Source organism: Ursus americanus, chromosome 5 (assembly GCF_024610735.1).
Source record: "Ursus americanus isolate L20-20 chromosome 5, mUrsAme1.1.p, whole genome shotgun sequence".
Taxonomy (NCBI): domain Eukaryota; kingdom Metazoa; phylum Chordata; class Mammalia; order Carnivora; family Ursidae; genus Ursus; species Ursus americanus.
Window position 1 is genome coordinate 55,451,314 of NC_142131.1, and position 822,672 is coordinate 56,273,985.

The 822,672-nt window shown below is 45.6% G+C and overlaps 1 protein-coding gene and 2 long non-coding RNA genes across 4 annotated transcripts; 2 read left to right on the forward strand and 1 right to left on the reverse strand.

Annotated features, from left to right (window-relative positions):
* Positions 1-62,964: 62,964 nt before the first annotated feature.
* On the forward strand, positions 62,965-80,624 carry LOC123790325 (uncharacterized). Its single transcript, XR_006779065.2, has 4 exons — positions 62,965-65,059; positions 65,184-65,227; positions 66,544-66,625; positions 79,942-80,624. It is a non-coding gene; the product is annotated as an uncharacterized LOC123790325 (long non-coding RNA).
* Positions 80,625-93,258: 12,634 nt separating this feature from the next.
* On the forward strand, positions 93,259-587,451 carry SPOCK1 (SPARC (osteonectin), cwcv and kazal like domains proteoglycan 1). Of its 2 annotated transcripts, XM_045794635.2 has the most exons (11): positions 93,259-93,507; positions 94,123-94,308; positions 320,635-320,680; positions 434,411-434,525; positions 457,438-457,564; positions 503,454-503,568; positions 569,217-569,333; positions 572,994-573,215; positions 577,680-577,742; positions 583,334-583,471; positions 583,942-587,451. In XM_045794635.2, the coding sequence occupies exons 2-11, from the start codon at positions 94,123-94,125 to the stop codon at positions 584,130-584,132; spliced, it is 1,320 nt and encodes a 439-aa protein (XP_045650591.1). In that variant the 5' UTR covers positions 93,259-93,507; the 3' UTR covers positions 584,133-587,451. The 2 variants fall into 2 exon arrangements, with proteins under 2 accessions (XP_045650591.1, XP_087718374.1); XM_087862248.1 differs by lacking the exons at positions 93,259-93,507; positions 94,123-94,308 and adding an exon at positions 244,421-247,243.
* Positions 577,737-787,621, reverse strand: LOC148110118 (uncharacterized). Its single transcript, XR_015724560.1, has 3 exons — positions 785,976-787,621; positions 760,789-760,915; positions 577,737-578,387 (listed from the first exon to the last, which is right to left on the reverse strand). It is a non-coding gene; the product is annotated as an uncharacterized LOC148110118 (long non-coding RNA).
* Between the last annotated feature and the right edge of the window lie 35,051 nt (positions 787,622-822,672).

The following is an 822,672-nucleotide window of genomic DNA, read 5'->3' on the forward strand; positions in this document are numbered from 1 at the left end:
AGGCACAGGAAGACGGAAACAGAGGGAGACAAACATAATGGGAAGGATGCTCGCACGTGCACACGTACACAGCCAGATAAGAGACGCCACTCCTACAGAAATACGGACACAGAGACCAAGAGGGAGGCAGAGAGGGAAGGAATCAGTTCTTAAAGTGGCTGAAGACTGGTCAGCCCAGTGGCTCAGATCAGAAGCATTTGGCAGGAGACGCAGGTTCGCACACCTGGCCTCTGGTAAGCTGATGCCATGGCCTTGAGCCAGGCTCTAGCTTTCAGTGTCCGTGCCTCCACCTGTAAAACATGGATGCTAACACCACTTTTGCAAGCTTGTGGAGATTACTTGACAAGACCATAAAATCTGGAAGGCAGACATTCTCGGCCCCGGGGAGGCGGGGCCTGGTGGAGCAGCTTGAATAAGAGACGGTCTCAGTGCAGTGACATCGCTGAGAGCATCCTGACTGCACACAGGCCCTCCTGAGCCAGGATTGTGACTGCAGGGAGGGGAGACACAAGAAGAGAGACGAGCTGTTTAATTTCGGAAGGAGGCCTAGCCGTGCAATGATGCAGAAGGGCTGGCTTTTATCCCCCAGACACTTACTCGACTTCTTTCTCTTTGGTACAACTGTGTTCAACTCCCTTTTATTTCTTCTTTCCCTTTGGGCGAGATGGGGCATGTCTCCTGAGTTGGCTTTCTGCTCCAAGAGTGCAGAATCTTCCTACCTTTGACCCCATTGACTCCCGGGAATGGGGAATTAATAACACATGTGTAGCTGTTTCAATTACTAAGAAATTTCAAGGAATTTTTGTTTCTCAAAAAAGCCCAGTGAGGTAGCCAAGGCAGGCATTATTTTGTGCAGTGTGCTTCTCTCTGGGATATACCTTGGGCACTGTCTCAGTGCAGGGGCGAGTGCACGTGGAACACTCAGTAGTGAGTTCTTAGCGGTAGTGGTTCTTATTCTCATCATTCCCATTACACAGATGGGGGAACAAGCTAGATAGATAGAGGTCAAGCAACTTGCTCGGGTTCCCAGAATCAGAGCTTGGACTCTATCACCCAAGATTGTTTGGCTGAACAGGACAGCAGAATGACAGCAGTAGTTTAACCAAAGAGCGGGTTATGGTGCTCCCATAGCCACGAGGCCAGAGGTAAACAATCCAAGGCTGGCACAGCAGATCCATGCTGTCATTGGGACCCTAGGTCCTCCTATCTTTCTGATCTCCCATCCCTTACATGTTGTAAGAGAGATGCTCCATAGCTATTGCCGATTCTGCAGAAAGAAGGAAGGGGATGGTACAAGGGGCAGTGCCTGCAACAGGAAAGAAAACCGTTTCCAGAAATCCCTAGTAGAACACTACTTAGATTTCTTGCAGGGCCCTCAGTTGCAGGGGAGTCAGAGGAGGTGAAGGCTTTTAAGTGGGCACATTGCTCCTCCAAACGAACTCAAGAGTTGCACCTGGGAGAAGGAAGGGGGGGGCATGGACATTGGGTAGGCAATGAGCAATGTTGGCTACAAAGCTCCTATTAGCCTCCTGTCTCTGAATGCCACGGGGTTCCCTCTCCACCAGTTTGTCTGTCCTCCCACTTCTGCTCCTGAAATGACCTTGGCTGAGCACTAAGCCTATGTACGGTTCCTTATCATGGAGGGCTAATGGTACTTCCTCTGCACCTGGCACCCTTTGAGGGGATTGTGTGGGGGCCCTGGGCCAGGAAGGCTCCCCTTGGAGCCTCACTCAACTGTCTCCCTTGCTATACTGGCATCAGGGGCGGATGGCTCTCCTGCAGGATGAATGAGAAATCCTAAGCAATGCAGACCTTTAGGAGCCTGTCAGGGAGGCTTTAGAGACAGCTCATTTGTCAGCTGTGGAAGTTTCCCTGAAGTGCTGATTGAGGAGGCCTGTCAGCTGCAAGATCTATGACCTTTATCTTGAGAGTGACCCACGTACGCAGCACCATAAATCTTTCTGAGCCACAAACTGGGAGTCAGGGAGGGTGAGATTTGGTGTTGGTCTCTTAGAGGCAATTTCCCCAAATCCCTTGTCCTTTTGTCCTCCAGGATGTCCTCACTTTTCATGGTGGCCCACGGGGTGGTGTCCAGGGCTGTACTGAGTCACAAGAGGTCATGAAAATGATGCGGACAATCTGGCTGCCAAGCGGCTGTCCTAGGTCTGTTCTTGCTGGGGACAGCTGCAGCCCGAGTCCTGGCCACAGCACAGGAGGAGGGCATATCTGAGCTGCAGAGGCCTGGGGCCTCCCTGTACCTGGCTAAGAGGCTATGTGGCCTCATAGAGAGGGTGCAGGGAGAGCCTGGAGACCTGGTCTCAAAGGATCATTTGACAACATAGTGCGCCCGTTAAGAGCTTTGAATCTGAGTTAGCGTGCATTTAAACCCCTGTCCACCCATGACCAGGCCCTCTTCCAGACGCTCTGAGGACAGACAGGAAGGCGCAGGCATCACACTCCAGCCACGAGGGAGCCCACACTCTGGGGAGCTAACAGCCCCCTCAAGGGCCTTCCTCTGGATCCGGACCTCCACCTTTAAACAGCAGCCTGGATATGAGGTGAGGGGATCAAGGCGGGAAAGGCTGGGGCTACAGAGGGCATCCAAATGTATTTTTTCAGCCCCAGATCCATCATTTTAATGTTACCTGGCCTCCTATTTCAATGATTAACTAAGGAACTGTCTGTCTTGGCGCCTGCGGTTTCTGCACAGCCCTGATAAGAAAGCCCATAAAATCATCTTCAGGCTCCCAGAGGAGATTTTATGTATGTCCCAGAAAGGGTGGTTTGATTTCTAGCAGCTTCTGACAGAGACTTCCTGCCTGGATTTGGGAGGCTGCCAGATACCAGGATCCTGTGAAGGCAAGAGGGCTGACCCCAGGTGGATTCAAGGAGACCCGGGTGGACATGGTGGGAGGAGTTATCAGAGCCGGGCTTTGCTGTGGTGCTGACTCCCTGAGCTGGAGGTGCTGAAGTGGGCTCCAGACCCTGGGACTGCATCACGGGAGCCCTCCCACTGTTGGCCGGGGGGGCCCTTGTGCACGCCTTCCTGAGGCAGTCTCTACTTAGTCACTGCCTTCTCTGGCCACTTCTGTACTTCGTGTATATTCCATATATATGAACTCATTCAATACATATTTATCCTGCTCTTCCTGGATGTCAGGCTCTGAGCCACCTCTGCAGATATGATGCACATGAGAGGGTCCCTGTCCTGCTAGGGTTCCTGTAGAGTCTTGCAGACAGGAATCACCACACGCTCTGGTAAGTAAAGAGGCTTTTGGACACATACAGAAGGGTCAGGAAAAGTGTTCTGGTGGAAGTGGTAGTAAGCTAAGACCTTACTTTGGATGGATGATGGGTGTTGGCCTGTGAAGGGATGGATAGGTGGAGGTGTTGGGAAGAGAGGAAGAAGGGGTAGCAAGTGCAGAGTCCCAGAGGCTAGAAACATGACCTTTTGGAGAAAGCACCAGTACTTCAGTGTGGCTGGATCCTAGAGCATAAGGGAAGCACAGAGAGGGATGAGGCTGGAGTGTTGGGTGGGAGCCATGTCACAGAAGGGCTTGAAACCATGGAGTGGAGGTAAGTCTCTTTCTTGAGATCATTGGGAAAACATCACAAGTGCCTCAAGTTGGATTTCTAAGGAACAGACTCTGGGGCTCTGAGATACGCATACTGAATGTTACTGGTGAGTGTTCCTAGCAGTAACGCCTGTGAAGGAGCGAGGGAAGCAGAATGAAGCAGGGGGAGAAGTTAGATTACCATGCACTTTAACAGAGGCCTCCACCAGTCTCCTGGAAGCTCTGGAGCTGGGGTGGCCTTTCAGTGTTGTCCTGAGTTGACAAAAGGGAGACAAATTTTGTATCTCTGCAAAAATCAGTTGTTGACACAATAATAGGTAGATTGGACTTCATCAAAATTAAAAACTTCTGCACTACTATTAAGAGAGTGAAAAGACAATCCACAGATGGAAGAGAGTGTTTGCAAACCATGTATCTGATAAGGATCTAGGATCCAGAATATATAAAGAGTTCTTACAACTCAACAATAAGAAGATAACCCAATTAAAAAATGGGCAAGTTGTGGAGAAATTGGAACTTGTACCTTGAGGTGGGGGGTGGGGGATGGGGAATGTAAAGTGGTGCAGCCTCTTTGGAAAACAGGCACTTTCTCAAGTAGTTAAACACAGGTTTACCATATGCCCTAGCTGACTCCACTCCTTTATACACACCCAAGAGAAATGAAAACATATGTCTACACAAAAATTTGTATGTGAATGTTCATAGTAGCATTATTCCTACTAGCCAGACAGTGGAACCTGAACAGTCATCTGCTGATGCTCCCACAGGGATAAACCTCGAAGGCATTACGCTAAGTGAAAGAAGCCAGAGACCTAAGGCCGCCTGTTGTCTGGTTCCATTTCTGTGAAATATGCACAACGGCAGATGAGCAGAGACAGAAGGTAGAGGAACGGTTGCAAGGGCATGAGAGGAGGTGGGGAAAGGGAGTGACTGCTCATGGCACTGGGTATCTGAGGTATTTTGGGGCGGGTGATGAAAGAAATGTTCTGATATTAGAGAGTGACAGTGGTTTTATAATTTTGTGAATATACTAAATTCCACTGAATTGTACTTTCCAAGGGTGCATTTTTATGGCATGTGAATTAGAACTCCATAAAAAGGGCCATTTTGGATGCAGACCCCCAACCCTCCCAGGTCATATGACCTTGAATGAGACAGCTCCCTCGGGCAGAGAGCCTTGTCTGGGGAGCGGCTCAGCTGTGAGCAATTAGCAGGCCACACTCCCGAGAGGCCAAGGGAATTCGAACCTCCAGGTCCGAGTTACCTCCCACAGCATCCACTACAGAAGGCTTCCAGGGTGGAAGTGTAGAGTTAGTTTTCCTTTAGCATGTAACCTTCGTGACAGCTCTAAGAGGCAGGCGTCATTCTCCCCCTTTTTAGATGAGCGAACTGAAGCTTAGAAAGTTTAAGTGACTTGCGTGGGGTCTCCGTGGCCGGTGGGAATTTGAACAGGAGTGTGAATTCATGTCCACCCGGGGCCCAAAGTCAGGTTCTAAGCAACGATTCTGTGCTGTTTTGTGCTCAGTCATTCACAGATTGATTGCCCCTGAAAAATTAATTGGTTTGAAAGCAGGGACCATGTCTGAATGTATCTTCAGCACCCAGCACAGAGCATAGAAATGTGCACTGAACTGAAGGAAGGAGCTCCCTTCCCAGCTACTGCAGACACCTCGCCGCTGCTAATATTCAGCAAAGGTTGTTTTCTCTTAGTCACAGGAAAACATTAGTGGAATGAGCAGATTGTCCTCATGTTTAATCCTTTTTTGGGGGGTTGCAAATTCTTGCTTATACTTAGGCAACTTGTTTGTACTAAAACTAGTATCAGAAGTCATCTTATTTATCAAAAAATTTGTAGACTTATCTTCATCAATATTTCAGTTTCCTGTCCAAGGCTCCCCGCACCTAAACACGTTCCCTTGAAGACATGAGGAGCGTTATGGATTTCAATAAATTGAAGTCAGGGCTGACGGAGGTACAATTTGACTGCCGTTTTCCCCTAGGATTTCCCGGGAAGCTGTTTCCTTGTGGCTGATGCAGGATCAGGGCATTTATCCTCACATACGTGCCACCTACCCCCCTGTGAGACCTGCTATTTCCAAGGCCCCAAGCTGCTGCCTCTTGGATACACCCTGGCTAGGGGTGGGGTGGGCGTGCATAGGCACACCTGGGTTACCTTTGGTGGATTTTCTCCCTGTGGGGGAGACTGGGAGGAGGTGCAGGGATGGGGGGTGGCTTAGCTGGAAGACAGTACCTGCAAAGGCACTTTTCAGACTAGGAACTGTGGGATGATTCTGTAGATCTCAGGGAGGACCACACATGTCACTTTGCTTGCTTTGGTCTGAAGTTTTATCCTTGGAACTCAGTCAAAGGGGACCTTGATGCTATTAAAGTGATAACATCCCTGCCTGTCAATGAAGTTGACAGTCTCAACAGTTGCTCCTGTCTGAGCGTGAATGTCTAAACAAGCTTGCAAGGAGAGGAAACAAAGGGCTCTGGGGACCTGAGTGGGGGCCAAGAGGGTGGCGGGTTGGGGGGGAGCTGGGAGCAGAATAGCATAATGGTGAAAAACGAGGCTCCTGGGACCTGCTGTGTCACTTGATCTCCTGGCTCTACTGTTACACACTCTTTCCAGGTTGTTACCTCATTTTTGAAACAGGGTAATAATAGTCCTCAATGGGTAGGGTTGTTGGAGGGATAAGATGAGATAGAACATGTATGGCAGACATAAATGGAAATGCAGTCACAGAAACAGAGAATGCACTGTCGTTTTCTCATAGTGCTCTGATTTTCCTCACGGGTCTTCCACCCGCGGGCTAGTGTGGAGGGAAAACCCTTCCATTTTAATCTAATCTGGTAAATTTAGTCTTATTCAAAAATGTGAACGATCCCTATAGGTAGTTCTCAGCGTCTCACAGGTGTGTTTGGTTCCCTTTTTTCTTACCCTGGCTGGAGTCCATGAACGTGAAGGGTTAGGTCCTTGTGCTAGTGGAGGAGAATTGCTTCTTATCTAGTCAGGGTTCAGTTGCAAGTGAGGGACATACCTCGGGATATTTAATGGCTTGCGAAATTGTTGGGAGAGGTAAAGAAACAGACTCGAGGCTACTGTGGCTCTTTCCTTGCTGCCCTGCAGAGCAAGTGCTGCCTCTGCCCCAGGTGGGAAGCTGCAGAATCAGAAAGAGCCGTCACAGCTCCTGGCCCGATGTATACTGCGTGGGCCACAATCCACGCCAGGAACATGGACACCCCACTTCTCTCCCCATGTCCTTAGAGCCCGATCCCTGTTTTGCTTCAGTGTTCCTTATTAGCAGAACCTAAATGACATCCAGAAACCCTAGCTGCACATCAGTCTGGGAAACGTGGCTTTTGGCTTCCCAGCCTCTACATGTATAAAAGGGGTTGGAAGGCCTTTCATGCTCTCAGTCCTCATTAACTGCTACATTTCTTCCATCCGGCCACTTGACATCTATACGTGGCCTTTTCCCCAAATGTCTAAACAACTGTGGCAACAAAGTTGCCTCTTTTTTTTTTTTTTTTTTGAAGTAGGCTCCACGCCCAATCTGGGGCTTGAACTCAGAACCCTGAGATCAAGAGTCACATGCTCTACACACTGAGCCAGCCAGGTGCTCCACAAGTTGTTCCCTTATAACCTAATGCAAGTATCCTCTGCAAAAATTAAAATGCATTTACCCCTTTTCCCTCAAAGGGATGACCCAAATTTCATCAGTCACTGCGTCTCTAGGTGACATGATTCCTCTTCTAGTTGAGTGACGATTCTGCCTTTATATCATCTAACCTGAAGCCTCAATATGGACTGAACAACCACAAAATATACTAGAGCCTCTAAAAGTAGAGAAAAGGAGAGGAAAGGGGTGATTGGGGCCTGTGTGCTTATGCACATGTGTATGTGTATATAGTGTGTGTATATAACATGCATGTACACACATGTCAGTGTTTGCCGCATAGCAATCCCCTTTAACACTGAGTGGCTTCAAACAATCACCATTTATTATTTGTAAGCATTCTGTGGATTGGCTGGGAAGTTCTGCTCTGATATGATTTGGCTGATCTTTGCTGGGGTGACAGGTGTGCTAGTGGCTGGATGATCCAGAATGGCCTCACTCAACCATCTAGTGGTTGGTAGGTTAATGGATGGGGTCTCATTTTCCAGCAGGCTGGCTCAGGTTTGTCCACATGGTAGTTCCAGAGTTTTAGGCTCAGCAAGAGATCAAGCTGCAAGGGGCGGAAGTTCTCCAGTCTTAGCTTATGTCACATCTATTAATGTCCCATGGCCACATGGCCAACCCTGAATCAAGCGATGGAGAAACAGACTCCCCTTTTGTTTGTAGGAGTAGAATCTTACGGCCATTTTTTGCCGCCTGTCATGATATATACATACACCAAGACGGACCAAAAGTCTCAGTACATTTAAAAGGACTGGAATCATACAGGTTCATTTTCTGAACACAATTGAATTAAACTGGAAATCAGTAACAATAGGATATTGGTGGGAAAAAAAACCCAAATATGTGGAAATTAAACCACAGCACTTATCAGGTTTGGAGGAGGCTGACAGGAACCTGTCTTTACTTTTCTTCATCCCTTTTCTAGTCCTAATATTTTACACGGGTGGCAAAGCTTTGGGAAGTTTGTCAGCTAATGGTTCTTTATTCTCTTGGGCACAACCTGTCGCTCCCCCCAGATGTTCTAAGGATCACTACTGGTGTTAAGTGACAATTCATTAAAATGTGTATTAGGATTCTCCAGAGAAAGAGAACCAAAAGAATATATAATATATATAATATATATATAATTTCATAGGAATTGGCTCATGTGTTTATGGAGGCCTAATGGTCCCACAGTTTGCCATCTGCAAGCTGGAGTGCCAGGAAAAGTGATGGTCTTCAGTTTTAATCTGAAGGTGTGAGCCCTGGGGGCCACTGGCGTAAGCCCAGGTCTGAACCTGAAAGTCTGAAAACCAAGTCCAAGGGCAGAAGACAGATGTCTCGGTTTAAGCAAAGAGAGCGAATTCTCCTTTTTTGTTCTATTCAGGCCTCCAAAGAATTGGAGGACACCTATCCACATCTGTGAATGTAATCTTCTTTCCTCATTCCACCAATCCAAATGCTAATCGCTTCCAGAGACACCCTCACAGATGCCGCCAGAAATAATGTTTCACCAGCTCTCTGGGCATCCCTTAGCCCCCTGCCAAGTTGGCGCATAAAACTAACCATCACAAATGCCCCTCATCATGTGCCACTTGTCCGAGTTCAGATCTTCCATTGCCTCCAAAATGGTGCATTTTCATCAGGCCCTAAGCTCTGGACCCTTTCCCTCCTGCCAGCAGTGCCTCTCCTCCCTGCTTTAGCAACTGCTGAACAGTATCTGGTCCTTATCACTAGTCTTCCCCAGGAGCTGGAGGATTAGCACAGAATCTGTTGATATCAAAAACCTATCATGAGAGCCCTAGGTACCTTACTCTGAGCCCAAGGTGGGCATCACTAATCAATTATGACACTGTCTCACTGATCTCTGGAAGGCAAGGCACAGGCAGCTCCTGCCAGTCAACTTGGAGTTGACCAGAGACGAACCTGATTTGTCATCTCAGTTTTAAGTACTTGCCCTTGTGTTCCCTTGTCCACTGTAACCCTAATACGTTTTTCTGATGTTCTGGGTATGGGCGGGAAGGGGCAGAGAGTCACATAGCTCAGAAATATGCTCTGTCAAAAGTGCAGGAAATTGGCTACACAAAATAGTGAAACAAGTCATGGCGTCCCCCTCACCCCCTGTAATAATGTAAAATTTACAGTATTTTTCAAGTTGTAAGCAATTTTTAAATCCTGTAAGGTGTGCTGTGTGGGGAGACTTAACATCAGGCTGTCTGCTCTTCTCCAAGCATATTTCTCTTAAAGAACTGTCTTATGCCCTTACTTCCAGAGATTCTAGAAGCTTTTCCCCTTGTGTATGAAGAGGGTCTGTAGATTTTTTAAGAGTCATTGCTGTCCTACAACTTAAGAAAATACCTTATTTGCACACCAGAGGCCCCTCTTTGATTTAGAAATACAAATAGTGTACCAGCTGCCAGCTCTTGAATTTCTTCTGTGTGCCGGGCACTCCCCTCAATGATTTATCTACCTCAGCTCCTTTATTCCTCACCACAGATCTGGGAGCCTCGTCCTGGCATCTTCTTTCTTCCGATAATGAAATGGCCCCAATTTGTCAATTATTCGTCCGAAATCGCACAGCTAGAAAGTGGCCAGGTTGGAATTCGAATCCAGGTCTGTGTGGCATCAAAGCCTTAACTAACACTCTTCCTCACCTCTCCCTCACCTCCCTCGTAGGGGTCATAGCACTCTTGCTTTTCGGGGTCTTATAGGCTTCTCTGCCTTTTTTCTTGCTTTCCTCTTACCTTCTTTAGCTTGGACTAAGTCAAACACTTTTCAATCTCTCTCTCTCTCTCTCCCCTTCCTACCCTCTCTCCTGTTAGTCTGTAGAAGCTTGGATATTCCTCAAATAGGAACACCTTTCATCCCAGGGACCCTGCTTAAAATGCAGGAATCCCAGGACAGAGAAAATGGCCTGAGACCTAAGGAAACAGTGGCATTAGGTCCTGTTGGGAGAGCAGGATTTGAGGGAGGCAGGAGGAAGCTCAGGAGGGGAGGAGAAGGATGGGAAGGTAGGAGGTGGAGATGCTAAGTCAAGTTGCTCTTAACCTCACAGACCTCAGGCCCTAGACCTCCAGAGTTATTCTTTGTTTATCTTTTTCCCAAACCCTCCCATGAGCACCCATCCTATGCTAAGCTCTGTGCTGGACTCTGGCCGTCCTCAGATAGCTAAGCTGTGTATCCCTCGGAAGTCCGAGTAGGGAGTGGGACAGGTGTACCTGGATGCCAGCCGCTGCTGGAGAGGTGCTTTCAGGGTAGGAAGAGTGGAGAGGGGGCGCGGGAGGAAAGAACCTCTGTTTGGAACTGGCTACTCTCGGCACTGGTCACACGGGAGATCCAGGCCACACTCTGCATGTTTCCTCTCTGCTCTCCGGCTGGTCGTGAAGCCCAGTGAACCTCTTGAAGCCCAGGTCAGTCATTAAACATCATGACATAAGTACTTTCCTGGAGCTCCTCACTGCCTGGGAAGGAGCTGCTCTGTCACAGGCCCCATTCTGCAGGCCAGGCGTCTGTGTGGGGGATTTCAGGTTTAGGACCTACTCTAAACACCCATTTATTTTCTCTGCCCGTAGGGTCTAAATATGTGACCCGAGAGGCTGGTCCTTGGACGTGAATCGTTGCACTTCATTTTCCAGCTGGTTCGGGGGAGCAGGTGCCACTTCTGGGTGCTTCCAGAATGTCTGGTGTGTGTCCCTGTGTTTTGAGTCAGACTGTCTCAGACATACCCTGAAAGAGAAGGAAAAATGCCTCTGGGCTTTTAGGTGTGCTGTGCTTCAACAGGAAGTTCATTTTCTTTCTGTAGATACTTAAAGACATTCTCTGCCCAGTTTCTTTCATACTGGCCTTTGGAGGGGCCTTGCACGTGGTTTGCTCGAATCCCTGGTCTGGCCGAACTCGCTTCTAGAGGAACCCGGTGGGCTGCCTTTCCCCTTCTCCTGCAAACCTCATCCCCTGCTTCCTCTGCTTCCAGCCGGCTGGAGTCCAATCACACATAGATGTGGCTCTGAGCCCACTCCCAGTTTAGCCCCGAAACAAAATGGGAAAGCCTCGGCCCATCAAACTGGACCCGACCGGAGAGACAAATGCAGTGGCTGCCATTCTTCTGATGTTGGTCGCTCTGATTTCCTTGAGACCTGACCGAGCTTGCTTGGGACTCCTTGGGGCTAGCCGCACTTTCTCTGTTCTCCGGTTCTACGCTCAGTTGCTCGACATTTAATGTTAGACCTGGTTTCCGTTGTCCCTTGGAGAAAACTGACGGCATGGCCAGACAGCGTGGGCATCTGCCTTCCCTCGGCCTCGGCCTCTGGTCCTAGCCCTGCGCTGACAATTCCAGCACCGGTTTTTGCAGAAGCGCTGTTTCGAAATGGCAGGAGAAGAGGCAGAGTGCTCCCAAGGTTTCAGCATAATTTGGTTTTATTACAACGGTTTTCATTTTGATGGCAACATTATTCTTTTCATGGAAGAAATTATCTTCAAATTATTTAATCTTACTCTTTTCTCTCTGGGGATACTTTGGGGTATATTGCTGCAGTCTTTACAGATTGCTGGAGAATAGCGGGCCTCTCATTTTAATCATGTGCACAGGTCCACATTTGGAGGGGGAGAAAGGACCTTGTTATCACAGAGACATTTGGTCCCTGAAATAATCCTAAAATATCTGTGCTTTCCAGAGTAGAAGCACTCAGGTTCTTTTGTCACTCCAAAGGAAAATATTATCAGCCTACAAAGAGCTGAAGGTTCCTGTCAAGGAAGGTTCTGGAAGAGATAGACTCGACTATCTTTCTTGGAGTAGCATGTGTTACCATGAATTTCAGATCCTGGGCAGAATATTCATTTTATTTAAAAAAAAGTTTTTTGGGCCTGAAATATAGTAAGCATTAAAAAAAATAGTAGTTTTTGACAATAACAAAGCAGCTGCGTAAGCCAGCTCAGGGAAGCCTGGGGAGGACCCTGGGGCTGGGAGCAGGAGGAGGCTCGACTCAGCCTGGCATCACCGGCACACGTGGCACTGTGGTCCCCAGCTCCTGGCCCAGAAGCAGCCCTGGAGGAAGGTACAGGTGAGGTTTCCCCAGGCATCTGTGGCTGAAGCTGCCTGGGGGTCGTTGGTTTCTCCAACCATGGTCAGGAGCCAAGTGCACCTGGACCGCTGCGGCCTCCTAGAGGACAGCACTTGAGGGATATGGTGCCTAGGGGTTGGGTAAGTATTAAATGGTCTGAGGAAGGAGCTGGGCAGCTGCTGGGGATCCGTCGGGGGGATGCTAGGAGAGCGGACTAAGGCACCATGCTGACAGGAAGAGACAGGAACACAGTGTAGATGCCCCCCCCCCCCCCGCCCCTGGGCCCTTGAAGTACCTCTCAGGAGCCTGGGTCTGGATCCCCTTCCCTAGCCCTGTGTGTCTACCTGGCTGTGCTGTCTCTGCTCCCGGTGACTCTGCTCTCCTCTCTCCCCTCTTACGTGTCCATGAGGGAACTTGGCAGACGCTTCAGGCCCCCCCCACCTGGAACTGCCATCGTCTGTTTACATCGGCATGTCCATCTTCGAGGACAGAGCCTAGCACAGTTTCTGGCCCAGAATATGGTCTCAATAAATAAATGGTAAAATACTTCTTGGCATGCTTTAGATGGAAAGGCATGAAGGGAGGGTGTGAAATAATGGTGCCCACGCTTGAGCAGGGTTCGCTTCTTCCCAGGGCAGTCCTCTCTGGCTGTGTAGCCTCGGCTAAGTCACTTTGCCCCACTGAGTCCCTGTTTCCACACCCGTTGGGCAGAGAAGGTGATCGCAGAGGTGTCTGGGGAGGCTCCCATGGGTTCCTGATTGTGGTTCCAGCCCTGTTCTCCTGCCTGTGGACGCGAGCACACCCACATCCCAAAAGTCTCAGCAGGGCTCACAGGGTCAGTGTTGTTCTTGCCAGATGCGTGGACCCTTTTCCAGGGTGGAAGGTGTGGTGACAGCCAACACGGGCTGTCACATGCTACCTTGACCTGCGAGGTCTCATCCAGTCCTCGCAGCAACCCCGCGCACTGAGTGTTACTATTGTCATTCCCATTTTGCAGATGGGGAAATTCTGGTTCAGAAAGCGGAAGTGATTTTCTCAGGCTTCCCAAGGTTGGAATCCCAGTGGTCTGCCTCCAGGGCCTCAACCATTTCTGGGTGCATTAGAGGAACCTGCAGGCAGTGGGACAGTCAGTTTAGACCTCCCCACCCAAGGCCCAGGGGGATAATGCTGTCATCCCTGGAGACAGGTGTGTGTGGGGGGTCATCCTCAGCCTTGGATTTGGGCTGTTGGGCCATCCCTTTCTGAGAGCTGTGCTCTGGTGCCCAGGCCCTTGACTTTGAGCTCTGTTGTGTCACTCCTTATTTCAGCCCAGTAGGCAACAGGGGGCTTGCTGTCAGGCAGGAGTCAGAATAAAGACTGTCATTCTCATTCTCCCTGCACAGCAGGGTACTGCCAACCCTTTCTCCACTCCCTAGGTCACAGCTGACTTAGGCAAAGTACTTTGAGGAATGGTCAAGGGGGTCCAGTGGGAGGTTTAGCAAAATGGTGAAGGCTGGCTCAGATGTCAGGTCTGGGATTTGAGTCCTAGTTAAGTTGCTTATAAGTTGCTTAACCTTTCTGAGTTTATGATTTATCATCCGTCTAACTGGGATGACCCTCCTTATTGGAATTGCTGGTCTGGCTCCCAGTGGATGCTCTGTAAACTGTAGCTATTGTCAACATTAGTAGGGTTATGATGGAAGCAACAGCCCTGGGGCAGGTGCGGGGGGGGGGGGGCAAGGGAACAGGGAGCTGCTCTGTGGCATGTTAATGGGGGTGGGCTTGTGGAGGGCTTGGGGCTGCCCAGAGGGGCTGGTCAGAAAGTGGAGAGCATTCTGGCCCCTGGCTGTTGACTCTGCCAGGCATGGTGCCTCCCTGGGCAGAGTCATCCCCTCTCTGTTTTCTGGATTCAGCCACGTGATTAGAGCCAGTGTAGCTACTGAAACTGCCTAGAAAAGTTGGTTTGAAGTTGAGATCAAGGATGGCATTTAGAAATGACAGCATATATTTCTTTTCTTTTTTTTTTTTTTAATAATGATTTTTTATTATATTATGTTAGTCACCATACAGTACATCCCCGGTTTTCGATGTAAGGCTCGATGATTCATTAGTTGTGTATAACACCCAGTGCACCATGCAATATGTGCCCTCCTTACTACCCATCACCGGTCTATCCCATTCCCCCACCCCCCTCCCCTCTGTAGCCCTCAGTTTGTTTCTCATAGTCCATAGTCTCTCATGTTTCATTCCCCCTTCTGATTACCCCCCCTTTCTTTATCCCTTTCTTCCCCTACTGATCATTCTAGTTCTTATGTTCCATAGATGAGAGAAATCATATGATAGTTGTCTTAGAAATGACAGCATATATTTCTGATGGTATTGGGATTTGTCTTCAAGTAGAAAGCATTTATTTGGAATTTGGGCTGGGTTTGAGTTGAGTTTCCCTGCCTCTTTTTTTTTTTTTTTTAAAGATTTTATGTATTTACTTGAGAGAAAGAGAGTAAGTGAGGGGAGGAGCAGAGGGAGAGGGACAAGCAGACTGCACAGAGCACGGAGCCTGACTCCAAGCTTGATTCCACAACCCCGAGATCATGACCTGAGCCAAAACCAAGAGTCGGACTCTTAACCTACTGAACCACCCAAGTGCCCTTCCCTGCCTCTTGATATCTTGTTTCTCCCTTTGGTGGGGCATATTGACCACAGACTTCCCCTCTGCAAAAGGAGGAAGTTTGCTTTTCATCTGTTTTCTTCTCAGTAGATCCCCCTCTCCCCCTGTGCCAGGGAGCACTGGTTGGGGATGGCTACAGAGCTTTCAGTGGGGAGGGGTCCCACATGAGGGAGTAAGCTGGGGGACCAGGTACCCAGAGCTGCCTTTGGCTTTCTCCAAATGGGAAGAGGGGTGTTTGGAAAGGTTGAGACCTCAGAGAACCCCATTTCTGGTGCTCGTATCATCTCTTCTGGAGCTGCTGCAAAGTCTGGGTGGAAGATATTGACTGGGCTCTGGCTCTTCCCAGTCCTATTTTAATGCCGCCATCCTAATCCCTGCCACAAATGTCACCTGACTCAGCGTACATCTCACCACCTCCATCTGCTGCCCTCCCTGGGCCACCTTTTGTGCTTACTTGGGTGAAGCATTAACCTCGTCACTACTCTCTCTGCTTCCAGCTTCCCTAAGCCCCCACCCATTCTCTGCACAACAGCTTAGTGACTTCCCATGGTGCTGACAACATAATGGAACACCTTAAATGCAGCGCCAGAGCTCTCCAGGCCCGTCTGTCTTCCACACCAGCCTCCTTCAGCACCCAGACCACAGGACTTTGCATATGCCATTCCCTCACCCTGTAATGCTTTTCCCACTGCCACCCCCCTTTGCCTTGACAAATGCCTTTTCATCTTTTATGCTTCTGCTTAAATGTCTTCACTTAGGCCTTCCATGACCTCATCAAACTAAATCAAATTGCAGTGATAAATACTCTCATAATCGACTTTTCCTTCTTGAATCCATCATGGTGGTTAGCACCATATCTTTTCAAGTTGCTTTGTTCAGGTCTCTCCCCTTTGGTCTCTGTGAGGATAGAGACTGGTGCACAGTATGTTTGCTGAGTGAATGAATGGAAGTTTCTCCCTTGTCTCTAAGTTAGGTCTCCTGCATCCCTTTCCCCATCAAGACCTCCTGTGGAGATGATTCCACTTTTTTGAAACTTATGAATTTTGACTGTGCAGTGAATCAGCCCTCAAGAAAAAAGAAACTCACGTAACTGTAAACACCTACATCTGTATTCACTTCCGGCCTTCAGTGCAGGCCGAGGCTCGTTTTCCTGGAGCTGTGTACACAGCGTCCCTGCTGTTTGGGGCACTGCTTTTTCGGTAGCATCTTTGTAGCCATGTGTGAGCTTCCTCCCAGATCTCAGGCACTCTTCCCTTGAAGGGCTCCCTGTCCTTTTACCATATGGACAGGCTTGCTTTTCAACACGCACTTGGTGAGCACAGGCATGGTGCCAGGCCCTGGGGGGAGGCTGCTAAGAGTGCAAGCTGTCAGGTCAGAAGACCTACATTTGACTCCCGAGTCCTTCCCTTCCTAGTGGTGTGACTGTAGGCCAATTATTTAACCTCTGACCCTCCTTTTCCTCACCTGTAAAACAGGGGTAAGCTCAGTGCCCACAGCAGAGAGGTGTGGCAAGGACTGAATGCTGCCTGCTGTGGAAGAGCTTGGGGCTGAGCTTGGCACATGGTAAGGGTGCACAGATGACAGCAGCTGCTGCTGTTATTAATACCAGGAAGGGGAAGTCAACCTTGGTTGGGCTGGACACTTGGACTAATCCCCTCCCCAGTGTGTCTTGGTCTCTGGGCTGTGGGTTCCTGCTCTAAGGAGGGAGGGCCAAGGCAGGTGGGCTGTGGAGAGGTGTACAGAAGCCTGGGGGCTCCATGGGGCTTTCAGGATGTTCTTTCTGGTTGTGTGTATGGGGGCCTCCCAGTCAGCATATGAGGCTGCCTGGCCAGAAGCTGCATTTCCTAGGGAATCCTCAGGCTATTGCCTCTGAGTTGTGCACCGAGAACCATGGGGATCTTTTACCTGGAGACGGACTAAAGAAAATTCTACTGGGTTTCTTGTTTCTCAAAGGACAGCTCTTCCTCTTTGGCCTGCGATGGTTTCAGAGAGTGGAGGTTGGCCCCTGTACACCAGGGAAAGAGTCGGTGAGTGTGAAAGAAAGACCCAAGTGTTCCCCTGCACTGTTTGGCAGAGCAACTTCTTTGTTTTTCTTGGAATCACAGATTCTTAGAGATGGAGAGAACTTAGAGATCGTCAAGTTCAACCCTTCAATTTCATAGATGAGGAAACTGAATCCCCAGCAAGTCATTTTAATTTCCTGAGACTCAGTTTCCTCATTTGTAAAATGAGGATAGTAACACTTGCTAAAATGAGTGCAACTGGCCCAGCAGAGTGGTTAGCTTATAGGAGGTACTTTGCATTAAGTACTTTCCTGTGTGTATGCTACTCCCATGTTCTGGTAGATTTCTCTTACTGAATTGAGGTGATAGGGGATTTTCTGGGGGGTATTTTGAATAGATTTTGTGTGTGTGTGTGTGTGTGTGTGTGCGCGCGCATGCGTGTGTGTGATGAAGAGTATTAGTACTGGAACCACTAAAACCTGAATTTGAATCCTTGCCTGGTTACTATTGGGAGAAAAAAAACCCATAACCCAAACTTTGGGCAAGTCACAGAACTTCTTAGAAACTCAGCTTCCTCTTGTGTAACATGGAAATGTCTGCCTGCTGACCTCACAAAGCTGGTACAAAGCTTGAGCAGAATCATGTACACAACAGGGCTTCACAATGTACAAAATGTGCAGCAAGTGGCAGGCACCACCTCTCCCTCTTATCTGTGTAGTGGATTTTTCTGCTAGAGGAATGAGTTCTTAGGGAATGAGTGACAAGTGGAAATATGAATTGGAGTTTGATCTGGTCCTTTGAGTGAGTCTTAAGAGTGTGCAAAGGCCATGAGCTGGTCTAATTGAAACCTGCAAGTTTTCTCTCCCGTTCTCTTTCCTCTCCCCTGATTTGTGTGAAAGCTGGGCCTTCTTTCCTATATTTTAATTCTGGTAATGATCTATATAACCAAGAGTGAACAACTTCTGAATTAGATAGAAGTAATTCCAGTCTTATCAGGCAAGAATGTTACAATCTGATCCTGATTCATAAGAGCCAAGGGTTGAATTCCATTAAAGAGGAGACAAGTCTCTGGTTTATTTGCAGGAAAAAGGGGCAATTTAATCTGACGCATGTGATGAGGTTCTTTCTGAAAACAGCAATGCTAATTGCATCTCTCTCATGTACACTTAATCACATCTTTTAATATTTTCCCTCTAATGGCTTTCATTCTTTTATCTTCCAGCCATCCTTGGTAAATTCCTCTCTTCTTTCTTATTAACATGTTCATTAATTCTGAAACATTTATTGTGCTTCATTTATCAGGTTGGAAGATTAACAAAAATTGGGATTTTGAACAATTTAAGATATAGGCAGGTCAGAATCCAAAAAGAATTTCAGTCTGCTGATGGCTTCATTGACCAGCCTGGGTTTTGTGGATAAGGAAGCTGAAAGTGAAGGGCAATTTGAGTTCAGTTTTCTTCCTGGGTTTTGGGGCTCTCCTCTGAGCCCCTGAGGCATTATGGGTGTGCAAGGTGCAATCTTGCTGGTTCAAAACATATTTGTCCTAAGAGGCAGGTTCTTAAGAGTAATCATCTTAAGGTCCGTAACACATTAGGGTTTACAGTTGAAAGCAATTATTTTAAAATATTGTTCTTTTGTCAAGTCTTTTTGGGGCTCTAATATTTAGTTTCTTCATATTTAAGATGGAAATATTAATGACACTAGTAATAATAATGAGAGTTGTCATTTCTAGAATATTTATGAGCCAGACACAATGCTAGGCACTTCACTTGAATTAACTCATTCAGTCCTCATATGAACCCAAAGACAAAGGTTCATATCCTGTCCCCTTTCAACAGATAAGAAATTAGAGCACAGAGGAGGTGATGAGCTTACTCATGGACACATAGATAGTGAGTGGTAGAGCCGGAGCGACCACAGCATAATAAAATAGGCACTGGATTGGAATCAGAGCCTTGGGTTCCAGCCTTGATTATCTCACTAATTCTGTGACCGTAGAAGTCATCCAACCTCTGGTTTTCAGGGTTTTATTGTCTGCTTATAAATGGAAATGATGGAAAACATGGACTTTATTTAAGCCCTTTCTATCTCTGACATTCTGGAATACAAGAAATTTGTGGAGTATTAAAAGGGCCACCAAAGTGGACTGAATAGAATTATCTCCCATGTGGAACACTCCAGCTGGCCCTGATTTCTAGCTGTGACCGCTCTGTTATGGTGCCCATGATTACTCTACAGAGAAGTCCATACCAGGCTCAGAGCCATTCTCAGCCATCTCTACATTCCAACCCTCTTGAACATTGCCCTCAATTTTGCAGTTTCTCCTCATGTGCCCTGAAGCCCAGACGGCATGTAAACACCAAGACCAAGAACAATAATTCTGCTTCTTGGTATTGAGGAGTGTATTAATTTTCTGTAATTCCTTGTAGCAGAGTGAGCATACATTATAGAGTTCAAGTGCTTTGAAAATAAGCTATGAAGAATTGCTATCTGCTGAAAGAACTGGCAATTTGTCAGCTTTCAGTGGCTGAGCTGCTCAGTGTACTCTCTGTGGGGTGTGCTGTCAGTGCTGGTCTCAGAGAGGTGTGGGCAAAGGAGGAAGAGGATGGAGAGGGGAATGGTCCCCAACCTCTCAGGAAGAAAAATAATTTAGCTGTTGGAGATGTGATAGGATTTTTACAAGAACTTGAAAGAAGCTATGTATATTACAACACATGGGTCTCAGTTTACTTCAAGATATAAAGGAAAAGCAAGGAAAAATCATGGACACTTTGGTATAACATAACTCAATCATACCATCTCTAATACCTGCTATTCTCATCCAGCCCCAAGAACTTCTTTACTTGTGTCAACACCAGCAAATGTCAGCATCGCTTGGTACCCTTGAAACATTTCCTATTTCCTCTCAGTAATTTTGTAATTCATATTTCTGTTATTGTTGGTTATGGCTTCTTGGTAACTACAAGTGTTTGAAAGATAGAATAACAGTCTTCCTTTTTCCTTGGTTAATTAATCTTTCAGAGGTGTCTGCTTTTGCAATTGTTTTTTTTTCTCCTCTCTATTTCCCCCATCCCATTTTCCCTCCTTTACCTTCTCTCGCACCACTGCCTTTCCCTTTATTTTTAAAGAATTCTTGGAAGATGTTGATCAGTGATCACCACTATCCCAGGATGGAAAAAACTGTATCTCAGCAAGCAAGGTCAGAACCACGGACAGCATCACCATCATGTGCATGCGTCTCCAAATTCATTATTCTTTTTAATTAAAATGATTAAACAGTATCAGCTTGGGGCATGATTGAAATTTGTAGAAAAAATTATGTATTTATTTAGAAGCTACAAAGCTGAAAGTGGACTACTATCTTCTTTATTGTTCTAGGAAACAAAATGTTTTATTCCTAGGATCCTGATAGCTTCAGCCAGAATATGTGGAAGATAGTTGACTGTGGCTAGCTTTGTGTAGGGAGGGAGGATATGACTCTTGGTAAGATTGAAAAAGAAGCCAGAGCTGACTGACCAGAGGTGGTGGGGCTGGAGTTTGGCTGTGTGTTCCTTAGTGGAGAATAGTGAGTGGTTTGTCAAGGGATCTTGGTCACATGGGCATTTATAGGAGTCATGGGTGAGAAACTGGTATATATTTTATTCTCATAGGAATAGAGCATCAAATGACGTGCAAATTGCCTGGTGCTATTGTGCTGCCATGAGCTCATGTAGTTTACAGAATGTCACAGAGCTAGGAGAGTAATAATGTAAATATAAAAAAGTTACCCAGAAGTATGGGAGAATCTGATAGGATAGACAACATTTTCCCAATAGTCATGATTAGGGGAAGCCCTCTGTTGAGGAGGCAAAAGTTGAGATGCCTTACTGCCCCAGAGGAACTGGTCCTAGAATGGATGGTAAGGTAGAGGGAGGGTGGGAATATTAGGAGGACTATGTGGTATCAGAGATTCAAAAACATTTAAATATTAATTATATTATGTATTATTTGAATAGGAAGGACATGCAGAAATTGTGATGTTTTATTGTCATGCAGGATCATTTCACTTTTGGATATTTGAATTTGTCAATCTGTTCCTTTATGGCATCTGGATTTTATGTCATATTTTGAAAAGCCTTTGGGTTTAAAATGGTAAAAATATATATTGCTATATATTTTGTGAAACACTTTAATGGTTTTATTTTTTTTAAATGTTATTTTGAAAATTTTCCGGCATATCTCTGTTTTTCCTGTCTCCCAGCCATCTACTTCTACCCAGAGGCAGTTTATTGCTATCAATTTCTTATGAATCTTTTATAAGATATTCTATGCATATGGAAGTATAGACCTAACATACTTTCTCCTTCTTTAAATAGTAGTTAACTTACTGTACACACTATAACATATCTTGCTTTTTTTTTGGTTAACAGAATGTCTTAGAGGTGGTTCCATATCAGTACACATCAAGTTGCCGTCTTCTTTATAGGTTTTACGGATCTTTAGGAGGTGTGATTGTACTCAAGCTTCGTATCAGCTCTGTGAGGTAAATGGGCAGACATTCCTGTGATATGGTTGGAGAAACTGAGTTATCACAAGGTTCTGTGACTTGTACAAGTTTTATTCTCCTTACTAGTGCAGGACTTTGCATCACATTTAGGTCTTGTGATTCCAGTGCTAAAGTTCTTCTTCGAATACATGCAAAAATCATACCAGAGATTCCCTAGAAAGTTTCCTGTCAGCTTATTCTTTTACAGTTGTATTCTCTCTGTTTTTATTTGTCTTTATTTTATGTAAATCTAGATTGATAGTAATTTTCTTTTGGTACATTTTACATATAATTCCTCCATCTTCAGACTTCCATTGTTGCTATTGATAAGTCAGCTGTCAATCTAACTCATTCCGCTGACATTTTCCTCTGAGCGCCTTCTGGGTTTTTTTTTTTTTTTTTCTTTCCTCTCTTTGGTGTTCTGTGGTTTCACAGTACCGCGTATCAGGTAACTAACTAACTTCCTCCCTTCCTTCCTTCCTTCCTTCCTTCCTTCCTTCCTTCCTTCCTTCTTTTTTCTTTTCACTTATCCTTTTTGGGATTTGTTGAGTTTCTTGAATCTGTGGATTGGTATCTTTTATATATTCTGGAAAATCCTCTCCAAATTTTCCCTCTCACCCATTATCTCTTCTCTCCTACTTTTGGGACTCTGATTAAATTTGTTAGATCCTTTCATTCTATACTCCTTGCCTCTTTGTTTTTATAACTCTTTTATTGAAATGTAATTTACATTCCACACAATTTACCAGTTTAAAATATATAATTAGATGGTTTCCTAATATATTCACAGAATTGTGAAACCATCATTAAATGTATTTTAGAACTTTTAGACACTGCAAGGAGGAAGAAAGTCCATGCCCTTTAGCTGTTATCTCCCAATTTTCTACCCCGTAAGTTATGGACTGAATGTTTGAGTCTCCTCCAAATTCATATGTTGAAATCTAATCCTCAGTGTGATGGTATTTGGAGGGGAGTCTTTGAGAGATAATTAGGTCATAGAGTGGAGCCCTCATGAGTGGGATGACTACCCTTATAATAAGAGGCCAGAGAACTAGCTCGGTCTTTTTCAGACAAATGAGTTTACAGTGAGAAGTTAACAGTCTACATCCTGGAAAAGGGCCTTCACCGGAACATGGCAGCGCTGGCACCCGATCTCAGACTCCCAGCCTTCAGAACTGTGAGAAATAAATTTCTGTTATTGATAAGCCACGTAGTCTATGGTACTTTGTTATGACAGCCTTGACTGCTGAAGATATCACCCAATCCTAAGCAACCCACTGATCTACTTCCTGTTTCTATATATTTGTCTGTTCTGACATTTCATATAAATAAAGTCATATGCTATGTGACATTTTGTGAGAGGCTTTTCTCACTTAGCCTAATGTCTTCAAGATCCATTCATGTTGTAACACGTATCTGTACCTCGTTCTTTTTTATGGCTGAATAATATCCCATTGTACAGATATACAACATTTTGCTTACACATTCATCAGTTGATGGGCATGTAGATTTCCACCTTTTGACTATTATGAAAAATACTGCTATAAACATTCATGTAAAGTTTTTGGGTAGACATGTATTTTCATTTCTCCTGGGTATTCACTTAAGAGTGGAACTGCTGAGTCAAATGTTAAATCTATGTATAACTTCTTTGAGAAACTTCTAGACTATTTTTCAAAGTGACTGTGCCATTTTATATTCCCACCAACAGTGTATGAGAGTTCCAGTTTCTTCATATCCTTACCAACACCTCTTATTATCTGACTTTTTTTATAGCCATTCTACAGGATGTGAAGTGGTTTCAATTTGCATTTCCCTGAAGCTAATGATGTTAAACATCTTTTAATGTGCTTACAGGCCATTTCTATATCTCTCTTGGAGAAATGTCTTTTCAGATTTTTGGATCATTTTAAAATTGGGTTATCTGTATTTTTATTATTGCGTGTACATGTGTTTATGTATTTTAGATACAAGTCCTAATAAGATATTTTCTACCATTCTGTGGATTGTCTTTCACTTTCTGGGTAGTGTCTTTTAAAGCAAAATAGTTTTTAATTTTGAGAAAGTTCAATTTATCTATTTTTTCTTTTTTTGCTTGTGCTTTTGTGTCATACCTAAGAATCCATTGCCAAATCCAAGGTCATGAAGATTTGATCTTATATTTTCATCTAAGAGTTTTATAGTTTTTGCTTTTACATTTAGGTCTTTACTCCATTTTGTGTTCATTTTTGTATGTGGTCTGAGGTAGGAATCTAACTCCATTCTTTTGCTTTGGCTACCCAGTTGTCCCAGTAGCATTTGTTGAAAAGAGTATTATTAGATTCTTGTTGAAAATCAATTGACCGTAAATGTATGGATTTACTTTTGGACTCTCAGTTCTAATCCATTAATCTATATGTCCATCCGTATGTCAGTACTACATGAGCTTGATTACTGTAGCTTTGTAGTAAGTTTTGTTACTCTTATTCCTAAGTAGTTTTACTCTTTTTGATGTTGTTGTAAATGGAATTGTGTTCTTAATTTCATTTTCAGATTGTTTATTTTTAGTGTTTAAAAATACAACTGAGTTTTTTGTATATTGATCTTGTACTCTGCAATCTTGTTGAACTTATTTATTAGTTCTAGTAGTTTTTTAGTGGATTCCTTAGGATTTTCTATATACAAGATCATGTCATCTGTGAATAGAGATAGTTTTACTTCTACCTTTCCAACCTAGGTGTCTTCTATTTATTTCATTTTCTTGCCTAATTGCAATGGCTAGAACATATGGTACAATGTTCAGTAAAAGTGGTAGAGTGGACATCCTTTTGTTGTTTCTGACCTTAGGGGGAAAACATCTAATTTTTGTATCATTTAGTATGATGTTAACTGTGGGTTTTTGTAAATGCCTTTTATCTTGTTGAAGAGATTTCCTTCTATTCTTAGTTTATTGAGGTTTTTACCATGAAGTGGTATTGGATTTTATCAAATGCTTTTCTGCATCTACTGAGATAATTGTGTGGTTTTTGTTTTTTTCTATTGATATAGTGTAACATTAATTTATTTTCAAATATTAACTATCTTCTTTGTCTCTTTTGCATATTTTCCACCTTATTATAGCACTTACACTTTATTGTAGTCTGTGTCTCCCCACTAGAATATGAGGCTGATGAAGGTTGAGACTGCATTGTAGAATAGATTCTTGACTTTATGAGGGAGATCTTTGTGGATCCTGAAATATGTGAATCCCCTCCCTTCAAAATGCCCCTGACGAAAAAGGAGAGAAAAACTAAGTTGAATTGAAGTGTATGTTCTGGATAGTCACTGGGGCTTGGGAAGTGCCTTTTTCTTATATATCAGTCTTCAAGCAAAAAATTCAGTTTTCAGCCTCAGCAAAACAATAAACCATGAGACTTTTAGGATCACTCTTGAATTCAAGATCACTCTTGAATAACATAACCATCCAATTCCCTAGGTCCATAGGCCAGTAGTGTTCATCCCTATAGTACCTGGCATGTAGTGGGAGGGAAAAAAAATGTTTGTTCATTTTATTAGGATTGTGTACCATGTACTAGATGTTAGATTAGGAGCTGAGATTATAGAAATACATGAAACTCAGTCCTTTACCTCAAGGAATTCAGAGTCAATGGAGATGGAGATTATTAAAATACAGGGTGAAAGTGCTATAGTGGTGTAAGTACAGGGGAGGAGAGAGGATGAGGCTTCCAGTAGCAGGTAAGGTCTGAGCTTTCTCTTCACTTCCACTGCCATCTTCAGGTCCACATTTCATCACCTATCTCCTAGAATAATGTAGTAGCCACCACTAACTGACCTCTCTGTTGCTACCTTGCTACACATGTAGTCCATTTTTAGTAGAGCACCCAGAGAGATCCTTTAAAAGCTTAAGTGTACTTATGTCTCTCTTCTACTCAAAGACCACACTGACTGCCAGTTTTTCCAGAGTTAAAGCCCAAGTTGCTGCCACAGTACACAGGTTTCTACCTACTTTGGCCTTCCACTATCTCTCTGATCTCTTCTCCTCTCTTCACTCTTGATAACACAATTACACACACTCTGATCTCCCTCTAGGTCTTCTGACACATCAGACTCATGATGCGTCCACTTGGGGTTTTTGTATTTGTGGTTTGCTCTTCCTGGAATGCTCTTCCCAGGTATTACTCCCTCACTTTCTTCAAGCCTCTGCTCAAAGCTCTTGGTAGCAAGTTTTTCTCTGACTACTGTACATAAACTGGGAGACTCCATTTTCACATTCCCTTTCCACCTGAACCTGCTTTGCTTTTCTCTATACCACTCATTCATTTATTTGTTTATTGTCTATCTTTCCCAACTAGAACATGACTTCCATTGAGTCAGATATTTTTTGCCCATTTTGTTCATTCTTGTTACCTCCATTGCCTGACATGCTTCCTGGAATATAGTAGGTACTCATTAAGTGATTGTGGAACCAATTAATGAAGGGTGACTAGGAGAGACTTGGAAGAAGAAATTATCTGGTATATGATGTAGATGGGGGGTTTATTGAATTGAATGATTGAATTTCCCCATGTATGGGGTTTGGGTTTTGGACTAGATGGTTGCTCATGCCCATTTTTGTTCAATCATCTCTAAAATAGCATAACAAAATGGAAATTTTGAAGCCAAAGTGGACCAATGATCCGTGTGAATGATACTGACAATTTTTAGCAATCTGAGGGTGGAGGGATGCCTGAGGGTTGGTGACACCAAAACATATTGCCAGGCAGTGAATATGGTTCCTGAGACCACAGCTGAATCATGGTTGCTACCCAGCATAGTTTTGGAAGACACCTGGTTCTCTCATCCCAAGAACAGCCCCTGCACCAAACCTCAAAGCTCAAAGTTAATAAGAGTCATCCCCAGTATAATGTATTATTAATAACTATTGTTTATTGAGTGTTTCCCCTGTGCCATGCTCAATGCTGGGAACTTTATAATGTTCTCTCTTAAAATCCCCTGAAGTAAGTACTGTTGTCATCTCCATTTTACATATAGAAAACCAGGTGCTCAAAAAAAGTTGATAACTTGCCTAGGGCCATGTGGCTGTTAAGTGGCTGAGTAAATTTTCACTCCACTCTACTAAAACCCATGTTCTTGCCCACATTGTATTTCCCCCAGATCAGCCACCTGCAACAAATATTTTACCTCTTAGGGCAAGAACATATCTTTCCAGTTTATCTACTTTTCTGCCTTTGGAAATGAGGTTTGGGATGTTCCAAAAGCAGGTGTGTGTTTACCCACAGCTCTGACAGGGCTATGCAGGCCTGGACACTGTTCCAACTGTATTAGTTGTGATTTAACATATAATATCATCATAACTCAATTAGGGAAGTTATTAGCAGTGCAAAGGACAGGGAAGATAGAGAAGATTGCTTCTAAGAATAAATACATTCTTGCCTAGGAAAGTATTTTCTTGAATAATTTTGGGACTCCAGTTTCCATACACTTTATTGAAAGGAGCCTAATACATATTGGGAAGAGAGTTTGGAGTAGCCCAAGTTGTCTTGGGGAAGGAGCAGGGAGATATAATAAAGTGTTATGGTGAGTTTCCTGTAATTCTCTTGTAGAGAACCAGGAGGCTAGACAGGAGGGTGTGGGCTTCATGAAAAGTAAAGCAGGCCACAGGTTGTAGGTTTTCCAGAGGGTTTTCAGACATTGTTTGCAGTTCAGATGATAATGGATTCTTCCTTTTGGGGGCTGATGTTTCATTTTATGGGCAGCTGGGGTTAGGAGCTCAGACCACAGAAACTGTTCTTGGGATTAAGAAATCAGGTATTTTCAGAAGAAATACCAGTGCATCTTTTGGCTGGATTACATCATGGGCAATGTTGCAACATCCCCAGATTATGTCAATGGACAGTGTGTGCCACCTGTAGATTATGTCATGGGTGGTGCTCTGAGACCCCTTGGTGTGCAGCACATGATTCTGGAGAGTCATGGCATCTGAAGTTAGAGGAACCGTGCAAGGGGGACCTAGCATCTTACGCCTGGTGTAAATCCCTCCACGTGTGTCATCCCATGATAACATCTGCTTCATGGGGTGGTCCTCAGGGTCTCTGCTGAGACTGGAGGGGAACCCTGAGAATATTAGGAGAGTTATAACATTGTCTAGCCTTCTTGGAGTTGCCTAGAAGCCTCTTTAAGGCAAGAAAAATGCTCGGAATTGTCATGAGGCAAAAATGAATTTATGTAGTCTATTAAGTCAACTGTCAACAAGTTTAACAAAGTCAGGTTTGTGAAGAAAGGCATGACATTTTGGTTTCTGATTCAGGTTCTTACTCTTGTGTCTTGTGCTGGGGCTGTCTTCTACTGGTCATGCAAGTTCCAAGGTGAGTCTGGCCAGCTCAGGCTCCTTAACTTTATTAGGCAATGTGTTACAGGATGTGTGTGTGTGTGTGTGTGTGTGTGTGTGTGTGTGTGTGTGTGTACACGCTCATTTAGAAGGCACTTGGAGGGAATCAAGGCCCTTGAGTTACAGGGTGTGTGTGTGTGTGTTTGTGTGTGTGTGCATGCTTGTTTAGAAGGCACTTGGAGGGAATCAAGGCCCTTGAGATTCTCTGAGACTACTGTACTGCCTCTACATGGCATAGGCACCCCACAACAAGGGGAACTCTGTCTTAATTCTGAGCCACTCACCTTCACAACCTCCCACCCCATACCCCAGACCTTGCTGTCCACTCTCCAGGTTCATCCTTACCTTTCCCTTAATATGGACTAGAGTTTGGTTCCTCCAAACTCTTAATGAGTTTGTCTTAAATGAGTTTCCCCTATGAATGAGTTTCCTTAATCCATTGGAATTTGTTAACTCTTTAAAAAAAATCTGTTCATTTGCTTTTATTGATTTAGTTTATTTTAATTTTTAATTTCCTCCCAAATCAATATACAGCTTTTATTACAACTTTAGATAAGCCTGAAAAATCATCCAGCATCTTGCTGTTTCTGAAGCCGGACACCTTAGATCTTATTCATCAGCCTGTTGAAGTGTTCCTTTTTCAGAAACTTATATGCCATCCCCCAATTTTCTGATATTCTTATTTTTAACTGTTGTGGCTTACTGAGTCAAAGCTGCTGAGTTTGATACAAGTTCACTGTCATTTTCTTCAAGAACTAACTCATTTTGATGCACATGCGTAGTGCAGTCAGTTGAGTGTCCGATTCTTGGTTTCAGCTCAGGTCGTGATCTCAGGGTCGTGAGATCAAGTCCTGTGTGAGGCTCTGTGCTCAGTGCAGAGTCTGCTTCAGACTCTCTTTCCTTCTCCCTCTGCCCCTCCCCACCACTCTCTTTCTCTCTCTCTAAAATAAATAAACAAATCTTAAAAAAGGAAAGAAGTAACTCATCTTTCTGGGCTTGAGATACTGACTGAACAAAACGCCTGGCCTCATCCGAACTCTGCCGATGTATTTTTCACCCAAGAAATTTCAGATTTCATGAAGAGAACCATTCTCCTGAATAACGACATTGCTGATAAAGTGAGCATATAGAGATCTCATCCTGTAAGAGAAGCCCTTGTAATGCTCTTGATCACGTTCTGTATGTGACTGCAGATGGCACACCCAGTAGCCCATTCTTTTCCATCTCCCCACCATTTGCCCACTCTTGTTTTTCTTTTGTAGGAGACTCAGTTCTACATTGACGTGATGGAAGGCCCTTTGCCGGTTCCTCTGGGCCCCTTCACAATAACAGTGTACCCCTTCAGAGGGATGTTGACATTTTCTGGAATGTTGACAGTTTGCGGAGAATGGTCTTCATTCCTGCAGTAGATGCAGCAAGGAGTATTTTTAAATTTTTAATTGTAGTATAGTTGACATATATTAAATTAGCTTTAGGTGTACAACATCGTGGTTCAACAATTATACATACTATGAAATGCTCACCATGATAAGTGTATTACAATATTATTGACTGTATTCCATGTGCTGTACTTTTCTTGAAGAAAGGTGATCTGACAAATCATTAATACTGCATAGTAGCTGCTTACTTCTCATGGTGTGTTCTAATAGGGGCTTTATGGAGACAATGTCTCAATTCATGGAATGACTCTAAAGATGGCTACTGCAGTCACTCGGCAGGCCAGTGGTCCAGGTCCATGGTCTCCCAAATGTGGACAGAAAGATCTGGCTGGAGGAGCCGTGGTAACAGGAGGGAAGAAAGAGGGATGTGGGAAGGGGGAAAACTCCATTCTATGGGGGAGCCATGGTGATCATGGAGAGAGTACTATTGGGCAGGAGATGTTGGACTCTGTGTATGTATCACAAGTTAATTAGGAGAACAGATTAAGCTGCTTTGGTGTCAAAATAGCTGGGGGGAAAACAACCTTAATAGGTGGTTGCAGATGAAAGAAAATGAAATGGGAAAGAAATGAGGAGCATTTAAAAGAAGACAGTCAGGCTGGAGGGAATGGGTAGAGGAGGATAGAACAGAGCATTTAAAAATTAAAGAAGTTGGCATGGGATAGCATATGCAATTCTGATGAGCAGGAGGGGAAGAGAGCCCAGCCTCATGTTTGCTCAGCCTCAGTGTTTGTCATGTTCGAGGCCTGAAAGTTGCTAGGAGACAGGAGAGAGGAGACAAGAGAAGGGTGTGGTAAGCAACTTTTTGGGGGGGAATCACCCAGGAAGAACAGTTACAGGAGATCAGGCGGGGCTCTGTCCCTGCTCAGTCTCAGCTCTGCTATCCCAGTGGTTCTGCCCCCGTTCCCCTCTTCTCATTCCTTGTGATGAGACAGACATCTGGTCTTCCCATTGCTCTCAGGACTTTCATGCCCACCCCTTAGTGGAAGGCTCACACAAGCAAGTTTCTAGCACACTTGCATCTCCTGAGTTCTCTAGCTGCTACCTGCCCCGTGCTGCTCGATCTCAACCGCCACATCTAAAAGAGACTCCCTCCTCTCCCCAGCCCCCAGCATGCTTCCCTTCTGGTCTCCCACATCTCAGCACATGGTACCACCATCCACCCAGTCACCCAAGCCAGAAGAGTGAGACTCTTTTTGATCCTTTCTCTAGTCACTCATTGCATTCTTTTGACTCTGCCTTCTACATATTTCTCAGATCAGCTTGGCATTTCTCTTCACCTCCCACTACTGTCTTGGTTGCCACTTACCTGTACAACTGCAGTGGCCCAGTGCTTATTCTGCTCCATTCCCCTTCCTGTCAATCCATTCCCCACACAGCAGCCTGAGTGCTCCTGCCAGAGCAAAACTAATCATGTTGCTCTCCTTCCTAAACACTCTCAAGGCTCCTTTGCTGTCCTGGTTATCTCCTGCTGCATAAAAATGCAACTCCAGAGCTTAGGGGCTTAAAATAACAGCCACTTTATTATAGCTCATAAATTGTCAGGCGGAATTCAGTCAGGGCTCCGCTGAGGCATTCTTCTGTTCCGTGGGACATCATCAGAGGTCTCTTGGTGGTGTTCAGCTAGTAGTAGGTTGGTCTAAAGTCCAAGATGGCTTCACTCACACATGTGGCACTTTGGGAGGGCCAGCAGGCTGGGCTTAGCTGGGGCTGTCTGGGGGAGCACCTACATGTAGCCCCTCCAGTGTGCTGGCTTTAGGATGGGTATTAGTAATGTCTATCACATAAGTGAAATAATATAGGGAGAACCTTTTCAGTTGTTTCTAGAACACAATGAGGGCTCTATATGTTAACTGTAATTAGTAGTACTGTTAATATTTTGACCATCTGTACTATTGCCACAAGGCTCTTACCTGGCTTACTCCTTGGAACTAGCACAGAGGCCTGAGCAGTGTGGGGTGCATGGTACGGGGCATAGGTTCTCTGAATTCTCAGGGTTGACTTGAGACTTTGTTAAGGAAAATCTGAAGAGTCCCATTTTCCCAAGCCAGAAAGCTTTGAAAGTGAACTCCGTGACAAATTGTGGCTTGTGCCAGGGAAATGTCTCTAGACCACTTTGGAGTAGTGACGTTTTCAATCAGGATTTCTGTAAGGAAGAAAAGGACGCTCATCTAACAGGCCAGATGCTTTATCAGATCTAAATAGTTTTGTCTTCTGGGAAGAGAGGGAAGAAATGGTAAAAGTCAATGGAAAGCAACTGACTTCAGTTTATATGTTTATAACACACATATATATGCACAGATTTTATATATATGTACACATATGTATACAAACACACACATGCACACACACATATATATACACACACATACTTCAGACTATATGTGGATATGTATATCCACATATACATGTGTGTATATATGGATAGTCTGAAGTATATATATATGTACACACACACATATATATGGATAGTATTCTGTGTGTGTATATATATGTGTTGTGTGTATGTATATATATATATATATATTTATATATGTCTATACATTTTTTTTTAGCTTAATAGGATCAGAGTCCTCTAGGGTTTGGGACTATTTCCCTAAATGTTGAACAGTAGTGAATTAAGGTAAGCTGATTATGAAATTAAAAAAAATAAATACAATTTGGGGAAAAAGCCAGTAGCAGGTGATTATCACAAAGGCCTGCACCATGGTAAGGACCTGGGGAGTGGCAGGGTTGGTTAGGTGTTGATCTAATTTCCAGAGGGCTAATGCATGAGGCTCTCCAGGCAACAATGACAAATGCACTTCTAATCATCTCCATATTAAATTTATTATCAAGGAGAGGGGCACTTCTCTCCAATTTCATAGGAATGTGATTAACATAGATATGAAAAAAGTTAAAGGAAACAGAATTTGATTTGAACTTCAGAGTCTATTTCAGAATGAAAATTAAGATGTTTTTATAAGGTTTTCAGGGATAAGTTTCGAGGGATTCTAAATTACGATTGAACCAATTCCATCTTGTACTTTGCCTCCTCCCTCCCTTTCCCCTTTCCTGGGGGCTCACGTCTATTGAGAATGGAGCAAAAGGAGGAAAGAGATAAACCAGCAGAGTGCAAGGAGGATGCTATGCTGGGGATGGGGAAGAAAACTGTGTTGCCAGCATTGCAGAGTGAAGGATTTCTGGCTCGTGTAGATGAGAAATGAACCCCTTGGTTGGCAGTGAGTCCTTTATCACTATGAGATTGGGGCTCTTTGTATTTGGGACAAGAGAATTGGACACAATCAAGGAGGAGGATCTCTAGAAAAATTACAAAGCTGGTGGTCAGCAGTTGGCTTTAGTGTTGACATGCAATAAGCTCTAATTCCTTGGAGAGTCATCAGGGCTGGGGCACCTCCGAATCCTCTGCTTTCCCCCATCCCTCTCCTTCACCTTCTGATTAAAACATTTGAGATTCAAAGACTGAGAACTTGGAGAGCCCTCTATGGACATCTGTACCTGGAACGGTTCCCTGTCTCCTAAGATTGGCACCCTCATTTTAATGATTTTGGGGGATAGTGAAGAAAAAAAAGGGAGAGAAACTGGGGGCTCTCCCCTGACTTTGAGAGTGAAGGCACCTGTAGATTTCAAGTTACATCTTGAAAACAGGCTGTGCTTTGTAGCTCTCAGTCCATGGTGTTTTGGATTTATTTTTTATAACAGAGATGATTTAGTTGAGTATGCTTACAAATTTATCTCCTTCTTTAGGGAAGGGCTTTCTTTGAACTTGCTCTACTGTTAGTAAGTAATGTAAAAAACAGAGCCTTGGTTTGGCCGTAAACAGTAGAAAACAGTGTAATTAAAGGGATGTGTTTAATTGGGAAATTGACCCAGAGCCCAATTTAGCATCATCATCTAGCCCAGACAAGGCCGGGCTGACAACGGCAGCAGTCTGGCTGCTTCAGGAGTTGGGGACAGAGCTTGCTTGCTTAAGATGTTTCCCGGGAAATGGAATTAAGCCTAATGATTTCCAATGGAAGGGACTGCTAATTGGGAAGGCAATGCCGCTTAATTGGGACACCTGCAGGTAATTAAAGGCTCCTTCCCGATAGCCCTCTCTGTACTTATGACTCTAGGAGGTTAAGAGGATGTGGAGAATACAGGTGTTCTCAGCCCCTATATTGTATCTCTCCCTTGACCGTCTGCCAAAGGTCATGCAACTAGGTCATGTTTCTACTCCTTGGCAAACAGTGCTTTGAGTGAGGTCTTCCAGGGACCTCAGGAGCTTGGGTGAGTTTAGGTATCTGGAGTTAAACTGCTGCCTGGGAGTCTTCTGAGCTCCCTGGAAATGGGAGAAGGCTCTGAGGGAACATGGAAGTGCCCAGAAGATGCCCAGACTCCAGAGACCTCTGTATCATGTTACTCTGGCTGAATCGGACTTAAGGTTGAAGATGTCAACTTCCATGGAGACGGGCAGCCTAGCCCCATGTGGGCGGGGAACCCTGGTAGAAAATACTCTGGATTAGGAATTGGGTAAACTGAAAGTGATGTCTAGATCCAAGTCTACTGCCAACTGGCATTGTGACTCTTACCTCTTTAGACCTCAGTTTGCTCAACCATAAAATGGGAATGATTTTACCTAATTCTGGATGATGCAAAGATCCTTTCATTCTACACGTTGGAGAGCTGCCTGGAGAATGATGAAATTTTAGTCTATGTTCTAAGTAACTCATTCTAGTGGAGTAGACCAACACTTGCCGTTTGGTGTTACATGTCCTACTGGTCAATGGAGGAGGGGATCAGTTTCAGAGAAGATCAGGGAAGCCTTCAGAGGGAGCTAACATTTTTTTAAAAAGGTTTATTTATTTATTTATGTGTGTGTGTGTGTGTGAGAGAGAGAGAGAGAGAGACAGAGAGAGACAGAGAGTGGGGGAAGGGGCAGAGGGAGAAGGAGAGAATCTCCAGCAAACTCCCCACTGAGGTGGAGCCCGACGTGAGGCTTGATCTCACAACCCTGAGGTCATGACCCGAGCTGAAACCAAGAGTCCGACGCTCAAGTGACTGAGCCACCCAGGCGCCCCAGAGCGAGCTAACATTTAAGTGAGTATTTTGAGAGAAGTTTTATGAGTGGATAAGACAGAGAAAGAAAGCATTCCAGGCAGGGAGAATAGTGTATGCAAACGCACAGGCATGCAAACCTTGTGGCACATCCTGGGAGTTGTCGCTGGTTGTGTATTTCTGCTGAGTGGGAAGGAGGAGCGATGTGGGGGAAGACAAGAGTAGGGCAGAGGGGAAAGTGGGACAGTGGAGGTCACGGGAGACAGATCACAAAAGGCCATGCACATTACTTTAGGCAGCTTGGTTAGACTTCCTTTAATAGGCAGTGGTTGGTTGTTGAAGAGTGTTCACTGTGGGAGAGACACAGCCACAGCTGAGTTTGAGAAAAGCCACTCTAACGGATGTGCAGTCCCAATCTGGGAGCTGGATAGGAGAGGCAAGGCTTAAGGTGGGCACTGCTCTGATAGCCCAGAACACAAGTGGCCGGTCCCTACCTTCAGCAAAGGCAACGGGAAGTGAGAAGATGGAACAATTTGAGTTTGTGTCATGGGTTGCTTTGTTTGCTGGTGTTTAAATTTGTAAGCTTCGGAGAGCTCTGGAATCACAAGCCTCATCTAGCCCTTGCTTCCCTTTCAGCCAAAGGCCCTTTGTTCACACTTCTTTACCTGCTCTAACCCCTTGCTGTGCTCCTGGGACCCACCTTTTTACAGGTAACTTTGGCAAGGCCTGGGACTCCCTACCCAGTATCCTCAGACAAGAGGAGTGAGATAGGGCACGAACTGGGGTCTCTGGCTTCCCCAGGAGGCTTAGGCAAGAGAGCTCTGGCAACACATGGAACCCAGCTCAGCGCTTGAGTTGCAGTGGGTTTGGAAAAAAAAAAAAAAAAAAAACCTGAGAGAAAGGCAGTTGAAATGGGGGAGCAGAAAGTTGAGCCGGAGCTGGTGGTAATTGCAGCTTTCACTGTGACCGCCATCCCACAGTCTCCTCTTTCATACCTGGCACTTTGGGTAATGGGCACGGTACTCACGCCTCAATGGGTAAGGCGGGGGCCCATTTCCAATTTTTCTGAAAAGCTCTTCCCAAGGGTTGGGTCACCTTACAGGCTCAGAACGGGCTGTTGGTGCCAATGCGGACTCTCGAGACCAAAGCTATTACCTTCTCTGCCCCGTCAAAAAGCATCTTCAGTGTTAAAATTTTTTGAAGTGTTCAGCTATGATTCTCTGAAAAGTGCTTCTGTGAATAGTCCACACAGAGTCTGAGTTAATGGGGATGAGGTAAGCTAGATGGGGGATTTTCTTGCTTTTCTCTCTGAAAAAGTAGAGAGATCCATCCCTCCTTCTCTTTGACAACCCTGACTCCTGGATCACCCGCTTAGCAGGGAATTCCTTCGAAGGAATCAAATATGGTATCAAAATATGGCAAAAGTATGCATGGTACATTTTCATGATTCTCATTCTAATGTGAAGTTCACTTCCTTTCAAGTCATTTGCTTCCTTCTTTAGTCCTGAGTCCATTAGAACAGGAGTCTGAAAGGGGCTTTTCCTGTCTGGGGAATCACAGGTTGACCTGCCTTTTCTCTCCAGCCTCCTGAGAGCAGGGCCTGTGTTTTTTCCCCAGGAAAATGGAGACAGGCCATGGAGATGTCCCCAGGCAGACTGAAGCCCCCAGCAGTCTTTTAGGACAAACTCTACTTTTGACCACATGAGACTGATCTCAACTGGTTTCGTGGGAGAGTTAGTTTTATTATGTGGTATATACTCGATAGATGACTGAATCAACTTGTTTTATTCTAGGGAAGTGTTCCTCCAAAGCAAAAAGAAGGGACTGTGCTGTAAAGTTTATGCCCAGACATCTTCTTCAGACCATAGAAAGAGGTGTCCTGCATTAGTAAGTAACTTCCCGCTATGCTCAAGATGAAATCCAACCCTTTTTCTGTGGCCCACCTGGTCTGGCATAATCCAGCCTCTGGGGTTGTGTGGCCTCATCTTGTTCTGCTGTCCGTTTTGGCTGGCTGCGTCAGCTGGACTAACCTCTTCTTCTTCTTCCTTTTTTTTTTTTTTTTAAAGATTTTTATTTATTTGACAGAGAGACACACAGCGAGAGAGGGGACATAAGCAGGGGGAAAGGGAGAGGGAGAAGCAGACTTCCCGCTGATCAGGGAGCCCGATGCGGGGCTCGATCCCAGGACCCTGGGGTCATGACCTGAGCCGAGGGCAGACGCTTAACGACTGAGCCACCCAGGCACCCCTGGACTAACCACTTCTTACAGTCTTCTATGTGCCCTGGCACAGAGGAGGTGCTTAACAATTATCTTTTAAGGAAATGAATGACTGATGTTTCCTTTTAGTCCAGTGTGGCAGCCCAGGTAGGCAGAGCTGGGAAGCACTAGCCACAATGCAGACAGCCTAAAAATGATGGTCACAATGCTTATAGAACATGGCAAAGAGGCTCATGCCAGGGCTTTAATTCTTCTGACTCAGTAGTAATTCTGCTTTTGCTTTTCCCATCCTCTTTGGGTCCTGAAAGTGTCCTTGGTGTTTTCTTTTGTTCCTGTAGGGTTGGGTGGTCTGATAGGCTGGGAGTCAGGGTGGGAAGGAAAGGGGGAAATTTTTTGGTTAGAATGGAGGCCTGCAGAGCAGTTTTCTTAGCAGGATGTCTTTGATGAAACACCTGGAGCCAGCTGCGAGAGGTTATTAATCTCAATTAAACCTGATGAGGACATGATTGGATTTGGGCTGAGACTGTCCAAGTCAAGCTGGTCCACTTGATAGTCTTCTCAGCAGCAGGCTTGTATCATACCAGCTGGTGTCCACATCAGTACAGAAGGAGAACCTCTGTCATCTCTGGGTAGGAGGGTCCAGGTGCCATGAATATTCAGATCCCCAGTCCCAGGGGGCTTCACAGATTGTTGGGGCCTAACTGCTGCTGGCTTCTTGGGGAGATGTGACTTTCACTATGGGGAGATTATTAATTTTCATAAGCGTGGGATTATTACCTTGAAAAAAGCCACTTTTATCATCTTCCTAGTGAGGGTGTATTGAAGGAGGACTTGATGCTCGGTGTTGAGCCAGGGGAGCAAGCTGGCATCAGTAGCTCCCTGGCTCCTGCTCAGGAGGCAGGTGGATTCTGGAACAGACTGAAGTATTGGCCTGGCCTGGTGGGAGTCTTCGGGCTCCTGCTGTTGAAAATCAGGGCTCAGCCCATTGTTATCAAAGGGAATAATGAATGAGGTCATGAGGGTGTGGCACAGACAGGATGGGCTAACCATGAAACTGTTAGTGAAAGCCGGGACTCAGAACTGCAGATGGAGATCCATTAGCTACTGAGTGCTAGAAGCATGGTAACTGTCAAAACGCTGCTTTTGCACATAATATGTGCCTTAAAGTATGGGGGGGGAAATCAAATCAAATAGGTAGAAGTTGAACGTTAGACTTAATATGTTATAAAGGTGTCTCTGCTTAGAGAAATGAAAACAGCAAAATCTTTAAATGCTCTTACCACTTAAATATAATCTTAAACAATATGGTAATGTTTCATGTGTGTTTTTTAAATAAATAAAATGTACTTTTATTAAAGTAATATATGCTCACTCATTAAAAAACTTATAATAAAAAGTAGCAGTCACTCCCCCCCCCAACCCTTTTCATTTCTGTCTTCCAGAGTTAACTACTTGCAACACCCTTAATATTTTAATATTTCTTTGGGAATTTACCTCCATATTTATAAGTAATAAGTGAATACTGCATTTCTTGATTTACGCATTTGGATATTATTGAATTCTTATTGCAGGATGGGTAGGTTTAGAATGCTCACACACATTCTTCTACCCACTTTCCATTTCCCACCTCATACCCATTTCCCCATTCTTCTGGTATAATTGCATAATGTATTTTGGTTGAATTAGAAGTCAATGGTTACATTATTATAATTATGTAAATGTAGTTCAGTGATTAGCCAAGTATAGTGTTATGTTTTTTTTTCTTTCATTGGGAATTTCTACTTTATTTTTCCTAGAGTTAGTGTCTTCTTTTTCCTCCTATTTTTCCTTGTGGAGTTTAAAAAAAAAAAATATATATATATATATATATATATATATATGTATCTTAATTTCTTTTTCACTAGCAGTCTGTACACTTCCATAAGTTTTTTTTCCTAAATACTCATAACACATAGCTATTCTATCAGTTCTGTGTTGTTTTCCTCCTAGAATGCTCCTTCCTGGAAACTTCTATTTTTCTGCTTCTGATTTAGACTAATTGTTCTCTAGACCTGTGGCACAGTATCTCCCAGGGATACTACTGCTTTTCCGCTTCAGATTGCCTGCTTAAGTTTTGAGTTCAAGTCTGAAAAGGAATCTGATCATTCTCATATGAATGATAGTTTAGCTGGTTATAAAATCTCAGGTTAAAAACTCACTTGAAAGCATTGCTCCATTATCTTCTGCATCCCATATTTAATTTATCCTTTCTGTAGTCTTTCTTTCTAGGAAAGTGGAAAATAGGTGAAAACTCAACTTTTGGGGTAAATTCTTTGCCTTTCTCATCTTCCATTGGCTTTTAAATTTGGGCAATTTTATTTTTAATTGTAAAGTTCTTTCTTGAACTCTGTTCCCTTAAAAAATATTGACTCCTCCTATTTTGTTTCTTAGATGCAGTATCTTACTTTTTATTAAAAATTTGACATTCATTTCTCTTTATTAGCTCAATTTTCCTGGTTCTTTCCTTTTTCTGTTTGTTTTGTTTTCATATTAGGAATTCCTCAAATGTTAAATAATCCTTGGTTGACTGTTAATGTTTAATGGTAGGATTCTAAAAAGCTGTTTGGGGTGTGTGTGTGTGTGTGTTTGTGTGTGTGTGTGTGTGTGTGTGTGTGTGTGTGTGTGTTTGGCCAATTAGTACACTTCACTGTATCCTGTAGTGATACTTGGCAAATGTAAGTATCTGGCCATCTTTTCTCTGTGTATGAATCCTCTAGTCTCCAGCCTGGGAGGAGAATGCCTTCTTTCCAGCTTTCCGGGAATAGGGTAGAAGAATGGAGACTGAAGACTCTAAGTTAACCTACCTTTATCTCTAATAGGCATGATGTTCCTGAGTCCAGAGCCTATCTAGATTAACTTCTCCAGAAAATAAACCTTTGATTTCCTTGGGGATAGGGTGGGTAGAATTAGTTAACTGGTTGTTTGGGGTTGTGGAGGGACTCGTAGAGCACAATACTTCAGTATTCTGACTTTCAGTAAATCCTCCCATTTTCAGCTTTGTGCCTTCATGCTCTCTACTTTCTGCCTTTTGTGGTACTTAGAACCTTGAGTCCTGAAACCGTTCTGGGATTTTGTGTTGGGGTAAGGGAGAAAGGGATTAGTTTATGTATCATAGATATCTCCATTTTGTGGGCACATGGGCAATAGCTTTTTTGGCCCTGTTGTGCAGGTTACCAATCCTCCATCCATTTTCTGTCTTCCCAAAATTTGTGGAAATTTTTCATTCACTGATTATTCCTTTATCATTCTTTTTTCCTTTGGATAGTTATACCTTAAAAAAATCACTATTATTTTAGTGAGTTTTCAGAGGGAGAAAACATAAATGCTTGTGGCCGTTTGGTCATGCTTAAGTGAAAGTCATATGTTTTTCTTCTTTTTCAAAATTAAACACATAGTTATTGGCTTACAACCACTGAGTACTGTTGGGAATAAAGAAGTACTGCTTTTGGGTCACCAAATAATTGTCACCTTTTTCCAATTATACAAAATTTATTTGTGTTTTTTTTCTCTATCAATAGGCTTTTGGTTTCCCACCTATAATCTAATATTTGAGTATTTAAAAAATAAGGACCCACATACAAACGTAGGAGAGCTTACAAAACATAACTGTTGTTTGGGGAGCAAGACCATCCAGTAATAGCCTGAAGAGTTTTCCCATCAGTTATGACAGTCCAAATTGGGAGTACAAAGGCAGTTTAGAGGTAACAATGTATAAGGTACAAAAGTCACAGACATGGACATTGAGGACTCTTGACAGATACAGGAGTTCAAAAATGAGGTTGACATTGTGCTTCTTTCTCACCACCTGCCTTTGCTTCCAGTGTGTCTGCATGATTCCAGCAACCTCACTAGCCAAAACTGTTTTCATCCTTCAGCACCCACTGGGAGACTTTCCTTCTCTCTCCTGGGCAGGGCCAATTGCTCCTTACATACTTAGCCCTTGCTTTCGTTTTAAACCCTCTTGTGGTTTCCAAATGCTCTTCTGTGAAGTGGTGCCAAGCTCTGACAAAATTTCACCAGTCTAGAAAAATTAGAAAAATAAAGACATGCAACTCTGTGTGTATTGCAAATATACTCATGGTGTGAAGTTCCAACTCTTTTTTCTTAGTAAGGATAATAATATCCTTTATTCTTATTAAATAACAGTGAAAAGGTTTTCTTTTATAAAATGATTCTGGTAGTAGATGGTGGTCAAACAAATGTGTACTTGGCAAAATAACAGGTTGGAAACACCAGAAACTGAGTTCTGAATTAGGGGGCTATTGTGATACGCTAGGAGCAATTTTCCAATAAACCATCAATGGACTTAGCCATATCCTCTCCACTTAGCTTTTGCCTTTATTAAAGCACATGGCTCTGTCTTGAGTGTCTATTCCTGGACTGCTGTAGGGTCCTTAGAAGACCGTATATCCCTGGTAATTAATGAATGACTGGTCACATTCCATGGCCCATGGGTCAGGCTTAAAGGCTTGCTTTCAGGAGGGTGATGTTCCTAGTCTGGGAGTCAGGTCTTCACTTTAATGTCATTGTTGCATGTTCTGTGCTGAGGTACTTCTCTGCCCTCGACCCCACCTGCAGCTTTCACAGGGCAGCGAGGTCAAAGCTTGGCAGCCTCACGGGAATCAAAATTCTTCCAGCACTTCCTCCTCCTTCCTCCTCAGTATAGCATGCATCCTCCCCTTGCCTCTCCCACTGATTCCCTTCAGGGATCCTATTTGATTCATTACCACATCCTTCCTCTCTTCTGGCACCTAGCCCAGTGCCTGGAACATAGTAGGCACTTGGTGTTTTATAGAATGAATTGTAAATAATCATGCCTAAAAATTTCATAATACATATAATTTGCAAGTGTCTCCATGCGTTTGCCCTGTACTAAAAAACAAACAAATGAACACTGGATATCTTGAAAATCATAAATCTTTAGGAATTCGTGGATAACCTTATGAATCTGTGAATCTCTTAAAATTGTATGCAAAATCTTGTGCATGTTTTGCGTATGTGCATTTTTTCTGGGGAAGAGTTTTCTTTCTTTTTTTAAAAAGATTGATTGATTGATTTAGAGATTGAGCATGAGCAGGGGGAGGGGCAGAGAGAGAGGGAGAGAAGCAGACTCCGTGCGGAGCTCAGAACCTGACGAGGGCTTTGATCTCAAGACTCTGAGTTTGTAACCTGAGCTGATCAAGAGTTGGATGCTTAACTGACTGAGCCATGCAGGTGCCCCTCTGGGGAAGAGTTTTCAGTGCTATACCTTTAAAAGATTAAGAACTGCAAAGAAAATGAGGCTTGGAGCTATGTACAAATGCATCTGAATGTACATTCTAACATGGGAAATGCTACATCAGTGCAATTATTATGGTCTGTAGGAGTGTTCTGTTTTGGAATACCCATTCTTTGGGCGTCACCACACTTTTTGTTGCCATCTTTTCTGGGAAACTCCATAGGTTTTGGGTTTTTGAACCCAAAATAACTTTAGGTCCAAGGTTACTGGAAACCAACCCTGGAATCTTAGATTCCCAGTCACTGGGCTTGGTGTATAAGTCTGAAACTCCAGGTGACTCAAAGAATTTCTAGGTTAATAACTAACTGGATTGAATAGAGCATTTTGTTTCACAAACATGATCATAATTGGTTCTTATTTACTTTTAAATTATAAATGATTATTCAGTAGTTTTTCCCCTCCTTTTTAAACAAGCTCTTGAAAACATTGCTTTAATGAAAAATAAAACTTAAAAGCAGCTGTGGTGTTGGTATGCAATGATTGAAGTTTAATTTAGAGTTATAATTATTCCCAATTAGGCATTTGGAATCCCAAAGTAGGGACCCCAATCAATTCAACCCAAGCAAGGGAGCCATTGGCCCTGAGACAGGGACAGGGTGCAGGGTAGGGAGGAGTTGACTTGGGGACCCTTGAAAGTCTAGTGGAAGAAATTTGGTCATGAGATGGGCACCTAGGGGTTGATTCCTTATGTGCGGAATACTCCATCCTTCCCTGGATCTGGGAGTAAAGAAAGCCCTGTGCAGGGGAAGATATTTCTCAACAATGTTTCCCTGAAGACTTCCAAATCTTATCTACTCTAAAGCAGATTGACACCCTGGAAAAACATCCTCCTCTTATGAAAATGTATCTCATTTGAGGGCATAGCAGGGGCTGGTAGTCCCTTCCCCTATAGCCTCCTGAGCCCCATGACCCGGTGTAATTTCTGGGTTGATAGCCCTCCTCATTGCCATAATATTGTGCTGCCTCACCTATACCCACTTTGCCCATGGCCCTAGTAGAAACCTTTACTGTTCCCACCATTTTCCACAATTAAAATTACCAGACTTCCATAACCCCATTGTCCTGCTATTTTCTCCTAAATGAACTTGAGCTGTGACTTGTTGCTGTGGTCTTAGCATGGAGAGCACTGAGTAGTGTCTAGAACATTCAGCCTAATGGGCTGGTACTTCTAATGGTGTTATTTCCTCTTGAGCCCTCCTTGTGCAGTTGGGTAATACTGATGCCCGGATCAGGGTGGGCGTAGGAGGCATATCTGAGAAATGGCACGCCTAGCAGATCTGTTAGTTGGGGATACAGGCACACATGGTTAAGCCATGGTGAAACGTGGCTGGAAAGGTCCCTTCCTTCCAGTTCACAGCAATGGACTCTGACACTTGAGTTTTGTCTCCCAGTGTGGGCTAGGATGTGCTCACTGGAGGATTCTAAGTGAAGAAGAGACCTGGCCAGAGTTGGACTTTGGTCAGGCATCCTATTTGTGGGGGTCAATAGGTAGGGAGAACATAGAAACAGAAAGATGTGTGGAGACCACTCCTACAGTCCAGGGGAAAGTGGCAATGAGCTAGCAGCAGGCTGGCCATGTACCAAGGAAGTGGTGGGGTCATGAGGTGGAGTGTGGGGAGTGGCAACCCAGGAGACTGGGTGCCTTTTGTGGGAGAGGGGAGGGAGGGAGGGACTGAGTCAGAGAGATTGAGGTTGGGGTATCTTGAACTTAGATAACTGGAAGCATTAGTGGGGAGTGGCGATGCTGGGGGTGAGAGGAAGGAGAGAATGAGTTTGGGGTGAGTCCTCTTACTTGAGAGGATGTCCCTTTGGAAGTGCCCAGCTGGCATGGGGAATAGGGGAGCTGGGTGAGAGAGCAGAATGGCCATAGAAGAGGACTGGGGACCAAGTCAGTTGGGGGATGCTGTGTGAACCCAGGGCCAGATAAGAGCCAGGAGGAAAGCAGTCCTACTGTGATACCTAATGGCTTTCCCTAGGTCTTCATCCTTAAGGCCTGGCAATAGCTGTGAGTTGCATCTCTTATCTCTTGGGCTACGAGAAGAAGCACCTGTGCTGGTTAGGAGGCTCTGACTCTGGAACTGGAAAGACCTGAGTCCTAATCCCACCTCTTCCACTTCTAGCTGTACGACATTGGCTAATTGACTTAACCTTCTGAACATCAGTTTCATTATCTGTAAAATGGGATAATAATAGGACCTTCCTCATAAATTCATACAGCAAATATTTACTTCTGTGTGCTAAGCACTGTGGGTAGGGCTCCACCATGACCAATTAAATTAGATTCTGGGGGGACCGATGTGAGCGGTGCCCAGGCATTGGTATATTTTTAAGGCATCCTGTGTGATTCTAATGTGCTGCCAAGGTTGAAAAGAACTGAATTAGCAAAAGAAGGGGGGAATAGGGAAGAGAGAGGAAATCCCACCAGAAGGAAATGCATGTAAGAAATCTCAGAGGGACAGGAGGGGAAGGCGATTTGGACAGACTGCAGAAATCGGTTGAGTATAGTGTTATTCAAACTGTAGTTCATGATTTGCTAGTGGGTCATGAAACCGATTTAGAGGGTCATGACCAGCTTTAAAAAGAAATAGAGAAAGATGGAATTGGAAACATCAGGGCTCATGGTGTATAATAAGGATCATGGTTTCTTGAAACTTGTGTTTCAGAAACCTGTGTGGCTGTGTGTGCTGGGTCTCCTGCAAAACGTACTTGCTCTCATGAGCACGGGGACAGGCTTCTGAGCAGCACTGGTTCAGCGGGACTGTGTCGGGAGTGCGCTGTGATAGCGGGGACCGTAGAGGAACTCGGAGTTTGTCTCTAGGGCAGCGTGGGGCGTCACAAGGGTGTTCAGCAGAGAGGGCACTTGAGTGACCCCTCCCCTGCAGTATGGGTGGCATGCTGTAGGAGCTGAGGCTGTCCCTGTAGGGTCCCTGAGAGAGGCAGTCTGGGGAGCAGAGGGGCTGAGAGGGGGATGGGGGACACCAGGCTGCACTGCTGAGACTTGACCTCTGACCTCGCCTTTTCTACTTGCCCCTTCTGGGGCAGGTCCCTGGGTCTCTAGTCAAGGTGCAGACCATCCCCTCAGATCCAGGCACAAGGGCCTGATTCAGGACTTCAGGAGCATTTTCCTCTCTTGTTTCCATCTGGGGAGCTCAGCATCGCTTCAGTGATTCAAGCAGAGAGAGAGGGCTTGCCATCTTCTTTAAACTGACCCATTGTTTGTTTTCCTGCTCCTCTGCCTGCAAAAATACCAGGATGGATGTAACTAACGCTTTGAGAGAAAATTTCCTTTGAGCTGGTATCAAACATAGATGTTGGACCTGAACGGGATGTTCAGAAAGTTGTGGTTTGGAAAACACTCCATTTTATCTCAGTGAAGGTTGAGTACTCCATGGGATTCCCCTTAGGGCTAGGGTTTAATCGGGTCTTTTTTGTGCTAGAGGCTCAGGTTAGGGGTGGGAGCCACCAAAGTGAGCCTCCCTCTCACATGTCCCTCTGGGGCCAGGGCGATGGGGAGAAAGATGAGTGATGGTGGCTTGGCAGCCACGTGCACATGTGGATAATGAATGGCAATACAGGGGAGCCCCTCCTACCATGCTCCCCACTTTTACTTCTGCCGTACTGACTTTCCCCCTTGACCTGGACACCCTCACTCCTGCCTTAAGCCTTTTGTGCCTGTTTTTCCCCTGCTGGGAAGACTCCCCCTCCGATCTTCACAAGTGTCTCTGCTCAAATGTCACCCATTCTGCCGGTGACCATCTAGATCATTTTTCTTCCAGCACTTTCTCATTCTCTCCTCTTGCTTTACTTCTTTTTAGTTGCATTGATCCCTACTTGAAATGATTCATTGGTTCGTTTTTGGTGGTTTTCTCCCCCAGCTAGAGGGCAAGCTCCATGAAGGCAGGGCCCATGTCTATTCATGCCTCCCTATTCCCTGCTGTATCTTTTGTGCTAGAGCACTTGCAGGCTGTGTGGTCATGGCAGCTGGTGCCGAGCAAACGCTTCTTCAGTGAATGAATGGTAGAGTGGCCCTCACCGATGGATAGACTTTTTTTCCCCCAAGGATTTTACTTGTTTATTTGACAAAGAGTAAGAGAGAAAGAGTGAGAGAGCACAAGCAGGGGGAGGGGCAGACGGAGAGGGAGAAGCAGGCTCCTTGCAGAGCAGGGAACCCTGACACGATGCAGGGCTCTATCCCGGGATCCCAGGATCATGACCTGAGCCCAAAGGCAGACGCTTAACTGACTGAGCCACCCAGGTGCCCCCCCAATGGATAGACTTCTTCACTCTTCATTCAACCATGTCCCAGGCTTGTTTCTTGCTGATGAAGGGAGTTTGTGAAACTTGGTTCAAGTCTTGGGACTTTTGTGGGGGTAAGCCTCCTGCAGTGTGACACAGCATGGTTTCTGCACCCCCAGCATCTTCCCCTGGGGCCAGAACTCTGCTCAGAGGGTGCCCTGCTTCATTGGGGTTTCTCGGTGGCCTTTTAGTGGTTTGTCCTGGGGAACTGACAAGGGTCCACGTATCTACCGAGACCACTGGGGAAATCATATCCAAATAGCCAGTGTGGTTCCATTAGCAAACCTCTTTCACCAGTCCCAGATCTGGGACACACGCACATTCCATTCTCTGCTCCTAGAGCCTGTTTTGCAACCTTCTCCCGTGTGTTCTCAATGTGTCCCTCCTCTGAACGGAAGCTGAGAGGCCATACTCTGTTTCTCTTCCCCCTGTGTCATTTATTGAGCTCGATTTGAGGCCAAGGAAATTTCTCCACACAAATTCAGTTGTGTAACATGTCTCATTTTCTGTAAATTGGAGCCTCTGTCCTACAGGCTGATAGGAACTGTATCTCAGTCACTGCTGGGTACTGCCTCTCCTCCGGAGAGTGTCAGGGGGCCAGGACTCAGGCAGTGCCAAGGGTTTGGAAACGCGTTGCCCGTTGGCCCATCCCCCAGCCACATGGTCCCCCAGGTCCACGTTCCTGCTGTTACTTCGCTGTGCTTAGAGCTCGAGTCTGATGTCCAGCCTACTGCTAGATCTTCCTGCAGCACGCCCACCACATGTGTGCTTACAAAGAGAAGTAGGAGACTCTGTCCCACCCTGAGGAACCAGCTTGTTTAGCTCCTAGTCACAAGGGTCCCCATGTAAAAAGGATAAGCAATAATTTGAAGCAGCAGGTTAAGTCTGACATTGACCAAGGACTCCTGCCATTGGGAGGAAACAGTGGGAGGGCTGGAGAGATGGAGGAGGGCTCCCCGGAGGAGGCAATGGTGCACCAGCATATGGAAGGTGGGCCAATTTGAGAATTTTCCTTGGGGAGAAGTTTATCCCCATCCTGGTACGATGCCCAGCTGGCCAACGCCATGGCCCATATAGGCTGAATTTGCTGGAAGAAAGAGCCACTGTGAACTCGTGAACTCTGAAGGACTTGAAAAAATACACTATTTCTCCAGCGGTATTCTCCCTGCTGTTGCCAGCCAAGCCTGGCAAAGTTGAGTTCTGGATGCAGCAAACCCCTGGATGGAATTGGCTCTTTATCTAACGTGTGGCTTTGAAATGTGATATAACGAGTTCACCTGTCACAGGCCCCAGCAGCTCCTCAGCTGTCGCCCCCAGCTCTGCTCCTGCTGCCAAGGGGCCACATTAGAATCCAACCCCAGAGCAAGCAAATCTGGAGTCCATTGAGATGGCAGGTGCTTTTTATAGCTTTCAATGGGTTTTGAGTAGTGCACAGAACTAACAGAGAAAAAAAAAAAAAACCTCTCAAGGCAACAGCTTCACTGGACACAGTGTTTTGAAAGGGATTCAATTCCATTTAAATTATGGTATTTTTGAGTATTTTTCACGTTCTGTACCCCCTGTCTTCCTTTTTATTTTCTATAGCAAAAGCGCAAATGTGAATTAAAATTGCCTGGGAAAATCCAAGCATAAATATTAAAACGTTTGGCTGCTGGTTAAAGGGAATTTATGTCCGCATTTTCCCTTTGTTGCAAAAACGTGTTTTTATTTTTGGTGGAAGTTGTTATTCCAGACTTCAGAAGATGTGTTCCTTGGTGCTTCCCCCTCTTTCTTTAACAATCTCTGTGTCCGTCTGCTCTGTGCCTACCTCCCTGTCTGGTGGTTTGGGAACAGGACCAGCATCTACAAAGCAGTGGGGGTCACACCCTAGTGCCCAAGAGCCCAGCAGGTAAATCAGTGAGGAGTGGAGGCAGGAGGCCTGGGGTGAACTGGAGGGGATGTGCCTGTTTGGAGAGATAGAGCCTACTTGTGCTAGCTCATGGTTGCCACGGAAATGTGAACCCAAGGTGGCCACGTCTCCTGTGTTTTCAAGAGAAGCTGGAATCCAGATTTTAAGGTGAAATTTCTTGACTCTTAAATGTAGACAGCTAAAAACCAACACAATTGTGTGGATTGAATTAAACTGACAAGCCAGATTCAGCCCAGAGGCTACCAACGTATAGGCTCCGCTATTGACTGTCAGGTTTTCCTGGCCCAAGATGGGCTGGGCTTCCCTCCCTGTGTGAGGGCGTTCTCTCTGCTCGCAGACCTGCTTGGGCCTGTGGCTGTCTCTTCCAGTGATAGTTTTCGTGTGAACGAGTGACCTGATTCACAAGAGGGGTGAGGCTTGGCTGGAGATGCACAGGACCAGAACCTCTTTTTCCACTCAGCAACTTCTGGGGCTGGGTGACCTTGAGAACCCAGGAGTCTCAATTTCTCTATTCTTTGAAACAAGGAAAATTGTATCAGGATTACCTACTAGGTTTCTTGTGAGATGAAAAGGATAGCATCAGCAATCATGATTTGAATGGTATAAATGCCCATGGCTGCTCTTATTTTGTGTGACCAGTTGGGGGGGGGAGGTGAAGAAATTGTGAACTCAAAAAGGACGTTCTGCTCCACTCCTGCCCAGGTTCCAGCCTGGTTTTTCATTCTGGCATAAGCCCAAGGGCAGTGAGCCTTGGGGGCTTTCTGTGCACATCTGATCAGCATGATTTTCCGAACCCATTCTGGCATAGACCACGGAGGAAGGGCAGGGACACAGCAGGCAGGAAGCAGAGACTGGGTACAGCAGACCCCTTCACACTATGGCTCAGAGCAATTTTGAAAAATTGGGGGTTCACTGGTTTATTGAAATAAAATATTTAAAAACAGAAATATTATCCAGATCGTGTTTCCCAAAATGGTGTTCCAAGGCACCCCACTCTCTCTAGGATGTTGAAAGGAATGAGGAGAGGATCTCAGACTCAGGGAAATGGGAAATTAAAGTTAGATGAGTTTCTTTTTTGCAGGACTTCTCCAAGTTTTAAAAATAATATGCCAGTGTGTGTTATGAGATGAGAGTGTATAGTGTTTCTCAAACCTTTGTTTACTGAGCACATGTTAATAGTTCCTTAAGACACAATTTGGGAAATGCTGACTGAGGTCGGCTGATCCTTTCTCCACTCCACTTGAGGTTTTGGCATGTCACCTGAATAGTGCTAGGCCCAGGGGATGGAGTAGAGAAGCAGAGCAGACTAGTCTTGGACCTGCTCTCATGATGTTGACAGTCTCGTGGGGGCCACTGGCATTAATCAAGTGAACACACATGTGGTATAAAATTGTCACAGGAGAAAGTGTACACAGGAAAGAAGTGTGCTGCCATCGGGAGGTGAGCCCCTCTCTGGAGTGACCCGGAGGGAGGCTTGAGGGAGCTGTGAAGTATAGAGAGGCATTAACCAGCTGGACAGGCCCTGAGCCACAGCAGTGGGTGCTTCCTAGACGTGGAGAGCAACCCATGCAGCCAGAGATCTGGGGGTGAGGGCTCGTGGGGGTCTGATGGAGGTGGTGGGGGAGGCACAAGAGCCTCCTTCAGTCAGGGTTTGGTATAGCAACTGCCTGGCATGACTGGGGGTGTATGTGCACCAGGCAAACTCCCCCTGTCCTGCTCTGGGTTATGGGAGGCCTGCACGGGCTGAGCACATGGAATGATGACAAAATGCCAGTTGCCTGGAGTAGTGCTTAATTTCTAGCTGCTATGTCTGGTCCTTGACCCGTGGCTGCAGTCAGCTTGCCATGCAGTTGTCCTGTGTCCCTGGGAAGGAGGTTTCTGCCTGCTGACAAACTTGTGCTGGGGCCCCCAGCGGGTGGCTCAGTTCACAGTAGGGTTCTCCTTGTTCCTGTTTGTTCTGGAATCAAGAATTTGTTGATTGTGCCTCCCTGGAGGCTAAGACTCTCCCCAGTTTCATGCTACATGGACTGTGTACACAGCCGCCACTGCATCAATGCCTACCACATATTCACGATTCACGCAGTACATGTTTTTTGAGTGTTACGCTGGGCATGAAGGTAGAGGGGCAAACAAGGCAGTCGAGACCTCCTGCTCTCATCGGGCTGTCCTTTAGGCAGGGTGGTGGGCAGGGGTAAGGGCAGGCGGCTGAACAAGACTGATAAGCCGTCTAAGTGTGGGAGTGCCTGACCTCATCCAGAGGGCTTCAAGGAAGGCTCCTGGAGGAAACGCTGTCTGAAGTGCTGCCTGGAGATGGAGCATGAGCGGGCTGGTAAGGCCGGGACAGGAGAAGAGAACGGATGCTGTTCCAGAGGGGGAGAACATGGCTCAGTCACGGGGCTGGAGCACGGGTGCAGGGCTGGCAAGGACACTGTCAGATTTCCACGTTTCCTGGCACCCCTGGAGAGGCTCCCCTGGAGTTTGTGGGGTAGTCCTGAGCCACCTGGGTCACAGTCATCCAATTCAACTGTATTTTTTCCTCGGAGCACACCAGGTCCCAAGCATACCAGACCAAGCTGTGTGTGTCTCAGCTACTGCCTGTAGGAGGGGGTGGTGACGCTTGTGATGCCGGAAGTTGCGGGAAGTAATCACTGCAAACTCTCAGAGCACACACCCTCCTGAGGAGCCTCTGCCTGGATGCCCTGAGCCCTGTGCCGATGAAAGGGTAGAACTGCCATGGCAAGGGACGGCTTTTGTCATTTAGAGAGAGGGATGGGGGTAGTGGGAATACATCGGCTGCAGTGACCTTTTACGGTAGGCAGAGACATGCCAGTGTGGAAACAATTATCTCAAGTGCCCGCGGGTATCAGCTTCCTGTTGATAACATGTGGTGCTAATTACCTTGAAGAATTCAGGACAGATGTTGGTGCCTGGAATTAATTGGGCAGCAGAGGGGCCGAGCCTGGCTCAGGACCAGGAGCCAAGGTGGGGCAGCTCCGCCTTCTCACTTCCCCTCTCCCGCCTGCAGGTGTGGTTCCTCACCTCCTCCAGCCGCTATGCTTACCTCCCTCTCCTAACCTTTTCAAGGAAACCCAAAATGTGATTGGCTGACCGCTCACTTCTCTCCGTTTATAGCCTTCTAGAGCTGTAGGGGAGGAATAGGATGCCAGTTAATCAAAACACTCTGTGTGGAAAAGGTCAGCATGGTGGGGCTCCTACTACATATTTTCCCAGAATGGGAGGTATTAACATTCTGCCTCTGCGTTCCTGCCAGTACGGCCCAACTTGAACCATGTGGCCAGGAAATTACATCAGTGCTGTGGATCCCTGATGGCCATGATTTTAATTAAAGAGAGTCACTGTGCCAGGTCTGATCACAGTTTTCCTTCCTTCTATTAGACCTGTTATCTGGAAGGTAGACAGTGACCCTGGGGCAGGCTCAGTGCTTTCCCTGCTGCGAACACGGTCTCTGTGCTCTACACTTTGGTCTTTCACTGCAATTCTTCACAAGTCTAAGTGTTTATGACAATAGTAATTAACCTTCATCTGGGGCCGCCGTGTGCCAGGTCCTGTGCTGAGCATTCCACACGCATCATCTTATTTAATCCCCTAACAACCCAATAAGGTTTATTATGCCCCTTTCATAGAAAGGGAAGCTGATGCCCAGAAAGGTCAACCAGCATAGCCAGGGTGCCCAGCTAGCCCATGGGATGCCAGGACATGAACTCCAGAGCCACCTTTGTTGCCGCCCCCTTTTCCACTAGGACCCGGGTTCCACAAGGATGGAGAAGCACCTGTCTTGTTCACCTCCATATGTTAGCTGCTAATGGAAGCTAAGCACTTGAGGGGTTGGGGCGAGGCTCAGTAAGTGTTTGTTAAGTGAATAAAGGATCTTACACCCCAAGCCTTGCTTGGGTGTGAGCAGAAAAGGTGGGTCTGAGGCTGAGGGTCAGGGGTGAATGCATTTGCTGTGTGTTTTGTAGATATAGTCTGGAGGGCTGGAGTGTAGGGTGGGTTTTTAAAAAAATTTTTAAATTTAAATTCAATTTAGTTAACATAGTGTATTATTAGTTTCAGGGGTAGAACTGAGTGATTCATCAGTTGCAAATAATACCCAGTGCTCCTTATGTCCGGTCCCTCCTTTGTGCTCATCACCCAGTTACCCCCATCGCCCTGTTACCCCATTCCCCCACCCACCTTCCTTCAGGGTTTCCCACTCCAGCGGGATGAAAAGAAAGCAGCTTCCTTTACTCAAGGGAAGCTCACTTTTGCAGAATGGAGAAATTGTTGCCATGGAAGGTAGCGGATGCTTTTGGTCATTTGGTATTTTCTTATTTTCCAAAATCTTTAACATTTAATGCTCTAGTCCAAAAAACGTAGCTAACCAAGATAGAAGAAAACTCTAGACGTAGCCACTCACCTTTGAGGAATCCTTAGAGAATCTTGCATTCCCCGTGAGTGGGGTGTGTGCGTGTGTGTGTGTGTGTGTGTGTGTGTGTGTGTCTGTGTCTGTCGGTGCAGGCAAGTATCTTTATTACTGAACTTAGCACGTTGAATTTTCTGCAGTGAGTGCCTCTCATTTTCACCAGAGGAAGCTGTTTCCTTTTGAAAAAATTAAATTGTACAAACAAAACAGAAAAAACATGAAGGCTAAAGTAAAATCACTTGAAAATGTACCACCTAGAGCTACCTGGTAGATCATTTGGTGAACATCCTTTCAACATGTGTGTGTGTGTAAAATATAATTTTGCAGAGTAAAATACTGTAAATACGATTTTGCAATCTGCTATTTTCCCTCCATTTACTATACTGTGGCGATCTTTCCATATCAATGAATGTGGTGCCACATTATTCTTTTTAATGGCTATGTAGCACTCTATGGTATGGCTGTTTCATGATTAATTTAACCTGTCCCTTATGATGTACATTTACCCACATTCAGATGGCACTATAATTATCCATTTAATCATCTGCTGTCCCTGTAGGCTATGAGCTCATTGAAAGTGGGGACATTTTTGAATCCACATGCATCCAATAGGTGTCCAATAAATTTTGGATGGATGGATGAGTGAGTGAGGAGAGGAAGAGGTTTTGTTTTGTCATTGCTGTGGCTTGTTTCTGGCTCAACCCGTGTTCTGAATGACAGCCTATTAACCTAGGGCTGGTGAGGGCATTTTAGTGATTATAGAGCTCGACGTTGACTGTTCTTTTGGTGTCATGAGTTTAAATCCTGGTGCCACAAGGAAGTATTTCTGACACCAATCAGATTAAATTCTGATCTTTTGGAAGCGAAGTCCTTGGTTTCTTAACCCTGTGGGTTACTCTCCACGCAGTTACAGCCTCTTTTCTCCTCTTCTCTTCCAGAGCCACACTGGCTGCCCAGGGGAGACGTCGCGGACACACTTAGGGAAACAGCAATTGGCTTTTTGAGGGGAGATGGGCAGTGTCAAGCCTAATGGTTCTCCTCTACTCCTCTTGTCTTTCCTTATAGTTAGGAGCTGGATGTCTTAGCCCCATTCCAGGGGGATTAAATGTGCTAAAAAATAAGGCTTAAAAAAAAAAACCTCACAACTTCAAGGCCATTAACTAAAAAAAAGTTAAAATTCTAGATGCCTACTTCTGGGAATAGTGAAAGATATTGTTAAGGTGGGGTTTTTAACTTGGGGTGCACCAATATGGGGACATTAGGATTCCTTCACTGTGTCTGCTAATCCTTTGGAATAGTATGCAGGGCTTGGCATTATATTTATATATATATATCTCCAATATGTATTATATGTATACATGTCTACATATGTATATATGTATGCATATGTATTATATTTGCATTATAATTTTTAAGCACATGTATTTTTCTGGGCATGGGGTTCATAGCCCTTGTCAGATTCTCACAGTGTTTTGAGATCTCAAATAGGTTTGTAACCTCTCTTAATTTAAATACATGAATCTCGCTTTCCTCCTCTGCAAAAGGGGACAATAGCTTCTGCCTCCGAGTTGTGTAAAGACTGGCAAAGTAAGGTATTTAAAGTACCTGGCCCAGGTGTATAGCCAATGGGCACTATACCCAGGGTAATTTCTCTGATCATGAGTGACTGTCCATCCCAGCATTGCTGTGTGCATATGGAATGGGCTGTGACTAGAGGTGTGCTTTAGCAGCCTTGCTCTTGTGAAGTGGTGGTCCCATAGACCAGAGAGGGGGGGAGGAGGGCTCGAAGACCTGTTAGGGGCTGTCTCACTGCCTGGGTGTGAGGCAGGCAGTGCTGGGGCTGGAAGAAGAGAGAAGCAAGCAGGAAAGGCTCATTAGGGCTTGGTGACTCGGAGTGGAGTTGAGAGAGAGGAGTCAGGAGGACTCTGAGGGTCTGGTTCCCTCTGAGGAGAAAGACAGTTTTCTAACAGACACAGAAAGGGGGTGGTGGTGGGGCAGAAGCCAGGTTTGCAGGAAGGATCAGTTTACCCACTACTGAGCCTGAGGAGACATGGGCCAGATGAGTGGACGTAAGATAGCAGGAAATACAGGTCTTGGAGAGATAATCACTTTGGACCCTCCTAGCTCTTTATTTGCATGAATTACCATTTGTGGGGCTTTGGGGATTTTGGCTGAAAGAAGGGAGCTGACTTCTTGTGGACAGAGCTCCTGGAGCAGTGTGAGAAGGGGAAGACAGGGAGGTGGAGAGGATGCTATAATGTCTGATCCCAGCCTAGTCCCTAAATCTGTTGGTGACCTTAGGGATGGAAGCTGAGGTTGCTGTTTTCACAAAGGACCCCATGAGCCATGGCAGTGCTGGAGGACGCTCTGGTGCCCACGCAACAGAGTGATGTAGGCTCAGGGAGAGGATGTTCTCCATGTGGGAATGGAAGGCGGTGGCTCTGGAAATACTGGGGGCATCAGGAGAGAGTGCTTTGGGCATGGATGTTGGCACGGATCCATGTGTTCGTGGTGGGTGCTGTCAGAAGCAACAGGCGTGAAGCTTTCTTATTGCAGCATGAGGGGAGGACATTGATAAGGCAGAGGAGGGATGTGGCAGGTCCTGCACACTAGCCACAGATGACAGTCTCAGGGACTGTTAGGGGACGGAGTTTCAACTGGTCTGCTGTTGAACCCCTCTGCTATATTTTTCTGTTCAGTTATTGTATTCTTCTGTTCTATGACTTCTGTTTGGTACTTTTTTGTATTTTCCATCTCTGCTGAAGTTCTCACTGTGTTCATCCATTCTTCTCCTGAGTTCTGTGAGCATCTTTATGACTAATTACTTTAAACTCTTTATCAGGTACATTACTTACCTCTACTTCATTCAGGTTTATTTCTGGGGTTTGATCTTGTCCTTTCATTTGGAGCATATCCTTCTATTTCTTCATCTTACTTTTCTCTCTCTCTCTCTCTCATTCGGTGATACAACAATCTCAGATTAGAAAGAGTGGCCTTGTATGGGCAATGAACTTTATCTTTCAACCTTGCCCTCATTCTTGATGGTCTCTTGAACCTTTGTGACTATCTAAGCAGCCTGATTTATTTCTGATAGGTCCCGGTTGTTGAGGCTGTGCCAAGCCCTGTCTGTTCCAAAGGGAAGGATCTCAGGCAGCACCTACTTTCAGGCCAATTTGAAGCCAGACCCTCAAGCAGCAGCTTTTAAAATATGTACATTTATATAGTCTTCTGGGACCATGGTTAAAATCCTTGCTGGCCTCCAGACCAGGTGATTTGGAGGTATCTTCTTGGTGAAAGTTTCCAAACTGGGGCTCCAGACAAGTGTATGAGCTCCCCCTGGGAGGTACTGGTGAGCTCTGGTGAGGCCAAGGCAGAGCACAAAGCTGGTGTTCTCCTGGCCTACATTCCCTGAGAGCTCCTGCAGAGCCCCTGGATATGTGGCAAATCTGAAGCCTGTCCCTCAGGCTGAAACTCTAGGAAAAGTAACTAGGTCTTTTTCACAGGAAGACTAGGGGCATGTTTCAGTCAGCCTTCTGTGCTGTGGCCTGAGGATGGTAGCCTGCCATGAAATGTCTCTCTGATTGTTTCAGTCCCACGAGGCCCAGCAACACAGGCCCCTGGCCACAGAGCCAGGCATTCAAAGGGCATTGCCTCCGTGGACTGTGTATGCCTTCTGGTTTTAGAAGAGCCATGTGGGAGCCTGGGGTTGGGGTTGGGGTGGGCTTGCTGGCTGCAGTGGAGCCACAGGAGCAGGTGTGGGTAGGGCAAACCCGTCTTTTTCAAGGGGGCTGTGGGAGAGCATGGAGGAGGGGCAAGCCTGCTAGCTTCTAGCTATCAGATACCTCTAACAAGGTAGAGGGAGTACAAAAATGGGACCCACCTGGGCCTCGTTCTACAGAGAAAGTCCTCCCAGACTCTTGCATCTCTGGCAGATGCTTGAAAATTTGCAAATAAATATCTCTCATCTATGGCGTAGGCACTTTTCAAACTGCTGCTTTCGTCCTGGGTCCTGGGGTGAGTAAGTCTGGGTACATGCCCTTTAAGAGTAGACTAGCAGTCTCCACAGCCTTTTGGGTCTCCTCGATGTAAGTCCTGTTTGTTTCCAGAGCTAGATGTTTTGCGGGCTCTTTTCTCCAGTGTAGGTCCCAAGGGTTGGGGTGCCTGATGTGGAGTATGAACCCCTCACTCCTCAAGGAGAAACTCCATGTTTGTGAGCTGCCTCCCAATTATGAGTTGCTACTCTGGGGTTGGGGTTTTTGGCAAGACTATATCTCTACCTGTCTTGATGTGGCTCTTCTGTCCTTTGTTGTAGTGTAGCTCTTTAGCTAGTTTTCAGGTCTTTTTCAGAAGGAATTGTTCCATATGTAGCTATTGATTTGGCGTGTCTGTGGGAGGAAGTGAGGTCAGGATCTTCCTACATCGCCATCTTGAACCACTCTGTAATCTTTATAGGGCATTTTGACACACAGGAAGTTTTTGAAGTTCTATCGTGAAATCACTTAGGTGTTTCCTTTATGTTTTTCCACCTTCCCAATGTGCAACTTTTTTTTTTAATGATTTTTTATTACATTATGTTAGTCACCATACAGTACATCCCCGGTTTCCGATGTAAGGCTCGATGATTCATTAGTTGTGTATAACACCCAGTGCACCATGCAATACGTGCCCTCCTTACTACCCATCACCGGTCTATCCCATTCCCCCACCCCCCTCCCCTCTGAGGTCCTCAGTTTGTTTCTCATAGTCCATAGTCTCTCATGTTTCATTCCCCCTTCTGATTACCCCCCTTTCTTTATCCCTTTCTTCCCCTACCGATCATCCTAGTTCTTATGTTCCATGGATGAGAGAAATCATATGATAGTTGTCTTTCTCTGCTTGACTTATTTCACTTAGCATTATCTCCTCCAGTGCCGTCCATGTTGTAGCAAATGTTGAGAACTCGTTCTTTCTGATAGCTGAGTAATATTCCATTGTATATATGGACCACACTTCTTAATCCAGTCATCTGTTGAAGGGCATCTCGGCTCCTTCCACGATTTAGCTATTGTGGACCCAATGTGCAACTTTTGATTCCGGAAAAATTGGTAACAAGCTTCTTTAGATTTCTTATTAAACAAGAGTGGATGAGCCTGTAGGGTGGGTCTGTGAGATTTTTCTACACAACACTTTGTGTGGGTTTGGTGACAACTGTTCCAGGCCTTTGAGATCATTGCTTCCCAAGTTTATTGTGTTGAAGAATTCTCTTTAAGGTAAAAATCACTGTGGACCTCCACATGATGGTGATTATACTTCTAAGGTCTATTGAAGGAAAACATATTATGACCAAAAACTACAAATTCAATTACTTTTTAATATGAATTTGCATTGTATTACTCACCATAGCACTTACACACATTAGAGAAATAGTGCACATGTGTGTGTAGCATGTATCCTGTCTACAAAGTTTGGTGTGCGTGTGATGCTCAGTTCCCTGTATTAATTTTAAGGTCTCCCATATTTGGGAATCCCTACTGGGATCCACATCTTAGTAGGTCTTTTGCCTGTGTTGAAACCTGCGCCTCCCTCTAACCTTCTTTACGTGGCAATTGTGAGGACGTGGGCTTGGGGCTTTTGGGAAGCCTGAATTTGGGGTAAGTGGAAATATTACCAGGCTTTTAAAATATTTTGTCTTCAACCCACCATTCTTGATTTTGAAAGAGTATCTTATTCAAGTGGGAGTGGGTGAAAAAGACATTAATGGTACTCTCTCAGCCATTTTCTTTCCGCATGGAAGTGTCTTTGCCCAGAATAATCAGCAAATGGCTTTTCCCGGTCCCTTTGTCATTTTCTCTCAGGGAACTTGGAGCATGTCTGCTTAAAGGAGAGAGCGTACATGAAGCACCTAGCACAGGGCCTGACCTACAGTTCATGCTCTTCAAATCTTTCTTCTTCTCCTCCTTCCTGCTCTGATAGCAGGTTCCAAGCTCACTTGCAAATGTAGCATTGATCCCACAGCAAATATGTTTTGGCTTAGCGATGAGTCCACTCAAAAGAAGGGAGAGAATTATTTAAATTATTGAAGCACCTTAATCCATAAGCTCACATAAATATTGTTTTGAACTAATAGTTTTATGCTCTCTGGCTTCTGTGCTCCATCTTATTGGTGGTTAATGTCTCTTGCTGTCACGTACTTAAAAAATTCAGGCTTTTGAAATTTTCTTTTGTGTTAAACTTGCAATGGAGTATTGGATTCCTTGGTTCATTTTTTAAAAAGCCTTTTATCAAAATGTTAAGCTTGGTTAATTTGCATAAAATATTTCCTCCGCAATTTACTCTCTATTACTTTTGAAACGCAAATTGCCTTTGCTGCAGTGTGGGGCTGTTGTAATGGCACGCTAGCTATCAGAGCTTTCGATTCCAGGGATGAACAAGTCTCAGGTTTGAAGCTCAAGGAAATAAATTGGAATCTTGCCTCCTCTCACTCCCTTGGGTGATCTGAGCACATAAGAGGAAGAAAAGGAAGAAAAGAGAGCAGGGTTCAAAGGCCTGGGTTAGGAATGCAGAAGTGTGTGGTTGGAAGCTGGCTGGTCATGGCTGTGTGCTCCTCTGTGCTCAGGAAGTGGAACAGGAAGGAAGAAAAGCCTTGGGGCATCTCCAGGAAGAGGCTCAGCGACAGCAAATCTAATGGGCGTACACAGCCAGGTCTTCTGCCCGAAACATTGCTCCCATCCTGCTATTCCTCCCCCACAGCGTTTCCTGCCTCCCCATCAACCCAGAATCAACTCAACACTCACATAGGAAGCTGGTGGGTATCAGTGCTGAAGGAAAGAAACAAACTTCAGTGCACCAAGCAGGATTTTGGGAAATTAGAGGCCAAGAGACTTTGCTGGCAACAGGGACTATAAAGGTCCTGTCTTTGCCCAGAGTCACCCCCCTGCAACCTGGGTGTTGACACCTCTCATGCAGGGCAGTAGAGTGGAGCCTTCTTGCCCTTAGTAACAACCTCCCATAAAGGTAAAGTTGCTCAGCCTCCACAAATAGCAGATGGGCAGGCCAAGCTGATAGCAGGCAGCTGCTGGCTCCTCATACTCCTTTTCTTAGAAAGGGAAAGACTCACAGGAAAGAGGGAGGGCTTCCTTTGGGGAGGGGTCTTCCCTCTGCACATAAGAAGCTCCTTCCCTGACTTGCCCTAGTCTTTTCTCTGAAAGCTCAGAGGGAGCTAATGTTAGTAGGAGCAAATGAATGTATTTGCAATTGAAAGGTGGGGTTCGTGTGCGAGGAGATGGGGTTATATTTAGACCCATGTAATTAAAGATCCATTTATGTCTGAGCATCCTTAAACAGACAAATATAAAACTCATGAATACCAAATTCTATTTGGGTAACTGGCTGGAAGCACACGCACTCACACATACATACTCTGAGCGCTGCCTCTGTCTATGCAAGTAGAAGAGAAAGCCACTGCAGTCTCAACTTGGGTCACCACTTAGGGCTACAATTGGAAAAAAAAAAAAAAAAACTTTGTGTTTTTTTCTCTACTTTCTCTAATTTAGAAAGTTTCTTTCCCTGTTGCAGCATGAAATTCTAGATGATTCTAGTTTGGTATTGACAAGAGAGAGACCAGCATTTCTTCTGAATTGCTTTTCCCCTGGGACCCAAGTAGATGTGCTGCTTAAAACTTAAAAAAAAAAGGGTCAATGATTTGTACCAGTGATATAATAAAAAATATATTTGATCTTTGCCCCTGGTTCTGACACAGAGCTCTGAAAACCCCTGGAATTTCCTGAGTGACAGAAGTGTCTTGTGTTATTCATAATTAGCTCCTTTCAACCACATGGGTGTTTGTGACTAGCGAGGTGACTTCTGGGACTCTAGATAGCTTCAGGATGGGGCCGGGTAGCCAGAGGAACCAATCATGTGGTTAGAGGGTTGGAACTTTGAGCACCCTCCCTGACCCTTGGGTAGAGAGAAGGGCTGGAGGTTCAGTTCAATCACCAGTGGCCACTGATGTAATCAATCATGCCTACTTAATGAAACCTCCATAGAAACTCCTGAACAAAAGGATTCAGAGAGCTTCTGGGTTGGTGAATGCATCCGGGTGCTGGGAGGGGGGTGTGCCCAAAGAGGGCATAGAAGGTCCATGCCCTTCCCTCCATACCTGGCCCTATGCATCTCTTCCATTTGGCTGTTCCTGAGTTGTATCCTTCATAATACACTGGTAATAGTAAGTAAAGAGATTGCCTGAGTTCTGTGAATCATTCTAGTGAATTCTTGAACCTGAGGAGGGGGTTGTGGGAATCTCCATTTTACAGCACGTTGGTTAGAAGTGACTGAGCCCTTTAACTTGCAGGATCTGATGCTAACTCCTGGTAGTGAGTGTCAGAATTGACTTGAATTACAGGATACTCAGTTGGTGTCTCGAGAGTTGGAGAATTGGTTGGTGTGAGAAAAACCCTTGATCACTTTGATGTCAGAAGTATGGTGAGTAAAAGCAGCTCAGCACCTATTGAAAAACAAATTGTTCTTCACTTTAAAATACTTCAAAAAGAAGGTAAAGAAAACAAATTCCCAATCAAAATCCCCACTAGCATAGAAACTGGAAAAAGTTTTCATTTTCAATGACTTAGTGGTAGTGAGAGAAAAGCCACTGATAGCTGACTTTCTCTATCCAATATCACATCAGAGATAATCATGTGAAATTACTGCAGTCATGTTGTTTCCCAAAAATGTGAGCATAAGCACGTCTTTGGATTTCAGATGTGCTGGAGTTGAACTGCTGTGTCCTTTGCTATAGAATCCAGGAGAGGTCCCTCTCCTCTTCTCCCTCCTTCCACTGAATGTTGCCAGTAACATGGGACATGTTGCACACTGTTCTATCCTATCCTGTCTGGTGTTCATACCCCCTGTGATGCAGCATCTGAAGGAGAGAGAAAGCATTCAGGGAATCATGAATCTGGTTCTCATTCCACACCAGAGAGGGGACTGCACAGGAGAGTAGAAATGTTGGGGTCCATGGGGCAAGTGGCCAAGTCATCCTAGAGATTTCTTATCAAGGACTTGGATGAAGATAGAAAGGGTTTGCTCATTAACCAGTAGATGAAAAAGATAGGAAGAATGACCAATATGGTGAGTGACAGAAATCAGATCTTGACTGGATGGAGGCCAAGTCTGAAATCCAATGAGGCAAAGGCTAAGGGAGTAAAGTAATGTCTAAAATACCAAGGGCATAGACACAAAATGGGGAAGGAAGGACTTGGTCAGTGTGGTTATAATCTGGGGTTTTAGCCAACTGTGAATGCATTCTGAGTCAACAGTGGTATGTGGGATGCAGGGAAACCTGTGATCTTGGGCAGTGTTCTTAGAGGCATGATGGCTACAGTGAGGGAGCTGATAGGCTCTCTCTGTTGTGGTCTGGTCACCCTGGAGCATCCTACTCAGGTCAGGACCCCCACTGACAACTTCACAGACAGATGGAGCATGTGAGAAGAGGGCCCCAACAGAGGAACTAGAGGTCATACCAGTGAGAAGGAAAGAAATCAGACTTTTTTTGATCCAAAAAATAGAAGGGTTATTGTATTCATCTTAAAGGATTTGTGGGACTGACCTGTGAAAGAGAGATTTGACTTGTTCTGGGTGGTCTAATGCAGGGGTTAGCAAACTAAGGTCTGTTGCCAGCTTTTATAAGTAAAATTTTATTGGAAACAGCCATACCCATTCCTTTATATATTGTCTATAGCTCCTTTTGTGCTCCAATAACAGGGTTAGATGGTTCCCAAAGAAATTGTGTGGTCCACAAAGCCTACTTACTATCTGGTCCTTTAAAAAAAGTGTGCTGACCTCTGTATGGGAATAGGGCCTTGTTTGGAGGATTTGATGGTGAACACTGTAAGGATGCGATTTTTACACAGTGAAAGGAAGAGAATTTAAGGTATTAATTGAAGGTGAGAATTGAGTTACCTTCTTGGTGGTATTGATTTATAGGTGATTAAGCATTAGTGGGTGTTTGGACTTGAGTGGCTCTTGACCCCTTTCCAGTTTTGGAAGGGTCTGATTTACTGCCTTGTGACATTACTTAAATTACTCTGGGTTTATTTTCTGACATATTTCAAATATGTCTCACCTCTACCATTCCCTATACCACTCACTCTCCTTGTGCACAGGACCCACATCTCACTCTACTCCTAGCTCCTGATATGACTAAGGTAAGTCGGCCCTAAACTCTCCAAGTGTGTTTATAATGGAAGTTCCAAGAGGGCTTCCTCTTAGGAGAGTTTCACCTGCAAGGATGTCCAAAAGCAGGCATTTCAAAGGGAGTATTATATCAAAAATCTAGGGATGTGGCATTGATTAGAAGTAGTAAAGGCCTTGGAGCCAGACAGTCTTGGGTTTGAATATCATTTCTATTACAGTCTTAGAAAAGTTCCCTTCCTCCCTCCCTCCCTCCCTCCCTCCCTCCCTCCCTCCCTCCCTCCCTCCCTCCCTCCCTCCCTTCCTTCCTTCCTTCCTTCCTTCCTTCCTTCCTTCCTTCCTTCCTTCCATTGAATGTGTACTGAATACCTGATTTGGGCCAGGCATTACTTAAGGCACTCTCAATGTATCAGTGAACAAAGGAGTAAAAACTTCTGCCACTATGTCATTTAGAGTCTTTTGGAGAAGACAGAAAATAAACAGTAAACAAGATAAATATGGAAATAATACCATATGTTAGAAGGTGATAAGTGGTCTGCCAGAATAAAAAGCAGGGAAGGGTAAGGATATTTGGGAGCTGGGGCTTGCAGTCTTGGTCATAACAGGGCTCACTGAGAAAGTGAAATTTAATGAAAGGCTAGAAGGAGGTGAAAGAATCACCATCCAGACCTCCAGAGAGGGTCAAGTTCCTATGGTGGGAGTGTCCCTGGTGTGTTGAGGGAGGAGTGAGGAGGCTGGAGTGGAGTGGCAGGAGGGAGAGCAGTGGGGAGGAGATCAGAGAAGTAATGGGGTGGGAAAGAAGATAGGAAGAAGATCGGCTAGGACCTTTGGAGAGACTTTGTCTTTACTTGGAGGGACATGGAAAGCCATTGCAGGAATTTGTCTCTTGAACAAAGGAGTGCCTGGAACTGACTTTTGATTTAAAAGGCTCCTCTGGTTGCCAGTTGAGATTGGACTATAGAGGCATGTATTTGTTTTCTGTGGCTCCCCCAGCATATGGCCATGCACTGGTGCCTTAAAACAAGAACTCATTCTCTGACAGTTCTGGAGGTTGGAAGTCTTGAAATCAAGGTGTTGGTGGGGTTGCCTTTCTTCCAGGGTTCCAGGAGAGTATCTGTTTTTTAGCTTCCAGTTCTTGGTGGCTCCAGGCGATCCTTGGCTTGTGGCTGCATAACTCCAATCTCTGTGTCTTCACATGGCCTCTTCTCTTCTCTTTTCTCTCCTCTCCTCCCCCTCTCCTCCCCTTCTTTTCCCTTCCCTTCCTTTCTTTTCTCTTCCCTCTCTCTCTCTCTCAAATCTCCCTCTCCCTTAATCTTATAAAGACACCTGCCATTGGATTTCGGGCCTACCTACATAAATCCAGGATGACCTTATGCAAAGATCCTTAACTCACCTGCAAAGACACCTTTTCTATGTAAGGGTCCATTCACAGGTCCTGGGGATTAGGACATACCTGTTGTGGGAACATCCAATGCACTGCAGAGGGCAAGGGCAGAAGCAGGGAGACTGGATAGAAGGCTTTTGCAGCAATCCATGCAGGGGATGCTAATGGCTTGGCCAGAGTGGTACCAGGGGAAATGGTGAAAAGCCAGAAACATTTGATGACAGATGGGATGTCGGTGTGGAGGAGAAGAGTCAGGATGATATCGGGTTTCTCACATTTGCAAATTTGAAAGAACAGAGTCACCTTCCACTGGGTTGGGAAAGGCTGGTGGTAGAACAGGTGTTCTTTTGTTTTGGTTTGTTTTGGTTGCTTGGTTGATTAGCTGTTTTAATTTTGGTGGGGGTGCAGATCCAGAGTTGAGTTTTTGACATATAAGTTTTAAGTGTGTTGGACATTCATGTGGCGATATTAAGCAGACAGTGGTATTTACAAATCGGGAACTGAGGGGAGACCTCCAGACTGGGGATATGAATTTGGGGTCTGTTGGTGTATGGAGGACATCTAAAGCCATGAGGTGAAGTTTCTTAACCTCAAGGAATAAGGATCCAACTCTGTGGGAAATGGTGTGGAATCAAATTTGTCTGTGAAGGATGACTTTATAGTCCATGGGATGAGACAGTCAAGTCCTGTTATTGCCAGACCGGCAGCATTGGCATCACCTGGGAGCATGGTAGAACTGTAGACTCTCGCCCCCCACCCTGACCCGCTGAATCAGAACCTGCATTTTAAAAGATTCCAGGAGATTTGAATGCACATGAGGTCTGAGACACGCTGGTCTCATCAGTGGAATAACTGACCTCATTTGAGGTGTTTCTGGCATCGTTTAATTTGGATTAAAAAATCAGGAAACATTCTAAAGCAAAGGGCCTATCTTTTGTTCTAGGGACATTTGAGCACCTTCATTGGTACATTTTGTATCTCCCCACCTCCTCGCCATGGTCCAGCAAGTTGCATCAGCTTCAGAGGAAAGCAGGTGTGTGGGGACAGACCTGGGCGTTGAGAAGTGATCCTGCTTGTTCACCTACTTCCTTGGTACCAGTCCGTTCATGGCAAGGATTCCTTGTATTAATTCTTCTCTTTTCCATCTCCCCACACAGCAGTTACAAACTTGTCAGCCCTTAAGGATCTGGGGGTCCCTCAGGTGAGCACAGTAATTTTCTTAAAGGATAAGATGTGATTTCTTGAAAACTCTTAAAACATGTATTTTAGAAAGCAAATTTACCCTCCCTCCCCCTACCCCCCCCCCCAATCAGTGAGGTATATGCCAGAATAATGTGTAAATCCTTGTGTGTGTGAATGGACTTGTTTCAGATGCTCTCTTTTGAGAGCCTGGCTCATAGCCTGAGGACAAAGGTGCTGAAATAATTCATTTTAACGCATGATTTAAGAAATCCACTTTCAAGTATTTGATTTATGGGGGTTTTAAAAATAGGTATGTCTTGCTTTATGTAGTAGATGGATTTCAGACGACTTGTCCTTAACTATAACTTGTAGAAACCAAGTTGTATTTCTCCCATTCCCCTTTGTGATCATTTCAGAGAGACTTTGCCCTCTTTGCTGAGTAAGGTATAAACACAACACATCCTAGCATGGGAATAAGGTGACTACCTGTCTCTATTTGCCCATGACTGAGGGATTTCTCAAGATGAGGCCCCCCCCCCCTTTTTTAAAAATAGACTTTACTTTTTTAGAGCAGCTTTAATTTCACAGACAGCATAATTCAGCAGAAAGTACAGAGAGTTCCAATATACTTCCTGCCCCCACACATCCACAGCCTCCCGCATTTTCAGCAGCCCTCCCCAGAGTGGTGCATTCATTACAACTGATGAACCTCCAGCGACGAATCATTATCAGTACCAGAGATGATGTTTGTATTAGGGCTCACTCTGGTGTTGTATGTTCTATGGGTTTGGACAAGTATGACATGTGTCCAAAATTATAGTATCACCCAGAATAGCTTTAGTGCCCTCAGCCCGTCCTCTGTGCTCCATCAAGTCATCCCTCCTTCCCCACAACCCTGGCAACACTGATATTTTTACTGTCTTCCTCATTCTGCCTTTTCCAGAATGTCTGAGAGTTGGAATCTCACACTGTGTAGCCTTTTCAGATTGGCTTCTTTCACTTAGTAATGTGCACTTAAGGTTCTTCCATGTCTTTTCATGGCCCGATAGCTCAGTTCTTTTTAGCGCTGAATCATATTCTGTGGTCTGGATGGACCACGTTTTATTTTCCCATTCACCTACCGAAGGACATCTTCGCTGCTTCCACGTGTGGGCAGTTACGAATAAATCTGCCATCAACGTCCCTGTGCAGGCTTCATGTGGATGAAGTTTTCAGCTCTTTCGGTTAATCCCTAAGAGTGCAGTTGCTGGATCATATGCGAAGAGTATCTTTATTTTTGTGAGAAACTGCCATCTTGTCTTCCAAAGTGACCGTACCATTTCACATTCCCACCAGCAATGGATGAGAGTTCCTGTTACTCCACATCCACGCCAGGCTTTGGTGTCGACAGTGTTCGGGATTTTGGATATTCTAACAGGTGTGTAATGGTATTTCACTGCATTAACTTACAATTCCCTAGTGACACATGACGGGGAGCCTCTTTTTGTATGTTGAATTGCTATCTAGATATCTTTTTGGGTGAGGTGTCTGTTCAGGTCTTTGCCTGAACTTTTAAATGTTTGTTCTCTTACTGTTGAGTTTGGAGAGTTCTTTTTATATTTTGGATGACAGTCCTTTATCAGATGTATCTTTCACCTATATTTTCTACTTTCCATTGACGTATAAGGTGATTATTGATGTAGATGGATTAATAGCTACCATATTTGTTTTCTATTTGTTGCTTTTGTTCTTTATTCCTGTTTTTGCCTCCTACTCTTTTTTTCTGCCTCTAGTTTTAATTGAGCATTTTATAGGATTCCATTTTCTCTCCTTTTTAGCCTATCAGTTATACTTCTCTTTTTTTTACTGGTTTTAGTATTTATCCTAGTGTTTGTAATATATGTTTATAACTAATCTAAGTCCACTTTCCAATAATACTACACTGCTTCGTGAATAGTGCTAGTACTTTGCAGTAACAAAATATTTCTGTATCTTCCTTTCTATCCCTTGTATCACTGCTGTCATGCATTTCACTTATATGTAAAATTATCATTGTTGAATAATATTCAATATAATCATTGAATATTATTATTTTGAGTAAGTTCTTATCTGTTAGATCAATAAAGAATAAGAAAAATAAAAGTTTTTAATTTTACTTTCACTTATTACTTCTCTAGTGCTCTTCCTCTCTTCAAGTAGACCCAAGGTTCAGGGCACCTGGGTGTCTCAGTTGGTTGAGCTTCTGCCTTTGGCTCAGGTCAAGAGCCTGGGCTCCTGGGTTCTTGGGATCAAGCCCTGCACCTGGCTCCCTGCTCAGCAGGGAGTCTGCTTCTCCCTCTGCCCTCCCTGCCCCCCCCCCAGCTCATGCTTTCTCTCTCTCATAAATAAATACAATCTTTTAAAAAAAGAAGAGTAGGCCCAAGTTTCTGGCCTGTATCCTTTCCCCTCTTTCTGAAGACCTTCTTTTAACATTTCTTGCAAGGAAGGTCTACTACTGGTAAATTCTGTTTTTTTTCTCTAGGTAGTCTTTATTTTCCCCTTACTTTTGAAGAATAATTTTGTAGGAAATAGAATTCTAGGTTGTTGTTGTTTTTTTCTCTCAACACTAAATATTTCACCCCATTCTCTTCTTGTTTAAATGGTTTCTGTGGAGAAGTCAGATTTAATTCTTACCTTGGTTCCTCTACAGGTAAGGCGTTTCATTTCTTCTGGCTTCTTTCAAGATTTTTTCAAGAATATCTTTGATATTCTTCAGCTTGAAGATGGTATAGTTTTTTGGGCATTTTTCATGCTTGATGGTCTCCGAGCTTCCTGAATTTGAGGCAAATTCTTGGTCATTATTGCTTCACATCCTCCCTCTGTCCTGTCCTCTCTTTTCCTTTTGGTATTCCCCGTTCCATGTATGTTCTACTTTCTGGAGTTGTCCTACAGTTCTTGGCTATTCTGTTCTATTTTTTTTTTCCAGTCTTTTTTTGTCTTTGCTTTTTTAGTTTTGGAAGTTTCCATTGACATATCCCCAAGCTCAGAGATTCTTTCCTTAGCCATATCCAGTCTAGTAACAAGTCCTTAAAAGGGATTCTTTATTTCTGGTACAGTGTTTTTGATCTCTAGCATTTCGTTTTGATTCTTTCTTAGAATTTCCATTTCTCTGCTTACATTACCCATCTGTTCTTGCATGTCTTTTTCCATTAGAACCCTTAGCATATAATCATAGTTTAAATAAATTCCTGATGTGATAATTCCAACATTCCTGCCTATCTGACTCTGGTTCTAATACTTGTTCAGTCTCTTCAAACTGCGTTTTCTACATTTTAGTACGCCTTATAATTTTTTTCCTGATAGCCAGACATGATACACTGGGTCAAAGGAACTGTGATAAATACCTGTTTAGTGGTTTAGTGGTAAGGTGGAGGGGGAGTCCTACAGTTCCATCTATGATTAGGCCACAATATTTTAGTGAGCCTGCATCCCTGGACTGTGAACTTTACAGTGTTTCTTAGAATACCCACCCCCCTCGCCCCCCACTTCTGTGGGGCAGACTGGCCAGAGACGTTTGAGTTGTGTATTTCCCTTCCTCCATGTGGAAGTCTGGAGTAGACTGTTGCTAGGTATTTTTCTCCCCCAGTCCCACTGGGCTCTGATAAAACCCCAATAGTTTAGGTTCTAGTGAATTAGTAGGTTCTAGTGAACTAGTTTCTCTTGTGGGCAGGCCTTGTTGAGAAGAACAGAGTGCTCCGGTGTATTTCAATTTTTTTTTCTTACTCCCTTGCTAGAAGCATGGGGGCATTTTTCGTCCATCTTCACTGTGAGAACCTGTTCTGTCTCCCAGAAGCAAAACTCACAAGCATGTGAGGACCTCCTATGACGGGTGCCCCCTGGAGTTTTTAACTCTCAGATCTGTCCAGGGCGAACCCTCAATAATCCATCAATTATAGTTCAGGTTTTCCTATCCTTGCATTGGTCCAGGCGGGGCTTTCTCTTCTCTTTCAGTAGGTTGTGATTTTCTGTATCTGCCTGGCTGTCTCTTCAATGTTGAGAATAGTGGTTTGCTCTGTGACCTCACTTCTCTGAGGTGATTTTTCAGTTCGTTCAGATTTTTACTTGTTGTTAGGACAAAGGGACAACTTCCAACTCCTTACACGACAGACCAGCAGGTGGAAGTCAGATGAGGGCCTTATGATTTTAAAATGAGTACCGTTCTGGGCAAACCAGGATGGTTGGTCAGCCAACTTGGGAGCCAAGAGATCTGGGATCTTGTTCTGGCTGTGGTGAATGCCCTTGGGCATGACGTTCGATGTTTTGGGGCCTCAGGTTCCTCTCATGTGGAATGAGAGAGGGTGCAGTGTGGACTTCCTTCCAGTTACTTTTTCATTTCACACAATCTGATTTCTTTGTGCTGGGTGTTCTTAAGGCAAGGCATTTCTGGACTTAAACTAATGGAGTCTCCTTGCTGGGAGATGAAGCCAAAATTCTCTTGTTAACCATCCTTTTTTTTTTGGACTCAGGCTAATCTTGGTTTGGAAGACACAGTAACACGTCAGTTTTAAAAAAGGCCTTCCCTGCTGCTTTCACCCGTTATGATGTTTGTCACACAGCAGGGAGTTTTCTCCCTTTGACACCATCTATTTGAAAACAGAACATTCAGAACTTGTTAAGGATGGACTTAGGATCTTCTTTCCCTTTTGGTTGAATTTCTCTGAAAGTGTCCAGAGTAGAAGTAGGAGTGAGGTGGAGGCGTGCTGTGAGGCCTGGCCCCATCTATGAGCCTAGGACACCATTCTGATAGGATGGCCTTCTTTCCAAACACTTTCAGTTCCTGCTTCTCCAGTTATTCCATGGTCCTTGATTTGCCCGGCAACATAATCAGAAACATTAAGCACATCATCATCTTCCAAAGTCCTCAGCAGAGAAATAGCTAAGACAGTTTTTATGAAATTGTAATGTGCCCACTTGAACACAAACCCTAATTTCCTGAAGTCTAGCTCTAGTTTGAAGAATTGCCTGATTTATTTTAAAATTGAATTTTGCTGTCAGAGAAGCTGCCAATACTTACTGCCAGCGTTGTTATTTTTCTTTACATATTTTAGCCTTAGCTCTTGAGTATAAAAAGCTCTCTCCCTCCTTCCCTTCCGAGAGTTGAGTTTCAACTGCGTGACCAGATTGTACAATTTTACACGGGTTTAAGGCTTCGTAGGGAAGTGGAAGGTGCTGCTAACTCATTGTTTCTTCTTGCAAATGATAGATTTTCTAGTGGCAAATAGACACAGGGAGAGGTTAAACGATTCTAAAAAGTAAAAAGAGCCTTAAGAGATCTCTTGCTCCAGCTCTCTGTCCATTGGCAGGATGGTATTCAAGACATTCTGACAGAAAAGGGGGTGTCACATTTGGGAATCATTTCATCTTCAAGAGGGTCTTGTCGATGGTCTTTAATTTCAAGCCAGTTCAGTCAACAACCGTGGAGGACAACATTTATGTAATAGGTATGGTTTCAAGTACTTGGCATATAGCAGTGTGACTAAATAAGCGGGTGAATAAATAAGAAAATCAGGGATATGTACCATAAAGAAAATGAAATAGGGACACGTGTAGTGTTGCTGAGGGGCTGATACAACTTGAGAGAGAGTGGGCGAGGAAGGGTTGGTTAGCTAAGTGGTAATAATTTAAGATGAGATCTTGATGATGGTCATTTAGGTTCTATCCTGTAGACACCTGGGAACCAGCAAAGCTTTCTCAGTTGGGTGACCACAATACACTGTCGTCCGCAATCCATTACCACACCTAGATAAGTGTACATGTCTTATTTTCTTAAAAGAAACCTTTCGGAGTAACTGTCATTTCCAGTTTACACATAAGAACACTGAGATTCTGAAGCCCTCAGTGTCCTTATGCCTCAGGAGACCTACAGTTTCTTATTCATTTTGATTTCAAACATTGAGATCCCTTTTCCTTTGCTCATTCCTTTCCTCTGTTCGAGGTCATACAGATAGTTAAAGGAAGTGGCTTTTTCCTACATGTTGGCTGTTTGACCTTGGGTCAGCCATCTTTGGGACCAGTTTCCCATCTGCAGATGGATAAGGTGCCCTTAAGAGACCTCACAGACTTCAAGTATTCTGAGTTTGAAATTTGTATTTATGTGCCCCTTTTAGGCCCTCCAGAAGCAGGATGTCTAAACGGGGCCTTCTGGCTCACTTTATGAGGTGTCTTCTCCAGTGGGTGATGGTAAAATGGGAGGCCATTTCTTCTCCTGTGGGCCTGAAGGGAGAATTGCCGAATGCTCTGAAGTCCTTGCTGAAGTCCTGCTAGCCTAATTTGGAGTGTTTGTCTTTTTGGTGACCACACATTCTATCTCGTCCTTGTAATAAATAGGTACCCACACTTTATGTCTCCCCTTGCTACCATTGTCATTATCATGGGCTTAACACTGACCTATTAGGTTGTTTATCAAAGGTGATGAGTAAAAAAATTCTTTGTTCATTACTCAGAAAGTAGGTCAAACATAGAAGAATCTGCTATCGTGTTATTTAATCTTCAGATATTAACGCCCATCTATTTTGCAACCTCCCCTAGGGAGTCTGCAATGAGAAGAATGTTTTATAGCTTGCAATGTGTGTTTGATGATCTCTGCTTCATTAAATTGGAAGAGAATCCATCATTTGTTCTTCTAATAGATGCTTGAACAACACACCATCTATTAGCACTTTTTGCTAGAGTTTCTCTTCAAGACACCTAAGTAGTCAGAGAGAGATCAAGGCTTCCAAGCTCTGTTTTAGCCTTTCCCCACTCAAATACCCTGAAGATTTCTGGGACTGTTTGCAGTAGGTGTGAGAAGACTCACCCCTCTGCCACAGAACGTTGGCTCTGCCTCAGGAGACTCATAACTTCTATGCTTCTTTCCCTTTTTTGGGGGGGGGGCGTGGTTTGGTGATGACTTAATTTTTTTTTACTGAGATAAAATGCATGTAACATAATATTTAGCATGTAACCATTTTTAAGTGTACAGTTTCTTGGTATTAAATACATTCCTATCGTGCAGCCACCATGACTGTCCATCTCCAGAACATTCTTCATCTTTTGAATCTGAAACGCTCCACCCATTACACAGTAACTCCCCTTTCCCCTTCCCTCCAGCGCCTAGCAGCCATCATTCTACTTTCTGTCTCTACTGTAACCGAACCAAACAGGAGTTCGTTCGCCTGATGTGCAACAAACCAACAAAAATTGATACTGAGCTTTTGCAGTGAGGAAAGATGGGCTATCTATTGGTGTGGTGCCACACAGGAGAAGAAAGAGCTAGTGCTAGAAAGTCCCAAACTCCCCAGTGGCTTGCAAGTGAGGGTTTTTAGGTGCAAAATTTGGTGCAGGGGTCTCCTGAGAAGGTGGATACCATTGATTCGAGGCCTATAAGGTTGTGTTAGCAGATGTTACTTGATCCTTTCTGGTGCTCCTTTGGTCCCCTGGAGGTCTGTTTGATCTCAAGATAGTTGGAATCCCAAAAATATTTTTATTTTTAATGTTAGAGATTTCATTAGTTACATCTGGTGATTATACCTTTAGGGTAATGTTGATTAACTACTTGCCCTACAGGTTCCGTTGAATGATAAGCAAGCATCCATATCCCTTGAGCCTAGGTCTACATGGTCCTTGGCTTGTCCTGTTGAGTCTGGGGGTGATATGACTTGTAATGTTTATTATTCATCTGAACTGACAAGGTGGATGCCAGCTTCACTATAATTTTGACTGTTCTAGGTGCCTCATATAAGTGCGATCATACAGTATTTGTCTTTTAATGACTGACTCATTTCAATTAACACAATGTTACTAAGTTTCATCCACAATGTAGCATATATCAGAATTTCCTTCCTTTTTATTTATTTTATTTTTTTATTTTTTTAAGATTTTATTTATTTATTCGACAGAGATAGAGACAGCCAGCAAGAGAGGGAACACAAGCAGGGGGAGTGGGAGAGGAAGAAGCAGGCTCATAGCAGAGGAGCCTGATGTGGGGCTCGATCCCATAACGCCGGGATCACGCCCTGAGCTGAAGGCAGAGGCTTAACCACTGTGCCACCCAGGCGCCCCAAGAATTTCCTTCCTTTTTAAGGCTGAATAATATTCCATTGTATGGATATATCCCATTTTGTTTATCCATTCAGCTGTCAATGGACACTTTGGTTGCTTCCATCTTTTGGCTATTGTGAATGATGTCACTCTGAACATGGGTGTATAAGTATCTGTCTGAGTCCCTGCTTTCAACTTTTTATTTTTCCAGAAGTGGATTTGCTAGGTCATAGGATACTTGTATTTTTAATCTTTCGGGGAGCCACCATCCTGTTTTTCATAGTGACTGCACCATTTTCCTGAATTTATATACAATTATTTTTATCATTTCAATTATAGTGATACGTAATTCATTATGTATTCAAACATTTTATAGAAAAATTTTCTCTACCTTAAAATATTCTTTGTAACTTTCCTTTTTATCTTTGTCAGATCTTCCTTTGGAGCTATCCATGACTTGTCTTTTGTTTCTGTATCCAACATCCAAATCGTGAAGAAATGGCGTCAACTCTGTCTTCAAAATATATTCAGAATCCTAATTTACTTCTTACCACTTGTACTCACCTGCCTTGACTGTCTGTTCTCCCCACAGCCGCCAGAACAATCCTTCTAAAACTTAATCAGATCACGTCACTCCTCACTTGAAACACTTCTAAGGTTTTTCCCATTTCATAAAATCCACAAACCTTGCAAAGTCCTCAGGATCCTGCCCATCCCTCTGAACTCACCTCCTCTTCCTCCCTTAGCTCCTCCTGCAGACGTACTGGCCTTCCTGCTATTCTTTGAACACACAGGTGCGCCATTCCTCTGTATCTTAGCACTAAATGGATCTTCTCCTTGGAGCAACCCCACTTCCACCACCCACTTGACAGTAGCTGTGAGATTTGTTCCTCCTTTTCTTTCTTTCTTTCTTTCTTTCTTTCTTTCTTTCTTTCTTTCTTTCTTTCTTTCTTTCTTTCTTTCTTTCTTTCTCTTTCTTTCTTTCTTTCTTTCTTTCTTTCTTTCTTTCTTTCTTTCTTTCTTTCTTTCTTTCTTTCTTTCTCTTTCTTTGATCTTTATTTATTCATTTGACAGAGATAGAGACCAGTGAGAGAGGGAACACAAGCAGGGGGAGTGGGAGAGGAAGAAGCAGGCTTCCAGCGGAGGAGCCTGATGTGGGGCTCGATCCCGGAACGCCGGGATCACGTCCTGAGCCGAAGGCAGACGCTTAACGACTGAGCCACCCAGGCGCCCCTTATTCCTCCTTTTCTTACTCTGCTCACATGTCACCTTCTCAAAAGGACTTTCTGGATGACCCTGTTTAAACATTTAAACCAGCACCTTCCCATTCTCTCCTTGTTCTCTTACTTTGCTTTATTTTCTTCATAGTCTTTATTTCCACTGTCACATTTGCCTGTCTTCTACTTCTACCAGAATGTAAGCTCCATGAGTAATATAACCTTGTCTGTTTTGTTAATTCTGTATCACAGAACCATATAAAGGACCTGGCATACATAGGTATTCCTATATAGTTGTTCTTCAATGCATGCTTGTATCTGCATTTTCACATAGTAGTGATAAATGCTTGAAGGATAAGGCTACGAAGTCGAATTTCCCTATTTCTTTTCTTTTGAAGATTTTATTTTTTAATTTTTTTTGAGAGAGAGCTTGAGCAGGGGTGGAGGAGGGGCAGAGAGAGAAGCAGGCTCCCCACTGAGCAAGAAGCCCGATGAGTGACTCGATCCAATCCCAGGACCCTGAGATCATGACCTGAGCCAAAGGCAGACGCTTAACTGACTGAGCCACCCAGGCGCCCAAATTTCCCTATTTCTAAAATGGGTTCTATTTTAATTACTTTGGGCACTTGACTTAACCTGAGCCTCAGTTTCCTCATCTGAAAAATGGGGATGAATAAGAATACCTATTTTATAGAATTGTAGAGGCGGATTCAATGATACAATTCATGAGATGTGCCATTCATAGTAAATGATCAAACAAAGTTATTTTGTTGTAATTGATATTATTCTTTTGGTTTCTTCTCTCTGCCCCCGCCACTTTTTTGTTCGATTTATTTCATGTACAAAATAGTGAATATCACTTTTTAGGGGTACACGATCTCCCTCCTAATGATCTATGCCCCTTGGCTTGGCCATTCCCCAGGTGGATGGTTCTAGATTTTTTTTCTTCATTATAAATAGTGTTGTGGTGAGCCCCTTTAACATATGCTGGAAATTCGTACTTTTTATTTATCATTACTGCTTGGGAGACAGTCTTTTATTTGGGTTGCAGGGTGAAAGACATGGAGGTGGTTGTCAGGGGTTTTCTATGTTGCAGACGCAGCACTCTCAGCCCCTCACTAGAGATACTAGCTCAACACAGGTGTTTCTGCTTCTGCCTCTTCTGGGTAAACTGGAGGGTGATCAAAGACAAGAGTTTCTGTGGAGGAACACGACACATTGGAAAGGGAGGGACTTTTTGCCTAGCTGAATCAGGGTTAGAATAATGATGCCGATCTTCCTTGCTGAGGGGTTTCAGTCCAGTAGTCTAACCTCTTGGTTTCCTTGTTTCACCAAGGAGACTAAAATGACGGACCTCAAAGCACTGTTGCAGCGTTGGACACACAGCTAGAAGTATGTCTAGTACTGGCACGTAGTAGCTACACAGATGTTTGCTGCTGATATTGCTGTTGTGCCTGGTTTACAGGCAGGTGGTCTCTATCCTATAGCAGGTTGGCTCATGGAGGAAGGTGGGTAAAATGCTAAGCTTGAATGATAACATTGTCACTTGACTTGATCAAAACACTATGGCGGAAAAAGCCCCTTTTCTCTTTTAGCGTAACCCTTCCTTACATGGCCCAAGAGGTGGAGCCTATGTTTTTAGGTACCTTTCCCAAGATTGCTGAGCTTTTTGGGGGCTGGCATGAAAACACAAGTCATGGCAACCTGGCTGCTTCTCTTGTTAGAATAAACAAACTGAGGGCTTCAGAGGGGAGGGGGGTGGGGGATTGGGATAGGCCAGTGATGGGTATTAAGGAGGGCACATATTGTATGGAGCACTGGGTGTTATATGCAAATAATGAATCATGGAACACTACATCAAAAACTGAGGATGTACTGTATGGTGACTAACATATCATAATAAAAAATTAAAAAAAAAAAAAGAATAAACTTCCAAATTTAACCCCAGAATGACCACGGAAGGCTTTTTTCCCCCAGCTTGCCCCACCCCCTTTTCCATTTATTTTAGAGCTTAGGGAAAATTCAAAGTCTGAGTTACAGAGGTTTCAAATGTGTGACACTTGGGGAAAGGGGTAGGTGGAACACTTGATTGCTCTGGGAAGAGGTGAGATTTGTACATGTTGTTGAGGTGTGAGATGAGAGGGAAGACCAGGAAAGTGAGAGAGGGTAATTAGAAGAATTACAAAGACAGGATTATTTATAATGGTATAATAGCAAGTGAATATAGAGATAGATCTGGGTGCTGAGATTTCAAGTAAAAGATTTTTTTTTTTTTGGCTTAGAAATCTTTATTTTAAATTGTTTATTACATTAGTAAATATTAAAAGCCCAACTAAATCTGGCTTTAGGAAGGAAGCAAGGGAGGAAGGTAGGAAGGAGAGAAGGAAGGTGTTGACGAAAGTATTTGTTTGCTCGGTCTGTCTCTCTTAGCTCTGCTTTTCTGCCTTTTTTTTTTTTAAAGATTTTATTTATTTATTTGACAGAGAGAGACAGCCAGCAAGAGAGGGAACACAAGCAGGGGGAGTGGGAGAGGAAGAAGCAGACTCCCAGCAGAGGAGCCTGATGTGGGGCTCGATCCCAGAACGCTGGGATCATGCCCTGAGCTCAAGGCAGACGCTTAATGACTGCGCCACCCAGGCGCCCCTGCTTTTCTGCCTTTTGGCCTCATTCAGGATCTCTTCCAAGATAACCTTCCAAGAAGGTGGGCACCCCTGACTCTGGGCTTACCTCAAATCGTCTTTAGTGTCATCTATGAAAGAACGAGCCCTTCTCTTTCCTAGTCATTCAAATAAAAGCCCTAGAATAGAGCTCCGTTGGCCAGGCTGGGGTCATGTGCCCTTCCTGAACCTTCCTAAACTGTGGCCAGGGGAATTATATGCTATTGGGGCAGGCTGGGGTCACCTAGGCTGTGGCACCCATCCTCCTGGATCATATTGGCCGAGAGTAGGGAGGAGGTGGTGTCTCAAGGAAAATCAGGGCATATTTACAGAGGAAAGAGAAAAGAATCCTGGGCAGGCAAAAGCCACAGGCTTCTGCTCCATTTATTATGTGCTAATGTTTACTCACTTGAACATTTCCTCTGTGCAAGTGAAAGGGTGCTCCATGAATGGCTTGTGTCAGGTGAAACACCCAACCTTCATAGGAATATAATTATAATGTATCACCTTTTATAATTTTCCTACAGCCTTTGTGCACACCACAAATAGTGGAATTGTACATGACTATCGAATTTGAGTTCAATAAAGGATTTGTACCACCTGAATTACACCTCTATACACAAGATAGGATACATTAACTTAATTACTGTTGGGCTCAATAACATAGGCCATTGCCCTGGGAATTTATCTTGTGTTGTACTCAGAGAGAGAAACTGGTCATCATTTCTAAAGGCAGTCAATTTCCAATTATCCATGTTAATGGAAGAACACAGCATGTGGAAACTCTAAATATAGTTTCTGTTTGGTTTAAGGAGTGGACATAATTTTTTATTTTTCTACCTGAGTTACTTGTTTTGCTTGGACTTAGGTAACACTAGGAAGTATTTGCATTATCTGGGTCTATACTTTTTTTTTTCTTTTGGTTTATAAAACATGAACTGCATTTTATTTTTTGATGTTTATTTTTTAACTTTTCATTTTGAACTAACTTTAGACTTATAGGAGAGTTTCAAAAATAGTACAGAGAACTTTCTCATATCCGTTACCTAGCTTACCTTAATGATGACATCATACAGAGCCACAGTACAAAACCAGGAAACTAACACTGGCACAATACTATGAATCAACTATAGACTTAATCTGAATTTCACCAGTGTTCCACTGTTGTCCCCTTTCTACTCCAGAATCCCAGAGGTGGTTGTTATTTGTCTTTAGTCTCCAATAACCTTGAACAGTTCTTCAGTTTTTCTTATTTTTCATGATCTTGCACTTCTGAAGAATACTGATCAATTATTTTGTAGGATATCCCTCAGTTTGGGTTTGTCTGATGTTTTCTCATGTTTGGAATGGGGTTATGCATTTTTTTTTTTTTTGGCAAGAATGCCAAAGGAACTAGTTATGTTCTTCTTGTGCATCATATCAAGAGGTCATACATCATGGTGTTAATATATTGTCTCATTACTGGTGATGTTGACTTTCATCGCTTGCTCAAAGTGGTTTCTGCTGGGTTTCTGCACTGTAAAGTTACTATCTTCCTTTTGTAATCCTTCTTTTTGCAGGATACTTGGAGACTAATTATGTCCTGTTCCTTTTCAAATTTCAACCTATTCATTTCACAACCCATTGGTAGATCTTGTCTGCGACAATGATTACGGTGGTGTTTGACTAATAGTGATTTTTTACTTCCTTCTTTCCTCCTACATTTATTAATTGGAATTCTACTGTAAGGAAGAACTGTCCATCCTTACAATTTATTTATTCATTCATTCGTTCCTTCGTTCATTCATTATACCAGTATGGACTCTTGGACATCTATATTATTATTCTACGGTTTAAATCCAATACAGCAATTATTTATTCTGTTTCCAGAATTTTTCCAGCTTTGGCCATTATTAGGTGCTCCTCCAGGTTGGATCCTGTTCTTTTTGACAAGCTCACATCTTTTTGAGCACTTTCTTACTTTCTGGCTACAAAATGTGCCAAGCTCATCTTATTTTCCCTGCTATAGCCTAGCAATCAATCACTTCTCAAGGAGCCCTGGTTACTTTTATTAGAGAATAGTATTTAGAAACCAAGACCTGGGCACTAGGTATGTTCATTGCTACTGGGGTGTGGTTGTTCTAGACTCTTACAGTAGCTAGGGCTAGGAAACGTGTGTGTGTGTGTGTGTGTGTGTGTGTGTGTGTGTGTACTAATGCATGCACGTGCATACATCTGTATTTCTTGCAAAACAGGCTGATGAATGTATTGGCCTTGGTGACAGAGATGAAGGCTATTCATAGTTCCAACAACATGGGTTCCCTTTCTCTAAGGGAAATTTAGCTGCTGCTAAGTCAGTTTAGCTACTGTGACGGCTGAATGTTGACCCACCAGAAACAGAAATGATTGCTGAACCTTGCATTTCAGATCTCTTCCAACTTGGAATGGGCAATGTTTCATTCTGACTGGGACTGATAGATATTCTGCATTCAGATTTGCCTTTCCAGCATGCCTTGGCTCAGCCAGCACCACTAGCAGATATAAGGATCAAATCAGTGTTTGATGTACTGACGTGGAGTACCACATACCATGACCTTGGATCAGGGAACTATTTTATAGAAAAGGAGGTGTGGCAGTGAGCATATAACCATGGGATCCACTGATCCTTTTGTATACTACACCATCCTGAAGCTGCTGGCCTGATTAAGGATTGTAGCAACCTCTTAAAGGTGTAGCTCAAGTATTAATTTAGAGGTGATATTCTGCAAGGATGGGGCAACATTCTTTAGATTGAGTATATGTCTTAAACCAAATGCCATTCTATGGTTCTATGTCCTCAACAGACAGGATACATGGGTCTGAGAATCCAGGATGGTAAGAAGGAGCATCCCTGTTCATCATCACTCTCATTGACCCATCTGGAGAATTTGCACACTTCCTATTTGCAACTCGAGATCCTATGTCCCAAATGGAGGATGCTTCCACTACGGTGCACGGTAGGTGTTCCACTAAACTTAAACTAGGCTGCTGTCTTGTCACTTTGGGCTCCCCATCTCACACCGGGAGACTAAGCACAAAATGGAGCAATTGATCCTCATCATCATGAGGAGGTATGTGGTGGTGGTGGTAAGGAGAAATCCATTTTGCGTCACATGATCCCCTGAGGTCCCTTGGCACTTCCATGGCCAATCACAGCTTTAAATGGGCAAGGATAGCAGTTACAGCCTGGTAAAGGCACGGTGATCTGGGGCTCAGACTGTTCATGGATAAGGGTCTGGGTTACCCTACCAGGCAAGTCACCTAGGTTAGCAGAAGGGCTAGCCAAAGGGAGGGGAAGGACAATCATCAGTCATAACTTCAAGACCAAGTGCAGCAACAATTAAGTAACCCTTCTCTTGTGTGATTTCCCAGAGAGTATAACCTATCAGAATCCTGGAGAAGTTGTCGGGGGATGGGGTGAATTTAACACGAGGAACAAGTGAGTGTCAGTGGCCCTTCTTCTCAGGAGACTTACCCTTTTTTTTTTCTTTTTTTCAGTCACCTTAAAAAAAATTTAAATTCAAGTTAGTTAACATACAGTGTAGTATTGGTCTCAGGAATAGAATTGAGTGATTCATCGCTTATATACAATGCCCAGTGCTCATCCCATCAAGCACCCTCCTTAATACTCATCACCCATTTTGCCCATTCCCCCACCCACCTCCCGTCCAGCAACCCTCAGTTTGTTCTCTATATTTAAGAGTCTCTTATGGTTTGACTCCCTGTCTGCTTTTTTTTTTTTTTTTTTTTTGAGAGAGAGAGAGAGAGAACCTTGCAGGGGGAGGGGCAGAGAGAGAGAGAGAGAGAGAGAGAGGGAGTCTTAAGCAGGCTCTACTCCCGGTGTGGAGCCTGACAGTGGGATTGATCTCACAACCTGAGATCATGACCTGAGCTGAAATCAAGAGTTGGATGCTTAACCAACTGAGCCATATATATGTTGTATACATACAATATATATATACACATATAATATATATATATATATATATATATATGTATTGTATGTATACAACATCTTCTTTATCCATTCATCAGTCGATGGACATTTTGTCCCTTTCCATAATTTGGCTATTATTGATAGTGCTGCTATAAACATTGGGGTGCATGTACCCCTTTTAACCAGCATTTCATATCCTTTGGGTAAATATCTAGTAGTGCAGTTGCAGGGTCGTAGGGTAGCTCTACCTTTTAAGTTTTTGAGGAACCTCCATACTGTTTTCCAGAGTGGCTGCACCAGCTTGCGTTTCTACCAAAGCATAAGAGGTTTCCCCTTTCTCTGCATCCTTGCCAATATCTGTTGTTTCCTGAGTTGTTAATTTTAGCTGTTCTGCCCAGTGTGAGGTGGTATGTCATTGTGGTTTTGATTTGTGTTTCCCTGATTATGAATGATGGTGAGCATCTTTTTATGTGTCTGTTAGCCATCTGGATGTCTTCTTTGGAAAAGTGTCTATTCATGTCTTCTGCCCATTTCTTAATTGGATTATTTGTTTTTTGGGGGTTGAGTTTGATAAGTTCTTTATAGATTTTGGATACTAACATTTTATCTGATAGGTCATTTGCAAATATCTTCTCTCATTCCGTCGGTTGCCTTTTAGTTTTGTTGATCGTTTCATTTGCTGTGCAGAAGCTTTTTATCTTGATGAGGTCCCAGCAGTTCATTTTTGCTTTTGTTTCCTTTGCCTCTGCAGACGTGTCTATTAAGAAGTTGCTGTGGCTGAGGTCAAAGGGATTGCTGCCTGTTTTCTCCTCTTGGATTTTGATGGTTTCCTGTCTTACATTTAGGTCTTTCATCCATTCCGGATTCGTTTTTTGTGGTGTAAGAAAGTGTTCCAGTTTCATTCTGCATGTCAGGAGACTTACCCTTGGCAGAGAAGTCTGGAGAGGTTATACACCCTCATATCTCATACCTCTGCTAGTCAGCAGTCAGTGCCATGGGGAAATGAAAGACCAGTCCCTCATGGGACACCAACATGGGGGTACAACTCTGTTCCAAAGCTGCCATGGGTCCAGGCTAAAGCTGTTCTCTAGTAGGGACCACACCCATGCGTGGCTTTCTTCCCCTGCACTTTCCTATTCTCTTTGCTCCCCTTCTCCCCACAGCACTCTCTCAATAAATCACTTTCTCAGGAATCCTTGCCTCAGACTGCTTCTGTGGAACCAACCTCAGATAATACTGACAGATTATTTTTATTCAGTTAATTTCATATGTTCCTGGCAGTTAGATATTTATAAATAATATAACTTAATGGCCACATATTGTTCTTTTTAAAAAAATTTATTTAAATTCAATTTAGTTAACATACAGTGTATTATTAGTTTCAGGACTAGAATTTAATGATTCATCAGTTGCATATGACACCCAGTGCTCATTCCATCATGTGCCCTCGCGCAGTTACCCCCTCCCCCCCCCACCTCCCTTCCAGCAACCTTCAGTTTGTTTCCTATAGTTAAGAGTCTCTTATGGTTTGCCTCCCTCTCTGTTTTTATCTTATTTTTCCTTCCCTTCACCTATGTTCATCAGTCTTATTTCTTAAATTCCACATGAGCGAAATCACATGGTTTTTGTCTTTCTTTGACTTATTTCGCTTAGCATAATACCCTCTTGTTCCATCCAATCATTGCAAATGGCAAGATTTCATTCTTTTTTGATGGTTGAGTATTATTCCATTATACATATATTTATATCTATCTCTATATTAATATATATATATATCTCACACCTTCTTTATCCATTCATCTGTCAGTAGACATCTAGGCTCTTTCCATAGTTTGGCTATTGCAGACATCGCTGCTATAAACACTGGAGTGCATGTGCCCCTTCCAATCACTATATTTGTATCCTTTGGAATGCCTAGTAAGTGCAGTTGCTGGGTCATAGGGTAGTTCTGTTTTTAAGTTTTTGAGGAACCTCCATACTGTTTTCCAGAGTGGCTGTACCCATTTGCATTCCCACCAGAGTGTAAGAGGGTTCCCCTTTTTCTGCGTCCTTGCCAACATTTGTTGTTTCCCGAGTTGTTAATTTTAGCCATTCTGCCCAGTGTGAGGTGGTATCTCATTGTGCTTTTAATTTGTATTTCCCGGATGCCAAGTGATGTGGAGCATGAAAACCAAAACTAGAGGCATCACAATTCTGGACTTCAAGCTGTACTGCAAAGCTGTAATCATCAATACAGTATGGTACTGGCACAAAAACAGACACATAGATCAATGGAACACAATAGAGAACCCAGAAATGGACCCTCAACTGTATGGTCAATTAATCTTACACAAAACAGGAAAGACTATCCAATGGAAAAAATATAGTCTCTTCAACAAATGGTGTTGGGAAAATTGGACAGCCACATGAGGAAGAATGAAACTGGACCACTTTCTTATACTATACACAAAAATAAAAATAAATTCAAAATAGATGAAAGACCTAAATGAGATACAGGAATCCATCAAAATCCTAGAGGAGAGAACACAGGCAGCAACCTCTTTGACCTCAGTCACAGCAACTTCTTGCTAGACACATAAAGTTCTTTCATATAAATGTAGTTTATTAACTAGTCACATTTCTAGACATTTATATTGTTTCCAAGTTTTCACTGTTATAAATAATGCCGAGAAGAACATCCATTGTTGACAAATCTTTGTACGTACTCTTAATTATCTTACTAGGTTAAATTCCTGTGGATGATTATTATCATATGGTTTCTCTCATCTATGGAACATAAGAACTAGGAAGATCGGTAGGAGAAGAAAGGGATATAGAAAGGGGGGGTAATCAAGGGGGAATGAAGCATGAGAGACTATGGACTCTGAGAAACAAACTGAGGGCTTCAGAGGGGAGGGGGGTGGGGGAATGGGATAGGCTGGTGATGGGTAGTAAGGAGGGCACGTATTGCATGGTGCACTGGGTGTTATACGCAACTAATGAATCATCAAACTTTACATCAAAAACCAGGGATGTACTGTATGGTGACTAACATAATATAATACAAAAATATTATTTTAATAAAAAAAACCGTACATGTAAAAATTATTGAAACGGTAAGTTTTATTACGCATATTTTAACAATTTCTAAAATAATTTACAAAAAAAAATTCCTGTGGATGAAGTTGAAAAGTCAAAGGTCACAAACATTTTATGACTCTCAAAATAATTATCATGAACTCCAGGAGTGTTGTACTAGTTTATGAGCCCACAGACGGTGTGGAAAGGAGACTTTCCCCCATATCTGCCAACCAGAAAATAATGAGTAAAGACAGCTTTGCAAATTTGATAGGTAGTTTGTTATTTTAATGTGCTTTATTTTGGTTACTAGGCAGTTGACTCATATAATTTGGCCATTTGTATTTCTTTGGTAAATTGTCTGTTCAAAGCCTTTGCCCATTTTCTCATTGATTTATTCTTTGCTTCACTGATTTGTTTGAATTCCCTTTGTAATGGATTCCAAGTATATGGAAATTTCCATTGTTCATGTCAAGGGTACCTCACACCTCCTCAGAGTTGAATGCTGGGGTAGAGGTGCTATAGCGTTTTAGGAGAGGAGAAACGGAGTCCTGGGGACATGCAGGAGAATATGGCATTAATTGGGCCTCATGGAGCACCTGGGTGGCTCAGTCGGTTAAGCATCCAACTCTTGGTTTTGACTCATGTCATGGGTCGTGACATGAAGCTCCATGTTGGGCTCTGTGCTCAGCACTGAGTCAGCTTGAGGGTCTTTCCCTTCCTGCTCCCTCCCCTTCTGCTCCTCCCCCTCCTTGTGCTCTCTCTCTCTCCAATAAATAAGTAAATAAAAATCTTTAAAAAACTGGGCCTCACAACTCCCAATCTAATTCTCTCTCCACTGCCTTCATTAGAAAATGAGGACTGACAAGAATTAACAGAATAGCAGCCACTCTTGGCCAATCCCCAATGATAAAGAGAAGTGAGGAGTGAGGTTCTCCTTTTTCTTATGAATACTCATTTGAAGTTAATTGAGCAGGTATGGTTCAAAGCCCTATGTGCCTATGATATTATCTTCCTCAAATTCTGACAGGTATGTGCTATCATTACCTACATACCACAGATAAGGAAATGGAAGCACAGAGGGAGTGAAAAACTTGTGGAAATCACAGTGGCGTTAAGTGATGGAGCTGAGATCCAAACCCAGGTCTCTCTAACTCTAGGGTATATGCTCCTATTATAGGATATACTATTTATGTTACACTTCCACATTGAGATATCTTTAGAAGAAGGGAAAGAACACTGCCCACAGTTCCGCCTTAACATAGCCACTGCTAGTCTGGGGTGTTTACTTGTTTTTTCTTTCCTGCTGAAGTCCTACTGGACATCCAATTCTACAACTTGATTTTTTCTTTTATTACCCTATGTGTCTCCATATTGCTTCATGGGTTTTGTAGCCATCCTTTTAATGACCTGCATAATATTCCTTTGTTGGGCACATGCTAACTTTCTAAATTTAGTGTTCTCCCACTGAAGATCTTGGGAGAGATTCTTGGGACCCCTGCTGTCTCCTCTACAGTTCTCCTTGGCTCGATGACTCCATTTTTACTTCATGCTTTGAGTGAAATGATACAAATTTAACTTTCAAATTGCCTGAGGATGTCTTTCATAGTTGTAGGACTCTGTAAATTATAGGCAAATCTGTGTGTAGCCAGGCAAATTCTTCCCAACACTTTGACTTTTAAGAAAAATCTAGTGGAGAGGAGTGTGTAAGTGATTAAAATTTTTACTCTGAGTCTCTGTTTCTCAGTTTCTAAAGGGGTGAATGCACCTGCTTGTGTGAGCTGCATATGTGAGACTTTAATAAGAAATCACACGGTAAGTTGTAAAGCATCTTATAGGAACAGCATTGACACTGACATATCATATTTATAGTGTTCCCCATGCGTAGACATTAGGCAAGTTTTACATCCCTCTTAATCCTCCTCATAGCCCTATAAAGAAGGTACACCATTATTTTCTTCATTTTACAGCAATCAGATGGGTCTAGGGGGATTAATCATCTAGTCTGAGAGTCCACAGCTCGTAGGAGGCTGAGCTGGTGCTTGAACCAGGGTTCACCAGAGCCTCCAGGCTGTGTGTAGTTAGCACAATGATGGAGGTTTGTGTCTTCCCACTGATCCATCAAGGCCTTCTGGCACTATCTTGCCTTGAGATGATGCCTTCATAGCATTGTTCATTTCTGGGGGCTTGAGCCAGTTCAGTTTTGTGTGTTGGTCTTTACTGACCCATCTATATTCCATTTGGGGAGTTTGGTAGGAAATATTTGTGGGAAGTTTGGTTTCAGTTCAAGCTAGTTGCTGAATGGTCTTAGAAATCCTTTCCAGTTAGTTCATGTTCCAGTAAGACAGTTAACGCTCGGGCTCCTCTGGGGGCTCAGCAGGCTAGTCTGGTTCATTTTATTGTGTTTCTAAGGCCCACTTGGCTCTGTGTGGCTTCTCAAGCTCCAAATTTGCTCTCTGATCTCCATTCCAGATTGAAAGATTCTTGGAGAGCTTCCTCCATGAAGAACTCCATTTCTGTGCTTAGTCTTGGGATCCTTGCTGAGCTGGGGTCCCTTTCACCAGCACTTGCTCTCTGGCGGAGCACCAAGCTGTCTGTTGACTTGGTCCTCCCTTGCCTCCACCTTTGCAAGGTGTGAACCTGCAGGATCCCCAAGCTAAAACACTTCTAACGGCAGAATTCTGGCATTGACCCTGAGAGGGAAGAAGGCCCCTGCCAGCCCACAGTGAATCTTTGTACTGTGTATTAAGGCTGAGGCCAAAACACGGGTGCTTCTCTCATCTTTAAATGAACACAAAGTTAATGAGAAAAAAAAGAGCTTAGATGGCTTTTCTGGGAGGAGAAAAGATAATTATCTTCAAGACTCTAAGGGCTTGTTGTTCAGTCCTCAGAGATGAGGCATCTTCCTATTTCCCATCTCAGAGCATAGTGTAAGGCGAAATGAGTGAGGCTGCCCCACCTCAAAGTGGAGAGATGGACTTAGAAGCCACAATGCCTGGGATCAGATCCCTTATAATCCTGAGCAAGTTACTGAAGCTCTCCAGACCCTCTTGACAGGCACTGCTTGTGAGGTAGGCATGGCATTGTTTTATTGATGCCCACTGTTTCAACTTCCCTGAAAGGGGGTGTATCTGACAGCTGATGGGGTCTCACAAACTCCAGGGACTGTTTTAGCTACTGAGGAATTGGGAGAATGTTCTAGGCAGAGGAGTGTCAGATTTTTGGGGCCCTGCAAGAGCATAGAGGAATCAAACAGAGATGAATGCTCTCCATCTGGGCCAAGCAAGCTTGCCTCCAGTGCTGCAAACCCGCATTGAGGTCTTCCCTGGGAGAATAAGCTCCATGAGGGCAGGGCCTCTAACTGTCCCATTCGACTGTTATGTCCCAAGGGTCATCTAGCCTGGCACAGAGGGTCTGCTCCATAGCTGAGTGTTGAATAAAATGAAGATTCTGAGGTTGCCTCTCCATTCCCAGTGACTTTTCACAGAGGCATCGGTCCCTGGAAGTCTCTGTCCCACAATCTTTGGGCACCTGATTTGATTTTCCCCGCAGGACCACAGAGCTGGGTCAAGACAGCACCTCACCTTGTTTTACCAGGTGCTCCGTAAGCAGCCATCACTCTCTGATGTGGAGAAGGCTTTAGTGTTCCCGGATGAGGACCAAACGTGTGGCCCCTGGCACCCAAATGCTATTTTACATGCCGTGATGATGAGGTTACATCCTCATCGTGGATCCCGAGTCATGTTGAACCTTTGGTACCATGTTCGAGGAGTCACGGTTGTCGGTGGCTTCCGAAGTGCAGACAGTCACAGTCATAACTTAGGAGCATGATATCCCATTTTAGCATCTTGCTGACTAGACTATACATTTCATGGGAATGGGCACTAAACTTCATGAGAACAACAGATATTGTGTGTAAACGAATTAGGAACAGCCTGTTTACAGGAAAAGGTGACTTTTTACTGTGTGAGATTTCATGTGGGAGGTGAGGGAAATGCAGAGGGCAGGGAGGGAGATGGCAGTGGTGGGGTTGAGTGCTCTGGTGGGTCGGAGGGAACCTTTGACATCAGGTAGTGCTTGGTTCAAATACTGGTTCTTCCATGTACTCACTGAGGGTTCCTGGATGAGTGGTTACACACCTCTGGGACTCAGTGTCTCCATCTGTGAAATGGGGCTTTTCTTGGTGCCTACTTTATAGGAGGTTGTTCATGAACATCATATTAGATAACACATAGGACTATAGGATCTGTGACATTGTCCAGTGCACATCAGCAAATGTTCCTAGTATTGTCACTTTCTTGTGTTTTTGTTTTTGTTTTTTTTTTAAAGATTTTATTTATTTATTCCACAGAGATAGAGACAGCTAGCGAGAGAGAGAGCACAAGCAGGGGGAGTGGGAGAGGAAGAAGCAGGCTCATAGCGGAAAAGCCTGATGTGGGGCTCGATCCCGTAACGCCGGGATCACGCCCTGAGCCGAAGGCAGACGCTTAACCACTGTGCCACCCAGGCGCCCCTGTTTTTGTTTTTTTTTCCCTCCTCTGCGGGCAAGACTTTGGCTCCCTCTGCTTTGTTCCTAGGTAGTTGCTTGGCCGTTAGTCTTCTCTGATGGTTATTTTCATTTATTTATGTGGTATTCATATGCTTAAAATCGATTTCTCCCAAGCTGGGTTGCCCATACACCATGGCTCTGCATGGGGGGAAGGAAAGCAAGATGGTATGTGTATGGAGTGGGAATGGCCATGGAGGATGCAGGGAGATGGAGTGCGCCTGGCTTGGCTGTATACATATAATCAATAGGAGAAATCGACATCTTCGTAAAATTTATAGGCCCTCCTGGGTGAGCTCTTTTCAGTGGTGCCAAGAAATGTGCCTATTTCATTTTTCCTCTCCTTGGGGCCAGGATACGTTCACCCTCAAACGAGCAGAAAAGCCTGGAAATGGAGCGGGCATGTCATCCCTCATTGTTTCCAGGTTTCATCCACAGAAGGTTTGGGGGTGAAGATACCGACATAAACCTGGGAGCTTCTTTGCTTTCAAGAAGATAAGGAAATAAATACATCGAGCCATAAGCATTCACTGATTCACTCAAGGTGGGGACTGAGGAGGGGGTTGGAATGACACTGGCCATTTGGGGTGGAGCTGGTTTTCCTGAGCTGGGGACATGGGTGGGGAGCAGGTTTAGTAAGGAGGCATAGTGCAGGCATTCAGTACTGGACACACTGAATTCAAAATGGCAGTGAGATGGCCAAATGGAAATGGCACGTAGGAGGGAGATAGGAGTGTGTAGCTAAACATAAATCTGGGTTGATGACAAGGTGAGTGTCACAGGCACCTCTTTTATCCCACAGAGCCCAGTGGGTGGTTCTCATTCTAGCCAGCAAAGCATCATGGAGTGGGGGCTACACTTAGAACTTTCCACTACAAGATCTATCTTCCTCCTTCTGTGACCTTCAGCAATTCATGTAACCTTTCTCCTCTCCCCTATCCTCAGCATAAAACGGTGATAGTTATGTCTGCTCCAGACTACCCAGGAGCACGTGTCTGAGGATCCATTAAACTGAAAATAAAACATGTGGAGCACTTTGGAAATGAGAACTATGTTAAAACAAGGAGTTATTATAGTTGTGCGTAAGCCAGTGAAAAGCAGAAATACAGCCCCAAGGCTCAGTATTGATTTTGGTCCCGGGTACTTCCCGCAGCTGAATAAATCTGACATTTCTGCCCTCAAGTGCTGGCTGTGCTGATGGCAGGTCTCCAGCTTCCAGCCTCCTTGCCCCTGTTCCAAGGTTATGTCCTTTCTCTGCTCCGTCCAGTTTCAGCACCCCCACACCTGCCCGTGGTGCCCTGGCTGCCCTTCCCACCCCGGTGGGTGGTTCCAGGGAAGGTTCCAGTTGTGAAGTTGGAGACTGGCCAAGAGCAGATGCCCTCTGACTAAACTGGGGACAGGCCCTGCCAGAAAGGTAGAGCTTGGATCTGCAGAACGAGGGATTTAAGGGCTACCAAAGGAAACACCTCTAGACGGTTTCCAAACTTTTGAATGCGTGAAGGGCTATGGAATGTGCTTCATTCATTCATTCATTCATTTATGGATAAATATTTATTGAGTGCCCATTGACTGTCAGGCTCTGAGATAAGCCTGGGGATGCAGGAATAAAAAAGATGCTACGTATGTCCTCCTGGAATTAATATTTGGGCTGGGAAAGAGAAAGACAAAGCAACCAAATACTCTTACGGGAAAACTAGGTGCAAGGATAGAGAGTGGTGATGCAGCTGGGGTGGGGAGGGCCTGTTTTAGATGAGGTAGTCAGGGAGGCCTTCCCTGAGGTGGTGACACTGAACTGAGATTGGACAGCTAAGAAAGAGCTGAACTGGGAAGCACAGGAAGAGTGCATTCCAGGCAAAGGACCTGGCCAGTGCTGAGTACCTGGGGTGAGAACATGCTTGGCATGTGTGCAAAACCATGACAAGGAGTGTGGCGAGAATCCAGGGACTGGGAGGGAGGGAAAGGGCCAGATGGTACAGGGCTTCCTCAGTCATGGGAAGGAGTTGGAGTTTTTGTTTTAATGTCATGGTGAGCCATTGAGTGTTTTTTTTTTTCAAGGGAGTGATTTCAGTATGAAAGTGATTATCCTGAATGGATAACAGATTGGAGGGGAAAGGAAAGAATGAGGGAGACTAATGGAGAAGCCACTGCAGTCCTCCAGGTGAGAAGCGGTGGCTGCGTGGACCCAGAGGTGCCATGTGGGTGGACTGAAGTGGATGGACTGGAGGGGTGTTGGGCAGTGGAAAGGGTCAGCTTGCTGATAGACAGGAGGTGAGAGGTGAGGGAAAGGAAGGGACTGAAGATGCCTCCTAGGTTTTCTGGCCTTCGCAGCCTTGTGCATGGGATTGCATTGACTGCAGTAGGGATCTCTCAGAGCAAAGGTTCACGGAAGGAAATCTAGACTCCTGGTTTCACCTGGTCCAGACTGACATACCCATGGGGCATGTGGTGGAGATGTCAAGTATGAAATCAGATGTACAGCTGGAAGTCATCAGACACTTCCGGGCTGGAAATGCAACTGCAGAATCTCAGCACAGAATTGGATGGAAACACTCAGGGGCACGGTGTAGATAGAGCAGAGTGTCCAGGCCTGAGCCCTGAAAATGACTGGTGGGCATGACCAGCGGGGAGTGGCAGAGCCAGCAGGGTTGGTGTCACAGGAGCCTCAAGGAACCTCTCAGAGGCCAAGGAGGGGAGGACTGAGGTCTCCCACTCAGTGTGATGACTTGGAGGAGGTTGCTGATGGTGACAAGTCACTTCAGTTAGTCAGTGAGGATGAAAAGCACATTAGAGTGGGTGGAAGAAAGAAAGAACTAGAGCTGAGGAGGCAGAATGACATTTGGGGACAACTCTGGAGAAGTTTTGCTGTCAAATTGGGCAGAGAAATGGCGAAGTGGCTGCTTGGTTGGGTTTCTATGAAAACTAAGAAACGCTCTCTCCATCATTTCTAAACCTCTCTTCCACCCTGATACAGCCAGGACATGATCCTGAAAAACTGAACATATTTCCATGATAAAATAAACTGTGGATGACATGTGGTCCCCAATACATAGCTGTTCCTCCACTCCTTTCTTTCCCTTTCAAGAATGCTTCTAGGAATGTAAATCAGTCAGAGTAATGTTGGGATAAGCATCTGCTACTTTTTAGGAAACACCACAATCCAATTTCCACACGTGAAACTACATGCAACCCAAATTAGTTTCGGCACAACTTATAAGTGACCACATCACACAGGTTGTGGAATGTTGGCTATGTGTGGCCCCAGACCATGGCTGGGTGCCATTCATTCATTCATTTATCACCTATTTTCTCAGCACTCGCTCTGTGTCAGGAGCGTGGCTCTGGGCAGTGGGGGCAGAGGTGAATAGCCAAATGTGACCTCTGTCCTCCCCTTGCTGCAGCCAGGTGGGAGCACAGATGTGGAGTAAGGGATTTCAAGTGCAGGGAGCTGACAGCTGGAGAAGTGTGTTCTCAAGGAGAGCCTCACCGGGGTCTTGGCCTGGTCCAGAGGTTTAGCAAGAGTTACTCAGAAGAGGTCAGGATGTATGTGGCCCAGGCAGAAGTGAGCACCAGTGCTGGGGGGAAGCCTATCCCCACTGGGGTCGGTACCAAGACCAACCTGTCCAAGAAGCCAGGGAAGGAGGAAGGAGTGGCATGAGAGGCAGCCAGAGCGGGGACGATGTACAGGGTCTGGCAGCTTCATTCAGAGTTTGGTTTTCATCAGGAAAGTGAGGTGAAGGGTTTTAAGTGTGTGTGTTGAAGGAAGAAGGGGCAAATGTATCAGACTTGTTTTAAAAGAGCACTTTGGTGTCTGGGGAAAGGGATGTGGTTGTACAAGAGGAAGGCCCTGGGTAAGTCACCTGTATGCACACAGGGCACCTCATTAATTCCTTTCCAGCCTTTTTTGACCAGACGCTGGAAACCAGATGGTGGGGGAGGGAGAGGTCAAGCCCCCGCCCCCCCGCCCCATGCCCTCTTCCTGAAGCCTGGTCTAGTTTTCATCTTTCTCCGTCCTCTCCTCCAGGAAAATCCAACAGGCTGGTGCTGGGGCCAGTTCTCAAAGGATGGGAACAGCAGACATGGGCTTCTCTGCAGAAGAGCACCGAAGGGTACGCACAGGTCCACCGTGGGGATACAAGGATGTAGAAATTACAGAAATGGAGGGCAGACGGACTGTTTGAAGGGATTGACACCAATGGGCATGGTAGGGGGGCATGGGAGTGCAGAGACACAGGTGGGCACACCACTGGGAATGGCCAGTGCAGAAATTCACTCACCTGGGGCGGGGCGGTGCCCTCCTAAGGAATGCTGATTGAGCAAGTCTGGAGCTTGGAGGCAGGAATCCGAATTTTTAAAAAGCCCTCTCCTCCCCCGACCTACGTGAGTCTGACCTGGGTGGCCCGACGACCTTCATTTTGAGAATGTCTAAACGCTGGCCGGCTCCTTGGCCTCGTATCCTCAGTCGCCTCCGTGGGCTGTCAGCAGCTGGAGCCTGAGAGCTTATTTCAGCCCTGCATTGAGCTGTGGATAACCACTTCCCAGGCCGCGGGCCCAGGGGCGGCGCGGCTGTCGGGCGGGCGGCACAGCAGCGCGCGGCCGCCAGGGGTCGCCAGAGGCCTCGGCTCGTGCGCTCGGGATCCTCCGCCCGCGGTCGCCGCGCCCGAGCAAGCCGGAGAGCGAGCTGAGCCAGAGCGCCGCGGGCTCACAAAGCGGCCGGACGCGCGGTGGCGGGTGGCAGGAGCGTAGGAGAGAGAGCCGGCTGATAGCCTCCTCCGCGACCGCGCTACGCGAGCTCGAGCAACTCGGACGCGGCGACCCGGGCCGGCCCCCACGGTACGTGCCCCGCGGAACCCCGCGCCCCAACTTGGCGTAGTTGGGACCTCCCCGCGACCACCGGCAGGCTGGCAGGGTCAGGGCCTGGGGGTATCTCCGAGCGCCCCTCTTGCCGAGGCGGCAGGGCAGGCGAGGGGGACCCCCCACCCCGCTACGGGTACCTCCTCCCCGCACCCCGTTCGGCCAGAGCCTGGGCTGCTGCTCCGAGCCCTATTCTCCCCTTCCCTACTCCACAGCTCTGGGCTCCGTCTGTGGGAGTGCGGCTTGCCGATCCAGGGCTCCCGGTTTTTGGGGAGGGGTGCTGAGAACCCCGAGCCGAGAGAGTAGCGGTCTGTGGGGCACCCGGAGAATAGGCGGCAGGGGTCCTCTATAGTTTGGTAGCAGCCCCTAATTTGTGACGCAGCCTCTTAATTTGTAACTAAGCCCCCCATTCGTGAGAGGCGTCCCCGGGTGACAGGCGCCCGGGGTGCGCGGGCGGTGACCCTTTTCCCGCCGTGAGACCCCAATCCCTACAGCCCGGGCGGGTCGCGGAGGCGCCGAGAGCCCGGGGCGCCGCGAGGGGCTCGCCCGGCCCTGCCCTCCCGCCTCACGCCCCTGCGTGCCCCCTGCCCGCAGATGCCAGCGATCGCGGTGCTGGCGGCGGCGGCCGCGGCGTGGTGCTTCCTCCAGGTCGAGAGCCGGCACCTGGACGCGCTGGCCGGCGGCGCGGGCCCCAACAACGGCAATTTCCTAGACAATGACCAGTGGCTGAGCACCGTCTCCCAGTACGACCGGGACAAGTACTGGAACCGCTTTCGAGACGTGAGTACCGCGGCTGCTGCCAGGCCCTGCGGGGCTGGGGAACCTCTCTGAGAGGGGGCCTCTGGGGCGGGGTGGAGCGGGGATTGGTGCAGACCTCCCACCGCAGCTTGGTGGTCGGGGTTCCTGGGCTGCCTCTTGTCAGGGAAGAACTTTGAAGACAACTTCGAAGGCTTGATGCTCTTTGCCTGCGACCTGTGGTCCAGGTGTGTGTTATCACAGCCTGGGGGAGGTGACTGAGCAACATGGTGTGAACAGCAGGCGGCTCGGAGAGAGGCTTCCTCAGGCCCTCAATTCCCCTAACGTTGACAGTTGACTTTACCGAGCTCCGTAGAGAACCTTCCTGGGGCAGCAGCGATTTGGACCATCTCTGGGCTGTGCCAGAAGAATCCGTGCTGCAGATGCTAGGCTTGAGGCTGAGCCCAGCTGACTTGTTAGAAAGACAGGTGTTCTAGGAGGTTTGGAGGGTGGTGGCAATGGTCCTGATCAGAGGTTGATGGTAGTGGTGTGGTGGTGTCGATCCTCGGGGTCTTAGGGGAAAGGGAGCAGGCCACTCGTGGAGTTGGTCTCCTGCCCTGAAGACGAGTGGGTGCAGAGGGTTGCTGCTCTGGGGCAGCCCTGGGAGGCACATCGGCTGCCTGTTCTGCCCCAAGGCTGGCTGCTGCTCCACAGGTATGTCCCAGAGGATGCAGGACCAGAAGCACCTGGCACAGTGTTTCCAGCAGATGGCAACCCCTCGGGTGCTGTGGGAGCTGCAGACAGCTCTTTCAAAGGCTCTCCCAGGTGGCTGGGGCCATGTGCTTGGAGGGCACTGGGAGAGAACTTGTATAATACTTAACATGAGGATTTCCAGCCCTTGAGAGACACCGGCACCACAGAGTCCCTGTTCTTGTCACAGGGCTCTTTTAGGAGGGAGATGTGTGGGAGTCATCCTCCTTTTACTGGATTTGTCTAGCCCCATTTCTGGTAGCCTCAAACCCTTGCAGGGGGAAAGTATGAGGAAATTCAGTGAATCCAGATATTTTTTTGTACTTTCTAAAGAGCACCTCTCCAGGTTCCATTGCTGAGGAGCAGGTGTGCGCATAGCCTCGAATGAGGGCTTCTCCCTCTCTGTCTCCCTCTTCCTTCTCTCTTTAGTTGACTGTGGGCTGCTTCTCTTAGAAAGGTGTTTTCAAACACTTTCAATGAACTTTCACAGTTATTTTGAGCTTGACTTATGCAGCAGACTTCCTCTTTGCTTCCCCCAGCCACGAGATGTCTGGTACACTTCCCCCTGTCCCTGACCTGCTCTGTTAACCATCTTGCATCCCCTTTCTGTTCAGTTCGGTGGAGTCCTGTGATGACTTTATTTGTCTGAGACTGAAAAAGATGCCAAACTGCCCAAAAGGTGCCCCCAAAGAAGCACTCATTTATGGACTCAATAGGGTAGAAATAATTTTTCTTTTTAAAATTTATTTTATCGTTACATTTTAGATAGAGTTGAGGGACAAGGCAGATGCTTAACTTGGCTAGAGGTGGAAGATTTGGGCCAGGTGTGGAGGAGAAGGAACACCTTTGCTGATGCCTTGGTTAGAGGGGCACCTAGGTCGGATTGAAAGCACCTGCTCTTGTTGGCCCTCAGGGTGTGGAAGGGTTTACTGTGCTTTTATGTCTGCTTAAGAGTTTCTATTCTTGGTATGTCATAAGCACGACATTACTCTGATTTCCCATTAAGCTTTAAATTTTTAGAAGTTGACCTTTTTCTCCATTTCTCATGTTGCTTGCATATGGTGACATTTTTTGTCCTTGGGTCAGTGTTTTCCTGAACCTGACTGATCATGAAGCTCACCTGGGGTGTTTGTTTAATTCTAGCACCCACATGCCTCCCCTGGAGAGCTGATTCCACACTGCTAGAACGACTGCTGGAAAACTCTATTTTAAACGAACATTCTTGGTGAGGCTCCTGGGTGGCGCAGTCGTTAAGCGTGTGCCTTCGGCTCAGGGCGTGATCCCGGAGTTCTGGGATCGAGCCCCATGTCAGGCTTTTCTGCTGGGAGCCTGCTTCTTCCTCTCCCACTCCCCCTGCTTGTGTTCCCTCTCTCGCTGGCTGTCTCTCTCTCTGTCAAATAAATAAAATAAAATCTTAAAAAAAAAAAAACCAACCAATTCTATTTTAAACAAACATTCTTGGTAATTCTTACCACATTTAGGCAAAATTGCCTTAAACATTGTAAGCATGTCTGAAGCTTAGTAAGAAGAGAAATGCTTCAATGTCCATACATACTGTTTTTTTTTTTTGTTTGTTTGTTTGCTTGTTTCTGGAGAATTTTAGGTGGTAATATTTTTACCAGCATATATTCTTTTAAAATGATACTTTAATCTAGCATACCATTAAAAACATCTAAAAATGTTAAAAAAATTCCAGACAAGTTTATCATCAACCATTTTATATGCTTCATGGGGTCTTGTGATACCAGCTGTGGCTAGTAACCTCTTCAAAGTTGTGAAACTCAAACTAGATGCTCTTTTACTCCACCTTCAAGCATCTTCCTTGGGTCATTTACTCGGAGTAACCACAAAGCCTCTGTTCCCTGGGACCAGGCAGTAAAATGTTGCTTGCTCTGAAAACCGCATGTTCAGTGAACAGTGGACAAAGACCCAACTAATGGGGCAGTTGCTCAGCCAGCCCAATTGTTTGCACTGAGCCAGATCTTGCTCAAGGTTGACAAAGCTTAGCTTCTCTGTTAGTGTTTTAATTGTTTTGTTGAAGCCACGGATGACTTATAGAGACTGTGTCCTGAGATTACTGGTATGATGCTTGTCAATATTTGAAAGTCATTGTGGAAAAAAAGCTTGTTGCCTTTCCCCTGACTTGTCACTTTATTGCACTCAGGGGAGAGAGATTTATTTTTAAGTTTTTAAAATTTTTATCTTTTAAAGGTTTGTATATTTTTCTGAGAAAGAGAGAAAGGAAGAGAGAGGAGAGGCAGAGGGAGAGAGGGAATCCCAAGCAGACTCTGTCCGAGCACAGAGCCTGATGTGGGGCTTGATCTCATGACCCCAAGATCACGACCTGAGTTGAAACCAAGAGTTGGTTGCTCAACCAACTGAGCCACTTAGGCACCTGGGGGAGAAAGATTTAGAAGTGATTTTTGACTTTGTGAAACTGAAAACTAAAGTCTCCTTTTAAAATGTTGATCATACCCTTCGGTGGTTTTTATTGGGCTCACTTTGAAATGGCAGTGATGGCCGGCTGTGTGCTCCATGCTCCCCTGCATGGGTGTGCTGTGACAATCCCAGCAATGACCTGAGAGCCACTGCTTAGCACTTTGAGGTGGTCCTGTTGCTCTAGGTACACACATATTAGCAGAAACAAAATTTTCAGAACTACTCCACGGCTTGTTGCCAGGAGTGATGGATCCAGGAGAAACAGAACAATGTTGAAATGGTGGAAGATGTTTGCTCCTAATTTTACTGGTGGTCTGTTAGTTTGGTCATCATTCTTTTATAAAGATGAACAGTTGGGATGTTTTGGACAAACAGAGACTGAGACTTTTGCACAAATACAGTACTGAGAAGGAGAAGATGAAGAAGGTAGATGTTTGTATTATGTTGTACAATAATTTCCAGCTTTCTGCTGTCATACATTTAACTTCTCTCTGGTTTGAGATTGAGGGGTCAAGATGCTATAGTCATTCTCTGGATTTTTCCTCAGTGTGATTTCACTTTGCATAGTCATTCCTCTAAGGAAATTTTCCTCTGTTCATTCTTACATTTATTTGCACATTCATTCCCACACCTATCTGACTCTAGAATGTGCTAGGCCGTGTGGGCTGTAAGGGTGCACAAGATAAATAATGTGATCTCTTCTCTCAGCAACCTCTTGTCTATCATAGGAAATCCTTTAACTTAGGCTTTCATGCATTTCTTTTTTATTCTGTTTTTTAAAATTGTTTTTCTTAAAACAGTCATACATTCTGGTTATAATTAAAAAATTAAAACATTGCAGAAATAGATAATACCTGACATGAACCAAGCACATTGTTTAAGGCACTTTACATATATTATCTCATTTAAAATTCATAACCATCTTAGGAGAGAAGTACTATTATCGACCATTTACTGGGAGGTTGAAGCTGTTGCTCTAAGTGACAGAGCTGGGCTGTGGAGGAGCCTGGACTGGACCCAGGCAGCCTGATTCCAGATTCTCACTGTGCATTGCAGTCAATCAAGAGTGGAGCGGATTTAAGGTGTGAGGCGCCTTTGATATCCCATTGTAAGTCTTTCCTGCTTTATGTCTGCGGGCAATCAGTGAAGAATCTTAGTTTGAGACAAAGTGGAATGGAAGCCAGGTAGATACGGCTTACTGTAGGGGTCACATCAGGGCTTGTCTTCTGCTAATAATGAGCTTCTGATTTGATTAAAATAATATTGTTGCTTACACCAAACATGACATTTTCTTTCTTTTGCACACATGAAACTAGACTTGACATTTAACTCCAGGATAATTACCTTGAGCAGGCCTGAAGAATCAGAAATGTTGCCTTGGCTGGCATTTATCTTAGTCCGGAGTGACCTGAGTTTGTAATTCTAATGAGACCACAAGGACCAGCCTGCATTCTTTCTCCTCTTGGTGTACACTCTGTGGGATTTGGTGGTCTCTGTAGCAGAACTGGGGTGGCAGTGAGCGTCTGATCGGCTCACTTGATCTTAACATCTCAGCTGTCATGAGTTTCAAGGGCGAATGGGGCTTACTGATAGAGTAGTAGCTGGCTCAGTCTGTAGAGTTGGTGACAAGAGAGGTGGTATGGCTTAGGGCATCAGTCATTAATCTGTCACCACAGAAGCTTGGCTTGTAATAGAGAGTAGCAGAAAATCATTTTGATTAAACAGGTTCAAGGAGACTTAAATGAGTTTGTGATCCTGACTCTTTTTAATGAACCCACTATCTTAAGTCCCCTGTACTAAATGACCACTGATAGAAATAATTATTTCACAGGAATCATTGTAAAGAGACAGTTTGGGAGTCAGTAGGCCTGAGACCATTCTCATGTTTTCTGTCCATACCTTCAGTTTGTCCTTGCCAGAGAAAACCTAGTTCTTGGCTGGCAAGGATGGGAGAGATTCTGGCCCAGTTGACCTTCCTAGGCTGAGTTCCCCTGCCTCTTCTGGTCCCCCACCCCCAAGTCCTGCCCTGTAGGGCTTCCGCTGAACTGAGAGGTTTGCTGAGAGGGTAAGTCCTCTCCTATAGGCTCATGAGATTATTTCCAAAAGCAAGAAGTGGTCCCAAATGGATTGTGGGGCCTGTGCTACTCCCCTAGAGGAATCGGACCTAATTGTTAGCTCGACTCTTTTATCTTGTTTGGAGAGAGAAAGTAATGTTAGTAACTAAATGTTTTATGATAAATCATATCTTATTTACCTAGAGTAACGTGTTTCAGACCAAACACACTCAATATCTAAACTGAAAACACTTTGAGGATGACTCTCTTTACCTTTCTTCTGGTGAGGTGACTGTAAATGTTCCTCAGGAAATTTCTCAGACCCAGGCTCACCATGGATCTCCTCTCCCCAGATTAGATAACTACAAATCAAATAAATTTCCTGTAAAGGATCAAACAATTTGCCCAAGGTTACAAGTATTTTCTTACTCTATTTCATCTAATATAAGATGCCATTACTTTTAAGATGCACCATTTTGTGTACTTCTAAGAAAGAAGACAGTGCCCAGAATGAAGAATTTAATAGACCCTTGGGTAAAGCTGGGTCCCCAGAGGACCGCCCGCTCACTGTAAAGGTAAACAAGAAAGGAACCCACCACGCAGAGAAAGGAGCTTAATAAGGTGACTTGCCTGTCTCCACCTTGGCCCTGGTGGATGGAGGGAAAAAATAAGCCCCTGGCATTTCAGCAGGCTGACTCAGCGCCTACTCCCCTGTGGCCTCCCAAACCTTAGTTATTTAAATTTAAAGTAGTTAGATTGTTTGTCCTCTCTGAATCCCTGACTTTTCATTTGTTAAGTGGGGATAATAACACTTTATTGGTGAGGACTCTGAGTTTCAAGTAACCAAAATCTAGTTCATGCTGGCTTAAATGGAAAAGAGAACTTACTCACTTTGTAACTGAAGATTCTACTGATCAGCTATGATTTTAGGTAAGGTTGGATCCAGACACTCAGCTTCCATCACAGGACTTGAGTGTGTGTGCTCATCGTTCCTCTCTCCCCCACCCCCTGCCTTTGGGCTTTCTTTCCCCTCTGTTGGTTTTGTTCTCAGGCTCATTAATTCCATGTGGTAGCTCATGGCAAGTACAAATTTATATCATCATTAAGTTTTTATGTCCCAATAGTGCCAACAAAATTCCCAGAATTGAGACTTTTCAAGATTCACCCGTTTTATATACCCATTCCCAGTCAACCACTCTGGACAATTGGGTAGAATATGCCAGTTGTCCAGGCCTGGGACCTGGGGCTAAAGTGGTGGTGGGGGCTCCACTGAATCCCATGGTGGAAGGGAGGGTTGGGGGGTAGCTCCTTAAGGAGTCATGGATGTCCACTATGTTAACCAGCCTTACGTGCTGGCGTGAAGAGTAAACTGGCTAATACTTGGGAAGCTCTTAGCAAAGAATCTGGTGTAATAAATACTGAACATGTAGAGACTATTTTTTTTTAACCTTTTTTAAAAAATTTTATTTAAAATTTTTTTTTTAAAGTTTCATGATTTATTACTTGCGTATAACGCCCAGTGCACCATGCAATACGTGCCCTCCTTACTACCCATCACCGGTCTATCCCATTCCCCCCCTCCCCTCTGAAGCCCTCAGTTTGTTTCCCAGAGTCCATAGTCTCTCATGGTTCATTCCCCCTTCTGTTTACCCCCCCTTTCTTCTTCCCTTTCTTCCCCTACCGATCTTCCTACTTCTTATGTTCCATAAATGAGTGAAACCATATGATAATTGTCTTTCTCTGCTTGACTTATTTTGCTTAGCATTATCTCCAGTGCCGTCCATGTTGCAGCAAATGTTGAGAAATTGTTCTTTCTGATAGCTGAGTAATATTCCATTGTACATATGGACCACATCTTCTTAATCCAGTCATCTGTTGTAGGGCATCTCGGCTCCTTCCACGATTTAGCTATTGTGGACAATGCTGCTATGAACATTGAGGTGCATATGGCCCTTCTCTTCACTATGTCTGTATCTTTGGGGTAAATACCCAGTAGTGCAATTGCTGGATCATAGGGTACCTCAATTTTTTAATATTAACAACAACTCCTATAACACTTCATGTATTATTCCTCAATTTTAGTTGTATATATTTATATTTTAGTTTTTTAAATCATTGGGTGCTTCCTGAAGTCAGAGCCTGAGTCTTATTGTGCCTGGCACACAGTAGGTGGGGAGTAAACATTGTATTGACTTGTATTTTTTCCTAAGCACACCTCTTGATGTACCCCTGGGAAAGAAAGCCTATAGGAGAGATGCCTGGGTGGCTTAGTTGGTTGAGCAGCTGCCTTTGGCTCAGGTCATGATCCTAGGGTCCTGGGATCGAGTCTTGCATCAGGCTCCTTGAGGAGCCTGCTTCTCCCTCTCCCTCTGCCTGCTGTTCCCCCTGCTTGTGTGTGTGCTTTCTCTCTGACAAATAAATAAGTAAAATCTTCACACACACACACACACACACACACACACACACACACACAAAAGCCTATAGGAGAATTACAGACATTTATGCTTTTATAGTTTTTGGTAGGTGGAAATTCTACATCATACTCATGCTGGAAAAACATTTTTTGGGGGGGGACAGTTCTAGTCTCTATCTCTAAGCTGGGACCTTACAACTTTATAACCCTTTTCAGGATACACTGTCGTATAGAGCTCAGTGTTCCTGGACCTTTACCATTAAGTCCAGCACAGTAGGCTGCTCAGTGAATGAATGAATGAGCGAATGAGTGAGTGAATTATTGGGGATCAGGACTTTCCACATCTCCAGGATGGGGACAAGTTGTTCTTTGCAGAGGGCTGGCCCCAGTAAGTCATGCTAGCTTTGGACACATGTCTCATTCTTTTAGTTATTGATAGTGATTATGGGTACCAACAGATGGGGGTGCTGTTGAGAGTCCAGGCAAACCTGAAAAAGAAACCCAACCCCTGCACAATTCAGGCAAAGCTCTTTGAAGCTGAGTCCTTTCATAGTGAAGAGCCCACTCTTGACCTAGGTCACCTTGCAGTCTTGCCAAATATAAACTTGGGTCTTTGGCCAGAGCGTCACTTTCCTCATCTATAACAGTAGAGCAATCATACCTACTTGCTGGGCTTGGGGGAGGATGAGTGAGATCATGACGCAAAGCACAAAGTGAGATGCTCATGATCTTTGAGTGGCTGGTAGACCTGCTCCTCTGATTTGCTTTCCGAGGGTCACTTGTCTTCTGCCCTGTGAGTGAATTGTTGGCACACAGCTGCAGATGTTGTTTACTGTCTCATGTCTTAGAGAAATGTTGGGGAGATTTGTTCCATTATCCTTGAGCATGTCTTCATTCCTTGCCAGTCTGGAAGGCTGTGTGAGGTTCCATAGGGTCTGTTCTCTGTTAATTTCCAGTTGCAGCTTCTGGCACTGAAGACTTTCCCATTATATTTCCCATCATCACTGGACCTCCTGAAACTAGCAACTCATCATGATGTATATGAGAGGGACTTTGTGCCCAGCTGTGCCTGAAATCTGAGTTATGTGAAGGGTTTCCCGGGGAGCCCTGTTTTGCCAGCTCAGCCCTAATCAGTATCACTTTTAATGTTAAGCTCCGATCCGGGTGCCTCCGGCCCATCTCAAAATGTATAAACCTCATCTCATCCTACAGAGAGATCCAGGGTGGCTTTGGGGTAGGTGGGGTTCTGCATTACTGTCCTTGAGGAAGTTCCTCCAGGGTCTAGCAAGTGTTGCTTGTTGGAGTTCAGGAGTCCCCAAGCTTCTGTTTTGGCTTTAAAACCAACAGGAAAATATTGGTGGGGTTGGCCAGGCCTTTCTTCCTTCTCTCCTCTTGTGTAGCTCTTCAGATCAAGATCATGACAGGCTATCAGAGGACCTATAATTCACTAAAGGCGGAGCAGGTTGGCTGTGGTTTAGGAAAACCCAAACAGTAAAAAATAGCTAATGCAGGGCACGATGGTTTGTTGGTGCAAAAATGTTCTCCAAATGCCAGCTAGGTGCCAGGCCTTTGCTGGGTGTCGTGTGAAGAAGACAGATGCGGTTTGTACCCTCTTGGGGCTTACCATCTAATATGGCAAACAGATAAACTATCACAAAGTAATCATGTAGGGACAGTAGACAAAAGTGCTACAAGGTAGAGATACAGACGCCTTGAGACTATGTAAAGGGGAGGGGAAGGGGCTGATGAACTCTTTTGGTCAGGGAATGCCTCCCCAGGAAAGCTGTTGGAGCTGACAGGTGGTGGATGACAGGAGCAAGGCAGGCGAGGAGAGGAGGTGCTTGTGTTCCAGGCAGCCAGTGGGAAGAGCAAGTCCCAAGGTCTTGAAGTGGAAAGGATCCTGATGTGTTTCCATTAGACGTGTTTGCCCTAGGATTCTGTTCAGCAGCAAGCTCTCTCCTAGCTTATTTTAAAAGCACACTTTTCCCATTTTCAGCTTAACACCTATTTTGGGGGGAGGGGAATGAGTCACCTGTGTCAAATGAGGTACACAGATGGGCCAAGTATGTGGAAGGATGGCCTGTTCTTTTGTTCTCCCTCTCTGCGGGCTTTAGCAGCCTTCTCTGATGGGAAAGTATCCATCCCCCGCTTTGCCTCCCCCTTTCAGAAAGTCCTTCCTCCTCTAGGGTCAGCTACCCATGAGCTTCTCCTTCCCTCTGTGATCCAGTGTCCTGGGCTATAGAGCTCCTGCAATTCCTGCTGTTCTTTAAAAATAAAGGCGCCGTAGAGTTTCTGGGTGGAGTGATGATTTATGAAGAATTTATTTAAAAAATGAGAGTGGTTTGAGTGAGCTGTTCCTTGTCCACCTCCCCATTCCCTTCTCCTGCATCAGTGCTGAGAACCAACTGGGTGCCAGGCATGGAGGCTAAAGGTGAGAACCAAGATTACCATCTTCAAGGTTCACATTTTAGGGGGAGGGATGGACATGCATGCAAATCCTTCAGCGACATGTTCAGTGCTGAGTAGCGTGGGTGCATCATAGCCCCTCCGTCTGGGTCCTCTTAGTGTCCCTCGGACAGAGATGAGGACAATGGTTTCTTTTTGAGAAGGAGGAAAGATCTATTGACAAACTAATGATGTGAGTTATTGGAGATTCTTCTGGAAGGGTACCCATTAATGTCCACAGTAACTTGATTGGGCTGCTTTTCTTAGGATGCTGTATAAATATGGCCCTCAGGAGACTCTCTCCCTTGTTCCTTTAAAATGAACTTGCTTTTGAATTTGGCATACTGGGGAAAGGAGGAGGGAAGGACGTATTGTACAACTATCTGTAAGAATTTGCAAACTCCTCCTGTGTGATCTGCAACATGTCGTACTACGGAGGGCACCGTCTACGGTCCCCAGCATGATTCCGTGCTGGGTGAGCAGGCATTTATGCGAAGTCTGTTGGTGCCCGGGATTGGAGCAGGGAAGCAGAACTTTGTGCGGGCGTTCCAGGCAGTCTTCGCACAGATAAAACATAGAGAAAACATACACAGCGAGTATAAGCCTCCACTCTTCTATTTTAGCTCTGTCTTTTCTGTCCCACTGTTGACAAGGAATCACTTTCAGTTCTGAAAAAGGCCGGGCCAAGGCAAAAAGAGAAGGTGCCTGGAGTGAGGGGCTGGAGCAGTGGTTTTCATAGTCATGGCTTCGTAACCTTGAAACATCGCTAGTGGGCTTCTTTAAACTCTAGATCTCAGGGCGCCTGGGTGGCTTAGTCAGTTAAATGACTGCCTTTGGCTCAGGTCATGATCTCAGGGTCCTGGAATCGAGCCCTGTGCTGGGCTCCCTGCTCAGCCAGGAGTCTGCTTCTCCCTCTGCTGCTGCTCCGCCCTGCTTGTGTTCTCTCTCTCTCAAATGAATAAATAAAATCTTTTTTTTTTTTAAAGATTTTATTTATTTATTCGACAGAGATAGAGACAGCCAGCGAGAGAGGGAACAGAAGCAGGGGGAGTGGGAGAGGAAGAAGCAGGCTCACAGCGGAGGAGCCTGATGTGGGGCTCGATCCCGTAACGCCGGGATCACGCCCTGAGCCAAAGGCAGACGCTTAACCGCTGTGCCACCCAGGCGCCCCATCAGATGAATAAATAAAATCTTAAAAAAAAATAAACTGTTGATTTCAACCTCCGATTCCAGAGCATAGTCTTCAGTAGGTCGAAGGTGACACCCAGGAAGCTGCATTTTAAATAAACAGTCTGGACAATTCTAATGCAGGTAATTTTCAGACTGTATTTCTAGAAAAATCCTGGAGGATTATTGTTCATCCTAAATAGTCGACATAATAAGATCCAATGAATAATAACGTTTTAGACAAAATTAGCATTTTGGGTAGTAGGAAATTGTTATGGCTGCTTCGTTTTCCCCTTTGGCCGTTGGGGCTACCATTGGTACCAGTAGAAAGAAAGGTCTTGCTTTCCAGTGTGTGTATCTGTGTAGTCTCAGCAGCAGCCATTGTTAGGAGGTGCTCCTAGAGTAGAATAACATTTGACTGTTGACTGGCTTCTAGGGACACTTGTGTACATGAGCTTTCTACAAGATAAACTCCTAGGGTGTCATCTCAATAAATCTTCATGTCTCCGGAGGGGCCTGAACTCAGCCAACTCTGGGCCAACTTTGCATCTTCTGTAGCAGAATTGCTATGTTTTGTGCACAGATGACCTGAAGGAAGTTGTCTCTGTCATTAGCTTTAGTTTACAGAGAAATGGGTATTGAGGCTTAAGTGGTGCTAGGAGTATGTAATAAGCAAGGAATTTTGAGGATTATTGAGACATGGTGATACTCCTTGTTCTGAAGCCTTTCCCTTGCCCACTGAACCAACTATCAAACTTTGGTTTACCCCGTGTTGCTGAATTTCCTCTAATTAATCGTACTTAAAATTGATAAAACCATTGCCAGGAGGGAGAAAATAGTTAACAGATAATAATTGAACAGATTTGTGTGGCTGTTTGGGGTCTTTCCATAGCCCCATTGTTAAGGGATGATTGGATAGTTTCCGTGTCTTTTTGTGCTTATTGGAATGCTGATTCCTTTGTGACTTCCGTGGGCTTGGTTGGCTGGTTGGTGTCCAGAACTTTCATTAGGCTAAGGCATTGCTTCCGACTTCTGGGCCAGCCAGTCTTACCGTGACTCTGGATTTGGTCTTCAACCTTTGGCCAGCTTAACTGAATAAGACCTATGACATTTTCAGTGAAGGAGAGTATCAAAGTGTTATCCATAGTAAAGATAAAATACTGCTGTTTTTACTAGTTATGAGATAAATTGTGTGATTTTTCTTCATATGACATGGTTGATGGTTTAAAAAATTCTTCCTGCCTCAGAAAGACCTTTGCATGTGTTTTTAAAAATGTTTTGTTTCTTTGCATAGCCATCCTTGACCTCGATCTTGCCTTTCTGGGAACCAGGTCCTGGTACACAGATGAAGTAGTTCTGTTTGTTCACGTATTCAGACACTCCTACACCGTACTTATTGGCCAGGCTGCTGTGTACCAGCCACTGTGCTGGCCCTTTAGGATGTAGCGGGGGCAAAACAAAGCTGATTCCTATCCTCTGAAGTCTGTAGACTGCTTGTCTGAGATAAAGTGAAGAAGAAGGGGTGCTTGTCAGTCGGGGACCTGTTGGGGGTTATTCCACAAAGGAAGAGCCCTGGTCCACAGAGCAGTCCTGGTGAGCTGGACATTCAGAGGCATTGTGACCTGAGCCATGTCTCTGTGGGAAACTAGCATCAGCCTTCATCTCTCAATCTGTCTGGGGGTCAGGACTCTTGAGCTCACCTGAACTCTTACAGACACACATGGGGTGCCTCTGATGTTCTGCATACGTTTAGAGACCCAGGTGCTGCCAATAGAAGGGTATTGGTCTGTACAGTCAAGGTGAGCATGTAGAGGAGGGAGGACTTGCTGTGTACGAATGCTGAGGTTTGGTGTTTAGCCTTCTCTGTCCTCTAGGTCAGGGTCTGGATTGGTAAAGACTATGTTTCACTGGAGTTTAACATATAGAGAGCAAAGCGTGCCAATCTTCAATGTACTACCGCCTGATGTACTTTCATGAAGTGAACACACCCATACAGCCATCAACTCGATCAAGAGACAGAATCTCATTAGCATGTTAGAAGTCCGTTTTGTGTCCCTTGCTGTCACTGCCTGTCCCTGTCCCAAGCAAGAACTGTTCTGACTTCTAACACTGTAGATTAGTTTTGCCTGTTTTTATACTTTTATAGTGAAATTGTAAGGATGTCTCTTTTTGTCTGGCTTCTTTTGCTGAACATCAAATTTATGATAGATTGTAGTGTGTTGCTGTACCTTGTTCACTCTCATTGTTGTGTGACTGTTCCACCATTTATTCACCTGTTCTGTTTGTCTTTGATTTTAAATTCAGTACAGTTCGCATACAGTGTTCTATTAGTTTTAGATGTACAATAGGGAGATTCGACAATTCTCTGCATTTTACTCGGTGCTCATCGAGGCGAGTGTACTCTTTATGCCCTTCACCTATTTCACCCATCCCTCCTCCCTCCTCCCCTCTGGTAACCATCAGATTGTTCTCGATAATAAAGAGTCTGTTGGTTTGTCTCTTTTTTTCTTTGTTTTGTTTCTTAAATTCCATGTATGAATGAAAATCATATTGTATTTGTCTTTCTCTGACTGATTTATTTCACTTTGCATTACACCCTACCGATCCATCCTTGTTGTTACAAATGATATCTTTCTTTTTTATGGCTGAGTCATATTTCATCGAGTGTACGTGTGTGTGCGTGTGTGTGTGTGTGTGTGTGTACACACCACATCTTCTTTAGTCATTCTTCTATTAATGGACACTTGGTTTGCTTCCATAATTTGGCTATTGTCAATAATCCTGCAATAAACATAGATGTGCATATATCTTTTTGAATTAGTGTTTTTGTATTCTTTGAGTAAATAGCAGTGGAATTACTGGATTATATGGTAATTCTATTTTTAATTTTTTGAGAAACCTCTGTAGTGTTTTCCACAGTGGCTGCACCAGTTTGCATTCCCACTAATTGTGCACGAGAGTTCCTCTTTTCCATATCCTCACCAACAACTTGTTTTTTGTGTTTCTGATTTTTGCCATTCTGGCAGATGTGAGGTCATATCTCATTGTGGTTTTGATTTGCATTTCTCTGATGATGAATGATGTTGACCATCTTTTCATGTGTCTGTTGACCATATATATGTCTTCTTTGGAGTGGTGTCTGTGTCTTCTGCCCATTTTTAAAAATTGGATTACTTGTGTTTGTGTCAAGTTGTATAAATTCTTTATATATTTTGGATACTGTTTATCCGATATGTCATTTACAAATATCTTCTCCATTCAGTCAGTTGCCTTTTAGTTTTGTTGGTTTTTTCCTTTGCTGCACAGAAGCTTTTTATTTTGATGACATCCCAATAGCTTATTTTTGCTTTTATTTCCCTTGCCTCAGGAGACATATCTAGAAAAATGTTGCTATAGCCAATGTCAGAGAAATTACTGCCTGTGCTCTTTTGGAAATTTTTATGGTTTCAGGTCTCACATTTAGGTTCTTAATCCATTTTGAGTTTATTTTGTGTGTGATGTAGGAAAGTGGTCCAATTTTGTTCTTTTGCATGTAGCTGTCCAGTTTTCCCAGCACCATTTGTGGAAGAGATGGTCTTTTCCCCATTGCATATTCTTGCCTCCTTTGTTGAAGATTAATTGGCCATATAATCATGGGTTTCTTTCTGGGCTCTCTGTTTTGTTCTGTTGACCTTTGTGTCTGTTTTTGTGCCAGTACCATACTGTTTGGATGAGTATAGCTTTGTAGTATATCTTGAAATCTGGGATTATAATACCTCCATCTTTGTTTTTCTTTTTCAAGATTGCTTTGGCTATTTGGGGTCTTTTGTGGTTTTGTACAAATTGTAGGATTGTTTGTTCTAGTTCTATGAAAAATGCTGCTGGTATTTTGAAAGGATTGCATTAAATCTGTGGATTGCTTTGGGTAGTATAGACATTTTAACTGTATTTGTTCTCCCAAGCCATGAGCGTGGAATATCTTTCTAAATGTGTGTGTCGTCTTCAATTTCTTTTATCAATGTCCTATAGTTTTCAGAGTACAGGTCTTTTAATTACCTCCATGGTTAAGTTTATTTCTAGATATTTTATTATTTTTGGTACATTGGTAAATGGGATTGTTTTCTTAATTTCTCTTTCTGGTACTTCATTATTAGTGTATAGAAATGCATTGATTTTGTATCCTCTGACCTTAATGAACTCACTTATCAATTCTAGTAGCTTTTTGGTGGAGTCTTTAAGTGTCCTGTCCTGTGCAAATTGTGGAAGTTTTACTTCTTCCTTACCAGTTTGGATGTGTTTTATTTATTTTTCTTATCTGATGGTTGTGGCCATCAGATACTGTGTTGAATAAGTGTAGTGAGAGTGGACATCCTTATCTTGTTCCTGACCTTAGGGGGAAAGCTTTCAGTTTTTCCCCATTGACTATGATGTTAGCTGTGGGTTTTTCATATATGGCCTTCATTATGTTTTGTTATGTTCCCTCTAGACTTACTTTGTTGAGGGTTTTCATCATGAGTGAGTGTTATACTTTGTCATATGGTTTTTCTGCATCTGTAGAAATGATCATGTGGTTTTTTATCCTTTTTCTTATTGATGTGATGTATCATGTTGATTGATTTGACAATATTGAACCATCCTTGCAATCTAGGAATAAATCCCACACAATCATGGTGAATGATTTTTTTAAGTGTGTTTTTGAATTCAGTTTGCTAATATTTTGTTGAGGATTTTTGCATCTATATTCATCAGGAATATTGGTCTGTAGTTTTCTTTTTTAGTTTCTTTATATGGTTTTGGTCTCAGGATAATGCTGACCTCCTAGAATGAATTCAAAACTTTACTTCCTTTTCTATTTTTTTTTTTTTTAATAGTTTGAGAAGAATGGGTCTTAAGTCTTTAAATATTGGGTAGAATTCACCTGTGAAGCCATCTGGTCCTGGGGTTGGTTTGTTGAGAGTTTTTGATTACTGATTCTATTTCATTCCTGACATTTGGTCTGTTCATTTTTTTGTTTGTTTGTTTCTTTTTCAGTTTAGGGAGATTTTAGGTTTCTGGGGATTTATCCATTTCTTCTAGGGTTTCCAGTTTCTTGGCATATAATTTTTCATGATTTTCTCTTATGATCCTTTATTTCTGTGGTATGAGTTGTTATTTCTGCAGTTTCATTTTTCATTTTGTTTGAGATTTATTTTTATGAGTCAGCAAAAGGTTTACCAGTTTTGTTGATCTTTTCAAGGTACCAGCTCCTGGTTTCAGTGATTAGTTCTATTTTTGTTGTTGTTGTTGTTGTCGTTTCTGCTCTCATCTTCATTATTTACTTCCTTCTGCTGGCTTTGGGGTTTGTTTGTTCTTCTTTTTCTAGCTCCTTTAGGTGTAAGGTTAGATTGTTTATTTGAGATTTTTCTTGCTTAAGGTGGGCCTGTATTGTTACCAGCCTCCCTCTTAGAACAGCTTTTGCTACAGCCCAAGGATTTTGGATTGTTGTGTTTCCATTTTCATTTGTCTCTGTATTTTTTGATTTCCTCTTTGATTTCTTGGCTGACCCCTTCATTGTTTAGTAGCATGTTATTTGTGCTCATTTCAGATTTTTTTCTTCTGGTTGATTTCTAGTTTCACAGTGTTGTATTCACAAAAGATGTGTGGTATGACTTCAGACTTTTTGAATTTGTTGGGAGTTGTTTTGTGGCCTAATATGGAATCTGTTCTGGAGCATGTTCTATGTGCACTTGAAAAAAATGTGTATGCTCCTGTTTTCGGATGAAATGTTCTGAATAGTCTGTTAGATCCATCTGGTCCAGCGTGTCATTGAAAGCCACTGTTTGCTTAGTGATTTTCTGTTTAGATGATCTGTCCATTAATGCAAGTGGGGTGTTTCAGTGCCCTACCATTATTGTATTACTATTGATTACTTCCATTATATTTGTTATTAGCTGCTTTATGTATTTTGGTGCTCTCATGTTGGGTGCATAGATATTTACAATTATTAGATCTTCTTGTTGGATTGTTCCCTTTATATAGTGTCCTTGTTATAGTCTTTGTCTTAAAGTCTTTTCCCCCCAATATCAGTACTGCTACCCCAGCTTTCTTTTCACTTCCATTTGAATGATAAGTGCTTTTCCTTCCCTTCACTTTCCATCTTCATGTGTCTTTAGATCTGAAATGAGTCTCTTGTAGACAGTCTTGCTTTTTTATCCATTCTATCACCCTATGTCTTTTGATGGAACGTAATATTGAAGAAATTACTTCAAAGTAATTATTGATAGGTATGTACTTACTGCCATTTTGTTTTCTTTATGGTTGTCTCTGTGGTTCTTCTCTGTTCCTTTCTTCTCCTGCTTTGTTCTCTCACAGTTTGCTGGCTTTCTTTAGTGATATATTTGGATTCCTTTCTCTTTTTTTAAAATGTTAATTCCAGTATACTTAACATACAGTGTTAGTTTTACATTTACAATATAGTGATTCAGTAATTCTGTATATTATTCAGTACTCATCAGTACTCATTCACCTATTTCACTCCTTCCCTCACCCACCTTCCCACTGGTACCCAGCAGTACTCAATAGGTAAAAGTCTATTTTTTCAGTTTGTCTCTGTTTTTTCTGTTGTTACTTTCTCTTAATTTTTTGCATATCTGTTATTGGTTTTTGGTTTGTGGTTACCATTAGGTTTGTATGTAACATCTTGTGCATATAGAAGCCTATTTTAAGTTGATGGTTTCTGAGGTTTAAACCTGTTCTTTATTACTCACCCCCACCTACATTTTAGCTATATGGTGTCATACTTTACATCCTTTTATTTTGTGAATCCCTTGACTGATTTTTTATAGATACACTTGTGTATCTATACTTTTGTTACTCCTACCTAAGGTCTTTCTTTTGCACTCAAATAATCCACTTTAATATTTCTTGTAGGGCTAGTTTAATGGTCATGAATTCCTGAGAAACTCTTTATTTCTCCTTCTATTCTGAATGATAGTCTTGCCGGATAGAGTATTTTTTGCTGCAGGTTGTTTTCTTTTAGTAGTGAATATATCCTGCCACTCCCTTCTGGCCTGCAGAGTTTTTGTTGAAAAATCAGCTTATGGTCCTAAGGAGTTTCCCTTGTATGTAACTGTTTTCTTTTCTCTTGCTGCTTTTAAAATTCTCTCCTTATCATTTCTTTTTGCCATTTTAATTACTCTGTGTCTTGGTGTGGATCTCCATGGGTTGATTTTATTGGGGGCTCTCTGTGCCTCCTGGACCTGGATTTCTGTTTCCTTCTACAGATTCAGGACGTTTTCAGCTGTTACTTCTTCAGATAAATCATCTGCCCCCTTTGGTCTCCCTCTCCTGGGTTCCCTGTAATGCAAATGTTATTACAGTTGGTGGTGTTGCTGAGTTCCCTAAATCTCTTTTCATTTTTTAAATTATTTTTTCTCCCTCCTGCTCAGCTTGATTGTTTTACATTACTCTTTCCTCCAGGTCATTGATTTATTCTTCTGCTTCCTCTAGTCTTTTTATTCTCTCTAGTGTACCTTTAATTTCCATTATTGAGTTCTTAATGTCTGTTTCGTTCTTTTTTCTGTTTTCAGTCTCTTTGTTAAGGGTCTCACTGAGGTCCTCCACTCTTTTCTCAAGTCCAGTGAGTATCTTTATGACCACTATGTTATATCCCCTATCAGGGATAGTACTTATCTCCATTTCCTCTAGGTCTCTTGCTTTGATTTCATCCTGCTCTTTCATTTGGGACATATTCCTCTGTCTTCTCATTTTGCCCAAATCTCTGTTTTTATGTGTTAGGAAAGTCAGCTATGTCTCTTACTTTTGAAAGTAATGACCCTATAAAGAACAGGTCCTGTAGTGTCCTGTAGTGTCCTGTAGTGCAGTGTTCCTGTTTACCAGAATGTGGCACTGAAGGAGTGTCTCCTGTGTGTGTTGCATATGCCCACCATTGTGGTTGAGCTGCATTTGCCTTCAGTTGTGTGCCAAAGCTCTCTTTGCCTCTTGTGGGTGGGGTTTGGTTCCTCTGTTATTGGTGGGCCACTCTGGGGCCACCTTGGGTTTGACTTGAGTCAGACCAGGTATTTGACAGAGATGCAGTAGCACCAAAGTGCAATACCCTGAGAAGCTTTTGTTGACGGTTGGAGCCTGCAGTCAGACCAGATGTCTGTTCCCAGCCCACTGCTGGGGCTGCAGTTGGACTGGTGTGTGCGGTTATCTTTGGAAGGGCTACAGTCATGGACATTTTGGAGGGGGCAGGTCTGCAGGAGAATGTGCAAGTGGGGCACTCTGTGTTAGCAAAATTTGCACAGGTCTGCTCTGGGAGGGGACCTGAAGCTGAGGTCTGGCTGGAGGGTCATGTACTGGTGGGTCATGCAGGGGTATGGTGCACTGTGGTTGCAAGGTCTCTGCCTATTGGCTGGGGGAGGGGAACTGCAGTGGCAGGGAACAGAAGCAGAAGGGTTGGAGGGGGCAGATCTGTAGAAGCTGGCAGTGTTAGATGGAGATGGTAGATGTCACTGTGCTGATTCTCACAGATGTCTAGGCCTGGGGGCATGAGGGGTCAGGAAGAGAAATGCCCTCACTCTGAGATTAGTAAACAAATATCCCTCCTGTATGAACCAGGCATTTTAAAAAATGCTGCTTCTATGCTGTATCTCTGTGGGGCTGTTGGTTGTGCTGTCCCTCTTCCTTTCTTCCTTTCTCCCTCCCCCTCTCTTTCTTCTCTTTTCTTTTCTTTTTTCTTTTTGTTCTTTCTTTTCTTTCTTCTGCTTCATATTCGACGTGGGGCTGGAACTCATGACCCTGAGGTTAAGAGTTGCATGCTATCCTGACTGAGCCAGCCAGGTGCCCCATTGTGCTATCTCTTTATGCGTGTGGACTCAGTCTCCTATCATCCTTCCAGCGCTCCCAGAGCAAACCTGATTTTTAAAGTTCCACGCATTAAGCACAGCTTACTGTAAAAGCCTGTGGAATTCAGTCCCTCTGGTTTTCAAAGCCAAATGTTATGGGGATTCCCCATGCCTGGAGTGGCTGGGGTGTCTGTTTTTCTCTGCACTCAACAACCGCAATGATCCTCCCGCCCCAGGCAGTCCTGCATGTCCATTTAGCTCCTAGCTATGTCTCTCCTATTCCTCCCTCTTCAATGTGGCCCTTTGTTTACATTTAGCTGTGGAGAGGTTGTTTTGCCAGTCTTTGGGTGGTTTTCGGGGTTATTTATAGTGATATGTGTTTTATCTAGTTATAACTGTAGGACGAGGTGAGCCTAGGATCCTTCTACTCCAACAATTCCCCAGCAGTCTCTACCTGTTCTATTATTGAAGGACCTTTCCGTAGTTTCCAAGTTTTGGTTCTTATATAATAGCATCTTCTTGGGAATGTTTTTTGGTGAATCTATGTGTGCATTTTTTATAGGTACATACTGACGTGTAGAATCCATTGGTCATAATAAGACAGGCGAACATTGTACTTTCAAGTTTTCCAAGTGGTTGTTCCAGATACCCTTTTACCACTATAGCATTTTTGCTTTACTGACAGAGAAATTAAAAAACAAACTTTATAATCTAACTTATATGTTTAATTCAACAAAATGCATTGAGCATCTATTATATATCAGGTACTTGTCTACGCTTACGGAGCCTGTATTCTAGGTGGGGATAAAACATAATTCTGAGGATAAGACACAACAGTGAGTTGTAAGTGCTATAGACAAAATAATAGGGTAACTTAATGGGGAAAGGTAGTCTCTTCAATAAATGATACTGGGAAAACTGGATATTCATATGAAAAAGAATGAAATTGGACCCATATCTTACACCACCCATAAAAATTAACTTGAAATGGATTAAAGGTTTATTTTTTTAAAGATATTATTGTTAAGTAATCTCTACACCCAATATGGGGCTTGAACTTAAAACCCAAGATCAAGAGTTGCATGCTCTACTGACTGAACCAGACAGAAGTCCCTAAAAATTAATATGTAAGACCTGAAACCATAAAACTCCTAGAAGAAAACCTATGGAAGAAAATCCTTGACATTGGTCTTGGCAATGATTTTTTTGTACATGGACCAAAAATACAAGCAACAATAGCAAAAATAAACAAATGAGACTAGATCAAACTTTAAAAAGCCCCTGCACAACAAAAGAAACAATCACCAAAATGAAAAGGCCATCTACAAAATGGGAGAAAATATCAAGCAAACCATGTATCTGATAAGGGTTATTATCCAGAATATGTAAAGAGCTTATACAACTCAATAGCAAAAGACAAAATAATGTGATTTCAAAATGGGCAAAGGACCTGTAAAAAAGGTAAGAGATAACACGTGTTGGCAAGGATGTGGAGAAAAGGGAACCCTTGTGCACTGTTGGTGGCAATCTGAATTGGTACAACCACTATGGAGTTTCCTCAAAAAACTGAAAATTCAACTATCATATGATCTAGTAATGTTATTTCTAGGTATATATCCTAAGGAAATGATCACTGCTTTGAAGAGATATCTGTGCTCCCATGTTCATGCAGTATTATTCATGGTAACCAAGACATGGACGCAGACTAAATATCCTTTGACAGGTGAATGGACAAGAAAATGTATGTGTGTGTATACACACAGTGAAGTATTATTCCACCACAAAAAAGGAAATGCTGTCATTTGCAACAACATGGGTGGATCTTGAGGGCATTATTCTAAACGAAATAAGTCAGAGAAAGACAAATACTGTATGATATCACTTACATGTGGAATCTGAAAAAGCCAAATTCATAGAACTAGAGAGTACACTGGTGTTTGCTGGGGCTTCAGAGGTGGAGATTTAATGAATAGCATGATGAGTGTAGTTAACAGTATTGTATATTTGAAAGTTGCTAAGAAAGTAAATCTTAAATGTCTCACTATAACACTAACATGGTAATTATGTGAAATGAAGGATGTATTAACCTTGGTAATCATTTTGCAGTATATACATGTATTAAGTTATCAAATTGTACACCTTAAACTTAGGCAATGTTATATGTCAATAGCATCTCAATAAAACTGGAGAAAAAACTAAGATAAAGGTAATATGGAGGGGATGTATTTATGTTCTAGGTGTGGGTTTACCATCAGTCTTTTGACTTTATTATTATTTTTTAAAAGATTTTATTTATTTATTTGAGAGAGAGAGCATGAGCAGGGGGAAGGGACAGAGGGAGAAGGAGAAGCAGACTCCCCACTGAGGTGGGAGCCCAATGTGGGACTTGATCCCAGGACCCTGAGATCATGACTTGAGCCGAAGGCAGACGCTTAACCAACTGAGCCACCCCGGTGCTCCAGTTTACATTATTCTTTTGACTTTAAATTGTACTTATCCCATTGTAAAGAAATAGATGATTTAAAAAGAGAATTTAGAAGATACAGAATAAGAGAAATAAATAACTTCCCTCCCATATGCAGTCACCGTGAATGTTTTTGTTTTGTTTTTTGGGCAGGGGGTCTTTTTGCTTTCAGAAGACTTTTTAATGCCAAAATGTTTATTTTCATGGTTGATGTCATGCTGTTGATATGACTTGGTGTTCTATTTTCATTTAATGACACACATAAACACTTTAGTATTGTATGAGGGTATTGTTTGTAAATGACATTTTAATGGCGTATATTAGTCCAGTGAATACCACGATATAACAAACTATAGTACCTGACAATATACGATTGGTGGTTTCCATTTTTCCTTATTCTCTGTGATTACGTGATGAATATTTTGGGCCTGTGAGCCTTTCTGCAGTTAGAATTATTTCCTTATGATACATTCCCTGAAGTAGAAATACGTGGGATTACTGGCATGTGCATTTTAAAGGCCACTAATGTGTGTTACCATGTTATATATAGTTCTACCCCTGGAACAATAGAAAGTATGTTTTACTGCACCCTTGCCAGCATTGGCTGTTAGTGATTTTTTTGGGTAAAGAAGAAGAATATGATAGAAACATGGCATGCCAAGATAGGTGCGGTTACCGAATCAACACAGGTAAGATGATGCACGCAGGAGTCCTGACGGGGAGGAATGTTTCTCTGATCCCTCTTGATTTTGTCATGGAAACAGATGCAAGAGACCAGCTCACCTAGAATTGGGGAGCATAAGCTGTTGCCCTTTCTCACATTTGTACCTGGCCTTGTAAATGCTGTGTAGAGCCTACTCTCCGAAGAGCCCTTTGAACTCATTGTGGAGATATTAATGAAATCTAGCCTCGTTTGTAATTAGGAGCAGGAGCAGATGCTTCAAGCCAGATTTCAAGTCAAATTGCTGCTCACAGATCCCCTGCTGCTGGTACCACGTAGAGATGCTTTAATGCCCTTGTGGTGGAGGAGGGTGAGAAGAGATCATTAAAAACCAAGTCCATCCCCACCACGGCGGTAAAGTGGTTTCTCCTGTCGAATACAGACAAGGCCTGAGCCCACATCTCCATCTTCATTTGTGTTCAAGACATCTGCCTGATTTTCATTAGCCAATATTTCCTCCCACTGCTCTCACCGCAGGCCTGTCTGGTGCACTCAGCTCAGAGTAGGCAGGGAGAGGGTTTCCCCTGGCTGCTGTCTCAGCATCGTGAGTAAGATAAAAACACAACAGTTCTCTGGATCTGTCAGCAACTGGGGATCTCTCTGCAGGCCTAGACAAGTGATTCCCAAGCAGGGAAGATTTTGTCCCCAGGGGACATTTGGCAACGTCTAGAGACATCTGGTTGCCATAGCCAGGGAGGCTGGGGGGAAATGCTATTGGCATCTTGTGAGTAGAGGGCAGGGATGCCGCTAAAAATCCCCCCACGTACAGGACAGCCCCTCTCCCCCGAAGTGTCTGCAGTGCCAAGGTTGAGAGATGCTGGCCTAGAGATGTGGTTGCTCCAGTCTCTTTTTTTAAGATTTATTTATTTGAGAGAGAGCGAGAGAGAGCAGGGGGAGGGGGAGAGGGAGAGAGAAACTAAAGCAGACTCTACACTGAGCACAGAGCCCGACACGGGGCTCAATCTCACAACCCTGAGATCACGACCTGAGCTGAAACCATGAGTCAGACGCTTAACCGACCACACCACCCAGGTGCGCCATGGTTGCTCCTTTTATAATTATTTTGTCCCCAGTTTTGTCAAGAAACCATTGACATGCCATATGTTACTGTGTAAGTTTAAGACATACAATGTGATGGTTTGATTTACAGATCTTGTGCAGTGATGACCACAGTAGGTTCAGTTAATATCCATCTTTTCATACAGATAAAATGAAAAGAAGAGAAGAAAGGGAAAAGGAAAAAAAAGTTCTTGTTGTGGTAAGAGCTCTTAGGATTTACTCCCTTAACAACTTTCCTATATCCCACACAGCCCTGTTAACTATAGTGACCATGTCATAAGTTACATCCCTAGTACTTACTGATCTTGCAGCTGCAAGTTTGTACCTTTGGTCCACTTCCCCTCCTCCCCTGCCCCGCCCCAGCCTCCTGTAACTACAGATTTGATTTTTCTTTTCCCTTTGGGTTTGTTTTTGTTTTGTTTTGGATTCCAAAATAATCAAGGTCATACAGTATTTATCATTCTCTGCCTGTCATATCTCATTTAACATAATGCCTTCAAAGTCCATCTGTGTTGTCTCAGGTGGTAGAATTTATTGTTGTTTTTTAATGGCTGAATAATATTACATTATATAGATAGATAACACAACTTCTTTATCCCTTTATCCATCTGTGGACACGTGGGTTGTTTTGTGTCTTGGCTATTGTACATAATGCTGCAGTGAACACGGGGGTGCAGATATCTTTTCAAGTTAGTGGTTTTGTTTCCTTTGTTTGTATCCCCAGAATTGGAATTACTGGATCATATGGTAGTTCTGTTTTTAATTAGGATTCACCATAGTGTTTTCCGTAGTGGCTGGACCAGTTTACAATCCTATCAGCAGTGGAGAGGGTTCCCTTTTCTTTACATTCATGTCTTTTTGATAATGGCCATTCTAAAAGGCACCAGGTGATAATCATTGTGATTTTAATGTGAATTTCCCTAATGACTAGTGATGCTGAGCATCTTCTCCATGTACTTGTTGGCCTTTCGTCTATCTTTTTTGGAGAAATGTCTAGTTAGGTCCTTTGCCCAGTTTTTAATTGGGTTGTTTGTTTTTTTTTGTTTTGTTTTGTTTTTTGTTTTTTTGCTATTGAATTGTTTGAGTTCTTCATGTATTTTAGATATTATCCCCTTACCAAATATATGGTTTGTAAATATTTTTTCCCATTCCATGGGTTGTCTTTTCATTTTTTTGACTGTTTCTTTTACTGCACAGAAGCCTTTTAGTGTGATGAAATCCTACTTGTCTATTTTTGATTTTGTTGCTTGTCCGTTAGGTGTCCTATCCAAAAAAACATCATTGCCAAGACTGGTGTCAATATTTTTTTTCTACAAGTTTCATGTTTTCTGGTCTGACATTTAAGTCTTTAATAAATTTCAAGTTAATTTTTGTGTGTGATGTAAGATATAGGTCCAGTTTCATTCTTTTTCATGTGAATGTCCAGTTTTCCCACATTGAAGAGACTGTTTTTTATACACCGAGCATTATTGGTTCCCTTAACAAATACTACTTGACCGTATATTGTTGGGTTCATTTGTGGGCTCTCATTTCTGTTCCATTGTTCTATTTGTCTGTTTTTAGGTCAGTATGATACTGTTTAATGACTATAGCTTTATAGTGTAGCTTGGAAAATCAGAAAGTGTAGTGCCTTCTGCTTTGTTCTTCTTTCTTAGAATTTCTTTGGCTATTCAGGGTCTTTTGTGGTTCTACATAAATTTTAGGAGTGCTTTTTCACTTCTGTGAAAAATTTCATTGAAATCTTGATAGGGATTACATTAAACCCTTTTGGTAGTATTGACATTTTAACAATATGAATTATTCCTATCCATGAACACAGGATATTTTTCTATTTATTTGTGTTTTCTTTAATTTCTTTTATTGTTTTATAGTTTTCAGAAGAGATCTTTCACCTCCTTAGTTAAATTTATTCCTAAGTATTTTATTGTTTTTAATACTATTGTAAATGGGATCGCTTTTTAAATTTTTAAGTCGAATTTTAAATTTTCCCAGAAAGTTCATTGTTCATGTTTAAAAAGTAGTACTTATTTTTGTGTGTTAATTTTATTTTCTGCAACTATACTGAGCTCACTGATCAGATCTAACAGTTTGTTGGTTGTGTCTTTGGGATTTGTATATATAAAATCATGTAATCTGCAAATTGAGACAATTTTTCTTCTTCCTCTTCAATTCTGATACTTTTTATTTTTATTGCCTGATTGCTTTGCTAAACTTTCAGTACTAATAGGACTCTCTTGTTCCTGATCTTAGAGGAAAAGTTTTCAACCATTCACCATGGAGTATGATTTTACCTGTGGGCTTGTCATATAGAACATTTATTAGGTTGAAATCTGTTCTTTCTGTGCTTAATTTGTTAAGAATTTGTATCGTGAATGGATGTTGAATTTTGTCAGTTACTTTTTCTTTGTTATTGAAATGATCATATGGTTATTTTCTCTTATTCTATTAATGTGATATGTCATATTCATTGATTTGTTTATGTTGAACCATGCTTGCAGCCCAGGGATAAATCCCATTTGATCATGGTGCATGGTCCTTTTAATATGGTGCTGAATTTAGTTTGCTAGTGTTTTATTGAGAATTTTTGCATCTGTGTTCATCCAAGATATTGGCCTATAGTTTTGTTTTCTAGTACCATCCTTTTCTGGTTTTGGTATTAGTATAATGCTGGCCTTGTAAAATGCATTTTAGGGTGTTCCCTCTTTTTCAATTTTTTGAAGAGTTTGAGAAGGATTGGCATTATTTCTATTTAAATGCTTAGTAAAATTCACAATTGAAGCATCCGGTCCTGGGCTTTTTTTTGTTGGGAGGTTTTGCTTACTGATTCAATCTCCTTACTAGTAATTGGTATATTCAGATTTTCTCTATTTTAAGTTGTATGTTTCCAAGAATTTTTCTTTTTCTTTTTTTAAAAAAGATTTTATTCATTTATTTATTTGAAAGAGAGAGAGAGAGAGAACATGATGGGTGAGAAGGGACGGAGAGAGAGGTTGAGCTCCCCACTGAGCAGGGAGCCTGAGATGGATCCTGAGCAGGGAGCCTAGATCCCAGGACCCCGGGACCATAACCTGAGCTGAATGCAGATGCTTAACTGACTGAGCCACTCAGGCACCCCTCCAAGAATTATTCCATTTCTTCTAGGTTGTCTAGTTTGTTGGCATGTAGTTTTTCATAGTAGCCTATTATGATTCTTTGAATTTCTGTGGTATCAGTTGTAAATCTTATTTTTCATTTATAATTTTATTGATTTGGGTCCTTTCTCTTTTTTCCTTGGCTATTCTAGTTAAGGGTTTGTCAATTCTGTTTATCATTTCAATGAATCAACTTTTCATTTCTTTAATCTTTTCTGTTGATTTTCTGTTTTCATTTCATTTCTGCCCTGATTTTTATTATTTTCTCTCCTCTGTTACTTTTGGGCTTAGTTTGTTCTTTTTCTACTTTAAGTATAGAGTTAGTTTTTTGGGGGGAGGTGGGTCTTATATCTTAATGTAGGCATGTTTGCTATGAACTTCCCTCTTTTAACTGTTTTTGCTGCATTCTGTAAGTTCTGGTATGTTGTGTTTACATTTTTGTTTTTCTCAAAATTTTATTTCTCTTTTATTTTTTGATCTATTGATTATTCACAGAAATATTGTTTAATTTCCATGTGTTTGTGAATTTCCCAGTTTTCCTCTTGTTGTATTCTAGTTTAATGCCATTGTGGTCAAAGAAGATGCTTTGTATGACTTCAGTCTTCTTGAATTTGGTAAGATTTGTTTTGTGTCTTAACATATGGTCTATCATAGAAAATGTTCCATGTGCATTTGAGAAGAATGTGTATTTTGCCGTTGTTGGATAAGATGTTCTGTATATGTCTGTTAAGTCCATTTCGTCTATAGCGTTAAATCTGTTGTTTCCTTCTTGCTTTTCTGTCTAGATGGTCTATCCATTGTTGAGAGTAGGGTATTAAAGTTCCCCACTATTACTGAGTTATTGTTTGTTTCTCATTTCAGCTCTATTAGTTTTTGGTTGATATATTTAGGTGCTCTGATGGGCATATACATATTTACAATTGTTAAATCTTCTTGATGTATTGACTCCTTTATCATATAATGACTGTCTTTGTCTCTTTTTACCATTTTTAGCTTAAATTCTATTTTGTCTAATACAAGTATAGGTACCCTTGCTTTTTTTTGCTTACCACTTGCTTGAAATGTCTTTTCTTATCTCTTTGCTCTCAGTCTATATGTCTTTAAGGCTAAAGTGAGTTTCTTCTAGACACCATATTTTTGGGTCTTCTTGTTTTTTTTTTCTTTTAAACCTATGCTGCCATCCTCTCTTTTACTTGGAGAATTTTATTTGTTTACATTTAAAGTAGTTACTGATAAGTAAAGAGCTGCTATTGCCATTTTGTTCTTTGTTTTCTGATTGTTATGTACATTTGTTGTTACTTGTTTCTTATCTTTCTGTCTTGTGTTGTGATGTGTTCTGGTATCATTATGCTTTGACTTCTTTTTTTTTTTTCCTTTGTGTATTTACTACAAGATTTTCCTTCGTGGTTACCATAAGGCTTACCTAAAATACCTGAAACATACCACATCCTATTTTATTTTATTTTGAAATATTTTATTTATTTGAGAGAGAGAATGTGTGCAAGTGCACAAGTGGGAGGGAATACAGAGGGAGAGTGCGAGTGCAGAGGGAGAGGGAGAAGCAGATTCTGTGCTAAGCAGGGAGCCTGATGTGGGGCTCCATCCCAGGACCCTGGGACCATGACCTGAGCTGAAGACAGGCGCTTAACCAACTTAACCACCCAGGCGCCCCACACCCTATTTTAAACTGATAACAACTTACCTTTAATAACACTGTTATTTCTTTTCCCCCTAATCTTTTAGGTTATTGCTGTTACATTTTACATTTTTTTATATTGTGTAACTAATAACAGATTATTCTAGTTAGGGTTATTTTTGCTACTTCTTAAAATTTTTTTAAACTAGAATTGTAACTGAAGTATGCACCACTATTATCGAACTGCAGAGTCTAACTAAGACAATATATGTGCCATTATCCGTGAGATTTATGCTACCTTTTTATGGTTTTTATGTGAGCATTCTTTGACTTCCACTCAACTCCCTATATAGTTCGTGTAAATCAAATTTAGTGATAGTGAATTCCTGCAGCTTTTATTCTGGAAGTCTTTTCCCTCCTTCATTTCTAAAGGACAGTTTCGCTGGGTATGGAATTCTTGGTTTACAGTTACTTTTTTTTTAATTGAAATTCAGTTAGCCAACATATAGTAATCATTAATTTCAGATGTAGTGTTCAGTAATTTATTAGTTGTGGATAACATCCAGTGCTCATCACATCATGTGCCCTCCCTAATGTCCATCACCCAAATACCCTAACCCCCACCTCCCCTCCAGCAACCCTCAATTTGTTTCCTATAGTTAAGAGTCTCTCATGGCTTTTCTCCCTCTCTGATGACTCCCCATTCAGTTTTCCCTCCCTTCCCCTATGGTCCTCTGTGCTGTTTCTTATATTCCACATATGAGTAAAACCATATAAGAATCGTCTTTTATAGTTACTTTCTTTCAGTATTTTGAATATGTCACTCCATTCTCTCCTTGCCTGAACAGTTTCTGTTGAGAAATCCATTGATAGCCTTATGAGAATTCCTTTCTGTGTAACTTCTCTCTTTGATTAGTTTTAAAATTCTTTCCTTGTTTTTGATTTGTTGCAATTCAATTATTACGTACCTTGGTGTTGGCTTAATCAGAGTCATCATATTTGGGATCCTTTAGGCCTTTTGGATGTGGATGTGCATTTCTCTCCAGGTTTGGGAAGTTTTCTTTTCTCTTTTTTTTAAATAATATTTTTTTATTATGTTAGTCACCATACAGTACATCCCTAGTTTTTGATGTAAAGTTCCATGATTCATTACTTGCGTATAACATGCAGTGCACCGTGCAGTACGTGTGCTCCTTAATACCCATCACCAGCCTATCCCATTCCCCCACCCCCCTCCCCTCTGAAGCCCTCAGTTTGTTTCCCAGAGTCCATAGTCTCTCATGGTTCATTGCCCCTTCTGTTTACCCCCCCTTCTTCTTCCCTTTCTTCTCCTACCAATCTTCCTACTTCTTATGTTCCATAAATGAGTGAAACCATATGATAATTGTCTTTCTCTGCTTGACTTATTTCGCTTAGCATTATCTCCTCCAGTCCTGTCCATGTTGCAGCAAATGTTGAGAGATTGTTCTTTTTAATGGCTGAGTAATATTCCATTGTATATATGGACCACATCTTCTTAATCCAGTCATCTGTTGAAGGGTATCTTGGCTCCTTCCACGACTTAGCTATTGTGGACAATGCTGCTATGAACATTGGGGTGCATATGGCCCTTCTCTTCACTATTTCTGTATCTTTGGGGTAAATACCCAGAAGTTTTCAACCTTTATTGCTTTAAATAGAATTTCTGTCCCTTTCTCTCTTACCTTTCTGGAATTCCCATAATACGAATATTGTTTCTTTTCATTATGTCTCGTAATCCCTGAAGGCATTCTTCACTCTTTGTCATTCATTTCAAAATTTTGCTCCTTTGGCTGGGTAATTCCTAATATTTTTATTTTTCATGTCACTCATTCCCTCTTCTGCGTCTACTTTTGAAACTCTGCGTTGAATTCTTCAGTTATTTATTTTTGAAGTCTAGTATTTCTATTTGGTCTCTTTTGAAGGTTGCTATTTCCTTGTTGAACTTCTTACTTTGTTCATGTATTGTTTTAATAATTTTGTTTAGTTGTCTGCACGTGTTTTCCTATAGCTGTCTAAACTTCCTTAAGATTATTCTGAATTCCTTGTCTGACAGTTAATAGATCTCCATTTCTTTAGGGTCAGTTATTAGAGTTTTATTAGTTTCCTTAGGCAGTGTCATATTTACCTGATTTTTTTGTGATCTCCGATTCCTTACATTGGTATCTGTGCATTTGAGTGAATTCCTCTTCCAGACTTTATAAAGTCTTCACCAATCAGCTCATCAGCTCATTTTGGATTTATAAGTGTTTCTGCTGGTAATGTCCTTTGGCAGGTGGGACTTGCTATTATGATCTAGTTTTGGGCAAGGCAACGGTTTAAGTTCTGAGGACAGGGATGGGAGGGTATGCCTCTAAGAAAAATTTGATAGGACTGCTGGCTTGGTGTCCTACCCACTGTAAGGCTGTATGATGGCTCTGTGGTTGCATGGATACTCTGGTCAGGCTTAGTTGATGGTTGGGTCTTGGTACAAGTCAGCAGGATGGGACCTATGCCTATATAGCTTGTTGTTTGGAGACTCAAAGCAGAGTGTGCATTGAATTTCTTGGTCAGGTGAGGCCATTAGTTTTGCTCTGTAGATGGGGAGAGCCACCGGCTGTGGTTTCTCTTCAAGTGCCACTGTATGTAGAGCTGTTAAATGGGCTACACAGCTTCCTCTGTGCTCTGGCTTATGTTCTGTGGTGGGACAGGCTGAAGACTGTATTCAGTAATGAGCAGGGTTATGAATTAGAGTCCCTGCCTGTGTGCAGCGGGAGAAGCTGCTTTAAAACCAGTAAAACTCTTTGTTGTCTTAAGTCAAGCTGACCCACACTCCAAGTCTGATAGCTGAAGAGGGCCACTGCCTGCCCCCTTTCTAGGTTCAAGCACTGCTGGTCCTCATAACTTGCAGGAGTTGTTACCAGCCTTTATGGTCAGATGGGGTCAAAAGACACTCTCCATAGTGGTTGGAGTTATGTATCAGCATCCATGCCTAGGAATGGGGACAGGCCATTCCATGCTACTCTCAGTTTCACAAATAGGCTCTCTGGTTGGGAGGGGCTGGCTTGGCTTTGAATTAATCCCCCTCCCTGTGTATAGCATAGGAATCGTCTATGCCTGGTACTGGCTTTTCTCTGGGGGAAATCATCTCTGTCTACCCACCTCTTGGCTCAAGTGCTGCTGGGCCACACAGCTTCCTAGAGTCGTCTCCAGTCCTTCTGATCAGATATAGCTGGAAGATGCTATCCACAGTGGGCAGGGCCATAACTCCATTCCTAGCCTGAGGATGGGAAAACTGAGCTCTAAGGCTGCAAAATTGCTCATTTGAGAATCTGAATCAGGTGTATCTGTACCCCACCATGTTCCCTGGTCAGAGTGTACCCCTAGTGTGGTTGTACAGATGAACAAAACTGCTGGTTGGGACTACTTGGGTACTGCAAGTATAAACTTGGTCTTCCAGGATCAATGTATTGGTTTTTGCAGGTGTCTCCCTCCTTCTCCATTATAGTCAGATTTCCAGTCGATGAGCCTTGTAGGTTCCCTTGCATTATATGCGGGGTGCGATTGGAATAGGGGCTCTCACAAAGTGAACTTAGTGCTACGAGTGGGTCCTAGTATCCCCTGTGGGCTCCCTTTTCCCACTGGAGGAACTGGAGGCTCAGAGGAGACCTCTTTGCTTGGTGGTGCACTGGCTTGGGAGAGGGGTAATGTGTTCAATGTGTAGCCACTTCTCTTACCTTCTAATGGTCTTGGTCTCTGTGGTGTTGGGGGTGCTTTGGTTTCCTCCTTGTGTTCTGGGATTCTCTTGGTGGTGTCTTGTTCTTGAGTAGTTGTTAGTTGTTTTCATGAGGGGGAGCAAAGTCAGGAATGACTTGTTTTGCTATCTTGGTGATATCACTCCCCGATGATTACTTTTTAATGTAAAGTGTAGTCTAGCTGGATGAAGTTGAGCATGAGGGGCATACGATGCGCCTTTCCTTCCATTGTTCATTCAAGAAATAAATCTACCAGGTACTGTCCTAGGCTCTGGGATATAGCCATAAACAAAATATACAAAATTTTATATCCTCATAGACTGTACATTCTAAAGCATAAACTCCTCTTGTTCCAGTTATTTGACTTTTCCAGAGCCAAGAGGAGGGGGGGAATCAATCAAATAAATATGTTATATTTTATATCCTCAGGAAATGTGATGTATTATTGCAGCCAATCAGGTGTAATAAGGATCCTATAATTTTTATTATTTTGCCAGAATAAACAGCCATGGGGAGTTTTTGTGTGAGACGTGTAGTTACCTGTGAGTCACAGTAAATTGGCTGCACTGTGAATCAGAGAGGCTGTTTGATTCTGTTTCCCAGAGGAGTGGGAAAATTCAGTATAAAAATATTTCTGTTCCCTAAAAGAAGTGACAGTCTCCAGATGGATGGCCTGGTTACTCTCCCTTGGATCTTGTTTCAGCGCAAGTCCTGGGTAGTAGCCATTATTTCCAACAAGATGATCTCTGTTCACAACTCACTTCTTTTTCATATGTTGTATGGCAAATTTTAATGACCCGCTCCTCTGAATTCCGTAGCACTGACAGCCAGTGCCACGTGGCTCTATCCTGGGTAATGCATTCCTCAGGTTGAGTTCTTGTTTTGTCTGTTGGAGGTGCACATGGATTGTGAGCTCCTGACTTCCAGGGTGTAGGCTCAGGATTCTGGTCTCTCTGAGGCTGTTGGAACTGCAGTACATACTTACGGTTGTACTGGCAGCCTTTTCTCTTAGCCTGTGTAATCATAGCACTCTTCCTTGTAAAGGGAAAGGGGACACAGCCCACAAGAAAGTGGTTGAGCTGACTCAGCTTCCCAGGGGATATCCTTTGAAGTCTTTATTTCTCATTTGAGTCGGTGTGAGTCCACACTGAGGTCGTATGGTAGTGGAGATGGGGAGAGTAATGTATTGTGTCTGTTTGGGTATTTCTACAGTTTCTGTTCATGGGTATGAAGACTTAGCTCAGGATGATGGGGTGTACCATGTGCCCTGTCCCATGGAGATGCCCTTGGGCATTTTTACTGTGTCCCTTTCCCCCTGTAAAGACCATCTTTTTTTTCCTTTGCCCTGCGTCTGTCGTCAAGCCTCACCAATTCCTGTCCCTAACATCTAACATGCATTGCTATATCTCCCCTGTTTGGTCTCATTCCTGGGAATGTTGGATATTAAGCATGGGTAGAAGTATGGAGAAAGGGTCTTCTTTTTGGTAGGGTCTGAAAGACCCTTTCCACTTGGAAGATTAACTTCCTGCCAGCATAACTCCTTTGTGATGCTAAGCCAAGCTGCTAAGTTCTTGGGCATACTTTAGGAGGAAGGGAGGAAAGAAAAGAAAACCTCTATTGTTACAACTCTGCTCTCCTTCCCACAGCTCTGGAAGACCCCTTCCTTTGAGGAGTTTATATAGCTGACTTTGCCACTCTGTTTATGGTTGTCTAATGTGGGGCCTTCATACCCAAACTGACGTTCTACAGTAGCTTTTTCGGATACCTTTCTCTCCCCTACACAGAGTTAGTATTTACGTGAGATGTTTTCACAGCACATAGAATTGACCTGCAGAGTAGCTGAGCCTCTGCAGAGAGAACAGACATTGATACACAGGCAAGAAACTCAGTTGTTCTATGGATAAGGGGAGCAGATTAAGAATCACTTTTTTCCTGTTATTTTGGTCAAGTAAATTTTTGAGTTTGAGAGACTATATCATCTTAATTATTGAATACCTTTGTGCTAGGCATGGTACCAGACTCAGGAATGTGGAAATTCAAGACTAAATTTTGGCCCTAAGGAGCTGGTGCTCTACTTGGATAAACAGGTACATAGGAGTTTCTGCAGCATTAACTGTTGCTCAGATAAATCCCAGGGTCTCACACAGCCAGAACTTTGTTTACAGTTCCATTCACAGATGCACAGTCGAGCCCAGCATGCAGAGTATTTCAAAAGGAATTCCAGTTTTCCCTTCTATCTTTCAACGCATGTTAAAGAAGACCTTGTTATAATGCACAGCTATAGTTCTCAGAAGCTGTATTCTCCTCTTCCTCATTCTTTTGTTCCCTGTGTTACTCAGGAGTCTTTTTTATGACAATCCCATAAACCTCTTCTTTCCTCCACTTCTCCCAGTAATGTGTTTTATAGTTGGACCTAGTCTTCCCTGGCCAAAACCTCGGCAGGGTCCTCTGGCTTCTTAGGTGTTTTTCTACCCCCCTCCCTCCCATGACTCCTAGGCTGAGAAAAGACAACATTGTTCTTTAGAGGGTAGGCGGTGGGTAAAATGGAGTGGGAAGTTGGAGAACCTTTACATGTTAACAAATCGCCTCCCTGTTGCGCCCGTGGTCCACATTTTGGTTCTTCAGTGTACACCCCTCTCATGGTAATAGTTGAGTTCTAATCTACTTCTCTCCGATACATTATTTTCAGTTATCCTAATCTTTTCACTCTCCCTGTAGGGTGTACCTTCTTTGTACAGAGAAAAACAACCTCATCTCTACAAGAAGCAGGAAGCCCACATAATAGGATTTATGTACTGTGGTTGGTAGGGCTGATTAGAACTGATTGTCTGGGGGCAGTATTGATTGTCTTTTGTGAATTATTTTAGTAATGTGTGTGTGTGTGTGTGTGTGTGTGTGTGTGTGTGTGTTTTAAGGAGAGCAAATGTGAACAGCTGCAGTTTTCTGAGACCAGTCATAAACACATGTCCTTGTTTATCAAACACGTATGAGCAACCAGCTTATTGAGGAATTTCAGTTTGGGAAATAAACACGAGACAATTTTGTTTATTTTTAATTTCTGCTTTCCCTTCATAACATCTTGGGAGAGATTCCATAGTTTCCCATCATTTTTGGCTTTAAAACAAAGGCCAGTGGATGTGAAAACTTCCATCTCATATCAGATTTGGAGCATCTTTTCCTCTTCATCTGCACAGTACAGACTTGTGGCTTGAGGAAGCGCTGTCGTGCTGAATATGTAATTGATGATTTTGCCCCCTTCCTCCCAGGGTGGGTGTCAAGTTGGGCCCTTTTGGAGGGCCAGGCGGGGGACTTGCCTACTACATAATTCCCTGATGTGGTGGTTTCACCCAGATTAGCCTCTTTTTTTTCCCCCTCTCTTTCCCCTTTATCAGTCAGGATGAGTTAGGTTATGCTGTGGTAACAAATAACTTCAGAAATCATACTTTTGTCTTAAAACAAGGAAGGTGTATTTTTCCCTCATGCTATATATCTCTCATGGGTTGGCAGGGGCTCTGATCCTTGTTGTCCTGAGGATACAGGCTGATGAAGACTCCATCTCCATGCTTTCACAGTCATTGTGCTGTAAAGCCTGCATTAGCAACTCACTGCATCTTCTTAGATGAGACACCTTTTTTTTTTTTTTTTTTTTTTTGAGCTAGGAAGTTACATGGCCAGACTCCACTTCCATGGGGCAGTTAAGGGTAATCCTACCATGTACTTGGAAGGAGAAGTCATATATTTGGCCAAGGCATTAATAACATTCTAAGAGCATGTTCTCCTAGACATCTGTATCACAGCCTTATGCTAATAAGGTCCTCTTACTTTGTAGGTGGTCTCCATGGAGAGACACATACACCATGGTGCTAGAGCTGCCTTCTGTGTTCTTTTGTTCCCTTAGCTCTCATCTCTTTGCTCTCCTAAACAGTGGGGACAGGTGCTTCCGTAATGCTGCTGCTGCTTTAGGTTTGGCCAGTCCTCTTGAATTTTCCTTTCACCGTTAAGTTAGTCATAGGACAGAGTAGCAAACCCACTGCCTGGGAAGATTTTCATTTGGGGAAATAAATATTCCCCTCTTATAGGTGCCCCAGGTTTTAAGCTGTTTTCCTACAATACCCCCTAAAATTTGCACCTGAAAGGGGAAGTACACATCACTAGGGGAACCTGTTGAACATTGTATTTTCCAGAAGGTTGATGACCACCTTCTCCCCACTCTAGTCTTCTAATATGTTCTAAGGAGCAGGTGAGGGCCTGCATGAGGTATTGGTAGGATCAGTTCTGCTTACTTTCTAAAGCTGTCTCTAGGTAGGAGTTGTTTTTGAACACCAGGAAGCTTATTGCCACCCTCCTTTTTTTTCCAGAATATATAGGAATTTGATTCCCTCATTGGGTCTTAGTCAAGTTTCCTGGAGAGCAATGTTAAGTCCCACTGAAACGATACACTTTTGATACAAGGGTCTTAACCTTCTGCTTGACAACATACTGGTTCATTGATAAATAGAGGATATAATATATACCAATTTAAAAATCCTCTAGACTTGCAACTTCTGTTGGTTAACCCTGGGACTTTTGCTGAATGCACATTTCTTTTTTTGTTCAAATGAATGAGGGACTTGAGAAAGAGTTTAATTTCTTAAAAAACATTTTAGCGAGTTGTTCAGTTTATGTTCCATTTCAAGCGAAAACAGTGATTATTTCAAATCTGAAGGTCCTTGATATGTGTGGGACTTGGATATGATTTTTTTCTTTAATACAGTTAACTTCTTCCCTCTTTGGGATACTGATGCCAGTCATATCCCTGGAGACTTTGAGTGTAGGCACATGGGGTTGGGTTTCGGCCCCTTCTGTTTGGTTTATCTGCTTTTGCAGTAATAATAGCTAGTGCCTAGTGCGACAGCATGTGGTGGGTGCCGTTCTGTGACAGCCTCGTTACCATTTTGCTGGATGTGTGTACCCACACGTATACTAAAGCTGCCGTACCAAGCTCTCTACACAGACCTCATTTCATTGTTAGAAATCTCCTAGAGATCCCAGAGGAGGGATCGGAGCGGGTAACAGACTTGCCCCGGAAGAGAGCTAACGGAAAGAAGGACAGCTTCACATCTGGGTCGGACTCCAACCCTTCATTCTTGAGCGTGCTGGGCGGCTGTGAGAAGTAAACCTCATTCCGTTTGCTGGCTTGGCAGCCAGCAAGTTGACAGAAAGTGGCATTTTCAGCATCGTTAGGAGGTCCGTGTTCTTCTTCCAGAGTCCCAAGGACATGCCGATAGGTGTGGGCTGCCCCTGTCAGCTCTGTACAGCGTCCTTAGCCTCAGGTGCCACCGGAGCTGACACGTGGAGCTGAGCCGGGGGTGCTGTGTTGAGATGAGGCTGTGTTTCCCCCCGGCAAGTGCGATCATTCCCTGGGGAGTGAGTAGGGCAGCATCGTCACGGCCCAGTGGATGGTGACCTACTCTGATGTAGAGCTGCTCGTAGGGGTTGCTGGCAGGCTGACAGGTTTGTTTTGAAATCCTAGCAATAAGCCACTTCCCCACCCTCTTCCCCCACCAGTTATACTGAGAAACGTTCCAAGACCTCCCCAAACTCTGAGTATCCTGCAAGTCTCTTCCCAACCTTGAAGTTGGTGGGAAAGATGTCTGGATGCTACCTCTCCAGAAGCTTCCTGCACAGAGCTTTTCCACTCCTATTTACAAAAATAAGTTTAGGACTTAAAAAAAAATCATAGCTACAAAATAAATCTCATTTTTTTGTGGAAGTTAAAACAAATAAATAGAAGGAAGAAAAAATAAAGTACATGTAATTTCATAGGTAACTGTGTCAGTGTATGCCTTTGTATAACTGCATGTTTATAATTTTAAATGAAATCATGTGATAGATGTGCCATTTTCATTTTAAAATGCTCAGTAAATGTCTTTCTTTCTCATGGCATATACTTTGACCGTATCTTCCTAATATTCCTTTGAATGGATACTCCATAATTTATTTAAATAAGCCTGTATTTGTTTGTTTGCTTTTACATTTGGGCTGCTGTCAGTTTTTCCCTAGTGTAACAATGTTGTGATGAACATTTTTAAAGGTGATTAAATATTTGCTTATCTTTACAATTATTTCCTTAGTATCAATTTTAGGAAAAGAATGTTGAATTGTTAGGGAACAAGACTGTAAAAATTTAAGACTTTTGACATGTTCTGTTGAACTACACATTGCTGTCCGCATTCTGCCTGGGAAGACCATGTTTTGTCATTGCCAGGATGTCATTGGAAGCTCTAGAAAGAGATGAGGGCCTCTCTCAAACAGTTCCCAGGTTCCTTCATTGACCTGTTCCTTCCACTTTCTAGGCCCTTAGGTTTCTTCTCTAAAAGCAATATTCACTTATTTTGTGTAGATCATACAGAGTCATGGTTCCAAATATTTTTAAAAGTACTTATTTATTTTAGAGTGAGAGTGAGAGAAAGCAAGAGCTCGTGTGCATAAGGGTGGGGGGAGGGGTAGAGGCAGAGAACCTCAAACAGACTCCCTGCTGAGTGTGGAGCTGAGGTGGGACTTGATCCCAGGACTCATGAGATGATGTCTTGACCTGAAACCAAGAGGCAAACACTTAACCCACCAAACCACCCAGGCCACCCTCCATCGCCAATATTTAAAAAATAGCCGTTGAATGTATTTGCTCCCAACTCTGTCCCTTATGTGCCCTGTTTTGTTCCCTGCTCCTCTTTGCTACTGGCCCCAGGTAACTGCTGTTAATAATTTCTTGTATATCCTTCCCAAAATTCCTTGTGTACACAAACTAATAAAACTGTATAGTTTATCCTATCTCACCCACTCTTGAACCCGAGGTAGGATTCTATCTACTTTGCTCTGTATCTGGCCTTTTTTGATGTAAAATATTCAGGAGGGACTTCAAAAAATATTAAAACAGAGAACTTCTTCCTTCTTTACTTTTTTTTTTCTTTTGAGAGAGGTAGCAGGGAGGGACAGACGGAGGGGGAGAGAGAATCTTAAGCAGGCTCCATGCCCACTATGGTGCCCAATGTGGGCCTTGATCTCACAACCCTGAGATCATGACCTGAGGCGAAATCAAGAGTTGGACACTTAACCCAATAAGCAACCCAGGCGCCCCCTTCCTTCTTTACTTTTAAGACACTTTAGCTTATGTATTTCCTACATTTGAAATAATACCCCACATTTGAAATAATAAAATTATTTGCCATTAATAAAAAATGTTATCTAGTGTAGGTAAAAATGTCTTCTAGAAATATCATATGTAATTTTTTTCATTCCAGAATCTAGTCAGATATTGAATATTACTTTTGGTTGTAATGTCCCTTTTGTCTAGAAAAGAGCACCTCTACCTTTTTTCAAAGGGGAGGGGTCTTTCAGGACATTGATGTTTTTGAAGAATTGAGGCTACTTGTTCAGTTTAAGGTCCCACAATCTGTTTTGTCTAATAACTTCTTCATAATTCCATTCAGATTAGACATTTTGGCCCTAAGACCTCATGGGTGATGTTCTATACTTCCCACTGGATCTTGTAAGGCACCCAATGGCAATTTGTCTCACCCTTGGGGATGGTTAGTTGGTGGTTTAAGGCGGTGTCTGCCAGATCCCTTATTGCAAAAGTACCCTCTGCCCTTTGTATTTAATAATCTATGGGATTAATTTTGAGACCATGTGAATATCCTATTCTTAAAAATCTTTTACCCGGTGGTTTTAGCATCCACCAGTGGTCCTTGCCTGTTTCAGTTACTACATTGGCAATAGCAAAATAATCATTTTCTGTAAGTATTCTTTCTACATTTTTTAGTTTTTTTTTTCAGTAAAAAAGAGCTTCATCACTCTCCTGCCTTTTTAGTACACTGGTACTCTGGACATGTGGATTTTTTTTAAAGATTTTATTTAATTGTCAGAGAGAGAGTGCACAGGCAGGGGGAGGGGCTGAGCAGGGAGCCCCCAATGCGGGGCTTGATCCCAGGATCCTGGGATCATGACCTGAGCCTAGCGCAGACACTTAACTGACTGAGCCACCCAGGCTTCCCTAGACACGTGTATTTTTAACAAAATCGTATAATGCCATTCAGTGTGTTGTCGTCATTATTCCTCTTGATTCTCAAATTGTCCCAGGTTTGTCTGTGTGAAACACTTACAAGCCTGCTTTTATGTCCTTTTGGGCACTCTCTTGCTTACTGGCATAATGAGATGTTCCAGGGTTATCTTATATTTCTCCCACCCCGGTCCTGGAATCAGACATTTATTCAAAGAGTTCTGGTGCCTTCTAATGAGAACTGGTATTTAGAAACCCAAATTTGGATGCTGGGTGTGCTTATCAGTACTGGGTCTTGTCATTACTTTTATACTTTTGAAGTGCCTGAAGTTTAGGAATCAGGTAAATTATGAGCTAATACTGATACTTTCATTATAAATCTCACAACATGCTGCTAGATGCCATAAATCTCTATTATTTCCAGAATGAGACCCCTGGTTCTCATCAATATAACCACTCATTTATTTTGTCCTCCTGTATACACAAAAGAATCGAGGAATTATAGCACCAGTGCCTGTACTCACAACAAACCTACTAAATAAAGCTGAGTGTTTCTTTGCAGTTTTTCTTTTGTCCTCAGAGTATGTCCCACCAAGAGTTTATAGTCAGAGTTGTGTATTCAAAATTACTTGAACAAATTTTTATTTTCTATGTGATTTTTGTTACCATTTTAATATGCATTTAGGTTTATTACTATTCATACTGAACTTTAGTCTTTGCTTTTGTGTCATTTTAAAATTTATTTATTGAAAATACAAAATATTTACATGTTTAAAATCAAAACTATATAGGAAAATCTACTTAGGAATCTTGCTTCCTATTGCCATCCTTTCCTCTCTGTCACATGTACTTTCTATAGATAACCTTTTTCATTAGAAAAATAAGTGTATGTTTTTATTTCCTCTTTTTTTCCGTGTGTGTATATATATGTATATGTATACATCATAGGCACTTTTGCACTTTGCTTTTAGCACTTAATAATATACACTGGAAGGAGTCCATAGTGGTTCATCAAGATCTTTCTTATTCTTTAATAAGGGTACAGAGTTTTTCCCCATTGTATGGATTTATAGTCGTTTATTCAGCCAACTTCCTGTGGGTGGGCATTTAGATTGTTTCAAATTTTTCAGGCATATGCACGATGCGAGTGAAGAACTTTGTCCGTTGTTTCATGTTGGTGGAGTTACAGAACTGGGGTAGATGCCTAGAAGTGGGATTGCTGGGTCGGAGTAAAAGCATATGCATTTGTGTTAGATATTACTAAATCCCCCTCCATGGGGTTGAAATATTTTGCATTCCAACCAGTGACGCAGGACAGGTCTGGTTTCCCCACAGCCTCGCTGACAGACTATGGAATGAAGCTTTTGATTTTTTGCTACCGTGACAGGTAAGAATTGGTATTATGGTATCATTTTAATTTGCATTTTTCTTATAGCAAGTGAAGTTGAGCATCTTTTCGTATATTTTGTGTGTCTCTTCCTGTGGACTGTTTATGAATTTTGCCCATTTTTCTCTTGGGTCCTCATTATTTTTTAAGTTGCATAGTATTTCACCGTCTGCATATACTTTATTTACCTGGCCTCCTGTTGGTGGAAATTGGAGTTGTTTTTTATGTTTTGCTGTTAACGACAGTGCTGCAGTGAATGATGGTATGGACACTTTACTCATGTGCCGCTCTGTGTGCGTGTTAAATTTCAGAAGTGGATTTGCTTGGTCAAAGGGTTTATGGGCTAGTAATGTGAAGAGGTATTGCCAAATTTCATGCCCCTCTAATGAGTCGCCCCACTTAACACCCCCACCAGCAGTGTATATGAGTGCCTCTTTCCTCCCAGCTAGTGAGCAGACTGGGTTGTTGCCTTTTGGATTTTTATCCCAATAGTGAATTATGAAATCTCAATGAAGTGTTAATTTGCACTGAGCATTTCTCGTATACTTGAGATATTTTTCTTTTTCTACATTATGGTCTCCTACAACATTCTTTTAAGACTTGGGTCCCCCCCCCCCTTTTTTTTTAAGATTTTATTTATTTGACAGAGACACAGGGAGAGAGGGAACACAAGCAGGGGGAGTGGGAGAGGGAGAAGCAGGCTTCTCGCTGAGCAGGGAGCCCGATGTGGGGCTCCATCCCAGGACCCTGGGATCATGACCTGAGCCGAAGGCAGACGCTTAACGACTGAGGCACCCACGTGCCCCATCCCCCCCTTTTTTTCCCTGGCAGATCTTCCTTCTTCCTGGACAGGGGTGTTAAATAAGGGTGTTAAAATGGAAGATTGCATGACAGGGCTACCACAGCTTGTCTGACCTGGATCCTGCCTCTGGGAAATTGCAGCCCCACACTAAGCTGTTCTCAAAGTGTCCCCGTTCCTAAAGTCCACTCCACATGTGCACATGGTCTGCTGACAGCACTTTAGCTCAGCCCCCTGATATCATGGCCTCCCATGAATTCATGGACCCAAGTCCTTGGTCTGCTGCTCTCCAGCTGAATTCCTTAGTGGAGAGAGAGAGCCTGACTCCAGACTGCAGCTGGCAAGTGGGAGGGATGTTTTCATCACTCCTCTCTGCTCACCCCCATCAGTGGCTGGCTCTCCCTCTCCAGCCCAGCCTACCTGTGCCAAGTCACTTGGCCCCATTGTTTGCCATGCCCTCAGGGCCCGTGGACATGTGATTACTTCTGTGCTGATGGCCAGACTGCAGAGTTCCCTGAGCCCCTCGTTCCCAGCCTGGCCTGTGTCTGCTTAGAGGTGGAGAGAGTGCTCAGCTCCCTCCTCTTAGGAGGGGCCAATTCTGCCTTACCCCCTCCCCCTCACATTTTGCCCTGGTGTCAGATCTACTGACCTCCAGCTTTTCAGTGACTGAACCAAGTAGGTGCTATGAACATCTGCCTTTTTATAGGTGAGGAAGCTGCTCAAGCCCTCACAGCTATTAAGTAAAGACACAAGAAAGCACACGCTTAATTTGACTTTGGGGAATATTCTAATTTGGTGGGGAACACAGCCAAATCTCCAATTCTAATTATGTGAAAAATAATTTTCATTTCTTGAGCATATATTATGTGACTAGATTGGCATAGGATTGCCCTCTGTGGCTGTGGAGACCTCAGCCTGGGCTGGAGATTGGGGCAGAGCTGAGCCTTACACAGAGTCGAGTGTGGCTTTGGGAAGTAGTGGTTAGTAACGACGGCCAGTGTTCACTGAGCATTTATTTTGTGTCCAGTGTTGGGGTGAACCCTGTGTGTGTTTATCTCACACACGCCCACAGCATTCTAATGGAAAAGGAACAATTTCACTCCAGTTGACATATATGAGGAGACCGAGGCTCAGAATTATCAATGGAGCTGTGCAAGGACAGACAGCTGATCACTGCAGTGCTGTGATTCAGACCTGGGTCATCCGTCTCCAGACACCTGTGCTCTTCACTGTCATGCAACACCACCTCCCATGAGGCCGGAGAAATTCCACCAGGCCTCTGGGTAGCTTCCTCCAGGTGGATCCTCTCTTTAGGTATTGGAGGGAGGGAAGCCAGGATCTGTTGCTGTTCATGTTGGGGACTGACTGGACCAGTGGCTTTAATAAGGCAGATTTCTTTTCTGCCTCTGGTGAGCCTGTTAAACAGGGCGGTCTCCAAATGGTGCCGACGCCATGGCTCTTGGGCAGCGGGAGCTACCAGACTCCCTGTCAGAGCCTGCTGGGACCTTGGGGGCACCACGCCCAGCAGCCATACTGCAGAAGATTTCCAGCTGTGCCTGTGGCTTCGTCTATCTCTGTTGACTTTGGCTGCCTTGCCGGTAGCACCGTGACGGCAGAGGGACAACCGTGCCACCCACACTGTGCCCATGAATCGGACAAACAGCATAGATCTTCTCTCAGGTGGGCCACTGTGGGGCTGGCTGGCCAAGCTTGGTTGACCTCTTTTGATAACAGTACCTTGCATTTTTCTCTAAGTTTTCCTTGGTCAATCAGCAAGAAATCAAAAGCGCATGTCCTTGGTGCCCCAGGGTGATACAGTATCTCTGTCCTTGGGGAATGCATTGTTCAGTTCAAGATGTGCCCACAAATCCTTCCACAAAGAAATGGTTAAACAGAGAAAGAGTCCTAAAAGGAACCACGGGTGTAAAAGGTCATAAGGCATTGCCCAGGTGGATGCCAAGAACATCTTGCAGGCCATTTGTGCTCTGAGTGGAGCAAGAAAAGGTCAGTGTGGTCTGGAATCTTCTTAAAGGAAGTGGGACTTGCTAGAGGGCGGGATAAGTTGCAGTGGAGCATTCTAGGGCTTCATAGCTAGCCTCTGGGTTCCAGGTAGAGTGTCCAGGTTGTGCTGCCATGAATGCGCCCCCCCCCCCAGGAGCACCGTCAATTGTGCAGTGTGATTGGGTGGTGCGCAGTGCTGTTGCCATGACACAGCTCATTGCGCTAAGGGTGGTCCGTGAAGGGAAGGCATTTTCTGTGCAGTTCTTCTTCCCCATCCACGGCCCGTGACAATGACTCAGCCCCCTGATAAGACAATTCTGAGCCAACGAGAGCATTTACTTAAGGAGAAAGGGAAGTATATAGCATAGTCTTTCCAAAGTACATGGCACAGAACCTTAATCAACGAGAAAAATGATTCCCTGGAGAAGTATATCATATCCTCCCTTTAGATGCTCACAATTCACATTAGTTTTTTAAGGCTGTGAGAAGTCCTTTAGTAAAGAAAAGCCTATTTAATTCGTCAACCCATTGTTTCCCAAACTTATTGACCATGAGACCTTCCAACATTTTTCTTTTTGGGCATAATTCTTATTAATATCCAGCAGAACCAGTGTTTGTGGGGTTTTCTTTGAAAATCTTTGGAAATGCTAAGATCATGTATTTCTGAAAGATTTCCATCTTAAAAGCACTTAGCTGTGAAAAGCTCTTGTGCTTAAAATTTTAGCTTCCAGCTCTGCAAGGACTTGGTAACAAGGAGTCATTCCTGGCAGGTTCTGGAAAGCTGAAGGTTTAGTACATATTTGTTTCTAGTCTCAAGTTAAAACGTTAAGTTCTTTGAGGGTAACATCGGAGCCTTAACCTCCTTTGGGTCAACCCCACAGCTTGCTGAGCACTGACCACATAGTAGCTACTCAATAATTACTTGCTAATTACTTGATTGAAGATGTTTGCTAAATGCCAAGTAGTTAATTAGTTGAGGCTGGAATCCAGTACTTTCAACTTCCAGCCAGAGGCTTGTTTTGCTAGCCAACAAAATCTAACGTAGGATCCTGCTGTTTCCTCAAGCTACCTTAAAGCTTACTCAGCCCTTTCACTATGCTATTTTCTCCTGGTCCATACTTCTTGACCCCCTTTCTCCACATTATCACAGATGAAGCTGGGATGATGTGGGTGACCAGATGACCAGCTGGTGATTTTTTTTTGGGGGGGGGAGCCCTTCTTCCTCAGTTTTATCCCACTGTACCTCATTGCTCCAGAAGAACATGCAATTTTGATCAGCTCTGCTTTGTTCTGCCTGTGGGCTTTACTTTGGAAATTCCATCCTAGTGTTAAGTCTGTGGAGAGTGCGCTGGAAGCACGCTGTTATCAGAGCTGGCTAACAGTTGGCATTCAACTTTTGAGTGCAATAGACATGTGTCACCTACTCCCAAACCTTAACTATGTTCCTATGGGTTGTATGGATTGACTATGACAGTGTACTACGGGGTTTCACAGCATCGATAGGAAAGATGGCCTTTTGTCAATAGGATTACAATGTAGGTTATTTATCATAAGTATCTCAGCTCAGGTTAACATGAATATAATGAAGATCTACTAATTTCTTTTCCAGTACAAATGTATTAGATTTCAGACTTATTGAAATGTGTCCTTTTGTGGCTGTTTGACACTTGAACTTGTAGTTGCTAGTAAGTAAGAGAGGGCATCGAACAGAATTTGAATGCCTTGGAGGAAAGTTCTTTATTTAAACCCCCTACTGGAGGGGAAGAAAGGGATAAAGAAAGGGGGGGTAATCAGAAGGGGGAATGAAACATGAGAGACTATGGACTATGAGAAACAAACTGAGGGCTACAGAGGGGAGGGGGGTGGGGGAATGGGATAGACCGGTGATGGGTAGTAAGGAGGGCACATATTGCATGGTGCACTGGGTGTTATACACAACTAATGAATCATCGAGCCTTACATCGAAAACCGGGGATGTACTGTATGGTGACTAACATAATATAATAAAAAATCATTATTAAAAAAAAAAAAAATAAACCCCCTACTGGGCTGCATCTGTTTCTGGATCTGTTCTCTAACCTTGGGAATCAACAGAAAAGCATCTTTATTTTGAGTGTTTCAGTCTGCCTCCTCCATGGATCAGCATTTCTGTGTTCTCTTTTTTAAGTCCAGGAGTCATTTAGCAGCATTATTTATGGAAAAATTGATTGAATTTAATGAAATGGAATGAGAAGGAGTCTTCATTGTTCTACTGAATGCTTTTCGGTTAGCAATAATTCTTTGGAATGAGATCTGATTTTGGTTAGGGGTAGTGTGTCCTATTATGGAAGCCTGTCTTCATGGACGAATCATTAACCCTAAGCCCCCAAGACACCACAGGTTTGAAGATCTGGAAGATTGAGACCAACATGGGTTTTATTCACTGTTTATGTGGTGGTTTGTAGATCTTACACCATGGAGAACCAATATATCTGAATCATGTTTTGTGAATTTAATTTAGCTGAGAATAAGGGTCAGTTAGAAACTTACCTGTTTAATCCTGCTTGGACACCATCCTGCCTCCACCACTCCATTTATTAAGCCCAGCATGTGCAGGCTACATCTGACCTCACAGCCTTCCTGTGGTCCATTCCTTTGTGTCTGGATGTCTGTTCTCTTGCCTGGCCCTGCCTTTTGCCTGGTTAAATCTTTCTTATCCTTTATGTCTCAGCCTGGTTCTTTTCCTCAGGGAAGCCCTACATGAATCCCGAGTGGATCACATTCTTCCTGCTATTTTACACAATGTACTTCCTCCTCATGGCACTTGTCAACTTTAATTCAATCATAGTTTATTTCTTTAATGTCTGTTTGCCTTGCTAGATTATCAGCTTCATGAGAGCAGAGGCATGTCTCTGTTCTTTATTATATTCTCAGGGCCTTTGTACAGTGCTTGGCACGGAGTAAACACTCAAATATTTGTTGAAAGACGGAAAAGAAAGAGTTGAAAACTCATTGTGAAGATTTTGTCTTTTTCACATTGCACTGGAGCCCTAGGATGATCTTTAATAATCCCCACCTCCTGGTATTCGTGCCCTTGTGTAATTCCCTCCCGTCGAGTGTAGGCTGACCTAGAGACTCATTTCTGACAAATAGAATATTGCAGTGGTACAGGATGCGACATCTGAAATTAGGTTACAGAGAGAATGTAGCTTCTGTCTTGTGTGCTCTCTCTTGCCCTGTGTGCTTGCTGTGGCGGAAGCCATGTTGCAAGCTGCCCAGTGGGAGGCCCAGGCCATGTGGTGAGGAACTGAGGGAGGCTTCTCATTGCCAGCCAGGGAGGAACTGAGTCCCTCAGTCCAGTTGCCTGTGAGGAACTGGATCCTGACAACCACCATGTGAGTGAATTGGGAAGTGAGTGAGCCTTCAGATGAGATGCCAGCCAATAGCCTGACTTCAGCCCGTGAGAAATCTGGAGGCCGAGGCACTGAACTGAACAGCCCTTGGGTTCCTGACTCACAGAAGCTGTGAGATCATACATGCTTGTTTTTTAAGGCACTAAGTTTTGGGGTAATTTATTATACAGCCATAGGTAACAATTGCATGGATTTTTCTCTATTAGTTTATTAGATAATATTAATGATAATGGGAACTTAATACATGTCTGGTTTTGTGCTAAATAAACACTTAATATGTACACTTTTATCTGCTCCTTACATTAACTCCATGGTGTAGGTTCCATTCTTACCTCCAGTTTCCAGATGAGACAAGTGAGGCTACAAGAGCTTGAGTAACTGGTCCAAAGTCTTGGGAGATTACGGGTAGTGTGTGTCATGCCGGAGACTGTGCCACAGGTAGAATATAACCTGTAGTGGCTTTGGGCTCCTTCCTCACCTAAAGACCCGGAGTCCTGGCTGAGTGGGTTTCCAGGACTCAGTGCAGTGGGGTGTGAGACTGTTCAGTATGAGGACTTGGGCAGTGGCTCATCTTGGACCCTGTCTCTTTAAGGCACTGGAATCGAGCCCCTTTAGGAGAGATCCAGCTGTCGCTGTATTTAGGTACGCCCTCTTAATGCTCTCTGAACTAGCATGCTTAGTGTGGAAGCCCACTCCTCTTGTGTCCAAGAATAAAATCCAATCAGGAGCAGAAAAGATGGCGGCTTTTGGAGTAAAATGAACAGTGCCCACTGTGATTACAGCTAGTTTTTCAACTTCTGCAAGATGAAATTACATTGAGTAATTGTTTGCACATTTAACCACATGACTCTGTCTGTGGCAGACTGTGGCATTGTGAATATTTTAACCAGTATTAAAGCTTTTAAACTTATGTTCCATTTTATTTATCTATAGTTCTAAAACTGCAACAGAAGAGAATGCAGGATGTGTAAGAGAAAAGGTTAATGTTGTGTAAGATCACTATGGATTTAGATTCTGAAGTTCTAAGACCTTGTGTTGGGAACTAATTTTGGGTGCAGAATGATTCTAAGCTCCGACTTTTGGAGTTTATGTTCTTCCAGAGAAATTTGAAGGCTAGGAGTCTACTGTTGTCTGTTTTTTTGTCCTCTGGTGTGTCTGTGTATCTCCTGCCTTGGGATTGATTTTTGACAACTTCTTGAGTACTGTGGAGTTGCATTGTAAGTTGCTAATTCAAAGAGATTCACTTTGAGTGATGGACAAATAACCAGGCATGTACGGACTGCAAATAAGTATTGGATATAAAGCATATACTAGGTGTGTTACTATATGAAGTGTTGTTTCAGATAAGACCTTATATTCTGGAAACATACCTGTGTGTCTTTTAGTAAAAACCTCTGACAGTTCAACAGAACTTTTCCAGATAAACAAGAATCGAGTTTGGGCTCTTAAGAAAAGATCATTTTACAGTTTGTCAAAAGTATAAGCTTGTACATTCGTCTTAACGTTGTTATGAAAAGGAATTTGGAAGGAACTTGGATTTTATATTCCAAGGCTCTGCATTGCCCACAGTGTTCAGCTGTCATGATTTGAATCTCTCTTTAGCTGTCATGAATTTGGCAGCCTTTTGACATTGGGATTGCTTTCCATTCTCAATGAGATCACAAGTGAATTAAGTAAGTGTGTTTAATTGGGTAGTCTCTTCAACTCTCTAAATTTGGAGAATTATGTTTATTTATATTAGTAACGTACATTTTCCTCAAGGAAGTATTTTATGAATGTAATCAAATTGATAGCCTAGGTGTTTATTAGTTACACCTTCTCATTCAGACGTGAATCCTAGATTTTGGTATTACCTGCTATCTCCCTTTTCTTCCATTGGCTTCCAGAACACTGTTCTCTCATGGTTTTCTGACATGGCCTCCCTGGTTCTCTTTGGCTCTTTTTGTCTAGGTCTTGCCTCTTCCTCCCAACCTTTTCATATTCCAGATTTCATATTTCAGATTCTTCAGAGTTCTGTCCTCAGGCTTGTTCTCCCTTTGTTATTCTCCCCTGGATAATTTCATTCACCAGGGAAGTCTTCACAACCATGTATATCTCATACTCTGGATACCTGTCTCCAGCCCAGGTTGGAGGTTCAAGACACTAATGATCCAGTTGTACGTTGATGTCTCCACTTGGATGGCCTCTCTCTGATGCAGCTCAAATTCAGTCAGTGTAAAAATGGAGCTCCTTTTCCTCCTCCTTGTCATCGTGAGTGGTATTGCCATTCATCCAGCCACCCGGGTCTGTAGACTGGTTGTATTATTCCTGGCTCTTTCCCACCCCATCCCTGAGCCTGCCCCTCATATCTCCAGTGCTCTGAAGGCATCTTTTCTTCCCTGGCTTCCTGTCACTGTCTTGATTTTGCCCCCTACTCCCTAATTTCTTTCTACATCATCATTGAGCCATCTTCTATCTTGCTTTCAGCTCCATATTTCTGAAACCTAAGTCTGGTCTTGTCACGTTCCTGCTTAAAATGCCTCAGTGGCTCCCCATTGTCCTCCAGATCAAGCCCAGATTCTTCCTGTGGACCGTGAGGCTTCTCTGTGATTTGGTTCTTGCGCACCCCTATAACGTCCTCCTTTGTCATTCCCTGAATCGTACCCCACATCAGGTCACTCATAGTTTCCCAGGCCTGCTGTGCTACTTCTTGCCTTGAGCATGCTCTTCCTGTAACCGAGTGGTTTCAGCTTTCTCCCTCCAGGGGACATTTGTCAGTGTCTGAAGATATTTTTGGTTATCACAACAGGAGGCAGTTGCTACTGGCATCTAGTGGTTGGAGGGCAGGGATGCTGCTAAACTTCCTACAAAGCATAGGCCAGCCCCACAATGAATTATCTGGCCCCAAATGTCAAGAGTGCTGACGTTGAGAAACATGACCAAAGCACTTGGTGAACTTTTTACTTTGTCCCAGGTCAAGAACAGTCAACCTCTTAGGACTTTGACTAGGTCTGTGACCTCGGGCAAGTGACCTAACTTCTCTATGTCTTGATTTTTCAACTGTAAAATGCAAGTAATAATATGTCTACCTCATATGCATGTTGTGAGGATTAAATGAGTGAAGTGTACATTAGAACAGTGTATGGGACATCGTAATTGCTCAATAAATGTTACTTGCTGATATCATCATTATGTGATCCCTTTAAATTTTTTATTTTTTGACTTAAGCAAAGTTGATCACTGCTTCCTTTGTCATATCTAGTGTGAGCACCTTCAGGAAATGATCTGTAATTTGTTCATTGCTACATCTCAGTGCCTGGCATAAATTAGGCACCTTATGAATGTTTGCTGAATGAATGAATGATTCCATTTGCATATATTATGTTATAAATTCAGTTCTCCACTGAGATGCAAAAATCAACAAAATGCTAGCTCTATGAAGCAGGAGCTTCATAAATGTTAGCTATTGCTGTTGATATATAATTGTTAATATAATTTAAAATTATATATAATAAAATTATCTGTTGATAGAATTTTTAATTTTCAAACAGTTTTTTTTCCCATTGCAATCTTTTGATGTCACTACTTCAATTATCAGTGAGTTTTCCCCATAAGGGTCTTTCCATATCACATGGCAGTTTTCCACTGGGTGCTGGAGAGCCCCTGTCCCTGCTTTGATGGGAGTATCAGGTAAGAGGGTTGTTAGTTACCTGGCTGAACTGTTGGAATGCTAAGCTCTAGGACGATTAAGTGGAGGTTCAGAATTTAAGTAGGGTTTTACCACACTGTGAAGCTCGTGTCATGGGAAGTCATCAAACTTCAGACCAGACACACATTTGCCCTCATGGGAAAATCCTTTCTCCACCTGGAAAATTCCCACCCATTCTTCATGGCTCAGTTCAGTGCCCAGTTATTGATTCAGCCAATTTTGTGCATCTAATCTGTGTTAGGCCCTATTGTAGGCCCTAGGGAAGCAATAGTGAACAAAACAGGCTATGTTCTTGGCTACATGTAAGCTAATATTCTGGTGGAGTGGTAGGCGGTAAGTAATTGGTCACAGCAGATTCTTTCTTTCTTTCTTTCTTTCTTTCTTTCTTTCTTTCTTTCTTTCTTTCTTTCTTTCTTCTCTTTCTTTCTTTCTTTCTTTCTTTCTTTCTTTCTTTCTTTCTTTCTTTCTTTCTTTCTTTCTTTCTTTCTTCCTTCCTTCCTTCCTTCCTTCCTTCCTTCCTTCCTTCCTTCCTTCCTTCCTTCCTTCTTTCAGATTTTATTTATTTATGTATTTGACACAGAGAGAGAGAGACAGCCAGCAATAGAGGGAACACAAGCAGGGGGAGTGGGAGAGGAGGAAGCAGGCTCCCAGCAGAAGAGCCTGATGTGGGGCTCGATCCCAGAACTCTGGGATCACGCCCTGAGCTGAAGGCAGACGCTTAATGACTGAGCCACCCAGGCGCCCCACAGCAGATCATTCTGAGACTGATGACTACTGATGGGGGAAGTCTTATTAGCTTGCGGGGGCTCAGGGAAGTCCTTTGAGAAAAGGACATTGGAGCCATCCATGGGGGGATGTGGGCATAGACTTTGCCAAGCCAAAGGAACGGCAAATGCAAAGGCCTTGGAACTGAAATGAACTTGGTGTTCTTAGTCAAGTTTTCTCTTTCTTTGTTGAGTTTTTGGTTTCATATTTGGCTCTTAATCTCTTGGCTCATCTCTCTGAAATATTACCAAGCACACTGCATTGTAACTTAGATGTAGACATGTTTCTTCCCATCCCTCCTCCTTTGCAGACTCTCTTAAACTTTCAAGAATGCTGTATCTGAAATGAGAGCAACGAACGGCCGCAGCTAACATATATTAAGCGCCTGCTGTGGTACACATTGTTCTAAGTGCTCTGCAGGTATTTGCTCATTTAATACGATAGCCTCGTGAGGTCGACACCACTGTAATCCTCATTTTTCAGATGATGACACTGAGCGTCAGCCTAAGTAACTTGCCCTGGGTCATTCCAGCTAGGAAGCTTCTGAGCTAGGGTTCTGAGCCAGGCATTCAGACCATGAATCTGCCCCTTGACCCTCCAGCGTCCCAGTGTTTGTGGCTTGCAGGAAAGCCTCCAACCCGAGGAGGCCTCTGTTACCTGAGTGTGTGAGCAGCAGCCTTGTCTTGGTCCAGACACAGAGGCCCCAACAACCTCATTGACTGGAGGAACCAGCCTCTGACTGCTGCCAGAGCAAGAGGAGGCCCGGTGGACATGGCTGCCATCTTCTGGTCCTTTCTTCATCCTGGTTGTTGAGGAGAAATGAGCCACTGGAGGAAGTCACCACTGGGTTACTTCAGGGCTAGCGTAGATGTGAGGCTCCAGTGCCCTGGCACAGGGGGCTGAGCGCAGGGCCCTGTAGGACCTTCCCACATCCTCTCACATCTGCCTTGAGTGAGGAAGAGCAGCCCCTGGCAGGGGTTCCTCGCCTCAGTGGGCCAAGGGTCTTTCTTCCCATTCTGCCCCCATCTCTCTGAGCCTCTGTTTCCTCATCTGCAAAATGCTGATGATGCCAGCCCTGGCCTCACAGGGAGTTTGAGAATCCTGGGAGACAGTGGAATATGAAAGTGCTTTGCGTGTGATCAAATGCCATAGAAATGGTAGTAGTTGTTATTATTGGATCACAGGCAGGTTTGCCGGAAGAGGTGTCTGAATTATCTGAGGGTTTCATTTATTGTCTCTCCGCCTTGTTAGTCCCACTAAGTGAGCCTTGGCTCCATTTCACTGTTGCCAGGTTAGGATGAAATTTTCTTAAAAGGCAGCTCTGCTTTTCCTAAAGCCTCATTAGAGCCCAGATACCGGAGTAGAACAAAGACGCAGCCCGAGAGCTCGCCACCGTGACTTGATGTCAGCCTGAGTCTTTCAGACTCTCCTGCTTCTGTCGCGGGGGTGGGAGGGGGGAATGCCTGAGATCTTACCCCTCTCTCGCCCAGCTTTAACTCCACAGTGAGGGGAGTTGTATTACCAGTGAGATGATATTTCAAGGGACTGTCCCCTAAAAGCCACTTTGTTAATGAAGACATTTCTGGAACTTTCTTTTCTCACTGACGGTGTACTTAGCAAGTTCCCCACTGCTTTTCCCCATTTGATGTGAACACATACAATGCCCAGCTGCCAACATTTTAGATGCAGATGGTTTAAAAGAAACTAGAAACTCTAAGGCTCTAGTCTCTTGAAGATCTGCATCACAGTCTTAAATAGGTTTTCTACTCAGGGGGAGGTGGAATTTCGTGGATCCTCAAGGCATGGATTGATTCATTAATTATTTCACTTATTTGACAGGTATTTATTGACCACCAACATGTGCCAGGGACTTTTATAGACACCGGAGAGACAGAAGTGAACAAGATGTGGGACGGTCCCTGCTCTTCTGGTTTTTGCCTTGTAACAGGGAAGGACCACAAACCAAACACTTAGCTCAGTAGATTTCTGATAGAGCTAAGTGCAGATAAGAAGATGGGGCAGTGGGGTGGCACCGGAATGAAATAGGTGAAGGCAACGAAGAGGTGCAAACTCCAGTTACAGGGTAAATAAGTTACAGGGATGAGAAGTACAGCATAGGGAATGTCGTCAGTGATACTATAATAACGGTACATGGATGACAGATGGCAACTCCACTTCCCGTGGCGAGCATTTCATAATGTATATTAATGTCGAGTCCCCATGTTGTGCACCTGAAACTAATAGAACATTGGCAACTATACGTCGATAAAACATTGGCAACTGTACGTCGGTAATGACAATTAAGAAAGATGACATGGCGAGGTGATGTGGTAGGTGTGCAGGTGAGATGTACCTCTTGTGGGGGCACAAAGCTTGGAGTTTTCAGGAAGCTCTTACAAAAAGGAAGGAAAGCCGAGTGAAGCGAGCTGAATTAAGATGTGGGGAAAGGTATGCTTAGGTGGAGGGAGCAGCGTGTGTGGAGGCTCAGAGACAGGAATGAATGTGGCGCGGTTGAGGAATGAAAAGAAGGATGTCTGGAGTATATTACGTGGGCACAAGTGTGGTGAGATTGCCAGGCAAGGCTTTGCAGATCCTGAAGAACCTCTTAGCCAGTGTAAAGAATTGAATTTTACTTAAAATTAGAGATGACTTTTGCCTCAAGTTGAAGTGCAACAGGTAGACACTCACAGAGTGAACTTGCCTAGAGAGTCTGTGACCCTGTGTTACCTACCTCTGTGTTGGACACAGTCATCATTGTCCTCCCCATGTCTGCAGGATCTGTCTGGACACTTAGCTGGTTGAATGGACAGACTGGCTTTGTTTGCTGTAGTGTTGGGGCGTGTGGGGAGGGTTAAGGTGTAGCTGCTGAGCTCTATGCTTTCACTCCTCTCTGTCCCCTGAGTGCATTAGGCAGGTTGATCCTTGACTTGTCCTTGACCTGGTAGAGTCTCTCTAGGGGCCTTGCCTCCTAGGAGCTGACTCCTCTTCCAGGAGCATGGTTAAGCAGACAGGGCAGGAAGTTCAGAAGAATCTTAGTCCATGACCTTCTTGGCTCTGTAGGTGCACAAGCCAGGCATCTCGGACTTCTGGAACCTTCTCCCATTCTCCAGTATAGGCTTTCCCCACTCCAGACCATCTGGCGGGCTGCTCCATATTTATCTTCTATATTGTCTTTAAATGTACCTGCTTGGGTGCTTTCAAAGACTGTCCACTCCTGATGAATTAAATCCACTTCTTAGCCTGACCTTCAAGACCCTTCATAATTTAATCCTACTGACTCATCCTTCTCATGCTCCGGCACAGATCCTCTCCTCTACCAGATTAATTTATGTGCAGTCTCTAAATACTGCTTGTACTTTCTGCCCTCATGCATTGATGCTTGTCAAGCACCCCTTGTAGCACACCTTTCCATTGTCCTAACACCCCAGGTGCACCTTGAACTTCCGTTTCCAGACCTACTCCTCCAGGAAGCCTTTCTTGATTGCTTTAATTCCAGAAGATATTCTGTATACCTATGAATGTTGCAAGTGCTTACAGTTCCCCCTGTAATAACTCACCGGTGGTTATTTTTCCTTTGTGTCTCTCCCAGTAGTACACCATCAGCTCCTGAAGGGTGCAGTGGCCTTATTGTTGATATTGATAAAAACCTCAGGGATGATAAGAATCTGTGAATAAGCTGGAAACCACATACATCTTCAGGTCAGGGTGGAAGTATATTCCAGATGAAACAGTCCCCAAAGAGGGGGCAACATCATTTAAATTTCCAGGCGGTCTTGCTCAGCTCTGTAGAGAGTTTCCAAAAGGTATCCCTTGCTGACATGTCTCCTCAGAACTCCAGCTGTAAGGAAGGATGTTTTATTTTACTGATAGCCTTGAATTAGCTTCTGTGTGTGGAGTGCAAGGACATCTTGCTCTCGGGACCACCTCTTCACTGATGGGAAAACCCACTCCCCCCAGGGCTTTGGAGCTGGAGGTGCCCTTTTTCATCTGAGAAGGGAAGTCCAGTCTAGGGATGGTTGGGCCCGGTCACAGGGACAGTCTTGTTGCTTCAGGCATTTATTTGAAAAATGTTGGCTCAGACCTCAAGGAGCTTCCCCTGCCCTTGAATTCGGTAATGAGTCTTGTGTTAGTTCCTAGGAAACTGCTTGACTTAATCATCCATACCCACTCACCTTGAATCAGAGGAGGGCCCCTGCTTGTTCAACAGGTGGTCACAGCATTCTCATTCAACACAGGGCTTTTAATCCAAGGCTGCCTGCTCAGAGCTGCTCACCCACTCATAACTGTATGTGCAGCTTCCCTGAGAAAACCACGAGGGATACATACTCTTTCGACTTTGTGTGTTTTTTCTTTCCCTGTGGGTAAACGTCATTTCAAGTAAGCACAGCCAAGCTGGTGGTCTACCCTTAGGGTCTCAGAAGATGGTAAAGCCGTCCAAATCAGCTTCTTCTCCTCCTCATTTTGGCATGTGTTCCTGTAGCAGGGGGGCTAATCAGTGTATTTTGTTTGATGGTCAAGTGCTTCCCTTCTGTCCGCTGGTCACATGTGTTTTCTCCAAGAAACAATATGATATACTCAAGAATGCTAGACGTTTCCCTGTTTTTATTGGTAAAAGCTAAGACTCAAGAAAGGGAACTCTTACCCCAGGAGAAATTTAGGTGGAAGAAAATGAGACATCTGAAAAACAGAAATATTTCTTAAATTTCATAGCATAAATTCTTACCGTGAAAACTTGACCAAAGGCCAGATTCACTGACTTTTGCAAGAATGGCTTATTTTGCAAAGTTAAGGCATCCAGGGCCCAAAGAGGTTGCCCCAGGCAATACTTAATGTTTTCTGTTTTTTAAAAAAATGATTTCTCTTGTTACAAAGTAATATATATTTGTTGTGGGAAATTTAGGAAGTATAGGCACCTCCCCCCCTTTTTTTCCCCTCCTGAGTGTCTTCCACGCTGATCAAGAGAATGTGATCTGGGAGCCATTTTTGGAAATGATGACCAAAGCTGTGGCTTCCTCAGGAATGTTTTGCTGGCCCAGTGCATATGTCTCAAACCTCCAGTAAAGTGTGTCCTTTGACATAGGTGCTTTGCCAGGTACAGGTCACCTATGGCTCGTTCCTTCTGGAAGATACTGCCTGGAACCATCAGTGAGGGTTGAGTCCAGTCTACAATGAGACATCACTGGAATGATGATGTTTAGTTCCCAAAGAAACAATCTCTCCTTAGAGGCCATGTTAGCATTTCTCCGAGTACCTGCCTCTAGCTCTTGGCAATGCACAGATTACCATTGTTTTCTTTATTTTCAGTAACCACTGAACAGAAGTGAGTCATTTCTGTGGATTTTCCCATCTCGTATCCTTTGGTTTATTCCCCACATGCAGCTCCCACTTGGTTTAGAATTGAAGGAGATTTATGTTGTTTGAGAAGCAAATTCCTCTTTTTGTTGCTCTGAGATAATTAGAAAAGTCAACCCATTTCTGTTGAAATAACAAGGATGTGGTAATTCTGAGTGTGTGCTTTTTAATATTTGCCATCTCCAGTGTCTTCCACACTATGTAGCACATACTAGGTACTCACACTCAAAACTTGGCTAATTAAATTGCTAAATTAAATGCTCACACAAACTTACTGGTTAATTTCCTTGACATAGGGCTTCCATCGCTGCGTGATGACCATGGCAACTTTGTCTAGAAGGAATAGTCATTCCAGGGTATGAGATTTGAGTAGCTTTTTGATTCTTGGTATGGTTTTAACAGTCTCTGAGTGGTATTTAGTTGAATGCCAGGAACTTCTTATACTCTCCTACTGTCCCACACTGACATGACTTATTTGTCTCCTGAGCCTAGGAACGTTGTATTCTGCTCCAGCTCATCCTGCATGGATAGACTTTATCTAAATTCCAATCAATGCCAGCACAGTTTCTACTTCATATCATTCTGCTCCAACCCATTCATGTCTATTTTCTCTTTGATCTTTCTCTGAAAAATTCATGAGGACCTCTGCAGGTATCTGCTCATGTGTGGGTTTTTTTTTGCTCAGAATCAGCCATATGTGAAACTCCTCCTTGATAGTGAAGCCTCATCCTATCTAGTGATTTCCCCATCAATGAGTTGCTCTCCAATTTCAATTTCCTCTCTCCTGGATATCAAGCTAAACCGAGAAGCCCTAGACCATTAAGTGGGATGAGTACTGGTATGACCAAACTACTTGCAGACTTGTTTCATATTTACTGAATAGTCTCTTGAAACAAAGGTTAATATACCCACTAGCAGATGTGCAGTAGTTGGTAATGTGTGTTAACGATGAATTTCTTTTGTAGACGTTAAGCTATATTATATTGAAGTAACATACTTGGTATCATTATTATACTCTCAGATAAAATTTATACAAATTCCCCATTGTATTTAAGTGGCCAGTTATTGTTTGGGTCTACCATGGTATCTATTACAGACCTCTGTTTTAGTTCCTATCATCATTTTACTGGTTATGGATTTTTGCCATCATCATTCATTATTAGCTCTTTGAGGCCAAAGCACTCTCTTTATATATCACTCCCAGGTGTGATAATTATGCTGGAACATAATTTCTGTTCATTGAGTGTTCGTTGATTGAATAAATTCATCAAAAGTCTTAAGCTGGTCAGAATGTAGGTGATTGGATATGAAGATACTACGTGGGATCAGGGGTTACTGAGATTCTTTAGCATTTCACATAACTGGAGAATCAGAGGGATGGTATAAGGGATACATTGCATCTCAGTTTACCAGAGGGGAGAAGAAATCATTCTATTAGTAAATATTAAAAGATAAACAAGCAGCTACATAAATTATGATCCATGAATTATTGGTTATGTTAGTTTTGTAGTACTATAACATTATCTTTTCCCCTCTTTTCAAAAGGAGAGCTAAGAACACTGCATTGGGCAGTCTTACCTGATGCCAGTCTTATCTCCTGATAAGTGGTAAAGAGTATCTGAAGATTAGGGGAAGCAGCTGAGCACCAGGGAGCAGTGATGACCAAGGACCATGCATAGCTACCAAGGTTTCTCGCGCTCACCTCTGGCCTGTCATGTGACTGATAAGGTGTATTAAATTAGACTGGGAAAATAAATTAATATCTGAATTCGAAGCTATGAAGAAAGTTGGTGGTTGGCAGAAAGGAGTGATCCCATTTTATTTTATTCATTCATTTATTCATTTTGGAGGGAGGGGGTGGGGAGGGGCAGAGGCAGAGGAGGAGAGAGAATCCTAAGCAGGTTCCATACCCTGTGCGGAGCCTGACATGGGGCTTGATTTCATGACCCTGCACCTAAATCCAGAGTTGGAGGCTTATCCGACTGAGCTATCCAGGCACACCAGGAGTGACCCTATTTTAAGTACAGATCCTGAAGCTTGTCAGATTTTAGGTCTGCAGGTCTTTGAGACAAGGAGCAACCTATCGTGGACCACATCAGCACACACACCCATGAACAAATGGTTTCTACCATTCAGAACATCTCAGGACTATGACTTTGGCTGCCATTTTTCTCGTATTATATTTATTTAGACTCCCTAAAGCAGCTCTTCTTCCCATACACCCTGATAGGTCAGCATGACCCCTGTCTCCTAGGAGACATGTTGGATATTCTGAGAGCAACTAGCTTAGTTTGATTCAGGCAACCTGCTGTCTGTAGTGTTGGCCTGGAAATAAAACCATCTGTAAAGAACGATCCTTCCTTCTTGATGAGTTACTCTGGGACTCTGGACAAGCCCCTTCACCTCTTCTAGTATCATAGCCCTCTCATTTGAAGAAAATAACTTGTTTATTGTCCTTAAAATAAAGTGGTATCTGTCAATAGACCTAGATCTTTCGAGGAAAGATGCTCTGGAAGATGATAGTGAAGCAGTGTTATGATCATGAAAAATGGGTACATTCTCTTGTGTAAGGTGCAGAATCTGTTGTTCATGCTTCACAACTTGCCTTCATTTCTTCTCAGTTCCTAGTTGAATGAACTTACTGTACAAAGATTTGAGAACTGAATGTGCATCCGAAGAAGCCCTTTAAGACAGTGTATGTCTGGTTTGGTGTTAAATTTAATTTGGAAAAAAGAGTCCATTTTCTCATATATTATTTTCTTTGGGTTAAAAAAGAGGAACAGATAGATTTCTGCTTTGTCTTCAAGTATTCAAAATTATGTGTGACAGCTTTTCAAAAAGCTGGTATCTAAAGGCAAAAAAACATTCTTTGCATATATATGATTTGACAGCATCTTTGGCCTGGGATTGAGAAGATCTGTCATTTATTGCTGTAATTCAGCAATTGTGATTAATTGTTCAAGGGCCTTCATTGTACTTTGCCAAAACAAAATTAAGGGAAAACAACATTCTCATCATGCAAATCGTGTAACTTTCATGTTTATTAATGCTTCCATGGAGGAATCAATATCCACTTTTCATTGAGAGTACTAATCACTGTGAACCCCTCTCAAACACTGCTGGGAGAAATCATTTTGAATTTTTCTAGTGGACTCACTTCATTACCTCAGAAAGTTAAATCTCTCCTTCTACCCCCTTACCCCTCTGTCCCACATCAGCAGGCTTTTGAGATGCTTTTGTGGATTTATGGGGATGTGACATTTTCTTCAGAGTCTATTGGTCATCTAAAAGAGATTTAAAAAAATTTTTTTAACTAGGCTCCATGCCCAATGTGGGGCTTGAACTCATGATCCTGAGATTAAGAGTCATATGCGCTACCGACTGAGCCAGCCAGGCACCCCGGTCATATAAAAGAGATTTTCAGTGCTCTTTCATGTGATTGTTATTGAACCACATCTAAGCAACAGCTCAACGATCCTCTGAATGTGTTTTCCACTCTCCTGGGTATTTTGGAGGGTCTTTGTAGTTGACTCAGAATCTACCCTGCTGGTACCAGAGTTGGGATAGGAACAACCACCCTCTTAGACCTGGCTTTCTGTCTGTTACTAAGTTGTCATCAGCAATCATCTAGGCCAACACTTTTTGTGTGTCAGGTAGGCCAGTCTGAAGTTGTGCAGACTGGACCACATTGATAGAGACAAATGATGCTATTTTTGTTCTGTGAAGATTTATCTTCACTCTTCTCACCTACTCTTTCCTTGAACATAGTGGATGGCCTCAGGTTTTGTGTTCCTTACATTTTTCCCCCCTGATCCTGGTTACTGTTTGTCTTCTCTGCTTGCTTGTGACATCTTCATGCATCATAATATTTACCACTGGGGAGCATGGTATATGTTTGTGTTAATCCATGCACACACAGCTAAATTTAGTTTGGAGAAGTGAAACTCAGAGGGTTAAGGTGATGCCACCGCAGTCACAACAAATTTCTAAGACCTTGATTTTTTTGTTAACTTTCTGTTTCCTCCCAACCCCTCACCCCATGTTGTTTCCCAACCAAACAGGGCAAAATAAAACACACGATGACATCTCGATTCCGTCTCTACTCCCTAATTACATCATTGTGATGTAGAGATTTCTTTTTTTTTTATAATAATTTTTTATTATGTTAGTCACCATACAGTATATCCTTAGTTTTTGATGTAAGGAGGGCACATATTGCATGGTGCACTGGGTGTTATACGCAAATAATGAACCATGGAACTTTACATCAAAAACTAAGGATGTAGAGGTTTCTGGTGCAGTAACAGCAATTACTCAGTAATGCTCCTCTGAACTGTCCGTGGTGCTGATACGCTTACTACTGTCCGTGGTGCTGATATGCTTACTATAAACTAATCTTCAGCAAGAACACAGCTTCAGACAAAATGAAACCTTTTGCTTCTTGAACTTAAAGCTTTAGATTCTCATGACTGGGTTTTGTCATACTGAAAGAAGTAGAGAATTGAAGATAGTTATTGTACTGGTTTGAGTAAAAATAATGGTTTTAGCTTTCAGTATATTGATATTTTGGGCCCAAGTTCTCTTGGTCTTAGGTATTGGGAGAGTTTCTTACTTGTGGGCTGTTTTTGGTAGAGACAGCTCATGTTTTCATTTTTCCTTTCTTGTATCTACCCCAGAGGATCACAGAGAGCACACAGGGAATTGACAATTATTTTTAATGAGGGGTGTATGTGAAGCGGCTTCTCATTCTGAATTCCCTGCACTGCTTTTTAGTGGAATCAGGGGGTTTGGGGATGTGTTTCTGGAGCTGTTTGCATTGACAGCGAATTCCATAATCACTTTCTGGCAGGACCAAATGCACTCAGGTTTTGAGTTTTATTTCAGAAGCATGCCTTATTTTGCTAAGGAAAATAACTACTTGTGACATTTGAGGCAAACAGAAGGCCTCTAATATTTGTCTTTGGTTTGAAAGACGGTGAAGAACACAGTAAGGTGGAAAGGGATTTAAAAAGTCAAATAACCTCCATCTTCTCTTTTCCTAAAACTCAGATTCATGGGCTTGAAGGTATCCTGGGTTCATAGGCTACTAGTGCCCTAGAAAATTGTCAGGAAACAAGGGAAAGCTTCTTTTCCACCCACATACCTGTATTACTTTGATAGCAGCACCAGGATCGAAAGTGGAATATATAATTGAGTATATACATACACACACACACACATATATATATATAGCTGAGTGTGTGTGTGTATATATATATATATAGATAGATAGATAGATAGATCATATATATACATATAAATCATATATATATATAAATCATATATATATATAAATCATATATATATATAAATCATATATATATATATAAATCATATATATATAAATCATATATATATATAAATCATATATATATATAAATCATATATATATATATGATTTATAGCTGGGCCTTCATAGAGCTAACAGTGCAGTAGAAAAAAACAGACATAGGATAAATAATTGCCCATGTACTAAGGATGCCATGTAGGCAGAGAGAGAAGCTTTGTGTTTGCATCTGAAATGCTAGTCATAATAATACAAATGCCACTGTCAGAAGTATGCCCAGGGAATTTGTTGTTATTTTTCCACAAAGAATTACTATATGAGTATTGAATGGGGCATGTTAGCCATGCACATTGCAGTCTCAGTTATTAGGATGTCTGCTAGATACATCCAAATTAAAAAGGGGGAGTACTTCCAAAATTATTATGTTATAAACCTTGACTCAAATCCACTTTTATTATGTTTTCCAAATGACGGTACACAATAGCCAACTTGAATGGGAGAAAGGATAACTGAATCACTTGGGATTCAATGAGTCTCACCCTTTCAAAGTGACAGTTTCGTAATAACTTGGCAAAGCACACTATTTTTATTTATTTTACTCTGTGCAACAGTAAGCCTTCAGGATTGATACAAAAATATATTTTCTTGGCAAAAAGTTCTTCTAATCCCAATACTATTGTTGTGATAAAAACTCACAGCACATGGTGGTAAGACGCATTACAAATGTAGATCATTAGATCTTGGTTTATTTTACAAAACACATTTTTAAGGTTCTCTCTTGGTTCGTGGTCTAAAATAGACAATTATTATTGTATTTGAAGTTATCCCAATCTGTAGAGGTGGAAAACATACGTGTATATTTACTGAGCTAAACATTACAGGGCTCACTGAAGGAAACTAATCTAAATGGATGAAGCAAAAAACTACGTTCTGCTGGCACTATTTCTTACAAACCAGAATTAATGTGCTGAGATAGGATTAAGACTTCGAATGGAGTCATAAAATGTATGTGCAAGACCAAACACAGTCTGAATGGGCTAAATCCATTTTTTTTAAATTTCTACATAGATCAAGGGAAAGAGGTTTACCAAGATGATGCTTGTTAAATATTCAAATGAGAACCAGATCTCAGTGGGTGTTGGAGGGAAAGCACATTAGCTGGATTAGGAAAGATTTTTCATATTATGCTGAGGTAGATTTCAAGAGTCTGTTTATGCCTAATGAAATTCCTCTGTGTTTATTGTCACTAAAAAAAGGAAGGAGAAAAGGAGGTGACAGATGTCCTGCAAAATTGAATGCGTTGTAAAAAGTACCACGATAGCATTGAGTTCACCCCTGTGAAGGCTGTAACATGAGCTTGGGGCAACACTGAAAATGCGTATTGTGAGAAGTCACTTAAAAAAAGGAAATTGTTCCGTGTGCTGGGGTGCTTGGGGTGAGCAGAGCTGGGATGAATCAAGCATGTGTTCTGGCTTCAGGGAGCATGCAGTATAATAAGGACGGTACATAAGTCAGGAAGAGGGCGTTCTGTTGTAGAATAAGAATCAAGGAGAGGGAGGGGACCTGGCCCCTGGCCTGTGGCTTTCCTAAAAGATTTAACAGTCCTGGGCAGGGTGAATCTGTTCCTAGATTGGTCCAGGGTGAGACTTACCATCAGGTTCAGAGCAACAGAGCTGGTGCATTGGGAGAGACTGAGACGCTTTGAGGAGCTTTGAGCAGAGGATGCTCTGATTATCCTTGCCTTGGTGGGATTAATCAGGCATGGGCAGGCAGGGTAGATGAGTGATAGAAGGGCCTGGACGAGGGGAGACTAGCTTGTGGGGAGGGGTATTTATTAGGCCAGGGGTGAGAGAGAGGTAGAGCAGCCAGAGTGGGGATAGAGAGGGAGATATGGATGCAAGATCTAAATAGAACTAAAAGTGCCTGCCAGGTTTCAGTGTGAGGGGCTCATGAGCAAGAGAGTCTCTGATTCTAGGCCCAGGTAATGGGGAAAATAGCAGGGCCATTATCAGGAATAGGAAGAACTGGTTTGGGAGAAAACCTGAAAGTCGTGAAATAGGGAGCTCAGGACTGTGTACGTGATTTGCAGTGCCCAGTGAAAAATTGAAACTCAAGGCCTGTTCAAAAATTAAGAAGAATTTAAAGATGGTGATAGCAGAGTATGGTCCTTCCAAGCCTGGGGCCCTGTATGAATGCACTGGTCACTAACCATGAGGGCAGCCTTGATTGAATCGGAGGTGCTAAAGTGCGCATGCCCCCGACGCCCTTCCTGGGAATCTGCCCCAGCACCAGGGAAAGCTTGAGTAAAGGACCAGGGTGGGCTTGCACGCAGTGCTGCAGGATGCCACAGGGTCAGGACTAAGGTGAGGGACAAGAACCACAGCAAACTCTGAGTGGAACTGAGCCCTTTCTGTCCCACTTGTTGGTGATAAGCTCATTATCAAATGTGATTAATTCCTCAGAATAGGTGAGGAGTCTGCGGTCCTCCCATATTTGCCTCAGTTGAAATTTGAATGACAACTATGGAAGTGGAGGCTTTTTAGAAGGTGCCCGGTGTCTTTGCTCTCTCCATGAACCTCACACTCCCCAGGTGGATGGCTTGATCATTCCCTGGACGTTCTGGCCTCCTGCGAAGCAGATACTAACGTGTTTTTTGTTTTTGTTTTGTTTTGTTTTAAATGTCTACTATGCTTGTGTTAGACCCAATCCTTCTAGAGCGTGTTCATGAATGCAACCTTATTGAATCCTTTGATATGAGCGTTATTACCTCATTCTACAGAGAGGAAAACTGAGGCGTAGAGAGGCAATCCATTAAAACCCCATAGCAGTGGTCAGCAGAGCCCATCTCTCCCTGTGGTGCTGTCCTTTTTTGTTTGGCCATGCAAAAACACAGGCTGCTCAAGATTTGTTTAAAAGTTGTGGCAAGGGATGTCTGGGTGGCTCAGTCAAATAAGCGTCTGCCTTCAGCTCAGGTCATGATCCCGGAGGCCTAGGACTGAGTCCTGCATCGGGCTCCCTGCTCAGTGGGGAGTCTGCTTCTCCCTCTCCATCTGCCCCTTCCCTCTGCTTGTGCACTCTTTCTCTCTGTCTCTGACAAATAAATAAAATCTTTAAAAAAAATAAAAAAAATAAAAGCAGAACTCATGTGAAAACTATCTTCTGAGGGAACTGACTGGTTTTTGGATGCAGGGCCAAGAGGAGAGGCTGAGAACTTTCTGGAGTTGAAAACATGGTCAGGTGGTACCCATCTCTCACAAACTGGCCCAGGGGTGCCTGTGGTCTGCAGGAGGAGACTGGCTCTTTTTTGTCTGGGCATAAGTTTTGAGGCTTTGGGTTGGTTGAGGATAAATCGTTTTCCACTGTGTGGTTTGTGATCGGCCAGCAGACTGGAGGGGGGGCAACAGGTCATCCAGATGTCCTGGGGACCAAAGCCTCTCCTTCTTAGCTTCTTAGCCGTCCCAATGCCTTGGAACAGGGCCTGAGGGAGGGAGATGATTGGGAGGTTGTGGAAGGGATGTAGGCCTGAGTGGAAATGGCTGTCTCCTCTCCCCTGGCACCCAGCTGACAAGTCAGTGGAAACAGTCTCGGGCCAGATCCCAGCTGCATGTCAGACCCCCCCCCCCCGCCCCACCCAGGCCATGGCTTTTCTGAAAAGGGGCTCTGCTTGATCTGAGGGAGGAACATGGGGAGGGGCTGGCAAATCGAGCAGCTGCTTGTGCAGGCTGTGTTTCCACAAGGTGTCTGCTCAGCCTGTGATGTCCAAACATCAGAGAACCTGTTTATTTTGGAATCCGAAATCCATCATTGAATTAATTCTAAATTAGTTGTTCACATCGACTGACAGGAAAAACAAGCCCTTAAGGATATTGCTGTTTAAAAACGGACTTCAAGGAGCTCTCAGTTGTCAAATTTCAGAACAGGTCTGATTTTTTCCCCTCCCACGTGAACTCAGCTGTATTCCAGCTGCACTTGGTGGCTGTCCCTAGTGGGAAGGGGTCTTCTCGTCCCGGTGCCCCTGGCACACAGTGGCTCAGCTGGTTTCCGTAGGTGTTTGGGATCTCGTGGTTTGCACTTCACAGTGGAATTCTTCAGTCCAGTTTTCTCCCCCTGGGGGATCTCCTGAAATGGCCAGTTTTCTAATCAGATGATGCTGGAGAGAAGGGGCTGCACGCTGCCTGCCCACAGAGTGACCGCCTCTCTCTGGCACTAATGAGAGGTCAGGGGTAGTTCTTTTTCAGGTACTTGTAAACTTGTGCTTATTTTTTTTAATACCCGTGCTTAAGGTCTACTTGATATTAGAGACTGAATGGGAACAGTAGGGGAAACCAGGCATCAGGCTGCTGGGCTCTTGAGCCCTACCCAGATTATATTCTATATGTTGGAGTTATTAATGTTGCTGGCTGGCCTTACAGAGGTGTGTGAAGTTTATTTAGGACTTTTCTTGCAAGCATAGGTTGAATTTTCGTTGTTTCTCCCAGTTCTTGTCATGCCACCCGGGTATGGGCGATTGGCCTGAGTGGGCGAGTCGGGTTGGTGTAGGAGCAATTCCCATCCCTGGATCTGAGATCCTGCGTGAGGCAGTGGCTGGGGTGCAGGGGGTATGTGTCCTCCGTGGGGTGATTTTTGTAACTGCATTTGCTTGCCAAGCTTTGCCTATATTATTTATATATACTAGTAGATGCAATTGATTAATGAAACACCAATTTATTTTAAAACAACTCTGAATTACTAGTAGCTTTTTGTCACTCTCTTCTTTAGATTTTTGTTGTTGTTGTTCTTGTTTAAAGGAGTGTCCTTCTACAAACAGACACCAGGTGGGGGATTGCTGTTTAGGGAAAAGCGGTTGTCTCTGCCACTAGGTCATGGGCTGGCCCGTGGATGGCATGTTTCCGGTACCACCGTGACCTCCCCTCCGTGCAGTCTTCTCCTTGCTGGTAGAAGGTCTTTCTCAGATGTTGCCCTCCTTTCCTCTGCTGTAGATAAGAAGGAGGGATAGTTTATATTAGAAAATAGTAAATGAACTTGTCAACTGATCTTTTGGTTCAGAACAGTTGATGAGATTCTGCTAATAAGAATCATCACCACACTTATATATCCATGTTGATGGCAGCATTATTCACAGTAACCAAGAGCTGGAGTGACCCTGGTGTTTACTGATAGATGAATGGATTAAAAAAAAGTGGCACATGCGTACAATGGAATATTATTCAGCCTTAAAAAGGAAGGAGATTCCAGCACAGGCTGCAGCATGGATGGACCATGAGGGCATTTGGCTAAGCAAAAAAAAGCTGATCACAAAAAAGCCAAGTACTGTATGATTCTGCTTAAGTGAAGTATGAAGAGGGGACCCATTGATGGAGACAGGAAGGAGGACGGCGGTTGCCAGGAGCTGGGGGCAGGGCACATGGGGACTAGTTGCTGAATGGGTGTCGAGTTTCAGTTTGCAATGAAAAGGCTCCGGAGATTGTTGCACAAACAACACGAGTAGGCTTCATACCCCTGAACCATACGCTTAAAAATGGTTAAGATGGCAGATCGTATGTTCCGTGGTTTTATTTTTAACCACAATTTAAAAAATATCATCATCTTTTTGAGTCTCTAAGCTATGTTGACGTGTATGGGTCTTTTATCTTGGCCCTGGTATTGGCACGTCTCAATTTTCTCTTACCTGGGCACCTCACATACCTTCCTCCTGTGGGAATGCCTCAGAATCCAGGTTAGACTGGCTTTGGGATCGCTAACCTGTGGCATCCTACAGAGACCAAAGGGGATGCTGCCTTCCCTCCTGGGTCCCTCCCGTGGTGGTTGCGGCTCTTCATCTCTGGGTATCATCTGTGATCTCTCTCTTCCTGGCCCAGCTGCCCTCTGGAGATGCAAACATTGTGTTGTTTTCTGCAGCTGCATTGATGAGTTGTATCATTGTTTTGGTTTAATTGCAGTCAGTCTGCTGCTAACAAATTTATACAAAGTACAGCAGGAAGAAAGTCTTTGGGTACTTCCGTGTCCCCAACAGATAAAAATTTTTTTTCCTGCATCATTTGAATTTTTTACTGCTAATAAATGCCTGGCACTGCTTTTTGGTGTGATATTTAAGTCCAAAGGGATATTGTGGAGCCTGCGTCTACATAATTTAATGCAGAACATCAAATTTTAGTGCTGGCAGGGATCTCGGAGAGTTTTTATTTCAGCTTTCTCATTTGATAAAGGAGGAATTTGGGGTCCTTATTAGGGAGGTGGTAATGGTAGAGCCAGAACTAGGTCTCAGTCCCAGTTTGTATTGTCAGCTCCTTCTCTTCCTTGAGGCACCCTCTTGGAATTTATAAAAGTATTTAGTGCAAGGTATCTGAAAGCCATTCATTTTGGAGCATACTTATATTAGCTTGAAGTGATTGTGTGCTGAGTCCGTCAGGGGCAAGAGGTGGTCGTTACCATGCTTCAAGTCCTGTGTGGGATGCCCTCCCTTTACCCAAGAGAGGTGCTTCTCATGCCATGTGTGAAAGTCGGCATTTGAACTTCATGCTTCCAGAGGGCTGGCTCTTAGAGGATGGCTGCATTAAATCGTTTTGAAAATGCAAAACTTGTATAACATGAAAAAAATTCACCCTTGAATTAACCTTTCTCAGGAAATAATGTTTGCATTCACCTTTGACTCCCTCTTACCTTTACTTACTCTAACACCTATAATGTTCTTCAGAGACCGCGTAAGTTTCTTCTTGTGAGTTGATAAGCTTCCTGAGACTCGGTTGCAGGCTCTAGCTCATGGCCAGCCTTCAGGAGGGGCCCTTTTCATCTGGTCGTATGGAATTTAAGTAGACGGTTCACAGGGTTGAGGAAAAGGTATGATCACAGATAAAACACAGCCTCCTTAAGCAATGTGAATAGTGTTTTGCAACTAGATAGAATTAATCCTGTAGGGTTTCCTGGATGAGGTGAGATTTGGTCTCTGTTCTGTAAAATGGGCAGAAAATTGATGAACAACAGAGGAAAGATAGCATACTTAGGGGGAAGGGAATAGAGAGAGAGAGAGGAGGGAAAAGCCAATTGGCCCCTGTGGAGGTAGGCAGTGGACTTTCCTTGTGGAATGTTCACAGAGCTCATTGTGAGCTCTCATTCCCACCGTTTATAGGAGTGGGACCCTCAGGGACTACTCTGCCTTGAAGCCTGCTACATGGTATCTGTCGTGGACTGAACTGGCGATGGGCCCCGGACCCGGGCTGGGCCACTCAGAGTCACTTTCTGGGATGTGGACTAGGAACTGGGAAAGGAGTTTGCATCGCTGCGTCTGCGTCCTGGTAGTTGGATGGCTGGTACCTGCCTGGAGATCAGAGAAGGCAGAGAAGGATCATTAGCAGAGGGAGAGAATTGCTGTGAGAATAAGTAGGGTGACTTTCCGCTCACTGGGACCTAGCCCTGTCCTCGGGCCTGGCTGCAGCCCTGCATGCCCACCACGTTCAGCCTTCCTGTGCTTATACTGTAGCTACTCCTTTTCCCCTCAGCTCACCTCTGAGCTCGACTGAGGCTGGCTCGGTTATTTGTACCTAAAAAGGTGTTAAGGAATAGAGGGAGCCTCCAAGAGAAGAGCTAGAGTTCTGGTTCCATCGCACAAGCTTGTTGGAGAGGTCTGGGTTTGATCTCCTTGGAGGCCAGCTCAGTGCCTTGGTCCTAGTGTGCCTGGGTCAGCTTGTCACCTCTGCTGTGACTCAGACCCCATCTCATCTGGACTCACCACCAAGATAGGGGCTTGTTGGTTGGATGCTTACGTATTGGTTGGGTGAATCTACATGTGTCTGCACCAGGCATTGCTGTCACACACAGCTGGAGTCCGGTGGGAGCACGCAGGGGGAGTCCATGTGATGAGGCCTCAGACAGAGGTGTGTGTGTGAGGCCCTGGAGGGGAGTGAGGATGGGAAGGCCTCAGTGCATTGGGGATGGGGGGGAGCAGGGAGCACATTCAGAGGAGATACTACGGAAGGGGCAGTGCAGGAATTTGTGTCATGGACACTGGGGTCAGAGAGAGAGTAACCCTTGGGAAGAGGTTGGGGAAGCCCGTAAAGTCAGAGTAGTGGTGTTTGAGAGGGAATGGGAGGCAAGGTTGTTAGCACAGGCAGGAACTCGATCACAAAGGGCCTTGCAGGCCTGGCCAAGGGTGACTGTCCTCAGTTTCCTGGAATAGTCCCAGTTTATGCCTATTAACCAGTACAACTATGAGCAGTGTCCCCCTTTCATCCCTACAAATGGTCAAGGTTCATAATCAATGATGCATTGATACATTTGTCTTACTGGTAGGTGTTGGGACCCACTGTAAGAATTTAAACATCAGTGACAGGGTGAGATTGCAAGTTGGGTAGATGATTTAGGAGTCGGTGGAAAGGTTGTCGGGGCAGGAGCGGTGGTGCCAGCCTGCAGGAGGCAGTGGTAATGGAGTTGGTGAGGAGAGCACTCATGGCAAAAGCAGCCAGAACATACAGACCGTGGCATTTGGTGAATCTATAGCTGTCTATCGAGGGGACTCTTAAGGGTCACTGAGTAAGAGCAGACTTAACAGGGTGTTTTTAGACTTATGGTTTAAGGGCCATGGGGAAGCCAAAAAAGGAGCCGAGTAAGGAGCTGGGAATAATGGGCTGCAGACAGCCCTCTGGGAGTCATTAGGCTGTGCGTGATCATTGCGACCATCAGCATGGGCGTGACTATCCAGGAGGAGAGTGTGTTGAAGGAGAGGAAGGAAGTCAAAGATGATACCTTAGGGCTGCCTCTGTTTAAGGGGAAGGGGAAGAAAAAACAAAAACCCTGAGTCTATAAAGAGCACTAAGAAGGACCAGCAGCAGAGGTAGGAGGAAACCTAAGGGCATGGCCAGAGGAGCTGTTACCTTTAATTGGTTGAGGCACCATGCTAGAAGCTTCTTGTATCTCTTTAAACCTGCAACAACAGACCTCTTGGCAGACTTGTCTTTTTTCAAAGCCAGTGTTCTTTTCCACCCTGGAAAAGAGCTGGTGGCTGCAGCAGGGATGGAGGCACCGGAGTTCAGCAAAACCTCCTCCTTCAGATGACCTCAGCGACTTGGGCAGATGTCAAGTGCAGGGAACTTGACCATCACAGGTGCACATAAGCGGGGGCCCACTGCCTCCTTCCTCCCCTGGCCCCACTAAGCAGGCCCCATCAAGGAGACCTGGACAAGGAGGCTCTTGAAAATGGAACATGGAAGACAATGCCAGTGATTTAATTGCATCATGAATTGGGGCCAGAAGAGGAGCCTAGCAACAAACTCATTTTCTCTTGGGCACAAGACACAGAGGACCTACTATAATTAGTTCTGGTTTTGTTTTTTTTTTTTTCTTCCTTGTTGGCAAGTGCCTCCTTATTTATTTTTTCTTCCTTGAGTGCACATGATGGATCAGCTTTTATCTAAGGTCCTGGTGTTAGAATTGTCTCGAGGCATTATGAAGTGTTTGTGCAGGTCCTCAGTTGTGTGAGTGTGGGCGCATGGCCGTGTCTGACGTTCAGTGAGCACCTACGGCCTGCAAGGTAACGGACTTGAGCGTCGAGCGTGTATTCTTTTATTTACCTTGTGGCACAACCCTGTGCATTAGGTCATATTACCATCTTCGTTGTTCTGGTGGAAAAGTGGTCCTGAGGGAAGAGAACAGGTTGCCCAGGATCCCATGGTTAGGAAGTGGCAGACTGCGGGTTTGAACCCACCTCACGATGACCTTCCAGAATAACTGGACATTTTTTCTCATTTGTTGCGGGCTGGCATCTCCTCCAGTCAGAGCCTCCTTAGGTTTAATCTGTTGTTTTTGACCCTAAACTAGCAAGGCTGTTGAAAAAGTAACTGGTTGAATGGCCCAAAAGAGTTAGAGCAGTCTGTGCAGAGGCCTGGCTCTCTGGCGGGAGTAGCCGCAGCTCCCAGAGTAGCCGCAGCTCCCGGAGTAGCAGGTCACACTCTGCAGGAACATCATCCATCAGCAAGCACGCCAGACCCAGCACTGATGGAGCTTTGTTTGTTTGCTTCTTTAGAGGTGGAGTGAGGTTATTTCTGAGACTCCAGAAATTGTGATGCCATTAAGCACCCTGTGGCCTGTAGGGGTAGCTCTGGGGCGGGAGGGGGGGCTCATTCATGCAGGGAGCCTGCTTTCTGGCTCTGCTGGGAGTTCTGCACCTGCCTAGTTGTGAATAGTTACCTGCTCATCCCCAGAGGCCTGGAGAGAGTGTCCTGCTAAAAGCCAACATCTTAACCCTTGGAGACATTTTCTTTGTTTGAGGCCTCTTCCTTATGGATTTTCTGTTGTCACTGGGGTGGTTCTGTGCTCTCTTGCTAATGAATTATCCAGGAGTCAATGACCCATGCACAGTGGATTGGTATTTGCCATCCATGCAGCATAAGACACAGCTGCCCACCCTGTGTGACCGGAACCCGAGGTCAGAGCCTCCGAGGTGATTACAAAGCTGTACCATTAGCCATTTTCCCATTTCCTTCCTGTACACGGGTAGTCCTGCAAATAGGCATTTGCTCACTGGCCTGTGGTGAGCAGTGGTTTAAGCCTGGCAGGCGGCTAAGACTGCTGATTGGATTTATCTTACTAAGTAGTGTGATTTGATCAAAGTTGGAATCACAGACTTCCGGGGCTGAAAAGAACTATTGGTCTGATCCCTTTAACTTGCCATGGGAACACAAAGGCTGGAGACAGGAGGTAATATCCTTAGCCATGTCTTGAGGAGACCAAGAGCCAAGACAGCCCTCTACCTTGTACCCCTGATTTTTGGGGCTGGCACTTCAAATATCTCATTGGCATGTGTTCCTGAGGCTGGTCCTGTTGCCTGATTAAATTGGAAAGAAGATGATGAAGAGATTGGCGAAACCTCATGAGTCTTCCAGTGGACATTGGGTGGGCTCCTTCTCGGACACTGATGTCGAACATTTGATTTTCTCTCTTTTTTTCTGGAATCACAGGGATAGTTTTGATGAGGGCTCGACCACTTATAGCCCAGTGCATGAAGATCAGTTGTCATGTTAGAAAACTCCCTTGCTCTTCAGGTTATTAAAGAACTATTAGTGCCCCCCCCAACAGGCATGTAATAAATGAAGCCTCCCGAGGCTTGAAAAGCAGTAATAAGTGCCTCATTTGCACCCAAGGATTCACTTGCTCGTTCAGCGGGATCTGGGTCAATAGATGTCATTTTCATAAGTCATTTATCTTTTTCCCTATTAGACAGGCTTATTTTATTTTCTTTTTCTGGAATTTTCTTTTGGGGCAATAGACTTTTGGGAAAAAGTAAAACCAGCAGATTATAGGAATGAAGCTGGAATCAAATTTAGGTATAAAAAGTCAAATGTAACTTCCAGGAAACCAAAGCGCTGTACCATTTCCATTTCTATCAGCACTTCACTGTGATGAGGTTTAGATTCAGAATGGAGTTCTGAGTCTTGTAAGATGATGGCTGATAAGGAAAGGTGCAGTGAGGCCTTCTGGATGGTAGGGAGGCTGGAGCGGGCATTTGAGAAAGATGGAGAACAGCCAGTGGTAGAGGTTAATGTCTGACATAATCAGAAGATTCCATGGTTCCGAGCCCCATTACCTGACATTCCTAATGATCTTGATTTTGCTTTTTGATGAATATCACTCCAAAGCTAGGTGTACGTATTCTTCCCTCTGGTTACATCCTTGGGCCGTGTAAACTCACTCCCTCTTTCTGCGTGAACTGAATCGTGTCTCCCCTAAATGTAGATGTTGAAGCCCTGCCTCCCAATGTGACTGTATTTGGAAATAGGGCTTTTAGAAAGTGATTAAAGTTACACGAGGCTGTGAGGGTGAGATACGAATTCAGTAGCATTGGTGATCTTAGGAAAAGAGGAAGAGAAATCTGTTTCTTTCTGCCGCATGAGCGCACAGCAAGAAGGCAACCATCAGCAAGCCAGGGAAAGGGTCTCACCAAAACCCGCCCATGCTGGCTTAGACTTCCGAGTCTCCAGAACCATGAGAAAATGAATTTCTACTGTTTAAGCCATCCAGGTGATTTAAAAATCTTTTAAAAAAATATTTAATTTTTAAAATATTTAGAAAAAAAAATTTTAAAGTAGGCTTCATGCCCAGCATGGAGCCCAATGTGTGGCTCGAACCCATGACCCTGACATCAAGACCCCAGTTGAGATCGAGAGTCACACACAAAACCAACTAAGCCACCCAGACACCCCTACATTTTTTAAAAAATTAATCTCTACCCCCATTGTGGGGCTGAGACTCAACCCCGAGATCAAAGGTTGGCGGCTCCATGAATGGATCAGCCAGGTGTCCCCAGGCTATTGTCCTTTTTTGTGGCAACCTGAGCCGATTACTCCTTTGTTCCTCCCTCTGTTTCTTTCTCCTTATTTCCTTTTTTCCATCTTATTTCATGGCAGCAGCTTGAACCTACATTGTGTCAGGTTCATTTGTTTGTTTGTAGGTGAATGGGGAGGCAGCCTTGGATGCATTTGTCCTGGAATTAATGTTTGGGGGCGTGGCTGGCTTGCCACGGCACTCACAAAAATCTCCCCAAGCCACGACGGAGCTCAGGCACGTGCGGTGCGGTGTCACGTGGTAACTCGGCACCATTAAAAAGAATGGATAATACATTGACATTGTTCGAAAAGGTCTCAATGAAGAGTTTTCTTGTCACCCTGTCTTCCATCTGTCTGTTTTCACTCTTGGCTTCCCAGGTAACCACTTTTAGTGGTTTGTGCAACGTGTATGTGTATCCATCCTTTTAGAGTTCCCAAGCTGAGGAATGAAAAGCAAAAATTAGTTTATATCTTTACCTCCCCCACTTAAAAAAAAAAAGATAGGTTGTTATACTGTTCTGTGTGGCTTTTTTTCACTTGTCAATGTGTCTTGGATTTCCATAGCCACACATGGAGAACATCGTCCTTCTTTTTTGTGGGTGTAGAGTATCCCACTTAGGCACGCACTATAGCTCAACCATGTAGCAAACCATGTTTACTTTTCTTTTCTCCATAACTTACTCTTTTCTCTGGAGCTGAAGATTATATTGCCTTTTGTATTTGCTTGGTTTTATATATATTTACCACTGATCTAACCTCTGGACCATTCCAAGTGGCAAATGTCTGAAGAGATTCAGGTGCATCTTGATTTCCATCAGTTCCGTTTTCCTGAGCAGCTCTCTCCTAGGGCCCTTGGCCCGTTGCCACTCTGGACCGCTCTCCTCCGGGGCCTGGTGCAGAGCTGTCATCCTGACCTCTGGCACCATCGCCTGCGGAGTCACTTGACTTGTCTCCCTGTCTGGTCCTCTTGGTTCCTGCCTAATGTCTTGGCATTGTTGGCGTTTACCTTCCTCTGTCGGTGAGAACAGCTTCCAGGAGTTGCCAGAGAAAGGCGGTGAGAGACGAATGTTTGAGATCTTGAGTGAGTGCTGAGGTGCCCTCACACGTTACTGGGAGCTTGGCTGGAGACACAGTTCTACGTTGGAAATACTTTTCTTTCAGAACTTTGAAGACAAGTCTCCACTGTCTTCTAGAGGCCACCGTGGCTCCTGAGAAGTCGGGGCCTGATTCCTGCTACTTTCTATGTTGCTCATTTCCTTCTCCCTCTTTCTCTATTTGCAGGACTTAATTTACTCCTAAGTAATTTAAAATTTCATGCTGCTGTGCTTTAATTTGTGCTTATTTTAATTTTTTCTGCGTACTTGGACCGCCCTTTAAATCTGGAAATTCCTATCTTTCTACCCTGGGAAATGTTTTGAATTCTTTTCTCAAACTGTTTTGGATTATTTTCATTTTCCCTTTATTATGCAACTCTTAATATTCAGGCTTTTATTTCTAATTATGTCACCTTTTATCTTCTATTTTCTGTCTTTTTGCTCTACATTCCAGGAGAATTTCTCAAGTTCATCTTCCAATTATCTGTTGACTTTTCCTTTTTGTGAATGTATACACATACATAAACTTAACTTTCTTTTTTTTTTTTTTTAAAAGATTTTATTTATTTGAGAGAGAGAGAGCACAAGCAGAGGGAGCAGCAGGCAGAGGGAGAAGCAGACTCCCTGCTGAGCAGGGAGCCTGATGTGGGGCTCCATCCCAGGACCCTGGGATCATGACCTGAGCTGAAGGCAGATGCTTTTAACCAGCTGAGCCACCCAGGCGCCCCTAAACTTAACTTCCTAAGACCTTCTTTTTTTTTTTTTTTTGGTTTTCTAGATAGTCTTTGGTTGTACCATACTATTTTTATTTCGGGTTGAGAGTATCCTTTCCTATCTTTCTGAGGATATTAATGGTAATTATTTTCAAGTTGGTTTCCCCTCCCTGTAGAGTTTTTTTTCTTCCAAGTTCATCACTTTCTTTTCCTCTCTGTTTTGGTCTTTGTCTCTCATTTTCAAGGTTTCCCTCCAGTGTTTGATGAGACTCAGTTGTTGGCTCACCTGTAAGAGGGACTGCAAAGCTGGAGGCTTTCGGGTGTGGGTGCGGCTTGCTGACACTGAGTCTTGCTGATGCTGAGTCTTGCTGGAGGGTGATCTGCATGGCTGTTCGGTTAAAAATTAGTACTGGTATCTTCAGGTCTTTCCTCTTGGCTTGCTCATGCAGTCTAGAGAAGACTCCGAGCCTTAGCTGCCTAGAAAGTGAAGATGGGGCTGCCAGTGCTTCTAGGAGCCAGTGGGGATGAGGGGGCTGGGTGCGTGTTGGGGGGTGTTCTCAGTATCCCCCTTTGTTTGCTTACCTCCCTTATTTTATGTGAGGCACACTAGCTTTGACCTATGCCTGGGGTCCTTTGCTGAAGAGACCCTCCCATGTCCCCTGTCCTGTGACTTGCTCTCCTGTGTGCCCTGCTAGAGAAAGTGCAGTACTCAGCTCTGCAGAGTGCCAGATAGCATCTGGGGGCCTGAGTGCTTCTTGATCAGAATTCCAGTTAATCCTCCTTACTCTAGCCCCTGATCCCATGTCTCTGGAGGAACCTAAGAACATGAATTTATTGTATTTTACTAATCCATAGTATGTCTTGAATCTGTCTGCTCTTCCGCCCATCACTGCTCTGGGACAGACCGTCTGTCTCCTGCTGGGACCAGTGCAGGAGCCTCCCGGCTGCTGGTCTCTGTCCTTGTTATCTGCTTCTCTCCTTACCTCTCTGGGGCTCCCTCCTTCTCTTTCTCATTAAAAAAGAAAAAAAAAAAACTTAAAATGTATTTAGCCTTATAAAGGAGGGAAATCCTGACACATGCTACAACATGGAGAAGCCTGAGGACATTTTGCTAAGTGAAATAAGCCAGTCCCCAAGACTCAAATACAACGTGATTCCACTTAGATGAGCTATCTAGAGCAGTGAAATTCACAGAAACAGAAAGTGGAATGGTGGTTGCCAGGGGCTAAAAAGGGGAGGGGAATAGGGCGGTGCTGTTTAATGGGTACAGAGTTTCAGTTTTGCCAGATAAGGTTCCAGATATTGGTTGCAGAACAGTGTGAATCTAAGTAACGCTATGAACTGTACACTTAAAAATAGTTAAGATGATACATTTCATGTTAGGTGTATTTTACCACAATTTTTAAAAAGCTTTAAATGACTGCAGGGCTTTTGGCGGGGGGCTGGTGGTGGTTGCACACCTCTTGGTACTACGAACCATAGCATTACACACTTGAAATGGGTCACCTCTATGGTGTATGGCCAGTATCACAGTAAAGCTGTTCTCTCTCTCACTTCAAGTCACCTTTTTAATATCCCTCAGGGCTGACAACATCTTGACTCCGTTCCAAAGGCTGGTGTCATTCTGTTCAAAACTGAAGTTCCCAAGAAAGACGTTGGCATGGAGGTGCCCACCCCAGGGATGGGGTGCAAGAGCAGGAGTCATGGGAGAATGTACTCTAAGGGTTGGAACGACCAGGGCTAGTTGGATAAACATTTGAAGGTGATTTATTTTTCTTTGAGAATCTCAAGTGGGCATTGAGCGTGAGAGTAGCTTCAGGAGTCCACCACGTGGCTTAGCTCTCCCAGTTCTTCCCTGTCACCAGGGCCTCTGGACCCCTTTCTCATCCATCCGTTCGTTCACTTATTCACTCACTCACTCATTCATTCATTCACTCATTCATTCACTCATTCATTCTCTTCATTTATTCCTGAGATGTGGAGCCTCTCTGTCAGGCCCTGGAGAGACAAGCGGATCTTTCACACGGCGGTGTTGAAATTTCCGCATGTCATTTCAGACTTCCCTTGCGCGGTATGGTTTGCTTAGGAGTAAAAATATGTAAGACACACAGGAATAACATGACAAGAAATGCTGAAGAATCCATATGAAGACAATCAGAAAAATTTATTGACTGACATAAAAGAAGACTCGGATAAATGGAGGTATGTGCTGCCGGTTTCTCTCAGTGTGATAAAGATGTCAGTTCTTTCCAAAATAATGTGTCATTTCACCCCATTCCAATCACCGACTCAGCTGGGGGCTTCTTGCTTCTTTTTTTGGAATGTGTCAAATTATTCTCAAATTCTTAAAGAATAAGCTGGCTGGAATTGCCAGAAAATTTAGAAAGTGATATATAATCGGAGGAGATTTGCATTTCCAGATATAAAATGTACCCAAACTATGCTAATGAAGACCATGTGGTTATTAGGGCAGGAACATACTGTTGAATGGAACAGAATAGTCTAGACACAAAGCCTATTACAAAAGAGGGTTTAGTGCGTGATGAAGGTAGAGGGTGAATTATTTAATAAGTTCTCAGTTAACCACTTGGAAAGAAAATAGAATTACAGCCTTTCCTCACACAATATACCAAACCAAATTTTAGTTCTATTAAAGAGTTAAATACAAAAGTCGCCATCATAAAAAAAAAAAAAAGCTAGGAAAAATTGTAAGTGACTCTCAATACCAGTCAACAAAAGTCAGATTTCAAAGGAGGAAAATGACTGATGACTATACATAAAATGAACATTTCTAAAAGTCAAAAAACTTGCCCAAGAAAAAAAAATGCTGATAAAATATCTTGGAAAAACATGCAACAAAGGATTTTGTTAATCTATAAATATGTAGGAACAATACTAAAGCCCTCCTAGGAAAATTAACGAAGGATATAAACTGGTGCTTAACGGAAAATGAAATGCCAACAACAAACATGCCGAAGTTGTCAGCTGTTCAACACCTCTCCTTTTAAAGAAATACATTTGAGGGGCACCTGGGTGGCTCAGTCATTAAGCGTCTGCCTTCGGCTCAGGTCATGATCCTGGGGTCCTGGGATTGAGCCCCATGTCAGCTCCCTGTTCAGCGGGGATTCTGCTTCTCTTTCTGCCCCTCCCCCCACTTGAGCACACGCTTGTGTGTGTGTCTCACCTGCTCTCTCTCTCAAATACATAAATAAAATCTGTAAAAAAAAATCCATTTGATATGATGGTCTACATGTGTTCATTAAGAGAACCATGCTTTAAAAGAAACTTTAAGACTCTAATGTTAATTGTAATATTAATGGAAACGGGACAAAATAGCAGAATTAGTAAAACAAGGAAAATGTACGAAAGAAAACCGGTAGGGCATGCAATGAAATTTGAATAATGCATTTAGAAAGAAGAAAAAAAAAAAGTTTTCAGTTTGGGCTATTCATTGACTCTGTTGGTAGAAATGTAGATTGGCATAAAACTTTTAGTTAAAGCAATTGGGCTGGTCATATCAGGAATGTTAAAAGTCAGTGAGAACAGGGTTCTAGGAGTGAGTTTCTAAGAATCCCTCCTCAGGAATAAAACATGCATAAAAGATGCAGGTTTGCATATGTGGATGTGAGTCAGTTTATTGATAAAAGTTTAAAATGTGGGAAGAAGCTAGAAATCCAGAAATAGCGGATTGTTTAAAGAAATCCTGTTAAATGTGCTTGAGAGGATAACAATAAGATGAGATGTAAAGATGCTAAATACGACATAGTCATGTTGTGATAAAAACTAGATAGGCTTAGAAAATACACTGGAGGGGCGCCTGGGTGGCACAGCGGTTAAGCATCTGCCTTCGGCTCAGGGCGTGATCCTGGCGTTCTGGGATCGAGCCCCGCATCAGGCTCCTCCACTATGAGCCTGCTTCTTCCTCTCCCACTCCCCCTGCTTGTGTTCCCTCTCTCGCTGGCTGTCTCTATCTCCGTCGAATAAATAAATAAAATATTAAAAAAAAAAAAAAAAGAAAATACACTGGAAAGAAAGGGGACGAAATGGTTATATGCGGTTGGTGGGATTGTTGGCAGTTTTAATTTTTTTTGTATCTTGGATGTTCTCTCTTTTTTCTTCTTGAGCAGTTGTTAGTTTTTGTAATCAGAAGCTCCTCCACAAGGAATACTTAGTATTTAAACAGGCAGTTCATTGATATTTCAGGAGCTGTAGAACTTCTTGATCCTCTTAATATTTGACTCTTAACATTCTTAACAGATGGAGAAAGCACTTCTTTTTCTCAGTCACTTGAGGATTTGTACCTGTTTCCTTGAAGCCTGATAGAGTTTGGATGTAAGACCTGAAAGGTAAGTAGTGGGGGAGTTTCCATTTATCCTGGAGATCTATTGAAGATCATTGGAATGGGGGATGTGTTTTAGGCGTCGAAGTAAATTCTGTTGTGAAGGACTGAAGATCAATATAGAAATGTCTCTCTTTTTTTTTCAAATGACAGTTGAGGGAGAAAGATAGATCATTACTCACTGCCTATTTGGAGGCTGTTCACGAACTGCTTTTAAAAACCAGTGCACGGTTCAGCAACTTTGCCATTTCTTCATCTGGCCAGTTTCGGTGGATCTATTTAATTAGATTTCAACACGGCATCTGTAGCCCCAGTAAATTCAAATAATTAAGCTTCATGATTTCTTGTGTGTTATAAATGTCACTAAAATTGCTGTTGCAGAACAGATCATTTCTTTGGTAATTGCAATTTCTGTCATAAATTGTTTCATCACTTATAGCGATTAGAACTTTGAAATAATTTCTTAAAATTGGACTCAATTGAATAATTTTTTTTTTTTGCATTGGACCTCCTTATCCATTTTTCTGCTTTTATTCCTCAATTATCTGGGCTAGTTTACTTGCCTTGAATATAGAGAAGGACATGGGCACATGCTCTCAAGAAGCCAGATGCCCAGATTCGGAGTTGGCTTAGGAGGAAGGTGGGCCAGTGTTCCTTCAGGGAGGCAGCCCTGTTCTGTCCGGTGGGGTCCCATCTGGGAGCACACATGATAAGGGATGCTGGGGGGCCAGGACTGGCCTTCGGCATCCATCAGTAACCGAAGTCCTTTCCAAGCGTTCCTCATGACTCCTCATTCTCTTCGGAAGTAGTCCAGGCAATAGCAGTCTTCAAGAGGGGCTCGTGGCAGCTGAGTGGGACCTCAGGAAACCATTGCTGGGCAACTGGAGGGTCTCCGCAGATGCTGCTGGCCACTGAGTGAGTTAACAATTATTGCGAACTTGGGGTGTGCTTAGAATAGTCTTCAGTGCTGTGGCTACAGACCCACATCTTTATCTCCTGCCTTCCTCTGTCAAACAAAGGTACCACTTTCTTGCCTGGCACTTGGGGCTTCATCTGACTTTCATCTTTCCTGCTTGTCCTAATGCCCAATTCCCTCCAACGGCGTGGGATGGTCTGCCATCTTGGCTCACGTTGCTGTTACTGCTAGCTGTCAGCGTCTTCAAAACCCCTTGTTTCTGCAGTAAATGAGCTCATTCCTTATGTCCAGCTCCCATGTCATCTCTCCTTTGAAACATTTCTCACATTCCAAAGCCCGTGGCTCTGATCTCTGAAGTTGCTGCAGTTTCTTCTATCACTCTCTGGAACAGGTGTTACATTTTATCCTGGGATGTGTCTCTTTATTGAAGTCTTTATTGCCTTAGGGAAGGAAACCATTGGACTCATGTTTGGTTTCCCAGAGAGACAAGTGATTGTGCCTGTTGGCTCCGTGGATGAAGTATTTTGTGGATATGTTGATGTGGGAAAGATCCACACTAGGGCAAGTACTGCAGGACTTAACCCAGGGATGGTGGTCAGCCTGACCAACTATGGTGGGTGGTGGTGTAGTCTGACAAGCTATGTATTCACTAACAATTTTTTTCATTTTATTTAATTTCTAAAATTATATAAAAACCTATTTATATTTTATTAAAATTATTTTTAAAAATTGTAAAATATATGTAACATAAAATTACCCTTTTAACAGTAAATATGCAGTTCAGTGATGTTAACTGTACTCACATTAAGAGAAACCATCCCACCATCCATCTCTAGAGCTTTTTTTTTTTTCAACTTGTAAAATGGAAACACTGTTTCTCTCTCTTCCTGGCCCCTGACAGTTACCATTGTACTTTATGTCTCAATGAATTTGATAAGGTACTTCATATAGAAAGAATCATATAGTGTTTGTCCTTTTGTGATGGGCTCATTGCACCGAGGGTAATGTCTTCAGGTTTGATCCATATCGGAGCAAGTGTCAGAATTTCTTTCCTTTTTAAGGCTGAATAATATTCCATTGTCCACACATCACATTATGCTTATCCAGTTATCTGTTGGTGGCCACTTGGATTGCTTCCACATCTGGCTCTCGTGTATAATGCTGCCATCAGCATGGATGTACGAATATCCTTTTGAGTCCCTGCTTTCATTTCTTTTGGTTAGGTGCCCAGAAGTGATTGCTGCATCATAAGGTAAACTTGTACTTCGTTTTTTGAGGAACTGCCCCGTTGTTTTCCATAGTGCCGCACCCTTCTCCATTCTCGCCCGCAGTTATAGAATTCTCATTTTGTAGAAGATGGGAAAAACTGAACTCTGAGGAATTGAATAATTTGTCCAGACTCGTGTAGCGGGGAAGGGACTGAACCGATACCTAAGCCCAGGTGTGTCTAGTTCAAAGGCATGTGCTCAGTCATGACCCGAGCTATGTATGCCAGGCCTATGTGGCTGCAGGGAACAGAAAGCCTCTCCTACAATGGTTTCAACACCCAGGCCTTGGTTTTTCCTAGTTAACGAATGGTCTGGAGGGATATAGCTGCCGGCATTGTGTCAGTTGCTCAGCACCGGCAACAGGAGTGACTCTGCTTCTTTCCCCTCGGACTTCCTCGTTGCCTCCTGTTTGCAAGACGGCTATTCCAGCTCCCGAAGTTACATCTCTGTGATGTGAAGGCAGTGAGAAGGAATAAGGGCCAAGGCAGCTGGAAGGGTCTTTCCTTAAAATCAGAGCAAAAGCTGCCCTCCAAGCTCTGGACCAGCTTCCTAGAGACATTGCGTGGCCGGAACTAGGTTGTATGATGACCTGTCACTAGCAGGGAGGCTGGCAAGTGTCTGCATGAGAGGCAGTAAGGGAAAGGGTGCTTTGCAGTGGCTTTTGGGCAGCTGCTTGACAGTCGGCCACACTGTTTGCTAGAGAAATTCAGGATTTGTTCCTCCCACTTAGAATCCTGAAGCCAAAACGTAGGTAATTAAGCAATTCGGCGTAATTTTAACTGGAAACAAATTTTGTTAAAATCTTCTCAGACCAAGGAAGGCATATACAACGATAATAAAAATGCCGGGAAAGGTGGGATAAAGGTTTCACTGAAATCACTTAGTAGATTGTAAAGTGCTTTACAAGTCTAGTTCACTGGATTGTGAGCTTCCTGGAGCAGAGGCTGTGTCTCGTCATTGCCGGGTCCCCAGGGCCACACACAGGGCTGAAAACATCATGGGCAAAAAAATAGGTGATTACAGAATTGGCTGAAACATCATTGTAACATGCCAGTGGTGAAAAGCTTCCAGGACACGACTTCCCTGCATAAGGCTGAGGCTGTCTGGACATTGACTGAGTATGAGCTAGGCCGATGGATTGGCTCTTTTGCCCACGTTAGAATAGAGCCGTTGGTATATTCAGTAATAATGCTTTCAGTACATTTAAATCAGCATTTAAATTCCTCATAAATACATGGCTGGCAGAAAACCTGTAGCCAGGACTGCCATCTTCTCAAGATGGATCACCTGCCCCCTGCCTCTGTGGGCCCAATGTCAAACACCACATCTGTGTGGTAAGATCAGTGTCCTGTGTTTACCATCTTCCTCGAACCCTGTTTGTTGCTGCCTGCAGGGGACAGTAACTGCTCATCATGAAATGTTTTCCTGCCTTCTAAGGACACGACCGTTCTGGCGGAGGGGGCTGACGCACGCGAAGGGGACAGACGTCACGAGCTGTCCTCCGAACAGCTCCGTCCCTGGAGAGACCATACGTGCCTGAGCCCGTGCCCGAGCCTGTGCCCATCACAGCAGGACATCACCTTGTCTAATTTCTACCACAACCTTGTAAGCTTTCTGTGGCAAATAGATCTTTGGGTTTTACGCTCTCCTTTGGATAACTGCGTGGCTTGATCTCTTGGGGCTGGAGTAATGTAGGTGTCAGTGTGGGCCGGGGATTGAACTGTGGATTCAAAGTCCAGGGTTTAAACCATGGCTCCGACAAAGACGGCGAGACCTTGGGAAGGCCCCTTCCCATCTCTGGGCCTCCGTCTCTTCATCTCGTATGTGGGAAGACTGAATTTATGACGCCACCTCAGACTTTCCAAGTGCCGCCTGTGTGCTGGGGGTGTTGTGGGCACCAAGCATGTGAGCCCATTCCTGCCTTTCTGGAGCTTACGGTCCAGGGGAGGAGACAGCTATTAAACAGTTACCCAAATAAATATTTAATTACAGTTGTGATGAGTGCTGTGGAGGAAAGGTACAATATAATGGGATTATAGGTATTTCCCATACATCTAGTTATTTACATTTACATTATATAATCTAGTTACAGGTCTCATATTGTATTCAAAGCACAATATAATGTATGTGGTACGTAATGAGAGATTTGATGTAATGGCATGGGGCTAGGGGTGGGCTCGAAGGGCTTCACTGAGAAAGCTGAGCCTTAGAGATGAAGGATACGTAGGAGCGAGGACAGAAAATGAGGTGACATGGTCACAGGCGAACTCCCAGAGACAGAGCGCCCTGAGAGAGTTAGAGTCCTGTGACATTTCAGGAAATGAAAAGAGGAGGCCAATCTGTGCAAACAGAAAGAGAAAAGCAAAAAGACCACCAGAAAGGTAGGCAGGGACCGGAGATCACTACGGTGTTGTGAATACCCCGTAGAGCTTTGTATTTATCCTAAGAATAAAAGCAAACCACTCCAGGTTTTACGTAGAGTGCCGTGATCACATCTAAGTGGTTAAAAGATCCTTTTGGGTGCAGAACGGAAACTAGGTTGGATGGGACAAGAACAGATGAGGCCCCTGCAGGATGGGAGGGTGTTTCTTTAGTCCTTCCGAGAGGGTGGCTGCTGGCTTGGAACATGTGGCCTCAGTGTAGAAGGACGGGGGTTGAAGGCTTTGCGACATACTCAGGAGGTGGAATCGATAGGATTTGGTGTTTTAGCCCAAGGTGGGGGAACTGGGGAGAAAGGTTGTTGACGGCTCCCACTGTTGGGATTGGTCATTAACTGCGGTTGGGTGGTGGTGGTCTGGGCCCCCGTGAGGAGAGCCAGCAGGAGAATCAGAAGGCTGGGAGCAGGACACTGAGGGCACGACCCCAGCTAACGGGAGGGGATTACTCCTCTCTCAAAGTGCATTTGAGGGAGGGCACAGAGCGTCCATTTAGTGAGTGGACAGAGCCTGCGTGTTTTTCAGGCAGGGATGCAGAATGAGGACAGAGACTGCAACCAGAGTAAAGGGGTCTCAGATCCTATGCATCCCAGCAAGCCCTAAGTATGTGCAGGACTTGGGGCAGTTGCAAGGAAGGACAGTGTAGGAACTGGGTGCCACGCGGCCATCTCTCCTGGTTTCCTGTGACAGGCTCCCTGCCTTTACATTTTCCCCACCTGACTTTGCTCCTGGATCACAGATGTGGTTGTGTCTTAGAATCCTCTTGCTTAACTCCTCTGAAGGCTCTCTGTTAGCTCAAGGACGAAGCTTCCCATCTCAAGTTTCCCTTCTGTCACTGCCTTTCCACTTTCTCTCTCATCTGCAGATGCTGACCCATTTGTAAGGTGAATCTGGCCAAGGTAATAGAGGGGTCAGTATGGGTGGTTGTGGTCCCAGAGGGGCAGGCTGTGACAGGCCATGGCTTGCAATGTCCATCCCATCGACAGAAATGGAAAACTTCTGGGCTCCTCAGTTTGGACACAAGTAGGGGGAGGTTGCTCCTGGGGCAGTAGTGATTTTGAGCGTGGAACCTGGACTGTGCCCGGGGTGATATGACTTGCTCAGTAGTCCAAGTATTGCATTTTATGGTGGTTTAAGATGTTTCTGGGTTCTGAGGTGTTGGAGGTAGTAGTGAGACCACAGTTCAGAGACCCCTTGTTCTGGTGGGCATCTTACTTCACAGGGCACTCCATGACCAACTCTGGCCAGACCTTGGTGAGAAAACTAGGGAGACAAAGGAGAGCTTGGCTCTCACCTGTATCTTTGGCCTGTTCCTCACCTGTATGCTTTGGCTTGTTCCTAACACTGGTGCTGCTTATTTCTTCTAGAGTAAACCAAAGAAGCAACCTGGTTTTGTGGGGGCCTTGGCAGGACTTGTGAGAACAATCCTCATTGAGTTGGGGCCCCAGCATCACAGGGCCTTCTGTACTCCAGCAGGGAACACAGCACGGTGGTTAAGTTGACGGCGGCTGCTGTAAGAGACAAATCCCCAAATCTCTGCTTCCCAGCGTCATTCAGGGACCCAGGCTATTAGAGAGTTGACTAATTTTAACCTGTGTTCGCTGACAAATGGGGAAGAGGCTGCGTGGAGGATACATACCCACTTCTTTTAGCCGCTCATTCTAGAAAGGACGCACATTACTTCTACCTCGTTAGTTAGGATTAGTCACGTGGTCCTACCCAGATGCAAAGGGGCTGGAGAATGAAGTCCACAAGCTTGGCAGCTGCTTAGCAACGCTTCTTCTCTAGGAGAGGGGAACACGACTCTGGAGGACCACTGACCCTCTCTGCCACACACAGCAACATTGTAGTACCCGTTCTGTGTTGTTGGCCGTAAACCCTTGCAGACGGTGCCCCGTGCAGCGATAGCAGCACTCTCCAGGTGTCGCTGAGGTAGAAGGCAGCAACAAGGGGAGCCAGACTGGGAAGGATTATTTGTGAGCCTACGTATTTTACTGCCAGGAATTCCAAGACATAACTGGATGAGAAATCTGGAAGCTTGAGGTCTTACGTCATATTGGGTAGGCTCTGGGAAAAGACCCACGGATGAGGTTTGAGGAAATTTAGGTGACACGTAATAAGAATCTTACAGTGTTTTGTTAGGGGACATTATCCAAGTTCTTTAAGTTGAAATACCCTTGGAATCTAGGAGAATAACTCATCAGGTTGTCATTGTTAGAAACGTCCCTGGAAAACATGCCACTGTCTTGGCTGTCATTCTGTACTTGCAGGGCAAACTTCTGATTGGTAGAGGTCTCCTGGGAGTTCCTTCTCAGGATGAAGGAGTCTCCTTGTATGGATGGCAGGCTCCTGCTCATAGATATTCCTGTTGTATATGAATACATAGCTGGACACCTGAAGTTATAAATTGGTTTTATGTTTGTTCAGAAGGATTGAGTTACTTCTTAAGCTCATCCGCATGGCATAACCAAAGACCGGAGCTTGCTTCAGGTCACTTTTTGAAGCTCAGCCAGAAAAAGCCATTATTTCTTCTGTAGATGTGAGTTGATACCCAGGGAGTATACCATGTCTCTGTAAGGATTCCTGAAAGGCTGTGCATGCAGACTGCGTGTCCAGAATTCTCATTACCTCCCTCTGCATCTGAGAGTGAATAGTCAATAATCTATTACTGAATGGATTGCAGTTGGTAAATAAAAAGGTTATGCTATGGAATATAGAGATTAAACACAATAACAAAACAACAGCGGTGATGATAGGTAGCATCTATGATTACTCATATTGGCCAGCTAATTTACATGCACAATACTTTATAAACCAGGTGTTGTTGTCCTCTCTGTTTTATGGACGTGAAAACTTCAGCAGTTCTGAAGTGGTATCAGAGATGTAGCTAAGTCAGGGTTAAAGCTGTGGCTGTTGGGTCGAGCACGTGACTTCTGCAGAACCCCTGGCTTCGAATGAGTTGGTGGGAGTCTAGGAACATGCCAGGACCTGGGTTTTCTGATCCTCGTCAGTTTAATCCTGATAAATGTAATCCTAATAAATTAAATCCTTAATTTATTCTGGTTCGATCATATTCTGGTTCTTTTGGCAGGCTTTTCGTTGTTGTACCCTTAACGATATAGAAAAGGGAATATGTACCTAAAAGGGGCGTGGGGATTTTTGGAGTTTAATCTGAAGCAGCTGTAGCTGGTAGGAAATGTCTGGGAAGTGTCTTTTCAAAATCTTAACCAGTCATATGAATATTGCTTTCTCTTCTATAATACCGCATGACTATTTTTACCACAAAAACATTTTATCCTTGCTACATCTCCGTGTAAAATTGATGCTCCAGAAAATATACACCATGTTATTTTGTGGTTTGCTGTGCCCCCTGGTAAGATGCAGGACACTGCGAGGGCTGTGCTGTTCCCAGCTTGAGAAGCTTCAACACATGGCTTGGTGAACTAGAAGTTATAGATGTGTCATCAGCCTTCGGGAGCTGGGGTGTGAACATGGCTGCCTGGGCAAGCCTCAGTATACTGCAGGGCTGTGTCGTACCGTGATGCATCAACATTACAAGAATTGCTGTTTGCTTCCAAAAATGCAAACCATATTTCTGTTTTTGGAGATGAATTTCGCAGCGGAATACCAGGTCATTCTCTTTGGCAGAGCAGGTTGGAAAGGTTGTTTGCGTGGTGACACAGATGGGAAGATACACATGGGAATAGGAGATTCTCTGCAGTGGGATATATTTGTGTTGAATATTTCTGCCATGTCTTCAACGTCATAGTCCTTTGCCATACCAATGGCTTTATGGGACTCTGGAAAATAAACAACCAGGGCAGATCAATAAGTACATTAGTAATAAATGTGTCTTCACTTGGTCAGGCCATCCATTGTGCTAAGCCCAATCTTAAGTGTTGGTTTAAAATATTAGCCTTGTGAAAGCATTCTAGAAATAGTCGATAGAAATAAGGGGCAGCCAGCATCTTTATATCTGTAAGTGTGATCTTTCATACTTATGAATGTAAACAGACCCTTAGGTAAACTTTTAGAGTAGAAAGTCCATACTGATAACAGGGAAGACTGCCTTTTAAAAATCAATTTTATTGAGGAATAATTTTCATGCAATACAATTCACCAATTTTAAATGTACAGTTTCACTTTTAACAAATGTATACACCTATGTATATACCACAACAATTAAGATTTAGAACATTTCCATCACCGTAAGTTTCATCTGGCACCTTTGCGATCAATTCCCCAGCCCAAGGAGACCTGATCTACTTTCTGTCACTATACATGAATTTCACCATATAAATGAAATCATACAGTATGTAATCTTTGATGTCTGGTTTCTTAGTATCATCTTTTTAAGATTTGTTCATGTTATTGTGTGTATCAGTAATTCATTATTTTTTATTGCTGATTAGTATTCCATTGTGTGGGTATAACATAATTTGTTCATCCTTTCACCTGTTGATGGACATTCAGTTTGTTTCCAGCTTGGGACTTAGGCTCTTTGAAACAGTTCATTAGCAAAATGAAAAAACAAGAACATATATATATATATGCATATGTGTGTGTGCACACATATTTATGTGTATGACAAAAGACTTGAATATGGAATATATAAAGGAATATGGAATATACACAAACTTTATAATAAGACAACCCAGTTAGAAAATGGACAAAAGATTTGAACAAAACTTCATAAAAGGAGGTTGACAGATAGGCATTGAGCATATGAAAAGATCAAAACCATTAGACATCATGGAAATGCAAATTAAAGCCATAATAATACACTGTTTCACACCCATTATCCTGGATAACATTTAAAAGACTGACAGTGCCTCGTGTTGGTGAAGGTGTGGAATACTGGAACACTGATGGATGGCTGTCAATGGTGTAAAATGGTACAATGACTTTGGAAAAATATTTGGCAGTTTCTTATTCTTGTTATTTTTGGTAGCCTTCAGATTTTTTTTCAGTGAGTTATAGTTTGCTTCTTCCACTGTATATTTTATTTTATTCCTCCCAGTTTTATAGCTCTTTAGGGAGAATAATAGATTTTCTGGAGTCCTGAGTTTTGTTTTCTTTGAACATTCTTATACAAAAGTATTATTTTGCTCTTCTGCTTAACTCGAGACAATAGCAGAGAAAGCAATACTATACAGGCAAGAGCTAAAAAGTTAGAACATATTTTCAACAAGATAATTACTGTAAGGAAAGCAATTAATATATATAACAATGTGGATTCTGACAGCCTATGCAGTTACCATTTCCAGAGCTCTTTGTATCTTTGTGAGGTCCATATTTCCATTTGGTGTAGCTTTCCTTCCTCCTGAAGTATTGCTTTTAAAATTTCTTGTACTCCATGGCTGCTATTGAGGAATTCGTAAAGCTTTTGTTTGTCTGAAAAATTCCTTATTTTTGAAAGACATTTTTGTCGGGTATAGCATTCTAGGTTGACAGTTTTTTTCTTTCAGTACTTTAAAGATGTTGCTCCTTCATCATTTTGTGTTGTTTCCCTGAAGAAATTTATTCTTTTGCTTTTCCCTTGTTCCTCTGTATGTGACATCTTTTTTTTTCTTTGGCCACTTTTGAGATTTTCTGTTTACCACTGGTTTTGTGTAAATGATTATGATGTGCCTTTGGTTTTCTTCCTGTTACTTGTGCTTGAGGTTCATTCAGGTTCTTAGGTCTGTGGGCTTATAGTTTTTATCTGCGTAGGTTTTTAAGAGTGAACAAGATGACCTGAGATTTTATAGTATTTAGAAGTATGATTTATCAGGGTTGCCAAGGTAACATTGAAGTGTGCTAGCTAATGAGTTTTTTCATTCATTTGAATTAGCAGGAAAGTAAGTGGATGTGGTTCAGAAGTTTTCCTTTTTTCTGGAAACAAGGTGCACTTGCTTCCAGACTCTGGGTTATGAAAATAAGGGCCTTTACTTTTAATTTTGATTCATTTGGGCACTTGACCAGTTAGAGATTTCCCAATTGTGACTTTCCGGCTCAGTGTTCATTGAGGTAGAATTTCTGGGATGTGATGAACAGTTTATCTGGACCAGAGAATTCCTTTTAACCCCATTATGGGAATCCAGACAGTGTCCACTATTCTTTACAATGGCGGGAGAAAGTAGGACCTAGCTGTCATCTTGATTGCGTCCTAACGGATCCTTTCTTCTACCTTGGTGCATGCCATTCCACCCTGGACCTATGGACTTAACAGTTTTTCCTTCTGCTACTAGCCTTCAGTAGCCATGTAAACACATGGGTTGGATTTCTCATACTATCTCAGAAATCCTATTTTGAAAGCCAGCCCAGGGAGTTATCAGTTGCACTGATCCAACTCGGAACTATGTGTGTACTTGTAATAGGAAGGGTCTGCCTTTTATCATAGGAATCTCAAACACTGGGGACCTTCTCTATCTGTGTCACCTTCTTTCCTAGTCCAGGAATTATTCATAAATCTCTATTTATATACTTACCCTGAAATACCTTTTTTCTTTATTGAAATTTACCCCCCCCCCCACATACACAATGGCTCAGATCTTCTAATTAGGGCTTAAAAATGTCATCCTGTATCTCTTCTTCTGGTTTACTTGTAACTGTGCTAGCCCAAATCTGAATGCTTCTCTGGTCCTAATTGAATGTTCATTTGTGGATTCGGGCCAAATTCAGAATCAAGGAGGTCTGTGGTAGAACAGTCTTTGATCAGCAAAACTACAGCATATGGGGGATAGGATGTAAAATCCTCCAGTTAGTGCAGGGGCGGGGGGAGAAAGACGAGGACCATCTATGACTCTATTTAGCACCAGAATATGCAGCATTTGAAGCTCTGGACCTTAGGGGGTTAAAATATGAAGTCTTGGAAAATATTTTCTAACACCTCCAGGAACACAGAGTGCTTATTTCAGGAATTACTGAAAATGTAAATCTCTGTTGTTTTCTTTTCCCAGTGATGTAATTGATAGCTAGACACATGGTCACATCCCAATTTAATAAAAATCCTCCAGCAATAAATCATGACCAGAAGGGTACTTTCAATGTTTTGCCACCAGCAAGAGAATGTCTTGCATTTAATATAGGGAAATGTAAAGAGAGCAAGCATTGCCGTTTCTTCAGATTTTAAAATCATTAATAAAGATGTTTTTACTCTCGAAGGAAAGGGTGGTGAGCAGTCACATTTTTATTATTCTACTGAATAAGTGAATTTACCCAGCACATAAATTAGCAAATACATTTTCTCCCTGCAGCACATGCTGACATTTTCCTGCGGATGGCTCGGCAGAAGGGGAAACGAGAAAGGTGGTTAGTGACAAAGGACAGGCATGTTTGGTCTTGTACCACTCAGAGACACTGGCCTGCCTGCCCCTCTCACCCAGCCAGTGGGCTTGCTGGGAGCGGGAGGCTCCGAGATTGCAGACACTGCTGGGAAGGATAGAGAGGGGTAGAAAAGAAGTCAAGTCTGCCTGACCCCTTAGAATGGACTTTCCGCTCTTCTATATTAAACTTGTGTATATCATTATGAGATGGAGAAAGGATTTTCTCTGTCTTCTTTCCATCTGGAATAATTTCTCGTAGTTTGTGTACAGGTGATCTTTTCTTGAACTCTTGGTTGGGGACAGGCTATTTGACCTGCAGGTGCTCTCGTTTTGGTTTAAGGCAAATTGGAGGCAGGATTTAGGGAGAAGAGGTCAGTGGAGCAGGGGCGATCTCTCTCAAAAAAAAAAAAAAAAAAAGACGAGTGCTGCACTGATTAAATATAGCCTCCTGTCATCCACACACCTGTGGGACCCTGGTGATGGGCAAGCTGGTTGTTGATGGGAACAAGTAGGGGCTCAGAGTAAGTTGTTCGGTATTTCAGGATTGCGAAGGATAAAGGTTTATTCACATATTTGGGACTGAAGTCTTGTTTGGAAGCAGAAGATTTCCATATAAGACTGTAAGGTCTGGACGTGGCGCAACTCCCTCCAACGGTGGTAGTTTCAGAGAAGCCACATGTGTAGCTCAGGTCTTGGTGGGGGGGCTGTGATTTGTGCTTGGGTGGGATGGAGCTCACTCCTGGAGCTGGGAGTGAGTAGGTGTGGAAAAGAAGAGCCTGTAAGAAGGCAGCTGGAGCTACCCAGGTAAGTGAATTTAAACCTCCTCCATCTATCCACTCACCCATTAATTAATAACTACTTAATATGTTCAGTTTCAAAGTCACTTACGAAATAAGAGAAGTTAATAAAATTGTGGATTATGGTGTATGTTTGGTTTTTGGTTGTGATTTTTTTTTCACTTGTCACAAGTGAAAGAGAATTACTGTTTGCCTGTGCATTTTGATTTTTTTTTTTTTTTTTGGTAGTTCATATTCAGAGAAGTGGAATCCTGGGGAAAACTCAGGAGGCAGTAGGAGTGCTTACTCTGGCCCTTGGGAAGCAGCGTAGTCTGTATGCAGTGGGATTGCCTGAGAAGAGCTTTGAGTTAATAGCTTCAATTATAAGATGACATAATAGTAGACACCTGTCCATCAAAGGGTTCAATGAGATGATGAATATAATTTCTTGGTATAGCACACCCCCAAAATGAGCTCTTAAGATTTCATAAAAATGGAATCCGTGATACACTCTGTACTCAAAAGTAACTTCCTACCGCTTACCACTAGATTTTGGACAGATTTTTGTGTTAGAACGTATAGACCGAGACATATGATCAGAGTACAGTTGGATTCTCTTTTCCAAATTTTCTGTTGAAAGAAGTCGAGTGCCCCTTGCCACAGCCTCCCCTCGCAGGATGCCGGAGGACGTTCTTGCATGCGGATGTCTGCATACTTGCCACGCTCCTCTGTAGGATGACCTCTCCGCCTCTCATTCTTGAGGCCGGTCAGAAGGCAGCATGCTCTCCCTGCCTTCGGTCACAGACCCCTGTGGACACTCCACTGGTGTTCCCAGCCTTCCCCTGAGGACTTGGACTCATTCTGTGTTCAGGGCTCTCCGTGAATCAGCAGGGTTTCTTCCTGTTGGCCTGGGCATTCTTTCCAGGCAGACACCTGTGCTTCCCCTGTGTTCCTGCTTAAAACGAAGCAGACAGCCATGCACTTGTTCGCTAATTCCTTAATGTCAGAAGTGGCAAACTGTGGTTCAAAAACCTCTCCCTACACACCTCTCTCTCACGAGTCACCTTTTTCAGGCTTGTCGGCTACAGGCTGGAAGCCCGACTAATTTTTCACTCTGGCCCAACTTCTTCTCTGTGGCTGCCGATGTTCAGTTTGGAGCCTGGCACCCGGTGGGGAGAGGCTGGATGACAGCATCTTCTGTAGCCCGGCCGCTTGTCGGTGAGGTCCTGAGGCTCTGTGGACCTTCAGGTGCACACCTGTGCTCTGCTGCATTAGCAGTTTCATCTGAGCTGAGTGGGGCTTGCGGTCCTGGAAAATGAGGTCGCTGTTGCATTGGGCTCACACACTCCGTCTTCGTGACATGTGGTTATTTCCCTCAACCCTTTGTCGTTGGGGTGGTTTGTTTATCTTGGGGGTCATCTGGAGTCCGAGGGCTCTGCATCATAGATCCTGGAGTGCCTCTCGTCCCCATTCCTCTTTCTCCGTGGTGGCTGTGTCAGGCACTCGGCCTCTTCTTTACTGTGGGGGTGAGGACTGGAGAGAGCAAGGGAAATTCATATTCAATACTTGTGTTTTCTTTTTTTTTTTAAGGTCTAAATAGATTTTTTTTTTTTTTTTTTTTTTTTTTTTTTACTGGAGAGGATTAAAGCCGTGGGATGAAGTGAGACTTTGCTGTTCTGGGGGATTGTCACTCTCTGTTGCATTTGTTCAATTTACTGCAGTTTGGAGTGCCCTCATTTGCATGACTAGAGCTGCACCAGGCCTGTGTGAGGCCCACAGGGCCTGGTACTTGGTAATCGTGACCCACCCTGCTGGTCCCAGCTCACAGGCCCCCGCGGGAAGTCTTGGCTAAATCCCTATCTGGGTTAACTAGCTCTTCCAACTGCTCACACGCCACCTGTTTCCATTGGCTTGTGTCCCCCACTGGACTTCTAGGACACGGTACACACTGAGTCCTCAGCAGGGCCCAGAGACGTGCCTGGTCCCTAGGAACGTGCTGGGTAAATACCTTCCTGCTGGAGTCCTTGCTGCCCCTGGTACTGAGGAGCATGGGAATTTGTGAATTGACCCTGGGTTTTATCCAAAGCAAGATGCTAGGAAACGTCCTTTCCTGTGGTCCCCAAACTTGGTGTGCTCCTCTGTGAAGCTTGTTGTTCTTCTCAAGATAGCATTTCTGCCTTTCCTGCTCGGTGCACCTGTCCTTCCCACCTCTAGTCCTTCAGCTCATGGCAGCCTCCCTCTCCACCCAGACCTCTAAGGAGAGAAACCCATGGTTCCGTGTGCATGGGATATCTCTGACTGTTCTCTGGCTGGTGCCCGCTGGGGAGCCAGAGTGGCACCCTCCCCTCCTACCTCGAGCTCTGCTCAGGGCTGTGAACACCAGAGTCAGCACCCATCCTGCTTGCCTGCTCTTTGCGTTGTGCCCTAGGCTGCGTGGGGCCTAGTCCCTATTTAATACTTGCTGGCTCCATTAAAATGCAGTGATGTCTCCTTGGCCCATTATCCAATGGGCACAAAACGGAACTTGCTGGGAATAATGAAACTAATAACAGATTCTGACAGCAGTGATCAGTGCAGCCACCAAGATGGTTATCAAAAAGCAGACTTTTCCCTGCTTCCTGCAGCCGGCCTGCTTGTAACATCTTACAAAGGCCCGGTTGTCACGATAAACCTCCCTGGCCATCAGTTTCCAAAGTCTGGCTCTCCCGAACATCTTGGTCAGTTCTTAAAATTAATTATCATCACGAGCAAGTGAAATGATACCTCGGGAAGATCTTTTCAAACACCAGCGGGTGCCGTGGTGGAGTTGCCAGATAAGGGGAAATGTATCAGCTGGAAGGTGTTGTAATAAACCAGGCGAACACCTTGAGTAAGTGTCTTTGAACATGGAATATCAGGAGCATGATAATAAGGGTATAAAATGGGAAGACTTGAAAGGCAATAAGGTCTTGGTGTAGTGATGGGAGATGGGGTGAAGCCGATGGAAGAAATGACGTTCTCGGGGCTCGGGAAGGCTGGCTGTGTGATGGCCTGAGTGAGCTGCTCACGATGGCCCATTGCCGTACCGTCCACATCTGCTTCACTTCAGCATCCCTTCCTCCACCTTCCAGTGCTCAGCCCTGGCCTGGAATGTACGGGGTACCTGTCAAATGCTGAGCTGAGCCAAACTGAATGTTCACTGGGCCACAAGCTCCCCACGGGCCAGACATCTAGCATTTAATAGATGCTGAAGGACTGAGTCATTGGTACATTTGCATGTGTATCCTTCCAACCTAATAGAGGAACCTCAAAGAGCAAGACAGAGCTAACTTTGCCAACCCAATGACTGTTAATACAACAGCTAGTCTTCCATGAGCACCTGCTGTATACCTGTTACCCATGTAATATTTATTGTGTGCTGACTATGTATGTGCATTATCTCAACCCTTGCAAGAACTCGAGCTGAGTACTATTATTAGGCCATTTTACAGAAAGGGATGCAGAGGCTTATACACATAGGACATGGCAGATTTGAGATTTGACCCTGGTCATGCACAGAATCACTAGGCTATGTTGTCTTTTCCTCTGGCCTGCAGCCCAATCCCACATTTTTTTGGGAGCCTCATGCCAGTGTCTGCGGTGCTGTGTCCCTCTCCACCTGTGCGCTGCTTGTGGGTTTAGGATTTCCCTGAACTCATGGCTTCTCTTTGGTCCTTCTCCCTTGGATTTCAAGGCATGCATGCCACCTGTGAAGGGCACAACAGGGCTTACACATACCCATTTGGTGCATCAACAGTACGGTGTCCTTCCAGGCTTTGAAAGAAGAAAGGAAAATCGTCTTGGAGGATGGGGGAAGTTGGGGACCATGTCTGGCATTTCTCAGATGGAGTTGGCAGTGTCATGACACTTTGGAGATTGTGTGTTGACCTGGGGTTCCCCCAGACTTAGAGGTTCCTGCTCAGGAGCCTGGTGGGCTGTGTTCACCGATGCGTATCTGGGGAAGGGGTTGGGAAGAAGATGGGACTGACCTTCACACAACGTAAGTTGGGCATCAGCATCAGATGCAGCACTAGGGCCTGTCCTCCCACCCACCCAGCGAGGAAGGTGGAGTTCTCTGCCCATTTTACAGTTGAGAAAGCTGAGCCTCAGAGAGGCTAAGAACCACTGTCAAGACTACACAGCCAGTAAGTGGTAGAGTGGGGATGTCCCCCAGTCTGTTTCATACTGGAATACATGTTCTTTCCTTACATATTGTTTCACTTGCCCAGGGAATCAGTCCTTGGGGGAGGCTTGTGTCCTCTTCCACAACATAAAGTTGGAGACTGTCTACACTGTAAATGACTTTAGAAGTCATGCAGTCTTAAAAAAACAAAGTTAGTGGGAGTCCAGAGAGGGTGTCTTCTTTACATGGTGGCCACATCTGGTAGCTTAAGATGTTTCTCTTTGTTCCCCATACTTTTCCTCAAGGATGGACTGACATTAAAGACAAGTTCTTTATCCCTGAGGAGCAGGGCAAGGACTGACGGGCGTAAAGGTCAGGAATCCTTAGGAGGTCTTGTATTCCAGAGGTGGAACTTACAAGGTGATAATGTCACAGCAAAGGTGTGTGGTTTTTCCTGGCTTTGACACCAGTGGGGTGAGGGTCCTAGTGGACCCATGTGAGAGCAAGACCGGACAATCATCTGGTCTGGGTCTGTGTCCCTGCCTTCTTTCCTCATCTCCACTCTCTTCCATCTCGTTGGTCAGACCATTCCATCATGGTGGACTTGGGGAGGCCTGGACCCTTTGTCTTCTGCAATATATGCTCAGTGCTGGGAACACAGTAGTGAATGACAGAGGCAGGCTTTTGTCCTCATGGGACCTACAGTCTAGGAGGGCAAACAGACAATCAGAAAACAAATAAATCATGTGTTTTCAGATGATAGTAAGTGCTAGGAAAGAAATAAATCGGGATACAGTGAAATAACCTTTCAGGGAGACGAAACAGCATTTGCAAAGGCTCCAAGGTGGTGAGAGTTTGGCCTGGAGGGGAGTGGCGAGGAGCAGAGTGAGTAAGGGGTGAGTGAAGGGTCGGAGAAGGGGCAAGGAGGCACAGACCCTACAGGGCCTTATGGCTTGGCAGCGGGCCATTGGATGTCATTCTCTGCACGGGGGAGACTGCTAATGGCTTTTAAGTTAGGGAGTGATGTGACCTGATGTATGTTCCAAATATTCTTAAATTCCTTGTTCCATTTTATTCAGTGCTGGTGGGTGTACAACGGACTGGTTTTTCTCAGCAGAAGGACTTGTGATCTGGTTTGGTGTTAGGAGAATGAGGATCTTTGGGTTAGCCTGGGTGATAGGAATTCTGTGTGTGGTCTAGCCAGGATCGATGTTATTTTATATTGGGGTTTGGATTCACAAAAGTAGTGCTCTGTGCTTTTCTGGTCATCTATTTTCATCAAGGACCTTGAGGAGGAGAGGAAGATGGGCCCAGGCAGGATTTAAGCACCCCTGGGCCTGGGGTGCCTGGGTGGCTTAGTCGGTTACGTGTCCGACTCATGGTTTTCACTCAGCTCATGAATTCAGGATTGTGAGATCGAGCCCCACGTCGGGCTCCATGCTCAGTACAGAGTCTGCTTGTCTCTCTCCCTTTGCACCTCTCCATGCTCGCTTACTTGCTCGCTCTCTAAAATAACAATAACAATAATAATAATAAACCACCGCTGGGTCACCGTCTAATGGGCTTATTGAATACTTCCCTAACATAATCACCACTTCCCCTTTCAGGTGCACCCGGCCAATTAGTGACTGCAAGAACCTGGGGTCCTGGGTCCCAGGTGGATGTAATTTTTTAGGATCGCATCCTGCCCTTGGGTTCAGCCTGTCAGTGCTGCCCTTTCCTTGTCTCCTGTCTCTTCCCCAGTTTCTCCTCAGTTGTGAAGTGTAGCTTAAAGTAAAGCATAGCGTTGTCACCTTTCCCTAGAGGAAAAAAAAAAAAGATCAATTCCTTTAAAATTGCCCATTCTCCTTGGACAGGAGTTGGTTTACAATGACAGCTCAGGGCTTGAAGTATAGATCTTATATCTTTTTTCCAGACCATGAAATTATGTCCTGTTCCAGTACATATTTCACTGATATAATTAAGCTGTTAATTCTCTCTGCCTTTGTTTTAACCATTTTAGGCAGGATCCCAAGGATGCTCTTAATGTTTCACAGTGTGGAAAGATGACACCTTCGTCCAAAACCCAGCTCTGCTACTTACTAGCTCTTTGGCCTTTGGCAAATTACTTGTTTCTACGTGTTTCCTTGTTCTCAATGTAAAATCGATATGATAGCAGAAGTTAATGGTACCTAACATGCACACTTAGGCTTTTGAAGCACTGACTTAAGTAATTCATTTAATCCTCTTAATAGCCCTACTTGGGAATTACTCTTTGCAATTACTATTTTATTTCCATTTTACAGATGCAAACATTGAGGTACAGTTCAGTCGTTGGCTCACAGTCACTCCACTGGAAAGTAGGAAAGCTGGGGTAGAGAGCCAGCCTGTGCTCTCAGCGCCTAGCCGAAGCTCCTTGTGGGTCCTCCCTTAGAGACTTCATTGGAAAATGCATGCATCATCCTTATCACAGTGCCAGACACGTAGTCCGTGCCCTTCCCATCTGTCTGCCTGTAATTCTGAAGAGTTGTCCTCTTGGAGGCCTTCTAAGTAGAAAGATAGAAGCTTTGAATCCAAATGGGCTTTCTGCGGATGGCAACAGTCCCTTGGCAGCCAGTGCTCAAGATGGATTGCGTGCTGAGTGGGTAGGTGTTGACTAGGCAGAGCTGTCAGGAAACTGGTGTTCTGCCATGCCCCCCGGTCACACGGGCTCCCTTCAGGATTGTGGATGCCTACCTGGCCTTCCTGCTCTTGTGGGAGTCCTCGCTTGCTGACTCCCCGCACCTTACCCGCAGAATTGATATCTTCCTCCAGATGTCTTTAGCCCCCGTGGGGGTTGGCATAGGCGTGGAGTGCCAGGGCTTGACACCGCTTTTGTGTGTGACTGTCTAGCCAGCGCCTGCTTTGTAGATGCCTGGCTCCTGGGCTGTGGGCTTTTGTCAGCGCCGCATCTTCTCTGGAGGGTGCTGGGCTTCTTGCATGGGGAGACCGTGTCCTCTCATTTTACTCCCTGCAACTATGAACATCCTCTCAGTGGGACCAGGACGGAAGCCTCCAGAGCGGCAGCTTGGCCGGGATGCCAAATCGACGATGATGGAGTCAGGCTATTGCTTGGCCCCGAAGGCTTCTGTTTTTTCTGTCCGTACAGCTGGCTGGGCCAGATTGGTGAACAGAGTGGAGTTCAGGGCTTGGCCATTGCAGGAGACCCAAGGGGTGACTCTGTGAGGGGCACAGTTCATCCACGACACAGCTGTGGGTTCCTTGCTGGGTTTTCCTAGCGTGAGTGAAGACAGGTCCTTTCAAATTAGGAGTTAAAATGCATTTGGCTTAACTGGGAAAGGAATTGGCCCAACTTGCCCTTTTCTTTGGGCTCTGCAGTCTGGGTCTTGTAGCAGCCTTGTCCCCCTTGGTCCTTCTGGCTGTGTAGCTGGGGGGCCGTGTGGAGCCTCAGAGAAACAGGAACAGCCCCCTTTTAGCTTGCCCCTCTGTGGTTTGGAGAAGACCTTTGTTTCTGCCTGAAAGGAGGAGAGGGCGTGGGGGCAACAGCTGCCATTTTTGCCTCCTGCCTCCTGCCCCGGCCCTTCTCCCACAAAGCACACCTCAAGCTTCTCTTCTCCCCATTCAGACACGTAGCAACTTGTGGTTCAGCTGATTTATGGGGCTAAGATACGCTCATTATGCGAGATGTCAGTAATTATATGAATTGATGAGATTTCCCGTTCCTTCCCTTGGGTGCTTGCAAAATCATTTCAGGTGGATTTTGCATTCTTGACCTAAACAGTGATGAATTTAGACATTAGCTTCTCTCAGCTCGGGATAACTTCTGCTCTGCACCCATTGCTTTGTCACAAGCAGCTCTGTCCTATGTGGGGTTTCTGATGCTGAAGTTTTCCTGCACCATGAGTGACAAAGGCTCCCTGCATCTTTGATGAGCGTGTGTTGTCTTTATTTTCCTAATTATTGATTATTAAGAGTGTTACCTGGGAGGAGTTGAGCCTGCTGGCTCCTGTTGTAAATGCTTGCTGCACTCACAGACGGCTTCAGAGTGAGTGCTGGTACGTTCTTGAGGATAAAAAAACCATAAGCCCCTGGAAACAAACTTTGTGGATAGTCCCGATGGAGTATAACTCGTTATATGTTAGTTGACTAGCTTTTCAAAGATTAAACTATTAGTGCAGCTGCACCAGCAGTGACAAACACAGCGGTTAAATCCACCTTGCAGACGTGTTTTGATTGGCCTGAATGGGTCGTTAAAAAATCTTTCTTTGAGTTAGTTGTTAACATTAAAAAATTACAAGATGTCCGCCCAAACCCTATATATTTGGATCTGCTATTTCTTGGGGAAAATCCTCAGACACGGCCACCTGGCTCCCAGTGCTCTGTGGCGACAGGTGGCTGGCGCTGAGTAACGGCTGCCCCTTCCCACGAGGCACCCGTGCTCTATCTAGTTTGCCAACATGTGAACCTGGTCGACCTTATTTATTCAATTCATCAGTTTGGCTCCAGCTGGCATTTGAGTGGGTGGCTGCAGGAGCAGAGGAGGGAGCTCTGGTCTGCTCGGTGACTGACTCCTCGCCTCCGTGGTGCCCATCCTGGCTGCAGCTAACATCTCTCTTCTGATGAGTGCGCACGCCTTCCACCTGCTCGGCCCGCGGCCACCTTTGCAGCCTCCCTGCTCCGCAGTCATGGCTCAGCACCGAAGCCGGACTGGTCCTTGTAAAACATGTCAGAGCATCTCCCTCCTCTGCTCAAATCCCGGCTAAGGTTCCCCATGTGTCTTAGAGGAAAAGCCAGGGCACGCTGTGTCCTGCAGCCCCATCATAACCTGGCTTCCTGCTGCCTCTCTGAGTGGTCTCTTCCTCTCTCCCTTGCTCACTTTGTTCCAGCCGCACTGGCCTTCTTGCTGTTCCCTGAACACACCGAACCTCAGTGCCTTTGCCCAGTCTCTCTGGAAGCTCTTCTCCTCGATAACTGCTCAGCTCACTCCCTCACTTCCCACAGGTCTGGGGTCAAGTCCCACCATACCAGGGAGGCCTCCCACATCACCTGATTTGTTACTATAACCATTTCCACCCCACTCCCTGTGTTTTTCATCCCCACCCACCTGGCTCTACACGTTCATTTTTGTGTAGTATTTACTCCCTTTTAATGCATTAAATGCTTTCTTTATGACATGTATTGTTTGCCTCTTCTCCCTGCTGGAATGTGAATTTGACAACGACAGGGATCTTTGTTTTGTTCACCATTTTATCCCAGCATCTATGACAGTGGCCGACACTTTGTAGACATTTATAAAATGTCCGTTGTTGGATGTAGTTGAAATCACGGAGTATTTTCTTTTTTTAAAACGTCAAGGTGACTGAAATTTAGAAGGATGGGAATGGGGAGCTGTTTTCGTACTCCCGTGTACACCATGCAGAAGGTAAGAGCTGGCAGTGTGGGTGCTGTCCAGCTTCAGCGTGAGGCCCAGGGTTCTAGAACTTTCCCTGGAGCTTGATCCCTGTGCGTCCTCTTGCTCCTTCCTCTTCTCCTCTGTCCTGAGGATGAAGGTGGCAGCATATTTTATGTCACACGGAGCCAAGAAGAAATGGAGAAGAGGTGAGGAGCAGAAGGGACAGGTGTGGTGGCTGTCATTGTGAAGTGACCTAGTTGTGTGAGCTCGGGCGAGGCTCCGGCCCGTCCATGGGAACCTGGGCTAAGTGAGCCCGTGTCTCCGATCAGCTGTGAGCACAGGTGCTGCTGGTCCGTGTGGTGCGGTGACGCTTCTAGCGGTATCTCGAGCCGCGCCAGGTTAGGAGAACCTCTAGGTGAACTTACTCGTGCCTCCCAACCCACACTGTAAGGGTCAGAACTGTTTCCGAAATCTGGACCGCTGCTATTCAAAATAAACTTTTTCTTACTTTTCATATTTCCATTAGAACTTCCTTTTTGGGCTCATTTCCCCCCTTCACTCGGTGAAGAACAACAGGTGTCCAGCACCCCTGCCTGACGCAGCTGGGGGCACCGGCTGAGATCTGACTCCCTGGGGCTGCTTCTGGGGGAGCCCCCGTATTCACACTGTGGTGTCTCGTGTTGTCGTTCCCATTTTCACCTCCATTCCTACTCACTAATAGAAAATTAATTACAGTGAAATATGAAATAACCCAGGCCAGACGTCACCTCAGCCAAGTGGCATAGAACACACCTCATCCCCACTCCAGATGGTTGTCAATAAAAAGTGACATTTAAAAACGCTGACTAAATTCAAACCTGTGAAATGCTTTCCTCCATAATTTAAATTCATTTTAGGGGAGATGTGCAAGTCTGGTTTGTTATAAAGTCCATAAGCGTATTAATCTCACGAGAACTAGAATATCTGCAGTGGTCGTACATTTTCCTAAAAGCTTTTCAGAGAGAAACCTAATGGCTGCTACAGAAACAAATAAAAACCCCCTCCGACTGGGGGAGCTGGAATAAGCCGACCTGTCTTCTCCCAGACAGGGCAGTGTGGCACTTGTAACCCCTCCTTCCTGGCTCTTCGCTGTTGATGTCAAGGTGAAATCTTCACGAACAGGAGGGCCTCCTTGCAGCTCCTGGGGAGGGACAGAGAAATTCCTCTAAGATAACAGTAATAAAGGTGCCCCCTTCCTCCCAGAGAAACCCGAGGCTCAAGTCTTGAGATCTCAGATGGAATGCGAGCCTTTCCAGAGTAAAGACCCCTTTAGCTTTCTTCTAAAAGAGAGAGGTGCTGGGATCCTGGGATTCACGGGGTGACGGGACAGTGCGAGCAGTGTGTGGGCAGGGCATGTGGAGAGTGTGCACACCGATATACACAGGGGCTATGGCGAGCAGGCTTTTCCTGGGGTTAGCTGTGTGGCCTTGGGCAAGTTACATAGCCTCTGGAAGCCTCCATTTCCCCGCCTTCGGATGAGAACGTGAGTAGGACCTGCTGCAAAAGCATCATCGTAAGGACTCAGTCTGGCGATGGAGGTAAAGCCAGCACAGGGCTAGCACTTCATAAATCTTCGCCTTTATTGGCTCTCGTTTCTTTTATTAGCTATCATTTTGCCAAGTTCTCCCAAACCCCCTGCGTGCATCTGTTCCTTGTGCTTGTTGGAACAATGCAAAGATAGGAACTCCCTGAGCATTACTGCTTTTCCTCCAGCTACAGTATTTCTATGAATGGGACTTGGTACACACCTCCACTGATGTTCTAGTCTGCTGGAACCATCAGGGATGGCCCCTGGTTCCTGGCCCCTGGTTGTATGTTGGGTTTGGTACAGGGATGCCCAGCAGCCTCGGTTGGGATACAGGCCCTCTCTTTGCCCCAGTACCCGTCTATTGACTCTGGCTCCAGCAAAGCAGAACATACAGGGGTGGGTTGGGGAGGGGTTTTCAGTGGGTGCCCTGCTAGTAAGTGTGTGAGTGGCAGTGGAAGAACCTTCCACTGGGCAGTGGGAACCACTCCTGGTTTGTCTGGAACTGGACTTTCTTCTCTTTGATCCACCCCTTTCTTTCCTCCTTGCTGGCTGTTCTCGGCAGCATTGGTGTTTGGGTGTTCCTTGGCTAGGAGCAGTGCTTGCCTTCTTGAGAGCCATCTCAAGTCCCAAGGGCTGTGCTGAGGGCCTTGCAAAGAGCCCTTGGATGGCCACCATGGTGTCACCCTGCCATGCTCTCTGCATGACCCCAAAGACAAGTTACGAAGCTCTTCGTCTTGATCCCTCCAAGTAGGAGTAAGATATTCTAATTCCAAGGCCCCCCTTTCTAGGAAATGCAGTTTATCTTGCAGATTTGCTCTTCTGGTTAGACAGGGCGGATGAGGAGAGAACAGGCATCTCTTGGGCGCTGGTGGGGGTCAGGACTCTGCGTAGCTTCCTCGCAGGCCTCACGGGTCTCCTTGTCCTTTTGTGAAGCTTCCTGTCCCAAGCTGGCTTGAGGCTCTTCCTAGTAGAGGCTCCAGTAGTCACGAGAGTCTCTCCTGGAGTCATTTGCACATGTCACTGGGAGCTGCAGGGTCTGCGAGGGGCCAGTGGGGGCTAGGGTAGGCCGGCTAGGCGCAGCCTCTGGCTGTGGGCACAGGCAGTAAGAACTGGCCCTTCCGGAGCTACACTTAGCACACTGTTGTCTTCTGCCCTGTGACCTGGCGATGCCCCCACTGGCCAGAGGCTGCGTGGTCTTTGGCCGCAGCTTTGGGATGCATGGCTGCCCCTAGGGAGGGCAAGAAGACCCCAGTCATCTTAACGTCTGTGAGTGGAACCCAGGCCTCTGAGGCTGAATAAGTCCGCTTAAGCCGAGCGGATGAGACTTGCTTTAGGACAGTTGTGAGAGCCTGAAGACTAATTATGTTATTTTCCGGGAATGTTGACCTCCGACATGGCGAGTCCAGCAAACAAGTTAAACTCTCCCAGAGTGAGCAAACCTTGTGGTTTCTTTATTCTTTATGAACAAAAAATGTTGCTTTGAAAATAAACAGAAAATACATTAATTTGTAAAATAGACTTTGCAAAGGCTGACTTTTAGTCCCATGGTGCATCCTTCAGGATCATGTCATTGGTACACAGATGGCCCTACTCTATCCAGTTCCTTTGGCTAAAACCCCTGGCCCTCTTGGGGTCTTCCAGCTGCCTGCAGCGTCAGGCTGTTGGGAAATCAAATGGCTTGGTGCACGACATACCCCCTGGGTGGGTCTCTCTGCCCTGTGAACGCCACGTTATGGCAGGCTGGTGCATTTGGAATCGTTTCCGAAGCCTTTTTCCTGCTGCTTATTCGTTTTCAGGAATAAACAGGTGCTATAGTATTAGATTTTATCGATCACTTAACTAGGAAGAAATTACGGAAATATTATCCATAAAATTGCAGTAAAACCCTGTTAATCTGCCAAATTCCCAAATTAGCGAATCAATTAGATTTGTTGAGTATTTGTTTAGCTGTGGTTTCCTGGTGACTCCTGCTTTATTTACTCTCATAATTTCCCCAAAGATTTGTTTCTGTCTTCCTGAGAGAAGAATGTGTTCTGCATATCCTATCAGAAGCTGCTAGAAGGGCTAGGGGCAGAGAGATAAATTAAGCAAATATTTCAGATTTGTTACTGTATTTTCGTCAGCCACATAAGTTAATGATCCAAGGCCAGATACATTGCTTAATGCCAGGCACAGCCGTGCTAAATTCTGCTTTTCCTGGGGGTGGAGGGGAGGCACGGATAGATTACAGTCCAGGTTTCTCTGGCTGGGTCCCAGGGTGATGGGGACCTGCCTCATGACACTTTATCTTGGACTGAATACAGTCTCTGGGCACCAATTATTTCAAAGGCACGAGTCATTGTCATCCTGCTACCTTGTCCCAACCCATCAGCTAACAAGGCTGCCTTGCTGAGACATGCACGTATCTGGAAAAGGCTGGCAGGCAGGCCTCATTGTAAGTCTTGTCAGCCTGCAGAACAGTCCCGTGTGTGGGTGATAGAGGCACTCCCCAATACAGTGTGCACTGGTGGGGGGCTCGCAGGTGTCTTGCACAGGCTCCCCGGACTACCGGAGAGGGGCCCTCCCATTGCCATTCCAATAATTCATCTTTCTTCTTTTGGGCTCTGAAGATTCTCCTTCGTTTGGGAAATTCCCCTTAAACGTTCACTTGATAAATATTTATTGAACACCTGTGTGGTGGATGTGGTTACTAGCCACCGCGGGTGGGAGGGTAGGTGTATCCAGGAAGGCTTCCTGGAGGCGATGATGTCTAAACTGAGTCTTGAAGAGTGGATAAGGGATCCAAGAGAAAGGATTCACACAGATTAACTGAGCTGGGCCCCTCATACCCTGAGTAGTGGGCATTAGTGTCATTCCCCTTTGATGGAGGAGGAACTGAATCTCAGGGTAAGTAGCTTGCCCAAGGTCGAGAACTGGTCTGTTAATTTAGGAAGTCTCTCTCCAGAGCCCACACACTCAGTCGCTGGAACTTAGTGGTAGACAGGCAGGCAGAACCCACAGTTTGACCCAGTGTTAACAAAGAAAAGAAGAAGGCGTTGGTGATGACTGACGGGATGATGAATACATCTAACGTCCTTCAGGGCTGGCTTTATGAAAGGAGGGGAGTTGGGCGTGAAGAGAAAGAGAGGCTTGATCCCTTTCCTGAAGGAGTGTATGATTCAGCTGGAAAAGGCCGAGAGAGCTCTGGTCGACAGAAATAGTAACGACGGCTACATGTACAGCCAGATGTCGATCTCCAGGCGATGACACTGTGTACGGTCCATAACCACTGGCGTCTACACACTCACCATGTGAGGGCACCTTCCTCAGCTATGGAGATGGGATGGGCATTGCTCTCCTGAACTCTGGGGTCGACTCTTGCTGGGTGGGATGCCCCTGTAATTCTAGAGGTCATCAGACCTCTCTGGAGCTCCTTTCCTCCCACTCTCTGAAGCAGTTCTTTGGGAAAGCTTGGGCCCTTTGACTTGGCATCCTGGAAAGGACATGGGGCAGGATTCTGACCTTTTGGAACAACGGTGTGAAAACCTCAGTTCCGATCCTGCCTCTATGGCTCACTTGCTGAGTGACCTTGCCTAACTTGCTGAACATCTCTGGGCCTGTTTTCTTCATCTGTCAAATGAAAGTAATACCTTAAGGTAACTAGATGTTGATGGTTGTGGAAGCAATTTTGAAATTTTAAAGTATAAAAGTTTAATGTTCTTTGCCAAGTATGTTCTTAACGTTTTCTCATTCTGCTGGGTGGAAGGGAGGTAACTCACCACGGGGATGCCTTCTCTTGGGTGACAGTGAATCTGAGCAGCCGCATTTTGAGGCTAGATGAGCCACTTCATATGTATGGGATTAAGAAGTGTGTTACCTTGAATGAGTGCGTAACCTCTGTCTCTTCCTTGTTGAAAAAGTAAGGAGACCAAGCTCTCCTTCGCAGGATCATTATGGAAAATGCGATGACGCATGAAAGGCTCTGGAAACTGTTTGGAGTTTGTCAGAAGCCCTCCTCCCCCAGCCCATGGCCCACCAGCCCCTCCCGCATCACAGCTCAGTTGAGCGCATGCGCACAGGTGGCTGCAGGTGCCGCGGGGGTGGATCTCCCATCTCACGTCCAATCCCGTGGCTCCCAGACCCGTGGGTGCCTCTCTCCTGGTTTCGGCCACATTCCTGAACACCTGCATTTATTTAAAAAAATTTTTTCTTTAAATCAGTTTCCCTTCCTCTCCAATTTCATCTTAAATAATAATAGATCTGAAACTACAGGTTTAATACATATAACATAAATTACTTAAATAAAAAATTTCGTGTACTTCCCCAAATTCCCAGTGGTGTATGTACCACGGTTTGAGAAACGCTGTGCTGATTGGATGTTTTTGAGATACCTTCATGCCTGCTGGGAGTGTTTTCTCTGATATTTCTCTGATATTTCTCAAGGCATTTTGGAGGTGGTTTGGTGAAGGGAACATTTTTATATGTGGAAGTTCGAGGCGTAAAATGGGCTGGATTGCAGGGCACATTTTTATCTGAGCGCAGTTTGAGGAATAGAACTGGCTGAATTGAAATACGGTTTGGTATTTATTTGGGTCCTGAGGTTTGAAAGTTCCTTCCCACTCCACATAGCAAAACCCAAAAATTCGATGTAAGGTGGTCCTTGACAAAGCTGCAAAAACTGAGGAGTATTACAGGCTGCAGAGAAACGTAATGTGGGTTGGAGAGACTTTGAAAGCTCTGATTAGGTGCCCCTGGCAGGAAATCACAGCCTTCATGCTGATGTTGGGGGGGGGGGGGGCCTGGATCCTTCTGGGAGCAAACTAAGTGAGTAACCTTAGTTTGACATTCCGACTCAGGCTTTTTGGGGGCCAGGGCACACCCAGGATAGAGCTGCACTCCGGCTTGCAGCGTGCTTTGGATCGGCCTCCTTGGCTCACCTGTTCACCCCTGGGGAATGCGGTCCGGAGGCCTTGCAGGGGCTGAGCTGGTACCTCTTCCGAGCTGCATTGCGGGAATGTGATTTCTGCTCCGTCAACCAGCTCACTTCACCGCGGCCCAGCCGTCTCCTGCTGCTGCTGTGCGCACACAGGGTAGCAACTGCCTGTAATTTGGCTGTAGATGGGTGATTAGCGTAGTTATTAAACGCCGTCAGGTGGGAAGGGGTCACCAGGCATGGATCTCGTGTTGGTGGGATGGAGAGAGAGGCGCAGGCCTGGACAGAGTGTCTTCCTGTTGACCACTTTGCTTACTGACTGCGACCCGCTCATCCCAGACCAATGCAAACGCATCCTGTTTGTCATGACTGCGCTTTCCTTCTGTTGTGAAGAGAAATGTGGTTTTAATTCCAGAGATCAGACGGAATGACTTGTGTTCATATGGCTGATAAATCATTTCAAAGAAAATTACTTTGGCATACCTGACATTTGTACGGATTGCTTATGAATTAAAGGAACGAATCCCGGTCACGTCAAAAATATTTTACCATTACAAAAAATTGTGGTCTGCAGAAAACAAAATTCAATAAAGCTATAAAGCTGTCAGACCGTCTTTCTGAGCTGCAGAAATGCAGCATTCTGGGACCTTGTCATGGACATAAGCGTGCCACAAGGTGGGCAGTCTATAAGAAGAGAAGACTCAGGATAGAAATGAGGTCTGAGCTCTGGCCCCAGCTCTACCCACTGAGTGCCATTTGCCACTGGGCAGAAGTCATGTCATCTTGCTGGACCTCAGCTTAGCTGGGTTATTGACTCCACTCGAATATCTGATAAAAGCATTGCCCTCTCTTTAGAAAACATCAACACATCCAGAAAATATTTTTCACACAACGCACAGATTCGGTGCATCTCTTGAAACTCATCTGTGAGCCTCAGTTTAAGGACTTCCAATACCCAGTGGACCCAGCACTCTCTCCCTGCTCTGAAGACCATCTTAAAACTTACTCAACTTTTTAACACTCTTCCCTCGAGGAGGAGGAGAGAAGGAGAACTGGCCTTCAGAGCCGAACTCATTTCCCGGGGACTGTGTCTCCTAGTTCAGTGCAGTGGGCATGTACTGAGCCCATTTTGGGTGGGAGGCAGTGGGACAGATGAGGGGGTGTAGAGATGCCAGTGTCTGAAGGGAGACTGTTCACATGGGCATGTCGTTGGTGGCGGTGACGGCTGGGAGCCGTGCTGGCACCTGCGTTGGAGAAAGAGTCCGAATTTCAGTCTGATTCTCACCTTGTGCTGAGTTCTCATTCTGCCTTTTGTGATCCCGGACAGTCCACCGTGCCCTAGTGTCCTCGTATGTACAGTAAGGTCAAGGACTCTAGGACTTTCTTTTTTAATTCTTGCATGGTGACATGCAACATTACATTAATTTTAGGTGATTTGACATCTATACATACAGCGAAATGATCTCCCTAATAGGTCTGGTTACCATCTGTCTTCATACTAAGTTAGAAAAAATTTTTTGGAAGCTTTGAGGACTTACGTCCTTAGCACCTTTCACATTCGCGGTACAGTGTTATTCACGGTAGACACCATGCTGCGCGCTACCTCCCCGTGACCGACTGACTTCGCAACTGGAGGTTTGTACCTCTCCATCCTAGGGCTTTCTACTTTTCAGAATTATTGTGAGGAGAGGATATGCTCCTGTATTCATTTGTTGAAAGATTTTATTTGAGAGGGAGAGAGCACAAGTAGGGGGAAGGACAGAGGGAGGAGGAGAAGCAGACTCCCCGCTGAGTAGGGGGCCTGATGCGGGGCTCAGTCCCAAGACCCTGAGATCATCACCTGAGCCGAAGTCAGAAACTTGACGGACTGAGCCACCCAGGCGCCCCGCCTGTATTCATTTTTAAGAGTTTATCAATCTACTCATGGTAACAAGATCTCTACCAATAAAAAAGCAAATACAAGCACGAGAAGGGTGGAGAGCCCACGGTGAACGTGTAGAGAAGGAAGGCATTACTCCAGGTTCTGCAGACGGGGAAAGTCTGTGCCCTGCCTCTGGGACCTTCACCCTGAAGAATTTATTGTAAGTCTTATTACTTTATTATATAACTCATGTTGATTGTGGAAAAAAAGAAACTATTCTTTATAAAAACTCCAAAACCAGGGGCGCCTGGGTAGCGCAGTCGTTAAAGCGTCTGCCTTCGGCTCAGGGCGTGATCCTGGCGATCCGGGATCGAGTCCCACATCAGGCTCTTCCGCTATGAGCCTGCTTCTTCCTCTCCCACTCCCCCTGCTGTGTTCCCTCTCTCGCTGGCTGTCTCTCTGTCACATAAATAAATAAAATATTTAAAAAAAAAAAAAAAACAAAACCTCCAAAACCAAAAACATATACCATTGATCATCGCAGCAGCCGACGATAACTACTTCTTATCATTTGGTATAAAGCCGCTAGGTCTTTGAATGCACGCACACCCATGGAAATCCACTTATTTATTCATTTCACAGTATTTATTCAGTGTCTACAGCATTCCTGGCTTTGCGTTAGGCCCTTAAGTCTGTAACGGTCAACAAACCGGTTGTGGCTCCTTAAGGACGTATTCCTTCAGGCTGGGAGACAGTTATATAAATACATATTCGCATTTGTCACTCCCTGGGAACATAAGCATGCACACACACGTGCACACGCATGTATGCACACTCACTCTCGGCTGGTACTGTATGCTCTGTGTTACTGCTCTGCTTTTGGTCACTTTCCCCATCATACACTGTAAGCTTTTCCCCACGCTGGTCAATGCGTGCATCATTATCTGTGGCCTGTTAGACAACTGGAGAGCATCACCCACATATAATACTAAGTATTCATGTCTGGAGATAACAGGGGGTAGACTTTTCGTGGCTGGTCTTGCTGGTATGTCTGTGGGTCCTCTCGCTGTCAGCTGATCTAGAATGGCCTCGGCTAGGACAAGTGGGTATTGATTGAATAATCCACGTGTGGGCTTAGAGGTAGAAGGAAGTGGAAGGAGCTGGACCAAGACCACAGGATTAATCATTTCGACTTTCGTTAATTGAATTCTTAACCGTGTGCCACCAGGTGCTGTGCCAAATGCTTTGCGTTGTTCTCTGTAACCCTGACAACGGTCCAGTGAACCAAGTGCTCAGTATCATCGCCCCTTTATAGACAGGGAAATCGAGGCACAACAACTAAGCAGCCAACTAGGGTCCCACGGCTGTTTAGTGGCAGCTCTGGGATGTGACCGTGCGCAGTGTGTCTCCAGAGGCTGTACCTTCCACTCACTTCTGGGGTCCCCCTTGGTAGTAGAGGATCCTGTTGAGAGACATCCGACCAGACTTGGTAACAGTTCATGGAAGAAAAGAAGAAAAGATGAAGGTTGTGGAAATGAGCTTTCTAGCTGTAGGAGTGGTGCTGTCGACTGAGCAGAAAGGCCGCATGCGCTGGGGTTGGGGTTTTAGAGTTGCTCAGGTCAGGGGGAGTCACATGTCTTTGGATGGTGAATGGAAGCAGTGGTCAAGGGCGGACCTGTGGCATTGCTCAAGGGAAGGAAACTAGCAAGAGCAGAGAGCACCGAGCACCGAGAGTAGGGTTTTGGGGCCGGTTTTCATCACGGGATTAGGACGAGAAAGGAGAGCCATCGAAGGAGTGAGCTGAAAGGTGGGTGGAAACTGCCTCAATTTAGTCGTCCATCCAGACTGAAGGAGGGGAATTTCACAGTGGAGGGATGGCCTATGGTCAGGGGTGGGAAATGCCACCAGGAGGAGGAAAACTGAGAAGAGGTCAAGGATTTGGCAGTGGGGAGGCCAGGGGCACCGGCGAGCAGAACGCTTTTGGAGAAGCTGTGGAAACAGAAGGCAAGTCACCTTGCCGCCTGAACAGAACGACTGAGAAGGATGGGACCGAGGGTCAGCTTTCGAGCCTGTGCTTAGGGCACCTGGCAGCCAAGTCCAGGGCCACTGTGGGCACGGGGGCAAGGGCCGTCTGAGCAGGACAGGGTGGGAGGTCAAGAGGAGACAGCCGGGGATGAGTGAGGGTGCCCGAGAGAGGAGGGTTCATCAAAGAAGCCCACCCCAGGAGGGGCACACGATGGGTGGGGTTCGGGGACAGGCAAGGACGAGGGAGTGCGGGAGGGGTAGAACCATCGGGGGAGGCAGTGAGCACATGTGAGGTTAGGCGTGGCGGGGAGGACAGGGTGTCCAGAGTCAGGGCAACGTCATCATTGCTGCACCTCACTTGGCTTCATCTCTCACAGTTCCCCACTTCCTACACAGCAGCCAGAGGATCTTTTGAAAAGAAAACCGTTGACACTCGCTTTTGCCCTCAGCATAAAGCCTGCTCTCCTTAAGGTGGCCTTCATGTTGGTCGCCTTTTGTGTTGGGGTTCCTGCTGGCTCTCCAGCCCTATCCAGCCCCACCCCCTATACTTCCAGCCCCTCTGTTCCTTCTGTCTGGAGTGCTGGACCCCCCTCCTGCACCTGTGCTCCTTTCTAACTCGGGGCTTCGGTTCAGAGGGCTGACCTCTGGCTGCTTCCCCGCGTCTCTTCTCTGGAAAGCGCCTTGATCTCTGGTGAATCCGCAGCATCCAACACCATGGCTGGTCCACAACAGGGGCTCAGCAGAACCTTCCTGAAGGAAATGGGCATGGGCGGTGTTGACACACGAGGAGCCCAGGCTGTTTCTGGAGGCCGAGAACCTCTCCACAGGTAGGGGTTTCCCTGGTGCTTCTAAGCCCCTTTGTCATGCTGGCCACAACTCCTGTGTGTTTTTAAAGCCTGACCAACTGCCCTCTGCCCTACAGTCCTCTTTTTCTCTTTTCTTTTTAAAAATGGAAATAGAACAGGCAAAGCAGACCTCAGAAGGACCTCTTTCCTTTAGACAAATAGCTGGCATTCCATTAAAGTGGTAATTTCCTTTGTTTAAAAAGGCAGATGTGGTCAAATTAAGCTAATCTAATTTGCAATTTTTCATTAAAAATATATATGAGTCAGGCCAGGAGGCTGTTTAGGTCCCCAGGGTCATTGCGTTAGCAGTCACAGGAACAAATGTCCTTTATTTGCTTATAGATACATCGAGCTTCCAGGCAAGCGTCATTTCCTCACATTGACTCCTCCGTGACCTTGTTTCAGACCACAGGGGATTTCCGTCTGCCAACTTGTCTTGTATTTTGCCCTTTTATTAAATAGAAAATCCCTAAGTACCCCCGGGGTTGCAGAGTCCCTTGTAGAGAGAACAGGAGAAAGGTTCTCCTCTGAGCGGTAGGGAACACGGGACAAAGACATGGGATTTTGTACAAGAGCAAGGAAGAAAGTGCAGTCCTGGGTGGAGCTGAGGGAACACGGAGATGCGCACTGGCCCATGTGCATGCGTCTGGGTGGGTGGGGTGCCCGAGAGTGGAGGAGGACGAGGCGGTGGTCCCTTGACATTCTCACGTTCCTGAATTTGCTGGCACCATTTATAGCTTAGGATTTCTCCCATGAAATGCATCATTTGCGCCTGGAACCGGTATGTCCCCATCTGAACCTGAATGAGAGTGTATTTGCTTTTGGCCATGACGTGGAAGCTGGCAGATGTGGTCCACCAAGATGATGTGGTGGACATCCCAGCCCCAGGGGGCTTACGTCCAGTCCGTTCCTGGATCCGAGGGCCAGCCCTACCTCTTGCGTCTTTGGGGCTCCCCGTCTGAGAAGTGAGGATACTGCTGTGGGGCGCTCTGTGCATGCTGGGCACATAGCAGTGGTCCTCTTACCAGCATCTCCGGCTTTGGGATTGCTTGTCCAGTGTTGGGACCATGCATGTGACCTCCACAAAGCCAGCGGTTCCTTCTGCTTCTGTTTCATCTCAGCCGCGACACCTTGACCCCTGATGAGCGGTGCTTCAGTCATTCCCTGTGCCGTCAGCACTTAAAACACGGGTTAGAACAGAAGAAAGTGAAAGCAGCATGAGAGCGCAGGGGCGAAAACGTGTGGGACCCACAGAGGCCGGCGGGGCCTACCCGAGGGGAAGGCGGTAGGCTTCCGAGGGGCAGACAGGACCTGGGCAGAGAGATCGTGGCACTCTAGAAAGCTCTTGGCCCCTCTAGTGCTGGGTGAGTGTAGTGCATGTGAGGAGTTGGAGGTGCTTCTAGACTATTTTAAAGAGGGTGGAGATCCTTGGATTATCATTTTTAAGCCCGTGATAAAACCCGTCTCCCAGGAAGTGTGTGGCAGTGCGCTTTCTTTGTCCCTCTCACATCTTGTCTTGATTGGTCTTTGGAATGAGCCTTAGGTATTTTGGTGTAGCTGGCCTGCTTTCTTGCCTACCTACATTATGCTAGTTTGTGCAAAGGGTGGTACGTGATGACAAGTGAACGGTCTGCGGCAAATTCTGTCTTCTGCCGCCCTTTTCTTGTCACTGTCACAGCTGTGAGCATTGGCAAGGCCTCCAGATAGATTTTCCTTTCCTCTTAAATGTTTGTCTAAAATTAATTTTGACTGTTTTGAAGAGGGAGCTGCACACCCAGAGGGCTTTGCAGAGCAGAGCCCGCAGCCCTGGCAGAGGAGCCAAAGGCCTCAGATTCGGCGTGCTGTGTGAGTGCCCCCCGCAGATGGAAACTGGGTCCACGTCCGCGCGGAGCTGGAAGGGGTGAGGGACCAACATGCCACTGAGCAGACCCGGAGGGGAACCCTTGAGGCTGGAGCCTTAAATGCCATTACATCGTGTGGGCTCCAAGGGCGCAAATGGCCCACGTACTCACAGGCCTTCCAACCCTGGACAGTTGGCTGCCTGTTAGGAAAAACAGTCGTTTTTTAAGAATATAATTGGGTGACCTTGCTTTTGCTCTGTAGTATCTTATGAAATCACCCACCGCTCCCTCTGTGCCCGGTACCCACAGAGATCACATCAAAGGACATAAGTAGAACCTGGCTCAGCATTTGGAAGGGAGGTCAGTGTTTCATGGGCTTTTCCGTATTCCGTGGGTTTGGATGGTTTGTGGTCCTTTCAGTTGGCGGCTAGAACCATGCTTTCACCCAGGGGATGGACCTCTGAGCCGCTTGGTGAGGGCCCTGTAAGGGATTGGGTCTGCGGTGCTTGCTGCGACATCCCTACTGCCTAGGAGAGGCCTGGCACACAGCAGGCGCTGAATATATACTCCCCGAATGTGGTACGAACAGACTCTTCGGGTCTGCTGACTGGACTTCATATTAGAAATCATTTCCTCTATGCCATGGCCAGAGAGTTTTGGCTTAACTCTTCCTGTTTCTCCTTGGTTTTAAGTGCAGTTTAATGGGTCCTGGGTGGACAGGGTAGGGCCTCGTTGAGCCCGAGGTGGGGACAAGAGACCTCCGTTCTGTTCTCAGCTTGTCCCTTCCTCTCTGTGGGAGTTTTGTCCATCATCGTGTGGCTGCTGAGTCGTACTCATTTGTACATCCTCGGAAGCGGGGGTCGAAAACTATCGCCCGACACCTGTTTTTGTAAACCAAGTGGCGTTGGAACGCGACCACGCTCACTTGTTGACCCGTTGTTTGTGGCAGTGCTCATGCTGTAACCCAGAGTTGAGCGGCAGCGACAGGATCCATATGGCTCAGAAAGCCCCCCAGGTTGTTTACTGTCTGGCCCTTTACAGAAAAATGTTGGCTGACCCCTGTTCAGAAGCACCAGGAGGTGCTGGGCGCGGGGTAGATGCCTGGCGGGGCATGTGTTCCGTCAGTGAATGTCTGGAAAATGGATGAACGGAGTGGTTTGTCATCCTGCCGGGGGGGGGGGGTTTGGTGACCATTCCTAGGGGCTGTGGAGGAGGGGAGGTGTGCGCTCAATCAGGACTGAGGGCCAGAGGCCTCCCCAGGGATGTCATGGCTTAGTGTGACCTCGTGCCTCTGTGGGAAGAGGAGTGGCTGGTGCTGCCCATTTATTGAGTTATCAGGTATTTATGGAGAACAGTTGTGGAGCCCCGGTGAGGTGACAACAGCTACGGGGCACATGCTACTTGCTGGCCCCACCGCGTTGCGTCTGTGTTGTCTGAGCTGTTCATCATAACTTCCCTGCACAGCTGTAATGTTCCTGTTCCTCAGATGATAACGTGAGGCCCAGACATGGCTTCACGTGTCCAACCTCATATCGGGAGAAAGTGGCAGAGCCACATTCCAAGCTGGGGTCTGTCTGACATTGGAGCCCGTGATCTCACTGCCGAGACCGTTCCCCTCCACTCAGGGAGTGCTTAGCAAGTGGATGCCAACAAGCCTGGCCTCTGATCTTAAGGGGTTTGTGGTCTAGAGGGGAAGTCTGAATTGTCTCAGATCCTTTCTGGAAAAAGGTACCAGGCTGTCAAGAAGGCTTCCTAGAGAAGATTAAGATGGCCGCGGTCAGCATAAGAGCATGGAATTTTACTGTTTACCGTGAGACTGATACCGTTCAGAGCATGCTCCAGGCATTGTTTCTTTTAATCTGAAGAACCCCACATGATGGGTGCTGCAGCTGGGAATTGTGTCCCCCACAATTGTGTCCCACCCTCCCCCCTGGGTGGAAATAGGACGTAGGTGCCTGCAGGTGCAGAGTGGGGCAGGGCAGCCTTCAAAGCTGCAGGGACTTCAAGTGTCAGGTGTGGCTCTGCTTCCCCCAGTCCCATCGAGTCCTTTCCTTTTTTTTTTTTTATTATAATAATATTTTTTTATTATATTATGTTAGTCACCATACAGTACATCCCTGGTTTTTGATGTAAAGTTCGATGATTCATTAGTTGCATATAACACCTAGTGCACCATGAAATACGTGCCCTCCTTACTACCCATCACCAGCCTATCCCATTCCCCCACCCCCCTCCCCTCTGTAGCCCTCAGTTTGTTTCTCAGAGTCCATAGTCTCTCATGCTTCATTCCCCCTTCTGATTACCCCCTTTCTTTATCCCTTTCTTCCCCTACCGATCTTCCTAGTTCTTATGTTCCATAGATGAGAGATCTATATCAGTGCTCCCCCACAAATCTCCGTTTCCAGCCCCTCTTCTTGGAGGAAGGCAGGTAGTTAAAGATCAGCCAGCCAAGGAGCTTGCTGGTATTGTCAGAAAAATCGATTTGTCAGCTCAGCCATGGAAGCTAAGGGCTCAGTGGCCCAGAGGGTGAGAGGAAGAGACACGGTTGGAGCCCGCCACATGCTAGGCGGTGTGCTAAGACTATTTGTCCTTGTTTTTGCTTGTTTTTATTTTGTTAAAAATCACAGCAGCTCTTTGAGATGTTCTCATATCCCCATTTTACAGATGGGAAAAGGAGGTTCAAGGACTTACGGTGACGGAGCCAAGGAGTCACAGAAAGTAGTCACGCTGGGATTAGCACCCAGGGTGTTTCTGACTCCAAGGTCATGCTCTCAACAGCTGCTCCTGAAGCAGCAGGTGCTCTCAGGGAGGGAAATGTGAGGTGGGGCTGACTGGGGAGGGGGTCTCCATGGGGACCGTGGAAGAAGGACAGAAAACCAAGGGACCCTCTTGGGGTCGTGTTTCCCAGTTTGAACTAGTCCTGGCCCAGCAGCTAATCAAACTTCTGAGCGCCACGTCACGCGCCTTCATTCTAAAGCGAGCATGGGTAGGTTACTTGGTTCCATTGGGCCGTGCTGCCCAGGCTTTCCCCTACCTCCCCGGCTGCCTCTTCCTAAGCCACAGCGTCTTTAAGAAGCCCACACTCACGTACAGGGTACACACAGGCCGTTTCGTGACCTGCACAGGACAATGTACCCAGACGCTCTTGTCATGACTTCACCAGGAAAGCAAATACATTAATGAATTTTCTGTTGTTACATCCGTTTTTAGCTTTGGGTGTACCTAACCCGCCCCATTACCTCCCCCATACTCCCCGTCCCCCAGCCCCCACCGTCTCTATTCCCACCTCTCTGGCCTTCCTGAGTCCTTACAGTGGAGGCTAGATATATTACAGCCTAGATGGAGCGTGATTCATGCACACGACATTTGCTCTGCCAAGCTGTCGGTCTGGTGAGTTTATTTGGTGTGGGTCTTAGGGAGTTGTTATATGAATATCTTAGAGGAAGCAAAGGAGAATGATGAATGCTTGGAAAGCTCTTCCCTGACATTCTAATTCTTACTCACTAAGTGTTAAAGTGGCAATATTTAGTCTGATGACTCAGTCTGTGCAGGGGAATTGGTTTTAGTGCTATCACCATTGGGGCTCATGAATTGATCCACCACTAAGTCTGAATTACCCAAGAGATGAGTTTATTTGGACTCGGGGAAGAGAAGACAGTCTTCAGCCCCACTCACCCCACAGCTTTGTTGTCTTGTCAGGCCCTGGCTGGTGACTCGCCTGATGCTACCACCAGACGTGTCTTGGCTTATTGAAGGAGAATTTCACATTCAAATCAGATGCTGACTTAATGTATGATTTATGGCTATTAAGCCAAAGAAATGAGTGAAAATGTTAAAATCATTGGCTTATCTCGTGTGATTTTTAAGCAGCACCGATACCCTCCAGTGGGCGAGAGATGCCGCTCAGAAGCATTTGCAGCTTGCTTGTGAAGCAGAAAAAGTATTAAGAGACCTTGTCACTTGAACAACATCTTTTTGAACATAAAACCCTCCTTTTTTGTTATTTAAAGCCACAGGATGGCACAGAAACACATTCGCATATTACCCAGGATTTTTTTTTCCTTGCAGTAAAGATAAATCTGTATATGTTTGATCTCTTGTGTTTGAAGGAAATTAAAATAAATTCATTATGATGAAACTCTTTTCAGATGGCTAATCTGTCTTTGTTGTGATAGAAAGCCAGGATGAGTTTTCATTCTAGTGGCTTGAAAACATGATCCCAACATCATCAGTCCCAGGAGGTGGGCAGTGGGCTGACGCCTTGGCTATCGCCGTCTGTATGTACATCGCACCCCCAGACCCGGAGGCCTGCTGTTGAGGTCAGATGGCGATGGGAGAGTGTTCTGGTCCGTTTGAGGCTTTCTCTGGTTCCTGTGGGAAAGCAGGGTGTGCTGCAAGGGTTAGGGGAGGCCCAGGAAATAGTCCCAGTCTTGGGAAAGCCAAGCCTCTGGTGAACTATGAGGTGCCTCAGGGTACAGGTGGGTCTGAGGCCTCGGACACCTCAGAGTCTAACAGGTTGCCTTCCTGGTGCCTTTCCACGCCTCTGTTGCTTGTCTCTTCCCAGCTGCTGACTTGCCTCAGGCCTCACGTCCTTGCTCCCCAAGAAGGAACTGAGTTAGTAGTGGTGATCGTGAGTGCTGGCGAGACTGTGGAGACTGTGGAAGCCGGAGGGAAGGGCTGCCTGGTAGAAAACATGCTCACCTAGGGTCACGAAACCGCATCTGGCTACTTTGCTCTGAAAGGGGGCCGTCAGCACGTAGCCGTTGGTAGCATCTTTGTCCCCTCGCTGGCTCGGGTGGGGACTCTGACCTCATTTGCACAAAGGGCCTTCGGCCACTCATGTTTCCAGCTCAGAATCTGTAGGCATCCATGCCTGAGACGAAGGGCAGCTCTTTAGCTCAGCCTTCAGCCCCGGTGTTGTTGGTCAGCGGCTTATCCTCCTGTACAGAGCTTCGGAGCCTGGGCCAGTGTCGCCTGTACTCCCGCACCGCCTCTCTCGCCTCTGCCGCCCTCACTCTCTCGCTGCTTCCCGCAGCCACGGAGCTGCGCTACCCCAGCCCCTGCCCCGACTGCCCCTCAGCCCGCAAGTCCCTGCAGAGCGAAGCCTAGACGTGGAAGGGGCAGGGCGATTGTGTCACAGTTCTTCCAGCACTGTCTCCTGATTCTCATGTAGTCTGGTCTGATTTCGCTTTGGGACAAGGACTTCCTTTCAGGACTGATTTGATGAATTTGTTGATGAGACTCTGTCCCTGTAGAAAACAGCAAGGAGTTCCCTCTCAGCCCACTGGAAGAGAATGCCGAGCGCGGCTGCAGCTGGTCACGCAGACGCAGAAGTAGCCCTCCTCTCACGATTTCTCTGGCAGCTGGTTTAATTGCTTGTGTCTTGCCTTGTGCCAAAAACTTAATTTATTATTCCACAAGTAATACACATTCCTTGTAGAAAATTAAAAAAAAAAGAAAGAAAATAACAGGAACAAATTGTTCCTTGATACTTGGAGAGCAAGACATCACAGATTACATTTTTGCCCTGAAGTTAAATCAACTTTCAGCGCAACTTGGTGAGATAGACAAGGGGCCTGGTGTCACGCTTGCCTCAGGGCTCCTTGCCGTGGGAAAGGCCCAGGAGCCACAGGAGGGACCGGAGGGCGTGGCACCGCACGCCCCCCTCTCATGGGGACCCGCGTGGCCTGCTCCCCACCAGCAGTCAGGCCCCCTGCCTGGAGGCCTCCACATGCTCCTCCCTGCCCCGTCCCACACCCTGTGTGAGGCCAGTCCCTGGTTCAGGGCTCGAAGCTCAGGCCTCCGTCTCTTGTCCTGCGGAGAGGGGCCAGGAGGCTGAAAGCACAGAAATCATATTTACTCTGCTGTGGAGCGGGGAGAACCCAGATCTGGAGAACGTCAGTCTGGTCGTCTCCTTCATGCATTAGCGAAGCCGGGCCCCTGTCGGTGAGCCGCCGCAGCAAAACAAACAGGAACAAAAAGACAGCAATAAACTTCTGAATAATGTACCGTTCTGATGTACAAGGGTACAAAAAAGAAGAAAGTGCAAGGGACTCCTGCTTCTGTTGCCATGCTTCGCGGCTGCTAGCATCTTGTTGCTGACCTTCCAGTCTTCTCTGTGCGCACACGCCGAGGTGCACCGGGAAGGCTGGGCGCGGAGAGCTGATGTAGGGCAGCATGTAAAGAAGAAGCGGGCATGGGGAAGGAAAACAAGGGCATGGAAATAAAATGAATCCAGGAGCTACCTTTCCCAGAAGGCGTACTCGCTTCCCTCCAGCGCCGGATGCTGGTTTTCCGTGAAAAAGACTGTTTGCCAGGGAGCTTTGGAAAGGAAACCTGTTGGTATGGTGCATCTCATTTCTTTTTGAAAAGCCCACCTCCTGCCACATCCCAGGGGAGTTCTGCTGGCTGAGGACCTTGTAATTGCTGAAGTGCAATTCAGATCCGAGTGTGATTGTGGTCAAACCCAGTGACTCTCATTACTCCTTTGCTTCTTGTATCAAAACCACTTACACTGACAGCAACAAAGCCAGCACTCTGGGCCCCTGATGACGGGCAGTCTGGCTTCACTTTTAATAAGCGGGCGAGCGCAGGAGGGAGAGGTGCTTGCTGGCTGCCAGAGGAGGGGTGGATGGTGGCCCGCAGAGCCTGAGCCCCTCTCTGCCTGAGACCAGACTACCTGGGGCCTGGCTTGCTTTCTGGGGCTATAACTGGCCCGGTCCCCGGCTTTTATTCAAAGCCCTGCTTGTTCCCAGACCTGGAAATAATTAGAGGCAAGTGTGCCTGGAGTGGGCTTCTCTGTGTGAATGCCTGCTGGCTGCTGCTTTCCTTTTGTCGGGCGTGCCCATTTTACTTGGCATACGAGCTGCTGAGATGGCCAGCAACAGTTTTATTGCATTCAGCGCTTTCAGGATTGCTTTTGAGTTTCTTGTGGTGCCTTCTGAAAAGCCCCGATGCTCCTGGGCGCAGAGGAAAGGAGTATTCTTCTGAGCTCCTTTGAAGTGGCCTGGCAGCCTGGGCTTTGTTCTCTGCAGACAAGACTTTGGAGACTCCAGCTGTGGATCTCCCCAGTGGGCAGGGCAGGACTGGGGGTAGCTGGAGGTCATTATCACCTGAGCGGAACTGGAGCCTGGGGCCCCGCTCACCAATTCCACTGCTCACAAGCTTTGGTGTTGGCGCTGGAATTTTTGTTTTGGGTTTGAAAAAAAACAAAACAAAACACCCTTATTTTAGTTTTTGTTTTAACAAGTAGGAGAGGCAGTTGCCTTCTTTCTTAAAGGAGTCTGGGTTCATTTTTACCTAAAGTCAGGATCCTGGATTAAATAATTTATGGAGATATTTCTGAATTTTTAAAAATATTTTTATTGAGATATGAAATAGGAAAGCACACAGATCTTAAGTCACAGCTCAATAATGTTTACCCCTATACATTCCTCTGTAATCTTATCTAATTAAGATCTGAGGTCCTTTCCAGCACCCTACACGCTCCCTTATGCCCTTCCCAGCCGCTGCTCCCTTAGCAAAGGTAACTGCCCTTCTAACTTTTATTACCACTAATTAGTTCTGCCTGTTTTTGAACTTGATATAAAATGAATTCATCCAGTCTATATTTTTCTATATGTCTTCTTTCACTCATCACGTCTGTGAGATTATCATCTTTATCTAGAAGTAGTTCTCCATCGCTCTGCTCTATTCCATTATATGAAAGGGTTACCACGATTTATTTATCTGTTCAGTTGATGGACATTTGGTTATGACATTTTTAAAAGCTTGACATAGAAGCCATCTTTTGACATTGGCCATTGTTTATGCCAGGGATTTTTATTTATTTTTTATTTTTTTAATAATATTTTTTATTATGTTAGTCACCATACAGTACATCCCCAGTTTTTGACGTAAAGTTTGGTGATTCATTAGTTGCATATAACACCCAGTGCACCATGCAATACGTGCCCTCCTTAATACCAATCACCAGCCTATCCCATTCCCCCACCCCCCTCCCCTCTGAAGCCCTCAGTTTATTAGCAACGACGCTTTCTTTTTTTCCAAATGAAACGATGTCTGAATTCTGTTTCTAAGAAATAGACGGAATGTGAACTACTGCAACTTCATTGGGGGTTGGCGGCTTTGAGCCCCCAGCCTCTTTGCCTTTCCTGTCCTCTGGGGAGGCCCTGGGGTGAGGCATGTTAGCTTATTGGCTTATCCGCTGGAGCTGGACTGTCTGCCAGCTTTCCCCTTGCTCACATCCTTAGACAAATTACTTAACCTCAGTTTCCTTATCGACAAAATGGACATGAAAAAAATGAGTGCTGCTATCATAGGGTGATTGGAAACAGTAAGTAAGACCGTGTAAGGCAGGCACCACACGCAGCATGGACATGCGCTTACCACGTGCTTCATGAGTGGTGCGGGGAGCACTGCTATCTTTCCGGGCATCGTCCTTCCCATCTCGCAGAGCCCCGGGACTCGCTGGGGCACCACTGCAAAGCCACGGATGCCTGTCAGGGGCAGGATCGCAGCCCTTACTATCCTTCCAGCCCTGGGAAGATGTAATAAGCCACAGTGCGTGGGTCTGCAGCGTGCTGGAGCGTCTCCGAGGCACTTCTCCCGGCTAGTTTGCGAGCATTTTGGAGAAAGGCATGCCACTCCGCATTGGGGGCTGGTAGAAAGCTGGCGCTCCCCAGAGCCTTGTTTCCCACACCCACCTTTTGCTGTGTACCTGGGCTTCGTGGGACCGTTATGTCTGCTCAGTGAAGACCGCGTGGGGCTCCATCCTTGCGGCAGGATGTCCTTGTGGCCCAAATCCAGAAAGACGTTAGGATGGGAAGAATGGAGTGCCTTTCTGGCTTTTATCCCTCTCTGGCTTCCAGCCAAATTGGACTTTTGGAGCCAGGCCCAGGCCCAAGTGGAGCTGGAAGGATTAGATGTAACTATTATTACTATTCCTAATAACAGCAGCTAACATCTGTTCAGTGCGTGCAGTCTGCATTAGATGTGCTACTGAGTGGGGCCCTCACAACACCCCTGTGAGGCGCGTACCATTATTATGTGTGTTTGTATGTGTCGATCTGCCCACTGGCACCTCCTCCTCTAATGAGAATTAAGTTTCATGGGGAGAGATTTTTTTTTTTTCTTTTCTTCACTGTTGTATCCCCAGAAGCTAGAATAATACGGGTTAAGAGATATTTGTTAAATGAATGAATGTTTCTATTATAGGAGAAGAAATTGAGGCCTAGAGCCATTAACTCAGCCGAAGTCACGCGGCTGGTAAGAGGCAGAGCCGGGTCTGTGTGATGCTGAGCTCCTGCTGGGAGCCATCCTCCTGTCCAGGGGCTGGAGACGCTTCCCAAAAGGACAGAGGTTCAGGTTCGGAGTGGGATGGAGAGATGGTACCCTGAGCGCAGTGTCCGTTTATCCCTGTGCTGGTGTACCCAGCATGCTTCAGGAAGGACATGCCACCTGCCCCGCAGGTGGGGTCATTCAGGACTCTCACTCGTGCAGGGCCAGGCCTTGGCCTCCCCCAGATGGCCTGGCAGGGCAGAGGATTGGTGTTTGGGCCTGAGGCCGGGCCCTTCAACCGTGTGCTGCAGGCACTGGTCACGCCTCTCTTGTCTGGCACCTTGTACAGTGAGGCCGAAGGAGGGGGGCCCAGGAGAGAAAGCCCACCCCTGTCTTATGGGCACATTGGGTCAGTTCGCACTTGGGGGTTTTCACCCCGTTTCTCTTTAAACTCTGGGTATTCCCAGTGGCCACTTCTGGGCTGGAAACTGTCGATCGAGTCAATCTCATGGAGGCCTTCCAAGCCATCTTGGTTCTTGGATGCACTTTTAGTCACAGTACAATTGGCAGCAAGTAATTAGCATTTTGCCATTATACTACAAATTACAGCTGCAAGGAGCTTCTGTCCCGAATAATTTTTGTGTCTTTGAGGCAACGCCTGGACTCTGACATGAGACGCAGGCAAGTGAGGGGCAGCTCACCTGTAGGCTCCTTCCCCTGCTGCTTAGCCGGGCCCTGTTCTGTCTCAGGTTAAATGTGCATTTGCTCATTTCCTGTTCAAGTATGTGGTACCGCCTCTGTTACTGCATTTGTTTCCTTCTGTTTTTAGCATTGTCATTTTCTGGCATTTTACTTTGGAATCTTTACCAAATTGTAGCTAATCTCTGCAACACTCACTCTCTCTTCCCTTTCTGGGAATTTTTTTTTTTTTTTTTTTTTGGACAGCTTTGAACCAACTTTGGACGTCAGCTGGGTGCTGTTTTTAAAAAAGTCCTTGTCTCCTCTTTAGCTGTGTCTCAGCCTGGGGTCATTTTTAGCAGGTTTCAGTGATGGTGCCTTGTCAGGATCTTATCTTTAAACACGCATTCGCAGATGTCTCCTGCGTTTTCCCTCAGCATGTAGGAAGGGATTTGCTTCCACTCCTTAGCATGAAGCTACTTTTTCCTGGGGCGAGTGGTGGGCTGTAGAACGTGGGGCTTAATGGCCTCAGGAGATGAGAGGTGGGACCGAGTAGTAGCTAAGAGCTTGGCTCTGGACCGACTGCTCATGTGGGACCCTGCCCAAGCGTTTTTGTGTCTTTTGCTCATTCTTGAGACCTTGAGAGCTGATGGTGACCACCAGCTCTGTGTGGCTGCTGAGCCCTTGAAATAAGGCTAGTCTGGATTGAGGTATGCTCTGAGTATAAGACACACACCAGATGTCAAAGCCTTAGTGGAGGAAAAGAAAGTAAAAGAGATCATTAACGTTTTAAGATACTGACGACATGTCGATGTGATAATATTTTGGATACATTGGGTTAAATGAAATATGAAAATTAATTTCACCTGTTGTTTTTACTTTTTAATATGTCTGCTCAAAAATGAAAGTGACATACAGGGTTCACAATTGTGCTTCACATGACATTTCTCTGGGACCGTGCTGGGACTTGGGACTGTGGAGGTGTGAAGATAGGCAAATGGATGGGAGTGTTTGGTTTGGTACTTGGCACTTGGTAAGTGTTCATGGTATCGTAGGGGCTGTCATCATCTGCATCATGTCATTGTCAAGGACAGAAGTCTAAGCGAGGAGGAGAGCATTTGGAATTGGGGACGTCTGGGTTCAAGAGAGTTCCAGGTAAACTCATCTCCTTCCTTCCAAGAGGTTTTGTTTGATTTAGGGTTCGCAAGTGTTCCTGAGAGCCCCACTCCTCTTGACTTCCTGTTTGTGTTTATAATGGAAGGTTGTTTGTACAATTCATGGTAAACCTGTTACCTAAAGGGATGACTGCTCATTGCAACCCAATCATAGAATCCCCTGAGGCTTCTTTATTTACCCAGCTACTTTGTTGTATTGGAGTGAAAAATCCATTTTTTTAATGAAATCTCTCATAGAATTGCTAACGTTTATGAAGTGCTTCCCATGTGTCTAGCTCTATGCTAAGTGCTTTTCACAGTATTGACCTGCTCCTTTTTTGGTGGAGTAAAGCTAGGATTTGGCCTAAGGACGAACCTCAAGTTTTGTAGCACATGAGGGGGCTGGACCTCGAATCCAGGTCTGTCTGATGCTGAAATGACTACACTATTTACTCTGCCTCATTAGTACTCAAAGCAAGTTTCTCTTAATCAGGAAACCCAGGGCAGCCGCGAAGTGGATATTTCTGGGTATCCGAGAAATTGGAGAGACTATATGTCTGAAGGCAGAGAAAGCCCAGAAATCGGTTGAGAATCCTTTGGCCAAGGCTGGCGCTGGAAGCAGAGTCAAGAGCAGGGTGGCCAGCGACACGTTACAGCCAGGTGGCCGGATGAGCAGTGAGGGCCATACGGCCCTGGTGCCAGGCCGTCCCTTCGTCTCACTGAGCAAGATTTCCTCGGGTTCTTCCGTGGACCCGACGTCCATTCACCAGAAAGGTTTTCCTTGCCAAGCCCCTGGGGAGGTAGAGAAAAATACCGGCCCAGACACTTGACAAATGCTGCTTCGAGGAGGCTTTTGATAGAATGTTTCCAAGGCCACAGTGCTTTCTGGGAGAAATTTCACGACAGCTAGAACTCTAATGACTGCGTGTGTCAGGAAGGGACCTTGTCTTTCACTTAGGCCTGATGTAAATTTGCTGGTGTCTTTACCGCGTTCGCTAAATGCCAGGAAAGATACGTGTCACGGAGCTGGGCGTTTCTGTTGCCGCAGGACACCGAGCAGCACATTCTTTAATGAATGAGTGTCACTGATTGGAGCGGCTGCCTTTCAGGGACGCCGTTCCTCTTGAATAAAAGATTTCTATTTAGTATCCCGATTATTTCCTCTTTGACCCCCTTTCAGTCAAAATATGCAAGGCTTATTCCTCACCTCTTGACATCCGATGCCTGTTAGAACCTTATTAGCATTTGTTCTCATTGATGTTCATTGCATTTTCTATCTGGCAGGGACTTGATTAAGAGGTGGAAAATCACCGGACTTGGTCCACGTGTGACTGTCAGCTTGTGGCAGGATGACCAGCTCAGCATTTAATCCCATCTCTTGTGTTTTCAGTTTCCTTTCATACCCCTGGAGGGAAAGAGTTCAATTCCAAGTCACGCTCTGGCTTGGCAGGGGGAGGTAGGGGCTGGAGGGGTTGGGGTACAGAATCCTGAGTGCCGTGAAAGGTAAGCTGGGGCCTGGCTGACAGATTACACCTGCCATTTGCACAAGACACCCTTCCTGTGTCAGTTGCCACAGGAAGAGGCGAGCTAGCAATGACCCGCCGTCACAGGGCATTGGCAAGGGCTAGGCCTTGGGCTAACTGGACTACCCATTGGACCTCAGCCCCCGTGCTGGTCCTCCGAGGTTGGTAGTGGCTACAGAACGAATTGCATCTCTCCAAAATTTCTGTGTGGAAGCCCCAACTGCCCGTGGGATGGTATTTGTAGGGGGACCTTTGGGAAGTAATTAGGTTTAGATGAGGTCATCAGGGTGAGACCCTCATGGTGGGATTGGCGATCTCTAAGAAGAAACACGAGGCTGCTTACTGCTTCTGCCTCTCTGCTGTGGGAAGGCACGGTGAGGAGGTGGCCATCCAGAAGCTAGGAGGCAGGACCTCCCCAGGAAAATGAATGATCTGGCACCTTGTCCTTGGGCTTTCAGCCTCTAGGACTGTCAGAAATCCGTTCCTGTTGCCTAAGCTGCCCCGTCTGTGGTATTTTGTTGTGGTGACCCGAGCTGACCAAGACTGTGGTCCTTGTGGGTCCACATGCCGTTTTACCAATCTAAGACGCTTATCCAAGTTCCCCAGTCAGCCGCCCGCAGGGCAGTCTGGGCCAGCAATCTGCGGCCCAGCCTCCCTGGCGCCTCTCTGCCTCTGTGGGAATAGCACCTGGCTGGGGGGCTTCTGTACGTGTATTCTCCCTGGGCCTGTGATTTCTCTCTGGGGCTGTCACAGAGCCTGTGTAGAGAGCTGGTGAGTAGATAGTGAATGAATGCATGGGAGGAGTGAATGTGGCAACGGTCTGCGCTGAGAACCACGTAAGCAAAGAGGCAGCTGGAGGGAGCAGCAAGGCCCTCATCTTCTCCCCTCACTCATGGACTGCGTCTAAGTCTCCACGGACACGGTTCCCCAGAGAAGTCTCACCTGCAGCTGGCCTCTCCAGAGATACTCTCCCATGTAGGGGGCACCAACCTGGCCGTCTGGAACAGTCCCCAGGAGCGCCACCCACTTATAAGCTCAGCTGAGTCCACTCTGTCTGCCCATACTTCTGCTTCTACCTGCACACTGGGCCGGAGGGAAAAGAAGGGGTTAAAGCCTGCAAGTGTGAGTCTGTTGTACAGAGCGGCGTCTAGGTCATTCCTCCAACACAAAAGAAATGAAATACAGCTCGCCCAGCTGCCGCTTGCTGCGTAAACCCTGCTGCTCTGTGCAGAGCACCAGGCGGGCACCAGGCCATTTTAATAAGATAGAGCAAGATTAATAAGGGACCAGACCACATGCTTCATGCTTCTCCGGAACACTGTGTCCTGTGCATGGTTGTGAGGGGGGAGTGGTGGTGCCCAAGGGGAGAAGCAGAAGCAGTAGGGACAGAGGGTTTTGGGGGCAGGGAGACCGAGGAACCGAGGGCATCAGCCCCCAACAAGGCCAACCCAAGGAGCTTCTTGGAGGGAAGAGTTGCATATGGCAGGGGGCCCATACCTGGGTCCAGCCTGGGTTTGTGGCAGTGTGGGGCCACCCTGGAGCCGTGTGGAGCGCTCCAGTTGGGGTTGCACCGGGCCTTTGCACACGGTGGTCTCCCAGCCTGCATCCTCCTCTCTCGTCTCTGTCCCAGCAACTTCCTCTCCTCCTTCTGGTCTCATTTCCTGGGGAAGCCTTCCCAGACCCCCAGGCTAGCTCACAGGGGCCATGCTCCACCCTTGGGGCCCTGAGCTCCCCTCCTTTATGGCACCTCCCCAGTTATAATTGTAGCTTTAAGTGTCACGTAGTCTCCCTTCCTCACCCTGCTTTGGCTTGCCTGGTTTATTCTCCTGCTTCACGAGGTAGTAGTTCACAGAAACTGAATTTGTCTGCCTGTTGACTAGCATGTTTGTGCTTGAAAACCGTTCTCCCAGCCCGAGCTCCACAGCACCTTCTGGGTCAAAAGCCCATCATTATCTGCCCCCAATCTTGTGACTATGAGGTGCAGATAGGTGTTTGAGGGAAAATTTGGCCCGATTATTTCGAGCTCCTGAGTGTGTCTTTTAGAATCAGATATGCACTCCCAATCTGAAGGGTGTTTTGGGGAGAGGGTTATGAGGTCGTGAAGCTGCTTTTTGGGGCTCACTGGGTAGGCTAGGCAGCACAGGGGAGGCCTAGGGTGGCGGGCATCTGGGCCGGTGCACCCACTGCGGTTTCCTAACCTTGGTCATGGCACTTCTGTTGCAGACGTAGCAGTAGCTTCTGTGCCTCCTACCCTGGACTTTGAGGGCAGGGCTGTGCTGTGTCTCTGAGCATCCTAAGACCTGGGTGCAGTTACTAGCAGGTAGTTGCTACCTAACAGGTGTAGGCCTAAACTATGTGAAAGAGAGATGTACAGGACATTTCCAGACTTTTGGCGCTGAGAAACTTTGTTGCGATGCGCGGTCTGTACAGGTCAGCGTGAAGGACGGTGGGCAGATAAAAAAGGGGAGGCAGAAGGAGCTTAGCGTGGGATAGTAATGGTGCTGTTAGATCCCATGCATTGGTACCGCCTACATTCCCCTCGCTGTATGCCTCTTATCTCTTTAAATGCTTGTAGGCATCTGTCCACTGGAGTTACTCGTATTTCTTCCATTACGCTCTTCTTAAGCATAAGTGTCTTCCAGGTGCCCAGTCTGGGCCACGATGCCCTGGGGCTGCCCTAGACATGCTGGAGACTTGCTTATGTTTAAACTTCTGCTTTATGGAAGATGTGGCCTACGTGTGCAATGGAATATTACTCAGCCATAAAAAAGAATGAAACATTACCCTTTGCAATGACATGGGTGGAGCTAGAGCATAACGCTAAGCCGAGTCAGGCAGAGAAAGACGTACCATACGAATTCACTCATACGTGGAATTAAAGAAACAAATGAGTAAAGGAGGGAAAAGAGTCAAAGACAAACTAAGAAAGAGACTCTTAGCTATAGAGAACAAACTGCTGGTTACTGGAGGGGAGGTGGCTGGGGGGTGGGTTGGGTGGGTGATGGGGATTAGGGAGTGCCTTTGTGATGACCCCCGGGTGATGTATAGAAGTATCGAATCCCTATATTGTACCCCTGAAACTAATATTACACTGTATGTTAACTAACTGGAATTTAAAGAAAAACTTAAAAAGAACCCCAACCCCTCCACGTTCTGGTCCTCCCCATGTAGTGCTCGGTGGCAGCGCCGCTTCTTGCTGACGGTTGACCGCAGGGATGTTGAGGGTTGGATGGGAGCCAGGAGAGGCCGGGGCGTTAGCTAGAGCAGGGCAAGCTGTCGGGGACGCAAACCACAAGTGCTGGCAGAGCCCTCCCCCTGTACAGCAGGGGTGATACAAAGGAAGTGGAACCCAAGTCATTTCGCTTCATCTACTTGAAAAGATAGGGACAGACCCACAAACAAAACCAATGAGAGCACTCCAAGCAGAAGCCTGGCCATTTGACTCATCTGTCACAGCGCTCACTCTCTCTCTCTCTCATCTCTGGCAGGGCAATGGTAAGCAGTCTAAGGTCGGGTGTTGAAAAAATTGTACCCCCAGTCATTTGCCATTCTCATTTACTTGGTCTGATTCATTTTTTATTTTTATTTTTTATTTTTTTGTTAGGTAGGCTCCGCACCCAGCCTGGGGCTTGAACCCTGAGATTAAGAGTGGCACGCTCCGTAGCCTGAGCCAGCCAGGCGCCCCTACTTGGTCTGATTTCTTGCTTTGCACAGCTGGCCCACATTGAGCAGGAGCGTCTGTCTCCCTTTGGTTCCCCTCACGTTTACTTAGATCCATGCTCTTTCCCCATGGAAGCGGTGATGGAAAGTCTCTGGATTTTCCCTGTGGAAGCGATGACGGACTCCCCTGCTTCAGCTGCTGCTAATTAAGTTCCTGCTTAATCATTGATGTCCCTGCATTACTCAACAATCTGCCCGTTCCAGGAGCTCAACTATTGTTCTGTGAACTACCACAGTTGACTGGTGGTAAATGGCAGTAACCACCGCCCGCCAAGTTGGGGGTGGGAGGGGACTCTAGCCTTGACCTTCTAGGCCAGCTTGGTGTAAGTATTTAGGGCGTGGGTGTTGGAATCCACAAGGTCCCGGCTCCCAGCTTGGCTCTGCCACTTTTTTGGTGGAATGGCCATGGGCAAGTCTGTTAACATCTGTGTCTTTCTTTTCTTATCTGAAAAATGAAGATGATAGTGCTTATCTCGCAGGGTTGTCCCGAGGATTGAAGATCGTAAATCTCTACGGTATTTAGTTAGCACAATACCTGGTAGTGAGCGTTCAATACCTGGGAGCTATTTGTGGCATTATTATCCAGCTTATAGATGTTGATAAGACAGTTACAAGTTTTCTATTTTGAGAACATCATGATTGTCCTGTTACCCATGTGACATCCTGAATTTTAGTAGGATTGAAAGATGCTATCTCGTCCTTGGAGCGCTTGGAGAGTATTCTTAGAGGATTCAATAGAGTTCTGGGTTAAAGTGCGGAGAACCCAGATCTCTGTCTCTTTGCCCACCTGCTGAACTTCCGTGCAAAGAGCTCTTCTGGGGACCCGACCTTGTCGTTGCCTCCCGTGGCGTTGGTTGGCAGTCTGTGCCATACTCAGAGCCTCTGCTGCTCCTTCTGGGACATTTCGTGAGGATTCCCTTTTTCCAAGTGCTGCCAGAAGCTGTAGGACTGTACTTTTACATGTCGTTATGTGTAAGTGGTATTACGGAATACTTAATAAGGTCAACTACGTTACATGTTTGAAAACTGTATAAGTTGAATTGGGGAAACAGCTTTGATTGCATGAGTAATATTTAAAGCACTTGCTAAAAATACAGTAACTTTTCTGTCAATAATAGAAAACCTTCTGAGCTCTGGAGAAATTTTTAAAGCAAGATCCAGTGGCTCTTGCCCATCTTGGTGAAAGTTTCCATTAAACAGATGACTCATGAGAGTAGAATGATTAACATGAATTATGGGAAAATTATTCTAAGACTTGAATGGCTGAATTATGAATGGGTTAGGAGGCAGATTGCTTAGCAATTGGCATTTTCAAAGGAAGATTTTAGCATATGATAGAAGACCCTCCAAAACAAGGTTTGCCCAAATATTGGTGTTCCTTTTCAAGCAGATGTCCAAGAGTCCCTTAAAGAGGGAAAATTTGCTTTTAGGGTAGAGGGGTTGCCCACTTCTGTCCATTCCTGAATAGATTCTAGAATTCCTCCCAAACTTGACTCAGAAGAAGATTTGAAGTCAGAACTCTGTCTTGAGGGGTGAGCCTTTGATTCTGGGCTTTGTTCAGAGGACTGGGAGGAATCCAGAATGACTTCCAGTTGGCCAGAGACTCTTGTGTTGATGAAGCAAGAGGCTCAGCCTCTCTTAAACCTGCTCATCAGCCCCAGCACTTCCTCAGGAGGGTCTCAGCAGAGACCCCCCAGGCTGAGAATTGCAGCCAGAGAAGAGATGGTGACTGAGCAGGACAGTGGCCATGGCGAGCTGGGTATTGTGTAGACACCGCCTATAAACTTGAGTGAGTGTCCTCATCAAAAGCGTGACCTGAGGCCCTACTATGTGCCAGGATCTGGGCTGGGTGCTTAGACCCTAAGTGGAACCTCACATGATTGCTGCCCATGAGGAGCTCCCATTCCGTCGGGGCAGAGGATGGGGTGACAGTTGTCATGCAGCAAGCTCAAACGAGCAGGTTGCCTGCATTCAAGCCACCTCAGCCCTACAGCACCTCTTGGAAGAGGGCACTAGTATCAGTACTGTCTTACAGAGGAGGCGACGTAAGCCCCCACAGATAGTGGTAAGTGACGGAGAGACGTGTTGAACCCAGCTTTGCCTAACTCCACCTCCAAGCCTGGCTTTCAAATCCTGCCTGATCAGTATAAAACTGATGGGCACAGTCCTAATAGTACAGGCCCTGTGCAGGGAGGGTCCACATTTTGCCCTTATTATGTTTCGTCTCCGAGTAAGAGGGTGAATTTCCTGCCTTGTCTGTCAGGTAGTGCCAGGGCTATGTGACCTTTGTGTAAAGGCTCCTTAAATTCTGCAGCCCTGTGCATATTGGCTTCTCACCCAGGCCATTTTCCCCGTTTTTGTGTGGATTCTTTCATCAGGCCACTTGAGTGGCAATGGCAAAAAAGCCAAAGTGGCAATAACATATAGAAATGACATGTGCAAGGTTCAGTATGGAAATTGCAGGGTAGGGCTCTGCTATCATCTGAAGAGAGTGGTAGGTGCTTTGTAGTCTTGGTTTTCCAGAATTTAGCATGGGTGGTAAATTGTGTATGTGTGTGCATGTGTCATTAATGCTTATGCTAAACTCAAGGAAGATGATGGTGTTGGAGCCTCCCAAAATGTCTGGGAAATGTGTGTGGGTGGTGCTTTGTTCATTCATTAGCTAGCTCATCCATTCATTCATTCGTTCATCAAATACAGTTGAATCCCTATGTGTCAAGCACTGTGGGAAGTGCTTGGGTTTAGTAGTGTAAAGGACAGACACAGTTACTGCCTTTCCTAGAACCCACTGTCCTGGTTGGGAAACAAGCCATAAACCAGTCTCATCCACCTTCCATTGGATTATAGTTGCTATGAGGGAAAGACCCAGGGGCACAGTAAAGGAGACAGTGATGAGGGTAAAGGGCTAACCTAGGCTCTTGTCAAGGGTGATGGCCAGGGGGGAATTTTGCAGAGGAAGACACAACTGAGCTGAGAGCCACAGGCTGAATAGTTTGGTAAAGAGAAGGGGTGAGAACATTCTAGGGAAGGGGAGCATCAGGTTCTTGGAACAGAAGGGAGGCCACTGTGGCTGGTGTGTAGTGGGTAATGGGGAAATGGGGCCAGATGCGCTTGGTGGGGGGGGGGGGGGCAGGGACCACCGAGTGCCTTGGCTGTTGGGTGAAAGTGAAGTGGAGAGCCCTTGAACTCACACTAGCCCTTGGACCTGGATTTGTCCCCTAGCTATGGGGGCTTGGACTGTTGATATAACTTCTCTGAGCTGCGGCTCCCTCTTTTAAAATGTGAAGGAAAACACCCACCTCTCAGGATTGCCATAAGGATAAAATGGCATCATTTGACTGTGGAGCTCTGTGGCCCATGGAACACTGCAGGTGCAAAAAATACTACCCTTCCCCCCTCCTCCCCTCCCCCCAGCCTCTAGCCTTACAGCTGATGAAGGAGCCACAGGTGTACAAATGGCGGTTCTGTGTTAGGGAAGACCGCTTGCAAATTCACGTGTAACCTTTATTCTCCTCCAATTAGGCCGCCCCCCAGAGAGGCCTGTGGAAGGGGAGTGGAGGGGGGTAAGCCTGGCTGTTCCCTCTCCTGCTTGCTGGAGGTTAATAAGTTCAGAGTTTATTCTAGGGTCAGAAGCAGGAGGTGGGCCGCTTAGGGCAATGCAGGAGCCACAGGGGCCATGCTGGAGGCAGAGCCAGGGTCTGGGAATCTCAGGGTGCTTGTGTCGAGAGGCGTCGACAGACGCTCGGCTGAGCCCTCCCTGCTCACTTTGACTGCCCTCCGCACCTGCCTCCGGCAGGGAAGGGCCTTCAGGGCCTCCTGGGAGGGAGAGTGGATTTGTGCATCTCGGGCCTGGTCGGCAGGCTCGCGCTCCAGGACAGCTGTCCCTGATTCCAGTGCTAGACTTCTCACTGGAAGTGGTTCATTAGGTAAGTCTTATTTTCATGCTGACTTAAAATGGAGGTTTTCAGAAATAATTTATAATTTAGCTTTCTGCCCTTGCTTTTGAACCTACTGTGTGTGCCTGGTACTGCAGATATGATGATGACCAAAACAGATGCAGCCCCTGCCCCCGTGGACAGTGCGGGATTCCAAACTTCAGTTTACAGGGGAGCTTGCTGAGGCCTGGGTCATTTACCCAAGACCACACAGAGCAGGGATTCCCATCCAGGTCCATCTGACCTCAGGCCATATACTTTTTTTTTTTTTTTAAGATTTTATTTATTTATTTGAGAGAGAGAGAGAATGAGACTGAGCAGGGGGAGAGGCAGAGGGAGAGGGAGAAGCAGATTGCCCACTGAGCAGGGATCCCGATGTGGGGCTCCATCCCAGGACCCTGAGATCATGACCTGAGCTGAAGTCAGTCGCTTAACTGACAGAGCCACCCTGGCACCCCTCAGGTAGTATGGTCTTCACCATGAAGGTGAATGGTGACCCAGTCCAGTGACTTTCTGGTAGGGGTTCCTCATGCTGTGTCTTCTCTGTTGGCTTCTGCACTGAGGACTCAGAGATGTGTAAACCAATAAAGAAAAGCCCAATTGAGCTCCCTTTCTAGCAGTGTCCTTGTGTGGAGGCCGAAACTTCTGTAAAGGAATTGAGTAAACCTGTAGTAGGTCTGTGCTGTGGGTGGTGGAGTTCTTGACGCCTCCGATTCTGCTGGGAGGGGTGCTGGGTAGGTATCTGTGGAGCAGATGCCCACCTTAAGCTATAAACTTCGGAAGGCAGGTCTGGATCTTACTCTCCTGTGGGTCCCCATCCTCAGCATGATGCTGGCAGCAAGGACGTTAGGAGTGGGCTCTTTGGAGTCAGCTGGACATGGGGTTGAGTCAAGTCATGCCTCTTTTCGACAGCATAGCCTGGGCAAGTGGCGTAATCTCTCTGAGCCTCAGTTTCCCCATCCGAGGATTGTAGGAATTAGAGATTTAACAATGCCTGCCGTGTTCCATCAGTTGTGGGTAAACGACAGCACTCCGGCCTGATCTGGGTGCTGTTTCTTACGTAGAGTTTTACTCGAACCCAGCAGTGTTCATTCTTCTGTGTATTGTCGTAGCTATGTTTGCACTGCAGCGGCCGAATTGAGTGACCAGAGACAGCATGGCCTGCAAAGCTGACAATGTTTGTCACCTGGCCCTGTGTGGTCAGTTTGCCCACCCCATCGTGGGCCCCTAACAGATGGTCGCTGCTGTTGTTACAGCTGGTGTCGTTACCTAGAATGTGAGCCTTTCTCCTTCTTAAATGAGCACCTGTAGAACAATGACCTTCTTCTGTACTTGTTGCTGTGGGAGAACCCTCACTTGCTTGGCAAACACCTTTGGGATTCCCTTAGTTTTGGTCTTTATGGCTCTCAAGACTCGGGTCGAGTTTTGTTCCTCACCTTTTTCTCCTGGTCTGATGATTTCCTCATAGTTTTTGGTTTGTCCCCAGACCACCTGCACTTCTGCACAGCCCTTGCTTCGAGAAGGCTGAGGCCAGGGAATGCCTGCCGAGAAAGCCTCTGAGCAAAAGAGGAGATTGTGTGAGAGGATCCTTTGTGCTCCTGGGAAACCCAGACACGTGCGAACTCCTAAACTCTGGGCTATGAAGCGACCCAAGTCTTGACTTTGCCATCCAGAGTCTCTCTGCCCTGCTTTTAGAGGAGAAAATCTCCTAAAACACAGAGGGTGTTTTATTTATTTATTTTCTCCTTCTTAGTAATTTCCTTTTTAAAAACGTAATCTTATTTTGGATCATAAATGTAATACATACAATTTACAGAAACATGGGGAATGAAAACTGCAACAATCAATCCTAATCTTACCACCCAGAGATAACCATTATTAGCATTTTTAGCATATTTCCTTCCAGATTCCTAATCATGTGTAAATGTTTACATAATTGAAATCACATTGTTTATATAATTTTATTTCCTGCATTTTTACATATTATGTCATAACCATTTCCTCCAGCAATGAATGTTTTTTAAAACCATAATTTTCATCTCTGCATACATATGTGCATCCCCTCACCCACCCTCCTGCGCGTGCGGGCGTGCACCCATCCACCTAACACATGTGCTTGGTGCCAGGGATGCAGGGGTGCGCACCAGTAGACCCTCTCCTTCCCCTTACAGAGATCGTGGTTTAACAGGAGAGAGACAGTTAATCATCAGCACGTCGTCTTTGTTTAGACCGCAGCATAGACCGCAGCAGCAAACCCCCGTAGCCTGGGGACTTGAATAATAGATGTTTGTTTCTCACAGCTCTGCAGGGTGGAAGTCTGAGATCAGGGTGCAGAGTGGTTGGATTCTGGAGAGGGTTCTCTTCCTGGCTTGTATGTGGTCGCCTTCCCTCTGTGTCCTCGCGCGGTGGACTGAAGGAGGTCTCGTGTCTGGGTACTTATAAGGGTGCCCGTCTCCGGCCACCTAGGTGGCTCAGTCAATTAAGCATCCGACTCTTGGTTTCGGCTCAGGTCATGATCTCGGGGTCATGAGATGGAGCCCTGCCTTTGGTTCCATGTTCTCCTTGTCCCTCTCCCTCCCCCTCTGCTCCTCCCCCTTACACACACACACACACACACACACACACACACTCTCTCTCTCTCTCTCTCAAATAAATAAATAAATAAATGAAATCTTTAAAAAAAAAAAAAGGCACCAATCTCATCACGGACCCTCCACCTGACGTCTTCATCTAAACATGTTTACCTCCTGAAAGTCCTGTCTCCTAACACGATCACATTAGGGGTTAGGGCTTCATCGTAGGAAGCTTGAGGCAACACACATGTTCAATCCATGACAAACACCATTTGATAATGCTTGCATGTGGGGGAAGGGATATGTCGGAACATACATAGACGGGCCCCATCCCTGATATGGTGTCGAAAGCTTTCTAGAGGAAGCTAATCTCAGTCTCTGTGGTCGTCTTTTTGGAGGAAGCTCGAGGAATCCTGACCTACAAGTCCTCTTTGGAATGGTAGATAGTCTTCGGAGAAACGTGCACTTGAATAGGATGGAAGGAAAGGAAATTAGTAGTTACGATGAGTGGCATAACGGCAAATATTGCTGTACTATGGTATTATGGTATTATGCTGACTATGTTTAAAAAAAAAAAAAAGACTGTCTTCCTAGCATGGGGCACTTCAGAAATCATGGGAGGTACTGCAGAGAGAAAAGCTGGCTCACTCATTTGGAAACATTGAACTCATTCCTGAAATTGGAGGCGGCGTTCCACATAGAATCGCTTCCCAAGACTTAAGGACACATCCTAGAGCGGGTTGAATTGGGAGATGCTCTTGGTTTTGAAGGTTCAACAGCACTGCTGAGAAATCATGGCTCCGCTCCGCTTCCTGGTGACTTGGAAGACGATCAAGGTCCACATGGGTCCCAGTGGCCACTGGATGACTAGAGGCAAGGCTGCATGCCTCCTAAGAGGTGACACGACCCATTGTCAGCAAGAGCAAAGCTCAGACCCAGGCCTGTTCAAACATTCTGAGCTCACAAATGCCCAGCTTCTGCCTTTTGTCTTGCTCGTTGGATGCATGTGTTTGTTTTTACATGTTTCCCCCGAGGAGTGACAGTGGGAGAGATGACTGTTGTGACAAACTGATTGCAGTTGGAGTCTGGCACATCTCTGTTTGGCAGCTGAGCCGGGCCCGAGAGTGGGGCACGTGCAGCAAGGCAGGCATGGCCCTGACGGCTGTTGTTCTTCCGTTGCCTCTGAGTGAGTGAAATGGAAGTGGCCCTCTTTATTCCCCGGACGTTCGGGGACAGCTTGTGGGTACTTAGTAGCGTGTTTGTCCCCACGAGGGCCTCTGCCGTTGTTGCAGGGTGAGTCTGTGGGTCGCAGGCGCGTCCCAGCAGGGGACAGGGCAGCCACGGAGGGGGTGCGTGATGTGGGGAAGAGCTCGGTGCTCCGGGAAGTCTGGTCACAGAGGGGAAAAAGTCCCAACTCAGGAACTGTTTCTGTGTGTTTCTTTTTGGCTTTTTATCTACGTTGGGCAAGAATATAAAAATGCTGACCATATTTGCTCCTTAGTGTGGAAGGCAGTGTTTTATTTAAAAAAAAAAAAAAAGGGTTTTCATTCATGAAGGCCTCCAAGCAAGGCAGAAAGTAACAAAATTGGCATTTCCTCACATTCATCCATACAGTGTGGGAGTTGCCACTACCCTATAAGATTTGCTGTTAGGATTACATTAGAGAGAACATGTCCTTGACCTATTGCCCGGTGTATAGTAGGTACTCAATAAACGGAATTTGTCATTTCTATTGATATAATAGCTAATTTTGATTCAGAGTTCAAAATTCTGTATATTCACTCTCTTAATCGGTTTTGTATGCTCAGAATCGCCTGTCTTGGTCTTTAGTCAGAGATGGGTGTCTGTGAAAAGGTACGCCTGTGAGTTGTTCACCTTCCTGGGGGCAGCTTTTGTCCTGGTGAAGAAATGTCAGAGAAGTGTTTTATAATTAAATGAGAGTATTATCCAAATGTGAATTTCCAGTTCAATCCCCAGATCGCTTTCTAAGATACAGTAATATTACTGCTAAAGTAACCTGGAGTTTTATTCTGAAGCGAGCCTTGTGTCCCAGTTAGAGGGAGAATTTGTATTTCTTAAGGACAGGAGACTTAAAAGATTCCTTCTAATGTAGGTCTTAACACCTCTGGCTCTTGAGTGGGCTTAGTTTACTGAGGCTTCTTGGGAGGCTAACTGGCAGTGATAGACAATTTTTAGCCTTCATCCCAGGAATGATGCCTTAACATGCTGTCTTCCGTTCTCCCGTACTGTGGGCTTTGTGATGAGCTCATCCTTCCAGTATCATCCGAAAGCTCCTATTAAATTGGAGTCCAGGATATCTAGATTCTCGATTTGATCGTGTTAAGTCTTGAAATTTTGTCCAGGAGGCATAGAAAAACCCTTCACAGTTTTGAGCGTTTAATCTGTTTGAACACGGTTTCAGAAGGGGTTTAACCCAAGATTATCAAACCCTTATATAAACAGTTTATCAAAAACCAACAGAAAATTTCTCTTAAATACACAACCACCTGGAGCATTCAAGTTTTGGAGGAAACAGCTGAAGAACTGCTGGACAGATTGCATTTTTTATCATGGCTGGTGAAAAGTTAGGGCTGCCTGGGGAGATATTACTGGCCGAGAAAGCGCTTTATCGACCCACCTACCTACCTGTCTACCGACCTATGTATCTGTTTATCTAATTTATTATGTAAAAGTAAGCAGAGCTAAGTGTGTTGTATAGTGAAGGGCAGAAGAGCGATGACCTAGGTGAGCACTGTGTCCCTTCTGTCACTTGGGTGGTGGTGTTGGCTGAACCTCGCCTGGACGCGGCTGCTTGTGCCAGCGCACTTGGTAGGTATGAAGGGAGGTAAAGAAATGTTTGACTTGAGAATGGGACTGGTCTTAGTCATTGCCCCGTGATGTCTCTTATGGAGACACAGTCACACCCCTGCACCCTCCCCTTTCCTGCTGAGCCGGCCTCATTTGTTTACTTGCTTCTGTTTGAACAGAACAACCTTCAGGGTTTGCAGTGACTGGTACCATACTCAGGAAGGGAACAGGGCTCCAGAAGCCCTTGGCAGAAGGCAAAGTTTCTGTTCTTTTTCTTCTTTTTTTTTTTGCATTTGTATCTCAGAATGAGGTGGGTCTGGCAATGATTTCTTGGCTCCCAGGAAGAATCTTTTAAGCAGATTTGTATCTTACGGTCATAATCGTTGAGTTTGCCAGAAGGTGAATTATTAACAGAGGATGAGGACAGGGGGCTGCGAGGGTTCTAATTATTCTGTTATGGAAGAATGAAACAAATCCCATTTCCTTCCAACTTCACAAAGATTCTGTAAGAATCCGTCACAGATGAGGTGGAATAGCGCATAGCTAGCCCATCTGAGCTGCACACTTGGGGGTGCACCATGGTCCTTCATGCATTTATGTATGCTGATCCTTTTGCAGCCCCCCTCCCCCCACATGTGCCTGCAGTTACGTGACTGGGAGCTTTTGTGTATGTTGGTCCTTCTTCTCAGAGTGCCCTTTCTCCCTGTCTGCCTGGCAAATGCCTACTCCTCCCTCCAGACCCAGCTAAGGCATCTCCTTCTCTTGCAACTCTCCTTGACCCTCTTCCTCCCCAAGCAGAGCTGATTGCAGACTCTTTTACATCCCCACTGACCTTGAACGTGGCATTGTTACGTACAGTTCTCATCTCCGCAGCCTGTGCTTAGAGCAAAATGGGCGTCCGGGTGAATTTGTTGCACAGTGGTTCGCTTGCATGAGTACCTACCCTCCGGTCTGTGAACTTCCTAATAGCAGAGAGTGTCTTCTTTTCATCTCTGTGCCCTCAGCAAATAGTGCAGTACCCGGATATGGCAATAGCTGTTCAATTATGATTACTTGAATGGATGGCGTCAGCTCAGTGGCCTCAGAGAAGGATGTGTGTACCAGTGTCAGATGCCGGAGTCGATGAATGGGTTGCAGTGTTAGCTCTTATTCCCTTTTTTGGGGGACACTTCCATCAGCAAGATTGAGCTGTGGCTGAGCAAAAAATCAGTTCTTTGTATCAACTTGAGGAGAGGAGAGGAAAGACGCTGCTAATTACCAGGTCAGAAGTGAGGTCATGTTTCCCTTTGTGTTTCTGGGAGACAAAACCCACTCATGTGATATACGTGCCCTGCAACTGTGCTGAAAGTGCCGGGCCCCGGGGCGGGGGAGGGACTGGGCTGAGGCGCCGCCCCCAGCCCCGGGCTGGACCCACGCAGCTCTCCAGCGGTTTTAGTAGGAGGGGAACAGTGTCCATCTGCTCAGGTTCCTGGCGAATGAAATAGCAGCAGCAGCAACCCAGCCAGCACTCTTTGCATTCTGACATGATGCTGGGCAAATGCCCGCTTCTCTTTTAAATGTCCCCCCAAGTTCCCTAAATGTCCAGATGGCAATCTGTGGGTGAATAATTTATAACAAGATATCTTATGCATTATGCAGTGCTGATTTAAATTATAAATTGACCTCAGTTGGCAGCTTACCTTAGTTAATCTGTGGACTTTGTGGTGGTAGGCTTGAGAAGCTAAACGGAGGCCGAGTCAGTATTAGTGAGACGGGCATGGGGTGGGTGGCCTCGTCCCCGTGCACCGGTGGGGTAGAGCAGGTGGAAGGACGGCCCAGAGCCTGGGGCGCTGTGACTTGGCTGAGCCGAGGCCATGCTGGCCCGGCCCTCTAGTCATGGTCTTGGCAGTGCACAGCTTCCCTCCCCCAGAAGAGCGGCGGAAGGAGTCATGGTGGAGGAACGGAACCTCCCTCCAGGCTCACAGCTTTCCCAGGAGGGAAACACCCCGGCAGGATGTGCTCTAGTGGGGCAAGGTCCCGGAGCCCGGCTGGAGTCCTTGGAGCCCCTGGTGTTCTAGACTCCCCACGAGGCAGGTGTGCAGGACCCCATCTGGGGGTGGGGTGTGACCAGAGTTGAGGGAAGGAGAAGGACCGTGGGGACTGGAGATGCTTCCAGGGAGGAGTGTGGAGTGCGCTGGGGGGCACAGTCCCAAGCACTGAATGGACCCGATTTTTAAAGCAAACTGGAGGGTGAAAGAGGTGTGGTGGGGACATTGGCGATTCCAGCACATCTCCTGGAAGGTCATCACAGACGTCCGCTGTGTCCGGCTGCACGCCAAGCCCTTGTCCTGAATTTTTTGATGTCCTTTGACAGCGTTTTGAGACCCTACTGTACTGTTCTCCCATTTTACAGAGGTGAGGATGAGGACATAGAGAGTCATTTACTCAAGGTGATACAGTTAATAAGTGACAGAGCTGAGACCTGAAAGCAGATCATTCAATTAACAAAATATTCCCTAAGGCCCTCTTAGGGTCAGATCCTGTTCTGCGTGTTGGGGTACAGCGGGGACCAGGCAGACGGGACTCTGTTCTCAGGAAGGTTAGCTGCTGCTAGTGGAGATGCACAATAAAGCTGTCGACAGACGAAGTAGCCGGTATCTGCGGTGCTGCCCAGGCCCTCGTTCTAGACATTACGCTCTGTTGATTGATTAGACCGTATGGTCAGCAAATACTGATCGAAAGTCGACGGTGTGTAAAAGTGCACTGTGAGAGGCATGCATGGGGGTGAGTAAGAGTCAGCCAGCTCTCCCTCCAAGCAGATCAGAGTTGGGGGTGGCGGCGGGGGGGGGGGGAGCAGAGTACACAGCTAGGCGGCACCAGAGAGGCCCTCGTCCAGGTAGCCTTGGGGGAGCAGGGGGAGCTCTGGTGAGGGCGGGGCCTTGCAGGGGCAGGAATCCGTGCTGGCATTCTGGGGGCTTTGGCTGGAGTGGAGGGGGCGGGTAGGGAAGCTTGGGACCAGACAGGTGGAGGCCAGGACCAGGGATTTGTGCTTAGTGGGGTGACGAGTGGGGAACCGACCGTGGATTTCCCGTAGAGTGCTTCCGAGGCCCACGCCAGCCTCAGTGAGGGGAGACATTGGGAAGCGAAGGACGCTGGAGTCAGGGAGATCTGATTTCAGAGCTCTTAGAGGTCCGAGCTTGGGCGAAGATGGTGGAGTGCAAAGATGAAGGTTGAAACAGAAGCGTCTTGCAGATAGCATCATTGAGGCTTTTTAAAGAGTGTAGGTGATTTGGGGGATCCTCAGAGTGGACCCCTAAGGGCACCTGTAACAGACACTGAGAAATCAAGCTGGCCATAGGGGTTGGCAGGGAGGCCGTGGTGTTCAGCTTTGCCATAAGGTGCCAGAGAGGCCAGCAGCTGCCCGGGGTGGGGAGGGGGGTGGTGGTTAGCCATCTGGAAGGAGGTGGGCCTGCCAGGGAGAGAGCCTGGGACAGACAGCTGAGGAGGGGACGCCTCTGCTGCTCGCTGCTGGGCTTCCCCCGTGGGAAGGAGTTTGAGGGCATGAGTTCTGTGCTCGCTAAGTGTGCTGTGCTTCATTTGTGCCTTGCTCCTGTCTCCATTGGTCAGATCAGCAAGTATTTCCCTGGAAGGACCTGGCCGTACTTAGAGAATTCCAACGGCTGGATAATTGGTGTCTGTTAAGGGGGCCACCTTATCTGATCAGAGCCATTGGTTTCTCAGGTGTAAAGGGAGCCCAACCGCTGACGGTGTCGGGTGGCGGTTGTGAGGCCAGCTCAACACCGGGGGATCAGGCTGCCTGCTGGTTTGCTGCGGAGAAGCCAGTGTGTTCATTTCTCATCCTGTGTCACTTTTGGGAAAATGTTCTATATTTCCTGTTGGTCCTCTGTCAGCCTGTCTTCTCTGACTTGACCACAATTGCAATGATGCTCGATAACTCCAGAACTGCCAAGCTGTTGGCTGTGTGACTGCTAGAAAACAGCTTCCTGGAGGGCTTTGTAGGTTGTTCACAAATAGAGAGAGTCACAGGTGTGTGCGGACGCGAAGAACGATGAGGATATGGAGACGCGGCCCTGTGATGCCCGCCCCTCCAGCCCCCCCGCGTGAAAAATCACCCGCTCTGCCTTTCTCTGTCTTTGTGAACTAGAGAGGTTCTTTTACTGGCCTTTTCAAGCGCTGAGAAGTCATTCTTAGCTCCAGCCCATCAGTGTCTCTTAGCTTGTGACATCGCTGTTTTCTCCAGGGGATTTCTGACATGCAAGTCTTCCCCTGCCCCGTCCCTTCCCTGCCCCTGGCTGTTTGCTGAGCTCCCATGTGGGCTGTCCTGGGCACTCTCCTAGCTCTGTACAGACGTGGTCTGGCCCTTCCAGGAGCTTTCCCTTCGTGGAAGCCACAGTCATAGACATAAAAAGGTGAATTTCAACCTGATGAGACGTCTAGAAAATTCTTTCCATCTCCTGTGTCCAAGAATGGAGCACTTGTAGTGGTCATGACTTCATAGCTACCTTGAGATGAGACGCCATACCTCTGAGTTGTCTTTCTCCCCCACAGTATTTGACTACATTACAGGCTCATTGCAGATTTAACGAGTGAGTAACAGAAATGTCTTTTTAGATGGAATTTGAGTTCTGTGCCTCAAAGAAAAAGTCTAGTCCATTAACATACTTATTGGCATCATAATAACAATAATAGTATTTGACATTCATTGGACGTCTTCAGTGCGTCAACTCATCTTCCAGATATTTCTCCCATCTTCTCTCAAACCTTCTGACAAGGCTGGATTTGACTCATGAGGAAGAGAGAAGGCTCAGAGAAGTTAAGAGACCTGCTTGAGGTCCCATAGCCAGTAAATTCTTCTGATTCCAGAGCCTGAGCCCATCGTGTCTCTCTGCATGGCCTTGCTGTTAATTGGTCTCCAGCTCTTCTCGGAGCCTCAAACAAGTTTCTCACTCAGGTTCTCAGCTATGCCTTGGAAAGTAAGGCTGTTGAGAGGCTGAGTTAATACTAATGTTTCTCTGTGTCCATATAATTTTGCTTTAGGTGGGCCCTAGTTAGATCAGGGCTGTGTGGCTATTCTGACCCACATGATAAAACTTTGTGTCCTTTTAGTGTGTTCAAATGTGCTGCTTTTAAAGGATATGTGAAGGGGGCATCTCGGTGGCTCAGTCGGTTAAGCGTCTAACTCTTGGTTTCAGCTCAGGTCTTGATCTCAGGGTCAAGAGATTGAGCCCCTAGTTGGGCTCCGTGCTCAACATGGAGTCTGCTTGAGATTCTGTCTCTCCCTCTCTCTGCCCCTCTCCCTTCTCATGCTCTCTCTCTCTCAAAATAAATAAATCTTAAAAAAAAAAAAGGTTACATGAAGGGAGCTGACATTTGGCATGCTGGGGACACGTTTTATTTCCATAGGATCTTGGCAGTGCATGTGAATTTCCTGCTGTCCACCGTGATCTGTGCTTGAAGTGGGCTCTGTGTTCACATCCCTAGATGTCAGGCCTTTTTGCAAGAGGTCGGTGACATGAGGCAGAGCTGGGAGGGCGTGGAGGGCAAGATGCAGGAGTTTCTTTCTTTCCAAGAGTTTTTTCCTCTCCGGGAATGGAGGATGTGTTAATTCTCAAGCTGGATTCTGGCCCAGCTTGTGTTCTGTCAAGTGGACAAGGGCACTGTGGTTTTAAGGAGGACCACTGCAATCAAACACAACGCCCATGACCATGAGAATGCCTCGCATAGAGGATGGCGTCCAGAGGCCAGCCTGCTGGTGCTGTCTCCTCGTGAGAAGAATGCATCGTGTGTGCTCTTGATCAGCAAGGAGACTGAGGGGCTGAGCACGTTGCTCCAGCCCCCGGCCTATGAGTGACAGTGTCAGCAGCCTCAGCTCTTTCTGTGGCCCCTCTGCTCTGCTGGAACGTGGGAATCCATCCCAGATTTCCTACCTTTCCTGGCCATCCTCTTACGATTCAGCATCCCACTTCTCTGATGTTCTTGTCTTCACTGAGATGCTTTGGACTCTGGGCTCATCTCAAGTGCTGTGGTCCTTGATGGCTCAGGGTTGTGCTTAGACCTGCTTCCTGGGACACCTAATGGCCACCTGCTGACCCTGCTGCTGACTCCTGGCTGGAAATTGTGACCTGCACGTAACTGGATCCTGTTGAAATTGGCTTGTCCTGACCTAAGATGAGATCAGTTCTTCACCTGCACGTCGTGGGGAGTGTGCATAATTACACATGTCCCAGCCAAACAGCCTGACAGCGGATCACACTGAATGCTTTGAGGGCAGTGATACTCTCGTGCCCACTTGGATGCCAAGTTCTATGTATTTTTACTCCTGATTTTAAAAAATATTTGACATTGAATGATGTAAAATGGGGTCAACTATATTTAAACATAAAACATGCAACTCGGTTGTTTGAATAACATTTTACACCGATATGTTTAAGTAACATGGATGCTGTGAATACCAGTCATACCTAAGTAACTTAAATGTCTTACCTCCAGTGCCCCCAGTTGCTGTGCAATTTCTTAGGAAAACCTTTATTCAGGGAGAGTGTTCCGTCCTCTTGTTAACTTAGAATTGCAGATTTTCCTTAAGGGTTAGCTATCTATCTGTCTGTCTATCTATGTATCTATCTAAGTCTTAACCACTTTTAAAGCTTTTTCATTTTTGAGTTTGATCAGACTTACTCTCTTTATACACGACCCATCCCTGATGTAAGATAATGCTAGTTTATAAAAATAGCTGCCGACATGCCTCTGGGGAGAGGGGAGTGGATGTGTATATCGCTTTTCATAACAAGCCTTGTAGAACTGATTAAGTCATACCTCCCATATAATGGATGATTAGCACTTGCCAGACTCTGGGCTGAGAGTTTGACTTGGATTATTTCATTAATTTTTTAAAATTATTATTATGGTATGAACACTTCCTTCTCTACATTCGATGACACTTTTTCCAGCTTTTTGTACAAGAAGTTCTGCATTATCATTTTACAGCTGAAGATTGCTTCTGCTGAGACCGGGAGGGGATGAGAGTACGGACCAGAGAGAGCCCGCCCCTCCGCTCTGCCCCTGAGACCACGTGTCCAAGCGGCCCGAGTGGGTGCCCTGCCTGACAGCTGCAGCGGAGCCCCGCCCTCTCCCCACCCCGCCTCCCGGGTGCCAGACCTTTGAGGGAAGCAGTGTTGGAACCCCTCCAGACCCTCCCTCCCCCACAGGAATAGCACCAAATGACCGTGTGTGATGCCCCATGGTGCAGAAGCATTGCTCAGCTAAGCCCCGCCTGTATTCCTGACCCACAGAACCATGAGAGATGACTAATGGCAGGGGTCCTAAGCTGCTAAGTTTTGGGTAATTTGTAATAGAGTGACGGATGCCTGGGATCCCTTCATGGAAGCAGTGACCCATCCCTTCTGACGATTTCCCTTGTGTCAGCGATGTTGCCCTTCTGGGTCTTTCTACCCCTCATTGGCAGCTTTTCTCAGACTCCTCTGTGAGCCCCTCTTTCCCGTCTGTCTCTGCTGTACTGATGTTTTGAGGTTCTCTTCTTAGCAGCTCTTCTTTACAAAGCACTAGAACTTCTCTTGGGGCTTCAGCCGTGCCGTCCTCAGCCAGCGCCTGACCTTCAAATACCTATTGCTATTTTAGCAGATAAATGGGTTACAAATGTATAAACGTCCATCTCTCAACTCTGTATCTCTAGTGCAAATTTGTCTTCTGATCTCAGGGTCCACACACGCACAGCTAGCTCGCCCTCATCATGCGGAGAACTGGGCTTAACTTCTTCCCTTACTTTCCTGTTAGAAGATGCATCGAGACCCTCCCAAAAGATGGGTTGAAGTCCTACCTGCTCCCATGGAAGAATGAGAACTTATTTGCAAATAGGATCTTTCTAGAGGTAATCAAGTTAAAGTGAGATCATGGGGGGGGGGGGTCTAATCCAATATGATTTATTTCCTTAGGAAAACAGTAAATTTGGCCAGAGTAATAGACATGCACAGAGGGGAGACCATATGAAGGTGCACAGGGAGAAGGTCATGTGAAGGTGAAGGTCAGGATTGGGGTCATCCCTCTCCAAGCCAGGGAATGCCAAGATTGCCGGCAAACCATGGGAGGCTAGGAGAGAGGCTTGGAACAGATTTTCCTTCACAGCCCTGGGAAGGGACCAACACTGCCAGTGCCTTCATCTCGGATTTCTAGCTCTGGAACTGTGAGGCGATCCGTGACTGTCGTTTCAGCAGTCCAGACTGTGGTAGTGTTTACAGCAGCCCCAGGACACTAACACACTCCCCTATATTGCCCTTGCTGCCGACTTGTTTTTCCTCCTAGAGTCTTGGTCTCTGTGAATGGCTCCCCCATGTCTCCACTTGTGCAAGCCAGAAACCTGACTTCTTGGCTCCCAAAACCTGGCCGGCTAGAGTCAGGCACTCAATACTATAGACTATTTAAAGAGATGCCCTCAAATACTGCAGGTCTTTTGGAGATTGTAGATATTACCCTGAGGATATGCAGAATTGGGATTAAAAAGAGATACAAACCCCGAATATCTTTTATCTCCGTCCCCGGCCCTGTGTACTGCAGGTTTCCTGAGAGAAACTATTGATGTCTTCTTTCAGCCGAGGGCCAGGCCTATATTGAGAGCCACATATATGTAAATAAGATCTCAGCAGCATGCCTGCCTGCCTATTCTTCAGAGAAATATCGATTTTGACTTGGGAGACTTACTAAAAGTTCTCTTTTCACCGGTCTCCTCTTCATTGTGTACAGCTCGCATCGGCGTGTTGAGTCGCACAATGTGATCTTTGTAAGGAATCTTGCAAGTTGGACCCAGCTCTTTGGAAGGCTTAGGACGAGGAGGGCTGTTCTAGAGTGCTGTATTGATTTGCAGCTGGTTGTGGAAGTTGGTGCAAATCCTTTGCCTCCATTTTTCCCCATTCAGTGATATTGAAATCACTGGTCTGCAGAATTAAGAGTCAGGCTTCCAAAGCGATGTTGCGCTCCTTTTCTCGTGACGGTGATTTAAACAAGTCCCCGCGCTCCGTCCTTTCAGAGCGCGCACATTACCCTTGGCAACAGAGGAGCAATATAATTGTTGCAATTTCATTTTATATTGAAACTACTTCAATATATTTCCTATACTTGGCCTATGCAAATTGTTTCTTTCTTTCTTTTTTTTCCCCTTGGTAAAGAAATTATAGCTGTGTGTGGAAGCTCTAAGCAGGGCAACAAAGACATCAAAGTCGGCCATAATCATAAAAAGCACATGCAAATCTTTCACATTAATAATTCACAGTTAAGCCCAGGCGCTACGGCCCCCTGTGTGAGATTGCGGCAAGGAGCAATTTGTTTAGCTTTGGTAAAGGGCGCAAAATCACCCAAGTTCAGATGTTCTGTTTTGGTCTTGCACTTGCTCTCTGGATTGAATTCAGACAAGTAGCCAGCCTTATAAATGGATACTTACATGTCCGTCAAGAAGGTCTGATCTTTACGGGACACTGTTAATTTTGTGGACCTTGTCAGTGTTACTACCTCCTGAGGCCCTAATGAAACTATTATCTGAACCCCGAATTTCCCGAGTGTCTCCCTTCTTCCCCTCCACCTTCCCCACGTAGTCATTCTGTAGAAGTTTATTGAACGCCCACACGTACTAGGTTTCGGTTTGGTGCCAGGGGTGGACGGTGACCACGATGAGCATGGCCCTGCCTGGCCCAGTGTGGACCCATCGAGGTCCACGGCCCATCAGCATCGGCATTAGGGTCAGCTGGGAGCCGGTTAGAAAGACCCAGACTGAGCCAGTTTTAACAAGATCACCAGGTGATGCCAATTTCTGTGAAATGCCCATGCAACGAGTCGTTATAAGAGGGTGTGAAAATGCTCACCTGCGGGGCATTATCAGGGGGCGGAGCAGGTCATGCCCCTGCTAGAATCTCGGGAGGTGCTGTGGGGAAGGACGAGCTGGTTTAAGCTGAAATCAGGAGGATGAAGAAGCCCGCACACAGCCAGCGGACAGGGGTGAGTGCTCGCATTTTCAGGCCCCAGATAGCAGATAGCGTGTGTGCTTAACCCCTGAGGGAAGGGATTACAGCCTGCTGGAGGATGGACCGGCTTTGTGGCTGGGGCTCTGAGCTCTAGGGGAGGCGGAGAGATCAGCTGTGAAACGAAGGAGGGCTCCAGGCCCACAAACAAGGACTGTGACCTTTCCCCGGAGAGTTACAAGGAGCCCTTGAGGTATTTAAATAGGATTGGATTTAAAAACACGATGGGTTGTTGCAAAAATCTTTCACTGCAGTGTGGGGGACGGATGGTGCGGGGGCAGGGCCGAGCGCGCTCCACGCAGCAGCTGAGCTGCCGGCAGGGAGGTGAGGCAGTGCGGAGGGCATGAGTGGAAGCCTTTGAGACCCACTGGGAGGTCAAACTGGAAGGACGGGAACGTGGTGGGGAGGGAAGAGTCAGGAGAGCAGCCCGCAGGAGGTGCGTTGTGCTGGGGAGCCCAGCGGAAGGTCTGGGCACCGCTTCTGACTCTCCCCTCCTGTCGACTGTCTCACTAGGCACATTCACCCTGTGTTGGGGTATTTCTCTTTTCCTCTCTCTCCCAGATAATCAGCGTTTTGAACACAGGGCCCTGCGTTGCATGTTTTTGTTTTCACTAGAGTGCCTAGGACAGAGCCCCGCACTCAGTACCACCTGGAGTCCTCTTGCTGAGCTGGGACCCAGTTCATGCAAGAGCTCGCCCTTCTTCAGTTGCAGAAGGTGACTCTCAGAAGAGAATTGGCTGGAAAAAGCTGTGTTTCCCTGTTGATGTGTCTTTAACGTGAACGATAACTCCCGTCTGTATGGCGCTTTACGGAGCAGGCGGCACGTTCATAACCACTGTCTCATTTGCATTCCTCCCCACAGCCCTCCCTCCCGTGCAGCGTTAGAAAGGGTGGTGCGTTCACAGCTCAGTGTGAATCAAGGGCTGATTATCTCAGTCTTTCTCTCCTCCCCGTTCTGACTTCCTGCCTTTTGACTTGGGAGTTGAAGCTGGAAGCAGGTTGGGGTCAAACTATGCAGAGTTAAGTCAAATAAATCCTGTCCATTTGAATTAGCCATTCCGGAGAAGGACTGTGGAGGGAGAGGCTGAGCGAGGAGGGGAACGGGTTTCTGCTCCCTCTGTGGCTCAGGCTCCCAGGTCACTGGATCCGTGGGCTGGGGGAGACCACGGGGTAATGCAAGCTCCCAGCCTTCCTGCGCTTCTCACTCTCGGGGGTCTATTCTGCTATGCTCCTGGGAGAGGAAGCCTGAAAGAATTTGGTGGAAGAAGGAGAATCCAAGCCTTACTAAAATTGCCCCTTGCCTGTCTAAATGAAGAAAGGGGCTTTTCAAGGAACAGACTTGAGTTGGAACCCTCGCGTTGCCACTCTAGCCCCATGGCTTTAGGCAGCAACTTAGCTTCTCCAGGTCCGTTTCCTTTAAAAAAAAAAAAAAGGTGATACAATGGCGGGGACAATCCCTTTTCAGGTTTGTGAGAACCAGATGAGGCGGAGATGAATGCTAACAGGCAAGATGCCCCCAGCGTCTGGTGGAGTACTTACAACAATGCTAATACGTTTGTGTTCAGCAACCCTCACCCTTGTTCGAGATGATGCTTCCATTAGACAGGGAACGGCATTGAGCCCAAGGGTTCTCGAGCTTAATGTGCAAAAGAATCGTTCAGGAGGTTGTTAAAACACATTCCCACTGCAGTGGGCATCTAGAATGACCTGATCTAGAATGGAGTCCATTTGATTCTCACAGGGACCACATTTTGGAAAAGTTTCGAATGGAACCGCAGCTGAAGAGCTGCCTAGCCTAGTGTTCACTCAAGTAGATTCTCAGTCCTGCTCCGGACCCACTGCAAGGGGTTCTCCAAGGGTAGAGCCTGGGTTTCTACCCAACCCCAGGTGATTGCCAGGACAAAGCCAAGTGTGCATAACTGGGCTCTGGGATCTAGGCAATGCCTAGCTTTCTGGGGATATTGAGTGCAAGAGGTTCAAGCAGCTGGGGATGTGCTTTCAAGGCAGATAGGTAAAGACCTTAAGTGGGAAGAGCTGATCAGGGAAGGAGCTCTGCTCCCTGACGGGCTGACAGCTGGGACTGCTGGGCATCGCCTGGCAAGTAACAAACTCTAGGAACCAGCTCTGTGTCCTTGTCAGTAAAACCGGGGCTTGAGGACTGGATGCCTTTAGCCCTTCCAGCTCTGAAGTCACTCGGTTCTAGAAGATTGAGTGGAAGTTAAATTAGGCAGAGGTGATTATATGTTAGCAGGGTGTCCCCAGTGTATGGTATTTGCATTTCTTTAAAATGTTGCACTATATTATGTGGATTTATTCAGTTTCTATATTCAGTCCATGTTGGCACTTAACTGTGGTTAGGTTTTTGTGGGGAAATAGAGCGTACGTGGTTGCGTGAACCGGCCTGGGAACTTGGTAGATTTGTTACCCAAGCTAACAGCAGTGCTCCCTGGTGGCAGTTTCTGGAATTGCAGGGCTGTGGTTTTGAGGAAGTAACATTGAAATCAGCTGTTGGGTAGGCGGAGAGGTCTTTGTGTGTGTGGGGGCGGAAGCAAATCCCCACTCCAGCTGAAATAGAGTCTCCGGGATTGGGATACAGAAACCTGCATTTAAAGTAAATCCTTCCTGTAAACCTTATGCCCAGTGTCATTTGCAAACAATTGGGCTGCATCGGGGTTTCTTAACCTCGGCAACGGAATGTTTGGACTGTGTGGGGAGATACCTTGTGTGAGGGGCTCTCCCGAGCTGGGGAGGACGTTTAGCAGCATCCCTGGCCTCTACCCACTAAGTGTCAGTAGCGCCTCCCCTCCCATTTGTGACAGTCCAAATTGTCCCCAGACACGGCCATTGTCTCCTGGTGGGCAGAACTGTTCCCACTTTAAGCACCACTGATCTGAAATGTGTCATGAACATCCAGCCCATTTCAGTGACAGCAGAGACCCGAGGGTCACTAAAAGCTAGGGCATGTCAGCTGTCATGACAGGAGGTCACTAATGCAAGTGTGCAGGGACTTCTGACTGGTAGTAGAATAAACAGTGGCCCTGTGACCTGTGCTTTGGTTTTTAAGTAGTCCTAGAGGAGAATTGTGAAGGATGGACTGCATTCATGGCTCCCCACACTTGAACTGGGGCGTCTGATCGTCCACACAGAGGCCCCCCACGTACCGCGTCCACTCCATGCTGCTGGTGCACAGGAGCCTCAGAGGCGGGGATGGAGCAAGTGTCCTTTCTTTTAGATTCTTTAGAATAATTATGTTCTGTTAGCTTTTCCAGTTGGGTAAAAGGGCTGTTTGTTGTGTGAAATATAATTCTTTATAGCAAACACATATTCTAAAAGCGTGACAACCAAGGCCGGGTATGAGGAAGAGAATGCAGTGGGCATCCGCGTGAGGCACAGCTGGGTTAAATGAATGTTGCTGGGCTTGTTCTGTGAGGTAGAGCTGAATTAATCTCAGGTGTGCACCTGTGAAGGCTGGAGGGGAACACTTGGACTTAACCGCTTCGGTGAGAGTGAGTTAACTGGGGAGAGCACTTCACTCGTCCTGATAGCACTGATAGCCAATCCTTCTGGTCTCTTCGTACCAGGACAGAGGGTCTTGTTAGCAAGACACCAGAGAACCTGTGGCAGGGTGAAGGCGTGAATATTGCAGAAGGCCTTGACTTAACTCTTCTCTCAAAACAGAGGGTTGGGATTGGCCCTAAGGAGGGTCTGTACGAGTCTGCTTACTGTGTCACCCACCAGGGCTGAGAGCCTCGGTCCTCCCAGGTGTCCGTGATGGGGGATTTGAGAAGAGGTAGGCAAGTGGCTTGGAAGCTACAGGTATCTCTGTAAGGCTCTCCCACCAGTCCTCTGAGGAAGCCCAGGGAAGCCCCTGCCCTCTGGACCTCGTTTCCTCCACTGTTGAATGGGAGCGCTGAGATTGGACTTCTCCGAGGCACTTAAAACGTCCCCATTGTGTGGCTCTTGTGCAGGGAAGGGACATGGCCTCTGCATCTCTTCTGTTGTGGGTGAGTCTGGACAAGAGGGTCCTGAGCAGTGGGGGTGGGGCAGCTTCATGATGGACTTGGACTTAGCCAAAGGCCTTTCCGTTCAAAGAGCCTCAACCGCCAGCTCTGAGATGGCTAAAAAGCCTGTTTCAGGAGTGCAGTTCTTGTGGTTTAATGCTTGATCCAGCATCAAACCATTCATCTAGGGCTAGTCGTTACGTTTTGGTGTGAATGCATTTCAGCTCATTTCCAGAGATGAGATTTTGCTGGGAAAGGGGAATATAGATACTGAGCTCCCCAGAGGGTGGGGTAAGAACAAAGAATGGAACAACAACAACAAAAAACCCAGGAGGGATGAAAACAGCACATTACTCAGAGATGAGAGCCGATAAGAGACTTCTGCCCAGTGTTGCCAAGGGGAAAGGTTCTCTGATGGCTTCCTCAGCCCCACGTCCTCGTCTGTAAATAGCCGAGCAACTTCCATTTCATCCTGCTCTTGCTTGTGTGAACCAAGCAGATTTCTTTATTGTACATAATCTGTGAGGGTTCTCCTTCCCTCCCAGGGGCCTGCCATCTCTGTTCTCCAACACTGTGTTTCCACCCTCTGCCAGACCATCTTCCCTGGAAGTTCACTTTATCTGATCCTGGATGGGTGGGAAGGAGGTCCTGAAAAGGCCTCTTGGGGTGACAGTTAGGACCAACCTTAGTGGACACCATAGTGATTGGCCAGACCACTCACTGAATTTTTTGCTTGCACTTTTATTTGTTCGTGGGGGGTCAGCTCAATGGGGCAAGCTGGAAGAAGTGCCAAGACAAGACTCTTCTTAGTGACGTAAGGAATGAGGTGGCTTTCAAATTCTAAATTGTATTTTATGCTGTGGAAAGAAATTCTTGTTCCCAGAGAAACACAGGAGTAACCATGGGCCTGTCAGGGACATGGGATACGAGGTGAGGAGGGGACGCGGTAATGCTGGGTTTTCCTGCCATCCCAGATCTTTCTCAGCTGCCGTCCTTGATGACAGTGTTTCTGCAGAGCTTTCAGTGGAACGCTGGCCCCTCGAAATCTTCTATGGAAAAGAGGCGATCACGTACATACTTAAAACTTGTGCTCACCTCCTAGGGTTGGACAAGCTCGTGCGCCCACCCCACTGCAGTCTTGGCTCTGCCGGGGTGTCTTGCTAAGCACATTTGCAAGGTGAAGAATGGGAGAAGGCCTGTAATAGAGAAACTGGGGCTCCGGTTTTAAAGACAGTCATTCTCAACTAATTTGGCCACAAACACTTTTTGTTCTCTTCCCTTGACACCTTATTAGAAGGAACAAGTTTTTAGAGATCTTGCTCCGTGAAATGATTTTCTCTCGGGATGAGTTGTTAGCACATCATTGTGAGAATGAAGTGTTGGCAAACCCGTGTTGCGCCCCTGGCAGGGGGTGCAGGCCCCTGAGAGGCTCTGGCTGCACTCCCTGCCCTACGGCTGGGCCTCTCTCTTCGGGGGCTGTGATCGGTGGGTCTGCCACCGTGCCTGGCGCATAGCAGCTCAACGAAGATTTATGGTACAAATGAATAAAAGAAGGGTTGTTTTAACAATTTGATAGTCCTGTAACCCTCTCGTGGTTTACGTAAATGTCCTCTGTGCTCGTGGATACAACCTCAAAATCCAGAGAGTGCTACGTTTCATTTTCATTTTTTGCAGTGATTTTTTTTCCCCACCCCAAGACGTGAGGATCGCATCCCTCAGGCCTAAGCCGTCTTCCCTGGCAGCATCCTAATTTCCTTTGTATGGTGATTCACGTCTTCGATTGCTGGGGCAGAGTGACACTTAGGAAGAGAAAAGGCTGTGGGAACAGGTTTGTTTATTCTGAGCAGACCTTAAAACAGAGCTACATTTATAATGTGCCTGCAGGGCACCCCAAGCAAACACACACATTAGGAGAAGATAGAACTTGCTTCTCATCTCTGAGACCTTGCCTTTCGGAGCGTTAAGTGTCCGCGAAATCTGTGCAGAACGTGACACGTAAAGTCGCCCCCCTCGAGGAGAACACAGCCTTACTGCCATGGCAGCTGCATGGGTAGACACAGTTCGGGGGGGCATCACACACGGGGCACTGACTGTCAGTCACCGGGCCAGCCTTGCAGGTACAAAGAAGAGTGACGAGGGCAAGGGCTCTGATGTCAGACCTGGATGCAGGCCCCACATCCCGCAGTTAGGAGCTCTGGGGCCTTGGACCAGTCACTCAACCCCTCTGGCCTGAGTCTTACACATAGAGCTAAGTTAAGACCTCCCATCCACCGCACCAGTAAGTTCCTCCTCATTCCATCCTCAGGACAGCCTGGTGAGAGGGTCGTATTCATAGCCTTCGTTTACAGATACCATACCCGAGGCTCAGAGAGGCCTGCTGTAGGTCCTGGTCTGCAAGTAGCAGAGTCAGGAATGCAGTGCTGGTTTGCGTCCACGGTGTGGCGCTACCCATTCCCCTGCATTGCCTCCAGGTAAGGATCCTGACCAAGCATCCCGTAAGGATTTGGGGTGGCTCTGGGCAGCGGTCGGGAAGGATCATCAAAAGTTCAGGCGGCTGTGATGTCTGAATCACACCTGTGACCAGTGTGTGGCGGAGGGGCGCCTAGCATCCCAAGTGTTCCCAAATTCATTGTGACAGTTGTGGATCAAGATCTCCCTCAGCGATTATAGCTGGAGATCGAGATTCCCTTAACTGCCCAACTTCTCCTACGTGAGTCTTAGCCAAGAGTTGTTTTGTTATGTGTGGTTTCCTGAAAGTAGTCAGTAAAGGAGAATTTTTGAGGAGCTTGGAGACTGTGAGCTCCAGAGAACGTGACCCTTGTCCACGTCACAGTTCCTCCCACGCGGAGCGATGGGGCACAGGTCAGAAGTTCTGCTGGTCAGATGACTGGATTAAGAAGATGTGGTCCATATATACAATGGAATATTACTCCGCTATCAAAAAGAATGATTTCTCAACATTTGCTGCTACATGGACGGCACTGGAGGAGATAATGCTAAGTGAAATAAGTCAAGCAGAGAAAGACAATTATCATATGGTTTCTCTCATCTATGAAACATAAGAACTAGGAAGATCGGTAGGGGAAGAAAGGGATAAAGAAAGGGGGGGTAATCAGAAGGGGGAATGAAGCATGAGAGACTATGGACTCTGAGAAACAAACAGGGCTTCAGAGGGAAGGGGGGTGGGGGAATGGGATAGGCTGGTGATGGGTAGTGAGGAGGGCACGTATTGCATGGTGCACTGGGTGTTATATGCAAATAATGAATCATCGAACTTTACATCAGAAACCAGTGATGTACTGTATGGTGACTAACATAATATAATAAAAAATATTATTATAAAAAAAATAAAAAATAAAAAATAAAAAGTTCTGCTGGGCCTGGGCCGGACCCCCCCGGGCAGATGCCAGGCACGCAGGTTAGAGGCCGTTTTCAGGCTAGGCGCACACATCCCACGGCTTTTGGCTTTGCTCCCTGTCCGGTGTGCCCACTTCTTGAGGGCCTCTGTTCTACGGCCCAGAGCTTAGCAAGCATCATCTGGACACCTGTGCTCACTCCCCTCCTCTAACCAGCCCCAAACCCTCTGACTCTGTGCATTAGTTAGGACTGTCCCAGTGTCCTGGGACAGTGTTCTGATTGCAGATTGATTGAAGGGGGAAAAAAAAAAGACCTGTAAGACAAAACCAAGAACTCAGGAGGTAGTTCTGGCTTGAGAGTGAGCTTGTTGGAGGGGCTCGTAGAGGTTGGGACAGCCTAGATTCCCACTTTCCATCTCTGAGCTATGTTGTCTCTGCTCGGGGTCTGCTCTCAGGCAAGCAGTCTCCTCCGTGGCAGGGAGCGAGGGTGGTGGTGGCAGCAGCATCCCCGGACTTATAGCCTCACATGTACACACTTAGCAGAAAATATCTTCCAGCCATCCTGGCAAATCCCTCACTGCACTGCATTGGCTCTGATGGTGTCACGCGTCTGTCTGCGAACCAGTCACCGTGGCCAGGAACATGTGGTGCACTGATGAGCCTGGGTCTGGGTCAGGTGCTCCATCTCCTGGAGCTGGGGTGGAGTTTGGCCCAAAGCTAAGAACTAAATGTGGGGGAGAGGTCATTCCTCAAAGGAACCCATAAAAGGGGAGACGGGTACGAGTGGCATGGTGTAAACACTGTTCACTTCCTGTTCTGCTAGATCTCGTGGGTCCCCCCACTGCTGCTGTCTATTCTCTGCCATTGTGTGTGCTGCTTAGGGGAGGGTACGTTTCTGATCGTGTTCCAGAAGTAGTTATGTACTTGCGACCTGGCCTCGTGCTTATGCTGACCTAAGAACATTCACTTGATAACATCAGAAGCAGGAATCGCAGCTCCTGTTTGTTGAGTTCTTATCAAGGGGAAGCCACTGCTGGACACTTCGGTGACTATTCTCTGACTTAATCTTTGAAATTACCCTTGAAAAGAGTATTGATAGTCTCAATTTACCATACCCGAGGTTCAGGGTGGAGAAGCAGACTCAGGGTGATGGAAAGCCTGGCAGAGTCATGTAGTTACTTTAGACACAGATGGAGATGGTACAGTGAGAGATTATTCTGGTCTGTTGGCCACTCCTCTTGTCACCAAATCTCTTATTCTCGCCTATAGACATACTTATTTGAAAGACAGTTATTTATGGATGTTTCTTGCTCAACAAAAGAAGCAGAAGTATCTTCATTCAGGAGGGCCAGAATTCAGTGCACTTTTCAACTGAGTTTGGGTGTGTGTGTACGTGCATGGGCACTTATGTCCATTTTTTTAAAAAAAGATTTCATTTATTTGAGAGAGTGTGTTTGCAGAGAGAGCACAAGTGGGGAGGGGAGAGGGGAGGGGAGGGGCAGAGGGAAAGGGAGAAGCAGACTCCCTACTGAGCAGGGAGCCTGATGCGGGGCTCGATCCTAGGATCATGACTGGATTTGAAGGCAGATGCCCAACTGACTGAGCCACCCAGGCGCCCCACATATGTACCTTTGTATACGTGTATGCATTGGCATGCTGTTGTAAAAAATGGAGAGAATTGAGTCATTGGTCTTAGTGTGAACTGCTACCTGTTCTTTGCCTTTAGTTGGGTGTTTGTTGAAGCTCATGTGGTATCTCTCGATCTGTAAGTTGGTGCTTGTGGTCAGAATCTGCGGAGGTGGAGGAGGCGAGGGAGTCTGAGGACACAGGGTTAACATACTGAGGATTTTCACGGTACTGGTACAGAAAGGGATGATGCTACAAAGTCTTATGAGTAAGCAGGAATATTTAGAAGGTAAAGTGACACAACAGAGTAGCAAGTGGGGATTAAGGAGGCACACGGGGAATGTTGGGTCCATAGCAGTGTTAGCTGTGGTGTGGCCTGACCTGCAGAGAGGACTTCTGTAAGACTATGCTTTTAGCTTGATACTCAAGGGTTTCTCTCTGGTAGTTGTAATCAATAGCTCTGTAAATATGCTTGGTGTTTCCAACAAATGGGGCTTTTTCATGCTCCTTGGACACACCTATACTTTCCTATTTCAATGTTGGTATATGGAACTTCTTAAACCTGTGCTTGAAATGGACTTTTGCAAAAAGTTGGTGATTAGTATTTAGGCATCCATTAGTTAATTGAGTGGGTACTAGTTGAGCCCCTGCTAAGCCCCAGACAGTGTTCTAAGTGTATAGGATAGAGTGGTGAGCAAGGCAGGCACTGTCCCTGGTCCCTGTCCCTGGTCTCTGTCCAAGGGACAGTTCTCCCTTTGAGCCACTGAGGGACTCGGTCCCTCTGGAGGCTCCACTGGGCTTCCAGCCTGGACACCTGCCACGGGAGCCCTTTCCGTAGAAACATGGACTTGAAGTCTCTTGACCTCGATCCCGGGATGGAAAACATTGTATTCCTCTGGCCATGCCTTTGCTAATGTGTCTGAGTGGAGAGCCCAGAGAAGTATTTCCTGTTGTCAGAGTGGCATGTATTCTGTAGCTCTTGTATCTAAGGCTCCTTTGGATGTGACTCACAAAATCTCAGGCTCAGGTCAAACCAAAAGAAGGAGTAATCAGGAGCCGCAAGGCATGGTTTGTGTACCCTGAGAGCTGGCCTCACAGGGACTGGTGGACAACTGGGGATCCAGGAGGCCACTGTCAGTCTCTTCCATCTGTGTTCTCTGTATCACCTGGCTGTCTCCTGACCTAGCTTTCCCAGCATCACCAGGTGCATTGGTGGGAAATAGCTGCCCCAGGGCTCTGGAACGCACAGATCCGTTTCTCCAAGGACCAGTAGGGAGCAACAGTATGGCTAATCGCAGTTCTCATGTCAAGAAAGAGGATACTTGGATCAGAAGCCCCAGCAGCTGTGATCTGAGAGGGGGAAGTGGGTTCTCTGGTGCCAGTGAAGCTGCAAGGCCTGGCCCTCTGACAGGCAGAGGGGTGTTTCTTGGAAAAATGCTGGCAGGCTGAGGATTCCACCATCCAGATTTCCTACTGGGCCGTGTCAAGGAAACATACTGTTAGCCTCAGTTTAGGATAATTCAGACTGGCACATTGTAGGAACGGCCTCAGCTGACCTTGCCTTCAAGCTTACCACCTGTGGTGGAGAAACGCCTGTGTTAGCATGGTACCAAGTATTTATTGTTTTAGAAAATTCTGTATCAGCAAAGTACCTGGAGATCCAGAGTGTGATATTAATTGTGAAGGATAGGAAATCATTAGTTGGGGCTAGTAAATCCTCTGTTCTAGTAAGACTGTGTATTCCAAGAAAATAAAGAGCCCTTCTCACGGGGGAAAAAAAAGGCATTTGTACAAATAGGCTCTGTTCTGGGTTGGGGATGGGCACTTCGGGGCTTCTGCTTGCTAATGTCGTTCCAGCTACTCTCGTCCGTATTTAATCGAATTGAACACGTTGAAATTTGTTCCAGTGTATTAGCAGGGAGCTGGTGAATGCGTGTGCAACGCGTGACAATTAACGTTTGCTTTCCCCCGTGCTGACCCCCTTCTGGGAACACCCACAGAGGACCCACTGAGGAGAGGATGTGCTCACTTGAAAAGAGAGGCCTTAACTCTTTCAGATCCTTAAATTTCAGCAATAGCCCGGAATTAAGAGCCTGCTCAATCTCTGTGGCTGGGAGTGGAATCTTCTCGAACATTGCTATGAATTCGTGCAATTATGTACAAGTACTTCACAGACAGATTATTGAATAGCAGTTTCGCTTATTTTATTTTAGAGGGCACGTGTGTGCGTGAGCACGGGGAGGGGCAGAGGGGGAGGGGGAGAATCTCAAGCCAACTTCACACTGGGCACAGAACCCATTGCAGGGCTCCATCCCATGACCCCGAGACCATGACCTGAGCCCGAACCAAAAGTCGGTAGTCCAACTGACTGAGCCACCCAGGTGCCCCATCAGCTTTGTTTCTTAATCATGAAAGCAAGGCGCAGGCTGATCAAAATTTGGAACACACAGGAAGTATGAAGAGACAGTATCACCCATAATTTCATTATATAGAAAATAATGACTATGAATTGTCTGGTTTGCTTCTTTCTTTTACTGCTCTTCTGGCAGTGTGTGCTGGCAAGTATATTTAAAGTAAATGAGCCTATGATTTCATATCTGGTATTCTTTCTTTTTTAACTTGTTTCTCCTATCATTATTGGATGAGTGTGCTTTTTATGGTTTTACTGAGGTATAATTTAATATCCTAACATTAGCCCGTTTTAAGTGTGCAGTTCCGTACGTTGGAGTCAAATTTTGGAATTGAGCAACCACTGCCTCAGTCCAGTTTGAGAACATTGCTGTCTCCCCCTCCCAGGTCCCTGAGTCACCACTTCCACCCGTGGTCTCTCTCTGCCTCTGTAAATGTGCCTTTTAGGAACAGGGCACAGAAAAAGAATCGTACTGCATGCGGTCTTCCGTACTGGACTTCTTTGCCCCAGCATCATGACGGGGGCCCCACTGCTGAGGGGGCTCCGTCGGAGGCACCTCTGAAGTGCCCACCTCCTATCAGTGGGGGGGTTACATGGGCTTTGTGGGGCTGAGTGTTGCAGGCACTCCGCTCTCCAGAGAAAGGCAGGACTGCACCCGTGTCTGTCTTCAGCTTTGGGTTGGATTCTTGCCTAAGTGCCAGGAGGGCAGCGATTACAAATGTTAACATGATTGTGAGGAGAAAATGAAGTTTCTGTGTCAGTGTCCCATTGACCTCAACAGGGGACCTCATCTTAGGGCCAGGGCTCTTGCTTTATTCTGAACCAAGGACTGAGTTAGAGCTATTGATTTTCACCATGAAGGTTATCTTTGAAACCAGAAGGGCCAGGAAAGCATTGTCTGCTTTGGAGAGAATGTGGGGTGACAGGGCAAGAGGCATAGGGACCTGGTTCTGTGACAGAATTCTCCCGTGAGCTCAGAATTTAAACATTTTTTTGCTCTCTCTTTGCAGTCAGCTCGTTGGAGAGACCTTTCTGAAACCATTTCTTTTCTTACAGGGAGCTTAAAGGATGCCCCAGAAATCTTTCTGGAATGTTTACAGCCTGTCTGCCTCCAGACCAGGAGAGATGATGTAGTTTCTTTTGGCTGATGCTGTCTTTGTGAATTTCAAAGAGGGAAGTTTTTTAAAAGTCACTTATATTCTATGTATCTCAGCAGAAAAGGAAGTGGTTTGGATGCTTATATATTTTATCATTTTGAGTCCACGTTGTGCACCTATGTTCTGAGACAAGTCTATCTCACAGAATCTGTGTATTCTTGTGAAGGCCATGAATTTGGCATAACTCAAAATGGGAGAGCCACATAGACATGGGGACGGTGCGGAAGGCAGGATGGCTCCCTTGGCAGACACCCTGGGAGGCCGGGGCTCTGTTGGGCTCCAACGGGGGGGCCGCTTTTAATCTCCCCAATCAGGAGAGAAACGACCCCCTGCATTTTTAATAATGATGGTTTGGGTGTGATGTTTATATATCCTCCCACTCCCGGTTTCTTTCTTTGTTTCTTGAATCCTAGAGGCCATTGAGATTCATCTTGCAACAAACAGACACGACTTGTTTAGAAAATATCACACTTACATTTAGCATTCACAGAAATGTCTGGGTATTTATAGATGCAACGTGCGTGTGCCAGCTTTCCCCCCAAAAGCAGGCTCCCGGCTTTGACCGGATTACAGTTACTATTTATTTGTTTCCAGGAACTTGGGCGCCTGGTACTCCGTGCATCTCTGCCAATACCAGCGTTGGAGCACTTGAATTCTGAAGGATCTCTTACTCTCTTGGCCCACAAACAAGATTTTCTCCCTCGTGCCTTGAGATCCTGTGTGTTGCCTTTGTCAGAGCAGCCTCGGGCCTGGATTTACCAGGCTGGCCAGAGTGGGGGCCTCTAAAGGAGGTGGTGGTGTCTTCTTGGTGTCTGTGCATGGTCCTAGCCATGCCACTGGGAGGAAGGGGAGGGCTGTGCTGCTCCGGTGTCTGCTGGAGCCTTCTGTCCCTTTCTGAGTCTCCCTCTGCTCTCATTTGGCTGTTTTCTTCATCCCTCCTGAGCTGTTTGACTCGCTTTCTGGAATAATGCATTTACCAGGTCACTCCTTTCCTCCGAAGTCTTGTACCTATAGAATCTGGACCCAGCTCTTGAACCTGCCACGCAGAGCCCTTCTCTGTCCAGCCGTAACATGTGTTTCTGACTTTTTTCCCTTTAATGTAGGGTCTCCCCCATTACTACCCGACAGGCACAGTGGGGTGCCTTCAGGCCCTTTGGCCGGGTGGGCTTACGTTTCGCTGGGTGATTATCGGGGATGTGATGAAATGTATAGTCTTCCAGAGCTCCAGCAAGTGGGTAGGGGTGGGGCCCTGGGATCTGTGCTATTAGCTAGCATCTCACGTGATCACTGATGCTGGGGGGGAGGCGGGGGGGAGCCACGCCTGAGCTGCTCTGGCCGTTGGCCTCCAAGTCTGTGCTGCCTGTAGGGCCTGGCTTCCCTGGGACAGCTCGCCTGCCCGCCCTTGCACCCCTCCTCCCTTGTTTCGGTAGCGCGTGTTCTTTATGATACGATTTTGCACTTAGCACATTCTGCCTTGGACCCTGATTTGAATGTGTTGTAGATGTATTTTCACACCAGCTATATATACCTCCATAAAACCACCTTATATTTGCATGGCACTTTCTCGTTTGGAAACACTTTTGCACATGTCCTTGCGCTCCTACCGAGCGGAGACCTTGCTCTGTACAAGGGTCTCAGTGCCATACACCTCCCTTAGCTGTGCAGCCTCCGTTGGCTGGGGCAGACCCATGATGTGGGCTTATCGAGACAAGCAGTGCTGTGCTTTCAGATGTTGGGCGAGCCTTCACTGAGGACCGGTTCCGGGCTGGGCACCCTGCCGAGTGCAGGCGGTGGCTGAAGCAGAGACTCAGGTGGGGAGACGAGCCATGAACCCAGGTCGGAAAATGACTAATGGTGATAGCTGCCCTCAGGGAGCAGGCGGGCTGGAATCGTGACTGGCCAGCGGGCAGGCCTCTCAGAGGAGGAGACCTGGGGGCCGGGGCTGAAGGGCAGGGCAACGGTCCTGTGAGCTTGGGGGGAGGAGTTGCCCACAGGGAAGAACAAGAGCCGAGGAGGGAAGGACTGAGTACCAGGTGAGGTTGGAGGAGCGAGCCGAAGGGTGCAGGCCTAGGCGAGGCCAGAGAGGGAGCATAGGCTGTGCTGAGGAGTTGACATAACCAGCAACAGGGGGCAGGTTACCTTTGATGCAGGGCGGTGATGTGCTCTGAGTTGTATAAAACTTGACTACATAAAGCACGATGTCATGTCGGCAAGGGAGATGTGACGGGGGAGGAGCGTGAGGAGCAGTGAGGGGTTTGGGGGGGGGGGCGTACGTCCGACGGGGCTGTGGCTGAGGCAGCTGGGGTGGGCCAGCTCATCTCTGTGGAGCTGCTGCTTCAGGCCTGGCTGTGATACTACATGTCCTGGGAATGAGCTAGAACTTTTTTTTTTTTTTTTTTTTTTTTTAAAGATTTTATTTATTTGAGAGAGAGAGCAGGAGCAAGGTGAGGAGTAGAAGGAGAAGCAGACTCCCTGATGAACAGGGAGCCTGATGCGGGGCTTGATCGCGGACTCCTGGGATCATGACCTGAGTTGAAGGCAGACACTTAACCCACGGAGCCCCCCAGGCGCCCCGAGCTGGAACCTCTTGCCCACACTTTGGCAGGCCCTCCGATCGCAGGGGTTCAGAAGGACCCTGACGTTGGGAGACACTCTTGGCATCACTTTACTGACCTTGCACATTTCATAGACGACAAGACACACTCCAGAGAGCGGAAGCAACTCTCCTGGGGACCACAGCTACAGCCCTGCCGCTCACGTAGCTGGTCCTTTTTCTCTGAGAAATAAACAGTCCCTTGGCCTCAGGCACAAAGTGGGACGAAGGTTGCTCTAAGAGCCAAGGAAGGACGAGGCCTCTTTGGAACCCCTTGCGAATCACAGTAGGTGCCTGAGACCAGAGTTTGCCATGACACAGTTGAGGGATTGGAATCCTGGCTCTACCACCATTTGCTGGTTAGAGAACTTCGGGGCAGTCGGGTAATCTCTCTGGCTCTCAGCCGCAGAATCATAGCACTAATACCTACCTTGAGGAGATGTCAGGTGGATTAAATGGTATTATGTGCGCTGTGCTTATCGTGGAGCCTAAAGTAGCAGGTGCTCAAGAAATGAATTGACGACAGTGCGCGCGGCTGAGTAATGCCTGGCGCGTGGCTCCCTTTGCTGAAAGCTGTAATTACCAGGGTGAATATCGGGCTGGGCAGGCCTCTGCAAAGATGAACGGAACCCTTTCTTGGCACCGGAACGGGCTTTGGCGGAGTCCTTTGGTGGATAGTGAACTCTCCTAGGCCTCATCTCTGTGTCTCCATGGCCCGTGCCTAGCAGCACACAGTGGTTCCTCCACATGTATTTGTTGAAATGTTAGGCGGATGAATATTTTTACTATCAAGAACTTACAACAGGCTCCAAAACCGAGTATCAGCCCTGCACTGACACTCATTTTTTAAAATTTCAGCTTCTAGTTTTTCATGTGAAAATTCACAGTGCATCTGATGATAGATTTGGAGCCAGTTCATGTCTTGAGATCTGAGAGATAGGCGGCTGTAAAATAAGTGCTGATGTGTTTAAGGAACGAGTTCAACTGGCTTTCTCGTCATCTCACCACAGAGGCAATGTCAGTTTGCATTTTGGGTGAAGCTGGTGGAGGGAGCTGGGAAGCGGCGGAACAATGTGCAGCCCTCACCTTAAAAGTCCCCCGTACTGGGAATTGCAGTGGCCATTTCCATCCCTACGATACCTAGGGATCTCGGGTTCAGCCAGCCGAAGGTACCGAGTGGAGAGACAAGGCACGGGAGTGGCAGGAACGTATATATTATGAATTGCGCCCATAGGTCATCTCTCAGCTCCCAAGCTTTGGGCAGCTCGTCATGATGAAAGAGCTAATTTCCAGGAGCAGCGGCCTGGAGGGAGGCCTGGTAGGGCGGAGTTGAGGTCCCAGCTCTGCTTTCCATGAAGCAGGTGTTACTGGCGATCTGGCTCCAGCTCAGGACAGACTGATCCCCACGGAGCCTGGTGTGTGAGGGCCAGGGCATTCTGTCTGGTAAAGAGGAGAAAGAGGCAGGGACTTCAAAGAAGGTTTTGACCTGAAAATGACTTGCCCTTCTACCATCGATTCAGATATTTCCAAACCCAGCTGTAGAATCCAGAAGATTGGAAGACACGTGGGTGATGAGCCGAGGGATCCCCGGGGAGGGATTCTCAAGCTTGTCTGTGGAATAGTGTTTGTGCTCAGAGGGATGGGCTGTGTTCAAAGAGCAGAACAACAGTGATGTGGAAGGGCACAGCAGGGATGCAGGAGCCCGGCACCCTCCTGTAGCCTCCCTTCCTTCCCCCCTAGATCCCCTACTTCACATCCCTGCCTATTTTATTTTCAAAGCAGCATTTCTTCGGGTCAGACATTTATCTCAGGTTTAGTTGGAAAAACTGGGCTGTTGGATGCTTAATATCCAAACAACCCATATAGAAGCTCCATTGTTAACTAAGTCCAACTACCTTTAGTCGGACTTGTGCGACACTTGGCATCTGTGTTGGTTCAGGTTCTCCAGAGAAACAGGACCATTAGGACAAAAATAAATGTACACAAAATAAGGCATTATCTCAGGCAGTTATAGAGGCTGAGATGTCCCAGGATCTGCACTTGGCAAGCTGGGCACCCAGGAGAGCTCATGGTGTAGTTCCAGTCTGAGTCTGAAGGCCTGAGAACTAATGTTGTAAGTTCTGGTCCAAAATCCAGCAGGCTTGAGATGCAAGAAGAGCCGATTTTTTTCCATTTAAGTACAAAAGTGAAAAAAGACTGATGGCCAATTACTTAGGCAGAAGGAATTCCTTCTAAATAAGCTTTTTGTTTTACTTAGTTGATTGGAAGAGCCCACCCACACTGGGGAGGGACAATCTGCTTTACTGAGTCTGCCTTTCCGTGTTAATTTCACCCAGAAATACCCCCACCAACACACCCAGAATAATCTTTGGCTACATGTCTGGGCTCTTCATGGTTCAGTCCAGTTGACCTGTGTGATTACCCATTGCCACATACTGAAGCTGGCATGGGAGGGAGGTCTGCCAGCTGAGGGGCCATGAATGTCTTCATGTATCATTTCCATTCCACAAAAGACTTAAAAAAAAAAAAAATCTTTGGTATGTGGAGGTGATATAATTGGGAGGTAGTGATGTGAAAGGCTCCAGTGGGTGTTAGAGCTTTGCCATGTACTAACTGTGGGATCCTGGCAGTTCTCCTCATCTAAACTTCAGCTTTCTCAGCTGCAAAGTGCAAATGATAAAGCACCTGCTCCTTAGTGTTCTTACTAGGAGTAAATAAAATCACACATGTAAGGTGCTTAGCGTAGCTCCTTGGACTGCGGCATGCTGGCTGTTGTCACAGCTGTGTTCTGCCGTGAGGGGGGGTAATGCCTAGATTCACTATGCATGATGTGAACATGGGATCCCCAGTACTGAGTTAGGTGCTTTCTCTACAGGGACTCCCTGGTGACCGGTCTGTCCCGGAAGGAGGTTCAGGTCTCAATAGTTCTGTCCTCTGCAGACCGCATGATTATGTTTTCTTTTCTGGAATTTTTCTTCTGTCATTTCAATGAGAGGAGACTTGTTTCTTGGGGGAGGAGAGAGGTCATCCTTGGGATGGCCTTGGCCAACCGTCCCCCTTTCCCAGTCCGGTCCTCAGACTATTGTCCCTGTCCCCAGAGTGCACAGGAGGATGGGGGTTTGGCAGCAAGGCCCTGATGGTGACACGGCCTAGGGATGGAGGACCCTGACCCAGGGACCCAGGCATACTTTGCCATCCAGTTGGGTCTGATTTAGACATGATGTCAAATCACAAGTTTGGCTTTCACGTGGGCTCCTGGCACATACTCACTGGTCAGGCCACTCATGTTCCACAGGTGGTTTTCCACATACCAGCAAGGAGGAGCTCAGCCCTCAGTTGGATGTCAGGCCACAGAAAGGGCTGGGACGAGCTCCTGTTGTTTACATTTTAAATGGCATTACAGGTAGGCATGGGCAGGGGTGGTTAATTCCCAGGTCTTAAGAATCTGAGGGGTCTCTGCGGGAATGATATATTCCTGTTCTTTTTTTCTTGCCAAGACGTTTTCCTTCTGTCCGTTCAGCTTGAGAATCTGGCCTATTTCCCGAATTATTAGGCCTACTCAGGAAAAGGCAGGTGGATGAACATTCCCAGCAGCTCATGTTGGCAGATGCTGTGTGTGTGTCTGCGTGTGGCAAGACTTCTCTGACGTGCTAGGCATTTCATTCAGAGCAACCCTGGGAGCAGTGTTTTTTTCCATATCCCTTGCCTTACACTCGAGAAACTTGATGCACAGACTAGTTACTTGCTTTGCTGAAGGTTGCATAGCTTATACGGAGAACGAAGGCTTCTCTTTAAAGAACGGCCTGGCCTTTTGGGGCAGAAAGCCCCCAGGCACCATTCGCAGAGCGGTGGCAAGCTGTGCGCGTTCCTCTGTATTCCATCCCTATTTTCTGGGAGAACAAGTTTCTCAGCCGCTGGTGTCCTCATTCTCCTGACGGCAAATGGGGATCGCTGTGTGGGCTTTTGTCAGGGTCACAGGGGTATTGAAGACTTCATGATGTTATATTTAAGATTTATTTTCAGATTTATTCTTGCGGGTTGTTAATAAGGTTATGAAAATAAACCCCTATTACTTTGACTTCAGAAAAATGAGAGGTTTTAAAATCTTTTAATAGTATGTTTTAGCTCATATCAGTTTGCATCATTGGGATACACCGAACAATAAGAATCGCAGCTCACACGTAGTCCGCACTTATGATGGGGCAGGCAGGTGGTGTCACGGGTGATTAACTCACCGAATCTTTAAACCCCTCCCTGTGTGGCGAACATTCCTTTGGTTCCCATTGTACAGTTGGAAAGAAGCTGGAGCTGGGACAGGAAGTGACTCTGACTCAGGATTTTGTGCTCGTAACCAAAGTTCTCTGTCCTTCCCCACAACAGAAAGCATTACGCTTGGGCTTTTTGAACGGTTCTATTTAAAAAAAAAATTTTTTTTAATATAAATTCAGTTAGCCAACATAGAGTACATCATTAGTTTCAGATGTAGAGTTCAGTAATTCATCAGTGGCATATAACACCCAGTGAGATGAAAGTTCCATTTAAGTCAATGATGATTGCAAATGATTAGTTTTTAGAATTTTGCTGAAGTGTATTCAGAGTGAGGCTCTTTTGGACCATATTCCATCCCAAATAATGAGGTTTAATGCAATATGTATTAAAACGCACCCCATTCGAGAATATCCGGAGAGAAATTACCTGGTTAATTTTTACAGTGGGCGTAAACACAGTGGAATGATACATGAGATGAATTCAGGTAATCTTTGGATTAAAATTCCAAACAGTCAAAGAGCTATCTTTTGGGAAAGGTTGGATCTCCGGATAAGCTCCAAATTATATTCCCACCTTATTTAAGAATTTGTGTTGGCAGGTTTAACAAGATCTTGGCACATTCTAATTTGAGATTTATTACAAGATGTGTGCAAGTTTAATAGGGGCTTAATTATTCATATCCACATCTTCCTGACAGTAACTTACTTCAGCTGTAGATAAATTCCTGGCGCATTGGGAAATACTGGCTTCTACTGTTGAAAAAATACAGTGAAAGGAAAATTAAATGCATATGCAAGAGATTACCCAGAACAACCAGCTCCACTCAAGCAGGAGCTTGGAATGAGTGGGCTCCACATGGCTTGAATGGGACTGAAGAAGGGCAGCTGCTCTGTGCCCCTGCATTGGGAGGCAGCCCATAACCATGGAAAGAACTCAGGTTCAGGAGTGAGGCCCACTCGAAGTCAATTCCAGTTATAGCTTAAGGTTTGAGTGCCTATCTTAAAGTCTTTCTTAAAGTCTGTAGGCTTCAGCTTTTTTACAAGTGGAAGAGGGTAATTAATATCTCTCTCAAAAGGTTGATGTGAGGATGAATGGAAACATCTATAAAGTAAGGAGCATTGTACATGGTGTAGGAAGCACAGAATGGACACTGCCTTCTTTCACTTCCTCTATTCCCAGTATACGTTCTTTAAGTCTATCTACCCAAAGATCTTGGAGAAAATAAAGTAGATACATATAAATGAGATGCTGGTTAAAATGTAGGGCAGTAGGCATTCTCAGATGCTGCTGGTGAATGTGAATTGGTACAGCCCTAATAGAGGTCAACTTGTTGATAGCTATCAAGATAAAATACCTCAGGGCCTTTGCACTTGCTGTTTCCTATTCCTGGAATGCTTTACACACACTTGTTTGCATGGCTGGCTCACTCTGTATTTCATCCCTTGGCTCAAATGTGACTTTATCAGAGAGGTTGTATCTAATTATTCGATGTAAACTAGCACCACTCTTCACTCTATATATTATTTACCCTGCTTTGTTTTTTCCCATAGCTTTTAACACTCCCTGACATTTTTATTTACCATGCATGAGTTTGTATGTCTACCTCCCCAACAAATGTGAGTTCCAAGAAGGCAGGGTCTTTGTTCCATGCTGTAGCCTAGCACAGAGAGCAGTACTGTGTCTGGCAGAGTGGGTACTTAATTAGTGATTGTTGAATACTCTAATTACAAGTTACTGCCTTAAAGTTCTGTTTGGGTAAACACTTCATAGAGTTGGGCTTATAGCTCCCAGGAACCACATATGTGCTATTAGTTTGAGCAAATGTATAAGGTGCTCTCAAAAAATGTATGTGAGATCTAGCTCCTTTGATGACAAGAGTCTGGGGTCATTTGTCCTGGTCTCAAAGAGCAAAGGACAGTGAACTGAGTGGCCAGAAACTGAATAGCTTGTCTAGGACAGACGGGTAAAATATCCCTGACTTGAGGAGTACTGTGCAAGGGAGGGCTTGTGTCGTTTTATGTATCAGTGACATATATCGACAATACCATAGCTGATTGGTAGATACAGTTGACCCTTGAGCAATGTGGGGTTCAGGAGCACTAACCCCTTATGCAGTCGAAAACCCATGTATAACTTTTGTCTCCCCCAAAACTTAACTCTTTATAGCCTGCTGTTGAGGAGAAGCCTTACTGATACCACGAAGAGTGGAATAGCACAATTTTGGGTGTTAAACATATTACATACTATATTCTTAAGATAAAGTAAGCTAGAGAAAATACTAAGAAAATTATAAGGGACAGAAAGTAAATTTATAGTAGTGTATTTGTGTTTATAAACAATTCACATCTAAGTGGACCTGTGCAGTTGAAACCTGTGATGTGCAAGGGTCACCTGTAATTTTTTTAACCAAGAAATTTTATTTTCACAATTTTAAATTTCACAATTCAATCATTATCATTTTGTTTTAAAAGATTCTAATATGACTTATTTTTTTAAAAGATTTTATTTATTTATTTGACAGAGAAGAAGCAGGCTCATAGCGGAGGAGCCTGATGTGGGGCTTGATCCCGTAATGCCGGGATCACGCCCTGAGCCAAAGGCAGACGCTTAATGACTGTGCCACCCAGGCGCCCCTCTAATATGACTTATAAGGCTAAAGTCTCTTGACCACCTCTTACTCACTAGCTCCCACGTTCTCCCTCTCCCCCGAAAGAATGTCATTACCGTTAACAGTTTGCCATATGTATTTACGGACGTACTTGGGAGCATTCCCACATACAGATCGCAAACTCAAGGGCTGCAGGTGTGTTGGAGAGCCTTCCGCTTCCCTGATGAGTGCTGACCTCGCAGGCTGTTTTCGGGATTGAGCTGTGAAACTCGTCTATATGCTTAGTGATGGTGGTACTTGGCTCTCTTTCTCTTTGGAAGCTAAATTTTGGGATGGGGGAAAACTGCTTTTGAAATGGTTTGTGTCCAGAGTCTTCTGAAACTTCCAACCTGGACAAGCATAGTTTTTGGTTTTTCACCATGCTAATTTATATAACATGAAACCTACCTGCTTAAATTTTAAGCGCACAGTACAGTACTAACTGTATGCACACTGTTGTCCCAGAAGAGCTCTAAAACTTTTTCACCTCGCATGGTGGATACTGTATACCCACTGAACCACAGCTCCTCGTTTCCCACCGCCCCCCCCACCCCATCGTGTCCCTTGGTGACCACTGTTCTTCATGCTTCTAAGATTGGATTATTTTTGATACCTCATAGAAGTGGAATCATACAGTACTTGTCTTTCTGTGACTGACTTATTTCATTTAGCCGTAATGTCCTTAAAGTTTATCCATGTTGCAGCATATGACAGGATTTCCTTCCTTTTAAAGGCTCAATAAGAATCCATTGTGTATATATACACACACCTCGTCTTCCTCATCCATAGGTGGGTACTTCTGTTGTCCTACCTCTGGCCTGTTGAGAATAATGCTGCAGTGGACATGGGAGTGCAAGTGTTTCTTATTTGTGTCTTTTAATTTCTTTGAACACAGTTTGTAGTTTTTTGTGTGGAAGTCTTTAACATCCTTAGTTTACTTCTAAGTATTCTTCTGGATGATATTATGAATGGGTTTATTTTGTTCTTGTCTTTTTTTTTTTTTGTGGTGACCTGCTTTGATTCTAATTCTAATTTTGTGTATCTTTTCTGGGTATTTCCTTTGTGATTACTATGGGACTTAAATATAACATTCTAAGCTAATAACAACTTAGTTTCAACCACATACAAACACCCTGGTTTTTCACTTTTCCCCATACACTTTGCATTGATTGTTATTCATGCTACAAACAAAATCTTTCCTGATTGTGTATCAGTTTACTTATTTTTAGTAGTTATTTTTATAATTTTGTCTTCTAAGTCCTATATGACAATTAGAAGTTATTTACACACTACCGTTATAATATTTGTGCATGTATTTTAACATTGAGCTTTATATTCACACATCTAGCATCCTGCCATTTCAACTAGAAGTATTCCCTTTAGCATTTCTTACAAAGCAGATCTCGTGGTTTTTAAACTCCTTTAGCTTTTGTTTGTCTAGGAAAGTCTTTATTTTCTCCCATTTTTGAAGGACAGTCTTGCTGGATATAGTATTCTTGGTTGGTTTTTTTTTTTTTTCCCTTAAAGCATTTGACTGTATCATCCCACTGGTTTGTAGACTGCAAGCCTTCTACTGGTGAATCCACTCATAGTTTCATGGGGATTTCTCTTGTATTTGGTGAATCACTTTTCTCTTGTTGCTTTCAATTCTTCCTTTGTCTGACTTCTGAGAATTTGATTATAATGTGTCTTGATGTATATTTTTTTGGATTCTCATCTTAGCTCTAGGAATCTGTTTGGCTTATTACATCTGGATGTCCATTTCCTCCCTCAGATGTGGGAAGTTTTCACCCATTATTTCCTTAAAAAAGCTTTGTGCCGTTTTCTCTCTCTTCTTTTTCTAGGAATCCTATAGTGTGTATATTGGTCTTATTAATGGACTTCCCTAAGTCCTTTAGCCTTTCTTCATTTTGTAATTCTTTTTTTCCCCCTTGCTCTTCTGACTGGATAATTTCAAATGACTTGTCTTTGAGTTCTTGGATTCTTTCCTCTGTTTGATCAAGTCTGCTGTCGAACCCTTCTACTGAAACTTTCAGTGCGGGTAAGGGGTTCTTTAGCTCCAGAATTTGTTTGGTTCTTCTTAAAATATTCTGTTTGTTGATATGCTCATTTTGCTCATGCATCGTTTTCCTGAGTTTGTTGAGTATCTTCTTGATGATTATATTGAATTCTTGGTCAAGTATTTCCTATACCTCCCATTTTTGGAGGGTTGGTTTTTGGAGATTTAGTTTGTTCCTTTGATTGGGCCATGTTTCTTTGGTTTGTAACCTTCATATACTTTGTAACTTTGTGTTGGGATATGCACGTTTGAAAAAAAACAAACAAAAAAACAAAACCAGCCATTTCTCTCATTGCTTATGGGTTTGGATCAAATGGAAAACTTCACCAGTCAACCAGGCTAAGATTCTGGGAGCCTCTCAGATTTTTCTGGGGATGTGTAATCTCTGGACATCTGTATGTAATTTCCCAGTTAGAGAGATTGCCACCTTTTTTGTTTGTTTGTTTTGGTTTTTTTCTAGGAGGTTGTTGTCTCTTAATTCCTCTGGTGTCTGTGGTACTCAAGGTTCTGAGAGAGCCATTGAGCTCTCTTTTGTTCTCTCTGGCCTCCAGGTATCTAGTATATGCCAGTTCCATCAGTGTTCTGAGTCATGTGAGACAGAAACCAGTCCCCCAGGCAGTCTTCTGAAAAGCTGGATTGTGTGATGCATGTTTCACTGTTCTCTTTTCTAATAAAGGAGAAGCCACAAGCTGGGCCCTTGTTCCCAATTGCAGTGAGCTGTGTCAGTTTCGTTTTGCGGTATTGCAAGGTCTATGGTGCTGCCACAAACTGCTGAGGTCCGTTTTGCTCTCTGCAGCCCCCAGGCATCCGAGGTATGCTGTTTCCTCATCAGTGCTCCGAGTCGCATGAGGTAGAAACCGCTGCCTTGGGCAGCCCCTTGAAAAGACACAGCGTTGATGTATATTTTGTTCTTTCCCTCCCAAGGTTGAAGCCACAAGTTGGGTCTTTCTCTCTGATTGTTAGCAGTGCCAGGTTGAGGGAGGGGTGGACATGGTTGATAGGAAATGGGTTTTGGTACCTGTTTCAGTGCAGTTATTCTTGGCCTTGAACTTGCCTGGAGTACTGCGACTTCTTAATTGATTTCTGGAGTTCTTACAAAGGATTTTTGGAGTGTAGATTGTTGTTGGTGTTTCTGCGGGGAAATGAAATCGGGGCTTCCTGTTTTGGCCATCTTGCTGACATCACTTGAATACAAAGTACAGTTTTATTGCATTTCCTAAAATTGTAACCCAGGATTACTCTGGTGGTAACATAGCTAGTTTGATAATTGATGGCTTTCAAGAAACCATTTTATAAGTATTAAGACTTTCTCTTCAAGGGATGTCAATCTATTACTTATAATGAGCAATACACATATTGGGAAAATGTGTTGGATGAAAGAAAGGGATAATGAATTGATTTAAATTAATAGGTGTTTCATCCAATGCTAGCCACAGAGTGTTGTTTGCAAATCAATTAAAGGCCAAAAGAAAGGTCAATCGTTGAACTCGCTATGGGTTTTTACTTACAGAGAGATTTTTCCTCCAGATGCACTTTGCCTGGGAATCCATGAATTCTCAATTCTCTGGGGAGAGGCAGCTTAAAATTCAGCTGGGGAGTTTTCATGATGTCTCAAACAGGCTCCATAATCTCTGTGATGTATGGCCTTGGAATTTGCGTGCACCTCCTCTTTTCTCTGAGGCAAAGATTGGACAGACAAACTTGAACTGCTGAGGTGGAAAAAGTGACTTATTATGCTTTTTAGCTTACAGCAGTGTTAGTTGGCAAATTTTAGGGGCTCAAATGTGAATTGTAAGCCCTGGGCAGAGTGGTGTCCACACGACCACCTCTTGGGACTGAGCAAGTCTATAAATGAATGAAGTTTCATTTCCTTCAATGAAGGAGATGAATCAGTCAGCAAACCCACAGTATTGAGCCCCTCCGCCCTCAGTAGGATATCTCAGGGTTAGGAAACATCTTCCTTCTACCAGGTGAAATGTCCAAAACAGGGCCGACTCTGTGTTTGCTTCTGCTTGCTGTGGGTTTTAAGTCCTAGCTTTTGCCCTAAGCATCCAACTCATAACAGGACAAATTCAACAAGAGACTGGGCTTGTTTCATCTCTGAATTCCCTTTTTACGAGGGAGTGGTTTTCTTAGTGGCATCCTCGATCTGTTTCTGTTCCCACTTAAGATCCACTTGGCCATCTAAACAATGATCGGGTTCAGCACTCACCAGAAACTTCCTTGCGCAGAGAACCACCTTGAGTACTCTGACCTCTTCTCAGGGTACCAAAAGCTGTTTGTGAGGAGCAGGTGGTCCCTCACTGTTGCTGCCTGGAAATAGGAATTCTGCTTGACATTCTAGACAGTAGAGCCATACCTTTTTATTATTTAAGGACAGCCTTTTCTCTCTTAGGTAGTCAACAGCTAGCAATTTAAATGAGCTAGGTTTATGGATGGCTGCAGAAATCCTCCTCCCTCAAACCCAGTATCTATCCATCAGGCATCATGCAGCACTTTACTGCGGAGGCAAGCAGGGGGACAGCTCGTCAGAGTTGCCCCAGTGGAATGTTATGATAGAAAAAGAGAGGAATAGATTACATATTTATGTGGTCTTTGAAAATGCAGTGGGACAGGAAGATTGCTTGTACCATATGCAGTTACATTAAATGACTATTAACCTTCACTGGTTGCGAATGTCTCGTGAATACATCTGTGCCTCTGTGTTGTGTGGCTTGAAAAATTAATGAGACTTTTAAAATAATCAGACTAAAAATACTTGTTACCCTAGGTTCTGGTGAGCTATCAAAACAAAACTTAGTGTAATTTACAAAAATAAAGTGCCAAGAAAAAGAAAAATGCACATGGGGGTTGGTGGCGGAAATTATAGCTATGTAGATCTTGGAAGCTAGTTTCATCTGCTGGAGTGGAAAGAAAACATGTCTATTGCAACTTGGTTTCATTTGTAGATGGTTGGTGAATGGTTGGTGAATTACCTCTTTTGTTAAAATGTATCACACTTAGATGGAAGAAGGTGGACTTTGCAGTAATGTGTATTTCTGCAGGTGTCTGACTTTTCTCCAGCCTGATGACTTGTAGGGTTAGTTTGCTAGGCATGGTGAGGAACAGTACCCGCTGAGCTGAGCTTTTACTTGCTGAAATGGGATGTTTTGAAGATGCTCTTTGGACACAGACAGTTTGACTCTCTGTAGATTCAACCATGCTATGAAACTTTTTCTTGAACACGCCCACCTGACTTTCATGAGAGCACCTTTCATCCATTTTTGAAATTCATCCCTCCCTGAAACGTGGGAGTCCACATTCTCCCCAGTACCCCGCACTGCACCGAAGTAGCAGCAATGTAGGTAAGGGACACATTTTTGGAGCCCCCGGAAGTCAGAGATGATGAGTTCTCTCTACCCTCATTCCATGGCCATGAGATGGGAGGGATGAGGAGGTAAGGGGTTCCAGCAGTTTCACTGTAGGGACTAGGAACAAAAGCCTTTTCTGTTTCCCACTTTAAAATTCCCCCCCCTCCCCCCAAAGCTGTTTGTGTTTATGTAGTTGTAGTAGAATCTGGGGAGGAAGAGCAGGGGCTGTAGATTGGTGACCAGGGACTCTGTCTGTGGGACATCAGCTCTCCGCTCCACTGGTAGAGATGCCCTCTGACTCAGCCAGGCGGTACGGTGAGGAAACACTTGGGTTGTACCCAAACACCTCTGAAAAAGGTGGGCTGTTTGTTCTTCCTGGCCCAGGGACCATTCAAAGCCCTTATCAACTTGGAAAAAAAGGGAAATCCTTAGAAGGATCAAAGTGTCACCCCTTTTAGATGACACGGCACTGTGAGGGCTCTGGCTCTTCAATGGATCTCCTCTAAAGGCAGGTAGGTTTGTTCCATCGGTGCACACAGCAGGCTCGTGCTGAACACAGAAACCATGTTATTCTAACTGTTAAATGAGTAAAACGATATGCTATTTGTTAGGCTAATTGATGTGCAGAATTTGGGTTTCTTGCAACCTAAGACTCTGTCCTGGGCATGAATGAAATATTCAGAGGCCAGAGGAGCTAGAGATGAAATCTGCAGGGAAAAAAACGCAGTTAGAATGAGGTTTGGCAGGTGCAGTTATGAATTCGAGGGATTTAAAAGCAGAGACATCTGCGAACGTGACAGGGGCATGGATGGGTTGTTAGTGAGGACCTGGGAGCCCCGGGCCTGGTTGTTGGCCTGGGAGCCAGCACACCGGGGATTAGATCTGCGGGATTGTCTAGCCCTTAGCTCTTGAGGACTGAAGCTCTGCTCTGAATTTGGGAAACCATGACACCAAGCACCAGGAAGGAGGTCTCATGACATTGCTGAAAGAAAGGACAACTCCAGGTGCCCAGGAATGAACAATAAAAGTTGTTTCTTTTGGAAAGAGGATTGGCTCTAGCTAGTGGAGCCTCCATCTACTTGCCTCACTGCTCACAGTGTGGTCCTCTTTCCAGCAGCCTTGACATCACCTGGGGCCTCACTAGAAATACAGACTCTCACTGTCCCACCCAAAGTCTGCTTTTTGACCAGATGCCCCGGGGATTAGGAAGCACAGTGAAGTCTGAGAGACATGTGGGACGGGTGAGCTGTCTGTATTCTTGCCGCAAATCTTGACGGGAACCTACCTTAGCTGCCCTGTTAGTGCTGGACACAGTGAGAGGGGACAGACTCTGTGTCTGGCCTTAGAGAATTCACCCTCTATAAGAAAGGGCAGCAAATAATCATAAAATGAGATAAACTGATCCCTAGATGTGTTCATGAGAGTTTCAAGTCATCAGCAGAGCTAGAGGCTGCCTGACATGCGCTGGTGGCAAGTGTCCTGGCGTGGAGGCCCCCTTTGCTCGTGGGGAACAGAGAGGGGACCCCAAGTGGGAGTGCTCAGGCTCTCTCCACTTCTGTTTTCTCAGGTAGAAAATGAGGGGTGCAGAGCAGTGTCTACCTCACAGGGACAAATAGTTCAGTAAATGTTTGCCAAACGTCTCTCCCCCAAACTGTATGTGCGTAGTGGTGAAGACCGCTCACAGCCTCCTGGGGATGACAGCCAGGATGAACAGAATCCCCCCCCCCCCCCATGGAATATGAATTGAGGAGTGGTCCTGGAGATTAGCCTCACGTTCTGTCTGGGGTGAATCCTGGAAGGCTTCAGGGTGGAGAGAAATGGATTTTTACAACACGGCTGATGCAGCTTTTCTTGGCATAGCTCTGGCTCTAGCTGATGTGCTAGTTGGGTCCTCTCGGAGTTGCCTGTGGTCGTTGATAAACTCCCACGCAGGACCCGAGCGACCTGATGGGACTGGCAGGGCTAAGTGGATGGACAGACAGCTCTAACTGCTGCTGACCTCACCAAGGCCAATTGAAAACATCCAAGTGTCTTGTGAACTTCATTTATGGATCACCTGTGTGGTACTGAGCTCAGGAGGAGACAGGCTTAGGGGAGTAAAGAGGGAAAACACGGTCCCTGCACTCTAGGAACATTAAATATGGCAGGGTCACATACGTCTTTTAAATAGAGCCAAGCTATCAATTACTAGCCAGAGATTCTCGCTGGAGAGAAACAGCAGACCCATGACAAATGTTAATGCTCCCTTTCAAGGAGGACAGGGTATGTTCGAGGCCTTGTGCTCAGTACTTCATGTATGGCATTTCTAATTATTTTTTTAATGATTTTTTATTATGTTAGTCACCATACAGTACATCCCTAGTTTTTGATGTAAAGTTCCATGATTCATTACTTGCGTATAACACCCAGTGCACCATGCAATACGTGCCCTCCTTACTACCCATCACCGGCCTATCCCATTCCCCCACCTCCTCCCCTCATGTATGGCATTTCTAATTATTTTTTTTTTAATCCCCAAAACATTATTCTTTTAAGAATCTCTATTGCTCAGGTGGGGAAAGTGGGGCTCAGAAAGTTTGTGAAGAGCAGAGCGGAGATTCGAACACAGGCTTCTTCTGTGGCAAGTCCTGAAGTCCTGTCTTCTTTCTCTGGGACCTTGTGTTCATTCTAAATCAAGCCCAGAGAAGCTGGTGCAGTTACTGTCGTGCAAAGGTGGGAGTATTGGTGAGACTGGGTTTTGGAGTTCTCTGAACTGCGTCAGGGGTGTTTGGGGATTTTCCCAAATCCTGTGTGGGAGTTACGTTTCCTCGGTCTTATTTGCCCCTAAGCGGTGGCGGGACTGGGTGCCTTGTTCAATGATTCCAGCCAAGCGGAGGGAAATGAGGGGGTCACCACTTGTCTGCAGAGGCTTTGGGCTCCAGAGAGGCCCTTCGAGGCCTCCTCATGGCAGGGCTTGTAGGAGAAAAGCAGAAATAGGATGAAAATAATCAAGTCCCAGGGCAAGGAAGCCTTGAGGGGTCAGGCTCAGAGCCTGAGGCCAGACTGAATTGAGATGGTCCAGGGGCCAGAACCCTCCCTGAGAGAGAGGCTGGAGGTCTGCCATTTGCGGGGCTGGGGGAGGGGTAAGGATCCATCTGGGAAGGCCAAACGGTGGCTCCACATCTCCCTGTGGGGAGCATCTGTCCGTTCTCCCGCTGCTTTCTTCCCTGGGAAGCATTTGTGAGGGGCTCCTCCTTTCCCCCACGATGGACTGAGTCCTGCAGTAAGGGACCGGAAATAGCCAGGAAAACTGTTGCTTTTCCTGTCACACACAGACGCAGCCCCTCAGCCCAAGCACCTCTGGGAGAAGGGCAGGGTGGCCTTCTTGCCAAGGGGTGGATTGTAGTGGACTTGAACGGTTTCTTTCCCCACAGCATCAGTATTTGTGCAGCACGGGCAGTGTGTTCTGGAAGCTAAGGGGAATGCATCAGGTTCGTTCTGAAGGGACAGAAGAGAAGGGGGGCGCCTGTGACTCTCTGTTTGAGGTTTTGGTGCCTGGTGCATTGGATGGGGACCCACGTTCCCAGCCTGCTCTCTGATCATTCCCCAGGACCCACCCTTGAGGCACTTTCTGCGGCAGGATGCTGGGCGGGGCGGGGCTCCGTCCCTGCTCTCTTCCACCTCATCCTCCTGGCGAAGCCTACCTCTTTGGTGTGGCCAAACCTCATCCCTGCTTCCAACTAGACCAATGTGGTATCCTCCAGTGGGCTCATTGAAGTAACTAGTTTAGCAGGGCCCAGTTTATGTGCTGCCCTTTCAATTATGCAAAAGCCTAATGCGTTGCACTTAATAAAAGTCCCACATTCCCACTGAGTTCTTGAGAGACTAACTGTGGGAATTTCAGCTCCTGTTGGGAATGGATGGGGGGGTCATGTTCAGGTCCAGGGCAGTTAGGCTCTGCCCCGTCTCCCCATGGAGTTGCACCGTGTTTCCCTGCGGGGTCCAGCCTTGCTGTTAATCTGGGATGCTGCCAGGGGAGGACAGACACCCACGTCCTCTGCATTGGGCTTTAGGTCTAGCTGGCAGGGGAAAAACAGGCCTGGCCCGGGTTCCCTGTTGTCTGCTGATAGTTCTGTCTTTCAGATCCCCCCATAAGTGGACATTTCTCTTCCAGGGGTATTTACTCTTCAAAGAAGGCCTCCCTTTGGTGGAATAGTTACCAGATGAGGATGATGAAAGAAAGATGGGGGTCAGATTTTGGAGCAAAGAAATCATTTCTTCTCAGATCCTCAAGACTTTGAGTCCCGGTGGGCTCCTTGGCTGTTCCTGTACCATAGTCCCAGGCTGCCAGAAGCATGGGGTGTGTTGCTTCTGAAAGAGCACAGAATCCAGAACATTCTAGACTCCTAGCTGCTGTGGGCTCCTACGTTGGCATTTGTTGGTGTACTCTATTTTATAACATGGTTTCTGGATTTGGATTATGAAAAAGAAAACAAAACATCTTGCTCCTTTCTCACTGGACATGTGACTCACTGAGGTTGTGAGCCTGGGCCAGAGCCTGGTCTTTGTGGTCTGCAAGGCACCCTTTGACCCCACCTCCCATCTTGTGCCGGAAGCTGCCCTGAGCGGGGCGCTGGGAGCTCTTTGAGCGCAGTTGTGCTGCTGGAGATTTAAGGGAGCTGAGTCTGAATATTGAGCGATATTCTAGGGCCTTTCCAGGCATTTTTTGAAATGAGAAGTATCTAGGATCCCTTTGAAAAAGAAGTGCCCTAAAGAATTGGCATATTAATGCCAGCTACATGCCAAACAATGAAAGGGTCTCCACATTTTCAAATACCTGAGTACTTGCTTTCTTCTGGTTTGGGTATCGAAAGAGTAACTTCTGTCAAACAGTAACATCTAATTAATTCACACAAGCTAAGTAAATTAGGGCACAGGCATACGCTGCCATACTAGGCAGCCACTGAAATGGCGCTGGAGAATATTTGAGGACATGGGGAAAAGTTCATGCTTTATTAAGTGGAAAAAGCAGGTTACAAAAGAGTGGGTGCAGAATTATCCTGTTCTGTGGTAATTTAGAACACGTCAAGGAAAAGACTGACAAGGCAGACGTCGAAATGTTAGAGTGGCTCTTCCTGGAGGTCGCTCTACAGAGAATTATTGTTTTCCTTCTTTTTATATATTTTGTTATTTTTTTGCGTACCTGTGATGTTCAGATGATGGGGGAAGGGCATTTAAAGTGTGTGTGTGTGTGTGTGTGTGTGTGTGTGTGTGTAAAGATGAGACTCGAGAAAGGAGTGGATGCTTTAAACTTATTTAAAAGTGTGTTGGACAAGTGACTTGTGTTTACAGATGATGAAACCAAGATGCTACAGAGCGGGAGTGACCTTATCTGTTCCTCCAGCTTGTTGTAATTATCACAGGGGAACATCCTTTGTAAAGAATCGAAGGCATTAGTATTTTTAATACTCTCCGGGTGGTTTTCATATACAGTCAGGATTGAAAACCAGCCATTAGCAAGGGGCTCAGGAATAGACCTCCATTTAGAGTCACCCTTCCCCCCACCCCCCAAAAGAATCAAGAATCAAGGATGGTGCTTAACCCATAGTAAGTGCTTAGAAAATTGTCTGCCATCTCTTACCTCTGCTTAAGAGAAAGCCGTGACGTTCTAAAGCTAATGGGAAAAAGAAGTGACTTTGAATTTGTCCCTCTTGGGTTAGTTATGTTTATTAAACCAACACGAGAGGCTCTATCTTGTGGCCTGAGAGATTAGGACGCACTTTGAGGTGTGTGCTTTTTAAGATGAAAACGGCGTAGATTTCTAGACCAGCGTGTGGGAAGTTTGCTCTTCAATAAGAGGAGGGTTCCCCGAGGCCTGTCCTCTTTTGAGGAGTGTCTGTGTTTGGGAACAGAGCAATCCTGTTACCTTCTAATACATGTCAAATTGATTTTAAAGCTCGTGTCTTACCTGCATCTGGTGGAGGCAGGCTTTCCTCCTGTCCAGCCTCCCAGCTTCTCCTTTTCTGGGTTGCTTTTGCAGTATTTCATGGGCATAACTCAGTAGAAAATAGACAGTAAACGTTCGCTAAATTTTTAATTCATTAATAAGCCCATTAAACTCCGGCTGCTCTTCAGTGATTAACGAGGGAGGCCCAACTTCCGTGGGAACTGTGCCTCTCGGGCAGATCCCCGCTGCTCTGGAGGGAAGCAGGGCAGAGACCGGGGAAATGCTGATGAATTGTTGGACGACACAGCTGTAGAGTTTTGTGCACATTCTCCTTTCGTCATTGAAGGCAAGCTCTGTGGAGGCCCGCTCATCGAGTGCATGTTACGGTTTTGGTGATTAATGATTCTGGTGTGTTGATCCACCCTAGTTTCTCCAAAACAATTATTTCAACTCTCATCTCCCCTGGGGAATTGCTTCTTGTGGTTAATAAACCAGTAGATGATATAAAATCCCTAAGTGATGGTGACACTTGTGTGGTCCCACCTGGGTGCCATTATGCTGTGCTGCTTGTCATTGCAGCGAGGTTTGCTTGCTTTTTTCATGAGCTGAGAAAAGACTTGTTAGCATTCGTATAAATGGGAACAACAGATGTGAATCCTCAGAGAGTCCCTCCATGCGGAGACCTGGGTCAAGGACTTCATACGCATTTTCTCACTTGATTCTTAGAACATTCCTTTTAAGGAAGGATCTCCATTGTACATCCCCATTGTACGGAAATGGCTCAGAGAGGTTCAGTAACTTGCCTGAGGCACACAGATCATGAGGGTACAACCTGATTTCAAAACACAGGACCCTGGCTGCAAAGTCGAGGCTGTTTCTAAGTTTCTGCGTGTCTGGGGTTATTGTCCAAAGAGGCAGGCATTTTCACAGGAGTGTTCTCTGATGACTAAATGAGTGACCTCTGTGTGTGAAAAGGCGACCTTGAACAATAAGTCTTCCCAGAATGCCTTTGCTATGTGAGTGCCTGGAGTGGAGGCTAGACTTGTGAATGGTGTGGGGGTCCCACTCTCTGAGACCCCGCAACTTGGCACATGCTACGTGCTTCACCTGAGTTTCCCCTTTTCACCATCATGATAATCCTATGTGATAAGTGTCCGTAGCCTTACCTCACAGCTCAGTGAAGAAAAGTAACCTGCTGGAGGAGTCACAGATTTTAAATGGCAAAACCAGGATTTGGATTCATGTTTGAGCCTTTTATAAACAAATGATGACAGTCAGTGGGAATCACCATAGCGTGCTCCATCCCTGGCCAAGGATCAGCGTGCTTGGAAGATGCTTAGGTTGGGCGGTCTACTTGTGCTGAGAAGAAAAAGAAAAGGAGCCAGGCACCTTGGGAAAAAGAGCAGGAAGGCTTCTGGAGGAGGTGTTCGATTGGGTTCCCATGAGGGAGCTGGAGGAATGGTAGAGAAGCCGTGGCTGCGGACCGGAGTCCTCAGGACGAGTCTGGAGTGACCAGGAGGGCCCCTCAGAGCGGGTACTGGTGCCTGTTACCCGTGGAGGGAGTCTAGCGACTGTGCCGTCCTTCCTTGTCCTCACCCATGCTGTCTCCTGGGGGGGTTCCTGCCACGCCCTGTCCTGCCGGGAAGCGGCTTTCTCCATCAAGAGTCCCTGAGCTGTGCAGAGGAGACGGAGGGAGGCCAATCAAATACGTGACCCTTCACTTCTTTCTGAAGATTGCTCTTCTTTATTTTTCCTGTGTTTTTCCCCAAAATGGAATTAGCATTTTTAGTGTTCTAATAGAATAGTAATTCCTACTGAAGACGAAAGAATCATATTTTTTGGAAAAGCACAAAGAATTAAAAAAAACTCCATAATCTCACCACCTGGAAAGAACCCAAATCAAAATTAAATGTATATTTCTACAGTCATTTTTTTAAGGGCATATATGAACATAGCTTTTAATGTCTATTTTCTGAGTGTACTGCTGTTCCAGGGTCCTCATGTTGTCTTAAGCGCAGCCCTCAGTCACCTCTGCAAGTCAGGACACTGAGATATATATCATCGTTCCTAATGGCTGCTGAGTGCCCCCTCGAGTGGTGGTGGTAAAAATTCTTCTTTACATGTGTATCAGTCAGGGTCCGGTTAGGAAAACGAAAACCACATTAAGTGTCTTTGCTGGAGAAGAGCGAATACAGGGAGTTGTTTACACAGGAGATAGAAGAGCTCAGACAAAGAGAAAACTGTTTCCCTTGAGCTGTGGGGGCTCATGGGAGGAGGGGGTGGCGCAGAGGTCAGGAGCCGGGACCCCCTGGCAGGAGCCAAGGCCATCGCGAGGGCTGTGCTGCCCAGGCTGGCAAGACAGGGATGGCTGTCGCAGGAGCTGGGCCATGGACGAGACACCGTTACTGCCAAGATGCCCCTGGAGGCGTGGGAAGTGGGGTAGAACACCCTGACTTCTCCCTGTTCCCTGCTCTTCATCATTCCACCTGTGCCTCCTGTTGGACGGGGTGACCTTGCTGCAGCCAAAGGTCAAAGAAGTCCAGAAATGTCTTTCCCTCTGATACAGAGCGGAGGAAGAGCAAGGAATTGTTCTGACATCGAACAGGCAAGTGGCTGGCAAGATGGGAACTGGGCACCTTCGTCCCAAGTGTTGCTTTTTTTTTTTTCCTTAAAGATTTTATTGTTTCATTTGAGAGAGAGGAGAGCGCACAAGCGGGCAAAGGGCAGAGGGAGAGGAAGAAGCAGGTTCCCCACGGAGCATGGATCTGACGCAGGGGCTCAATCCCAGGGCACCGGGATCATGATCTGTGCCAAAGGGAGATACTTAACTGACGGAGCCACCCAGGTGCCCCCCAAGTATTGTTTCTGTGTGTTGGGGAAGCCTGGGTAGAATTCATCAGGGGCTGTCTCTCCAGCACAGTGGGGTGCCCTGCACTGGCCCAAGTACCGCTGGGAGTACAAAGACCAGAGGCCAGACCATCCGCTCTTCTCTGCAGTCGAGGTGGGCGGTGGGGTTAAGAAGAATGCTAACAGCCGCTGTTCATTGAGCCTTTACTAACCACCAGGCTCTGTGCTCGACACTTCCTGTGGATTGTCATTTAAGCCTCAGGGCTTGTAAAACTGCTTTCCGTTTCTTCTTAACACTTGTCTCATTGTGTCATTGTATAAATGCACCTTGTTTAGTGCAGGATGTGCTCCTGGAGATGAAGGGACTCACTGAATGAGCGCTGAGCAAGGGGGGGGGGGGTGCTACCTGAGCTCCTCCCACGGGGGTGTTGCTTTCAGAGCCTGGCGCTTCCCCTTCAGGACAAGCTCGCGAGGTCATGTGGGCCTCCATCTCTGCCGCTTTCACTCCTCTTTCCCAGACATGTGGGCTCGTCCGTCCAGACTGCGGCCGTTGTGAGGGTGTCCTCCCGAAGCCCCCCAGGTGGTCATGAATCCCAGAGGGTCTGCTCGCCTATGTTCACTGTGTCCTGGAAATTTTCACGTATAAAACGTGTATTTTCTCTTCTTAGGCCAGGTTCTTCCTTTGCTACACACTTTCTGGCAACCACGATGGGTGTTAACCACTCAGAGGAAAGACCGTTGACCAAAACACATGCTTTTGGTGGGGAAAGGCAGCCCCAGAGTAAACACATGGTGCAGGGTTGAATCAACTGCAGGTTGTGTGGCAGAGGCCTCGCTGGTGGAGAGGTCCCACTCTCCAGTGTGCGTGTCCTCCGTGGCCGGGAGCCGAGGCAGCAATGGGAGAAAGGCAGATGTGTATTGGAACTGTCCCGTAGCGGCTTGTGTGAATGTCTGTTTTTGATGTTGAGCGAAAGATCTCACGGGCAGTGGGTAAGTGGATGGGCCCCTCCATCGAGAGAGGCCCACTTCCCCCTATGTCCGTGTTTGCTACGAGCATGTCTCTGGTTCCTAGCACGGTACTTGGAAAAGCAATTCACTTGGAACTGAAGGTCTAAGCTGCCATTTAAATTCTCTCCAGTTTACAGCCGAGGAAGTTGAGGCTTCAAGAGTTAAACCATGGCCAAGTGAGTTAGATACATATGGGATCTGTGTTGGCCCCTGAGTGGTCTTGCCTGAGGGTACCGTGTATGTGCAAAGTCGATTCTAGGACTACTCAGTTTCCCAGAGATTGTAAACTCAGAGATTGACAGTAGCACAAGCACGGGTGGGGGCAGGTTTCGTGGGGCTTATACAGGGTAGGGGCTTCTCCTTATGGCAAACGTCACAAAACGACATGTGCAAAATTAGCAGTAAAATGATTTGTGGTGTAGGCTGAAAAAATAAATCATCAAAAAATTACACATATCACATAGCTGACGCATGTTACAACCATGACCCAGTCCAGAAAATAACAGATTTCTATTGTAGATTAACTGCCTGACACACCTCTATGGTAAGTTTTCCCTTGTGTGTTTTTTGTTGCATGCTTTTTTTTGTTATCTCTTTCTATGACGCGAATTTTATAGTGTTTTCTACAGAGAGATTAGATAAGTCAATCTTTCCTCTAGCATGGCTGATGAAATTTGTTTTTTATTTTGGACGATTGGATGCACAAAGCGCACCACTTCTCACACAGATGTACTCGGTTTGTAATGTTGTACCCCTCGAGCACAGGGATTCTAATTAATTCTGCATCATGTGACTCCCACCAAGAAATAAAGAGATGGGGCTTGTGCATTTGTAATTGTGTATGCTCCCTCACCCGGCGTCCTCCTTTTGGGAGAGAACTTTTCAATGGGAAAGAAAAAGCAGTGTTTTACATGGCCGGTTGCTGGAGGATGGTTGCATGGCCCAGAGAGTCTGTCTCTGCAGGTGTCAGACCTTGGTTCTTCTTCCCTCGGACACTTCTGGTGCTAGGCACCGTAAAAGCTCTTTCTATCTGGACTTAACTTCTGGCCCTGTTCTGCGTTACCATGATAGAGCGTGAATGTGAACATTCACGGAAGCCATTCCCAGACCACAATAACTAGCAATAATTTTACTTGTACATAGGAGGGCCCACAAACTCCAGAGTCCGTCCCACTGAATCCTGCCTCCATGGATCTCCAGCTGGTTCCTCTTACCTTGTTCCTAGATGGAACAAGGTGGAATGTGACGGAGGGGGATGTGGCGCGGAAGGGACGGAGATCTTAACTGAGTGTGGTTAAGAGATCATCTTTTTGCACATTGCATGCCAACACATATCCCGGTGAATCATGTTGACCAAGAAGAAGAGGCTGCAGGGCAACCAGAAGTGTTTATTTAGGGTCTTAGGGATTGTAGGCCAGGAGACTCAGAGTCCACCAAAATCTCCCAAGTGTATTCCAGATTGCAAGCAGAGAATACAGGCTTATAAAGGCCAAAACCACAAGGTCACAGACCCTGCTTTGCAGGAAGGATGATTGGTGCCAACAGAGTTGAACCAACTAATACGTGACGGGCTCTTTAGCTGATAGATGTTCTGTTATCTGTCTTTCAGTCCGAAGTTGAAGGATGTGTTCCAGGAGAGGGTGGCGGTACACTCAGGAAGTGGAAAAAAAGTCAGAAGGCCATGGGGTTCAGAATCGAAACAGGAGATGTGCATAGGCCATGACTTTTCAGTATGCTCCCCACGCTATTTTGAATGATCTCTTAGAATCTTCTTGCACAGCGTATTGCTAGGCCCATCCTAAGATCATGGGAGAAACATGTGTGAGGAGGGGCCCTGAGGCTTACAACCTTCGTGGCATGCCTGCCTTGAGTCTGGGCGACTCTGGAGTGCCATCCAGGATGGGAATGGTCTTCCTGAAACCTGTCCGTGTTACTAATAACAGTCTGCCTAGAACTAATAAGAGCTGCCGAGTGATGGAGCACTTCCTGCAGCCAGGTGCCGTGTGAAGCTAGCCAGCCCCTATCTCAGTGAACCTGCCTGTTCGGCGTTGAATTGTGGCCTCTAGATGCTTATGTTGAAGTCTTCACCCCTGATACGTGTGAGTGTGATCTGATTCAGAAATTGTGGTTTTGCACATGGAATCCAAGTAACGTGAGGCCATTTGTGTGGACTTGTGTCCTTATAAGAAAAGAGACACAGAGACATGGGCACCTGAGGGAGAATGCTGGTGGAATGAGAGAGGGAAAGGCTATAGCTGTAAACCAAAGAATGCCGTGCGCTTCCGGCAACTACTGGAAGAGGCAAAGAAGGATTCTCACCTATGGAACAATAATTTCCTCTAGTTTGAAGCCACCTGGTTTGTGATCGTGTGTGACAGCAGCCCTGGGAAACTAACCTCCCCCCCCACCCCGGTAACCACATGAGGTAGATGAAATCATAGCCCCCACTGGCAGATGGGGAGCGGAGGCCCAGAAAGGTCAGGTCACTTGTTGGAGTCGCTCATCCAGCCACAGCGGAGCCTGGTCAGCGTCACCCCCCTCCCCTTCTCCGGGAGGAGGCTGTCCTGGTGGAATCAGTGCAGTGAATGAATCACTGGCCCACGGCAGGATGTGGACCTGTTCCTCGGTGCACCCAGACACCATGCCCACTCACCCATCCGGGTGGAGCTGCTTCCCTCGTCAGTCTGTGGGTTCCTAGTGGCACACATACGTAATGTACGTAATTTCCTGCCACGCCAAAAATTCTCGTTCACGTCCCGCAGGTCCTGTGCCCCGGCCCTGCACCACTAGGCTTCCATCTCTCTGGGTGCGCTTAAGACTGTTAAACTTGGCAAAGCGTGTGTCTTCCCTTTGAGAGCTTCTGGAAGGCTGTGGAAGCTAGAGCACTGGGAAGCCTGTACCAGGGCTTCTGTACTGTTGCTAACAAGGGTTTATTGACAAACGTGCTGTGTGCCAGGGCCTGGAGGAGGCAGAGAGACAAACAGAACGTTAGGCCTTTCCTACCTTCAGTGTGGGGTGTGGATTCAAGCCTTGGATCACCAAAACCTAGCTTCTCATGGATAAAAATGCTTCAGTAATTTATTATTGACAATGCTGTCTTTGTGGTTTTTAGTAGGTAGAGGCTTTTTAATGTTTTGAGTTTTTTTCTTCACTCTCCTTGTTTGGAATTTCTCTTTCCTTATGTAATAACAGTATTTTCAGCTACTTGTCTTTATTAAGCACCTATCTCGTACCAGCCCTTTACCTGTTCAGGACTTCGAAAACAGAGTGATGAAAGTGGCTGCAACAGTCCTAGCCTCACAATTCCTCACATTCCTCACCAGGATGGGGTGACGGGGTGGGAAACAAGAGATGTGTTATGGAGTTCCTTAACCTTGAGTCATGAACTTCTGATGGATGTGAGAGGCCGTGGACACTTTAGCGGGTGTACCAAACCTCTGAAATTATTTATAATGCATGTGTGCGGATATGTGCTTTTTTTCCCCTTGGGAGGGAACATGCAGTTTAATTAGACTTTCAGTGGGATCTAAAATGGATTTAAAGGAGCCTCAAGGTCAACTCCCTTTGTGAAATGAAGGGGGTCGTCTCTGATGTGCATACCCTCCCATAATTTACTGGTTCAGAACTACTTAATCAAACTTGATTTTTCTTCTCTGCCTTTGCATTCTGATGCTAGCAAGTCCCATTTCCATGAAGCAGGGCCAGCGTGAATTTCTGTTAGTCTGTTTATAGGTCCTGCAGTATTATGCACTAGTAAGTTCAGGCCATTTATAAGATTCCTGTTCAAGAGCCAATTCAATTTTATAATGGTTGGAAGCATATTGTTCTAGAAACGTCATGACCCTCAGCATTATGGGCCACCTAGAGTGTGTACGTGGATGTCAGCATACTTAGAGCCCTTTGCGTCTTCTCAGCGTTTAAATTATTCACCTGTGAGTCTGAAACTGTACTGTTTGGGGAAACTTGATGAATCTGGACTTGTCAAAATACAGACTGGAGAGACTGATGTCTTTTATTCTCTAGATTATCTCTTCTTATAGGAGATTTTGTAAGGCATAGAATTATCTGGCCAAACTAAGTTCAGTAAACTGTGTGATTCTTCTTCCTTTTGTGGCCTGAGTAGTCCTTGCCAAAAATGAGAGCAAACAGAACGACAATGATGAAATGCTTAATGAGCGCGTTTGCTGATGCAGGTCCTAATGGCCTAACCAGAGTTCATACCCAAGAAAAAGGACATGAGGAGTGACTGCACCAGTATTTACCGTTGTTCCAGAATAGACTAGGGGGACTGATGGTGGCAGTGGAAGGGACATTCGTGTGGAGTTACTCCAGTTTCTGAAGCAGTTCGCCACTGGCGTTGGCTCCACCTCGGAAGGGTGAGCGGGCGCGGTGTCTGGGTGCACCGAGTAGCAGCTCCGTGCTGCTGTGGCCCAGTGGTTCGTTCACTGCACCGATTCCACCGGGAGAACGCGACTCCCTACACTCCTGCTCCAAATGGTGCTCTCTGTGCCTGCCCCGGGTACACATAGTGGGATTGTTACGGATGCCTCTTAGTTGATAAGTTGCTTTTAGTGACAGTAGTCCCTAATGGGTCGTGGACAGCCATGAGCAGCTTTAGAGAGCTGCTCTTTGATGAAGTATCCAGTGGCAGAGCCTGAGAGCATGAGTAGAGAGGAGCCATCACTCTGTGTTGAGGAGGGAGATTAATTCCCCTAGGGAAGCTCTGGACATCCCAGAGGGGGTGGTCCCAAGGCAGTTAGAGAGTCCAGAAGTGGCATGGTTAAGAGAACAAGGGGTCAGTTAAGGTACTGGAAGTTTCTCAAGGGTAGGTCTCTTTCTTCCCTGTTTTGCTAAGGATGAGCATTTTCCTTTGTCAAGACTTCATAGTCTTAGACTCCTAAGAAGTCTCTTCTCTCTGAGGAACAAACCCATTGGTTTAGGTATATCGGAAGAAACTACAAGGAAATTGATTTTTGAAAGAAGAGAAGTGCACTTGATTAAAGTGGTATTTATGTGGCTTTTTGCTTGAGGTACTCTCTAGTTACTGGAGCTTGGGGTGGTTAGAAGTCAAGCAAAGAACTGTGCTAATGGTGAGCTGGGAAGTTGGGGGCCAGAACACCTGGAAAGTGAGGGAGGAAGTTTCAGAAAGGAGGGAAACACAGAATGAGGACTATGAAGAGCATTTTTAATTTTGTCCAGATCATTGGCTGACTTCTGAGCTCGCACAAATGGGGGAGATGCCAAAGTTCCCAGCAAAAAGCAACTGCTTAAAGGCTAAAGGAATTGACAAGTTTTAGCTGCTAGCCTTTGTAGGGGATGCTGAATTTGGAGTTTGAGTCCAGCCAAATTAAATGTCTGTTAGAATATACAATATTTTCAAAAAAAATCAAAGAATTGAGATCATCTATAGTGTACCCTATACAATATCAATACAAAAAAATTACTATAAGAAACAGGAATGTGTGAGCTGTGGTTAAGAAACAAAGCAATTAAACAAAACTGACTCTGAGATGATTCAGATGTTGGAATTAGGACAGTTGTTTTAAAGCAAACTCTGTGTGTGTGTGTGTGTGTGTGTGTGTGTGTGTGTGTGTGTGTGTGTTTCAAAGACTTAAAGGACAAAGCAATCTTAAACAGATCGAAGACTCTAAGCAGAGAAGGGAAGCTCTTTTTAAAAGTGCAAATTCTAACATTGAAATATATCCGAAATGAAAAGTTTATTTGATTGTGTTAACAGCAGATTGGAAATGGCAGAAGAAAGGTCCAATAAATCTGAAATCCGATCAATAAAAAGCTCCTCAATTAAAAAAAAATTAACAGCGCATCAGGGACCAGTGGGATAATACAAAGTGGTTTAATATATATGTAATTGGACTCTCAGAAGGGGAGAGGAGAGAGAATGGGGCAGAAAAAATATTTGAGGAAATAATGGCCTAACATTTCCTAAAATAGGTGGAAAAATCAACTTAAGGGTATAGCAAACTCCGCAAACCCAAAGCAGGATAAATGCAAAGAATGCTGCCCTTCGGCACATTACAGTCAAAGTATTAAAACCAAAGAGAAATCTGGAAAGCAGCTGGGGGAGAGGAAAAGAGACATTACATAGAGAAGAATGATCCTAAAAATGAAACTAAAAAATCTGGAAATAATGGAGACCAGTTGACAATGGAACAACATCTAAAATACTAAAACAACAAAAAACCCTTTAAAAAGATCTGTCACCTTTTGAATGTATATGCAGCAGAAGTATCCCGTGAAAAGTAAAATGTGTGCTTTCAGTTGAATAAAAGCAAATTTGTCGTCAGCAGTACCGCACCGCAGGATACGCTCAAGAAAGTTCTTTATCCTGAAGGCAGGTGACAACACAGATCTATAGCCATGAATGGTATATTTTATAGGACTGTTTATGTATGTTTCTGCTCTTGATTTATTTAAAAGACATATGGTTATTCGATATATATACACTATATATATTCAGTATAGTGTATCTGTATTTTCATATATATGAACTTCAACAAAGACCCATAGGGACAGAATGGGGGGGTAAATGGAATTATTTTGTTTCTTTTCCTAGATTTTTCAAATTTTTTAATTTTTAAAATTTATTAGAGAATGAGCAGTGGAGAGGGGCACAGGGAGAGAGAGAGAGAGAGCAGCAGACTCCCCGCTGAGCTGGAAGCCTGAAGCAGGGCTCCATCCTAGGACCCGGAGATCATGACCTGAGCCGAAGGCAGATGCTAAACTGACGGAGTCACCCAGGAGCCCTGAATTATTTTGTTTCTTATGTTAATTAGTATAGTATGAAATAGACTGCTATAAATTAAGGGTAATATTGTAACCACTTATCAATCACTGATAACAGTAAAGCAAAAGATAGAGCCAAAATAGCCAGGAGAATTAAAATGGTACACTAAAAAGTTGACTTAACCCCAAAGGAGGAAGGAAAGGAGAATGAAAATACTAAAGAACAGGTGGAACAGAACACAAGTAGGAATGTGTCAGACCTGAGACCCACCTGTATCAGTGAGTACATTAAATGTAAATCAATTAAACGTTCATAGGAAAGGCAGAGACTGTCAGGTAGAAAGGGAAGGCAACTGAGTGCTGTGTGCAGGAGCCCTACTTTAAGTATAGAGGGACAGAGAGGTTGAACGTGAAAGCAGGGAGAAGCAGGTACCATGCAAAAAATAAGAAAACTGGAGTGACAATAGTAATATCAGACAAAGTGGACCTCCAAATAAAGGAGTATTATGTGAGGTAAAGAGGGACATCTCATAATAAAAAAAAAAGGAAGATCTAACCCTCATGAATGTGTGTGTGTGCCTAATAACATCACTTCAACACAGTTGAACAAAAACAGACAACTGAAGGGAGAAATTGGCGATTCTTCATTGTAGCTGGAAATCTCACCACTGCTCTCTCAGTAATTGACGGAACGATCAAATAAGAAATGAGAATACAGCCATCTTGACCGAATTGGTGTTTACAGAACACTACACCCAGCAGAAGAATATTCTTATTTTTCAGGTGCACATGGAATGTTTGCCAAGAAAGACCACCATGTATCATAAGACCTAAATTTCAAAGGACTGAAATCTTTGATCACACTGGGAATTGCATTGGTAACAAAATTCCAAGTAAATGTATATTGAATCATGCTAGGTCTCCAGTCTCCATAGGAACTCTGGGGGAGCCCCATTCTCATGTCTGAACCAGAAGGGTGGCCTCCACTCAGAGCGGGCTACAGTCAACCCACCACAGTGAGAGAAGGCAGTGACATTGACCAAGTCTCATTATACACACAGCACTTTGTGAAAGGGTGTCTTACATACACTGAATCTTCTAATTTTTAAACAGCTGTCTTTGCTTGAGAGCCAACACTTCAGTGACTTGCCCAAAGTCTCCTAGCTAGTGAGCAGGAGATGTGAGGTTCGGGCCAGGTCAGTCCGGCTCCAGAGGCCGTTCTGTGGACCACATTAAAGTATGGTCTCTTAATCATATATGTATATTGCATTTCCTTCCTCAATGAGATTTTGAAACTATGGTCTTCCCTGATGAAAGCTTGTCTATTGTCTGCCCTTACAGGTTATAGTTATATTTTTCCAATTCATATACTTTTTCTATTTTTGTTAAAATGAAGCATGCACAGAAATCCTTTGGTACCTTCGTTGAAGGCACCCGCTGACCTTCTTAGTTACAATCTGACACAGATTTATATGTGTGTACGCACATATGTATGTATACATGTGTATTATATGTATATCATGCATAAACATGTATATACGTATGTGTACATAGATATGTCATGCAGATAATATATAAATTATATACACGTTCTTTTTTTTTTTTTTTTTTTGCCTTTTCTTGAAGTTCACTCAAGTTAAAATTCTTGAAGCAAATGTATTAAGATTCATTGGGGTTAGCTCTTGCCATTCACCCTTGTGCTGGAGGCCTCAGGTGGCCTCATGTCAGGAATCCTGCTGTGGAGGTCTGTGCTCATCAGTCCGTGTGCTTCATCAAGTCCTGGGTCCCTGGTCTCTGCTGTATGAGCCTGTGTCCAGATTTTGCATGGTGCTGAGTGCACCTTTTCACCTGTCTCTCTGGGATGATGGATTGTTCTGGTGGAACATCAGGACACCTCCGCAAGCCCTTCCAGAGGGAAGCCCTAAACTGGGATTTATCTGTGCTTGTCACAGATGAGTGCTATTTACTTATGAAGGCTGCATTAGTTTCAGGCCAGTGGAAAAGCCTTTCTGTCTACCAATTCACTGGGCAGCACTTGTCAAACAATAATGTTCATGGGCAGAGCCAGGAGCACAATTTCACAGCCTGGATGCTCCTTTAGTTTATGTTCAGCCAGCCATGCCACGTTTTGTGGCTGCCTGTCACAACTTCTCTGTTGTCTGGACATCTTTGCTGCTGGACTCCTAACTTTCATAAGTAGAGATTATGTCCTTTAACTAAGCACGGGCTCTGAGTTTGAATTCTGGCTTCACTTCTGTTTACCTACGTGACTTGTGACATTGGAGAAGTCCTCTTGCCTTTCTGTGCTTCAGCTTCTTACCAGGCATCATAATAAAACCCACCTTACTGAGTTGTTTAGAAGATTCAGTAAGGTGACACATAGAAGACCTTGGTAAAATAAGTGATTACAATGTGCATTTATTTTATATGTGATGTAAGTTCACTGGTAGTTGGTTGGTATAAATCAGAGACCACATCCAACAATACTTTTTATCCCCCTGTGAAAAAAACATTATTTAAGCATGCTTGTTCAGTAACGTTGAGCATCTCCCAGCTTCGTGATGCCAGCATTGTAAACAGTGTTTACGCTTGGCTTTTATTTGGGGGAAAATGTGTACCTTTCAGCAAATACTGGGACCTTGAATTCTTAGCCCCATGTGCAATGGTAGAATTGTCAGAAATGGAGTTACAGTTTTTAAGTAACAGGACTTAAGTATGACTCACTGGCAGGCCTCTGTGGTTAAACTCCTTGGATCTAGCAGGTTTGATGAAATACCGACTTGACCATTTCTGTTTCAAGGGGGCATTAGCTCCGTGCCTAGTGGAGCTCAGAGCAGGAAGGCTGGGCAGTAGGGCAGGTATAAGACTTGACGGCGGTGGTGACTTCAGAGCCACATGATGACAACCGAGTAGGATTATGTGAAGAATTATTTATTTATTAAATCATTTATTTAATGGCTGCAGGGATGTGGATGTTTATTGTAGAATATTGGGGTAACCTAGAAAAGTGTGAAGAACAAATAACACCTCTCTTGCAATGAAGCAGGTCAACTTTTATCGTATGTCTATGTCCTTATTCAGAGTATTGACTGAATGCCTTCTATGGGCCGGGTGCTGGGATACATCAGAGAACAAGACAGAGTTCCTATCCTCATGCCGCTTATGTCCCAATGGGAGCAGAGGAACACCAATAATAAACAAGTGGGCAACACTACAGAGAAGAATACAGGGAGTCAGTGCCAGGAGTACTGGCTTGTGGGGGTAGAAAGGGGACTTAAAAAAACGGTGACAGAAGAACTCATGTATAAAGGACAATTGAGGGGCACCTGGGTGGCTCAGTCGGTTAAGCATGTGCCTCTGGCTCAGGTCATGATCCCAGAGTCCTGGGATTGAGCCCCATGTCTGGCTCCCTGCTCAGTGGGGAGCCTGCTTCTCCCACTCCCTCTGTGTTCTTTCCCTCTGCCTCTCAAATAAAATCTTTTAAAAAAAAATAAAGGCCAATGGAGCAGAGATTTTATGAAAGAGTGTGTCATGTGGATATCTGAAGATGGAGCATTTCAAATGAGAAAACAGCTGGTGCAAAGGTCCTGAGACAGGAGTGTGCCTGCTCTCTTGCTCCAGCAGAAGGCCAGTGTGACTGGAATGGAGTGAGCAGAGGGCAGAGAGGAAGGTTAGGGGGTGGGCACTGAGGGCCAAATTCTGCAGTATGTGGTTGGCCCCTGGGAGCTTCTCCTTTTTCTGTGTGATACTGTGTTTACTTATCGAACCCTACGTAAGAATAGTAATCGATACATGGAAAACGATGAAAAATGTCAGGAGCTGAGGATAAGAAAGGTGACAATTCCATGACCTCTTTTTTGCATTTTGAGTTGCGCTCACATGGGCAGAGGTGGCATGTCGTAGTGGAAACAGCATGGCGTTGGAATTGAGGACTTGGGTTCACACCTTGACTCTGTCATATACAGCCCTGTGACTTTGACCACATCTGTGCCTCTCTGGGCCTCAGTTTCCTTACCTACAAAACTTTCCTGATGGGGTTTTTGACAAGACTAGGTACTCAAACCATGCCATTTTGCTAATGTATATGGATAAGACAAAGAAATTGCTGAAAATTCGTCCAAGATGGAAAAGACGATGGTCTCATCAGGTAGCTTACTTTTCTTTCTCTTAAATGCTACTGTTCGAGCTAGAGCTACATAGTTCAATAAAGAAACCAGGGGACACCCATGACCATTCAAGTTAAAGTGAAAGGGAGTAAGACGGAACATTCTGTGCCTCGGTCCTACTAGTTCGGTTTCAAGAGCTCATCACCCATAAGGGGGCCACTGTATTGGTCAGTGTCACCAAAAATTCTCTTGGACGTTGCAACTCTCAAGCACATGGTGAACCCCTACTTATCCTGAGCTCTTGTCCGTGTGTGTGTGTTGAGTGATAATACGTTTCTTTATTGTGGCAGTTTCTGGACCTCCACGATCCCATTCACTTTGGGGAGCAGCTGGGGTAGGATTTCTAAGACCCGTGATAGATTCCCTGATTCAGAATTTCTGAGGGCAAGACAGATGTCTCTTAACCATTTCCTCTGTGACTATGATGCAGGCCAAAGTGTGCCATGTGGGGCTCCAAAGGGCACTGTCAGAATTAATTAAGGCATGTTGCCCATCCTCAGATGCTCCGAGGATGCGAGCTACAGAATTACAGAATATTGTTACTAATTGCATTTTGCTTTGGTGAGTCTGTTTGCTTCCTCCCGGTCCACTTGAGATTAGACTAATTTGTTGGGCTCTGTTAACTCCCCTGCAGATAGCATTTCATGTGCTCTCATAAAAAGCTGCCTACATGTTATTTGTACTTTCAACATATTCCTGAAATAAATGGTGCTCGGTGTTGGTTTATTAGATTTATTTAAGAAAAATAAGCCCAATACCCAATGGCCTATATAGTATACATTGAAAAACACATTCCACAAACCAACCACAGAATCGAATTAAGCAACAGTGGCCACAGTTTTCTTACAGGAATGTGCCAGATGGGCAGTGGCCACAGGGGATTACTAGACCAAGAAGATAAACAAGATGAAAATGGAATTATTTCTCATTCCAAATCAGGATTTTCCACTGTGTTTGCAGCAATGACTCTGGGGGAAATACAGCCCGTGCAAAGAGTTTACTGTCATGGTGCCAGGTCTGTGTGTGTGCAGTGATAAATCAGTGGATTTATGGATTTAATTTCCTCTTATTGCCGACCCCCTTCCTATCTGAAGATACGAATTTAAAGTTAAGGTGTGTATCCCCAGGTAGTAAAATACCATTTTGTTTTTTCTCACTGGCTGGCTCTTGTGTGGAATTAAAATTGCAGGAAAATCTTGTTAAAGATGGGTAAGATGGGTCGATTCCTTACACCACAGAGATTGCTTTGTAGGAGCCAAGCCTGGCTGTGTTCAGTCCTGCCGCGGAGGGGGCTTCGTTCCGGCAGCCGTTTGCTCTGAAAGACGATGGGTGACTCATCGGTTTCAGGTCACTTCTGCAGCATGGTCGCTGGCCTAGCATTTTGATCTGGCTCCCCCTCTACATTTTTTCTTTTTTCTTTTTTGTTTTGCTTTGTGTTATCCGCCCCCCTCCCACCCCAACTACACCAGTGAGTGGAGACACCAGAGTTTTCTTATGAATCCTTTCCCAGAAGCTGAGCAAGGGTTTTAGGGGTTCAGTTTAAGATAGTTCCCTTATAGAACCTTCCCGAGAGATCACTCAGATTGTTCTGCCTTCCCCACTCAATCTGCCATCACTTGTTTTGAAAAATGTCCCTGGATCATATCTTATTCAGAGATGTGTGCTGTGTTAGATCTCTTATGGTTGCAAGGCGCTGAAGCTCAATTCAGACTAGCTTGCATACAAAGCCAGGTTATGTTCCACATGATTCGAAAGTCCAGTGTTGGACTTCAGGCACGGCTGTATCCAGGACTTGCCCTCACTTTGTCTTTGCATCTTCTTTAACACACTGGCTTTATTCTTAGACGTGTTTTTCCCATATAACTGGAAAGATGTTCTGGACAAGTTCCAAGCTGGCTCTTTGTAATAAGAATCACGTGGAGAGAACCCTCTCTATCTGGCATCCAAATGCAAACTCAGGGAGGACTCTCATGGATCTGCAGGGTCATGAACTGCTTCCTGGGTGAATCACTGTGGTGTGGCCAGGAGGGCAGACTTGGCCAAGCCTGAGTCGTGGGGCTCACTTTGTGGCTGGTGGGTATGGCAAGCCAGGCTGGAATCACAGGTAAAGGGCTCTCTTATAAGAAGTAGACGGATGTCTACTGCACCACTCCAGGTAGGGCATCTTTGGGTCTTACTCCAGCTGTTGGTTGTGCAGGGATGCTTACATGTCAGCCCACCCCTCTCCCAGAGCAGACAGGTTCCATTCTCACTAGTTGGGTTTGGCTCTGGTCTGGTCCTAGAAAGCAACCCCGCAGGTGTGAACTCCCCCTCAGAAGCCCCGCTCCAGTGGTGGTGGCTTCCCTGGAGTTGCCATGGAAACACAGTGCTGTCAGGGCCTATTCTGGCTTGTAGACTTCTCTGACCTTTCAGGTGGTGGGAGTTTGGGGTTCAGACCCCTGCCTGTGCCTTTTGCTGCCTGTGGGAAGTTACCTTTCCCAGCCTTAACTTGCTACTTGGCTGCAGCAGGGATGCCGATCGTAGCTGCTTGATAATGCTCTTGTGAAAATCAAATTTGGCTCAGGAAGAGTCCTTAACCCATTGCCTGGCACATAGTAGGTGCTCTATCGACAGTGGCTTTTCTTCCCTTGGCCTGTATCCCCCTCCCCAATGCCAGCATGAGGGCCTCTGCTGAGGTGGGTGGTTTGATTTATTGTTCCTTAGATTATCAGTCGTTTCAGGTAGTAGCACGGCTCATGCCTAAACCTGTGAATCCCGGAGCAAGACCACGCCGACTGAATGAATCCTTGCTCTGTCCCTGGCTAATTGTGTGACCTTGTGTCAGCCACTTAACTCCTCTGTGCTCATTTGAAAGGTAGGAGTTGATGAGAACTACATGAGTTAATCCATTTTAAGTGTTTAAAACAGTGCCGGTGCTTAGGGAACAATTAATACATTGATTATTAGTTGTGCTGGTCCTAGGTCTCCCTTGTGCTTTTCTGGCTGCCCAGACTAGGATGGTGCCCGCCCCCCCCCCCTCCCATATCTCACTCTGGAGTGTACCTGTCCCGCGGTTCACCTTGCATCAGAAAAACACATTCTGCCATGTGCGTGTTTCTCAGAAATTTCTTTTTCTGGCTCATAATATTTCTGGATTCCCAACCAAGCAGGGACCCGCCTAGATCACATACATACAATGGAAAAGACTTTCTTTCTTTCTTTTGCTCACTCAGGATACCTTTCATTTTTTTTTTTTTTTAATTGGAGTCTTACATGCCTGTGTACCAAGTACCAAAGAGAATAGACTTCCCACCAAGGGAGCAAACCCATGCAACCCGCTGTAGGTGAAGAGACAGGACGTTCCTGGCACCCGTATGTCCGACTCACCCTCCCTAACCTTGCCCTCTCCTGTCTTCTTCCCCCTCACTTTTTTCCAGAGAGTACTGCTGTTCTGACTTTCCATCATCCGTTAGTTGTGCCCTTTCTGAACTTGATGTGGACGACATCGTGCACTTATGTTCTTCCGTGTCTGGTCTTTCCCTGGTCGGTACGGTGCACGTGGGGCCATCCGTGCTGTCATGTATAGGGGTAGTTCCCTTGTTGGTGCTGCTGCCTAGCGTTCCCATGTGTGAACACACCACAGTGTAGCCACTGGTTTTTGGTGGAGATATATATGTATATTTTTAAAGATTTCATTTATTTATTTGACAGAGAGACAGCCAGTGAGAGAGGGAACACAGGCAGGGGGAGTGGGAGAGGAAGAAGCAGGCTCCCGGTGGAGGAGTCTGATGTGGGGCTCGATCCCAGGACTCCGGGATCAAGCCCTGAGCCGAAGGCAGACGCTTAACGACTGAGCCACCCAGGAGCCCCTTTGGTGGATATTTGAGTTGTTTGCGCGAGGGTTACTGGGAGTGTTGCTGCTGCTGAACCTTCTTGTATCAGCCTTTGTATATACCTGTGCTCATTTCTGTTGGGTATCTTCCTGGGGGTGGAGTCTCTGGGTCAGAGGGGAACCTGTGACCGTTTTCGGTTCATCCCATCGAACAGTTTTCTGGCAGCACGTCAGGGCCACACACCTGCCTGTGAGCGTGAGCATTCCGGCTGTCCGACATCTGTCCTCTATGTAGCCGTAGTTAAGTTTTAGCCCTTCTGGTAGGTTTCGGTCTGGGGCTATCCCCTGTTGTGAAGTGCCTGTGCAGATCTCTTGCCGGTGTTTTTAATAGGGTCATCTTTCTATTTCTGGTGGATTTGTGTGCAGTCTTTATATTCTGGATGCAAGCCATTTGTTGGTTTTAAACGATGCAAATACCTTCTCTCACTCTGGCTTGTTTCTTTCACTCTCCTGGTGTTTCTCGATGAAGAACATGCTTTATGAGTTTTCTTCTTTGCCTACAGTTTCCCTAATATATTTAATTAATTAATTAATTAATTAATTAAGGATTTTAGTTGAGAAAGAGAGCACGAGTCGGGGGAGGGGCAGAAGCAGAAGGAGAGAGTCAGGCAGACTCCCAACTGAGCAGGGAGCCCAACATGGGGCTTGATCCCAGGACCCCAGGATCATGACCTGAGCTGAAGGCAGACACTTAATCGACTGAGCCACCCACGCACCGCCCCCTTGTATACGTTAAAGCCGCATCTATAGGAAAATGTGCTTTCCTCCCGTCGGGCCAAGTGCACTGCTCTCTGCAGCTTTGTTCTAGCTCCAGAACCAGCACATCGCCAGCTGGGAGACTTGTGGTCTTTCCTCCACAAAAATTGCTTTTTCTTTATTATAAAACAGAACCACCTTTCCTCACCTTTGCCTCTGGCTTACGTGTTAGGTAGGGTTTTCGCTTTCTCCTTCTTTTTTTTAAAGACTCTAAGCCACTGACTCTTTGGACCTGTTTTCAGACCATGACGCCAGAGAATGCGATGTTTTAAAAGAAAAAGTGACAGGCCAATCAATCATTCCCTTTAAATTGTTTTTCCCTAAAAAGGTAATGATGGTAAGTTTTTGAAAAAGAGAGGAATCCAGGGTTAAAATGCACATAAATGGGGATCATCTGTTAAACAGTAATTCTACTTACAACATAAACAATGCCTACTGTTCATGACCATTCACCCATCCTTTGGCTAAGCACTGCACGTGGACTACCTCATTTGGACTCGGTAAAGTCTAAGAAGTTGGGCCTCATGAATAACCTCACTTTATAGACTGGAATAGTGAGGTTCAGTACCTTTCCAAAGGCACACAGTCAGTACATGCTGGAGCCAGGTTCACAGTGGGCTCTGCCGGGCTCCACAGCCCAGTGGTCTGCCACGCCGTCCTGCTGGGGAAGAGGCAGCCTTGCTCATTGCAATTTGGATCAAGCTAGCAGAACCACATTCCAGGCCTCCTGCCATGAAGAGTTCAGTCCTGATGTAAAAATTGGGTAGCTTCTCCTCCCTTTAAGAAATAAATCACTGAAGCTGATTGTCTCCTCAGGGCCTTTTCAAGTTGTTCTACTCCTCTTCATTCTGGAAGGCGTCGTGTCTTGTTCTCCTCATGCGATCAGGGGGGACCTTAAAGTTTTGGATAAAATATGCCAGACTTCTAGAATTGTGTATGTAAAAATCATCGTGAGTCCAGATTTCCCTTTTAAATGTAGCCTGCTGTCCTAGCATTGCATCTAATCACTGCCTGGTCTCAGAGACCTAGAAGAGACCAGTGTTGAGAATCTCTGGCTGCTTCCAGATCCTCTCACTATTCACTGGTTGAAGACCCTTAGTTTCCAACCTCCTGGTCCGGTCCTCACAACTCTGAGGGTGGGAATTGGCCCTGGGTGGGGAGAGAGGACCCTCCTAGCGGAAGCACTGAGGAGGACTGAGGATACTGTGTTGGGCCCTCTAGGTCATGGGCAGCTTATTGGCAGGACTTGGGACAAAGTTGGGGTTGAGTATACCTGAGGGTTCCCAAGAACCCTCAGATGGCTGGAGGAGAACAGCAGCTGCCATTACCCGGCCTCTCACCATGTTGGTAGTGCTGTGCCTTGAGCACCACAGTTTACGACAGTTGATGGGGAAGCTGCCTCTGTGTGGTAGAGTTGTGTGCATGGAAGGAGCAAATCATAGAGAAACTGGGGGCAGGGCTTGGCTTGCCTTGCTGGGTGAGGGACCTCGAGTGCTCCGGGGACCGTAACAGGGGTGCATTCACTCTCTCGGGGGCTCTCGTAGCTCACGGACTTGTCAGTTGGGGGTGACTCTTGCTGCTTACCTTCTCTCCTTAACCACAGGGTCTTGTCTTACTGTGCTCCCACTTGACTATTAATTACCTCTTGCAAAGGGACTTCCTTTCACATTTAACTTGAAAATAGTATTTTCTCAATTTTATGGCTTCTGCCTCCCCTCCCCGCCACCCACCCGCCCGTTGCTTCTCTCCCCACGTAGGAACTGCCTAAAGCATAAACAGCTGTTTTCTGGGTAATTTTCCACAGTGCCTTTCGAACATTTAGCAGTAGCGGAGGGCTCTGGGAATGATTGCCCTCGCCTGAACCAGCCGTCCGTAGACACGACTACAATGGCAGCATGAAGATTGGCTGTTTAGGGACTTCAAAGCTTAGTAATTGCAGAGAGCAATTTGCTTTCTGTCCTCACTAGTGTCTGTCTAGAGACAATTGCAGAAACTTTTAGGGGCATCTGAGAAATCTTGTCCTTGGAGGTGGAGATGACAAAAGAAAAGGCAATGCAGTTTCTTTCCCTGGTTAACTCATTCCTGACAATTTAACTAAGTTTTCCACCCACCGAGGTCTCTAGAAGACATATGTGTGTGTGTGTGTGTGTGTGTGTGTGTGTATGTTTTCCACTTGGGTAGGGTGTGGGAGAAAGGAAGTCTCATGGGTCCTTAAGGACTCTTTCCCAGTGCGTCCCCTCCAGGGAAGTGTCTCCAAGTGCTCAGTAAGGAGTGGGCCTCTGTGTGGCAGGACCTCAGCTTGAGACAAGTTTGCCCAAAAAGTCTGAGCCCAGGAAGTGGAGAGTGTGGCTCAGCGCACATGGGTGGTCTGAGGGCTGGGGCGCGGCCGTATTTTGCCAAGGAACTCTGGGCAGAAACAGCTGATGCCAGGACAGCTGTGTGGGGCCTTTGTAGGTCCCCCTTATGTGTGGGTGTAGGAGAGGTAGTGACCTTAGAGGCAACAGTCAGGAGAACCGTGGCCGTGGGGCTCACAGGAGCACCTGAAAAGTCATCACAGAGAATCTCCTCCATTTTGCTTTCAGGTTAGAGAGCCCGTTTTTGTTAAGGATGGAACCTACACCATAGAAACCTCAAGATGGTCGGGGTGCCTGGGTAGCGCAGTCGTTAAAAGCGTCTGCCTTCGGCTCAGGGCGTGATCCCGGCGTTCCGGGATCGAGTCCCACATCGGGCTCCTCCGCTGGGAGCCTGCTTCTTCCTCTCCCACTCCCCCTGCTTGTGTTCCCTCTCTCGCTGGCTGTCTCTCTGTCACATAAATAAATAAAAAATCTTTAAAAAAAAAAAAAAAAAAAAAAAAAAAAACTCAAGATGGTAGGAAATTCTCCAGCTGCTCCCGGCTTCCTTGAATACACCCTGAGATCATAATCACCAAGACAGTCCATAAATACCTGTTGAGCTGGATAGAATTTGTGTAAATCTTCCTTCAAAATACCTAGTTTTTAACAGTATCACCTTTTGGGACAGAGTATGTGTGTGGCCCACAAAGGCAAACGATACTTACTTTCTGGCCCTTTACAGGGACGATTTGCAGGACCCTCGCTGGGAGGGTGAGCCTTGCGTGGCACAAGGTAGCAGCTCTGCATGTCATGTTTTCCTCGCCCCCATCTCTTGCATGGTCTCTCTCCAGGTTCTCCCCTGCCTGGGCATTTGTGCAGCAGGGCTTCTGTCACCAGGATCAGCCACAGAGGCCAGAGCCGGCCCAAAATAAAGATCTGTTCAAAATGGAAATGTGTAACCATTTCATGTTTTACCTATTTTTCCCGCCTTTGAATAAAAACTCACTGAGGAGCACGTGTGCTTATGGTTACCACAGGTGTGAGTAGCTTTCACTACTTTTGAATAAATAATCATGTTTAAGCTGAGTATTAGTGGAACATTTTTCTGACAGTTTTTAAACTGGTTATTTATTTTCTTGGAGAAATATAACCCAAAATGGCGTGGTAATGAACGGCCGCTGTTGTTATGGGACTTGTTCACATTACAGTGAGGAAGATTTATGTTCCCAGGTACCTTTAAGTTGCAAAAGATGTAAGAATAATGCGGTCCTCTAAAGAGCAGAGAGACAGTGTTAATAAGCCCAAAAGGTCTGGGTTGCTGTGGTTGAGTATGTCGTCGTCATTTGTTAACTGTTTTCTCCAGTTCTACCATTGGGGCGTCATTGTTGTGTGGAAGAATGCAAGGATCAGCAGGAAGGCAAGCAACGACCCCTATGAAATTTGCATCCGGTTTTTAGTGGGGTGGGTCCCCCGTTGGTTAAGGTGTGTGTGGGTGGTGAGGTCCACTCCAAGCTTACGCTGCAGCCGGGGGAAGGGGCGCAGTGGTTCAGGATGATTCATGGACCCCCTGTGCACTTAGCCAGGGGGTCTCCCTTTGAAAGTGAACGGGCCCTGCCTGCACCTGCTCCGTGCTGTGCTTCCTGTCGACCAGACTCCGGTTTGCTCCTCTGCCCTCCAGCTCCACCCAGCAACCACGAAGAGGTCGGGTATAATAGCATGCCCCCCCCCACCCCTCCCAAGGTGTCTCCTGGGATGTCAGTTCTTCTCCCTTCTCTTCCCGCACTCTGGCTTCACCCAGATCTTAGCCCTAGAGGCTCGGCTTCCCTGGGCTTTGTCAAGAGTAGGCCTTTGCCTTCAAAAGAACTAAGTTGCTAGTTGCCAAGAGAAGTCATCGTTTTTTCACACGTCGGCTCTCATTCAACCAGTAGCTGTTCAGAGTCTCCACTGGTTGCTCAGGTCTGAGCTGGGGCCAACAGAGTCCACCCTTTGGGAGCTGACGGTCTAGGGCTTGGTGAGATACCCCGCCGTCTCGGGGCACTGGCTGATCGTGGCACGTGGAGAGAGCCCAGGGCTCTGCAGTTGGACAGAGCTGGATTTGGAACCCTGATGTGTGACTTCAGACAAGTTCGTTAACCTTGTCGAGCCTCAACTGTGAAAGGTAGCTGACCTCTCCATCCTTGTGAAGTCAGTGTGACCTTTAAGAGGAATAACGGGCATCAAGTGCAGAGCGCGCTGCTCAGCTGACTGTCCACGTCGAATGGACATGTGCTACTTCCCACTGTAGGTTGAGTACAGGCTGGAGTTGCTGTTTTCTTGAACCCCCCTCAGAAAATGGCAGGACACCAGCACCTCCCCAGGCCCTGGGTCCTTGTTCTGCTGCCCATTGGGTCTGTTTTGGATCTGTAGTGGAAAATATTCTCACATCGCCCATGCTCACTCTTCTGGTCACTGTATCTTTTCCCTTCGTGACTCTTCATAGACTCTTTCATTCTCCTTCCCTCTCCCAGCTCATTCTCCCTCCTCCTCCCTTCTACTCGTACCTGGGCCAGGCTGACCAGGTGTGCCGTAAATTCAGGGACCAGCCCTAGGCCCTCTCCCCAAATATTCCTCGCCTTTCTTTTGGCAGATGTCCTGGCAGGATTCTGCCACCTCAGGCGTGGATCCTTCATTGCATGTGAACGGCCTGCGAGCTGTCCCCGTCCTCTTGACCTGGCTTTGAAGGAAGGGTCCAGGAGCTAGTTTAGATGAGCGAGCGCAGGGGAGGAGACCATGAAGGCACAGAAGCCCCACTGGGAGGTGGAGGCGGGAAGGGCAGAGGCTCTGAGGAGAAGCCTTGCCTCGATCAAAGGCACCCATGTTGAGGGAGCTCTGTCCCTGAGGAAAGGTGGCAGGTGCGGCAGTGCACCTAGATTACATGTTGCGGCTGGATTCTCAAATAGCTTTTCTGGAGGTTTTATCTAGAGCATCAATGTCATAAGGACCTAACATACCCCACTTAGTTCTTGGTTGTCTGCAGGGCCGTTCTAGTCACACGGAAAACCCTGGAATTTCAGAGACCCTCCTCACAAAGGAGGTTGATTCAGGCCCAGCATCGCCTGGCTCCCTCCTTCGGGGCTTGGTCCGAGGCACCTGACGCTGCTTCGTCGACACTAAGCTACGTCCAGGCATCCGAGGAGGCTCCGTCCCTACCTGACAGGCGCCTGGAGGATTGAGCTAGAAATGTCCCCCAGCCCAAACTCTTTCGGGAGCCCCCCGTGAGCTGAGGAAGGCACTTTAATGTCTGACTTAGACCCTGGCAGCTCTCCCCCAAGCAAACACGTCTGTTTGTATTCTCGCCTTATTACGAAGGCATTGCCTCCTTCCTGCCGAGCCTGTTCCCGCCGATAGCAGGAGCGTGGGTCGCGTCGGGAGCTAATGTAGACGTCCCCAGCCAGGATGCCTGCAGACGCTGGGACGGACGGCAGTGGCAGCCGACAGATAATGAGAAATCCATCACCCACGCGCGCGCTTGCCGCGCTGGATCACAGGCATTAAGCTGTGAGTAATGTGATTACTTAAGTGGCATTTTATTTACACTTTGCACAGAGCGGTGGCTGCTGCTTTTCCAAAGCAGCCGTACCCAGATTTCATTTCTTAAAAATCTCCTCCGAGTCAGGATGGCAATATCACAAATAATACTAATCCAGAGGGTGCTGGCAGTCCGATTTAAAACTCTTGTTATCGGCTCACAGCGCAGGACACACAGAGGTCAATTAAAAAATACGGTTACTTTTTTTTTTTTTTTTTTTGGTGTGTGCCACGTGCCAGACATTTTGCATCTATGTCTCAAATCACCCTTCTGGTCACCCCTGTGGAGAAGGCACCTTTGCCCTCATTTTACAGGTGAGGAAACCAGTTGGCAGAGGTCGAGTCGCCTGCCTAGAATCGTGGAGGCAGTGGCAGTGGAGACATCAAGAGAAGTTACCACTGTAGAAAGTGCCACAGGCTTTTATGCTTTTGTATGTTTCTGATGGGGAAGCAGAGCCATTGATTTCAGCTCCAAGCTGGGTTGAGAGCTGAATTTTGTGAAGAGAGAGCTGTGGGAAAGGAGCTATGAGGCTTTGATGGACAATACCAAAATAACCCATGCGGTATTGTTCCCAAATAATTCCAGCAGGGAGCCCTGACAAGTTGCCTCCGATTCTAGCCGGGATTTGTGTGTCCTGCTGGTAAAGCAGGTGAGGTGTCTGAGCCTCGGATGCCTTATTAAATCGAGCCACAATTTGGGTGAGTTGCTGGAGCTGTCAACGCCTCGGGGGTAAATGTATGGTTTCTGCTGTGAGCCCTGGGCCCTTGTGCATGTTTCTGCCCGGGGCCATGGCCCGTGAGCTGGTGAGTGAGCCGAGGGTCACACCCTGTGAATCCTAGGTCTTTCATTCCATAATAGGGTAGCCCTGATGCCAGGACAAAGGAATAGGTGGGTGGCGACCCTATGTGGCAGCCTACAGACAGGCTCATTATAAGGGTTTGTGGTTCCATTCAGCTGCCTGGCAACACTCCTGGTCATTGCCCTTGGTCATGGCCCAGGAAGCTCTTTGCTGATACTTCCTATGCCTGGGACATGGGTACATTCCTCAGCCTAAGCTGTTGGTCTACGTGGATCTTATGCTGCAGATTTCAGTGCTGTGTGAATTCGTGTCCAAATGATTGTACCTGTGTGCCCTAGAGTTTCCCCATCGGTAATGTTACAGCGATGCTGGCCTCATTTTCCCTATCCCACAGAACTTTGAATGAATGAATGAGTGAACAGATCAGTGAATAGACAACATACGAACACATGAAGTAATTCCTGTCTTATTTTTTAATGGAAAAATAATAAAGTAGAAGCATCTTCGTATTCCCCCAACCATCGATAACCATTTTCATTTTTCTATAGTCCTTCTCCGTGGGTTTTTTTTTTCCCCCCTGGGTTGTGGACACTACTCAAGGATGTTGAGATACCTAGAAAATGCGGCCATGCGGCTGACTGAATGAGAAGGCGGTTTTAATGAACAGGACCCAGCACCGCTCAGGCGTAGCCATCTTGTCCTGATATGGGCACGTTGGTGCCATGGCTGCCCCTTCTTCTTGCCCAGGCCTCTGAGGAGGAGGGCTCTGGGCCCCAAGATGGCATGGTTATGGAGTGGATGAAGTAACTACCCTTGCTTCTTTGGCCCTCTTGACTGCTCCTTGGTTTTCTATATTCCCCCCCAAGTCATCGTATGTGATTTCTTCCAGGAGTCTCGCCCCCCTCTCACGAGAAGGTGACTGAGCCAGAGAATTCAATCTTGGAATTTTTTTCCCTAGAGATGCTATCTCAGTACTTCTGGGCATCCTGTGAAAAAAAAAAATCCAACTGGACTTTCTTTAATGCTCATAAGTTATTTCATAGAAGATTTTAAAGACATAGGACATAATTATTATTTGTGTTCATATTAGGTCCTTTCATTTGGAAGCAAACATAAAAATCAAAGCAAAAGCAACTTACTGCTTTTCTCCATCTTGGATTTCTCTAGTACATTATAGTCCTTGCTACTCTGTGAAAATTGATCCTACTTTATTTATATAGAGATTTAAGGCATAGTTGATTATTTGACAATTTAGGATCACTGAATTTTGTGGCTGGAAGAGACTTGCATTATTATCAACATCCCTGTTATTCCACCCAATAATAAATGAAAAAAAGAGCTTAAAAATTTAGGTATTATGGTGGTTTCTGCCAGCTGAGTGTTCCTCTACAAGAAATAAACGGTCTGTTGAATGTGTGTTTTGTTACCATATTAATGATCTCAATTTTTAGAAAGATTTTTTATTTATTTGAGAGAGAGAGTAGAATGAGTGAGAGAAAACCTGAGTGGGGGGAGGGGCAGAGGGTGAGGGAGAAGCAGACTCCCCACTGAGCAGAGAGCCCAACGTGGGGTTCCATCTCAGGACCCCGAGATCATGACCTGAGCCGAAGGCAGATGCTTAACCAACTGAGCCACCCAGGCATCCCTAGATGATCTCACTTGATAATTTTGCCCTGGAGGTTTCTGATTTTAAAAGATAGGTACCAGGGAACCTTGATGGTTCACCTCTGTTCCCTATCCCTGTCCCCTGCAAATTAGAGTAGAACCTTTTAAAGGTGGAATGAGAGCCTTAAAACATCACTGACTGAGGGTGGGAGGGAACACCTAGTTCCCAGAGCATAGTCACGTGGCATGGCCTCTGTTCTCAAGAAGCTCACCTCCCAAGGGAAAGAGGGTTATCTCATGAAGGGGAGGCGGAGCAAGCTGGCAGGAAGTCTCTGTAGGGTGGAGAGAGGGGCAAGCATGCAGACAAGCTGGTTTCACCTGGGGACCACGATGATGACCGCCATGTCCTTAGCAGGTGGATGGCAACTCTTGGTTGATGAGGTTGCAAGCGCCTGGGTGTGAGCTGGCTCTCGTCCCTGGGGTGGCATGCAGAGGTCAGCATGGCTCCTCCAGCCGTGGCGTCATTGCTCAGCCTTCCAGCTAGCGTGGACAGGTTGTAATGGTTGCCACAGTAGCTACGGGGTCTCCTAGTCCCAGAGGAAGGGACGGATGGAGCCATGCGGTGATGGTGGCTTGGGGAGACCCTAGGCAAAGCTGGCTGATGGCTCTGGTGTCCTGTCTCTGCGGCTTCACCTGGGTTCAGGCTTTATTGTGCCTTTTGCTTGAGCTGATGGCTGTTGCAGCGAAGACTCGTGCTCGTGCTCCTTGCCCGCCGTCCCTGCTGGTTTCTCGGCCTGCATTGCCCTGTTGCCTCCCACTGCATGCTCTTGGCCTGGAACACCGCTCGTCTGTCCGGACCCGCTTGAGACCCGCTGCCTCAGTAGAGTCTGTTCTGGTTTCCGGGAATAGTGAGTGGCTTCCTCTTCTGTATGTAGCATTTATAATAATGATTATTATTAGTGAAATCACCACATTACCAGGTAACACTCTGCTTCATCTGCTTGCATTTCTGGGTCTCTCTCCCCTGGTCAGACTGTGGGCATCCTGAGGGTCAGGGCTGGCTGTCGTTCATACCTGTTTTCTAGCACAAGGGCAGGTGGGTAGCAAACGTTGCATAAATAATGCCTGTGAACATGTGGAATGGACTTCTTCACTGGTGTCCTTGGTTTCACTTGAGCTCCCTCTAATTTGTCCCCCACACAGTGAGCCCAGCATGCTTTAGAAAACACCAATTTGATGGGTCACCCTCTAAGTGTGCGCTCTAACGGCTCCTCTTAAAGTCTGCCTCTCTCATCAGGCATGGAGGTCCTCCGCCTCCGGCCCCAGCTTCCTTTGCAGCTTCAAGTTCACTCTGCCTCTGTGGGCGCTCCAGGCCCTACGTGAGCTTGGCCAGATTGTAGCAAGTTCCCTGGAGAGGAGTGGGATAGACGTGTGTTCCTGGAGTAGACTTGCACATGGATCCCACAAAAGAGGGGGCTGGACTCCTGTTAGGGGGCTCAGCGTGCATTGTTCTTGGTATGAGGATAGTTCTCCTGCAGCTTCTCTGGGCCCTCCATCCTGTCCCCTGACATCAGTACATCATCTCTGGGACCAAGAGGTCTGGTGAGCAGCTTTCCAAGTGTGGAGCCTGCCTGCAGAGCCCGGTGGTCCTCTGAGTCTCCTGAGTCTACCAGGCCTCTTGTAGGCGGTGCTGGGGGAAAAGCCTGTGTCATACCCATCACAGAGCTGCGTGAGTGCTTGCTGAGTGAGAAGAAACGTAGCCTGTCTCCATAATCAGGTGTTCAGTGAACCCAGCAGCTGTTGGCAGTTAGGGGTGCTGTGGGAGTCTTCGGTTTCAGAGGGTTGTTCTGGTGGGCCCAGGTTTTAGCAATGGCTGTAACCTCAGAGAGGGGAGAACTTCTGAGGTTACAGAAGGGGGGACCACCCTTCTCCACGGAAGCCTTGTTGGTGATCGTCGAGGTAAACTGTGGCTCAGGAGTGTGGATCCAGCTTGGGCAGGCTCGCCTGCTCTGATCACCACTTATTATGGGGGAATGTCACTTCAGAAGTTGTGAATATCAGATGAGCCCTCTCAGATCCCAACACGGACACCATTGGCTTGATGTGGACAAAAGATGTTGACCAGATACATTTCTGGGGCTTTTTTTTTTTGCCAGGGAGCATCTGCTATGTAAGTGGTCCAAGGGCCAGAGCCTCGGGATGCAGAGGAGGGTGGGCAGGGCGGCTGCTGGGACACTTGGGGACACAGGGAAGGGAATCTTTATTGCTACACCTCCCAGCTGTTCCCTCGAAGAGAAGAGGCTGAATGGCAGGGCTGGGAGGAGCTGTGGCAGGCCTGGCTGTGCAGCTAATGAAAATTTCATGCGAATTCTGTAGCCGTAGCTTCCCAGAGATATGGCTGGGGCCAAGCCACTGCCTCCTCCGTGCTGTGCCTTGATGTTGCACTGGGTACTTCACTTTGAACGGGGCCCCAGGGAGTGCTGGTGGCAGACAGGTGTGAGTGCTCAGTCCAGAGCGGACAGACAGAGGACTTCTGCGGCTGCTTTGTCAGGGCTGACGGACATGGTTCTGAAACCCTGGCTGCCATCTTGCCATCAGGGAGTGAGGGTGTCCTCCCTGCTTTCTTGGATCCAGGTGCATGACGATGGACTTGCGGTCCAGTGTCACAAGGACCATGTGAAGCAGGTGTTTACACCCCCCATTTCACAGATGGGAGAGCTGAGGCTTCAGGTACACATGGGTCTGTGCGCTCATCTCCCATCTATTGGTTTCTCTTGGTGGCATCTTCCCAGGCTGGCCAGCCCCATGTCCTCTCTCCGGGGTTTCCAGCCTGCACAGACCTAGTGCCCCTCCCTTCATACAGGGCCGTTGAGGTGGCGTCATGTCGTGGTTAGAACATGATCTTCAGAGTCAGGCAAAAGTGAGTTCACATCCGCTTCGTCTTACTCGCTACATGATCTCGTGCAGTCACTTCCTCTCTCTGAGCTTCCTTCTCCCCAGCTACGTCCCAGCAGTCCTGACGGTGCCTGTCTCAGTGCAATAAACAAAGGGCTTAGCACGTGCCTGGCACGTCGTGGCCATTCCCACATGGTAGCTGCGATTATTACTGCACAATTAATATTAATACTCTTTGATTTTTGAGGTTTGATTTCAACCATCTCAGGTGAACTTTAATGTGCTGCAAGGCATGACTTCCAGCACAGCCGTGGTGAGCCAAGTCAAGAAGGCTCCTTGTTCTTTGGGGTGACTCAGGCATGAGTAGACGTGGGGTGAGGGTGTCTGGCAGAGCTCCACCTGCAGGTCTCCTGTACAGCTTGGTCAACCCCTCCAAGACCTTTCGGTGTTGCCCCTCGAGTCCCAGGTGCCCATTTCTGTCCCCTTGAAGTCACTGCCTGGACAGCTAAAGGAAGGAAGAGGGAAGAGTCCATCCTGAGGCCTAGGGTCTTGCCTGGACAACCGGTGGACAGGACTGTGTGTGGAGCTGGGGACGCCTTGAGGGATTAACCTGGGAGTGGAAGAGACAGCTCTGGAACTCTTTTGGTGGGCTGCCCCCGGTTTGCTACCCTTGAAGGGCCTGACCATTCCTGGGTCGCCCCTCATTTCCTGTGATTGAGTTGATTTGTGGCTTCCTTTGGCCAATGAGGGCTAAACATGAGACTCATTTGGGGAACTTGAAAACAAAAACAAAAAAACCCCACCAAAACACCGTGGAGGCCACAGCCCAGACCAGTGAAGCGGCTTCTCCTGGCTGAGGCATCCGTGTTTGGAAAGCCCTCCAGTGACCCCAGCACTCAGCCAAGGATGACAACCGCTGCCTTGCCCAGGCCCTGCTGTCAATGCCCCCCATGCAGGCTGGGTGGGGAGGAAGGAACAGGTGGGAGTTAAGAGCTATATCTTACACTCTAGAAGGTGGTGTCTGGGTATTGACGGAGGTCGGCCAGCCTAGGGGTGTGGCAGCGGTGGCCTTCACAGAAAGAGGGCGCGATCTATTTAACTTGGAATTTGTGCTACTCGGACAAGGCTGGGCCTCCTGCCAGCGTAATTGGGATGTTGTGTGAAGTAAAGGCTCGCATGCTGCAGGGTGACAGGGGCCTTGGTTGGTGTGTCAGCAAGACAGACGCTTTCTGGGTTTCTGTGTCTTTTTTCTCCACGTAATGGTGACGCGGAAAAATTGCCTGTTCAGGGCATGCCCAATTCCCTTATCAGGATATAGTTACTCATAACTGGAACTTTAATTTAGTTAAATGTAATACTTAACAATGGTTCAAAACTCAATGGATTCACAAAACAGCTCTCTGGTATAAGTACCATTTTTATTTTTATTTATTTTTATTTTTTTAAAGACAGGGTCACTGAATCTTGGAGAATCTAAGCCTGACCTTTAAACAGAGACATGCCTGAAACTCAAGTTTTCACATTTCACTGAATTTGTATTTTTCTCAGCCACTCTTTATATGTGACAGTAATAAAATCACACGCATTTGAAATATTTCATAATTATTGTTCCCGGGTACACTTCGTCTCCCAGCACTTGGGCCTCGTTGGTAAGAATCAAATGCACAAGAAGTCTCATTATTGGAACTTTAAACATATTACAGTTAATTCTTGAGCAACATGGGTTTGAACGGTGTGAGGCCACTTGTACGTGGATATTTTTCAATAAAGTACAGTCCTACAAATGTATCTTCTCAAGATTTTCTTCACATTTTTTTCCTCTAACTTCATCGCAAGAACATAGTATAATGCATGTAACATGCAACATATGTGTGTTAACCGACTGTTCATGAATTCAGGAAGGTCAACAGTAGGCTGTTAGCAATTAAGCTTTGGTCAGTCAGGTTTTCGACTGCATCGGGGTTCACCTCCCTGCGCCCCCGGTGTCGTTCAAGGGTTGGCTCTGTTTCCACAAAAGCCTGTTTGTCTCCGTGTTGCTGGAACATCTCAGTACTACAAACTTCTGGTGGTGGACACCGAAATGTACATCCTTTATTTCTTGAGTAATTGTATGGGTCTAACAATATCCCAGGTACTTGGCCATGTTAACACGCATCACCGTGACCCCTCCTTTAAGGTGGGTGCGGTGCCTTGTTTTGCAGCAAGGTAAGAGAAAGAGAAGAGAAGCTGAGTGGATTGTGCGAGGCCACCCAGCCAGTGAGTGCTGGAGGCAGAATGTAAACCTCCTTCTGCTTCAGAGCCTGTCCTGTGTATCCTGTCTCCTCGGCCTTTGCCTTCATAGTCCTGGCTGTTTCCTCCTGGCTACTCAGAAGGCGGCTCCTGGTTGGCACAGGCATTTTGGTAAGATGGCTAATAAGGTCAGGGATGTGGATGGCTTTGAGTCAGGGGAGACACCCCTTGTCTTGGTCAGAGTACACGTGGAGCCTCTCATACCCATTCCTGTTCCCAGAACAATAACCATGTGTAGAGCGTACTTCTGGGAAGGAATCTCAGACTCGGTTTTTCTCTCTGAGAAAAGAACAAGTCAGCAGGTCACTTCCCCCAACCTCCGCTTGGATGGACGGACAGGGAGACACATGAAGTCTTCGAAGTCTTGAACAAGCAGGAACTCTCTGTGGTGATGATAATCCTTAATTTGCTGGAGGGGCCAGGATAATCTTCCTCATTTCACTTACTCCTAAGACCCAAATTCATGTCTTTCTCAGCTGTTAGACCCCTTCAAGCTAGTTTGGAGCTACAAGGCAAAATAATTTCTCTGCAGAAATGTGGTCTCTGATGTCCTCTCGGGATTTTTACTGAACTTCATCCTTGGGACCAGTGTCACGGGAAATTACTCACTGAAGATTCTCATAGCTAGTCCTCATGCCTGGCTGTTGGGATCTAATCATGATCTTGCTAGCTGTTCTTCCATAACGACATGGGCCACTAGTGCACACTCAGATTTCTCCCCACTTGTGTTACTCTACCTGATAACCTTGTGTTTTTTCCCCACGAACTTAATGAATGATGGGACTTTTTCAAGGGTATGATGGTCTGTGACTCAATGGAAAATATGTGCCTTTGACCTTTCTAATGTTATGATGATATGAAAATTTGATGCAATTGTCACAAATGTTTACCTTCCTTCCTATTGTTTGATGTGATTCTTTTATTTTTTTCTCATTTATAATGCTTTCGTACTCAGGAAGTTGAGGTAGGTTTTTGACTTTTCAACTGTATGTAGACATAGCATTCAAATAGTTGCCAAGTAAAATGTAAATTTCATTCTTAATCCTAAATCTCAGTGGTAAATATTTGTTTTAGTTCAGTGAACCAGCACTGCACACATTTATTTCTCATTGGTATATCCAGGGGATGCAATTTATCAAACGCATATAAACAGTCCATTTGCTGCTTTATCTTTTCTCATTAGTTATAGTACAAGTATGATTGTCAGTTATTATCTGTGTTTTACTGGTGTGTTATTTATTGAAAGAGCAGAGCAACTGACATGGTTATTTTCTAAATCATTTTGTCTAGGGCCTGCAGGACTTTATACCGAATGTCAGACCAATTTATCAAAGAATTGCTCTATTCAGGAAGAACGTGATTTAGAGTGTCCCTATAAACATATACCCACCTGTATTTACACACTTACTAGTAACAGTTTGGGGAATTTTGCAGGCATACAAAGATGTTAAAGCTGGAACAGCTTACTTCTATTTTATGCAATCTGGGTAGGATTTATCGGGTGCTTTTGAGTGATGCCTTGGGGGAATATGCAGGTGAGTAAGATCTTCCTTCCCTGCCCAGAGGTGGCCCAGGCTCAGGTGTGTGCGAGTGATATATTCACGTGGAATTGGATTCCTGCACACAGCTCCCAGTCACTGGTGTACACGGTTCTCAAGAGTGGGGTCTGTGCAGGGAAGCCTGGTGGGGCCTTGAGTCACTGCCCAAGCTGGGCCACTTGTGTGAGCCACTTCCTTCAGAAGGATTGGATTCCCGCTGGATGGGGCTCTTTGCTAGGGATGGGCAGGATGGGCCTGGTAGAGAGGACGCTGGCAGCATGTCACTTGCCCAGAGATAGAACCACAAACAGCTCAAAGATGAGGTGCTTGAATGGGAAGCCAGCTCCTTTCCCAGTGAATAAACAGAATGTTTGGTACCTCCCAATGGCTGGATTAGTAGACATTTCCATTGAACACCAATTAAAATTCCAGTCAAATGTTGAATTATACAGCCAGTGTACCTAAATAACGTCTTCTGGAAATCTCACTTTTCCAGTGACTTCTGTTATGTTTTAGAGACACTTTTTCCACCTGCCAACCAGCCCTTCTTCCTATTCTCCCCAGTCGAGTAGTGTGAAAATTAACTGAACTACTTTGCACTGAATCGTTTTGAGAGCGGTTTGCTTACAGTCCCTTAATGGATCTCTTTGTAAAGGTTTTGGGTTTTGTAAAGGGGGATCCACCCCATCTGGGATCTGCAAACCCGACTTGACTCGGCCTGACCTTGCAGGGTAGTGCTTTTCCTCCTGGCTGTACCTGCCGAGGACCCACAGATGACCCCAGAGAGGTTGTCTGCCTTCACCTCAACTTCCTTCCTTCTGTTGGTGTCCCTGTGGCTCACTCCTGCTTGAGACAAATGAGGCTCCCATGTATTTTCTAGGCTGGGAATCTGTATTATCTCAGGTAATCTTCAGATGAAACTGCAGGGTTCCAACAGCTTTGCTGAAATGTGTGTGAAGGAGAAGTGATCTGTTCCGTGTGAGCTAAATATCTTTGATCTGTGATATCTGGAGCCGTAAGGTAGATAATAAATTACATCATCATGTTTAGAGGTGAACGTAAGGTGGTTGGGTTTCAAAACAGTTTCCATGTTGTTCTGCCTCCCCATCGCCTCCTCAGAGTCTGTTTGGACAATCCGTGGAGCTGAGATGAGCACCTCTGGAAAAGCAACTCCTTGGGGAATATTTGAGCTACATTGCATCAGCCATTTTGGGGCTCTGGGACAGTGCAAGAAAAATTCAGGTGCCCATTCAAAATGGGCTGGAACCAGAGATTTTTCCAATTGGTTATGATCATGATGAAGACATTTAATCACTCAAATTATAGCAGAAATATGTATTTTTTTGCATCATTTCGTGTTAGGCTTAAAGACTTTATTGGAAGATGAATTACAGAGCAGAATAATTAATAATATACCGTATGTGTTCTGTATATATATATATATTTTTTTTTTGAATAGATTTCCTTTCCCATGAATGTTTACCAGAACAGGGTATCTCTAAAGTGGTCAAAAACCCAGAGTTAAATTCCTTAGGACTAGTCACTGGCTGGCAGTACTTTAAAAGGATCCTTTTCTACGTCAGTAGGATATTTAACTAGTGAAATAAATGGAGGAATATGTCAGCTTCTGTATCGATCAGCTGCAGAGGATTAAGATAATGGGGGCTGTAATCTTGCTCAGGCTCTGATTCTTTCTCTAACACCACGACCACAGCACCCTCTTTCTCATCCTGCACAGACAATGATGTGTCACTTTCTTACCGTGATTTTTTATGCTGACTTTTCATGCTTTCTTGCTATGGCTTTATCCTGCCTTGAGATGTTTCATGATTTTGGACGTAAGTCAACAGGCTCAAGTTGGAGACTCTGTTTCAATTTCTAGGTTCTTCCAGATTTTAACAGTCCCTGAAGGGTTGGGTCATATTCATTTATGAAGAGGTGTAGTAAAATGGAATCAGCCTTTACTCCGCTGGTTAGAATTTGGAGGAAGACTGTTCTCAGGCCTGTCCAGCAGAGGCCTGACATTATACTGTGCAGTGGAGCCCATAAAATACTCACGTGCGTGTACACCGCCATCTTTCATTCCTTAGCCTGTATAACGCACTAATAGGAGTTACTGAATTTAATAAATGACTGTATTTAGGTATGCATCTTTCTATTGAGGTTTATGTTTGAAAAATTAACTCTTGCTGGGATCCTTGCAAGTCATTTTTAAAAGCCTCATCACTAGATGATAAAATGACTAGTTAAGAGGCCATCTCAGACGTGTACTCCTCTTTCGGCATGTTTGATGGGACACGTCCGCTATGCCTTTCCCCACAAGCTGAATTCCAGCAGGTCCCTGCTTTCTTGGGCCAGAAGGAAGATGAGACGCCAGGGCGCTTCATGTCCTGCACTGTGCGAGTATCTGGAAGGGATTCTGGGGTCTGTGCAGCAGGAACCCACCTGGGGACAGTGCAGAGTTGGGGTGGTATGGGGACAGGCCAGCATGGGAGTTGTAACTCTGAGAAAACTGGCACAGCTATCCACAGCACAGGAAGTCCTGGGTCTGTTTTAGGGCAACATACATAGGATGTAGCTCCATCAGTTTAGATAGAAAATAAGAGACATGTTGGGGTGGTAGCTTCCCTTCACCCCCACTTCTGGTCTTGGGCCCTGGAGAAGTGACTAGCCCTCGTATCGATGGAGTGTCGGTTCAGTGCCCCCAGACGGTTGTCCTTATGTGCCTTGAGCATCCTGATATGTGGGCTTCTGGTAGGAACTCATGGTCCAGAGGTGCAGCCCTAGAAGAGGCAGTCTTCTGTCTCTGGCTTTTTCCATTTGAGTGTAGGTGCACGCTCCCTGGGCATTCCCGCACATGTGGAGGGGGTGGATGGAGACAGCTCCGGCTTGCTTGGACCTGCCCTGTGTGGTGTGGCAGGGAACGGTGTGGCAGGGTGCTCTTTGTGCCCGGACATCTCAGCCTCCGTTTGGCTGTAGCCGCACCCCCTCTCTGGGACCATCCCCCAGGGGGGCTCTGGTTCTAGCGTGCTTTCCATGTGTTTGTGATCTTGGCCTCTGATAGGGGTTTCTCTTAGCTCTAGCCAAAGAGCTGCACTCGAGATTTTTACCAGCTCCTGGCTCATTGGTTTTTGCTTAGGCTGTCCACTTTGCTAAAGCTGAGCAAAAAGCAGTCAGATGCAGGGAATCATTCTCTTCCCGGGCTTGGCCTTGCCGGGCCATGGGCTGCTTGAAGGACTCACTTTGCATAATGAGCGTTCGCTGGAGGTGCACTTTCACATCTTGGGAGCAATTAGGCAGTATTACCTTTGCAATCAGTTTAAAATATTCTAATGCGGATATCTGCTTTTATGACTGAAAGGCTTTGTATTTGAAACTGCGATTTTTTTCCCCCAAGAAATTTGTAAAAGTGGCCATTGTAGTTAACCTGGAAAAGTGAAAGGGGTCCAGAAGCATGCTTCACATGCCAGGCAGGTTACAAAGTAGGTGGAAATCATTAGGGGATATTCAGTTTTTGAGACTTGCTCAAACCTTTCTTTGACATCAAAAGGAATGTGGTATGTGAAATTAAAGTAAAGGAACTTGTCTTTGGCTCCAGCCTTTCCCTGTCAGACACACATCCTAAGCTTCCAAGGACTTCCATGTATCAGAACAGCATGTTCAAGTAGAAAATATTTCACAAGATTCCACACTGCTGTTGGACAGGAAGTTGGCCTCTGTATGCGAAGAGGGCGTTGATGGACCACAGTTGGAAGGATGGGTGGTGTTTTTTTCTCCATTGGTGAGGCTGGGTTCTTCCTGGGTTAATTCTTCTCATGTCCTCAGGAACAGCAGAATGTGTGGGTAACGTGCTCGTGTCTAGGGTTGAGAGCACGTTGGCCATGCAACTGAGAAATTGGGTGCTAAATTTTTCCCACCTAGTATCCAGTCTTAAACTTACACTCATTTGACATTGGCTGTTGAGTCTCAGATCACGCAGTTCAAAAGATTAGGATTGTATTTAAAATCATAGGTGGACAGAGGGCTTGCTTTGAATCTTCTCCATGATATTTCATGGTGTGGCCCTTGGAGGCTTCCTAACCAGGTGGATGAGAAGGTCAGTTATGCCATAACATTAAAGCCAGAGCAAAGTGGGCCAATTCCTTGGAGTTAAAAATAATTAAATGCTGAATTCCCAGGATCCAGAGGAACCTGTTCATGTTTATTCATGATCTGGAAAATGGAATCACTGCCCAAGAAGGAATGTGCTGTGATTTTACTCTAAATGCAGTTTCCTAAAATCTATTGAAGGGCTTAGGCGAACTCAACAAGGGTCTAATAAAGCCAGGTAATTGAACGACACGGAGGCCGACAGAATTCATGGGAGATCATGTCGGAGATAAACTGCAGCAGGAGGCAGCATGGACAATAATTTAAACTAATTGTGCACTTTGATGTAAATTAACTTCTCCGGAAGAGAAATTGAGGCCTTGTTGTAGACAGCTCTCTGAAATTGTCTGCAGCGCGCAGAGTACTTGCCAAAAACACATAGAGCAAATAAGATCGCTCTATGGAGGAGGAAATTAAATGAAAAAGTGCACAAGCCCTGAAATGGTGTGGGGATGATAAACATGGGTGAAGTCTCTTCACCTGGCAAGCCGGTTGCGTGCACAGAATGGGTGTGCTAGGGGACAGTGCGGGTGGCTGAGTGCTGAGCTGGGGGCGGGGCGCCGAGGGTAAAGAGAGCAGGCAGCCGTTAAGAAGGAGAGGTTAGTAAAAGTGGATAATGAATCATGGAACATTGCATCAAAAACTGGAGATGTACTGTATGGTGACTAATATAACAGAATAAAAATTATTTAAAAAAAAAGTGGAGAAGAGGTTAATGTAACCATGAATAAGTGAATGGCCTAGACCCTGGGAATCTCGGAGTAAGGAAGTGTCTAGCCTCAGAGCATAAATTGATACAACTTGCAAGAAAGACGTGGTTTTGAATTGACCAGACTGGCCAGCCTTTGTTACTTTATTGTCACACACTCAGAACAAATGGTAGGAAGCTCAGTGCATGCCTGTGGTTAATTCCAACATTGGAAGGGCCAGTCTGTTTTTAACTTTTGTGAGTGTTGGGGAACTGGAACTGCACACCACGAGTTACATGTCTCCGCATGAAAGGAATGTTGACAGTTGAAATTATCAGCTGTTACAAACACAGAGGCTTAATCATAAGCGAGGGCAGCAAGGCATCACCTGCAGTATAATTGATACCAAATCCACTTTGCACTTAGAAGGTGTCTTGGTTTTTCTGTCAAGCCAAGAAGAGCAGCTTTGTTTCCATATTAGGCTGAAATGTTTTTACTATTCCTGGTGTTTAATCCATACAGTTTGAAAAGACAAGAATTTAAAAAGTAAATTGACATTTTTGATTTCACATGAATGTCTGTTTAGGGAAAGATTTCTAAGCCATGTGTGTTTTCCTTTGTGTTTTGGGAGGTGGGGAGAAAGGTAGGTTTTTATGCAGTGATGTGAGATGCTTTCTGAAATCTGACCTTCGTTTTCTATTTTTTTTCCTTATATAGGATGATTATTTCAGAAACTGGAATCCCAACAAGCCCTTTGACCAAGGTAAAGGATGCATTATCTCTTGTCGCGTATTCCATGGGAAATGTACTCTCAGTTTTCCTTCCTCGCACGCTGAGTTACTGTTCCTAAAAAGGCCAGAGAGCTGTCTTATTTGACTGATTTGGGGGCCTGACATGACTATGGTGATGGAAGTTATTTAGTCAATTTGGTTGTTTGTCTGAGATCGCCTAAGACAGATTCTTAAAAATGTATTGGATTGCCTACAATCATTGGATGTTTTTGGTTTTGGGATTTTTTAAACACCACCATTACAAGAGAGGAAAATGCTTATCACAGTAACCTGGTAAGTTGTTGGGTGGAATCTAGTGATTTCTTTCGTGGAACAGACTGCCTGGAAATGCTTTGCAATTGACATGAGCTATAAAAATGAAACTTTCTTTCTAGAAACAGGTTAGTCCCAGGAGACTTTCAAGAGCACTAGTATTTCATTTGTTAAATAACTTCTTCATGGTTCCCAATAGAAACTTGCTTCTGAGGCTGCTCACTGACCACTTGGGTGTAAGCTTGGTCCTCAGAGGGCTCTTTGCACTCCCACAAGCAAGCATAAAGCCCATCTCCTGATGGCCACTGTAAATCACTACCAGTGTGCTCCTGTGAGTTATTTAAGACACACCAAGGACCTACTGTGAATCACGTCCCTGTTCCTATTGTTCCATGTGTGGTAGCTGTTGCCACAGAACTGGCTGCTGAAAATGATGCTAGATTGCACTTGAAGCATGTATATGCAATTAATACCAAAACCTGGAGGAGCAGGGTTACCGACCACGTGTCAAAGGTTCCCACTTCTGCGGCTTGAGTGTTTGATGTGATCCTGATGGTTGCCGTGACAAAAAAAGAAATCAAGGAAGGCATTGACATGTAACATGGTAGAAGGTGCCTCCTTCTCCTCTCTCCTTTGTCACTTGAATGGGTCCCTATGTCCCGGGACTCTGGGTTTTGTTTTATTTATTTATTTTATAAACAACATTGGTGTTAAAATTTCTTTAACATGTGCATTTTATCCCGTGCCTCTAAGTAGGGCAACATTGTATTCATTCATAATGCATTCATTCATTCTCAAAGTTGAATACCCACAGTGCGCACAAGCACCAAGCCAGGTTCTGGGAATAAAACAAAAGAGCTGTGGTGCCAGCCTTTGGGGCGGGGGGGCTCAAAGTAGAGCTTGGGCAGGTAAACCGGTCCGCAGTTTCCGTGGGATGTGCTCAGGGCAGGTGTTGAATCTGTAGCTGGGGAGTTTACCGTGTGTTGCCTGCGTCTGGGGAGCGGGTGCCGGGAAAGGCTTTCCTTTGGAGATCAGTCCGGACTTACCCGTATCTTAGCAGCCTCCAAGAGCCTCTCTCCTTTGCCACTTTACCAATGACTGAGTTGTCATAATAAGCCACATGAAAGCATACGAAGATATTTACAATTTAACTTAAAAATTTGCCATTGAAGTTGGTCAAAGTTTCTAAACATTCCTTTTGAAAGGATAGACCTTCCTTTCAGAAGAACACTCAGACACAGAGCAACACATTGTCTGTGCCTGACAGACGCGCCCTTCCGTCAACATTCCTACCAGGATCTTGCTTACGGAGGTGTCTCCACTGACGGTGGCAGTGGACTGATTGTTTCCAGCCCTGAACCACAAATGGGTTCTTGGCCTTTGAGGATCACTTGTTGTCTAAATAACTGCCGGATTGACTCTGCCCCAAGACTTGCAAACAAAAACTAAAACTTCACCAGGGGAAGACATTTTCAGTTTTACTAGTAAACATTGGAAAAGATAATACTGGAAGGTGGGCGTCATTTGCCACTCGGGGATGTATATGATCACTTGCCTTGATTTGGGGGCAAACACAGAAACTTTGAGCATCCAAAAGAGCGTGGTATTTAAATCTGCTGCACCAGAAAGTCCAAAGAAGGATTTTTGTCTCCTAGGAATGATGGCGAGCATATCCGGCAGTTTCCCACCCCTGCTCCCTCTTTTTCTAGCTCTGCAGGCATGAAAACTGGATCTGCTGAGATAAATCTCCCTTCGATAAAACCTCATGACCTGATGGGGTGTAACTGAGGACCTAGCCAAGGAGCCCCACTTTGTAGCTCAGGTATAGCGGCTGTTGGCTATTTATATACAGAGCCACGGGCAGAGCGGGCAGAGCTGAGAATAGCCTTCACTTAAAATATCAGCCCCAGCAGATGTCATCAATTACATGGTGCGCCGCTCAATAAAAATGGGAGGTTACTATATCAGTGCTGACACCACTTGGTGAAATATGAACCATAGGCATGGAAGATGTAGAGCTTTTCATCTTCCAGAGAATAGGAGAATTGCTGAACTCCAGTGAAAGTTGTCAGCTGCAGAGAGAAGTCATTTCCCCTCCTAAGTGGAAAAAGAATCAAACATGGTACGAGTGGTTTTGTGGTTGGGGGAAAACTTGGAGTTGGTAGAAATTGAATTTGTTGAAAAGCATCGCAGGGTTTCACGTGACAATGACGCACTGCTTGGGGGTGGACAGGGCTTCCTGATGGCGGTGGGGGCGAGGTGGGCTTAAAATGCAGGGGAGAAGAGGGCAAGGAAGGCGGGCATTGAGGGATTCTGGTGGAGTGTAGCTGGAAAGGTGGGTTTGACTGAACTTTGTCTTCTTGGCTATGGGGAACCGGAGAAAGGTTTTCAGCGGAGGAATGACGTGGTGAAGGCAGTATTTGAGAGGACTTAGTTGGGTGACTCAGTAGCTGTGGTGGGGAGCCCAAGGCATAGCTGCTAAATGATGTCCCTCTTATAGGACTCCCGCATGGCTTGTCCACTGCCCCTTTCATGGCCTTGGAGCTTTGGGCTTTGGCTGTCGTAGGCAGGTGGACTTCGCATTCAGCCCTGGAGCTTGATCTCTGAAATGCCCATGTAGCTCCCTCTTCTCTTAGGTGTCGGTGGGCATTGTCAGGACACTCATAGTATTTAAGAAGGAGTTGCTCAGCTGTAATTGTATTCTCTGCTTCAGGATATTTACCGAGCTTGGAACAACAGGGCTTCATAGAGCGCACTTATCATGTAATTGACTCGCAGGCAGTTAGAAGAAAAGTACCTCACTTGGTGGTCTCCTTCCAAGAGACTGAAAACGTCTTTTACTTGTTATCTTAAAGCGAATCATTAATGTTTCTGTCAGTGGAGGATAATAGCTATCAACTTCAGGCATTTCTAAGAATTCTTTGTGAGATTTGGGTAAAGTAGTATATTCCTTTTTTTCTGTGTGTGATAATGACTTAACAAGCCAGATAATCTCACAGAAGGGACAGAGAAGAGTTCAGAATTGAAGGGAACGATTACTCACTCAGGTGAGACATTGCCATTGTGAAGTCCACAAAGCCAGACGCCCTGCGGGGCGCGTTGGGCAGGCTGCCCAGTTGGAGAGGGCACGGGCTCTTGCGAACAGTTCTTGTCTTGCGTGGGCAGGAGCGGAGGCCCTGGGGTGGACCTCTGCAGGAGGCTGGCTGAGGCTATAGGGCTCGGGCATGATCCCAGAGTTTTGGGTGACCTCCGTCACTCTGCCCTGTGAGCGTATTCCATCACCTGGCCTCTGGCAAACCTGGGAGCACATAGTGGGTACGGAGCAGGTATGAGGTTTATGTTTCTGGAAGTGGTGTCTGGTCCAGCAAAGCACTTTTCCAAGAAAACAGTTCCTGGTCCAGTAAGTTTGGGACCCACATAAACTCTCTTCTTCTGGAGAGTCACAGGACTCATGAGCAAATGAAAAGCTCAGGAAAGTCCTTTAGTAAAGAAGCCCATTTACCTTAGCATTTTTCTCAATTTGCGTTTGATCACGTGTTTTTATTTTTTATTTTTTCACTCCACGCCTATCAGGTACCCAGAGAAAGTAGTGTGTTCTCTGGGATGCGCTCTGGTAAGTGCGGTGTGGGGACTTGGGGTTTGCAGTCAGATTCTCCACATTTGGAACTTGACTCTGCCAGCTACTAGCTGAGTGATTCTGGGCAAGTTGCTTCACTTCTCTGCTTTGAAGCCTTCCAACCTGGCAATGGCACCAGGAAAGGCGTTGGGAGGATGAAATGAGTTAATGTCTGGCATACAGTAAGTGCTGTATAAGTGCTGCTTCAGCAAGTAATTGATCTTTATCATTCTCTCTTCCTCTTGTTTACGTGCCTCTCCCTGTGGCTTCCTCCCTTTTCCACTCAGCTTTTATTTCTTTCTTCCTTTCTTCCCTTCTGGGGGCCTTCAGAATTGAGGTGCTCTGAAGCTCTCAGGGTAAATTGGAGCTGGCCTGTTTTACACCAGGCGGGGGGGGGGGGTGGGCGGGTCATTGCAGCGGTGTACCCCGGATCCTCATTTTGGGGGCTGAAGAGGTTCAGGCTCTTAATATGTTCCTTCCTTCCTTCCTCCCATCCATCCATACACGGTTCTCAAGTGCTCCGTGTTTCAACCTGCTGTGCTGGGTAACAGGGACCACAGTGGGAAAGGCCTGTCTGTGGGGCACTGCCAATTATCAGTCAGTCGTAAGCCATCCATCTAAAGTCTTAAGCATAGAGAGCGTGTAAGTACTGGGAAGGGGGGCTGGGGGCTGGCAGCAAGTGCCACGGCTGGTGGGGGTGGGTCGGGCGAGGAGTGTTGGTCTGAGAAACTGGGAAGTCCATAGTATGTCAAGTGTTAATACAAGTGACACAGGTCAGTGTGAGTTGAGGTGACGTTCTCTGTTACTACTCGGCCTCACTCATTCTGTGCCTGTGGTGTGTGGATCAGGCTCCCTGTGCTGTAGCCACCAACCGTCGCTAGTTACAGCCACCGCCAGTGTGGTAAGAAAGGCGCTGCCTCAGAGGTTCTCTTTTTCCCTGGAGTGGCGTGGCTGAGGAATGTTATCCAAAGGGCTTGGAGCAGGAAGGAGGAGACAATTTCTCAAACCACAGTGTTGTGTTAATAGAAGGTGTTGCTTTTGTGTCCTAGGATAGAGGATGAACAAGAAGCAAAGTGAATTCTAAAAAGTTGTTTCAAAGCTACTTGACCAGTCTTTTTTGAAAAAGAAACTTAAAGGATTCATTGCAAGGTTTTTGCTGAATAAAAGGTGTGGTTTTTTTTTTTTTTATTGCATTGGGAGGTTGGGAAGGTAATTTTTGTATGTAACAAATACTTTACTTTTAGAATAGAGTTCTGATTAGCTGAAGAAGTCTTAACGTGATGGAACATTAACTAATTGCGGTTCTGTCCCGGAGCCATGGTCCACCCCTGAAAGAACCCACTGATTTATGTGGGTATGAAGTTCCGCTCGATGAGACAAGCCTTTTCAGGACTAATGGCTGAAGGGAGATTTATCATGGAACTTTTTGAAACAAGCGAGTTCCTTTAATGTGGAATAAATGAATGTTTTAGATGGAGTGTATAGCTGTTGGTTTTAGGGATAGGGTTTTCTCTTCTGTAGTGAGTACTGATCGTTCTTCCTGAGCAGCTTGGCTGTGACTAAATCTCCGATGATGCTGGTGATCTTCAGAGCAGAATATGAACTTGTAGAAATTGATCTCCAGATAAATATAAAGCTCGCAGAGTCAGGGGCCCTTTTCACTCATGCTGTTCACTTGAATTGAAGAAAAGAAGAAAACCCTTGCCCTTTGACTTCCCATCTATTATACCAAGATCCCAACAAGCTCAAATTCTGACCAAAGCCTTGAACTGTTTTGAAGCAGAAATTCTAAGACTCAAAAGGGGAGAGTCCTTTCCATGTTTCGGCTGTGTTTCTGGAACCGGAGCTCCATGGATTATGGTGGCATCCACGTTTTGTCCCAGTTCTGAAGGGGGCTCTAGGGAAGGCAAGATTGCTTATTTTTAAAATGATTCTTCTGAAGAGGATTTTTTTTCCCTCTAGATTAATCTGATATTTTACATGCTAGGCTTAAAAGAACTCTTCAGTCCCCACAGCTTTCCTCTTGAATTTAACCTCACCCCAAAATAGCCTCTAATTTGCATTCATACGGCCTTGAACATTTCTCAGTGTTTAAGGATCTGTTCACCTTATCTGATTGCTGGAGCTACTGATTTTCCGAGGCGGCTGGCCTGGTTTGTGGGAAGCATCCTAATAATTTTCCCCTAATCCTCTCATGTCTGGTCTGCTTGGTTTCTCCCTCTTACCTTTGCCTTTCCGCGTGATGTCACCACTACGCTTTCCCCTAAGTGGCAGTCCCTCTCCCCGCCTGTGAGTCTGTTTCCCACCCCAGATCTTCCCGCTCTGCTCCGGCCCCATTCGCTTCTCTCTTTGCTGTCCCTTCTTCTCTTTCTTGATTATGACAATAGCATAGTTACTGTTTTCTTTTTGTTGTTTGTTTGTTTTTAATTTTTTAAGTATTGATTTTTAACTGTTCGAAGTCAATTCTGCCAGGGAAGAAACAGAACACTGTTAATTCACATCTCGGTGTGCTCCCACTTTTTACTCAGCCTGTCTGCTTTGAAGTTAGATAAATTAGAAGTCACAACTTTCATCTCTGGCACCTTGGCCTGTTCGCTCATTTTAAAGAAATAAAATATCACATAGAAGATTGAAATCCAGTGGGTGCCCCTTCTTGCTTCTTTTCCCTAAAGTGCCACATTATTAATGCACTTTTCTGTCCATGTTCTTATACTTATAGGTCATATGGGCTTGTTTCCAAGCAAGATATTACATTACCTGATGGGCCCTAGAAATAAATGTTTCCTTCTCTAACCTGTTCATTTCATTGAAAGTTGTTTCTGAAGGTCTTTGGTGTGGTAGTTGCAGATCTAGTTAATGCCTTTCTAGTGTTATGTTGCATTATACTAATATGGTACCATTTATCCGCTATTCCCCCACTGGCGGACATTTATGTTGGCTCTATTTGTTTTGCTATCGGGGCTGCTTTTTCTTAGCCTTTCTATTTCTAACACACACCGACTGATTCTGCCCTGAAGGCACTTGGCCTGGAGAGCCTGGTATCCCAGGAAAGGGCTGAGTGGGTCATGATTCTGCCACTATTTAAATGTGTTAAATTCAGGCAAATCACGTGGCCTTTCTGGACTTCACTTAGCCTATTTCTGAAATAAAAAGGGGGTTCCCGAGGTCCTTTCCATCCATGATAGTTAAGCTATCATGGTTTCAGGCAGCAGAGAGTCTGTGTATGTTTTCCTCATAAAGGAAGGAAAAATGAAAAATCTGAAGCCTGATGCTCTAGTTTCAAAGGTTACAGTTTAGCCAACGAGGTATGAATATAGCTGCAATAAAACCAGGAAATTAAACGGGCCTTTAAACCATCAGGGATGGGGAGGGAGGCTCGAAATAAAAAGCGAAAAAGGCCAAAGTGAGAGGTCCTTGGTCTTCTCATAGACTCTTGGGGGCGCTGCCAGCGAATGGAGGGAAGAGCAGGGTCTCGAGGGCTCTGGTTGCAGTCTTAGTCCCCGATTAGCTGGCCACCTCCACTGCAGTAACTTACGTAGTCTGTCTTCTCGTCGGGGGCTGGTGCCACCTGTGTCGTGGGACATTCGTGGAGACTCAATGACATCATGTTGCAGAGAACCACGAGTTGGTGTATGGCTTGTGCCCACTAACCCTCACTTTTTTGCCAGCCGAGTGCCGTCAGCTAGGACTGTGTGGGACCCATTTCATTGTGGGGGTGCCGATGGCTCCGTCAGTGTTCTGTGCCAGCCTCCTCCTGGTTTCACTAGGAGCTCCCAGCACCCTGTGCCTCTAGAACCAAGCCGTCCTGGGTTGTGTTCCATCCTTTGCATGGAATGATAGAGAATCATGAAGGGTAGTAAAATTCCCCTTGCAATTACCGGGCTCTGCGGCTTTCTGTTACTGTGTTTAAGAGGTTCCTTCAGCATGGACAAATCCATTTTAAAGACATGTTTATTACCTTTCCCCAAACTCATAAAATGTAGTGTTAGTTTTATAAAAACGGTAAAAAAAAAAAAAAATCCTTCCTGCTATTCCACCTGCTAGAACAACAGCCCCTGAATTAATTATATTGTATTTGTGGAGTCCTAATGAAACAGCCCTGGTTTGGGGAAATTCTCAATAGGGAAAAAATGTCAGCTGAACTTTAAAATCAATCAATAATGCTGTTTAAATTTTCCTCATTTGAGACCGTAGAGTGGATTAGAGCATTTTCACAACCAGGAGGTGGTGGCTCCTGGGGGGAATGCTGCCGGCATCACCTGTGTCCCCACGGGTCCCACGCCCGAGGAGACTTTTCTTCTGTCGAAGCTTTCAGTTGTGTTGCTGGAGGCCTGATGTCCATTTGGCCCTAACTGCCACGCAGGATGAGAGGCAACGTGGTATATCGGAAAGGTCCTCAGTTCTCCGTCTCAGTGATGGGGTCTGATTCCCAGCTCTTGCCTTTAGAAGCTGTGTGTGCCGAGGCAAGTGCTTAGCTTTTCGGAGGCAGTCTCCTCCTCCTCTATAAAATAGAAATTGAGATTTACTGCACCTACAATCTGTCAAACTCCTGGTGGTGAGCCCAACCCAGTCTTAATAAAAGGATCACGATAAAGGCAACAAAACTTTGGTAAAAGATGCGGGGCCACTGTTTTGTTCTGGACTCTCAGATTTGGAAGGCTCTTTGAAGCTTTTGCTACGTCTGCTTACCTGACCCAACACGCCAGCTGACTGATCAGGGAATTGTTGAGGCAAGTGCTTAACCGATGACCTGGGAGGTGCCGAGGTGGTTCCACACGGGAACTGTGAGGAGGAATGTCATGGAGGCTTTCCTCAGGGCATTTAGCGTCTGTCTAGTCCAGAGCAGGACCTGTGGGCAGTAAAATAAGCCCGAGGATGTGTTTGAGGCACCCTGGATGCTCCTGGCCAGTCAGCAGTTCTGGGTGAGGCTCAGGAAAGGGGTCCCAGGAGGCGACCCGGGAGCCCCTCAAGGATGAGCAGATACCTGGAGATAAGCCGGGGGCGGCGGGCAGCGTTTGATGGGAAGAAATGTTCCCTGAGAGCTGAGCCTTCAGTTGCTACAGAAGTGGAGTTTGATAGGATTGCTTCTTTTGGAAAACACATTTATTAAGAGAGACGAGGAAAGGGTAAGCCATTGCTTTATCAGGCTGTTTCACTCTTTACCCATTTGTCTCTCAAGATCTCTCTGGTGGGCACCTCGAAACACCCCCAGAGCAGAGACGGAGGAGAACAGTGAGGTCACCTGTGCAGGAACAGGGGGAGGACGGGGTTCGGGACGAGCCAGCACCAGCTCTGTCTCCAGGGAGTGACTGTGATGCAGCCCTCGCTCAGGCTGGTCGTGAGGGTCTGGGACCCAGTGGTGACAGAATTTCTGATTTCTCAAGGGAAGCAGGAGATAGAGAAGTTTTGACATGTGTGTGAAACCCAGTCCTTCAGTGTTTGCAAGTAAATTATTAAAAACCAAAAAAGCCTATGAGAGGGTAGGTGTGTCCTTGGGCCTCTTGTCTGTGGCTTCTCTCTGACAGGGAAGCCGGAGGCCTCATTGTCAGACCTTGTCTTTGGCCTGTGGTGCGTGTGCTCTGGAGGCTGAGGCGTCCTTGGAGTGCCCCCGACCTGGAGGCAGTGCCTCGCGGAGCTGGGGACACACTGCCTGAGTGGAAGTCATCTGTGCCCAGGCTGCCCTCGGACACTGTGAGGCCTGCAGCCGCGTGTAATGAGCAGGGGAGCCTGATGGGAACCCGAGCCCCGGGCGCAGTGCCGGGTTATTGCTGCTGTTTCTCCGTGGGCCTCCCACACCCCCTTCAGATGGATTGTTTCAATCTTGAGAAGAGGGACACACACCCCTGCTCGCATGCAAGCACACTCACACTCACACAATTCACACGACACAGGTGCCTCGGAGATTCTGAAACACAAACCACTGCCCAAAGAGCCCCAGTGAAGCCCGTGGGAATCAGGAGGGATCGAATCAGGTGCTGAGTCTCCCTGCTCCGGGGAGGGTTTGGGCAGCGCCAGGGGCCCCGGCAGCCCGGCCCGGAGGAGCTGACGGCAGGGGATGGGTGTCATGTTCAGCAGCTGGCCCTACGCTGTTCCTGCTCTTTTTTGGCCCAAAAAGAATGATAGAAAGTGATAGAGAAGGTGGACAACATGAGAGGGACTCACTGCCAACAGGAGAGGACCCCAGTAAAGTAAAAGAGGGTCCTACTGAGCCCTTGGGAGCCGGTGTGACATTCTAGCCCTGGTTTGGCCCAGGGTCAGTGCCATCCACGAGCCTTTGGTCATATTCAGCTCCAGCCCCTTCTCTGTCTGCTAACGTCAAGACTGGGAGAGAAAGACGCTTGTTTCCCCACTGCTTTCACTTCATGTCCATGAATGTTCACTTTCCTTACAGGAATTTTCTTGAAATGTCACTCAGCCGCCCTCAGATCTGTAACCAAATGCATGACAGCCTGACTTTCTTTGTCTTTTTTTTTTTCTTTTTAAAAATTATTTTCTCTGTCCCATTCTTCAAAATGTAACTTTTGGGAATATAGAAGTATCAGGTAAAAAATGAATAGATGGACAACGTTTGGACGTAAGGAAACATAAGTAGATTAAACAAAGCTGCAGCAAGGGTAACTACTGAAAACACATGCGTAGTCAATTTCTGTGCACTTCTAGAGCTGGCCCCAGAGCTTCCTAACAACGGAAGGAAGGAAGGAAACACACCCCTGTATGTGCCTGTGAGATGACAGTAAGACTGCTATTCAGGAGAGGTGGGCGGGGTTCCTGGTACTGAGGCTAGAGCTGCCTTCCTCCACCTGAGTTCTCTAACAGGGAGTTGTTGGGGTGGGTGGCGGGGGTGGGGGGAGCGTGCTCTTGACCGTGACTGACAGTAAATACCACAGCCACTTGCTACGACTGCTTCCTCCTAGGTCTCTCCGGGTACACGGATGGCTGACGGCCAAAGTGCAATTCTATAAGTTAATTCAATGATAAACCAGAATAATACAGAGTACACAGTCTTCGTAAGGCCTGGCTTGATCCACGGATAAAATTGACAACATCAGGAAGAATGGATGTCCTGTGTCTTCATCAGGGAATACTCTGATTGTTTTGTTTCTGGTAACTGATTAGCCTTGCAACTGAGAGTTCTGGGTTTTTCCTGGCAGGAACAAGAAGTTCAGATGATCTCTGCTGCCAATTAGCAGAAGCAAATGGATCTCTTCTTATCAGCCAAGTGGCAGGTAGAGCCAGTGTCTTTGGTCAGAGATCCAGAATCTAAGCTGGAATTTTGATGCCTGAATGTATGGTCACCTTCCTCGATGCAGAGACTGTAAATTAATTCAAACCCACAGGCAAATGGGTGGTGATGAACACCAGCTTTCTTACCTCTACCCCACTGCAAGCCCAGGCGATTACAACGGTGTCCCATGGGAGCTTCATGACGTAATTCGAGCTCCACATGGTGGGAAACACTTCCCATGCAGACATACTTGTACACGCTCACCCCTGCTTCTCAGATGTGTCCAGATGCTGATATGCTTAGTAAAAGTCACGTTTTATTTGAAGACATTGCCAAATTCATATTAAGTTTGGTTAGGAAGTTCTGAGCCAACAGAACTATGAGCATGATGGCTGCTCTTGGGGGGGTGGGTGAAGGGGAGGCTGCGGTTCCCACATGTTAATCCCGAGTTGTCTTTTCCATTGGTGATGCCCTGTCAGCTTAGGGGTGAACACTCAAACCAAGGCACAGATTTGTTCATTCAGAAATGGTTTCAAGTCCTTCCTGTGTAGTTTTCAAAGGAGGGGTGAGGTGACAAAGCCCTCGGTATGGGCAAGCCTCCATACAAGGCCGCATAGTGGGTGGAATTTTGAACTCCTTTGGATGTAAGAACTGTACTCAGATGTTGGTTGGGTTCTTGTAGAGAGGAAACTGAGGATCGTTTGGCACCAAAGGATAGTCCCAGAGAAAGTGGGAGTTGCAAAGTGGTAGATTTCAGCTCACTCTAAGTACAGCCTTTTCGCAGCTCAAGTAGTGTGGGGAAGGGGTATCTGCCACGAGGGATGGGTCACCATTGCTGGGATGTTCACACTTAAGACTGGGCAGCCACCCAGCTGGTTTGCTGTTGGAGGACGGGGTACTTACCATTGACATTCCTTCTGACTTTTAATTTATGTAGCTCAATGGTAAGGCAGGTCTGTTGAGAGTTGATAATTTATTTATAATAGAAATTATTCCCCATAGGATTTCTTCAAACAACTTGCCAAATTGGTACATCAAGGTAGATTCAGTTTAACAAAATGTAGTCTATGCAGCTTTACAAGAAGAAGTAAATGGGTTTGGTTGTATACAATTGAAGCCTCATTATTTGCAAATACAAGGGACTTGGGTATGAAAAATGGCAGGATTATTCCGTGTTCCTCGGAAAGGAAAGTGATCTATCCAGTCAGTTTAGATCTTTGCTTCCATCCTTCTGAAACGATCGTACGTCTATGAATGGATTCCATTGTTTTTGGCAAGAATAGCAGAGGAATTTCTGGCCTTGGTGCCATGTTTTATCTTGTTAGAGCTGCAGGCGCACGCATGAATTTCCAAATGCATGGAAATTTCTTAGCGTAAGGCTCATGTAGAGAGATTGCTGTCCTCCATGGGGAAAGAAATGTTTTTTGCTCTATGTTCAGATGCTTGAGGGTAAGGGTACTGCGTGAAGGAACTGGGAAGCCATCGTCTTTCTAGAGAAGACCCTGAGGGCCAGGAGGAATCGATGAGGCTGGTCCTTAGCTGCAAGGAAGTCCTGGTCCCTCCGTGTGTCTTGTCGTCTATCTTCGAATGCTAGAGCCACGTCGACGGAGCCCCTGCCGCAGCCCCCAAAGGGCATGCTTTCACAAATTCCTGGCATCTGACAGCTTGTGTTGTTGGAGAAATCTGAAGTGCTTGCAGGATTCAATGTGGTTTTGTTAGCCTATCAAATAATGTCTCCCTTGATGTTGAGAACAGCATGCTATCTCAGACACCAAAGGAGATCCTGAAATTCTCAGATAAAGAGGGATTATTACGTATTTGGGAAGTTTGTGCTTAGTGTTTACATCTGGTCAACACTGAGCAGGTCCCTGGAAGAGAAGGGGGGGGGTGGCGCTGTCTCCGTCACCAGGGGCATTCAGGCTGAAGCATCAGATCAAGGAGGTGGGGGTTCCTTGTCGCAAATGATCATGCCAGCCCTTGGGTTAATTGTGCTGCAGGATCTTTTCTGTAGAATATTCTCAGTGACTGCTATTTCCAGCACTGTTACATTTTTCTTCTTTGCTCTGTGTGTTTTCATTTTTCTTAGAACTATGATATTTAGATAGTATGGAGGGAGTTAGAATTGTAATTGAGGGTGAATTACAATTATTTCACCTTCTAGTTGTGTGACCGTTTCTTTAAGAATTTACTGTAATATTGTAATAATTAGCAAATAGTTTGCATTGGGACCTTCCCACATTCCCACTCTCTGTGCTTAACGTATTCCTGCCCCCCCCCCACACCATGTGGCATGTCCAGCTCTTTCTTGAGGTCCCATTGTATATGTTACTTCCTCAAGGAAATCTTCTCTTATTGACCCTAGACTCAGTTGGGTCACTCTCTCCTAGTAGCCTGTACTTTGCGTCATTACACAGTTGTGATTTAATAATTTTCTAGAATTAGTTACTGTTTGATTCCACGGCCGGACCGTGATCTCTTTGGGAGCAGGCTTACATGTGTCTGTATACTTGCGTTATCTCCGGGGCCCAGTGCAGGACTGGATGCAAAGTAACTGCTGAGTGAGTAGTTGTCGGGTAGAATGATAATTACCTTTTATTGAACACCTACTGTATGCCAGTACGGTCTACTCTTCTTAAAGTGTGTACACATGCACAATCTTGTTAATACTGATACCTGGATAAAGACAACACAGTTGCTCCCATTTTAAAACTGGGGAACTGGATTCAAATCCTGAGAGTAAAATACTCAGCTTCTTTTTAACAGGTTCAGGAAATGTATACACAGTCCTTGGGAAAGTATCCCTGATGTTGGTGACAGTCATATAAAAAAGCACAACAGTGTATCTGAGAGGATTCCACTCACTAAAACAGTGTTTGTGTGTGTCCGTAGCCGAGGGGGCTTGATACCTGAACAGCGAATTGTCGCCTTTCATCTCTGAGGAATGGGCTGGGAGGAACAAGAGGAATTTTCGTTCTTACTCTGGAATATTTTATATACTTTTACTTGAAGAATTGACTGTGAGTCTCTCTTTATAAATGAAAAGTATAGGAAAGAAAAAGATTTGCCCAAGGTCTCTGAGGTGGTGTGGTGGCTGGCTGGGGATTTGAACCGCAGCCCGTCTGGCTCTGAAGCCTGGGTTCTCTTCCTGACGCCCATTATGTGTCTGCAGCAGTAGTTTCAACTGGGGAGATCCCTCCCTCTCCATGCCCATCCTGGAGACGTTGGGCCATTTCTTTCCACGGTTTTGTTTTCTTCACCTGTGGTGGGGGAAGGGTGCTATGCACTAGCGGGCTGTGGGCAGGGCCGTTGCCAGCATCCTTCCCCGCGCTGGGTGCCTCCCCCAGTGCCCAGCCTGACACGTCAGCAGTGCTGGGGCCGAGCAGCTCTGCTCTCGAGGGGAAGCTGGCCCTGAGGAGACCCCGGTGAGTCTAGTGCCCCAGACAACCCCCCCCAGGACCATGGGCCCCGTACTGTGGGATGCCTGGCATTAGCCTCAGCCCTGGGCACAGAGCCTGCCCTGAGGTCACATCCTTTCAGTGCCCAGTGGCAACAGCGAACATTAAATCATTTATTGGCCTTATGCTTGCCTCAAGCTTTTTAAAGACAGACAGAGACAGAGAGGCTTTTCGTCAAAGAAAGGTCCCGAGGAGCTGCAGCGTGGGGAGGAACATTCTTGTGTCTAAGCGCAACCTCAGGGAAAAATGGGCGTTCTTTTAGGATGAATGGTGATGTCTGGATTTTCCCCATCAACTCCTCTGATGATTCACAAGTTTATTTAGTACCTGGAACCAGGTGTCAGGCAGGCATCCAAAGCTGATTGGGGGCATCCTTCTGGTGCCTGGATGATTCTGTCTCTGTCAGTCTACCCCGGCAGATCATTCAGTGCGGAGGGGACCCCTCGGGGAGCTACATGGATTCACAGTGAGCACCCAGGGGAGGGAGGCTGCTCTGTCAGAATCAGGGATTGGCTTTGTTGCTCCGCCGACAGGGCTCTTGAGAATCATCGCATTGCCTTTCTCCCTTCACAGGGAAGAAACTGAGGCCAGAGAGGGGGAGTCATTTGCTAAAACCTAACGACTGGCCGGTCAGGACTGAACCACAGGCCCCTTGCCCCTGGTCTTGACATCAGCCCTAAGACAGCAACGGGAAGAAAAGAGTGATCATTTTCTTTTCTTTCTTTCTTTCTTTCTTTTTTTTTTTTTATTTGACAGAGAGAGACAGCCAGCGAGAGAGGGAACACAAGCAGGGGGAGTGGGAGAGGGAGAAGCAGGCTCCAGGGAAGGAGCCCGATGTGGGGCTCGATCCCGGGACTCCGGGATCACGCCCTGAGCCGAAGGCAGACGCTTAACAACTGAGCCACCCAGGCACCCCAAGAGTGATCATTTTCCTAAAGGGAGAGTGGCAAACAAACAAGAACATAGTCTCCTCGAATAGGTGAGGTTGGGTAGGATTTGGTTCAAGCAGCAGGAGGTGGGAAAGCCGACGAGGGGGTGAGGGTCTTACTGTTACAGTGACTCAGTTTCTCCATGTGTGGCCCTCAGACCAGCAGGCTGGCATCACTTGAGAACTTGTTAGAAATGCGAATTACCCAGCTTCTCCTCAGACCTGTGGAATGTGGCAGTCTTTGGTTTTGGGACCCAGCAATCAGGGTGATTCTGATGCGTGCTCTAGTTTGAGAGCTGCTGTGGAAAAGGATGGAAGATAGACTTCTCTTTCTGGGGCCCCCATTCCCATAGCCGGGTCCTTGGCTATGTCACGTGACTTCCGTGGGCCTCAGCTTCCTTGTAGAATGGGGATGGTGCTACCTACCCTGCGGAGTTGTTGGAAGAATCAGCAGAGAGTGCAGGCGAATGTGATTTGCACAGCACTACCTGGGTAATCGCTCTTGGGCCGTGCCTTTGCTCCCGTTCGCCTGGACTGGTAAACGCCGCTGTCGCTGTTTCTCATCATGTGCTTTGGAAGCCGCTTTGGTTCTTCTTTGCCTGTAGAATAATACCGCCTGGTCCTCTATGTCGAGGACATTCCATGTGTCTTCCCGTGGAGCTCTCTGGAGAGTCAGCCTCCCACACCTATGGGTGTGCACACAGACTGCTCCAGAGAAAACAGGGAGGATACGGCTAAGGGAGCGGCCGGGGAGGCCACACTGTACTACTGACCCACGGTCTCTGAATGACCCATACGGAAGACCTGCAAAGACTGGTTCTGGGAGGGGGGATCATCATTCCAAGGGGAGGTGACCACAGCCTCTGTAGGACCAGAGCATGGACACTTAGCCCTGAAGGTAACGGTCCTCACGTTTATAGCCCAAAGTATTCGGTAACCAACATGTGACAGGCTCTGCCTTCTTTCTTCTGATCTCTGACACCATCAGTGGAAAGATACCTTAGTTTTGGTACCACAAAAAAAAAAAAAAAAAAAAAGAAAAAATAGCTGATATACCACTGGTTATAAAAAAAAAAAAAAGAAAATTCTGACTTTAATTTGAAACGGGAAAAACAATATTTAAAAAAGTGCCGAACATTTTTCACGCATTATTACGTTCAGTCTTCACAACTGCCCTGTGAAATTGGGGCTATTACTGGTCTTATTTTTTAGTTAAGGAAACTGAGGCTCAGTTAAGTCAGTTGTATCGGGCAGAGGCCAGCAGCCTTTTTCCATAAAGGGGCGGATAGTAAATACTCTAGGCTTTGGGCTCCATATGAGCTCTTCTGCAACAACTCTACTTTGCTTATCGAGTGTAAGCATCCAAAGACAATATGCAAATGAATGGGCCTGTGTTCCAATAAGACTTTATTTATGGACACTAACCGTTGATGTCATAAGAATTTCACATGTCATAAAATATTACTTATTTTAATTTTCAACCATTTGAGTATGTACAAGTTATTCTTAACTGGGGGGCCACACAAAAACTGGTGGCGTGCCACATTGGCCCTGCATTTGGCCCCTGGGCCCTAGGTTTCTGTTCCTGGTTTAGAGTCTCATAGAGTTCAAATCCAACTGAAATCCAGGTCCAAATCCAGATGGGTCTCTACAACCAGGTTTAAATCTCCATTATACTATGGATAACGAGAGGTAGCTGTCAACTTTTTTTGTGTGTGTCAAAAAAAACCAAAAAACTTAAAAAACCTGTACTAAAAGTTCTATTTGCCTTAATCATGAAGTTTGTCAAGTTTTTCAAGGAAAGTCTAATTTTAATTTCCTCTGAACTTGTGTCTTTGTAGCTCAGTGTTAATTATAATTTGGGGAGGCATTTTGGCTTTTGAACTGACAGCCTGAAAATGTGAAGTTTCTTTTTAAGTGAAACAAACAGGCGCATGGTGTAAAAAATTCAGTTCAAAAGTATATAAAATAAAAAGTAAAGTGCATTAACTCCCTTGCTCCCTTTTATTTCGTAGTTATTTCTCCCATAGGCAGCCACCTTGAGCAGCTTCTCGGGCCACACTCGTCGAAGTTGTCTCTAGCACTCTAGCAGTGTGTGTGCACATTGACTTTGGGCTGTATCCCTCTGCTTTCGCGTCAGCTCTTAGAAAGCTCTCCGTTGTCATTGCAGCCATCAATCCAGTATTCCTAGTGCATGCATAGTATTCTGTGATAGTACTCCTAAAGCGCTGCTCGGTGTTTAGCCACGTTTCCGTTCTTGGATTTGAGTTATTTCCAGTTTTTGTTTCTAATTGTTCCCCAGTGGGGTTCATTGACTATTGCTGCAAGTAACTCTGTCATGCTTTTATAAATATTTCTGTAGGATAAGTTCCTGAAAGCAGCTACCGCATCAAAGGAGATGTACTTTTTTGATGCATTAATGTTTTCCTTACATGAAATTTCAAACAGGTTATATGGCCAAGCCAACAATGTCTACAAAGGGCAGCATTGCTGGGTGGAAGGGGGGGAATTGACTCCTGTAATGCTTGTGCTCGCCCATTGTTCTTTGGTTGGTGAGGAAATAGGTCGAGTTTCATCTTGACGAGTTGGTAGAGAATTAGTTGGTAGAGAATGGTGACAGAGAGGTTGTGGGCTCTGGATCTCAACATGATCTTTGACTTTGATGTAAAGAAGAGTCACCTTTTCTTGAAGAACCCACGAAATGTGCTGTGGGCCTGCCTGGCCAGGATTCTCTGATTGGGAGGCAACAGTGGTGGGCAGAAACTATCGCCAATCTCTATAAATTTTTCTCACAGCCCAAGGAGTGATTGTTGATAGCGTATAGACATCACTTGACACCTACTGGTTCTGAGTACTGACTCTTTTCCAGCTTCTGTACTAAGCCCTTTACAGGAACTCTCTCCTCAAGTGTGTATGATCACATTCGAAGGCTGGAAATGGGTTCAGAGAGGTCCAGAGTCACAGAGCAAGTTAGAGGTACAGCCAGACGTTGAACCCAACTTTGACTCCGAAATTCCCATTCTTGGACCACCAAGCATACTGTTTCCTCATATTAGTAGCCTTAAATTTTTGTAAGTATCCTATATTTCACAATAGAGATGGGTTAATCAGTAGTTATCAGTGAGCCCATAGAAGTAGATGTTACTTCTACTTCCTGCTTCACAGATGATTATGGAAACAGGCTTTTCTTCTAGACTGTGAGTTCCAAGGACAGGATGGTATGTCACTTAGACCTGTGAACCTAGCACAGAGGGTGCTCGGCAGGTGTTGACTAACTGACTGAAGGAAGTAGACAACTACAGGTAAAACACTTAGAGAATAATTTAAGACTTCGTTCTGTTATTATTAGGAGCTAAGTAGTAGGATATACAGGTAAAGATGCTGTAGGATGTAAAGGGTGACAAGGGCTCAGAAAACGTATACTTCTCTGTATTTTCTTCCCTAGAAATGAAACCCAAAGAATAAATTTTAGTATATTTAAGCTTAGCTCTGTAGCCAATTCTTGGCCTCCAAGTCATGTGTGGGAAAATAGATAAGAGTTAACACAAGGCCTTTTTTTCTAAGAAAGAAACATTCTTTCTTTTTTTTTTTTTTTTTAAGTTCCTTGTAAACTTATATGATGTTGCTGTAATGTACGTGTAGTTGGGGTCCAGAGAGATGTATCTATTAGGTTTTCTGTGCCCTGGATTGTTACTGAGAAGCAAGCAGAAGGAAAATTGGTAGGGAAATAAAATATCTGCATTCATTCTATAACCATAGGATGATGCGGGTCCTAGCCAGGGCAGAACCCAGATTTCTACGTGGCTCGTAGCACCTGAACCCAGGGCAAGTCTAGCCCAGATGAGGGTGCCACTGGGCTGCACAGGGAGTGCGGGGGGCATCCAGGGCCTGCTCCCAGCCTCAGTATGAGAACCGAGCTGGCTACGTGCCAGGTGTTGGGCCAGGCACCCCCTCCTCCATCTGTCTTGCCTTCACTGCTCCCTGCCCCACCCTCTCCAGTGTGCCACCTGGCCTCCGATCACGGCCTTGTTCTTAGCCTGGGGCGTGCTCAGCCACCACCTGCTGTGGTCCCCTTTCCCTCCATGGTCTCTTCTTTGACCTGGCTCATGCCTCTTCATCCTTCTGACTGTCCTTCCTTATTATTCTTCTTATTTAGAATTCTCTTTTCTTATCACAGATTCCATTCTTGAAGAATATCTCAGGTCGTTAAAGCTCCTTACGAGACATTTTTTAACCAAGGCAGCTGTGCAAGAATTCATGCTTCAGAGAATTTGTGATTGGACCATGTGACTACAGCTCCCCCAAGCTGGTTCGTGTCCACATGATTTCGATTCCTAGCCACCCGGGTGCCTTTGCAAAAAGCACGAGCCCTTTGTGCCTGGACACCTGCACGCAGAACTGGGACTTTTTCACTCCCACCAGTTCTTGATGCTTATTGCCCTCAGTTTTGCTTTTATTTTTAAGGAGCGGAATTGAATGTGTAATTAATTCCCTCCTCTGCTTATGTCCTTAACTATTGATTAGAACCAACAATTGGTATAATGATCATTTGGAGTATAATTATTTCTTATAAATGTTATATGAGTCCTGGAAATGGCCTTATAAAACTCCAGAAAGTAATGGCAGGGTATACTTATGTCCATGTGTTTTTTTCCATTTCTGAAACCAATTATTTTTCTAAAATTGCTTTTCAGATTGGCTGTTAAGTTGAAAAGATCATTGATTTTTTTTTATACTAGCTTCAAGGAGAATCCTAATGAAACATGATGTGTTTACAATTAATTATGTTAGCTCTCACCTGGCTGCTTAATGCCAAGAGTGTTTATTTTCGGATTTGAGTGGGACAGGTGGTCATGTTCACTAATACCTCCTCAACCTTTGCTGGGGCGGGGGAGAGAGAATGATGGTCATTTTCATTGAAATTCTTAGAGGATTATTTTGTATTACTCACTTTTACCCATTTTGGCAAGCTGTTTTCTCTTATTAGATGCAGATAAACTTTGTCCTGGATGTTGCTAAGTTGTAAAATTCTTTAAGACATAATTTGGCTCAGATCTTGGTTTGAAAGAATCGGACTTCCCTGCCCCTTTGGGATTTGACTTCAGTTCCCGTGTGGGAGGGCAGCAGGCCAAGGTGACAGGTGCTGGCATGGCGGAGCATCTGGGGAGGCCAGGCCTGCCCAGGTGCCAGTGCTTGCCCGGAGCCTTGCCCAATGGACTCATTTGCCCTGGTAAATGTAGGTCCTACAGTCCTGATTTCTTTTTTCATGTGTGTGCACTCTCCATTGAGAATGGAGCAAAACCCTGCTGACCACCATTACATGGGATTCTGTCTTCCGGCAGGACATTCCTAAATGGAGAACCAGAGACTTGATGTTCTTGTGATTTAATTTAATTTTATTTTCTTAAGATTTTATTTATTTATTTATTTGCGAGAGAGAATGAGAGAGAAAGAGCATAAGCAGGGGGAGCAACAGAGGGAGAGGGAGAAGCAGGCTCCCCACTGAGCAAGGAGCCTGATACAGGACTCATCCCAGGACCCTGGGATCATGACCTGAGCTGAAGGCAGATGCTTCACCGACTGAGCCACCCAGGCTCCCCTGTTCTTGTGATTTTAAACTTGACATTGCCCACCCCATATTTTAGGTGTTAGAAATCAATTTTTCCATTTTGGCGCTATGGCCTTGGGAAGATGCCTGGAAATGAGCTCTAATTCAGGCGGATTCCTTTTCAACTCCTAATTTTTTTTTTTTTGTCCTTTTCCCAAATTCTCAGTGTGTCTCTCTTGCTAACGTCCTTTGTTTTGTAAATCCCATAGTGGCAGCTACAGGCTCGTAATTCCCTGAAGGACATGTGTTTGGCAGTGCGGTCTCTCCTAGCTCCAGCCTAAATTTGAATTTTGTGCCCCTTGAACTCCGGGGGCTCTTTTTCAGCGGGTCCCTGTGCCACCAGCAGCCCCTCTACATGCCTCGCTTTGTGCTTTTGTGTACCTGTATCGAAGGCAATATAGCGTCTTTATAGCCAAGGTGTTATTTTTATGTGCCTTACTTTATTACACATGAAATGAAGCCATCTCTGACACTTTTTATACTCACTGAATTTTTATTGGAGTTCTATCTTTCATCAATAATAGCATAAGCTGTGACAGCCTCCCCCAGAATATTTACTGAGGTGGTTGCCGCTCTTTGGAAAGAGTGCTGTTGCCCCCTTATTAGAAATGGCTTCATCCTCGTTGCTTTTTTTTTTTTTTTTTCAGTTAAAGCATTTTTATTTTTTTTTAATTTTTTCTTTTTTTTATTATAAAAATATTTTATTATGTTATGTTAGTCACCGTACAGTACATCCCAAGTTTTTGATGTAAAGTTCCATGATTCATTACTTGCGTATAACACCCAGTGCACCATGCAATACGTGCCCTCCTTTGCTTTTATCTCGTGAGATAATCCTTTAATCCGTGTTTGTTGCTGTGAGTGCTGCCTCCCCTTGCAGGTGCTGCTAAGGCAAGCCCACAGCGAGGGGTGGTGGGTGAGGCCGGCCCGTGGGTTTATCAGTTTCGAGTCATTACTGTCATTAGTTCTGCTGGCTGCCGGGATGAGGACCAGAGGTCTCGTCCCGAGGCCAGCCCTGCTCATTCATAATAAGGGACTGAGCAGGTATATATGCAAGCAGAAAATTGAATCAGCAGTACCATCAGGGCAGTAGGTGATGGCATTCACCTGCAGAATTCCTGTAGAACACGTAATAGTGGGTTTGGACAGAAGCATTTCTTAGGCAGGTTCTTTGGGGGTCTTTCGGTAAGCCAGGGTGCTAGGGCGTTTTCCAGTATCTCAGACACTTCAGACCAGTTTGTTTCTGGTTGGTCCCCACGTCCGCATGTGGCCGTCTGTGTTTAGATACTAAGCTTTGTTTTCTATCGATTGTGCAAAATCACCTTCTTAATGGTGTCTTTGGTCCCAGGAAAATGAGACTGAGAACAGAAGAAAACAGAGGCTCTAGTGCTGAATTTAAAATACGCAACCCCAGGGGCGCCTGGGTGGCACAGCGGTTAAGCGTCTGCCTTTGGCTCAGGGTATGATCCCGGCGTTATGGGATCGAGCCCCACATCAGGCTCCTCCGCTATGAGCCTGCTTCTTCCTCTCCCACTCCCCCTGCTTGTGTTCCCTCTCTCGCTGGCTGTCTCTCTCTCTGTTGAATGAATAAATAAAAAATCTTAAAAAAAAAAAAATAAATAAATAAAATACGCAACCCCAGCCTGCCTTGACTGTCGGGTGGGTTTCGCTGTAATTCTGAGCCAGCTAAAACAGCTCGTGATGGTGATGGCGAGGTGGCCTGTGACCTCCACATGCGTTCCCCCAGATGCTGGCTGTTGGGGGAAAGAGAAGACCCAGGGGAGCTTCAAGGGGTTCAGCTGTAAGTGGGGTGAGGCCCCTGACAGGGCATGTCTGGAGAACAATTCTAAAAAACTCATCTCCCAGGAGAGCCCGTTTCTTCTTATTTTCTTTGTTTTTTAAAATGTAGTTTTTAAGTAGGGGGATACATTCACATGGTTCAGAAATGAAAATAAATAGCAAGGAATACAGTAAAGTCTCCGTGTGCCCAATTTTCTCACCCAGTAACCACTGTTATTAGTCTCCTGTGTATCCTTCCAGAAATATTTTTAAGCATTTATTACTTAGCGTGTGTATGTGTATTCTTTTTCTTTTGTTAAAACATAACAGATAGCCTATTATAGGCAATGTTCTGTACCCTGCTTTTTGCAACTGTCAGTGTATTTTGCAGATCTTTCCATATCTGTGTAGAGATCATTGTTCCCTCTTTTTTCTTCTTCTACATATATATATATATATATATAAATACTGCAGGGTACAAATGACTTATTTAATCCATCCCTACTGATGGACATTGGAGTTTCCAGTGTGTTACTGTCATAAGCAGTGCTGCAACAAAGAACCCTATAGATGGGGCATTTCACACATCATGTGCACATTCTTCAGATGGGAAACTTCTAGAAGAGCAATTACTGGATCAGAAGATACATGCATTTATAATTCTGAAGACTACTGTCGGATTATTCTTTGCCCCTCAGTAATGCTAAGTATTTGAAAAAAACTGTTTCCAAACAGCCGTGCCAAAGATACATCTGTTCTAGTCCTTTGCCCATTTTCTAGTAAGTCCAAAGTCTTCTACTTGTTAATTTCTAGAAGCTCTTTATATATTAGAGAGATTATCCCTTTGCCTGTAATTTGAAAGCAAATAAAAGATTTCCAGTGGTGGTGTTTACCTTTTGACTTTATTTATGGTATATTGCTAAGTTAAAGTCTGATTTTTATGTATTTGTATTTATTGGTGTTGACTGTCGTGGCTTCTTGGGTTAAAAAATCTGTGGATTTTTAGGCATGACTCAAAAGGCCTTTCCTGCTTCAAGGTTAAATGATCCCCCCCCCTTTTTTTCCCATCACATTTTACATGTTGGGAATTTATTTTGGTGTATGTTGTGAGATAGAGAAACAGTCTTTAGATGATGTTCAGTTGTGTTTATATCATAGTCGAAAATACGTTTTTCCCCACTGGTAGAGATGCTCACCTTTACTGTGTACTGAATTTGCATTGATTTTCGGACTTCTGTGTTTTGATCCATTTGTCTGTGTTTATAGTCAAATCCAGTGCCAGCAACACTATTTTAATATTAAACCTTTATAATACGTTAGACTATCTGTTAGGGCCGCCCTTTATTGTTACTTCTCTTTTTCAGAGTTTTTTGCTCCTTTCTTGATAGTCATATATTTTTCTAAATATACTTAAGGATAAACTCGTGTAATTACCAAACTAAAAATGATGTTTTCATTAGGAGAGCGTTACATTTATAAATTATCTTAAGAAAAAATGGACATCTTTGTGAGTTTGTTTTACTGTCTAGGAACATTGTATGTCTTTCTAATTGTGCAGATCTTTTATGTCCTTTAAATGGGTTTTAAGGTTTTCTTCTTAAAGGTTTGCACATTTATTTTTTCAGTTAATTCCTTGGTATTCTATTTTATTTATTGTGATATTTTATTTTATTCTGGTATTTTATATTTTATATAATGCAATTCTTTTTACATTTATTTTTATAGTAATATTTTTTTATTATATTATGTTAGTCACCATACAGTACATCCCTGGTTTTTGATGTAAAGTTCCATAATTCATTAGTTGCGTATAACACCCAGTGCACCATGCAATACGTGCCCTCCTTACTACCCATCACCAGCCTACCCCATTCCCCCACCCCCTCCCCTCTGAAGCCCTCAGTTTGTTTCCCAGAGTCCATAGTCTGAACCATGAACTGTATGATGCAATTTTTTTGAATTACATCTTCTAATTGGTGGACGTTTGTATATAAGGAAGCTTTAGATACCTACAAGTTAATTTTGTATCTTGTTAGCTTTCTGAATATCCTTTGTTTTATAGTTTTAGTTGATTTTTTTTTTTTGGCTTTCCTATAATATGATCAACTTGTCTTTAAATAGTCCTAGTTTTATGTGACTCCTTTCCAATTTTTATACTTCCTTAGGCTTTTCCTGGTTCCCCCTCATATGATGTAAAATAAATAGGATGATAGAAAGCACCCTTGTTTTCGTCCTGATTCTCATTGGCTTGTATTCTAATGTTGCATCATTAAGTATGATGCCACGTTGGGATTGAGATAAATATATTCTATCATGTCAATGAAGTATACATTTATTTCTGTTTGAGTGATTTTTGTTGTTGCTATTAAAAATGGTTGTTGAATTTTATCCAGTACTTTTTCCTTGTCTGTGGGGTGGTTACATGGTTACATGACTTTTGAGTTCTTTGATTATGGTAAACTAGTATGATGGATTTACTAATATTGAGCAATCATTGCATTACGTATATAGATTCCATTTGGTCGTGGTGTAGTAGCCTTTTATTGTGCTTCTTGATTCTTTGTGCTATTTTTTGCATGATATTCATGAATGAAAGTGGCCTTGAGTTTTCTTTGATGCATAATGGTTATGAAGTTTTGCACTTTAATGTCAAGATACTGTATGTGAAGGAGGTTTTTAAAAATAATTTCATGTTGTGAACACAATTTTAGGAAGCATGTCTAGCTTAAAGGCGCATATAGTTTTAAGAACTGCTTAGGAGTGTATTCATGATGTTGGTGCAAATTTAAACTATTAAGAAAAGGTCTCTCTGGGGAGATGGTTTGGAAAATAATTTACAAATATTTTGTTTGTATTAATAAGAACTAACAAGAATAATCACTTGTTAACTAGGTTAATTAATTAGCTAAATATGTAATAAATTGGATTTATGTTTGTTAGTTCATTTTGGTCCTCCGTATGGCCCTGGGAGGAGTTGCTTTTAAGTTACAGAAGGGAAAACTGACTTTGAAGAGGTGAACTTGACCTGCCCAGGGCCATGCAGCTAGGCAGGGGTGGAATCCCACTGGAAACCTAGAGCTCTTTGACCCCAGCATCCATAGTCTCACCCATATTATTTTTTACACAAATTTGCGTTGTTAAAGGTAATTAGAAGTAAGGGAAGTGTTTCCGTAAGCGGTGGCCTCCACGTGTGGTCCCCAGACCAGCAGCATGTGCGTCCCCTGTTAGAAATGCAGATTCTCAAGCCTCTGCCAGATCTCCTGAAGCAGAAACTCCAGGGATGAGGCCCAGCTCTGTTTTAATAAGGCCTGCAGGTGATCCTGGTGCATATACACTGAAGTTCTAGTTCTAGAACCGCTGCCCTAGGAAGGACACTGTTCTTCCCTCTGCAGTCTGCATACTAGGATTTGTTAACTTTTCAACTACGGCTAAGGGTAAATAGTCTTTCCTTTCTCCATTTGTTCTCCAGAAATAAGGGCTAATCGTCTGTTTCGCACCATACCGCCTGTTCACAAAAGCGCATATTTGCTGAGCCTAGCTCCCTGTGAACTTGAGACGATTAAACACGCTCGTGAAATGTCCCTCTCAGCCCAGGCAAAGGTCTTAAGCAAACTAATTAGACTTTGTTTCCAAGTGTGAGTAGTTCCCTATGTTTTCTGCATAGGCCCTGTGCATGCTGCACCCTTCTGAGACTAACTAGAAGTGGGTGCTGGGAGAACAGGGACCCAGCAGCTTCAGCTCTGCCTCCCAGACTGGCACCCAAGGCCTTTGTTCCATTTCCTGGAATAAGCAAATGCCAAGAGGAAGGTGAAATCATGGTGGGCCGCCCACTTGACCTCATCGTCGCACAACGCCACCAAACCGAGGAAATAATGATAATTCACTTAACCTAAAAAGGCTCAAGCCAATTAATGATTTCCGTGCAATCGCCAGTTGCATGCCCTTCCCTTCTGGGTGCAGAATTCATTTCCCTGGCATCACTGATTTACAAAAGGCAGACTGCTTGCAAGCTAATTGGGTAAAGTCATTATCGAGGGCAGCGTGGCTGTGAGCTGGAGCAGTGCTAAAGTGGTTTTCGATAATGTGCCTCTTGTCCTTGCATTGGTTGTCACCCCCAGAGTAATTAGGTCTGAGCGCCGTCAGTATGGGGCTGCGAGGATGCTGTGCGTTTACCGGTGACCCAGCATAGTTTGCTGAGACTAGCTCTTAATTATATTCAGGTACCTTGCCCAGGTCTAGGGGTTTCCAGACTGACAGATCTCTATGGTTAGTAGCCACTTCCCTGGTGTGTGTGTGTGTGTGTGTGTGTGTGTGTGTGTGTGTACGCACATGTGTGTGTGGTGGGTTGGAATTGATAGGCTAAGTGCATCACTTTCCAGGGACTGCGGTGTGGGCGCCTCTGTGAGCTAACTCAGAGTAAAGCGTGTCTGTCCCCACCCAGTCCAGGTCAGAAATGTTCTTACCTCCAGGCTTCTCTCTGCTGATGAGCAGCCAGGGGGCTAGAGCCTGGGGTCGGCGGAGCCCAGGGACGCTCATGGAGGCTGCACATTCACACATACGTGGGTGCACAGCGGGAGCCTACGGCAGGAGTATAAGTGGAGGCTCACATGCCCTAAATAGACTTGTCCTATAACCACATGAACATGCTGTGAACAGTCACATGTGTTCTATCCCCCTGCCTTGATAAATGAACCTCCGTCATGACCGGAGATGTGGTGGCGTGGCAGGAGTGCCCCTTTTCTTCCCACTCACTTCATCCTGCTCCGTGAGGCCCTTGCAGGCCTTCCTGCGGACACCAGGCTTCCTGTCTGAATCCTGATCCTAAAACCCTCTCACTGCTGACCACTGCCCTAGAGCCTCTCCGTGGGCACAGGGGGCCCTCACTGGAAGCTCAGGCCACCTTGAGAGGACAGATGTGGAGAAAAGGCTCAGACAGGCCTGGAAGTTGGCTCAGCGCCATTTGGTCAGGACATTTTGGTTTTAGGGACCCAGGACACGGTGTAGAAAGGGGAAGCGTGAGCTCTGGGTAGGCATGTCTCCTCAGCCCCACAGAAGCCCCACCCCATCGAGGCTAGGGTGAGGGCCCCCTCTGGGGGGGGTCTAAGGATGGTACTGGCCTTGTCAAATGTCAGTAGAGTTGTATTCATCCTGGGCCTTAGTCAAAGGAGAAGCCTTCAGCATAGGCTTGTGTATGCACGTATATAAGCCACACAGCCATCAGCATTCCTGAGGAGCACACACTGACCACCGAGCTTCGTAGGGTCCTTGCACGTCCCCTTTGCACACTCACACTGACCCTCCTGTGCTCATAGTGACATATCTGCACTACTCTTAGGTAGAAACACGCAGACATTTTCACCTGCCTGTCATTCTATGGCACCCATACACCTGTCCTAAATTATTACACACCCCAGTGTTTTCCCACAAACATGTGTATCTAGCAGCCTTGCACACGTAGACACACCCACTTCTTTTTCACGTGTCCATGTGCCTCCAAAGTGAGGCATCTTTCTGTCCGTGTTCCTGTACCACGGAGCCACACTTAGTTCATCTGGGATGTTCCTCATACCTGCCGTTGTCATCACTGCTGTTCTCAGGGCTCCTGTTGATGTTGGTGGCTTAAATCAGGCTTTAGAATTCCAGTCACTGTGCCTGTATTGAAGGTCTGCCTTTGGTTCGTTAGTGGATAGTGACAGCTGCTCACATGGCAGTTACTGATGACTCTGAGGTAACCTGGACCCAAACACCCAGGTCTCGGCAGTGTTTTCGCGGGTGACGCAGTCCCACTGAAGGTGTCATCCAGCAGGGCACATTGCTTGGCCGTGGCTCCCTTGTCTGGGCGTTTCAGGATTCCTTATAGCATTCCATATCTATCTCCCTTGACACAGGGAGACCCATCCAGAGAAGACAGAGAGACCCTAGATCTTCCCAGGGGCCTCAACTCCCACTTAGCCAGTGATTCACCCCCGTATATCCAATCTCCAGATCACTGCCCCCGTGAAGGCAGGCACAAATAGCTCACTCATTGTATTCGCTTCAGTGCTGTCTCTGCGATGGGATGATCCTGGAAGACTCCCAGGTGAACAGTATGTGCCCAAAGCCCTTTAATGCCGCTGTCTTGTGTGCCCTAAAGTACAAGCTATCTGTGTGATCAGAAGTTTTTGTTAGAGCTAGGTCTCGTATTTGTCGGTAGGATTATTTTTCAATTACTTTCTTAAAAATGAGCTTTCATTTTGGAACCCTCTCAGATTTATAGAAAAGCTGCACAGACACAGAGAGGGTTCTGTGTGTCTCTCATCCAGTTGGACCCATTCATACCATCGTACATTACTATAGTTCGTTTGTCCGACCTGGAACTGGCATTGGTAAATCACTGTTACTAAATTCCAGACTTGCATTGCTCCTGGGTCAAGCTACTACTTTACCTTTTCCCTCCTTGCTTTTTTGAAAGCAAGTAGCTACATCTAGGGCACCTGCAAGGGGGAAAGCCGGGAATTAAGCTCCACCTCCTGGAGGGAGCAGTAGCTCCGTAGTTACTTGGAATGCTACTGAAAGAAAGATTTCCTGCACTCTCACTTTTAAACAGATGGAAAGGTGTTTGGTGCAACTTCTGGTCTGGACGAGATGGCATGAAGTTGCTTTTCCCTGCCCCTCCTAGCTACGTGTGACAGTAAACCCTGGAAATAGCAGAGGAGGTAACCAAAGGATAACTCTGGAAGGTGTGCAGAGAAAGGTGGTTCGGTTCAGGATCCCAGCCCTGGAAGAAGAGCACAGCAGGGCAGCTGAGTTCCTCCCCACAAACCCGACCGAAGGTGGCCTAGGCCTTGTGTTTCCTGACTTACGACTTAGCATCAGAGAGCATCCTGGGCTCATCCCTTTCTTGATACAAGGGGAGTCCTCACTAACACCACTGGACCCAGCACCTTGGCTTCACTGAGAATGGTGGCCAAGACAAGTGTTTCTATTCCCTGCTGGCCTGAGATGTCTGAGATACCAGGGTGGCTAGGGCAGGGTTATATCAGCAAAAGAGGCCTGTCCCACAGTAAGTGGTCCAGTCTGGGAGGCTTCTTTGTCCCTGGAGACAAAGCCTGAGACTCCCCTCCCCCACCCAGAGACACCTGGGCAGCTGAGGAAGGCCCACTCGACGCTCAGGGACATCTCTTCATCACCATGGGTCCAACCTCCTTCTCAACCAATAGACACTAGTTGGCCTTGACTGGGGAAGCCCCTTGTCACGAGGAATGTGACAACGAAGTCTGCTCTTACCACTCTCAGTCAACAAAAGTTTTAGTCACTGCAGTATGAGGAGAAAAAGAAATAAAAGAAATGCCACACCTCATTGTACCAGTTCGTAGATGACATAGTTGTCTATGTGGAAAACCCCTAGGAATTAACAAAAAAAAAAAAAAAAAAGGAAAAATAGTCTCCTGGAACCAGTAAGTAAGTTCGGTAAGGTCACAATATACAGGACGAACACAGAGACATCAGTCATACTTCTGTATACTAACAATGAGTATGTGAAATCTGAAATTAAAGACATCATTTATGATCACTGCAAAGAAAATGAAATACTTAGGTATCACTTAAATCCTATATGGGATCTGTTTTTTGAATATTATGAAACTGATGAAAGAAATCAAAAAAGACACAAGTGAATAGAAAGATAGATCTTATTCATTGATTGGAAGACCCAACATAGTAAAGATGTCCCAAATGGATACATAGTTAGAAAGCAATTCCTATCAAAATTCCAGCAAGGTTTTTTATAGGCATAAATAAGGTTATTCTGAAATTTATGTTGAAAGGTACAGGCCCTCCAATAGTTAAAAGGATCTTGACAAAGATAAAACAGCAGGAATAAGTCTACCTAATATTAAGGCTTACTGGATGGCTGCAGTAATCAAGACAGTGTGATATTGGCAGAGGGATAGACGCATGGATCAATGACACAGAATAGAGAGCCTAGAAATAGAACCAGAGAAATAAGCTCAACTGATTTTTGACAAAGGTGCAAAAGCATCTCCATGGAAGAAAGCTAGGCTTTTCAAGAAACGATGATAGAGCAGTTGGACGTCTGTCTATAGGCAAAAAAAAAAAAAAAAAGAGACGTTGCCCCAAACCTCATACCTTATATAAAAGTTCCAGCAAAATGGATCATGAACTTCACTGTAAAACTATAAAACTCGTAGGAAGAAATAAAATCTTCAGGATGTAGGGTTAGACGAAGAATTCTTGCACTTGACAACAAAAGCATGATCCATTGAAGGAAAATGGGTAAATTGGACTTGATCAAAACATGAAAAACCTGTAGTCTGTGGAGAACCATGGTAAGCAGTTGGAAAAAGAAGCTCTAGACTGGATATACTTACAGGCTACATTTCTGACACAGGACCAGTATCTGGAATAGAAGAAGATCTCTCAGAGCTCAAGAGTAAGAAAACAAGGCATCATCTAGTGGGCAAAGGGCACGGAGAGTCATTTCACTAAGGAAGATACACAGATGGCAAATACCCACATAACAGGAGGTTGGACGTCTTCAGCCATCCAGGAAATGCAAATGAAAGTAACAGTGAGATATTGTTACACACCTGTCCAAATGGCTGAACTGAAAAGGAGCTGGGGAGGATGTGGAGAAACCAAGTCCCCAGAGTCACTTGTGGAAATGTAAAGTGGTCTGGGTGCTCTGGGACGCAGGGACCGTGCAACCCAGCAAATGCATCCTTGGGCATTTATCCCATTTATTCATATGAAAAATCTGTACACAGACTTCTTTTAACAGAAGAGATTGTTTTATGTGAATGACTAAGACTGAAATGCATAGGAGATGATCAAGTGAAATGAATTTTGTAACCACTGACCTGATGTGCATAGTCAAATATACTGTACAGCTCGCACAGAGAAAAAATCCAGTTTCCAAATGGCCACATGAGTTCTGCCAAAGCTTCCTTGTATTCTTTTTTCTTTTTTTTTTTCTCCCAGGTTTATTGAGACATAATCGGCATATAGTGCTGTGCAAGTTTAAGGTGTTCATACAAACGTTGATAGCACCTCTATTTGTCAGAGCTAAAAATTGAAATCAGGCCAGAATTCCTTCCGGGGGTGAATTTGGTTCAAGTGTGGCGTATCCATACCGTGGAATAAAATAGGAGTGTACAACTGACGGATGGAGTGATTGGGATGACGTCTCCAGGGCTTTGCTGAGTGAAAAAGCCAGTCCTAGGAGATCACATGCTGTATACAGTTACATTTATACAACATTTAAAAATGTCAAAAATGGGGCACCTGGGTGGCATAGTGGTTAAGCGTCTGCCTTCGGCTCAGGGTGTGATCCCGGCGTTATGGGATCGAGCCCCACATCAGGCTCCTCCGCGATGAGCCTGCTTCTTCCTCCCCCACTCCCCCTGCTTGTGTTCCCTCTCTTGCTGGCTGTCTCTCTGTCGAATAAATAAATAAAATCTTTAAAAAAAATAAAATAAAAATGTCAAAATGTTAGAAACAAGTGAAAGATGAGTCGTTGCCAGTGGTTAGCGATGGTAGGGGACTAAGGAGGGTCAGGAGGGAGCAGGGTGTGGTTATAAACTGGCGTTACTGGGGATCCTTGTGGTGGTGGAACTGTTTTGTATTTTGGCTGTGTGTTTGGTAGAACGCGAACCTACCGATGATGAAATTATATAGAACTAAACACACACACACACACACACACACACACACACACACACACACACACATGGAACAAGGGCAATTAGTGAAATCCAAATGAGATGAGCGGATTGTGTCTGTGTGAAGATCGGGTTGTGGTTCTGCACCTACTTTTGCAAGACGTTGCCATTAGGTGAGATTCGATAAAGGTGTATGGGATCGGTATGGACCCTTTCTTGCTACTGCATGGGAATCTACAGTGGTTTCCATAGAAATTTCAATGTAAGAAGGTATCTGATGTGGTGGAATCAGGCTTAACGTATTTTGAAAGTATTAAAAATGGTTAAATAGGCCCCACCGTGAAATGTTCAGAGAAGTATACAGAAAAGGACGGTGTGGTATACCATCTTAAAGTCCTGTCCCAAAGTGGGTAGCTTACTAGAAATTAATATATGTGTACATTTTGTTCTGATCTAATGATCAGATGATACTACAAAAATAATTTAAAAAGTGAAGCATCTTTTTTTTTTCTTCTTGCAAAAGTACTGAAGTGAAGGTTCATTGTACTTGAAATTTCCAAATAAACCCAGAGAATAAAATAACCATTACCTATGTGTTGGTAGATGGCTAAGATTGCAATAGTTTTTGTTTTGTTTTGTTTTGTTTGTTTGGTGCTCTCACTATTTTCTCCTATGGTTCATTTTATAGTTGGTGGGTGGGGTGACCTTTTCTTTCCAAGGAGAACCCCCATGTCTTTGGGTATGAAGGTCTTTCTCTGCCTGGGCCTTTCTTCCAGGATGCTGTTGGTTTGAGACAAGGCTCTTGCACAACGTTACAGAAGCTAGCGGCTCATGAGACATAACCAGACTCGCTTCCGATGTGCCTTCAGCAGCTTGGAGCTGCTATTGGGTGGTAACTGGAGGGATGCCAGTAGATATTTGCATATAAAGAAAATGGGGAGCGCTCAGGGTCCAGGGTATCCAATCCTGTCTTTGATTAGCCCTCTACATTACAAGTGCTTCTTCTGCGCTTTTGTGGGAGCGGAGCCCCAGGTAGTCCCAGATTGCCTTTCCTTCAGGGGCCAGAGGCGGTCTTCGTTGTCTGCCTCCCTCCTGCAGTGGTGAGGCTGCTCTCGGCTTGCTGGCCTCTGTCTGAGCTCTCTCTGCTGGATCTCTTAGTTCGCCCGCCCACGCAATGGCCATCTGCCTTTCTAGGAGTTATGCTTCTCTTCCTCTGTAACCTTGTGATTCAGATGAGAAGGTCATCCTCCTGTGCCCTGTGTTTCTCCACTCTGGGGGCATCGGGGGCCTGGGAGCTACCAGAGGTGAGCTTCATGTCCTAGTGGTAGACCAGCCCCTGGCGGCAGTCACCCCCAACACTGGGCACCCTTTGAGCTCTTTGTTTACATGAGCTGGTAAGATGGATTCCTGGGCTTGGCTGGTCCACGTTGGGTTTCCTTCACATGCATTTAGGCGTCCTGATTCACACTCTCCCTAAGATTGATACCCATTGTTTTCTTTCTTTCTTCTTTCCTCTATCATACTGTTCGTAACCACAGAAGGAGAGGCCAAAAATAAGCACATCATTCTTTTTTGTTCTTTCGGGTTCTTGCTGTGTCCTAGACCAGATCAGTTCAAGATTCCCTTTGTGTCTAGGGAGGGTCAGGTGCTTTTCCAGAACAGCTCCAGCCTCATCAAGAATCCCCCACAATCAGAACAAAGTCTGGTGTAGCGCAGCCTGGGTGGCTCCCATCGCCTCTATTTGCGGTGTATGAGCTCATCTTGCTGTTGGAGAGATGGATGTCATCGCCAGGCTACGTCTTACCGAATTCCCGTATCAAGACCCCTGAGGGATTGCAGAGGTATATTTAGATTGTTCCTAAATTCTGACATTGCTCCGAGGTAAATCCAGTGTCTGGGCAAGAACTGCTGTGTAGTAATTAAGCTGAAAATATGATATTTGTGTATGCTTTCTGCCCCTTGGCAAAACATATTTAAAATGTTGCTAGCGGTGACTTTTAAAAATCTTTGCACTCTTGTGCCATGTTTCCGCTTGAGCACCACGCGAGTGCTGTTATGAAGGTGGCTGGGGTTTCTGTCCTGGATCGGGCGGGATCTGGGCCAGAGGTGCCTCTGCGGGGTGTCCACTCAGAGGTCTTACGGACTTGGGAGCCCTGTCATGTCTCCAGGGAGGGCGCTGCTGCAGCCGCCTCGGTTGTGGATGTTGGCCAGAGCCCTCCCTGCACTCGCACCAGCCACGTGCCGTTCATGGGTCTCCCCCGGCTTCCCAGGTCCTCACGGGGGCAGTGGCGCCATTCCTCTGTGCTGGTAACTGAGGAAGGAGAATGGGAAGATGAAACCAGGCCAGCTTTGCTCATCATTGCAGTTGGGTTTCATCAGCCCTGTTAAGTGAATAGGATTTATTCTTGCTCTTTGTTACATGTGGGTGGGGACGTGCCCAAATGGCAGAGTTGTGTGGTTTCTGTTCTTAGGTGTATCTGCTGCCCAGCAGGCCCGTGTTCATCATGTGAGCTCCCAGGGAGGAGGACAAAGAAAATCCAGAGGATGGCAGGGTCTGAGATGCGTGATCCTGCATCACAAATCCGCTTTGGTGGTCTGTAGTCTAGAGTTAGTGGTGGTATCGGCTGTTGCTTTGCCCCCATCAGCTGGACAATAACTTGTTCTCATGCCCGTTGGCAAAGTCCACAAATGTGCTCTGCAGACACGGGCCTCTTTTTTCTAAGAGAGTCACTGGGTTTGGGTCATGGCCCATGTTCCTGACCCTACAGACACTCCCATGCAGGTTGATTTGTTCCTGAAACCACAGTGGCAGGCCCTCGGGCTTTGGGCACCTCTCAACACCTGGCACTGAGTTGGGCAATAGATGACAAATTTCCAAAGCTTCTTATTTTATGCTGCTCATACCAAAACCAGAGGGTCACTAGGCTTTCAAGACCCTATGAAATGATCTGACGCCAACCATAATACAGCAAATAATTCAACTTGCTGATCTTAGAAAATTCTTCTCCAGAGACAAGGCCAGTGGGACTGAATGAGACTGAAGCTTTAGAAAGCAGCCGTGACTTTCAGATTTCATTTTCTCTTTTCAGCAAAGCAGCACAATCTGTTTCTCTGCCAAATGAGATTTCACCTAGAACCTGGTACCTACAACTGATGAGAGCAGAATTTCTAAGGTTAGCATAGCCCTAGCCTGCTACAAGGGATCCCGAAGCTCTTCCCGGGAGGTCCGGGATTGCAGGGTCCTCACTTTGAGGCTGCTGCTTTAAGAATCCTGCGGTGCCTTGAAAGCTGAGTGGCTGCCAGAGCACAGAAGTGGCCTAGAACAGGGTCTTCTGATTCCCCACGTGCTCTGAGCTTCAGTTTTTGCAGCTGTTCTGGTGTCCCTAATATGTCCCCTGTTTGCAGATTTTGCTGGAAGTCCTCAGTCACAACACCTCATTTTTCAGATGGATAAAGGGAAGCCCTGAAAGAGGCAGAGACTTGCTCTCCATTAGCTGTTCGTTCGTTCATTTGTTCGTTCATTCATTCATTCATTCATGCCCTCATTGATAAATACTTGCCGAGCCCTTACACCTGTTACGAAGCTTTACTACGTGTGGAGATACCCTGGTCAGCAAGTGTCTCTTGGCCTCCCCGAGCTTACAGTCCGGGTACAGACAACTCTCAGAGCCCCGAATGCTCAGAAGGGGAGCTACTGGGGCCCCACACTGGTCAGCTCAGGCTACTCTAACACGACACTGGAGACTGAGTGACTTAAATGGCAGATACTTATTTTTCATGGTTACGGAGGCTGATGTCTGAGCTCAGGGTGTCCACAAATTGGATTCCTGCTGAGAGCTCTCTTCCTGGCTGGCAGGTGGCCGCCTTCTTGCTGTGTCCTCACATGGCAGAGGTAGAGCTCTGGTGGCTCTTCCCCTTCTTAAAAGGGCACTGATCCCTTCTGGGGGCCCCCACCCTCATGGCCTCATCTGACCCCAGTTACCTCCCAAGGGCCCGACCTCCAGATGCCCCCATATTGGTAGTTAGAGCTTCCTCATAGGAGATTTGTTTGTTTGTTTGTTTGGTGTGTGTGTGTATGTGTGTGTGTGTGTGTGTGTGTGTGTTCTCCATGATGGGAACACAGTTCAATCCATAGCCGGTACCATTCAGGTACACAGTGTTGATACTTAACCTGAGAGTAGAAAGATGAATAGGAGTTGAACATACAGAGGAGGCAGGAGAGGACAGTCTTCCAGGCAGAGGAAACAGCCCATGCAAAGACCTAAAGTTGGCAGAGTCTTGAGCCCTTGGGCGCAGGTGCCTAGGGCTCGGGGAATGAGAGCTGAGGACCCATGAAGCCATGGGTGTAATAAGTCCGACCATATAGGGTTCATATGCCTTGCTTAAGGGTTGGGACAGAACCCCGAGGGAGCTGGGGAGCCCTGCGAAGGGGAAAGCACTCCCGAGGAGGAGCCAGCCCTCAGCGTTGCTTCCTTCCATTGCGTTAAAGCCCCCACCTGTACGTGTGGTGCTTCACCGTCCGGCACTACTCAGAATAAATGTGGATGCCTCGGCAGCATGGCACTCCAGCCCTCGGGGCAGGAAGATCAAGCCACATTTTGTGTGGTAAACAGATTAATTTGGTCAATAGTTTAATTCTGGCAGCAGCTGAATGACATTATAAAGAATGCAGTGGCATTTCTACTGAAAATGTCTGCCATCATTTTCTTCTTGACATGAGGAAAATAAAAGCTTCCCAACTCCAGAAAGAATTAGCATGAAATATGCCCATCAATCTCCCTGTGAGCGGTCTTGAGGCTACAGCGTTGTGTTAACACGGTGGGGGGAGGTGGTAAGCGAGCAGGATGGTGTATGGCCCACTGGTAGTCTTGTTTCCAGACACCCGCCCCTCCACGGGGCCCGGCTGTGGTCCGGATGTCCCTGGTGGACTGTGGCCTTGGGTCACCTCTGCACGGGTGTCTCCACGGTGGGAGGATGCCTGTCGGCAGCCATTCTTGCGGCTCCCTTGGGGCCTGGGCCCTGGCTTCATCAGGGGCTCGACTTCCTTTGGTTCTGAGCTTTTCAAAAGCTGGTTTTTGTTTTCATACCCCCCTCTGTCTGTTCTTGTGCTTGTCTCATTTCTCGTTCCTTTAGCATAGCGGTTCTTGCAATGTGGTCCTGGGGCTGGTTCACCAGACCTGCAAACTCTTGAGTCTCAACTCAGACGTACTGAGTGCGCATCTCTGAGGACAAGGCTCAGAAGCCTGCATTTTAACAAACCTTCCAGATGGTTAGTACTTAATAGTGATGTTGATGGTGAGAGCTAACAACTGTTGAGCACGCGTGCCGTCCTTCTGCCCAGCCTTGTGCGCATGACCTCATTCTCACAGTTACCTCTGTGAGCTACTTTTCCCATCCCCTTTTTATAGTGAGCCCAAGTGAGCCTCGTAGCAAGTAAGACGATCAAGGTCACCCAACTAGAAAGTAACTGAGATGGAACCCCCGAGCACAGGTCTCTGCTGTGTCCGAAGCCTCTGTTCTTGATGGCTTCTGTCTGCACCTCCTCCCGCTCTGTTCTCATACCAGCATTTCGGGGTGGGGTGGGGGGTGGCCACATTTAGCAACACCTGCATTTCCTGCCTGTGGCTCTTGGGCTGGCTTGGTTGAACTGTTGCAGTCCAGAGTCCTGCAGAGGGTTTGAGCATGAAGGGCTTTCATGCTCTTGGGAGAGAATGGTACTTAATCTCTCCAAGAATACCTTTAGAAGTACAAACAGGAACGAAGAAAATGAAGTGAACTGTTTTACACTTGAAATGCACCATGTGTGAGCAAGGCCCTATTAAATTGGGCTGGGTCTGTGCTCCTGGTCTCCTATGATTGGGGCCATTAAAACCTGCAGGGGTGAGCTTGTTAATTGTCTTCCCGGGCTGTCGTGGCACTGTGGAGAGGACAGGGGTCTCATGCTGCCTGCACATTTCTTGTGGACTTTCTCTCGTTTTAAATAGGCAGCAGTAACGATTTTATTATATATACAGGTAGCGGACAAAAGAAAACCTGGGCTAAGATTTAGAAGACTCCATGAAGGCATATGTGTGAGATAACTGTTCTATTCGGCTTAGCAGAGACAATTTTCAAACCTCAGCTTGCTGCTTCCAGGGTGATCGGTGATGCCTTTTCAAGTTTCTTGCTGGCTCAAATCTGTAGGTAGATGGGTGCCTTGGGACTCAGATATAAACTGGCCTTGTGGTTTTTATAGCAGCTGCTTTTCCCAGCTAAAATTCTTTTAAGAATTTCTATTTGGCTATTTCCTGCTTATGACCAAAATTTTGCAGTCTGCACTTTGAAAGCATGTCACTTATTCCAAGGAAAAACGTAGCTAAATACATGGTAAATCAATATAGGTATATCCTGCCTATATTGTAAGCAGTGCTCTGTCCACTAAGTGTCTCACCATTCTCCAGATTTGTATTGGAGACAGCCAGCAGTGGGCTGCATTTCCCTGTGATTTCTCTTCCCCAATTAGCTTGTAGCCAAGTTCCAATAATATATTAAGCTGAGAGCTTTTCTTGTTAATTTCCCCATAGAAAAGATGTGGTAAAGCTACAGGGAGGCTGAACTCAGCCCACAAACATTGCTGAGCTGTACTCTTCTTCCTTCCCAATCATTAGTTGCTCCCTTGGAGAATAACTGTTTAGCATCTGGGAAGATGTTGGAGTGTTACAGGAAGTTGGCAGCTTTGTGGCATTATTAGTCAGGGGGAAAACACTTCTGGAGTAAACTTCCCGAAGTGACTCTTGCAACTTACTAGCCCATCGGGGAGTACGGGAAGGTAGTTCAGACTTCTTGAGGTTCAACTTTTGCATAAACAAAGTGAATCAGTACATGATGAATTGATGCCCATGGATTTCCTTACCTTCATGGGTTTTAGGTCACTGTTCAGATGTCCCCTGGCAGACAGACATTCTGAGCTCTGGTGATGAGGGCCGGCCAGCTTAGAATTCATGTTTTTAGATCATCACCTTTGCGTGTACAACTTGAATGTTAGAGCAATTCTTTGACGTTGTGGTGCATTTTTTCCCTGCTCATTATTTCATAAATACATGTGCTAAAATGAGAATGATGGTGTTGAAGTTTGGGTTCTCGGGAATGTGGTGATAACATCAGGAATCATTAGGCATGCCCCAAATGGCAAATCATTAGTCTTAAATGGACGGACATTGGAATTAAGACAGTCAACTAGGTATTCAATTGTGAGGAAAAAGGAAATTAAAGGGCATGTATGAACCTCTGCAAATATGTCATCGAAGATGGTGTTTAAACATGATGTCATTAAGAACTTCATGTTGTTTTTCATTCTTCAGGAATTGGCCCTCCCCCCACCCTACAACATGGAAATCTGTTGTTTGACCATCACCCTTTTAAGTTTTTCTTTCCACAGCATAACACATTATGTACTACTTAGTGGGCTGCCCTTGGTTATAGAGGCTGCCCTTTTAATTTGTCATCAGAATGTCATTTTTTCTCACGTTGAAGTCATAAATCTCATTAGCAGTCATGTTTGGGAGGAAAATTGAGAAATTAATCAGTGGAGATGGTCGTTTTCCCCAGTTCCCATACTCTGTCCCTTCCTGGCCAGACTTGACTTTCTCTCCCTGCTTCATTTCTCTCCAAAACACTGAGGTTTAATAAACTATCCATTATACTTATCATTTGCCATCTTTCTGCTACAAGTAGAATATTAGCTCCATGAAGCTAAGAATTTTTATCTGTTCCTTAGTCTATACCAGTGTTTCTAACTATTTTTTTCCCCATTATCACTCTCCTAAGGAGAATTTGTAGACTCTGCTCCTAATTGCCCCACCCAGTGAAATTTCGATACCACAAATTTACCATGTATCTATGTACTGTATGTATATGTGTGATTTATGTGTAACAAGAGTAGGAGGTTTTTTAATCCCTCAAAAATAGTTTCACCTCTTGAAGAGAAACTTTGCCCCTTTTGAGAATGCACACTCTAGCTCTAAGCCAACAGGAGTGCCTGGAGCAGAGCTGGTGCTTCGTAACAGTTTCCAAGTATCTCTTTCTAAAATTTTCTTCTCCTTCTCCCCCTCCCCCTCCTCCCCTTCTCCCCCCTCCTCCCCCCTCCTCCCTCCTCCTCCCCCCTCCTTCCCCCTCCTCCTCCTCCTCCTCCTCCTCCTTTTGCAGTACTAATGTTGTCTAAGCCTTTGACAGGTATGGGAAGGAAGTCCTTCCTACACTTGTATCAAGTCCTCATTCTTCTTTTAAGAGTCTGTGATCATTCAGGGGAGGGAATGCTTTAATCGATGGTCTTATTTAAACAGGTAGATGACTCTCCTTGATGATCAATGCAAAAACCAAAAGCCGCCGCACACATTTACTAAACGCTCTTGCTGGCTCCTGACATGAGCTCTGTTCCCACTGTAACTGTGGTACTGAAACCGACCTGTTTGGTGACAGACCCCCGCCCCACCTCCCCTCCCCCTCCCCCCGCCTCTGGGCAATATTCTATGGGGTCCGGTGGTGGCCTTACCGAAACAGAGGTTTTCCACAAGTATTCTTGAAACAGAGGTGGGAACCAACCAGAGGCATTTCAACAAATCTGCTCAGTATGCCCTGGATTTACCCAGGCACCTTGCATGTTTTCAGATCACTCGATAATCTGCCACCTCTCCTGCATCCTTCCCAATAGCCTATGCATAAGGCATGATAAAACCCAGCAGTTTCTCTTGCATTAAATAAAACAAGAAAACTGGAGGCTTCATGCTGTCCTGTGTGATTGGAATAGTAACAGAAGCAAGACAATTGGTGTGTGTCCTTTAAGATGCCAGGGAACAGGAAGGGCCTCTCAGACTAGAGTCTGCAGCTTTCCCATCAGACACAGACAGACCCAGTGCCTGAAGCCTTGTGCAGGGGTGGATGCTGCTTTCCTTGCGATGCCCCAGGAGAAATAACTGATTGTGTGCATTCCCAGAAAGGGAGGCATTCATTCATCATTTTAGGTAGCTTTGTTTCTCCATAGAAATATTTCAGATGTTAATTTCCTTGGGAGAGAAGATTGACATTCGTGCTTACTTTTATACCAACAATTACGCAGAAATATGAATATTCATGTCAATAAAATGAATTTAATTATAGTCTAAGAAAATATCGTAATGAATGGTTCTGATAGTCTGACCCTCATGGCTGTAATAATAAAGTTAAGTTCCTCAAATTGAGATCTATTCTTGTCTCAGTCATTAACTGAAAGTGGAAAGGCTTTGAATTTTTTGTTTTGATTCCCTGAAATGAGACCTAAGTGTGTCGTAGAAGGCTGCCTTGTAATGGTTCTCATTTTAGTGGGCTTAGTGATGTTACATTTTCTGGAGTTTTGTTACCGCCAGATGAACCTGTAAATTTCTGCTATTTGCCTGGACTTTCAAAACACGAGGCCATGTATGCTTCTTGGTAACTGTAACCAATGGGTCATTTTTCCTTATAATGGATAGAAGTTAAAAAGATTAGGTTTTTGGGAGGTGTCGAAATTAGACATTTAAAACTGAAATTTCCAAGGCAACAAGCTATTTGAAGGAAACGTATGGTGAATCTTTTTTATAATTGAGTGCCTCTCCCTGTATATATTTCTACGTAGATATGTGGGATTTATATTCTGGTTTTTCTATTTCTTTTTTTTTTTTTTTTAAGATTTATTTATTTGAGAGAGAGAGGGCGAGCATGCAAGTGAGGGGAGGGGCAGAGGGAGAGGGAAAGAGAGAATCCCAAGTAGACTCCACATTGAGCATAGAACCTGACGCGGGGCTGGGTCTCATGACCCTGAGATCATGACCTGAGTCGAAATCAAGAGTCATACGCTCAACCGACTGAGCCACCCAGGCGCCCCTATATCCTGGTTTTTCTTAAAGTGAGGGATAACCATCTAAGTAGATGTGATTTTGCTGTCCATGTTACTGTGGCTGTTATTTTTACTGTAGCAGGGTGTTAATTTAAGTGAATAATTTTAAAAGAACAATTGCGAAAATGCCTTAAAAGCACAGATAATAAACATCTTGATAATATACAAAATTGGGAGACTTTTTATGTGAATTTCATTTGAATGTTACTGTTTTCTACTTTGTGACATGGCTGAGGTTTCAGCATAGGAACTGGCAACATTGACTTACCGGCTCCCTCCATTACTTGCTCCCTTATTATCCTCTTGGTGACCATTTGCTAAGTACCCCCTATGCGCTGGTGTCTCTGCAAGGTGCTGGGAAGATTGAGAGAACGTGACTCAGTCCTGGCTTTCACTGTCCTCACAGTCGAGAGTGGAGACTGTGACTAAGTCTCATAATGACAGCGGAAGGCAGTGGGGATCACACTGCGTAGGAGACTAGATTTAGGTGTCAGCCCTGCATGACCTTGGCCAAACGATATATACATCCTTTATGGCTTAGTTTATTCATCTGTAAAGTAGGGTTAAAAATAGTACCAACTTCATAGGGTTCCTTGAGCATTAAGTGTTGCTAATGCACACAGAGTATGGTGCCTGGCACCTGGTCATGCCCAGAAAATGATGATCCGTCCAATAAATGCTCAGACATGTACCACGAGAATGACTCACAGTGCATCCGGAGACACACCATCAGGCAGGGCAGCTCGAGGGAAAGAGTCACTTGCATGCCCAGAGGAAAAAGATGGGAAGGGCATTTTCTTTTTCTGCAGAACTTGACAAAATAGTGCTTTTGGGGGATGTGGACTTGTTGGTATGGGGTATGTAGGACATGATTTTGAAGTCCTCTGATGCTGCTCTGTGCTCCTCTTTGTACCCGTCTTCCTCTTTCCCCCTAAACCATGGCATATGAGGTTATCTGCAGTGAACCAGACAGGAAGCTCATCCAGGGCTGGCACCCTGGCTTCCTAAGCACGCACCACAGGGCCTCGTGCTTGACAGACGTTTGTTGAATGAATGAATGAATGCATGCATGCTTCGATCATGATGAGGCATAGAATGTTAACTAAAGGCACCGTGCCAGTTACTGTTTTTCCACATCTGTGTGTGTTTCTGGTAATAAGGTATATTTTTTCATGGAATTTGACCTGGAATTCTGTTTGGCAGTATTTTGAGCTTCTATTCATTTGGAGAAGAAAAGGCATGATTCTTAATTGGTGTAATTTTACCTTCATGAATTCAGAAATGCAATTTCTAGAATAATGAGTTCTCCTTTTAGAAAGAAACATATTTGTAGAAATGCCAATTCCTGGCTCATTAGGCCTGGCCTAGCTCTGGAGATGCATGACTCTCCCTGGGGCTGGCCCTGTCAAGTTTGGGGATCCTCTCACATTTTCCAGTCCCTGCTGCCCCCAATGAGCTCTACCTCTCACAAGGAAGAGTTAATATTTTATGAAAGGACCTTTGAGACTTCCACTGCCAGAATCCTGCTTGCTTACCACTCTGCAAATAATTTTGGATGAGTGATTTTTATAATCTTAGCATCATTATTCCTGTTCACACAAAGAACACAATGTATTTATGTAAACAGGCCACTGGACAAATTGATGGGGCGATGATAGCATTTCCTGGGTGCAAATTTGTCAGTAGGCATCTGTTTGGAGAGTTCCCAGGTGAGCCTGAAGGGAAGACAGCCTTGAATCAAGCAGGTTTCTTCTCACGTGCCTCCTTAAGATTCCTCCCACCCAGGGATTGCAAAGGGGGGGGGGTGTGTGCCTTGACGACAAGCCCGCATTTTCTGACTGCCCCACTTGTGACCTTCTTGGGGGAGGCCTGGGCACTGCTTTTGTCCTTGTTGATGATGATCTCTGCTCTTTCCATGCCTGCTTCTTCCCAGGCGCCTGATGCCTGGGGTCTTGTTCCTGACTTTGGCCAGTGCTGTCTGGGCTCCCCCATCCCTCCTTCGGACGTGGTGTCAGATGAGGAGCACCTCCTGGGCCTGTCTGGGGCCACCTGTCCTGGGTGCATCAGGGGTGGAGGAAGAGTCAGGCTGGCCCCTCTAGGACTTCCTCCTGGGAGCTTGCCTCTGCTCTTTCCCGGGACTGAGGCTCATGGCGCCTGCTTTTGATGTAGCTGAGTCACGCGACTTGTCAGTTTTCCCTGCAAGGCTAGAAGAAAATTGAGTCCCTCCAGAAGGAATTAAATGAGTAGTGTTATTGTTCTTTTGTTTAATTCATGAGTTTTCTGGGATTCCCAGTTCAAATATTTGTTAGCTTGAAAAAAAATCATTTCGCAGCTTTACTAATTACTCGTTTAAGTGAGAACAAAGCAGAGATGCTGTTGTGTAGTGGGCCATTAGTTGGGTGACTTGTAATACCAGAGAACCACATGTTAGGGCTGGACGTGGGACCTTCTCCTTCTGGAGCTTGATGGCGTGGTCATCTTCTGTATATCCCTTCTACTGTTGATCTCTGTTCCCTTCGAAAGGGCCCTGTCCTTTGTGCAGGGAGAGCTCACCACCTGCTTGCTTGACTCGCGGGGAGATCTCACCAGCTACTTGATCGAGAGACCAAGATTTGTGTTCCTGTTCTCACTAACGAGCTGTGTTACCTTAAACAAATCACATCCCTCTGACAGGTTTCAGTTTTCCCATGCAAAGATGATGACAAGGGATCAGGTTTCATCTTGAACCCTGACTTGTTAGAAATGGATGTGGGGTCATAAGTCAGTGTGGAAGGATTCTGTGATCGATTAGTGATGTCTGGTACAGGTAAGGAAAGAGTGAGTGGTGGCATCCTTCAGGAAGATACTGTCAGAGCCCCTTCTATTTGTGTTGTTCTCTCTGTGTATAGTGGCACGGAAGCTGGGCAATGGTACCTGTGCTGTGGGACAATATAGACAGTGGGAGTGGGGTTGGACCCTACCACCTGATGTCTATCCCAGATCCACCACTGAGGAGCTCTGACACCTTAGACAAGTTACTTAACCTCTCTTAGCTGTACTTCCCTGATCAGCAAAAGGGAAATGCTATAGTCCCTACCTCAGAGGGAGGTTATGAGAATTGGGTCAGGTGTTTTAAGGACTTTGCATAGCAGGTACTCAATAAAAATGTGGTTGAGCTTTTATTACTAATATAAGAATTATGGCCAGTACTTTCTCCATTAACAGTGGCTGATGGCCAGACAGCCCTTGTTTCTGCAGCACAGAGGATTTGCCCACTTCGCGGTGTGGGCGAGCACTTCGGAGCAATGCAGAGGTAGGTTATGGCCCAACCCTGGCAGGAAATCCCATCTTTACAGTCATGGAACTTGTGAGCTAGAAGCCATGTTTTTATAGATGGGAACATCTGTAAACTTCAGGCCGGGGTGGGGAAGGGTGTTGTCCAAGGTCACTGGGTGAGGTGAGGGCAAGGTGCGTTCTGTCCTGAAATTCTAGCATGTCCTTGACTTCTGTCTCTCACATGGGCTGATAGCTGCCCAGCTCAGTGGCCCCAACCAGGAGGGGAGATGCCGCTCAGTGGGATGGGTTCTCACTTGGGGCTCTTGCAGTGACTGGCTCTGGGGAGCGATTTGAAGGGAAGCCAAGTGCTGCTTTGTAGTCATTGGAAGCATATTTATTTATTCATCATGTTTGAGAAGAGCCTCTAGTACCGGAAAGAAATGCTTCAGTCAACTGAGTTTTATTTTCTTTGTCGGTTTATCTTGATTCCCTGTGGCTTCCCACAGGCTTCCTGTCATTTCTCCCTTCCCAGCCTCGTCTCAGCTCCACTCCTGCAGAATGAGGCCCTCAGAATCTCACCTCCCTCCCTCTGGACTCCCTTTCCCTGCCCTCGGGCCTCCAGACTCCTGCCTGATGCCTCTTCTCAAAACATGCCTTTGACCACAGCATGCCTCTGATTAAAATTTGGCCCCCATGGCCTCCTCAATTCCCTACAACGGCCCCAGCACAGCCCCTCCTGAGCTGTACTCCCCAGGCCTTTGCCCGTGCCCCCTCTCCCCTTGGAGCACCTTTTCCCCCTCTCCTTTCTTTGTGGTTTCCTGTTTATCTGGAAAGACAGTACAAATGTCACTGCTCTGAAGGCTTCCCCAGAGATGGCTTCACAACTCCCCATCCTTGACCCTTGGCTCCTCCAGGCAGAATTGGGCTGGGCTTTGGTCTCTTGGACCCCTTGGTCTTGTTCCTTACTTGTTTCTTTTACTGATGTATTATACAATCCTAAAAGGAAATAATGCTGTATTGTGCAACTCTTTATTCCCTATCACTAGCGTAGTGCCTTCCTGGAGGAAGTATGGAATCCACATCTGAATGTCTGAGTGAGCCATAACGGTGAATGTTGGGCCAGCTATAAACATCTGATTATCTGGGGGTCCTTGTGAGAACTTGTCAGTTAGGGTCTGCATCTGAGAGCTGAGAACACAGAGGCCAGAGAGGGTAAGTTGTCTACAAGGCCTGGCTAGTCATTGCTAGGGTCAGGATTTGAATATGGGGTATGAGATTTCAGATCCCCTGGCCCTTAGGTTATGGTGAATGAAAGTCACAAGTCGTGACCAGTCTTGTCCAAGGTGGTCTTTACCCGCCAGATGCATCGGCCGTTGTCCTCGCCCGTCTTGAGTCCTTCCTGATGTTGAGGATCTGCCATTTCAGTGCCCTATCCGCCCCCCACCCTCGCCCCGGCCATGCCCTGGATTGCCGTGCAATCACCACTCACTCCAGAGCTCATTTACTCGAGAGCGTTTGGCGACAAGACATCTTCTCATTGTGCATTCCCATGTGCCATCTGGATCTTCTGCTCCTGTACAAGAAGGGCTGTCTTTTGAATTTGAACCTGGATTGGGCCTCTGCTCTGCCACTTTTTGACCTTGGGCCAGACGCTAAGCTCTTTAAGTCTCAATTTCTTTATCACTAGAATAGGTAGGTTTATGCTTCTAAGAACTTGTAACTGGCCTAGTGTCTGGGGATTCGCTTACAAATGAACTCTCATGCACCAGATCAGAAATGTACAGTCACCCCAGAGATCCTCTGTGGCTTCCGTATCTGCAAAGTTTTACTAACTGGAGCCTTAGAGAACTTTCTGCCACACTGCCCCATGGTGGAGAAGCATGAACCATATGGCTGGGAGGTGTGGGGGTGTGGCCTGAAGCAGTCTTCCACAAACCTTAAATCCCTTTGAAGTCTTAGGTTTCATCTTTAAAAATTCATACACATTTTGAGTTCTTTTTCTTAATCTGTCAGTGTTTATCTTGGTATGAAAATACATGAAATGACCACCCACTAAGATCTGCATTCCGGGACGGAATGTTCTAGTTTCCACTGCACACTAGCTCTGGTGGTACTTTGGCTTTCTCTCTTGTCCCTGAGAGCTTGGTTGATGTGGGTCCTCTCTAGGTGAGTGGGGGGAGGTTGGATCTCAGGGCATCTCCAGAGCACGGTGTCTCTCCTTCTGGCCAGGAGACCAGATCTTGCTGGAGGATGAAGTTGCTTAGGGAAAACAGTTTGCGTCTCTCTCCAGGGGAAAGCAGATTCTTGACGTTAAGTTGGAAGAGATTTACTTGTTCTCTGTGGAGATAAAAACAGGTTCTTCACGGGTCTTAGATGAGAAAGCCTCTGAAAAGCTTGGTTCTTGGCACGTAGTAAATGGTCAAAGATGTTTTGTCCCATTAAAGTTGTAGACCTTGCCACCTGTCCCTCCCAGCCCATAATTATCCAGCACTTTCTGTGGTCAAGTGTTTGTTTTTCATTAGCAAGAATCAGTGATGATTGATGCTTACTACATGGTATTCCTTTAGTCTGCATCTAATTGAGGAGTAAATATTTATTTTTCCCTTGGAATGGATGGGTTGAGTTTCCTTTTTTACATGAGAGGTAGGACTTGCTAATTAAAATACATATTTGCATGGGAATGAAATATTTCTACAACAAAACAATTATGATTTCATGTGCTGTAAATTTCGCTTCCCATCATCTTTTAATCAGATCCTAACTACCGTAAAAATTCAGCTCAAGTTCAGTCTCCTGACCTCCTCAGGCCCCACTGATCCTAATCTCTCCTTCTATGCTCATTAGACCTCGGCACTGGTATCCTGAAACTGGCACTTGGTATGTGAGGCATTGTTTTCGTTGACCTTTTTTATGCCTTTTTATTACTATTTGTCCTAAGTGGTGTGAGGGTGTAGACCACAGCTATCAGTAAATGCTTACTCAGTCAGTCGTCGAACTCTTTGTTGTTGTTGCGTGCCCGGTGTGCGGAAAGTGTGCAGGACTCTGTGGGTATCGTGGTGCTATAGATAAACATGATCTCTTTCTGAATGAAGGATGAAACCAATGCCCCTGTGAGGGGACACTCAGCCGTCTAGAAGTGACGAAGTTTCTGGTGTTGGAGCAGTTCTGACTGTGCTGGGGTGGTGGGGTTGTGGAAGGGCCTTGGGTGACCTTCGCACAGACCTGGGTTGGAATCCTGCCTCACCACGTACCAGCCCTGTGACCTTGGCCAATGTCTCCTCTTTGAGCTTGCGTTTTTTTTCACTTTGTAAAATAGGAATAAAACTGATCTTTCCTTCATAGTTGGAAGAGATGAGGATAACATGGTGCCTGGTTAATAGCAGTGAATACTCGTAATTTGGTAACTATTTACTGTCATTTCGAAATATTCGTGTTCCTATTATATATAGTAGACCCTGTCCTAGGGGATTTGCTAAGTATTGGGGAGTATGTGCCTATGGTGACCAAGGTTCTTGCTCTTGCCAGAGAGCTTTGGTAGCAGTTTCCTTGGTCTGAGTTGCCTAGTGCTGGTAGGAAATCAATGCTGCTGTGAATGAGTGGATGTATATTATGCATGTGGCTTTCCCCCCCACAATATTCTATGGACATTGTTACTGCTTTGAGATGAGGATGAGTTAAAATGATGGCACCAGAACAGATCTGGTCTGACCTTGCTGCCTCCAGAAACAACCCCAGGTGAGAGCGAGCTCACCATCATCTCAGTAAAACAACTCCCCACCAGGTGTGTGTTGCACCCTCATGATGCAGCCTTGCTGGCACCCCCTGAAGCAGGCACCGTTGCGCCCTTCACAGACAGGGGAACCGGGGACCCACCAAGGTTACTGACTTAACTGAGAGCATGTGGTCAATGAGAGGTGAGGGTGGGACTGAACCAGGTTTCCTCCTTCCCTCATCTAGTCCTCTCCCGAGCACGGCGCCTGGGAACTCAGAAGCAGCCGCTAGCCTTGCCACCCGCTTGTGTGACATGCCTTGGGCATCTGTTTCCTCTTCTGCAAAATGAGAGGCAGGAACTGGGCCATCAAGCTTTGGTGGAGATGAAATGAGAGCATGTAATGGCTCTGCGCAGAGCGCAGCTCACAGTCCTGGTGTCTCTGCTGTCGTACGGAGACTCTCGGGGGCCGCCTGAGCGTGAAGCCCGTGTCTGCCACTTGTGTGTCCGCAGGTCAGTTACCCATCCTGGCTGAGCCTTGGTGTGCTCCTGGGTAAAATGGGGACAGTCATCGTGAACACACGCAGTCCGAGTAGCATTTGCTCGTGACGGTTGAGTGTCTGACAGCGATGCTTGATGATTCTGGACTTCGCCTCTCTTCCCTCATCAGAAATGAACCCCACGACTGTGTGCCTCTGACTAGCACCTTTTATGCTCTCTGGCTGTTGCATTAGCTGGCTCCTGCCTGACCCTGAGCGACCCTCAGTGAGGTGCAGAGGCCATGGCAGGGCCTTGAAACCAGGATTCATTGCCTGACCTCCCCTTGACCCGGCTCAGCATTTGCCTCCCACTTGGCAGCAGCTAGACTCCGGAAGGTCAGAGGCAGAGCCCGAGGCTGTGGATGTCTCCCTCCTTCCTGTACCTTCCTCCTTCAGCAGACGGTGTAGTGCCCTTGGTCCAACCCTCTCCCGGAGCTGTTACCCATGTGCAGGATGCCAGGCCTCCAACCTCGTCCACTGCAGGGAAGCTTAGCTGCTGGGGATGCAAATCTGGCAGCACATGTAATACAAGTTCAGGAAATGGTAGCAGTGTGGTCCTAAAGGACTAAGACCACTTGTCCCCGGCTCAGGGCTTCTGTGTCATTCGTGGATCAAACAGGTTACCACACGTGCCTTTACCGGAGCGCGATGAGATCGTTAATTAGGCAGCGTGCAAGCCGTTCGGGCCAAGCTTGGTGACAGAGGCCTGCCGCCCCCTTGCTGAATCTGCGCAGTGCCTGGCCCTGAGCAGTTCAGTATATCGTTGTTGTGTCGGAGAAAATTAATCCTGAAAGGATTGTTGTTTGATGGGATGCTGGGAAACGCCATTGTCATCGTTGTGTTTACTACAGTTCATCGTACCCTCACTCCATGCCAGACACCGGGCCAAACACTTCCCGTGAGCTGTCCCCGATTCTTAGCAACACCCCTACTGAGGTGAGCGCACACTCACACTTGGGGGGCTCGGTCTGAGGTGCTGAGAGGCTTGAGAAAGATCACGCAGCTCGGGGGTGGCTGATGTGGAAATCAGAGATGTATTTAAGTTGGAAGGCCTTGCTCTTAACGGTTATGTGGCAGTGTGACCCAGGCTAATGGGAGCACACGTGTGGGTTGATAGTCCCTTACGTCTCTGGGTCTTGCTTTTCCCTATCTTTGAAGAAATAGTGCAGAGCGGCGGCTCAGAAGGTCCCTTCCAGAGCTGTCATGCTAGGTCTGCTCTCCCTCTGGGCTTCCGGTGTGCCCTGGACGGGGCTGAGCTCACGTCCGTGCTGCTGAGGCTCCCCGGTGTGAAGAGAACTACACTTCCATGTCCTTTGGCGCACTGGCGAGGATCCTAGCTAGTGGGCTTGGGGACAGAGTACTCGGGGAACTAGAACGTAGAATGAGCCCTCTCTCCAGTCAGACCACGCAGGCCAAACTTATTGGCCGTTCTGGGTCTGGATAGCTCTGTTTCTTAAGTGGCCTGAAAGGGGACTGGGGGAGTACAAGTAAGACAATGAGAAGGTGAGAGCTATAATGTCGAGCCCTGGGCACACCTCCCCCGCCTCCTCCCCCAGCTGCTCCTGCGCGCCTTTCCCAGTGGTTGACTCATCCAGAACAGCGAAGCCCTGGGACTCTCAGCGAGGACTCACTGGCTAAAGGCTGGCTTTACCTCCCCAGATGCCCCCCCCCACTGGGTGCCCAGCCTATGTCATGACTGTGTCTTAGATCCACTCTGCCCTCCTGCACCTCCCGGAGATACTAAACAGGGCTGCTGTTTCAGAAAAAAGTGCAAATGGCCCAGTGTGAATTCTCCCAAAATTAAGATGGGATAATGCTGCCAGAGTCTTCTAGTGAAATTGTGTCCTCAGCCTTGAAAGTAACTGGAAAGCTGGGGACTGTTTCTTTAGATCATCCCATTTTCAGTGTTTCTTTGAGATGAAGTAATAGAAAACTTGGCTCAGTTGCTTTTGTGTGTGCGTGTGCATGTGTGAAAAAAAGGGAATTATACACAACATGGAATGAAATTGAAACTCACTTAACTGCTATTATACACTCGGCATCTCCCATCACTCTGCTTAATTGTCCTATGTATAACAAGGTGGAAGTGTCACCCTAAAATTCTATGGAATTGGAAGTGCATGGAGAAAAACTGGCTACCCCGGATCATAGATCTGGTTCCAAGCTCTTTCAGTTCCTGGCTTTGTAACAAAAAATCAATATCAAATCTAGTTGGGTTGGCAAATACACAAGTTTGAAAAGGCTACAGTGGAACATTGAAATCACTAAAAGTGCTTGAGTCTTAATGCCCAAGAACATAAAATACGGATTTATTGCATTTAGTGTTTGGAAGAGTTCATACTTCCCTGCATTTCTCGCGGTTTCGTATTTGTGTACAAAGTGTATCATATGCATCTTTTAAAACTTGATCCCAGCGATTGCATGCGCATTGACTACATGAATCAATTTTTCACCTCCTAATATAACTTCCCTGGACATCCTCAAGCTGGAAGGTTGGCTTCTTGTTCGCTATCTCATGACTGACACTGGGTTGAACTCTCGGGGGGCCCATCATGGAAGCCAAGTACAGTCCGGCAATATGCGGTTAGTCTGATTCAATGAAGCCGGGTGCTATCTCATCTGTCATGCAAGCCACTCTTGCGGTTCTGGGCTCCACAGATGATTATGAAAATGGTTTCACATTTGCTGCCGATGGTAATGTTGTCTGCTTCCCGCTTTGGGGGGGATATTTACAGTGTTTCTATCAGTTTGAGTCATATAGGAGCAAAATCAAAGCACCTCCATATCTATTTCCTTTTAGAAGCAATTCATTTAGAGTGTGTGGGTCATGCATTGCTGGCTGTGATGTGGCCTGGTTATTTAGGGCTTTGGCAGCCTTAATAGTTTTGAAATACCTAATGGAAAATATATTTTGGAAATGGGAAATAGTAAGCACTCTTTTCGAGTAATTCTTACCATGGTGTGGGATTTGATAGTGAACGGGAGAAAAAGTTGTTGCTTCCACATTCGGGAGACAACGTATAGATTTTTTTTTTTTTTTTAAACCGGCTTATCGGGTTGAAGGGAGGAAAGAGTATGCTCTTTGTATTCTCACGACAACCTTAGGAGATCAATATTATCACCCCGGGTTTGTGAATGAGGGAGTGGAGGTGGAAGGGTCAAGGAACTCGTGGAGGGAGGCTGGGCTTCACACTCTGGCCCAACCACCTCCGTGTCCTTTGTTCCTTCCCTCCTCCACCAGTGGAATTCTGTGTGGTTTTATTTCACATAGAGAAAAGGCGTTCTGAATGGTACAGTTCTGTTTGGGAAGCAGACCAGAGTCTCTTCCACCTTTGAGTGTGTGGCCTGGAAGTTGTCTACACCCCTCTTAAGCTTCATCTCTGCATCTCATGAAAATGGGGACAGTATCCCCAACTGACATGGTTGTCCATAGTAATGATACTAGGAAAGGACAAAATTATTAATAGGGCCATGTCCATAGAGCTCTGTGCTCTCCCAGCTACCAAAGAGAACACTGTAATTGCTGACCCCATTTTTTTTCTCCCCTCCCCCTTCTTTGTCAATAGGGGGGAATTGTTTTTCTGGTTGGAAGAGAGGCTAAGCCAGTCACAATAATTAGGGGCAAAGAAGTAGAGACATTTAGTTGGAGAGTGAATACGGGATTTGGGGGACGTGCACGTAATGAGGCCGGCTCTTTGGGAAGAGGAATCAGTGGGAGAGGAAGGGCTTTTGATCAAAGTTGCAGGGACTGTATATTTAGATCCTTTCAGATGCCTTTTGGAGACATTTGAGGATGAAATTCCTTTTCTAAAGTCAAGTGAATGAGCTGTACTCTGATTTTGAACCACGTAGGACTTCAGATTCATCGAATATGGTAACAGCTAAAAATAATTGCAGGAGTAAATCACAGCAGCCACAGTCAGCATTTCTGGAGCCGATGCCGGGCAGGCCTGGGCAGGCCCGGGGCTGAGACCTTCAGGTGTGTCATCTCGTTGGATCCCCAGGAAGCATCTAGCACAGGATCCAGCCCTGCTCTTGTGCTCAATAGATATTGATGCCTTCCCCCTTTCCTCTGCCCAGAGTCACAGCCAGGTTAGCCACTGCCTCCCCTTCCTTGCCCCTACTGCGGGCTGTCCATCACGTGGCCCAAGGGTGAGGCCTCCCCTGACCACTCCCACTAGGCCAGTAGAAACCCAGGTGACCGGCTGTGATGTGCGGGAGCAGCCAGGGCAAACCCAGGGCCGGTCTACAATGGAGTGCTGCAGCCAAAGGCTAGACCTCTTCCCTGACAGTTAAAAAAAAAGTTTTGATTGAAAGGACCGTGAAGGAAATCGATGCACACCTGTCAATCATTTATTCACCATCCCTTATACTTGTAAATCAAGAGAATGCTGGAGCTGGTGTTGGGGTTCCAATTTAGAATAGCCCCCATTGGAAGGGCTCTCTGCTCATAGGCCTGTCCCCGGGCTGCAGGGGCCATTCCTGGGGAGTGTGGGATGGCAGCGGCCCAGACAGAGGGACAGCCGTGCTGGTCTGTGATAGGCATGCCACGGGCTCACCACCAGGCCCCTCAGTGTTCTCAAGCTGATTACCAGAGAACCTGGATGAGAGGAGACTGAATCTGAGGAGATCTCTGTCACTTAGGACAAAGGATTATACTTGTGAAAACACATACGTCAAGGGACAACGTGCCATATGCTTCTTTTCCTGACAGGCTGGGAGGGTCGGCTGGGCCTAGGCCTCTGCAGTCCCCTCATTGGGTTCCTGTCTGGGCTCTGACACTTGCTAGGCGTTGAGTCCCTTGGCATAGTTCTTTAATTTCTTGTTCTCTGTTTCCTCACTTGTGAAATGGGGTTAATTGCCCTATCTTGATGGGGGCATTTGAGAATTAAATACAACAACCCAGGTATATTGCATAAGACGTTGCCTGGCATATAGTTAATGCTTAATAAATGTCAGCGATGATGATATTTATGTGAAGTTTCTCCTGCTTATATTAATTATACTGGTTGTAACATAGTAAAAGCAATTTTAACTTGTTGGATTATATTAGCGTTTCCTGAACGCGTCTATTAACTTCCATATCATCACAGCTCAGGAAGCCGTTGGGTTAGATAGGTAAGCGAGACCAGGAGGGCGAGTCACTTGCCTCATGTGTGCCAGCTGGGAAACTGTAGGGCCCAGAATTCAACGGAGTGCTGCTTGCATTTCACCGACTCCGTGTGCGTCCCTAAGATAATGTCCCCCAGTTCGGTTTTTCCGCGTAGCAGGGACTCTTGCAAGCATCTTGGTGTGTTTGGCAGGCCCATGAAGTCTGGAAGGCCTTGCGGGGACACATGGGGGAGCTCCCCGTGGGCCTTCTTGGGGGGTATGGTAGAGCCCCTGTGCAAGAAGCTTCTGGGGCTGGGCCAGATTTCTCAGGGCGTTCCGAGGCTTTGTGTTTGCCTTCTCAGGAACCCCTTCCTTGAACATCACCCTAAAGGTGCTCTGACTTAGGGGTTCGTAATCGGCTCCCTGGAATCCACTGCCATCTGGCAGCCTTAATAAGGGTGTTCCGTGGGTTTCCAAACACCACCAGTGGTTCCTCTAGAGGCACCGAAAAGGATGGTACATGCTGAATCTTGCCTCTCCCGTTGCTGCAGACAGGGGTGGGGTTGGGTGTGTGTTTCCTGTCTGTCTGCCCGGCTCCTCATCCCGGCTTCGCCTGTAGGCTATTTGACCTTGGGCACTGTGCGTTAACCTCTCTGGGCACGTTGATGTCCTCTTCCGCCAGGTGGTGGCTGTGACGGTGCCTGTGTGCTGGGGCGCTGGGGAGGCCTGGATGGGTGAGAACCGCACCAGACACATGTGAGCGCACTGCTGAGCTTACTCAGGCGGTCTGTTTCCTCTGACTTCAGGAGACGGGGTTAGCCGGGTGCACGGCACTCCGTGTCTAGCGAGCCCGTGAGGAGTGATGCTTGGCCTTCTGCGGTGGCTATGACTGGACGTGCATCTTCTCTAAAACTGAGGTCAGGGAGCTGGAGGCAGGGCCAGCTACCCCCTCCCCCGTCCTGCCCCGGAGCATTCATCATTGCCAAGGGCTGAGCTCTTTCACATGTGAAAGCCCCTGCCAGCCTGTGCACGGTTGACTGGTCCCAGCTTTCGAATGCTCTCAAGGCTGGGGACCTCACTACTCACAAGGCAGGCAGCTCTCTGAGACAAAGGTGCCTTCCTCTCCCTGAGATGTGTCGGCTGCCCCCCAGCATCCCTCACGTGGGTTTGCTCTTTTCCTTGCAACCATGCAGAATAAAGCCCAGACTTCACTCGACCCCATCACAACTCTCGAAGAATTCAGATGGGGCCAAGTTAGTGCTTGTGCAGAGTATGGTGCTAAGTGCAGGCAGCCTGGTGGGGAAGGAAAGAGGACCCTCCCCCCCACCCCAATTCGTTCTTGGGAAGCCTGCAGCAGGGTGGAGAGACCCAGGTAAAAAAGCCAAAGTGGCATTAAAATGGAGAAAACTGTTGTGAAAAACAAACAAGTGGGGTACTATGAGAGGAATAGATCATCTTCTTCCGAGTCTTGGGGATTCTCTCTTCTTAGGAGGGAATGTTTCAGCTGTATCTTGGCAAGGAGGGAGCCAGCCAAGCAGGGGTCAAGGAAGACATTTGTCATGCAGAGGAAGCAACTGTGCCTGGGGCCTGGGGGTGGGAGTGGGCTGAGAGTGTTTGAGGAACGGAGGAGGCTGTGGTCTGAGGACTGAGTGAGGGACAGTGGTGGCCTGTTCGGGATTTGGGCTTTATTCCCAAGGTGGTAGGGAACCACAAGAGGGTGTTAAGCAGACTCTGGCTGTTGGATGGGGAGTGGATTTGGGGGGGCCTGGGGAGTGACGGAAGGCAAGGAGTGGGAGACTAGTTACAGGGTTAATTGCCTTATTGCTGGTGAGCAGAGAGATGGCGGCCTGGGGTGTGCAGGCAGAGAGGGGGCAGACTTGGGATATGTTTTAAAGGTAAAATCTGTGGTACAGCGTGATGGGCTGAGAGAAGAGAGAAAAGAGGCGAAATCAAGGATGCCTCCTAGATTTCTACCTTCACTGTGACTTGGGGAATGGTGCCATTTATTGATGACTCTTAGAAGCCAATCAGTACATTTCCCTTTTGTCAGTCTGCTGCCTGGCTTCTCTGGGAGAAAAGCCTTTTCTGGCAGGATAGGGCTTTCTCCCAGACACAGTGTAGGGATGCATGAAAGTCTGTAGGTCTTGTTCGATCAAGTTTACAAATATCTCTGCTCTTTTCAAAACTGTCATGCTACTGGCTAGACATTACTACTACTAATAATACAGATAAAATAAAAAATAATATTAGCATCTGGCATTTATGTAGACAGTGCTACAGACTTAGTAGGCATATTAATTGGTACCTTATCACAAGCCAAGAGTTGAAGGTAATTAATTCCATTTTACAGAGGAGCAAACCAAGGCTTGGGTTGGTTCATTAATCAGCCAAGGCCACCAAGCAAACGCATAGTACAGGATTGAAAAACAGATCTGTCAGCATCCGGAGCCTAGGCTCTTACCCAGCAGGCAGACTTATTTCCCATGTTGCCCGAGTTTGATGTTTGGAAGAATTCAACATCCCCTTTCTCTTGGGAAGGGGCGGCACATCATTAATCCACATTACTTAAGGGGGATTTTCCATAATGTCCCGACAGTCAGCCTGATTAATTTTTGAAGGAGAGACCGTTGAGCAAGAATGACATCGCTCCTGATATGAGTAGTTTCTTGTTTACACATGCAACATTAGAAAGCACCCTGTAAATCAAAAAGTTGTGAGCCAGGTAGAGTAAATAATTGTTGTTGACGACTTGGTGAGATACTTTAAATTCATTTAAGCAGCATCGTATGCAAAATTCTTAAGGATTAGAGAAGAGAGAATGATTTTGTCATTTAGCTAAAGCATGCGTTGCCCTTCAGGTAAACATGGTAACGCCGTCCTAAGGAAAAAAGGGCAAATAGCAGTAATGACAAGGAAATCATACGCTGAACATCAGTAATTAGAAGCGGCTCCCGGGACTCCCTAGGGAGGAGAGGAGAAGATACTCAGGCCTGGATCCTTTCATTGCCCTTTTTACTTCAAGAGCAAGTCCCTGGCAGTTCGCCTCACCGCCTTGATTCTGGGAAATGTTCTCTGAGGCAGGGGAGCGATCCTGAAGCTGGCATTTACGGCGCCAAATTAGCCACCAGGTGCCCTCCATCACGGGGCTGAGCCATGACTCGGGGGTCACAGGATCACTCCTGGACTCTCAGTGGTCAAGACCAGAAAAGTGTTCAAAGTTTATCAGCCGTGTCCACAGTGTCAGTTACAAAATTTGGGGACTGAAAAACAGAATGTCCTCAGTAAGTTATTTGTTAAACCACGGTAATCATTAGCCTAAATGAAGTTTCATTAAGGGTAATGTACTCGTTAAGCATAAAATGGCTCGAAAAAGCTTAACTATCATCATTTCTTAGAATAACTCAAACCTTGGCTAAGATGGTTGACTTTCACCCTTGTGCAACAAGCAATCAGCATTTAATTAGTCGAGCACTTTGATTTGTTGATTAGGGTGCATTCAGGACGTGAATATGGATGACGGTCTTTAAGCAAGATCAGCCCTTGCTTTTCTGAAACTACTTGTCCAGCGAGTTTCAAAGGCTCACAATGAATATGAATGTTAGCGATTATTTATAGAATAACTCTTCTGTTCCCTTCCTTAGCCTTGACAAGGTTATTTTTGAGTTTACTGTGACCTGATTTTTAATTCAAGGAAAAGAATGCTTTGTTGTTATTTTCCTTTGCTGAGTCTGAGCCCCTCACACGAAGGCGACGTCTCAGCCTGTGAACATCGAACTTATTTACAAATGGAGGAAATTATTTTTGAACTCAAATCAAGTCTCTAAGTGTTGTTCAACACCGTTGTTACTCGCTGCATCTCCTGGAGGCATTTATATACGCTGGAAACACCAAGAAATTGATATGTCATGTGCATGTATGTGTGTGTGTGCTCTCGTCTGCATCTGTGTGAGGGTGCATAAAATCAGGTCTCAGGTGGAGCCGAATTCCAGCTCGTCCTGAGCTTGAGTCTGGCTTCTCCGGTTTGTCACACTGCAGGATGCCTTCTGGTTTTCTCTTTTATTCCCCGTACGAGAACAGCACTGAAAAAGAAGTGTCTGTTAGCAGTATATTCACATGGTGGGTACTTTGCCCCGATGACGCACCAGTAGACAACCTTGCCTCCCTCCCCCTTCCTTCTTCATGTCACTTTGTCCTCTTCTCTCTTCTGTGACTTGCTTCTCCTGTGTTGTGATTGGAAGTCCTGCAGATTGGCCGCCGCCACCAGGGTCTGGGCTGTCATTAGAGGCTGAGTCATAAGAACGGCATTGGGATTATTTGGAAATGCTTGCATCTGGTGACACACAGCCACGTTCTGCTCACATGACTGGCAGCGTATTGTGCCTGGAAGCCTTGAGCACCCCGGAGCGATGGGGTGTTCAGGCGGTGATGGAACAGCTGTGGGTGGGGAGCCGGGGCCTGGGAGCCATGTCCTAGGCCTCAGTTGTGTTGAGAGGTGTGTGGCATCCTGTGATGCAGTTTGTTTGTTTGTTTCTTTCTTTCTTTGGGGGAGAGAGAGAGAAAGTGGGGGAGAGGCAGAGGGAGAGGGAGAGAGAATCTCATGCCAACTCCACGCCCAGCATGGAGCCTGACCCGGAACTCCATTTCATGACCCGGAGATCATGACCTGAGCTGAAATCAGGAGTCAGATGCTTAACCGACTGAGCCACCCAGGCGGCCCTCCTGGGATACATTTTAATGTATATGTGTCACTTGGGTTTCCTGTTTTCCCGTCTGTGGAATGGACCCAGCTTTATTTATGACACAGGTTCTTTAGAGATGAGGAAGAGTTGATGGAAGGAAAAAATGAGAAAAAGGAGAGAGAGAGAGACACACACACACACACAGTGTGTACCATTTACCATAGTCTTTATCGAAATTGGGATTAAGCAGCCTTTCTCAAGAGGATACAGAGTTACCCTTTTTCTCCCTTTCCATTTTTCTAGGGAAAAGCTTATATTGCCTTACTTGTCCAAATGAAGCGTGCACATGAGGTATTTTCAAATGTTAACATTGTACTTGGCACCAGGGCCTGGATTATACTCCAAATGTGGCATCTCTGGGACTTAGTTAATAAGGTTCTGTTTATATCAGCAGGGAGAATATTAAAATTCTCTCAAAACAGCTTGAAATGTTACAGTGGCTTTGTTTCTGAGGCATAACAGAAATGAAGCACATTATTAATTTAGAAACAGCTAGGTGGAGCCTCCTTCCGCCCCCCTTGGAATTAAGTGATGAGAATGGGCATTTGTGAAATTGACTGAGTGCCCTTTGGGGGATGCTTATTAAAATCCTAACATCGTTCCAGAGTTTTGTAGCAGATTCATTACCAGCTGTAATCTTATTAGGACTGTTTTGTTTGGTAATCACCGTTTCGTCCGTGGAGCCCCTACAAGAGCACCCTGTTTCTCTGCTGGTCCAGCCGTCCTGGTCTCTTTTGTTCTGATGAATTAATACCTCTTCTTTCTGTCAGTCAGATCCGTCACTCGCGCTCTCACTCAGTGTTGGGCATTGTCTTGCTGATGCCTTTTTCCCTTTCTGGGCCAACTCAAGAAGACAGTTGCCTTGAGGTTCACGTTGTTCTCCCTTTAATTTTTTTTCCAGAAAAACTACATTCTCAAGGTGCCAGGGGACGGAGGGCCTGCTGCATTGTAAAGCAGAGCAGGGCTTGATCAACAGATCCAGTTTCAATCCGTAGTGTTTACCATCTTAACCCCTCACGTCCTAGCCCCAGTGTTGTAAACACAGACCCCCTGACACAGTCAGTTCTGGGTTGAAATTCTGAGCCAGGGAGGCTTTCTGACTACTTTGCTTCCTTGTTTGTAAAAGAGGGATTTGTTGATCCATCCATATATTCATCCCTTCTTGCATTGAGTAGCCAAGACCCTACTACGTGCCAAACACTGTCCTGGTTCTGTGGGCACAGCAGTGAACAGACGGAGATGCCTGTCTTCGTGGGGCTTAGTTTCTGGTGAGGGGGCAGTCAAGAGTCAAGCTAAATAAGGAAAATGTAGAGTCTTTTCAGTTTAAGTGCCAAAGAAACAAGGCAGGGAAAAGGAGTACAGAGTGGGGAGTTGCTACTTTATTTTTATTTTGGGACAACAGACATTATGTTAGGACCAGAGAAGGCCTCCCAGAGAAGGTGACGATGAAGAAAGTGCCGTTGGAAGCGGAGTCATAAACGGGGACCACTGGGGAGGGGGGCGGCAGGTACGAAGGCCCAGAGGAGGGGTGTGCTCACATTGTCTGGGGAATCTCAGGGGCATCTGGAGGAACATGAACAGGGGGCAGAATATAAGGAAATAAGGACAGAGAGGTGATTCAGTAAGGACTTTGACTTTATGCTAAGAGGGTCACAGGGCAGAGCCATGGAGACTGTCTGGTTGGTGACAGCCCATTCCAGGGTGACGGTAGCGAGGGCAGAAGGATGCGGTCGAATTCTGGCTCTGTTTTGGTGCACTCTGATGGGGGAAGAGCTGTTTTGCCCAGGAAGGTCCGTTTACTTTGGGACGTGTTAGAAGTCCAGCTGTGGATTGTTGTATACCTTGGTCTGAATATCTGAGAGGGATCCACACTTGGGATGTCATCAGCCTCTACTTGGTGTTTAAAATCCTGAGGCTGGATGAGATCACCCTGGGAGGGAGTAGAAGCAGAAGGGCAAAGAGGTCAGATGACTAGGGTGGATGCCTCAGATCTCCAACATGCAGAAGCTGGGAAAATGAGCAGGAAGTACTAAATGGCTAAGAAAGAATTTCTAGAAACAAGGTGGAGAACCAGGACAGTGTGTTGTCCTGGACCCAGGTTACAAAAGAGTAAAGGAAGTTGGAGACATCAGCGGGGTTACTTGAGGCTGAGGGAGCAAGTAAAGTAAGGGCTGAGAGCCAATGAGGTTTAGGTAGTGGTCATACATAGCTGAGAACCGTCCTTGTTACAACTCCTTGCTCAGAAAATTAGCTGTGTGGTGACTCAGGCATCCCCGCAGGCTCTTTCCTGACCACTCTGGACTTCAGAGAATATACACAGGAACAAACATAAACCATGGCTTGGAAGAGAATCCATGAGGTGAGGCTTCTGGGCCTGAATGGTATTAATGACACTGAAGACGTATGTCACACTGACACCATGTTCTTCTGCAGCCCTTGTGTCTCGGTGTTAATGCCCAGGCTGGTGCTGTCACAGGTGGCTGCCATCTGAGGGGAGGCAGCAGTATTGATGTCCTCAGGGTCACAATATGACAGGATCCACTGACTCAGGCTCTGAGGAAGACGAGTTTTTCCCCCTTAAGAGCTGATGCAAAATTCGGTGGACGTAACAGTGGACTAGAATCCACAAGTCAAAAATAGATCCTGGTAGTCAGTGGTAGGTCTTTGGCCTATGGTTACAGCAGCAGCACCAAAAGAATTATTCTACCGACTGTGCTGGGAAACTTTGCAAAATACTTTAAGATAAGTAGTTATCTCCCGCCAACCATTGAAACACATTTATTCAGGAAGAGTTACGTATAAAAAATGAGAACACACAAAAGTTAGAAGAGGTCATGGTTGAATTTTCATCCAACCCTGAGAAGAGTAGATCTTGTAACTAAATTCAGACGGTTTGACTACATTAAAATTGAAACATAATTCGTGTCAAAAATGAAACAAAGTAAATTAAGAAAAGTACTATCACAAGTAAGTCAAGGAGGTGGTAGGTTTAATATATAAAAAGCATTTATAAATTAGTAAAAATCCTGAAATTTTACTAAAGACACGAGTATAAAATTGCATAAAAGAATATTAACATGAAAAAATAATTAACATAAAAATAATTACCATGAAAAAATGTTCAACTCCATTGACATTCAAAGAAATATAAAATACAAGATGAAATCTTTCTTCTATTCTGTAAGCCTGTATTTTTTTTTTTTTAAAGACTGTGTTTACTCTATTTTCTTCTTATGACAGCTCTTTATCCAGCCCTTCAGCGTGTTAAGTACTATGGTAGGCACCATAAATTGAGGAAAGCGCTTGGTTATATGTTAAGAAATTAAAAAAAAAGAAAATCCATGTGCTCTGTTATACAGCAATTCATTGTTTAGAAGTCTGTCCTAAAGAAATAATTAGAAATGAGGACAAAGGCCTATACAGAAATACATTTATTGCAGCATTATTTATAAGACCAACATCTGGTAAAAATTATTATGATGAGTTCATTTTAATGCTATCATAGGATGGAATATTATGGAAATTTGACACCATGTCCTTAATAATGATGGCATAAAAAGTGAAAATGTCAGGATAGAACCAAGTTCACGGTGTATGACCTCAATTTTGTAAACGTATTGATTGATTATTAGAAAGAAACTACTGAAAGGTTCGTTTATGGGTGGCGGCATTATAAATTTCGTTTCCTACTTCTGTATGTGTCTGGTTTATTTTTTATTTTATTTTTTTTAATTTATTTTTTATTTTTTTGATGTAAAGTTCGATGATTCATTAGTTGTGTATAACACCCAGTGCACCATGCAATACGTGCCCTCCTCACTACCCATCACCGGTCTATCCCATTCCCCCACCCCCCTCCCCTCTGTAGCCCTCAGTTTGTTTCTCAGAGTCCATGGTCTCTCATGTGTCTGGCTTTAAAAAGCATCACTAGGAGTGACAGTGAGGAGGGTGACAACTGAAATAATGTTTACTGAACCCTCACAAGGTGGCAGGTGCTGCATCAAGAACCTCACATAAATTACCTCATTTAATTTCCGCAGCGAGGCTATAAACGGGGCAGTGTTAGCATCTTCAGGTTATGGACGTGGACACTGGGGGCTGCGGGGTGAAGTAGCCTGTCCTGGGCGGAGCAGCTGGTAGGACGTGGTGCTGAATTTGAATCCGTTCAATGGGTCCTTATCTCCTACTCCCTGTTGCCTCTCAGTGAAAATGTATTACTGTGATAATCAGGAAAGAAGAACCTTAATTTTTTTAAAGGAGTACAGTGTGTTCCCAAATTTGATTTTTAAGCTTATCTATTTTTGTAGAGACGTAGAATCGGGATTTTTCTCTTATAATGGAAAGTGAAATTGGTGGACTCTGTGCCAGGCATGCTATACGTATTATTTCATTTATCTTCAGAACCGCTGCAGAAGGTAGAGATTTTGATTCTTATCCTGACTTTATACATGAGAAAACTGACCCGTGGCACAGGCACTTGGTGCTGGTCACCTCGCTAGTGCCTCGTAGAGCTGAGATCAGAAGGAACTATGCTTTCGTTCTAAGCAGGTCCTCTCATGCCGCTTTTCCTGGAGTATCGTGATCTTTCTGTGAGTTTTCTGAGTGACATCTCTTCTTTGGTGGAGCACGTCAAGCAGGCGGTGGCAGGTTGCTCAGGACAGTCGCTCGGTTTGGACGCCCAGCGCTCCCAGAGCTCCTGCACGGGCGGGGTACTGAGTAGGGTTGGGTTGTGCAGTGGGGAGAGATTCATGCCTAAGTGCATTCTTGAGGCTTTATAGACTCCGTGAGCTTCCCACGGCGGTCCATGGGGCCCAGACTCCCAACTGTGTTGTCAAGAGGAAGTCGATGGGTGTCTTCTAAAGGGTATCCTGCTCTAAAGATTCTCTTGAAGTCACAGGGCAGCTGGAGTCCTCCTCATCACCCAGGGGTTCCTCCAGCTACTTTGGGTGGCTATTTTATTTCCATTTCTGGATGTCAGTTTTCTTGAACCTAGATGTGAATCATCATGAACTGGACTAGCTGTTGCAACCCCCTGGAGATCAAGATTATTTGACTCAATAAATATACACTGAGCTCATGGTGTGTGCTGGACACCCTGTTGAGTATTGACCACACAGCGACGACAGGAACCAGCCCAGCTCTTGTCCCAGAGCTTATAGGTTTAGGGAGGAGACCTATAAGCCAAGTGATACATAAATAAGCAGAGCTTATAGACAGGGGTAAGTGCCGAATAGGCACACAGTGTTCCCAATGGTCGTAAAAGGAAGACTTGACATAGAGATGACTCGGGAAGGCTTTCCTGGGGGAAGTTACATTCCAGCTGGGATTGGAAGGTGTTGAATAGCTGAAGGAGAGAAGGAAAAGCATTGTAGCCAGAGGGAACAACATGTTGAAGTGCTCTCTTCTGGAAAGTAGTGGGGTAATTAAGAGGGATTGAAAGAAAGCCAGAATGCAGAGGGACTGGCTGGGGCCAGAACACAGGGCTGAGCAGAACTCTTGAAGGAATATTATCATCACCTTAGCAACAGGGGGAGGCCGCTTAAAGGCTCTCAGGTGGTCTTGGAAGCTCCAATGACAGATTTGTATTTTGAAAAGCTCCCACTGGCTATTGTGTGATGGTTGGGCTGCACAGGGAGGGCTGGAGTTCGGTGTCTGCAGTGGAGGGACTGTTGTTGTAGATGAGTCCTTGGGTGGCGCTGGGAGGTAGTAGTACTGGGGATGGCAGCAGGTAGATGGACTCAGTATGGGGGGGGGCAGGAGGGACTGAGAGGATGATTGATGAGATACTGAGGATCAAAGGAGAGTTTCCAAGGCTCCTATTTCTTCGGATCCTCCAGGGCACTTAGCATTGTTCGGAGCATACAGTGAATGTTCATTTGATGGACTCAGGGGCACTTGTGCGGCCTAGAAGAGTAACCCTCTTCCCTCAGTAACTTTTCCCACCTCCCCAGGGTGAAGCATCCGTTACCTTAGTCCCCCACCCCCACCACTTCGGATGCCAGTTAACTGTTTTTAGATAGGGGGTTCCAACAACCCCTACCCTTGGGTTTGATGAATTTGCTATAGGGATCGACAGAACTGAGAAACATTGTACTGATGAGATTACTGGTCTATTATGAAGCAGGGTAACTTAGGAACAGTGAGATTAAGGACATGCACCGGGCAACATGTGGGGAAAGTGCGAAGCTTCCGTGTCCTCTCCCAGCACACCATTCTCCCTGAATCTCCATGTGTTCCCTAACCCAGAAGCTCTCCAAACCCAGTCCTTTAGGATTTTTATGGAGACTCCATTACATAGGCATGATTGATTACATCATTGGCCATTGGTGACTGAACTCATTCTTCAGCCCTTCTCCCCTCCCCGGAGGTTGTGGGCATGGCATTGCAAGTTCCAATGGTCTAATCACGTGGTTGGTTCTCTGGGTGACCAGCCCCATCCTTAAGGCTTACCCAAAGGTACCTCATCAATGTAACAAAAGCCACCTTTATCACTCTCATCACTTAAGAAATTTCTGGGGTTTTAGGGGTTCTATGTCAGGAACAGGGTCGAAGACCAAATACATGTTTCCTACTGTAGACCACAGTAGGTCAAAGGGGTCCCCATGATTCTGCATCTTTACTGCCACCTAGAGTGCTAAGGTCTGCGCTCGGGCATGGAGGACGGAGTGTATTCTAGCTATCCCTAGAAGGATGGCCACCCTGGTGGTTCCATGTGATGAGCATGTAGTCAAGACTCTCTTCTCACTTCCAACTCTAGGGAACAGTGAACTTGGCGACAGTCCAGGTGAGGACTGACCTAAAGTTCACACATATGGTACTGTGGGTCACTCCCACATCATGCCATGCCCACTGGGGGCTGTCCAAGCTCAAGGCTGACCTTCTGTAGCCTGTGGCCACCTGCAGCAGCCATCCTTCTCGGCCGTATCCTTCAGCCAGTGCCCCAGCTCCCACATCTTCTGCCTCCTGCCTGGTAGGGGGGATAGTAATGTTAGGGCTGGATCCCAGATAAGGTCATGGCCACCTGTTTGCTTTGTTAAGAGGTCTTTAACAAAAAAGTTCACTTTAGGCAAAACCAGAGCACCGTATCTTGACCTTTTTAAATGTCTGTGAGAGTCAGGTAAATTGCTGACCACACCTCTTTCCAGGCAAGCCAGCAGCGTAGTACCTGTGTGTTCGAGCCTTCTCCAGAAGCCAAAGCACTTACATGGGCAGAGAACCATTAAAGTTGGAAAGATAGATAGTTACAACTTGAGGAAGGGTGTCAGAACCCTTGCACAGGTGGTGCGTATGCTCATAGTGGAGGGGAATTGAGAGGCCGAATCACCTTATTTACTTGAGATTTTAAGAGGGTCATTTTACATTGTTAGAGTACGAAGAAAAGGAAAGCAGTGATGGATGAGCTCTTTGCTGCATGGTGGATTTAATCACAGCCTGCTGCCAGGCCCTTCTGTCTCTGACTCATGTGTTGACCGTGGAGGGAGACTGAATTGCATCAGGGAGAGAGTGGCTGCTTGTAGCATTTTGTTTTCCTTGTGGTGAAGCTTGTCGACGCTGTAGACAGGCTGGGGTCCCTTGTGCTGCCATACGCTGGATTGGTATGCTTCGTCAGAAGGTTCTGACCAGAAATGGGGAGTCGTCTGCGGACAGACCAGGTAGGATCTTCTTCAGGACCTGGGAAGACCATCGTCAGCAGGGGCTCTCAGTGGAGGGCTCGGAGCTGCCCTCCTGGAGGGAAATCCAGCAGGGCCTGGTGTCGGGAGCAGGGCTCTCAGGGAAGTGGAGGCTGTGGAGGGTGAACGAGGAGAACTTGGCTCTCTTCCGTGAGCTCCTGGAGGGTAGGGCTGGCCACATGTCTCCGTCTCCCAGGGCAGGGTGGCATAGGACCGAGTCCTGAGAAAGAGAAATGGGTGCCCTTGCTGACCCCTCCGCCCTCATCTCTGCACACTCCACCTGCCACTCTTCGCTTCGGTAGAACTGAATTGCTGTGAGTCCAGTGGCAGCCCACAGGGTCTCTTACTCCTGTGCCTTTACGGGTCCTGTCCCCCTTGCCTGACACACTCTTCCTCTCCCTCACCTGGCTAACGCCTTCTTGCCCTTCGGTCTCAGCTTGCCTTGAGAAGAATTGCCAGCTGTGAAGTGGTCTCCCCTAGACATCACCTGTGCCCCCACCCCCCTTGCTTCTCACAAAGTTCTCCTGCCTGTCTGCTTGTCTGTCCTCTGTACAGTGGGCACATTGAGAGCCGGGAACGGTGCCCGTCACAGTCAATACTTAATACCTCGTTAGTGAATGTGAATGACAAGCCTCCCTGTGGCTTCTCTCCCTTTGGTGATGAAAAGAGGTTTATAGATTCGAAAGCTCAAAGGAAAAGAGTTCCATGGCATCCATCTCTTTGGCCATCTGTCAGTGATACCGTGTGGTGTGGCGGGCCCACACTCTACCCCTGCCTTCTGGGAATGTTCTGTCTGGAACAGGCATGTTGCCGTACCCAGATGCCCTGAAAACCAAGACCCCGGGCAGCCTGTGAGTGAGATGAGCAGTTGCACACTTGCCCATTCCGTGTGTCTTGGCACGTGTGTGTGGGAGAAGAGGACTCCGCGCTGCCTCTGGGAGAGGAAGAAGCGCAGGCCCAGGGCTGTTACAGGGCTGGGGGAGCCTGACAGGTTAGCTACATAGTGACGCTGTTCTGTCTCACCCATCCTCATTTCCATACTATTCAGTCTGCCTTTCCTAACATATCCTAGAAGGGGAAATAAATCAGCACTCTACCTACAGCCCGCCATTATTACCACTAATGTAACTTCTCGGGGGCCGCCAGGCACTGTTCACATTTCATAGTCGTCTGGGCCCCCAAAGCCATACTGAGCCATCAACTATTCATAGGCACCATCTCGACTGCCCATTTTTCTCTGCTCGTCGTACCCAAAGGTTTGTGGGCAGAATTAAGTGCGGGTTGTGTTCCTACTCCGGGCCTTCAGCTCTGTCCTTTCCATCCCTTTCTTAATTGGGTTATTTTATCAAAGGCAGGTACCAGGAATAACCTATAAAGAGAATTCTCATGAAATTCTGTGGTGACAGCCCATGATGGGTCTGGGGGGATATCTGGGTCCCGCTTCATTTGCTAGAGAATAGTGCTGAGGATGGGCGCTTCTGGATGTCCCTGGGTTGACCAGTTGGCTCTTCTCCATTGCCTTCAGCCTACTTCGGTGCTTCTGCCCCCCAGTTACTGTGACCAGGAAACAGGCCATCCAAGTACCTCCTCCCCATCCATCTTCTCCTACCTGTCTCAAACATCCCGTCAACACCTCGGGCCTACTGGGTCACCTCCAAGACACACGAGGAATCTGTCCACATCTCATTATCTCCAGTGCCACCCTCTCTCTTCCCGTCTCTTGTCTGAACTATCGCCGTCACCTCCCGATGGGTCCACCCGCCTTCCCTTGGGCCCCCTCCCATCCCCGTGGCATACAGCCACCACAGTGATGCTTCCTCTTTCATACGTGACATATTTATAAATACACCTCTGTAGTTGCCCACCAGTTTCAACAGAGCCTTCCCGGCTACGGATCATTGACTTAAAGAAACAGAACAACATAGATTTGTCAGTGAGGACCCCAGTGTGTCCTTCCTGGATCTCATTCCCTTCTTTCCTCCCCAGAGGTACTACAGCCCTGAGGTTGTCATTCCTGTGTGTATGTTTTCACTCTGTGTGTATCTGGAAGTGAATACATGTGCTAGGTTTTTCATGTTCTAAACCTCATACAGATTTTTTTTTTTTATTCTCAAATATCTTGAAGGTTTAATCCATGTTGAGTCATGTGGTTCCAGCTCATTCACTTTAGTGGCTAGCAGTCTTCAGTGTGCATGATTCCTTTGTGCTTCCTTGTGTTGATGGATACTGAGTCATCGTTTCAAAGTGTCACTCAGAGTGTGTTTCTCCCTTGCTTACAGCCCTTCAGCACCTGAAGAGGAGGCTGTCCCAGGCTGTATGGCCTCGTTTGGCTGTGCCCTGACTGGTGACCACCCAGCCCAACACAGGCAGACACCAGGAGGGAGGCAGCCTCAGGAATAGGAGAAATCCTTCTAACTTAGACTAATCATAGGCTTGTCTTTGTTCCAACCCACGTGGCTGTGCTTGGTGGGTCACTAACAAGCAACCTTGGGCCCTGTTGCTGTGGGCTTCATGTCTGTAGAAGGGGGTTTACACACCATGGCCAGGCTGTTCTATATGCCGGGCTCTGCCCTGAGACTCATTCCTTCTCAGTCCTGGAAGGAGTCTCTCTGAGCTGGTTTTGCATATCTCTGTCCTTATGATCACCTCTTTCCTGTATCTCTTCCATGATGGTTAGTTTGTTACAGTGCAGATAATGGGAACATTTTGGAGAGAAACACCTCACCTTTAAGACCCATGGACTTCAGGGACTGCTCCCCCCAAATTTATGCACCCCTTAGTGTCTCCAGTGACCTTGTATAAAGGCAGTGAGACCTAGTCAGTGGAGGGGCTGGCTCTTAGCAAACTCACTTTCCATAAGAAAGAAGCAGCTCAGAGCTATTCTACCTGAGAGGCCATTGATACTGTGTGGTTACTGGAAGGGTATGAGTGACATATTCATACTACAGGTCAGGTTCTGCAGTCCTCAAAAAGGAAAATTGTGATTGATGCAAAGGTTTTGAACCACTAGATGAAACCTAGCTTATTTTAAACAAAGGTTTCTCTGTTCGAAACCCAAGTACTTTGAACTTAACAGCTTAGCCCCCGAATACATGCTATGCTCTGGAGTCGTCCACTGTAGCAGGTTCCCAGCACAGAGCAGGCCTCCTTTGGACGCAGGTGGCTATGAGGTGCTGTGGTTTGCTTAGCGAGGCTTGCCACAAGGAGGGGGGGAGGGAAGGGAGTATAACATTAACTGAGGACTTACTATGTGCTCTGTAAATCACGTGTTAAATTATTTTTCATAAAACCTGCATGGGGGATGTTTTGTGTTTCTCATTTAGAGAAGCAGAACCACTCAAAGAGAGAGCTTCAGTAACCAGCTCAAGTTCACATAGGCAGGAAGAGTTGGAGTCTTTCTTCTGTGTCTGTTAGGTCCTGGCCCCCTACAGACTCTATGTGGGAAGATAAGACAGAAGAACCAAGAGAGAGGAGGAAAAAAGCCCAGCCTAGAACATTCTATCCTCAGATGAAAAGGGCAGAACACAGATAGCAAGCTCTTTCAAAGCCCCCTTCTCTTGTGCTGCGAAGGCTCGTTTTCTAAGGCTCAGCGGGAGGTAGACCCTACAATAAGTTCTTGATTTGCTCAGGGAATCTATATGGAGCTGTATGCGTTACCAGCGGCTGAAATAAGTTCTGGTAGAGAGGGCAGGATCAGACAGCAGCCCTCCCCAGCCCTGTCCTGGAGCTCGTGGAGGAGAGGAGGAGGAAGACCGCAGACACATCACAACATGAAAGTTCTGAGGAGGGAAAAGGTTGGTCAAGCTTTCCTGAGCTGTAACATGTGGCCTGCAGGGTGGTAGGTAGTGAGGAAAAAGCATTTCAGGCACGGGATGACAGCATGAGAAAGATCCTGAAGTCTTGGGAGGGTTGTCACAAGGTGGTGGTCAGGTATGGCTTAGAGCAAGGCGCATATTGGAGACAGGTATGAGATGGGGTAACCTGGGGCTGTGTTATAAGAGCCTTAGCCATTATAATGAGAGCGGCTGAAAGGCCAGCAGCTTCCATTCTCTGTTCTGTGGTGACTCCCTGACCCAGGATGTCCTGTGGCCTCGCCTGGACTGGTGCTCACCTTGAAGGATAGTAACTCCTACGCTTTAGTCTGCAAGGAAGTGAGAGGGCTGTTCTTACCCCATGGCCTTGAGTCTGCTCTAAAGTATAGAAAGGTAACGATTTGGAAACAAATGTTCTTGGGCCATTACTCCTTTCATGAATTTATGCTTCCTAATTACTTGGGATCCCTCCTAATTGATCACACCGTCCTATGTGTCATGACGCCACCCCTGGTAGCTGTGTTGAGGGCGTCCACTGGGAAGGCCCTGAGGTTCTTGATAAGAAGTGACTTGAATGGCTGTACTCATCTCTTTCAGGCTCCCACAGAACAACATATAGTTCCTTGTTTTTAACATGCTGAATTTTAACTGTTTGCCTATGTCGTGTTTAGAATTCAGAGCCACTGGGAACATGGCCAGAGTGAGAGTTGCTTTTTGTCCGTGCTGCCCAGTCCGCTGTGGGTGCTTGGTGCACGCGTGGGCTCTAGGCAGCTAATGTCACTGGGTCGGAAGGTGGATTGCAGGGAGATCTCGATAAGGAGGCCGTTGATCTAGATCAGATGGGAAATGGTGACGGGCTGGTGGGGACGGACTGGGGGAAACCAGAGGGTGGAGAGAAGGGTGTGAGGCTGATGGAGGGAAGGGGTTACAGATGACTAGGTTTCTGGTTAGGATGCCTCAACAGGAGCCCGGAAGGAAGAGGTGGCTTAGGAAGGGGAAGGGTGAGGTAAGCATGGGGCCCCAGGGGCTGTCATACTGCCTGTGGGTCGTCCTTGGGGTGAGGAGCAACACGTTACTGGACAGGTGGGCCTGGAGAAGTGCCTGGGAGTCCTCCCTGTGAAAGAGGTATTTGAGGCCATGGAGTGGGGTGGAGGGTGGCTATGCCCTTTCTGGGAGGGCAGACTGAGAGAGAGTTAGGAGGAAGCCCCCAAGGAACGGCAGTGTGGAAGGGATAAAAAGGAGGAGCGTTCACAGGTCAAGGAGGTGCCAGAGAGGCCAGAAGTTGCCTGGGGCGGGCAGAGACACGTGGTGAAGGAGGAAGGTTGTGGTTGTGCAGGGCTGGGGAAGCTGAGAGCCAAGACAGGGGAGGACTGGGAGGTGGCCTTGGAAGTGGCCTGGAGGTCACGGGCCTCTTGGTCAGAACGGTTTCTGTGGAGCGAAATGACAGAGGATGCAGCCCCATCGGAGGCGGCCTCATCCTTCCCCCAGCCAACACTACAGACGCTGAGAGATGGACAGTGATGCAAGAGATGAACTTGGATCATGACTGGGGAGCTTGGGGGCCCCACGTGTGTCAGACACACCCTAGTTTAGGCCTGACAGGAATAGTGAGCCTCCGTGAAGTTGCAGCAACTGGCGTGTCCTGCCACCCCCCCCCCCCCCGCCCCTGGTTATGTTTCTTTCCCATTGTTACCAGAGCGAAGTTTGGTGAGGGCTTTGGAGATGTTTTCCTGGGGTGGAACTGAGTGCTTGCAGGATGGTGCTGGTGACAGTAGGTGCCATCCAAAATGGAGAGTGGGAGCAAGAGCAGCAATGGCCATTATGTAGCTGTTTGCACGGGAGGAGCCTGATGAAAGCATTCTGTCTGACTCCCCAGGCCTCGGGAAGGTCACTAATATTATGGCTGCACAAACGCCTTCACGAGGATTGGTTGTGAAAGGTGGGCAAGGGGGAAGTAGCAGAAGGGGGCACGGGGCTGAGTGTTGTTCTGCTAACGGTGGGGTGACCGGATGCTCAGCTGCCCTGAATGCACATCAGGACTTAGGGGGGCCTTGTGCCTGCAAGGACAGGGCTTTGGGAATCACCAGTCATCCCCTTTATTCTGAGTATAGGTCAGTCTGGTCTCAGAGGGAATTTGCTGTCCTGATTCGTGCACCTTTGGAAGACTTTGTTTCTCCTGACTTGTAGGGTGGAGCGCTGTGCTTGTTACGGCCTATCTTGTGGCAAGGCCCCGTTTGTTTTGTTTTCAGTCCTGGACTGTGCCTTGAAAGGCCTTAATGAGTGGAGGGCCAGCGGGGTCTTCCCTGTCCACTCCTTCTCTGCGGTCCTGTAGGCACCTCCTGAGATGTGGGCCCGGCTCACATCTGTTTGCTGTCCCCTGCGTGGCAGGGCCTCCCCAGGGCACCCTGGCACCATGGTCCATCACCTCATTACACACCAATCCCCACAGTGTTTACCGCTTTCCTCTCAGAAGATTTCATTTCTTTCTTTATTAAGGCTTAGGAGCCTTGGAGGGCCCTGAGTCAGAAACACACTTGCTACAAAACAGTCAGTTATGGAAGGCATACAGGTGTATAATTTGTCTGCTTCCAGTTCCTGACTTAACAAGAGAAAGTCAACAAATTAAAATAATTGCTCAGAGTTCTCCAGTGCTGGGGCCGGTGCCATCTGCTTGAGCAATTTCGGGGTCCTGCCCCGGCTCAGGGCCCCTGCAGTCTCCTTCCCTGGGGAGGTGGGAAGCCAGGCACGGGACCAGTGGGGGCCGGCATCTGGGGGTAGGGGCTTCAGAGAAGGTGGTCTCAGCCCTAGAGCTAGTCCATTTGCCAAGGAAGCTGCAGAAGCTGTGTAGTGCCTTTGTGGCCTCCAAGGCACAGAGCACAAGAGATAAAAATATCCCTGGCCACCCAGGATAGAAGCACGTCTCTCTTCTGTTCTGTTCCAGCCTCTCTCTCTCTCCTCCCCCTCTCCCAGCTGAACCTGTCTGTTTCCTCCTCTTTGTGCCTTGATTTCACCCTGCCCCTTCCCTTTGTTTGTCCCTTCGGCCCTTCCTCGTGTTCCTCCTGCTCTGCAGGCGCCGGGCGTCCGGTGGTCAACACGACAGACAAAAGAACAGACGGAATCCTCACGGCAGGCTTCGGTTCTGAAGGGAATGCGCAGGTTCCAGTGACAGAAGCGAAGGGAAGGGTGGTCAGGAGTGGGCTGTCTGAGCTGGACACATTTCAGAAGAGGCCTGGGGGATGAGACAGAGCCAGGCATGGGGTGCTCTCCAGGGACCGGGCTGTAAGAGGAAGCAGCGGGGCCAAGGCCTCTGAGCAGCACAGATCTTGGGATCCTCTCAGAATCAAGGGCAGGGAGGGTGAAGGCGAGGAGGGAAGAGAGGGGGCAGTGGAGGAGGCTGGAGACAGAGGCCACACCAACAGGCCTACTTCGAGATTCTCGGGAGTGGAGTCCATTGTCTCAGCGCTGTTTGCTCTCCATACTCCTCTCCCAAGCCGGGAGCTGGGATGTGGCTGCCCAAATACGCTGTGCCCTGGGCTGTGGCCTCTTGTCTGATTTCTTCAGCTTGTGGATGGGGGTGTTGATTTTGTTTGAAGCCTTGCAGAGCTGCAGCCAGAAGCTGAGGAAGGGAGTTCTGGACCTTCTCCCAAACTGGCAGGGTATGAGCCGTGTTGGGAGGCAGATGCCAGGAGCTGATGGGACATCTGGGGGCAAGGAACGGGGCAGAAGTCACTTGTCTGGGACAGGGAGAGAGAAGGGCTTTCTGTGGCTGGGTGCTAGGACCAGTCAAGGAGAGTGGCTTGAATGTTCCTGTGCCAGGCTCGTGCCTGCTTCCGTGGCTTTCTTCGACTCTGGATATCTGAATTAAATCTACTCATGAGCTTATTTTGCTAGTCTTCTAAACACAGCTATGTACCCTTGAGCAAAAGCAAAACCCCAAGTGCTCACTGGCGGATATGTACTTAACATAGTCATTAAGAAAGCAAAGCTATGCTTTAAACATTGAATAGGGTTGGTTCCAATCCTGGGGAACCCTTCCGTTGGTGGCCACTGGACTCCATCCTATGGCCCCACGGGCATCCCATGGTAACGATGATGATCATAACAGTAGATAAGCATCTAGTGACTGCCAGGCCACAGTGCTAAGTGTGCTGGATGGGTTGTCTCCTCCAAGGTAGATGGTACTCAGGCTCGATGTTCGAAGGAAAGCTAATGCGCAGACGAGGTGGGTGATTTGCTCAAGTCACCCAGCTCAGTAGTGGAGCTGGGATTTTCATCTGGGCGTTCTGACCCTCAACCTTTGTGCCTCATGGCCTGCTGGGGAGGAAAGGGTGTGAGAAGCTAGATGACTTGCCTCTGTCTACACAGCCAGCAAGAGCTAGAGACCGGACTTCAGGGTGAGTCTTTTGGCTTAGTCTGGGGCTCTTCCAGCCTGCCCCCATCTGCCTCCGTGTTCTCTGGTCACTGGAGTCCTAGAGCAGTAGCTCCCACACCCCGCCCCTAGACTAGTTCCAAACACAATGCAGAAGAGTCAACTTAAAAGTGCAGCATCTTGGGCCTTGCCACCTAGATTCTGGTTTCAGGAAGGGAGATCGAAGAATCCAATTTTGGTGTGTAGTCGGGTTTGAGAACATGGACCCAGATATTTACACTGTGAATAATGGTTTGCAGGCCAAGATGTCTTCCAGGGCCCTTTTCCTGACTTTGATCTTTGTAGACTTGGCCGATCCTCCTTTGGTAACCCCATGCAGGTGGCTGTCTCACCCTGTGTAGACTTCCATGCTTGCTCACCCCCTCTGCCAGATGCTCACTGAGGGCAGGTACTGGGTCTTTCTCATGTTGATCCACAGTCCCTGCCCCTCAGTGAGTCCTCCGTACAGGTTGTTGGGATTAAGGGATGTTTGAAAGGAGGTATTAACATAATGAAATGTCCTGTGTTCCCACAGAGGGCTAACTGTTCATTCCTGGTAGAGACTGCGGGGGCGTGCACTGAGGTTCTCATACCATTCATTCCATTCATACCAAGAACACATGTGCGGGGCCTTGTATCTTACAAATACATGAGAACTTGTTGCCCAGTTGTGGGAGTTGCTCTCCAGTAAAATATTCTCATTCCTTTGCTATGTCTCTGTGAACATTGAAGATGTGGGTCCATTGGGGCGCCTGGGTGGCGCAGTCATTAAGCATCTGCCTTTGGCTTAAGGCGTGATCCCAGCGTTCTGGGATCGAGCCCCACATCGGGCTCCTCCGCTGGGAGCCTGCTTCTTCCTCTCCCACTCCCCCTGCTTGTGTTCCCTCTCTCGCTGGCTGTCTCTCTCTGTCAAATAAATAAATAAAATCTTAAAAAAAAAAAAAAAAAAAAAAAGAAGAAGAAGATGGGGGTCCGGAAGGTGTTTGGCTGGATTCCAGGGCCTGTGGGTTTAGAGAGGGGAATTGTCTGGAGTCGAGAAGCTCAGCCTGATGGTGTCGAGGCCAGCTGCATTGGCCTTCGGCTAGAGACCTTCATCTCTGGAACTCTTAACAGCCCTTGCAGCAGGCCACTATCCCTACATGGTCCTGAGGGAAGGGTTTGCACCCTCTCTGCCCTCAGGGACTTGACAGTCTGGTGGGAAAAACAGATCCAGAGAAATGTTGACACAGAGCTGCAGTGTGAACTGGGAGATCATTCAGACAAGGGCTCTGAAACCCAGGCTGGAGTGTGGGATGGATCTGGGCTGTGTCTCTGTGCCCTCTGGCATCTTAACCTCTCTGGAATCCCTCCTTGCATAGTAGGGAACATAGTAGCACTGTCCTATGCATACAGTAAACACTGCTAAAAATTTGTCACATAACTGAGGGCTGAGACACTGTTCAAGAAAAGCTTCCCATAGAAGGAGATGTTTGAGTGGTGTTAGGAACAACAACTAAGATTTAGCCAGGGGACAAGGGGCACTTGGGTGGAGAAAACTGTAAGAGCAAAGGTGTGGAGGGGTGTATGGTACATGAGGGAAGGTGCTGGCAGTTCATTTATTACCCAGGCATGAGGTTTTAGGTGGTAGGGAGCCACGGAGGGTGAAGGCTGGAGAGGTGTGCCTTCCCAAGCATTTTAAACTTTGTTTCAGAGTTGATGGTAGCTATCAGAAGATGTTAAGCCCACAGGTGGCACAATTGAGCTCATGCTTTCCATATGGTCTTTATACAGAGAAAGGCTCTGAGCTCTTCAGCTCTGTGGGTCTCTTCCCATGAACCCACTGCTAAAAAATTCTTGGCACACGATTGTCCTCCGTCCCTTTTAGCCAACAATGGAAGGTCGGTGGATGAGTGCCATGGGGATTGGAATATTGGGGGCATGTCAGCTTCCTGACCAGGTCTGGTCTGCCATGTCTTGCGGGATCCCAGAGGATGAGAAGTGATCATCAAGCAAATCCTAATCGGATTTCCCCGGCAGACATCTGCCTGGCCCAATTCAGATGATCATCCATTATCCTCAGCCCAGAGCGCGGGTGATGGTGGCAAGATTAGCTCATACTTTGCATTTGCCCTGGGAGTTTGCACAGCAGCAAGCCTGTTTGTCAGCTAATGCTCCAAAGTTTGCAGCCTCCATGGGGACCACAGTTCCAGCTCTGTTGAATGTTTTATTCAAAGGCAGCAAAAGAGTCTACAGAGCTGATGGCAAGCTGGACACTTCTAGGATTGGGAAGCCAGTGGCAGGGTCCCTCCCAGTTTTGCCTTTTGATCATCTCTCTGATTCTATGAATCCAGCCCCGAATTTTCATTTCTAAGGCTGGGATTTGAGAGAGTGCCATTTTGTAGGCAAAACCACGGTCCCTGGTTGACTGGTGCTTCTAGTCTACCTCAGTCCCCAACGGCTGATGGAGTGAAGGGTCCTAAAGCAGATCCCTGTGTGTCACTCCTGTCCCCAGAAACTGACAGTGGCTCTCACTGACTGTGGAATAACCTCCGAACCAGAACTTGTGTTCTCACACACATCCAGACTAGAACTTTCCACATGATGTCTTCCAGTTCTCCTTCCCGCATTTTCTCTTGCTGCTGCTTCTACCCAGAATACCTCATTTCCACCTGCTGGAAACTGTGTGTTCTTCTTCGCCCAACATAATACTATTTGCTCCACGGAGCCTTTCCATCTCTGCTAGGTGGTGTTCCTGTCTTCCATTCAATGTTTTTGGACTTGGCTTGAGTCATGGGCACTCTAAGGTGGAAGGTCCTTGGGCTTAGGACCTGGAGATGAGCTTTACTCCCCATCTCTTCCCCCAGGACCCAGCCCAAGATCTCACATCCATATAGGCTTGGATTCTGGATATTTTCCAAGCCATCTACTTGATTACATAGTATTTCAGTTTTGTTTTGTTTTGTTTTTAATTTTGAGGACACAGATAGTGAGTGGTTCATTCATGCCTTTTTGTGTTTTCCATTCTCTCAATGTCTGAACTCAGGGGCTTTCTGTGTTCAGTGTGTGCTCATCAGTGTGTGGGAAGGAGGAAAGCCGGACTGGGGAAAGGAGCCCTCATAGCCCTGACTTGAATATTCTGGAGCCCCTGGATCTCCTGGTTTTCTTTCAGCCCAAGAGTAGCAGGGTCGGGGCTGTCTTGGCCACAGTTGGAGGTGACCCCTTGAGTGGCCAAGGGAATGGTGCCCGGGAATCAGGCCACGCCTCGGAGCAGCGACTAATCCCTGAGAGTCTTACGGCAGGGTCTTTGGGAAAGAAAACCCACTGGCTTCAGGCTTAGGAAGCTCGAGGTCTCTTTGAGTTTGATTTTCTTTCCTATAAAATGCTCAACGTCTAGCCCACAGTCTTTGAGAAATGAGATGTGACAATGTAGGTAAGACACCTGGTGCTTCAGAAAGTCAGCTGTCTCCTCTTCTTTCCCACCTCACCTCCTTATTTAAAACTGGCTCAGGGCAGGCTTACAAACATTAGCATTACAAAAGGTAATATAAATTAATAGCAGCAGCTTCTAGTCCAGTCGTGCTTGCTTGCTTTACAAAGTAGGTTACGGATGCCAGGTGGCGGGTGTTCTGGGCCCGCTGTGGGGAAGGGCGGTGGGGGGAGAGCAGAAGCTCTCCCCTCTGCAGGATCCGGTGGGTCTCACCTCAGCCTCTCAGTTGTGGGGTAGTCTCGGGCAAGTGATGTAACCTTTCTGTTGCTCAGTTTCTTCCCTTAAAATCGTGACACAGATATTCACCTCGTGGCATTACTCTGAGCAGGATGGTTGTGAGCTCTTGTCAAGCTCTGGTGCCTGGCACCTCGTGAACACACAGCCCATGCTGGTGAGGGGCCTTGTAGGAGGGAAGCAGGGCCTCAGGCCTCAAGGCGTGCATGGCCTAAGGCAGGGAGATGGCTTCTTGTAGGTTCTGTCCTTAGAGACAGCCAGTGAAGTAGACAGAGCTGTCCTATACATCCCTCCTTCTCGACAAAGTCAGGGACCTGCCCTAAATCTCACAACTGGCAAGAGGCTGAGCTGGGGCTTGGAGCGGGTCTGCTGCCTCGTATTCTTGCTACCGGGCCTGGGGAGGGAACCTCAGTCTCTCTCTGCTGTGGAAAGAACAGAGCAGGGCAGGTAATGTGTTAGTGCTCTGCAGTGCTTAGACTGCTGTCGGAGGAATTTTTGGCTCTAGAAGTGGTTAGAAAAATAGGTGTCCTGAGAAAGTATCCTTCTCTTAAAGACAGGAGTGGTTCCCAGGCCTCCAGGATCCCCCAGCAATGTACCGAGGGAACAGGATGACCCCTGTAGGTCTCCCAGCCCTGGGAGCCTGTAATCTGGCCCGTGTGACAACTCCAACGTGTAAGGTAACTAATTGGTGGCGTTATGCCCTATGAAGGGGAAGCAAATGGCTGTGCCTTTCCTGAGACAGAATCAGATCTTAGATCAGATGCTCTCACAGGAACTCAGAGCTGGGCCTTTATTTTTAGATCAAATGGGGAAAAAGAAGGACAGAGAGCTTGTTTTTTCACTGGGTATGGCTAGAAAACTGGTCCCCCCCCCCTTTTTTTTAAACTCATGTGGGTGTGGTTCTGAGCAGACTGAGAATGGATTCTGCCTTTTCTGCAAAGTCCCGTGTATGTCATCAAAATCTTTTTTCCATATTGGAGAAAATAATAATACCCGAGTTTAAATAGCCCGAATGACCTTAGAAGGGCTCCACAGGCCAGCTTGGAGTGGAAGTCACCGGTCACGACCCACCACGTCATGAGTTTCCGGTGCACTTGCTCGTTTGGGCCAGCTGCTGTGCCAGTCCCTGGAGCCGCAGAGGGGCGTTGAGCTCTTTGTTGAGCTTATACTGAGCTCTTGCCGTGTTCCAGGCACTTTCCTCGGCCCAGGGGATACAGTGGTTCACACAACATAAAAGATCGCCGCTCTTGTGGGCGTGCGTTTTCCTGGGGAGAGCTGCAGGAAAACATGAAACCGTGCTAAATTTTACCAAAAAAAGCCAGGATAACACGACGGAGGCAGCTTTAGGAAGGGTGGCCTAGGAGGGCCCTTCAGAGACAGGCAGAATGTGAGAGACAGAAGGCCATGCAGAGACATCGGGAGGAACATTCTAGGCACAGCAAAGTCTCTCCTGCTAGAACCAGCTTTGTTGCAAAGGGTCGAAGGCAGGCTTGTTGTGGCTGTACCAGAGGGTGAGGGGGGCCAGAGATGAGGGCAGGGTCCAAATTGTGCAGGATTTTGTGGGCCATGGAAGAGGCTTTCCACGTCACTGGAGAGATTTCAAGTAGGAGAGTGCGGTGCTGGGATTCAAGTTTCCAATCCATGACTCTGGCGGCCTGCAGCGGGGAGATGGGAGGGCGTAGGGGGAGGAGCAGGAGTCCAGCTGGGAGGCTGCTAGAGGAGGCTGAAGAGGCAGTGAGGTTGGAGAGAAGCGACCATGTGAAGAGGACCAGTGAGACCAATGCATGGTCGGCGGTGATGGGGAGATAGTGATCGATGTGGCTTTGGCTTCAGGGACTATGGGGCAGTGTATTCTTTCACTGAGATGGAAAAGACAGGAGGAACAAGTCTTCTAGAATCGAGTGTGGCTTTGGAACATGAAGCGTGAGCTCCCTGCTGGCCAAGTGACGTCACATCGGCAGTCACCTGGTGGTGAATCTCTGAGGCCACTCACGGAAGCTCAGGGTGCCTTCTTCCCCTTCTCTAACCAGGGTAGCCCTAAAATGCTACCTCTTCCACGAGCTCCTCCTGTGACCCTTGCTGCCCTCCCAGGATTGGTCCCTGCATCCCCTGGGGTGGGAATGCACAGGCAGAGATGTCGGTCAGCCGCAGGCCAGCCCAGAAGTGGGCCAGTGGCCGTCTGGGTTTGAACACATTATGCTACTTACTTCTGCTCCCTTGTCACCCCAAGGGCAGAGGACTGAAGGGGGTGGCTCCAGCTCTGCTCTCTCATGGGGAGTGAGCTGGTTGGGCTGGTACAGTCCTAGACTCTTACTCCCTGATCTCTGTAGAGAAAGGACATTGGGCTTCTGAATTTGATGCCTGCTCTGTTACTCAGTTACACAGACAGTCAAGTCCCTTGACCTCCCTGAGCCTCAGTCTCCTTAAATGTCAGATGTGTGCAGTGATGCCTTCCTTGAGAATGTTCTGTAGGGATGACTTGCGATCAACGCCCGGTGCATAAGGACATCGCGGCTGTGACAGATCCTCTCATTGCCCCCGAGAAGGCGGTGCCCAGGGCAGTACTCCTGTGACTGATGGGAAGATTCGAGAGAGTCTTTCTCTTGCATCAGCATGCTAAGCACAGGGGATTGAGACATAAACAGACAAGTTCCTCTTCTATGAAACCCAGGTTCCAGGAGGGGAGTCGGTGGTAATGATCAAACACAGGTGAGCTCATTTCTGGGCAGTTGCGTGAAGCAGCTGGATGGTCAGAGGCTTCTTGGGCAGGGAGATGGGCTGTTCCGGGGACTGGGGCTGAGCTGGCCTCAGAGATTCACCTCTCCGAAGCTGCCGCCCTCCCTGCTCACCTGCCTGGGGTGTGGAGGTGATTTCCAGAAGGGAGCCGCTGAGCAGGTCCGTTGCTCTCTCCCCCTGTGGTCTTTGAGGTCCTTCCATTTCCCTGGCCTGGAGGTTCCGCCTCCCCTCACTGCTGACTCCAGGTCGGAAAGGAGGCCAGGGGGCTCACCTGGCTTTCTCGTTTCAACCCTCATTTTGAAGGCTTTGGATTGACTCTTTCCCCCTCACCCCATTCCTCTCTCACACGTGAAGTCAGAGATCTCCATTCCCTCGCACTCCTCATTTCTCTCTACTGGCTGACACCAAAGACAGTTCTTAAAAAGACTCTTCAAAGTGAATGCTTGGGGCTCCCCTTCCTCTTATCTTTGAGTCCGACAGCACTTTTGTGGAAGTTATTTTTTTTATGTACGTTAATGTGAAAGGGAGTTTTAAACTTCGTTATCTTACAAGCTTCCCATTTTCATTCCCCTCCTTCCTGAACCCCTACATTTCTCCCCTCCCTGACCTCCTTAAGCTTCTTTTCCCAGAGTACCTTTGTCTGCTTTTTCCTTATCTGTTTCTCCCCTCTCTTCTTTGTCACTCCCTCTGGACTCCCACCTCTTCCCTTGCGCATTCCTCCCTGGTTGTCTCTCAGCTTTATTTTCTCCCCACGCTGGGCGCCCTGAGCTCCTTAACCCAGCTGCTGCCAGGGGCTGTTTCCCAGTGAAGCAGCCTCTGGACTCCCTTCTGTGCATTATTTATCCCACCCTGGGACTCCTTTGAAGATGCTTTTGATAATGGGGATGGCCCGTGGCACACCTGTGCCACAGGACACCTGCTTTACCTACTGGCTGAAGTTGCCCTGATTTCAAAGAAAGCAAATGTTGTCTTTAACTCCATATGGTGGATTTTCTCTGGGAGGAATTTCTGCAGATACCAAGAAAAATGCACGCCCCACATTCAATTGTCTGGGGACAGGTGCTGCTGTACGAGGCCATTCATTCACCACCTTTCTCTGAGCACACTTTATCCAGCCTTACGTTACTGTTTATGGATTAATTCCTCTTGTCTCTGGGGCTTTCCTCCTTTCTGAAAGTTGTACTTCCAGGTTTTGGGTGCCACTGAATAATTTCTGGCAGAGAACACGACCTGAACTTGCAGAAAAGGAAAGCAAAGGGAATTGGGGTTATGCCGTTGTATCGGCACATGTGATCACCACGCCTCTGTCCGCCGCTGCCCACCACGGCTCTACCACCGGGAATGCCCGTTAGGAGAACGTCGTGAGAAGGGGACTCAGGGTCCTTAGGATTTTGTTCACATTGCATCAGCTGTCGTTGTATTTGGTGAGCCATGCGCTCTTTATTAGCTCCATATGCAGGTTATTAGTGTCGTTTTTCTTTTCTGTCCACCCCAGGCTTTAGCCGGCCCTGCTGCTATGGCTGATTTGTATTGACGAGAACATCATTTTGGGTTACTGTCTTTCTGATGGAGTAATCATCTTTCTGAGGACTGAACAGTGATGGGTTCTTAAAGTCATTTAATTAGTGATGAAGAGAGTATATGTGCATGTGCGTACATGTGTACGCACACACACACACACACAGTGGATTGTGGTGAGGGAGATTTTTGTCATCCCTGGAAAGGCTCGGGATTCTGAGCCTTTCCATGACAGCATTTGAAGTTCATTTGACCCAAGTCTGAATGTCCACGATGACAGGGAAGGATCTTCCCAGCTTCTAGGGCATGTGCGAAGTCAGGTCAGCACCCGGTTGTTGCCGTGCCCACTGCCAAGGAGGGGGTAGGTTCTTTTCTCTGAGAAGTAGTTTAGGGCCTTGGGAGAGCCCTCCCCCGGAGCCTGTTCAAGATGACCTTGATGGCAAATGCCCGGAGAGAACTGAAGGCATGTTGGCCATTTATGTGATGAAGGGCCAGGATCTTCCTCCCTTGAAGACAAGTAGAACATTGTTTTGGGATTTGCTCGGTGCTTCTCATTTTAGAAGCTTATAAAGCAAGATGGGCTGGTGATTTTAATGGTTGTTGCCTCAGATTAATTCAGCCATTAGGAAGATTGGGTAAAAATTTAGTGCCGCTGGCATCCCCCTGGGGTTGATAGCCTGGTCTAGAAGCCTCTTTCTGTAGCATTAAAGTTAGCATCAATGGACACAGAAAATAGACCTGGGCAGTGTCAGCCTCCTGCCTTTACGTTTTTGTTTTTCTTTTCTCTCTTTTTTTTATTTTTAAGTAGGCTCCATGCCCAGCGTGGAGCCCAGCACGGGGCTTGAACTCACAACCCTGAGGTCAAGACCTGAGCTGAGATCAAGAGTTGGACGCTCAAATGGCTGAGCCACCCAGGCGCCCCATCCTGCTTTTACCTTTGATGTAGATGCATTTTAATTTAATTGTGAGCTTTGAACAAATTATACATTCTCCCCAAGAGAGTCATCGCTTAGTGTTTGTCATAAATGTGTGTGTGCACACACGTGTGTGTTGGCGTATATCCATGTACACAGATCTAAGCCATGCTCATCTCAGTGGATGGTCATTCGGGGGGGGGGCACTGGGGTGGCTGGAAGAGATGGGTCAGGAGCTTTGCGGAGCGTTCTCTATGGCAGGTACTCTGCAAAGCACTTTATAGGGATTGCCTGCTTTATTATTTGACAACCCTACGGCATAGCTATAGTTGTTTTTTTCTTTTTCAAAAACCAAGAAATCGAGGTCAAGGAAAGTTAAATAACTCATCCAAGAGGACACAGCTAGTAAATCGTAAGCCTGAGATTAGAACCTGGAGCCTTAGCAAACACTGTTATATTGACTGGCAGTAACGCTTGATGGAACAATCCAGCTGTTCCCGGGTACGGGATAGACCAAACCATCACACTTAGCAATCTCTTACTCTGCTTTTCCCCGGCACAACCGTACTCTGCCCATGCGCGGCTTCCGTGGGAATTAGAGAGGTTGAACGTTTGCACTAGTAAAGATGTTATTTTCAGTGTATTTGTAAATCATGTATGTCTCTGGTCGTTTCAGGATTTTACTCAAAGGCCTCAGTTTCCCCCTACCCGGCCAAACCACTGGGGCTTTTATTGTCATCCCTGTTCACATGGTTTCCCTACCCACAGTTTCCTGTGTCTCGTACTAGCACCCACTGTTCGGCGCCCACTCCCATCGTCCCCACCTCCCTAGCCCCCATTTCTGTAAGCCCCCTTCATGCCTGGTGCAGGCAGGGATTTCTCTCACTTCCTCATGTTGAGTCCCATAGTAATTTGTCATTTTTGCCTCATGACACCTGGTGCCTTTTTTTTTTTTTTAATCTTAAAAGGTCTTAGAGTGTAAGGACTGAATGAGTCGTAGGCATCTGTAGGAGTAGGAGTTAGACCTGCACGCGTGCGCGTGTGTGTGTGTGTGTACGTGTACGTACATACACATACCCATACAGTATGGTAAGAAGGTGGTGGCCGCCTTGTCCCTGGTGGCGCACCAACGCTTAGGTGATGCCTTCTCCATGGGGCATGTCATATCCCTTTCCCTTCACTCCTTTCTGTAGACATGTGCTGGACCCCTCTTTTCTGGCCTTCTCTGTCATTCCTTAGAGGACAACCAGGGCCGGTGATGGGCCAGGACTTTCCTGATGCCAAGTCAGGATGGTCTTTCTTCCCTTTCTAATGCCAACTTCTGGGTGCTTGGACCTGCCAATGAACCCGCTTTGGAACAGAATCTCTGATCAAGGCTAAAGTTCCCTTTTAGAGTGGAGGCCATTAGCCGCCTTCTGGAATGGACCTTTTTACCTCTGCCCCTGTGATGGAGGTACCTGAGTCAGGCTTAAGAGGATGGACGAGACCAGACACCAGGGCCTGATGCCCACGTGTCAGGACCGCTAACTGCAGAGGACAGCTAGGACACGGTTCAAAGGAGAGCCACAGATTTGATCGTGGAGTTGGAAATGAGGGCATGTATGAAAAATAATTAGGAATTGTAGCCTCAGGAAAAGAAGCCTGCAGGGAGACCTCGTAATTGTCTTGAAGCATATGAAAGCCAATTATGCCACCGAGTTAGGTCAGCTTTTCTCTTCCCCGTGGAGAGGAGAGAAGTATGTTTAAACTTGAAGAGGAAGGGTTTCTGCTAAATATGGATTTGTTACCTGCCGCCACGAGCTGCCACAGACTGCTCGCATCCGAGGAGAAGGTGTCCCCCTTCCCAGAGGGAAACCTTAGGCAGAAACTGGAGGCTGGCTAGGGTAAGGTCAAGTTTCTTTTAGCCCCCAGGACTTGGTCATTGGATTTTACTGTGAAAGACACCAGAATATGTGCCTGAGAGTAATTATTAAGTGGCGTAACTTGGTGGCTAGTTTATATCCAGAAGCTCTTCAATCCCCTTAGAGTAGGTTCTGATCTCAGCTCCGCCTTTTACCAAGGTAGGTAAATTAAAAAAGTAGGTAAATTAGGGCCGGTTACCTATGTTCTCTGGCCTCTGTGTCTTTTACTATGAAATGCTCATAATAATAATGTACACTTTGTGGCATTGTGGTGGGGATTAAATGGTACCAGGTATACACAGAACTTAGTAACTACCTAGCACAGAGATGGTACTAGATACTTAGGACCAGAAATGTCCCGCCCTTACTCTCTAGGAGTCAGTGCCCTGGTTAAGGAGATGGGATAAATGCAGAGATAAGTGTTAGCAGAGCCAAGCTAGGAATTTTCAGATTCCTAAGCTCTGACCCCCATAGGCAATTCAAGATGAAAGCAATGCTGAACTCTAAAATACATGCACGAAAGACCGATACGATTCTGTTTCCCATGATTCTAGTCCACAGCTTGGTGGTATTTAGTTTTTGTTTTTGAAATATCACAATCTTCCACAAATAGTTTCAGCAGCCCCAGCTCAGGCTCAGTCTAGTTGGCTAATCCAGCCCTGGTGATGAGACTGAGTAACAACTGGATGACAGCCCCTCTCTCCATCTCTCCCCTCCCCACCCCCTTCCCTCTCTCCCTTTTCCTTTCTCGTTTTCTCTCTCCCTCTTTCTTTCCCCCTCTCTCCTCCTCCCTCTCTCAACAAATAGTTCTTGAACAGGCAGCATCTTGGTTGCAAAAAGCAGAAACCAGCTCCCTTGGTTTAAGAAAGCTTAAAAAGCAGGTGATTTATTAGAAGAATGGCAGGAGCTCAAACAACTTCTGGGAGCGGGGGTCTTGGACGGTGGCTAGAAACAGATGGCCCTGCTGAAGTCCAGACTTTGAAAATGGTCAAGTCCAAGTGCTATCACCTGTGCTGTGCTGAGCTGAGCGTTCGGATTTTCCCTGAGTCACTCCTTAAAGACTCCGGAGGAGGTCTGGGGCTGGGCTCAGACTGCGTGCCTGATGCCCCTCTATGCCAAGACTCGGAAAGAATACGTTTCTGGTCCCTGCCACTGCAGGGTGAAAGGCAGGCATCAATGGAAACTTCAGTCCCACGAACACTACACAGAGGGGAGTCTGGTGTGGGAAGGGAGGGAGTTAAAGGTGGCGTGGGAGGAAGGACGCAGACATGCACCGGACCCAGTGCACCACCAGTGTGATAGTCACGTGCTCAGCGGCTTTGTGAGCTCCATCGTTTACCTGTCTGTTTTCCTATTGTCTCTAAGGAAACCCTTGAGGTCCCATGAGGACAGGGATCCCGATTCATGCGCATTGTATTCCCCAGCGTGGCGCTCACTAAATGTCTGGTGATCTGGTGATTGACTGCATCACTGTTTACTGGATTCTGAAGTGAGTTCACCTCCGTCAGCAGGAACAGACGGTGATTGGGTGTCCCTGGGGTAGAGAGTGCGTATTAGACACCGAGAGTGTGTCGTTAAGACTAGAAAGATCCCCATGGCCTCAAAAGATCGGCAAATACATCTCTCTGAGTGCCAGCTGAGTTCCAGCATTGTGTACTGGAGGCCTGGGTCTCCGGTGGAGAGGTTGAAAAATAAAATAAACTCATCCCTCAATTGCTTTATTAAATAATCCACAGATGACAGTGCATGAAATATTGATGCCCAAAGGGCTCGTCCTCCTGCAGGGGAGAGGGACCTCTGGATAATTGGTTTTTCTACATGGCGACAAAGATTGCTTGGCAGTACTGTTACCATTCCTCTCACCGCTATCACGCCCTATCTATTCATGGAGTCTTGTTTTCCAAATGCTCATTATCCTGCCATCACGAGGCATCACAATGAATGGGAGGGCACAGCAAAGTATCGGGGTACTCACATAAATCAGCATGCAGGATCGGGCACTTCCTCTGGGCTATGTTGGAGGGCCAGTCTGACCATCTTTTTGGAATTGGTGAAATGTAATTTTGTTTTTCTTACCCATCTGAAAAATTTAGGAACATTGTGGGTTCGTGTTGAAGGCCAAGGCTGCATTCTGTGGTGGGAAGGGTTTAAGTGCCATCACCACCGAATTCCTTGTGAAAGCTTTTTTTTTTTTTTTTTTTTTCTAAAAGAAGTGAAGTAGGAGAACTTGCAATTAGAAGGCCAGATGCTCAGGCCACTTGCTGGCCAGGGAGGCAGATCGCCACGATGGGTTCATATGGGAGACACGCACAGGGCAGCAAAGCAGCTGCTCTGCTCCTCCGAATGGAACTTTAAGTCGTGGTAACCTTTATAATTGGAGGCACACAGATAACATATGTTTCCTAGAAAGGTGCGGCACCTGTCGTGTTGTCCTCTCACACAGGAATGGCACCTCAAACTCTAGCATGAGTTTCTCCTCATAGGGATCTTTAGCCGACGAGTTTGGCAGGTCAAGGGGCGCTCGTGAGTGCCTACTGTATGCCAGCCTGGAATTTCTCTTGTCTTCGTTTTCTTACCTTGTGTCATTTGTAAGTTTTTATGGTGGCTGTTTTGAGCCAAGAGGAAGTTGAAGCTGTCTTGATGTGAACACAGATCTCTGTCTGTGGCTTACAACCGCTGAACTGAGTGTGCTTTATTCAGCGTGCATTCACAGGGCGCCCGTTAGGAGCTGGAGTCTGACCCTTCACGTCACGTAGCGCTGGCGTGTTGCCCACCCTTTCGTGTGGTGGTTGCAAGAATGTTTCTTCCCAGTTGAGTTGAGCAAGCATTTATAGAGCGTCTGCTCTACCATAGACACAGCCCAAGTCCAGGGGAGCACCGAGACAAGCAAGATCCATTCTCTGCCCAAATGGTCAATAAATGGCCATGAGATGTGCCAGGCTTCTGGGATTGAATGTGAGCCCCATGTGGAGCTGCCCAGAGACAAGAACGAATTCAGGGATGGGCCAATCCAGGGAAAAAGCAGAGTGTTGGAGCACAGCTGGCTGATGGCCGGCGGGGGGGCCGTGAGGTCTGAGGTGTCGTTAAGGGTGCTTGCGTCTCTGCTCCTATCTGAGTTCCCTTGTACATTTTCTGTGCTCACCTCACAGGACACTGCACCCCCTGGGTCCCTAGAACACAGGCATTTACATCCGTGCTGACAGTCTCATGCCCGGTTCTCTGTGCACGTGGTGGCAGTGGTGTCCGTGGGGAGTGGTGAGGGCTTTGTGGCCACCCGCCAGAGAGCCCGAATCAGAGCTTACGCCCCCGTGCATGTAGGGGACCTTCCCAGGCTCTCTGAACTTTAGTTGTCTTAGCTTCAAAATGTTAATGGTAGTAGCCCCAGTGGTAGTCCGCTTGGACTCCCTAATAAACGGCCATGCACTGGGGGGCGTGGACAACAGAACCTGAATTTGTCACGATTCTGGAGAGGCCGGAAGTCAGAGACCAGGATGATAATATGGTTGGTTCACTTCGTGCCCTGCAGATGCCCCCTTCTCACTCTGTGCTCATGCGGTCTTGCCTCCGTGCACACAGAGAGCGGGCAAGCGAGCACCTTCTCGGGTGTTCCTTCTTAAAAGGGTGATCTCATCATGACCCCCCCCCCACTCTCATAGCCTCTTGTAACTACCTCCCAAAGGCCTGATCTCCAAACACGATCATACTGTGTGTGCGTTAGGGCTTCAGCATGTGGATTTGGTGGGGAACATAGTTCAGTCCACAGCAGCACCTCCTTTACTTGGTTGCTATTAGCTAATGCTTGCAGAGAAGCTAGTCCAGTGCCTGGCACGTGGTAAGTATTCTGGAAATGTGAGCTTCTGGAGTTGTATGGGTGCATCTCTTTCTCTGTAAAATTGTAAGCTCTTCAAGACCAGGGCTGTATTGTATTTATGGCCGCATGTCTTAAGTGACGGGTATAATGGGGACACCAGTGAAAGAAGAGCAAGAACAAGAACTTGGGTTTGGAATGAGAGATTTGAACCTTGGCCTGGCCGCGTCCTAGCTGCACTCCCCGGGGCGGTGACTGAACCTCTCTGAGCCTTACTGTTTTGTGATGAGTGAGATGGGAGAAGTGAGTCTTACTTCCCAGACTTCTGGTGAGGTTTAAATAAGACAGCCCGTGGGATAGCACCTGTGTTTTCGGATATATAGTGGATGTTCTCTAAATGTTGGCGGAATGAGATTCTCATGCATTTATCCATGAATGTGTTCACAGACCCAGCAGGCTTGGTCAGCTTGTCATCTTAAGTCCTGTGTTGCGCTCACTCTGCTGACCTGTTTATGGACTTCCGGCCACAGTGATGATGTGGCTGGGCGGATAGCCATTGGACGACATTCTTGACAGATTAAAAAAGCCCAAACTTCATCCGGTAGAGAACTAATGACTTGGATCCAATATTCACATAGAAAAATGGGTTATTTTGGATGTTCTTAGTGCCATTAACAAAATTTAATCTAGTGGTGAAAATTTATGGGGCAGCAAGCAATCTGTTTTGCCTGATGGTATTCAAAAGTGCAAATGAAGACTTCATATACCCTCCCTGCTTTTCAGAGTTTAACAGCGTACGAACATTTACATTTCAAACAAGGTGGTCCTTGTGCCAGGGTGGCTTTTTATGGTCTGTGTGAGCATATGAGGTCAAAATAGATGGTCTGCTGACAGTTTAAATTTTCTGAGAAGCCACATTGAACAGAAAGAAATACAACATATATTAATGAAGGTAGTTGTTTGTTTGCTACGTCACCTTATGGATAAACTGCAGACATGCTGTTGGGGCAGGAGGTTGAGAGTCACACGTTGGTCGTGCTGACTGGCAGGTCAAGCTCTGAAAGCTTAAGAAGGCTTGATACCCTCCGGCCTAGTCGTAAAGAGCTTAGGTCTTGGTGGCAGACAGACCTGTGTGTGAGTTCCTCTAGCTCAGTGACCTCGGACTGGTTATTTTGCATCATTGAACCCTAGTTTCTACCTCTATAAATTGGGGTAATGATACCTACATCCCAGGGTTGTTAGGAGGATTTAATGGGATGGTGTGTAAGTGCATAGCGCAGTATCCTGCACACAGACCCGTGTCCGGGAAGTATGGGCAGTGACGATTAGCTCTACTGTTGCATTACCTAGGAAAGCATTACTAGGTAATGAGATAATACAATGCCTAGTGACCTATGAAAGGTTTAGAACCTGAAGCAAAATGTTGCATCATCCTTTTTAAAGGTACTTAGAGAGTTTGCCTTTTCATAGCTCTTCGAGCGCTGGAGGGGATATTAGGGTACTAGGCTTACATTTGTGTCTAGCTCTGGTCTTAGCTTTTCTCCCTTTCCCTAGTGGCTGTGCCTGCCACTCTTGCAACATATTACCAGAGGTGAAGTCATGTGACTTCCGCATTGTCTCTCCCATTCACTCTTGCATTTCTGGCACCTGAGCCAATGCCTGGCATATGGTATGTCCTAAATGCTTATCTGTTGCTGAATAAAGCCCTTCCCTTCTAGTCTCTAGAATGTGCATTTGATTCCATCCTGGATCAGAAAGTTCTCTTTTTTTTTTTAAGATTTTATATATTTGAGAGAGTGAGAGAGAGCGGGCACAAGCAGGGGGAGGGGCAGAGGGAGAGGAAGAAGCAGACTCCTGGCTGAGCAGGGAGCCTGATGCGGGGCTTGATCCCAGGACCTCGGTATCATGACCTGAGCTGAAAGCACACGCTTAACCAACTGAGCCACCCAGGTGCCCCTACAAAGGTCTCTTCTTACTTCCCATCTCTCTTAAGGAATTTAAAGGCCGATGGTGGTTTTGGAGCTGTCTCCCCTTTTCTCCTTTCCTGGGGATCAGTGTGATGGAGCAGATGGAACTCTGGTGTGGGGGCATGAGACTGGGCTTCTCATTTCAGCTCTGCAGCTGGCTTGCCTGGGAGCCTTGGACAAGTTGGGCTCTCCTCTCTGGGCTTCAGTCCCTCTACAGTATCACGAGGACATTGGTTTACATGGTTTCTGGAGGACCTTCCAATGCTGACATGGGATAGATGTGCTCTCTGGGGGTTCTCAGGGTGAAACCCCCATTCCTTCTCCCTTTTTCTTAGGCCTCCAGTTCCATGTAAGCTTACTTACATTTCATCCCTCACATAGAAATGAACCCAGCCCCAAGGAATGTTTTAAACAGCAGCTCTTGCCAACGCACCTTGTATATACCTAAGCTAGGGTATCTGCACTTTGGAACTATTGACATTTGGGGCCAGATAATCGATTGTTGTGAAGGTCAGTCCTGTGGATTATGAAATATTTAGCACCATTTCTTACCTCTACGTACTAAATGCCAATAGTAGTGTTGCCCCCCACCCCTGTTCACCAGTTGTAAACAAGCACATTTTCTCCAGACATTGCCACATGTCTCCTGAAAAGAAGTGTATGTGTGCACGTGCGCGCCCACATAATCCCTAATCTAAACACAAATTGTTCTGTAGCATTACTGCAGATGACATTGTAAGCAGCAGAAGGTTTTCTTGGGAGACTAAAGCAAATGGGAATAGTGTATTGATCAGAGGCTTCTTTTTCCCTAGGGAAGGGGGTAAAGAAAAAACCACTCCCTTACCAGCTTGAAAGTAAAAATACAAAGCTAGCCCGGATATTGTGCTGGGGCCCTGGATTCATGCTGAGATAATTCCATGTATTATATACCACCAAGATGCAAATAGGGAATGACAACTCTTAGATCTCACTCAGACTGTGACAGCTATCGGATCTTATTCTTACATCATGGAAAATGGGTAGCGGTGGCTCCGAATACTTGATAAAAAAAGATAGATTTTTGAAAATCTTCCATCTTACTCACATCTTAGATCTTGGTACGTGCTAGAGATTTTTGAATACAAAAGCAGTTTGGAGGAAAAAAACAACATTGTCAGTGGTGCCAGGATGTTATAAACAAGGTGTTTATTGTAAACTTGTTGGTAATGTTTTGTCAACAGAAGTAGGGTATTGGATGCTCCAAGAGAAGTAAAAAAATATAAGACCCAGCGCACAGTTTGGTAGGTGACACAGGAAAAAAATGGTAGAAATATAAATCATGACTAAATTTGTAGTTGGAAGCAATAATGCTTTTACAGCATAAGCGGTAATTGCCACTGGAGCCCAAAGAAATAGAAGCGTGAGCTCAGGTTGATAGGAAAGGAGGTCAGCCTTACTTGGGGAGAGAGTTTCGAGGTTCCGGAGAACGCGGGAGAGTGTGATGCACTTTGTCTGAAACATCTGGATGTTGCTTATGATTCTAATGTGCTGCCTTTGGAAATTGGAGAGACAGCATACACTTGACATCAAGTGTCAACTTTATGGTATTTATTCCAGTGGTGTGGGCTCTTCAAAGCAGAGGCAATCCCATTTTGAAGGTTTGTTTGTTTTCCCTTCGTGTAACTCCTGAGGTTGACCTTCCTGGAGGCATCTTCCTGACTCAGAACAACCCATTCTCTAGGAACATTGATCTCCATCAAAAAAAAGAAGAAAGTCCCATGGGTAGGCTCGTGGTGGTCACACTTGCTTTCTGAGACCAGAAACTTTACCTCAGGCCATAGACGATTGGGTCCAGGTGGACACCTGATTCCAGTCAGATCTAATTCTGGGTGGAGAATTTGAGCCTAGGACTAAGAGGCACACCAGTGTTTTCATGTGCCCGGCACTGTGCCTGTTCATCTGGGAGACGATACCGCCATCTTTCCCCATCAAACATGGAGATGCCATGATTACGTGGTGATTTGCCGCCTCTGACTGAGACCCTGCGTGTGCTGGTCACTGATTCCCCTGGGCCAGGTTATCCCATGGCCATCCTGAGAACGATGTGTTTTGCTTGAAAGTCTTCTCATGTCCTTGTTCCACTGGCCCTCCCTTGTCGCGGTGCCCTCAAGACTCCTGCCCTATGGCACAGCTGACGTCCCCTCCCCACTGACCTTAACAGGAGTGTTCTTTGTAAGTCTCAATACCCACATGGCAGGGCTATGCACGATAATGTTCATGTCCAGGGAACAGCTTTCTACAGACCATGATGTTGAGGATGGTCTGTTGACCGCAGTCACTCCAAGCCTTCAGAACAGTGATGGCTTAGTGTGTTAACTGGCTTAATTCAGGACTGTTCACTACCTTCAAAGTGTGGTTTCCAACCACAGACCCCGGTGACATTTTCTAGATGCCATGAATTTGCTTAAGAGTTCTCCAGCAACAGAGCCTGACTCATATACCGTAGGAAGGATATGCTGAACTCATGAGCTTTGAAAGCTGGGGTAGAAGACTTGGTTTGGAACTGGGGCGAGGGGAGCACCAGGCAGCTAGGCAGTGGCAGCTAGGCAGTGGCAGGCACAGGCTAATGATGCCCCCTGCCCTCTCTGCCCTGGGGCTTCTCCTTCACGATGCAGTCTCAGGAGGGTCAGTCAGATCGAATGCACAAAGGCAGGGGGAGGAAGGGGCACCGGACCTGTCTCCCATGTCTTTTTAGTGAGAAGTGGACATTCGGTACCACTGGCCCACCTAGCCTGTGCACAATGAGGAGAGAGATTCTGTGTAGGGAAATGGGGCACTGCCAGGAAGGGGGACTGAAGGATTCAAGGTAAACATTCACTCTGGGTCCTTGACATCACAAAAACACACATAAAAATTTAGATGCAGGTTTTAGACCCACTGAAGCTTGTCCACAGCTGGTTAACAACCTTTCATCCAAAGGAATTTGTCCATTCCTATCATTTCTTTTTTTTTTTTCCTTTTCCTTTTCCTATTCGTTTTACTTTATTTTTTATTTATTTTTTATTATGTTAGTCACCATACAGTACATCCTTAGTTTTTGATGTAGTGTTCCATGATTCATTATTTGTGTATAACACCCAGTGCACCATGCAGTATGTGCCCTCCTTACTACCCATCACCAGCCTATCCCATTCCCCCACCCCCCTCCCCTCTGAAGCCCTCAGTTTGTTTCCCAGAGTCCACAGTCTCTCGTGGTTCATTCCCCCTTCTGTTTATCCTCCCTTCATTCTTCCCTTCCTTCTCCTACCGATCTCCCTGCTATTCCAATGTTCCATAAATGAGTGAAACCATATGATAATTGTCTTTGCTTATTTCGCTTAGCATAATCTCCTTCAGTCCCGTCCATATTACTACAAATGTTGGGTAATTGTTCTTTCTGATAGCTGAGTAATATTCCATTGTATATATGGACCACATCTTCTCAATCCAGTCACCTGTTGAAGGGCATCTCGGCTCCTTCCACGATTTAGCTATTGTGGACAATGCTGTTATAAACATTGGGGTGCATATGGCCTTTCTCTTCACTACGTCTGTATCTTTGGGGTAAACACCCAGTAGTGCAATGGCTGGGTCATAGGGTAGCTCAATTTTTAACTTTTTAAGGGACCTCCACACTGTTTTCCAGAGTGGCTGTACCAACTTGCATTCCCACCAACAATGTAGGAGGGTTCCTCTTTCTCCACATCCTCGCCAACATTTGTTGTTTCTTGCCTTGTCCATTTTTGCCATTCTAACTGGTGTGGGGTATCTCAGTGTGGTTTTGATTTGAGTGCCCAGGAATTGGAATATCTATGGGTGGGGATGTTGAGAAGATGTTGGTTGCAGAACAAGTGATTAGCAGAAACCTCTACAGATCAGGAAGCCATGTAGGAGACATCGTGCCCTGCCGCTTTGGCATACTTGAAGGAGAGAGGCCAGCCTGGGGGGAAATACTAGGGTGGAGGAGGTCCCCTTGTTGTCCCTCCACCTGCCCCTACCATAGAGTCACCTTTGGGATCTGACGACACTAAGACTGATGTTCAGCACAGTCAAGACTCTAAGAAAATAAAGCAGAGTAAAGTCTGTTAAGAGGGGGAAATTCTCCAGGGCAGAGGATTGCTAAATTAATTATGCAGATGTGAAAATTCAAAGAAAGAATAATTAGGCTTTTAAAGCTAAAAAAAAAAAAAGTTATCATGTTGTTTGCCAAACACTGAAATACTGTGGACTGGGAACTGCTTTTAAACTCAAGAAAACTAACCCTTCTGGATCATTCCATCCCAATTGTCTTGGGAGTCTGTGCTAAGTGAAAGAAATATAGAATGTGAATGGTGCAATTGTTTATTTTGTGGAGAAAAGATAAATTCTTAGGAGCTCTGTGGGTGGTATGAATGCCAGTGCCTTCAGGCCCGGTAGGCAGTGAACCTCCGTAGGAGAGAAGGGGATAGGGAGAGAGGGAGACAAAGCACAGTGCACAGGGGGACACAGGAGATGCTGGGGCAAAGCAGGCAGGCATGTGGGAATGTAAGCCCAAGGGTGGCCACATCTTACAATTAAAAATAGTTCAGAAATGCATACTTGGTTTTTATATGATATTCTCTAACTTTTTATTGCTAGCAAGTTAAAACTGTAAAAGCTGGTCAGAGCACGCCTGTGGGGTGATTGGGTTATCTTGACGTAAAACAACCATGAGGGAAACACCTGCCTCATAAGGTTGCTTCTGGATTCCATGAGATCAGATGGGGCGGGTGCCTGGTGGCTCGCAAGGGCCTGTCACTGCCACAAGCGTAGGGACTGGCCTATTTGATTTAGCACCTAGAATGATGTCTGCCACCGAGTAGGGCCCAGTGAGGGTCTGAGCTCAATGAATAGATGACTTACTGGATGTTGGACTACTGTAGAGTCACCTCTGTTCTGCTCTTGATCCCTTTTATTATGGTTAATAGTGAAGTATAATTGACACGTGACGTTACATTGGCTTCAGGTGTACAACAGTGATTCGACAGTTCTCTACATTCCGCAGTGCTCACCATGCGAGTGTAGTCACCCTCTGTCCCTGTGTAGTGTCATTGCTTTATTATTGATTATAGTCCCTATGCTGGACTTTGATCTCAGTGACTTACCTCTTTTCATCTCCATGACCTATTGATTCCATTGCCCGAAACAGCCGGGCACTTCATCTGAAATGTTGGCAACTTGCAAGTTAGAGATGAGTTAAAAATCAGTGGGCTGCTTCATCAGTCTGTGTGGACAGCCCTGGGTTTGGTCATGGCATCCAGTGAAGGCAGTGTTCAGGAGCGAGGGCGGGAGCTGCCCCACGGGTCTGCCTTTGTGCCCATGGCTTGTGGCTTTGAATAAGTATCAAGGGCCCCTTGCCCTTGTTGATTGGACAGGCCCACAAAGAGACCAGACAGAGTTTCTGTTTATTAGGGGAAGGAACACACCAGGGAGATTTGCCCGTTTAAAAAACGATTGGGCGTGAAATGGATACTGTTTGGATTACACAGAAACACATCCCCTCATTAGCTATTTCAGGATCACAAGAGGCCTGATGACTGTTCCAGTCCCAGCCAGTGGGGTAATCTGGGGCCAATAATCTCGGTGACACATTTGCATCGGGAAAGACTACTGGCAGAAGAGGGACCCTCCTTTATTTCATTGTTTTCTTCTCCTTTCACCCTGTTGTGTACATTTACAGGGCGCTAGGTATATCAGTTTGCAGCTCAACCTTTGCGAAGGGGTGGGGCCAGGGCAGAGCATTCTGGACCAGCGCCTGCAAGCCGACTCCCTGGAGGGCATAGAGTGGAGAGCGGGGCCGAGCTGGTAGTAGAGGGGACTCCCAGGAGTCTCCAGGGAAATAGATAGAGGCAAGGTGGTTTCAAGGTTGTGTTTTGTCATAGAGATGACCTGGTAGAGAAATTGGGAGAAGAAAAGAGGTTCAGTTTGGACTGGTGGATCTTTAAGGAATGTTTGGGGGGAATCATGTGGGGAAGAGTTGAAACTAACATTGATTGAGGACTTTGCAAGATTGGTGTTCAGCATTTGACATAATGCCTCATCCAGTGCTCTGAGCCATCATGTGAAGGACATGTGACCACTCCCCTTTATGGCTAAGAGAGGCTGCATAACTTGCCCAAAGTCAGCACCCAAGCAGCTGAGCTCAGATGTGAAACTGGATCTGTCTGGAACATAGAGTTCATGTTCCTCTAAGCTTACCATATAGTTCATGTCGTATATATTGGTCATTTGCTTATATGAGCAAAGATGGTGTCCAGATAGCCCGAGACCTCGGTTCTCTCTGGCCTATTCATCTTTAGCTTTAGGAACCAGAGTGATGACTTGTCAAGAACCATGTGTTGAAAGCAGAGTTATGGCAAGGCCATGGTCATGAAGGTGAGTCTGGGTCTGGAGTGAGGCCAGTGGGTGGTTGCCTCTGCACCTCCGTCAGATCTCAACATGTCTCAGATATCTCGGGACTCACTGCTCTGAGGATACACAGCTGAGACTTGGTGTTTCGAAAGTTAGGTACTGGTCCTGTCCTAGCTGTGTGTCCTTGAAAAAGCCATGTGACCTCTCAAGACCTGTCTCTTTATCTAGCACTCTAGGATCTCTTCCTACCTTTGGGGCCTTTGCAGTCCTTCTTCTGCAATGTTCCTCGCCTGATCTACAGTCTGGCTCCTTCTTGTCAGATTATGGTTTAATGTCACATCCTCTGGGAGGTCTTGCCAACTACTTAATCCAGTGTGGCTACTCAGGAGCTCTCTACTTTATCACTCTTTTCAAATGACCTGCTTAGCTCTTATTACTATCCATTGTTTCCTCCTCACCTGTCTTCCTTCTTCATTTCTTCTTGCTCTTCCTTACCTTTCCCTTCCCCTCTCCCTCTCTTCCCTTCCCTTATCGTTATCCCTCTACTAGAATGTCAGTTCCTTTAAGAGCAAGGACTTGTGTCCTACCCGTCTCTGAATGCCCAGCTTGTCACATAGAAGTCGTTTCATAAATGTTTGCTCAATTGATGGGTTGAAGTCTTCCCTATGTTAAATATGAACTTGTTGGTCTGGAGGCAAATGCTCCAGGACTCATTTAGTTCTGAACATTTGTGACCTAGAAATTCCAGCTTATAAGATTCATCCAAAGATACTCTTTGCACAGACAGTTAATTCAGCATTAACTGAGCATGTCCCTTATAGCAGACACAGGCCAGGAACTTGGGGTTCAGAAATGATGAGCCAGACTTGATTCCTAGCCTCGCAGAGCAAGAGAGAGTAGTGAGTAGATCCATGGTCTGGGGGCCATTCATGCATGCGCTCACTCAACACCTCTTATTGAGCTCTATGATATTCCAGATGCTGCTTAGGTGAGGGGCATGCAGTAGTGAGGACAGACACTCTCTCTGGTCTTGCGAAGCTTACAACAACTGGATTACAACAGACTTAGAGACACAACCCATCTCTGTCACGTGCTAGTTACATGATCTTTGGCTAGTTCTAAATTTTTTTCTTATTTCCCAAGTGTAGATAATATTGGTCTCATAAGGCAGTTATAAGAATGGAGTGGTTCATGGGGGGCCTAGGTGGCTCAGTCAGTTAAGTGTCTGCCTTTGACGCAGGTCATGATCTTGACTGGGATTGAGCCCAAATTCAGGCTCCCTGCTCAGTGGGGAGTCTGCTTCTCCCTCTCCCTCTGCCCCCCCCCCCCTTGTGCTTGCTCTTTCTCTCAGATAAATAAAATCTTAAAAAAAATAAAAGAATGGAATGGCTCATTGTATTGGACACTGAAGTCTGGGCTCTAGATGCATGAAAGGAAATGAGGACTTGGAGAGTTTGTGAGTTACCCAGTATAACTGAAGGTGGGGTAAATCTTGGAGGATGAGGAGGATACAGGCTGTGAATATGAGCCAAATTCTGGAAGGGAAGCTTGAGGCCAGATTGTGGAAGACAGAGTCGTGAAGCTCTTTTTTTTTTTATTATTGAGTTATAACTGACTTACAATATTATGTTAGTTTCAGGTATATAATTCAACATTTTTATACATTATGAAATATCTCATAGATCTAGTTACCATTTGTCACTACACAAAGTTATTATAGTATTATTGACTAGGTTCCCTGTGCTGTACTTTTCATCCCCATGACCGACTTATTTTATAAACGGAGGTTTGCACTCTTAATCCCCTTCACCTATTTGTTCTGTCCCCTCACCCTCCTCCCCTCTGACAACCACCAGTTTGTCCTCTGTATTTATGAGCCTCTTTCTGTTGATACATCCATGTTGATACAAATGGCAAGATTTAATTCCTTTCTATGGCTGAGTAATATTCCACTGTGTGTGTGTGTGTGTGTGTGTGTGTGTGTATGTACATACACCATCTTTATCCATTCTTCCGTGGATGACCACTTAAATTGTTTCCATATTTTGGCTCTTGAAGATAATGCTGCAGTGAGCATAGGGTTGCATTTGTCTTTTAAAATTACTTTTTTACTTTGTTTGGATAATTACCCAGAGTGGAGTTGCTGGTTCATATAATAGTTCTATTTTTAATTTTTTGAGGAACCTCCGTACTGTTTTCCACAGTGGGTGCACCAGTTTATATTCCCACCAGCAGTACATGAGGGTTTCCTATTCTCCACAACCTTGCCAACACTTGTTTATTTGTTTGCTTTGATAATAGCCATTATGACAAGTGTCAGGTTATATCTCGTTGTGGTTTTGATTTGCATTTCCCTGAGCCTCATTTCATGTGCCTGTTGGTCATCTGTATGTCTTCTTCAGAAAAATATTTTTTTGAGGTCCTTTTCCTATTTTTTTTTTAATTGAGTTGTTTGGAATTTTTTTGTAATTGAGTTGTGTGAGTTCTTCATATATTTTAGATATCAACCCCTTATTGGATGTATCATTTGCAAGTATCTTCTCCCATTTAGTAGGTTGCCTTTAATAGCTTCATCTCCCATTCAGGCAACCTACTGCGTGGGAGATAAAACTCTTTTTAAAAATTCTGTAAAATTTAGAATCAATAAATTTCACAAAAACAAGGACATCATTCTCACTCCTTTAGTGAAAGAAATGTTGCAGCCATTATAGTATCCAAAGATGATTATCTCCCTGCTCTTTTTTACCTGCTGGGTACTCAGTATTTATTGCTAAAGAATGAAAATGAAAGATTTTACTCCTTGTGTTTGTTCCATGTTTGTCTTAGGAAACCTCATAGGTGCTTTCTCATTATTTATTGTTGCATCTGTCTTCCGTGTGTAGTTAAGACCTGATTTATATTTTATATTAGGAGTATAGGCTTTATCTTAGGGTAATGTAATGGAGGTAATTGGCCATTGAGGGGCACACTGGTGAAGAGAAAAGCAGACAAGAGAGCTGGTTGTGAGCAAGGTTGGAACTGTGAATTGCTTAGTTGCTTTGGATGCACATGGAAAAGTATTTTAGCAGTGATTGAATAAGGTGGGACACAAAAACAAAGGAACAAGAATACACAAGACTTAAATGATACAGATTTACTGAATCCTGCATTGGGAGATAGAGCCATTCTTCTCTCAGTTTGAAGCACTTTCTAATAGCTTAGAAGGTGCCCAAAGAAATCCCTGTTCCAATCAGCACTAACTTTGTCATGACTGCTTCAATGTTATCAGTTAAGGAATGGAATTTAATAGCCTTGGGAACCATCCCACGGAAGCAGAAATGAATCTGCCCTAATTGGAGAAAGAAAGGACTTGGAAATGTGTAGTCTCCAATTACCATTTATAAATCTGGAGCCAAGTGTTTCTAAAAAATTAAGAGTGGGAGGGATGAAAGTAATAAAAGCTTTAATTTTGATATTCATACCTAGGGAGCCACAAATGCTTTGTAACTCATTTGTAAACCTCACCCAGTGCTTGGCACATTGATGGCTCTCAGAAAAGCTTTGGATTATGCAAGGTCAATTCTCTGAAAAATCCTGGGGCCTTTCACCAGTGGGACTGAGATCCCTGGGAACAGATGGCATGGGGAGTCTGTTTCAGGGGGCGTGGGATGCCGTTTTGATTAACTAGCTTCAACTGGTCCTGCAAGAATGAACAATTTGCTTATCTAAGTTCTTTGTATGTACTTTTACTGCTATTGATTTTCCATCTTAGATATCAGTACCCTGGAGAGCTCTCCACTTCATTCTTAAGACCTTTCAAACTTGGTAAACACTTTCAACACTTCTGAAACTTTTCCACCAAACATCTGTCATGAGATTCAGGGGACTGAACCTATTGTGAGCATATACATTTTTGGAATCTCTTTATACAAATTTATATGAATTTTGTATTATATCCTATAGTAGACCAGTGATTTCCTTAATATTTTAAATAAGTTTTAAATTACCCCCTAGTAAAATAGATACTGCAGGGATATTCACTATAGATTTGCATTCTCCTTGGCCCATTATACTCTGAGAGGCAAGACCTAGGTTAGATTTTGGAAAACAAGAAAAAAGAGTCCTGGCTGTGGTACACATAGGGTGTGGGACTGTTTTGCCTTCTTGCACTGATTGTTGGACTTGCAAGGGAGGTGGCCAGTGAATGAACATCACGTTACCTCACTAGAGCTCTGGACTGAGGTTCTGCTTCTCAGAATGTCACATCACGGAAGTGACTGCCTCCTCTCAGGCTCTTAGAGGTCATTTGAACATCTCTGTGTCTAATTTGGGGCAAGATTTCCCTGCAGACTTTATTATTCTGGTTTCAGTTAACACCTGTCCTTGCCAAGCTTTATAAGACAGGGCAGAAGCAGTCAGATGGACAGCCTCTGGCTATGGATTGGAAAGCACGAACCTTGGGCACAAAGCCTGTCTTGCTAAACCCTGCTGCCCATTTATACCCAGCACACCTCATGTTATCAAGTTCCCTGGACTCGTGCCCTTGTCTGCTTGGATCAACAGCATCTGCCAGATTCTTTATCCTTAATCGTTGTTCCCCCCCTCCTCGCATTTTATCAGTGTTGCCTGAATGTAGGCCTTAGAATACCTTAAGACTCAAATTCCATGACTTTCCAGTAGAGACTTTTCAAAGCCCAAAATACCTTCTCTCAAAACAAACAGAAAAAAGACTGTGACCATGTAGGTTTATTGAGTTTGTTCTTAGTGCATGTAGTTTAGAGAAAAAAAAAAAAAAAAAGGTTTTTCAGTCTTCATTTCCAGACCTAATAAGCTCTGAGATGACACAAGGCAGAACACAGCTCTGCTAGAGATCCATGAACTCCTTACTTGTCATATGGTGGAGTCAGCAGTGCTGTAGATCTGGGTATGCAGCCAAAGTTTTCTGGATAAAGGAGCCCCTGAGCTTGAGGTTCAAAGAGAAATGTTGAAGTTTCTTCTTGTACAGATGAGTCTCCCATTTGAAATTGGTAGGGCTGAACAGCACTGTAGCTCCAGGATCTTTTTTAAATTAAATTAAATTTAATTAAACTCAATTTATTTTTCATCACAGTAAGTGTATTCTTTAATCCCCATCACCCATTTTACCCATCCCGCCTCCCACTTCCCCTCTGGTAAACATCAGTTTGTTCTCTATAGTTGAGAGTCTATTTCTTAGTTTCTCTCTCTCTCTTTTCTTTGTTCCTTTGTGTTGTTTCTTAAATTCCACATATGAATGAGATCATACGGTATTTGTCTTTCTCTGACCTCTACTGTCTCCTCTCTAGCTTCATCCACGTTGTTGCAAATGGCAACACTTCATTCTTTCTTATGGCTGAATAGTGTTTCATTGAATGTGTACACCACATCTTCTTTATCCATTCATCTACCAGTGGACACTTGGGCTACTTCTATAGTTTGGCTATTGTAAGTAATGCTGCAATAAATATAGGGCTGCATGTATCCTTTGAATTAGTGTTTTTGTATTTGGGGGTAAGTATCTAGTAGTGTGATTACTGGATGATAGGGTAGCTCTATTTTTAATTTTTTGAGGAAGCTCCATACTGTTTTCCAGAGTGGCTACACCAGGTTGCATTCCCACCAACAGTGCCAGAAGGTTCCTTTTTCTCCACATCCTTGTCAACACTTGTTTCTCGATGTTTTTTATTTTAGCCATCTGACAGGTGTGAGGTGGTAGCTCACTGTGGTTTTGATTTGCATTTCCCGGATGATGAGTGATGTGGAGCATCTTTTCATGTGTCTGTTGGCCATCTGGATGTCTTCTTTGGAGAAATGTCTCTTCATGTCTTCTGCCCATTTTTTTGACTGCCCTGGTATCTTGAGTCTCTGAAATGCCTAGGGTTCCTTGCTCTTTGTGTATATCCACTTTCCGTATTTGAAGAGCAAGCTGAAAGGGTGGTGAGGATAACTGAACATGCACTATGTGTCAGGCCCTGTGCTGGGCAGCGTTCATGCATGATGTCATCAGATCCTCACGATACCCAAGTGTAGTAGATCTCTTTGTCTGCCTTTGAATCCTAGAGAGTGAGTAACCCATTTGGACCACAGAGGCAGGGAGTGGCATAGTTGTGCCTCTCCTCATACACTCCTTACCTCTTTGATCCAAATCTCTGGGTGCTCTTCTTCTAGAAAAACTAATTGTGTGTGTGTGTGTGTGTGTGTGTGAAATTTGTGCAGTTTCTATATTTCTTACTTGGTCAACTACTGGGACTGCTGAATCATGACAGAGTCATGTTCACCAGCACAAAGGAGTTCGTTGTTTGTGAAAAGCTGCATGTTTTATAGGAATTTTAAGTGTATTAAAATGAAGTATAGGTACCAAACACAGACTTACTGAGCTACAAGACTCTTGTAAGTATACCCTTTTCTTGGACATACTTGATTTTTATTGTGCTTTTCATGTCTTCTTGTTTCCCTAGGTCATAGAACCGGTCTTAGGTATTTTCAGTAATTCTGTCTCCTTTGTTCAGAAATGTCTTATGAATAATTTCTGCCAGTTACCATGAAGTAGAACCCAATGGCCTTTACCATTACGGTGTGTTAATGAATTCTGGCCATTCTGATGGATGGGAAGGTCAAGACTTCCCTGTGGTTGATGTCTTGTCCCTCCACCGAGAACTGAGGTCATGCTCAGGTCCTATTGCTTGTGCTGCCCATCCCATCCCATGTTGCCTCCACGTGTCATGCATCTCCTCGTCAGTGATATGGGCCATAGATAGGCTTCACAGAGCACCTCACAGAGGGCTCAGTCGGGTAAGCATCTGCCTTCGGCTCAGGTCATGATCCCAGGGTCCTGGGATCAAGTCCCGCATCAGGCTCCTTGCTCAGCAGGGAGCCTATTTCTCCCTCTGCCTGCCACTCCCCCTGCATGTGGGCTCTCTCTCTCTGACAAATAAAGAAATAAAATCTTAAAAAAAAAAAAAAGAATACCTCACAGAAGGAACCACAAGGCTCACCTGGTCTGTGTTGTTTTTCAGGTCAGAGAGAACATTATGTTCCCTGGGTATGAGCATCACCTTGAAAAGAAACTTTGACTTTCATATTCATTGTAAAAGTAATATAAGCTTACTCAGATGTCCAACATTCTGGCTTTGCCTTCTGATAGTACAATGTTTTCTTCATAGTAAGAAGTTCTTTTGGGAGAGATCCTAGAGGTGACATGATTCTTGGGGGAGGGGGACAGAGGGGTTCAACATGCTACTGCTTAGTACTATAGTTGTCACCTTTATCCCCATCAAAAGCTGTTTTCATGAGTGGCCTAGTGGCTCTGAGCACCAGCTTTGGTGTGAGACTCCTTTAGTTTCAAGTCCAGACTTAACCAGCTATGAGACCAAAGACAATTACCATTTCTGTGTCCGTTTCCTCACTGGTAAAGTAACACCAAACTGATCTCTGCATCCGTCTCTTCATTGGCTAGTTAGAATAACAGTACATTACTCTACAAGTTGGCATATGTCACTGTTGCCATGGTCAGCCCCCTAAATGGATGCTGCATTATATGATACTCCCTCTTTCCCTTTCTTTCCACTTAGTTCTCCCACCTGCTCCCCTTTATCCTCCTTCCCCCATCCCACTTTTGTAGGGAAATCAGTTTTTTGGCAGAAACGTAGAGTGAGGGTGCTTGTTTTTACTGTCTGAGAGCACCTGGGGAACAGAGGAAGGTATAGGATGATAGCTTTGAGAAGGGGGGATTGGCTGGCCATGCTCATAGAATTTTGTGGCTTCTGATTTTCCGGAACATATTTCCACTGCTGCTCTAGTAGACTTCTCTTCATGCGTTCTTTTCTAATGATCAGGACTTGTGTATCCGCCATGTTGGACTTACCAGTGGTTGCTTGTAATGTCTTGTTTTGCACATGACTTGAAAGGCAAAGCCCTTTCTAGCCAGGCATGGGGTGTCCTTAACTTTTATGCCTCGGAGGTAAATTCCAAATGCTCACGGGGCTGGACACTCGCTCTTGCTCCCAGCAATGGTCATTACTTCATTGTTGCCTTGCTGCAGGCAAAATTCTCTAAGAAGCAGAGAGGGCTTTTTGCTGGTGATGTTTTTAAACCCATCGGTGACAGGCTGCGGCAGTGGTGTTGGCCCGGGGGCATAGGGAGTCTGAATTCATTCACAGGTTATGCAGGGCAAGCCCCAGGAGGGAGAGGACAGTGGAGAAACCGAAGGTCCTGCTGTGTGAGTGGCTGGAGGCTAGGACTTTGTAGACAGAGGGACTTCTTAAGGCCAGCAGGAGAGCAAAGGGAAAGAGATCTCCTTTAGAAGCAGCTAGATCTGGTTTTGAGTACTGGCTTGGCCATTTATTAGCTGTGTGGTGTTGGGAAGTTACTTTGCCATTTCAAGTATTTTAACTTGCTTTTTCACTTAATTTGTTATAAACATCTACCTGTGCTAGTACCTACCGATCTACTTCCTCTTTTATAATAGCCGGACAAGATTTCATGAAGGGATGTCCTGTAAGTGAGGTCACTGTTTCCCTGTAGATGGTGATAGGGGCTGAATGTTTTGTATGCTGAAGCCTTAACCCTCACTGTGGCTGTATTTGGAGGCAGGGCCTCTAAAGAGGTAATGAAGGTTAAATAAGATCATCAGGGTAGGGCCCCGTACCTATGGGATAGGTATCCTTATAAGAAGAGACATCCCAGAGCTCCCTGGCTTGCTCTCTGTGTGCACTGAGAAAAGGCCACATAAGGACAGAGTGAGAAGGTGGCTGTCTGTCTGCCAGCCTGGAAGAGCTCTCACAAGAAACTGACCATGGTGGCAACTTGATCTCAGATTTCCCTGCCTCCAGAACTGTCAGAAATAAAACTCTGTTGTCCAAGTCACCCAGTCTCTGGGGTACTTTGTTAAGGCAGCTCAAGTAGGGTAAAGAAGATGGCCATTCAAGTTGCCAATGATTTTCCCTTACCGTTGACCATTACGATGTACATTTTTGCCTAACGTGTTGACTTGCTGGCTCACACGATATTTCTTTTTTCTCTCCTTTCCTTTTAATACTAAAATTTTCCTATATACCAAAGAGTTGAGGGAGTAATATAATAAACTCCTGTATACCCATCCACCATTATTTAAAATTGTTAGCATTTAGGGACTTGGCAGATTAATTGCCCTCCAAAAAAGACTGTTTCAAGCTTATACCACCCTAGCCCCTACCCCCCCCCCCCCCACGCAGTGTAAGAGAGGATGCTTTTAGTCTAAACACAGAAGAGAGTTCTTAGGTCCTTGGTTTGAAGGGGAAAGAAAATAACTCTTCTCAGGACGGGTACCTTTGGTCAGATGCGGCCATTCCCCCATCCTTGGGCATACACGCTCAGCCGTCTGTACCACTCAGCTGCCTGGCTGACTTAGCCGCATAGCCCGTGGGCCCCTTTGTTCGGCCTCTGATGAACACGGCCGGTGCTTGCATAGAAAACTGAAAATGGTGACAGAGGTCTTCCCAACGGCCATTCTTCTCTGGTTCCAGCAAAAATCTGTAGGCGGAATCTTCTCTTTTGTATTCCGTGAGGCTCTGTCGTCAGCTAGTGAACAAGCCCCTCCGGAGAGGAGAGGGGAAGCCAGATGCATGCACAGGTTACCATGGGGACAGACAAGCTGTAATAAATGTTTGGGATCTTAGCTTGACGAGGTTTTAGCAGTTTGGAGTAATTTCTTTGTCATCCATCCATTAAGTCACTCCTAATGAATCACCGGGAGCGTCGGCTCTTCAGATGAACTGCGGCTGAGCATGATGCGTGCAGACAGCGGTCTGAAAAGCAACGAGGAGACAACACACATTCATTAATTTGTCAACTTTTTGTACATTGAGTGGCCTCTTGTCTGCGGAAGTTTCCTGGAGTTAACGGTGTGGCCCACAACTTCAATGGCTGTTTTAGACCATGTCTTGGCTCGTTCGACTCAGTGGGTAGGCTTGTTGCCTCCCAGAATCCTGTGTGGCTTCTGTCCCCAGAGGTTCCTCACAGGAGGAAAGGGGGCTCTAAGAGCTGGCCACAGAGACCCCCACCCTGAGACCCCTTCTTACTTGGAGGGCGAGAGTACGCAGCTTGTCTCTTCTTACCAAAGTCCTACTTTGGCTGAAACAGGTGTACCCCCTCTCCACTACGTCAGCGTGGGAGGATGCTCCAGAGGTCACCGGCTTCTGCCATGTGTGTCTCGCTGTGGCATTTGGAGGGCCGTGGTCCTCTGGAGTCCTCCCCGTGCTTTCAGGGCCCTTCCTGGTGATGCTGCCACCCCCCTCGCGTTGTATCACATACCACCCCAGCTCCAGCCTGTCAGGAGCCCAATGAGACACTTCAGTTCCCCAGACTTGCCTTGATTTCTCTGGGAAGAAAGGCACCTCCTACCTGGAATGTTCTTCTTCATCCCATCACCTGGCTTGAACCCATTTTCTATAGGCGTCTGTCAAGGTAGTCTTACCCCCAAAAGGCTAGGTGAGGTACCGTGCCTTCTCCCCTCACACACTGAGCTTCTCCTCCTCTTGCCTGTCCTCCCTGTGGAGCTGTGAGCCCCGGGAGGCCAGCATGCGGTCTTGTTCCCTCTGGAGGTGCCAGCCTCCAGCCTGCACAGAACAGAGGCTCTGTGGGTGTTACTGGGGTACATCCAAGTGTGTGTCAGTGCCCCAGGTGACTCTCAGGGACTCTGTGGCCCACCCACAAAATGGAACACGCCCTCACTCAGTGGCTCTGAGGTGGTCTTCAGCTCCACTCTCGAAGGGGTTACGGCCCTTTGCCCATGAGTTTACGGGATGCCCACTGACAGCGAAAAGGCTTGGTTCTGGATTTGAAAATCAATGTAGCTAATTAAAAAGTAAGTCGAACTAGAAAACAAGTTTAGAAACAATTAAGATAATTAAAATACCACGACCTTAATTGAGACCAAGCAGTGAGCTTAAAAACTAAAATGAATTAAAATAAAAATGACACGAAGCCTGTAATGAACTTGCTTTTGAATTCAGTGTTTCCCAGCTTACCACATCTCTCTTCAAATTAGTTTGTTCTCCTTTTCTTCTTGGGAAAAAGTTACTGTAAAAATCATTAAATGAACTAATTGGACATGTGTTCTGTGCCAGTGGACCCTTGACTGGTGCTGGGGGTTGGGCAGGAGAGGTGAAATGAAGCTCTCGTCGGTGAGCGCTCTGTGTCAGGGACGCTGGCCTGGTGTGGTCCTCAGAAGTCCTGCGGGCATCGTGAGGGGAGCAGTGCAAGGGTCCGGGGCTCTGCTGTCTCGCGGGCAATGCTGTATCCTGTTGCCAAGCGTGTGGTGGGAGAGAGAGAAACTTGGGAGCAGAGGCTCCCGAAATCATTAGCCCCTTGATAAGGAAGCTTCTAGGCCTGCTCCCGGTTATCACTCACACTCAGCTCGCTCTCCCTACCTCCTTCCTTGCACAATCTCCCTGCCCCTTATTAAAGGGCCTCTCAAATGCCACTTATTATTCTGATCTGTTATCATTCCCTTTAGAAAGTGGAGCACACAGCCCTCTCCGCTGTGGCTGTCGGCTGCTCTCCAGTGTCACCATGAGCCTGGGGGCTGCTTGGAAAAGCACAACTGAGAGGTCGCATTTTTTTTTAATGTTTTTTTATTATATTATGTTAGTCACCATACAGTACATCCCTGGTTTTTTATGTAAAGTTCGATCATTCATTAGTTGCGTATAACACCCAGTGAGAGGTCACATTTAAAGGGATATGACACACTCCCTTCACCTTCCTCATCCCCTCTCAATCTCAGCGTTGCTGTTTTTCAGACACAAAATGCACCGTGGTGATTAAATGAACACCGACAGCTTGATTTATTACTGTTTTGTTGTTCTGCAAAGTTCATTTACTCAAAATAATTCGCATACATGTTTGAAGTATTCAGACCCTGGTAATTAATTTTTAGCAGACTTTATTTCTATATGCAAATTGTTAAGTATGTGTATGGAGTTAAGGGACTGATTTTTTTGTTTGTTTTGAAGGTATGTTGGCTTCGAGAATGGGAGGAGCGTGATCTCTATAGTAGTTAGCCTAATGGTAGCGTGCCACGTGGCAAGGCTGCAGAAAGAGAATGGACCAGAACAGGAGTTTGTGGAGTTAGCTGGAGGGTTACCGCATTCAGAGGGAGCGGGCACCTCACATTCTCCGGAAGCCCTGGGGCTGTGTGAGGCCCGTGGGGGCAGTCCTGCATGGTCCGTCCGGCATGGGTACACCAGATTCCCTGGACCCCCCTTACTTAGATCCCTTGAGTCTCTTTCTGCCCTGAGGACGTCCCAAGAACCCAGTGCACTTGGGCTCTCTACTAGGTGCGAGGTGCGGCCCCACAGTCAGCTCCTCAAAGGACACCCTAGGTGATTCTCAGGCTGCCAGCCATTGAAGGTGAGGAGTTTGCTTTCTGGAGTCAAACGACCGGGTGTCCCATTGCCCTCTGCACCTCTCCCATCGGTGACTCCCCTTTAAGACCTTCATTTGTAAAATGGGTGCGTTAACAGCAGCCACCACTTTAGGTAGTTTTGAGAATTAAATATGGTAATCCAATTATAGGGCTTGCTTCTTGCCTGCATGTCTGGAAGCAGTGGGTAAGTGTTAAGCAGTCCTTGTTATTATGAAGGCTTCTTTTTCATTCTGGGGACAGAATGCTCGAAAAATGAGCAAACACCTACGAGGTACGTAATCTATACCAAGTCTGTTTCAAGTACTCACAAATATTAACTCCTGTGGTCCTCCTGACAACCCAGGCAATAGCAGATGGCATTCCCCCCCCCCCCCCCCCCCCCGTGTAGAAGAGGCAGCTGAGGCGTGAGTGAGCTGCAGAGCCGACATTCAAACTCAGAAACGCTGGGCCTGGAGCCCGCTCTTCCGCACTCCGCGTGGCTTGCTTTGTTGCCCTGAGATGGCACTGTCCATGGCAGACACTGTCCACGTCCAGCAGTGTGGACGTGGATGTTTGTGGGGTTGCCTACAGAAAGGGAACCCCAAGTCCGGCCCTGAAGCTGGTCACGCAGTACTCCAGATTCTGCTATCCATCACCTTGTCGGTTTCCACCGCTGCCGCACACTGCGGTGACAATCCCTGGGGCTCTGCAACACTGAGCACCTGTCAGGGAAATGCCAAAGCTGGTACTTGGTGGGGGCTGCCTGTGGTCTGGTCCCCGAGTTTCTGGAGCTCCATAGCGTCTGACCTCCTCCCACGGTGAGGAGGGGCCGCGAAGGATTGGCGTGGTTGTCATTAGCGGTCATCCCAGTCATTTTGCAGGTTGGCTTAACTTTGCGTGAGTCTTGGAAAGCAAGTCTGAGTTGGCTGGGCAGCCACTCTGGGGTTGGGGGTGGCACACACTGCCCAAGGAGAAGGCCAGTGGCCTGAGGCCACACCAGTCTCCTGGCTTCTCATGTGGATGTCCCCAGGACCGACAGCATTCCACCTAGGACTGGGAAGTCCCTGCTGTGAGTTTCCGGAATGCCCAGCCTTGGGGAACTCTGAGAGCAGACCCAGGCCCCCCTGCCATTCGCTGGCCAGATGCAGCCCTCAGCTGAAGAGTTCAAAGCGAATGCCCTGAGCCTGGGGCTTGAATCAGCCTCTTTTCTCGTCCTGCAGCTCATTTCCCTCTGTTAAGCTTCAGGCAGCCGGGCAGTCCTTCGGGGACTGGGCTCTGCCAGTTGACTCCCCTGGGACTGGGACCCCGGGCTTGTTGCTGACTTGACTGGCCTAAAAAATGCACCTGCCTGTGTCGAGAGCAGGCTGGAGCTGCTGCTGCTGAGGAGGGCGCCTCCCCGAGCTGTTCACGCAGCACAAATGCCTCCGGCTGCTGCGTGTTCCGATCCCCTGAGATAGTGCCCGCAGCCATCTGACGAAGGTGGTCTTGAGACTTTGGGCCTGCGTGAGCTGAGAGGAATCAGGACTTCTCTAAGCACGGGGGTATCGTGGTCGCCAAGGGACCCAGACGTGACAGGGACGATGGCATTTCTCACGGCAGGTTTGCTGTCCCTGCTCGGGGTGCTAATTTGTGTAACCAGATATCTGTGTGGGGAGGACATGGGGAAACGTCACCTCCTGTGGCCGTGGAGAGAAGTTATGAAAGATTTACTGCCGAAATAGGCTTTGGGCCTGGAGCTGGGAGATGGCACAATTGCTTTTGTTTTGCGGAGAATTCCCTGCGGCCTCTTCTCTGCTACGAGCAGCTGAGGAGCGTGTGTGTTTCCGAGCTTGTGGAGCTCTGATGAGCCCAGGGCCTGCTGCTCAGCCCATTCTGGGAGACATTGCGGTTGACGAACTGCTGTGGCGGGAGACCCTTTCTCCACTGCCTGGGTTGAATCGACATCGCCTCCCTGCCCCCCATCCTTCCCACACTGACTCATCGGGTGGAGTGTCTTGCGGTGGCCCAGACGTGCCTCCCTGCACTGGCGTGCCCTGGTCATCGTGCCTCGATTGCCCCCACACTCTGCCCCTCCTTTAAGATCCAGTTCACGTATTAATACTTCATTAATCCGTGCCCCAGAAATTGATCTCTCTTTTTCTCTTGAGCTCTGTTATCATTTCATATGCCCGTCGGGGCCCTTATCTCCTCCCACAATAAATATTTATGTGTCAGCTTGTCCCCCTCCTTATTAGATCAGAACTTTGTGGGGCACAGAACGGTCCTGCGAGTCCTCAAGTTCTTCACAAAATTTAAAATAAGCTCATTGATGCACACAGTCCATGTTGATTGAACCAGAGCCAAAAATCTCTGTCCTCAAGGACTTTTTTTACGTTGTAGGAAATAAGTAAAGGTAGGCATGGATGCAGTCATAAAAAGCAATTGCAGACAAATAACCAAAAAGGGAAAAGTAGCTCTTGGTCCTTGGAGCATGTAAGATTTTAAAGGATTTTTAAAGTAATTCCTGCCCGAGTTGGAGATGCTGAAACTCCCCAAAACACAAAGGAATCACTATCCTGATGTCGAAGAAGAATGTGTGCACAGACACAGAATTCCCCCTGGTTTGGGGATTCATTCCAATCCCCATCAGCCTAAGAAAACAGCACGGAGTGCAAACACATGGTCTGTTTATGCCCCACTTGTTTATTTGAGTAGGAAGAGAAATTAAATTTCCCTGGAGGTCCTAACCCCCCTCTTCTCGTTCTTTTTGTCTCAGCCCTGGACCCATCCAAAGACCCCTGCCTGAAGGTGAAATGCAGCCCTCACAAAGTATGTGTGACCCAGGACTACCAGACCGCCCTGTGTGTCAGCCGCAAACACCTGCTGCCCAGGTAAGGCCGGGAGGCACTCTCCAGCTGACAGATCTGGGAGTACCCAGTCTCTGACTCGGGGACAGCGGGCAGGGGGAAGAGAGCAGGTGCTTCTGTTACCATTTTTTTAAGAGATTTTATTTATTTGAGAGAGAGAGAGAGAGCACGAGTTGGGGGCAGAGGGAGAAGCAGACTCACTGCTGAGCAGGGAGTCCAAAGTGGGGCTTGATACCCGGACCCTGGGATCGTGACCTGAGTTGACGGCAGACGCTTATCCAGCTTAGCCACCCAGGCGCCCCTCTGTCGCCCTTTTATATGGTGTTTGGTGCCTGTAGTCCTGCTGGGTATGAATCTCAATTCTCAAGCACAGATTTCTGAAGAATTTCAATATCTGTATTTGCTTTAAATCGACTTTATATGTCTCTGAGCCCACATCTGAGCAGATGAACAGAAGATCCCTTCTTGGTCATTGTGGGGGCCATTCCTCCTTCCAGAGTGACTGCAGAGATCCAGGAAGCTTATGGCCAAGGAAACAGTGTTGGGGCCTTTAGTCTCCTGGTTGCCACTGACCTGCTCACCGTGATAAGCCTTTGAGGTTCCTTGAGTTCTGTGGGCTGTCTGCTCTTATGCCCATATAGGCTGTGGGGCATCTTTGTCAGGCTGGGTGCCCTGGTTTGGAGTCTTTCCTCCCCAGGACCACCACACCACCACTCCTCCCGAGAACATGCCTTACTATTTTCTCAGGCTGCAGCACTGAACTCCCTTCTTCCCCAGCCCAGGGGAAAGTAGGGCTCTCCACTCTCCTTTAGGATCCTGAAAGCCTTTGCCTCTTACCCTCTCCCAGCTTTGTCCATCCAGTGGGCTTAGGCTTTTGTAGATGACAGAAAGAACCTGTGAGTTTGGGCTACTTGTGCTTTCAGTCCTACAGAAATATTCGAAGCAAGAACCAGCACGTGTGTGTGTGTGTGTGTGTCCGTGCACACGCACACACGCACGGCTTTCTTTACCAGTGCAGTTGGGTTGGTGGGGGTGGGAGAAGGTGATTTCAGTGCCTATTCTCCTTTCTTCCTGTACAGTGGAGAAGGGTAGCCATGGGCATTGGAATCATGCCACCAGTTTTGGATCTGACCGTGTGCCCTGTCGTGCACCTGCACCATGCCATGACCTCAGGCAAAGAACTGCCTTTCTGGGACTTGATTCCCACTGAAATGCAGCTCCTATGACTTTTGCTCATTAGCTCTTTTCTGACCCTGGGACCATGTGGGATGTCCTGTCCCTTCCTGCACTTCATGAAGTCTAAGCAGTGCCGGTCCCTTTGGCTGCTCCTCTTGGGATGTGTTCTGATTTACTTCAGTCCCCTCAGTGGTTTTCTCTGAATCTGCCCGGGAAGCTCCATCATGGTCCTGTAAAGAGACTGCCTGGGGCAGAGCCCTCACCGCTCTGCCTCTGCAGAGCTAGTCACTGCAGCTCCTGACCCAGCCTCCGTGGTCACCTAAAAACAGTGATCCTTGGTAAGACTGATGTGCAAGGTACAATGTGTTTTGCTCTTTCCCGCAGACTGGAGTGTTCTCCCTGGAAGTAAAGGTAGATCTCATCCCTGAACCCTCATGTGTTCTGGGCCTGGTGCTCAGCACCACATCCTTGAGTTCTTCCAGCCATTTCGTCAAGTTGGTATTTATTTTGTCTCCACTCTGAACATGAGAGAAGTGAGACACAGAGAGGCAGTAGCGATTGGCTTAGATACCCAGGAAGTGGCAGCCACAATTCAAACCCAGGACTCTCTGGCCCCAAAGCTTATGTTTCCCATTACTACCGTATGTTGGCCTCTCCCTTCGTCCTGTCCTTGTCTATCCATTCGTTCACTGTCATTTAACAAAAGGGTATCGAGTACCTACCATGTGCCAGGCTTGTGTTACTTCGCTACCCTCGAGGAAAATCAAGTTTGCTGCGGAGCGGGATATAAAAAAAAGTTGGTTGTTGCTATTACTAGAAAATGTTCTTAAGGCATACAAACTCTGAGAAAAATAGCCTAGATTTTCCTGCTGCACGTGATTTCTTCCTTCTCTGCAGGTGGTAAGATGGGCCTCTTTTGCCACGAATACCCAAATACCCTTTTTGGGATAGTGCTCTAGGTTTCAGCCGTCCGGTTGTGTATGTGTGTGTATGGGTGTGCAACGTGGATAGTCTGTTGCCTGTTTCCTCCTAGAAGATAGCCCCTCTGTAAGTGCCACACAAGAGATCATCAGCGTTGCGTGCCAGTCTGCGCAAGGGGGAGGCAGGAACTGGGCATGTCCAGGGGTAAGCAGTGTGCGTGGCACGCCGTGTTTCCGTGTGGGAAGTACCATCACTTGTTTGCTTGTGTTCAAAGTGTAATCCTCATCTCCCAATCTCCTGGTGGCCACAGAATGACAGTGACTCAGAGCAGGGATTTGGGAATGAGCCCAATGTGGGCTCTGTTCCCAGGCTGGCTGCTTCCTAGCTCTGTGACTTTGGCGCCTTACTTCACCTTTCTGAATTTGTGCTTTTTCATCTGCAAAATGGATTTAATGAAAACACTTACCCATCCCTCGTTCCTCTTCGTTGGGATACATCCTCTAGTGACTCTCAGAGAGTTTCCAGGTCGTAAGTGTTAATAGTCCTTGCACGGGGTATTTCGTGCACGCACGTCCTTGTGTGAGAGTTCAGCAAGACGCAGCTGTGTCAGGGATACAGTGTAGCATCACGTGGAGATGGCTCGTCTTCCAGTTGCTAAAACAATTATGATCGTAGTTACTGTTACTGTCTCATTCATTCTGGAAGGTCAGCCAGGAAACCCCACAGTAGCATGCTCCTGAGAAGAAGGTAGCCCCCTCCAGGTGCCCTGCCTCCTTCCCAGTGTGACTCTGCCCGCTTTGCCTTCCTTCTGGAGGAAGCTGTGAGGTTCAGCATGAGGATGACAGTGTCATTTCTGCTGCCCTCTTTGTGATTCACAGCAGGTAAGGACTAAGAAGACAACTGCATTTCTCATGATAGGGACCTTTTGTTCATTGGAAAAACAGCCCAAAGAGGAGGCTGTGATTGAGACAGCATGCCCACTCCCTGAGCAGGATTTGGGAGGTGGTCTGAGCCAGGGCGGCTCTGCAGTGGTGTTTGCTACAGCTGGAGCCCCCGCCCCCCCCCAGTGCCCTCTCGGCGGCTGAATCACTCGGCCCCTGCCATATCAGCTGAGCACACACCTCTTCTTAGGGTCTTGGATACCTTCCCAGATGAAACATCTGTCCTGCCACATTAGACTTCAGGGGTCCCCTCTGACCAAGGAGACGGTGTTGACAACTCTGTTTATTCATCGATCAGGGAAGTAATCTTTCTCTCCGTGAAACATCTGTAGACAGTCCCCTCAACCAATCTGGCCTCTGCGGCAGCTCAAGAGGCAATCCCTCCTGCTGGATTGTCGGCAGTGCACACACATGGAGAGGCGGCTGGGCCCACCGTGGGCTCACGACGCAACTACAGACTTAGGCTGTCTTGTCAAGTGGATTGAGACAGAGGACAGTGAGCACATCAGCAAGAGAATTTCATTAGCTTTCCTTGCCCGTGGAGATGAAGTGAGTGGAGAAGCTGTTTGACATTCACGTCTGTGAGCACGGAGTGTCTGGGTGGACGGGCCAGCATTTGGGTGGGGAGCCCAGTGGGGCAACCGGCCTCCCTCAGCTGGAATCCGCCTTTATTAGGGTGGTATTCGGATTTGGGTTTGCATTTGGTTTCACCTAGAGGCCTCAGCTAATCTCACATTCTCTTTGGAGAATTCTCCTTGGAGATTCTTTGTTTCATCTCTTCCTGCAGTCGAGCCACACTGAGCGGGCTCGGGAGAGGGTGAATTCTTGGTAGTGTGTTCACCTTTTAGGTTCTCCAGAGGGGCCATTTACGCACTGAAGAGCCCTGTGAAGGCTGCCCAGAGCCGGAAAGCCTTCTCTGAGATGACTTTTTAAAAATATCTTAATTGATTTTTGGTATAACAATCTTTAATGCTTTTTACAGCAAACATGAAAAATACAGAAAGGTAAAAAGAAACAGGAAATAGGCAATGGTTGCGTAAGCTAAAAACAGTAATTAAACATTCTAGCGTATCTCCTTCTATTCTTCTTTCTAGTCATGGGTTTTATCCGTTGGTTTGTTTTCGTTAAAATTTGATCAAGTGATGCCTATCCCATATATAAAGATTTGTGTTGGGCTCTCTTCAGTTAATTTTTATAAATGAGTATTTTCAGGATACTACAACTCTTTGTAGATACAAATTTTATCGACTGTTATGACATAGTATACAGAAGATTAACTTGAAATGCATCATAGACCCAAATACGAGTTAAGAATATAAAACTTCTGAAAGAAAACAGGAGTAGTAACCTTGGGTTTGACAGAGATTTCTTAAACAGGGCACAAAAAAAGCATAAACTATAAAAGCAAGAAATAATAATGATAAAACATATTGCATTTCATCAAAATTAAAAACTTGATCTTCAGAAGACATAGTAATAAAAGGGTAAGCCATACTAAGAGAAAATATTTACAAAACACAGGTCTGACAAAAGGTTTGTATCTGGATTATACAATGAAATCATATGTCCCTACAGAGACTCACTCATGAATATTCGCAGCAGCTTTACTTGTAATAGCCAACAGCTAGAAGCAACCTCAAGCTCCGTCAACAGGTGAATGGGTAAACAAATTGTGGTACATCCATATAATGGATTACTACTCAGCAATAAAAAGAGATAGGCTATTGCTGCATGCAATAGCATAGATAAATTTCATAATAACTATGCTGAGTGAAAGGACATAGTCCAGAAAAGAGTCTATACTCTGATTTCTATTGACCTGAAATCCTGGAGGATGCAAGCTAATCTGTGGTAACAGAATGCAGATCATTGGTCGTCTGGGAGAACAGGTCAGTGGGGTGTCTGAGCATTCTTTAAAGCTGCATAATGCAGAGTGGATCTTTAGGGAAACAGTCACAGTCTGGCCTTAGATGCCAAAAATCCCACCGGCAAAAGAACTCACTGGGGGAAGAAGAGTTTCTAATGCAACAATGTGTTTTTTTTCCTGACTTAGGTTTTAGAAATGTTTTTTTAGACTTTAATAAAGAAATATGCCCTCTCAGGAAACAGCGATGGACAGGAAGTCGTACAACCCACAGAGGGCTCTGCTTGTAGGCATACTGTGCCAGTCAAGATGGCTGCTTCTGATTTATTGCTCTGGGTGGGCGGGAGCTGGGGGTGGGATTCTCCCTACAGAGCGATGAACATTGATTTTACCTCTCTGTTGCCATTGATTTTCATTTGGAGAATGGAAAATTGAAGCATTTGTTTTCAGCCTTGCAGACAAGCTGCATTCTCGAATTCTGCAAGTGTATTGTGGACGGGAGGAAAGGGTGTCAGGATGGGACTGAGAATAGCTGAGCGTATCCTTGGAAGCCTTCTGGGAGCAGTGGGAACTAATCTGTTTTTAAATAAGGAGCCGACGGCCAGTCTTCCCAGTGGGCTAGGCCTCTCTAACGTAATGGCCCTTTATCTCCACTTCCTAATTATCTGGAATAACAACGAATTCTCTGCACCGGCGAAGAATTCAGATTGAGTCCAGGCTCGTGGTGCTGTAGACCAATGTGAGAGCTTTCTGTCTTTTATGTGAACTTGGAAAAAAAGAATCAAAGTGTTTGAGGTCAGAGAGAAGTACATGACAGAATGTGCCTCAAATACCAAACTCTCAGAGGATATTTGAAAGGATGATGGTTATTTCATCTCAGTTTTGTTTTACAACAAAGCACTGTCTCCTGCTACAGGGGCTTTGGACGGGTTGATTATACATACACATATCTGTCTCGCTTTGGAAGACACACGGCCGCGTGGAAAGCGGGAGATTCCGAGGTGTTTGCGTGGCGATCTGGTACTTCACAGCTCAAGGCCTCGCCAATTACCAAAGTGTGATCGCGCTTGCATTCCTTATTACGTTTTCATCTTTTCTTTATAGAGCTCACACGTCTTCTCCAAGGGGCCCATGCATTTCCTTGTGTTTTGTTTTAACCTCAAGGGATCTTCCTTTTCCCTTTTCTGGGCCCGGGTAGAGTGCTGATGAGGGCTTCATACTGTTTCTAGGCTGTTGGTGGAAGTTATGGAGCTGAGTTTTGGGTTTGAGCCCACTTCTTCTTCTTCTTTTTTTTTTTTTTTTAAAGATTTTATTTATTTATTTGACAGAGAGAGAGACAGCCAGCAAGAGAGGGAACACAAGCAGGGGGAGTGGGAGAGGAAGAAGCAGGCTCATAGCGGAGGAGCCTGATGTGGGGCTCGATCCCGGGACTCTGGGATCACACCCTGAGCCGGAGTCAGACACTTAACGACTGAGCCACCCAGGTGCCCCATGAGCCCACTTCTAAATCAGCCTCCTTATTAAACAGGAAAACCGTCACTGTGATCTCTTTACTCATGGTTCCTGAGGCAAACAAAGGGTGAGTGGTTGGTTCAAGATGCCGCTTCTTGACCACCTACCATGTTAGACACACTTGGCAGAACGGACCTTGCTGACTTCTCACTGTAGTCGGATAGGTCTGCGTTATGATCCCCATTTTGCAGATGGGATTATCGAGGTCCGGTCAGTAACTCCTTTCCTGGTAAAAGGCCCATAAGGGGCAGATTTGAACCAGAATGGAGGAATACCACACGGCCGCCTCTGCTGTGAGGGTCATGGGTGTGAGTTCTCACTTGCTAGTTTGCTTTTTCCATAGAGCTGAAGCCCACCAGTCACCCAGCCAACCTGCTGACCTGCTCCAGGCCCTAGAGGTGCTACGCATGGGCTTGTGCCCCTCTGTCCTAACTCCTGCCACTAACAGAGCCATCGGTGGGGACATGGCAAACACCCCTTTCCTCCTTTCCTGTGCCCAAAGGCGGTAGTTCATTTTTCCCGTTGGTGGTTTTTCTGAAAGTCAGTATTGAAACCACACGTCACTTAAATGTAAGAGATATTTATTTTACTTTAAACCACAACCTTTTTTTCCCCCGGATGGAAGTATTGTATGCCTCTGCCTAGAAGGACCTAGCCGCTCCTGGGGACTTCAGTGAGAGATTTCGTAACTCAAGCAAGCCAGTTACCTTCTCTGTTCCTTTGTTTTCCTCTCTGAAATTGAGAGTATTGATTACACAAGCTTGACGACCAGATCAGCAGAGAGTAAAAAGCAATTCATAATGGAGATGTGAGTCATTGTGTAGAATTTTTAGTCCCTTGGAACAAAGGAGACAGAGTGAGAGGCAGATCTTACTTTGTAAGGCAGACTAATTGGGGTGAGTTTTATAAACACATTAAAATCATGACTGTCAGTAAAATTTGCCAGACCCACATTGGCCCTGCCTTCTTCTCCCTTTTTTTTTTTTCCTTTTTTAAACTTCACTGTCAGCACCCCACAGGTTATACCCAAAGATGGAGGGCAGATGAGGGCAGTTCCCGAATGAGCTCTCCCAGTGAGTCTGATGGCATTTTGCCTGGCTGGACAGTTGTTTCTGAGTGTGGCTCTTAAGGACCAGAGCCTCCGCTCTGCCAGAGTCCTCTCCAGCCCCCGCCACCCACAACCATGTGCTCCTCTCTCCCTCCCAAGTTGCGCTGCTCGAGAAGTGCTTTCCAGAAAGGGTAGTTGGGATTTCCAGTTGACCCCAATGTATTGGATCCTTGTCTTTTTTTTTTTTTTTCCTTTTTTTGAGCCACGTTCTCTCTGTAGGAGATTGGAAAGGTTTTATCACTGAATTCCCAGAATGTGCTTATGCTCAGATACAAAGTTGCTGGAAAGCTAGGAAGCCACGAGTGTGTGGAGCTGGGCCAGACATGGACGTTCACACCGCCCTCTGGACTCCTCGATCTGTGTCTGTTAAGAGCCTTCATGCACTATGCTGCTGTGTGGTTCTCCCCGGGATGACGGGCTGCCGTTGCTCTCTTCATCGCTGTCCTTGCCTATTAAGAAATGGACAGAGAGGCATACTTCATGCATCAGTTTTAAGTGGATTAGAAAGAGGGGGTTGAGGTGGGCGTGCGGGTTTTGAAGAGGTGTGATTTCCACCCGGGCTCAGGGCATGCTGGGAAGCACACAGGTGTGAAGCATTACATTAGAACGTTCACCCCTAAACACTAGGAAACAGACGAGCTCCAGCCCCCCTGCGACTCACTGAAGATGTTCCTTTGCCCACGCGTTCTGGGGGCCCTTTATAGTATCCAGAGAGGGGAGTATCCATGTGGCCTCTCACAAAACACATCATCATCTTTTACAAAAGGGGTCAGATTGCATTTTCCCACTTAGACTAACTTCTTTAATTTTCTGAAATCTCTTTCATTTGCCTTTGTTACTAATAAATCTGCTGTGGCCTGCTTGCTTTTCTGCCGAAACTCATCAAGATCCCAACTCGTAGGTTTTCAGTTTAGACATTTTATATCAGATTAATTCAACCAATGAACCATGAAAGACACTGTTTATGGGTATCAGGCACCACAGTAGGGCCCATCTGGGGGCACTGACCATGCAGGTCCTGGGGCCAGAAAATGGACTCAGGATGATTTAGATGGGCATCTGAGGCTATCTTTAGAAGTACTTTTGTTTTAAATAGAATGTTCTCAGGCTAATGTCCTGTCTTTAATGTTCTTCATGGAGAGGATGGGCAGAGGGCGAGGCCGTCCATGCACAGAGGGACAGGAGAGATGAAAGTTAATTAGTTTGGGGACTTTGGTACCTTTCCAAGGCACTCCCTTAAATGATGTTTTTAATGGGCACACACTGAAATGGATGTGGCTGTATTACTGAGTTGGGAAAGACCCTCCTTCCAGCCTTCCTGTCTGTCTGTGATCTTGCCACAGCTCGACGTGCTGGTGTGTCCTGTTTTCCACCAAACTGGGAGCGGCACTTTTCATTACCTGGTGGGAAAGACGAAGCCCCAGCTCCAACATCCCCTGGCTATGAGTAATTCCCAAGTGGAGGGCAAGATGGCAGGGTTCTGGTTCAGCCTGGAATTAGCGTCTTCCTCTTGGCACATGCCAGGGGAGGCCATCCGTGAATACAGCGTTGCCGATAAAGGGCTTTAGGACTTGAGTCTCTACTGTCATAATTTTGGCAGGACTAGCCCTCAGAAAACAGCTCGTGTAGACCAGTAATGGTGGGTTAAAGGTCATTAATTCAGAATCCATTAAGTTGGAGTCTGTGATGATTTCTTGATTTAACAAATATTTATGGTGCCTTCCATTTGCCAGACCCGGCTGCATGTTCGGAATTCTGTGATGAAGGAGAATGATCTAGCCTTACGGGGAGGAAAGTCTGCAGGAAAAAAGAGATAAAGAAATTAAATATCTAATAAGGTGTCATAAGCACTAGATAGGATAAAAGCAGGGTATCCTAACAGAATCCCTTTAGTTGGTTGAACAGGGGCTAGAGGGGGGGCGTGTTGGGGAGGTACCTCTGAGAACAGAGGATGGAACAGCCTTTGCAGAGGTCCTGATTCAGGGAAGGGGACGGGACTTGGTGTGTAAAGGAAAGAAGAGGAGAGAGGCTTGTGCCGCAGGAAGGCAATGACGGATGGGTGCGTGGCTGCCTGAGATTAGAAGAGGTGGCCGGGCCAGAGCCTGCAGACCCTTGAAGGCCATGGGACAGGTTTGGCTCTCAGGCCACTTGAGAAGGGACATCTCGTGTAGCTTTAAATGGGAGAGTGGCAGAATTGTGTGCCTTAGGATGGCCTGAGTTGTCTTGTGTTTCTGTTTTTTTAAGCCACACTGTGTGCTTTGTGAAAGAAGCCAGAGGCCCGTGTGTCTGTGTGCGTTCGCCTGAAGATCCTGAAGATCTCATTGAAGCTTGTGGCCTCGGAGAGGAGGTCAGAGATAAAGATCGTGTGTAATCAAAGCCAGAAAACTAAAAAAATGAGCAAGTCCCAACATGTGTGAGCCACCCTGTGCACACGTGCTCTTACTGAGTGTGCGGCGGAGATGGGGGGGCCAGGGGCCAGGGCAAGGCTGCCCCGAAACCCATCTGCTCTGTAAGGGCCACTCTGCCCTTGAGACACTTTCCTACACTAAATCTCCATTTCCTTATTAAATGCTGACTTTCACACCAGCCCGCGGCACTGTGATAAGGAAGCAGTGGACAGAGTGCTGGCGCATAGTAGGTGCTCAGGAAAAGTTAGTCTCCTGTCTGAGTCTCTGGTTCTTCAATGAGCATCTAGGAGGAGGAATAATCCTTGCAGACAGTGCAGAGTTACTCAGGCCTACGCGAGGTCACACATGCCAAGGCCCTGCTATTTTTAACGTTCTGGATGGTATCAGTTGTCATGATTAGGAAGTTCCCTACTGGGAGAGCGAGCCCTTGCTCCTCGTTACGCTCGTCCCCCTCACTTGCACTGCCCACACTCCCTCTGGAGCATAAGCTCAGGTCTTGACACATGTTCATGACATTGAATGGATGAACGAGTCACTGCAGCCTAGAAAGAAGCTGGAGGCGCAGGGCCAGGCTGGTGTCTTTCATTAGGAGCTCCGAGAGGTCAGCGAGCGAGTCGCAAAGCGATGCTCCAGGTCACGTCAGGGCTGTTCATAAGAGCGCGGGGTGTATCCCTTTTCCCTCTGTAGAAGCTACCACGCTCTTGACCATGCAGGAAAATGCTCAGATGGCGCCTGTGAAACCCCACAGGGAAGCGGGAGGCAGTGTGTCAGTCCGGCGTGAAAGTGCTCAGTTATTGTAGAGAAGGGGCGATGTCCTCCAGACTCTGAGCTCCGCCCTCACCTGGTGGCCTGCTCCTGGTGACTGGCAGAGTTTGCCTGCCTTTGCTCTCTGCTGAGGGGCTGGGCACAGCTAAAGGTCCGCCACCCTCTGGGGCCACAGGTTTGGCCTTGGAGGGGATAAGGCATCATCGTCTCATTGACCCCTCGAGTCTCACAGAGCTGGAGGTCTGTCCTTCAGAGGGCTGCAGAAGGGCCTTTGAATCTGCCTGTAGGGAGGAAGGAACACGTGCCGGGCACCCATTCTGAGAGCCGTCATGAGCAGGGCCTGCGTGAGTTGGCACTTCTCCCCCGCAGGTCTCCTGAGAACAGCCTCAGTTCATCCTCCTCCTTCAAACAGGGGTCTTGCAGGCACCAGAATCTCTTCTCTGTGAAGTCCGACTCCTCTTCGCTTGACCCATGTGACTGGCCCTTCCTGCCCCTCAGAACAAGAAGGGCTGCTTGCAGCCCGTGTTGCCCGCTCAGCCAGGAGGAAGCCCAGCGAGGCAGCAGGCATGTTCTTTTGGGTCCTTCTCTGAGCTGGGGAGAGGCCTGGTGCACAGGGGGCTTAGTGATGAGCTCCCTGCCACTGGGAGGGGCTCGGGCCTCCAGTGTGAGCCCGCAGTGCACCTTGCCAACCGATCAGAGCACAATGGGGTGACATTTGATTTCCTGCTAATCTACCCACTCTCCGACTTTACCAGTTCTCCTTGTGCCGTTTTTTCATCTGGGTGTTATGGGACAAAGTTGGATTGTTGCTCTTAATGACTCTGTTGATTACTTGTGGACCTTTGGTGTCATATCCAAACACTTAGCATCAGACTGATACTTGGTAGATCAGGGCAGAGTGGAGGGCTGGGGAAATGGGGTAATGGGATAATGGTCCCAGCAGGATGCTGTTGATGGGAATGTAAATTGGTACATTTCTGGTGGGCATTTTGGCCTCATTGACCCCATGATTCCACTTTGGAAAATTTATCTCAGGGAAATAGAGATACACATTAAGATTTGTATACAAGAGTGTTCGTGCACTTAATTACAATATCACAGAAATGGAAACAACCTCCTCACTGTCCAGTCATAGAAGAATGCTTACGCCAATCATCGTGTGCCTTCTGGAGAACCCCCGTCCTTCTAGGTGACCTCTGCCTGAACTCTTGTGGCACTGGGAGCCTCCTTCCCCAGCCTTCTCAGACAGACACTCTGTCTCTGTACGGCTCTCACTCACTGTGTGAGGTGTCTTCCTTACAGTGACTTGAATGGATTTTCTGTTGGTAACTTCTGCGCATTGGGCCAGGCTCTGCTGTGGAATAGCACTGGGACCTGCGGATTTGTCATTCCCTGTGCCAGCACATTCTGGAGCGTTGCCGCTGCCCGTGGGAGCGGCTGGGAACCTGACTGAGGCTAGCTCAGGGCACATCCGAGGGACTTGGAACACAGGACAGACATGCTCGGAAGAAGGGGTGGGGTGTCTGGGATAGCCTCAGGGGGAGGTGGCGTGTGAGTGGGTGCTTGGGGAAGTGTGGGAGGACCGTGGCAGTGGACGATAAGCGTTCAAGAAGACCGAAGCCAGGGGCACCTGGGTGGCACAGCGGTTAAGCATCTGCCTTCGGCTCAGGGCGTGATCCCGGCGTTATGGGATCGAGCCCCACATCAGGCTCTTCCGCTATGAGCCTGCTTCTTCCTCTCCCACTCCCCCTGCTTGTGTTCCCTCTCTCGCTGGCTGTCTCTATCTCTGTCGAATAAATAAATAAAATCTTTAAAAAAAAAAAAAAAAAAAGAAGACCGAAGCCAGTGGTTAGCCTTAGTTCCCAGCCATGTATCCAGAAAATTCCCCACCAGCGAAGGGCACAAAGCCTTGTCAAGGCTCCGGCTTCTTTCCTGTGACACTGTGACGAAAGCTTCCAGATCAGGGCAAAGTTACGGTGCTGATGGGGCTCTTTCTGCCTCCCGCAGCGCTTTTGGGGCATGGCCGGCCGGCCGTTGGCGGTGAGTGGATAATGATGTTTGGCTCCCCGGATGCCGTGTGCCTGTCAGCTTCCTGTCTCCAGGCCTGTCCTGCAAGCTGCAGTGTCCCCTATGTCGTACTGTCTCCCCACTTCTGCTTCATTTCACTAGCTTGTTCTTCCCAAGGTAGATCATACGCGGCCAGGACAGGAGCTTTGCTGCTGGTGCCTGGAAAACAAGTGTGGGTATTCTGTCATACCCACGCCCGTAGTCATGAATTGTCCCCCCAGGAATGCCAGCACGTGTTTTCTAAGGAGAGCAGAGCCGAGGTGGAGTGGCATGTGCCTGCAGGTGACCTTGTCCGCACACCTGGGCTTAGAGACCATTAGCTGGAAGCTGTGTTTGCAGAACCCTCCGTTCTTCGGGCCCCTCCTGCAAAGAGTCAGGATTATAAATGCTCAAGGAGGGAAGCCAAATGATAAGCTGGCTCGCTTATCATTTGATTTTTCCCAATTAGCGTGTCCATTTGCTAACGATTTCCACTAAGATCTCAGGGCTGGAAAGGGACCTCTCTTTATTGGGCCAGCACACAAAGAAGAGCAGGAAAACAAGAAATCAAACAGGGATCCCGAAGGTCAGTGGGTAATAGTCACAGTTTCTTTGGTGCCCCCTTTTAGGAAGAAATAGATTTTTAAAACTGAGTACTCCACTATCCACTGCCCTATGGGAATAAAGAAAGCTCAGCTGTTCACTTTTATTTCCCTAATAGCTTGCCATTACACTGCTGGCTTGGCGTTTTCCTTCACAAAGCACAATCTTAGTTGGGTCCTGTGTGTGTGTGTGTGTGTGTGTGTGTCCACGCATGCGGACTGTCAATGCTTGTAGGTCCCCATGGCCACATTCATGCACCAAGATGAACTCTGATTTCAAACCCCACTATCTCTGCCTCCCGGAGCCCCTTGGTGCCCCTGGCCGAGCTCTGTCACCCTCTTAATGGGCAATGACTGCAGACCAGAATCTCCAGCCCGTTAGTGCAATTTACATAATCACGTCAGCCGGCTAATCTTCCTGATCTGGTCAGGAAACACCAAGAGCGTGGTCTCCGCTAAAAGTCGGTTTGACGAGGATCCCTGGACATAGATACTTGGTTTCAAGTATAAGGAAATGTTGATTTCAGGTAATGTCTAGAAATGTGAGAGAGGAGAGATCTGTATCATTTGGGAAGTTCCTTTTCTTCCTGCCCTTTGTGAGCTTTTGGCCACACACATGGCTCTGACACTCGTAAATGGAGAATGGCTGGGGGGGGGGGGTCCGAAATGGACAGCGCATTGCTTTCCTCGTGGAGATGTTCTTGGATAAGGTAGGCGTCTGTGAGCATCTAAAGATGTAGGAATAAAGGAGTTAAGGTAACACCCCCCTCACATCAGTGCAGGTGTTCAGGGTGATTAAATATGATCATTACCCTTTAGTGATAGTGGTGACATGTGATGTGAGTTAGAGAAGTCTGTCAGTCACAATGCTAGTGTCGGCTTTGAATTCTTTGCCCATTTTCTGGCACGTAGCAGGTATTTACTGAGTGTTTATTGAAAAAGTAAAGATTGTGTTTAGAATCCTAGCCGCATTTAGAATGCTTATACCTTCAGTTCTGATAGCTTTCCTTGAACAAATGTTCCACATAATTTGGAAATTTAATTCAGATACAGTGATCTGACCCCTTAGTCTGCCCTGAAACCTCTGAGGCCCGGTCACCTTTATCTAGGTAAACTAAGTCCCTTTTTTCCCAGCAGAGAGAGACAGACAGACTGGAAGCAGGGGGAGCCGCAGGCAGAGGGAGAAGCAGACTCCCTGCTGAGCAGGGAACCCGATGTGGGGCTCATTCCCAGGACCCGGGGATCATGACCCGAGCCAAAGGCAGATGCTTAACCGACTGAGCCGCCCAGGCATCCCTAAACCACCCCAGCTTCTTTAAACACGACTGGAGACACGTGAGACTGGCAGTCAGGTGTGGGTTTGGCAACCGCAGTTCTTTACAAATTCTGGAAATGCCCTTCCTTCTTTCCTTCCTTCCTTCCTTCCTTCCTTCCTTCCTTCCTTCCTTCCTCCCCCTTCCCCCTTCCCCTTCCCCCTTCCCCCTTCCCCCTTCCCCCTTCCCCTCCCCTCCCCTCCCCTTCCCCTTTTCTTTTCTTTTCTTTTCTTTTCTTTTCTTTTCTCTTTTCTTTTCTTTTCTCTTCTCTTTTCTTTTCCTTCCCTTCCCCCTCCCCCTTTCCCTTTCCTACAAATCAGACCAGCAGCACATGATTGTCAGGGAGTCAGGCAGTAGCCATGTAGAGTCTCCAGGCGGAAGTTCCCTTTCTCATACCTTCAGGCCTCCCTCACCTTCTTCTTCATTTACACAGCTGCCTACAGTGTTTCTGGAAACTCTAATTTCGCTGTTGACTCTTCTCATCTATGAAGAGTGGATGCATCCCCAGCTGCCTCGGCGGTGACCCAGCTCAGGTGACAGGCAGGTCATGGAGACTTGGCTTGGCCTTGACCTGTACCTGGGAAGATGTTCCTGCTTTTGAAATTGCTGACATACCAGGCACATGATTTTTTGGTGGCCCCGGTTCTGCTCTACAACTGTAAAAACACACAGTTTTTCTGTGGGTTTGAAGCTGCTTTAGAAACCTTGTTGGTGATGGTTTGGAAGCTCGCCTGTGAACCGATGGCTCTCTCCTTATTCCGGGGCCTGTTTGTCTCTTCCGAGGTGTTTGAGCCGTGACTTGGAGTATGTCCTGAGCTTCACCGACCTTACCTGGGTCAACTCTGATAGGGCGGAGCCACACACAGGTGCTGGCTTTCCGGAGGTGGACAAGCCAGCTCGAATCAGGGGATCAGTGGGTGCTCCACCCTGATGACTGGGACCCACCACGGGAGCGTGATCCTTCCGGCTCCACGGGTCTCTTCTGCTCCTCAAGTCCCGACTCACTCCCCAACGCAGCTTTCCATGTTCCACCATACCTCTTCTCCCTCGTGGGCATGTTGGGAGGAGTAAATGGGACACATCACTGTGTAAAGGGCTTAAACAATGCCTGGAACTTGAGAGCCGAAAACTTGTTCATTACTGTTGGTGGTAGTAGTAGTAATAGTATCGGAAGAATAGTAAGTCCTCACTAAATGCATAGCTGCTATTATTATGTATTTGCCCTTTTTAATTTCAAGCATCTGTAAACAGCCTGTCTTTGTACCATGTGGGTGCCCAGTTGCACTTAGGACATCCCTAGGCACACCCTAGTGACTCCATGCACACTGAGAGCTCCTCTGTTCGCTAATGGACATCTGTTCGTTAGGAAAACTGGACTCTGTTGGGCCAGGACCTTGCATCTGTAGTCTTCTTCCTTTGGAAGAGGATGGAGACTCATGAGCCCACAGACACCCGGATGGAGAGTGTCTTCTGATACGAGCGCCCGTCTCTGTCATCAAAGCAGCTTTTGTAAACGACACAGGCCATTATGCTCTTCCTGTGTAATTTTATGACTTTGTATAATGACTTGAATAACCCTAACAATGGAGGAATTATAGCATCATTTTACATGACAGATTATTTCAGTGGTTAACATGTTTTTCATTTCAATTAACATTCATTATTTTGTCTCTGGCTCAAAATAGCCACCACGTTAGCTCTCTGCATATCTTCCATCCTTGTTTTAGAAGCAATTAGTTCTGATTTTGCAAACAAATTCCATGTTGTCTGTGAATGGGCAGTTTGATATTAACAAGAGAATACAATGCTTGTGATGCTGGCGGCCAGCAGACGAACACTGGGATTGCTGGAAAGGGGCCCTTCTTGGGTGGGTCCTCCATGGCTTTGAGATGACAGGTCTGCTTTAGAGAGCTGATGAGAGAACAGACACAGGACAGAAGAAAAGTTCCTGGGACTGTGGCTGGCTCTTCCATAAGCCTGTTTCTCCCTTTTGTAAAATGGGGTAATGACAGTATCTCCTGTCAGAGGGTTGTGGTGTAGGAGGAGTCAGGGAGATGTGTTCAGGGCCCTGAGTCAGGCAGGTGGTTGTCCCACAAAACTGAAGGCCTGTTAGCTACTGTCACTTACTATCTGGACTTGCTTTACTCTTTGACCAGCTGTTCACACAGAGTAAAGCAATTTTATCTAAAGTTATGCACACCTGGTAGAATACCAGGGTGTTATACAATGAAGGGCCTTTCTTAAAAACCACATGAAAAAAAGTCAACATCGCTACAGAGGCTCTTAGCAGCCCACACCTCCAGTATGTCCTTAAATTTTTTTCAGACATGGATTGTTGAATGTCATCGTGCAGGATCGATGTTAGGAAATATATACCTGCCCATCCATCGCCAAAAAATTATTCTGGAAGTGTCTGTCCTGCCACCGTTTTGCCTTAGGCCTTGGCTATGGTCCTCCTCTGGCCATGGCCGAGTGAAATGCTGGACCACAACTGATGTCATCAAAGACTTTGTTGGTGTCAACTGTGGGGAATTGGCAGAAGAGGGGACTTGCCTTGATGAGGGTAGGGACATCCGAGTGAGAAGTGGCAGGGTACAGGGGGAAGCAAGAGCAAGACATTTCTGGTGTGTGGACTTGAAGGTTGACATTTCCAGGTGTTGGAAAGAGTGGTCACAGTCTGGTCAGTCTTGGTTGTAGCAGCTGCCCCCTCGTAAGAGTGCGAGTTGCTCTTGTAAATAATATGAACACTAATACATTTATTTACATACAGTACTGAAGAGAAATCCTCTGAGTGGTGTTCCAAGGAATCGTTTTGAAACAGAGTAAGTCTTGAAATTGAGATTATCAAAATTTGATTCTGTGCCATGCTGTTTCCTTGCTGGAAGATTGAGGGGAGTCTCATCATTGGAGTACTACCCAATAATGTTTGCTGATAGTTTCCATTGTTTGAATTTTCACTTCAGGCTATATTTCTTTATAAATGATACTAAACTTAACATTTTCTGTTTGTTTAAAAAATATGTAAATATTATGAAGAATGTAGAAAAACTTAGTATTTCAGCAATTCCTGAGGATTCCTGAGAATTCTGATTTCTTGTTCCTAAGTCCTAAAAATTGCGGGGAATTTGGAGCCACTAACTATATCAGAGGTCCTTGTCCAGCCTGGGAAGCAGTCTGACCTCTGGAATAGGAGGAGCCTTGAGCCCTGAGGTCCAGAGGACAGTTCCCTCCACCCACTTCTCAGTTGTCTTTAGAACTTTTTGCTCGTTGTTTTTTCAAGTTTGACTTAGGATTTCTATTTATTTATTTATTTATTTATTCATTCATTTATTTATTATTTTTTGTAATTTTTTATTATGTTAGTCACCATATAGTACATCCCCAGTTCTTGATGCAATGTTCCATGATTCATTGTTTTCATATAACACCCAGTGCACCATGCAATACGTGCCCTCCTTAATACCCATCACCGGCCTATCCCAGTCCCCCACCCCCTCCCCTCTGAAGCCCTCAGTTTGACTTAGGATTTCTGAGTCTGTTGCGTTCTTGTTGCTCAAAGCCACGTGATAGGTTTGTCATCTAATTGGTGCAGATAATTTCCAGAAATAAAAGGAGAAAGGTCTAAAGGTCCAGATTAATGAATTCACCTTTTTTATTGAATAAACTCACGTGTTGAGGGTTGACCCTGTTTCCAAGCCTTAGAAGCACAGAAATGTTAGGACCCAGTGACTACCCTTGAGGCGTGGACGGTACACTGAGGAAGATAGAGTCAAAAAGAACCACTTCATGCTGCAGTGCATGTCACAGCTGGGTCTGAACCAGGTGTAATGCTGGAACAAATAATATCATGATCAGTGCTCCTTGAGGTCAGACTCACAGTTTCAAGAGAGACGTCATGAAGGGCCATGGATTTGAAGTTGGAATGAGGGACAGACATATGCAGGCAGAAAGTACGCAGTCCATGTAGACTTGCATGGGCATGGCTCATATGGAAACATGGAGGAGGCTCATAGGGCTGGCTGGACTTGGATCAGTAGGACCGAATGATGGGGGAAGTGGTGAGGACACGAAAGGGAGGCATCCAGGATGGGGTCCAAGGCTTGTAGCCTGAGTCTACCCCACGTCCTGTCGGAATAATGGGAGCCACTTAACATCTGGTCAAGTCGAAGCAAGGTTCACGAGGAGACTAGGCGGGAGCCTGACCAGAAGTGATTGCAGGACCACCGTGGCATGGGCATGTAGCCGGACTGCCTGTGGAGGGGCCCCAGGAGACTTCTTGGGGCGGGGGGGGGGGTTGAACTGGGGCTTGTGGAAATCCTTAGGCAGCAGAGGAGAGGGAGGGGAGCAATGTGGGTGCAGTGAAGATGTGGCAGATGGAGGGAAACCCACATGGTGGCACAGGTGCACAGCGATTGTTGGTGGGCTCTGGGAAGCAGCAGAGGGTGGCCGGGGCAAGATACTTGGTGGTGTGTGGTCAGTGTGTGCGTGTGTGTGTGTGAGTGTCAGAGAGCAGGGGGAAGCAGACACTGACCTGTAAAGGTAGGTTCATTCAGTTTCATACCCAAACCAGGAGTTCAGCCTGTACCCCAGGAAGAGGGGGAAGAGGGAGGTTTTAAGTATGGGAGTCATGTCATCAGATTTGTATTTAAGAAGCATCACTCTGCTTCAGAAACATAAATGCTGGGAATTTTGGTGAACTTTAAAATCAAAAGGACTGAGAATAAGCAGTTAAGCACAAGAGAAAAAGAAATGCCCATGACCTGCTTGTTGTCTGTCTGCTCTCCATGCTGGGGTGCTTGTGGGTTGGGGTTTTCTTTTCAGTGCGGTTAGTAGGGTAGGAGGTGTGGCTGCCCCAAGCAACAGCCAGGTCAAGGTGGAATTAGGGCTTCGTGGCCAGTTGAAAGGCTGGCAGGGCCTGCTTCCCAGGTTGAATTACTGTGTCATGCCAGGTGATGAATGTCTGTGGAGTTGGGTAGGGCAATTCCATCAAGACCCCTTCATAGGATTTCAGTCTTTGACTTAAGAAGTGAAATACCTTACAGTCCGACCACTTAATCCCTTGCTTTGACTGGGTTGGTTAAGTTTTAGGGTTTGGACTGAATTTTGGGGATTGAAATACACATACAGTAGCCAGGAAAGTTCTGCCTTCTTGGGTTCACATAAACTTGTATATAACTTTATATAATTTGGTCTCCGGAGGGAGACCGTAGGTTTGGGTGCCATGTCCACCAGAGTCCTAGTAAGGTGAGGAACATCTGAGTTGGCTCCACTATGACAGGTAGACTTGTTTCACTGGAAATGTGAAAATTTAGATTGGGTTGGCCTCTTTACCGCTAGTCCCCAAGGCATCCTACGAGAGAGAGGTCATGGTGCCTCCATGGCCGCCCAATGCTGGGTATGCTCAGCTTCCTCCTTTGCAGGGTAGAGCCAGGGACAATGTTTCAGAGGAGTCTTATTTATAAATTTGAGCCCTGAAGATGAAAATACAGATGCCAAAATAGGAATTAAAGTGGTCCCAGAGCAGGGTAGCCATTTCCAGGATAACCTCATTTTGACAAATGCATGTGAGGTAGCTTTGCTGTAATTCTGTGTGTCACTGGCCAAGTTACTTGCCGTCTGTGTCTCATTCCTCATGTATAAAGTTGGACTAGGTTCATTTTAAGGTATTTCCTTGTTCTGACAGTGATTTTGTGATGAACTTCTGAGTGAGCACTGCGGTGGTCAGCGCATAGAAACCCGCCCACTCACCCCCCAGGGATCAAGGGAGCCGCCATGATGCACCCAGCCAGCCAGCAATCAGCCGGCCTCATCTCTTTGTGTCCCCACTATAAACTTAGTTTAACAGTGAAGTTTAGGTCCAGGGGTAGGGACGGCCTGTCATTAACGGGTCATGACTAGGTGATTCCATTTCTTCCTCAAAGCGTTTGGCTCGGTGTTCAGTTCTCCCTCCTCTCCCTTTGGTTCAGCTCCTTGTTTCCTCTGGGGCATCCTTGTCTGCTCCAGCAAAGCTGCCCACTCTTTGGACTTTAGAGCCTCTTTCTGGGAACTCGTAACAAGAATTGCTTCAGCGTTGGCCATGCACAGTGGGGACTGACCCAGGAGAGGGCTTGCCAGATGCCGGAACCGCTCCCTGTGTTTGCGGATTCATTATCGGTGTCAGACATCTGCCATGTGAATGATGATGAATGTGCAGCGTTCTGCCGAAGGAATCACGGACTCTCAGATTCACCCCGTGCTGACAGCCTGCTGGGCTGCTGCGTGGAGTCCCATCACCCAGCCTCCATTCTTCTCTAGTCCGGAACAGAACTTGAAGGAGTCAAGTTTGGCAAAGGATACTAGGAGATCTCATGTCTGTGTGATTCAGGAATGCAGATATTTTTATTCCAGACAGAGAGGCCAGGACAAGGTGGGCAGCTGCTATGGAAGCAAGGAGGCATTGGAGAGAGGACCACCCTTGACAGACACGCGGGTACCCCCAAAGAAGTTTCAAGTTGGTAATCTAGGCAGGGCTGACAGGGGCTGAAGAGGAGAGAGTCATCCTTGGTCACTGTGCAACTGCGCCAGTGTCATCATAATCATAGGCCTAGCCGCCAGTTGTCTTCATGACTCTGGGCAAAGCTCTTACCCAGCTCGGGCTTCACTTCTCACCATTCATAAAACGAGTAAGCTGGATTAGGTGATCTCATGGCGTCCTTCTGGGACCTCCTTTCTCATTTCGTTGGTCAGACAGGCCCAGCCCTATGGCCCTGCCAGACTGGGATCCCCTCATGGCCCTAAAGGTTGTGCTATGGGTACAGGGTCAACCTCAAAGGTAGTTTCCCAAACAGACCTACTCCTTGGACTGCCTTCCCCAAATGGCTAGGGGAGGTTGGAGGTAGGATGAGAACCACGTTGGGGGTTGCTCTTCCTAGATCGCTTTCTTTCATTTGGAAGAGACTCCAAATCCAAATTCATATGGAGCTGGAGATTTATTCCATAACTAGTAGAAAAGCTTTCCTTCTGTGGCCCCATGAGTTCATCTGGAGAGTTAAATGCCGTTCCAAGTCTCGGGCCTTGGAATGAAGTCACATTTCTCTCGCAGTGGTAATTTCCGTCTCTATACCCTCATCTGCTTTTGGGGCAAATAAGAATTAGAGCAACAGTTGACATTTTTATGGCTTTCTGGTGTCTGAGCATTATACCAAGTACATGCGTCAGCTCATTTAATCCTCATGCCACCAGCTTGAAGTAGATTCTGCCTCCCCCCATTTTACAGATGAGGAAACTGAGGCTTACTTACCGTTCCAGGGTTACATATCCTGCCAATCCAGTGAGTAAGTGGCAGAGCTGAGATTTGTACTTGATGCCTTTGGACTCCAGAGCCCAAGGGTTAACCACCAGCAGCACTACCAAGAGGAAAACACTGGCAGGACACCATGATTGCTGTCCAGAGACGCTCATTCTCCCGCTGGAGCTTGCCCCAGGGCTGTGAGAGTCACTCCCTGCGCTTTGTCGGGGGAGCAGCTGGGCGACGAGAGGAAGGTCGCAGTCACTGCAGGCCTTTGTCTCAGTGGCTTATGATTCAGGGGTGGGGTGCCTTCCGTGGACATAAGCCAACCTAATAGCACCATTTGTCATTATGACACAGGTTAGGATGGGGGAAACTGGAGCCGGAATGGAAGAGTAGAATTCTGATTATTTTAGCAGTTGAAAGTGACATCACATCAGAGTCTCTATAGAATGGCAGATTGAAGCTGGGCTGAAATTGCTTCAAAATGTATCCAGAGATCGTTTTCCACAGCTGTGATAAAGTCATTTGGTTGTGTTTGGAGATGTGTTTCTGTCTAAACTGCTGTCTGAGTTGTGTGTGTGTCAGCCCACTGGGAAGGCTGCCTGTCAGCCCCGGAGGAATGAGAACTCTGGGGTGCTGTGCCCGGGTGCCCCGGACATGCGCACCCTGGACTGGGGGCTCGGGGAGCCGATGTGGCTGCTCCCTCCTTGTTTCTTCTAATGTGCCATGAATGTCTTTCCATGTCACCAAGGCGTTTCCCGTTATTTCTCATGGTGACGTTGTTGTGTTCGGTCCCTCTGGTGGGTGGAACTGGGGCTTTCGGAGGACACTCTCTGGTCCCTGTCAGCGTGTTGGAACAAACGGGAATACTCGAGAAGGCCTCCAGGACGTGCCTGGCTATTTGACCAGCCCCGTTGTTGATTGACTGGACTTTTTTCCAGGTGACTTGCAGGTGCGACCTGCGGGGACCAGAGCTTCAGTGAACTTATCCCCTCTCTTTCCATCCCTAGGCAAAAGAAGGGGAGTGTGGCCCACAAGCACTGGGTCGGACCGTCAAATCTGGTGAAGTGCAAGCCCTGCCCCGCAGCGCCCTCGGCTATGGTCTGCGGCTCCGATGGCCACACCTACACGTCCAAGGTCAGTCACCTCCGCTCTTTTCTCTCATCATCCAGAATATCCCACGTCTGCATGTTCTCACAAATCTCTGTGCCGGCCCGAGGGCCCTGACTCTCGGTGGGCTTTGGGCCTCACCCTCAAGAGGCTGCGGCATGAGTAGACTCTAGCCAAGGAGACAGGATACAAATGTTATCTCCCATGGAACGGCAGTGATCAAGGACGGTGGGGAAAGGATGGTTCTGAGGGTGGCACGTCATCCTGAAGTCAGTCCAGGCAGGCTTCCTGGAGAAGGTGGGGTAGCAGGCGGTTCCAAAGATGTGAGTCCTATAGCTCAGCCATTGGGTGTCTCCGGAGTTTGCTGTAAGACGTGGCTGCCCATCTCCCACAGTTCAAGCTGCAGTGGTTTCTCTCTTCTCCTGTCGTCTCTGAGGCTCACTTGTGAGTAGATTCTGGGGCTGACGACAGTTGCTATCAGCAGCACCCTGGCCACCTGTGGCCCCACTACCCTGTGGTTTTGGCCTGGGTCCCGTCTTGGTTCCTCCCCCTCTGCACACACAGGTTACAGCGTCTGTTCCTGTGAGCCCCTCACCATCCTATCCTTGACACTGTGGAGATCCTGCAGGCCTGGGCAGGGGGCTGCCTGCTGTCCTCAGAGGCTTCTTCGGGTTATCTCGAGGCTGTACCATGCTTTCCCGCTGACTCTCTGTTGCACAGATGATATATTTTTGTTCACTGACAGCAGAGTTGTATCCTCTCAGATTTTCACATTTTTCTAACTAAAGGGGATATGTTTAGCAAAACAGGAAGCCAGAAGGTATATCTCACTTGTACTCAGGCCCATGTAATCTGCTTTTAGGACCTCAGTGTCATAATCACTCTTTGACTGTTTATTCGTTCAACACATATCATCTGAGCCCTTCTTATGCGGCAAACTCTGTGCCAGGTACTGGGGAAATTTAGAATGGAAATTTAAAAAAAAGTTCACACATCTTCGTAGCCAGAGTCAGGAATCCTTATGTCCCCAGCCTCAGACCTGCCTAGGAATTAGAGCTTCTCTGTCCAGGATCGCAGTGCATCCTGGTTAAATAGCTCAGCTCGGCTCAGCATACCCACCCTTGCCCCTTCCCCTCCTGTCTCTGGCCCCTGATGAAATCCGTTTGAGATAGTTTGTGTAGCAGGGCTCGCTGCTGGCATCCTGCATACGTCTGGAACTGTGGGTTTTGGGGGGCACGAATGAATTTGTCCTATCTCCCATCCCCCAAGGGCAGAAGAGGCCAGCATTGTCTTCCACCCAAAGTCCCGCTTCTAGGGATGTGAACAGTCACCTGGAGATTCTGCTAAAATGCCCCTTGTGATATAAAGGTCTTGCATGGGGCCTCAGTTTCTACATTTCTAGCAAGTTCCCAGGTGGTGTCCATGCTGCTGGTTGCTAGACCACACTAAGTAGTGAGGACTTTGGTTTTTATAACGTCTCCTAATAGATCTCATTACTCCCATCCGCCCTTCCCCTGCCCTCAAAGGCCGTTTCTGCATGACGGAAGAGGTGGGGAGGATTCTGTAATAAAGGTCTGTTTGTGTGTCTCTCCCTCTTAAAATGCTTGGATATCTTTCCTCTTCCTGCTGAAACTAAACCCAGGCCCGTTCTCGTTACTAACGGAGCCTTCCAGAGCCAGCTGCCTTCCTACTCCGTTGTCGCTCCTTACAGAAAAGCTCTTTCCTTCACTGGTTCAGGATGTAGTTTGTGAACATTTCTAGTTGTTCCAGGCCCTGTGCAGAACATGGCCGTGGGGAACAGGGCAGACACCATTCCAGCTCACTTGGAGGTTGCAATCTGGTAGGGCAGGCAGAAATAAATAAGTAACCGAACAGATAAATAGGCACTTTCAAATTTTGGCGACTGTTACAATGGGGCTGAGAGAGGGAGAGAGAGGGAGAGAGGGTGCTCTATAGGGACGGTGAGGCAAGGCCTTTCTGAGGAGCGTCCTTGAAATGGAGAGTGGAGGGTAGAATGTTTCAGACAGGGAAAATAGCCTGGGCCAGGGCTCTGAGGCAGGATGGAGTGTATGAAGAAGGAAGAGGATGCCTGTGTGGCTGTCACATTGTGGTGTTGGGGGGGAAGGAAGGTGAGAGAGCAGTCTCAGAGGAGAGCTGTAGCCAAAGCTGGAACGTGAGCGTGTCTTGGGCAGTGCCTGTCTTGGGGGACACTTGTTACTGTAACCGCCGCCTTCTCTGTGTTGGCCTTCAGAATGTGAGGCCCCAGAGACAGAAACAGAGCCTGTCCCCACCTTCACTGGGTACAGGGTGCAGTCGCAGTGGGTGCTCAGACAGTATCAAGGCCGAGAGGGGAGCCTCCCAGGACTCTGGCTGGGAAGGGACGGCGAGAAGCCGGTCTGTGTAACCCATCCGGGACTGGGAGTGAATGGGTTGCAGAGAGCTTAGTGATTGAGAAAAATAAGCTGTCCCCACCCCGGGCCAAGTTGCTTAGCTAAACACCCAGCCCGGGGCCCTGGCAGACAGTCAGAGGCTCCTTGCAATGCTTCTCTCCTTGCGAAGATCCAGGGTGCACTGTTCAAATGAGTCCCTCCAGCTCTGGAGTAAACTGATCCTCAAGCCTGAGATTGGAGACAGGCCACGACATGTCAGTGGGTGATCAGGGCTGTTGGGGCAAGTGGCGTGTTGCACATCGAAGCCAGCAAAACCCTGCCCGCTCGCCTCTGTCCTTCGCAAAAGGAGTTTCAAATGCCGGCTCCCCGTGACCCCCGAGCTACAGGGAGCGGTAGTTACCTGCCACCCGTGGCTTGAAGTGTTGTCAGTTGCCCAGGGAATGTCTCAGGAAGTGCTTGCTGGTCACGGCCCCCTGCAGTCTGGACAGGAAAGTTGGCTTTTTGTTAGAGAGGGTTGCCTGCTCACCGGTACTAATAAATAGCTTGTCTGAGGGGCAGGATGGGGATTTGGGAGAGTCCTGCAATGACTCCTGATTCTTCAAAAGGAGTGTGACTTCCAGGTGCTGCTGTACACTCGAAGCCTTCATTGGCCTCAGCCCGCTGTTGCACTAGTGTCCGTGAACTCCAGCACCAGCTGAAACAGAGTCCTCGGTTTCCCAGATGGGCTCAGCTGTCTTTTCCAGAAGCAAATGAAGAGACCTAAAGCATTCTTATTAGGAGCTGTATCCTTCTCCCCATTCTCCATGTGGGGTATACTGAGGCCCACAGAGCCACAGACAACAGCAGAGTTTGAAACCCAAGGTCTCCTGCCTCCATGTCTGTAATCAGCAGCTTGTATTTGAAGCTAAAACAAAGTGAAGGAGTCAGGGAGGGGTAGCATTGCAGTGGAAAATGGTGTGGGTATTGGTCTTTGGCATTAGACCAATAGTTTTCTACCTTATTTGAACTTCTAGAGAGTTGGCATTTTCTTTGTCCTGAAGAAACGAATCGAATAGTAGTCAGTCAATAGCCATGTGTTGACTGCTTTAAGACCTCTGAACCCGAGGACAGTCCTAAACCCCCTTGGAAGGAAGATATTTCAGTCTGGTCTGATTTACTCCTGGAAGTATTTGAATTATTGCCCCCAGATACATGGCCACCCTTTTATGGAGGTTTAAGAGGACAGTTTAGTCTTACAGACAAAGCTGTTGGAGGACCATGAGTAAGATGGTCAGTTAATAAGAGTGAATGTGCTATTAATAAACTCTATCCCCTGGAGTTATAGCCTTTATTTGGGTCCCTGGAGTCAGGAAACCAAGGACAGACGAGACCATGAAACATGTTTAACAGGAGGGATTTGCTATCATAGGTCAAATTCACAAAAATCAATGTTGGCAAAATATATTGCAGCTTTGGTCCCCATCATCCTCAGGGAAACCCATACCCCACAGTGCATGATCACAGGACTCCACGGGGAGTGTTTGCTGTCTCCTGGGTGGACCTGAAGGCTACGGGCACACTGTCAGGAGCAGGAGGAAGAAGGAGCCCGCACAGCAGCTCTGGTGCAGCTGCTGGGTGTTTGTCCTCAGGTGACGTCACATGAGCTTTCCTTCTGCTTCTACACCCAGAGCAGTCAGTCCTAGAACTAGAGGGATGTGCTTAGGAACAGCCTCTGTCTGTGGCAGAGCTAATTGCTGTATTGCAGCAAAGGACAAAGCAGACAAAGTTTTCATGGAACTTAAACGTAGGCAAGTTGAAAAGCAGCCTCCTTCTATTACGAGAGATGTTCAGCTGAGGGGCGTTCTGGGTGCTGCAGGACACAGCTGGGCCACCTCCACTAGTCTGGACATGTGAATGGTCTTCATAGTGGAAGTGATGGTTCCATTGAGATCTTCAAGCTGGAAGTCAGCTAGAGCAAGAGTGGTGTGGAGGGCCACTCATCTGTCAGATGGGAGCAGGGGTAGAAAAGAGAGATGAAGGACGGCATGGCCCCTGAAGGAGCCAGTGACAGTGTCAGCATGGCTGATCACATGTGGACCAGGGACAGGGGCTTAGCTATAGAAATGAGGCTAGGAAGTGATCAGGGGCCATTTCTTCCCAGCCTCAGAGGCCATGTGAGGAGGCTGGAGTTCACCCTAATGGCCCCGTGGATCCTGTTGAGGGTTTCTGGTTTCAGATTCGCTTATGCTGGCTGAAGGGTGGGGATGGTTAGGGGCAGGAAGGGAAGCAGAGTGGCTGTGAGGGCCTGCCGGTGGGTGTGAGGCCTGGATGTGTGTAGTTGTTGCAGAAATGGGCAGCAAACAGCCCACAGAGACATTCAGGGAGTCAGAGCCAGTCTTGGTGACGGTGTGGATTTCAAACACAGAAAGTCATTTCAGCTCCGAGCTCAGCAAAATGTCTTCTTCACCATCTTAGTCCTGGTCGGACTTGCAAGTCCTCCTGCCAACACCTTCATGGCCTCAGCCTGGGCCAGCTGGGAACCCCTCATCTCTGAACCCCCGTGCTTCCTCTCTTGTCATCCCCATAGAAGGATGGAAGCTTATTGGGTTCCTGGCTGCCAACTTCTAATTTTGTCTGTTTGCAGAGGGGCTGCATAGCCACACCTGATGACAGTCTGGTACCTGGGCTTCAAGTGGACAAGCTCAGTTTTCCTCCCTGTGGAGAGGAGAGCTGTTTTGGAAACCGGAGTAGCTCTGGGGTTCCTGGCAGCTTCGAAGGGCAAGGGGCCTGGATGCTCCACATCTTGTTTGTGGTGGAAAGGCCTCTTTCAGCAGGACTTCACTGAGTCCCCTCTCAGTCTGGACCCACTTGATGAAAGCTCTGATGTCAGTGCTAGGACTGCTCACTTCCCAGTGACAAGCCACCAGTGCTTGGCCTGACCTCGAAGAGAGGGCTCCCCGAATGGAGCTGGGCACCCCTGAGAGCCAGCTCTGTTCTCCCACATCAGCCTGGCTGTTGGTAATTGGAAAACAAGCAGGCAAACACCCTTCTGCTATCACCCCCCTCCCCAGAACGTTTACTCCCTTAATCACTGTTAAACAATTAGCAAATGGCTCATTTATGTCTAGACGCCGAAGAGAGATGCAGAGTTAAGAACTGCTGTGGAGGAAAATGTTTCTCTTCTGTTCTGAGTGTGCACACATAGGGGGAGAGGGAGTGAGCTTGCTTTACAGGGTTGGCATTTCTTTCAACATATTGTCGCTGCAGATTATATTATTTTCAGAGTCATCTTAATAGTTTCCAACAATTGCTACCAAGTAAAGGTCATGTTTGAAGTTCTTGGCAAATGGAGTCTCTGTTGGCCGGCATTTCCCATGCACAGGCTGTTCTGAGGGTTAGAGCAATCCAGAGTGTGGATTGTAAGACTCTGCAAGATAGTTTGAAGTTCAGTGTCTCTTCCCGATCTTCCCCAGGCTCTTGCGGCCCCGTGACCATGACAGGCATGGGACCTTTTTATGTACAGCAACTCTGCTTTGCTTTGCAGCAGAGTTGAGAGTGTCAGTATTTGGGGGGATATTTTTGGACAGCCCTGCCTCCACAGAACCTGCTGGGTGAGAACTGTCTTCCCTTGCAAGTGGCTTGTGGTGAGGGCCTTGCTTCTGGCTAAGCAGAAAGTCAGATGATGGGCCACAAAAGATGGCGGGCTTGCGTTTGCATGTTCTGTGTGTCAGGGAACTGGACACAGTGGCAGTAGTAATGGCCCAAGGGTACGAGGACGGTAGCAATTAAGGGAGCCATTGGATGCGCCCATCTGGCGGCCCTGTGGAGGAAAAAGAAACATTAAAAATCCCAACCCCATCCCCCTGGGCTGTCAAGTAGCAAGGGGAGAACACAGTGGTGTGTCCGTGGACCACGTGGACACCAACAGTCTGATGAGGGGGTCACATGGTAGGTTCCATTATTTTGATTTTCTGTTGCTTAGAAAAAGCCAGCAAAGGAGGTTTTATGACTTTGGAGAAATACTCCATGGATCTAACCAACTCTCAGCGGTTGTGTTTTATATGTTAAACAGTTCGAGATTCAGGGGCACATCTCCCATGGCTGATGCCCCAACTTTGCCTTTTCCACTCAGACCTCATTCATTTTCACCTTCCTTTCCTCAGCCAAATATCATTTAGAATGAGAGCTGGAATTCAGGGTACAAAACCCTCGGCTCTTGGTTTAAATAGAATTCTTGCTCTAGTTTTGTCATCTTCCCCTTTTCTCCTTCACAGGGTTTTGGAAGGAGCAAGTACAAATAATATGTAAAATAGTGGTCGTGTCCTAGTTAGGACTAAGGTCTGACTGCTATAACAAAAACCCAAACGAAACAGAGACTTAAAAAGGATGAAGTCTTATTTCTCCCTCATGCAAACATTCCAAAGGTAAGCAGCCCAGGGCTGGTCGCTGACCAGGATCCTTTCAGCTCATTGTTCTTTCTCAGCAAATGGAATTGTTGAACTTCTGCATCGGGGTCCAAGGTGGCTGCTTGTGCCCCATCCTGAAAGAAGGAGGAAAGAAAGGGAACACAATTAAGAAGTCACCCATGTCACTTCTGCTCACATCCTATTGGACACAACTTCATCACAAGGCTCCATGAGGGTGCAAAGAAGTCTGGGAAATGTAGTTTTTATTCCAAGCAGCTATGTGCCTAGCTAAAATTTGAAAGTTAAATAATTAAAGGAAGGATACAGTGGATATTGGGGTTACCTATCAGTCTCTATCCTAGTAATATTTTAAATAATCCTGATCATGACAAGAACAGCAACAAAACAATAGAACTTAATTACTAAACATGTATTAAGTACCATGACCTTGTACTGAGAGCCATAGTACTGTATTTCCCCTATCACTCCATCCAATTCCCACAACAAACTTATGAGGTCGGACTTTTATTAGTCCCAAATTAAAGATGTGATCGTGGCAGCATTAAAACTTTTCCAAGGACAGCATAGGTTGTAAGCAGCAGGGCAAATCCTTGAACACTGGTCTAACTCTTCAATCCGTCTTTACTTGGATGACTGGAAAGCCATCTAAAAAGTGATGTAAAATAGCAGCTGTATCATCAGGATGCTTTTGATTTCGAGTGACAGAAACATAACTCACACTCTGCCTAATTCCCAGATGAAGATTTACTGCCATATAAGGCTAGAAAGTATACTGGGGTAGGCAGACCTCAGAGAAAGAAGAGGAAATTCAGTGTTGACAACTCTGCATTTCCTTCTGTCTCTCTTTGTCTATCTCTGCTTGGCTTCATTCTGCAAAGAGGCTTTCTCCCCTTGGCAGGATATAGGGATTTTGACAGCCCCAGATTCATTTCCTCTCAGCCCAGAAACTCAAAAGACATTTACCAGTGTCTCTGCTTCAACCCCAGGGAAGGATTCCACTTGGCTCTTTCTGAGTCCTATGTCCATCCTTTAATCAAATATCGGACCACATGACCTTCTTCCTCCCTACCGTTTACTAGGACCAAGGGTAGTATTTTTTCCAGAGGAGAGGGAGGGCAAGATTATTTCCTGGATCGAGGAAAATTTAAAAAGCAGTGTACTACATAATCACCTCCTGAAATGTCAAATATAGTAACCTCATTAAAGGTTTCAGCTAAATGACAACTTGAGCCCGTAAGAATATATTAAGGCATTCTGTGTTTCTATGAATGAGAGGCGTAGACAGGCATATAAGGCAAGTCCATACCAGACATGTTAGTGATCCAGGTAAAGAGAATGTTCATGCAAAGTAGAGTAGACTCAGCATTCTTTTAATTCAGAATTCTTTTCCACCATTTGGCCTAATGTTGTTATACTTCCTTCTGATCATGTGGCACATCTGTCCTCCGTTCTATTAAGCATTTATTTCTTCTTGGAACATGCCAAGAGAACACAGGCTTTTTGGCTCCTGAGGATAAACTTTCAGGCAAAATGGTTATTGTGACATTTTCAGGAAGCACAGATGTTCAAACGCCGTCCATGGTGAAAACGCATCCACAGAATTTATACAGACTACTTCAATGTACAGATTAGTTCTAAAGTTACAGCAGAAGGAAGCAATTCAGCTAATTATTTTACTACTTATTTCTATGTTCTATATGCAAACATGCATTTAACCAAGATTGGAAGAATAGGTGTTCATTTCTTCTTCTCAAATGCCCTGAATAGGATGCCATGTAATTAGTTAGTGCTTTTGTTAAAAACACGTTAGGAAGAATAACCTCCTTGCTGTCAGTTCTCTTCAATGCACAATTAAACCATTTGATAAAGCAATTACCTGAACACAATTATGTCCATCCTCACCCCATCGGGAGATGAAATTAAGGATTAGGTAAAATTGCAAAGCTCATGAGATCTGTGCCAGCCCTTCCTTTAGAAGACAGGTCCCTGGCCAGAGTGAATTTGCACAGTGCTATAAATCTAATTAAATCATTGTAAAACAACTTAAATTAAGTTCACTACCATATTGCTTTTCTTTTTCTTTAAAAGAAACAAACAAAATATTCCCTGTTGGCATGCTGTCAGTCAGGCTTCTTCACCACATGTTCTAAGAGAACAGTGGAGCCCCAGATATGGGTAACGCTCCCAGAAACTGATCTCACTGTCTAAGTCTTGGGCTAGTACCGGTATGTCATGTGAGGGAATGAGATAGGTTAGAGTTGACCACGAAGCGATGCCGTGACTGCATGTCAAGGGAAATGGCTTTAATGACGCTCTTGCTTTCACCAAAGCAAGTTGTTGGGTTTTCCCCTTTCTGAAACAAGTGGAGCAGTTTCTCATGTTCACATACGATTGCATGGAACAGAAATGCCTCATGCCCTGGTCAAGGGTGGCTTTCTCAAGATCCTCGCTTCTGTCCAGTAATATGCTCCGAACAGCAGACTTTGGCATCAGGGAAGACCCTGTGTCCACAAGAGCAGCTTCCCCGAGTTCTTATCCAAAGGTACTAAGGACAGCTTTGAAACTCACATCCTCCCAAAAGCCTGCTGTGAAGTGGTGTCCAGATGAGAGACCAGGGGTACAGAAACCTGGGGACCCAGAGCAGACCGGTCAGCTGGAGCACACGATAAGGGTTTATTTGCTTTCTCCTCTCCTAGTAGAGAGATCAAAAGATGTTACTACGCATCAGCATGGGGGGGTGCCCCAAAGGCACTACTGAGCAAGGTCCCCCACCTCTCCCCTGTTATGTTCTTTTTATTATTATTATTATATTATGTTAGTCACCATACAGTATATCCCTAGTTTTTGATGTAGTGTTCCATGATTCATTACTTGCGTATAACACCCAGTGCACCATGCAATACGTGCCGTCCTTAATACTCATCACCAGCCTATCCCATTCCCCCACCCCCCCTCCCCTCTGAAGCCCTCAGTTTATTTCCCAGAGTCCATAGTCTCTCATGGTTCATTCCCCCTTCTGTTTACCCCCCTCTTTCTTCTTCCCTTTCTTCTCCTACCGATCTTCCTACTTATTATGTTCCATAAATGAGTGAAACCATATGATAATTGTCCTTCTCTGCTTGACTTATTTCACTTAGCATTATCTCCTCCAGTGCCGTACATGTTGCAGCAAATGTTGAGAATTCGTTCTTTCTGATAGCTGAGTAATATTCCATTGTATATATGGACCACAACTTCTTAATCCAGTCATCTGTTGAAGGGCATCTCGGCTCCTTCCACGATTTAGCTATTATGGACAATGCTGCTGTGAACACTGGGGTGCATAAGGCCCTTCTCTTCACTACGTCTGTATCTTTGGGTAAATACCCAGTAGTGCAATGGCTGGATCATAGGGTAGCTCCATTTTTAACTTTTTAAGGGACCTCCACGCTGTTTTCCAGAGTGGCTGTACCAACTTGCATTCCCACCAACAATGTAAGAGGGATCCCCTTTCTCCACATCCTCTCCAGCAATTGTTTCCTGCCTTGTCAGTTTTTGCCATTCTAACTGGCGTAAGGTGGTTATCTTAGTGTGGTTTTGATTTGAATTTCCCTGACGGCCCCTGTTATGTTCTGTGTTTCCATCCGGAAGCTCTCGACACCAGCCGCCTAACCTGTGAGCACACCAGCATCCAACCCAATTCCGTGACACCAAACAAAGCAGGATGGGGGTGGAGTAGAGAGGATGCACCCTTCGTTTTTGTGTGTTAGTTTGGTTGCTTGGTTTTTGTTTTGTTGTGTTGTGTTTTTGTTTGTTTTCTTTTTGCCTTTTAACGTCCATGGGAAGATAGAATGGATCGAGCCTCTCTTACCCACATCCACCCCCGCCACTGAAAAGGGAATAACCATATTTCTGAGGGTTCAGCTGTGAGGCTCAGCCTAAGCATCTCCTCAGTGAAGCCTCTGTGAGCCTGTCATGCTAAGTTCGGCCATTTCTTTCTCCTGAGCTCCAGCAACACCGCTGCAGGCACATCGTTACACGACCTTGGCATTGTTCATAGGCAAGTGTATGCCTAGTCTCTTGATGAGCTGGAGAGTCTGAAAACCAGGACATAAGCCCCCCGATAGAGTATCTTTTGAAACAGCTGAGTTTGTAAGATGTAAGGGAAATCCCTGGTTGGGAGGTGGGGGCACAAAAAACCAGAGTGGATGCTGACCACTGCCCTGGGGGCCCTGGGGCATGGGGAGCTGGACAGCAGCTGATCACATCAAGAGTTTTTAGGGGTAACAGCTTACCTGCAGACCGGAGACAGTGCCTTAAGTTCTTACGAGGTGGGAAATTGGAGGTGAGACCCCACACATAAATCCAGAAGCTTCAGCGCGTTTACCCTGAATTAAAGGGTAGGTTTGATTTAAAAAGAAAAAAAAAATCTACCCATTGGTAAAGTCAAAAAGCAAGAACACTTGTCAGTTTCAGCCTGGATTCTGGTTTGGGAAAGAAAAGATCACCTGCAAAACATTTAAAGAAAGAACCTGCGTTCATTCCTATAGGGGAAGGCTGGTCACCAAACATTTCATGACGGATCTAAGACACAGAGCGGCTGGGAAACTGTCCTGTGGGCATACTGAGTAGATGGTGACCCAAGTTTGTGGTTGCCATTTATATTCTTGGTATGGGATGGAAAACCTGAAGCTGGTTAATTGACTTAAAGCAGTCTTGTGCGGGAATACACTGAGTTTCCTGCAGATGTAAATGCTCTCTGGAGGGCTGAGCCATCAGATCCAGCTTCACAGGATTCCCTCAAAACCCTGCCAGACAGGACTCGTAATTCTTTAAAACCCAGAGTGAAGTAAACCACCATGAGCAAGAAGTAGCACAGACAATAAACTGTAGAATTAGACCCCCAGGAACCTGAGAGGTAGGTTTTCATGTAAAATCAATACAAATGCTCAGAATGTTTAAATAAAAATAGGACAGTGTAAAACTTAAGCAATGAATTCTATGCTACCAGAAAATGCCAACTCTGAAAGGGAGAAACAGAATCATTACAAGTATATGTTAATGAAGGAAACACACAGAAACTCCTTTACCATGGGAAGGAAAGCAAGGCTTCGGCTCCTTATTCTAAATTTTGCATTTAAAAACAAGCTATTAAACAGTTACTATTTCTGTACAAATCATATTTCAGGGCAACCCTAAAGCTCTGTTCAATAGGGGAAGATTCTTTATAGAAGTTGTCTAGCTAGTAAATGCAGAAGTAATTACAGAACTAGAAAATCACCATTTTTCAGCCTCTGATGGTACAGCTGATGTGGGCGATGATCAAGTGTGGATGACACCATTAAGCAGCAGGTTGATAATGAACTTCAGGCAGTTAACTCCTGAACCTTCAGATGAATCACAGAATTGCTGAAATGGGCACCTGGCCTTGCTCGTCTTCTGGGGTCCTGTGGTCAGATGTGGGCCTCACAGGTGTGTGGAGTATTTTTGCCAAAAGAAGTTGAACTTACCTCTAGTCAAGCCTACGGTGCTACCTTCCATTTACAGGATGTGCTAGGTAAGCAAGGTGTTAAAGGAGGCCCCGCAGAGGGAGACAGGCGAATTCAGAACGCAAGGGGTTCGGGGAGCCAGAAAATGGGCCCAGTTAGTGCCTGAAAGAAGGAGGAGTGGGACACATAGCTGCCAAGGTTCTGTCGACACTGTTTGAACCCAAAGAGAAACAAGCCAGCAAAATAGAAAAAGGGACAGATGTTAGGGGGACTCTCAGGAAAATCAGGAAGGGGGAACGAAGTAGGATAGTAGCATTGTAGTTGGGTAAGAAAAACCCACAGTTTTTAAAGAGATACACTCTGGGGAACATAGAGGGTTTGCCGCAAGATAATTTAGCAAGGAAGGGGGGAAGGGAGGAAGAAAAGAAGAAAAGAAAAGATCAAGCCAGTGTGGCAAAATCTTGAAAACTGTTGAACTGAGGTTATGGAGATCCATTGCACTAATTTCTCTACTTTGGCCTATATTGAAAATTTTTCCTAAGTGGGGAAAAAAAAAAAAAAACCACACTCTTTGAGGGGAGAAATTATCTCCTGTTAATCTTACCTCCAGTGTTGGACACAGAAAGTGAATATTAACAAGAGGAAGGAAGCTGTGTGTGCAGGACAGTTTTAGGAAAAACCGAAGTGATAAATTTGCAAAACTATAAAAATATATACCTCATAGACTTAAATACGAAACTTAAAACTATAAAACTTCTAGTTCTTTCTAGGAAAACATAGAAGAATCTTTGTGGCCTTGAATTAGGCAAATATTTTTACATACAATACCAGAAGAGTGCTGCTTAAAATATAAAAAGGGTAAATATTTTTCATTTCTGCCTTCAAAAGACACTGTTAAGAGAATGGAAAATGCAACCACAGCCTAGTACAAAACACTTGAACATCGTGTATCTGGTGTAGGACTTGCGCCCAGCATATATAAAGAATTAAATTCAATAATAAGTAAACCAACAACGTAGTAAAAATGGGGAAAAGATCTGAGCAGGCATTTCGTCAGAGAAGATATGTGGGTGGTAAATAAGCACATACAAGATGTTCAACATTCCTGTCATCGAGGAAATGCAAATGACAGCCACAGTGAGATGCCACAACACTGCAACGTCTGAAATCAAAAAGACCAATCAGTTCCCGTGCTGGCAAAGGAGTGAAGAACTGCCGCTCTCCTGTGTTGCTGTGGGAACGTACAATGGTGCAGCGCTCTGGAAAACATTTGGGAAGTTTCTTAAAGTACCGTAGGTATGACCTAGCTGTTCTAATTGTAGGTCTCCACCCAAGAGAGGGGAAGCATATGTGTACAGACATAGTTGTTCACGCATGCTTACATCTTTATTTGTAACAGCCAGAAACTTCAGATAACTCGGATGTCCACCAAGGGACTAGAGGAGCAAATGTGGGGCATCTACACAATTGAATAGTAGGCAGAAATAAAAAGGAATAAACTCCTGATACATGTAACAACATGAATAAACAAAAAAATAATTATGCTGAGTGAAAGCCAGTCCCCCAAAACATAGTACATGCTATTTGATGACATACATATAAAACTTCAGAAAATGTAAGCTAATCTATAATGACAGAAAGCAGACCCGTGGTTTCCTATGGGGTGGGGGAGGGGTGGGAGGGCAGGATTACAGACAGGCGGGAAGAACCTTCTGGGGATGATGGATCTGTTAATGACCCTGAGTCCAGTGAAGGTCTTGTGCGTGTGTATGTTATTTATATCTATCAAGGCTCATCAGCTTGGACACCCTAAATACGTGTAGTTAATTGTATGCCAACTGGGCCTCAATACGGCTGTCGAGAAAGTTTTTAAAAAGAAGCCAGACCTGTGCAGTATGTCCGGGGTATAACACGTTCGTCCACTTTGCCACGGTGGGTCTGCATGCTTGTCTTGATTGGCGCTGGGACCCGCCCCCACTCTGTAGCCTCATCTAGGCTGAGTAATGATGGCAGAAACCAGAGTTGGCGCCGTCCAGAGATTTTACCGGTGAAGCTTTGAAAGAAAAAAAGATGCAAGTTACCCTGAACGCTCAGTCACTTCGGATTCTTCTTTCCTGGAGAATTCTCTCTACTTGCAGTGTGTCCGGGATGGTCACATCCCTTGGGGTGCAGAGCCCGGTGTTCATTGGCTGCATTGTCCTTCTGCCCCTCTTCGAGAAGCAGAGGTCTTGGGAAACTGAGCAGTAGCCAGAACAGCAACTCCAGGAGCGACTGGGATGGCAGAGGGCAGGTCTCCTGGGGCGGCCCGTGGCGCCTGCAGACCTAACGGCCTTGCAGGGAAAGTCTGCTTGGGCCAGAGGGATGGTTAGGGTTCACTGCATGGCAAGAAGAAACTATGCCAAGTACATAAATCCTAAGAGATAAGAACCAGTGGTCTTTGCAGGTGAGGGGAAAGAGGACAGGAGTGGCATGGCTGCTGTGACTGATAGAACAACGCCATCAGTCCTGTAGGTGACAGGGGAACAAGGGAGACAGTGCCTCTGAGGGCCGCATGCTTAGGAGAGGGACTGCTTCAGTCTTCTGACTCTGCAAGTGTTCAGCTCTGTTCACTGATTCCTGTCTCAGACCCTCAAGTGTGCAGAATCAGAGAGGCCACAGAGTTTTCTGGGCCAGCTTTGAGACCCTCTTCCGGGGACAGTGGGCTCCTCCACTCATCGAACACACCACTGGGTATCAGAACCCTGCCGGACATGGGTCCTGTCCCCAGGTTGTTTCCTGATTCCGGGAAGACAGATGGTAAACAGTGAGGGTTTCCTAGGTCAGCCTGGGGAGGGGCGTGGTAGAGGCATGGGCAGGGTGAGGCGCTGGGTCAGAGTATGGAGGGAGGATTCACGCATCAGTATCTTGGTTAAGAGCTTGTCTGGTGGGGCTGGATGGCATAGGCTCAAATCCCAGGTTAGCTTGTGAGCCGTGACCTTGAACAAGTTCTGAAGCCTCTTGGTGCCTTAGTTTCCCTGGGTACAAAATGGAAATAATTACACCTACCTCAAAGAGTTTTTGCAAAGGTTTAATTAGAACATTTTAAATTCTTAGAACGGTATCTGGCACAGAGAAAAACCATCTATAAATATTATCTGCTTCTTCCCAAAGGAAGTCCGAGGACCTGTTCTAGAAAACCTGTCCTCCATCTGGCCCCAACAGTCCAGCTTTTTACATCACACTTGACGCTGTCTTCCTGAGGTCTTGGGGGGTGGTGGTGGCTGCACGTTCTGATGGAGGCGGTAATGGCGAGAACAGTAGCAGGCTTCTTTAGGTGAGGGCATCCTCTGTAGCAGGCACTGGCTGGTGCAAGGATTTTCTCACTCACTATTGATCTCCTGGCAGCCCCCAGCATGGTAGGTGCTTGGCCTGTTGGCGTGAAACGGCACTCAGGTCCATTTTCGCTCATTCCACCGACGCGCAGTGAACACCAAGTCACAGCAGGGTCAGGTGTGGCTGAGCTCCTGTTGGTGATATCAGGGTGAGCCTGAGTTGAGAACATCTCACTGAGCCAGTGGGATGGTGAGGAGGTGGTAGCAAGTGGGCAAAGACCCCCGCAGCCTTGCAGGTGGGAATGTTCTCTGCTGCGCTCCACTCACCCTGACATCACCTCATCCTCGCTCCATGGTTGGTTCATTCGTCAAAGACTTGCTGAGCCCTCTGATACCCTCAGTACATGTGAAGGTTGCCAACACAGGTGGACTGAGCTGGCTGCACTTTCTAGGGTTTGGGAGTAGCTTTGCTGGGATTGGTAAGCCAAGGTTCGTGTATCTCTGAGGCAGGATCCTGTTGGAGGACTGAGTGACGGCAGCTTTGGCCATGGCCTGACCATTCCTGGGCTGGAGAGAGTGGACAGAAATGTGACCCTAGCCCCGTCTGCCAGATAGGCGAGGGGAGCAGTGAGCTGGGCCTCAGTCTGTGCCTTCCTGGAAAGCCCCCACTCAAAGGAATTAAGCAAAAGCAGCCCCTCCAATCACGCAGCCAGGGACACGTGGCCTGCTCCAGAATCCCTCTCCATGGGCCGCCTTTCTGTCCCCTGACCTGGGCATTGTACGCCAGACCCCCTGTTGGCACTGCTGACCACTTACCCGCAATCCACGCCAATAGCGGTGCCCATCCCACACCACGTGTCAACCGTGTGTCACCAGCCAGGCTACATAGACACCTGACACGACGAGATCATACCTCATTCTCACACTGGCCCTCTCAGATGGATGCTAGTACTCAACCCATTCTTGGAATGATGCGGACAGAGAGTCTCGGCTGTTCACACTGCTGTGGTCCCTCAGCTCCTCAGTGGAGGGGCCAGGCCTCACCACAGAGTCATAGTGATGACGCAAAGTCCAGACGGTCCTAATCCCAACACGGCTGAAGTCAGTCAAACAGAGCTGACTCAGAGTAGTCTGGGAGGGGCAGAACTCAATTAGTGACAAGAAAATCAGATCTTAATTGAAGAAGAAGTTTCTTTTTCCTAACTTCGAAGAAATCCTATGGCTCTAGTCTGAGGATCCCGCTAGTCCTGTGTTGGCAATTAAATATAGATAAGGGCCTGCGCCGGCTCATGGATTTCTTAAACACAGCTGCGCTGCCATTGCTGTTTTGGTTTTAAAGTGTCGTGAGTGGCCCTTTTCCTGAGGAGTTGAACTGTTCCCTCACAGTGGCGTCTTTATCCATTCCTCCCCGTCAGCAGACCCTTTCTTTCCCAAACTGTGATTGGGAGACCCAGGCCTGGCTCGGAGAGCTGATCAGGGTGTGTGGGTGTTGGTGGCGTGCGGCAGAGAGCTCGGTCTCCCTGGGGGACAGCTGACCCCACGGGCACTGCCCCTGTGTGGCGTTCTCTCCCAAGTACCCTGCTCAGAAGTGGTCGTCATGGAAACATGTTCTTGTTTTGTCTTGGGCGGTGGGCTGTTGTTTTATTACAGACACAGGGAAAGAGTGGAGTGCCCCCCCCCCCCCGGAGAAAACGAGCTAGCTCGTGACTGAGCAATTTCGGGGGCTGCTGCAAGGAGTTAGAGACTGAGGATGAGGCGGGCTGCGGGGCCCCCTGGGGGCCCTGTCCACACCACCCCATTATTGTATCACATAAACAAAGTGCTCTGTCACATACCTCGGTGCTAACAGCCTCCCCAGGCTAACCTCCAAAGGGACCCCACCTTCTCAATGAGAGTGCGCCCCCTCCCTCCCGGCCACCCCTCACCCTGCCGGGTTCTTGGGTAGCACGGGAGCTGGTGCTGTGGGGGAGGGAGGAAGGGCTCCTGAGGTTACTTGGTTTTCACAGCTCACAGGTTTTCCTGATTGCATGTTTTGTAGATGCACATTTTTATCCCTGTAGCTGTCATTTTTCTTGACCTGCTATTTCAGTCACTCAAAACAGTATTACTGTATTGCATTGGAATTTCTCGGGCTCTTTCCCTTCGTGCAGTTTTCATCAACCTAGGGAGAGTGATAGCTAATGATAAGAATGGGGAACCGCAGCTCGTCGGCGGTGGGCAGGCCTGGCTGTCAGAAACGGGGCCAAGGAGCCCGAGCCCAGTGCCGGCCCTGCACCTGTTGCCGCCTGGGCGCTTGACGGTCCCCCTCCAGTCGGGGCCTGGCCACCCTGGGGTGAATCAGTTTTGGTCTCATTTTCACAGAAGAAGAACTGAGCATCACGAACAGGTTGCTCCTTACCTGAGATCCTACAGCTATAAGTGACAGAGTTGGCCCTGAACCTAGATGGAGCAGAACCCAGACAGTTCTAGTCTTTTTCAGTCCTTAAAGTCCGTGAAGTATTGAGATTTGCTGGGTTAATGGCAGTGAATGTTAATAGCATGGTGCGGTGGCAGAATGGTGTTTGAATGGCCTGCTAGGACTGTTCCCTCGGATGTGTGATTGGTATCTCCCATTCAGTGTGGCCCTAACACATGATTCTCTTCATTGCCCACAGTGTCCCCCAAGCTGCTATGACTCCACTTTCTACCCAGGGACTCAGACCCCAAACCTCAACGTCCTCTTGGACTCTTCATTTTCTCCCATCCTCTTCAGCCAGTCCATTAGCGAGCCTTGTCCTCTTCATCTCCAAACCATAGCATGATTTGACTACAGGTCATCATTGATATTCCCATGACACTGTTGCCTCTGTCTTCTTGTACCTGGGCCACTGCTCGGCCTCCTCACTGGTCTCTCTCTTTCTGGTACTGTTCCCTGGGGTGGGTTGGTTCCTCACAGAGCAGCTGAGCAAACATTTGAAACACCTGTGCCCTTCCCATCACCTGTAGAATGATGTCTAAAATCCTTACCCTGCTCCCCAGGTTCGCCATGATCTGGCCTCTCTCAAACCATATTTTACCATGTCTCTCTGTCCGTCTCTCTGTGTGGCCACCTTGATGTACGTTTCTCCCCCTGGCATGCCGAACTTGTCCCACATCAGGGATTTTGTGTGTGCCATTCCCTCTACCTGGATACTGTTCCCCCAGAACTTCACATGGCTGCTATTTTCTCATCATGCAGGTCTTAGCTGGAAGGTCCCCTCCTCTGAGAAGCCCTCCCTGACCACCACACAACAGGGCCAGCTTCGCCATCACTTACTTTCTATCCATTGCTCTGCTTTCTCCATACCAATTACCTGTGTCTGCAATCATCTTACTTCCCTTGTTCCACCAGACTATATGCTCTAAGAAGGCAGGGACCATGTCTGTCTTGTTTCTTGCTTGGTTTCTAGAATAGTGTGTAATGTATGGGAGGGGCTCAGTAAATATTTGTGAATGAAAGATTTGATGATAGAATGAAGCATAGAGTTCTCAAAATGTGCCGGAGTAGCTTCAGAATGTAGCCCTGGGCTTCCTCCATTCCAGAATCTCTTGGGGCTAGGGGATGATTCTGCCCTTCTGCCCACTGATGAGGATGACAGCTCCTCCAGACTGACCTCTAGGAGCCTGGGGAGACAGGGCGAGCACAGAGTCATGATGCTAAGCCCAAAGAGGCTGTTGACTGCCCAGACACTGACGCGTGCAGACGTGCATGTTTGAAAGAGACAGGAGAGCTGGGTGGGAGTGACGAGCACTGCTCCATCCATCTGTTCATTTGTCTGTCCTGCCATTCATCACTCATTGCTCTCTGGGCACTGCAGATGAAAAAACCTATTAGGTGAAGTCCCTGCCCTCATAGACCTCCCAGCTCAGAAGGGGAAATGGGAGTCCCGGGTTGTTAAGTGGCTTCATAAAGATGGGCGTGTGCAGAGCACCACGTGGGCACATGGGAGGGCATCATACCTCCCCCGGGAAATCAGGGAGGGTCTCCTGAGGAGGTGATAGCTGAGCTGCGTATGAGAAGTGTGAAGGATGCTGGCAGAGGTGGGAGTGAGCCCTTCAGGGGCTCCCCCTCCCCTCACACAAGCACAGCAAACTCCTACTCGTCCTGCAGATCCTAGCTTTAGGTTACTCCCCCATGGCTGCCTTCCCCGCTGTCCTCGAGATGGTCGGGCCCCTTGTTCAACATCTCAGCAGGGTCGGATACCTTTTATTCTTGGCATTCACCACAGTTAAAGTCTAATTTTGTATTTGCAAGGTTGCTTCATTAAGAACTCTCTCCCCCAGTAAACTCTGAGTAACTTAGATTAGGAACTGCGTTTATTTTCGGCTCACTGCTTCATCCCCAGCAGCTTACACAATGCCTCGCACAGAGAAGTGACTCGATAGACCCTTGCCTGCTGAACGCAGGTGGGCTGGGAAGCGGGAGAGATGAGGCCAGAGGGGTGAGCAGGGGCACATTGTGAAGGTCTCCATGTGGCCTCCTGATGGACCTCACAGGGCAATAATGGAAATGTGAGCTTATTGTTCTCTCAGGACTGAGGTGATTGAGTATCTTGGGGACTCTTCTTTTTTTTTTTTTTTTTTTTTGTCATATTGGATGTAATGGCTTTGTGAGCAAATGTAGTCTAATGTAAAAAATCTCTAAGGATAAATGAACTCCCATTTCTGGAACTCTCAGGCCTGGAGAAAAGACTTCAATTCACCATTTACTATACCCGTACCTTCATGTCAGCCTTCGTGTCCATCCCTGGGAATGACCGAGATGAACAATTCAGGGCCCCTCCCTGGTAGGGATCTGCATTTGGAGGGGAGGGTTGATCTGTGACCCTCCAGCAGTGAGCAAACTTGGACTGCAGATGCCTTGGAAGGCTCAGAGAGCCTGGGAGCCAGTGGGACCCAGAAATTAATGTAAACGTGGCTGTCCAAAGAACTGATCTTTTTATTTGTTCTTACCTGAAAACCAGGACTTAAATGTAGAGGCTGCCAGTGGGCCCATGTCTCAGTGGAGATGTGCACAGGCCCTTTCCAAGGACAGCCCAGGGCATGTAGCTGCCTGGTATTGACGCTTTTTATGAAGGAATTGTTTCTTAGCCTCACCTACAGCGAGGGTGTTATTATTTCCATTAAGTATAACTCTTGGGAGTGTCGTCTTGTGCTGACTTGGCGCTGTTTTGCTAGACCCGTTAACTTCCTATTCCTAGCAACTTCTCCAGGGCCTGTAGCCAGTAGGCGTTCAATAAATGGTGGTGGAAGGAAGGGGTGGAGTAGAGAAGACACAGTCCTTGAAAAGATAGAGGAAATGAATTACAGGCTACCAAGTTTGAAGGTGGAGTCCTCCAAGTCCTAAAGCCGCTGTCAGTCTGTTAGATACATCCGTGTACCCCATCTGGCCAACTCCACCATCCCTGTCCCTTTGTGCCTCTGCTACCTCTTGCCTCTTGGCCACTGAACACGGAAGCGTGGGAAGGAACGTGTGGCCCAATTTCCATTGTTCCTGTGTTGCCTTTTCCCTGTGACTTGGCTCAGGTCTAGGGCTGCATAAGCATGTAAGGAGCTGAAGGAGGAGGTTGACCGGGATCTGAAACGGAGCCAGAGAATACTGCAAGAAAGAGGAACCGCTTCATGATGACAGGTGCCTGGGAGTCGCTGGAGAATCAAGTTGCTTCTTGTCAAAGCCCCTTGCTTGAAAGCCCAGGGGAACAAAGGGATTTTCCTTTTATGAAATCTGCCTATTCTATTTGCGCCATGACCCTTTTTTCTCTTCCAGCTTGGGACTATGGAGCACTTGAGAGGTGTTTCATGCTTTCGAGATGAAACTCTGCATAGCATCTGAACTTGACTGATTCTGCTCTTTCATTAACTTTAGGCAGCAAAAATGCGTGCTGCGTTCTGATCCCCATGTTTGGCTGTGCCTTGGGAAGTGTGGAGACAGAGTGGACATGAGTCCACCCACCATGAGGACAGGGTGCCTGCCCTCTGGGAGTTGGCACTTTCAGCTGCCACTTGCTTAGACTGGCTCCACTGAGGTGGAAGCTCAGTGTCCCCAGGCAGTCTGTATCTGTGGGCCAGAAGCCTGCCATGCCTACAGGGAGAAAGGCCTCGAATTGCCCAGAGACAGAGACCAGCACTTAAAATTCGTTCTTGCAGACCAGGACAACAGAGGTGCTCTGAGGTGGAGAACAGAGCTGGGATTCTTCTCCTTCTCCCATTGTGTTGTGACTCATGGATGTGTTTGTTGGCTAATTGCTTCCCTGTGCGAAGTTTGGAAATTACACAGCAATTTTGTTGACAAAAGGATGAACTTTAAATTGCTGTTTTGCAAAAAAATTGTTTTGTTCTTGAGGCAAGCTCAACCCTTTTTCATTGAAATAGAGTCTTAGAACTAGCAGCTAGTCTCACGTGGGATTTGCACATTTTGTTAGAGAAAGTATCGCTTCCATTTCTGTGGTTCTAAATGATGGGCCATTTCCAAGTTGACTCCAGTTCTCCCTGGATTCCCAACCAAGTCAGTGAGCAAAAAATGGCTAGCACCTACGTGTTAGATCCAGTGCTTATATCCCAGCCGATTATTTGGGTAGTAGAATGCTCCAGCCTGCTGGTGGCCTCTGTCACAGTCCTCTGTCCCCTCCCGGGTATATTTCAGAAGGTGTCCTTCTTTTCCTTATTCCGGCTCAAACCATAGAGCTACCTTTTATGGTTACAAAGCTCTGTAGCCCAGGACTTGCCAAAGAGTCTTCAAAAATGAGTTTTTAAAAGCTTATTCTTGATTTCTGGACTGATTTTTTCCCCTGAAAAGTAGTGTAGGTTTGGATATTTTAGTCTCAGTATAAGTTGATGCATCGGATGGGACTTTGGAGTTGAGTGGACATCCCAGTTCAGTGGAGAATGTCTCTTAATAAAAACTTCCTCTGCTTTGCATAGTTTCTGGAAGTCAGCCCCTGGGGTTCCTGTTGACCACAATCACAAGCAGGTGTGCCGATGAGGTCACTCAGGAGGCCCTGATAGGCAGTAGCCTAGCTCTCCAGGTCCTGGGTGTGAAGGAGACCTTGTTGGTGTCCCATTGTGCACAGGTCACTGACACCAAGGCCCTCTGCTCACAGTAGCAGGTGTGGGAGAAGAGGAGGATGGCCACATCCTGGGAATGAACATGTTGACCACTAGGGTTAGTGTGTTCAATATGGGGTATGGGCTGTCACTACAGTTTTGACTCTAGAAGCCTAAAGGCATTTCTGCTTGCCTTCCCCAGCAGAGCTAACAGAAAATCAGAAGAAGCTGTTGGGGTAGAGTGACTTTGAAGGTGTTTTGGTTTTGTGTTCTCGCAGAGGGAGATTCAGAGGGAGTGTCAAGGCTTTGATGCTCATGAGCAGGGATGAGCTGGGAGAAGGGAAACCCAGAGGGGTGGTGATGGACTGGCTCTGTCAGGAGCGGACCCTCTCATCCTCTCTCTGTTCTTGCATTTCTGTGCTAGCTCCTCATTTCTGGTCTGCATGGTTCTCCAGGGCATCCTGCTGGCCAAGGTCATGGTGTTTCTCCTGGCCTCCTTCCCGCGTACATAGCCTGTGCTTCTCCTCTGCTTGAGCAAATGCAGCAGCTTCTCATTGCTCTTCATGACAAAAAGGGGCTCTTGCTTGAATTCTCAATCTCTTTCCTAATCTCCACCTTTGCTCCTGGTCTCCTCCATGTCTTGTTCTTTCCGTATCCTCAGAACCTTGCACCAAGTTGCTTGGCCACCAGGAAGGCTTGTCCCCATGTGGGTTTGCCATCTTCCAGTTCCCAGAGTGCTGAGGGTCACTGGCCATCGTCCGCCATGTCATTGTGGCCAATCTGGTGTTGTATGCTGGTGGATCTGTTGTTCGTCTACTTGAAAACTCTTGGAGGTCTTTGCTATTCCATTGTGAATGTCTCGACATACAGTTTCTGCCAGAACAAAGGTGATCGGCAGGAAGAGCTAAGGACATCTGCAGGGTGGGGGTGATGGTGGGTAAGATGAGTGACAGCAGGGTTAGCAAACTTGCTCTACAAGGTGGATAGATTCGACATCCTGATATCACTCTTCTTATCTTTCTTCCTCAGCGCCTTGGAGTAAGCTAATCAGGTGATTTATACCCCAAAGTAGAAACAAGCCCATTTGGGAGACAGAGACTGCTCATCTTTCAACTCTGGGAGATTGCTGAGCAAACTAGAAACGTGCGGCCAACTCACATAGATTAAAGCCGGTGGCGGTAGGAAGTTAAATTTGCCTAATGACTACACAGGAGGTGAGCACGTGACTTCACATTCATGACTTCACTCTGAGACTGCAGTCACATCTGTGGGCGGCTTTGTGGGAAGAGAAGATGTAGGCCCTCCCTGGACAGGAGACCACATCCATTCTGAGGTAGAATATTCTTTCGGTGATTGAAGGCACAGTATATTTGATGGGAGGGAAGCCTGGAACCTCACTAGTCCAGCCTCTCCTGGTCCCCACTCCCCGACCTCCACCGGTGTTCACAGATGCGAAGACGGAGACCGGGAGAAGTCAGCTTATTGTCTACGCAGAGACCAGAACCCAAGCCTCCTGACTTCCACTCAAGAGCTTTTCGTGAGAGGGTGACAGATGCTTGTAGGCACCAGGAAGCTGAGAGAAAACACACAGTGTCAGCAGCCCTGTGTGTAGAAATCCTGGGTGAAAAGTTCCAGTTAAATGGAGCACCCCATGCGTTCTTCCCTGGTCCACATGCTTATTTGGTTTTTTTCCCCTCCTTTTTCTGCCTGCTTCCTGACATCTTTCTGAGGGCTTTACTGTTCTCCCTCCCCTGAGGCTAGGGAGCCAGCTCTGCCCCTGAAAGATCCAGCTGGTGCTGTGCTTCTGACTCCAACCCTTCCTGTGTGTCATGTCACAGTGCTCCCCGGGTCCCCTGCCCTGCCAGCCATGCTCTGCCATTCCCTGGGCTGGACGCTGCCAGCCACTGCTTCACAGAGAAGCAAAATCTCGAGCCCTCCCTGCTGTGCAGAGGCCCCAGGGTGTAGGAGTTTTGAGGGTGAAAGATAGCTCTTTTAGGTGAACCTGATGACGTGAACAACAGTGTTCGTAATGGTAATAATAATGTAACAGTAAAGATAAAAGATCTGCTGTTTATCAATGCCGTACCATGCCACAAGCTTTACCTCTGTTCTCTCACTTAGGACATAGCCCCACAGTGTCAGTGCTACCGTTTCCCAGAGGGAGACGTGGAAGCTCAGAGAGGTGAGGCGACTTGTCTCAGTTCATGCCTCAGGACCCAGACCTCATCAGGGCCTCTTGGGAAGAGCAGAGGTCTGGGGTGGAGACCTCCAGCCAGCAGCCTCTCCAGATGCAGCCTTCGGATGTGGCCGTCCCCTCTAGGGAAGAAGGGAGGTCACTCAGTGACTCATCCTCGGGTCCTGCTGCATTTACTCTGGTGGAAGGGAAAGAAAGCCAGGCTGTGCACTGTTCCCATCATCCTCCTTGGGAATCTTTGCCTGACATAGCCTTATTGTATTGATTTAATTCATTTCCACAAATACCTACAAGGACTTCCCCAGCCGCTGGGGGAATGACAGCTTGTTACATAATAGGAGCATTTGATCAGGACTCAGAAGACATTAGTCAAGTTTCAGCTTTCCTCTGTATTATCCCGGTAACCTTGGACAAATCACATGATTTCTCTGAGTCTCCATTTCTGCATCCATCACACAAAGCTAATGATGACAGAGGCAACATGGCTGTCCTTGCTCGGTTTCTGCACCGTGGTGGCGGCTGGTCGGGGACAGTGAGCCCTGACATCTTGTAACCTTTGGGCTGGCTTATGGTGCCCCCGACCAAGAAAGCTTCAGGCTGGGGCCGAGTGTGAGTCATGGGGAGAGAGGACGGAGAAGGACAGAAGGAAGGAGCCAGAGTTCAGGAAACAGTTCTTTGTGTCCTTTGTGGAGTTCAGGTATCCTCAGCTGTCAGGCAGCAGGTTAACCGAGGGAGCGGGATGGGAAGATGGGGGCCCTTTGTAGGAAAAGGAAGGAGGACCAGATGGGGAGTCCCGGTGCTCAACACTCTGAGAGCATTTTTCATTTCACTTGCCTTAAATATAACCACGCTTGAAGGGAGTGTTGTTGTTATTTTCAGTCTACAGATGGGTGAGCCAGACTCAATTAGTATGTGGTGACACTGGGATCAAGCTGAGGTCCGTCAGCCTGGGAAGCCCATGGCCCCCAGCCCTGAAGGGCACTGCCTTGTGGGAGCAGGATGGGGGAGGGGTCTTGTGCTGGTGAAACAGTGGTCTGATGCCATTTTCCACCCATCCAATTGGCCAATACCTAAAGAACGAAGCAGGCTTAGCAAGTGAGGATCCAAGGTAGAACATAACTCTACTTTAAGTAGATATTGGCCCTGTCCTTTCTGTCATTGTCATCCACGTCAGTAGAGATGAAAGCAGGAGTGCACTTGGCCGTTTTCCTTCACATGGGCGTGCACCTGGCTGTCGTGTCCGTCACTCCCTTAGGAAAGGCAGGGTTCTTCCTCCCCAGTGCGCAGAGTGAAAGTGTTCTTAGTGGTGACCAGGACACAGGTCTCTTTCTGCAAACCATCTCCTCCTAGCCCTCTCTGTTAGGAGGCCCCTCTCTCCTTCTGGTGTCAGAAAGCCAGCGGGGAGGCCGGCCAGCAGCTTTATACCCGGTACAGATGGCGAGTGGGATCATTTCCCTGGAGCTGAGCTGTTTGGGGAAATGTCACTTTCCTGCTCTTGCCTCCCAAGTGCCTCTGAGCCGTGGTTTGTCATGGCCCTAAATTTAAATCTTGGTTTTTCCTTTCTAGTAACTTATGGGTCCTTTCTGACAGCTCCCATTCGGTCCGTGTCACACGTTGCTGTCCTTGGTTACCTGCTGTGTGTGTGTGTGTGTGTGTGTGTGTGTGTGTGTGTGTGTGTGTATGCGGTGGGGTCAGGTCGGGGCAGTGCTGGATGATCTCACTGGTGCTGCTTAGGGAGCCCTCAGATCTTTGACCTCCTTTTATGGTTTGTCACATTGGATGCTGAGATTCTCTCCTGTTGGGATTGCATATTTGGTGGTCTTCTAGAAACATCGAAATTTTATAATTTTTAAAAATGTTTCATTGCTTTGTTCTGATAAAGGCAGAATATTTGTGTGACTGGGGAATATCACGAGCTGTGTATAAATCCCCTGCCTTCTGCCGATGGTGGATCTCTGAAGGGGCCCTTTGCTTCACTGGAAGGATGAGCTCCCGCATCCACAGGGAAAAGCGGGGGTGGTCCCTGAGAGAGGGCCTGGGTCAGGGAACAGCTGAAGAGAAATTCTGGAGGTGATTGAAAAATCGGAGGTTTTCTTTTTTTTTTTTTTTTAAAGATTTTTTATTTATGTGACAGAGAGACAGCCAGTGAGAGAGGGAACACAAGCAGGGGGAGTGGGAGAGGAAGAAGCAGGCTCCTAGCCGAGGAGCCCGATGTGGGACTCGATCCCGGAACGCCGGGATCACGCCCTGAGCCGAAGGCAGACGCTTAACGACTGCGCTACCCAGGCGCCCCACGGAGGTTTTCTTTTTGATGGAACCTCCTCTGTGGTCTCACAATGTCTTTAGCAGAATGTTCATTTTTCACTAATATTCTTACAGGGGCCTTTTGGTTGGGGCATCCGAGTGACGAGTTCCTCTCTCATAGTGGCTTCTTAGTGTCCGCCTGGGCTGGTTGCTTCAACTCATTTTCATCCCTCAAGTGTCTGCTGTGGCCCAGCAGCATACCATGTACTGAGAGGAAGACTCCGACTGGGGAGGTGAGCCGGTGCCCGCCAGGACCTTACAGTCTGGCTGGGAGAAGACGTTCGTCACCTCACTGTGGCTCCAAGTTGACAGGAAGTGGTGGGCAGTCCCTGGACCACTGCGCAGCCTCTGGGGCGCGTCCTGCTGCTCACTGCGGCCATTACCAAGCAGAAGGGGCGGAGCCGCCTTGTGGGGATGGGATTCAGGGCGTCTTCACGGATGACGAGTGAAATGACTCAGGCACTCTGGGCACAGTCTCCGAAGTAGAATGGAGGCAGCACAGCGGCTGCGTGGGGTGAGGGTGGGTTTGGCAGAGGGGAACGAGCCCTCCCCTGTGTCGGGCACCTGGCGGGGCCCTAACCACGATCCTGGCTGATCCTCACAGCTCAGGCAGGCAGGTGCCATGATCATCCCCATTTTACCTCCACGGAAGCTGAACATCACGGGGTTCAGTGACTTGCTCCAGGTCAGTGAGCGAGCAAGCAAGAGTTGATATTTGAGTCTGGGTTTGTCTGTCTCCAAATTCCTCACTCCTGACTCCTGTAGAATTCTTACGATGTTGTTGTTTACTTCTGTCACGCTGGAGGGAAAGAAGCCCCACAAGGTTCCCCAAGATGAAGGCTGAGAGAACGTCCATTCCTTCCAGGGGCAGGCATATCCTCAACATATCCTTTGCTCTCCGAGCCATCTCTCCCCGAGCCCGTGCTCTGTGTCTGGCCTCGTGCTGACCACTTTATTCGCATCATTTCATTTCATGTTGATTTTTTCATGGTATCTGGCTTCCTTTTCTAGAATGGAACCCATTTGAGGACCACAGCCGTTTCTGTTCTGTGGACTCCGGTGTCCCTAGCAGGTAGAGCATGGTGTGGCACGGAGTAGGTGCTCAACGAAAACGTCAGTTGAATAAATGGATTACAGCAGGCCGTTGAGACTGGTAGTGGTATTTCCTCCCTTTTAGACATCAGGGAAGTCAGGAACAGGAGGGTTAGCTCACTTTCCCATAGCTCAGAAGTCTAGAGCCAGGGAGGATTTGACCTCAGGGTAGCTCATTCTGGAGCCTCTGCTCTAACCACTGTGCTACCCTGGGACGTCACCAGGACACTTGCGGAGGGTTTAAGGGGCTGATACACCGGCTTTCCTGTGAACTTCACCAGTGGCACCCTCCCCAAGCAGCAGAGGGAAGGAGGTAATTGATGAGCTTAATTATCTGTGGCAGTGACATGATGAGGGTGACACGACGTGAGTGCTCATTATTACTTTGCAGCGCAGGGTCCCCCCAGACGGGAGGGAGTGCACACATTGCAACAGGCGCTGTGAGACAGGAGCTCTTCCCTTTCGTTTGTGGGGGTCCCCCCCCCAGAGCTTGGTGTTAGACTGTTTGAAAAATCACTCAGCTGTATGAAACACAAATTATGTTCGATGGAGAGCAGCTAGCTTCCTGGAGCTCGCAGTTGGCCTTCCTTAATGAATTTTGGCCTGATTAACACAGGTTCTGGACTGACATCAAAATATGGGAGTAGAAACTTGGGAGGAGTGGGGGGAGACCAGTTCGAACTCGCTGACTCTGAAATCATAGGAAGTCTTGTGTGAAGCCTACAGCTGAGGACTGTATGCCTAGTGAGCTTTGGATCTTGGAAGTGATGTGGCTTTGCTCAGAACTCTGTAGACTGAGGCCTAGCCCACATTCTGCGACCTTCCTGGACCCGTTGTCTGCCCAAAGACACACAGGGTGGAAATCTAAGGCTGATCGACCCTCAGAAGCTGCACCAGCTTCTTCTCTTGTGTCTCACTTCCTTGGTACCTGGATGAGTGTCATGCATTGTCATCTAAACCCACCCTTGCAGTCTTCACAGGGGCTTCGAGTGGTGTCTTGTCCCCGAATGCCTACCTCTTCAGAGCTGGGTCTCTCTTCCTGCCCCTCCTGTGCGGACCCTTGCCAGTTGCTTACCTAACCATCCCCACCCACCTGGTTGGGGTCATGGCATCCCCTCTGTCCCCATGGCTGACCTTCCTCAGATCTAGATCTTCTCATACATCCCCAGAAATTAGGTCCCTGCCTTTCAGCTTCTCATGTCTGTACGTCCTCCGGCCTCATGATCTCAGTATCAAGCCATGGCAATCACAGGGTCACTGGGCCTACAGTTTTGGCCTCAATAGAAAGTAGAAAAGGAGAAGGGGATCCCTGTGAATGATGGGACTTAGACATTTCTGGCCGTGGGATGAGAAGTAGGAATCCTCAGCTCATACCTCACGGGGCAGAAAGGCCACCAGGGTCAGCTTCATGGCACAGCGGGTCTAGCTGGCCCCCCTCTCATCACATTCTAGGAGAAATGAGATGAGATCTGTTTGGGGAAGAAAACTGTGTAGTCACAAGAGGAAAAACGCCTGCCTGGTCCTCACCAGTTCCACACCTCAGCTCCATCATCAGAGAATGAACTCTTACAAGGGCATTTTATGACTTAAATGTATTTTTCACAGAGGTGATGCCAAGCAAAGAAAATCCTCTTTGAGTTATATCACTTTTTTGTTCAGCACTACAGCGTCTTTCATCTCTAAGCAGTAAAATCAGGCAGTCATTCAAAGTTTAAGTTGCTGTTTCATTGAAAAAAATGTCACCTGCATCTGGCATTTGGTCAGAAGTCTGCTTTGGCATTTTTGGTCACCTCTACCCACAGCTTCATTTTTGTTGGCTCTTAGGAGCATACAGAGGCTTTCTTCAGAGAGGCTTCTGACATTTCTTCTTCTAGAGCAAGTAACGGCGGAGAGAGGAAGAAATCGTCTAGAGCAGACACAAAGTGAGGTTGCCTGGCTGGTGATGTTTATCTCATGTCAGACCATGGTGGGATGTTAATGGCTTTTTCTGACCTTGGGCAGTGTTAGCTTTGGAAAGAATTGGTGGATTTGCTTAGCTGGCGTCTGTTTTCTCATTCTGCGGAATGTCAGGGGCTGCTGGGGGTGTGACTTGGGCTCTTCATCACTCTAGAAATCTGCTGCTCTTTTTCCGTCTGCGTTTCTTTTTTCTTATCAGTGAAGAGAGAGGGTGTTTATGGAGAGGCCCTAAGAGAAGTCCTCAGCTGAGAAACCGTGAGTCACAAGAGCCTGCCTGTACTCTGGGGCAGTGATGGCAGAGACAGCGGACAACATGGGGAAGGCGGCCAGGACCGCCCCTCAGAAGGCAGATTCCTGGGGGTGCTTTGGGACAGGAGTCAGCAAAGCCTCAGAAGGCAGATCACAGTGGAGAGGTGCTTCCCCATCATCTCCGCCACAGATGGAGGGCTTAGGAGCCTGCATTCTAAGGAGTTCAGAACCAGGAGAAGATTTGTTTGAAGCCGCAGAAGAGGCCTTGGCTGGGTTGCTTTAGGGAGGTTATGGATCTGATACTGACTTCTGTTTGCTCTGAGCTTCCTTTTCATGAGTGACTCGGTCATCCCACCCATACCTTTGGGGGGGGCTGTGAAGTGCTCTATCCTGTAGAGCCACTTAGAACGTCTGCGGTCCGGGGTGGCTGGGTGGCTCAGTCAGTTAAGCATCCAACTCTTGATCTCAGCTCAGGTTTTGATCTCAGAGTTGTGAGTTCAAGCCCTGCATTGGTGGGTGTAGAGCCTCCTTAAAAAAATAAGAAGAAGAAGAAAGATATGTCCGTGGTTGTCTTCTTTCATTTCTCCAAGAAACTCATTTTTAATTTGGTGGTAGTTCTGGTAGAGCTTCAGATGATTGTTTCTTATCTCATTGCTTGATTCTTTCCTTGAGCACACATGGGCACCTGCTGTGTTCTGGGCACTGTCCGAGAAGCTGGGATTGCAGCAGGGAATGCAGAGACCAAGATCCCTGCTCTTGTGAGGTCCACGTCCCAATGAGAACATGACAAGAGCACTACAGAGACACGTGGGAGAGACACCGCCTCTCTGCCTTTCCGCAGGCAGAACGGTGTAACTCAGTGCATGCTACCTCATTGCATACTCCAGGGAGAATTCCCCAGAACATGTGGGACTGGGCTTTCTTTGTAGGAGAGGGTTCCTGCAGGCACTCTGGGCTGACCACTGTCATTACAGCTCTGAGCTTACCAAACATCTTGACAAGGGACCGTATAATTAACCCCTTCAGAGCACAAGCCTTAGGGTCAGATGGCTGGGTTTGAATTCGACCTCTGCAGCTTAGAATTGGCTTTCACTGGGCAAATGTTTCTGAGCCCCAGTTTCTTCGCTGGTAATTTGGCTGCTAGCAGAGTTCTCGTTGTATACAGGCTGGGATGAAAATAAAGGGAGAAAGTGTAGGAAAAGCCTTTAGCACAATACCTTTTCCATGAATTAATTGTAATGAACCTTTATGTGTATTATGAGGACTTTGAAGCCATTTCTACCAACACCATGGAGGCTGTAGATGGACTTTGCGTTCGTAGCTTGACTTTGAGGGATATATATGCATGTGTCCTACACAGAAGCCGGGCAGCCCTGCAGCTCACTCATTAATGGGAAGGAAACGCTAGGGGCTGTGAGGAGGAGGCTTGGGCCTGTGGAGAGACAGTGGCATGGGTTGGAAATGTGCCTGGGGCCAGGGGCGTCCTGGAGGAACATTGCCCAGGTGGGGAGGCTTCAGGTAGCAGGAGAGAGGGGCTGCCATGTGAGAGGAGCATCAGAGTGGAGCGAAGCCTGAGCGAGATCTGGGGGCCACTGTGGAAGGACCAGGGCTGGGTCGTTGGAGAGGCAGGGTCAGGGCCAGAGGGGATGGGCCTCAGAAACAAGAATTTGAATTTAATCCAGGCATGTGAGGAAGATGTCTGCATTTGGGGATCTTTGGCCTGACTCCCCAGTAAGCAGGGAGGATCAGATTGGGTAGGAGGGACCAGGCAGGTTTTGCGTCGTGGACTGTGAGAAACTGCGTGCCATCTGCAGGGCTGAGGAGTGTCAAAACCTTGAGTTCCTGGTGAGAGATGACTCACTTCATTTGGGCAACTTGACGGCAGCTCATGGCCCCCAAGCTGTGTGTGATTGCTTGGCAGGTAGCGGGACGTCTGTTTATCTGTCCAAGCATCTATTAGTCCATCAGCATCTATTTACTACCTGGTTCTTTTTTTTAGATCTTTTTTTCTAGGCACTAAGGCTAAACAAGTGAACTACAACATTGTCTTTGTGGAACTCATAAGAGAGACAGGCGAGAAAGCAGTCATTGCAGTGCAGGGCAGCCTGTGGTGGAGGTGGGCATGGCGCGCAGGCACCCTTGGGGAAACCTGCCACAGGATCCCTGGGGGCTAGAGACAAAGCAATGCATCGAGGTGGACAGTGTCAAGGGGGAGCATGGAGGGTCCGTTAAGGGGGCAGTGTGCCGGAGCAGAGCGAGCATGTGTTGGGAGGAGAAGCAAAGGGGTGAAGTTACAGGGATACAGGGGGTGTAGATCATCAGGGTCCTTTTTTGGGCTCACATTTTCACATTCATCTGAGGCTGATGGGATGAGGAGTGGGTGTGAACTGGGACAGAGAAGCATACACATTAGCATTCTACAGAGATCCTTCAGGTGTGAAGAGATACTGGAGGAATGGGAGAACGAAGGCAGGGCTGGCAGGACTGGAGGCATGAGCTGGGATTTGTTGTCCGTCATGTGCTGGGGAGCTGCCCGACACTGGGGATCCCCCAGTTACCTGTTCTGTCCTGACAGCTACGGGGGTGGGCGATGGCTTTATCTAGTGCTAAGGAAAGGAAGGCTTGGGCAGGTTCTGTGAATTGCTTAGACCCTCCCCTCTAGAAGGCAGTGGAGCCTCCGAGTGTCCCATCTGCTTTCAGGCCCATGGTGAAACAGAGGCAGGCAGAGCCTGGGTGGAAAGCCTCTCCCCCTCCGTCATCACAGCTGGAGGGGTGAGAGCCCTGGTGAAAATGAGGTGCCACCCTCACAGGGTTGCACCTCCTGTGAATCCTGTCTGTGAGGGAGTCTGTCCTGGTGGCGGCGTGGGGGGACAGGCGGCCGGGAGAGGTGGCTTCGCGAGGGCAGGACACCTCCGAGGAAGCTGGGACAGCCAGAGAGACAGGCATCCCAGGGGCATTTATAGCAGCAGAGACTTTATTTTAAGCAGGTGCCAGCTAGGAACATTCTCTTCCTCTCTCCTGGAGCTGCCTGAGCCCACACAGCCAGGCTGGGCGAGAGACTGCTAACGAGCCCCTGCTCCCGGCCCACCTCCTGCACCTCCTGGAGTCTCTGCTGGAGGGTTGCTGCTTTTTCCTCTGCTTGCAGGATCCTCTCCCTTCTCTCCTTCTGCCAGGCTTCCTCCGCTGCTTTTCTTCCTCTCTTCTCCTTTTCATCCTTTCCCCCCTCCTCTGTAAAACGGGATGGTACTCCCTAACCTCCTAGAGTTGCCGGCAAGATGATGCATTTCAGCAAGCCCTTTCCACCCACTGGGAGCTGTTGGCCCTAGCGCATGGGAGCATGAACGGCGTCCAGTCGTCCAGTCCGTGCTCTGGAGAATGCTCTCAGGAAGCTTTCGCCCCGCTGGGAGTCAGGTTCCGAGGCCTGATCTTGGAGCCCTCGCTGGCGCGGCCACTCTGGACTGCCAGCTCCCGAAAGCAGTGCACCCAGGAGAACCCCAGGGTAATATCTGATGCTTACTCTGTCAGCCCGGAATCGCTGCAGGGCTCGTGCCTCCAGGGCAGGTGAACCTGGGTGCCCTCGGCTTCCCGAACACAAAGGGAAGGCGCCCACCTCATCTTACTCAGTTCTGTCAGCTAATTTACTTGAGTTTTGCAAGCGATCTTAGCTAATTGCAACCATTTAAAGTGACTTTGGAGAACATCACTAGCACCAGTGCAGGTGACGGGCAAGGGTTAGTGGGGAGCGGCCCGCTGCCTGCCTTCCCTTCCAGTAGCTCAGCATCATGGCAGCTTCCGGCAGAGGACTCCTTCCCTCCCTTTCTCCACTTGCCCAGCCCTGGAGTCATTCCCTCCCCCTCTTCATTCAGCCATCCTGGGATGCCTGGAAAGACTTTGCCAGACCCCTCAATGTCCAGAAGTCTGTGAGGCACCGCACACAGCAATGGACTAGGGAGAAGGTGAATGATCTGAATTAAAAGTGGAAGTCTGCTATTTACTGGCCTTGTGACCTTGAGACGGTCCTTTGCTTTCTTGAGGTTTCACTTTCTTCATCTGCAAAATGAACCCACTCACATCTGCTCATACATAGTGTTATATAAAGTATATCCCATAAGTAAGCCCATGTGTGAAGCATTTGCTGTGTGCTAGGGTCTAGACGAAGATGCATGTTTTCGGGGTGCCTGGGCGGCTCAAGTCAGTCAAGCGTCTGCCTTTGGCTCGGGTCATGATCTCGGGGTCCTGGGATGGAGCCCTGTGTCAGGCTTCCTGCTCAGTGAGGAGCCTGCTTCTCCTCTGCTGCTCCCCCTGCTTGTGCTCTTGCTTTCTCTCTCTGAAATAAATAAATAAAATCTTTAAAGAAAAAAAGATGCATGTTTTCTTCAGAGGTAGCCGTGTAGACAGAGGAGTACGTGCAGTGCGGTAACGCAGTGAGCAAGAACGGCCCTGGGGCACCGAGCCCCCCCCCCCCCCCGGAGGCCTGTCTGGAGGGGAAACAGGAGCCAGGCCAGGAAGAGGGGAAGATCTGAATCTGTTCTCACATCCAAGCATCTGCCTGCCTCCTCAAATTCTAAGGACATCAGTCTCATTTCTATGTGGAGCCCTTTTCCTATAGGGCTGGTAGGAAACTTGAACTCATTTCTTGAGTTTTGCCTCCTTTCTGGGGTTCTGTCACTCGTCAGAACTCTAACTCAGTCACTCACCTGTGCACATAGGCCGTGGCTTTTGTTCACTCATTCCTGTACCCCACGCGTTTCTACTAAGCCACGACGACATGCCAGGTACTTTGCTGGGCACTGCGGGTATAGCAGTGAACAAAGATCCCTGTCCTCATGGAACTTAAATTCCAGCAAGGGAGAGAGACAGGAAATAGTAAATAAAACAAGAAATTCATAGTGTATTATAACATGATGTGTGTGTGTGTGTGTGTGTGTGTGTGTGTGTGTACGTATGTACATATGTACGTACAGGAGAATAGAGTGGGAGGGTCAGGAGTGCTGGTTGTGATCACACAAGGGTGCTGAGAGAAGGCTTCATCGAGAAGGTGACATCTGAGCAAAGGCTTGAATTATACAAGGGGTCATGGGGTGGGACATTTAAGTGTCCCTGTGTCCAGGGCTTCTTTGAAGGGGGGCTGTCTGCTGCTTCCAGGCCACGCTTGGCCCACCTGCATGGGCTCCCATCTTTCCTGGTACAGACATGGCTGTTTTCTCTCTGTGGGCTCTGTGGTCTCCCCAACAGGCTGATAGGAAGCAGGGCCTGGGAACTGCATGTCCTTCTGCATTGGTGCCATCTCCCCGAAATCCTAGATAGAGGGGAAATCCCACAGGGGGGAGTTTCACAACATGATCCAGCCTTCGGAGGGTCCCAGGCAGAGCAGACAGCAGGCAAAGTCCCAAAAGGGGGAAGCAGTGGAGGTGAGGCATGCAAGCCCCAGGCGTGTGAGGTTGGGGCACCTAAAACACGGACCAGGGACAGGGGAGTAGCGGCGATGAGTCTGGGGACCGTGCAGTGCAGGGAAGGCACCCCACTGGGCGGGTCTCCTCCCCAAGGTGGGGTCACTGCTGGACGCACAGCATGGAGGGTGCCACAAATCAGTGGCTGCAGAGGTTGGTGTCCCTTGAACTCCTGCCGCTGGGGAGCTGGCCTCTTCCTTAGGCTCCCTCACACGGAGCCTTGCCCTTTCCTTTGGCATTTCACGCGCAGGATGCTTCCCTGGTCTTGTTGCACAAGTTAGAGGAAATTTATGCAGCTTTGCCTCTAAATGCGAACGTGTGACAACTTGTACTTGAACTGGACTGAAATTTGCCTCCTCATTTGCTGAAGAGGGGTTTGCTGAATGGTTGACAAGCTGAAGGAGGTCAGGAGAAGGTAGGGGAGTTACTTAAGAGAACGACCTCAGACAAGACGCGTGTCTTCCTCCAGCCCCCGTTCGCTGTGTGCACCACCAAGAGTGTCTTCGCAAGACCTAAAACGCTGCCGTTCACTGCGCCTGCGGCTACCCTTCACATTGCGGCCTTCTTGCTTCTGTCGCTAAGAGAATTGTGCTCCAGAAAAATCTCAATCGTTGGTCAAACAAATTCTTGCTGAAGGCCTGCTCTTCCTGCAGAACGGTGTCTGCTAGATCCTCACTGCCCTCCAGGAGCTCGCCCCCTGGTGGGGAAGCGCAGGAGGACAAGTCATTGCAGCGGACGCCAAGCCCTCCTACCATATGGGGAACGGCTCAGGGGAGCTCCTAGGCATGGTTTGCATGGTTTCCCGAAACATTGTCTCAGCACCACCAGGCAAAGCAAGTTACATTTATTTTTCTCCAGCCTTTGGTTTAATAATTTCTTTAATTGAACTATAATTAACCTGCAGTGTTATATTAGTTTCAAGTGTATAATATGATTCAGTAATTCCATACATTAGTCAGGGCTCAGCGTGGTAAGTGTCCTCTTAGTCCCCTTCACCTATTGCACCCATCCCCCGATGACCTCCTCCTGGTAACCACCAGTTCTCTGCATTTAAGAGGTTTTTTTTCTTTTTGTCTCTTTTTTCATCATTTGTTTATTTTGTTTCTTAAATTCTATATATGAGTGAAATTATCTGGTATTTCCCTTTCTCTGCTGACTTATTTCACTTAGCATTAGACCCTCTAGATCCAGCCATGTTGTACATGGCAAGATCTCATTCTTTTCGTGGCTAATATTCTGTTGTGTGTGTCTGTGTGTATGTGTATAAACGTATGTGTATATATACCACCACGTCTTCTTTATCCATTCATCTATCGATGGACACTTGGGTTGCTTCCTTATTTTGGCAATTGTAAATAACACCGTAAAAAACATAGGGGCGCATATATCTTTTCAAATTAGTGTTTTCCCTTTCTTTGCGTAAATACCCAATAGTGGATATACTGCATCGCATGATAATTCTGTCTTTAAATTTTTGAGGGACCTCCACACTGTTTTCCACAGGGGCTGTACCAATTTGCATTCCCACCAACATCTAGATATGTCTCCTCAGGCAAGGAAAATGAAAGCAAAATTAAACTATTGGGACTACACTAAAATAGAAAGTTTTTGCACAGCAAGGGAAACCATCAACAAAACAACATGGCAGTCTACTGAATTGGAGAAGATATTTGCAAATGATATATCCAGTTAGGGGTTAATATCCAAAATATATAAAGAACTCATACAACTCAACACCAAAAACCAGTCTGATTGGAAAATGGGCAGAGGACCCGAATAGACATTTCTCCGAAGAAGACCTCCAGATGGCCAACAGACACATGAGCGCCCAACATCACTCGTCATGATGGAAATGCAAGTCAGAACCACAGTGAGATATCACCGCACACCTGTCGGAATGGCTAGAATAAAAAAGACAAGAAAAAACAGGTGTTGGTGAGGATGTGGAGAAATTGGTATAGTAGTTATTGAACGTATGGAAGAATTTAAAAAACAAACAATGAGTACTTACGTACCCATCACCGAGATTTGACATTTGCTAACGTTTTGTGAAATTCACGCCCTCTCTGGAGCCTACATACTTTCCCCCTTGAACCATTTAGAAATACATTATGGGTGCTGAGACGCCTCACTCCTAAGGAAACAGGCATTCTCCTATATGACCACTTTCGTAGGTCTTATTACACCTACGAGAACAATAACCCAGTAATGTCATGTAATATGCCTCCCTCGTTAAAACCACAGCACTTTTTCCCAGAATGTCTTTTACAGCTTTGTATAATGGTTGTTTTTCAAGATCCAGTGAAGCCTCACCCACTGCATTTGTTCCAGCTTTTTAATTTCTTCTAATCTAGAAGAGTGACCTGCTCACCCCAGGGTTTTTTTGTGGTTGCTTACCTTTTGAAAGTTCAGGCATTTATCTTATAAAGTGTCTTCAATTTTAGACTTGTTCTCTAACGAATAGATTGAGGTGAGGCGTTTTGGCCCCTATCCCCTGGAGGCACTGTTGTGTATACGTCCTTGTGCCGAAGGACATTAGCCGGTCCTGCTGCTGCTGGTGCTACATTGGCCCCTTGGCCCTGCATTAAGGTGTGACTGCCATGTATTTTTATTGAAAACGTACATTTCCCTCGTGTAATAATAGGTGTGTGTTCTGCAGGTGGCGCTTGGAGGCCATGTGATTGTCCTATTACCCAATTCCTTTTACCCACGATTTCTAATAAACATCAAATGATCCTTTCCTGACTCATATTATTACATGGGGAGTTGCCAAATGATTTTCTAATTCGAGCATTCCTTCTCAATTTATTTAGCTGGCATTCTTCTGTAAAGATGAGCTCTTCCTTTTTCACATTTTTAGCAACTTGATCTCAAGGTGTAAGGTTTTGCTTTCTTTGGAATCCTTAACTCAGACCAGTGTGTGCGCATGCGTGTGTGGGGCGGGGGAGGGAGAGTGCCCAAGCCTGAGCCCCGAGTCACACACAGGGCTCTGTGCATTCAGCTGAGATGGTCCCTTCCGCTCTCCTCCCCACTCCCTCCTCTGTACGTACACTGGCTTCCTTATGACCATCAGGAGCAGTCAGTGTCTTCCACCTCGGGGTCTTTGCCGGGAATCCCCTTACCCCAGAGGGCTGCGTGGCTCACTTTATTCTTTTCTCTGCCCAGGTGTCCTCCTTCCAGATTGCCTCATCACCCCGTGTAATATACCCTCCCCTCCCCCATTATTCCCTGCCCCTTATTCTCCTCGCGCTGCTTTATAGTCCTCATCTGCACCCGCCATATAAACTTCACGGCAGTAGTGGTTTTGGCTTGTTAGTTCGGAGCCTGGTACCAGGCCTGGCCCATAGTAGGTGCTCAGTAAATATGTGTGGGCTGCGAGAAGGAACACATCCATGAATGCGTGTTTGGAAAAGCTCTGAACAAGCCCAAAGACCCTTCTTTTGTTTCTCTTCACTCCTCCTTTCACATGACCACAGGGACAGTCAAACCCCAGACAGAGACGGACAGCTGTTCTTCCGTCTGTCAGGAATAGCATGTGTAGCCAGCAGCCGCTCAGTTCCTGCCCACTCATTAAAGCCAGCAGAGCCATGAGATTACCCACCCCCCCTTCTTTGACATGATTTTTTGGGAATAAAAACAAATCAGAATTCATCAACTGTGAACAAAATTGTCAACTGTGAACTGTCAACAGTCTGGTTTAAAAATAGATGATTGGTTGATGAAATAGAGTGGAGAAAGCAATTTAAATAAAATGTTAAAAATAATACCGAAAGTATGCAAGGCAAAGCAAAGAGTGTGGGGTGGCGGAGAAGTGTACTCAGTGGAGATCTGTGGGAGCAGTGAACCAGAGAGAGGTTATTAGTTTTGCTTTACAAATCACAGAAGAGAAAGATTTACTGGCCATTTGCAGTAACATTCACTCATTCCGACGTGTTGGTGTGTTATGCAAAATGGAGGGAAAGATTGGTTGGGAAATCTGCTAGCACATTTATTTTTAAGTAGGTCAGCATTTTGAATATTTCTGCCCGTTCGCAAAGTCTTTGGCTCCCTCCATCTTTTGCATTTCTGTGAGGACTGGGGAAGACATTTCTCTCCCAGAAGCGTCAGGAGATTATGTCTGCATTTCTATGAATATGGTATGGGTTCCGGTACAAAGTTTAAAAGTTGTTTAAAAGTTGTTAATTTCCCACTTTCTAGGCTCACCTCCTTTAAATACTTAGGGCTAATTATTTGTTTTACTCCTGGATCATAAAATCATTATGAAGTCGTGAATTTTTCCTATTTCCGCCCGTGAGTCACAGCTGATAGTATTCGGCCAAGTTCTGTATGATAGCCTGCCCAACACCCTCAGGCTGCTGTTCCAGGTTGTTTTTTTTGCTTTGCAGGGGAACTGAGTCATCTTGACACAAAGGTCTGTGCTTTAAAACCTAAGACGAGGCATTTCCATTCCTTTTAAACATCTGGGCCGAAGGTGTATTAGTTGGCTGGAGCTGCACTGACAGGGTGCCATGAACTGCGTGCCTCAAACAACAGGGATTTATTGCCTCACAGCCCTGATGGTAGGAGTTGGGAGCCAAGGTGTGGGCAGGGTTGGTTCCTGCTGAGGCCCTGAGTGAGAATCTGTCTCCCGCCTTTCCTTAGCTTCTCGTAGGCTCAGGCGTTCTTTGTAGATGGCCGTCTTCTCCCCATGTCACCTCACCCCTCCACCTTCCCTCTACGTGGGTCTGTCTCTGCGTCCAACTTCCCCCTTCATATAAGCACGGCAGTCCTATTGGACTAGGACCCATGCTCCTGAGCTCATTTCAAGTTGATTATCTCTGTAAAGACTCTCTACGTCCTGGGGTTGGACTCCCAAATATCTTTTAGGAGGGATATAATTCAAAACCCAACACAAGGTGCAAGGTCATCTCTTCTAGAGGGTAAGTGGTGGCCAGGGCGGTGGTGATTCCTCTCTGCTTAGACCCACTTCTGATAAGGGCCAGGGCTGGAAGGGCTTTCTCCAACGGGCGGCAGTGACCCTCTGAGGGCTCTTTCCATTTGTTCAGTGTGGCTCTTTCCCCATTGGGAGGAGGAGCTCCGGGGCCTGCCTGCAGCCCTGGCTTTTTGGGCGCTTTGAGTAACTGACTGGCTCTGCATTCTAAATCCAAAAAATTCATTTATACCTCTTCCCTTCTCTTCTCTCCCCACAATTTTTTCTAAAAAAAAAAAAAAAAAAAAAAAAAAATTGTGGGTGCCCCTTTATCAATTCTCAAGAATGTCATTTTGTAGTTTTTTTAAATTGTTGTTTTGTTTTTTTACTTTCCCACCTCTAAGCCACAGGCTCTAAGGGATAGGCTCCCAGTCTGCTCTGTTTAAGTTGGAGCTCTGCACACGCTGTTCTGACACAGGTCAACAAAGCCTGACAGGGGCAGGCGGACGGCCTGCATCCCTAGTGCCTCGAGGGCAGGTGTGGAGGGAGCCGATAAGTGCCACTCGAGCACGTCCTTAAGGCCAACAAATCACCATCCATGATTTTGCCAGCTTGCCCCTGCAGTTCTGGGCACACAGTGGGAGAGAAGGCATGTGAGTCTGGAGGCTTGTCGCGTGGGAGAGGAGCCAGTGCTGTCTCTGTGGTTTGGGAGATGCTTGGGTCTCCCTCCTCACATCTCTGTGGGAGAATTGGCACTCTCGCTCTCTGCTCCTGCTGCCTCTTTGCCAAAGGGAGGCTGCGTCTGTCCTGATAGGTGTCCAGACCCAGTGCCTGCTGGGTCAGGAGCCTGTTCACAGAATCACTGCTTGGGAAAAGTACCGTGAGTTGCCTCTTCTCTCGGCCCCGTTCTCTTGGCAGCCCCATACTGAAGGGCCAGCACACCTGCTTAGTGTTTTCAGAATCGGCATGTGCACAGCGCAGGACCCGCTTCTGCAGAGCCCAGCCGGGTCTGTGCATTTTCTCCACTTGGGGTTGTAGGTGAATGGCTAGGGCTTTCCTGAGCATCTGTTGCCTGCGGGTTGGGAGAAGGCGTTGGAGGCCTTTGCTTGGCGCGAAGGCCTCGGTCATTGCAGCCCAGTCTAGCTGGAGGCACTGTACTTTGGAAGTTACCAGGCCCCTGTGAGGAAAGCTGGTGCAGTGACTGCCTTTTGGCTCCATAACTGTTCTTCCCTAGCAAGAGCTTGGGGGAGAGGGGGGTGGGGCTGAGTGAAGTGCTGTGGGAAGGGGACATGCCCGAGGTGTCCCAAGGAGGCCCCCGCCCAGTGACAGTGCAGGACTCAGGCTCAGAGCCGGGTGCCCTCTCCCCTTGCCCGTGGGTGCCCACGCGTGCTCATTTACTCCTCTTAGCGACAGTCCCCAGGAGGCGTGGGTAGAGCTCAGTTGTCACTTTGATAGAAGCACGTCAACTTTGTTTTATATTTTCTCATGAAATATTTGGTACATAAATGTAGCTGTCTTATTTCCATAAGTTGCCAAGCCCAACAACCGAAGCCTCAGAATCTCCCACGAAGCTTGGGAAATAAACCATTTTCAGTTCTTATAGTGTTTTTCTGGGCGCCTGATGCCAACCTCCTGCCTCTGCCCCAGAGGTCGCCCCTGTCTTGGTATTTGTCACCCTACCCCCTCCCATATATATTTACATATATACATAGGTATCTCTAAATAACATGTGTTGACCTTTATAAAAAATGGAATTCTAGTTCTTTGAGCTTCATTTAAATGCCACATAGTGTCCTGGAAGATTAAAAAAAGCAGACCTGTGCCCTTGAAACATGGGTTTTCACTGGTGCAGATAAGTTGTTTTCTCTGGTGGCACCTCCCTGGGGTCCGGGAAGAGGCCTGGCTGCCTCCGCAGATTGTGACAGTGGCCATCCACGAGAGGGAACTCTGGGGCCGGCAAGGAAGTGGAGCACTAGAACTACAGTCCACAGGGCTCTCAGGCGAGGCCAGGCCACCCAGGGGAATGAGTGTTCTGGGCATCTGGGAAACAGATGGACAAGATTCCAACTCTAGCAATGGACGGGCGTCAGCGGGGAGGCTGGAAGGCCAAGTGCTGGATGTGGAGCTCGCAGGGAGGACCCAGGCAGCAGGGGTGCGTCAAGGATGCTTCACCGTGAACATCACAAAGACCGAGCTCCAGCACCTGCATCCCTTGTGCGGGCGGAGTGGTCGCTCCTGGGGACCACAGCAGAGTCTTAGAGCCGCCCAGGGAGCACTCCTTCTGCCTTTATCTTTTAGCAACTGTTTACTGAGCACCAACTATGTGCCTGGGTAAGACAGTGACTTAGACTTTTTCCAGCTGATAAGGACCTCATGGTCTAGTCGGGAGTCAGGGCTGTTACCTTTGGCTACGTTATGCTGTGCTCACAAAGGATTCCCAAACATCCGTGGCTTACGGCAGACAGCAAACATGAATTCCTTGTTCGTGTTGTGTGTTCGCTGTGGGTTAGCTGCGGCCTGGTCCTTGCCTTCCACCCTCTGGTTCCCAGGCCAGAGGAGCAGCCCTTCTCTGGTATGTGTCATTTCCATGGTAGAGGGAAGAGCAAGAGAGGTGATAAAACTAAGCAGTGGTTCGTAAAACATCTGCTGAACCCTGGCCTGTCACACCTACTCACTGTCCACAGAGTGGGCGAGTCATGTGGCCAGGACTGATGTCAGCGGGGAGGGGAAGCCCATTTCCCAGGCTGTGAGCAGAGCAGAGATTCCTCTCGCAGGGAGGTGGGAGAATGGGAAGATAAGGTTTTTTAGTCAGTAAATGTATTAAATTTTGATTTTACAAAATAAATTTTCATATACAAATATATTGTTGCCCCTAAGTTAGCTTTGGGTGTTCTGTTGAGAAAATAGTTTGAGAACTGAAGCAGGATTGTTCCAGAGCAGTGGGGCAGAGGGAGGCGGCAGACTGGCCACCGTGGTCTCCTCTCTAGCCCTTAGCACGTGCGCACAGGCTGCAGGATTTGAGAAGAACCTTCTTACAGGGGCAGCGTCCTTGCCCCCTTCCAGTCTTCCCCTTGGAGAATGCTCTGTCCCTCTGGCTGGCAGCCGGCCCAGCCCATTCCTATGGGTCTTTCTCGTGCCACATCCCTCCATACACAGGACTCCTGCCCACTTCACAGCCTTGGCCACATGGCTTTAGAAGGAGGCGCTCTTTTTTGCCTCCTCATGGAGTCTCTTGATGTTGGAGGCCTGGGCCGTGGCTGCCTTTCATCCTGTCCCCAGAAGCCCTCCAGCCACACTGGGCACATACTGGACGCCGAACAAGTACGTGCAGAAGGCAGTTGCATCAAGGGGAAGTCGTCAGCCCGCAGGCTGGCCTGTTGCTCTCTCTCTGTGAGGCCGGCCACCGGGTGGGGGCAGCTGGAATTAGCCCAAGTGACAGCAGTCCAGTTAGACGGGTTTGAAGCAGTCCTGCCCTCGGTCTGTAAGCGGGTGGGGACTGAAGAGCTCGGCCTCCCCAGTGAGCCAGTATTCATCTGTCCTCAGGTGTGTTGCTTTGCAAATGCTCGTGGGTTTTCAGAAGTATGCATTTGTGTTTTCCAAGGGCAAGGACGGTATCTCCTCTTTTTTTTTTTTTTTTTTCCCCTCTTAAAAGATTTCCATGGCCCCTGGTAAGAACCGCTCACAAAGTGGGTGCTCGGTATAATTTGCCTGTCTCCTCTTCCTTGGAACTTCCACCAGATACAAACATGGTTCTAGGCCTGTGGGCCTTAGCAGAAGGCTGATGATGTACAGGCCTGGATCCTGAGACTTGTACAAGTGGAAAAGGAATGGACTGTCAGACAACTGAGATCCAGGCCAGTAGCAGCCTGGGGTACCGTATGGGATGTCTGTTCTCCCCAGCCCGTCTACATTGTAGGAGCAGCGATGTGGGACCAGGAAGTACCTGGCCCTGCACTCAGACATGGCTTGGAATCCACCCTGTGTGGGCATCGCGATCTTTCGCGGGTTATTTAACCTCTCTGAGTCTGTTTCTTATCCCTTAGTGTCAGGGTCCTAAAAATGCTATTAATTCTTGTGCTCTTTTGCACCCATAAATAGCATCCTTTCCGGCCTGTGTTCTGAATCCATTGAGACTTGGCGATAGAAGAGGCAGAAAGAGTGAAACTGGCAGAAAGTGACCAAAACACTACTGGTGTGGCTGACAAAGGGTTGACAAGAACAGATGCCGGCTTTTGGGCTTCACCCTTGAATCTGAGAATCAGATGGGTGCTTGGCAGCCAGTCCCAGGCTGGAGACACCCACAGGCATCCTCTGGGGGAAGGACTGTGTAGCATGCAGGTTTGGGGTGATTGAAGCAAAAGCAGTCACTCCCTGCTTGTTCTGGATGGGTCGAGGCTGGACCTCAAATACGTCATCCATGTGCACTAGCCAGGTGGTTACTCAGCCTCCGTGCCCAGGGAGAGCGTGTGAGCAGCTGAGAGGGCCTAGGTTCGCTGCCCTGGGGCAGAGGCACCCTATGTAAGGAGTCAGGAAACGGGGGAAGTGGCCTCCTGCTGAGGGAGTGGGCCTTTGTAGCCCCCCAGGGACTCTGAGGTGTCCTTTCAGATGAATACTTCTGTTAACAGTTACAGTTGCATTTACCATAGACCAAAGTGAGTGCCACAGTGCTCTGCAGGGATCTTAGATGCTACCCCATGCGTTTGGAAAGACATAAAAGGCCACTTCTTATTCAGCATTCTCTATTTGGACCTTGAGCTGAGACGCACTCCTTCCTTCTCTGTCTTTGCTCCCATGAGCCTGCCTGGTTGGAGCGGCACTGGCCGCTTCCTAGGGAAGCCACTTGGGGGGTCTGCTCAGTGGCATTCTTTTTTTTTTTTTTTTTTTTTTTTTTTTTTAAAGATTTTATTTATTTATGTGACAGAGAGACAGCCAGCGAGAGAGGGAACACAGCAGGGGGAGTAGGAGAGGAAGAAGCAGGCTCACAGCAGAGGAGCCCGATGTGGGACTCGATCCCGGTACGCCGGGATCACGCCCTGAGCCGAAGGCAGACGCCTTTAACGACTGCGCCACCCAGGTGCCCCTGCTCAGTGGCATTCTTAAAGCCTCTTCTGTCTCTCTTTTGCAGTGCAAGTTGGAGTTCCATGCTTGTTCCACTGGCAAAAGCCTCAGCATCCTCTGTGACGGGCCCTGTCCATGTCTCCCGGAGCCTGAGCCACCAAAACACAAGACAGAAAAGAATGGTGAGTGGGGATTGCCGGAGACCCCTGGAGGGAGGCTGACGCGGCCGAACTCTGCCCCCGTGCCGGGCAGCTGGCCGTTAACAGAGCTGTTTGAGGCCACACGGGGGAAACGGAGGGACTTGGCGATTACTCCAGCTTGTGTAGGGACTTGAAACTGAACTGCCTTCAGCTACCATTAGAAAGACAAAGAAGAGTCTTGGAAAATAATTCTCTGAGACCAGGATATGCAGTAGGTTCTTTCAGAGGTCATGTTGGCTGTGACACAAGAAGGGCAGGTTTGTTGGTGTCTCAGACCTCGGCCTGCCCTGGGGCACGTCTTGGGGTCTTCCTTGAACTTTAATCTGGAAGTCCTTTAAACTTCTCAAAGCCACGTTTCAAAACAGGGACTGCAGAGATGTCACAACAGTGGAGAGTCTCTCCCCCCCCCCCAAAAAAAAGGCATTTCTTCATTAATATATTCTGCTTGGAATGCGCACGGAGCCAGGGGACGGAGGAAAGGAGAGAAACTCTCCAGGGGCGGCTGTTTCTCTCCCATGGACGAGAGGGGCAGGGAAGGTTGGGCGTATTTGGCTGTTTCAGTGACGGAGCAAGTAAGGCGGTCCCTCTGGCCTTGGCCTATATTTGAGCCTTCCTTAATGAGACCCAAGATGGAAGTCGGCACCTGCCTTCTGTGGGGCTGGGCTTTCTCTGTTATAGCTGCTGTTCCCTGGAAAGTGTTGCACGTTTCCGCGCGTCGCACACGTCTCTTCTAAGGTGTCTTCTGCTGGTAATGGGAGAGGGCGATCGGGGTGTGGGTGTTTTGCAGTCCCCTCTTCCTAGGTCCTGCGGCCTTTTCCAGGGCACATAGGTGAAGATGCTAGAATGTGCATTCATTCATGGTGGCGGTCACAGGAATATTGTGTTAAGATGCTCTTTGGAAGGTCTGGCTGAGAATGTGGAAGGACCTTGTAAACCAGCTCTAAGGTCACAGATAATCCCCATAAATTCCTATGGATTAGCATAAAGCTGGTCTCACTGTGTTTGGGCCTGATTCATTTATATAACGGCAGTAAGAAATGTTCCTTCATGTCCGTGCGTCCCCTTGGAGCATGGTCTGAAAACCTGAAGCCCTCTGCTGTGAAGAAACTGCAACATCCAGAAAATTCACTTCTGTCTGGGAATTTCTTAGTTCTCTTGGGAAGTTTCAGCAGTCTCTGTTATTCCGGGTATATTGTTTCCTGGTTCTATGTACCCTGCTATTCTGAGGTGAGGAAGCCAAACCAAGAAAGTCATCTCCACTATTTTCCCTATGGTATCTCTGATGAAGGGGAAGGAGAGGGGGGTTCACCTCTCCTCAGGGGCCCCAGATCTGCTCAGGCTTCCTGATTCGCCATGGTCAGCTAACAGACTGGTTTCCTGGGAAGTCTCCAAATGAAGTGAAATGCCTGTTCCTCCCTCCTTCTTTCCTTTCCTTCCTTCGTAAACCCTATGCCCAGTGTGGGGCTTGAACCCCAGACTCAGAGATAAAGTGTTGCATGCTCTCCTGACTGAGCAGCCCGGCATCCCAAAGCTTACTTCTTAACGGTGGGCTTGTCACCCCTGATTAAATGAGATTCACTCTCAAATATGACACTCCAGGTACAGCCTTGCCTGTACCATGCATTTGCTTAATTATGTTCTGGTAAAAATTAGAACAAATTCTTACTGAACCTTTGCAAATTACTGCATTGCCATTAACAACAAAGGGACTTAGAAAAAAGTATTGTTGGAGAACCCTGAAAGGTCAGTGAGAACAAGAATGCCATTTAAAAGTGTTTCATTTGAAAATGTTTGAAAAGGGTGAACTACTAGGTTAATAGTAAGAGATAAATCAGGAAGAATGAGAAGGGACTTCATATACCTATCAGCAATGACAGTAATAAAAAAGTAATACCAACAGAATTCCAAAACAAGTAATCAAAATTACATTTCCTTCATCAGTTGTTTTAGTTCTGTATAATTATTTTTTTGTTCCACTGGCTCTTGGTCAGTGGTTTGCTTTTATGAAGTCATCTGCCTGTGCGCCGAGAGGAGCTCCGGAACTCCACACTGTGTCTCACATCACCTGGCGCTTGTCTGGGAAATATCACCTTGGAAGCTTGCAATGATGAGTCTGTTACTTGAAGTATCGATCAAACTTGCTACACTTCTTTGCTTGAGGCTCTGAGACTGTCCTCCTTGGTTTAAGACCCACTTTCTGGGCTGTGACTTACTGCGGAGTTTTTATACAAGCGTGAGGGGGAAGCAGAAACTACCTGCTGATAAGACCGAATGGCTGGAGTGAACTTATTACATATCCAGCAACATCCTCACGGAGGGGACTATAATCCCCTAGCAGGGTATAATGCTTAACTGTTTAATACGGACTTGATCAACGCTCGCCTGGGGGATAAGAACACACTATGAGCGGTGGAGGCAGTGATAAGTCCCCGGGGTCATTATCTGAAATGCTACATTGAACTTAATAACATTTTACCTGGACAGAGTGGAGGGAAGGCTGACCTTCTCCTTTGAATTGACAGTTCTTTCCCTGAGGCTCTCACAAGCAGGTGGGATGAAGGGGAAGGAGAGGGTGCAAGGGGGAGGTCACAGGTGAAACGAAGGGCCGTGACAACGCAGGAGCTGTGGGCAGTGGGACCGGAAGCCTCCACCTTCCTGAGACACGTCGGGGCTCTGGGCTGTGTCAGAAGCAGTCTTGCTTCTGTGCCTGCCGCAGAGATGACATTTCGTGGTCTCCCAAGTGCAGATGTGTCAGAAGGGTGGCAGTTAGGGTTGTTGTTGATGACATTTTCTTTTCAGTCTTATCTCTCTTTTGAACTTTGGTTCCATGTGGTAATAACAACAGTAATGTAGCCACTTCTAGATAATTCTGTTAAGTCCGTGGTTGTATCTAAACTCTCGGAAGTAGGGGCTGGCTTATGAACTGTGACATTGCTGGGCAGTGGCTTCTGCTGCTGCCTGTCTTTGGTATCCCCCTGTGTAGAGTTGTTGCCATGTTCGGTCAGTTGGCCAGCCGTGCACACGCTCACTGCATCCGATGAAAGATGTTTGCGTTCCCGTCGTGAGCTGTGCTTACTGCCGCCGTTGGGTCAGACCCAGTGCTCGCTCCTCTATGTCCTGCCCTTCTGGGTTTACTCGTCCTCACACAGCCCTTCTCTGGCCCCCCTGAAGGCCACGGAGAAGTTGCAGATGTCCTTCCACAATCTTTTAGTGTCAGGAAAGACTGGTGAGGTTGCTCTCCCAAGCCCTCTGTCCTGGGGTCTGCTTGGCAGCCATTTCTATTTTCTGCAGAGGGTATTTCCACAAAGCTTGCCCCGAATTGGATTTCCACTTGGTAGGAGGGCACAGGATACTTCTTTGTCACTGGGGCTGTTCGCCTGTCTGTGGTTTCACAAGTGCCTCTTCCCTGCCTGGAACCCAGACTTGGGTTGGAGAACAGGGAGAACAGAGGTGAGCAGAAGCTTTCCTGGGGGCTTACCTGCCTCCACCTGTCCTTCCCAAAATGGTGGCCTCAGCTTGGATCAGTGCTGGATGTGAGTGTCAAAGGTGTGTGAGGGCAGGGTCTAACTCTTTGCCTTGTGAATCTCAGAACGTTCTGCTTCTTCTAACCTTTGGTCTTTGAAATCTTGTGTTAAGCCTGGGTTTCTGTGCTTTTTCTAAGAGTCTTCCAGGAAGATTCGCCTCGAATTTCTCTTGGTATTTTCCAGTCCCCAGTGGCCAGCCCATTTAGGAAGTCAGTCCTTACATCTGACATGAACTCTTTAGCTCAGGGGTTATTTCTGCTGCTTTTTCTTCAATCCTCAATGAAGGATATGAAGAATGTGAGGCACTTGTTTCTTGACTTCTTCACAGTGGTCGAAAATCTAAGAGGAAAACAGCGTTTTCTTCCCATTAAAGTCATCAGGATGCATTTTAAACTAGCCAACATTTCCCCCCTCTCCAGCCTGAGCCTGGCCCCCTCCTGCATATCCTCCCTTCTCTCTCAGAAACAACTCCCTCCAACCCCGACCTGGGCTTGGCGGTCTTGTTCCATCCTCGGGAGGGGTTTGAGGCTCCCTCGTTGCTGAGGGGAAAATTTTGCAGTTGTGGGATAGAACATCAGGAAAAGATGTCAGTTATCTTTTTCCGTACTGTGTTGAGGGGACCCTGTGTTCCTGAAGATGCCTCTGGTTTCCCACGAGGACCAAGAGGAAGAACATCCCCCAGAGTGACTCTGTTTTTATGCTTTACCATGTCACATGGCCTCTGTAGGAAAGAGTTGGGCCACCAGGGGTCTTTGTGCTGCTCCCACTTACCAGCAGAGGAGCCCGGCAGCCCAGTGAGAGAGAACCTTGCCTGACGTCGGACAGTGGGTGGGGACAGAGGTCTCACACCCCAAGCCTTGGACTCCCAGGCTAGTGCCTTTGCCCAGCTGCCTGTACAACTTCTGGGGGGGTGACCTCACTTGTCCAAATCTGGGAGTGTCAGCCATCAAGCAGAGAATGTCGTGGTGTTCTCCACAAGCAGCAATATTTTGAAGCATCCTCAGAATCTCTCCCACTTCCCTCCTCCTTGGTCTTTGGAGGAGGAAGGAGAGAGTACATCACCCTCTCAGAGCACAGCTCCTTCCTTGACTGTTGGCAGAGATTAGCTTTTGGAGAAGGGGGACATGGGTCAGCAGGCAACCTGGAATGCTGGAGAAGGCGGTGTGTTGCATCCCTTCCTAGCCTGATGGGGGCTGGGAGGTAGGGGCAGGGTGGAGGGCATGACTGGTTCAGGCCAGGGAGGAAAGGATGTGACAGGTCTATGCAGTAGGGCGTGCCAAAGAGGGAATCACAGCTTCCCTGCCTCTGAGCTATTTCAAACAGTAGAAAAATAGTCTACAATGATTTTCTTTTCTCAAATGGTGATTTCAACCCGAGGGCTAGATTCTGGGGGAGAAAAGTCCTGGGTTGACAGACGGTTGTCTAATTTCATTACTTATCACAAGTGGAGTTGGGGGAAAGTGTTTAACCGAGAACAGGAGGTGGTGCCAAAGAGACGGGCTAAAGAGTTCTTCCTAGCTGTAATGTCTCAGTGGAAAAATCCTACAGGAATCCTGCTGCAGAAGCTTCTAGCAAAATGGAGGTTTATCTTTGTATCCAGGAAAGAACATTTTTCTTTAATGCCTGTTGTGTAACAGGGGGAAGGCCTCGGGCTTGCAAACGTGCAATTTAAAAGCGGTTTGTCTTAACCTTCCCGTACCCGTTGAGCTTCCTTCCCTTCTTCCTCAGTTCTACACGACAGCCAGAAATTAAACATGTAAAGGAACATTTCATTTTTAGGACCTTGTTATTCTAAATGTCATGACCTTAAGGGGAAAAAAAAAGCTTCAGCATTAAATTGGCAACTGCAAAGAAGAGAAACTTAGTATTCAGGGCTCTTGGAGTTAACCGCTGACTTTGGTTTTAAAGTCGGGTTGTTCCTCTTCTGTGCGCTCAGCTCTGCCAAAGTAGAGGTTCTCCTGGTTGTTCAGAGGACTGCGGCTCAGCAACCAACGGGAGAGAGCTAAAGATACAAAGGGAGAGAAGGTAAACTGAGGCAGAGAGTGGCCGCAGTCATAACTGGAGTCCAGAGAAGGGTCTGTGCTAGAAATTAGTGGCTTTGAAAGTTCACCTAAATGGCGTTCTTCTCTTGCCCTGATTTTTTTTTAAATTTATAAATTAGTACATATTCTTTGAAATCTAAATGATTCAGCAAAAGTGTCTCAGATTTCAGTTCTGTTAGCTTTTTGCTGTTGTGTGTTTCCAGTTATTTTCAATATACATAGACTAACATACATTATACACTTTACTCATCCTAAATCAGGATTATATTCTGTGTAATATTTTGTACCCTGCCACTTTTATATGTCATAGATACGTTTTTATCTAAGTACACAGATGTGTGTTTGAGGGGGTCTGTCTATCCCGTTTCATCCTTCCCTCTAGCCGACCTGCCCACACCACTCTCCTGAGCTCCAGACTTAACTATGTAATGGCCGCTCAGCATTGCCTTTGGATGTCCGTGGGTGTATCAAGCTTCATGTCCAAAATCAAACCCCTGATCTTCACCCCCAAACCGCTCCTTCCTCCCACAGTATTTACTATCTTAATAAATGGCACTTCTGTATTTTGATTTGCTGAAGTGAAAAGGAAATCCTCTTTGTCACACACGCCATAATCACATTGACTCTGCTTTCAAAGAGGTTTCCAAATATATCTGCTTCTTACCATCTCTACTGCCACCCCCCTAGTGGTCCAAGACACCCTCCCCTTTTATTCTCATAGCTTCCTAGTTGATCTCTGGGCCCCTCCATTCTCTTTTGAACGTGGTCGTTAAACCAGATCTGTACAGTGTAAGTCAAATGTTGTCATCCCCTGTTCAAGACACTCCAGGGACTTCCCATCTTGACAGTCTTCCAGTGACCTGCAAGGCCCACTGTGACTGGATCCGCTGCTGGGTGCCTGCACCCTTCTCCCGCTGCCGCACCCTTTGCGTGCTCGGCCCCGGGCATACGGGCTTCCGTGGGTGCCCTCGGGGCCCGTTGGGCTGCTGCCTTGGGCTTTGCACTGCCAGCCTTCTCTGGTGGCCCGTCTTCCCAGACGCCTACACGGCACGCTGCCTCGGCCCCCTCTTCAAATCTCTACACAAAGGTCTCCTTCTTGGGAGCCACCCCCCCAGCAGCTGCTATCCCCCTTCCCCCGTTTGTTTTCCTCTGTCCCGTGCATCCCCTTTTCTATATCATGTTGACCTCTTTTCCGGACCCTCTCGTCTTGCCCACCTAGAATGGAAGTTACATGAGGGCGTTTTGTCTGGATTCTCAGTGAGGATTTGTCAAGTGTCGAATGACACTACCTCATTCTAAGAGTTGTCCTTTATGTAGATGTACCATAGTCTACAGTGGAAAATGGCAACAGAATGATTTATTAGGACGAGAGATCATCTGTGCAAGGGCCTTACCGTGTAAGCATGTGATGTGTACCTTTATTTCTTCTAACCAAAGAATGTCCCCTCTACTGCCGGTGGGAACATTTGCGATCTGGAGCACGTGGTACCTCGCCCAAGGCCGCATGGCTAATAAATCACAGAGCAGGGATTTGAAGGCTTTTCTGGAACTTTCTCTCCTATGCTCACATCAGACTGTGTTCCTAACCTAAATTGAACGCCCATTTTCCTTTGGAAAAAGGAAAGCCAACCTGCAGGCGCCCAACCACACATTTTCAAGTAGCCCTCACCGTGTGGTGTGTGCTTTCCGCTCTCGAGACCTGCCCTCCTTCCCTGAGAGCCCAGCGCTCTCGGACAGGCTTTGTGCGAGGTGAGAGAATTAACGTCCTTGCTCATTTTCTTCTCTTCCTTTCCGTAAGCGCTCTTGGCTCTCTGCAGTTTATCAGAGCACCAGCACGGGCTCATCGCTCACCGCCATCCTGGGCTTTCCTTGATAGCCACCCATTTCCGACCCAGCTCCTTAAAGATAAAAATTCATTTGAAATCTGTCCTGAAGTCAAGTTTTCTTCCATTGCCCTGCTATCTATTGAAAAGAAAAGACAGCATTACAGTAAAAAAATAAATAGAAATTATAATAGGAAGAGAGCAGGGGGCTGCCGCCCCACAAAGCCAGCTGCTTCGTGACATGGTGGTGGGCCTCTGCCTTCCAAGATCTGAGAGACTCCGTGGGAGCCTTGGCCACCACGTGGGCAGCCGGGGAAGGTGGGGTACCCCCCTCCCAGGTGTGGTGAGAACGGATGAGCTTGGTTTCAACTGTAAACATTGAGTTCAGAACCTACAGCTGTTTTGTCCTAATCATCATTATTACCTCGATGGTGATGATGCTGATTCTCTGTTTAAAAACGAAAAGTGGCAATTAGGCATGAAGGGAGTAGGAATGTCGCTTTGATGATTTAACTTGAGGGATATGTAACGGCGGCAGATAAAGCACAGAATAAGCAGTTGGCTGCGTATACAGTACTAGACACTCAGATTGGTTGGGAGTGCAGCCAAGACAAAAACTAAACAACCAGGCAGATTTCTTCAGTCTGAGCAGACCGAGGAAGAGACAGATGGAAATCATGATGGTGTCATGGCGGCTGAAAGCGTGTGTTCCTCTTCTAACCGCCGAAGAGCAGCCCCGAGGGCCCCTCCTGCTTGACAAGGAGGAGCTTTGCTGCAAGAGAAGGCAGACTGACTTACACAGCAGGGCTCTGCTGGGGAAGCTCATCATTTCAAAACCTTGGATGTGCTCCGGCGAGGGAGAACTTCAGAACCATGGAGGTGAAGTTCTGGGAAACGCAGGCGCCATGATCCTGGGGCGGAAGAGGTGATGAGGATGACCAGTGGCTCGTAGGAGAGAGAATTCTAGCTTTTGGATTTCCCAGGGATGCAGTAGCAGGTGGTGCTGGGGGCACATCCTTCATGCTAACTTCTGTTGCAGAGAAGAAGCACTGGAAAAACCAGCGCAGCCCTCTTCTTCCCTGTCTGTGTGTCCCAGGAAGACGGTTACACAGGCCTGTTGCCTCCCACCCCAGCCTTGAGACCCTCAGTTTGTTTGGTTGGTTGGTTGGTTTCCTTGGCCTGGCTGTGCTCTGTCAATGCTTGAATCTTTTAAAAGGCTCTTTCCAGCAGGTCACATGTGGAGGTGAGGCATGGCTAGCAACCGACTGAATCATAAGGGTCCCGCCCCAGCAAGGGATGTGAGCATAGCCCTGGCCTCAGAAATCACCTAGGCAGGGGATATTGATGTTGTGAAACCAGATTTAGAAGTTGGATGTCAAAGACCCGAGAATTAGTGCAGACAGGGGATTTGATCAGAATTCTGATCATGTACCAATGCACAGGGACAAGAAATAGTCCCCAAAAATGACTTGCAAAAAATTACTTTAAGCCAAGTTAACAAAACAAAACAAACCCTTCTTTTTATGAGGCTGTTAATCCTATGGAACTGTTCCCCTGAGAGGCATGACTGCAGCTGAAGAGGTCTGGATCCCTGTTCCCACATCTCTCCAGATTTTAGGATTTAGAAGACTCTGTCCTAAGGCAAGCTAATCCCCAGGGATTGTTCAGAGCACTAGGACGGTAGTTTTGCGGGGACAGCATCAGATCCCCCTGCTCCATGGGCCTGATTGTTGTCGGGATCCCAGCCGGTGACCGAGTTCCTTCAGGGTGGGGATACCGCTGGCTATCCCCAGGCGCCAGGACTTGGCATCTCTCCTTCTCCCAAACCTTCCTCCCCTACCCCCCGGTCATAAAGGATGGGTGCTGTGGGGTGCCTTCACCTGCCAGGCTCCTGTCTGTGATTCTGCACCTGGCAGTGTGTCCTCTCCACTTGGGACAGATGGTTCACTGCTGTTTGCACTGCACCCAGCACAGTGCATGGGCAGGTGCAAGGCATAGATTAGGCCATCTTCAGTCATCGTGGAATGGATGAATTGGTGCAATGTATAGACTATTACAGTTTTCAGAGCACGTTCCTGTACTTGAAAGTGTCAGGTATCATAGGTGAATTAGGTCCCTAGCCTGAAGAGGCAGGCTCAGTGAGTCCCAGCTGCCAGTCTGTGGCCTTCTTGGGGCAGTCGTTCTGGGGGTTGGCCTCAGGCTGGAACCTAACTTCTGTATGTTTCTGGCTCCTCTGGAATGGGAACAGATGGCATCGCCCACACCAGCCTCAGGCAGGTCTTCTCTCTCCCTGTGTCCTGCATCCCTGACTTAGGAGAAGGGCTCAAGGTGTCTCTGGAAGCAAATATTTTTGCCTTGACGACAGAAGCGTAGTGTCCTTTGGAATAGAACATTCTGTTCAGAGTTGACTCAGGCTGTTATGAGAACACAGAGAACATTTCTAGGAGAAGGAGGGAGTATCTGGAGCTGGAAAAAGTTTGTTCTCATTTGGATTGAGAGCTTCTAGAATAAGAATCATACACATCTCTATGTTGTGAAATAGCTGGATTAAATACTGATTATCTCTGTATCTAGTAGGAAGTGCCTGTTTGGGAAAGAAGTAGTGAACCAAAATAACACTGATCTGTGATTGCCCGTACCTTGCTTCTGGAGTCCTCTAAATATTTAGGGCCACGTGGGCGGCTCAGGCAGTTAAGCATCTGACTCTTGCTTTTGGCTCAGGTCACGATGTCGGGGTCCTGGGATCAAGCCCCACGTCATTGCGTTCCTTGCTCAGCTGGGAGTCTGCTTATCTCCCTCTGCCCCTCCCCCTCCCCCTGCTGGTTCTTGCGTGCTCTCTCTCTCTCTAAAATAAATAAATCTTCAAAAAAATTTAAAAATTTAAAGCTTAAGGTGCCACTCTGATAGCTACTCTGTTATGATTTGTTTTTAAAATCGGGGGCAGTGATTGAGTTTGGATCTAGTGATCATGTGTTTTCATCCATTATCCATCCATCTGTTCATCTGTCTTTCCATCCATCTGTCCAGCCACCTGTGTGTCCATTCATCTGTCTATCCATCCACCAGAGACCCATCCACCATTTATTAAATACCTATTCTATGCCCATATCCTTTGCTGTCTGTCCCCTAAGTGGGATGATAAGAACTTTAACATCAAATACGTCAATAACATGCTGTTCATGTGTCTTCAAGTGCAGTTCACTTATGTCCCAAGGTGATGATTGTCTAGAGCTGGGATGTTTTCTATCTCTTCATGGATTTGGGTTTATAAGTCTGGTACTCCAAAAGGGTTTTATTGCCTTCTGAGTACTTTGTTAGACTTTTGACCTACGGCTACCATAATCTCAGGGGTCAGAAGGGCTAGACTTTATCTCACATAGTTAAGACAAGGAAACTAACTTGAAAATATGGGCATACTGTTACATTTTGGAACCTCTGATGTACTGGCATCGTATATGCACTAGATTGTGACTTCCTTGAATGTGGGGATTATGACTAATTTATCATTATATCCCTAGCATAGGGTCTGTTCAATGAGTGAACACAACTAAGTGTAAATATAAGTCTATAACATATCTATTACATATTTAATTAGAGCAGCATTTAAATAAATAAATACCCAGGTTAAATCGGGCGCCTTTCGACTTCCTGTTACGAGTTTCTGCTCATTGTACATGTGGTAGAGACAGACCTGCTTCTTGGTTTGCTCTGACACTTCCGATTGAGGTTGGCATCTAAAATCTCTGCATCGTTTTCCCCAGTGTTTTTCTGTGATAACCACAGCTGAATACCCGGCCCTTTGGAGTCCCGGTTTGTTGCCTCTTTGTCCGTGAGCAGCAGTTAAGGGAGTGATCACAGTCATGCTCACTAGCTGACCTACTGCCTTCTGTGTCCCACTGAAGGTTGCTCTCCCTCAGGCCTCCCGTGAGTCTTGAACTATGCATCTTCAAGTTTGGTTGCAAACTCGTACTTACTCTGCTGCATTATTATCCGATCAGGTACATCTGATAAAATTTGACTTGCTGTGGGCTGGAAAGCGTGGGCTGTGCAGTCAGGCAGTTGTGGGATTGAAGCACAGACCCAGGCCTTAATAGCTGTGTGGATTTGGGCAAGCTACTTAATTTCTCTGAATCTCTGTTTCCTCATCTGCAAAAGCAAAGAGATTAAGGGCTCTTTGAAGAGGTTATTAGGAGAGTGAAGTGAATTCTTGGAGATCATTATGAAAGCAGCTGGTTCTAACTGATGCTCAATGGATATCAGTTTTCCATCTTTCATTAGGTAATGCACACACACATACCCCATGTACGTGAATACCTTGATCTGCTCTTTGTGCAGTGTGGTAACATGCTGCCTTCCCAAAGACCTTGGGGGTCTAGAATCCGTCTTGCCAACACATAGCAGATACTTCTAGCTGTCTTTCCTGGATGCACTCAGTTCTGGTTTTGTTTGAGGACACAAGTGTCCAGCTATGTCCTAATTTTCCAGTCTCTCTTCAGCTGAGGGTGTGGCCCTTTGACTCAGTGCTACCCAACGAAATGCAAGCAAGGTCTTCTGGAGGTTTCTGAGAAAGCTTTTGATTTCACGCACAACTGGTGCTGTCCTTCCTCCCTGAAGAGGTGTGTGTGGAGCCCGAGCAACCATTTTGTGACCACAAGGCGAAAAGCCTGTGGATTAAAGTCTACCTATTGAAGATGACTGAGCAGAATCACAGGAAGAATGTGGGTCCCTGCTGAACCGACAACATTGCTACTGTCTGCTGACTTCTCAGGTCACAGAGTAAAGCTCCATGAACGTATGCCGCTGTTAATCAAGCTGTCTGTTACTTGCAGCTAAACGCACTTTCTCATCAACATAGAACACATTCATTCCTTTTAAAGATCATCTGCTTCAAGACGGGCAATACCAGTGTGAGGCCAGGAGCTGCCAGGGAGTCACGGACAATGCCATCTTGGTATCCAGGGGAGGGGAGACCTGAGATGGCCTCAGGGGAATCACTCAGAGTACAATGAGACACTCCGAGGGTCTCAAAAGCGTGTAGATCCCAGGACTAGGTGCAGGGGATTGGATTGGTCTGGAGTGGGAACATCTGACCTGTAAGTGAACTATGGTCATGTGTCAGGTGTTCCTTACCCCTTGCAAAGACTACTCATAGGGCAGGAGAAAGCACATTCCAAGGTGCGGACCAGCGAGGCATGTTGGACCGGCATACACTGTCCATGGAGGTAAGCAGAAGGAACCCCCCAGTCGGAGCAGATAGCTATGTGGCCAAAGGCAGTAGATACGTGCCGATTTTTTAGTAACATTAAAAAAAAATTTAGAGGAGTTATGCACGTTTGTGTTTGAGAAATTCTGAAAAATACAAAGAATAAAGTGTTAAAATTACCCATAGTCTCCCAAACGGAGTATAATCACATACTACTTTAAAATATTCATTATTAGCTTAATACTTAATAGTAGCCCCGTATCATCAATTATTCTTTTAAAACTTGATTTTTAATGACTGTGTGGTATCTGATTCTGTAAGTGTACTGTAATTTTTATAACCAGTCCTCTATTATTAACATTTAGCTTCTCTCTAATTTTTCATTATTACAAACACTGCTTTTGTGAACATCATTGTGTATTAATTTTGCACATATATTAATTTTTTTTGTAGGGTACATTCCAAGCAATAGAATTTCTGGGTACAAGGGTATGCGGTTTGTAACTCTTTGGTTATATACTAGCTGCATTTCTCCCAGAAAACATATGCCAGAAGCAGTGTATGAGAATACCTATTCAGAGGACACTAACCAACTTTAGAGATGATGATTTTTAAAACAAATTTCTTCCCTGCATGGATAAAGAAGAAAGGTCCTTTCTTTAGTTAGAATTTGAGCAGTGCATAATCGCCACTCCAGTGGTCAAATAACAGTGGTTTAAACAAAAGAGGGTTCATTTCATTTTCCTACAAAAGAAATCAAGTGGTAGAATGTCCAGGGCTGGTGTGGAGCTTCTGAATCATGAAGGACTCTTTTATCTCCTTGCCCTGGCTACGTGAGCGTGTAACCTCATGGGCCAGCATGTCTGTTAGAGCGCCAGCCATTTGGTCTGTAATCCAGTCAACAGGAAAAAGGGGAGAGCAAAGAACACCCTAGTTTACTTCTAGCAGACCTCCGTGAATCCGGATGGAATCCTGCCTCCATCTCTGTGGCCAGCTCAGTCTGCATTTGAGCTGTGTCTCGTCACGTGACCCTGCCTAGATGCCGAGGAATGTATGACTTCTCAGCTCCAAAGCAGTAAGCCCTCTAAAAATCAAAGTTCTCGTTACCAAAGAAAAGCAGAAGAATGGATCTGGGGAGGCAATTACCTGACTCTGTCAGAGTTTGATTTTGGTATTTTTTTTGTTTTGTTTTTACTTCTTTGACTACAGTGCAGATTTAACTTTTATTTTTTTGTATATTTGAAAAAAAAATAGGCGCCATTTGTGATTCTTTACGGACCGCCTGCTGTACTTTGTGCTTTCCTTTTCAGGGTGTGAGTCTTCTCAGTAATTTGCAAGGTGATTGTTTTACATAGTAAGGGTAGGAATCCATCATATATATTTCACATTTTTTTCCCGATTTGTCCTTTGCCTTTTTTTTGTGTGATAGACTCAGGTTTTGATGTTTTCACCCAGTCAGGTCTATCATGCTTTTCTTTAGGAGTTTCTGCCTTTGATGTATGTTTAGAAATCTCTCCCCAACTCGGAGGCCAGATAAAAAGTTCACCTATGTTTTCATTTTGTTCTTTCATGGCTTGAATTTTTCATGTTTGATGTTCCATGTTTCCATGTTCACTGGAACAGGCAGAAATAGTTGGTACCGTGAGCAGTACGGTTAAAGCTTTCAGCAGGCAGTGCTCGCTCTCGCTCTGCATAATGGGCACCATTTCCTCTTGGTCGTTGTACTTTATATTTTACAAAGCTGTGTTCGTAACCCACTCATGGATTGTGACGGGGAGTTGAAAAAATACTGTTTTAATCCATCTAAAGCTTATTCTGAGATGCACGATGAGAAATCAAGCTCTGGGTTCTTTTTTTTTTTTTTTTCTTTTTCTTTTTCTTTTCTAAATAGCTAGTTTCCGTAATGATTTTTGCTCTGTCATTCATCCTTTCATGTAACAAGTCACTTTTTTTTTTTTTCAAAAATTTTATAGCTCTTCTTGCCTATTCTCCCAGATAATATTAGAAATCATTTTGAAAACTTTGAGATGAGCTTTAGATTGAATTTCAAAGTAATTTGAGACGAACTGATAACTTTACACTTAAGTTGTTCCATCTGGAAACATGGCACATCTCTCGATCCAAATTTCCTTGGGAAATGTCTGCAGTTTCTTTTGATAGAGGCTCCTGTATTTCTCATTACCTCTATAGCTGGAAAGTTGATGGTTGGGACTGCTTTTTGTGAATGAAATCTGTTTTCTATTTTTGTTAAAATGATTATTTCTTTCAAATAGGAAGTTTCGATTCTGATAGTTTTCCATTTTATCATTTGGGATCTTTTATAGAAGACGATCTCATCTACAGAGAATGAACATCTTATCTTCTTCTCTCCAGTGTAAGTTTTAAGAAATAGCTGCCATTTATTGATTACTCACGATTGCTAGACACTGTGTATCATGTGTATGTTTCCATTTAACCATCTGAAAGCCCAGTGAGAGGTGGTACTGTTTTGTTTTATTTTTATTTTTATTTTTTTAAAGATTTTATTTATTTATTTGACAGAGATAGTGACAGCCAGCGAGAGGGGAACACAAGCAGGGGGAGTGGGAGAGGAAGAAGCAGGCTCCCAGCAGAGGAGCCTGATGCGGGGCTCGATCCCATAACGCCGGGATCATGCCCTGAGCCGAAGGCAGACGCTTAACCGCTGTGCCACCCAGGCGCCCCTGTTCTGTCTATTTTAAAGGGAAGAGAATGGACCTCAAGGTTCGTTGAAATTGCTCAAGGCCATGCATCTAGCAAATGACAGAGACAGAATTTGAACCCAGACCGGTCTAACTCCTGAGCCTGGGGTTTTAATAAAGTACTTCATTCTATTAAGTATGTATGTATTAAACTTCTTTATTTGTGTCTTACTCCTTTGGCTGGAACTTCCAGAATGGAGTAATTAATATCGCTTTACCAAGAAACCCATAGTATGTGTGTGTGTGTGATATACACCATATCTTCCTTACTCATTTTTTCAGTAGACACGTAGGTTGCAGAAGCAAGTATCCAAGTAGCCCTTGGATACTGTTGAGGGGACTGCGAACTGGTGCAGCCAGTATGGACGACAATACGGAGGTTCCTCAAAAAGTTACAATAGAACTATCCTAGGATCCAGCGAGCACACTTCTGGGTATTTACCCAAAGAAATTAAAACACTAATTCAAAAATATATATGCATTCCTATGTTTATTGTGGCATTATTTATAATCGCCAAGATAGGAAAGGTCACTAGGCACCTCTTATTTTCAGCAGTTGGTATCCAACAAAATTCTATTTTCTGAAGTTATTGCTTTAATGTTCGTGTTTTTTTACATAAACATTTATTTTAGAAAAGTTTCAAGTTTACGGTAATATCACAGAGATGGTAGAGTTCCCTTACTCCCTTGTACCCATTTTCTCCTTACTGACATCTATTTTTTTTTTCCTATGGTACATATGTCACAATTAATGGGCCGATTATAATAGTTATAATCACTTAAAGTCCATTTTCAGAGTTCCTTAGTTTCCTTTCAGTGTCCTAATTTCCTTTTTCTCTTCCACACTTTCACCCATGATACTACAGTATTTTAGTCATCATATCTCCTGAGGTTCCTCCTGGTTATGACATTTTCTTAGACTTTCCTTCTTTTTGATGACCCTGACAGTTTTGTGGTGTACCGGCCAGTTGTCTAGAATGGCCCTCAGCTGGGGTTTGTTTGATGTTTTTCTCATGCTTAGACTGGGGTTATGGGTTTTGGAGAGGAAGAGCACAGAGCTAGAGGGCTACCGTCCCGTCCTAGCACGGGTGCATGTTATCAACATGACTTAGCGCTGTTCACGTGAACCTTGCTCACCTGGCTGAGGTGGTGTCTGTCAGGTTTCTCCACTGTAATGTCACTCTTTTCCTCCCTTTTCGTACTGCCTTCTTTGAGTGGAAGCCACTTGGCACAGCCCACGCTTACAGAGCCTGGAATGTCTACATAAATCATTGGGAATTCTTCTGTACCAGAGATTTGTGTCTTCTTCCTCATTCATTCATTCATTCATTCATTCAACCATTTATTTATGGACTCATAAGCATTTATTTTGTACTTGAGGTTATAATCCAGTACTAACTATTGAATTAGTCCAACCCTAAGATTTTGTTGTGCAAATTGTTTCACCTTCGGGGGCGCCTGGGTGGCTCAGTCGTTAAGCATCTGCCTTCGTCTCAGGGCGTGATCCCAGGGTCCTGGGATCGAGTCCTGCATCGGGCTCCCTGCTCTGCTGGGAGCCTGCTTCTTCCTCTCCCACTTCCCCTGCTTGTGTTCCCTCTCTTGCTGGCTGTCTCTCTGTATGTCAAATAAATAAATAAAATCTTTAAAAAAATAAATTGTCTCACCTTTGGACATAGGAAGCTCTTTCTGTTGGTGCCCATGTCCTTGTGATATATTCTCTTGTGGTTTATTTTATTTACTTACTTTTGCGCACTTTATTTTCTGACCGTACCTGGCGCCTCGGGCTCATCTTGTGTGTTCTTTATCCCAGCCATTTCTCCAACTCGCCCTGGTTCCTTTTCCTAGAGAGTGGTACGAGAAGCCAAGATTTGGGTATTTGGGTACTAGGTGTGCTCATTACTCCTGGAATGTTGCTTCTGTGCCCTTTCAGCTAACAGAGCAAGGAAATAGATGTGTGATACTAATAAACTCACACAAACACACACCTGTAAATTCTATTTGAATCCATCCTTATCTATATTAAGCTATACAGGAGTTCATCCTCCTATCTTCAGTTCTAATCCATTAGCACGTGGATCATTCTAGCCTCCTCCTTTGTTTTTAGCCTCCCTCTCCAACAGTGAGAAACTTGGTTCCCAGCATCTGCCGTCCCTTCACCTAGTTCTTCCATTCCGGTATGCTCGTCGAGTGGTATCAGAATTGTTAACGCCTACCTCTGTGGGAAATGACTTTATCCCGTAGAGCACGGTGCTTGTGTAGACTTCTTTTGCCTTCAGTCTTATAGTCTCCACTCATTTCCAAAGCTACTCGGGTCAGCACCTCTGTCATCCAGTTAGATTGCTTTCTCCCATTCTGCATTTCATCCTAGGATCTCCCGACTTCCTAAATGATGTTCAAACATTTGCATACGTTAAGGTTCTCTCTTTATGCTGCCATGTCCTGTGGGTCGTGACAAATTTATAGTGTCCTATATCTGCCCTCACCGTATCATAAATAGGTTCACCACTACGACAAAATTCCTTATGCTTTACTTTTCAACCGTTCCCACTTGCACACCTCGCATCTCTGGGAACCACTGATCTGTGCACTATCTCTTTGGTTTTGCCTTTTGTAGAATGTCGTATAAATGGAACCATACATTATGTAGCCTTTTTCTGTGAGCATTTTTCACTCGGCTGTATTCATGTTAAGATGGCTAGTAAGGAGGGCACGTATTGCATGGTGCACTGGGTGTTATACGCAACTAATGAATCATCGAACTTTACATCGGAAACCGGGATGTACTGTATCGTGACTAACATAATAAAAAAAATTAAAAAAAAAAGATTCGAACATATTTTAGTGGCTTGATAATCATTCCTTTTTGTCACTAAATAGTATTCCATTATATGGAAATTTCTTAATTTCTTTATCCATTCACCTGAGAAGGACATCCTCGCTGCTTCTGGTTTGTGCAGTGACGACTAGAGCGGATACAAATACTCGAGTGCAGCTTTTTTGAGTGTTGCCATAATATTTCAAATTAATTGGGTAAATACCTCGGAGTGCTATTGTTGGGTCACATGGTAAGATGTTTAGATTTATTTTTTAAAATCTTATTTATTTATTTATTAGAGAGAGAGAGCGCGCACGCGCGCGAGCGCTAGGGATGGGGGAGGGGCAGAAGGAGAAGGACAAGCAGGCTCCCCACTGAACACGGAACCCAGGACAGGGCTCCATCTCATGACCCTGAGATCATGACAGGAGTCAAAATCAGGAGTCAGATGCTCAACCGACCAAGCCACCCAGCACCCCAAGATGTTTAGATTTGAGAGAAATTGCCAAACTGTTTTCCTAGGTGGCGATACTGTCTTTTATTCCTGCTAGCAATGATGAGAGTGTTGCTTTGTATCCTTGCCAGCAATTGGTATTGTCAGTTGTTGGTTTTTTACTTTTAGACATTCTACTAGGCTTGTGGTGGTGTGCCATTGTTTTAACTTGCATTTCCCTAATGACAGCTGATGTTGAGAATCTTTTCATATGGTTATTTTACAGCTTACTCAGTGAAGTATCTCTTAAGATCTTTTGTATATATATTTTTTTAATTGGGCTGTTTGTTTTCCTGTTGTTGAGTTTTAAGAGTATTTTTTTTTTTTTTTTTTGGATACATGTTCTTTGTCAGATATGTGTTTGCAAATATTTTCTCCCAGGCTTATGTTTTGGTTCTCGTGACAGTGTCATTCACAGAGTAGGAGTTTTTAATGTTAATGACATCCGACTCGTCTTTGTTTTCAGGGGTCATGCTTTTGGCATTATTTCTAAAAATTTATTACCAAACCCAAGGTCACATAGATTTCCTCCTCTCTTCTAGAAGTTTTATGGTTTTGCAATTTACTTTTTGGCTTATCATCCACTTTAATTATGTGTTAAGGTATAAGGTCCCTGAATAGGTTCATTCTCTGGCATTTGGAGACCTCATTGTTCCAGCACCATTTACTGAAAAGACTATCCTTTCTCCATTGAACCGAATCTGCTACCTTTTTCTCCTTTTGCAAAGTCAGCTGACTGCATTTGTATGGGTCCACATCTCAGTCTTCTCTTCTGTTCATCGGTGTGTTTGTTGACTTTCTCACCACCACCACACTGTCTTAATTATAGTAGCCTTAGAGTAACTCTTGAAATGTGGTGGTTGGAGCTCTCCTATTGTTTTTCTTCTCCAATGTTATAATACTCTCTCAAATTTTTGTGATGTAGAATATTTTTTAAAAAGCAAGTAGGTTTGGTCCCCAGCCTTTTTGCATGGAACACATACTTCACCTGGGTTATCCAGTGCTGGTCAAGCACGTGGTGGACCTTTGTTTGTCACTTGTTGATTGCCTAGAACCAAGCCCGCGTGGGGGAACCTCCCTTGGCCAGAGCGGGGGGCCAGCAGATGGTCAGGCGTGGCCACCTCTGGGAGCTCTTGTGTCTCAGCGTTTCTTACTTGCAGTTCCCAGAAGAAAACCCATTCTTAGTGGCGATCATTCATGTGAAGAGATAGGAAGTGGTTTGTGAAATTGATGGTTCTTAACCAAAAAGTTGAGATCTGAGCTAAACTGGAGCTCAGAACTGAGTGAGAATGAGAGCACTGACCACCGCACAGAGAAGCCAGAAAGGCAAGTCATGAAACTGGTTCGGCTAAGGCTCCAGCCAGCGTGAAGAGTTTTATGGGTCACGTTTATGCTCTGCTATTGTCTGATTTGGGACTTGGTGACTACCTCAGGAAGGGCATCCATCCCTTATGCATTTTGTGGGTCTGCATTTGCAGAATGTTCTTTCCCACCTGCCTTCCTTTGCTCCCAGATATGCTTGGAGGCTGTCTCCAGTATTTGGCTCCTCTCTGCAAGGCATATACATGCTCAGTGATGAATTTTCCAGCCAAATTGCAGTGCTGGGGCAAGGAGACATATGCCCAGTGTGGATCGGCAGCAGACGGAGCTCATCAGGATGCATTAGAACAGTTGTCCAAGCCCTCGTGAAGTGCTAGCCTGCTGTTAGCACTGTCCTTCCCGCCTCTTTGGATGTCTGGGCGGGCACTTCAGCTGGAAGCCTGTCAGTACTGACGGCCCTTTTGCTCCAGGCTCGGAGCCCAGTCTCTGCTGGCACCACTTCCCAGCAGGCCCTGGGCCGCTGCCGGACAGAGACAGAGCAGGGAGTCCAGTGCAGGAGGAACGACAGAAACCCAGGTAAAAATCCAGCTGTGCGCGACAGCTCCAATGTAACCTTCGGGGAAGCTCTCTGCAGAGCCAGCCCTGGCAGACCCAAGCTAGCAGCTGCATTTATTCCTTTTCAAGGCATCTAAGCAATGAGTGGGTGACACGTGGGGGCCTTTGGTCCTCCCCTAACCTGAAGAAGCCTGGCTTGGGAGGGAAAGCATTGCTTAGGTGGCGCACCTGCTACCTGTGCGCGTGGGGGGTGTGCAGCATTGCCCTGGGTGCGAGGGAGACGGGGGCCCAGATTCCCTGTGCGCGGGCTACTCTTCTGCTCCTACAGGGCCCTCCCAGTGTGGTAGCTCAGCACAAGTCGGGAGCAGCAGAGGGTACATAGCCTGAATCATCCACGAGGCCCTGATGCCAGGACCGTGCCTCTGTCTGGACCATGGTGAACAAAGCCCTGCCTGCTAAAGCTGTGGGTCCTGTTGATGAGGTTGAGGGCACCTGGTACGGGTGTGCTCTGGGTTCGGAGGGGAGCCAGGAGGATGGGGGACGAGGGTTTGTAATCAGAATTTGAATCTTCCACGTGGGGTCTTCTGCAAAGGCGGTGTGAGAGGTGGAATGACATCGCAGAGTTGTGAGTGAACTCCAAGCACCCCACCGGTCATCATCAGTGTGGATGGGCACCGAGGTCCTCAAGGCTCAAGATTCATCATTTGTTTGTATGCGTGGCAGGTGTACCCCAGTCCTGCCAGGGCTTCTGGTGTGAGCACAGCATCCCTGTTCCAGGAGCCCTGGCACGACAGTCAGAAAACAGGGTGCTCGAATGACCTCTTTCCATCTTCAGACAGATCTGGATTCAATTCCGAAACCTACTCATTAGTTGACTTTCAACAAACACTTGAACCACTTTGGATTCATGTCTTCATTGGAGGAATGGGATCCTAATAATGCCACCTGCTCATGGATTATTCTTTCCATCTTCAGACAGATCTGGATTCAATTCCGAAACCTACTCATTAGTTGACTTTCAACAAACACTTGAACCACTTTGGATTCATGTCTTCATTGGAGGAATGGGATCCTAATAATGCCACCTGCTCATGGATTATTCTGAGGTTTAAATGGAATAATCACTGAAAAGCACTTGGAATGGGGCCTGGTGTATAATAACCTCATACTACAAAAAAATTGTTGTAAGAAAACCCTACCCCCAATGTGGGGCTTGAACTCATGACCCCGAGATCCAGTGGTGCCCACTCTACCGACTAAACCATCCAGGTGCCCCGTAATAACCTCATAATACATGCCATTGTTCCCACCACTGACGTCGTCATCATCATCTTCTTCAGCATTATTGGCAATAAGAAGGTGTATTGAAAAATATCCTTCCCATTCTCTATCATAAGAGCATTGCATTAAGTCAAAATCATAAAACCCTGCTTGATTCCAGATGGCTTCAGGAATATAGATTGTCCACACAGTTTCTGCTCTCGTAAAACTTGTACCTTCTAGGGGTGAAAACTCACAAATTTATTAGATCTCAATATAATTATAAAAATAAGCAACACCATATGTGGTTATTGATTGCTGGGAAAGCCAAAATAATGGTATTTATCTATTTACAAATAGCCCTCACCCACAAGGTCTCCCCTTGGTTCACATCTCTGTCCGTCTGTGTCACGAAGACACCATTTCCATGAAGGGCAGGGGAGAGCCAGAGAGGAGAGAAGGAAGCAAATCAGGCCTTGGCACATCTCACTGTTCTTTTGTTTCGGCATAAAGCAGATACTCCCCTTTCCCCTCTCCTGCCTTCTTGCTTCTCTACTGCTCGAACTTCCCGTTTTCCGCCCCTCCTTCCTTCACTCTCAAATCCCCCAGAGTCGCTTGAAACCTTGGCACTCAGCCGGTTCCTGCAGGGGGAGAAGGGAGGCGGCGGAGTACGGCTATCATGGTCTTCCTCTTCCAGGGCCTACTTCTGCGTTTCCCCCCCCCCCCCCCGCCCCCGGCTTCTCCCCTGTGGTTGGCAGCATTCTGTATCCACGGGGTTTCCATGGGGTCTTGGAGGTGCAGCTTTCCCCTGAGACAGAGTAGTCGGGCATCAGTGACATCTTCCTCGAGTCCCAGAGTTTGGTGACCCGAAGCTCGGGTCTAGAGTGGCTGCTTCAGTGTCTCGCCTGCTCCTGTTCAGAAGGGGAGAGAATGAAAGCAGTGGCTGTCCTTCAGGGCAGTCCTGCGGGCTTCCCCGCAGTGTTCGCTGTAATGATCACACCCACAGGAGAGATGGCCCCAGCCCCAGCAAGAGCACACGCCTCTCCGCCACCTCCCGGTGGGCAGAAATGTCTGCTCGTCCCTAATGCCTCCTTTCCCACAGGCATTTTTCTGTTCTGTGACAAACCTAAATTGGCCTCTGCCACAAACCCCACTCATGTGGGCATTAAACTACGTAAGTGGTGGGGCGTCTGGGTGGCTGAGTCAGGGAAGTGGCTGCCATTGGCTCAGGTCATGACCCTGGAGTCCTGGGATCCAGCCCGGCATCCTGCTTCCTGCTTGGTGGGGAGCCCCTTCTCCCTCTCCCTCTGTCTCTGCGTGCACGCTCTCTCTCAAATAAATAAATATTTAAAAGTATATGTAAATGGAGCCACTGGCAGCACTGGCCAGTGTGAGGGAGGCTCACCCCTCTGGGTCACCTCTGCGTGACCAACTGTGCCATGGCCTTCAACTACGGGGTATAGGGGACTGGAGGTTCTGAAACTTCATTTGTATGTTTTATTATTTCCAGTGCATATTTATACATCAGGAGAATTTTTATTTTTTAGGTTGGGACCTCTGAGTTTAAGCAGCAAACCCCACCTCAAAAAAATCGTAAACGAGGCTGAGATACGTGCGTGATGACCTTGCAGCCCCCTTGTCTTAGTTGGAGGGGACGTGGATGGTCATCTACTTCTGTATCCTAAACCACTCAGGTGCTAGGGATTGCCTGTTCCAGTAGCTCTCACTTCCCTATCAAGTACAGAAACTAAGTCGAAGAATGTGGATCGAGCACCTGTTATGAGACAGGCATTGTGCTAAGTGCTAGGACCCTGCCTTAGCTCAGGCTGCTGTAACAGGATACTGCAGACTGGGGGGCTTAAGCAGCAGGCGGGTACTTCTCACGGTTCTGGAGGCTGGGAAGTCCAAGATCAGGGGGCCAGCAGCTCCCGTTTACTGGTGCGGGCCTTCTGCTGGCCTGTGGACTGTGCTTCTGCTATAGGCTCACACCCCAGGGCAGGAAGATTGGACTCTGGTCTCTTCTTTTAAGAGCACTGATGCCATTATGGAAGCTCCACCCCCATGACCTCATCTCCACCTAAAGACATTCCAGAAGCCCCTTTTCTTAATCCCATCACCCTGGGGGTTAGGGCTTCATCATGGGAATGGGGGCCGGGTGGGCACACACAGTGAGTCCACCATAGACCCCACCAGCAAAGAAAGAATGAACAGGACTGGTTTGTTGTCGTGGAGCTGATAATCCAGGGAGGCACCCAGGCGGCCAGCATGCTGGGCATGGGCGCTGCACCCACATGCACGTTGACCACAAGACGACAGGGGCTCTATTTTTATGCATCTTCGTGTCCCTGCTGTCCGTCTGCATGTATTCCCATGTCCAGCATCTAGTAGGTGTTGGAAAACGTTGTCTGTGATGGCTTGATGTTGACCAGAGGCTCCTGGCTCTGGAGGAGAGGTGCGATCTCCTGTCTTCCGTCCTCAATAGGGGAGAAAGAAGCCTTGCAAGCAGGTACACTGTCTGAAACCAGCTCTATTTTTTCATTGTTTCATGGAAAAGGGAGCTTAAGCCTCTAATTGCTGTTCTTGGAGCCAGAGCACCTGCTGGTTCTAACGGGTGGCCTCCATTAGCGTGTGCGTCTCTCCCAGGGCTGCCAGCCTGGTAATCTGAAAGGGAAATACATTCTCCGGTCAGGAGTGGCGGGGGCTCATTGTTGCTAACTGCTCACAATGTCTATCACTATCTCACCTCTCCTTCCGAGGACAGAAATCGATAGTATTTTAAATGTCTTGCTAAGTAAGTGTTTACGGAGCAGACTCCCTAGGGCTCAGCCCAGGGCAGCACTCGGGGCAGGCGAAGTGCCTGGAGCAGGAAAGCTGCTGCGGCTGCAGGGCCTCACTCTCACCCCCTCCTGCCCGGTCTCAGGAGCGGCCTGGGCTCTTGGAGCCGGCGGCTTGAACTGGCAGGCTTGGAGGGTAACAAGGAAGAGCACTGGTCAAACCGTAACAGTTTCTGGGGAGCAGTGTTGAGTGCCGGGCACTATCCCTGTTCTCCGAGAACTCCCTGTTGGCCGGGAGATGGGCGAATAGGTCATGACAGTGCGTGATGTGTCACACGATGGCGGGCGACAGGCAGTGCTGAGGGAACATGGAGATGCAGCCTGGGGGCAGGGGAAGCGGGGCGATGGGGGGGTCCGAGAGGGCTTTTCAGATGGGAGGAAAGAGAGGCTCCGGATTTCTTTCCTTTGACTCCTCCTTACTGTTTCTCCAGAGCCCCTCATGATGGCTCCACGCGTCGGTAGGAGCATGGCAGAGCAGAAAAGCCCGGGACTCGCTGATCAGCCCCAGCTCAGGGTTACTTACTAAATTAGAGTTTCCAGAAAATGCAATAATGTAGGCCATTGCTGGTGCCCAGGGGGTTATCAGGTCCCTTCCCTTCCAGAAAACAGGTGCACAACTCCTCAGCCCTGTTCCTCAGGCTTTCTGTGGCTAGGGGCATGTGATTTCTTGTATTAGCCCAGCTTTCTCCCCCACCCCACCTCACCCCCGTGCTTCCTCACCACAGCCTCCTTTTTGCCCTGCTTCACACTCTTCTCCTTACGGGGAGCTTCCTGGGCCAAGCTGCCCATCTGTCTTGATCCCTGGTCGACTCAGCATGGAGCCCCAGTGTGACATACAGAGGGCTTGCAAACAGAGAAAACGCAACGCTGCTCCCCACGCTGCTGACTGGGCTTTCTGTTCCCATGCTCCTCACCACCCCTGTTGGGCTGCGCCAGGAGAGAAGGTGAGCTGGGTGGTCACCTGGGCACCATGGCTGACGAGTGGTCAGCAGATACATGCTCCCCTTCAGGCCCCAGCTTGCGTTAATTATGGTGCCAGCAAGGCTTGGCTAAGATCCGTGAATGTGACGAGGGAGGGCATGGGCAACAGTGACCTCGGGACCCTGCTTTCCTCCCATCCAGTGACAGGTGCTGGATGTCCCCCTCCCCCAGATGCATGGTAAACAAGTCGGGCCAGCTGTGTAGGCAGTGGCCAGGGGCTCCCAAGAGCAGAAGCCCAGGTGAGCCTTCTCCCTGGCCGGAGCTCGCCCCCAACTTACATTCACCCTGTTCCGGGTTTGCCCTCCTTCTCCCCAGTCTGCCCGTTCCTTCTGGAGAAGGCGGTGGTTGCCACTATGGCTTCTAAGCAAGAGTCTCCTTGGAAGCACTTCCCTGGGTGGTGAGATCCCGAGTCTTCCCCGGGCCTTCCCTGGTTCAGGCTGTTCGCACCGGCAGGTGGGCTTTGGCGGGTGGGCCGGCAGGCAGCCGACTCTGGTCCTGAGGCAGCCACGCTTGCTAGGCTGCTCACTTCCTCCCTCTCCACCTTGGCGCGGGGCGAGAGGTAAAAAAGGAGCCCCAGCACAGACTCCTGCAGAAATCGTGCTCCTTTGGGCTGATTTAAATAGAGGTGCTAACTTGTGCAGTCCTCTGCACGCCTGGCCCAGGGTCTGCGAGCTCCTTATGGTCTCACTCAGAAGGAAGGAGGCCCGCCTGTGGAGGGACTCAGTCGGTGGCAAGTCCCCAGCAGTGGAATCTGTCCTTTGCCACCCCTGCCCACCCCAGCCTGTGCCACCCTGCTCCTGGACCCTCCGGACCGCCTGCGTGTACCCTTCTGTGCTGTCTGATGTTCCTCAAGCCTTGTCAGGTGGAGAACACAGCTGTCCACTATACACGCCCTTTGTCCACGCCAGGCTCGCCCTGGATGCTGGACCTGCAGGGCTCTTTCTCGACCACCGATCTGTCGTCAGCATGGGTTCCCCTAGGGACTGCATGTTGACTTCACTACAGCTTTCTGGTTAGCTGGGGTCCTTCCAACCTGGGTTTCATTCTTAGTTCTGTTACATTCAGGCTTTGTGCCTGAGCAAATCTTCTTCACCTCCCTGAGCCGGCCTCGCGTCTCTCAGCTGGGGTATAAGGACAACGTGCAGCCCCTGGGAGTCTGACAGAACCGTGAGGTGATGTTCACGTACGGCCTAGAACCTGGTAAATGCTCATCGTGCCATCTGCCACTGGCATTGTGACCAGTCGCTTCCTGTAAGGATCTACAGCCCCTGGGCTCACTTAGCGGGATTGCAAGGGGTACCGTGAGGCCATCTTGGGGAAGTCCCTCCATCGATCCGTGAGTGGCGGAGGTTCCCCTGTGTGCGGCACAGTCTCACCATACTCTTCACGCTGTATTGAAAAGCCTGGTTTCTGTCTGTCTTCCTCCTTGAGGGCAGAACCTGGCTCACTCTCCACTATCTCCCTGTCCCCGCGCTGGGGCCCGGCACTCAGGAGTAGGCACTCAGCGGGCAGAGAACTCGATTCTCACAGGTCCCTCTAGCCGCGAGGGTCTAGGAGGAGCTCCAGGTCTCTAGCTGTCCTGTTGGCAGCCTGGGAACTGAGGCCCTGGGGAGGCTTACTACCGTGTCCAGCAGGCAGGCGGCCCATCAGCAAGCAGGCGCTCAGGAAGGACCCACTGTGCGCCAGGCCCTGAGGGACCACAGAACACTGAGGCAGTCCTCCCGGACAGAGCCTGCCGCGTCGCCATGGGCCCGCTTGTAATAGTAAAAAAGAAGGTCTCTGCCCTCTTGGAGCTTCCAGTCCAGCATGAGAGAGGACAGTCATGACACAGCTCGAAGCACATCCCACGATTAGGAGTGACAGAAACGTGTGAGAGAAGTAGTGAGGAACCAGTGCAAGGTGCTGTGACAGGAAGGTCTTGGCCTTGTTGGGTGTGGCCAGGGACAGGGGACTTCCATGACGAGGTAGCATCTGATCTGAGCTGGGAAGGATTAGTAGGCATTAATGAGGCCAATGGAAAAGGGTCCCCGGGGAGCCACCTTAATGTGTTTGGGGGGCTCTGAGCTTACAACGTGAGTCCCCGAGAGTGAAGGAAGAATGGATCGAGCTTGTAGGAAAGCAGTGAAGGAAGGGCCTTTGTTTTCCCTCCAAGCCCAGCCTCAGCCCTGTCTCCCTGCATGCCCCCCTCCGTCTGGCAGCTGCCCTTCCTCCTGCCGTGACTGCCTGGATGTCCTAGGGCTCCGCGGTTGGACTCACTGTCCTTGGGTGCCCATCCATCCCTCCTTGTCAGGAACAGGGAGAATTCCTTCATCCTGATGACCCTCCCTCTTCTCCTTTCCTGCCCCCCTTCCCTCCCTGCTTGTTCCTCTATCCTTTGTACGCAGGGAGGGTGTAGCCCCTGTCTTGACATCTCGTAAGCCTCAAGCTTCTTGGTTCATTGTGTGGAAGACACCTACTTCATCCCTTCCTGCCAGTTGAGCCTTGCGAGTGCTGACCTTTGGCCTTTGGGCCCACTGCAGCAATCCTGAGCCCCAAAGCCTGGGGTACGTTCAGTCTTCTTCCTCCACAACTTCTCTGGGGAATTTGGGGATGCTGACCACCTCCTTCCTTTTGAAAACGCTTCTCCCTTAGCCTCTGAGGGATGCTGTGCTTCACCACCTAACTGTGCTGACTCCCCCTTCCTTGCGTTTCCCCCTTGGACCGTTGCCTTCCCTACGGGCCTAGTCTCCAGCTTATCCATTTCTGGCCTGTCTTCCCCTTCTTCCACTGACATCATCCTAGTCCTTGTCACCTCCACGTACTGCCCTGCAGCTCCTGCTCCCAGTGTCTCCTGCTACTTCTCCCCTCCTCTCCACCCCTGAACCCCACTTGCAGATGAATCTTTAAAAAGCAAACGCTACTTGGGGAATAGCTGTATGTCCCTTTCGGTATAATCAGCTTCATAAATTCACTTTCCCCTCACCTCGTTCTGACTTGTTTTGACTCTGGCTTATGTGGGTCCCAAGCCTTGGAATATTCTCTCCCTGTGTCAGTGCACAAAGCCTCCTGGGGGTTGAGGGAGGGGGTCTTTCTCTCTGCTGTTTACAGCTACCCAGCAAACATTAATCAAGCTCTTCCCACACAGCAGGCCCTCCAGAAATTTCTAGTGTGTTTTAGGACATGGACAGACATACAGGAAGCTAGAGAAATGATTACCTCCCTGGGGAGATGGTGGTACATATGGGTACACTCTGAGCTCCTCTTTGAGGATTCCCGTTCAAGCGAGGTCCGTACTCGGGACAGCTGTGTGTTGTTCTTAACACTGTCATTTTCACAGTCCCGTTAGTTCCTGATCTTACGATGGTGATAAAAAGTTTTTCTGGAATGAAGCTAGCCCTTGAGAACATGATATTAATCCCCCAGGTAGTACCTACCCTTTAAAATTAGAATTCACTATTGCGGGTGTGGATTTTGTTAACACAACTGCCTTGTGGCTCCGCGTGGAGGCTGCGAGTGTGGTGAGTTTATTAGAGAGAATGCTTTAGAATGGAATCACCACGAAAGGAGACCCAAAGCGCGGCCCATCTTCTTGTAATTATGCCATGTATAATTTACCAGGAAGAATGTGCTTTACATGAGTCTGGGGAAGAACACTTACAAAACAAAACTCTTCATTACTATATATATTGTAAATTTAAAAAAAAATTCTTGGGGAAGAATTAGAATTGAAAACGTGGTAGGGCCCCGGTTCTCCTAGTGGAGAGTATTTACATCTACAGAAATGGCATCATTGTACTCGCCGCTTTCCAAGGCTGTTGGGTTAACAGGAACTCTGAGAAGTGCACCATGAGGTCTGACGACTTTTGAAATTGGCGCTGGTTTATCCGCTTGGCAAACCCAGCCTTAGTGTAATGCAAAGAATTCTCATGAAGCGAGGGAACTGAGTGTGAGGCCTGACTCTGGAGTTGAGTTAGGGGGAAGCAGCGGACACATCATTTCACCGCTAGTCCTGTCAGGGACTCTAGGGGGTGTAAAGAGAGAGCGAGGCTCCGGTATGAGATCCCACGGGAGCATCGGGGGTTATCGTCAGTTATGTTTGTGAGACGTGATTTTCAAAATAGAATGACAGAATAATGTGTGGGAATACCTCAACAGAGAGAAAAGAAAATACACATAAAATACAGAATGTGTGGACTGTGGCGAACAATGTGGTTTTCTGGGTAGTGCTTCAAAACTTTCTTTTTTTGACTTTGCAGTATATTGCAAACTTTCCCTGAATAATTTTTTTGAGAAATTGATTTTTGACAGCTGCATAGCATTCTGTTATGTGATACAGTTAGTCTCTTGGTTTAAGTTGTAACTTTGGGTTTTTTTTTTTTTTTCTTCTTCCTCTTATAAATACCTCCTTCAAGAACAACCTTCTCCATAAGGTTTTTAAACACGTCTTTGGTAGGATAAATGGTTGTCATGAAATTAATAAGTCAAAGATAGACATAATTTTAGGTCCTTTCACCCAGACCGCCATCTTAGCTGCCGAAATAGGCCGTGCCAACTTACACTCTGTCCTACCAGCCATTTGCCAACATCGTTGCCGGTACCGAGTATTGTTTCAAAAGACACCAAGAAATCTTATTTTAATGTTGCCCGTTTGCTAGACCTCTCCCCGCCCCAGTCAGTGTTTACTCTTTTGTTTGTATTATTTTGATGACTCGTGAGGTAGAGCACCTTTTATATTTGACTATTTATAGTTCTTCTTTTGTGACTTGCTGTTTATGGCCTTTGTATTTCAAGACCATGTTAGACATCTTGGCTCTTGGGTTGAGTCTCTGAGGCGTAGTCATTAGTGGTTCATTAAGCTGTGTTGAGTCATCTTGGGTCAGACCTTTAAACTGGTCGCTTGTCCAGCAATAAATGTTTGCTGAATAAATGCCAAATGAATAGTAATGCAGTAGTTGGACGGCCGTGGGTCAAGAGCTAATGGCTGTTGCCCCCAAGAGTGGCCAGGACGTCACTTCCTCTATTCATCCTTCACTCCACCCAGTATAGTTTTTAAGTGTGCTGGGCTGTGTATTAGGCTTTATTCCTGTTCTCAAGAACTTCACTCTGAAGGAGAATTTACAATACAGTGAGATTTATTCACTGTGAAGGAATGCAGTCATTCATTAAAGGAATCCCTTCACGGCACAAGTCCATCTTTAAGAGGATGCATTTGACTCCTAGAAAATGCACAGTATTTCGTGAACTAGCTGGAACTTCTTAGCTCACTTTATTTTGGTGGGCGTGTGCACTTTTTTTTTTTAATGCTTCCTCTAAGAGGCCAATTTTATCACCAACCAGGTTAAGTTCAGTTGGTAGGCAGCTAAATCAAACTTCCTCAAGCTCTTGCGTGGCGGGTAGGTGAGAGTTACATCCCTCACTTCCCTCTCTCTCCCATGACCATCCGCGACTTCCTACCTTACGCAGCAGTATGGGATGTGAAGCCTGTCCCCAGGGCTGACCTCCGCGCCAACATATGCATTATCTCTTAGTGTCCCCAGGGAGCAGCAGGAACCCTCCAGAACCTCCTGATGCTTCAAGGTGTCACTGGATGTGTTCGTGAACGCACTGCGAGCCATCAGCACCGTCTCGCCTCCTGGATTTACCACCATCTCTGCTAGGTCCTGTATGGTGTCATTTAGAGTCAGCAAGTGATGGTGGTACGAGTCACCTTCCCTGTGGGACATAGCATTTTGCCCAGCGAGAGAATGGTTAAATATTTTCTCCTCTCTTTCACAGCGGCTAGAGAACGTGCATCCTCCTGCTGTAATTGGCACTCGCAGCCCCTCCCCTCTGTTCCCGGGACGTAGCTTGCCTCCCACGGAGGAGATTCACAGCTCCGCCATGTGGACAAGTCTCCTGTGATGGCTGGAACTTCTAATGTGTCAGACTCACCCTGATTTCAGGAGAGGAGCAAAGGAGGTGTAGGGACCTCAAGACAGAAAATCCCTTCCCCCTCAGCTGTAGCATGTTGTGGGGGGCGGGAGGGAAAGTTGGCTTCCTACGTTTGGGAGGAGACAGGGGTTGGAGGTGATAAGTCTATTCCAACCACAGGACTTCATACACACCAGCTCTTCTTGTTGTCCACTTAGTGGTCCGTCCCATCATGCTCATATGTTCCTTGGCCAGCGGGGTCTTCAGCAGGGCACTCACAAGTCTCCCTGTGCGCTCATGTACAAAGGAGAACGAGGGACACAGAGGGGCCGTGGGTGCTGAGACAGGAGGGGAGACCCCAGCCAGCTAGACTGCTAATGGACTAACCTGGCTGTAATAGGGCTGATGGAGGAAGTATCCCCATGCTGGACAGACGCAGTCTGTTTAAATACCCTTCTACCTCCACCATTCAGTAGTCTGGAGCTGGGCTCTCCAGTATGATAGCTACTACCTACATATGGCTATTAAAGTGAGAGACTATGGACTCTGAGAAACAAACTGAGGGCCTCAGAGGGGAGGGGGTGGGGAATGGGATAGGCTGGTGATGGGTAGTAAGGAGGGCACGTATTGCATGGTGCACGGGGTGTTATACGCAACTAATGAATCATTGAACTTTACATCAGAAACCAGGGATGTACTGTATGGTGACTAACAGAATACAATAAAAAAAAATATTATAAAAAAATAAAGAACTTAAAACAACAAAAAAAGAAATGAACTAAAATTAAATAAAACCCAAAGTTCAATTCCTTGGTCACACTAGCCACGTTACCACTGATCCATAGCCACGCTTGGCTAGTGGCTACTGTGTTGGGTGCTAAGATATTTCTGTGGTCACAGAAAGTTCTGTTAGCACCATTCCAGGGATTTCTTATTGGCTCTCCAAAAAGAATTCATCTCAGGGGTGCCTTTAACATAGAATATTTTTATAAGCATTGATTTTATATACAGCTGGCCTAGAACTTTTGATGACTACATTATTTGTATAAATTGGGGCCTGCTTTTCTATGAAGGCACTCTCTCTGTCGTGCACACACGCATTCCCACTAATAAAAGAATCCAGTTCAAAAGATAGAAGGCGCTTAAGGAGAAAATCTCCAGCTTGCAAAGCAGGGTCCCAGAACCCCAGGTCCCTCATTAGGCATTCTGGCTGCTGGTAAGCCTAGTCTGCACGGGATCCTTGCCCTCCAGGTAATCTGACTTCCAGGCTGAGTCACCTGACTTGGAACTCTTCCGAAAATGTAATGACCCTAAAAATAAGCGAGTTTAATTTTTTTTAGGTTGACGATTTTATTCATTCAATAGGTAGGTACCAGGCAGAGCCCAGCCAGATTCTCTAGCACCAAACACAGGGCATGGGACATAGCAGGCATTCAATAAATATCTGTCAAATGAATGGATACATGACTCATTCTAAAAAAAAAGTTGACTAGGCCATTCAGTCTGTTGTTTGTCTTTGCTCCCCATGAATCTCGTGGAGCCGGTAGGCCCAGCTACTCAGACCACGAGCTGGGAGCCGTCTTTGATTCATCCCATTCTAGGTGTTGTAGGGTTCTCAGGGCCATATAAGCTGGTTTCCTAGTTCCATATTTTAATGTAGTTGTATCAGGTAAGTCTCCAGATAAACAGAACCAATAGGATGTGTGCATGTGTGTAATATGTGTGTGTGTGTGTGTATGTGTGTGTATATGTGTGTGTATATGTATATATATATATATATATATATATGCACATGTATATATTATAGAGAAAGATTGATTGATTGATTTTAAGGAATTAGCTTATGCGCACGTCCAAAATCTGTAAGATAGGCCAGTGGACTGGAGACCAAGGAAAGTTGATGCTGCATTTTGACAGCTTGCTGGCTGAATTCCTTTTCTTTTGTGTGGTGGGGAGGTAAAGGGGGTAGCATCGGTAAGCAGCAAACACTGTGGGTGTAGGTCTCTTTCCCACTGCCGTCCGGCTTGCTGGGAGGGTCTTCTTTCCAGGCCCGTCTCACCTGTGCCGCCTCCAGTCTTCATGCCTGTGCAGTAGAGGTGACTGATAGATCATGGCGTCGGTGGCTCTTCGATCTTTTTCTTCTTGCTCCCTAGCTTTCTGGTTCTCCTACTGTTCTTACATGCTGGGTGGTCCCCTTCCTGGGAATTGTGCAGTGCTCTCGTGAGAAATTAGTTTTCATCATGCAAGTGTCCAAATAGAGTAACGGTGGTGTAGGTGGCAGGAAGCAGGACATTTTCTCCCATGATCTGCATGAATACCTCGTACGTTTCTGTGGGTCAGAGATCGCTGCGCCTTTTATTCCAAAGACCTCATGAGATTTCCTTAATGACAGTGAAGTTCCAGGATCCCAGCTTTAAATCAGTGTTGTATCGAGCAAGAAATGAACAGTCACTTGTAACTTTTTTCAGTAAGCTGATGCAGCTTACTGTAGTAGTGCCTATGGCATTTGTCTGTCTGGCAGATCAGCCGCCGAGCATAATTTTAATTACACCTGCCCCCCTCGGCCGCACTTCCTCGTTCTGTGCTAACGTCATCACGGGAGGGGTACCGGCGCTGCTGGCTTCTGCTGCTCAGAAGCCAAAGTTGGCTTTCTGCGTGATACTTGAGTTTCAGAGAGAAGCTACCTTATTAATATAAAGCGACTTAATAGAAAGTACAAGCCGTTAGGTTGCGTGTCTAACGATATCGTCTGTAGACTGCTTGAAATAGCCAAGGCTGCGAGTGTTAAAGTCAGCAAGGAGGGCCGTATTGACGCTTGCTAATTAGATCCAATTTCCCCGTGTAGCCTGCTATGGTTATGTGAGTTTTACTACCTTTATTTGCATTGTGCTACGGAAGCACTTCCTGCTAACGGTACTCCGTGCGTTCGGGGAGCCATCTTTTAGAGGAGCCAAATCAGCCCCGTTCTCCTTCATTTCTCTGAGAGCAGAACGGGGGAAGGGATGGGGTCTGAGCATCACTTAGGATGACAAAGGATCGACATTTTTCCTCGTGTGTTATAATTAGGGTATTGAACATGTCTGGGCGCCGCACTGCAGATGAAAGGGTGCCTTCTCGTCATTGGTGGACCAATTTGATTCTCATTTTCTAAACTATTCTTCTAGACACCGTCTGGTATGTGAGTCAATTATTTCAGGGCATGAGTTTTCTCTTGCAGACTTTGAAGGTACAGCCAACTATTAGTGCCCTGTGCTCTGTCCTCAGTGGCTGTCGAGCAACGGCTCCTGGCGTTTCTTTTCAAGATGGCACCGCAGAGCACACAGGCCCCTGACCGGAGCCCAGTGTCTGCTCTCTGGTGGTGGCTGGTTGGGAGGGAAGCCAGCCCTTCTGTTTTTATTGAGTTCTACTCTTTGAGTTACCCAAAGAAGTCACTTTCCTCCAAGTTAGTGACTGACTGCCTTCAGTGCTTATGAAGAACTTGCTAGGTGCCAGTCAAGGTTCTAAGCCCCATGCACGTTAACTCACTTAACTGGGCCCTCCTGATAATGCTACACACTAGTTAAGATTATCAAATCCATTCTTCAGATGAAAAACAATTGAGGCACAGAGAACATAGGAGATCACAAAGCTAGTGAGGGCCAGAGCTAGGATTTGAACTCAAGCAGCCAGGCTCCAGAGTCCGTGCCCTTAGCACTGCACTGTGCTGCCTGTCCTACGTGTTAGGCTTGGCTATTGAGGAAGCAGGACCAGTTTTAAGAGGTGGGAGAACAGAGAACTCTGAGGTCACAACTAGACCAAATGGTCCCTCATGTGGGAGTCGCAGACACAGTTGATGGCTTCCCTGCCAGTGAACAGTGGAGAATTCTCTCCATGGCTCATAAGGATGGCAGAGGTCTAGAAGAGAATGGAAGCCAGCCAAATGCCAGACCTAACCGTAATAATTTCATTAGCCGGCCTGTTTTGCTTCCTGTTCACAGTGCACACTGTGGTGATACTAGATACCCTGCTTGAAAAACTTTGGGAAGTATGAGTTGATACGAATCCCTCGTTTTTCACCTAGGAAAACTGAGGCTCACAGAAGTTACGAGGCACATGGCTAGTTAGTGGCAAAGTTGCATTCTACATTCTGGGTTTCTGGCATCCGTTTAAGGTTCTAGATCATCTTTCCTTCACTTGAAGGGAGCTCAACCTCATAGCTTGTTCCAGTTACCCATTGCTTCGTAACAAAGCACCCCAATTTGGGTCACATACAATAGCAATCCGTCACTTATTGTTATTATCTGTCATGGTTCCTGGGGTTGACTGGGCTCAGCTGGCTCGTTAGCACTTGGAGTCTGTCCTGCGGCTGGAGTCAGACGGTGACTGGCGCTGGAGTCGGTTGGACACGTTCTTACGTGTTGGCATCGATGCTGGATGTCAGCTGTTACCTCAGCTGGGGCTGTTGGCTGGAACGCCCATGTGGTCTCTCTGGGGGCTTCGTCGTGCTTAGCAGATGAATTCCAAGAGCGAGTATCCAGAAAGAGAGAGAAACTCAATCACGTTTTATGAGCCACACTGATGAGTCACAAAGCATCGCTCCTTCCATACTCTCTTGGTTGACGGAAAGCTTTAAGTTCAAGGAGAGGGAAGAGAGACTCTGCTTCCCTCTGTGACTTGTGTCCAGGCCACATGAAAAGGAGGAATATGCTGTAGCCCTGTTTGGAAAGTACAGTCTGCCGCATAGCTTTTTCTAAAATATATTCTTTTCTTCTAAAACTAAAACTTTTCCATTAAGCCAAGATTTCTGTCGGCATAGATACTTCTCTTTAAACTCATCATCGATACCAGCTCTTTCCTCACTGAACCATTTGTGGTATCTAAAAAATCAGTATATATCTCAACCAGTATGCATCCACTGAAAATATTTTCTACTTCAATCCCAAGCAAAGGATAAAAAATTTAGACTAATTCCAGGGATGGGGAATACGACCAGAATCATTTGTGGTATAATTTTCTAGTTCACAGGGAGATGCTCCCTCATGGTTACCTCGTTGTTGCAACTAGGGTTAGGGCGAGATCTCACTTAGGGATACACCCTTTTCCACTAGCATACTTACTATTTTTTTAACTTTTAGAAGTATCTGTATTTAATAGAAAGCAGTCATTTTTATCGATGAAACACAGGCAAGGGATGAACGTACAAATACAGTACCAAGCATCGTAACGATATAAAGAGCACCAGGGTATCCACCGGCAACAGTGGGAAATAGATCATTACCTTAACTCTGAAGTCCCCTGTGTCCTCCCCTGTCCTCCCCACTTTGAGGTGACCATTATCCTGACTTCTGTGTTCATGACTACATTGATCTTCTTTATCATTTGGCATCAGTTTGCATCCCTTGATCATATGTGTTTGCTCACTTGACCGTTGGGACCCTACTCTATCCGTTCATTCAGTACTATATTCTCGAGATTTCTCTGTGCTCCTGCCTATAGCTGGATTTCAGTCACATTCTCTATAATATAGTATTCAGCACTGTAAACAATAACATATTCCACTGTTTGCACATTTATTTTCCCCATTTTTTCCATCGTAAACAATGCTGATATTAACATTCTTACATATGTCTCCAGGAATGCAAGTACACACGTTTTCCCAGGTTACAGGCCGAGGAATGAAATTGCTGACATACAACAAATGCTTGCTTTCAACTTTATTAGAAATGCCATGTCGTGTTTCACAGTGGTAGTTCTATTCCTTTCTACCCTCAGTATACAGATATTCCGGTTGTTCCACATTCCTGCCTGCCAGCACTTCTTTTCTGTATGTTTCTGATACACTTTTGCCAACCTGGCGCATATGAAACGGTGTCTTACTGGGGTCTTCTTTGGCATTTAGGAGCACCTTGTCTTAGATGTAATGGCCACCCTGGCTTTCTCATTTGTTAAGTTCCTGTTCAAGTCTTTTGTCAGTTTTGTACTGAGGTGTCTTTTTCTTACTTATTTATAGGAGTATTCTTCTATTCTGGATACGAACTTTTTTTCAGTTATGTGCCGCAGATATCCCGTTTGCGGGCTGCTGCTTTTTACTCTTTGTGGTATCTTTTAATCCATAGAAATTGTTCATTCAGTACTGTCTGTTTTTTCAATCTTTCTGTATTGTCGGCACTTTTGGGTCTTACTTAAAAATTCCTTCCCTGCCCTGAGGTCATAAGTATATTCTATTACAGCAGCTTCTGGATATCTTATACTGCCTTCTTAGTATTTAAGTATCCAGTATGTCTGGATTGACTTTTCTTTTTAATTTAAATTCAATTAGCTGATATATAATACATCATTAATTTTTGATGTAGTGTTCAATGATTCATTAGTTACGTATAACACCCAGTGCTCATCATAACACGTGCCCTCCTTAATACCCATCACCCAGTTACCCCGTCCCCCCACTCCCCTCCCCTTCCACAAACCCTCGGTTTGTTTCCCAGAGTCCAGAGTCTCTTATGGGTGGTCTCCGTCTCTGATTTCTTCCCAGTTTTCCCTCCTTGTCCCTGTGATCCTCTGTGCTATTACTTATAGTCACCTATGAGTGAAACCATATGATCATTGTCTTTCTCCGATTGAGTTATTTCACTTTGCATAATCCCCTCCAGTTCCATCCATGTCGATGTAAATGGTAGGTATTCATCCTTTCTGATAGCTGAGTAATATTCCATTGTATATATGGACCACAGCTTCTTTATCCAGTCATCTGTTGACGGGCATCTCGGCTCCTTCCACAGTTAGGCTATTGTGGACATTGCTGCTATGAACATTGGGGTGCATGTGCCCCTTCTTTGATTGACTTTTGTCTTATTAAGTGCATACATGTTTAGGAAGACTGCTTTCCTGGTGATATGAACCTCTTGTGGTTGTGTTTTGATTCTTTGTTTTCAATAGTCCTTATTCTTTAAATTTTGTTAATTAAGAATCCTGATGGTAAAATTCCCATACTTCTGATAATACAGCCACCTCAGCTCTCTTGGTTGGTATGAACCTTGTATACTTTTTTGTTATCCTTTTGCTTTCAACCTTCCCCCCGCCCCAATCCTTTAATCTTTGTTGTCTGATAACAGCAAATAGTGTGGTTTTGTTTTTCATTCTCGGTTATAATCTTTAAAGCATTCAGCCTGTATATTTATGGTAATTCCACTCTCTTACTTATACATTCTACTTTTTATTTGTTTTGGCTTTCCGTGTTGCTTCTCTCCCTTTTTTTTTCTTTCTTTGGATTATTTTTTCCTAATTTAAGTTTTTTCTCTGTGTCCATCACTTTTGAAATTAGTTATTCTATTTCTGTTTTATTAGCAATGAATCCAGAAATTCTGGCATATGGACTTTACTTTTCGGAGCCTACACGTGTCCAGTACCTTTGCCCTCCTCCCAGACAATGCAAGGACAAACCTTAGAACACTCATGCTCTAACCCGCCTGCCGTTGTGTGTGTTTGAGTTCTACACTCGTGTAACTTCCAAGCTGTCCAGTTGTTTTATACAGTTAACATGGTTTAGTGTTACCCACATGCTCACCTCTCTCTCTCCCCACCGTCCCTTCTGCACTTCATAGTTCTGTCTGGGGCTCACTTTCTTCCTTCCTTTTTTCTTTTAAGATTTTTACTTATTTATTTGAGAGAGAGAGAGAGAGCACAAGCAGGTGGAGGGGCAGAGGGAAAGGGAGAAGCAGGCTCCTTGCTGAGCAGGGAGCCCGATGCGGGGCTCGATCTCAGGACCCTGGAATCATGACCTGAGCCGAAGGCAGACGCTTAACCGACTGAGCCACCCAGGCGCCCCAGTCACTTTGTTTCTGTCTAAAGTACATCCCTGGAAAATTGCTGTCATGAGGGTCTGTGGGTGGCAAAGTTTCTCAGGTTTTGTCTGTCTCACAATGTATTTGTTTTCCTCTTTTTCTAAGAATAACCTCAGCAAAAAACCATTATCAGACAGAAGATATTGAGTCACAACGAAGTTCACACAGCCTTGTTGGTGACACACAGAGACAAAAGAGTAAAAACTCTACATGTCCTGTAGAAGGGGAGGGGCTTATCAGACAGACACCTCCATCCGACATATCATACAACGGTAAATTACGTTTTTAAAGATAACAGGATGGCACGAGATCAGGCTTACACGCATTCCTAAGTGAGGAAAGCAATGTGCCGAACTGTATGTACCGGCTGGCCCACCAACAAGGACGCCCTCAAAGAAGACTGAGGAGAATATATGCAAAAAACTAAAATCGTTTGTTTCTCAGTTGCTGTAGTGCTTGCCTATTCTGATTTTCATTTTTATGCTTTTCAGTATTTTATACACTTTCGGCAAAAGCAAGCCCAGCATTTATAATTAGAAAGCGGTTATTTATTTTTAAAATTACTCATAATCTAAATGATATTTAAGAAGATCGGGTGATTTACACTCACTTTCCGCCCTAGCAGCGCATGAGAGGCAGCTACGCTTGTAATGTTTGCCAAGTTTGTAAGTGTGCCCTAGTACTTGTTATTTCCATTTCCGTTTTTTATTAGTATTGAAGTCAAATGCTTTGTGTGTGTGTGTGTGTGTGTGTGTGTGTTTCCTGACCATCTGTAGGTCTTCTTTTACTGAAGCATTTGTTCATACCCTTTGTCAGATTTTCAGTTGCATTCCTCGCGATTTCCTTGTTGATTTGAAAGCACTCTTTATATCTTAAGAATATTGAGCCTTTTTTCATAGTGTTTTCCAACTTGTTTTTTAAATATTGTTTATAGTAACTTAGGTTGTTTTTAGTGTTTCATTTTAAAAGATAATTCACGGACTCCTTTTGGGGAAAAAAAAGGGAGAGGCATAATTGCAAATAAAGGAAAACATACATTCAAAAAATACTCAAATATACATTTGGATAACAAGGAGAGAAAAAGTAAATATACCTCTAAGAGCAGTTGCAGAAAAACAAAAGAAGAAGGAGAGGAGGCAGAGTATTCCTTTAGAGTTTCGAACTGATGGGAGCCCGGGGGTGACTTGTCTCCTCCGTCGCCCCTCTCCAGACATACGGATGCATCCATTCTACATTTGGTAGGCTGTCCTCGCACCTTTCTACGTGCGGCTACTCACGATCACCGTGAGGTGTGCCCGACGGCGTGGACCAAGTGACGGCGGCGGCAAGCTCCCGCTGTGCGTAAGATGAAGCTTTAACCGCGGCGCATGGTGGGGATGAACCCACTGGTCTTTCCACTTCCCACTGGCGGGTCCACGGTTGGGACCTGTGTCCGTTTCCTCTCCTCTTCACCAGAATGGTCATCGCTGTCGGGCAGGAGCGCTGCAGGTAACTGCCTTTTCTCTTCCGGGGCAGGCTCTTCACCTTGGCGCTGTGAACGTGTGGGGTCAGGTCCTTCTTTGTTGGGGGGCTCTTGGCCCCCGGAGGTTGTTTGCAGTGTTCCTGCCCATGGTACTGTTGCTGTTGTGACAGCCTCAAGTGTCTCCAGACTGTAGCACACATCCCCTGGGGTGGGGGTGGGGCAGGTGCCAAATTGGCCTCACTTGCAAACCCCTGTTCTAGGCGACAGCTGACACAGGGCAGGAAAGCTAGGGCTTCCCTTCGGGGCTTTGGGGGCTTGAAGTTGAGTTGTAATTTAGAGAGCTTTCGGGCTCATCTTGCTGCGTCGGCAATTTGATGGAATCGTGGCTGGCTGTCCACGGGGGTCTCTTCTACAGTGTGGGGCTGTGACAAGTCTTTTAATGAATGAAAACCTTTCCTTTTTGTTCTGTTCTAGTAATAGTTTGTTCTTTCTTTTGTTGCTTGGATACGTGCAGAGTCCTCCTTTATTCATCTTCTAATAATTGGTACCGTTAATTGTTTTTACCTTAAGTCTTTAATCCACATGAGATTTCCATTGATGTATATTGTCAGGTGAGGCTTTAACTTTTTCCTGTTTCTGTTCTTTTATTTATTTTTTTAATTTTTTTTATTACATTATGTTAGTCACCATACAGTACATCCCTGGTTTCTGATGTAAAGTTCGATGATTCATTGGTTGCGTGTAACACTGTTTCTGTTCTTTTAAAATAGCAAATGTAATGATGCCATCAGTTGAATAGTTTCATTGTGATCTTCCTTAAGACATTCAGGAAGTTGTTTTACAGGGTTATATATTGTTTGTTGGTCCCATTGAAAGATTCCTGCAATATTATCATGTACTTTAAAAAATTATTAGAGTGCAGAAGCTCTTTGTTTATATACACACACATAGCTAGGTTTGGGGAAAAATAATAGAATCTTGATCCTAGTTTTTTCTTTTGTGACTTTTTCTGATCATTGCCACATTTCCCTTGGAATCTGACTCAGAAAAGTAGCAGGAGTGGCCGCCTCGGTCTGTCAGTGACCAGTGGCAGCTGTGTAGTAAGCTCCTTGAAGTATTGCATCATCAGAGTACCACCACCAGAGACGGGAGTCCAATGCCGTGTGTAACTGGTAACGTCTTGTTCTCTGGTAGTGGGACAGACTGAAAATGAAAACCACGTGTGCTGCTTCTTCTGGTCCATGGTGACTCTGTTTCACTCCTCATTCTGGGGGAGCTGAGGGCCCCACCCTGAGGCACGGGAGTCCCATGCAGCCCTGAGAGTGCCTGTCGCAGGCCAACTCACACAAGGCCCTGGGGTGGGACGCTTCTCCTCTCCTCAGCCCTCTGGTCTTCTACTCAGCGATGTCAAGCTTGAGAGCAGGAGAGGACAACTGTTAGCGCCACATGATGTGGGGGCTGGGTACTTGACAGAGTTGGCAAGATAAGCTCTCCGGCCTCCAGCGGTGTGTGAGTTCCCAGGACTGGCTTAACACCTGTGCCCCCAACTAAGCCCCCATCATTCTCCGTCTCCCTTCTTGGGCCTCCCTCGGGGCACTGTCACGTTACTGTCTATGTGGGGCCATATTGGGCTGGTTGTTCTGATTCTTTGGTTCTCTTCTGGTTTGGGTTCTGGACAGCCTCATTTGGTGCCTAAGCAGTCTTTCCTCTAATGTTTGTTTGTTTTTTTAAATATTTTTTTATTATGTTATGTCAGTCACCATACAGTACATCCCTGGTTTTTGATGTAAAGTTCCAGGATTCATTAGTTGTGTATAACACCCAGTGCACCATGCAATACGTGCCCTCCTTACTACCCATCACCGGCCTATCCCATTCCCCCACCCCCCTCCCCTCTGAAGCCCTCAGTTTGTTTCCCAGAGTCCATAGTCTCTTATGGTTCATTCCCCCTTCTGTTTACCCCCCCCCTTTCTTCTTCCCTTTCTTCTCCTACCGATCTTCCTACTTCTTATGTTCCATAAATGAGTGAAAACATATGATAATTGTCTTTGTCTGCTTGACTTTTTTCACTTAGCATTATCTCCTCCAGTGCCGTCCATGTTGCAGCAAATGTTGAGAAATCGTTCTTTTTGATGGCTGAGTAATATTCCATCGTATATATGGACCACATCTTCTTAATCTCGTCATCTGTTGAAGGGCATCTCGGCTCCTTCCACGATTTAGCTATCTAATGTTTAACCCTGATGTTCATTAGTTGACTTCCTTCCAGAAGTATAGAAAAGCATGCCAGACCATTATATATCGGAGCTCCCAAGGAGAGCATGACAGATGGCGAGGGAAACTATGTCTGTGAAGGTCCCGGCACGAACCCACGAGCGTCTGTCAGTGGTCTGGTTTTGCAGCACGAAGTGGCCTTCCTCCAGAGAGGCGTCTACATCACGGTCCCATAACCCCATTACAGCAGCAACGTCGGCCTGCCTAACCCGAGCCGTTTCCCGGACAGTGTCCTCAGACTCCAAGTCTCGCATTCAGGACGCAGATGCTTTGTCTCCTCCTTGACTCCCTACCCCTCCCATCTGACTGATTCCTTTCAAAGCCACATGTTGCCAGGCTCAGTGTCATGTGCTCCAGATCTGGAACTGGTGACATTAAGAAAAAGTCCCATTATGTGTTTCCCGTTCCCCTCATGCCTCCAGGGGTGCATAGACACAGCCCGGAGTACGTCTGTCACAGGGCAGTTCTGAGACCCTGTCCCTCTGCAGTTGACCTTTGCATGTGTGCAGTGATTTGGGCCTACTGACCTTCCCGTGGGGATCTGGCCAGGGAGCGACAGTGTCAGAAGCAGAACCTCTTAGAGCCCTGAGTGTTCTTCCCAGCGGGGCTTCCGGCTCCTTCAGCCCTCTGTGTGGGAGAGGAGACTCCCGTATCAAAATGTGCCCTGAACGGGAATGTGAGTGTCACCAACACTAGCGTCTGGATCCTTGCTCGGCTCTTGAAAAGGCAGACTGATTTCTCTTTCCCAAGACTAATGTGATAACCATGGTACAAACTCTCCTCCACAGCCATTTAAGCCTTCTCTTGGGAAAAGTGGAAAAATGAGTCTTTCAGAATTCACTTTTGCCCAAGGAGACTTTTTAAATCAGTCCCAGCCTCATTTCACAGGATCAGAATCAGGATCCTGGAGAAGTCCCCTCCAGACAAATTTGGCCCTTGTCTACTTGCCTGGCGGGCTCTCCTGGCAGGACTGTTGCCGTATACAGAGAAAGGGGTGGTTTCCGTCGGAGTCAGTGGGGGTTATCACATCATCACACAGAATTAAAAAAGAAAATCAAACTAAATACAGAGGCTGTATCGTGACCCTCTTGGGAATCTGTTCCTGTCGGGATTTTTATATCCCTTGATGTAGAACAGTGGATTAATGAGTTTTAGCTACGTACATATTCCATTACGGGCGACAAACTCAGGTGCACTGACACAGCAAGTCCCTTTTCCAGGTAGAGCTCAGGGACCTAAGAGGGTCTCTCTCCTCTCCCTTGGTCTTGAACACTTACAATCTGGACACTGCAGGCTTAATTAAGTGGCTCGTAAATGATGTCTGGGGCCCTATATCCAATAACACCCCAAATCTTGATGCCCTGAGACCTCCACCATTGGACTAGCAAGGACGTGTATGTGAACCTGAATGTCTGGAGGCTACACCACCCCCGGGGGCCACGTAGCCCAGTAAAACTGGGTTCGACAAGGAACCCGCATCACCAGAGCCATCCGTAATGCCCTGCAGCCCACGGTTCCGGCGTATCAGCCAGCACTGTCTCGGCCACCTGCTGACCTCCTCCAAGAAGTATCCGGGCTTGCTGGGAGGGTGCCAAACAAGTTCTCAGAGAAAGTGTACCACTCGGGGATCACACCTGTGTTGGCAGCAGCACTCTTGAAGAAATGTGCTGTTTCGTGTGTCACCAAGGATTCTGGCCTGAGAGGATGCCCACAGATCCAGGTGTCCCCCCATGTAAAAGGAGGAAGAATATTTATTCTGCTTGCACTTCAATTCTGAAAATATTTACAGGAGATGCTGAGAGGAAGAACTTCATTACTGTCATAGGTGTTAGAGAAGGGAGTTCCTAGGAGACAGAGGTTGGCATTTGGACTATGCATAGATTGTAGAGATAAATAAATAATGAGCTTTGAGCAAACGCTTCCCAAGGTGGGCTCCTCAGAGCTGCAAGATGTTACGTCCTACACACACTCACAAGTGTTCTGTGGTCATATGAATTCGGGATCCCCCAGCTCACGCCAATCTAAATCAACTCTCGTTAACGTGAGATTCTGCAGTTCGGGTCACCAAAGAAAGAATATTTGCCAAGTGAATTTCACCATGAAACTATTTTCTGGAAATATCCATGCACTCTGGACTCCAGGAAAGGCTGCTCAGGTCTCCAGCAACCTTTTCTGAGCCTCACTGGAGTCTCTCTCCCTTTTTTTTTTTTTTTAATATTTTATTTATTAGAGAGCAACATGAGCTGGGGGGAGGGGCAGAGAGAGAGGAAGGAGCACACTCTCTGCTGAGCAGGGAGCCCAACTCTGAGCTCGATCCCAGGACCCCGAGATCATGACCTGAGCTGAAGGCAGACGCTTCACTGACTGAGCCACTCAGGCGCCCCTGACTCTCTTTTGGTCTTACCCTCACCTCCATACACATTCTTAGGCCTAAAAAACAAGGTCTTAAAAATGATAACATAATGGATATTTGTTTATTACAGACCATTAGGAAACAGCCACAGGTAAAAGAGCAGGAACAAAGATAAGTCCCCCCACACTAGACCCCCTGTTTACCATTTATTGCGTAATTTCACTTCTCTGCCTCACCTCTATCTCTGTGTCTCTCTCCACGTGTCCACACTCCCCAGTTACATGTTATGAAAGTAAGATAAACCATAGACACTTCTGCATTCTGCTCTTTTCATTTAATATATTATAAGTATTTTAATGCCGTCCTTCTTGGTCAGACTTTGCAATGGCTTCTCCGTTGGCTGACCTATTTGTAAACCATAATTTAACCCCCGTTGTTGGACATTGGCTTCCAGGTTTGCTTTGTGTTGCTTTGGGGTTTTTTTGTTTGTTTGTTTCATGGCTATCTTTTTTTAGTGTTAGAAGTGTTCTAGTTGTTTGTAATGGTACAGCTATGTTTTGGCAGCCATCAGTGCTCACTTGACTTACGTCTCATGTAAAATCGACTAAAGGACCATCATTTTCAGGGTGTGTTCCTCATCAGACAGACAGCATCATAATTAGAACCAGCTCTTGGACCACCAACACCATGTCCCTGACTATGAGATGAACTATCGCAGGGCCTCCTGCCTGAGAGTACGGGCCCGGAGTCAGACAGCCTTGGTGCAAACCCCGAGCCTGCTGCTTTATAGTTGGCCGAATTCGACGAGTTGACATAACTTCTCCAAGCTCAGTCTCCATAGCTATAAAGTGGCTGCGAGAGTGGTAAGGATGTACAAGTCTACCCCTTGGAATCGTGTGTGCGTGCAAGCCTCTGTGGCTGGGAGGAAGTTCGGGAGAGAAAGGAGAGACCCGCGTGACTCCCACATGCCCCACTTGCTCCTTCCCTGGCTCATCTTCATTTCTGGCAACGGGGAGCCCCTCTCAAATAGTGATAACATGGGGTGCAGCAGGACAGACGTGGCTGTGGCTATGACCCAAATGTGACTCCCGCTTAGAGCTTCTTCAGTTCACAGGCTGGACAGTGGATATTAACGCAAGTCTCCGCCTCTCTACCTCATAGGCGTAAGGATTCGGTGAGATCCTCCTTGTACGCGTAGCACCTGTCATAGAATAAGCACTCAGTGACAGCTGAAACAAGTCACTGAACCCTCTGCGCTCCAGTTGCCACCTCAGGAAGAGAATAAGGACTCTGACAAGTTGCCCCCGGAATGAAATGAAAGCAATGAAGGCAAAGCGGTCGTTAGCGCTAGCCGGTATTTAATACACGGCAGCTCTTGGGACAAAGGGATTACTCCTGCGGTTACTGGGGTGACCGGGACCCACGCTGAGCTGCCACCGTCCCATGCAGGCGGCACAGCTGGCCGTTGGAGCAGTGCAGGTCAGTGCTGGAGGCAGCACGTGCAGACTCTCTCCGGTGTGCAGACTGGAAACCTTCGAGCCCAGGACTCTCTCCCGTCCCGTCCAGCAGTCCTCACGTCCCCCACGCCGGCTCGTAAGGTTACCCTTAGTGGAGGGAGACCCGTGATCACCTCTCGGGCGCCTGTGACGTCTTGCCTGTGACATCTTGGAAGAGACCGAAGCAGCCGCCCAAGCAGAGAACGGGGAAGGTGTGTCACAGACAGTAAGGGCACTTCAGTGGTTGCCATGCTTTTTGAGCTCGAGGTCAACCTAGAATTTTCTCTCTAGGCCCAAGAAGAAAAACATATGCTGGGAAATTGTGTGAAGCAGAAGAGTCTCAGTGGAGTCGAGTTGGAAACGTGCAGCCTCATCACACCGCGGATTCAATCTCAAGGCACGCTGTGGGCTATAATTCCTGGAAGTCCTTAGAGACGCCTTAACACCGCTTAAAATGAGACCTGTTCACATTGGGCTGGTGGCCACCCCAGGCTGCACACTGTAAACCATTATTTTCCATTCGTATCGGAGTTCAACTGTTCTTACAAACCAATAACTCTGTATTCTTTTCGGAATGACTCTGTTGTGCCAGTTTCTTTGGAAGGTACTTCTGTTTTCTTCAGTGCTCTGAAGTGTGAAGTCTACATAATTTGCTAAATGCATCATGTTTACATATGCATAAGCCAGTTACCTCCAAATCACCATCTCCTGCCTGTGCTAGTGGCTGGGTGCTTAAAGAAAATGAAGCTTAATTTTCTGTAAGCAGCGTTCCATGGTTTCCAAATAAGCTCGCGGAGACACAGATAAACGAAATTACTTAGTGGTAACTAAGCAGACAGGAGTGAGAAGCCAGTGGTGAAACCAGCCAGGTGTGTGGGATCGTTCTAGCATCCCCCAGTCACAATACACAAAGAAATAGGAAAATGAGATGCCAGGGACCCCTGGCTGCTGCCAGGCTCGTGGTAGTTTGTGGTGGTAGTAGTTGGGTTAGTGCCGATCTGGACGCCCATGGGCCTCGTTTCAGCCTATGGACCCTTGCAGGCAGAGCTGCCGGGCTTCCTTTTAATTCCTTTGCTTGGGGCAAGGGAGTGCGCTGACGTCTGTGAAGGAAGAATGAGGCCATCCTTCCCATAAGCAAGCCAGCATGGGTGGAGGGAAGAGCATGGCTTGACTCATTTTGTCCAGGGTTCAAATGGCAGCCTTGGCCTTTGTGAGTGCGTTGAGGGGACTGGAGGTAAGAATGGGCAGGGTCTCTCACATGAGTAGGTCTCGATATTCTCGAATGCGAATGTGAGGTGGAGAATAGGATCGCCTTCCCAGGCATCCTGAGGCTTCACGGAGACCGGGTGTCTCTGTATATAGTCGCCATGATTGAGTCAGGCACACCTGTGTATCCCCCCAGCCTCTTCCCCCCGCACAGTCTTCTTTTGGCTGGAAGCTATTTGTCTTGGTGGTAGTTAGGACTCCCCTGTATCCATCCTCCATGGCACAAAACCAGCCACTTTTTTATTTGACCTGTTCATCCTGTTTATTCTTGGTGTTTTTATGGTGATGGGGGCAGTGCTTTCACAGAGCTCCAGGTATTCATCTTATTTTCTTGCTGCCTCAGCCTCGTGCCTGTTTGCAACCAGACACTCTGCCGGGAACTGGGGATAGTTACACTTGGGACCATGGCAGAATCCTTGCCATGTTGGCTCTCAGGGTCCAGAAAGGACAAAACAGGTTGTGGCGTAGCACAGAAAAGCGGAACCGGAAGTTTGAGGCCCTGGGGACACCCCAAAAGGGGGACAGTCAGATCCTCCTGGAGGGTGGTGGGAAGATGCCACAGATGAACACATACTTGAACTGGACCTTGGTTCTCCAGGAAGGAGTGTTCGGGGAGAGAAAGCGGCTCGTGTCTTCATCGTTAAAATTCTACCAACTCAGTAGAGGGAAAACGTTCTCCTTTTACAAATGAGGAGAGAGGAGCCTGAGCACCAGGCAGGGGCAGTGTCTTAATCATCTCTGCATCCCCCAGAGTGTCTGACTCGGGGAGCGCTGGAATTGGATTTAGACCTGTCCAAGGTCACAGGACAGGATGATGGAGAACAGCACATAAATTATATTGATTTAAAAAATCCAGAGTTTAGGGATTATTTTCCCCCTTTGGGTGAAAAAGAAAAATGTTAGCACGTGGCGTTAGAACGGATGGGGTGGCACCCACCGTCCCGAGTCACGCAGCTCCCAGGACTCCTGCGGTCATAGCCCTGGGGCTCTCACCCGTGCTGCAGCCGTGCCTTGCTTTGTCCGTTTGTTCTTCCGGTCAACAAACCTCTGGACACCTGTGGTTTGGGGCCTTGAGCTCAGCACCAAGGAGACGGAGAGTTTTGCGGGGGAAACAGACAAGGAGCAGAGTTTAATTTTTCAAGGAGGTATATATTCACATCACAATGGGAGAGTGTTACAAAGAATACAGGAATTCTCCCTCCCTTTCCTGTCTACTGTCTGTCCAGCTCCCGCTCTCCACGAAACAGAGACGATCCTTGAAGAGGTTCTTGATGTATCTTGAAGTAACAAGGTCAGATTCATATTTCCCCCCTTTTAACACAGATAGTAGCATATGATACTCTTTGCTTTTTTAACTTAAGGTACCTTAGAAACCCTCGCATGTCATACATATAGATGTTAACGGTTTCCGTCGGCCGGATGTGCTGTAATTGATGTAACTGCAGACGTCTCAGTTATTTCCAGCCTTTTGCGATTTCAAATAATGCTGTGATGGACGGCCGGATATGTGTTACTTCACACGCGCACACGTGCGTACTTGCAGAGCGTGGTCCCAAAGTGGGATTTTGGAGTCAAAACGTATCTAGCAACTGGGGTGCCTGGGTGGCTCAGTCAGTTCAGTGTTTGCCTCTCGGTTTTGGCACAAGTCATGATCCCAGGGTTTTGAGATCGAGCCCTGTGCCGGGCTCCGTGCTCAGCACAGAGGCTGCTTGTCCCTCTCCCTCTGCTTCTCCCCCTACTCATGCGTGCTCACTCACTCTCAAATACATAAATAAGATCTTAAAAACAAACCTATCTAGTAACCTTTCTGAATCACTTTGCCATTGTTACATGTCTCTTGTTACCTGTATGGGGTTGAGTTTTTCTCTGTGACTGAGTCTGAAAATCAAATCTTATCCTTTTAAGAGAACAAATCTAACCCATTTTGATTTATTGATATAAAAAATTATGTTTGGTTCTATTAGCTCAGTTATTCCTGGTTCTGTCTTTATTATTTTTTTCCCACTATATGTTCCATTTTCTGTGCATGGGGGGGCATGTGTACAGTTCTTCTGACAATCAGGGTTGTTATCACTTTAAATGGCAATATTAATAGGATTCTTCCTTTCCCTTTCCTTCCCCTGTTTTCACTTCACCTCCCTTCTGTCACTTGATAATAGTTAACATAGTTTTCCTCTTAGGGTTTCCCTTTGTTCTATAAAACATATTCACTCTTTTGTTACTTGATTTGCCATTTTTTGATGCTTTTATCTCACCCCTCAACTATATACGGGGCAGTCAGCACGCTTGTCCGACAACGCATCTTCTTCCCTTCGCCTCCTTTTCCCCCCCTCTTCGGATTCTTATCTGTCATTCTATTTTTTTCTTTCTTTTTTTTTTTTTTATGATGTTAGTCACCATCACATCACTATCCGTCACTCTAATCCCCCCCCTTGTTCATTCATAAATAAATGCATTTCCCAAGTCCTCTGCATAGCTGACTCCAGGGAGTCTTCCACTGGCTCCTTTGGAGGGCTCATGGGAACCAGACTCCCCAAGTTACTATATGCTTAAAACGGATTTTCTGTAGTAGTCATTCTTAGTAGGTAGTTCATGTGGATATAAAAGTTTGGGTTCAACAGTTTCTTGACTTTCTTCTAGATGTTGCTCCACCAGATTCCGGCTTCGAATACGGCTGTTTTGAAATCTGACAGCAGCCTTGTTATTTTTCCTCTCATATGTTTCTTGGATATCTTTTTCTGCTGCTGTGTCAGGATTTATTTTTAAAATCCAGTAACTTCATTAGTAACTGACCATTCCGGGTTGATTTTTCCCTCACTAGTGCTGCGCCTTTTCAATGTGTGTATGTGTATATATAGATAAAGATTTTATTTATTTGAGAGAGAGAGAGAGAGCACATGAGCTGGAGGTGGGGGAGGGGGAAGGGCAGAGGGAAAGTGAGAAGCAGACTCTCCACTGAGCAGGGAGCCTGGTGTGGGTCTTGAATCCATGACCCTGAGATCATGATCTGAGCCACCCAGGCACCCCAAATTATATTTAAAACATATTCCCTGTTCCATTGTCTTCTCTTGTTTCTCCAGAGGCTTCCATTATATACGTGTAGGAATTCCTTTGCCTCTTCTCTGGAGCTGTCATTTACTTTCTAATCCTTTGTAATTTCTTCCACCTTTCCTTGTCATATTGTGCACTCTCGTAATTAGTGTCTGCGCTCCTTTGTGCTTTTTTCACTGTGCCTTCATTTTGATGATTTTGCTTTTTCTTCCTCCTTTTATTCCTGGTATCCAAATGCTCACATGCCATTTCCTCTAGTGTCTCTTCATCTGTGAGTTCTTGTATGTTGTTTTATTTTCTTTCTTCATAAAGGTGATTGCTTCACTTTAATTCATGGTGTTATACTTGGTCCACATTTTCCCCTTTTCCATTTTTTCTGCTGAGTTTTCTGTGCCAAGTTTTACTGCTCTTTTCCATAGTTTCTTCATATATAAGAGAACATGCCAGCATCTTAAAAAAAAATAAAAAAACTACTATTGCAATAAGTTACACTTGACCAGCCTGCCTATTGCAAAGGGAGTCCAGTAGATGGAAGGGAGGAACCTTTTGTCTTTGCAGAGTTCACAATCCAAAGTTCTGCTTCACTGAGTCACCTGTGAACGAGGGCTTCCTGATAAAATGGCCGCTCTGTCTTTTCTGTCTCTATGAAACAGCTCTGTTCATCCTTTCTCCCGTTTTTTTGCTAGAACTGAACCTGAACTTTGGATTGAGCCTCCCGCTCACAGGATGAACAATTTTGGGCACTTTCTGAGGCCTGCTACCCTAGGCCACTCCACGCTTCTGCCTTTTTTATTGGTTTTTCTTCCCATGCAGTTTCTGCTTGATGTGCACCCCATCTTTTCCTTTAGGTCCCTTAGTCCTTGCTGGCCACGAAATACCAGGCTGTGAATTCAGGAAGAGCCCTTTGCCTGTCAGAAACATGGTTTTGATTTTTTTGTTTAATTGGCCGTGGACATTTTACTTCTGTGTGGGTTGCTTCTGCCATATTGTTGAAAGCTAGGTGTTTCATGTCTCCCTTGTAGTCTTACTAAAAATGGAATTTATGATTTTACTCCATCTACGTTGTTGATTACATGATATTTAGGAGGGGAAGGGAAATTGCGAGCTTTGTCATGCTGCCGTGTTAGATACTAGGTCTCTAAACAGGCAATTTCGATCAAAGATAGTAGTGTTTCTAGCTATAGAAATGAGAGTAGCTACTATTTCATCTTTGTGCCAGGCATGAAGTCCTCTCAGAACCCACCGGGGGTCCCATGGGGCTGGGATACCATCTGCTTTTCTTGCTGGGTCACTCTACCTATTTATGTCCTCAGGCTTCTGGAGCGGAGGTAAATTTAGAGGGAGTTACACGGTCTGAGGGGCGAGGAGAACAGTGAGTCAAACACTGAACCTGGCCGGACTTGGAATAGCTTAAGACACCCTTTATGGTTTCAGGAAGGCAGTTCTCCCTCAGATTCTGCTTTATGTGACTGGGTTGTCTGTCAGTTTGTCACCAGAAGCATGAAAGTGAAGATGCCAGGCCATGTCTGTTCCAGGAATCCTCAGGGCCATCGTTGTGGCCTCAATCTCAAATGGGAGTTTTCAATCCCAGCACCAACCTCTACCCCTTACCCGAGACTCCGGCAGCCCTGGAGGCACTGTTGGACCTTTGTCATAAGAAGGGTGTGGTGCTCACTGAGATACCACCTTACGCCAGTTAGAATGGCAAAAATTGACAAGGCAAGAAACAACAATTGCTGGAGAGGATGTGGAGAAAGGGGATCCCTCCTACATTGTTGGTGGGAATGCAAGTTGGTACAGCCACTCTGGAAAACAGTGTGGAGGTCCCTTAAAAAGTTAAAAATTGAGCTACCCTATGATCCAGCCATTGCACTACTGGGTGTTTACCCCAAAGATACAGACGTAGTGAAGAGAAGGGCCATATGCACCCCAATGTTCATAGCAGCAATGTCCACAAGAGCTAAATCGTGGAAGGAGCCGAGATGCCCTTCAACAGATGACTGGATTAAGAAGTTGTGGTCCATATATACAATGGAATATTACTCAGCTATCAGAAAGAACAAGTTCTCAACATTTGCTACAACATGGACGGCACTGGAGGAGATAATGCTAAGTGAAATAAGTCAAGCAGAGAAAGACAACTATCATATGATTTCTCTCATCAATGGAACATAAGAACTAGGATGATCAGTAGGGGAAGAAAGGGATAAAGAAAGGGGGTGTAATCAGAAGGGGGAATGAACCATGAGAGACTATGGACTCTGAGAAACAAACTGAGGGCTTCAGAGGGGAGGGGGGTGGGGAATGGGATAGACCGGTGATGGGTAGTAAGGAGGGCACGTATTGCACGGTGCACTGGGTGTTATACGCAACTAATGAATCATCGAACTTTACATCGGAAACCGGGGATGTACTGTATGGCGACTAACATAATATAATAAAAAATCATTAAAAAAAAAAAAAAAAAGAAGGGTGTGGTGCTACCTTCCATCCCATCAGTCCATATACCCACATCACCCTCCATTCGGGTCTAGGAGAGGGAGCAGTGGTGAGAGGAAATAAACTAAGAAGAGCTCATGTGTCTCTGTTTTTGGCCCAAATCTCCTGGTCCCCCACCTAATTCTGAACGGAGATACGCTGGCAACCTCCTCTCGCCTCCCAAACTAAAGAGGCAATCCCAGTTTCCGTCCACATCCTAGAATATCCGGATCAGATATCCAGGCCCAAGTTTGGCATTCATGTCCTCCACCAACCTTTTGTGGCTTCCTGACCCATCAAATAACAATGTAAGTTTATTTCATGTTTAAGGGAAGAAACATACATGTATGTATTGATGCCTTAGGTGTTGAAAAACATAGAAATTTAAATTACATTTATTTTTTTGTTTTTTTAATATTTTTTACTATATTATGTTAGTCACCATTCAGTACATCCCTAGTTTTTGATGTAAAGTTCCATGATTCATTACTTGTGCATAACACCCAGTGCACCATGCAATACGTGCCCTCCTTACTACCCTTCGCCAGCTTATAATGCCCAGATTTGGATGTTGAATTTGTTCAACTGGATAGAAATTGCCAAGTAGGAGTGGAGCTGCATCTTATTTGTACCCTGAAAGTATGTTTTCTGGGGCGGGCCTGGGTGGCTCAGTCAGTTAAGCATCTGACTCTCGATTTCAGCTCAGGTCATGATCTCAGCATCGTGAGATGAAACGTCATGTCAGGGTCCACACTGGACATGGAGCCTGCTTCAGATTCTCCCTCTGCCCCTCCCCCTGTTCATGGTCCTGCTCTTGCTTGTGCTCTCTCTCTCAAAAAAAAAAAAAAAAGGTTTCTGTCAGTAAAACCTCTTGCAGATAGTAGGTTCCTGTATTAATCCTGGCACTGTCAGTGCCCCCTGGTCAGAAGATGGTTCTTGGAATGTATGTAAGCATTTATACGATCTCTAATATACTGGAATATCTTGAAGGAGAGATACAGAGCATTTTACATTTATATGCATTTATATACACACACGGTTATGTAGGTTTGATTTTTATATATGTCTGTGATTTAGAATTATATCTAATCATGCTAAAGTTGGTATGTTGAATCCGAACAGAGTTAATCTTAAGTATAAATCAGCTTTAAAAACCAAACAGCCGCTTCGTTCAAATTGGCTTCCTCATTATTTCGAAGACCTGTCTGGACCCTCTTCTTTTCTAAGTCCTCCCTGCACTTGACCTCAGCTCAAGTCCTGCCTCCTCCTGGAAGCCTTCCCAGACTGTCATCAGCCACTCGAGCTAATAGATGAACAAAATGCAAAGTGACTGTCCATCTGCCTCTTTTTGGTGGAATGGTCCCTACAGGGACTGACCATCACCAAGCTGACCCCTTTCCCAGGGCTGTGCCCACTCCTGCTACTCGAAGAAGTTTGCGTTGAGCCTGTATCCCACAGCTTGTCCTGAAGCACCTGCCATTGCTGATTTTAGGTGAAAAGAGCAGTTGTCATTTCTCTGATTGTGTCTTTATTGGTCAAGGGCCATGAGGCCCTGCAGTGGAGCTGCAGGTTATGGCGTGGTTTTCTACAGCACTGCTAACCTCTTCCTGAGTCCCTTGGAACGCAGTGCCTACCCAGTGCCTGCGAAACAGGCAGGGTTAAAGCCAGGGTTGGCATTTCCAACCAGTGGTTTGCACATCCACTATTTTTGTTTGTTTGTTTTTTGTTTTACCCTGGAGTGAAGAAAAGGCTATGGATTTTATCCGAAGCTTTAAAAGCTTATTTCATCTAGCTCCCCTCCCTGCTCTGGATTATTCAGTGGGAAAAATAAGTGTTACTCCACTAATGCACATTTACAAATGTGGTGTAAGTTCTAAACGTACTTCTTTTTCCAGATGAAGGATTATCATTCGAATCAAGGGAAACATTAAAGTCTCCTCAAATCGGGTTACTAAGAATAGTTGCAATGGGGTTAATGGGGAAATTTATCCATCTTTGCTTGTAGGTTCCACCATTAATTAGTTTAACTCATTTTCCTCCAAGTTTCATGTCAGTATTTTAAGCTCTTGCAAAGATTACTTTTTAAGAAGGACTTTATTAGCAAGCTTCTGAATAATTCCTCTGCTCAGGCCTGTTTTTGCATAAAATGGTGCATTCTCCCAGGACAAGAGAACACACATATAGACTGATGTTTTAGGCACTGAAAAGTAAAAACCAGATTTACGTATAATAATGCAATTTAATTTGGGCAGGTGTAACCTGGCTAAAATCTCTTGTTAGATAATCTCCAATTAGAAATGAGGATTCAGGGGCGCCTGGGTGGCACAATGGTTAAGCGTCTGCCTTCGGCTCGGTGTGATCCTGGCGTTATGGGATCGAGCCCCACATCAGGCTCCTCCGCTATGAGCCTGCTTCTTCCTCTCCCACTCCCCCTGCTTGTGTTCCCTCTCTCGCTGGCTATCTCTATCTCTGTCGAATAAATAAATAAAATCTTTTAAAAAAAAAAAGAAATGAGGATTCACCTCATCTAAGCTTTAGAAATCCCCTCGGGAAACCTCAGTTGTGTTTCTGGTCACTAAATCTGCTTAGGCTGGGAGTGTATTATCTATTCGCTCCCAGGGGTGAGCACTCCCAGCTCTGGAGTTCCCCAGAAGTGAAGGTGGGCAGGCGTGGCTGCCTGTTGGTTTCTGAAACCTTAATCTTTTCTTTTTTTAATGTTTTTTTATTACATTATGTTAGTCACCATACAGTACATCCCCGGCTTCCGATGTAAGGCTCGATGATTCATTAGTTGCGTATAACACCCAGTGCACCATGCAATACGTGCCCTCCTTACTGCCCATCACCGGCCTATCCCATTCCCCCAACCCCCTCCCCTCTGAGGCCCTCAGTTTGTTTCTCATAGTCCATAGTCTCTCATGCTTCATTCCCCCTTCTGATTACCCCCCCCTTTCTTTCTTTCTTCCCCTACCGATCTTCCTAGTTCTTATGTTCCATAGATGAGAGAAATCATATGATAATTGTCTTTCTCTGCTTGACTTATTTCACTTAGCATTATCTCCTCCAGTGCCGTCCATGTTGCAGCAAATGTTGAGAACTCGTTCTTTCTGATAGCTGAGTAATATTCCATTGTATATATGGACCACAGCTTCTTAATCCAGTCATCTGTTGAAGGGCATCTCGGCTCCTTCCACGATTTAGCTATTGTGGACAATGCTGCTATGAACATTGGGGTGCATATGGCCCTTCTCTTCACTACGTCTGTATCTTTGGGGTAAATACCCAATATTGCAATGGCTGGGTCATAGGGTAGCTCAATTTTTAACTTTTTAAGGGACCTCCACACTGTTTTCCAGAGTGGCTGCACCAACCTGCATTCCCACCAACAATGTAGGAGGGATCCCCCTTTTCCACATCCTCTCCAGCAACTGTCTCTTGCCTTGTCAATTTTTGCCATTCTAACTGGCGTAAGGTGGTATCTTAGTGTGGTTTTGATTTGAATTTCCCTGATGGCTAATGATTTTGAACATTTTTTCATGTGTCTGTTAGCCATTTGTATGTCCTCATTGGAAAAGTGTCTGTTCATATCTTCTGCCCATTTTATGATTTATTTGTTTCTCACGTATTGAGTTTGAGAAGTTCTTTGTAGATCTTGGATACCAGTCTTTTATCTGTAGCATCATTTGCAAATGTATTCTCCCATTCCGTGGGCTGCCTCTTAGTTTTTTTGATTGTTTCCTTGGCTGTGCAGAAGCTTTTTATTTTGATGAAGTCCCACATGTTCATTTTATCTTTTGTTTCTCTTGCCTTTGGAGATGTGTCATGAAAAAGGTTGCTTTGGCCGATGTCGTAGAGGTTGTTGAAACCTTAATCTTCATAGCAAATCCTCACCGCAACTGGGTGAGGTTTATATTCTTAGGATCCCTGTTTTACTGTGGAAAAAAAGAGGCTTAGGGAAGAGCAGGGACTTTGGGGGAGAACAACAGCTCGTGCTCTGGGAGCTGGGATTCAAACCGAGGGCTGTCAGACCCGCAGGCCTGGGCTCTCAGCCTCAGGACCCCCCTCCTATTTGAGTGCTGGGGAGGGAGTGTGCGCGGGGCTGCCCGGGCTCACACACTCACCTGCAGGACCTTTATCTGGTGGAAGAGGCTCCCGGGCCTGCCGGGGGACGGGTGCAAGAGTGGGTGCAGGCACTGGGGTTGTGTAGGAGAGCCGATCACGTGACCTGCTGGTTCCGAGGCCTGGATTTGAATCTCTGTTTTGCCGTTTACCATCTGTAGGACCTTGGAGATGTCACCTAACCTCTGGAAAAAACAGAGGAGATTCGTATCTTACTGGCTGGCTTCAGGCAGTCATCTGGTGTGAAAATGCCCCATGTGTGATCTTGATTTCCATAGTGTGCCCTTCGGTGGACCACGGTGCTGCCCATGTGCACAAACACCGGCGGTATCAGCGCAGAGAGCTCGGGAGCGCTGAGTGCTTTCGGGTGCGGTCCTCCCGTCATGCTCCGGGCGCCTCGTGCTGCCTCTGCCCGCGAGGAAGCTGAAACGGTCACTTGGCCAGTGGCAGCTAGGAGGGCAGAGCAGACCAGGCTCAGCTCTGGCTTTTCTCCAGAGCCTCGTTTCGCTCTTCTGCTGCCCCAGGATCCCTTTACCCAGGGTCTGGTGCCTGGTTTTCAACTCTGCTAAGCAGAATCCACCCTCACCTCTAGGAGTTCATTTACTAGAGCGGATGTTCCAGGGGGATTGTAACCTCGCTCGTTCTCCCGCTCGCTCAAGCTCTCACGGAGGGCAGCACCTCTCCTCAGCGTATCGACACGCACCCCAACCCCAGGCCACTTGCTGTGCGCTCAGCGTGCAAGCGCACGAGGGCCCCAGGCCCACTCGGGAGGAGGAGCCCGCATCCACCTGAAGATGACATGGTGTCCTTGTGGTCGCCCCCAGCCTGGCTCCGCTCGTCCTCTACCCTCTGCCCTAAAGAAGGCTCAGCTGGACTTTTTGCAGGAGATGCTAATTGCATGCACTCGGAGGGCGCCGATCCAGTGTTGCTTTGATTAAGTAATTAAGAACAACAGCACCTAGGAGGGCTGAAGATTACTTTCAAAGGTCTCCATTTCTGAGAGGCCTCCCGGCCTGCTTGGGAGAGAACTTGGGTCTGGCCCCACTCCTTAATTACTTTCAGAGGCACTAAAGTTTAAATTAAATTCGAGCTGTTTTCATATTAACTTCTTCCGGAATCCTGAGCTAAGCGTTTGGTGAGGCCTGGGTGGCAGAAGGCAGTGGGTCCGTGTGACAGGTGACGTGTTTTCTTGTTGGGCCCTTTAGCTGAAGGATTTCGTGAGTTACAAGAGCGTACCAGTAATCGGTGCCCTGGCAGAGGCTTACAGGTAGCTTACGATGCTTGCGTGTCAGATTTGCCATTTTCAAACAGCCCCGATTGGGTGTTCAAATGGGGCTTCAGTTAGGATTTTAACATCCAGGCACACACGCACACGCACACACACACGATTAGATATTAACACTGTAGCTGTGAATACAGTATTTCTGTCCCTACCTGCACTTTTTTTTTTTTTAACGATTTTATTTCTTTGACAGAGACAGAGAGAGAGGGAACACAAAGCAGGGGGAGTGGGAGAGGGAGAAGCTGGCTTCCCGCCGAGCAGGGAGCCTGATGCGGGGCTCAATCCCAGGACCTTGGGATCATGACCTGAACCGAAGGCAGACACTTAACGACTGAGCCACCCAGGCGCCCCTACCAGCACTTTCTATCATCCAAGTATGTTTTATCCTTCTGGTTGTCTCCTTGCCTCTGGTTTTCTATCTCATCCTCCAAGGATACCTTATAGAATCTCCTTCATCCCCCAGAGTCCTCAGTAAGCCAAGACCAGCTTGAAACACCAGTTCCTCCCTTTGGGAGCACTTTGCAAAGAAGCTTGGATTTCCTGGCTCCTGGCTCCCCACTTCCAGAACCATTACCTTTTGAAACTTGCTCACCAGTTCTTCTCTGGCCCTCGGCCTTGTGTGAAGGAGACAGGGAAGATGGCGCCATGGTGGCCAGGGGCAGGCAGAACCCATTGACTGAGACTCACGTGAGAAGCAACTCTCTCTCCCTCAGGACCTTCTGCCCAGGCTCACTGTCCCACAGGCAGATGCTAATAGATGACAGACCCCTTCTTCCTCCCTCAGGGCCTCACTGGGGCAGCAGGAACCCTGGGATCGCTTTTCTGTCCTCTCATATTGGCATCAGTGCCTCCCTCTCACAGCCATTAGTTGGGTCACTCATGATGTCCTCCTGCTTTGTGTGAACACTGTCTGCACTCAGATCCGGTCTAGCCCCAAGCCCCTTAAAGCCCCAGGCCTTGGGCGGAGCAGGGAGATGGTGCCCAGGTGGAGAAAGCGATCACATTTTCTTCCCTGGGCTATGTACCTTCCATGGACGCTGTGCCTTATTTACACTTGCTTATTGCATTCTGTTCATATTTTCCACACAGACAGGAGAAGTCCACTGGGAGAGCACCAAATTACCTGGGCCCTTCGCCTGCGCGCTGTGCTTTCCTGGGGGAGAGAGCTGTCTTTTTGTACATTTTGGAGTAATGTGCGGCGGCACTATACTTTTCTCTAATGAAGCCCCAGTGGCTGCACATGTGATCCATGCTTCTGGGAACATAACAGGAAGGCAGCAGGCTACGTGCTCCTTCCACAGGACCGCTGTCCTCACGCCCAAGCGAATGAAGGCAGAGCCTCATTTCATCCCGCTAACACTCAGCCGGCCGCCTCCCCTGCATCACTGGCAGAGCTCTCTTTATATGGGAGGGCCTGATGCCTTGATTTTTTCCAACCCAGAAAATGGACCAAGTCTATTAATTGCCTCCGTTAGTACGGGCTCCCCACAAGTGCAGTCAATGCAAGAGCCAGTCCAGTACCCAGGGGCGGCCCCGAAAGAAAACAGCCTGGATCCAAACCCTGTCGTCGTCACTTGGTAACTGTGTGACTTTGAGAGCTTGCAACCGGGGTGTTCGTGCATTCCTGTTTTCTTTTAATACCTATATTTTAGAAAAGTATATGTCCACCCTCGGTAAGTGCTGAGAATACAGGCACGGGGAAGTCAGGCCAAACCCTCCCATCGTGGAGCTTTTCTCTTTGGGAGAAGGCAGACATATATTGCAAGTCGAATCTCGTGGACTTATACTGACCCACCTACAAAATAAGTAAAGGAGAGAGATTATTTTCTGTATCACAAGCATCTCCTGAGGCTTAAAAAAAAGTACGTAAGGATAAAATGGTAACACATTATGCAGACAGTTGGGATATGGGAAGAGGAACATAAATTTGTTAAGTCCCTGCTATACGCCAGTAGCTGTGAGCTATGTTTTACGGATACTATCTTATTCCATGCAATAATGCTACGAGCTGAGCTGTATTAGGCCATTTTGCAGATGGGTAAATTGAAGTTTGCGAAAGGCAACAAGAGGGTCGTAATACGTGCAGTTAGTATGTGTCGAGAACATTCCTCATGCCAGGAGCTGGCTGCCTAAGATGCTGGGCCCCATGAGCTGAGCCAGACTCGGGCTGTTTTATGCCGCTACCGTCTAGAGGGGAAGAGGGCCGGGGAAGGAGAGCGTGCGGGTGTGATGAACACCATCCGAGGAGCCCAGGAGGGGTAAGAAGGAAACTCCCCTCCCGTGAGAGATGTGACAGAGAAATTGGCATTAGCAAGACAAGGAGGGGAAGGTGCTCGGGGTGGCGCAGCACCTGGAAAGGACTGTGAGGGTGGGGCTCAGAGCCCAGGGAGGAGAGGAGGGAGACCAGAGGTGGCCCAGGACACCGTGATCTTGCACAGGCCACATGATGGATTTGCATTTGCCGGCAGAGGGAGGAGGAGCGTCGGAAGTAGCTGAGCAGGAAAGTGATCTGATCACTTTAGAAAGAGGGCTTTGGAGAAGGGAGAAGGGGAAAGTGGGGGAAAAGACAGGAGACCAATGAGGATCCCGATCCAGCCTTCTTGGTGGGAGGTAATGGTGGGGATGAGGACGGGAATGAAGGCAGTAAAGCCAGCAAGAGGTGGGGAACTTTCTGTAGGGACCTGGGACACTTCCCAGGAGTGTGCCCTGAAGATACGAGTGCCTGGTAGTGCCATTTGCCGGCCACAGAGGAGGCAGGGATGCTGCCACCCTCCAGCCATGCCGGAGCAGACTGAGATCGCGTAAAAAAGATGGGGAGTAACAGGAAGGCAAGTGTGCAATCACTGAGGAACAGGATGCTGGCGGGGATGCTGGGGAGGAAGTGAGCCGAAGCCCGGGCGGAAGGCAGGAGGGAAGGGAATGAGAGGTAGGGAACGCAGAGGACAGGCTGGGTCATCTGCTCTGGAAGGTAACCCAGTGACCAAGGGGATCAGGTCCTGGCCTGCGTGAGTGAACCAAGTCCTCTCCAGGACAGCACCGCGTCTTCCTCTGTGGGTGCTGGTGCTTGTGGCCTGAGTACCGGCTTCTGTCACCAGGAAGAGAGGTGAGCTCAGCTGCCTCTCTGGAGAATCACAAGGATCGGTCTCCCTCAGGACACCCCGTGAATGTGACAGGTGGATTTGGTTTTAGAAACGTTTTATTTTCCCAAAAGTTATTTTTCCCCAGGAAGGAACTGAGTGTGTGGGAGGTAGCCTTTCAGTCCCCCACTTCTGAAAACATCAATCCTCAGTTCATCCCTTTGTCAGAAGCTGTGATAGGCACCTTAAAAGGCAGGCATCCTCTCCCCTCGCCACCCCCCCAGCTCATTGCCAGCATGTCTTTTGTGGCTAGAATCCCCAGTCTGAACAAATAGTGCTCTGCAGGCTATCACTTTATTTTTTTCTCTGGGACGTATCTAGCTCCAGGCCCACTGTGCCGGACTTTGTCCCCATAAGGACCATTCAGTGGAGGACACAGCAAGTGAATAGGCTCACTAATTGAGTGCCTCCTCTCTCTGTCCTGGCTTTCTGATCTCTCTCCACCCAAGCCAGTGGCGTCTTGCTTGTGCGCTCCTCCCTGAGTGACACATTCGCTCTTTTGAGATTCCAGTGCCTGATTCCATCAGCCGTCCAGAGCCTGTGTACTTTGGAAAGCCTGTGGGAAATTCAGCGGTCTTCTAAAGATACAGATTACCTGCACATCTGTCAGGTTTTAGTTAAACATGACTGACTAATTTATCCTGCAGTGTGAGACAGGGATTCATTTCCTTTGCAAGTTGACTTGGCAATTTTCTCTGCTCAGAGAACATTTAGAATAGATGGTGTGCATGGCAATTGAGAAGAAATAGATGCCATTAATTTTCCATTTTCAAACGTGAGATTGACTCTGGAGCCCACATCCCACTCCCATCAGGAAAACAGACCACATCCTCTCCTGATACAAGCTGCTTGGCATCTGAAGAGGCATGCAAGTGAGGGCTCTGTCCCGAGCTTCCAAGTTGGGGCTGTCAGTCAGCGTGTCCGTGTGGACCTGCTCCCGAGGCAAACCCATGAACCACAGCCCCCTGCTGGCTGTGTGCGTGGCTTGGCATGAGAGGCTGGTTCCCGGCTTGAGCAGGCGTGGGATCTTCTTCCTCAACCCATCTTTACACAGCAAAGTGGGGGACGCCCAGGTGGTGCTGTCCGTTGAGCAGTTGAGCGGCTGCCTCCTGGTTTCGGCTCAGGTTGTGATCTTGGGGTCATGAGATCTGGATGTCTCCTCCTAAGATAAACCAAAAACTGAAAAACACCAAAGGGAAGGAGTAGGGGTATCAGATATCAGGATATTATGATGAACCTCCAAAAAGTTGGAAATCCCAAAGGGATGGCTGATGTCGTCCGCTGTTATCTGGCACTTGGGAGACACTCTGCACCTGTCCTTCCCCCACGGCATCCCCAGCCACGTGTAACTGTTCAGTGCTTGCAGTGGGGTGGGTGTGAGTGGAAAACTCTCTTTTAACTTTTTTTACTTATTTAAATTACTGTTAGTATAAGTAGGCACATCTGGCTAACAGCACCTGTACGAGATGGTACAGGTATCCATTTTCCCCAGTCCCTTGTGTGGACAAAGCCAGTTTTGTTGCGGTGCACTTGTCTTACTGGTTTTCTGAATGCTGTGATGAGTGCTCTGAGCTTACCGCTAAACCTACCGCTAAACCTTCCATGAAATCATAGCTGGCACACACTGAGTGACTGTTATGTACAATGTGCTTTGTAAGCCCTTTACGTCCTTGATCTAACCCATGGTCACAAAGTGGTATCCTGCGTTTACAGATGGGGACACTGAGGTGCTGAGAAGTTGGGACTTGTGGGGGTCACCCAGCCAGGCTGGGTAAAGCTGGGCTTCATTCCAGGGGCTCTGAGCCCAGAGCTCTGACGCTCTGCTGCCTCTAAAGCAGTTCTGGGTGCCGTTTCCCGGCTGGTGTTTGAAGATACAGTCCTGTCCCGGTTGTTGAAAGCAAGGCTAGGTAATAACGTGAGTATTGGTGATGTGCACACTCCGTGCCCTGCACAGTGTGGCTCTGGATCCTGGCTGGAACGAGGAGAGCGTTAGGAGAGCACTAAGGCTCCACAGACCCAGCCTGGGTCTGCTCACCGCCCCGCCTCCAATGGAGAATCAGGGGTCTGGGAAGTTTGGCTCTATTCTCCCTCAAGTTCCAAACTCCAGGCTAAGGAAAGATGGGCTTTGTGAAAGCACACATGGGTTGTAACAATGAGGGGGAAGATCTGTAGGATACTGTTCTCTTCTCTGGGAGGCAGATGGGGGCTGATGCCTTCAATTCAGTGAGAGCCTGCATTGACTGAAGGCTGGACTGGAGTTCTGGCAAGACGGTCTACCCATCATCACTGCCGCCATGCCTTTCAGTACAGAGCCTGCTGCTGGGGGCGTCTCTTGCCCGGCAGAGTCCAGCCTTCATCTACATCCCATCAGCTCCATGACATGGTCAGAACTTGGCTCTGCATTAGAGTGGTGCTGTGCTTGGCTTCTGTGCGGGCTCCTGTAGCTTTAGAATTTGGGAAATGTGGCTGTTGTGGGTTTGTGTCTTTGTCCCTTCTTTTTGGGATTTTGGTCCCTTGGGTTTCCAATTTCTTACCTCCAGATGCTAAAAGGCTCTTGTTTTCTGTGTTTTGGAAGTGGGGCCACTGTCTGGACCCTTCGTCAGGATTCTCCATACCCAGAATTAGGGTAATATCTGGAAGTGAGGGTAAATCAGCCCCCTTTTCCACAGCATCATTCGTCCTTCGGGGATTTTTCCCGAAGCCTTACATCAGCACCCCATGAGACCTTCACAGAGCATGCCCCCCCCATCCCATTTAGGTTTTCTTCCTGTTCTCAGAAGGAGTATTTCTTGGCCCCAGTTCCTATCGTGTACCCTAAAAGATGAGCCTCACAGTTAGAGATGGGTGGCGTGCCAATAGAAAGGACTCTTGGATGAAGGTGGCATCCATCTGCCTCTAGCGGAAAGTCAGGTCAGTCTCCCAAAAGGCCAGGAGAAGAGGCACAAGTCCTGACCTTGGGCTAAAACAACATCGATAGTCTATTGTTATTGGGATCTCTTGGTGTTCCAGGCATCCTCTTGCTAAGGACATTCGCTCTTCCTGAGTGTTAATCTCTTGGCAGGAGTTTAGTGGAAAATGTGATCTCCGGCCGAATGCAGTAGCAAGTTCTATCGGGTTAGCGAGAGGGATCCGTTAGTCTTTGGAGGCCGGTGCACAACTGTGAGACCATGAGCATTGGTTTTTAACAGCTCGGAGGCAGTCCAGATTCAGTTCTGAGCAATGCTGCTTCCCCCGGGAGTCCAGGCTTCCTGCCGTGCTCCTTACCTGCGGCTGCAGCATCTTTTCCAAGTGGGGGTAAGGCGCTGCATGGTGGTTGGAGAGGGAGGTGTGTTTCGAGCATGGCTTTGTGGACGGCACTGCATGCTGAGGGCAGAGAGCTAGCAAGAGGAGAACGTCCGTGGACCCACCGTTTCTTGCCTTTGCTTTGCCGCAGCCTGCACGGATAAGGAGTTGAGGAACCTCGCGTCCCGCCTGAAAGACTGGTTTGGAGCCCTTCACGAGGACGCCAACAGGGTCATCAAGCCCACCAGCTCTGATGCAACTCAAGGCAGTAAGACCACTTTATTCTCACTAATTTCGTTCATTTTCCGTACCGCAGTTCCTTAGTTACGAGACACTGTTGACTTAACAGTAGCCTTCTGGGGTAATCAAAGAAACACTGTGTTAAATGCACACTGACTTAAAATATTTTCTTGATTCCAAAGCATTTCCCCCTCCTCCATATAACAACTTAATTTTTTGAAGTCTGGCCACAAAACTATCATATGTTTAGTATAGAGACTTCAGAAAATACAAAAAGTATTTAACAATCCACGGTTTGAACAACTGTAAGCATATAGTGGCATACACTTGCAATTTGTTTTCCTTACCATACAGAAAAAAACCAACACCCATGTGTCTTTGTACAGAGAACACATGTGCCACAGGCTGTCCTGTGACCTTTTATCACTCAGCAACAAGCTCTGACCTTCCACGTTGTTCAGCAGTAGTGCACTCTGGAATAGCTACACAGAATTTCAAGTTATGGACAGAATGTATGTAATTAGACCTCTATTTCGGAGCACTGAAGTCATTCCTAATATTCGGCTTGTATAAGCAACTCTGTACCGAACATCTTCGGTCATTTATCTCCTCCTCCATCAGTGCATTGGCGGAGCCTGTACTCAGGGCCTCTTCATAAGCTAAAGAGAAAAGTCAGAGTGGGTCAGCATCTTTGCACTTTAATGGACTCTCGCATTGCCTTGAACTCCAAGACAATTAGGGGTAGTCTTCTCCACGCTGTGGCCCGGTGGCTCAGAATGTCTTACCCAACAACACAGTTGTTCGAATATATGGAGTTTTGCATCTGTTGGGATCTAGAGCTTAACCACTCTCTGGTCTTTGGCCGGAATAAGAGTGATTGCCTTAATTATGGGTTATTCTTTGTGGCTTGTAAGCTGTAGATACTGGTACAGAATATCGATCTAAGGGGCAATTCCTTCCCTAGTTTGGATTTTACAGTTGAAGGGAAAGATAGTGTTTGCTTCTCAGGATCTAAGTATCCAAAGAGTGGTTTCAGGTGGGTGAGTCTGGGAAAGGAGGAGAAAGATAGTTTCTTCTTCCATTCCTGCCAGAGGCTTCCTTGGGAGTTTGTGGACAATTCGTTCACAGATGGTCTAGAGGAACTTTTCCCTGGGATCCTCTAGGAGCAGCCGGCCCTCGGGCTTTCTGAACAACCTTTCAAGGAAGCAGATTGATGCGCAGAGACCTGCTTCTTGTGGCCTCCAGTCCCACGAGACTCCTTGTGCAGACAGCTGGGGAGCTAGCCAAAGACCTGCCCTTGGCCAGAAGCAAAGTGAGTCCCCAAAGAGGCTTTTAGGTGTGATGTCCTCAAGCAACTGCAGTGAAGGGGATATAAAGGACCAAGGCTGGGTTAGCCCTCAAGGCCACAGGAGGGAGAGATGTTTTTATAAATTCAGGAGTTGTGACGAGGAAACCATGGAACCTTACAAGTCCCACATGCTTGGGGCCAACTCAAAGGGCTGTTCTCTTCCCCCCTCCACCTCTAGATATCAGATGCAGGTGCCTTTTCTCTAGAACTTTCCAAACAGGTGTTCGGGAGGAGGGGCTTCACCTTTAGACGACGGCCCAACCAGCTTGGCACTTCTCTTTGGTGGTCAGTGAGCAGTAAGCTTCTCTTGGCCACGTATTACATAAAATATTCTATATAAAACTGTGGAGCCATTTAGTGTCAGAGTAAATGATCTTGCTTCACTCAGCAGTCCCTAAGGACATCCTCGTCATAGAGATTGTTCAATCGTGACCTCAAAGAAGAGGCCACATTATGTCCCCGAGTCTCTCTAGAGAAGGGGGATGTGTTCTAAGACATGTTATAAGGTGTTGATGGGAATAACTTTATAAACTGATATTCAGGGTTGAAGGGCCAAACTCTGCAGTAGCTCGAGAACTTCTCTCCACACTTGCTGTTACTGAGCACTCGCTACATGCCGGCACTGGCGGAGGCTACGCGACGCGGTCTTTGCCCTCAAGGAGCTTGTTAGCATCTGATGAACATGAACTGACAGTAAGCGGAAGCAGAGGGTTCTGGAAGAGCTTAGAGGTGGAGGTGCTGTACTTACGTCACTGGTTTCTGTACAGTAAAGAACCTTTTACAGAAAACCAAGGCTTTTAAAAGGCTGGGTGCACTTTGCTATGTCTCCCATTCTTCAAGCGGCGTTGTAATGAATACAGAAACCCGCTGAGCAGACAGCGAGCCGTCAACCCCATCAGGGCCTCAGCTGTGGCCGCTGGACCACCGCCTTGCACTGCCCATCCTCAGGCTTGGGCCTCCAGCCAGCTGGGCGTCCTCAGGCTGGGAGGATCGTGTGCAGCACAGGGAGCCCCAGGAGCAAAGGGATTGGGGAGAGTAGACTCAGGGCTGGGCCACGGGCCTTGGAAGCCCAGCTCCATGGTTAGAGGTTCTCGAGCAAGCCGCTTAAGCCTTGAGCTCCCCCGCCCCGTCTGTAAAGTAGAAGGGACACAGCACTTTAGAGGACTCTTAGAAGGATTCAGTGAGATAATGAAAAATACGTTGCTTAGAGGACTACCTTAAATAACAGAAAAAGGAACTTTTTTTTTTTTAAAGATTTTATTTATTTGACAGAGAGAGAGAGACAGCCAGCGAGAGAGGGAACACAAGCAGGGGGAGTGGGAGAGGAAGAAGCAGGCTCCCAGCGGAGAAGCCTGATGCGGGGATCGATCCCAGGATGCTGGGATCACGCCCTGAGCCAAAGGCAGACGCTTAACGACTGCGCTACTCAGGCACCCCAGAAAAATGAACTTTTATAGGAATTTTCCTGGGAAAATAAAACCACTTCTACAAATCCAACTTATGGAACAACTTGAAATTGCATAGTGCTTTTGATTCGGAAAGAAAGACCAATTTTAGATTTGGGGCAGGCCTTCTCTGGGGGTTGTCTACAGTAGACTCAATATCCTGAGTGTTAAGCAAAGTGTTATTATTCTAGTGCGTACAGTTCCCATTGTGGAAACAAATAATTCTTTAAGAAAACTACCCCTCCTCCCCCAGGGAAATAAGAAAGAAATCATTGTCTGAGTCAATTTGGATTCCGTATCATGTATCTCTTGAGGGGACTGCAGAAAAGAAGAATGGGGAACAGAGGCAGGTACCTGGCTTGTTTCCCCATTAATGTTCAGACGGCTTGGATTTAACAGTCCTCTGGGACGTAATCAGCGCTTCTGGATTGCGCTGTATAGTTTCATTTCACTGCCATCTTTTTTTACAATAGTTTCTTTTGTTTTGGTGTTTCAGATATTTCCCCCTAAATATAAAAGTGTAGTTTGCAGAATCACAAGTTTTTCCTTTGGCTCACCATGTTTGTACTCTTCCTTTTGGGCATCCCCTGTTCTAAGCAAGTCTGGTGAATGAAAACTCGTATTTACATTCCATGTAAATTCGTGTTAGGGAGTTGTTCCCTCTGGGACATACTTTCCTCAAATGCTGAATTCTGTTTAAGAGCATTTTAAATTATTTTATTGAACCCCCCCACAGCAATAGTATCTTCTAGTAGGGTGGACTCAGTAGCCCCTGAGACTAACCCTTGGAGGCAAAGTGCCTCAGGAGAGGAGGGGGTGGGTGGGCCCTGGGCCGCCTCTTGGGTCAGGCCAGACCAGGCTTGGTGGCCACTGACATGCGCCCTTCTCTCGGCAGGATTTGACACCAGCATCCTGCCCATCTGCAAGGACTCCCTGGGCTGGATGTTCAACAAGTTGGACATGAACTATGACCTCCTGCTTGACCACTCAGAGATCAATGCCATCTACCTGGATAAGTATGAGCCCTGTATCAAGCCTCTCTTCAACTCCTGTGACTCCTTCAAGGATGGCAAGCTCTCCAACAACGAGTGGTGCTACTGCTTCCAGAAGCCTGGAGGTGAGGCAGGGGAAGGTGGGGCGGTCCCGCACTCAGGGCAGCCACATTGGACGCCAAAGGCCCGAGTATCACATATTAGGGAGGCAGGTAGAGGTCAACAGGCCAAAGGGCATGGCTAGAGAATAAAGAATTCAGCCGATAGAATGGAAGACCCAAAGGCTCTTTTCTTCTCATTTATCATTGTATATTAGAAAACCCAAGAGCATAATGAAAGGGCCCAATACCTAGCTTCCCCTGGGGGAAATCTCTTAACTATCTCATGCCTTAGCTTTTACATCTGTAAAATGGGTGTAGAAAGCTTTGCTACATCATTCCCAAGGTCACTGTGAGATCCTTTATGTGAGAACTGTACAAATGGCAGAGTACCGTGATGCCCCCTGTCACGTGAATTCTCCATTGTTCCCCTTAGAGAAAGCCTCTTGTCAGCTTCTCCAGGGTAAATACGGATTTATACTGAATCTCAGAGGCAAGGATATTTTGGTGAAACTCCAGCTCACTTAATAAAGAGACAGCATTTGAGGAGTTTGTGGAAAGAAGACAGGAGTATCTCACATCATGGCAAGTCAGACAGTTCGCCACAGCCTGTCAGGAGTCCAGAGGCAGGAGCTCTGAGTCTCCAGGAGGAGCCACATGGCCTGGCTTTCCTTCTTCTGTCTGAGCTTCCTGGGCTTGCACACCCAAGTGTGGCATTGCACAGCTAGCTGGCCTAGCAGACAGTGGCTTGTATCGGACATTCTAGTCCCACGTCCCACATCTGCTGAGTCGGAGTCAGGGATCATGGATAATCTATCCTGAGCACGGCTGTAGAGCATGGCTCCCCCACCCCCTGCCCAGGAATGGAAGATGGCTACGAATATTAGAGTTTTAAAATGATCGGTGTGTCTATGCCTGCATGCGTTCTGAGTCACTATCCACACAGAGCAGGAAATGTAGGCATTGCAGAAGGGCACTCAGTGTCAAGTCCATGTGTCTGTTTATAGGACTACAAGATACATTCCTAAAAGCAGAATTACTGGCCATAGGATATGTGGATTTTAAGTGTTACTTCCAATAATACTGCACTAATTTTTACTCTTGCCAGGAATACCTAGTGTCATTTTTCGTGTGTTTTTAGGAATTTTCCCTAAATGGAGGACATTAGTACTGTTCTGGTCACGTGTATTGCAAGTATTTTTGTTCCCCCAAATTTGACTTGGTGCATTTTTGTTAGGAAGAAATTTTTCAATATAATAATGTGAAGTTTCTCCATCTTTTATGGGTTCTTGGAAACCATAAGGCTTACCTTAAGCTTAGAAAGGTATTTGGTACCATGAAATACTGAAGCAATTCTCTTGTATTTGTGTTTTCATCAGTACCTTTTGGTTGGTTGATTGGTGATATCACTTTAGATTTTTTCAGGGTGTGGTCAAGTAGGGTCCCAGCCCCTACCCCCACCCCTGGAGAGGGTTGTTCAGATACCTTTCTGTCATTCATTGACTAACCCATCTTCCTCCTCGAATCTGAATGCTTCCTCTATTGTATATCAAACTTCTTCATGTATACCTGTCTATTCCCACACCCAGTGGGGCCACTCATCTTGCAGAATTTTTCTGGATATTCTTGTGCTTATTGTTAATCTAGAGGGAATTGATAGCTATGTAACAGTGAATCCTTTGATTCTAGATCAGCATCTGTTAACCAATGGAGCTACATTTTTAAGTTTTGTTCTCACAGATGCTATACTTCCCTTGTATTTATCCTCCTTGTAAACGAAATTGATTTTTTTTCCTATTATATTTCCTTGCTGGTGGTTGTTTCAGGATTGATTTTGTTCACAGCCACCTTACTAAGTCCTCCTTTTGTTTGTAATAATTGTTCGGATTGGTTTCCTTTGATTTTTCAGGTGTGCAATCATAGCCTCTGCAAAGTGTTGTGTTTTTAATCTCCTATCAGCTGGTACTTTCAAATCAGTGTTGAATCATAGCCACGTTCTTGTCTTAATAGAAATGCCCGGAGAGATCCAGTACTGAGATGACTGTGGGCTTGAGTCCCTGTAACCTCCTGTGACTGTAGCCAGCGCTCAGGCTTCACGGAAGTAAGCAGAGCCTCAGGGCTAGCGCCTCCCGCAGAGGGTGACCACTGGGACCCTGAGAGTGAGGCTACTGCCTTTACCAAGGGACAGAGGCGGTCACTGCACCATGTGGCTGTCCCTGGGTGGGCCGTCCTTTGAGTAGCGGCTGGAGGAGGCCGGAACCGCCTCGCATGGGAGGAGAAGTTGAGCCAAGTCTAATCAAAGTCAATTCGTTGTAGTTCTCGTGTCTCATTTTGTGCATTTCCCTCTTTTATTAAGTGACGTTCGTTCTTTTTTATTGAGTTCCCACCACCGCACTCCCTGACCCAGAGCCAGTCCTCAGAGTTGTTTGCTCTCCACTTTTCTTCATTATTTCCTGTTGATTAATGTGTGTACTCAAGGCTGACATTTTTCTCCAAGGCACTCTTTTAGCTGTACACCATCTGTGGTATTTTTACTGGATAAATGTGTAGGGAGTCTACAATTAAGGCTCTGAGTGCCTCTGAGACCCCCAGAAAATTTTGAGAGCACACTTTTTAATTTTCCCTGTGGTAGGATCATTTGTTGACTGGTTTTGATATTTTTCCTCTTTGGGTTTTAGAACTTTTTTTCAAAAATTCTCCCTGGAATTATATTCCTTGAAATAACAAACACTTGAATATTTTTAAATATTGTTGTTTTGTTTTCTTTTAATAAATACTGAAACGAAGATGCTAAGTATAACTGTCTCAGAGCCAGAGCTCCTTGTCCTGCTATCTTAAACATGATTGTCCTAGCACTTGGTTTAGCTGTACAGTAATGGGAACCCACGTTAACTCTTTTCCCTTTGGAGGACATGAATTTCCTTGGACATGTCTTAGTTTGGCTCAGTCTGTATGTACCCTTTTCCTGGGGACACGTCATGCATTTTTAAGCTGTGGAATTAAAACTTTTTAAGTAGTCTTCTCGCAGAAGCATCATTAACACGGACGTTACACCTGACTTCTGCTTCAGACACAACCTTCGATTCTTTCAGTGTTTGACTCTTTGCACCTGCACTGAGCTCTGCTCTCACAGACTTTTTCACTAGCATCCTCGACTACTTAGAGGGGTCTTTGGTAACTCTTGTCACCTGCTCAGCAGCCAAAGTTTTTTTCTGTTAGGATTCTTAACCTGGAGTTTGGTCTTGCTCTTGACTGTTTTTCTTGCAGCAGTTTCTAGTAGGTCTCAGCCTGATTCATGTTTCCTTGTTGAAGTAGAATTTTTTAAATCGCCGTGGGACAATGTGAGGAACTGACATGGTGTTATGTGAATGCAGGTGACTTGTGCTGTCTTGGAATAGTCTTTCAAATGCCTGTGGTTTCACACAAAGGAATAATGGTACCTACTTTGTAGGACTGTTGTAAAGAGTAAGACAAAAAGTTCTAGGACATTTTCTAGTATGTGTGTCCTAGTAAATGCTAACCTTAATCTTCAAAGATGGAATTCGTCTTTTCCTTGCTTGTTTTCAGTTGGCATCTTTCTTCTATACTCAGAAAGCACCTTAAACCCAGAAGTGAACAAAATTAGCTTTTCTCAAGGAACAAGTAGCAAAGCAGGGTAACAGATGCAAAGAGGTGCTCAGGTACTTACTCCAGGTCCCAAAGTTGCTTGGACAGAAGTAGTGTAAGGCCCTGGGGCACGCAGCCGCAGGACGGATGTGCCCCGCCAAGTCAGGGTGACACTCGAGACCATCTTGCTTTCAGCTCAGAATGGAGTAAGTTCTCGGGAGATAGGAGAACCGCACACTCCTATGCCCCCCACTGTATCAGGTGTTTCATAACTAACTGAGGACCTGGAGGTGGAGAGCGAGACTTAAAGCATTCAGCTATGAGGTGGCAGAGCCGGGAGTTAAGGTTTCCCTTTTTTCTAGTCACTGCCTTTCTGTGGATCTTGGATCGCTTCATAGTTGTCCCCTGAGGCCTGTGCTATACTTTCCCGGGGCCATGAGCCAGGAAGCCTAAAGTAGCCATTCTAATCCTCCTCCTCTCCTGCAGCAAGACCTGGGGGTACATGAACGATCTGTCACCCTCCCTCTGGTTAGTTGCTCCGGGGTGTGCGTTCGGAACATTTGACCACTAGGAAGCTTTGATCCTGGTTCTCAGCTGATTAAAACGGCCATTACCAGATCACCTAGTTGGCATTTGCCTCAGTGGAGAGTGGGCAGAAAAATTAGTATACAATGCAATACTGTTCAAGCACCTTGCGGTATAAGATTTTTTTTTTTAATTAGTAACACTAATGGCCTGAATTTGTTTTGCTGTCTAATAACAGCATATGGAGTAATTCCAGTCCCAGGTGTGTCATTGTGTACATTTCACGTCAAGAGTGAAGCCAATCATTAGAGATTATGTCCCGCACCATCTGGAAACTGACTTTCATAAATTATTTTTTAGGTCTCCCTTGCCAGAATGAAATGAACAGGATTCAGAAGCTGAGCAAGGGGAAAAGCCTGTTGGGTAAGTACAATTTCTTGTCACTCGTTTAAACAACTAATTAAACCATCCATGTCTCTTGTAATATGGAGCCACAGCAATGGTTATTCAATTAGGTACCAGTGTTTCCTGAAAGAAACACCTCGCTTCATCCCCAGACAGCTGGCCAGAGGTAATTTGAGGATGGGGAGCTGGTTGCTGCCTCCCTGAGCCCAGGACTAGTGGGTGGGGACCCCCACACCATCTCTCCGCCCTCACTGGGTCTGTAAATTCCTGAATCACTCCCCAGATCAAGTTGTCCATTCGAGGAGGAAGATGAGCTGTCCCCTCTTCTGCATTTGTCAGATAGGGTTCAAAGACCTGAGGGTGCCTAAATGCATATCTTGGCATAATAATCCGTACAGGAAAGCATAAGGTCGTTCAGACAGTGTACGTTTCTCTCTCGGTCCGAATGTTACCTGTGTTTTTCCCGGACATGCCAGTCTGTGGCTGAGGTACAGGTAACAAATGCTGGCTTGTTGAAGTTGCAGCCACGTGTCCTCTTCCTCCGGCACTCAGGGGGCGTCATGGCATTCAGACCCAGCCATTGCAGAGCGTGGTAAAGCTCATTTGTTGGCCGAAAAAGGAGTCGGTGTTGCTTTACTTGCTTTGTAAAAGGAGGGCTGACAGCTGCAATACAGTAATTCAGAATTACTCTTGGTAAGCAGGTGCGGTGCCTAAGCAGTTTGCCGTTTCAGACGTGTACCTATTTACTGGAGGAAATGGGCAAGTTTTCTGCAGACTGTCTGGCAGGTTGTCCTCGCTGCTTTTTGGGTCACCTCAGAGTAGCTAGATTCTCTCTCTTCCTTCTACTTTTATTCATTGGCTGGCCTCAGACGTCTTCACTTCTGATAATGCCCCCTGTTCAACTCCGAAAGAAGCTGACCTGTGTGGACCTAGGTTGTAGAAAGACCAAGGCATCTTTCTGGTGTGAAGGCAAACTGGCTCCCTCCTCCCCTAGATCTTTCCAGGGCAAGGCTCATGCTCACTTCTCCGTGCAGGAGGTGATTTCTGAGGTGCACGGGTAGTTCTAGAATTAGTATACATCTATTCTAAGAATTGTATTTTCATTTGCTGTGGAGATCTTCTGCCTCACTGAGACATTTATAAGGTACATAGTCTGAGATAAAACGTCTCCTCTTCCATTTTCCCTAGCTCACCCGAATGAAGTGCCTATCATGAATCCCACCTAGTTTTAAAAACTGACTTTAGCACATCTCCCCGCACACGGAGATGACTCTGGTTGACTCATAAAAAATATTATTTAAGTCCCTTCAGGGGCATTTGAATTTAAAAAAATAAGCAACAATCTGTTATAATCACTGCCTACTTTGGGAAAATGGTGAGTGTATTACATTATAGATTTAGAGCACCACCTGCTTCTTACCAACCTGGAGGCTAAGCCCTGTGGTTTTCCAACTGCAGCTCAAGGAGAAGGATCGGTATTTCCCCAGCTTTATGGTAGTTCCTTTCCTTTGCAGACCTTGCTTGACAATCTCTCCTCTCTGCCTTTTGGTTATGGGAATTTTCTTTTCCTTCCTCCTGCTGTGCACTGGCTGAGGTTGTGGGCACCACCTCCAACTCTCGCACCAATCAATCATTTAGGAATGGTTTTGTACGGTTATTCATTTGCTCTCTGAGAGTCTGGTCATCTTAGAATAGCATGGTGAGCAGGGTGTTGCCACAATCAATCAGCAGGAGCTGAGGTTAAATCCAGTTCAAAGTAGTAAAATCGTTGCCTCCCATGCTACACTTCCTTCCAAAGACCTTTGTCTTCAAATCACTGTTACTACTCTGGTCATTGGGAAAATACTCCTGCCTTAGAAGATGAGCACGTAATTATGAAACAAACCAAAACTGAGAATCAAGTGTGAGGACAGAGGTGTTCTCAAATCATAGGTTAAGTTTACTAACCCCGGACTAAAATATCACTGAAGGACTTACTCTACAGAAAAGAAACACTCCCAGGAGGAATTATCTAGACTTAATTGTGGTAAAGAAGTAAGACATGCTACTAAATAAATGTGACCTATAGAAATGTTCTATAGCAAGAAAGAATTAGAATTTCAGACTGTTGGGAGCAGTGAGAGTAAAAGGTGGTAAGCTTCTAGTTTATTCAGGTAGAGAAGAAAACCTAGATTAACTTGAAATCTTATTGTTGAATTTCCCACAGAGAAAGAGAGGCCTAACAGGAATATTGGGAATAGAAGATACACTTGTTAAACCTATAGAAGATGGACTTAAAAAACTTGATCATTTCAACGAAAGTCAGGAAAGGGGGGGGAAAAGAAGAGCATGTGTATCTGTAGTAACTAACAATAACTAACTGTAAATGGACCAAAACTCATTGTTACTTTTAGAGAGTTAAACCATTCCACCAAAAATTGAAATTAAAAGACTTCTTTTATGAAAACGAGTCTGTTTGGGAACTCTAGAACCAAAGAGGGAGTATCATATTGCTGAAATGTTCATTTTTTTCCTACCATATTGTGATTATGGTATGCCTTTAAGAGAATTACAAGGAGGAATTGTCATACCTAATCAGACACATTAACATACCTCTTGAAACTTTGCTCAAGTAGACCAAAGAAATGAGTAACGTTCATACATATGTATTCCTGTACATAAGCAGGGAACTTATTATCATCTTATCTTTTCAAACACACTGGAATATTTGCTTGGGGATTGGATTGTGTAGTTTTCTTTTGTGGCATAAACCAATCACAGGTTAAACTCACTTGCTAAAACACAAGTAGAAACCAAAAATGAGATTTACACAAACCCCATACATGGTGGTGGGGGGGGATATAATCAAAACATTTAGAAGAAAATTTTGTGTACCAAAATCAGAGGGAAGCAAAACTTACCTTACCTTCAGGTGCATTTATAAAATAAACCAAAACAGTAAATGTTCTAATTAAAAAGCTTTATAGAAATAATGCAAAGCGAAACATAGACAACTCTTTGGCAATAGGAAAGGCTCATATAAACTTGTGGTTTCCAAATTTCAGCATGTATTAGAATCACTTGCAGGCTTTATTAAAACAGTTTTTGCTAAGCCCTTCTCTCAAAGTTTGTGATTCGTCTGGGTTGGGGCCCATATATTTGCTTTTCTGTGATGTTTCCAGGTGTAAACCAAATTCAGGAGTACGTTAAAAGGATCATTTACCATGATCAAATGGGGTTTAACCCTGGGATGCAAGGATAGTTCAAAACACATTACTAGAAGGTGGTGTCTGAATAGACCCAGAAAATACATTTGACAAAATTCAACATCCATTTATGATTTAAAAAACCTCAACACAAATTAGGTATAAAAGGAACAAACCTCAAATGCCACATACATCATACTCTAAGACAAAGGTATCCACTCCAGTCAGGCAAGAAGAAGAAACAAAAGGCATCCAAGTAAAGGAAGATTTTCTTTGTAGCTGGTACGTTTTAACCAAGGAAGTGAAAGATCTATAGTTTTCAGTATAGATCTTTCACTTCCTTGGACACTGATGAAAGAAATGAAAGACAACACACATAAATCGAAAGGAATCCCATGTTTGTGGATCAGAAGAGTTAAAATTGTTAAAATAGCCACATTACCCAAAGCCATCTACAAAGTCATTGCTATACCTATCAAAAGTCCAACAGACTTTAGAAACAACAGTCCTAAAATTCATACAGAAAGACCTCAAACACCCAAAGCAATCCTGAGAAAGAGCAAAGTAGGAGACATCACACTTCCTGATTTCAAGCTGTAGTCAACAAAATGGCATGTGGCATAAAAACAGAAAGACGAAGGGAACAGAATCAAGAGCCCCCAAATAAATTCATGTATATAAGGTCAACTAATATTTGGTAAGGGAGCCAAGAATACTCCCTGGAGAAAAGACAGTCTCTTAAATGGTGCTAGGAAAATTGATTATATATAAAAGAAAGATTGAAACTAGATCTCAATTTTGATGAGTGGTAGAAGATAAATTCAAATGTAAGAATGGAAACCATAAAACCCTTGAAAAAAAACATAGGGAAAAAGCTCCTTGACATGGGCCTTGGCAATGATTTTTTGGATGGGTCACCAGAAGCACCAACATTAAAGACACTTCTGAACAGCAAAATTATCAACAAAATGAAAAGAAAACCTACAGAATGAGAAAAAAATATCTGCAAACCATATATCTGAGAAGGGATTAATAGCCAAAACGTATAAAGAACTCACGCGATTCAACAGCAAAAAAAATGATTTAAAGATGGGTAGAATACCTGAATAGACATTATTTTTTAAAGATTTATTTGAGAGAGTAGGAGAGAACCTTCAAGCAGACTACACAGCACAAAGCCTGGTGCCGATTGGATTGCATCGCCCATGAGATCATGACCGGAGCCGAAACCAAGAGTCAGACATTTAACTGAGATACCCAGGCACCCCAGAATGGACATTAGTCTAATAAAAATATACAGATGGCCAACAAGCCCATCAAAAGATGCTCTAATCATTAGGGAAATGCAAATCAAAACCACAAGATACCGTCTCACACCTGTTACAGTGGCTGTCATCAAAGCTACAAGAGGTTGGTGAGGTCACAGAGAAAAGGGAAGCCTTGTGTGCTACTGATGGGAATGCAAACTGGTACAGCCACTATGGAAAGGAGCATGGAGGTTCACCAAAAACCTTAAAGTAGAACTACCATGTAATCCAGCAATTCCACTTCTCAGAATATGTCCCAAGGAAATAACATTTTATCAAAGAGGTATCTGCACCCCCATGTTCATGGCAGCATTATTTACAATAGCCAAGACAGGGAAACAACTTCGGCGTCCATCAATGGATGAATGCATAAAGAAATTATTGTCTGTGTGTGTATACACAATAGAGTATTATACACCATAAAAGAGAAGGAAGTCCTGCCAGTTGTGACAACATGGAATGACCTTGAGGACAAGATGCTAGGTGAAATCCAACAGCATATGGCTTCACCTGTATGCGGAACCTAAAACAACCACTCATAGGAAAAGACATCAGACTGGTGGTTACCTTAGGTAGGGGGAATTGGAGGACGGGTCAAAAGTTACAAACGTCCAGTTTTAGCACAAGTACGTACTAGGAATTTAATGTACAGCATGAGGACTACAGTCAACACTGCGGAATGGTACATAGCAAAGTTGTTAGTAGTCAATTCTAAGAGTTCTCATCACAAAGGAAAGATGGATGTTAAACTTACTGCGGTAATCATTTCACAGCCTACGTAAGTCAAATTCTGCTGTACACTAGACATTGCCCAGTGCTGCATCTCAATCCTATGTCCATGAAACTGGGAAACTATTAAGAAGTTATTAATAAGAACAGTACCCATTCACATTTTAAAGGGAAAAATAAGAACTCACCCGAGACGGGATCCCGTCTCCCCTTGAGCCAATCCGGGACCCTGCAGATCTTGACTAAGTTATAACCAGCCACTCCATTCTCCCTGCTAGCTCTGCAGGAAATCCCGTCTGATGTGTTAAGCCTTCCTGTCTCTCTTGGGGGACATTAACCCTGATTATCTGTGCACACTGGGTTCAAATTGGACTTTCTCTTCCCTCAGGAGCATTCGTCCCTCGGTGTAACGAGGAGGGCTATTACAAAGCCACGCAGTGCCACGGCAGCACGGGCCAGTGCTGGTGTGTGGATAAATACGGCAACGAGCTGGCCGGCTCCAGGAAACAGGGCGCCGTGAGCTGTGGTGAGTAGGGCCTTCTGCGTCAGCCCCACCATGACCTCTGTTGACTGGCAGGTCTTGACTATAAAGATCCGGGCGGAAGAATCTCGAGACATATCTGTGGTCTTCAGTGAACCGGTTTACAGTGGAGACCCAGCGGCCTTGAAGTCCCACGGCAGTAGGTGAAGCTAGCTTTCTGCGTGGCAGGAACTCCCCCTGACCAGGGGACTGGATCACGTTTTTTGACAGAGACTGATTTCGATAAACCTTCCAAGGTTCCACGCAAGACTGTAGGAGCATCTCCAGCCCTCTGGGGTTCACAGAGCTTGCGGTCCACGCCACGCAGACTAACCCCATCCAGACAGAGATGCTCCAATATTCAGAGAGGAGAATGCGTGGTTTCTCCCTACTCTTGAGTCACATGAAAAGGAACCACCCCTGTGGTCCAGAGGTATAAGCAGCAACTAACCTCCCATCTTTTCTTCTTCTTTCAGAAGAGGAGCAGGAGACTTCAGGGGATTTTGGCAGTGGCGGCTCTGTGGTCCTGCTAGATGACCTAGAGGACGACCGGGAGCTGGGACCAAAGGACAAATTGGGGAAGCCAAGGGTGCACACCCGAGCAGTGACAGAGGATGATGAGGATGAGGACGACGACAAAGAGGACGAGGTGGGCTACATATGGTAGTCCCCACGAGGACGAGGACACGAGGTTTGCACAGAATTGCAAGTCACTTCCTACTCCTGCATTTGTATCTAAGACTCCACAGCACCAAGGCCTCTTCTCCATTGTTGCTCTCTGTACCCGACCCGAGGTTTGGAAGACCACTCCTTGTCCCCAGAGCGTTCTGGTCTTGCATACAGTTGTGTGGGAAGAAGGGTGTTGTGTTTTGTTTTTTAGACAGGGGAGCGGCTGGCTGAATTAGAGCCTCCTTCCCTCCCGTGAGATTTTTGCAATGAGCATGTGATATATGTGGGATTCTGACAGTGCAGGGAGCCCCCACCTTGTAAACGTCCAAGATGCTTTTCGATTACCCACACCAGTGGTCATTCCAGCATGGTTCCCGGCCTTACGGTGTCTAAGTGCTTTTCTTGTGTCCTGTAGATGTCGTGGAAAACACACCACACTGTACTTTCTTCCGCCCTATCCCCACCGCCCCTTGTGTTAATAATTAAAAATTAGTTTTTCATATCACTCTAGCTGGCTTCCTATAAACAACAGCCTTAATTCAGTCAAGAGTTCCTTTGGGGGAATTTTCTTTATGAACAATGGCGTCTGGATGCTTCTCTGTACGTGCATAAAGATGTCTGTATGTACAGAGTAGACTACGTGTACAAGACACACACCACTCAGAAAAAGCGTTTCAGTATCTTCCAGAAAGTCATTTGAGAAACAATTATAAATTTGTCAGCTTGTCCAGACCTGGATCACAATTTCTGGAATAAGAAATTTGTATCAGAAGTCCTTTTTTTGCACTAAGAGTTAGCACTTGTAGCCTACGGGCTGAGGAGGCTCCTTTCCCTATGCATTAGCAGAGTGACTGGAAGCCCTTTGATTTAGATAAGCCTCTGTCCGCCTCACTCACTTTTCTTGCAGAAGCCATGAGACTCCCACCTGGGCAACTTCACAAGCCATCTTTTCATTTTCAGCTCAAGCCCTTCCCCCGCCACAGGGCTGCAGCGATCCCGTCTGCCGCAGGTTCTTACCTTCCCTATGACGCAAGGGCTTTTCCCAAGGCATGGATACATATCCCCTGCTCCCCGAGAAGACAATACCAGTGTTCCTTAGCCGAAGAAAATGCAGGATTCTTAACCTCCTGTTTTGCTATTGCCCCATTTGTACCCACCAATCATAACGAGGGTCCACTAGCTGTACAGATTTTATACCACTCATCATTTCTTAAAAAAAAAATCCCAAAGGGAGGCCAAAAAGAACTTCATCATAGCACCTAGAAGCTGGGGTTGGATTTCTAAGAGCTACTCCATCCCCACCCCACCCCCACCCCCATCCCCATCCCCACACCTGCACAAGTGTCGAGATGCTAATGAAGCAAGCCCTCCACCAGTGTTTCTTTTCCCTAAGTGAGCTCATGATTGATTAGTCTGTCTCCAAATTTGGTAGGGTCATCCTCTCTATCAAGCTGGCTCAGATATAAGTACCAAAGAATAGTCTTCAAAGTGGCCCCATTTAGTTCAGTACTTCAGACCCTTAAGCTCCTGCCCCACCTGGTTTCCAAGTACCTGGCGACCCTCATCAGCACCCCGCCCCCGCCCCCGCCCCCGGCAAGGCTCTCTGCCCCACACTGGTCTATCTTCCCTTCCTCCTGAGCTCCAGCGTGTCCACAAGACAACCACATAAACTCAGGCAAAAAATACACCCTGCCAAACCCTGGTCATAGCGGCAGCTGACCAACTCCCTCGTTGACCATTTCTTTGTACTTTACCAAGCTGCCTTCAAACCAGCATTTTCCAATCCTAGCACTGGCCATGGTGGCATCATTCCTAAACTTAGTCTCAGATGGGAAATGAACATACGTGATACAATCAACTTCTGGGCCTGACAGACACGGGTACCACCAGGACCCGAGGTAGAGAGAGAACGGAGGCGAGCTCTGTACTGGGACGTCAAAACCATCACCTCTCTTTCGATTGTTTTTCCTCACTTGAACAAAACACTGAGATAGTAATTTAGACAACAGGTGCTTAATTGCCGCTAAATTAGAGTATATAAAAGAATCAAGACATATTAAAAAATTTCCGTTTAGACCATCAAAGTAAACCGTTGTTCCTGTCTCCTCTGAGCTTGGAAAAACGCACAAGAGAACAAATTAAAAGCGACAAATTGATTTCATTTAGAAAAACTTCCAGGAACAGAGAACCACTGATTCTAATTTGCCTAATTATCTTATGACAAGTATCAAATTAAGATGACACTTAAAGATTCTTAGCATTAACTTAATGATGGAGAAGAGTGGGCTCAGCAGTCAGTTCCCAGTAAGGTAACGAGATGCTCGTTTTCAAAGATACTCCAAGAAGATGTTTTGATTCATTAAAATATTAAATAAAAAGCCCTCCTAAGACTGGGACCCTAAATCAGTGGAGCACCACTAACACCACTTCTCATGCCTCACTTCGGCTGACAGCGTTAGATTTTTAAAGGGCTTTCCTACTTTTCACAAGTCCTAAAGATTCGATTTTCTAGTTACCTTATCCTTAGAGGTAGAATTTGTGATTTCCTCTTTCTGGGCAGGAGTCCTTTTGCTAGCGACTAAGTATACATAAAAATCTTAATTGAACAAAAATAATACCACGATAATCCATTCCCTTTTTTGAGACAGGTATTGAACTGAATCCTCATTCACTCATTTCTGGAAACTCTCTAGTAAATAGCTTTATTCTTATTCCACACATGGTTCTTTTATTTAATACAGTTTCCTTAGCATCCACCTTAAATCCCAGAATTTTCTTCCACCATGGTTACTTGTCTGTCATATTAATGTCTTTTTGTTTCCACAGATATTCTAGGCATGGGAATACCTTACTACTCAATCTGAGATTTTGTTATCACTTTCCCCTTCTTTATGCCCATTTCCCCACACCCAGCACTGAACGACTACATGTCTGTCCAGGTCTGCCCCTCTACTTTTCCCAGAATGCCATTCACACCTTCCCCCCCCCCACCTTGACCACATTGTACAGTAACATCTAAGAGCCCTTTCTACAGTGGGTGGTTTTGGTCTTTTTATACCTTTTTCTCAAAGTCACTGATGTCTGTCCCTGTTCAATGTGTAGCACTGTAATGAGAGCCCACCAAATCCTGAGTGTCATTTTGTTGTCCCTATTGTAGATGAAATAGTGATGTAGAAAAATCTAGTAAATTCTGAATGCTTTTCCACGTAGACTTCTCTGGAATGTGAACACGACTCTTTGGTTAATAGTAAATGCTTAACTGTAGTCCTGAGTAGGTGCATTTCTGTCTGTCTCAATAAATTTTGATTTGTCTGCAACATCTGAGCATCTGTATTTTCTTAGCATGCGTGTCATCTCACCAAGCCATGTCCATGCTCAATCTCCTGAGAGCAAACAGCATGAGCGGACAGAGGCTGCTGTCCGTGGCGGCGGAGGTAGGCCTGCCGGTGGTCCAGCCAGTCCTGGCCCTCCCAGCACACCCCGTGCCCACGCAGTCTAGAACCCCATCGCCCAACCCCTATTTTTGCTGCCTTCGTCTCCTTGAGGCTTCCACATTGTTACTTCGATTTTACCAATCAGATTTCACTGCTGTCAGCCTGTTGACAACCGAAGCTTTTCCCGTTCTGCCTATTCTTTCCCTCCTGTTATTCTCCAATTCGCGCCCCCTCCAAAAAAAAAAAAAAAGGTAAAGAAAGAAAGAAAGAAATCCTCCTTTATAGGGGATTCTGAGTTTTCCTCAGTTCGTGGATTAACACACCAGAGGCTTGTCAAACATCAGAAAGCACCCAAATTGGAACAGGAATTATTTCCTTTCCAGCTTTATCCACTTTTGGGCCAGTGTGCCTATGACTTAATTATACCCTGAGTGAGTAATTTCACCAAAAGCTGAGGTAGACACTGTCTTATGAATAATTCCGTTCCTTTACCCCATGGAGTAGATTTTACAGACAATTTAGAGATTGACAGTTCAGCGAAAGGTGCTTCACAAGTCCACGAAATAACTAATGTCAAGAGAACAATGACCACTAGGAAGCCTCCAGGGTAGTTACAGGATACATTAAAGAAAAGTTGGCATCTGTGGATACTCTCCAAATTCATCTCAAATCAGCACTGTTGTGCAGGTCAGCTGTCACACTTCTCCAGCTGTGACTCCACGGATGCCACGCGGGTTCATTTAAAGCTCAGGACCGAACGAAGGAGAACCGGAAGCCAGGGTTTGTAAGCAAAAAGGTCATGGGACCTTCTCACAATGCTCACTCATTTGTAAGATTTGCTTGAGCAAACTGATTCAAGGAAAGAGGACGATTTTAAAATGTATTCGCTCTGCAAGTCTTTCTAGATTTATCAGCAGATTTATAGATTTATAAATGAATATACGTTGGACTGATGAATGCCACTACGGGCAGGCACCACACTGAGTTCTAGGAATATATATGTGAATAAAATGTCGTCATGGCTCTGAAGTTACCTCCTTGATAACTTCTCTGGCTCACTTCTCTTTGACTTTACCCGCTTTCTCTGGACAGTATTATGTATTCCACTGGTTTCACCCATCTCCTCTCCTCTGAGAAGCCCCCAATCTATAGCTTGCGTGGACGTTTTGACTCCCACTCCATTCTGAGGCCTCACCTGCCATTCACATAATTCTACCTGAATTTCCCACTGATAACTCCATTTCAAACCTTAAGAAATGAAAATGATCAAATGAAACATTAGCGTGAATATGCCTATGGCAGGACGAGTCGGCATGGCTGTTCAAACAAACGTGGGCCATAAAGGAAAGGGTTGATAAATTTTTTCTATCTAAATTAAGAACATCATAAACAAACTGAAAAGATAAACAAGACACCAAAGAAGATATTGGTGACATAAAACAGATGAAGGATTAGGATGTAATTTTTTTTAAGCTCCTAAATCCGTAAGAGAAAGCCAGCCCAACAGACTAATGGGAAAAAGATAAAAACCAGCAGTTCACAGAAGACAAATGGCGAGGACCCCATGCCCAACCTCGATGATGATCAGACACAAATTAAAGCAAGGATCTATCATTTCTCACTCAAAAAAAATCATGTCAAGTGTTGATGAGAAGAACACTTGCGCACTATACAGTCAGAACACCCACATGGAGGGCAGTTTGGCAACGGCTAACAAAACAAGAATATATATCGGAGGACCCAGGAATTCCACTTCTCGGTGACTGCTACTAGAGGGGGAACATCACATAATTTACAAAGAACATGGAAATGTATATCCACTGCAACATCACTGATAGAACAGGCAAACTGGGACAAAACCCAGCATCCATCAATGGGCACACTGGCGACTCTATTCTGGAATACGATGCAACAGTCAGAAAGAAGGACGTAATTCATACACACAGAGTTAGCTAAACTTCTGCACTATCAGTTGTGTGAAGGAAAAAACTGGGGGCATGTACAATACAGACTATGTTAGATAACTAAAAGGCAATATTGCAGGTGTGCAGGAGTACAGTACTAGGCCTGAAAGGACACACACTAAGCTGGCAGCAGGGGTGACTTCTAAGCGCAGGACTGGGATTGTGTCTGTAGCCAACAGGGGCATCGGCCTCATCTCCATGTTTCACTATTTTTTTTTTTTTAATAACAAAACCAATAGACTATAATGTCTTAGGTCATTTAGAAGTTTAATAATTTAAAAATAATTCATCAGCTTCCTCATCAGTTTCTCCCCCTACATATCCTGACTTCAGGAATGGCACCCCCATCTCTGACCTTCTCTCCCAACCTGCACTATGTCACTACATTCTGTCTGTTCACCTTTCTAAATATCTTTTCCATCTCTTTATCACCACCGCTGTCATGATTCTGACCACCATCATCTTTCTCAATCTTACTAGAAATTTTTTAACCAGTGACTCTGCTTTTATCCTTACCCAGCTCCAATCTACCCAGGGTGCTGCTGCTGCCAGAGTAGTTTATTCTAAAGGAAAATATGATCATGCCACTGCTCTACTTAATTTTTAAGGTTTCCCCTCACTTTCAAGACCTAATATAAACTACTTGACTTGGCAAACAAGCTCCTTTGTAATCGATTCTTTTGTATTTCTTTGTCCCCTTGCATTCCTCACTTCTCAAATTCTACTTTTTTTCCCAAGCATTTCCACCCTTCTCAACCTTCAGCCTGTTTTCTTGATAGTTCCTTTACCTGGAATGCCCAGGGGACTCAGATGGATTACTGCTCCTCTGGGAACATTTCTCAGTTGCTCCCAGAAGAACCGGGTATTATTCCTCTTTTCCTCTAGCACCCTGAGTATCTCCAATATAGTGCCTGTGTCATATCCAATTCTTTCATCAAGTATGAACTATTTAAAAGCAAGAGATGGAACCCTCTTCCATCGCTGGTGGGAATGCGAACTGGTGCAACCACCCTGGAAAACAGTATGGAGGTTCCTCAAAAAGTTAAAAATAGAGCTACCCTATGACCCAGCAATTGCACTACTAGGTATTTATCCAGAGGACACAAAAATGGTGATTTGAAGGGGCACCTGCTGCCCAATGTTTAGAACAAGTCCACAATAGCCAGAATATGTGAAGAGCCCAGATGTCCATCAACAGATGAACAAAGAAGATGTGGTGTGTACATACACACACACACACACACACATATATATATATATGTATACATATATACATACATACACATACATACAATGGAATATTAGCCATAAAAAGGAATGAAATATCTTGCCATTTGCAAAGACATGGATGGAACTAGAGGGGATTATGCTAAGGGAAATAAGTCAGTCAAAGAAGGACAAATACCATATGATTTCACTCATATGTGGAATTTGAGGAACAAAACAAACATGATTCTAGGAGAAGAGAAGGAAAAACGGAAAAAGATAAAAACAGAGAGGGAGGCAAACCAGAAGAGACTCTTAACTATGAGAAACAAACTGAGGGTTGCTGGAAAGGAGGTGGGTTGGGGGATGGGGTGATTCAGTGATGGACATTAAGGAGCACCCTTGATGTAATGAGCACTGGATATTACATGCAAATGATGAATCACTAAATTCTACCCCTGAAACTAATAATAATAATTAAAAAAAGCAAGAGATGGAGCAAAATGACAGAATAAGAAGCTCCAAGTCTTCATTCTCCCACAAAAACATTTAAAAACACCCATAACTAAGATAAATTAATAAAGTCTCTGGAAAAAAGTTAAAATTCTGCAGCATCCAAGGGGACATCCAATCAACAAAAAGCCACGTTCAAAATGGTGGGACATTCCATGGTGTTTTTGCTTTCCCAAGACCACTCTCTTCCCAGTGCAGCATGGTCTCAGTCTAGAGCAGGTGGCAGCCCAATTCCCAATTCCATAAAGCACAAAGAGAAGAAAAAACATTTTTTTCCCCAATATTCTAACCTGTCTGGAGGCTGCCTAAAGGACTGGTCTCTGGGTTACCTAACTCAAATTCCAGACACAGAGAAACAGCAGGCATTGCTCATGAAAGATGCAGAGGGATTACAGACCCGCAGATGCCTAGGACAAGAGATTATGGGTAAAGGCAGACAATAAACTATCTATGGCTCTGAAGAAAAGTTGAAACGAGACTCTTTGGGAAATCAAGACAGTCAAAACCAGCTATGTACATGGGAGAGGGGGAGTCACACACAGGTCCAGGAAAGATGTACAGTGAGGCAAGATGCATGAGAAAACCTTACATTTTCACCTTGGGCTGATCCCAAACTTTAGACACACCCAGTTAATTAGTGACGGACTGCACTGGCACAGAGCTAGTCTTCAAAGACTGACAGAGATGGTTGTTTTTCTCAAATGCCCTAATTAAAAAAAAAAAAAAAAAGCCCACAAGGTACATAAGCCATCAAGGCCCATTCAAAGGAAGAAAACAAAGTGGCAGAAATTGTTCCTGGGGGAGCAAAGGCAATGGACTTACATGACAGAGGATTTAAAACAACTTCACAAATATGCTTGAATAGCTAGAAGAAGACATGAACAAAAGATTATGAAAATCAGGAAAATGGCAAATGAACAAGGGAAAATTATTTTAAAAATACCCAAATAGAAACTACGGAGCTGAAAAATAACAGTAACTAAATACAAAAATTTCACTGGAAGAGTTTTAACAGCAGATCTGGACAGGCAGGAAAAAAAAATCATTGAACTTGAAGATAAGACTTGAAATTAACAAGTCTGATGAACAAAAAGAAGAAAAATGAAGAAAAGCCAACAGAGCCAAAGGGATTTCTGGAACTCTGTAAAGTTGAACAATATATATAGTATGGTAATCTCAGAAGGAGAAGACAGAAAACTGTAGAGAGATTATTTGAAGAAATAATGGCTAAAAATGTCTGAATTGAGGAAAGCATGGATTTACATATCCAAGCAGCTCAGTAATGGGAAGTGTGATAAATTTAAAAAGAGAAACACACCAAGATACATTATAATCAAATTTTTGAAAGTCAAAGCCAAAGAGAGTATCTTGAAGGAAAAAGAGAAAAGGGACTCATCACATACAAGGGATCTTTAGTAAGATTACTAGCAGATTTTTCAGCAGCAACTTTGGAGGCCAGAAAGCAGTGTCACAAAATTATTTAAAGTTTTGAAAGAAAGAAAATAAAACCTCATCACCCAAGAATTCCTTAACTGGTAAAAATGTTCTTCAAAAATGAGGAAGAAATTAAGGTACTCTCAGATGAAAACTGAGGGGGTTCATTACCACTAGACCTGTCCTACAAGAAATGTTGACTGGAGTCCCTCAGGATGACACGAAAAGAATGCTAGGAAGTAACCTAAACAATATGAAGATATAAGATTCTCTGGCAAAGGTAAATATATGGGCAAATGTTTCTTAAAAGTATTGTTGTAATTCTGGTTTGTAACACTTTTTATTTTCTAAAGGATTTAAAAGACAAATGCATAAGAAGTCATTATAAAGCTATGATAATGGGTGTCTGATATATAATTTGTGACAGTAATAACAGAAAAGGGAGGGATGGAGCTATAGAGATTTTGTATGTAACTAAAGTTAAGTTGTTATCAATTTAAAATAGATTTTCATGACCTCAGGATGTTATATATACTCCCTGTGTTGACTACAAAATATTTGTAGAATATTCACAAAAGGAATCGAGGTGAGAATCAAGATGTATCATCATAAAAATAAAATCAACTAAATACAAAGGAAGGCAGTAATGGAGGAAAGTAAGCATAAAAAAAGCTATAGGACATGCAGAAAACAAAATTTCAAGAGTAAGTCTTTCTCCATCAGTAATTACTTTAAGTTGCCAATGGATTAAACTCCTCAGTCAAAAGGCATAGATAATTAGCAGAATGGATAAAAAAACAACAGTAATGACAAAATATGTCCAACTATTGGATATCTACAAAAGACTCACTGGAGATATTTAAACAAAAATAGTTTGAAATTGAAAAAACGGGAAAATATAGTCCATAAAAACAGTAACCAAAAGAGAACGATGGTGGCTACACACATCTAAGAGACAAAGAATGTCATCAGACAGTGATGAAAGGGTTAATTCGCCAAAACATCCAACAATTATAGGCCTACAGATACCAAAAATCACAGCACCAAAATAAATGAAAAATATTGGCATGCTTGAAAGGAGAAATAAGTAACTGAAATAAATAGAGACTTCAGCAGCTTACTTTGAATAATAGATACAATCAGACAGAGTATCAGGTAGAGAGGACTTGTGCAACCCTATAAGCCAACTGGACCTAAAAGACACGTGCAGAAAACTTTACCCAACAGCAGGAAAATCTACAATTTCCTTACACATAAACATGCTCCAGGATAGACCACATATGAAGACGCAAAACAAGTTTTATTGTTTTAAGACTTTAAATGGGATAAATTTTAAAAGAGTGAAATCATACAAAGTATCTTTTCGTATCACATTAAATGAAAATAGAAATCAGTAACAAAACCAGAAAATTTAAAAAAATATGTGAAATTAAACAACACGCTCCTAAGGAACCAATTAATCAAATAAAAAAATTACAAAGGAAATTAGGAAATATCTTGACACATATGAAAATGAAAACATACCAAACTTTACAGGGTGCAATGACAGTAGGGCTAAGAGTGCAAATTATAGCTCTAAATGCTGGTATTATTGACCAAAAGATCTTGAATCAACAACCTAAGTTTACAGTTTCAGAAACTAGAAGAACAACAAAGTAAACCCAAAGCTAGCAGATGGAAGGAAATAGAGCACATCAAAAACTAATGATGTACTATACAGTGGATAACTGAACCTAATAAATACAATTAATTAAAAAATAGAATATAAATAAAATAAAGAATAAAAATACAGACTATCAACAAAAACAAAAACATTTCAAAAAGATTAACACAACTGACTAACAAAATTTAGTTAAATTGGCTAAGGAAAAAAGAAGACTCAAATTACTAAAATTAGAAATGGAAGTAGGGGATATTACTTAGGGAAATAAACCCTTGCATATATGGTTAAATGATTTTATAGAAATAAGATGTATTATAAGAGAGTTGTGAACAACTGTACACCAACAATTGAATAACTTAGATAAAATAGACAAATTCCTAGAAACACAGAACTTCCTATGACTGAATCATCAAGAAACAGAAAATCTGAATGAACCTCTAACAAGCAAGGATATTGACTCAGAAATCAAAACTCTCCCAACAGAGAAAAGCTCTGGATCACACGGATGCACTGGTGAATTTCACCCAAAATTTAAGGAAAAATTAGCATCTTTCCTTTTCAAATTCTTCCCAAAACACGAAAGAGGAGGTAACACTTCTTAACCCAGGCTATGAGGCAAGCATTACCCTGATACCAAAGCCAGACAAAGACGCTACAAGAAAACTATATAGACAATATGCCTTACAGCTATTCATGTAAAAATCCTCAAAAGAATATTAGCAAACTAAATTCAGAAACATATTAAAGATTTATAAATCATGACCAAGCCATTTATCTCTTAAATCCAAGATGTTCCACCCTATAAAAATCAATCAACATAATGTACCACATTAACAGAATAAAGGAAAAACAATCACATGATCATTTCAAATGACACAGAAAAATATCGACGAAATTTAACATTTTTAAAACACAGTCTATAAACTAAGAATAGAAGGAAACTATCTCAACATAATAAAGTTCACATATGAAAATCCCACAGCTCCCATCAGACTCAATGATGAAAGACAATGCTTTTAGCTTATAATCATAAACAAGACAAAGATGTCCACTTTCACTACTCCTCTTCAACACAGTATTGGAAGTACTAACCAGAGCAATTAGGCATGGGAAATTAACTAAAGACAACCAAATAGGAAAGAAAGAAGTAAAATTCTTTTTGCTGATGATATGATCTTAAATGCAGAAAACCTTAGAATATCCACAAGAAGAATTTAGGATATAATAATTCGAGGGAACTGTAGAATACAAAATCAACCCACAAAAACCAGCTGTGTTTTTACACACTAGCGATGAACAGCTTGAAAAGGAAATTAACAATTTCATCTACAAGAGCATCAAAAAGAATAAAATACATAGGAATAAACTTATCCAAGGAGCAAAGACTTGCATACTGAAAGCTACAAAACATTGCCAAAAAACATTAAAGAAGACATAAGAAAAGAGAAAAACACTCAGTGTTCCTGGATTGAATACTTAATATAGTTAAGATGTCATTATTACCCAAAGTGACCTAGAGATTCAAAACAATCCATACCAGCATCCCAAAGATGGTGGGGTTGTATTTTTTTTTTCCAGCAACAGATAAATCTATTCCAAATTTACATGGAATCTCAGAAGACTCTGAAGAGCCAAAACAATCTTGAAAAAGAAACAAACTGGATTTACACTTCCTCATTTTAAAACGTATTACAATGCCATGAGAATCAAAATAATGTGACACATATATAGACAAATGGAATAGAATACAAAGCCCAGAAATAAACCCTTGCATATATGGTTAAATGATTTCCTCTGAGGATGCCAATATTATTCAATGGGGAAAGAACAATCTTTTATACAAATGGTGATGGGAAAATTGGATATCAAAATAACAAAGTTGGGTCATTTCCTTATACCATGTACAAATATTATCTCAAAATAGATCAAAAACCTAAATGTAAGAGCTAAACCCATAAAACCCTTAAGAGAAAACAGAAGAGGAAAATTTCATAGCATTGGATTTGGCAGCGATTTCTTGAACATGACACCAAAAGGCACAGACAACAAGCAAAACAACAGATAAAAGGGACTTCATCAAAACTGAACGCTTCTGTGCACCAAGTGATACTATCAACAGAGTGAAAAGGCAACCCAGGGAGTGGGCAAAGTATTTTCAATCATATATCTGATGAGGGATTAATATCCAAAAGATAAGAAGAACACCTACAGTTCAACAACAAAACAACAAAGAACCCAATCGTAAAAAGGGGCAAAGGACTTGAACAGGCATTTTTCCAAAGAATATATACAAATGACCCATAAGCGTATGCAAATGTGCCCAACATCATGAATCATTAGGGAAATGCAAGTCAAAACCACAATGACATATCACTTCAAACCATTAAGGATGGCCATTATAAACAACAATAATACATATTGGCCAAAAGGTGAAGGAACTGGAAGGTGGGGATGTAAAATACTGCAGCCACTGGGAAAGATGGTACAGTAGTCCTCCAAAACCAGGAACCACAGCCTTACCACACGCTCCAGCAATTTCACTCCTAGGTATATACCCCAAAAATTGCAACCAGAGATTTGAACAGATCATTGTGCAACAACACTCAGAGGAGCATTATTCACAAAATCCTAATGTCCACCAACGGATGAATGGATAAAGAGAACGTGAAAATTCTGATACATGCTGCAGCTTGGATGGAGCTTGAAAACGTTACACTACATGAAATAAACCACACACAAAAGGACAAATATTATAGGATTCCACTTATATGAGGTACCTAGAATAGTCAAATTCATAGAGAAAGGAGACTAGAGGTTACCAGGGACTGGGGGAGGGGATGGACGTGCTTGACTGATGGAGAGCTTCAGTTTTGGATGATGAAAAAGTTCCGGAGATGGTGGGTGGTGATGGTTGCAAAACAATATCGATATACTTAATTCCACTGAATTGTACACTTAAAAGTGGTCACAACACTAAATTTTATGTTACGTGTATTTTTTACTACAGTAAAAAAATAAAGCAGGAGATGTCCTATCCTCTCATTCTTCAGTGCCCAATGCATAGTTACAACTTACTGTCTGTTAGACGAAAATTGAATACAAGCAAATGGTAATGGGAACCAAAAAAGACTGATGGGTTAATTCTGCCTGGAAAGGTTTTAAATTAAAAAAAAAGAAGAAGAAGAAAGAAAAACAGCAAAGATCTCATAGAAAGGATGACATTTGATCAATACCTTCACAAAGGTTGAATTTTTCCATCAATTCATACAGTTTGATTTTTTAACAGCTTTATTGAGGTATAATTTACTTAGCATAAAATTTATCCATTTTAAGTGTGTCTTTCATCAAATTTATAGAGCTGTCAACCCCATGATAGCTAAGTCCAGGGCATTAACATAGAACTGCATGCCCAGCCACAGTGCCTTCTCCTCCTTTTCCATCCTGAGCCCATGCAATCACCAAACTGCTTTCCATCTCTAGAAATCTATTTGTCTCTTCTGAACATTTCATATAAATGGAATCCTGTAACATGTGGGCTTGTGTAGGACCACTGATCACTAATCCAGCATGTCACTGGGTTCTACTGCTCACAGGTTTGAGGACTAGAAATTCAGATGGCAAAATGGATGCCCAATAATGATCTGCCAACATTCTCAACCACGGGTCTGGAGACTCTCAATACCGTTAGCCCACGCTCTCCAAAATCAGACAACTATCCTCTCTTCTTGACATTCCTGCTGGTTTTACTATTCTATTCACCCATTTCCTTCTCTCTTTTTAAAAAAGACTTAGGGACCACATGATTATATAAAAGACTGTTTTCTTCCTGCTGTTTTTCACAAATTTGAACTCTAGTCATATACAACTAAGCCTAATTTTTCAAACCTGTAATACTAATCACATTCTGGCAAAAGAAACAATGAACCTAATTAAAATCTAAGACAGTTCTTATGGAAATTCTGGTCAGTTCTTAGAATAGAGACCTGAGCAATACTGGTTCTGTGGCTTGTGGATCCTGGGCTCTTGACAGCTTTTCCTTAGCTCTTGGCCATCTGCGCTTGTTTTCAAAACTCCACTTAATAGGATATCAACCTACGTCTCCTCAGGGGTTCACATTCTTTTCCCACTGAGAACAACACTGGCTAGAATCATCTTGGCAAGTGAGGAAGAGCCGGAGACCCGGCAGGTCTTAGACAGATGCGGTTCAACTTCTGCCCATTGCAGCTTATCACAGGCTGACTGGTACAGGAGCTGCTTGCCTACACCCGCATTATCTCAGCCGAGCCTCACAATAGTTCTGTAGGGAGATACGACGACTCTTCCTATTTCACAGAGACGTTAAGCAACTTGTCTAAAGTGACACCGCTAGCAAATGGTGGAGCGAGGATTTGCACTCAGGATGGGCTCTCTCCCAAGCCCAAGTCCACAACTGTTACGCTGTTGGCCTGTGTGCTCTGAGTGCAAAAGTGAAATGAAGATCGGTAAATAAAATAAAACGTAACCACCCACCCACACACAAAACGGACATGGACACTCGGGACCTTGGAAGAAGGTCTGGCAATACATCAACTGGCAACACTTAACAACTACCAGGCACAAAGCACTGTCTGATGACGAAATCAGACCTTGCTCTCCAAGTCATCGTTTCCATGTGAGAACAGAGGATGGACAGAGGGCGACGCAGCCTGGGCTCTGTGTGGAGGGAACAGGCTAGTCTGAGGGCAGGCCACTGTGAATGAAGAATTTTACTGGCTCCCTGTGATTCCTTAGGCAAGTCTCTTCCCTTCTGGGCCTCAGCTTTCACACCTGTGAAACGAATGGGCTGGGCAGATGGGTCTCTGAGGCTCAGGATTCTGTCCTCACTGGAAGCTTCCTGTGCACCACCATTTCTGCACATCAAATCCGGACCCAAGGGGTTTCTAATTTCCGTGGCTTTGAGGACAACAAAGCCTCACACGTTCCTGAAACATCCAGCTGTACTGCGTGGCACAGCTTTCTCTTGTAAATGGCGTAGATGAAGATGAATTTTGCTTGGGATTGCTTCACACGTTAATCACACACCGCCCTCCCTTCTCTCACTTGATCTTAGCCTCCCTGTGGTTTCTCCGAGTCCAGATCTCAACTTTACAGCACGCGGGGCCTCATTCACCACAACTGCCGTATTTCACTTGTGGCTGAGTGGAGAATTCATTTCATTTCACTGTTCAGTCTCAATAGCGCAAATATATATTCAGGGCTGACATATTTTCATTATGGAAAAGCCAGGCTCTCAAACAGGCGCTGCCCATAGGGATTAATGAGGGGAATGGTTATTTATTCTGCCACTTGACATTTTGTGCAGAATAATTCCCGAGTCGTTTTATCCTTTAACAAATAGTTCCCCAACAAAGGATCTTAGCACTTTGGATGAGCACCAAGCCAGGATTTAGGATCTGACTAATGTTAACCAACAGCAATGAAGCCACTTTCCAGAATCACATTTAATGTAATGATAATACATAATGTCGCAGCCAGCTGGCCAAGGGAGACAGCCATCTACTCCTGACACAAGACAGTCCCTCCTCACGTGAACCAACTGTGCCAGGCAACTCTCAGGAGAATCCTAGGGACAATCTGAAATCCTCCTAACCCGACATGAAATATCTGGCTTGTCTAAGGGTTCAGTCAACCACCTCTGTTACATAAACAATACTTAACCTCCACAACTTCCCTTCAATGTACTAACCACGTCAGCCCTGACCTGCTTTTCCATGTTCATCCTTTTGCCCTCAACCTACTGTACTTGTACCTTACAGTGGTTTTTTTTTTTTTTTCTGTTTCTGGAATACTCTCACTTCTTTCCATCTCTACATTTGACCACTCCTGCCATCTTTCAGGTGATATTCTACCCGTTTTCTTTGGTTCCTTTAAACCATCAGAAGGGGTCATTTCTCCATTATACCCCAAAAGCCAGCCCTGAGCCTTTGGCTGATGCATGCTCCAAGAATCAACTAAATATACTACGAGCTCCTAACAGCAAGCACCGAGTCTGTTTGTATGCAGCTTGCCCAACACACAGTACAGTGAAGAGGCTCAATACAAACTCCCCTTGGAAGGACCAGGAGACAGAGTAGTAAGATGGGGCTGATCATGGACTGGAACCTCCACTTGAGGTCCCAAGGTTCCAGGAAATCACTGTGAACTCATGCATCTGAAACATATTTTGTACTGTATTAGTTGGGTTCCTCCCCCCCAACCCCGGGATCTGTGACATGCAAAGCAGAGAGAATTTCCAAACGATAGGGCCACCTCTATGCGTACTACAATTGCTAATTCTAGACCCAATATATTGTTGCCCCCACTCCACCATTTCTAACCTGCAGCCTATCCTGTGTATGTTTCTGTGACACATTTGGGCCTGCCCCTTCTGAGCAGAGATAAGAGTGACAATGGGGGACATGGACCCCACAAGCCCACCTCCTACAATTTGGCTATGAGCTTATCTTAGGCCATGATACTCTGGGGAAGCTGGGGTGAGGACTGGGCTCTTTTGAATGAAAGTCCTACAGGTCACCCAAGGCATTTGAACCTGCCTATCACCCCAGCTCCTAGGCCTATGAGTAAACGAATTCTCTAAACAAACTATCCACTGAATGCTGAGACCAGCTGGGTCCCTAGGTAGAGGATACTCAAGGAGGAACGTGGGTAGTGTAAGAGGAGTTAGAATAAGCAATTCAAGTGATCTCCGTGTTTGGTGATAGGGATGACAAGGGACACAGAGAAAATACTCTTAGTATAATATTTCCCAAAATACTAAATAAAATTAATTACTTTCCTGACAACTCAGTCATCAAGCCATCACTGATTAATTTCTAAACTGGCAGAAAAGGAAAAAAAAAAAACAACCCAAAATTTGCAGGTTAGGCTCCTATTAGAGCTAGATTTTGCCAATCTTTTGATGGTTTCTAGCTGTGTTTTAACAATCTTTTTGCATGAGATAGAAGAGGAAGAATAGGCCTCACAAGATGAAGTTAAGCTCAGAAACTCCAGGAAAACCAAGACCCTCAAAAGGCAATGACCTCAGTGAATGACTTCATTAAACACACACATGAAATTGAGGGTGTAGGATACAAGTGGTGGCCTCTGCTTCACTATGAAGGAGGAGGACGGCGAGGAGGAGGACCAGGACCAATGTGGGCGGTGGGGGGGAGAGGGTAGGAGAAGGAGAAAACACTCCCATGAGAATTTCTAACACAAACTGAATTCATATGGGTTTGAGGGCAGAATTCACGTTACCTATGTGATCCAAAAATCCAAGATGTAAATCACACTTAACGTGCCTCTATCACAAACAAATAGTTATGGTCTTTGGGAAATACCTGAAGAAATGACCCCAGGTACAATAAAGGTAACAAAGATATGTAAGATATGAGAAAATAGTTAAAAACAGGGAGCATAAAGAAGATACAATAGAAGTCTAATTAAAGTTCCAGAAGAACACAGAGGAAAAAGGGTATAAGCAGTATTTAAAGAGATAATGTGTTATAATTTTGCAAGACTAATGGAACCAGGAATCCTTAAATTGAGGAAGCCCAGGAAATCTTAATCGAAATAAATAAAAATAAATTAATTCCTAGACTCATCATAATCTATAGAACACCAAAGACAAAAAAACTTCAAAATAACCATAAATATAACCCTAACCCTAACTCACCCCATGAAAGGAATAACAATTAGATCAACGTCTCTCAAAATTTAGTATGCATCAGAATCACATGCAGGACTTTTCAGAACACCTATTCCTGACATCCAGCTGCAGAGTTTGGACTCAGTAGGTCTGGAATAAGGTTGCAGAAATACATTTCTACAAATCTCCAAAGTGTTACAGATGCTGTTGATCTAGGGGCCACCCTTTGAAAACCACTGAATTAGACTGACAGTTGCATTATAAAGAGCGACAGTTTAAGAGAAAAGAAAATTGAATGATATCTACAAAGCACCCAGAGAAAAATAATAGTCAACCTGGAATTGAAACCCAGGAAAACTATCTTTCAAGAACAAGCGCAAAATACAGATAGTTTTGGATGAACAAAAACGGAGAGTTTGTTACCCAAAGAGTTCCACCGAAATAACTTCTGAAATATGTGCTTCAGCAAGAAAGAAAATTAACCCGTAAGGAAGGTCTGAGATAGAAAAAGGAATGTGCAAGCACAGAAAATGGTAAACACGGGTAAATTTAAACCAACATTAATTGTGCAAAAGAAAAACATTACTCTCTTATCTGCAGGACTATGGAAGTTAATTTAGAATATTATGGAATTCAAAATTCTATTCTAGAATGCAAAAGCATACAGGTCAAGATTGGAATATCAGATTTAAAACATTCTAAGTTCCTTGTTTTATGTGAGAAGAATACATATTTATTAAATGTATACTTATAAAATGAAAATTTTAAATTTCCTGCACATTCACTAAGTGAACAGGCCCAGAATATGTAACAACCAAATTAGTTGAAGGGAGAGTATGGAATGAGACTAAAAAGAAAAAATATAATCCAAAGAAATTTATAAAAAGAAAAAAATAAGGTAGCAGAAAATAATCCAAATATATCAATAATCGTCATCAGTACACAAGAACTAAACTCTAGTTAGAATACAGCCTGTCAGATGTTAAAAATTAAGATTCAGGCACCTGATGTATATAAGATGTATCTAAAAGAGAAGCATTTAGAAAAAATGAAAGAAAATGATAAAAAAAAATTATCAAGCAAATACAAACCAAGATTTTGTTATAACTATGTTATTTTCAGACAAAATACACTTTAGACAGAAATCACTGAGATTTATAGAATCACTATATGTACTGATCAAAAATTCAATTTATTCATGCAAATATTTTTTACAGTCTATGTCCTAACCCGTATTTTAGACACTACAGATACAGCAGTGAACAAAATAGAAAAAGTTATAAGAGGTAAATTTAAGATATTAAATTTATGGATACCTAATATCATACTTCAAACCCTAATGAACAAAAATTTAAAATACAAGAAGAAACTGATAAATCTACCATAATAATAAGAGATTTTAAGAACACACCTCTCTGATAAATCAAAAGGGGGTGGAAAAAAAAAAAAAAAACACAAGGCTAAGGGTCCAAGACGGCAACGTAGGAAGACCCTAAACTCACCACCTCCCATGGACACACTGACTCTGTCTCTACATACAGAGCAATTCCTCCTGAAGAAAAACTGAGGGCTAACTGAACAGCTTGTGTGCAACAGAGGGACCACAAAAAAAGGGTAGGAAAGGAGGAGGCATGGTAAGGATGGCAACCACACCTCCCAGTGCAACAACCAGCAGTTAAGGAGGGATATTACTGAGGGACCTGCAGACAGACTCACCTGGCCTGGGGCATGAAAAACCACCAGTTTAAAAGGCAACTAGACCATCTGAGAAGGAAATCCATTTATTAATCCTAGGGTGTCCACCAAATGTGCGAGGAACTGCTCAAACTCTCTCAAGTCAAAGATGCCTGAGAGCATCATTTCTTAATTCCCCATCCACCTTGATAATGCAGGAAGGAACAATGACTAGGTATTCCAGCTGGCCTGCTGGACCCACGCCAGCAGGCCCCAGGCTCCTAGACCACACCAGATCTAGCTGTCCTACCAAGAAAGCCTAGGTGCAGTGTGTTCCAGGACCCCCCCCCCCAGGCACTTGCCTGAACCCAACCCAACCATCTCACCAAGGAGACCCTGGCATACCATGCTCTAGGAGCCCTCTGGCCTGCACCCAGCCAAGCAGTTCTGACAAGGCAGCTCCAGCATATCACACCAGGAATCCCCCTGGCCCATGCCTGCTCCAGCTCCAGCCCCAGCCCTCTTGCCAAGGCAGCTCCAGTGCAGCATACCCCACAGACCTACCCCTCACCAGTGCCCACTGCAGCTGCAGCTGCCCCACCCCCCAGAAGGCCCTGGCACATGATGCACCAGGACCTCTATGGTCTACACCCACTCCATCCCCAGCTATTCTGGCAGGGCAGAACCAGGGTGGCCCCTGCACCAGGTGGTGCAGCACACCCCAGGATCCCACAGCCCCTACGCACTCCAATCCCAGCTGTCCCACCAGGTAGCCCTGGTGCAGCACCCCCAGGAACCTGCAGCCCACCCCTGCTCCAGCTCCAGCCAACCTGCAAAAGCCATCGGGCACATATAGTTTACACAGGGAATGTTCCTATATGAGGCCATTCAATACCAGGAGAGAGAGCTGTTCTGCTTAATTCACAGAAACAAACACAGAAAGTCCAAATGAGGAGAAAGAGAAATATGTTCCAAACAAGAGAACAAGATAAAACCCCAGAGGAAAAAAAAACCCTAATGAAATGAAGATAAGTAACTGACCTGACAAAAAGCTCAAATGGTCACAAACATCATGAACAAACTCTGGGGGAAGAATGGAACTCAGTGAGAACTTCGATAAAGAGAGAAAGAACTAATGAGAACTTAAAAATATAAGAACTGAAATGAAAAACACTAGAGGGAATCAATAGCAGATAAGATGATACAAAAGAATGGGTCAAGCAATATTGAAGATAGAGCAGTAGAAATCACCTTATGAGAACAACAAAAAGGAAAATGAATTTTTAAAAAAATGAGGACAATTGAGAGCACCTTTGGGACAACAAATATAATATTCACATTATAGAGGTTGCAGAAAAAGAAGAGAGACTGAAAGCTTATTTGAAAATATAAGAGCTGAAAATTTCCCTAACCTGGGAAAAGAAACAGACATCCAAGTCCAGGAAGCATAGAGAGCCCGTAACAAAATAACCTCAAAGAGATTCACACCAATACATATTATAATAAAAATCACAAAGTTAAAGACAAAGAATCTTAAAGGTACCAAGAGGAAAACAAATAGACACATACAAGGAAAACCATGTTAGACTATCAGATGATTTTTAGGCACAAATTTTGCAGGACAGAGAGAGTGCCAGGATATATTTTAAGAGCTGAAAGAGAAAAACTTACAAGCAAAAATACTCTACCCAACAAAATTATCATTCAGAATTGAAGGGGGGAAAGTATGTTTCCAGACAAGTGAAAATGAAAGGAATTTATCATTACTATACTAGTCTTACAAGAAATGTTACAGGGTCTTCTTTAGTTACAAAATACCATATCTAAAAATAAGAAAATATATGAAAGAAAAATCTCACAGCTAAAGGCAAATACATAATGAAGGCAGTCAATCAGCTACTTAACTAGTATGAAGGTTAAAGACTAAAATAGTAAAATCAACTATAACTACAATAAGTAGTTAAGGGTTACACAAAATAAAAAGGTGCAATATATGTCAAAAACATAAAATCTGTGTCAGCCAGGAGAGTAAAAATGTAGTGCTTTCAGAATGTCTTCAAACTTCAGCAACTATCAGCTTAATATAGAAAGTCATATATATAGGTCAATATATATGAACCTCATGGTAACCAAAATCCAAACACTTACAATACGTAAAAAAATAAATACAAAAGAACCCAAATGTAACATGAAAGAAAACCATCAAAACACTCAGAGAAGTAGACAGAAACAAAGAACCTCCAAAACAACCAGAAAACAATTAACAAAAATGGCACTGGGGCACCTGGGTGGCTCAGTCAGCTAAATGTTTGACTCTTGATTTTGGCTCAGGTCATGATCTCAGGGTTGTGAGATCAAGCCCAGCATTGGGCTCCATGCCAGGCTTGGAGCCTGCTTAAGATTCTCTCTCTCTCCTTCTCCTGCCCCTCCCCTCTTTCTCCCTCTCTAAAAAGAAAAAAGTGGCAGTAATTACATACTTAGCAATAATCAATTGAAATGTAAATGTACTGAATTCCCCAATCAAAAGACAAAAGGTGGCTGAATGGGTTTAAAAAAAAAACAAAAAACACCCAAGACCTACCTATATGTTGCCTATAAGAGACTCATTTTAGATGTAAAGACACACACAGATTGAAAGTAAAGGGACGGAAAATGATATTCCATGCAAATGGAAACAAGAAAGCTGGAGTAGCAATATTTATAGCAAAAAAATAGACTTTAAAACAAAGATTATAACAAGACTTAAGGAAGGGCATTACATGATGACTAAGGAATCAATCCGAGAAGAGGATATACCTTTCATAAATATTTATGCATCCAACACAGAAGCTCCTCAACAAATAAAGGAAATAATAACAGACATAAAGGGAGAAACTGGCAGTAATATAACAACAGTAGGGAACTGTAACACCCCACTTACATCAATGGGTAGATCACGCAGGTAGAAAGTCAATAAGGAAACACTGTTCTTAAATGACTTATTAGACGAGACGAACTTAATAGATACAGAACATTTCATCCCAAAGCTGAAGAATATACTTTTCAAGTGCACACAGAACATTCTCCAAAATAGATGTTATGCCATAAAATAAGTCTCAATAAATTCAAGAAGAATAAAATCACATCAAGCATCTTTTCTGACCACAATGTATGACACTAGTCTTCAATTATAAAAAGAAAACTGGAAAAAAAAAAGCCACAAACATGTGGCAAGTAAATATGCTACTAAACAAATAATAGGTCACTGAAGAAACCAAGGAGGAAAAAAAAAATCTTTAGACAAAGGAAAGTGGAAACACAACTTTCCAAACTCTAGGAGATGCAGCAAAAGCAGTTAAAAGGGGGAAGTTCATAGTGATACAGGCCTACTTCAAGAAACAAAGAAACAAAACTACCAAATAAACTACCTAACTTTATGCTTAAAAGAACAAGAAAAAGAACAAAGTGCAAAGGTGGAAGAAGGAATACAGATCAGAACAGAAAGTAATGAACTAGAGACAAAAAAAAAAAAAAAATCAATGAAACTAAAAGTTACTTCTTTCAAAACTTCAGCAAAATTGATGAACTTCTTGCCAGCCTCATCAAGAAAAAAGGAGAGAAATCTAAAGTAACAAACAAAGGAGACGAATTTACAACTGACATTACAGAAATACAAACCATCAAACGAGACTACTGCAAACAATTATATACCAACAAACTGGAAAATAGAGAAGAAATGGATAAATTCCTATAAATACAACTTTTCAGGGAATCACAAAGAATTAGAAAATCTGAGTGCACTGACTGCAAGTAACGAAATTAAATCAGTAATTTAAAAAATTCCCAAAACCAGGACCAGACAACTTCACAGGTGAATTTCAAAAACCACTTAAAGAATAGTTAGAACCAGGGTGCCTGGGTGGCTCAGTCAGTTAAGCGTCTGCCTTCAGCTCAGGTCATGATCTTAGGGTCCTGGGACCGAGCCCCAAGTTGGGATCCCTGCTCAATGGGGAGTCTGCTTCTCCCTCTCCTTCTGCCCCTCCCCCCACTTGTACTCACTCTCTCCCTCTCCCTTTCTTCTCTCAAACAAATAAAATCTTAAAAAAAAAAAAAGGAATAGTTATTACCTATCCTTCTCAAATTATTTAATAAAATTGAAGAGGCAGGAACAGTTCCAAATTCATTTTAGGAGTCCAGCATTATTCTGATACTAAAAGCAGACAAGAAGGTCACAAAAACCTGAAAATACGGGGCAAGATCCCCGATGAACATAGGTGTAAAAAGCCATAACAAAATATATGCAAACTGAATTCAACAACACATTGAAAGGATCTTACACCATGATAAAGTGGGATTTATTCCAGGAATGTAAGAATAGCTCAACATCTGCTAATCAAACAACATGATATACTGTATTATCAAAAGATGATAAAAATCATATGATCATCTCAATAGATGAAGAAAGTACATTCAACAAAATTCAACATCCATTTAGGATAAAAATTCTCAACAAAGTAGGTATAGAAGGAATGTACCTCAACATAATACAGGCCATATATGACAGGTTCACAGCCAACATCATACTCGATGGTGAAAAGCTGTTAAGTTTTTTCTCTAAGATCAGGAACAAGACAAAGATGCCCACTCTCACCACTTCAATATAGTACTGGAAGTCCTACACATGTCAATCAGGCAAGAAAAAGGAATAAAAGTCCTCCAAATTGGAAAGGAAGAAACTAACTGTCACTATTTGCAGATGACTTGACATTGTATATAGGAAACTCTAAAGACTCCACCAAAAACTATTAGAAGTAACAAATCAGTAAAGTTACAAAATATAACATTAACATAAAAATCAGTTGCATTTCTGTATAATAACGAGCTGTCAAGAAACAGAAATTAAGTAAGGAGTCCCATTTATAATTGCATTAAAAGGAATAATGTATATAGGAATAAATTTAACCAAAGAGGTAAAAAACCTGTAGTATGAAAACTGTAAGACACCAATGAAGAAACTGAAGATGACATAAATGAAAGGAAACATATACCATGCTCATGAATTGGACGAATTAACATGGCAAAAATGTCCACACTACACAAAGCTATCTACAGATTCAGTGTAATCCCCACCAAAACACGAATGCAATTTTTCACTGAACTAGAATAAAGACTCCTAAAATTTGTACCAGACCACAACTGACCCCAAAGAGCCAAAGAAATCTTGAGAAAAAAGAACAAAATTGGAAGTATCATGCTCCCTGATTTCAAACTATATTCCAAAGTTGTAGTAATCAGAACAGTATGGTACTGACATGAACACAGACATATAGATCAATTGAATAAAAAAGATAACCTAGAAGTAAACCTATGTGTATATGATCAATTAATTTATGATAAAGGAGACAAGAATACACAGTGGAGGAAAATACAGTTTCTCCAATAAATAGTGTTGGGAAGGAAGCAAACAACATAAAAAGGCAATCTAATAAACTGGAAAAAGATAGTTTCAAATCATACAGCTGATAAGGGATTTATATCCAAAATACATTTTAAAAAAGTATACAACAATATAAAAAACACAACACCTGATTTAAAAATGGGCAAAAGAGGGGCACCTGGGTGGCTCAGTCAGTTAAGCAGCTGACTCTTGGTTTTGGATCAGATCGTGATCTCAGGGTCCTGGGATGGAGCCCCAAGTCAGGCTCCAAACTCAGTAGGGATTCTGCTTGAGGATTCTCTCTCTCTCCACCCCCTCTTCCTCTGGCCCTCCCACTGTGTCCTTTCTCTCTCAAATAAATAAATCTTTTTTTAAAAATTTTTTTATTATATTATGTTAGTCACCATACAGTACCAAACATTCAAAGAAGAAATAATACCTATTCTCCTAAAGCTATTTCAAAAAATAGAAACAGAAGGAAAGCTACCAAACTCATTCTATGAGGCCAATATTATCTTGATCCCCAAACCAGGCAAAGACCCCATCAAAAAGGAGAATTACAGACCGATTTCTCTAATGAACATGGATGCCAAAATCCTCAACAAGATCCTGGCTAATAGAATCCAACAGTACATTAAAAGGATTATCCATCATGACCAAGTGGGATTCATCCCTGGGATGCAAGGGTGGTTCAACATTCGCAAATCGATCAGTGTCTTAGATTTTATCCAGAAAGAAAAATTCAAAAATCATATGATTCTCTCAATAGATGCAGAAAAGCATTTGACAAAATACAGCATCCTTTCCTGATTAAACCCTTCAGAGTGTAGGGATAGAGGGTACATTCCTCAATCTCATAAAAACCATCTATGAAAAGCCTACAGCAAATATCATTCTCATGGGGAAAAGCTGAAAGCCTTTCCCTTAAGATCAGGAACACGACAAGGATGCCCACTCTCGCCATTATTATTCAATATAGTACTAGAAGTCCTTGCAACAGCAATCAGACAATGAAAAGGGATAAAAGGTATCCAAATCGGCAAAGAAGAAGTCAAACTGTCTCTCTTCGCAGATGACATGATACTCTATATGTCAAACCCAAAACCCAAAAGAATCCACTCCCAAACTATTAGAAGTTATAGAGCTATTCCGTAATGTGGCGGGATACAAAATCAATGCTCAGAAATCAGTTGCATTTCTATACACGAATAATGAGACTGAAGAAAGAGAAATTAGGGAATCCATCCCATTTACAATAGCACCAAAAACCATACGTTACCTTGGAATTAACCAGAGACGTAAAGGACCTATATTCTAGAAACTATAAATCACTCTTGAAAGACATTGAGGAAGACACAAAAAGATGGAAAAATATTCCATGCTCATGGATCGGAAGAAATAAATCTTCTTTAAAAAAACTCAGCTATGGGGCGCCTGGGTGGCACAGCGGTTAAGCGTCTGCCTTCGGCTCAGGGCGTGATCCCGGCGTTATGGGATCGAGCCCCACGTCAGGCTCCTCGGCTATGAGCCTGCTTCTTCCTCTCCCACTCCCCCTGCTTGTGTTCCCTCTCTCGCTGGCTGTCTCTCTCTCTGTCAAATAAATAAATAAAATCTTTAAAAAAAAAATAAAATAAAAAATAAAAAAATAAAAAAACTCAGCTAGGGGCAAGTGGGTGGCTCAGTTGGTTAAGCATTTGACTTTTGATTTTGGCTCAAGTCATGATCAAGTCGTGGCATCAAGCTGCACGTTGGACTCGTGTTCAGTGGAGAGTCTGCTTGTCTCCTTCTTCTTCTGCCCCTCCCCCTGGTCATGCTCCTTCTCTCAAATAAATAAATCTTTAAGAAATAAAAAATTAAAAATTATCAAATGGGCAAAAGACTTTAATACACATTTTGCAAAGAAGACATACCAACAGACAATAGGCACATGAAAAGATGCTCAACATCGCTCATCGACAGGCAAATGTAAATCAAAACTACTATGATGTATCACCTCATACCTGTAAAATTGAGTATTATCAAAATGATGAAAAAAAAAACCCCACAAATCTTGGTGAGGATATCCAGAAAAGGGATATACACTGTTCGTGGAAATGTAAATTGGTACAGTCACTGTATAAAACAATATGGAGGGGCCTCAAAAAATAAAAAATAGTGCTACTATGAGATCCAACAATTCTACTTCTGATATTTATCTGAAAAAAATGCAAATACTTCAAACATATGCACTCCTGTATTGATTGCTCCATTTACATGGCCACAATATGGAGGCAACCTAAGTGTCCATCCACAGATGTATGGATGAAGAAGATGTGGTCCATATATACAATAGAATATTACTCAGGCATCAAAAAGAATGAATTCTTGTCATATGCAACATCATGGATGGACCTAGAAGGTATTATGCTAAGTGAAATAAATCAGACAGGCAAAGACACAGCATATGATTTCACTTACAGGTAGAATCTAAAAAGCAAAACAACTGAACGAACAAAATGAGACAGAAATAGGATCACAGATACAGGAGACAAACTACTGGTTACTAGAGTAAGGGAGGCTTGGGGAGTGAGGGAAATAGGGAAAAGGGATTAACAGGTACAAACTGCCAGTTATAAAATAAAGCAGTCCTGGAGATGTAGTGTACAACATAGGGAACAGAGTCAATAATATTTTAATAACTTTGTATGGTGACAGATGGCAACTGCACTTATCATGGAGATCATTTCATAACATATAAAAATATCAAATCACTCTGATATAGACCTGAAAGTAATAGGATATTGTTTGTCAATTATACTTCAAGAAAACAGACTAAGGCTGTAAAAGGACGGAATACCATAATTAACAGCTGATTTGATAGACAGGTATAGAACTAATGCTACATGAGAAAACAAATGAATATATCAGGCAATACAAAAGAGAGCTCAATAAACTTCAAGCGATACATATCACATAGAACTTATTCTTTGAGTTCAATGTTAGAAATCAATAACTAAAAAAGTAAATAGAAAAACATTCATATGTTTGGAATTTAGGAATAACTAACAGAGGAAAAAAAGATACAGTAAGAAAGGAAGCTGAATCAAGTTCAATTAATATTGATTCTTTTAAAAGATATAAAACTCACAAATTTATCCAGCAAGAACAAAGAAAGAAGAAAAATATATAATATTAGGAATGAAAATGGGACATAACCACAGATGGAGCAGGGATTTAAAAGCAGTAAGAATAACTGTGATCTTTAGCCCAGTGAATTTCAGAACATAAATGGAAGACTTCTTGGAAAAAAAAAATGAACTGTGACAGTTGACTCAAGAAAAAATTTAAACTATTAAAAATTAAATAATTTAAAAATAACAACTTTCATTCAAGCATGCCTGGGCTCAGATGATTTTATAGACACATTCTACAAAACAGTGACCAAATCAATTATAAAGTTACACAAACTTTTTCAAGAACAGTAAACAAAGAATTTTTTCCAAATCTATTTATGAAGTTAGCATAATCTTCACACCAAAACCAGAAAAGGATATTATAAGAAATAAAAAATTACACACTAATCTTACTCATGACCATAGATATGAAAATCATTTTTTTTTAAGATTTTATTTGTTTATTTGAGAGAGCGAGAGAAACAGCCAGCAAGAGAGGGAACACAAGCAGGGGGAGTGGGAGAGGAAGAAGCAGGCTCCCAGCAGAGGTGCCCCATGTGGGGCTCGATCCCACAACGCTGGGATCACGCCCTGAGCTGAAGGCAGACGCCCAATGACTGAGCCACCCAGGTGCTCCGAAAATCATTTTTTAAAAAAGGCTAGCAAACCAAATAATCCAACATAAGACAATAATGTAACACCAAGTATTAAGGGTCAGATTTGCCCCAAGTAAAACAAGGCAGGACCATGTCAGGCTTACACCAGGAATGCAAGGTCAGTTTAATATTAAAAACCATTAATCCACCTCACCATACTAATTAATTGGATATGGAAAAACCCATATGATTTTATCAGTAGATACAGATAAAATATACCAAATAATTTAATACCCTGCTATTTTTCTATTTTTTAAATCAGCAAAGAAGTAAAAAGAAACTTTTTTAAAATGAGAAAATCTCCCCTCATAAAAAACACATGTACATGTGTACACACACACACACACGTAAGAGAAATATTACAAGTTTTACTTTTAAAATCTGTAGCAAGAACACCACTATCACCATTTCACTAATTCTATCCACTGTTACATGAAGGGAAGTAACTTGAGCAACTGGACAACAAAAAAAGACATGGACTGAAACAAGAAATTAAACCGTCCTATATTCATATGATATGACTGACCTGCACAGAATGACCCCCCAAAATATCTACAACAATTATTAGAATAGGAATTTATCCATTCATTCAAATAATATTTACTGAACACCTAATATAAGCAAAACACTACTTTCAAAACTAACGATATAATAAGAAAGCGACAAAATCCCTACCCTCATGTAACTGCCATTACGGTGAAGGAAAACATACAAAAAACAAAATAATTAACAAATTTACATAGTATATTAGAAACCGTTAAGTACAGAAAAAGGTTAATTAAGAAAACTGAGGGAATGGAGAAAGACAGCAGTTTAGCAACCTAACTGCATTTTTATACACTAGCAGATTCTTATAGAATAAAGACATCATTTATAATAGTAACCAAATATATGCCACCTATACTAAAGCAACTATAAGAAATGAAAAACTTTTTTTTGGAGTACTCTGTTAGCAAACTCTACCGAACAACATTCCTAGAAGATCCAATAAAGGCAATGATACCATATCCATGGGCTGGAAGTCTGTAACGATGTATTTCTCTTTACATAGTTTTAATCCAGTTCTCATCATCTGAAACTTTTATGAAATTTGAGAAGCCATGTCAAAATTTTTACATAGAAGAGCCAAAAATAGACAACCACTCCTGGGAAAGAAAAACCACGCTGGATTGAGAGTGGAGTTATGCATTCAGTCATTCAGATTCATTATACAGTTAGAATAATGGAGGCACTGTATAATTAGCATGTTGACGGATAACATAACAAAGAGCCCCGGAGCAGAGCCACACATAAATGGATACTTGACATATGACAAAACAGACACTGCAAATCATTGGGAACAGAATATGGAATGCAATAAAGCATGCCAGAAAAAATGGGTATCCATTTGGAGTGAATATGGCTTCCCTCCTCACACCATGCTTTAAAATAAATTCCAAGTGGACTAAATAGAGAAGATAAGCCCACAAAACTTCTAGGTTACAGGAGAAAAGACTTGAGAAAGTTAAGCATAAGAGAAAGCACTGATACATTTGACTATCTTAATATTAATAACTTTTATTCCTAAAAAGATTTCATAAAGGCCACAAAAAAAACCCAACTACAAATATGAGATATTTGAAATGTTTATATCTGACAAAATTATAATAACCTGGCTGTAGAATCACAAGGCAGAGGGCAAGCAACCCAGAAGAAACATGGACAAGGGAGTTGGATAAGACATCGTTGGAAAAAAAAAAAAAGTGGCAATTAATCATACGATAAATGTTTAGGGAAGTGTGAATTAATCCCATGAGACATCATTCTATACTTCCCCCAAATGGAGGAAATGAGAATGTCAAACACTCTCAGGGAGTAAACAGAGCTCTTATGTACTGAAAAACACACTGTCGTAGGCACTATGGAGATGACTTGGCATTTTGTGATAAAGGTGAAGATGTGTAGACTCCAGCAAATCTACTCCTGGGGGTACACAGAGGAGGTACTCCCGAGTGTCTTCACCAAAGGGACATACAAATATGTTCACAAATGTGAATGGAAGATGGAAAAAAGTTTGGCAGTTTCCTACACAACTAAATGTGTGCTTACCATGCAACCCGGCCATCCCACTCCCGGGCATTTATCCCAGAGAAATAAAAACTACTCCATACAAAAACCTGCAAAAAATGTTCACAGCAGCTTTGTGAACTATACCCAAACTGGAAACAACCCAAATGTCCTTCACAGGGGAATAAATTGGGCACAACGACTCCACGGAATACTACTCAGCAAAAGAACAAACTATTGGTGCCTGCAGTAACTTGGATAGACCGCAAGGGGATTATGATGAGTCGGGGAAAGCCGTCTCAAGAGTCTATACAGTGTGTGATTCCATTTATAGAGCAGGTTTGAAATGACAAAATTATAGGGACGGAGAACAGAGCACCAGGGGCCAGAGAAGGGGAAAGGGAGAAGGTGGCTGTGGTATAACACAATCGCATAGGGATTACTGTGATGCAAACTTTCTGTATCTTGACTGTGTGATGAAATTTCATAGAACTAAAAACACACACACACGTGCGTGCGCGCGCACAAGTGCATGAATACTGGTGAAATCTGAATAAGGTGAATGGATTTTTATCAAGTCAGTTTCCTGGCTGTGATACTGTGGTGAGGCAAGATGTTACCACTGGGCCAAACTGTGAGAAAAGTGTGGAGATCTCCTTGTATTAGTTCTTACAGCTGCATGCGAACATGCAATCATCTCAAAATAAAATGTTCTACAGAGAAAAACTGTTTTTATATAAAATCTAGATGTTCTTTTGGTAGGACACAGGATTAGCAAACCATGATCCTATTTATGCACTTGAAGACTATCCAGCAGGAAAATGAAAAATGCACATTTCACATATCAACATAGGTTAGTCTCGAGAAGAAGAAAGAGGTAGAGGAAGAGAAGAAAACATAGTGGGAAGAAGAAATTTGTACAAGCCATATAACGCAGTTCTATATATGGTCAAATACAGGCAAGACTTAAGGAAATATTTTGGGTAAGGATGTCTACATATGTGGTAAAATTATGAAGAGCACAAGAAAATGATAAATACTATATTCGGGGAAAGTAGTTGTCTCAGGATGATAGGAGTGGATATTGGGTAAGAGAATAGACTTAGAGCACTGATACTTTGAGGTTTGTGTATCTACCATCCACTTTTCTTTTTATTTTATACTTATACTCTTTTGTATTCAATCGTTAATTTAAAAAAAAACATAAAAAAAACTATTGGGATAGAAAGGTGCTAGGTAAAAACAGAAGGTTTGTGAAAGACTATGGAGTCTAGGAACTCATGAGGTTAATCCAATTCCAAAGCCAGTCATTGGAATTTAAGTCCCAAGCCCAAAGCCTCATTTGGGAAAGGAATTAATAACGTAGATCAATTTCTATTCTTTACAAGGGGGATAGAGCAATGCGTGTGTGCATCCACATCCCATATACACATGCCCCATTCCAGTATGATGACTACTTTGAGTTTCTCTATAATACAATCAGTAATACAAAAATACACGTGTGGATAATAGAGAGACGGCTGCAATACAGAAAAACAATATGCGCGATGTTTCTGTATATGGGCTCTGCAAACAAACAACGTGGGTGTGGCTCTTGGTGCCCCCTTTCCCTAGCTCAGACCCTTGGATGAGGCGTCTCCCACGTAAAATGGGACTAACACTGCAGTTCTCAAACATTCTGGTTTCAAAATCCCTTTAAATTCTTAAAAATTATTAAGGATCTCAAAGAACAATAGTTTATGGGGTTCTTTATATCTGTTTGTATTAAATGTTTATTAATTCAAATAATGATAAGAAGCCTATTGCATGTTAATATAAATGTTTTATGAAAAATATATATTCTGAAACAAGAACAAATTAATGAGAAGAACAGCACTGTTCAGTATTTATGCAAACCTCTTTAAGGTCTGATTTAATAGAAGACAGCTGAATTCTCGCATCTGCTTCAGCATTCAATCTATTGCAATATGTTGTTTTGGCTGAAGTATATGAAGAGAATCTACCTTTGCACAAAGTTGAAAAAGGAAAGACCCTGTGAATCCCTGAAAAGGTCTCAGGGAACTCCAGCGATTCTTGGACCGTACTTTAATAACAACTAGACTACGGGGTCCTGAATGGGTTGCCACTGAGGGCTTTCATGGTCAGTCTTTTATAGGAAACTGACCAGGGAACTTAAATCTTCTGGAGGTCACCAATGGTAGCACCATGCTTACTTCTCCTTTAACATGTGGTAGCTTTCAGTGGTCAATTTGTAACTTCCGTGAAAATATCTTGCCTATAACATTGAAGACAATAAGGTGGATTTGTAACTTTCATGAAAATACCTCACCTATAACGTTTAAGACAAACAAGGTGGACAAACAAGGTAGTCTTGCCTCTTTACGTAAAAGACAGGAGTGAAGATTTTGTTGTAGGTGCAGCGGCAGGGGTGAGACAGGATGTCATGGGAAAAGAGGAGTGGTGCCCCATTACAGGTGGGGATAAGGGTCCAGGAGCCTCTCTAGTATAGCAAGTCCCCATTCTAGACGGATCCAAGTGAGCCAAGGTGCAGGACTACGGCTCACCAAGTGCCACTGTGTAGGGCTCCCATCCGTCTGTGTGACGGGCCCTTTGGCCTTCAGAGAGTGTCTGTAGACCCCTTTCTAAAAAGCATGTGTAACTGCCTGAAGTAAAATTTATAAGATTTTAAGGGAAATCAATTTTATTGAGATATACCCTCATCAGCAATGTATTTTAAAAGCTTTTGCAATATGATAATACATTCCTTGAAGATAGTGTAGATTTGGTTTCAGACTACCACAATAAAGCAAATATTGGAATAAAGAGTTAAAAAAAAAAAACTAGACCCCAAAGTTTCCAGTTTCATGATTCCCAAACACACACACACAGCAATCTTCTGTTTTCCACAACTATTTGAAATAAATTACAGAAAATATGTTAAAATAAAAATGTAAGACTGTGCTTAAAAAACTAGGTGTGCGGGCATGGTGGGATAAGGAGACTCTGTGAAGCAGCATTCTAGCATAAAAAATTGGAAATGGCATTACAACTGCCCCCTGCATTGAGAAGATGAAAGTCAAAACCTGAGTGTAACCCAGAAACAACGAATTGTGTGCTAGCTAAGTTGAGGTACTCTAAGCAGATAAAATCTTGTGCCTCGTTCTTGCTCGTCTTCAGGGACCAGGCAGTAGCAGTGAGGGGTATCTGTTCGCAGGTGGAAAATAGGATCAAAGAAGCTAGACAGTATGTCCAGCGCCAGGACAAATGGGTGCTCAAGCACAGAATGCCAGGTGTTCACCCAACCATTCATCCACCCTTGCCAGTTCTCATCTTACACAGTTCATTCAAAACAGCAACACCTGCTAAGGTCCCAAAGCTAGAGACCATGGATAATTTAACAGGAAATTTCAATCGCTGAGATAAACACACAATCAAAAATCATCCAATATTGGAGGAAATTCAGGAAAAGCATCCAATATTGAAAGAGCAACAAACATGACCAATGGCAAAATTTGTATCTGAGGACAAAGAATTAATATAACACTCAGAAGAAGCCTTTTAAAAAAAGGTTACATGTTCAGAGAGAACCTTTTAAACAAAATACATTGTTTATTAACTTCCTAAAGTGAGAAATATAATTAATGGGGGTAGAATTCTCAACAGATGGACTAAAAAAACCAAATAAATACATAAAAAGAAAGAAAGAGAGAGAAAGTGTGACGTGGAAGACTGAGTCAAGGAACTGTTTCAGCCGCAGCCAGAAGGATATTAAGAGGAAAAGGAAGAAATTCAGAAAATGTTAAAGACAGATCCAGAAACCAACAAGCTTCTAATCGAAGTTCTGGAGAGGGTAGGGACTGATAATGGAGAGAGAGCAATACGCCAAGAAATAATAGCCAAGACGTGAAAATGGATACTGATGAGTCCTCAGTTTGAAATGACCACTGAGTGTCTAGCAAGATAATATAAAAGGCGTATATCAGATTCTAAAATCTGATAGGCAACTCTAAATACTGATACATGATAACATCCGAGTGACATGAAAGACGGAACATACGCACAACCAGACTATATTTAAAACTACAACTCTTACAGCCTGCAGCGACCAGCCCAGTTGGTTATTACCAACATTATTATCTACACCATCGTCTCCACTCACCATCCTAGGAAGCAGGTCAGTAAAGAGCACTGAGAGGACAAGACTGCCAGCTGACCCAGGAGGTGGGCTTCGAGACTGGAGATTCCTCACCCACACCCCATCCTTAGAATGAGGGATCTTCTTGCCTTTCCCCCTCTTAGAGGCTGCTCCAAGGACAGAGCCTTGAGATTAGCAAGAGATGCTGAGAACACCTGCATGGGATACGCGACTGAACCCAGTTGAGTCCTCTCTATGAACTTGCTGCCAGCCAACACAAGCCTCGCAGACAAGTTCCCTTTGTTTCCTACAACTGCCACCTACCAAGCAGGAGGGCCTGCCCGTTCTTCAGTCTCTCCCTGCCCTCTGCACGCAGGAGCCAGTTTCATAACATTGGGAAGCTCCGGAGGAGGTTACTAAGCAAAAGAAACTGGGCTGCTTTCTAGGAGTTGGACTTGTAAGAAAGCCAAACTTCAGTTTCTATATAATCATCCCCAAAAGGCCAGGACTTTATTAATAATGGACAACTTCCCAAATTGTGTTCCTTATTCCAACTTAAGACCAAGGAGAGAAAGCAAAATACATACTCTGCACATGTGATCCCTGCTTCTATTTAGTCCCCTGACAGCTTCCTTCCAGAAGCATTCCCATTTTCCTCCCTCCTGTCTGCCTCTGAGTTTCTGCGAAGGCAAGTGATGGTGGCTGATTCCCTTGCCGTAGGGACCACTTTGCTTGCTCTAATTTGCTAGGTCCTTGTGTACTTCCAGAGCTACTGTGGAGGCTCCCCTAAGCCTTGTCTACACTGCATACCACGGGGGTCCGACCTTCAACCCGCTGTGGGACCCACATGGCTCCCAGTGCCAGACACAGCACTGGGTCTGAACTCTGCTCTCTTTGATCTTTGAGTTCCTTGGCTATTTATCCTCAGCGTGGTACATGGCTTTTGTTATTGACTTCTATTGACATCCTTGGTCAACTCAGAATATTCCTTTCCCAATCTGTTTTGCTATCTCTTGTGTTACTGTTTTTTGTTGTGCTGTCTAAAAGTGTTATAAGAAGGAGGCTCACAGAGCGGAATGCAGGCAAAGGCCTTATAAGCCTGTTGTTTGAACTGGCCTCACAGACCCCTGGGTTTTCCGTTCTCACCAGACCAGCATCCACTGGACCAAATGCTGTAGGTCACCAATAAAAGTCAGTCAGATTTTCCCTCCATTTTGAGTCCTGAGAGCTCGGCTTTGATCAGAGAGAATGCTCTCTTTGTTCTTCTACCTGCTGGGGGCAGAGAATGTCAGGTCTTCATGAGGAAGTGACCAGCAGTCAGGTGGCGGGGGGGGGGGGGGGGGGGCAACACACAAGGTGCATAAGCATTACATTCCTGCCAACTACCACCACCTTTCATGGGGTCATCTAAATCTAAATCCTCTCTTCCACCTGGAAAATCCCTGCTTCTTCTATGTATTGTGATTTAAATCCTAATTCTTTTTTTTTTTTTTAAAGATTTTATTTATTTATTTGACAGAGATAGAGACAGCCAGTGAGAGAGGGAACACAGGCAGGGGGAGTGGGAGAGGAAGAAGCAGGCTCATAGCAGAGGAGCCTGATGTGGGGCTCGATCCCGAAACGCCGGGATCACGCCCTGAGCTGAAGGCAGGCGCTTAACCGCTGTGCCACCCAGGCACCCCTTAAATCCTAATTCTTTTGTCTATCTTTCTAAATGGCAAAGCTTCACCAGGGATAATCTGGGTCTTCTGTAGCCAATCTTGGGAACATCTGAATCTGAATAAAATTGTTCATTTGAGAGGTGCCTTAGAAAAGGAAGGGATAAGATTTCACAAGCCCATTGAGCAGCATTTTTTGATTGCTATGCAGAGGACTTTAAATGAAATTCTGAATAAACAATCGCTTCACTAAAAGATTCTTTGGCCAAAGCTAAGGAGCAATGAGATAACTTGAGCAAGGACAAAGGAGACTGTCTAGTAAATCCTCCCCTCCTCATCCCCCGGTTGTCTCTCTATATCCAGCCTTCCCTCTTCCCCCTTGTGCTTCTGACCTTTCTCTTTGCACACTTCCTCACCATCCTTCTTCTTGTCCAGACCTCCTATATTCTCCTGACAACTTCCCTAAAAACTCAAAATGCCTGTGAGGATCCACCCCTCCCATGAGCTGGGTGTATAGGCAAGTAAAGAACTTATGACTTGGACGTGAGCTGAATTAAGAGCAGGAATTAAAGATTTCCCTAAACCCAAATAAAATAAGCAAATATTCATAGGAGATTTTAGGATTCTTTGGATACTTATGAGATAGGATTACCTGACATGTATCAACTATGTTGGTCAGAACCTCAGATGTTAAATCTTGGATGGCAAAAGCTGATTGGACTGATCTGGAAAGGGAACCACAGGGTCTTTCTTTCCACAATAAACCTGACAGAATCAGAAAAGAAAGAAAAAAAAAGAAAAGAAAAAGAAAGAGAAAGAGAAAGGAAGGAAGGAAAGAAGAAAGAAAGAAAGAGAAAGAAAGAGGAAAGAACCAGAAAACTCAGCTGGTAGGAAGCATACCTGAAACATTCCCCCCAAACTGAATGGAGCATAATTCAATGATGCAAAAAAAAACCAACAAGATGAAACTATGGAAGATTCTCAGGATTGTCTACAAAATAACTTTTGGCAACAGTCAAGAGTTAGGGGTGCCTGGGTGGCTCAGCTGGTTGAGCACCTCTCTTGGTTTCCACTCAGGTCATGATCTCAAGGTGGTGCGAGGAGCCCCGCACTGGGAGTCTGCTTAGAGACTCCTTCCCTCTGCCCCTCTTCTCTCTTTCTCTCAAATAAACAAACAAACAAGTTTTAAAAAGAAAAAAAAAGTTAGAGGTGCTGATGGAGCAGGGCCTTTCATCTCATTTTGTCAACAGGGTTACACCTGCAACTGAAGACCTAATTCAAAAACAGAATTTACAACAGGAAAAAGCCCTGTGAGCTCAACTACGCCACTGGCAAAACATTTTGATAGGACTCTAGAACAAAAATGAGACAAGACCCGGAGTAAACTAACCCTACAGACCCAACACCGAGGTGGCCCACACCCCACCCAACCACCTACTGACAAGGGTGCTTGTGGATATTGTTAACAGAAGAACACTGGAGAACAGACTGTCCCATCTTATAAAAGAAAAACCGATACAAAGAAAAATCCCTTCATTAGGTGCTCCAAGGAAGGGAAAGGTGCCCAGTGACCTGCCATACTGTTGTGACTTTGTTAAATTAACACTCGTGAAGTGGGGCTCCAGCAGGTCAGATGATGTGCCCCAGTTCGAAAGACCACAACAGAATCGAAAAAGAGACATTCATTCCTCGTGGGTCCTGGAGAAGTTCAGGGCACACTTCCTGGGGCCGTACAGGGCAAATGGGGGTGGGGCGCAGCACTGGGGCCATGCCTGTATTAAGGGGTACGGTGGACCACTTTGGTGTTCCTAGGCTAAGGTCAGATAGGTCAATTTGAACCAAAAAGAAGGTTTTGTTAAGCTTCTCAGGAAGCAAATCCAAGGAGCCCACAAGCGGAAGGTCCTGGGAGGCAGGCAAGACTGGTGATCACAAGGGCCGTTGGGCGGGGGGGTCATACTAGGAACTTACCCTTCCTCTGTGACTCTGCGGGCTGCTATCTAGGGTGTGCACTTGAGGGAGGGGCTTCAGTTCAAGGCCCCTTCAGGCCAACTGACCACACAGAATGGACACCAGAGTGGGAACACCGTAGAGTTTAGCTGAACTCACAACACTTACCTTAAACACAGAGAAATAACTATAAACCGATAGTCCTCCTCATCAACTCCCGGTGCTGATCACATTAAAAGAGATACGCTGCTACTCTTTGTGCATTAAACCCGGCCACCTTTGTTCAACCTCTTCCTCCGAGCAAACATGCGACACAGGTGGCACGTATTTCACGTAACTATCAAATACCAGGTTTTCCCTATCTCCAAGCCCTCAACCTAATGCTTGGGTCCTTGACTGAGAAACATTCTTCCTGCTCTGAGATACTACCTGTGAAAATTTAATGAAAGACTTACTTAGCAATTGTAAGTATTTGAATTGTAAAATCAAATACACACCAGAGGGACAATTTCTTGAGGTTCTAGGGGACTTTTCTATTCATAATCAAATCGTGTCTGTTCTAGATATACCTTTGCTTATGTTTTTTCCTAAAGATGTATTTATTTTACAGAGAGAGAAAGAACATGCGTGCATGCAGAGGGAGGAACAGAGGTGAAGAATCTCAAGCACACTCCCCACTGAGCACGGAGCCCTGCGTGGGACTCGATCTCACCAACCTGAGATCATGACCTGAGCCGAAACCGAGAGTCAGACGTTTAACCCACTGAGCCACCCTGGTGCTCCCTCCGTTATATTTAATGCATAGCCCAAATAGGGATCTTGTTACTGTACCTGACACTCTATGTATGTAAACATTTTACATATAACAGACAAAATAATTGGAAGAGAAGATATAAAAGTTCAGATAGACCCTACCATACCACCACTACCTCAATTTCTGCAATATTCCTTGAATCCAGAAGCCAAGAAGAAGGATCAAATCTATTTGGAAGCCTTATATCCAAAGGAGGTCTTCTCATACCCTATCCTAGTCCTTGTAACATTTCTATCCTGCCAGGAAAGAAACCAATGAATGGGGATACCCATTTGTTCAACAACTGAGGACCCTAAACAAAATTACTATCCCTTGCTTCCCAGAAGGACCTAACCCAAATAGCATGCTCTCATCAATTCCTCCTGAAGCCACCTGCTTCATTTTAGATCTTGGCTTTTTAAAAATTTTTCCCCCAGGGTGCCTCTAGAGCAGGATGGCCAATACCCTTTTGCCTTCACCTGGGGAGAGCCACAGGGTATCTGGACAGTCATGTGCTAGGGGTTCACTGACATCCCCTCCTCCATGCCCCAGGTCCTCAACCGAGATTTAAAAAGGCCCCAATTCCCCTTGTCCCCCTGTGATTCAGTTCTGATACAACATGTAGATGACCTGCTACTTTGTGCAAAGGACAAGGAAGCCCACAGAAAAGGATGTCTTAGGAGAAAAGGGACATCAAGTTTTAAAAGCTATATTTAGCTATATTTAAATTCTGTCAAATAATTTATCATTTAGGGCATGACCTACTTAAAGAAGGAAAAGTACTCTCTCCTGATAGACCGAAACATATCTTAGACTCTTCACAAATGACAATGGAGAAGACTCTGATTTTAACTGAATATTGCAGACAATGGGGGCCATATTTTTCTGAGATTGCAACTCCTCTTTACGAATTGGCTAACTCCTCAGCGAGAGCCTCTCTGCTTGGAAAGCCCAAACACGCACCTGCTGTCTATCATCTGGAGGAGGCTCAACAGCCTCCTTCCCCAGGCACTCCTAACTACAAGAAGCTGTTTCATCTAGAGAGGTGGCTATCACAAAGGTTGCGCCCATGTAAAGAGGGAATATAAAAGCTAAAGGAAATGCCGTAACAGAGGATTATGCCCAAGAAGCTGCTTTACCGAGGTTATGTCCTATCTCAACCCTCAAAGTTTCCATTTCTGGGGGGATTCTAAGAGGCCATGTATAAAATATCGCCACAGCAAATCCCAACAATGGCGCAGTCATGAGCTTTTACAAGCAGCATATCTGAAACAAAATGATACAGGAAGGTTGAAATTAAAGGGATAAAAACATGTGGCAAGTTAACAAGGAAGTTAACGACTAATACACGATGAAGGAGAACAAAAGGCAAAAAGACGAAACAGAAATAGTTTATACCTATTAAGGGCACACCAGCCAGGAGCCCACTGAACTCATTTCCATCATGACCAGGCCTACCTTGCTGTGGAGTGTTTTTCTAGGCGTCTTCGCGCGGCTTGGCACTAGGTCTCCCTTTTGCCCAGCTCCTCAGAGGAAATCTCTCTTGGGCTTCTCCCGCGTCTATTCCACTGATTTTTTCTTCACACTGGGTAGTGTGGTGGTGGGAGACGCGGCGAGGGAGAAGTTCTCTGATCCCCCAGCCTCAGTCGCGGGAGTTGACTGCGCACCTGAGCTGGGGTGTGGCCTCCGGGGTCTTGCCCCTCCTCCAATCCTAGTGGTGGGACGTGCCCCAGGCCCGCCCTTCTCCCTGCACGTCTTCCCCCTTTCCCAGCTGCAATGGATGGCCTCCTACCCACTGCCCTTGCAGTTTTTGTTGCTCTTCCTCAGAAAGAAGGCGGCTTTTGTCTCACAGGGGAGCTAGAGCTCAGTGGAGGTTCAACAGGGGCTGCCTCTGCCTCTGCCAGCACTGAGCTGAACACCTGGTGGGTGGGTGCCTGAGGAAAACACGGCCTAAGAGTTTGCAAACCTCTCCTCCGTGTGGGATTCACCCTCCTAAGGTAGCCCACGCCCAACCTTTAGGAATTCCTTCGAAGTTTCTACCTGTATCTATGGACTTCCACGGCACCTGGTAGTCTGTTCTAGGTGAGCAGCTGCAGATTGTTAGATATTGCAGACACCTGTCTCTCCAGGGACAACGCTGACCTTTACCTGAGTCCTGTGCTTCCTTCACTCAGCAACGCTTGGAAAATCCCCCCCCCCCCCCGCCATTTTGTGTCCCAGGAAGTGACTTAGCACAAAGAATCACCCTTCCTTCTACGACTCAGATAAACGTTTCTGTCTACTCTCTGTCATAACTAGTTAAGACTCAAGACAACTCCTGTGTTTAACTGTGAGGGGGCCAAACACAGACCTTTTGTCTTGCCCCTGAACCCGCTGACAAAGCCAGACATAGACCCTTCCACTTTCACCCCCAGCCATCTGCCTGTGTTTGTGTATCAGGAGTGAACAACTAAAGTTAGAATTGTTTATCCCCCACCCCCAAACCAGCTAGAGGCAGAAACGGCTATTTCTAGTACAGCTGTTTGCGACTTCTGATTACAAAACAATCCCACCTGTAAATCCCTCACTCCTAACCTGCCTTCCACTCCCCATCAAGTCTGAGGCAAAACCATCCTGCTGAATCAGACACGCTGATCTTTGAGTCTGGGGTGATGTCCCTATTGCAATAGTCTGAATAAAATCATCTCCTTAATTGTCTGCTGCATTGTGTCTCTGACACTACCTTCCAGGTCAGGGATATGCCCTGTGACCTCATTGTGAAAATTTAAGAAAATGCATTTATCTCTGGTTTCTCCATGTAGTTTCTTCTCCATCTCTTGTTTTTCCTGCTGCGCGGGAACAATGCTGCTCTTCCTCCAGCTCTCCATCTCAGAGCTGAACAGGAAGTCTTGATTCTTTTCTCTTATTTACCACTTTCAGGTGACCAATCCAAATTTTTTAAAAAATACCCTTATGAACTAATGGATTTTAAGACTTTAAGATTTTCAACCAATTGTAGTTATTCTTTTTACACTTAAATTACCCCATCTTTGGCCAGTGGGTGTCCCTTCAAGGTGGCCTCTTAAACCTTTTGATACAACTCAAGTCATCTTTCATTGCTTTGTTGTTTACTGTTTAACAAGACGTTCCAGTCTCATCCTGTGCACCTTCCACCCCAGATCTGGCATTAGCCATTTCTCTAGGAAGCCCTTGTTTGTTTTACTAGCAAATGGTATTTTAAAATCATAATCTGGGCTCTACTGCTATTTAAACTCTTTGTATGCAAAATAGATTTACTATTTTCTTATGTTAAAAATATGGGAAGAATACATTGTATTACTCATAGTATCGTACTAATTAAATGAGATAAAACAATCAAGTCCCACTAAAGATTAGCTTTTTCGTGTGTTCAAAAATTTTTAATGAGCACATGAATTGAGCCAGACATGTTCTAGGTACTGAGGATACAGGTAGAGTGGAGGCGAAAAAAGGAAAAAAAAAGACATCCTTTGCCTGTATAAGGCTTACATTCTAGTGGATGAAGATAAACAGTAATGAAATAAATAGTAAATTCAGTGAGAAGTACTACGGGAAAAAAAAAGAAAGAAAGGAAGAGGGCTTAAGGGAGTGCTACTGTTATTTTTAGTAGTACTATTATTATATTATGTGAACCATTCCAAGCAATACAATTGGGCAGGCCAATCTAATTTATGGATGCAAAATTCTCCTTTCAATGTCCTACCACGCCTCCTTATTTAAATAGATCATACATGAATCACTTTTGTAAAGTCTTTCTATCATCCTTCTCCTTAACCACACCCAGTGGACGGAGACAGCCATGGACTGAGTTTGCTTAAAGAAGGGGACACCTGCATACTACTGGTGTCTGGAGAGCAGAGACACGTGTTCCCTGCAGGTGCTCCCTCTCATGCCGGCAGGGACAGAAGACACAGGGATTTGATGATCCTCCTCCAGACAGGTAAGGGTACATCTTAATAAAATTCTATTATGCTCCCACCTTCCCAGTAGAGGGGAAGTGGCCAACAGACTGAGTCATCCTTTGAAGAGGTAATAACACGTTCCCCCCATCTCTACCTCCTCATCCCCATTGATGGGTCTTCAGAGACCCTTTGGCTTCCCGTGAAAAGATTCTGAGGGGGGTTATAGCACCTCAGTACAAGGACGTTTTTATTTTAACGTCTATTGACGTGTCATCAAAGAACCAAATAAAATCACTTTATTTGGTGATGCTTTCTTAAGGCAGCAACTATTTGTGAAAAACATTTAAGTGCCAGGGATGAATGACAGCCTCAACCACATTTCCAATGTATCCGCATAAGAAATAGGAACACTGCTGCCTGAATGCTATAAAATATTTTTATGGTGCTCTAAATTCTGTGGGTGTATAGTAAACCAGGCACTAGAGACAAATTTCTGAGATTGTGTATATATCAATATAATAGACAGTTCAATCTATTTCTCGGGTAATCGTTGTGTATATCTTAAAGATACATTTTTATTAAAAATGAGATTTATTCTATATGAACAGCACTGCAAAGTTGTTGCCCAATGGTAGGACAACTTTTGGGGGTATTAAGCATAGTGGGTACTGCAGATGAGTGTTTTCAGCATGCTGTTGTTCTGGGTCACCCTAAAATCCCCCAAAGTCTTGGCTATTAGGTTATTGCCTCTCTTTTTAAAATCTCTGAAGCTGTCCTTTAAAATGAGACACATTGAGACCTACTGTCATGATGTCCTGGGCTTCCCCCTCTGCCCTTCATATCTGCCATGGGAAAACACGGCTCATAGACCGAGAAAACAGAAGCCACAGGAGATGTTTTACTCTCTGAAATGTGTGAAGAGTAGGCCTGTTGTTTCCACCACTTGCTCCTCTGTCCTCTGGACTGTGGATTTCTCACAGTCTGAGCTACACCTCATTCACCTCTTTAGCCCCAATGCCGAGTTCCAAAGCCTGGCACATCATCATAGGGAATCGGGATGTAAATGCAATAAAAGGATGGTCATGATTTTATGAGTGTGTGCTCTTATTGAACTTCTTTCCTACAAACTCTTCTCCTTTCAAAGCATTTTCTGCCTCATTTAGACCAATCACTTGACTCTCCCCTGTACAAGCCATAGGCTACCCCACTGCCAAACCTTCGTTCACATGGTTAGCACCACTAGAATGTCCTTTCCCTCCAGGGAGCTTTCCTAGGTAGCATTTATCTTACAGGGTTGTGGAGAGGCTGGAATCAGACAGAATATGTGAACATGCCTAAAAGATGCTTGCCACAGTAAACTCCATTTTCCATCTCACTGCCACAGACCCTGATCACCCTCTGAACGTCTGAAGACCGCGTATGGGCCACATAATTTAGTCCTTGCATAAACACTGTTTTATAATGCTCAGGAAGTGTCTCTTCTAGATCGGTCTGGTCAGCCGAGCTAGCCCTTAGAGGATTACACTTTAGTCCCTACATTCATCAGAGCATCTAGAACATGGAAAGACACCTGACAGGAGCTCAGCAAAAGCCAACCAGTCGCCTTCCTCGTCTGTCTTTCTTCCTCTCTTTTTTTCTGTGGTATATACTTTTTGGGGGGAGGTCTTTTTGTTTCCAGACAGTCCCTTGCTTACTCTGGTACTGTCTCTCTGGGTCATAGCAGCCTAGACCAAGAGTGAAAGGCTCACCCAAGCTGGGCCAATCAGGTCCCATGTCCTAGGGATGGACAAATGGAACTAAAAAATAGCCCAGAAGCCTCCGGACAGCTGAGACATGAATAAGTAACTTTGACTGTGTGGGGCCCCCAAATTCCAGGCTGTAGACTAGACAGACAAAGCAACTGGTATATGGAAAGAGGAGGATGAAGCCATTAAGCTATTAAGAGAGGGTTTTCTTCCAAACAAGAGAATGGAAGGCATCCAGTCCAGCTTCTGGTTCCCAGTTCTGCTAGCTCTCTTCCCAAGGTCCAGCCACTTTTCTGCTCTTGGGTTCTGTGAGATGCCCATCTTCATTCACTAAATCCCTCCCCACCCCTACCCAAGGTACCTTGCGACTCAAAGATTCTTACTTGGTATCTTTTTCTTTTGCTTCCCCCACCCCAATACATTAAAGAGCAACCTTTGGGAGCTCTGAGGGTTTAGAGCCCCTGGGATTTCTTTATCTCTTTTATCTAATGGATCCAGGTCTGGGGTGAGAGGTGCGGGGAGGTGTGGGAGAATAATATTTGATAGTTGCCTGGCTACTGGGAAATCAACTTGGTCTCTGCATTATTATACCTGTTCTTGGCCAACAGCAGCTCCGGCGATAAGTGGCTCTTGAGAGAAGCATGACACAGGCAGAGAATTGTGCCAAGAACACTGTCTTCAAAGCCACACACACTAAATTCTATTACTTACGGGAGGTATGGCATGGGGCTCCTTTGTTGTACTTCTCCTACTATAGTGCATTTGAGGATTGAAGGGGCAGATCTCAGGTTGTGGTATGGCTCAGTACCCAGCACACAGAAGTCCTTACTGATCCTTCTGTGCACCCTCACGTGACGAGAGTGAAGGAGAGGAGGAGGGATGCAGAGAGCGTGTGGTGGGGAGGGCAGGGACGAGCCGACTCCGCACTGGACATGGAGCCCGATGCTGGGCTCTATGTCATGACCCTGAGATCGTGACCTGAGCTGAAACTAAGAGTCAGATGCTTAGCCAACTGAGCCACCCAGCTGCCCCTAGATTTTTTTTTCCCTCATAGTCCAAGCTATCCTTTTCTCTCCTCATTGAGTGTCTTAGTCTACTCAGGCTGTCATATCAAAATACCATGGCCTGGGTGGCTTAAACAATAGAAATGTATTTTCTCACAGTTCTGGAAACTGGAATTCAGAAGTCAGGGTGCCAGCATGGTCAGATTCTGGTGAGGGTCCTCTTCCTGGCTGGTGATGGCCACCTTCTTCTCGCTATAAACTCACAGGGCCTTTCTTCAGGGTGTGTGCGTGGCGGGATCAAGAGTCAGGCAAGGATCTCTTCCTCTTCTTAGAAGGCCTCCAATGCTATTGGATTCGGACCCTATGCCTATGCTCTCCTTTAACCTTATGACCTCCAAAGAGCTGTACCTCAAAATACAGTCACACTGGGGGTTAGGGCTCGAACATATGAATTTTGTGGGGACACAATTCAAACCACAACACTGGGGATTGGGAGACTGGGCAGGGGTGGTGGGGAAAGACGGAAGTGAATGCAGCTCTCCTCTTTGCCACAGTCATAAATAAACATTAGAAGGGAGATGGATTCAAATATAGGAAAGCGCAAGATATTATCACTATCCCAGGAGGGAAGAGACTGTTACATTTCAAATTATTAACGATTCAAACACATGCATGGAATAAATGTATCTCATTTAGGTCTGGAAGTTTTCTGCCTTTATTCTTATTTAATTAGAGCATTTGCTGTGTAAAGGCCTCATAGTTTTGTGAGAAGCATCATCAGCAAATTTAACTCCAGAAGAAAAGTAATTAATTTCAGAAATGGAGGCTGTCAGTTATCTGCTGGCATAAACCATGTCACTAGTGAGCAGCCACAGCCTTTGGGGGTGTATTTCTCTTATTTCTCTCAAAGCTGCTGGGCAGAACAGACTGCAGGGATTGGCCAGAAAGGGTGCTTGTGTTGGTCTGAAGTCTTAAGGATACAGATACAGTCCAAAACTAGCCTGGAAGAGACGGCCAGCTTGCATTTCCCTGCACACACACACCATTTTTTTTTTTTTTTTTTTGCTAACCTTTAAGGTTTGTTTATTGTAATCTTCATACTTGGTTGCCAAAAGCCTTGTAACTTCAGGCAAATTAACCACAGCAATGAACAATGAGAGAAGCCTTATTCTGAATGTTAAACACAAAGGTAGGATTCTTCTACTTCTAGACGAGGCAGATACAGTCCTTCTCCTTTGACCAACTGATAGAATAAAGTATTTTAGCAGATTTCTTCGGGCCAATCCACCTTTGGAGTCTGTGAATAAGCCCATTGGGTTATGGTAGGTTCTCTTATTCAAATGCTACTGCATTGAATTTGCTAGCATTTTATCTAAGATGATTTTTTATGACTACTGACCTGTAGGTTGGCTGTGTGTTCCACATTAACTATTCTTGGTCAGACTAGCGCATCCGAGTTCAGCTAGTTTTGTAAAAAAAAAAAAAAAAAAAAAAAAATGTTATCAGGAAATGTGGTAAGTACCAGAACGGATTAACAAGGTGTTTGGCCAAGCCTCTTTGGGTACCATGTTGTGGGGCTGGGACCAGGAATAAGCCAATGGACTTAGCCAATCAGGTGTTGTTCTTTTGCCACCTTTCTGACTACTCTGTCCATGGAGACCCTCTCTGTCATTTCCCCCCAGAGCACTCGGCTTATTTCCCTATGATGCTTAGTCCATTTTATAGCTAAATATTAATCGGTTTGCTATTTGTTTTTCCGCATCCCACTGAACTTTAAGCTCCATGTGGACAAAACCAAGCCTATTTCATTCACCAAAATGTTACCTAGTACCTAGCACACTGCCCGAAACATATTAGGGGTTCTAGAAATATCTATTGAATGAATGATAGATGTTAGGCAAGTTTCAATTTGACCCCAGGTAAGTTTTATTGCTGAGCTAGATGATAAGCAATTTAGAACACTAATAACTATTAATAATGACCATTTATTGAACATTGGCTAGATACTATATAATGATATACAATATACCATAAACTAAAAGCACTATATGCTCATGATTTGATACGTGTCCTCTCATATGATCTTTTCAAAAATCCTATAAAATAGGCTCAGTAACAGTAATTTTCTTAGTCACCCAGTTAGTAAAGCTAGGATTTGAACCCAGGTTTTTCCGATGTCAAAGGCTATATTCTTTACAACTATAAGAAATTGCTTTCTCTCAAAAACAAGTTAAAACAGAGAGAGAACTGGGCTCAGTAAGTTTTCACTATAGTGAGGCCATAGCTTGGTTTGTTTATTCCAAATGTAAGTTTCTCAGACCCATGTTACATTGACATTTAGAAGAATTTACACTACATATAATGAAACTATTGTTGCATGTAGAATAAATATGATCATTTAAATGCCTAAGGAGCTTTCTTTAAAATGCAGCATTCATCAGGAGAAACTACTCCTTCTTTGGCTCCTTTGTTTACAGTATTGTACACAGAGAGGGAAAGAGAAAGGGGTGGAGTTTTCCTCCCTCCCATCCTCCTACCCTAGGCGGGGAGTCTGGCAGGCTGGGAACCAGAGGCTGCAGAAGTGTGTTCCCAGACACGATGGGAACTCAGGGGAGATAGAAGGGAGGACTTGGGGGCTTCAGCATGATAGGAGTACAGGGCCGACTCCTTCATTTCTCCCTCCTAAGCCAACTCTCCTTGCCTTGGGTATCAGTGATTAGCTTGGGCCAGCTCAACAGAGGAGCAATTCTGTGGCAGATATAATGATGATTTTCTCTACTTCAGGGCTGGAAAGGAGTAAGGCTCAGAAAATGAGGATGGTCTATACAGGCAGGTGGGTTGTATGCAGCTGATTCATGTAATACATATTTACAGAGAAATTATAGATGCTTGGAACCAGAGGGACAATCAGAGAAGAAACCTAATGGAGTAGGAATATCCAATAATTATTTTTATAAGCAGACTTGTATTATATTCTGTGATGAAGGAAAGCTAGGGATCTACTATACTGGGGCTGAGGACAGGTCTCCCTGAGGCACTGACATTGAGAGTCAACTCTAAAAGAAGAGTAGAATGTGGCCAATATTACTGTCACTTACAGTCACAGCATTCTAGGCAGAAAGAACATTATAGACACGTTTTCTGAGGAAGGAAAGACATAGGCCAAAGTACGGAAGAGAGTAGAGGCGGGGCTGGTGTTGCTACAGTGGGGAGTAAAAACAGGGTGAGTGGCAGAAGGCATAGGCAGAACCTTCTAGATATTAAGACTGTGGCTAGCAGGCACACTGAATAGCCAGTGAAAAGCTTTGAGTGGTGGAGTGACATAGCCAGACATGCTATCCCCCCTTCAGTCAGATTGCAGGGACAAAAACCAAGTGGAAGGGGCAAGGTGGGTGTCTGAGACCAGTTGGCACTTCCCTGTAGAGAGAGATCTGGTACCTGGTCGTGACGGGAACCATGAAGAGAAAAGGGAAGGTTTGAGATTCAGCTTAGAGATGGGACTGTTGGGTGCTCATGTCTGCTGGGATGTAGAAGTGAGAAATGTGGAGATGTACCAGCTGACGAGGTTTCGCATTCTGAGCTGAGCAAGCAAGTGAGAGCACAGAGACGCCATCACTGAGACAAGAGGAGACTGTGGGAAGGGGAAATCTGCAGGGTTAAATCAAGACCTTGTTTTGACTGTGGTTTTTTTTGTTTGTTTGTTTTCTTAAAGATTTTATTTATTTATTCGACAGAGATAGAGACAGCCAGCGAGAGAGGGAACACAGCAAGGGGAGTGGGAGAGGAAGAAGCAGGCTCATAGCAGAGGAGCCTGACGTGGGGCTCGATCCCACAACGCCGGGATCACGCCCTGAGCCGAAGGCAGAGGCTTAACCGCTGTGCCACCTAGGCGCCCCTTGACTGTGTTTTGATTGAAATGCTTGAGAGAGACATCATGTGGGTCACTGGACATATTTATCTGGAGCTTAGAAGTAAGTTGGGGCTGGAAAGTTAAATTCGATGGAACATAATAAATACTGAACACTTACTCCCATCGTAGCAACACCAGCCCCATCTCTGCTAGGACCTTGTCTTCCGGAGAGAATCAGTCTCAAACATGAGACCATATTCTGGAGATGCCAAGAGTGAGAGATTACATGATTACAATGGAAGGGGTCCTAAAGCTTGAAACCAATTGGACCCAGTGGTCAGAGAGAGGGCAGAAAAAGAATGAAGATGAGAAAGGAATCCAGGGAAGTTCTGTGGAAGAGGTAAAAGTCAGTCCAAGTCTTAAAGGTTGGGGAGGACTACAATAGGCAGAGGAGTAAAGGCATTACAGGCAGGAAGAAAATCCCACAAAGCTAAAAAGCCCCATCTGGGCCACACAAGAAAGACAGTAAGCAAAGCTGAAAAAGCATGCTGGAGCCGGAGTCTCAAGACCTTCAAGTAAGATTGAGGAGTCTGAGCTTTATGACACCCAGTGATTTCCAACTCCTGCAGCACATCAGAATTACTTAGGAGATCATTCAAAGTCATAGCCCCAGGCTCTGACCATTGACATTCTGATTCTGTAATTTTAGGAAGGAAAGTAGAGAACCCTAGAAGTTCTGATAGAGTTCCCTGGAGATTGCCATGTGGGTACCACGGATGCTCATGATGGAAGATAAAAGTCCGTGACTGCTCCTAAGAGTGGCATCATACAATATCTATCTTTTCGTATTTTACTTATTTCTTGTAGCATAATGTCCTCAAGGTTCACTCATGTTGTCGCATGAGTCAAAATTTCCTTCCTTTTTTAGGCTGAATACCATTCCATGGTATGGACGTACCACATCTGTTCATCCAGGCAGCCACCGATGGACTCCTGGGTGCCCCCACCTTCTGGCTATGGCGAATAGCGCTGCTGTGCACATGCGCGCCCCTCCAGGGAGTTTCACAACAACGCAGCACCCAGGTCACACCTAGACTATCCAAATCCAAATCCCTGGGAATGGAACCAAGCTATCAGTATTTTTTAAAACTCTCCAGTTAATTCCAATGTGCAACCAAGGGAAAGATGCGCCATTTCAGGTTGAAGGTGTTTGCACACAGTGCAAACACAGGGAAGGAAAAATAGAAGGATGTCTGTCTTGGTTGCTCTTCACTCTTCCTGCCAAGTTCTTCTTCCTGACAACTGAGGACAGAAAACAACAGACTTGGGGAAGCCCTGGGATGAGGTCAGCAGCAGGCTGTGGGATGGCATTTCTTTAAATTCCTTCAACCCTCAACTAAACTATACATCAGCCATCCGAAAATTGTATGCTCGTGGCAATTTTCAAGTGATTGGATTTGCCTAGGTGATTCGGATTAGAAATGGCCTCAACCTCCTCCTTGGTTTCCAGAATATGTACGACCCAAGATTGAGCCTCAGTTGATGGTGAGGCAGGCTTCCTGGGGATGGCACCTGCTTTCACAAGCTTGTCCTCCTTTAGCTGGCAAGCTGAAGCCTTAGGACAGGAAGAACTGAGAGTGCCAGATTGGGAGGGCAGAAGCGGTTTCTAGAAGGGCCGCCCTGGGTGGCCATAAAAGATTCTGAGTGTGGCTAGTGGGACCAGGGGGCGATGCGTAGCTGCAAGAATGAAATCAGAAGAAGCAGGAAGGGTCTGAAAACAGGCCTGGCGAGGAGAGAGGCCAGCACACCTGGTATTTTTAGCATGGTGGAGCCTTCCCGGATAGAGAGCTGTAGCTGACGGGGCTCCCAGTCCAGGCCTAACAGGAGAGTACCACTTTAGTAGAAGGCCAGTAGTTCACTCTGACTTTAACTCTTCCAGCCCTTTCCAAGTGAGAGTTCTATCTGGGGAGAACTAGTCTTCCCCAGGTAATCTGTGAGAAGTCCAGCTGTGGTGAGCTTGGAAGTCAACTAGTCTTACGTTATTTTGTTCTCCCATGATTATGCTGAGTTAATCCGTCATACAGAATAAAGAAAATAATAAATTTTCTCCAGTTGCTTCGTTTATTACGGTTACACAGCCCAGTGCCCCCAACTTCCGTCTTTATGTAAAGGTGAGAAAGAAAACAGATCAATATTTATGATTTGCTGTGAACACAGTGGTTTTTAACGAGACACCAGCAGAAAAGGGAAAAGTGCAGAGGGAGAGACCGCCCCAGAGCAAACTTGCTGCATCTCAAAATCCTACAGGGAAAAGCAATGAACCGTAGCAACATTCAAGAGAAAATATGTCCTTCCAAAGCAGGCACGGAGCTGGGGGACGGCGGGGCCAGGGAGAAGGGCATAAATCCGAGGGGAGAAGAACAGCATACAAATGACCTAATTCAGACTCTGCATAAAGACAGCGTCCTCAACAGCGCAGGGTGGCCGTGGACCAGGGTCCCGGAGGGCTCCACGCTTGAGTCCGAGGCCCTGCGCTGCCACTTCCCAGATGGTGGGGAGGTGACCCTCTTTCCAGTTCCCTCGTCTGTACGACGGGGATCACAGTGCCCACTTCCGAGGGCTTGTGAATGTGAACGAGATCATGCACTGAGGGATGTTGCACCCTAAATGCCCCTCGGAGGGGGCAGAGACCTCCTTCTAGGGGGCCAGCTGGGTGCTGGTACCAATCTTGGTAAGAGGAGGGGATCGTGTTATAGTTTTTCTGTGTACGTGCATGGTCTTCCATTTTGAATATGCTCAACCTCACTCCTCAGAAAAATGCAAATCAAACTACCCTGACGTGGCACTTGTCACCCACAGATTGGCTAACGTGCAGAAGCTGGAGAACACGCGCCGCTGAGGAAGCTGTGAAGCATCAGGTGCTCTCAGACGGCTGACTCGAACGTCAATTGGCACAACCGCTAGGAAGGTAATGGGCAGTATGTCAAAATTACAAATACACAAACCCTTTGTGTATGTACAATGTTAGCCATTAAAGGATTTTTTCCCTAACATCAAAAGATTAGAAACCACCCAAATGTCCATCAATAAGGGACCATTTAATTAAACTGTGTTGCTTCCATCCGAGAGAATACCTTGTAGCTAAGTAAACGTAGCTCTTTCTGTATTGATAGGACAGTTCTCCAAGATATATTTTACATTAACAAAAGGACGTTGGTCAGTAACTGTAATATGCTACATGTTGTGTAGTAAAAAGAAGGGAAACAAGAACGTTTATTCACATTTGGCTTCTATAATCACAAAGAAACTCCAGAAGACGCATAAGAAACTAAAAATGTACGTATTTACATGGTGGGTAGTAACTGGCCTGCTGGGGTACGAGGCAGGGCAGAGACTTCTCCCTACCTATCTGTTTATACCTCTTTATTCTTCTAAGGTTTCAAATCAAGAAAATTATCAGGTGATAATTTTTGAAATTCAATATTCTAGAACCTAGCCATGTGTTCTGTGGTCAGTCTACGGGCTTGAACCTAGCCCTGTTAGAGGCATCACGGCCCACTCTGTTTATTAAAAAGACATTTTTTGTGTAGTTGCTTCTTTGCGTCCCAAACTTTTTCACTGACAGAACTTCAACAGGCACTGTGTTCTCGGGAGGAGGCAGGAGAGTTCACCAGATGGGCATACAGCCCAAACCTAGTTTCTTTCTTTCTTTCTTTCTTTCTTTTTTTTTTTTTTTGAAAGATTTTATTTATTTGACAGAGAGAGAGAGCCAGTGAGAGAGGGAACACAGGCAGGGGGAGTGGGAGAGGAAGAAGCAAGCTTCCTGCGGAGGAGCCTGATGCGGGGCTCGATCCCAGGACTCTGGGATCACGCCCTGAGCCAAAGGCAGATGCTTAACGACTGAGCCACCCAGGCGCCCCCCCAAACCTAGTTTCTGACTCCACCTTTGCCTCCATAACTGCTTGACCTTGGTTGGACAAGTTGCTTCCACTGCCTGGGCCTCAGTTTACTGTTCTGTAAACATAAGGATGTTGCTCTAGAATTTGTTCCTCTTGGTTTTGAAATTTTTAAGACAAATATCAAATGACAAATGCCCTTTTTCACATATTCTCTCACTTCCTTCAATTTTTTCACCACATCCTTCCTTTTCCAAACATTTAGCAAGTACCTATCATGCCCCTGGTAATGGTGCTAGGTGCTTTGGGAAGACAAAGATGAAAGACAAAGATCCTGCCACCAAAGAGCTCACGGTTTGGGGAAAGAGAAAAGCAAAAGGCAGTGATAATACAAAGGGAAATTTCCACGGTCAACTAAATCATCCCAACAAAGCTCTCAGAGATGGGGAATGCCAGGATGACCCGAGGACCTACGGCCCCTTACATGACTTAGTCTCTGTAAGTAATAAAGCAAATTTATTTTCCCCCAAACCCAAATACACCTGCTGCCTTAACACTTGAACACCTCTGGCTCCCTTCCTCTACTCTCCGGCTCCTTTCTTGGCCAATTGTTTTCCTTTCCTTTTCAAAAGCTCTACTGTCCTCTTTGTCAAGATCTTCACTTCTTGCCTGCATTTATCCTGGACCCTCACAACTCACTGGTTCTTCCTCACTCCCATTTCTTCTGAATCCTGTCTATCGTATGTACACTTGCGAGGCCAATGTTCCTGCATTTCATTCATGTAGACTTCTGGACAATCAATCTCTGAATAGGAAAACAGGAGATGAGCAAAACCTATGGTGAGCTGTGCTTTTCTGCCTTTGGAAGTCAGAGCTCTCCACTGTGTTTTACTTCTACGGGTCTTCTACGTAGTAAAAAATGATAAATGGAACCCCCCCCCAAGACATTCTGAGGTACCTCCTTACATCAGAGAAAAATATCTGTGTGATCTTAACTTGGTAATACACACTGTACGGTGTTCTGGTTCTGTGTGTGATGATTCCTTATCCACCAGTGTACTTACGAGCCAGGATAGCTAGTTCCTTGACTTTGCAAGCAGAGATGATACTAACTGCCTAATAGATACTTTTGTCCCCCAGGTAATTTTCAAATTGTGGATTTGTAACTTTTGTTAACAGAGAAGCCAAATCGATTCTGATTTAAAAAATCAAAAGAGACTTATTATAATAACCTTATATATAATTTCTCTTAAGTTGTTACCACCCTCTCAAAAAGAAAAAAAAAAATCCCAGCAACAACAGATAAATAACAACTACAAATAACCACCAATAACAAATCCACACAGACTAGAATAAATATTATAATCACCTGTTCAGGAAAGAATGCAAAACAGTTAGGCAAATTGCTTAGCAGATTATACAATGGGTGTTTGGGAATTTCAAATGTGTCTCCGTGGAAGCGTAAATATTTATCTGTTCTATTTCTCAGTGTAATATATAGTCAATAAACATTTCCCTCTGATGTGCCAGCTACCTGTAGTATCAGTCGCTGGGACTTAATTCATTGGCAAGTCCTTTCCCACTGTCTTGGAATGATGTGCTTCCAACCTAACTACTGGGGTTCAGATGCGATCAAAGATATTTTTTCCTTTGATATCTGGACAGTGTCTGACTTTCCAGTGTCCTGGTAGGTACTCAATTTTTATTCTACATAGAGGAAAAAATGGATATCTTAACTAGAAAGCTCAGAGAAATCCAGAATTTAGAAAGCAAGGAGGATGATGACCCTACCTTCATTTACCAGAATTTCCCTTGGGGGGGGGGTATAGAAAAATGCCCACTTAAAGCCACGCTTGAAAAGTTCGGCTCCTTTGAGATGCCCACATTGCAAATTATTGTTTAGTCCCAGATTCCCTGTGTTAGTCCCTTTATCCCCGTCTTTGAGGTCAGAATCTCGCCCTTAGTCTTTCAAAGCCAGTGACTCTGACACTGATCCATGTTCAGGGGGCCCTTTGCTCCCCAGCAGTTTCAGTCTCATCCTGTGGGAACCTAGGCTCATGGGAGTCAACTGGAGCTCTGCCCAGGAAGAGCTGTGGGGGTCCAGGGAAAGCCCCTTCTCTGGGGCTTATCCTCTCCCTTCTGAAGGCGAGCTGACGGGCAAGGAGCCCTGGGCTCCGGCAGAGAAAGTACCCTTGATTCCTACTTACACCTTCTCTTTCCAGTCAAATACCAAAGCCACAGAGAAATGTTGGGGTGGGTGCCATCACCACTGCCCACCACCGCCAGCCCTGCAGATGACTGAATTCAGCTGAGCGCTGTCAACAGCCCATTTTAAAGAGGGACAAACAGCCTTAGAACACCTATGTACCTAAGGACATACCACAGGCACGGGGCCCAGCCAAGGCTAGAACCCCGGCTTGCCTGCTGCAGAACTCGTGCTTCTAGACTCTTGACTGTAGCCCAAGGACTCAAAGGACATGAGCTTGACCAGCAGACCTGCAACAACCCTGCAGTTAGACCTACGCAGGCAGGCTAGAACCAAAAGCCTGTTTCCGGCCCCTCTCTGCCTCCTGAGGGCTTCCCAGGGTGACACGCTCCACAGCTGGTGGCCGGGATTTTGCTTTCTCTTTTCTCAGGTGAGGTCTTCTCTTCCTCATGCAGGTTCATAAGTCCCTGATCGTCCCTGTTGATCACTGACCAGACTCACTTTAGTCCAGACCTGCACACGCTTTTGAAGCCCAAGGGATCGACCTCTGGTTACCAGTGACCTGCCGGTCCCACCCTGCTCTAGCCAGCAGGACCCGGCTGCTCCGGCTTATTCCCTCGCGGGGCCCATGAATGCTGAAAGTCTGTCAAGTGCTTCTAGAATATTAATACTTGACTCTTCGTCACGGGGTTTACTTTACTTGCAACCCACCCGCTCATAAACCCAGGGAGATCTGGACAACAGACATCCGGGCCACTATTCCCATACGTACCCAATTTTTTTGACGGTCCCACCCAATAGTTCCTTGCATTTGGAAAAAGAACGAATTCATGTTCTCTCACTCCTTTTGAACATTGTTATGGATGTCTCTGGTCCTATCTGCCATTTCCCACGAGTGCCTCGAAAGAGATGGAGCAAACTTGCTCCTCCAACTTACCCGAGTCATGCCCAGGGCTGAGTTATGCCCTGAGCTTAACCAGGTGGTTTACAGGTGGAATGCATTTATGCAGGGAAAACCAACTGCTGATTCGGTGTAGAGGACCACGGAGCAAGGCTGACATAACGCCCCCATGTTACTGCACCGTCGCTTTCTAGATCCCCAGAATACGTGCTCCAGCTAGATGGAATGTATTCATTTCCACAGAATGGCCAGGATCTCTCGCATTTCTGGGTCTCTGCACATGCTGTCCCCCCTCTCCTGCTCAACCCGTCTCTGCCAACTCCCACACTGCCTCCCAGACCTCCTAAACTAGGTTCCATAAGATATAGCCCAGGTTGCTACCACTTACGTGTTTTCCCTACTAGTCCCAAATAACTAAGGGCCTCAGACTGTGCCTGTCTTGTTCCCCACTGTGTGCCCAGTGCTTAGCAGGACAGCTGACGGGTACAAGGTGCAAATGAGGATTTTGGAGTTCAATGGATGACAGAATGAAAGAACGGTCCAACGTCCATACCACCGAGTGATTGATGAAGATTTACTTGATATCAAGGGCAGGTCACGCCTATTAGCATTGTTAAATAAAGATACAAACCCTACTGTCAAGTGAAATAAGTTAGCTCTAAAAACACATGGCTGCTGGGGGGCCTGGGTGGCTCAGTTGTTTAAGCATCTAACTTCTGATTCAGGCTCAGGTCATAATCTCATGGGCGGTAAGATCTAGCCCACATTAGGCTCCGTGATCAGCAGGGAGTCGGCTTGAGATTCTCTCTCTCTCCCTCTGCCCCTACCCACTTGTGCTCTCTCTCTTTCAAAGAAATAAATGTTTAAAAATGCATGGCTGCTATAATCCTGTTTATAGAAATTTTTTTTCTCAGAGAAAGTGAGAGAAGTTGCTCTGTCTGGAAGATGTTTACCAAAATGTTAATATTGGGGTAGAGAAATGGGGGGGGGTTTGGTTTTTACTTCCTTTAAACACTTCCATACTACTTGAATACCTCCTATGAGAACAAGTCAGATTTATATAAAACCTGCTAACCACAATCAATTTGAAAAGACAAACTAATCCAAGTGTCTGTGCTTTGTTCTCCTGGGCCTGCAGGATAGAAGTGAGGCTACCTGAGAGAGGGCAGCACTGGTCACAGCCTTCGACAGGCGCCGTGCGCCTGGGGGGCCATGCAGGAGACAGCCCGGACCTGGAATGTCTGAAAAAAAAACGGGGTCTCCCCATACCTAGCGTGCTCTTCCGAAGTAAGAGTTTGTTCTCATCTCCACTGGAGCCTTCTGATGGTTTCTAATCAAAAACACACAAAACCAAATGAAAAACAACAATTATGTGTTTCCTACGGACTGGTTGCCCTTTTCATTTGTCTGATGAATATGTAATTGATCCCAGAGGTGATAGCCCAATAGCTATCCTTTGTGTTTTCAGCTTTTCTCCTTCCCTCCTCCCTTTCCCTACCACACTAGAAATAAAATGCAGATAATCCTGTCTGTAATCTAGTACAAGAACTGAGCTTTTGAAATTGAAGTACCATGCACACTAGGCTCGGTCTGACTACTGGCATCCTCTTGCTGGTAACAAGGAAGCTAAAAAACACTAAATACCTGAGGAATATAGAAATTTACCCTTGTGTGTAATAGCAAGAGGGAAAACGGGAAAAAAAAACAACAACAACGCGATTCTGCTTTAACGGGGAATAGCTAAATAAAGTCTGGCGTTATCCTGTTTGGACAATGAAACAAGAGTTTAAAAGAAGGGAGCCAGGACTCTCTTATCCACATGGGGATATCCAAGATGTACTTGTGAAAGTTTTCACGTGCAAACTGCAGCATGAAAAATAGTGGTGATTCTATTTATAAAACAAACTCCGTACTGCATCACTTCTACAGCAATATATGTAAGTAGGTAGAAAATTCTAGAAGGACCCAAAAAGGTGAAAAAGCAGTTACTTTTTGTTACAATAGCAAACTCTTAGGTGAGGACAGGGATGGAGATCAAACCGGACTCCAGTGTTACTTAACTAACTTGGATTTCTCTAAGGTGAATGTGTTTATATATGATTTTTACAGCCACAAATTAAAAATTGTATAGTATTTGTGAAGTGCCTAAGTATTGCATGGCGCAAAGTACACTGCCGACAAATGTAGCTGCATGTTTCATTTTAAAAAGTAAACAAGCATGGCTGATTTGATTAGCCTTAAAGGTTCAAAATATATCGCCAAAAAATTAGTTTATGTGTGTCAAAGATGTGTGTCGGCAGAGAAATTTCATTCACCCATTTATGGACTTTGTAATCCATGTAGAAAAGTAGAAAGAGAAACAGATAAAGGACTAGGCAGTGATGCTATCAGTGACGCAAACTGCCTCGGAGCTTCTCCGGGAACGCCGTTTCTATTCCAGCCTCAGCCAAGTCCCATTTCACCTCTGCATCCCTCTTAACAGGCCATGGAGACTGGAAGAGCATTTTAAATATTCCATTCACTCCCCAGAGGAGCAATATGACATTTCCACGGAAAAGAAACTTACACCATATTACCTCTTAGAAGGATATAGGCTCACGACTGTACAATTTGATAATTGAGAAATCCAATTGGCTCTCTGTGAGGCGGGGAAAATGGATTTTAGAGGAGATGGAATCCGGGCAATGACTTTCAGGCAGACCGGTCAATAGCTCTAAGAGGCCAGATTGATTGCAGGCAGGAGGGAGCCCAGGCGGTGGAGAGGGGCCAGGCCAGGAGTGGCTGGGAGAAGCCAGGCTTCTGGTTGGTTGTCTCTTGCTGCCCTGCTTCCAGGGCCCAGGAAACGGTCTGATTCAGCCTCCTTCCTGCTGAGTGCCCCTGTCCAAGTACGGGCCACTTCCCTTTCCCAGGGGTTAACATTCTTTGAGTACTTTCCCCTTGAAGTATGGGGCTACATTATGTGGTGGCCCAAGTACTTTGTTATGAATAACGATCAAGATGCTACAATGGGCAAATGACTTTTCCTTTCTTTTCTTAAATAAACTGAGATTCATGGTTAATTTTTAACGATGGCAGTCTTGCTCATTTGCCTTTCGATTTGCTTTCTTGAGTGAAGGATAAAAGATCCGCTGTCTTATTTACACCATAGTAAAGATGGAGAACCTCTGATCTGGAGAATGGTTAGAAATTCTCTCCCCTGGCTTGATGTCCTACCTGTTCTGAAGCCCAGTAGGTCATGATTCATACCGTGACTCTGCCACTCCCTGGCTGTGAAATATTGGGCAGGTGATAATAATGGTCTGAGGTTCAATTTCTTTTCTGTCAAAGAGGGGCTGTGAGGGGGCCAGAGCAGCTCCAGAGCATGGTGGGCATTCAATATCTGGTTATCCTCTCCCTGTGGAGTGCATGCCCCAAATAGACCCAATGAGTAGCCCTTTGCCTGCCCATAATTTGCTCCTGACTTTATTTCCCAGATGGCTCAGTAAGTCAATAATTAATAAACCCTAGTGTCTTCTCTGTTTCTACTTCCCAATGTGAATTTCATGGTGGGTCCTTCCTGTCTTCCTACAACTTCCGGCCTCTCCTGATTAATTCTTCTGTCTCTGATTTCTATGAGACCATATTCCTTACTGGGGAACATTGGCGACAAAGGTCAGGGAGGGGTCCTCTTCACAGAACATGAGATTCTAATGGCTGGACTTAACTCATGTCCTACTGAGTATGCCTGAAGCCCAAGAACTGTCCAAATACAGTCAGTGTGGATGACTGCCTGGGGTCCACGTTGAGACTGCCTGCTCAGAAGCCAGTGTATCTGAGCATATTGGATAGGAGGAAAAGTGGTCTGATTCTGTTGCCCATATTCTAGCATTAGAAACAAGGAAATCAACTGCTGAAATATTTATATCAAGTGGAGCACCAGGCCAGGCTGGAGCCTGACTCACTGCCATTAAAGTTCTCCTTTCCTCGCCTCCCTGATGGAATTGAGAGAGAACTCTTCCACCTCTGGGCATGATAGGCTAAGACAGCCCCCTTCCCCTGCGGAAAACAAATACTAATACTTGACATAGTAGGAAACCCAACTGCCTGACGGTGCTGCAAAATGCACAGAAACAGTCAGACTGGAGGGGAAAGCATGCTAGCTTATAAGAGGGAGCCAGGGAGCTATACCAACAAACATATACACCCAAGGCTCTTAGCCTGGGGCTAAGCTGCATGCACACATGTAGGCGAGGTGGCCTTGAGAACCAGAAAAGTGAAGCTGGGCTATCATGGGAGCTAAAGAGATGAAGGGACCCTCAAAAGGGAAAGAGCCAGATAGAGCATCCTCAGACTCTATTTACTCAGATCGCTCTAAAACCCCTGAATGACCAGATTTAGAGAAGCTAAGATAAAGACAAAAGATCTGTATTAAGACCAACTCTGCTCCTCAAAAATAAAATCTGCAACTCGAGCCCAGCCAAGGAAATTACCTGTTGTAGCAAACTAAGCAACAAAAATTGGGTAAAAATAACAAATTCCAAAACTCTCCTAACTTAATATGCATAATGTTCAGGATATAATTTGAAATTACCTGACTTTCAAAGAACCAAGAAAATGGAGCATATTCCCAAGAGAAAACAGCCAACTGAGTCCAACCGTACGATGAACTAAATGTTCAAATTAGCGTAAGAGGATCCTAAAGCATTGTCATAACTATTCCTAATGAAGTAAAACAAAACATGTTTCCATAAAAGAACATCTCAGCAGAAAAACAGAAATAACAAAAAAGAAAGAAATGGAAAATTCCTAAACCAAAATATATAATTTCTAAAATTAACCCAAAAAGTCATGGGATGGACTTAAATAGGCCAATGGAAATGACAGAGGAAAGACTAAGCAAACTTGAAGATAAGTTAACAAAAGCTATACAAGATGAAGAAGAAAGGGAAGGAAGATTTTTGAAAAAGAAATTATCAGAACCTTATGAAGGTTTTAGATGATATCAAATAGTAACCATACATACATCTGAAATGACATAGAAGGGAGTATCAAGTTCAAAAAAATTTTGAAGTAACCAATAATGATAAAGTAACCACGAAAATCTCCAGTACTCAGAACTTAAATAACACAGTTGTAAATAATCATTGGTTCAAAAAAAGAAATTACATGAAAAGTCAAAATATATTTAAACTGGGTAACAAAAACACAAATATATCAAAACTCTAAAGATGCAGTAAAGCAATGCTTACAGGGATGTTATAAGTTTAAAAGGCTATATTAGTAAAGAAAGGACTCAAATTAATGATCTAAATTTACAACTTTGGGGTGCCTGGGTGGCTCACTTGTTTGAGCCTCAGACTCTTGATTTCAGCTCAGGTCATGATCTTGGAGTTGTGGGATCAGACCCCCATAGCCAGCTCCACACGCAGGGCAGTCTGCTTGAGATTCTCTCTCCCTCTGCCCCTTCCACTCATGCTCTCTCTCTCTCAAATAAACACATCTTTTGAAAAAATAAACTTACAACTTTAAACTTAATATCTTCAGAAACTAGAAAAAGAACATATTAAACACAAAGTAAGCAGACTAAGATAAAGACAAGAGCGGTTAATAAAATACACTCGAGAAGAAACAGAAAACTTGAACAGATCTATAGTAGCTAAGGAAATTTATAGATATAATTATATACGTAAAAAACCCAAAATAATCCCCAGAGAAATGAAAATTGGAATGACTGAGTTGAGAAAAATTGTTGCTTACAAGATCAGAGTATAAACATCAATGGCATTTCTTTATGCCAGTTAGAAAGTGGAATTTTAAAAGGCACAATTACAATAATGTTAAAGTTACCAAATATCTAGGAATAACTTAGGTGTAAGAGCTTCACACAAAAAACTATAAAACATTATTGGGAGAAATTAAAGAAGACCTAATTAAAAGGTAGAATGTGCCGTGTTCATGGATTGGAAAACTCGGTGTTGTATAGACGTCAGTTCCCTTCAAGTGTGATCTATAAATTTAATAAAATTCTTGCATGCGTAATTTGACAGACTTGTTCTGAAATTTATACAAAGATAAAAGGGGCCAAGAAAAGCCAAGGCGCTCTTGAAGAACAAAAGTGAAAGGACAGGCTCTGCTTGATATCAAAATGGACTATAACGCTACAGTAATTTTTACGATGTGGTAGTGAATCAAAGAGACGCAAACCAGTGGAATGGAATGGAGACTCAAAAACAAAGCCATCCATATATAGACAATGGATTAACAGTGTAGGGAGCACTGCGGAGCACTGAGGGAAATGATGGGCTTGTTAATTACACGTAACACAACTGTGGGATATTCAGTTGGTGGGGGAACGCTTGAGTTTACATCACACACATAAACATCAATCCTAGGAAGATCAGCAGTCTAAATAAGAAAGGCCACATAACAAAGCTTCTAGAAAATAACGTAGGAGGAGTTCTTTATGACCTCGGTGTCCAGAAAGATTTCTTAACCACAGAGCAAAAACACAAACCATAATGAAAAAATTTGGTCATTGTGACTAAAAGTAAGAACCATCATAAGACACGTGGACACGAATGAAATGGCACGCCATGGAATATGAGGAGGTATGTAATACAGCAGTAACTGACAAACTGCACCCAGAAGACATCAGAGTTCTTGCAAATAAATAAATGAAATAGATTGTACAAATTTAAAAATGAAAGGTTTGAGCAGGTCATTCACAAAAGACATTACCCAAGTAGCTAAAATCCATATGAAAGGGTGTTTAACTATATTAGTAACTGGAGAAAATGCTAATTACTAGTACAATGAGGTACCACTGTTCACTCATCAAAATGCTATACAACAAGGAGAACAATTTCTCTGCATGACAGAATGGGTTCATCTCAAAACCATAATGTTGAGAAAAGAAATCAGATGTACAATGATACGTACTGTACAATCCCATTAATAAAAAAAACTTTAGGACAGATAATACTGAACTGTAGTGTATTAGGATAAACTTCATTCATAAAACTATAAGGAAAGTAATGACCTGACAACTACAAAAGCCAGGATGTTAGTTTTTTGGGGGAAGGAGCAGTGGTGATATTAGGTGGGAATCTGAAAGAGAACTTTTGAGGTGCTGGCAATGTTCTGTCTCTTGACCTGGATATTGGTTATGTGTTTGTTTGTTTCATGATAATGTGTTAAAGTGTGTGTGTGTGTGTGTGTGTGTGTGTGTGTGTGTTGTGGGAGGAGGGCTATGCAGCACAGAGGGTGGAGAAAAAAATGGGGCCCCTGACCATCCTGGAGATGTGAGGTCAGCCCTGGTTTGCCCACCTCTGAACTCCTTATAGGCTACAAAGAGACCAACCTCAATCTTGTTAAGTCACCACTTAAGGCATTTCTGTTCCTTGCAGCCAAATCTACTCCTAACTTCTACAAGGTAAGACTGAGATTCAATTTAATTCACACACAGCAAACACCTATTATCTATCAGGCTGCGTGCTTGGTTTTGGGGACAGCGTGAGCAACAATGAACTTCAGGACTATGGGGGATAAAGAAAAGGTGAGACACACAAGATCAGAGAGAAGCATTTAGCCCATTACAAATTGAATTGGGCCACAGTCAATTGTCTATCTCCTAGAAGAACTTAGATCGGCTGTTAATTTTCCAGGGTAGTTGCTCTCCCCAAGCTTCTCTTGCACAATGGAAGGCTGGTCTTATGGTCACTACAGCAAAGTAAATGTGTTTTTATTAAAGCCATCTGTAAGCCAGCTCTTTGCTTAAAACGGGTTTCTTGGGCCTTTACTGATCCCAGGCACAATCAGATGAGGACGGTGAAAAATTGGCTTTTCAGAACCGAGCTTCATTTAGCTTCATGTGCGGGGCGCAGGGTCTTGAGCACCGAGCAGAAAATGGGGATAGGTCACACTCATTGCCAGAATCAGATTGAGCCCAGGTTATTTTAAAGTGAGCTGTGAAGCAAATCAAAGTTGTTTTTAAATACATAAATCCAATAAGCCAGTTGGACCTGGGACTAAACCTGTATCTTTTCTAGAATTATTCAACCAGAAAATCAAAATATTCCCTAAACTGAATCTGAATTGAATTGTACCACTATTTCATTTGCTTCAAGTCCCTGGATTGTGGAAGGAGGGGAGGGCCACATTTGTGCAGGAGGAGCTGAAGAGTGGGAGCCTATGTGGGTGGCAGAAGGTTCCATGAGCCTGTTGTGTTTGGAATGTAAAACAAAACCCGTTAGGGATCTGACATGCAGGAGCTCTGGCTGCACGATAGCAATTCAGCCATCAAAGGGGAGGATGACCTATATTTGCCCGTGTAGACGGTTTAATCAGCGCTTGAGAAATCAGCTGCGGTCCAGGGAAGATAGCAGAGTTTGGCCCCGTGCTTAATGCTCGCAGAGATGGGCGGCCTACCTGACAGGTATGATTTATTACGCAGAGAATGCAATGTTTTCTTCTGGAAACACACTCCTCAGGCACAGCAGAGAAAGTGTTGCTCTGTTCCAAACCCTCTGCAGTAGCTGTGGTGTGAGATCAAGGGAGGGTTTCACCAGCGCAGACACCTTGGCTGGGAACACCATGTATTGTAATGCAAATGGTTCAGTCCTTCTCCCGGAATCAGGAGCTTTTCAAAGAGGTACAAGAGGAGGGAACAAATGGCTGCTGAAAGCAAAATATAGAAATAAAACTAAGCAGTGTCACAGCATTTTGTCTCTGTGAACCTCACAGTTTCCCGACATCAGAAATAACTCTGACTCATGCTGTGCCAGGGCTTTGGGGAAAGGAGCCCAATGCCCTCTGCCCCAGGCCTAAAGAACAGAGTGAACAGCGGGCTGGCTGTGGAGGGATGCGCTCCTGGTGACGTCAGCACAGTGATGGTTCTGACCGTCCGCCGCGTATGGACAGGTCCATTTATAACACGCCTCACACACCGTGTTAGGCACCGGGGACGTGACTAGAGAAGAAAAAGTATGTGTCATCATTTTAGTCCCGAAGTGTGTCCTGTTACGGGAGTGCCACACAGGAACAGTTGAGGTTTTGAGTGTCGAGTCCCCTGAGTCTTCCCACATTTGTCCCTGGCGCTGGGACTGCTGAGACTGATTAGCTAACAGACATGCGCTGAACGAGAGCAGTTAGATGACTCCGGGGCCAAAAGGCCCTGTCCTAGTGACCCCTTGCGGCTCCACAGACAGAACAAGGCAGGGAGAGAGCTGTCACATCGCTCCCTGCTTAAATCCCCTTGCGTTTGATGCTCTTGGGATCAAGCCTAAAATCCTCAGCCGTGACTCCAAAGGCTGCCCAGCCGGTGCCCAGCTGGTCACGCTCTGTCTCCTAGTCACAACACCAGCGTCCTCTTCTTTTCTAACTTGCCCTTTTCCTGTTTATGCCAGGGGCTCTGTCCGAGCTCTTCTCTCCACCTAGAATTCTGACTGTTGCCTGGCCAAATCCCCCCGGTCCTCAGGACTAGCCTTATGGTCACTCACTGGGAGGTTTTCCACAGACCCTCTCATCACCCATTCCAGATCAAGTCTCTGTCCCGTCGGCCCACGGCCTCTTTCACGTTGCCTTCTTAGTGCTGACCAACAGCTATAAGGATATTTGGTGCACTGGGTGTTGTACGCGAGTAATGAATCATGGAACATTACATCAAAAACTAGGGATGTACTGTATGGTGACTAACATAACATAATAAAAAACTATTATAAAAAAACCAAAACATTATATAGATTAAAAAAACAAAATCACAAACTAAAAAAAAAAAAAAGAACATTTGTATAATCATTGGCAAACCTTCTCCTCTGCTGGATTGCAATCTTTGTTAATTGAGAGATTACATCTATTTTTACTTATATCCTACCCTCTGGCACAGTGTGTGCCTCATAATGTAACAGCAGCTCCCGCTGGGTACACTGGGCTCACATTTACCAGGTACTTTCCGCCTTCTTAATGCATTAACTGAATTAAGGCTCACAATCACCTATGAAATAAATGATATTGATATACTCCCTTTGCAAATGGGAGTTTGGAAAATAGAGAAGTTAAGCAACTTGCCTAAGGCCACCCAGCCAGTAAAGAATTTAAACCCAGATGGTAGAACTAACTCCAAAGTCTGTGGTCTTAGCAACTACACTGCAGTGGCTCAAGAAAGATTTTCGAAGGAATGGGTTTATAAACACATGCATGAAACTGGCATATGGGTTGGCATAATGTTTATGAAGCTGACCATTGGAAGTAAATGTGCGAGGGATGTTTTGTCTGCCCATTACATACGCTAACATTTATTCGAACCTTCATCACAGGCACATTCCTTTGTTTTGCCGATAAGGAAATTGTGGCTTAGAGAGTTTAGTAACAGGTCATATGGCTAACAAGTCGCAGATTTTGGATCCCAGATTCTTTTAAACACTGTGTTATGCCGCCTCCCACATCAAGTGGAGAATGACACATGCTACTGTAAGAAGGAAGAGGCAGCGCCAAGCCTGAGGACGTTAGTCACGCACACCCAGGAGCAGACAGATCCCTTCTAAGTGAGAGAGCGAAGTGGGTGGGACGGATTCCTGTCTCCCCTTCCTTTACACATTCACCCCAAGTCAAGGTCTCCACAATGGCCACTGAAGACAGCTGGAATCTTGCACTGGCAGGTAGAGAATCTTGTCCTCAACACATGGCATCTCAGACCAGGAGAGTCCCATATAGTAGGTATTCCATCTCCTCCCCTTGCTAGGTCACACCTCCTTCCCCAAATCCATACCACACCCCTCTTCTCCCAATTGCTCCTCTGGGCTTCCTGCTGCCAATTCCAGCCCTCGGGTGAAAACACCAAGGAGCACCAGTCGGCCCGCCAGCAGTTGGCAGAACTCACCGCCGTGGACAGGCAGGCTCTGACTTCGGGCACTGGACGGATGATTCACTCAGCAGATACGCACTGAGCACCAGTGAGCGACATGGCAGGTCTGGGATGTAACAGTAAGCAGCAGCACGTTCTGCGCCACCACGGACATGCCACCTCCCCCAGCAGACAGCAAAATGAAAATGAAGCGAATTCCACGGTTAATTGTGGAATTCTAGGACGAGGTAATAGGAATCGTCACCAAAAGAGGCCTTCCCTGCTCTCCCTGGTTATCCACCAGGCCGGTCCTCCCTCCGGTGCCCAGTTATGGCAAAGCAAGCTCACAGCTGAAAACCAGAGAGATTACATCCTTCATCTTCGACATGCAAGGAGATGCGCCGTCTGGGACCAGACGCCCAATGTGCACCAAGCAGAAAATGAAGCACGACTGGTTTCGTGGGTTTTGCCACCAAGACAGATGGTAAGAAAGGACTGGGAAACAGACAAGGCACTTTGGGGAAAGTCAAGAAGGCAGGAGAACTGTACCTCCCAAATGTTTTTAACCTCTCTGGGTGATCTCCGGAGAATGCTCGTAACAGTCCAGGGGGTGACTGTGAACAGAGGGTCTGGCTCCTGTTTCCCAGTGGGTACTTCTGAAGCAGCATTTCTGTGGGGGAATGAGCAAAGCAGCAGAGGGGGCTGGGCGGCACAGTGAGAAAGAAACACAGCAAAGCTTGTCCCCAACCTCCTGCAAGCCCGAGCTGGTGTGGCCGATTCCGGCACGCCTGCAGCAGGTGGGCAAGGACCCGGGACAAGGGCCAGTGTGCCAGGCAGTACCAAGGACGCTCAGGAGGGCAAAGGCCAAGACAGAGAGCATAACAAAGGCTACTGGCAACTTCCATGACTCTAGTTCCAGGAGAGTGGGGAAGGAGTCCCCAGAGAGACACCCATCACAAGACACCCCCTCTGCCTTTGTGCTTTGTTTGGTGTGAGACCTCAAGAAGCTTGGAATCAATAAGCATACACGTGTGGGCTGGAGGGGGCATGTGCTACCTGAAGGGAGAGCTGGGAATGGGGACTAGCACCTAAACGATGGCAGAATGTAACTCTAACTCACTTCCTGTGCAAGATTTTTACGAGCCGCTAAGATGCTACAGCTTGCATATAGTGCATCAGGCTAAAGTTAATCTTCTCTTTGCCCAGCAGAAGCATGAGCGCTTTTCTGAGCCAGTCCTTTCCTGGCCTAGAGGCGAGGATTTGCTCCCCACCGGGGACAGGTCCCTCTCTCTCTGCTGACCCTGGCCTGTGCCACTATGTATCCAGTGTTGGTCACCTGTGGGTGCCACCGTTATAGCAAGACGGGCCAAGACTTCGGGTCTCTGGCTCCAAACTCAGCTCAGTGTCTACAGGGGACAGAGGCAGAAGGTATGGGAAGACGTGAAGGAGCTAAACTCTTAGAAGAAGCTGATGCACGGAAACCTTCAGATCCAAAAACGCTGCTGGTAACAGAACTTGCTGAAAATCTCTACCACGGCTACTCCAGAATGCAGCAGGAGCTCTCCTCTGCTTAAGGGAATCTCCGATTTCGGATTTTCCTGAGGAGACCAATGGAACAAAAGGACCCTATCAGGGTGCCCCCCAAATAGAGTACAGCCTGGGGAATTAATTCACATAAGACTTTTGCTTAGGGGTTGCCACGTCCTCTCAGGAAATGATGACGGGCTCCCTGAAGGCCAGATCCAACAGAATGCAGGAATGGAGACAAACCCGCTCGGCCCCTTGTTTCTGGGGGCGTCAGGGCCGAGACGTAGGAGGGTGGTTTGCAAGAAGGAGAAGGGATGGAGACGGATGAGGGGGGAAGAAGGAAGAGAGGAGAAGAAAGGGCGGATAAGGGTGGAAGAGAAGACAAAACGAGGCAGACTATGAGCCATAATTATGGAATCTGGTTTTCCCATCCAAACTGTGGCCCAGTTTTATGCCTATAACGGAATAATAGCAATAATGACATTATTTATCCTGGAGAAACAAAACTATAAATAGCCTGACTCTCCATCAGTAGGAGGCTGGTTGAAACAATTACAATGGCATTATATTCTGCGCTGACTACATTAGGAACAAGCTGTTTAGGATAACATGTGGCTCTTCAAAAGAATAAGTTTATTAGCCATATTGACCTAGAGAGACATTTATGAAAGCAGAAGAGTACGTATGATCCCACTTTTGTAAAACAACATCAAAAACAACACACACAGATATACTCAGGGAGAAATAAAGTCCCTGACATTTGTGTATATATTAGAGAGGAAGGTGAGAGATCACCCATAAAACTTAGCAACAGATACTTCTGGAAGAGCGGAGGAGGTGCTGGAAGGGAAGGAGGGGGAAGATAGTAAGGCTTCCTTTGCACGATGCTGTATCGTGTGACTTGTCACGATGAGCCCACGTTACTGGAATCTGAGATGAAAAGAGTGGTAAGAAGGATGATTAAATAGTAAATTGCCTGGCATCTGGGATAACATAGAGTCCTTCGTGGTCACAGCAAATGCAGCCCCTGCAGCCCCTATGCATCTCAGCCCCTGCTCCTATTCTACAGGCTCAAAAATGCTCACTAAGTCGCACTACTGCAAGGGTAGTAAAAATCAGCTGATTTTGGCATCCGGGTCTGGCCTATCTCAGAAGTGCTGGAGCAAGGGTCAGCTCGAGGGAAGAGGTCAGGCCACAGGCTGCTGAACAGGGCTATCAGGGGATGACGAGCAATTTCTTTCTGTGCCCAGTGGCGGGGCAGGGAGGGTGGCAGCTGTGAGCCAGACCCAGAGGTAGAAGTGCTTCCCTAGCTAATCAGCATATCAAACTTTAATATCTCAATTCTCACGGCTGGGCTCGGCTGAGCAAGCTGCTATTACCCATCAGCTTCTACACGGCATTTCCCAGAGAACTGGCTGTTTGGAACATTCTATGTCTGGAAGCATTTTATCACTGAGAGGCCTTCACCAAGACGCAGTAAAACTGCCTGGCCCACTTTCCCATTCCCGCGGGCAGGGCAATTAAGGGTATTCAGGTCTGGCCGACAAACAGCGTTAGGTAGTCAGATCTTATTAATTTAGGGTTTTTGCGACAATTTAACATAAACCTCACTGAGGTCTGCCTCGGCAACATCCCTAGTTAAGAGGTTTGCCAGGTTTCTTGATGAATAAGGCAAACAGGCAAGAGAGAATGGGAAACGTTGAACCTACTTGAGGGATTTAAGTGAGTTTTTGTTTTACTTGCCAAGAACCTAAGCAAGGTGTCTGCCGAAAAATGCCAGTGCCCAAAGAGCCGTGATTAACGGCGGAGGCAGATTCAGCAAGATTTCAGCTCATCACTTTCTAGAAGTAGCCAAGTAACTACAGCCGCTTTAAAGTCCAGTCTCTCTCTCTCCAGCAATTTTATTTCCTGAAATGACTAGATGGTCTCCAATCAGAATTGATGATGTCTCAACATAGTATCGTGGAGGCCAAGAACCCAACCGCAGCACGTGCCCCGATCTGTCTTGCCCTTTACTCACTTCTGGAGACATGAAAACTTGTGGTTTCTGTCTCCACGGGTCCCCGCAAGCCGCGAGCCACCCCACAAAAAGGAAGCATCTCCTCCCCTTCGCGAAGGACAAGTCTGCTTACTACCCCCCCATCCCCTTCTGTGTTCTCAAAATGACACCTTGAGTCACCTTGTCATTGTTCCTGGACGCGGTTTCCTTGTCTCCGAGGTCGTTCCTGTCTCCTCCGAAAGTTCTCGCTCCATCTCCTCTGGAGATTCGCACACGGGAGACAGCAGTCCAGCTGGGCTGCCTCTGCGGCCTCAGACCTCCTCACCCCCTCCCTGTCTTCTGTCCCCACCGTCAGCTGCTCTCCCAAAGGTCACCAGTGACATTCTATCAGCAAACGCAGTGACCTTTTCTCAGTCTTCATCCTGCTTGACCTTTCTGAGTGTCTCACACCACAGGCCATCTCCTGTCTGCCTTTTTGGAAATCCATTTTTACTTTGTGTCTCCTATTCTGTCCCTCCTTCTGGTTGTTGTTTTAGTTCTCCTGTCTTCGTTGCTCCTCTTTCCTCCCCTTATTCCTACACATAAAAAAGTTTCTCAAATTCTGCTTCTTCTGGGGCTTGGGGGTTGTGTCTCCCTCTCTCCCATGTAAGTGCATCTTTGTCGGGGCGGCGGGCCCTGTGTGGTGCAGTCGGTTAAGCGGCTGAGTGTTGGGTTTCCGCTCAGGTCATGATCTCAGAGTCGTGAGATCGAGCCCCACGTTGGGCTCCCCGCTCAGCACACAGACTGCCGGAGATTCTCTCTCCCTCTTCCTCTGCCCCTTACTGCCCCCACTCTCTCTCTCTCAAATAAATAAATAAATCTTAAAAAATAAATAAATAAATGCATCTTTGTGGGTGACTTCCAAAGCTACGCCCAAAATCAAGTCCCACTTTTCCACCTAAAATCTTAGCCTGTTCTTCTTTCTGGCAACACCAGTGTTTCCTGGTCGGAAAGTGGGATGTCCACCCATCCTGACAGTAAGTAAAACCCTGTTGGGTTGTGACTCTGCAATGTCAATGGCAAAGTAGCGTTTGTCATTTCTTCACTGATCTTGGATCAACTCAATTCGGAGCCTGTCTCTGAATCCTTGCCACGTGGATGATGGCAAACACACTTCGGGTGCTGGGGGGTTACAGCCCTTACACCAAGGCACAGAGACCCTGGTCCACAGGAGACATCCCCGGCTGTTGCTACAGTATTCACAGTTCATTCTCGTTCTTCCTGGCAGTGATGTTCTCTGAAGACACCAACTGCAGTGACTTCGCGGACACTGAACCATTGCTCCTCGGGAAATACAGGATTAGGCTCCTATGAGCCCTTAATCACATTTTCATCAACTGATCGATACGTAACCTTGCGTTATGTCTGTTTCTACCACAAAACACCTTAGTTAGCATACATTGTTGGTCATTAACACTGAACTCCCGGCCAACAGCACTATCACTCATGACTGAGTGGAGCTTATTCTAACACTTGTTTTTTCTCCATCAGGCACGCCACAGCCTTCTTGCACTTACGAACACCAGAAAGCACTTCACGGCTACACTTGGGGCCATTTGAAACTGCAAAATCACGAAGAAAAGGAGAAAAATTCACAAAAATGTAGCACTACTAAGTAGACCGCAAAAAGGCCCGGGGCTTACCGTGTGCGAGCTGAAACTGTAAACCAGAGCGCGCCTTGCTCTTCCTCCGCTGGGGGCACGGGCGGTGGACCAAACTTTGTCACTGCTCTGTGCAGAGCTCTGAATATCAGCAAACCACCTTCAGTACTGATTCGGGGCTTACGAGTACACTTCAGCAAGCAGGTGAACTTGTAAACCCGGAATCTGCCGGTGATGAGAATTAGTCACTTTCCCCTTCTCGAACCCGATCCCCTTGCCCTTGCTGAGGCCCTGGCTTCTTCTTGCCTGATGACCTGCACTAAGGCTCCTGAGTGATGTTTCTGCCCAGACCTCCGCCGTTCCATGCCCACGCTACATTTTCCATCCTGTGTGCCTGAAGCTTCTGGCAACAGGAATTCTCTTTCCCTTTCCCCTCCCTACCAGCTCCACGTCCCTGAGTAACATCCTAACCAGCTGCCACGGTACAAATGCATCGTCAGAAACAAAACCACTTAACCTCGTCTATGTCAGTGTCCTACATTCTGAAATGCAAGGAGGGTGTTTGGCCCACCTGCTTTACAGGAATTTTGTGAAGATCACGTAAGGTAGTCGTTCTCAAATTTTCATGTGCGTAAGAATCACTGGAGAAGTAGACCAAAGAGGGAAGAGATAGTGCTTGTTTAACAATCAGGTTTCTGGGACCCAATCTCAAATTTTCTGACTCGGTGGACTGGGGCCAGCCCCAGGCATTTACTCTTAACCATCTCTGTTTCTTGGATGACACTTTGAGAAACACTGGTATAAGTCAGTGGACGCGAGGGCACTTTGTAAAGCAGAAAGCATGCTGCCTTCGTCCCTCCGCAAACAGCAGCAGCAGCGTGGGAACATAACACTGAAAGGAGCAGAAGAACAGACTCCAATAGGAGGAGAGAAAGGGTGGTTAGTCTGTTTTCACTGATGTCATTTTTTCACAAGAACACCACAAAAATAAGCCAAACTTGTACAAAGAAAAAAGTAGGCAAGCACAGAGATCCAGAAATAAGTGTGTAACCATGCCCCAAAATCAAGCCCAAATGTTCTGTCTACTGCCTGCCTTCTGTGAAAATGGTCTGTATGCACCTCACCTCTCCTGGCAGGCAGGGCTCTCCTTGACGACAGGGGTCAACTGTTTGTGCCTCCACAGACCACACTGTGGGTCTTGTACTGGTGCACGGGTAGCGGGCTCTGAATGGATAATCTGTGTATACACATGTCAGTTGAAAAAAGCCTCATTGAACACAGTTAAACAGGTGGCCATTTTAAAAAATAGCCAATTACGACTTATTTTTTAGCTGACTTAAGGGCGGGATAGCCACTGACTTCTCAAGGAGGAGGAGAGGGAAAGGAAATCAAGAAGGTTTGAGAAGTTGTGGTCCATATATACAATGGAATATTACTCAGCTATCAGAAAGAACGAGTTCTCAACATTTGCTGCAACATGGACGGCACTGGAGGAGATAATGCTAAGTGAAATAAGTCAAGCAGAGAAAGACAATTATCATAGGATTTTTCTCATCTATGGAACATAAGAACTAGGAAGATCGGTAGGGGAAGAAAGGGATAAAGAAAGGGGGGGTAATCAGAAGGGGGAATGAAGCATGAGAGACTATGGACTCTGAGAAACAAACTGAGGGCTTCAGAGGGGAGGGGGTGGGGGAATGGGATAGGCCGGTGATGGGTAGTAAGGAGGGCATGTATTGCATGGTGCACTGGGTGTTATACGCAAATAATGAATCACTGAACTTTACATCAGAAACCAGGGATGTACTGTATGGTGACTAACATAATATAATAAAAAAAAAAAAAGAGAGAGAGAAAGAAAAAAAGAAGGTAAGAGACCTCTATTAAAGGCCTAGTGCACATGGCCACTGTGTGTTACAAGTTACACTCTTGTAACTAGAAGCTCTGTGACTCGTCTTTCAGCCTCTGGGCAAGAGGCCTCATGGAGCATCTGAAAGGGCCAGTGGCATCTTCTGCCTGACCAGACCTGTCTGTCTGATGAACAGATTTTGCATCAGGGCCACTTACCCTAACCTGTGCCATGGTCTCTTCCAGCATTCTGGTGAAATCTATTGACCCCTTCTCAGAATCATGTTTTTAAACACATAAAATTAAGGTAACACAGGATTCCCTAGGAAACCATGATCTTGAAATACGGTCAGCAAAGTATTTTTTAAAAAACAACGTATGATACAGCACTCTATGTGCTTCTTTATTATTGCATTCATTAATAAGACTGTGGGGTAAAGCTAGTAATTGTCATAACTCCTAAGTAATAAAAACATGAATAATAATATAAACATCTGTAATATGACATGAAAATATATGGACTTTCTCTTGGGGCCAAAGTCTTAGGTGTTGAGAAAGTCATAGGTGATTTGTCGCCTACATTTACAGTTGAAGAAATTCTAATTTGTAGCTAGACATTAATGAAAATTAAGACGTAGTTTCCTTCTGCTCAAGTTCTTGGGACTCCCTTAATTGCATCAGGGACCTGCTGTGCCCTAAGTTTAGAATCTCTGTTCTAGATGGAGGCACTTGAGTAAATGAGCAATTCAGCTTCAGAGAGCCTCCTTTTTTGCTCTTTATGAAGCCACGTAGCTCTACAATCTACCTCTGCTGCGTAATTCAATTTTTACTCACTGCTAGTCAAGAAAATCTTTAGAAAGTCAAACTGAAACCTACTTCTCCTGAGCCTACTTTGTTTTATTGTCCCCTGAGTGCACTGCCCTTGGGTCTTCAATTTTCCACTTGAGATAAAAATTAACTATTAACTGACTTAGTTCTGTTTTGTTTTTTTTTTAAGACTTCAGGATGGGGAACAACCTTATACATTAAACAAGTAAAAATGTGTTCAATGTGCAAAAAAAAAAAAAGCAATCAACAAAAAGAAGAAAACAAATGCCATACACAATCCCACCCTCGACATAAATTCTATTAATATTTTGATTTAGCCTCTGAGACTTATAAAAATGTGTTTGTATATACAGGAAAATATTCAAATACCTATTTTTACAACAAAAATGAGATCATACTGCATATACTCTCTTGTAATCTATTTCTCACACTTAATACGTAACAGACATCTCTAATGTCAAAAATATTCTATACCATCATTTTCATTGTCAACATGGCTGAATTCATTACACAATTTTACATAATTTAACAAATCCCTCTCTTAGAATTTTAAGCTGTTTCAATTTTTTTCATACTTAAAATAATACTTAATGGGAAGCAAGTATTTCATTTGCTAACTATCTACTAGTTAGATGATTCTTTCTTTCCTCAAACAAAGAATAGGACATAGCCCCACCCCAGTCTTAGGATTCTTGGGAAGAATAAATGGGATAAAGCAGGTAAATCACATGTTACAAATGCAGTAAATATGCAGTAGACATTACCTATAACCTAATTTTTTTTATTATTCCATACAATGAATTGCTAAGTGTAGAATTTCTAGGTCAAAAGATCCACCCAAATTTGAAATGTGCTGCTAAGCTGTGATCCAGAAAGATTGTTTCCCAGCACCAGTGACTCTAAGAGTCTATTTCTCTTAGCATTGTTCCTCTTTAAATCTTTCCTGTTATGCTATATCTTTGGCATTACCACTAGGGGAGTTGAACATTTTATGTACATTTATGGCTATACGAATTTCTTTTTAAATTTTTTTCCCTCCTATTTGTCTTTTGTCATATGTTACAAATGTTTTTCCTGCTTTTATAATTTTCCTTTGAGTTTTACTTACAGTATTTTTTGTATGGAGAAGATTTAGTTGTATTTTATTGTAGTTAGTCCTATCTCCTCCTTTCCCATCTCTTCGGTGAGCTCGCTCTTTGGAATCACCTTTGGAAAGACCAACTCTGTCCTCAGTTTATAATATATTAACTATGTTTTCTTTAAGTACTTTCAGCTTATCTGGAAATTATTTTAATAAGATAATGTAAAGCAGAGACTCAACTTAGAAAAATATAACAGTTATCCAGTTGTATCAAGGCAATTACTGAATATGTGGATCCTTTTCAACAAAGAGATGGCTCAAGAATTTGTGCTAATCCTGTTTAAAGTACATTACAAAGAAACATATTTGATTACGTCTTATTCACTTACATTTTATTTGATTTCTTAGTTCACAGCGGTATGGAGGAGTAATTACATTAAACAGGATAACATTAATTAATCTTTCCTACAAATCTAGTTGATAATTTCCACTGAACCCCTAAACATATTTCATCATTTTCTTTCTCTTCTCTTCTTATCACCTTTACATCTCTAGCTCTGTCCTACGTTTCCACTGACTTGATCAAGGAGACTAAAGAAAGAATAACATGAGAGCTAAAACAGCAAAGCTCACTTGGCCACTGTCACTAATAGAGTTGATTTTTTTCCCCTAATACCTAAAATAAAGCCCCATGTGAACTTTTGTAAAGACGAATAACTCCTCAAGAACAGAGCTGTGTCAATGAGTTATTTCGCATGATGTATATATTTTATGATGTTGGGATAAGGAAAGCATGATCTTCCCCCAGCCCCCACCAAGTTTTTGATAGGAAGATTTTCTTTTTTGTCCCTGTCAAAAGGGCAATATTCTATTGAGTTCAACCAAAATTATTTCACACTTGCTATGTATTGTGTACCAGCTCATTTGGGATCCTTCTTGAGGAAGATTTACCCAGACAGTAGTTTCTCTTGTCCCAAATGGAGTCATGATAGAAAGAATGACAGCAAGGCTGGAACAAAGCTGTCAAAGAGACCAAAAGTATTTCAAAAGGAAACTTTACTGATCAAGAAGACATCTAAGATGTCAAAAGGTCAGAGTGGGAGAAGGCATAGATTCCTACCCTCCCAGCAGAAATCCACTCTCCTCACCATCCCAGAATTGAAGGGAAGGACTAAAGAAATGTCCTGCTGCCCCAAGGTCTTTTGAAAGACACCTTGGGGGCTCTCGTTTGCTTCTATTGCATGGATTCCCTTTCTCTACATTTAATGTGTCCATGGTCTTCTATCTCAATAGTTCACTCCACTGACAAAAAACAGGGCCATTTCAACTGGGTATCTACCATTACAGACAGAGCTGAGCTCTTTAGAATTCTATTTATTAGTCATCTATCTGCTCACGACATCTAAGCCATGTATCACAGAGGCAAACTTCCAGTGGAGGAGTGGGGGGCTATTGAGAGAAGCCAACTGTTCCCTCTTTTCTCTGTCCACACACCTCTGATTTGAGTAGGAGATCCCCCACAGCCCTGCCTCCAACTGGCTTTCCTGTAAATAAAATGAAGAACAAGAGTAATTCTATGCCTCCCCTTCTCATAAAAATGAATTTGTTCTTGTTTCTAAGCTATGACTGAACTCGGTGACCAGAATGCACCCAAAGTCTCCAAATCCTATGTTCTACCTTCCACAATTGACCGTCTCTCCCACTGCCCTAACCCTCACTGGAGGGCATCCCGTTCAGACAGAAAGGAGCTCTTCAACTCTGAAAGTGTTTATTAGTATGTTCACCCAGGGACAGAAGGACACCTGCAAACCGGTAGATAAATCTAAAACACAGGAGGAGACAGTGACAGCCAGGAATCAGCGATATACTCTAATATCCCCAACCCTCTTCTCCTAACTTACCCTTTTCTATAGTGTTGGCCCTAAGAGGGGCTCAGGAATGCATTCTGAGTGGAAGGCAGGTGGGGCTAGAAGAAAGTTTAAAACTGCATTTGTCAAAACTAAGAAAATGTCCACTGTGCATATCCAAAACTAGAGAGGGGCAAGTGGGGACGAAGGGAGCAGCTCAGCCTTTCCTTGTCTACCACTGACTGTGGCTCTAAAATACATGTCCCCCAACCCCCATAGCCCAGATCATCTCTGGTGTGCATCCTTCATGGCGTTACTTCTTGGTCTCCTCCCCTCAAGTCAGACGCTGGTACGGAGAGGTCTCTGCTCAGTTATCTGAACTGGAATGGATGCCGCCCTTCTGGAAAATGCAGAATTCCTTTTATATCCTCAGCTCTGTTCCCTTCTGAGGATTCCCTTGTTCTCCCTTTTGCCCAGGTCCTACTTTCAAAGGTTCAGCTGTGCCCCCACCTCTTCCAGGAAGCCTTCTTTAGCATGTTGAAATCCTGAAACCCGAGACCCCCATTACCTCAACTGATTATCCTGGCACGGCACCAGTGAGGAGAGACCCCGTAACTCCTCAGCCCCATGCTTCTTGTCCTCTGTCCTGCTATTTGAAGAGTATATATGGTTCTTTGACCTAGTGAAGTTTACAAAATCCCAAAACCAAACTTTTAAGATCTCTTTTTCCCCCCGAGACCTCAACTCCAGGGTAGACCAGAAATAAAATGATGTACCATGAAGTCCAACAGGTGCCAACAGTAACCAAGATCCTAGGACCAGTGAACTCTGGAATTTTTCTAAGTCTTAGTTCCCTCATGTTAGAAGATGAGTAATTATGGTCCCTACCACATGAGATCTATTTTTAAGATAAGATATACAGATATACAAAATATAGTATCTGGTCTATTCTTTTCCCCCTCCTTCTAGTCACTACTCCCCACCTGATCCTCTCCCACTTTTACTGAAAGCTCAGTCTCTACTGACATTACTTTCCTTTGTTTTTGCTATTTAAGGGCGTGACTTAACACTCGCCCTAGATCACAACAAGCCTACGATGGGCATGGCTACGTGCAGTCCTCCTGGTGCTCCCCCCATGCTCCCTGTCTTGTGAATGGTGTGGACTGGCATGAATGAGCAAATGAATGAATGATTACCAATGACTTTCTTTTTAAAACTAGTACCTGCTTTAATACATATTTGGCTCAAAAGTGGCCCTTGTATTGTCTCCCACATCTGTGGTCTCTGTGTCCAGAGGACAGGGATTGTCAGAGTAATTGGTTTTGTACCACACAGCATGCAAAAAAGGCCTAATTGATGACATTTCAGTAGCCAACAACTCTTGAAGTCAGGAAGGATTTTATTTTTAGCATCATCTTTACGTTTAATGAAACGTTCAATCGTCCTCCTTCAGAGTTTTATTTTCTCATTTCCCCAAACTGCATTTTTAGTTTCTACATGTGGCTTGTCTCATGGTGACAGTTTCAGGCATTTTCCCAAATGCTAATGATACAAAGGATGAATGATAACATGGGTAAATTGCTGTGGAGCCATGCTTTTGAAAAGATAAAAAGAACAAGAAATGGGACTTCTCTAGCTTCTGTTCAATTTCAATGACACATTTCTTATTAGCTGCTTTTGTTTTTTACTCTGTGGGTATTTAAATTTCAGCAAACTGAATAGTTTCTCCCAGAGAACTACCAATTGAGCATTTTTCAGCAATGGCAAATAGCATTTTTCTCTCATGAAGCAGATTACAGTATTGCTCCAGAATAAATGAAAACACCCTTGACTTGTTGACTTGGTTCCTGAAGTGGCTTTTACTTGCAGGGGATGTGGAAAAGCAAGGGTGTTCGGAATGGGCTCAATTCTGAGTCCTAGAGGACATCTCCAGCATCTGCATGGGCCGCCCTGCCCTCCTTTCATCGTAGCCCTATCAGAGAATGTTTCCTAAGATGCGTATCTGATCCTATCACTCCCCTCCTAACACGCTGTAATGGTGCTCCTTCACCTTCAGGGTGAAAGCCACACATCCGCCTCCATGGGCTCAGCTACAATGTGCTCTTTATGTTCCAGCCATACTAAATGAATTTCCATTATTGTTCTCAAGGTATTCTGTGCTCTTCCTGGCCTTCAGAACTTATATATGTGCTCCCGCTGTCTAGAACCTAGAACAGGCTGTTAAAAAGAAAACCACAGTCCCCAGATGGTGTCACTTAGGCCAAATCCACAAACCAAGATTTAGTATCTAATCTAGCTGCAGTTTCAATCCCCAGGAATGTAACTAACCAATCAACATAGAATTTCCTGGTCAATACTAAGAAATTTACTAATAGGCCCCTTTGGCTCCCATCAGGAGGGCGATCTTGCCTAAACAATGTACTTCTTGCTAATACATTCCTTTCTTTGTTTTTTTTTCATGCCGCCTTGCTCTCTGCCTTTAAAAACCCTTCTTTTGTTTAGCTCAGCAAAGCCCCTGCTACTTGCTAGATGGGGTGCTGCCTGATTTATGCATTGTTTAATAAAGCCAATTCGATCTTCAAATTTACTCAGTTGAATTTTGTGTTTTTAACAAGACTCTGTATGTGCCCTCCCAACCCTTACCCAGCTCAACCCAAATTCTCTTAATGCCTGTTCATTGTCCCAAATTTGACTTTGACGGTCACTTCTACCAGGCAGTCTTCTCCACCCCCCACCCCCACCACCCCCGCCCAACTAGGCTAGCAGCACCTCTCTGTCATCCTGCAGTGCCTTGGACCTCTCGCACCATAGCCCCATAACCCTGTGTTGTCGTAACCTTCTTTTTTTGGTCATTATCTACTTGATATCCCTCAGAAGACTGCTCAGGGGAAACAGATGTCTTACTCAGAACTGTGTTCTGCAGGGTCTAGCATAACTAATGGCTCACATATTTGTTGAATTATGCTGTGGTGGTGGTATATTAGGACAAAAAGTAGATTTGAGAAATATTTGGATCCTAGGCTCAGTGTGCTGACGGTAGACATTTAGCATATACCCAATTTGTGCTTGATGACCTCAGCAAGAACATAACAAGAGCCTCCTGCAGGTGTCTGCATGCAATAGGTCATCAATACATACTGTTAGTTATGTGAAACTCACTTCTCTGTAAATTGTTACTTTCTCTCAATGGTCCACCAATGATTCAGAGTTTGAGCACCTAGTTCCCAGTCATTTTTGCAACTAAGAATAAACATGTTGAAAACTAAATTTAATTGGAAGATCTTCTTGATCATGAGGACTGTGAACATTAGGAGAATTCGTAGAGGGAGGATCAGGCATCGCCTTAGGCTACCACATTTTTGGCCATGGGTGCTGTAGGGAAATGAAGTACCAATCTGTCCTTGGCTTCTATGATGAATCACTACCTTGGAAGAAGTAAAGACCATCACTATGGTGACAAGTGGTCACTTAAGTTAAAGTTGTAATCATGTGCAGGACAATATTCCACATTAACTTAAGGACTTATCCAGTAGGTTCCAATGTAGTCTTAACACTTGTGGGATTCAGCTATGGTACTCAAGATTTTTCAAGCAGCAGCTGGACCAGAAGGAGCTATTAAGGGTGAAGATCAGATCACAGCAATTATCCACTTAATGTGGCATTTATCTGAAACACTAACTCTGTGCAAGGTCATTTAGACTAACCACCATTTATTTCTTGAACATTTTCCTGAAACTAGCAATAATCATAAAGATAATAATTTATTGCAAACATAATCAATTCAAGAAAGATAATTAGCATGAACAATTATTATAGGGAAATATTAGCTGTCCATAAAACATATGCCTAAATCTGTTTCTTCCTCCCTTTGGAAGAGATTAGTTACATATGGTTTATATGGTATGCCTCTTGCAGATGTTGATACTTAAAAAAAATATATGAACTAGCATTATTAATCTTTTTGTGAAGAACAAAAGAATTAATTGAGAGCTTCATTATCATAGATGATTGAGGTTTTAGATGATAATGGCATTTTATTTCAAAAGTTCATCAAACAGAGGATTTTAATTGTGAGGCTTGACTAATCATGACCACTTTGACTCTGCTTAATTATGTATCAAGATGGAAGTTTTTAATGAGTCTTCTTGAAATTAAGGATACATTCTGCCATTGTGCATTTGATACAGAAAAAAATGCTCCGAATTTCAATAATTGAAAATGTCAAAAACCTACTTCTAAGCATACTTGTTCTAAAAATACATTCTAAGAATTTAGATTAGAAGTAGATGAGCTGAGAAACAGGATTTTTAGAGTGGTTTTCAGCCTTGAGAGCCACCAGTCATAGGGCCAACTTAAATAATTAGCTAACTAACAAAAGAAATCAACTCATGGTCTGTGCAAGGAATGACTTCCTAACTCGAAGCAGAGAGGTTAAGGAGCATGCCAAAGGGTTCCAAATGCCACCTACTAGTCAGACCCACTAGGAAAACAGTCTGTGGCAAGTTTTTCTATTGCTCGAGCTCTCCATGACAGATGACTTGGAAGAGCAAGTTCATTGTCATGCAGAAACATTAAACAGGTGGCATTCATGACTCCATGACTGATATCTAACATCTACGATGGGCGCATACAAATATTCCTGAATGGAAACTTCTCCTGGGTTTGTGTGACCTTCAGAGTTCAAGCTAGATGAGGAAGACACTGAGTTTCCTTCAAATTAATGATCTCTCTTCCGACACTGATCATCACTTTGGGTCAGATGTGAACATGATTAGTCGGAAAACTATCAGCTTTCTTTTATAGGCTGCATTTCTAAAATGGGACTCAAGAAGTGAGGCCATCTCGTTTACTTACGAATGACAAGCTCAAAAAGAGGACAAAGAAGTAGAGAGCCCAAGGCCATCTAAACCTTCTCCAGGGTTCCACCAGCAACCTGAGTACACGCAGCATTTCATTGGTGGGATATAATCCCCGATGAATCACATTTAAAACCGACTATTACCACCTCAGACACCAGAAGAAATTTAGGGCATCTTTAGGAGCCAACCAGATCCAGGACAGAGTGCTGGAGAACACCTTCATTTTCCCATGAAACTTTTACTGGAACTTCCCTAAACTGACAGCTTTTCTGGAACCTTGGTTTCCACAACCACAGGCAGAGAGCAATTTGGTGTCACGCAACAGACTACTTCTTTAAATAGCAGAGTACCCTCTGAGCAGAACAAAGAACCCAAGACACAAAGTTCCCAGGTTGCTGAAAGAGACTCTGTTAGCTAATACTTGAAGCAAATTCACCCAAGGGCTGAAACAGGAGAGCACCAACTGATTCTGCAAGAGGGAAGAAAACTCATGGAGGTTCAAACAAGCCTTGCCGGGGCTATGTCTAGCGAGGGGGTGATCAAGGGTCTGTTTAAAACCACGGGAGGAAGTTTCACAGCCTCTCGCTCCATTCTATTATTAGCTGTAGCTGCCAGAGGGGGCAGTGGATTTGGGTGAAGAGTGATCAATAATTTTATTAGGAAAAGGTGATAAGCTTGAATTGGACAAATAAAGGGGACAATGATTTCAAGACTTCCAGTAGCCCCTATGGTGGTTTTGCACAAAGACACACACCCAGCACCAGTGAATCCAACTTTGGGAAGCTGAGCAAACATGTGATGTCACTGGCCAGAAACTATGGTGTGCAGTACATTTAGAAGACAGGGGCTCAGGGCTGAGATCACGACGAAAATCGAAGAAAACACAGACCTGCTCATCCATGCAGTTATCTGCTCTCAGTGGGAAGGACAGACTGGCCCATAGCTCTAAATCCAACAGTTCATTTTTGACTCAAGAATGTCATAGTTTATATTGATTCTGCGGTCTGGTTGGTCCCTATAAATCACATTACTCACCCACGCATGCACAAATACACTTTTCCCCAGCCAGGCTGGAGAAGTCTGTATGCTCACTCTTCTGCCTTTCCAGCTCCACCCTCACCTACCCACCACTCACACAGAGGTTGGTCTCGGCAGGATCAGTCTAGGCTCTCTGTTTCTTCCATTTCTGTTCCCCACCTCTGGCAGATGATTACTATCTCTGGACCTTTGGGTGAACTCCCTGTGGCTCCTTGGCCTTGTCTTCTGGTCCCTTCCTCACCTTGTCTCCATCTTCTGACTTGCCTTAAAATTTCTGCTCTGGCTCTGACCCTACAGTGCTCATCTGTCCTAATTGTATTCTACTCAGGCTGATCACGGCCGACCTGACGTTCCTTTAATACCCAGCTTGGACAAAGAACAGAGTCCCAGCCCTGGAGTGCATGAAGTAGATACACAATAAGTATTTGCTGAAATATGCTAAATGAATTGGGTAACTGAATATTGCCAATGGTCCTTTCTGACCTGCTGGTTGATCTTACAGGCTTCTGGGTTTATCTCATTTATTGAGCCTCAATTAGGGCTTTGTTAATCAATCTATCTTAAAAACATATTAGCTGCATGGTTAAGTCTCTGATGAGGACAATTTATCCACTGGTGAATGAGATATGACTGAATTAGCTAAAGATGGTTGGACTAAATTAACTGAACAAAAAAAGGAGAGCCTTAATCATTTGGGATTCGTTTGTCATCCCCTGAACAAGTCACTGGATCTTCTAGACCACGACCTTATCAGAGCCAGCAATGTGACTGACTACCACATAGCTACCATTTGTTGAAACAGGCAATATGCTCCATGTGGCTTAACAGAGAAACCTCACAGCTGAAAGATAAGCCTTATTTTGCTCACTTTACAGATGAGAAGCTGAGGCAAAGACACGAAGTGACGTGTCCAACATAACTAGGTTGGTAGATGCTGGAGCCTGAATTTAAACTCAGGTCCAGACAATTCCAAAGACCATATTCTTCCCATATTTCCACTAGGCTTCCCTACTGTGGTCAGGCGTGGGTAAGGACCCAGGTTTCCTCATCTCAAAACCCAGAGCTCTAGGTCTCAAAGAATCCACAGCCACATTTGGAACACATGGACACATGGGCAGAACGAGGCAGAAAGATAGTCACGAGGTATGGGGTGGTCCACCGTGGAGAAGAAACCCAAGGATGGTCATTGCCTGCCCTCTGGTCCCATTTGGTTTTCCTCTTTGTATTCTGCCAGCCGAAGCCCTGGGATCCTCAGGACAGCTGCCTGATGCCACACCCTTCCCTGATGGCTGATTCCAGTGCCTGTGCCTTTGTTGGGCTCTCTGCACCCTGCTGCCCAGGCTCAGGTGGGCCTGAGATTCCCTTCACCCCTCCGAATGCCTCGCCTTCCTGCAAGCCTCTCAGAGCCTCAGATAATGCCTGTAGAATGATACCAATCAGCCCTCTGCCTGGACTTCCCGCACCACTGGAGTCAGTGTGGTTCTTAAAGCTCTGGATCTCAAACCTGGTCATTTCTCTTCCTGCTCAAGTGCTACACCGTTGGAGGCATGTTATATTCCTCTGTCATTAGTCTGGGAAACTTGCAATGATCCTAATTCCACCAGTGCCTCTGTGCGTGCATCTTCCAGTCAACACGAACACTTGATTATCATGGAGGGAACCAGGTAGGGGGAGCAGTAAGAAGAAGTGCAAAGGAGTCACCCAGTTCTTTGCCCTCAGGGGTGGAAGGGAAGAGACTATAAAGCAGTTTGAGAAGGACACAGGCAGAACAGAACGAAATGTGAGAATGGTTGGAAGTGATTAGAGAACGATAATAATAATTGTTTCCTGAATATTTACTATGTGCCAATTGGATTAATTCCAGTTCTCACAGTAATACTGTTTGGTATTTTACCCCCATTTTACAGATGAGAAAACTGAGTCTGAGAGATCGATAAGCCGCAGAAATACAGTTTATATGTGGCAAAGCCATTTTTCAAACCCGGGCCCACTAGGACCATGTTCGCCTTGGTCCCACGGCACCATGCTGCAAAAAAGAAGGGTGAACAAAGCTGGGCCTGCACGTCTAAGTGGGGTTCTATAAGGGAGGTGAAGGGCAGTGTGAAGCTGGAATGTGCAGCTTTCCCCAGGAGGAGAGAGACAGCGGCTGCAGTTGGGGATCAGACCAACTTTCACCCTTGAACGGCCCTGCTACCCTTCTCCTTTTGCACACAACACACAGGGACGCACAAGCCTAAATCCTCTGTCACGCACGATGCCTGGCTACACAGAACTCAAGCTGAGGCACAGAAAAGATGAATGGCCTTAGACCCAAAGGCAGAGCAATGAGTAAAATTCAGCTCTAATTTCCATCCACTGGAACCCAGACCTAATCAAACGCCCACAACAGTTTTAAAGAGAATGTTAGTTACAATCCAGAGCTAATTAAAACTTTCCATAAAATGACTCTTTAAAATTTAAGTGGCCTTGAATGCTAACAGCCCAGGCTTGCCTTTAACTGCAGAATTATTATTAACACATTAGCACAGCAATGCCAGCCATTGAATTTGCCTGGCAATTTCGAAATAATGATGTTTTGAGTGTTTCCAGCTGAAATGATGTATCCCTTTCAATTCTGACACAGCAGGTCATCAACTTCTTCCCTCCACCACTTCCCCAGTGTGGCCGTCCTCCTTCCTCTGAGGCCAACATAGGCTTTCTTAGTGTCTTGCAGCTCTGCATGCATCTTCGCGTAGCTTCTATATTTATCTCTGCCAGCGTGCCCACCTCTGTGAGCTCATGTTTTATGCTTACCTTCCTTTGAAAGCAGAGACTGTGTGCGTGTGGGGTACAGTGTCACGTATAGTGAGAGTATGGACATTAGAAACGAACGGAGCTCATTCCAGTCCTAGTAATGTCCCCTGCTGGCTCTGGGAGTTTAGAACAAACTAGTATGACATTATTGCTACTAACCATTATAACTGTTAACATTGGTTGAGCACTTACTATATGGCAAGCACAATTTACACACATTATCTAAATCCCCCATCAACAACCCTTATTTTTATGCGTTCTGTTTAAGAAATAGCTATAAAACACTCATCGTTGTATCTTATGTACATTACGTCCTCATGACAATCTCCACCAGGTAAGGTACTATTTTTATCCCCGTTTTACAACCGAGTGAACTCAGACTAAGTAGAGATTATGTAACCAAGATCGTACAGCTAAAAAGCAGAGCCGTACCAGGATTCCAGCGCATCGAGTCAGGCTCCAGAGCGCATGTGCTTAACCTCTACACCTCCGGTTCTCTAACTCCAGAACGCTTCAGAATCACCTGGAAGGCTCGTTACACACAAACTGTTAAATCTACTCTCTGCAGTTCTAGTTCTGAGAATGTGTTTCTAAGAAGTTCCCAGATGACACACGTGCTGCTGGTACAAGGCTGAGCTAGGTGATGTTCCCAACTTTCCTATCGGCCTCCCCTTTCTACAGATGAGAAGACTGGGTCTCAGACTACTTGAATTACCCAAGATCATACTACAGTAAGGAGCTGAGCTGACAATCTGAAAGCATGTTGATCCGATATACGTGAAACACCCGAATCTCAGCTTCCCCATGTATATATGGGGGTATTAGTATTACCTCACTACACGCTTGTTAACACTAGCTGAAATAATGAACATTACAGTCTATGGTATACAGTAGGTACTCACTGGATGTTTGCTTTCCCTGTACCATGCAGAAACTTGTCTACAGGGTATGCCAAATGAATGTGAGTTGAATGACATTGAATCTATCCAATCGCTCCCACACAGGCTTTTGTTGGTGATATCATCTGGATGCTACTTGTTACTCCAAACCTTAGTGACTGACAGCCTTCCCTTTTGGGCCCAAATGTCAATCGTATGAACAGCTCTCTCCCTCTCTGGAGTCCAAGTTCCCAGGGCTGACATATGCCTTAATTCCTGGGGGATGTTATTTAAATTCTATTTCATATGAATAGCTCCCTTGGAGCCGGCAGTATGGCAGCCCTACTGGTTGGTGCCCAGCTCTTTGAGGCTAGAGTGAGAATAAAGCTATTTTCCTCATTACGCCCAGTTTTAGGCCTGCATTCTGATGCCATTCTCCACCAGAGAAGTTAAACTTATACATTATTTCATTTAAGAGTTTAACTCCTCATTGCCCCAGCTTTGATAATTTCACATAACAAAAATATTTATATCTTCCTCCCCAACCCTCTAAAAAACCAAAAAAAGAAAAAAAGAAAAAAAAAGAAAAAACTGCTTTCAAAATTGAACCTGAGAGTTCATGTCAAGTGAAAAACAAAAAACAAAAAAACACAACACCACAATAAAACCTGGAAAGCCTTTAGACCCAGCAATCTCACTTCTAGGAATTTACCACGAAGATTTATCCCCAACAACATCTAAATCAAACAGACTAATTATCAAGATAATTCACTGAGGCATTATTTATTACAGCAAAATACGTGATAATAAACTAAACACCTATCTTAGAATTCTGAATATGCCTTAAGTATGCATACACACAGGGAAATAACAGGCATTTGTAAAAATAGATGAAGATACCTATGATCTGATGTAGAGTGATTGGCAGGATATGTGTCATTAAGTGAAAAGAAGCAAAGTACAAAAGATTATTTTTACCTTTTATGTAAAAAAAGAAGCACGGAATAGGAAAATGTGTGCTTGTATTATTTTTGCAAAAAGAAATACGAGAAGGAGAAATAAACCAGAAGTTAATGAAATAAGTTACCTAATTAATAACCCAGAGGATGTGTAGGAAGAGGGTGCAGGATTGAGGGCAGGAATAGGGACAGCTCTGACTATATCTTTATCTATAGCTTTGGCTTTGATTCCACGTTAATATTTTACATGTTCAAACAATCAAAATAAATTGGCAAAGATGGGAGAAAAGATTAAATATAAACACAGACAACTGATCTTAATATCAAATAGATATCAACATCACACAAAAGAAAAACAGGATTTGTTCAGGTTACTTTTGAATACATTGCTCTAGATACCCTCATTGAGATTTACTTTAAAGGCAAAAAGGATAGCAAAGAAATCTTAAACTCTGTTTAGGAGATTTGTTGTCGGTATTGGTATTGGTGTAGCAACTCTGAAATTCCTATTATGTGTATTTTAGATTTGGGCAAATGAGTAACTATATTGATGCTGGGAACCAGAGTTCTCACTGTGTCTATTCACACAGTATTGGTCCTCACTATGGGAGAAGAGAAATACAAATACGGGATGTAGGACAAAGAGGAAGAACTTTACAGTGTTTGACTGATAGGGACATTAGTATGAGCTCATAATTCAAAAATAAGTTTTTGCTTTGTCCATAGAAAAAAGCTAGGGGCAATGACACCCCAGTAGCAGTGAGCACAGGGAGCCCAGATCTTGATTTCTAAATACCGTTTCCCACTAAACGGAGCCTGGGCTCTTTGAGAAATGGCTGACACCAGGTCTTCTACATAGAAAACACAAAGCAAGTACAGAATATCTTGTTGTGATGGAAAATAAGAATCTGTTCAAAGACTAAAAGAAACATGTCAAAAGGACTCCACAGCCAGATTTCATGGGTACTTACTGGCCTAACTAGAATATATTTGAGTATAAAAATGAAAAATCACAAGAATGGATTATGGTAATAGGTCCATGAGCCCATGCTGATAATGTGTACACCTGGAGGTGCCAGGGGCTTCAAAATTCTCTAATGTAAAGTAAGTATACACACACACACATATACGCATATATATGTATATTTATATATATAGGAGGGCTGGCTGGGAAGATGGCAGAGCAGGAGGACCTTAAGCTCGCCTCAACCCATGCATACCACCAAATGACATTCACAGCAGCATAAACAACTCAGAAAATGTCCTGCAGGCTGGCAGAACAAAATCCACACCCAAAGGTACAGAAGAGGCCACATCGCAAAGAAGGTTGGAAGGGCAGAGATGTAGTTTGGGAGTGTAACAGAGATGAGATCCTGGCTGTCTGCCATCAGGAGGGAGCTGGTGGCACGGAACAAGGCAAGAAACGGACTATCACACCAGGGAGCCCATAGGAAAAACAAATCCCCGTAACATTCAGCTTTGAAAGCAAGAGGGGCCAAATTTTGTGAGTCCTTACAACAAGCAGGAATTAAGGCCTGGAATTTTAAAAATCAGTGGGCTTGGCTCTGGGAGAGCCTAGAAGGTGTTACAAATGTGAGTCCCTGACAGTAACCAGAAAGCACGACGAATAGCCCGCAGAGATACAACATGGAAGCAGCAGTTTGAAAAACATCTGGGGCATACAGAGGGAGAGTTATTTATTCATCTCAGAGCATGTCCCAGAGAAGCAGGATTACAGGGGTAGCCATCCAGGAACAAAGGAGCTGGCAGACCCCATTTCCCTCTTCCACCCCCCCCCCCCAGCATAAACTCACAGCCACTTGCAGGAACTGGTGTAGTGCCAACACTCACTACCTAACTGCTTTACACCAAGCTCTACCCCACCATGTTTCAGAGGCTCTGCCCTTCCCAGTCATGCTTGCCTCAGTCCCTGTGGGCTGTGGGCTCCCTCCCCGCAGAAGACCTGAGCAAACCCTGCAAACACCACATACATTTGGTGGGGCCTCAGTTCCTGTGGCAGCACTAGCAGGTCTCATTTTGCAAGCAGACCAGTGCACACCTTGTTAAAATATGCCCCACCCAGCTGGGGGCCACACACTGCCCACAAGAGGCAAAGAGAGCCTCTGCACATAACTGGATTGAAGGAAAAAGCAGCCAGGAGACATGCTTTCAACAGCAGGGCACGTGTAACACACGTAAGAGATATTCCTTGAAGCACCAAGTCCTGCGGAACAGCAGAAACTGCACTACAGGTCATTACAGGCCTCTTCTTCATAAGTTCATCCTTCAACAGCAGGAGAAACAGATGTCTTTCCTAACACACAGAAACAGACACAGAGAGGAAGACAAAATGAGGAGACAGAGGAGTATGTCTCAAATGAAAGAACAGGACAAAACCACAGCAAGAGACCTAAATGAAATGGAGATAAATAATATGCCTGATAGAGAATTGAAAGTAATGATCATAAAGATACTCACTGGACTTGAGAAAAGAGGACATCACTTATCAAGGAGATAAAAAAAAAGAACCAATCAAAGATAAAGAACACAACAAATGAAATTAAAAATGTACTTGATAGAATAAATAGCAGCCTAGAGGAAGCAGAGAAACTAATTAATGATCTGGAAGACAGAGTAATGGAAAGCAATCAAGCTGAAAAAGTAAGAGAAAAAAATATGCAAATTAGAAAAGTCTTAGGGGACTCAGTGACTGCCTCAAGTGTAATAACATCTGCATTCTAGGGATCCCAGAAGAGGAAAAGAGAGAAAAGGGGCTGAAAGGTATTTGAAAAAATAATAGCTGAAAAATGCCCTAAAATGGGGAAGGAAACAGAGATCCAGATCCAGGAGGCACAGAGATCAACAAACCAACCAAAGGAGGTTCACACCAAGACATATAGTAACTGAAATGGCAAAAATTAGTGATAAAGCAAAGATTTTTAAAGCAGCAAGAGAAAAGAAGACAGTTAAATACAAGGGAAACCCCATAAGGCTATCAGTGGATTTTTTTTAGCGGAAACTTCCCAGGCAAGAAGAGAATGGCATGATATATTCAAAGTACTGAAAGGGAAATTTCTGCAGCCAAGAATACTCTTTCCAGCAGGGCTATCATTCACAATAAAAGGAGAGATAAAGAGTTTCTCAGACAAATAAAAACTAAAGGAATTCCTGGCCACTAAAGCAGCCCTACAAGAAATACTAAAGGGTATTCTTTGAGTGAGAAGGAAAGACCATAAGCAAGAATATGAAAAGTAGGAATCACAGAAGCAGTAAAAATAAGTATATCTGTAAAAATCAGTCATGGGAGTCACAAAATAAAAAGATGTAAAATTTGACACCACAAATCTAAAACATGGTGGGGAGAGGAGTAAAGAATAGGTTCAAACTTAAGCAACCATTGACTTAATATAGAGCACTATACGCAGAAGATGTTACATTCAAGCCTAATGCTAACCACAAATCAAAACCCAGAAATAGATATGCAAAAAATAAAAAAAAGGAATCCAAATATACCAGTAAGAAAGCCAGCAAATCATGAAAAAGAGCAAGAAAAGAAAGGATCAGAGAAAAACTACAAAACAACCACAAAACAAGTAACAGAATGGAAATAAGTACATCTCTATCAATAATTACCTTGAACGTGAATGGACTAAATGCTCCAATCCAAAGACATAGGGTGACAGAATGGATACAAAGACAATACCCATCTATATGCTGCCTACAAGAGACTCGTTTTACACTAAAGATACTTGCAGATTGAAAGTGAAGGGATGGATGTCAAAAGAAAGCCAGGATAGCGATACTTTTGTTGGACAAAATAGACTTTAAAACGAAGACTGTAACAAGAGACAAAGAAGAACACTATATAATCATAAAGGGAAAAATCCAACAAGAAGATTTAACACTTGTAAATATTTATGCACCCAACATGAGATCACCCAAATACATAAAACAGTTAATAACAAACATAAAGGAATTAATTGATAGTAATACAGTAATAGTAGGGGACTCTAATATTCCACTTACATTAATGGACAGATCATCCAAACAGAAAATCAACTAGGAAATAGTGGTTTTGAATAATACAACGGATGAGATGGATTTAACAGATATATTCAGAACATTTCAACCTAAAACAGCAGAAGACACATTCTTTTCAAGTGCACATGTAACATTCTCCAGAATGGATCACATATTAGGACACAATCCAAGTCATACCATGGATCTTTTCTGTTTATAACACTATGAAATTAGAAACCAACTATGAGAAAAAATCTGGGAAGAGTACAAATACATGGAGGTTAAATAACATGCTACTAAACAACGAATGGGTTAACCAAGAAATCAAAGAAAGAGTAAAAAATTACATGGAAACAAACAAAAATGAAAATACAATAGTCCAAATTCTTTGGGATGCAGAAAAAGCAGTTCTAAGAGGGAAGTTTATAGCAATACAGACCTATCTCAAGAAGCAAGAAAAATCTCAAATAAACAACATAAACTTACATTTAAAGGAGCTAGAAAAAGAAGAGCAAACAAAGCCTCAAAACAGCAGAAGGAAGGAAATAATAAAGATTATTGCAGAAATAAATGTTATAGAAAGTAAAAACAAAAAACAATAGATCACATCAATAAAACCAGGAGCTAGTTCTTTGAAAAGATCAACAAAATTAAAAACCACTAGCCAGACTCATTAAAGAGAGAGAGAACTCAAAAAAACCAAAATCACTAAAAAAAGAAAGAAAGAAAGAAATAATAACCAACGCCACAGAAATACAAACAACTGGAAGAGAATATTATGAAAAGTAATGTGCCAACAAATTGGGCAACCTAGAAGAAATGTATAAATTCCTAGAAACATGTAACCTACCTACCACAACTAAAGCAGGAAGAAATAGAAAATTTGAACAGTCCGATTACCAGCAATGAAATTGAATCAGTAATCAAAAAACTCCCAAAAACAAGTCCAGGACCAGATGGCTTCATAGGCAGATTTCCAACAAACATTTAAAGAAGAGTTAATATCTATTCTTCTCAAACTATTCCAAAAAATAGAAGAGGAAGGAAAACTTTCAAATTCATTCTAGGAGGCCAGCATTACCCTGATATCAAAATCAAATAAAGATACCACAAAAAAAAAAAGAAAACCGTGGGCCAATATCTCTGATGAACTTAGATGCAAAAAATCCTCCACAAAATACTAGCAAACTGAATTCAATAATACATTAAAAAATCATTAACCATGGGGCGCCTGGGTTGCACAGCGATTAAGCGTCTGCCTTTGGCTCAGGGTGTGATCCCGGCGTTATGGGATCGAGCCCCACATCAGGCTCCTCCGCTATGAGCCTGCTTCTTCCTCTCCCACTCCCCCTGCTTGTGTTCCCTCTCTCATTGGCTGTCTCTCTCTGTCAAATAAATAAATAAAATCTTTAAAAAAAATCATTAACCATAATCAAGTGAGATTTATTCCTGGGATGCAAGGTCATTCAATATTTGCAAATCAATCAATGTGATACATCACATCAATAAGTGAAAGGATAAGAACCAGACGATCAATTCAATAGCTGCAGAAAAAGCATTTGACAAGGTACAACATCCATTCATGACAAAAACCCTCAGCAAAGTAGGTTTAGAGGGAACATACCTCCACATAATAACGGCCACCTATGAAAAATCCACAGTGAACATCATACTCAATGGGGAAAACCTGAGAACTTTTCTTCTAAATCCAGGACCAAGACAAGGATATTCACTTTCGTCACTTCTATTCAACATAGTATTAGAGGTCCTAGCCACAACAATCAGACAACAAAAAGAAATAAAAGTCATCCAAATTGATAAGGAAGAAGTAAAACTTTCACCATGTGCAGATGACACAGTGCTATATACAGAAAACCTTAAAGACTTCACCAAAAAACTACTAGAACTGGTAAATGAATTCAGTAAAGTCACAGGATACAAAATCAATCAATGTACAGAAATCAGTTGTATTTCTATAGAGTAAAAATGAAACAGCAGAAAGAGAAATTAAGAAAACAATTCCATTTATAACTGCAGCAAAAATAATAAAATGCCTAAGAATAAACTTAACCAAAGGAGGTGCAAGACCTGTACTCTGCAAACTATAAAACACTGGCGAAAAAAAAATGAAGATGACACAAAGAAATAGAAAGACATTCTATGTTCAAGGATTGGAAGAACAAATATTGTTAAAGCGTCTACACTACCCAAAGCAACATACAGATTTAATGCCATCCCTATCAAATTAGCAAAAGCATTTTTCACAGGGCTAGAACAATCCTAAAATTTATATGGAAACACAAAGGACCCCAAATAACCAAAACAAACTGGAAAAGAACAACAAAACTGGGGAAAACACAATTCCAGACTTCAGGTTATATTACAAATCTGTAATAATCAAAACAGTATGGTACTGGCACAAACACAGACATTTAACAGAATTGAAATGAAAACAGCACAGAACAGAAAACCCAGAAATAAACCCACAATTATACGATCAATTAATCTTTGACAAAGGAGGAAAGAATATGCATTGGGAAAAAGACAGTCTCAACAAATGATGTTGGGAAAACTGGTCAGCTACCTGCAAAAGAATGAAATTGGGCCGCTTTCTTACATCATACACAGAAGTAAACTCAGGTGGATTAAAGACCTAAATGTGAGACCGAAAACCATAAAAACCCTAGAAGAGAGCACAGGCAGTAACGTCTCTGACGTTGGCCATAGCAACATTTTTTTAGATATGTGTCCAGAGGCAAGGGAAACAAAAGTAAAAATAAAGTATCAGGACCACATCAAAATAAAAAGCTTCTGCATGGTGAAGGAAAACAATCAAGAAAACTAAAAGGCAGCCTACAGAATGACAGGAGATATTTGCAAGTGATATATGCAATAAAGGGTATCAAAAACACATAAAGAACTGATACTTCTCAACACCCCAAAACAAATAACCCATTTAAGAAATAGGCAAAAGACATTAACAGACATTTCGCCAAAGAAGACATCAGATGGCCAGGAGACACATGGAAAGATACTCAACATCACTCATCATCAGGGAAATGCAAACCAAAACTACAATGAGGTATCACCTCAAACCTGTTAGAATGGCTAAAATAAAAAACACAAGAAATAACAAGTATTGGTGAGGATGTGGAGAAAAAGGAACCCTCTTGCACTGTTGATGGGAATGCAAACAGGTGCAGTCACTGTGGAAACACAGTATGGAGGTTCCTCAAAAAGTTAAAAACAGAACTACACTAGTTCTATCTACCCTGATCTAGTAATTGCACTACTGGATATTTACCGCAAAAATACAAAAACACTAATTCAAAGGGATACGTGAACCCCTATGTTTAGTGAAGTATTATTCACAATAGCCAAATTATGGAAACAGCCCAAACGTCCATTGGTAGATGAGTGGATAAATAAGATGTGATGTATACAATGGAATATTATTCAGTTATAAAAAAGAATGAAATCTTGCCATTTGCAACAATATAGATGGAAACAGAGAGTATAATGGTGAGCAAAATAAATCAAATCAGAGAAAGACCAATACCATATGATATCTCTCATATGTGGAATTTAAGAAACAAAACAAATGAGCAATGTAAAGAGAGAGAGAGAAAGCAAGAAACAGACTCGACTACTAGAGAACAAACTGATGGTTACCAGAGGCAAGGTGGGTAGGGGAATGGGTGAAAGAGGTGATGGGGATAAAGAAAACACTTACCAGGATGAGCACTGAGCAATGTAAAATATCTTTGAATCACTCTATTGTACACCTACAACTAATCTAACACTATATGTTAACTATACTGGAATTGAAATAAAAATAAAAAACTTAAAATATCTGTGTATCTATCTGTCTACCTTTTAAATACAAAGCTCTATTTAACAGAAGGCCAAGTAACAAATACAGAAGAAATGATAATAAAAATCATTGCCATTCTGCAGCCCAAGAGTAAAAATTAATTTAGTCAGGAAACATCAAAGATGCTTATACTATTGAGGGAAAGAATGTTAGGAACTGAAGATTCACAGCATCTCAAAATGTCTCCCCATCAATGACTTATTAATTACAAATTTGAAAAGATTTCTTTAACAAAGAAAACACTGGTATATACCACCTTAAAGAAGGTGATTTAATGTCACCAAAGGAGGGCAAAACTGATATCCTGTGTCCCTTGAAGTAATTTCTTAAAAGGACACAAAATAACCAATATAGTATTCCTGCCTGAGATGCTTCACCTTAACTGAATAATCAGAAAACAATCACACAAACCCAAACTTGTGGACACTCTGAGAAGGAAAACATCCTGGAGGGGGCGTTCCAAGATGGCAGAGGAGCAGGAGACCTAAAGTTCGTCTGGTCCCAGGAATTCAGCTAGAGAGCTACCAAACCATTCTGAATACCTATGAACACAACTGGAGAATGAAGAAAAGAGTAGCAGAAACTCTGAGAACAGAAAAGCGACCACTTTCTGCAAGGAGGAGAAAAGATGGTGGAGGAGTAGGAGACCTGGTCCCGAGTCGAGCTGGATAGGTACCAGACCATCCTGAACATCCACGGAATCAGCCTGAGACGCAGGAAGATGCATCTGGATCTCTACAAACGAACATCTTCAGCGCTGAGTATTGAGGTACGAAGCGGGAAACCGTGAATCCGCGCACAGATATCGTAAGATAAATGGAAGGGGGAGGGAGCCTCCGCGCTCGGGCACCGGGAAACAGTGGGCACTTGCACTGGGGAGCGGGCCAGGCTCGCGGACCAGCACCCACCAGAGATCAAACTGAGACTGTGAGCCCGGGAACGCTCATGACCAGACTGAAAACCAGAGCTCCAGAGCGCTCACTAGAACTGGACTAAAACCGGGAGCTAAGGAGCGCACGTGCGTCCAAACTGAAAACTGGAGCACCGGAGCACACACTCGAACTAGACTGAAACCGAGAGCTTGGGAGCTTGCGTGACCAGACTGAAAACCGGCGCTCCGGAGCACGCGCAAACCACACTGAAACAGGGAGCTCGGGAGCGCGCGCAGGAACCGGGGGCGGCTGGTGGTGTTAGAAGCACAAAGGACAGAGATGCGCCAGCCCTGGAAGTGAGGGCTGGGACACCGGCTGTGGGGCACACATCCCAGAGGCTGCAGGGTTTTTAGCAGCACCGACAGAAACAGAGTTAAAGTGGCCAAGAGAGCTCAGTGGAGAGCGGACTGCGATTTGTCTGTTCTGAGACAGAGGCTAGGATTCGGCCACTGCCGCTCTCTCAGAAAGCCACAGCAAACCGCCAGGGAAAGCCTCCAGAGAACAAAAGCCCGGAAATACCAGCTCACATTGTGCCCATCCCCATCCCCCCTCACAGGGGACGGGGCAACTCTACCCAAATAGGGTTGCCTGAATATCAGCATGGCAGGCCCCTCCCCCAGAAGGCGGGCTGAAAAATCAAGGAGCTGACATCCCTAAGGTCCCTATAAAACAAGTGCACACTGCCTGTGTCCTGGTCAATAATTTGGGCTCTGGGCATCCCCGCAACCTCTCCTCATCAGAATGACAAGGAGGAGAAATCACCCCCAGCAAAAAAAAGATAATGAGTCTGTGGCCTCTGCCACAGAACTGATGGATATGGATATAACCAAATAGTCAGAAATGGACCTCAGAGTAACAATGGTCAAGATGATGTGTAGGCTTGAAAAAACTATTAATGAAAATATTAACAAGAATATAGAATCTCTAAGGGCAGAAATGAGAGCGAATCTGGCAGAAATTAAAAATCCCATGAATCAAATGCAGTCTAAACTAGACGCTCGGACGGCCAGGGTAAATGAGGCAGAAGAACGAATTAGTGAATTGGAAGATGGGATGGTAGAAGAGAAAGTTAAAACAGAAACTTGCCTCAAAAACATCCAATCTCAAGAATGTAGATTATGGGAGATTACTGACTCAATGAAACATTCCAATGTCAGAATCATCAGCATCCCTGAGGGGGTGGAGAAAGATAGAGGTCTAGAAGAGATATTTGAACAAATTGTAGCTGCGAACTTCCCTAATCTGGCAAAGGAAACAAGCATTCGTGTCCAAGAAGCAGAGAGGACCCCTCCCAACGTCAATGAGAACAGACCTACACCACGCACGTCATAATGCAATTTCCAAATATTAGATCCAAGGACAGTATTGAAAGCGGCCAGGGGGAAGAAAATCCTTACGTGCAGAGGGAATAATATCAGAATAACATCAGACCTGTCTATAGAGACCTGGCAGGCTAGGAAGGGTTGGCAGGGTATTTTCAAAGCTCTATCTGAGAAGAACATGCAGCCAAGGATCCTTTATCCAGCAAGGCTGTCATTCAGAATTGATGGAGAGGTAAGGACCTTCCATGATCAGCAGAAACTGAAGGTATTCATAACCACCAAACCAGCCCTACATGAGATATTAAGGGGGGTTCTATAAAAGTAAAAAGGCCCCAAGAGTGATACAGAACAGAAATTTACAATCTATAGAAACAAAGACTTCACAGGAAACATGACATCATTAAAATCATATCTCTCAATAATCACTTTCAATGTGAATGGCCTAAATGCTCCCATAAACTGCCACAGGGTTGCAGATTGGATAAAAAGACATGACCCATCCATTTGCAGTCTACAAGAGACTCATTTTGAACCTAAAGATACAGCCAGACTGAAAGTGAAGGGATGGAGAACCATTTTTCATGCCAATGGACCTCAAAAGAAAGCTGGGGTAGCCATTCTCATATCAGACACATTAGATTTTAAACTAAAGACTGTAGTTAGAGATACAGAAGGACACTATATTATTCTTAAGGGATGTATCCAACAAGTGGATATGACAATTATAAATATCTATGCCCCCAACAGGGGAGCAGCTAGATACACAAGCCAACTCTTAACCAGAATAAAGAGACACATAGATAATAATACGTTAATAGTAGGGGATCTCAACACTCCACTCTCAGCAATAGACAGATCACCTAAGCAGAAAATCAACAAAGAAACAAGAGTTTTGAATGACATACTAGACCAGATGGACCTCACAGATATATATAGAACACTACACCCCAGAACAACAGAATACACATTCTTTTCGAATGCACATGGAACTTTCTCCAGAATAGACCATATACTGCGTCACAAGACAGGTCTCAACCGATACCAAAAGACTGAGATTATTCCCTGCATATTCTCAGACCACAATGCTTTGAAACTGGAACTCAATCACAAGGAAAAATTTGGAAGAAACTCAAACACTTGGAAACTAAGAACCATCCTGCTCAAGAATGATTGGTTAAACCAGGAAATTAAAAATCAGTTTAGGGGCGCCTGGGTGGCGCAGTCGTTGGGCGTCTGCCTTCGGCTCAGGGCGTGATCCCGGCGTTCTGGGATCGAGCCCCACATCAGGCTACTCCGCTGGGAGCCTGCTTCTTCCTCTCCCACTCCCCCTGCTTGTGTTCCCTCTCTCGCTGGCTGTCTCTGTCAAATAAATAAAATCTTTAAAAAAAAAAATCAGTTTAAACAATTTCTGGAGACCAATGAGAATGAAAACACATCGGTCCAAAACCTATGGGACACTGCAAAGGCGGTCCTATGGGGAAAACACATAGCCATCCAAGCCTCACTCAAAATAATAGAAAAATCTAAAATGCAGTTTTTATATTCTCACCTCAAGAAGCTGGAGCTGGAACAGAAGAACAGGCCTAACCCATGCACGAGAAGGCAGTTGATAAAGATTAGAGCAGAGATCAATGAATTAGAAACCAGCAGCACAGTAGAGCAGATCAACAGAACTAGAAGCTGGTTCTGTGAAAGAATAAATAAGATCGATAAGCCAGTGGCCAGACTTATTCAAAAGAATAGAGAAAGGACTCAAATTAATAAAATTATGAATGAAAGGGGAGAGATCACAACCAACACCAATGAAATAGGAAGGATCATTAGAAACTTTTATCAACAGCTTTATGCCAATAAATTAAACAACCTGGAAGAAATGGATACCTTCCTATAAACCTATAAACTAACAAGACTGAAACAGGAAGAAATTGATTATTTAAACAGACCGATTAATTATGAAGAGATTGAAGCAGTGATCAAAAACCTCCCCAAAAACTAGAGTCCAGGGCCTTATGGATTCCCCGGGCAATTCTACCAAACGTTCAAAGAAGAAATAATACCTATTCTCCTGAAGCTGTTTCAAAAAATAGAAACAGAAGGAAAACTACCAAACTCATTCTATGAGGCCAGTATTACCTTGATCCCCAAACCAGGCAAAGACCCCATCAAAAAGAAGAATTACAGACCGATTTCCCTGATGAATATGGAGGCCAAAATTCTCAACAAGATCCTAGCTAATAGGATCCAACAGTACATTAAAAGGATTATCCATCATGACCAAGTGGGATTCATCCCTGGGATGCAAGGGTGGTTCAACATTTCCAAATCGATCAGTGTGATAGATCATATCAACAAGAAAAGAGTTAAGAACCATATGATCCTCTCAATTGATGCAGAAAAAGCATTTGACAAAATACAGCTTCCTTTCCTGATTAAAAAGCTTCAGAGTGTAGGGATAGAGGGCACATTCCTCAATCTCATAAAAACCATCTATGAAAAGCTTACAGCAAATCTCATTTTCAATGGGGAAAAGCTGGAAGCCTTTCCCTTAAGATCAGGAACACGACAAGGATGACCACTCTCGCCATTATTATTCAATATAGTACTAGAAGTCCTTGCAACAGCAATCAGACAACAAAAAGGGATAAAAGGTATCCAAATCAGCAAAGAAGTCAACTGTCTCTCTTCACAGATGACATGATACTCTATATAGAAAATTCAAAAGACTCCACCCCCAAACTACTAGAACTTATAGAGCAATTCAGTAATGTGGTGGGATACAAAATCAATGCTCAGAAATCAGTTGCATTTCTATACACGAACAATGAGACTGAAGAAAGAGAAATTAGGGAATCCATTCCATTTACAATAGTACCAAAAATTATACGTTATCTCGGAATTAACTTAACCAGAGACGTAAAGGACCTATATTCTAGAAACTACAAATCACTCTTGAAAGACGTTGAGGAAGACACAAAAAGATGGAAAAATATTCCATGCTCATGGATCGGAAGAATAAACATAGTTAAAATGTCTATGCTACCCAGAGCAATCTACACTTTCAATGCTATCCCGATCAAAATACCAATGACATTTTTCAAAGAACTGGAATGAACAGCCCTTAAATTTGTGTGGAACCAGAAAAGACCCCGAATTGCCAAGGAATTGTTGAAAAGGAAAAACAAAGCTAGGGGCATCACGTTGCTGGATTTCAAGCTGTACTACAAAGCTGTGATCACAAAGACAGCATGGTACTGGCACAAAAACAGACACATAGACCAATGGAACAGAATAGAGAACCCAGAAATGGACCCTCGGCTCTTTGGGCAACTAATCTTTGACAAAGCAGGAGAAAACATCCAGTGGAAAAAAGACAGTCTCTTCAATAAATGGTGCTGGGAAAATTGGACAGCTACATGCAAAAGAATGAAACTTGACCACGCTCTCACACCATACACAAAGATAAACTCCAAATGGTTGAAAGACCTCGATGTGAGACAGGAATCCATCAAAATCCTAGAGGAGAACATAGGCTGCAACCTCTTTGACATAGGCCACAGCAACTTTTTTCATGACACATCTCCAAAGGCAAGAGAAACAAAAGAAAAAAATGAACTTGTGGGACTTCATCAAGATAAAAATCTTCTGCACAGCCAAGGAACAGTCAAAAAAACTAAGAGGCAGCCCACGGAATGGGAGAATATATTTGCAAATGATAAAAGACTAGTATCCAAGATCTACAAGGAACTTCTCAAACTCAATACACGTGAAACAAATAATCAAATCAAAAAATGGGCAGAAGATATGAACAGACACTTTTCCAATGAAGACATACAAACGGCTAATAGACACATGAAAAAATGTTCAAAATCATTAGCCATCAGGGAAATTCAAATCAAAACCACACTAAGATACCACCTTACACCAGTGAGAATGGCAAAAATTGGCAAGGCAGGAAACAACAAATGTTGGAGAGAATGTGGAGAAAGGGGATCCCTCTTACACTGTTGGTGGGAATGCAAGTTGGTACAGCCACTTTGGAAAACAGCGTGGAGGTCCCTTAAAAAGTTAAAAATTGAGCTACCCTATGACCCAGCCATTGCACTACTGGGTATTTACCCCAAAGATACAGACGTAGTGAAGAGAAGGGCCATATGCACCCCAATGTTCATAGCAACATTGTCCACAATAGCTAAATTGTGGAAGGAGCAGAGATGCCCTTCAACAGATGACTGGATTAAGAAGTTGTGGTCCATATATACAATGGAATATTACTCAGCTATCAGATAAAATGATTTCACAACATTTGCAGCAACATGGACGGGACTGGAGGAGATTATGCTAAATGAAATAAGTCAAGCAGAGAAAGACAATTATCATATGGTTTCACTCATTTATGGAACATAAGAAATAGGAAGATCGGTAGGAGAAGGAAGGGAAGAATGAAGGGGGGGTAACAGAAGGGGCAATGAACCATGAGAGACTATGGACTTTGGGAAACAAACTGAGGGCTTCAGAGGGGAGGGGGTGGGGGATTGGGCTAGGCTGGTGATGGGTATTAAGGAGGGCACGTATTGCATGGTGCACTGGGCGTTATATGCAAATGATGAATCATGGAACATTGGATCAAAACCTGGGGATGTACTGTATGGTGACTAATATAACAAAATAAAAATATATAAAAAAAGGAAAACATTCTGGACTCTAAAAAATGTTAATATCATTTTTAAAACCCCTCGTTAATATCATTTTTAAAACCCCTCTAAAAAAGTTCAAACAACTATTCTAGATTGAAGAAAGCTAAGGACATATGCCAGATAGATGAAAGTCACTGTCTGTGATTGAATAATGGATCAAAACATTACAACAAATGACCTTTGTGGGACAACTGGGGAGATTTGAAATGAACTGAATATTAGATAATCATATTAAATCTAAATTAAATTTTCTGAGTGCAGTTATTATAGTTATTCAGGAGAATTCCTATTTTCAGGCGATATATACAGAAGCAGTAAGATGTCTGCAACTAACACTCAAATGGTTCAGAAAAAAAGCACCTGTTTATACATAAAGATAAAACAAATGATACAAACATTAACAAGTAATAAATAAAATTCTTTTGGCTCAATAGAAGAAAAAACAATGCTTGCAAATGACAACAGTCTGTTTTCCAGCTCTGTGCCATCTGCTCAAGCACGTAATAGGACACAGATATCATGAAAAGTTCATTCTCCCTATATGCCACATCCGAGAAAACCCTACAAAATCTGCCTTCTCTGATGTTTACTGGCCTCAAATTGGGTGAATAGATGTCTAAACATCTAACTCTATGGCTGAGCCTCAACATCTTATGCTATTCGCTCATAGCCTACTTCATTCAAAAGGAGAAAAGTAGGACACAGCTGAAAATCCTTTCTGAGACTAACAATCAAAATTAAGAATCTGCATCCCCCTTGTGACTCACTTCCTTGTCTTGTTCCCCCAAGGTCTTCCGGTTTCAGTGACAACATGCAAATACCTTGGAAGTCATCACTCCCGTCCTTACAACAATAGCCAAAGCTGAACAAACTGAAAATCACCGACTTTCCCTGGACTCATCAGGGAACTAAGGTTGCGGGGCCAATCACCATCCTCAAACACAGGGAATCACAGCCAGGATTCTGCAGGAATCCAGGGCATTCTACTTCCCTAGCACAGAAACCTCTGGAGCCATGAAATGGTAGGAATGTTTCAACGGTAATTTTGAGGATGAGGCTGAATGTGGGCTAATTTGACGGTGAGAAGACCCTGGGGGCTGCATTCTTGGGTAGGCTATGCTTTTGTGGGTTTTGACTTCAGGTACCCACAAAATTCTCATCATGAAGAGCCAAAAAAAAAAAAAAATTAACTCATGGTTCTTTTAGGATGGGAAAAGTAAACACTTGGAAATGCACTTGGAGCACCTTATAACAACAACCTACTCTCCAGTGAAAAAGACTTTATCAGTAATTTGTCTCAGTGAAGCAGAGGGCAGAAGGGCAATTACCCAACTCCAGCCCCCCTTTGCCTTTCTGATTCACTTAAAGATGTGGGGGGTGGAGCTAAGAAACACTTATGAGGGTCACAGTGCAGGGACACAGGCCCACTAAAAAACTAAGAGCTAATTACAAGATTACAGAACATTTTCTCTTCCCTACTCCTTACCACCACAGCACCAGAGCTCCAGTTGTACCGCATGACTCTATTTAAGGAATTCTTAGGAAAACCCAAAGACAATGGAGGGTAGGGTAGGGGGGAGGCAAAGATACTAGAGTGATTTGAAGCCCCTGGCATCCACTGCTGCTCTGTATATTAAACACATTCCAACTCCAGCCAGATTAATATAAAGCCTCATATTAAAAGCCTATTTACCTCAGTTTTCATTACCCAATATGTCATGTTTGGCTTTCAAAAAAAAATTACAAGTCATGCTTAGAGGCAAGAAAAAACAGAGTCCAAAGAGAAAAAGCAAGTATCAGAATCAGATTCAAATACAACACAGATTTTGGAATTAATCAGACTAGATATTTAAAATAACTATGATTAATCTGTTAAACTCTCTATGGTAAAGGTAGACAACATGCAAGAACAGATGGGTAATGTAAGTGGAGAGAGGGGAACTTTAAGAAAGAATCAAAAGGAAATGCTAGAAATAAAAAACATGGTCACAGAAATAAAATGCCCTTGATTAATGCTTTTGTGTCTAATAGATTAGACACAGAGAAGGAAAACATCAGTGAATCTACAGATAACTTTCTACACTGAAATACAAAGAAAAAAAGAATAAAAATAAATAAAAATAATATCTGATAACTGTGGGATAAATTTTAAAGGTTAAACATATGCTTAATTGGGATACCAGAAGGAGCAGAAGAATTACAAAGCAGAATAAATACAGAAGTAATAATGGCTGAGAACTTTCTACAGTTAATGACAGACACAAAACCATAGATCCAGAAAGCTGAGAGAACACCAAACAAAATAAATACAAATATTCTACACCAGGGCATATCATACTCAAATTTCAGAAAACCAAAAACAAAGAGAAAATGTTGAAAGAAGCCAGAGGGAAAAAACAACTTATCTTTAGAGGGAAAAGGAAAGAAAAAAACAAAAACAACAATAACAACGAAGACAAAAAAACAACTTCGGATTTCTCATAAGAAACCATTTAAGGAGGGGCGCCTGGGTGGCGCAGCGGTTAAGCGTCTGCCTTCGGCTCAGGCCGTGATCCTGGTGTTGTGGGATCGAGCCCCACATCAGGCTCCTCCGCTATGAGCCTGCTTCTTCCTCTCCCACTCCCCCTGCTTGTGTTCCCTCTCTCGCTGACTGTCTCTATCTCTGTCGAATAAATAAATAAAATCTTAAAAAAAAGAAGAAGAAGAAGAAACCATTTAAGGAAGACAGTAGAGTGAAATATTTTAAATGTTGCAAGAAAAAAATTTACTGGGTGTTATATACAAACAATGAATCATGGAACACTACATCAAAAGCTAATGATGTACTGTATGGTGCCTAACGTGTCATAATATTAAAAAAACAAATAAAAAAACAAAACCTACTGCTCTAGGATTCTATATTTAGTAAAATCAACCTTCAAAAGAGAGGGAAATAAAACTCTCGAACAAATAATAACTGAGGTAATTCATCAGCAGCAAACCAGCCCTGCAAGAAATGTTAAAAGAAGTTCTTCAGGGATGAGGAAAATGATACAGCTCAGACACTAGGACCTACAGAAAGAAGGCAAAACATCAGAAAATGAATAAATGAAGGAAAATAAAAATTTTCTTATTCTAAATTGATTTAATAGATAACTGCCCAAGATGATAATAACCACGTATTGCATGACTGTATCATGAGGATAAGTAAAATAACTGAGTGATAGCACTTTTATAAGGATGAGAAGGAGGAACTGGAAATACTGTGTTATCAGGTATTTGTACCATCTCAGAAGCAGTATAGTTTTATTTGGAAGTGGACTACGACTCTAGGAAAACCACCAAAATTGTTTTAGAGAGAAATATAATTAATATGGTAAGAGATGAGAGGGATATGGATGTATATAAGGTGGTCATTTAAAACCAGAAAAGACAAGGAAAAAAAAAAATGAAGATAAGAAAAAAAACAGAGAAGTGCAATGGAAACAGCTTATATCCACAGTAAATATTATCCAACTACCTCAATAGTCACCTTAAATGTGAATAGTCTAATTATATCAATTAAAAGGCAAAAATTGTCATAGAGGATTAAAAACCAACACCCAATTGCATCTTGTCTACAAGAAACACACTTAAAGCATAAAGATATAGATAAGTTAAAGTAAGGGAGTGGAAGAAATCAGAGAGGGAGACAACCCATGAGAGACTCTGGACTCCAGGAAACAAACTGAGGGTTACAGACGGGAGGGGGGTTGGGGAATAGGGTAACTGGGTGATGGGTATAGTGCAACTAATGATGCACTATATGTTGGCTAACTGAACATAACAGCAAAAAAAAGGGAGTGGAGAAAGATATACCATACTAATACTAATTTTAAAAAGGTGAATTAGCTATATTAATTTTAGACAAAGCATACTTCAGAACAAAGAAAACTATCAGGGATAAAGAAAGTCATTATATAATAATAAAGGGCTCAATTCTCTAAAAAGTCATAACCTCTAATGCATATGCATCTGAAAACAGAGGATCAAAATACGTCAGCAAAAAATAATAGAATTACAAGGAGAAATAAATAAATCTATTTTAATCAGAAATTCAATAACCCTTTATCAGTAATCTACTGATCTACTAAGCAAAAATCAGCAGGAATAGAGTTGAAATAAACAGCACCATCAATCAACTGGATTGGATTGACACTGATAGAATACTGCAGCCAACATGAGCAGAATACATATTCATATCAAGTTCACCTGGAACATTCACCAAGACAGCCCATATTCTGGGTTGAAAAACATCACAAATTTAAAAGAACCAAAATCACACAAAGTATATTTTCAGACCACAGTGAGCTTAAACTAGAAATCAATAATAAAATGATAGCTGGATAATCGTCAAATATTTGGAGATTAAACAACATGTTTATAAATAATAAATGGATGAAATTAGAAGTCTTAAGAGAAATTTAAAAATATTTTAAATGAAATGAAAATTAAAATTAACATCAAAATTCATGAGATACAGCAAAAGCAGTGTTTAGAGGAAAATTTAGAGTACCAAAACGTATATATTAGAAAAGCATAAAGATCTAAAATCAATAATCAATCTGAAGCTCCACTTTAAAAAAAACAGAGAAAATATAAGAAATAAAGTAAGAAGAAGAAAACAAATAATAAAAATTAGAGCAGGAGTCAAAAGAAATCGTGCAAAGGAAAAAAATGGATTATTTGGCTAACCAAGCCAAAAAAAAACACATAAATTACTAATATCAGACATGAAAGAGAGGTCATCACTATAAATCTCAAGACAAAAAGAAAAATATAAGAATACTGTGAACAACTCTACACTTACAAATATGAGAACTTGCATGAAATGGACCAATTCTTTGACAGACATAAACTATTAAACTCACGGAGAAAGAGACAATCTGAACAGGCCTATATCTATTAATAAAATTCAATCAATAACCAATAATGTTATAAAAATAAAAGCATCAGGCCTGTATGATTCCACTGGTGAATCTCTCAAGGATTTAAGAGTGAGTTGATACCAGTTCTCAACAATCTCTTCCAGAAAACAGAATAAAAGGGTACAGCAACATGATGGTTAATGATATGTGTCAGCTTAGCCAGGCTATAGTGCCCGCTCGTTTGGTTAAACACTAGTCTAGATGTTGCTATGAAGGTTATTTATTTTAAATATGACTAACATTTACATCAGTAGGCTTCTAGTAAAGCAGATTAGCCTCCATAAAGTGAGTGGACTTCATGCAATCAGGTGAAGGCCAAAAGAGCACGTGTTGAGATTTCCCAAAAAAGGACTTTAGCCTCGAGATTGCAACAAAGACACTCTCCCCAAGTTTCCAGCTTGCCTGCTTTGCTCTGAAAATGTTGGACTCAAGTTTGCAACATTAACTCTTACCTGAATTTCTAGCCTACCAGCTTGCCCTACAGACTTCGGATTTGCTGGCCCCACAGCTCTGAGCCAATTCCTTAAAATCTTACTCCTCTCTCTCTCTCTCTCTCTTTCACACACACACACACTAATGCAATCTCTCAACTTCTATGAAGAATTGGAATTTTAAAATTTAAAAGCACAATACCATTTACAATAGCAAAAAAAAAGAAATATCCAGTTATAAATTTAACAAAATATGGACAAGGTCTATATGCAGAAAACTACAAAACCCTGGAAAGAGAAATAAAATAAGATCAAAATAAATGGAGAGACATTCTGTATTCACAGATAGAAAGACTCAATATTTTTAAATGTCAATTCTTCCCAAGATTTCTTCTGAAAATTCAGTGAAATCTCAATAAAAAGCCAGGCAAGCTATGTGACAGATATTGACAAACTTATTCTAAAGCTTACATGGAGAGGCCAAAGTCCCATGACGGCCGACAGGATGCTGAAGAGCAAATTTAGAGGACTGACACCTCATAACTTCAAAAACTACTTACAACTACACATATCTAAAGCTTCCATAATCAGGACAGTATGGTATTGGTGAAAAAAAAAAAAAAGAAGTCACAGAGGTCAACGAACAGAATAGAGCACAGAAACAGATCCACTCAAAGGTAGTCAACTGATCTATGGGTCAAAGGCAATTCAATGGAGCAAAGGTAGTCTTTCCAAGACATGATGCTGGAACACTGGATGTTCAAATGAAGACAAAGAAAAAGCTTTCTGGAACAACCTTGTACCATTCACAAAAATTAACTCAAAATGGATTGAAGATCTTATTGTAAAATGCAATATTATAAAAATTCTAGAAGAATATGTAGTAGAAAATCTAGGTGACTTTGAACTTGCTGGTGAGTTTTTAAATGCAACACAAAAAGCATGATTCATGAAAGAAAAACTGATAAACTGAACTTCATTAAAATTAAAACATTCTGCTCTGTGAGAAACACTATTAAAAGAATAAAAAGTTAGCCGCACACTGGGAGACAACATTTGCAAAACGTGTATCTGATAAAAAGCCTGTATCTAAAATGTGAATATTTTTAAAGCTCAACAACAGGAAAACAAAGAATACAATTAAAAAACAGGCAGAAGGTCTGAACATACACCTCATCAAAGAAGATAAACAGATGGAAAATGACCATATGAAAAGATTCTCAACATTGTCATTAAAAAATGCCAAATTAAAACAGTAATGAGATACTACCACATACCTATTAAAATGGCTAAAAGCAAAACAAGACAAAACAAAACATGACAATACCAAATGCTGACAGGGAAGCAAAGCAGTAAGAACTTTAATTCATTGCTGGTGGAAATGAAAAACAGCACTGTCACTTTGGAAAACAGTTTTTCAGGTTTAAAAAAAAAACTAAACATACTCTTTTAAAAAAAATTATCTATGTATGCATGTATGTTCGTATTGTGCATGTGGGGGGAGGGGCAGAGGGAGAGAGAGACTCTCACGAAGACTCCACACTGAGCATGGAGCCTGACACAGGGCTTGATCCCAGGACCCTGAGGTCAGGACTGAGTCAAAATCAAGAGTTGGATGCTTAACCAACTGAGCCACCCAGGTGCCCCAAACTAGACATACTCTCAGTATACAATCCAGGAATCACGTTCTTAGGTATCTACCCAATTTACTCGTAAACTTAGTCTACAGAAGAACCTGCAAGTCAATGTTTATTGAAAGTTTACTCAAAATCGACACAAGTGGGAAGCTACCTAGATGTCATTCCATAGATGAATGCATAGAAAAACTACATTGTGTTCACAGTGGAATATTATTCACCGACAAAAACAGATGGGCCATCAAGCCACAGAGAGATATGGATGATCCTTAAATGGATACTACTAAGCAAAAGAAGCCAGCCTGAAGAAGCTACATGCGATAGATTCCAATCACATGACATTCTATAAGAGACAAACAGTAGACAAGAGCTCCTGGGTGGCTCCGTCAGTGAGTGTCTGACTCCTGATTTCCACTCAGGTCATGATCTCATGGCTCTTGGGATCAAGTTCCACATGGGACTCCCACTTGGTGGGGGTCTACTGGAAGATCCTCTCCCTCTGCCTCTCCCCAACAACTCGTACTTGCTTGCGCTCTTCTCTCTCTCTCTCATTTCTAAAATAAATAAATAAGTCTTCAAAGAAAAAGACAAACAATAGATATGGTGGCCTGAGTTTGGTGGGAGGGATGGAGGGTTGAACAGGTAAAACAACAAATCTTCAGGGCAGGGCAAGTATCTCTAAGATACCGTAATAGTGGGTACATGACTTTCCTTTCAAAGCTCATATAACTTTACAGTACAAAGGATCTTCATGTAGGCATATTTTTTAATTAAGAAGGCAAGGGATCCCAGGGAAAAATTCAGACTGTGACAAGAGAACCTAACTGGATCAAAAGTATATGAAACTACTTCCCTGAAGGGGGAGAGAGGGAAAGGTAGATAACTTTGGAGTCTGTAGCCAGAATCTGTAAGACTAAAGGCAAATGGAAAGCACATAAGCACTGTACTCCAGCAGACAGAAGTGGTTCTGATGGGGTGCGTATGAACGATTCAAATACTGCAATTGAAAAGTTAAGTAAATGGATGGTGGACAGTGGCAACCAGGCTTCACACAGTTCAGCCATTACAAATAAGCAAGGGGCAGGGAGGCCGGACTAAACCTTATGGTAATCAGAGCAGAAGACATCCTATGAACTGAGCATTAATGCACATTCGGCTGGCTATACAAATATTTATAGATAAATGTATACACACGGTTTAGTACACCCACATATATTTCCTTGCTCTGTTGGCTGAGATGGCTGAGAAGTGACAACACCTAGATCTTGCTTGGTCTGCAATAGCATTCTCCGTAAAAAGTATCAGACTCCTTGGAGAAATGGCTGATTCTACTATCTGGGCAGTAAATTCACAAGGGGAGCCTGGAGCATCTTGACATGACAGAAAGAAAGTGGTCAAAAAATTAAACAAAACAAAACATTACAATGATGGGAATATTGTCAGAGGGACACAGGAACCAACTGAAAGAACTCCCGGTGGTCAAAGACAGAACAATTTGAGCAACAAAAAGAATTGTACAGGATTATAATCCAAAGTATAAAATAAATTTCTGTGAATCCATGCAGATATAAATGACTGAATAAATAAATAATTGATGGAAAAGGGCAAATTTCCCTTGCAGAAGACTTCCAAATGAATTATGTAGACACTCTGCTCTTAAGAGGTGAGACCATAAATTCCCACTCCTTAAGTGTGGGCTTCACATACTGACTTCCCCCCGAAGAGTATGGCAAAGAAAAGGGGGAAGAGAGTAATTTTACAGGGGAAAACCTGACAAACAGTATTCCAGCCAAGTGACTGAGATAAACATCCAAAATTGAGAAACTATGATGATTATATGTACCCTTGTTAATTATGTTCAATTAGACAACATAGAGTACAACACTAGTTTTTGACGTAGTGTTCAACGATAAGGTGTGTTGAAAGTGGAACTTTAGGGGCTCCTGGCTGGCTCAGATGGTTAAGTGTCTGCCTTTGGCTCAAGTCATGATCTCAGGGTCTTGGGGTCGAGTCCTGTGCTGGGCTCCCTGCTCAGTGGGGAGCCTGCTTCTCCTTCTCCCTCTGTCTCTCCCCACTGCTCACACTCTCTCCCTCTCAAATGAATAAATAAAACGTTAAAAAAAGAAAGTGAAACGTTATCTCTCTCAAACCAATAATCGTAATTTAAGTATAATAAAAACATCAGATAAATCTTATTTGAGGGGTGTCCTACAAAATATTGACCACTATTCCTCAAAACTGTCAAGGTCACCTGAAACAAGGAAAACATGAGAAACTTCCACAGCGAAGAGGAGCCGAAGGAGATATAACACGTAATATAATGTGGTCTCCTAGATGGGATCATGGAAAGGCTTTAGGCAAAGCTAAGAAAATCTGAAAAAGTATGGACTTTTAGTTAGTTAATAACATTGTACCAATATTAGTTCATTAATTGTAACAAAAATACCAAGTAAGCTATAATAATAATATATATTACATATAATTTTTATATAGTATATAGATTATATATTAATAATATATATTATTGTAATAATATATATTATATGGCATAATAATAGGGGAAACTGCATATAGGGTATATGGGAACCCTGTACTATCTTTTCAATTCTTGGGTACATTTAAACCTAGTCTTAAAAATAAAGTCTATTATTATTATTATTATTATTATTATTATTATTAATAAAAATAAGCTCTCCAGGTTCCGATTCCATTTATCTAGAGATTTTGAAACATGAAAAAGAACTCAGTATCTCTCTCTTTGACCCAGTTCCCTTTTTTCTTTTTTGTCCCAGATGGTTCTTGCTGCTGATATGTCTCATCTTTTTCTGCTTCTGCCACTCTTGATTCAAACACTGCGCAGTCCTAATCACTGGAAAATTCTACCATTTGCTTACTTCCTTATGGCTTCTGCCCTCCTGGAACACCACAGAATGAATTTGCTTCCACAAAGTAATTTTCTAGTCCTTCAAAGACACTTTCCCGAAGTCTCTCTCCCAGGGTTAAAATTACGCTAACGACCCTGTTACTCCTCACATAATGCAGTTGCTAAATATTTTGCCACCCTGGCCACTTTCCCATGAATATTTACTTTTGTTAAGAAGAGGACCCCAGATCTAAATGCATTTTTTTCTATTCTATTCTGATCAGAATTGAACAGAATATTATTTCATGGATTATATTTGTTTTTACCTACTGCTTAAAATATATAGCATGTCACTCTGGTTTTAGATCTCCGTTTCAAGAAAGTGAGCTACGTAAAATGAAGGTTCCTTTATACATCCTCCCCCTCAGTAAAACCATCGCGTTGGGGAATTTCAAACAATTCATTTAAGTTCCATACCTCATCCAGATGTCACTGTCGGAAATTGATAACTGCTTTGACCAACTTTCTAAATGAACTGGCAGGTTATATCTACATGACTGAATAAGGCATCCCTCACCATGGGCCCCACTCAACAGCAACAATTCGGAATCCATCCATAGACAGAAGCGTCATCATGAGAGGTTTGGCGCCAACCATATGCCAAGTGCCTCAGGAGGATGCACTTGCCCACCCATGCATCAGGTAATATACATATGGACCTCAGTCTGAGGAGTGAACCCCAAAGTGGGACTCACGAACTACCTCCAGCCCTGCTCAGGTACGGTCCAGAAGCCCTTGGAATCACCCACAGTGATTAGGCAATCACCCACAGACAAGAAAGCTTCTAGAGAAGTCCGAGTTTCCAGTGGAGAAGTTCAGCACTCCCCTGGAGCAAAAAAATATATATGGGTTTGGACACATTAAAGACTTTTCCCACATCACTACCCCCCCCACCCCCACCCCAGAGCAGCACAGCTCGGGGCCGAGAAAGATTTTCTCAGACTATGATTTCCTTCATGGGGGAAGAGAGACCATGTGAGTGAGCACCCCATTTCCCCAGCTGTGCGAGACACTGCCAAAGAGGCCCCTTTCTCTCTTAGCAATCCAAAACCCAAGTGGTAATTACATGAGGTGATGGAGGGGTTACCTAACCCTACTGTGGTAATCACTTCACAAGACGTAAGTGTATCAAATCGACGCATTGTACACCTTTAAGTCACACAATGTTGTATGTCAATTATATTTCAATAAAGCTAGAAAAAATAAATGGACAGTTACAATTTTTAAAAATTTTTTATTATTTTTTGGTTTGAGGATAACTGACAGACGTTACATTATTTTCAGGTGTACGACATAGTGATGCAACTTCTCTATACCAAGCGTGGCTACCATCTATCACTAAACGATGCTATTACAGTATCATTGACTATATTCCTAATGCTGTGCCTTTTATTCCTGTGACTTAATCGTTCCATATCTGAAAGCCTGTACTTCCCACTCCCCTTCACTCATTTGGCCCATTCCTCTTTCCTCTGGCAAACATGAGTCTGTTCTCTGTATTTATAGGTCTGATTCTGCTTTTTTGCTTGTTTATTCCTTTGTTTTTTAGATTCCACATATGAATGGAATCATATGGTAGTTGTCTTTCTCAGTCTGACTTACGTCACTTAGCATAATACCCTGTAGGTCCATCCATGCTGTTACAAATGGCAAGATCTCATCCTTTTCATGGCTGCATAATATTCTGGTGTGTGTGTGTGTGTGTGTGTGTGTGCGCGCGCACGTGTGCACGTGTGTGCATGTACATGTGTGTATCTCACATCTTTCTTATCCATTCCATCTATCAGTGGACACTCAGGTTGCTTCCATATCTTGGCTATTATGAACAATGCTGCAATGATCATAGGGGTGCATATATCTTTTTGAGTTAGTTTTTATTTTCTTTGGGTAAATACCTGATAGTGGAATTACTGGATTGTATGGGGAAAACACAGTCTCTTCAATAAATGGTGCTGGGAAAACTGGACAGCTACATGCAAAAGAATGAAACTGGATCACCTTCTCACATCATACACAAAGATAAATTCAAAACGGATTAAAGACCTAAAGGTGAGACCTGAAACCATAAAAATCCTAGAAGAGAGCCTAGGCAGCAATTTCTCTGATACTGGCCATAGCAACATTTTTCTAGATATGTCTCCTCTGGCAAGGGAAACAAAAGCAAAAATAAATGATTGGGACTACATCAAAATAGAACGCTTTTGCACAGCAAAGGAAATCATCAACAAAATGAAAAGCCAATCTACTGAATGGGAGAAGATACTTGCAAATGATACATCTTACAAGGAGTTAACACCCAAAATATACAAGTAACTTACACAACTCAACACCAAAACAACAAACAATCTGATTTAAAAACGGGCAGAGGATCTGAATAGATATTTACAAAGAAGACATACCCATGGCCAACAGACACATGAGAAGATGCTCAACATCACTAATCATCGGGGAAATGCAGATCAAAACCATGCGATATCACCTCACACCTGTCAGAATGGCTAGAATCAAAATGACAAGAAATAACAGGCATTAACGAGGATGTGGAGAAAAAGGAACCCTCGTGCTCTGTTGGTGGGAATGCAGATTGGTACAGCCACTTTCAAAAACAGTATGAAGGTTCCTCCAAAAATTAAAAATAGAAATAACATATGGAAGTCACTATTTCAATAAACAAAGAAACAAATAAATTCACACATTCTTTATTGGGTAAAGATCCTTCCACTCATGCCAAGGATGCACAATAAACACATTCAGGTATGTGAGTTTTGTTCAGGAGTGGGCTCTGTGTATATTAACAAGATCATAGCTCTCTCCCACAGAAATACATCTCAATGGTACTTTCCCCAGAGGAGTTAACTGATGTAAAATACATTGAATCAGCATCATGGAATTTGGTGGCTCGAAGTTAGGTTTTCATGTCATGCATAAAACTGAACAAAGTAATAAAGTAATACTACAGTAGAATAACTCCCAGGGGAATACAGACGTCATAGCGCTCAGACATGAAACCTGGAATGAGTTGCTACCTTTTTGAGTTCCAGCGTAAACCTCTCTGAACACGGCAGAGAAAGAAGTTGGGAAAGAAGTCTTCACCTGTTTGAATGATGGTTCTTTCAAGATGTGCCAATCGGATCCACCTTCAACTGTCTCCTTGAAAAGGCTGATCTCGGTGAGGGTGTGCACTGTCACCTAAGACTTTCCAAACAGGCTCAATGAAGCGACAGAGATATCTACTGGATGTTTGCTCAACAGTTCAGCTTATTTTTTTCTTTTCAATTCTAAACGTTCATCTCAAGCCTCCTCTCTTCCTCTGAGCCTGCGGCCTTCGTTAGCAAGACCGTACTTACTGCTAAACTCGGTTATGTTCTGTATCTATGTTTTTTTGGTTCTTGCTCACATTCCAAACCCTTTTGTTTGGTTGTTCGATGTTATTCATTATCTCTGTGTATTAGAGACTGCCATGTGGGCCTTTGCTGATGTCGTATGGATAAATAAAATGTCACTTAATTACGCGGCAATGGTGTTTAGGACTGGACTGTGTCCTGAGTTTCTTGCTTGTCTCTCTCACTTAAAGGAAACTCAAATACAAGAGTGCCCAGTGGTCTTTTTGAATCAAAATGGGTACACCTAATGCTAACTTAACAAGTCTATGTAGCTCCAAAATAATGAAGCTAATTCATTCAGACACATAATCAATCTCATTAGATTACAGTCATGTATCTGAGAGTCCGGAAAAAATGCTTGTTCTTGAAAGGAATGGCCAAGTATTGGATTTGGCACAGATGGTGGCAAATACAGCTTTGCCATTCACCTGCATACATGGGTTGGAGGAGAAAAGATTCATCTGTCCTTTTACGAACAACTGACGGAAAAACGAAGCTGGCTACTCAGGAGGCTGGGAATCTTGCTTGGCTCAGGGAGTCAGGATTAATTCTGTGGTGTTGGACAGCTTATCCATCTCTGTGTAAGCCTGTGGTAGCTGAAGTTGTCCGGCTGCTAAACTGTCTTTCTGAACAGCTTCCAGTCATCCTTGTGGCAGGCCCGGAGGCAGCTTTGATGATTCAAAAGAACAAATAATTTCTCTCGGAGAAGTCTCTGCTGTTCCTTCCTGAGCCGCTGGTGCTTCTGTGAGAAGCAAGCCTTCAGAGCTGGTCTCTATTCTCCCTCTTTCGGTTGGGGAGCCTGCTGTGTGGCCATCACTGCCTCCTGTGGCCAAACTCCATGGAGGTGTGGTTCTTTCTCCTCCTGGAAAAGTATTCTCAGCAATGGGGCTTGCAAGCCAAAAGGATCCTGGGCAAATACATCTGAATCTTCAGAAATATTGTTGGGGCACCTGGGTGGCTCAGTCAGTTAAGCGTCTGCCTTTGGCTCAGGTCATGATTCCGGAGTCCTGGGATGGAGTCCCGCATCAGGCTCCCTGCTCAGTGGAGACCCTGCTTCTCCCTCTGCCTGCTGCTCCCCCTGCTTGTGCTCTCTCTCTGTCAAATAAATAAATAAAATCTTAAAAAAAAAAAAAAGAAATATTGATTGTTACTGAAATTTGTTTTCATCCCTTGCTCAAAGAAATGAGGGCCGGCAAGTTGAGTTAGTGCTGTGTGTCTAATCGATCAACTGGTCGACACTGGAGAACTGTGTGGGGAGTCTCAGGCCATGTCTCAACTCAGAGTAGAAAGGAGGCTGACGGATCAGAGATGTCCTTCAGAAGCGGGAGCCGGCCCGCCCCAGGCACTGTGTCTCAGTGTTTCAGACGTGCCACCATGGAGATAGACTTCTTTAAGCCACGCACTGATTATGGAGCAGACCAAACATACTGAGCAGTGTCTCAGGGGCACAGAGGAGCCCCGATGTAGTAAAAATGCAGTGATGGCTCTCAAGGAAAGTGTTGCCAGAACAACAACATAATGACATGTTCTGCCACTAACCGGATTTCTTCGATGGGATTTATTATCTTCTCTCCCTGATACATGCACACAAACACACATACTCAATAACACAAGTGTTTCGAGTCAATGTTCCACACTTGACAATTCCTGCACTACCTGAAAATTTTCTAAGCCAGGGAATCTCAAACTTGCATACGCACACCACTCACCTGGGAAATAGATTCCGTTTCAGTGGGTGCGGGGTGGACCTGAGATTCTGCCTTTCCAACATGTTCCCTAGTGATGTCCATGTTGCTGCTGTGCAGACCACACTGTGCAGGAAACACCTGAACTTGCACATGGCTTCACGTTGCCGCTGGGATACACGCAAACCTTCACATGGCTGACAAGGTCCTGCATGGTCTTGCTGGCTCTAACTCAGCAGCCTCATCCTCCCTCTGAGCTCATTCCAAAGCATTGACATTGGGTTCTATTCGGTCCTTCCTATTAGACAAGCTCTGCCCATCTCAGGGCCCTTGTACATGCTGTACACTCTATCTGGAATGTTCTTTTCTCCCCTACTTACCTGGATAAATTTTATTTACCCTTCAGATCTCTGCTCAAACATCACTTCTTCATGACAACCTCCCTGGACCTCCCCAACTAAAAAAATTCTCTGCATTATTTGCTTTCATAGTACAGACCATGTTCACCCTTCCATTTGGTGATGAACAACTGATGTCTGTCTCTCCTGTTACAATATAACCTCCATCAGTGCAAGGATCTTGTCTGTTTTTATCCACCAGCATTATGACCACTCAGCACACTGTTTCCTGCTTCAATTCCCAGACTTAGATCATCTTGGAAATGGCAATCCTCACACTAGAAAAATGAAAATGAAACCCCTTATCCTTCGAACTACCGTAGTTCGGCACTGAGCTGGGGGCAGGAGGTGAGATGGCTGGAGTGGCCACTACTTGGTGAGAAATGTGTCCCCTGGCTGCAAGTTAGGGCACGGGTTTGTGTTGCTTCAGAATGTTATTGATTTACACACCATCCTTTCACCCTTCAAAGGACTGACGACACAATTCTATTCTGCTTTATGTCTGTTTCTTGTAGGCTTGTATGAATGCCCTCCATTCACTACCCTACTAATGGACTACAAGTTTTTCTGGGCAGAAATGGGGTCTTTCCTTATTTCTGCCGCTGTGAGCCTTATACACAGTCCAAGAAACTTAATAACATATGAGGCTAAGTCAAATCTGGGAACGTGTAAAGGAGAACTCTGGGCCTATGAGAATGTACAGGCTGACCCACTAATATCTTCCTTAAGTCTGCCAGGATAAAAGTGTGATCATTTGGGGCGCCTGGGTGGCACAGCGGTTAAGCGTCTGCCTTCGGCTCAGGGCGTGATCCCGGTGTTATGGGATCGAGCCCCACGTCAGGTTCCTCCGCTATGAGCCTGCTTCTTCCTCTCCCACTCCCCCTGCTTGTGTTCCCTCTCTCGCTGGCTGTCTCTATCTCTGCTGAATAAATAAATAAAATCTTTTAAAAAAAAAAAAGTGTGATCATTTGCCCTGTGGTTCTTTTTTAGGTACACAGAATGTCATGTTTTCCTTTTTTGCACTGGATTTCAGGAAACTCAGCATTGAGTTCTGTGCAAGGCCGTCATGCTTTATGGCAAGAATTTGTTAAGCCTTCTCAATTGCTTTTCAGATCAAGGCAGGATATGAAAATCAATAACCAATATTTAGTGAGATGCCCGTAAGAGCTTGTGATGTACTAAGGGTTCCACACATGCAAACACTAATTCTCTATTTAAAACAGTAAGTTATAGTACTCTCATGTTAATATGAGGAAATAGAGTGCCTGTGTAACTTGGCAAATGGGCCTAAACTCTGGCCTAGATAAAGAAACTGAGGACCAGAGAGGATAAATAACTAGTTTGAGTTTCCTCCGCTGATGAGCAGCTCTGTCAGCGGCCCAGGGCTGCCCTAACAAATTACCACCAGCCTGGTGGCTTAAATCAGCAGAGGTTTAGTCCCCCATGGTTCTTGATACTAGATTCAAAACCAGGCGTGGATAGGGCCATGCGGACTGTGAATGCTCTAAGGAAGAAGTCTTCCTTGCCTCTTGGTATCTTCTGGTGGTTCCTGGCAATCCTTGGCCTTCCTTGGTTTGAAGTGCTTCATTTCAGTCTCTGCCTCTGTCTTCACATGGCCCTTCCTCCTTCTCTATGTCTCTGTGGGCCTTTCCTTTTCTTATAAGGACACAAGTCATCATTATGGCCCACCTGCATCCGGTCTGACCTCATCTTGACTAATTATACCTGCAAAAACCCTATTTCCAAACAAAGTCCCACTTTGAGGTTCTGTGCGGACACAAATCAGGGGGGTACGCTGTTTAACCCAGTAGGGTGACTGAGCTAGTACTCAAAGTTAGCTCTACTTGAGGCAATGTTCTTTATACCACACCAAACTAGCTGCCTCTGGAATTTTCTGCCTTGATATTTCTCATACTGTTTCACAACTGACAGGTCCTCTCTACGAGGAAGAGGGCTCTGCCAGACTCTGAAGCTAATTTGGCAGCTTCTCTTAAAAATGGTTGGTTGATTTGTTTGGAAGAATTACTGAATGGTCAATTTAGAGAAGATGTAATTAGCGGATCTAGGTCTAAAAAAGAATGAGGTTTTGAGAAGCCAAATATTCAGAGAATAGGGCCGACTAGAGAGCGCTGGGTTTCGTCAACATGGAGCTCTGATCCTTACAGCAACAGCCTCTTCATCCGTAATCATTTCTCTCCACCCGGCATCCAAACCCCATCGGTAAGAGGAGTGCTTACCTTGCAGAATACCTCCTCACTTGCAAGACCAGAGCAATGCTGCCTCCCAATTGCTTTTTGATGTTAACATTATTCTGAGAGTTACATCTCATCCAACATGATATTTTGATGAGCCTTTGTCTGTTCTAGTTAAGGCATTTGGAGCTGAGCTAATGAAACAGGCATGGGGAGAGATGGGTCTTCAGTGGCGTTCACTGTGTGTGTAACTGCATGGCTTGCGATGGCAGTTCCCTGAGCCTCTCTGTTCACCCTGGGAACAAGAAGCTACACATTCTGAGATGACCTCTGGGAATGTCCTCTTCTAGGTGTGATTCCCCCATACGCTTTCTCGTGGTGAGGAAGGAGGAGGAGAGAGGTATGTGTCCACAGAACTTCTCGTCTGGGGTCTGGATAAATCAGTCATGGCAGGTGGGGTAGGCGTGGAGCAGGAATCCAGATCAGCTGAAGAAAGATGGCAAGTGGGGCACAGAAAGATGACAACCTGGCCATTTCCTGGGCTGGGCTGCAGCAGACAGCCTTGGGAAAGGAGGAAGAGTATTGCTAGCTGGTGCTTTCAAAGTCAACTGAGAAGTTACATGTACTCAGTCTACCAACCATCTCTTCTCCCCACAGCCCCTTCCTCAATGTGATGACACCTCAGTTCTTCTTGGTGACTCGCTCCTTTCCTTGGTGACTTAATTTTCACTTTGATCTGATTTCTTCTGTGGTCTTGGCCTCTGGGTGATATTTTTTTTTAAGATTTTCTTTATTCATTCGACAGAGAGAGCGAGCGCACAAGCAGGGGGAGCAGCAGGCAGAGGGTCAAGCAGAGAGCCCAATGCGGGCCTCAATCCCAGGGCCCTGGGATCATGACCTAAGTGGAAGGCAGATGCTTAACTGACTGAGCCACGCAGGCCCCACCTGGGTCATATTTCTTTATGGGCAATTCCTGGCACCTCCTTTATGAGACTCATCGACCATTTACATTTTGCTGTAAATGTTAGATCCTTGAAAGAAAGTTCTAATAAGCAAAGAGTGTGGAATTACAAAGAGAAAGAGTATGACCTTTGTCCCCAAATAGGAAACCTCTTGACACAGGGAATCAAATACTAGATTCGACAATATTGTTCAGGGTCAGGGGGAGTGTCACTAGGTGTAGAGGGAAAGAAAAAAGGAATGAGAAGAAGAAAGTGAAGACAAAGGGAAGGAGAAGCGGAGAGAGGAGGGAGGGAAGAAACGGCACACTCCAGAGCATCGTATGTGCCCATCAAGGTGGCCAGAGAGCCTGGGCCCTCAATTCCTCTGGCGGCACCCAAGCATGGCTGCCAAGAGGGTCAGCAAGTTCTTACAGAACAAACGCACTGCAAGAGATCAGCAGCCAATGATTTCCACTGTGCGTTCTAGGGCCAGAGAGACCTTGGTTTGAATCTAGGCTTTTCTCCTTTGTATACATCTATACCGGGAACGATTTTTAACTTTGCTCAGTTCTGCTTCTTCATGTGGAAGACAGAGATAATAACCTTCCTACTAAGCTTCTGGGGAAGAACCAATGAATGCTTAACGCACAGAAAGAGTGCCCAGAATAACACCGGTGAGCCCAGTGTCTTCGCTACCTGTGCGGACAGCGTGCAGCAGAGCTAGGAGGCTTTAGAATGACCCCACGCCCCACCACCACGGGCAGCACCTGCTTCCCTCAGAAGGACCCAGCACAGGCTCCAAGCACAGGTCTAAAGGCTGCTCCTGCGTTTCTCGCGTGGCTGATGAGCTTCCATTTCTGAAGCCTTGCTCTCTTCATCCCAAAGATTTACAAGCCGAGTTCAGGGAATTCGGTTCCCTCCTCTTGGCCCTTCCAGCCCACACTCTCACAGCGGCACGCACCCGCGCCATGGGGAGGAACATGGCAGGGAAATGGGATTTTGTGACGTACTTGAACTTCCTGCCCGTCGCTCCCGCGCTCCTGGCCATTACAGAGTGTCCGTCTCTCTCCCCTGTCTCGTTGGCTTCTCCTCGGCTTGTTATTCCTGCTTTTTTGTCGTCTGGCCTTCTGCCTCCCAACAGCACTGCTCCTCAAATATGACACGCCGCTGGTCGGGGATTTGAAACGGCAAGCCGGGTGAAGCTGAGAGGATCGTGCTGCTCGAGCTAACACTGCGCTTGTGGGTCCGAGACTCAGAGGGGGGACGAAGTATTGGTTTAAAAAGTGGCAGCCTTTCTCTTTTTCTAAAACTACTTGCATTTCTTAAGCCAGGCCTCTGAGGTCCTGGAAACATCCTTCTTTACAGACCCCATCAGCGATTCATGAGAGCATTTGTCCTAGATTTACGCGGCTTTGCGGCTGAAAAATGCAGTGGGCAGAAAGCTAACTTTGGAACAGTCAGAGGGTTTACCCCCTGACACCAGCATACATTTTCTCTTCTAGCTGAGGACCAATTATATAAAAGACCATATGGAAAAACTTCACTGGCAACGAAAGCAAGTATGTCTCAGTTTAGATTCAGCCAAAAAGAGGGGCCTGTCGCAGCCTGGGGATGATGGGTGCTGGCAAGATATGGAGACCGCCTGAGGGAAGTGGGGTGTCATGGGGCTTCATGCTTCGGGACACCTGAGGGCCAGTCTACTTTTTCCTAGATCCCTTTGTGACCCTGGGAAAGTATGTCACTTGGCGTTCTTGGGCCTCAGTTTCTTCCTGCGTAAAGGGGACGACTGGACCTAACAGTCTAAGCCCCTTAGAGAACAAATATGCTACCAGGCAAAGGCTGAATACTCCTGGCCAGAAAAAGACGGATGAGAATAGGATTTGTATTCAAAGTGACCTTGTTTCAGACAGAACATGCCTCAAAATGTGTGGATCAACAAGCCCTATTTAACACATCCCTCGGAGCTTCGGTTTTAAAGAATATCAAAAATGTTACAATCTGGTCAGGGGCCTGTGTCTTTTCTGGAGAACACACAGGAGCCTGGATAGACCGGCAGCTGAACTCTTGGGGGCAGAAGATGGGCTCACGCGTGCGCGCGCGCGCACACACACACACACGAACCAAAACAGGGATGACTTTCATGAGACAAAAACTGCCCTAGTTAGAGATGACTGACAGCAAGGAACAGAAATGAGGACCCCTTCAAAGGCATTCATCACAGGGAGGCGATCTCACAGGTGTCCCTTGGCTAGTCACTGCATATGGCCATGGAGTCTGTGTTTGAATTTCTGGGTTTTTCTCCTTGTTCTTCACCCCCACTGACTCTTGTCCAGCTCCTGCCCTGACAGCCTGGCTGCCACTCACGACTTGCTGGCCAGGCCTGCCCTTTCAACGGGCTCTGCATGGAAGAAGGGAAGTCCCGGAGAATAGGATTATGGGCAGAACCACAAAACTGAAGACAGCTTTTTGAGGAAAAATACAATTGCACAACAGAAAAGCATGGAGTCACTTTTTTGCTTCCCTGCCTTCTGGTCTACCCATTCCCTCCCAAAGGGAAACTACTGATACACAATAATCCCCTACGAGTAGAGTAACAATGAACCTAAGACTCACTTTCTAGGGAACCCCTAGATCTCTGGTCTTATTTATCAAGCAGGGCAAAAAATCATACACCAAATCCCAAAGAGTAATTTAGAGATAAAAGAGAGATTCATACTTTTTGTCTTTCTCCCCATCTTCCAAAGCCACCTACCAATTTCAAATAAAAGACCACCTTCTTGTTCCCAAGTGGGAAAAAAAAAGTATCTAATATTATCAATTCAATGCACATTCCCTGATGGTTTACTATACCCAGGCCCTGCCTGGCATGGGAGAACCAGGCAACTCAGATTTCTAGGGATCAGGGCGACAGACCAGGCTCACGGAGTTCCAGCGCAAGCAGTGACCATGCGTGGTGGCCCTGCCTCATTCCTGCTGGGGGACTCTCTCAGGGCTGGCGTACCTCCTGCTGGAAACTCACGCGAATGTGACCAGAGACAGGCCTGACGATCAAGACTGAGACAAGGGCGTTCATTTTACACAGTTCCTCCCAAAAGTTCCACCAGTCCCTACTTGCTCCCAGCACCCACATGCCACTTTATCCCTCTCCGAAAACTCACCCACACCGATAAGTGATCTCCTGCCAACTTCGACGTTATAACAAATGTAATTTCACTGGAACGGATAACCTCTTGGATTCATTCCACCCCCTGAGAATCTGGCTTTCTCTGGTCATACACATTATCTGTGTTTACAGAAGAGCTGCATTACTTCCACCATTTATCTGTGTTTTGGAACCCAAACTGCACATTATCCTTGCTTGCATTTTTTTTCTTTTTTAAATAAAAATGGAGGTGCCAGCATTCACCTTGATAAACTGTAAAAGAAAACTTCTCCTCCCTCCGGCCCCATCTTTTCTCGTCTGTGACTCCGCAAATCAGAGGCACGCAAAGACCAGCCTGTGAAGCCTGCAGTCGTGTCCGCGCGAAGCAAGGGCAAGCGGCTGACCTTTCCCCGTCGCACACTGAAGAAAACACAATGGTACGCACGCTTTCTCGGAGGAGGGCTGCCCGTGAAACAGCCTGGCACTTTGTCACATGCAAATTTCTTATTCTCCTCCAGTTAGTCATTTGATACACAGATGTTGGTATGTTTGTTTTTAACTAGCACAGTATTAATGCATTTCAATGTTGCCTTTTACAGAGGAGTTGTCATTCGATGAATGTTGATCGAGTGCCTGCTGCGTGCTAAGCACAGAGGTGGGCTTTGGGGCTAGTGCATAACTAGGCCCATATACAGATCGCGGCACGTAACACATCGTCCCCCTCTTCTGTGGGCCAGGGTAGGAAAAAGGGTTTGAATGTAGAGCTGTGACAAAGGTGAGGCCAGCGGGAGCACAGGGTGCTGTGAGCACACACAGGCCGGAAAGAAGCTCAGAATCGAATCAGGACATAATTCTGTAAGTGGCGTGCGTGCGTGGGTATGTGTGCGTGTGCGCTAAGGGGTGAGGGAGAGATGGCTGAACTGCTAGCTTTGAGGGGAGGGAGAAAGACAGAGAGACGTGAGACACTCTGATGGCCATCCTCCAGTCATGTTTCTATGCAATGCAAGTAATTTTGTTGTCCCTTCATCAAATGGGGATTGTGTTCTATGAGTTGTTTTCTGACTGGCATTTCTCAGAGACAAATACTAATGCCTTGGAAATACTTTTGGTCATTACATATGTATGTCCACATTCTTTCTAAAGACCATAGTTTGTGTGTATCAACAGTTTATTTATTCCTCTAAAGATGGGCATCTTCCCCACTGTCTTCACAAGAATCTTGAAGAAAATGTCTTTCTTTGGAATACATCCAAGACACAAAATTTCTGGATTAATGAGTGTGTACATTTAAGATGTTGATAATACTGCTAAATTGCCTTCCCGAAGGCTTTGCAATGAATACTCCAAATGAGAGTGGGTGAGAGTGTCTGTTTCCTTAACAAAACAGAATAGGATCAATATGTTTAATTATTTCCAATCTAATGGGTAAGAAATGTCAGCTAATTATTGATTTAATTTTCTTTTCCCTGATTATTAATCAAATGGAACTTTTCATATGTTTATACTCTATTGGCATTTCTTCTTAACTGCTTATCTTTATTCTTTGTCAATTGTTCAATGTTTGGCATTTATAGGTACTTTTTATATATTCTGATTATTAATCCTGCCTATAAGTTACCTCATTTTCTCCTGGTCTGCCGCTTATCGTTTCCAAATTTTTTTTTTTTTAAAGATTTTATTAATTTATTTGACAGAGATAGAGACAGCCAGTGAGACAGGGAACACAAGCAGGGGGAGTGGGAGAGGAAGAAGCAGGCTCATAGAGGAGGAGCCTGATGTGGGGCTCGATCCCATAACGCCGGGATCACGCCCTGAGCCGAAGGCAGATGCCCAACCGCTGTGCCACCCAGGCGCCCCTATCGTTTCCAAATTTTATTATGAAAATGTTCATCAATCAGCAAGTTGAAAGAATGTTGCTTATTTTTTTTTTAAAGATTTTATTTATTTATTCGACAGAGATAGAGACAGCCAGCGAGAGAGGGAACACAAGCAGGGGGAGTGGGAGAGGAAGAAGCAGGCTCATAGCGGAGGAGCCTGGTGTGGGGCTTGATCCCAGAACGCCGGGATCATGCCCTGAGCCGAAGGCAGACGCTTAACCGCTGTGACACCCAGGCGCCCTGAGAATGTTGCTTATTTTTTAAACTTCCTTTCAAATGCCTTTTGCACCCAGAGTTCAAATTCATTTTACACATATATTAATATATTTTTTTAAATTTCTGGTCTTTGTATCCTACCTCGAAGACTTGACTTACTCTAAGGCTTATCAAAATATTTTCGGTCATGGGGCACCTGGGTGGCTGAGTTAGTTAAGCACCCGATTCTTGATTTCAGCTCAGGTCATGATCTCAGGGCTGTGGGACTGAGCCCCGTGTCAGGCCCACGCTCAGTGCAGAGTGTGCTTGAGATTCTCTCTCTCCCTCTGCTCCTCCTGCTCACATGCTCTCTTTCTCTCAAATAAATAAATAAATAAAATCTTAAAGAAATATTTTCAGTCATTTTTATCTAATATCATCATTACCTTAACTGTTCTGTAGCACCTCTCAGTAATATTTGGATGCTGGGGTAGGGAGCTGGGGCAGGTCTAGCTGTATTAAATCAATGGTGTTGGGACAACCAGCTCTCCATTCCTTTGACTATTTGGGTGAAATGCCATCTTTCCCATAAGCTAAACTCTGGCATATGCATTTGTTTCCTCTGTTTTATCCCAATATTTCATTAATTTCTTCTGTTTTAATTACTCTACCTTTGTTGCATATTTTGATACATGTTAGGTCAAGTACATTTCTTACTGTTATTTTCAATCATTTTTTAAAAACAGTTTCTCTTCCATATAAACTTTATAGTCAGTGTGATAGTTTCTGTGAAATATCCTGTGGGGAATTTGACTTGGAATTCACTGAACTTTAAGAAAACTCAGGAAATGTTGACATCTTCACAACACTGGCTCTGGCCATCCAGGGACACTGTGTATCTTAGTCTTGGCTCTTAATCCCTGAGAAAGAAACAGTGCTGGTTCTCTAAGAGGAATACTGTGTGTTTGTGCCTCAGCTGGTTGCCTTGTCCCCGAGGGCTCAGCATCCTTCTGCTTTCTGGAGCAGAGGAAGAGAAACTTCTCCCGGTCTGACAGAAATCATCCTCCACTCCCTGCCCCCGGAAAGAACTACTCCACTAGACTGAAGCCAAAGTGTCAGACAGTCTGTGCAGACCTCTGGACCTCATTCAAAGAACAGGGGCTGTAGGGACATTGCACTTAAATCTCTCCCTACCCAAGAACTTGGGAGGGTGACTACAGCTTCAAAGGGTCACAAAGACGATCATTACCTTGTTGATACTTACCTTAAATGTACTCCCTTCCCCATATGCTGACTTATTCTTATCCTAGTTTGTCTGTCTGCCTGCCTATATATCTAATCTAATCTAATCTAATCTAATCTATTTATCTATCCATCCATCCATGCATCCATCCATCTTTCCATCCATGCATCCGTCCACATATCCATCCATCCTTCCTTCCCTCCTTCCTTCCTTCCTTCCATCCATCCATCCATCCATCCATCCATCCAGAAGGGATACATGGAATTTGTGAGAACTTCCCCTTTTCCCATAATCTGTTCTCTGGCCCTGTCTGAGGTGTTCATATCATTTTTTTTCATCATTCTACTATCTTCTCAGAGCCTCAACTTTGGGATATATATAACACCCTACCTCTGTCCATATCAACCTAATGCTTTAATAGAACCTATGTGTGTGTGTTGTATACATATAATTTTTAAATGTCTAAATTTCAGAAGAATATGGGGGAATGATGTAACTAAGAAACAGAGATTTATAATTTTTCTATAACAAGGTAGCGCTGCCTAGTTGAACATTTCAACAATATTAGTCATCACTACTCACCTATGGGTAAAATAAAGAAGATAAAATCACCATAGCCAGAGGGGAAAGGACTCCTGGTCTCTTCAGCAATATTCCCACCCAGCTTCCTGAAGTGGTTGCATTGATTCCTGTAAAAATCTATGCAAGGACTCCAGATAAAATGTCAATTCAGTTTAAACAGTAGAACAGGGCGCCTGGGTGGCTCAGTTGGTTAAGCAACTGCCTTCGGCTCAGGTCATGATCCTGGAGTCTCAGAATCGAGTCCCACATCGGGCTCCCTGCTCAGCAGGGAGTCTGCTTCTCCCTCTGTCCCTCCCCCCTCTCATGTGCGTGCTCTCTCATTCTCTCTCTCTCTCGCAAATAAACAAAATCTTTGAAAAAAAATAAACAGCTGAACAATGAGTGTGAGTGATCTCCAGACCATCCCAATTGTATTTTAAGAGGTAGGTAATAAAATCACATAAACCAGGGTAAGGAATCAGACTTCACAGAGAAAGATGGCTTTCGATTGAAGCCCCCTACAACTGAGTGGGAGTCAGATTCTGCACAGACCTTAGACTAAAGCAACCTGTGCAACCAGACAGTTAACCTGCCATGCCCACCCAAGGGGAAACTAGATGAAGTTCAATGTAGTAGTGAGGAACAAGGACCCTGAGAGGCTCTGCCCGGGTTCAAACCCTGGCTCTACCCTCTACCAGCTGAGTGACTTTGGGCAAGTTACTTAAACTCCCATGGTCTTGCGATGCCTGGGCGGCTCTGTCACTTAAGTGTCTGCCATCAGCTCAGGTCATGATCCCAGGGTGCTGGGACTGAGTCACGCATTGGGCTCCTTGATCATCAGGAAGCCTACTTCTGCCTCTGCTGTCTACTCCCTTGCTTGCGCCTTCTCTCGCTTTTATTCTGATAGATAGATAGATAGATAGATAGATAGATAGACAAATATCTTTAAAAAAAAAAAAAAAACCTCCCATGGTCTGTTTCCTCATCTGCAAAATGGAATTAACAGCTATACCTATCCTGCAGAAGGTCTGTGAAGACTAAGTAACATCATAACCTGTAGAATGCTTAGAAGAGTCCCTCAATCATAGCAGGAACTCCAGTTAGGTTAGCAGTTATCACTCCATAATTAATGTGAGCTAATCTTTTTCCATAATGGTCAGCTCTGGATGGGTCACAAGACTTGAGCTGGGCCCCCAGAATGTGGTGGTGCCAATGCAGGCATCCCACCCCTGGCTTTTCTGTCAGGGCTATACCGGATCCAGGCAGGTGTGAGGAGCCCAGTCAGTGCTCCTGCAGAGCACACGTTGCAAAGGACCCACTCACAGACCCCAGGTGCTGATTGGTTGAGGGCAATCGGAGAACTGATGAAGTCGGAAGCAAATGGAGATTCTCTGCAGATGGGCCCTGCAAACATCACATCCACACTGGCTGGCTCCGGAGGGCAGGGGCCCTGAGAGGACAGGGAAAGAGCGCTGTACAATTTCCTAAGGCAGCGGGAGCCTTTAGTTTGGTTGAATTAGGAAATGGCTCATTACAGTGTTGCCAGAATCTTCTACAGGCTAGCTGTCTCAGCCAGGGTACTGCTGCTCTCAAAATCCCCTTGTTACAGTTTGCATTCCAATAATGAATTGCTAATTTCTCTGCTCTCTCAGGCGGCAGTCCTACATAATTCTCTCACTCTCTAATTGCTCTTCCCATTCGGACCTGTAGAATAATGGGAAGGTTGTGCTACCGGAATTTGAAAAGCGAAGCCAGATTCTTCCATTGCAGAATCTGCTCCAGTTCATCCAGATGGCTGGCAGGGGCTGTCCGAAAATACACTCCGATGAGTAACACCATTCCCTGGGCTCCGACGTGGCATGTCTGGGCGACAAAGTGGTGAGATGCTCTCCACCTCGGGGAACTTGGCCAGTCACCAGAGAAGCATGGAGAGACCACCTATGGCCATTTGAATCTCAATGTGTGTGCCTTATGTCACCTCCAAGTGTGCTAGTACTGAGGGCCCCCACGCAGACGCCCTCCCCTGCCTTCTCATGCCCTCACTTGTCCTTTGCTTTCCTCCCCAAATGCTACCCAAGGAGTAATAAGCCTTTTTATCTCTTTTTTCCCCATTACTTTCAAACTTATCTTTTTTTTTTTTTTTTTAAGTAGGCTCCACACCCAGCGTGGAGACCAACACGAGGCTCCAACTCACAACCCTGATATCAATACCTGAGCCGAGATCAAGAGTTGGACGCTTAACTGACTAAGCCACCCAGGCGCCCCGCAAACTCATCTTTTACTGATGGGAAGACTATCAAACTCTTATAACTGATATAAAAATATTTTTAAATGAAATGAAATTTTACCCACAAAATAAATTAGAAAATTATGAAGCAAGTCAGGGAGAACGTTTTAATCCCTGTTCAAATAGTACTAACCAATCCATTGTCAAATACAGAGAAGGAAAATGAGGCAGCTCTGGCATGAATTACATAAAATAATACCTTCGAGGAAAACAAAACAAAACCCAAAGTCTGTTATCAGGCAACGATTTGCTGCTTCGAATTAGAAATATCTGAGTTTACTGTCTAGCAGTAGAAATAATCAAGAATTTAATGTGTAAGTATCATTAAAATCATTTGTTCATCATTGCATACTCACATATTTCCTGAAAAGAAAATGTATTTTTTCAGTGTATTTCTGGTACTATTTGCCAACATCTTACTGCAACGGATAAATACACAAACAGATGGAAAGTAGTTTGTTCAGGCATAAAATACATGAATAAGTGAAATCTTCAAGGAATACCCAATCTCTATTTAAATTAAGAGATTTTCCTAATTCCCAACTATATATACCTAAAATTCAGGTTAGCATTTTACACAAAATCGACCAATTTCATCTCCAAAGACATTTGTTGCTTTTGCTAATAAAGGAGAAGAAAAGACAAGCATTGGGAGGAAGAACGTGAAAAAAGTCTCAGTGGACCATCAGCCTCTGTAATTGGCATCTCTAGGGTCTGGTGCTGGTTCACAGCTGCACACACCGTTCAGACACCTTGAAATATGCCCATCTTTCCACCGTGGCACAGAGTCGAAACTGTAAGGAAATAATGTGTCTCCCTTTAGCATTTTCCTCATGAGGGATATCTTCAGCTCGTTGAATAACTGAATATATTTCTCCATGACTATCAAAAAATTGGACATTTTAGGGGTGCCTGGGTGGCACAGCGGTTAAGCGTCTGCCTTCGGCTCAGGGCGTGTTCCCGGCGTTATGGGATCAAGCCCCACATCAGGCTCCTCCGCTATGAGCCTGCTTCTTCCTCTCCCACTCCCCCTGCTTGTGTTCCCTCTCTCGCTGGCTGTCTCTATCTCTGTCAAATAAATAAATAAAATCTTTAAAAAAAAAAATTGGACATTTTGATCTTATTTGCCCAACATGTAAAATTTCCTTCTCCTTTACCTTTTCATTCAGAACCGCTTTGCTTCTCTGATAACAGACTTCTGGTTGGGTTTTGTTTTTCATAGAAATGCCCATTTTCTACAATTTGGCCCACGGCCATTCATTTTCTTTCTCTGTGCCTGGTTATGAACTAGACAATAATATTTAAACATATTTGATAACTGTGCCCCTCCCCTGACTTCCTTCCTAATTTCCCAATTTACTTTTACCTCAGATTTTTCTATTGGTTTCTGATGATTAAAAAATTTTTTAAAAAGCACGGGATACTAAACTGAAATTTTTACTACTACAACACACTTAACAATATTTTAACGTATTGCTCACTAGTATAAGGTATCAAGACATTTACTCAGACACTATTTTTTTCTTTTTTCTCTATGAAAGTATATTTGGAAGGTAGGAAGATAGGTATCTTATTTAGCAGCTTACTGGCTTTTATTTACTTTTATTCTATTTATTTGAACTAAAAAAAAACACAACAAAAACAACAACACAGTTTACCCATTTCTTGCACGTTCTGTCCATTTCTTGCAACTCCTGTGTCTAGCAACCACCAGTGCGTTCTCTGTATCTATGAGCTCAGGTATGTACGGATGTATTTTTAAATTCCACATATAAGAGGGATCATATTGTTATCTTATTTGAGGGCTTACTCTAAACACCACATAGATATAAACTCAATGATGGTGGGGAGGGGGGCATGGTTTTTCTTTTTGCCTTTTTTAAAAAAGATTTTACTTATTTATTGTATAGAGAGAGAGACAGAGAGGGAGAGGGAGGTACAGAGGAAGAGGTAAGGGCAGAGGGAGAGACAGAACACTAAGCAGACTTCCAGCTGAGCACAGAGACCAACTTGGGGCTCGATCCCATGACCCTGAGATCATGACCTGAGCTGAAACCAAGAATTGGGCACCCAACGAACTGAGCCACCCAGACACCCCAAGAATCCTACAAGGTACTATTATTATCTCCATGTCATATGAGGAAACCGAGCCTTAGCAAAATTGACTTACCCATGATCTCACAGCCAGTAAATGGTGCCAACGGCCCTCAAACCAAGCTGTCTGATTCCAGAACCAAAGCTCTGAGCCATCTTTGCAGTCAAACTCTTATGCTCTGAACCACTGTTCACACTGCACCTGCATTCTCCTCACATCTGTGTGGGTCTGTTGCACAGGATGTCTCAGACTGAACAACCGATGGCTTACATGTGTAACTGGAACCACAGTGACATGTGTTCTACCAGCTCTGCCATCAGGAAATGGCTCCTTCCAACTGTCTCCCGGCTGATGCATTGGGGGCCCCCCTCGTAGGGGTTGGTATCTGAGCACACAGAGCCTCCCGGGGCTCTAACCCCTGCTTCCATCACCCCTTGGCTTCAGACAACCCTCTGCTCTCATCTTGGTGATTTCTCCACAACAGGGGACCTACCCTTCCTTTTACTATCTGCAACAGTGCATGAGCCAAACTATAGCTTTGAGATTTTACCAAAGTATCAGGAACGATGAGAGAAAGTGCAATATACAGGAAGAGCATCCAATCACTGGACAGGCAAGCCCCATCCTTGGGTCTCTCATCCTGCTGCCTCTTTTACTCATAACTGGGCAGCTTCCTTTTGGCTGGGTGAGCTCCCCACCCCTCCATCCACACCTACGTCAGGACCCCCAATGGCTTGGAGTCAGGGTCCGATGGACACTAGGAGGGAGGAAAGCTTTGCCTTCCCCACAGTCTGCAGCCTGCCTTCCAAATCATGTCTTTCCCTGGATGATGGGTGGTGCATATTTTCAATCCCTTCAGGAGGAACTCCATCACCAGTCTGACCCGAAGGGCCTAATCAATGGAAAACCATAGAAGAGACTGGCAACACCACATTCTAGAGTTTGGGTTATTCAGTCTCAAGAAGAACCCATGAGATCTGTCTCTCAGACAAGATATAACTGGTCTAGTCCAGGCAGGGCCATACACCCAGGTCAGTGCCTCTCCAGCCCCCTCAGCTTGAATGTCCTCCTAATCTACAAAACTCTCTCACAGCAGCCATGGGTCCCTTGAGGGCAGAGAGCGCCTCTCTCCCATGCGTCCCGCTCAGCTTCTAGCACACAGTTCTCCCCAGACGCTGGTTGTGGGAGCTGAACGCCCATCCTCTCCCTCCTGCCTCTGAGGCACTCTCACCTCTGAGCGCTGGACAAACATTAGCTTTCTGCCACAGAAAACATCTGTGGATTCAGCAGCCGGGCTAGAGAATCAATCCAAACATTTTCAGCGCCGAAGAGAAGAAGTATTTTCTTCATGTCGCCCCGGGGTAGGTGCCAGCCATACCCTGGGATTCTGGACATGAGGTACGGGACAAAATGTGGAAAAGACAGGGTTGAGAGAGCTCAGTTTCAATGCTCTTTCCTTGGTCTGTGTTGACAAGACAAATAATGGCTCTCAGACAGTATTACCCCAGGATGTGACAGAAGCAGTTTCAGAAGCAGACAGGTCCAGGCTGAAACCCTGAGTTCTCAAACAGTTAGTTCATTTGAGGATGCCCAGGGACTTGCTCTGACTGGTGCAAAGGGAAGAGGCCAGTGTGGCCAACATCCGTGCACTGCCTGGAAATTCTTTAATCCATTTGGTATCTACAGACGCTAGCCAGAAAAAAAAAAAAAACAAACACAAGCGAGCACAGGAAAGGAGTTTGCTCTTGGCAAGAAAATGGTTTAGAATACTAACTATGGAGATGTGGCCAACTTGAGAATCTTCTAGATAAAATTATTTTTATGAGCCTCCACTGACTCAAGAGCCAAGAGAAGTTATTATGGGTTGAACTATCACCGCCCCCCCCCCCCAAGACTCATGTGCTGAAGGCCTAACCCCTAGTACCTGAGAATGTGACCTTATCTGGCGACAGGGTCTTGACAGAGGTAAATGAGGTCATCAGGCTAAGTTCTAATCCAGGCTGATTGACGTTCTTATAAAAAAGGAGGAATGTGGACACAAAGACACACATACAGGGAAGACAATGTGAAGAGATAGAGGGAGGAAATGGCCATCCACAAGTCAAGGAGAGAGGCCTGGGCAAAGTCCTTCCCTCCCCATCCTCAGAAAGAACCAACCCTGCTGACAAGTGATCCTGGACTTCTAGCTCCAGATCTGCGAGACAACCTATTTCTGCTGTTTGAGCCCCCCAGCCTGCAGCACCGCGTCATGGCAGCCCTAGCTAACTAATACAGAGGGCACCTGGGTACCGACTGCTTGTAGCATCTGCCTGCCGCCAACCCTGGCGGTAGTGAGATGTCCACCTAAGGGCCGTGACTTTCTTATCACATCACCAGTAAGCAACCTCTTCTGGCTCCTAGGGCCTGACCGTTGTTTACACCTAGGACACAACTGGAAAAGGCCAATAAACCATAGACATGCATGTTTTGCAATTAATCACACCGGGAGACAGACAGTATTTTCCAGATCTGTCTTTCGCGCCCCCTCTAAGGGAAAACTCAACACTACCAGCCCTGTTTGGAGTGGCCACTCAATTTTGGGGATGCCTTTGCTGATCAACGTCATCCTTCATGAGGCTCCTGCAGCCTGAGCCGACCCGACAGTTGAGGCAAGGTGCTGGCTGTAGCCCCTGGGGTGCGTGGGGGGGGGGGAAGGGCACGTGGCTGGTCCAAGGCTACACACCACACTGACATCCAGGAATGTCAGCTCTAGGAAAATGTCCATCACTGCACTTATTTTTGCTGACAAAAGGGAAAGATTCCTCGGAGAGAATGAAGCTGCAAAAGCAAGAGAGAGTATGGATACGATTAAGGGCACACAGGGAAAGATGGGCTTTTTAAGGACATGAGCCATTTACTGAGGTTTCCTGTGTGATACGCCTCATCCTACGGGCTTTATACCCACCACGACTGCCTCAGAAAAGCCCTGTAAAATATACACTATTTTGCAGATGTGAAAACTGAAACGCACATAGATTAAACGGTTTGCTTAAGATCATCCAGCAGGTAAATAAGACAAACCCAAAAATGTCTGTTTATTATACTATGCTACTTCCCTTGGGACAAAACAGTCACTCTGTTTTCCCTGAGTCAGTAAGAAAAAAGGTAGGACAAGATGGAGAGTGTCTTGGACAATGTCATCTTCGCTCCTCCACACGCGTCCCCATCTCCCTTCATCAGCCCCGTGGCCAGGAGTTTGGCCCCCGTGTGTTGCTTCAATGGGCGTCTTTGCCTGCTGGCTGCTGGCTGAGGTAAGCCAGTGGCAGTCGACTGCAGGAGGTCCGAAGACAGGGGGAGAGGGATGGTGGGGGTATTTCCCTGCCTCTCTCTCTTGGTGGCCCACAGCTTGGCTGTGTCCCCAGACCACAGGCCAGAGTTCCTATCAGGTGGCCTCCTCCACAGAGTTCCCATTCCAGAGTCCAGTTAACATTCACTTCCGTTCCCAGTCCCGGAGGACAGCACCCTCTGTCGATCCGTCTTTAAACCCCGACCAACCCTTTCTAAAAGTTCCTTTATCGAATTTTTCTTAAATGATCCAGCCCGTGTATGCCATGTTCCCCTGCGGGGCCCTGACTGGTACAGAGAACAGAGCAAGCTTTAGACGGAGAAGAGCACAGGTTGTCAGTGAAGTGGACACGCGACCATCCCTGAGAGAGGGCCCGAGGTGGTATTAGCTCCCTGGGTGGTAGAGAACGTGGCGCGAGGTCCTGTGGGAAGGGGGTCATTTAGACCAGAAAGGGGGTCACGCTGAATGGTGTTGCAGACCCTTTTCAGGTTATATGGCAAGGATCTGAAGCAGAACTAGTCCCTGACTTTCCTTCTGGGCACGGTAAGTCTGAGAAAGCAAATGGGATACTATCCGTCAAGACTCTGGCGAGATTTATACTCAGAAAAGATGAGCTCCTGGAAGCTGAGGCCCTGCCAGTCCAGCAGAGGAGACAGGTGTGAAAGGAGGCAGGAGCAGCCCAGTAAGTCCAGCCTGACCCTCTGCCCACCACCCGGCAGGTGCCTGAAAGCTGTGTGGCCAGGGGAAGGCTTCACGTCCTGGGTGCCTTCTCTCCTACCTGTGGGTCCGTCACAACCAGCTCTGCACAGACCGGCCTGGGAAGAGATTCTGGACTCTGTGCCCGAGTCATTCTGATCCTGCGGTGCTGGGTGTGGCCCGGGAGAAGGCATGTGCCTGCCAAGTCTCACTAGGGACTCCACTTGCCATTGACGGGGACGTTGTGGTACTGGCAGATATTACTTTTGCGAAGGACTTAGGAACTCCTTAATCCTGCCCTCACAATCTGCATTCCTCTCTCTGACACCCCAGAGGGATAGATAAATATGGAGAAATGCCTGGCAAAAATAAATAAAATACAGAAAATACAACAAAACAATGTCTCATCAGCTGCGGTTTTGCCTCCAACTCCAAAACAGAGAACTGCAGTAAGCTGGAGCCATTTCCCTCAGCTGGTGAGGCCTGAAGAGTGGCAGTCCGACAAGTTGATCCGATACAAACCCATCACCAAGAGGACTGTAATCAGAGAGAAGGGGGAGCAGAAGAAAGAGTTTGGGGTCCCAGTGCTTAGTGCTGAGAGATCCTGGACCTCAGCGGAGGCAGATGTCCCAGGCCAGCTGCCTAGCGGGAAAAAGAGGAGCAACCGGAAAGAAACAGATACTGTCTGCGTCGGCAGGAGGCGCTGTCCCGGGTCTGCTCACCCCTCTGCCACAGGAAGGGAAGCAGCTACGTACCAACCATTTAATTCATAAGATCTACGTTAATATTCTTCCTGCTTGGTAGAACTCGAGAAGGGACTGAAGAGAAGGGAACAAGGGGGCTTGAGAAGGTCCGCCCCCAGCCAAATCCCGTGCCCTTCCTCTGCCCTGTGACCACCTGACCCTCCTGCAGATACCAACGAGACTGAACAAAACACCAAGATACAACCGTCCACAAGCATCTGAGACTAGGAAGTATACAAAAATCAGGCAGACTCTGGCGGTGGGGCGAGGGGCGGTGGATGAGACACTCAGAACAAAGCTGTGACACTGTGTGAGGGTGAGATTTTTATGGGGTCTGGGCTCAAGGGCAGGCTGAAACCTATATTCTGTGGGGCGGCGAAAACTTCAATAGAAACCCAGTAATCTTCCTGGTGCAAAAATCCAGAGGACTGAGTTTGGGGCCACCCCAGCTGCTGGAAAGTGAGGGAGATCTCAGAAAACAGAGAGCTAGAGGAGGAGAGCCCCACATGCTTTGTGTAAACTCTGCCCGAGTCTCTGGCTTGGCCCCAAACCCCGCACATACACAAGGGACTCCAGAAACGCTTTAAGCTTTCGCCCAAGAGACAGGCTTGCTGCTTGAGCCCAAGCAGGTTCACTGTCTGCTGGGAAATCAAAACAACAAAACTCTCTTCTTAGGACATCACATAATCCTGAGTCTCCTAAACGTGACATTCACAAGGCCCAAGACGCAATTCAAAACTACTCTGTACGTGGAAAAGTAGCAGTACCTGACCTTGGGGCCTGTACCTCCTCCTCCAGGTCAGGTGGTGCGGTGCAGTTCTCAAAGTCAGGGTCCTTGGGACCCCTTCAGGGTCCACGAGGTCCAAACTATTTTTATAATGACGCTAAGATGTAATTTGCTTTTTTCTTTCTCATTCTTATATGTACAGTGGAGTTTTCCAGAAGCTACATGACATATGATGTCAAGACCGATTGAATGTTAAAAGTAGATATGCAAATCCAGCTAGCTTCTATTAAAGCCAAACACTGAACAGGTGTGTAAAACATACGAAACAAAACCACTTTTCTAATTTTTTTCTAATTTTGAAAATCTAGGTATTTTTCATTAAAACTGTGGTCTTATTTTTGTTATTTTAAATAAACTGATAAACCAACTCTTAAATCGCTTAGTTTTCATTTTTAACGTGGTAAATATAGGTAGATATTACCCACATAAACCAAAGCTCTGTGGGGCTCTAGGCAAGTTTTTAGAGGGTAAACGGTTCTGAAATCAGAGTTTGAGAGCGCCGGTAGGGCAGGGATTCTCACGCCCCAGCTGGCATCCCAGTCACCTGGGGAGGGTGTTACAACAAGAGCTAGGCGCCGTCCGCTGAGTTTCTAAGGACATGGGTCTGCGCTGGGGGCTCCCAGCTGACGCTGGTCCAGGGCCCACTTGCATCCTTACAAAGGGATGCTGAGGCACGCGGGCCAGGCCTCCTCAGAACCAAGGCCTGTATGTTCCAGCCCTGCTGCCCCGAGGACTGCCTGTTTGAGGCCTCCCAGCTGAATCCCTCCTCGGGCACTACCTTGGGCGGAGGCAGCTATGTGTCTAATGTCATACCTTCTGTCCAGGGACACCCTGTACCCAACAACTGGGCCGTGTGACATACAAAGGCCAGAAGCACCTTCCAAGTGTCGAAACTCCCCTGTGGGGTCAGCTGGGGCCCACATTGCAACTCCATCGAAGCTCACCTTCACCCTCTGCCCAATCCTCCTGCCTTTACACCCTCCCAAGAATCCTCCCTAATAAACAGAGATCTCCATTTCAGAGTCTCCCTGCACACCACTCCCACCTGAGGGCCAACCCAACTTACCACAAACAGGGAAAGGGACAAGGACAAACCAGCTCTGGAGACTCAGCAGCCCCCAGTCCCTGACGGGAGAGGGGTGGTTCCTCTGACGGCCAGACTCCCTTTGTTTTCATGGACACGGGAACGCATTTGAGGCTCGGGCCTGCGGTCCTGGGCCTGTGGATTCTCCGCGGGGTGTGAGTCCTCCAGCGGTGGTCCAGGGCAGTGATCAAACTTACTCACCCTAATGGTGGGGCTGGACCCGGCCCACACAGGCTCACAAGTGCTGATCGTTAGTGTTTGAGGAATTCTCCAAGCTGGTTGTTAAACAGTATGTTAAGTCATACATATTTATGATTAAATTATATTAAAAGCAAAGGTAATATGTACTCAAAACTTAGCACATTCTGATTACTTGGCTGCATTTTATTATCTGCGCTTCTAAGGTTTTTTACATCGGTTCTATCAGTGGGGCGTACATTACAGTAGTTTTGCCTTACAGAAACAGTAGATGTAAAAACCTTAAGAACCTTAAGAATGTAAAAAATGTAGCAAAATACTTAGGAAAAAAGCAAAGCCAGGTGGCCAGGAGACCAGAGGGTTATGAAGCTCTGACAGCAAACAGGCAAGAAGGGGTTGGGCTGGAATCTTCCACGTCGGCTAGGGAGGTGTCCATTGTAACCCCCCTCACCCGGGAGACCCGCAGAAGCTCCTCCACCCCTCCGAGCCATGCCTTCCCGACTAGTGTGGCTGAAATTATGGTCTCTTAGGTATCCACCTGGTTCTGTCTATTCATTTCTTGTAACTCCAACTCTGCTGAGCATTCAAATAGGGAAGCAGACATGTCCTTGCCTTTGGGAAGCTCAAGTCTAATAGAAACATGTACACAAGTCATAAAATGTAGTGACATACGCACATATAAGTAAAAAGAGAGCCTCATAAATGTTTATTGAACGGAACTGGAAGCATCAAGTGACTGATGGTGTATTAGGCAAAACTTCACAAAAGATAGGACATACAGCGATGTTTCTCCAGAATAGCAGATCTGCACAGGTGGGCAAAGGTGCCAATGGGAAAGAACATCATATACAAAGGCACAGAGGTAATTCGGGACGCAGCCTTTGACTGTTGGTCATGAGGACTGTGCAGCACTGCCCACGTTCTCCGCTGGGCCCCGGAGACCACATGGTGTCCGATCAGCATCAGGTCTGCAGGCATCAGAGACCAGCTGGCTTACACAACACCCAGAGCCCCGGCTAAGGCCATGCTCACAGCCTATTGTAACCCCCCAAGCTAACTGGATACTCTCCCTCTATTCCTGTGCTCCCACAGCTTGGTATGATGACTCAGAGGTTTTATGATTAATCTCATATTACAAGACCCTCTCTCCCCGTGGATCTGACTCTCCTGAAAATCTTCCAAAGACAGGACTTATTTGATTCTTTGTCTGAGATGGTTAAGACAGAGCTGTTGGGTGGAAGGAGTAGAGAGGTCATCAGGTGACCTGTAACCTTTGCTGTCTGGCTCTAGGATCAAATACAGAGGTGGTCCCCGGGCCCTCCACTTGGAAGAACTGGTTTGGATAGATTAAAATCCCAGCAAATTTCAGAGAAGCTCCAGAAGTCTGAGCTAAAAGTTGTTCCATTTCCCATGCAGCAAAAGAGAAGGTTATCGTGGTATTGAAATCAGAATACAGCACAGGCCCCTCCAGATCTCTGTGTGGTCACAGCCTCCAGCTTTCTCTCTGGGACCAAAAGGCTTCAGTGAGCAGCCAGGAGCAGTGAAGGGACAGCACGCTGCAGCCAAATGAGAGTGTGCTGTCCTGTCACATCAACAGGGAAAACTGACAGGTTCCAAGTTGGCGAGCCATAAGCCTTCCGGATACATCACATCATGATGAACTTGCTTGCATTTCTGCTTCCCTGGTAAGACTGCCAGCTCCTTGAGGGCACAGATCGGGTCTCGTTTATCTCTGGGTCCCAAGTGTTGGATGGATGGATGGATGGATGGATGGATGGATGGATGGATGGAAGGAAGGAAGGACGGACGGATGGATAGATGATAATCTTGTCCCAGAGGAACTTACAGTGAAAAATGTAAGTAACTTAGGAAATGTGCATTAAACACTGAACTTTGTTTAAGGCATTTTTCTGTGTTCTTTGTGGATTATCTTACTTCATCTTCATGGCACTCCTATGAGATACGTATTACTGGTGTCCCTTTTACAAAGGGGGAAACTCTTTCTTAGAAAAGATTAGCCACTTTCCAAAGATCACAGAGCTAATGACAGGAGGAGCCAAGATTCAGATCCATTCTGTCTGATTCCAGAGTCTTAATTCTCAAACACAACTGAGTAAGGGAAGTAACCTTACTTTGTGCGGGAGGCAGTGACAGATGCTTGCAGGAGAGGCGGGACTGCAATTGAAGTCTAAAGGACGGTTATAATCTGGAGAACTAAAAAGGGTTTGTAAGAATATTCCAGAAGGAAGGGCAGGGTGAGCAGAAGATTGTTGAGACTATAATGGTCATGCCGGTCAGTGAGAAGATGGGTAGGGTGCCAGATATGGCCCCAACCCAACCTTCCTCCTTTGCCTTTCCTCTAAGATTTGTCCAATGAGCTGAACAAAGATGTCAGTCCTGGGCCTTGTATAACTTAGCCCAAGAGATGGAGTAAAGCCCCACATGGATGACAGGTGATATGGGAGTTATTTCCATATGCAGTTCAGCCAGCCTTGCTTGAGGTCCCCATGCGGGCTGCCAGTGGCACTCTGAGAGGCAAAGACATTAGGGTGGATCAGAGGTGTATTTGCAAGTAAGCAGGGAGCTATGAAGAACCCTTGCCAAGAGGAAGTGCAGTATTCAGTGCTCGATTAGAAAGGAGCCAAGGAAACAATCAAAAAAACTAAGAGGCAGCTCACGGAATGGGAGAATATATTTGCAAATGATGCTACAGATAAAAGACTGGTATCCAAGATCTACAAAGAACTTCTCAAACTCAATACGCGAGAAACAAATAAATCATAAAATGGGCAGAAGATATGAACACTTTTCCAATGAGGACATACAAATGGCTAACAGATACATGAAAAAATGTTCAAAATCATTAGCCATCAGGGAAATTCAAATCAAAACCACACTGAGATACCACCTTATGTCAGTTAGAATGGCAAAAATCGACAAGGCAGGAAACAGCAATTGCTGGAGAGGATGTGGAGAAAGGGGATCCCTCCTATATTGTCGGTGGGAATGCAGGTTGGTGCAGCCACTCTGGAAAACAGTGTGGAAGTCCCTTAAGAAGTTAAAAATTGATCTACCCTATGACCCAGCCATTGCACTACTAGGTATTTACCCCAAAGATACAGACGTAGTGAAGAGGAGGGCCATATGCACCCCAATGTTCATAGCAGCATTGTCCACAATAGCTAAATCGTGGAAGGAACCGAGATGCCCTTCAACAGATGACTGGATTAAGAAGCTGTGGTCCATATATATAATGGAATATTACTCAGCTATCAGAAAGAACGAGTTCTCAACATTTGCTGCAACATGGACGGCACTGGAGGAGATAATGCTAAGTGAAATAAGTCAAGCAGAGAAAGACAATTATCATATGATTTTTCTCATCTATGGAACATAAGAACTAGGATGATCGGTAGGGGAAGAAAGGGATAAAGAAAGGGGGGGTAATCAGAAGGGGGAATGAAACATGGGAGACTATGGACTCTGAGAAACAAACTGAGGGCTTCAGAGGGGAGGGGGTGGGGGAATGGGATAGACCGGTGATGGGTAGTAAGGAGGGCACGTATTGCATGGTGCACTGGGTGTTATACGCAACTAATGAATCATCGAACTTTACATCGGAAACCGGGGATGTACTGTATGGTGACCAACATAATGTAATAAAAAAAGTTTAAAAAAAGAAAAAAACCTCACATTTACCTTAAAAAAAAAAAAAGAAAAGAAAGGAGGCTACTAGAGGGCACTTAGAGCGTGTCACAACACAAAAGAAAGGCATTCCGTTAAGTTCGACAATGGAGCAGAGAGTGCACCCCATTTCAGATCATGAGGTCAGGGTATCCAACAGACCATCAGGGTGGATGTCGAAGACTCGGGGAAGGGGTAAAGGGGTGAAGAGAATCAATAGCTCTAATCGGGGTCTACACGCCAGGCAATGTGTCAGGCACTCCCATGCAGCATCTAATTAAATTCTTAGAACACTTCTATTAGGATATAGATTCAGAAAGGTTAATTGACTTCCCTAAAATTATCTAGCTTTTAAGTCATTAACCATATTCGGAAGGCAATTCTGTGGGGCTCCAAGTGCTCTGCTTGACAAGTCCCCTCCTACAAAAATATTCCACAGACTCTCTTCTGGGGATAGGGGATGAGCTCCTTGGACTCACAGCTGCGACACCGGGAGTATACCCACTGGAGTACATCGTGCTCTTTATTTCTTTGCTTTGAAACACCAAGTTCGCGCAGACTCCTCTAAGTAAGATGAGTTCTGCACAACAGTGAAGAGATCGTCCCGCAGCAATGAGTTGTGAGAATAATCATTCTCTCCTACATGTCTCTAATTTACAAAACATAGATATCATCAATTGCTAATGCAGTGGATAGTTACGCTTAATTATTTTTTACATCATTTCCCACTAATGTGTTTAGGGGAAGTGATTATTGGAGATGTGACTGAAGCACTAGAAATGCTATTTGGGAGACAGATGGTTCCTGTCAACCCAAGAGGTCCATCCGTCAGTAGGAAAATGGAGCCATCCCCCACGTGGGACAGCGGATATGTGAACCCCCGTGTTTGTGTGTGTGCACATGCACGCTCTCAGGTGGTTATCACTCCCCGTGTGGACACAGCACCACTATGAAGAGTTGCAGGACTCATTAAAATAGTGTACAGTGTGAAGTGACAAGCTCCATAGATCTCTGGGTGAATAAGTTTCCCTTCAGTGACTTTCTACATTCCGAGATGTGATGATCATTCAGAACTCATCTGGAAGAATACGGGGAGTTGGTAGAAGCTTGGCAATTGTCTTTCACCAATGTTAATTCCTGCCGCTGGGAGCAGAAATGGAAGCTGGAGGAGGAGGAGGAAAGGCCCAAACCCACGCCTTTTTCTCCTGCCTCATTCGCTCCTGTCCTCTCCCGGCTCCCCTTGCCTACAGTGCGGCACAACGGCTCTCAAGGATCCTCACTTCCTTCTCCACGTCAGCCTCGCTGCATTCTTTTGCCAAATGCTCAGAGCCAGTTTCTATCCTTACCCAGCAGAAAATCTCTCCTTTTACGGAAATTCCATCTCTTTTAAGAAACTTAAGCTGGCCTTGGTCCAAATTCTGGTGTCAGGTATCCTCTTTCCAAATAAAATCATCCAGAAGAAGAAAGGAATGAAAGTAAGCATACATAAACATCGTCACCTTCAGTGTGAATGGGAAAATTATAAATAATGATAGCTCAGAACTTCAAACGTTTTTAGAATGGTTTTTAGGGCATGTTGCCAGATTATTGAAGTTCATGCAATGCCTCTCTATCCAAAATGCAATTAATAATAATGATAATAATGTTAATTCACTGAGAGTCTATTACATGCCAGGCATAAACTTGGATTTGAAAAGAAAATGAAGAATGAGATATGGTCTCTTTCCAGTGGAAAGAGAGGTACTGATGGACAGAGGTACTGATGGACAAGCAAAACGAGAAATAACAGCACGACGCAAACCTATGTTCACCCATGGGAGAACCAACAGAGGAGCGACTATCTGAAAATTTAGGGAAGACAGCAGGGAGAGGTGACTTGTCGCCTGTGTTCTGAAGAATGGGCAGCAATTTGAACGGTAGGTTGAATAAAATGGTGAAGAACTTGCCAGGCAGAGGGAAGAGAAGGCACAAAGCTACGGAGAGGTCAAAGAGCAAAGCATGTCTGAGGGACAGGAGTTCAGTGTGGCTGGAGCAAAAGAGAGGCAGAGGGTACAGGAAAAGCAGCATAAAACGAGGCTGGCAAAGCCAGGGGAGGCCTGGTTTTGAAGGTTGAGTAGGACACGAGAAGGCTTTTATATCTTACACACGGTGAGAAACTACTAGGGGCTTTCAGGACGGTAGTGATGAGATCGCAATCTTAAAGAGAGGTCAATCAGGCTAAGACTAGAGGTGGGGAAGCAGAGGTGGGCATAGGGGCGTGGAGATGTGCCAACAGATGGGGTGGGGGTAGAAAAACCAACCAGGAAACTAAGGTCGCGGTGCAGGCAAGAACGGAACTCAGATCCCAGCAGGGGAGGGCTGTGTGTGCCCTCAGCCAGCACAAACCAACCTTCCGCTTTCAGCCAACACTTACAGGACATCAACAGAGTCCCAGGAACAACACGTGGAAATGTCGAGAGACGGTTTCTGATCGTTTCTGACACACTCAACTCTGTTACACATTAAAAGGAAATTTCGCATTTGGCCTTATTTCCCCATTTGCATTTCATTGTTGTCTGAAATCCTAAGAACTATGCTAAAAAATCCACGCGATGGTTTCCACTTAAAACAGTTCAACACCTTATCATGCACTCCACTTTCATTCTGAAACAAGGTGATTCGTTTGTGTGTATAAGTCACCTGAAGAGAGAACCCCAATGAGGCTCTTTGGAAAACAGCTCTGTACACCAAACACCAGCTTAATATTCCTTCAGTAAAAGGTCTCTGGCTCTCCTAGGGAAACCATTTCAAAAACTGTCAGCCTCCTCTCCAGAGCTTTTCTGGGTCTTTCTGAAGCACACTATGGGCCAGCAGTGCCCTCTCCTGGCATCTTGGAGGTACAGCGTGACATTCCCTTTGCTGGGCACTGAGGTCTTCCCTATAGAAAGCCATAGTTGGGGGCGCCTGGGTGGCTCAGTTGGTTAAGTGGCTGCCTTTGGCTCAGATCATGATCCTGGGGTCCTGGGGTCATGATCCTGGGATCAAGTCCCACGTCAGGGCATCTGGCTCCCTACTCAGCAGGGAGCCTGCTTTTCCCTCTGCCTGCAGCTCCCCCTGCTTTTGTGCTCTCTCTCTCTCTCTTTCTCTCTGGCAAAATAAATAAATAAAAACTTAAAACAAAAAAAAGAAGACATAGTTAACATTAATTCTATTCAGAGACCTAAATGAATATACTATTTGGGGCCAAGAGTTTTGGCTGAGAGAGCTTTGAAGGTGAAGGCTATTTTTCCGTGGGCAGTGTGAAAAGAGGCAAAGTGTCAGACAAAATAAAGCAAACAAGATGCTGATGTTTGTGGCCCAAAGCTGGGCTCAAGTGTCAGCATTGCCTCCTACCTACCATGTGACTCTGGACAGGTAATTTCCCCTCTGTTCATCTCATAGGACCCTCGTGAGTACTCAATGCATTTGAAGGCATCTGCTAATGTTAACTGTGTCCAAACTATGTCATAGAAAAATCTGAAACTCCCCTAAAGGAGTGTCATTGATATACTTTGGGAAAAAAAGAATCCACCAGCAAATATCAGGGACCTTTACAAATCTTTTGACCCAACAATTACACTTCTAGAATTTATCCCAAGGAGAAATAATTGAAGTGTGGAAAAAGCTCAACGTACAAAGATGTTCACTATGGTGTTACGTATAATTCAAGTCAGAAATCCAAATGTCCAGAAAACTAAGGAAATGGTTCGATAAACTCAGTATATCCATACCATGTGTTCACGCTACCATCAAAAATCAAGGTTTATTAAAAAAAACTTTCATTAGATTAAAATATTTGTGATATTAAAAAGAATAGGCTATATACCATGTTAAATATAGTATCAGAGATTAAATACGAAAAACAGAAAAAAATATTTGAACTGAAAAAATTTGATGCTATCGAGTATTAGTAAGAAGATGGGGAAAATGGGTCCTTTCATACACTGCTGATAGAAATGGAAATTTGTAAAGTGAATCTGGACAGCCTTTTAGATATGTTTGTTAAGTAAAAAGTGTACGTATGATTTTAATCTAGAGTGATTACCCCAGGGGGGCGGAAAAAACTTGCCTATGAACACAAGAAATGCATATAAGGATATTTATCAACACATTTTTTATAAGAGTAAAAAACTGAAAACATCTTGCATGTCCATCCAGGGGGAAATGATCAGACGAAGTACATGTGTCTGTCTGGATAGACCAGCAAACAACATTCAAATCTTGATGCCTTAAGAAAACAAAACAGGCTTCTCTCTCACTCACACTGTATGCCTATCACACTGTATGCCGTGGACTCCTCTCTGTGGCATCCTGAGATCCAGACAGAAGCATATGGGAGCCACCACACGACGGCTGCTGAGGGCTGGTAATGCGGCTGGTTGGAACAGACGTGCACTGTTAAGCGTAAATTACATACTGGATTTTAAAGGCTTAGTATTAAAAATGCAAAATATCTCAATTAATTATCATCTTAATTGTGTACTGAAATGAGAATAGTGTGGATATACTGGGTAAATAAAATTTATGGTCAAGTTAATTCTACTTGTTTTTTAAATTTAAAAAAATGTGGTTTCTACAACATTTAAAACTACAGACCAGCTTTTACTATTTTATTATGTTTTATTTATTTTATTATATGTTTTACTGGTCTCAAACATCCCTAGTCCCTCTGGCAGACAAAGAGAGAGGCTGAAGCTCTCCTTGGCTCTCAAAGCTTTTGCCTGGAAGTAACACGTGTGAATTTGGTTTAAATGTCCTTGTGCAAAGGAAATTACGCTGGCACACCTGAGTTTAATAGCGTGGAGAACTACAATGCTGTCATGTCCCCAGGAAAGAGCTCGACGAAGATACTGGGAAATGGCCTTCGCACGGACCACGCTGTGGAATACCTTGCAGGGGTTAAAACACTGTGCTAGGTTACACGAGCTGACATACAAAGCGTCCAAGACATATCGCTGAGTACAAAAGCAAGTTGTTGAACAGTGCACGCTGCATCATCCCATTTATAAAACACCCACGCCCACATGGGCAGAATGAACTTGCACATTTTATGAGGGCATATATTATACAGGTAACTACACAGAGAAAGGTCTGGAAGGATCTGTACCAAACTTAAGACAGATGGTCACCTCTTCAGGGAGAGGGGCAGATTTATCCGTCATGTTTGAGTATTAGACCTCAGGAGCGTGCTCCTATTTGGGCTGGCTGTCCTCTGTTCACCCTTCCAGACTGTCCCACTATCCTTGTCCACCTGTCCTGTGCTTGGGGAGGCCAACTGCACCGATGGGCAACCACACTCCCTGGTTTCCGGGGGCCGCTGGCAGCAAGGGCCAAGATCAAGGACAAGGTATGTACTCTCTTCCCGTGGTGTCCCACTACGCCCTCTTCCTGTTACGGGGTCCTCCCCATGTGGCTCTCCAGCTCACTGTCTTGGGTCTGATCATTCATTGTTTTATTCCCTCCTCCCCTTTAGGTCATGGATGGGAATGGCAGCCCCCTGGTCCTTGACCCGCTGAGCTTCCGGCGTCCCTACATCCTGCCCACTCCCTTACAAACAACAATTTTATGAAATTCTCTTCAACTTCCTCAATGTAAGTGTATCATCTGCTTTTTTATTTCTTTTTTCTTTTTGCTGGGATTGTAATACAATATGTTACTTATAACATTAAAAATAAATAAACATCCCAGAAGAGAAAAACCTGGACAGAATTATGACAAAAATGGTGGAGCTGTTTGCTGCGCCTTCTCTGGCAGTAGGATTATTTGTGAGCTATTTTCTGTGCCGTTGCCCTTCTCGGTAGACACTTTCCCTGTAACAAACGTTGCCTTCATAACTCATTTTATAAGTAAAAGTACAAGTTGAGCAAAACCAGTAAACATATAAAGGTTACTCTAAAATGGAATTTATTCAGAACTCGCTGACCTTTGTGGATGAAACCGCGGCTAACAGGGAGGAGGTCCTTTCTTATCTGGGGGAGAACACCCTACCCCCCTTCACAATATCCAGAAGAAAAATCACGACTCGCAGTCACTGAATGCTCATGACAGGCTAAGCACTATCTCGTTCCCTGCTGCGTGTGACCTTCCTGTGACCCACTGTGAACAGCTCCTCTGTTTTCTCTCTCAGGGAGGCAGGGAGCTTCCTGACTCACAACAGACTCTCCCGCACACGGGCGCGCAGAGACACCCGGCAGCATCCCTGGTGCAGGAGTGCTTGGATGCCATCTCCCATGGCCGAGGCAAGCACACTGCCCTGGACGCACGGGCCAAGTCCTGTACCAAGACGGTCCTCGGGACACCACTGGTAGATATTCCAAGGGCTGCCACCACAAGAGTCCCCTCTGCCTGCCTGGACGGGGCCAGAGCACTCACCACCCACTGGTACATCTCATTTCTTCATTCGTTTACATCCCTGAATAACGCACTGCCAATGTCTGCAGGGCCCCTAGGGCCTTCTGAGAACAGTAAGACAAGAGATAGGGCAAATTTTGGGTAGGAATCACTCCCTTCTTCAATCCAGTGTGGGTCATTCCTGCGTCATAGCAGCAGTAGCACGCCAGGCTGGCAGAGGAGAAAGACGGACCGCTGAGGGGGGCTGAGTACCTGACCTACATAACCTCTCCCCAAAGAGCTCTTGCCCTAGGGCACTGGCTCTCAACCAGGGGCGCCATGAGCAACTGTGTCTAGTCTTCCTCTTCTGCCCGAGGAAGCCCATTTCGTGGGCACCATTATTTACACAGAGTTCTGGTTAGCAGGAGATCTGATTGACCCCCAGAGCACACGGATTCGACTAGAACTTTCTTGAGATCTTAACTATGCACGCTTCCAAACTAAACAAGTCAGGATCTGCTTGGATTGAGGGTGCTTTCCCAAAGAGGAGCCTCTGGAAGCATGGCCTGCTGGGATGGTCATATCGGAGACCTCAATTCAACCATAGCCTCTCCCACCCACAGGCTATAGAGCCGAGAGGAAAGCACCAAAACTCTCTTTCGTGTAAAACAGACATGACGGCTTCCATCCTCCTGGTAGCAAAGCACACACAGCAGTGCCTCAGTACATGGGAAGATGTTATCATTCATGGTGAGAGCGGTATCAATAATTAAACAGCCACAGCATGTCATCGTGAAATGATTTTCTTATTTGTATCTTGGACTTCTGTCCCCTTTAAGACCATTTTCCAAGCTTCTACGACAGAGCTTGGCTTCCAAGGGTGTTTATTTTTTTAATTTAAAAAAAGTTATTTATTTTGTACGGCAAATATACATAAAATTTACCACTTGAAACCATTTTTAAAGGGAAGGACTCAGGGGCAATAAGTCCATTAACAATGCTGTGCGACCATCACCATGATTGATTTCCAGAACGCTTTCATCATCCCACACAGAAACTCTGTAGCCACGAAAGAATACGCCCTCATTTCCCCCTCCCCCGGCCCTCAGTAATCTCTCTTCTACTTCCTTTCTCTCTGTTTGACCACTCCAGGTCCCTCATAGAAATGGGTCATACACTGTTCGTCCTGTTGTGTCTGGCCTGTTTCACTGAGCACTATATTTTTAAGGTTCATCCATGTCAGAGCATCCCAGGATGCTGTAAGTCAGGTCTGTGTAATTGAATTCTAGCACCTTGTTCCTGTCGGACGCTTAAACTAAAGCAGTGAAGCTGCCTGACTCGACCCTGCCCCACGGAGCTCAGTGTGACCTCCCCCACTGTGGTCGATCATCAGAGAGGGGGCCGACACAGGACTCCAGCCCTGGTCTGACTCAAAGCCAGGTTCGTTGCACTTGACCATCCTACTAAGTGCCATTTTACTTAGTATTTTCTATCGTTTTTCATCGCTTGGGGCTTTAGAGTCAGACAGATGTGGGTACGGTTTCAGTCTCGAGCTCTGCCACCTACTGGCTCGTCTTCAAATAAACGCATGAAAAGCACTCAGCACAGTGCTTACCCGAACACGGTAAGCACTTGTAAATATTAGCTCTGCTTTTATTCATTCATCAAATGCCTGTCTTCTAGAGGTACCTTTGAAGACTCCATGAGGGAAGAAACCATGCTTATTACCATGACACCCCCAAATGTTTGCTGAATGAGAGAGCACAGCTGAGGGCCCACAGGTGGGTTGTGACTTCAGGGTCTGAACTCTCTCTGTGACTGCTCACTGTCCCTCCAAGAGCCTCCGACCACCCCATGGGGCGGGCGGTGATAAACAGGCCAACAAACAATGGCCACAGAACGTGGTACTAGCCACTCTCTCTGACCCACGGGTCTCAGATGCTGCCTCGGAACTCAGATGAGAGGGAATGCACAGTGCCTGACCGGGGTCCCTGCTCTGACACTGATGAAGAAGGGCTCTGACCTCAGGGCTGCCAGTAACTTCAGCACTGGCTTCAGAGAGGAGGAAGTCCCGCAAAGCTGAGATCAGAAGAAAGAGAAGAGTGAACCAACCCAAGAGGTCCAGGGAGGGGTCCAGGCAGGAGGACGCAGAGGGAAGGTGTTTGCTCATGGCTCATGAGCTTCGCCTCTGCTGCGTATCTCCTGGCTTCTGTGTTTCAGTGTCTCAGGCTGTTTGCCTGTAAAATGGGATATCAGATTTCTACTTCTGTCATTCTAAATATGTTTTACTCCAGTTCCATCACGCTTGAGGGCCACCTCCTCAATTTGAAGGCAGAAGATTCAAAAGGGCTTGTAAAAGGGAAAGGTAAAGATACATCAATGTTACTTGCTAAGTAGTTAATGATTACCTGCAATGTGTCAGGCACTGTGTGAGGTACACGGAGGCTAGAAAGGTACTGCCCTGCCTTTAAGATGCACTGTTCAGCAGATTTTATTGAAAAAAAAAAATAAAAATAAAGGGGTGCCTGGGTGGCTCAGTCGATTAAGCATCTGCCTTTGGCTCAGGTCATGATGCCAGGGTCCTGGGATCCAGCCCTGCATCGGGCTCCTTACTCAGCAGGGAATCTGCTTCTCCCTCTCTCTCTGCCTGCGCTCCCCCTGCTTGTGCTTGTTCTCTCTCTCGGCCAAATAAACACTTAAAAAATTAAAAAATAATAAAATACAATTTTTAATTTAAAAAAAATGAAATGAAAACACCCACAGCAGAGGATACTGTGTGACTTCAACATCCTCCCCACACACCTGATAATGAATGTCACCCCGGAGTCTCAGCTGCAAATTTTAAAGAACGAACTAACCCAGTAAAGAAGTTGGGGATATGCTGTCAGGCAGCTGAACTTTCTTTGCCCTTCCATGAAAAGGATTTGAGTTCCACAGAGTAAGTCACAATTAGATAATGGGTGACAATTAGGAGCATGAAGATTTGTCACTTGGAGAGTGATAGTGCCCTGGAAGCATCAGACGTGCACGTTGCAGAGAGAGCTACAGGGCGCGAGCCGGGGGGGCAGGCCAGGCAGGGCAGCTTGCCGTGGGAGGGCAGGTGCCCAGCCTGCTACTCTCCCCCGGGGAACGTGCCATGGGCTGCTGAGGCTGGCACGTCAAACCCAGCCTCTCCATCCACAAAACCTCCCTTTCTTGATACGGGACAGGCCACACTAAATTGTTAAGACCGTTGAAAGGAGGAGATGAGCCAAAGGGAAGAGAAAGTGAGTTTGGTATCAGAAAAGCGTGTGTTCGGATGTGACCCTGATCACGAGTAGGTCTGAGCCTATGAGCAAGTTACGGAACCATCTGTGCTGTTTCTGTAGATGGCACAGCTTACAAACAGCAGAATATCAGTGCTCACGGTGCTCAGTGAGACCAGAGCTCCAGGGTGGTCGGGCAAGGTCACAGGCCTTTCGCTGTGTCCTCACATGGTGGACGCTCTCTTGTCGCATCCACGAGGGCTCCCCCGTCACCTCCCAAAGAGTCCACTTTCTAAAACCATTGTCTCTGGGTGTTAGGATTTTAGCAGATCAATTTTTCTGGGACACCAACATTCAGATCATAGCAATAATGTTTACATAGTCTCTCTTTTTTCATCATTTTACTTTGAATCTTTCTTTGTCCTTAAATATTGAAGTGTATCTCTTGTGAGCGGCAAACAGTTTTTGAGAAATTTTTCACCTGGTCTGACAATCTTTGTCATTTCACTGGGGTATTGAGTTTCCTTGTATTTAATGTGACTGCTGACACATTCGAGTTTTGATCTACTACCTTTCTGTGAGTTTCTATTTATCCCATGCAGTCTATAATCTCATTTTTTAATCTTAATTTCTTTTCGAGATACTTTTTTCTCCTATATTTTCTTATTAGTTACAGATTCTTTTGCTACTCTTTTACTTATCATCCTAAATATTAAAATATAGTAGAGTATTTCCTAATATCAAGTGGCATTTTTTATTCTTTTTGGACACTGCAAAGTATTTAGAACATTTTAACTCCATTTTAACTACAACACTTTAACTCTTTCCTGTCCACTGGATATTGCTGTTGTTTACTTAAAAATACATACAATTTTATGTTTTTCTATAATACATATAAAAATAAAATATTTTATCTTAATACATATACATATAGTTATATGTCCGTGCTTGCTCAGACATATTTAAATCTCACAAAACAGAATTATTATTATTATTGGTTAATGCAAACTTTTTTAGATTTAACCACATTACCTTTCATTTTCTAGTCACTATTATCTCTCCCACAGTTACCCATTGCTCTGATTTCATTCACTATAAATCTATACTGATTTCATTTCTTTTGTTTACTTCATGATTTTTATGGACTTAAAATATATGCTCTTTTTGGTACCTGGCTTCTTTTACTCAATGTTATGCATAGAGATTAAAAAATGCTCTTGCAAATAATTCTAAATTGTTTATCCTTACTGCTGTATAATATTCCACAATGTGGATAGATCACAATTTATTTGTCCATGCCTTTTTTTTTTTTTTTACACTGTCCCCGGATCCTTTGCCTTAGAATTTTTTTAATGAGTTTTATGATGATGTACTTCAGTGTGATTTTCTTCTATTTACCTTATTTTGTGTTTGTAGTGCTTCTGGCTGGGATATGTGGTTTGGCTTCTTCCATCAGTTCTGGAAAACTCTCAGCTATTGACTTTTGAATACTGCCTCTGATCCATTCTTTCCCATCTCAATTTCTGGGACTCAAATTATATGGACGTTTCCTGTGCTCTTTTCTACTATTGTCTCTCTCTGCTTCAGTCTTGATATGTTCTTCTGATCTATGTTCCAGTTTATTAACTCTCTAACTTTATCAAATCCTTCTTTCAGGTATTTTTCAGTTCTAGAATTTCTATTATATTCTTTTTATGTTTTATAGCTATTTAGTCTAAGTCTCTGTGTTTATTTTTTAATGCTGAATCATGACCCTGCTAAAATCCTCATCTGATGACTCCCATACCTGGATCTCCCACTGGTTTGTTCCTATTGTCTGGTTGATTTTTGGGGGGAGTCACATTTTATATTCTTTTAGGTCTGGTTAATTTTGACTATGAGGCTGGTATTTCAACAACTGTAGAAAACATTTGAGGCTCTAGAGGATGTTACCCTCCTCCAGAGAGAATCTTGTATTACTTCCCGCAGGCAGCAAGCCTGGGGCAAATCACCTTAAGGCAGCTATGGATTGAACTTTAACCTTTGTGAAGGGATACCTAATCTAGTGTGAAATCTTGGGGGAAGGGAGGTAAAACTGAAACTCTGGGATACCTACCAGCCACCCCCCAAACCCCTGGCAAGCTCTGTAATCCAATTCTCCCTCAATTGCATGAGACTGATAAATCTCTGCTCAGGTAAGAACCTTTTCGTCCGCTGCTCTCTGCTCATCTTTCTGTCTTTGCCACAGATTTCCAACCTCCAGTTGCTTCAGGTTTGGCTGGGGAACTTTGCAAATGCTGGGCTCCCCTCTCTGGGTTTCCCATCTCTTAGAAATCTTGCACCTGCAAGTTTTGTTTCTCGAACTCTCTAACACCTTCAGACACATTATTCTTCAAGTATTTTCTTTTTCCAGACTTTCTAGCTGTGGGGAAAGGATCTGTCTCAAATAACCTACTTTGATATTTCCAGAAGCAGAAATTCACTACTCTATGCTTTTTCTTTGCCCAAGCGACAGGTTAAATGAGATCTCATCGTGATCCTATCCCCATGTCCAAGATTAGCACTAGAACAGCGGAGTCCACCTTTAAGTGATGGGAAAATTAAATCACTGTGTTTAAAAGTGATCACAGGTCATTTGTATACCTGAAAGTAACCACAAAAGTCATGAGACCCACCCTAGATTTAACCAATGTGTGGGGGAACAAACAACTAATCCACCAAGCAGGTTTGAAAAGGCAGTAGTTGGGAGAAAGTTGTTTTATGATCACATCCTGTTAAATTCTGCTTTCAGTAAAATGCTTACATACCTATAGCAATGAGAACAACAACAAAAACACCACAATTAGTATTTCAACAAATTATTCCGCCACTCATTCATTTACTAATTCAACAAATACTGATCTAACACCTAATTTGTGCCAAACTCTGCAAAGTGCCTGGAACAGAGTTGTGGGTGACAAAGAGCTGGTCTTTCCTCTCCCCTAAGGGATATAAAGGAGCTTGGGAGCAAAGTTTGGATTAAGAACTCTGGCTCTGGAATGAGAAAGATGTAACTTTATGGCCTCAGGGACCTCAGAGAAAATGATCTAATTTAAGGAACAAAGAGTATAATTAATTTTTACCCATATTATACAATCAGATGAACATATGTATGCAATCACTGAATGATTAATCCTCCCTGTGCTGTCTCTAATTTTGGCAGGTTGAGCACGTTCTTTCCTCTCTGGTCTGCAGTTTCCCACCCATCCAAAGGGTGATGATGTTCACTAGATTATCTCTAACGGTTTTTTCCGTTGAGTTCTAATATTTTGTGTTCTGTGACCCTATAAAATCTATGGCCAGAGCTAGGTGAGAAGGCATTTTTAGGTTCAACAAGTTCTTAACACTCTGAGACACTAGAGGGCAGGAAAACCACACTCATAATACACACACACACACACACACACACACATACCCTCTTATTGGGTGATATCATAGTGAAAAAAGGCTCTTGCTAGATTGTATGCTTTCTTCCTGCCTAGGCTGATTCTGACCTGAGCAGCAGGCATGGATTTCCCTCAGTACTTATATCTCTGACATGGGTCAATTTCACAACCATTTTCCTGCTCTCCAACCTCACTACAATGACTATTTTCATGATGGACAGTCAGAACTCCTGACGAGGAAATAAAAGGTCATATTTAAAATTGGGACTATTCTGTAAAATCGCCAACCTGAGGTTGTTATAGCCTCTTGTGTTTGGTGACGGGCCCCTTCTAGTTCCACTCATTTACTGAGTCAAAGTGGAAAAAGGCAACCTTGCATAGTATGCACCTAATACTCGTTTGTGTGAGAGTGACGGAGACAGGGCACAGAATAAATGCACTCTGGGGATGACCTGACATCTGCTGGGCGGCCACGGAGCTGAGATTAGGAACCTCAGTGTGAGTGTGCTGCAAGAGATCAGAAAAACAGAAGAAGGATGTATCTGGGCGCTAGTAACAGTGAAAAGCTTCCCTTCTCAGTTAAAAGAACAGGAAGTACAGGGACAGACTTCAAAGACAGCAAGAATGATGATTTAAAACCAAGGGACAGTCTCTGATTCTGAGATAGAAGTTGCCATGGGCACAGCCTTGTTACACTATCGATGAACAGGATGCAAGAGAGGGGAGGGCACTTTGGCTGTGCAGGCCCAAACTGATCAGTGTGTAGGTGGGTAGACTGGGGCCCAGCGAGGGGTGGTCTTACACAAACTCTCACAACAAGCCTCTGACAGGGTCATCTCTATTATTGCAAGTCTTGGTCCAAGATGATGATTCCTTAGACTGAAAGTCCAGGTTGAAGGAATAGGTGGATTTGGGGGTGACCAACTGGTACCCAATTATTGTTGGCATGGTTCTCAGAATGTGTTGAGGTGGTCCACCCAGAGCTGGGCTGGGCATGCTCTTGCTGGCCATGATTCTGAGACTTGGAAAACCATCCTGCTCCTAGAAAATACTTTCAGACTAGAGTCTCTGCTCAGTTGGTGGTCAGCTCCTGTCCTTGGCTACTCCAACCCTTCCACTGTCTAAAATGTTCAGTGGTCACTGGGAGAGGCTGATGGGCTTCTGGATACATGTCTAACCCTCTGCTTTATTAAAGGACTAATAACTATTTTATACAACCTGATATCCTCACCTTCCATCTCACCCACGAAAATCTGCTTTTCGCCCTCTTCTATTAGTGAAGATGAGCTTGTCGATTAGGTGAGGTCACCCAGAGAGAAATGGAACTAATATGTATCTTATACTCAGTATAAACCAGATAGTAAGAATGCTACTTTGAGCCGACAGCTATATTCAATTCTCAAAAACACCCTTGTTAGAGGGAGATTTTCATTCCAATTTTATAGCTGCAGAAACGGAGGTACAGAAATGTTAAGAAACCGGTCAAGGGTCAAGGAAATTCTAAGCTGCAAAGCCAAAATTCAAAGCATGGTGGGTCTTATTCTAAAATACTTTTTTGTCCAAATATAACAAGAGCTTTGATTACTTAATAGGTTCCAGAATAGGGGGCAGCCAAAGCAGGACAAAGAGAAGCAGGGAAGAAGGGGTTCCCAGATAGGAAGAGGATCTCTTCAGGTTGGCTGAGGCTGAGCCCAGGTCCTGTGATACAAGCTGAGGTGCACAGGGAATGTGCTTTTAAAGCAGCGGCATACCAATTTAATAACGCCGGACACTAATGTTGCATGATGCCTTAGGCTTTGTGAAGCACTTTTATGCCCATTATCTCACTTGTTTCTCACTGCAATTCTGCAAAACAGGAGGAAATGATATTGCTAATGTCAGGCTATGTTTGAACAGATGTTTATAAAATTGGATATGGTTTCATAATTTTTTAGAAGGAAGGAAGGGAGGAGAGGCCACGATTGGTGTAGAATCTCCCCGTGTTCAAGATGGGAGCACTGGGCTCATGAGAATCAGTCTCACGGCTATAGTGGGAGTGAAGGCATTCGTTGAAAAAAGGGGGGTGGACCTTGACTGCCATCCTCTGAGAAGAAAAACCACTTTGGACAACGCCCGAAGGTCCCTCTATTCTGCCAGGTGGGTGGGTGACACTGTAGTAAATAGCATGAAGGCTCTTGTGTGTCTCATTCCCATGCATTTATTCACTCATTTATCCTTCTGCAAGTGGGCACTGAGCACCTACTGCTTGTCTGGCATCGTGCTAAGCTTCTAAAGAAAATGGAACACAAAACCAGATATCATCCCTGCCTCACTGAGCTGGGACTTTACACTTGGTGCCAATCTGTTAAGTGTGTACTGATCTCTAATTGTGGTTTTCATTTTTATTCCCCAGGTTGCTAATGAGGTTGAGCACCCCTTCACGTGGCACCCACTAAAATGCCTTATGTGAGGGGATGAAATGAACAGAGCTGTGTTTCTGTTAAGGTCTCTCTGGCTCTGGGAACCTGCCGGGAGGCTAGCTGGCAGCTCAGGTCAGGGGAAGAGATACAGCACCGGACTCTCAGAGAAATTTAGGAGATAAAATTGAGAGCAGTGGTTCCAAATTCCTGAAGATCTTTAGAATTTGAAAAGAAGAAATGGGAATCCTGGGAATTCTCTGGAATTTCTGAAATCATAGGTTTTTCTTTTTCTTTCTTTCTTCCTTTTTTTTTTAAATCATAGGTTTTTCTTAAAATGCTTCTAACATTCTTTATACTCCTTAATCACTATTACAGTTTTCTGAAAAACCTGCCCTGTATGAAAAAACAAATAAGACTAAGAAATCTTAACTTTAATGTCTTCCCAAAGAACTCAAAGAACCGTAGCTTGTAGCAACATTCACACACTGGAAAAACGCCAGCAAATGTTTTAAGATAGTATCCCAATAATGTAGCATTCAGATCTCCTAGTGAGATAAAAGACACTACACAGAATCTCCTGTCAAAATTGCCAATTTAAGAACTTAATTTGTTTGCAAAACTCGTTATCTCTTGGAACACCACTCACTGGTTTTGTATAAAGCATACTATGGGTATAAGCTTATTAATGTTCATTTAATTTTCAGGGGTGACTCACCCTTAGCAGCAGACAAGGCCAGGGACACACTTGCAGACATGGCAACAGCCACGTAGATTGTGATCATCCGGGTTCCCAGAAATGTCCTCCTTAACCTTTCTCCTTGTCAGCTTCTGCTCTTGCTTTAAACTTGAAGTCAGCAGATGATTCCTTCCAACCAGTCATGTCTCTGTGACTTGCCAAGTTTTAAATCTTGAAGGAGATTTATAATAGTTGTTTCCCATTTTCCTGACTTCTGCATCAGTTTTTTTCTCAGAATTGGGGATTTGGAAAAATTGCAAATTCCCTGAGAAATGAAGTGAAGGAATACTAGTGTGGAAACACGGGGTTCAAGGTGGGCTGCCATATTGAACAGTCTGGCCAACAGAGAGCTGATGAATCTTGTGCTGTTGATCTCCGTGTTCTCTCCATCCTTAAGGCTGGCTGGTCATCAAGGGGCTGGTCAACAGTGAATACAGTGAGACAAATAACCCGCCCCACCCTATTATCCAAAATGAGAACAAAATATCCCAGCAGCGAACTCTTACTCTTCTTCACAAAAGTAATACACCGTTAAAAAGAGCACGGAACAGACCAAAACACCAAATCTTCCTCCCAAATCGAGGGCTTTTCCTACGGGACCACTGAACCCCAGACTCGGGAAGGAGACAAGATGGGCCAGCTAGAGATCTGAGCGTGATTCTAGGAGGAAAATTTTTTTTTAGACATATTACCAAATTATTCTTCTATTTCAGCCCTGAAACAAAATATTTTGCTCAGTCGCTGCTACTCCTAAAGATTAGGTGGTTGACAACTTGAATGTCTGGCTAAGTATGTCATCCTGCAGCTTGTATGCTTTAAAAGACAGATCAAGATAAAAACATTAATACGGGAGTAAGATGAATCAATTGAGATTAAAAAAAAAAAATTGGTTATCTCCACTGGCATTAAAGTCCGTAAGTCACCAAATAGTCTCAGTCCTTTTCCTTGGGTTCTGAATCCAAACAGGTTTTCCCAAAGATACATTAGAGATTCAGGGCAGAGATAAAGGCAGAGACTAGTCTGTCTGTCTGTTGGCTTATGACCGTGGCCACTGGCAAAGTTTCTCATAGCAGTGTTTGCTCCAGGTATTTTTCCAGAACTGTGACATGTATATTTATCTGGGAATGTGTGGCAATTCACAGTGCTTAAAGCCATACCAGGGCTGGGAAGACACTGGGCTATTTCCCACTCATTCTTTAAGGAATCCAGCACCCTCTGGGCACCCGGCATGGTCCCTTTTGTTCTGCTGCATTCATCACAGTTTTCCCCATGGGGAAATAGTTTTCAAGCTGTGCAGGAATAGGAAAACTGGGAAGAAAATGAACACGGCAGAGAGCAGAGGAATACAATGTGCTGGGAGAATCTTAAAGACCCACAGCTATTTATAGATCTTGAAATAAACGGCCTTCCTTTGATTGGAAGAGGCACTTCTAACAGAACTTAAAAAAAAAAAATAGGACAAGAGACTGGTGGTGAAGTGGTAAAAATTATCTAAGACCTGTCTGTCTGGTATAATTTTTCCTCTTAGAAAAAATCAGAATTGCCACATTATCACATGTACCAAAAGAAAAAAAAAAAGTTATTTGAAGAGGTGGCAGTTCTTCCAAAAAGGTTTCTTTTTCATTTTTTTTCTTTCTTTTTTGAGGCTAGAGATAAAAACCAAGAAACTGATTGAAAATAGCAGAAGAAACGTTTGGCTTGCTGGTGTATTGTAAGGTTGAAGTTTATTTTGCAAAGGCATCGGTGGCTAAAGAAGTCGGAGACGATGTCACTGGGTTCTTAGAAGACATTACGTGCTGGGTGAAGTGGGAAATACTTCCACAATTCTGCTTACTCATTTTTTAAGTAGAAATCAATTACTTGACTCCGGTTCATGCTCATTTTGAGAAATCAATGCAATAAATAAAAATACAGAGCAACAGAAGCAGGCAATCAGGGGGTCTGGGGACAGGGCTTCATTGACTTCATGGCCAGTGGGCATAAAGCAGATTATGGAAATCTGCCAAGAATCTGGGAAATTCAAAGTCATCAAGAGTATTCTAGAGCAGGGATTCTCAGCCTTGGCTGCCCACTGAATCACTTAAAGAGGTTTTAAACACTTTTGATGCACGATTCTCCACAACCGAAATTTAATTGGTCTGAGGTTAAGGCTTATAAATGATCCCCAGAGAATTCTGATCCTCGGCCAAGACCCACAGGCACTGATGTAAGAAGCTAATTAGGGCAATGTGCTCATAGTGTCTTCTCGCCCTTCCGTAGCCTCCTATAAACCTAGGAAAGCTGAAATCTGGACCCTTCCCCTGGGCCCAGGTTGGGCCAGCCAGGGAAGACTCGCTGTGAATGGCGATGTCTCTCCCCACTGGGCCCTGACTGCTCTTTTGCTTTCTGTAGATTTAACACTGGGTCTTTGTCCTTGTTCACCGGTGTTTCCCCTTCATCCGGGAGATCATGATCTGAGCAGCTGGGGTACAACTCCACAATTATACATGTAGTTTTTCTTCTTTGGCTTTTCCCCCTGCTTTGTTTCGTTTTGCTTTGCATATACCTTCATTTAAAAACTGCAAATCTTGGACAGACAATAAAAAAAAAAAAAAAACCCCAATGGAATGGTGGCTTTTGCTTCCCAATCTACACAGCTGGCTTCATGTAAGGGCATGTTTCATATATGAAAGCCTTTTTTTTTTTTTTTTTAAGATTTTGTTTGATTGATTGATTGAAAGGGAGAGAAAGAGCGCGTGCTGGGGAGAGGCAGGGGGAAGAGGGAGAGAGCCCATCTCAACACGGGGCTCAATCCCGTGACCCCAAGATCATGACCTGAACTGGAATCTAGAGTCAGACGCTTCACCAACTGAGCCACCCAGCTGCCCCCTAAATCCACTTTCTAAAAACCATGTATGTCTTCAGGTTGGTGTCGCCGTGTGACCCACCATGGCTCCAGCGGCCATGCTTCTAGTGGACATCGGGGCAAGCCTGGAACTAACACGCGGCCGCTACAGAGCAATTAGTGGTGCACACAGGCCGTAAGATAGCGTTCCTACAAATTCCCTCCTCCGCGATTTTGAGCGGCTGTTAATGAAGATCCAAAGTGTGGAATTGTTAGAAAGCGTGTTCGCCAGCTGGACAAACCCTTACACACAGTATATGTGCTTTTGAACTGTCTGTCCCCATGACGAGCCTAGGGTCAGCCCGACCTGAAGCAGAACACAGAGAAGCGGCCCCACAGGAGAGGATGGTTACAGTTCTCTTACGGTGAATTTAAACCCCTTGCCACCACCTGCAACTTGACCTTAGCCAGTCCTCAACAGACAGGCGCGATGCTGGGGATGAGAAGGGGTGCGGTCTTCTGAGCTCCCGCATGCACCACCCCTGGCTGCTACTTTTTCTCCTTCCTTTTCTCCCTCCTGCCAAGCGTCATCCTCTCTTGTCGAGCTGTGTGCGGGCTGGGGGTGAGGAGGCGGCCACATGCTCCCCGAGCACTAGACAGGGCAGGTGCCTACTTCTTGATCCTGAGACAGTGAAACCAAATCTCCAGGGATGCGCAGTTCAGATTTTTGTGGTTTGGACAAAATGAGCAGCATTTGGCTGCCCCTGGTCAAGCTCATGGCTGGCCGTGTCTGCCCTGGCTTGGCCTCCAGCCCTCCCTGGCTGTTAGAGCCCGTGAAGTCTGTCACTCTGGCCCTGTCTACACCTGATGGATCAGCCCACTGGAATCCCCTGTTTGGGCTCTTTTAAAGCTCTGTGGTGCAGAGCCCACCTCCCTGTCTTCACTCCAGGCGCGAGGGACGGTTCAGGTCCAGTGTCAGCTACCGCTACGTTCAAGAAGCCCACCGGCACCACCAGCCCACGTCGCCCTGAAGGCAAGATGATACACATCGAAGGAAACAAGTCCCTTTTGCCATGCCCTTGGGTGGGTTTTGAGCAAACTCATTAGCCATCCCGCCTCTAGAGCAGTGGTTTTCAAAATTCCCAGGTCACTCAGGAACCTGTTAAAAATGTATATTCTCAGGCCCCACCCAGACCTATTAAATTCGTGAACTCTGTGGATGGGAGATTCTGACAGCCAATGCTCTGGGGGACTGCATCCCTATGGGTAGGAAGGGAGAGGAGGGAAGAAAACTGACTGGCTTATGGACCCTTGACAAATGCCGTAAGCTTCCCGACCTTCTCCTTTCTCATCTATACAACGGGAATATGGAAATTCTGCCCTCACTGGCTTGTCACAAGGCTTATATGGAGTAGAGCATATCCAGTGCTTAGCAAGTAAAATCCCAATAAGCACGAGTCCTAGTTTGATCTGGTGTGGCCTGAACGTTGGCTCTGTGCTGTCTCTTGTGTTCCTGTCATGTAGTCACCCTGAAACCCACACTCAGGGGACAGACATCACTGCCACCCCATCTCCAGATGCATGCCTTAGACTTGCACACTGTTCCTGTGGCTGCGAGGCATTTCTCATGGGCAAGCCCTCTAAATGGAGAGAAGAATGCCCTCTGGTTTTCAGCTCCAGTGGAAGGGTTCTCAGGGAAAACGGCAGGGAACATTTCCAACAAGACATGCCGAGCGGCTCTCACCGTGGCCATGGGGACATTGGTTCCGAACAGTGCCCCAGCCCAGAGCCCAGTGATGGGGCTAGGATGCCGAAGGGCGGCAGTAACAAAATCGACAGTAGTACCAGCCATGTGTGCTGACGCGGGGTGGGGGCTGTCCTTGGAGGGCACGTGCCATGCACTGCCCGTGACGAGACAGAGGCTCAGAGATGGGGACAGGGCTTAGATGACACCCAGCTTGGGTTGGGAGATAGCAGAAGAGCTTCTCCAGGAAAAGCTCAGTCCCCAGACTTCAGTGGCAGGTGGGGACACAAGCTAGAACCTTGTGGTCATGGGGAGTCCTGGGTGTCCAGCACAGCTGCGTGTGAATTTTGAATCTGAGCTCAGCCACCCACTAGACAACGTCTGAGCCATGTGGGCACGTGATTTCCTCGAGATTTTCTTTTCTTCTCCATAAAATAGAAATAATACCTCCAGCTCTGCAGGGTTCACATGAGGATTAAATTAATCAGGGGCGAGCACTGCGCAGATCATGAGCACACGAGCAGGGACGCCCGCTGCGGAATCTCAGGGGGGGCTAGAAATGCTGTTTGGTCATTTACCAGCTGTGCGACCTTACACTTGACCTCTTCAAGCCTCCGTCTTCCCATGTGTGTAGTGGGGACAATTTTACATGCCTCCCACACACAGTCACAGTGGGGCTTAAGCCAGGAGGCCTTAGCACAGATAGGACACACGCAGGCCCTACTGAGGGTCAGCGTCTCCCCCTCTCCATGGCTGAGCTACTGCCAGGGAAGGGACAGGCTGGCTCCCGGAAGGGCTCCCTTTATGCTTGCTCCTCCTGGAGCCCATTGAGTCTACCCCGCCCTATGACCCGCTGGCGGGCTCATCTTGCCTCTCTGTCTTGAGATCCCTGGGATTTAAAGGAGAAAGACGCCTAACCTCTGCCTGGCCTTCACTCTGTCCCCCTCCCCCCCAGCAGTAAGTCTTCCTGAACTGTCCCTAGGTTTTGCAACAAAAGGCTATATGAGGTTCCCGTGGGAACAGCATGTCCTCTGAGCTGAGCAATGGGCATAATCAGCAGGTGACTATCCTAGTCTTCTTCAAGCCAGTCCCACACGCTTGCATGTGAAGCCTCTCGAGGCTTTAGCGGGGGTGTTCCACTGCGCATTCACAGGGGGAGACACACTGTCCCCCTTCGCCAGGTAAACAGACCTCACGGTGTTCCGTCGGGGGGAGCCTGCCGTCTGGATCACATGCAGCCATCTGTGATGGTCTCCTCGTGAGCTGCGGTCCCACACCAACCTAACCCTCTCCCCCCGCTGCAGCATTCAAAACCTATGCTCCCTCACACTGCAACCCTGCGTCCATTACTGTCTTGGTTTTCCCCTGCTACACTGACGGCTTTCTTGGTGACCGGGGGTCTCGGAGTACTTTCTGTGGCCCCTGCATACTTTCCCCTTTTCTAGGCAGCTTGGAGGCTAGTGGCCGAAGCTCAGACAGGCCCAGGTCTGAGGCTGGTGGAGCATCAAGGCCCAACCCGGGATTCCTTTTACTTTTGCCTCAGCTTTGACGGAGAGCAATAACCAAAGGACTGTAGGTTTAGCATGCTTCCCGTTATTCTGCGTTTCCTATTATGTCCAGAGGTTCACCGCCCCCGGAGCTGCCTCCATCTCTGAATTCCACTGATAACTTTCCCCTGCAGCAACGGAGGACAGCACAGCTCATGCTCCGGAGCGAAGGGGACCACACAGACCCCCAGGAACCGCAGGGTCTTCACCCCTGGCCTTTCATCCTGTCTCTTCCCAAACCACGTTTCTGTGACCCAGGGCTGTTCTAGCAAGTCGCACTTGTGACACCGACTAAAAGGATTCTGGGATCTAATTCCAGTGTGTGTGTGTGGAGGGGGGGGTCGGGGGTCCACGGTAGCTCAAGCAATCCAGCTGGGAAGTCTACAATTCTACAAAATGATGACGACATGATGACAGCATCGGATCCCACAGGTTAAGGGCTCAGTCCTATGAGACTTCGGACGCCAGCCTCAGGTCCAGGGTGGGCCTGGCTACTGATGGGAAGTTCCAATGACCACCTCCTTGGGTTCAATTAATTTGCTACAGTGGCCCACAGAACTCACAGAAACATGTGACTTCCTAGAGCACTGGTTTATTTTAAAAGGGGGTAACTCAGGAACAGCCACAGGGCAGGCAGGCACAGGGCAAGATGTGAGGAAAGCGGGAGCTCCCATGCTCTCTCGGAGAGCATGACCCTCCCCGAACCTCCATGTGTCGACCACCCCAAAGCTCTCCAAACCCAGTCCTTTTTTTTCTGGTTTTTATGGCGGCTTCATTACACAGGCCTGATTGATCAAATCAATGGCCACTGGTGATTGCTTCCACCTCCAGCCCTTCTCTTTTCCCCAGAGGCCTGGGGGTGGGACTGAGAGTTCCAAACCTCCAATCCCAGGTTGGTTCCCCTGGCAACCAGCTCCTAATCTCAGGGGCATCGCAAAAGTCACCTCATTAACCTAGCAAAAGACACCATGATCACTCTCCTTACTTAGGAAATTCCAAGGGTTGTATGAGCTCTATGCCAGAAGCAGCGAACAAAGACCAAACACATATTTCTTCTAAATCACAACATCACTTGCCCTGAAAGCAGATGTTACTCTATTTGTTTCATTGTTCCCGTGCTGGCATGCCTTCACCTCGTGGAGAAACTATACTCCTTCTAGAGAAGGTGCTATGTCCCTTACAGCTCTAGGGAGAGGGTTAGGCATATGGTAGGAATGCCTATCATGTTTGAGGGGATTAAGGAAAATAAATAAATAGCATGCTCCGCTGTCAGGGTGCAGTGAGACAAGACAACCACTGGGGGGCAGCGGAGGACCAAACTGTGACCTTGGCTGCAGCCTCTGGATGGTAACCCAGGTGGGAATTCAGGTAGCAGTGGCCTTCTCACAGGGAGGACAACCCTGGGAGAGGCTCTCCCACAAGGTCTGGAGGAGGGCCAAACAGGAGGAGAGGAATGACCCACAGCCAAGCCTTTCCAATTTTCCCACACTTGTACCTATGCCACCATCACCCTTGAAGTGCCTGGGGCTGACTCGGGGGTGCCCAGAAATCGGGGGTGGGGGGTGGGGGCAGGCATTTCTTCCAATTGAGCATGTCCCCTTTGTTCAGACACAGTGCTGATACAGCAGGGCCCTGTCCTTCAGCGCAGCCGGCTTAACCCTGGCACAGAACCCAGCCAGAGTCATTGAGAGGAGAGACCGTACTGTCTAGCCTTCAGGAAGCCAAGAAAAATACCCCAAAGCAGAAGACTCCATGGGCTCGACCAAACTTGCTCTGAAAGCTGCTGCTAAGTGCAACCAGTGCCAAGAGTTCCCAGGAAATATGCCAGACGGCCTTTATTCCTGATGGCATTGCTGCCCTGGCTGTCCCGTCCTACCGCAGACACCCTCTCCCTGTGCCTGGCTGACACCGAGTCCTTCCGCTAGTGATGCGGCCCCACCTCAGAGAAACCTTTACCCATGGCTATGGGGAGGTGGGCATAGGTGGGGTGGGTGGGCTTGAAGCAGAGAGCGCTTCAGCATCCTCCAGCAGCTGCTTCTGCTTAAGGCCTTGACCTTGGCAGGAGCACTACTTTCCAACTGTGCTCAAGGCAAGGGTCTCCAAGAACAGAACGTTCCAGCAGAGAAGCTCTGAGTGCAGTTGCAGGGGCCAAGCAGGGGGTGGGTGAGAACACACAGTGAACTGGCTGGCCCTGGAGGCTCAGCCCAGTGGTGTTTCTTTCCTGCGGTGTCTGAAAGGACGCACTGGGGAACTACCCTCTGCGTGACAGTCGCGGTTAATGCTGATTTATGGCTGCGGTGCCTCCCTCGCCTCCTGGGGAAGGAGCTTTTGGAAAGGCTTTCTGGCGGCCGATGCTGGTAGTTGCATTCTTGGTGTTCCCAGTCCTGCTGGAGTGCTGCGCACCCTTCCTCTGCATGCTGGATGGAAGGGAAAGGGCCAGCCAGCCTGCCCTGCTGTCCTCAGCCTCCTCCCGGGAGCCTGGCCCTGCGGCACCTGGGCCTGGCCTTCCACCACTCCCTCCTTCTGCCGCCTGGCGGCGCTGTGCCTGCTCCAGCGTCCCCGTTCTCCCTTCCTGCTACACCCTGTCTCTGCCCCTCGGCCAGCCCAGCTTCCTTTGGCCCTGTCCGTGCTCACTCTTTCTCATATGTGACTAGTATTTGGTGACATCTCTCCCAGGCTTCGAGCCCCAGCAGTATAGGGCCATCATCATTCCTTCCGATTGAATTAATTTGACAAATGTTTATTGATCAAGCACCATGTGCCAGGCTCAGGAGCAAGACAGCCATGGTCCTGACTCTTGTGCAGTTAACAGCCTAGCAAAGAAGCACATAAACAAACAAACAAAAAGGTCACAGAGGGTGATAAATGGTACCCAGCGAAAGCACAGCTTATGGGATCGGAAGGACATGGGAGCTACTTTCAGCACAGAGACACAAAGTGACAGTCCCAGGGAGACCTGAAGGAAGAAACTGTCTGAGGGTCAGAGCCCTGTCTTTCTGTCAGCTGGCTGCTGCCACCATCCATGTACACCGGGGAGAAGCTGGCCCAAGGCGCCACAAGCACAGGGCCCTCCAGTCAAGTGCTAGAAACTGATGGACACCTGGTGTAGCAGCACAATGACTGAGGGGTAATGGTAAGAGGTGCAACAGTGAACCCAACAGGTCCAAGAGGAGCTCTGGATTTCCCTACCACACGTGCCCACGGCACTGTCTTCCCCATCTCAGTAAGGAGGAAAGCCATTCTTACGCTGCCCCAGTCCCAAATCTTCGGGCCATCCCTGACCCTCTCTCATAACCTAGGGCCAACCACCAGCAAGTCTAGGCAGCTTCACAGGACTGGACTCGAGCCACCTCTTCCCACCTCCACTGTGGCCATCCCGGTCCAGCACCGTAGGAGGATGCGTACCAGGTCTCGAGCTTCCCCTCCAGAAACAGAAGTCAGTACGGCACTGCTCTGCACAGACCTTCTCAGAGCTCCCATCTCATTCAGACCGTGATGTAATGTAGGTAACACTTGTGCAGTACACAGTGTGTAACTACCCATGAGACCCTACGCGCTCCTGACTTTTCCTCCATTCCTTCTCACCCACTCTGCTCCCGCAGCCATCTTGCTTTCCTGAAACATGCTGAGCACACCCCCACCGCAGGGCCTCTGCACTCACTCCTTCCTTCCTGCCCGCACTCCCCACACCAGATATCTGCGTGGCTTCCTCTCTGAAAGCCATTTACACCTCTGCTGAAATGTCAATTTATTGTGGACACTCAGTCTCTTCCTTTTCCCTGCTCCCCCACGCCCTCACATCCACCCCTGGAACCTCCCTTTTTCCCTCCATGGCACTCTATGACCTGACATATTTGTTATCTGCTCACTTGTCGTCGTCTCTCGGCACTGTGGTGGAGGCTCACTGGAGGAAAGACTTTGTTTTGTTCACTGCTGTATCTTCAGCATATAATACATTGCTTGGCGTGTGGCAGACATTCAAAAAACTATTTGCTGAGGTCCGAGGCAGGGCCAGACCCCGGAGAACACCCTAGACCATATTCATGGTATGGCTTTTATTCTAAAAGCAGTAAGAAGCTACTAGAAAGCTTTAATCAGTGGATACAGTGATCTGCCTTGCATTTTGAGTTGACTGTGGATGTGGTGTGGAGAATGACTGGAAACGGGGGTCAGAGACGGAGCTGATGGAAAAGGCCAGCAAAGATGCCAGTAGCTCGGGCCAGGATGCCGTCCGTGAATATGAAGAGAAGGCTATGAGCAAAGTAACTGGCAGACCAGATGGGAAGAAGCCAGTGTCCGGGGCCGGAAGGTCTCCTCGTGTGGCTCTCGTCCTGTGTGATTCACCAGCAGCCTGAACACCGAGGACAGCCTCCCTGTGCTCGCTCTTGGGCAGAGGGAGGAGGATTCTTCCCTGAGCTCATCTTCTGCAGACGGGAGTCGGAGCCGAGCCACCCACACTCCCCCCCTCATGCCTGACCATGAGCATCTTCGCGGCGAGGGTGCTGCTGTCCTCTGTATCTCTCTCCACCGGCCCGCTGCTCACACTTGTGTGCCCCTGAAGGCCTTCGGTACCGTTGCAGGCTGGTGTCTCTGAGAGCAGATGCGGAGACGGACGGGAGCGCTAGGTATTTATTGGGGTCAACACCTGTGAGAGGAAAGGGAGGAAGCAGCAGTGAACGGCGGGAGGAGTCCATTATGATGTAAGCTCCACAAAGCCTCGGCCAACCTGGTGGGGAGTCTGGGCGCCCGAATCATCACCCACTCCGTGTGGGGCCCACATGGCCAGGCCTGGCACCGCCGCACGTGGGCTGTCTGGGAAGGGGGTAGCCCGGGGGAGACGGCACTCTGCTGTTGAGCTGAGTGATCCTGAAGGAGCCGAGAGCAGGAGACATGGCTGCCAGCAGTTCCTCAGCTGGACCGCAAGTCCTTCCTTGAAGGGTCCGCTGGTGAATCTCCGTATCTGCCCCAGAGCGTATCTAACCGTGGGCTGTTCCACCAGGACTCACAGTCCCTCCCTCTGCAATGCGAGCAGGTTCTCAGGAAGTTTCTGCAACAGCCTGGCTCTTCCGAGGCCGGTCAGCCAACTGACCTGATGGAGCTCATGAACAAGCCACTGGCCTCCTAGCAAAGCACTTTGTCAGACTCCAGTGAGTGCCTAGAGACAGGGGAGGGTAATCTGAGATTCATTTAACGAACCATTTCGGTTACTGCAGCGTCTGTTGTATCATAGAAAAATACAGGTTTCCTGGTCAGATACTCCAGTCTCCCAATCCTGCATCCGCCGCAACCCCGCAACCTCGAGCAAGTTAATAAGCCTTCTGGGAGGATTTTCCCTCTTTAGCAAAATGTGTGGAATGATGCTCCCAAGAGAGGTGCTCCAGATGAAGGGCTGTGCCTTACTACCCTCGTCTTCTCACTGGCCCACAGGGGTCCGCTGAATGAACGAGTCACTTACGGTCAGGCATCGCGCCCTGTGTCATGCAGGCCACGGCAGCTGTAAGCGCTGGGGGCCGGGCGCTCCTCTTCACCCTTGCAGAAGCGTGAGTGGGAGTGACCCTACCTCGGCACCTCTCCTGCTGCACGAGGCTCATCCCCCTGACCACCACCTCACAACCCGGGGGTGCTGCCAGGTTCACAGCTGGGAACGTAGGCCCAGCCCAGAGTCCTGCCCAGAGCTGCTGCGTGCCACCCATCAGCTGCCGTGACTGCAACCTGCGAGAATGTGGTGGGACCTCGACGGCACCCCGCGGTCAGCTCATGACATCCTCTGGGAACAAGTCCCCATTTTACCCTGCACTCTGCCCATCCTTCTGGAATCTCATTTGCACGGCAGGCAGGATGCTGCCCCCAGGTGGATTATCATGTTGTTGAGAAGCGAAGCATCTGCCATGGTTCGCTGGTTCATGGGTGACTGAACGTCCCCTGGTAAAGCTCCCCCGAGCTCCTTCTTGTCACTTCTCTTCCACCAGCAGATATTCGGTTTTTCTTTAGGTTGTGAGAGGAAAGACTGCAGCTCCGCAGGGGAACGCCACAGCTTTTGGTAAGACGACAAAGAATCTAGGTTTATTCATTGCAGCAAACTGTCCCCTGGTTTTTCAAACAGAGCCCCTCATTTTGCTCCATAAAGGTGTAGCGGGAAAAGCACTTGTGATGGATGCAGCAAGACCCGAGATCACATCCTGTGCAGTCTTGAGCAAGTCAGCTCAAGTTCTGGCAGTTTCCACTCCTTTGTTGGTACTGCTTATCCTACAGGTTAGCGGAGGGCTTAGAAAAGTAACCACCTAAGACACGGCACCTGCTGGGCAGCATACACTCGTCATTTCCTCTTGCCAAGGGGAGGGGACACCGAGGGAGCGGTGCTGGTGTCTGTCTTACGTAACGCTATGTGATTTGTCCCCGATGTGAAGAAATGGAAAGTTCTGGCATCTGGTGCACTAGATCATGACCCAGCAAGTCAGCAGGAGAGCAGGTGCCTGGAAGGGGGAATAGCTGTCGCGTGGCCCTGAGAATGACTGTCATACACAGTAGGAGCCTCTGAAGAGTGAAGCAGGGACACTCCCACCAATGCCATCCACATTTACATAGCATGCTCTGGACAGCTAGGACTGGGGGTATGGCCCAGACCCCTGCTCTGTCCTCCATGTGCAGGAGAGGCTGGCATACGCCACAAACACTGCAAAAGGTGGCTTTCTCCAGGCAGGGAGAAGGAAAGGATTTAGGGCTCATAAACTTGTACATCCAACTAGAAGATGTGAAAGGCAGGAGCCACGGCTGTCTGGTGACGGTCGCCTAGCTAGCATGACGGCTGGCACGTAAGAGGTATTCCACACACACCATAGTACCAAAACAGACGAGAAAAGCCGTACGATCATCTCAGTGGATGCAGAAAAGGCATTTAACAAAATTCAACATCCAATGATGATAAAAGCTCTCAATCAAGTGACATGAAGAAAACATACTTCGACATAATAAAGGCCATATACAACAAGCCCACAGCTAACATCATACTGAATAGTGAAAGGTTGAAAGCTTTTCCTCTAAGATCAGGAATGAGATCAAGGTGCTGACTCTCACCACTTTTATTCCACACAGGACGGGAAGTCCTAGCCGCAGCACTGGGCAAGAAAAAGGAACAAAAATGCCAAAAATAAATAAATAAATAAATAAAGAAAGAAAGAAAGAAAGAAAGAAAGAAAGAAAGAAAGAAAAGAAAGAAGTAAAACTGTCACTGCTGCAGATGACATGTTAATATATGTACATAGAAAACCTTTAAGACCTGCCAAAAAACTCTTAGAACTGATAAATGAATTCAGTAAAGTTGCAGGATGCAAAATCAATATACAGAAGCCTGTTGTGTTCCCATACATCAATAATGAACTCTCAGAAAGAGAAATTAAGAGCACAATCCCATTTAAAATTGGATCAAAAAGAATAAAACACAGAGGAATATGTTTAACCAAGGAGGTGAAAGACCTGTATACGGCAAATTATAAGACACTGATGAAAGAAACGGAAGGAGACACAAATCGGGGGAAAGATAAAATGAAAAGATAAAATCCATGCTCTTGGATTAGAAGAATTAATATTGTTATAATGTCCATACCACTCAAAGCAATCTACAGATTCAAGGAAATCCCTATCAAAATTCCAATGGCTGGGATGCCTGGGTGGCTCAGTCAGTTAAGTGTCTGCCTTCGGCTCAGGTCATGATCCTGGGGTCCTGGGATCGAGGGTCCTGTGATCAAGTCCCACGTCAGGTTCCCTGCTCCATGGGGAGTTTGCTTCTTCCTCTCCTTCTAATCCCCTGTTCGTGCTCACTCTCTCACTCTCTCTCAAATTAAATAAAATATTTTTTAAAAACTCCAATGGCATTTTTCATAGGAAGAGAAAAAGATCATAAAATTTGTATGAAACCACAAAAGACTCTGAATAGCCTGGGAAAGAGGAGCAAAGCTGGAAGTATCACGCTCCCTGACTTCAAACTCTATTACAAAGCTGTAGTAATGAAGACAGTCTGGTACTAACATAAAAACAGACACATCGATCAATGGAATAGAACAGAGAGTCCAGAAGTAAACTCATACATATACGGTCAATAAATTTATGGCAAAGGAATCAAGAATATACAATGGGGAAAGGACAGTCTTTTAGATAAATGCTGCTGGGAAAGCTGGACAGCCACATGCCAAAGAATGAAAGTGGGCCACTATTTTATGCCACACACACAAATTAACTGAAAATGAATTAAAGATTTGAATGGAAGACCTATGACCACAAAACTCCAAAACAAACAAACAAACAAACACACAGGTGATAAGGTCCTTGACAGCAATCTTAGGGATGACTTTTGGGAGTTGGCACCAAAAGCAAAGGCAACAAAAGAAAAAAGTAAACACGTAGGACTCCACCACACTAAAAAGCTCCTGCAAAGGAAAGGTAACCATCGACAACAAAAGGCAACCTATGGAATGGGAGAAAATATTTGCAGATCATAGATTTCATAACGGTTAATACCCAAAATATATAAAGAACCCATACAACTCAACAGCAAAACAACAATCCAATGAAATAATGGGCAGAGAATCTGACTAGACAGTTTTCCAAAGAAGACATCCAGACGGCCATCACACACGCGAAAAGATGCTCACCATCACTAACCATCAGGGAAACGCAAAGCAAACCACAATAAGGTAGCACTTTACACCTGCCAGAATGGCTACTGGCAAAAAGGTAAGAAATAACAAGTGTTGGTGAGGATGTGGAGAAATGGAATTTCTCCTCGTGTACTGTGGTGGGAACGTACACTGGCGCAGCCACTATGGAAAACAGTATGGAGGTTCCTCAAAATATTAAAAATAGAGCTACCTTATGATCCAGCAATTCTAACTCTGGGTAATTATCTGAAGAAAATAAAAACACTAGTATGAAAAGACACATGTAACCCTGTATTCACTGTGGCATTATTTGTAATAGCCATAATATGGAAACAACCTAGGTATTCACCAATGGATAAACGGATAGAGATGATGTGGTGTAGACACACACGTGTGAGCGCGCGCACACACACACACACACACACACACACACACACGGGAATATCATTCATCCCTAAAAACGGAATGAAACCTTGCCATTTGCAGCAACACGGATGGACCTAAACAGCATTATGCTAAGGGAAACAAGTCAGACAGAGAAAGACAAATACCATATGATTCCACTTCTATAGAGAATCTAAAAAACAAAAAGTGAAGTCATACAGAGAACAGATGGGCAGTTGCTGGCGGTGAGGGTGGACGGGGGCCGAATAGGTGAAGACAGTCAACAGGCGTGAACTTCCAGTTATAAAATAAATGCGTCACGGCGACGGAATGTACAGCACGGTGACTACCGTTAACCACAACATACTGTCCGTTTGAAAGCTGCTAAGAGAGTGAATCTTAAAAGTTTTCATCACGCACACACACCCCAAATTGTTAACCACGTACAGTGACAGACGTTCACTAAACTTACTGTAGTGATCATTTCACAATACAGACAAATTGTGAATAATTATGTTGTCCACCTGCAACTAACACAATGTTGTATGCCAATTATGCCTTAATTAAAAATAAAGAAATAAATAGGGATTTCATGATCTAAGGAATAGTAATAATAACCAAATTAGACATTAGTGGTAAATACCAAGAAAGATGTAAAAAAAGAGATTTTAAAAATTGAGAAAGTGGAAGCATGGATCAGACCATATGTATTTGAGGCTCCTGCTGGGAAACATTTTAGTTAGACTGAGACTTTTTCGGGGAATACGCAGGGCAGAATCAATCACATCAAAGAATAAAAACTGGAAAATGACTGATTCAACAGAAATAGTTTTAGAAATGCAATCATTTGATCTACAGAGGGGAAACTAACCTATACTCTCATAAGAGGCCCCATGATTTTCTTCTTTTGTATAATTTCTCTCTTAATCAAAGTAATAAATGCACTTACTTTTAAAAGCCAATTAAAAAATATTGTATCAAGAAGTCCGTTAAAAGAGGACTCTCTTACCTGGTAGGCAGAAGACACTGACTGACACCAGGTACTGACAAGTTATGCAGAGAGTCGCCCGCACACTCACCAGCAAGCCCCTTCAAGGTTCTGCGGGTTCAGAAGCCACGATGAGTATCCCCAGGACTGAAGTTTGGGAGAGAGGCAGCAACGATGGCCGAGGTCTAGCAGACAGGACTCTGTCTGGCAAGGTGTCCCTGCGGCAGAAATGAAACGGGAAAAACTTCAGGATAGAGCCTGGGAAAGAAGAAAACCACAGACGACCCTGGAACAACATGGTAGGTCAGGGGCACCAACCCTCCCACAGTCGAAAATCCCTATGTTAACTTCTGACTCCCCCCAAACTTAACTACTGATAGCCTTCTGTTGACTGGAAACCTTACGGATAACATAAACAATCGATCAACATATATTTCCTACGTTGGATATATTATTTATTGTATTCTTGTGATAAACAGAGGTGGAGAAAAGAAAATATTATTAAGAACATGAGAGAAAACACACTTACAGTACTGTACCATAAAAAAACTGCATCTAAGTAGACCCATGCAGTTCAAACCCATGTTGTTCAAGGGTAACTGTATGTTCTTCTCCTCGTATATCAAGGCAGGCCCCTGACCCATTTGCAACATCAGTTACCCACCTAGCCACCCCCCTGGCAGAGCTGCAGAAGATGGGAGTAGGAGGGGGTGAGGCTTGGCAAGATTCTACTTCCTGTCCGTTCCTAAGATGGACCCAAGGTGGTAGTCTCAAAGGGATGATGCCAGTCTATTTTTTGAAATTGCACTGTAGTGTCACTAAAATGCTATCTCTTATTCAAGCCAGAGACACCTGGGGTCAGAGAGGAAAGTTCTTTGTGTCTTTTCAGCTTGGTCTTGTGATTTCTGGCCGCGTCATGGGCCTGGGCAAGCTGCCTTTTGGGACAATGACCCTGCAAATGTCAACAAGCTACTCTCCTTGGGGGGATGAGAGGAAGAAAGTCAGTCTGGGCGTGGCATGCGGAACACCTTCACCAATACCGTTAAGCTTTCTGAATGCCCTTATTCACAAATTTTCTTAGTCACCCAGGTGTGCAAAGTTCAACTGTAGTTTTCATCCCATGCCTGCTCTATTAGATACTGTATTCAGTCTCATCCCACTCAAGAGAGTGCTTCCTTAGCTGTATAATGCGGGAATTACAGCACCCAACTCACAGAACGGGGACTGGATGAGGCAGTGTTTCTAGAAATTTGGAACCCAGGTGTCTGGTCTCTGTGGCTACAATGCTACATGACCGACGACATTCTGTGTAACTTTTCTGGCTCATTTTTTTTTTTCTCAAAGGCAAAGTAAACTCCTTGTGTCAGGGGAATAAAAGCATTCAATGAGAATTGCAAAGGTGATGATTCTAAAGCCTCATTCAGGAACAAACGGCAGCTGGGAGGGCGCGGACCATCCCCGGTGAGGCTTCCCATTGCTCATTTGGGTGCGGCCCACGCCCGTTCAGCACGTAATAACACCAGCCTTTAAAAATGCATACTAAATCTCAGTTTCTGCCCATGTACAACTTCATGCTGGCTTTGGGTAATTTCTGTGAAGTGACTGTGCCTTTCTCATACTTTATGTCCTCTTTTCACTCTGTGGGGGCTGAACGCAGAGGCCTGCAGGAGTGCGAGTTTGATTAAGCCACTGCAAAGTGGCTCTACGCTGTTCCTGGCTGGGCTGGTGCTTCCAGAGCCCACCTGGTGGAAGGGCTGAAGGTGGACAGTTCTCAGTCTGCATCAAAAAGGGTGTGATGGCTCAGCGAGCAGCCCCAGTAACCAACCAAAGGAAAGAGTGGCACTACGTTCCTCAGCCAGAGCCAGTACGTTTATATTCCTCCAGGGGCACCCTGGATCTCTGGCAAACCTGAGGAATTCAAAGGCTGATCCCTAAGTTCAATGTAATGGGTCTCGAGGCTGCTGGAGAATTTCCTGATCTAGAAAGCATGAGGGTGAGATGGAAGGAGAAGTGTGTATGTGTGTGTGCTGGGAAAGTAGGGATAGAAGGGCCTGCCATGGCTGAGAATCCATACTCCTTTCGGAACTGGTTGCTTGTACCTGTGATATAATGAGGCATACGTCCCAGTAGGCTTAAGTCAACAACCCCTTCCTGGGAGAAGAAGGGTTGCTTGGTTCTTTGACTTCCAGATGCTTCATGAGAAGGCCTCTACTGGCTTTGGAGGTAAGCTTCTCTGGGTAGCTTATCTCACTATCAAGACACTGCTCTTTTATCTCCAATTCTGCACCCATGAGAGGAATGGTCCTCACTGGCTCACAGTTCTATTCAAGTCACCAAAGGATACTGAGCACTTACTCTAGGTTGGGCATTCTGCATCGGAAACAGAGGACAGTGGTGAAGAAGATGGTGGTTCTGATTTCAAGGAGCTTACAAAACAATAACAGCTTCCCACGTGCTTGCCATATCCCACACTCTGTCCTAAGCCCTTGATATTTGACCTTTACCACAGCCATATGTAGTAGATGCATTCATTTTATCTCCTTTTTACTGATGAGAAAACAGTCACAGAAAGATCAGTTAGCTTATTTAAAATAACACAGCTAGGGGCACCTGGGTGGCTCAGTCAGTTAAGCATCTGCCTTCCGCTCGGGTCATGATCTCGGGGTCCTGAAATCAAGTCCCATGTCAGGCTCCTTGATCTACAGGGAGCCTGTTTCTCCCTCTGCCTGCCACTCCCCCTGCCTGTGCATGCGCTCTCTCTCTGACAAATAAATACTGAAAAAAAAAAAAAAAAAAAGAACAACTAGTCAGTTGCAGAGCCAGGATCTGAACCCAGGCAGTCTGACTCTAGAGCTGATGCTGAAACTATGACAGTTTGCTGCATTAGACCAGCAAGGGGATGTCTGTACAAGGCAGATGCAATGTGTTAAGTGCTGTGGCATTAAGCACAGAGGTTGTGAGAACAGAGGAAATCACTTGTGGGAAGGTGAGGCGACCAGACATTACTTCCTAAAGGAGGTGATGTCTAAGCCTAGATCTAACGTAGGGCTGCTTGTCAGGCCAACTGGATGGGCAGGTGGGCTCCGGGCCAGGGAAAAGGAAATGCAAAAGTCTCATGGTGAGAGAGAGCGTGGCTTGTTTATATTTAAAAATAGAAGGAATTCAGTGTTGTGGCTGAATCCTAGATTTCACAGCAGGAAACATTCGGAGATGAGGTTAGGGAGCTTACCGTCTAAAAAATGAAATGAGAGACTATGGACTCTGGGAAACAATCTGAGGACTTCAGAGGGGAGAGGGTGGGGGACTGGGATAGGCCGGTGATCGGTATTAAGGAGGGCACGTATTGCATGGAGCACTGGGTGTTATACGCAACAAATGAATCATGGAACACTACATCAAAAACTAAGGATGTACTGTATGGTGACTGACATAACATAATAAAAAATTATTAAAAAAAAGAAAAAAATGAAATGATACTTATCTCACCTGTTAAAAAAGTTAGACTTAGAAAGAAGGCAAAAGGCGAATAGAATGTTCTTCCAATGTCAGCTGGGCACTGTGTAGCAGATTCACATAAAGATTATTTAAGCGTCTAGAGCACTACGCCTGTCTTTGACCTTGCTATTTACCAGTAGTTGTGAAATCATTCTCATGAAGCTAAATGCACCATGTAGGTATCCATCAGGTAGAAAAGGAAACTCAAAGGTTACACTTTTACGGGTCTACAGCATGTTAACAAATTTTATCTGTCTCAGTGTGTTCATCTTCTATTGTTACCATAGCAAATTACTACCAAGTCAGTGGCTTAGGACAACACAAATTTATAATTTTACAGATTTGAAAGCCAATGTTCATAGCAGCATTGTCCACAATAGCTAAATCATGGAAGGAGCCAAGATGCCCTTCAACAGGTGACTGGATTAAGAAGATCTGGTCCATATATACAATGGAATATTACTCAGCCATCAAAAAGAACAATTTCACAACATTTGCAGCAACATGGAGGAGATTATGCTAAGTGAAGTAAGTCAAGCAGAGAAAGACAATTATCATATGGTTTCACTCATTTATGGAATATAAGAAATAGGAAGATCAGTAGGAGAAGAAAGGGAAGAATGAAGGGGGGGGTAACAGAAGGGGGGATGAACCACGAGAGACTATGGACTCTGGGAAACAAACTGAGGGTTTCAGAGGTGAGGGGGGGTGGGGGATTGGGCTAGGCCGGTTAAGGAGGGCACATATTGCATGGAGCACTGGGTGTTATACGCAAGTAATGAATCATGGAACTTTACATCAAAATCTAGGGATGTACTGTATGGTGACTAACATAATATAATAAAAAATTATTTAAAAAAAAGAAAAACTTCAAAAAAAAAAAAAAAAAGAAGTTCAAAGCAGGTCTCACCAGCCAAAAATCAAGTTTTAGATGTAAATTTCCTTCCCTTCTGGAGGCTCAAGGAGAAAATGCTTTTCCTGCTCATTCCAGCTGTTGGAAGAATTCAGTCCCTTCCAGGTGGAGAAGAGCACAGAGCTCCCTGTGCTCTTGCTAACTATAAATCGAGGGCCATTTGCAGCTTAGAGGCCTCTGTCTCTTGGCACACGGCCCTCTCCCTCCATCTTCAAAGTCAGCAACAGCAGGTCCTCCTCACATCACATCATTCTGACCTACATTTCTGCCTTCTACTTCTGCTTTTAAAGGCTTGTAATTAAATTGTGCCTGTCCAGATAATCTGGACTTATCTCCCCATCTCAAGATCCTTAACCTAAATCACATCTTCAAAATCTCTTAGGCCAGGTACAATCACATGAATACAGGGTCTGAGGATGAGAGTGCTGACATCTTTAGGGTACCATTATTTCAGAATGCTTTTTTTTTTTCCCTTTGGTAAATTATGTGACTCCTGTTCCTTAAAAGGCAATTTTAACTATCTTCACCAATCTTACAGGTTCCCTTATTGATGAGTCAGCAAATCTTTAACATGGTTATTCTATATTTGCATGTTTTGAACTTCTGGATAATAGTAAATATACTTGTTCTGCAGGCTTCGCTGAGATGGCCAAATGGACTCACCTGCTAGTGCCCGCTCAACTACAATGCACAGAAAGTGGGCGTCAGGGGCCGGTCAGCTGAACATGCTCTTTTTGTTCCTGGGTGTATTGCAAATGATAAAACTTTATCTTCCCTGACTCTCTCTCTTTGATCAAAGTCTATGTTTTTCTTTTAATTTCTGGTCCTTGACCAATTTTAGTTCTGGTTCAGATCTATGCATGGTCAGTATGTTATTTGCCATTGGTGACTACAATGACCAGGGCCCAGTTTTATGGGCTGATCATTTGGTGATTTTTATTGGAATGTTGGCATGTATTCTCTGTTGGGTGAGAAACCAGTGTGTTAGTCTCTTCTGTTTGTTTGGACATTTGCGACCTCAAATCAATTAAGAAAATATTTTGTTCTTCCTGGAATTAAGAACAGCCCTTTGAGGTCGGACCAGTGAATTTTTGTATTTCTGTCTATTCATGACTGGTGATAGCATTTCTAGAAATGAAGCTACAAGCTCTCTGAAGGTTTGCGTGTAATTAAGAAAAACCTTTACTTTTCTTTGAGAGTGAAATATGTTCCTTTCCCTGAAGGGTATTAATTAGATTACAATGGCTCATAAATGAAATTAATTGCTTTTTGGAGATTTTAAGCACTTATATAAATTATGTATATTCCCAGAATCACCCCCAAAATAAACTCAACTTCTAATACTGTGAATGGGCTGGCTTACAAAAATCCTTTCTTACAGAAAGTACTAGCTAAGAGGCATTTTTCTAAGAATCAAAATTCAAGTAATCAAGGTGAATCCTTAAGCAAATCATATTGATGTAATCATTTTGGCTTAAAAGTAGTTATACATACTTTCTCTGGTTTTATCAGTAATGAGGTATAATATAAGAATCTCTGAAAGCAACGTTTCAGTATGATTTTCATGAAAAACTAATCTGAATTTCCAAACTTTTTATACTAATTTACTGATTAGATAAGCTTATATTACTCCTACATTATATTGAGAGTTGTGAAAATGTAAAAATTCTAACTACATTTAATGGTAATTCTAAAAAACCTTTTATATCAATAGCAACTATGATTATAGTATATCAGTGTGAACATAATTTCCAACACCCTTAGTTAACTTTAAAATCATAGACTAATATTAAATCCAATAAATTAATGAATAATTTTTGGATCCCTAGGTAATTTCTAAATAAAATAGAATACAGAAATCTTGGTTACTTAGTAGAGTCTTAATATATAAATATATTTAATTTGTTATTTTCATGGTATAGAGTAGTTATATTTTGGGGTTTTGTTAATGGATGTTTTTTTTTAAATTAAAAAGAAATTTTTTTGTTATGTTATGTTAGTCACCATACAGTAGTTGGTTTTTGATGCAGTGTTGCATGATTCATTGTTTGCGTATAACACCCAGTGTTCCTTGCAATACGTGCCCTCCTTAATACCCATCACTAGGCTAATTCATACCCCTACCCCTCTCCCCTCCTCTGAAACCCTCAGTTTGTTTCCCAGAGTCCATAGTCTCTTATGGTTCATTCCCCCCTCTGATTTCCCCTCCTTCATTTTTCCCTTCCTCCTCCTAATGTCCCCCATGCTATTCCTTATGTTCCACATATAAGTGAAACCATATGACATTTTTCAAAGTGCTGGAACAAACAATCCTAAAATTCGTGTGGAACCAGAAAAGACCCCGAATCGCCAAGGAAATGTTGAAAAAGAAAAACAAAGCTGGGGGCATCACGTGCCTGACTTCAAGCTATAGTACAAAGCTGTGATCAGCAAGACAGCATGGTACTGGCATAAAAACAACACATAGATCAATGGAACAGAACACAGAGCCCAGATATGGACCCTCAACCCTATGGTCAACTAATCTTCGACAAAGCAGGGTGTGTTCCTTTTGCCGCTTTGAGAAGATTTAAGAGAGACGTGGGTAGACTAGGGGATCAAATTACCTGTTTTTGTGAGCTTTCTGGTCTGTGGAAGTGCTTGTGTATGATAGGTAGCTCTCAATTACCTACCCAGCTCTCATTTCTCTAAGATAACATTTAGTTGCTTTAGTTAAAAGTTGTAACCAACATAAACGATTAAGACTATACCGTAGGAGTCATGACAAAGAGCTACTACTTGCAAGGCAACAGGATGTGTCTGTTAATGGAAGAGAGGGGTAGGTTGGACTTAAAAGCGTCTGGGTGTTCCTGAATGTGAACAAGAATAATGAAAGACAAAACTTGAACACAGGAGGTGGTAGAAGGTTTACATGAATTAGATGATATTCACCTTGGCTTAGAATACCTGCAAATAATGAGTCTGAAATAATCAAAGGAGGGTGTTAAATTTTGGAAAAGTTTGCTCCAAGCTGATGGGCTTATTCAGAAGTTTAACAAAAGGGGTAGGAGGAGCTGCAGAATCCTTCCTGCCAGATCCAATATTAATTTAAAATTAGAATTTGATTTCTCTCTGTTAAAATGATAAATTGATCTTAGAGCACGTAGCCTGCTTTTACAAGGGAGCGTACAAGGTTATTCCCTACCTTCTGTGTTCTCTGGATAGCAAGGCTTCTAATTCCCACCAGCATAATTTTCTGTGCTGTGTGCTTACTTCACCATTCCCTGGATTCTTAAGGAGCTCAGGTTTCGTGAAACTGTGTCTCCCTTCTTCTATATTTACTTAAAATATTCCATTGCCACTCTGATTAACAGGTAACCAAGCTATTGTTTCTATCTTACTCAAGCAGCCAAATCCTCTCTCATAACTCTTGATGTTGCAATATCCCCGAATTGGGACCATAACTTAGGGAAAAGATTGATTTTTTTTTTTCACACCAAAACATCTTTGTGAGGTCCCAAAGTTCCCATGGGAACTCACAAAAATTTATTCTTCAGTCTTAGGTAAAAAAGGATGCTAGAAATAATAAGGACTGTTTTGCCGGCTTCTAATTAGTTCAACACAGCTATAAAAGCCAAACAACAACAAATGATCTGTCGAATCAAAGTACAGTTTTGTACAGGTCAAATGTGATGAATGTTTCACCAAGTGTCCACGTTACAGAAGCGAATGGGGGGGTGCCAGAGATTTCATTGTCCACCATATGTTCTTGCCCAAGACGGAACGTTAACTGAGCTCTCAGGGAAACAGTTATGTGTTACAGCCCAACAGAGAATTTAACCCGCCTCTATTTTTTTTTTTTTAAGATTTTATTTATTTATTTGACAGAGATAGAGACAGCCAGCGAGAGAGGGAACACAAGCAGGGGGAGTGGGAGAGTAAGAAGCAGGCTTCCAGCAGAGGAGCCTGATGTGGGGCTCGATCCCATAACGCCAGGATCACGCCCTGAGCCGAAGGCAGACGCTTAACCGCTGTGCCACCCAGGCGGCCCCTGCCTCTATTTTGATAATATTCGCAGCACAAAATGAACCACAGACACACAGTCTCATCTATAGGTGGTTTTCACTCTTCCCTGACATTCTCCTGATGGCCTGCAGACTAGAATCCGGATCTTCAACAAAGAAAAACTCACAGCCTTGAGGAAAGAACTCTACTGGATACCAATAACTATTAATACACGAAGACTAGGCTTATGGGTACAAGCTCCAAAGTATAAAGCTGACATTACCTAGATAACTGTCAGACTATATCAGGGAACTGGTCAGAACTTCCAGAATTCTTTTTAGTTCAGAAGTAGACAATTTTACCAAGGGAGCTGCAGACCCAAGATCCAGGGGAATAAATTCAGTTTCACAGGACTGAATTAACTGATGAGAGAAAAATAGACTTAAATTATAGTTATATACTTTGGGATACTGTTATTCTTTATTCTATCTGATAGGTATAAGAGGAAATCTTTTTTCTTCCTTTTTAATCTATCTCACTTGAGTACACTATGCTTTAGCACACTGCAACATGACAATTCTAATGATATCGGATTCTCACCGACACCTCTGAACTCAGAAACTGATACGTTTATTGAGTTTCTTCACTTTGCACAGAAATAGTTATTTGCATAGGTTCAGTGAGGATTTGGTCTCCTTTTTACCAAGATATAATTTGACAAATTTGCTGTGCACCCGAGGCCATATCTGGAGTGTCATGTTGAAAATTAACCTCACTTATTCAAGTATGACAAGCTCCCCTTTACAAAGGTATATTTAACCTGTGGCATCAATGTTTGCAAAGCCCTCCCAGGAAACTCAGCCTGAGACGTGTCCTATGGCTCTCAGGCTCCCAGCCTCACAAGACGGATGGGAGTCACTTCCTGGCATGCCGGCAATCTCAAAATTCATGTGATTTTGAAGAGAAATTCACCAAAATCTATTAGTACTGCATGTAAGATCTGGTGGCGTTTCTTGGATCTTGGTTTCTAGCCTTAGAAGACAAAAATAATCAAGGCTTTTAAAAAGCCGAATCTGAGATTCTTTAGTAAAATTTCCAGACAGAAGTTAATTTTCTGGTGTTAGCATGGCTTCAGGATCTCTGGTTCAAGGAGGATTATATGGTTAAGCAACACCTCTTACTTTACCTTTGTAAACAATCAAGCTAAAACATAATGAGACCAGCCTTTTTGGTGGATAATATTTCTGACCAAAACAGGGGGTTGGTTAGGAAAAACCTTTTAAAACCTGAAAAAAGGCAGAGAGGGCATCATGTCTCTTCAATGTTACACTGGAGAATTATTTCCCAGGCTTGAGGATTACCTAATTATCCAGGGAGACAGACCCGTATTTGGCTCTGCTATTAAGGGCATTGGACCCAGTGGAGTTACATGTACCATTGCAGATTTCTCTAATGCAAAAAAGATCACCCTACACGTTAGGTTTCCCTGCTCTGTAGGATATTCCAGTTTTATGTCTAGCTCAGCAAATTTATTTCAGAACGCCTTTTCTCATAGATGAGATCATCCCTGTTCTTCAAAATGCTCTTTGAAATACCTTTATTATCGTACTGATTCCCTCATTATTTAATTAATAATCTGTGATACATATTCATTCTATATTACACTCATGCTTTTAACTGTTTGAAAGTTGACTGTACACACATGACCTCTTTTGAAGAATGGCGTAGAAACAGCCTCGCTTTCCCCCACGGTTCCAGGAAGTGTCATCGCCCTGGCTTCTGACTGAACTGCACTTCCACATCTCCTTCCATTTCCCTCCTCCCTCCCTAAGAGTGGGCAGTCAGTCGCTGTGGTCAATCTCTCCCAGAGCCTCTTGTTAACTGCCTAACAGAGTCCTGGGCCTGCATGACAAATGAAGTCTCACTTCTGCCAAGGAAGCCAGGGGCTGCCCTAAGCTGTTCCAAACACAAAGAGGAAGGCAAAGGGAAGGAGACATTTTTGCCCTTTTATCCACTCCTGACAGGGCTGGTTTTATTTATTTCTTCATCCGATGATTAATTTATTTATCCACTGCTGATTTATCCAATGATTTATTCGGTATTCATTCACTCATTAAGACCGCAGATACTGGCATTAGAAGCACAGTGGATGGTTTATTGATATAATTAAGTGAACCCTTAAAAGCTGTCATATAACTGACTATATATCATGGAGTAATTGATAATGCAAATACCTTTTCTTTTCTTTTTTTTTTTTTTTTGTACAAAGGCAGATATTTTCTAGCTAGCTGCTGTAACAAATGCCCGATTTTCTGCAGCCGAATGCATACGTTTATTTCTTACTGCTGCAGAATCCGGTCTGTGATGGAGACATCCATTCAGACACTTAGGCTAGAGATTCTCTGCCATCTTCAATGTGAGACTTCTTCCAAATTGCCCTGGACGCTGGTATTCAGTTGGTGGCTGCTAGAGAGACATCTGAACGAGAGGTTTCCGTGGGTCTGGCTGGAAAGGGTGTCTTCCACCCATATTCCACTGGACAGAATTCAGTGACAGAGTCACACACCGACCTGCAAGGGAGACTGGGATACAATGTGGCTGTGTTCCTAGAAGGAGAGAGAAATGGCCTTGGTCAGTAGTCGCCGAGTCCCTGCGACAGCTCCTAGAATCCAGAATCCCAAAGTCCATTCATTCCTCACTGACACCCACGTTAGAGGTCCTAGAAGGGAACCTGAGGTTGTGTCTGTTGAAAACCTCATTTCCCTCAGCTGAGCTGCTGACTCAGCAGCAATTGCTATGTTAGAATGTGCAAGGGCAAAGTGACTTTCTTATATGCAGATCCTGGGGGCAGAGAGAGTTCCATTCCATCTTTTTCTGTATCCTCACAGATAGGAAGCTTTCAGTGTTCTTTCCAGAACTTTGTTCAGTGACCACTGGGAAACGCTGACCGTTCTGGGCTGGGGAGTGAGATGATCTGGTTCAGCTTCTTCAAGGTAACTCAAGGCTGCTCTCCTCAGCTTCACCAGCCATATCTGGCAGGTGGTTCAGCACGTGGAAAGCACCCAGAACTGTAGGGTTTCAGACAGTCTCTAATTTCCGAGTCCAGCATTCAGAGCTTCAGAGAGGTTAAGTAGTTTTCCCAAAGCACCAGACTAGTTCGTGGTAGGACGTAAACAAACCCAAGCTGCTTTGTTTCCAGCCCACACTGTTCTGCCAGGCAGCATTCCATCAAGCAGTGAGCGATTCATCGATTCATCGTTCATTTTAATGCAAAAGATAACAAAATGTCAAGTCAGCAGAAATACATGGAGACAGAGTATTTTCTGAACTGAATTTTCTGGTTAACTCTATTTCAACCAGATCGGCTTTTTCATCAACCTGTGAATATTCTCCTGACTCATAGCAGCTGTCTTTCCAGCCTTAATAAACAGTGTTTCAAAAACAGGCACATGACGTTGCCTTCATGTAGTTCCTAAGGCCATTAATTATTCCCAAGGGGGAAGGGAATGACAATTTCCAATAACCTAAAGCTCCATCATGGTGACCGGAATCAATCTCGAGAACGTGTTGTCAGGTACTTCCTCCCCTTAACAACCTTTAAATTTCAGAATTCAAATCACAGTACAAACTGCTTACTAAATGTCCTAGACAAAGTGTTCCTGCTGCTAGCGAAGGGAACCTGGGAAGTGCGCACACTTTCACCTCTGTCACTTTGCCATCCACACTTCGGGGGGAGGCCCTGCTAGGCCTGTCAGAACACAGCAAAAATAACCGGGTTCACTTTGTGCCTTGTTTTTGAACAAAAGTCATCATACCAGCACCATACTAACTTTGCTCCCCATAGTCTTACTTCACGGGGACAGTGTAAGGAAGGTTTAGTTCACACACCCACTCCCTGACTGTATATACTGAATAATATAAAAGTTTCCTTATAGTGATCATTGCTTCTCACTATTTTATATTGCTCCGTTCTTAAAATCATATTATCTTATGGTTCTAAAGACTTAAAGCATGCTTCCTTCTAGCCATGGAGACACTGAGGCCTGGAAATGTGGCACGAGCTTCCCAGGGTCACAGATAGAACGTGTGGTAGTTCTCCTGACTCTCCCTCAGTGTTCACCACAGAGCCTTGGAACGTGCCCTCCCGCTTTCCCGGGTCCTTCGACAGCAATCATTAGTGAAGCAAAAATCCTATGGCCGTGTAATTGAGTATTGGGATGCTCTGCTGGAGTTTCCCCTTCCAAGGTGGGAAGGATGCTGAAAAAGAGAGGTCTGCTGCCTCAGTGGGGCCAGGCAGCTCTGCTGGGCTGTATGACTTCATTTTCACGAAGTTCTACAGCACAGACGAGGAAACGACAGCCCAGGGTTACAAACTTGCCCCAGATCATGAGACTGGCACATGGAAAAGCCAGATTGGAACCTGGTCTGTCTGGTCTCACCCTGGAGGATGACCCCTCTCGCCCTTTCAAGATATCAGAAGGTCCTATTTATATCCTGTTCCCATTAGTGCTAGAGTCCAGCTTCCTTACAGAGAGGGTCTCCCGAAGAGTGACTCTCTCCCACCCCGACCATCGGGCTCCCCTGAGACAGAACGCTCCCTGAGGGGCCCCAAATCCTCTCGCTGCCTAAAGAAAGATACGGGTAGTTTTTCACATGTCCAAGTAGGCGGAAGATATTCACCCAAACCTGACAGCAGGTGTGCATTCCCAAAAGTGTCTGCCTTGCAGAGACCAACTAGTAACCTGGGCATGTGTGCGAGTCTTCCAACCAGCGCAAGCCACTGCTTCCAGTCCTGCTCTTTCAGAAACGTCTCACGAAATTATTTTGCACACCCAGAAAAGTACCCACCATCCAGTTTTTAACTTTCAAGTTAGGCTCCTGTCATGTTTACTTCTGATTTCTCTTTTTTAAAGGGAAATCTGAAATGGATGTTTATTCTTTTACCCATGTTTTTATGTCTACGCTGATACATATCCACACATGGCCTTGTTTTTTGTCCTTTAAAAATTCACAAACACAGTTTTATCTTTTGCAACTTTCTTTTTGCACTGGACATGATTCTTTCTAGGTATACCCAGGTTGATAGACTTAGCTCGGGTTCATGCATGTATCCCGGTGTATAACTATACCACAATTTATTGATCTATTCCCCTTTTGAAAGATACTTAAGCTATTCTGATTTTTTTTTTTTGCAATTATAAACTGCAATGGTTAATTTTATATGTCAAGTTGACTAGGCCATGAGGTGCCCAGATATTGGATCAAGCATTATTCTGAGTGCTTCTGTGGGTGTTTTGGGATGAAAGCAACATTTAAACCAGTAGAATGAAGGCAAATGGCCTCCCTAATGCAAGTGGGCCTCATCTGATCAGTTGAAGGCCTGAGGGACACAAGGCAGACCTACTCTCCCCTAAATAAGAGAGAATTCTTCCTGCCTGATTGCCTTTGAATGGGGACATCCACTTTTTGCTGCCTTCAGACTCAAACTGAAATATCACCTCTCCGTCAGTCTCAAACCTGTTCATCTTCGGGCTGGAACTACAGCATGGGGTCTCCTGGGTCTCCAGCCTGCCAGCTCACACTGCCAGGTCTTGGGTCTTGGCAGCCTCCACAGTCATGTGAGCCAATTCCTTCTAATAAACCCCTCTCCATTTATACATGCATCCTACTGGTTCTGTTTCTCTATGGAGCCCTAAGACACGAAGCTGTACCTTTTTATGCGTGGCTTCTGTGCACGGGGGGCTGAGTTTCTCCAGAGCGTCGGCCTAAGGAAGGCCCTCTGGAACCACCTACCTCCCTGATCTCAGAAGTCCCTCCTTCATTCACGCCAGCATCCCTGTGAACAAGTCAGAATCTCCACCCCCTGTCCTGCTTCACCGCTTCCTCTCCGTACTCGTCCGTACTGGCCTCTCAGCAGTGGCACGTACAACGTACAAGATGGCGTCTATCCTTCGCACCCCGAGTCTTCTCCTGTAACTGCTCCATGCAGTCCAGGGGTTCCCTCCATCTCTGCAGTGCTCTCTTTCCCTCCCCTTCTCCCGCCAGCAGTTGTGGCCTCACAACAGCGCAAACAACCTCTAGGTGTGGGAGACTCAAACAAGCGGTAACATAGCCCTGCCCTGGGGCAGCTGAGAGTTCGAGAGTAGTGGTGGGCAGGTAAACAAACTAAAAACAAACCCTCAAACTAAGGCAGCGCCTGCAGAAGGAGAGCCACACAAGGCACTAGGTAGGGGGAGGCGCTGCAGAGGGAGCCCAGCCAAGCCAGCTGCCCGGAAGGGAAGGACCATCAGGGCGGCTAGGTCTGAGGGAAGTGTGCAGACTGTTCCCCTGCACCAAGGAGAAGAAGGAAAAGGCATTTTAGTGGAGAGAAGAGTTGGAATAGAGGATGGGGCTAGGGAAAAGCTGAGCAAGATCAACTCAAAACGAGCAGGATGAGGCTAGGGAGGCCAGCAAGGACCAGGTGTTGGGAGGCCTACCGCCCCTGAGGCAAGGCCTCTCCCCCAGCCCTGGGCCACTCAGACAGCTGTCTATCATTTACGACACAACTGAATTAGGTTGTGTGATGTGCATGTCCACAGGGGTGAGATTTATAAACAACAAAGATAAAGCTAAGCTAGAAACCATCTGAGGTTTTTCCTAGGTTTCCAGATATTCCTTAACAACCACATTTCTGATAGAACACAGCTATGAATCTGGCGTGGGTTGGCTGCCCTTGTTTTATGGTGACGAGGGGCTTGGTTGGGGTCCTGTGACCTGAAAGAGTGAAGAGCTTCCATTCAACAGGAAGGGCCTGGGGCCTCACCTCACTCAGAGACACCAGCTTTCGTATTTTAGAAACACCATTAACGGATCCTGCTCATTTGATCAGTGTTGTGTTGAACTAGGAAGGAAAAGAAAATCCATTTTGAGAAGTTGGCGATTTTATTTGGTTTTTCCTGGCGCATTCTCCCAGGAAGGAGGTTTCCCTATTTTAATTACATCAAGCTGGGTTTCCGCGTGGCTGCCACCAGCTGAGGGCTGGCCACTGGCAGCCTGAGCTCACAACGCTTTGTCGCTACGACGGAATTCATTTACTGTAGGGGCTTAGTGCCACCTGCTGCTAAAATCACCTCCATTCTGCCACACCAGGTAACCAATACATTTTGTGCGCTCATCTGCTTCTTTCCCTTGCATACCCTGGTCTGGTTGTTTCTCATAGCAGACCAATGGGGAAGGGAAACAGAAGGTGTCAGTGAGAGCTGGCAGAGCGACATTTCTCTTTGCATCTGTGTTCCTGTGTTCCTTCGCTGCTGGCAGTGACCCTGGGAGCTTGCCCGCATCTTCCTATTGGACTCTCCCCTGCCTGACCCAGCCGTCAGTAGAAGGGCAAGGACCATTCTTCTTTTTCTCTTTTCTCTCTTTACCCAGAGCTCCAAGTTTAAGAGGCTATTTTCAATACGCTTCTCTTGCTCCTAGATGCTGGTCAGAGAAATTCCCACCTGGAAGCTGAGTTTTGTTAAGAGTAGTTAAGTGATGAACAATTTACTGAACTTTTACTGGGCATATTGTTCTAATTATAGAGGAAAGCACAGTGGTTCTTCCTCTCTCCTTGGCTGTAGACGTCCAAACAAGGGTTAGGTGAAATGTATTGAAAAGAGTGAATTTACACAAAGCTGAAGGAGCACAATAGGTCTTCAGGGCATTGAATAAGTAAGTTGACAATAACCACCCATTTTTGAGGGCCTACCCTGTGCAGGGCACAGTGTACTTTAAGATGCTGGCTCTAGGGGCGCCTGGGTGGCACAGCGGTTGGGCGCCTGCCTTCGGCTCAGGGCGTGATCCCGGAGTTCTGGGATCGAGCCCCACATCGGGCTCCTCCGCTGTGAGCCTGCTTCTTCCTCTCCCACTCCCCCTGCTTGTGTTCCCTCTCTCGCTGGCTGTCTCTATCTCTGTCAAATAAATAAATAAAATCTTTAAAAAAAAAAAAAAAGATGCTGGCTCTAAGTCTAAGCTCTGTGGGGTGAAGGGCATGTTTTTCTTATGGATTGCTGCACTTCTACGATTTAGCTCTGCTTTTGCCCAGAGAGGTGCTCAGGAAGCTTGTGGAGAAATGGAGGAAGAAAAGAGTTTGCACAGAACCCCATCTGGTTAATTTTATCCTCAAAGCTACTCTTATGCACATCTATAGTCTTCGGATTCAGTTTTACAATGGGGTGCTCTCTTTGTCACCTCATTTCATCTTTCCAACAAAGCACTGGGTTCAGTGATCAGGGTCTTGTGTCTAAAGCCCATATGCCAGTAGGAGGATTCGATTCTGGGTGATTCTGTTGCCAAAGACCATGCTCTTCCTGGTATACCAGCTGCCCTGGATAGAGGAGGGCCCTGCAAGGACATCGTGGAGGAAAGCGCGGCTGGGTGCCACCTGTGCCCCACGCCCATGGTGCTCCTTGTAGCTGACAATGGCTCAGGGCTTGGTACTGATATTTCAGGGAGGGGGAATGCTTGTGCAACATGAAGGGAGGGTTATTCCTTAACAAATACTCAAGCTAGTTCCAGCATCAGAGATGAAGGATTTCTTTAGATGTCTGATGGTTCCCAGTTTAGGCTGCAAGCACCCACTGATGAGAGAATTCCTTCACTGGTGTTCAAGGTCAAGTACAAGCATTGCAAACTGAGGCCATTAAAATTAAGAGGATGGGTCAGATTGCCTCGGTGAGATGCTCAACTGCCCACCTCTCTTTCCTGTTGAATCACTTAAAATGGGAGAATTGTATGGAAGTTCTTCTCTAGGAGCAAAGGGACAGCATGGAGAATGAAACAAAATCATTACATAAACACTATGCTTATCTGGCATTCCTTTGTCATGAAGATGGTATCTTGCCTTTTTGCTGGCTATTTTGACCTTTGAAAATCCCATTTTATGGCCTTTCTTTCCCCCTCAACTTCAAAATGAGTAAATAAAAAAAGTCAGCCAGCCCTACCCATCTTTGGAGAGTGGGAGACCGGAGGGACCTTGCCGGAGTGTTTGGGAAGCCTGTCTCAGAGTGTCTGCTCCATGGGGGAAGGTCATGCTGGCGCAGAGAGGTGCTCAGGAGATACGTGTACAAGGCAGAAGGAAGGGAAGAGGCGGCGCACGGCACCTTCCTTTTATCTGCAAAGCTACCTGGACACTGGTCATGCTTGTGGTTTTCAAATCTAGTTTGATGATGCCTCAGGATGAACAACTCCTTCCAAATTCATGATGGAAAATTTAAAATGTTTGTGAAATTAAGGGCCCTTGCTAATGCATATCCCTTTGACCTAAAGAAGGGCTGTGGTGCTCAGTGTGACCCTGCAGCACCGGTAATGAACGCGTTATTCCGTCCACCGAGATGTAGGACCCTCCCGGGTTGCCCACACTATGCTGAATGGGGCCAACACCTCAACCTACAGCAGACTCTAGTTTTGGATGTCTGTGACTTTAAGACCAGAGGAGGTAGAAATTCTCAGAAGAGGAGACTGAAGATGGCTTTGGCCTCTGGCTTTCTATCCGGCAGAAGTGATTGTTCTCCTACTGTCCTGAAAGCTGGCCCTGACTTCCCAACAAGCTCTGTTTGCCCTTGAATCTGACCCCAAATTCCAATTTTCTCACACTGTTCAGATTAGATGTCTCTTGTGGAGCTGACCTAGCCTCAGACTCCAGACCCCTCCACCCTCCCTGACCAGCCTGGCCTCATTTCACACTCCCACGCCCGACACTGGGTCCCACCCTGCCTCCCCTGCACCTGCCCTCCATTCCCTGGCGCTGGGCTTCTCCGGCCTCAGTGCTGGCAGCGTCTGTGACTGCCTCCAACGGAACTGCTGAGGGATGGAAGCTCTTTCCCACGTGGCTACCTCTGCACTGCTGCTTCATCACGCCCAGACTCCTGGAAGGGGACGTGGGACAGCCTGTACCCTCCACGTCGTGCTCTTGAACTCACCCACAAAGGAGACCAAACCAGTCTTCCCTGCTGGGGCACAAAGCCCCATGATCCTGTCTATAAGTGGACCTAGAATTCTCCGCTCGGGAGGCAATCACATACGCACTGACTGAACAATTCAGAATGTGTCATCTTACAAGGGTTGACCGATTTTGCCAAACCTTCAAATTTTTACTTTAAAAAACTGCATTCTAGTTCTTTTTTCATTTTTTCCCACCATCACACTTCCCCTCCCCCCCCAACCCACTACCTCCCTGCTGGGGAATCTGAAGTGCATGTGACTCTATCGGAATGTGAATTCTCCAGAGTCATGGCTGATGGGTACACAGGGGTCACTTTCCGCTAAGCAAGACCACTTCTCTGAGCCCTCTCTCCCACAGCTCTGGATGTGTTTCCTTCCAAAAGCAGAGGTAGGAGCACATGCACATTTCTTAAAATCCCTATGGCCTCATGGTACAGGACAGATCAGAAGAAGGCAAGGCTGGAGAAATCAAGGCTGTGAAGAGTTAATTTAAGAGTCCTGCTAAGGGACATTCAGGACACCTATTATTCCAGAACATGTGCAGTAACTTAGTGGAGCCTAAGTAATTTTAGACAAAAGATGGCACAGAGCAGTCTGCCAAATCCCCACCACCCTCTACTCCCCTAGCGCCCAAGTCTTGAATCTTCTTCTTATGTAAGAAAGATACCTATCAGCTGCAGGGTGGATGGAATCAAAGAGAGAAACTGCCTGTCCACTAGGGCTTCTTTATACCCTTGAGGCTTGTCACCTGCTGGAAAGCAAGTCCCTGAAATCTGACCCATCAGATTAACACCCCCCTCAGAGTGCAATCAACGGAGTCAAAGGCAAACACTGATTTGAAGTCCATCCTCTAAAGGAAGCAGAATATTACTCAGCCATCAGAAAGAACAATTACCCAACACTTGCAGCAACATGGATGGGACTGGAGGAGATTATGCTAAGTGAAATAAGTCAAGCAGAGAAAGACAATTATCATATGGTTTCACTCATTTATGGAACATAAGAAATAGCAGGGAGATCAGTAGGAGAAGGAAGGGAAGAATGAAGAGGGGGTAAACAGAAGGGGGAATGAACCATGAGAGACTATGGACTCTGGGAAACAAACTGAGGGCTTCAGAGGGGAGGGGGATGGAGGATTGGGCTAGGCCAGTGATGGGTATTAAGGAGGGCACATACTGCATGGGCCACTGGGTGTTATACGCAAACAATGAATCATGGAACACTACATCAAAAACTAAGGATGTACTGTATGGTGACTAACATAATAAAAAATTATTATTTAAAAAAAATAAAGGAAGCAGAAATTCTGAGTCAGTTTCTGAGAGCCCAGTCCCTGGCATCTTCCCCCGACTTCCTTCAAGGGCAATAAATGGAGATGCAGGCCCAACCTGGGAATCCAAAGAGAGATGTGGTCAAGCAGAAAAAGGGACTTTTCTAAAGGAGGCAAAGGGGTTTGAGGCTTCACGGAGAGGAGTATTATTTAACAAGAGCCTCAGAGACATCATGAGATAGTGGGACATAAAGTATTCCTGCAACAGTGGCTGGCAGCATTTTCGGTTATAAATTAAGAGACACCAGAGTCGGAGGCAGGAGCACATCCGGCCCATAAGCCTCTGTGGGTTATTAACAGTGAGAGAGGAGGTTTAAATTACTCTCTGTGTAACCTTTCCGAGATTTGATTTTTATGAAAACCATTAGCAAATATGAGTTGGTCAGGGAGAGGATAAACAAAAGATAACCCAAGTAGAAGGGCATAACTCAAACCAGAGGGAGGAAAACACACAAACGGAAGACCAAGAGAATGCAATGCTCGCTCATCCCTTGGTTGTTAGGAGTTCAGAGAAGAGGAAGGAAGGAGAGGGGATACATGGCAGAGCTTCAGCAACCCAAATCCAAATACAGGGCATCTTCCTTCGTAGCATGAAACCCATGGGTATGCAGACCAGCTTAGAACAGCAGTAAAATCCAGTGAAAGCAGCAAGACAAAGATAGTACAAAGCAAGGTTCACTCCTCCTCTGGGCCAAAAATGGCAAACAGGATTAATCCTTATACTTATCTTATGAATCAGGAGTTGCTTCTTTACATTCTATACTCAACGCCGGTGGCTAGATCTGAGATCAACAGTAGAGTACTGCAATGGACTAGTGACGTCTGCCAGTGGCCCAGGGTTGGAGAGTGGGCTCTACTAACGTGGAAGACAAGAGGGCTACCTGTCGCCCAGTCCGGTTTACTAGCTTTCTCTGTATTGGAGTTTAGAGTCAAAGGCCAAGCTAACACTAAGGTGAGTTGTATATCCTTGTCCAATACATTATTTTTTCACGGAGATTTGTATAACAGTGATGTATTATCCGTAGGTGGTGTTCCTGGATCCCTTGGCACCGAAATAATCTCATAGAACCTACTCTTGATCCCCAAAATTTTATATGCAGGTATTTTTGGAATCTGGGCCTAAAATTTTCCCTTGTAGGGCCAAATACAGCTTCCAGAGGTCTTGGGGTGCCTGGGTGGCTCAGTCATTAGGTGTTTGCCTTCGGCTCAGGGCGTGATCCTGGCATCCTGGGATCAAGCCCCACGTCAGGCTCCTCCGCTGGGAGCCTGCTTCTTCCTCTTCCACTCCCCCTGCTTGTGTTCCCTCTCTCGTTGGCTGTCTCTCTCTCTCTCTTTCTCTGTCAAATAAATAAATAAAATCTTTAAAAAAAAAAAAAAAAAGGCTTCCAGAGGTCTTGTTGGTTAGTTCGGGAGCGGGTTGGGGACCAGACTTCTGGGTAGACATCAGTGAGCAAGAACTGTTCCCGGGCTCTTGCCCTCTCTCCCATCCAAGAGAAGTGATGCTCAAGTTCCTGGTCCTATGGTCCAGGACACCATCGATCCTGGATACCACTGGGCCAGCTCAGGAGGGCCTAGGGAATGTAAGGACTTGAGTTGAGATGACCTGATTCACCTTCGCTTAACCCACAAGTGTCACGTGGGGGATGTTGACATTATCTATCTGGATCTAATGACGGCTTTTTCCTCTGACAGCCAGAGACAGATGTTCAGGCATCTACGTGAAAAGCTTCTTGGCATAAAAGTAGAGTATTGATTCTCATTTATGGTTTCAGGGGTCCCCCTTCAGGAAACAGGACAAGGAATCTACATGGAGGCCCAATAGCTTAACTGCAAAGACTGACCTTTCTCAGAATGACAATTCATGTAATATGGCCTAAGTGTGAGTACAAATAGAACAATACCCAACTGCCTTTGGGTCAGAGCTCATTTTATATCATTCAAAAGAACATATAAATCAAAACCTTCGTCAAGTGCTAAGTACCAGGTCAATAAGACTGGTTTTGTTGTAATGTTTGCACTTTGTCATCAGGAAAATAAAACAAAACAAAACAAAATAAAACAATCATCTTTTTCTTTTTCAAGCTAGCATTACAAAGTTGAAAGGATGACTTAACTATTTATGCCCGGGCATCGTCTCCTTTCCTAGATTACAAATACATCTTGAGGGCATTATATAACTCATTTGTGTACTCCCCCACATCTTGTGCATAGTAGGTCTGTTTGATCGAGTTGTTAATTTGAAAAGATCAGTTGCAGTGTTGTAGAGTGGAGGGATCCCTGCACTCCGTGTTTCCTGCCATACTCCCAGCTCCTACAAGAAAACCTCATAAAAGCTCTTTCCAGCAATATGGGCGGTACGGTCATGGGCAAGCTTTTACCTGTCTGAGCCTCATCTTTCTTTCTTTCTTTTTTTTTTTTTTAAGATTTTATTTATTTATTCGACAGAGAGAGAGACAGCCAGCGAGAGAGGGAACACAAGCAGGGGGAGTGGGAGAGGAAGAAGCAGGCTCCCAGTAGAGAAGCCTGATGTGGGGCTCGATCCCAGAACGCCAGGATCACGCCCTGAGCCGAAGGCAGATGCTTAAGGACTGCGCCACCCAGGCGCCCCTGAGCCTCATCTTTCTTATAAGTAAAATGGGATAAGCACATCTACACTGCTTCATGTCTTTGCTCAATGTTGCCTCTTCTAGGAATGTCTTGACTCTCTCATTTCAAAACCTTGCTCAGGATCACTTTTTCTTTGAAGCCTTCCTCGATACCCTCTTCTTTCCTGGGAGAAAGTGACATCTCCTTCCTTTGGGCTCTGCTAAATCCCGTAATCGCTTTCATTAAAACACTTAGCCCTTTGTGACATTTATCTACTTACAAGTCTATCTGCTATTGCTACACAGTGATTTTCCACAGGGTAGGAACTCTGTCTCATTCATTTCTGAAGAGCAGAAACTTAATATATATTTTCTGAATGAATATAGGAATGAGTAACAGAGAATTATAATCAACCAAGTGATGTGACCCATTCCGGGTTTTAGGAAAATCTCCCTGACATGGTTGAAGCACACAGGCTAGAGTTCAGAGGGGGTTAGATCAAAAGCATCAAGATACCTTGGGACTCAGACATTGTGTCTGGAATGCTTGTGTTAACTTCAGAAGCAACCGTGCATCATGCAAGCCATTACGGTCTACCAGTACCATCTGAACACTGAGCGTACAGAGCCTAGGACAGAGATCACATGTCATGAGGAGACGCAGAACGGTGTAGGAAACACTGTGAAGCCCTTTGGGAAGGGATCAGCCTTGGGGGGCATGGCATGCAGGTGTAGTCTGGGCCAGCGCAGGTTGATCAAGTGGGCACCTGAGACCCTTCACCCACTGTACAGCTCTCCCAGGCCAGGGCCCTTTGGAAACAGCTTATGCTCAAGGGTAGGTGGTAACGTGGATCTCTTTCTCAAAAGCAGGTCAGTCTTCGGTTTGGGTTCCGGGAGCCCTTACAACCAAGTAGGGTGCAGGCGGTTATGGTCCCCAAAGCTGACTGGGGAAGAGGGGAGGCCAGTTTGGACTCAGCGGACACAGAGGCGGCATCCAGTCCTGTCCTCTGGGCCGGGTCACAAAGATATAGCTATAAGGCCAGGGCAGTGGGGGTGTGGGGAAAGGTGGTGGTTCCACTCCCTCTAGTACCCTGAACAAGTGACTTAGTTATTCAATTCTGTGGTGAGCACTAACCTTTTTTTTTTTTTTTTAAAGTCTGTATTAAATCTACAGGGCCAAGCTCCAGTTGTCTCTGGCTTACTCTTTTAAAAAATTTTATGGAGGTATAGTTTATCTAATAAACTGCATTCACTGAAAGTACACAAATGGGTGAGTTCTGACAGCTCTACACACCCACTGCTATGGACTGAATTCTGTCCACCAAAATTCGTATGTTGAAGCTCTAACCTGCCAGTGTCATTGTATTTGGAGATGGAGCCTGCACGGGCAGAATTTGGTTACATAAGGCCACGGGGTGGAGTCCAGATATGATAGGATTAGCATCCTTATAAGAAGAGTAAGAGACACCAGCGCTCCCTTGCTCCCTTGGGCCCTCTGGTTCTCCCCAGCTTCTCTTTCTCTCTGTGCCTCCCTCCCTCCCCTGCCTTGTGAGCACACAGTGCGAAGGTAACCGGTTGTCTATAAGCCAAGAAGAGGACTCTCACATGAACTCGACTGTGCTGGCCCTCCATCTCGGACTTCCAGCCTCCAGAATCATGGGACATGAACTTCCGGTGTGTAAGCTCCCCGGTCTATGGCACTTTGTTACAGGAGCCTGAGCAGACTTATACACCCACCAACATAGTTAAGATTCAGAGCCACTCCACCACTCCTCTCATTTTTTTACTCCTTTTTACAGTAGACTGAAAACCTCTAACCTTGAAACTAGCAAAGAGACGTCTGCTATAGGAAAATACACAATCCTTCCCAAAGTGCCTCTTGACATGTTTTGTTGCCTATGATGTCATCACGCCAAATTTTAATGAAGAAAAGAAGCCATTATGCAACAAAGGCAAAGAATTCATGATAATTCAGCCCAAGTATCCCATTAAGCTTGGCACAGTGGCCAGCTTGCCACTGGTTCTGGTCACCTGCATAAAATCTCCTGAAGCCTGGCAGTTATTCAGCAGAGGCAACAGCTTCTCTGAGCAGAGAGGATTCCAGAATGTTTTGGAAAAGGGAAGCCTTTGATGTTCTCTGCTGTCTTCCTCATTTCCCAGCAGCCAAATTCCCTTTCCCTCCCTCTGGGAATGGTTTCCTAATTCTTGTCACTCCTCCCCATCCCCCATCCCAGGGAGGATCCCTGCAGCCTCCAAACCCTGTCAGCTCCCTGAGGGGGCCGGTCTACCGTGGCTTCCTGCTGGGCCCCAGGGCCTAACACACTGTCCAGCAAGAGCTGCTACGCAGGTACGGTTTGTGGAATGAATCCCTGATTAAAGGAAGTGAAAAGAATTGACCCAAGGCACAGCAGCCATTTGAAGTCACAGAGCTTGAGATTTAATGCCTATGAAGGCAGCCGAGAATGTTGTCTAGTGAAGCTGCCTTTTGATTTTTCTGGGATCTCTGGGCAGCCAAGGCCAGCAGAACAGAGAAATTGTTCTCACTGCCTGGAGAACTGGCCTGTCCTGTCACAGCATGAAAGGCCCCTCTCTGCCTGGTCTAATCCGGATCTGCACTCCATCTCCCACCTGCGCTCTCTGTAACTGATAGTCCGGATCTCCCCAGACGGCTTCATAGAACTCAAATATATTGTGTGTGTTCTGTCGCTGCTTTGGCCCATGTTGTTGTCCTTTGGAGAACCGAACTAAAATGGAGACACGTATGTTAGGGACAAACCGGAGTTGGCCGATGCAGGCCCATTAAAGAAAACAAAACCACCTTACCTAAGGTGCCGAATTTTACAGCTCTCCTCAGGGATCAGCAGAGGATGCCAGCCAATCCCCAGACACCAAGTCTGTTCATGCCACCCCTGCCCTTGCTCGTTCCCCGGACTCAGCAACCCTGATCCAAACATGGAAGACGACGACTAGGAAACCAACCAGTTGAAATAGCCAAACACTTCCGCACTTACCTCGCAAAATGCCGTAGTCTGTGCGCAACACAGACCTCCTGCTTCCCGCAGCCTTGAACTTCCCGGCTTGCAGGCGGAAACCCTCGCAATAAACTCTTCTTTCTGCTTTGTTTCATTCGGTGTGCTGTTGGGTTTTGACACCTCTCACGTAGGCACTTCCCACTCCGTCTGCTGTGACCTCCTACTCGGTCCTTACGTCCAAGCTCAGCCTCCTGCCCTTTGGAGCCTTCCCGACCCCAGCGGCGGACCGCCCACACGTCTGCCACGGGCTCTCACGCACGCACGCTCTCCACCACCTGCCTCTTGTTTGTCTTTCACGCTAGACGCTGAGCCCTCGAGGCATGCTGTTGAGTCTTAATCATCTTGTAAACCCACCGCCTAATCCAGGCCTTTGTATGCCAAGGCTCTCAATAAACACTTGTAGAATGTAGGGGTCCAGGGAGCCCTTCTCACTTTCTCTCTCCCCTCCCACCCCCACCACCATTGGGGGCAGGGGGAGAAGCAAGGGCCTAGGTCTATACAGTCTCCAGTTTAAATTCCAGTTCTTCACCTGCGGAATTCGTCATCTATCACTGTGTAACCAGCTAACACCAATGAAGCACTTTCAAACAGCACCTGCTCGTCATCTCCCGGCGCCTGCAGGCCAGAGAGAGCCCAGGCACATCTGAGCTGGCTTCTGGGCTCAGAGTTTCCCAAGACTGCATTGCAGATGCCGGCCCGATTGAGTTCCTTTCTGGGGCTTGGGGCTTTCAAACACCTGATTGCTGGCAGAACAGAGTTCCTTGAGGTTATAGGATGCTGGTCCCATTCTGTTGCTGGCTGGTGTCTGGGAATGCTCCCACGTGGCCTTCTCCAATGTCAAAGCCAGCAAGGGAGGGTCTCCCTCATGTCCAGTTGACCTCATTCCTCCAATCCCTTACTTCCTCTGTCTCTGCCTTCTCTGTGCAGATTTAAAGGGTCATTGATTAGCTGGGTCCACCTGGATAGCTTCCCTTCCGATTAACTCAGAGCCAAATGATTATGACCTTCATACCATCCGCACAATCCTTCTCCAGGTAACAAAACCTAATCATGAGAGCGCATCCCACCACGTTCATTGCTGTGCCCACACTCAAAGTGAAGGACTTACGTAAGAACAAGGATCATGGGCAGTCACCTCAGAATTCTGCCACCCGCCTCCTCGGGCTATATTACCCCCTTTACCATGTCAGTTTCCTTGGATGGAAAACAGGAAAAAATAAACCTGCCTCCCAGACTCGTGGTGAAGATGAAAGAAAAAATGTGGAAGAGTCACTCAGTGGCCACAGGTCTCTTCCTGTCATTTCTGGCCGGCCGTCTCATCATTGTATCCAGAGAACAGACACTAGCTGACTGGATACCCATGAAACGACTCTATGACATCCTTGGTAACGAATGCAGATTAAAAAAAAAAAGACTGATAATGTCCAGCGATCTGATTTTTGGAAGGCAGTAATAGCTGAGATCACCCAGGATTAGCCCAGGCCCCAGGTTATGCTAATTTCATAAAGCCTGAAGTCTGAGTCTTCAATTAGATTACTTAGACCATTATTTATCCTGATAAAACAAAAACACTTGTTCATGGCACTTGAGTTTTCAAAAATTAGGCGCTCTGAAAAAAAAAAAAAAAAAAAACTCATGGCACTGGGTTTTAATATACTAGAAGCTCTGAGTCCAGAGACAAGGATGCTGTTGGCTTTCAGGATATAGCCGACACAGGATCAGGCCAAGTCGGTCCTTCTTGGCTCTCCTTCTCAGTCAGTCCTTGCTGCTGGTGTCTTCTTCTGGTGCTAACTCCCAGCCCTGCTGCCTGGGGACCTTCATAGTGCTGTCCCACCTGGGCAACTCCTTGTCCAGACGTCTGATTCTTCCCCACAAAACGTAACAGTCCTGTATTCTATCCCTTCAATGCCCATCTGGGCACCTGCCTAATTAGGTACAGGAAGAACAGAGACGTCAGCCAATGAGAACAGCTAAATAGGATAGGCCCTTCCTGGTTACAACTACACTTCACAGGGGTCTTCAGTGTTACTCAACCGAAGTAGAGTTCAGCTTCTCCAAACACACCAAGCCATTGCTCCCTGCTACAGCAGGGATTACTGCTGCCAGAGCTCCGTCAGTGGTCTGGGGGATGCCACTCCTCCTTGTGGCCCTCACCCGAGATATGATCTTAGCATATGCATTTTCCAAAGGGCCTCTGTTCTTCACACCTATGAGACAAGATGGCACTTCCGGGTCAGAGAAACGCAAATAATTAACAGTAAAAATCATTTTAAGTATAACTTGGTACAAAACCATTCTGCACCAGTGGACTTCTAGGGGAAAGACTAATTGGGCATTATCCTCTAAAACCTATATTTTACAAACATCTGTTTTATTTAGATAACAAGGAGAACTAAAACACCGGTGTTCTTTTTTTTTTTTTTTCTGGTCTTTAATAATGAGTTTAGAGACACAAAAATTCAATTAACCCTCATCAAAGGTGTGCATGTTTCATCCTAGCAGTGGTCGGTGACCAGCCTCTCAGAGGCTGAGCTGACCAGCAGCAGAGTCTGCCCAGCCGGAAGCCCGAAGGCATCTGGACACCGACGACAGCTTGTTTTTCCCGGGGAGTGAGGGGCTCTGGTTGGTAGGTGGAGAGGGCTAAAGCTTAGCAATGTGAGCTGTGTAGCTTTGCTGTTTGCTTTGGGGGCTCTGGGTGCAGTCGGAAGCAGTGAGCGGGACTCGCTTAGACCCCTGTAGCCCTGTGGCAGGAAGTGCTCTACCAGAGACCTTTCTTGATGTCCTAGATTCCCCACAGCCCAGCCCTGGTTTGGGCCACCATTTCTCACTTGATTTCTGTCTGCCATTCCATGCTTTCCCCTGTGGCCACGAACACGTCCAGAATACATCCTGATTGTGCCCCCTCCCTGCCTCTCTCAGGATAAAGTTATTTATTAGGTTTGGTTAAGGCCATTTAGAACCTGGAGCCTTTCCGTTTTGTCCACTTCTTGTCTTGCCGTGATCCTCACTCACACCCAAGCATGCCCTCGGTGTACTCTTTGGACCCCACATACAGATGGCCTCTAGTCCCTCAGGCGTGTCGTGTGCTTTCTTACCCTCAGCCCTCCACACAAACTGTTATCTCTGTCAAGAGGGAAGGCTCTCCTCCTCCCCCTCCTCCTCCTCCCCCTCCCCCTCCTCCTCCTCCTCCTCCTCCTCCTCCTCCTCAGGCTTCACCTGGTAATTTCCTCCTTGGTCCTCAGGATTTGATTTTGAGGCCACTTGCTCGAGGAAGCCCCTCTACTCTGCAAGTCCGTGACCGGTGCCCACCGCGGGTTCCCTCAGCCTTCACATCTTTATCACACTGGTGGAGAAACTGCTTGTGGGCTGACCCCACTGCAACCAGGAGGTGAACCTTGTGAATCTCCAGTAGCGTACCTGCCATTGGCTTAACATTCAGAAAACTTTGTGGAAGTGGTGGGAGGGAGTGAGGGAGGGAGGGAAGGAAGAAGAGAAGGGAGGGAGAGAGGAAAGGACATTGGAATGATGTGGTCTTCGAGGCGAAGTAGTTGGGTGGGGAGTATGGAGGAGTGACAGACCATCCCGAGCTCCTGGAACATCCAGAAGAAGGAGCAGTCACAGACAGCCCGAGTCAGCATTTCAACCTAAAATCGGGCAGGCAGCCAGTCCCAGCCAACAGGCCCAGCCACACACTCACTGTAAGATGCTAGATGAGTCCTTTCCTCTGAAAAGTCTCAGCTTCCTCCCTGAAAAATGCGTGGTTTAGCTGGATTCTCTGGCTTCTGCCAACAGCGAGAAGAAGTTTAGTGAGAGCAGTACTGCCCCGATCCACCGGACCCTGAGCATCTTCTTCGCCCAAAGCCTGGTCCTGAGCTTTCTGCTCGTTGCTTAGTCTGAGGGAGCTTGTGATTGGGTCGATGAAGGAGCTTCCCAGACCTGAGACTTCACCTATTAATACTGAAGCGCATCTCAGCCTTCAGAGGGCCAAACCAGCCATAGCAAATGAAAACTGATGGGGAACGATCAGGAGTTTCTAGGTCAGAACTGTCAGTTCTCCATTAATCTGCTCCATCAGCAGCAATAATTCAAGGTTCTTGGGAGAAGGGCCAGAGAGCAATGGAGAGGAGGCGAGGCTGCCTTCATCACACACCAGTGTCTGCCTCAGGGAACTGGTCCTCACCGGACACAAATGCTGGAGTTGGGCAGTCTGTGGGCCCATGTAAGTTGTGAGGGTTGCACGCAAGCTGGGAAATGCGGGTAGACGGCCCGTCCTCTGCTCTCACGTCCCTTGGCAACAAAGCAAGCGTTCACTTCATGCAGCTGAACATTATGCCTGATGAAAGGGAGTGACATGTTAACTAGGAACCATACCCTCAGAGTCTGTCATTTACTTTTGAAAATGTCAGATAAAACACAGGAAAGTGTTTATAAGATGATGTTAAGGGAAAGAGCAAGATACACATTTGTATTTATAATATGGCTATAATTATGCATACAAAAGCAAAAATCCTAGAAACCTATGTGTACGGATGAATGATAACAGAGAGCTCTCTGGCTGGTAGAGTAATTATAATCAGAAATGTCTATTTTCTCCACTTTTCTGATTTTTCTTAAAAATGTCTATATGTAGGGTTGCCTGGGTGGCTTCGTCGGTTAAGCATCTGCCTTCGGCTCAGGTCATGATCCCAGGGTCCTGGGATCGAGTCCTGCATTGGGCTCCTTACTCAGTGGGGAGCCTGCTTCTCCCTCTGCCTCCTGCTCCCCCTGTTTGTGCTCTCTGACAAAATTTTTTTTTAAAAAGTCTGTATTTTATGTTGTTACAACACAATTAAGTATTTTAAAAATAGTTCTAGGAGAAAGGGCCCTTAAAGGTCATTCAGTTCAGTGGCTTCCAAAGGGGGTTTTGAGGAGCACCCAAATGGGAGACTTCCGCATGTCCAGGGAAGCTCACTAAACATAGGCGTGGACCCAGGCCACAGCCCGAGAGACCCTAACTTAGCAAGCCTGGTGTGAGGTCCAGAAATCTGCACTCATTAAGTTAAAAATGAAAAGCTTGCCAGGCAATACCAAAGTGGAGCCAGGGTTCTAGTGAGTCCAGCCTCTCACTTTGCAGAACGAGGAAACCAAGGCCCCAGAGAGGGGAGTCACCTGTCAGGTAAGTGACAGAAACAAGACCACAGCTCACAACTTGTTCGTGGACAGTGGACTCTGGGTAATTAGACAAAGAATTTTGAACTGTGCCAACTCTTTGCCCCTTCTGTGTTTCTAGTCATTGTGTGGTGTGGCTCTGCAAAGGCCAACCCTTCTGGAATGGCCTGACCCATGAGGCTATTTAAGAATGCTTACTGGAGTCAACGTGCTCTTCTTGTGACCTTTCATGAACAAAAGCATCCGGCCCTCTGGATTTGAAATGCTAATATGGAAGAACTGGATAAAAGGGCTCTGATTCTGCACCCCCCCCTTTCCCTAAGGGCTGGCATTATGAGGTCTGTTTATTTTGGCCTTCAGGGCAGAAAGTGAAGTTGCCCGTCCTCCTTTGATGTGCAAGGTTGGTGTGTCTAAATGGGATGCTGGAAGGGCAGGCTGGCCCCTGTCTTCTGGATAGACCTGCCCTGAGTCAGGAGGGCTTACTAACCTTCAGCTTGGGGATGGAGCAGAAAGGGCAGGAGCAGGGTGAGGTGGCCGGCCTCGGAGATGCAGCAGCAGGGAGAGCTGCTGACTCAGTTCTGTGTATGTTCCCAAGAACTCCACTGCACACCATTCAGCCAGGTCCTGCCCAGCAGACACCTGTCAAAGCTGCCTTCTTCCTCCTGCATTTGTCTTTAAAATAGAAGTCATCCAAGATGGTGGGTGTCAAACTCTGCATTTCTCTGCCTCCTGCGGAAACAGCTGAGCCCGGATGGTGCTTCCCTCTCCTCCTGCAGCATAAGCTGTCCCTGCCCCACTGAGGGAAAGAGATGGGTGGGGGGTGGGGGGTGGACGTCAGCTGGTGTGCTGGCCAGAGGCTCATCGGGTTACTTCAAAGGAGAAATGTGTTTCTTGTTGGGATACCCAGGGTCTGGAGAAGCGACAGAAAAGCAGTCAAGCAGCAGGCAGTTCCGGATGCCAACAACAATAATAATAGCTAGCATGGCCAGACAGCGCCTCCTTTCATCTTCTTCCTTCCCCCCTCCTCCTTGGGGACGAGGGTGTCTGTGCTAAGACAGTGAAAGAGATGGGGCTCCCACTCCACAGTCTCTAGACCCACTGAGGACAGCCGAGAGGAGGCGCGAAGTGCGCGCAGAGCACCTGCCGCACACCTCTGCCCAAGCACCAGGAGGAGAAGACCCACAGTGGCTGGAGGGACAGAAAGGAGACCGAAGCTCACAGCGAGTGGGGAACATGAGGAGGAAGAGTCTCCTGGGCAGCCCTCCAAGGCAGACTTGATTTATACTGCAAGTGACTCAGGGGAAAAGTTAAGAAACAGTCTGCACCACCACCTAAATTCCCTGTGTTTAATCTACTCCTCTTCTGGGGAAAGGGGCACCTCTTGCCATTTCAGGCCATGCAGACGGAATGGAGGGGTTACACACCATTTAAGTCACCGGATGACTTCACTTAACTAAAAGATGGCTTCAATTCCAAACCCTCGTGCACTATGAAACTCACAACTGCCACTATCACCACCACCATCACCACCAATTCATGTGGGAATTCTTGGGAAGCACTGCATTGTGCCTGGCCACTGCTACTTAACTTTCTTTGAATTAATCATCAGTTTGCTTCTGGCATCTCATAGCAACAACCATCAACCCACTGCATGGTAGCCTTATTTCCCTCAAACACCATCAACACATCAAGATCTGTATACACCACATTTCTTTTAAGTTAACAGACTTGACTTTTTACAACAGTTTTAGATTCACTTAAAGAATAGAATAATTTCACTACCATAAAAATCTCCTGTGCATCAACTCCTCATCCTTCTCCCCTCTCCCAAATCCTGGCAACCACTGATCTGTTCACCATTTCTGTAGCTTTGACATTGCCAGAAAGTCATGTAGTTAGAATCATACAATAATCAGACAGAAGAGCCAAAGGCTGGTAGAAAATACTTGCAAACATGTCTGATAGAGGATTTATCCAAAATATACAAAGAACGCTTAACATGGTAAGAACACAAACAACCCAGTTAAAAAATGGGCAAAAGATCTGAACAGACACCTTCCCAAAGAAGATGCAAATAGCCATGGGAAAAGTGTTCAACATTATATGTTGCCAGGGAATTGTAAATGAAAAAAATCACGAGGTACCACTAGACACCTATTGGAATGGTGACATAAAGAAAACTGATGATACCAAATGCTAGCCAGGAGCAACAGGAATGCCTTCATTGCTGATGGGAACATGAATGGTACAGCCACTTTGGAGGACAGCTTGGCCATGTCTTACGAACCTAAACAAATGATCCAGCAATCTTACTCCAAGGTATTTACTCAATTGGGCTCAAGACTTACTTTCACACAATAACCTGCACATGAATGTTTATGGCAGCTTTATTCATAACTATCAAAAACTGGCAACAACCAAGATGTCCTTCATTAGGTGAATGGATAAACAAACTACAGTGGCACAGGGAGGAGGGAGAGAAATAGATGAATTTGTAAAATACCTAAGACTACAAAAAAGGTCAAAGCCACATCTTATGCCTGTGAGCCTACATTATCACTGGAGAGGGAGGGTCTACTGTCTTAGAAAGCCGAGTGCAGTGAGCCTCCATCTGAAAAGCATTTAGTTCTGCCTGGAAAGCAGGAGATGCTCAGGATGCTTGCTTTCCCCCATATTCCAGAAGCCAGAGGGAGGGGCTTGCTGCCTTCCTGAGGTGTTGTCTGGATCTCACCTGCTTCTTGTTCTAGATCTTATTTTCCCATCTGCAGCAGAATGGTAGAGTGACCAAAGCCTGACTTGAAAGATACCATAAAACCTACCACTCAGTTCAGTTGAGCTCACCCAACACTTCTCCACACCTTCTCCATGGCCAAGACCAATCTCAGAGTATCTTTCCCACTGGCCAGTGTCATGCTTTGGATTTTCAGGACCCCAGAAGTGGGCTACAATAAAGTGAACTAAGGGCCCCATTGAATTCAACTGTCTTATTAGGCAGAGGTAAGAGGTGAGTACCCAGTGACAAGAACCAGGAAGAATCAAGGTTTAGAGAAGATGGGCTGGAGGTATTAGGATTTGGCAGAAGAAAGATCTAGACAGAACTCAAAGGAGGGATGCACAAAGCTGAGGCCGGAGGGCTATTTTGATCTAGAAGCAACATGTGGGCTTCACATAAGGAGTGTGGATTTCTCTTTTTTTTTAGTTTTATCTATCCATCGGAGAGAGACAGAGTGAGAGAGAAAGCACAAGCGGGGGCGGGGGGGAGTGGCAGGGGGAGAACCATGCTCTCCGCGGAACAGGGAGCCCAATGCAGGGCTCAATCCCAGGACCCCGAGATCATGACCTGAGCCAAAGGCTGACGCTTAACTGACTGAGCCACCCAGGCGTCCCCAAGAGTGTGGATTTCTAAAGACACACTTACCTGGCTCTCTGTTTGCTAATGTGCTATTTGAGTTCTGGAGACACTGAAGGAATGTTTATCGTGATAATTTTAAGGGAAAAGCAAGGGGACTTGGTCATGGTTACCAAAGGAATTCATCGAGGCCTAGGTCAAGGACCCACGTGTCTACTCTCCATCTGGGAGCCTTTCATCTAGATGTTGTGATGGTTAACCTCACTTCTTGAACCTAAGTCATCTCTCAACTGGCCCTTTTAGGATGTGATGGAAGCTGGATAGAGGAATTTAAATGGTCTTGGGGTGAGAAGAAGAAGAAAGAGCAAGAGAACTGTGGGATAAGAGCTTGGTGATAAGATAACTTGCTAGACTCTGAGAAACAAAAGACTAGACCTGTGAGGGAAGCAGAGGGTTCACTGCATGGTCTGTGAGCAGGGCCAAAGCAGGGCCTACGGGGTCTGTCCGGGAGCTGGAGGCAGGCCAGCTTTAAGGGCCTTGGGAGCCATAGCCTGTCACCAGGGCATCAGGCTCCAGTCCAATCATCACCAGCTCATGTCTACTGACAGACAACTTGCGGCTTCAGTGAGGCACTTATTACACACCTGGTTAGGTGTTTTTCATTCCATTCTGGCCCAAATGAATTTTATGTTTTTCTGATGTAAATCAGGTTGGAGCACTCTGAGAATCAAACTCTGTCTTCCAACTTCAGTTTTCAACACTCATAATACATTAGTCTCTGCCACTGATAGATCTAACATGACTGGCCGAGTATGGATCACCGTCAATTTGATAAAACAGATTATTTTCTTTGGAAGAGAAAAGAAGAGCAAGGATTCAAATTATAATTCACTATGTATATGCAGTCGTAGCTACTAGGGATATGTATATTTAGATGAATTTGAGGATAAAAAGATCATTGGAAGAAATGTGGAATGCAGGCCTTTACAGAAAAACCTCATTTTTCAATCACGATAACTCAAGAGAGCTTGTCTAAATCATTCAAACTCACTGAGAATATCTCCTAACGGGTCTTACATCCTAAGAAAAAGAGCAGACTCCCAGAAGCGAGGTTAGTTGGTCACACAGTGTAGATCAAGTTCCACTGGATGGAGAGTGGAGACTTGACCCCTGACCCAGACCCATAACAAATTCCTTCTCTCCTCTATACCACATTCCTCTCTACTCAACCGAGGTGATAGGGTAGGTGCAGGGACAAAAACGGGTTTCAGCTCTTAGCCCTCCTCCAGTGATTTGAGAGTCTAAGTCTAAGGGAGTGTTTCCAGAGGCTTCAGGGGGCCCCACGGGGTACGCTGATGAGGCAAAGAAAGGAGAAGGAAGGTAGCTGAGCTCTGCAGATCAGAGAACGCTTCATGGAGATTGAATCACAGAACCTGAAGGGCCAGTCAGGACATGCACAAGGAAGCAACACATTTTAGACTGAGGTGACAGCAAAGGTCAACAGCTTGGTGTCTTGTCTTGGTCACCGAGGGGCACTTGAGTCGGGAAGCCAGTGGCAGGACGGGGTCATGGAATAAACATGAAGAAGAGGAAATTATTTATTAATGATCCCCATCATCCCATCCATACCCTCTGTTCCCTCCAGAAGAAGGTAGTTTTACCTGAAACAAGGGAAGCTTACGATTTAGGTCTTAAGGGCCTAGCAATGTCTTCACATTGTCATATGTTTTTGTGAAAATTGAAAAGAAATCAGATAGGCGAACCACAATGGGTTGAGACCACTGTCTCTTCCCCCAGCAACTTCCCTCTTGTCCCTTCTCCTCTTGTTTCAGGCAGCGTTAGAGTAGCTGTGAGAGCTTTTTCTTTTGGATCTGGCTCAGGAGAAGTTGACTTTCGAACACAGTTAGTTGGGTCTGGTGGGATACGTTTACGGACTGTGCCATCCTCTCTGGGCATCGTTACTGCTAGCCATCTGGTGTCTGAACAGCATCCAGGCTCACTGCGGCTGTGCCCTGCCAGCTCACCTGGTCTCACGGCAGCAAAGGTGCAAGCCACCAGCATAGACACAGACTTCAGGGGCCTGGCATCGCAAGTGTGTGACTCGTGGAGGGGAAGCAAGGTGTAAAAGGTAGAGCCAGGGGCTGATCCGGGAAAACTGCTTCGTCAGGTGTGTAAAACTCCAAGCGGAGGATTTCGTTCTCAGTGACACCTTGTCAAAATGGGAGTTGCCTCCTGTCAGGAATATACCCCAAGTGGAATTGTAATTATGCCGTGCTTGTTTCTTCCCTTTCTGAATGGAATTGTGTGAAATAGAATGCAACGGAATGCCCACGTTTGTAGGACACAAGCCTGAAGTAAAGCAACGAGCAGTGAGGACATGTGAGTATGAAGCCATGTTTCATGCATTCCAGTGATAATCTAGAATATCCTTTGTTAAAAAAAGAAAAGAAAAAAAAGAATATCCTTTGTTAACCAGCTCCACTCGACTGACTGAATTATGCTCTGTGCTTGCTATAAAAGTCAGTACAACATCGTCATTAATATGAAGAGAGACTGAGGGCACAGGCAAAAATTGAAGGAAGAAAGATTCCAGACGTGTGCCAGCCATTAATTAAAACAACATCTTTTTTCTGAATTTTTGTCATATTTTAAAGTTTGTTAACTTATATGGATTTCTTTCTGCCTTTTAAATAAATATTCACTTTCAAATCTAATTTTATGCATTCACACATTTTTCCCCTTTTTCTTACGGAAGTCCCTTCAAACTGTACAAGGATCAGATCCCCCAAGACGTGGACGTACCCTTGGACACAGGCTGTCTTCCTTCAGGTCCCCACACCCCCGACGTCCCCCCCCCCAGTTCCCCAACAGACACTGCTGAGCCTCTCCATAACCTTTTCCCTATGAAAATAACAATCATAAAAAAATGTCTCACTCTTGCCTCCCTGTTCGCTCCAATTTCCCCTTTCCTTTTTCCGTTTTGATTCCTTAATGTCCCATTCCTTTGCTCTCCCTTTCCCTTTCATTTGCAGGGTCATTTTTTCTCTTCTGCTATCTATACCTCAACTAAGACCTCTCAACCAGTGGATCAGAAATTTGATAGAGGTCTTCAAGCCTTACTTAGTATCCTCCGAAAGCATTCCACAAAGATCTGACATTTGCTGGCACCACCTTCTCCCCTCTTCAGGTCGTTCTCCTTCTGGAGCTCAGCAGCAGACACCCTTCCCTCAGCCGCCTCTCCGTCTGCCCTGCAAACAGCTGTACTGTGTTGGCAGCGGCTGGGCAGCAATAGACCCAGAGAAGACTGGCATTTTCACATCCTGGGGGAAAGGGTTTACGCTGCTCAGGTCATCCCAGTTATCTCCACTAGCAATTGTGTTGGACATGGGTATGTGACCTATTCTGGCCAGTGAGACTAAGGGGACATCTGCTGAGAGATCTTCTCTTTCATAATAACAGAATATTGCAGGAGGAATGATCCCTTTACCACCCTCTGCCCTTACTGTCCGCCTGGGATGGGATCACCTAAAAATGTGTTGCTTAAAGTTTCAGTGATCGTCTTGTCACTCTTAGTGAAAGGCCAAGAGCATTGTAGAGTGTAGACACACAGCCCTGTCACTGCTCATCCTCTGAATCAACCCTGGGATCAGTTGTCTCCAGACTTGTACCTGTTGTAAAAACAACAAACAAACAAAAAAACAACCCAACAACGACACCCAAATATCCTTATAGATCTAAGCTGCCTTGGCTCTGTTTTGTTGTTGCTGTTGTTACTTACAGCCCGGGGTCATCCTAACAGATAGGCGCATCCAGCACAGATTGTCTATTAGGCCAAAGTCACTCCCAGAGGGCCCAGTCCTCTGCGTCCATCAGTTTGGAAGATCTGTTACTCCCGCTCTGCAAATAGGTTACTCCAGGGATGCAGCAGGGAAACGCCGTGCTACCGTGCTGCTTACCATGCTGGAGGGCAGAGACGATGCGCAGAAGAGGCTGGTTCAGGAGCAAAGAGGTAGGAAAACACAGGCCATTTTAGCTACTTCTTTCAGCCTTCAGGAAGGTCTTACAAGAGATAAGTTTAAGCTGAACGGAACTCTAAAAGTAAAGAGAGAAGACAATGCAGCTTTATTAAAATGAGGCCTTTTTTGCCCATGTCCTAAAATCCCAGTTGAATACAGGGCCAATAATTTGGAGATGATCAAGGTCAGAAAGCCTGGATTCTCCACCCCAAGCTAAAGTTAGACATGGGAGAAACAGAAGATTTAGAAGGAGATAACGGGGGCGGGGGGGGGGGGGGGGGTGGATAAGCCTGTTACCACCAGCTTCTTCCCACTGCCTTCTTGTAAGTATTCCCTGTGCACTGACTGGGAAGCTGCATTTAGAATGAAACATGGGGTCAAGTAGAGGATTATTGTTGCTGCTTTTGCAAATGAAGCCATCTGTTTGAAATGATACTAGGTAAGGAAGTTAAACTTGACACCAGCGAGAAGATGGCACAGCGGCAGAGAAGATCCCTACCTCTGGGTACTCGAGTGGCCATTGAATTTCTCAGAAGCAAAGAGATGAAACTACCATGTTTACGAGGGAACTCTATTGTCAAAGAAAGCCCTAGGCTGGCCAACAACAGCCTTCATGCCTACCTCGTAAGCAATCCCTTGACCTTGGAATTTGTTACATCAGGAAGCAGACTGTAAAAGCTGTGCATTCCCGAAAGGAGCACCCATCACCCCTCCCAGTGCACCTGTCAGGGGGTGACCATGGGGCAGACTGGAACAGGAGCATTCATGAATGCCCGGTTGGCTGGCCAAAGATTCATTCCTTTGCCTTAGTGGAATGTTCTTACCATGTCTGTCCAGCACCAGGATTTACTAATATTAACAACCATTGTGTATCATTTCCTTTCTTTCCTTTGTAAGTAGAAAGTATTAGGACTGATTACTAACCCATTCCTTATTCACTATTGAATAATGGTTGATTTGGAAATTTTAAAAATAACTGTTCGCCACAGGCAGAGATACTTACTTTGAGGGCAATGGAGTTTTGGTGTCGGGGACCCTCACTTCCAAGACTCCATTTGTTCTCGGTGTCATGGGAGAGACGAGAGACAGCATAGGGAGGCACCGGATACTGTCCAAACTGGGGTTTTACTCTCTACACCCAAGCTACAGGCAGAGTGAGTGTGCTATCCACTCTGCTTCTGTATATGCCCAGTCCCCAGGAACACCTCCTCAATTCTGGAACACTTTTCAGCATCTGAAGCTGAGCTGGTTAATCTTTTTTTTTTTTTTTTAAGATTTTATTTATGTATTTGACAGAGATAGAGACAGCCAGAGAGAGAGAGAACACAAGCAGGGGGAGTGGGAGAGGAAGAAGCAGGCTCCCAGGAGAGGAGCCTGATCTGGGGCTCGATCCCAGAACGCTGGGATCACGCCCTGAGCTGAAGGCAGACACTTAACGACTGAGCCACCCAGGCGCCCCTGAGCTGGTTAATCTTATGCGGCAACTTGGTGAGGCCACAGTACCCAGAAATTGGTCAAACATCAGTCTAAATGTTGCTGTGAAGGTAGTTTTTGGTGGGATTAATATTTAAATCAGTAGACTTGGAGTAAAGCAAATTATTCTCCACAACATGGGTGAGCCTCACCCCATCATTTGAAGGTCCTAAGAGAAAAAAGATGGAGGAAGAAGGAATTCCTCCAGACAGACTGCCCTCAGACTCCAAGCTCCAACATCAACTCTTCCCTGGGTCTCTAGCTGGCCCACCTGCCCTGCCGATGTTGGACCTGCCAGCCTCTACCATCGTGTGAGACAGTTCACTAAAATAAATCTCCCTCCATGTGCGTACACACATGCTACTGGTTCGGTTTCTCAGGACAACTGGATAATACAAGAGGCTATCTTTAATCCAAAGCAGAGATATTCCATCGAGCAGCTGCTCTGAGCCTTGCTTGGAGGCCAAGACAACCCAAGATTCCTCACTACGTGGCCATCCCCCTCGCTCCAGTTGAGCGTGGTGGGGCTGGGAGGACTGGAGGTGCCAAGGACCAGGTAGAACTGGCTGTCATGGAAGCTGCCATGTGGCCATGTCCTGCGAGACCAAGGGCTGGAATTCTCCTGCAGTTCATCTCAAAGCAGAAAGATCTACCTCAATGAGAAAAAGTGAAGAGTGTTACAACTGGGGTATTACAACGAAAAAAGATGTTGTAAAAGTGAAAGAAATTTTCTAAACTTCCAAATAAAAAATTAAAGGTGGCATTATTTTTCTATTATCTCTGTAACTGTTTGAATCATGATATCAATGTCCTATGAAGAGGTAATGAAAGAAAGAGACAAAATGTAGGAACATAATGAGTCAGGCAGTTAATTGGTAAACATGCTCATTATACAATAGGATATTGTTTTTTCTAGTTTTTTTTTTTTGATGTTCGGGGCAACCTTTTAAATTTTACAGTTTCTTGTGATTTGTTTTCTTTTTCTAAGCAAATAGTGCATTTGTGTGCCAAATTTTGTATTTATAATTTAGTGTTTTTCTTAAATAAGGACTCCCAAATGGCGTAAGCTCAGCCCACAAAACCCAAATCTCCCCCTTATCCTCTCTCACCAGATCATTCAGCTCTGAAGGGAAAGGCTGCCCACCATCCAGAAATCTTGGAGCTGGCGCTCGACTTACCAGCTAGATGAGACTGAGGCCTGTGAGTGGGTTTCTCATGGGTGTGTCAGGCTTGCTCAAGTGTATCCACAGGAAGATAGGTGGGTCTATACACAAAGATGATTGTGGCGAACACTACTGCTTTTTCACTTAGCAGCCATTTCCCCTCCTTTCCTTCCTACCACAATCCCAATTTTGTTCAGTTATCCACCCTTCTCCCCATCACACACAGTTAATTACCTGACTCCATCCTATAAGCCTGAGGGTAGATGTTTAGTTAACAAAGAAGTATGCCAAGCATGCTCTTGGCAAGTGTTAACGGCTCAGGAGGTTCAGGGGTGGGGGGTGCATGTGCGGACGTCGTCCACTGAAGAGAAGGAAAGGACTAGGATTCTGTCATTCAGGGGCTATGAGGAGGGAGGCTTGGTTCTCCAGTTGTAGCTGGCAGCCATCACAGAACCATGAGACAGACCAGCCTCAGGATGAATCAGAGGGATGAAAAAAACATGGCTCCACCACAAAATGGTTGAACTCCAACTCCACCAACCCTGAATCCTGCCTTACCTCCTGGTTTTGTTATGCGAAACAGTATTTTGGTCAGTATTTTCCTTACATTACAAGTCAGTGGGAGTTAATATTTCTTGCATTTAAAACCACTTCAACCAATATAGTGTGTGGCTTAGATTCAATATATCAAGGTTCTTGTCAGCTTGTTTTCTTCAAGCTCTATCATTCAGGAATTTTACAGTATTCACACAGTACCTTTATTTCACTGCTATACCATTTGTGCTGATAAGACTGCTTTTATAACCCATGGCATTGAAAGTACACGCATTTCTCTCCAACTTGATACTACTTGGTGTAGTGTTCATAGTTTGTTTCACATGCCATCCTTTTCATCTCTGAATAATATGCTAATTGTTCACCTTTAATCGTTTTTAGTAGTTAATTAAACTGCTACACAATTTTTTTTAAAGTAGGCTCTACACCCAGGTTGGAGCTCAGTGAGGGGCTTGAACTTCACAACCCTGAGATCAAGACCTGAGCTGAGATCAAGAGCTGGATGCTTAACCGGCGGAGTCACCCAGGAGCCCCTAAACTGCTAGACGCTTTAAAACTTACTTGAACAGATAATTACTTGCTTTCTGAAAACAAAAAAAAAAATACTAGCAACTCTATTTTTAACTGTTTTTTAAAAATCTAGAGAAAGTAGGCTTCATTATCATTTCTGTAACTAGTCTAAAGGTAAGATTGCATTGTATGAGAGAGTTAAGCAATTCACCAGGAATCTAAGGATCAACTTCCCTTGAATTGTTTCTGTAAAATGCGAGCAGCCAAATTCTGCACGGTTACTGTGCTCCCAGATAATCTGGGACAGAAATAGGGAGCTGAAGACTAGACTGGCTACGGAGGTGATGAGAAGCAGGCATGAAAGCAAATCATCGCTTTCCCAGTAATCACGCTTGAGCCTTTAAGACTTGGATCAGATTCCTCGGGGATTGCGAAATCCAGGCCCCTGACTCGATAAGCTAGCCGGCAAAGGTAGTGTGTCAGTTTCCTCTTTGAAATTGCCAGGGTCAGAAATCCCTTTTCTCAATAGCGTCCAATTCTAGGGTTATACCTCCTGACAGCCAAGAGGCTCTAGTTTACGTCTCCTTGATGTTTCTTACTTTTTCACTAATATCTATTCTTGTCTTCTTTTGTTCTACCTGACCCCCACCTCAGTAACTGACAAGAAATGATTCCAAACCCGTCCATGTAAGGAAGTAGGTAAGTGACCCTTCTCTCTACACGAGGCAAAGCTGGAAAACTCAGACAACGCTGTTTTCTTTCTAGTTTCTCATTTACATCCTTCAGGGCCACAAAGTTGGCTTCTCCTCTATATTCACGTTTATACTCTGCTTTTTATGATTAATATCTTGGTAAGTATTTATCCTGCATGATATTAACTATTCTTAATCTGGAAACATCTTCCAGAGCTGCATAAGGATCTGCCATAAGCATGTATTTATTTAACCATATCCCCAAAGGTTACCGATTGTAAATAAATATTGTAATGCATATATATGAGCATGAATCTTTTCCTGGATTTCTGTCTTTCCCACACAGACTCCAGACAGAGCAACGTCTACTCCACAAGAGCTGGAAGTTCTACGGCACACTGGTTATGGCTGTAGGTTCTGGAGGCACAGATAGAGACTTGAACCTCAGCTTCGGCACTTTTTTTTTTTTTTTGACTGACTTTGGGCAAGTACATAAGTCCTCCAAGCCTGTTTCTTTATCTGAAAACAGATGAAAGCAGTCTGTCCCTGACAGGATTGTTATGACAATTAAATGAAATGACGCATGTGCTAGTAGAATCGTCAACACATAAGCAGCACTCAATAAATGATATAAGAATTATTGTAAGAGAGCAGGAAAAGAGGAACAGAACATATATCTTGAGAATCTGAAAGATGCAGAAGAGCAGAAAGAAGAAAAAGTCCATCAACCATATTATGTTAACTTCTCACATGTTGACATCTGCTTCAAATGTTTGTTTTTTTTAATTACTTGAGTAAGATACAAATATACTGTTCCTGATGAAAATGACATGGCAGATAAATAGAGAGCCAAGGTAGAACTTTCCCAATCTCAGCACAGTCCCAAGCTCAGTTATACTTGTTTTCCTAAAACCACCTTTGTTCCAACAGTGTGACTACCTTAGGACCCTTGAGTCACTTCTACTGTCATCTATACCCTAAGTTCTTATCTAGGCCTCAAAACATCTTGGCTGGGCCTCAGTTGTATCAAAGTGGATGTAAAGCACACTGCTGCCCTTCCCTTTTGCTCTGATTTCTGTTTTGTCCTCTTGGACCATCTCTTCCCATTCTAGCATGGAAGCACATCATTCTCCTAGTTCTTCTCAAAGAGTAAATTGGATCTATGTTCTCTGTGGCAGTTTGAATGAACTGGGAGCCCCCAGTCAAGGTCTTAACAAAGGATTGTCACGTGAATTGCTGTCAAGAAGCCTGCCCAGGACACACTCACTTTGCTCAGAGAAAACCACAATCCAGGGGCTGGCCTGCACTCTTACAGGTTCTCCTTATGCTGTGCCAGTGCTATCTCCCCCAACCTCAAAAAAACATAAAAATCCAAATTTAAGTTAGAAGTTGCTTGTGTATATAAAATCAAGGTTCAATGCTCTTGGAACATCTTGCCCAGTCTCCTTCCAGGAGGGTGGTGCCAGCTTACAATTTCACTGGTGGTTTATCAGTGCCTGTGTTAATACATTCTCGTCAACATTGGTCATCAAGGAAATATTTTGTTAATTTGTAGGCAAACACTCATTCTCATTGTTTCAACTGGCATCAGATGACATTGTGAATCTTCTTTCCAAGTTCTGTAGGTATTACGAGTACCATGGCGATCAATGCCATACACAGCTCTAATGAAGGGGCAGTAGTCTTTGTGAGGCTCCATGGTGAGACAGCTGCATGGAACTGACCTTCACAGCTTTATCTGAGGGACAGCTCACTGGACATCCCTAAAGCTGTATTTGGAGAGAAACTTTTCACCAGGGAAAAATATGAAAACACTTCTGTTTCTGATTCTGACTTTAAAACACCAGGTTATGATCCTTTCTAAACCACAAGTACATCCCATGCTTAAAATATTAGAGCCCAGAGCTCTGTTTATGTCAACTTTTATACGTCCAGAAGAACTTTGACTACAGCATATGAGTCACTTCTATTAGCTGTTATCATGGAAAAGAGATTAGGTTTGGGAAGAGAAAACAGAGAAGTAGAATGGAGATTTTTGGTGAAGACTTGGGAGGAAGGAAAAAAAAAAACCTGAAGGAAGCCAACCGCAGCTCAGACCTATGCCCCGATGTCTGCTAGGGAGACAGGGCTGAGGACAAATCTCTGAGAGCATACTGATGGGTGTGTTGTGCTCTGGGCTCAGTCCCTGGCACCACGAGACCAGGGAGACAGAGTCAAGAAGTCTGAGTCATCTCTTCAAAAAGGAATCAAACATTTGGATTAACGATCAAATAGGAAAAAATGATACGGTATGTGTGACAAAGCATAATGAATTTCCAGGCATTCTTCTGAAGCTCCAAGGAAGGCTCATATGACATTTTTTTCCATGACACATAAATGAACTGTATAGTACCGATCAGAGTTACTTTTTATTTTTATTTTTTATATCACTTTAGTTTTAATACTTATTGTTTAAAAAACCCAGAAATACACATATTAAATGATGTTTGACAACTGGAATTTAGTGGTTTTGTTATTGGTTGTCTTTGACATTAACGTGGATTTCTGTTCTTAATTTTAATGTATACGATTTCAAGCAAGTGGCGTATGATACTGATAGAAACATGACGTTTATATACAACATTATAAATGAATTTTTAGTTCGTGATTAAGACAAACCAGAAGACAAAAAGCAAACAACGTGTTTTCATTGCTCTACTAACTTAGAAGTAATTCCCAGCCATGGATTCCCCTGCGGGGCTGTTCTTTTTGGGAATTTGGGACACTGGGCTCATGAGGCACCACTGATATCCGCCAGGGTTTCTGAGGTCCAAATTATTCGGCTGTAGTCCTTCTACACGACATAAAGGCTGTCTTATGAAGTCTCTGGCACCATTCAGTCTGAACTCAGCTGGTTCTCTGTTCCTGGTGTCTGAGCACAAGGAATGGGGGCACTAGTACATCAGTACCTGCACAGTGGCTCCTGTTGTGAGCGATTAGAGTTAATTTAAAATACATTAAATGCAGTTGATATTCTTTTTATTGGTTTGGGTTGGATTTATTTTGCATTGATGAATGTGTAAGTTTTACAAGGTGTTCACAGAGTTTTCTGTGACCTTGGTCCTCTTAACTCTATTTTTACTTTGGTCTTAAGATTCTCAACCATGCCTTTTTCTTCATTAGAGAAGAGTGTCTACAGCGTGAGTGATGCTGGATTACCATGGCTTTCTACCTTCTGGTGTGGTTTCCTTACCACAAGTATCAGACTGTTCGAATGCAGTCATCACAACACAAGCCTGTGCTTCCATTTCTCTCTTAAAAGCCTTTAGAAGCCAATGGATCCATGGTTTCCTGCAGAAGAGACCTCTTGGGTAGACGGTTGGGGACTTCCACTTGCCTTCCAATCATTTGACTTGCTCAGTTTCCTCAGTCCATTACTCTCATTTGGCTTCATGTAGGTTTTCTAACACCCTTTCCTGCCTCCCCAACTTGCCCCCCCATCCTTGTCTATAGTCATTCCAAGACAGCCACTTCATAGAGCACCCCGGCACTATGAACTTCTGTCTCTCCCATCTTCCTGCTGCACCCATCCCTGCCCTTGTCTGCCTTCCTTCTGAATTCTCTAGTCCCAAGCCACTGAGCATCACGGGACAAAGTCCCGCAACAAAGGGACGGGTCAATACGGCAGAGTGGTTAATCCATGAGCTTGAGCATCAGACTGAGATTCCGGCTTCGATTCAAAAGTGCGTGTTATGAGTTATGTGACCTTAGGTGAGTCACTTAGCCTGCCAGAGTTTCAGCTCCTCATCCGTCAAACAGATATAATGAAAGTACCTACTTAGAATGTTAAGCCAAGTGCCGGGCATACAGCTGGTGATCAATAAACATCGACTGTCATTACTGCCACATGATGACGGTGATGAACCAGGGACTCTGCTGGGCACTGGACTAGGTCCTTCAATCTTCACAACACCTCTTGAGGGTGCCGGTGCCTCCGTTTGCAGATGAGGCAGACGAGGCTCCCAGGGCAACTGAAGAGTAACGGTGAAGTGGTGCCGCTGGATCACAGCTGTAGGGCTCCAAAGCCTGCTCCTTTCCCCCAAAGCGCACGGTGCCCTCAGTGTACACTGTAAAAGGAAACAGTTTTTTTTAAAACCACCATTTATTGAGCTGCATCCTGGGGCCCGTGCTACCTGCTTTCCTCGCACCATCTCATTAATCCTCACTACACTTCTCCAACTATGGATAGTTGTTATTATATAAATAACTTCAGGAAACCTATCCATGAATTCAATGAGAGCTTTAGGCACAAAGGAAAATCGCTTTTCCTGTCCAACCCGGGGAACGTGCTAGTGGCTGTTGGTGCTACTTGACCCTTCTGCTTGCCTAACAGGTGCTGGCAACCAGATGCTGCAATTTCTAGGTTTTTTTTTCCCTGGCTCTACTGCCAGCTTACTTTGCGCTCTTTTCCTGTCCCCCTTAAGTTGGGGCACTTTGAATTACTGCCACACAGATGCCACTGTTTCCGGGGTAAGACTGCCATGAGAGGGAAATTAATAAGTATGTCAATAGCGATGCATCATGGAAGGATTGCCGGTGTTTCTGGTTAGATACTGCATTTTGTGTCATTGTGGGATTCAAACTCACTCGTAAATATTGGATGGTATATGATAAATATCACTTCTAAAGAGGGTTTCTTCGTCAGTGCCAGATAGATGGGATTTCTGTACCTGCTTGGGAACAGCTCCACGGGAGCTTCATGCGGTGCCGTGACTAAGGCACAGCAAATCCTCAGCCTGGCAGTGAGGCTGCTCTCCTGAGCTCACAATTGCTCTACCGTAATTCAGGTGGGGTCTTAGTGGAACACTAAGCTGGGGTACTGAGAGGCAGGGGGACAAAAGTCCATTTGTATGAGGAGCTGAAGATCCTCATGGGAAAACATTCATCGAGAGGGAAAGCAGAGCCAGGTTCCATGAGCTTTACCCAGTTTCCAAGCTCTGTTATTGGAGTGGAGTGCTGCCCTGCCCCTTGGTGTCCTGAGCTTAGCCTCGCCCCCATGCACTCATGTCTGGGTTTTAAGGAGAGAGGACACTGTCAACAAATAATGAAAGGACTATACTGCTAAAATAAAACAAACACAAAACCCAAAATGTGTAGCCCCTTTAAGACAATGTATCACCATAACACAGTGGAGACATGTTCCCCCCCTCTACCCAGACTACCACAGAGCTCTGGCACCTCTCGAGGATGACAGTGATGGTCCCATGCAAGTTGGTGGAAGGGACGGCAGTAGGTTATGGGAAATAGCAATGTTTCATGGAAACGTAAAGGCAAACCTGGCAGGAGATGGCAGAGAGGTCCGGACAAGGCAGTAGCATTCCCTGGGCTGGTAGTACCCAGCCAAAAGGGATAACGGTTTGTGTCAGTTAACTACAGTGACTGACTGAACTTGCCTGCGTGCACATGTGAGGCCCCCTGGTATTCCCAGAAATAGTGCAGGGGCTTTACAGGAAGTTGTAACAAAGGAATCATGTAATCATGTAATGATGACTCTAGGCATGGGTGATCAGGGGAGGCCTGCCTCTCAGGCCTCAGGGAAATACAGCACAGAATAGTATTAATTATAAAAGTGTGTGGCACAAAATGTATTGAAGACCTAAATGTAAGACCTGAAACTATAAAATTCTTAGGAGAAAGCAGAGGAGAAAATTTCATGGCACTGGATTTGGCCATGATTTCTTGGATATGATACCAAAAGCATAGGCAACAAAAATAAAAATAAAATGGACTAGATCAAAATTTAAAACTTCTGTGCATCAAAAAAACACAGTTAATGGAGTGAAAAGGCAACCTATGGAATGAGAGAAAATATTTGCAAATCGTATAGCTAATAGTAAGGGGTTAGCATCTAGAATATATGAAGAACTCCCACAACTCAGCAACAATGACAAAATAACGCATTTTTTAAAAGGGGCAAAAGATTCGAATAGATATTTCTCCAAAGATACATAGGCCAACCAGCATATGCAAAGATGCTCAAGATTACTGATCATCTGAGAAATGCAGATTGAAACCAAAGGCGAAATCACCTCACCCCCATTAGGATGGATACTGTAAAAACAAAAAACAAACAAACAAAAAACAAGATAGCAAGTGCTGGCGAGGATGTGGAGACACCGGAATTCTTGAGCACTGCTGTTGTGGATATAAATTGATAACAGCCACTATGGAAAGCAGTAGAGTAGTTATTTAAAAAATTAAAAACAGAATTACCATATGATCCAGGGGCGCCTGGGTGGCTCCGTCGTTAAGCATCTGCCTTCGGCTCAGGGCGTGATCCCAGTCTTCTGGGATCACATCAGGCTCCTCCACTGGGAGCCTGCTTCTTCCTCTCCCACTCCCCTGCTTGTGTTCCCTCTCTCACTGGCTGTCTCTCTCTCTGTCAAATAAATAAAATCTTTAAAAAAAAAAAAGAATTACCATATGATTCAGCAGTTCCACTCCTGGGTATATAGCCCCAAAGAATTGAAAGCAGGGAACTGAAGACATATCTGCACGCCCATGTTCATAGCAGCACTATCCACCATCGCCAAAAGATGGAAGCAACCCAAGTGTCCATCGATGAATGAATATATAAACAAAATGTGACACACACACACACACACACACACACACACACACACACACACACACACAGTGGAATATTACTCAGCCGGAAGAAGGAAGAAGGAAGAAGGAAGGAAATTATGATATAGACTACAACATGGATAAACCTTGAGGGAATTATGCTAAGTGAAATAAATCACAAAGGGACAACTGCTGTACGATTCCAATTACGTGAGGTACCTAGAGCAGTCAAGCTTCCGAAGACAGAATGCAGAATGACGGCTGCCAGGGGCTGGGTGGAGCGGGAACTGGGAGGGTGTACAGTTTCAGTCTGGGAAGACGAAAGAGTTCTGGGGATTGGCTGTACGACAATGGGAAGATATTTAATATTGAACTGTAAACTTAAAAATGGTAAATCCTGTGTTATGTGTATTTTAGCACAATTTTAAAAAATGTGTGCCAACTTGAAGGCAGTGTTTAGAAACTAAGCTGTTTTCAATGTCATCCGAGGGCAGGGGGTGGGCCATCGGCTCCTTCCCTCACCTTACCCAAACCGTTCCTGAATGCCCAGCTTTAGAGCCGTGCTTCTCCAACGCAGAGACTGATCATGTCTGGAGACATATCTGACCGACGACCAGGGTGATACTACTGTCATCCACTGGTAAGAGACCAGGGATGGAGCTACACACTCTTCAATGCCCAGGACAGTCTCCCAGAATGAAGAATTAACTGTCCTTTCTCCCACGAGCTTTCAGACAGATTTTAATGTACCACCAGACGTCTCCAAAGCATAATCTGTCTCGTTTTGTCCTCAGTGAGTATGCCCCAGATCAGCCACCATCTTCCACTAATCTTCAGAGAGCTGACCTGAGAAGAATGAAAGGAAAAAGCCCTTATCTCCGCAGGCGCGCAGTGAATCTGTCCTGGCCGCGCGTGACAATTTTATCCACACCTCCAGATTACTAAGTCACGCACTCAGCTTCGGTGCACAGATGTGGCCTGCCCTGGTAGGAAATCCTCATACTAACCTTTCTGCCAGTTAGGAAAACTGGGGCTCACCTCTGAAAGACTGTCGCAAAGGCAGCTGGGTTGAATATATTTGACTGTGTGATTCACAACAGAAGTATTCATGTAACAACAACAACAGCAAATTCTGTTTACCCTGGCTAATGCGCAAATTCTCAAAACCAGAGAATTAAATCAGGCAGCCAATTAAATTCCTGCTCTTTGGTGGCTCCTGTTTAGGTGGATACTAGGGACATGTTGGCATTAGAATAAGTTATTTCTCAGATAAGTCACAACACAAGGATCAGGGACCCAGAGATAAGATGCCCCTTTCCTTTTTCCTGTCTCAAGGCAATTGTAAGTGCGGGAGTTGACGCTAATTCTTTTTTTTTTTTCTTTTGTCTTCTGAAATATTTTATTTTTATTTTTTTTGGTAATGATTTTTTATTATATTATGTTAGTCACCATACAGTACATCCCCGGCTTCCAATGTAAGGCTCGATGATTCATTAGTTGTGTATAACACCCAGTGCACCATGCAATACGTGCCCTCCTTACTACCCATCACCGGCCTATTCCATTCCCCCACCCCCCTCCCCTCTGAGGCCCTCAGTTTGTTTCTCAGAGTCCATAGTCTCTCATGTTTCATTCCCCCTTCTGATTACCCCCCCTTTCTTTATCCCTTTCTTCCCCTACCGATCATCCTAGTTCTTATGTTCCATTGATGAGAGAAATCCTATGATAGTTGTCTTTCTCTGCTTGACTTATTTCACTTAGCATTATCTCCTCCAGTGCCGTCCATGTTGTAGCAAATGTTGAGAATTCGTTCTTTCTGATAGCTGAGTAATATTCCATTGTATATATGGACCACAACTTCTTAATCCAGTCATCTGTTCAAGGGCATCTTGGCTCCTTCCACGATTTAGCTATTGTGGACATTGCTGCTATGAACATTGGGGTGCATATGGCCCTTCTCTTCACTACGTCTGTATCTTTGGGGTAAACACCCAGTAGTGCAATGGCTGGATCATAGGGTAGCTCAATTTTTAACTTTTTAAGGGACCTCCACACTGTTTTCCAGAGTGGCTGTACCAACTTGCATTCCCACCAACAGTGTAGGAGGGATCCCCTTTCTCCACATCCTCTCCAACAATTGTTGTTTCTTGCCTTGTCTATTTTTGCCATTCTAACTGGCGTAAGGTGGTATCTCAGTGTGGTTTTGATTTGAATTTCCTTGATGGCTAATGATTTTGAACATTTTTTCATGTGTCTGTTAGCCATTTGTATGTCTTCATTGGAAAAGTGTCTGTTCATATCTTCTGCCCATTTTTTGATTTGTTTATTTGTTTCTCGTGTATTGAGTTTGAGAAGTTCTTTGTAGATCTTGGATACCAGTCCTTTATCTGTAGTGTCATTTGCAAATATCTTCTCCCATTCCGTGGGCTGCCTCTTAGTTTTTCTGTTTCCTTGGCTGTGCAGAAACTTTTAATCTTGATGAAGCCCCACAAGTTCATTTTATCTTTTGTTTCTCTTGCCTTTGGGGATGTGTCATGAAAAAGGTTGCTTTGGCCGATGTCGTAGAGGTTGCTGCCTATGTTCTCCTCTAGAATTTTGATGGATTCCTGTCTCACATTGAGGTCTTTCATCCATTTGGAGTTTATTTTTGTGTATGGTGTGAGAGAGTGGTCAAGTTTCATTCTTTTGCATGTAGCTGTCCAATTTTCCCAGCACCATTTATTGAAGAGACTGTCTTTTTCCCACTGGATGTTTTTTCCTGCTATATCAAAGATTAGTTGCCCAAAGAGCCAAGGGTCCATTTCTGGGCTCTCTATTCTGTTCCATTGGTCTATGTGTCTGTTTTTGTGCCAGTACCATGCTGTCTTTGTGATCCCAGCTTTGTAGTACAGCTCGAAATCCGGCATTGTGATGCCCCCAGCTTTGTTTTTCCTTTTCAACAGTTCCTTGGAGATTCGGGGCCTTTTCTGGTTCCATACAAATTTAAGGACTATTTGTTCCAGTTCTTTGAAAAATGTCCTTGGTATTTTGATCGGGATAGCACTGAAAGTGTAGATTGCTCTGGGTAGCATGGACATTTTAACTATGTTAATTCTTCCGATCCATGAGCATGGAATATCTTTCCATCTTTTTATGTCTTCCTCAATGTCTTTCAAGAGTGATTTATAGTTTCTAGAATATAGGTCCTTTATGTCTCTGGTTAAGTTAATTCCAAGGTAACGTATGGTTTTTGGTGCTATTGTAAATGGGATGGATTCCCTAATTTCTCCTTCTTCGGTCTCGTTATTCGTGTACAGAAATGCAACTGATTTCTGAGCATTGATTTTGTATTCCGCCACGTTACTGAATTGCTCTATAACTTCTAATAGTTTGGGAGTGGCTTCTTTTGGGTTTTCCATATAGAGTATCATGTCATCTGACGCTAATTCTAAAATTACTTATCTGTAGACTGGTAGGGCGGGAAGGCTGAATTGTGGCAACTGCTTGTTTTTATAGACAAAGCACAGAGGCCCAGAGAGGGGGAAGGATTTGCCTAAAGGTAAGGAGCCTGTAAGTCAGGGCTTTTTGCCCTGAAGGGCTTTAGGGCCCGCCATCGGATCCATGGGTTCTCACACTGTTCCTTCCACTCACCATGAGAGCCTGGGCAAGTCAGGATTAGATGACAGAAAACAGTGTGTGGCACATTTAAGTGACCAGTGTGTGACTTACTACTATTCTGAATTTCCCTCAGCAAACTCTAAGTTCAGTAAAGTTAGCAGCAATGCTTTCTCCTTGGTAACGTCATTCACTGCTGGGCACGTAAGGTTTTTTTTCCAACACTTTATGAAAACTGCAAACATACAGCATGTTTTAATTGCCTCCTATTCATTCCATCGGTGAGGGAGGTATTCCCGCCTTAGGGTTACAGGGATGGCTTAACCCAGAACACCTCACCCTGGACAGACTAAGATTTCCTAGTCACACCTACCACCTGGGGAGGAGGCCACAACAGGACAGGCAGGGCCACACAGGGGCAGGACTCAGGAAAAGAGGGGACAAGCAGGGGCCCTGTGGAAGCAGGCTTTGTGGCATCAAGAAGATGGGGTACCCCTTGGCATCATGGGAGGATGTGACAGACTTGGCTGAATGACTCTGTGGACTGGCGGGCAATTAAAACCTTCTACTCAGGGAAAGCAGGGACCGTGTTTGGCCCCCGGATAAGAAGGGTTATTCGGCTGGGGGACCATATTACCCATCGGAGCAGAGTGGGGAGGGAAGCTGCTGTAAGGCTATTGGAGGCCCTCTTCATTTAACCAGATGTCAGGGCAGCACCTAACACTGAGCCTGACTTTTGAGCCTTATACCACATGGCAAAGCTGAAAGAATATTAGAGTGAACACCTATACAACCCCCACCTAAAAACTCTAGCTCTCACGCACTGTTTTATCACTTATTCTCCGTTCCTCTTTCCACTCAGTCATCTTACATTTTTGTTTCAAAGTAAATTGCGAACAGTGCACTTCCTTCTAAATACATCTGCGTGAAAATCATTAAGTTTAATATCTGCATAGTTTTTTCCTTTTGATGAGAATTTGCAGATGATGACATGTACACGTTTTAAGTGCACATTCCAGGTTTTGACAAATGCATTCCCGAGTCACCAAAGCCCCTACCAAGATACAGAACATTACCATCGTCCCGGAAAGTCCTGTCTCTTCCCCTCCCAGGCGATGCCTGCCCTCATCTCCCTCAGAGCAAACTACCGTTCTGGTGGCTTCTATCATTAGTTTTCCTGTTCTAGAATTTCATAGGAACCGCCTGCAATCAGATCATACGCCCTCTTTCACTCAGCCTGTTTTCCAGGTTGGCCCACGTTGTGCTCCGAGCCGGCTGTGGGTTCTTTTTATTGTCATGCAGTCGTACGTCCCTGTTTGGATATAGACTGCATGAATATGCAGTTTGTTCACGCATTCTGCTACTGAAGGATACTTAGGCTGCTGTGTACCTTTAAGTAGAAGTCTTTCTACAGACATGTTTTCATTTCTTTTGGACAAAGGCCTAAGATCATAGGGTAGAAGACAGGAAACAGAAAGCCTTTGTTCAAAGTGGTGGCTGTACAATGTTAGGTTTCCACCGACAATGTACAATGTTCCAAATCCTCATTAATGTTTGGTATTGTCACTCTTTTCATAATTTGTTCTGGCATTGAGTTTGGAAACTGACAAGGTATGTGTGCAGGAAGGCAGCACTCCAGGGGCCGGACGGCAGTGTTGTGGACCACTGCCCCCAGCCTGTCCATTGTCATCAGACATTTTCCTGGTTCAGTCCAGGATGGCACCGATCCCCTTTCCTTTGACATTAAAGCTGTGATGTTCCTGAAACCTGGCAAAGGTCCTGGAGAAATTCATGACCAGAAGATGCAAGACTGGAAGCCGCGCCAGTCAGAAACCACAAATATGCTTTCTGACACTCTATTAGGGGCACGTTCTGCATAAGCTAACGCCGTGCTAAGGCCTCGTGATGTGCCCACTTAACACTGGTCCGCACACTTGGGAGCCTGTGAACCTTCAGGGTTCACATACACAGCTTCTTCGCTCCCTTCAGTGGGACTCAATCAACAAAAAGCCAGCTCGCGCTACCCATGTGTGGCCATTAACGAGCAGAGCAGGTGAAAATGGAACGGGTCCTTCTCTAGCTGCCCATCACTGAGGAAGCGACCATGGGAGCTGAGCAGCTGACAGTGTGGTGGGGACACTGCAAATACACTGGCAGAACAGAGTCCCCAGAGCCCTACATTCTGTTAAAACACTGGCTGGCATGACTGGAGCTACAAGAGACAACGCAGGATGAAAAAGAAAGTGGGCGTCTAGCTGTAAAGAATGGAGGGGTCTCTCGGCACTGACCCCCTGCTAAACTGGCAGTGCTCCGTGAGGACAGGGTGAAGAAGGGAGAAAACGGCAGGTGCACGTGGCCAAGTGCGCCCTGTGTCTCCTGACCCCAGGACGAAGATGGGCAGTGGCAGGGAGGAATAAGCCATGGTACGTGCCCTCACGAAACACGCAGGATAGGGTGGATGGCAAAGATCAATCCTGAGGCTGGGAGTGAACAGCAGGGGGAATGTGCCCTTGTCCTTCACGGGTGGGAAACATCACTCAGTTCTGACAGGCAGGGCCAATTCCAAAGACAGGTGGCATGACAGCAAAGGCCATGGTTCCAGAACAGAGAGTGGTCCTGTGTGGTCACTCATCTGCGGGGAGTGGGGGGGGGGGGTGGCGGGAGAAGATGAAAAGGCAGAGGCACTCCGGAAACTTGAATGCAAATGTTAAGAACTTCAGTTTAATTCATTCTGCAATGATGAGCCATGAAAAATCAGCGAAGTGGTGTCCCAAAGGCCGTGGTTTGCAAAGATGAGTCAGATTTCAAGGGAGGCCCGATTAGCAGGAGATAGGGAGGTTCGAAAGCCAGTGCAGAGGCAGCTGGAAATCTGCTGCAGCAAGCCAGGTCAGAGGAGGTCAGGGCCTGAGTTGAGACATCGGCAGAGGCCGGAAAAAGGAGACAGACAGGAGAGGCACGGAGCGTAAATACACCCCGGTGTTGTTCACCGCCAAAGGGCGCGGACAGGCAGCACAGTCTCAAGGACAAGAATACTGCAGGTCAGCGTGGAAAGAAAGACCTGCCCCTCTGCTGTGTCCCAGAGGCCAGCAAGGATGACAGTGCGCAACACGAAGGCACAGCCATCCTCTTATCTAGCCGCCTCACTCCTCCCGGCACAGACAGCACACGCGCTGATGTGCAGTGGACACACTTGCTACTCCCTCACCCCCGGGATGCAGGCAAGAGAAGGGGTGAGGCGGGTCAGATGGGTGAGGACACTGTGAGCCATCCCCTCCCACCATCTCTCCGGTGACCTCACAGCTGTTTGAGCTTCTTCAATCCCTCCTCCTCCTAGAAGACCAACATGGTCATGCAACCGGGCCCACGCCCCCAGCACCAGACCCTCACTCAAACTGCCGAAGGCTTCAGTGGGTCTCAGGATAAAATTCCAAATCCCCCTCCTGGTTTGCAAGGCCCTGAGTGATCTGAGCTTGACCTCACTCTTCCACTTCTCCTAATATCCTTCTTATCCTTGCTCACTGTCTCTAGTCACGCTCATTTCTTGAGGAAAGCATTAAACATTCCCCCATAATGTCCCCTTTCTGGAATATTCTTCTCCCCCTCCCCCAGCCACATCCCACTCACCCCTTGGGCCTGGGGTAGCTGCCTCTCCCCTCACCCACAACCCAATCTCAACAACATTCCTCTATTATTCTCTCTCATAGCCTCGCCTCCACTTTCCCAGCATTTATCACAATTTGTAGTTCTACAGTTACTTGATTTTAAGCATTAAATGTCCATCCTCATTAGCCTGTGAACCCCAGAAGAGGCAGAGGCCATGCCTGCCTTGTTCACTGCTGGTCCCAGGGCCTTGTAGAGGCTAGGGAAGGTGCTTGGCAGCGTGAACATGTTAGCAGAACGGCTGGGTAAGGGAATCCTGAGCTCTGGCGTTCCATGGCCCCCTCTCCAGCTGCAGCAGCCCAGAACACATAGCTTGCTGGAACCTGTCTGCATTTCAGATTTTCTTCTGGAAAGGGGTTTGGCCTTCCTGGAAGGTGCACATGGTCACTTTCCTGGGAGCGGCTGAGGCTTCTCACAAGCCCTCGTGCCCGCCGCCCCACTGAGATTTCACCTGTCAGTGTGAAAACCGCAAGTGCTAAACACTTTCCCGGCCCCGCTAGGTGGGAACGGCCTCCCAGGAGCACTGGCAGGTGTAACACAGAGATAAGTAAGCGGGGTTTTTATCTTTACTAGAGTTGCACCGGAGCCATGTGTATTCCACAATTCCAGTTAGCACAGACTTTGGAAGATAAAAACACTATTTTTGGAAGAGCCCTTCATATTACAATGGCATTTACAAAGTGACAGCTTCAACAGCTGTAGGATTAGTATAAACAGTCTGAGACACAGCCCCACGCTATTATACCCAAACACATGCCCTTCCAGGGCCCAGTGCTGAAGGACATACAAAAATAGGAATCCAGCACCATGGCACGGCATGGGCGTCAGGGAGCCGTGACCTAACTGAAGCTCCACTCGAGGTGTGTGGCTAAGCAGATGCATTTCGTGTGTGTTGGCTGGTGCCAACACCAGCAAATAAAATCAGGTTGGAAAGAGTGAGACTGTTCTTGCCAGTCGAATCGGCGGATGCTCAGGTTTATCAGAGCAGGGTCCTCATTAGAAGTACCGGAGGAGCTTGCAGAAACTTAATGCCCGTAACAATACCCTCAGAATCTTTGGGCTGAGACTCAGATATTACTATTTTTTACAGCTCCCTGGGTGATTGCCATGGAAGGCAAGTTTGAGAATCCCTGCGTAAGGGTTTTTGAGATAGAGAGAATTGGCCTGAACTAGTCCAGTATTTCATGACTCCAAACATAAATCAAGTCCTCACTACCAGGGCAGCCAGAGTTCATCATATAAAAGGAGAGAAAGGGGAACTGATGCTGGTTGAATACTTGCTAGGAGAGGCAAGGGCAAGGTAATAGCTAAGAGCACTATGCTAACTAGACTTCTTAACATCGAATCCTGGTTTGACTACTTACCAGCTGTGCGACCTCTGGCAACTTGCTTAAACCCTTTGTGCTCTATTTCTGTCTTGTTTCAAAGCAGAAGTGCAGCCCACCGGTATGCCTATACGTGCCCCACCTCATGCATGAGGAAAGTCAGGAGCTGGGAAGAGGCTTTCCCAGGAGGGTAAAGAGCTCTAATGGGCCCAAGTGCATGAGGACAAAACTCAGGGCACATGGATGAGAAGTCCAAGTATCCTCGTGAGAACTACATGAGAAATCAGAGACACGGGGTCTTGTGCTTGAATTAAAGTTCTGATAGGACTAGAGCCACTGCCTACACTTAAATGCATGGAGGACGAGACAAAACAAAGTAGGTGAAGCTATAAAATAGGGTTCCAATTTGAAATGCACCCTATTTGTGACTGCTATATAGACACATAAAAGCTTGGCACACAAAGTTTATGCCCTTCCCTCCCTATTTCTCTGAATTGTTCTTTTACAAATATGTGAGTCCAAATTCTAAAGTCTGCATTATTTGAACCAAAAACATTCCTTCCTTCCCATCTCCTAGCTCAGCAAGGCAGACACTCCACTTCTGACTGCTTTCCTCAAGAACATAGGGCTGTCTCTCCTCCAGCAACCGGTCAAGGGGTGGAGCAGGCTTCAGGCACCGGTCGCTAAGGGTAAGTCCCAGTTGAATGCAGTTCAGAGGTGGGGGCTCCCTTCTTCCACCCAAGCCCCATTTGTGGAGGGAGGCTCTACCTTGAACATGGAGAATACTGATCCCCTCGTCACTGTTCCATCTCATGAGGTGGTGCTTCCACGCAAGAGGCAAGCTAAGAGGACTACAGTCTGCTAACAGCCCTTACCACACGCACACACACACACACGCACACACACGCGCACACACACACACGCACACATGCACACACACAAATGAGTACTCAGCCCCTGGAGCAAGAGTGTCACTTAGAGAGCAGCTTGTCATCATCCTTACCTCCAGCTCCAGAGCTCTGGCTGAGAGATTTTTGCCTGAGGTGGGAAGTAAACCATAAAACAGAGAGCTCATAAGCACTTTGCAAAGGAACTGACTTCATCTGCTATGGAGAGCTGAGAAGTTCCAAGGTGCTCTCAAGAACAGAGCAGGCTATAATAAGAGGCAATTGGAGGAGATGGGTAGATCTAGTGAAGATACAGCCTGCACTTTAGGCTGGCTAGTTTGTAGTAGAAACCCATGGAATAAAATAGCTGGAAGGAGCCCTCCTGGAGTCAGAACAAGGATCAAACACAGAAGCCTCCCCTTAGCCACAGCTTCCATTACCTGCAGCCAACGACAGTCAGGGAGCAGTTACCCTCCTTCCGAGGTATCCACGGAAGATCAATACTAGCCTAATGCTATGTCACACTGTCTGCGTCGTTCCCCTCATTCATCTCGTCACATACAAAGGCAGGCGTCTGTCATCTCACACCATCAAAAGAAGGGTGAACACAGTACGATAAGTTACTGAGAAAGAGAAACCACATTCGCATAATGTTTATTACAGTACATTGTTAATTGTTATATTTTCTTATTAGTTATTGTTGCTAATCTGTTACTGTGCCTAATTTATAAGTTAAACTTTATCACAGGTATGTATATAGAAGAAAAACTTACTATATATGGGGTTGGGTACAATCTAGTTTCACGTGTCCACTGGGGGTCTTGGAATGTATTCCCTGTGGATAAGTGGTGGGGGGACTACTGTACCAACCTCAGAAACCACCCCACAATTTGTCAGGATTAGTTTGTAAAGCAATTTACGCCCAGGGCATTGTTTAATGCAATAGAACATTCAATGGAATATACACCTGGAAGTGATCAGGAGAAGAGATAAAGGCAGCCCTGCCAATATCACTGTCACCCCCAGGTGACCATGGATGTCCCAAAGCTGTGACTTTCTGAGGAGCAACAATGGAGGCTTAATTAACATTATGTTGTGTGGGAGGAGGGATAAATTTCAGTACAATAATCTAGCCAGTCACTAAAATATAAACAAGCCAATAATAACAATAAGCTCCAGAGGAGGGAGACTAGTGCCCAGAGTTGCTACACTGAAGAAAGAGAAAAGCAGGCAACACAAACCACTTGTGAAAGATCAGATGTCAGATATAGCAGAAAAAGACTGCACAACAGCTATTCTAAATATGTTCACAGAACTAGAGGACAGCATAAGAAGTAAAGGAAGATGTCATAACAATGTCACATCAAATAAAGAACAGCAATAAAGAGACATAAATTATATTAAAAAAAGAGAAGCAACTGGAAATTCTGGAGTTGAGCAGTACAATAACTGAAATTTACAAAATCATTAGAGGGTGCAACAGTAAACCTTAACTGGCAGAAGAAAGAATTGGCAAACTTGAAGACAGATCAATAGAGCTTATGCAAGCCAAAAAAACTCCATGAAAAGGAAGAAAAAGTGGACAGAGCCTCAGAGAAATGTGGGACACCAACAAATGCATCAATTACATGGAAAGAGAGTCCCAGAGGAAAGAAGAGAGAGGAGTAGAGGAAATATTCCAAAAATTAACAGCAGAAAAGTTCCCAAATTTATTGAAAAACAACCTACATAACCAGGACTCTCCATCCACTCCAGGTATGATAAAAACAAAGAGATTCACAGACATATCATCGTAAAAATTCTGAAAATCAGAGACAAGGAGAAAATCCTAAAAACAGCAAAAGAAAAATGACATCACTTATAAAGGAATCCCAATAAGAGAGATGGCTGACTTACCAGTAGAACCAATGGAGGCCAGAAGACTGTGGGACAGCATTCAAACTGCTCAATTAAAAAACCATCAACTGAGAATCCTATATCCAGCCAAGTTATCTTTCAAAAATGGAGGTGATGAGCACTGAGTAATGCATAGAATTGTTGGATCATTATATTGTACACCTGAAACTAATATAACACTGTATGTTATTATACTGGAATTTAAAAAGTCTGTATTTTTAAAGATATTGGATGCAATTATTTCAAGAGAGAGAGAGAGAGCATGAGCATAGGGAGGGAGCAGCAGAGGGAGAGGGAGAGAGAGAATCTTAAGCAGGCTCCATGCCCAGAGCAGAATCCCACACGGGGCTTGAACTCATAACCCCGATATCATGACCTGAGACAAAATTAAGCATTGGACGCTTAACCAACTGAGCCACCCAGGCACCCGGTAATGTTTTTTATATAAGTCTATTAAGACAAACTAGCTAAAAAAAAAATAGAGGTGAAATAAAGACTTTCCAAAATAACAAAACTGTGAGTAATTATTGCTAACAGGCCTGCCTTACAAGAAGTACTAAAGAACGTTCTTCAGGCTGAAAGGAAATAACTTAGACAGTGATTTGAATCCAAATGATAAAAAGCACTGGTAAAGGTAATTATAAAAAACAGTATTATGCATATTTTTCTTCTTCTGAAAACTAATTTAAAAAGCAACTGTATAAAATACTATGTATATAATGTAATGTTGAACTCATACCAAAATGTAATATATGTGAATTACACTTGCCAATAATAGCACAAGTGAAGGTAGGTGGGAGAGAAACTGCATTGGGCTAAGGAAATTACTACAGGTGGCAAAGCAACTATGACACAGTATTTTGGGGGTTTGTAACATTAGTAGATATACTGTGTATAACACCATACCACAAAAAATGAGGTAAAGGGAATACAGCTTTATAGGAATGACATTTCTTCCTTTTTTTTTTTTTTTTTTTTTTTTTTTAAGATTCATTTCTTTACTTGAGAGAGAGCGAGGCTGCAAGTTGGGGAAGGAGCAGAGGAAGAGAATCTCCAGCAGACTCTGTCCTGAGTGCAAGCCCAATGCAGGACTTGATCCCATGACCCATGAGATCATGATCTGAGCTGAAACTAAGAGTCAGAGGCTCAATTGATGGAGCCACGCAGGCGCCCCAGGAATGACCTTTCTATATAACGCTGTAAGTAAGCTAATACACATTTGAAACAGACTGTCCTCAAAGTTAGTGCAGATAGTAAGCCCTAGAGAAACCACTAAAAACATAATTAAAAAAATATAGGGAAGAGAACATTAAAGACATCAAAATGACATTTTTAATTTATAATGTGGGAGTGGTAAGACCCTAAAAGCTGAAAATAGATAAGAAATAACTTTAAGATTTTGGGAATTTGTTTAGACAGGCTGAGAGGCCGGGCTCCTCTGAATGTGCCTGAGTTTCTTGCAAGAAAGCAGGATTCTGAAGGCCATAGTATTTTCAAATTTCCTCCAAACACTACTCTCATATCTTGTGCTATGAAACAGTCTTATTTTTATGTAAATAATGCCAAGTAGATTGACTCACAAATATTTTTAAGCAATTTAGTAAAAATGGTAGTATTCACACTGCACTGACTTCAGGTTCAGTATGTTAAAGAGAGATGCCGCAGAAATCTTGTAATTGGTATGACCATCATAACCTTTCTAACCTCTGAGAGAGTTCGGGATTATTGGATGACAGTATCTTTCTTTCCTTCTCAAATGAGATTGTTTTGGAATTAGCAGGAAGTTCCTAACAGTGAGGACA

Bases quoted from the DNA above. Each gene is read 5' to 3' on its own strand.
- SPOCK1 (XM_045794635.2), top strand. From the start codon at position 94,123: ATGCCAGCGATCGCGGTGCTGGCGGCGGCGGCCGCGGCGTGGTGCTTC. The intron at 94,309-320,634 runs GTGAGTACCGCG...TTCCTTATATAG, and splicing joins ACTGGAACCGCTTTCGAGAC to GATGATTATTTCAGAAACTG. The intron at 583,472-583,941 runs GTGAGTAGGGCC...TTCTTCTTTCAG, and splicing joins ACAGGGCGCCGTGAGCTGTG to AAGAGGAGCAGGAGACTTCA.